Here is a 1,153,433-nt window from a genome sequence, read left to right as displayed (position 1 = left end):
TAGTGGGGGTCAGAAGAGGAAGAAACCAAGCAAAGCCCAACAAGGCAGAAATGAGAAGATGCACCGTATTGGGACTAGGTATCAGTCTGCATAAGATTTCAGTGGCTTTCCCGGCTCTGACCTGAAACTCTGGGACAGACGAGACAGACAGCTAGTGCTGTCCTCGGAAGAAAGGCCCTTTGCCATCCATGCCATGGAGAAGAGGAGAAAGGCATTTGTAGCAGAGAGAGGTCAGTGCTGGAAAGCATGCAGAAGAGCAGCATCTTCTGAATGCAGTTGGTGAAACAGGCCAATGACTGTGATCACCTTAAGATATATTGGCAGAGAGACACTAGTGCTGAATCAGTGGCAGCTGGGAAAGATTGAGCAGGCAAATGAAGCTGGCGGCAGGCCTTGTGGCCTAGTAGTGAGCACTAATTTAAGCCACTCACTGTGAATCAAGAAAATCACTCAGCCTCTTTATATTTCAACCACATCAGCTTGAAAAGTGGGTAAAAAGCAATAGGAACCTCACAGCATAGGGCCCGCTGCATCTGACCCTGAGCTTCCATGCATGAAATAGCTATGTTAGAAAAGAGCAAAAAGCTCTGGTTTTGTCTCTGATCACTCTTGCACTAATGTTGAGTTAGTGATAGGAAGAAAAGATGTCCAGATAGTATTGCAGAAAGGGGTTTATACTACACATATACTTGATGGCAAAATTGTAGCTCCAAGACGTGGATGGTATTTGTGACTGGCATGGGATCTTTCTGTTGTCTAATTGAATAAACACATTAGACTCGATCTTCACCCAGTGTTAATCAGCAGATTTTTATTGAAGTCGATGGAACTAAGTTGTTTTACACAAGCTGAGGATCTGACACATTATTTGAAATGCTTGATGATGAAAAGGCTCCAGTATCCTGTAACTCTCAAGGTTTGAGCATCTGGATCATAACCTGCACCTGTTAGGATCTCTACTCAGAACCACACTGCAGAGCCTCTATGTGGTCAGCCCCGAGTCTCTTCTGGGAGATGGAGCATAGGGCTCATGAGCTGTCAACTCTGATCAAGTTTTCTGCCTTATGGAGCTCTCACTTTGTCTTTGACTTGGCCAGTATCGATGCCGGAATCAAGTCCTTTCAGCCTGAGCTGAATCAGTGCTAAATTGCAGTGACCTCCCACCTCATTTCAGGAAAGACGTCACTCTCCTCCATAAAGGCAATAAGCTTAAGAGCACTGAAGTGTTCTCGTTGACCAGAAAGACCCCAGTTATCAAATCCTGACAGGGACTCTGTTGCCGGTTGTAGGTCAGTCCTCAACAAACAATAGCATATCCTGAGAGATTGCTCATAAAGAAAGCGTAGTTAAACCAGCCAATGATTTTCTAATAATTCCTTTTACACTGCTTCCTGATGATAATGCTACATCTGCCTCCTTTAATACCTCTGCCTGCACATCTCCCAGCTCCCTTTCTTTCTCTCTCATTTACCTCCTTGATAACTGGGCTTTGTTTATATAACAAAAAGCCTCTATTCTGTTATCTCTTCCTCCACCCCGTTGGCCTCCCCTCTTCACTCTTCCCCCAGCTGTACTCTGAGGCCTGAGGCTTTAATGAGTTAAAGGAATCAGGCCTCTAAGCACACACTTTTATCTGCTGGCATTCCTGCCCCGCCTGATAAAGTCGCCCAGGGATGAAGGGGAAGACAGGGCAGACTGAACTAGCTGGCTTGGATCTTCAAGGTGACAAAGATAACTATGCGGGCCCATCTCAGGGGATTCCTCATAAGCCCAGACATTTCATCATGCATCTTTTCGCTGGATCACAGTACCATGCCTGGACTGCTCCCCTTATAAATTAATATTCAAATCAGGCCATAGGAAAGACTTAAGCCCTCTGCCACACAGGCCTTAAATTGAGGTACGAAATCACATTTATTCAGCTAATGCACAGTTCCAGCTATATTAAACTAGTTTCTGGCATGCTTTGGCCAGTTAGGGCCTAAAAGTCCATCTCTTTATCAGACCCCATATAAATTGGAGGAAAAAAGACCTATTAAATCATCTAGTACTCCCATCATGCGCTTGCACTTGAATATTCCCTGCATTGTATTATCTGGAGCTTTAGCCAGTGTTCTGAGCACAAAAAGAAATAGAGGCCACAAGGCACAGTGTTGCTGGTTTGTTTCGGATGTTTGATTTCACCCACGTAACCACATTTTCAGTAGTAATCCCAGACTCCCTTTTGTTGGGCACTGTGTGATTCCCAAAGAGCAGAGCTGTGTGCATACATACATATAGCAGATGACTATTACATGAATTTGTAACACTGAGGCCTCTTCATGCACAGTGCAGAGGGAATCGTTAAGAGCTCATTTGGTCTTTGTGTGAATGTCACAAGTGCTTCTGTAGATCTGCCATAGAATTAGCTGATAGGCACTGACGTGTTCCTCTTTGTTCCCAGACTGGGATGGGATGGATGCATAAATCGGTAGGTACTGTGACAAAGTTCCTCCTCTACCTTGGTGGGTCCTGCGCTTATTGGCAGATTTGCTCACCTCAGTGATCTTCCCCACAGTCTGGGTCAACTCCTCCTGTGTCTGATCAGGAATTGGGAGGTTTGGGGGGAACCTGGGCCCGCCCTCTACTCCGGGTTCCAGCCCAGGGCCCTGTAGATTGCAGCTGTCTATAGTGCCTCCTGTAACAGCTGCATGACAGCTACAACTCCCTGGGCTACTTCCCCATGGCCTCCTCCACACACCTTCTTTATTCTCACCACAGGATCTTCCTCCTGGTGTCTGATAACGCTTGTACTCCTTAGTCCTCCAGCAGCACTGCCACTGCCACTGCCACTGCCTCTCCCTCTCCCTCTCCCTCTCCCTCTCAGCTCCTTGCACCTCTTGCTCCCAGCTCCTCACACACACTTCCTCTCTTCTGGCTCCCCCCTCCCTGACTGGAGTGAGCTCCTTTTTAAACCCAGGTGCCCTGATTAGCTTGCCTTGATTGGCTGCTGGTGTTCTAATCAGCTTGTCTGCCTGAATTGGTTCTAGCAGGTTCCTGATTACTCTTGTGCAGCCCCTGGTCTGGTCACTCAGGGAACAGAAAACTACTCAGCCAGTGACCAGTATATTTGCCCTCTACCAGACTCCTGTACCCCACTGGCCTGGATCTGTCACAGTACAAATTGGCAAGTTCCTTAGTCATAGGTTATTAATATTGTAATATGTTCTATTAATTCCTATGCCACCTCTGAACTCATGTCATTATAAGACGCAAGCTGACCTAACCACTCTTTTCTGGAGGACTGTATCAGACATGAAACATCTTCCACACTGTGAGTGGTTGGGAGAAAGCCTTGGAAAGGTCATGGTAGTGTATATTTTTTGGCCTACAAAGGCTTATATTGTGAATTCTAACCCTAGCCTGTGCCCTATGGACAGTGCCTCTGAGTCTGATTCCAGGCCTCTCACTTACACTGGTGCTGATCAGGAATAACTCCATGAAGCCAATGTTTTCCATTGGTTTAAGTGAGAGCAGAATAAGCCACCGTATGCCAATAAACCAGCACCTGCATATGTCCTACACCTAAAATGGGCACCATGATGGGTGCTAAGCTGGTGCTGGGGTATCACTGCAGGTGTTAGAGACAGCAACAGAGTCTTCACCAGAAGATGCCAGAACATAGCCAGGTGCCTCAAGATGGCACTGGTAGTACCTGAGACCAGACTGATGGCATCATCGGGACACTCAAGACTCTTCTGGGAGTGTCAGTGTAGTCACCTGAGAATAGTGCTAGAGAGGTCTCTGCAGATGCCTGAGATAGCCCCAGGGGTACTACTGGAGGGTGCCCTAGACTATAAAGGTGTGATGTCAAAGTATTGCCACTCCTATAGATGTTTCACAATTTGTCACAGAAGGAGTTCAACAGTAATACATTATTCTTATTGTAATTAATGCTGGAAGCCACACAATTGTGTACACAGTGCTACAGATGTTCATTGGGGTCAACATAGAAGGCTGGTCAAAATTTTTACATAAAAATACAAAACTGTTTCAATGGAAAACTGAATTTTTGACTAAACACTAAAATATTTTGATTTGGAAGTACTGCAGTAGGGCCTCATGGGAGTTGTAGTTCAGTTCCTTGCTTAATGTCCCTATTCTTCTCTGTGGGCTGGGCTCCTCAGCTGAACTACATTTCCCATAAAGCACCATGGGGAAGGGCATCTATGATGAACCATCTCCACTCTCTAACAGGGGAGACCATAGTGCCCACCTGGAGATATAGTCTGACCAGAGAGTGGGAACATAAGGAATACTACTCCCAAGATGCACTGTGACAGCATTTCCAAATTGAAATATTTCAGTTTTCAGATTAAACTTTTTGGTATTCAAATTTCTGCCAAAAAAATCTTGAAAATTTCTCATGGAAAAATAATTTTCAATCAGTTCTATCAACATGTTTGTCTCTTCTGTCACCAAATTAAAGGAGGAGAAATGTCATAATGTAGGAGGAAATTAAGGAGTGGGCATGACCCTAAAGCATACCAGTGCAAAAGGGCAGGGGACTCACTGATGTAGTAAGGGTCAGCTGGCCTGACCAGTTAACTGTACCCCAGCTCACTAATGTCATAACATGTAAGATACCAATAGAAAGTTAATAACAATCATTAATATTATTGCATGGTATATGTATGGAGGACTGTAAACAGGCGGTACTCACCCCTGCCGCGCCTCCTGCTGGTCGGCCCCGGAATGTCCCTCGGTCCGGCCCTGGAGCGCCCTCGGCAGGCTGGTGACCCGCCTGTTCTCTGGCCCCGGCGTCCCTCCCTGGACCCGGTGCCCGCTATCTATAATTGGGTCTCCCCCTCCCAGGGGAACCCCGCGCTACTATCCCCGCCTTGCCTCAGTAGTGGCTACTGACAGTCATGGTCTAGCCCCACACCCTGGGGCAGACTGCAGTATCAGCCCACTCATCACAAGCAAAGGGGGTTTGGACCTGCTGCTTCGTCCTACCCCTGGGCTGCCCCCTGCAACCCACAGTACCTATAGGCCCTTTGCTAGGCCACAGCCTGGGGCTGTCCAGGCTGGAGCTTCCCCAGCTCCTCAGCCTGTTCCCAGCCCTGCTTCACCCTAGGTGCCTTCTCAGCTCCCTAAGCAGCTAGGCCCTTCTCTCTCTGGAGCAGAGAGAGACTCTGCCTGGGGTCTGGCTTTCCTGCCTCTTATAATCCCCAGGGCTTCAGTTTGGGGCGTGGCCCCAGCTGCCGCCACTTTCCCCATCAGTGCAGCCTCCAGCCACAGCTCTCAAGCCCTGCCAGGCTGCTTTCTAACCCCTTAAAACCCCGGAGCAGGGTCCACCCTGCTACACACCCTCCCCCTCAAGAACCGCTCCACCGGGGGAGGCAGGGTGCTCTACCGGCCCAGGCTTCTCCTTAGCTGGACCCGCAGGGAGTCTCTTTCTCTCCGCAGGCCCTCTATTTCTCGGAGAAGCCTGTCCACTTCCCTCAGGTTCTGGGTCCTCACCGTAGACCTCCCCGGTCCCTTGTGGGTTTCCCCGCGCGTTTGGGTCCCCATGTCGGCCCTCCCGGCCGTTGTCTGGGTCCCCCACTCACGGCGAGGCTTTACCGGCCCGTCCCCCCTTTTCCCCAGGGGCCCTTGCCCCTTGATAGGGGACGGAGTATGGGAGAGGAAGCATGCTCGCTGCCTCTCCCCTGCCTCAGCCCCTGGGTTGTGGGCTTTGGCCCGGGCTTTGGGAGCCTTATGAGGGCATAGTCTCTTTATGTGTCCCTGCTCCCCACACGCCCAACAAGTTCGGAGGCCCCCTGTTAACTTCACAGGGGGCACTCGAGTCTGGTAGGGACACTCCCTTTTCAAGTGTCCCCGTCGCCCACAGGCGAAACAGTCTTTGGGCCCTGGCACTGGCCTCCAGCCCAAGGTGCCTGGCCCCTGTTGAGGTCCATGTGCCCTGGGCCGTTCCTGAGCGGCCGGTCCCAGAGTGCCCGGCCCCGAACTCGGGGCCCGGGCGGCCGGTCCTAGAGGGGCCTCAGCCTCGAGAAAGTTTTCCATAAGGCTAACGGCCGTTTTCAGCGTCTTTGGGCGGTGCCGCAGTACCCACGCCCTCGCGGAGGCCGGGAGGATGTGCAGGAACTGTTCAAGCACTATCTGCTCTGTGATGTCCGCGGGAGCTCTATGCTCCGGCTGCAGCCATCGAGTCGCCGCATCCTTTAACTCCTGGGCCACAGCCCGGGGCCGGACACCCGGAGGGTAAAGCCTTCCCCGAAACTGTCGACGATAGGCCTCCGGGGTTACCTCAAAGCTGTCCAAGATGGCTGCCTTCAGCCGACCGTAAACCCGGGCCTCAGCGTCGGGGAGGTCCCGGTAGGCCCTCTGAGCCGGCCCCGTCAAATAGGGGGCGAGGATGGTCGCCCACCGGTCCGATGGCCACCCGGCGACGGCCGCCACCCGTTCGAACGTCACCAGGTATGCGTCGGGGTCGTCCTCGGGCCCCATCTTGGTCAGCCGCACAGGCGGCGCAGGGGGTGCGGGTGAAGCAGCCTGGCCTGGCGCGATGCCACCGGGGCTCGGCCACAGGGTGGCGAATTGCTGGAGCCAATCGGACTGTAGGTCCCGATACTGGGCCTCCATGGTCTGCAGCCACTGCGTCTGGAGGACCCCCAGCTGCTCCATGAGCTGCTCCCGCTGCTGCCGCTGGCTTTCAGCCAGGAATGTAACGAGAGCCTCTGTCGCCATGCTTTAAGGCCGTTGTCCTCTGGGCAACTGTCCCGCAGTTCTTGCCCTGGCCCTTTGTATCAGGGGCGGTTCTAACGGTCCCTGGTCAGGTGCCACTGTAAGCGGGCGGTACTCACCCCTGCCGCGCCTCCTGCTGGTCGGCCCCGGAATGTCCCTCGGTCCGGCCCTGGAGCGCCCTCGGCAGGCTGGTGACCCGCCTGTTCTCTGGCCCCGGCGTCCCTCCCTGGACCCGGTGCCCGCTATCTATAATTGGGTCTCCCCCTCCCAGGGGAACCCCGCGCTACTATCCCCGCCTTGCCTCAGTAGTGGCTACTGACAGTCATGGTCTAGCCCCACACCCTGGGGCAGACTGCAGTATCAGCCCACTCATCACAAGCAAAGGGGGTTTGGACCTGCTGCTTCGTCCTACCCCTGGGCTGCCCCCTGCAACCCACAGTACCTATAGGCCCTTTGCTAGGCCACAGCCTGGGGCTGTCCAGGCTGGAGCTTCCCCAGCTCCTCAGCCTGTTCCCAGCCCTGCTTCACCCTAGGTGCCTTCTCAGCTCCCTAAGCAGCTAGGCCCTTCTCTCTCTGGAGCAGAGAGAGACTCTGCCTGGGGTCTGGCTTTCCTGCCTCTTATAATCCCCAGGGCTTCAGTTTGGGGCGTGGCCCCAGCTGCCGCCACTTTCCCCATCAGTGCAGCCTCCAGCCACAGCTCTCAAGCCCTGCCAGGCTGCTTTCTAACCCCTTAAAACCCCGGAGCAGGGTCCACCCTGCTACAAGGACAAATTCAAAATTCTCATATTGAGAATTATGTTACAAAAGTGAGTCTTCCAAGCAGGACTGAAGTTGCCCCACCCTAGAAATAGGAATGTGGTTCCACCACCTTGAAGGTATTTCCAAGGTACATTAAGAGACAATGGGAATTCATTTACGTAAAAGGTAAACAAAACCACCAAACCAACAAGGGGAGGAGGTAACCACTCAACATCATGTCAGGGGGAGGAGATTGCAGGAGCAGATAGATTTGCTTTTTAACATACACCAGTAGGGGAAAAGACCAACATGGAACTTCTGTCACCATCAGATTCCATATCTGTTTCCTCAGAACTTGAATGAACTTTACTTTGGGGGGTACCCTTCAAAAGAATCCATTTCAAAGGTTCACTGGGCTATAAAAGAGGGGGGCAAAAAACCCCAAAGTTATCTTTACCTAAGAAGACAAAGGAACTGAGCATTCTGGTCTTTGTGGGAGATCCTAGCCTATAGGGTGATCAGCCATCTTGCTGGAAGGTAGGATTCTTACCACATTAATTTGAACTAAGACTTGTAGCTTTATTAAGTCCTAGTCTCTAGAAAGCAATTTTCTCTTTTATTTGCTTGTAACCATTTCTATCAATATCCTTTGTATTTGAGGTCACTTAAAATCTTATCTCCTTTTGTTAATAATCTTGTTTTACTTTTAATCTAAACCAACCCAATGCTGTGTTTGAACTGAAGTGATTGTTAACTGCAGTTATCATGATAAACTGTTGCATTTTGTATCTTTATAGGGGCAGATAAATCTTATTATTCCTCTGAATGAACCAGGCAAGAGCTGGACATTGCTGAGCACAGAGTTTTGGGAAAATGCAGGACTTGAGGGTGTTGGGGTCATCTTGCCAGATGTAACCAAAAAGATGGTTGATGCCAGAGTGTAACAAGCAGGCTGCTGCCATCAGAGTGGCTGGTCCAGGGTGGCTTATCACACAGACACTCAGTGCACGCGTGTATGCTGGCTGGGAGCACCTGGACAAGGAAACTACCACAGCAGACCATTTTACACCACCCAGTGTTACAGGGCAGTCAGTGACACAAGCCGTCACTGGTCTGGATTACACCCCAGAACAAGAAAGTGGGACCGAGATGGCTGGTATGGAACATCCACAGCACTGGGGACTAGAGATCCTTAACTCTACTCCTGACGGCTACTGCCCAATTGTGTGGCTTTGGGCTAGTCGTTCACCTCATTGTTTCAGTTTTCCCATTGTAGGTGGGGCACATACTACCTACCCACATGACTCACAAGACTGTTGTGAGGATTGAATGTCTGTGCAGTGTTTTGACATGTAAACCAACGTACTCTGTCAGAACTAAGCATCACTGGTGTCATGAATTCTACCAAAGGTGGCAATACAAGCTGCAGCCGTGAATACATTCACGAAAGAACAGAGTCAGACCAGCACTTACAGAAAAGAGACGTTACAGAAGATACAAACCTTAGCAAAGTAAGTGGATAGACCTAGATGGCCCATTTGCCCTTCTGTTACTGTGCAACTAAGTGCCACTTATTTATAGCTGTATATATTATTACTGGAGGATGATGGGCTGACAGTGTTTGTTCTCCATGGGGAAAAGTAGCTTTTCTAATTTTAACACATTTTTGAACCGCATTGATCAGATTTCCTCTAGCTGTTCCAGTTAGGGCTGCTAAACAGAAGTGTGAGTGGGGTTTAGCATTTGTGGAGGGTTTTTTCCCCCCTTTACACTTTTCACTTTTCACTTAACTCACTGAGTCATAAACCGAGCTAAGCTGAAGTTGTTTTATACAGTGGACAAACGCAATGAAATAAACAAAATTAAATATCTTCCTCTCATAACTGAGTGCACTATTTCTTATTTACACAAAGAAACACTTTTCAAATCATTTTCAAATTCATCTTTGGAATGTAGTAAGTGCTAATTCAAAATAAAGCTGCCTGCATGATTCATGATAAATAATTTATCCGGTGAATTCAGCCCTTTTTTCTGTTCAAAAAGTATCTGCAAACAGACTGCTAGATATGAATTTAGGCCCTGATCCAGAAGCATGTGCTTAACATTTAGCACATGAGCAGTCCCAGTTAAGTCAATGGGATTACCCATGTGCTGAAAGTTAAGTAAGTCCATAAGTGCCTTGCTGAATAGGGACCATATTCATTATTCAAAATTATCAAATGAACAGCTCATACACATAAATTTGAGCCTATGGCTTGTTTGTGAACTGGTCATTCCAACTATTTGTTATTCATTATTCATGGCGGTTGACTGATCACCTAAATTACAGTGTGCTGTTTCTGCTCCCTGATTAGATTTCTCAAACTTTTGAAGCAGGGAAATAATAAATGATGACACATGAGCAGAGAATAAAAGTTTGTCGATAAAATCCCCGTGTTTGTATATGAAAATGGGTATTTGTACGAAGTCACCTTTCCACAAATGTTTATACTAATAAAAACATTTGTATATTTTCTACTAGTGAATAAAAAGGAGCACACACCTGGTTGGCACAAACAGCAGTTTTCACTATGAGTGAATGTTAGTAAACAGGGTTTGCAGTGTATGCCCAGCTCTAAATAGATGTTTGTTTGCATTTCCTTTTAAAACATGGAAAGGCAAAACCTACTTGGTGATAAAACCATTTTCTGCACTGACTAAAACAATCTCATTCTACTATGTAACAGCAAAAATCCAACATCAACACCATTTTGAAAGCACGTCAAACATCCAGCAATAGTGACAACCCACAGAAGTCCAGCAGCAATGGTAAAGTAGATTAGGTAGATAACTTACTGCCCATTCTTGCCTGTCAAAAATTTCCTGGTAGTCTGTATTGGAGAAGTTATTTTTTAACCTTACTTCTCCTTTTCGGTGTTGGCTGTTATATTCAGCCCCAGAGATAGCTGTGCTCAGCGATGGAAGAGAGATCCTTTAACATATATTAGCTGGAATGCAAATCCTAACCCTATTGAAATCAATGAAAGTTTTTGACATGGACTTCAATGAGGCCAGGATTTCACACTGGGATTTTGACATGGTCTTAATTGCACCTCCTTTTCAAAACCTACACTTTTACAAGCTCAAACAGCTCAATATTGGGTGCACAATTATTTGAGACTGGAAATTACAAGATTTAGATGCATAATTCCCTCGCTGCACCAGCAAATCAGATACTTGGAGGCCTAAGGGTCCACTCTGATGCCCACTGAAGTCAATAGGAGTCTTTTTGTTGACCTTCAGAGGACTTTGGATTGGCCTCGGTAGTATTAAAACTGTGCACTTGGTCTATAGATATAAAAAGAGGCTACTTTTAAAAATCTGGTCAACAATCTGTAGAGGATTTTGGGATCCTGTAGGATGAAAGCTACTAGGACAATGTAAAGTTAACAATAAAGTTGTTGGGCTTGTGCTGTGTGGACGGCCTTCCAGACAGATCTCATGGAAGACTCACACAGCCCTTGACTATAATTGGTTGAATAATTCTTGGAGAATGAAGGCACTACAAACTCTGACAATCTTACCATTGAATAATGATTCTTGGATACGTTTGTCTATGATTCAGCCAGCTCCAACACTGAACCAGCGTCACTGATTTCCCGTGCAAAGTTTGGAAAACAAATAACCGTTTTTTTTTTAAGACAAGCTTGAACAAAAGCCTGGGTTCTGAGCACCACTGAACTTTGGAAAAATTTGGATCTGGATCCGATCCAAGATCCAAAGTTTATGACTAGCCCTTAATATTCTAATGAGCCAAACCCAGCCTCCCCACTTCTCCTGATCCAAACACAACCTATTAGAAATGTTAAAAACCAGATCCAGACTTTGCAGCTTGGGCCCATCTCTATTTTTTGCTGGTTCTGTTCTGTGAGGTTTTGCTATAAGCTAAAGAGAAACCAATAAAAGTGACTTCAACATTTGGAGAAGGCGGTCTCATTGGCCTGTGAAACTTTGCACTATGAGCAGGGATGAAAATTTGGTTCCTTTGCAGACATCACTTCTGTTTCTGCTCTACCTATCACTTCTGTATCTATAACCAGGAAGTGTAAAAAAAAATAAGAAATGGAGGGTAATGAGTGCCATGGTCAATGGGGTAAAGTAGCCAACATTATTTCCATGGCTATAACGCATTATCTTCCCTCTCTGAGAGGATGCTTGCCGAGATTCCTTTCCTCTCCGTCCATCCACTGATGAGAAGAACTTCAAAAATTAAATCCAATACCAAAAAGGTAGTGAGGGAAATGTTTAATTGTCCTGACACTGCAGAAGTCAGATAAGGTCATATTGATTTTTTGTAGGAAAGTCTCCTGAGTACAAGCATGTATATGTGTGCGTGTCTTACACTTACTCCATTTCTAATCTCCCATTGAGTTGTGAGAGCCTGGCATTTCCTCTGCAAAATGGCCACTTAAAGAGGAATTTTTTCTCCCTCTTTTCCTTTCTCTGGTCAGAGATAGATTTCACCCTGTCCAAAATGATTCCATTCAGAATGAGCAATTTATCTCTTAATCCAAACTCTTTCCTCAGATCCTGCACTCACCCTTTTCACTCCCATAAGGGAACAAAGGTCCTTGACAGTGAATCATAGTGTTGGCCACTCACACATCTATCCATCCATCTTTCCACATCTGATGAGGACAGCCTTGACAAAGGATCAATCTGTAAAAGTATGGGTCAGTGGGTGGCTGAGCTCTGAATTCAAACTTTTGTCACCATCATAAGGCACAGAAGCATATTGGGTTCTCACAGTAGCAACTTCAAATCTTTCAGAGCTTCCAAATTTGCAAAAGTACAATCTCGGATAATGTCCAGTACAGACACCTGGTACAAAAATTACACTAAACAAGATGTCAGGGTGGCATGGGCCTAACACATTTGTGCTGCAGGCTTGAGTAATGAGGCTCATATGAGCGACAAGGCACAGCACTTTATTAACTGTTCCCAGCCAACAGGAATTTCCATAATTTAGTGAAGGCCCCATGTAACAGGGTGGGACTCACCACCATGGTGCCTCCCGCTGGTCGTTCTGGGAATTAGCTCAGTCTTTTCACAGGGCACCCTCCTCTGGTGGTGGTTGGCCACCATCACTTCTGCTCCGGACCCGCATTGCCTCAAGGATCATGGCTTCCTCTTCAGGATGCAGCCCTGCAGCCGTGCCCCATTCCATTCTCCCCCTGTTCTGGGGGAACAGCAATCCTCTGTGCAGCCACTCACCTCTTTGGCCAACTGCAGCTCAAGGTTCTAGTCACTTGCCTCAATGGCAAACTGCAGCCCTTCACTGGCCATTCCCCTCCCTGGCAAGTGGGGGAAGGGGGGGAGGAGACCCAGGCCCACCCACTACTCCAGGCCCCGACCCAGGGACCTTCTAGGCAGCAGCCATGCACTGCATCTCCTTCAACCCCCACCGTCTATTTCCCCGGGCCACTTCCCCGTAGCCCTAGCACACTCTCTGCCCCTGTATCAGGGCTTCAGTCTTTAAGACAGTCAGGCTGGAGCTCCCTCTCACTCCCCTGATGGGGCCCAGTACTGCTCTGTCCAGGGTGCTATTTGTGTTAGCTTTCTGGCACAAATAAAGGAGAGTCACAAAATAAGCCCACTCCAGTTGTGGAGGTGACCTAGAATCAAAACTAGGGGCAGGTTCAGATTCAGAGCTTTGACCCCCTGAAGGCCACTCCTCAGATTCAAAGGTTCCAGACTCTGCTACTGGCCCATTTCTAGTTATAAGTAAAGCCCTGAATGAACTAATACGGATATAATAAGAACTAAGCTGGCTCTTTACCCAGAGTTCAAACTGACTCCACAGCTGAGATTCACAAAACGTTTAATTATCTTTTTTCTTTTCCAGTATTTTGTAGTTTCTACATTTCTATGTTCTGGCTGAGGCCAGAAACAGAAGTGACAAAATAAAACAAGAAAAGGTGCTCTGGTAAGATTTACAGCCCATTTATGAGACCCAAGAACTCCAGACAGTTTGGACGAGCATCTACAATATTGGGTGTCTATCTGACCTGAGCCACCAAATCCACAAAGGTTTGCCCATCGCTATAATTATAAGGGCATCAGTCTGTCCTCCGTGATGGAGAAACATCCAGAGCAGCCATCAAGGAGACAGGCAGTCTTAAAAGAAAAAAACCCAGCCGCCCTGGAGATGTAATAGGCTTAGCAGCCCTGCTTGACACATGTCGGATAAAATAAAAAATAAATAAATAACAATGTTTATAAGAAGATTATCTTGAACATGGTGAAATTTCTCTAGGGAACCTCCATGGCTGAAGCTCAATATGACAGCTTCCAGGGCCTTATCAGAGTAATGAATTCCCACCACTTTGGGCCATTAAAAATTCTCCTCCTTCCCAGTCTCCCCCATCCCTTCCCCTCAAGCAGCTTTGATTTGGGAGATTGAAGACACATCTGCTGGGAACACTCCAATTTTCACCATGTGTAACCATGTCTGCTGTCCCCTTTCCTCTGGAGGACAGAGGTGAGGCATTGGGAGTTAACTCAGCGGAAGTAATGCATTGTGACTATCTAATTTGTGACTGCGACCCCTCCAGGAAAAAGACGTGTCTCTGAGAAGCAGATTATCCTCAGGCCTTTTACTACATTGTTCAAAAACAAATCCTTTTAAGCTTACGTATATATAACAAGCACTCCCCAATCATTTATATAATAATTTAAATTATACATATATCTTTCTAAATACTCACGCACCCCTATTAGATACACACACATGTATTATATGTGGATACACAGAAAGCTGTGCTATGCTGTTTGTTGTACAGTGAAACTTCCCATAGGGTTGTGGAAAAGGTGCGTATGCCCTTAGTATTGAATACCAATCCCCCAGGCAAAGCTCATATAAATGGGTCTTGAGCAGGGAATCCATAGTGGGGATGGAATCTGCTCCAACTGCCCAGCCACACAGACCTGATTCTGCACAGCATTGAGCAGCCTTAACTCCCCTTTCATTTCAGCCCCCATATAACCATTACCGGTGCTGTATCTCAGGGTTTGTCACAGTGGCCAGAGCCCCTGCATGTGCTGTTTGGTCACTGCAGCCTCATAGCTGATGGTGTTCTGCAGCATGCAAGATTGCACAATGCCTGTGTGGCTTCTTCTCAGCCTCTGTAAGGACCCATGGACTAGAACCCAGGCCTGTACAGCTTGGCACGGCTGACATGCCCACAGTGCCACCAGGGGGCATGCAGAGCCACCTCCAGGGAGCACTGGGAAGAGTAGGCACTGCAGGAAGTACTGCCCAAAGAACTGAGAATGACAGGACCCTGCAGCCCTCTGATTCGGCAAGTGCACTATTGAACCCTGGCAGGTGCCCCAAGAAGTTGCCTGGGCAAGTTGTTGTAACTCCAGAGATCACCTCGTCTTCTGACCCCAGTCTGACTGACTCTAACTCTTGCCTCCTGACTCCAGCCTGGTACTATCCCTGATCTCCAGCCCCAGCCTGATGCTGACTCTTGCTTGTTGAACCCAGGCTCTGACCGCTGCTCACTGACTACCATCCCTTACGTGTCGACCACAGCCCAGCTATGACTGCTAGGCCAGACTGCCTAAACTGGCCCCTTACAGCCTGTCCTCTCTCTGTCAGACAGTGAAAACATGCTCATTCCACTCCATTTTGCTCTCCCATTGGGAGAGGTGTGGCAAAGGGACACACAGTTGGGAAGCACATAAGATCTGATCAAAATCCCATGGAAGTCAGTAGAAGGTTCCCGTGGACTTCAGTGGATTTGGAGCCAGACCCTTAATATTGTTCAGTACCTGATATAGCAAATAGAAAGTGATATAAAAACAGTGCACATTCAAAAAAGTATGGGCCTTATGAGATGTAAATCATTTTTCATTTCAAATGCCTCATTCAAGGGATGGTGGGATTGGGGAAGGACTAGAACTAGCCGGACTGGGGTCAGGAGGGTGTGAGGGGAAAAAGAAAGAAGCAAAGACAATTAGCAGAAATTAGGGGCATCCATTTTTTTATAAGTGGTTTATACTCAATACTATACCTCTAAAATGCACATAGGCACATTGTTTGGAGGTTTCATGGCAATATATCTACCCATTTTAAAAACAGGTGACTGAATTATCAAGGAGTTCTGGTGACCTGAACTTCTCCTTAGTGATTTATGATGCTACCAGAATCTCCTTGATGGAATTACCAGAGGCTTGCTCTAGTTCAGGGGTTCTCAAACTGGGGGTCAAGACCCCTCTGGGGGTCGTGAGGTTATTACATGGGGGGTCACGAGCTGTCAGCCTCCACCTCAAACCTTGCTTTGCCACCAGCATTTATAATGGTGCTAAATATGTAAAAAAGTGTTTTTAATTATAAGGGGAGGGGGCGCACTCAGAGGTTTGCTATGTGAAAGGGGTCACCAGTACAAAAGTTTGAGAACCACAGCTCTAGATGTATTGACAATAGGTGGAGGTGGGATTCCCTGCCTTTTTGGTTCTCTAAAATGCACTCCAGGATCCTTTGCACTGACAGCAGTGGTATTCACAGAACGGGCTGCAGCTGATGCCCAAAGCATCTTTCACTGTTTGCCGCTCCCATTCCTCATCATTGTTTCTTTGCCTCTCCTCTTTTTCCTCTTTTTGCTCGCTCTCTCCTTTATTTCCTATTTTTGTTCTTTCCATGATCACTCTGGCCGCATCTACCATGGAAAAATAGGACACATTTAAAACTGTTAAGCAGGTTGTTAGTCTTTGACCATGCCCAGCTAACATGTTTTGAAACACCATTTGCCCTTATCTAAACATACTGCAAAGCCTTGCTTAAAATTGCGTCAGTTAAAATGTGCTAGCCAACACGTTTTAAAACACAACCTATTTTCCTAGCCTGGACATGGTCTCTAAAGAGCTGCAGAAAAGTCCATATTGTGGTCAGAGTCCCCACAACCCCCCTTCAACTTTTAAAGATTTCTGCCCTATTTGCACAGGGTTAGAAAGTAGATTTTCTAATAATGTCCACATCCCAAAATCCACCATCAGCAATGGCACCAGTTGGTCCCCTTGTTGCTTTCTGGCAGTCTCTGTAGAGAGACAGGCAGGAAGACTGAACTACTCTCCCTTTGCTCCACATGCTCACACACTTCTTCCTCCCTCCCCTCTATTTCCTGGTCTCCAGGAAGAAAAAAGTGGCCAAATTGTCTGCTGGCATAAATTGGCACAGTCCTTTGAATGCAGTGGAACTGCACCAGCTCTGCCAACTTAACTATTAGTGTCAAACCCTCTACTTCAGTACCACAAACACTATCTTCACGTGGCTTGTACTGTGCTTTGAAAACACCTCAGATTGGTCAGGCTGGTCTAACGTGGTATATTTGTGAGGGAAATGACTGTCCTGCCATGTTTTATTAATAATCAAGCTTAGCTGTTATGTAACACTTTATTTACATTAACCAATCCTTACAGTATCCCAGTGAAGTAACTATCCGTTATTCACACATAGGAAAGCTGAGGCAGAGAGAGAAGGTGAAGTGACTTGCCAAAGACCAAAGAGGGGAGTGAGTGTGAGAGTCAGGATTAGAAAACAGGAGTTCCTGGCTCTGTGTGTTCTCAGACTCATAGACCATGCCCTACTTCACAGTAAAGATTCCCATGGGGGAAAACATCTAGTGTGACATCTAGCAAAGGCAAAAAAAAAGTAGCAAAAAATATTCTGCATCATCCTCACCTGCAATAAAACTTCCTCAGCTCAATAGATTATGTCCTTTTTTTGCCTCTTTTGGGTTTGTCTCCTTCTCATGAGTTATGAGTTGCCTCTGCCTTGTCATCTTGCTTCTGTGCCATGGTGAGAATATTATTTATTTGGAAGGGGAGGGATTGTTAAGGTAGATGGATTGTGGGTGTCTACTTTAAATACAACATGCATAAAAAATCTTCTTTTTTTCAGATCCACCATTGGATTTTGCATTAAATTCCTTATTTTTCATTCAAAGTGAAGGGCTTTTTTTATTTCTTTACAAAAATAAGCATTAAAAGTTACGTGATGAATAACTTGCAAGCAGATCCTCAAGGGTCTGTAGAAAGGGCTGGCATAGAACATTGCAATTGAAATGATGTTGAAAGAATAAGTCAGTAATATGTGTGTAACTTAAAGGAGGGAGGGTCATTCATTCCTATTATGAAGAAGTACACTACCATTAATAATCATTTTAACAAGAGTTGGCCTGATGCAACAGCTCTGTATTACCTTTTTGGGAGTGAATTTTTATTTAATGGAACACACTATGCATACAAATTCACCCAATATTTATTATTGCTTCACCTGGCTTGAAATAGAAGCATTTATTCAGCCAAATTGTAGTAAAGGAAAATGCATACTGTATTTCCTTTGTTATACACCTTACAAGATACTATTGTAAAAACCATGCAATGATCACTTTACAACTATGTTTTTCTGACCTGTAATAACCCAAGTTCAGAAAAGAGGGACAACCTGATTAGGAGATTATACTTTCCCACAAATGCTAACTGGATAATTTTTAACTGTTAGAAGCCGTTTTAGTTCTGGGTTGTGGAAGCTCTTTTTAAGAAGAGAGAGAGCGTGAGTGGAAGGGAATGAATATAGCTCTCATAGGCAACCAGGCTAAGCCTGGACTTTGTATACATGACTGTTCTTGCTAAGACATCTTTCCATAACACTGGATCTCTTGTAAAAAACTATGGAACGAGGATTCAGAGTTTGGGCAAAAATGAAAAATTCACGCTGAAAGATCATATAAATTAGGTCATTAGTTCCTTTTAAAAGAAGAAAGGAATAAAAATCTGTTGGTCTGTTATGAAGAAGCCATCAGGAAGAAAGGTTTTTATCTTATCTATTTAAGAGAAAAAGAGAATTAGCTGTTAAACAGGAGCCACTAGTCCAACTTACTTTTAGGAAACAAAGTAGCAAGGAGGAGAGCTGAGTTTAAGCCAGTGGTTCTCAACCTATATTCCATTGTGGGCCTCATATGCAGCTCAGGTGCCGACTTTCTAATGCGCCCAGGGTGCTTGATTCCCCGGCTCTGCCCCAGGTCCCGCCCCACTCTCCACCTCTTCCCCCAAGCCCCCACCCCTGCCCTGCCTCTTTCCGCCCCTTACCCCGAGCACATCTGGCCCTTGCTCCTCCTCCCCCCCCCCCCAGCACCTCCTGCATGCCGCGGATCAGCTGTTCCGCAGTGGGTGGGTGGCACTGTGATGAGAGGGTGGCGCTGACTGGCAGCGCCACCGGAAGGCAGGAGGTGCTGTGGGGGAAGGGAGGAGATGGCTGCCAGTGGGTGCTCAGCACCCATGGAGCACCCACGGAGTCAGCGCTTATGCACACAATATATATACTATCTGTATGGCCATGAGGATGTCACATGGGATGCAGCTGTGTGCTGATTGGGCCACAAGTGCCCCACGGGCCACAGGTTGAGATCCACTACATTAAGGTATCCGCTCTGACACAGGATGTCAGGGCTACAAAACCTCTGTCAGTGAGGACAGGATGGCCAAATTGCAGAAAAGGCACAAGTTTGGAAATTTTCCCAAGTGTGATTTTGTGGACTATGAAAATAAGAACATAAGAATGGCCATTTTCTGGGTCAAAACAATGATCCAGCTAACTCAGTATCCTGTCTTCTGACAGGGGCCACAGCCAGATACTTCAGAGGGAATGAACAGAAAAGGACAATTATCATATGATCCATCCCTTGTTTTCCAGTCCCAGCTTCTGGTAGTTGGAAGTTTAGGGACACCCCTAACGTGGGGTTGTGTCCCCGACCATCTTTGCTAATTGCCCTTAATGGACCTATCCTCCACAAACTTATCTAATTATTTTTTGAACCCAGTTATACTTTTGGACTTCAAAACATCCCCTGACAATGAGTTCCACAGGTTAATGGTGCATTATCTGAAGAAGTACTTCCTTTTGTTTTTTTTTAAACCTGCTGCATATTAATTTATTTGAGTGATTCCCAGTTTGTATGTTATGAATAGGGGTAAATAATACTTCCTTATTCACTTGCTCCACACCATTCATGATTTTATAGATCTCTATCATATGCTTTCTTAGCCATCTCTTTTCTAAGATGAACAGTCCCAGTCTTTTAAATCTCTCCTTATATGGAAAGTGTTCCATAGTCCTAAATATTTTTGCCTTCCTCTGTAGTTTTTCCAGTTCTAATATCTCTTTTTTCAGATGGAGTGACCAAAAGTGCACACAGTATTCACAGTGTGAATATACCATGAATGCATACAGTGGCGTTATGATATTTTATGGCTTATTATATATCTGTTTCCTAATGGTTCCTAGCATTCTATTAGCTTTTTTGACTGTTGCTGCACATTGAGCAGCCGTTTTCAGCGAACTAACCACAATGACTCCAAGATCTCTTTCCTGAGTGGTAACAGCTAATTTAGACCCCATCATTTTGTATGCACAATTAGGATTATGTTTCCAATGTGCATTACTTTGCACTTAGCAACATTGAATTTCATCCACCATTTTCTTGCCCAATCACCCAGTTTTGTGAGATCCCTTTGTAACTCTTCACAGTCAGCTTTGGACTTAACTATCTTGAGTAATTTTGTATCATCTGCAAACTTTGCTACCTCATTGTTTACCCCTTTTTCTTGATCATTTGTGAATATGTTGATCAGCACTGATCTTAGTACAGATCCTTGAGGGACACCACTATTCATCTCTCTCCACTGTAAAAACTGACCATTTATTCTTACCTTTTGTTTCCTGTCTTTTAACCAGTTACTGATCCATGAGAGGACCTTCCTTCTTATCTCATAGTGCTTACTTTGCTTAAGAGCCTTTGGTGAGGGACCTTGTTAAAGGCTTTCTGAAAATCCAAGTACATTATGTCCCTGGGATCACTCTTGGCCCCCTCAAAGCATTCTAATAGATTGATGAGGCATGATTTCCCTTTACAAAAGCCATGTTGATGCTTTCTCAACATATTGTGTCCATCTATGTGTTGGATAATTCTGTTCTTAACTATAGTTTCAACCAATTTGCCTGGAACTGAAGTTAGGCTTTCGGGTCTGTAATTGCCAGGATTACTTCTGGAGTCTTTTTAAATATTGGTGTTACATTAACTATCATCCAGTCATGGGGTACAGTTAGTAGTTCTGCAATTTCATATTTGAGTTCCTCCAGAACTCTTGGGTGAATGCCATGTTGGTTCTGGTGACTTATTCCTATTTAATTTATCAATTTGTTTCAAAACCTCCTCTACCGACATCTCAGTCTGGGACAGTTCCTCAGATTTGTCACCTAAAAAGAATGGCTTAGGAGTGGGAATCTCCCTCCCATCCTTGGCCATGAAGACTCAGGCAAAGAATTCATTTAGCTTCTCCACAACGGCCTTGTCTTCCTTGAGTGCTTCTTTAGAACTCTTTAGATGGGAGAGCAGAAATGCAGAAAGTTCAGTAAACAAGCCTTACCATGAGCCAATACCCAAGAAATGCTGCAGTGCAGTCTGGAGGCCTGGTAAGCATTCCCTGTCATTACAAGCCCCATTACAACTGTTTCTTGTAAAGAATTTAAAATGAGAGTTCGGACAAATCTGGTTGGTTTCAGTTCTCATAACGTCAGTCATGTTTTTGTAGTACAAGCAAAATTTCACCTGGTTTTGAGTTAGCATCTTTGGCCTGCCTATAGAACACATTACAAAGCCCCCAAATATTTTTTGGCAGGAGATATAAGGAAGGTTACTGCCCTTCCAACAATCAGCAGACACAGGAATGTGCTTAAAGGAAGGAATGGTTCAATGCACCTGTCCAGTACTCTTATTTTGCGCCCAGCATACCGAGCATGACTGAGTTTCATTATAGAGCCTTCCAAGGGAAATGTGAATGTTTTATCACTTGTTTAAGGTTTCAAAAGTCCTGAAAGACATTGGGCCTGATTCTCCACTGCCTTGCACCTTGTGTAGCAATTTAACCTATGCAAAGTGGGTGACAAATGCTACCAAAGCAGAATTATCCACTCATTTACACCAGTGGTAATGTTTTAAAACTACTTTGCATTTACCTTGCACAAGTATAAATGACTATACAGGTGCAAAGAGGTGCAAAATCAGATCCTCTGAAATCATGTTTGAGGGGACTTGTCTAAAAGAAGTATAGAAATAAGCAGTTCTGTAGCTAATGAAGAACACTGCTTTTTAATGCAATCCATTGGCTTCCTGAGTCAGACATGGAGTGCAAAAGGTACTTTTTCTTAGTGTATTTACAAAACAGATTACTGTTAGGTCAAGATAATAGGAACATTCTCCTGGGACTTGAAAATGTCTACACATTCTGCAAAAATATCAAGTTTTGTAATCTCACGTTGGTGTACAGATAATTGATGAATTCAAGATTTAAACATGCTTTCGGGCCCAATTCTGCATGTCCACAACATAAAATTCACACTTAAGTGTTTCATTTTTGTATCTGCTTCTAGCTTGTATGCACCATAATAATTTAAACTCACCTTAATAGCCAAATAGTTACTTTAGTTGTTACAAGGCACTTGAGGTTAAAATTTTTGGTGTATTTTTCTCTGGACAATGCCTACCTGGGTACCAGTGTCAAATTTTAATCTAACAAGATGAGAATCTGGGCCTGAGAGGACATCTGTAAAAATGAATCTATGAAATACTTGGCTTGGGAATGATCTCTTGGTTTCTTTGGCATGGTTACCACTGACTGTATCATTGAAAACTCATAGTGGTCAGAAACATCGCCTCCTACATTAATATGAACTGCCTTTGCAAAGTGACTACATTTCCTACATTTTGCACAGTGAGGACAGTGATGGACTTTTTCAGGGAAAGTTCCATCACTGTAAATTTTCCTCCACATAAATTTAGGGTGACCAGATGTCCCGATTTTATAGGGACTGTCCCGATTTTGGGGTCTTTTTCTTATATAGGCTCCTATTACCCTCCACCCCCTGTCCTGATTTTTCACACTTGCTGTCTGGTCACCCTACACCAATTGCATAATTACTGTTCCCCTGCGATATTGCCACTGTTTATCTGGGGGGTGGGGTTGTCTAGCTCCCTCTTTTTTTTTCATTTTGTCTGGTTTTGTCTTTCCTTTCATTTCAATGAACAAATATTTTTATCACCTTGCATTCCTGAAGTCATTACTTTGAGTTGTGTGGGAGCTGGCTCATGGCTGGACTTGGGTATGGACAGCATGGCGATGGCACCACTCTCATTATTTAATGATGATCAGCTTATTGTGGAAGAAAATCAAGCATCTTTTCAGATTCCGTTAGATTGGCCTATGGTCTTTAATACTGCTGCAGCATTGACCCAGCAGTGGACCCTGGCAGGGATTGACTGAGCTGTGTTATAAGGAACCAATGTGCCTGGCTGAGGAAGCTGAGCAGTATTGGGTGACTGCGCATGAGTCATGCTCTATTCTGTCACTCCCGCTTTTCAGTACAAATGTGAGGTTCTTAGGGGAATGGCTGATGCAATCTGAGCTGTATTGTTTTCAATATGTAAAGGGGACCCTGCTCTACATCTGTGTTACATCAGAACTATAGCTGACCAACTTGCCCAGGGTCTGGCTGGGATCAGGGCTGAGATGAGGGCAACAGGCTGAGACTCAACCTGGATAAGCAGGAGAATTGGTAGAGGTCAGGTTGACTACTGCAACTGAGGGGGGCGGGCCCACCTTTTGTTTGCAGCTTAAGGATTTTATTCATCTTTTGCTGCTTTTGGAGAGCTAGACAGCAGCAGCAGGCAGGAATGCTTTTTATTAGCTACATCTGGCTAGGAAGTTGCAAATCGTTACAGCTCACTACAGTAATCCATGACTTTGTCACCTCCACACATTCTACATTGTGCTATACTTTAAGATTAGCCAGAGTCTGTGACTAGTGCAGACCCTGTGTGCTCACTGGTTTAGTGGTGATTCGTGCAGTGCTCCCTGCTCTGCATTGACTTCCAGTTCATTTGTGGGTGCAATTTAAGTTAGTGGTTCTACCTGATAAAGCCCTAAATGGCTTAGCCCATGAGTGCCTCACTGACCTCCTCTGTCCCTGCATGATACTATGGAAATTAAAACAATGAGGAGTGATTGTGGCACCTTAGAGACTAACACATTTATTTGGGCATAAGCTTTCGTGGGCTAAAACCCACTTCATCAGATGCATGGAATGGAAAAAAACAGTAGGCAGTACACAGTACATGAAAAGATGGGAGTTGCCTTACCAAGTGGGGGGTCAGTGCTAATGAGACAATTCAATTAAAGTGGAAGTGGGCTATTCTCAATAGTAGAATACCAAGGGAGGAAAAATCACTTTTGTAGTGGTAACAAGGCCAATGTAAACAGGGTGGCCCATTTCAAACAATTGACAAGAAGGTGTGAGTAACAGTAGGGGGAAATTAGTATGGGGAAATTAGTTTTGTAGTGACCCATCCACTCCCAGTCTTTAGTCAGGCCTAATTTGATGGTGTCCAGTTTGCAAATTAATTCCAGTGCTGCAGTTTCTCGTTGGAATCTGTTTTTGAAGTTTTTTTGTTGAAGAATTGCGACTTGTCTCGTTAGCACTGACACCCGCCCCCACAACTTGGTAAGGCAACTCCCATCTTTTCATGTACTGTGTATATATACCTGCCCAGGGCCAGTGCAAGGATGTTTCGCACCCTAGGCGAAACTTCTACCTTGTGTCCTCCCCCATCCCCGAACCCTGCAGCAGCCCCACCACCCCCCTCTGCCCTGAGACGCACCCCCCCCGCGGCAGCTCCCCACCCCCCCCAGCCCGGGGAGCTGTGCGGCAGCTCCCCACCCCAGCTCACCTCTGCTCTGCCCCCTTCCTGAGCCCTGCTGCAGCTCTCCACCCCCCCCCTCCACCCTGAGGTGCCTCCCCAGCAGCAGCTCCCTTCCCCCCCCTCCACCCTGAGTCGCCTCTCCCGTTGCAGCTCCACCCCCGCCCCCCCCTGCCCAGGGAGCCGTGCGGCAGCTCCTCACTCCAGCTCACCTCTGCTCAGTCTCCTCCCCAAGCACGCCATCACTGCTCCACTTCTCCCACCTCCCAGGCTTGCGGTGCCAAACAGCTGTTTGGCGCCGCAAGCCTGGGAGGGAGAGAAGTAGAGCAGGGTGGCGTGCTCAGGGGAGGAGGTGGAGCAGAGGTGACCTGGGGCGGGGAGTTCACCTGCGTGCCACCCCCAACAGCACAACTGGTTGCTGAGCTCTGTGCCTTTATCCTCACACACAACTATTTCAAATTTAATGACAATATATATCTCCAGATCAGTGGCACCGCTATGGGCACCCGCATGGCCCCACAATATGCCAATATTTTTATGGCCGACCTGGAACAACGCTTCCTCAGCTCCCGTCCACTCACGCCCCTTCTCTACCTATGCTACATTGATGACATCTTCAACATCTGGACCCATGGAAAGGAGACTCTGGAAAAATTCCACCACGATTTCAACAGCTTCCACCCCTCCATCAACCTCAGCCTGGACCAATCTACATGGGAGGTCCACTTCCTAGACACCACGGTGCAAATAAGTGATGGTCACATTAACACCACCCTATACCGAAAACCTACCGACCGCTATGCCTACCTTCATGCCTCCAGCTTCCATCCCGGACACACCACAAGATCCATTGTCTACAGCCAAGCACTGAGGTACAACCGTATCTGCTCTAACCCCGCAGACAGAGACCAACACCTAGAAAATCTCCACCAAGCATTCTCAAAACTACAGTACCCGCACGAGGAAATAAGGAAACAGATCAGCAGAGCCAGACGTGTACCCAGAAGCCTCCTACTGCAAGACAAACCCAAGAAAGAAACCAACAGGACTCCACTGGCCATCACATACAGTCCCCAGCTAAAACCCCTCCAACGCATCATCAGGGATCTACAACCCATCCTGGACAATGATCCCACACTTTCACAGGCCTTGGGTGGCAGGCCAGTCCTTGCCCACAGACAACCTGCCAACCTGAAGCATATTCTCACCAGTAACTGCACCCTGCACCATAGTAACTCTAGCTCAGGAACCTATCCATGCCACAAACCTCGATGCCAACTCTGCCCACATATCTACACCAGCGACACCATCACAGGACCTAACCAGATCAGCCACACCATCACCGGTTCATTCACCTGCACTTCCACCAATGTAATATATGCCATCATATGCCAGCAATGCCCCTCTGCTATGTACATCGGCCAAACTGGACAGTCTCTAAGGAAAAGGATAAATGGACACAAATCAGATATTAGGAATGGCAATATACAAAAGCCTGTAGGAGAACACTTCAACCTCCCTGGCCACACAATAGCAGATCTTAAGGTGGCCGTCCTGCAGCAAAAAAACTTTAGGACCAGACGTCAAAGAGAAACTGCTGAGCTCCAGTTCATCTGCAAATTTGACACCATCAGCTCAGGACTAAACAAAGACTGTGAATGGCTTGCCAACTACAGAACCAGTTTCTCCTCCCTTGGTTTTCACACCTCAACTGCTAGAACAGGGCCTCATCCTCCCTGATTGATCTAACCTCGTTATCTCTAGCTTGCTTCTTGCTTGCTTATATATACCTGCCCCTGGAAATTTCCACTACTTGCATCCGAAGAAGTGGGTATTCACCCACGAAAGCTCATGCTGCAAAACGTCTGTTAGTCTATAAGGTGCCACAGGATTCTTTGCTGTTATTATTATAGTATATACATCACCAATTCAAGATCCAAAGAATCATGTTCAACAGAAGACAAAGATTTTATATATTCTATGATTGGATGCTAAATACTAATCTGATTGTTTGCTCTGTACTTTGCCCTTTATAGAATGGTAACATTAGATAAATCATGTAACTATACTTTTATAGGTGCTGTGTTATATTACCATAATATTGTCATCTACTGTTTAGCAATCCACAACCTTGTATATAGAAAATTCAAGGCTGGATCCTCAGCTGGTATAAATCAATGTAGCTTTAGCAGGGATACTCTGATTTACACCAGCTGAGGATCTGGTCCTTCATCTCTTTTTTCTCTTTATTGTTACTTGGTAAGAACTGTCATAACATACAAAAGCTTGGACCAAATGAAAATTTAGTAAACAAGCCTTTTGATACATTGGACAATAGTTATTCAGATCTGGACACAACTATTAAATACTGAGGGGTGCCCATATTAATTTTACAGTGCTGACCAAATGGTGACAAGTTATAGTTATACTAGCTAATCTGCTTGGTGTAATATAAATTCTGTTACCAAAGTGTAACATTTTGTTAAGTCTGACATGTATATATTGCCATTCTGCTCTTGGTCAGTCAGTCTGCCTAGCAAGTGTATTTTTTATTCTATAAATGTGATAGGATAATTAATATGATATCAGTTCTAAGTGAAAGATTGATACCAAATATTGAGAGCTATTCCAAGACTAGAATGTTGTTCTGTTCTCAGCTGGGCAGGTGTGACAGTGTGCAGGGAATGAGTAGGTGAGCCAGCACTCTGATCACATTGATGCTAATTAGTGCCCCAGAAGAAGTTGATTGGGGTAATGATCTAATCAGGCTAGTGGGCTGGGTGGGGGTAAACATTCAATTGACCCCATCAGCCCAGGGCTGATAAAAGAGACACAGGAAGGCTCTGTAGAGGAAATCACAAAACACCACCATCAGGTAGGGCTAAGCTAGTCTTGTCATAGAAAGGCCTCAGAGTAGGGGAGATCTCTGTTCCTCGCAGGTCCTGCTGAGGGGGGCTTAAAGCTTGGCAAATATTGTAAATAGGCAGAAGATGGGGGACTGTGGTGATAGTGGTAAAAAGGAGTTGAAATAAAGTTTTACTGAGAGCACACCCAGGGGAGTCTGTTCAGTTTCTGCAGGGAAGAGGACAGTGTGCAGAGGGACACCTGTTACAGCATGTCATTTTGTAGCCTAAGGATAATAGTAATTGTTCAAGAATGAGACTTATTTAGTGACGACAGATCTATCTTAAGATAAGTAGTTTGTTTCCTTCGCTGAAACAATGTTCAGCGTAACTTTCTATACCAGCATGTTCAAAGTTGGCTAGTGATTATGGGTGAGCTGCTTCAGTGAGGTATATATTTAAATGTTCTCAATTGTAAAAAACACAAAACAAACTACCAGTAACTATCCATTTCAAGTAGTTCTCTTACAGGATAGACTGCTTGCTGCTAGCCAAGGCTTCTGCTGGCTGTCTTGATACCTACAGCCAGTGTTGCCAATTCTCATGATTTTATTGCAAGTCTCATGATATTTGATGTTTTCATAAACCTAAATTTATGGAGTTATGTGAGACTCTCGCTTTCTTTTCAAAACAAAAATAAGGTTTTTTTTTTAGCTCTTATGCTTGTGGAGAAAAACTTGAAAATGTGAATCAGATGTTAGGTACCAAAGTTCAAATCAAAAGAGAAATAAAAAGAACCCATATTATATTTTTGTCTTGATTTTTAAGCAAATACCATGACTTTTGTGGCCCAACTCATAATTTTTTGATATCTGAAGTCAGCAATACTGAAGAGACATGTAGAATAAGTGTACATAGTACAATCTCTAGCAGCTAGCTGCTGTACAAATGAGAAATATGGCATCTATGCATGAGTACACAAATATGATAGCAGGCACATAACATAACTGACTGAATATATTAAACATATATTGATTAGATAACAGAGCCCCTGTGTTTAGCATTTATAATACATGGAGGCAAGCACAACATAAAAAACACAATGGATTTGTGGTGTGATTTTTTCCATAAGAATGGCCATACTGGATCAGACCAATGGTCCACTTAACCCAGCATCCTGTCTTCCGACAGTGGCTAATGCTAGATGGCTCTGTGGGAATGAACAGAACAGGGCAATTACTGAGTAATCCATCTTCTGTCAGCCAGTCCCAGCTTCTGGCAGTCAAAAAATAGTCCAAAAATAGCCAAAGTGGCTTAGGAGCCTACAGCACTACCTAAGAGCTAGTGAAAAAAGCTCTCCCTCCCTACATAGGAAGTGATTCCCTGTAATTCTCCACACATAAAGAATTAAACTTTTCCTCTGCACTAAATGAAGCAAACAATCACTTCCCATGTGCTACAAACAAAGCAGCTAACTCATTTCACCTTTCAATAATAAAATTATCTTAATCAAACCAGGGTGTTCAATAATCACGCTGAGCATGAGAACCTGCCACATGACTGCTTCATTCAGTGTCTGAGTTCTAACTGATTGGTATATGTCAATCAGTTCCACTAGCTCTTGCCGGAGCCTTTTAAAGGTACAGTTCCCCATACAAACTGCTTCCTTTAAGGCATTTCCTGGGGCCTTGACACTGTTACGTGCAATTATAACTTTCTTTTCACTGTGGCAGTCTTGGTTTTCTCAGTGCTCTTTCTGGTTCTTCTGGAACCCCAGCAGTGTGTATATGTGCACAAGCAGCAAAGAATCCTGTGGCACCTTATAGACTAACAGACGTTTTGCAGCATGAGCTTTCGTGGGTGAATACCCACTTCTTCGGATGCAAGTTCGCATCCGAAGAAGTGGGTATTCACCCACGAAAGCTCATGCTGCAAAACGTCTGTTAGTCTATAAGGTGCCACAGGATTCTTTGCTGCTTCTACAGAACCAGACTAACACGGCTACCCCTCTGATATATGTGCACAATGTCATTCATTTTTCTTTATTAACAGGGGCTGTAATTCAAGGCAGAGGATATTTTAGCTGGTTTCTCTCCTCCTTGCTACCCATCCCCATCTCTCTTTTTCTCTCTTCTCTGTTTCTCACTTTCCTATCTATTTCAAATTCCATCTTCTACCCTGCTCTCTCTTTCTTGGGTCAGAAATTTTGGAAAGTCAAATCTCTCTTTTCCTTACTGTAGATGAAAAGATAGTATATCACTGGCAGGACAGGCAGGGCCCTCCCAGAGCCAGAGCTTTAATTAATGATAATCCTTTAATCTTAGACTTGTACTACAGATCCCTCTGCCCATTTCTTTGATCCTGAGTGGAGAGAGACGAAAGGCCGAACACAACACAACTGCCTGTTTAATACTAAATGAGGGATTGCAGCTTCTTCTGTCACTGCCTATATATGAGTAATGGATTTTTTTTGTCATATTCTCTTCTCTTCTTTTTTCCGTTAGGTCCATATTTTTTTAGAATTCTGTTTGCTGTTAGACTGTCTTTAGAACATTTTTTACAGATGTAATTAATACAAGAGAAAAAATAGCGCGAGTCACCACTTAATGCGGATTTTAAGTGGAATTAATGCTGGTTGGGAAATGTTGTTCCCCCCCACAAGGTCAACATTTTTCTACAAATATTTTTTTAGATTTTCATTGAAAACCAAAAACCTGAAAGAAAAAAAATAGCTGCCAACTAAAAATCAGCATTTTTTTAAAAATGGGCATTTACTACAAAATTTGACCCCACTGGTCGAGTTTTTCAGTTTTCTGTTGCCAAAATTTTTTTTTTAATGTTCAGAAAATGATGGGGTTTGGTTTTTCAACAAAAAACCTGATTTTTTTTGTTGAAAACATATTTCTCCAGAAATGTCCATTTTGATTAATAAGCCATTTTTTTTAAACATTTCACACTAAACATTTTGACCAGCTCTATTTGCTTGCTGTTCATTGAATTTTCTAAGAAGCACAGAGACTGTAGGCGCACGAATTCAGCACTTCTTCTGAAAATCAGGTTATCCACTGTCTCCCAGTGGTGCTGAGCCTGCATTAGGGCTGCATTACAAAGTTCTCATCCTGCAGACTTGTTTTTGTTTTATCCTGCTTTTCTCTCATAAGAACAGCCATACTGGGTCAGACCAAAGGTCCATCCAGCCCAGTATCCTGTCCTCTGACAGCGGCCAAGGGCAGGTGCCCCAAAGGGAATGAACAGACAGGTTATGATCAAGTGATCCATGCCCTGTCACCCAATCCCAGCTTCTGGCAAACAGAGGCTAGGGACACCATTCCTGCTCATCCTGGCTAATAGCCATTGATGGACCTATCTTCCATGAATCTGTCTAGCTCCCTTTTGAACCCCATTATAGTATTGGCCTTCACAACATCCTCTGGCAAGGAGTTCCAGAGGTTGATAGTGTGCTGCGTGAAAAAATACTTTCTTGTGTTTGTTTTAAACCTGCTACCTATTAATTTCATTTGGTGGCCCCTTGTTCTTGTATTATGAGAAGGAGTAAATAACACTTCCTTATTTACTTTCTCTATACCACTCATGATTTTATAGACCTCTATCATATCCCCCCTTAGTCACCTCTTTTCCAAGCTGAAAAGTCCTGGTCTTATTAAACTTTCCTCATACGGAAGCCATTCTATACCCCTAATCATTTTGTTGCCCTTTTCTGAACCTTTTCCAATTCCAATATATCTTTTTTGAGATGGCACGACCACATCTGCACATAGTATTCAAGGTGTAGGTGTACCATGGATTTATATAGAGGCAATATGATATTTTCTGTCTTATTATCTGTCCCTTTCTTGATGATTCCCAACATTCTGTTCGCTTTTTTGACTGCTGCTGCATAGTGAGTGGATGATTTCAGAGAACTATCCACAATGACTCCGAGATCTTTCTTGAGTGGTAATGGCTAATTTAGAACCCATCATTGTATATGTATAGTTAGGATTATGTTTTCCAATGTGTGTTACTTTGCATTTATCAACATTAAATTTCATCTGCCAAATTTCATCTCCAAGATCTTTCTTGAGTGGTAATGGCTAATTTAGAACCCACCATTGCATATGTATAGTTAGGATTATGTTTTCCAATGTGTGTTACTTTGCATTTATCAACATTAAATTTCATCTGCCATTAGAACCCATCATTGTATATGTATAGTTAGGATTATGTTTTCCAATGTGTGTTACTTTGCATTTATCAACATTAAATTTCATCTGCCCAGTCACCCAGTTTTGTGAGATCCTTTTGTAGCTCTTCACAGTGAGCCTGAGACTTAATAACACTTAATAACTGCAGATGAGTAGTTTTGTATCATCTGCAAATGTTGATACCTCACTGTTTATCCCTTTTTCCAGATTGTTCACTGAAAGAGAAACCCAGCTCTGTGTAGAGGGCCCAGCATCAGGCCCATGCACCACAGAAATCTCATCTAAACCCTCTAAACAGAGCTTAAGTGGTGCATAGACCTTGTGTTGACTACTTCAGAGGGGTGAATTTTACCCTCAGACAATTTCCACTTAGAGCTGTAAATGAGAAAGGAATGTTCTCAATTGCTGGATAAAGTTCTGCCCAGGCTGGCTGCTTGTATGTTTTGCCATTCTAATGAACTGGTCAAATAGCTTCTTTTCTCTCATACATTGTACAGAACATGGTGAACTGGAAAGTGAAAAGGAAAACAGAATGGTGCCAAACTTTGCCAAGGTGTTTTTCCCCCAGTTTCACAGAACTCACTGAAGATCCACAACTTCCCCAATGATGCTTGATTCAGAATCCCCCCTCAGATTCACTGTTCTCTGGGCCAGCAAAAAGTTTGCCTTTGAATCATGGCAATTTCCCTCTCTAAATTGCAAGGAATCTCCTTTCAAGCCTTTGCTTTTCTAATTTGAGGTCCACAAGACCTAATCACAGAGATAAGGTGTAATTTTTGAGTTAAAAGCAACTGACTTGCAATTTGGATAGTGGTGAACATAGATTATCCACTGAGATGTTCCAAGAAGGAAGGACAGATACAGAATAATAGAACTGATTAGATGGCTTACTAAATCACATCTCCTTCATCCCTCAGGACTCAGTGCAAGATCCTTCTCTACAGTCTGTTCCCAAATGTTTTATCCAGTCTGGTGTTACATGATGCAGGCAATCAGGTTGCCATCAATTCTTTTGAGACACTACTCCACTGTCTATATGACTCACAGCTAGTGAACTTGCTTTACTTCCAGACATCTTTAGTGTGGGCCTGCATCCAAAGCAATTATATAATTATGATACCAATGGGAACTTTCTGGTAAAGTGGAGGAGAATCAGAGATGCAGTGGAGAGAGGAGCTTACTAAACACCAACATTTCACATTTGGGTTTCATTCCTGTCTAGGACACAACTGAAATGAGCTAATCCTAGTCCCTAGTGAATATTTCCCCTCAATTTAAAACTACCACAAAATTGGTCACAATCAATTCATTATAGCTGTCAGTCTCTGCTCAGTAGAGATCCTGGACTGGAATAATATGAGGAATTGATTTTTACCCATTGATGGAGCTGGAGGTGGGGAAATCAGGGCTGAACGACTAGGGGGTAATGAGACAGGAATATTTGGTTATTCTTAGGACACTTCTTACTAAAGAGTACCCTGATGAGGCAAAGTAGTACATAGGGGTCCACTGGTAGAATTGTGTGGATATCCAAGGGTGGACTGCAGGGTGTGTTATGTGCACAACTAAGGTACATTGGCCCAGTTATGGGGAGAGCTCAGTACTGGAACTACAGTGGATGAGGCTTGTCCACTACTCCTGTATATAGAGGAGAGGGCCAGGCAAGTCTTAAGCAACTACTTATTAAGAGAGGGTTAAAATAATACTGGTCTATTTTAAAACATCCTGTAATCAGCCTCCCCTCCTTGTCTTGAGGACTGGTTTTGGTTACATTTATGGAAGGAGTGGTCACTGCTTTTCAAATCAATGATGTTTAAAAGCCAACTCACCATCCCCATGGAGCTTGCTGGGTTTCTTGTTGTTTTACACCACTAGTCTGACAGTGGTGCCAAAGCAGCAGTTAGTTGGTGTTTGGTGGTGCTCAGAGTCCTGTGACCTTGGAGAACAGCCATTATTTTGGCTACATACATACAGGAAACAGAGGGCTCACTCTAAATCAATGGATTTTTGCCCTGTTTCTTTCTGCATATATGATTTTGGAGCAGCTTTTTTATTTCCCAGCTTCAGCAGAGTGATGGGAAAATAGGAACCCTGACTACAAATTAAAAATGGAAACTAATAACATTCTTATATATGCCATTAAAAAACTGCTGGGATAAACAAGCACCACATATTTACATACACCCCAGAGTGCTGTTCTTGCTCTAATTAAACCATTTTCTCTAATACAGAAGAAAAGTAATATAGTTACATAGCTCTTGCTCAAACAAATTCTTCTCTGTTATAAACATAGAACCATGTGACTGGGTGTGCTACCCATCTGAGTCCTATGTGGTCTCTGAGTAATTGAGCATTGGAGTCATCATTTCTCTACCCTCTGTCTTCTGGTCAGCTCTGTAGAGGTGTGAGATACAGACAGGAAAGGCTTAAAGGGTATGGAGCACATACAGCTGGGCATGGTGTCAGGGTTCCTTCCCCACTCTGCACTCTAGGGTACAGATATGGGGACCCGCATGAAAACCCCCTAAGCTTATTTCTACCAGCTTAGGTTAAAACCTGGTACACTGCCTCCACCAAGTGATTTAACAAAAACCAGGGAAAGGACCACTTGGAGTTCCTCTTCCCCCAAAATGTCCCCCCCAAGCCCTTACACCCCCTTTCCTGGGGAGGCTTGTGAATAATATCCTAACCAATTGGGTCTTTGGACAATGGAAAAATCAGTCTGGTTCTTAAAAGAAGGATTTTATTAAAAAGAAAAGATAAAAATCATCTCTGTAAAATCAGGATGGAAAATAACTTTACAGGGTAATCAGGTTCAAAGAGCCCAGAGGAACCCCCTCTAGCCTTAGGTTCAAAGTTCAAAGCAAAGGTAAAATTCACAAGTTGAGAAAACAAAGATAAACTATAAAAATTGGTCCTGCTAGTGAGATTGGTATATCTCCAATTATTACCTATAATATGCCTTGCCTGGCTGTTACTTACAAATTTGAAATATGAGAGACTGGTTCAGAAAGATTTGAAGAGCCTGGATTGATGTCTGGTCCCTCTTAGTCCCAAGAGCGAACAACCCCAAAACAAAGAGCACAAACAAAAGCCTTCCCCTTCCCCCTACCCCGCCCCCCAGATTTGAAAGTATCTTGTCCCCTTATTGGTCTTTTGGGTCAGGTGTCAGCCAGGTTACCTGAGCTTCTTAACCCTTTACAGGTAAAAGGATTTTGATGCTTCTGGCCAGGCGGGGTTTATAGTATTGTATACGGGAGGGTTATTACCCTTCCCTTTCTAGTTATGACACGGGGTATAAATAGAGAAGTGCTCTAGTAGCAGCAGCCATTGTCGTTGTCTGGTAGGGGATTGATCAGGGCTAAGGGTGTGGTGTTTTGGCTTAGTGACCCCTTCCTGAAAGGGAGAACTCTGGGTAAACTCTGCAGAGTGATGATATTTACTACCTCTTAGAAAGAGAAGATCAATTTCTACTATTCCCTTTCACAGAAAGAGACTTTGAACCTACTACTTTTCTATTTTGGTAGCATTTTACACCCACTCTGTGCAGGTGTCAGTCACTACACAGCATGCAGAGCAATGGAGAATCAAACCCCTGGTTAGTTTGTGCGTTAGCTGCTCCCTCAGCTGGGGAGGGAGAGCCACTCTGTGATGAGCCATCAACGCATTTCATGACAAAATGTTTTCCTATCTGTGATTCTTGAATTTTTCTGTCTTCTTGCATCTGGAGTACACCCATTCTTCCTGAACTAGATGTGTGGGAAACTGAGTGGTTAGAATTGCCTATCATTTTCAGTATCATATGCCAGGTGATGCAGCTCAGCCACTGGTACTGGAAGAGCTGTAATGCTGTGCATGGAAAAGAAATATATTAAGCCAGAAGGGGGTCACTACACTAGCATGTTCTGGATGTGTAGCCTCAGTGTAATAACTATGATTGAAATAAAACGCCTGATGGATTTAGCCCTGGTTTAATGTTAACTTGGGTGGGTGAACCAGAACCAGGAAAGAAATGGAAAAGGAATCATAGAGGCATAAAAATTAGAGATGGAAAAGACCTACTAGGTCATCTAGTAAATCCCCTAATGCCATAGCATGATTGTTCCTAGACTAAAATTTTTGTTCAGCTTGAGTTATGGCTGAGAATACATTAACCTTTAAAACACTAGTATTAGAATGTTGGGTTTTTTTAAACCTCGACGTTACAAACTCGGGAAATGTGCAGCCCAGATTTCATCTGGGTGAATGCTCCCTCAGGAAATGTTTGTGATTTTTCTTTAATTAAAAATAGTTTGTGGTTCATTTCAGCCATGTTCTACATTTAAGCATATCTGGCCTTGTTTTATACAACACTACACATGATAGGTCAGGCCTTGCCCAAGGGCCAAGGAGTCTGAAAACTCTGCCTCTCACCCCACTGAAAAGAAACTTTTGTCCCTAGTCATGTGTTGCTGCTTCCCACCCACTTTCAGTTAGATACATAGAAGTGGCAAAGTAAGTCTGTTGTGGTCCTCACAAAAGCAACTTTGAGTTTCCATCTCTTTCACTGAGACCTCTGACTGTTTATTTTTAGCCCCACTGGGTTCAGTTGAATGCTACTACCATATGGGGCTAGGAGATGGGGGGCACAGTTATCCCTCTGATACAGGGGCGCAAAAAGATATAAATATTTTACCACTAGTTTGAAGATTCCAGCTCATGCCCTGCAGTATGATGTTGAAGATTCCACTGCTGTAGAGCAGCCGCACAGTGGAAGGTACTTCCTGCTGCCTTTGAGGGTGACCTATCAGGATGGGAGAAACAGGGGCCTCAGAGGCAGGCAGCCATATTTCAAAAGTGGCCTCTGATACTGGGTGGCAAAATGTAGGTACCATGGACATGAATTTCAGAGGTCCTGAGCACCTGCAGCTTCCCCTGACTTCACTTGTCTCTTGTTGGCAACGTGAAACAGGGTCCATGGAGAACAGAGAGATCTACTTCTCCAGCTCTCCCCACATAATGGCATGGAGAGCGGAGGAGGGAATGTGTTTCTGGGACAGCTTATTAGTGGCCAAAAGTGCCTGCAGAAGATTAATATTAAACATGAAATAATAACATATAGCATGTTATAGCAGCACTTCACCTGTGGATCACAAGGTGCTTTTAAAAGATCAGTCAGCATTTCTATCTTCTTTTTACAGGTAGGGAAACTGAGGCAGCGAGCGGCTGGTGCTTCGCCCAGGGTATCCCAGTGCATGACAGAATAGAACAGAATCCCCCTGACTCCGATTCGGGTGCCCTATCCAATAGTTCTGTATCCATACTGCTTTTCCCAGCCTTCTATAACACGCTTCCTGCCCCGCCACACACACACATGCTACCTTATGCACCTGGATTCGGTCTCCTCTGGTAGGAGTGCTAAGAAGTAGCATCTTGGAAAAATCAGTGAGCACTTCAGAGAGAAGTCTGAGTCAAAGATTATACCCAGGTTATAGCCTGAATGACTAGCAGGATAGCAGTGTTGTCCACAATAACTGAGAAAGAAAGTGAGAGGAGAGCTTGAGGGGGAAAGATTAGCAACTTTGTTTTAGCCATGTTTAGCTTCAGCTGACAGCTAGACAACAAGAAGTAAATAGAGAGAGGCTGAGATTTTAGTTTGGATAGAAAGAGGCAGGTCTGGAAAACAGGTAGATATGTGAGTCATTAGCATAGAGATGGTAGTCAAATAGTGACATGGAGTCTGGGTATATTCTAAGTGTAATTTGTTTTATTTACACATAAACATGGGTCCTGGAACTGGAATGGTTAAAGGAATATCAGCCCATCACAAATGCCTGTTTCCCACAGAGCAGCTCTGCCTCCAGAACAGACTCTAACTTGACAAGGCAGAGAGAGAACCCTCTGCTCACACAGCTCGCTCAACCATCATAACAAAACTAACAAAAACTCAGGATGTCTTTCCAAGTCTAAACATTTGCTTGCACACTAAGAAAAATAACTTGGAACACTATAACTGTAATGGCATCACCTGGTGACACCAGACATAAAACTATCTGAGAGTTAGACAAAAAAAGAACAATTTTTTTTAAAGTTCAAAAACATTTCTTTCAAAGTCTCAATGACTTAGAAGGGGTTTTCTACATATCTACTTCTTCCTTCAAATCTAGAAACATTTCTTATAAAATAAAAAACACCAGTAATATAATCAAAAGTAATATATCTCTCCCTGCTCTCCTCCTCCTTTCTTCCCCGATGCTACGTGGCACCATTTTGATCAAACAGAATTACTCACTGGATCTGAATTGCAGGGGGCTATTTTTGATTTTCTCTTCATAAGAGTGTTTTCTTAGTTGTCCTACAAGTTGCAACACAAAGAGAGATGTATTATTACTATTGCTGGTTGTTCTTCATAAGCCTTTATTGATTTTATGAAAGCAATAATAAAAACTTGCACAAGGTGCCCATCCGACAAAAGACATCCTCCAATACTCATCTTCAATCACATATATAGAAGTACAATCCAACCGAGAAATCTACAGGCAAATACAAAGCATCAGAATTCAGTGTTTCTATTCAGTGTATTGGTGGAATGGAACTGGGCCCACACCTCATAAAGTCCAGCCATTCAAGAGGAAAAGGGATTGCCCCCACAGTCGCTGCAGCAGCAGAACATCTAAAATACTTCCCTCCAGTGCAAAAATGGGCTACTGCACATATGTTGCTAGTAGCAGGATATCTGCATCCAAGACTTTACACGGCCTGTGCCCTCATTCACTAGGTGTTTATCACTGGAATCCAGAGTGGATGTGGCTGGCAGCTATTACAGCCACATAATTGCAACAGATAGGGATTTTTGCCTACAGTAGCTTGAATACACTGGTAAATTTGCCTTGGTTGGTGTTGCCCCAACCAAGCAGAGCTAGGAGTTTGGAGGGGATGGGACAAGGTTTAATATGCATGTGTTCTCAAATGACTGTCTTCATCTCAGACAAGAACATCACTGGCTTTTATCAATCAGCAGGCTATAAGGTAGAGACAGAAATGTAAACAGATATCTTCTCACAAAAGTGTTCTCTGCACCCTGGATGAGTCTTTGATAATGCCAACAATTATACAGAATTTGTGGCATTGCAGTTAAGGATGAGGAACCAGTTCAGATAACATTAGACTTGCTCTGAAACTTTACGCAACCTTAACTGAACCTAATTGGAGGTTAGGAAAGGGTTAGTTATCTTTTTCCTTTACAATGTAACTTTGTATATTCTAGTGTTGGCCAGGATCACACTAGGATGTTGCCTAAAATACCACAAGAATGATCTTTCTGGTCTGTCAGGCCTGGCTGGAACTAGAAATGAACAGAAAGCTTGCAAGAAAGCTTGCTCTTGGGAGGTTTGTTGCCTGATTCCTACACCAAAAAGGTTCACGTAAGTACAGAGAGATTCAGGTAAATGTTGGGAGCCAAATTCATCTTCCCATTGACTTAAAAGGAATCCTTGAACTTCTGAATGTTTCAGGAAATAACAGAAATCCTTAATCACAGCCATTTCTCTGCTCTTAAATCTTTCCTTCAACATAACACCACCCCATAGAGCAAGTCTCTTCACCGAAAACAAAAATTAAAGCATTTTTGGTTTGATAAGATCCCTCCATGTGACCAGAGTCAGTGACAAAGAGAATGAAAGTGTGAGCACCTCTGGCAATATCTCCATCAGGCTGTTTGTCATCCTGGCAAAAGAACAAGCTGAGCACATACAAATATTAAACTAATATCTTTGGTGCTTGGGCAGTTTTGATAGTCAGCTCCTAGTGCCTCAGGCATCAAACAGGAATGAGATACAGTATCCTTAATCTTCATATTCATGGCAGAAATTACACCCTTTTATATTTATTGATATGTATGTATGACTCGCATTCTTGCTATTTATAGCTCTTTTTTGAAAGAGAGAAATGCTAATGATAGCCAGTGGCAGACCCTAAACAAGACTGCAAAGTCAGGAGGCAAAACAGCAAAATAGACACAATTATTCAACAATTTTTTTGATCTTTGGGATAAATCTCCAGTTCATCAGATACTAAATTGATGATATGGCATTTGTCTGCTCTAATATGAACAGAGATACTGCTAGGCAATCTCAATAGCATCTGATCAGTCTCCTCTCCCTTCTTTTCTCTTATGTCTGTACAATCAGTGTCAATACCATGACAGATATAATTCCTGAGGAATTGGGACAAGGTGAGCAAAATGAACCCCATCCCCTGGGTAATCAACAAGGGTGTGCTCAGACATATAGAAGGAGCCCATGAAGTTTAAATGAAATTTCTGTGAAATAGTTTGTTTTAATGTGCTCCGTATCACAGAGGGTTATTTTAAAGGCAACTCAATATCACATTTTCTAAGAGGGGTAATCCTTTCTTGGTAGATGACAGTGCCCTTTCCCCATAGTTCACAGAAAGCAGCTAAGGTCAGGAGTTCAGAGATCTGGTGCTGCCAATGTTTTCATTCATTCATGGAAGTGAAGATGAGACGATGTAGTGTCTGTCTGCATTGTTGCCAACTCTCATGAGTTCACTGTGAGCCCTGTGATATTTAGTGCTTTTCTTCAAAGCCTCCACTACTGGAATCAAGCGATTGCATGAGAATCTCAGCTTTCTTTTAAAAATGGAAGTTTCCCAACCCTCATGACTGCAGACAAAAGCTTGAAAATGTGACCCAAGTGTACACTAATGGTTCATAAACCAGAAGGCAAATAAAAACTGAAAAATTATTTATTTTTTTTAAATCTCATGATTTTTGGCAGTCTGGCTCATGATTTATGAATGTTTGGGGGTGGCTAAACTATAAACTCCATTTTGTTTTGCGAGTCCCGTTTTGGCTGTGAGGCTACCCAGTACCTTCCCTGTTGTCGTTTTGCCTCCACTTTGGACTGTAATTCCAAGAGGTTTTGGCAGAGGGCGAACAAAGCAGGGTGAATCAAGGTCATTAATACTGAATGACTTTGCTCCAGCAATACAATGGGTATGCTAAAGAGGGTAGCCAAGCTGCAGGAAACCAGTTTTCCAATCTGGGCTTCATGTGCGCAGTAACATAGCACCTGATGGGGGTTTTAAGGCTGATCAGGATGATCACATGACAGAAAGGACAGGAAAGTTATAAAAAGACAATGGCTGCTCTTGAGAGCTCTCCGACTGACCAGAAGCTGAAGTCTGAGCAGCCAGAGAGGAGGTCCTTGGGACTCTGAAACTCATAGGTCTCTCAAAGTGGGGAGGACACTGAAGGAAGGGCTTTATATGCAGTAAGAGGTGCTGGAAAAATTTGTATAGTGGGAGTGCTGAGAGCTATTGAACCAAACTGTTAATCCTTTATATAATGGAAACTACTTCAAGCCAGGGGGTGCGGCAGCACCCCTACTTCCAGCACCTATGCATACAGTTGTTTATTATTTGTGCTCATACAATTTCTCAATGAATAAAGTGTGTGTGTCTTTAGAACTCCTTCGCAGAGTCTGAGTGGTACTTGCTTATGCTGTCAGACAGTCTCTGAAGAGGAAACGGTAAGTAAATCACAGGGTGCCTGGCTTCTGTGGAACTCTGGGCGCATGCAGAAGCTATTGGAGAGTCTTGGGGGAGCCAGTGTTAGCTTCAGAGCCTAAGCAATTGGAATGTGAGGTCACCACACGCCAGAGACTGCATCTACGCTTGGAGTGTGTGCTTACAGGGCCAGAGCCAGAGAGACTATGCCTAAACTTCATCCAGCCCCAACAAGCCAAGAGCATGTGGGCCCAGGGTTTGGGTCCAATACAACAGGCTTGTGAGCATCCAGCAGTGGGAGCTCACCAGGGTTGTAACAGGAGGGACAGAACTTGGTCGGAGTAGTGATGGACATCCTAAGAAGTTCCAGAGGTTTGTTAATAAGCCAAAAATCCCAGTGTTTATCCAAACTTCCAACCTGTGGGAGTCCTTGCTCTGATTTCCTAGCCAGATCTTTGCAAACCTCCTGCCCTTACAAGTCTGAGAGACCCTTCTCCTTCTGTCATGTATGACCCTGACCACACACACTCTTCTCTTTCCAGGTCACTTTCACTTTCTCCCCTTCCCACATGCACCTGGACCACAAAGCTTCTCTTCTTTCCCACACAGACCTATGGGACCTTCCTCTCCCTTCCAATTGCATGATCTCCTATTCAACTTTCTAAATGACAAGGAAGAGACAGAGGTACTGTGAGGAGTAATTGGACATGAGGGCAACCTGAGGTCTAGAGGAGAGGAGAGACCAGTACATGTGCGGAGAAGGTTGTATGGGAGGTGGAGTTAAGAGGCGGGCTTCTTAACAGATCAAACATTATATAGGATTTTAAACAAAAATTGATTTAGTCTGGTCTCAGTAGGTTAAGGCACTGACCTTTCATGCCTGGAAGACCTGATTTATAATCACAACTAAAGTGAGCCTGGTAGACTCACCTTGTCCTTATCACAAAAAGCACTGAAAAAGCTGGTATGACTGCCAGTCTCGGGTCAGGAAAGGCCTAGAGGGAAATGCTGTAGGTTGTAACGGAGGAGCCTAGGCAGAGCTGGGCAAAGGTCTTGTACTGGGGACACCACTGGTCAGGAGTGAGGTGGCTTGGTAGCAATGTTTAGTGAGGAAAGCCCACACCCTGTGCTAAGCTGGTGCTACCAGACCCTGAATTTTATGAGCCCAGACATTTTCCTTAGAAAAACAATGATCAATAAAAACCTTGTGAACCAGGGACCCTGCTGCAGGGATAAGACCGCCTCTTGCACTCAAAGCATGCGGCATGTCAGGTTATGTACCTCTGTCAGAGATGACCAATGATGTGTTTTTTATAGAGCTGTGTGAGTGGTGGGGGCAGCACTGCAGCCCAGTCGTTACATCCCTGAGTGCACATGGATGAGAATAGAGGGACGGGAGAGAAAAAACATTCACTGGTAAACTGAACTCACCCAGAGTATAATTTAACTCTGTCCTGTAACAGGCTCAGCCTCTGGGAGCATCAGGAACCAAAGGCAATCGCCGTGCACTGCACTGCTACAGTCAGTACTCCATAACCCTTTGTGTGCTGCCGCCTTGGAGAGATCTTACCAATGAAATCATATTCTGTTCCAATATACCTGACAGTGGATCAGTTGGAAAAATGCCAGAGAGGTGGAGTAATTCCCTCATGCCATGCTCCTCGCTCAAGTCTGAAACAAAAACTCCTGCATGGTGAAGAGGGGAAAGGACATAGATCTGGGCTTTATTCCTTTTGTTTGGCTTCATGTTTGTGGACGAGAGCCACTCTGGCCTTTTCTCTGTGTGCCCTGCAGCCCGGCCTTGCTTCACTGGCTACACAATTGCTGCCAGCTCCTTTGGCTGAGTTCAGGAAGGGAACAATATGCAAGTATTTGCTTCACCTTTTGTCTCACCTGATGTAGTTTTATATAAGGCTGTGAGAGTTCCAAGAGAGGGAAGAAGCAGAGAGGGACAAGAAGGCAAAGGATGATAGATACCAGGGTGATGGCTGTTGTAGAACGGAATAGAGTGGATGGCAGATGAGAGAAAAATTGAGAGTTTAGAATGGAAACGAGAGAAGAGATGGAAAACAGAGGTCTAATGATTGCGTAATTTTAACATTTACATGAATTTCAAACAAGTGGAAACAATATGCAGCTAATCCAAAGCCAAATAAGTAGACAGAGCAATAAATGACACAGTCACATATGCTGCATTTGATCTTTTATTATAGCAGGGATATTAGTAATAAAATCAATACCAATAATTATCTAGGCCTAATAACTACACAGATCAAATCAGATTAGTTTGATATTACTTTTCCTAATAACCTGCTATTGTTGCCATCACACACTAGGAAGAGACCATTGTCGATAGTACATCTACTTTTAATTAAAACAGGGGTACTGGAATTTTGGATCACCCATAATGATAATTGAAGATGGCTAGTCCCTTTTCTTAGCAATTAAATCTGATTTGAAATTATTATTTTGTAAAATAGAAATCATTGTTTTTTTCAGTTTTGTAATAAAGTGGAATAATGCACTCATGGAAGACTGAAGATCTTAATTGGAATTCGCTTTTGCTCATGACAAGTTCATGATATTGACCCTCAAGAATTACGATAACGCCATATGAAAATGTCCATGGTTTCTTCTATGAAAAGTCTCTAGAAAGTGGCAAAATTATTCTTTTAAAACACAGCTTTAGCAAGTGAGAACTGAGACATGAAGCCTCACAACAGACCATGGACTTGACCCAAAGCCCATGGCAGTCAGCTGAGATCACCAACGCGTCTCACTTTGGTCAGTGATCCCGTCACACAGGACAGTAGATTAGGGTCAGTCCTTGGATGAGAGACCTCCAAGGAACACCTAAGTGCAGCTGTTTAAATGAATCACTAAATGGTATTCTTTCTTCTCAGTTAGTACTAAATTAACACAGCTGATCACTACATAGGGTTGAGTCAGCCCACTGACCTTAAGGTGAGAGACATGGTGCAGGAAATCCTCACCTTGTTGAATCAGTGGGAATTCTGCCTAGGAGAAGAGAAACCACAGGACCAGTGAAGCCTGGGGAGAAAATTTGAACGGATCTTTGTTATCTTATTGCTTTTCTTGTTAATAAAGCCAAGTCCCACGAAAGAGAGAATACCCAAATTACTTTCAGGCTCCAAGGGGGGAGCTAAAATGATGATGGCCTAGGCACTAGGCTAAGCCACCAGTTCCCCACATTGTGTGTGTTGCTTATAGGACATGGGAGCATATACAGAAATTCTTTCCTATGATGAAATGTGATTTTGAGGTAAGTTGTGGGCTGGCTGAGGCCATGACTACAAAGAATGGACCACCCAGATGCTGTGCGGGGGAGGGGCTGGGGGGGAATGCAGCCATAGTCAAAGCCTTTACCCCTTTCCCAAGCATGGTAATAAGGAGATGTAGTCTAGACAAGGCCCAGGGAATGGGATTACCAAGGGGTGTAACATGCCCCATTCATGAAAGAGGAATGGTCCCTGGTCTAGTAAAAGCAGGGTGTGGCAAATATTGGTGCAAAAAAGCTTGATATAAACTAAGTACCTTCAGGCCACAGAGCCAATTCAGGACCCCTGTGGCCAAGGAGACTCCGAGATCTGCCCTTTGGTGGCAATTCCCCAGCAAATGGGTAATCAGAGGGGCCAGCTCCAAGTGAGGCTGGCTGGCTCATTGCTTTTGTGTTAATGTGACTGGTTACACTTTCCATTCTCTGCTGGAGTCCCAGAGGTATGCTGGAGTTGTGAGACAGGTTCATGCTGATGGAAAAGGACACACCACAAATGACAGGTCTTCTGGCAACCACAACTCAGGGGAAAGTCTCTCCTGGGCATGGTTTTAATGGGTGCGGTAAGTAACAAGAGGAGTGTTTGCCTGACACATGCCTTGCAGGAGTTGATCCTGCTGGGAAAAGGTCGGCTCCCTGAAACAGACATTGTTATGTCCACCTGCATATAAAGAAGGTGTGTGGGAGTCTCTCTCTTTCTCTCAGGAGAGAGGATCAGAGTGTGGCCTGAGCAGTCCTGACGGAGGAAACCCTAGGAGCAGCCAACTCTGGGAGAGTAGATTTAAGCTAATATTTGTATTACCCATGGACAAATGTGGGGGGTGCTCTTTAATAATGACTCATATTATATTCAGTGGAATGATTATTTCCCCCTTGGGGTCTGACTGGGTCACAGAGCCTGCCAGCTGAGGAAAGAGGGAGGAGACCCTCTCTCACAGTTGTCTACCAGCTTACACTTAAGGGACAATTCTTGAGTGAGTAGCCTTAATAGCTCTTACCTGCTCTCCCTGGTGTGGGGAACAGCAAAAACAGTTTGAACAGGATGGATTACCCTCAGGAGAACCAACTGAGTCACACTTAACACTGCAATAAAAAGCCCAAGGCACTGAGACTCAGAGGCTGAATCAGCTGACTCGGCCTCATGAGGCTTAGCTCAGGTTTCTGAGCTATAAAATTTGGGCTTGGGCTGGAATCTGGGTCCTGAGACCCACCGCATGGTGAAGGTCTCAGACCCTGAGCTCCACCCTGGGCCCAAACATCTACATTGCAGTTTAATAGCCCTGCAGCCTGAGCCGCATGCACCCTACTCCGCTGACCTGGGCCAGCCATGCAGTGTAGACATAGCCATAGAGACTTAGGCGGCTGTAGGCTTATTAGGAGAAAGTAAATTGGTTCTGTTTCCTTCCAGTAACTTGTCTAACATAACTTATAGTGAAGCATAACAGTAGATGAGACTAAATATCCATGTAGCCTGCTTGTTGTTTTAAATCCTTTTCTTTTTTTTTTAATGCTTTGATCCAACAACTAAATAAAAATACTTCTTTGTTGAGCAAGGTTGGTTGGTCAAAATCGCTAGTCACAAGTGCCCAAAAGAAAGAAATGCAGGTACCTGAAACCAGTCAGACCTGCGAGGTAATAAGCAATTGATCCCACCCTAAGAGTGGAAGAATTGTAAGATTCCATCCTGCGACAGGCATGGACAAGAGGCCCTAAAATGAATGCATGGAGAAATCAAAAAGGGGACAGAAGGACAGCTAATCCTGTAATCATGATAAACTCATTGTTGCTTTCTTTGTAGAAACAGGAAAGCGGTGAGTTTGGAATTTATTTAAATGTATTGTTGACAGTATTTGTAGAGCAGGTTGTAAAGAGCATCTGTTCACAGTGCACCCAGGTATTCAGTATCTGAGATGTATCTGGGAAAAAGTACCCCAGAAGAATCTGCACTGTCCTGATTTCTTCAGAATTAATCATCTTGGCACAACCTGCAAGCAAGCAAAATGAAAGCAGCAATAAACACCTAAAAACTGGCAAATCACCCATATAGCCAGCAGTGAAACACAGAAACAGACACCCACAGACACACACTTGAACATACTTTAATGGCCTAATACCACATGCAGAAACACACAAAAACATGTGAGATACACAGAAGGCAAAACACACTCATCAGCCCAGGAAATAAGGGCAATAAAACACTCAGATGAATGCATGCCATCTGCTATGAAAAAAGAGGCTGTTAGAGTGCTTCAGAGAATATTGATTGTTTCCTAAGATGTGACAAGTTTTCTGCACCCTGAAATCTCTCTCTTATTTGAGAGCTCATTCTAAAAAGAACTAATGCAATTTTTAATATTAATTAAAATATTGCAGTCCTCCCTGCTAGGTGGCTTGAGGTTACCCACAGAGGTGTGGTATGTATTTGTCATGTGGACTTTCAGGTATGATTTACTCTAAAACAAGGGTCTCAAGGTGGAAATTCCCCTTGGAGGAGCATCATAGCAGAGCAAGATGTTGGCCCCTCTCACTCTGAGAGGTCAGTGGCTTTGACTAGAGATTGGCTGGAGAAGAACAATTCCATTTCATGACAACTGCTGAGATTTCACCGTTTTCCGTCTGAGTTGGAAAAAAACCAAAACCATGCAAACGTTTTCATAACATGGAATTGTACCAAAATGTTCATTTGGAGATCCTAAAGGTTGGGGTTTTGATTCAGCTCTCTCTCTCTCTGGTCACTGGAGCTCAGAACCCTTCCCATGGAAAATGCAGTCAAAATCGACACATCTCCCTGAAAGAATTCAACTTCAGCGAAACAGCTTATTTCACTGGAAAAACATTCTGTTGAAAATGGTATAACCAGCTGTCTCACCAGCAGCAATATGCCCCTTTCACAGCTCTGTGTAGTATCCCAAATTCTAGCTGTCAAGCTTTCTGCTCTGTAGTCACACCAGCTTACATCATTACTGCTCATTACATTTCCACTCCCGTTGGACATATCACATTAAGCAATTAAAGAATGTACAAAGACAAAGATGTCAGGTTAGTTCAGGTGTGAAGCACGCTAAGAGTTCAGTTGTGTCTCATCTCAGAATCCATTCACATGGGAACAAGCAACTTCAGTCCAAACGGGGTAGGCAGTAGCGTAACAGCTAAAGTTGATCCTGATGCAAATAAGTGAATGAAAAACTTGTTTCAAAAATCCTTTTTGCTCTTCCTGCTTCCTGAAAGGCCAGATATCTCCAGGCCACCACAAGCCAGTGTGCAGGGAAGAAAAGATGAAGTGATACTCACAGGAGAGCATAGAAAAAGGGCCTGCTTTGCTGTTAAGTTACACCAGTTTTATGCTGGTGTCTCTCGGTTGCAGTCAGTGGAAAGCAGTGTACGCAAGTTGGTGCACAGAGACCTAACGGCCCAAAAGGGAAGGTGAATGAAGTGATTCCTCTGGGGAGTGCTGCAGGGTGGTCCTGGCCTTCTGCCAGTTATACTCTGTTTGGGGACTGGTACCACAGACACCGGCATGGCAGTGATGGAAACACTCATTCACTTTGCTGTAAGGCTTTCTCACAGCAAGTGTCTGTGTGGTTTAGTAGGCAGGCGGAGTCGGTGAGTACAGGAGGCTGCACCTGACACAGCCTCATTGAGCTCATCTTTAACAATTCACTCTCGTCTTTTATTCCTTCCTTAAGCAAAATAGAGTCGTTTCAAAATAAACCAGCAGAAGTACCTTCCCAGGGGTGAGAGTTCTCCTCCAAACCCCTCCTTCACACTGCTCTTTGTCACGTGAGTTGTGGCTCCTCTCTGGTGTGGCTTGGGGAGGTGTCACACAGCAATAGACTGCAGTGCCAGGATGTTTGATCCCAGCTACACCAGAACTACGAATTAATTCCAGCCCGGGGGGTGCCACTTGGACAAAGTGAGATAAAATCCTGAATAATAAAATCAATTGCCTGAGAGTGGGGTAAGACAGACATCTCCCCCACATCAGGCAGCAGCACTCTGCAGACAGAGGAGCTGCGGGAAGGGGTGGTTATGAAGCTCCCTTTTGCATTTCCCTCTCTCAGCAGTGCCTATGGAAACCTTGCTTTTTGGTTTTGGTTTTCTTGTTGAGCTGGAAAAGAATAAAACATTAAAACTGCCTAGGAGGGAAAGAAAGACATTTTGAATTTCTTGCATCCAAGCAAGACCTACCTTAATTTTATCTTTTCCTTTCTTTTTCTGCTTTTGCTCATTTCTTTTTGAGGATAATTCTGCTTTATCTTCGGTCACACAGCCACCCAGGACCTCTGCAAACAGCCTCTTCTAGCAATGTGTGATGGGATGCAAGTGTGTGGGTGCAGACGTTACCACCCTCTGTAGAGCTGAGACCCCCTCCTGGTTCATTTTGGTGTGTTCAGCATCTCCAGTCTCACTCCCAGGAGCCCAGCTGCTTCTTATTGATTTTCATGAATTCAGTCTGCCCCTGTGTGCATTTCTGTGTGTTTGGCCACTCCTGCTTTGTTCCATCAATGTGGTTGCTCTGGATCCATTTCCACTTCTAACTCTCCTAAAACTTGACATTACTGTGCTTTGGGGTATTTGTCACGTGGACTTTCAGGTATGCAAAAGATCATTTATTTTTGAACCTGGCACAAAGAAAGTTGAAATTTGGATTATAGCTGGGCAGCGACTCCCACACCTCATGATCCTATGTCTACACAGGCCATGGAGATCTCAAGCACTGTTGTGTCAGGATCCCACCTTTTCATCTGTCAAATCCACAGTTTTTAGCGGGTCACCACATGGTGACCTTAATTTAGCCCTGGATTTGAACAATCAGTGATCGGCTGTTTATAATCAAAATCCTTATATGAGGGAGGTGAAGGAAAGAAACTCTATTCTTTCCCCTGCTTTAGTGTTGGGATGGCAAAGGTAGAGATGGGGGAGTTGTGTGTTCCTTGCTTTTTTAAAAATGAGGGAGAGAGTGAGAGAGAGGAACAATGAGCATGGATGGGAACACTACATTTTTCTACTGAAAAACCTTTGGCTCTCAATGTCCCATGGATGAGATCAAATTCATTCTTCAAGTTCAAAAGTGGCCAAAGTTTTAATTACCCAGCCCTTGATCAGGGAAAGTGTGCAAAGTAATTTGGAAATGAAGAGCATCTTATACGTGCTTCATATTTATTAGTAGTAGTAGTACTAGTAGTAATTTTTGTTGTTAATTTGTCCAGACTCCATGAAAATGGGATTCTGATCTGGAGGAGTTGTGAAGGAGCATCCCAGTGAGATGTTCTCTGGTGAAGACAGGCCTCTGCCTGTTAAGGGTGCAGCACACCTGATGTGTGAGAAGCCAAAAAGGGCCTGATCTTAAGTCTGTATCTCTCAGTGCCAGCAAATGCAGCAGATGTCATTACATTGACTCCTGAAGTATGTATGAGGGAAGGACACAGACGAGAAACAGTTGCATAGGCAACTGACAGAATAGACTGCAACACTAAGATTTTGGCCTCATTGCCTTCTCAGTTAAATAAAGTCTGAAAATGTTATTCTCATTCTCCTTTTCTGTAGCAAGGAAAGAATTAGAAGCTGTACTTACACCCATTGCTATTACAGTCTGTGCTCTCAAACTATAATGCACGCACACAAAATGCTTGCATATAATTATATGTACATAAAGCATTCCTACAAACATACAAAACCCCACTCTGGCATGCATGCAGATACATACACATATACATCTGCTACACACAGGCACTGATACATAGACACGTGTGAACACACACACACACACGCAGGTCTTCACTCCATCTCTGCCACAGCTTTTTAGCAGCCTGCTATCCAGAGGCCACTGGCAGAGCATCAAACCTAAAAATAAAAAGACAGATTGTCCACTTCAACTGTAATTACCAATTGAAAAGGCCCAGTGGGGAGAAGAAGGGTAAAAGAAAGAAACAAACCTCTGAACAGGACATCAATCAGCAAAGCAGCCTGCTGTGTAAGGTCCCTCCCTGTCTATTGCCCATAAGGGTATGAGTGTGTCTCTCAAACAAGGAGTTAGGCCATCCTGTGGTTTCTTTCTCCCTCTTCAGAGCCTCCTCCTTACCTTCTACCACCGTGCTCACCCCCAACAAAATAAAAGTCCAGCACAGACTTGTGCAGCAGTCACAGCAGCATCTTCTCCTGTCTGAAACACCAGTGTGGCTGAAGACTTAAGGGATGTGGAAGAAACCAGTAACAATCCCCAAAGCCAGCACATGGAAGTGTAGAATACATCTCCTAAGCCAGCCTGTCCCACCGCATCCCAGGAGAAATTCGCCCTAGAGAAAGGGCATGTAGTGACACTCCTATTGCTGGGCCTCTGGGTTTTCCACTGGGAGAACAGCTTCAGTGTGTGGCTAGAGCTTCATAAAAGTCCTGGAAATGGAAGATGCTGAGAGAATGAACTGAATGATGCCCCTTCTCAACCAGCACCACTGGGATGTTTGTCTGGGCTTGGACTGTGCCCATGGATGGAGCCTTGACTCTGCCCTCCAACACAGCAGCCTGTGCCACTGAGCTGGCACAGAGGGTGGGAAGTTGTTACTAACATGGACCAGTAGCATTTGATTGTTCTTCTGGAGTAAGGGGGAGCAGGGATTCATTCCTCTCTGAGGCATTCTTCTGTCCCTACACTGCTCCCAGGGGGGACATGCCAATGCCCTGTTGCCCCTTACACAGAGCAAGAAGGAAGATGAAAATGTACCCCCCATCCTACATCCCATTCCCATTCATTGGCGCTGTCTGTCTCACCAATTTGCTCTCGCAGAGTCTCCCTCTCTTGCTCCTTCTCTCTCTGTCTTTGTCCTCTGCATAATCCCATGACAGTGTTTTCTCTGACTCTAATCAAGATAAAGTTACCAGGCCTAATTCTAATCTCACTCATGCTGCCTCCGAGTCACTCCATTGAGCACACTGGCGTTCCTTGGCTTTAAAACACATGTGAAACACGACTCAGGCCCTCAGTTCGTCCCCAGACCAGTGCTCACTGGAGAAAGCACAGGGCCACCACTTCCTCATCAGAAATAGAACAACTAACCAACCATGACTGGCTGTAGCTTTCATCAGAAATTTTCATGCCTCCTTCCAGCCCTACGCAGGCAGATTTGTCTATGTCCCCATCTCCCACTCTGCCATTCTGAGGTCTTTAGTATCATTTTCCCTATCTGGATCCTTTCTTGGTGTATTTATCTCGCTGATTTGAAAAGTTGATATTCCTTAACTGGATTGAGCAAGGCATATTCAGAGCAGAGCTCAGTTCCTAGTGGCTCCATTATCCCCTTCCTTTCTGCCCCCCACTGGTATCTGATGATGAATCCTAGGTGTCAGAAACAGTGTGTGATAAATTAGTTGGGAAAGCAAAGTACGATTAGGGTGACATTCCCAGAGTCACTGACATTTCTCAGCACGGCAGAAATGTCTGCCTTGTGTCAGAGGCAATGCTGGTTATTGTAAGCTGCCGTGTGCAAGGCAAGCCTTACCCTCAACCCCACCTCTCAGCCTTCAAATCAGGTCTCTGGAGGATTGGCTAATTAGTCACTGGCAGTGGGAGCCTCTGTCTAGATTTAGGGTCCAGAGGTAAAGTCATAGAGTTTGTGTGAGCCTGTTTTCAGTAACGATGTGTCGACATGCACAGAGATGGTGTAAATTAACAAGGGGATTAAAGGATAAAGGCAGACTTATACCCAGAGTCGTATGCAAACACACAGAAAGGCACGCACACGCTCAGCTCTATGCACACATGGGGAGGAGAAGGCCATATTCTCCTTGTCAGCATTTATTTATAGAGACACAACAAACTTAGTCCCGGCAGGGGAAGCTCCTCACAGGCTCCAGGGATCCACGGGAATTCAAATCACCATGCAGGCCACCACTTTGTAACAAGCCTCCACTGCATGGGATACTTTCTGCTGAAGAGACTAATTTCCTGATGCTAAGTATTTGATGCCTTAAATCAGTTGTCCCCAACACGGTGCCCGCGGGTGCCATGGCGCCCACCGGGGCATTTATGTGTGCCCGCCTAGTGCCCAGCAGGGGAGAGAAGCCGCGGCCTGGCGCCTGCCGGGGACAGAGAACTCCAGGGCTCCAGGCTGTGGGCACCAGTGTTCTCTGTCCTTCCAGCTTCTCTCTGCACTGCCCAGAACTGGAACCAAAAAAACCCAAAAAACCAAAAACCAAACAAAAAAACAACAACAACAAAACGCTCGACTCTGCAGGATGGACGGAATGCCGCCCTGTAGCATGTGCTGCCCCAGGCACGTGCTTGCTCCACTGGTGCCTGGAGCCAGCCCTGTATGTGAGTAATTGTTGGCGCCCGCCACACTCTTCTGAAAACATGAATGTGCTACTGGCCACAAAAAGGTTGGGGACCACTGTCTTAAATCAATGATTTGTGGAACACACTAGAGTTTAAGGTATAGAGACGTTACAAAGCTGGTTTCACTAGTATGAACTGTAGCAGCTGTTGGAATAATGCTCACTATTACTCATTCAAACGGAGAGTTTGAAGGCATCTTTAAAAATGTAACATCCGTGTGTGTGTCCATGGGTCCTTGAGTGAATGCATCCATCCATACGTGTTTGTGATGGGTGTGAGCATGTGTGCATAAATTCATCTGTGAGCCTCTGAGGATGATGTTTGTGAAGGGCGGGGTGGGGAGCTGGGGTGTTGCTAGATCCAGTATTCCATGCTGGAAGTTGTAGTCTCTGGGTTTAGAAAAACTAACAGGAACCAGGAAGTGTAAATGTGTGGGTGTGTGTCATGGTTGGGGCCAGGGAGCTGCTGCTCGCACTGCTTCTGGAACTGCTAGCTAACTAAACCTTGTTGGATTTCACTCTGTCAGTCTCGGCCTCCATTACCAGGTCAACATTCTGGTGTGTGCAGCAACCTCACCGTGGGATAGAAGAGAAGAGAGAATCTACGACCTCCACTGCTTGAGCTAAGGGCTATCTCTTTTAGCTCAATCTGTTCTTTCATGCTGAAAATCCCCCATTCTATCCCTGCTCTCTTACCATCTTGCTGCTACTGCTCATTCATTGTTAATGCCAGGAGCCCTTACAGCCCAAGTGCAGACAGTCACACAGCATATATACCACTGCATGGCATTGTAATGGAGAGAGCATTTAACCACTGGTATTTGAGGGACTCCACAAAAATACCCATAAACCTATTGTCCCACAACTTTACTTCTACAAGTGCCAAACTGAGTCAGTCAATCCACCTACAAATTGGAACCAGTGTCCTAGAAGTGAAAGGCCCTGTCTCCCATATCCGATATCCCAGTCTCCTGAACCAGCCAGTCCCCTGGACTGGGGCTGGTGGCTTGGATTGGAATTGACACCCTAGAGATGAAAAGACCTGTATTTCTTCCCTGAGCCCTCCAGTCCCCCCAGCATGAGGCCAGATTGTAAAGACCACATAAAATTCAGATTCCCTTGGAGAACTAGGAGTTCCCTTGGAGATTGGTCATACAGCTGGACTAAGACAGAATGACAGATGGAGATACACATACATACCCGTAATATACAGTGCAGGTGACATTTGTGTGTTCTTTTTTTAGAATGCCAGCCATGTCCTGTCATTATCAGCTAATGCCCTCTAATGGGTCCATTAAACAGCTCTGTCTTTGCTGTTAATTTCCCCTCCTCCATTCACAATCCAGCAACATCACCTGCTTCAGAAGATATTATTATATTACTTTATTCATTCTGCATGACAGAGCCAAACATGCATCAGGACCCATTCACCCTCACGCCACAAAACAAAACCCCAGAAAACAGGAGTGGTACATATTTCTCATTCCCTGTGCTCGCTCTGGGCTTTTCATTCCATTCCAGGAACAGAAATCAAACAAAGGACTTTCAAAAAGGAAATGTAACAGTGAAAAGGCGATAAAGAGCCAGCTGGAGTGACCTCTCCTTCAGCAGACCAGAGATCCATACTAATGCTCGCTTACTGCTTACCTGTTCGCTGAAGAGCTGCAGCAAAGATAGCCTTGTGGACATCAACATATAATTACATCAGATTCTTCCATTTAAGATGTAAGTTGTTTAAACAAACAATATGTAGTCACTATCTCCCATCCACATCAGCTGTTTCACCGTACAGTACTGCTGGGGCAAAGGCCTCGTCAGCACTGCCTCTATCCATCCACCCATATCATCCAACTCTACAGAGCAAATGACACATCAGTACTACGCTTGTCTAGTCAGCCATATCAGCCATTTTCAGCCCACCACAGGGCAAAAGGCTTCCTCACTCCTGCTCCTGTCCCTCCAGCTAACCTCAGCTTCTTCCTGGGCAAAGTGATCCAAGCATGCCTTAGTCCTTAGCATTGTCCCTGCATAGCAGCCATTCTCGCCATGTGGACAAGGCCCCAGCTGCCTGTGAGACTGTAGCAATGGTTTGGGAGTGCTGAGAATAAATAGTGACAGACAGTAAAAAATACTGTCTGTCTAGCATGTACTGACCTGTTAAAATGCTAAATAAAAGAGTGACTGGTATGACTCAAGCTTGACAGTGAGTGTTTAATTCATTACATTGCTGGCTTCCACTAGAGTTTAGGGATGTTTTAGTAATGGTAATTATTGATAACATGTCACTGGGAATGTGCATAGCACTTTGCCATGCAAATAGTAAGAATACAAGGCCCCAGAGAGCTTACAAACACAGATATCTTCAGAGCAGTTTGGTTGTGGCAGGATTTGCAGAGTGGAGACCATGGTGGGTGAAGAGATCAGAGTAGGAAGAATTCTGAGGAGAGATCTGGAGCAAGAAAGGAGAATAGGCTCAGCAGCCAAGCAGTGAGAGCCTGGAAAAGGTTTGTAGCTGAGAGCTGAAGAAGCCGCATGGTCCCCTGATAAGGCCTGGGACTCAGGAGACTTAAGTTTTATTTCGAGCCCTGCTATGGAATTGCTTTTGACCCTGGACAAATTGTTCACCTTTTCTGTGCCTGGGTTTCCATCCCTGTAAGATGGGGATAATGATGCTTAACCACTTTGGTGAAGCACTTTGAGATCTCTGAATGGAAAGCACTATGTTGGGATTGATGATTATTATTTAGAAGGAGACAAAGGGAAGAATGAGAAGGGGGATTCACAGGAGCTGGGCGGGGAGGGAGAGAATGCGCAGTTAGCCCAGAGATGACATATATAACAAAAATATCCTTTGAGACAATATAGCCTTTTCTATTAAACTACAAAGTATTTTATTATTTAGTGTCAGTGTTTATTCCTAATTACCACTGATGTGATCTTAATGACCACTTTGTTTTGTCATTTTCATGCTGTGCTGGGGATGAGGATGGGGGTGTTATTTTTCTAGATTGTTCTGTTATAATGTTATGCTGAACTGCTAAAAGCCTACTGTAGTTTTGACACATGATTTCATAGAATCATAGAATCCTAGAAGATTAAGTTTGGAAGGGACCTCAGGAGGTCATCTAGTCCAAGCCCCTGCTCAAAGCAGGACCAAACCCAACTAAATCATCCCAGCCAGGGCTTTGTCTAGGTCCCTCTGCTTTGTATTTGACATTTCCATGAGCACTAAATGCACACATACAAATTTTGAAAGGAAAAGATCCTACACTCTTTTTGTATGTTAGCCCCATTTCAGAGCTGATGAGAGATGCCAGAATGACAGCGCTTGAAACTGAAGCCCTCGGTTTATCCACAGAACAAGTACAGCAAGGGATGTAGCAAGAAAGCTACTATCCACTGCTCCAATAGGCCTCACCCCTGAAACTGGAAAGACTAGATCTAAGAGGGTTGTCAAGTCTCTGTAGCCATAGTCTTTCTGCTGAGACTGCCAACAACAGTGCCAACTGGAGCACATAACACAGTGCTCCATTGTGTGCACTGGCTGCCCATCAGTCTCTGAATGTGGCTGGATTTAACCTATGAAGCCTAACTGTCTTGCAACCTGGTTACATCAGACACTGTCTGTCTCCAAGTGCAGCAGTACTGTCTGCACTTACAATCAGCTCACGATGGCAGGGCCACCAGCTGGATGTTTCCCCACAAGGGGTCATAAACACTGGAATTCACTCCCCTTGGTCCATCAGAGCCTAGATTTGTTAACCTTTCAGCCACTTCGGGAAGAGAAGAGATAAGGAATATAGCATGCGCATGAGCCCTGGGTACTTGCAGAATGTTTTATGATGGAAAAATGTCTTCTTGACTAAATGGAAACATTCACCACTTTTTTCCCCTTTTTGTAAAAAAAATTGTGTTGTCATCAAAAACAGAACATTTTTCAGTTTAGTTGTCGTTGAAATATTTCCATGAGAGGAGAATCATTTCCTGACCAGCTTTATAGGGCATAGGAGAGGTAGTCAGGATCATTGTGGGAAAAAGAAAATGGAGTAGAAGATTTTAGTGGTGTAGATACCTGTCCCCTGGGACCTCGAACCACCAAACATATTTCTCATGGACCCTGAATAGCCATTACATGCTGATAATGATCACTTACCACTGGTGGTAGGGTTTGTGAATGACAACGAAGAACATTTCCCCTAGCTCCACATCGCCCACCTTCATGGTCCCCATTTTCCAAGACAAAACGGAATTATGGGACTCCCTGCCAGTGCTGTTTCTTAATCAGCCTGAGGTCATGGTTGAGTGAGTCCCGGAACCGCATCCACCAATCTGCCACAGCTCTTCAATTTTGTCCTACAGCAGTCACTGCCATTCCAGTTGAGGGACTCCCCACACAGCTCTAGCAATTAACCTTGTTCCTGACCTGCTGCAATTTCTGCCACTCTGGTCCTAGAGCTTTCCTCATAGAGACTGCAGCTTGTTCTGAACTCTGATAGCTTTTGTGATATGGATAAACATCTGCTGGACATTAGAACAGTAACTGCAGAGGCTGCTGCAGGTCAGGGCAGAGGTACATCGACCGAGCTGTATAAGGCCCAGGACTAGGAGAGCAGGGAGTGCAGCAGGACAGGATTAAAGATGCACAGAAATTAATCCCATCAAACTCTTTTCACCTCAGACCTAAATCAGGATCTGAAGCCACATCCCTGGAGGTGAAAGTGCCACCCCAGCCCTGTGAAAGGTGTCAGGGAAAATTAGATTCTTCTACAGCAAAGAGAGGTTTTGTCCTGCTGCCAGATATAAAAATCTTGTTGATTTCAAAAGGGTATTGAAGAGAATGCAGATAAAGCAAATGTGGGAGATTCCTCTGGCACCCCAATATTATCTTCTCATGATCCTGTTCATCATGATGACATGTGCTCCACTAAAAAGAACTGACTAGCTACCTCAGCATCTGCACTCATGACAGATGCTTAGTGGCAAAAGAACATCTTCATTCGTGGGCTGAATGGACAGGCACATGCTACAGCCTTGGAAACAGTGCATGGACACACAAAAGTTTCACACTGACTTCCTGGTTTATAGCACAATCCATATGGGTATTTATAATGCAATGCAGTTCCATCAATTGCTGCTTACTGCCATCAGGGAGCAATACAGGGGCTTTATTTGGGGGGATGGGGAGGATTAAGGTTCTTTTGGATTAATATTCCTGTTACAGGAAATGGAAAATCTCTTCCAGAAAGCTGGCTGTGCTCCTAGGCAGACACCCTATGGAGGATCTGAGTAGGTTCAGGTAATGGAAGCAGCTGAGGGGAGAGGACAGAATTACTTTCACAGGGGAGGGGTTCCAGCTATTAAACACACATCTCTGGTCAGTAGCAGCCTATCCTCTGATCAGCATGATTTCCAAATACCCACAAAGGTCAAGACAGAGAGGGACACCATGTAGACAGCAAGGAGAGGGAAGGTCCGAGAGGTGGTCAGTTTCTCATCTCCAATGATTAGTCCCTTAATAAACACTTACATTGCTTAGTTTCAGAAAAGTCTGCTAGCAGTGTATAGCTCTCAGTGTATAGCTCTCAGTAATGCACCTATGGAGAGAGATCTGCTGTGGAAGTCTGAATCCAAATCCTGGTTTAGGTCCAGGTGAAATTAGTATGTTGGTCTCGGGTTAGGGCCTGATCCCATCCCCCCTGAAGCCAATAGAAAGACTCCCATTAACTTAATTGGGAGTTGAATCAAGCCTGGAGCCCCTAATAAATTTTTGTTCCCCTTGCAAAACTACCACTCCATTTTATTTTATTTTTTTTGCAGAAAGAAGGCTGTACTGCAGAAAGACCCAGACGTGACATAATAGAGGTTGTTACTGTAAATCCAGACTGAAGGACATCAGCTGTGAGGTGTGTGGGACCCAGCACTAGAATTGCAGTGTGCGATGATGGGGCAGAATTAAAGATGCATTGGCTCAGCTTGGAGTGCAATCCCTACCCATATGATGTCTGGCTCAAGCCCATTTTATTATTCCCTTTCTTTCATTAGAACCAAATTTACTCACAATAAATAAATAAATAAATAAATAAAATAAAGGCAACAAATAGGAATAAAGGACTCGAAAGATGCATCCTTTCAATTTTAAGGAAATAATTTGTATGGAAGACTTGAGTGAAAGTGTCAACAGATGCATCATGTAATAAAATGTGAAACCTACTATTAAGCTTTCACTAAGAGAGGACAAAAACTGCAGACATCTGAGATAAACACACACGGCGTTATGAAGCTGCAATATTTAATGGTTCACTAATCGTGTTCTCATTTCCAAGGTACATTGCCCCCTAGCACTGAACTAAATATAGCTTTTACTTACCTTTTTTTTTTTTAGCACAATATTGGGCTGTAGCCCTTCAGTTCGGCAAATGCTTCCACTTCTCACTTCTGCATCAACTTGCTCACTTTATTTAGACAGTTTTGATCAACACTGGTTCAATATTGTTTTCTACCCACTTTGCACTCACTCCACCCAGGTGTAAACAACTCCACAAGGTACAAGGCAATGGAGAACCAAGCTCTGAAGAGAGGTGGTTTGCTTCACATTTCTGTGTCAAACATTCATTGCCCAAATGAGCTTTTGGCTATCTGCATGTCCTCACAGAAGATGGACCCCGGATAGTGGCAGGGAGGAGAGACAACAATACCCAAGTGTGAGGAGGAGAGGAGAAGAGAAATATGAGAAGGTAAAGATACAGGGTAAAATTATCAAAAGCACATGTGTGACTGAGGAGCATAAGTCTCAGTGAAAGTCAAGGGATGTTGGTTCCTGAGTCTCTTAGGCAATGTTTACACTACAATGACTTCAGCGGCATAGCTACAGCACAGTAGCTCTGCCGGCATAACCCTCCTATGCAGATTTTTCACACCGATGGGCGTCATACCTATGCTGACATATATTTTAAGCATAGACCAGGCCTTAGGCACTTTTGAAAACTTTACCCATAGGCCAAAATTGTGAAAAGTGACCAGTGATTTGGGGTGCCTTGGATTTTGGGTGCCCCCTTGAGACATCCTACAGGGCTCTGATTGTTGGAGGGAAGGTGCTGTGCACTTTCTGAAAACCAGACCCATCTGAAGTTCGATGCCCAAAATCACTAGGAACTGTTGATGGTTTAGTCCACAGTGTCTCCAATTCTTCTGCCTAGTGGATCCCCCCTCCTAACCTGCCCTAAGGATTTCAGATGTTACTAACATGTGGACTAACAGACGTTTTGCAGCATGAGCTTTCGTGGGTGAATACCCACTTCTTCGGATGCAAGTGCACTTGCATCCGAAGAAGTGGGTATTCACCCACGAAAGCTCATGCTGCAAAACATCTGTTAGTCTATAAGGTGCCACAGGATTCTTTGCTGCTTTTACAGAACCAGGCTAACACGGCTACCCCTCTGATACTAACATGTGGTGTTTTCTGCATATGGTACAGGATAAGAGTACCACACTTATACCTCTCCGTATTTGGTACATGTGCACTCTTGTCCCAAGCACAGAAATGGAGTAAGTGGGAATCAGGCCCTCTGACTAGGGGCAACATTATCCAAAGGCAGTAAATGGGCCTGGAGGCTGTAGAAGGAATAACAGCAATAGCACACCCCTCCAGCTGAGGGTCGGCAGATGATACTTGGAACAGTTCAAGACAGCCATGCCTACAGCACAGACAGAGGAACAAAAGGTGAACTTCGACAATGATAATGACACATGGAAAGGTTGTGAAGCAAAATGAGAGTGTTGGCAGCCAGCACTGTTCGAAAAAGGGGTGGCACTGGGCAGCGAGGAGTCATTGCCAGTATATCAAGAGAATGATGATGCACTGATTCAACATATCGCTGACAGGGTCCCTATGGAGGCAGGTCATAACTTAAAGTGTCTCTCCTACACAGGACGCTAACTACGCTGCACACACAGGGTGAGTTGTGTCTGGGACACGGGGATTCAGCGGGCAAAGGGAGATGGCAATTACACCTCCTTGTGTCAAGTTCTGTGAATCTGGCCCATTATTATAGGCACCTTTTTTGAGCCCCAGGAAGGGGAAGCACAGTAGTTAGGAAAGCCAGAAATACCAGGGAAAGCACCTCTGTTTTTCAGTCCGGTCCTGCTTTCAGTGCCTCATTACCACCTTATGGAAAAATCTGTGCTGAAACATTCAGTTTTGAAACAGTGCTCCCTCTAATATTTGCAGTAATTTGTGTACTGCTCTTTCCTCGATCTTTGTTACAGAGACATTGATATGCAAATGGGCTTTCAGTTTTTAAGTGTTCACCTGCTCTGAATGCTTATTCCCCACCTGAATCCGTAACCCTCTGCTTGGTGCAGACTTTACTCTGATGTTACAAAGAGAAGATTAAGAGAATGTGATCCTGCATTCCTTGCATGCCCCAAACTCTCACTGACGTCAATTGGGGTTGAATGTGCACAAGTATTGGAGGATTCGGCCATGTTCCTAACTAACGAAGAATGAGGGAACAGCAACACAGCAGTGGGCAATAAAAACAAGAAAAAGGCAAATTCTTAGAAAAGTACAGTCCTGTTCTCATTTAAATGTAGAAGCAGCAAGGAAAGAGAAATACAAAAAAATACATGGCAGAAGCAGAATTGTTCCTAAATGGAATGATTCAAGTCCACACGTCTCTGCCTGCCTCCCCTGGCTCCCTCTTCTCTGTCCCATCAAGCACAAGCTGCTTGTATTCACTTTCAAGGCCCTTCATGGACTATCCCCACCCAACTTATCATCGAATGCACTATTGCAAAGTCAGCTCTCACTTCCAATCAGCCAATGATCCCAGCCTCCAGTGTCCACTTGTTACATTTTCAAACAAGCACTTTCATGCTTTTTCTCCCATACTGCCCCTCCTGCTTGGGAGGAGCTCCCCGTACACAGCCGCAAAGCTATCTCATTAGCCTCTTTCAAATGCCTGCTTAAAATTCTCCTTTCCCTTAATGCCTACAAAAAGCTGGAGTGTTTGGCCACTGTTTGCTGAGACCACTGCTAGTCAGGCTGACTACGGTTCTCATTTTTTCCTGTCTTTCTGTATCTACCTCTTGTCACATGTCTTTTTGTGTTAGTACAATGGGATCTGTGGTCCATGACTAGGGCTCTTAGGCATTATAGTAATATAAATAAGAAATAAGGAAAAGTTATTCAATTTAGGAACAATTCTTCTTCGCATTTTCTGTGGGGCTTTGTTTGCTCTTTAATAGTGTTTGCATTTGTGTAAAGCACGTTGGGACTCTCTATGAAGGAGGCTATCTAAAGCCTGTTTGTATTGTATCTAACATGGATGCTTGTAGTCCTTTCATTCCTCTTTTTCTTGTACTTAGATTTTTCTTTGGAGACCTTTTCTTTCTTTCCACATGCCTATACTAGCGCAGAAGTGACTCAGCACCTGATCAATACTTCTGGTAGTTGTCGTACTGAACAGTCACTGATGGAAAGACAGGAGGGAATTATTCAAGTGAAAGCTTCAAGAAAGAAATCAGTCAAGGTGGGGTTGGTTGGTTTGTTTTAAATCTCCATTGTTTTCAGAAATTAAACACATTGTTTCACACACTGTGCTCTCATCCCATGTTATAGATTCAGCAAGGCATTCACTTCCTTGGGTCTGCAATGTCTTTAAGAGGAAAAGTGAGGTCATCTCACAGGACAAATTTCAGGAATTTTCACTCTTGAAACCCACAGGAATTAAAGGCAGTGTGGTATAGTAGATGGAGCATTGGACTGGGAGTCAAGAAAACTGGGTTCTGGTATGTTTTCTTCCGTACTGTTGGTCTAGCTTACTCTTCCTGTTCCCCAAACTAGCATCCCTCAGCTCATAGTACAGAGCTCCTAGGAGCCCTTTGCTAAAATTCTGGCACCATCATGCTGAAATTAAGTTTGAGGTGATTTCTCTGATTCTCTTAAAGTCTCCTTCCACTGGGGTGTAGCAGTTGAGCCAGGGCAGGAAAGGGATAATGGTCTGGAGACTGCAGTCAGCTCCAGCTCATACCACCTACCCGAAATGTCATTCCTGCAGGGAGTAGCAGGAGAGGAGTTGAAATGTGAAAGGGGAAAGCAGGCTTTGGAGGTCTGGCTGACCTGTTAGAAGCCAGGTAGACCTACTCTGGATATTTTGGAACATTCAAAGTTATCTGGAAAAGCAAGTCTTTATATTTTGGAATGGATCAAATTGCACCAAATCACATACACTTAAAGAAACTTCCTAGGGTAGGAGCTACCCCTCCTCTCCTATAGCTTTAAATTATGAGTGGGATACTATGCTATGCTCTCAACAGATTTCCAGCAAAGCACAGCTTTAGTAAGTTTGCTAAGGGTTTCCCTCCTTCCTTGGTTAAAGTTTTGAAAAAGCATTTCTGTTTCAGTGGGGAAACAAAGGAGTAGATTCCCTTGACCCTCATCCATCCTCTCTGCAGATAAAGGTGACCTTGGTATGCAGGCAAAAAAGGGTGGGGTGGAATCTTAGGGAGCCCCTTGTTTTTAAATATTGGCAGCACAACACTGCCTTGGCCTGCGAAAATGCAATTGTCACCCAGAGGCTAAACATAACATTGAAAAACTTGACAGTCCAGGTGAAACCAGTCACAAGTGGTGTATCCATTTCTCCTCATGGGTGAAGATAAATGTCATAGAAGATCAGCCATTGTGGCTTACACAGTGCACATTTTTCTCTCTCCGTTGCTGAACTGAAACTATTTTAGATGAAGTGATGGAGAATGAAAAGTACTGGGAATGTGAGAGGTGAAAAAGAAGGTACTGAATCCTGTTAAACTTTTAATGTCTTTTGAGTTGTTCTGTCAATGATATAAAAATGTGTGTACAACTAGGGAGAACAAAGCACAAAATATCTTTACAATCAAAATGAGCCCAAACCAGATTCTTCTATCCAAAGTTTGAGGCTAGAGAAAACGGGACACAAATCTGAACGCCTGACCCCTGTTGACTTTGCTGAACAAACCCCTGTAAAACAAGATATTGCAAACTCTAAAGCATCTATGGATTCTACCATTTATTTTGGAAACAGAGATGGGCCAGCACTGGAAGCATGAATCTTAACTTCTTTTTACCCACTGAAGTTTGGTTGCAATCAATGTTACCTAAAGAATCAACCCACCCATGATTTACCTCTTGGCTCTGCAAAACCAAAAGCCAGAATATGAATATTTCTGCAAAGCCAGACCTGGCCTAGTTTTGTAATTCTCTGCAGTGTATACACATGTGTGAATGCATGCAGATGTACTGACGGCACACTGTCGCTGATGAAAGGCTCTACCTTCTTTCCTTATGATTTGTTTGCGAAGTCCATAGAACCCTTACATGTGTTTCTTATTCGTAGAACACATGCATCTGTGATCTATTTTCTAAAATAAATAAAACCAGCAACTAATGGCCAGTCCTGCAGCAACAAGCCAATGTGCTGTAGGGAGGAAGGAGGTTAGAAGTGGGAGAGGGAAAATAGTATAGCATCAACTTTCCCTCCCAGCTTGCTGGTTTTAACAGCTCAGTGATGAAGAAACAATTATTGTAAAACATGTTAATTTCACGTCACTGTCATTTTACACTGCATAGGTCGAGAAAATACTTGCCCTTATTTACGTCATTGTACCAGTCAGAGTTCTGCTGCAAGGAGTGCATGGGGTTGGGGAGAGGGATGTTAACCCCAACAGGCAGGTGTGTTAACCCCAACAGGCAAGGGTGTTACCTACGCTCCAAATTCTAGTTGGAGTGATTCCCCTGTAGTTTCAACTGGATATGATATGACAGTCTTCTCTACCTCTTCTCTGAAACTGCTGTTTATTGTTGCTGTGTCGTCTTCACCAGGATTAGAAGTGATTTTTATAGTCTAAATTGTATCACTTGAGGGACTAGGTTTCATCAGCAAATGGGGTGGTGTCATTACTTACAGTGCCAAATCAACCAGACTTTGATTTTATGAATTCCTTTGTTGTTCAAAATTTTTGAGCAGTTCATATGAACATACTTCAGCCTTATGGGTTTGTTTGCAGACAGCTTACTTTGATGATGCTTTGAAGAATCATTGTTCATTATTTATGGAGAAGTGATTGGTCACCTAAGTCACACATGATATTATTTCTGATACCTGGTGGCAATGTTTCCTAGAATAGAATGTCAGGGTTGGAAGAGACCTCAGGAGATCATCTAGTCCAACCCCTGCTCAAAGCAGGGCAAATTCCCAGACAGTTTTTTTTTTAAACCCTGGCTCCCTAAATGCCCCCCACCCCCAAGGATTGGGCTCACAACCCTGGATCCAGCAGGCCAATGCTCAAACCACTGAGCCATCCTACCACTCCCAAATGTTACCAGCTTTCACATTACTTTGTGTTCTTCCTAAAGTCAGCTTTCATTTAAAATAAAAGGCAAGTTTTTAGTCCTCATGGTTGTGAAGGAAAGCTTGAAAAATATGATCAGAGTGTACCCTAAAGGTGCAAAAACCATATGGTAAACCCCAAAATTAGTAATAGTATTATTTTAAAATCTCAAGATCTTTAAGCCAATCTCATGATTTTTGGAACCTGACTCATGCTTTTTGTATGCAGTGTTGGAGTCATGGTGCTCCCAGAATACTAGAGACACAAGGTGGGTGAGGTAATATTTTTTATTGAACCAACTTTTGTTCATGATATTTGAAGATTTGGGGTTGGCTGAAACATTTAAAAATGGGAAAAAGGAAATAAAAAATACTCCCAGATGGCTCTGCAAATATTTCTTCTGTGGGAGTACAGACTCAGAGGACTCTCTTTGTGCCCATTCTCGTGAACAAAAAATCCAAAAGATGTTTGCAGCAAATGAATGAAAACAGTTGCAAATAACAGCAACGTGAATGTGCGGGAGCTTTCAAACAAACACTTTTTGCAGCTCTGTTCATTCCCAATGTATGATAAATATCAAAAGCACATTGAAATCACAGCACCTTTTCTGCTGAGTCATGCCAATGGCTTTGCACCTTTAATGTTTTGATTATGGTATCAAAAGGACACTGTCATAAATGAAGTTCTGCCCAGTCTGTGTAACTGAGAGCAGACTTTGGCCTTCAGGGTCAAAAAGGTTTATAACAGGTTTATTATAAAGTTATAGTAAAAGAGAAACTGTCAGATCATTAAGACCAAGATTTATTTCTTGGAAAATCAAAGAGTTTTACGAAACCAAATAGTAATAGAAATATTTTTCTGGGTTTCTTTTATATATGAGAGAGAGTAGCATTGGGCTAGTGCTTGAAAACCACAGAGTGAGATTAATGTGTCCAAGATTAGTATTAGTTGCATATGCACCCTTCCCAGGCTTCAACCAGTGGGTTGAACCATATTCTAGGCAACAGTGAGGCCTCAAGCTGGAGACCTGGGATCCATGGAACCTTGCATAGACTCTCCACTACCAGATTTTAGAATGTGAAGATTCTCTGTTTCCCCCACATGCAGAAAATCTTACAGGGAACTTCAGAATAATCCACTTAAATTAATGGCAGCCCTGGGGGGAAAGGTTATCTTTTGTCCTGGAGTCACTATTGCTTATGGGACTGGCCTTACAAGAACATCTCCTTCTGGAGTCACTGTAACAATTGAGAATATTCTTACTTGTGATCTCCCCTAGTTCTGCAGGGAAGAACTGTCAGAGCTCACAAATAACAGGGGTGTTTGTACACAGATGTAGAAGCTTGTCTAATAAGCATGGTGTTAAATTCTCCTCTAAGTTACATGTCATTCACAAATATCAATGGGTTTGAACCAGAATAAATGAGAGGAGACTATAGCTACTGAACAAAACTCAAAATAACCTTTGGAGGTAAGAGGTCTCTGCAGTATGTTGGCACAAGGGTGTTCATTAGAAATGGGTGAATTGAATAGACACCTTGATCTGCCATCTCAGTATGGAAATAATAGAAAATAAGGTTTTCTGTGGTGAGATAGGGGAGAAAAGTACCATGGTTTATTAACCTGCCTGCCTAGGAATTGACAGGATAGTTGGGAAGAAAGGCAATGCCTTTCACCGCTAGGTTCCCCCTTGAGTCCTGGCCAAGTCTGAAGTAACTTGTGGTTGTCACCACTGCATGACTGGGTGGTGGTCTATTTACATGACTTTGATGACTCAGTCAAATTGCCAACAAACAGTTATTAACATCACAAAAACCACCAGAACAATTGGCCACTGTGGTGGCAGTCTCTGCACGCAAGCTAAGGGCTTAAAGGGAATGGAAAATAAATGTACTTTGCGGTGGTCCCTCCACGTCAGGACTGAGGCACATGATGGAGCAGAGTGGGGTAGTTAGCAAGGCTGCTGTTGCCCAGGGTGCCTCTGTTCTGTGGATAAATAGAAGAGATTGATTTTCAGGGCTGTCTGTCTCTCACCTTCCATCACTACTAAACACACACACGTTTTTGGCTGACTGACGATCCAAACTCCCCTAGCCTCAGATACAACTCTGTCCTCTTTCCAAATTCCTGAGTCCCAACTCCCTACTAGTGAGGTAGCTGGCCCAGGCTCCAAATGAACAAATTAAGGTCAGAGGAGGAGATATTGCTTTCTCATTTACTGCAGCTTTTCCCTTCCTCATCACCCTGGACATAACTGTAATTTACGAGAACAATTTGCCAGAGCACTCTGCGTGGTCATCCTGAGTTATGAGGTTTAAAGTGACAGATCAGTTACGGTCACTGATTTGATTTGACAATTCTTTTGCATAAGGTCTTGCCAGGAGGAAGAAGGGGAGGTGTTTATAGTTTTCATTTTTATTTATCTATTTTTGTCTTCTGTGCAACAAAATGAGGATGGGGCATGACAAACTGATATTGTAAGGGACAGCCTGCCACACAACAGGTACGTACTCACTTGTCCCCATTTTGCCCCTTATTTATTTATTAAGACTTAGACACCAGCTTAAAACGCGTACCTACACATACGCTCCAGGTATCCTTGATGTAACTTGAACAATCAAATTAATACCCAATGTTGCAGGATAACTCAGTTTCTCTGCAAATCAGAATCTCAAATTCCTCACCACTCCAATAATTCCCCACCTCTTATCATTCCTCTCTGTTTTCAAATTCCAGGATAAAAACATGAGCTTGTAGCATGTCCTGCAGGTAATCAGACTTAAGTTATTTCAGATGGATGGTGGAATGAATTCTGAAGCTGTGAGTCCCCCCAGAAAATACCCTCCCAGCCACTGTCCCCTCCCAGGGTTTCAGCTCAAGTACCTCTGCTCATCCCAACATGGGTGGTATGGCACAAGAAGAGAGGTGGTCTCTCAGGAACATAGCTTTTAACTGTAAGACTTACCACTTTTGTTTCTGTGACTTAGTATTCCACCACCCCTCCTTTTTCACTATGGTTCAACTTCTACCACAGTAGCTTTGCGCTGCTGCTAGCTGAGATCTCATTATATATACAGGCAACAACAAAATGCCACCTGGGAATGATTATTATTTCACAAGTTTTCTTCCCTTTATAAGTTTGTTGGGGTAATTTTGGCTCTTCTGAAAGCCAGACACTGGTGGCACTATTCAAGGATTGTATATAGTCTGTGCAGATGATGATCTGCCAATGCACTAGATTCTTGACCTGTAGCAGCTTTTTCTTTTCCAGTCCTGAGCCTCAGCAAACATCTACCAATAGACTTCAATCTTTACCTGCAGCATCATTTCTAGTCCAGTTGTAGGCACCCACAGCTCTGCCCAAGCATCTCAGTCCTGACCTACAACAGCCCTTGCTTCTCCTGTCTTAGCCTCTCCTAAGTAGGGAAGGACAATCATGACAAACTGTGGAGAGACTTTGGGTTGTAGACAAAAATCTATTAAGAACTAGAGTAAGGTCACCAAACCTCTTTGATTTGTGACTAGAGCTGAGCAAATATTTCAGCATGATAATTTACTAAGTAAATTTAAAGTCTCTTTCTGCTCATAGATTTTCTGTAACCAGATTGTGTCTGACCTGTGATGTCCTCATATTTACTTGTTATTGGAAATTAGTCACATTTTAAAATTTGTTACTAAATCATTAGAATTAATATTAGTAATACAGTATAGTATTCAAAATGTAAACTGTATTACTTAGCTCTGATTAGTCACATAAGTCAAATGGCATTGGTTCTGTTCCCAAATATTTATAATCCAGGAAGAAGCTTGACGAAGCTTCTGGGGCTTTGAATCTCTCAGGGAGAGGTAGAAGATAAACAGGATTAGAGAATTTTAGAACCTTTTTAAACCTTTACTTACTGGGCCCACCAGGTCTTTCACAAAGCAGCATTCCTAGGAAAAATGGGCTGCGGTCATAAATATAATTTAGTCTGACTAACATTGCATTGCATTCACACATGGTAAGTACTTGTACATTCGTACTCCTAGCTGTGAGGGGAATGCTCGTATGTGTATTAGTGAGAGGGCCCCAAAAAGGCATTTTGGGAACCCTGTCGCCCTGCTTTGTCACTCAACTGTTTGTATAAAGTGAACACAAAAGGGAGGGGAAAATATAGCTATACAAATTAATGTTTCAATTTGCGTGACTACCAGCAGACTACCGTTCTCCTCATTTCTGCAATCAGGATTTGGATTTATGGTGTTGCCAATGCTTGCAGTTATCAGTAGTCTCACAATATGTAATGTTTTACTTAAAGCCCAGCTCCTGGAGTCATGTGAATATATGAGAATCTCTATTTTCATTTTTTTTAATGTAAGTTTCTAGCCATTGTTGTTACAGGGGAAAATGTGACCTAAGTGCACCCTAAAGACTCAACATCCAGAAGACAAATAAAAAGAATTCAAAATGTATTATTATTTTTTAAATCTCATAATTTTAAAGCCAATTTCATGATTTTGGGGGGCCTTATTCTTGATTGTTGAAAGTTTGGGGTGGCAATACTGATTCAGGTCTCCAGAAATGAAAGACCAGTGCCACCAAATCTTTATTAAAAATGTCCCAGTGCTGTGTCCTGAGGTAGGATCATGCAGTAACAAAGACCCAATCAGCTGATTTACCATCTTCTATCATGTGTATGGCACATGATCCAATCCAAAGGCTCCAACTTCCACCCTTTATCCAAAATGGTCTCTTGATTTAGGCCTCAAATTAAAAGTGCCTTTAATGGAAAGTGCCATGTTTTCCCCACTTGATGGACCAAATATGCATATGAGGTCTGAATTTCTCATTAATCAGTCATTGCCCTATAAATAAATTGAATCCATGCCTTTCACTGGTTGCACCTTTCCAGTCACTGCCTTGTCTCTCCTCTAACTCAGTGGTTATAATTTTATGTAATATGCCAAGCACAATTGCCTCACCCCTGCAATGCCAGAAAAGCCCCTTCTGCAGATTTACAGATCATTTTCCTGCAGATGCACCTCCAGACATTGCTTGTTTTCACTGAGGCCCTCACACACAATACAGGGGGCTTAAACATTCTCCTCTCTTTGCCCAGTGTCTCTCTCACTTTCCTGTTCTGTGGTCCTATTCAGATGATTCGCTTATCACAGCACACTCATTCCTAGCAATACATGCTGTTTCTATCTGTGCTCATGGTGCTAGCGCAGATTTCGGTCAGGCAGAACAAAAATGAACTTGGTCTGAACCATCCCTGAACAAGCATTAGCATGGCAGCAAGCTGCTCACACATTCAATACAGCAGGTCAAGTGTGTTCTGGAACACACTGTCTGGCTGGATGCATGGCCGCTGCCTTGCTAACGTGCCAGGTCATGTTCACACCAGGTTCCTCCTTGCCTGAGCATCTTCACGTGAAGGCAGCGTGGCAGAACCTCAGGGAGATGGTTGAACACCTGGAAGGTGAGCTATTTGAGGTGTATTAAGCTCTAATCAATTGGTGTAAATAACCCAGGGACTCCCTTGGGGTGATGGGTGTCACTGTTATCTGGGGGTCATGTTACTTTGTCATGGCAGCGGTAATTTCTGAGGCGTTTCTTCCACCTCTCTAATTCTAACCCCCTCGTCAGCAACGTTTGCTCTGTAAACATTTTACAAGTGTGCTGAGCGATCCTTGCTCCCCTCTCATGTCCCCTGTAATCCTTCCTTCACCATACCCCACTGCTCAGAGACCCTTCCTCTCCCACTTCGTTCCATGTACCAGATAACCCTTCCCACCATCCTCCCGTATATCCCAAGTGCCCAGTAATCCTTTCCCAACCATACTGATTACTTCCCTCTGATTCACCCCAAATAATCCTCCTCCTCTGTTTCATCTATTCACATTCCCCTTCCCCCTGTATTACATGTTCCATAATCATCATCCTCCTATATGACATGCCTCTTGGATTCCCTCTCCACTTGTATTGTATGCCCTGTCTTGCTGAGATTTTCCATGTCTGTTCTCTTCATATTAGTTAATAACCTTCCCCTGCTACAGTAAACTTAGCCCTGTCTTTCTCAATACAGCATCTTTCCAAGTCACAGCATCCCTCAGCTGTCTCCGTGTCGTACCTTCCTTTCTGTTACCTTGCCATGTATTTGTTTTAAGTGATAAATCCCAGAGGAAGAGAGTTCAATTGTGACCAGCAGACACCCTGCTTAAAGCACAGCTTTTGCTTCATGTATTTTTTTGTCTCTGGTTTACTTGTTATTTTACTGCCTCTGAGGGCATTGGCTATACCATGCCTTGTGCTGATGTACGAAAGAACAGAGGATCCTACTCTGCTGAGCAGAAGGTTTTGTTTGGAAGAAAACTATCTTGGGGGAAATCTAGGGCTGCCTTTGTTACAGAAGCTGTGAGTGGCAAACCCCTTGTATAGACACTTAGACTTGAGCAAACAGAGGGTTCTGAGTTATTTACAGGGAAAAGATAAGCTAAGGCGTTTATATAAAACACATTAATAATTTCACCCTTTCCCTTCATATTTACTAAATTGATTTTTGAACTGCTAGCAGTCATATTGCAATATATATTGTTGAAATCCATTGCACATAATGGTTTATAAATTGTAAGTCATAATTCAGAAAGAGCCTGGGTGTTGGGTTTTTTTTCCTTTCCTTTCCTCCAGCCCTTAATCCGGCACAACTCTCGAGCAAAGTAATAAATTGGGAATAATAAAAGCTCTGCTAACTAAATTTCACTTGTCAGCTTTAAGATTTCATGCTGTGTGTTAAGTTCTTGCAAATATCACAAAGTAAAAAAAAACAAAAAACCCAAAACCAACAATAAAAACCATTATGCAATTCCCTGTGGTTGAAAGGCCTTTGTTATCAGATTGTCCCAGAGGGCCAAAGGGCTTAGTTTTTCAATTCCCAATAGGAACATCATTTTCTCCCCCACCAAAACCTGACTTGCTCACCTCCAGAAGCACAGCCAGATTGCCATGGGAACTGCTCCCTAACACCTGTAGGGCCCTGCATTCAGGGCCGTCCCTAGCTATTTTGGTGTCCTACACAGCACCCTCCCCCTTCCCATGGCAGGGGTTGTGTGGGGCCCCAGGCCTCTGTGGGGGGAGAGGGAGTGGCCACTTCCTGCAGGAAGTGGAGTGACCCAGCCCCAGCCTGCTCCACTCCCCTGGCTCCCAGACTTGGGGGGCAGGAGGGAACCTCCCCCCAAGCACTCACCGGCAGCGTGGCTGGGAGCCAGGGGAGTGGAGCAGGATGGGGCCAGGTCGCTCTACTTACCGGTGAGTGCAGGCCCGACTGCCCCAAATTTCCTGGTGCCCTACGCAGCTGCGTACTTTGCATATGGATAAGGACGGCCCTGCCTGCATTGGAGTAAGCAGCAGGTAGACCGCCTAACCCTTAACTGGAGCATCAGGAGGCCCCTGTCCCTGCACTGGAGTGAGAGAAGAAATAAGCAGGGAACACTTTGTGACTGGACACCTCATCAGAGAAGGAAGCAAGACCATCCACCTGCCAAGTGGGAGTAGAGCTGTGCTGATGCCTTTAATAATATCAAGGAGATGTAGGAGAACTGGCAGAAGAGGGAGCAAAGGGGCAAAAGGTATTTAAAGGGCATTGCCCTACAATGTTGTTTCTGTGGCATAAAAATCATACATTCAGATCACAGTGTCTGAATATTATTTGAAAGCGAATTATTATCTGTCAACTTGTTCTTAGTATTGCCTTGGATCTGGATTGCTGGACATTTAGGCATCAGATAAGAAGCTTCCATTAAAATGCAGGATGGTTACCTAGAGCTGGGAGACATCTGTTTGTCTCTCTTCCTGCAGACCAAGACAGGAGGAAATAAGCCTCCCCTGCCACCAAAGGTTTGGTCCAGGGGAAGAATTGAGGTCCAGATAGCAGCTGCAGCTGACATTGGCACAGAGGAAGCAATCAGGATGGGTTGAATGAAGATCACCCTGGAGGGACTACTCATGTGCATAATGTGAGCCTTGTGCTTAAGAGCTTTGCTGAACTAAGGCCTAAATACTGCCGCTTCAGGAGATTATGGAGCATGATTTATGGGCCCACCAATGCCACTAGCCAGCCAGGAGGTGACAACAGCAAGAGGCATTCAGCTGTACAAAGGGGTGATGCTGAGGGCCTTCAAGCCTCAACCACCTCTGAGTCAAAAGAACTTGATGCAGGGCACACCTAGATACCTTTAAAAATCTGTGCCTTAGGCACGTCTGAAAATTTAACCCATGGACTTTCCTACCCTTAAATTTCAGACTGTGATTTTTATAACCCTTTCATCCTAAAACCATGAAAATAACTTCGAAGAACTTCTAAAGCTCTTGTCTTTCAGTCCTTCGTCTCCCTTCCCACAAAGCACAGTCCTTCTACTGGGCTGCTTTTGGGGTCACTGCAATAGAAATTCTTTGTACAAACACCATTTCTAGGAGGACACTTGCATACTTTTATCTCTGTCAGCCCTCAGTAAGATCCCTTTTCCTTTGGACATCCCCTCAGAGTGGCTTGCTGGGAATCCGCCTGGTGCTTGAGTCTGTAGGATCTAAGATTTGAAGCACCATCAGTATTTGCCTTCTAGCTCAGGCAATACCAATGGTCTTGCCAGTGCTTCAACTCTTGTGGCTTTTCAAAAGGGAATCGGGGAGTGGGAAAAATGCTCAAAATAGAAAATTAACCACCTGGAAAAACACAAACACAAAGAGCTCAAGAGAGACTTTTGGAGAGCTGAAAGCACAGACAAGCCAGGGAGAGCACCACACTGCAAATGGATCAGGAGGATCTGAGGCTCTCAGGGTTCCCATGGTTTTAGTCAGTTTCTCAGCTAACATGCCTGACAAAATGTCTCCTTCCCCTTGTCACCACAGACAATATTTTCAAGGCCTGATGGCTCACTTGGGGATCTTTAAGGGCAGTAGTGGATTTACCATGAAACAAACTATGTGGTGGCATGGGGCCCGCAATGACAGGGGGACCCACAATGACAGGGCCCCCCCAAAACACAGGACAAATATCTGACAACCTGCCCCTGAGTCCCGGCCAGCAGCACAGCAGGGCTCAGGCAGGCAGCATGCTGTGGCCGGTGGCCCCATGCCTCTGCAAGGGCCGCCCAGAGGGGAGGGGCAAGTGGGGCAATTTTCCCCAGGCTCCGGGCCCCGCAGGGGTTCCCACGAGAGTTTTTCAGGGCCCCTGGAGCGGGGGCCTTCACTCGCTCTGGGGGTCCCGGAAAACTCTCACGGGGCCCGGGGCCCCGGAGCTTCTTCTGCTCTCGGTCTTCAGCGGCAATTCGGCAGCGGGGGGTCCTTCTGCTCCAAGACCTGTCGCCAAAGTGCCCCGAAGACCCATGGCAGGGGGTCCTTCCGCTCTGGGACCTGCCGCCGAAGTGCCCCGAAGACCCGCGGCGGGGGATCCTTCTGCCCTGGGACCCACCACTGAAGTGCCGGGTCTTCGGCGGCAATTCGGTGGCAGCTGCCATATCCCTGCGGCCCCTGGAGGCGGGGATGTGTCCGCGCTCTGCCCCCACCCCCAGGGCTGACTCCACAGTTCCCACTGGCCGGGAACTGTGGCCAATGGGAGCTGCGGAGGCGGTGCCTGCAGGCAGCAGCGCATGGAGACCCTCTGCCCACCCCTGCCTAGGAGCTGCTGCCAGAGGGGTGTGCGTGCCGGTCCCTTTGAGAGACGCGCTGCCTGAGGTAAGAGCAGCCCCCATCCCACACCCCAACCCCCTGCCCCAATCAAGGTACCTCACTTTATTTTCATTTACTTCCCATTACTTATAAGATAGGAGGAGAATGAAGAAAAAAAGAATGAAAAATGGGGGGTGGGCGAGATAAGAGAGAATGTTCTTTTTCTTGGCTATGTCTCGAGGGTGGGGGGGCCGAAAATGAAGTTGTGCACAGGGCCCCACTAACTCTAAATCTGCCACTGTTCAAGGGACAGCCGTAGCAGCCGTTTCCACTGGAATCCGTCATAAATAGCCCTTTATAAAGACACACAACCCCCTCTGCTGTAACCCAGAGTTCTCATCTCTCACAAACAGACTTCCTATAAAATGCAGCACTAAAGGCCACATGCAGAGGAACCAAAACGTTTCCGCACTGCCTGTGAAATCTCCCTTGGGTGCAGAGACAGAATCTGAGTTCAGCGCAGTAACCATACAGGAAAATCCATAGCTTCCATAGATTTGTTATCTGTGGCATGAAATGTAGTATAGATATTTTTAAAACGTAGGACCATTAAACTCTCAAAATTGGCCTGCTCTCCTGATATTTAAACGATACAGTGTGACACCATATATTTTAAATATATTCCTTCTGGACTTGTTAACTATAAACTGTCTCATCCCATTTATTGTAAATGTCATGAAAATGGCCACTCTTGTCACACTGTAACCATTTTACAAATTTTTACTGGGCACAGGAAATTTAAGAACCAAACCAGGGACCTGAAACTCTCAGGAAAATGTATTTGTTAGAAGCTGTAGTATTTACACTGGTTGTAAAATTGTTCTAGTCTTTTCTTTTCTTCCCACTGCCTTGATTTGTGTTTATTGTGATTGGAATCACCATATGAACAGACTCAGGTCCTTACTGTGCTTGTGATTTGGGGGTGTATAGCAAGTATTAGTCACTGGCCTGCTGGTATCATAAATTCAGGCAGATGTAACGAACGGCCCAGTCCTTTGCTGCATGGAAGGAACAGGCGAGTGGTAATGAAAAGTGTCAAAAACAAATGAATTATCTCCTAATTACAAAGACTTCTTTCCGTGGGATTTGTGGGGCAAGCTGAATGGGTTGCCTGCGTGTATCTGGGAGAATAGGATTGTGTGTGATCACATATGAATGAGTGCATGTACTATACAGCATGTGTGAGTGCCTAACTATGTACTCCATGTGTGTCCATGAGGACAGTAATATTTAAAGGTGTATCTTGGCAGCAGGCTTCCTGGGCATTTCAGGATGTTAAAAAAAAAACAAACCAACCTTCACATCATAGACATTGAACAATATTGTGCACGACCCTTCTAAGAAGACCTCTTTTCAGAGATACCAGATGTTCAGCTTCTGCATCACAGGTAATAAAATGTTCATAGAGCATCCATACAAAAAAGGTACGATAAAATGGACAAGTACAATGTTACAAGGGTGACACTGACTGTGCGTATGGTAACCCAGGGGCTCTCAAACTTCATTGCATCACGACCCCGTCTGACAACAAAAATTGTTACATGACCCCAGGAGGGGGGACCAAAGCCTGAGCCCACCCGAGCCCTGTCACCCTGGGCAGGGGAGGAGGGGACAGGGCCAAAGCCAGAGCCCCACCGCTCTTGGGGGTTGGGGGGCAAAGCCGAATCCCAATGGCTTCAGCTCCAGATGGGGGTCCTGTAACCTGAGCCCCTCCCCTCAGTACTGAAGCCCTTGGGCTTGGGCCCCAGGTAGTGGGACCCCGGCTTTGGCCCTGGGCACCAGCAAGGCTAATGCCAGCCCTTGGTAAGCCCAATAAGCAGAGTTGCAACTCACTTTGAGGTCCTGACCCACAATTTGAGAACTGCTCTTACTGCGCATTCAAGGCCAGATTTTCAAAGGACTTCAGCACCCAACAGCTCCCATTGTGAAACCCATTGACAGATTTTCAAAAGAGCTACGCATCCAACATATTGAGCTCTTTTGAAAATTGGTGCTTTGCAGAAGCCTGAGCAACCTTAGTTTGAAATGGCTGGTCATGGAGTTAATAAAAAAGTGCTTGGCCTTCTCTTCTCAGAAGTGAGATTCCTGAGGGCTTATTGAATATTACAGCCCAGCTCCTCAGTTGTTGTTAATTAGTATAGTTTCATTTATTTCAATGGAGTGATGATGATTTACCCCAGTGGCAATCTGGCCCTTTGGTTATTTGCATAGTCGTGTATTTGTATGTTTGTATGCTGCCAGGTGCCTGTATGTATATTTGCCTGCTCGTTTGAGTGCATCCTGCTTGTCTTGTTTGAATGAGTGTGCATGTGTGTGAGGTGCCTGTTTGTATATTGTCTCTTGAGGGTTAAGCCAAGCTGATCAATTATGATAACATCAAAGCACTGAAGTCCTTTCTGGAATGGTTCTCCTGAAATCTCAGCTACCAAGTACCCGGCATGCCAAGAACATCAGCTCTCAGAGGCCGGATCTGTCCTATTAACTGTAGGCTCAAGTCTAACATGCACACAGTGAGAATTGCAGTTGGCATACAATGGTGGAAGTCATTGGTGACAGGTGAGGACACATAAACTGATGGTAGATTTTGTCATGTGCCCCTGAATGGTGTTTTCACACTGTTCTGTACAATAGAGGCAGGTCTCTGGACACATACCCATTTCAGAGGCCTTGCACCAGAAGCTTTCTCCTGAAAAGGTTACTTAGGTTTCAGGGCAAAATTCAGTGACTGCACTGCAGCTGAGCACAACTCAGATGCTTTTGTAGTTTGGTTCCATAGTGATGTAAAATAGCTGCCTGCACATAGGACCATTTGAGGGATAGGAAAAAGACGGAGGCTAGGTGGCCCCATAAATATGGAGGTCCCACAGGTGATCCTGGGAAATAAACATGTTAAAAGTAAAATCCTCATCTTGGAATGCTAATTATTTCAGTCTTTCATTTAAAAATATTCATAATCAGGAACTTGTTTGTAGACCCAGCTGTAGAAACCTTTCCTGCAATGCAGAGAGAGAGAGAGTGTCCAGCCACTTTCACATGAGAAAGTTACTCATGGGCCTAGCCTGCCTCTGGGAACGAGTTGGGTGAGCATCTTCCAGCCCAGATGTTTTCTTTTACCTTGTATTGAACAAAGTCACGGTGCCACAGGTGAATTATTGACCTATTGACTTTTGCAGGGAGGTGGGTCCTAATACCCATTCAGCTCACTGTACCCAGGCATACTTGTACCGCTGGATACGCGTGGCCTATGCTGGTGAAAGGCAGAACAAGTTTGTGGCTCACACTTGCATTTAAGGGTGCTTCTAGGGAGGATTACTGGACGGGTTAGCAAAGAGAAACAATGTGATGTAAAGGGAAGTAATGGGGAAGGAAAAACAAGCTGTCTTCTGTCTGGGAATTCAATGCTGGTAAAGGGAGACTTCACTGCTTCTGCAGTAGCAAAGTCACCTGGTCTGTCAGTTATTTGTTTACAACTTTGATAAAACCTGAGGCGTTGTGTCGTCATGATATATCATGACAGAACAATGTGGTACTTTCAAAAATCATAAAGAAAAGCTTGTAAATGAAGCCTCAAGGGGTAAATAATGAATACCATGTCCTTTCCCTTAAAAAAAGTCTTTCACCTGAATCAAATCCATCCCAGGTTTTTAGTTACCAAATATCATTACCACATTGTGGTTGTTACCATGTTACGTCACTACTACATTATGGCTACTAATAATAGAATGTCATTACCTCAGTTTGGATCTATGTGAAAAGAGTCATTGGACTCCTTCCAGCTCCTAATGGGAATGTATCCACATTACAAAAGGCACCGTCACAATGGGTACTAAATGCCACACTTGTTGGCAGCCTCAGGGGACAGACCAAGAATTGAATGAGCACAGAAAATGAACTACCCTCATACCTATAGAAGTTTTCTCTTCAGGTCAGAGCTGACAGCCTATTGGCAGGGCCACCTAGGGAAGCTTGTACTGCTGATATTTGTGGTGCTTGTGGTCTGTGAATGGAGGATCCTGAACAGTCAATCTAGCACTGCCACTCAAAACAAAACAAAACAGAGAGAATTAAAAAGTTTAAAGAAAAATGTGTCAACTCATTTTGCATCTCCTGGCCTCTCTCTATATAAAATCCTGGTTTTGGCTGGCTGACCTAGGAACAAAAAGTCTAAAGTTCTGGGCATCTGTAACTATTTTGCACACATGAGTGCAACTTGCACCATCCCTCCATTCTGCCCAACAGCTTTCTTCTTGTGTGTTGGCAGAGTATAGAAACATACAAGAATCCTGCACCAGGAAGCACTCAGAGACCAAGTTTCTCATTCACACATCTTCTCTGCTCACAAAAACAGAGCAGGCATGGGGACTGTGTCATGAGGTACACACCCACATCCACCCACACACACGTGCACACTAAAGCAAGAACGGACACAAAGCTGTGTTCATCAAGTGTCCCTTTAAAAGTAAGCCCACCCAAGCATTGCCCCGTATATGAAAACAGGAAGTCGTTACAATGCATCAGAAATAGCATGTTAAAAATTAACATTCATAAGGAGAGCTTAATAAAAGCATGACAGACCCCAGAAAAGCAACAGCAAAAACCACTACTCGGCCAGATTTAAATATGAAAAAATTACAAAGTGTAACCCCTTTATCATATCTTCATGGGTGTCCCTGCCCTCAACAGTCAGAGATTTTGGATCGGATTTTCCACTGGCATGCACCTCATGTAACTGCTTATATCTAGATAAATAGGTAAGAATTGCTATCGTATCAGAATGATAGTGTTTTGCATCCACTTAGAACGGGTGTAGACTATACACAGAGCAAGGCAGAGGAGAATCAGACCTTGTGGAATTGGAGAAAGAGGATCCAGTTTCAGGAGGTCCTAGTCTGGTGTGACTCTAGGGGTTTAAGAGTGCAAACACCTGTACAGGATTTTACATATGTTTAGTATTTATTATTTGTTTGAGAACAATGAGGAGTCCAGTGGCACTTTAAAGACTAACAGCTTTATTTGGGCACAAGCTTTCGTGGGTAAAAAAACTCCATTTCTTTGTTTAAGAGTGACAATGTGCTTAGTGCTGTACATAAAGACAGTCCTTGCCCCAAGAAGCTTTATTTTATTTTGTAATATTATTATGAACTTGCAGTTTGTTGTCAGAGAAGAAGAGCGTTTTTTTAGAGAAGGTGAGGAGACTGTCTTGGCTAATTGGTTTGGGGAAATTATGGGGCTCAGCATGGAGACAGGAGTGGGGAAAGGAAATTAACAGTGGCCCAGGTCCTCAGCTGAGTTAATGGAGCTACACAGATATAAACCAGATCAAGATCTAGCCCCAGGTGTCAAGAACAGCCTCTGTGGCAGAGCACTGGGGTATGGGGAGCTGTGATAAGAGACACGGTCTGAGGATGAAGTTGTGTAATGCCTTGAAGGCAAGGATGAGAAGTTAACATTTGGGGCTCAGTGTAAAGGGGAGCCATTGGAAGGTTATTTAGTGAGGGCAGGCCACCTGTCATAGGGGCTAAGGGGGAACAGTGAAGGAACTGAGACCTAGTTTCAAACAAACTGAGAATTAATTTCTGCTTGTCCTGCCATTGCCTAAAGACCTATATGAATTTATTTCCTTATATTAACCCAGTAAAGGAGAGTTGATTATCAAGTTCTGCTAAAATGGAAGAGAATGTACACAAACAAATCTCTGTGCGCCAGCCTGACTCCGAAGGGCATGTTCTCCATTCTGAATGCTGAAGGTGGTCACTTTCCCACACCAGGGCCTGACACTGGCACAGCTGGACACCTCTATGTCTCAGCCTTATTTTATTTTTCAGTACAAATCCCTGGCAGAAAGCTCGCCGTGACTCTATTTTTTTTAAAAAGTGTTAAAATTAAAGCTAACCTCGCTCAGAAAGCCTGAAAAAGTAGCCAAGAAGAATATGAACGACTGGCCAGGAGAGATAATCAGTTGTTAAAACATGCCCGCTGTTCTAATTATAAAGCAAATGAAATTTGGTTTAAATTGGAATTAATTGGATGCCCCCTTATCCTTTCTATCTATCTTGCACTCCCCAGCCCTTCTGAACAAGCCTGACAGAATGAAAAAAAAGGAATCTCATCTTCTCCTGCGCCCCCACTCCCTGAAGATTGCCCCAGAGGCCTCCAGGCTGTAATCCGTTTAAACCATTCCAAGGAGCACAAACAATTGGTGTTGACCGAGCCCCACCCAATGCTTAGTCTCCCTCTGACCTGCCTCCTCATTGCCAGCCTGCTTCAGAAAGAAGATGAAAGTGGCTAATCTGGCTGTCGGATGCTGTTTATCAGAGGGGATTTCCTCTGGGGCATCTTTGGGAATGAAGCAAGCACAAATTGATGCGGCTGAGTCCACTTGCCCAGGATTGTGCTAGGACTTTGTGAAAATTAAGAAAGAAAAATCCAACATAAATTAGATGGACAATATGTGAGCCTCTTTCTGTTGAGACAGAGATGAGCAAGAGTCACTACCAGGGGTATAGACCTCAAATTAACTAATAAGGCTTTAGTTTCCAAAACTGGTGGCTGTATTTGCTAACCTCTAAGTGAAGCTGCTTCTGCCTGGCATGTTACAGTGTCCCACCAGAGCTTGGGAGTGCACATGCGCCTAAATTCTGGTGGAGCCATCCATCCTGTGCCACAAACCTCATGTCCTGGCTTACGTAACTGCATGTAGACCCAAATGCTAGATGGCTGAGTACATGGCTTCACTCTAACAGCTGGCATTATCTGTTGGTGTCTAGGGCATAAGCAGAAGTGAATACCCTACTCTCATAACAGTTGTTTCAAGTTAAAAAGGAGTTCCTGTTTATTCAGGTTTCTTCTTTACATCTGTGATATGCAGTCCTGGAAGAGGAAAAACAGCTGCTGGCTTTAACTCAGTAATTTCTCTGCAAAAGCAGATGGAAGCCTCAGAGAGAAACTCCTAAATGCAGTGTACCACTAAGGAATTCCAGTAAAGCATCTGACGATATGGAATGGCTAGTAGGCATGAAATGAATCCAAACCACATACAACTATCACTGAGAGATTTGTATCATTTGTAGTGAAGGGAAAATCATCCCCACTGGGACACTTTGCCAAGGTGAAGGATGTGATTTTTGGGGATGAATAATGCAAGCAGGTGAGATCTTTATTTGCAGCTTGTCGCATATACCATCTAGTTTGCATTAAACGCAGATTTCAGCCACCTTTATCTTTCATACAGAGATGCAACCTAAAGAAACTACAGGCTTCAGCATCTAAGGACTGTTTTGCACCAAAATAACTACACTGATTTTCACTCATGTTGTTTGTTTCAGTGGAAGTCTGTGTTTGGTCACTCAATGACTTTGTAATTTTGGTGCAAGTTTTGGTAAAGATTATAAGTGATATACAGTCAAGTTGTATGTGACATAAGGCTGGATTTTTATCTCTAGGGACTTTAGGGTGACTCAAGATTTTCAGCTGTGATTTGCACAGTTGTCACTAGAACCCAATTCCCTGTCCCTGAGATAGAAACAATGGGTAATTTTCTACATTTGTTCTTTCTTAGTAGGTTTTGTCACTGTGAGCGAAATTTGCTCCCATTCACAGAGCCAGAACAAGGCTGCTGCACCATTTAAGTTCCACTTAAGCCCTATTTTTGTGGGCTTCCAAGCTGTTCCTGGCTGGTAAGGTAGCAGCAACAGTGGTTTGGCTAGAAGGTCCTGGCCTTTTTCTTTGGAGATAGACCTCTCTGGAGTTATCCATCCCTTTGTCACCTCATGTCCGATTACTGCAATGTATTCTATTTGGGCTGCACTTGAAGGCCATTGGGAAACGTTGTAATGTCATTGCCTATGTGCTTAGAGGGAACACGGCACATCTGTGCTAATAATAATTGGAGATATACCAATCTCCTAGAACTGGAAGGGACCTTGAAAGGTCATCGAGTCCAGCCCCCTGCCTTCGCTAGCAGGACCAATTTTTGCCCTAGATCCCTAAGTGGCCCCCTCAAGGATTGAACTCACAACCCTGGGTTTAGCAGGCCAATGCTCAAACCACTGAGCTATCCCTCCCCCCTAGGATCTGCACTGGTTTCTAATCCACCTCACACCCTGAACATAATACATTCCTCTCTATTCTGAGTCAGCTATCTGTAAAACCTTAGCATAATGCCTCCCTAGCCTTTCTTGGTCACCTGCAGCCATGTCTTCTCTTCTCTACCTTTGGCATGGGCTAATATGTGCGGAGCTGGTTAAAAACTGTCTGTTGTGAGCATGCAGTCCTACCTCACTCGTACTTTACTTGTTTATATTTTTAAAACTATGTTGTAATTAAATAGCAAGTTGTGTCCTTTTCGATTGTATTGTATTTGTATTTCTGATTGTTTGCCATATAAATTAGGTGCTGAGCAAGTGAAAATGACACTCTGCAAACCAGCTGGAGTACAAAGCTGAGTGGAATGCTGCACTGGTGCAAAGGCTATTTGTGAATATTAATTCAGACTCAGAAGTGACCTTTGATTCAACCATATTCATGACACTCTCATGCAGGGCTGGATTAATCTTTTGTGGGCCCTGGCACTCAGATCATGGCTACACCCCGCTCCGACCCGAGGGCCTGCACCTACTTGGCTTCTTCCCTCCTACCCAAGGCCTCGCCTGCCACTTGCATGAGTGGGAGGGGAAGGGAAAGGAGAGGAGCGAGTAGGGAGCGAGAGAGGAAGGGGGTGGAGAGGACCGAGTGGCGGGCAGGGAAGGGCCGTGGGGAGAAGAGGCTGAGTGGGGACAGGGCTTTGGGGCGGAGCAGAGTGTGGGCCCGGTGCCATGGTGCCATGGTAAACCTGGTCCTGCTCTCATGCTCTCTAGTCGTGAACAGGTAGGTGCTTGATACTCACTAGCATGAAAATGCACAAAAAATGAGTCTAGCTCAAATGCTTGAATATTCACTGTAAGCCAATTTTGAATTGCAGAATTAGTCAATAACTGTGGATTAATACTGAATGGCAGTTTTTACACTGGAAAATGCATTACAAAATACAATGTGTTGGTTAGTTCTAGTTATGTACTGTATGTTATCCAAATCTGGAAACAGGAACAATACCATGTAACTTATGGTAACTAACCATCACAGCCCACACTTTAAATCGTCACACTTGGTGAACAATCTGCAGACTAATGGATCTCAGAATTTGTTCACAGAAAACGTGGGAACAGAAAAAGAGGCAAATTTTGTCTGAATTAGTTGTTCTCTGTTATGTTGCCCAGCTCCACCTTGGGATAGGATGGCTGTGTTAAATTGGAAAGCTTGTATTAAGACGGTGGAAGTGGGATCTAAATGAATGATTTACTTGTAACTTCATGTATTCCTTCTGCAAGGCTTCTACATCTGAGTGGACGCAGAAATCCATTTCACAGTCTTCCCTTAGGAACTGTATCAAGAGTCCATTCCAGACAGGCATTAATCCAGTCCCAGTTCTTCTTGTTCCCAGTGCACTCACCAACAACATATCCTTTACTTATATGACAGTTAACACTAATACAGAATCTCAGCTATTTTTTTTTCACCCGTCACAGACACAGGTAAATCCCAGCCTACAAGAGCTGGAGAGCCAGACACTTAAGATACAGGAACATTAGCCACCTGGGCACTTCAGTGTTTACCAAATAATCAGCAATTTCTAATATAAGCTCCAAAAATCTATAACACTTCAGAACTAGAGCTGGTGTGCTGGCCAGGTTAGAAAAAGATATTGATGGAGAGGGACAAAGAGACATTCTATCAAGCTAGGCCTCTGGGTCTGCTCTTTACTGAGGATGCAACTATTAAGAGCTAAATTGGGCCAGTTAGCCGCAGCCCAGAGAAGAGGGGGGTGTTTGTACTTCAGAGAACAACAGTCCCTCCCCACAATCCCCTGTACAGAGAGATTCTGCAGGCTACATCATAGCCTACAGCAGGGGTAGGCAACCTATGGCATGCGTGCCGAAGGCGGCATGCGAGCTGATTTTCAGTGGCACTCACACTTCCCGGGTCCTGGCCACCTGTCCGAGGGGCTCTTCATTTTAATTTAATTTTAAATGAAGCTTCTTAAACATTTAAAAAACCTTATTTAGTTTACATACAACAATAGTTTAGTTATATATTATAGACTTATAGAAAGAGACCTTCTAAAAACATTAAAATATATTACTGGCACGCGAAACCTTAAATGAGAGTGAATAAATGAAGACTCGGCACAGCACTTCTGAAAGGTTGCCAACCCCTGGTCTACAGCCTGCTCTCTGTAGAATGCCTTGGCCCAGCCTCATGCCTGCTCCTTCCTGCCCCCTGGCATGCACAGAGGGAGCAATCTCTCTACTCTCACTAGTCAGGGACTAGTTGTGACTGACTGTTGTTGGAGGGGCAGGGGAGACTCTTTGCACCCTTCTCCTCCCCTGCACACCTGCAAAGAGCCACCTATAATTGGGCTATAACAGGGGACCAACCTCTCCAATGCAAAATCCAGAGGGAGGGGATCCTGTATGGGGGGCAGTCCCCAAATAGGACCGTCTAGGGGAGTGTGGCAATGGGCCAGAGCACAGATTGCATTCAGCAGAACAGACAGCAGTTCAGCCCCTGCGAGATTCAAACATTGCTCGCAAAAATATTAGTGGAAAAACAAACAGCAAAGAGTGTGAATGTGGGTGAATTGGAATGTAGTTCAATGTTCATAAAATGCTACTGGACGTTACAGTCTGAAGGCCATAGTTACCCGTGCCACCCCATTAACCTTCAGTGGAGTGGCACAGATATAAGCCAGGGCATCATTTGAAGTCAATGGGTTTTCACAAGTGTCACTGATGGCATAACTCAATAACTACAGGGTAGTACTGGTGTCACTGCAAGTCTTATTTGGCCTACATAATCCAGGTGAAAGCCTTACAACAATAACTATGTTTAAATAGGATTGCGAAACACGGTTGTGTTATTCTTTCCTTTGTGGACAGAAAACGCATTAACGGACTAGATTTCAGCCTAGGTTTCTACCAGATTCAAAACATGGATTTTCTGTTCAAACAGGCAAGGATGAAGTATACTTGTAACATGATTTGGCCCCAATTGTGCTGAAATGTGGCTCTTTTTGTCGTTTAGATAAGGCCTCAGACTGCAGGGCTGGCAGCTGAAAAAATAATTTTTTTACTGAGCAAATTTAACATGCAAGTGTGGGATCCGCAGTAGACTGGATAATGCCCCACCATGCCATTTCGCAGAGCAAAACACTACTTCAGGGCTGTGATGGTGACGTATAGCAACCCTATAACTGGCCACGCCCATTGTGATGTAAAGGATAGACTCCAAGTAGAAAGGGTTGGATTAGGTGGCTCCTTTGGTTCTGTCTATCCAGAAACATTCTGTTTCTGACTAGTGTGTTTCGGCTTGATTTTTTCTCTATGCACATTAGCTCTTTTTTGTACTTCCTATTCTTCTTTGTCTCATGTGAGCACTGTCTCTCTGGATCCTTCTAACTTGGAGAAAGTGACATGAAGCATAATAATAAAGCTTCCAGGGATTCTGTCATTTAAAGGACTGATGGAGAGATGGTTTTTCCCACCTTCCTCTCATGCTGACCTAAGGGCCTCTTTTTTCCTTTCACTTCCCTCTGTTCGATTTGCACCAACACAACTGTCAGGCAGGAACCCCGTTTGAAAGAGTCATTAAGCTGCCAGTGACATCTGATTACTTGGAGCCAATCTGGCAGAGTGAGAATGAGAAATCTCCTGTTCTGTCTCCCATCTTTTCTTTTCCTCCAGCCCTCTCTCTCCTGGGATCCCAACTTTAAAACATGGTTTGTGTTTTGAGAGGTCCTAGAATGAAGATCCTTCTGGGTGTGCTTTATTGACTTTAGCAAATGGTTAGAATTTCTGTTTAATAGTCTGTGCACGTGAGCTAGTATGAAGAATTGTAATGTTAGCTTTTGATAGCCTTTGTTTTACAGATATATTTAGTGCTTTGTGCTCTCTTGAACTGTGCTTACTAGCCTGAAATGTCATTTCACAAAATTGTTCTGTTTTGAAATTTCCTTTGTTTTCTTGTAAATATCTGATTTAATACCCTGCCAGGATTCTGATACTTCACATGAGAAGCTCCCTACACTATCTGGAGAAAAATCCATGTATACTTTGGTCATGCAGAGTTTTTCCTGGGGCTTCTATGATTGGTTAGCTAAATACCTAATCCCCGGTTCCTCACAGTCCCCAATCAGTGCCTCAGGGCTTGAATCTTGTCTGCAGGCTGATCTGCCCACATAGGTATGTCCCCAGTAGGGGTCATGCTAGGGGCATGGCAGGGGAAGTAGGTGTGGCCAGACACTGTTCTCTCTCTAGTCTAGCTTCAGTCATGATCCCTGGGCTGTGCTAATATACATAGCAAAGTGGGCAGGTGCAGAGCATGGGGAGGCACAAAGATGTCATAACGCTACCTTTGTTTCACTCTTCTATTCCGACTCTGAATACAGCTCAGGTGGAATGGAGAACCCAGCTGGTCTGAGTAGCTTTTCCTTGCTCACATGAGAAACTTGCATCTGCCATTGACTCTGTGGTCAAGAGCCATCTGGGATAGGATAAAAAACTCTAAGAGGGAGGATAAGATGGACAAAGCATAAGTGTTGACAGTGTTATTTATATACATCTCAGGTCTTTTCATCCCTGCTTGTTCTATTCTTCTCTTTTGTCTCCTCAAGTGTCACACCTGATTTATATTTCTCAGCAAGCTGAGTATGTCAAGCTTTTCTGAGCTGCAGGTGGAGATGCTCAGCTCTTTGATTGCTTCAGAAATATTTTTTTCATGTTTTAGAGTTCCAAGTGAGAGCGAGATGGAGGAGGGAATAAAACTCCTTAGCACCAAAGGGCTGTTCTTTGACTGAACCTCTATAACAGGCTTTTGAAACAGCAGGAGGGCAAATCAGAGTAATAAAATGTTGACAGCCTCTCTCCAAATCCAAGGCTTACAGTTTGATAGGGCTTTGATTGGGAGTTCTTGAATGTCTTAGGACTTATCTGCAGATGGAGTGGTTCCTGGTTAATTGTTCTTGATTAGCACTGTGTGGATACTCTCATTCTGGAATGAGTGTCTACACATGATATTAGTCAGGAGTAGTTAATCTGGAACCATTCCGTGTGCATCAGTCAGGCCTCAAAATCATGACTTTTTTAATAATATATTTCAGGTTCTTTTTTATTTTAGATTTCTGAGGCTTTGGGGCCCACTCAGGTAGTGTTTTCAATTTTATCTCTGCAGCCAGGAGAGCGAGAAACTTTTTTTCTTAAATGGAAGCTGAGATTCTCAGTTAATCACTTGACCCCAGGACCTGAGTGTTTAAGAAAAAAACATCAAGACTTGTGATAAAATTCTGAGAGTTGGCAGCACTGGTATGTGTCAATATTTAATAGAAAAAGCACCATGTTGGCACATTAAAATATGTAGCTCTGTTCCCAAGTTAGTAGATGCAGTAAAGTTATTCCTGTTATGCACTGCAAAAGGCTTCCTTAGTCCAGCTCTCAAGAGGTCCCAGAATGGGCCAAAAGAGATGGCAGTCTCTGTGGTGGGTTGAAGCTTCTAAGGTGATTCTAATTAATTGATTGCAAGGAGGTACCATAAAAATACTTAAATACCCTGGCTGAGCACTAAGATTTTGTTACAAATGGCAGAGAGGAACGAGAGAGGCAATGTTTCTTTGAGACTAGGTTAGCATGGGTGTTTGGCAAGTACTTTGTCAGGAAATATTCTTTAGGTGAGTGGTGCTGGAGTAGTGGAGTTCTGCAAACTTTCTCCTTTTAGGGACTCTGCAGGACAGTGAGATAAGTTACCCTTTCGGCCTTGGAATAGCAGAGAGTTGTGAGTTCCACATGAGGGTGCATTGGCAAAGCTGTGAGTGGGAGCTCAGGGTTGACGTAGCAGATGACAGGACAGGACAAGAATAAGTTGCATTGGTAGAAGTGTAGAGAGAGGCTTGTCCAGTGTTTTTTGTATGCTCTGCTGGAGAAAGAGGGTCTGATTCTCCACTGTCTTGCACCTTGTGCTGTCCTTTACATTTTGTGCAAAGTGGGTGCAAAACATTGCCATGTTCAACTGGTGGCATGTTACACTTTGGGCCATCATGAGTGGTTACACAAGTGCTGGGCAGTTGGGAAACAAGCCCAGTGTTATAGGTTCTGCACTTTCATGAGCAGTAGATTTCCCCAGTTTATACAAGTGAATCGGGGGGGAAGGCCAAAGAAGCTTTCTCTAGTGATTACCCAGTGAGAGAGAGTGAGATTCTTTTAATCTGGAGATTTTTCTTCAGTTTCTGCCAGAGGTTCCTGTCTGTTCTGAAATCTTTTCATTTCATCTCATTTAAATATTTAAGCCAATGTCAAGACTTAATGAGGACTGAGATGATGAATAGGGTTTAATAAATAGGAAAGGATTCAGGAAGCTGAAGACTTCTCTGGAATTAGTGCAGCAGCCTTCAGAAGAGTCACCTTTTTTAGGCACCCAGATAGTCTGCTGGGAGACAAAGGGCAACCTGTCCAACAGCAAATGAAGATGGAGCTCAGAAATAGTGGACCTGATCGTTGGCCCAAGTACAGCTACTTTGCAAGGCAGTGGTAGTGCTGACCTAACCAGCTTGTGGGGATTTTGCCCTGAGGTGCTGCAGAGGGGTGGGAATATGTCTTATGCCATCTGCAGCCTCCCTGTGTAGGAGTTATGTCCAGGAGAATAGGACCACGGCCAGGGTATCTATATACCCCAGAAATCGCCGTCTGCTGGAATGACACACAAATTAGCATAGCACAACAGATGGCTCAGTGATTAGGGCGCTTGCTTGGGACACAGGAAAGAGAGTTCCCAGCTTTGCTAAAGACTCCTTGCGTGGCCTTGCAAAAGTCACTTAGTCTTGCTGTACCTCAGGTCCCCATCTGTATAGTGGGGATAATAGCACTGCCCTACCTTACAGGGAGGTTGTGAGGATAAATACATTAGATAGACTATATCAGGGATCAGCAACCTTTGGCCCGCGGCCCGCCAGAGTAAACCTCCTCATCCACAGGGTTTGGCCAATAGTGGCTCCCACTGGCTGCAGTTCGCTGCTTCAAGCCAATGGGGGCTGCGGGAAGCGGCACGGGATGAGAGATGTGCTGGCCAATGCTTCCCACAGCCCCCATTGGCCTGGAGCAGTGAACCCCAGCCAGTGGGAGCCACGATCGGCCGAACCTGTGAACATGGCAGGTAAACAAACTGGCCCGGCCCACCAGGGGCTTTCCCAGGTAGCCCGTGTGCCAAAGGTTGCCGACAGCTGGACTATATGCTACTCAGGGCCGGCTCCAGGCACCAGTGGAAGAAGCACATGCCTGGGGTGGCACATGCTAAGGGGAGGCATTGCGTCCATTCTTGGGGCGGCACAGTCCAGGCGGCTTTTTTTTTTTCTTGGAGTGGCAAAAATGATAGAGCCGGCCCTGATGCTACTTATATTGCTGGGGGAGGGGAAATGCCATCTAAAAGGCTGTTAAAAGGGTACTAAAGGAAGGAAATATTGGCCGGAGGCAGCCTCTAGCTCTGTCATTCAAGCCCACAACTGAGAGTCAGCAAACCTTGGCTACACTCCCTGGCTCTGCCTCAGACTTCTTTTGTGACCTAAGGCAAGACACTTAGCCTCCCTTTGCCTCATAATACACCCCCACCATACATACACCCCCACACCGCAGTACACTGAGGTGTAATTTATTAAATCTAAAGCATTGGAGGAACCTCAGCTACAAGGAACTATTGGAGGTCAAAATATTATCAGACATTGTCCTGCTGCCTCCTCTAAGTCCTGATGGAGATGCACTTGCTCAATGGGGTGGAGGAACACATTTTGAAATCCAGCTAGGGTACCAGTGGCTAATATGTTTGTGGAGCATTACCCAAGGTAGCAGCAGTGTGAAACTAGAACACAAGAGGGGGAAATAATCAAGCTAAGGGGAAAAAGCATACCAACGTCCTCTTCTGACATAAAAGCCCTCCTCCCTCTGCAGGAAATAAAAGCCAGAATGAAATGAAGGTAAATGCCAGAGGTTTAAGTACCACACTGCAGAGTGTGTTTTAAAGGTTACCTTTCAGGGGGTTGAAGACAGAGCAAGCGACAGAAAGGGAAAGAGAGTTGGAGCACTTCCCATGGTGAAGATCACTCCAGCTCTTAATGGATTTTTAGATCCCTCTCTGCTTTTCATGACATTATTAAAATTGCTTATTTTTAATATTTTTTCTTCTTCTTGGTTTTGTTTTGAGAGGGACCAACTCTGTTGCCATACCAACCATGCAGCTGCAAGAAGCAAAATCACATCAACAGTTTGGAACAAAATTGAAGTTTAAAAAAAAAAACAAAAACCCCCCACACATGCACACATGAACAAAAGTCACAGCGTTTAATAGCGGGAGTGGGAAGGTGACATTTTCTGTGCTCACCTGCCTAGGGTGAAAAAACAGGGAGGCAGCCAGTTCTGGGAGAGTCAAAAGGCTTGTGTAGAACATTCATTCTGTGTTATACACAGCGTGTTTGTAAATCTAACAGATAGAGGAGAACTCACAAAATGATGCTAAGTTTTACCTCATTCATAGCAATTTATGTTGCATTCCATTTATCTTCTGTACATTGTCTGTTTAATTGTTAGGTCTTTGGGGCAAGGGTCTTGTCATCTTAGACCAGGACTACACTATACACTATACATAATAAACATGAAAAATCCACACCCCTGAGCAACACAGTTATACCAGCCTAACCCCCAGTGTAGACAGCTCTATGTCGGCAGGAGGGTTTCTCCCATTGACATGGCTACTGTCTTTCATGGAGGCAGATTAACTACGCTGATGGGAGAAGCTCTCCCATCAGCACAGTAGCATCTTCACTGAAGCGCTACAGCAGCGCCACTGCAGCGTTTTAAGTGTAGACCTGCCCTTAGTGACCCAGATTTTCAGCTGGGGTTGAGGAGTGCACTGGGTAGCAGAGAAGGCGGGGGAGAGGGTGGTGAGTGCTATGGTGGCCATAAGACATGTTTGTGGTCTCCCAGTCCTGGGACCACATTCTGCTGCCCTGCTAATGAGGCAAAAGTTAGAGCAGCCTTTACCAGGTGCAAGTTCTCTGGCTGCCAATGGCCACAAAGGGCTGTTATGGTCTCTAGAGACTGTTTGGGGTACAGGGGCCATGCCACTGTCCCTTAGCCATACCCCCTGCACCAGCAGCAGGATGAGGCCACGACAGCAAGATACGCCGGCTTTATGGCAGCTTTGCACAGACAGAGCAGCACAGAGCTGCCCCAATATTCTGGATAGCGCTTGGCACATCTACACTACAAAAATATTACGGATGAACCATGTGGAGTTTGAGATGTGGTCGGTCTCATCCACTCTGAACTTCTGAGTTCACAGAACTAGACTGTTTGCAAATATTTTCCTGTACTTTAAACCCATGGTTCTGTTTTAAAGTTGATTCAGTTTTAAAAACAAATTTGTTATTTTAGCTTTTGGCCCTGTATTAGGGCCAAAAGCATTCTGCCTGCCTTCCCCGCAACTGGACTGGCACAAGTGCGAGCCTAGTACTTGATGACAAGTTTCAGAGTGGTAGCCGGGTTAGTCTGTATCAGCAAAAAACAAGGAGGCATCCCTGTGGCACCTTAGAGGCTAACACATTTATTTGGGCATAAGCTTTTGTGGGCTAAAACCCACTTCATCAGATGCATGGAGTGAAAAATACAGTAGGCAGGTATATATATTACAACACATGAATATACCTGCCTTCTGTATTTTTCACTCCATGCATCTGTTGAAGTGGGTTTTAGCCCACGAAAGCTTATGCCCAAATAAATGTGTTAGTCTCTAAGGTGCCACAAGGACTCCTCATTGTTTTTCCTATACTTGATGTGTCTACTGTATTTTGCATTGGATTGTCTCTCTTTCTCTTCCCCACCTCCTTGCTCCTCTGTTCACACTCTCCATGTATTTGCTTTTCACTTTGCTTCTTCTCTGCCCTCTTTTCATCCTATTTTCTTGTTGGATTTCTCTGGCCCATATCTGCTCAGTTTTTTTCATCAGAATGCAAACCCCGTCCTGCCTGGGGGGAGCTCTAGATGAACTTTAGAACCCATTGTGGTTGAATGAGCTGACCATGAGTTTGCCCATCCTGAAAGTACCACATTTATGAACGGTAATAAAAAGGGATCCAAAACATGACTGAGCAGCAAATGAAGATGGGCCTTTATCATTCTACTTAGGTGCTTCTGTGGCCCCCATCAGGGAGCTATCCCAGCTCCTCGCATATATTAAAGACTTTATCCTCGCAATACCCCTGTGAGGTAGGGCAATATTATTTTCTCTGTTACAGAGGGGGCACAGGGAAACTACGGGTTTTTCTACACAATTGGGCAATATGCTCTACAGGGAGGTGTGATCTCTAAAGCACACAAACATGTTGGGCATTAATTGGTTCATTTAGACCCTGCTGGTGTGCTTTAACATAGTGCTTTTTGAAACAGGACTATATTAGAGCACACTAGGGAACCTTTAGTGTGCACCAGCAGGATCTATACAGATTAATTAATGCACAACATGTTATTTGCCTATGTTCACACAGGAAGCCTAGCAGAGCAAGGAATTGATCCAGTGCCTTTAAGTCCATTCCTTAACCACAAAATCATCCTTTCTCCTTGGCTCAATAAGGACTAAACTCTAAACAACAGGATTTGAATCATTGTCTAACTTGTTCAAAGCAGATCTATATCACACAGTGCTTAAAGCAAAGATTGGTGGTGGTGCCCAATCTACACTAATATTCTCATCTGTGGGTGGAGCTGGATCAGTGGTGGCAAAAATGGGAAATTTTAGAGAAAGAAGCCTGGCATAGGCAGCCTATGAAATCCTGACCTTCAGAAGGTCAGCTTAGTATATTTACTTCACAAAACCAGCATCTCTCTCCATCCATCCATATTTTTTCTAAGGATCTTTTCTACCATACCAGCTGTAAACAGACCATTGCTCCATGTCATCTCACTACTTTAGATTAATCCTCCCATGGGCTGACATGAGGTATCACCTGCCTTTCCCCAACCCGCAATCCCAAAGTTAGAAGTGGCTGGAAATCTGTTTTGGAAAGTCAGACTCGGAGGATAAAGGAAAGAAGAAAGAGAAAAACCTGAACAAGGAGAATCGCCTTCCCCACAGGTCCTGCCTGCCACTCAGGGGGGATCTGAATGGACTCTTGTGGGTGTCAGATGGCCTTGTGGAAACAAATTATCACCTTGGCTTATGAGGTTAATGTGATTTCACGTGTTGCGTCTTTTAACAGTGCGCTCTGTGCACAGAGGGAGTCAGGCAGTGATGCAGAGTTGATGCTGGGGGACAGCAAACCGAGATGATAGAGGGAAGCCCTTGCAGAGAGCTTAATTTTACTCCCTCAGACAGCCTGGCTTCTGTGAAGAGGGATTTGCCTTAATAACACACAAAAAGAAGAAAGTAAGAAAGCCCTAGGCGCGGGCTCACCTTTCAAATGGAGAATACTGTAATCAGACGGTAGGGTTTCCATGAGAGGCCAGAGGGAGCCAGCTTCCTACTTGGGAGCCCCAGAAGAGAAGCCATTGGACTTATTATTCAATGCCACTCCAATAGGCTGGTTTTTCACCCCTTAGTGCCAGCCTGATAGTCCAAGAGTCATTCAAATCCAATAGCATTTAAAAGCAAACGCCACTCTCGGTACCAAGTATTTAACATGGCAAAAGGAAAAGCAGGCTGGACCTTGTAGTTTCATTTCATCCCCACAGAGAAATGTGCACATACATACCCTATACACTTCACTTATGCCTTTACAAACTGTCTTCATGGCATTGGTAAAGTACCTAGTACTTATGATACCTAAAAGCTTAGATATACACACATCCAGTCACATGTTCACAAATATACACACATGCATTTGCCTTCACACAACCACAAACTATTGTCCATATATAACATACATAAACATACAGACTTCCATGACATACCTTTCATATCCAGTAAATACTGTACCCTGACCTTGTCATATATACACACATACATAGCTGCCCTGCATCTATTGGCTTCAGTATGACCATGCCATCGTAAGGCATTAGACTGCATTCATGAGAACAACAACAACAACAACAAAAAGACAGAAAGAAAGAAACTATGTTATGTGGAAACAGAGAGAAGGCACTCAAAGCATGATAAAATACGAGCAGCTATATCTGTGCATTTTGTGTGGATATATCCTGTAAACAATGCAGTATATTGTTACACACCATTATATCATGTGAAGTCATATCTTACAACCATTACAAGACATGATGTCTCACTGAGCTCCATTATTTAAATGTAATTCCAATGTAAATCTAGATAAGTCCCCAGATTTATTATTTTATCTGAGACAAAAGAGTTTTAGCTAAAGTGTTCAATAAAATTTAAAAACTTTTCATTTGATGTCTGTATTTTTGTTGGTAGACACATATTATGTCTAATAAAATGAACCCAAACTGTACTCCAAGGCTATATTTTTTAGCTGCAGGGGTTCCAGTAACTGCAGCTTTGCTCTTATTTCTTTTGCTTTTATTTCAACAGAAACCCACAGTAAAAAATACAGTGGAAAACACTTGTAGGAAAGTAGTTGCACAGGCATGTTATTATCACAAATATTTGGGGCCAAATTTAAAGAAATGACATAAAAGTTACAATGTGATAAGTTGGCATAACTGGGTCAAATTCTCCAGTCAGCAACAGCAGTGAAAATCTGGAATAATTCCACTGACTGAGATCAGAATCTTGCCCTATGAAGGAGAGACAAGGGGACAGAGTAAGAGGGAAGAAATGAACACTGCCAGAAACATCACTTGCTTTAGAATCTATGAATCGCTACTTTTCATGTACCAGAGGCAATGAAAGCTGATTCAAGCATTGGAACTGATGGAGAAAGATTATATCAATTTTTCAGGGGAATTCTTTGACTCTTCTCCACTTACCAGGGTACAGTCACACACCTAGTTACCTGCAGCAAATTCACCTACTTTCTTTTGCAACTTTCTTCCTCTCTCCCCCGTTACCCGTCACTTCTGGTTTAGTCTGAAATGCCTGCAATTAGAGAAGGGCCCAAAGCAGACTCCTCATGAGCTTTCCCAAGTTTGGATCTAGGTCCAGATCAGAGTTTCACAGCTCAGTCTCATTCCCTGAATCCAAACAACCCCAATCCATCGAGAAAGTTTGGATCTTGGTGTGGATCTGGCTTCATCACTTGGGTCTATTGGTAGCTGTAATGCTTATGCCCGCTTATAGGTTCCTGCCCCACAGGCAGAAGCACCAATGCTGTCTTTGAGATGGGAGGTCTGCAGCTTCTCATGCAGTGCCACTCACCGCAGCATGAAGTCCAGTATAATGCAGCTGCTAGGAGGGCAGAGTGGCAGCTGAGGCAGCCACTGCATGAATGTTCAGCTTGTCAGTCCTCATGACACCAGGACCCTCCCCAGGCACCACTATGCCAACATTCAGCAAAAGAACACGTTAGGGCCGTCAATAGCGGTTCCCAGCAAGTTCTTCGGGCTTAGTGACTGGCACTCAAAGCTCCTCCTTCTCTTCCTCAGTAATGAGCCTCTGTGCTGGGCCCAAACACACTGTTGCTGTTTGCTTCCCAGTCATTTGCAAGAACTCTAATTGGTAATGGAGCTTTGCCAGCTGCTGGAGCAGGCAGGGGCACTGCACAAAGGGGGCAGTTGCTTAAAAAGATTGTGACGCACTAAATCAAGCCACGTCCAAGCCAGCTCTTTCACAGCATTCTCAAACTAACTGGCTAACTGGAATCAGAAGTGTGCAACTGTTTGCCATAGGACCCGGTTCTATATTGTTAACAACAAAGGGTGATTCTCATGGTAAGAGCCTATTCATTCAGAGCAGGAGGATCTGGGTCAGTGGGAAGTTCCAAGTGACCATATAGTGACAAATGTGGAGTCCCTAGAGAGTCATAATTCTGTTATAACCTGTATGTATCACAGAGGGGAAATTTCATAGAAAACTGCTATTGGCCTACATATATGTATGTTTGTTTAGCTGGTCTCTTCTTTCAGCTTCAGCTGTTGTTCCTGGCAGCAGAATGAATGAAAGAAGAATTGCAAAAACATGGAACAAAGTTATAAGAAAGGCAAAAACCTTAAATTCTCTGTGCAGCCTTCCTCAAATATACTGTATGTGCCAGCATATATATTTAGTTCTCTTTTTCCGTCTCCTGTCAGTCTGGAGAGGGTACCCAAGAGACCACTGCACAGCACTGTATGCACAGGAAGGGAAGCGTGATGCTCTTGGTGATTGCCTAATTTGGTAGTCATTTGATTAGAGCTGGCTTTTATTGGCTTTGTTGATAACTCCTGGTGCAATGGGGAAAACGCAAGAGCGAGGAAGAGATGGGGATTTAATTGGATAATTCTCGCTGAAGCATCCCCTGTTTAACCAGCCAGAACCCCACCTGCATCTTTACATTACTTTGCATGTTAATAGGGTCTGTATCCTACGGAGTGGTTGGTGTGGAGTGAGGGGTTATTAGAACTGGTCACACATCTTCTATTTATCCTCCAGGGTAATTAAAGCATTAGCTGAACCCTAGGCTAGGGCAGTTTGAATCACCACAGCTGCACACATCTGTAAGTGCATGTGTTTGCTCCTCTCCAGTCAGTCATCACTCACTGAGACCCAGATACACTTTATTGTATTATGCCTTTCTGAGTGTCACTATATATGGAGCTGGATCAAACTCTTGTTCTGACCTGCTGGGGGTATCCTCCTTTCCATAGCTGCAATTTATGAGCCACAAATACACTAATGTTCCTCATTCCAGCCCCCAGTCCAGGCTCCCCTCCACCTCATAATTGGCAGGTGTCTTCATATCTCAGTCTAAAGTCCTGTCTACACTATAGTTGGACTCCCAGAAATGTAGCACTGGAAGGCACCTCAAGAGGTCATCTAATCCACCCACATCCTGTGCTGAGGCAGGACCAAGTATACCTAGACCATCCCTAGCAGGAGTTTTTCTAACCTGTTCTTAAAAGCCTTCAATGATGGGGATTCCACAGCCTCTCTAAGTCACTTATTCCAGTATTTAATTATCCTTATAGTTAGAAAGTTTTTCCTGTTATCCAGCCTAAATCTCCCTTACTGCAGTCATGCTGCCTCAACTTTAAACACACTTCTTCCTAGCAAGATTTGAGCACAGTTTCCTTTACCAGTAATACAATTGTACCATGCCCATGTTTTAAAAGAATGCTATAGATTGCCCAAGTGGATAGTCTGTAGCATAATTTGATAGCATGATTTGCAGAAACAAAATCCTGGCTACATTGATCAGGGAAACTGTGCTAGAACCTGACTAACAATGAGCCGTGATTAAAAGCATTTGTAGTAGCTCGCTTTCACTCCCAGCTTGGATAGGACATTAGTGTCTCCATGGTGGGGCATCTTCCACTTCTCTGCCCCTGCTCCAGCATGGGAGAGGGAAGAAGTGTGAATGAGGGGGTTCATCTACCCTTACCTGTCCCTGCACTGGAGTGAAAAAGCAGGAGGCACTACTTCATTCTGCATTGTGCCCTGCACTGAACTTTCGAAGAATGGGAAGGGTGATATTTTATTTTCTCAATGTAAAAGAAAACAAAATCCACCACCCCCCTCTTAAGGAAAAAGTAGCCAAGATGCTCAGGAGTTCTAAAACTAGGAAGAGGAACAATGAAGTAGAAAATGCTGAAACACTTGGTCACTGAGTGAGGGCTAGTAGGACACCTGGACACCTCAAAATGTCTGATTTTGTTTATTTTCCTAATTAAGTCAGCCAAAATAAATTTGATGCATGGCAATCCCTTCTCTGTGGGCTCGGAAGCAGCATAAACCTTCAGCTGGATGGGTGAAAATTTCCAGGTGGCAGCAATGGGCAGATGCTAAGAAATGTCATCATCAGCATCTGGAGTTTTTCCTATTGTAGTCAATGTGTCCTTTATTTTTGGTGACATATCTCATGATTCAAATGGGCCAGCCCCAAGCTGGTTTTCGGCTAGAGGCAGACCAGAAGCACAGAGGTTCTTACTCCAGACTAGCAAAATCCATATTAGACTTACATTGACTCAAATGGTGGGTTTTGTTCTGAATGATTTTATTTACCTCAGAAGCAGCATTTGGCTTTCAGGGAGGTTTCCAGCAAGCTGCCTTTTTCTCTGACCATTAGACAACATGGCCTCCATGATGCCACTTCAAGGGAAGCTAAATGCTTTAAATTGATAATGGAATAAACCAATTTGAGGGAAACAAACATCAGGAAGGTGGAAGGACGACTCAAACTCTCCAATCTCTGGCACCCCTAAAGACCTGCTAACTTACATTTTGGGGCACCAAACACACCTAAAGCCCTACGACCAGCCCTGACCATAATGACCATCAGTACAAACGTGACCAATCGCTCTTCTAGAATAGCAACAATTTTAGTGACCAGATGATTAACCTGGTGGCCCTATTCTGTAAGATATCCTACATAAAGCACCTTTGTCAGTGGATTACAAAGTGATCTAATAAGACACATAAGGAGAATCATTCTGTCAAAAGGGTTTTGGTGGGAGTTTGATCTGCCAAGTCTTTCCAAGGGTGCACTTTAACCTGAGAGACAACTTCATCCCCGGGTAACTCCTCTGAAACTCATGGAATTACACAGGAGATGGCATTGGCCCACTATGTCAATTTCTGCTTTAAAGGAACACCGCTTATTAGAAATTAAAATGACTCTCCCAGGATATTAGCCCCAATTTGTAGGTCTCAGTGAAAGGTGTGTGTTATTTTTACCACACACCTGTTGCTTCAGAGCTAAAATGACCAACTACTCCCTCTCCCCTCCCAAAAAAATTCCACTGGTCCTAATATAAGCAAAAGAGTTCCCCCCTATATGCCCTGAAAGAAGTAATCATCAGGCTACTTCAGGCCCATTCCTCCGATGTAAATAAATCAGATCTCACCAATGTTCCCCGCAATGGGGATGGGGGATTATGCACCCTGACAAAGCTATACATGCCAGTCCCCGACATATGCCCTGATACTGGTAAATAAACTGTGGGTTGCGTTTATGCCCTGACATTGGTATAATCAAACAGGTGCCTGTAGAGGAGATGCAGCAGTGTGTTCACTTGTGGTATCTGTAGTAGGTCTAGGCTTTTATGGTTTTCTTATTTAATTTAGCACTGAACTAAAGATCAGTTTTTAAAATCTAAACACTTCTGAAGTGCATTTGGCTTTCCCTCCCTCGCTCCCTCTGTTTCAAGTCTGGTTAATTCTCACCACTCTCGCAGTATCCCTTTGGGAAGTTCTGTTTAAATTCAGGGCCAGTGTGATCTGCTGAATAATCCATTCCACTTTCATTTCCTCATCTTTATATCTCCACACATCCTGCCTCCTTCCTTTCGACCCCATGCAGGTGTCTCAGCCATTCCCAGCCTCAAATATTTTCAACTCTGAAGTCATGTCCTGTTGCACCGCAATACCATCAGGTTCTGACTCCAGGCAGGAGGCCAGGAGCTAATTTTTTTTCTCTTGTATACAGCACAGAATGGCAGTTAGGTTTTTCTGATGTCAGTTATGCCATGGAGGTGACTGGATAGTGCAGCAGATGCATCCTAGAAATAGCTTTTTATCCACCAAATTTGGATCTGGAAATAGCTTTCAGACTCCTCAAAGTCAGTGATCCACACATGGGTTTGGATTCTGCCAATCTCCAAAGTTCAAGTAAAAAAAAACAGGAGTACTTGTGGCACCTTAAAGACTAACAAATTTATTGTAGCATGAGCTTTCGTGAGCTAAAGCTCACTTCTTCGGATGCATAGAATGGAACACACAGACAGGAGATATTTATACATACAGAGAACATGAAAAGGTGGAAGTATGCATACCAACAGGCAGAGTCTAATCAATTGAGATGAGCTATCGTTAGCAGGAGGAAAAAAAACTTTTTGAAGTGATAATTAAGATGGCCCATAGAAGGTGTGAGGAGAACTTAACATAGGGAAATAGATTCAATTGGTGTAATGACCCAACCATTCCCAGTCTTTATTAAGACCACAGTTAATGGTATCTAGTTTGCATATTAATTCAAGTTCAGCAGTCTCTCTTTGGAGTCTGTTTTTGAAGTTTTTTTGTTGCAAAATTGCCACCTTCAAGTCTGTCACTGAGTGGTTAGGAAGGTTGAAGTGTTCTCCCACTGGTTTTTGAATGTTATGATTCCTGATGTCAGATTTGTGTCCATTTATTCTTTTGCGTAGAGACTGTCCGGTTTGGCCAATGTACATGGCAGAGGGGCATTGCTGGCACATGATGGCATATATCACGTTGGTAGATGTGCAGGTGTACGAGCCCCTGATGGTGTGTCTGATGTGATTAGGTCCTGTGATGGTGTCACTTGAATGGATATGTGGACAGAGCTGGCATCGGGCTTTATTGCAAGGATAGGTTCCTGGGTTAGTGTTTATGTTGTATGGTGTGCGGTTGCTGGTGAGTATTTGCTTCAGGTTGGGAGGCTGTCTATAAGCAAGGACTGGCCTGTCTCCCAAGATCTGTGAGAGTGAGGGATCATCTTTAAGGATAGGTTGTAAATCTTTGATGATGCGCTGGAGAGGTTTTAGTTGGGGGCTGTAGGTGATGGCTAGTGGTGTTCTGTTATTTTCTTTTTTAGGCCTGTCCTGTAGTAGGTGGCTTCTGGGTACTCTTCTGGCTCAGAGGGTCGGAACAACAGACTAGACTTCTACATAGATTGCTTCCGTCACCGTGCACGGGCTGAAATTGTGGAAAAGCAACATCACTTGCCCCATAACCTAAGCCGTGCTGAACACAATGCCATCAACAACCTCAAGAACAACTCTGACATCATAATCAAACAGGCTGACAAAGGAGGTGCTGTCGTCATCATGAATAGGTCGGAATATGAACAAGAGGCTGCCAGACAACTCTCTAACTCCACATTCTACAAGCCATTACCCTCTGATCCCACTGATGATTACCAAAAGAAACTACACCATCTGCTCAAAAAACTCCCTGAGAAAGCACAGGAACAGATCTATACAGACACATGCCTGGAACCCCGACCAGGTGTATTCTATTTGCTACCCAAGATCCATAAACCTGGAAATCCTGGACGCCCCATCATCTCAAGCATTGGTACTTTAACAGCAGGATTGTCTGGCTATGTGGACTCTCTCCTCAGGCCCTATGCTACCAGCACTCCCAGCTATCTTCGAGACACCACTGACTTCCTGAGGAAACTACAATCCATCAATGATCTTCCAGAAAACACCATTCTGGCCACTATGGATGTGGAAGCCCTCTACACTAACATTCCACACGAAGATGGACTACAAGCCATCAGGAACAGTATCCCCGATAATATCACGGCTAACCTGGTGGCTGAACTTTGTGACTTTGTCCTCACCCACAACTATTTCACATTTGGGGACAATATATATCTTCAAGTCAGTGGCACTGCTATGGGTACCCGCATGGCCCCTCAGTATGCCAACATCTTTATGGCTGACTTAGAACAACGCTTCCTTAACTCTCGTTCCCTAACACCCCTACTCTACTTGCGCTACATTGATGACATCTTCATCATCTGGACTCATGGAAAAGAAGCCCTCGAGGAATTCCACCGAGATTTTAACAATTTCCATCCCACCATCAACCTCAGCCTAGACCAATCCACACAAGCGGTCCATTTCCTAGACACTACTGTGCTAATAAACGATGGTCACATAAATACCACCCTATACCGGAAACCCACTGACCGCTATACTTACTTACATGCCTCCAGCTTCCATCCCGGACACACCACACGATCCATTGTCTACAGCCAAGCTCTAAGATACAACCGTATTTGCTCCAATCCCTCGGACAGAGATAAACACCTACAAGATCTCTATCAAGCATTCTTAAACCTACAATACCCACCTGCTGAAGTGAAAAAACAGATTGACAGAGCCAGAAGAGTACCCAGAAGCCACCTACTACAGGACAGGCCTAAAAAAGAAAATAACAGAACACCACTAGCCATCACCTACAGCCCCCAACTAAAACCTCTCCAGCGCATCATCAAAGATTTACAACCTATCCTTAAAGATGATCCCTCACTCTCACAGATCTTGGGAGACAGGCCAGTCCTTGCTTATAGACAGCCTCCCAACCTGAAGCAAATACTCACCAGCAACCGCACACCATACAACATAAACACTAACCCAGGAACCTATCCTTGCAATAAAGCCTGATGCCAGCTCTGTCCACATATCCATTCAAGTGACACCATCACAGGACCTAATCACATCAGACACACCATCAGGGACTCGTACACCTGCACATCTACCAACGTGATATATGCCATCATGTGCCAGCAATGCCCCTCTGCCATGTACATTGGCCAAACCGGACAGTCTCTACGCAAAAGAATAAATGGACACAAATCTGACATCAGGAATCATAACATTCAAAAACCAGTGGGAGAACACTTCAACCTTCCTAACCACTCAGTGACAGACTTGAAGGTGGCAATTTTGCAACAAAAAAACTTCAAAAACAGACTCCAAAGAGAGACTGCTGAACTTGAATTAATATGCAAACTAGATACCATTAACTGTGGTCTTAATAAAGACTGGGAATGGTTGGGTCATTACACCAATTGAATCTATTTCCCTATGTTAAGTTCTCCTCACACCTTCTATGGGCCATCTTAATTATCACTTCAAAAAGTTTTTTTTCCTCCTGCTAACGATAGCTCATCTCAATTGATTAGACTCTGCCTGTTGGTATGCATACTTCCACCTTTTCATGTTCTCTGTATGTATAAATATCTCCTGTCTGTGTGTTCCATTCTATGCATCCGAAGAAGTGAGCTTTAGCTCACGAAAGCTCATGCTACAATAAATTTGTTAGTCTTTAAGGTGCCACAAGTACTCCTGTTTTTTTTTTTGCGGATACAGACTAACACGGCTGCTACTCTGAAAAAAGTTCAAGTAGTTTCAAATTGGAATTTAGGACTGAGCCCAACTCTGAGATGCTATTAAGTCAGTGCAAGTAGGAAATCAGCAATGAAGACCCCAATAATAGCAATTTCCCCATCCCTTCTAATGCCATCCCCAGTCCCTCATGCTGACCACTCCTTGTTAAATATATTCCATTCTGATTTTCAAGGAGGGGGAAAGACAAACATGCAAATATGCAGCATCTCACTCACCCATTTGAACAAACAGCAATTCAGGACTAATTTAAAAATGAGACCTGACGCTGGGTCTCCTAAAAAGTGCCGAACCACCAATCCTATAGCAGGAGACACTTCCAATAGATTCACAGCACGTGTCCTTGATGTCCTGCTTCAGCAACCCTAGACACAGCACATCAAGGCATGGGAGAGAACTCCCCTTGCAGTTTCAAGTATGGTAGATTTTTGTCCACATCACCAGCACACTCACCTTCCAGGCCTTTCACCAGTACACTTCCCTACTTAACCATTATTCAGAGGGGTAGCCGTGTTAGTCTGGATCTGTAAAAGCAGCAAAGAGTCCTGTGGCACCTTATAGACTAATAGACGTATTGGAGCATGAGCTTTCGTGGGTGAATACCCACTTTGTCGGATGCATCCGACGAAGTGGGTATTCACCCACGAAAGCTCATGCTCCAATACATCTGTTAGTCTATAAAGTGCCACAGGACTCTTTGCTGCTTTAACCATTATTGTCTCTTAACACTTCCTCCCTCTCCCCCTCCATTCATACCAGGCTAAAATGCCTCTCTTCACCCACAAACAACTTCGCGCTGCCCGTTACACACACTGCACACTCCCTGAACTAATCCATATGGCCACCCCCCTCCTCTCCATCAAATCGGTCCTTCAGCCCCACTCTTGCTGTGATGCCTACATTCTGTAAGTCAATTCATGGTGGTTAGATTAGGGAGGCCTTGTATTATTTATTTATAATTGCATGAGCGTATTACTACCATCCTCCATTCTCCCTGCCCTTCCCTCCTATTGTTCATTGCATCTTGTTTCAAATTAGATTGAAAGCTTTTCAGGGCAGAGACCATGTCTTCCTGTACGTTTGTATAGCACAATAGGGCACCGGTCTTGATTGGGACCTTTGGCACTATTGAAGGACAAGTGAATAAGAAAAAGCAATAATAATAACTAAAGTGCAACTTTGACTCCATAAAACTCAGTCGCCAAGGCCCTGAGCCAAAGCTCACTGAAGTCAACTGAAAGAAAGACTTCCTTTGACCTAAGTAGGCTTTGACTCATGCCCCTAATGAAGTGAAAAATTACACTAAGCTACACGGCCAGGCTGAAATTCCCAGTTCTGCTGTCAGGCTCCCTCATCCTGAAAAGGCCGGGAGTGCATTGGAGACAGTATGTTCAGCCCCTGGAGGGAAGAAGTGCATCATGTCATCTCAGTCAAGAGGGATCATTATGGCCAATCATAAAACATCGGCGATGAGCTTGGAATGGTGTCAACCAGTCATTGTCAGCTGGAAGAAAGGAAGATGCAATGTGAGGCTCTCTGGAAATAGAAATGCACTTGGGTGGGCTATCTGAGCACGTACTCTTTCCCTTCCCTCTCTTTATGATTCAGGGGATTGTATCTCTGGCGGATACCCCTCGCCCCATCTGTACACTCAGCTGCTTTTGGTCTCCGCTGTTGGCAGGTATATTGCGGCAGGAAGCTTGACATTACCTTGGAGAACACCCTGTGACATTGAACAAAGGATGTTTCCCAGCACTGGGCAGTGACACACATTGTTAGCAGAACTGGTCTGAATCATGGAAAACAAGTGAAATGACAATCACTGATCAGTCGTTCCTCCTCCTCCCTCATAACTCTGTCAACCCTTTCAGCAGGATTGTCAAAATATGTTTGTCACAGAACAATTCCTAGCTCTTTTTTTTCCTGTTACAGACTCTGGCTGAACTCATCCATTTGGAACAAAACCCAATATTCATTTCCTCTCTGGGCGGTTTATCTTATTATTGGCTCACCTGCTCCTGAATTTGAAAAGCTGTGAGTGTAGCTGGTTCTTCAAAGTAAAATTCTATTTTGTTTCCCAGCCTTGCACATTTGGTGACTGCAGGTTATAAACAGGAATTTAAAGACCCTCCTGGCAAATGGTGAGAAACATTCTGTTTAGAGTAGGAATGAATGAGCTGGAAACATCCTTCTCCCAAACCCAACTCCAAGCCAGAATCTTTCCTAAGTCTCAGGCCTGCTCATCTCAGGAAACCCTTTACCCCACAAGGCTTGTTGCCCAATCTTTACAACCTCATATAGACATCTCTGGGTAGGATTTTCAGAAGCACATATCATTGGCCTAACTGTGCTCTGATTGAAGTTAATGATAAAAATCCCATTGACTTTATTGGGAACAGAGTTAAGCCATGCCATAGCTGCAACTCTCCAACATGCATATAGGCTGTCTTCCCTTTGAGAAGCCTGTCAGCAGCTTTTATGCTTGGTCTTAGGTACTACTATATTCAGATCTCACATCTGCTCTTTGAGATGTCTTTTTCCTTGGGGAAAAAGTATATGAATGCAATGGCATGAGGCTTAGCGTAAAGGCTGTCAGACTTGCCAGACGGCACTGTGGGATCTGCAAAGATAGCAAGGAATTCTGGGGCCTAATGGAAGGTCTTTCAGGGTGTCAGGGTGACATCTGGGGTGATGTGAGAGGAGAGTAGCTTCAAGAGACTTGCTTAAGCATCTGAAATTTTGCTCATCAGGATTGAACCTCTGAATCTTTGGGGTTCAGTAATTCAGAGACAGTTTACTGCTTATATACTTTCTGTATTTCCAGTCCCCTGTTTTTAGTGTTTTGCACTTCTATAGCACCGACACGCCAAGAATTCCAAAGCACTTTACAAATATCACTTAATAAAACTCACAACTCTTTTCTGAGATAGGGGATGGTATCCTCATTTTACAGATGCAGAAACTACGGCCCAGAGCAGCTAGGCCAGTGATCTGTAAGGCCATGGAGCATGGCTGTGGCAGGAATAGAATCCAGATTTCCTGAATTTGTGCTTTGCAGACAAGACCAGGCTTCTGCGTCCAGTACAACAGTCCCTACCTTGCTTTTTAAACATAGATACATTTGTATTAATAACAGGAGCTTTATTTCATAAGCATTCCTCTGCTTTCATTGCATGGTGATCCCACTCCAAGATTTTCTAGTGAAGTGCCCTGAAAAGACTAAACAAGGTACCCAAGACAGGAGCCAGCCTGATGGTTCTGAGTCCATTAGCTTCAAGAAGTAACTCCCCTTGTCTTTTCTCTGCACTTGGCATGTTAGGTCCATTGATCTCATTACCATGATATATCGATTTCCTATTTAACTCGAAGCCCCAGGATTCTCACTGGAAAGCTATTATGGTGTGTTTCAACTGCAGACAGATTGAGTGGTGATGTGCTAGTACTGGCTGCCAGCACTGCACGGTATGAAAAGATTCTGGGCTGGCACTGCAGAATTCAGCGCTTATTGCCCCAGATGCAACTGGCTCAGCCCTTTAGAGAGCTTTTGCTCTCTCTCACTCTCTCATATTCTAGCCAAATCCATCCATAATGAGTGGGAAAACTGCCCATCCTTGCAAGAGCTAGAAATGCATAGAGAATATTCATTGTTCCTTCTGCTGCTGATGCTGCAAACCGATCTGAGCTTGCATGTCAGCCAGAGCTACCTTGAGTGGCAGAGAAGTCATCATGCAGGTCAAGGACAGATGAATGAGGCATGTGTTAAAACAAGAAAACCAATCACAGCTGCAAATGAAAGGAAGAGAAAGTGTGAAGAAGGATTCAAAGGTGTCAGACTAGTCCCACTGATTCTGACTACAATAAGTTCTTATTCTTGTCTTTCAGTCTCCGTATCTCCTTTCTTGATCAGGAGGTGCTGCACCGTAATGACTTAGAACCAAGCAGATTGAGAGGCTGATCTATTATGCATGCTGCATTTCCATTCTCATGTAGCCTGTTGCCACCTGTCCTGTTAAATTAATGTGGGGTCTGTAAAAGCACCCAGGCAAGACATGCTCTCCCAGGAGGACTGAATTCTATTGTGTGATATGCCCTGAATATGGCATTCTGTTAAACAACAGCCGCCTCTGGGCTGCCATGCGACTTTGGCTGCTCAGCTGCCTGTGCTGGTTTGAGAGTGGTGTTTCCTCCTATACGACACAGTTTGGTGAAGGGCTTCATGCTGTAGCAGGTAGCAGTTATTCTTCTAGAAAGACTGAGGTTTCTGAAATTCTATTTACACCTACACTGCTTAACTTACAGCACATACCATTGCAAAATCTGTGCAAATATAAGGTGATACACGTTATTCTGATGCATTCCCTTTAAGGCTGGTGTATAAAAGGAGCAGAAGGGAGACTGCGGGCACAGCAGCTATTAGGACTAATATGTTCTGTCATATGATACACCTCTGGATTAATTAAAAGTAGAAAACAAAACAAAACAAAAGGGGTCAAGATGTCTCTGAGAATTATCCATGCAGCTTTCTACTTCAAGTTCACAAGTCTTGAAGGAGATGGAAGGGGGTTTAGTGAATAGGGCACTGACTTGGGGATCAGAAGACCTAGGTTTAATTCTCCTCTTAGACACAGCATTCCCGAGTGACCTTGGGCAAGTCACTTAGTCTATCTTGTGCCTCGGTTTCCATCTGTACAATGGGGATAATACTTCCCTACTTCACAGAGGTGTTGTGAGAAGAAAATCCCATTTCTTGGGATACCCAGATACTGTGATGATGAGGACCATAGAAATACCTAGTTATAGAAAGAATACAGAGCAATTCAGTGGTGAGTAAAACGTCATTGATGTTTTGGTAGCCTATGTGAAATGATGTTGTAGCCCTGTGGGTCCCAGGATATTAGAGAGACATGATGGATGTGGTCATGCCTTTTATTGGACCAACTTCTGTTGGTGAGAGAGACAAGCTTTCCAGCTTACTCAGGCCTGAAGAAAAGTTCTGCCTAAGCTCAAAAATGTCTCTCTCTCAACAGAAGTTGATTCAATAAAAGATATTACCTCACCAAGCTTGTCCCTCTACCTGAAATGAGTCAGTCAAGTTCCCCTGGGGGGCAAGTCACCAAATCACCACTTTGACATCCTTGTAGACAGACAGAAAGGCCTTGGACTGAATGGGCATGGACAATGAACTATCCAAAAAAGTTCTCCATGTTTCTCTCCCATTCTGCAGATAAATAAAAGGTTTTAGTCTCCAAGACTCTGGCACATTTTACAAGCCTCACATTTCCTTCCCAACTTCTCTCTATGTGTCTGGCAGTTCCCTCCATCTCTCCTGTTGTTTTGCTAATGCTTTCCTCCTAGGAGATGGAGGTGTATGTGAAGAACGCTGCATGGATTTCTCTTGCGGCTGGGTTGTGGAAAGTACAGAAAATGGAGTGTGATTGCACCGCTTAGGTGATTGCTTTGTACCTTGGGAGAAGGGGTTTGACAGTTTGTATGCAGCACTATCTGGGTGTACCTGGAAGGCGTATCTGATTAATAGAATTGCTTTATTTGCCTCCGGCTGAACCACGCAAAGCTCAAGAGAGTTTTTTTTCTGAGCCGCTCCATTAACACACAAACAGGCAGCAATGCTAGCTGCTGACACCAGGGTTAATTAAATCTATCTCTCCATCAATTCTTATTCAACTATTATCGACGGTCGTTAGATCAGTGACAAAGTGACAAGAAAACAGTAATAGACTCATTTTAACCTTTGCAGTGCTGGAAAAGCTTAGTGAGAAACGGGGCTGGCACTTCTCTTGCAATCCTTTTTGTGTTTCTCTCAAATGCTTTTTGGCCCATACCTGTCAGCATCACTTTGTTTTCATACATCTAGGAACATAGGCATCTCTTGCACTTCCTATCCCTGCCCCATCTCCATTAAGGAGAAGGAAGGAGAGTAATTCCTTCCAGGAATAAATTATGTCTCTTTTATCTTGTGACACTTGATATGGTGGAAGAAATTAGGACAATTAGCTTATACAAAAAATGCAAAGAAAAAAAAGTTTGGAAGTCATCAAGTCTCTCATAAACTTCAGGCTTTAACATTACATTAGATGCAGTAAGAGCCATATCTTGCCTGCCCAGGAAAATAAGTTATTGGAGAAAACATCCTTTGTAACCATATATCCCCATAAAATATACTTATCAGAAAATTCTATCTTGCAGCCCTGTGGAGACTCTGCAAACTGGCATATGTATCATACTTCACTGATTACAAACTAACCAATGCACTAAAACAAATTCAGGCTTTTCAGCTCTTTCTCGCTTTCTCTCTCATGGTCTGCAAATCTAGAGATCAAGGGACTGGACCCAAATCCAAAAGCTGGGATTCTGATTTCTGAGTTGGGTGGCAAGCCTGTGGTCCTTCCCCCTCCCCACAATGGTATAAGGAATGCACATGTGATGTGAGATCAATTCTAAGATTAAGCTGTGATGATTTATGTATGACTTATGAATTCTGGCTGATATGAAGTTGTTACTGTGAAAACTACTGTATCATGAATGCCCTTCTCTCTATATGTGTCCTCCCTTGCTGACAAGCTTTTAAGCATGTATCTCCAAAACCAGAGACAATGGTGGGTCATTAGACATCAACTACTGTATATTCTGCGACACATCTTGAGATAATGGCTTTTCTTGAAGCGAGACAGAGGTGATAAAGCAGGAGTTTATAAAAAGACTCAGAGTCACACAGGAAGTTTTGGGCAGCAGGAGGAAGGAAGGCAATGGAATGGCCAAGAACAGCAGAGGTGGGCCAGGGGAGAAGGCTCCATGTTGCAGAACACAAGCCAGGCACTGCAACAGAAGGACATTGGGTGTCCCCAAAGGACTCTAACCTTACTCTGAAACCTGTCATTATTCTAGGCAAAGGTGTATTTAAGCTAGAAGGAGGGTCTGAGGTCTAAGCACTGGTTCCGGAGATTAGGCAGTGGGCCACATGGTTGCAACTCTCAAGAGGGGGTGATAGCTAGAAGATCTGCACCCCAGTTGTGTGCTCAGAGGCTCCAAGATAGGGACAGTGCCTGGGTTCTGTTCAGGCTCCAGGGGCTTACAACACATGTGATCCAGTAGCTGGATTTGCTCACAGCAGTCTGGTGAATAGCCAAAAGGGGGCATTTGAGTGTCTATCAAGCCTATACCTAGCGGCTGTTTTTCCATTCCTGGAGGATCCCATGCAGATAGTCTGACTCCTCACCCTGGGAGCCATGTAAGTGAGGCATCTAATCATCTGTGATCTTGCTCAGTTCTGACCCCTGTTAGCATCTCCTTTTCAAGGTCTTCTGGGAGTTGTGGAAAAGCCTCATAATATACCAAGAAAGAAGAAAGTTCCCCTCCTAACCAGAGTTGGACTCTGTTAATCACTGGAAAGGGGCAGACTCAATTGGTGACCTGGCTGGAGTCACCCTTTACTGGAAAGGTAACCGCTATGGTGCCAGAGTGACTACCAGCAGGGGACTTCAGAGAAGGGGAACAGTTGTGACCCGGGTATCTAACCACTAGGCAGTACCACCAGTAAGCTCAACCCAACACAACTATAAACTCCTAAGCAATTAAACATCCCTTGGGAAAGTCAACTACAAATGTCACTCAGTCTGTGAAGTATGTAATCACAAAAAGGGACCTAGACTCTTTTCATTCCCCGGAGCAGTTCTCTATTGGATCAATATTTTTCCTCCTGTACCAAGGAGAACCTATGTCCTGCAGGCTCCTTTCAGTACCATTTGGGTTTTCACAGGCAAGCTTGAGGGGAAAGAAGCTTTACTCTTTCCCCTCTCTGATTAACAGTTTAAATGAGAACTGAAGGCTGCCGAAGGGCTGCAATCCATTTCCACATTTCTATCTCAATGGCTTACAGGGTGCTGTCCGGCTCCCTTCAAGGTCAGTCACAGCCCTGCAGTGAAATGTCAGCATATCCAGAAAGTGTTACTTGTGTCCCACAATTGTTCCTTTGCAGAACAGATAGATGGCGCTGCAGCCCTGACAGCTCACCTCTCCCAACCTGCCTATCACCTGAATGCCACCTCCACTCTGCCCTGGTGTGAAACTCACCCACGACACATAGCAAACACACTGGTGTCCGCATTTGTCCTCTTGTCCATTGGAAAAACGGTGCTTCAGAGGGGATGCTGCTCTAAACTGCCTGAGCTCAGAAAAGAGAGTGGTCATGTGGTTAGATAGCTCAGTGAGTCAATGCCTTGGCCTGCCACCTCGAAGACTTCATTCAAGTCATGTCTTATGTCATAACTGTGATCTCAATCCAGTCTCTAGAGGACAGCACAAAGCCAGTGATGTGTCAGGACTGATTGTTTCTAGAACCGGAACAGCTGAGAGTGCTCTAGTCTAGCTCACTAATGAGGTACATTCACAGACGTGCTTTATCTGAAACCCAGCTGGCCAATGACACCACGGGATCCATGTCTGCAGCGGTTCATAGGTGATTTAACTGCACTACTGTTGACACTGAAGGGGGTCATGCTCTGACATGGGGACCCAGCACAATGCCAACCCCCCCAGACCTGACACTTGTAATCAGGTCCCATCAGGTTTGGGTGGGGTTGCAAGGCTCTACTCTATTGCTGCATTAGCAGCCCAAGAGAGCAGGACTTTTCAAGTTTTCAGGTGGCAGACTCCATCCTCACTTGTCATGGAATGCTTTCCACCAGTGCATAGGGCGGGCTTTTCACATACCTTAGGTGACATTTTCCACATTGCCTTTCCAGTCATTTGCTGGCTCCCTCTTCTGGAGTTTTCACAGATTGCCCATGCAGTGTTTGGGGTATTAGTGAATACCTGTGTCATTTTCCGCATCCTGACAGATTGTCCGTTCCTACATCCTTTCATTGGGGAACAGAGAAAATACCCAACCCTAGCCCTCAAAACATGTGCACATCCACATTTCAGAGAGTTATACCATCCTCCCTTCCCCATTATCATCACCAAACAGGCACATTATAAAATGTCCTTTGGTCTTTATCCCGGTAAAAATAGCAGTGAGGGGAAAGTTGCTTTTGGCTTAAGGTGATTGTTTTAGGCTAACATCAGAACTGAGAGCAAGACCAAAAGCCCTCGTAATCCTAGTCTTGCATGCCTTTCTTTACTCAGCAAAGAGCCCTTGTTCTGCCTTGCAGGGGATTCTCAATGTTGCATAAAGGAAAGCTTGAAGGGGGAAAAAAAAGATGGAGAGAAACAAGCCTGAAAAACTAGCATTTGGAAAGATGTTAAAGAGCAGTAATTAGGAGGTACAGAAACATAAGGGGTTAACATGCTTGCCTCTCACCTCTCGAGATGTTCAATCCTGTAAGATTACTGATGAAAATGAGTTCAGTTTCTCAGCCTATTTGCTATGGATGTTGGCTCCCAGGGTAAAACACCACTAAAGGGGCACCATTATTAGTTTCTGCTCAGCAGAAACTCAAGACTGGAATATTAGGGATATGACAGATCAGGGTTGTGGCACACTGTCTAGGTTCGGTGGAGGTCCAGGCTTGGGGGAGTGGAAGGGAATGGAGCTATACTTCACAATTGTGGCCCAGTTGCATTGGCAGAACTGGACAGGAGCCAGGACTGGAACAGCATGGAGGACTGCAGGCACAGCTCAGTCAATTTTAAAAGCAATTATTTCCTGAGGGGGAAGCGTGTCAGTAATCATGAATATACCCAATTTTTTTCTATTTTACTTTGCCATCCATTCAGTCCAAGGCGCCTGAGCCTCAAGTGTGTCAGTGTCCAGCAGACAACGGCTAGGTGGCCACATAGTGCTTCATGCAGCAGCCAGTAAGGAACTAGTTTCTACACACAGGGTGAGTTTTTTAAGGGTAAAAGTGTGATGCCTTGATAGCAGCTAGAGAGGCAGAGGTGGTAGTAGCTTCTCCCTTAGAGTGTTATACCTCTCCAGTGCTTCCAGCTTCTGATGGCCCAGCAGCAAGGTTTTAAAGCAGATCTGCTTGTAAGGATCAGTTTTGCTGATTAGCACCAGTTTAAAATAAAACCAAGCCAACACTTTAACTACTTTTAGCCAGCTCTTGTTGCTCAAAAAAGAAAATAATTTCTGTATTCATTTAGAGAAGGAAATAATTACTTCATTTATGACATGAAGTTGATTTTTTTTGTCCTGAACGAGAGGGAACTCTGCACCAACAGAGGGAATTTTAGAGAGAAGGGAAACAAGATTTGCATTTCTGTGCTTTAATTAAAAATGAAAAGAAGTCTATGGTGTTGTGGGTTTCTTCCCCCCTCCCCCCTTCCCCAACACAACACAACATAAAATCAGATTGTGTGAAGGCTAAGATTTGATGTGGTTATTAAATGTCCTGGATTCTTCTGTGTTGAAGGTAGAAAATGTCTCCCAAACCTTATTAGTCATAAAACTTGTTGAGACTTTTACAGTTTGGAGACATCTGGGGCTAGAGAGTTCTTCTTTCCCAATTGTCCTTGTAAATAGGTAGATGAATGTAAATTGTAGGCTCAGGAAATCTGTTCTTCTTTCAATGGCCCCAAGCAAGATGAAATCAGGCAATTTACATGAGTTAAACTGATTGATGTTAACAGCAATTGTGGGTATAAATGAGCCAGAAGACCTGTGCGTACATTTCAGCTATTGGGTCATATCTGAAATCCATTCCCAAGTGGGCTGAAAGATCCAACCTGGCATTTCTGTGTGGCTGCCCATAGGTGACAGGTGCAACCTAATGTAGCCTCCACCGATATCCTGGGCATGTACAGGCTTGTTAACTCAGTTAGAACGAGGAGGAAGTGAATGACATGTGGATTTCTTTCTCTTTAACTTCTTCATGTGCATTAGCCTCTGGGAACAGCCTGTGCTTCTGTGGTCCTCCTGGCTGCAGCACCCATTGATCCTAATTATAGATTATAAAATTGACTCCTGAAAGACTAGAGAGGAGCTGTGGCAGAATCCAAGGATGGACACAGTATAGGGGTGCTCTGGCCAGTCACCGTTTCCATCCATACCCCCCTAAAGTGGATGCCATGGAAGGATTGGCATAGCGCTACTGTGCTGGATCTCTGCCACCCAGAGAATCCTCAGGAAGCCGGATAAGTGGCCTTTATGGCTCATAGCAGGACCAAGTTTCAGGCCTTCAGTTTCTTCCTTGCATTTGCCAGCACTGCAATGTGAATAACCCTTATTACATTGAGTGTGCAGGCAAGCCTTGAACTGGCACAATTTTGATCTAGCAGGTAGTAGCTCTAGCAGATAAGCTAAAGGAGGGCGCCTTCTGCATAGCTCATCTGCTAGAAGCTCTGCTCCAGCTGAGCAAGTCACAGCTATGCATTGAGCTGTTCTCATTTGAAAGCAGCCTGTACTCTTATACAAGGGGAGGGAGATTCTAGTTCACTTTAATCTCCTCTGGGCACTTAGGAAGTGGTCTGGACTGACCTCCATCCCAGCAGCTCCTGCCTGCTTTCCTTGTACAATCTCCAAGGGAAAATGGAGTGGATGCTGGTTCCATCACATGCGAAATCCGAGTCTGCTTCAGGAATGCGTGGTGCCCTTCTGGAGCAATGGTGCAATCGGGTTAGGGAAGGTTATATTTGAACAGGATAATTGATATTAAATTACATGGGAAAGAAGAAATTGTAGACGGGTGAGTTGGTAAATATATCTATTTTTCATCATCTGCACCAAAATGATTGAAGTCAGTGGCAAGGATGATACATGACAGAAAATTGATAAAACATTGATGACAGAGGATTAATATTTCAGGAGGGGTCATATGCATTGTGTGGCACCCTTGGTAAATCTTTAGCCAACGTTGGATAACCTTGAGAGATGCATTTATAAGTTCTTATTTATTTTGTGGCAAGGCAGGAGTGTGTTTAGGAAATAGTAACAGGAGGGGGAGGGGATTTAGGCACTCTTGTTTTCTCACTGGGGAAGTCCCATTGGTGAAGAAGAGATCTGAAATCATCCATTAGGATCAGAGTAGCAGTTTGCAGAAAGAGCTACTGATTAGCTAGCATTGCAACAAAAATCCTTTCAATGCAGCTGGCCTATTCCACAGGCAGGTGCAGAAAGCTGGGGTCAGGGCCCATCTCCGTCTCCCTTCTTCCTTATCCATTTGAGATGCCATGAACCCCTTGGAGCACACCATGGGAGTGGTGTCTGTGCTCATGCAAGTGCAGGGATTGCAGTTGTGACAGGCCCTTGAACTATTTGCCTGAGAGATTGCTCCTTGCCTGCTCCTCTTCTGTTAGCCATGGGCAAGGTGTGTCATAATTTGGCCCTAATGTGAAAATGGGCCTGAACACTCCCCCCCGCCCAAAACTTTGTGGGATTACGGTGACAGACCAACCCCATCAGTATTTTAGAGCAACTGTGAGGGACAGACTGTATGGTGACAATCTACTGTCCAGTAACTAATCTTTCATGTTTGTTTAAAACTATTGAAAAGATCCCAGAAGGATGTTTTGGGCAGTTGCTTCTCTGCTCTCTGGGTTCTCTTATATGGAATTGTGCAGGGTTCTCCCATGTCTCACCTCCTTTCCATTCATCCCTTGTCTTGTGGATCTGACACTGACTATGTACTTACTGGTGTCCAGGTGGAGTTTTGGAGGTTGATTTTGACCTGTAAAGCTCTAAATAGCCTGGGACCAGCCTATCTAAGTAATTGCCTGTCTCCAAGTCCCATACGAATGCAGCTGTGGTCAGTAGGGGCACTCAAAGCACAGCCCCCCTGGTATAAAAGAGGGTGAGCTAGGAGCAAAGCATTCTCCATGGGGGAGCTTCAGCTGTAGAATCCACCCTCTTCCCCCTGGATGACTTTCAGGGCATTCTACAAAGTCCATCTCTGTAGCGTAGGTTTCAAGGAGGGGGTAATCTGAGGATAGCTGGTATTTGGGGTGTGTTCAGGGTGTTGTTTGGTGGGGGGTTCTAGTTGGTTATTTTTCTGTTTACTAGTAGAAAATTTAAAATTAAAATCAGGAGGGGGCATATAAACTGAGATGTTAAAAACGGCCTAGGGATTTGGATGCCCATTTCCCATTAGTTTTAATGGAAATTGGGCATTCAAATCCCTTTGGCAGGTTTGAAAATCTCACAGGCAGTGCTGATGGTTTTTCTGTTGGACTTATCTCAAAATACTAGTATAAATGTACTCCCTCGGGGAAATAAACGGTACCAGCAGCTAGAAAACTGTAATGGGGCTAGGGTGGGATTGTCATCAAAATCCTTCTGCTCCCATTGAACCCAATGGTAAAACGCCCACGGACATCAGTGGGAACAGAATTAGGCCCATGCTGAGTGCTTTTAAACCTCCCACTCCTAATGTGTGGAATTAATACTGAATTAAAATTCTTTTAAGCTCAGCTTGGAGACAGGAAGAAGATGTTAGATCACAGAAGGACGGGCCAATCAGAGAAAAGGAAAGGAAGCCATGAGGCTGCAAGAAGGAGGCCTGGGTTTTTAGTGTGCCTCAGTTAGAATGGAGGGGCGTGTTATTGAGGGGAGGATTTAGGAAAGGACTTGCCAGCAATCCTCAAAACAGACAAAGTATGAGTGAAGAAATTAAGAGTAATATGGGGAATTTGGGGCAATGGACACAACTCCTGCTTCCTAGACCCTGCTGAGTGGGAAATTCTTGCTGGTTTGTAGCTATTTAGAGGTAAAGAATTAATTTAGCATTACAGGGAAAACAATAAAGCTGTCCCAGAAACTGAAGCAGTCGAAATGTTATTGCTAGGGATGAAAGTAAATAATAATCACAGACTTGATCTTTATGCTACTGAATTCAGAATTTCCATTGACGTCAATGGGAGCAGAAGCAGGTCCTATGTTTGTTCTATTCATTCGAGGTGCATTTGGGCTGAATTTGTTAATTTTAGAAATAGCCACGCTAATGTACAATGCACCAGCGTTTGCATGGAACCCAAGTGAAGCTCTAACATACCGTACAATGTGCCCATGCAGGCATTAGGCCTAATTCTCTTCAGTGACATTTTGAAGGAGCCTAAGGGGCCCTCTGTATTTGCTGCTCCATAGGTTTGCTTGTTTATTTGGAAATTTGCAGTGCCTGAACTTTTTTGTTTTAATAAAACCTTTAAGAAAGTTTTCCCCTCAGATGAGGGGTTTTTTGGACTATAGGAGATTCTCTAGTGTTGTTTGGATGTTCCATGAACACACATTATTATTATTACTATTATTTATTTGTATTGTGGTAGTGCCTAAGAGACCCAGTCATGGAGAAGGACCCTATTGTGCTAGGCCCTCTATCCCATACAAACAGAATTCCTCAATCCCTTTCAGTCTAGCTCTTGGCCAGAGTATAGTTCCCGAGAATGTGCTAGACTTACTGGCTGTTGATCAAATGATGGACAAAAGTCAGGTGTCCATCCATCCTGATTCTTTTAAATCTATCAGCAGCCTCTGCTCTCATTCCCCATGAGGTTTTGTTGAATTTTCTGGGATCACTATCTGTAGAAGAGAGTACAGCTCCTGAGTGGTTAGGTTCTTTCCTAAGGGAAGTAATGGAAGCCCCATCATTTGATTTTTTTCTCTTTTTTTAATAAAACGAGGTAACACATTAGCAAATGTGTTCTGTCTGTTCGTGTATCTATACTGTGCCCATCACTGTTTATTTCTGAGTCCCTATAGGGAACTATACTTCACTGGTCATCTAGATTATCTAATAATTCTTTTCATGTCTCGTTTCTATTCTTCTATATCTGGTTCTCCCCAGAGATAATATCATGCAGATTTCTATGGCAGCAGCCTTTGGAATTTTCCATAGCACCGCTAGACTCCCAGATAATGCAATAGTCATTCCAGTGTAAGAAGAGCAACAGGCAATTCCAAAAACCACCTCTGTGTATGCTTCCTCCCCACCAGTGAAAAGAGGGAACAGAAGACTGGGGCATTTGCACATTTCCACAATAACTCACTGATGTCTCGTTTTAGAAAAATAGAATTTTGCATGCATCATTCACATGTCAGAGGTTGTTTTGCACAGAATCAGTTTCATAGAAAGGGGCCATAGACCAGGAAATATTTTTGAAACATGAGTGCAACAGCTCTTTAAAATTATTTTTAATGATTGCACTGGATTCAAAAATTAATCATAGTGGTTGAGAAGATCCTACATTGGTTTCAAAAGACATCACATATCTGTGCACTGAAGCAGGGCTTCTTAATTTGTGGCAATGATATTCTCCAGTAGAGTACAGATGTTTCATTTCTCACCTGGCTGTCTAATGTTTAGCAAAAGACCAAGTGCTCCATTATGGGGCTGTATTAACTCTCCTGAACTTCTTGTTCAGGTTACATGTGAGTGTGAGCATATACAGGGGTGGCTCTAGCTTTTTTGCCGCCCCAAGCACGGCAGGCAGGCTGCCTTTGGCGGCACACCTGCGGGAGGTCCGCTGGTCCTGCGGATTTGGCGTACCTGCAACCGAATTGCCACCAAATCTGTGGGACCGGCAGACCTCCCGCAGGCAAGCCGCCGAAGGCTGCCTGACTGCCGCCCTCGCAGGAACCGGCAGGGCGCCCCCCATGGCTTGCCGCCCCAGGCATGCGCTTGGAGTGCTGGTGCCTGGAGCTGCCACTGAACATATAGACCCTGATTCAGCAAAGCACCTAAGTGCCTGCTTAACTTCAAGCTTGTGTTTCAATCCAAAATAGGACTTGAGTGTATGCTTAAAGTTAAGCACATACTTAAGTAACATCTTTAATAGAGATTAATTTAAGCACATGCTTAAGTAGTTCGCTGATCCAGAGCCATAATCACACAACGTATAGGTATCAATTTAGACTTGCTCTTGGCTGTGATATAGCAAAATCTTTTGTGATAATAAAGTGGTACCATTGCTGGGAAAAGAGAAAATCTAGTACCGCTGGTGTCCTGTGCTGAAGGAGAACTAGGCATATCAGTTGTGACGTGTGATTTGAAGAGGAGTATTGCTTTAAGAAATTACAATGTCATTTCAGGAAAAGACAGCACAGCTGCACTTAGGAAAACACGGTGAAACTAGACAACCTTCCAGTCCACTCTGCAGTGCATTTGTAGTGTCCATTTCAAGGTTAGTGAAAAAATTAAAAATACTGAGAAAAGAAAGTTAATCTGTGATCCAAAGCACTTAAACAAATATGTTTAAAATAATCACTGCAGACCTGCTGCCTCTCTCCCATCTCTTGTAACAGTGTCACTGAAATGCAATGACTAAAGCAGTCTGCCCCCTTACAATTTCAACATTAATTTAATATCTTATTTCCAGCCAACACCTTATTAATTCTAGATCTTCTAATTTATGTCAGGCCAGGTACTCCAAACGTCCCAATTATGCAAAGATCAAGGAGCACTTACTGCAAACGGCATGCAAGTACTGCTGGGCGAGCATCAGCCTCTTCCCAGCAAACCCTTCACATCGCTGGCTGGAAGAGATTGTCATAGTCGCCTACTGGTTTGTAGAGTTGCATGACACAGTTCCAGGATCAAATATACTCCTGAGATGAAGGATTTCCAGCCTGCAGCAAAGCGTGGGGAAGCAAATGATCCTTTTTGCTGTTATTGCTTCTTGCTACGTTACCGACAACAAAATCCACTGTGTTATGATGAGCTAATGAACGTCCTCCTTGGGAGTTCTGGAGCTACAGCCCTCAGAGACTTTTCCATGTTTTGAGTCTGACATATGGTTTGTGGAGCAAAATAGCATTTTACAAGCATTGAAAAATTGATGTCTCACATTTTGGACTTTTCTCAAATGTTACCACATATTTCCAAGTGATGGTATTAAGAGGCCACAGGAATTCCATTCTACCAACTCCTAGACCTAGACCCTTTTCTTCCCCTCCTTTATACACCTTCCAGAACTTACCTTCTCCCACCTAAACTGTTTTATCAGATTCCATCTGCCCTCATTATAAGGCTCCTCATTAGACAGGCTGTTCAGTCTCTGATATAGTGCTATTACTATACATTCTGGTTTACAACATAAATCTCATAAATGCATACACCCTATACTGGCATACGCCCCACTGTGCAATATACTCTATAACTGCAGTCACATTACACTGACATACTGCAACTAACTGCTATGAGATGGCTTTAGAACACCAGATGCAACTGAAAACCTTTGATTGACTGTCAGTGATGTCACACCTATATCAAATAAGCTTCTCTACTTGTCTCTTTCTGAAATGATCAAGTGCCCTTGCTCATTGATTGAGTGATAGCAAATACCATGAACTGCAGTTCATCAGTTCTTCAAACTGCTCAAACAAGAAGCAAGAACTCTTGGTAATTCCTGAAATAGGCAGGCAGGGGACCCCTTGTAAATTGGTTACGCACAGAAACACAAATGCTGCTGTGACAGAATGTCATAGGTGCTCTCTTTTTCTCTGTGTGCCTCTTTTCAGTGCTGTGTCTGTGGTTGTGATACACTCTGCCCAACTGGCATATGAAGAATCTACAGTGCAAGGTAACATCTCCTTTAGAGGGGAAAAAAAGTGCTGAGACTGTTGGTATGTGCTACCCGGTGATTGGTTGAAGGGGCTTCAGTACTGTGTAATGGCCAGTAAATGTACAGTTTTGATTGCCTTGCTTAATTTTACTTACGGATTCCATTTCAGAGCAACAATAAGATACTCCAGGAACATGCATTGCAGGGTGATTATGATATTTCACACAGGGTTTAAACTTACTTGGCTTTGTGTCTTGGAACACCCCAAATGGGGCATGCTGTAATTGCCCAGAAATTGACTCCTGTAATGTTTGCCTGTAATGGGCTGCTTCTGATGCTTTATTAGAGCCACTCCTTAATAAAAACACCTGCTTGTGGGAGATCAAAGTTGCCAGTGTGAGAACATCTTCCAGCCAAGGATTTCAATGAGCGTTGCAAGCATCCAGGAATTCAGCCTCACAGCACCCACATGAAGTACAGTGGTGAAGTATTATCATTATTTGACAGCTGGCAAAATGGAGGCAGAGGGAGATTAAGTGACTTGCCCCAGACTCCTTGGAAAGTCAGTGGCAGAGCTGGGATTAGCATTCTGGTGTTCCTGATTTCCCCCACCAGACCAAGCTGTCCATCTGCCTTTTGGAGCCTGGAGTGCAGTAGTGAACTGTAAGCCTGACTCCAGCGGCACTCACGAAGGCTGCATATGTTCACAATAACACAATTGTCAGTTTGAACTTGTAGAACATTATTGCCCGTTAATTATTGATAGTTATTGTACCCTCTGGACAATAAATGATTGAGGTTACACACTGAATGGAGAATGAGAAGCTTGTGTTCTGTTTACAGCACAGCAGGGCTGGGTTGTTTTTTCCTCCCTGCCTTTCCTTCTGAGTGAGAGTCCCCCGCTGAAGTTAGATAAATGCCAAGGCTCTGACCACAGTGAATGACAGAGTCATTGGGCCCAGGGCCGACTCCAGACCCCAGCGCGCCAAGCGTGCGCTTGGGGCGGCATTTTGCCAGGAGGGCGGCAGGCGGCTCCGGCGGACCTCCCGCAGGCACGTCTGCAAGAGGTCCCCCGGAGCTGCGGGACCAGCGACCGGCAGAGCGCCCTGCACGACGCACCGCCCTGCTTGGGGCGGCGGAATTCCTAGAGCCGCCCCTGATTGGGCCAGACAGTCCCTCATATGTAGGAGTCTCCAGAGGAGTCTTGGTTTGGGGGGATCCCTGAATCTTGTGGCCTATAGCTGATAAGTGGCCTCCTGTAATACAGAGCGCATGTCGGTTTGAGCAAGTGGTCGAGAGATGGGGGTGCAATGGCAGGTACCACACCCCATCTCGGCAGCTCATCTTCACAGTAGTTGCTGCACTCTTGGCTCACAGCAACTAAAGTCCATAGAGGAAAGTCTAGAATGCTGTGTCTGGGGGAGGTTAGAGATGTAACAGAAATTTGAGACGCTCTTATTAATAATGGCTTCTTCCCTTTGTCTGTGCTGAACGACATGACGTGGTCAGCCCTGCTAATACTTTCATCATCTTTGGGTGGATGTGCACATACCAGAGGATGTCGCAGTCACGTGATATTTTGCACTTATATACAGTAACTCCTCACTTAACGTCCTCCCGCTTAACATTGTTTCGAAGTTACGTCGCTGCTCCATTAGGAAACATGCTCATATAAAGTTGTGCAATGCTCCCTTAAAACGTGGTTTGGCTGACTTTACAAGGGAGCATTGCACAAGTTCCTCTTCTCCGCCTCCTCCCCCCTCCCTTCCTCCCTCCCTCCCAGTGCTTCCCCCGCCACCGAACAGTTGTTTGGCAGCGCTTAGGACTGTCTGGGAGGGAGCGGGGAAGCTGCCTTTCCCCCCCACCACTCCCAGGCAGGGCCGGAAAGCCGGCCAGAAAGAAGTGGCGCTTCAAAGAGGAAAGCACCACTTCTCTCCGGCCGCTGGCTGCACGGCTGCCCCTGCTCCTCCTGAGTCCTCCGGCCCATGCTCGCAGGGCTGCATTCTGAAAGGGGCTTTAGAGCTACAGGCCAGGACCCCGGGGCCCCCTTAGCCCAGGGCCCTGCAGCCCCTAAAGCCCCTGTGTTCTGGGTGGCCCTGCCGGGGGTGGGGGGAGGCGTGGCTCCCAGAATTGTGGTTCCCAGAATTGTAGCCATGGGGGCAGTGCCGCACTGCGCAGAGCCACCTACACACCCCCTGCACCAAACAGGAGCTGCCCCAGATAAGTGCTCTGCACTTCTTGCCTGCGCCAGCCCTGAGCCTCCTCCCGCACCCCCATCTTGAGCACCCTCCCACACCCTAACTCCCTCCCCGACCCTGCACCCCACCCTGAGTGCCCTCCTGCACCCTAACTCCCTCCCCGACCCTGCACCCCACCCTGAGTGCCCTCCTGCACCCTAACTCCCTCCCCGACCCTGCACCCTCACCCTGAGTGCCCTCCTGCACCCTAACATCCTCCCCGACCCTGCACCCCCAGCCCTGAGCCCCAGGAGGAGAATGGAGAAAAAAAGAATGAAAAACAGGGTGGGGAGGGACATAAGAAAGAATGCTCCCCCTGGGAGGGGGGCAAAAATGAAGCTGAGCACAGGGCCCCACTAACTCTATATCCGCCACTGGTGGGAGGGGGAGGAGCAGGGAAGCACTGCATCTCCGCTTCTCTCCCTCCCTCACAGAAAGTCCTAAGTGCTGCCAAACAGTTGTTTGCTGGCAAGGAAGCGCTGGGAGGAAGGGGGAGGAGCAGGGATGCAGCGTGCGTGCTCCAGGGAGGAGGTGGAGTGAGGGTGGGAAGAGGCGGGCCTGGAGCAGAGCAGGGACGGGAAGAGGCAGGCCTGGAGCATCCCCCAGCAAAGTCAGCACCTGTTCCTCTGGGGCGGAAGCTGCTGCTGTGCAAGGTGCTTCCTGGCGTCCTTGCCTGCCTCATTATCTGCAGCGGGCTGTGCCTGTGTGGGGTAAGCCAGGGGCACCTCCCCACCACAGTACTGTACAGTATATAACGCCTTTTGTCTGCCCCCCAAAAATTTCCTTGGAACCTAACACCCCACATTTACATTAAATCTTATGGGAAAATTGGATTCATTTAACATCGTTTCACTTAAAGTTGCATTTTTCAGGAACATAACTACAACGTTAAGTGAGGAGTTACTGTAGCATCTTTTTTCAAAGCAGCTGACGTTCCTTAGGAGAACTGTTGCCCAGACAGAAATATGTGCATTTTTAGTGAAAGGGTTAATGGTGGCTGAGTGAGGTTGTTTGTTTGTTTGTTGTAACTTGGTGTTCACTGCAGGTTCATTTCATTGGTATTTTGACTTTATTGACTGGGTATCAAGAAACACTTCCTGCCTGTGTTTTAAACCCTCACCCTTTCCACCCAGCCCTTGTTGCTTAAGCCTTAGGGAACGATGGCTGTTTGGAGACTGCACAAGTGTTGGGGATGATGTTACAGAGAGAGAGAGAGAGAGGTTTTCATGTCAGTACCACATTGCTATGTGCAGCAAGGATCCTCATCATGCCAGGTTCTGATGACCGCATGGGCTAATGCTTTCATCTGAGACTCTCAAATTTCATGTGACTTTCCTAAAGTCATACAGTGAGGGTGACCAGATGTCCCGATTTTATAGGGACAGTCCCGATTTTTGGGTCTTTTTCTTATATAGGCTCCTATTAGCCCCCCACCCCCTGTCCTGATTTTTCACACTTGCTGTCTGGTCACCCTACATACAGTGAACCTGTTCCAGAGATGGCAGTAGAACCTTGGTCTCCTGACTCCCTTGTCTCTACCATGAGAAGTTGGTCTCACCTCCTGGGAAGGATCTCACCCTTTGCATAGTCTTATATGCAACCAGTCTTGTACAAAATTCTTAAATACTTTGTGCTGTGTATTAATGATAAAAACTGACCAATTCTTCTCACATGAAGGTGCATTTTAAATATTCTTGCGTGTGTATATATATATATATATAATATATATATATTCTTTTAGTTTTATCATACATCAAAGAGAAGGATTTGGATGGGAAGCTCGTTGTGCTTGGTCAATTTGGGATTGACAAAGAAGTGATGTTCTCCACACTGACCTTAAATTAACCACGAGGACTTAGCCTCTGCAGCATTTCTTGGAGGCTTTCTGTTAGACTTCTTGCTTCTTTGGGCTAGTCTACACTACAAAGGCTTTGCCACTGTAGCTGTACCAGCAAAGCCCCCTACTGGAGACACAGCATATGACAGCAAAATGAGTTTTTTTGCCAGTACAGTTAACCCCCCCTGTTGTGTATTTGGTTGTCATGGGTTTTGTTACTATGGCAACTGAGTTAGACTATTAAGGGATAGCTCAGCCGGTTTCAACCGGCTGAGTGAGCTCTCTGTTTCTGTAAATAAAATGGTGGTTTTGGTTAGCTGTCTGCTCTCTGGCCTCAAGTGATTGCTTCCTACACCGGCTGCCCCTAGGACATAACACTGGCGACGAGGGTGGGATCCTGGTGCTGCTCCAGTAACAGAAGGAAGTAGAAGTCAAGGTAAAGACCAAACAAAGAAAAAAAGCTGCTTGTTTGCACTGACTGTGAAAGTGAAACTAAAAATCATGGCTACTCTGACCAGGCCCCTGGAGCCTTTTGATGAGAATACAGAGCAGTGGCATGTGTATACTGAGCGTTTTGAGCTTTTTGGTATTGCAAATGACATTACAGAAGCGAAGAAGGTGCCAATATTCTTAACTGTTGTAGGGGCTAAAACCTACTCCCTGCTACGCAGCTTACTACACCCTGTTAAGCCTGAGACTAAATCTTACAGTGACATTGTGGAAATCCTGGGGTCTCATTTCTCCCCAAAACCACTGGTAATTGTTGAAAGATATAGGTTCCACAAAAGAGACCAAAAGGAAGATGAAACAGTTGTACAATTTGTAGCCATTTTAAAAAAGCTAGCAGAACACTGTGAATTTAAAGAGATGTTAAATGATGCCCTGCGATGCTTCCCCTTATTGGAGGGCAAACCTATACGCATGGAACTAGACACCGGTGCAGCTGTCTCGCTGGTTCCTGAGACTGTGTATAAGGAAAAGCTACAGCATCTTCCGCTTAAGGCAACAAAAACTGTTCTGAAGACGTATACAGGTGAAGCTGTGCCCATGTTGGGCACTATTGATGTTAAGGTGGAGCTCAATAGACAGGCGGCTAAATTGCCACTGTTTGTGGTGAGAGGTGACTACCCAGCCTTAATGGGTAGGTCTTGGCTTGGGAATATTCAGCAGAACTGGGCAGAAGTGCACCGGATGACTAAAGAAGAAACCAGTCTAACCCCTATACTAAGGAAACATGCTGCTGTTTTTGGAGATGATTTGGGAAGTATGAAGGGAATCACTGTGACATTGAACATTAAACCTGGCAGTCCACCAAAATATCTGAAAGCCCGAACTGTGCAACATCAGCAGCAATATCAAGTAATCAGACGGGCACCCAGAGCAAAAGACCGAACCTTTAGCCCAGGGCAGCCAGTTTTGGCTCGGAATTATACTTCCAGAGCTAAATGGGTCCCGGCCACAGTCATCACTCAAACAGGACCTGTTTCCTATACAGTCCGGACTGCAGAGAATCTTACCTGGTGGCAAAATGTAGATCAGCTGTTGCCAGGTCATGCCAGTCTTCAGGACCCATCTGCAGTAGAGGGGTCTGACTTCACCCCTCCTGGTGAGACACCGAATCATGAGTCACCTGTTCCTGACTGTTCTCCTCCATTACTGCCGGCAGCTGAGATACCCCTTTGCCCAGCACGAGCTGATACCACCTCCTCACCTATTCGTGCTGTGGACCCTGAGTCCCTAGTACTTTCGGGTGCAACAACACCAGAAGTTCGCCGTAATCCACCTAGAGACAGAAGGCCTCCTCATCGGCTGGATCTTTAGTTAGGGCGAACCCACGGTTATGGGGCAAAATAATCCCCAGGGTTTAGCCGGGAATGGAGGCAGTCTACCCTCCTTCTCTAGTTTAGTGTGTGTTTTATTTAGGGGATGTTCTTATTGGGGGGGAGGAATATGTTGTGTATTTGGTTGTCATGGGTTTTGTTACTATGGCAACTGAGTTAGACTATTAAGGGATAGCTCAGCCGGTTTCAACCGGCTGAGTGAGCTCTCTGTTTCTGTAAATAAAATGGAGGTTTTGGTTAGCTGTCTGCTCTCTGGCCTCAAGTGATTGCTTCCTACACCGGCTGCCCCTAGGACATAACACCCCCCTTTCCAAACGACAAGCTATTTTCAACACAAAGAATCTTTTGCAGTTATAAGCCTGCATCTACACGACATTTTTTTTGCCAGTATAGCTACATTGGTTAGGGGGTTGATTTTTTCCACACTCCAACATGGCTATGCCAGCAAAACTCATCATCAACCTCACTCATCGACTGCAAGGTGGTGTTTGTGATATGGGGTTGATAAAGCTGGTTCCATTCGGTCTATATCCTACCTATAAATGATCTTTCTGCTTTCTGGTCTACTGCAATCATGCAATCATTGCAGCATAAAATGCCCCTGATTTCTGTATTCTCTCCATATAGCCCTGAAGGATAGAGCTACGGTGAGCATCCATTTTCTGTCTCCTCACCCAAGGCTTGTCTGGAGCTTGTTTCTACATTCCTGCCATATCTTTCCACAGCAGCTTGCTGAGAGGCTTGGCTGAGGTAGAGATCTGGCACACCATGGAGATGATAATTAATCATCTCTGACATCCATTTAAAGATTGGCCTCACCAGGTTTAGGAATAGCCAGGCTTAGGAGCACCATCACTTTCTTTGCTGAATCTAACTCCATTCACAGTATTCAGGAGACCTAGGACAGGTACAGAAGGTGGAGAATGAGGCATGGGAGGCCATTGGTATAAATGTACTCTCTGAGATGCTCTGCTGCCTTGCTACATATGAAGTCATTTACACCTGTGCAAAATGAGTGTAAAATAATTCCATTGTGATTTGGTAGCATTTTCACTCAACATCACCCAGGTGCTCTTAACAGTTCAAGGTACAAGCCAGTGGAGAACCAAGCCTACAGTACACACTTTGCCCTCTCTGCAGCTAAAGGACTGCCTCTGGCAGCATGCATCCAGTTTTACTGAGCCTGTAGCATCATCCTGGACCTGTCTGTGCTTGGAGAATCTCCATCCCATTTCCTTGGAGGATTTGGGGAGCAGTTTATTCACATGACCGAGGTGGTATCCTCTTCTAAGCAAGGGACTAGGAATAAAATCGTAGGATCATTATAGTGAGAAATGAAAAATACCTATTCAATCATAGAGTCTATTTCCCTGCCATAGTGAAATATAATTCCTTTATATGGGGATGTATCAGATATTAAGCTGAGCTTTACACATGAGTAAACCACTTGACCATCACCATCTGTGAGCAAAATAGGACTCATCTCATACACTAAGCAAAGTCTAGTAACAAAACATGTTTTTTCCATAGATTGCTAAGAGATATACTGATGTCACATGGAATAATCCTCAAGAAATATACAGTTAAGCCATGGGAAACAATGGTAACTACATGATAAATGGTTGCACTACCCAGTTACGCCTGTACTAACGCAGCTCTGTAAATAACTTGTATCATCACTGTAAGATCTTCTCTACCTTTGCCTTTCTTTTCTTCTTTTATCCATATTTGCAATTTCCCGCTCTCCTCCTACAAGCCTGACCTGTATTAACTGGATGCATGAGTCAGAAGATTTTTTGACTTGTTCCATTATTCTCTTTATCTCCATTCTCCTCACTACTTCTTCATTGTTTATAGGTAAGGGGATAGAAACTCTACAAGCGCTGCTGACTGTGGATGGTTCAAGTGCTCCCTTTGGAGCCCATCAAAGCCTTGATCAGTTAGGAAAGATCACTGCTCAGTGTCAGAAAACCTGATCTTCCTTTCCTCTTATTGCTGGACCTATAGATCTTCACACATCAGCACCTACACGCTTACACACCAGTGTGTACCCAGGCATTCATGTGCATAGACTAATCCCTGGGGCTTGTTTTAGGTAACAAGTGAAATTCATTTTGTGCGCTTAGCTTCATCCTCTCTGGGTGTTCGATGTTTGTCATCCCATCAACCCAAAGCTGGCACAGCTACCCTGAGTGTCTGCTCAAGCCCTGTCTCCACCTGTGGAGTTATTTACAAAGAAGTGTTATGATAACTCAGTAAGGTTTCCAGTCACCATGGTTCCAGCTGTGTAGTTCTCATGCATTATTCTGGGGCACCTCCAAACTACCCGAGCCACTGGGTATCTCTTAACTACCCAAGCTGACAGAGATGTAAAAGGGTGAGGTGAGGGACTGGAGAAGAGTAGGGAATTCTGAATGAACTCACTTAAACTTAAGCAACGAGAACCTAGGTAACCTATTTAATTGATAATAGGAATCATTTGTAGCAGTCTGATGTCACAAGAATAACATGGCAGTGTTACCTGAGCCAGTCAGGATTGTGTTGCATTGGCAGAACTGTGTAGAGGCCAGAACTGCAAAAGGATTGAAGTGCATCTGTGGAGCTGCAGTGTGGGGCCAGCACTTAAGCAGCAGGAATATTGCAGATCAGGTTTTGAGATGCATTGGCAGCATTGCATGGGGGAAGCTTGCAAAGGCATGTGTTCCATCCTATGGACTGGATTACCTCTCCCTCTGGAAGTACCCACAGAAGAATCCCTGGGAAAGAAAATGTCTGTGAGGATCTCCTGGCAAGGTTTCACTTAAGTCATTCTGTGGGAGGAGATGGGATTTACTCCACTATTGTGCAATGAAATGTGGTTCTTCTCCCATGCCCAGAGGTCTGCTTGGAGTGTCGGACCATCCTTGTGAAGGCCCTCTCACTCTACGCTGGCTGTAGGACTCCCAGCACCCCCTGCCTCTGTGGTTCCAGTGGCTATCAGGGCTTCCTCAGGATGCAGCTGCCCTGAGCTCTTTATTAAAAGGGGGTTGCCCAGTGTGGAGGACTCTGGATAAAGGACAGTACAGCCTGGCATAGCAGAAATGGAGTGAGTGCCGTGGCGGGGCTGGCTTGCTGACCCTCCCCCTTTCACACACGGCAGAGGAAGCTTGCATGTGGCAGGCCCTTTCCATGTGCAGATCTAGGGCACAGGAGCTGTGCATCTGTTTGGCTCTAACCAGCATTACCAGACTGACATTCATTAGCACCAAAATTCAAATTAAACAACACAAACATTCTGTCCCCGCAGGCTGCTAACTCATTGCTCCCCCGGGCAGTGATGCATTACATCACATGCAATTGCTCTTAACTACACCTCTACCTCAATACAACGCTATCCTTGGGAGCCAACAAAATCTTACCGTGTTATAGGTGAAACCGCATTCTATCGAACTTGCTTTGATCTGCCAGAGTGCGCAGCCCCACGGCCCCCTGGAGCACTGCTTCACCGCGTTATATCCGAATTTGTGTGATATATCGGGTCACGTTATATCGGGGTAGCGGTGTATGTCTTTTCCCTGACACATGCCTCTCAAAGTGCACGTGTTCCCCTTCCTCTTGTCCCGCTACCTGGGGACAAGCTGCATGGGGGGAGTGATTGCAGCAAGTGAATGGGCCTGGGGAGGGAGGAAATGATGTAGGAAGAGAGTGAAAACAGCTGCTGGGGCCTTCCTCCTCCTCCTCCCCCACCGCTGCTAGCTGTTGAGGTGGATTTACATCGTACTCTCAAACTGAAGCCAAGTAGACTCTGGAATCAGTAGAAAGTGAAGCGCTTTCCCTAATCGAATCACACGCTGGTGTCACTTGTGAAGTGCTGCAAAGCAGAAAGAACTCTGGAGCCACTGAACCGCAAACGCCACTCCCTCCCCTTTATCAAATTGTTCCTTTATTTTCCTTGCCTCTCTCGCTCTCCTTTTTGGCCATGAGCAAGCTTTTTTTGGGAGGGGGTGGGGGAGGAAGTAGGAATGCCATGTTAGAGACTCTACCTCGCGCTCTGCGCCTCCACTTCTTGCCTACCCCCACCACCACTCGCTCACCCGTAGTTGAGGGAAAGGGAGAGGCTGAAAATGCCACATTGGCTGGGTCGCAGTCCCTTACTATTGCTGCTATTGAGAAAGGGCACCTCCTTTACTTCTGTTTTTAGGCACATCCTGTGAAGCAGTGGGCCTGAGTTTGATCACGCACCAGTGTAAAGCATAAGAGAGATTGGGCCCCGGGGGTGCTGGGGAGTGAATAGGGTTGCAGCTTTCAGGAGATATAAATGGTGTTTTTGCTAATCCATCATGCTCTGCTGCCCCTAGTTTAATATGTGATGGTGTCTCACTCCATCAGGGACTTCGGCCCAATCCTGGGCAGTGCTGAGGGTCTCTCAGGATCAGGTCCTGATCAAGAAGATGGACTCGCTGTCCTAATGGGCCTTTTCCATCTCAGTCTTCTATGCTTCCTCTCATCTTCTCCTGTCACTCACCCACTCATTTCCAGGTATCTCCAACCATTGCACAGGATGAGCTTGCTCCTGCCACATGTCCACCAGTGAAGATGGTTTGTTAACAGTCAGTTTGGAGGTGAGAAATGAATAGAATGGGATCTAGGAGTGGTACATCACCTGCACCAGCCGCAGACTGATCATGGGTCCCCAAATAGGGACTTCTATACTGCATGGCAGAAGGCCTGATTCTCTAGTGCCCTCTGGCCCCTTTGCTCTATTTGGGGAACACAGAGAAATCATAACCCCAGTTTAAATGGTTCCAAAAGATTCCTTCAGCACTGTGGAATCCTGCATTGGAGAAGTGCTGTAATAGTTCCTATGGCACTCTCCTTCCAAGCCCCCAGTTCAGGGGATGTATCTAGGTAAGGCGGGGAGGGTATGGATGGGGCATCCCTATACTCAGCTCTGAGGACTGTGGTTAGGTGGATGCAGCACATCCCTGGGGTCAGCTATAAGCCACTTTTGCCCCCCTCGCTTCCTTCCCATGGACTTGTTCTGAGAGCCTCTCAACTAGTGCAGGGAATCTGGGCCAAAGTGTCCCTGCTGATTTAGATGGGTCAGCTGACTGCATCTTGTCACAAGAGTGCTCTGCCTGCCACCGCTGCTGGCGTGAGGTTTAGCTGTCAGGTAAGGCTGCCATGTAGAGGAGCCTCCATGAGGGAACTGGGGAGATAGATGAATCAACCATGTTCTGAAGACAGCTACACCCAGGTACTTGGGATGAGAGAGTAAAGTCACCAGGCTCAGTCACTGCTCAGCCTCTCTGCTGAGGCTGCTAATAAGGATACTGTAGCAGGGTGGACCCTGCTCCGGGGTTTTAAGGGGTTAAAAGTGGCCTGACAGAGCTGAGCTGATTGGGGAAGTGGCTACAGCTGGGGGCCACGCCCCAAACTGAGGAGCAGGGCCTTATAAAAGGCAGGGAAGCTAGGAGCCCAGACAGTCTCTCTTCTGCTTTCAGAGAGAGAGGGGCCTAGCTGCTGGGAAAGAAAGACCAGGTACCTGAGTGCAGCAGGGCTGGGGAAGGCTGAGGAGCCGGGGAGCTCCAGCCTAGAAAGCCCCAGGCTGCGGCCTAGGAGTGGGCCGATAGGTACTGTGGGTTGCAGAGGGCAGCCCAGGGGTAGGACAAAGCAGCAGGTCCAAACCCTCCTTGCCAGGGATGAGTTGGCTGAGACTGCAGTCTGCCCAGAGTGGGGGGCTAGACAATGACTGGCAGTAGCCATACACTGAGGCAAGGTAGGGATAGAGGGTGAGGGTTTCCTAAGGAGAGGAGGCCCAGAGAGACGGGGGTTATTGTCAGGGGGCAGCACCCCAGAGAAAGGGGCACCGGGTCCAGGGAGGGACACGGGGGCCAGACGAATAGGTGGATCACTGGCCTGCAGAGGGCGCTCCGGCACTGGACGGAGCTAATTCCATGAGTCACCAGCAGGAGGCGCCGCAGGGGTGAGTACCGCCCTGTTACAGATACCTATTGCATTGGTTTATGTGACACAGACACTTGTCCACCAAGACTGGACTGATACACCAGCTAACTCATGTCACACAGGCCTTAGTGCTTTACTTAGGAAAATGGGTCTCACTGATTTCCCCCTTCCTCTCATCTTCAGGCCATTTCTTCAGTCTCATCTTCTCTGTTCAAGGAAGGGCAGGGTAATAAACTTAAGATAACCAGTCATCCCAGCAAGTGTCCATCCCACACACAAGCTCTGTGGCTTATCAACAACAGTAAACAACGTCATTTCATCAGGTCTGTCAATGGCTGACATGGCAAAAGAGGGGATGTGAGGATAGAAAATTGGCTGAAACTGGCTGTCCTGCCTTTCCATCAGCTCCCTTTTCAGTCTGGTTTGAAAGCAGGAGACCACTGTGTGCCTCCAGCTCCTGTCCCATCAATCAGCCAGGGATATAATTCCACTCCTATAGCCAGTTCCCTGACAGCAGCACAGCTATGGAAAAGAAGAGGAGGGGGAGGTGTTGCTACCACCAGGTGCCTGCCAACTGCAACACAGAGGAAAAAATATTACTAATATTTGAATGTCATTGTATTTATTTTTGCATTTATTTTGTGTTTGGGTTTGTCAGTAACATCCTTTTTATAACTCATCTCTACAAAAAACAAAAGCCGCTTCAGCACTTATCAAACCCTGGAGACTTAAATCCCCTATCTCCTGAACAGAGATAGAAGAGGCAGTCACAGGGTAAGCCTCCTCACATGGGCCAATCAATGAGCCTTCAACCTATCCTAGAGGGGCCACTTTTAGGTGTGAAAGGTACAAAGTTTCCAGGCCCGTTCAGTCCTGGGCTTTTCTGGTAAAACTACAGCTAAGGGTCCAAGTGATTTTGCAAAGTGGACAACTAGGAATTAAGAACTAGAATGAGACCACAAAACCATTTTGCACTGGCCACCAAACTACCACCAGCTGGTAACACTGCCTGGTCACTCATTCCCATTTTCCTGAATCACCATCCCCCCTTGCTAAAATAATACATCACCAAACCAGAGAAAATTACTTGTTGTCAGGCTTGGCCCTGGGACGTACTATGAATGCTTCACTCTCATCTTTCCCCTCCTCCCCCCATTCATCATGCAGAGTTTTAACACATTTCCTCATTAACCGTCCAGGCATAGCTGTGAAACACACACACCTTGAGAGCCATTTCCAGGCATAGCTGTGAGACGCGCAATCACCTTTCCAATTACCTTAACATTTCAAACCACTGGCTTGAGTTTACCCCACCACAGCTGACACAAGTACAGTTCCTTCTTTCACATTGCATCTATTTGGGGAGTGGATGACTTGGGGACATGGTAACAGAATAATGGAGCTTTTCATGTTCTAGTTGACTGGTGTGAGCCTGGGTCTGGTTGGTGGTGATCTAAAGTCATTGCCATTTAATGTATGCAGTGTCATTGTAGCCATGTTGGTCCCAGGATATTAGGCAGATCAATTGCTTAGGTGAAATGAATTGTGGGATTCAGTCCACAAATGGATACCTCTCCATATCACAACTGTCACAAATCACAACCAGCACCCTCGCTGGTGGCAGCCTCAGCAGAGGCCAAAGAAAGAATGGCACGAAAAGCTGTGCTATCATCTCACCTCAGAAGGTGGCTCCCCCAAGTCAGGCATCAATCACATTGGCAGGGCAATGGATTGACTTAGTGTTGCTCTTGCTGTATTTGTTCTCTAATGAATAGAGGACTTTGGAATCCAGGGCTTTCCTCTTGTCGGCTTTTCCCCAGCGCTATAATTCATCCTCAGAAAAAAGGGAGAAAAATAAGCCTGCTATTTTTGTAAGGGAAGCCACAGCCTGGGGAATGATTTGCTGTGGAATTATTTCCCTTATCCAAGGCAAACTCCAACGTAGCTTGTGTACAGGATTCAGAGTAGCAGCCGTGTTAGTCTGTATCCGCAAAAAAAACAAAACAGGAGTACTTGTGGCACCTTAAAGACTAACAAATTTATTGTAATAACTCATGCTACAATAAATTTGTTAGTCTTTAAGGTGCCACAAGTACTCCTGTTTTGTTTTTTTTTGTGTACAGGAGTTCTTCTTGGTTTGTCCTTTTTCATATCCTGTATCCAGCATTATCAATATCTCTGCCTCACATTCCTTTTTTCTCTGTTAATTTCTCTAGCTTTCTTTCAATGCTGTGTTAATTTCTTTATATTCCTTCACCTTGCAAATGCCTAATTAGGTTGGAGTGACTGTCAGACTTGATAGTATAGTTACAGATAATGTATGCAAATTGTCTTGAAGTCCTGAGAAGCCCTGAAATAGAATGGACAAAGGCCTCCAGCTAACCCAATACACACCTGTTAAAGGGTCTTTTCAGCTGACCAAGGCTGAAAATAACAAGCATGCCTGTGAACCAGCTGCATCTTGAATTGATAAATTGGGGTAAGGCAAGGATACTGCCAAAAAGAAGCAATGGTTTAAAAGTGAAATGGAAAGGTATCTTTTTTTTTAAATTATCTCTCCATTAAAATCCTATCTGTATCCTAAATATACTTACCAGACCTCCCCTGGAATCTCAGGGCACTTGTTGCTGCTCAGACTTAATTTCCAGGAGGGAAGGTTAGAGGTGATAATGTTGCAGTCTAGTAGCTGATAAGTACTCATGATTGCTGATCCTACTCTCCCAGCAGGCAGGATGTGATGTGTGTGTATGCCCCTGTGCACTTAAGTACATATGGCAAATCACTCTTGCAGTGAGGATGGAAGAAGATAAACTAATTTCTTCTGTGGGGATGCTGTGGTGTGATCACCTAACTGGAGTTGGGAAAGAACCTTCGTGGTAAAAATGACCTTCATGGAAGACTGAGTAAAGCTTTGCTTCACCTACAGACTATGCCTCGGAGTTTTCTTCTTCTTCTATAATTTATGTTATTATTTTGATTTTTAAAATAATACTGTAAGTGCACATAGCCCTTTACAATAGCTAACATATGTGGAATAAGGAACAAAATAGCTGATTCCAATAACTTACAGTCTAAAGGCACAGTGCAATATAATGGAGCAGCACAAAGTGTCATGTGGTCTTTATAATGTGCGTGCATCACAGGAGAGAGGGGATTTTGGATATTTTTGGAAAGAGGAAAGATAAGATGCATTAAATAGGACTGTTCCAAGTGTATTGGTTTGTATGAAAGAAGGAACAAACTCAGAAGTGGGAAAAAGAAGCAGCCAGAAGAGGAGGTTGGGCTGGACCATAGGGAGAGAGGAGAAGTACAAGGGAAGATGAGGATGGAGATGTAGATGAGGATTAAGTTAGGGAGCCCTATGTGGAATAAGATATGGAGTGAGTGAAGAGAGCCAAGAAAGGTTCAAATATCAGTGGAAGAAAATAATCTTGGCAGTGGTGTTTTGGATAGAATGGTGGGGAGACAGAGAGAGATCAGAGGGGAGGCAGAGAAGGAGGGTAATTACATCAGCTGATACTACCCCCATCAGAGGAAGACCCAATATAAGATGTGGAGTGAATAGCAGGTCTCATGTGGCAGTGAGCAAAGGCAGAGAAGCCCCAGGGTGGCCAAGACAATATTTTAAAGGCGGTTATATGTTTTCCTCATAGGAAGGGTGTGCTCAGTGAAGAAATCTGACTGATGAATGCTGGTAAAATCCAGTTGGCAAACGCTGTTACCTGGAAGACACCTATGATACTTCTTGGGGCACCCAGGGCTGTGAGTCACCTTGTTGCCACCTGGCTCTAGTGTGAGGGGGTCTTGCCTGTGCCAGCTGAGTGTTAGGGCTTGTCTACATTACCCGCTGGAACGACGGGCAGCGATCGATCCAGCAGGGGTCATTTATCGCGTTTAGTCTAGACACAATAAATTGACCGCCGAGTGCTCTCCCATCGACTCCAGTACTCCACCAGAGTGAGAGGCGCAGGCAGAGTTGATGGGAGAGCATCAGCCATCAATTTACCACAGTGAAGACACCGCGGTGAGTAGATCTAAGTATGTCGACTTCAGCTATGTGAATTATGTAGCTGAATTTGTGTAACTTAGATCAATTCCCCCCTGCCCCCTAGTGTAAACCAGGCCTTAGCTCCCTAGCACAACCAGCCTTTCAACCATTCAACCTCTGTCTTCTGGGCTACAGCCAGCCCAGCCTTTGCCCTGCAGGTTGGCAATAGATATACCCCATCCCCTGAGTCCCTTCAAAATGTCCCCATGTAATATCCAGCCCCTGATAACTGGACACCCACAGAAATCCCATGTCCTTCATTCTCAAAGGAACAGCGTACCCCAGTTTACAAGTTTTTCCTTAGCCCACTGCTTCTGTATCACACAAAGCACTTGAGTTCAATTATAGTAAAACAAAAGGAAATTGATTTAAAAAAGACTAGAGGTTCAATGAGAAACACATGAGTAGTGGAAACAAATGGCTACATATGAAACAAAATCATAACATGTGAACTAGGGCCTACACTTAATAGCTACCTTTTCTATCTAATAACGTAGATTCTCACCCCAAAGTTCAGTCTTTTGCACCACTTGCTAGTCCCAAGGAACTAGGACCTAGTCTTTCATGAAGCACCCCTGCTCATCAAGGTACCTCCTCAGTGAATGCTGAATCAATCCACATTGTCTTTCTCCATGCTCAATCAGTCTTTTGTCTTTATTCACAGACAGGGCCATCCCCTGTCTACTATAATGCTCCTTTTCACTTCCAAGGGGTGTTGATTATTGTAGTTTGTCTTTGATGGTTTTCCCTTGACTTTTCAGGCTTAGTGCAAAGATAGACAATTGAGCAGTACCTTATGTAATTGGCTAGTCAGAGAAGGGTGACAACTCCCTCCTGCTTGAATGGGCCAGCATCGAGATTTAGGATTCCCTGGTTACTCAATCTCATTCCGAGACCATAATTTTCAATATAGTTATACTTGCCTTAAATATCACCTGTACACACATCTCACAATGATTATGAGGAGTATCAATAAGTTACAAGCTTTAAGTAGAGACCTTGCATGCTACCCTTTGTGGATAAATACCATGAAAGCACCATATTAGGTGTAGTGAGTTTGTCGGGTCTGAGGCAGGGCCGCCCAGAGGGGGGGGCAAAGGGGGCAATTTGCCCTGAGCCCTGGGCTCCGCAGGGGCCCCCAAGAGAACAGCGGAGGCTCCCGCCTCCACCCCTCTCCTGGAGCCTCAGCGCATCAAGCGCCGAGTCTCCGCCGGGGCCCCTGAGCCCCGCCCCGCTCAGAGCCACGTGATGAGGGGGCGGGGCTGGGAGCTCCAGGCTGAGCTCAGCTCCCCCCGCTCGGCGTGGAGCTCCCAGCCCCGCCCCCTCACCACGCGGCTCTGAGCGGGACGGAGCTCAGGCCCCGCCGGCCACACGCTGCGGCTGTTCCGGCGAGGCGCTGAGACTCCGGGTGAGGAGGGAGCCGGGTATAAGAGGCTGGGGCCGGGGCGGGGGGGAAGCAGGACCCGCCGCCGAAGTGCCCCGAAGAGCCGCGGCGGGGGCCCCCCTCCACCGAATTACCGCCGAAGACCGGGCTGCGCTTCGGCGGCGGGTCCCGCTTCGGCGGTAATTCGGCGGCGGGGGGGGCCCCCGCCGCGGGTCTTCAGGGCAATTCGGTGGTGGGTCCCGGAACGGAAGGGTCCCCCGCCGCCGAAGACCCCGGGCCCCCGGAATCCTCTGGGCGGCCCTGGTCTGAGGTGGGAATTGCTTGTAAAGAGCAGTGAAACCTTTGCCAGTTGGCACCAATGGGCCTCTGTGTCACAACACTTTCCATGATTCAGTCCCTAGCGGGGGGTTAACATCTAATCCACATTCAGCTTTCCTGTTACACTGAAATGTTTAACGATAGTCCACCTGACTGAGCCTCATTGCCCCAGATACAAGTGGTGGGGGTGAAGCAGAGGATTTGTGTTCTCGCCTTGTTTGAGCTCATAGTCCCCAATAACATGTGTAGAAGTCACAGATGCAGGAAGGGCAGAATAAGGCTTCTCCGTTTAGATAATATTTGTGTTATCAGTGGGTTATGGACTAACCAGCAGGATATAATTCTGGCTTCTGACCTGCTGCCACAAGGCCTGGGGCCAGCTCCACTTCCAGCCAAGGAGAGAATGCAGCACACCATTTCTGAAAAAGGAAAGGCCAGAAGAAATTGTTGGGCAGGGAATTGCATTGCTCATTAAGCCTCCTTCTTGAAGCAGTGCTGTATCTCCTCCTGTGCTACGATGCTATTTCTGCTACCTGAAACTGGCTGTCGTTCCATGACTAATACCATCCTCTGGGCCAAGTCCTAGTCCCATGGAAGGCAGTGGGAGTGTGGTCAGTGATTTTAAAGGAATCAGGATTTGGTCCTTTCTGCAAAATGCTTGTGGAAGTAGATGTGACATGTAACCAATAATTTCCTCCTTTTCCATCTCCCCTGGAATGGGCTTTGAACTAGGTGGGCTTCCTTTCTTTTACCCAAAATGCTCACTGTTTGAACATTCTCTGAGTGAAGACAGTGAGGGTTTGGGCCTCAGTCACCATAGCAGCTCTGCCGTGCAGTGCATCTGCTAGGGATGGGAGTCAGAATAAGTCCTCTTCTGCACTGAGAAGCACAGTCCTGGAAAGCAACCCAAATGGGGTTGGTGAGGGTGGGGTGGAAGCTGCAGTGGGGAGGACTATTTCAAGTGGGAGTGGCCACCTCTCACTGTGTGCTATGCAGAAACAATCAATCACGTGGATTTTCCTTGTTTCTGCTGATAGCTGACTCGTGCACAAACTACCGCTAGTGGCAAGAGTCTCGTGTAATGTGTTGTGTGTGCCAGGCTAGTCCTCAGATTGATAGTTAGCCCCTAAACAAGGGCCAGGAACCACGACCAATATGGCCTCAAGCAGCATAGTACTGGCAAGAGTTCAGGAATGCACTGTAGGAAGAGAGGCCCTGAGTACAATTGTGCAGCAGCCGCCCCACATCCTACTTCTGTGGATAGACACGTTGCCTATAGGGATGAGTGTACTTTTCGTCCACCATTGCCCTTGACAGAACTGGCATGTTCATGCCTAAGGTTGCTAAACTAGTCCCTCCTGTCCTGCAGCTCTTGGGAGACAGAGCCCCATGCAATCCAGTGCATATTCTGACTGGTTATCACAGAGGACACTTTAAAGGGATTCAGGGGTTGGGGTACATAATTCCACTACCTAGCCCCACCTCAGCCTGAGCAGCCATCACACTGAAAGTCCTTCTAAGCCCCTATATAGTCCTGATCTGGAGCAAGCTCAATCACTCTGTGAGGATGCTGCATGCACAGTCTGGTCAGCAGTAGGAGCTGTGAGAGGTTCTAGCATGCTCATTGAGGACAGAATCTTTGGAGATGTCAGTTGTTGAGCTCTAGTAAGTCTCTACTGAGCATATGCAAAGTGCATTTATTTTTCAGTCTTATAAACTTAGCTAAAGTTGTGTGGATTATCATGGGAAGAGCAAAAGGCACATCCCTCACACAAGTCACCCCCTCCCAAATTTCAAGTTGCTACTCCGAAGCATGAGAGTGTTTCAAAGAAAAAGGGACAAGATTTTTTTTTACATAGGCAAACAATGTTTTTGTTCCTAGTCCTTAGCTTAGAAATGGATGAATCATTTTCAGCTGAAAATTAAAAAAAAAAAAAAGCTTGTGGCAGACACCCGGAATAGAAAAAAATCGGTCCAAACAGTTAAAGTTTGGTTAAATTATAAACAACTGAAAATAAAGTCTTAGAATGGGAAGTGTCAGGCAGCCTTAATAATAGGAGGTGCTTCCAACCCCACTGGTAATACTAGACCTGGGAATTTACATTGTGGCACTTACACGTTGTATGTGTGTGCTTGTTTATCTGTTTTTGCTTATCTGAATGTTTTGCAGCCTGGATGTTCAAACTTGGATTCTTGACAGAAAATTAATAGACCATTGTGTCTAATCCACTAGCACTGCATCATTAGTGGTAAAACGGTATATGGAGAGAGAACACATAGGAACGGCCATACTCAGTCAGACCAATGGTCGATCTTGCCCAGTATCCTGTCTTCTGACAGTGGCTGGTGCCAGATGCTTCAGAGGGAATGAACAGAACAGGGCAATTATCAAATGCTCCATCCCCTGTCATCCAGTCCCAGCTTCTGGCAGTCAGAGGCTTAGAGAGGGATTCAGGGGTTGGGGTACATAGTTCCACTACCTAGCCCCACCTCAGCCTGAGCAGCCATCACAGTGAAAGTCCTTCTAAGCCCCAGAACATGGGGTTGCATCCCTGACCATCTTGGCTAATAGTCATTGATGGACCTATCCTCCATTCGCTTATCTTATTCTTGTTTGAACCCAGTTATACTTTTAACATTCACAACATGCCCTAGCAATGAGTTCCACAGGTTGACTTGTGTGAAGAAGTACTTCCTTGTTTGTTTTAAACCTGCTGCCTATTAATTCAGTGACCCCACTGTGTTTGTGAAGGGATAAACAATATTTCTGTATTGAATTGCTCCATACCATTCATGATTTTACAGACCTCTATCATATCCCCCTATAGCGAGGCGGTTTGGCTCCCCACCGCCCTGGAGGGGGATGAGCCTCTCTGGATACCAAAGTGGGTGGAGCCGGCAAACCCTGCACCCACCCCTCAGCGGGGAGGGCGCAGGACAGGAAGTATAAAATCCCGCCCCCAGAGCTCACTTGGCTCTCAGCCACTGGAGCAACCAGATACTTGAGGCGTAGCTCCCGGTGGGGAGACCACGGCGATTGGCGGCCGACCTGAGGGCTGGCCAGACCAGACACCACCTGAAGCTAGCCCGAGCCCAGAGACGCTGCCAAGCCTACTGCTCGCCCATTACCCCGAGGAACTGCCAGGCCTACCGTGTGCCAGTTACCCAGAGGAGCTGCCAAACCTACCGTTCACCAGCTATCCTGAGGAGCCCATGGTGCTAGACCCCCCGGAGGACACCACTGTGACTCAGGTACCTCTAGAGGGGGAGGAAGGAAGTAGCCCAGGGGCAGCCGACTATAGTGTGGCTGCAGCACTGCCCGAGCCCCTGTCAGTGTGTTGCAGCCAGGATCCCCACTGAAGGTCTTCTGCCGCTGCTAGGGCCCCAGGCTGGGATGCAGTGGAGTGGGTGGGCCTGCATCCCCCCTGCCACCCAACTCGTGGGTGTCAGTCTCCCCCTCTCCTAGGCCTTTGGAGGCTTGGGCCTACTACTGGTTGTTGCTCCGCCCTGTCCCAGGGCCTGGGCCTGCTAATACTGACTGTTTGCTGCAGGACCACGCTAATTCCCCAACACACCTGACCAACGCAGCGAGGCGGTCTGGCTCCCCGCCGCCCCAGAGGGGGACGAGCCCCAACCAACCAGCCTACACCCCGCCTTAGTCATCTCTTTTCTAATTGAACAGTCCTTTCTATTCTCTCTTCAGATGGAAGCTGTTCCATACCCCTAATCATTTTCTCACCTTTCGCTGTATCTTTTCCAATTCTAATATATCTTTTTTGAGATGGGATGACCAGAACTGTATGCAGTATTCAAAGTGTGGACATACCATGGGCTTATATAGTGGCATTATGATATTGTCTGTCTTATCATCCATCCCTGTCCTAATGGTTCCTAACATTCTGTTCGCTTTTTTCACTGCTGCTGCACTTTGAGCGGATGTTTTCAGCGAACTATCTACAATGACGCCAAGATCTCTTTCTTGAGTGGGAGCAGCTAATTTAGACCCTATCATTTTGTATGTATAGTTGGGATTATGTTTTCCAATGTGCATTGCTTTGCACTTGTCAACATTGAATTTCATCTGCCATTTTGTTGCCCGGTCATCCAGTTTTGTAAGATTCCTTCGTAACTCTTTGCAGTCAAATTTGTACTTTAGTATCTTGACTAATTTTGCATCAGCTGCAAACTTTGCTACCTCATCATTTACCAATTTTACCAGATCATTTATGAATATGTTGAACAGCACTGCTCCCAGTACAGAGCCTTAGGAATCCTGCTATTCATCTCTTTCTATTGTAGAAACTGACCATTTATCCCTACCCTTTGTTTCCAGTCTTTCAACCAGTTACTGATCCATGAGAGGCTCTTTCCTCTTATCTCATGACTGCTTACTTTGCATAAGCATAAGTACCGACTCCGTGGATGCTCCAGGGCTGGAGAACCCATGGGGAAAAAATGGTGGGTGCAGAGCAACCCACCGGCAACTCGCCTATTAGCTCGCCCCCACCTCCATGGTGCTTCCTGCCTGCCAGCAGGCCCTACAAATCAGCACCTTCCGCCCCCACTCCCGCACCACCTGCCCACCGCAATCAGCAGTTTTGCAGCATGTCGGATGCTGGTAGAGAAGGGGAGGGAGCGAGGCCATGGGGATGGAGCGGGGGTGGGAAGAGACGGGGCGTGGTGGAGTGAGGGCAAGGCCTGAGGTGGAGCTGGGCTCAAGCACCCCCCAGCACTTTGAAAAGTTAGCACCTGTGTACCCAGGGCCGGCGCTTCCATTAGGCAACCCTAGGTGGTCGCCTAGGGCGCCAGGATTCGGGGGGCGGCATTTTGTGCGCTCCCACGGGGCGCACGGGAGCTTTTGATTCCGTTCCCGTCATGCCACCAAAGAAGGATCTTCTGCCGACGTGCCGCGGAAAACAGCAGCAGGCAATTGAGCAGCTCAATGACTGCCGCTGTCGCCTGCATCATTTCGGAGGATGGTCCTTCTTTGGCGGCGCGATGGGAGCGTAACCGGAAGCTCCCACGCGCCCTGTGGGGAGCGCACAAAATGCCGCCCCCCGAATTCTGCCTAGGGCGCCAGAAACTCTGGCGCCGCTCCTGTGTGTACCTAAGGCCATATCTACACTATAGCCTATGTCAGCAAAATTTATGTCACTGAGGGGTGTGAATATTCCATCCCCTAAATTTTGCCAACATAAACATTTGTGTGTACAGCACTATGTCAGTGGGAGACCATTTCCCACTGACATAGCTTCTGCTGCTCATGGAAGTAGGTTTTTTATGCCAACGGGAGAGCTGTCTCCCATCAGCATAGAGCGTCTTCACCAGATGCGCTGCAGCGGTGTATTGGTATCGCTACACCGCTACCGTGCAGTACATATAGACATGGCCTACAAGCCTTTGGTGAGGGACCTTATCAAAGGCTTTCTGAAAGGCCAACTACACTATATTCATTGGATCACCCTTGTCCAGATGTTTGTTGATCCCTCTCAAAGCATTCTAATAGATTGGTGAGGCTTGATTTCCCTTTACAAAAGCCATGTTGACTCTTTCCCAACATATTGTGTCCATTTATGTGTCTGATAATTCTATACTTTACTACAAGTATCAGAGGGGTAGCCGTGTTAGTCTGGATCTGTAAAAGCAGCAAAGAATCCTGTGGCACCTTATAGACTAACAGACTTTACTACAGTTTCAACCAATTTGCCTGGTACTGAAGTTAGGCTTACTGGCCTGTAATTGCCAGGATCCGCTCTGGAGTCTTCTTTTTAAAATAAGCCTTATATTAGCTATCCTCCAGTCATCCAGTACAGAGGCTGATTTAAGCGATAGGTTACATGCCACAATTAGTAGTTCTGCAATTTTATATTTGAGTTCCTTCAGAATTCTTGGGTGAATACCTTCTGGGTCTAGTGACTTATTACTCTTACAGGTGTGCTTCCTTTTCAGCCTCCAGCTGCTGCATTTGTCTTTGGTGAGTAGCTTTCTCCCTTTCCTTGGCTGCTTTTTCCAGTTCGGGCAAAGTTTGCTTCTCCTTAACTCGGATATCAGCCAGCTTTGCTTCATTGTCAAGCCTCTTTTCATCTGCAGATGGACAGCTTCTGTTGTTGCCTTATGTTCTTATATCAGACTCATGGTCACTAATCTTTAACCTTTAAAACTCTCAATATCAAATTTAGATTCTGAAATGTGTGGGGTTCTGATCCAAAGCCCAGTTGACCTGGTTCTGTAGATCCTGTCCTGACTACACCAGTTTGACCTTGCCTGATGTGAGTCACAGCTGAGAATGCCAAATTCAGGACAGACTGATACAAAATAGGCAATCACTCCCCAATACCGGTGGTTATTCTAACATTGGAGTTCACCAAGCCAGTAACAAAAGTGACCTCCTGTATCATCACACTGGTTAACAAGAAGCTAAAAACACAGTCCCTCACAGCCCAAATGCATGGAAAGTTACTGGCAAAAGATGGAGTCTTCGATCACATGTACTTATCACATATCCTTACATGCCTTGCTGAATCATGGGGCAGCCATTGCCTCAGTGCTCTCTGAAACATCTCCAGGAGGGGCTCACTGAGTGAGCTGATATCAAGCAGGTCAGCTACTTTAGATGCAAATCTGTCCTGGGGCATCACCCAAGAAAAAAACATGTTTGAGATACAAGCACATAGCCAATGGTCATTACTTCTGATACAATGAAGATACATGGATTCAAATGGCATAATCATACTTAACAGATTATGACGTTTCCATTGATACCTTACATGACATACTTCGTACAAGACATTGCAATTTTGTAACAGTGGTGACTCTTTTAGTGTACCTAGTTATCTTCTTTTTGACACAGCATCACAGTTAGTTTTTGTGTCTTTTGCTAGTTGATCTTCACATTCTTTTTGGCCTGCCTAATTATACTTTTACCCCTGACTTGCCAGAGTTTATGATCCTTTCTATTTTATCTGTAGGATACGACTTCCAGGTTTTAAAGGATGCCTTTTTGCCTCTAACTGTCTCGTTTACTCTGCTATTTAGCCATGGTTGTATTTTTTGATCCTCTTACTTTTTTTTTTTTAAATTGGGATATACATATAGATTGTCTCTAGTATCGTGTTTCATTTCCATGAAGCTTGCAAGCATTTCATTCTCATGATTATTCCTTTTAATTTCTGTTTAACTAGCTTCCTCATTTTTTGTGTAGATCTCCTTTTTGAAGTTAAATGCTACTGTGCTGCAATTCTTTGGTATTTATCTCCCCTACAAGAATGTTAAATTTAATTACATCCTGGTCGCTATTAGTGAGTGGTTCAGCTATATTCACCTCTTGGACCAGATCCTATGTTCCACTTAGGACTAAATCAAGAATTGTCTCTCCCCTTGTGGGTTCCAGGACTAGCTGCTCCAAGAATCAGTTATTAATGGTGTCTAGAAATTTTATCTCAGCATCCCATCTGAAGGTGACATGTACCCAGTCAATATGGGGATAGTTGAAATGCCCCATTATTATTGAGTTTTCTGTTTGTGTAGCCTCTCTAATCTCTCTGGACATTTCCCAATCACTGTCACCATCCTGGTCAGGTGGATGGTAATATATTCCTACTGGTCTACTCTTGTTATTCAAGCATGGAATTTCTACCAATAGAGATTCTAGGGTACAATTTGATTCATTTCACATTTTTACTATATATAACTCTATGCTTTCTTTCACATATATCGTGCTATTCTCCCACCAGCACAACCTACTCTGTCATTCCTATATATTTTGTACCCTGGTATTACCAAGTCCCATTGATTAGCAACTTTTGACCAAGTTTCTGCAATGCCTGTTACATCAATATCCTCATTTAATACCAGGCACTCCAGTTCACCCACCTTAGTGTTTAGACTTCTAGCATTTGTATACAAGTACTCACAAAATTTGTCAATATTTAGTTGTCTGCCTTCATGAGATGTAATTGAATGGGATTCTTTTTTGTTTTACTGTTTCTCTTCAAAAACAATGAGGAGTCCTTGTGGCACCTTAGAGACTAGCAAATTTATTTGAGCATAAGCTTTTGTGGGCTATAACCCACTTCATCAGATGTATGGAGTGGAAAATACAATAGGCAGGTATAAATATACAGCACATGAAAAGATGGGAGTTGCCTTACCAAGTTGGGGGTCAGTGCTAAGGAGGCCAATTCAATTACGGTGAATGTGGCCCATTTCCAATAGTTGACAAGAAGGGGTGAATATCAACAGAGGGAAACTTACTTTTTGTAGTGCTAACGAGGCCAATTCAATCATGGTAGATGTGGCTCATTCTCAACGGTTGACAAGAAGGTGCGAGTATCAACAGAGGGAAAATTATTTTTTTGTAGTGACCCAGCCACTCCCAGTCTTTATTCAGGCCTAATTTGATGGTGGTAAGTTTGCAAACTCATTCCAGTTCTGCAGTTTCTCATTGAAGTCTGTTTGGTTTTGACATTTTTTTTGTTGAAGAATGGCCACTTTTAAGTCTATTATTGAGTGTCTAAGGAGATTGAAGGGGTCTCCTACTGGTTTTTGAATGTTACAATTCTTGATGTCTGATTTGTGTCCATTTATTCATTTGCGAAGGAACTGTCTGGTTTGGCCAATGTACATGGCAGAGGGGCATTGCTGGCACAGGATGGCATATATCACATTGGTAGATGTGCAGGTGAACAAGCCCCTGATGGTGTGGCTGATGTGGTTAGATCCTATGATGGTGTCCCTTGAATAGATATGTGGATATGTTTCTCTGCAGTTCCTACCCATACTTTATCTTCTTCGATCCTCTCCTTTTTATTAGGATATAAAGAATCACCTTTCATAAATCCTCCCCTAAGGGATATCTCTGTCCAAACCATGTGCTCCTTCACATCTGTTGGTTTCCCTACAGTCCTTAGTTTAAAAACTACTCTATGACCTTTTTCATTTTACGTGCCAGCAATCTGGATCTGTTTCAGTTTAGGTGGAGCCCATGCTTCCTATACAGGATCCTCCTTTCCCAAAAGGTTCTTCAGTTCCTAATAAACCTAAATCCCTCCTCCAAACAGCATTGTCTCATCCACATATTGATATTGTGCAGTTCTGCCAGTCTAACTGTCCCTACATGTGGATGTGGAAGCATTTCAGAGACATGAAGGGCCTGGACTTTAATCTCTTATCTAGCAGCCTAAATCTGTCCTCCGAGAGGACCTCTCTCCTACCTTTCCTTATATTATTGGTACCTCCATGTACCACCTCCTCTGGCTCCTCCCCAGCACTGTACATGTCTATCTGGATGTCTTGAAAGGTCCACAACCTTCAGACCCAGAAAACAATTCACCATGTGGTTCTGCCTGTCATCAAAAACTATATTCCTAATAATTGGGTTCCCCTCCCACAGAGAGGTACCCTTAGTGTGAGAGGATACCATGACATCATCTGGGAGGAACCATGGGATCATTTCCTCCACTCCAGCTTGATGTTCTCCTTCCCCAAGACTTTCATACTCCTCAGCAAAGTGGCTGGCAGGCTGGGAGTGGGACCACTCTACTGTGTCCCAGAAAGTCTCATCCATGTACCTGTCCATCTCCCTTAGCTCTACAAGTTCAGCTACTCTGGTCTCAAAAGTCCATAGTTGGTCTCTGATGGCCATGAGTTGCTTGCACCCAATGCGCACATATGCCCTCTCCCCACAAGGTTGGCAATCATATGCTGCAGTCAGTGCAATAAACTAGAGAGCCCCAGTTCCCTCCCACTGCTGGACTTCTGCCTGCATTATTTTTACTTTTGAAGGGGTTTTTGTTGTTTGGGTTTTTTTATTTGCTTAAGTTTAAAGAATGTTTATTAGGTGTATCTGGCTCTCAAGATCCCTCACAAAACTCCCCTGTTGCTGCTCCCTGCTTGCTATCTCTGGTAGCTGAGGAGCTGGCTTTTTAAATCTCTGTTCTCCCTGAGACAGTCTTGCTCCCTTGTCAAGGATTCTAAAGGGATTAGGGAGCAGAGCTTGGCTAGCTAGGCTCAGTACAAAGACCACACTGTAAACTTCAGTCAAATAGGCGGAGGGCAAGCACACAACAAACAAGCAACAAACTTACCCCAAGAGTCACACATTGTCTTAATGTGTTAAAATGTTATTCTCTAAGTGTTTTCCCCCTTGGTAAGCACTTTTGTAGGCACAATAAATAAATGTTCAACTGGAAAAGCATCTCCCAACCCCAGGGTGCTCTCTGGCCCAGCTGAAGTAACTCTTAAAAGACCTTGTGGGTGCAAAGATAATCTTGAGTTTTACCTGTCTCAAACCGACAGGTGGGAAGGTGCTGCGTTAACAATTCACCATTGTTAAAGTCAAACGAGTGCATTCAGACTGAAGTTTGGCTGGACTTTTTCATGCATCTCCTGAGAAACTGACACTTTCAAAAGTGCCTATTCGAAAGTTGTTGTGCTGTTTGATCTTCTTTGGCAGAATGATGCCTAAGGGCCACACCAAAAAAAGACACCTACCGTCTCTTCTCGGAGAAACCGTACACAACAGATCTCGGGGCTGGATGGGAGCCTCACAGCAGTGACTTCCCCTCCAGCTGGAGAATACACTGAAGTGGTTAAAGTTGCATAGCCCCCCCTGGTGCTGATTTTTTATAATTGCAGGACAGCACTAGGAAGGGGAGTTTTTAATCAAGCTGTTCTTACTGTTTTTGAGGTTCTTACTTAAATAAACAACTGCCATGTCTTTTAGCTGAGACCAGCCCCACCTGAAATGGTGCAGCGCAGAGAAACAACAGAACTGCTGCCACCAAACGCTCCATTGATCATCGAGGTCCATCCTTGTTTTCTGTGTTTCATTAATAACTGTCAGGAAAAAACTGAGAGCTGCTTTCTCTTCATTTGACTTTGCAACAGCGCAAAGCTTTAAAATTACAAGACAAAACTTGTCATTATTGTTAGCTGACGCTAAATCACCCCTCCAATAAGGTCCGCAGTAATATCCCATTAGCTTTTCACTCCGCATCAAATTATGAAGGGGATCCACCCGGCTTCTCTGCGTGTTTGGGGGCGGGGGGGAGCGGAATAGCTGCCTCTTCTCACACAGCATTTAAAAACCCGATCCACTTCACAGTCCCGATGGCATGTTGTAAGGATACCGCCAGAGTCCGTGAAACATACGGAACCAAGTTACTTGCTTTAACAATTTGGAAGGGATGACTAGGGGGAGAAGTTCAAAACAATGGGGGAAACGTGTCTCTGCAATAAATATGTCGAGGTGATTATTAATTATTTCGAAGTCAGTACAAAAATGCATGGACTGTATTAAACCACCGGGAAGGTTTCTTATTTGAGAAAAGGGCACACCCACAACATGCAGCGGAGTGCTCCACTTCTCCCTGGAAAGTCTGACCGCTCAGATCTTTCCCCCCGGCTGGCAAGCGCGGTCTGCGCGGCTCTGTGGAGTACTTTCAAAAGTCAATACAGAAAAAGAGCCAGGTACATCGCTCGTCGCGTCCTCCCTCCCAATACCCAGACAAAGGAATGAAACCTGACCTGGGACCCCCCCAGAACGGCTCGCTGTAATTGCTCCCTGCCGTAGGAGTGCCCCTCTGTTGTAACTCTTCACAAAGTTTTGGGAGGAAATATGTTCCGAGCAAGTGTGGCATTGCATTGAGGGGGGAGGGGCAGGGAAAGGGGAGTCAGGTATTAGGACGATAAATGTAGTTATTGTTTCTCTTCCCCCAAATGATTGCTCGCGTGGGATGTATTTTTACACTCTCCCTTTCTGCTAAACTTCCCCGGAACCAACATGCAACTAAAGATATTCGCCCCCAAGCAACCTGCAGCCTCCTGTCCCTGATCTGGCGCAGGCACTTGCGCTGGCTCTAGAGAACCCATTGGTCTGGGTCGGCGGATGTGAATGAAACTGTACAAGTTGCAAGTAATTGCCGAGCTTTTTCGGTCCTCACCCGCCCTGCGTGGCGCCAGCGCAATCACTTCTGCACTAGAACGACATCAAGGGCAGGCATCAGATCGCTGATAACTCAGGCACCTTCCCTGCCCCGTAGCATTGTCCAGGACAAAGGGAAACGTGGCTATCTAATCTGGAGGAGTGGGAGGCGGGCCAGGCTGTCTGGGGAATGTATAGGGAGTGGGCCTGAGTCTCTTGTCACTTACTACAATGCTGGAAATTGAAGAATCAGGCCAACTCCCTAGAGATGGTGGTAGGTAAGGGAGGGGAGGAAAGGGAACTTGCTGACGATTCTCCTTGTATTCCAGTTCAGGAAAGTTATGAAAGAGAAATAGATGCCAAAGGGAGACAAACGAAAGAAGCGTCCCCTTCACCGCCGCCTTTTAATCGAACAAAAGAGGTTTTGCTTGGATAGAGAGCCAGATCCCTTTCCCCCTAAGCAATAAACAGCAGGAGAAGCACCAGAGCTGCTACACTCTCCCTGCCTGGGGAACTGAAAGAATTAAACGTAACAGATAACTCGGAAGCTTCTAAGGGAGGTTCAGAACAGCACGGTGTGGATGCTTATTCTGGCCAATGCTGCTACCTCCCCCCCCCCCAAATCCCCTTACAAAAGGCAATAATTCCACTCTGGGCACGATCAGCAGAGCGCAAGCAGCCCATCAGCTCACCCTAACTGTCCTTTTCTTATTCTTTTCAGATTTTGGGGGGGGGGGCAAAGAGGGCTAGAATTTCTCTGCTATGGATTTCTCCCCCCTAACACTGCTAATCTATTTTACTTTCATCTGTTGCAGACCAAATAAAATAAAAATAAATCAGGCAAGCTGAGTGCCTCCTAATACTTTGAAAACCCAGTGACTTTTTTTCTTTAAATTTTAAATCTAAAACACCGTGCAGCTTGTTCCAGGGCTCATCAGACCTACACGAAAAGGGAGGGAGACCATGAAGGCCAATCGCTTTCAGGATCTTCTCCCTTCTGCTCCTATATTTAATTTAAAGGGAAATTTGTTCGGGACCATAGGAAGGGCACCTAAAATTGACAGACAACATTCGCTTCCCCACCCTCTCCCAACGTTTCGTCCCTTGTTTCTCCTTCTCTCAGGGCAGGTCTACACTAAGGGTGGGGGTTGAACTAGGGTACGCAAGTTCAGCTACGTGAATAGCGTAGCTGAACTCGAAGTACCCTAGTTCGAACTACTTACCCGTCCAGACACCACGGGATCGAAGTCCGCGGCTCCAAGGTCGACTCCGCCACTGCCGTTTGCAGTGGTGGAGTACCGGAGTAGACCGGAGCGCGAGGGGAGTTCGAACTATCGTGTCCAGATTAGACGAGATAGTTCGAACTCCGAGAAGTCGAACTCACCGCGTCGACCCGGCAGGTAAGTGTAGACTAGCCCTCAGTTGGACGTCTCCTCCTCCAGACAAAGAATTTGTCAGGTACGGGTGCTGTACTCACCCATTACAACCGCCTTCTCCCCCATACTCCATAGATACAGTGCATGTGAAAGAAGCTGGAGGCAAAGGCCAGTGGGAACTGAGGATTGTTTTGGAAACAGCTGGACTGATTTTTTAATTAGGAAAAAAATCAAATGGAAAATGAAGTATTGACTAAAGAAAAGGAAGGGGGCAGGAAGCATTGGACAACATCACAGAATGCACCTTAAGTGACTGATAGGAGGATAAAGGAAGAGAGAAATACGTGTTCTTAAGGGTTTTTCAGGTGTGATGTTCTGTCCGGCTCCTCCTGGAACATCCGAGGAAAGAGCAGCTCTGGACTATGTTTGTACCTATCCCTCCCAGCCCAGTAACCACACCAAATCCAAGCACAAGAGAGGTGGTGCGTTCAGGGGTAGGCAACCTATGGTACACATGTCAAAGGCAGCATGGGAGCTGATTTTCAGTGGCACTCACACTGCCCAGGGCCTGACCACCAGTCCCAGAGCTCTGCATTTTAATTTAATTTTAAATGAAGCTTCTCAAACATTTAAAAAACCTTATTTACTTTACATATAACAATAGTTTAGGTATATATTATAGGCATAGAAAGAGACCTTCTAAAAACATTAAAATGTATTACTGGCATTTGAAACCTTAAATGAGAGTGAATAAATGAAGACTCGGGCACAGCACTTCTGAAAGGTTGCCAACCCCTGGTCTAGCTAGAGCCACAATGTATGGCTGGAGAGGCGCTGGAAGCTCATTGCATGTAATAATGTATGAAGCTGAGAGCGAGCTGAGGGGAAGGCAGGGGGCTTGAGGGGGGGACGACGATGTGGGCCACTGAGGAAAGGGCAAAGGGGGAAGCAGAAAAGAAATTGACTGGCGAAGAGGTTCCGAGCGGACTGGAGGGAAGTGCCGAGCGGCTCCAGCTCCGGCTTTCACTGCGGATCCAGCCAGCCGGGTTTTCCGCGGCGCGTTGCTGCCGGAGCGGCGTGGGCCGTTCCGAACTCCCTGCCGCCCCCCTGCGCCCTGCCCACGCCGCTCCTGCGGCTGTCGGCTCCCCCTCGTGGCCCCCCGCCGCCCCCCTGCGCCTGGGCTCCGGCGTGCGGGCCACCTTGGCAGTGTGGCAGGAGCCGGGCTGGGGGCAGGATGCAAGGGCCGTGCTAGGCGCAGCGCCCGGGCAGGGAGGCGGCGGCAGGAGGAGCCTGCAGTGATGCGCACCCAGCGGCCGCTCCTCTGACACGCTCTCCTTGGCACCCAACTTGGGAGGGGAGCTGCCCAGCCTGGCACCGGCGGGATCCAGCGGCAGGGGCGGGAGCCTTCCCCGGGCTCGCCTCCCTCGCCTCGCCGAGACCCGCGTCCCCCAAGCGCGTCGGGAGGAGGCGATCCCGGGCCGGGGAAGTGCCGGGGAGCTGGGGGGCTCGGGGCGAAGCAGGCAGCCGAGGAGAAGGAGCCTGGGAGCCAGCCCCGAGGGGACGGACACAGAAGCTCAGCCGGGGAGCGATGCCTTCAGCTCGGAGCCGGGCCGTCTCCGCGCCCGGGGTGCTGCTCCTGGCTCTGATGCTGCACTGCAACTTCGGGCGCTGCGGAGCAGGTAAGGAACCGAATCAACAAGACGTTGGTATGAACGAGCCGCGGCGCCTCTGCGCCCGGCCACCGCCGGCCTCCGGTCTCCGCGGGGGTCGGGCTGGGCGCCCACAGGGGAGGCTGCCCCCCGGAGCCCCTCCAGAGTTTGCCCTCGCTCTCGGCTTCTGGTTTTCGGAGCGCACGTTTGTTCCCTTCTGCCTCCGCCTGGGTCCGCGCTGTTCCGCGGCGGCAGGAATGCGAGCTGGGCTTTAATAACAGGCTCGCCGTCAGGAAAATCGCCGCTTTGCTGGCCCCGTGGCGGCTTCGAGGCTGAGCCGTTTTTAAGTCATTGAAAACCGAGAAACGTTCCCATTCTATTTGGAGAGGAAACTGGAGCAAATTATTCCACATCTGCACCGGGCTGGTTTCCCACTGCTCCCTAACTAGTGATTTAGGGGGAACTGGAAGAAACCCAGCTATTTCAGTCCGCCCAGAGGGGAGAAGAGGGTTATTCACTAACTCTTCCCGTACTTTTGGTTACCTCGTTGATTAATTTTGCATAAGTGAAAATGCTTCATACAAGGGATCGGGGTAGCCCCAGGCAGGAGGTTACTTTGGATTCGGGCTGTAGCTTTTGAGAGGTGGGTTTTTTTCTTTGATTGTTGTTTTTATGGAGTTGGAAACTGTTGGTAGAAGAGGAAGGCTAATTGGACATGGATGTTAAATGGTGGCACAGAGAAAGAATGACACCATTGAATACCTCTAAAAGGGGTTTTAAAAAATGTTTGTTCAGCCCCTCAGTTACTTGTAAGACCGTGAGTGGAGAAGTGGGAACAGGGCCTGCCAGTGCAGTTCCAACCCCCTGTTCTTCCACCTTTGCCTAGGTTGACAATAGTCTCACTGAAGCCCTTGAGGCGATCCACGCTGAGCACAGGTAGTAAAATGGGTCCCATGCCAGGGAAATAGGAGCATGCTCACGTTTGCAGAAATACAGTTCAACTTTAGTAGCTGACTCTGCCACCCCTTACTTTTGCTGAGTAGCATCTTACTTCAGGATTAGTTCCATGTCTAATCCAGGAACAAGAGGTTACTCAAAGGCCCTTGTTCGTATAATATCTTTCATATGAACTACACAACCTCAGATGTTTTCCTCTAAGGTAAATAATCAATTACAGTGGGAAGAATTAAGAGGTCTAGGCAAGGGAGAAAATAATTATCTTCAGAAAGGAGTTGGAGAATGAATGAGCAGTATTAGTTTTGCCTTGTTAGGTGCAGTATTTACTGCTGAAGGCCTCAAATTCCAGGGGAAAGAGGGGGACCAGAGTTTGGACCTTTCAGATGGTCAGATTACTTTTGCAGTAAGAAACAGTGTAGGAGTTTTGACCCTCTGGTGTCAGGAGCATGAGTCAAAGTCCTCTTCCAGTGGATCATTGCCATTTTTGCGTGTCCGATTGCTGATGGCTGTGTATGTTATGTTCTGTGTGTATATTAAAGAGACCTTTCTGTGGTGGAAGGGAAGGAGACAGTACACTATATAATTAGGTAGGCACACCACATGTTTTTGTGCTTCTTAATCCTTGTGTATCATGTGCTGAAGAAATGTGTAACAGACTCTAGGTTACTGGTCCAAAGGAAAAGGGATTCTCTCTCAGGCCCATGCATGATCTACTGTGAGAGCACTGGTCCATCTTTAAGCTGTTCTGTCTATCTGAGACCTGCTTTTTGGCAGAGATTTAGAACAACAGATGGAATTTTTTGTATGTCAGACACTGTTGAAATGTAAGGCTAAATTGAAGGACACAGATATGCAAAGACTATATTGGTGACAATTTGTGTCTGGTTAAATATTTATAATTGGCAATGCTTGCTACCCTGTGCAGAAGCTAATGTTTTGCTAGTCTCATAGGCTGAGTGCCTTTCTTTTCTAGTGCAGTGTTTGATACAGTTCTAAAAAGTTGCAACACTTATAATTTGATCTTGGCTAATTATAATTTGTCCAGAGTCTGGTATTTAAAGATGTATTTTGAAGTTGCAGTTAATGATAGGGGGAAGGTTCAGTACTGAATGGAGAACATTGTTTAAAGGGATTCAGGAATGTGAAATAGGAGCACTGGCTTAAGAACATTCAGAGTATGTTTACGAATGTGCAGTACTACAAATTAAAGAGAAGTAAAGCAATAGAGCAGATATTCCAAATTAAAGGCTTAATTCTGCATTCTTTGTGCACCCAAAACACCCACTGAACTCAGTGGGAAACTTGGGTGTGCAAGGAGCATGGGATTGGGCCCCCGCACAATATGGAGACACTGAATGGAGAGAGTGGGCCTGTTTTGAATTAATATTAATAACAAAGGTGCATTCCTTTGAAAATGATGATTTGGAGGCCACGGATGAGGGAGAGGAAGGGAGACAAGGAAGCCCAGCTGAGTGAGTGACTTGCAAGCTGCCCCTGCTATTAACTCCAACTTTGTGATTCATTTGATTCTTACTGATGTTTTGTTTTGTTGGCAGGGGAAATTACATCCTTGCTTACAATTTCATTCTATTCAATAATCCGGAGAACTAGGGGTGCAGTTTGAATGATGGGCATAGGGGCTTCTTACTGTGGGAATAAAAAAAGGCCAAGGTAATAATCATTGCAACCACTGAACTCTAGAATTACCTTTTAATTATGGACTCTGATTTCTTATTGATTCAAACATGGAATTGAATCATGTTCTTCTCATACTTGATCTTAATTTTGTAAATCAGGCTGCCATGGTCAGACTAAGTTACCTAAGCCTTGTCTAACAGCTCCCAACATTTCCTAGGGGCAAACAAATCTGGTGATCATGAGTCATTTAAAGTCAGCCCTTCAAGTTGTGTGTGTGTGTGTGTGTGTGTGTTTGTGATTCCCCCTCCCCCCAAATAACTAAGGAGCATGTATCCTGCTCCCTACCCCTATCCCTGATTCCTATAATAAAATTCAGCTGCATGCTGCCCAGAATGACTTCACTTTTGATGCCTGGCCTCTCTTTATCTCTTGATTCTGCACCATTTATCCTTTGTCACCCTCCAGCAATAGGAAAATAAAGGTGCGAGTGTTTTCCCTTTAAGTGCAGATATAAAAAGATGTCTTCAGCTTTAGATCTCAGAAGTGAGGCTCTATAAAGTTTGATGGCTGTGGAGTTTGGAAGAGACCATAACTTTAAATGTCAGACCTTTGGAGTGGCCTGTCAGCCTGTGACAAGCAGACAGCTTGTAATCTTCGTTGAAACTTTAAAGCCTAACTAACATAGCTGGTCATTTCCCTCCCATATTGTGAAGAAAGAGGATGGCTATGGAATGTGGTAGGTGTGTGTCACCAGAACTGGATGTTGTGCAGATTTGTCCTCGTCTTGTTAAAAGCATTTTTTGACAATGTGATCTTACAGGAAAATGAACCAAGCCTTCATTTTAAAGGGTAATTAAAGATGAGTAGGAATTTTGAGCGTGTTTCTCAACTAGAAGATGTAACCCCCCAGCTTTCTTCACTTAGGAAGATGTATGTTTTACAAAGGTACTTTTTAAAATGGGGGGGAGAGGGGAAATAAGGGTTGGAGGGACGGACTAGTTTTAATGCACTGCACCTTTGCTTCTAGAGACTGACATTAGATTTCAGTCCTGGGTCAGCATAAGTGAAAATGAGTTGGTTGTTTTCAAGCTTAACCCATAATAGGGAATGTTTGTCCATTTAGGGGATACAAAGACAAGGAAAAAAACCACACAAATATTTTGGCACAGTTAGCACCTTGTGCTTCAGGGAGACTCAGTCTATTGGAATATAATAGTGGTGGTGCAAGTCAGGATTTCAGTGCCTTGGCAAAGTTGAACAGAGGCCAGGGGAACTGGATTAGCAAGGGTGCTGCAGGTCAGGATTTAGGTGCATTGTCAGAGCTGCAGGGCTCAGGATGGGGATTAGAATGGAGTGCTGCAGGTCAGGATTGAAGCAGGGTGGCAGAACTGTGTGGGTGCCCCAGACTGGAATAGCAGGCTGAGTGCAGGTGTAGAAAGAAAAGCATTGGATTAGATCTGTATGTGTGGGAAGGTCGTACAGCTCCTGTCCTGCTCTGTCTATCCCTCTAGTTTTGTGAGCACTAAACTCAGAATTAAAGTATAATTAAAGGAATTAAAAACAGGGTGGGGAAAAGCTGAATATGAGGCCTGACAGGAGAGATTTATTCTCTTCTTTTTAATGGAAGAGCACTTCAATATTTTTTATTGCGCTGTATCTTCTGTTTAAAAAGGGAAGTGATGTTTAGGGTTTTATTTATCTTTCGAGAGCTTTCAGTGGAGAAACAGTAGGCGCATTCGTTCCTTTGAGTTTTCTTTGTTGCTCCAGAAAATGTTACTACCACCCGGATCAGACGGTTTGCGTGATGGGAATTCATTGCCATTCTCTGACATGGAGCTGATTTTGTTGTGCATTTGGTTTTTATTAGAATTGGCATGTACAACTTGGAACAAGGATCACAAGCTCTCTAGGGTACATTTTCCTCTCCCTCTTTCTTCCCCCACACCTCAGTGCCAACTCTATGTGGGTTGTGTAATGGCTGTGAAAAAATGGAGTGTGATGTTGTGACACTGACTACCATGCTGTACCAGTAACAGCGTGAACCTCTGATTGTTTATTGCAAGGTAACACCATCGCTTCTGTTTGACTAAGATATGGGCCAACACGCAGATGGCTTAAAAAAAATAGATACACTGGTGTTTATCCTGCTTGACAGAGATGGAATCTCTGGGAGCCTAGGATTAAAATAGCAGTAGTAGGAGGTGTCTGCAGGTCAGGATTGAGATGCATGAGCAGAGCTGTATGATGAAAGTTTCACAGCACTGTCTGCACCATGCTAGGTTTTCTCCAGTGCCGTCAGTTTTGCACTTTCATCATTTTTTGAAGGGGTCTTACCCTGGGTCTCTTGCCCATTAATATACAGAAAAGGTAACAGGAAAGAGACGGAAACTTCTTGTCCCCAGCCAGGATTGCAGGCCCTTGCCTAGCTGATATGGGTACACTAAGGCGTAGGCTTCTTCAGGCACCATAGCCCCAAATAAACAGCCAGGGGCACCTCTGGATCCTTGAGCTAGAGAGCCTTAATTGAGGATCTGTGGTTTTCAGTTTGGCCCTTTCATAGTAGGCCCCAGGCAAACTATTGGGAAGACAGCGCAGTAACAAAATAAGATAGCACCGTTATCCCAAACTAATTGGAAAGTGGATGCCTATGGAATTCTACATGCTGTTTATGTGAATCCCAGTGGAATTCCTCCCAAGTGATGTCATTGCAACTGTATGGCAAAGGGAGAGAGACATTAGATTGACCAGTCAGTGAAGCCAGACATTGCATAGGAAAGAGACCTGCTTGGCTACAATCAGCGGTGTTTGAAGTTCTCCTGTGTTGTCTATTTTTTCCTCCCTTATTCTTGGACTGGGTCCCCTTCCTAAAATAAAAAGCAAGTCCCCTCTTGCTGTCTCATTATACTAAATGTTTCTATTAAGAAAAGTAAATCTGTGAAAATGACACTGTGGGGTTCTGTGTTTGGGACTTCAGGTGTCATTTTCTCTGCTTGCAAATCTAAAGATTTTTCTAGCCAGCAACCCTGCAAACACAGCCCGAAAAGTCAAGCTGTGTCCTGTGTGACTGGTGGTAACATAGGAGACAGATTCTACAGTTAGACCCTGAAGGGCCGTGCAGCTGATGCTGTACAGACCAGACTGGAATCCAGGTCCCTTTCCCTTTGCTGCACTAGCTGTGTGATGCTAACAGGAATAAAAGTTTGTCAGGAAAGAGAGCTCATATGACTGGACGACTCCAGGGAGCAGATCTGTATTGAGTAAGGAGGTCTCTTTATTTAGTTCCTTTTCTGATTGTAATGATACTTTAAAGTCACTAGTTCCATGACTTCCCCCTTTGTGGTGTATTTTGACATGAGCTGGTCAAGGCATAACACGGCATGCAGTGTGATCCCTATAGGTAAATGGGAGCTCCACATTCTGAGCGACTTTTTTTTTTCTTTCGTTCTTTCGTTCTGCCTTTCTTTCAAAAGACACACAGGCCTGCCTGAGTGGCTCGATGCCGTCACTAAAAGGGCGCCCACATGGCTAATATTTGGGTTCCTGGTTTTGCTGGCAGTATGTCTGGAGAGCAGGCAGGAAGTGGCGAGCACTGAGGTGATGATGGAAGGGGCTGTAAGGGAGTCTGCGAGGAGTTCATTACAGCAGATGTTAGTGCCGTAAAGCCACAGGTTCCTGCTGTTTCTTATTCGCTTGTGCCCTTTCAGCTTTAGCAATGCTAATGTTAGTGAAAACATTTGCTGAAGTGGAGGCATAAATTACAAATCTATTCCCACTTCTCACCCCAACCCCCCAGGTCTTGTCTTTCCTCTTCTCTTCATCTTTCTCTCTCTTTTGTTTGCCTCTTTCCTTCCCTTCTACATAACAGCAGCAGAGTCAGTGGAAACTTGCACATTTCTCCCCTGCAACAAAGAGTGCGTATTAGCATCTCTTTAGCAATGTGGGTTTAATTCAGTGCTGTTCAGCAAACACCACTCTGTTACTGTCTGCACACTCCCTCCTTCCCTCCCCAATATGCTGACACTCATTCACATGCATCCTGCACACAATAGCACGCTCCTGATCACCAGCCGACATGCAAGGACCTCGACCCCTCCCCCTGGCTTGCCTTCTCCCAGTCTTATATAAATGATTTACCCAAGAAGCTGTGATGTTGATAATGATGCATGGCCTGGAAATCATTCTCACCTTGTGGGATCTAGCTGCAGTAATCTCACTGTAACTCTTTATCTCTTCCATGACAGAGATACTTGTTTCTCTACTGATGAAGAGAGGGGTGTGCATGTGCGCGTGCGTTAAAGAATAAGCAGTAGAGTTTGACTCTGGTAAAGCTTTCCCCTGTGGATGGGAGGGTTGAAGTAAAGAGGAGTCCAAGTGCAGTAGCTGGTGGTGGGAGTGGACATTCCATCAGAGGATAACACCACCTCAAAGTCTCTTTGCCCAAGATTTAGGATTGCTGCAGAGAAAGCTGGAGAACGACTGCCCCGGACCTGCTTGGTGACCTTGATCTCGGTTTGTTTTCCCAGTTTGAGGCTGAGCTGTTGTCCTGATCTGATTGTTAATGAAAACCTGTTTTATGTATCCCAAAAAAGGTTGTTTTCCCCTGAGGGCCTTTCTAGGCTCCATTGTGATTGAACTGACTCCCCTCTGCTGGCAGCTTGGGAAGAGAGGCAGATGTAGGCACACACAGTACCTGTTAGAGAGGAAGCAGCAGGGGTAACTTCCTTCTTTCCCAACTGGGTGTTAAATGTATTCCTATTTAAACAAGGGTGAAAAAGAGAGACTGTGGAAGTGAGTGATGGCAGCTAGGATTACTGATCCTCAAGAAGTCTTGGCTGTGGTGGAACCGGATTCAGTTCCCGTGCCTTCCCCAGTCTCTATTATATTTTCACCCACAGCACACTTTAAACCCTTAATGTGGTTATTCCTGGTGATGCCTGTCTTCTTTTGAGCTCTCATCCTGGAATCTGCTGTGAGCAAGAGGCTGGATTCTAAGGATGCCATTTATGTCTAACATTTAGGATTTGTGTCAAAGGGTTTCATAGCCCCTAATGCAAATGAGAACACTTTCAGGTACACTTACATTGGTTTTGTTTAATCTTTTTAAAGCCTTGTTCCTTTCAATCTGGAGTAAGGTAGAGTTTTGTCACTTTGCTGCAGTGTTGGGAATCCAGACACAATAACTCTGTTGTGCTAGTGCTTGAGAACTAGAAAGGGGCTCAGTGCAAATAAGTGAAGTTGGCTAAGTGCATTGTGATTACTTTCTGCATGTCACACAGTATAGGCAAACAGCACGCATTGCTCTTCGAAAATCCCTTCGGTTCTAATAATTAAAGGTGGTACTAAAGGCGTAAGGAAAGAACATGTCTATTTCTTTAAATATGACAACTGCTGTTGAGTGAAATTAATCCTTACTTTCCCATTGTAGCTAAGTTTAGAAATAATCTTTTTGTTTGTGTGAGAAAAGGGAAGGATTTGGGGAAAGAACAACTAGAAATTACTTGAGCAGGTTGAAAAATGGGGGAAAATTTTGTGTGGAATTCATCCTTTTTTGTCAAAATCTCAGACTTCATCCCAATTTTGAAATTCAGAAAATGTTGCCCAGTTCTATGCTTACCAGAAAGTAGAATGACTTTTTTCTGTAAAATTCATCCCATATTTTAATCAAACTTTCATTGCAAAATCAAAATTTGGAAAATTTCATCTACTCTCGAAATTGGTCTGCATGAAATTAAGTACTTTTTTTTTTAAACAAATAAAGTGCAGTAACTCTTCGTCCCATGGCATAGCCCAGCTATCTTTCCAGCTAAGAAGGATTGACTGAGACTCTTTTCCATTATGTTGTTTACTTGACCAGAGTAGATGGTGCTATTGACTGAACTATGGGACTCCCTTCCACACCACAGAGAGGCTGCTGATGCTGAGTGAAATCCTGGCCTTGATGAAGTCAGTGAGTCCAGGATTTTATTTGCTGTTTCCACAGCATTTCTAGTCCTTTGAGCTTGAGGAACGAGAGCCTAGGACGCAAAATATGGTTTCTTCCTGAATGAAGGAGGCTGTTTTGTATTTCCTTTGAATGGGTCAGCTATGCCCCAGCTGTGTGTAGGCCTGTGACTGAAGTGGATTGTGATTTTATTTTTCACCAGTGGGGCATATTTCTCAGTAGAGCTCTAGATTCCCCTTCTCACCAAGCATCATTCCTGCATGAGCACTCCAGAGAGAAGGAAAGTCAGTGCGCTGTCTTCTCTCTGAACCAGAGCTCTTCTCTATGATCACCTTATCCATAGTCCATAAAAGTCATTGAGAGTCTTTCCATTGATTCAGTGGGCTTTGGATAGTAGCACTGCTGCTATAAAGATAAATGGTTTGGTATATGCACCACATGATCTGCATGCCATTGCACCAAAATGTATCTGCAGTCCACCTAACGCTACACAGCAAAGAACAATTGTTATCTATTTTTGCAGTGTAGACATAAAACGATCCCTAACATGACAGGTGCAGTTGGACCTAGAAAAGAGTCAGTACATGCCTGGCTGAAGAATAAAAGCCTTGCCTGTTGCCATAAGAAATGTTATATCATGAAAATGAAGGTATTTGGTATCTGTCTTAAAGCCCTAGCTCCTGTTGTTATTGCATGAGAATCTCATCATTTGTTTGTTTTGTTTTGAAGTAAGTTTCTAGCCCTCATAGTTGTGGAGAAAAGCTAGAAAACATGACGTCCAAAAGATTCGGAAAATGGAAAGCAAATAAGAAGAACCCAAAATATATATATTTTTTTCAAATCTCATGACTTTGAGGGGGCCTGACTCATGGCTTTGGAATGCCTGTGGTTGGCAATACTGTGCCCTACATAGTGGCAGGGGAAAGCAGCCTTCTCTTGCTCTGAAACCAATTCCCCCTTTAAAGTGCCAGACTGAGTGCAAGCACCACAGCTATTGTGTTCTGTGTGTCACACAGTGGCAGTTGCCAGAAGCCACTTCTTTGTCCCCTTTGTGTGACTGCTAAGTTGGGGCCCTCTTGATAGGGTCTTCTATACTGCCGCTGGTCATGGCAGGCTACAGTTAATTTGGCTCATGGGGAAGCTTGGCTGGCCGCGAAATAGGCCATGGCAGGCTGCACGTGGACACTCTCTCTCCCTGGCCTTATGCTGTACACCTCTGTGTCAGTATGAATGGAGGAGGTGGGGAAATCGGGCATGAACTCTTAGACACTGAGGACTTGCCTGCTCTGTTGAGTCTGCTGATTTAGAAAAGGAAAGACCCAGCACAAACCCCACAGTTCAAACAAGAATTCAACTGGGAAAGACTATCCAAAAAAATAGGGCCCTACCAAATTCACAGTCCATTTTGGTCAATTTCACGGTCATAGGATTTTAAAAATCGTAAATTTCACAATTTCAGCTGTTTAAATCTGAAATTTCACGGTGTTGTAATTGTCGGGGTCTTGACCCAAAAAGGAGTTTGTGCGTGTGTGTGTGTGTGGGGTGTCACAAGGTTATTGTAGGGGGGATAGCGGTACTGCTACCCTTATTTCTGTGCTAATGCTGGTGGCAGTGCTGCCTTCAGAGCTGGGCAGCTGGAGAGCAGTGCCTGCTGCCTGGGAGCCCAGTTCTGAAAGCAGAGCCACCGCCAGCAACAGTGTAAAAGTAAGGATGGCCTGGTATGGTATTGCCACCCTTACTTCTGTGCTGCTGCCTGCAGAGCTGGGCGCTTAGTCAGCAGCCGCCACTCTCCGGCTGCCCAGCTCTGAAGGCAACAGCGCAGAATTAAGGGTGGCATGGTATGGTATCATCACCCTTACTTCTGCACTGCTGCTGGCGAGGCGCTGCCTTCAGAGCTGGGTGCCCAGCCAACAGCTGCTGCTCTCTGGCCGCCCAGCTCTGAAGGCAGCACAGAAGTAAGGGTGGCAATACTGCGATCCCTTTAAAATAACCTTGAAACCCCCCCTGCAACTCCCTATTGGGTCAGAACCCCCACTTTGAGAAACACTGGTCTCCCCTGTGAAATCTGTATAGTATAGGATAAAAGCACACAAGACCAGATTTCACGATCTGACGCGTTTTTCATGGCTGTGAATTTGGTAGGGCCCAACTTAAAAAGGAGAAGGAATGTAAACTAAGTATTTAATGCAGGACCTGCTTCAGGATGTCCCACATGGCTCACACCCTTCAGTGGGTCACTTAATCTGTGTGTGCTTCCTTCCCCATTCCAGCCTATCATGCACAGCTGACAGCCCTAATACTAGGTGCTCCCTGTAATATGCTCTTGTAATTCATTCCATTCTGTCCTTCAGGACCTACATCTCCTCCCACGAGGTCACTCAAACTTCCTGTGTTGTTTGTTTCTTGTTCCAGAAAGTCCTTCGGGCCCCTGCACCCCTTTCATTGGGTCTCTTTAGCGTCCTATTGTTGTTTATGAGAAAACAGATAAGGCTGTAAATATACAGGACACGTTACAAACTTGTATAAAGATATGCTCCCTACTCTGAAGGGCTTAGAGTATAAATAAGATAAGGAGGACAGCTCTTCAGGGGATGGAATTGCCAGTGGTAAGAAGGGCAGGGAGATTGACTGAGGAGTGAGCTGTGTTTTAAGGAGGAGAAAGGGGGTGTTTGGCAGGTAAGGACATACGGAGTGTCGAGGACAACATCTAAGGAGGAAAGCAGCCAAGAGTAAGAGGAGGAGACAAGTGGAGGAGTATGGCTAGAGGACCGGGAAGAGTGTAGGTGAAGGGAGAGGGGATGGGGCAGAACTAGGTGAGGACAAGAGGACATAGAGCCTTGCAGGTGAAAATGAGGAGTTTGCTTTCCTATCTCCTACAGCGTCAGATTCAATAGAGAATTTCAAACAGGATGAAAAAGGTGCCTTTAACAGTGGGATTTTGGACAGACTCTGAGGAGACAGCTACAATGACCAAGGCAAGAGACGAGCAGCATTTGGAGGGAGCCTGTGAGGAAAGGGCAGATTTTGTTTGTTGTGTGTTTTGTTTCCCCTCCCATCCTGCCCTGTGGGACCCACACCCTCTCATTAGGTCACTGAAACGGCCTGTGTGCTCTGTTCTGCATACCAGCCTGCCCTGCAGGGCTCCCACCCTCTTTGCTGCTAGTAGGTCACTTTAACTCCCTTGGCAATGCTTCCATGTTATTCCACAGCCCCCTTGCTGAAGACTCTTCAGTAGGCCCATAATCACCTTTTTAGACCCTGGAACATAACAAGAGAGGAGATAATAAATTGCTGACCTTGCTCAGTGCCATCATTTGAATATTAATGTGGTTTTGTGGGAGAAAAGAGAGGGAATATCTGTTCACAAAGGCCCTCTGAGAAATCCTTGAAACTGCCTGAAGTGTGTGTGAGATTCATGTCCACATCCCTGTGCATGTGTGTGAATGTCTGTGGCTACACCTGGAGGCCTGGATTATACTTTGTTCTTGGATGGCACTTTCCACCTGAGGCTCTCCAAACACTTTACCAACCTCAGAAACAACCCCCTGTGGTAAATATGATCATTCCCATTTCACAGCTAGAGAAAACAGAGGTCAAATAGCTTCTTTAGAGTCATGTAGGAAGCCTGTGATGGAGCCAGAAATAGAACCCAAGTTTCCGGAGTGCTAGTTCTGTGCCTTAACCACAAGACCATGCTTCTTCCTGGAGCTTTGTTTCTGCAGATGAAATATTTCCAGTGAGCTGATGGGGAAGCATTTATTGTCATTGAAATGTGGGGCTCAGTTCACATAGCCATGAGACTGCAAAGGCAAACATTTTGGATCTACTTCTTCCTTCCATTCTGGCCTCTTTCCCCCTCAGTTTAGTTTATTACTGCATGTTAAAAGTACAGAAAGAAAAGAGCAAAATCTGATGAGGAGGTGGGACTCGGAAAGTGAAGAACAGAATGAATGGAAGCCCATCTAAAGAACGTGTATCCGGTTATACAGTAGGTAGACTTGGAAGGGCTCCAACGCATCTGAATCTGTAAGCATTGAAAGACTGTTTGACTGAGCATCTACACTCTCCCTCTCTGTGGACAAGTAGGGGTCCTTTTGTTAGTGAATAACAATGCCACAGATTGTAAAGCTTCTTTCTCAGTCACTCTCCCTCCAAGTCTGGTCTGATGTAGCCCATGAGTTATTCACAAAAAAGAGAGACATATAATTAATGAACCCTAACCACCCAGACGTGTTTCCATTTTCTTTTCAATGAAGTAGAATGAGAGTTTTTTGGGGGGGGGCGGTGCTGTTTTAGAATCATGGCATCTTCAGCTAAAATGTAATATAAAGGAAATTACCCCTGTTCCCTGCAGCCAGCGAGCCCCACCCTCCAGTGCAAGAACTCACAGGGAGATTCCCCTGCCTGCGTTTTTGTTCCCCATTTATTTTCTAAAACAGTGTCTGCAGTGGACTGAGCTCTCCTCCAGCTGGAGGTGGGGGGTGTAACTGCAGTCCACAGAAGGGATGGATTGCCTTCCTAATCATTACAAAATCTTCATCGATCCAGAAACAAAAAACAGATTCCAGCATTGCTGATGCTCCCAGGGGGTCTCACTAGTGTGATTTCTTTAAGGGTCCTTTGAGTGACCTTTCTTTTCCCCAATTCCCCTTCCTCACACACATGCACTGAGCTCCAAAGCGAAGGGATTGTTTTCCTTTGAAAGAGCGTGGAAAATCTCATTTTGAGAAGTTTAATGCTTATTACACCCATCTGCCTCTGGGGTGAGCTCCCTTTCTCTCACTTGGAGGCCACCAAAAGAGAAGAGCCAGAGACCCTTTAGCATAATGCACAGACAGATGCAGAGTGCTGAAACGGGGAGGTCTTTCTCTTTTTTAGGAAGCAATACTATGGGCAAAACCTGTTAGCAGCATCCATCAGCCGTTAATGGACATTCAGGTTGGTAGCTAGAGGGTTAGCATGCAGATATCAAAAGGAGAGAGCTGTTTTCTGCACAGGTATGTGTGTATTTGGAAAGGTACAGAATTGCTCCAGTTGATAAACACATGTATATGATTTAGCCAAACAAACACACACAAACACCATCCAACACTTTCCCGGTCAACATGGCTACTTTATATTGGTTACATGAATATATTGGGCCAAATCGTGCAGCTGTTACACAGGCAAAACTTCCACAGAGTTTTCTGGGAGATCTTCCGCAGTGAGGACTGCAGGATTTGGCCCATGGACTAGTATTTCCTTGTGTGTGTTGTAGGCACGGGGCTACTCTTAAAGCATCTTTTCCCATTAAAGGTATGTGACTTTGCTTAAGGTGCCGCTGCTGCCATTGTTTCAGATCCCTGGTAGAGGAAGGAAACCACCAGCAGCAGAGAACAGATACTGCTACCTGGGCTCCCCTCCACCGCTGACTTTGTATTACACATTTTAGTATTTTGTTGTCCACTGGTCTATGCAACCCAAGTGGCTAGCCTCAGAGTTCTCAGGTCTTCCAGGGGCACTGTGCTTACCTGGACGTGCCAGTCAGAGTGCTGTCTTGGATAACATGGTTGTGGGCCCACCTGATTCCATTACCAATGGGCAGTAGCAGAGACTGACCTCCCTAACTGTCCTTCCCCAAATCCTGCTTCAAAAGCTGCACTTCACTTCCACCTTCTGGTTTCCCAACCCATCTAACGGTTGGTTCTCAGAGGACATGGATCTCTCAAACAGGTGATAGTTTGGGCTGGCAGGAGGTGGCCAGTGAGGGTTCCATGAGTCCATGAAGGTAGGAGGACCCGGATATAAATGGGGAGGCTGCTGGATAGGGCTGTCCAGGAAAACTTCCACAGAGCCCCACAAAACCTAGAGCTGGGCTTTGCTTCTCATCTTGTTGGCTGACAACCAAGGCACTAAAATAGCCTTGCCACATAGGAACAGATTCATTTGGTTTGGTATATTTTCCTCTGGCAATAGGTTAGACTGGATACTACTTAGTACAGCTTAAAAAACCCGTATAAAGCATTGGGCAGAGAGCGTACTCCATGAGGAGTGGGCTGGGTAAATTCATTTGTAACTCAAGATGCTGTCAGCTGATGCCTGAAACCATGAGAGCTGGTCAGACTTACAACTTTTTAACCTAACTAATATATATGAATGTATGTGCCTTATCCCACTCAGTCAAATGTCAGCATTGGTATTGGTTAGGAACATTATGAAGGCAGCACATTCAGTTCTTGGGGTGCAGGGAGAATCCTTGCTTTACTGAACAACTACTCTGACTGAGACAGAGATGCATTTGTGGAGTCCTGCCTAATCCTTTGGTGAAATGATGGGGACTTCAATAAGGAGGAGACTTAAAGCAAGCAGAAGGCTGGTAAGGGGACCTTGGGACACTGCATGGAGTTTGGAAGATGCTGAGGAAAGGAAGAAGATGGAAACATCTTTTTCACATCCAACTTGACCACCTTGAATTCTCTCTTCCTCTTCCTGACACGTGCTTTTCTCTCAGTACCAGCTTCTCTTGGTCCAGCTGGACTCATGTCTCCTGGAGACCCTCCATTAGGTACTCTGGAGGTGTGGGATCCGAGAAGGTAGAAATCTGCTCCTGCTTTTTCCGCCACTGGATTAATTTCTATTCCGATACAATCCTTTTCGTTTAACTTACTGTCCTGGCCAAGCAGCAAATGAGCCAAATTCCCAGACTTGTTAAAGGGATGTCATTTTTCTCATGGTTTGATTGTGTAATAGATTATAATAGCTTTGAAATACAGGTAATCAAAAACAAACATTGAGATGGTGCCAAGAGACTTCTATTGTCTCCGCAGGAGACACTCAACCTCTGGTATTGTTCTGTCCTAGGACTTTATTTGTTATACCCCATGGAGACTTACCCATTGTGTGGGACGACTGTTAGCAAAACAGTGAACTCTGTTGTATTTTTGACAGGCTATGTTTTGCTGTATCATTGATTTGCTGTATTTTCATTGGCTTAGAGAACAGACTGTCCTTCAGCCAACTAGAGTGGTTTATCCATAAAATTGCAGAGCAAAGCCCTATGTTTATCCACAGAGTGGGTAGAGCACAGGCAAATGTTAGGGCAAACTTCCCCACTCTGACCTGAAGGGACAACCTCTAGGGGCAAGGAGGTAGGCCATCCTCTGCAGAGACTTGCAATTAGGCTGCTAATTAGTGCCAATTATGGTGGTGGTTCCTGTAATGTGGACATTCTGTCCACTGGGACCTGGCCTGAGGCCACCAGCTCTTTTCACACAGGCCACTACCCAGCCCAGATACAAGCCACTTTCAGTCATTTCCTCCACCCTCTGTTTACCCTAAATAAACAGTAAGGACTGTGACTACAACACAAAACATAGTTTCTAATTTGGCTGATTTATTTTTAACTCCCTTCAGACAGTGCTGCAGCGTTTTGCATTTTGGGTCATATTTTGAAGGTTTATTCCCCCCCTGCAAACATGAGGGCTTAGAGACTTCTCTTTAAATGAACGCTTGACTCTCCCAGCACAATTTATGCAGCAATTATGTGGCTGCATAATCATTCTGCGTAGGCCCTGCCTTCAGTATTTCCTCCCTTGAATTTGGTCCCCTCACCCGATTCTCAGCAGGGCTCACCTAGAGGACTTCTCTTTTCAATCTTAAAATTAAACCAGGGAGCAGTGTCCTATTCTGGTCTGAAGAATACTAAACCTAAATCCGCTGCAAACAAGCTGTCTTGTTACTGCTGTGAGGTGTCTGGGACACTTGCATCGGGAATTGCAAATTTTATCTTGCTTCAGGGGCCCTCTTGGGAAAACATCTTGAAACCAGATAATACAAAATAACAACTTGAAATGGCCAGTAAATAGATAGCGAGCTGGGGCAGTGATAGGTTAGTTAGGAAGAGACTAAGGGCTCTCTTTAAGCCTCTGCTGCATATTGTCACTTCTTCCCTGCCTTCAGCCAGAGAGAGGACTTTAAGGTCTCTAACTATATGAGGGAACATGAGGTCGGAGACTTCGTTAGTTCTGTATCGGGGGTAGCCGTGTTAGTCTGTATCCACAAAAGCAACAAGGAGTCTGGTGGCACCTTAAAGACTAACAGATTTATTTGGGCATAAGCTTTCGTGGGTAAAAACCCTCACTTCTTTGGTTTTTTACCCACAAAAGCTTATGCCCAAATAAATCTGTTAGTCTTTAAGGTGCCACCAGGCTCCTTGTTGTTCCCCTCAGTTCTGTGCCTGATGTTTGCTTTTCAGGGCTGCTGAAATCCCATTAGAACCTAGGAGATGACTGGACAGTGTGTGTTTGTAGCTGTTTTCTGTTAGAACTTTGTCCTTTTATTGGAGGTCTCGTGAGATAGATTCTAGGCTGAAGGCCTGTGCCTGCCATTATTTTATGGAGCTCTTTCCTGGAATTTTACATGTTTTGGGAGAAGGAGTCTGTTCTTGGTCCCTGCTTCACTAGGATTGAAATAGCTTTTAAGGGTAGTGCCAGAATTACTGTTCATGGTGGTAGCAGGGGGCGGGGAAGATGAGAGTGAGATGGAGAGGGATTTAAGCAAAGCTAGAGTTAAATGTTTTTTCTCTTGTTTTTTGTTTGTTTTTATTTTCCAAAAAATCCCTGACAGCTCCTCCTCTTGCCTCCCCATTCTGAACCAAAGGTCAGAATAGTCCGACTCCCAAGCATTATGTCAAGAACAGTTAGTGTAAGTGATGGGCTTAGTGCCATTAGAACAAACCCACCATCTGCTGTTCCCCCCAGAAGTTGCATAATCTTACAGTAGGTTGAGTGTTCTGATGGATTCGGGGGACAGCAGTGGTGCTATTCTCCTGGCAGATTCTTCCCAATATGCCTCTGGGGCCTGGTCTACACTGGGGGTGGGGGGAAATCGATCTAAGATATGCAACTTCAGCTACGAGAATAGTGTAGCTGAAGTTGACATATCTTAGATCTACTTTGTGTCCTCGCTGCACGGGATCGACGGCCGCCGCTCCCCCGTCGACTTTACTTCTGCCTCTCTCCGAGCTGGAGTTCAGCAGTTGATGGGAGAGCAATCGGGGATCGATTGACCGCATCTACACTACATGTGATAAATTGATCCTCGATAGATCGATCTCTACCCGCCGATCTGGTGGGTAGTGTAGACATACCCTGGGTGATCACACTGTTACATGGTTTACAACCCCCATTGAACTCCTTCCCTGGCCTGTTGGTTTTTACTGTAGTTTAAGTTCAGAGATGAGCATTAACTGACCACATAGTAAGTGTTGCTGTTTTGTATGTTCATGTGTTCCAGCTTTTGTTTCAATGTTTATGAAAGCAAGGAACCATTTGCACTGCCTAGAACCAAACATAGCCCAAGTAAGCAATGCGTGAGCTTCCCGCTGTCTGTCAGTGCACCTCAGTCCTGGCCTGTAACACCCAGGACATTCCAGTCCTAGAGCCTTGGAGTTTCAGTCTTGGTTTTCTCTGGAGCGCAGGCTGTGCTGAATTGTGTAGTGTATTTTGATGGAGCAAATGGGCACTAGGCATTATTGGATTTCTCTGACCTTTTAACACAAGTCAGGTCTGAACTCTGGGCTCTAGAAGGAAATTCCTAGTTCTTTATCTATCTTAGGTTTTTATATAGCATCTGTCAGTGTGTGGCATATAAGTGACTGCCCAGTGAGCCTCTCCTCAAATTCCACCATTTTGGATGTTTCCTTTTTCCGCTGAGGAATCCTGTGTGAATTGTCTCCACCCTCTTAAAAGCCCATCTCTGAAGTGTCTCTGAGTAAAATGAAAATGGCAGTCAGTAAGAGTTTGGAAATGGCTGGTGCTGAATTTGGGTCTTGACACTGGTCTACACTACAAACTTATGTCGGTATAGCTAGGTTGTCGGAATATCCACACCCCTGAGCGATGCAGTTACAGCGACTGAACTCCCAGCATAGACAGCACTATGTTGACGGGAGTGTCTTCTCCCATCAACCTAGCTACCGCCTCTCGGGGAGGTGAAGGGCCTACAGCTTTCCTGTCAGCATTGATAGTGTCATCACTAAGTGTTACAGTGGCACAGCTGCAAGGGTAGACAAGCCCATAGTTAGAACTCATGGAGCCAGCGTCAGCTCTCAGAGGTTGTGGGTGAAAATCCTTGTGTTTGCAGGCTAGGCTGAGACTGCCACCAGCTGGCGGCATTAGGCCACACACAGTGTAACTTCGATAAGCACCAGCTTTGTTTGTCTGTCTTAAGTGATGCCTTTAATTGCAGCTTAGCAAGCTAAGGTAACATGCTGACCCTCAAGACCTTTTTCCCTCTTTGTGTGTGTGTGTGTGTGTGTGTGTGTGTGTGTGAATATGTCTGTTTTCTTGAAGCATTTATAAAATTGTTCTTATTACACTATCATAGCAACCCTGGGTAGCTATCCTGGATACTTGCATAGAGCCTTTATTAGCCAGTCAGAGTCCTCCTTTCATGCACCAGTTTTTAATAATGATAACAGAAGGCTTTGTTTCAGACTGTGGGATTTTGCTAAATGGATGTCACAACATTTAGCTCACCTTCCTACCCCCATTGCCCCTCTGGGACAATTCACTCAACTGTCTCTGATCAGGAGACTGAGTGTCTAATGTAGTGTTAGACCTCAGTAAGAATACTGGCATCGGACATTAGTGGTGTGTCTCCAGTAGGACAACTGCACACACATTTTTGCTCCTCTGGTGGACACTGCAGAGCAGACATAGAACTAGTACTTAACTCAGAGCTGGGTTAGACCAGGTGGCAAATGCCTAGTGAAGCAGGCTGGGAGAAATATTTTGAGGTGATTTATCCAAGGATGAGGCTGATCTCAGACTTGGTCGTCCATCAAAAAATTATGATTGTCACAATTTTTTTGAATCCTGGATTTAGCCATGTGCATGCTTCTTCAATTGCAACTGTGCAAGCTAAAGGGGAGATTGAGCAAAATTGCAGGCCTAGTAAGCAAGTCATCCATTTCTTTTGCTGTTCACTGGTGGGTTTGCAAGAAAACCAAGGCAGGTGGCCCAGTTTTCATTTTGAGCCTAGATAAAATCTTCCAGGCAGCTACTCATGATTTTTAAGTGGTGTCCTGCACCTTCTCTGGCAGACATTGAGTGGATCACCCCCTTCCATAGCCAGAAGGAATACTCTGAGGCTCACTTTGCTGAGTTTTCCTCAGACTGCTAACTTGAAGGGGAGTAGGGTTGCCAGGCGTACAGTTTTCAACCAGAACGCCTGGTCGAAAAGGGACCCTGGTGGCTCAGGCTGCTAAAAGTCTGGTTGGCTACAGCGTCTGGCTCAGCGCAGCTCCTGGAAGCGGCTGGCATATCCCTCCGGCTCCTAGGTGCAGGGATGGCCAAGGGGGCTCCACACACTGCCCCTGCTCCTGCTGTGCCACTCCGAGCACTGGCTCCGCAGCTCCCATTGGCCAGGAACCGCGGCCAATGGGAGCTGCACCTCAACCCCCATGCCCCAGCCCTGAGCCCCCTCCGACGCTCCAAACCCCTGCCTGAGCCTGGTGTCCTCTCCCACACTCTGAGCCCCTCAGCGCCACTCCCCAGCCTGGAGCACCCGCCTGAACCCCAAACCCCTCATCCCTGGCCCACCGCAGAGCCCGCACCCCCAGCCAGAGCTCTCGCCCCCACCCCAGCACCCTGCCCAAAGCCCCTTCTCACACTCCAAATCCCTCAGCCCCACCCCTGAGCCCCCTCCTGCACCCCAAACCCCTCATCACCGGCCCTACCCCAGAGCCCGCACCCCAAGCCGGAGCCCTCACCCCAACCCACTGCCCCAGCCCCAGCCCGGTGAAAATGAGTGAGTGAGCAAGGGTGGGGGAGAGTGAGTGACGGAGGGAGGGGGGATGGAGTGAGTGGGGTGGGGGCCTCAGAAAAGGGGTGGGGCAAGGGTGTTCAGTTTTCTGCTATTAGAAAGTTGGCAGCCCTAAAGGGGAGTGATCTAGGGCTCAGTCTAAAGCCCACAGAAGTCAATGGACAGGCTGCCCTTCACTTCAGTGGGTATTGGATCAGGCACTTATTTTCAGTGGCCTTTGATTCACTTGGAAAAACAAAGCATGCTGGAGTTCTACTTACAGAGCAGATTTTCTGTTCAGCACTCACTTATTGCCTCACTTTCTCTCTGTCTCCATACACACATGACTTATTGGATGGGTTTTCATTAGTATTTATGTACTAGTTGTAAGGGAATGCAGCAGCTCCAGCCTGACTGTTAATGACCCTTTCATGCAATAGCAAAGACCACTTAGCTGACTCAGTTGAAGAGTTTTACTGCCAGCCTGTCCATCTCATTCTGCCTATGTCTGTCTTATTCCTTTAGAGAGTGATCTAAAAATGTCTGTGATTTTCACTTAGAGCAAGTGTGTGTGTGTGTGTGTGTGTGTTTAGAGAGAGAATGCAAAATATGTGCCTACAAGACTTAAGTTGTAGAGTTAAAACAAAAAATGGAGGAAATGGAAATAGTTATGGTTCCTAGAGTTTTGCTACACTGTATGTTTTGTGTGCATTGAATTATGCCTTTAGCCCCAATGAAATACGGGTTGCAGAACTGAGCCCTAATTATGCAACTTAATATGTTGAGTAGCATTTTCCCATGCAAAGGTCCCACTGAATGTAAATGGCACTACTTGTGTGAATAAGTGGTACTGACTGTGAGTGAAGGTTGCAAAATTGGACCCTTAAGGAAAACAGGAATAAAAACAACTCTGCATTTTCCTGATTCTTTACAACGTTAACTGTGTAGCCTTAATATCACAGGCACATAATTGCTTGTATTTAACTTCCTAGGCTTAAAAAAAAAAAAAAAAGGAGTAAAAGGTGGTGGTGGGGAACCATGAATAAACTATCCTAAAGTGGACTTCCTGGAGGAACAGGTACATTCCTTCTATGTACTCTACCAATATGTCTTTGAAATATATACTCCTTTAACCTCACCATTTGTACTCCTGCTTTGCGTGGTTATTTTAGGGGTATTGTTTTTAAACATTTTGGGTTGTTTGTTTTTTCAGAATTTCTTGTGAATGATTTTCAGTTTTTTCAATTGAAAACCGAAACTGCAAACTTTAAGATCTTTTAAAAAAGACTAAAACTTCAACCACAATGAACGTTTTCTGCCAAAAAAAAGAAAAGAAAATTGTTTTGGTCAAAAAGCCATTTTTCCTCAAAACAATGTTCTGACAATAAAGTTTCAACCTGCTCTACATTTAAGGAGTGTGTGCTGAATGTAGCTACTAAAGCAGCATTTATTTACAAGTTTCTGTGGAGTCACACAAAAAGAGACTGCAGCAAAGGTTTGTGTGGATCCCTTGCTAATCAGGGACTGGAGAGGCCAAGAGATGCTAGGAAGCAGCCATGGAAACCACGGATGAAATCCTGGCACTGTTGAAGTCAATGGCAATATTCCCAAAGGCCAGAATTTCACTCCAGGTCTCCAGCTGTTCATCCCATATTTCCCTGGAGAATGTCTGGGGGCTGTAGGCATTCTGGGGCACAGTGCTCAAGGGTCAGGGAAGTTTGAAGGGATGTATAGTCATATAGATCATATCTTCTTGTAATATCGCTGGTAATATTAATACTTTTTATACCATGAAAGATGGTCCTTATTACACTCTAATTCTGTTAATGGAGTTTACATTAGCACACAGCATTATTGAGGGGCATAGTCTTTTTGGGGTCCCCTTGTCATCCACTTAGACGGGGCCAGCAGGAAGCCTTTTCACAGAAATGCAAGGACAGCTGTTTTCTTGCTTTACAAAAATAAATATATATATATAATATGTTGTCTGCTATCCTGCTTCTAGTACAATCTGCTGAGTGATGTGATAATTGAGTGAAGTTCAGTAAGAGAGAGAAACAATTGCCCTGCTGGTTGCAAAGTGATCCAAGCATTATTGTCCCTGTGTGGATACTTTTTAAACTTGATTGGTCAGACTTTTTGCTATATATTAAGATCTCCATCGTCTGTACGTTATTGCACTCCTTTAAATCTTCTTAGCATATGTGCAGCATGCCTCAGTGGCACGTGACTAGGATTCATCACTGTATTTGGTCCGCTGGTTGGATCATTCGTTTCCCTGGCTCGGGCTGGGTACTGAAGGGGAGTGCGATGTGAATGCCGGACCATGCCCCTCACTCCTTTAAATGATGAAGAGCAAAGTAATTCAATTTCTCCTCTTCCCCTAGAGCCTGCCTACTTGGACTGCTTGCTTCTCTCCATGCTGAGTTACCTGGCTGCTACCTCTTCTCCAAGATTTTTTAAAAAGTTTTATATTTGTCTTCTCTTTCCTGATTCCTGATGCTTATCTGCCTTTTTCAAGTGGGTTTTCATTGAACTGATAAGTCACGTGTCCAGAGACTGGAATGTGTCCCAGGATTCTTTGCATGGCTGCAGAATCTCCTTTAAAGAGTCCTGGTGACTGGTGCCACAGCTGAGTGGGGAACTGAAAACCCATTTCTAAGTGGGAGCCCACTTCCAAAGAGGTACCTGAGGACTAAGCTGGAAAATGCTTTTTTCTTAAAGGAGAGAGAGAGTTTTCCATATAAATTAAACTGGATGACCTTGATTGGGATGATGCACTGTGCGGTGGGGTCCCTCAGCCCCAGGATGTGGAGCTCTAAGAGCTGTGCTAACGGTGTGTGGGCACTGGCCCTTTAAGTGCTGGTACTTCCTGAGCTGGCAGAACTCAAAGAGAGTAGTCAGTAAAAAGCAGTTCCACCTGGAATTGTTTGGGGACTGAACTCTAGTATTGGGGCTGGAAGTAGCTTATGAACAAGGACACTGCCGCTCCTTTCTTGAGTATTGTGCTGTTCCTTTATTTTATTTATTTATTTTCTTGTTCTGATCCAGTTCAAATCCTTGTAGTTAATTTAAGGGCATGGGTGGGTGGGTTGGTTTTTGAGAGACATAACAAAAATAGATGGCAAAGACGGAGTCCTTTTTGGAAACAGCAAGCTGATCTGAGATGCAGCATTGAAGAAGAAGAAGAAAAAGAAAGTAAAATAATGGTAAAAGTGACTACATGTGGGGGGGAAATAGATGGTCTCTACTTTTATGAAAAGGCAAGTTTGTTTTTCCCCACAAAAGCTGTTGTAGGGGTTTTTATGCCAATAACAGAGGAGGAGATAGTCACATAAAAACATCCATTATCCCAACTCTGGCTGAAAAAGAGGTAATTGCAGCCCTGAAATACATATAGGTTTCTCTAAGTGAGGAACAGTAAGTTCTCCAAGCAAATTTCCTAACCTCAAGAGATCTTTCATTTAAAAAAACAAAGGGATAGGGAAAATAGCTGATTTTCCTGGCTAGTCCTAGAAGGCTGTTCATACCTGTCATCTTGGTAACCACCTAATTCTACTAGAAGCCCTCAGGAGTGGTTCTGTATCTGGGACCAGAGTCCAGAACTAAGAGAGAGGCTGTTGAGTATTGTTCACAGAAAGAAACTGAACCTAGAAGCCATGGTGGATATTGCCATGGTGGTTAAGTCCCTGAGAAATGTATTGCAGTTCAAGAGAGCCCTTACATATCCCATAAAGCGGTGCCTCTCAACCTTTCCAGACTACTGTACCCTTTTAGGAGTCTGATTTGTCTTGCATACCCCCAAGTTTCACCTCACTTAAAAACTACTTGCTTACAAAAATCTGACATAAAAATACAAAAGGGCCACAGCACACTGTTACTGAAAAATTGCTTACTGTCTCATTTTTACCATATAGTTATAAAATAAATCAATTGGAATATAAATATTGTACTTACATTTCAGTGTATAGCATATAAAGCAATATAAACAAGTCATTGTCTGGATAAAATTTTAGTTTGTACTGACTTCACTGGTGCGTTTTATGTGGCCTATTGTAAAACTAGGCAAATATCTAAATGAGTTGATGTACCCCTGGGAAGACCTCTGCGTGCCCCCGGGGTATGTGTACCCCTGTTTGAGAACCACTGACATAAAGGAAGGAAGCCCATGGGCAAAGCCCCCAGGAAGACATCAGCAAGCTGGAGGGATCTATTTTTCTATTCTTTGGGTATCATCATCCAGAGCAATGATTTTTCAATAAGCTAAAGTGCAGGCTCTGTGATAAGAGAACATCCAACTTATACAGGAACAGGAATTAAACGAATTCCTGTGTATTTTTGCATCTGTGAATATATCACACCAGCTATGGGATTCTGAAGGCAAAAACTGTGCCTGTGCATAATGAGATGAGTTGTGATTTATACCACTTGTGAGAATTGTTTGTGGTACAGGATCAATGGGATGCTAATGTTCCACATTGGGTTAATGTAAATATAAATAATGTAAATAGGAGGATGGTTATTGATACAGGTGCTGGAATAGCTGTAATTTCTAAAGAAATGCACAAGCCAAAATTTGCTAATATTAAACTAAGAACTGAAGCTATATTTAAAAACTATAGTCAAGGTGAGATGAACACTGTAGAATGCCTTCCAGGTCACTGTAAAATACAGTGATATTTGTTTTTTGTTTGATACCATTAATTGTTACAGAGGCAAATGGTCCTTCACTAATTAGCAGAAATTGACTTCACAAGATGAATCTGAATTGGAGCCCAATACACATCTTTTAGATCTAGTAAAGAAATTAAGAGAAAAATGTGAATCTGTTGTAAAAGCTATAACAAAGAAACTGCACATTACATTGCCATTCCAAAACTACGGAAGGCTCATCCTGTGCCTTGTGGTTTGTGAGGACATGTAAAAAGGCAATTAGAATGAGAGAACCATGGAAAAATTTCACCTATAATTCAGTGAATGGGTTACACTGATTGTGTGTTTCTACTACTGATGGAAGTGCAAGTAGGTGTGGGTACTAGAAAGGCATTCTAAATCCCTGGATCGGGGCAGATCAGTATCCAGTTCCAAAACCACATGATTTATTTGGTTTAGATGGTAAACTCTTGAGGGCAGGATTGTCTACTCTGTTTTGTACAGTGTCTATAGCAGTGGGTCCTTGATCTTGGTTGGTCCCTAGGTGCTACCATACAAAACAATTAATGATGATAAATTGGTAGAAGAGATCAAGTTCATAAAACTTAACCTATCTCAAGCATATTGACAGGTGGCAGTAGAGCCAGAGTCTTAAAAAAATCTTATAGTGAACCCACACAAAAGGGTTAGTCAGATGCGAAAGTCTCTCAGGCAGTGTAGCTAGGGCCTAGCCATATTTCAAAGAACAATGGATCAGGTTCCTCAATCTTTGAACCATGTTGTTTATTGATATGACATTAAGAACACTTGAGAAACCTTGAAGAGGTTCTAAAAAGGCCACAGAAATATGCGTTTAGAAGTAAGGAAATAAAGTGTGCTTTCTTCCAGAAGCAAGTTGATTATTTAGGGTATAGCACAGATGCTATAGAGGGGCTATATCCCTTAAAAGAAAAACAAAAACCCAGAAGCTTCTGAGAATGTGACTGTAGTTCATAATGTTTCAGAGTTGAGGTCATTTTTGGCTATGTTAAACTATTCTGGAGGGTTTATACTGAAATTGTCTGCATTAGTAAACTCAAAGTCTTATTTTTATAGAAAAATGCAAAATGGGTTTGGACCAACAAGTAAAATAAGACTTTTGGGGAAGCAACAGCAAAACAGAGTACTTGTGATGTTTTTGGTAATCTTTAGTCCAGAGCTTCCCTGCCTGTTAGCATGCAGTACTTTTCCAGTAGAATAGGAACTATAATTTCCAACACATGCAAAAATGGAACAAGAAACCCATAGCATTTGCATTAATGAAAGCTGGAAAGAATTCACTCAAATGAAGAGGGGCACTAGATGTTATTTTTGAAGTAATTGCATTTAAAGAACATTTATTTAGAAAGAAATTTACCCTGTTAATTGATCATAAGCTTTTGGAAAAGATAGTAGGCTCAAAGCAAGTATTCTGTCTCTGGTAGTAGTCAGGATTCAGAGGAGGGCTTTAATTTCAATAGCATATCAGTACAGTGTGGAGTATAAGTGTTCAGTGCAACTTGAAAACAATGATTCATTAACCCAGTTGTCTCTAAAAGTAGAGACCCAGCTAGAAATAGAATCATTATATAGCAGTATCTCTTTCTTAGAGGATCTTCCCATTACTGCAAAATAATAAGTAATAGAAACTAAAGAATTTCCTGTTTAAAGAGTGCAATATACTCTTTGTGGCTGGTGAAATCATATAATGAATGAGAAATTTTATCTTTGCTCTTCTAGGAAAAATTAAGTGTTCAGAGAACAATTGTTTACAATGGGGACAAGAGTGGTGATACCCAAATGCTTTAATGATAAGATGCTGTTTGAATTATATGACTATTCCCAAGGCATACTGGAAAGAAAAAGGGTTGGCTAGAAGTTATTTTTGGTGGTGAAACTTAGATCAAGATATTGAAGGACAAATTAAGTAATGTGAACTCTCTAGTCATCACTGATGTGTGTCACAAACCGTTCCATGTAATCTGTGCAAGTCGGCCACTAAGCCTCGGCAAAGAACACGTGCTGATTTTGGTAGAGTACATACTGATTTTGGTAGAAAAGAATTATTAAATGTATTTAATGGTAGTTACAACAAGGTGACCAGAAGTGGTACATATGTCAACCTCTGTTGGGGATTGGAGGAAACTTTTCTTGGGAGCAGATTATTTTATAACTGTCTACTGCTGAGTTTCTTGCATCTCCTCTAGAGCATCTGCTTCTGGCCACCATTGGAAACAAGACAAGGGCTAGATGGACCACTACTCTGATCCAGTATGGCAGTTTTCATATCACACACACTTCTGGTACCAACTATGTCTGCTGCACATGATTTGTCTGAAGAAATAGTTTGGAATAACAGTTCAAATGGTTTCAGAGGGAGTTCAGATTTTCCTCAAGAAGAATGTAGTAAAACACACTAGATCATCTACTTTTTATTCAGCATCGTATGGGTTAACAGAATGCTTTGTGTAGACACTTGGAGTCATTAGAAAAAAAACAAGGGTAGAACCCTCCAAAGCTGTACTGCAGACTGTGTTTTATTGTATAGGTCAGCACTACAGACCACTACACAGAAAACTCCAGCAGAGTTATTTCTTAAACATCAGTTACGAACCAGATTCAATTTGCTTGACCCAGACATAGCAAAAAAACTAGATGAAAAACAGCAGAGAGCAAGGAACCCACAACATAAGCCTCAGAGGTTTTTATCTAGAACAAAGGGTATTAATTTTTAATTACAAGGGAGGAGAAAAGTGTGGGGGGAAGAGGTTAGAAAGGTGTTGTAAGAAAGGTATTGAGATCAGTGACATGCCTGGTTGAGGTAAATGGAGCCATTATGAAGAAGTGTATTGTTACTGAAGGCTCAGAAAATAGAAGAGGAATTTAAATGGATGCTTACCATGTAATTACTATGAAAGAAAATTGTTCTCCTTTTCATTGGCCTGATGATGGTATCAATGTCAATATAAATGCAGAAAGTGAATCTAAAAATGCAAATGTTACTGTAGAAAATGAATCTGAACTGGAGAAGCAAGTGACAACTGCTCTTCCTGACATGCCCGTCCAACCAAAACAGAATCATAAGCCTCCCAAAAGTCTAAACCTATAATTTAAAAATGACGAGGGAGGAGAGTGGTATGCGAAGCGCTAAGAACTGTGGTTACTGTACCTTTAAAACCTGGAACGTTCTGGATGCAGAGTTCAAAACAAGAGTCTCGTCATTTGGAAGCAATTGCAGCAAGAGTTGGTTGGAAACCAGACCCAAGAACGCAGCAAGGAGAGATGTAGCTTGCAAGCAAGGGCCCTCTCACTGGCTTAACTGACTGAATCAGAGCAAGAAAATAAACCGAAGTCCTCGGAGCTGGCTGACATAGCTGGCTGACTATTTTTTGGGAGACATAACAGCCCAGTGGAACAGCAGCAAAAAAAAGTCAGGATCAGAGTGTCACTGCAGTAAGGGTGTGAGCAAGCCAGACATCTTTTAGGCCTTGTCCACATGGGAAAATGTTTTCAGTTATACAGATACTGTATACAGGCATTACCCTCACTGTGTGTAGACATTTTCCTGTATAAGAGTGGGGTTTTTGTGGCTTAACTTAAACTCCTTCCCAAGTGACATAAACTAACCTGAAAAGGACATTTTTACATCAGAATAAGTGTATCTTCATGGGGTGTGTGGTGTGTGCATGTGTGTTCATATCATTATATCTGCTTAAATTCACAGATTAAATTATGCCAAAAAATCTTCCGTGTGTAGACACAGCCTTAGAAGATCCTTACTGTACCATGGCTCTGGTGCGGATGAGGTAGCCTCACTGGCTGGCTGTGCCGAAGGGGAAGAGAGGCCAGTGAGGTCAGACAGCTGCCTACTGAGGTCCAGACGTAGGGAGAGGGCCAGAAAGCCAGAGGTGAAGAAATTAGTGAAATGGGAGCACAAGTCTGCCATCTTCCTCTCCTCCACTCTCTGAGCAACAGGAAAACAACCTATTTACCTTTTTAACAACTGTATGAACTTTGCATTGGTGGAAGATGAGAGGTTGACAGCCTTGGAGCCTTGAATCCTCTATCTTACCACTAAAAATAGGCACTGCATGGACAGTAAACAGTGAAAGCTGCCCCACCATTAAGCCCAACTACTAGCCTGGAGGGGTCTCTAGTCTCCAGGCCCCCTCAGTTGACATTTCTCAGATTTGTTTTTTTTTAAATTCAATAAATTCAATCCGTAGAACTTACAAATGCATCTTATATACACGCTGAACATTTTGGCTCAGCTGAAGTGTGTTGTGACTATAACAACTGATAGGTCCTCTGCCACAGAGTCTATATCCAGCCCGTTTGTGGGGTTAGTTTAGTAGGTTTTTCTCTCTACAATTATCTGAACATACTATACTCTTGTTCCTCAGATAGGGAGCCTCACAAATGTAAATATACATTCTAGATGACACTTTACTTAAAGGTTTATGGTGTTTTACTCTCTTTTAAATGTTCATAAATTGATTGCATAGTCTTTTTTTGGCAGAGGAGAGTGAGGATATATGTGTGTGTGCTTGCATGATGTTATTACAGTAGACACCTCTAAACGTGTATCAGCATTAGCCTGTGACAATTAAACACCCACAGTGTAACGATGGAAGTTTTGCCTTCATGGATGGAGGCATCACTGTGCCTGTTAGTGAAGATAATTGAAAAGGGCAGTGCTGGGAGACATTGTGGTTTTACATACATGTGCATTAAACTCCAGCTGGGAAAGTGGCAGGGGCGGCTCTAGACATTTCGCCGCCCCAAGCAGGGCAGCATGCTGGGAGCGCTCTGCCGGTCGCCAGGAGGGCAGCAGGCGGCTCCCGTGGACCTTCCACAGGCGTGCCTGCAGAGGGTCCGCTGGTCCTGCGGCTTTGGTGGACCTCCCGCAGGCATGCCTGCGGGAGGTCCACCGGAGCCGCCTGCCACCCTCCCGGCGACCGTCAGAGCGCCCCCCGTGGCATGCTGCCCCAAGCACGCGCTTGGCGTGCTGGGGCCTGGAGCCGCCCCTGGAAAGTGGAGAGCAGGAGTAAGTAAGTTGGGCCAGGTGGAAAGGGTTTTGCTGGCAGCTGGTGAAGCCTGAATGGGTCATGGGGAATTCTTTGTATTTTGTGAGCAAAGCAGAAGGTTGTGGTGTTGGGAAACCAGTGTAATGAATGGGCAGAACTTTTGTAGATGTTTCTTCCATTGTTTAGTTTTGGAGCTGGCAGAGCTGAAAAATATGTTGGCCTAGAAAGGGTGCAGAGAGTTTCTTGAGCAGGAGCACTGGGTGTTAACCTGTAGTAAGGGCCATGTAGGTTTGTGGACAGGAAGCGGTGATTTCCAACAGTTTGATTTCCCCCCCCCCCCCCCCCAACACACACACATCAAGACTAGGGCTATAAAACCTCAAATTTGAATGTCCTTGTGTTGCTGTCGAGCTGGGAACTCTGTCCCCTTACAGCTTTGCATGGAAGGCTCTAATAGCAGTACCTCAAAGGAAGCCCATATCACTACAAAAGAGAGAGTACAGCAAGAGAGGAGGGAGAATTCCCCTGTGCAAATGTGTTCCAGCTCTCCTGATCCCAGCTATGCCATGCCTCCCTAGGCTTCCCATTCGCTCCACTGTAGCGTTGTCCCTGACACACTTTGAGCCTCTGGCTCAGATAAGGAGGGTTCTGAAGTTCCTCCAAACTGGGGCTTTTCATGTGGCAGTACACTGTGGTGATGGAACAGTAGGGCTGGCATGCCTCCCTCCTCCTCTTGAACTGTACTTCCAGTTATTAGATTTCCTTGTACTGATTTAGAGAGAGAGGAAAATCCTGACTGCACAGCCATTTGCATCATTGCTGTATTTCTGCTGCGTAGAGGGAGTGGGAAAATAGCCCTTCTTAATTCCAGGATATCACTAGCAGTTTCTAACTTGTACACACTCAAGTCCTGGCTACAGTACACCTACAATCTCCCAAGGTAAGCCTGGAATTACACATAATATGACTGTCTGTGCTGTGGTTGCAGTTAGACAGAAGGATCTTGGTGTGATCCCATGAGATCTCTCAAGCTGGGAGTGGTTGCAGTGGATGAGTTCTTTGCTAGGAGGCTTTGAAGGGAACAGCTATAAACTGCAGGAATTGGAGGTGATGAATCAGCAGGTGTGATTCTTGCATGTTAATTTGAACTACTGCCCCGGTTTGGTGCATGGGAGCACTCGGTACTGCTGGAGGTGTTCCCCTTTCAGAGTTGTAAAACTGAAGTTCTGATCGATAGTGACCATTTTAAAGATCACAAGGCAAGGGGTGGCTAGCTCTGATAGCCTGTCAAAATTCTAGCTATGTCATTTGCCTCCCACCACCACCAGCAGCACTTTTGTGTATACTGCCCCTAGCACCCAGCTCTTGGGGATTCTTTTGAGATGAAGGCACCGTAGAAAATGTAAGCTATTAGTAGTATTAAGGTAGCATCTAAAGGCCCCAACCCAGGTAGGGACCCCTTTATGTTAGGCACCACACAAACAAAACACAAATTATGAGAGAGCCACAAAGAGCTTACAATGTAAGGGGCTGGCCAAAGCCCACTGGTGTTAAAGGGAGTTTTACCATTGACTTTGGATTGGGTCTTAAGTGGGCAAGGCAGACCAAATTTGGGAGAAGATAATAAAAATATTTCCTAAGATAGCTAGCTGTGTGCTTAAAAAAAGGTCTGAACACAACCACTGCCCGTGACAATAAGAAACAACGCCCCAGGAGAACTAAAAGAGTATCTCATGGGAGTCATGGCACATATCTGACTGCCACATGACTGAGTGCCCTGTCGGTATAGGAGGGGTAGGGGATATCTGTTGTGATTTACTGAGTATTCCTACGAGAAGATACAAAATAGCATTGGATGCCAAGGCAGCTACAGTGAAACAAAACAAACTTCATTTCCTTAATTAAAGTGCCTGTAGCTGCCATTTCAAGATGGGTGAAACAATAATAAATAGAGAGCAAAGAAAGTCAATCTGTATCCAAAGCACTTTAATAAATAAAGGTACAGAAATAAAACCACTGTGTCCCTGTTATCTCCCCCAGGCTCTTGGTTTTTATATGCTTTTAGATGCCCCTTAACACAAAGAATGGGAAGAAATGGAAACGATCAAAAACAAATTTGTGTTTGGGTGAGATACTCCAAGATACCTGATCAGATACCAAGCACGGCAGTCAGGCGGCTTTTGGTGGCACACCTGGGAGGTCCGCTGGTAATGTGGATTCAGCAGCGCGCCTGCAGGAGATCCGACAGTCCCGCGCCTTCGGCGTACCCGCCGTTGAATTGCTGCCGAAAGTGTGGGACCGGCGGACCTCCCGCAGGCGCGCTGCCAAAAGCCGCCTGCCTGCTGCCCTCGCAGCGACCAGCAGCCCGCCCCCCGCGTCTTGCCGTCCCACGCACGCGCTTAGTGCGCTGGTGCCTGGAGCCGCCCCTGTACCTGATAGTTGAAAGCTGCCAAGCCATCCCCAACTTCTGCCACCACTGGGGCCTCTAGTGAGAACCAGTTCTCTTTCCCTACTTGCAGGTGACTGGTCGGGTCAAAGGGCTGGACAGAGCAGAGCTTTTTTAATCAGCCCCAATAATGACAGTGGGGGGATTTTTTTAAGGACAGTTTATAAAAGGCATTTTTCCCTCCCTCCCCAGTGTGAGGGAGAGGGTTAAAAGTAGTTTACTTGCTGTGGGTTTTGGTTTTTTTCTTTCTTTCTTTTTTTTTTATAAAGTGATCAAATCTCTGGCATTGGGGTGACCTTTCAAGTGGGCTGAGCTGCGAAAGCAGAGAAGCAGAAGCTGCTTTTGCCCCTCTTTGCAATGTGAGTGGGAAGCTGCAGGTCTGCTGTTAACTTACTTTCTTTGAAGGTGAACTAGGGAACCCTTGTTAAAGGAAGCCCATGGCACTTTGTTTTGAGAACATCGATTGGCGTTTGCTTTCGCATCATGCTGGAGGGAACTTCACTGCTACTGTCAGCACATAAATAAAATAAGAGCTTTGTTTTAAATTAGACTCTTTCTTCTGTTGGTTAATTAGACGAGCTCCTACCTGCAGATGCATTACCTAGGCACCAACTGTACTATGCATATTTGAGGCATATGGTTGATGCCTATTGCTTCCAAACTTCATCAGCCCCCTATTATTTTTTTAAATGCCCCTTTTAATTGGATGCAAATTCCTTGAGGACTGCTAGCATAAACAGAGCGCTTTGTAGATAGATGCACATGAAACCATCCAGCTTTTCTATACAATCCCTTGCAAAGATTAAGCAGCTGGTTGTTACCACAGATTGGGACACAGCGGCAGATACTGTTAATGGGTGCAGCGTATTTAAACGGCAATGCACAGTGCTGGAAATGAATTTATCACTGGCATGAATTTACTGTCTGTGCTGGACTGAGTTTTGGCAAACAGGGGTAATGGTCTAGGTTTCTAATGACGAGTAATTGCTTAGAGTTTTCAAGTTTGTTAAAATGTGGCTGAGAGTATTTGCACCAGAAGGATTGGACAGAATGGAGGTTAAGACGAGGCCAGGCTCCAAGAAATTGTTTGTATCTTCACTCTCCCCAGAATCTTTAACTACATCATCAGTCAGACATTTGGGAGTTCCTCTTGCTGGTTTTGAGTCTTTGTGTCTTGTGTGTGCGTCCAAAGCACTATGCCTCTTGCTCCACACTTGTTGGACTTGCACTGGCTTGTAAAAATCTCCGTGGACTTGTTCAGCTCTACGTCTGACCTCATATCCACCTACTCCCCTGCCAGCTTGCTCCACTTCTCTATTCTCTGACTCCTGCCACTCCTAGGGGTCTGTCCCATGTGCTGGAAACTTCCTCACCCAACCCACTCAATTGCTTTCTCTCTTTAAATCACTATTGGGCCCTGACAGACATTTTGTAGGGGTCTATATGAGTGATGCTGTTTCAAAATAATATTCATTCTATTTATTTAGTATGTTACAGGGTGACCTCAGCTGAGGCTCAGAGGTGTCTGAGAGGCAGCCAGGCCCCAAGTGGAACACTTTTGGACTCTCTCCATTTTTAGGGTGTATGGAGAGAAAGAGGGATAAATGGTGTCACACAGGATTTCAGGAGGAGAATTACTATCCTAGAGAGAACCTGTGTATGCACACACAGGCATTTGTATAGTCAGGGATGGATTCTCTCAATATTCAAGACCCCTGGCTGAACTATGCTCATTAAAGGAACAAAGAGGTGCAGGCTTTATTTCACCACTGCACTGTATGCACTGTTGTATGGGCAGGCTTTACATCCGTCTAGTCCCTAGCATACATTAGATCAGCTTTGAGGCAGCTCGAGCTTGTGCCAGATGTCAATAGCTCCTAGGGATGTTCTGTCGGCCAGGAGCAGCTGGAGCACAGTGGCACTTGCCCATGCCCTGTCTCCTGAGGCTTGGACCCCTACATTTTCCCTACCCAGGAGGTAAACTTGGTGGTCAGATATTATGGCCCCTTTGAGCCACTGGAGCAACACAGATTGTCCGGCTTGGGATCCAAGTGCAGCACAAGCCCCTCAGCGCTGCCAGATGCATCCAGGATATGATAATGGCTGTTCTTCTATTAAAAACTTGCTACGGGGTCAATACACCCTCCGTCCAGTGATGAAGGAGTTAACCTCTGTTCAGTGGTGGCTGCTGCCATGATGACTCCAATAACCCTAACCTCTTTGAACTCTTTTTATTCCTTGGGTGTTAAACCAATCCTTTATAAAGTAAGCAAGGAACATAGCATGCTGCTAAATCTAAGTGCCACTCCCCCATGCTTCCCCAGAGCACACTTTTTTTTGGGAGGAGCTGAGGAAAACGTTAGTCTGAAGTCTGAGTTGGAAATCTGTGCTCCCTAAATTGTCACCCCACGCTCTCTAGCTAAATGCTACCAACAAAAAAAACAAACGGGGAGCCAGATGTTGCCCCTGCTTTTCCCAAAGATTTAAACTTTTCCGTCATGCTGGTGCACTGGGCTGGTATCCCCACATTTCCTTCCTCTTGTGCCCTGGCCTGCTCCAGCGACTGAGGGCTTGACTACGTAGGAAAATGTAGCAGAATAATTATACCAGTATAATTATAGTTCTATAGTTGTTATACTGGTAAAACTCCTTCTGTGGACACCTTATTCCAGAATCAAGAGTGCCTCCTTCTAGTTTATGCAGCTTTAGAAGCAGTACACAGCTAAACTGGAAACGGGGTTGGGGAGGGGTGTTATACTGGTATAATTACACAGCTATAGTTATGCCAGTAAACTTTCCCATGTATAAAAGCCTGGAGCCTCTTGCCTGCTTCTTCTACTGAAAGGCAGCTCTCTTCCTCCCCCTCCTGTGTGTGTGTGTGTGTGTGTGTGTGTTTTTCCCCCCTCTCTGAAAATGTTGTACTAGTTTCCCTGATCCAACATTCCTCTTTACAAGGAGATAAGGATCCTGTCTGGCGCCTGGGTTTCAAATCTGCTCCCTGATTATCTGCAGACACCCTGGTATGAGAGCCCCAGGCAACAGATAGAGAGAAGGGAAGGCATTCTTCAGACCACAGCAGCAGTCTCGTCCCCGAGCCTGTCTGCTCTGTTCGCTCCAGCAAAACAAAACCCCACTGAGCTATTGCTTAATGCCACCATTGTGCTGAGGAAATTGTTAGCCCTGGTAAAAAGGATATTTTTGCTGACTGGCTTTGTTAGAGGCAATGGGAGGAAAACCAAAAAATAAAATGAATCCAGGAGGAAGAGCTTGACTGGAGCTATTTCCTACTAGCGAAAGGACGGGGATGGCCATGAGATACCAGGTGGCCAAACGTGATTTTGGGAGTGAAAAGGCTGACAGCCATCACCACCAAGCCAAATAAATAATGAGATGAAATCAAAGTGAAGGAAAGCTATGCTGTCCAGCTCTCCCTGCTGAGCAACTCCTTCCACAGATGGAAGTGAGGAAACCAAAGCCTTAATGAAAGGCAGCTGTTCGAATGCTCCGCATTTGGCAGAGGGGTTTGATCCCTACCTACCAGGTTGAGAACAGGCAAACCCAGGGCTGGAGAGTGAGTGTATTCCTCCTGGCATGCAACTTGAGAAAGAAAAAGGGAGGAATGGGATGGCCCGTATATAGCAGTGGGAGGCAGAGAAGAGAGAGAGTCTGTCTGTGGTCATTGCATTAGTTAATCACCACTTGGATCCAGAAAGAACAGAGGAGATGCAGTGAAACCTACAGTCTGAGGGTTGGCATCTTGCAAAATTATGTTTTCTTGAAGCCAAACCAAGGGAGATGCAAGCCGTTTGGAGCTTTAGTGTGTTTCTCTCATCCCACTCCAGAAGAAAACAGCAAACAATCTAGTGCTGTGTTTCTTAGGGTTTATTTGTTTTGTTTTGCCTGCTTCCTGTCCTCTTTACCCTGATCATAAATTTCTGTCACCTACCTTGCAGGACAGTTTAAAGTGCCCTGTTTTTATTCTGGGCCTGGTGACACTGAAGTGCAGTGGTACAAGATTGCATTTTAGGGTCAGCATGCAATGCCATTGCATGCTAACCGTATGAAGCCACAAGACCCTCACACATTGGTCTGAGTTATGGGCATGTTGTAATGCATCTCCCTGGCATTGCCACATGGCTGTTTAGTCTTGTAGACTGTCAGCATTCTGTATGTTTCCTGCTCCAGACCTCAGAGTCTGGGTTTCACCAGCTATAGGACAAATTGCTGTACCAGATGGATGAGCCCTTAGCTGGGCAAAAATACCTATCACGTTTGGGCATCTGACCTGGTATTTCTACTACTCTGTTTAAAATCCAGGTGTCCTCTCTCTCTCTGCTCTGCTAGGGAATTCAGAAAAGGAAGAAGCTTGCTCTGCTCATTTGCATGCTGATAACTGGAACACTTTTTCAGCTCACAGTTCTTTCACAATTGTGGTAAGATCTGAGCTCTGGGAAGAAGCCAAAAAGTTATTTTCTTCCACTCTAATAGAATTTGTAACTAGTATAACTTTCCAGTGTTTATATTTATTATTTTTCCTCTCAGTGGTATTCTCCATACCGCTCACTGAACTCCCAGAAATTCTCCTCACCTCCAAGTCTCTCACTTTTTTTATATACATTCTCTGCAAGGGGGGTGCTGCTCCATCTGGAGACTGAACTCTCTTTCTGACATCAGCCTCATGAGGTTGCTGAAGTGTGGTGAGGTGCTCCCCCATTCAGGGAGTGAACAGTGCTCCCCATTCCTGCTGTGGGAGGAGGAAGAAATTCAGCTTGGATCTCTTTGTGTATGTGTGTCTGTGTCTTGTCTACAACTCTCATTATTTCATCATGAGTCTTGCAATATGTGGTGTTTTCCTTAAAGCCCTAGCTCCAGGAGTCAGGTGATCTCAGCTTTCATCTAAGAAAAGTAAGTTTCAAGCTCTCATTGTTGTGAAGAAGAGCTTGAAAATGTGATCCTTAGAGGCTCAAATGCCAGAAAACAAATAAGGGGAACCCAAAATGTATTCTTTGCAAAAAAAACCAAAAAAAACCCCAAACAAACCCAAAAACAAACAAAAAAACCTCCCCTCATTAGTAGGGCCCTACTAATTTCATGGTCCAATTTGGTCAATTTCATGGTCAGACGATTTAAAAAATCATAAATTTCATGATTTCAGCTATTTAAATCTGAAATTTCACAGTGTTGTAATTGTAGGCATCCTGACCCAAAAAGGAGTTGTTCGTGGTGGTGAGCGGGGCGTTGCAGGGTTATTGGGGAGGGGGTTGCGTTACTGCTACTCTTACTTCTGTGCTGCTGCTGGCAGTGGTGTTGTCTTCAGAGCTGGGCAGGGTGGAGAGCAGTGGCTGCTGGCTGGGAGCCCAGTGCTGAAGGCAGCTCCACCGCCAGCAGCAGCGCAGAAGTAAGGATGGCCTGGTATGGTATTGCCACCCCTACTTCTCCACTGCTGCCTGTAGAACTGGGCCCTCAGTCAGCAGCCACTCAGCTCTGAAGGCAGCAATGCAGAAGTAAGGGTGACATGGGATGGTATCGCCACCCTTACATCTGTGCTGGTGGGGTGCTGCCTTCAGAGCCGGGCACCTGGCCACCAGCCACTGCTCTCTGGCCACCCAGCTCTGAAGGCATCACAGAAGCAAGGGTGGCAATACTGTGACCCCCTTGCAACTCCCTTTTGGGTCAAGACCCCCAATTTGAGAAACGCTGTTTTCCCCTGTGAAATCTGTATAATGTAGGGTAAAAGCACACAAAGGACTAGATTTCATGGGGGGAGACCAGATTTCGCGGTCCGTGACGCATTTCTCATGGTTGGGCCCTCTTCATTATAGTTAAGCCAGTCTTATTTTTGAATGCTTGGGTTTGGCGGTAGTGTGTATGTCCACAGATAAGGAGGGAAGCTCTTTATAGAAACACTGGTTCTCTGAGGAGGTAATAGGGGTCGGACAGACTGTCTCTCTCCAGCTCCTGGGCCCATCTGTCTGTGGCATAAATTATGCTAAAAAGAAGGTTCTCTCATCCTAGTTAATCTGTTCCCATGGGAGATGGCAGCTTCCCTGAAACAATTTCTATGCCCTCCTCTGCCACAGAGCAACGCCGAGTCTTCCATGGGCATTCCTTTAATACTGGTTAATATTGGATATTTTATATCAATAAATATTGATCTCCACAACACTTAATGAGAAAAAATCTGAAGATGTCTCTTAACCTGCTGCACTGCTTTGTTCAACAACATCTTTGGGTACTTCACAAAATACCGATGTGCTCTAGATATATTTTTACATAAATCACTGTAGTTGCACTATTATGACAAAGCAGTGCTTCCTACACATATTGCTTGTCATGTTCATGTGGTATTGGGAACACAGTGCTTCAGTGAAGATAAGAGGGAGCATCCCACCTATTCCCTGGGGGAAGACCCTCTGAGGGTAATACTGTATTCTGGGATACACATACACTCCCATATACCTACACTTCCATGCTAAAGGCCACATTTCCAGATACTCAGCTCCCATTGTGACCTGTTGAGAGCAGAACACTTAGGAAAATCTGATCAAGTAATTTTGGTACCTAATTGGGAGCTGAGTTCTTTTGAAAATGTGAGAGGACTGCAGTGAGGGTCAGAGCACTTTTTCCAGGGTCTCCTGTCTGGCAGTATAAAGAGGCGGGTGGCTATTGTGAGAACCCACATGCAATTTTGTTGCATGCTTGAGACCAAAAATAACTCTATTGATTTTGTTTCTAGTTTTTAAAAGAGGTTATCTTCCTTTGTAGCACCAAACCCAGCATCAGAGCCTTCATGTTAGCCTCAGTCATCAGTAACCCTCCTCCCAACCCACTTTTTTTTAGCCAATCAACCATAAAATAAGGACTCTGAGATACAATGAAAGGGAGATCTCCTCCACTATGCATTGGGGAGGGTCTGGAATGCACACATGCTCTCGTTTCCAGTGTGGTTTCTTTGAAACTTCCCAGCATTAATGTTTGATGCATTTCCTTGAGGCAAACATTAAAAAGAAATGGCCACCAAAAAAAAAAAGTTTTGGGGAAAAAAAAAAGCTGAAATAAAATCATTTTTTATGGCTTCCCGGAGCTGCTTGGAAGAGGACGGGATGGCAGTAGGTCAGAAACAGAAGGCCTGATAGCCCTGTGATTGTCTGCCTCCTTGCATCTTTCCCTTTCAGGTCGTAAATATAAAACCACTGTTTGGAAAACAAAAAGGTCATTAAGCTGTCAGCGGGCTCCTTCTTGGAAGGCTGTAAATGTTTCTTTTAGCAGCGCCTCTTACTCCTCTCAGCTGAGGGCTTAGGTACCCTCTGTCTCCTGAAGAAGGCGAAGTGCTTGGTTTGAGCCTGTAGTAAGTGAGAGAGGAGGTCTCAGATCCCATTCACATGGTTCCTGAATTCACCCCCCCCCAGCCCCCAATTCTCTGAAGAGACAGAGGACTGTTACCTCCCTCTTCCCCCACCACCCCCAATCTCCAGGTATGAATTCTAAGGAGTGCTTCTGTCATTTCCCCCAGCTTATTTCCCCTGACCACAAGTATGACTGGCCCCTCTTTGTGCTTGTCCTCTGGGGCTTGCACATCTTCAGGCACTGAGACAGCACCCTCCAAATGCAGACACCAGCATGAAGTGAAGACTTGCCTCCTCACAGGGTGAGACTTGAAATGAAAGTGAAACTCTCTCATCTGCCTACAAGCTGCGTTTCAGTGGCTGGATGGGTCTCTCTTCAGTGCTGCCTCCTTATTGCCCTGAGGAATTGCTGCTGAGCGATGCAAGGCACTCCCTATACGAGTGCCAAGCCAGAACCAGGCAGAGCGCTGAGCAATACTGAGTTGTCTCACTTTGGGATAAACGTTCTCTCAGGACGCACAGTTCTCACTCCTGTTTGTTTCTGCTAAAGAAACACATGTAGTGGGCCCTGCACGTAAGGGCTGCCCGTGTACCTTATGCATCCATAGAGCGTGCGTCTTTAAAGCGTCTTCTGTCCACAGCTGCTCTTTTCAGGGCTGCTTCAGAATTTTCTGTGGCTGCCATCTCCTCAGACTGCGCAGTGATGGCTTTCTTAATAAAGTTTTTAATCCTTGTGTTAGGTTAAGGATAATATCTGAAATTAGATTAGCTTTTCGTAATTATAGTGAGTTGGGGTGTGTGTGTGTGTGTGTGTGTATGGAGGGGGGAGGGATAGAGGAGGAGAGGTAGGAAAGGGAGAGGAGAGGAAGATGGAATGTTAATGGGAACCTGATTTCTGAGCCTGTTTGCATTTACGGCCTTGCAGGTAATTACAACAGGCAGCCTTCATTTGCTTTCCTGTGTGTGTGGGGGGGAAGCCGGGGAGAGGCAAAGCAAGGGCACAGAATTCTGGCACTGTACCACCTCATTAAGTTAATTACAAATAACTTAACACTGCTGCTTATTACTTGCTGAGGCGGGAATTAGGGACAAGTCAAATAAATAAATGACATGATAAAACCAATGATTAGGAAGAAGAGCTTGTGACAGAGGGCACTGTAAGAGTGAGAGAGTGTGTGTGGCTAATAACAAAGTCCCACTTACTAGCATGTGGGAAAGCCAAGATGTGGTACCACTTCAGGATCTCCCAGTGCCCCCCTACTGGTGGAAGTTGCTAGCATCAAGGAAGTTGTGAAGCAAAAGGCCAGGGCTGTCAGGTGGAATCCATGTCTTAAGAGGTCCGCATAGGCGCAGGAGGTGTTGCAGTACCCTCAGGTTTTACGCGAGGCTCTACTCCTGGCCCTACATGTGGGGTCCTGGCTGCCGGTCCTGTGCCTGGCCCCACAAGCGTGCTTCTGGCCCTGTGCCCAGGACTCCACTGCCGATCCTGTGGCCACCCTGTCCTCTGCCCCCTTACCTCTGTCTGGGTCCCCCCCTCCTGGAGACACAGCCCTGCTCCCGGCCTCAGCTTGGGGAACGGACGGACAGGCTAAGGGGGTTGGCTTTCAGCACCCCCACTATTAACGGGGCCACAGTGAGTGGCACCTTGCTCTACAGGTACCTCCACTGACACCACTAATGGAGTAAGATGCTACCCAGCATTAGTAAGAGTGGCAGAATCTGGCCCTAGATTTAGACCAGACTTCAAGGTTGAATTGTGCTCAAGAGATTTTTGACCCCAAATGGCAGAAATCTCTTTGAGATCAGTTGGTGTCACAAGTTGTTTCCATTCTGAATGGAGAAAATCTCATGAAGTCAACTGTTCTTGCAAGATTTCCACCATCTTCTGCCAAACTGGGCAGGGCCTGGGTCAGATGCCCCCTCAGGCAAAGTTATTTTATTGACCCCGCCAGAGCTGCAGCTTGACCTGCCAGTTAGTCTGTGCAACAGCACTAGTTGCATGGGAAGCCTCCTGCTGCCTCACAGTGTTAGGGTTTGTCTACCCTGCAGTTAAACATCCGTGCTGGCCTGTGTCAGCTGACTTGGGCTCGCAGGGCTTGGGCTATGGAGCTGGGCTCAAGGACTTCCCCCGCATTTCTTTTCCTTCTTCCTTTCCCTCTCTCCCCCTCTCTCTCTTGGCTGGCTATGTCTAAACAATAAACCTGCAGCATGGGAAATAAAGGAGGGACATTGCAGAGGACTCGATTATGCAAGAAGCAGTTTCCTGGTAGCTCTTGTTCAAGTGTGCTGCCTCAGCAAACTCCCCCTCCCACAATGGGACAGTCATTTTCTTTTCTTAATGCTGTCTTTCTGTGGGTTCTGAGAATACAGCACTGACACCTGTCCTCCCTCCTCTCTCAGCTAGGCATCTCAAGCTCCTATGGTTGCATCCCTTAACTCAGTCAAAACAAATCATTAGGCTTTACTTTCACTGCTGTTGCTTATGAGGCTGCTTCCAGCTCCTATTCCCACCCGACTCTCAACCCTAACTCTGGTCTCAAGCTAGCAGTTTTCATGTTCAACTGCGTCCTAGCTAGTTAACACGTTCACCTGTTGCTATCCCAGCATGCTGCTTTAAGCAGAAAGGCTTATTTTTATTAATAGACAGACATGGATCTGCTATAGATTGATGTCCTTGAACCTTGAAGGATGTGCCGTGATGATGGAGGAAAGAGGAGCAGTTGAGATGAGAAGTGGGACCAGGCAGCAGAAAAGCATGTGCTGGGGCAAAGAGGGAAAGAGGACCAGAACAAACAGAGGGGAGGGAGAGAGTAAATGGAATATAAACACAGTAATTTCTTCATTCTTTTTTCCAAAAACTCTTATCGATCTCTAAAAATACATAAATACTTTCCTAATGTTACTTTCCCATGTAAGCAGTTGCTCTTGGCTCAGGGATGAAATGCAATTATGAATGAGAGGGGGAGACAGTCAACACAGTTGGAACTAGGAGCAGAAGTGTCTGGCAGACAATCTGTCCATTAAGATGGGTACTTTAGACTACAAATAAGAACTCCATCCATGCAATAGTTTTTGTCACTTAGGCTTCTGATTTTCTTCTCTGGTTGCAAACTCCTCAGTGATTGGTTGCAGGCCACATACTGAAAAACAAAACTCCTCTCACTCAAGTGACTGTACTTATCAGCAATTACAAAGCCATGTTTAAAATAGGAGAAGGAGGAAAGGAGTGAGAAATTAGAGATGGAAAAAACCTATTAGATCATCTAGGCCCTGCACTAGGATTATTTCTATTGCTTTGTCCAGTTTTTGTTTTAGTGTCCCATGGGCTTCCACCACTTCCCTTGGAGACTATTTCATTGTGTATTGAAAGAGTCGTGAGCCCTGATAAATTTAAAAACTTTGTACAATAGAGTTAAAAGAAACAGCATGTGTCACTACTATTGCATTGTTTTCTGTGGTCAGCTTTGCTTTTCACTTTTTTCAAACCTATTTAGCTGGGATTTTCAAAGGAGGCTGAGGAAGTTAGACGTCCTGTTCCCATCGAAATTCAGTGGGAACTGGGCACCCAACTTCCATAGGCTCTTTGAAACCCCCAGCCTTACATCTTTATCATCAACATAACTCCATTACATCAGCCACTCTCTCAAGCTGTGACTAACACTTTATTAGTGGCTTCCATGCTGTCATGTAAGACTGTGAGTCCATGAAGGAGCGAGGAAAAGGAAAACTGCCTTGTCTGGCATTGCAAATTGTACTAAAGGACAGGCACGAACAGCAGATAAAGATGCTGTTACTTGCCTTAAGTCATGCTCCCTGCTGAGTCCAATGAACCCCAAACTGCATGTGGCTTCCCATAGGTAGGGTGGGAGTTTTATTTAACTAGGAGCTTAGTTGTGGGGAAGCCTCTATCTTTAATCCACTGATCTGTGCTTTTAATTGAAATGCAGCCTTGATGCTAAGTTATCAGGAGGGCTGGCGGCCATTGATGTGGGGTCCAGTCTGGCCACCAAGGGGCTCATATTAGAAGTGAAAATGAAACCAGCTTTTGCAAAGGTGGCAAGTTTCTGGGTGAGGTCATACAGAATTATCTCCAGGCTGTGGAATCCAAAGGCAGCAGCCAGTCTGTGTTCCCACTACTGGGCTACGGGCCTGGAGCACGTGCTGGCAAACTATATTCTGACTTCCAGTTGTCATAAACTAGCCTCTGAATTAAGCTGAGCAGTGTGGGAAAGGTGCTTCCCATCACACTGTCTGTTCTTCTGTGACCTCGCAGCATTTCAAAGAAGATAGAAAGTATGCGTGTGGGAGGGTCCCTGTTCCCCCTTTCTGCGCCCCCAGGTGGTCCTATAGCATGGCACTCCTGGGTAGTTCTGAGAGACTCCCAAGGACAGCACTGCTGAGTAAAGAGTGGCTGTGCGAAGAAATCCCACCGTAAGCTGTTTCTTGGTAGTCAGTTTATCTCACCATCTGGTCCTGATCATGAATATTGTTGGGGGCTCTGTGAATTCATCCCCATTTGAAGTGACTCTGGATCCTGGCCTTCTAGATGTTGTACTTGCCTCAGTGTGGATTTTGGAGGGGGGTGGGGGCTGGGATTTTGCATTGGTCAGGGGATGCATGGGTTGCATATGTGTTGAGGGTGATGAAAAATTCTTAACTGTTTACTGCTGAAATAGAGCCGTTCCAAACAGCCTGCCAGAATCCAACACCTTCTGCTCTTTTTCTTAATTGAAATAGTCTATTTGCCCTCCTGCTGTATATGTTCAAATGTCTTCAAGAGACAGTCTGCCTGCGTGTCTAGCCAAATGTAGCTGTGGTAGCAAGCACATGTAACTTCTTCAGTGCTGTTTTATCTCCTGGTGCCAGGGCTGAATTTGGCTTGTCAGATTTCTCTGAAAAAGAAAATGTGATTTAATAGCATGAAAGGGTTATTGGATCTGGGAAGGCGGGGGAGGGGGGAGAGCACATAACCCAGTGGAATGGGCATTATACTGGATGCCATGAGGCCTGGATCTACTAACGTAGCACAATTCAAAAAGATCCAGTACAGCAATAGCTATGTCCTTGTGTTTCCTGCTCTGCCCTTGACCTGCTGGGTGACCTTGGGCAAATCATTTCACCTCCCTCGGCCACACTTTTCCTTCCCACTCTTGGTCTGTCTTGTCTGTTTAGACTGAAATGTTTTGGGGGCAGAGGCCTGTGACAGTGCCTGACACAATGGAGCTCTAATCTGGGAAGAGACCTCTAGGTGCTACTTTAATATTACTAGTAGAGAGGGAGTTGTGCCTCTGTACAGCTAAAGGCTGTTTTGGGGAGCTTTTTTTGGTGGGGAGGGTTCCCAGCCACAAACATTAAATCCTGGGTTCAAAATCTGGTGTAAAGCAAACTTCCTATGTTAAAAAAATAAATAAATAACTTACATTGCCACTGGGTGTGTTCCCTCCCCCCAAGACTAATCCTTAATTCTTACCTTTAAGTGTTTCCGTTCTGTTTCCTCCCAAAACGACTCTTCTCTTTTTGTGATTTTTTCCCCCCTCCCCTCCCTGTTTTTACCTTCAGGGTTTTTTCTCTCCTCCCTCCTTCTCCTCTCAGATCTAATCTTTTCCCTTCCCTTCACTTTCTCTCCTGGTCCTCTTGAGGCAGAGCCTAGGTCCTACTTGCCCTCCAAACTAGAGTGTTTCAGAGGGTGGATGGGAGAAAGCCACTCTAGTACAGGCAAGCTGTCAGCCCTGCTTGTAGTGACTCAAACAAATACAATGTTGTTTCCTTCTTTGTAGCACCTGCTGTACCTGTGGGATGCCAAAGTGCTTTACAGAGCAATGAGTTAGATCTGTGGGGGGGGGGGGGGGGAGTACAGTGATGGTGGGCCAATGCTGCAGCCATTATGCACTTGACTATAGTTTTTGTGTACAGCCTTGAACTCTAGAAGCTGGTTCATTAAGAGAAGGAATGTTGAGTGCGACTCTGGGATTATCGCTCTGCACCTCACAGCAACCATCTGAGAGCTCATCTGAAGGGACCTTGGTTTAATCTATCATCCAGAGGATGGCGTGCAACTCAGTCACCATATTCTATGGGGTGTCAGCTGTAGTGCTCTGAGGAGCCTCAGTCCTGAATGGTATAGGATTGACCTCACTTGTATTGTAGCTCCCGAGAGTTTGCATGTGATAGTGACGCGCTGAGCGTTGCACACAGAAACTCAAACAAGCACTGCCGGCATACATATGTACGGCATTAACAAACAAACAACAGGACACCAACCCCGGGAGCGTGTCTATCACTTTGACACCTGTTTGGTCCAGCAAAGCTTTGGCTGTAAAATCAGGGAGCTGTCTTTAATCCTCACTGTTAGAAAATGCAAACCACTAATCCTGGGACTTTGCACAGAATGAGTCGGAACCTCCTCTCCCTGCTTAGAAAGCACAGATGCTAACAGCAAATGTGAGAACCATGACCTGCTCTAAACACCTTCCAAAGCAGCTTCACTGATCATGCGTCTAAAGTTACGTAAAATGGGCATTGAGATTAAGAAAGAAAATACCCACAGCCCCCATACCTTCTGGGCAGGATCCTTTCAATCCTCCATAGAAGGAAGCAGGGGCAGTGAAGGTGATTTGAATATCAGGGCAACGTGAGGAGCTCCCAAATGTCAGTTTTGCTGGGGATGGCATATGTGCTTGGAGTAGGAGAGAGCTCCAGGAAGCTCAGAGACTCAGAGGTGCTGTACTACTGGGGGAGACTGATTTCCCCCACCCTCCTCCGCTTGCTTTTGAGCTCTGAACCTTGTGTGCCTCACCTCAGGAGGTGTTGGGAAAGTGGAAAAAGCTGAATGTGCAGGTCCTGCTGTGTTGCTCATCAAGGATTAGCCCATAGGGGTAGGGTTTGGTAAACCAGAGTGGACCATTTCCCCCTCACCCCCCTTCTGTCTCCAGAGGCTGTAGCAGAGCTTTCCTGGTTATCAGGGACACATCACATGCTCCCTCCATCTCAGTACCATGCTATAGCAGGGCTGTCACAGCTGCTGCCAATGCAGTGTGTCATTAGTCCCCTTGCTGTCTCTGCTGGGCCATAGCAAAGCTGTTGCAATTGTTTGAAATACACTGTGCACCTTCCGTTATTCCATAGGGTCAGTCTGGCTGCCAGAGATATACCACGAACCCTTCATCTCTCTCTCCTGTGGGCTGTAATTGTGATAAGTTATTTTAGACTCAGATCTATTGTCACTGACTGGTTTGGCAATACAGATGCTACAAAAAGAGATGTCACTGCTACACAGCTCTCTCTGTCCTGGGGTGTGTATGTAAATGTTTATGCCAGGTGTGTGTGTATTTATAGTACAGTGGACTTACCCATTTAACTAGGCAAAGGGTGGGGGGGGGCCTGCAGAGAGAAGGAGAGACCTGATCTAATCCTGAGATGTTTAGGAATTGCTGCATTATGTATCCGATGAGATGGATTGAACCAGACCCTGTCAACAGCGAGAGCCCCATACAAGTAGTGCCCTTCAGAATCAAAAGGGCAGGGGTGCGAGTTTAGGGAAGAAGGGACAAGAGGCAACAGACCTATTTAGTCTTTTATTATTTCTGAGACATGGCACCAGGTATCCCGAGAATCCAGCCACTGTAGGCTTGCAACGTAACAACGGCCAGATGTTTCCCAGATGTTTTTCACTTCCTGTCTGGCTCCTCCGCATTTAGCTTTTTTTGTGCATGTATTTGTTTTGGACTACAAACAAAATCAAAAAAGGCTTTTATAACCCTGTTCCCATGCAAGGGACAAGTTCAGGATATAATTTGAAATCTATTCACTATTGTCTTGGGGCATTTCACCTCTCCCCTACCCCTCAACACCCTACACACTTCTTTTGTTAAAGGTTTTTTCCCATATGATATGTTTTCTCAGTCGGCCACTTGGCATTTTCTGTTATCTCTTCCAGCCATCAGAGAAATGGTGGGAATGTCTTGAGGTGGTTGAGAATGAAGCACGTTTCCTATATAGGTTGAACACTTAGATAACCTGATTCTGGCTGTCATGTAGGAACTGTGGGCTATTAAACACACACGTATAATACTTCTGGATAGGATTCTCCTTCCCTGTGGGTAAGGAAAGCTCTATCAAAATGCATTAGGAGTATATTTTGGTGTTCTTGAGATACAGCATATTTTGTGCATGTACGTATATGTGTGCAATTATGAATACCGTATTTTCCGGCGTATAAGACGACTTTTGAAACTAAAAAACAACCCCCAAAAATCGGGGGTCGTCTTATACGCCGGGTATAAACAGGCTTCGGCTGAGCCAATCCTGGGAGGCGTCTCTCTGGTGTATGCTATTAATGCATACAAAGCCTGCTCGGATTGGCAAAGGTTGTAATAGCCTGCCTCTCTGACTCAGCCAATCCGAGCAGGCTTAATAGATGACACCGCTCCCGTGAACGCTCCGCCCTCCTTCTCCTCCCCTTCCCCTTCAAATGTTCGCGGGAAGCCTGAAAAAAGGAGTGGGCAGGTAAGCCGGGCGTGTGGGGGAGGGGGCGGGACGGCTTACCTGCGGCGCCGGTCCCGGTGTCGGCCCGGGGAGCCGGGCCCCGCGGCTGCGGCTGCAGCGTCGGCCGGGCCCGGGGAGTCGGGCCCCGCGGCTGCGGCACCGGGCCCGGTGTCGGCCAGGCCCAGGGAGCCGGGCCCCGCGGCTCCGGCTCCAGCTCCGGTTGCGGTGTCGGCCGGGCCCGGGGAGCCGGGCCCTGCGGCTCCGGCTCCGGTGTCAGCCGGGCCCGGGGAGCCGGGCCCCGCGGCTGCGGCTCCGGCTCCGGTGTCGGCCGGGCCCGGGGAGCCGGGCCCCGCGGCTGCGGCACTGGTCCTGGTGTCGGCCGGGCCCGGGGAGCCGGTCCCCGCGGCTGCGGCGCCGGTCCCGGTGTCGGCCTGGGGAGCCGGCCGCGTGGCTGCGGCGCCGGTCCCGGTGTTGGCCTGGGGAGCCGGGCCCCGCGGCTGCGGCTCCGGCTCCGGTGTCGGCCGGGCCCGCCCTGGCCCCCGGCAGGGGTAAGAGGCCAGGGCCATTGCTGGGACTGGGGCGGGGGAGGAGGGGTTGGATCGGGCAGAGGTTCTGGGGGGGCAGACAGGGAATGGGGAAGGGGGGGGTTGGGTAGGCGCCGCATGGGAGTTCCTGGGGTCTGTTGGGATGGTGGTGGATGGAGTCGGGGCAGTCAGGGGACAGGGAGCGGGGCAAGTTTGGCAGGGGGTGGGGTCCTGGGGGGGAGTTAGGGTTGGGGGTCTTGGGAAGGAGTGGTCAGGGGACAAGGAGCAGGGCAGGGGGGGTTATGGGTTGTGGTTTCTGAGGGGGGGCAGGACGTGGGTGGGGGGTGTACTCACTGGACGGTTCCCTACCGGGTTTTCGGTGGTGGGTCCTTCAGCCTCGGAAGGGGGGGTAGTCTTATACGGCGAGTATAGGCCAAAACCTATGTTTTAAGTGGAAAATTAAGGGGTTGTCTTATACGCCCAGTCGTCTTATACGCCGGAAAATATGGTAAGTGTATACGATATTGAGCACAGAACCCTTTTACCTGAAATGCTTCAGTGACATCAAAGACAGGTAGGTAAATAGGATAATTAATTGTGCTTGCAACCCTTACCATATGCAATATATTTAGATTGAGCACTGAGAGACGGAGAAATAAGACAGCCCTGGAGAGAGAGTGAGTGAGAAGAATAGCACTTTAGACCATTTTAAATAGGATCTGTGGCCCAAGTATTTTGATTTATCATTTATGAGAATAAATAGGAAGCTGAATGAGAGAGAGAGAGGGAAATATTAAAGGAGGCACCATCAACTTGAAAAAAAAATCATATTTCTGTCTGAAAATATTGTACGTACAATGATTACAAGTAGTCCCTAAGGTTACTATAAATATTGGCTAATTGCTTTCAGTTATAGTAATCTTAGGGACTACTTGTAATAATTTTTAGTCAGTTTCACTGTTCCTCTGTATACCCAGCTAATTAGTCATTTTTTTCCATGCTGAAAACACCCTTATAAAGATCAGCAAAAAAGGGGAAAAGCCTTTTAACAATTAAAAAATATATACATATATAAATTTCAGGACATGTTGCTTAAAAGATGCTCTGGCTGAAACTGGGGAAAACAACATTAAGATGACCGTATCCCTTTAATAAATGATTGTCAGCTGGTTTTTGTGCCCCTTAGCCTTTTCTACTTTATGGAGTTAGTCTCTCTCTCTCTCTTTTGTCCCCTCCCTCTCCCTCCTTTAATTGCCTGTTAAATAATTTAAATATTTAGGACTAAAGGGCTTCAATTATCCATTAATTTACATTAGTAATTTATATATCAGGCTGAATGGACACACTGTTAGTATAATGGGCCCCAGTGGACTGGCAGAATCCACACTGCAATGCATTTTCCTGGAATATGATCTGTTTCTTTACACCTCCAGGCCTTTATTTTAAACACATGTATTTGATTGCATGCATGCACACAGACACATACACAACTGTGTGCATCTGCACACACAGAGAGGTATGTATGTACACACATGGAGGTATGAACACCTGCTCTTTGGTGGCTCTTCCCCTCCCCCCCCCATGTACAGAAGTTTGCATAGACACACACACACACACACACACACACGTACGTACAGGTAGCTCACTTGCACCTATTCACTTTTAACATGCACACGTATCCACTTGTTTTAGAATACAGAACCTCCTTCCCTACGTTTCTTGAGCAATTCCAGCCCGTCTTTTCCTGAGAGCTGGTGCTTTCCTGTCCTGTGTAATTTGTGCAGATTTGCCTCAGTGTCCTGTTAATCAGCATCTCACAGGCCTGAGATCACTCTCTTGGCAGTAGCATAGCAAAGAAGAGAATATTTATTGTCTATTTAATATTAAAGGGGACCTAAATCATAGCGAGGGAGGGTATTTTTCATCCTTCAGAGGCCCACTGTGCTTCTGCCAAGGCCCTGAGGATTCCACACACCCTCCCGTCCTTTCATTACTTCTTACAGTTCCACCCTGGGAGTACGCACATCATGACCACCCTCCTTTTGACTAAGGAGGATTACACTGGGCAGCACATAAGAGCCCATTTATGCCATTCCTTTGTCAGCCCAGGGGGTTGCAGTCGTGCAGTGTACGGGATTTGGTCCTCCGCCCTCATTAAGGCTGAGCGTGCTGTCACCAGGATACTTCCTGCCTCTGAATGTGTTGGTCGAAACTTCAAGAAGAGACTGCTCATTTGGGTGCTTGGCTTGAGATACTTCAGTTCTCAGAAGTGCTGAGCATGCCCATCTCCCACTGAAGTTAGTGAGAGCTGTGGCACTCTCTGGGAATCTGGCTCAAAACATGTCAAGTTGGGTCCCAAAAACCTGAGATGCCCAGAATCACTAGGCACTTCTGAAAGTGTTGGCTTTAGGATTTACAGCCCTTTTCAGGTGCTGTCTTCACTGCTGCCTTCAAGGGCACCCATGCGTTCTGTTCAGTTCTTCCCTGAATTCTCACTATGCAACACCTTTCCTGCCATTCGCTCAGCTCTCCCCGCTGTTCTGGGTGACACCTGCCTGTCCCCACCCGAGTGACTGTATGGCTGTAACTTGGTTGCAGTTTGCCTGCCCTGACATGCCTTTCTCTAAGTTCTTACGATTCACAGCTGTAGGGCCAGGCCAATATCCTCCAGTGCACCTGTGGTACTGAATAGAGAAGGGCAGTGGCCAGAGACTCCCTGCCCATCTCCAAAGCAAAGAGCAATCCAGTTTTGGGGCAGAAGCTTGGTCTTAGCTTGGTTCCGATAACAAAGCCAGGCTCTAAAGCCAATCAAATTAGCTGTTGAAGATCTGAATCCGCTTGGATATGGAGTTCCCCATTACAGCTGTGGAGAGGGGTTAAGGGAGGATAATATACCGATAAAAAATCCTTCTACTCTTGTATTTTAATTGTTCAGTTTTCCTTCCCTTCTAGGGTACTAGGAATGAACTCTCCTACATGATTTGCGTAGCTCACTCAGTGTATCACATGCTCTGTCACAGAGATTTAGCCCACCCCCGTCCCCAATGACTCTTCATCATATAGGTTATGTCTTTGCTGCACAGTTAACTCAGGTGATCAGCAGCTGGGTCTGAGTGCCCGGGTTAGCCTTGCCCATGTGCAACAGCCACATTGCAAAGTCACACTCAAATTTTTGTGTCCTCACTGGTGCTATGCTCCCCTGTGTGTGTCACTAGGACTTTGGGGCATCTCCCATGGGTCTTTGTGCTGCAGTGCTGTTATCTGTATTGTGGTAGCACCTAGAAACCCTAGAGCAGGACCCCATTGTGCTAGGTGTGATACAAACATAGAACAAAAAGATGGTCCTTGCCCCAAAGAGCTTACAGTCTAGAGAAGTGTAGTGGCTCCTTGAGTCCTTCCCAGTGAATTGTGGGAAAACTTGTCTATCCTTCTGGGCACTTGGGAGAGGGGAATTGTGGGAAGGTATTGGAGAACTCTCAGGCTAAACCACTCAAGCACTATGTTCTCACTCCAAAGTGGGTGGCTTACTAGCCCAGGTGAAAGCCTCACTTAACCTGTAGCCTCGAGTGCCCTTGAAGGCGGCAGTGAAGACAGCGTCTGATAAGAGCTTTAAATCCTAAGGGCAACATTGTCAGAAGTGGCTAGTGATTCTGCGTGACTTAGCTAGCCTGAGTTTAAAACACCACCGCACTCGGGTCAGAGGGTTTTGTGTGTGTGGAGATGAGGCTAGGGGCAACCCCTGAGTAAGAGCAGTGAAGACTCAGGGCTCCTTGGTAGCCAAAGTCTTGATTGTGATCTGGTGAAAAGAACAACACTGGTACTGTAGCAGGGTGGCTGAGGCTGAGTAGGAATCTTCTCAGCTGACTGTCCCCAGCGCAGGACTCAGAACTTCTTTGCTAGAGAAACACCAATGGCCTTTTCTAGTGAGTTTCAGGAAAAACAACATGATAAAAAGCAAAGGCCTTGTGAGTATTATCTAATGTTGGCAGAGAGCTTGGACTCTGTCTCCACTTTTATGGCAGGCTTTGTAGCTCTGGAACAGCAGCAGCCATTCAGTGTCTGAGATGGATGGACAGAGAGATTACTCTGACAAGCCCCTCTCATAGACAAAAGTCCAGCGTTGTGATGTCTCCATTGGCTTAGGTAAGTGCAAGAGGCCTTTGGCTCTCCGAAGCTCCAGTCTTCCAGTTTACCAACAAGGGACTACTTATATGTTTGCTTATGCATTTACTTTTCATACTCATAAATGTCATCTTTCCTTATGAGTTGTTCCTGTTTGTCTTCTGCCCTTTGATGCTAAGGAGCAGGAACTTCACGAACACACTGCAACGCTGGAATGAAGAAACAAACTACATCTGTTACGGCAGCACTTTTGATGACACTGATCGGGTTGGCACTCGGGGCATTCAGCACTGTGAGGCCTTTGATAGGCTCTTTGTGTGCTTGTGTGCCTGTTTATAATGCATGCGTAACCTGCAGCTTTGAGTATTCCATCATACTGTTTCAACCTTCTTTGTAGCAATTGTTCTCCACTATAAAACTCAGCTCTAGCCATTCAGGAATTATACTTTCAATGAAACCCAGTATTTTGGATTAGGACAGGAGCTATGAATACTATACATGGGCAGGTCTATGCCTCAAAAAGAAAAAAAAAAAGTGGTAACTCAGATTAGCTAAATCAACTTAAAATGGCAGTAAAGACACAGAAACTTTGCTCTGAACTTGGGTTAGCAGCTCAAGTTCAAAAGGCAGCCTGGGATTGAACTCACTCTTCTAACCCAGGTTAAAAACAGAGTTGCAATGTCTTCACCACTATTTTAGTCTAAGTTAGCTAACGTGGGTTAGCTAACCTGAGTTAAGAACATCCCTTTCTGTGCAGTGTAGACATAGCTGTATTCGTTAGCACTAGCTTAAGAAATGGGGCCTGCATAGACTTGTGAGAGCACTAGAACGGAATGGATAGTACTCATAGAATAGATTCCTTCAGTGCCTTTTATATGAGGGATCTAGAAACTGCTTTACAAACTCATGAGTTTTAGACAACACAGTGGCTGGATAGGCAAATAAGACAGCCATCATGAGTTCAGTGACAGCTCGCACACAGCCATAGAAATCTGTTTCAAATGGAGAGATGGTAACCCAGGTGTTGTCAACAGCATTTTTTATTCCCTCTATTGTCGAAAGGTGCCAGTGGGTTGTTAGCTTGTCCCAGAGAGAGGCATTAGGAGCCTGTTTGCTCTCCTGTCCAGATACTAACACCTCTTTGCTTCAGCACCCCCTTCTCCTCAGAAGTCACTCCACCGTCGGCATGGGTTAGCCTGGGAAAATGCATTGCCCAGACTTCTAGCCCAGAAGCTAGCCTGCTGCCCACTGAACCACACTAAAACTAACAGTGTCCATGTAGCCAGCTCCAGCACCAGCCAATGCGAAATATCTCTCATGTACCAGGTAGGAAGAAACCAACTAATAAGAAAATATTTACATTAAACATTAATCACTGTTCTATGTGGTGCTGTGTGGATAGGGAAAAACAGGAAGATTAAGGTGATTGGAAGCACAGAAACCTCGAAGCTTTGTGTACAATGGAACCTTGATAATCGGAACCTTGATTAGACAGTCTGTTATCTGAAGGTCAGACTTGACCCCCAAGATTTGATATCATTCTATGGAAAACGTTGTTTATTAAAGTCCTTAAGCATTTAAACCTGCAGTTTGTGAACTCCACAACAAAAAGGTTTTTCCCTGAGGAATATGTAAATTCAGCTGCCTTTTTTCTGCAGGGTTTTCCTAAACTCAGTAGGCACTTGGCTCCACTAAACCCATTTAAACAAATCTTTAATTATCTAGATAAACTTCATGTCCCCAGTTCCAGTCAGATAATTGAGGTTACTCTGTGTCTGTTGGAGAATTTCTGAGCCTATGTCTACTCTGTAGTAAAACACTCACAGCTGGCCCAGGTCAGCTGGCACGGGCTATGGTTTCGGTATAAAATTGCAGTGTAGACAGTTGGTGTCCCAGAGCCTGGGCTCCAGCCTGAGTCCAAATATCTTGCAGTGTTATAGCCAAGCAGCCTGAGCCCCATCAGCCTGAGTCAGCTGACCACGGGTGTTTTATTGAAGTATAGACATACCCTGAGCAACCATCTAAATAGTTTCTGGCTATCCTGTCCCACTTAGTGGGAGCACACAGCTTTGACACATATTTCCTTAGCAGAGTTGTGTGCAGATTCTGTAACGTAGACAAATAGGTACAGGGATCTGTGTGTTGACCAAAGTCTTTCTGAACTAAACCAGATTTCAACTCTGGTCCCCAGAAGTGAAAGGGCAATGTATTTACTCCCTTTGCTGCAGCAGGCAATTAGTTAACTTTCCAGACTCAGTTTAGCATTGCTGGGTTTCTTACCTTCTCAGCTGGCTTCTCCACTGCAGAATCTCTGAGATGAAATTCAGAGATGTCAGGCCCCCTTCCTGTCACAGACTAACACTAGATTACATGAACTGCCAGTCAGCCATTATTTCATTGTCACAGAGATGCTTGTTTCTGATGAGGCAGATTCAGGTTGGCAAATCGCCTTGCATTTAAATCTTAATGGCTAATGTCCACGGGAAAATGACAGCCATTGCTCTTGTCTGCTGTCATAGAAATCCAGCTCAGCGGGTCCCAAGCACAATATCTAGACTCCACTCTGAGAGGGCAGGTTTCCTCCTTAAGGTGGCACACAGGTTCCATTCCAGATGGGCACAGAAATCCAGGTCTCATAGTGGCTAATGAAATCCAGTTCAGGTACTTGCCATTCCCAGAGAAACTGCATCAGACAAGGAGGGATTCATGGTCTATCAGTAACTATGGTTTTGCTTTTCAAATGGGGACCCCTAAGTGAAATATTGGACTGAATTTTGATGACTTCCTGGAATGGATTTTGGATCTGCTTCTGGAACTAGCAGAGTAAACCAAGGAAGGATGAGGAATGGGGGAAGTACCTTTATGGGCCAGATGAGCAAGACTACTGCGATCAGCAGGTGGACATGACAGACATTGATGGAGCAAAATCCCTTAAATTACAGACCTGGTGTCAAGGGAGATGGGCTAATGTGGGAGAATCAACCCTTAGGTAGGAGTGAACAGTACCTATAGTTCTGTTCTGGTTGACTGGGATGCCAGCTGAACTTGGACATACGCAAACCGAACCTGGACAGATCTCAGAAGGTGATCGTTAGCACTCTTGCTGGTTTGTTGAAATTATTTCCATTTATACAGTCTTGCTTGCCACTAACCCAGTCATTATGGTAGTACCTCTTCTCCTGGTCCAAAAGGCACCAGACCAAAGGTCTTATGAGGACTACATCTGTTGATTAGTAATTAGTGGCTCATTCACGCCTTTGGGCCTCATACCATTTCTCAGGCTATCCACAGAAGTGGACACAATAAGCAAATCTATTTTATTAGGGCATAAACTTCAGGAGCCTTGACTGAGGACAGCCATACACTATAACCACAAAAAATCACAATGCTGCATGGGACATTGTAGCAGGGTGGACCCTGCTCCGGGGTTTTTAAGGGGTTTAAAAGTGGCCTAGCAGGGCTTGAGAGCTGCTGCTCCAAAAAGCTGGGCTGATTGAGGAAGTGGCTGCAGCTGGGGGCCACGCCCCAAACTGAGAAGCAGGGCCTTATAAGAAGGCAGGGAAGCCAGAAGCCAGACAGTCTCTCTCTGCCTTCAGAGAGGGATGGGCCTGGCTGCTTAGCTTGAGATTGGATACCTGAGTGCAGCAGGGCTGGGGAAGGCTGAGGAGCCGGGGAGCTCCAGCCTAGAAAGCCCCAGGCTGCGGCCTAGAAGTGGGCCAATAGGTACTGGGGGTTGCAGGGGGCAACCTAGGGGTAGGCCAAGGCAGCAGGTCCAAACCCAACTTTGCCTGTGATGAGTAGGCTGATACTGCAGTCTGTCCCAAAGTGTGGGGCTAGACAATGACTGGCAGTAGCCAATACTGAGGCAAGGTAGGGATAGAGGGTGGGGGTTCCCTGAGAGAGAAAGGGAGACCCAGAGAGAGAAAGGGGTCGCTGCTAGGGGGCAGCGCCCCATGTAGAAGGGCACCGGGTCCAGGGAGGGACACGGGGGGCCTACGAACAGGTGGATCACCGGCCTGCAGAGGGTGCTCCAGTGCTAGACTGAGCTAAATACGGAGAGCAACCAGCAGGAGGCGCTGCAGGGGTGTTACAGACATAGACAATGTTAGTAGCTGAGTCCTGAATCTTCCCATGACGGGGGACTTGCACTCTGAAAGGTAAATGTGTTCTGAGCATGGGAAGCTAGTGTTGGGCATTGCTGGAAGTTTACCAGTTCCAACTCTTTTATATCCAAGATACCCAACAGGACAAATCACCAGAAGAGGCAGGAGAGTAACTAGGGTATGATTACATTGCAATTAGAGTTGTCTGTCTAAGGGTGCTGCAGTCACCTGAGCTAGCTTTGAATAACAATAGTAGTGAAACCATGGCAGCATGGGGGGCAGCAGGACTGTACAAGCCCACTGGGGACACTGTTATGTAATCACGCCGCTGCTACGTAATCCATGTTGCGCAGCTTCACTGTTATTGTTCAAGCTAGCTAGATCAAAGCAAGCTCAGGTATGTCTACAGGTGCTGCAGCCTCACCTCTGATTGCAGTGTAGATATACCCTAGTACAGGGGTAGTCAATTATTTTTTGTCAAGGACCAAATTTCTTGGTCAAAATAATAATAAAGATAAATAAGTAAATACAAAGATTTCAAGGTCCATTCAAAAGTGTCCGGCAGTCCAGATTTGGCCCACAGTCCGCCTATTGACTGCCCCTGCCCTAGAAGTTGGTGGCAAGTCAATAATACCAATAAGGTTGTTCAGTTGTGGTTATATTCGCGTGTGTGTGTCTTTCTTTCTGTACATTCAATGGAGAGTTTTGCCAAGTACCTGTCATGATGCGTTATGGGAAAACAAAGCATCTCCTTCTACTCCCCGTCATGCCAACGCACCTCCTCCCGTCCTGATTTGTAAATTACTATTAAGTGCTGACGGGAAGGACATAGAATGAACTGTCAGGAGTAAGAGCAGTAATCATGGCTCATGTGTCAACATGAGTTTGTCGTTAGATTCCTTCTTCCTCCTCATTCTGGGATCCTTACCAGTTTTCATTTTGACTCTCTTAAGCAACCTGAACAGACAGATGAGGAGAAGAAATACCAAAGAGGACAGATGAGGGGCATAATTTGCTAAATGGGCAGGTGAAGGGATTAAAGTGGTGGAGAGTAATTCCCTGGAAAACTTCAAATGGCAAAATGATTTTACCCAGACATGGAATATAAAGTGCCCTGTGTTCAGTACTTCCTTTCCAACCACGGCTGACTAGTGCTGTCCTTGCTAATTAGTTTGCTCCTTGACTGCTTCACTGATGTCATAGTCTACTATCTGTGACCTCACAGTTATTGTGGTGACACATTCATTGGAATTGATGGGAGGCAGGGGGGAATAGAAACCAGAGTCATACTGGTCCTTGCTGAACATCTGGACTGCAAGTGCTAGGCTGGGCCTGGCTGGAGGTGGATTACTTGCCTTTTTTCAGCCTTGACTGTAAATTAGTTAGCATTCCCACCAGGCTTTGAAGTTCTAAAGCAACATATACATGCTAATTATTACTTAAATCACAGTAAAATAAAAATGAACCAATCCAGTGTAACAGTCACTGAAGCCCCTTGCCCCTCTCTGTTCCTTCACATGGAGGCAGCACATCCTTCTCTCTGGGGGAGAACCTATGAATAGCCTCTGCTCCCTCGCAGCACTGCATGAAGAACACTCTCTGGCAGGCCTCAGTGCCCGCCAGATCAGAGGTCATTTCATGACCCCAGTTACCTGTTGCATAGCCTTATTTAAGGCTGTTCACTATTGCCTCCTGCTCTTTTCCTGTGCTGACAGCCCCTGCGATTCAGAATTGTGCGTCCTCCGTCCTTTCTCTTTCCTGAAATACTTTGGATGCATTCTAATGTACTTGGAAGTTAGGGGCTGAGGGCACAAGGAGAGGCTGGAATATGTAGATTACGCACTACACAAGCTGCTGCCACATATATGCACTGGAAATTGCATCTCTCCGCACTGGCTCGCAGCATACTCTGCTCTTCCAGGCCTGGTCTACACTAGGACTTTAATTCGAATTTAGCAGCGTTAATTCGAACTAACCGCTCAACCGTCCACACCAGGAAGCCATTTAATTCGAACTAGAGGGCTCTTTAGTTCGAATTTGGTACTCCACCTCGACAGGTGGAGTAGCGCTAAATTCGACATGGCTAGCTCGAATTAGGCTAGGTGTGGACGCTAATCGAACTTAGTAGCTCTGGGAGCTATCCCACAGTGCACCACTCTGTTGACGCTCTGGACAGCAGTCCGAGCTTGGATTCTCTGACCAGCCACACAGGAAATGACCCGGGAAAATTTGAATTCCTTTTCCTGTCTGGGCACTTTGAATCTGACGTCCTGGCTGGACATCGGGGCGAGCTCCGCAGCACCTGCAACGATGCAGAGCTCTCCAGCAGAGGAGTCCGGCCAATCCAAGAATAGAAAGAGGTCCCCAACATGGACAGACCGGGAAGTCCTGGATCTGATCGCTGTGTGGGGCGAGGAGTCTGTGCTCTCGGAGCTGCGCTCCAACAAGCGGAATGCAAAGACCTTCGAGAAGGTCTCTAAAGCAATGATAGAGAAAGGATACAGCCGGGATGCGATGCAGTGCCGCGTGAAAGTCAAGGACCTGAGACAAGGTTACCAAAAAGTCAGAGCGGCAAACGGACGCTCCGGAGCACAGCCCCAGACATGCCGCTTCTACGAGGCACTGCATGCCATTCTCGGTGGGTCTGCCACCACTGCCCCACCAGTGACCGTGGACTCTGAGGATGGCATAGTGTACCTGGACAGTTCCTCGGCGATGTTTGCCGATGGGGAAGATGAGGAAGGGTTTGTGGAGGACGGCGCAGGCGACAGCGAACACAATACCGCTTGCCCTGACAGCCAGGATCTCTTCATCACCCTCACAGAGATCCCCTACCAACCCTCCCCGCCCGTTAACCCAGACTCAGAATCAGGGGAAGGATCAGGCAGTAAGTGCTATAAACATGGAAACTTTTATTTTTTAAAAAACAGGTATAGAAAAAATAGAAATACTATATACAAAATTTTACATGTCAAACTATATAAATAGTAGGTCCACACATATAGGGATTGAACAATAATCCTCTTGGGACAGTTCAACAAAGCTCTCAGAGAGCAGCTCGAAAAGCCTCCGCAGGAGGTTCCTGGGGAGAGGTGCCTTATTCGGTGCTCCATGGAAGCACACTCTTCCGCGCCAGGAGATCCTAATGTAGAGAGGAATCATCGCCTCCACCAGCATTGCTGCATATGGTCCTGGTCTGTGCAGGGCTTCCAGTAGCATCCGCTCTCTCTGACTGCGAGTGACCCGCCTCAGGGTGATGTCGGTCTGGACAGGCTGCATCTAAGTCGGGCAATTAGTGTATTGTTACTATTGTTAACGGTTTACAATTAGGTTGCATAACAACGACCCTCGCTTAACAGCCACGTGCTGGAGGCCAGAGAGAACAAGCAGACATTGATCTTTCCCGTGCACTGGCGGGAGGGGCTGGAAAAGGCTCAGCCTTTCTGCTTTCCAGATTGCCTTTAGCAGGAGAGCACAGCTATCCACTAACTGATAAGCATGATCTACTTTAAGGCTTACCAGGACTGTCTGCAAGACGGATTATGCTGTATCTCCCCGCTTGTCCGCTCTCCTGTGCAATGGCGCCGCCAATGAGAGCGTATTCCGAAATCTCGAACTTTTCCTGAGATCTCGTGAGACTTGGTGCCCTGTATGGTCTTGTTCAGAGAAACTGACTAGACTGTGTTCACTGTTCGCAAACATGTATCTGTTCAAGGAAATCATTTACTGTTTCCCATCACACAGCTTCTGCTCTTTCCCGGACTGCCCCGGCATCCCCCTCGCAGAGGCTGGCTCAGATTAGGCGGCGAAAGAAAAAGACTCGGGAAGAGATGTTCGCGGAACTGATGTCCTGCTCCAGAGCCGAGGCGGCAGAGCAGGGACAGTGGAGGGAGAGCCTATGTCAACAGCATCGCACACACATCGAACGGGAGGATAGGTGGCGGCAGGAAGACCATCAGGCGACTCAAACGCTGCTTGGGCTAATGAGGGAGCAAACGGACACGCTCCGGCGCCTTGTTGATGTGCTGCAGGACCGCTGGCAGGAGGAGAGAGCCCCCCTGCACTGTATCTGCAACCACCCTCCAACGCCAAGAAGTCCTGTCCCCCCCCTCACCGAAAATTACAAGACGGAGGGGCGGTAGGGGCCGTGAGAACTGTCACTGCACCACAGCTGAGCGCTAATGTTCCACACACCTCTGACGCTATAACTGTTTAGAAGCGCTTCCCTTACAGGATCACCCAGTCCCAAATCCAAGTTTCATCACCCCACTATGTAGTAGATTAATAAAAGCTGTTTGCTGTTGTTCACTCTTTCCGTCACGTCTTTCGTGTCAGAAGACTGTGTATGTAGGGGGGGGGCAGGGGATTTATAATTGCACGGGATAGCCTACATTAGCAGGGTACAGACTATCGGGGGCAGGATCAACTGCAGGTCACACACAGACTGCATTCAGTAGTCACCAGGGTCCCTCTGTGTGGTGTATGCTGCCCCGGGTCATTCTGTGATGTGTACGCTTGTCCACGGTCCTAGCGCCTGCCACCCCCTAATGTTAAGGCATGCTGCCCTTACCATGCACTTCCACCGTAGGCGCGATCCTCTCCGCTGCCCTGAGCCCTAACAAGAGCCCTCATCCACGGACAGATACTCACCCTTCCCCCACACCCCTCACCCCTTCCTACGCCCAAACCCACAGCCCAGAGCCTGCATCCAAATCCCTATGCAAAGACGGCACCACTCGCCCCTTCCTGCAAACCCACCCCTACATGCACAACCACTTGAAACCGTCCCCCACTCCAGAGACCTATGTAGGAGCAGGAGGCTGTCCGTCCTGTATTGTACAAGCGGTCTGTACATCAGTGCACACCGTACCCAGCACAGTATGCGTCCATGTTTCAAACCCTGAACAGAAATGCAAAGTAAAGGAAAGATTTATTAAAAATAAGTGTTCCATTTAATTTGTTTAAAAACGTGTTTTGGAAGTGGGGGAAACTTGGAGAACGGGGTATGTAACCGCAGATCTCACTCAACACATAGAGACACAGGCCCAGGATCAGCTTCTCTTAAAATCAAGTGGAGAGTCATCGGTTACCCTGCTCTCCGAGGAAACTTGCTTTCAAAGCCTCCCGGATACACAGCGCTTCCCGCTGGGATAGTTTTTCGGCACGGGTGTCTGGCTGAGCGTAAACAGCAGCCAGGCGTTTTGCCTCAACCTCCCATCCGGCCAAAAAGGTCTCGCCCTTGCTCTCACAGACATTGTGGAGCACACAGCAAGCAGCAATAACTACGGGGATATTCTTTTCGCTGATGTCCGAGCGAGTCAGTAAGCTCCGCCACCTCCCCTTAAGACGTCCGAAAGCACACTCCACCACCATTCTGCACTTGCTCAGCCGGTAGTTGAAGAGTTCCTTCTCACTGTCCAAGGCGCCTGTATAGGGCTTCATGAGCCAGGGCATTAGCGGGTAGGCTGGGTCCCCGAGGATCACTGTAGGCATCTGCACATCCCCAACCGTTATTTTGTGGTCCGGGAAGAAAGTTCGTGCCTGGAGGCGTCTAAACAGACCAGAGTTCCTGAACACACGCGCGTCATGAACCTTGCCTGCCCACCCGACGAAGATGTTGGTAAAACGTCCCCTATGGTCCACCAGTGCTTGCAGCACCATTGAAAAGTAGCCCTTTCGGTTAATGTACTCGCTGGCCTGGTGGGCTGGTGCCAGGATAGGGATGTGAGTCCCATCTATAGCCCCACCGCAGTTTGGGAATCCCATCGCGGCGAAGCCATCTATGATGTCCTGGACGTTTCCGAGAGTCACTACCTTTGAGAGCAGTTGATCAACGATTGCGTGGGCTACTTGCATCACAGCAACCCCCACGGTAGATTTGCCCACGCCAAAGTGGTTCACTACTGACTGGTAGCTGTCTGGCGTTGCAAATTTCCAGAGGGCTATGGCCACTCGCTTCTGCACACTCAGGGCTGCTCGCATCCGTGTGTCCTGGCGCTTCAGGGCAGGGGCCAGCAAGTCACAGAGTTCAAGGAAAGTGCCCTTACGCATCCTGAAGTTTCGCAGCCACTGTGATTCATCCCAGACCTGCAGCACTATGCGGTCCCACCAGTCCGTGCTGGTTTCCCGGGCCCAGAATCGCCGTTCCACACCATGAACTTGACCCATTGCCACCATGATCTCCACGGCGCGGCGTAACCTGCTTTGTGAGAGGTCTGCGCCACTCTGTGAATTCCTGTCCTCACCGCGCTGCCGGAGCCTCCTCGCCCGATTTCTCAGCAGCTGACTGTGGAAGAGGTGGACGATAAGGTGCGAGGAGTTGACAACGGCCATAAGTGCAGCGATGATCGCAGCGGGCTCCATGCTCGCAGTGCTGTGGCGTACGCACTGTAACTGACAAGAGAAGGGCGCGAACAGATTTCCCGCTGGCGCTTTCAGGGAGAGAGGGCGGGAGTGACGGTTCAATAATGACAGTTACCCAAAACCACCCTCGACACATTTTTTCCCCCAGCAGGCATTGGGGGCTCTACCCAGCATTCCAATGGGCAGCGGGGAGTGCGGGAACTGTGGGATAGCTTCCCACAGTGCACCGCTTCCAAAGTCGACGCTGGCCCCGTGAATGTGGACTCAGAAATTCGAATTAGTGTATTTAGTATAGATACACAAATTCGACTTCATAAGGTCGAATCCACAAATTCGAACTAAGTTGATTCGAAATAGTCTTGTAGTGTAGACAAGGCCCCAGTTGTGTGGGGGTGATGATGGAGGCAGTACAGCTACGCTAATACCCCTCTGTTTTGAATAAAGCTGTTTCCTGCCATTCCAGCCCAGGGTTTTAGCAAATCTCTGCTAGTTCACAACAGTCGTGACCTGCAGCACCTCCATCCTTCTCCAGTCTGTGAATCAGCTTTGATTTTTTGAAAGTAGACATAGCACCCTTGGAAAATCCCCCGGATCAGACCTCAGGGCTTTGGCAGCATAGGAAGGTCCCTTTGGGGAGATACTGATACTGATGCAACGTGCAGTAACTGTGGGAGAAAGCAGCCTGGAAGCTTTATTTCTTTCCTTTGCATGGGGATACCTGTGCCAGTAATGTAAGGTTTTTGATGCAGTTGTCAGGAGCTAGAACCTGATGTAACTAGCACCTTGCTTTCTTTTTGTTTTGGTTACAGTAGGTTAAGTCTCTGTTGCTTATAAGACATATACATGTTTTCCCCTAGCCTCTTTATCTTTAATCTGTTGCCAAATGCTTGACTCTATTTCAGCTGGCAGCAGTTCTAGCAAAATGACAATATTACTAATCCCAGGCTACCCGGAAGGTGCAAGGGTTATCATGTCACCTTTGGACTCAGACTCTGGGGCTGGTGAACATTCAACTGTGTTGTTGAGATGGCGCGTTCAGAAGCAGTGTGTGTAGCAGGATAGGTGTGTCTGATGAGGGCTCCCTGACAAGTGGTACACTCAAAGGTATTACCAGTCTTAAATGAGCTTCCAACTGGTGGGTCGGAGGCAGAGAAGCAGAGTCTATGGATGACAACTCCACAGCCTGGAGGTTGCTGTAATTAACACGGAGGACTGTACCAACGTCCAAATGGCCCCAAGAGTGGGGGAGCATGAGCAGGATCTTAAAGCGACCTTTGCATCCTCCTGCCCCGCTGTGCTGAATGCCCCTCAGCTGCTGATGCAGACCTGGCCCAAAGCTTAGATGTGGATCCATACTTTAGTGGAGATCAAGAGTAATTAGATCCAGAGTTCTCATTTGAGATGATCTCTGTCAGTAACAAACTGAACGGTGCTAAGTGAATGCTGTATATTTCTAATAATAAAGTAATTAAAGTTTCTGGATTCTTTGTATCAAACTTTTATTTCACTTTCTCTTTTTGCCTAGCAGGTAAGATTCCTCATTAACACACAGAGAAGAGAAGGAAGGGCTCCAGCATTCCTAGAGCAATTAAGAGCAGGGCTTTGGGGCGGAGCCTGGAGCTGGAGCATGGAGCAGCTCCAGAGCAGTGGAGCTGCAGGTTTTTGCCTGGAGCTGGAGCGGAGTCGGAGCACAGCTCCAAAGCCCTGGGGAAGTGATAGTATGGTCCTTAGTCAATTTATGCACGCACGCATACATGTCACAAGTTTCTGGAGGTTGATGTGAATTTGCATGCTGCTGCATAGTATCATATGGACCAGCAATAATTGTACAGGTAATTTGTCTCAATGGGCTCTCCCCTAACATTATTGGGATTCCCTGCCACGGTTGTGTGGTGGCGCAGTGCTGCTCATGCAGGTCATAGTCTTTCATGCCTTTAGCGCCCTGGATGCCACCAAACGTCATGAAAATGAAAGATATTATATTCTCAGGGAAATAGAGGGTACTGGGTAGCTTTGGTGCACAAATGGGAGCTGTTGTATGACAAGATTTACTCTTTGTATTGATATGGGTAAGAGCCAGAGTATGTATTTCCGGCTCTCGCTCATTCTCAGGAGTGCCATCCTCCATAATGACTGCCTGCAAAGTGGCTTGGGCCCAGCAGGCATTATGTGCTAAAAGCTTCATTACCTAGAGTCGCTGCAGTTTCATGTACAGTGTGTTCCATCTGATAAAGGCATTTATTCTTGAGTGGCACGTGGTGGGGGAGGGGCATCGGGTGTAAGCAGTACCAAGCTTGAGTGACTTTTTAAAGATGAGGTGCAGGTAGCTTGCTGCTATTGCCCATCAGGTCTTCAAAGGCCTGTGTGGGTCTTGTGGTGCTAACAGTGTCTACACTAATGCATGGCAAAGCCACGCAATTACAACAGGGGCTCGCATGCTTTGAGCGGAGGCCAAAACCCAAGCATTTTCAGTTGTAGTTTGAATGCTGAGGTGTAGCGTACACAATTGCAAACATTGCCTAAGGAGTCCAAGTCCCTGTGGCTATATCAGGTACCCACATGATCTGGATCTTTATCAGCAACCTGTTTTCTTTCTTCTCCATATTGATTCTGTTTTGTGGGACTTGAATTCGGCACTCATGGACAGGGAGGGACTGGTAGCTCTAGTTAGAGACAGGCAGGTGCTGTGCAAACTTCTGATGCATAGCTCTGCCAAAACACCGCAGTCCTCATTTATAGCTCTCCTGCTGCTGTCCTGGGCTTGGGCCCACCCTGTACAGAGAGTGTCAGTCACACTGAATTATGTTCTCCTCCCATACCTCTGAGCAGCCATTGGCCCAATCTCAGAATTACAGGGTATGGAGATGCTGCTCACTTGGTGTTGGGCTCTGAGGGTGCCCCTGCTCTTAACATATCTTATTGGCATCTTTCTTTTGACTCAGTGTCTCTCTTTCCAGTGGGGATGCTAACTGCCTTGTTAGCACTCAGTTAATTTCTCCCAGGAATCTTGGAGTGCTGCCACCACATTCCACCCCGGAGAGGTGCTCTTTGCCATTTCACCTTTTGGCAAAATCAACTACAGCATTTTGCAAAAGTGACAGTGCATTTTGCAAAATGATGGAATGTACGTTTGAGAGAACTGAGTGGGGGGAGGGGAAGCAGGTTTCTGCAATGAGGTTGTGTGAGCCTAGGGAATACTGAGAAAGAGACTATGGGAGGGAATAGCTTTTTCTTTGACCCCCCCTCCCCCAAAATAGTAACACAAACCTACCACAAGGTGGAAATTCCCAATAGCGAAACTAGGAAAGAAATGGCATTAAGTCTGGCCACTGGAGCTGTGTTTTGAATATATTTTTTTAAAACTGTGTTTCTTTGGTAGCAGGTTTTGATCTGTGCTCCAGAGCTGGGAACGGAGGACTAATCATTTGGAAAATCACCAGTTAAAACTTACTGGCTCCCTGTTTCCAAAACAATAAAGGCCAGGCATGCATGCAGGGAGAGAGTCTCTTTATAGCTCTGATTAGGAAGTAATCCAGTGGCACAAGAAGTGCCTGGAGCCAATTCCTGTTTGTAAATGTTAATAATACATGGTGAAAGCATAGATGCCACATATCGCCCAGCTGCTCCTAGTGCGACTGCGGGGCTGGGAGGGAGGGAGCCAGCTGCGCCTGGCTGCAAGACACAAACCTGAACAATTCAAGGAAACTCCCAAAGGAAACCAACAGGCTGCAGGCACAGAGCGTGAGGAGCTAACCGTGAATGGAAAGGCTTCCCACCAATGGTGAGAATTAACAGCCCGCTTTAAGACTGGCTCGCAATCAGTGGGAATGGAAGTGGAGGGAAAGGACTTTGTTTTCAGTATAGATTTCCTTTCTTTCAATATTTTTTTGTTTTTCTCACCCCCTCTCCCCCTTCCCTGTCTAGCCAACAAATAACAACATCAGTAACCTTAAGGAATGAGCTTTCAGCAGCAGGTGCAGTTAGAGGGGCTGTTGTAATGAAGTATCTACACTCAGAGGGGGAGAAGTCACAGAGCCCATAAGCAGAGAGTGCAATGCGAAGTGTAACTAAAGGGCACATCACTCTTGCGTTTTATATCGCCAGATAGAGTTATAGAGCAACAGAGATGATGAGTCATTTATAACAAACACACGAGCACGTATGGAATGGTGGGGTGGCAGAAAGTCTGAATTTGAGATGGTCCTGTTACTTGTAGCTGAAAATGCCACAAGTGCACTATGCTGTTCCTCCCAAAGCAGTTCTCATAGCACCTCACATGCCATATAGCCCACAGATGTGACAGAAGAGCTATTTTACAAAGGTGTTCAATTGTTTTTAGGCTGGGATTTTCAAAGGGTATTAGACACCCAAATCGCTTAAGACTCCTTGAGAACAAAAGTCTTAAACTACTCTGTGTATATCTTATATATCCTGTAAAGCCAGGTGAGGTTCGCGTGTACCAAACGTGCAGGACTTAAAGGGGAAGGAAAGAATTAAACTAATAAATACTTCTGAAAATGCCCTAAAATTGCTTTTCTGTACACAATCAAGGTGGATATAATATTGACTGGAGGTGAGGTTTATATTTGGAAAATTGTTCCCCGCACAGGTGGAATAAGTGACTGACAGTGGGACAAAATGCCCAGAGTTGCATGGTGACTGTATTCATACCATGTAAACTCTTTGGGGGCAGGAACCATCTTTTTGCTGTGTGTTTGTACAGCACCTAGCACAATGGATCCCTGGTCTATGACTGGGGCTCGTAGGGGCTATTGCAATATAAGTAATAATAATAGGGGGAGGGATAGCTCAGTGGTTTGAGTATTGGCCTGCTAAACCCAGGGTTATGAGTTCAATCCTTGAGGGGGACACTTAGGGATCTAGGGCAAAATCAGTACTTGGTCCTGCTAGTGAAAGCAGGGGGCTGGACTCAATGACTATTGGAGGTCCCTTCCAGTTCTAGGAGATTGGTATATCTCCAATTATTACCTTTAATACTTGCATATACAAAATATCCAAAAGCCGAGGATGTCGTTGTGCAGCTGGGTTTTCAACCCCAAAGTCAATAGTGTTCCATATAGTCGAGAACCTTCATTCTCTATGGCTGCTATCTCCACTTCATCAATAGCAGTGGCAGCCATCTTGGATGCATGCACAGGAAATTGTTAGCAATTTTTGATTTGTTTCCTTATAGTCACTGTGAAATTTTAGTTTTGTTCAGAAGTTCCTGGTGTCCCTGGGATGGTTAAGAAGCATCTTTACTTAGGGTGGGGTTTTTTTCCACAATTTTTATGGTGTTTCTAAGAAACCTGAAAGGATACGCTAGTGCCAAGATATGTGCCCCAACTACTTTATTTAGGGCATTGAGATCAGTGGGACTACTGGCATTTGTAAATATTTCTAGGATTGGGTCCTTAGGTTGGAATAAATTTGTTTCTCAAATACATGGGATTTACCCTTCAATGCACTGCAACATCAGAGTTGCCACTCGCTGCAATTAGCTGTTCAAAAATATTTGTAGATATGTCTATATATTTGTTTCTTTTTAAATGTTTTTTTAATGAAAAACTGAAGTAGGAGGAAAAAGAAACTGAAAAGTCTTTTGGTTTTCAAAAACCAACATTCTGAAATATTTTGGGGGTATTAGAGCTTTTTTTTTAACCTTTTTCTCTTTCTTCTCCCCTTTCCTCCGCTCCACCACCCCATTTTTACTCTTTTTTTTTTTTTTTTTGCCTTTCCATTTTGCCATTGGAAAAAGAGGAGAAGATGATGGGGGAGAAAACAGACAACAGAAAGCTGACAATGGAAATCTAAATATTTTCAGCTTTAATTTTTAGTTTCTTAACAAAAAATAAAAATTGCAGTTTTAAAAAAAAGAAGTTTCAAGTTTCCTGCAAAAAAAGTAATGGGCATTTTTTCAACCTGCTCTAGCTCTGATGTTTCTCTTTGAGAGATTAAGGGCCTTGTACACTTATCTCTGCTGATGTCTTATCTGCTAGTAGATTAATTTTGGGCACCAGATCTAGTTTGGTTTATAGGACAATATTAAAGCTAGTTGTTTGCCAATCTCTAGCTGTAATGTTTTCCGTAGCGGGCAAGGGAATGACCCTGGCTAGTGTATGTATGTTTTATTTCCACGTTTTAGGAGTGGCTGTATAAATCTCAAGCAATGGCAGAGTGGAGTGAAGTGTATCACGCTGCCTATTGCCACATGTTCTGTTTATACCACACCAGAGAGATGGGCTGCAGAGCAGCACCAGGGATAAGGCTTTTGCTATCAGTACAGTTGTTCATGTTATCAATATAGTTCCTAGTAGAAATGTAGAATTGCTGTGATTTATTGATAGCTTTTATTCCCCGCTGGTGCTATTTAGATGTATATTTATGCTATAATGGACAGGCTGCACTGAGCTACAAGAAGATATTTCTATCAAGGAGTTCTGATGACAGCAAAAATCACAAGAGGTAGAAAAAGGAGACCGAGAAGTTCTGAGTGTATTGGGATGGAGAATTTTATCACCAGCATACCAAATTAAAATGGTTGCTGTTACATTTCTGGAATACTCTCCATGGATAAGAAACTATCGGAGCTGGGAGCAGGCATCAGAAGCCATGCAGGGATTTTATGGACCAGGTCTCTTATAAAACGTTCTAGAATCATAGGACTGGAAGGGACCTTGAGAGGTCATCTAGTCCAGTCCCCTGCCTCATGGCAGGACTAAGGATTATATAGATAATCCCTGACAGGTGTTTGTCTAACCTGCTCTTAAAAATCTCCAATGATGGAGATTCCACAACCTCCCTACATAATTTATTCCAGTGACTAACCACCCTAACAGTTAAGAAGTTTTTCCTAATGTCCAACCTAAACCTCCCTTGCTGCTATTTAAGCCCATTGCTTCTTGTGCTATCCTTGGAGGTTAAGAAAAACAATTTTTCTCCCTCCTCCTTGTAACAACCTTTTATGTAGATAAAAACTGTTATCATGTCCCCCCTCAGTCTTCTCTTTTCCAGACTAAACAAACCCAGTTTTTTCAATCTTCCCTCATAAGTCATGTTTTATAGTCCTTTAATCATTTTTTTTGCTCTTCTCTGGACTCTCTCCAGTTTGTCCACATCCTTCCTGAAATGTGGGGCCCAGAACTGGACACAATACACCAGTTGAGAGCAGAGTAGAGTGGATCTCATGTCTTGCTTACACTACTTCTAAATATCAGAGGGGTAGTCATGTTAGTCTGGATCTGTAAAAAGTGACAGAGTCCTGTGACACCTTATAGACTAACAGACGTTTTGGAGCATAAGCTTTTGTGGGTGAATATTCACTTCGTCAGACGCATGTGGTGGAAATTTCCAGAGGCAGGTATAAATATGCAGGCAAGAATCAGTCTAGAGATAATGAGGTTAGTTCAATAAGGGAGGAGGAGGTCCTCTTCTAGCAGTTGAGGTGTGAACACCAAGGGAGGAGAAACTGCTTTTGTAGTTGCCTAGCCATTCACAGTCTTTGTTTAATCCTGAGCTGATGGTGTCAAATTTGCAAATGAACTCAAGTTCAGCAGTGTCTCTTTGAAGTCTTGTCCTGAAGTTGTTTTGCTGCAGGATGGCTACCTTTAAATCTGCTATTGTGTGTCCAGGAAGATGGAAGTGTTCTCCTACAGGTTTTTGTATATTGCCATTCCTAATATCTGACTTGTGTCCATTTATCCTTTTACATAGGGGCTGTCCAGTTTGGCCAATGTACATAGCAGAGGGGCATTGCTGGCACATGATGGTGTATATTACATTGGTGGACGTGCAGGTGAATGAACCAGTGATGTTGTGGCTGATCTGGTTAGGTCCTGTGATGGTGTCACTGGTGTAGCTATGTGGGCAGAGTTGGCATCGAGGTTTGTTGCATGGATTGGTTCCTGAGTTAGTTACTATGGTGCGGTGTATAGTTGCTGGTGTGAATATGCTTAAGGTTGGCAGGTTGTCTGTGGGCGAGGACTGGCGCCTGTGAAAGCGAGAGATCGTTGTCCAGGATGGGTTGTAGATCAGTGATGATGCGTTGGAGTGGTTTTAGCTGAGGACTGTAGGTGATGGCCAGTGGAGTTCTGTTGGTTTTTTTTCCTTGGGCTTGTCTTGCAGCAGGAGGCTTCTGGGTACACTTCTGGCTCTGTTGATTTGTTTTCTTATTTCCTTGTGCAGGTATCGTAGTTTTCAGAATGTTTGGTGAAGATCTTGTAGGTTTTGGTCTATATATTAGGAATGGCAATATACCCTTTATGTCTCTAGCTAATTTGATCTTGTTTTGTGCCTTGGCCTTTCTAATTTTGTCCATACATATTTGTGTTATTTGTTTATATTCATACTATGTAATTTGACCTTCCACTTTTTGTAGGACTCTTTTTTTGATTTTTAGATCACTGAAGATCTCCTGGCCAACCCGTGGTAGTCTCTTGCCATACTCAGGGCCGCCCAGAGGATTCCGGGGGCCCTGGGTCTTCGGCAGCGGGGGGCCCTTCCGTTCCGGGACCCGCCGCGGCGGCCCCCCCCGCCACCGAATTACCGCCGAAGCGGGACCCGCCGCCGAAGCGCAGCCTGGTCTTCGGCGGTAATTTGGCGGAGGGGGGCCCCCGCCGCGGCTCTTCGGGGCACTTCGGCGGCGGGTCCCGGAACGGAAGGGCCCCCCGCCACCGAATTACCGCCGAAGACCGAGCTGAACTCGGCGGCGGGTCCCGCTCCGTCTTCGGCGGTAATTCGCCAGCGGGGGGTCCTTCCGCCCCGGAGCGGAAGGACCCGCCGCCGGCGAAGACCGAGAGCAGAAGAAGCTCCTGCGCCCGGCCCCGCAAGAGTTTTCCGGGCCCCCCGGAGCGAGTGAAGGATCCCACTCCAGGGGCCCCGAAAAACTCTGGTGGGGGCCCCTGTGGGGCCTGGGGCCTGGGGCAAATTGCCCCTCTGCCCCCCCCTCTGGGCGGCCCTGGCCATACTTCCTATCTTTCCTACACAGTGGGGTAGTTTGCTCTTGTGCCCCTAATAATGTCTCTTTGAAAAACTGCCAACTGTCTTCCATTGTTTTCCCCTTTAGACTTGCTTCCCATGGGATCTTACCTACCAACTCCTTGAGTTTGCTAAACTCTGCCTTCCTGGAATCCATTGTCTTTATTGTGCTGTTCTCCCTCCTACCATTCCTTAGAATCATGAACTCTATCATTTCATGATCACTTTCACCCAAGCTTCCTTCCACTTTCAAATTCTCAACCAGTTCCTCCCTATTTGTCAAAATCAAATCTAGAACAGCCTCTCCCCCTAGTAGCTTTCTCCACCTTCTGAAATAAAAAATTGTCTCCAATACATTCCAAGAACGTATTGCAGGGGTGGGAAAACTATGGCCCGTGGGCTGTGTCTGGCCCGTCAGGCCTTTTAATCTGGCCCTCAAGCTCCCGCTGGTGAGCAGGGTTGGGTCTTGCCTCGCTCCGGCTCTCCAGCCGGGGAGCAGGGTTGGGGGCTTGCCGCACGGCTCCCAGAAGCAGCGGTGTGTCCCCGTCCAGCTCCTACACGTAGGGGCAGGCAGGGTACTCTCGGTATACTGCCCCCGCCCCAAGCGCCACCCTCCGCAGCTCCCATTGGCTGGAAACTATGGCCAATGGGAGCTGCAGGGGCAGCACCTGCGGATGGGGCAGCATGCAGAGCTGCCTGGCTGTTCCTCCGCATAGGAGCCAGAGGAGGGACATGTCGCTGCTTCCGGGAGCTGCTTGAGGTAAGCACCGCCCAGAGCCTGCACCCCTGAGCCACCCCCCTGCACTCAGCCCCTCAGTCCCAGCCCAGAGCACCCTCCTGCACCCCAAATCCCTCACCCATACCCCAGAGCCCACCCACCCGCACCCACTCTGCCCCACCCACCTCCCCAGCCTGGGGCCTCCTCTCATACCCTGAACTCCTCATTTCTGGCCCCACCCCAGAGCCCACATGGCCAGCTGGAGCCTTCACCCCCCCACACACCCAAACCCCCAATTTCGTGAGCATTCGTGGCCCACCATATAATTTTTATACCCAGATGTGGCTCTCAGGCCAAAAAGTTTGCCCACCGCTGACTTATTGGGTAATCTGTGCCCTGCTGTTTTTTTTTTCCCCTTACAGATGTCTAGGTAATTGAAGTTCCTCATCACCATCAAGTCCAGTGCTTTGAATGATTTTGTTAGCTGTTTAAAAAAAGCCTCATCTACCTCTTCTTCCTGGTTAGGTGGTCTGTAGTAGAACCCCTACCATGACATCACCCTTGTTTTTTATCCCTTTTATCTTTACCCAGAGATGTCTGTCTCCTATTTCCATCTCAATCTCAGTCCAAGTGTGTACATTTTTAATATATAAGGCATCACCTCCTCCCTTTTTTCCCTGTCGGTCCTTCCTGAGCAAGCTGTACCCTTCTATATCAATATTCCAGTCATGCATATTATCCCACCAGATCTCTGTGATGCCAACTGTGTCGTAGTTGTGTTTATTTACTAGTATTTAGAGTTCTTCCTGCTTTATTCCCCATACTTCTTGCATTAGTGTTCAGACATCTAAGATACTGATTTGATTTCCAACCCCCAGTTCTGTCTTATCACTCCTTTATCCCTGCTATAACAGCCCATGCTCCCTGCAAATTCTGAACCTTCTCCCAGGTCTCTATGTTCTTGGTTTACCTGTGGGATTTTGTCTCTTGCCCCCTTCGAATCTAGTTTAAAGCCCTCCTCACTAGGTTAGACAGTCTGTATCCAAATATGCTCTTCCCCTTCCTCGATAGGTGGGGCCCATCTCTGCTTAGCATTCCTTCCTCCTGGAACAGCATCCCGTGGTCAAGGAAGCCAAAGTCGTCCCGGCAACACCATCTTTACAGCTAGGCATTCACTCCAGGGTGCATCTGTCTTTGCCTGGGCCCCTACCCTTGACCAGAAGGATGGAAGAGAACACCATCTGCATCCCCAACTCCTTCACCCATACTCCCAGAGCCCTGTCGTCACTTCTGATCTGCTGAGGGTCATACCTTGCAGTATCATTAGTGCCCACATGGATGAGTAGCATGGGATAATAGTCAGAGGGCCGGATGATCCTCAACAATCCCTCCGTAACGTCTTGGATACAGGCCCCTGGCAGGTGCGTACCTCCCAGGATGCCATGTCAGGGCGACAGATGGGTGCCTCTGTCCCCCTCAGAAGAGAGTCACCAACCACGTGTCCTCCTTGGAGTCATGGCTGTGATCCTCCCAGCCTTGGGGGTACATGGCTTCTCCTCCTCCAACTTTCGGGGTGATTCCTCATCGCTCGTTGCCAGGGCAGCATATTGGTTTTCCATCTCCATGGTGGTGGGTTGGGAGTTAGGGATGGAGTACTGCCTGCTGCCAGAAGTGACCAGCTGCCAGTGTCCTCCCTGTGACAGAGCCATATCCTCCTCCCCCAGTGATGTGATAGCAATCCCCTGTAGCTGGATAGCTTCTTTAGCCTTGGATGACTCCATATGAATACTTGTGGGCACGGATGCTCCTCAGCCTAGCCACCTCCTCCTGTAGCTCTCCCACCTGGTTCTTGAGAGATTCCACCAGCACGCACCTTTCACACTGGATGGTCCCCCAGCGGGAAAGGCAGGCCACAGTCTCTGCAAATCCGCACTAGGATCTGGGTAGAGGCATACATGGTTAGATTGTCTGTCTGGATACAGGCACAAGTGGAGGGGACAGGAGCAGGGTTGGCACACAGGCAACGCAGCCCTTCCTAACCATAGTGATTATATTACAACTCCCTCTTACAAACTCTTGGTCGCTTAGCCTTTAGCTTTTAAGGCCTTCCCTCTGAGGTCAGCCTTACCCCCTCATTAATCACACGGGGTAGGCTGATCACAAGGCTGATCAAAGATGATCAACTGACCCAGTAACTGAAAATAACTGAAATAAACTGAAAGAGAAAGAAACACACAAGCAGCCAAACAAAATCACTCACCCCAAAGTTAGTACTCGCACCTTATTTGTTCAGCAGGGGGTAGGGTGACCAGATGTCCCGATTTTATAGGGACAGTCCCAATTTTGGGGTCTTTTTCTTATATAGGCTCCTATTACCGCCTATCCCCTGTCCCAGTTTTTCACACTTGCTGTCTGGTCACCCAAGAAGGAGGTAAGTAAGATGTTGATCAGATGGCAAAGAGCAATGATTGCCTTTCTTTAGTGAAGGTTATAAAACTACTGTTCCCGCCCTTGGGCTAGAGAAAATGCACACATTTAAAGTTATCCATGCTGTATATGGTATGGAGCACACAGTTTTTCTGCCTCTTGTCTCTCTCAAAATTGTTTCAGAGAGGTATTGATTTCTGAAAACTCAAATGCAGATTGTCTCTGAGCCTCACTTTCTAAATATGAATGATCTTTCTCCTTAGCATAACACTGTCCCTGGGGAGCTAACAGACAAGCTTTGCAAGAGTTTTGTAAAAAAAAGTGATTTGAAGGGGGCTGATTCCTGTGATTGGAAGCTGAGGTAGAGCAAGTAGTCCTGCATCAGAGGGGATGATAGAACTGCAAGGCTTGTGTGGTAAAGAGAGCAATTACTCAGTGTCTGTGTATTGTACTGTCCAGCAGCAGTGTCCTCTCTGGCTATTGGTACATGCTAAATGTCATGCAAATGAGCAGAGTGAGGACAAGAGGTAGAGATTGAGCTCCATTACTGAAAAAGGGATCTGTTTAGGCAGAGCCTTACATCTGCACCAAATCACACTTGTAGTCAATAGGGCTCTGCATAGGGAGTGGGGGAAGAGTTTGCTTGCTTAGATCACTTTGTAGGGTAGTGACAAGGTAGATCTTCAGGCTTGGTCAGCCACTGTATATCAGTGTGTGTTAACAGTACAATCTATATGTTTGTATGCTACAAATGAAGAGAAAGGAAATGTAAAACTTCTCTAGCACAGCACTAGTTGGCTGCACAAGTGGGGTGGAAAGGGCATTTAAAAGGGAGCGGGCTAATGGTAAATCATTTATAGAGGTAGCAGTTGAACCAGAGGGAACCCAATGGGATTCTAGAGCTTGGAGAGCTTTGAATTATGAGTTCCAGGTTGCCCCTCATTTCTGTGTGACATCGGCTTTATTTGATATTGGACAGGGTACAGCCCATCTTTTGCAATCTGATCCCTCACTATTTGGATGCTGAGCCACTTTCAGCAGGATGCAGAACCCTGACAAGTCTTGAAGCTATGAGCAAGGCAGGAAGCTGCATTGAGGTTCCTGGAGAAGTGTTGCTAACTTTGGTCTCCCTAGTTTTTCAGTTGAGATCTGCCTCAGCTAGTAGCGAGATCTACAATATGGTGTCCATCTCCTTTACACGTGGACCATTTTGATCTCAGGTGGTTTAAAAGCATTGATTACAGCTTTTTAAGTCACCTTACATGCCTTAAACAAAACATGATTGCTGCCTGATTTCCATGTTAAGACAATGCATTGCAAAATAATTGCTTTAAATTATAAACTCAACTCATAGACTCATAGACTTTAAGGTCAGAAGGGACCATTATGATCATCTAGTCTGACCTCCTGCACAATGCAGGCCACAGAATCTCACCCACCCACTCCTGTAACAAACCCCTAACGTATGTCTGAGTTATTGAAGTCCTCAAATTGTGGTTTGAAGACCTCAAGCTGCAGAGAATCTTCCAGCAAGTGACCCGTGCCCCATGCTGCAGAGGAAGGCGAAAAACCTCCAGGGCCTCTGCCAATCTGCCCTGGAGGAAAATTCCTTCCCGACCCCCAATGTGGCGATCAGTTAAACCCTGAGCATGTGGGCAAGACTCACCAGCCAGCACCCAGGAAAGAATGTTTGGGAATTTAATTTTTTAAATATATGTGTAATTTCCATTAACATGAGACCACTTTGTGTGTGCAAAATGGTTCCTTTAGTTCCCCCGTAGTATTTTTAAAAGGTGTTGCTCTTTTAAAAAGAAACCCATTCCTTTTGTCTGAATCATTTTATTTCAATGAGATTTCATATTGTGCTTAATTTTCTGTATGTTAGATGATAATTAATGATAATGCTTTGGACTTTCTGACATTAACTGGAGCAGTCACTTCCCTTTTTTCTTCTCTTTTTTGTTTTAAAACTGTCATTCATTTCACAATACTAGTGATGCACATGAAGAAAACAGAATATTACTGCATTAGTCACTGCTGGATTTTTGTATATGGCGTAAAGCCCATATAATTATTATATCCATTAAAATAATGTTGGGGCTCAATAAACAGAACAAAATATACACGAGTAAAATGATAATGGAATTAAAATAGCACAAAGAGAAGTTTCTTTGTCCATAATAAGAACCAGCGCTTGATGAAATGTTGAGATAGTTTTCAAACATAACTGCCTCCCTTAAAGGAAATGTGTAAAATAGTACAAAAGAATCTAACACAGTAGCAGAGTATAATATGGATTTGCTACATATTATTTTTAGTCTCCCTTCCCTTGGTATTTATGGAGATTCACAAGGCTCATGGATGTGCCCTGTTAAAACCAGAAATAAGGAACAATTTGCACCAATCTGCTTGTGATGTGTTATAAATCTGTGTAATGAAAAATGAGTAGGTTCGTACCATGACAAATATCATTTGTTTACACTTCTCTGTCGGTTTCCCCTTTGATTATCATAATCATAAAGATAAACCAAAGAATAGTACTAATAGCTCTATAAATACTAAGACCTAATACATAATAAACAGGCAGTCTTCTCCTAACTCTGAATAGGGCAAGGCTCTGGCAATATCTCATTTTTGTCCTCATTGAGGGTTGGTTTTCCTGATTTCTATCCTTTTGGGAGACAACTTGTATTTGTGGCTGTTTAGAGTTGTTCCCTTTTTCATGGTTGAGGTTTTGACTTGTGTATTGGGAGCTTTTGGATTATATGCAGAAGATGGAACTGGAAGGTTGTCACTGAGACTCTTTCTCCCCCTCCCCCTATGTCCCCTTTGGAGAGCACATGGATTAATCATTTTAGTCATACTCTTGGAATTGTCCTTCATTGTGGTTTGGAAGCCCCAGAACAAGAAGCTGCAGACCCAGTGTTGGTAAAGGGTTACCCCAAAAGGCAATTTTTTTTTAGGTAACGTGACTTCTCACTTGGGCCGTGCTGAGAGGCCATAAAGCCAATCACAGGGACTTCGAAGCAGAAGTAAATTCCAGGTGGTTCTGTTCAGTCTTAGGAGGAGTTAGAGTGTTAGATACATCAGAACCCTCAAAATATCTGAGTCCTGAGATGCTGTTCAAAATCTTGTCATGATCCCTCCTAAGGAACTGGCCATGGATGCTGTTGGGGAGCTAAAGCTCATGACCCCTCAGAACCCAGAGTGTCATGTTAGAATGGGGCCCCAGAATATGCTGAGGCACTTGGATGCCATTTTTTTGCAATGAGAGTAAGGGAATTTCTAGGACAAGTCTATTAGTAAGTCCCATATCTGTTGTAATGTGTGCCAGCGGAATCCCTGAGCAGCTGAAAGCATCCCCATTAGGCTATGCCTTGAGAGGAGCTGGGCACCTGCAACTCCAGTTGATTTCCAGGAGAATTGCAGGAGCTCAGCAGCTCACAGGGTTTGGTCCTCTGTGTGTGTGTGTGTGTGCGCGCGGGTGTGGTGTGCATGTGCGCTAAACTTCGTTCTGGAGCAGATTCCTCTGAACTGTTCGGCCAAGGCTCCTTGCTATACCTGACCCATGTGATCAGTGCATGGCATATATAGTGCACATGGTGAATGGTGAGCTCGCTTCTCATGGTAGCCAACTTGTCATTCCTGCTGCAGCTGAAAGTTTATGGACCTCGCCAGAGGTTAATGAGCCAAAGTGTACCATGTTGTAAGTCTGTCAATGGTGTATATTGAACCATAGCTCCAGCATGATGGATGGTGCCAACTCGAACCTTTAAAATATAAAAATAAAATGAATCTGGACTGCCCCACTCCTGTAGTGCTCCCCAAAGAGATGGAGTGTTGTTTAGAGAGGATGGCGTGACCAGACTGGAGCCTGAATGGAAATTGCCAGGTAGGTGGGGGTGGCGCATCTCCATTGGTGTCAGGATGAGTAGTTAGATCCCTTGCTAGAGAGGCTAATAGCTAATGATTGGAGGTGGGAGGGGGAAGGTGAGAGGAAAGGGCATGGTGGATGATACTTAATCAATATACACCATTCATTAACACAGAGACTTTCAGGCTGTTTGTCCTCATTCTTCCTGCCTAGGAGAGCAACGCAAGGTCAGTTTCAGCAGACACTGTTCACCTATTTTATTTTAGTTTTATATTTTAGAGTGAACGTAGGACTCATAAAAGTGAGAGAATAACAACATTGGCTAGTGCCGGCATACTCCTTGCCAGCTTCCCATGCACACAACTCCCTGCCTCTCCACCCCACAGCATCTTCGGTTTGTCCAGTCCTGGGACCCACTCCTACCTTTGCTTGTGCACTTTACCGTTGCCAGTCATGCTGGGCTGTTCTTGGTCCAGGTTTCTTCCACACAAAATGGCACTGATGCCAAATTTTGCAATGGTTTATGATATTCTTATAACAGTGGTGCCTACGTCGCAGCTGAAAGCAGGCTCTGATTGTGTTGTACAAACATAGCAAGAGGCAGTCCCTTCCCAAAGTGTTTACGCTCTATAGATGACAGGAGAAAGGTGGGGAAGAGGAAGAGTGAACCCTCTTTCACAGATGGAACAAGGCCCAAAGTCACACAGGAAGTCCATACCGGAGCCATTAATTCAACCCAGATCTCCTGAGTCCCTTTCCAGTGGCTTTAGCCACAAAACCATCCTTCTTCATTAAGAAGCTGATGTATGTTAACTGTTCTGGAAGACCACCAAAACAATTTTATTTGTGTCCTGAGTCAGGATTTGCATCCAGGAATCCAAAGGTGAATGGTCGCCGCTGTAACTCTCCTTCCAGAAGCAGTAACAAAGCTCTGATTCAGCCAGTCAAAGAAGCAGGGGACTTTGCGTGGAATCTCCACTTAACCTAGTGCCTGACCATTGCAGATAGAGCACTAGCAGTGCAGTGGTTTTTGTTTTGTGCTTTATCTTGACAGTGTTAGATTTTAAGCTGTTCAGGGCAGAGGCTGTCTTATTAATTTTTTTGAAGCATCAAGGACATGAACATCATGTACATTTACAGTGCTATAGAAATACTTACTAACACACAAGAAGTCGCTCTCCTGTGGGTTGTAATACTTTGGTCTAAGTTCGTTGGTGGGTTTACTGTGCACTTGCTGGGTGGTATTGGTTGCCTGAGAGACATAGGAGGTCAGACAAGATGATCCTATGGTCTTTTCTGGTCTTAAACTCTATGACGATTTCCTGTAGAAAAATAATTTCCCCTGCCCCATCAAATGCCTTTATTATCCTTACTTCTATCCTCTACCTCCAGCTGTGCAGCACCTTGGGAGAAAGTACAGGAGGAAGCATAATTCCTCCCAAAGTGTAGAGCATTGTACTTACTGTGCCCGGAGATGCCTGGCAAAGGTTCAGCCAGCAACGTGGTGAGGAGTCCAGGAGGAAGGGGGTGGAGAGCATAAAGGGGAAAGTGCAGGCCCAAGGCAAAAGAGCAAGATGTTGGGGTCAGGACAGTGTTATTGGTTCTTCTCATTAATAGGACGAAAGTGACATATGCTGGAGGCAGTTTCTTAGGAAGAAATCCTGAGCCCTGCCAATCCAACTGTCACACTGAATGTGGAAGATGGAGAAGAGGGAGGAGACAGGGAGGCAAGAAGAAGTGGGTGAATCACTGTCGGGGCTATTTTTGCAAAAGGGCATCGGGCAGCTGAAGCTGGGTCAGGGGAAGGACGTGGACTGGTAAAGTGTGACAGTGGGGGAGACAGAGATTGCAGCAAACGGTTAGCTAGACCCCACCTTAGCTCAGCGCTGAACTCTTAAAGTGAAAGGGACCAGTGGGGGAAAGAACTCAACCCAATGAAACAAGAGGCTATTCAGCCAGCACTCCGGAGCGCCAGCCCCTCCCTATTTGGTTGCCAAACTTTTTTTCTCTTTCTTTGTATAGACATCCCTCTCCTTTTCTCTCGGTGTCCAATCCCCATTTAATAAAGGTGCACAGCAAGGGAGTTCATCTGCAGACTTTTAATTTTGCTTGGAGAAGAATCTGCTTATTTTAAAACTGTATAATTACTGCTGGCTTAAAGCACCCCCTCATTACCGGAGTCTGGAAGGAATGCTCTGTAATTACAGCATTCATCTACTGCAGGGAGGGAAGGAGGGAGGGGAGAGGAAGGGATCTGCTAACAGGTCTCAGAAGCTGGAGACAATTCACATGTGAAAAATGTGTGAGAGCACACTCGGTTTTCGGCCAATCGGTCAAAGGGAGCCCATGCCTAATACTAGGGAAGTGTTCACAGGTTCAGGCTAGCTGGAGGCCCTTGTTGCCCATGAATCTGGTGTGAAACCCTGACCCCATTGAAGTCCAATGGAAGTTTTGCCATTGACTCCAATGTGGCCAGGATTTCACCCTTGGAATCAAGTAGTACAACAACAACAGTTGATACTTAGCACTTGTTTAATGCTTTCACCTGATGATCTCAAAGCACTTTGCCAAGGAGAACAAGCATTATAATAACTGTGATACTGGAGGAGTGAAGTGTCTTGCAGTCACTGAAAGTGAGTCAGTGACAGAGCTGGGAATAGAAACCAGGTCTCTTGGCATTGAGGGGCTGGTGACACAACTCCCCACCTGGCAGAGTGAGGAAGCCGCAAGGTTGTGACATTGAAGGAATTGGGAGGGGAGATGTTTCTTAAGAGAGATCCTCAGGTTGGAGCTTCCTCATAGTGCAGCGGTGGCCGTGTCAAGACACCGTGAGGAAATAGAGAGATGTGACTGGCATCATCCTCAAAAGGAGGCCCATGTAAGTGAGGTTCTTCAGGAACCAGCTGACGAACCCACTGGGTGGCTGGTGCCACCTGTTTAATGCAGGAGTTTAAATGGGCTCTAGCCAAAGGAAGAGAAAGGAGGATCACCAAAATGTTTCCGCAAAACAAGTTGCAAGGTGATACACCTTGGGAAACAGGATCTCCCAGGCCAAGGCCGGTGCAACCCATTAGGCGACCTAGGCAGTCACCTAGGGCACTAGCATTTGTGGGGCGACATTTCGGGTCCTTCGGCGGCAACCACGGCGGCTGGATTTTTGGCCACCCCGGTCATCATCAGCATTTAGGCGGGGGGCCCTGGGGCAGGGGGGTGTGGGGAGGGCCGCCTGCAGCAAGTAAGGGGGGACGCGGCATGCAGGGGAACCGCTTCCCGCCCCAGCTCACCTCTGCTCCGCCTCCTCCCCCGAGCACGCCGCCCCGCTCAGCTTCTCTTCCTCCCAGGCTTGCATCGCCAAACAGCTGATTGGTGCCGCAAGCCTGGGAGGCGGGAGGAGTGGAGCGCTGACGGCGTGCTCGGGGAGGAGGCAGAGCAGAGGTGAGCTGGGGTGGGGAGCTGCCGCATGGCTCCCTGAGCCGGGAGGAGCTGCCACAGGGCTCAGGGCCGGGGAGGGGGGTGGGGGGCACAAGGTGGAAGTTTCGCCTAGGGTGCGAAACATCCGTGCACCCGCCCTGCCCAGGCCCCCCATAATCATGAGAGAGACTGTGTGCCTCCTTGCTTAATGAAAATAGAAGACTAGGTCGGACGCAGGGGGATTTCACCCTAGCAAGTGATTCCAAGTTTGACAGAAAGGGACACAAAAGGGACTATGAAACTCCAGGAAAAGTGCAATTGGTGGAGGAAAATGAGCTTGTTACTCAGACAGAAATCCTTCTGGGAAAAGGTTAAGTGTTTTTCTAAAATTAGTTATTAAATAAAAGATTATGTAGAATAGAAAATGTTGTCCATTGTTTTGCATGAGCTAACCTTAGGGAGGAGGGAAAAGTGATATTTTTGGAAAGCGCACTTAGTGTAACAGCGGGTGAGACCACAATGCCAAGTGTGTTATGCAGAACTATTCATGCTTATGGCTAGAATCACCTTCTACAACACTAGCTGCTTTTTACCATATTTAGTAGGCACACAATCAAAGGAGTAGCAATGCAAACTGCATTATATTTTGGGGCAGGCTGGAGGGGCATTGGTAACGCTGTGGGAGTCCGAGTGCTATCATGACGGAGCGTGCTGGAGGCCTAAGACTTGACTAGCCAGGACTGTTGCTGGCAAAGAGGGAGATGTGCTGGCAGAGTGCTGTGGGTAGAGGGGAGCTGCAGGTGACAATTAAACTAATAATAATTGTAGCAGTCTTGCATTTGTATAGCACTGTTCGTCTACGGCTCTCAAGGCTTTACAGACAATTCGTCCTCGCAGATATGCTTTGGTCTGTGCAGGCTGAGAGCTGCCAGGGTAAGGAGTGCTGCAGGACAGGGTTGAGGTATGTTGGCAGCACTGTGTGCATTAAACCTTCTGCATTCGGACTGTCTCTGCCTAGTGTTACTAATCTTTTATTTCCTAAGCACTGAATTTTACCCCCTGCTCCCCTCACCCCCGCAAATCAATCTAGACAGATAAAGGGTTTAAATCTGTTTGGCTTCCTGGTACAATTGGTGTGTCACACAGCCTCGGGGGTGCCTAGCTGTCTGCCTAGTTGTGTTTGAAATACCTGTCCCTTTGGGGGCTTGGAGGGATACACAAGAGGGTCATGCCCTGCTTCAAGGCATAAGACCTCACTCCACTGATGTTCCCTGGGTCTCTGGCAGTCTGAGAGCAAAGGTACAGTGTAGTATGTTGATATAGGGCAGGGGTGGGCAAACTACATCCCGGCCCGCCAGTGGTTTTAAGCTGACCCGCGAGCTCCCGCTGGGGAGCCAGGTCGGGGGCCACACCACACAGCTCCCAGAAACCTCAGCATGGCCCCGCTCCGAGGGTCGGGGGCTGCTTCACGCATAGGAGCCGGAGAAGGGACATGCCACTGCTTCTGGGAGCCACTTGAGATAAGCGCCGCTCGGCGCCTGCACCACCTGAACCTCTCCCCATGCCCCAACCCCCTGCCCCAGCCCGATCCCTCTCCCGCTCTCCAAACCCCTCGATCCCAGCATGGAGCGCCATCCTGCACACCAAACCTCTCACCTCCAGCCCCATCCAAGAGCCTGCACCCTCAGCCGCAACTTGCACCCCTTCCTGTACCTCTGCCCCAGCCCTGGTTCCCCTCCGAACTAACTCGGTCCCAGCCCAGAGCACCCTCCTACACCCCAAACTCCTTATCCCTAGCCCCACCCCAGTGTCCACACCCCCAACCAGAGCCCTCACCCCCTCCTGCACCCCAACCCCAATTTTGTGAGCGTTCATGGTCTGCCACAGAATTTCTATTCCTCGATGTGGCCCTCAGGCCAAAAAGTTTGCCCACCCCGATGTAGTGGGTTCCTTCTTCGTTGTGTTTTTGGGCTAGGCTGTGATCAGGAGGAAAGGGGGCTGCACAACAAGCTTCCTGCAACTATGCATGACTAAGCAAGATCTGACCACACTAGCAGCCCCTGAGCAGAGACTGCCCAGCCATTGCTCCCAGAACCGGGTGTGGATGACACAGATTATCCAAGATTTTGCTGGTGCTCCCCCTGGGCAGGGTAGCTCTGCACCACACCCTGCACAGGGCTCTGTGCAAATCCCTTAGAAAATTCAGGTTTGGCTGTGAGCTGAACTAGAGAATTGAATCCCCCTCTCCCTTTGCCGGATCAGTGGGTCATTGGCTCCTAGCTCAGTGACTTGAGACACACTGTTCTCCCTTGGTGCCCGTTCATACATGCTAACATTAAAACAGCAGAAACTGTGGCTCCATACAGACTGATCCTTTCTACAGAAAGAAATGCAGTATAGCCACATCCAGGCAGCCAAAAATCATGAGTCAGTCCCCAGAAATCCATGAGAATTTAAAAATAATAAATGTAGGGGTTCTCTTTATTTCCCTGCTGGTTTTTGAGTTTTTAGGGTGCTTTCAGCCAGGGCTAGAAACTTGGTGGGGGGTTTTGTGTGTGTGTGGAGGGATGTTAAGTGACAGTGAGGATTCCCATGTGATAAGATGACAGCGGAAGTTGGTGCATCAGGGAAAACACCAATACATTAAAGACTAACAGATTTATTTGGGCATAAGCTTTCATGGGTAAAAAACCTACTTCTTCAGATGTAAAAAACCACTTCTTCAGTCCTTCTTGCATCCGAAGAAGTGGTTTTTTACCCACAAAAGCGTATGTAATAAATCTGTTAGTCTTTAAGGTGCCACCGGACTCCTCGTTGTTTTTGTGGATACAGACTAACACGGCTACCCCTCTGATACTTGACACCAAATACATTGAGACTTGGCAACAATGCAACTATGTAGAGCAATACATTGTATGACTGACCTTTTCAATTTTAGGAGCAGATTATGATTTCAATTATAGGCCTATAGGCCTAGTAACTGTACTGCAATCGGGAGTATTACTCTGCATTTGCACCACTGTAACTGAGATCAGAATCTGGCCTTTAATGTATAGTGCACCATTTCTTTGTTGCAATTGAAATAACTAAATCATCTTATTACCTCCCTAATACACCCAGATCATACTGTCTCTGATTTCCTTCCTCTCAGTACTTATTTCCTCCTCTCCTTCTCTACTGAACCCCATTACAAATCTACGTGCCCTTGAGAGAGAGAGAACTGTCCTGGGGAATGCATTCCTGGTCCAGTCTCCACTGAACTGCCACTCTGTGACCTAGCTGTCACTATGGTGGTCTCGTGAGCATTGGGAATTTGATTGGCACTTAGATAGTATGTACCAGCATGAGATGTCAGATGCCATGGGGATAGGAGCCTTGTATAAATACATAGATGGGTAGACATGCACCATGCCTCCAGGTTTCTTACTCACAATTTCAGTCTGTAGCTGAGATGTAAGGTATATTTCCCAACTGTCCTTCCTTCTCTAACATCTCATCCCCGGGGATCTGTTTCTCCTCCCCAGATTCTCTCCCTCACAGCTCTTTCCTTCAGATGCAGTCTCACATCCCCCACTTGTAATCACATTCCTTTTTTTCCTTGTCACACAGACACATTTGTTTACCCTGTTGCACTGTCAGTCCTCCATGCGCTCCCACTCCTCACTTAGAAGGAGAGGTTAATGTACTCAGCACTGAGTTAATGAGGACGAGGGATTACATCAGCAAACTGCAAACAACGGCGAGAAGGTAACAGCAGCTCTCCCGAGAGGGTGGTGACAAGGCCCCATTATATCCTCTGTCTCTCTATTTCATCGACTGTTTCCAACTTGCATCAGCCTTTTGCAGCTCCTTGTCGTCAGTGGGTAGGGGCAAGCACATTGCTCACAAACAGCCATGTAGCCATGTCCTGGAAGTTTGACGCAGTCACAGATCCTTAACTTTGCCAAGTAGGATTTCTTAGTTTGCAGGTATGGCCTTACCCATAAGCAACCCTAGCAATCAACTGAGGCTTCCCTATTGGATGGCACCATGATCCTGCCCAGCACAGCTCACAGACTACTCTGGCCACTAGACCAGAGTGAGGCAGCTCCCCACACACTCTCCCTGAACCTCAGGGTAGTGGGACCACAGAGGGAGACAATTTCCAGGCTGTTATTTCCCCTGGCATCTTAGAGCTCTGGTCTTGCTTGGAGCCCTGCAAATTGCAAAGCCAGCCTTGAGGAAGAGTCTGCAGTTTGCTGTACAAAGGGGTAATGAGCTAGACAAGCAATCCCTGAGCTCGGGCTATGATGCAGACTGTATAAAGTGGGGAGATCCCCACAGAATTCTGCTCTGGACAAATAGAAGATTCTTGCCTTATGGAGACTTTAAGGAATCAATTGAGCATCGAAGTAGCATTGGAAATGGGCACTGAAGGAGGAATTAGTTTAGCTGACTCAGGTGCTGACACTGCAGGTATCCAAAATAACTACATGCCTTATACAGACATACACAGACAGAGAAACCAAAAGGAGAGCGACTCATGTCGCTGCCGACTCCCTGCCTGTTTAGTTAAGGCAGCGTGGTATAATGTGGAGATTGTCAGATCAGCATCTTGTATATATGTCTCTGATTATTACATATAAATATATATACAGCACCAATGTGGAGCTGATATCCAGGTGATAAATTGGAGAGCCATGTAATTAATAGATTTTATCATGCACTCGTTGAGCACCTCTCCTGCCTTCTGCCCATTAATCCATCTTCCCCAAGAACTTCTCTGACATCCCAAAACCTGACCAGCTCCCTGTCCTTTGCCCCACCCTACCAAATGTGCCACTTTCTCCCTAGAATGACCATCAAGGCCAAGGAACATCAGGATTCATTCCTGCACCATTATTCATTTATGGACCAATACCTTACAGTCCTGCACAGCTAGAAAAAGGTGCTTCATACTGTTGGGAAGGGGAGACTCCCAATATCCAGATGGGATCCAGCATTCACTTCAAGTCCTGGGAAGTCTAGAGGCATCAGTTGTCCAAGTCATAGCATACATGGAAAAGCTCTTTTTAGTCTACTTTTTGGAAACATTTTACAGGCATAAGTTTTAATTTTAATTCCTCTCTCAGATGCACAGTTGGACTCCTGGTAACCAAAGCAGTTGGATTCATAGGCAGAGGGATACAAAAATAGTCCGAGTAATGTATAATAACTCTCTAACTCATTGGTAAGAGGTTTTATGCAGCACATGTGACATACATTGTTCATAGTGGTGCAATATGGTATGAAAGTTTTAATTACATATACTTGGGAGACCTGCAGAACTCACCTGTAACTTTGCCACATACGAGTAATGTGACCATCCCAAACTCCTGCTGGTAAGACCTTTTTACCATGCCACATCATTATGAATTTTCTCTCTCTGTGTCTGTGTATGTATAAAATCAGACTTACAAAATTGTCATGAGAATTTGCCAGCCTAGGGACAAAATCCACCTATTTTCCCAAACAACATGATATTGATGTTAATGAAAAAAAAAAAAAAAGGTTCTGGTAAGTGGATGAGTAGAATTTTACCAGGCTGATATTGTAGGTATGTATAGCTAAGGACTTACAGCACAGAAATTTTCTGTTTGTCCCACTGGATCAATGCAATACAAGATGTTAACTAGCTCACTTCCCCATACTGATTACTTTAACGCTGACCTGCAATTCCATTCTCTCGCATCCTCTTTCCCTCCCCTTTCTCCTTCTCTGTGTCTGCAAGTGAGAGTTCCTGGACATCTGCCTCATTTGCCAGCTGAGACTTGTGATTCCTCAGAAAGAAAAGTAATCAGTGCTAGAATATATACTGCTCTGCCTGCTTGTGGGTTATAAAACACTACCTGTTAGGGGCAAGATTTCCCATGCCACTTATAGTCAGCTCAAGGAGAGGACAGCTGAGGGCAACCAGATCTAAAAGAATGGAAACTAATGGAATAATTACAAATATAATAGTTCCATAAAACCAAACTCAGTAATTGAGGATCCTGAAACTGTGAAACCTGACACTGAGAGAAGTATGGCTTGAAGTATTTGAGTGCCATGCTAGTTTCATATCTCTTGTTTGCATGTGTCTGTTGTTACATTCCGGGGTGCAATCCAGACCCGTGAGAGGCTGTCACCGCTTGCTCCGCAACCTTCGGTGCCTCACAATTTGGCAGTGCCCTGGTCCATGGAGTGAAAGGACTCTTTCCTGTCCACACATGTACCTTCACCCCACAAAATCCTGAAGACTAGAGAAGAGTGTAGTTCAAATCCCAGCAATTTCACTTGGTCACAGAAGAAATGAACATGTCCCGATTGTGAGGCACAGATAGAGCGTGAGAGCAGTTCTCTGGCCTGTGCTATGCAAGAGGTAAGGCTAGATGATCACAATGATCCTTTCTGGCCTTGGAATCTATGACTCTATAAGGTTTCATGTAGCAGACTCAGGGGACTTGCTGTCTGTACTTTATGCCACTGACTGTGCTTGCTTTGCTGTCTGCTAGAACCCCCATGCCTTGGGGATGCTCTGAGTCACAAGGTCCAAGAGAGTTTCCTTCCGTTGTCCTCTCATATTGATGACAGAGGCATGACATGGGGGCGTTCTATGTGTTTACTTCATTTTCAAAGCCCTGCAGGTAAACTAGATCAGTTGCATCATGTGATATAGTACAGAAATAGCAAAGGGAGGGCAAGGATGTCCTGGAGCCCAGCATGGCAGGGAGAACAGCTGAGGCACTCCCAAAAGCTGTTACCCTTTCCCTATTCCCTCCTCTTTAGCTCTCCATCTAAAACCAGGAAATCTTGATAGTGGGAATTCTGAAACAACCAGTCCCCCAGAGACAAGACTGCTGTGGCAACACAGGGCAGGGAGCATTCTGAGTGGTATCATCTAATAAGAACACTGTGCAATTCTATAAGGCCTTTCATCTGAGGATTTCAAAGCACGTTCTTACTAATTAAGCCTCACAACATCCCTGTGAGCTAGGTAAGAGATATGGGGGGATGCTTCATTAATTAGTTACTGTTTGTAAAGCACTGTAAAGATGAAAACATGAGTGCTGAGTAGAGATGGGCCAGAACCAGAGCCTCAGATGTAAACATCATCCCACTATGGGGAAGTTCACATCTGGATCTGATCTTAACAGCTAGCTCCTAAGGCTCCAGTCCTCAAAGACATTTAGGTGTCTATCTCTCAATATGAGTTGGGTGCCTAACTACAGTTTAGGATCTGGGCCCTAGCTCTTATATGGGCCCAAGAGCACAACAACCACCCAAGCTTTGGGGGAATCTGAAGCCAAAATTTGTATTGCAGGGCCTTCTTATAGCATTAAACAGGAGCATTGTTTTTTCACCCCTTATTGAAATTTTTAATCACTCATCTCAACTATTAAACTGTACCTGGGGGTCATGGGAGGAAGAAGGGACAGTGTCTCTTGTTCCTCGGATCCAGAGACTGGTCTCTGTCCTGCCAGGTTAATTCTAGCCTGGTATAACCGATGGGTTTTGCTGCTTCCTCTCCCCCAACAGTTCATTCATCTCATGCACAGAATGGAGACAGCATCACCGGTTGATACATTGGCTGGGAGGAGGAGGAATCTCTGTCCTCTCTCCTCTGGTAACAGTGGTCTTGCTTGGACGGGGAGAGGGAATGTAAAATGTGTTGTTTTTGCAGTGCTAATCCTTAAATGAGTGTTTTGTTTCCCCTGAGGCAAGAGGGAGGACAGTGATAGGATCACCAGATGTCCCGATTTTATAGGGACAGTCCCAATTTTGGGGGCTTTTTCTTATATATAGGCACCAATTACCCCCAACCCCTGTCCCGATTTTTTACACTTGCTATCTGGTCACCCTAGATAGTGGGGAAAGATAAATTAGGGCTAGAGAGCCAGGGAGCCAGACTGGTCCAGACTTTCCACAGGTGCCTTGAGGAGCCTTCTAAAATAAAACCAATGAAACAGCGCTGGAAGTCTGGCTTTAAAGAGATAGCAGCCCTGTCAACTGGTACAGAGGGCTTTGAGAGCAAGGTGCATCTGGTCTCTGTGATCACACACAAGTGAGATAAAGTATAATAATACTGTACATTTCTATGGGAATTCTGTGTGAGAATCTCAAAGTGCTTTACAACAATGAATGAATTTAGCCACTGCCTCACTGGGTACTGTAAGGAATATTGTTATGGTACATGTGGGGAAACTGAGGCACGGCAGTTAAGTGTCCAAGGCCACATGCATCCGACGAAGTGGGTATTCACCCACGAAAGCTCATGCTCCAAAACATCTGTTAGTCTATAAGGTGCCACAGGACTCTTTGCTGCTTTTACAAGGCCACATAGGAGATTTAGCAGATTTGGGCCATAGATTTCCTGACTCCTGGCCATGTGCTTAATCCTTAGAAGATGTTCCTTTTCTCACTGTGTGTCTGCATGCCTGCTTGTGGTGCAGTTGGGGAGGGGAAGAGAGGAAGTGGGGGATGGACACTGGGTTTCTCAGCCACTAATGCTCCCATAATCTCCCAAATGTTTTGACGGATAACAATTGCAGGAGAGAGGATTTTAACGCTTTCCTGCTGATGTTTGTGTGTGATGGGAGACAATTGCCGTGAACTGTGGGACAACAAGCCGACAGGTGTGGGGAAGTTGTTTTCTGAATCTGTCCATTGTTTTCTTTGTTTAATCTGATTTCCCTTCAGACCCTCCCCCAAAATGCCACCACCCACGAAAGACTCTCGTTGTTGGAGGTTGTCAATCTTTTACAAGTTGAGAGAGCTGGCAGCAAACATCTCCACATAAGTCACTGAGGAACAGATGTTGCGAGTAATCCGGATCAAGTCCATCAGATTAAAATGTGTGACATGCATCCCATCAAATATGCTGTGCGCCAACATTTCACCTACTGTCAGAGAGAGAGAGAGAGAGAGAGAGAAGTTATTTTCCTGGCTAAAGGAGACGTCCGTGCCTCTCTCCTCTCAGTCTCTCGGATTCAGTTTACTCATTCTCTAGGCTGTGGTTTTCTGTCTCATACAGTCAGCACACAGCCACTTTTGTCTCAAAATTCCACTCCCTGATCATCCTTTCGGATGCAGTAATCTCTGGCAACAAGACAGCAGCAAAATGCTTGAGAAAGAGGTAGTGTCCCTTGCCTGGGATTGCCTCCTATGGATCCACGTATAGCAAAGCAGCACACATCAAGTAAAGGGTGGAGTGTCTCGTTGCACACCATGCCCCTGACCGGTAATAGCAATCTGATGGATGCAATGGCCCTGGGAAATAGGGCAGTGGGTGTGAAACTGACTGGAAGAATGTCCATGGCAAACTGGGCAAAGAGCGAGAGAGAATGTGTGGCTAAGAGTGCAGTGTTTTGCACAAGGAGCAGTCAGAGTGTGGTATAGTGTTGGCGCACTCTAAGGCTCCAGTATCAGTAGATTAGGGTGACCAGACAGCAAGTGTGAACAATTGGGACAGGGCGTGGGGGGTAACAGGAGCCTATATAAGAAAAAGACTCAAAAATCAGGACTGTCCCTGTAAAATCGGGACATCTGGTCACCCTACAGTAGATAAGCAAGCTCCCATATGAATATGTTCAGGGTGCTGATACGCAGGTGAGAGAAAATGATACCTCCTGCATAGGCGCTGACTCTGTGGGTACTCTGGGGCTGGAGCACCCAAGGGGAAAAATTGGTAGGTGCTCTGCACCCACCGGCAGTGCCCCGCCCCAGCTCACCTCCGCTCCGCCTCCTTCCCTGAGCACGCCACGTCCCCGCTTCTCCCCCTGGCTCCCAGCGCTTGCCACTGCGAAACAGCTGTTTTGTGGTGGCAAGTGCTGGGAGGGAGGGGGGAGGAGGGGGGACGAGGTGCGCTCTGGGAAAAGGTGGGGTGGGGATTTGGGGAAGGGGTCCAATAGGGGCAGGGAGGGGGAAGAGTTGGGGTGGGGACTTTGGGGAAGGGGTTGGAATGGAGGCGGGGGTGGGGGAGACCACCAGGAAAAGTTGGCGCCTATGGCCTCCTGCGCACATGGGTTTTGGATAGCAGTAAGCAAGCCATGGTGCAGGAAAAGCAGAATCAGAGGCAGATTAGGGGTTTATGAGGCCCTGGGCCGAAGCAAGTGGGGGTCCCTCCCCACCCCTTCCACCTGCAGTTTCCCCCCTTCCCCCCAGCGCTCCTGCTGAGTAGCAGGGTCACAGTGTGGGGGCTTCCCCCACTCCCTGGCAGAAGTGCCAGGCGGGCAGATCAGGGCAAGCCCCTGTACTCCAACCCCATTCCTCAGCAGAAGCGCTGGGCAGGCAGATCAGGGCAAGCCCCCACTCCCTGGCAGGAGTGCGGCAAGCCCCCATGCCCTGACCTGCTCCCCAGCAGGAGCACCAGGCAGGTGAAGCAGGTCAGGCACCGGGGCGCCCATTTTTATGGGCCCCCCAATTGGCTGGGGCCCCTGGGCATGGGCCCCGTTGGCCCAGTGGCTAATCCACCACTGTCCAGATCGGTTTTTTGTTGGCCTGTTTGTGGCTGCCATGTGCTAACCATGATTGCTATGCAGCTCTCTGACATTGCAGGGATGGACAGGATGAGGTGGCTTGTGTATAAGCCATCTTGTGTCTGGTATGTTAGTTATGGCTGTCCCCGTCCATCTATGACATAGTGCTCTTCCATAGGTAGGTCCCATGTTGAACGACTATATTAGCTCTGTGTTGGCTGGTATGCATTTGCATTTACCCTGATCTGATTCCTCATTAGCCTCTAGGTGGCAAGGTGCCTGGCCATAGCTATATATGCATATTCCAAAATATGTCTGTCCGTATACTGCCTGTCTGTCACGGATTGAGCAGCATTAGCAGAGTTGTGCGGAGGACCAGGGCTGGTATAGTATTGGGGGCTATTGGTTGGCATTAAGGTTCCTGGACAGAGCAATACAGAGGAGCCTGCTAACACTACGCCTGGCTCTGTGTGAAATCAGTTTCTCACTTTGGTTACCACCAAATAAGGAAGTTTAGTGAATTGTATAAACCGGTGCAGTGAAACGTTTCTCAGACTGTCTACACTACGCACCTTTTAGCAACACAGCCGTGCAGGGCCGGCTTTAGGAAATGCGGGGCCCAATTCGAACAGTTTTGACGGGGCCCCGGCAGGGATGACTAAAAAACAAACAAAAAAAACCACAGGTAAAAAACCACGTGGGGCTTGTACTCACTGGGCAGCGCTCCGGGTCTTCGACGGCACTTCGGCAGCGGGTCCTTCACTCGTTTCAGGTCTTCGGCAGCACTGAAGGACCCGCCGCCAAAGTGCCGCCAAAGACCCGGAGCGCTGCCAGTAAAAATTAAAAAGGCACCTCTAGCCAGGGAAGGGATTCTCACTGGGCACGGGGCCCTCAGGTGCGGGGCCCGATTCGGGGGAATTGGTGGAATAGGCCTAAAGCCGGCCCTGCAGCCGTGCCACTACAGCCTTGCCACTAAAAGGTGTGCGGTGTAGCTGCTGTTTGTTGGCAGGAGAGAGCTCTGCCACCGGCAAAAACCTCCCATCCCCAACAATAGCAGTAGCTTTGGCAGGAAAGCTCTCCTGCCAACAAAGCGCTGTTCACACCAGTAAAACGTTTATGTTTGGCGGGGGAAGGTGTTTTTTCACATCCCTGAAGACAAGGTCCCGTGTAGACAAAGCCTCAATCACCACTTGCTGCTTATCAAACCATCAGCCGGAGCTCCTTGCACATGTTACTGCAGTCTTGCAGTAATGTTCCCTTATGCTCTGGAGGTCATGTGGTGTGTCTCTGAATCGACTCACGGAGTAGACATGATGCTCATCGGGTGGGGCAGAAATACAGGGGAAATTGGTGGGGTATGTGGGGTTTTTTGGCTCTCACACTCTTCCATGCTGCCCATCTAGAGCTCTTGAGGGTTGCTTGCTCGAGTGAGGTCAGCAAGGTAAAAAGGACTTTGTTTACAGAAGCCAGACGGCCTTTTGTTGCCACTCAGAAAAAGCCCCCAAATTGCCAAATGTAGCAGAAAGTGCTGAGCGGTGTCTATTGATATGTGTCACGTTCTGAAGCCTTTTCTTCTTCCCTCACTCCCTGCCATCCCCTTCTTTTCTTTCTTTTATTTTGGCCTTTCTCCTCCCCTCTCCTCAAAAATGTCCCATGACAGGACAAAACCCGGCCCCTCCCCTTTTCTCAGTGCCCCTTGCTGAGGGAATTGTCCTGTGGGGTTGAATAGGCTGATGGCAGGCGAAGGGGGAAGGAGGCCTTGACCTGCTGGTACTAGCAAAGCAAAAACACAGTGTAGGGCAAAACAATCAAAACTGCCGGCAATACAGAGAGGACCTTTGTAATCTTTAGTCCCAGCTCAATAGCTTGTGTGTGTTCTGTTTTCCTTTCAGAAAAGGAGGTGAAGAGACTCTTCCTTTTTTTTTTTTTTAAACCTACTACCCCTTCACAAAATAAATAAACCTGAAATGGAAGGAAGGTTAAATTATTGCACTATTTGCAAACTTGGGGAAAGGAAATCATTTGGAGTTGTAGGGGGTGTTTGGAAAGCAGAGCATCCTTAAGTCTTGTATGTTGTTACGTCCTGGTCAGGGAGACTATCATTGTTTTGCTCTTGAAGGAGGACATGAGAGGAGAGCACTCTCCCTTTACTTTATTGTCTTGTCAGCTATGATGATTAGCGGTGGTGCCTTATTTCAGGACAGACACAAGAAGAAACTTCTTTGCAGCATTAGGTGCTGAATGCAGCCTTTTGATTGATTCCTTATACTGATTTTTACTGGTAAAAGATTTGTTGTAATTAAAGTCAGGATTTAGTTGGAAATCTTTGTCCAAACAAGGAAGGGAAAGGCATTTTCTTCTTTCTAGCTGCACTTTCTGTAACTACTTCAAGTCAGTGTCATGCTTGGAAACATCATGTACTCATAGCTTGAAAAAAGCAGCCTTCAAAGTACTCCTTTCCCCCCTCCTGCCCCGCCAAATAAAAAATTAGGTGTTGTAGCACCAAATGTATGTGTTTTGAAATGCACCCTTTTTCCTACATGCTGGATTACTTTGGTTTATAATGACTGACATTTATATAGTACCTTTCATCAAGATCCCAAAGCACTTTGTACACATGAGGAACCAGTGCTAAATTCAACCTGGCAAAATATGATTTGGGGGGAGGGTCAGAGGGATCATTTAAAATCCGGTGGCTCTTTCCTTTTAGAAAGCACTGCAAACATAACCCTTTCACATTATGCCTGTGTCCCAATGGTAGCTAGTAGCAAAGGGCTTGGACTTGATCCTGCGCTGCCTTGTGTGATGGCCACTGACACACTGAACCAGGGACCTCCAGACCTGAAAGGAGGAGTCGCCACAGTTTGAGCTGAAGAGCCAGGCTCTGTGTCTTGCACTGTAACTGACTCTCATCCTCTGCAGATCGGGAACAGAGGAGAATGCGTAACATACACTGACCAGGGGGTAACACTTGCACCCTCTAGAATACTCACTTAGAGGTGTGCACTCATTTTGAACAAATGTAACTGCATACATAGGTGGAAGACTATAGTATAGAGCAGGGGCCGGCAACCTTTCAGAAGCGGTGTGCCAAGTCTTCATTCATTCACTCTGATTTAAGGTTTCGTGAGCCAGTAATACATTTTAACGTTCTTAGAAGGTCTCTTTCTACAAATCTATAATATATAACTAAACTATTGTTGTAGGTAAGGTAAATAAGGTTTTTAAAATGTTTAAGAAGCTTCATTTAAAATTAAATAAAATGCAGACCCCTCCGGACCAGTGGCCAGGACCCAGGCAGTTTGAGTGCCACTGAAAATCAGCTCGCGTGCCACCTTCGGCACCCGTGCCATAGGTTGCCTACCCCTGGTATAGAGTATCTCAGTTGTTTCTTAGGGCTGGGACATTTTAAAAGGGATTGAGGGAGTTAGGCACCTGGTTCCCATTGAAAGTCACTGACTTCAGAAGAACGATGTCCTCTTTAAAGATCGCAGCCTGAGATAGAGGAAACCCTCCCTCCCCACTGTAAATGTTTGCAGGTAGTAGTGTGATCAGAGTCAGTGCACTATACTCTCAAATATTATTGGTTTGTTTGTTCAAGTTTTGTTGCCTGTGTGAACGGTATAGTAAATCTACTGCATGGATATGTAGGAGAATCGTTCTCATTCTTACATAAGTGTATATATCTCTCTCCCTTGTGTATGTGTGTGATTGTGTGTGTGTGTGTATGTTTGTGCCATAAGAGAATGTCTCTCTCTCCTTCCGTTCTAAGGGCCATAATGTGTTCTCAGTTACATCTGCAACACTGGAAATTAGTGAGGTATACACAAGTTGTAACTGAGAGCAGAATTTGGGGTATCATGGTTTTAAGTATCTAAATGACTTGGTAGAAAAATTCTCATTGAGAATCAATGGGACTTGTGTTTCTATGTCACTTAGGCCCTTTTGAAACTCCTTCCCTTTGTCAGGTTTATTATAAATATTTTTTACCTGCTAATAGCATTAAAAAACTTGGAGAAAGCAAGAGAGAGAGAAAGGTGCTTGTATGTTTCACCCTGAAAACATCCTAGGTGCCTGGATTCAGAAAACATCACATTTCTTGTGGGTAACCATGCCTACCCTATGCTGCCATGTTTTCCATCTCTCTTTACTTCCACAAATGTTTAGGACCTGAATGGCTTGTAAAATGACCTTCCATTTTAGGTCCATTGTAGTGGAGTTTTTGCAGGGTTAAGGAACACTGTTAAACTACAGTTCTTCCCCTCTATAGTGCAAGACCAATGCATATTTTGATCATGGTTGGAGCTACTGTGTTGTAACCAGGTCCCCTCATAGATTTGAAACAGTATAGATAAGATCTTAAAAACTCCCAGTACCTCTGGGGGGACCATAGTTTGACAAGGGGCAGGAGACACCCAGTGTTAACTTTCAGTCTGCTCCGTTCCAAAGGCCTGGGTTTCAGTGTAGCTAAAAGGTACGTGTGAATTTGCTGGTCTCTGTGTGGCAGATATTTATTTAAAAGACCAGCATGTAGTTTGATGTGACTGGCAGCCTGGCCTCGGGAGGCCGGAAGGTTGGAATAGCAGGGATATTACATGTCCAGACGGAGGTGCGTTGGCATCACTGGGAAGGAGGAGGAGTGCACAGTGCTGGCTTTTCTGCTTGGATCTTGCCAGTGCTATTAGTGCAATACTAGGAGCAATATGAAGCTGATTAAATGGCAAAAGGTTTAAACCTTAATCAAAATTGCATCCAGTTTTGTTTTTGGTTTTGTTTCTAACAATGCAGAGAGCAGCACATTTGCCTGATGAGCCCGAGGAGAAATTAGGGCTCACAGGGGGATCGTTAAGAAGGAAGCTGTCCCCTCTGTGTTGTCTGCCCTGGTTTGATAATGACTTTTAAGCTGTGTCTTTGAATGAGTTCAGTAAGCTCACCAGGTGAGTGGGGCATGATGCTGACTGGACTGGCTCTCTAATAGCCACATTCATTGCCTGGTATTGCTGGACTTTGGGGGCTAGATTTATCCCTGGTGTAACACCTTTGACTTCAGTGTAATTACACCAGGGATGAATTTGGACCTGTGTTCACAGCAAACATTTCTTCTCTAGAGATGGAAAAGAGGGAATCAGGAACCCGCAGCAATTCAGATATGGAGAGAGAGGGTCTTTCCCAGGCATCACCCTCTCTCATTCTTCACCAGCTTCTTCAGCCATCATTCAGAAGAATGCCCCTTCTACCCCCACCCCCACCTTTCTGCCTCCAAGCAGAGAGAAAGGCTCTATCCTTGACTCTGCTTCCATATTCTGCCCCTGGCTGCACAGCAGCAAACTGAGCTTTGCTCAGGATTCCAGCGGGGGAAGTAAAGGCAAAGAGAACAATGGACTCTCTTGTTCTCCAGCTGCCCTTTTCCCTCAACTCCCAGTAATCTTGGTTTCCAAGGCAGGTTGTGGAATCCCCCCCACTGGAGGTTTCTGTTTACTATACCCTGCTTCAGCACAGGAGGCTGGACTTGGTAGCCTCTTGAGGTCTCTTCCAGCCCTACATGTCTATAATTCTGTGGCTTCTCTGCCTGCATCTGTGGCTGGGTCCTTGTTCCCGTTCCAAGCAGTGTGTTCCCTCTGTCGTCCTCCCTGCCCTTTTACGCTCCCTTTTCCTACTAACACCTCCTTTTTATTTGACCGTTCTTGAAAGGCTGGGGAAGTGCCGACTTCCTGCTGTGCCAGGTGGAAGTGGCAGATCAGGTAAAACAGGGGTCTCAAACTCAAATGACCACAAGGGCCACATGAGGACTAGTATATTGGTCCGAGGGTCACATCACTTACACCCCCCCCAACCCCCGCTGCCCCCACCCCGCCCCCACTCCCACTCCACCCCTTCCATTAGACCCTGCCCATGCCCCGCCTCTTCCAACCCCTTCCCCAAATCCCCGCCCCTGCCCCGCCTCTCCTCCGTCTCCTCCTCTGAGCGTGCGGCTCCCTGCTCCTCCCCCCTCCCTCTTAGAAAGCGCTAAGCACCACCAAATGGTAGGCAGAGGAGCGGGGATGCAATGCACTGGGGCGGGAGGAGGGGGCAGCAGGTGAGGGGAGCTTGGCAGCCGCAGGAAATAACTCGGGGGGGGGGGGGAGGGCGGGAAGCTTGGTGGGCCGCAGCAAATAAGTCTGCAGGCCACATGCAGCCCACGGGCCTTGTGTTTGAGACCCCTGAGGTAAAGGAGCTATAGAAAACTTCTCCTAGGGGAATCTACCTGTACCAGGAAGAGGGTGCTTCTCCATTGCAAGTAACCCTGCTTTTCCCATACCAGTCAGCTTCCATTTAACAGGTGTTTGGTTTTTTTTTTTAATTAATGCTCTTAGTGTTTCCCTTTTTATATTAAGAAGAGCCAGGATCATCAATCTATTCATCCACAATGAAGCTGATGTAAAAGGAAAAGGGCTGTTTTGTGTGTGTGCACCTGCCCCCCCACCCCAATACTAAATGGATTTTTTTCCCCGTGGAGAGAATGTAAGAGATTTCCCATGCAGTGGGTGGCCAGGGCTGGCTGGAATTAGCAAGTGTCAGGAGGGGGTATGAAAGGCTGTTTTGATTGCTTATGATAAATGTGCCCAGCATGGTACTCTTCCTTCTTCCCAACAAAATACCCAGCCCCCTCTCCGCCATCCCAAACTCCCATTCTCCCCCTTGCCATAGCTCACTGAAACACCAATTTTTGCAACCTGCCGAAAAAGCAAATGTGCTCTGTCAAGCTGCGGGGTCCTTTCTTTAGTTACGGCTTTCTTCTCTTTCATCCACACAGTTTGGGCCACATCCACAGATGCAGCAGAGCTGTGCTTGGCACAGCTGGGCAGGCAGGGATGGGAAACGTAGCCTAAAGTACTTCCCCAATAGCGGGGCTCACAGGAACCACTTTGACCTCTGGTGTAAATCAGGGCTGCTAAATTTGACCGTCTGCAATGGCTTCCAAGGGGCTGTTACACAGGCTGGGCATCACTGGAGTCCAGTCCCTTTCAGCCATGCCCCGGTGCTGGAAGGAGGTGGCGTTAGGGCAGCTTTATGGCCTGTGTGCTCTGCTAGAGGGGGGAAAAGGGGCGGGAGCCAGGGAGCACTGTGGGGACTGGTTTCAACAGACCAGTCCTATGTGAATATGCCACCAAGATCCTGTGCTGCTCATTAGGGCTGCATTTCTGAGCCCAGTCCCCACGGCTCTCCCTGGCCTACATAGGATTCTTCCAGCCATCTCCACTACTGGGGCAAATTCTCAGGTTTGAAACCTGCTCAGGTTTGAAATCTGAGCCAGTGGCAGATGTTATCCATTTTGATATTCACTTTTTTAAAGGTTTTTAGCTCTTTCAACTCAAATGTAAAACCAAACAGGATTTAAAAGCCATTAAAACCTAGACTAATTCTCAGTGTGGCCACAGGGAAATATACACATGAGCTGGAACCCTCCACCAAATGAATTGTGTTCCCCATGGATAAGAAACCTGGAACATGTATTGCAAGGTATGAAACAGAATAAGGGAGGCCCCTGAGGTTCAGTGCCTGGTGCCGCTGTGCATGGGACCTTGCTTTGACTTCTTCCTCATATCTGTAGGGGTTCAGATTCTACCTAAGAAGCTTGCTCAGCTCTGTCAGGAGGGCTCCCACTGCTTAATGACAAAGGAGTTTCCTTGATCTAAATGGTGGTGATGACCTGAGTGGCAATGAAAGGAGTTCAGGTAGGGAAAAATGAGGAGTCAGTGCTCCAGAAGGGGCCATGAGGACCACAGCCACCCCATCCTGAGCAAAGAACCATTAAACTTTAACCAGGACCATGCAGTTGGTGGTAACAGCCCAGCCATTAACTATGGGAAAGCAAGGCCTAAAGAATCCACTCCCAGCTGAGGCTTGTTGTTTCACATCTTTTGGTGCTGCAATGAAATGACTGGAAGCCTCACGTCCCTGCTCAGGCAGGGACAACCTATTAGATTTGTGGCAGTGAAAGGAGGAGGGTGGAGGTTAATAACACCCGCTTTTCCTTCCCCTGAATTGTGGGCTGACTGGGGGCTGGAGCATGCCGCTGCTTGATGGTAATAAAGATTGCTAGTAGTTATTTCTTCCTTCTCTTCCCTGGCCCCTTCCCTCGCTCACTTTAAGTCGTAGAGAAATAAGAGGCACATTACAAGGGCAGGACGCCTGGCTTGAGCTGCCACTTTGTGTATTCTGTCTCTTCACTACTGGCTGCAAGCAACAGCTGAAATGGAGAGAGAGAGGGAGCTGTCTACCTGGGAGCTGGGCTGATGGTTTATTTTCTCTTCCCTTCTCCATTTTCAGAGGAAAGAGAAGAGCAGTCTCTTAGGGCAAAGCTCAGCCCTGGTGTAAGCAGGTACAGACATGTCATCGGAGCTGTGCTTTGCTGACGCCATGGCTGCTGGTGTCCCTCACACTGGGGTGGTCTCTGGTGAAGAGTTAGTTTGCTGGGTTTAGTGCTGTGCAGATATTTATGTAAATGAACCAAATGTATGAGAGAACAGGCCGGGAGGGGTGAGGGAATGTAGCTGAAGGGTGAGCATTGCCAGACTCTGGGTGCCGGTGATACTTGATGGGGAAACGGCTCTTTGCCCCTTCACATGTGAATGATGTGCACAAGCTTTGTATAAGGAGTAGAGAATTGGCTGCTTTCCCATTGTCCCGTCCTCAGCAGATACCGGGATTGGATCCGGATGGGGGCTGGACATGCAGGAATCTTTTGCCTCTTTCTCCATGCTGCCTGGTGACAATAGTTGCTTGGAACTCACTGGTATTTCCATGGGGCAGGTTATTCCATATAAGACTAGTGTGGATAAGAAAGAGGGTTGTGAGATAATATGCTGCTGTCCACATCCCCAACATCAGGAGCCTCTCCTTTTCCCCTCACAGAAACAAAGGAAGGCTGGCCACCTCAGCAATATAGCTACGGGCTGGTTCACGGAAATGAAAGGGGATTTAGGAAATCATGTGATCAAATGATTAGAACAAAAGACAAGGATAGAGATGGTCCTGTGTTCAAATCGCAGCTGAGCTGCCAGCTCTCTACGTGACCCCACTGGGCACGTCACTCAGATTCCCTCCTTGTGCTATATAACTGGGGTGAGAAGCCTTCCGGAAAATGCTGCCTCTAGATGGAGCTTCCTGAAGGACATATTTCTTACACCCCAATATTGTGGACTTGTGCATTAGGCACTATTGGAATTCCGTAAGTACATTAGAAAGGGGAGCATGCGTTCTGGACTGTAAGTAGGGCTGTGGTTTTGTCACAGGAGGTTCTAGGATTCACAGACTCTGACTTTCTGGTTTTGTGGGCTCTTCTTGCTGCTGAACCCCATGCAGGGGGCTGATGGGCTGTCTGTGCTCTGCTCCTGGGCAGGGATAGTACAGATCATTTTGCAGATAATCAAGGATGAGTCAAATCTGCGTTTTTTTTTATCCACTTTTGCCATGACTCATCTGTAATTCCCCCTCCCCCCCCCCACAAAAATCCTCTCTGATGACCCAAAGCCCCAATTATAATCAACAGAGAAGCAAAGTGTCTACTGCGGTAGGGAAAATGTCTGGATTTTGTTTTGGTTAATGATGAGCCCTCTCACGCATACCAGAAGGATTTGCATGTTTTTCTGTAGTATGGAAGAGTGCCTGCCGTCTTACCTAGCCTGGGTTCTGGGACAAAGCAATCACATGGCAGTGCCACAACAGAACATAGAGATGTTTGCATTTGGGGTGTTGCCTTGGCATACGGTGATGTGATGTAGCAGCATCCTGTCATGACACTATGTCTCCATGTGAAGATGAAAAGTCTCCAAGTTGTGATGTCACAGCCCCACTGCACTTGAAGTCAATTCATGCCTCTCTGTTCACTGTTTGAGGTGGGTTTATATGACATGGGGCAGGTGGTAAGCATCAGAATGCTCCCATGAATTTTGGGTGGGAGGTGATGCTATATGTAAGGTCATGAGGAAAGAATGTTGTAAACCAGAAGGCGAAGGTCCCTTTCCTTCTGCAAGTCAGTGCCCTGCTTGGAGGAAGTTCATGCTTGTACAGCTTGTAAATTGCAGTGCTGTTAGCCCATGGCATAGGGTTTTAAATCTGACTTGAAAAAAAAAAAGTGAAATAAAAAACTAACTGGCGCGCATGCAGCGGAGAGAAACTTAATCGGTAGCTTCAGGCCTGCATTACAACTCTGGCCAGGGATAATATATCTTTAAGTACTTGTAATCCTTTGAAATTCCCTTCAGCCATGCCTGGGAGAAGACTGGAGATTACCGGGAGGGCTAGGGTGGGGGAGAACTCTGCCAGACGCACTTTAAGAGACTAATGGATTTCTAATGTTTACATTCGATATATACAAACCTACTTTATAAATGATCCTGGCATTAGAGTTGTAAAACAAAGTCATAAAAACGGCCTGCAGCTCAGGCAAAGAGCATAAATGGCTCTTTCCGCAGGCAGATGTGGGGGAAGCAGAGAATGTCGCAGAGCACGTCGCAATCAATATTTATGTGTGTATCTGCATTTCTGCTGTACAGGAAGGAGGTGGAGCATATCCACGATATAAGCCGCGAGCCATTATGGTGGGGCACTGGGATTACTTTTTTAGTTTGGATGAATGTTGGGTCTCAGGAAAATGAGAGACAGGAAATGCTGTGAGTAGAACCACTCAGGTGCTGTGCAAGCTTGTCCCACAATGCTCTTACAGTACGCCTCCGCTTGACCTTCAGTCTCCTTTTCCGGTCCCCAGGTGGTCCAGTGTTGGTCCAGCTCCACCAGTGCGCCTCATTCCTGACCTGTAACACACCCAGTCACTCCAGTCTCTTGCTTCTCCTAGGAAGTGGCTGCTAGTGGGCAGGGGCGGCTCCAGGCACCAGCACGCCAAGCGTGTGCCTGGGATGGCAAGCCACGGGGGGCGCTCTGCTGGTCGCCGCGAGGGCAGCAGGCAGGTTGCCTTCAGCGGCATGCCTGTGGAGGGTCCGCTGGTCCCGTGGCTTCGGCGGACCTCCCACAGGCGTGCCACCGAATCTGCGGGACCGGGGACCTCCCGCAGGCAAGCCGCCGAAGGCAGCCTGCCTGCTGTGCTTGGGGTGGCAAAATACCTAGAACCGCCCCTGCTAGTGGGGATGAATTGAGATACCAGCAGCTGTCCTGTAGAGACTTCATTGAGGATACCAAATTCATTACACGTTAGGTCTCTATGAGTGAACAGTCAGTGCATCCATCCTGGGATCAACCACTTCTTTGAGGATACATGAGGTAGCAGAGGAGACAGGGAGTCTGGAGATCTGGGTTTTCTATTTCTCCCTGTCCACAAGCCAACTGCTCTGACACCATGGCCAAGTCACTCTCCCATTGTATTCCTCAATTTCCCCATCTGTGTAAGGGGGGATAACAAGAAGTTATCATTGCAGAGATAGACACTTTGTTAATTTTTAGTAAGACAGTTTGGAATCCTGGTAGGAAAGTGCTGTCGGAATGCAAAATATTATTTTAAGAGAGGTTTTCACACTTCATTGGCTGATGCTGGAAACAGATACCCTTACTACTCAGCCTCTTTTGCCAGAAAATCTAGATTTGTGGAATCAAAGAAGTTACATTATTTTGCCAAAAAGCCTGGTGGTTGAACAATGGGTAAGACAGGTGTGACTCCCTGTGATCCAGGAGCTCGTAGTGTGTATGAAAGGTGTCCGTTTAAGAGGACGTGATGTAATGCTACAGCAGCCAATGTACTGCCACCCTAGAGGTATAGGAGGAAGAAATAACTAGAGGCAATGGAGGCTGAACGCTTAGGCCTGGCAGAGCCTTGTATGAACTCATCGGTGACAATGGCACCTAAATACAGGTGTGGTGACACAGTGATACGTAATGGCATTTTTGCAGCATTCATTGGCTTTTTACACATGTGCATGTGGTTAAGAACGTGTTGATTTATGGCACATACTGGAAGCACCCAGGAGTTACTGGGAATTCAGTCATGAGTAACCTGGCACTTCCCATCTCTTTGTATCAGCTGCTCTTACCTGCTGCTTTGCAGTGCTGCACCTGACCATTCCTCTCTGAATCAGCAATGCTCAGCCAAATGCAGGGTAGAAGCCTCTCCGGCACTGTGCTAATCCATCCACCCACCCTGTTGCTTGTAGCCATATTATCTTTTTCCGTGAGTCTCATCAGGCCAGATTAGAGACACAGAATGTGGTCAGGCCAGTGTCTAGATGGGAGATCTCCAAGAAACATGCAGGTTCTGCAGTAGATAGTGTTGGCGATTCAGCGAGAAATTGATGCTCCTCCCTCTGGGATGGTGCTGAATCAATACCACAGCATGGCACTAGGTGTGCTGCGGTTTTCAGATGTGAGGTAAAATAGAGGTCTTGACCTCCTCTTCAGCTGTTAAGGATTCCACCTCACAAAGTCTCATGGTCAGATTGTGAGGACGTACAGTGCCTTATGAATTTTATACTCAAAGCCAGGCTCACAGACCTGCTTTTCTCTGTAAACCAGTAACTGTGTGTTCCCAGCGGCACCTGGTCTGGAGAGCATTGAATATGGTGACTAGGGAGGGTGATTACAGTCAAGTAAATGGTTTGTAACATGGTCATTTATTTTTTTTACCTTGAAGCATGTATCTTAGGTGCAGCGTATGTTCCATTTCACCTGGTTCCTGTTGCTCTAATGCACTTCAAAAATTCAAGTGACACTTTTTGCGATATGAACAGTTTTAGCCTTGGTCTCTCGGCTAAAATTTCAACTCTAATAGGATCTGCTGTTGTGTTGTGTTGCTGTGTAATAGTTGTTTTGCTCAGAGGTAGCAGCATTTCAGTGATGTGAGGAATAAGATGATGTCTTCCTGATGAAAGGTGAAGTCTTCTCCTGTACTGCTCTTTTCTGTCCATCTGTATCAGCTGGTCTCTACCCACTGAGGGCAGAAGCCATTTTGGTCTTGCTCCTGTCCTTTGTGCTCCATAGTTGGCCAGAACCTTGCTATGCCTATCAATTGTGTTTGGTGTTGTTCGCAAAAGACCGTGGTCTAATGCATGGGTCGGCAACCTTTCAGAAGTGCTGTGCCGAGTCTTCATTTATTCACTCCGAACTAAGGTTTTGCGTGCCAGTAATACATTTGAACGTTTTTAGAAGGTCTCTTTCTATAAGTCTGTAACATATAACTAAACTATTGTTGTATGTCAAGTAAAGTCAAGTTTTAAAAATGTTTAAGAAGCTTCATTTAAAATTAAATTAAAAAATGCAGAGCCCTCCGGACCGGTGGCCTGGACCTGGGCAGCGTGAGTGCCACTGAAAATCAGCTCGCGTGCCGCCTTCGGCATGTGTGCCATAGGTTGCCTACCCCTGGTCTAATGTCCGGCCCAGCAGTAAAATCCAGGTACTCCATTGAGAACATCACCTGTAACATTATCATGGTCAGCAGTTTTGACTGTGAGTCTTCCCGTACCCATTTCCCCCAGTTCTGATAGGCTCTCCTGACCCCCTTGCTCCTTATCTTTGTAACTGATGGGATGCTTATGTCACCCCCTGTGCTGGTTGTCCTCTCAGGTATCCTGCTGAGCTTTGTACTAATGTCTTCTTTTTAAAGGCCAAAACAGAAAGCTGTGAAAATGCTTGTTCTTTAGTCACCACTCCCCACTGTTTATCTGTGGGATCTACACTGAAGCACACTTATTCATTAAATCCTTCAATCCTCAAGTATTTGAATGTTCATTGCACTGTGTTCAGTTCTTCACAAAAACATAATGCTCTCCTGCCCGTTTCTTCCCCTCCTACCCTGTGATGGCTTGGAGCACCAGCCAGCAGCCTGGTGTTTGAGTTGGGCAGCAACTCACAATAGCTCTCCAGGAGGGCATTGTACATCCTAATTATTCTGTGTCCCAGTGCAATTGGTAGGGTGCTGAGAAAATTACAGACCTGCAAATGAAATCAGAGAGGGAATGGCTGGTGGCAGCAGCAGAGAGGGGAAGAGCCCGAAAGAGAGAGAGAGAGAAGCTAGCCTGGAGTTTAATTCATTGTTTCCAAAAGAGCAGTTAATGGATTATGACAAATTTCTTACTGTTCTCCCTTAGTGTTGTGTTAAAATGGAAATGGAAGGTCAATTTTCCTAAATGGATTTTAAATGACTGACCTCCACTCAGGAGGCAACTTGGTCATTTTGCTTTCTTGGTCTGCTTCGCTTTTGTTTTCTTTTTACTTCCTGTAACACTTCCAGTGTTCTGTGGCCCTCTTTTATACCATAGCTTTTTGCTACGGGTGCCTGGGAAGTGGGCTCACTTCAGCATTGCCAGCTCTCAAGATTTTATCACCAATCTGTCAACCTTTACTGTGAAGCCCTAGTGCCTGGAGCTGAGAATCTCCACTTCCACTTCCCAGTTGAAAAAGGATAAGCTGATAGCCCTCAGGGTTGCAGAGAAAAGCCTGAAACCTTGACCTGAGAGTTACCGAAAGGCTCTGAAACCAAAAAGTCAAATAAAACAACCTTCACATTTTAAAAAATCATGATTTTTAAAGGGCCTGATTTTGTGATTTGTGAATGCGAGGGGTTTAGTGATTCTTAGTTTACATTTTAGGGCTCACGATGGTGATGAAGAGGACAGCATGCGTTAGAGCTGGACATAGGGCACGCAGGCAACTCTGCTCAAGCATCTCAAGCCCGACCTGCTCCGTCCTATGCTGTTTCCTGGGCACATACAGCTCTGCTGTGGTAGCTCAGTGCTCACCTACATCACCTCTGTTCTGTGTCACTACTTGGCCTTGCCTGAACATGAGCTACCAATTGTCCCTTTGTGTCAACTTTTGGTATATGTGCATAAATATTGTCTAAGATCAAACCTGACAAACTCACTACACTTGTGACCAAAATTGCACACCTGAACTCCGGTTTCTAGAGAGGAGACTAGTACATTAAATCCTTGCTCCACTGTCAAGTGCGCTAGGATCTTGCTTTCTTTATAGCTCTTAATTCCTAAAGCAAATGGCCTGGCTGGAAGGGAAGTAGTCACGTTTATGTGCCAGGGAGATTGTGAGTGTGGTGTCCAAGTCCATTACCAATTCAATGGTTTTAGTCATGGGAAAAAAAAGTCACTGGTACTTTGGATTATATTTGCAGCTGCTGCAAAACCTCTGTTGTTGATCATTCATGAAATATTGTGATCTCTGTGTTGGAGTGTATAATCTTCTGAGAGGGATGAGCAGGGCATGGGCAGGGGTAGTGGAATGTGAGTGTTACGCAAAAGAAGCGGGAGAGTTGGCTGCTGTGGGGACCACTGGAATCCAAAAAAGAGCTGTGCCTAAAACCTGAAAAGACAGGTCTGTGAGATTTATGTTGCGGTCATGGTCAGCTTTCCCAATGCAAGCCCTGCTGGGGTTTTGTTTGGATCATACCAATGCATTCCTTTAGGCTGTGGGATCGGAGGCCCTGGGGCAGTGCCAGACCCTCTGCTCATTCTCACAGAAGGGAACCTGTGAAAAGAGCTGACATGGAGCAGGAGACTGGGAGGAAGATAGTGTGAACAGCCTCCTTTCCATTTCAGTGGCTTGATTTTCTTTAGCCCCTTTGGTTCTGATCCATGACTTGTAGGTACCTACTCCAAGCACCCCCCTTCAGAGTAGCCTCAAGTGCCTCGTGTCCTGATAATGCATTCACATTGCTGTGTGGGCAATGATGAGGTAGCTCTGACATGAAGTGCCCGTCCCAACTCCTGGATTTATTGTGTGTTTTCCCTATTGTAAGTACCTCCACCCAGCAAGAATTGCAGGATTAGTGTGACTTTGGAGTGCTAGGGTGCCAGTGACACACTATGGATGCCCTGGGTCTGGTTAGCAGCAGCACGGCTGTGGGTCAGAGGCACTTGGCTGAGTCATATGTTGCTCATGGCTCCAGTGAAGAGTGAAAGAGCAGGCTTCTGTTGGAGCACAGAACATGTCAGAAGTACATTTAATTTATAATCTAGTGACGAATGTTCCCTGGATTCTTAATATTTGTTTTTTCTTCTCTGAGGGCCTCCAATCTCTTTCATAACCCGAGAGATATTCCCCATCCCCTTCCCTTAAGGTCTCACATTGTAGCAGCCTTGCTCCCAGGGCCGGCTCTAGACCCCAGCGCGCGAAGTGCGCGCGTGGGGCGGCATTTTGCCGGCAGGGCGGCAGGCGGCTCCGGTGGACCTTCCGCAGTCATGCCTGCGGGAGGTCCACCGGAGCCGCGGGACAGCGGACCTCCCGCAGGCATGACTGCGGAGGGTGCGCTGGTCCTGCGGCTCGGGTGGACCTCCCGCAGGCATGCCTGCGGAAGCTCCACCGGAGTCGCAGGACCAGCGGACCCTCCGCAGGCACGTCTGCAAGAGGACACCAGGAGCCGCGGGACCGGCGCCCGGCAGCGCGCCCTCCGCGGTGTGCCGCCCTGCTTGGGGCGGCCAAATTCTTAGAGCCGCCTCTGCTTGCTCCCAGGGGCTGAGGTCAATATATACAACTGCTCCTGAGCCGGTAAATGCCCCTCTGTGTATTAGCCAGAGGACATCACTGTAGAGTGATTTAAAGGGCTTCCTTCCTTTACAGGTACTGGCCCTCTTTAGGGCTCACAACCTTGAACTGGTCCAGGAGCGAGGCACCCAAACTTGGGTCTCCTTTGTTGTCTCAAGGCTAGTAGGCTGGCCTCTGGATTCTGTTTCCACCATTTGTATGTGACACACTGAACGTTACTGAGAGCTGCCCTTGTTGTCAGCAGTGAAAACGAGCACCTCCCCACTCACATCATTGCAGGTGAAGGTGTCTGAGAGAGAAGAAAGGAAAAGGCTGCCACAGAGCAGAGAAGCATGAGGGATAAACAGGGGAAGGACAAAATCTGGAAGAAAATAATCATTTTCAGGCATCTAAGAGGATATGGCAAACTGTGTGGAGTGGAAGTAATGGTAGCGAAGTAGCTGGCTGTGATATTTTACATAAGAACGGCCACACTGGGTCAGACTAATAGTCCGTCTAGCCCACTGTGTTCTGACAGTGATTGGTGCCAGGTACTTCAGAGGGAATGAACAGAAGAGGGCAGTTATCAAGGGATCCATCCCCTGTTTTCACTTCTGGTAGTCAGAGGCACCCAGATCATGAGGTTGCATCCCTGACCATCTTGGCTAATAGCCACTATGAACTTATTTAACTCTTTTTAAAAACCACTTATACTTTTGGCTTCACAACATCCCCCGGCAATGAATTCCACAGGTTGACTGTGCATTATGTGAAGAAGTACTTCCTTATGTTTGTTTTAAACCTGTTGCTTATTAATTTCCTTGGGTGACCCTTGGTTCTTTTGTTATGTGAAGGGGCAAATAACACTTCCTTATTTACTTGTGCCAAACCATTCGGATTTTATAGACCTCCATCATAACCCCCCTTAGTCATCTTTTTTCTAAGCCAAGGCGTCCCAGTCTTTTTAATCTCTTATATGGAAGCTGATCCAAACCCCTAATCATTTTTGTTGCCCTTCTCTGTATATTTTCCAGTTCTAATAAACCCTTTTTTGAGATGGGGTGACGAGAACTGCATGTGGTATTCAAGATGTGGGCATACCATGGATCATAATGTGTGGCATTATGATATTTTCTGTCTTATTATCGATCCGTGTCCTAATGGTTCCTATCATTCGGTTAGTGTTTTTTGTTTGTTTTGTTTTACTGCTGCTGCACAATGAGTGGATGTTTTCAGAGAACTATCCACAATGACTCCAAAATCTTTCATGAGTGGAAACAGCTAATTTAGACCTCATCATTTTGTGTGTATAGTTGAGATTATGTTTTCCAATATGCATTACTTTGCATTTATCAACATTGAATTTTATCTGCCATTTTCTTGCCCAATCGCCTACTTTAGTGAGATCCTTTTGTAACTCTTCCCAGTCTGTTTTGGGCTTAACTATCTTAAGTAATTTTGTATCATCTGCAAACTTTGCCACCTTGCTGTTTGCCCATTTTTCCAGATCATTTATGAATATGTTGAATAGCACTGATCCTACTACAGATCCTTGGGGGATCCCACCATTTGCCCCTCACATTGTGAAAAATGACAATATATTCCTACCCTTTGTTTCCTATCTTTTAATTTGTTACTGATCCATGAGAGGACCTTCCCTCTTATCCTATGACTGCTTACTTTGCTTAAGAGCCTTTGGTGTGGAACCTTATCAAAGACTTTCTGAAAGTCCACAGGATCACCCTTGCCTTATCCACATGCTTGTTGACACCTTTAAAGAGTTCAAATAGATTGGTGAGGCATGATTTCCCTTTACAAAAGGCGTGTTGACTCTTCCCCAACATATTGTGTGCATGCATGTGTCTGATAATTCTTAAATAAAGAGCTCATTGGTTTAGACTCTGGTTACACTAGTGGAAGCATTTGTGGAGCATGCTCTGTAGGAGTAACTGTTTTCCTGACTCTCTTTCTTTCCTTTCAGGAATTGAGTACGGGGATGTGCTTCCAGATTCCTTCCCGTCAGCCCCTGCAGAGACCCTCCCCCATTTCCTACTGGAGCCACAAGATGCGTATATTGTAAAGAACAAACCTGTGGAGCTGATCTGCAGAGCCAACCCAGCCACTCAGATTTACTTCAAGTGCAATGGCGAGTGGGTCAATCAGAATGACCATCTCACTAAGGAGAGCCTGGATGAGGTGACTGGTAAGAAACCATTGCAGACCCAACTCTCTTTTTACCCCGTTCCTCACCCCCCCTTCTCTTTCTTTGCTGACTTTCTCTCTCCTCTGCCACTTCATCTGTCTACTCCCTCTCTCTTTTTAAGGCTCCGTAGTGTGCAACACAGTGGTATTTAAAGCACATTACTTTGCAGGCATGCTTGAAAAGGAGGAATAACTGGATCCCTTTCCACTTTGGATGAGGAACAGTATTACTGCCTCCTTTCAGCATCACCTGACAGGATGGGTCCCCTTTAAAAGTGTTTTGTAAGCCCCTTCTCTGGTTCCACAGTCAGATTTTGCAAGTTCAGGGAAGACCTTCCCACCGCGTAAGAATGAATTTCCTTTCCCTTCTTCTTGCCTACCCCATCCATACATTGGTAGACTGATATAATGTCTCCCTAGTACGCCTTGTTTGGTCAAGCTATGTGCATTTTACTTTGTCTAATTTTCTTTCAGACCACTGATGATTTTTGTTAGTCTTTAGTAAAGTCTGAGACTGAAGTGTCCATGTGTGAATGCAATATTGGAGAAGCATTCACACCAGAGCCAAAGAGAACAGGAGTGTGATCACCCTTCTCTGTGCTGTGAAGTGTCCGCATGTGCCACCCAAAATCGAACGGATCTTTTCTGCTGCCAGATCCTCCTGCAAGCTCATGGCTAATTTGTTGTATACTGTTGCCCAGAAGTCTGTCTCAGAATTTAACACTTTCTAGTTTTCTTCCTCCCATTGTATATCTGTGTTTGAGATTATTTCCCCTCAGATATATTAGCTTGTGTTTTGCCAATTCATTTGATCATTTCCTGTCCATGTGTCCAAACTGTCTAGGTCACTTTTATGTGATTTCTCTGTCCTCACTGCTTTTCACAGCTCCTCTCAATTTCTGTATTATCTGTGACTTATCTGTGACAGTAGAAGAGCTGTCCCTCCAACTTTGTCGATAAGGATATTAAATAAGACTGGACCTATCAAACTCCCTTGCGGTACCCCACTGAGAAGCAATTTATCAACATGTTAAAACAGTTGCTTCTTGGAACAGCTAGTTCTAGAGAACACAAAAGGAGACAGTGTTCCCAACTTAGTCGTATGTAACCCACAGGAGTTCAGTCAAGAAGTAGCTATAGTTGAGCCACTTAATAATAGTGACCACAATGTAATTAAGTTCAATACCCTTGTGGGAGGAATCATACCAGCATGGCATTTTTTAGATGAAAATTGTTCCTCTCCAAGCTACAAAACAGTGCTGATAAAGGAGAACTATTAGATATAATTTAGTTGGACTTTCAGAAAGCACTTCACAGGAGGTGGTTGAGAAAACTAAGTAGTCGGGGTAAGGCATAAAGTACTGACATGGATTAGAAAGTGGCTGAGGCAGAAAACCAAGAGCAGGAATAAATGGTCAGTTTTTAGCACGGCAAAAGGTGAACAGTGGCGTGCCCCAAGGATCCCTACTCGGACCTGTTCTGTTTGATCAGAGAAGGTTGGAAGATTTTTGGTTGGGATTTTTCAAGGAACCTCAGGAAGACCTGCAATACCCATTCAGTTTCAATGGGATTTAGGTGCCTAACTCCCGTAGTCTCTTTTGAAAATTTTAGCCTGTGGCAAAATGCTTTTCTGATTAAAAAAAAGTGGTGCAAAATTCTCAGCAAAAATGTTACAAATGGTTCATCTTTCTTTGTCCAGCTCTATTTAAGGTCTGTCCTAGGTACTTGTATCACCCCATTTCTATGGTCGCTGAGCACCACACAGTCTTTCATATGTTTATCCCCTAAAGTAGGGAAGTGCTATTAACCCCATTTGATAGATGGGGAAGTGAGATACTAAGGGACTTACCTTAAGTCCCAGAGAGTCTATGGCAGAGCAGGGAATTGAACCGTGGTCTCCCAAGTCCCAGCCTAATGCTCTAACCACCAGACATTCCTTCCTCTCTAATTGAACATATTCACTAATTGTCTGGAACAGGCTGAACAAGTAGGTGGCAAACTTTGCAGATGACACAACTTTATTTGTGATAGTCAATCTAGAGAGCTCTGAGGAACTTCAGAAGGACCTAACAAAGTTGAGTGAATGGATGGCATAATGTCAGATGAAATTCACTGTTGACAAAGACTCGTTGGAAGCAACAACGTGAATTACTGACACAATTTTGCTGAGTTCTAAATTAAATGGAATCACACAGGAAAAAGAGCTAGGGGTCAGCTCATTGAAAAGCTTTGTTCCGTGTGCAGTGGCAACCAAAAAAGCAAACAGGATGCTTAGAGAATAGGATATAAAAGAATATTGAGGCTTTTATAATGCCATTATATAAATCCTTGTATCACCCTCACCTGGAATACTCTATTCAGTTTTGCCAACCCTATATCAAACAAGGTAAAACAGAAATACAAAGGGGTTCAGAGGCTGGCAATGAAAATGATTACAGGCAGGAAAAAAAATTGGATGAGGAGAGATTGGAAAGATCAAGATTTTTGTTTTGAGAGAAAACGAACGAGAAAGGAGATTATACAAAATAATGGCTGGTCTAAAGAAGGTAGGTCAGGCACTGGCATTTATCTTTCTCATAATCCAGGAATGAGGGGACATTTAATGAAATTGAAAGGCATTTAAAACTGATAAAAAGAAAATACACAACACATAATCAATCCGCAGGATTCATTGGTGAAAGGTATCAGAGGCCAAGAGCTTAGTCAGATTCAAAAAACAATTAGATCTTTAATGGATAGTGAGAATGTTCATAGGTAGATTTTAAAATGTGTATAAGTGATATCAACTCTCTCATGCTCAGAGCATAAATCAACCAGTAGCTGCCTGGACTAGGAAGAATGTATCTTATGAGCATATTATTCCATAATTGTCCATTACAGGATTTCTTGCACTTTCTTCTGAAACCCTCGTGGTTCTGGTCACTGTCAGAGTCAGGATAATGGACTGGTTGAATCATTGGTCTGACGTAATGAAATGGTTTGCTAAAATTTAAATATTTTACATCTACCCCTCTCTTCATCACTAATTTTGTAACTGTGTCCTGAAAAAAAAACAACAATCAAGTTTCTCTTATAAGTTATGGCTCTGTATAAGCCCATGGGTGTGGTGAATTGTTCATCACTTAGAGTCTTTAAATCAAGACGGAATATCTTTGAAAGATATGCTCTAGCTCAAACAGAAGTTACGGGGTTGATGCAGAAGTTATAGTTTGGGGTTCTTTGGCCTGTGTTGTGCAGGGGATCAGACTAGATGACCATAATGGTCCCTTCTGGCCTTAAAATCTATTAACAATGTCTATTGTTCATGATCCCACTAGCCCCAAGATAATGATATATCCCCCCCCCCCCCCCCCAAGTATTTTTACCAGTACTTTACTAACAGCATAGTAATTACCAGGCTCATTCTTCTTTGCTTTTTTAAAATATCAGCATTATAGTTTCTTATCTCCAGGCAATCAGTACCTCCCAAGGTTTCCATTAGTTTTCAAAATCAAATGTCAATGGTACATGACATCTGGATCAGCTGCTTTGTGCATGTTCACATTTATAAGTATTCATTTACCTGCCTGTTATGAAGAGCTTCTTAATTGTGTCAATGTTTTCCTGTTCCATCATCCTCATATCATCACCATCTAGTTTTAACTGGGAGGTCACTCCGTTCTGTGAGTTCTTGCTTGGTTCCCTTTCCAAAACTGCTCTGTAAAGGGAAGACTGTTTATTGAAACCTGAGATATTTGAGCAGTTCCTCATGAAGCCACTTTTCCTGTTACTTGCATTTTTCTTTTCCTGAGGATTTGGAGTCCGCTATTCCCTACTTACGCTCTTCCTACAGGATTCCCCAGTCACTTTCCATTCTAGTGAATTTGAATACGCCTTCCAGTCGCACCTTATTCACTATGTCCCAGATTTTAAAAGGTATTGAGGCATTGCTGCACTCACTATTGTAATGCCTAACTGATTTAGGAGCCTAAATCTCATTTTCAAAAGTGATTTTAGGCACTTAGGAGCCAAAATTCCATTGATAAGCAATGGGATTAGGATACCTAAGGGTGTAAATCATTTTTGCAAATTGAATTTAGGCTCCTAAATCATTTAGGCATTACAGTGCTGAGTGCAGGAATGTGCGAATACCTTTAAAAATCTGGGCCTAGATTTCCTAATAAATGCACTCAAGATTCCTTACTTACCTTGCATGCCATGTTTAGAAGTTGCAGGTCAGACCCATAAACATTAGGATAGTTGTGCCAATTTTGGGATGGGTGGCTGGTTTGAAGGGAGGTACATCGCAAGTCAGACATCTCGTTTAACCCCTCTCCTTCTGGATTCCTGCAGGGCAGCTATCTCCTCCAGCTGGGGATTACCAGGAGAAGGTGTGTGGGGATGAAGTAGAGTTATTGTTGTTCTATCATAAGTGATGAGTGATTGTAGGAAGGAAAAATGTTTATTCCTGAGCAGTTAGTTTTTGTTCTTGTTTGCGGTGTTCAGTTTTTCTATCTAGAATGAACGTATAACTATAATTAAAGTGTCCATTAAAGAAATGTGTGCTGCACTGTTGAACTTCTGCAAAAGTCCATATGAAATGGGTAAATGTATTTAATTAGTATCTAAATTACCAGTATGAATATCAAATGAATTCAGGATGGCAAGAGGCTTTACATTCCCAGGAGGCTAGTTGCTGCGTACTGCTGTAATCCCAGCTGTGTGACTATCATACCAGCTAAAGGAGCCAAATGTCAGGTGTGATTCAGAGGTGGTGGAGCCAAGGGGAAATGCAAAGGAGTTTAGTGAAGCTAGGGAGATGGGCACCTTACATGAGCCAGGGAGTGATAACAAACTAAACCTTCTAATAAAGGTAACAGTGCATGGAGCTGTAGGCAACATTTAGAGCAGCAAATTATGTAGTAACTATGTGTTTTATATCTGTAACTAGCTGGCAGTGCTTTCTGGGGTTTATAATTCCATTATGGATCTTTGCTCAGAGTTGGAACTTTACATACCACAGAAAATAGAGAAGCTGATTGTCTCCAGTGATTCTTCTGTGCTCTGCAGTTCAAAAAGGGGGTTCATTTTCTCAAGTGGAAATGTGCAGAGTCTTTAGTTCAGAAGGTGGGTGGTTACCTTGGAGAGAAAAATGCAGCTAAAAAGCCCACCAAGAGCGATTTCATTGTAGAAAGGTGTGTGGCTTCACTCCTGTCGGAAGTAATGACACGTGGTGACTGCTTTTAACGGGTACTCCCCACATGTTGCTGAAGTAGTGGCCACCTTTCTGAGGCCATGAGCAGCTTTCCACAGTTACTGGGCAGACTGCACCTTTGACTGCTCCCGGTCTTTCTTAGCGCACTCCCTCTAAATGTCAGGTCTGTAGCAGTCACCCGTCTCTGGGAATGGAATCAGCGCAGGGAGCTGGACTAGAGCTCTCGAGGTCCTGTCCACCCCTGTATTTCTGTCATTCTCCCACTCTGACTGACTGGGCCCTGGGTTGCATTCTCCTGCGCATCATCCGTGAGTTGCCTCAGCAAGTTTGACTTCTGTCCAGACCCTGCAGCTCTGTTCCCTCCGGGGCAATGACAGTGGTATCTGGTGACCAAACAGCCTCCTTAAATCCACATACTTATTTAGAACAAAAGCATTTTGGAGAAAACATATCTTAAAAATGATATAATGGACTATACGCATGTCTTAAGCTTACCAGGTATATAACCATCTTCCACAGGGGGACCTTGGTTGGACTCACTCCATGCAGACTTCTCCTCTCTAGACTAGAGCCTCTCAGTTTCAGCCCTGTGCCCTGTCAGAGCTCTCTAACAACTCCCTGGATAGCCCCTGGTAACTTACCCTCCCACCCCCACTTGGCAGGAATCAAGTCACTTTAACTCTTTATAGCCCTTTGCTGGTTGAGACAGGATCGTGAAGTTAACGCTTTGCCCCATTGTCTTGCAAGTATGTGCTTAGGCATTCTTATCTGGGAAGCCATTACGTGGCCTTCATGCATTTGAGATTATGGACATATAATAAACAGTCCAATTCCCCCAGTGTAAATTAGATCGATCTGTTACACAGGAAATTCAAATAACCCCTATATACAATAACTTCCTCCTACTGACTAGTTACCTGTAGTGTTCATAAAATTGTTACATCTCAATGTTCATAACATGGGAAATAGTGGCCACTTTGAGTAAGGGAGTGTTTTTGATATAATGGAAAACATAGGGAAACATTGCTAATAACTTTGCTTAATTAGAACCTAATTTCTTCAAAGGCATATTTGAAGGCATTTGGCAATGAGTTTTAACTATATGAAAACTCTGAAGGATAAAAAACTTTCCTTTATGAGCAAAAAGGGTCTGGAAAATGTTCTCACGTTGGGGAAAAATTTCTTAAAACTCCCATTTCCTATCATTTTAACTCATAAATGCAGTAACAGATTTAGTTGACAGTCCCCAGAAAATTCAATCTTCACTCACAGATTAGGTGCTGTAAATTTGGGGAGGAAACATTTGTTCTTCACTGAGGTTGAATTGCAACGATAGGTGAAAAACTGAATCCAACTTTCATTTAGAGGCAATACTGCACCTCTGTGAGAAAACTATAGGCAGCTGGCTTACCTGACCAGCAGCCATCCTGAGAAAAGAAGCTAAAATCAAGATGGCCTACTTTGCTAACAGTATGCATATCAGGTGTCCACTATGTATTGATAGAACAACTGGAAAGGGGAGGGGGTCACAAAATTGCCCATTTCAACTTAACATGTTAAAGTTTGATTCCCTTAACACAGTGTCCTTAGCTATAGATCAGAAATATGGGCGTTGAATAATAAATTTTATGACAAATTTTGTTGCAGTAAATATACTTTATAAGTGTTGTAGTGTGTCTTAGTATATTTTATGTGGAAAAAATAAAAATAAGCCAAATCAGAGAATAATAATTCAGACAGAAAAATAGGTAACATCTGTACTAGCAGCCATGCTAGAAAGTGGCTCTCCATTTAAATGGCCATGGGGGAGCAAGACATATGAGTGTTAACTTGACACTGCTAAGATGCATAAACTCGCCTTGGTCCCAATTGTCTTGTTCAACTTGATTGTTTAATGTTCTAACATGGCAGTTTAAAGCTATAACCCCTCTTTATGTGGTTAAACAATTCAGCCAAGATTTTCACAAATGACTAGTGATTTGGGGCTATCTGATTCCTTGGGTGCCCACCTGAGATTCTGTAAAGGGCTGATTTTTCAGAAAGCACTGAGCACCTCCCTCTGAAAATCAGATCCCTTTAAAGTGTGTAAAGAATCTTGGCATCCAAAATATGAGTCAATTCTGAAAATCTTGGCTTCCCCCCCCCCCCCTTCTTCCCTAAACTTTCTTTTTTTCCCATGGGAAATCTTTTTTGTTTGTTTCAGGTATCTCATTTTTTCTATAGAAAGGTGATTACAAATAAAATAATTTCTAATTGCATTGATGGAAATAACTTAACCAAAATTTTAATTAACAAAATATACAACTGCACTTGGTTTTGAAGTCTGTGCCTTTAAAAAGCAAGACTAGCACATGATCTGTTAAGTTACACAGACTTTGCTAGACTGCTAGGCAACCCTTCAGGTTTCTATCTTGTTCTGTCAATGCAATAGAAATATATTAAGAAATGGAAAGAGTTATACATTTTGAACAAAGCGTATTCCTCAGTTCATACTAAAGTCAAGTCTACACTATCACTTATGTTGCCAAAACTTATATCGCTCAGATATATGAAAAAAACCCAACCCAACAACCCCTGAGGGCTTGGCTACACTTGCAAGTTGCAGCGCTGGTAGAGGCTTTCCAGCGCTGCAATTAGTAACCGTCCACACCTGCAAGGCACATCCAGCGCTGCAACTCCCTGGCTGCAGCGCTGGCTGTACACCTGGCCAGGTTGGGGTGTAGCGATTGCTCCAGCGCTGCTCATCAAGTGTGGACACACACCAGCGCTTTTATTGGCCTCCAGGGAATAAGGAGATATCCCAGAATGCTTTTAACTAAATTACTTTCTTTGGTTTGTTATGCAGCCTCTCTTTGTTTTGTTGTGAACTCCGATTGGAGCTCCGTTGAACTGCTTATCTAAAAAACAAACAAACAGCAAACAGGAGCTATCTGTACCTGGCTGTGAACGATCAAATGAGAGGCAAGCAGTTTGCTTGACAGAGAAACAGTGTTGGAAGCAGGCTGCTTGCAATTAAGACTAAGGGTTAGCGAACATTTTGTGATTTTTCAATCCAGGGAAGCTAACACACAGTGTTGGCTCCAAAAATCCACTCTCTCTATCTTCCCCGCTCCCTGTCACAGTACACCACCCTCCACCCCCCTCTTTTGAAAAAGCACGTTGTTGCCACTTGAATGCTGGGATAGCTGCCCATAATGCAGCACTCCCAACAGCGCTGTAAATGCTGCAAATGTGGCCACACACCAGCGCTGGCCCTGCACAGCTGCACGACCAGCGCTGTAACTCCCAGCACTGCAACTTTCAAGTGTAGCCAAGCCCTGAGTGACATAAGTTTTGCCAGTGTAAGCACTCGTGTGCATGGTGCTATATCGGCAGGAGACACTCTCCCACTGACATAGTTACTGCTGCTCATTTAGGTGGTTTTATTATGTCAACAGGAGAGCTCTCTCCCATCGGCATAGAGTGGCTACAGGAGTGATCTTACAGTGTCACAGCTGTACTGGTACTGGTACAGCTGTGCCACTGTAAGCTTGCTAATGTAGACATGGCCTAAGAGAGGGATACTACACGTATGGAATATGTTGTGAAAAATAGGAAATCATTCCCTGTTTTGTTTCTTCAACAATAGATTGAGGACGAAAATGTTCTATATGTTTCTCCGGACACCTACTAAAATAACACCTTTCCTTTATTTTTTAATGTGATGTAGATGTGACTAGGTTTGTACAAAAACCCAGAAAGGCTAAGGTATCAGTTTGTTGGGGCAATAAAACAGATTCCTTAGTCTATACAGATAGTAACTGGGGATTTATTTTAAACAAGACCGAGTTCTGACAGCGACTCCTCATATAAGTTATCACACCCTGGGATGACTAAACACAGTCCAGCTGGCTAAGACATGTTCCTGTGACCAGAAATAGTCTCAGAAGTTGACCCACTTGACCACTTGCCATGACCCTGTTCAATTCAGCTAGATTTCGTTTCTCAGCTTGAGACAGAGTCCTCACCTCCCTCTTTCATCTCCTCTCAGCGGCCACTTCTCTCTCTCTCAGACTGTGAGGGGGTGACATACTGTTCTTGCCACCTCACTTCACTCACAAATCTGAGCAGTCACGTGATTTATTTCCAAACCATTTTTTGCCTTCAGGGCCTCTCTGCTGGGTACAATGGCACCATGTGCATCATCGGAGCTTTAATATGTCCAAGGGTCCTTGTCAGCTGCAGACAGGCACTTTAAAAGGACATTGTCAGGCTGATTTTGACACAACATTTAGTCTATGTAGAAACAAGATTTAATGGGGCCTAAAGTGAGCGCAACAGAAATGTGTGTAAATTTAAAAAAAAAAAATCCAATGGAAAAATATTTTTATTTGGATTTAAACATTCCCCTGCCTTGTTTTGGAACCCAAACTTTTCAGCATTGTGGTAGTGCATAAAACCCAGGAAGGGAACCTGACAAGAACCTGGTTAGAAACAAAAGTGAAATTGAGTACTTTACTTTCATTGCCCCGCCTGGGCAAAATGTAAAGAGTAAACAAGCAAGAATCAGTGGTAAAAAGCAAATGCAATGTTTTTAAATCTTTCAGTTTTAATAGGGTATGGTGGTGGTAAGAACTCAGGATATTCAGCTTACTTGTTTTTGTGATGAGATTTTTTTTAACTCCCCTTAAATGGCAATGCAGCAGAACCACCAGCATATCCAGAAACATGATGTCATCTTTAAAACACTGTGTGTGGGTGGAGGGGATCCTGGCGTGGATCAGAGTCTGGGTCAAGCCCTTAAAAAGAAGATGGGGCAAGAGAAGTGGTTGCAGAGGAAGAGAGGAGATGACTGCCTCATGAAGAAGGGGTTGTGTGTCTCATCAAATCCATCCCTCTCTCAAGTTCCTTTTTCGAGCTGCAGGACCATCATTTTCCTCCCCTTCAGTCAGTCATGAGTACACACATGCGCACACACAGTATACTTCCATATGCAGCTTATTTCATAAGGGTTCAGCATTCTGGCCTCCTTAACCCTCTCTTTTGTTGTCTCTCCTTCCAGGGATGCTGGTGCGTGAGGTCCAGATCGAGGTATCGCGGCAGCAGGTGGAGGAGCTCTTTGGTTTAGAAGATTACTGGTGTCAGTGTGTGGCATGGAGCTCTGCTGGGACCACGAAAAGCCGAAGGGCCTACGTCCGGATAGCATGTAGGTGTCATGCACACTTATCATTCATCGCAGCCCCTGTCTCTATCTCTGTCACGTGCTCCTTCTTGCCAGCCTGTCCCCACACCGTGCCTAGGAAATCCTTTTCATCTGCCCTAGTGGGGATTTTCCTCCCAATATAGTTCCATGACTCCTCCTTTCCCACTGCCTGCCACCATAAGTAAGCTTACCCAGGATAACCACTGAGGTAGATGCTCCCATTTAATGAGCCAGTGGGGTTCACTCAGTGTGGCAGAGCCCCATTCTCCCATTACACCACCCTGCTGGACTTAGTGGATAGGGTCAGTGCCGTCTAGTGGTTACAGGATTAGGGCTGGGAACTACTGAGAACTGTTCTCAGCTCTAGCATTGACTCCAGGTGTGACCTTGGGTAAGTCATGTACCCTCTCTGTACCTCAGTGTTCGCACCTGTAAATGGGGATAAACTTACCTGTCTCACTAAGGTGTTGTGGTAATTAACTAGTTAATGTTTGTATAGCACTTTCAACATGCTCAGCACTTACATGGTGCTTCATTATTTTTAGCAACCTGACAAGTTAGCACCTCAGCCACAGAGGTGATTTGCCTGATTCAGCAACTTTAAATCCTACATCCCGGCTTGTCCTCCTGTGTTGTTTCCTTTACCAAGTGAATAGCTCATGCCTTCTTGGGTGGGAGGACTCTACTACTGGGCTATTCTGCCACCCAAAGGATGTAAGAGGTGATTCTCTTGACAAGGGGAGAGCTGGGGAAACAGTGCATTGCAGTGTGGAAATTTCAGTTCTGCCAATAGAGAAGTTGTTCTGTGATTAAAGATGCTTCCCTATAGAAGCATCATGCTGAATATTGAGAGTCCATATGGAAACCTACTTTAAGAATATGTTACAGTTGCACTGTGTACAGCTTGCACGAGGTTGCCCCCTTCCCCATATGCTACACAGCTGAGCAAGGCAATATGCACCTTCCCCTTCTGCAGAGCTCCTAGGTGCATCTTAGACCATATCTACACTATGAAAACTATAATGGCATAGTTATAGCCAGGGCTTTGGAGCTGTGCTCCAGCTCCAGGCAAAAACCTGCAGCTCCACTGCTCCAGAGCTGCTCCACACTCCAGCTCTGGGCTCCGCTCCAAAGCCCTGGATAGCACCGTACATCTGCCAGCATAGCCCCATAATGTAGACACAGCCTACACCAATGGAAGGGGTTTTCCGTCGCTATAGTAGGCACACCACCTTTTCGCGCGCTGGTAGCTAGGTTGGGGGAAGAATTCTTCCACTGACCTAGCCGCAGCTACGCTACAGGTTAGGTCAGCATAACTGCGCCGCTCGAGGATGTGGCTATCTCACCCGCTGAGTGCCATAGAGATGTCGACGCAAGTTTTAAGTTTAGACCAGTCTTAGTGGGCCTCCCTCTTGCACACCTTACAAAGGCTACAGTAGCCCCTTTGTACCTTTCCACGAGGCAGCTGCGTTAGCTGTGTGTGCACCTCAGTGCCTCAGAGGGACTGAAAGCAGGGCTATTTAGGGTGGAAACTGTTAGGCTGTTTTATCTGTAGCAGTTGCTTTTCCCCTGCTGCAGCAACTGCAATGTTCTCAGCCTTCAAGGCAGTTTTGACACTAAGTGATGCTTCCTGCTCTCAGTTGACAGTAAGGCCACAGCTAGGAAAAAAAGCTGTCTGTTTCTTAGGAACACACAGCACTTTTTTTTTTTTTTAGCTTGCCTGCTTTGAGGCTACATGAAAAGCTTTCTCTTGTCTCCTTTCCAAAATGGTTCCCAGCTCGGTGACATTTGCTAATGGACCTCTGCGTTTCCCGAAGTAGCCCTGTGGCAGTCAGCCTGCGCATGTTACACACCCCATAAAAGAGTGTGTGTGTAGGGGGAATGGGGATCACAAAAAAAGTTGGTGACCAATCACACTGAGCTCGAGTTGGAGCAATGCTTGTTGGAAGCAATTCCTATGGATTGCAGCGCCATCTAGTGAGGAAGGGTAGGACTAGTATCAGCTGCTCCTTTTTCTCTGCTGAGTTTAGCCCACGAATGTACAGCATGCCTTCACGTGGTGGTGGATTGGACTGCTTCTCCTCTTTCTTTTAACATCCCATATGATCATGAGTAAGGACATATGTGTTCTATATACATAAGGCCCAGTTCTGCTGTCCTTATATTCACAATGAGTGATTCCTTACTATGCAACTGGTGCCAATGGCTTCAGTGGGATTATTCCTGAAGTAAGGTGCTGCTTACTGTAATGATGGTAGAATTTGGCCCATGGATAGCATGCTACTTATAGTACATATCACTGTAATATATGACCACTTTCTTATTAGATCCTATCTGACCTACTATGTCATTGCATATTCTGTAATTCCAAATGTTAACACACACAATATTTATGTATAATTCACTTAGAATAAAATAAATGCAATTTACATCTGACAAAGGCACAGTGCCAGATTTTCAAAAGTGCCCAGGTCCTGGGAGTTACTGGGAGATGGGGCCTTTTGAAAATCTGACCACTTCATTTAGGGACCTAACTGGAAGCAGCACCCTTCTGAAAATGTTGTGGCTCATTTAGGTGCTCAGACGGAGCTTTTGGGGGCTGAGCTCTTTTGAGAATCTGGCCCATGGATTTCCTTGAAATGCATAGTGCTGCCTAATAGACAGCATGAGTTCCAGCTCAGAATGGTACATCACCCCTGTGAATTCAGCTGCTCCAACATGCACTGCCAGATGCTCAGTCCCTCTTTCACTAGTGCAGCAAACAGGGCCAGCTCCAGGCACTAGCTCAGCAAGCAGGTGCTTGGGGTGGCCAAGGGGAAGGGGCGGCACGTCAGGCTCTGCGGCGACAATTCGGCGGTGGGTTCCTCAGTCCCTCTCGAAGCGAAGGACCTGCCACCAAATTGCCGCCGAAGAAGAAAGCAGCGTGGTGGAGCTGCAGCCGATTGCAATCACAGCTTTTTTTTTTTTTTCCTGTTACTTGGGGCGGCAAAAACCCTGGAGCCGGCCCTGACAGCAAAGCAGCAAGCCTGTACTTCAGTGGTCCCTTTTCAGAAACACAAGACTTCATTTTGGATTGATTTTGATGAAAGAATGTGAAGTTTCTCAGCAGGAACATGCCACTCTGGCAATAGCGGACCAGCACGTCCCCCCTTCTGCCTACTCTGAACAGTTCATTTAAGGGAAGGAGAGTGAATCCCATTTCAGGAATGGGAGAACACTCAAAATCATGTTTTATCCATGGGCAAGTGGATGTCAGCTCTTGTTCTGAGACATCCTTTGGCAGACTTGGCCTCTTTCTGCTGGAATATGATTCCATCCAGAAGACAAGCAAGCACCTGGGAAACAACAGTTCTCACACTGGCAAGGATAAACTGGGGTGCAAAGGGCCCAGCTGGGTGGGTGGGGCAGGTAGTAGTGTTACCAGGAAAGAAGGGTGGAGGTGGTAGACAGGAAATCCCTGGGAATTCTGCGTGGGCTGGTCAGCAGGCTATGTTACAATAAACTCCTGATAGATTTTATCTCACTGCAGGCTCCTCTGTCCATATACGGTACCCTCAAGGTTTTGTGGGTTGCTCCATTCCTGTCACTGGCTGATAACACTTGGGGCTCATTTTTCTTTCCCAGACCTGAGGAAGAACTTTGACCAGGAGCCTCTAGGGAAAGAGGTTCCACTGGAACATGAGGTGTTACTGCAGTGCCGCCCCCCGGAGGGGGTGCCAACAGCAGAGGTAAGCCGTGCTCTCTCTCACACCTCTCAACAGCAGAGCTGGCCTGAGGGGCCACACCAGGTAGAAGATGCCAGCACGCTGGGGACATATTTTACTCACACGGGAAAAACTCTACTCACCTGAGTGCTCATACATTTTAGAACAGTTATCTTTGCCCAAATAGACCAGATTTTCCATTGACACTGACCCTGGTAGACAACCCTCAGCAGCGCAAAATCCTCTTCCTAGCAAGGGATTACGACAGGGGAGGCTGCGCCATCTCCAGTCCACTGGGGGCCTTCAGTCGAGCAGCAGCATCCCCAAAATGGGCAGCACTGGCAGGAGATGGGGTATGGTCAGATCAGCAGAGGGATCCACAGATGACTAGAGCTGCCCTCCCTTGGCAGAAAACCCTAGGGAACGCTGTCTGCCCTTGGTTGGCTGTAGCCCCTCAGAGATGTAATGGGCTAGACTGGCCCAATAAAGCCAACTTCCCTGCCCCAGCAGGAGCGACACCATTTCACTGCCCAGCTGCCAGCCCCTCCCCCCTTCCTCTCCATGCAGGCTGACTCATGAAAACACTCCTGCAGTCCAGTGGGAAGGAAGGAATGCTAAGCACATTTCCTCTCCCACCTGCAGTCTCTGTTTATGGCTGTCCTGGTGGGTGTTAGTCTGGAGAGACTCCACCCTCTTACATTTGCGGGAGCTGCTGGTTTGTTTCTGAGAGCACCTGTAACTGCTGGAAATATCTTTCCACCTGCTGGAGGCGGATGCTGGAATAGCTTTTACAAGGCTCCTGGCATAGCTTGTATTTTGCCAGTTTTAGCTGACGCAGCTTTCTGTTTGATTTTGATGAAAGAATGTGAAGTTTCTCAGCAGGAACATGCCACTCTGGCAATAGCGGACCAGCACGTCCCCCCTTCTGCCTACTCTGAACAGTTCATTTAAGGGAAGGAGAGTGAATCCCATTTCAGGAATGGGAGAACACTCAAAATCATGTTTTATCCATGGGCAAGTGCTTTCTATAACAGAAAGACGCAGCTTTCTGTTATAGACTTTACTGCCCTGCCCCCTTTACTGCTGTGGTTTTTGTTTATCTTTAATCAGAGGCTATGGGAATTTACTGGTAACCAACCCCTCCCACCTGCCCTCCCTGCCTCCCTCAGCTGGACACAGCTGTGGCTTCAGTGAGGCCTGATCATGAAGGTGAATAATTGCTAGCCAGCCTGCTACATTCACCATCGTGATCCATTAATAAAACAGCACAAGCTATTTCCAAGTCATATTTGGGGACGCAGCCTCCCTCAAACTCCGGTCAGCCCACAGCACTTGCATCTTCCCCATTGTCCCTTGCAATGCCTTGCTAACACCTCAGCAGTGTGCCAGTTAAGTTCCAGCGAGGAGCAAGGGAGAGCATATGAAATAGATTGGGCACATCTTTGCAGATGGATTGGGGCCATGATGGATGGCCTCATGTAGGCCGTCAGCTTCCATTATTCAGCAAAACTGTTTATTTTGGGCAGTGGATTTGTTATTCTGACATCTAATAACACACTTAACCTCAACACCTGTTCAGCCCATGCCTCCCTCCTGTACATGCTCATCTGCCGTTAACCCCTTGCAGGAGTGATCGGGAAGAAAAGAAAGCACAGAATGATTTGTTTAAACGCTATGGGTAAAAATGAGCGAGTGAGGCCTGGAAAGAAAAGTTCATGGATTCTCCTACCAAGGCAGGACCTTTCCCCAAGGCCAGTCGCCTTTCCTCCGTGCTCCAGTAATTCAGTGCAGTACTATTAGCATCACCGTGAGTGTGCTCTGTGTGAGAGAAGTTTCTGACCTGTCATCTCTCATAGAAAAAGCAATTAGATGGACAAACCAGACTAGTGCCAGCCCAGCTTGTAGGGGAGGTGAGAACAGTTCTTGATTAGTAAACAAACCCCCCATTTTTGGTTTTGATTGGTAAACAAAACTCACATGCCTCATGCTGTCAGCATATCTCCAGGCAACGCAAGCCTCATTCTTGTATGGAATTTGTTGACCATTGCAACTTTTTTGATAATGTGTAAATAAGCGACACCTAAAAGCCCCAGGAAAGGTTATTTTAAATCTTAATTTTTTTTTCTTTCTCTTTCCCACCCGCATGTACTTTAACAAGCCCCTGCACACTGACTGACACAGACATACGTACACACATTAGAGAGGCAGTGTTCTTCAGTGGGGAGAGCACTGGCCTGGGACTTGGGTTCTATTCCTGGTTGCTGGCTTCATCACTGTGCTAGTGACCTGATGTATGGCCATGGGCATGTCACTGTATCTCTCTGTGCCTACCTTTTCCCTCCAGCGCTGTTTTGTCAACTTAAATTGTAAGACCTTCGGGGCAGGGACCAGAGTATGTGTTTGTACAGTGCCTGGCACAGTGGAGTTCCAATTTCTTGTTGCAGCCTCTAGGTGCTATTGTAATACAAACAGTTAATAACTAACACTCTCTGAGCTCTCTCCTACATATACTAATTCTCTCAGAGAAAAACACACACACACACACACACACGTGCACACACTCCGTCACACACAATTTGCACATACCCCTCCCAAGTAGCCTGCACTAGTGCACCGCAGAAACAAATCAGCAACACTATAACCCGAGTGGGATATGTGGTGTGCACTCAGTTGTCCCCACCGAAGGAGGCTATATTACCCCAAACTCTGACAGTGTGGGGAAGAGCCAACTAGAGGGCCGGCTGCCTAGACATGGCGCTGCAAATGCTAAAGCAAACAAAGCTAAGGGCAACAACTGGGCAAAGCAAGCAAAGGCACCTGTGGTTAGCAGGACCTGGTTGCTGCATCTCACAGAGCATCTCCCCTCTACTGATTGGCAGGACATCTGAGCACAGGGAGATGTGCCAGCTCATGCTCAGAGTGTGACCACCATGAACGCACAGTCCCAGCAATGGACTCACCGAGGAGCTGCATGATGACATCATGCCTCATAGGGCTATACCTTGCTCACTCCTAGTTCTGATTCATAGATTCCAAGGGCAGAAGGGACCATTGTGATCATGTGGTCTGACCTCCTGTATAGCACAGGCCATAGAACTTCCTCAAAATAACTCCTAGATTAGATCTTTTAGGCAAACATCCAATCTTGATGTAAAGATGGTCAGTGATGGAGAATCCACCATGACCCTTGGTAAATGGGTCCAGTGGTTAATTACCCTCACTGTTAACAATGTAGATCTTATTTCCAGTCTGAATTTGTCTAGCTTCAACTTCAGAGCCCATTTCCCCCTCTTCTTTGAGTCCTATTCCTGCTCGTCTCCTTCTGTGTGTCAATCAAATTGCCTTCTACTCTGTAGTTTTCCTTACCACCCCGGTGCAGGGTTCTTCCTGTATAATTAAAGCAACTGGACCCTGATTTGGTTTACACCCTGCTTACACCATTTGTAAGCCAGCATTGTGGTGGGGACCATATGGCGTTCCGGTTTCTTTCCTAGCCCGTGTCCCCACTCCCATTAGCCACATCCCATGTTAATTGTCTCTTCATCCCTGCACCTACTGACCAGCATTCACTTTGTGCTAGGGGAGCACAGTAGCTCAGGAAAGAGCCAGCATGCTTCACATCTCTTTAGTACACCTTCCCCTTCTCTCATTCTGTGCAATGAGCAGGATGGTTGAGGCCACCTTCTCACTCACTCACCTAGCTATTTATCATTTCTTTTCCTGGGGGTGCAATGATGGATTTTGAGTGGTGTTCTCAGAGATTTAGCCAAGCGATTTCTGGTAGTGACAATGGGCGCTGGATGTTTAACTCTGTAATCTTGCCTTCTCATGATGATATCTAATTGCCTCTGATTCTCTTTCTCGTTTTTTTCTCCTTCCTCTGTTTTCTTTTAATAACTTTACCAACCCTGTCATCTCTTTTATTCTTCTCTGTCTTTCCTTTCCTTCCTTCCGTCCTTTCTCCTCCTTTTTTCTGCCTTTCTAGGTGGAGTGGCTGAGGAATGAGGATGTTATTGACACCACCCGAGACACCAACTTCCTGATAACCATAGATCATAACCTCATAATCAAGCAGGCCAGGCTTTCAGACACCGCCAACTATACCTGTGTGGCCAAGAACATTGTGGCCAAGCGCCGGAGCACCACAGCTACTGTCATCGTCTATGGTACTGACCCTTTCTTCTTAGGAAAGCAGGGATTAGCCATAGTGTGTGTCCACAAGCCCAGGGGAGCCTAATATGATTATCTGTGGCTTTATCTGTAGAAGTACCAGAGTTATCAGCTAATGCACATGCCTGACGTGAGGCGTAGAACTCATGCCATTCAGTGTCAGAAACACAGACATCTTGAGCTGAAGGAGACGCTCCATCAGCTTATACCAGTACTAAAGTTTATTCTTAGGCTTTTGAAAGCAAACCTGAAACTAGGGGAAAAAAAGAAAAAAAAAAAGCCTTGCTTGGTTGCTAGTTTTGAGACAAACCTGGCTGGTTCACTGAAATATATACATTGTGCTTCAAGTGAAGCTGGGCTGCATCATTTGAGCAAACCTAGACAAGTTTTGCAAGGAAACCAGATGAAATGCTGGATTTGGCTGAGTTTTGCTTTGAGTTTTACATATGAGAAACCCAAAGCAAAACTCAGAGGGTGCGAACCACAGTGAACTCAAATGAAAGGATAAAAGTCCAAGCAATCTGTCTCTATTCAATTTCTGGAGCAAAGTAGTGGCCGTTTTCTGCTCTGTCCCACTGAAAAGCTCTCCAAGAGAGAAGTTAAAACTCCTAGGCCAGCAGAGCTGGGGTAAATCAGTGCAGCTCCAGTGAGGTGAGAAACCAGGAACATTTAAAAAATGCTCAGGGTTTTTCAAGCAGCTGGAGTTGGGAGGTGCTCACTTAGAAGGCGCATCTTTATTCGTTGGAGTGTTGTGAATGGGGGGGTGTCAGATTAAAGGAGCCTGGTGATTGGCTGGTGTGGATCAGTCTAGGGAGCTGGAAAAGAGTAGGTACAGCCCTCACCTTGTTTAGTGACCCCTCCAGGTGGGTCCATGGAACTGTAATGTTCACTCCACCAGCAGCTTTCCCTGTTGGCTGTAGTGACTGCCAGGGTGGGAGAGGACAAAAGTGGCTAGACTGGTGCTGGGACACGAGTATGATGTTACTCCTGGGCTCTGAGTTTTTAAGCAGCATGTTTGTTCCTGTTTCCTTCTCTGTACACAGTGAATGGTGGCTGGTCCACCTGGTCAGAATGGTCTCAATGCAACAACCGCTGTGGCCGTGGCTGGCAGAAGCGCACCCGGACCTGCACCAACCCAGCACCTCTCAATGGTGGTTCCTTCTGTGAGGGGCAGCCCTTCCAGAAAATCGCCTGTACCACGATGTGCCCAGGTAAGGGCAATTCATGCAAGAGCCTGAGGCCAGCTGTAATCATGGGCATGTGCTCCCCTCTTTGGATTGTCCAGTTCAGCACTATTTCTAGCGCTGCCCAGGGGCTTGTGGAGAATGCTGTGTGTTGTGGAGGGGGCTCTGCAGGAGGTCAGGGGGCGTGTGTCTCAGAGCAGCCTCCTTCCAACTAGTATGAAGTGACTTTTCCCTGTTGAAAACTCGCATTGTGGGCTGAGAAAACTGAAGGTCCTAGACGTGAGAGCAGCCATGCACCTTACATTCCCCAGGCCGCTGCAGGACTGGGCTTGACATACAATGGACCTCCATAAGGACTCCCTCAAGTACCTAGGCTGGTGGATCTTTTTCTAGATCGCCCTTCTCCCAAATGATCTGCCGAACCCCTTCATCTAGAGAACAAGCCACCAGTGAGATGACCTTCCAGTTCTCAGCTGTTTGGGCTGCTAAAGCCAATTCACATATGCATTTCTGTAATGGTTTAGCCTCCCAATTCAGAGGTTGTGCAGCAGCTGCCTCATCCTAAGGTTTCTTTTGATTGTTATCTGTTAGGATTAGAGAAGCAAAGTGACTGCTGTATATACAATACTGATTCTAATCTCTCTGCTCCTTCCTCTAAGCCTTCAATGAATTGTTTTCTCTGTGTGTGTGTGTGTGTGGTTGTGTTTTTCCTGGAACACAGTAGATGGAGCCTGGACAGAGTGGAGCAAGTGGTCAGCTTGCAGCACGGAGTGCACCCACTGGAGGAGCCGGGAATGCACTGCCCCATCCCCGAAAAATGGAGGCAAGGACTGCAGCGGAGTGTTGCTGGACTCCAAAAACTGCACCGATGGACTGTGCATGCAAAGTGAGTGAGCCAGTGTGGGGACAGCATAGGAGGGAGGGAGAGGGAGGAAAGGGATAACCAGGAAAAAAAAAACCATGCTAAAAGGGTTTTATTAAAAGGGAAGGCATTGCAAGCTGAAGGGTTTGTTCTGCCTTTGTCTAGGCCAGGAGTTCTCAAACTGGGGATCGGGACCCCTCAGGGGGTCGCGAGGTTATTACATGGTGGGGGGGGGGGTCTCAAGCTGTCAACCTCCACCTCAAGCTCCACTTTGCCTCCAGCATTTATAATGGTGTTAAATATACAAAAAAGTGGTTTTAATTTATATGGGGGTGGGGGGTGGGGTTGCACTCAGAGGCTTGCTATTGAAAGGAGTTACCAGTAGAAAAATTTGAGAACCACTGGTCTAGGCAGCAGGCACTATACCTGGTCTCCCATTCCGAGCGGGCACAGAATTCCAGCTCAAGATCATCTCTTCCCAGGGATTGCCCCCACAGCTCATTCCAAGTGGCCCCAGAAACCCAAACCCACTTTAGAGCTCCTCTTACTGCAAGTGACATTATAGACCAGGATTGCTGTCAGCCTGTCTGACAGTATTGTCGACTTCATAAGCTTTTTACATCAGACAACCACAGGGAAATTCCAGACTGGATATCCAAGCCGATCTGGAATGGATTCTGTTTGCAGTGATGTACAGCACACAGCTGACTTGGAGAGGCAGTGACAGCAAGATGCACAAAGCCCTTTAACTATAGGAAATAAAGTTTATTCATGCCCATTTAGGTGGATGTGGGATATATTCTTAAGCACCATTACTGGACTCCCCACCTGTCGGCGATGCTAGCGTAGAATTCTGGCACAGCCCCCTCTTAGCCCAGTCGGAGCCTTGCTAGACTACTTGCAAACCTGAAGGTTAGACATTTTTAGGGCGGGCAATTGATTACTGCTCCAAAAGGTTGATGGAAGTTGACTGCATGGGTCACTGGGTGAAGCACCAGCCTCTTATCTGTGGCACCTGGCTTCAAATCTAGTTGACACCCTAAAGCTCATGGTACGCATTATTATTCAGAACACTTGGCAGTGTGCTCCCTGCTATGGAAGGACCTAGGAATGAGCTGCTAAAAGAAAGCAAAATGTTTGTCATCCCTGGCCCAGGTGACCTTGCCAGGGCAGGGTGGAGGTCACTGGCTGCACCAAAGAGAGTGAATGTGCACAGCAGGTTCCTGGTCCATGCATGATCTATTTTCATTACTACCAAGTCCATTAACCTTTAAAAAAGCATGTGTGCTCCATGTATGTTGCCAGAGGAAAGGAAACTGTGGTAGGAGGGATGAAGGGAGGGGAACAGAGGGCCAACCACTTCTTTTAAATATGCCTCTTCAGGGGTAGTTATAGTCCTAAATTTCCCCAGTGACTCCTCTGTGTATTTTTCCACTCTGCACGCCCACACACCACCTCTTGAGGTACAAGTGTTTAAACACAGGCCTCTCCTGAACAGACTGAGTGCTGCCTGTCAACTGCAGGCCTGGGGAGGGTTGAATATGCAGCTTGACTCCCCACGGGAGGAAAGTTCCATTTAGTGCCACAGAAAAGGGGACCATTCGGCAGTGATGAGAGGCTTATTTCGCCTCTGATCACTGTACTTCACTGACGTGACAAGTCGTGGCATACCTCCAGGGTGTTCCCATCCTGAACGTGCCTCTTGCTCTAGCAGAAATTGTCACCCACTCCCAACGCTGATCCAGTCCCACAAAGTGCAGAGTGCTGAGCATCCGCATCTCTCTTCGAACTTCATTAAGGTTGCATGTGCTCAGTACTGGATCAGGCTCTGTGCAATGTTTGTGTCCTGATGAGACCCAGCAAACTCATTTTATTTATGGCCTAAAGAAAAGATTTTAATTATTGTTTTGTTTTTTTCTTTAAATCAATTGTTATTATAAAGTCTATGTCCCGGAGCGTGGCGTAAAGCCAAAAACCTGAAGTCTTTAAAACATCTCTGCTTTAAACCTTCTCCTCTAGAATTCAGATGGGGTGGAGAAGGGCTTGGATATTTCCCGTTCCTCATTTAGGATCTAAATAGATCTAGTAAATATTCTGAAATTCCAACCCTATTCTAGGTCTGAGTGGAAAGGAGTGTGATACATTTCATGGGGCAATCCAGGTGGAATTCCTTAACCTTAATTTGAAATTCCTTGGACTCACCTCATTCCTTAGTGTCATTCCTGACTAGCAGCCATGGAATGATCCCAGTTACAAACATGGGGCGGTGCTACAAGAAAAACCTGCTTCAGAGAGTATAAAAGTGTCCTCCTTAGTCTGCTTAACAGCTAGGAATAGTGCCAGTGCTGCCACCTGCTTGTTCTATAGCAATATCTGCCCTGGTGCCTTGCAGCTCGTTTGCTTAGTATAACCCTGAATGCCCCGTGTGCTGTAATCTGCTTTAAAGAATAAGTTAGGAGCGCATCATAACCCCTTCCTCGCTGTATGACTGCCTTCATGTCATCTTAAATAAACTCACCATGTCGATCCATGTTGGCAGTGAGCGAGGAGGAGGGGGGGGCGGGTTGAACCACAGAATTGGTTTCAAAGAAACATCTTGCAAGCCAGTGCCTTCTGGGCCTGGTAGAAGCTCATGGTTGGGAAAATTAAGGCATCGTGACAGCAGAGGTCGGGTCCAGCTCGCAGGCAGAATCAAGCTACGTGTGGTGCCAACCTGGTGCTGGCTGTTAACACTTAGCAGGCGGAAAGCGCCTCACAGAGAAAAAGGAAATAGTGGAGTATTGAGACAGGGGCTTCCTGCAGCAGTGAACCTGCAGGGTGTGGAAAGGAGTGGGGAGGGTTGTTTTATATCAACGGCTACAAATAATTGTTCCCATGCTGAGGACTTCATGCTTTAGACCAAAACCAAAGGAGTGACCTTACAAAGGGGCTTCCATCCTGGATCAGACTTGGACAGTCCACACATGAAGGAAAAGTATCTAGTGGGTTCCCATGTAAATTTGTCCGATTATTTGCCAACCTTGGGTCTGAACAAAGCCCTTTCTCCTGACACAGGGCCAGCGTGATAGTGGCCATTGCCGTCCACAGCCGTTGAAACTGTTGTGCTGGCCCATCTTATATCTCAAGGCTTCAGTCCAAGCTGGAGTTAAATGAGAGGATGGGCCAGGAGGGAGAAAGCTATTATTACATAAGGCTAATAGCTTTGATAATCAGCAAACCAGACACAGGATAATTTTGACAAAGCCTAACATGTAACAGGACAATGCTTTTATGTTTCAACCACTGATTTCCAGCCCGAGTGGTGGGCACAAGACCAGTGTGGAAGGGGAGGGAGGGAGAGAAGCGAAGCGGGAGGGTGTGTATGTGTGGGGGAGAGGTTTCAAGAACCCAAATCCTTCCCATTGCAAATGTCCTGCAAGTTGCTCCCCCCTCCCATACGCTCCTTTGGTGGTCCCTAATGCAGATTCCATGAGACAAGCTTACGTGTACAGGCTCAGACAGTAGCCTGGCAACCAAGCTTCTCTCTCCTGCACACACAGTATTCAACGAAGCCCTGAAAGTTCACATGGAGGCTCCTCTGTGCTGCCAGGAACGTGTAGCCATCTGATGAGTGAGAGAAAGGGGTACACTGGGAATAAAAAACAACCCAAGGGAACAAGCAGAAGAACTAGAGTAGAAAGCAAACAGAGGAAGAAAGTGGGATGAGAGAGAGAACGGAGATGGGAGAGAAGAGGAGGAATGGAGGGAGAAGGAGAGGTGGCATAACTGCGCTAGTAAGTGGGGAGATGGGCAGAGAACGGGGGCACACATCTTTCAGTCCATCACAAGGGAGTGCCAGCTAAAAGAACGACCAATGGGTAGGAACCACTGGTTTTAATGGAACAATGGTTCTCCCTGCTGCACTGGACTCATTAAAATAGCACTGAAATTCAGTGGGGCTTTCTCAGGGCTCGACTGAGCCTAGGAAAACCCCTCTCACTCTCCACCACACCTAAAAGAGGCAGAGGCTGGCCCTGAGAACTGGGCACCACTGTGTCATTGGAGCCTGAAGTGCCTGGGGCTTTGTCTGTTGAACCCCTTGGGAGGTGAATGAATTTCATTGTCAGACCAGGAAGCTGGGCAGAAGAGAAGCAGATTCTGCTCCCCTAAAACCTCAGGTGAGCAGAGGGTGGAGCGGCTTGGGAAGCTGTCTCCCCACTTGTCCCTTTGAAGTAAATGATTTAATGGGAAGGGGTCATTGTGCTCTCAGTTTCCTGCAGCTTATTGGAAATGTAGATCAAAATTTGCCATTCTGGTTGTGCAGCTTAGGCCCCTGTGGATGGGCAGCAAGGCCAGCCAGGCTTGCAGGGTGGGAAAGTGGTCACAAGCCTGCTTCCCTAAAACTACCACACGGGCAAGGCTTCTGCATGGCTTCACAGAGCTCCACAGAGCCTAAGGCTCCTTGTTCTCTCGAAACCATTCGCTGTTTTTTATGTCTCAGGGGACCCTTCCCCTTGGTGTGCTGGGGCTGATGACTGTGTTTGTTTCCTTCCATTAGCATCATCACCATCATCATTTTCACCTTTTGTTTTTAACTTTGTTTTTCCTAACAGATAAAAGAGTTCTAACCGAACCCAAAAGTCACTGTAAGTCCTCATTTCATGGCCACTTTATTTCATTGTGATACATTACTTTGTTTTTTCTTTTGTTTGGTCATTGGCACCTCTGGTGTCAGCCTGGAACTAGAAAGCTCCATCTCCAAGGGCTTCTCTATGGAGTTCCTCCAGTGAGCAAGGGAGGAGAGAGCTGAAATACACCACAAAGGGTTAGCAGATGTTAAAGGGACAGTTACTCCATCATGCTTGAGAGACCTAAATTTAACCTATATTCTATGCATCAGTTTCTCTATTTACACGGGCTAAACTTTATTCTCAGTTACAACAGAATATATCCAAAGTAACCAAAGTCCATGAAGTTATTCCAAAATGAATGAGAACAGAATTTGTTTGTATACATATAAAAAAAGTTGGAATTTTTGGTTTGATTTGTTTTGCTTCAGAACAAGTGCTTTGATTCCCCTGCCCTGAATTAAAACCAGTGCCAGCAGTTTGTTCGTTTCCTAGCCCTGTTGTTATTAATGCATCCAGAGCAACTTAGGAACTAACACTTCTTTTCCGAGGAAGTGTTCTGTGTAGCTCAAAAGTTTTACCCTCCACCAACAGAAGTTGGTCCAGTAAAAGATATTCCCTCACCTACCTTGTCTGTCTCGTATCCTTGGGGCCAACACGACAACAACAACACTGCAAACTTCTTTCCTTGCCAGTTTTGTCTTTTTCCATATGACCAATGGTTTTTCTCTCCCAGGATTTCAGTAGAACAGAAACTAATGTGGCTGTTTTATTTTCTTCCCTCTTGTGCCACTACATCCCCAGTCATGTCAGTGTTATAAGGTTTGATAGTGTGTGCTCCTTCTCAGTATTGCCAATCACAAATGTTCAAAAATCATGAGTCAAGCTCACTAAAAATGATGATACTTGCTTTAAAATCATGAGCTCATGTAAAAATAATAGATTTGGTGTTCTTGTTATTTGCTTTCTGCTTTCTGAACCTTTAGGGTGCACTGGGTCACATTTTGAAGTTTTTTCCGCAGCCACAAGAGCTAGAAACTTATTTTTTCTTTAAGAATGAAGGATGAAATCATCACATATCCACTTGACTCCAGGAGCTGGGGCTTTAAGGAAACAATAATTATAATGAGACCAATGATGAAATCATGAGCTTTGGCAACACTGCCTTCGAAAGGTGCAGAACATAAAACATGGATCAACATTTCTTGAAGACAGTGAATTTAACACATGTAAAGAAGAACACTTTAAAAATTGGATTCTTCCCCCAGTTTAGAAGAGTTTTGGAGTACACAATAGCTCTGAAATACTTGTGTTCCATGAACATTTTTCAGTTGGGAAACACTTTGGGCCTTTCAGGTTCTTTGTGAGTGTAAGTTTCCAGCTATTCCCCTACCATCAAATTGGAATGTTTCTGTGATACTCCTACCCCTGCAAAAGGAATTCCCCTGAGGGGACGGACACACACACACACACACACACACACACACACACACACACACACACACACACACACACACACACAGAAATAAAAATAATCATAACAAACAGGCCTTGGTTCTGATCCATATACCTGACCCTGGCCCTGTACAGGTTAGAAACCATGAAGCTAAACTAAACATAATCCGAGAGCACCTGGAAATCAGGAAAGGAGAAAAGAAAAGAAAAGAAAAGAAAAGGGGGTAAAATAAAGAGCATGAGTGTTCAGGCCAAGCTGTTTGATGTGTCTGGAGTAATTTTCTTGGAGGCAATGTTCAGATAAGACACATGTGTATGTCTCAGAAACAACAGCATCTGATTCTCTAATATGGCCTGACTCCACGCACTTGACACCAGTCAATGGTGGGTGCAGATTCTGTCTTTGACACTAAAATATTCTGGAGGCAAGACATTGATGCTGCAGGATCCTTGAGGAGTTAGAATTCCGTCCCTTGGCAGAGTGGTGTAATCAGAGCTCATTTGAAATCAAAGGAGAAAATACCCTGGATAAAATAGGTGTTAATTTGCTATTGAAGAATGAAAGGAAGGGAGTCAGGGATTTTAACAGCAGTCAGTGACAGAGGCAGAGATTCATGGGCCTGGTTCAAGCTTCCTCAATCCTACCATTGGACATTCCCAGGCTAACGTGACACATATTGGCTTAGGTGTCCCTGCAGCAGCAGCTGACCAAATCACCAGAGCAGCCATTCTGGAGCAGTTGGTCCTTTCCTTCTCTGAGCTGACACATCTACTGGTTTGAGATGGGAGCAGACAGAAGAATGCCCAGTGATCGCTCTATGGCATCTCTCCATGCACTATCCTATTAGCTCATTGCCATCTCTTCCATGTACATGCGTATCTTCTTTCAAGGCAGATTTCTTCCTTCTCCTAAAGATCAAGAGTCACACTGGGTGTGGGTGTGTCTCTGTGTCTATATACACACACACACACTCTGTGACTCTTGATTTTGGGGATACAGATATGTATATTCAACATGTTGCTCTCACTTTTGGACTGCACTTTGAATCCATTTGTTACCTTGTTGTGCTAGCCCAGCCTCCCCCGCTCCCCCTCCCAGCATTTGCCAAAAGCTTGGGTTAATCCTAGAAGTAGTGGTGTCTTTTGTGCAAAGACAGTGGGTTGATCATGCAGGGATCCAGCTGTGGGTGGCACAGTTCTGATGGCAGATTCGTGCAAAGCCCCTGTTTCCTTAGTTTCCCTTTTTTCATTTCTCTCTCCTAGTGTTGGAAACCACGGGGGATGTGGCCCTGTATGCCGGCCTGGTTGTGGCCATCTTTGTTTTCGTCGTCATCCTGATGGCCATCGGAGTGGTTGTGTACCGGCGCAGCTGCCGGGATTTCGACACTGACATCACAGACTCCTCAGCTGCTCTGACTGGAGGCTTTCACCCAGTCAACTTCAAGACCTCCAGGCACGGTAAGAAGAAATCAGCTGGCCTGCTCCTTTATATCATGTCCAGCAGTATCTTTGATCCCCCAGAGGAAGGCGGCTGAGGGAGGAAGGTGAAACCAAAATAAAGGGGCTCAGACTCGGGAAGAATAGGCCACATTGACAGGAGTTCATTTATTATCCAAGTGGGAGAGGTGAGTTGAAGTTCTCATCTTTCCATTTCCTTCCTGTGTGAGAGAACCACAGTCAGCTCTCCAGTACTAAAGAATCCATGATGCCAGAACCCTTTGCATACAGAAGTTTGTTTTGTGTGTGTGCTTCAGAAAACAAAAGAGGTTCAACTTCCTGCTTCACCAAAGCCACCACTGCAACTGAAATGAATTGGCACTTTCTCTGTAGTGACTTCCAGAGACCAAATTACCCCACAGGGCACTGCAGGGAAGCTTGCATTTCCACTTCCTGCACTGTACCAGCTCTGTGGGCAAACAGAGGACTTCAGGCTTCGTGCTTATCAATCTAGCACGGGGTGGTCAAACTTTTTGGCCCAAGGGCCACATCTGGGTATGGAAATTGTACGGTGGGCCATGAATGCTCAAGAAATTAGGGGTTGGAGTGCGGGACGGGGTGAGGGCTCTGTCTGGGGGTGCGGGCTCTGGGGTGCGGCCAGAAATGAGGAGTTCAGGTTGTGGAAGGGGGTTCTGGGCTGGGGCAGGGTGTTGGGGTGCAGGGGGGTGAGGGCTCTGGGTGAGGATACAGGCTCTGAGGTAGGACTGGAGATGAGGGTTTGGGGTGCAGGAGGGTGCTCTGGGCTGGGATCAAGGGGTTCAGAGAGCTGGAGGGGGATCAGGGGAGGGGGTCGGGGTGCGGGAAGGGGTCAGGGGTACAGGCTCCAGGTGGCGCTTACCTCAAGCAGCTCTCAGAAGCAGCAGCATGTCCCCCCTCCAGCTCCTACACGGAAGCGCAGCCAGGCAGCTCAGCGCGCTGCCCCATCCGCAGGTGCTGCCCCTGCAGCTCCCATTGGACGTGGTTCCAATGGGAGCTGCGGGGGCAGTGCTTGGGGTGGGGGCAGTGTGTGGAGCCCCCTGGCTGCCCCTACATGTAGGAACTGGGGGGGGGGGGGAGGGAGACACGCCGCTGATTCCAGGAGCTGTGCAGAGCCACGGCATGCACAGAGTGGGGCAAGCCCCCAACTGGAACGCTGGAGCGGGGCAGGCCCCAGACCCTGCTCCCTGGTGGGAGCTCAAGGGCCAGATTAATGCATCTGAAGGGCCGGTTGTGGGCCTGGGGCCATAGTTTGCCCACCCCGATCTAGCACCTTTCATTGGCATTAAATTGCCCCCAAAACTTGTTTAAAATAAAAAATCAAATCAGAATTTCTATCTTAAATAGGCAGTAGGTCCGTTGGCTCTGAGCTGTTGGAAGCATTTTCTTCTTCCATTCACCTCTTCAGCCATAAATACGACAGTACCGATAGGAGAGGGATTTCTGTCTGCCCTGCACACTGACCTGACAGATCAGGTTTCATTTGATTCCTGCCTATTAAGTCTCAATGGAGATAGAGGGTGGGTCAAGTCTCCATGTTCCCATAGGCTGAGAACTGAAGTAACAGGCGAGTTCACAGGTAGAGCTGGTTGGAAACATTCTGACAAAACAGTTTTTCATTGGAATGTGCTGATTTGTCAAAATCAGAACCATCTCCATGGAACACTTCATTTCTATGAAGTTCCTCCGGAAACCAGGTAGTCTTGGAAACCTGCCTGATTTCTTGCCAGCTCACCAGCCCCACCTGCAGCCCCAGGGCAGCCAGCAAGATGGACTGCCCTAGAGTCGGTGATGCCAGGGCTTCCTGGGTCCGTGGTTCTGGGGCAGCCCCACCAGTTCTGTCTCTGTGTCTGGATCCCAGCACTTGCCTTTTCATGGAGGACTTTCAAATTTGGGGGTTTAATTCTGAATTGGGGGAAAAAAACAAATTTCAAAGTATTGAAATCCTCTGCAAAACGGAATTACCAATCTTCACCCAGCTCGGCTCACAGGGTCATTTTATTTTTGAGCTTAAAAATAAGGAAACAAATCAAGCAAGATAATGACCTCATGTTTATACAGTACCTAGCACAGTAAGGCCTTGATCTTGACTGGGGCCTCTAGGCACAACAGGAATACAACTAATAAGGAAAGAGAACTGGTAGAAAGTATACAGAACACAAAGCATTTCAGCTATTCAGCACGGAATGAAGTACCAACTCCTTTGTGAGAGTTGCAGGAGAGTCAAACTACTTTCAGATTCTTGTTAAACCTTCTGTACATACACTATGATGCAGCTTCTCCTTCATTCTTAAGGGAGTTTTGATCCTGATTCTTAGTCCAGGCAGTTTCCTTTCAAGTAATTGATAAAAGGGAGACAGATGTGTTCAAAGTCCATGCTCCAGTCTCTTGCTTTATAACCTGCTTCTCCCAGGGACATGTCTTACACATCCTGAGCCCATTGTTTCACAAAGGCTAGGTTTCCGTGTAGGTCTCTTTTGATTTATGTTTAAATTCACAAGTTACTGAAGTTTTTGCCTTTTTCATCTTTGTTCGTCTTGCAGACAATCCCCAGTTGTTGCACCCTTCCATGCAGCCTGACCTAACAGCCAATGCCGGTATATATCGTGGCCCGATGTACGCCCTGCAGGACTCCTCTGACAAGATCCCAATGACCAACTCCCCCCTGCTTGACCCACTCCCAAACCTAAAGATCAAAGTGTACAACTCCTCCACAGCATCCTCCTCCCCCAGGCTGAATGACGGGGCAGACCTGCTTGGGGCAGTGCCCACGGGCACCTACCCAGGGGACATTGCCAGGGACAATCACTTTATGAACATAAGGAACAAGGCCATGGGCTCTCAGCATCTCCTCGCCCTGCCCCGGGAGCATGGGAACAGTGCCACTGGCACATTTGGCTGCTTGGGAGGAAGGCTCACTATCCCGGATACAGGTAAGAGCCAGAGTGGGAGGTGCAGCTGTGGTTACTGCTGTCCCAGTTGCTCTCTAACGTCAGCTAACTTAAGTAGTGAGGCCTGGTGATGTTGGCCTCTGGGTTTGAAGACAGTGTGGTGCTGATTAGGAATGAAAGATGCATCCAAATATCCCTTTCTATAATGATATCCCCACTATGCTGCCAGCCTGTGTATCTCCCTAAGATAGAGTGGATGGGAATCAGTCACCATCGTGAGGTGACCATCATTTTGTATTTTTGCTACTCCAGTTGTAACCTGTTGGAGAGCATTGGAGGAAAACAAGCACCACACTTCTTGCGCTAAGGGTTATCCTGTCTCTGAATGCTGCCTGACTGCACGGAGTCTGGCGTGATTTCCATCTTGGCAGGCTAGAAAGTCTCTTAGGCCCTGCCACAAATTCAAGGGTGGTTTCTTTCAAATCATATTGGTGAAAGCATCTGTGCCAGTAGCTGAAATAAACCCAACACATGATCATTTCACTGCACTTGCCAACTTACAGCTCACAGGCCTTACCCAGCTGCCTCTGAAGGTACCCACTTCTGATACAGACAGTTCAACACGATGGTATCTGACTTCCAGCGGCAGTAGCAGACCCAGATTCTGGGAAGCTTTGGGTTAGAACAGCAGGAGGCTTCAAGCTCTCACACCACTGTCTGCACACAAGGGAGGCCCCCAGTTCAGTTTGCAGTGTTCCCACCATTTGAAATTAACCCATGAGGAAACTGGCTGTTCTCAGTGGGGTTTCATTCATTATTTCCTTTTTTTCTTTCCCCTAGGAGTGAGTCTGCTGGTGCCTCATGGAGCAATCCCACAGGGAAAGTTCTATGAAATGTACCTGATCATCAACAAGGCAGAAAACACACTGTAAGTTGAATGTACTGTACAGCGTGCTGCAGTCTGCCATCACCGTAACTACCACCTGAAGGAGATAGCATATCTGAATTCCCTCCTGCATCTCCGCTCTCATTTCCTGCTACTCTCTCCCTGGCTTCTTACTCGGACCAGGCCTCAGGCCTAGCCACACTCCATCTGTCTCTTTTCCTATCCTCCTCTTCACAGCTTCTTCAACTATGCCTTTTACACCTGGAACACCTTTCCTTCCTTCCTTTCTGAGATGAGCATCTACCTTTGCTTCATTCAAATCCATCCTTAAAGCATTTCTTCCACTAAGCTTCTCAATTCTAGCTGCCAAACAAAGAATTTATTTTTCGCATCGTTAACAATAAAAAAGCGTTGCTTCGTTGTGGTAAATTTCACCTGGTGCATTCTGTGTCTGAATTGGAGTGCTGTGTATGTGTGATTGTGAGCACTTTGAGTTAGCAACTATGTCTTCCTCTGTGCTTTATAGATCATCGAGCATTTTCTCTGGGGCTTAGTAAATAACAGATAAAGGTTTTTTACTTCTGCACCCAAAGATGCAGAGACTATTGCTGGCGACGTAGGGAAGAGGAGGGAAAGCGGTGTGTCTTGCTGTGCAGTTTGCTAATACGGCACAGAATGAGTTCTTTTGCCACTTGTATTTGTTTTGTGACCCATTGTCAGGGGATTTCTGTGCAGCACCTGGGCCTCTCATGAAGGCAGTGAAGATTCCAGAAGCAATGGCTACACTACAAACTTAGAATCTTTTGGCCACTTGTCTGTCCACTGTTCAGTATGTGTCCTCTGCCAAACAACTCCCTGGCTAGCTCTTCTACAGTATTTCCGTAGGCCAGCAGAACTCCTGATAGCAAACACAGTAGTTTGATTGCCAGTAATTGCTCATTGTCATCTACACAGGAACCCCAGTGTCTTTAACCACAGCAGAGCTGATTCTCCACTCCATGACATGTGGTTGTAACTCTGCTGGTTTCACAGTGTGGGAATCAGGCCCGTTAAGTTTAGAGGATGCCAGGTTGCCCCTCTCCTCAATTATGAGCAGCACACGTCAGCAATGTGCAGGCTGACCGTCTTTCTTCAGGTGCATGACTTGGCTGGCATAGGCTAAATATTTTCTGCATGTGTCTATTCATCCCCTCCAGCTTACCTTCAGAAGGCACGCAGACAGTATTGAGTCCCATGGTGACTTGCGGACCCACTGGGTTGCTCTTGTGTCGTCCAGTCATTCTCACCATCCCCCACTGTGCGGACATCAACTCCTCAGACTGGATTTTCCAGCTGAAAACACAGTCCCACCAAGGAAACTGGGAGGTAATGTGCACTTTAATAATAAAATGGAAACTAAATGTCATCTCAGAGCTCGGCCTCAGTCAGCAGGAGACGCTGGAGGATGTGTGGGAATGCAGGTTGCAGAGCAGGTCACAGCAATTCCAGTCAGAGCCTTTTGAGGAATCGTCACTGTCAGGGAAAGGATAGGAGTTCAGATTGGGGTGGGGGGGTGGGAAGGGGCTGGTTGTCAGGTTTACTGCAGGGATGGAGTGCTGTTTGTGTGGAAAGCTCACAGCTGTTCTCGTGCTAGCTTGCTGCAGCACTACAGAAAGTGCCATGGTGAATGATGAGTGGACAGTTTTCAGTGCCTATGCCAAACAAATTACTTTGGAGCAAAAGGGCTGACCAGGAACCTTTGTTTTTAATCCCTCCCTTTAGGAAGTTGTGACCCTGGATGAGGAGACCCTGAACACTCCCTGCTACTGCCAGCTTGAGCCTAAGTCTTGCCATGTTTTACTAGACCAGCTTGGCACCTATGTTTTTGTGGGAGAGTCCTACTCCAGGTCAGCCATCAAGAGACTCCAGCTGGCTATCTTTGCACCTACCCTCTGCACCTCATTAGAATACAGCCTCAAAGTGTACTGCCTGGAGGACACACCAGACGCACTGAAGGTAACGCTGCCTGAGAGTTTGGGGTCACAAGTAAGCAACCCCCCACTGTCACATTTTTCTATTTCCAGCCCCGTTTTAGTACCTGTGGATTCATAAGATCGTTTCACCATAGGGCAAATCATGAATAATCACTAAGCTATAAAAGTGTTTCTTTTTTGAACTCTGAATGTCTTGTCACGCTCCAGCTCTTTCTCATCCTAAGACTGCAGGGAAAAACACTGATTAATTGTGAGCATGTTCTGCTCCATGACAGGGGAAGCAAACTAGCTTAGAGCCTGGCAGTCCCAATGGGCAACAGACATAAATCCATTTTCGTTAGCCCAGCACTAACGTTAGACAATATATTCATCAGAGATTTTCAGGTAGGTTTATCTGCTGCACTTGATCCAGAGCTGGTATAATCCTTTGGAATCATGAAGTGATCTGTTACCTGAACTATGCTTTGAGTAGGTCACCAGCCCACAAGTTTGTTAGTCCTTGTGCAAATTTCTAAATATATAGGGCCAGACCAGACCACCAGCTGGTGTAAATCAGCATGGCCCCATTGACTGTGGTGGTTTACACCAGTTGTGACTCTGGCCTACAGTAACTGGTTAATATCAATCTTGCTGTGCATGTAAGTTTACTTATGAATACTGCTCTTCCAGCTGTCTCAGTCTCTGTATTTGGGCTACAAATTGCTTCAGCCTGCTCCTGCCATTGCTTCCAAATGTGGTCATGCTGGCACGCAAGATGCTGTGTGGTGTCTCTCGGAAAGGTCTGGCTCCAGGGAGAAAACAACCTGATGCAACCCTGTGAAAAATGACCAAAGTTAAATAATAAGCATGTTTACTGTGTTCCCCAGAGATCAGCCATAACATTTTCCATGGTCCTTGGAGGAAATATCGAGGGGAAGGGAGAGTGTTTCATAGCCGATATTGTGTGCCTTCTTTCTGCAGAGATTACACAAGGGCTTATGTTGTTGTCACTGCTGGAAGATTTTCTCTCCTTCCTGTGCTAATCAACCCTAAATTGATAATACCATGATAATACTCCATTCACCACAGCTCCCACTGTCCCTGGCTTAGACACATTTCCCTATTTCTACTCGAGGATTCCTTGTCTGTCTGTCTGTGGTATATAATAATAATTAATAATAATATTAAACTTAGTTCTTATAAATCATCTCTTAATGTGGGTGCCTTGGGACCTTTGTGCTTGTTCCATTTATTTCCTGTGTTACTTTCTTACCCTTATTGTGATCTCTCTAGATGGGGTTCCACGCTTGGCAGTCTTATTGGATCTTATTTTTCTTATAAAAACAACATTGTCTTACACTGGTAAAATAAAGTTTAAAGTGGTGATGAAAAAAAGAACATGCTAGAAACCAGCAGGTGTCTCTTGAACTGAAAATAACTATTGTGATTTGGGTTGTTATTGAAGCAGAGCAGTGCTATGAACACTGGTGGCACGCACACACTTGTTAAAGTTCCCCACCAGTACATATTTATGAGATACAGACCTTCAGATTACCTGAAAAATATGGCAGGGTCCAACGTCCAAACCCGAAACAATGTTTCTGGCCTCACTGTGTTGTGTGCTGTCTCATTAACTCTTATATTACAACCAGCATCGTTCTGTTTTCAGATTCTAAAATATCCATGCAGTGACTTGTGAGGATGCACAGACTTTCACATCTAGGTTACTCAAATCCAAATCAGGATTTTAGTGGCTGAAAGTTGTTCCCATCTGATGACTGTTTGATGGCCTCTATGGAATGAGTTGATGGACTCAGTCCAGTTTCTGGTGAACAGGTGTCAACATCACACAATGTACTAGCATAGCTCCTTAGCAGACAGGCCAAGAATGGAATGAGGGAGAAAACTGAATTCCCATCTCCCCCTTAGAGAGGTGATCCTTTGAGTCAGGGTTTAGTTATATTGCCCAGACAGTATCTGGAAGCTTGCACTGTTGTAGCTCTTCTTTGGGACAAGTGGAAGAATTTATTCTCCAGGGCTGTCAACATGGCACATTTCACCAGCAAAAAATTCATTTTAAAAAAGTGTTAATTCATTGGGGTCTAGCTTAGAGAGAGTGCGTTCTGTAGAATCAGAGTAACTTTCAAATGATCTTCCCTCTTGAAGGGCTGTAACGTACCCTGAAGAAGGCCCTGTGGGAAGCACAGCGAGGGCTGTAAGCATTGCCTAGTCTGTTATATGTTAAAATATTGCTTTAGTGCAGGATGCTGTACCCTTGTTTTATCATTGCACCTGTGCAACTGTTGTAATTCTTAAGAGACACGTCACACATGGATTTGAATTTCCCTGTATTTTGCTGATTACTGGGGCTAAACTTGGTGTCATTCTTCTTGTCATTTCAACTCTGGTTGGTTGGCTTGCATTGCAGCATCAACCACTATCCATTATGTCAATACAGTACCTTCAAAACATACTAAACTTGAATGTAGTTGTTGTTGTTTTTGTACTTTGTAAAGTTTTTTGGCAGAGTTCATTGAACAGTGTGGACCCTGCATTGACATAACGCTGCCTTAAAAAACTCATGTGCTCCACTTGATAGTAGTGACCTTTGATGTCATGGCTTCCCATCCTCTGTCTGCCCCATAGGAAGTGCTCGAACTGGAAAAGACTCTGGGTGGCTACCTGATAGAGGAACCCAAGCCACTACTCTTTAAAGACAGTTATCACAACCTACGCCTCTCCATCCATGATATCCCCCACTCGCTGTGGAAGAGCAAGCTGCTGGCTAAATACCAGGTGGGTGGCCAAGTGGTAATATGAGTCACATGGAATTTTTCATGTGTAGCAGTACACTGGAACGTTAGCTGCTAGTGCAGAGGTTGGGGGGAGGGGAAGGACAGGGCGGAATGATCCGAAGGTGCCCCCAAAAGGGAAACTTTACTAAAATGGTCCCTACAGAAACAACAGCTATGAAGCAATTATTCATCCATCTTTTTGTAGAAGAGAACACCCAGTCACACAGGGACCCATGTGTTGTGCTCACTCATACATAATTAAGCAATAACGCATGAATGACTGTATATATGCTGTGTGTGTGTGTGTATATATATATATATATATATATATATATATATATATATATATATATATTATATATATATATATAATATCAATATTTGAATGCCAGCAGCAATCCAGGCGCTTAAGTATGTTTGGATTATGCTTTACGTGATCTGATATAGATCTGTGATCATGCCTTTGATTGTGATAAGTAAGCAATGTTCATACTATTGAGATCTAGAAATCCAGCACTTTGCCTAATCACTTTCTTATCTACTCAAGATTTAGGGCTCCCCCATCTACTCGTGATTATCTGCTAAGAGAGTGATACAGCTCTCTGCTCTCTCAGGCTGTCTTCTAAGGCAGTGGCTCTCAACCTTTCCAGACTACTGTACTCCTTTCAGGGGTCTGATTTGTCCTGTGTACCCCAAGTTTCACCTCACTTAGAAACTACTTGCTTACACAATTAGACATAAAAATACAGCTTGTACTGACTTCTCTAGTGCTTTTTATGTAGCCTGTTGTAAAACTAAGCAAATATTTAGATGAGTTGATGTACCCCCTGGAAGACCTCTGTGTTCCCCCAGGGGTACACTTACTCCAGGTTGAGAACCACTGTTCTAAGGGAAGGAGAAGGCAGCAGGGGAATTTTCATTTACCATATTTGACTCAGGGTCCAGCATGGCAGCTGGGTCACTGTCTGTCAGCTTTCCCTGTCCCACCCTGCCAGTTGTCAGCACAGAATGATCCCTATCTCCTGCCAGTCAAAGTAGAAGCTGGGAAATCTAGAATATGACTTAAAAGCAAATCTATATGGTATTTACAGGGCTGTGTGGCCATTATTATGGTTGTTGTACAGTTAATTGTCAGGCACCTAGAACCTTTTTGGGAGGCATTAAAAAAAATTACCACTTAAATAAATAATTTCAAATATGAAAAAACCCAATGGGTTTTAGTCAGGAAGCCCTTTCTGTATTTACGAAGGGTTGTTGAGATTTGTGTAACATTCTACTGAACTAATCTGCTGTGATAGGAAATCCCCTTTTATCACATCTGGAGTGGCAGCCAGAGGGCTCTGCACTGCACCTTCACCCTGGAGAGATACAGCCTGGCTTCCACAGAGCTCACCTGCAAGATCTGCGTCCGGCAGGTGGAAGGGGAAGGGCAGATATTCCAGCTGCACGCTACACTCGGAGAGGTGAGCAAAGAGAAGGGGAAGAGAGCAGGGAGGCCGTGCCCACTCATCATTATAGCTGGGAGGGCAGAGGAAGGAGCAGGGTCTGATGATATCTCTTCTGAGGGTATTAATCTGAACTCCCGGGGCTGATTCTGATCTGAGTTTTCCACCAGTGTAATTCTGTTGATGTCAATAGAGTGAGTGCTAATATGTGTGGTGTAAGTGAGAGGTACAGAGAAAAGCCCACTGAATTGAATGATCATCCAGTTGCAGCTATTGCTGAGATACCAGCAGATTCTGGCAGTAACAGCAAAGGGGCTAAGAATTTGTTACCCTGCTTTTGAAAATATCGATGCGACATTGATTTTTGGTACATGAGCAACCCCTAGAACACTCACCTGTGGATCACGAAATAATAGCACATAACCTCTGCTGTGTACGAGTTCTGTTTCCCAGAGTCTGTTTTGGGGATGGCACTAAAATGCCAGTTGGCACTGTCCCCTCTCACAGCCAGGTGAAAGTGTGCGCTAACCAATAAGATGAGAGTGAATGAAGAGGCCAAGGGCTGGGCTTTGGTAGCCAGTGCATTTGGAAGAGTTACTGGGAATTTCAGGGCTTTAATATTTGTGCAGCCCTGAAAGTGTGCTCTGATGCTGCTGGCTCTGCTCCAAATTGTTTAGCCACATGCACTGATATTTGGAGGTTGCTTCCGACTGGATTCACTGAAGGGACCCTTAGGGGAAGAGCTTGGTGTCACTAAGAACTAGCTGCTTCACTGTTATATTTTGTGGCATGTTATCCACCTCTCTCTTTTTGTTTCTGTTCTTAGACATCCGTGCCGAATGCATTTTAGTGAATGTTACAATCTTGTATCTCTCTTTCCCTGTCCCAATCTTTTTTTTTTTTTTTTTAATGGTCTGTCTGAGTCTCTCTGTGATCCCAAGTTATCTTTGCTGCTGGATAGTTTTTGAAAGCACTGCTGAAATTCCACATAAAGAAACACAATTATCCCTGCTCTTGGGCAGGAATGCACAGACCCTGAATTGTGGGCAGGGTAAGGTGACAAGGGGGGACGCAGTGCAGGCTGATAAGGGAGGAGTTCTCCATTGAAATCTTTTTTTCTTAAAGCATTCTGAAATGTTTTTTCTCCCAGAATGCCAGCTCCTTTGATGCCTTCTGCTTGTACCATGGCAGTGCTGTGACTACCCAGCTGGGACCCTATGCCTTCAAGATCCCGCTATCCATCCGGCAGAAAATCTGCAACAGCCTTGATGCCCCCAATTCAAGAGGAAATGACTGGAGACTTCTTGCTCAGAAACTTTCCATGGATCGGTGGGTTTCAGTTCGCTGTATACAGGGGCGGCTCCAGGCCCCAGCACGCTGGTCCCACAGCTTTGGAGGACCTCCCGCAGGCACGGGCGGCAAAATTCCTAGAGCTGCCCCTGGCTGTATAGCACTAGATGCTTGGCTCTCACCTTCCTGCCTCACACCTGTCATTTGGGAAAACAGAGTTTTGTATTTCCTTGTTACTCTGCACTCTCCCCACATTCTCCTCTGAGGCAGAGTGGCGGGGGCTGGTGTGACCCAGGTGTAGAATCATAGACTTTAAGATCAGAAGGGACCTCCTGCACAACACAGGCCACAGAATCTCACCCACCGATTCCTGTAACAAACCCCTGACCTATTTCTGAGCTATTGAAGTCCTCAAATCATGGTTTAAAGGTGCAGAGAATCCTCCAACATGATTACGTGCTGGGCGTTTAGTGCCCATTGTTTTACATTTATCAGAAACAGTCTGAGAGTGGATTTGCTCCAGCCCCCAGAAGGCGCTCTTGCAGCATTGCTAAGTCTCAAGGGGCAGTTACCGACTTACAGGGGCAGCCTTGGAAAGTGATTATCTTGCACAAGCCTCGAGGAGAGTGTCTGACCAACAACACAGAAACCTCTCAGGGCTTTGCAGCCCCCAAGTATAGCACTTTGGGAATCCAGCGCTGTTTCTCTGATGACACAAAGCCGGCAAGCATCGAGAATGATAGTGAGCTTATAAGGGAAGGGAGAGGGAAGGAATAATGTGTGAAAGAAGACACAAAAATGAAGCACTGGTGACTCAGAAATAACACTGTGTAGCACTAGATGTACATTCAGGAACTACTTTATCCTTGCAACCCCTTTGTGAGGTAGGGCTGTGCTATTATCCCTGCTTTACAGATGGGGAGCTGAGGCACAGAGAGGGACAAACAATTTCTATAAGGGTACACAGTGATTCAGTACTTGAGAGAGAATTAGAGCTCGCGAGTTTCTGATTCCCAACCCTGTGCTCCTTCCGCTCAGCCACAGTGCCTTGAGACCTGGAGGGTGGGGAAGTTGATATTCCCTGTTGGGTTTGAATGGTGCTTTCCCCCCTTCGAATTCATACTATAGAGACCAGGGTGATGTGCATCTAGTTAGATCCTGGACTGGCTGAACATTCCTAAAATTCTGCCATGATTGTGCAAAGCAAGTGCCTCCGGCCAGGGACCTTAATGGCTCTTGGGCTGTTCTGTTTTAGGATTTCACTCTGGGGGCGGGGGTAGAGAGAGCATTTGTAATTTTAATAAAATAAAATATGCCTTGCTTTTCCATGAATGTTTTCTGCATCAGTGCTGTATAAGAAATGTAGATGATGCCCTGAGGAGCCCTGCATTTCAATTATGGCATTTCCATCCCAGTGCACATCAGAGAGAATTACCCAGATTTGCTCCAGAGTCTAATACCCTGGCCTCCTTTCCCAACACCCCTTTCTGCTGCCTTCAGACCATACCAATAGGGTAAATGTGTAAAGTTAGACACAGCTTTCTCTCTCTCTTCGTTCACAGGTATCTGAACTACTTTGCCACCAAAGCCAGCCCAACAGGGGTGATCCTGGACTTATGGGAAGCCCAGCACCAAGACGATGGTGATCTCAATACCCTGGCTAGTGCCTTGGAAGAGATGGGCAAGAGCGAGATGCTGGTTGTCATGGCAACAGAGGGGGACTGCTGATGTTACTTTCAAGTAGCTGGTAGTCTTCAGGCAATGGATGAGAGAGACAGAGTGGAGGGGGGAGAGAAGGAGGAGGAAGAAAATAGGGAACAGCCTTTCCTGAACTGATGGGGAAGAGTTGTGGGAACGGGGCCAATTTCTACTTTGTGTCTGGTGGGTTGCTGATCTGTAGCTAACAATGAGGGGTAAAGGCAAACTCCTTCTCCCACTCCTCCCTCACCAAGTCACTATCCGCCTTAGAGATCCAACCACACCGTTTACAAGCAATCCAAGTGTTAAACAGGCTCTCCTCCTCCTGGCCATCCTCCGGAGTGCAGCGCAAGAGCAGTGCATCTTTGGTGACTATGATGACAGCCATTGGTGGAAGTGGGCAGCTGTTTCCGCCATAGCATGCAGGAATATAGGGCTTCTAGAGTCTGGGTTGAGGTTTATTTTTGTTTCATTTTGGGGGGGGGGTTTCTTCTCCCCCCCACCTTAATTGTTCTTCTTTAATGGCATTTATGCTTAGAAGACTTGAGTACAATCTAGCCAAACTGCTTACTTCTGTCAAATGCTTCAGACAGCTTATTGAGGGGAAAAAAAGGAAAAAAACCAGTTTCTTAGGAAACGCAAATAATTTATTATCCAGATCTTTGGATGAGTCCTTTTTAAAAAAACAAAAACATTAAGTCTTTTGTGTATGAGCAAGAGCATCAGTCTGCTTTGCGTGAGAATGAGAGAGAGAGAGAGAGAGAGAGAGAGAGAGAGAGAGAGAGATTTAAAGTAAAACACTTGTGAGAATTAGTAATGAAAACACACACACAAAAAGTCAAGAACAACTTGTTTCCATATCTCTGGACCCTTGCTGAAGTCAGATTGGTTAAGTGCCTAGAGACCCACGTGGCACAGAAAGGACAAGCTGAGCCCTCTCCCTTATGGCTGCAGCACAATGCAAAGAGGCCACTTAAGCAACCAGCTCACAGAAGAACAAACCCCATGTCTGGAAACAAGGTTAAAGGGACATTGTTGCTCTTTTCACGGTTTTCTTCAAATGGCAACTAAAGTCCTCAGCATTGTTACAGAAGCTGAAACCTCTCACAACCTTCTCCCCCCTCTTTTCAGGGATCATTCCCTCCCAATCCCATCTCATCTCTGTTTGAATCAGAGAGAAGAATGTGGCTTCAGAACATTAGCTTCTTTTTGTGTGCACCAGTGTCATCGTTTCAGTGGAATGATAATGAACAAAGGACACTTTCAGCTGCATATCAGGGAAAAATGTATTCATTGTTGGAGTGTGGAAGTCTCTCCCAGAAGATGCAGTAGACACCCTCAAATGTGAGATGATTAAAACTAAACTGCAGGGAATACTCCTGCACTGGCAGGAAATTGGACAAGATGAACATTACTGGTAATGGGCCTTTTCCTAGTTCCTATGCAATCAGTACAGCTCTGGGAGTTTCCTTTGTTAGAAAACTCACTAAACGCCCAGCACAGCCAGCAAAGGGAGGACAAGAGGCTACAGTAGCGGTTTGTTTTTCTTCTCTTATGTGGGTTATTTAGGAGGGAAGGTTAGTGCTTTCACACAGTGGTGAATTCATTGAAAGCTAGTTAGCATCTATGGGGCAGCCTCCATCAGATTGTTACAATTCTGGGGTGGGTCAGATTTTGGAGCCCAAAGTATGTAAGATCTGTATTTTAGGGGGAAATTCTTTCAGGACATTTGGGAAAGAAAGAAACTTGTTAGGATAAATAGACCTTCATATCAACAATGTAAATACACACACTCACTGATACAGTTGTGGACTAACACACAGCAACATGCCACCATCCATAAGCCAAGACTGTAAAAAATGGGAGCCTACAGTTAGGCTCCTAAATCTATATTTTGGCACTTTAAACAAGTGGTTCCCGCTGGGAGGAGTGTTGAGTGAGAAGGGGTTATTTTTACAAAGCAAGGTCCAGTGGCCTGGGATATAGAGGTTAGTTTGAAGACCACATCATTTTAAAGTCCTCATAATCAAATCCATCTTTTGATACAATGTTTTGCAAAATCTTACTTTGATAAATTGATTGAAATATGCTTGTCCTGAACACTGGCCAAGAGACCATAAACAGTAGTGCAGCAAGTGGGAGAGGAGTTTGGCATGGTCGTGAGGTGGTCAGTGATCTGTAAGAGAGAATAAACAGCACATTAATGAAATTCATAGGTGGTACAAAACTAGAATGTGTTGCAAATACCAGTGAAGAAAGAGAACTAATACAAAGGGGACCCAGTGAGATTGGAAACACTGTCTGAAGATAGCAATATGAGATTAAAATTGGAAAATGGCAGCTGTTTTATCGGCAGAAAAAGATCATCTGAAAAACAAACTCATTGGGAAAGAAAAACCTGGCAGGCACTAATGCTAAATGAAATTGTGGGGTGGGGGAAATAAGAAAACACTGCAAATTAGACATTTGCCGCACCATGTGGCAGCAAAAATTATCAATGCAACACAACGGCATATGCAGTCAGCATTGAGTCATGAGGTCATAGTGCTACCGCTATGGCATACTGCATGCAGTCTTCAGTGCAACAGTACCAGAAATACATTGATCCAACTGTAAGGAGATAGAAGAAGGGCAATAAAAATGATTAGGCCTTTGATGGAGGGACTGACTGAGAAAAGATTGAGAACTAAGAACCGACTCCTCCGGACTTGTCTACACTTAATAAAATGAATTTGGATTAAACCAGGGTGTGAATTTAAAGTGCAGTAACTATTCCTGAATAACTCCATCTGTAGACAAGCTGGTGTAAATTGTCTGCAGTGGAGCTACATCAGTTGAGGATCTGGTCTATAATCTGTCAAACTATTTATACACACTAAAGGGTGTATAAATCTACACATATCTGAGGGGTGTAATCACCAAGGAGGGGAAGATGAACTATTTAGGGTGGCACAAGCAGATATAAGTAGGAGTAATGGAGAAATTAAGAAAAGGTGAGGAAAATTCCTAACTGGGGAATTAGGCTGGGGAATTTGTGGACCATTTAAAATTACACTGGACAAATATTAGAATATGTATAGTAGAAGACCATCCCTCACTAATCTGTCTGGGTAACCTAATTTGTCTGGGAAGGATGGCATGGAGCTCAGTGGTTCTCCCTCTTTGAACTTAGCAGTTCCTTTCTTTCCTACATTAAAAGTGCTCTGATGAAGTGAAGGTTGGTTACATAACAAAGCTGATTTTAATTAAGGGGTATCCATGAACACAACATAAGTTTCATCTCCAGGATGTGGTATTTTAATGAAAGAAAAATATTCTGAAGGGTACTTTGAATAGCCACAAATGGAAATATTTTACTCTGGTTACTGCCTCTTAAAAGTTTCTCCTCCAGGATAAACATGTCATGACACAAACAACACAGCATTATATTGTGGTGCTGCTGCATCTGCTCTGAAACGCCCAATGCACTCACCACAAGATCTTTGTGGCCAATAATATAAAACTGTACAGAATACAGTGAGCTTCCCATCATGCATTTCCCCATTTTTCTTCCTCCAGTCCACCATCTGTGGTATAATTATATAGCTAAAGAAAAAGTAAACGCAAACTCAGGGAGCTAGTGCATAACAAAAGAAGACATTGCCCTTATGAGGTAATTTGGTATTTCCTCAGGATCTAAACCTCCAGTTGCTTAATTCCTTGGCACACAAGTACTTGGAAGCCTGTTTCCATCTCTAATGCTTCCAAATTGACAGCAGACAGTAGGAAAAGGGACCCACAGGGGAGAGCACTGGCAATACTTGTTCATCTACTTAAACAACCACATTGGGAATGGATGGATTCGTTGTACAGAGGTACCATACAGTGGCAGAACAAATCAGCTCCAGTCAGTCTTGAAACTTGATTGAAAAGGACAGTCTCAGAGCTTGGAGCCTCGCCTACATGTAGGAGAGGCTGTACCTTCTTGCCTGATTAGTCAGATGGAAGCAATTCTGGGTTTTTTGTTTTTAAATACTGGGACCATTTTTATGGTGAAAACACAATCTGTTTTCTTCAGAAGTCCTTGTATAAAGAGTTTCTTTGCCAGCACTTCAGCCATTTTCTCCTAGGTGTACACTTGTGCTGTGAATTTCAGTGTCATTAGTGTAATTCGCAAACAGAAACATCTTTTGTTTCACACCCAAAATGTGCATTAAATATGTATATTAAATTTCACTTTCCCCTTTTTTAATTGCAAAAAGCCGCTAAAACCTGGAAATCTGTATATATCTATAGGTAATATACAGATCTGGATATGTATCCAAAGTTTTCGATGTATATCTTAGATGATTTAAAAGTTTCATTAAGACTCAGAACTGACTACTTGGATAGATCAAATGCTCCAATGTAGCTGAAAATATTTTTGTGTGGCTGTTTTTTAAAAAACAAACAAACAAAACCTCTTAAAGCAAACAGTGTGACTGCACGGTATTCAGGAAGTTTGACAAACCTAACCTTCTATCACAATCCCATTTCCCAATGCTGGGGACTGCGTTGGGAGGAGAGCGCCAAGCTTATCTGACATTTCTTTGTGTTATTACGTCAACAGGATTTTCAATGTGTTGTGTAGACTTGGCTAGAAAACTGAGGGACTGATCCAGTTCCAGTTCCCCTTAAAGACTCCTGTTGATTTTGGTGGGAGTTGAATATGGCTGTAATATAGAGAGAGTTCTACCAGTCTGTGTGACTCCATTTCATAATGATTTGTTGAAATTTTGCTTGTAATCTGAACAAAATAAGCAAATATGGGAAGTAATGTAGGAAGTGATAAAGCACTCAGCTAATACACAGATATTTTAACATTTTCAAATCTACCGTAAATAACCTGTCATTGTTTATTTTCTTAGAAATTCAGTGGTATCCATGAAATTTATCCTAAATGCTCTGCTCTTGAAAGACAGGTGTAGATTGTCAGTATGTCTGACTCTCTCTCTCTCTCTCTCTCTCTCTCTCGTTAAAGGATCACAGTGTGTTTGTCTCACTCTCAGATCAGTGTGTGGGTGAGATCAGGAGATCAATGTGTGTTTGTGTCCCCTTTTCTCTGAGTACAGAACCAGAATGTCTGTATATGTGCTTTTCTCTCTCTCAGATCACTGTGTGTATGTGTGTGCGTGCGTGCGTGCGTGCATGTGTTTCTTAGTCTTTCTGATCAAGGGAGCTGTGTGTGTGTGTGCGGGAAGGGAAGGGAAGGTATTTGCTTCTCTCCGATGTGTGTGTGTTGTGGCCCCTTCTCTGACTCCGTCTCGCTTGGATCATGGGATTATAGTGTATGTGGCACTCAGATCACTGGGTCAGAGTGTCCAAGTACTGTTCATGCTGCCTTCTCCTTTGGTCATATGTGTGTGTATCTCTGTCCCTTGGAGATGCACTACATTATGATCACACAAAGCAGGGTAGCAGCTTTGTGATACTGGGCAGGCATTTCACAGTTTCATTGAAAAAAATCAGCTGTTGTTTCTCTTGTTGAGAGCGTCCATTCTCTTGCTCTGCATTCTGTTTGCATATTTATATGTCCAGGGGATGAGTTTGACAGCATCCTCTAAACACACATCTGTTTATTCTGTAAACTAAGAACTGTAAATAAAGTTTAGCATTCCTATTGTAACAAAGTAATTTTTATGCAATAAATTATATTTCCTAGTCTAATAAAAAATGAAATGTGGTTTGCTTCCTTATTTCTGTTTCAATTCCAGGTGGGTTTATTTCTAGGAAAATTTAGTCTTGGTTTCACCACCCGCACTCTCGTCCTGCCATCTCTACAGGCCCTTTCCAGCCCACTACTTGGCAATGGCTTTCCAACACTCCTATCCATCCCCATCTGCACTTGTCAGTCACTGCTGGGAGAAGACCTCAGTGCTGTTCCAGCTATTAGAGGGAAGGGAGAGTTGGACTGGAACTTAACTGTGGGTGGCCAGTGTGGGCTGGAGAGAGCCTGCCACTCCAATACCAGTCCAACTCCCACACTGACCTTCCCTTGTGGCTGAAGCTCTGAGAGGCTGGCTTCAGCAATCTCCTCACTGTCACAGATGGGCAAACTGACTTCTCTCAACTCTGGTTCTAGTGTTCCCCTTGCCATCACACACCATAACCAGACCCTGGCCACCTTACCAACCATCCAACACCCAGGTGCATCCCTGCTCCCTGTACCTTTGACAAGGTCCAGTGCTTCACCGTAGCCACTTCCACTTTGTTTACTTGAACTCTCAACCTTGCCCAGACTGTATTGCACACCAGATTTGACATTGAAGGCATCTAGTTCCCAGCAGAGACCTAGCTGGACACAGCAGTGCCTCTGAAAAGGGAAATGGCCCAGGAAGACCTAGAAAGCAGGGGTTAGCACTAGAACTGGTCAGGATTTTGTTTATTTTTCATCAGAAATGCCAATTCATTGAAACTGAAACTGTACATGAAACAGCGTCGGATTTGACAAAATGTCAGAAAAGTTTTCAAATTGTTAAAGCATTTTTTTTTGACATTTTAAAAATGGGGAAAAAAATCATTTTCTGGATTGAAGATATTTTTGTCTTGAAATGTAAGCTGCTAATTAGACTGAAAATGTTAAAAAGTTTGAAATCAAAACAAAACATTTGAAAATTATCATGAAACCTTTTGATTGCCCAGAAATGGGGGGTGGGGGAGGGGGAAGGGTTTTGTTTTGTGAGTGCTTTTGACTTTTTGTCCTGAATCAGGACGGAAAAATATTTCAAACTCTCAAATATTTCCAAGAGGGAAAACCGGTAACCAGGAAAACCAACTCTAGTCATCACAAGCTGTGAACTGAGCAGCTTCTCCCCTCTTGAGGCCTCAACTGAGTGAATGGCTGATCTTTGATAAGCAGGTCATCTTACTCACAATTCTCTCTGTTAAAGAAAACCCATCATCTACCTTCATTAGGGTGACCAGATGTCCCAATTTTATATGGACAGTCCCAATTTTCGGGTCTTTTACTTATATAGGGTCCTATTACCCGCCCCCGCACCACCACCACCACCACACACTGTCCCAATTTTTCACATTTGCTGTCTGGTCACCCTAACCTTCATTTCAGCCCAAAGCAAAAGAATATTTTGCTCTTGAACAACATGCCTTCAGCTGAGCTGGAGATAGTGCCTCCCTGAGAAGATTGCATCCCAAACCAGCAGGTAAGATGCTGTACTAACTCCCAGACACAGCACTCCACTAAGCTTCTATAGGAATATAGTCTCTTGGCAACAGCCTTTTCAACTTCTCCTCTAACCCAAGGCATATAAGGGACCTGTGTATCCAAGGGGAGGTTTTAGTGGTTATTCCCTGTTGCTCTGTCCTTGCTATCCATAGCCTTTCTGTCATGGAGGAGTAAGTAGGTGACTATGGGAAGTGTACTGAACTGTACTTTGGAGTGGAAGTCTCTTCGTTTGCCACCAAGTTCTGACCTAAAGAGAGAACTATTCCTAATTTATTTGTATAGAACATTGAAACCTGCGCTTTGGCTGCCTGTATTCAGGAAGAATTAGCCTATATGGCGTGGATGCTCGGGATTTTTCCACAGGTTCAGCTCAACCAGTTGTGGCATCCGAGGAAGTGCTTGTGTAAAGACACTGGTGCTCATCAGTGCTTTTCCCACTGGGTCATTTAGCCTCCACTTAGAAGGATTAGATGATACTGTATTTAAAAATGCAGACAGATGCAGGAACATTGAATACATCAGTGCTCCTGACTTTGCTGTGAGGCATGGAGGTGAACTACTGGGAATCTTTGCAAAAAGTCTAGTGTCGACACAGCTCATGGGCCAATATGCTGGTTCATTATTTCACTAACCACTTTAATACAGCCACATCCAAGGTGGAAAGTGGCAGCTGTTCAACAGTGCAGAGCAACACTACAAATAATTTTGGGCAGGAAGTGAAGGAAGGATTACCTAGGGAGGTTGTGAAATTCCCATCACTAGAGATTAAGAACAGGTTAGACAGGAACGTCAGGAATGGTGTAAGTATACTTAAACCTGTCTCAGCATGGGGGCTGGATTAGATGACTGTTTAAGATATGTTCCAGCCCTACACTTCTATGATAATGTGGATTAATACTTTCAGAGTGGTAGCCATGTTAGTCTGTATCAGAAAAAGAACGAGGAGTACTTGTGGCAACTTAGAGACTAACAAATTTATTTGAGCATAAGTTTTTTTTCTCCTGCTGATAATAGCCACCTTAACTGATTACTTTCATTATAGTTAGTATGGCAACACCCATTTTTTTCATGTCCTCTGTGTGTATATATATATCTTCCTACTGTATTTTCCACTGCATACATCCAATGAAGTGGGCTGTAGCCCACGAAAGCTTATGCTCAAATGTGTTAGTCTCTAAGGTGCCATAAGTACTCCTCATTGGATTAATACTGTATCTGAGTGAAGGTAAAGGAGAAGGTGCAGGTAGGTAGAAGTTATTTAAAGGAACTGAAATGCAACCAGGACATCAAGGCCAACATCCCTGGCAGCTGACTCTCCACACAGAGTTAGTACTTTCCCTATAAGCTTGTCACATTTCGGAAGGGGAAGAATGTGATTCTTCTGCATATTTTGCCAGGGGAGAACACAGTGACCTGCAGAAACTCCAAGGAAAGCATCCCCCATAATATCCTCACAGAACTGCTTGCCCTTTGAAACGTGTGCCCAGTCCAGTGGGCATCATTTTAAATAGAAAGGAGCACAAACACTGCCAACTTAAGTGCAAGAGTGTAATAAGAAAAGCCAAAGAGGAGTTTGAAGAACGGCTAGCCAAAAACTCCAAAGGTAATAACAAAATGTTTTTAAGTACATCAGAAGCAGGAAGCCTGCTAAACAACCAGTGGGGCCCCTTGATGATCAAAATACAAAAGGAGCGCTTAAAGACGATAAAGTCATTGCAGAGAAACTAAATGGATTCTTTGCTTCAGTCTTCACGGCTGAGGATGTTAGGGAGATTCCCAAACCTGAGCTGGCTTTTGTAGGTGACAAATCTGAGGAACTGTTACAGATTGAAGTGTCACTAGAGGAGGTTTTGGAATTAATTGATAAACTCAACATTAACAAGTCACCGGGACCAGATGGCATTCACCCAAGAGTTCTGAAAGAACTCAAATGTGAAGTTGCGGAACTATTAACTAAAGTTTGTAACCTGTCCTTTAAATCGGCTTCGGTACCCAATGACTGGAAGTTAGCTAATGTAACGCCAATATTTAAAAAGGGCTCTAGGGGTGATCCCGGCAATTACAGACCGGTAAGTCTAACGTCGGTACCGGGCAAATTAGTTGAAACAATAGTAAAGAATAAAATTGTCAGACACATAGAAAAACACAAACTCTTGAGCAATAGTCAACATGGTTTCTGTAAAGGGAAATCGTGTCTTACTAATCTATTAGAGTTCTTTGAAGGGGTCAACAAACATGTGGACAAGGGGGATCCGGTGTACTTAGATTTCCAGAAAGCCTTTGACAAGGTCCCTCACCAAAGGCTCTTACGTAAATTAAGCTGTCATGGGATAAAAGGGAAGGTCCTCTCATGGATTGAGAACTGGTTAAAGGACAGGGAACAAAGGATAGGAATTAATGGTAAATTCTCAGAATGGAGAGGGATAACTAGTGGTGTTCCCCAAGGGTCAGTCCTCAGACCAATCCTATTCAATTTATTCATAAATGATCTGGAGAAAGGGGTAAACAGTGAGGTGGCCAAGTTTGCAGATGATACTAAACTTCTCAAGATAGTTAAGACCAAAGCAGAGTGTGAAGAACTTCAAAAAGATCTCACAAAACTAAGTGATTGGGCAACAAAATGGCAAATGAAATTTAATGTGGATAAATGTAAAGTAATGCACGTTGGAAAAAATAACCCCAACTATACATAAACATGATGGGGACTAATTTAGCTACAACGAGTCAGGAAAAAGATCTTGGCGTCATCGTGGCTAGTTCTCTGAAGATGTCCACGCAGTGTGCAGAGGCGGTCAAAAAAGTAAACAGGATGTTAGGAATCATTAAAAAGGGGATAGAGAATAAGACTGAGAATATATTATTGCCCTTATATAAATCCATGGTACGCCCACATCTCGAATACTGTGCACAGATGTGGTCTCCTCACCTCAAAAAAGATATTCTAGCACTAGAAAAGGTTCAGAAAAGGGCAACTAAAATGATTAGGGGTTTAGAGAGGGTCCCATACGAGGAAAGATTAAAGAGGCTAGGACTCTTCAGCTTGGAAAAGAGGAGACTAAGGGGGGACATGATAGAGGTATATAAAATCATGAGTGATGTCGAGAAAGTGGATAAGGAAAAGTTATTTACTTATTCCCATAATACAAGAACTAGGGGTCACCAAATGAAATTAATAGGCACCAGGTTTAAAACCAATAAAAGGAAGTTCTTCACGCAGCGCACAGTCAACTTGTGGAACTCCTTACCTGAGGAGGTTGTGAAGGCTAGGACTATAACAATGTTTAAAAGGGGACTGGATAAATTCATGGTGGCTAAGTCCATAAATGGCTATTAGCCAGGATGGGTAAGAATGGTGTCCCTAGCCTCTGTTCGTCAGAGGATGGAGATGGATGGCAGGAGAGAGATCACTTGATCATTGCCTGTTAGGTTCACTCCCTCTGGGGCACCTGGCATTGGCCACTGTCGGTAGACAGATACTGGGCTAGATGGACCTTTGGTCTGACCCGGTATGGCCTTTCTTATGTTCTTATGTTTATACTCCAATATGTTTCTCCAGGATGTTGTTGGGAAGAGGAGGATTCCTTAATTGGCTAAAGAAGCATGCTGCATCCTAGGCTTTCTTTAGTCAGGTACATCAGAGGCTGGATCTTTTTGCTTTCCTCCCCACCTGAGCTAAGAATAGTGTATGTGTTATCTGTGCCCTGTCTGGGTGGTAGTGTGTAGGGGGCACACTGATGGTGGGTGCACTGGCCATAAGCAAGTGTTTTTTTCCCCCTCAAATAAAGTGCACTTTTCAGTTTGAAAGATCCCAACCACAAAAGAGAGAGAGAGAATTGGGAACAAGTGACCCCCTGTTACCTTTACCGTGTCTATCTTGCCAGGATCCATTTTGTTAACAGAACTGTGGAAGGTTTGTCTGGTGACTGCTGCTGCCACCGCCTGGAGCCCTTATGCTATTTTTTTTACTAGCATTTAAAAGAAAAAAAGGCTGGATCCTAAAGCCTTTCGCAGCGACCAAATGCAATGCATTTTTTAAAACGGTTTTCAATTTGCATCCTTTTATTCTTTCCATGCTGTGGTAATGAGACCTGTTTTGTGCCTTGCCTCAAAGTCTTCCTGTTCACTTTAGCCTGTGATTCATTTAAAATCCCACTCCCCCTTCCCTCTCTCTAGGTCTTCCTCCATCTCCTCACTGTCACTAGCCTTCAACAATATTCAAGTGCATACTTGCATCTTGTAAACTTCCTCTATTTTTTTTTCTTCTCAGTATCTTATGATGTTTCATAGAAAGGACTGTATGAGAATAAACAGAATGGGCATCTGGAAAGGCATGGGTGCCCTGCTTGCAATGACATAAATTTTCCATTAGATGGCAACATTGCTCCTCCACCCTGGAGCCAGCATCTGAAACAGCAAGACTGATGTTTAGTTAGAGGAATGGGGGATGCATCTATTTTTCCATCACTATTATATGCTTGATGAAATGCCACTGTAATAATTAAAACATGGCTATGAAAAATATAGTAAATACGACAAAACTGACTAATAAGTGATGAACTGATCACAGTTACTACCTGATCGGGCAGTTGCCCAACTTGCCGCACATTGTCGTCTCAAAGGCAAACGCTGAGAACAGTGCTCCCTTTTTCTTCTTTTAAATCAACTCAAACAGCCCCAGATGGCCTGAGGCTGAGCGGGAGACCTGCTCATATACAGGCAGGTGCTTTAATACCATGAGTCTAATTGTCCAGGCTTCTGGGGGAGGGGAAAACAATAACTCATACATTTTAAAACCTCCAGATGGTGACCTAAACCAGTTTTTCGAAATACAAGAGTGCCTTGATTTAAAGGTCTAATGTCCCGGGGTCTTCCAGGGCTAGTGCAGTTTTCCCATTGGAAGTCTGGGAATCTCCTCTTTCCAGCATGTACACCTCTTGCTTTTAGCACTTAAGGCTCATAAAATGTCCAGCTTAAATCTGATGCTGTTTGAGTTCTGTACATTGCCTGTGTAAGGCTTTGGGACAGTGTGATTTTTACATGGATACCTGACCTGGGAGAGGTGACAGAGTGTCCATGTACACAACCTAAAGTCATGTTAACTGTGTTGAAGGATCAACAGACACACACCTCGTGCCTTCCTTTTCCTCAACCCACCATTCCCTGCCTTCAGATGGGCTGTGAGTCTTTTTGAGGGGAGCTGGGGGGGGGGGGAATGGCTACGACAGCCCCCACACTCCAGAGCAGGATTGTGTATTGGGTGCCTCCCAGCAGACCAGCTGAGGGTTCTCCTGGCTTCCATCTTGACATCCCAATAGAGAGTCCTGTGTGGACCCCTGATCCAGGGAATCAGGGTGCCCTCTCCTGGGAACTGTTGTTCCTGGAGTTGGGCTGATGACACCCTCTCCAGCTGCCAGATGATAGGTGGTAGCCCCTGGCTCCCCTTCTCCCCATCCGCAGGTGGAGAATTACAGTGGCAACCAGCAAGTCTCCTTCAGCCCCAAGTGCTTAACTGAGTACCTGCTCAGCTGGGGCTTCCCTCCATAGGACAACTGCCCATGATGCATGCAGTCTGCTCAACATGTGCTCCTCAATTGCACAAATGACATTTCTGAATCCAGTGCCAGGGCTTGAAATGATAAACAAAAGGAGAGGTAGTCTTCTGAGCATCACCCACAAACCAAGCTCCATCCACTGGGGATGACAAAATGAGACACCGCTCATAGAAGATTGCAGGTGTACAAACTTGGTTCCATCTACTCCGCTGGCCTTTTCAGACTTGACTCCCTTTCAACGGGGTCAAACACATCCATGGGCAATTTGGGTTTAGCTCTCCCTTGGTGGAACCTGGAAGCTTCACTGGACTCCTTTTTTCTTTCCTGGTTTCTTGGCTCTATGGATCAGTTTGGGGAATGCGGAGAGGAGGGAAAATTGGTGGTATTCTCCCAAATGCCACCCACTCTTTGCACCAAAATGAATCATTCAATAGTTCATGCAGATCTCCACAATATGATCCTCCTCTTTCTCCCTTACATGCTTTGTTCAGCAGTGAAATATTTCATGCTGATATTATAATTAGACATCTGATTTTACATCCCATTGGCATGAACACGGCTGTTCATTCTTCTCAGAGATATTATTTCAAGATGTTTGCAAACTCAGGTAGACATCACTCCATCAGTTTATATGTGGTTCATGCTTTTTTTTCTTCACAACAATAAAGGACAGGGACTTACCTTTGGAAAAGAAAGCTCAGCTTCTGGACTACAAGATGAGACCCAAAACTGGGGGCTGTATGCACAGGCCCAATGGTTAAGATTGCCCTTGCAATATTCTGTCCTAATTCCCAAATCGCTTTAACCCTGTGCTAGAGCTATTATCACCAGAGTTGAACATGTAATCCTATTATACCATATATATGATGGTGATATCCACGTGCTAAACTTTTTTATCATGCACCTTTGACCATTTCACCTGCCTTCTGCCCAGACATGCCAAACCCGCAAAAAAAAACCCACAGAAATTGGGCTTGGTTTTGGCTTCATTGGCTTGTGAGTTGCTTGTTGGCTAGTTTTTGACTTGTTGCTTGTTTGACTTATAGCTTGTTGATTTTTTTTTTATAGGCTCCCAGCCAGCAGGGGCAAGGGGTGTGGAGAGTCAGGGGTGCACAGCGGGCCCACCACAGTCCCAGACTGTTCACCAAGGTGATCTAGGCACATAGCATGTTGGGATTCTTAGGGACTGGCTTGTTTTGGCCTTGTTTTGAAATGGGATTAGCTTGATTTTTGGCTTATTGTGAAAGTCGGGGTGCTTATGTACCGCATGAAAGTTGGCAACTGTGCTTCTGCCCACTAATCCATCTTCCTCGGGGCTTAGTGTAAAATCCCAAACTTCTGAGCAGCTTCAAATGGCTGGCTATGCATTTCATTTTACTTGGTACTAAAATAGCCTCTCAAATAAATGTTTCCTTCTTAGGCCCTACACAGGCAATACACAGAACTCAAACATTGTCAGGTTTAAGTTGGACGTTCTATGAGCCTTACGTGCTAAAAGCAAGAGCTTTACGCCACTAGAAAGAGGAGATTCCCAGACTTCCAATAGACTAACTGTACTAGCCCGGGAAGATCCCCAGGACAGTAGGCCTTTGAGCAAGGCACACTTATGTTTAGAAGTGTTTTAGGTCACGTCTATAGGTTTTTAAATGTATGAGTTATTGTTTTCCTCTCCCTCAGAAGCCTGGACAATTAGATGCAGAGCGCTAAGGCGCCTGCCTGTGTAAGAGCAGGGATTTTTAAAAAGTCTCAGTAAACTTATTTCAATTTCTTAAAAATTATACATTTTTTTGGTGAAATGTATAGCACATATAGAATAGCCAAATGTGTGATACAAAGGTTTTACCAGCATGAGTTTGGACTGGCTGCATTACAAATGGCACGGCAGTTATGGAGGTTATCCTACAAAAATACCAGTAAAATCTTTATACCACATCACAGAGCAATGTACATAAGAACACAAGTCTGGCCATACTGGGTCAGACCAATGGTTCATCTAGCCCAGTATCCTGTCTTCCGATGGTGGCCAATGCTAGGTGCTTCAGAGGGAATGAACAAAACAGGTATCATCAAGTGATCCATCCTGTCGCCCATTCCCAGCATCTGGCAAAATGTAGTTTCTATTCATTATTATTATTATTTTACTTTTTATTGGCATTGGGGTAGCACCTGGGATTCCCAGGACCCCATTGTACCAGATGCTGTACAAACAGAACAAAAAAATGTAGTTATGTCCCAAGAATCCTTTAACTGCCCTCCCCTTTTCTTGTTTGCTTAGAGCTGAGCAAAGTTTATTCTGCCATTGCCTTCAGTATCTTTTCATTTCTTTTGCCATCTCCAGTAGGGGAGGGGAAGAAAATAGACTTTTGCAAGTCTGGTAGAAAATCCAACAGGACCTCCTCATACAGGTCCTGATCCAAAGTCCACTGAAGCAAATAGAAAGACTCCCTACTCCATGGGGCTTTGGAATGTGGCTGTCGCTCCTGGGGAAGGCAAGTGATAGGGCTAGGGGAAGAGCAGTAGAAAAAACAAGTCACAAGAATATGCAAAATCTGTTCTGGTCCAACATGTAACTGTGTTACTGATTGAACACATCCATCTTTTGGCTTTTTAAACACTTTCATGGATACTATTTACTTGATAGACCATGACAGCTTCAGTTAAATACAGATTTTGTTCCCAATACTAATTATATTGTTTACCCTGGTAGGCTGTCATGGTCTCTTGTGCTAATCTGATCAGAGGCACTTTTTAAACAGTGGATTTTTTGACATGATAGACCATAGCAGCTTGGAAATATCAGGCAAATCCTTCTGAGCTGATGGATTACAGACCCAGATAGGCTGTAAGAGCTCCTCCGGTGCTTTCATGGTTTGATATGTCAATGCAGATGAAAATCCCAAGGAAAAGTAGGCAGTGAAAGAACAACACTCATACAGAGTCATTCAGTCTTAGGTACATTCCATTTGGTACTGTACCTCAAGGGTGGCCATGTTTCCTTCTTGTTTGCTGGGGAAAAAAATAGAGCCCCAGGGGTTAATTTTACATCTGGATGACCAAGCCAGTCTGATTTATTTCCCTAAGAGGCTATGAAGAAGGTGGTGCAGTTCTGTTAAGGACAACAGACTTGTTTCCAGGAGGCTGTGGGTTGTTTTATGTATGCACACAGTGCTGCTGTGGGTAACTGAGGTGTTTGCATATCTATTTTGCAGTAATTGTTTTATCTCTGAAAAAAATAAACGTACCAGAATTTCTCAAATCTTTCTGCATGTATGCAGTCCCAGTGGAGGGCTCTGCTGTTTCTATGCCAGTTTTGATGTGGATGGTGACTTTCAAACTCTGTAGACAGGTAGGAAGTGGCAGGAGCCATTTGGACCTAGAGACAAGACAGTCATGTGCAGGCTCCTGTGCTCCTGCAGAGACGGGATACTGAACGAGATGGGCAATAGGCCTGATCCAATGTGATGATTCCTGTGTTCCTCTCCATCCTTACCTGTTTCCATACAGAGATACTCCCTGCCACTAGGGAAAGGAAGCAAAGTCTCTCCCTGCTCCCCCTCTTTTCCCCCCAAGCCTGAACCAGAGGACATAGAGCCAGATTCTCAGCCGGTGCAAACTGATGTAGCTCTATTGAAATCAAGGAGGATATGGGTCTGATTTTCAGAAGTGCTGCTAAGCACCTGCAAGTCCCACAGTGAAGTCAATGAGAGCTGTAGGTTCCCAGCACCTCTGAAAACCAGACACTTTAGAACTGTAAAGGTTACATGTGATTGGCTGCAATTTTTACTTTCAGTTTAGGGTTCTGGTAGGAAGGAGAGCAGCAGGGGAGTTGGAATGCACAGGATGATAGAACAGTAAATTAACATAGGTTGGTTAGCATGAACAGCTGGAATGGTAGTTGGGAGTAGTCTGTATTTAAATTAAATTCATTTTTAAAAAAATGAAGCTAACAACAATGAGGTAGAGAAGCATTTGGGCATAGGTCTTGTTTTGTTTTTTTTAAAGGAGGGCAAGCCTTTAATCTCATATTTTTAAAAGGGTAGGATATAAAAAATTAGAAAAAGGCCACTGTTAAAACATATATTTTAAACTATGCACATATATATGAGGCAAAGGTTAAGCCAACCCTGAAAAAGGTCATGTTTACTATAAGCAAAACTAGGACTAAAATTAACACAAAAATATTCAGTAAAAATCAAAGATTACAATTATTTTAGAGATTAAAATATAGGAAATGATCAAATTAATACATAAACAGAAAAAAAGGGAACAAATGAGATGTGTGCCTGATCACTTTGGGCCCGATATTGCAAACATTTACAAACGTTAGTAAAATTACTCACCTGTGTAGTCCCATTAACTTCGGTAGGACTACTCATGCATAAAATTAAGTATGTGTGCAAGAGTTTGGAAGAATCAGGGATCTGAGTAGTCCCCCTGACTTCATGTGGGCAAAGTCATTCATGTCTTTGCAAAATTGCCCCCCTAGATGATAAACTTTTTGAGGCAGGAACCTTTTCTTGTGTGTTTTTTCAGTACCTTGCACAATGGGACTCCAATCCTGACTGGAGCTTTTGAGCATTACAACAAAAGCTAATAATAATAATAATAAATAATGTTTTCAACCTTTTTTTTTTATGCGTGATCTCATAAAAATCACAATCCATTTTTCTGATGAAGTGAGAAAAACAAATATGATAATGCTACAGTGACAGAATATACCCCTGTGTTCACACCCTACACATTACTGTAATAATGTTTATACAAGGTATGCCTTGTGAGGTATCATTTAAAAATTCATAATTTGCTGATCAATAATAACATGGCAAAATACACATAGCAGCATTATGTGTCAAGTTATAACCATAAGCTGAGCTCAGGACTAAAAGTATATTTTCCAGATAAGTCTGGGGAGTGGCCAAGCCAGTTTCTCACAGACAAATGGCAAGATAATGCCTCAGTCAGGTGTAAACACATTCTAATGGACCATTACCAGCTAAGTGGCCATTCTCTGGCAGGAAAGGGGTCGGGGCAAAAATTCCATCTTAGCCAAGAAACAGCATGGAGTTTCCTTCTACATAGACTGCCTGCTGCCTTGCTCCCAGCTAGAAATGCTTCTTAAAAGGGGGACACATTCTCTGCACCTGAAAAGACAAAGGAAACAGCTGTTGGAGTCTGGGGGAGAGGTCCTGACCTAGAGAGTTTGATCAGTATGACTGCTGAAAGCATGTAGCGAGAAAATGTTGCTTTGAATGGAATATAGTTTGTTAAGGTAGGCACCAGTAAGCATTTTATCTTTATTTTTCTTGTAACCATTTCTGACTTTTATGCCTCATTACTTATACTCATTTAAAATCTCTCTCTTTGTAGTTAATCAACTTGTTTTACTATTTTATCTAATCCAGTGTTTTTAACTTGAAGTGGCAGGATAGCTATTTAAAATAATACACTGGCATGTTATTCCCTTAAACTAAGGAATGATGGATGTAATATATTTGTATTGTTCAGAAACAGGCTTGGCAGTACAGGACATACATTTCTGTGAGAAGATCTGGGATGGGGGTTTATTGGGGTCACCCAGCAACATAACTAAAGCTGGTAAGAGCCCGGGTGTGGCTGGCTGTAGCACACCCAGATACATAGCTGGGAATGATTTGCATGCTGGAGCCTGTTTGTGAGCTGTCCAGGTTGGAGGCTACAGCAGCAAGGCATTGTAAAGGGTACCCCATATTAAAGGGTAGGGGTCATACAGCTCCTCACTAGTCTGGATTATGCCCCTGGTATGTTATAGCTACCAAGTTACAATGTTATAGTTTTGTGATTTTAGATGTATTTATTGATTTTTCCGGTAAATATGCATTGCAGAGATGAAGGTGAAAAGCTCCCTATAAAAAGAGGAGAGGGAGAGAGAAGGAATAAGAAAAATAAATTATGCTTTTATAACATTCATTTTTTTTATTGTGTGCACTTTTATTTGAATTGGTCTTAAGTCAGTGTACAGGCAGCCCCTCTGTAGTGAGCCGGTGTGGCTCCCCTCCTGCCCAGAGGAGGGAGAACCCAGCCAGAGACCAGAGTGGGTGGAGCTACAGAGCTCTGACCCCGCCCCTCAAAGGGTCAGGCGGCAACCCAGAAATATAAAAGCCGGCCCTCAGAGCTCAGTCAGGCGCCTGCCGCCGAAGAGAACAGATGTACCACAGCAAGCTCGAGACTGGGAAGCCTCTGCGACCCGGGGCAGCCGCCCAGACTGGCCTGAGCTGCCCTGTGCCCGCTACCTGGAGGAGCTGCCGGAGCTGCCCCGTGCCCACTACCTGGAGGAGCTGCCGGAGCTGCCCCGTGCCTGCTGCTACCCGGAGGAGCTGCTGGAGCAACCCTGGGCCGACTTTCCCGAGGAGTTGCCTGACCTACCACCCAGCCCCGGCCACGATGAGCCCATGCTCATGGACCCTCTAGAGGCTGACGTCAGGACCCAGGTAGGCCCCGAGGGGGAGTACGGAAGTAGCCTAGGGGCAGCCGACTCCAGTCAGGCTGTGGCTTTACCGAAGCCTATGTCAGTGTGTTGCGGTCAGGATCCCCACTGACTGACCAGCGGAGTGATAGCCGCTGCTAGGGCCCCGGGCTGGGACGCAGTACAGTGGGTGGGCCTGCGTCCCCCCTGCCACCCCACTCTGGGGTGGCAGACTCCCCCTCTCCCTGGCCTGAGGAGGCCACTAACTGTAACTGATACTGTTACTCAGCCCTGAACCAAAGGCCTGAGCTTCCTGACTCTGTGTTTGTTGCCCTGCCCTGCCCTAGGGCCGGGCTCATAGCTCTTATTACAGCTCAGCCCTGCTGAAGGGTCTGAGCCTCTCACCCAACAGGGCAGGCGACTGCTGCAAGGACTGCCAAGGGAGACCCCGGCCAGACTATTTCCCCGGACTCCCCGGTGTGTAGTGAGCCGGTGTGGCTCCCCTCCACCCCGGAGAGGGTCGAGCCCCGGTGAACACTTGTACACCCTACCTCCCCTCACATACTGGCACCACTTCTCATTGGACTCAGGGGCACCGTAAAGCCTTCATTGACATCTATAATTGGGGAACACAGCTCATTTGCTTGACAAAAATCAAAGAATTGCTTTAAAAATGTCTGGCTTAAACTTAACGTAGAGGTAAATCAGTAACTTTACCAAAAAAATTAACACTCTTATGTGTTCAAGGAAGTGAAGTGAATAATGGGCAGACTCCTAAAACAGAAGAGAATACCTTTTCAGCTCACCAGTGTTTGGTATGTCATAGTCTGACCATGAGACTGAACATGGCTTTTTGAAAACACTGATTTTTGTAGTTATTCTTCTGCTAGAGCTTATTAATAGCAAATAAAACAGCTGATACATTTAGTTAGGGTTTTTTTTTTCTATTCTTGATTTGTTTGTGAGACAATGTTCCTTTCTGCAAATGTATCCATAAATATTCACCAAAAAGATGGACCAAAAAAAATCAGCCTGTGGGTTATTTGCAAACTTCACTTTGATTCTTCATAGTGCAGGGTCACTTAAGTCACGATATTGTTTCTGTACTGATTCCTATTTCCTAGTTAGATTGTTGAAACTTTATCCACTTTTTGCCATTTATTGTTGCTCTTCTGTTTAATGACTAAAGACTACTCTTGCATATGCACAAGTATCCTTGTTAACAAATCTTCATTATGTCCAGCTCTAGCTCAACAGGAGTGAGTAGAGACTAGCTGAAATTGCTGAGAGAGTTTAAAGACAGGAAATGGGGAGCAAGAGGGAAGAGTTTCACATTGAGTAAGCTTAAATAAAGATTCTTCTTCGAGTGTTTTCCTTTCCTATCCTTTGTTGGTTGTGTGTGTGAGTAATCACAATAAGTAAAGGCAAACGTATGTACATTTTTGCAAGCTCAGCTCTGCAGAGTGTAATATCTTTGGGACAGGGAACTGTCTCATGCTGTCTGTGTAGTGCTTAGCACACATGAGGCCTCTGGGTGTTAAAGTAAATAAATGATAATGCTCTTCCACAAGCCAGGAGAGAGTTCTGTAGTCAACAATTATCTTTCTGTAGTTCTCAGCTGTGTGGACAGCAAGTGAAATTTGAAAGACATAAAATGCTTACCCTGAAAGAGGAACAAGTAGAAAACTGAAGTAGCACTAGTAAACAATAACTGGAAATAGGGAATAAAGTAATAGAAGAAAATGGGAATTTTGTTCTACAAATGTTTTTAAACTTCTACAGTGCCTTTCCTCTTGAACGATTCCAAAGAGCATTGTATAAACTAGCAAGGGATCACTTTGTCCACAACCCTGCGGTGGAATGTAGAATTTCAACAGTTGTGAATAAGCAACTCTGCACAGTTGTTTGGGACAGAAAGTGACTAATACCCTATCTAACTGAAATTTCAGGGTATTCAGAGAGGCAGAATGTAATTACATGCAGGGCTGGCTCTAACTTTTTTGCCACCCCAAGGAAAAAAAAAAACGCCTCTCTGCCGAAACAACCCCCCAGTGCTGCCTCGCCTCACCAAAACAACCCCCGCCCCCCGAGCTCCGTGCCGCCAAAACAACCCCCTTCCCCCGAGCGCTGCACCGCCCCACCGAAACAAACACTCCTCGAGCACCGCCCAGCCGAAACAAACAAAACCTCGAGTGCCGCCCTGCCACCTGAAGATTGGCCACCCCTTACAAGGTGCTGCCCCAAGCACGTGCTTGGTCGGCTGGTGCCTGGAGCCGGCCCTGCTTACATGCACTAGAATTTGGTCAGGACATTAAGGTGACCACCACTATTTTTGCACAAAATATCCCAGGCTTTTTTATGACCACAAGCAATCAGAACTCTGGTTTCTCATTTCGCCTGCAAGATGGTGCTTTGGGTGTTCCCTAAGATTGGTTCAGTACCAAGGTATCTACTTACTTTTTGTGGTTATAAAGGGTTAGGGTTAAATAGCATAGGACAATGCTTAATTTTAAAGGCCAGCACCACAGCGTGTTTTATTTATGGCACAAAAGCATGTGTCTCTCATGGTAAAATCTCTGCAAACAAATATGATCCCATGCTTATGAATGGCTCTTCAGTGGATGATGGGTGTCCGGCACCAGATACAAGCATTAAAATACAGGATACTTGAGGCTGACTCTGAGGGATGTGTGTCACCTGAGGCTTCTGTTAGTCTATAAGGTGCCACAGGATTCTTTGCTGCTTCTACCTGAGGCTTGTTACACATGGTGTTATTCTGGAATAGTTTTCCTGGAATAACTATTCCCGCATAACTCCATATGGATGCTCTTATTGCAGGCTGGTTACACCGTGTTCCTATGGGCTTTTAATCCAGTAGATTGAGCTAAACTGAAGAAAACTCAGTCTGCCATGAGCGTGTCCACACAGGGAGTTATTCGTGAATAAGCACTGTGTTGAATCGATTCACAATCTACCTTAATCCGAATTGCCTTTCAACGGTAGACCTCGTGGGCAATGCCCCCTCCCGTTTTAAAAGCCTTGCCCTTTGCCCCCCCAAACTACGCCCCTGTTAAAAAATGGGGGGGGGCATGGCCCCTGCTGGCTCCCCCGGGTTCGGCGCCGGTGGCCCCCACTTCGCCTCTGCGTCCTGTCTGCTTGCGGGGGGGACCCTGCGGGGCCGGGCACGGCACGGCACGGCACGAGGAAGGCCAGCCAGTCCAGAGCCAGCCCAGAGCCGGCCAGCCCGCGAACCCGCCCCCGGGCAGGGCAGGGCCGAGCGCCCCGGCCGGGGCGGTGCTGGAGGCCGGGCCTAGGAAGTGAGGCGGGGGAGGGCTCTGCGGCGTAGAGCCGGCGCGGTGGAGCCCTGCCCGGCCAGGCCCCGCTGCAAACCCCGGGCTCGGAGTCGTTGCTGCCCCGAGCGGGGCTGGAGCCTCACAGCGGCAACAGTGAGTGGCTGCTGCCGGTCGCTTCTAGGGGGCCGCCGGGGAGCCTGCCCCGCCTCCCCGCTCCGCTCTCCCTGCCGGCCCGGCTGCCTCTGCCCGCGCTTCCCCTGGCCCGAGCCGGGCCGGTGCGGCTGGCCCCGGCTGCCGGGCGCCCCGGGCAGTAGCGGGGCTAAACTGGGGGAGGGGGCACAAGTTTGGCTGACAGGGCTGAACGCAACTTTTGTCGAGCTGCTGTGGGGGGAGCCCCAAGGGCGAGCTGAGCAGGCCCCTGCCCCACGCAAGGTTGCTGGAGCTGGGCGGGGCGGGGGGAGCCCTAGGGGCCGTTTGCCTTGTGGCGACTGGCGAGGAGGGTCTGTTGAAGGGTTTGGGATTTAAGAGCTCCGCCATGCCCAGGCGACTGAAATGCTAAGGGCTGGTCTGCACTACTGCCTTACATCGGGGTAATGACATTGCTCGGGGTGTGAAAAATCCACCCTCCTGAGCACCAACCTGTCCTGTGTAGACAGCTCTGTGTCGGTGGGAGAGCGCCTCCCATCTACATAACTACAGCCACGCGGGGAGCTGGATTAACTGTGCTGAGGGGAGAGCTCTCTCCTGTCGGCTAGGAGCGTCTTCATTAAAGTGCTACAGCCATGGGTGCATCAGTGCTGATGCAGCATTTTAAGTGTAGGCTTGACCTAAGCTACTTTCTTTGTTGTCTTTCACTTAAAATGGCCCATCAGATTTCATTTTGAACTCGGTTTAAGGATAGATAGGCACAGGCTGATGCTGCCTTGTGTAGGGCATGAAAGGTGTTTGAGTTACTGTTCTGTGTGATGAAGGTTTATGATGGAAACATTGACATTAAAGCAGAGGTGGGCAAACCACAGCCTGTGGGCCACATCCAGCCTGCTGGCCCCTCCTGCCCCGCCCCTGAGCTCCTGGCCTCGGAGGCTAGCCTCCGGCCCCTCCCCTGCTGTTCTCCCTCCCCTGCAGCCTCAGCTCACTGCGCTGCTGGCGCAATGCTCTGTGGGGCGGGGCTGCGAGCTCTTGCTGGGCAGTGCAGCTACAGAGCGGTGGCCTGACCCGGTGCTCTGTGCTGCGTGGTGGTGTGGCTGGCTCCAGCCGGGCAGTGCAGCTGCCTGTCTTGGTGCTCTGGGTGGCACAGCTGTAGCGCCACCAGCCACCAGTGCTCTAGGCAGCGCGGTAAGGGGGCAGGGAGCCAGGGGAGTTGGATAGAGGGCAGGGGAGTTCAGGGTGGTGGTCAGGGGCTGGGGGTATGGATGGGGTTGGGGCAGTCAGAGGGTGGGGAACAGGAGGGTTCAGTGGGGGCAGGGGTCCCAGCGAGGCAGTCAAGAAGGGGGTTTGGATGGAGTGATGGGGCAGTCAGGGGCAGGTGTTCCAGGGGCTGTCAGGGGACAGGGAGAAGGTGGGGTGGATGAGGCAGGAGTCCCAGGGGGGCCATCAGGAGGTGAGGGGCAGGGGCCTGGCTGTTTGGGGAGGCCTCCACTAACCGGCCCTCCATACAATTTCGGAAACCCAATGAGGCCCTCAGGCCAAAAAGTTTGCCCACTCCTGCATTAACGCAATGGGCATTAAAGCATTGGCATTCAAGTAATTATTTACTGGGGCTCCATCCCCGTTACAACAAGCACAGTGATGTTCTACAATCAGACTTGCCCCACATACTGCAGCAGGTAGACCTGTCTGACTGCATGACAGTTTGTTAGATGCTTGTTTGGGGTTATTGTCATTGGCCCAGTGCTTCTTGTGACTTCCTTTAGCCCTAGAACGGCTCCATCTGCTATTGTGCCAGTGAGCAGAGCTTCATGCCGGTAGTCCCTCATGCACTGCATCATATCCCTCAGTGTCTCATCTTGTTCTTTGTCCCTTTGTTTCCATCATCATCTCGCTCTACATTAAACCCTTCATAGTCATGGTGTTTCCAGCTTTCGTTGTAGCTCCTGTTCACTGTGTGTGATCAGTGACCACCATGTCTCCTCTTTGTCGTAGTACCTGAGTCTGGAATAACATCCCTGTTCTTTGAAAGCAGCGTACAAACTAACCCATTAATTCTCAACGTCCCTGTGAGGTACATTTCCCCACTTTATGGGTGGGGAATGAACACAGAAATCAAGTGTTTTGCCCAAGGCCGCAGTGAATTAATTGTTGGCTAAACTGGGATTAGTACTCAGGTGTTCCCAATTCCCAGTCTCATCCTGCTTTCTTTTTGGACCACACTGCCCCTCTTTCTCTATGGGCTGAGAGAGAAAACTGGGATATCTTCCTCTACAAGCTGACAGGAAATGTGTGTCTTGTGTTTCTTGGCTTCCTGAGATATTTCATCCAGATGGCATGTAATTTATGATTACTTTTATCATACATAATAGTCTCTCTCTTTCTTTGCTTTCCCCTGGAAGTGGCTGTTGATTTGGAAGATGGAGATGACCGATTTCAGCACAGTGCTAACTCTGCATATAAACCAGTGAATACTTCTTTCCAAGAAGAAGAGCCTCTGATTGAGGAGCCAGTGGGAAACAGATACAGTCTGCAAAAGCCGAAGGATCACTTAAATGGTGCCTATGTTATTTTTTTCATCCTGGGTATTGGCTCTCTGTTGCCTTGGAACTTTTTTATCACAGCAAAACAATACTGGATATATAAACTTCAGAACTGCTCCAATCAGCAGGATCCAAAGGGACATGGAGTCTCTGATCTCCGTGTGAGTATGATGGGTTCCCACTTAATGTCAATGTGCTAGCGCTTGCGTCAGCCACTAAGTCCAAGGTGTCTGGGTTCTCTGTATTTTAATCTTAGCAATGGTTAACAGGAATACTAGATACTGGGGTTGAGGCAACTGACTTCTGTTTTCATATTGTTTAAACTGCAGTGGTGTTCTCTAAAATGGGCCTGTTAGTCACTCAGAACTAAGGAGTGGCAATAGCTGCTCTATAATTAAAAGTTGAAACTAGTTGTTGTTATAAACTTGATTTCTTCCCCTCCATCCATTTGGCACTTCTGTAAAAATAAATAAATAAATAAAATAAACAAATCCCTCTGAAGTTTTACATACTGTATCTCTTGGAATAGAGAGGGATTTTTTTTTTTTAAATTTGCTATAAACACAACTTTCAAAACCTCTTTTTATGTTTAGAACTTTTACCTGAAGTTCACTTATGATTCCTCCCCTACTTTAAAAGTAAATCTTATTTCTTATTCAAGGAATCTGTCTCCAATTATAGCCTACAAATTTAATATGTTTTGACTTTTGCATATATTTTTGTAAATTTTAAGGTGAAGTTAGATTATATGACATTGGAAAACTCTGGATCTCATAACTATTCCTTTTCAGACCACCTAACTTTTTCTTTTTTTAAAGGTTAGAATTTTTGTAAAGTGAGTCTAATACTATTTTGGAGTTTTAGCTGGATTTAAATAAAATACACTTTCAGCTTTAGCTCTTTGTTCACTATGCTTTTCATTCACAAATATGTTTTAATTAAACAGAGTTGATTGTGTGCTTCAGCTTCAGTGCAAAAGCTCACATCATAAATTCTGATAGGCAGTGATTGTTGTTGGATCTGGAGTTATTCACTACATTTCTCCATTTCCTCTTAAAAGTGAACTTCCATTTCCCTTCTCCTGTAATTTCACTGTGTGTTGCTTTCCAAAAGACAGTTCAGCACAGAAACAATTAAATATAGAACTGGAGGACACCACTTTAGCGATAGCCATGTTCAAAGTTAGGTGCATAGGTCAGACGGGACCTAATAATGCAATGTTCAGCTACCATTATTTATTGCTGTACTTGGGTCCTACTGAATGGTTACTGCGTCTGTAGACGGTTGCCTTATGGAAACATGCGCGTGCACACACACAGCCCACTCCTGTCCAAAAACCAATTTTCATAAATAGCTTCTATTTTAGATTTTGAAACCTTCTGGCCACTCTGTTAAGGTGTGTGTGGAAAGAAAACTCTTGCAGCCTGTGGACTATAACAAAAAAAGTAAAAATAATTCTTAGTTGTGAGAGGAGACATATGGAGAGGAGATTATGGAGTTAACTTCCTGCTCTTCTTAAATTCAAGAATTAGGAATGTTGGTGACAATCTCATTCCTGATTAAGGTGTCACCACAAAATAATGGCTCTTAAAGTTGGGAGTATATCTCTCAGATTCACTGACTAGGGGACGGGGGGTGGGAAGGGATTCCTTTGTGCTGGACAGTTACTATTCAGCGTAGCAAAATCTTGTTGTATGGAAGCACGGAACCTTGAGAAATCCAAGGCCAGACGGTCTTCCTCAGATCAGCTTCATCAGATAAAATTAACATCTGTTTGGGCTGCATTTTGGAGCTGGATTGCTGCTGCACTATGTAGCTTCTGGCCGTATTCGGAATAGACACTTTATAGTCAGTTTGGTTATATCAGATGTTTCACCATGCATAGGGAAGACAGGAGGCACACGGTGTCTGTCTGCTTTGCTGGAGACAAGATTAGTACTAACATGGCCCTCTAAAGAGGCGTTGTGCTGTTTTCAACATCTTCCCCCTGTGCACCTAGTGATGAAGCATGTACCTTAGAGGCAAAAGGAATCATGACAGCAGGACTTTGCAAATGACAATTATAGCTGAACTTCTATGACGCTAAGCCTATTCCAGGTCCTGTTTACAATTCTGTAGGCCACCTTATGATTCAGTACAGGTTTTTTCCAAATGCTGGCAGGTGTGAATGTAGTACCTGCTACAGCATTAAGCCTCTGGCTTTTGGCATGTGAGATGAGAAACTTGTCACCTCTCGATTCATGGTCCAAACCTTGAAAAGCAAACTTGCCATTAGAGGAAGCGGTTTTGTGTTTTACATTGCATTTTTCTTCTTAATTCCTTGTTTCTTCACTTCTCATTGCTGCTGGATTCTTGAGTTCCCTGCAAGAGGTGCTACTCTGATGCCTCTGTCTGAAAGCTCCTGTGGGTGAACACAAACACACCTGGCATCACAAGCACCTGCAGTCAGATCATTTCTTTGCACTAAAGAATTCATTCCAATTCTGCTTCTGAGTGTTGCTTTCCAAATTCAATGTTGGCAAGAGAAGCTTCCCTGAGCCAGAGCAATCCTGACAATCTGAAAGTCTTCATAACCTACCTGAGCAGTACAGCTTGTAATGGCTTGGGAACTCTTAGGCTGGATGTATTTTGCTGCTCCTTGGTTTCTTCAGGTAGAAAACACATTTCTGTCTACTCCTGTTAGCATTTCCATCAATCGCTAATGTCTTTTAATCATAATGATTTATATGACTTCCATCCCAAAGGGTCACAAACCACTGCCTAAATTTAGCAAACTGATGTAAAAAATTATACATGGATCACCTCACTAACTGCTCAAAGGTAGCAACCTCTAGTTTGAAACATAATTATTTAACAATGCACAGGAACTCTATGCAACAGTTCAGAGCAGGAAGTGTATATTACCTTTCTAAGGAATTTAGTTGGGTAGAATATAACTTGAGCCTGAAATTTGACCAGGGCACTGAGGTTAACATTCCAATGGCGTTTAACTCTAGTCCAGCAGTTCTCAAACTCCATTGCACCTCTGACAACAAAAATTACCACATGACCCCAGGAGGGGGACCGAAGACTGAGCCCACCCGAGCCCCTTCCTCTTATTGTTTGTTGCACTTCATTTTAAATTAGGTCCTGATTCTGCAATCTGATCTATGTGGCCACAGCCCCATTGACTTCATTGGGATTCTATGTAGGAATAAGCTTACTGCATTCAGAATCAAAAAAGACCTATCTCTGTCATGATTTTCCCACAATAGTACCCTCATTCATTCATTTGTTCATTTTAAAACACCCTAAGCCTGCTTCTTAGGGTATGTCTACACTACCCGCCGGATCAATCCAGCAGGGATTGACTTATCGCGTCTAGACTAGATGCGATAAATCAACCCCTGAGCCCTCTCCCGTCCACTCCTGTACTCCAGCGCTGCAAGAGGCGCAAGCAAAGTTGACAGGGGAGCAGCAGCAGTCGACTCACCGCAGTGAAGACAACCCAGTGAGTCGATCTAAGTATGTTGCGTAACTTAGATTGACACCCCCTCTTCTCCCCATCCGCCCCGCAGTATAGACCAGGGCCTAGTAGCAGGGGAGTGTGGGGAAAGAGAGGCATTTGGTTACAGTGGTTGTGAGGGCCACAGAAGTATCCAGATACATAGGAAGATCGGGGGATGTCTATGTAATCAGATTGCAGGATGAGGGCCTTGGATTGTAAACTCTGAGGCAGGGGCTGGGGCTTCCTATGTGGTGGTACAGCACCTAGTACAATGGGGCACCAACTGGCAGATATATTATCCTGCCTTTGCCCAAATTAAATCCCATTTTGTTATCTTCTGCCCCTGTTTCTAATCTAAAGCCTCCTTTCTAATCTATTTCCTCAGTAGTATTTGCAACATCTCCCAACTTGGTGTTAGCTGTGAATTTCATTAACATGCTGTTTACTCTTGTCTTTCAGTGCATTAATCAAGATGTTAAATAAATATCTGTTCTAATATGATCACTAAGGTGGCACTCTATACACCTCCCCGCAGCTTGTCACATTGCCAATTATTATTAATCTTTGATTATGGTCACTTAGCCAGTTTTCATTCCACATGAGAGTTCCTATCCAAGCCAATTGTAATTAATTTTTCAAGTAAAAAAATATTGCTATATGTTGCATCTACCTTCCCTCCTTTGCTCCAGAGTTTAATATTGTGCTGCCACATTAGGCCCTAGCACACTCATATCACTTTGAAAGAGGAGAAATGGATTGAGTAGATGAGGTATTTCAGAAAGTAGATGACAGGACTTCCCCAAAGGAGAAAAAATGCATTCTGTATTTGTAGCATGGTTCAGAACTTTTCAGTTGGACATTTGTGATTTTCATTTTGGGATACACACCCTTCCTTACTGCCTAACTTCTCATTTTGGGTGGGTTAGGACAGTGGTTCTCAACCAGGGATACATGTACTTCTGGGGGAATGCAGAGGTCTTCCAGGGGGTACGTCAACTCATCTAGATCAGTTTCTCAATCTGGAGGTTGCAAACCTTGGGGGTGCGGGGGGCAGTCACAAGTGCATGGCCAGTGTTAGAGGGTGGCAAACAGGGCAACTGCCTGGGGTCCCATGCCACAGGCCCCCCCCGCAAAGATAAATTACATGGTTCAGGCCCAGGTGGCAGGGCTTGGACTTCAGACTCCTGAAAGGGGTACAGTAGTCTGGAAAGGTTGCGAACCACTGGGTTAGGATTTCTCTCAAACTGTTTCATTTTCTTCCCTACTTTTAAGGCAAGGTTCATCCCTAGAGCACTATTGATTAACTAGTGTCTTTTTAGTCTTATTTGGAATGATCTTTCTCTCTCTCTTTTATAAATAATTTAGTATTCATGAAAAGTGCTATCTTGCCAAGTCTGAAGCCTCTATTTATCCGCACACCAGCTATAGCAAAGGCAGGAGCAGTAGAAGCTTTCCCTAGTCTGTGCCCCACCCAGAAGATCATATCTGTACCCCTGATTTGAAGGGACCACCCTTCTAGGGATGTGAGGGTAATACAGTCACCATGTCCATCTGACCCTTGATCTCTCTGCCAATGAAAGAGCAGTTGCATTTTTGTCTGAAGTGGACCTCTTTCCACTAGGAAATGGACTGAAATCACCAACTTATTACCTAGGCCTCTAAATATCCCTAAGTGGAGTCTGGTCATTCTTCCTTAGGTGGTTCTGGGAAGGGGAAATTGTATCAGTGCTTTTAAGATCCAGGCTACTTGCTTGTCTAGTAGTCAGCTCAGTGCCATTCACAGCTTCTTCAATAGAGTTCTCTGCTGATGCCTTCTTGCCCCCTGAAGATGCTGATGCAATGATCTCTTGTGGTAAGGCATTCTCATGGAGAGCAGGGATGGAAGGAGAAGCTGAGAGAGGAAGTAAAATCACCTTTGGCTTCTTTATAGGTATCAATTAATTGGAAATGTAAAGAAAGTAATTAGTCAGAATGAGGAAATGGCCTCATGTTTTCTTCTTCCTGAAAACTGTTACCCAGCACTTTTAAGGACCAGAGTATTCCTAATTGAAGGGCATAGCCCACTATTTATTTAGCTTGGAGATCATGTTTTTTGTTTCGTACTTACTTTGTTCTTCATATAGGAAATACTGAGTTCCTTCCTCACTCCTGTGTATTCGCTGGTGCAGAAATGAACCTGGTTTGGTTTTGTTTACTTCCTTGGTAAGGTACCAATATCAGAATTTATAACCTACATTGTGGGGTCAGAGGTTTTAGTTAGTTTGCTGCAGAAGCAGTGGGATGCTTAATGCCAGTGGGATTCACAAGAACATGAAAAAAAGAAAGTCAATTTATAGAATTTCTTTGCAGTGGAGAGATGGGATTCCAAGCCTTCACATCACAAAGTTGTGCTGCCTCATCACCATGTGATGGAAATTGAGTCCATTCAAAAATGAATTTTGGACTCATTCCACATTCTTCCCTTGTGGAACATGACACTGACTTTGAGAACTGTGATGAGAGTGAGCTCGTATGTCTTCATCCTCCAAATTAATTTCAGTATTTAAGTCTATAATCTAAATTTAATTTCCAGAAAAGCAAACCCATTTCTTAGTTTTATTCAGCCATTATAGTGAAATGACTTAACATGTTCATGCCAGAATATCAACATTTTTCTCCCTTTCATATTGTGAACCCATAGGTGCTTGGACACTGTGGGATTAGTGCTATAGATATGCCAATAAGTAAATAAATTAATGTTCAGTCATTTGCAACTGGCTTTCCTCAAATTCACCCCAGAATACTTTGCACTAGTCCGTGCAGCACTTCAGGAAATAGTGCAGCAATTTATGTGGTGTCTGAGAAGGACCAGTTGCAAAGAGGCTGAGCAAATCCATCTCAGCAGATGCCTGTGCATAAGGAATGGGAGCAAATTTGCCACTCACCAGTGATGGCTAGCAACCTCTTAGGTGTTACAGCCTATGTGCTGAGAAATGGAGCTGAGCTTTGAAAATAGCAAAAAAGATTCCAACCAGTTCTCATGGAAATCTAGCTCTTGCCAGTTTGACTAATTTAATTTTGGTTTTACGTCCTTGTGTGGTAATTGTTTCGGTTCCTAAAGCTCCTTAAATAACAAACTCTGGGGATCAGCGTGAAGTGCTATGTCATGGTTTATTAGAAGCTCATGGGTTACTAACTCATTCATGTGGGTGAGGTTTCTATGGATATTTAAGCAAATAGAAATAACTAGGGTGTGATGGTTGCAATATAGTTGCTGATGGCTTGATATTTGCCCGGAAAGCCTTCCTCTCTGCTGCATTCAACCACATCAGAGGAGATTGCAGGAGGGTTGAACTCAAACAAGGAAATAGATTTTCTTTCTGAACACTAGTGAGATTTTCAAAATCTCCTAAGTGAATTTGGAGCCCAGATCCCCTTTATTCATATACCTGAGTCATTTGCCGCCTTGAGAGGCAACTGGATTTGTGCTCCTTACTCACTTTTGAAAATCCCATTCTGAGTGAATTTTGTTGACTGTGAAAGGTGGTGGCTTGCCAGACCTGAAGGATGAAATCCTCTATCTACAGACTAAATATAGCATAGTCGGCAGCAGTGCAGGCTTCCAGTATCCCACCTTGTGCTGTCCTCATGACTTGGAGGAGATATCTCTAGGCGTGGAAGGGGTAGTCTAGTCTCTGTGCCCATTCTGTTCTTGTGTGTCTGCTGAGACTGTAAATGGTGGTTTGGTAGGGCAGATTTTGTGGTCTCAATCTAGTTTCATAGTCAACAATGGCCGGCAACCATATTTTGCACCAACCATCCTCAGATAGTGGTAGCCTTTGGTTACTACCAATCTACAGCCCTGGAGCCTTAAAATCCCACCTGTCTTGCAGGAAGGATGTGCCTTTTTACAACTGTCAGGGAGGAATCCCCCTTCTGGACGTTTGGGCCAACATTTTCAAAACTTGGGTGCCTAAAGTTAGGCTGCTAAATTTGTATGTAGGCACCTAAACAAATGGGCTGATTTTCAAAAGCACTGAGAACCCAACAATTCCTGTAGTTGTCATTTGGGCATTGGTAAGAAAATCTTGGCCATTGAATTTTAAGGCACCAAGATTATTGGCTGGAGTCAAGCCTGTTACTAGAGATAAAAGGCTCTGTTTGGAATTTAGTGTAAAATGCGATTAATTACACTGACTTCCATCTGAGGATTTCAAAGTAATGTAGAAACTTAAATTAAGCCTTACAACATGCCTGAGAGAGAAGGAAGTATTTTTTTTTTTTTTTACTGGTAGAGGGACTACAGCACAGAGAGGTTACCTAATTTGCTGAGGAAGTCAGTGGCAAAGATGGGAGGAGAACCCAAGTTTCCTTGACTCCCAGTCCTGTGCTTTAGTCTGAGGACCATCATTACTTTTTTATTAGGATGCTCATTTCTGTATGTCATATTTGAAAGGCGTCTAGTTCTGATCATTAGGGGCATGAATCCTCCTGTCAGGCAAGTGGCATGGTGTTGACTCCCTTGCTACAGGGTTTTCCAGTGTTGCCGGCTTTGGAGCTGATACTACCCAGGCTTTTGGGGTAGGAGTAGTGTGCTACCCCTGCAGAGTCATCAGAAGTACAACTCTGCTATCAAAAGATGAGTTTACAACTGCAAACTCTTCTTGGCTCCAACCTGCTTGCTGCTGCTAATTTCATGCCCCTGTAATCCAGGTAACGCTCTAGTGCCTTGAGCCGCCACCCTGGGCCTGAATTGCTTTTCTAGCTCAGCAGGAGCCAGCTGCCTCTGCTGCCGAGTTTAGGTTGTAGCTGAATAAAAACTACTTTGCAGAAGCATTTTGGCAGCACAGAGCAGAGTCTGCTGAAGCTAGTGACTAATTTGCTACTTTCGTGGTTTTGTTTTGTTTTAAAGTACCCAGTATGCTGTTTGAATAACATCCCGCATATGCAGAGATCGCAGTATTGTGTTGGAAGATGCTGTAATTAATATTGGTCATCCTCTCCATTATAAACCTCAGTTCTCATAGATTTTAGAATGCTCGTGATTGAGTTCCTTCTGGGTTGATGTGAACTGTATAGGAGATTGGAGAAAAGTCCCCCCCCCCCCTTTTTATAAATGTGATTGAAATCAGCCCAGCTGGCTGCTTGGCATTCTCATTTTGCTTTGAAGAGGAAAAAGCTTGTTTTGTGCTGCATGCGTAGTCATTGCATCACAGAATGGAGAGGTGACAGCCTCCCCCCCCCGCCCCCCTGTTCTGGTGACACTGGAATACTGGAATATTGTATTGGACTCTGATGTAGAAAAACCAGGAAACAGTAAGAATGAAATGTATACAGTGTAGCTGAACTAGGAAGCTGGGCAGGGGTGGAGGGACAGAATATAAATCTACAGATACGTGAAGAATATAAACACCAATGCTGGGGGAAGGCTTATTTAAGAGGGACTAAGGGGTTATGAGTAGAAGCAATTATGACATTTAGAAAAGGAAAATATTAGGCTGAATTCTGGGGCATAGAAGATGGTAATCTCCAAACAGCAAAATGTAATAGTCTGGGAAATAGTCTTCTATGGAAAGTCGTGGAAGATCCGTCCCTGAAGATATTTAATACTAGGCTGGTCAGGGTACTAGCAAATGTTCTGTGAGGTGCCATCCTTGTCCTTGGAGCATGTAATGATGTAATGCTGTAGATCTATTTCTATCTCTAGCATCTGTGATGCTATAATATATTATGTTTTAAATTAACACAGTCAGCAATTATGTTAATAACCTCTTAGATTATTCAAAGTGAAAGAATTTGAAGAATTCAATGCACAGTACTTGGTAGTGTTTGTACTCTGCTTTATACACTTTTTTGGCATAGATGCTAGCAATCAAATTTCTTTTACTATCAGGTTTTTAGGGCCTTGAACAGCAGGATCTGGCCCTTGGTGCTGTGGAGTAAAGTTAAAAAACATCTAAATCAATGGTACTTAAGGTCCTAAATCACTTAGAAAATTTTACCGTGTGTGTAAAACAGATGAGCACTTCCCTACAGTATTGAAATCCAACTACTTTAATTGGATTTTCTAAAATGTGGAAACATTTCTACTGGTCAAAAGTTTAATAAAGCCTTGTTTTCACAAAGCTGAATATGAGAGTGATAGTTATGGTGACAGCATCCCTTTAAAAAAAATCCACAGACAAGGCTAAATTTTAACAGTTAAATTTACATTTTTCTTATAATTGTACTCTCCTGTACCACATCCCATTTCCCACATCTTTGTGTTTGGAGTCTGTTCATTCATACTACAGCTGTAGTAGATTCATGTATTTGTGTCTCACTCTCTGTGTGAAATCGTAAGCAGTGATTATTAGATTCTTTGCTGCTTACAGTAAAACTCTTTATGGGAGAAAGTAAATGAGCATGCACATAAATTGAGTAAAAGACTATGGTTCAAAGTCTCAGAAATAAGGAACATTTCAGATAAAGGGAAAATATGCCAAGTACCTTCTAATTCTTGGCCACAATATGGCACCATCTCTGTACATTGGTAACAAAGAATTATATAACCATTTCCACTTCCTGTATATACTTCTCCACATGATGACCTATACATAAGCCTTTCTATTAGCTGAGATGGCAAAGCTATCAAAATAAAACAATAATTCTGCACCCTAAAAAAGGGGGAAAGTAATGAGTGTTTTAACAGCATAACAACACATAAAATGAATTCGAAATACAAATACTGATCTGTGATGTTGGCACAAAAATCATTGCCTTCATTGTAGTCATTACTTTCTGTGTCTCTTCTCATTGATATTGTTGCCTGGTGTGACCTCTGTATGTCAGACTTGCAAATATTGACCTGAATGTCAGCCAAGTTATTCAGGGCATGTCTGCACCACAAACCTAAGTCAACCTATATTAGGTTGATTTACAGCCACCACAGTAATTACTGCAGTGGTTCGTGTTCACAATAACCTCCTTCGGTTGGTGGTGAGCGTCCTCACTAAGAGCGCTTCCACTGACCTAAGAGGGGGAATGTGGGGAGCCGAGAGTCCAGGCTGCCTCTGTGTAGTGTAGACCAGGTCGTAGATGATACATGGGCAAATACAGTAAAGGTACATTTGAGTCCGAGTCTTTGGCCCTTTCACATAGAGTGCATGTGTGTGTGTGTGTGTGTGTGTGTGTGGTGTGCTCTACATGCCTTCTTTCTAGCTGCAGATGCTTAGTATTACAGGGTATGTTTTCTGCAGGGCCCAAATAACTGTGGATGAAGAGGGAAGAAATAGGTTTGATTAATCATTGCAAACTTTCAGTTTAGTTAATTAACAATGATGCTTTTGTATAGTACTTCCATATAAACAAATCTTCCAACACACCCGTGAGTCAAGTAAGCGTCGTCATTCCCATTTGATAGGTGGGGAAACTGAGGCAAAGTGGTTAAAGGATTTGCCCAAGGCCAAAGAGAAAATAAACATCAGAGTATTAGAAACTCTGCAGATTGTGGCTACCAGTCATGAGCTCCAGACAAAAGGCCTCATTTGCATCAGTGTTCCCTATTTATTCCCTCATTTACATCAGTGTTCGTGAAGGGAAGGAAGGTAGGACAATGGTTAGTCTAGGATTAAGGATACCCACTTAGTCTCTCTCTGCCTCAGTTCCCCATCTATAAAATGGGGCTAATAGCACTTTCCTACTCACAGAGATGTTGTGAGGATAAATACGTTAAAGATGGTGAGGTGCTATGCTACTATGGTAATGGGGGCCACATATGTATCTGAGATAGATATCAGATTAGTTCTGAGTTGGGCATATGTGCTCTCCGTGGAGGCCAATGTGAATAGGTGCAGTGCTGTTGAAGGAGACAATCTTTTGCTAGATGGCAACCAACATTCTTCTGGGGATGGAACCAAAGGGGTACATCTGTGACACACCGTAGTTTTGGGTGAAGACTCTTCTTAAACAGCCAAGGTTTTAAAAAATGAAGGAATCCTAATAAAAGGCATCCACTGCTATTAGGAGAAGGGGGAGAAGGAATGGAAAGTTGAAATTAATTGGGGTCTTGTGTCTGTTTCCACATACTCTTCGTTCTGCCTTGAATTCTTGCAGTGGAAGTTCAAAGGTCTCCAATTAAAAGCTTCATTTTCTTTCCTAGCCACCTTGTCCTTGCCCGTCTGTCGCTCTCTGGCAAATAATACAATCCCAGATTAATAGCTGCTAATTCTCATGGATGTGGAAACATACTAGACTATAGACAAGGCTGGCCTGAAACACAAAGTGACCTCTGGCAGCCCAGCATATAACAACAGCTCTGTAAATTGCTCCATCATAGCTTTGTAGTGTAGGGGAATTGGGGTGGGAGGAAAGTACTTATTGTCCAGGGTTGGATAAAATCAATAATTTAAAAAAATACAGATTTTTAATTTAAATTAAATACAGATTTTTTTAAACAAACCTATTTGAAGTGATGAAAACCTATGTTAAGCCTATGATCTATTAAAATCATTAATATTAAAAACAAAAAAATAATATTAAGCGGTGTTATATTTGCTATCAAGTTTTAAAGAAAATCACAACACTGAAATGGTGGAAGTCACTGGCTAAGCACCTGGAACCAGAGTTTGTTGAAGTGCTAAACCAGCTTTGGACAGCAATAGCCTCTTCTATAAGTGCAGAGAGGATGATTTCTTCATTTCAGTATATACAACTAGTTCAGTGCAGTGACTAATTCTTTTTAGGTTAAGAAACCAATTGGATATTGAAAAAGCAGGAAAGCTTGTTTTCCTCTTCCAATCTATGAATTAAAAACTAGGTGTGAAAGGATGAGATCTACTCGTTTTAAAATCTTGGAGGACATGGTAACCAGAAACAATCAGTTCGCTTTGCTAACTACAGACAATACTTTCTTTGTTTAATAAATCAGTTAGTTTTAAATGCACAGCATGTTTTAGTAAACTTTCTGATAAACTTTTTTTCTGATGTATCCACCACATGTAAGGTAGTTTTATTGAACTAGTAAAACAATTAAAATACTATTTTTGTGCAGTTTAATTGAATTTAAATTTCTATCCAAATAGAGATTAGGTGACTACTTTTTTACTGTGATTTGTCACAGTCACTAAGAAGTGCATCATTCACCATTTTCTAACGTGATAAAAATGTAAAAATTAAGTATCTGAATAAATGTATGTTAAGTGCTATATTTTTTTAAGTAAATGTGTATAGCTATGGTATATAGCAAAAAAAAACCCCACCACATGAGGTGTAAAGGCTATATTTATTTGCAAATCAACATGTTTTAGTCCTGTGGCACCTTATAGACTAACAGAAGTATTGGAGCATAAGCTTTCGTGGGTGAATACCCACTTTGTCAGACGCACTTGTTGCTTATGCTCCAATACGTCTGTTAGTCTATAAGGTGCCACAGGACTCTTTCGTCACTTTTTACAGATCCAGACTAACACAGCTACCCCTCTGATACTTGACCCCATGTTTTAATGGTTCCCAACTAATTCATTGCCCAGGAAAACCTTTAGTTTCCTCCTAACCCTCTGTAGTTAGAGGTTGGCTTAAGCCCTGAAGTTTGAGGGGTTATAGCTCTTCCACAATGTTTGTTTGTTTTTTATGCTGGATATTATTGTTAGTCACATAAACGTCTAATCTTTTTCTGAGTAGCAGCCGTGTTAGTCTGTATCAGCAAAAAGAACAGGAGTACTTGTGGCACCTTAAAGACTAACAAATTTATTTTAGCATGAGCTTTCGTGAGCTGCAGCTCACTTCTTCGGATGCATAGAATGGAACACACAGACAGGAGATATTTATAAATATTTATACTTATTTATATATTTATATAAATATAAATAAGTGACTGTGGTCATAGTGACTGTGGTCATAGTGACTGTGACCAAATATTTATAAATATCTCCTGTCTGTGTGTTCCATTCTATGCATCCGAAGAAGTGAGCTGCAGCTCACGAAAGCTCATGCTAAAATAAATTTGTTAGTCTTTAAGGTGCCACAAGTACTCCTGTTCTTTAATCTTTTTCTGAATCCTACTAAACTCTTGGCCTTAGTAGCATTGTGTGGCAATGAGTTCCACAGCGTCACTGTGTATGTATGTTATATAAACAAGTATTTTATTTTTTCAGTTTTGAATTTGCCACCTTTCAGTTTCATTAAATGGCCCCTTGCTCTTGAGTTATGAGACCATGTAAAAGAAAGTTTCCAGTCTGTCTTCACCATCTAATCTATAAAATGCTTTGGAGCATGTGCTGTGATGGAGAGAGAAATGTATTTGGTGGTTAAATGTCATGCCATATTGTAAGTAATAGAGAGGACAGCTATGTTCGGAGTGAACTTTCTTCGGCAGGATATAGTGACAAAGTTGGGGTGGGGGAACACACCACAACAGCCACTGCTTGGCCTACCAGGGCTTGGAATGCAGAGTCTAGCCTGGTTAATATACTAGAGGTCAGTGATCAGTTGAGCCATTCTGGAATCAGCCACTGTCTTAAAGAATATGGATTTATTTAGTCGCTTGTGCTGTTTCAGCCATTGATTAAACCCTTGTTAGATTAGGGGGACCTGACCTGCTGTTTCACTTCCCCAGATGCACATACTTACTCTACTCTGCCAGGGTTGAACAAATCACCATACTACATACATTCCAGGGGGATAGTGTGATAAATGAGAGGAGAGAGAGCTCTCTTTTGTGGACACCCAGCCAGCCAGTTGGCTATGGAGTCCCTCTTGGTGGTTTTTCTCTACTTACTTTACCTGTAAAGGGTTAACAAGCCCACAGGTAAAAGGAAAGGAGTGGGCACCTGACCAAAAGAGCCAATGGGAGGGCTAGGACTTTTTAAAATTGGGAAAAAACTTCCCTTTGTCTGTCTGTCTGTTCTCAGGGAAAGAGGGGAACAGGGAGCAGTTATGCTATGAGAAGCTTTAAGCCAGATAATCAGATCATATCTAGACCTACTTTTAACAACCCAAATATGTAAGCAGATCAGAAATGTTTAGAAAGGCACGATTAGGTTTATTTCTTATGGCTAGTGGACTCCTCTGTGCTAACACCAGATGCTTTTGTTTGCTTGTAAACTTTAAGCTGAACCCTCAAGAAAGCTATTTTGGATGCTTAATTTTTGGAATTGTTCTTTTAAAATCTAGCAAAAGCCCAAGTTCCAGATATATTTTCTTTCTTTTTGTTTTTAATAAAATTTACCTTTTTTAAGAACAGGATTGGATTTTTGTGTCCTAAGAGGTTTATGCGTATGCTGTTTAATTAGCTGGGATCATCAGCTAATTTTCTTTCTTTTCTTTTCTTAGCTCTTCCCTGGAAGAGGTAGGTGTGTGAGTGAGTGAGTGAGAGAGAGAAAAAAAGGGCTTGAGGGTACCCCACAGGAAGGAATTCCCAAATGTGCCTTCCTGGGTTCCAAGGGGTTTGCATTTGGGTGGTGGCAGCATCTACCCATCCAAGGTCAGAGAGAAGCTGTATCCTTGGAAGTTTAATACAAGCCTGGAGTGGCCATAATTAATTTTTTGAATCCTTGCGGGCCCCCACCTTCTGCACTCGACGTGCCAGAGTGGGGAATCAACCTTGACAGATATTAATGCAGTAAATATTTTAGTAGCTCATACTATTTATGGTAGCTAACACAGTAACTAGCTGGAAGATTAAGACAAGTGCATTAGAAATAAGTTTGGTAAATTGCAGCTCAGTCTGTAGGCCCACAGACATGATGGTATGGCAGCTGAGAGCTTTGTCTTGGTGTTCTTGATTTGCTCACTGCTACTTGTAGAGGAGGTTTCTGAGGTACTGCGTAGCTAGATTTGTTTCTGATTTTGGTTTTAAATGCCTTTGTTGCTTTTTGCAGGACTACTTTGAAAGTTACATTTCCATTGCCTCAACTGTGCCTTCGGTGCTCTGCCTGATTGGAAACTTTGTGCTAGTCAACAGGTAAGTGCAGTTACATCTCCAGTCCAGGATGCATTAAGCACCACCATTTCCAGGCTTGCCTGCTCCCTCTGCAGTCCAATCACTCCACCCTTTTCTCTACTCTTTAGTGCTAGCACAGCAGTGGGCTTGAAGTCAAGCTGAAACATCTAAGGGGGAACTACATTTAACCAGAAAAAAATGTTAGCTAAACTGCTTATGAAAGAGACTCACTCTGCTGTTCTGTCTCCACAGCAAAGCCCACTCAAGACACCTCTTAGGTATTAGACCAGGCACAGAAACAGTTCTGTGCGCAAACTCATGTATATGTTCTCTTGTGTGATAATAGTTTTTCAGAGAAATAACAGCCCACTGTAGAAAAAGGTCAAATACAGTATTAAGTTCCTTGTTACATTTCCCTTTGAAATCTGTGTTCTGAATGCTACTGTAGTTTATAACGTAGTACAGGTCCCTGGAATCAGTGATTCTTCTTCGAATGATGGTCCCTATATGTATTTGTGGCGGGGTGACGATTTACCGGCGTGGCACCTCCTGCTGGTCGTCTTGAAAATTAGCTCTTTCCAGCCCAGGGAGCCCTCTGCAGGCCAGTGGCTTGCCCGCCACTGGTCCCCGTGTCCCTCCCGGATCCCGGTACCTCTCTACTTCAGGGTTCTGCCCCCAGCAGCAACCCACTGTCTCTGGGTCTCCCCTCCCAGGGGAACCCCCAACCCTCTATCCCCACCTTGCCTCAGTGGCTACTGCCAGTCATCATCTAGCCCCCGCTCACTGGGGTGGACTGCAGTCTGTAAACCACTCATGGGTAAGGGGGGGTTAGGACCTGCTGCCTTTGCCTATCTCTGGGCTGCCCCTCTGCAGCCCCAGTACCCTTTCATAGGCCTTCACCAAGGCCTGCAGCCTGGGGTTTTGTCAGGCTGGAGCTCCCCAGCTCCCTCTGCCTTTCCCCAGCACTGCTCCACCACAGGTACCCGTCTCGGCTCCCAAGCAGCCAGGTCCTTCTCTCTCAGAAGCTAGAGAGACTGTCCTTTTTGAGCTCATGGCTCACAGCCCTTTTATAGGGCCAGTTGTGACCTGATTGGAGTGTGACTCCAGCTGTGGCTGTTTCCCCAATCAGCCTAGCTTTCCCTGCTGCAGCCTTCTCCAGGGCTGCTTTATCCCCTTCAGGCAGAAGCGGGGTGACCACCCTGCTACACTCCCCCCTTAAGAATGCGTGGGGTGGGGGGTCCCTGTTGCCCCAGTGCCCCTCACAACTGGGCTCGCAGGGAATCCCTCTCCTGCTGCAGGCTCTCCACTATGTGGAGCCACCTGCTTCCCTCTATAACAGTCTGGGTCCCCACTGTAGCCCGCTCAGCTCCCACGTAGGTTCCCCTCTCTGTTTGAGATCCCACCGTAGCCCTCCTGGATCCTGTCTGGGTTCCCTGGTTTGTCTGGGGCCTCTCTGCCCCTGACAGTTCCTCGTTTGGGCCTCCAGCCTTCCCTGTCCCTCCAGTCTGGTCAGGCTCAGACTGGGCCCCTTTGTCAGCGCTCCCCCTTTCTCTTAGGGGGCAGTGCCTTTTTATATGGCCCTCATTGTGGCACTGGAAGCACCTCTTGTGCCTTCCCTTGGCCACAGCCTTCCCACTGTCTGTTTCAGGCTTAACCCTTCCCTCAGGGCTAGCCTGGGCCCGGCAAGTCCCCTGAGGGGCACTCCCTCCTTGTGTGCCCGGGCTCTTTACAGGCCCAACATGTTTGGGGCCCCCCTGTTGCCCTGACAGGGGGTGCTCCCTCAGTTTCTTCCTTGTCCAGGTGGGGTCCCCGGTAGGGGCACTCCTGTTGGTAGTGTCCCAGTCACCCACAGGTGAAACAATCTTTAGGCCGGCACCAGCCTCCAGCCCCAAGTGCCTGGCCCCCGATGAGATCTATGTGCCCTCCCCCGCAGCAGCTGAATCAGTCCCGCTTGCTGCTCGGCGAGCCGGGCCACCCAGGCTCTCCAGTACCAGTCCATCTTCACCACCTTCACGTTCTCCACTCTCAGATCTGGGCAATAGTCCCACAGTCCCTCCCCTGCCCTTTGTATCGGGGCGGACTGCGTGCCCACATTCTCCACCACGTGTGGTGGGGTGCCGATTCACCAGCGTGGCATCTCCTGCTGGTCATCTCGGGAATTAGCTCTTTCCAGCCCAGAGCGCCCTCTGCAGGCCGGTCACTCGCCTCACCTCACCTTCAGGCAGAAGCGGGGTGACCACCCTACTACAGTATTCCAAATGTGGGGTGCGCATGCACACCATGCACCGGAGCCAGAAGGTTTTCTTAGCAGTGCCCATTGATCCGCACATGTGTCGTGCATCCCCTTGTGCTCGCACCCGATGGTATAATAGACTGTGTGGGTTGATGCCTCTCCAATCCTTCTTACCGCCACATGGCCTGACTCAGAACCCTGGTTCTTTTGTGCACTTAGTTTTTACTAAATCTGTGTTCTGAATGCTACTATAGTTTATAACCAGGACACTACCAAATTCATAGTCCATTCTGGTCAATTTCACAGCCGCAGGATTTGAAAATTAGTCAATTTCACATTTGCAGATGTTTACAGATGAAATTTCACAGTGTTGTAACCATGGGGGTCTTGACCGAAAGAAGGTATGAGGAGGTTGCAAAACAGTTGTAGGGGGGTTGTGGGATTGCTATCCTCACTTCTGTGCTGCATTCAGACCCACCTCTGGATAGCTTTCCCTGCTGCAGGAAGCTCTGCCTTGTTCCCATTGACCAGTTTACCCCCGCCTAGAGAAACTGAGACACAGGGGAAAGGTTTCCCCACCCACTAGGAGAAAATCTTTTAGAGGGAACTATAGCGCTGTACTTGTCTTGATTCCCTGTTGACTGGCAACTACAGTTCTATTTTCTGTACCTACGGTGTTTGCCTGTGTGCCAGTCCCTTTTATCTGCCTTATTCTGTGAGTTCTAATCACTGAAGAAAGAATGGAAATTAGTCTGAAGATGAGCCATATCAGTGCACAATGGCAGGAGGTAAGTATGTGGTGTGTACAGTATATACTTCATAGTGAGTAGGTACTTTAATGTTCACCATTAATACCATAGTAATTATTAGCCACGTGATAAATTCCTAAAATAGGTGCTCAGTTGTTACCTGTCTTTGCATGTTGCATGCAAACAGGGGAAAGGGAAAGAAAGCAAAGGATAACTTCAGAAAATAGCTCTTGTTTTTCTTGCATATCATTCAGACTGCTAATGTATCCATTTCACTAAACTATTATGTATTTAATGCATTACATTTAAATGTAGCATCTATCTCCTGCATATCACAGATTCTTCTGACTGGTGCATCTATAATCAATAAGTGTTTTATTATGTTAAATTTTCAACATCATAAATACTCATGAGGCAGATTAACATTATGAAGAATTCTAAGCAAATCGGTTCCCTGTGGTTCAAATATTATGCAGCATGTATGGCTAGCATATGCTCCACCTTCAGTATAACAGCATCTTTGAGAGCTAACCATTATTGCTGTTTTAAAGTCGCGGCACTGTCTGTGGATACCAACACATATGAGATCATGAAAGTTTTTTTTCTTGTACATCATTTGGGAGAGAACAACAAAACCAGGTAGTGCTGACTCCTTTGTGGGTGCGTGAAGACACTTGTATTCATATTAGTGCTCCTGTTTGACCAGATATAATTATTTGTGTTTTAATTGCTTTTCAAAAAGGTGTTCCATGCACACAAGGCATATTTGTCAGGAGTCCTTCATCCTACTAAAACTGGGCCAGTCAGACTACAGTATTTGTAGTTTGGGTAACTATGAGGCATAATGCACCATATTGTGGTCCCTGGGAGACCTGCCTAGGAGAATACGGTTTAGTACAGGAGACCTTGTATCTGAGGATGAAAGGAATGTATTTCAACACTTCATCTCTAGATCTTGATTGCTAGCTTAGCTTTCCTTTTTCCTTCATCCCTCCTCTGCCCTGAAGGTAAGCTGATAAAGTCTTGTGTGTCTATAATAAGTAACCTTCCTGTTCAGGCAACTAATTATCTTGTAGTGACAAGCACGTGATTGCTTTCACCCAGCCTGCAGTATTCCCCAAGCAGACTTTGTTGCTGCTGCGTGTTGCTCTTCTGAGGGGAATATCTCCTGTTTCTGCTAGAAATGGATATTTACAGCTTGGTTGGGTTTATAGACTTATTGAGTTGAATAGGCACTGATGGAAGATGTGGAAGTCATCAACTTGATATCAAAACACTTTAAAATAATTACTTTTTATTTCCCCCCTTTTTCTTGGTCCTTCCCACCCCAGAGGAATTAGTTCATAGCAACTTCTACGCTGGCTTCATTTCTCTAGCCACCTGGCTTCCTTTGTGCTCTTGTATTATCTCCCAGTTGGCTGGCACATCAGCAGCCTGCCTTAGCCAGAGTATGCATTTCTAGGCTGTCGTTTGTGCTTCCAAAACAACTCCATTGTAAGATCCCATGTTGTGGTGCGGCATCTTGAGTGCGTGCTCTAAAAAGTGGGACAGGGTGACAGCTACACACTTGTACACTGCATTTTGACAGCAGTCAGTACTACTAGCACATGGCACTTCTTGGCTACCTTTAAAGCAAAGGGCCTTACCTAGGTTGTGAAAATTACTTAGTTTGTAGAGTACTTTGAAACTTTTGGATGGAAAAGGATACAGAAATGCCAAGTTACAAAATGATAGCCATTATTGTATTTGTCTGGAAACTTTTCAGTGACTAGAGTTTTTAAAAATGAAATATGTAGAATAGAGTAGATTGTGCCAGCCTGTAGGCATTTGAAGATGAGTCACATGTAAGAAGAGGCAGTATGGTCCAGTGCATAGAGCACTATACTGGGAGCCAGGAGACCTGGGTTCTTCTGCCAGTTTGCTAACTTGGGGCAAATCACTTCACCTCTCCCAGCTCTGTTTCCACTCCCCTTCCCCATAGTCTGCGTGTTTAGATTGTGAGCGCCTTAGAAACTGTCTCTTACTATGTGTGTATACAGTGCCTAGCACAGTGGGACCCTGATCTCAGCTGGGGCATCTAGGCACTACCGTAATAGAAGTAATGAATAATAATAGATTTTTGTGACTAAAATAGATGGTGGGGGGGGGGAGTGTCATTTAAAAAAAAAAATCCAAACCACTGCATTTCTTCTCTAGGGTATCTGCCAGCATCCGCATTCTGTCCTCCTTGGCTGTCATGCTGGCTGTCTTCGTGGTGATCACTGTGCTGGTGAAAATGGACACATCCACATGGACACGGCGTTTTTTTGTCATAACCATAGTTTGCGTGGTTATAGTCAGCAGTGCCTCAACCATCTTCTCCAGCAGCATCTTTGGCCTGACAAGCTGTTTTCCCATGAAGAATTCTCAGGCGTTGATTTCAGGTTAATCTCTCTCTGATATTCAAAATGGAATCGGTGGCAGTAAGTAAATGATCAACTTTTTCAATGGAAAACTACCCACTCACTGAGAAACAGACTGACAAGAGAGCTTAGAAACTGCTTAGAATCATGGGTTTTAGTTTTGTGACCCATGCTTTTGGTTCTGTAGCACATGCTCCATCTTGGTGGAGGTTTTGCTGCATCTTGCATTTAGATGTGATAATGAGGTCTGCATGTTTGCTGAAGTAACATGACCTTTCCTTTATTTAAAAAAAAAAAATCTGTAGACTGAGATAAAGGGAAGTTCCCAAGGAAGAAAAGCAGCCAGTCATGTGAGCTGACTCTCTAGTTTCTGTAAATGTTTTGTAGACTGCCATACTTCACTGTATAAAACAGTATTTGTTCTCTCAGAAGAGACAAGGAGAATACTAGATCCTTGGTATCCATATTCTGTAGGTGAATTTCCCCTAAACAATGTGAGACAAAGGACCACAGAGTTGATTTTTCTATAGGGGGAAGAACATTCTTTAGTTCCACGTTTGTTTATATCTCCGGAAATCTTAAACTTCGCATTGTCTCTCTTTTTATATTCCACATTTATGCTCATTTCCATAACTGATGAGGGACACGCTGAGAGCCATGAGTGATGAGGTCCCTGGAGGTTTGGCTGTTGTTGATACCTACCCTGCAGTGCATTTAGAATGTTAAGAGAGAGATGAGGGGGAAGAAATCAAGACAGTGACTTCAGAAATACTTCCTTGGGCCAAGGCAGGAATGTTTTAATGATTTTTTTTTTTCCCGGTGAGGGAAATTAGCTTGTCTCAGATGTGGCTGTTCCTGTTGTAAAAAATGTGTACGTGGTATTGACAACTTGATTTGCATTTTGGGAGGTAAAAGAGAGAGACTATCAAACTCCCAATTTTAGAAAATCAAGCGTGGGTTTCTGATCCGGTAACTAACACTCTGCCCTCTGAAACTAGGCATAGGAAATCCATGTTACAGCCCAGCACACCAGACCCACCTGGCCCCCACGATGTATTTGTGTACCCTTGCTAGAGGGGGAGAAGGATGGATGGAAAGCGGGGCTCCCATTTCACTACACAACTAGTACAGAGCAGGGGTTGTGATCCAATAAATAACTGATTTGAGACCAACATAGAAGTATAGGCAATACCAAATATGCAGATAGGCTTTCCCTTTTGAGGCTGCTGGCTTTGAAGCCTCGTATCTGGGGTAACTAGATGATCCAACATGTTAATGCACTGGCTTGTCACCTCTGGAGGCCTAGACTACAATGAGGCTTGGTTCAGACGAGATGAGTTTAGCGGTTTCCAGCTAGCCAAATATTTGGGGTTTTTTTTCTACATCCCAAAACTACCATACAGCTTGCAGCGATTGGCTGCCTTGTGTCAAGAGACCTGGCGCTGAAATTCAAGCCGTGTTCATAGGTTAGGACTGAGGCGCATTGGGTAAGCTGTGTGCGAGCACTTGCACAGCACTTGCCAGCTCTGTGTATGGCTCTGGCCAATACTACCAGTGGCTCTGTTCCAAGAGCACTGAAGTTTGCCCTATACATTTCAGTTAAAAATCATTTCTGAAATTCCTAGGTGCAAGCCTCTTACCCTCACTTCTCTAATACCTACCCTCTATTTCGAATTTGAAGCTGCTGTCTACCCAAGTGTCTGGGCCTGGCTGATCCAGTATAAGATGGGCATTATTAGATGCTTCTTTGACACTGAATTTTTGCTTTTTCTCCCCATGTAGGTCAGGCCATGGGGGGCACAGTCAGTGCTGTGGCATCGGTGGTGGACCTGGCAGCAGCTGCTGATGTTACAGACAGCGCCTTGGCCTACTTCCTGACAGCAGATGTCTTCATCATTGTCTGCATTGTGGTATACCTGATTCTTCCCAAGTTGGAATACTCCAGGTAAAGCCTGTCAAGCCACCAGGCCATTGACTATGCAGATATCCTAAGCACAGTTCACCTGATATAGACTTTGGATGTGGTGAATATGTCTCAGGTGCAGATAGAGAGGTATTTTTCTCCTTAATAAGAGCTACAAAGTACATAATTGTAGTATGTTGAGGTGTGAAAAGCCAGCAGTAAGAACAGCAGTGCAAATGGGGTATCTGGGGACCTACTTTCTCTTTCATTGTGTGGCGTAAAAGGTCAGGAAAATCATAGTCTTATGTGATGCCCATTTCTCCTGCCTCCTGCCATTCGGCAGTCTCGCCTTTTATGTTGTTTGCTCATATGCTTGTCTGATTGTTGCAAGAATCCCCCTTCTCTCATACCCTGCTCGGAGGACCATGCAACACACCCTGTGCTTTGCTGTCCTGCTGCTTGTGTTCAGTTCCTTTGCTGGGTCTCTTTCTTATGATCTTCCTGATTTGACAGAAACCGCAGACAGAAACTGGAGGATTTGCAGCTTGTCTTGAGTTTCTGAAAAGCTACCTTTTGTGGGGAAGAGGGGGAGGGGGATGACTGAAACCACATAAGCAGATCTAGAATTGCTTAATCAGAAGTAGTTAAGATGACTCTTATTCAGATTAACCCCTGAAACATACAGATGATAGCCGAACCAGTCCCCTGGTTCATGCAGTAACCAGTGGGACATACCAGTATTTTAGACTCCTAAACTTCTGGATTCTCCAAGCCTGGTTGGTTTTGAAATGTCTGAGCGTCCTGTGAATAGCTGGGCATCTCTGTGCATCAGAGGCATTTCTTGTTTAGTTATGACACATTCAGGTTGGGAGGAGAGAGTTGGATAATCCATGGGATTTGAGTAAATTCTATAGGAAACACTAGTTAGAGTGCATTTGTGATGATGTAGGTAGGTTCATGTGGGAGCAGGAGATACTGTTTTTGTTTTGTTCGCAGCCTTCTTTTATTGTACAGTGAAGAGCACAGGAAACTGAAGTATTTTGTACACTCCCCCATGATATGATTGACATGGGTCCATATTGTGTAGGGAGTGGGATCTTGGCAAGGAAGAGGAATGTGATCTTATGTATCTATTAAATCCTGAGCTCATTGAAGTAGTCTGTGTGTGTAGCCCTTTATTAAAATAGAATCCACTGACAGAAACTGTGGGGATTGCCACAGCTTGTGCTGAATTTCTGTCTTCCGTTTCTCTCTGGATTTTGGGCTGGGAAGGGGATCAGTTTCTGGTGAGGTGGGCAGTACAAGCTATATAATCTAAATACTGAATTCCTTATTTGTTGAGTCCCAGCAGATTTTACTGCACAGCCAACTTCTGTTCTCATTGCAGCTGTCCATCTTGATTTCATTGGGTTGTTGATAGTTTTCCTTCCTCTCTCCTTTCAGGTACTACATGAGAAGCCACAAGGGTAGCACACACCCAGCTGGTGTATTGCCTAGCAGTTATTTAGAGGGAGCAGATGAATCACAAGGCATTACCAACAGCTCATTTCCAGCCAAAGGGACCAGTGTCCAAAATATCCCACCCTTACGTCCTATCCTGATGAAGACTGCTGTCCTGGGCTTCTGTGTCTTCTATGTCTTCTTCATCTCTATCATCATATTTCCTTCCATCTCCTCCAGCATAGAATCTGTCAACAAGGACTCGGGGAGCTTATGGACCAATAAGTACTTCATCCCCTTCACCAGTTTCCTTTTGTACAATTTTGCTGACTGGTGTGGACGGCAAATCACCGCCTGGATCCAGGCCCCTGGCCCAAAGAGCAAACTGCTCCCTGCTCTGGTCCTCCTGAGGACTTTGTCACTACCCCTATTCATGTTATGTAACTATCAGCCTCGGATCCATATCAAAATGGTAATCTTCAACAAAGATGTCTACCCGGCTGTCTTCATTGCACTCTTAGGACTCAGCAATGGTTACCTGGGTACCTTAGCTATCATCTATGGCCCCAAGATCTTGCCAAGAGAGTTGGCAGAGGCAACAGGGGTGGTGATGACATTTTACCTGACATTAGGGTTGGCGTTGGGATCTGCCTGCTCAATTCTTTTGGTCCATCTAATATAGAAGAGAGGTGGGAGGGTGAGGGTGTTACCATCATCTTGGGCAGCACCAGATTGAGGCCACCAGCAGTTGGCTGAAGAACCAGCTCCTTTCCTCAGGAAATCTGTGAAGTTACATTCCTGAACCTCTGATCCTGATCAGGTGTAGTGGGACTCGGAAATCATCATGAAAAGCAGGTGGGCAGGAAAGTTGAGGGAAAGCAGCAGGGTTAGTTGCTGAACCTGAAAGTCAGGTGAAATGCTCCTTTTAAGAAGCTCATAAAAGGAGTGCCTAGCTAGTATGGGGAGAAACAAAGCATCTGCAGAGATTCTCTAGGCTCAAAAAGGAGCTTAAGATGTACCCTATTCCTTGCTGTCACTATGTCTGTTATCGCTTTGGTCTTATATTAACTATTTCCTGGCTTCCCAAGCATGAAGGCTGACTAAACTGGTTCAAGTTACTGCTAATGGTAGAAGTGAACTAATAATGAGTTTTGTAAAAGAACCCGAACAAATAAACAAGCTCCCCCCACCCACCCCCCCCGGTTTGTGGGGAAATTCCCACAGGCTGTGCCAAAGGGGGTTAGTCCAGAATGCCAATCGTGATGGTGTGAAAGCTTCATCTCCAGGAACAACTCATTAGGTCAGGTGGATGCGCACCAAATGTTGCTCTTTTCCTTCCACCCACAATTCTGCCTTCTTTCATACATCTGCTGGACCTAACATTGCAAGACCTAACATTTTCAGATGCTTCAGTAAGCCCCACTATTTTCTGCTGGACAATTTAAAAGGACACTCTTGGAGGATTTGTAATTGTTTTATTACTGAATTAATGCTGTGGGACCTTGAAAATTAAATCTGTTTCCCTGTGGAATACTTCCCACATATGATGTACATAAACACTGCTTTGTTATTTAGGATTGCTTATTACAGCTGACATTGGGTAAGTGTATAACTTTTTAATGCTGTTTGTATGTGTATGATGTGGAACAGAGCAGTGAAGTATTATTCTTGGGAGAAACCACAGCAAAGTACAATACTTGGATTGTATACACTTATTCTAAGACAAGGAAAAACTCTGAATATTGGGCATAACTTCCTAATAATGAGATCTGTCAGACTGTAGAATAGTTTCCTTAGGGATGGAGTGGAAACACCAGTGCCTGCGTCATTCCAAATTAGACTGGGCAAAGCGCTGAAAGGGGGATGTCCTAGATCTCCTCACTCTTAACTGCAGATACTATTGGAGAGTTGGGTAATACTTTGTGCTTTACTAGACTTGACAACATCCCTTTTCTGTGACTGGCACAGTAGAATGATTAGCGGCTTAATTGTTGTTTTTTTAAAAAAAAACTTCCTGTGCTGCTCTTTTTACCTAAATCTTTGAACTGGTTCATGTTGTGGCAACTTTCACAAATTCAAGTGAATGGACACTGTTTTGTTTTTTCCCCCAAAACCTACCAAATGGTGACCAATTAAATCTTAAACTGAAAAGGATCCAGTGATAATAAATTTTGCTGATATTTTAAAAAGTTCTACAGTGTGTGTTGAGAGGAGGAAATTTTATTAAAAAAAAAAGATTTATTATGTTTACTAAATTCACTGTATGAAAAACATTGAGACCCCAGTTAATTCAAATGGACTGGCTGTGAGCGAAGGGAAAGATTACACTGGTGATCTGGCATTAGATAAATTTGGCCTATACTGTTATCAGAATAAGGAGATGTTATAAAGCAAAAAGATTGTCTCCAAATGGGATGGCTTTTTAAATTTATCTATGAAATTTAGATGAAGCATAAACTAAACTAAATGCAGTTCTGATTATATTTTTACTCTAAAATTGGATGGATATATGCTGTAAAAGGAGATTGACTAGCCACCTAATTTTGTAATTTGTCATTACAATTGAATGTCTCTGGGGAAAATAACCATGGAAAATGTTTCCCATCCCGGGATTTGATATCTCAAAGAATTGAAAGAGGAATATCAAGCCTTTTGCTTCTAGATAACTGTTTCAAATTCACCCTCAGCTGGTAACCTTTTTAGATTTTAGTCTCTCCTTTGAGTTCCTAATGTGCCGGCAGTCATGTGTCAAAAAAGTGCCACCACAACTAGTTCTCATGGTAGAGATGCTATGGGATGAATAGTCTTGGGAGTTATAACTCGCCTAGAGTTAGTGCTGGTAAGTCATAAGATTTTTGTCCGGGTGGCATGGCTGCATGCCATGCTGCTGCTAATGCGGTGCCATTTCTGTGATGGTTATTTAAAGGTTTTCAGGCTTTGGTATGGATAGTTAAGAAGTAAAACTTGAAAGATATATTTAGTTTTTTACTATTTAACACTTGACAGAATATTAATTGGAAAGTAATCTGGCCTAATTGCTGAAGCCAGTGCCCTGTGTTCTGGAGTCTCTTCCTTTTTTGTGGTCTGTGTGGGCAATAACAGTAGATGATAAGGTTTTAAAAATTGAAGTTCAGTTTTGATAGCTGAGAGTTTCACAAAGTGTCTACCCACTGCTGACTTTCATTACTTTATATAGAGAATAATACATGGCTAGCATATAACCTACCATGATTGACAGCAGTTATTGAGACTGAACTAAGTGTTTTTTCAGTATTTAGTCTGGGATCATTGGTAACACACATACAGTTCAGCTTTATAGGTAGTTTTAAAACATAAAATCCAGACATGAGTGGAAAATTTACAGGGCATGTGATGCAGAAGGAGAAGCTTTGCAGAATGTGACTTTGCATGGCATAGGCTTTAAAAAACTTAAATGAATACTGTCATTTCACTAGGAACTAATCCTTTGGCCTTCATTGTGTGGAAATATAATACAGCCTGGCCAAGGCTGATACATGTTAGATTCCATTTTTGTTTAGATTCTAAAAGGTAGCTAAATGACCAGGTGGTACAGTTTAAATGCACCTCTACCACTGACAGCCATTCTGCAGAAGCCCAAGGCGCAGGTGTGTGTGTAATATTGTTTTAAACCAAAATAGGACTTGGTTTGTACTGGTGCCTGTCACCTCTGCAATGTTGTGAAGATTTAGGAGCCTTTGTGTTGTGTAGTGCACTAGTCTCTCATCACTGGAGAGCCGAACTCAAATTCACTTCAACAGATAAAGGTGACATTTGTGGTCATAACTATTTCCCACTAACATTTTTGCCTATATCACATAAGCCCTATGCAGTATCGGATAATTTTCATTCTCTTTGCAGAAAAAAACTGAGCCTGGAATAGAACTCTGTTGGGATATATATGTATATAACCTCCATTCGGGGTAAGATATTTTAAAAAGAGGCTTAAACCCAACATCCAGTTTTATACCTTCAGTCAGTTGTACAGACACAAACAATGGCATTAGCACTTCTAATTAGCTGATTGCAACTGCAAATCAGGTAGATGCCTAAGTACAATCTCTTGTGTCTGCAAATGTAAAGCCATAATTAAAATATTGCCTGTTGATAGCTCTGGGTGGGACTAAATGTTGTTGTTGTTTTTTTTTTTTCTTGTTATGTGGCATGTGAGTCTTACTGTCCTGTACTAATACTGTGTGTATCTCAGTTTCCCTTTGTACTGCACCAGTGCATAGGTGGTGGGAATTTGAGTGTGTGACTTCTGCAGAAGCCCTCGAGGCAGGTGAGGCTGCCCAGCTGCCTGCACGTAGGTGATGGTCGATGCCTTTCGCACCTGAGAACCAGGAAAGGGATGCAACCAGATGACATTTCGTCCAGGAAGCAGGACAAAGAGCGGAGGAGGAGCAACGGGCGTGTTGGAGGCCAGGCAACAGAGTCCATGGCAGTCTGCTGTGGGGAACTGGAAGAGGGGGAGTCCAGGCTGTCTGGCTCAGGGATCCCCTAAGATGGACTTTGCTAAAACTCACTGATTTCTGTGCTAACAAGTTCTGTTCTATGCTGTGTACCTGTCAACTAATAAACCTTCCATTTTACAATGCTGGCTGAAAGTCATGTCTGACTGCGGAGTTGGGGTGCAGGGCCCTTTGGTTTCCCCAGGAACCCCAGACTTCTTGCCCTGGCAACAGTGGCATGCTTCGCCAGAGTCCTGACTGGATCTTAGAGAGCAGTTCCAGAGCATCGGCCCGGTAACTCCGTGACCGTAACAAGGCGCTCTTCCTAATGCTAAAATTTATTTCAGATGCTTAAGACGCATTTGGTGATATCTTTACTGAACCAGAGGTTGAGAAGCCAAGAACGAGGGCTTATATACATACACACAGCCCAAATGTATACTGAACTCTGATTTGAACCCAAGTATTGTGATTGTTTTGTCCTAAGAGATTTTGAAATGTGACTGTTGACCTCTGTAAAGTCTTGGCATTCTCTTACAGTGATTCTCCTGTATCCACTCTCAATTTATCCTCCCCTACCATGTGTTTATTTTAATGCCTTTATACCTCCCATTTCCATAGCACCTTTTTATAGAAGGATCTCTAAGATAGAGAGGTTCTACAATCATGGTTAACCTTACAGACATGTTAAGAATTACACCAACAATATATCACAGAGAGATGGAGGGGAAAAAATAAGAAGCTTAAACCTGGCCTCTGATTCTATGCCAGCAATTAATGGGTAGTGCAACTGACATCATTTGCCTGGCTGTTGCGATCAAAACTCTGCTCACAGAATTTGAAGGCAATGTCTGATGGAGCAAAAGAACAATAAGTAGTAATGGAATCCACAACTTCTGACTCTGTCAATCCTCATCTGATTATTAGACCAGACTGCATCTCAGATAAAAACATTGTTGGAGGCTCAGAGTAATTATGGGAAGGGTAGTGAGGTAGGCTTAAAAAGAGTTTTGGAGCCGTTATAATGCAATACGTTCATATGACCTGGAGGAAGATGCAGAGAGACTGCTTACTGAACTTAAAGGTGATGCAAACGAGGGAGTTCTCTTACCTTTATTTGTGTTATTAATCTAAGGGAGTTAGATAAATGAGGGAAGAGGGGAAATCAATAGAGGTTCAGTGTAGGAGACAGAATCAGACATAAATATAAAATGGAAGAATCCTGGTCAGAATACAACACCACAGAAGATTTAAGGCAATGACAATTTGAGCATGTGCTGTGATGCTGCTGCAAAACAACTGGGATGTAATTCTTTCTGTATACAGCATGGGCAAAGCCAGGTGATGCATTGTGTGCATTGCTGTGCTGTATAAGAGAGATCAAACTGAAGAGATGGCAACAGAAATACTAAGCAAAAAGTGCCTTTGAAGAAGGTTGGCTTTGCAGAGCAATGCAGTGACCTAGCAAGCATGTTTATACTGCCACTGTTGTTGAAGATATTCCAGGCTAGGCCTGACTCCCACTATCAGAAGGAATAATTTAGTCAGGGGGCTAGAGGTAGTATGCAATAGCCAACCAGAGGTTCCTTCCCAACCCAAATGAATCCAGTGTTGGCAGCACAAACCAAAAGGCTGCAGTTTACTTCAGTTCCTTTAGACACTGGGGGATGGGAAAAAGGAATTCATGCTTGTCAAGCAAGGGTAGAGAGATTGTTTTCAAGCTTCTAAGAGCAAACTGCAAGTAACTGAGCATCGAAAGCATTACAAAAAGAAGATTGCCCTCTTAACAGAATGATAGGAAAGCTCTGCTGAAGAATCCAAGAAAAACCCAAAGCTATGTATATTAAGAGAGGAAGGATGGTGTAGTGGTTAGGGCACCAGCCTGGGACTTGGGAGACCCAAGTATTGTTTACTGTTCTGCCACAGACTTCCCTTGTGATCTTGAGCCAAGGCAGTTAATTGCTCTGTGCCTCAGTTCTTCACCTGTAAAATGAGGACAATAGCAGTTCCTTACCTTCCAGGGGTGTTGTATCTTAAAGATTAGGAGGTATTCAAATACCACTGTGATATGGGGAGAGGTGGGGCATATAAGTTCCGAATATAGAATAATTATGTTCTGTAATGCCAAAGTCATTCTTACAGATGCCTTGGTGGAAATAATAGTAACAACAACAATTGTGTTCTTGATTTTGTTTAAACAATAATTTTTTGGCACTTACAAAAATACATAAATGTTTGATGTGGAATTAAGTTGTTAAGCCTGGTTTAAAATTCAAGAATTACAAATTCTCACTGCAATCTACCAGAATCAAGACGAGCGAGCAAATTAAATATCCTGCTTCAATTTAGCATTGATCAGTACTCCAGAAATACTGAGGAAAATTTACCACCTTCTTCGGGTGATTACTCATGACCATTCAACTTAGGTGTGTGTCCTCGCCACATGCACCAGTGCTGGAAGTTTTTCCCTCAGAAGTATCCGTAGGGGACCGGCTCTGGTGCCCCCCGGAGTGGTGTGCATATGCCCCTCCAAGCTCAGTTCCTTCCAGTGACGGTGCATGGAACTGGTGCTAGAGCTGTTGCTTCTCGTTCTTTCAAACTCATTTGCGTCTTGCAAATATTATTGCATATAGTTTCCCTCTAGTTTAGTTCAACCTATTTGTTAAGTTAGAGACAAAAGGGACTTTGCCTCAGGATGGGGCATGCCCTGGTCCCCAGGCTTTAAACCCTGCGATCGCTGTAAAAGGCCTGTGCCCATTAGCAATCCACATAATAGTTGTTTACGGTGCTTAGGCAAAGGTCACATTATTGATAAGTGCAAAATCTGCAAGTCCTTCAAGCCTAGGATGCAGGAGGAGCGTGACATTCGTTTGAAGGCGTGCCTGATGGCATTTGCCCATACCCCGATGCTGGAGCGGCGTTCTGATTCGGCGCTGAGCACCGTGATCTCAGTGTGCAGCGCCCCGCCGGTACCATCTACAAGCCACCACTGGTCTCCTTCCGTGGCTCCAGCCAAGAAGCCCAGGAAGACGAGATGAGGAAGGTCTCCGGCTTCCCACAAGGGAAAGGACAAGTCTGGGGTGGACCAAGGCCCTGTCTCGGGCACCTCTTCATCCCCTTCGGGATCCGGGGCCCCAGCTCAGGTTGAGCAGTGTAGTCTAGCCCACTCCCTGCCGGCTACGCTGGATAGTGGCGGAGGTCCTCCTCAGCTCCAGGTGCTGTCCACACCGGAGGCCCTGCAAGCAGCGCAAGACATTATGTCCCTCTCAGTGCTGCCCACTCCGCCCCCTGCAGGGTCCCGATCCCGGGGTAAACCTGCGTTGGGATCACCACAGTCTCCACTTTCCAGCAGCGCTCCCCATCACGGAGAACGTCCCCACCAACAGTCATCCTCTCGCAGCTGACACACTTCTGACCATGACAGGCAGAAGCTTCGCAGCCCCATCCAGTCTCCGGACCTCAGACAATGGCAGAGAGGCTCGAGGTGCAGCTCGCTGGTAACTGCGCACAGACCTCTGGAGGCACGCACCCCCCGGCAGGAGTTTCAGAATCTGTTTCTGGAATCTCTGTGGCACTAGTACTGCTCGAGGGACAGGTTGAGGGACCGATGGTACCATTCCCCAGACCATCGCCAATCCCCCAGGGCAGCATCACCACCTGCAGCTGCATCTTCACAATGTCAAGGCCACTCTGGTTACCGGTCCTGCTCCACATCCTGGTACCGCATGTTAAGTGTGAGGCGTAGATCGCTGACCCAGTGTCATTGCGGATCCGCTGAGTGCCACTGGTTGCTGAGGCCCTGAGCCAGATGCTGGTTGAGGTCAGCCAGATCCAATTCCGGGAGGGGAAACCTGTACCGATCGGCACAGAGCCATCAATCAGCCCTGTCTTGGTCGCAGGGGAGTGATTGCTTGGGCTCAGGTTCAGAGCAAGGTTCCCTAGCAGTGAGACAGCCTCCAGCATCTATGGTGCAGACTATGTTGGTGGGCCTGTGGTCTCGGACTCCGTGGTAGGCAAAGTGGTACCCATGGAAACCATATGGGTTCTCTCAGCCCTCTCAGGCTGCCTGCTCAGTATCCGGAGCTTCGGAGAGACTGGCTACCACCCTGTCTCGCCCCCTCCAGCCCAAGAGGCCTCGGCTGCAGGCACCCCAGAGGCGCAGGATGAAATGGGTGGGCAAGCAAGCCACCAGACCACCTATGGGTTGCGGAGAACCCCTTGGTGCCGGCGTCCTTCTCCTCATTGCCAGACCAGGCCACATTGGGACCCCCTCCACTGGTGCCCCAGGATGATGCTAAGGTGCATCAGGAGCTGTTAAAGAGGGTTGCCACCAACCTTGGCCTCCAGGCGGAGGAGTTAGAGGAACCTGCAGACTCCCTCTTTTATGTTCTCTGCCCCATGGCCCCTGCCAGAGTAGATTTGTCCCTACATGAGGTGGTCGCTAAAATTACAAATGCCCTCTGGCAAACCCCCTCCTCCTTGCCTCTGATCTCCAAGATGGGGGAGCGCAAGTACTTTGTGCCATCCAAGGGCCATGAGTACCTTTATACCTACCCTGCTCCAAATTCCCTAGTGGTACAGGCAGTCAACCACAAGGAGAGACAGGGTCAACTGGGGGCTATGCCTAAGAATAAAGACTCAAAGAGACTAGACTTGTTTGGGTGTAAAGTTTATTCATCCTCCAGTCTACAGTTGCAGGTTGCCAACCATCAGGCCTTACTAGGCTGCTATGATTTTAATAGGTGGCAGGCTGTGACCAAGTTTGAGAGCACCCTTCTTAAGGCTTTTAGGAAGGAGTTCCAGGCAATCCTGGATGAGGGCACGACTGCAGCCAGAGCAGCTCTCCAGGTGGCATTGGACACTGCAGACACCACCACCCATGCCATGGCATTGGCCATTTCATTGCGCAGGGCTTCATGGCTGCTCCTCTCTGTTTTTAACTCAGAGGCTTAGCAGTCAATGCAAGACTTCCCTTTTGACAGGCACGCCCTGTTCACCGGACAGACGGACATTAAACTCCATGGCCACCAACTTCCATCTACATCCCAGGCAGGCTCAACCCGCAGTAAGCAGATGGGCAAGCACCCATTTTGAGGGTACGCCTGAGGGCGACCTACTGGATTGTTCCCCGGATCCTTCCTCCCCTCTGTTTGCCAATCACCTTTCTTCCTTCCTTCCTTCCTCCCTGTGTGGGCATCTATAACATCGGACTGATGGGTCCTCAATACAGTGGTGCAGGGACTTCCCTATCCCTCTTCAGGGACTCCTTTTACAAGAATCTTCTTGTACAGGAGGCAGAGGACCTACTACAGTTGGGTGTGGTGGAGCTAATTCCTGTGGAGTACAGGAACAAGAGGTTCTATTCCCGATACTTTCTAGCCCCCAAAGCCAAGGGCAGTCTGCAGCCCATACTAGACCTGTGGGGCTTGAACCACTACTTAGCAAAACTGAAGTTCCGCATGGTCTCCCTGGCTTCCATCATCCCCTCCCTGGATCTGGGAGACTGGTACACCGTCCTCAATCTGAAAGATGCATACTTCCACATCGCCATCTTCAAGGGACACAGACGCTTCCTCTGGTTTATGGTAGGTCCTGACCACTATCAGTTCATGGTCCTTCCATTTGGCCTAGCGACAGCACCACGGGTATTTCCCAAGTGCATATTGGCAATGGCGGCTTACCTCAGACATCAGGGTATCCAGATCTACCAATACTACAACTGGCTCGTCAAAGGCAACTCCAGGTCCAAGGGGATGTCGCAGTGCTGCTAGCCACATGCCATCACCTTGGCCTGTTGGTGAACAACAAAAAATCCCCTGGTACAGAGGATAGAGTTCATCGGAGTGGTGCTCAACTTGACCTGCGCCAGGGCGTTCCTGCTGCTGGAGAGATTCAGGGCACTGACGGACCTCATCACAGAAGTCTCCATATTTCCCCTGACCATGGCCAGGGTTTGTCTATGCCTATTAGGTCACATGGCAGCATGTACATATGTAGTGCTCCATGCCAGATATGACCCCTGCAGCAATGGCTGGCGACGGTCTACTCCCAGTCCAGGGACCACCTGGAGAAGGTCGTCACCATCCCTGCGATGGTTCACCGACCCCGGGAAAGTCCTGGAAGGAGTTCCCTTTGTCAGCACTCCTCACTCCGTCAAGTTGGTTTCGGATGCCTCGGACCTCGGCTAGGGGGGTGCACCTTGGCACCCTCCAGACCCAAGGCATGTGGTCCCGAGAGGAATCAACGTTACACATAAATGTCAAAGAGCTCAGGGCAGTGTGCAGAGCATGCATGGTCTTCCTACTTCACCTGTTGGGCAGAGTGGTCAGAGTCCTCACCGACAACACAGCCTCAATGTTCTACATCAACAGGCAAGGTGGAGCGCAATCCTCAGTCCTTTGCCAAGAGGCACTCCATCTCTGGGACTTCTGCATCGAACATGGAATCCTCCCCAAGTGAATTTGTTTGCCACCAGGCAGAACGGGAAGTGTCACAGGTTTTGCTCCAGACAGGGTCTGCGCAAGGGCTCCCTCTCTGACACCTTCCTCCTGCCATGGGCAGGAAGCCTGATGTATGCATTCCCTCCAATTCCTCTCATCAGCAAGGTCCTAGCGAAAATCAAGAGGGACAAGATGCAGGTTATCGTGATTTCCCTGGCATGGCCTCTCCAGCACTGGTTTGGGATGCTATCAAGCTTGTCAGCGATCCCTCCCTGGCCCCTGTCAAACTGACTGGACCTTCTGTCACAGGATCATGGCCGACTCTTGCACCCCAACCTCGCAACCCTCCACCTCACGGCGTGGATGTTGCATGGCTGAACGGGCCTCTTTGGAGGTGGTGTCTACTTTCCACATGAGCCAGGACATCTTTCTTCCGGTCTTCTGCCCTAAGCCCCATGAGATTAGTGAAGAGAGGTGCCTTCATGCTTTGGACATAAGAAGGGCTCTGGCTTTCTACCTAGAACAAAACCTTTCCTTAAGTCAACTTAGCTTTTCATCTCTACAGCTGATAGGATGAAGGACCTCCCAGTGTCCACACAAAGGATTTCTAACTGGATCACCTCTTGCATTCGGACCTGCTATGAGTTAGCGGGAATCCCTCCACCACTGATCATCATAGCCCACTCGACTAGAGCGCAGGCATCCTTGGCGGCATCCAGGGGGCGCCAGAGCCAGTCCCCTATGGATACTGCTGAGGGAAAAACTTCCAGCACCAGTGCATATGGCGAGCACACACACCTAAATTGAATGGACATGAGCAACACATCTCGAAGAACACTAGTTATGGAAAAAGGTAACTCTCTTTTCCACCATTATCTGTCTTTCCCTGCAAACATCAGCCAACAGTACATTTAACATAGCCATTCCCAGTAAATTTAAGTCTACCACAAAGACTAGTGTCTTTATTAAATGACTAATGAAAAGGTATTATTTAGAAAGACCTACAAGGGAATTTATCATGCATCGGTTAATCTTTTGTCCACTGCCCTCTTTTGATAGCAGGCTTATAATGGATTTGCGCAAACTTTTGTCACAAAATTGGAGATGATTGACATTTTTCAAATTTCTAAAATTCCATTGAATTTTTTTCATGAAAAACTTTCCCCATTTTTTTGGACCAGCTCTATCCCAAATCATATGATGTTATTCAGATGTTGTGTTTCTTTGCCATGTGTGAGCTCAGCCTTGGTTCTTTGCGAGGGTTCAGAATCATGACCCTGTGTCAATTTATGATTTCACACTGCAACTGGGGAAAGCTTGTCATTTCACATAGTTTTGAGGCAAAACCAGCTGAAGCGCTGCAGTGTTTTGACTGTTTTCATTAATGGATGTAAGACCAGCGCATGACTCTTACAAAATTAATGAGTGCGAACCCATGTGAAATGAAACCAAATAAAAGATTGACGTGAACCCTTCCAAACTTCCAGTTGATATAGTCCAGTTTTGCACAGCACTTGTATACAGTGTGGCCAGAGGATACAAGACAAAACAAAGATAAAACTGAAGCTTCTCTGGTGAGGACAAGCCTGGAATGGTAAGGATGCTGAAATGGAAATGGCCTGTATTTTCAGTTTTGCCCAGCCAGGCAAAAATAAAGCCCTTTTTTACCAGAAAAGTGAAGAGGCTAGGGGGGTACCTACACTGGGAAGGAAGTTGGCTGAGGGGCTGGTGGGGCGTGGAGGAGACATACCCACTTACAGCATAATATGCCCCTGTCCCCCTTCCCACAATTTCCTTACCACCATACTGCCACTCTCAAATGTTCACAAGTCACGAATCAGTTCTGCCTCCCTCCCCCCGCCCCAAAAGTAAGGTTGTAAAAACAATTTTTCTATGCTGTTTTTTGAAGTAGCTTAGGTCCCACTCTGCTCATGGTGTTCAAGATTTTCTCTGCAACCATGAGAGCTAAAACTTACATGAAAGATATCAGGTAATTGCATGGCTCCACATCCATGAGACTGGCCCAGCCTGTTGCAATGGACTAGAAGGGCAATTGATCAGAGTTATTCCTGTGACTTTAGAATAAGGCAAACAAGCAGGTTTATGCATGCTGTAGCAATTCTTGTTCTGTCTGTGCAGCCTAACCATAAAGCCTATCTGCAAAGGTCACAGGCTTCCTAATGAGCTGTATGCATATTTCTCTCCATCTAGGTCCACAGGACAGCCAGTATGACTTCACTCCTAATTACCACTCTCCTGTCAGTTTGATTCGTATGGGAAGGGAGGCCCGGGGGTGGAAGCATCAGTGTTTTTCATCACCACACTGATTCCAGCAGAATGTTAAGAGATTTCCTTATTACAGGTGGGTCTCTCAAGTCATTGCTCTCTGACCTTCCTTCAGCAGCTCATAAGTAGCTGCATTTAGAGACTTTGCTACCTTGACCTCAACAGTCAAGGGCAATGCATGCTCCTGGGACAGTCCTACTTGTTTTGGACTATTTAAAATATTGGTCTTACAGTTTTTTGGTTCCACTTTTTTTAAACTATAGTTGCTTGGCAGTTGCACTCCCCCACTGCCACGCCTCAAATTAGTGACCTGCTTCCCCCATCCATATATAAATGTGCACCTAAGCCAATGTTCTAAAACGCTGGTGGTCTCTTACATGGGCTGAGGGAGCACCAATACCTGGAAGTGGAGTGCCAACTCTGAAATTAGACTAGTTTAAGGTCTAATCCAAAGCCCATTGAAGTCTATGGAAAGACTCCCAGTGTCTTGAATAGGCTTTGCAGAAGCCCCCAAAGATGGAGTATTCCAGGGCAGCTGGTCTGATCCCATGCCCACCCAGACAGGATCGTTGTATCTTGTAGCATTTCACTCTGTAGGAAAAAAATGTGCTTTGAAATGTAGACAGCCAGCTGCAGGCTCACCCTCTGACTCTCTGTTCCTGCCCTTCTTTTGCAAGTTTTATGGAGTGATTTGTACTATATTTACACAATGGTGATAAACAGTTTTTAAAATGTAACTGAAGAAAATGCAGTTGAATGAATTGCTTCAAAAAAGCCCTATTTACCATTAAAAAAACCCAAAAACTAAAAGTATAAAAATCACCATTATAGGGACATTCTGTTAGTCAGATTTGGGTACTTTTCTGTTGATTTGTGTCTCTAACATGAGGAGAAGAAGCTACAGATGCATGCTGAATTCTGCAGGGAACATATGCATGCATTTAAATCATTTACAGCTTTTTACTGGTGCAATTGTAAAGCACATTATTTTTTTGCATTTGTAATTAGGTTCTAAACAGATGGTGAAGGACTGTAGCTCCCAGTAAGATGGGCTTGTGCTCTGTTGGATTGCATTGGAAGAACTAACTGAGCTAGGAAAGTTTTCTAATTTATTACACCATATTGGAAGTGAGGATATAACTATGTAACGGGTTGGCTAAGTACGAATTCCAGCATGTGTATATCTATCTGGACAAAATTGAACTAGTCCACTTATATGCTTATTAATTAGCACATTTATATGAATACAAGCAGTCTTCACCCCCAAGATTTAGCATAGATTCCAGATTTCATAAATATGAGTGATACCCAGTAGCTACTGCATGATTTGTTCTGCACAGCGTAGTTTTTATTATGCAACAGCATAAGACACAATATCTGCTTTGACAAATGTTTTTAATATAAAGCAGAAGGTTTTGATTTGAAAAGAGACTTTAGAATTATAGTAAACTTGAAACATGAGATCACATACAAAGGCCAACTGTCCTGTTTATGGTTTTCACTTTGCTTTTCAGCACCCCCTTTCCCATTCAAACCTAACTTCCCATTCTGTTTGAAGATATGGTGTAAAGTTCATTTAATCCTCTTCCAAGGACAGCCTTGTAAACTGCAGCAATGTCACAAGCTCAGTCTACGGCTTTCATTGCAGGATTAAGAAGAAAGAATACAATGAGCTGTAAGGGAGAAAACCCTGCTTTAAACATCTCTCACTAGGGCTGGCAAAGATGGTTCTGAAAAACTCATCACATGAGCAGTTAAACAGTTGTGTGTGTAAGCGTGATCCATGTTAACCTTGCTCCCAGAACTGTACTCCTGTACTAAGTTACTCACAAAGGGTATGTCTACACATGGATAAAAACCGCACAGCTGGTTCGGGTCAGCTGACTCAGGGTCGCGAGGGTTGGGCTCTGGAGCTGAAAAACTTCTTAGGCTAAGGTTGGAGCCTAAGTTCTGGGGCCCTGTGAGGGTGCAGGTCCCAGAGCTTGGGTTCCAGCCCAAGCCTGAACATCTATACAGCGATGTTTAGCCCTGAAGCCCAAGCCCAGTTCAGCTGACCTGGCCCAGCTGTTGCCCTGCTGCAGGGCTTTTGTCCCTGTGTAGACATACTCTTAGAGAGAAACTAGTTGGATCTGTAGATATTTGCCTTTACCAGCAGCAACTGCTCTTTATGGGCTAAGTAAACATGGGTACCAACTGGATAATTCCACATCTTATGAGCTGCCTCATTTTTATAGATGCTGTGGCTGCCAGGTGACCTCCGTGACCCAGCTGTTGTGTACAGCAGGCATTTTTAAGATGCATTTCCTTGTCTTATGAATTTATACATATCTATACTTCTGCTGCATCTGGCTCGGTTTATGTTTTGTAGGGAAGAGAAGGAAGGGGAATTAGGTGTGCACATAACTAGGACAGGGTGAAAATAGGTGGAAATGCAAGGAGCCAAGAACAAAATCGAACCAGCCTATGCCAAGAGCATGCATCAAGGCTGAACCACTAAAATAGACATGAATGGCTTTATAGGTAAGACACTGGACTGGGATTCTGGGTTCCATTCCCAGTTCTACCCCGAAGTCCCTGTGTGACCTTGGACAAGTTATTTAATTTTGCTGCCCATCACTTCCCCACATGTAAAATGGCAATAATGATACTTCCTTTCTCCCACCCTGGGCCTGGCTTGTATATTTGGATTGTAAACTCTTTGGGGCAGGAGTTGTTGCTCATTATGTGTATGCACCCAGTCTACCCCCATGGTGCCCTGTGCTCGGTTGGGCCCTCTAGTGCAGTGGGAGCTCTAGTTGAGACAAAGTGTTGGCTGTTTTACCACCCTGTCATCTCACCCTGCTCAGTGCATGTTTAAATGACAGTGACAAAATTGCCATTGGCCACCAGCACGTTACCTACACTCGAGCTTACCACTGGCAGTAGTGGGAAATCTGAAAGTGCTCAATGTAGGCAAGGCCCTGTGTCTATGGAACAAGAGAGGGGCCCAGCTTCTGCTTAGTTCTGTGCTGCTCATTCCAACTGCAGATCTTCCCCTCTCTCTCTGCCTGACGCATCCAGGACAGAGGGATGGCATCAGATGAGTAAATGATCATGACTTTATAATCTGATGCTCCTTTTGGATTCCACACTTCCATTCAGAGAGAGAAACTGAACTAGGGACTAAAAAAATCACGTTCCTGGTGTTTATGACAGAAAGCCCAGCATACTATGTACAATATGGGCAGTTCCATTGCCCATGTTAGGCACATACTAAGTGGAAACTAATCTCTCTGTGGTAGGGAATGCTTCATGGACAACTTCCTCAATTTTAGAAATGAGTCAGAGAAGTCCTGTGCAGCCAGCCCCTGCCAGTGCAGGATTGTTCCCTAAGGTATGTAACCTAGTGCGCTAACCCACCCCTCCATTCTAGGCTGTCCTTTTCCCTGCTCTGGAACCCATCTACCCCCAGATGCTTACTCCAGTCACTTAGCACCTGACTGCGCAGACAAGTACTTCGACTGTGAGCTCTTTGGGACAGGGACCATCTCTTTGCTATGTTTGTACAGGGCCTAGCACAATGGGATTGGTGCTACCGCAACACAAATAATAATAATAATAAGCAATCTCTGAGCAGACCTAACTAACCTCCCCCTGGAAATGCTTCTAGTCAAATTCCATCACATGCATTTATTATTAGTTAATATTTACATTATTGTGGTGCTTAGAGAACCCAGTAAGGGTTAGGGCTCCATGGTGAGAGGCACTATACAAACACATGGAGTCATGGCTTACAAAGAGATGCCCCCATGCTCTGATATCTCGGTTGTGAGCGTCCTTCGCTAACAGGGCAGCTCATAGGACTAGGACCCATTAAAAGAGGGGAAACCAGCTCCTTTTGGGAAACTGAAGAGCTAAAAGGCTGTAGTGTCTACAGTCAGCCTGTAGATGGCACCTTTTACTGTGTCTGGTGATGCTGGAAATAAATGGTGAAAATAAAATAGTGTTCTTACAATGTAAGGCTCAAAACTGAGAGGGAGAAGGGAAACGTTAGGACTGTCCTAAAGTGGCATCTAATCTAATCTGGATCAATGGCTCCAGCTTGCTGCCATCCAGATCCAGATAAAGGGACTTGGACTCCAACTCTGCCTTTCCCTGCCCATAACTCCTTCCTCACCTGAGACTTTGAATCACTCCCCTTCATAGGAAATTACTACAACAGCTAGTTCAGAGGCTAGAGAAAAGAGTCTCTAACTACTTGGATTGGAGTTGTAAAATTATGCTGGACATGATGTTATTTAACCCCTCGTGTTAGTTAAAAGAGAAATAGACTCTCTTAAACCTAGGAAATTTCTCTCTCTCTATGGAAATGAATGTATCTAATGTAAATAGCACCATACAAACCAGAAAAATATGACAAATTGCTAAAATGGAGCTATTATAATCTAAATTAGATTGTAAACAAAGATTATTCCTTCAGCTTCTCTTCAATGTAGATAAACTGCAGTTAGCCAAATGTTCTCCACTGTCTACTTGGACAAGCACTTTTCAGTCTTCAGAGTAAAGTTACGCTTTTGGGTCTGCAGCGGCAGAATGTTCAGAGCTGTACCTGCAAGCCCATTCCATGGGGGCCTAGAGCTCCTGTCCAAATGCTTATTCCCAGGCAGTTAACATCTCTAGGCCTCCGGTTGCATGACATCATGCTCTGTTACTGATAATGAGGCACATTCCAGAACATCTAGCTCCTGTTACCAAGGGACTCTGAGGGATCCCTAAAGCAGTGCAATGCAGCTTGTACCATCTGTAGAATGGAAGCCATCCAATCGCTGGCCAAGAATTATGGGATCCATGAGAATAGAGAGAGATCCCAGCACGAAGGTCTTTTCTGTACCCAGCCTTTAGTCTTTCCATCATGTTTAAATATGGGTGATTTTCACAATGGATACTTTCAAATGTTATAAAGATAATTACTTTCCCAAAGAATAAAAATATGATCTTTTTCAGTGCCGAATGATCAGCTTATATATAAGGAATATATATTACATCCCTTTAATCACCAGAGTGGACTATCCCTTAACTTTGCACAGGCTGCTTCTTTGCCTCATTCATTTATAATTTTCCAAATAAATAGCATGATTCTAATACTGGTCTTAAAATGCTGCATAAAATTGACCTAGAAATTCATTTCACGCAGGAAGAATGGGTCACTGTCAACCATAACATTCAGATATGTTGCATGGACTATCAAATCAAGGAAGTTCAATGCAAAGTCGTTCACAGCATTTAGTTAACCTGAGTTGACTGTACCAAATGGGTTGTCCCAGACGTGAGGGGCTGGAGCTGGGGTGGGGGAAAGACACTGTAGTGGGGCAGCTGTCCCACTCCATGAGAAAAAGGGCTGGAACAGGCCAGAGAGGCTGCACAGACCAGCAGCCAAGCAGCAAAGGCCTGTGGAGAGTCAATCAGGGCCGGGCTGGGCCCTATATAAAGGCTTCCTAGCAAAGGCGAAGGCAGTCTCTTCCCTCAGGAGCCAGTTGTCTTCCTCCCTTGCTAGTCAGGAGGGAGGTAGCACCTTGGACAGAGCAGTGCTGGGCAGGCTTGGGGGGAGCAGAGGAGAGCTCCGGCCCAGTTACCTGCCAGGCTGTGGCCCCTGCTAAAAAGGTTGAGAAGGTGCATGGGGCCAAAGGGGAAGTGGCCCAGGGAAGATACACGGACAAGAGGGGAGAGAAGGAGGGCAGAGGGAGGCTGCTGCTAGAGGGTCCCTAGGTCGGGACCCAGAGTAGTGGGTGAGCCTGGGTCCCGCCCCCTTCCCTCCTTGAACTGCACCTGGCCATGGAGGAGTATGGCTGAGACTGACTGCAACTTGCCCCTGAGGTGAGAGGCTAGACTTTGGGGTTGTGGTTGGCTACTGAGGCAGCTGCAAGCCGAAGCACTGTTGTTACCCCCCCCCCCCCCCCAGAAGGGGGGTGAGAGTGGAATAGTGGGCACTGCCCTAAAGCGGACACCGCCAGGCAGGGAGCAACATGGTTCCCAAATCAGCAGAGCAGACAACAGCTCAGACACCAGGCGCAGCAGGCACTCCACAGCTGATGAGCTAGTTCCTAGAGCAACCAGCAGGAGGCGCCAGTGGTGGTGAGTCAAGACCCGGTTACAGACACCATCACTCACATGCTATTCCCATTTTAAAGTTGAATGAAGAATAGCATTAATGCTGAGAATGTCTGTAGATGTTGATCTATCGGCTTTTCTACTGGGTAATGCCGGTACTGTGCATTTCTTGACAAGTTGGAAGATGTAGCTTTCTGGTGCCTTGTGTGGTCTTCAAATGATAGTTCTGATGAACCTGGATGGGTTAACTAACCATTTGTGTAGAAGCAAGAAATGATGCTTAATTCCATGTTGCTGAGAGCAATGTCCTCCCTTTGTCACCAAAATGAGGGATTATGATTACAGATGGTGGAATTATTAAAAGCAAATAATTAACTGATCAATTTAGCTCTTTTGTCTGGTCCTATTCAAATAGTTCATTCATATACATTTTCAGCTATGGCTTTTCTTTACTAACTGATTGCTTATGAAGTGGTGTTGTTTGGGGCTTTTAGGCACTACTGCAATACAATCAGGACCAAGACCCTCTTTGTGCTGGGTGCAGTAAAACACACATGAAGACAGTCCCTGAAATGTTTACAGTCTAAAAAGACAAACACCTTTGAAAGGTAGAGGAAAGACCATACAAGCAAAAGGATCAGGGAAATGGCAAGGCATGACAGGTGTCCTTAGTTTCATAGTTTTTATTGATTGTACAAAAACATTTTTGGGGAGGTGAGTGCTCTGGGTTGGAGAGGGGGTGAGCAAGGGATTGTTGGAGTAAGAGAAAGGAGTGGGCAGAAGTGAGGTAAGGAGAATAAAGGAAAAGTGTAGTTGCAGGATTATTCAGCAATTACATGTGTCTGTGTGCTGCACAGGATTCCAGACAGGATGTCTGGAAACAAGGAAGACCAAGCTGGAACTCAAGCTGGGTGGGAGCATGTTTGTACTTGTAGCTGTTTTCTTTAATACATTCCTCCTGGTATATACAGACTATGATTCCACATGTTATGGCAGGAAGAAGGATGAGAAGTATCATGGTCAGGGAAAATGAGTTTGGACAGGTGAAGAGTTGAAATGGTAGGAGAGAGGTGATATTAAATGGGCGAGAACCAACTTCAATGGCTAGACAGCAAATGAGAAAAAAAATTAGAGTTCAAATTTCAGAGTTGATTGAGTGATTTCAGGAGGCTGTGAAGGTTCTTATTAGCTGCTGCTCTTCTCCATACTGAGGGGAAGCTACTGGGACCATTGCTACCAGGGTCCAGAATGGGGTGGGTGAGAAGATTAGGGACATCTGGAAGGTTCCGGTACAGCCCCTGTGCCCTTGGCTGTAGCTTGTGCTAGCTGCTTTGCTTGTTTGCGCTGTAAGACTGGTCACCTAAGTCTCAGGTATAGTTTCTGTTCCCTGTTTGAATGACATGACCAGATGGCTTTTTTTTTTTGCAAATTTTTTTTACAAATACTCCATAATTTCAGTCTCTCTCTCATGCCAATAATAGAGTTTTTCAAAATGGCCACGATGGCACATCCTCCACAAATATTCTGGTGGACATTTTTTTCATTATAACATTCACAATGCCTTTGTTTTCTTCAAACCAGAGCTCATGAACATCAACAAAGCAAATCAGTCTGATTTGCAAGACTATTGCCAAAAATTCCTCTCCCCTTTTACTCAGACAGCATGAAGACTTAATTTAGGGTTCATGATGCAATCTGCACCATGGATAACTATTTCAACTTGGGCCCATACAATCACCTTGGTTGCAGTGATGGTGGCTGGAGATGTATTTGATCTGAATATGCTTTTACAATATGCTCATTACATAGCAATGAGTCTTTAACAAAGTCCCAATGTTTGGCTGTTTAGGAATAGAAGAGTTGCAGACAAACAAGGTAAAGGAGCTGTGCATTTGATGCAATATTTAGTCATACCATAGTAGTGTGGAGTTCCTTAGGATAGTGTTTCCCAAACGGTGGGTCGCAATCCTTGCGAGAAAGCCTTGGGGGAGCTTGGAGAGCAAATCTGCCCTGCACTCACCCCACAGCAACAGCGCCTGTACTGCAGGCCTGGGCCAGAGTCCCCAACCCAGCCACTGCCACCTGTGCATGGGGTCACACTACCACATTGTGATGGAGGGGCAGCCAGGCCACATTTGAATGAGTGGTGTTGTGGCATGGTGCCAAACTTAACTGGCACCGTGACCCTGTACGCCTCGTTGGAATATGCAGAGTGGGGATCTGGTCTTAGCCCCTCTGTCACTGCACTGTGAGTATGGGTGGGTTTGCTCTCCAATATCCCTTGCCCTCGGGCCTCCCCTCCACACTGGGCTGGGATTCAGGATGCAATGCCAGCCTGAAAGGTGCTGATGCAGGTGGTTAATGGCTCTTTTGCTGGGCAAGGAGGCAGCACTGGTGGAGGATGACACTGGCTCTGAGATGCACTCTCCCTCAGATTTGTACCCTGGGTGGGTCACAACAAAATGCAGTTGGTGGGTCACCTTAGGAAAAAGCCTGGGAACCATTGACTTAGGAGGATACTTTAAGCCAGCCAGCAAGTCTTTTTTTTTTAAACAGACTACAGCTCTGCAAACCGGTGTGTATATGACCTAAAACAAGTCAGTCAAGGTTATATGGTGAATGGTGTTCTGTGGTGCTGTAGAATATGAACGAGAGGAATAGGACAATGATTCTTAAGTGTAAGAGAGCTGCACTTTAAATAGAAACACTGGCCTGAATTTATCATGGCAAGTCATTAAGTGAGCCATCATCTGTGTGAAGTCAGAATGACTGCAAATGGCCAATCCTGAGCCTGGTCTGCAAATAGCTTTATGTGGATTTTTTTTCTTAATTATTTTGTCTCTTGCTGTTCTCTACTTTAATTATTTGTCTGTGTTCTATGGATGTGACTGAAATCCAGCTGTACAGTTTTTGTATATTCCAGCAGCACTTATCCCATGTTAAGGGCTGGACCACTCCTGCCCCAAAGAGCTCCTAACCTAAGAGAACAAGCAACATGTGAAGGGTGCAGGAGAGAGACACAATCCAGCATGCAATTTATGTATATTAAAGTAAGTCTCAGCAAGTCCTAACAGCACCTCACTATATTCATTATTAGTTGGCATTTCTCTTTATTCCAAGTGAATTAAACTCCTCCCTGGTTCTGTGCCTGCCTGGCCCCTTTCACAAGCAAAGTCTCCACCTTCCAACATTAAAGAGCAAGCAGATGCTTCTCTCTCGGTCCGATCCTAGTGCAGGCTTTGAGTGACCACTTGTCAGCAGTGTCACTTCTGAAGTAAGGGAGTCTTCCACCTGCTAGACACTAAATGATGCTTAACCATCATAACATTACCCAATCCAAGATGGGCAGTTCTCCCTATGACAAATCACCTGCTCCTCCCTGCAGTGCATGGTTCTAATCTGCTATTGCAGAACATCCCCTTCTACCAAGGGAGTGACTACCGCCTTCAACACTACGTTTGTGCTCCAAGCCAAGCACAACAGGGGTTGATGGAGGGGGTGGTGAATAATACAAAGAATACCCTTTGTCCCCTCCTCTCTTAGATATGGGAAAGGTAATCTCCATCCCATTCAGTTTGTCCAGTGCTCCTATAGCCACTCTTAGGGCTAGTCTGCACTTGAAACACTGCAGTGGCGCTTCATTGTAGCTACTCACTACAGCAGTGGGAGGGACTCTCCCATCAGCATAGGTAATCCATCTCCCCAAGGTGTAGAGTTTCCCGGAGTGTGATACTGAAAGTATTTAAACCCTGAAACCACTGATCGGGGCTAGATCAATGGTGTTTGTTTTGTCCATTAAAACAGATTAGATGATTTTACAGATATCACTGTAGAGGAGGATCACGAGGGAGGCGGGAAGCTGGATGGGATGAGCCAGGAAGTCTTGCCCAACCCTGTCACCACTCCTTACCATTGGTGTAATGAGGAACTTTCTTGCTGCAGACAACTGTTCTTGAGGAGATGTTTTATAATGCTGGTTTCATAATTCAAGGTCTAACAGGTCTGGTAACAGAGAGACGCTTAGATTTACAGTGTGGCTTGCTCTAAGGTTCAACACTGGACTCAGAAGCCCTAGAACAGAAGGTTATATATAGGCTCCCATTCACTTCTCCTTGCCCTGAACTAGTAACACTGCTCACAGCATCTGAGCCTTCAAGAACCTGCAGAGCCAACAGCTGCATCACAGCAGAGAAGCAGATTAACCTGAGGCCATTATAAACACAGGCTTGTGTGATTTCCCTACTGGAGCAGGTATTTCACACATGCACTGTGGAGGGTAGACTGCACAGTTACGGATTATCTAAGTGAATCACCTCTGATATTTTATACCAGACCTGTTTGAAGGGTTGTTGGTGTCATGCAAACTCTTACTTAATTTACAATTCTTGGGGGGCTTTGTGATATGCAGATTACCAAAATCAAACTGGCTTGTGGATGTCAGAGTAAATATTTGATTACATCTAGTCAGATGCACCATTATTTTGTGCTTTTCAAAAGCACAATTATTCAAAATGCTTAATTAAAGGGATCTCCATGGTGCAGCAAATGAAGGCTCTAGTAGTCTAACCTTTCACCTTCAGTTCAAATTGGTCACAGGCAAAATGATTTACTAACATCAGTTTAGACCACAGTAGCTATTTGTCCACTCCAAATCAATAAGCCCCACAGTTTGGTAATGATATAATTGTCCACAGATGTTCAGGAGAGTCCTAGGATTAATCAATGCTACCAGACCCTGACTTCAATAATCAGTATGAGTCACTCATCCAAAGATGTTCTTAAAGGGGGAGGGAGTGTTTGAGTAACAAAGCATCCAAGAGGAATTTTGTAACAGTCTAAAGCTGAATACAGATGTAGATTTACCAAAATTACTAGTGTTTATTGGGTGCTCAACTTGAGTCACCTTAAAGGGGCCTGCTTTTCAGTGGGCTGGTGCTCATTGCTTTCTGAAAATCCACCATCTTCAAGCTAGACCCCCAACAATCACTATTCACTTTTGAAAAATTAGGACATAATTTTTAGAAAGGAAAGTTAGAATTCTTCTGAATTTAACTAAAAGGCTAGGCTATTCCAGGTTTGCTTCTGTGTTTTTTGAGCCTCTCATGAGCCCAAGTGTGGGGTCAAAAGGATAGAGTTGGCAGTCTCTACTGAAATGAAACTCTGGGCTAGTGCAGTGAGGACATTAAAGGTTAGGACTGAAGTGTGTTACTAGAGCTGCAATGTGTGAGAATTCAATACTGGCATAATAGAGGCAATACAGAGTTATTAGCAGGCCTAGGTGTTGTGCATTAGGATGGAGGTGTATTGTCAGTGTGGAGTGGGGAAGCTTGCCCAGTGCACCTAAGTGATTAGAGACTTTATCCTGGGAAACAAATGAGTCCACTGCTGCATTAATTTGCATCCGGAAATGCTCCTTCCAGCTTGATTCCCTTTAGTCACCTGTTGCTTTTGCTTATGTTATTAAAGTTGGTCCTATGTGCAAGCAGACTGAATCCTGTTATCACATTGTATCCTCACTCTGCTAACATGCAAGAAAACACATTGATTGAGATGGTTTTACTGTATACTTGGCTAGTCCTCAGACAAGCCATGTTTAGTGGATGCAATTTATCATCATTAAGGGAGTAACTTGTCATTAAATGTAAAATTTAATTTCTCTCCATTACTTGTATTGAGAGTTACTGGAAATAACTTACTTTGTGGCATTCATGAAGCAAAACAGGTGCAGAGAAGATTTAATTGCCCTCTTCCTTAGTGGAAGTCAGGTGCCAAAATCAAACTGCCAGTAACAGGCAAGATAGAAACAACAGTAAGAGGGGAGGCATTGCCTATAGAAGCCAGAGCCTCAGGCTCCAGAGAGCAAGGAGGAGGTGAACTGTACTCTTGCAACATTGCACTATTCCAGCTGCATGCTCCTGTATCGTAACTGATGCCGATATGTGCCAAGATCTGCTATTTCATGTTCATCTCTGATTCAAGCCTGTCCCAATAATCCAAGTCATTCTAGGCCCATTTTCATTTGCTTTTTAATATTACGGTTGTAGAAAGACTTATAAACAGATACTAGTATAAAGGCCAAGATGAACTTTATGTACATGCACAATGCCTGGTTTAGAATTGTGTGAAGAAGGGTGGAGGAGTGGTTAGAGAATTGTTTTCCAGTGCAGTTTATGCTGCTAACAAAACCTAGCCCTTTTCTACCTGGTTTTTGTTTTAAATGTGAGCTCAGCTATCAGCCAGAGGCCAACTTAATTATTAAAAAAATGCTTTAGATTCACCAGACTCCACAATTGAAAAACCAAATTTCTATTCAGACATGCTAGTTTAATGGAGACACATGATTGAGGGAGAAGGAGCCAAGGAAATAGGAAATGACTCTAGAAGCTGATGTTTTTTTAAATCATTGCCTACGTCTTAAAAAATAACCCAAGGCCTGGGAAATTGTGCGTGTACTCCTCAGACAAGAGAGTGACTAAACTGTTCTAGCGGGAGGGGGTGGGGGTCACACCGAAGAGAAGCGGAGCACTGCTGAGAATAGAGGTGGATGCGAGGCAAGACTGAATTTCATACATGTAGCTCCCCTCCATGCTAAAAATGTGAGCTTCGAACCCCAGCAGAAAGGCAGCGGCAGCTCGTCTCTTGATTTCCCCCAGCCCCTTTTACAAACTGCAGGTATCGCCGGGTGCTTTGGGTCAGAGCCTGCTCTCCCTTACAGCCCTGTAAATCCGAAATAGCCCCCCTGGCATTGATGGGGATGCTCTGGCTTTACTCTGGAGGGAACCGCACCTGCCCCTTGGGTACCTGGGTTAGTCACAGGGCTTTGCTCTGCCATCTGCCTCCGTCGTTCAGCAAACTCCCAGAGCAGGTAGGGCAGGGGCTCGAGGAAGGGACGATCGCTTTACATCGAGCAGCGTTATTTAAATAACTACATTCCTGCTCCCTGGGCAGGTACAAAGCAGCAGCCGCCGCCCCGTGAGTGAGTGAGAGAGCGGAGACTTCTTCCCCGGGTAAGGGGAGGATCGGAGAAGCTGGGAACTCACTGGCAAACAGCATCAGCTGCTGCACCTGAGTCTGGTTTCTGCGCTCCTGTCGGCTTCTCTCTGGGGGATTTGTAGAGTCACCAAAGCAGCAACCACCATGACATCAGCTGAGGGCAGTTTAACGCGCACTGAAATATTCATTACCTGGCAATGAGGCGCTGCCGCCTTGCAAAGTGATCAGCCGCAGCAGCTGTGCTGCCTGCACTCATTCGCCCCCCACCCCCTCTCTCGTTTGCAGCCGAAGGGCTCAGTTTACTCCTATTGTTTCCAAAGCCGGGGTGCGGTCGAATCCCCGGGAGCCCCTGATGGCGCTGCCCCCGCGGAACCCCCTTCCTCTGCCCCGCGGCCCTAGCAGAGGGGAGCAGTGTAAACGGACCTAAGGGGGGAGAAAGAAGCTAAAGTTGCCCGCGGCCGCCATGGCCTTGGACGGAGCAGTCAGCGAGGCGCTGGGCTACAGCAGGACTCCTCCAGGGTGCGCTGGGCTGTGAGGGCATCGCTCTGCCGCGGGTTGGCTTGCGCCGAATCAAGCCGTGTGAACGTTCCGTACGCGCAGCGGAGACGCTCTCGTCGGTGGGCAATGGAAACGGGCTGGAAGTGGCGGGGAAGGGCTCCGAGCTGGAGTTGGTGACGGATCTCTCCCTGCCGGCCCTGAACTTTCCATCCGTTGCAAGGGACTCGTTAGCCTGGAGGAGGGGACGTGGGGGAAGAATTTCCAACCTCGCAGCCTCTGAAGGGGCAGAGTGAGCCTCCTACCGCCTCATTACAGAGCGAGCGGTCCCCAGACGCGGTGAGCTCCCGGGCGTCAGGTAAGGCAAAGTTTTACAGCCTCTCTCATCCCCCGCTCGCTAGCTGTCAGTGTGATCGTGTCTAGTCCGGAGCAGGCGGGAGAACCACTTGTTACCTCGCAGCCTGTTTCCCTGGATCGCATCCCTCAGCCGTTCTGTGAAGAGACCCCCCCCCCCCAGTTTCGTGTCTTTGTGTTGCGCTGTGTTTTGGTGGGGGGTGGGAGGGAGGCAGCCAGCTTAGCCTGGAAGATCAATATTTTAAATACAAAGTGAAAGCAACAATCGAACTAATCCCCCACTGCCCCCCCCCCCGCCTCTATATCGTTTCTCTTCTGTTTTGCAAGGAAACTTTTTTTTTTATTTTCCCTGTCAAATGGCCCAGGGAGAAGGGGCTTTTTCGGCGAGGTCGCCCCGATTTAATTTCTGTGCCGGTGGTCATTTAAAAAATCTGTTAAACCCCGGTCCTTCCGTGACCCGGTGCCCTGGCAATATGCCGAGGTGGGGCATCCCGCAATGGCCGCACGTTGCAAGTTTCTGACAACTTGTAGTTACCTTCCAAACGCAGCTTTCGCCAGGGGCACGATCGATCCCGCGGGGCATGCCAGAGAGCCGCGTGAGTTTGGGTAGGGGCCCGCGGGCCTGGCCTCCCTCCCCGCGCTTAGGCGTGCAGTCCGCCTAGGTAACGGGCGGCAGAAACTCGCACCCACCACCCCCAGGACAAGCTGAATCTTATTGCTAGGGTGCCAGAGATGCGCATCGCTCTTCGGGTGCCTGCTTCATTCACGAGCTTGGCGCTGCAGAGGCCGCCTGTAGGAACACCCCTCTCCGGGGAGGGGTCACAGCAGAGGCCCCGCCTGTCTGTACACACACGGGGTGTCTATGGCCAGCGCCTCGGTTTCCAGCCGAGCCTCCTGGCATGCCAGAGCAGGGGAACTCTTCGCCCGCTGCGCTGGGCTCCCAGCTCGGACAGGCTGAACCGGCGAGCCGCGGGCTGGGGGAAGGGGCGAGCCATGTGCTACCAGCTGGCCCAGCGGCGTGTCCCCCGGGCCCGGGCGGGCGGGGTTCGCTCGCACCGCTGGCGGCTCGGCCGCCAGACACCAGACGGGGAGGCCCGTACAGACCAGGGACCCTGTGCTGCTTGAGCTGGCTGTAGGGGTGGGTACCTGTTGCAGGCTACTCTGTGTCCTGGCATGCGCGTGTTGGAGGTAGGGAGCCGTGCGGATCCCTTTCTCCAGTTCGGGGATGCTAACGGAGCGGTATCAAACCGGGACCTCTCCTCCCCGAGCGCGAACAAGGGGTAACACCGCCAGATCGCGCAAGAGGGTCTGTTTAAAAAAATAGGAAGCCACACGGAGAGAAGGTTCTTTGCAAGGATAGTTTGATAAGTGGGTTTTATTGCTTAACCTACCACTAGTTGCAGTTTCAGTTGCTCCTGTACAAAAAGGCTAATAATTATTATTTCTATGGTGCCTGCGGGGTAAGCTAGACAATGGAGGGCAAAGATTAAAACGAAGATGGATGAGGACCAGGAGAGAGGCTCTCATTGTGTATACGTTTGGGTCCTGATTCTGCAATGAGAACCATGAAGTGGCCTTCTGCCTGCATGGAACTCATGACAGGATCAGGACCTTGGATGGTTCCTGTTCGTTTGGAGTATCTTTTTTGGGTGGGGGAAGTGAATTTGAATTAATATGTCAACATACTGTACTAACAAAACAAAATAGAAATGATCAATTTGAGAGCATAGTAGGGTAATCAGTAATAGCCAATGTGGATTTATTAAGAATAAGTCATGCCAAACCAACCTACTTTCCTTATTTGATAGAGTTAATAGCCTACTGCATAGGAGGGAAGCCATAGTTGAGGTATATCTTGTTTTTTAGGAAGGCTTTTGACACAGTCCCATATGACATTCTCATAGGCAAACTAGGCAAATTACCAAAAGCTGGGTGCATAACTGGTTGAAAGAGCACACTCAAAGTATTTATCAATGATTCACTGTCAGTCTGGGAGGATGTATCTAGTGGGGTCCCCATGGGTCTGTCCTGTGTCCACTACTAGTCAATATTTTCATTAATGACTTGGCTAATGGAATATAGAGTATCCTTAAGATTTACAGAGCACTCCAAACTGGGAGGGTTGCAAGCCCTGTGGAGGACAGGCTTAGAATTCAAAATGAGCTTGACAGATTGGAGAAATGATTTGAAATCAACAAGATGAAATTCAATAAAGAAAATTGCAAAGTACTATAACTAAGAAGGAAAAAATCAAATGCACAACTACAAAATAGGGAATGAGTGGCTAGGTAGTAGCACTGCAGTATAGCTGATCACACACTGAATATCAGCCAACAATGTGATGCAGTTTTGAAAAAGGCTAATATCATTCTGGGGTGTATTAACAAGTGTCACCTATAAGATAGGCAGGAACTGTCCTGCTCTATTTGGCACTGGTGAAGCCTCGGCTGGAGTACTGTGTCCAGTCTGGAAGCCACACTTTAAGAAAGATATGGACAAAGTGGAGAGAGTCCAGAAGAGAGCAACAAAAATGATAAAAGATTTAGAAAACCTGACCTGCGAGGAAAGATTTTAAAAAGAACTGGGCATGTTTAGTCTTGAAAAAAGAAGGCTGTGGACAGGGGGAGTGGAAACCTGATAACTGTTTTCAAATATGTTAAGGGCTGTTTATAAAGAAGACAGTGATTGATGGTTCTCTGTGTCCACTGAAGATAGGACAAGAAGTCAAGGGCTTAATTTGCAGTGAGGTAGATGGAAAAACTTTCTAACTATAAAGATAATTAAGTTCCGGAATAGACTTCCGAGGGAGGCTGTGGAATCCCCATCATTTGGAGCTTTTAAAGAACAGGTTAGACTAACAACTGTCAGGGATGATCTAAATGTACTTGCTCCTGTCTCAGGGCAGGGGGGCTGGACTAGCTGACCTCTCAAAATCCCTTTCAGTCCAAAATGTCTATGATTCTAGTTTTGCTTATATGTTGTATCCGCATCCTCCATTCTTTGCTTGTTTGTATCTTTAGACTGTAAATTCTCCAGGACAGGGATTATCTCTATGTTTGTGCAGTACAGTGGGGTCTTGCTTCTCCTCTGAATCTTTGGGCACTGCCATAACATAAGTACTTACTACTAATAATTAATATTTGAGAGAGAAGCAGAGTCTGGTAAGAGGTCAGCCATGGAAGAATATCTGAATGGAGAAAGCTGCATTGTATGTAGACTCTTGGAGGGTATTCCAGTTCTGAGGGCTCGTAGTCACCTGCTTAATGTGGTGCAATCTGCCAGTAGCAGAGTTTCCAGAAAGATCTGCTTAGTGCCACAGGGTTTTACTGAAGTGGAGATATCATTGTTTGTAGGTGCGCCCAGCATAGCTGTACCATCACATGAAAAATTCAGAGAGACCAAAATGATCACAAGTCAAAGAGTATTTCTTCTGGCCTTCAGATCATGATGACAAAGATGAAACCATTAAAGCACCTGGAGAAGTTTTAAATCGCAGTGTAGAAAAGAAAACATGAAGGAGTACTTCCCTGAGGCAATGGCAGTAATGGAATAATCAATCTGTTGTTACTATTGCGTGAGGCAACTTCTTTTCTCCTTTAGAAAGATATCAGAAAGTTGATTCACTCAAACTGAGGTCCTATAGAGGCCAGCGTTTTCCCATGACTCAAGATCCCTGGTTGGGTGCCAAAAGACATAGCTATAGATATTTATTTTAAATAGTGAGCTTTTCCTGGGGATTTTCATTATAATGATAAAGGCTAAGTAAAGAAGTCTGTCCTAGAGAGACAGGGTAAGTGCCACCCTCAATCCTTCCTGTGTCATGTGGGTGTAAAACACTACTGCTGGTATGGGAACCAAATTCTGATTTGGGAGTGGCTTACACCCACTTTGCTATGCAGAGTGTAAATGGCTATGCAGGGTGCAGAGAGACTGGTGAATCAGGCATAATATTCAGCTGTGGAATATTTCAGTTTGCCTTCTCATATCTGGGATGTGCATGAGGAAGAGGACAGTCTAGAATGTGACATGACTAGTGATTGACATGCCCAGTTGCAGTAATACCTGCCTAGTGCAAGTCTTCAGGAAAGGTACAGAGACTAGGACGAACACACCTGTCCTAAGGCTGCAGCAAGCTGCCTGTGCCACCATCCAGCAACAGTGACATATTGGTGAGTGAAATGGATGTTTAGGAAGTAAAAGAGCATGAATAACTTAGTGGAAATATCAGTGTGAGGATGGCTCTGCATGCCAAGAAATCAGCTGCTCTGATTGCTGGAGTATATGTTTGCATTTCTTATTTAACATTGTGTTTTTTAAATATATATTTGCTTCCATGATACGGGCTGTAGGGAGTGCAGGTTTCTTCTGGAATGAGAATTGAGGTGAGCAAGGCTGCCACTTGAGTAGATGACAGAGACCAAGTTGAAGGGGAGGATGCATAGTGATTACAGAAGAAATGACATGGTGGTTCTGATTTTGACAAATGTCATATTCATGTCAATTTCCTTGCATCCAAGTCTTTGCAAATTAAATGCCAAATGACTCCTGGTTTTGATTTTGGATGCCAGGCAGGAAGCAGGGAAAGGCCCCAATCTTGTTAAGGCAGATAGTAGAAAAAGGAAGAGGACTGAACTTCCAAAAAAGTATAATGTACGGGAATGTGTCTGTACCACAGGAGCAAGGGTTTGAATTAGGCCTCATCTGCAGTGGTTCCTAAGAACAGTTTAAAAAACAAAAACAAAAACTAGACAGAACTGCTTTCTAGCTAATGAGTGTCGGGGGTATCTTAAAATAAATAAAATACAATATTGAAATGGAAAATGGCTTTTTTGACAAAACAACTTTTTACAAATGAGGGGTTTTTTAAATAAAAAATTATTGGGTTTTCAGGTTGTCTTTTTTTTTAAATTAAAAACAAACCAATGGACCAAAACAAACAAAAATAACCTTTCATTGAAGTTCTTCAGTGGAAAACAAACCCTTTTCTGACCAGCTCGATTTGACTGGCCAGTGTGGATAGCCTCAAATTATATAAGAGCAGTGGCTCTCATTATTTGGTTGGTTTGTTCTTATCGGGATGGGGACACAATAGACGCTTTTGTTAGAGCGTCCTCTAGTCTCAAGAGTATTGTTCTGACAAACTCTTGTAACACAACTTGGTCCCTGTTCATACTGTCCAGTCAAAATGTGTTAGCCTCCCATTTGGCTTCAGGGGAGTTCAGGCCTAATTTCGATGGCAAACTCATGGAGGCTCTTTGTCTCTTTTCTCTGTGTTTGTACAACACCCAGCACGATGGGGTCCTGGTCCATGTTGAGGGGTCCTAGGTGCTACCGTAATACAACTAATTAGTAGCCCAGGCTTCATTGCCATTTTAAACATGGCTGGGGAGAAACACACAGTTTAGTTATTAACATTCAATTAAAAAGTAACCAGAATTCTTGACAGTGTAAGTTTTATTTTGCATAAGTGTGAAGAAAGAAGGTGATGGGCTGAGGGAGCCTGGTTGATGAGATGAACTAAGAGACATGAAACAATGTACTGCCTGTGTTAGATTAACAACTGAGCTATGTGAGGGGAAAACAGCAACTCAGAAGCTCTATTGCAGGCAGAGAAGGGAGGAATAGCAGAATAGAAGTTAGCTCTGTGGATACTGAGCAAAGAGAGCCCAGAGAGGGGTAAAGGCCATTGCATTAATTAGCTCTATCTAGAGTCCTTGGGAGTCTGGTACTGAACAATAAAGAAGGGGCAATGTAGCTGAACTCCAAACTGCGTGCAGTGCCTGGGGACTTCCCTGTGTAACTCTTGGGTTCTCTGGCACAACGCAGGGTTCCTTATGTAACTAGAGAGTTTACAGTTAGGCACAGATTCAGACTCTTCAGAGAAGTCCCAAGTTAAGTGGAGGGGAGAATCCCCTTCTCTTTCTTTCTCATGTCCCTCTTGTCTCTCCCCTTATTCCCATCTGCCTCCAATTTGTCTGGTGTGGCTGCTCCTTGCCACTGCTTAGTGATGCTGCAGATTTCATGAGTTTTCAGGCTCATATAAATCAGCTGTTTCTGATCTGGAACCATAACTGTGTTTGAGGGGAAGAGGGAAATCTGGATCTGGGTTCCTCAAAATTAGGGTGTGCGGAGGTTTGGAGGACCCCATCTCTAGTAGTGCTGCAGGTAGAGCTTGAGAGATCGTGTATCACAGAGCAGCCTAGATTTCACTCCAAGTGCAAAATGGGGTGAAATGTCATCAGGGCCCATAGCTCCCTGTCATCTGCTCTTTTCCTCAGTTATTCTGGCAGAGGAAGTCACCTGCTCTGTTCCTTCCCAACAGATCCCACCTGACATGTTGCCCAGTAACAAGGAGGCTGTGAAGGCAGCATAGTGTAATGAGTAACTACAGCTGGCTGAAAATTTTCCAATGGAATGTTTTTCCATCAGAAAATGCAGATTCATCTAATCAAAATGTTCTGCTGTGTGACAGTGTGTCCTGCCCCTTTAAGGGCCAGAAGGCCTTGGGTCAGCCAGCCCTGTCTAATTAGCCCTGCCCACTACACATGTGTTGGGGTTGGGACTTAAAAGGGGCCAGAGTAGGAGCCAAGGAGACTCTAGCTAGTGGGACCAGTTGTTCAACAGAGGACAGAAGCTGCAGCTGGGCTGAGAAAACAGCTGTAGGTGGGTGTTGTGGGGAGCAGGACTAGCTCCTGCATGGAGGAAAAGAAATGAAACCAGTTCTGAGAAGGAGGACTGGGGGGTCTCCTGACTCAAGTGCATGGGAGATGCACTAAATTGGGGTGGGGGCCTGCAGGGCAAGAGTGTAAGGACTAAGTAAATTGAACCCCAGACGGGGAGAGTTTTAATTACTGTTGGGTTGTGAGAGTGGGAAATTGAGGCAAGATGCTGCAGTGTCACCTCTGGCCAGAAGAGGGCATGTGGGAGGCAGCCCATGGGAATGTGTTGGTTCAGAAGAAATTTTGTTTAGAAAAAAAAAATCAAAACATTCCATTCTGGAACCCTTAAGGGGGGGGAGGGTTTGAAATGACTCTTTCATTTTTTTAAATGTTGTTACCCATTATAATAAAGACAACACTGAAATGAAATGGTTTGTTTTCAATGAGTCTTCCTCCCCCCAAATCATTTTGTGGGGAAACATCAAAATTAATCTGGAATTAAAACAAATTTGAAAAACATGGAATTTCCCATGAAATAGAAATTCTGGTTCCCACACAGCTCTGAGAGTAACTGTGGGGCTTGTTGGATTTGCCTCTGCATGAGAGCTGTGATCAATTGGTTAACAAGGGACCCAACACACCGATTGTATTCTGCCACCTTTCTGCTCAAGGGAATCCCATTAAAGGGCAAGATTGCTTCACAACACTACACTACGTGTATATCGCTTTAAAAATAAATAAAAGCAATGAGATTTTTTTTAACCCCCAAACCCCCCCCCCCCCGCCCATGGCCTCCAAGGAGTACTGAGAACTCTATCTTAAAATTGATTTAATTTGTCAAGTTTCTTAAATGTATTGGCTGCCCTCTGTACAGATGACTTTAAACGCAGATCCCTTTTAAATTTAAATGGTTTAGGATACAAGATTTGCTTGATCTGGGGCTGTGCCTTTCTCTTTCTTTAGAACATAAAGAGTCCCAGCTGTTGCTGCTGCTGTTGCCATGAGTGTGTATGTGCAGGCACAACATATGTCTTGACATCATCACTGTAGAATTTTAAATGTAGTGCTTGCTCTCTGATTACATGTCCTTTTATGCTCGTTGGGCAAACTGACCCCAACTGTTCACAACAGCCACTGGAATTTTTCTCCTGTAAAATTTCCTTCACTGTACTAGTGGCAACTACTGTAATAATGCTGCTTTGTGTGTTTAGGCCCTGGGCTTGCAAGCATGTAGGCCCACGCTTAACTTCAAACACATTTGTACAGTGCCTAGCACAAGTGGGGAAAGACAAACACCACAATGCCTTGCCAAGGGCAGGGCTGGGCTGGACTTGCTTTGTGTGTGGGCTGCACCACAGTGGCTGAGGCTTGAAGTGGAAGCCTTTGTGGTCCCTTGGCAGAGAAGCTTCTCTGACTGTGTTGAGCTAGTAGGAGCTGCACTGAGATTCTATTATATCCACTTTCTTTTTTTCCAATAACTTGCCAGTGGACAGACTTGCAGGAACATTGGGACATTTTGTTCTCTTTCATAGACCTGGTATATTGGAGGCTGGGGGCTAATTCCTCCAGAGCGGGGAGAGAAGGGTGTATGTGTGTGGAGGGAGAGCTTTGAACAATAGGCTAATCTTTACACTGTCTTTGCTGGATTTAATGGACACAAGCAAGGGTCTGAGAGTCACTGAACTGTCACAGAAACATACTTAGGTGATGAGTGTCTCTCTTGGTGTATCTGAAGTACCAGATTTCTGGAACTGCCGTATGCGGCAGTGGTGAGTCAGAGCTACCGTTAAAGGGGACCACCCTCAAAGAAGTACTGAAAGCCACCCATTAAAACAACGGTACATGAGACCAGCCCTAGCAGTGTGCTCTTTAGGTGACCGGAGGTGGGTTTCTTCCACAGATACAAGAGCCTCTGCCAGACATTGACAACTTCTAAAAATAACCTATTTCAGTGAGACCCCATTAAACCTTGCTGCCCCTTTCCTGTATTTATTTTCCCATTTTTGTTTGTTTAGCATCTAACACATGCTATGGGCTTCTCAAACACGGGGTCAAGATTCCTGCTCTAAGGACCTACTGTCCAGATACTGTGGGCAGACAAGAGATGGGACTCAGCTAAAGCAAAGGATTGAGGAAGTGGTAATTCTCTCCTCTCCCCACACCACCACTCCTCTCTTAGTGTTCGTTTTTCTCTCTATTATTCCCTCCCTTCCCCGCCCCTTCCTTAGTGATTACCAAGAGGCTGGTGGTGTAAGATGAGCTTGTGCAGCTCCTCTCCCAATTCCTGACCAGGGGTCTGGAACAAGTGAAGAAGGCTTATCCCTCTTTTTAAAAAAACACAAATTATCCCAAGTTTCATACTGGACTCATTTTATATGGGGTTGGGACTTGGGTAGTCTTTGCATTGCTTAGTGGATGTCCATGCAGCATGGACACTTCAATAAAGCTGATCAGACAAGGCTGCAATGGAAATAACGCAGTGTCTGAGGCTCATCTTGGGCAAGCTCCCAAAGGCTCTGACGTTCATGAAAACTATCAAAATCTCCTCTTAAGCCTGAAGGATGGGGCAGAAACAAGAACAGCTTTTCTTTTGATTGGAACTACAGAGCCAGGAATGTAGTGAAAAGCTAACCAACGGCCTTCAAAACTCAACAAAGGCTGAAGTTTCAGGTGTCCTGTCTTTAATCCACATTGATTTGCCCCATTCCTCAGCCCAGTCTGAGGGTTTGACATCACCACCACTTCTGAGAAGTGAATTGTGATCTCACCAGTGTCATAGATGAAAGAATTGAGGAAGGAATGAGGCTGAAGAGGAAAGAGAGACTATTTTATACATAAATCTTGGTAGATTGTAATGATGGGGAAGGAAACATGGGGAAAAAATGACTGGAAAGCTTAGTGGGACCTCAGCAACTGATCAGGAATGTTTGCATGAGTGGGTGTGTTGTGGCTGTTTAACTACTGAACATCCAATAAGTTGTAAAATAGTTTGTTTCATGGGGGGTATTTTTGTTTTTCACTTTGTATCTATCTTTCTTTGAGTGAATGAGGTGGCAGTTTTGGTCTGACTGTTCTAAGTAGCCCTTTCTTCCCTTCCTTTTACTACTCCCAATTTTTAAAAGGTTTCAACAAGCAAGTGATTAGCCACAGCGTGCCCACAGTGTTACTATATCAGGCAAAGTGTCAGTTTCATTAGCTTGAACAGCTAGTGGGCCTTGGAAAGGTCTGTAGCAGAGAAGTGCCTCTCCCTGAGAGTTAAGTGAGCTTTGTGCAAACTCAGCAAGGACACTCTCTCTCTCTCTCTCTCTCTCTCTCTCTCTCTCTCTCTCGATTTGGATGAAGAGAAAAATGGGTTGAAAGCTTTTGCAGCTGAGACTGCCTAGAGCGACCTGTGCTTCTGGAGCACCCTTTTGGTTTTTTTTGAGATTTGCCCTTCCAGCCCCCTGCTCCATAGCTGTAGGAACGGACAATACGCCACACAGGTTGTTTGTTGCAAACACCAAATGCAAACACACAAACTGGAACTGGAGTAGTTAGAGATGGAAAAGAATGATTAAATCCTTGGCGTTCATCCCACTGCGTCATCTGCATGTGTCTGGTTCGTATAGGGATACTGAAATGGATTTTAGATCGAGTCTGGGTATTTGAGGGCAGGGAGAAACAGAAATTTGGAAGGGCTTTAAAATATAGCTTGATTTCTGGTATTTGTGAATTTCTAGCTTTTAAATCAGTAAGCTTTTTTTGACTGAATTTGCCATGTTTAGCTTTTGCATCCAGAATTCTTTACAGGGGAAAGCACAGCTTAAGGAAAATAGAGGTGGCTTTTCTTTTTGCTGGGAGAGGGAAAATGTTAAGCGTTTGATGGACTGAAACAACAGAAAGATGTACTGTAGGCTAGTGTTTCTCAGTGCGTGGTACCAGTCCCTGAGATCTCCCTGACACAGTTTAGGAAGGCAGTAAGCTGGCCCCTGATGTCAAAAAGATTGAGGAACACTGCTCTAGGCAAGTGCAGGGCAAATTCACCCCACACTGTGCTGTCAATGCACAGCAATCCTGGCCTGCAACTCCCTGCTGCTCTTCCAGTGCTGCTCCTCATGCCAGTAACCCACAGACTACGATCCTGAGCAGTTAGTGATCTGACTCGTGTGTATTTGAAACTAAGACAACATTCTTATTCAGTACATAAAAATGAAGCTGCTGCCTCTGAATCAAGTCCCCTCTGTGGATGTCTTTGAAAGTTGCAAAATAAATTATTGTGTGACTCTTGTTCATATGTGGAGTAGCCAGAACTTCCCATCCTGGAAAGCTTCCATGCAGGATATGTGTATGTACAAATACACTGCCACAGGGTGATAGATTCTAGGCCAATATATGAGCATTCAGGGCTCCTCTTTGAGTCATTCTGATGATAGCTGCTTGAAACCAGCATGAAAGTGCAGTGTAATTACTGATGAGTCATACTAGCAGGTGGATCTTGTTAGGTCCCACCAGGGTATAAGAGGAAAGGATGTAGGGTCTGGAACAGAGAAGTCCTGCAGGGAAAATGCTAGGAACAGCTAAGTATAGGGAGGAAACTTAGGCTGAAGTCTGTGTCACCTAGTGGATAGGTCACTGGACTAGGACTTGACATCGGAGTCACAGTTGTGCCTCCATTTTCCCAGCTGTGAAAGGGGATGATACTGACCTCTTTTGTAAAACACTTTAAGCGCTGTGGGGAATTGCGAGTGCACACAGAGCCCAGGCATGGGTGGTGGGGAGCATGAAGGATAGTGGTATGGATGGGGGAGGGACATGGCACAGACAGAGCCTCTGATGTGGCAGAGGAGTGAATGGGAGGGCACAGATGCGGGGGAAGGGGCTGCAGAAAGTCCCTGAAATAGAGAGGGGTGGGAGGGTGACCCACAGGGAGCTTATGGGGATTGGGGAAGGGAATGGAGGGATGCAAGAAGCCGCTGGTGTGTGCAAAGAAGCTTCGTGTACATATGCAACCAAGTGTGTGACACTGTAGTGAAGCCAAAGCCCAGGAAAGGGTGAGTTTGGACTACATGAAGTGTGCTAAAGTGTTCAGAGCAGGAGGGGGAATCCACCTCCTTACAAACTGCTGTTCAGGTCAGGTTGGATCCTGCTCTCTGTGAGGTAAATAGTGAAACTCCCATTGACTTTAATCAGAGCAGGCTTAAGCTCTAAGAGCCTGGAGAGTCTCCCATTGAGTTCAGCGGCCTTTGGGTCAGGCCTCGAGTGCCTAGCCTTTCCTGAAGCTCTTTGCCCCTCTATGGCAGCAGCACAGTGCCTGTTTGTGTGTTTTAAACACAGCCCCCTCTGCTGGGTAGAGTCCGCCCGCCATTCAAAACACAAACCCACGCAAACCGCACACGCTGATTTCGTGCGTGTGTTCATCTTCCGTGTCGCTTGAAGGAAATGTTTGCCTTCCAGAGAGAGTGAGGCCTCCCAAGTGGAGGTGATTGTTAATGACAGTAGAATTAGATGGTAATTAGCAGATCAACTGCAGAGACACTGTGCTGGCAACTTTGGACTTTACCCAAGGAATTGATCTCTTTTCCCTCTGTGTACTGTGTTGTACTCACAGCATACACACACAGACCGAGATGAAAAACAGGAATACTCTTGCTGGAAGGTTGGCACCATGACACACTTATTTCTTAGAATTCAAAATCGCACAAGAACCTGAAAGCTGAGAAAGGGAAAACTGGCTGCTTCCTAGGCTGTGAGGCAGAACTCACCTCACCTTGCATGAGAATGGCTCTTTACAGACTGACTGTGCAGGGGCCCTATAGCCTGCAAGCAGGACCAGGACCAGGCCTGCCCCCCTCCCCTCGCCCTCCACCCCCGTTCTTACAGCGATAGCTTACAATTCCAGCCCTGTCCTCAATACACCACATACTGGGGCAGGGTTGCTCTTTTTTCATTCCGTGTGTGTATGTACAGTGCCTGACACAGTGCGGCTCAGACCCCTGAGTGGGGTCTCTAGGCACTACCACGGCACAAATAATAAATACCAGTAATAATACCCAATATGGCTGACTGGATTCCTGTTAGCAGCCACCTAGAACAGCAAGGAGGTGGATCTTTCTTACCTCCCTCAGTCTCCCATTGTAAATAGTGCAGAGTTGGGGGAGGGGAGATGTACAGGCGTTACAGGAAAAATGGCTTTCTGAACAGACACTGTGCTTCTCAGTGTTAGTACAGTGTTGCAACAATTTGCATGCCCATCATTGAGGCAGGAGGTCATGCACTGCAGATTATACCGAGGACACCCTCTTTTCCCCTTTCTTTTCTGCCAAGATGGGCAGGGGAAAGGTGCAAATGTATGTTTCCCCTCTGCCCACTTTAGTGCACTGGTCAGGAGTAGGGTGACCATATTCCCTATGCTGAATATGGGACACTGGGTAAAATTATTCCTGTTCAAGTGAGTTCAATGGCAATCAGTCAGAACTATGCAGTACAAATGTTCAAATTAACGTCAAATTGCACAGGCGCCGACTTCCCCTCTGCCCGGTGGGTGCTTGACCCACACCCATTCCACCCCTTTCCCAAAGTCCTTGCCCCCATTCCACCCCCTTCCCCCAGGGCCCTGACCCTACCCTGCCTCTTTCCGTGAGCACGCTGCATCCCTGCTCCTCTCCCTCTCTCCTGGAAAGTCCTAAGCGCTGCCAAACAGCTGTTTGGCGGCGGGAAGCACTGGGAGGGAGGGGGAGGAACAGGGACACGGCGCACTGGTGGCGGCGGAGAAGGAGGCTAGGAGGGGGGAGCTTGGCTGCCGGTGGGTGCAACCAGCCCCGAAGCACCCACGGAGTCGGCACCTATGTTAAATTGACTGAGCCTCTGTTAAATAAAAATAATCCAGCTACGCAGTATTTCTTTTTATCTTCTTATCTTTAAGGCTTTAGGGATCACATGGGGAGGGGACACACACACACACACACACACACACACACACCCTCTCACGTGGGGGCGCATGATCAACTGACCCGACCCTCCCTACCCAGCCCTTTCCGCCCTCCATGCCTGGCTGGGCCCCTGGGACAAACCTGCCTCTCCTGGTACCTGCCACCACACCTTCCCAAGTCAGCCCACTGCGGGCAGGGCGGGTGGCACGCCAGGTCACATGCCCCCTCCCCAGATTTCTGCCAGGGTTCACACCAGGATGTGGCCAGCAGCAGCCTTTTGGCCCTGTGTGGAAGGGAAGGGAGCCGCTTCGAGCCGCAGCAGCTGGGGGAGGAGGGTTGACCTGGCCTGTGTCTTTGCAGAACTCATCTCTTCCCCCGCCTCCCCCCGTGGCTCGAAGCAGCTTGTCCTTTCCTGCCTGCACAGTGTGGAAAGGCAGCTAACACTTGCAGGCTGCTGCTGGCCACCGACATAACCCAGCCACCTTTGTCAGCCGGCTACAGTGTGGGCAGAAAGGGGTTAAGCCCTAAACGCTAAGGATGCATTGTGTACCAGGGCCCAGGGAACCTGACTGCAGGGGCTTCAGCAAACCCGGCCAGACAGGTGGGTCAGCAGAAGAGGGTGCCTAGAGGATGGAGCAGCCCGTGCTCCCTGGGGGCAGGAACCAGGGTGAAGGGTGGGTGAAGAGGGTGCTATGCTTCTGCCAAGGGGGCTGCTGTGGGAGCCTGCAGGGTGGGGGTATGAACAGGCTGGAAATCACTCTCTCCCCACCCCTGCGCACTCCAGACCTTAGCTGAGGGGGAGAGAGGTTCCCCGTGCCAGCCCTGAGTGTGCAAAGCCTCGCACAGCGCTTGGCTCCTCCTGGCCAGTGCCCCAGGCTGGAAGGTCTTGGGCTTTCCCAGGGCGCTGGCTCAGCCACAGGCAGTGGGGGAAGGAAGGAAGGAACCTGCCGGCCAGGCTGTTAGTGAGCGGAGTGCTCCGACCAGGGGCTGGTTCTCCGCTCAGTGCTGGGAGCAGGATGTGCTGTGCCGGGAGCAGCGGGGCAGGGGTGGGGTGAAGGGGCAAAGCAGGGAGAGGACAGTGAGAGGGGGAGCACATAAAGGGTCGATGGGTGGGCAGCAGAGATGGCACACAACCCGCTGGCGCCTGCCTGCACTCTCCAGCCAGTGCAGCTTGCAGTGGGCAGCCAGGGGTGGCTGGAAACAAGATGGGGGCAGGGACCTGCTGGCCAAGAGCCGGAGGCTGTGCTGACAGACCAGAAGGGGGAGTAGCTGGCCCTGCCCATTGCAGATTTGCTCTGCCACCAGCCTTGCACACCCTCTGGTATCGTCTGCCACTGGACCCCCGCCCCACTCACCGCTGGTGAGCAGGGATCTGGCCAGCAGCAGAACCCACCTGTACTGATGGGGGTGGGGAGTGAGGGGACAGAAAATATGGGAAAATTTACCCATTATTAAGAAAAAGTTGGGACACCTGCAGGAGGGCTTTAATATGGGACTGTCCCTTTAAAAATGGGACATCTGGTTACCCTAGTCAGGAGAGAAGGTGAAGGAGTTGATTTCATAGAAGGTTTTCAAATGTGCTTTTTCTCCTATGACGCATGGGACTGTCTGTCATAGCCACTTGCGCTGTCTCTGTTTGGGATATAGATCTTGGGGGATGTGCTTTGTCGTAAGATTTAAGGGTAGATTGCTGCGGCTCCATTTTGCCAGGTACAGTTCGGGGGGAGGACTTGTTGCAGTATCACCCCCTGGACCAGCTATTCTTTCCCTCCTTGCTTCCCTAGCCCTCAGCCATGTTGTGATAATTTTAGAAGCGGGTGTATCTTGATCATTCAGCCCATGGGGTAACCAGGGGAACCCAATTCTTCTGTGAAATTGTTTGCCTTGTCTTGCTATCCGAGAGAGAGAGAGATGGTGGTGAAGGGTACATAGATGGGAGACTAGACTCTCTATATGAAGCATCTCTTCCCCCGCCCCCCCATCACACCCGCCGTGGTGTTTATATTAAAAAAAAAAGTTGTATTCTTGCCTCCCAAAACACACTGGCCATATTCATGCTCCCTTCTCTTGCACCCCCACCAAATGTCTACAGATATGTTGGCCCGTATTTATTTAACAAGGGAAAAGGTTTTTTTTTCTCTTTTTCCCCCACCATGGGGTTGGAGGTGGGGGGTGGAGAAAGAGGGCAAAATTCTTCACTGGGAACAAATCTCATTTTCAAGAGTCCTGACAAAATGAGCCATAAAATTACAATATTTCAAAGCGCTCTGTAATTCCAGTGCAGATGGCTCTTCATCATGGAATCTGAAAGCTCAGAAAATCTAAAACTCATTAGATTAAAATAAACCACCTACTGCGAGGAAGAAAAGCTTATTTATCAATATCAATTTACTTCTGATTACCCTGCTCTGCAATTTGTTATTTTCAGGAATTATGACTTGCGTATTGCTCATGCCAATGTAATTTTTTTAAAAACTTTAGTTTACTTTTCTGTAAAATATATTTATTTTAAACACCTAGCTAGAAACTAGTGGTAGATTCCTGAGCAGGAGGAGTTACTAGCAAATTGTGACAAAAAGTGAACCATTTGTGTTGCAAAAGATCCACAAGTTATTGGAGGAAGGGGGGTGGGGGACCTGTGTGTGTTAGCAAGAGCTGGGGCTCTGATGCAGTAGTACAATGGGGCAGAGATCTGACCGGGGAGCTGTGGCAGGCACATAGTAGAGGTGGGAAAAACATTCCGTTCATAGAATTGGCCTTGGTTGGAGCTCGACCCGCATTTATGCAGCAGAAGTGGTTTGTACAAACTTTGTACAAGTTTCTTGTCAAGTTGGATCCAGATGTGTTTGCAGTCTGTAGATACTAGCGAATGTTTACAGGCTGCAATTTGCTGATGCTTTTGAAACACAGCTTGCATTTGCAATTAGAGGTCACATGGGGAAACTGGTGTCTTTCAGTAGAACCACTTCTTGGTTCTGTCAAAGCTGACAGGTTCTGTCCCACATGTTCTCACCAGGATTCAACATGAGGTTAATTGAAAGACTAACCATTTAAAAAAAAAACAATTTCCAGCTGAACTTGGTCATGGTTGCATGGCTTTACTATGCACAAATCTCTAAATAGAAATTCAGTATGAGGCCATGTCTACACTGCATAACTATGCTGGCATAGGGTATGTCTACATTGCAGCAGCAAAGCTATGGAGCCACAGCTGTGTAACTGTAGCATCCTACATCAATGGAAGGGTTCTCTCTGTCAGTGTAGGTATGCCACTTCTCTGAGGGCTGGTAGCTAGGTCGATAGAAGAATTCTTCTGTCAACCTTGCTGCATTTATAGTGGGGGTTAGGTTGACCTAACTAAGTTGTGTACACAGCATCAAATTGTTCACAGCCTTCAGCAATGTAGTGAGGTCACCTAAGTTTTAGGTGTAGACTAGGCCTTTGATGCAGCCGGTGCCAACAGAAAGAGGAGTTGTGCCGGCATAGCTACATCACTTCTCTAGGCAATGTTTAGCTATGCTGACAGGAGCACTCTTCTATTGGCATAGGAGTGCTTATGCTGGGGTTTTGCTAGCATAGCAATTCAGCTGGGCCTGGGTGTCTTTGTGTGCTAGCGAACAAAGCGATGCTGGCATAAGTTTATAGTGTCGACATGGCCTGAGGTACCATGGGATCACTTGGGATCCAAATTTAATTCTGTGCCGATTTAAGTAGTTAATTCTGGCAGTATCTTGGTGATTTCCCAGTGATCATCAAAGCTCTGGACAAACATTGACTAAGACAAATGTCCGTAGAATTGCTAGAGGTCAAGGGACATCCTTCATTTCTGTCTGAAAGAGGTGCTAGAAGTTCAGAACTGAAATCTGATTTGAATCCAAACTTCTACCAAATTTGAAGATGTTTTAGGTTAATTGTTTTGGCTCAAACCCATTTTAGAGAAGCTTGAGTAGCAAGGCAGATCCAAAGTTTGGGGTCCAGAGTGAGGGGCTTGTCATCTCTAACTGAAGACAGGAGAATAGTACATGCATACTGAAGATCAGAATTTGGCCCTAAATGTTTAAATATGGGTTAGAAAGTGTAGAGAAGCCCAATTTAAAGTTGTCTTTTGTCTGTCTGTCCGTGAGTCCCATGCCGTAGTTCTGTATGTGGCTATCTAATAACAGAGTTTTACAAAGGAAATTCTCCTCTCATAGCCTACTGATGTTTCTGTATGTGTGTGGGTTTTTTAACATCCCTGATTCATACCATGATTCCATTGTGGATATTTTGTTGTCATTGCTGATGTTTCCCCATTTAGGGGTCTTTCTGTCTACATTTTAAAGACCATCGTCATGTTGAAGTCTCCATGGGTTAGGAAGAGGGACGTGTTTTCCACTCCCTTTGTTCCTCAATAATTGGGAACAGAAGGGAGAGAGAGAGAGCCAGGTGTGATGGGAAAATCACTGCAATGGTGGCAGTCAGAATGCCACCGCAGAAGAAGCCTCCTTGACAGGTGGATGAATGCCACAAGCGCACACACACACAGATCCCTATTGGGTTGCCAGTGATCTTTTTTTGTCTTTTCTAAAGGAAGCAAATACCATTAGTGGGTAGCCCCAGCTGTCGTTTTCCAGCTGCAATTATTCTGTGAATGGGGGGAGGGGGAAAGGGCATGGGGCGGAGGCTCGTTAATTGCTTGATGTGCATCTAGAGAGGTGGTTTGGGGAAGGGGACTGAAAAGAGCTGTTTACTGAGCAGTTCCTCTCACACAAGCCATTTGGGAGACATTTTTGATTTATACTTTCATTTCTTCTTTATGCTCTTGGAACAGCATGCAGCAAACAGAAAGACTGACACTGTAAATTAAAGACACAAATATTGTGGTGGTGTTCGGGAAAGAGAAGACCAGGTGGGGGAAAGGGAGGCGGCGATTGTAGGTTTGGGATTATAAAAATGCCAGCAGCAGCCCAAATGTTTCTGCATGGCTGCCAACAGGGCACAGGCAATGCAGAAACTGCTGCTGTTCTGACGAAGGCAATTAAGGGTACTTTGTATGTATAACAACTCCTCTCGCACAGAAGTGTCCCAACAGTGCATTTAAAATAACCAATACAGGTGCACAGCCCTATAAACTGCCACTTCCCAGCCTGATAACAATACACAGAACAGCAAATCCAGACGTGGCATATGCGGGTGCATCAAGTCCATAATTCTTCTAGATGAAACGCTGGCAGCTTCTCCACCACTTGTTGCCAATTTCACCTTGATTAATTTACAGTGAGGGCATGGAGTGGGGAACTGGAGATGGGCCTTCTGGGGTGACTGCAAGTCAACGTGACTAAGTGAAGACGGAGTCCCTTGAAAGAACATTTTTATCATTGCACACACTGCCCCATCACAACAGGCTTCTGAACCAAAGGTAGAGATGAGCTATAGTGATATCTAGGTAGGCACTGAGCCAGGACCATAAACCCAGAAGATGTCCTACTGCTAACTGGAGCCCCAATCCTGCTATCTGGCCCATGTGGGTAGAAAGTCAGTGAGGCTCTACGCTGTGTGAATGTAGATCTGATTGAAGGCTTGGGGCCTGTCATCTAAAATGCTACCCCCACTTCTAGCTAAGGTAATCAGGGTGCTGCATATGTCACAATAAAACTCTCACATTTCTCTATCAGAATATGCAGCACAGAGTCACCACTGTAGACCTAGGAACGACTGAAAGGAAAAAGGTTCTGAGTAAGGGGCTAATATTGTCTCACTAAAAGTCTCTGTGAGAGCACAGATGAACACGTGTAGCGAAATGGGTGTCACTGGGGAGTGAGTTGTACATCTTTGAAGCACACCGTAATTGGGTGGTCAGAGCATCAAAGTCTGAGCAGAAGTTTCAAGTAACGTGCTGAGCAGGTGTGTCTGTGTCACCCTCTAGTGGCTGGATTGCTTAGCAGCTTGAGTCTACTACTGCCCCTAAGCTAATGGAGCTTGTCATTTAACTTAAACAGTAGCGCCTCCTGCTTTTAGATCCAGAGGTCGCAGGTTCAGTTCCCTCAGGTGACCCATCCAGAGCCCTTATTAGCTTTATATATACAAGAAACTATATTTCTACAGTGAATTCTTTTAGCAAAGAATCTCTTTCAGGGACAAAGCACAATTAAATATTCTCTCCAATGCAGAATTTTAAAGTTCTCCCTTGAAATTCCTAAATCCACAATATCAAAACAAAACCGTCTCTGGAAACCAGTGTGGAGAAATGCAATATTAATGAAGACAATCAAAATGGCATTTCAAGCAATTACTTATGTAATGAAAAAGTGACTTAGAATATACAACATTCAGATTATCATTCAATTTAAAAGGGAGGCTGTCAACTGTCTTTATTTCTAAATAATTTGAATGGTTTTTCCACTGACAGTTGTTTTAGAAACACACTCTGAGAAGCTGGAAAATAACATTTCACCCTCTCTGGCTTGTGGTCGCCCCAGTTCAAAACCACAAACACAGTTTCCTCCTCTTGTGAGTCTCATGCAGCAGACGGCAGCAGGATGGGATGTTTTGTTGACGTCTCCATTTGGGCCACAGCAGCATCCTCTCTGGTGCCAGCAAAACATGTGCTGCTCTGGAATTAGGGTTACTTGACTGCATGCTGGAAAGGGACACTCGTACTTCGGTTATGATGTGTCACACCACAATGGCAATGCTTTAAAGGGGACTTGCAATGGAAGAAAATGGGTTTATGGCTTTTTGGGTTTTCCTCAGCCTTGTAATGTCCAGCCTTGTAGGTTGTGGGGGGAGGGAGGGAGTAGAAGGCACTAAGAGGGGCTTGTGACAGAGTGCTTGGGAATAGCAGCTGAGCCAGCACTCTGGTCACTGCAGCTCTAATTAATTACTGCAGAGCAGATCTCACTTAAGAAGAGCTGCGCCTAACTGATGGATGAGGAGAACTAAATGGCTAATTAAGCCATCAGGCAGATGGTACAAAAGGCATGGGAAGGAAGTGGAATGGGAAGAAGCAGATTGTTTTCCCCTGCTTGTCTCAGGAGCTGAGGGCTCCCAGGGGCTGTAGGTGTAAAGCTCTGTAGTGTACCAGGGTTATGGGAATCCACACGGTAAACAAACTGCATGGGATGTTTTACCAGCAAAAAGGTCTCCGAGCTGTGTGTGTGGACTTGAGCGGAGGCAGAAGTGAGCAGGACCTGCCACACAGCTTAAGATTGGTGTGTGGGGGGTGGTTTGTTGCAGGTCTTGTCTAGCCTGTTTTTCCTGGTTGACTCTATGAGGACTGAACTGGTAAGAAATACCATGTAAGTGAAACCTGATGAATTGAGAGAGAGAATTTATTTATATTCGAACACTTCAGACTTTTGTTAATATCTATAGCTCAGATGACTGAAACATTTGGGAAAAATACTAGCTTATTTAAGATTCAACATGCCTGCTCCTTCAGTTAAAGACTGAGACTCTCCGTTCACATCTGAGACCTCCACTGAGGTTCATAATTTCCAAAGGTTACATTTTAGAAAATAAAAAAGGCAGAATTGATCCCAGTTTTTTCCTGAAGTACAGTGTTGCTGCCTATAGCATATCCTTGAGTGCTCTAGTTTTATGAACCAGATAATGGTGTATTCATCACTTCCCTTGGAGGGGAGCTATTCCACACTTTTGTCTGATAGGGAGCACTTCCATTTCTAATAACGATGAGGGGGGGCACCACAAGTTTTTGCTTTTCAGATTAGCATGGATCCTTTAGCAAACTAACTGGACTCTTTTAGTTCTGTGCTGGTGGGCTGGAAATCTCCGCTTCCAGTCCCAGCAGGACAGGTGAATGAAAAATGGGAAAATCAATAAATGAATTCTTACATACCTTTCCATGTTTAGATTAATGTTAGTGCCCAAATCTTCCTTACTAGATGGGTGCACCATCTCTTGCTTATTTTCATTGTGTTATTTTCTAGTCTCCTTTGGTCTATGTTGTGATGTTCCTTTAGAGAAGGAGAAGGGAGGATGCTCTTTGGCTGAGGGTGTGTGAATAGTATCCTGGAAACTTTCATCACAAATGAGGGAGAAAAGCATAAAAGTTGGTCTACGATCAAGAGAGAGAGCCACTAGTATGTTCATAACTCTGGCTGCTTACAACCTGGGTTGAAGGTGCTGGCAGTGGAGCTGTCCCTGGCTGACCCTTAGCAGAACCACAACCGAAGTCCCTCTTATTGCATTGTGATCACTCTCTGCCCCACCCCACCGCCAGTGCAAGCTACTAGCTGAATTAAAAGTCTTGCTGGATTCCATGTGAGTTCACCACCTGCTTGGTCACAGCAGCAGGTTTGAAAAAGCAGCAATACTGAGGGAAAGGATTCAGGTGTACAGGATTAGTGAGAGTGGGGGAATTTGCACCTTGCATGGCCTTTAGGAATGGAAGAGCAAGGGAATGCATGATGAGAAGAGGAAGTTTTGTCCTGTGATGGGCTAAATATATGGGTAATAGCACTGGAAGTTGCTCAGTGGGTTTGATCCTGCAAGACGCTGAGCACTTTGGTGGTAATTGAGAAAGGAGCACATAAGCACCCGCTTAACTTTTATGCACATGAGCAGCCCTTGGGAAGTGAGGCATGTGCTTAAGTGAGTTATTGTAACACGCAGGATTGACGTCAATGTCTTGTTGTGTAGGAAATCTTCCCAGAATTCAAGTGGGACAGAGACTTTCAGGGCCCTTGCAGCTCAAGGCACAAGTTATGTCAATTTTGGCAAGAAGGTGACACCTCCCCCTACCCCCAGCAAATAACTTGATGATGATAATATAGATTCATTGGCCCATACACTGAGCTGTCATAAGGTGAGGTGACGCAAACCAAATGCGAATATGCAGTCTGGAGCGAGGGAGGGGGGAGAGAGCCTCTATATGATGAGATGCCATCTTACAGATAACTCATTAAAGTAAGGTCCTGTCTGCCTGTTTGTGGTGGTTGCAGTCCAAGTAGGAATTCCCTCTATCAAAGCACTTCATCCAGGATCCACTGCTTTATTAATCTATCCCTTGAGTACAACAGGTGTTACATGAAATGAAGTTTAGTGCACTTTAGTAGCTATATACATGCTTTTATGTCAAACTCCAATTACTGGACCAGATCCCCGTTAGCCTAAGCCAGTGTAGCTCTGTTGAAGACTGTGGGGAATGCTGATTTACAACAGCTGAGGATCTTGGCCTTAATTTTACAGCATCCAGAAATGTGGTCAGTGATGTACAGATAGATCAGTCAGACATGGGGCCTATCCCCAACCACTCAGTCTAAGTAAGGCCCCCAGCCCCTCAAAGGAGAATCCTTACCCGTGCTGAATCAGTGGGACTCCATGGTGGCGAGTCTGCCTAATCAGATTGTTTGCAGGAGGTAAGATACTAGACAAGATGCAACAAGAGATCATAGCAAAGGAAGGAGTGGTAAGGTGGGATGGAGATGAGAATGGTTACAAATAAGTATACTTGATGGTTACATAAACATTTTTGGGTTTTTTTTCTGTTTAAATGTATATACATACACACATACTCTCTGTTTGTGCATAATACCTGCATAATGTATACTTGTCTCCAGGACAGTATATATTTTACTATCGATCATATCATTCAATTTTATTTTGATCTCATTTTAAAATACAAATTTTCTGTGGTTTGGAGGTTTTCGAGTTTTTTTTTCCCCTCCCCTTTGTATCTCTTATTTAATCATCTGAAAACAATGTAAGCATCTGACCATTCTAACCATTTCTGTTTGCATTTTTAATTCTGTGGTTTCATTGTAAGGAAGCCATGTGCTCTGTTAATACTAGCCTGGGAAATTCTAGAAGCTAAGTGGGGTGCTAGAGTGCTTATTTGCATGCTAATGTATTCAATGTTCTTCCAGCTCATAACTATTTCACAGCAGTGCTGGTGTTTGAGAGCTTTGGGTGTGCTCATGTGTTCTCTGCTGTTTTCTACATTGTACTTCTAAATTCCTAGTGAATGTTTAGTGATTCCAGTCCTGGTCTCCCACACAGTTCTGCCAGTACAACTTGATAACTCACTGCTATACCAATACTGGGCTCCCATACCACACTGCAACGCAACTTTAATCCTGACCTCTAGCGTTTCACAGCTACCCCAACCCTCTCCTTCCTAACAACGTGTCCTGTGCATCTCAGCCCAGACATGCAGCCCCCCTGCTGCGCCAGTCTGGAGAGCTGTCTCCTGAGCAGACACTGCTGATCATGCTGAACTGTGTAATGATTCTTATGATGTGAGCAAACATCTACTGGAGACTAAGAATAAAACATTGCTCTCCTTTTGATTTGTGACATGAGCAGTCATTTGACGCTGGTTTCCAGCTACAGTGGGACAAATTCATCCCTGGTGTAACTCCATAGAATTAAATCAGGGATGACTCTGACCCAATACTTTTAACCCTTCAATTCCCACACTTGGTTTGCACGTCAGTGTGCGAGGTGGGAGAGGAATGAGGTCTGCCATAGAACACACTTGTATGGCATACAGTCATAAGGCTACTGCCTCTAATACTTCTAGACATACCCTGATTGGATCAGGACAGTTAAGAGTAGTAAAGTATTTTGTCCTAATGCTATTCAACTGAAAGGAGGAATTTGGAAAGCAATGGCTTGTCAATCACAGTGGAACTGTGTAAAGAAAGCAGGGTTTGGACTACCTGGAGCAGGAAGGTGGTAACCACTCTCTTTGCTATAGGAGCCTGTCCCTGGAATGCAGGGTTTTGTTCCTGTCACCTCAGTAAACACTGGACAGATTCCAATAACTATTATGAAATAACTAATGAAGCAGGGTTATAAGAGCTAAATATAGTTTGGGATGCTGAAGGGAGACCTGCTGACTGTAAGTAAAGAATTTAAAACCAAAGAGGAAGAGGAGTGGTTTAGAATAATCCAAAAGGCTATAAATAGGAGGAATGAAATTTGAAATGAGCAAACAAAAATTGTCTGGGCATCAGGAAAGGTTTTCCTAACAGTGAGATCTCCGATTATAGGGGGGAAAATCTCCCAAAGGAAACAGCAAAAGTCCTTTCTCTTGGGACATGTACAGTTGCTTTTAATGCAATATTAAACTATAAGGTCCAATCCTGTATAGCCAGAGATATGGACAACAGGGGCGGCTCCAGGCCCCAACACGCCAAGCGCGTGCTTGGGGCGGCATGCCACGGGGGGCGCTCTGCCGGTCGCCGGGAGGGCGGCAGGTGGCTCCGGCGACTGGCAGAGCACTCCCCGCTGCGTGCCGTCGTGCTTGGGGTGGTGAAATGGCTAGAGCCGCCCCTGATGGACAAGATAATTGGATGTAGATCTCTTGTATCTCCATGAAGCTGTGTAATTTAGCATTATGGACCTGATCAGTACTTACCGTGGCTTATAGATATCTCTGTTCACCATCATCTGAATGCCCACCAAGAGGCACCCTTCTGCTTCCTGTGCCCAAACAACATATCACCAGGCACTGCCCAAACAACATATCACCAGGCACTGCCAGTTTCTTGGGTGAGGTTGGTGATGACTGCGGGATGGGCAGCAGTAACTGTCAGATGGTATTTTTCATGGACTGACTATTTCTCTGTCTCCCCATACTTGTTGCGTGGGGTGAAGGCTGAGGCTTTTAGGGATTACCCATCTCCTAACAGAATGACCCTGGTTTATCTCCTTCAGCCAATAAGTTTTGGACTTGCTGCCTGGGTGCGTGGTAATTGTGTTTGCAATGTCGTTGCTGTAACCCATGTTGGGAAGGAATTTTGCCCTCCATCTTAGCTGAACAAGTGTGCTTGGGGGAAAGATGTCATCCACAAAATTGACTAGACTTGAAATATTTAATTTGCCTCTCCTCTTCTTTGTCAGGAACCATGAAGTGTCACTTTGCTGCCAGCAACTTTCTGCTCTCCCTCTTGATCTGGGAGCTCGTCTGTTTGGGTAAGTAAAGTTTCTCTCTGTTCAGTTATCCTTCTTTCCTTTTCCCTGACCCATCTTTCTATTTCAAGCTTTGTGGTAGCACTTAAAAAGCTTAACAGCTGCATGTCTGGGGGTTTATCTCTGGGGGCACAAAGACTTCATCTTTCTACTGCGTATGTGATCTCTCTAGCCAGCTACACTGTGATTGGACCTATTGTTACACAGATGCCTTTAAGGAAAGTCACAGAAGAAACCAGCCACCACTCCAGAAAAAGGGAGCTGGGCAGTACATAGATGCTAAGCGCTGTGGGGCTGGGACTGTCTTATGTGTTTATATGCATAGTATGATGGGGCCCGGCTCTGTGATTGGGGTCCCTAGGCACTACCACAAGAAAATAATTATTATATTGGGGGGGGGGGGGGATCAGTTCTGATTGAGTCTGTCAGTTGTTGATAGTTGATGCTTATCTGCCAACAGGGTTTGCTGTCACAGTAGTCCTAAAAGAGAATCAGGACCTGCAGTTTTATGTCCGTTTCACACTGTGATATGTTAGACTGAGAGAGGGAAATATGTTCCCTTATGAAAATAAGACCTACTTAGAAACTACATGCAGTGTGTACCTTGTTTGTTGCATATTGTTCTGCTGGAAGGTATTGAATGAGGTGTCAAAATCCTTGCAGACTTTCACACACTACAGATGCATAGAGCCCTGAGCAGATACAAAATTTGTATCTGCAAACACAGTCTGTGGCTATAAAGTGGATACCCGCGGATTTGCAGGGCTCTGCTGATACATGCCAAACCAGCTGGCAGCTCCTGTGGGCAGTTTTTGTACCAATGTTGGTAGTGGGTGTTTACTCTCTGTTTATGTACTGTGGACCAACTCCATCCCAGATAGTGTACGGCATGCTGTTCCGTCCCAGCCTCCACTGACCAGTTTTCAGACTTAGAGGGCAGCATTGGGCCACTAAGGAGATGTCAACACAGGGATAAAAAACCCACGGCTGGCCAGTCAGCTGACTCTGGCTCATGGGGCTCAGGCTGCTGGGCTGTTTGAACTCAGCCTGGAGTGTGAGCTCCGAGATCCTGTCAGGATGGAGGGGCTCAGAGCTCAGGCTCCAGCAATTTTTAGGCCCTGTGAGCCTGAGTCAGCTGGCCCGGGCCAACCACGGCCATGCTGTGGGGCTTTAATCCCTAAGTGGCACTAGAAAGAACTGTAGGTTAAATCCTTCATCATCTGGCACGTGGGAGGGTGTTAAGTGTGTTACACCCATTGTCTTGCATCATGCCTCTCGCTGGCAGGCAATCAGCTGAGCTGTTGAACGTGGCCATTCGTGCTTAGAGGGAACTTTGGCTAGGGTGGTGAGAGCTCCCCCATAGGTTTCAGTCCGTTTTACCCAGGGGCTGTCATGTTTCAGCAGGCTCACCCTTCCTCTGGAGTGGGTCTCCTTGGACACACCACACACATTTGGTAGCCTGAGGGTGCTGGCAGCAGAACTCAGGCTGGATGCAGAGCACCTGAGGATCTGGCCCACTGACTTCATCTTTTGTGAAACAAACTTGCAAGCGGTTTTACATCGCTAACGTTCAACAAACCAAAGTACTGAAACAAATAAGCAAAGTGACACCCTGCCACAGGGTGATCGGCCCTTTTAAGAGGGAGCAGGGCCTACTGCCCTTGTGATTCCTCCTGACTGCCCCCCAAATAAGCTGAGGAGAGTGCACCTGGGTTCTGACGGAGGAGACCAGGAGAGTCAGGGTCCGAGGTGGGAGAGAAGTGTCTGAGTGCAGACCTAGAGAATCAGGTAGGTGAGAGCTGCTGGAGTAGGGAAGGCGTGACCCAGGACAGAAGAGCAGCAGAGAGCTGTCAAGAGGTGCTTGGGAGAAAGCTCCAAGGGACCCAAGAGAGAGGATTTCTGATGAGACCTGGTAAAGAGCTGCTCTTTGGAACTGACCAAAGCTGGAACCTGACAAGCAGCAGGCTTGGGCAGTGGCCCCCTGGGAAAAAGGAAGATCCAGCTTGGCCAGGGGAAGCCGAGCCCAGAAGCCAGAGCGTTGTTGCTGGAGGACGGCTCCCTGGTGCAGGCACAGAAACGACAGGCAGGGAGGCCAGGGTAATGCAACACTGCAGGAGGGGGAGCCCTCTGGATGAAGACCTGAGTGGGGAGCTGCAGGAGGAGCCTGGGAGCAAGGGCTTGGTCCCCTAGGGATGTTCCCTGAGCTGGGGTTGGAGACTCAGGCAGGGAGGCCTGGGGAGTGGAGCGTTACGGGGAGCTCATTGCAGGGAGGCAGTGGTAGAAAAGTCATGAGATTGGTCATTCTCAGAGGGAGGCTTGGAGCGTGGGGCCTGGGAACAAAATACTGCTATTGACTCTTGGCTGGGTGATTTGGAGGCCATGTCACTGGAGCGAGGAATGAAAAACCTGCCATGTTTGTATCTGCTTCCTGTGGGAGCTGGAGAGTGGGTTTACCATAAGGGAATTACTGCACTTGTGTATATTAATAAATTATGCCCAGAAGCGGGCCCTGTGTCAAACACAGGGAGACTATGTTCTTTCTGTGGACAGACAAAAAGGGAAACTGAGGCTGAGTGCACCTGTCATCCTGCAGCCTGCCTCTATAGGGTGCCCCCAGCAGGGTTGCCCTCCTTAAGTACCCAGACTATAAGATCACGTCCCTCTGACTGCTGTCTTGTTTTTCTCCCGCACTTCGACTCCAGCATGATTTTAGTAGCTCCTTTCTTCACGATTTCCTAGAGTTAGGATTAAAGGGATTAGAAACTTTCAGATGCTACACAGCATGAATTCTAGCCCTCCATTCTCAGAAGAGTGCCCACTAAAAGCTGCTGAGAGCTGAAGGAGCAGTGAGACAAGGAATGTGGAGGAGGAGGCTTAGGAAATACAGGAGCTGGTCCCCTACTTCAACCAATTTGAGGAATCTGGAGGTGCACGTCTGGAAGCTTCTCATTCTGCCCAGTAGAGGGCAGTGGTACACACACCTAGACCTAGAGGGACTGGGCTTTCTCTGTATTGGGATTAAAGAGAGGACCAGCCAATTGTGCTAGAACTGTTATCAGTATGCTAGGTATCCCTTTAGCCTTGTGTCTCTCAAAAATTAATATCATTGACTGTGTAGTACATATCTAGTACTAAAGCAATATTGCTAGGGTGGAGGGGCGGCAATACCATTGGCACTGATAACTGAATTGTCTTTCATTTCAGTGTATAGTCTCTGAATATCACATCTTCTACCTTCCTCAACAGCCACATGATCTACCTGTATGCTCCTGCACCGCAGGGTTTGTTAACAATACTATAAGAAACGTGTCTAAAAAGGGAGCGAGCACAATATGGGAGATTCCCCCGTCACCTCCCCCCGACAAATTAAATTCAAGACCAGTAATGCTCCCCAACCCTGCTTTTTTGGAAGGGGGTTGGTGGGAGTGGAGGATGATTTAAGCGAGGGGAGAGACTTCTAGCTGAAGCCAGCGGTGGTGGAAATCTCTAACACGCTCAAGTTGGAAGGTTAGCTCAAAATTTTCAAATGTGGGTACCTAAACTCAAGCACTTACACCTATTTGTAGAGACTTAAATATGGCATGATTACCAGAGGTGCCCAGCCCCCACAGACTGTCCTAGCAGACAAGCGTTCACATCACAAAAAGACACTCCTAAAAGGACCAATAAGCAGGTTTCCGCCCAGCAAAATTCTCAGCCCCCTTAGCCAGTTTCCTTCTGTGACCACCATCATCTTAATCATAACTGGGAACCTCCAGAGAAACAAGCAGCAGCCTCTCTAGCCTGAAGTAAAGCGCTAAGCCTTAGAGCTGGGGCTGTAACAGACTCCTGTCCTCTGTGGCTGAAGCCCAGAGGGGAATGTGTGACACACAGTGAACATTATCATGCCTGCTAATGTCTAGAAATGCCAAACTGTCCCTTAGCAGCAGGGCTGGCTCCACGCACCAGCATTCCAAGCTTGTGCTTGGGGCAGCAATCTGCAAGGGGCGGCAGTCCCGGTTGTTTTGCCCCCAGCAGTGCGGACGGCGGGGGCAGTCAGTGCGCCCTTAGGGCGGCAGGTGCGTTTCCACGGTGGCGGCAATTCGGCAGCAGCTTCTATATTTAGCTGTCCGCGTCAGCTTCAGCTAAACATAGAAGCTGCCACCGAATTGCCGCCGCCGCTGTGGAAACGCGCCTGCCGCCCTAAGAGCACACGGACTGCCCCCGCCGCAGCAGCAATTCGGTGCGCTGCTTGGGGCGGCGAAAACTGTAGATCCGGCCCTGCTTAGCAGGGCAGGAAAGGGAGAGGTTGGGGGGTGACATTGGCTTTCTCACTTCTGGTCCAGACTGAGAGCTTCTAGCCAGGAAGCCTTTCTTTAATGGTGTTACAAATGGTGGTGTCCCGTATAAACTAGGAAATCCTCTTCAACCCCAGCGGAGAAGGGACTGGGGGAAATCACTCTCCAGTAACAACACTTGTTAGCAACAGATGATCATTTCCCTTGGGTAGATAGAGTCAAAAGCCTTTTCCAGTAAGAGGGTAGGGCACAGGGCCACTAGTTCTCATCTGACATGCATCCGAAGAAATGGGTATTCACCCACGAAAGCTCATGCTCCAATACATCTGTTAGTCTATAAGGTGCCACAGGACTCTTTGCTGCTTTTAGTTCTCATCTATCCCTGATGATCTTGCGGTAGGTAAGCACTCTGCTGACGGAGTGTGGGTGGAAGGGAAAATACTGTTTCTTCCTTATGATGTTTGTTTGTCTGTACAGCAGATTAAAGGGTGAGTAAATAAAACTTAAAGGAAATTAAAACAAGCAGACAAAAGGCTAATATGTAAAGTGGAAGCCAACAGTAGCTACACAAGAGTGAGACCATTACCACAGCATGTGGCAGCACTTTCTCCTCAGTTTAAGCAGACTTCAGCAAGAAGATTATTAAACTAATTGTTTAATATATTCTGTGCAATAACACCCATTCCTTAACTGTGAAATAGCTTTATAATCCCAATGGGATATTTACAGGTTCATGTAAACCTCACAGCAAGAATAGGAGACTGCTCTGCTGTGGACCCCCCTGAAATCCTCCTCTTTCCTGTTAAGCTGATGATAATAGCAGTAGTTTGGCTCATTTCTCACATGCACAAAAACGGTTAGTGACAAAGTGTTGACGAGATCAGCAGCAGCCCTCTAAAACTCCCCCATGGCAAGGTAACAATATAACACAATGCAGATCCCAGGCAACCTGAGAAGGCTCCCAAGCTTCACACCAAGGCTTAGCTTTTCAAGCAAATTATTTTTGTCTGTACATAAACCATGTGGTAGCCATAAAAGCAGAGTGGCAGTGTCCAGCTTTTTGGGAACGCTGATGTGTCGTCAATGCTGGGGATATAGGAGAAGCAGCTCCCGTTCCTCCCTGGTATATTGTTGTATCTGGAGGCTCAGTGGCTCGAATATTGCTGCCTAGAATAAGCTTGTTGTGATCTCTGTATCGTCATGTCAGGCACAGGTGCTGGAACTAGGGGTGCTGAAGGTGCTACTGCACCCCCTGGCTGGAAGTGGTTTCCATTATATACAGGGTTTACAGTTTGGTTCAATGGCTCTCAGCGCCCCCACTATACAAATTGTCCCAGCACCTCTGATGTCATGAGCTTCAGGGCCGGCTCCAGCTTTTTTTGCTGCCCCAAGCAGCAAAGAGAAGGGTGCCGGGGGAAAGCCACGATTGGCGGCACTTCGGTGGCAGCTCTACCGCGCCGCTTCATTCTTTGGCGCCAAAGACCCGGACGTGCCGCCCCTTCCCATTGGCTGTCCCAAGCACCTGCTTCCTGCGCTGGTGCCTGGAGACAGCCCTGATGAGCCTGCTGCAAATGGTACCGGGTCATGTCAGACTCAAATAAGTTTCAAGTGGCTTATTATCTGTTGTAAAAGTGCACGGCGCCACCCCATGAAAATTGGGATTGGTGCAGGAATAATTGGTGGAGTGGATACTCCTTAGCAGGGGGGGTTATTTGCCTGTATGTGACTCTCTGAGAAACAACATCAGTCATGTCTCCCTTTGATAACACTTAAAGTAATTGTTGTTTCCCCACTAAGACATAGTAGCAAAAATATAAGCCACGTACTTGGCCCAGATTAAGTCCCCTTTGTGCCACTCCAGTGAGGATTTAAAGCTGACCCAAAGGGAAAGACCTGATTTCCCTCAGCAGCATAACGCCTATGTAGTTGCCTGTCCCCAGTGTGAAAGGAAGCTGGTGTCAGGCAAGGGTACGGTCAGGGAAGGGAGAAGGGATGGCCAGGAGTGCAGTCCCTGCCAGCCATCCCTGCTCAACAGAACATTCCCTAGATCAGGGGTTCTCAACCTTTTTCTTTGTGAGGCCCCCCAACATGCTAGAAAAACTCCACAGGCCCCCCCCCATGGTACAGCAACTGTTTTTCTGCATATAAAACCCAGGGCCAGCGTTACGGGGTAGGAAGCAGGGCAATTGTCGGGGGGCCCCATGCCACAGAGGGCCCCACAAAGTTAAGTTTGATCAGGCTTCGGCTTCCGCCCCTGGTGGTGGGGCTTCTGCATGTCTAATGCTGGCCCTGCTTGGCAGACCCCCTGAAACCTGCTCTCAGCCCTACAGGGGTCTCAGGCCTCTGGCTGAGAACTGCTGCCCTAGGTGGGGCTAACATGCTCTGGGGGGCTATTTATCTCCTGGCTGGCCCCAGGATTTAGGGGAGTGGAAAGGTGCATTACAGCCACTTTTGCTGCCTTCTCCTGAGCACTTGCCTACTGTGAGCAGCTGAGAATCAAGTCTATATGTATATATTTAAATTGATTCCAAATGGTTTCTGGATGACTCCTGTTCTTCAGGCTTTGTATCTCTGACCTACATTTGTTTGTATCCCAAAGATTCTCCCCCCACCTCCCGCACTTCTTTTTCCTTCCCGTCTGAATTTTGACAGTCCATCTTCTTAGGGACAGTCATCACGTCAGAGACACAACTCGCTCTTTACACTGGGAGGCACAGAAGAGAGAAGTCATGCTTCAGAACCCCACCTCCTTGCCCCGTCCTAGCTCTGTCTATCCCTGGGGTATCTAAGCACTGTAGCTGGATCATGGATGGTCTGTGATCTGGCAGCTCAAATACATCAAACATCCTGATACAGCTGGTTTAGAAGCTGTAACCATGATTTCTAATATACTGTATAATATAAATAAGGCATCACGCAAATCAAGACGAATCTCCTCTACAAAGCCAAGGCCACTCTGTCTTTAGAAAAAACTGCCCACTAGGGGCTTGAAATGAAATGCCTGTTACTCAGAGGTCTGCTTTGTATGTGGCAGATGATCTCAGAAAGCTGCTGCCCAGCAGGGCGTGCAGAGACTTTAGTGGTCGATTATCCGCAAGCACTTTCAACTACCATTTGAAAAAATTGCATGGCCACAGAGAAGATCTTTTTGGTCTGGGAATTTTATTTTCCACCTCGTAAGCTCCCACCCTGGAACACCAATCAGTATGCACTGACTTCTAACCCTCAGGAAAGGAATTAGCATTGAATGAACCATTTTGTCTGTGTGTGTTGTTTTTCCAGGTGCTTAGCACTGGAGTTCTCAAGGCACTTCACAAATACAGATCATGTAACCCTCCCTATGCTCCTGTCTGGTAGCCATGGGAAAAGCATTATCCCTATTTTAGGGAAAGAGTAAGTGACACAGGAGGTGTCTGTGGGAGCCCAGATGAGTGAGTACGTAGGTTTCCCAGCTCCATTCCTGTATGCTAAATGCTTGATGCTCCTTGGGTCGCTTTTGTTTCCGTATTTCTAGAGGTGAATTTTAGCACTTTGGCAAGAGTACATCCAAAAGCACCAGCTACAACCAGGCACATCAAAGCTTCCAACACAGATCTCTGAGGTTCTGGAACAATGTTTATAAAAGAGGAGCTGAGAGCCATTGAACTGAACTGTAAACACTGTATATAATGGAAACTACTTCAAGCCAGGGGCTGCAGCAGCACCCCCGGAAACTAGTTCCAGCACCTATGAGATCTCTGTCCCTTCACTTCACTGCAGCCCTAGGCTGGGAGCCTCTCCCAAGCTGTCTGTCAGGCTCACTTGTGTGGGGATATCAGACACTTGGGAATAGACTGAAAGCACCAAACTTGTTTTGGCTGGTGTTGTGACAACCTGGATTTGAATCCAGTATTTAAAGAGGTAAGATGTTGATGTTAGCTATTGCCCCCAATCCCTTCTCCACTCTGTGTCTTCAATCTGCGAGTGCTAAATCTTCCTCTTTGCCCATTTTTCTTCCCTGTTATAAGTTTGTCACCTTAAGGCTGCGCAGGCTTTTTGTTTTCCTGCCTGTTCTCTCTCCCTACTGGTTTTGGCTGCTTGGCAATACATCACTTTCCTGCAGACATATGACTGTGAGCTTTTCTCACTCCACTTGCCCTTTTGCCCTTTATCTCCAATGTTAGCAATTCACCATTCACTGCTATTAAACATCCCCAAACTCAGAAACTGAAATCAGTGCATCTTGTTCAAGCTGCACTGAACTGGTCCTCCCCAGAACCTTTGTTTTGGGCTTTCTTTTCCTTTTAGTTTTTGCTGTGTAATGAAACCAGTACTTCTCTTTGGTTAAGTGGCAACTCTTCCCTGCTCCTTCCCATCTTCTCCAGCAGGCTAAAGCCAGCATCTGTGTGAGTCAGCCAATCTCTTCTACTGGTAGCACAGAGCACCCAGTGTTTATACCTCCTACTCCTATCAACGCTTCACGGACGTTGTTGTAAGCTCGCAAACCTTGACATCACAACTGATCAGCCAATGGAAAGACTTGGTCTAGGGTAGCCACCTGAGGTGAGAACCAAGATACTAGTTGGGGAGAGAGAAATGTTGCCTTATAACTGGTTTCACAGGTATTTTGGGAGCATGTAGGAGCAGTATAATGAGAATCCTGTCTCCCTCTGGTGGCTGGCCCTAGTGACTTTATAGCTGCTACTCAGAGCTAACAGAGTTCTCCGTGGTAGAGCCCCGTGGTGGGGTGGTTTATTTTGTTTGGCTTTGGGGGGAGAGGATGCTGATGATCCTGGGTTCAGTCCTCACTGACTGTGGTGGCTGTTGGTATAACAGGCAATTTGTTGCAAGAGCACCAGGGACCCAACAGATACTTCAGCTGTAGAGTGATTCTAGTACAGATCAGCCATCAAGATGTGGGCCTGTGGAGATAAGGAGCTGGAGTGGGCTGTGGGAAATGGAGACCATGAGCCTCTAAGTTCAGAGACATGCAGATGTATAAGGGATCTAAGCACAGAGCTCTCCTTTCATCCTGTGTGTGCAGCTAGCATAGAGGCTGGAGGTTTTGCCCTTAAAAATGAGTTCTATCAAATTTGAGATGAAACGAATACATTTCTACAGACACTTATCAGGGTTCTATGGAAAATACTTACAGCATGGATATTCTTCTCTATTACTTACACAGGGTTTTTGTAACTGTCCTGTAAAATTTTATAGCAGAGTCACTTCTCTGTCAGGTTCTATAGAGTTGTTCAAAAACGCTATAGAAAAAGGTATACTTTTTTTATTACCTTCTACTTTTCCCTAAGGGACATCCAGTAGGAAGGTGAAGCCAAGAAAACTGCAGAAAGATGAGTTTGGTGCACAAGCAGGATGCTCTTGTCTTAAAATAAGTGTGGCCTTGCTAGTCCATGAAACTAGAGGGCATTAATGATCCTTAGGTGGCAACTGAGTGTGTTGAAATGTCCCCTGCTTCAGGGTGCTGGGATGCCCGTGAACAGTATTGAGGAAGCAGAGAAGAGCTAGGAAAGCAAGTGCTAGCTGTTGCTAAGCTTTGCACTAAGATGGTTCTTCACAACCATTCTCTGCTGAATTAGCAGTTGGCTTGCTGGAGAGTGGAGGTTCTGTTCCTCTTCTCAATTTTGTTGCCACTATTGCCTAACAATCAAATGCCCAGAATTTCATGGTTTTCTCTCTTGAGTTTTCCAGCAAAGAAATATAAATCCCAAAAGTTGAACTCTCCAGACCTGCCTTTTTTGGGTGCCTGATTCCTAGGCTTCAACATGCTAGCATCCTATGCTTCTGTCTAACGACCTGTCTCAGACATACACAGCCAGGATTTGATGGGCTCAGCATTGCTGTCAAGGCACCTCCCTGTTGGCTTCTCTTTAACCAGCTGGCCCTTTGTTCTTCTGAATGCAAGCTCCTGCTTGTGGGGTCCTCCCTAGGAAGGCATGGAGAGCATGTATTTAACACTTTAAAATTATTTTTATTTAAACCTGGTATAAGTTTAACACAGCAGCCACCAGGGCCTGGCATTTACTGCAGCACCCTGCATTCCAGATCCCTGCCTTGCAGCTCCTTACAGGGTTGCCAACTCTTATGGTTTTGTCACAAGGCTTAACTTCCTTAAAGCCTCAGCTCCTGGCGCTAGTGAGAATTTTAGCTTTCCTTTTTTTAAACCCTGCTTCCTCCCACAAAACACCTGGATTGATCAGTCTTCAGCTGTCGTTAAGACTGCACTGATCACAACATGTCCACCATTCTTGCACTCTTGCCTTTCTTCTCCACATTCGTCCGAGATATTTAACAATGTCATCTTCCCATCTTCTTGGAGGCCAACTGGGTGGTCTTTTCTGTTCTTGCGGGTACCACTCAGCAATGATTGCGGTCCACCTATTGTCCGTGAGCCGTGCTGTATGGCCTGCCCATTGCACCTTGTTATATCTGCTTTCCACGACAATATATTTCATACCGCTACATTCTCTGATCATTTCATTCGGGATGCGATCCAGAAGGGAAATTTCCAACATAGCTCGTTCTATTGCCCTTTCAGCTACTAACAGCCGCTGCTCTTCTCTCTTTGTCAGTGCCCACGTTTCACTGCCATACAGCATGGCTGGTGACATTTTTGAATTGAAGATATTTGTACATGTGGTCTTGTCAATTTTTCCTTTGAGGACGTCCTTGATGGAATTAAACGCACACCATCCTGTCCAAATCCTTCACGAGAGTTCTCTGTTCAGATCTTGGCACATATTAACTTTTTGGACCAAATATATGTACTGTTCCACTTCTTCGATTTCTTCTCCTGTTACTGTTGTTTGGGCTTTTCGTAAGATGTCTGATCACATGTATTTTGTTTTGCAGTGGTTCATTTTCAGGCCGACCTGACTGCTTTTCCTGTCGAGTCTTCGTAGCATGTTCTGCAGTTGGTTGGTGCTTTCGGCAATTAGTACGATGTCGTCCATGAATCTGAGATGAGATAATCGTTCTCCATTTATGTTGACATCACTCCTCCAATTGATCTTGTTCGTAACCATTTTGAGGCAGGCAGTGAATAATTTTTGTGAAATCAGATCTCCTTGCTTTACGCCTTTCTCGACTGGGATGCGGAGGGGAGTTTCAAGGAGAGTAATGTCTGTTGTACATCCAGTATTCGCTTCCTTCAACAAACTGATATACTGCATGTTAATGCTCTGCTCTATGTGCGCCTTTAATATTGCATTAAACTCAATGCTATTGAAGGCTTTTTCATAGTTGACGAAAGCAATGCACAGCAGGAGTTTGTATTCCCTTGCTCTTTCTAGGAGCTGGCTACTGGTAAATGTATGGTTGATCGTGCTAAAATTTCTTCGAAACCCTGCCTGCTCTCTTGGCTGTTATTCATCCAGACTCTGAGAGAGTTGGTTTGTTATCACCTTTGTAAAGAGCTTGTAGAGGTGAGAGAGCAGGTATATAGGGCAGTAGTTCTTAAGATTTTCTCTATCGCCCCTCTTGTGCAACAAGATGGTATTCAACTCCTTCCAGCTTGATGGTATTTTTCCTTCTTCAAGATATCAACTGAATCTTAAAGCGAGGGCTTTCCAAAGTTTTTCGCCTCCCGCAGAAATAATTTCTGATGTTATTCCATCTTTGCCTGGAGCTTTCCCCTTCTTCATCTGGTGTAGTGTGCTTCAGACTTCGCTGACGATTATTGGGGGGACGTGTTCTTCTGACTCTTGGAGCATTGGGAGAGGGATGTTGATTCTTGATTTGAACAGTTCTGTATAGGAGTCCTTACAGACCTCCTCCAGTCTGTCAATTACTGTCTCTCCATCCTTGTTCTTCAATGTTGTTACGCTCAATCTATTCTGCGTCAATTCCTGCTTGCATGTCTTGAGGCTCTTGCATAATTCAGCTGTTTTTGAGGAGCTTTTCTTTCCAGAAGTTCTCAAAGTCATCCTTCAGTTTTCGCCGTATAAGCTTGCACAGAATGGAGTACTCGAGGTTGTTATCCGAGCTCCTTTTCAACATGGCTACTTCGCACATTCACAAATTCTCCGCTTCTCCAACAAGCTTTTCATTTAATTTGAGATTCTTCCTTTTGCCTTCTTCAGCTTTTAAATTTAAGCTGCTTTTATGCAACATCTCAGCTTGTCAGCAAAAATGCTATAGTCCTCATCACACTTTTCCATCTGACTCCAGTCAAACCCAGAGATTGCTTTCTTCAGCTTTGCTTCACCGAATGTCTTCGGCTGCTGTTTCCTGTTTGCCATCTGTAACGCCTTCTTTTCCACCACTTCATCGAAAATCAACTTCGCTCTAAGCAGGCGATGGTCACTGTCGGTGTTGAAAGGCTGCACCACAGAGATGTCTTGAACGATGCACCTTTTATTAACTAAAATATAGTCGATTTCATTCTTGCTCTTCGCGTTTGGCGCGACCCACATCCACCTTCTTGCGGTCTTCTTTTTGTACCAGGTGTTTGCCATGTACAGTTCTTTCATTTCTGCCATCGCTACCAGCCTTTCTCCTCTTTCATTCCTTTCACCACTGCCGTATCTCCCGCTGAACTTTTCACCAGCTTTCTCTCACCCAACCTTGGTGTTAAAATCTCCCATCATGACACTGTAAGTGGACTTTTGCATGAGGGCTCTTTCGAGCTCTCGGTAGAATTCTTCCACTTCTTCGTCCTCACTTGCACTTGTGGGAGTGTAGGCCTGGATGATCTTGAGGGTAGCTTTTGACTCCATCTGAAGATGCAACACACCAACATGTGATGATATTAGCTGGCATGATATAACTTTCAAAGACCAATCCTTGCTGACGATAAATCTGACTCCTCCAAGATTTCTAACTACATCTCCCTTTCCGAGCCTCAGTGTTTCCATCCTTCCAGTTGACTTCCATCTCCTTCTTTCGTCAGGTTTTGCTGACACCAAGGATATCGCATCTTATCCTTTTCTTCTCTTCCATCAGATGGTTTAACGTTTCTTCCCTCGCCAGCAACCTACAATTGTAAGTACACACAACAAGGGTTGTCCTTTTCCATGTTGGCCTAGCACCTGACATTTTTAGCAGCCTTTTGTCGCTCAATTTCCGCTCTGCCACCGTAGAACGGTTTGATAATGCGCAGGGAACTAAAACCCATTTACTTGTGTTGTTTTAGCCGTTAACTTCAAGCCATCCCACTGGCCAGGCAGGCAGGCATGCGTATCTCTTCAAGCTTAGCTATCCTTCAACCTCTATGAAGAAGGGAAAGCACTCTTTCTGAGAAAGCAATCCCCCTCCCTGGATTGGATAGTCCAACACCTTTGTAGCACGATTAGACCTACCAGAGCATATGCCCCGCTACCATAGCTGTCAGATGGCCAGGGTCACAGCTGTGCCACAATGAGGCACTGAGGTAGGATTTTGCAGTGACCCGCAAAACAACAAACAAACTTTCTAGCTCTTGCGGTTAAGGAGGAGAGCTTGAAAATGTGGACCCCTAAAAGCTCAAACACCAGAAGGCAAATAAAACATCCTTAAATGTATTATTTATTAAAATCTCATGATTTTGGGGTGTCTGACTCATGATTTTTTATTACCTGGCATTACCAATACTGCTTATGCAACATGGCTACTTTGCACATTCACAAATTCGTATTTCAGCATAGAATTGACTGGGAGCATGCAAAACTAACGGGCTGTGGGGCAGAGGAGAGTGCAGCAAATTCAAAGGCAGGGGAACTATTCACAGGCACTATAGCCCATCCTCCAGCACTTCCTCTCCAGCTTTTTGTTGCTGTTAGAAAAGACCTAGTTCCAGTGTGTAAAGTGACTTGGGGGAAATCTCTATTACTTTGTTTTCCAATAGTGCCTGAAGACCCTAACCAAGATCCAGGCCGTGGTGTGCTAGGTGAAGAGCTTGCAGAATAAACAGACAAAGTGGTAGGACAAGAGTATACTTGTTCCCGTTTTTAAAGCTGGGGAGCTGAGGCCCAGAGTGATGGGTAGGAGGTTATTCAGGCAGCCTGTGCACAGCCAGGAAATTGAACCCAGAGCACCTCCGTCTCAATCCTGGGCCATGCTCATGCTTCCCCCTGGATGGCATCTCTGGCATTTCCTTGGCTTTTCTAATAGGGCTGGGCTAACGACTGAGGCAATGATCTGGCCTGGCTGAGTTGATCCCGACTGGACTGGTAATTGCTTCCAGGTCAGACTGCACGGTGCAGCTGGACATTGTATTCAGAACCTGACTCCTGCAGTCACTCACCCCTGCTTTCCAGGTGAGCCAGAAACCGGAGCCCATGGAAACCAGATGCAAAACACTTCTGATGGGCCAATTAAAATCTCCACTTCCCTTGTTCAATAATGTTTGTTGTCTGGCAGTTAAACTGCATCTCGTAATAAATGAGTGTACTGGCTGTTTCAGCCCTGGCTGGAAATCAAGGAAAACACATCTGTCAAATGCACTAGGCCCTCTTGGAAACCTGCTGCATCTCTCTCCTGCCACCTTGCATCCCATCTCTATCCTTGCTCCCATGATAAATCCGCAATAGTTAACCTTTCCCATGGCTCAGGCGGCAGTTGTTGGTCCACGTGGTCTGGCCTGAAGTTTCTCAGAACTAATGAGCCCCAGCCCGTGGGGTGGCAACTGCTGTGGTTCTGAGGACGGGCCCACGTGCTCTCAGCCTCGCTCTCACTAAGTAAACAGGGGGTTGAAATAACTGAGCCTGGTTATTAAAGGCGAAAGGAGGCAATTAGAACAGCGCGACAAGGAAAAAGTGACGCTTTGGCAGAATTAAGGCTGATGAGGCAAAAGGCTCTCAGCCATGGGAACAATGCGAGATATTAATCATGCACTAAAACAATAATTGCTGTCTCCCATCCCTATGCTGCTGCTCCCGCCTCCTTCACCCTGCAAAAAGGCCCTGGTCACTGGCTGCATTCTGAATCTCTATCTCTGTGCCCCTCTTAAATCAATCTGGTCTGAGTCAGCAGCAGTGCAGTGACAGGTTTGGGCTGCTAGGGTATTCTTCCCTTTGTTTTGTTCTGGGCTGCTTTGTGCTTTATCTAATCTGCATCCTCATCTGAGCCTCCGGGGCAGGGGAGAGATGCAAGTGGATCAAAAGGCTCCTGGCCCACTTCATGTCCCTACCAACCCTTCCTCCTCTGTCATTAATTTCCTTTGCGTGGTGTCTCAGGGTCTGTCTACACTCCAAGTACTACAGCTGCAGCTACGTGGAGTAGACACTACAGCTACAGAAGGGCTTTCTCTGTGGCTATAGTAAATCCACCTCTCTGAGATGCAGCAACTAGGTCTAAGGAAGAATTCTTCCATCGACTTAGCTGCACCTACAGCGGGAGTTAGGTTGACCTAATTACATTGCACAGGACATTGACGTTTTTCGGAGCCCTGAGCAATGTAGCTAGATCAACGTAAGTTTTAGGTGTAGACTAGGCTTAAGTATCTCTGCAGTTCTTCCTACTGGGATATCCGAACACCCTGTGTGTAAAATGAAAACCATGGAACCATGAAAACCAATTTCAATAATGGGCCCTATTTGTTTCTCAGGAATGAGACTGTGTAACCCTAGAGAGACATGGTGGGTGAGGTCAGGGCCAGATTAACTCTTTTTGTGGGCCCGGCGCCAAACATATTTGTGGGCCCCCCTGGGGAATGATTGTAAAAGGGACCAAGGGTAAAATCACAGTGGAGCAGGAGCTAGGGTTGGTCTCTGGAGCAAGGGATGGGTCAGGGGTAAACTGCAAGCACAGCAGGGCTGGGGAGGGGGTAAACAGGATCCCCCCCGCCCCTGCTCACATGGAGCGGGTACCTACCTGGTTCTAGCCCATTCTGTTTGTCTCTCTCTGCGCTGAGCTGCCCCTCCTCCCGCAGCAGCAGGACAGGTTCTCTTCCAGCCCTCTGGGGTGGGTGTTGGGAGTGGGAGAAGCAGAGGCTAATGTGGTTACTCCTCTAACCGGACATTTAGTTTCCAGTCAGCGCTGCTAACTGGACACTCGGGTCCCATTTTCTACTGGAGTTTCCAGTCTAAAACTGGATACCTGGCAACAGGGCTGCCAGAAAAGCCTGAGGGGGGGGAGAGGGGCAAGCAATCAATTTTAAAAGTAAGAGGGCTAAGCCTTAAGTGGGGGGGGGGGCAAGTGGTGGGTGGGCTAAACAATCTGCTTCCCCTTGCATTTAGCTGTGACTCTGGGGGTACCTTTCCCAGACCTGAAGAAGAGCTCGGTGTAAGCTCGAAAGCTTCTCTCTCTCACCAACAGGAGTTGGTCCAATAAAATATATTACCTCACCCACTCTTCTCTAATATCCTGGGACCAACATGGCTACAGCTACACTGCATACAGTGTGACTCTGTCTGCTATCACAGGCAGTTGGGTGAGGAATGGGACCAGGTGAGTCCCTCAAGCTGTGAAAACAACAAGGAGTCCTTGTGGCACCTTAGAGACTAACAATTTTATTTGGGCATAAGCTTTCATGGACTAGAACCCACTTCATCAGATGCATGGAGTGGAAAATACAGTAGCAGGTATAAATACACAGCACATGAAAAGATGGGAGTTGCCATATCAAGTGGGAGGTCAGTCTAACGAGACAATTCAATTAACAGTACGATACCAAGGGAGGAAAAATCACTTTTGTAGTGTTAATGAGAGTGGCCCATTTCAAACAGTTAACAAGAAGGTGTGAGTAAAAGTAGGGGGAAATTAGTATGGGGGAAATTAGGTTTTGTAATGACCACTCCCAGTCTTTATTCAGGTTTAATGTGCTGGTGTCCAGTTTGCAAATTAATTCCAGTTCTGCAGTTTCACGTTGGAGTCTGTTTTTGAAGTTTTGTTGTTGTTGAATTGCCACTTTTAGGTCTGTTGTTGAGTGTCCAGGGAGATTGAAGTGCTCTCCTACTGGTTTTTGAATGTTATAATTCCTGATGTCTGATTGTGTCCATTTATTCATTTGCGTAGAGACTGTCCGGTTTGGCCAATGTACATGGCAGAGGGGCATTGCTGGCACATGATGGCATAGATCACATTGGTAGATGTGCAGGTGAACGAGCCCCTGATGGTGTGGCTGATGTGATTAGGTCCTATGATGGTGTCCTTTGAATAGATATGCAGACAGAGTTGGCACTGGAATTTGTTGCAGGGTTTGGTTCCTGGGTTAGTGTTTCTGCTGTGTGGTGTGTAGTTGCTGGTGAGTATTTGCTTCAGGTTGGGGACTGTCTGTAAGCGAGAACTGGCCTGTCTCCCAAGGTCTGTAGATTTAAGGCACAGGAAGACTGAGTGACTTGCTGCTGGCCTCACGGAGAGTTAGGGCTGACCCCAGGGCACTGCCAGCTGTTTGTTCTGAGTACTCCTCTACCACAACCTCCTTCCAAGCAATAGGATAACATAAATTTAAAACCTTATTTTTCTTCATCCTTTCAGGTCTGAGCAATCGGCTGCCATACTTCATCAACTATTTCTTTGACACCTACCTGCTGATCAATGAGGATACCCCCGTGGGTGAGTGTGCCTCACTTATGTTAATGAGAAGATTGCATTGTGTTTCCAGGCCTGTTTGGGGTGTGTGAAAGCGACTGGGGGAAGGGGGAAGGAAGAGGAGCACAGAATGGCTAACAGGCATCCATTCTGGCTATGAAGTGTGTTTGAAGTTGCCCAACTGGGAAAAATATGCAACATTTACCTGGGAAGTGTGTGATGTTTGTTTGATTAAGATATCGATTCAGGATACCAAACTATGTGGCTCATCCTCCATCAGATCCTGTGTGCCTTCTCTCCTGTAAGGAAGCTGGAGTGGCTTTATATGCAAACAAGGGAGGAGGGGGATGTCTTTCTGCCCTGAAATCTTCCAGAGCAAGGATCTGATCTTGGAAAAAGTGCTGAATGCCCTCCACTCTCAAAGTAGCATCGTCGCCCAGGGAGAGCTCAGCACAGCACTTTGCAAGATCAAGCCTCAGCAGAGATCTCTTGACGCTTGAGGGCCTAGTTCTCTATTGCCCAGCAACATGTTTAGTCACTTACACCAGTGCAAAATGTAAACTGTTACCAGACCAGAACGGTAGAGTCTGACACCCACTTTGCACCAGTTTGGGTGGAGGGCAACAGAGAATCAGAGTCCTAAGTGTTAGTGGGAGTTATCTAAATGCTTTAGGGGATGGAAATAGACTTTTAAATAAAATTGTAGCTCATAACTAGAACTGCTCTGAGAGGTGCTCGTGGAGGAAAATTACACATGGAAATAGGCTGTAGCCCAATTGCACTTTATACTAAAATACTATTGTGTAATATACAAACTGCATGTGTGCTTTCAGATTTCCTCAGTCTCTTTTTATTTTGGCCGGCTTTCCATAGATAGTATAGTAAAATAAATGTGTTTGTACAGCACCTAGCACAACGGGGGACTGGTTCATGAGTAAGGATTCTAGGTGCTGTGGTAATACAATAATTATTCAGCTGGGCTTCTTGTAACTTGTTGCCTACTTCCCTCTCCTCTCCTGCTTCCCACTGTAGCTAGTAAACAAATCCTAGAAGCTTTCACAGAAGCAGTTACAAGCAATTGAGTTGTGTGTGTGGGGGGGGGGGGGGAGGTGAGAGAGACAGACAGACATTAGTTAGGTCAGGGAGGTTAGAACAAGTGTAAATTCTGTGACAGGCTTTTGTTGGACAGTAGTAACCCCCCCCCCCCCACCTTCCCAAATGCGCGCACACAGCCACTCAATCCTGCTGCCAGAGTCAGTCAGAGCTGAGAGTTTGGGTAGAGACGAGATTTTGTGTATAGTGCCCTTGGAGAAAATTGGCAATTTTTTGATTGACAGATGTAGCTTTTTATTTTATTTATTTGTTTTGCTAGTGATCGGTTTTAGTAAATGTAGAAATTGATCGGGCCTTTCTTGGCCTCTTTCCAGGCTCTCAGTCCATTAAACTTGTGCTCTTCAATCAGGGCCGGTGGCTGGCTTTTAATGCCGAAAGAATTGATTGTAAGCCCAGTGTGTGCACGACTATGGGTCTGGGCCTCCATCTGCAGACTAATAGCTGTGATTTTATCGGGGCCCCATTTACACTGGCCTCCTTCGCTTGCCTGTTCCACCCTTCCTCACACGTATACACTGCAGATCCATGCAGCAGGAACCTAGCAGCTAATGAAACATCAGCAGGGCGTTCAAAATTTACGGGGGACCCCAGTCAAGGGTGCTTCTGGTAAGAGATTAAAACAGCATGAATCATCAGAATCAGGTCTTTCCAACCACCTCACGAAGAGACCTCAGTTTTGTATTCAGTTGTTCTGAGGACCTGTCACGAAGTAGGAATTTTCTGTAATATTTTTATGAATTCTGTGTGCCTCTGTTTCCCTCTGCACTTTGCACAGTTATGAGTGTGAAGCAGGGCTGGCTGCAGGCACCAGCACAGGAAGCAGGTACTTGGGGCGGCCAATGGAAAGGGACAGCACGTCCAGGTCTTCGGCGGCAATTCTACGGTGGGTCTCTCAGTCCCTCTCGGGGAAGGACCGGCTGCCGAATGCTGCTGAAGAATGAAGCAGTGTGGTAGAGCTGCCACAGAAGTGCTGCCGATCACGGCTTTATCTTTTTTTTTTTTTTTTCTTTGCCGCTTGGGGTGGCAAAAAAGCTGGAGTTGGCCCTGGTATGAGGTCTGCTCTGGAGGGCAGAGCAGGACATGAGGCGAGTGAGTGTCACCTTGCTGTCTGGGCTGCAGTGAATAGGGCTGTTCAGGGACTGTCTGGAACATGCCGAAAGCGACCCATATTGATGCAGAATCCCAAAATGACAATGGAAAAGTCCCAATGATCAAGCAGTGACACCTAAAACCCACTGAGCAAGAGGAAGGCAGTTTGCCCCCCACCTCTCAGCAGGGAAGCTGAGCAGAGACTCCAGCTCAAGAACAAAAGACTGTGAGACACAGGCAGGGAATAAGGCGTTGGCTCCTGGAGGAAGCTGGCCACAAAGGAATCGGGGAGAGAGAGAGAGAGAGACGAAGACGTGATCCACTATAACCTGGCTGGTAGTTTGTGCTGGTTCGGCCAGAATGGACTATGCTTTAACCTTTATTTCTCCATGCTGACTTAGGGACTTCCAATGCTGTGTGCCAGCTGTCTAATAAATCCTACTCTGTTTTGAAAACACCGCTTGAGTGTCCCTGTAAATACCTGCTGAGGTGCATTAGTCACGGAAGAGTGTACAAGTCTCTATCAAGAGTCTATTTCATCTGGACTCACTGGACAGAAATCACAGCGTGAAACAGGAGTGCTGGAGCCCAAATGCTCATCTGCAAGACGGTGAGGCTGCCTGGGCTATGCTGAGGGAAGGAGAGGGAGGTCTGCCACACTAAAGGGGTTGCTTCAAGAGACTGTTTAAAAAATGGGGCATAACACAGATTCTGTGGATCCATGACAGGCCCCTCAAACAGAGTCTTGCCCACAGCCTATGGTGTTGCACTTCACTTATACATTTTCTGGGACAGTGGCAAAGCCCTCCTGGAATACACCCTAGAGAGCCTATGGACCTGGGACATCCTTGCTTGAGAAGCTCTAAGACAGTGGTGCGCAAACTTTTCCAGTTGCACCCCCCCCTTACCATTAACAGAATCTGTATGTGTGTATACACACACACACACACACACACACACACACACACACACACACACACACACACACACACACACACACACACACACACACACACACACCCCAGGGCTTCCTCAGCAGCTGAGTTTGGGGGCAGTGTGTGACTGGGCACTGAAGGGGATTGGAGTCATAGCTGGTCTGGGGGCGGAGTGCTCCCTCCCTGCCCCCTATGGAGGCTGGCCTGGGCATAGCAGGTCTGGGAGCACAGCAGGGCTGGAAGCATGATGCCTCATCCTCACCCCCAGTGGGGACTGGCCTGGGCACTGCCACACGCCTCCCCTACCCAAAGTTCCTTCATGCCCCGCCACAGTTGGAGACCACTGCTCTAAGATGATCCTTCCCCAAATTCAGAGGACTACAGGAGACAAGTAAAGATGGTCACTTGACTTTTAGCCAATCACTGCTATTTATTGTAGCACCAGTTTTAACTTGGTGACTGTCTGGATAAAAAGCATGCAATGGGTGCTGTGGGTGTTGTGGTCTGTCACGGAGTGTGGGGGAGTCAGGGCTATGCACCCGCCCCGCCCTTCCTGTAAATCACTGTGACTCTCAGCCAGCCAGTAAAACAGAAGGTTTATTAGATGACAGGAATACTGTCCAAAACAGAGCTTGTAGGTACAGAAAACAGAACCCCTCAGTCAAGTCCATCTTGGGGGGTAGGGACTGGGTCTCCCTCCATTTTCCCAGCCAGCTCCAAACTGAAACCCCCTCCAGCAGTCTCCCCTCAGCCACACACCCCGGCTTCTCCTCCAGTCTTTGTCCAGTTTCCCTGGCAGAAGGTGTCACCTGGCCCCAACCCCCTCCTGGGCTCAGGTTACGTGCTCAAATATCATCCCTCAAGTGAAGTCACACCCTGATATCCCACCACCATCCAGCACCAATGCAGACAGTAAACCCGTAAAATTCCCACGTAACATTACCAGGTCAATACTCCCCACTCCTTACTCCATCACATGGTCTATCTGAAACAATAGCTGCCTGCTCCCATTGAGCCAATCAATACCATGGTGGAATGTGAGCCCTAGTTGTAGTGATTAGCATTGTCGGTAGCAGTGCCTATCAGTGGTTTGTAATGCAGCGCAATAGAACAGAATTTGGTCTTTGTGATTCTTGGTCTGCTGTGAATCTCAAACTGCTTCATATGGTGGACAACCTCTTAATATGGATTTTAATGGGCACCTCCTTTCACAACCTTTGAAAAAGCTAGATGAAGATGGTATAAAGGAAACAAGAAAAAAATCCTCTAAATAGGATGATATACTGCTGTTTTGTACCTGTGCAGTTCTTCTTGCGCTCCTTGTGTAGGACTTTGCTTATTTGCATGTGCTTTATCTGCAGGCTCTACTGCAGCACTAATATCTGTAGATCACTTTACAGATTATTTCTATCTTCCTGTGTATTTGCTACCCCTCTAATTTTGTTATCCCCTTCAAATGAATCACTACTGAATTTGCCCTAGAGAAACTTCTGATGAAGAAAGCAGCTACATGGAGTAAATGGAGCTGGTAGGTGGAGCTGACTTGAAAAACTTTGAATATTTTCTGTTGGAGAATGTGGTTCTACAGAAGTTGAAACAGTTTATGAAATTGTGTAGATTTTTGCCCCAGTTTTGTCAGAACTTTTCACTTTTTTCTCTTAATGTAGAAACAGGATATCTTGACAACATTGAAATGAAATATTTTGACTTTTTTCATTTTGAAATGATTTTTCACTTCAAAATGTGTATTTTGCATGGTTTTGCAAAGCAAAATCAAAAGGACTTTTTTTAATCATTCCAAAACAACAATTTTTTGAAAATTTCTTTTCTTTTTTGGAGAATTTTTTGAAAATTTCAAGTTTTGTTTCTGACTGGAATGGAGACAAATATCAAAATTCTTCACAAAACAGAATTTTCTTCATCCTCCCTGGTCCAGCGGTTGTTTCCCCCCCCCCCCCGCCTACATTTCTCAAATTAAAAAAAGTCGTTTGGAAACCATAAATGTCCTGGACTGGGGCACAACTAGCTGGCAGCAGATATTTCACCATGGTGTCAGAAGCACAGCCCCCAGGTAGTGAATGGTAAAGTGCACGTTATATTCATGGACTCCCAAATGCTATACAAGGAGTTACATAAATAGGGTCTGTAGTGACTATAGACAAACACAGCTGTCATTGTATACTTGGCACGAGTTGACACACCATCTTGGATATTGAAACCTGTATTTCCTGTGGGAATTTTGATCATGGTTACCCCAGCTGCTTACTCAGCATTGTCATGGTATCTTTAAATTCTACCAGCAGTGGGCATGAGGGACCTTGCTTTATGTTGCATGCAAAGGACAGCATAGCAGTGCTGCAGTATCCCCTTCTCCCACGTTGAGGTGTTACTACTAGACATGAAATTACGGTGTGGGGGATTTGAACCTATGACATTGCGACACTCTCAGGGAAGAATGACTTACTAAAGAATACAGTAATCATTCCAATAACTGCACTCGTGCAACAGAAATCGAACTGTAGGCTGCATCTTTGAATGGATACTTTCTCAGACGTTCAGTTGATTCAAAAGGTAACCCTCTGTCATCAGGACAGTGAATTCAGTCATCCATTGACAGGACAAATCCCCTCCAAACTGCACCCAACTTGGAATACCCTAGATGGCGGAGGGAGTGGGGAGGAAGTGCCAAAGCATCTGCATTATTCCCTTCTTTGTTAACCTCTTCCCTCCCAAAAAAGCCCCCTGTATTCTCACTTACCCGACTAGAAATTAACAGCCTCCTCTTCCCTCATGTGACCCCTAAAAGAGTCTTAAGCAACAATTAAAGAGATCATTCCCTCTCTAATCACTTACATGAGTAAATTAGTCTTGTCAGGAGCTATTAAGACAGAGAGCTTGGAATTCATTAGGCTAGATTGGGCCTATGGAGCTCCTGGCACCGCCGCCAGTCCAGGCTGATTAATTTCTCTGAAAACACCATCAATGCCCATCTGTTTCATTTAAGTCCAGGGAGAGCAATTTTCAGGTGGACTGATCCCCCTAGTCAGTTATTTCACCCAGAAGTAATGAGAAACACACACACGCACTGCAGAATTGGGGAGGGGTGAATTGGAGGGGGAATATAAAACACAAATATGAAGAATACAAAAGCAATTGAATTTGTTAGGCAGCAGAGAAGAAATTGAAGGACAATAGAGAAATGAGTGAAGTGAAGGAATATTAGGTACTCTATGATGTGCATGACAAGAGGCTGGTTTAAAGAGAGGAAAGGAATGGGAGGGGGGGAAATCACCCAGCCACAGGGCTGCCAGTCTAGAGTCATGGCAGAGGCTTCTTACTTGCAAACAAGAAGTGGGTAGTGGCAGCACAGGGGACGAGGAGGGTCTGTTTGGAAATGGGTGAAGTTGCAGGAGCTATGAACTAGCTGGAGGGACTGGTTGCAGATTCTTAGGCCCCTCAATCCCTGTGATGGGAAGCAAGGAAGACAAAGTAGAAGACAAAACTATGGGGCATAAACTTGAACTCAGATGTTTAATCCTGGTCTCATTGGTTTTACCTTGTGGAAGGCAAGTTGTGGAGAACCAGAACTTCTTATTCATCGTTCTTATACCCTTTAATATAAAGTCAGTAGCAAATGAGGTTATCACCATCTATGAATTGATGAAGGACAAGGCCCCTGACTTTGCATGTATAACTGAGAACCGGTTCGATGATGATGCAGGACAAATATTTGTGCAGCTGTCTGTGATTAGGTGTATGGTTCAGCATGAGATTAGGGAGGATTGGGTAGGAGGTGCTGCTGTGTTTGCATCTGCATCAAAGTGGAATGGAGTTTGTCATACTATGAGTATCCACAAATATAGTGACAATAGTTAGCAGTTGCTTTTACTCTTAAAATCACTTCCAAGACATTTTGCTAATTAATTCTCCCAAGAAGTAGGTAAGTGGTGTCATCCTCATTTTACAGAAGGGAATGAGGCCAAGAGGTTAAAACCAGATTATTAAAGGTATTTAGGTGGCTAAAGCCCCAGATAGACCCTTTTGAAAACCTTCTCAGTAATGGTCTGCAACTTTAGGTGCCTTTAACTTCCCTCCCCTCCCCCCAAAACAAACAAACAAACAAAAACTGGTCCTTAAGTGTCTTGCTCAGAACTACAGAGGGAATCAATGTTATGATGGGATTAGGATCTGGCAGTTCTTGGCTCCTAGTTCTCCCATGCTATACAATGAAAAACAAAATGCACAACCCCGAACTTTCCTTTGCTGTAAGAAATGGGGAACATCACCTCCTGGTGTGACATTAGTGGGACAAAATAATCATGTGATGCTGCAGCCTGATTATGACATTTGTGTTTTCACATCATCCTGGAATATCATCACACACTGGCATGCATGATGTCTTCACTTGGTTACAATGTCATCACTGAGAATCAAGTCATGACTCTCTAATTGCCCTGCAAGATGGATTTACAGGATGTGGGATAGACCTGAGAAAACTGAGATTTCCTAGCAAATTTCAGAACAGGGAGCAACCTTGTAATTAGCTATATTGCCTTTGCACGTGTTTCTGGGAAAGTTGCATGCTTTGGAGCCTTGCAAATGCCCAACAGAAGAGGTAACTCAGGAAAGGAATACGGTGGTGTCCTAAACAGCTAAAGGTAGCATAAAATCTCTCTTTACCCTGTAAAGGGTTAATTCCTCTTTACAAGTAAAAGGGTTAAGAAGCTCAGAGAACCTGGTTGGCACCTGACCAAAAGGACCAATAAGGGGAGAAGATACTTTCAAATCTGTGGGGGAAGGTTTTTGTTTGTGTCTTTGTGTTCTGTTCTTTTAGAGTCAGTAAGGAACCAGGGCAGGAAAAATACATCTCCTTAAGCATATCTGGACTAAGCATATCTGGACTAAGCATCTAGTATTGCAGAAATAGTAAGTTATGGCAAAGAAATGTGTTAGATTATCTTTTGTTTTAGCTTGTGAATTTTCCCTGTGCTAAGAAGGAGGTTTATCCCTGTTTTTGTAACTTTAAAGTTTTGCCTAGAGGGGAAATCCTCTGTGTTTTTTAATCTTTTGTCATTCTGTAAAGTACTTACCATCCTGATTTTACAGAGGTGATTCTTTTACCTTTTCTTTAATTAAAATTATTTTAAGAACCCGATTGATTTTTCATTGTTCTTAAGATCCAAGTGTTTGGGTCTGTGTTCACCTGTACCAACTGGTGAGGATATTATTCTTAAGCCTTCCCCAGGAAAGGGGGTGCAGGGCTTGGGGGAATAGGACTCCAAGTAGTCCTTTCCCTGATTCTTTGTCTAAATCACTTGGTGGTGACAGCATACTGTTTAAGGTGGAACTTGTGCCTTGGGAAAATTTTAACCTAAGCTGATAAAAATAAGTTTAGGAGGTCTTTCATGCGGGTCCCCACATCTGTACCCCAGAGTTCAGAGTGGGGAAGGAACCCTGACAGGTGGTAATATTTTTGAGTCTGGTTCTGAGTTCCCTTCATTTTGGCTGCTGCATTTAAATGTAATTGGGGGATAATGCCATCTTCAAGTAGTAGTAACTGTTTGATTATGCTGTCAGGATGGACTCCAACAACACTTCAGGACTGTTCCATTTTCAGGGTGAGAATGATGAAAAGTGTGTGTGTGTGACTGACTGACTGACTACAAGGTTTGGTATAGGAGCAGAGGATGGGAGAGATGGCCAAGCAGTGCTACCTGTCAGGTGCTCTAGTTCTACACACTCCTTTCACAGGTTGGGAGAGTCTATTCAAACCACAGCTATAAAACCTGAGGTTGAAACTGCTATACTAGAATGGCAAATACAGATGAATACTCCAGAGTTTCACTGTGCAGTCTGACTATCCAGGGGTAACTTCAACATGAAAAGAGGCCGGGGTATGGTATTTTGGTTGTTCTTGCTGGGGCTATCTCTTCAGTTGTGTTTGGCTCTGGATGAGAAACCTGTCTGTTGCTGGGAGATTTGCCCAGGAGAATATAGCACACCTGCTGGTATTTCAGACAGGTGGAGAGACAGAGCTTGCCACTGGGGCATCAGCAAAAGGCAGCCCCTACCTAGATATCTGAGTTCATCATATATTTTTGGGCAGGGAAAATGAACACCGCTGATGTTCCCCAGTCCTAGCTTCCTACATTCATGATGAGACATTGGCTCAGTACCTCTAGCTTTACACATCAAGGCTCAGGCCTCTGTGCACTCTTCAGGAGCAAACTAGCTAAGCTGCTTGAGTGTGCTAGAGAGAGACAGCTGTGAGGACAGTGGCTCAGCCCTTCTAGCTTTCTGGGCAGATTTAGAGGAACAGATATCTGAGAGGTATCTGCTTCAACATCTATAGCTTGCTGGGCTGATGGGAGGGCGCACGTCTCTCTGAGCTCACTGACTCGGCATCTCTAGTTTTCTGATCTGATGGGAAAGCATAAGTCTCCACAAAGTTACTGGCTCAACAGTTTGAGTGCTGGGCTTGTATCCAAGTAAGAGTCTCTGTGAGGTCACTGGAACAGACACACTAGATTGTTGGAATTATGTGAAGGCCCACACCTCCATGAACTCTCTGGCTCAGCACCTCTTGCTTGCTGGGAAGATGTCAAGGCACTAGACTTTCTGTGGGGATTTGTTCAGCACTGCTGGCTTTCCCAGTAACATGGCATATGGCCACTTGACCACTGCCACCAGATATTTCACAAGCACAAAGTTATAAGTCAAAGGTGTGTTTATCTGAATTTTCTTATGTTACTTTGTTTTAACATGTATCATATTGAAAAACAGCCAATGCCCCGAGAGTCAGCAGAAAAGCAAAACTACCTGTTCCTGACACCACCCAAAACAAGATGATGAAAAGTAAAGTGAAATTTGTGAAATGGGTTCCCTGCTGCATACGGCAGTTCATAATATTCCCAGTCACCCAATGCACTAGATGCTTTAGGTGAGATAATAGTGACATAACAGGGGAAATCATTATTTGTTTAACTCTTCAGTGACAAAGATATAGCTTGTACTCCAAGACCTAGCTGTTCTCACCTATAAATCATGCCCTCCCATTTCCACTGGGTGGCCTTCTTGCAGGGTATGAGGCTGTAAGAGCTATGGGAACTGTGCCAGTGAGAGGACTTGAATATGAACAAAGGATGCACATAGGGGCCTGGGCAAAGTATCCCCCAAGGTACTTGCTGAACTGGGTAGAATTCCCTGGAACAGCTGAGGTGTTTCGTAAAGGAAGGTACTTGTTGGACCTGAAATTGTTTTATAATTGTACAGTGCTGATAAGTAGTAACTGCATGACTGGGCCTAATCCTGCAATGGGATGCCTTCAGCTCCATTGGTGTGGAGGGAAGTTGACAGTGCTCTGCCAGTCCCAGCACTGGGACTTGAGGGCACAGTCTTAGAATAAGGTATGTATGTGTGCATGTTGCTAATGGTGCCTAATAAGTGTGTGAAAAGGGCTAAAAGCCTCAGTGTAAAGAAAGTGCTTCAGGCATACTGTTAATGAGATACTAATTGGGTACTAACCAGGTGTGAATTAAATGAAGCACAGAGGATGGTTGCAAAGCTGTTGTAAACTCATTGTTGAGACAAGCTGAACTTTGATGTTGGCTGCAGTTCTTGTTACTGTGTGTATTTGTGGGCACGGTGCACACCAAGACCACCCATTTGTGGGTCAGCCAAGCTATCTTCTCTGCACTGTTTCTTTGGTACTTGCTAGGAGGAGTGCAGGGGTGCTAGGAGGGGTGCTTTGTTAAAAAGAAATGTTTAGCAAAATTTCACAAAATGATTTTGAATTTGGAAAATTGGATGAAACTGTAAGAAAAATTGAGAAGCTTTAGAAAATATGCTTGTTTGTAAGAGGAAATATATAGCCAATAATTACCACACATCTTTTCTGGTCTGGAAAGTAAGTCCCTTTCTCCAGCTGTTCAAACAGACCAGAGTTCCTGAAGATGCGAGTGTCATGTACCTTTCCTGGCCATCCCACGTTGATGATGGTGAAACGTCCCTTGCGATCCACCAGTGCTTGCAGCACCACTGAAAAGTACCCCTTTCGGTTTATGTACTGGCTGCTTTGGTGGTCCAGTGCCAAGATAGGGATATGGGTTCCGTCTATCTCCCCACCACAGTTAGGGAACCCCATTGCAGCAAAGCCATCCACTATGACCTGCACATTTCCCAGAGTCACTACCCTTGATAGCAGCAGCTCAGTGATCGTGTTGACTACTTGGATCCACAGCAGCCCCCACAGTAGATTTGCTCACTCTGAATTGATTCCCGACTTACCGGTAGCTGTCTGGCACTGCAAGCTTCCAGAGGGCTATCGCCACTCACTTGTGAACTGTGAGGGCTGCTCTCATCTTGGTATTCTTATGCTTCAGGGCGGGGTAAAGCAAGTCACAAAGTTCCATGAAAGTGTCCTTCTGCACAAAAGTTTCGCACCCACTGGGAATAATTCCAGACCTGCAACACTATGCGGTCTCAGCAGTCTGTGCTTATTTCTCCGGCCCAGAAGAGGCGTTCCACGGCATGAACCTACTCCATTGCCACCAGGATGGCCAAATTGCCAGAGCCCACGCTTTGAGAGAAGTCTGTGTCCATGTCCTCATCACTCTCGTCACCATGCTGCCGTCGCCTCCTCGCCTGCTTTTGCAGGTTCTGGTGCTGCATACACTGCAGGATAATGCGTGTGGTGTTTACAGTGCTTATAGCTGCCACAGTGATCTGAGTGGGCTCCATGCTTGCTGTGGTATGGTGTCTGTGCGAAAAAAGGGGTGCAAAACGATTCTCAGCCGTTGCTCTCATTGAGGGAGAGGCGACTGACGACATGGCTTACAGGGTTGGCTTACTGTACTGTTCCCGCAGTCTCCGCCTCCCGTTGGAATTCTGGGGTGTGCTCCCAATGGCTGATGGGGCAAAAACATTGTCACAGGTGTTTCTGGGTACATGTCATCAGCCCCGTCCTTCCCCCCCGTGAAAGCAATGGCAAAAAATAGTTTCTTGCCTTTTTTCCTGGGTTACCCGTGCAGAAGACATACCACGGCAAGCATGGAGCCCGCTCAGCTCACTGTCACAGTACATCTCCTGGGTGCTACTGGCAGACGCGGTACTGCAGTGCTACACAGCAGCACCCCCCTTGCCTTGCCCTGGAATACCATGCCAGCTGGAGGCTTCTGCCTAGCCTGCTCTCCCAGTCGGCAGCACTGCGTAGTCACACCTACCCCAGCCTACCCCTTGCTCCCATGGCTCATGAAGCCTGGACAGTAGTAAGGAGCAGTTCAACTATAGACTGAGCAAGTGCAGAATGGTGGTTCACTCTACTTCCCTGTAAGCCAACCGTCCTCCCCTCCCCCCTTTGATCTCTGCTTGCAGAGGCAATAAAGCCATTGTTTCAAATTCATGGATTCTTTATTAATTCATCACACAAATGGGGGGATAACTGCCAAGATAGCCCGGGAGGGGTGGGGGAGGAGGGAAGCACAGGGGTGGGATAGTTGTAGGGGCACCCCCTAGAATGGCATGCAGCTCATCATAGAAGTGGGACTTCTGGGGCTCTGACCTGGAGCTGCTGTTTGCCTCTCTGGTTCTTTGGTAGGCTTGCCTGATATTCCAGGCAGGACTGAATCTCCATTAGACGAAACTTAAAGAAGGGACTGACCTGGAGTCACTCCCATGTCTGCCCAGGTGTCCCCGACCGACCTCACCGAGGCTGGCCCGGCCAGGAGGAACCAGGAGACAGCAGCAGATGGTACAATATGGCTGCTAACTTGCAAAGGCAAGGAGCTGCTGCTGTGTAGCACTGCAGTACCACATCTGCCAGCAGCACCCAGGAGATGTACGGTGACAGTGAGCTGAGGGGGCTCCATGCTTGCCGTGGTATGTCATCTGCATGGGTAATCCAGGAAAAAAGGCAAGAAACGATTTTTTGCTGTTGCTTTCACGGAATGGGGGCATGACGACATTTACCCAGAACCACCTGTGACGTTGTTTTTGCCCCATCAGGCATTGGGAGCTCAACCCAGAATTCCAATGGGTGGCGGAGACTGCGGGAACTGTGGGATAGCTACCCACAGTGCAACGCTCTGAAAGTCGATGCTAGCCTCGGTACTGTGGATGCACTCCGCCAACTTAATGGCCTTAAGTGGGGACACACACAATTGACTGTATCAAATCGATTTCCAAAAAATCGACTTATACTATATTAAATTGACCTAATTTCTTAGTATAGACATACCCTTACAATCTGTTCCCATTTGCTTTCTACTGGCCTAGGCCTTCAAGTCTCACGTTATTAGAGTCAGTGTCAGCCCGACTTTGTTAGCTTGACTCTTGCTCTATTCCTAGAGACTAAGATCTCTATGTTCAAATTCTCTTTATCTCTTTCTCCACTTCCACACAATGTAACTGGGGCAGTTCCACCAGTGCTAACAATTGAGAGCCCTAATGTAGGCCATCTCTGCTGTCTTCTCTAACCTTGCCCGCAGCCAGTCTAGAATGACAAGGTTGGCTAAAACGTTGTCAGCTGCCAGCGTCTTGGCTGCACTGACAATTTTGTCCCAGTTGCAGCAATTGGGGGCTAGCCACTGTTATAGCTGCACCAGAGCAAGCTTCAACTATAGATCAGGAAAGCTGTGATTTTGCCACGGTCAGCTATGAGGAAAGCAAGCAGCTCTAGATGTTAGGTGGAGGGGGATGGAACTCTCTGCTCCCTCTACACAAGAAAAGGGGAAAGAAAAGCCAGCTGTGGCCACCCCTAATGCTCCTGTAAACGGGTCGACTCACCGCCGCGGCACCTCCTGCTGGTTTTCCTGGGGAATTGGCTCTTTTCAGCACGGAGCGCCCTCTGCAGGCCGGTGATCCCCCTTTTTACTATCGGCGCCGTGTCCCTCCCAGGACCCGGTGCCCCTTTTACTATAATAGGGTCTTCCCCTCCCAGGGGAACCCCCACCCTACTATCCCCACTTTGCCTCAGTAGTGGCCACTGACAGTCATGGTCTAGCCCCACACCCTGGGGCAGACTGCAGTATCAGCCCACTCATCACAGACAATAGGGGTTTGGACCTGCTGCTTTGTCCTACCCCTGGGCTGCCCTCTGCAACCCACAGTACCTATTAGCCTACTGCTAGGCCACAGCCTGGGGCTTTCTAGGCTGGAGCTCCCCAGCTCCTCAGCCTTCCCCAGCCCTGCTGCACTCAGGTATCCAATCTCAAGCTTCTAAGCAGCCAGGCCCATCCCTCTCTGAAGGCAGAGAGAGACTGTCTTTGCTTCTGGCTTCCCTGGCCTTTTTATAAGGCCTGTTCAGTTTGGGGCGTGGCCTCCAGCTGCAGCCACTTCCCTAGTCAGCTCAGCCAAAAGCCCCTTCCCAGGGCTGTTTTAAAGCCCCACCAGGCGGGAGCGGATAGCCACTCCGCTACAGCTCCCCTCTGAATACTATGGAGTGTAACTAGACTCATGAGTACGGATTTAGGTGAGTGTGGATTGCTGTGAGACTGAGAAAGCTGAAGCTCCACAAGCTGAACGGTGAAGCTGGACTACAGGGTCGGTGATCCTCCCAAACCCCGGATTTGCTCATTTGGTTGTATGTAAATATAGAGGTGGTTACTGTGGGTTTTTTTTCTCTCTCTTAGCCCTAATATTCCTAGACTCCTGAGTGCTTGCAAGTAGGAATAAACCACCTAGAAGAGTGGCTGGGGAAGTTACATTTTAATTGCCATGGCCAGAAATAGGAGTGTAGCTCTGGGTGGAACCTTGAACCATGCTTTTATTTACTGTAGAAAGGATCATAGAGAGATGGAACCTGGCCCTCGGCTGCTACCATTGGTACCTAGAGAAGAGTTACATAGTGTTATAGAATATAAAGTATCTAATGTAGATCAGGCCTTTGTGCAAAGTAGTTTGGCTGCCTCAAGTTCTGAGGTTCTCCTTGGGGCTGAGCCATATGGCAGAAATGAGCAGTCTGTGCTCCATTCAAAGGATATGGCTTTCCCATTCCTGAGAAGTGATATAACTTATGCCAGAAAGTGTATATATGTTCATCACCCCCCACACATGTGTGTCATTTCTCTGAGCGTGTGTGTATGCATTTAGCAGAATTGATTTGGCATTTACAAAGGGTAATTCAAGATGAATAGGCTGGTCTCTAACTGTGAGAGAGATTGAGGTATTACTGCATATGAAATCTGCTTGGATAGTTTCACAAAATGCATTTTAGGTATGTCTGAAAAAAGTTATCAGTAATCCAGTGTTTAGCAGGGAATTAGAAGGAACTTAATCCCCACTTTAGTATTTGTTGTTAGGTCACAGTATTGCCCTCAACCATTATGTTCTGTCTAAAACTACACTGCAAACTCTTTGGGGCAGGGACCGTGGCCTCTTATTTGTTCTGTGAAGTGTCAGGCACACTTGAGTGCTATAATGATAATAAATGTGAATATTCTAAACATACTACAAAACAGCATAATACAAGGATATTTCATTTCAGTTCTTGTGACACAAGCTCTTTTCTCATGGTTTCTGATGTCATTAGAGGGTTCCTTGATGGCATTACATTCTTGTTCTTTAATAAATAAAAAAAAATTAATCCCTATAGTGTATACAATATTAAGGCTGTGATCAAATATTCAAAAAGTCAGGCAACTAAAAATTAATCTTTAAAATTGTGAAATCAGCAATTTTGCATATGCTGTCTATTTTATAGTCTACTAACAGAGTAATACATTCATGTTTACATGTAACAAGGAAGAGTGGAATAAAAAATTCTATGTAACCTGGACCAAATATCGGATTGGAGTAACCTTTATCTTTGTCATTCCTGATCTCTGAGTGTTAGATCTTACAACTTCTCATGTTACACCGTGAAATTTTTGTATTTATTTTGTCTTTTAAATAAAAATTGAAACAGTTGATTTATAGTAACTGGCTTATACACCTTACAAACTCTGCTGACTTCACCAGTCAAGCCCCGGAGCCAGCTGCTTGGGCGGCCCTGGGATCCCCCACCCTGGCTGCTGCAGAAATCACGGAGGTTGCGGAAAGTCACAGAATCCATGACTTCTGCAACCTCTGTGACGGACACAGAGCCCTAAGTATAACCTCCTCTGTGTACTCCTCCTTCCCCGCACTGCTCTTCAACTGCAATTTCAGTGAAATGACAGGTGTGGAAAATGAAAAGTGCTAGGAATAGAAGGTTCAGAGTGGTGCTGACATGCAGTAATTCACAAGATTATAAATTTATCAATGAAATAATGCAAAAATGTGCATTTTTTTTTTGTTACAGTGCAGGCGCTGTAGTGAAAACTACTATTAAGGCTGCAAACTAATTTTAATTATACTAGTTTTTACACAATTTTCACACTCTTAACCGTCTAAAAATTAATCTTTTAATTAAACTTTTTTATGCTTGTGCTCAATTGAAATGTGTATTTTTCCTTCAATAGCTTAAGTAAAATCCTTTCCTTTTAAACTGTTTCCTGCTGTTTTGATATATAATTAAAGATCACACTTTTAACACAACTCAAAGATGGCTGAGCTTTAAAACTTGAAAACTGGAATGCTATTAGTCCTTGTTGAGGAGAATGGCCATAATCAGGTATGAAAATAATTGGGTGAAAATGAACAGTTATGAACACTTTAAATTGTTTTTTACTGAGCAGGTCCACAAAATTTCATTGTCTGGGAGTTTATACTCATAAAATAAACCACACACATGATTAGTGCATATCTATAGATGTAGACATTACATTCTTAATTCCTTATAGCTTGTGCCACCTTCAGTGCTTAAAATAGCCTAATGATAAAGTCTAATCCTTTCCTTGTTTTAAAGAAATAGGGAAATGTAAACTTTTTAATACAGTATATGAACATTTCACAATGTACGACCTGGAAATACAGTAGGTGCAATGTGCCCAAGCTAATATTGCTGCATGAGTCAGCATTTCCTAATGTTTTAACTGTGCAACCTTAACACAAAACTAACATACTCTTGCATTTAACAGATGAATACGTTTGATTGGCAGTATAAGTTAATAAATTGGTTCCTCATGTCAGACTACTCATACACACTGATGGCTTTTGCATTAGATGTAACCATTTGGGGGAAAAGGTTGAGACAGAATTGTGAACAATGCAGTGAAAACATCTCCTCAGTTTGCAGCAGCTGTGTGTTTAAAAAAAAAAAGTGAATAATCTGTGTATCCATTTCTTAAAGATGTATTAATATTGCATTTTACACAAGGGGAAAAGATTTCAAATACTTGACCTTTAATGGTTAGTAACTCAATTTTATTCCATTCATCTGTATGGCTCTGTCAAATTATTGCTCTTGTGAGTCTCCTGTATTATACTGTATAGGTTGTCTTTCTGTGTGTGTGCAATTAGGAAGGTAATTCAGTCTTCTTTTTCTCTTGTTTGTTTACTACTTGAAGATGATCTATTTTAAAGAACGAATATTCAGCTAAAGGAATATGATGGGATGTGCTCCCCAGACAGGCCCTGCAGAAGTTAATGTGGGCCTGAAAGGCCAATTATGGTGCCTGGCTGCACCTGGAGGAGGAACCAGGCTTAACTGAACATGAAGCCAAGCTGGGCAGGCGCAGGCTGCTTAGTGTAAAGCCCGGAAGTTGACACCAGAAGGAGGCTGCAGGGAGAGAGGCTGAAGTCACTCTCTGGGAGCAGAGAGGTGGGGAGATGAAAACCCGACAGGGAGAACAAGCCCTAGAATCCTAACCCTGGAAGAAGGGTTAACCCCAGAGGAGTTGTGGGGAGAGAGAGCCTGAGAAGGCAAGGTAGGAAGAAGCTAAAGGAAAGGGGACTGCATAGACCTTGGGTGCTTATTATAGGGTCCCTGGTCTGGAATCCAGTGCAGAGAGCAGACATGGGTTCCTCTGCCACCCACTGAGAAGTGGCACAGTATTGTTGGAGAAGCCAACCGGACAGCTGGAGGGAGTTTGATTCCCTGGAAGGAGAGAACCATAGAGTGACCTGGCCAAAGGACCGAGTCACAAAGAGGGACCACCCTGAGTTCAGAAAGCGAGAGACACCATGGGGTGAGAAACTGAAGAAGGGGGCACCAGATGGGAAAGAGCTAATCCGCAGCCCCAGGTGAAGCCACAAGGTGGCACCCTGTAGTGAGTGAACAAGGAGATATAGAATATTATGGATTATGCCATAATGCCATTATATAAATCGGCTATAGCCTCATCTTGAATACTGTTGTTAAATTTTGGTCAGGTAATAAAAAACCCCAGACCTAGCAGAAATGTAAAAGGCCCAGAGGAGGATAACAAACGATCCAGGTCCTGGAAGGGAGGGGCTTTCATACAGGTAGAGACTAATGAGTTTGGAAAGGAGAGGAGAAGGAATAGGTATAGCAGAGAAATATAAAATGACCAGGGGTATACTGAAAATCAATCTGCTTTCTGGAATTTACCTTTTACCATAATACAAGAGCAATGAAATTTAATCAAATTTTAAACAATTAAAAATAAGCACTTCTGTTTGCAGAATTTTAACACGTGGAATTCAGTGCAGCAGGATATTAAGGCAAATAGCTGAAAAAAGTAAGCAGTGAGCCTTAAAAAGTATCAAATGTTCCTGATCCTGATTTCAGCAGGGTATATGGGCATATGCTTAACTTGAAGCATGTGGGTAGTCATATTGACTTCAAAGCTAAGTATGTGCTTATGAACCTTGCTGAGGTCTGGGCCTAACAGTGTAATAACAGCATGTGTTTAGCTACATTTTAATGGCTGTTAGTGCATATGCCTCAGAGAATAAACTAGTTAGGAAGAAATAGAAGACCAGGACAAAATGTCCTGTTGTACAGTGAGATGCATTATGGGGTTTAGACCTTCTTTCAAAGTTCCTGACATTCACTGAAGTCTTGGGCAGTTCGATGTAGCTAAGATCCCTGAGACCTAGCTCCTCAGCTGGTGTAAATAGGCATAGTTCCATTGAAGTCACCCATCCAGACAACTAGAAAGTCCATGGACTTTGCAAGACTTTAATCACTCTGTGTCACTGACAGTAAGCTCGCAACACAGAAGTGATTGACCACCACCTCCTTTCTATCTTGGTGCCCAGATCTTCCCCCTTTATGCCACTGCTAGCATGTGTGGATCTAATAAGTGAAAAGACCAAGGTCAGCCTAGAATTGTCTTCCCGCAACAATGTCCCATTAAAGCAGCCTGTGTTGTCTGCAAGACACACTTCTATTGGCAGTGCACAGCTCCCATAGGCCTAGACTAGAAGGGTTGCTCTCTTTAATTCCCCATACAGAGCTGCAACTGGTAGGACCATGAAATTCAGAGTCTTGGATGTGCTGTTGCACAAACATACAGAGCAAGTTCCTAGGAGCTGGGGGGACTCAACTCACCAGTGAAACCCATCTGGATTTTCTGCTTGTCCAAATGGTTCATTCAATAGAGCGTGTCAGACTTGAGGTCTGATAATCTTCATAATGTCTCAGCTTGACTCCGCTGAACTGCTTAAGGATGCAACTATGCAAGAGATTCCCCATGCAGACAGCACAGTCCTTCTGGTTATCAATTTTTACAGCTGTTTACTTGCAGTTTTGCTGGCATGAAAAGGGGGAAAAAATCTCCATGCCAGATATGAATTCTTCTTCGCTTTCCTGGAGAAATTGTCTCTGTGATTGGGACATTGTCTGCAGTCCTGTCAGGCACATAGCCGCGAAAGGCAGGTTACAAAAAGCAAATAATCTAAAAGCTATTACCTTTTTACTTCTGTGGAATTGGAAAAATAGTCATAAATTAATGTTCCATGCTGAAGAGGAGAAGAAAAATAACACTCCCAAACTGGTAAAGTCATCGTTTTCTTTGGGGAAGGAATAGGATGCTCTGATAATAGCTTTAAACATCTGATGCCTCTTCCAAATGTACATACATTCCTGTCGGGGGGGGGGGGGGGATTAGAAAAGAGTGGGGGGAGGGGCCTACAGAGCATGGGCCACTTCACAACAGTCTGGCAGACTACAATGGTGAGAAGAGGTTTCTCCTGGCAGATGGCAAGGGTGGTGGTGTTGCCTCAATTTTTTTAACAGGTGCTTTGTGTTTAAGATTTTTACCCTCCCCCTTTTGCCCCCCTTCACATTAGCTTGCTTTACGCCTAACGGAAGAAGAGACAATGTATTCTAGTCTGTTGCAGAAAAAGCATTTGGCTTATCTTAAATACTTTTTGCTGGTTTGTGTTTCTTGATCTGATGAATAAGAGATGGTATCACTGTTCTGTCAGGTGGATTGTATGAATTTCAGTGTTTCTTAAAAGCTTTGGACTGTGGGCAGGTGTTCTAGGCCTGGTCTAATCAAATGGTGCCAGAATTTATGGTACTTTTTGTGACAATCAGGCCTCAAAAAATCTCGCACTCTTTCTGTTAGGAAAATCTTCATTCGTGCAGATATCCACTGTGTATGAGGAAGGTGGTGAGTCCTATAGCTTTGCCATTAACCTACTGTGTGACTTCATTTCTCTATGCTTCTGTTTCCCTTCTCACCCTTTGTCTATCCTGTCTGCATAGATTGGAAAACTCTTCATGACAGGGACTGTCTTTCATTACGTGTGTCTGTTGTATGGTGCCTAGTGCAATGGGCCCTGATCTTGCCTGGAGTCTATGTGATACTTGTAACAAACTGGGAAGTTGTTTTTTACGACTGTGCAGGCCAGGGCCGGCTCCAGACCCCAGCGCACCAAGCGCGCGCTTGGGGCGGCATGCCGGCAGGAGGGCGGCAGGCGGCTACGGTGGAAAACGTGTCGCTGGTCCGTGCCAGTTGACTCAGGCTTGCGGGTCACGGGATAAAGGGGCTGTTTAAGTGAGGTGTAGACATTTGGGCTTCGGCTGTAGTCTGGATGCTAGGACCCTATATTGTAATTAAACAGACCCTTATCCTGAGCCCCAGCCCAAGACAGATGGCATGGGGCTAGCTGCAGGTTTTCAATTGCAGTGTAGAGATACCCTTGTATAACAATGGCTGAGTCACCAAGGGGGAAGAAGCTACCTGACAGACTCTAACCAGGGTAGAATAGTTCACTCTTCCCAGGGCTTAGGCCCGATATACACCTAAAATGTAGGTTGACCTAGATACATCATGCAGGGGTGTGAGTGATGTAGTTAAGCTGACCTAAGCCCTAGTGTTGACAGAAGAATTCTTCCATGGACCTAGCTTCCACCTCCTGAGGTGGTGGATTTACTAATGTGATGGAAAACTCTTCCATTGCTGTAGTGAGTGTCTACGCTACAGTGGTGTAGCTGTGCTGCTGTAGTGCTTGTAATGTAGACATACCTAAGCCTGGGATCAAAGGAGACCTACACCTCATAGACCGTGCACTGGGGCTGAGACATGGGTGTCTGTCTTTAGTGGGTGGAGTAACAGTCTGAGTCAGGGACTCAAGCCAAGGGTCAGAAACATATTTGAGGACTAGGGGCCAGGAGCAGGAACTGGGGGCAAGGCAAATGGCAGGGACCAATGTAACAGCCAGGCAGAGCCCAGTTGTGTGGACAACTTCCTGTGCCTCTTTAGCTTTAAATAGGAAGTCCTGACCAATCCGAGTTCACAGTGTTCCTCCAGTCAGGCCCAGGGAAGCTCTACCTGATGTAACTTCAGGTTTCATGGTCTCTCCTGCTCAGTTGGTTAGTAACAAGCTTCTAGATGGGAGCAGGGAGGCAACAGTCAACTGGGAACCCTGTGGACCCAGGTTCAAGATCTGCAGGGGAGTGGAGAAGGGAGGGGCTTTGGGTGAGCTAGGAGAGGCTGCCCAGTGTGTGTTAACACTGACAGGCTGGCAAAACTCATGTGGACATAGAGAGATAAAGATATTGTGAGCAGGGGCAGTCTGTTTCCCCTCCTTAGAAATGGAGTTGACTTGGCTGAGTGGAACTTACAAAGGTGTAAATAATATCAATGCAAGTAGCCTATTGTTTTTACCCTTTGCGTGATATGCTTGTACCCTTTGAGGAAGCAATAAATAATGCTTTGCAGGGGCAGAGAAACAGCATCTTCGTAACAAACATATGCTGTCACAGGCTGCCAAAGGGAAACTCTTACAACCAAGTTAGGCCTGTGTCGTTCACGTGGTTGGGAACCAAGGCACTGCTGCCCAGAGATCTAGTCTGAGTTCCACCCAGAGTGAAGTGCAGGCAGCCAGGCCTATCACATGAGTGATGTACTTAAGAGGGACTAAAAGGGGTCTAAGGCACAGTCCTCCCTGAAGCCATGAAACTACTATCATAAAAATAACTGGCTACTGTTTTCTATCTTTCTCACTCTTTACTGGTAGCTCAATATAAAACAATGTCATTATGAGCCTGAAATAACAGGGATCTGCACAGACTGCATTTTAGAAGAAAACTATCATATTAGAGAAAACTTTGGGGAAACTGCATGGGAACTATTGTGACAGATATGGCAATTTCCTGCAAAATCCCTGAAACCCCTTTTTGAATTAAGGCTAAGTAGCTTGGAAGTCCATTGTATTAAAAATGCAAAGCTTTTATGTATTATTGTGGAATTGTCTGTAAGGTCTCTAGCGGGGAGACTTGACCACTGTAAACCCAGGTAAGTGTTATGAGCTTCAAGGGACTATTTGAAACTATGTGCCAGACAAGAATGGACTTCTGGGACAAAGTTAAGTGGGTTTCCCAGGAAATTTGTGGGGGGAGGTGAATGGAAATGTACCACCCAAGGTTGTACAAACCCCCAGCCTTTTGAAAGTACAGCTTGAGGAAAAAAACATTGGCTGGCTGGTTACCTGTTCGTGGTCTCTGCAGATCAAAGACCCGGGCTGTATAAAGGAAAGGCTAACCTATACATAGAGGTGCTCGTTCTGAGCTAAACACTGTTATGAACTTGTAAACCACAGAAAAACTCCTTTGTGGGAGAGAACTTACTCCTAGCAGAGCCATTGGGGTGATCTCTGGTAAGTTTATTAGCATGTGTGTAGGTGCTTTTATTATTTTTAATGTTTTCTCTGTAATACTTTCACCTTTAAGAATAAATGTGCTTGCTTAGAGAGGGCTGTGTGGTACCTTATAACTGGCCAATTATGCTGTTTATAGCCTCTGAAAAGCAAGCAAAGCAGGCCTGCTTTTGCAGTCTGGCTTGCTGGGGGAACTTGCAATATAGGCAGGGAACTGTGCAGCCTGGGAAAAACCCTGGTCAGGAGGGGGCTGCAGGTCTCTGCCGAAGATGTGACTGCTGAGAATCTGTGAGCCTAGCATGGGTGCCTTTGCTGGACCACAAGGGGGAAATACAGGTGCAGTTGCCCTGAACTGGGACAACTACTTCAGATAACCAAGATACTTAATGCTGCATCTTGTCTTGCTGTCGAGTGTGGGATTACTAGACTGAATATACCCTGTGACGGGTTTGTTCAGAGAGAATCCCCTTCAGACTGTCACTCAGTGAGCTGGGATACCACTGAGAACAACCCTCTTGCCAGAACAGGCACCCTTCCACTCCTGTCTTGCTGAGTTAGACACTCCAGTCAGTTCCATCACAGACCCAGAGGTTGGGCCATGCTTCTCTGTAGTTCACTGAAACTGAGATTCACTCAGCCCAGGGGCTTCTCAGTTAACAGGGACTTTCCCAGCGCCCAGTGTTCAGCCTTTCTGGGAGCCTGAACCCCAAATAAATCCGTTTTACTCTGTATAAAGCTTATACGGGTAAACTCATAAATTGTCCACCCTTCTATATCACTGATAGAGAGCGATACACAGCTATTTGCTCTCCCGGGTATTAATCACATACACTGAGTTAATTCATAAACAAAAGTGATTTTATTAAGTATAAAAAGTAGGATTTAAGTGATTTCAAGTAATAACAGCCAGAACAAAGTAAGCCACCAAGCAAAATAAATCAAAAACACGCAAGTCTAAGCCTAATACATTAATAAACTGATTATATGTAATATCTCACCCTGTCGCAAGGTGATCACCCTGCTCCGACCCTGGAAGGGTGAAAGCAGCCCTGGAAAGGGCTGCAGCAGGGTAAGAGAGATTAAGAATGTCTGGGGAAGCTGAGTGGGTAGCTGACCACAGCTGCGGCTGGCTTTATGCGGGCCCAGCTGGCCCTTATTAGGGCGGTGGGCCAGAAGCCAAGAGAAACTCTCTCTCTGGAAGTTGAGAGGGCTGGGCCTGGCTGTTGGGAGCTGAGCAGGGTACCTAAAGTGGAGCAGGGCTGGGGAAAGGCCAGAGGAGCTGGGGAGCTCCGGACTGGAAAACCCCCAGGCTGCAGGCTTTGTTAAAGGCTGAGAAGGTACTGGGGTTGCAACGGGGCAGCCCAAGGGTGTAAGCAGAGGCAGCAGGTCCAAACCCTCCGTGCCAATGATGAGTGGCAATTATACTGCAGTCCGCCCCAGCGAGAGGGGGCTAGATGGTGACTGGCAGTAGCCAAAGACTGAGGTGAGGTGGGGATAGGGGTTTGGGGGTTCCTCAGGGAGGGGAGACCCAGCGAGATGGTGGGGTACTGCAGGGGGCAGAACTCAGAGAGAAGGGGCACCGCCCCCCAGGAGGGACACAGGGGCCGGCGGCAAAGCGAGACACCGGCCTGCAGAGGGTGCTCCAGAGGCTGGTGAGCTAATTCCCTGGACGACCAACAGGAGGCACCGCAGGGTGAGTCATCGCCCCATTACACACCCTCAGAGATGTTCTAATAAGCTTCTTTCACAGACTAGACTCCTTCCTAGTCTGGGCCCAATCCTTTCCCTTGGTACAGTCCTTGTTAGTTCCAGTAGACATCTTAGGTGATAAGCAGGGTTTTCTCATGACTGGCAGCCACTTTTGTCCTGATCCACCCCTTTTATAGCTTTGGCACAAGGCGGGAATCTTTTGTCTCTGTGGGTCCCCACCCCTCCTTCTAAATGGAAAAATACCAAATTTGAGAAGGATTTCATTATCAGGTGACATGGTCACATGTCACTGTAAGACCCCTAGTCTCCATTCCCCATGGGCTGGCCCAAACGTACACAGGAAGGCTTTCAAGTAACTATGGCCATTTACAGCTGATTGTTTCTGGAGCACCCTTAATAGGCTCCACTTAATATGTTTACATCAGCGATACAAGTTTATCTTCTTCTCCTAACTCCAGATGTAGAAATAATACATGCAACCAAATAGGATGAACACACTTAGTAGATTACAAGCTTTTTAATGACACCATACAAGGGGTATTTAGCATAAAGCATATTCCAGTTATGTCATATTCATAAGCATATTTCCATAAAGCATATGGAGTGCAACATCAGACACCCTATCCTCCTCGTGGAGATAGGATGCACTGCCTTTGTTTGCTGTATAAATAGTAATTAAATATTAATATGGGGATGCTTTCCATAAACTCCCAGAATAATATTGGTTCCCCTTTCCAGGGAATTTAACCAGGTCACCTTTCCCTAGAGCCCTAGATTAGCTGGGACAGTGTCAAGTGAGGGGACTGTTTCTTGAACAAAAACACATCTTCCAGCCCTTCCTCCTGGGTTCCACTTCCCCTGGCAGCACAGGAGCAGTTGTCCAGAGCCACTGGGGTGACATAATCAGGCACAGCTCCTTGAGAATTCTCCACAGTTGTACATGTGTTGGATGGGACAGCACCGGTATTGCTGTCTTGATAGGTCATCAATTAAATTTTCTAGGGACTCTTTGACACTGCACAATAAAACACTAAGGGTTGCCATTTCCTCAGAACTTTAACCCTCCTCCTCTCCATTGCTTGACAGATTTGTGAACAAGGGCACTGTCCCAATAACCCTGATCTAGAAGGGACTCTTCCTTCCCAAGGTTTATCTGACTCTTTCTCTACTTTGCAGCACCCTTTTCACAGGGAATACCAAGATAATCAAATCATTCAGAAGTTAGTCCTTGTGGTTTGCGTTTTCATGTACTCTCTCTTAGAGACTGAGCTGAGAACACCAAACTCTGCCAGCTCAGTGCTTCCGTTGGTCTCATTAGCAATCACGAGGAGAGAGCTTGGTGTCCAGGTCTTATCTACAAAATACCTATTATTTTGGTATCCAAGCACTAAAACCACTGTTCTCAGTGGGCACCTGGATGTAAAGTCGACCTGAGAGTGTCTCTAAAAACAGGGATGTTTTCTGGTTCTCAGAAACTTATGATGACTCTAGATACAGGCAGTGATTTAATAATGGCACAAGTGGTTTGATGATTTTCATAGTTATCCACAATGCCTCTTATTGCTAATGGTGTCTGAGTTGTCCAAACCAAACTGAGAGCCATAAATGGCCTTCAGCCCAACCAGATCCCCTCCCCCTGACATCAGCTGGAATTCCACATTTAAACAGAGGGTCAGCTTGCGTTCCTTGCTGTCTGAAGCAGGCATCTGCTTAGAGACGCTTCCTTAAGTAACTCTCTGAGCATCCTCTTAGCTGTGTAATTAAATGCTCTTCCTGAACAGCTTTAGTAGTGTGACTCTGTGTGGGAATTGTTTTGAGAAATAACAACAAAATAAATATTTTGCTGAATTGGCTGGAGAGCGGCAGTTATGATTACAAGTGATGGTTACAAGGGGCTCGGCTGTGCAATCCGCTTCTCCAATCGTGTTCTCGTCCCTTTTATCTATTAAACCCGCTGTGTTGTAAAAGCAGAAGTGGCCCCAGGTGGCAGGATAATAGCATCTTTAATTGTGCTCTGAATGAGATTAACTTCTTATCTGACAATTTGACATCTTTATTATTATTAATGTGTGAATAACACGTTGGTATTTTGATAAACTCTGTGCTGGCAAATATTTTCTCTGTGTTTCAATATATCAGTTACTTCCTTAGTTATCCAAGGCTGGATTCTGAGCCTGCCTCAGAGAATAGAACTGGGCTTAGCTAACACTTTTTTTTCTTTTTCTTTCCTTTTTTTATTTCATGGCTCCTATTGCTCCTGCCATTGTTCCTCAGAAAGGTGCAGGTGCTGGCGGTGAGAGAGCCCCAGTGCTTATAGCATAGCAATGCTAGAATTTCTGAGCCTAAGAAAAGGAAGTCACGCTAAATGTGCTCCTGGCTGGCTGAAACATCCGAGAGAGCTGCTCACATGCCGTGCCACTAGAGCTGGCTTATCGTTTTAGAACAGCAACAGTGAGACAGCGGATTCAGGGCATCACAGCAGTGGTGACCTGAATGGGATGCTGGCTGCAGATCTCCAGAGTCACCAGTGGTACAGACAGGGCGCTGGCTGAATAGTCATGGCTTTCATACATGGTACTTTGGCAGAAGTGTGGATAGAACAGCAGAGACTGCAACATCAGCACAGTAGCGAATGTCAGAGAAGGGACTGGATAGAGGGAAAGGCGATTGTGCTGTGGCTTGCAATGAGTGGCCAGGCAAGGGCCGTTGGCATGTGTGCATCCTACTCAAACCAGTGTTGCTACTTAACTAGCTGTTTAATAGAATGACAAGGTCAATAATGCCTTTGCCTCTGTGAGCTTTAGCCAACATCTCTATCAAAACCAACATTAATTTTCAGTAATTAGGAGCTGCTACTAATGAACGTCACAGCTAATTAACTCATCTGTAACTCAGGCAAGGAGCAGATCACATGCCCAGCATCTGAGAATGAGACCCTGGCTCTTATCTGCCTTTCCTTCATCTCTGCCATGCTTTCATTTATCACTTGCCTGCTCTCTGCATCCATTCATTCTATGAAGACAATTCTGTGCCCATGTGTGAACTTTCTCTGCTCTGTGTATGTGCGTGTGCGTTTCCACCTTGCTTCAGTGGCAGGTTTGGGAAGGATGGGGAGGAACTTCATTGAACCGCTGCAGACTGCAGATGTTGCCTGATTCAATCTGAAAAGAATTAGTGATTTAGCAGTTGATCAGGTGAAGCAAGAACGGCTGGAGGGCGGGAGGGGTGGGGGAAGCTGTAAAAAGGACTTCATATGTTGATGCATTTAAGAGAGAGAGCTGGCCAGCTGTGAATCAACAGTGCCTGACAAAACAAAATTAATGCAAAGGGGCTGAGGACAGGCAAGCCTGCTGGATGTCACTGTAACTATAGAGCTAAAAAGTTAGCTCTCTGCAAGTGGTTCAGGGAAGCTTCTCCCCAAAACTGCGACTGCAATAAGAACCATATGGGATGGAGAAAGAATTGGGAGAGTTCTCAGCAAAAAGCATAGGGGGAAAGGTGAAAATGGCCCTGAAGGGGAGTGATCTATTCTTCTCACTGGGAGTTCTTGAGGAATATTTTGAAACCCTGCACTATATATTCTGTGTTGCCCTCCCCAACCTCTGCTCAAATTAGTGACCCGTGACAAGGCAGAGAAGCTTGTTTGGAAAATGTTAAAAACAGGAGAGGACAAAACAGCCTGCCTGTACCTGGATATGTTAGGTGATGGTGGTTTTTACAGGGACTCCTTTTCTCCTTCTAACGCCTTACAATGGCATCTCTATCATGAAATCATACGGCTGGGCTTTTATCTTCTGACAAGAACAGGGCAGCCACTGGCAAGACATGATGTGGGAATTTTGGGTATATTTTTGTGATTCCAATAGGCACCTTAAGTTTCCCTCAGTGCTTGGTGTTGCTGTGCACACTGAGTGTAAAGAGCACCTCATGTTTCCTGCTTTGTCATATAATTGTGTGCGGTGATATGATTGGATTGTTAAGGGCTGACTGGAACCCTACAGTGTTAATGGAAACACCAAAGACTGAATAATTGACACCTATCAATGTGAGGCTCCCAGCTTACCTGGGTGGAGCACACATGAACACCGGCTATGTCTACACTACAGAGTTTACAGTGGCGCAGCTGGGAGTTAGGGTTGATATAACTGTATTTTTCAAGGATGTGGATTTTTCACACCCCTGAGACCTTGGCATAGCTGCATCTAAGTTCCCAGTGTAGATGAGCCCTAAGACAAGGGGATGGAGACCGAGAAAGGAAACCAAGATGGTCCCGCAGGCATCATGACTCAAGGGAGTCCATACCTTTGCTTCTCTGTGATAACCTAAGGACTTCCCGATGATGTACTCCATCTGTGTTAAACCCTGTCCTGTTTTGAAAAGGCTGCATGGAGTCGCGGCAAATACTTTCTGAGGTGCATTGATCCCTGAAAAGGGTAAAAGGCTGTCCAGGAGCCTATCTCAGCTGGACTTGCTGGCAAAGCTCCTGGGGAGAAACAAGAGTGCTGTATCTCAGAGGCTCCGTCTTGGAGGTGCTGAAGCCATGAGATCTGGCCAATTGAAGCACGGGCTGTTAAATAGCACAGATTCTGTAGATCTAGACACGTCCACAAATAGTCTTTGGAATTTGTAGTGAACAAGCTCAGCCAGTGTCTGCACTCCATTTGTGTTTGCTTTCTGCTGAGGATGCTGGCAGGGCCAGTCCATGAATACCACAGAATATTCATGGAAAGCACATTTCAAATTGATAGTCGTAACTATTTGCACTGGAAATCACAGTCTCTGGCTCATCCACTCAGGGAACAGGACCATACCATATGAATGAATGGTACCAAATTTTGAGATCAACTGCTCCCCAAAGAGATACGGGTCAAGAATTATTCAGAGAGTATTGACAAATAGTTCTGACAATATGTTTGAGACATTTGTAGTCTGTTTGCAGTCAAAATGCATTGAGTAAATTATTTGTTACAGTTTATTTACCTTGTTCTAACCACCGCACTGCTTCTCAGTATTCTCCTGTGTCTGAAGGAGGCTGTCCTAGGGGCAGGGGGTGAGCAATACTTTCATTGCTATTGCATTTTGAAATTTACTTTGAGAAGGTTAAAAGAGCTGTTCATTGAGTTGTCTGATGAATTTCTGTAACTGACGTCCTTGTACTTGTGCCTCCCCAAAAGCCAGAAAATAGATGGATTTTGCAGTGTGTCTGTACCCTGAATATCACCAAATCAGGCCGTTTTGGACCAAAATGGGGAATGAGCTCTAAAGGCAAGAGCCCCTCATGGAAAACTGTGCCAAAAGTAGCTTTCTTTTTGCACTCCGCTGGTTTTGCTGGAGTGCTGTGGTCAACGATCTTGGTCCTTGGTAGCATGTCACATGTACTTAACCTTGGAATGTGCAGTAGGTTGCTAGGTCCCAAGAAGCAGTCTACCAGTTGCCTCCAACCATCACACTCCTTGTAAGGCCCCCAGACACCACCTTGACCTACTCCTCACCAACCATCATTCTCCCAGTGACCTAAAACTCTCCTCAGCAGGGAGAAAAGAGCAGCAGCAGACTGACCCTTAGCAGATTTATCACATTATGCTCTGCTGCCCTAAGACAGCCTCTGAAAACATGAGGCTAATTGCTTTACTGTTCAACACAAATGATGTGATATTGTCTAGGGAGAGAGGCAGGTTCTCAGCTGGGCAGGTTCCAAACCATTTAGGCTTTTCTAGTTTGAAAGCAATACACTAAACCTACGTGAAAATTAAGGTTTCCCTCTAGGGTTGGCCACAGCCAGAGAACATGTTTTTAAATGTGTTAAATCCTGTCTACACCTGTGTGAGAAATGTTAGTTAAAATATGTTGACTGACCCTTTTAAAATACTGTTTTTCCTTGTCTAGATATGGTCTATGGAGATGATTAGGAAGCTCAGAGAGGAGTCTAGAATTATGGAGGCATGTCCTTGACTTCTGGACTTGTTAGAAGCTCATATTTCACAGGCCGGTTCCTTTCCAGAATAAAATCAGTAGATGTGCCATACTGTGGTCTCAGTCCTGAGTGCAAATGTGTAACCACATTGCCTGGAGACTACTTTGAGTCAAACTTGAGTTAGACGTGTGCATAGTCTAGGAGCAGAGGATTTGCCTTGCCGGAGCAAATCACAGGTCCATCAAGTCTGGGGTCTACCCTGGCAGAGTCCAACACTGATTCTTTTAGAAGAAGAAAACCCACTAAAATGCATTTAGCTGATTGTGCTGACCTCTGCAGGTGATCAGCTTCAAGCTCTCAAGTATGAAATCTGAACGCTTTTATCTATATCAGTTATTGACAGTGTGATTTATTCAGCTTTTTTTTAAAAAAAGGCAAAAAGAAATCCAGCCACAGGCTGCATCAACACCAAGATTTGTTCCCTAAAATTTTACACCGCTATAGTCAGTCAGTAGTGATAGCAATAGTGAGGATACTAATATAGAGTGGGCTCCAGGTCACTGCATGTGTTTTAACTTCCATGTTGATACAATTTACTTAGAGCAGGTCTAGACAACTTAGTAATTAAAGCGCTGCCACCTTGTCTAATCTAGAGCTCCCCCTAATGGGAAAACGTAGGAAAAAAAGGCCACAGTGTGTGATTTGGGGCACAGTTTGGACTATGGGGTGTGTGCAGAGCAGGTGCTGTAACTCCCCTGTGTGGACACTGAGCACAAACTAAAAGAGACTGACTTTGCATTGATGTAGTCCTGTTTGAGGGGGACCACACTAATGCAAATTAGAAACTTTTTAGTTCGTGCCCACAATGTCCACATGGAGGAGTTACAGCCCAGCATGTTAGTGTGTACTGCTATGGGTGCCCCCATAGTCTGACCTGAGGGGCAATGTAGACATGCCTTTGGTTTTCTTTCATGGTGAATCCCTTAGGATGATGGTCACTGTGAGAAGACATCTTTCCAAGATTCGCCTAAGCTTCTATTGAATCTCTTGGTTTTGGGAATCTCAGTGCCAGTCACAAATGCAAAAATACTGAGATTACAGAGGTGGCAAATAACTAACTACAAGCACCCAATGGGTTAAAAAAATTTCCTATAAATAGTAGCATGTGTGAGCATCCTGTCTGATGCATCAAATGCCCTGTGGAAATCAGTGTCTCATCGCTGGAAATACAGAGTTTGTGAGAACTTACACCAACAGAAGGCAGAGCACAGTAGCTGGCAGCATGCCCCTGCCTTTCTTCCAGCATGCTGATGCTCTCTTTGCTTGGGGGAATGGTGCATGAGAAAGTTTCTTTGCACTTAGTACCCAGGAAAAGCGACCTTCAGGCAGAGTAGTTCTTTGGAAAAACTTCCCCATCCGTGACAGATTTGACTATAAATCTCCAGTATTAATGCCCCGGTTCCCAAGGTCTGTCATCCTGCATGCCGGTTAGGCATGCAAGTTGCTTGAAAACAACTTACTGATTCATCAGTCATTTCTGAGACATGTCGGATGCTGTTGCTGCTACCAGGAGGTTGAAGGAAGATTGCAAGCTGTGTGTGCATGTGAGATAGAAGGCTGCCTTGGGGTTGCCACCCTAGAGAGAAGAAATAACGGGGTGTACCTGTGCACTGGGAAAATTATAACTGTAAAGCAAGGAAATCTGCCTTAATATAAGAGAAGCCAACTTGTACAAGGTTTTGATGCACTCACCTTTGGAGTCCTAGCTCCTCATAATAAGAGGCTAAGGTTTGAAACATTGGAGGAGAGCTTTGTGTGGCTTTCAGAATTGAAGTGGCAGGACTGAGACAGAGCAGTCCTGAGGTAGACATGCATAACTGCCTGAGGGAAGTTTGTACACCACTTCACGCTATACCCCATGTTATGAATAGTTAGTAAAGGGTTAAAGCATAGTACCTGGTGGGCACCTGACCTGAGGACCAATCTGGGAAGAGAATTTGAAATTCCTAGGAGGGAACTTTTTCCCTCTGTGTGTGTGTGTATTGTTCTTAGCCGTCTGGAGTTACAAGAGTCCAGATGTTTTAATCAAGTCTACAAGTTTCTACCTTTCTGAACTAATTTCTTCTAGTCAAGATAGTGAATATTAGAAAGATACTTGGTGTCCTCACCTAATAATCCTATGCTTGCAATTCTGTGTGTTTGTTATTGATTATTCTTAATTCTGCTTGTACTGGTTGTACTGAGAAGGAGAGGGGATTCTCTCCAGAACTTAGCAAGGTTATACCCTATGAGTGTCCAGCTTGGACTCATAGAGATTCTGTATTTTCTTGTTTTCTTTTAATAAATTCTTTCTATAAAGATTTGATTAAATTCCTTCCACTGTGGATAGCAGAAGGGGCTAAGACGCTCTCTCTCGGTGATTCACAGAGTGGCTAGCAGAGAGGGAGGGGGGAAGTGGGCTGCTTCCCTGTGTGTGGGAGATTCAAGGAGTTTGAATCAAGGTATCTCTCTCTCCGGAGCAGGCTGGAGAGAGGGAAGAGAGGGGAGGGGGAAGGTTCCTCCTCTGTGAGTTGATCTGTGTTCCCAGGGAGTGTCTTTGAAGGGAGACAGGGGGGAAACAGGGGTGTCCCGGCCCATGTATTGACCACGGTGGTGGCAGCAAAGGGGACCTACCCTAGGATTTTGGGGTAGGGGAAGACATGCGGGTCCTCACTTTGAAACCCCCCAGTTTCAAGTGAGGGTGCAGACTCTGACACCCCACTCTAATCAGTGCTAGTGGCAATCTCTCCCTTTTGATCTGTCCTCAAAACTTCCAAGCCACAGGGATGCTGCTGCAGGTACTAGTCATTTCCATACATTTGTCTTTCTCTTTGTTGTGTGGTCAATAAGATGCTAAATGGGTTTCCTTTTGGGAGGGTGACCATGTTGCATTAGTGGCAGTCATGGGCTTAGTAGCCTGCCAGGCTCCTTCAGTTAAGACTCAACTGTATTTGAACCAGAAAGCTATTTTTTTTTCTTTCAAAAATGCCTTTGTGAATAATTTATCTAAAAAGGAAGAGAGGAATAGAAGCATTTTCCTGTTGAAGATGGAAAGAGTAAGGTTGATTGCAAAACAGATGCAGTGAGGGTATCTGTTTTATTTGTACAGGCGTTAAGAAAGTTATGAATCTCTTGCAGTTCTTTCTGCTAAGAAAATCCTTTCTTTATTCCCTTCTCATTCTCTGCTGGTTAATAGGGCTTATTACTAGTCTTTAATAATGATAGTGATAATCTCAGGCTTCACACCAAATCTGAGAACATTTGGGAGGTGCCGAGGCAACAGCGCTCTCTTCATTCTCACAAGGACAAGGGCCAGAATCAAGAGGTTTCCACCATTCACCTTTTTGCAGTGCTCCATATCTTAGTTACCTCATACTAAAATGACTATCCTTTAATGAGAGGGAGGAAAAGGGGTGTGTTCCATGTTGATGAAAAGGGAGTGATAACTGGCTAGAATGAGGCACTGTACAGGCAGGCAATGGGCAAGCTTCTTTTACATTGAGTGAGGCCAATATACCTCAGTCCTGCCATGAAGCAGTAATGTAAACAAAAGTCCAATAGGGGCTATGGACAGGCTGAGCCTGCTATGTTTGTTTCACTTGTAATCCTAAATCACAATTGTAAGCCCAGGTCTCCAGAGGTGAAAGGTTAGTGCATTAAGTTACTGTGCTGTTTAGCCTCATGCCAGTGCACTTTGCCCTCCAGCAATAAAATCCTGAAGGGGACCTAATAGCAATCTTCAAATATGTTGAGGACTGTGATCAATTGTTCTCTATGTCCACTGGAGGTAGGACAAGAAATAGTGAGCTTGGTCTGCAGCAAGAGAGATTTAGGTTTGATATTAGGAAAAACTTTCTAACCATAAGGGTGGTGGTTGTCTTTGTGACTGAAGATGATGCTGATGATGGTATTCTGTTAGGAGAGTGGTGTGGTTGTTGTGGCTAAAAAGACTGCATGAGTGGCGGTCCTTCCCACATGAAGTGCGTAGGCAGCTTGATGCCGAGGAAGAGAGTACAATCTGTGCCTGCTGAGTCTGACACTGTGCCTCAAGATCCATAAGGCAGTTAATCTTGAACTGGGTAATCCCAATGTTGACTACTTCTCACCAGCCTGATCTATCTGTGGCTGACTCCCCCCCAGCTGTCAATGTCAATGTTGCACTGTTTCACATTATGTTTCAGTGTATCCTCTAAACATTTATTCTGTCTGCCTCATATGCAGTTGACCACGTTCAGATGGCCGTACAGCAACTGCCATGGTGATCTGGTGTCGTCTGTCATGACTGGAATGAGGTCAGATAGACCTAGTGGCCAGAGCAGGAGTTGGGAGTAAGGCCGAGTCAGATACCGGGAGGTCAGAGTCCAAGACAGTCCACAGGGCAAACAGAGAGTCAGGCAACAGGAGACAGGCAAGGTCAGATTACCAGGAGATCAGAGTCAGGCGCTAGATTGCAAACAGAAATTGAAGAGCAAAGTCAAGGACAAACCAGGGTCAGAAGTTGGAGTCTAGGGTCTGTTGCGAGCAGGGTGTGGAGTGGATGCAGGCAGGCAGTCTGTGGTGCTCAGACAGCTTCCCATCACAGCTTCCCAATCTAAGTACTGGTATCAGCCCTGCAAGGGCCCACGATTCAGGTCTTGCTGGATTGTACTTCCTGCCAAGCCCAGCCTCATAGGGTCCTCTCATGGGAGTCCAGTTTAAGCCTCCCATGGTGATGTGGTGGCGTCAGCAGCAAAGAACTCCCATGGTCCCAGGTTCCAGTCCTGCAGGTTCTTACATCATCCAACCTCAACACATGACCAACCCAGCGCACCTGTGATGCGATAAGCATGGTTTCAATCCCTGTGGCATGACTACATTCCAGAACCTCATTGTTGGTACTTTTATCCTGCCATTTGATGCAGAGTATGGCATGCAGGTGTCACAAGGGGTAGTTAAGCTCTGGAATAGGCTTCCAAAGGCTTGTAAGCACATGTTGGAAAAACACCTGTTAGGAATGGTCTAGGTTTACTTGGTCCTGCCCAGCGCAGGGAACTAGACTTGATGACTTCTCTAGGTCTCTTCCAGCCCTGTGTTTCTATGAACCTCATTCAAACAAAGACTCAGTCCAGTGGAGTATTGTGACATAAAGAGGCAAAAACATGAACCGACCTTCCCTAAGAAGTGTGTCCATTTGAGAGAATTTGTGTGGTTGTTCCTTGGCATGACACTAGGTAGCTGTGCTTCTAGTTGGAAACTAACGATTGAGTGAGGCAGAAAATGTAAAGGTGGAATTGAGCCACGTTCTGAGCTGTACCGGGTGTGATGTTTCCTGTATGACAGTGCTTGTCTCAGGACAATGCCATGGCCCCATACTACACAGTCCTAGGGCTCTACCTTTAGCCTTAAAAAGTTTACTAGGTTCCTTCATCTTATCACTGGCTGATTTTTTATCTAGGGACAGAGTGAAGCCAGACCCAGATCAGGGTTTTATACCAGACTTCAGCTTCTGAGCAAAACTCTATCTTCCAATTGTTGGGGCTTTTTAACACCACTGATAACTACTTGAGCAAAATTCCAGAATGCCTATTGGATTGATATTCCCTTCAGTGACCTTCTATGAACTACTACAGCCAGTATTCATGCATTGGAAATCATCATAGGCAATTGTGAAAGAAGCTAGGGCTGGAGTTGGTGAGCTTCTCCATGAGGAATGTGGGCACTGAGTAGGAAAGGACAAAGTACTAAATACAGATTTGCGCTCTGCAAACCTAGTTAGATTTTTCTCTTTACTTCAGGAATGGCTAAATAGCACAGGTAGGGTTCAGTTTCCAGCAAATACATGAGTTTTCAGAATTAAAATCTGTATTCAATAAATTTTCCCTTCCTTTCTGCTCATGTGTCATAGAGGGGAACTCATTAATTCAAGTCCCATCTTAAACCTCTTACTCTTGAGAATGGTGCTGGAACATAGCCAGTTACAGGGAGTTCATATGGACCCTAGTCCAGGATTCTCATCTCTGTTGGCAATGTACATGTAGCGCAATGTTCATAGCGTGTTAAGGAATTGGCCTTTAGGAGCTAATTGGCTTAGCTGAGGGGCACTTCAAGATACAGTAGACTTATGAGGTTCTGGGAGTGAGCTGGTTTGACATGTGAGTCACCAGTGTTGTGGAAGCTGATAGTATTGAATGAGATGGAAAAATACTCGACACACTAGCTATCAGTACACAGGCTGCTGCGTGTTGCACTTTTCTCCCCTCTATGGTTTACAAGTAGCGGTTGGCAAGCATATGCTGAATTTAGTGGTCAATACCCATCTCTCTCTTAACAACAAGCAATTAATTAGGGCTTCAAGGGGGGGAAAAAGCTTTACTCTGAGAAATTGAAGAAAGAGAAGTTTAAAATGGTGACTTATTGGATCATTTTTCCCTCCATAGATTTCTATTTTTAGAACAGTCCATAAAACCAGTGTGATTACTTCACTCCCTCCTTCAAACATCTAGACAGCTGGGATTTCATGTGGGTTTTATTTTTTTTACTTTGGGTTTTTTAAATTTTTGACTGAGGCAGTTTTTATGCTGTGGCTGGGTTGGGCACAGGGGAGAGACACATGCATAGAAGCAAAGCCACATGTTGGAGCTGCAAACCTGAGTGCAGTAGAAGCTGCATGACTTGCTTATCAGTCTGACTTTTCTAGGTCACCTTGGCCATTCGTTGGTCTGAAGTCTCTCACCTCTTCCCAGGATCAGGATTCCATTGCATTAGTTTATTTCACATTTAGGGCTTGACTACACTTACACTGCTGTAGCTGCAGTGCTTAGTGAAGATGCTACTTACTCTGACAGGAGAGCTTTTCCCATCAGTGTAGGTACACCACCTCCCCGAGAGGTGGTAGCTGTGTTGACAGGAGAAGCTCTCCCATTGACATAGTGCTGTCTACACCAGTTGGTCTAACTACATTGTTCTGAGGTTTGGAAAATCCACACCCCTGAGTGACATAGTTATTCCAACAGGAGTTTGTAGTGTAGACCAAGCCTCAGTATTGTTACAGTCAAATGGCACCAGAGTGTAGTGACTCCTTTACTCCATCCTCTCTGTCTCAACAAGGCTAAGAGAGAACCAGGCAGAGGAAGGTCTAAACTAATCCCATAGCTCCAGAGCCCCTATTTTCCCCCGACATTTAAACTGCTACTTCTCTTCATTCTATAAGAATCACATTCCTACATGTTCATGGAGGTTTATGTGAAGTATGAGATGTTGAGTATGTCCCTAGATATGCTGTTTTGTGAGAAGAAGAACCTGCCTGGGTAATACCTGTATCCTCCAGTAGGAATAAGGAGTGGAAATGCAAAGTATAGTAGCTCCTGCACTAATGTCTCTAGGGACTGGGCACTGTCCTACTTTTCAAGCCATCTGTCTGCCCCCTGACAGTTATTTTTAATGAACTGTTGATGTACAGTACAGATTTGCTACTTCTAAGGGCTGGACTAGAGAGCGGTGAGCTCTACTATTGTCAGAGTTTCTCCTGTATTCCCTACAGCAGCTTCTGCAGTGCCCGAAGAAGTAGTTAATTTTCCCTGCAGATGGGGGACACTCCCTATAAATATTAGGTAAAATTCTGGACCTACTGAAGTCAATGGGGCAGGATTTTGCCCACTATCTTTCACTTGCATAACCCCTTTATTTCTGATGTATCTCTACCTCAAGCTTGCAATATTATGCAATTTTACCAGTCCATGCACAAATCTTTCTCCACCTTCTACCACAGTGATGAAGACAATGAAAAACAAATGATTTCATTGGTCTGTCCTAAAAATAAAACATGCTTGCTCCAGAATAGTAATGTTTTTCCAAATCTACTTAGAATGCTTTACAAGCCATAGAGGAATAACTTCACCTTCTACTGAAATGCAACTGCATCTGAAGCGAAGCCTGGCAATCAGTTGGGCAGCTGGCACAGAGCAACAACATACAAAAAGTGCAATGGGTTTAGTGACTGTCCAGGTAGAGCTGACATGTAGTCCTATGTACATTACTACCGTTTATCGGCATCAGAGACTTGAAGGGTTGAGTCAGTCCTGCAGGGGTTAAAACCCGTGGTTTCAATGGAATTAGGTATTTCAAACCTGATGTTTGTACCACATAACCATAATACCTAGCAGCACTCTAGCTGAGGGAGGCTGGGACTAGTGTAACTCTCTGGAGGGAGCTGGCATATTGATTATTTTACATGGAAATTTGAGAATTGATGGGGTTCTTCCATGGAGAATCTCTTGGTGTTTTGAGGTTTCTCTTACGAGTCTTTATTGTTTGCATTCCTGATTTCCTCTCCTATCCGACTGTTGTGCAGTAAATGTTTGTTGGATTGTTGAGACAAAGAGCTGAGAGAACAAGATAGAGAAATCAGAAATGTATAGCTGGGATGCTGGGTAAGGAACCACAGATGGAGCTAGAGTTGGGTGAATGCTTTAGTGAGATGTTCATGAATGTTCTTCTGAATACAACAATGTGACTTCATTTTGGTATTTCACAGCTCCTCTTACTCACTTTGTATTCACATTCATGTAAATGACATTTTGTTTTCAAGGAAATTCACAGAAAGACAGTGTTGTTAAAACTCCCCGTGTTTGCATAGGTGTTCACATGGCCATCTTGGAAGCTGTTTCTGGATTTAGACATCATTCAATCCAAAGGCAGAAAGAGGGCCGGCGCAACCCATTAGGTGACCTAGGCAGTCGCCTAGGGAGCTAACATTTGGGGGGCGGCGACCGCGGCGGTGGGACCTTCCGCTGCCTCTGTCAGGGGCAGCATTTCGGGGGTGGGACCTTCCGCCACCTAGGATGGCAAAAAAGCTGGCGGCACTCCTGGGCAAAAACACTCCCATGTGCCTTAGGTGACCAATTGTGCAATGTGAATTGCAAATTGCCAATACTCAGAACAATAGTCATAATGAACAGTTAGCAAGAAATCCATAGACTGAAATATGTTTTTAATAAACCACTAATTGAATATACTCAAATAATGAATACATTTTAAGAATCCAAGCCTATTTGAAGATAGCCCTTCTGACTGTTTGAGTTAAATTCACTGAGTAAATCATTCACTGTAACAAGGATATCCAGGTGTTTGTTTGCAGTAGTATACTCTTTTATGGATAAAATACTTCTGTGTACATTAACTCAGAAGCAGACTTCTGGTGCATACTTGTATGTTTCCACACACTCACCAGCACCTGAGAAGTTCTATTGTAAGAGTCTGTTCCAGCAAAACTCTTTTTTATTTCCTGCTCATCGTTCCTCAGGCCACATTTGGCATCTGACACATGCAAACTGATGGAAGAGCCCTGTGTGAGCTTTCAGTGCTTTAGCTAATTCAGTCCTCCATGGCACATCTCACATTATTAGTACATCAGGAAGGCTTGCTCCTCTAATGCAGGCCAACTGTTAGGTCTTGACTTTTGTTTTATTTGGTTGGGTTTTCTAGATATAACTGTGGGAGACAGGGATGATGAACTCCCCAGTCTGTCAGCTTTGAGAGGGCTTGTGTTTGTCCTGCTCTTATGCATTGTATTTATGAGTGGAATTGTGGTTTCTTATGGGATGTGGGAGGAAGGCTTGAATATGAAGTTGTTGAAAGGTGGAATGTCCTGGACTTGAGGTCAGCTGAAGACCAGAACTCTGACCAGCCCTCTCTAAAGGAGGAAGGATTTATCAGTTCATTAGTGAATCATCAGTCCAGTGTAATCCATTCATTTCCCCCAGGTTTATTTTGTTTCTGGTGTTAAACACCCCAAGCTGGTTTTAAAAGTCCTGTAACTGAACTGCCCCATTACTCACATGTGAGAGGACAATAGAACACCAGGCCGCTCTTAAATGTCTCTCCACATCGGTGTCATTAATAACCGTAATGTTGGCATCACTCGCTCCTAAATAGCCTCATTTATCAACAAGCAATTTACCGTGGAGCGGTGGCAGGGACACAGATAAGCAGTCGTGGCTGAGATACCATGCGCCACCTGCAAAATCTCTCTCTCCCCACCTTCTCTTTTGGCACTTCTGTGCTGGAGAGGGGAAGAAAAAGAGAAACACTGGAAAAAACCTGAAACGTGACTTCCATTGTGAGCAGCCATCTCCTCTCAGCAGCCTTGGAACTAGCTTCTGCTCTGTGCAAGGCCACCTCAGAGCTAGAATTGATAGCTTAAGGTGTTCCTGAGTTCCATACTCCACACGCAATAGTAGCATAGAAGCATCCACATGCAAGGTGTGTTTTTTGTTAAAGATGGTGTACGTGCATCTCCCTAGTCCTGTAATCTCCCTCAGACCCTCTCACCACCGTCTTCGTTAGGTATTCATCTACACTCCAGTTTGTTAAATTAGCTATCCAGTGACTGGTTATTTCTGTTGGTTTTTTTAGTTGTTTTGTTTTTGTGGTAGGGAAGGAGAAGGGGATATGGAGGGTATATAGCTGATTAACCAAGAATTAACTCTTTAAAAGTGAGTCCTGCCAGCTCCTGCTCTATTCCCATGGGTCCCACTCATACTACAGCTGTAGCTTGGGGATCATGGGTTATAGGCTTTCATCTGTGCAGTGGATGGAGGAAGGATGCAAAGCAGTAAAGTTTTTATTGTATCTTAAATACATATACTTCATAAGAAGTGGATTGAATCATCTAGTGTAAGTTCAGGCACTGAAACTGGTTCAGTAATGGTCACTACTTGTAAAATCCCCTTTGGTTAAGGACTCATAACCTTATAGGACAGCTCTGGCCATTGACCCCATGCCCTTTTGACTTCAGCCAACCAGCATGACCTTGATTTCTCTAGAGAGCTTTTCCTCCCCCCTCAGTGCACTTCGCTATTGCACCAAAGTACACTCTGGCCACCAAACCACCATACTGGCCAGCCTAATGATGATGTTGCTGATTTTGCTCTAAAATAGGGATTTGTAGCTGCCAGTTGAACAGCAGCCACCAGTTGTGGGCAGAAGGGACCGTATCCAAAGGACAGTACTTCTAACACTATGCCATATGCGTAATAGTAGACTACACCATCCACATTGGATAGAACCAACCTCCTGGTTGGGAACACACCACACAGCTTTCTGGCCAATGGAGCCCCTTTTGAGGCACACTGACAAATGCCAGGGCATGCCTGTATTGGAGCAGAATATCACAATATAGACAGAATACACAAGCAGGGTGAAAATGCCACCAGCTAGGTGGCAAAGAGTCCTGTGGCACCTTATAGACTAACAGACGTATTGGAGCATGAGCTTTCGTGGGTGAATACCCACTTTGTCGGATGCATGTATTCACCCACGAAAGCTCATGCTCCAATACGTCTGTTAGTCTATAAGGTGCCACAGGACTCTTTGCTACTTTTACAGATCCAGACTGACACGGCTACCCCTCTGATACTTGACACCAGCTAGGTGTGCACTAATCTTGTGTGTATGTGTATAAACCAATGCCCCTTCTCTTCAGCAGTTCAAAGTAGCATAGTGGAGAGGCAGGGCTACAGGTAAGCTCTGCAGCACTGTGGCTTTTCTTCCCTCTGACAGAAGTAGGAACCTTAAGGCCTCTTCATCTTCTTGCCAGGCAAAACATAAGATTTCTGGGAGAGCCATTGCTTTGGAGCATTTGTAATAAGAGCTGTACACTGCCTCCAGCCAAAGCATCTCCAGAAGGGATCAGCTCACTTCCTCTCCTTCAGCTCAGGTCACCAGAGCCAAATCTTGGTCAATATTATATGAACCTGAGGGTGCCAGATCCAGGGGCGGCTCTAGGTATTTTGCCGCCCCAAGCACGGTAGGCAGGCTGCCTTCGGCAGCTTGCCTGCGGAAGGTCCCCGGTCCCGTGGATTTGGCGGCACGCCTGCGGGAGGTCCGTCAAAGCCGCAGGACCAGCGGTCCCTCCACAGGCATGCCGCCGAAGGCAACCTGCCTGCTGCCCTCGCGGCGACCGGCAGACCGCCCCCCATGGCTTGCCGCCCCAGGCACGCGCTTGGCGTGCTGGTGCCTGGAGCTGTGCCTGGAGCTGCCCCTGGCCAGATCAGTCTGCTCTTTCCAGAGTCCATTTCACATTGAATGCACAGTACTCACAGCATTGTGATATGAGAGAGCTGACCTCCAGTGGGGAGAACTGGGGTGCCATGCCTGCTGGTTCAGTATGCCAATGGATAGAGTGGGGGATTGGGAATTAGGTCTCCTGGGTTCTACTCCCAGTATTACAGCAGCATGCAGTGTGCTACATGTTGTCTAAACAATAGAAAGACACAGTCCCTGCCCTGAAAAGTTCTGTGCTCAGTTTCTAGGAGGGATAATCACTTAGTTACTTTGCAGGAACATTGAGGCTAAATTATTTGTTTGTAATATGCTTTGAAATGCTCAGATAGAAGATGCTGTAAGCCTGCAAATGATTAATATTTTCCATTGGTTCACCTGGTAAAGCTGCTACCTCCAGTCTGTGAGGATCCTGACTTTGAGTCTTGTTTGCAGATCTTGTAATCAGAAGCCTTTGGGCCCAAGGTCCTCTATTTGCCCTTAAGTGCTTGCTAGTTGGCAATTACCATAATGAGCACAATCTTCCCAGTCTTAATCTAGAAAACCTGTGTCTCACCTCTCCAGTTTCCTCCTTGTACTTTCAAGCTGGAACCCTTCATAAGTATTGCAGTTCTGCCTATTAATAATCTCTGTGATTCCTTGTACAACTAGCCTTGTGGCAATCTGAATAATTTATACAAATCATCTTTGTTTCTGGAAGTTGGTGCATAATGAATCCAAAATAACATCAACCACTACAAAACCCAAGCCAGTTTGGAAATTCTACTGAGAAATAATCATTTTGCAGTTGCTATTTGATACGAGTTTTCCCAAATGCAAAACTTGGTAACTGCAAGATGACTTTCTGACATAGCTGACAAAGCCATGCCTTTAAACACTTGCGGGACTGAATAGCTCAGAGAACCTCTAGTTCAATATGGAAACTCTGCTGAGGCCTGACACAGGTGGGTTGTGAATGAAAGTCATTTGCTGTCTGGTGCTTGGGGGTGCAAAGTTAGGCCTTGTCTACACTACAAGACTATTTCGAATCAACTTAGTTCGAATTTGTGGATTCGACCTTATGAAGTCGAATTTGTGTATCCATACTAAATACACTAATTCAAATTTCTGAGTCCACATTCACGGGGCCAGCGTCGACTTTGGAAGCGGTGCACTGTGGGAAGCTATCCCACAGTTCCCGCAGTCCCCGCTGCCCATTGGAATGCTGGGTAGAGCCCCCAATGCCTGCTGGGGGGAGAAATGTGTCGAGGGTGGTTTTGGGTAAGTGTCATCATTGAACCGTCAATCACAATCTCCCTCCCTCCCTCCTTGAAAGCGCCTGCGGGCAATCTGTTCGTGCACTTTTCTGGTCAGTGACAGCGCGGACGCCACAGCGCTGCAAGCACGGAGCCCGCTGCGATCATCACCGTTTTCTCCTCCTCGCACTTTATCGTCCACCTCTTCCACAGTCAGCTGCTGAGAAATTGGGCTACTTTTCAATGGTGCTGCAAGCACTGGGGGACCATAGAGGACGTTTTACAAACATCAACGTCGGGTGGCCGGGCAAGGTTCATGATGCGTGTGTTTTCAGGAACTGTGGGCTGCTCAGACACCTGCAGGAAGGTAGTTTCTTCCCGGACCACGAAATAACTGTTGTGGATGTGCAGATGCCTATAGTCATCCTCGGGGACCCAGCCTGCCCGCTAATGCACTTGCTCATGAAGCCCTATACAGGCGCCTGGGACAGCGACAAGGAACTCTTCAAATACCACTTGCATCCGAAGAAGTGGGTATTCACCCACGAAAGCTCATGCTGCAAAACGTCTGTTAGTCTATAAGGTGCCACAGGATTCTTTGCTGCTTCAAATACCAGCGAGCAGCGAGCAGCGTGACCTGTGACTGTTCAGTTTCTTTACAGAGAAGCTGAACCTGCCCCTGTTTCTTTACCCAGTTACTGTTGACTCTCCTCTTCGGTTACATACCCCGTTCACCCCGTTACCCCCACTTCCAGCACACGTGTAAAAATAAAATACATGTCCCATTATTACTTAACAAAGGTTTCTTTATTCATGACTTTTCGTGAAAGGGTTGAAACTGGGACGCAGACTGTGCTGGGTAGGGTGTGCGGTGATGTAAAGACTGCCTCTAAACTCAAGGAATGACAGGCTCCTGCTCCTAGAGCGGTCCGCAGTGCCGGAATGCTTCTTTCAACGGAGCCTGCCATCCCTCTTTATGGAATTCTGTGTGCGGGCGGATATGTGACCTTGTGGTGGAGGAGGACGGATACAGATTCCTCAGCTGCGTGACTCAGCGGTCCAGGACAAGGACCGCTGTATAAGATCTGTAACCGCCCTCCCCCGCTGCAAAGTCACATCTCCCCCGCCCACACAGAACCTGGAAACCACCTCCCATACCGACCAGGGTGCCTACTGACTGCACCGTGTGTGTGACCCGCTGCTGATCCTGCCCCCGTGTCTGTACCCTGGGAAAGGTGACTGTCCTATGCAATTAACCACCCCCTTCCCCACGCCCCCCATTCAAACACAGTCTTCTTTGAAAAAACATAACGGAAACAGTAATTAACAGCAAAGCATTTTTATTAATTAAGTAGACAGTTAGGGGATGGGACTGGGATTGGAACTACTGTGAGTCTGGAAGTGAAGGACTTCGGCAAATGTAGGGTATGAGAGCTTTTGGGTACTTGAGCACTGTGCTGTGGTGCAGTGACAGTATTCACGTCCCCGGCCGCCCCTCCTCCTGATTATTTTCGGTGAGGGGGGTATGGGACTTTGTGGCGGGGGAGTGTGGTTGCAGATACACTGCAGGGTGTCTCTGTCCTCCTGCGGTCCTGCAGAACATCCACAAGGCGCCTGAGCGTGTCCGTTTGCTCCCTCACTAGTTCAAGCAGCGTTTCAGTCGCCTGCTTGTCTTCCTCACGCCACCTCTCCTCCCGTTCGCTGTGTGAGCGCTGGCACAGAGAGACGGTCTCCCTCCACTGGCTCTGCTGGTCCGCCTCTGCTAGGTAGCAGCCCATACGTTCCTCGAACATCTTGTCCCTTGTCTTTTTCTTTCGCCGCCTAATCTTTGCCAGCCTCTGCGAGGGGGATGCTGTGGCAGGTCTGGAGACAGTGGAAGCTGTGAGATGGGAAACAGGGAGTGAATTCCTTGCAAAGATACATTTTTGCGAACAATTAACTGAGTCTAGGCTGTCTCTGTGAATTCTGGGTTGAGACCCCTGTGCCTGCTGGGGCAGAAATCATTTTCGCGGTGGATTCTGGGTAAATGTCGCCAGTCATTCCTTCCTCCGGGAAAGCAACGGCAGACAATCATTTCAAGCCCGTTTTCCCAGAATTGCCCTGGCATACGCCATAGCGTGGCAACCATGGACACTGTTTTGCCTTTTGTGTATGTCACCGTCTGTGTACTAGATGTCGCTGACAGAGGCGGTCCAGCAGCGCTACACAGCAGCATGCTTTTGCTTTTGCATGACAGCAGAGATGGTTACCAGCCATATTGTACCATCTACCATACCATAAATTGGTAATAAGATGGTAATAAGATGGGCATGGTTACCTGTCCTTTTGCACTGCCCCATTTGGTGCTGTCATAAGTGCCCCATGCCGAGCAGCCAGGGGCGCAAAAGCAAAATTTGGGAATGACTCCCTGAGTCAATCCCTCCTTTTTGGTATCTAAAAATAGAATCAGTCCTGCCTAGATTATGGGCAAGTGTACTAGAGAACCACTGTATCATAGAACCAGAGAGCACAGCTGCTCTGTGTCCGATCCTGCATAAATTTGGAGCTGTATGCTATTCACAGGGGGTGCTCCTGCAACAACACCACCTGTTCATTCCGGCCTTCCCACAGCCTTCCTGGGCTACCATACCATTGTCCCACCACTTGTGTGATGAAGTAATAAAGAATGCAGGAATAAGACACAGTGACTTGTTTGTGAGAAATGAGTGGAAGGAAGCCTCCAGCTGCAATGATAGTCCAGGCAGGACATTAATTACTGTGGATGAAGGAGCCCATCATCCCTCTGCTAGTCCAGGGGCAATTCAATCTTTTCTTTACACAGGAAGGGTGGGGGGCGCTGATGGAGCTCAGCCCCCTGTTGCAATGATGAGGACGGTTACCAGCCATACTGCACCATCTACCATGAAAAATTAGGGCCAGGCGCCCTTGATCGACCTCACAGATGCTAGTACGCATGGTTACCAGTCCTTTTGCACTGCCCCATGTGCCAATAGGCTGATGATGAGGACGGATACCAGTCGTTTTGTACCATCAGCCATCCATAGCGTGGGGGGAGCAAGGATGTTGGTGTTGAGTGCTGCACCATCGCGTCTATCTGCAGCATTCAGTAAAGATAGGGTGACATGTAAAAGAGTCAACAGAGGATTGTTTTCACTTCTGGTGGTGGGTGGGGTGTGTGCGCAAATTGCCGAACTATGCCCTGACCCACCGCAGACACTGTGTTTGACCCTAGAAGCATTTGGAGCTCATCCAAGAATGCAAATACTTTTCGGAGACAGCAGGAACTGTGGGATACCTTGCGTCCTCATTCCCCCCTCCCTCCATGAGCGTCCATTATATTCTTTGGCTTTCCGTTACGCTCGTCACGCAGCTGCGTGCTGAGTCTGTGCTATGCCATCTGTCCATAGATTTTTTAAAAATACTTTGGACCAGGCGTAAAATTACAGTAATTACCCTAATTAGATGCAGGAGTCTCCGAGCGAGATCACCCTGAGGACGGTCACTGAAGGAGATAGAGAGCGCATGCTGCGTGAAAGCTAGCACGAACCAGGGCCCGATGCAGCCGTGCTCGGGGAGGCAGTGCTCCCTGAGTACCTCATGAAAGCCTTGCGCGGAAAAGTGTGCTACCACGGAGCACCCAATAAGGCAGCTCTCCCCAGGAACCTCCTGCTGATGCTTTTTGATTAACACAAGGAGAGCTTCGTGGAGCTTCGAGGATCTCCAAGGATGATTTCTGTTCTATCCCCATATATAGAGAGCCCTCCTTTTCACACAGTTAAGATTCCTGTTATATTAAGAATAAAAGTTAACATGGTTAAAGCACTTACCGACTGCTCCTTCCCCTGATTCAGGATCCGGGTTCGTGGCCGGGGAGGGTTGGTAGGGGATCTCCGTGACGATGATGAATAGATCCTGGCTGTCGGGGAAACCAGCGTTGTAAGCGCTCTCGCCTGCCTCGTCCTCCACAAACCCTTCCTCATCTTCCCCGTCCGCGAACATCGCCGAGGAACTGTCTGTCGACACTGTCCCATCATCAGAGTCCATGCTCACTGGTGGGGCAGTGGTGGCAGGCTCCGTAGCGTCCGTTTGCCGGTTTGATTTTTTTGGTAGCCTTGTCTGGGGTCCTTTATTTTCACGCGGCACTGCGTTGCATCCCGCCTGTATCCTCTGTCTGTATCATGGCTTTGGAGACCTTCTCGTAGGTCTTTGCATTCCGTGTTTTGGAGCACAGCTCCGAAAGCACAGACTCCTCGCCCCACACACCGATCAGATCAAAGAGTTCCCAGTCAGTCTATGCTGGGTCCCTCTTTCTATTCACAGATAACATGAACTCCTCTGCTGGAGAGCTCTGCATCGTGGCAGGTGCTGCGGAGTTCGCCCCGATATCCAGCCAGGACGTCAGATTCAAAGTGCCCAGACAGGAAAATGAATTCAAATTTTCCCGGGTCATTTCCTGTGTGGCTGGTCAGAGAATCCAAGCTCCGACTGCTGTCCAGAGCGTCAACAGAGTGGTGCACTGTGGGATAGCTCCCGGAGCTACTAAGTTCGATTTGCATCCACACGTAGCCTAATTCGAGCTAGCCATGTCGAATTTAGCGTTACTCCACCTGTCGGGGTGGAGTACCGAATTCGAACTAAAGAGCCCTCTAGTTCGAATAAATGGCTTCCTGGTGTGGACGGTTGAGCGGTTAGTTCGAATTAACGCTGCTAAATTCGAATTAAAGTCCTAGTGTAGACCAGGCCTTAGTCTGTGGATGCAATCCAGTTCTCAATGGATTGGTGTGTTTCTTCTGCCTTTGTCTGGCCACTCCACATTTTCCCTCCTTCTTAGTTTCTTTCTCCTCCTATCTACCCTCCAAAGGACACCAAACTCAATTGACCTCCTCCTACCCATTCCTCAACTCTCCAGCCTTCTGCCTTCCTTCCTTCCCTCTCTTCCTCCTCCTCCAGACTTTTGGGTTTGGGCCCAGCTGGTGCTACTGACTTTCCCACACCATTCTTGCTGCTGCTGCTTCTTCCCTTCCTTCTGTTGGTGCTGCTGCTTATATCCCTGTGCTGTGTCCATATGTGCCATCCCGACCTCTGCCAGCCACCATCAGCTCTAGAATTAGTTTACCATACAGAAACTATGGGATGTGCATATCCTTAATGGATAGCATGACGTAATTTAGAGAGGAAAAAGTGGCTGGCAATTAATACATCATTACGCTAGGACCCAGGACAGAGATCCCCAAGGAAGGAAATAAGGAAGTATGAGGGGTTCTGTAGTGGGAGGGGAGTTGAAACAGTGAGAAGTGCACTTGCTGCATGTTGTGAGCTGCCCTCAGTTGTGTACGAGCAGGAGTAAACTGCAAGATCTAATCCGTGCCAGTATGGAGAGCTTGTCAGTAAGTGCTGGTATGCTGTTCCACACGCTGCACTTTCATGTTCCACTTCAGATCAGTGTTGAGGCACGTTCCTCGGAAAGATCATTCTACCTGTCCTGTGAGCAAACAGGACTTTGTCAGTTTCCAGAGCTGTCTAGTACTCTTCACAAGCACTATTCACTGATAATTCACCCAATGAGATTAAAGTCACCCTAGGCACGGCTTTATGCAAATGATAAAATTGGATCTTGGTGCTCTGTGTAACTGCCACAGGGAGACTGTGTGGAAATGAAGATTTTATACAAGTGTCGTCTCTTCCCAGTGTTTTGCCCTCCATTGTTTGTAACTTTGACTTAGAAGTCCGCCCCCCCACCCCCATACCCCACACACTCCATGTGGAACAGAAGAAAACTTGAATGAGGATCTGTGTGAAGGAAAGTGTAATAGCAAGTCTGAAACTCTTCTCTCGGTCTTCCACTCTGTCCCTGGAACTGTCCAGCAGTTTGTCCCCACTGCCATCCAGTTTTTCCTCTTCTTTCAGGTCTCCACTTATCCCCACCCCATTTCATTTTATGAAACTTCACTGTGTAAGTAGAAAGGCAAGTGGAACTAGCCAAGAAAACTGGTGATTAGATGAAAAACTGTAAGTTGGCCTGGATTCCTAATTGAAGTGGGAGAGGACAGCTGTTCAATTCCCTTACCCACCACTTACTAAATACCTTATTGAGAAATATCTATAACTGATTATGTTGCCCTTTGAAGAACTGTTGGTAAGAGGAGCTCTCCGTCTCCTGCTCATTAAAGAACTGACTTGGCAGAATGATGGAAGAAGAGTGGTGATGGTTGAAATTTGTGTTCCAAAGGATTGGTAGGGCTTGCTCTCCTGTTGCCGTACCTGTATGTCAATAGTAGGGTTGGTGCTTTGATAACTATGCCTGTATCTGCTGTTTGTTGCTGCTGTGTTTGATATTATGCAAAATAAAGTTCCTAGGAATGATGTCCTGTGTGGTGCTTGAAGTTGTATCCCTGCTCAGAGGTGCAGGTACTGCCTTCTGGGGGCCCAGTTCTGTTATGGCAGCAACATCCGATACCACTTGTCAGTCTGACGGACACTTTTCTTTCAAGCAAAGCTTGTACTTACTGTTCAGGAAAGTCCAGCGTTTCTCCACAGCACTGACAGCAATATTGTAATGGACTCTGAAGGGGACATTAGTGTCTTTCCAGCAGGGGATCAAGCTGTTATCCTTGGATTGGTCAGGATGTTTTGATGGACCACTAAATTCCTCCATTATTGGAGTCCCATCCCAGAGTAAGGTCCCACATGCACAGAAGTAATTCACTAGTCATCGCCCCCTTGTAGCTGGGTGTGGGGTGGTTGGGTCTTCCCATTGGCTTCCGCCTCTTGTTGGTCACTGTCATCTGGGTCTATCATAGACTAACCCTCCGGCCAAGTCACTTAAAAGTTCAGTCCCCCTCTGGGATACTTGTATTCCCCAAATAAACACCATCTCCCACAATAATCCCATGTTAACATAGGTCGTGCACCCCTTCTGGGTTCAACTCGCAGTTCTTCTCGCTCTTATCAGAGCACAGGCTCTGTGGGCTTTTGCCCACTGGGAGTCCAAGTACAACATAAACCACAATGGTCTTCTGCCCCTCCTGGGCTTCTCTTCAGTTCCCTGTTCCTCTTGTGGAACGCTGTGTCACAGTTCAGGGCAACCGCACCTGCATTTCCCCTCAGTGGTCCAGGGTACCCACTTTCAGACCTCCAGCTCCCCAGCAGTTGTCTTGCTCGGGTAGAAACCTGCGTCTCACTCCCTTGTGACTGGGATATTTCCAGGCTGGACTGTTCCTTGCCTTCACTGTGTTATTCCCAGCAGAGACAGGCTGCCCGGGCACACCAGCTTGCTTTCTCTTCAGAGACTGCTGACCGAGTAATTGTCAACAGTTAGAAGTACCACACAGCACTTCCTATGCAAGCCCATTTATTTCTGAAGGTAAAAAGCACTACAGAGAAAATGTATTAAAACCAAGACCCTATATGCATGCTAATAAGCTTACCCGAGATCACCCCAACCCTATCATGGATTCTGCCAGATAAGTCCTTCAGACCTTCACTCAAGAGGATTCCTTGTGGTTACAGCTTCAGCTCAGAACAAGTACCCTCACGACATGTTTAGAACACGCATATATGGTTTGGGGTGGAGTGGGGTAGGGGGCTGATCTGGAGTTTCCAGCAGTAGGTAACAGACACCCTGTGGAGAAAAACCCTTTGAATCCACCCCTTTGAAGCTACAAGTGGGTCATTTGCATTCCCCTTACCCCCATGTACTTTGCAGGAAATTCCCTTCATGAGTATTGTTCCAAAAAGCCCTTTGAAGCTCCTAATACCCTGCAGAGATTGCATTAGTCAGTCTCCTAGAGCAAGTATATACAATTCCACAATAACACCTACACAATTACATTTTTAATACAATGCACCCCAAAAGTATTAAAACTAATTCAACAAGTTTTAACTTAATTTTTAAGTTATGTTGTTAGTCTGTCGCATACTGGCTTGAGGATTGCTTCTCTGGATCCCACCCCATGTCTAAGGGGCTGCTCTCAAAAGTTAGCTCCACTCCTGTAGCTCAGCTCTCCAGCCACAATCTAGGTCAACTCCTCTCCTCCACAACCAGCCCCTAACTGGTGGGCTTCCTCCTTTTTTAAATCCTATGCACAACATAGGTATGCAGGACATGGCTAATTAAACAGGGATGGCTAGCCCTGGACCACCTGGTCCTTAAAGGGGCAGGCTATCCTGTTACACCCTCCCTTGCAGCCTCAGTCAGATTATTTCAGTGGAACCAGTATGTATCAAGCATGTACAAGGAAAGACCTGAGTTAAACCTGTTTAAGGAGCTTCCTTTCTTGAAGAGTAGGGCAAGCACAAAAAGGATGCTTGCAGAACTTCCATCTGAGGCAGTTTTACCTGGAAGTCTCTGGAGAATCTTAGAGTTAGAGTTCAGAGGCAGCTAGAGGGCTGGGTTAAGGCTCAGGACTAGAAGAAGGAAGTTTTAGCCCAGGGACGTCAGCAAGTGTTGTTTCAAAGTTCCAGCCTGCAGGAAGCACTGGAAGAGACAGCCCAGGGAGTAAGGACGACAAGGGTAGAATTACATCTGCCTGTTACAGATAAGCCTGATTTCAGAAGGATGCTCATAACCAACAGCTATGTATGTATGTATGTTTCTTTGTTTCTTTCTTGGAGGACCATGTGTTAACAATCAACATTGAATGGACACTAGGGATTAGAACTGATCTGATCCACAAATGGTCACTGTGAGCCTTTTGTTGTTTTAAATTTGTTGTGTAACCCCTTGAATTGAACTACCCTGCATTCTCTCTAACCATGCTGGAGGCGCCAATCACCAGCCTGGGACAATCGGCCACACCCAGTTCAGTTGATAGCCCTTGCCTCAGGGCTCAGTTTATTACTGCCTCTTTATAATCCTCTGCTGTAGCTACAAGAGTGTGCTCATACCTTTCTTCGGGTCCTAGACTCTTGCATGGACCTGGGGGCCTCCTTTATATCCCACACCTGGGACTCATCTGTCCCAATCACTTGACGCTCTACAGCTGGGTTGGCTGATGCCCAGCACTTGACTGCTGGATTCCTCTCCTCGCTCTTAAAGGGGAAGACCACCCTGTTACATATGACTTTACTGAGTCTCTGTTGGTCTGAGAGTAAAGGTTAATTAAATTGCATGACATGGAAGAGAGAGAGAGACCCCCTCCAGGGATTAGATGCCCACATAGTGATCAATGGCTCAATGTCTAGTTGGCAGCCGGTATCATGCGGGGTGCCTGAGGGGTCGGTCCTGGGGCTGGTTTTGTTCAACATCTGTATTAAGGATCTAGATGATGGGATGGATTGCACCCTCAGCAAGTTCACAGATAATATTAAGCTGGCGGGAGAGGTAGATACGCTGGAGGATAGGGGTAGGATCCAAAATGACCTAGACAAATTGGAGGATTGGGCTAAAGGAAATCTGATGAGGTTCAACAAGAGTGTTGCACTTAGGACGGAAGAATCTCATCCACTGCTACAGGCTGGGGACCGACTGGCTAAGCAGCAGTTCTGCAGAAAAGGACCTGGGGATTACAGTGGATGAGAAGCTGGGTATGAGTCAGCAGTGTGCCCTTGTTGCCAAGAAGGCCAGTGGCATATTGGGCTGCATTAGTAGGAGCCTTGCCAGCAGATGGAGGGAAGTGATTATTCCCCTCTATTCGGCACTGGTGAGGCCACACCTGGAGTATTGCATCCAGTTTTACCCCCTCCCCTACCACAGAAGGGATGTGGACAAATTGGAGAGAGTCCAGCGGAGGGCAATGAAAATGATTAGAGAGCTGGGGCACATGACTTACAAGGAGAGGCTGAGGGAACTGGGCTTGTTTAGTCTGCAGAAGGGAAGAGTGAGGGGGGATTTGATAGAAGCCTTCAGCTACCTGAAGGGGGGTTCCAAAGAGGATGGAGCTCGGCTGTTCTCAGTGGTGGCAGATGACAGAACAAGGAGTTATGGTCTCAAGTTGCAGTGGGGGAGGTCTGGGTTGGATATTAGGAAACACTATTTCACTAGGAGGGTGGTAAAGCACTGGAATGGGTTACCTACGGAGGTGGTGGAATTTCCATCCTTGGAGGTTAAGGCCCAGTTTGACAAAGCCCTGGCTGGGATAATTTAGTTGGTGGTGGTCCTGGTTTGAGCAGGCGGTTGAACTAGATGACCACCTGAGGTCTCTTCCAACCCCAATCTTCTATGATTCTATAGCACTAACAGAAGCAACCATAATGCTTGCCCTTTAGGACTGTGATGGGGTTGTCATGTTTTTTGCACAATATCAGGCCTATCTAAGACAAGACTGGGGTCCGTTATAATACAATTCTATGTCAATGAGTTTCACGGTGTTCTGTAGTATGACTTCAGAGCCCGATTCTTGCCACAAAACTGAATAAAAATAAAGGAAGGAGGAAGCCCCAGGTAAGAGCAAACAACTTAATCACTTTTAAGAGAGAGATGGACAAGCTTATGAGTTCAGTTGTATGATGGGGCTGCTTGTGATGGTAGGGGGCAGGGCTCAACAGCCCTGGGGCTCACTTCCAGTGCATGTTTCTAAGAGCTCATGCTTCAGGGCATCAGGAAGGGATTCCCCACACACAATATATTCTGGGAGGAATGTTTTAAATCTCCCTCCCCTGAAGTTTCAGAGATGGCCATGGATGGAGATGGGATTTTTTTATCTGCAAAATTAAATTTAAAAAAAAAAGGATATTCTGTGGATTTAAGGTTCAAACTTTGTGTCAGAAATGTTAGTCAGACTTTGCCAAGAGGAGTGAGTGGGTGTGTATATAGAGCACTTAAGTAGGATGTTTATAAGGTTCTGTTGATGTAGGTGCAGGAATATATGTACATATATGTATGTACACATGTACAGTGGAGGAGGTTTATGTATTCACAGGAGTAGGATTTGATCTCTGAATTTATTTTCTTGGCCAGCTGGCCAAAGCTATCTCAAGTAATGCAAATTAGCCCTAAAATTCATTAAATTTCTTTTTCTCCAAAAAAGCATCCGGAGTCCCAGGATTCTCCCCACCCATGCTGCAAACAGTCATAGGTCCCTTGTTTTTGAGTCTCTGGTCTGGAGGGTTCACCAAAAAACAATGCAAGGTGGACACTCCATGCCAGGCAAGTTTTCTGATTTGATATTTCCAACAGTAAATAGGGATTTCTGCTTTCATGTTAAGTCAGCCTTAGGATTACCAACACTACCCTAACACCTGCTTCATAAAGAGAGTGCTGCCACATCTTGGAAAACATACAATCTACTTCAGAGTTGAAAGCCAGAGGGATTTCACTCTCCATATTCATTCAGTCCCCAGGCAAACCCTTCTTTCCCACTGTTTCTTCTCTGTTCCCCTCCCCGCCCCGGGCCTTAAAATGGAGGGGAGGGGACCTCTATTCTCTTAGTATGAGAAAGGGATTTCAATCTCCATGTTGATTTCATTCCTGGATTGTAATTTCTCTCTCTGTCATCCCCTCTTCACTGCAATGTTCACAGCATAATAGAAATTAGAGATGGAAAAGACTGTGCATCTACTCCATGCATGTGGAGCCGGATCAGGATCGTTCCCAATGGTGTATACTCTAGGTTTTTTCTTTTTTGTTTGTCCCGCTGCCCCATTTAGTTTTAAAAGTTCCAAGTGAATAGGGCTTTGTCCACTGCTTCCTGGAGACCCTTCAGCACCTTAATAGACCTCACTGTGAGGAACTTTCTGCTAATAGCCCATCCACATTTTTTCCTTTACTTCTAGTCACTCTCCTCCCCCGAGCCTAAATCCTCTTCGTTCTTGGTGGAAACACCTTGCAAATAGTTGTATATGGCCAACAGGATGGCCCCACTGAAGCCAAGTTCTCTGTAGCTGACTGATTTTAAAAAAAAGAAAAAGAAGCTCCCGCCCAGCCCTCTAATCACGTTTGATACTCGTCTCTGCACAATCTCAGCACTTAATTTGTACGGGGGCTTGCCAGGGCTGAGCCCAGCACCTCTGAGCTTGCCACATCAGTTATGAAAGTAAAAAAAATTAATTGAGCCCTGGCACCTAATTACGTGAGCCCCAGCACCTCTTTCATTACAAATTAAGCACTGCATGCTGTCCAATTTGAGATGCCCAGAAACCAATGCAGTAGTCCAACTACAGTTGAATCAGAGATTATCACACCCCCGCTTCGTGGCATGGCACCTTGTCTATGCCCTTCAAAATCACATTTGCCGTTAAGAAACCTTAGGGACTGCTAGAGCTGGGGAGAAGCTTAGGCTGAGGCTTGTGTCCTGTCGTTGTTTGAGTTACCAGTAAAGCTAACCCAAGCTGGGGAGTACATGTGACTTTATACAACATGAGCAGACTTTACCCGGAACAGAGTGGGAATATCACCTGCTCACAATGTCCTTCAGTGAGTTTTCATGCCCTGAAACAGTACTTATAACTGAGCCACTTTGAATTAATTTTGTAAGACAGTACAACTGATGGTACATCTTGTACATTCCTTTCCTCCACTCATTTCATAGTCCTGTCATAAAAATCAAGTTTATCCGGTGTGATTTCTTCCTTTATAACTCCATGATGCTCATTGCTCATGTTTCTTTTATACGTTTACATCTTTTTCTCATAATATTTATTCTATTACTTTACCGGGGACTGACTTTAGACTTTCTAGAGGGTAAATATTTGTTTTTTCCCCCCAATTCTGTGGTACCTCTATAGTACTCCAGCCCTTCTCAAAAGTGGGTTGCTAGCTAATTTCCTTCAGATTAGTTGAAAATGTTCTCCTGAAGACTCTTGAAATGTTGTTTTTATTAAGGGATCCCAACCTTATGCTAGATGAGCCATCATCTACTGATAGGAGGATATAATTTTTTATGCTTGTTTTGATGGCTAATTTTGGAACTATATGATCATTCTGTGGTGCATACGGAGATCTAAAATATAGCCACCCTTTGATCCATCATCTTTTCAAGAGACTAAAGGGGCAAGGATGGATATCCATAAAAGTGAATGAGATTGTTTGACGGTGCAGCTTCTGAGACGGAACTTTTTATGGCACAAACAATGGATGGAGCAATATTTGCATAAATCTCATTAGAAAATGTGCAAGTTTCATAAATCTTGTGATAAATTAGTGTGATATCATTCCAAATGTGATGTATTAATTTTAAGGTAAAATATATGGTTCTGTGATCATTGTTGGTAATTAGGCTTCCAGGCAGTATGGAGAGGAAATGATTTTTTTTTTAAAGGGGCCTTTTAGCATAGGAACTTCTATCAATCTGGGGATGGTTAAATAGACACTGACACTGTCCTTATACAGTGTTTCATTTTCTCTACTCCTTATTGTTCTGTAATTTGATCTTATTGTTTGTTGTGCCCGTGACAGGTTCCCCCCAGGGTGCTACCTGGAACTGGGGTACCACGGAGCCCTCTGACTCACCAGCCTGGGCTCCAGGGGCGGCTCTAGACATTTCGCCGCCCCAAGCACGGCGTCATGCCGGGGGGGGTCGCTCTGCCGCTCGCCGGTCCCGCGGCTCCGGTGGACCGCCCGCAGGCTTGCCTGCGGAGGGTCCGCTGGTCCCGTGGCTTCGGTGGAGCACCCCCCGTGGCATGCCACCCCAAGCACGCGCTTGGCGTGCTGGGGCCTGGAGCCGCTCCTCCTGGGCTCCCTCTCACACAGTGCTGCTGTGACAAGCAGTAGACCGCTCCCAGTCCTACACTCCCACCAGCATTCACACAGGCAGGGACACACCCAGCTGCAGTTACATGCAGGCTTTGGCCAGCCACTGCATGAACCAACAATAGAGAGGCTATCATAGGTGCTGACTCCGTGGGTGCTCTGGGACTGGAGCACCCAGGGGGAAAAAATGGTGGGTGCTGAGCACCCACCGGCAGCCCCCAATCAGCTCTTCCCCCACCCAGTGCCTCCCGCCCACTGATGGTCCCCACCCATCAGTGCCTCCCCCTCCCTCCCTGCACCTTCGCCTGCCACAGTGAGCTGTTTCGCGGCGTGCAGGAGGCTAGGGGGGATGGAGGAGGAGTGAGGGATGTGGCACACTCGAGGGAGTGGGAGGAACTGGGTGGGAAGAGGCCGGGTGGGGGTGGAGCAGGGGCAGGAAAAGGTGGGGTATGGATGGGGCCTTGGGGGAAGGAGTGGAGTGGGGGCGGGACCTGGGGCAGAGCCAGGGATTGAGCACTCCTCGGCACTTTGGAAAGTTGGCACCAGTGGAAGCGATAGCTAAAATAATCCCCAGCTCCTCAGGCATGCACCCCCCACTGGAGTATAAACCCAGAATTATACTGCCGCACATTGCACAGGGATCTGTACAAAGTAAGCTCATTAATGTATAGTTTGCCTTCCCCTCAATGTGGGAAGGATATGAAACAGCCTTTGCTCAAAGAGGTGAGATTTTCCCCCAGACACTTCACTTAAAGGCACACTGGTTTAGATTAAAACATAAAACAAGTTTATTAAGTACAAAAATAGATTTTAAGCGACTATAAGTGATAGCAAACCGATCAAAGCAGATTACTTGGTAAACAAACAAAACCTCAAACTAAGCCTAAAATACTAGAAAGATTGGATATGAATTAGCAATCTCTCACCCTGACTGATGATACAAGCAGACTTGCAGATTCTCAAGGCACAAGCTGCACTTGCTTTGCAGCTTGGGATCCCCACCTCCATTCCAAGTCCTTTTCTTTTGGAGCTTCTCTCAGGTGTTGAGCTGTGCAGGAGTGAAGAACAACAGATGATGTCACTCCCTGCCTTACATAGCTCTTCCATATGGTGGGAACCCTTTGTTTAAAAAACAGTTCCCAGCACAGTTTGTGGAAAAATACAGGTACCCAAAATGGAGTCCAAAGTCATGTGGTCTGGTCACATGCCCTTGCAGAGTCATAGCAGCCATTACTTACAGGCAGTCTGGAGCATTCTCAGGGAGGCTCACCAGGTGGGGGATAAGCTTCTCCTAAGGCCTATCATTTTTTCTAATGGACCATTACCCTGAATAGGCCCTTCCCCACCAGCTGTCTAGGCTGGAAGCACTTTGCCTAGTGGGTGTTACCCAGGTGTACCCACATTTGCAATACAGATACACAGTCAATATTTATAACTTCAGATACAAAAATGATATATGAATACAAATAGGACAATCATATTGAGCAAATCATAACTTACCAATGACCCATTACATGACCCGTCTTGTACAAAATGCATCATAATTATGCCATAATCATATCATAATAATATTACTGTGATGAATATGGGGTGTAGTTTCACAATGCCTTCTTTAAAGCTAATAAGTCTTTCAATTTTTTTAAACCTTTTTCAATTTAGCTAAGTGTTTATATTCTCCCCCATCTCACTCCAGCATGCCAGGATGTTTCTAGTGGAACTGGAATCAATAATGCTACCTGTTACTTCCTTATTTGTGCACCCACATCATTGATAATCTCAGCAGGAATGTGCCAGTTTGGGGAAAAGTTTCAGAGGGGTAGCTGTGTTAGTCTGTATCAGCAAAAACAAGGAGGAGTCCTTGTGGCACCTTAGAGACTAACACATTTATTTGGGCGTAAGCTTTCATGGACTAAAACCCACTTCAGCAGATACATGGAGTGAAAAATACAGTAGGCAGGTGTGTGTGTGTGTGTGTGTGTGTGTATAAGCACATGAAAAGATAGGAGTTGCCTTACCAAGTGGGGGGTCAGTGCTAACCAGGCCAATTCAAATAAGGTAGATGTAGCCTATTCCCAACAGTTGACAAGAACTGGTGAATATCAAGAGGGAAAATTACTTTTTGTAGTGACCCAGCCACTCTCAGTCTTTATTCAGGCCTAATTTGATGTTGTCAAGTTTGCAAATTAATTCCAGTTCTGCAGTTTCACGTTGGAGTCTGTGTTTGAAGTTTTTTTGTTGAAGAATGGCCACTTTTAAGTCTGCTATTGAGTGTCCAGGGAGATTGAAGTGCTCTCCTACTGGTTTTTGAATGTTACAATTCTTGATGTCTGATTTGTGTCCATTTAGTCTTTTGCGTAGAGACTGTCTGGTTTGGCCAATGTACATGGCAGAGGAGCATTGCTGACATTGGGAAAAGAGTTCGTTAACAAACTGCTACTGCACAACCAGGAAAATGTTAAGGGTTGTTTATAAAAAGGGCTGTGATCCATTGTTCTTCATGTCCACTGGACCTGGGCTTAATCTGCAGCAAAGGAGATTTAGGTTTGATATTAGGAAATACTTTCTAACTATAAGGGTAGCAAAACTCTGGAATAGTTTTCTAAGGGAGGTTGTGGAATCCCCATCATTGGAGGTTTTTAAAAACAGGTTAGACAAACACCTGTCAGGGATGGTCTAGGTGTACTCTGTCCTGCCTCGGAGCTGGGGGCTGGACTTGCTGACTTCTCAAGGTCCCTTCCAACACAAACTTCTGTGATTCTACGAAAGAGGGAGCTGACTGGGAGAGAGGACAAATCCGTGCAGTTTTTAAAAAAAAAGGCAACTTTAGTAAGATTTTTTTGGGGAGAAGGGGAGAGATTTTTCCATTTGCTCAGATGCCTGGACTCAGAACAGGAGATGGAATGAATAAGAAAGAATACATAATTCTTCAGTGGTCTATTTTTTAAACCGAGATAGTGTAAATAAGGAATCCAGTCTGGAAATGCTTAACGTAAGTTTTGCTTATGAGAATGTCTTGTGGGACTGTCAGGTTTTGTTATTAAATATATCAATATCCTTTACCTAGATTTTACCACCTGGTTTATTCAGTTGCATTTGCCTATCTATCTAGTGTATATACTGGGGTGATAGTTTTTTGTGAGCCTGCTGTGCTGATCCCATATTCCTGATACATTTTTTGCATCTAGAAGGGCAACTCCCATTCTCCATGTAGCTGTATCTCCTAGCACTGTGCCATTCATCTCTGTGAGCCTGACAAAAGCAGAATAAATCAATGTACAAATAGTGGGAGCATTTCTTGCTTGCTGTGTCGTTTAGCTGGAAACCAGATTTTTTCCCCCTCAGAGAATTGTTGTCCCTTTCATCCCTCATAGGCACACAGGTTGGCTGTTGTAGGATTGCCCAGTGATGCAGAAATGTTGGCATTAAATTATCTTTAGGGAAAACATAAAAGAAACATTTTTTTTAAAGGTGAGGGGAGGAAGCATTTTTTTAAGGTGTGCTGGGGGGGGGGGAAAGAATTACATGGATTGTGCAAACATAGAAGGAAAATGGAACAGGTGAAGAATTAGGAACATAGGATTTGCCTTTAATGATTAGATCCTGCAAACTGTCTCCAGGGTGGAGGTGTATTGGAAGCCTCCCTGCTATAATGAACTGGGCAGCCTGTGGAATAGGGATTGCTTCTTCGCCCCTACAATGATCATCTTATGTCCTAACACCTGAGATGTTTGTCCTGACCACAGCATGCATAACTCACACCTCAGTCCTGCAATCAGAGTCGCTTGAGTGAGGGCTGCCATGCCAAGCCTGGATTGCCACTGAAGTCAATGGGGCTCTGCATCAGTACACAGGCCCTAAATGATGATGTTCATTATCCAGTCCTAAAAAAAGAAATGCAGAAAAGCCAGCACCAGTGTTTGACTTGCTGATCATCTCCAGCAGAGAATTTCGCTGACTATGCCATCCCCTTTTAGCTTTGTTTTGACAGGAAGCTTTTACTGGAGCAAGATACTTTGTAATAAAATGAAGCCCTGAGACCTGGTGCTGTATGTATTGAGTGCTCCTCGGGATTGCCCTTTGCTGGGGAGGGCCACATAGTGATATTATTATATATGTCATGTGTAAGACTCTGCAAAAAGATCTGAAGTATCTTGAACTTACATTTGTGCTTTTCCAGAGTACTCTAATAGCTGTTGTCTTAGGGCTTGGCTACACTTACAAGTTGCAGCGCTGGGAGTTACAGCGCTGGTCATGCAGCTGTGGAAGGGCCAGCGCTGGAGTGTGGCCACACTGACAGCTACCAGCGCTGCAGTGTGGCCACACTTGCAGCACTTTCCAGCGCTGTATTGAGAGGTGCATTGTGGGCAGCTATCCCACAGAGCACCTCGTCCCGTTTTGGCGCCGTTTTGGCGCTGAGTATTGTGGGAAGGGGAAGGAAGTGTGCGGGTCATTCCGCTTCCTGTTTGCCAGCGCCCCGTGGTGCATCGCTTCACATCCCAGCATTCACTCTTTCCAGCAGCGTTTGGCGCCATTGTGAGTGTCTTTCTGTTACTCTCTGTGTGAATCGCGATTTCTGTGGCAAATGGAGCCCGATCTGCTGAGGACTCTGCTGATGAGTGTCACCAGCACAACACGTTTGGCAGTCCAGCTATTCCTTCAGCTCCAAAGTGACAGTGAGGATTCCGACGATGATATCAATATGGATTTGCCTGCCGCGTGTGACACTAAAGTGCTTGCGGCATTTACGGAAATGCTCAGCACCGTTGAACGCCGCTTTTGGGCTCGGGAAACAAGCACTGAGTGGTGGGATCACATCGTCATGGAAGTCTGGGATGACGAGCAGTGGCTGCAGAACTTTCGTATGAGAAAAGCCACTTTCATGGGACTGTGTGCTGAGCTCGCCCCCACTCTGCGGCGCAAGGACACAAGATTGAGAGCTGCCCTGACGGTGGAAAAGCGAGTGGCTATTGCAATCTGGAAGCTGGCAACTCCAGACAGCTACCGGTCGGTCGGGAACCAGTTTGGTGTGGGAAAGTCGACCGTGGGAATCGTTTTGATGCAAGTTTGCAAGGCAATTAATCGCATCCTGCTAAGAAAGACCGTGACTCTGGGGAGCGTGCAGGACATTGTGGATGGCTTTGCACACATGGGTTTCCCTAACTGTGGAGGGGCGATAGATGGGACGCATATTCCTATTCTGGCCCCCCCCCACCTGGCATCAGAGTACGTTAATCGGAAGGGGTATTTCTCTATGGTTCTCCAGGCGCTTGTGGATCACCGCGGGTGTTTCATTGACATTTACACAGGCTGGCCTGGAAAGGTGCATGATGCACGCATCTTTCGGAACAGTGGCCTGTTCAGGAAGATGCAGGCAGGGACTTTTTTCCCAGACAGGAAGATCACAGTAGGGGATGTCGAAATGCCCACTGTGATCCTTGGAGACCCCGCGTACCCGTTACTGCCTTGGCTCATGAAACCCTATACAGGGAAGCTTGACAGGAGCAAGGACCGGTTCAACTACAGGCTGAGCCGGTGCAGAATGACTGTGGAGTGTGCTTTTGGGCGTTTAAAAGCCCGCTGGCGTTGCTTGTATGGGAAGCTAGACTTGGGGGAAAGCAGCATCCCCGCGGTTATATGCGCTTGCTGTACCCTCCATAATATTTGTGAAGGGAAGGGTGAAACATTCAGTGAGGCATGGACCACCGAGGTTCAAGTCCTGGAGGCTGAATATGCACAGCCAGAGAGCAGGGCTAATAGAGAGGCCCAGCACAGGGCTACAAGGATTAGGGATGCCTTGAGGGAAGAATTTGAGGCTGAAAGCCAACAATAATGTTTGCTGCCTTGCATGGGAGTGAATTGCACTGCTTACACTGTTATTCTATTATCCATAATAATAATATGATTTGTAGTGCCTCTTTCTTTACTGGGCTAAGGTATCTTTCACTATCTGCTATAATAAAGACTGTTTTCAAAGCCAAGAATTGTTTTATTGAAAAGAAAAAAACTTCCTTGACAGACAGACAGACAGACACACAACATTTCATGAACACAAGAGGGCAGGGGTGTGGGTTGGTGAACTGTACAGTCACAAGTTTGCATATGCCCTGTCTGGATTGCTGTTTAATGAATCCTGCACTTCAGGGTTCATATACTGCATGGTGATGGGGGTTGAATGCAGAGGGTAAGGGTGGTGGTAGGTATCAGGGCTGGTTGGGGAACATACAGGTGTTGGAGGCAGCTGGTGGTGGTAAGAACCTGGATGCTGGGGAAAGGTGGTTTGAGCTGACATTGGGGCACAAGGCACAAAGGACGGGGCGGGTGGGGGAGTAGCACGGTAGTGCTCTGCTTGCATGGCAATGAGTGACTCTATAGACTCCGCTTGGCGCTCCAGGATGCTTAGCAGCCGCTCCGTGGTTTTCCTCTTGGCCACTGCATTTCTCTTGCGTGTCCTGCTTTCTTTCTCTCGCCAATCCTTCAAGTCCTTACTCTCTCGAGCAGACTGATTAAGAACAGTTTTCAGCATGTCTTCTTTGCTCTTTCGGGGATTTTTTCTCAAATTTTGAAGCCTCTGTGATGTTGAACATCTGGGCAGTCCAGTAGTCAAGGTCACTGTAGAAACAGAAATGACAACATTTAACACGGGCAGCATTGTATCCACTATCTCCAGACATGAATTGTTACACTGAGGGAGTGTGTTCTTATTTAAGCATTCTTTTACCCACACGCATAACACTACAGAAGCCACGACATGGTGAGTGAGCAGTGCTTATATGGGGAGAAGTGGGGCTTGGGTGTAAGAGGGGAGCTGGTTGCTTCGGGTAATCTGGAGTGCTAGAGGGGTTGAGTGAAATGAAGATGCAGATGCAGGGGTGATCTTATCTCCCTATCTCTTCACTAAAGAGTCTCCCAACATTTTTCACAGGACTTAATCCTGGAAGATGTTTCCCTACTGCGAGTCACTAGGGAACAGCGGGGGGCTCTTTTAGAGCAATGTGGATTCCGCCCGGGACCCTATGCGGCTTGCCTGTGTTCAGAAATGGTCCCCCCACCACTGGCAGAAGAGTGGCGCGGACGCGTCACCGTCACTGGGACAAGGGACACAGTGGCTCTGCCTATAAACCTGCGCAGGCATATTGCCCACGCTCTGGATGAAGCTTTTGCTGAGATAACTGAGGCAGATTACCGCGACGTGATAGACCACATCAACGGGCTATTCCACATCTAGAGGCTGGCATGCATGCATCCATAACCCCCCCTCCTCTCCAGAAACATTTCACCCAGAAAATAAAAGCCGCTTACCGGTAACACGCTCCTCTGCTTGTCCTTCTGCAACTGCTGGCTGCTGCGATTGGGTGCTTTCCTCCTGGCTTGAGAAGAGCTCCTGGCTGCATGCCTCCAGGGAATCTGCGGTTTCTTCCCCCATGCCAGGAGCTTCACTCGCGGTTTCCTCCCCCCCCCACGCCTCCGCCTCCGCCGCCTCCTCCGCCTCCTCCTCCTGTCCCCCAGCCTGCTCAGAAGTGTCCATCGTTATCCTGGGATTGGCAGTGGGGTCACCCCCAAGTATCTCATCCATCTCCCTGTAAAAACGGCAGGTCGTGGGAGCAGCTCCGGATTGTCGATTCCCCTCTCGGGCTTTGTAATAGGCACTCCGCAGCTCTTTAATTTTCACCCTGCATTGTACTGCGTCCCGATCATGGCCCCGATCCAGCATGGCCCTTGATATCTGCTCAAAGATATCGTAATTCCTACGGCCGGAGCGCAGCTGTGCCTGAACAGATGCCTCACCCCAAACACTGATGAGGTCCTGCAATTCACCAGTGCTCCATGCTGGGGCTCGTTTGCCGCGTGGAGGCATGGTCACCTGTAACTGATTAAAACTGATTGCACTCCACACCTGGCTGCAGCAAACAGGAAGGAGATTTTTAAATTTCCCGGGGCATTTACAGGGCGGGTCACCTGAGGCAAGAGCAGTAGAGTGCAAACTGATGTGCAGAGTGGCTGAACAGGAATTCTGGGATAACTACTTATTCCCTGGAGGACAGGTAAAGCGCTGGTGAGTGTCCACACCTGCTGGGCAGCGCTGGATCACCAGCGCTGCACTCCTTATACCCCTGCCGGGATGGGTTTTCAGCCAGCGCTGCAACCAGGGAGTTGCAGCGCTGGTTGTGCCCTGCAAGTGTGGACGGGGTGTTGTTGCAGCGCTGGAAAGCCTCCACCAGCGCTGCAACTTGTAAGTGTAGCCAAGCCCTTAGAGAGCTCTCAGACAGCCCCCTTGGAAAGCAAATATGGGCAAAGGCCATCGTACAAAGAGCTGCTTCTGCCTTCTGTCCCCTTGCTCAGTGTGCTTTGTGCAGTTTGGGAATGAAGTGCTGGTTCCTTCTTTCCCACCCCCCCACTTGAGAGTATTCAGTTCTATCTAGTAAAGCTTCTTTTCCATAAGCTGAAGCTTTGCTGAGTTATCTCCAGATTGTGGCGTGCCCATGGCATAAATGACAAGAAACAGCAGTGTAAAGAAACTGTACAGAGAATGAGCTAAAACATTCAGTCATAAGGCCAGGTGGAGTGAGACCAGTGAAGGGGCCGAGACTAGGGAAACAAAGTGCCTTTTTAAAATGAGATTTTAAACCATAAATATTAAATGTACTTGGGGTCAGAAGACCTGACCCAAAGCCCAGTGAAGTCAGTAGAGAGTCTTACACTGACTCCAATGAGCTTTGGAACAGGCTCATTGAGAGTGTTTTTTAAAACAAATAACTAAAAATCCCATCTTTGGTATTGGTTCCCAGCATCCTCCTCCCATCCCCCCAAATCTTCAATACCAGTGCCCTGTCCCACCTCTTGTACCAGTTCCCAGCATCCTCCTCAGTCTCCATACCAATGCCCTGTCCCACCTCTTGTACCAGTTCCCAGCATCTTGGTCCTCTCTCTGGTGTAATTCTCCATGTTGTACCCTCTGGTTCTTTCCTGCTTCTGAGGTCCAATGTTTTTGAAAACTCTGCTGCATTTTGAGGATCTTTATTCTTCTCAGGGAATCATTGTCTCTTCTTTCAAATACATTATTTTTTAAAAAAGGAAAGTGGTTAATGGTGATGCTAGAAAGTCCATTCCAGGCAATTGGACACAAAGCAGCACCTTTTTCTCACTCCTCTGCAGCTCTGATGCAGGTGGCGGGAGGGGAAGTTATAAAAGCATTGAGTTACCAAGCAACGCCTCTCTGAAAAGCATTCTTAGTTTCCAGGGGGAAGGGTGGGGGAAACTTGGCAACCTTTGAAAGGTCATTCTGTCAAGCCCAGCGCTTTGTGGTCCATGATAATCGGTATTTGCTGTGCTAGAAAACCCCAGATTTAGAGATGAAAGCAAGACGTTGAGATAGGAGTTTTCTACTTGAAAAACTAAAAATCCCCTGAAAAAAAAATCCCCTGAGGTCAGTCTAAGTTCAAGAATCCAAGAAGAAGAAAGTGAGAGAGCAGCAGCCATGATTGAAAGAGGGAAAGCAAAAGAAGACAAGATAAATTGTGATTATCTGGAGAAATCAAGACACTTAACTGTCCTGTCTGATTCCTGAGGGGAAACAAATGGAGCCTATAACTTTGCACTACAAAAAGATTATTTGGCCTGGTTTCCTTTGTCCTTCTGCTAAAGCAGTTGACACATGTAGACTACTCCGTTCTTCTCAATGTCCAGCACATTACTGGTGAGATGTCATGTTCCTTTTCCTCTCTAGCCCCTGAAAAGTGGTCTCTGCACAGTATCCATCTGTGCACACATGGAGCTGGGTTCAATCCCTGCGTAGCCCATCTAAGAGGAAATACGACTCCTTGTAACGAATCCATGTTAAAATTTTCCAATGATACAGGAACCATCATCTGATGATCTAGAGCCCTTTCTTAAATATTCATGAATTGTGCCTCACAATGCCTCTGTCCAGCAAGGAAATATTAATATCCCTGCATTACAGATGAGGGCACAGAGGGGATGCGCTTCTTGCCCATAGCCAGACTGGAAGTCTGTGGCACGATCAGCAGTAACAGCTAGGTTTCCTGAATGGCTGTCCTTTGCCTTGCCTCCCAGGATGATCCTTCCTCCTCAAAAGTAGCACTGATGCCTAGTAACCGAACTGCCAGGCCTTGAGGGTTAACTAGGACTTTTTCAGTCTGGACAGTGTGTATTATTTGGCATTTGAGCTCGCTTACAAAGTCCCAAACTTTGCATTTCTGGTAACTTTCCTGTACAGGGCAGCCTGAGAGTGAACATAGCAGCAGGCTAGAGAAGTACCTACCAGATATAGCAAGGGATGAGTTACAAGGGGAAGACTACCCAGAGTTAAGTATCAGAGGGGTAGCCGTGTTAGTCTGGTTCTTTGCTGCTTACCCAGAGTTGGTATTGTAATTGGTTTTTAAATGTAGCCCCCTCTGGAGCACCCCTGGTTGCCAAGAGGGGTAGTATCCCTAATCTTGGCTCTGTGGCCCACCTTGGGATCAATGGGCCCTGGGTTCTCTGTGCCAACTCTGGGTAGTCTTCTCACCAATCCCAACGTCTAATCCTGCTCCGCTCTTGGCCTTCTGAGCTGCTGCTGAACCTGGGATTTTTCCAGCTCAATTATGGAATTATTGTAACTCATCTCTTTTGCTATACCTGGTAGGTACTTCTCTAGCCTGCTGGTATGTTCACTTTCAGGCTGCCCAGTACAGGAAAGTTACCAGAACTGTCATGGGGTAGCTCAGAATGACAGAGCGGCAAAGGTGGGGGCTCTACCAGCCCCTGCTGAAGTATCTTAAACATGGACCCTGGTTGGGGACCAGCAGTGGAGAGCCACAGCTAGTGCAGCTGATAAACAGCACAACAAGGGAAGTGAGAGAGGGAGAAGAAAGGGTGCCCACAGGTCCCACAGCAAGGGTGATATTATGAACTGGAAAAGTAGAAAACAACCCTGCACTAGTTCTGGATTTCGCAGTTGTGTCCTGTCTTCTCAGTGTGTGTCTTTGGACCTGTAAGCTCTTTGGAGCAGGAGGAGTTGTTAGCTTTGTGCCTTCTTCATTGCTGAACTCATTGTTGACACTTTAAAAAATGAGATGCTAAGTGAAAATTGTCTTTTGTTTGCTCTTTTGTGGGCATGAACCAGAACTGCTGGGATTGGGTTTTTGTGGTTTGGGTTTTTTTCTACTTGTTCCACCAACAATGAGAAATATTTCATATCTCTCCCTTTCTTTCAAACAGATGTGTGTTACTCCACTGCTACATCTCATCCTCAAGTAAACTTTTTTCCTAGGAATTTTGGTAAAAAAAAAAAAAACAGTTGAGTTATGCAGCTTTGCAGATGATCCTGGAGTTTACTTTAAAACATATTCTAAGTTTTTTCGTGGCTCATCATATATTTAAAATGGCTTGGCCTAGAAACTTCAAATCTGCTTTTGTAGGTCTTGCTGGCAAGAGTCTTTTAGTACTTTTTGGAAAGGCTGGTTGGAGATTAAAGAAAATATAAAGACTTGTTTTTTCAGGTTAGCGTGAACAATATTTTTTGATAAATCTGAAGTGAGCTCCTGACTCCAGAATATATAATACATATAATATAAAATTGTCGGGGAGGGAGGACACCTGAGGGAACTGTGGTCGAGTGAGAATTTGTGAAGGGGCATGGAAATGAGGCCAAGGACAGCAGGGGGGCTTGAAGAGAAAACATGGGGGGGAGGCAGAAGACTGAGGTTATGTGGTGGGCATAGCATGGTGCCATGCTTCCCCAGCTCAGAATGGGAGGGAGGGAGCTCTAGGCAATGCAGGGGGAGGGGGCACATGGATGGGGGCAGGATGGTAGTGAGGTACGAAGGAATGATGGAGGCTGCAGAAATCTTCAGGAGCATTGGTGGGAGTGAGCAGGGGAGTTAGTTTAAAGCTTTTATATGGATAAAGTTTTTTCCTCCTTTGCTGTCTACCATCTGTTTTCAACACATGCATAGCTGTGTAACAGGCTCCTTGCCCCCTTGAAGGCCTAGAGGCCTTGGGCTAACCAACCTTGGTTACTATGGAGTCACAGGTGAGCAGGGATCAGGTAATTTCCCCTATAAGAACAGCAGCAAGTTGGAGAAAGGGGACTGTGATATCCAGGATATTATCCAGACCAGTGAGGGGCTGTATCATCACCTACCCTGTAACACCTTGCTACTGACAAACCGCCACCAGCATGCAGGCGCCTGAGTGTCTGTGTATAACTGCACCCTGCCAGCCAAGCTCTGGTCACACTCTGGCTCTCACCTGCCTTGGTTACTACTACAAGGTGACACCTGCACTCCCCCAGTCCTGGATTCCTCCCCCTTCCACTCCAAAATGTGTGTTCTGTACTGTCCAACTCTCTCCTGGAAAGTCCAGAGATATTAAGTCTATTATCCTTCTAAGCGAACAATACACAACAACTTGCTGCCTTAAATGGAGCTACCCAGACAACTTAACTTAAACACACTGGATTGGATTAAACAATAAAACAAGTTTATTAACCAAAAAGATGGGTTTGTAAGTGAGTATAAGCATAGGCAACAAGGTCAGAAATGGCAAGGGAAATGTTTTCTGATACTAAAACTTGACAAACTAGACTTGATTCAAGGTAAGGTTCTTACCATATGCTTCCAACAGCATTGCTGACCAAAGTCTTTAGGTCAGGATCTCTTCCACAAAGTCCAAAGGCTGTTTCTTTTGGTGTCTTTGAGAGAGAGTGAGAGTAAGTGTGTGTGACAGGGAGAAAGACTTGGGATGTTTCCCCTCACTCATTTCCCCCTTTGAAATGCAAGCTCTTGAGAGTGACTCCTAGGTAAGAATTCTTTCCGGCTGAGAGCAAGGCAGCATGAAGTCTCCCAGTAAAAGAAGTCCCATGCTGTTTTCCCTCCCCTGTTTGCTGATATGCAGATTTTCTTTATCTCTGGCCTTCCCCCTTTCCTTGCCTGAGGACTCAGTTTACAGTTGATATGCAACTTTGAGGTGAACACATCCCTTTAAGACCTGCTTGGCCCATTTTGCCTTAATTGGTGCTATGGGAGTTTGAACATGTGCCTTTCATGTTATACAGAGGGGATTTTGTAACTTTACACACACTGTTGCTACAGACATTTCAGCATGATATTGTTTACCAGTGAGTTATGAGGTTTCAGATGATACCTCACAAGGCATATTTTATACAAAGATTATTACAATAGTGTGTGGGGTGTGAATACAGGAGTGCTTAGTGTCACAGGGGCCCAGGGAGAAAACCAGAGGAAGCTGTGGCAGAGATTGCAGAACAGCTGCAGTGAGCAGGAGGCTCGAGCAGGAGACCCTTGACCAAGAAAAAGGGGTTGGACCCTGGGAGCCAGAGCCAGAGGGCTGAAGAAGGCTGAGGGCCAGGGAGAGAAGACTCCATGGGAGTAGAAAAAGACTCCCACCAGGAAAGGATGGAGTGTCAAGGCAGGGGAGTGCTGCAACAAGCAGATTCGGGGAGAAGAGAAGCCCCTGGGCTGAGTTTTGTTTGTGGTCAATAAATTAGACCTGGGATGAAGGGAAGTTATTGGACAAAAATCGACTATGTGAATTTTATTTAAGGAGCCCCTTGAATAGGGAAACGGAGGCAGGCTGCCTGTAGCATGACATCAGGACATGTGGGGGCATGAAGAAGGTGGCCAGCCAAATGACACACTTCCGCCATCACAAACAGCTGTAGAGTTATTAACGTTGGGAGGAGAGGAAAGCTAACTTGGTGGGCCTCATTAGTTCTATCTGACCCAGGCTCCCCTCTTGCAGAGCCCTGAACCAGGCTCCCCCATCTTGCTAACTCTCACAATTTTATCAGAATCTCGCTACTTTTGGTGTTTTTTTCTTAAAGCCCAACCTTCTGGAGTCTTGGGATTACTTGAGAAGCTCAGCTTTGAAAGTAAGTTTCTAGCCCTCCTGGTTGCAGAGAGAATTGGAAACATGATCCCTAGAGGCTCAAAATCAAAAAGTCAAATAAAAAGAACCCTAAAAACATTTTAAACACACATGATCATTTGGCAGGTCCTGGCTCAAGATTTTTGTATGCTTGGGGCTGGCAAGGGGCATTTATACATCAAAATAATTTAAATTCTTTGCACTCACTCAAAAAGGGAAAGAGGAATTAACAAAAAGTTGAATTAAAAAAGAATTAAGGTTGAGTTAGTCTCATTGGAGTCTAGCTCAAACCTAGGGCCTAATATTACACTTTCTTTAGAAAAACTTCTATAACTTTTAAAAGAGCCAAATGTGAGAAGGTCTGACAGTAAGCAGTGAAGTTCCCCACCACTCTCTAATGTGTCATCCCTCATTCTAGCCACAGCTGATTTACACAGCATACCAGAATTTAACACGTATTGCTAGTAATATTTGCAAAAATATATGCAGAGGTCAAAATAACAAATGACCTAAGAATTTATAAAATCCCATTTTTTTTTATTCAAGGGATCTATTTCTGATAATCTCCTAGTAATTTGTTGTTTTGACTTTTGTGCATTTGTGTGTGTGTGTATGTGTGTGTGTATATATATATGTGTGTGTGTGTATATATGTATATGTATGTATATGTATGTATATGTGTGTGTGTATATATATAAAAATAAAAATAAAAATCGGGAGAGTATGTGAAGTTTGGGTGAGCAGTGTGATGGTGCTGACTGATGAAGGACTTTGGCATTGGAGAAATGGTTCTGTCTCTTAGCTGTTCATTTCCAGGCTCTCCCTTTTGAGGGTTTGTCTTTGAGGTAGAATTCTCCGATGGAAACTGACACTGTAATGCATTTTATGTATTAGGTAGACTTTGAACCTTAACTATTTGTTAATGACGCCCTTTGTTTTCTAGTGCATTTAGAAAGATGGAGAGGGTGTGAATTTTGAATTCTCTGTATGTGTTTCTCTATTTTGGCATAAGCTTTCGAGTAGTTGCTTCAGGTGGGGGGCTGTCTGTAAGCGAGGACTGGCCTGTTCCCCAAGGTCTGTGAGAGTGAAGGATTGTCCTTCAGGGTAGGTTGTTGATGATGCGCTGGAGAGGTTTTAGTTGGGGGCTGTAGGTGATGGCTAGTGGTGTTCTGTTACCTACTACAAGACAGGCCCAACAAAGAAAGTAACAGAATGCCACTAGCTGTCACCTACAGCCCCCAACTAAACCTCTCCAGCGCATCATCAAGGATCTACAACCTACCCTGAAGGACGATCCCTCACTCTCACAGACCTTGGGGAACAGGCCAGTCCTCACTTACAGACAGCCCCCCAACCTGAAGGAACTACTCACCAGCAATTACACATCGCACAACAAAAATACCAGCACAGGAACCAAACCCTACAACAAACCCCGGTGTCAACTCTATCCACATATCTACTCAAGGGACACCATCATAGGACCTAACCACATCAGCCACACCATCAGGGTCTCTTTCACCTGCACATCTACCAATGTGATATATGCCATCATGTGACAGCAATGCCCCTCTGCCATGTACATTGGCCAAACTGGACAGTTTCTATGCAAAAGAATAAATGAACACAAATCTGACATCAGGAATCATAATATTCAAAAAACAGTAGGAGAACACTTCAGTCTCACTGGTCACTCAATAACAGACCTAAAAGTGGCAATTGTTCAACAAAAAAACATCAAAAACAGACTCCAACGTGAAACTGCAGAACTGGAGTTAATTTGCAAACTGAACACCATCACATTAGGCCTGAATAAAGACTGGGAGTGGTTGGGTCATTAAAAAACCTAAACTTAATTTCCCCAATACTAATTTCCCCCACTGTTACTCCCACCTTCTTGTCAACTGTCTGAAATGGGCCACTCTCATACCACTTCAAGTTATTTCCCCGCCCCCCCCTTGGTATCCTGCTGTCGATTGAATTGGCTCGTTAGACTGACCTCACACTTGGTAAGGTAACTCACATCTTTTCATGTATTTATACCTGCTCCTGTATTTTCCACTCCATGCATCTGATGAAGTGGGTTCTAGCCCACAAAAGCTTATGCCCAAATAAATTTGATGGTCTCTAAGGTGCCACAAGGACTCCTCATTGTTTTTGCTGATACAAACTAACATGGCTACTGTCGGGGACTCGAACCCCAACAGCGAAGTTCGTTGTCTGACCGCAGAGAGACCAGGCAACACCAGCAAGGTCCGATCAAAAGTTCTTTATTGATAAGTGCACGTATCAGTAAAGAACAGCTCGTATCCGAAAAGAACCAGCCCCCCCTTTACAGCTTAGTATAGCTTATATAGACAGTTTTATTACGTCATAAATCATTTACTTAAGCAATCCACCCCCTTTGTCTAACAACTAGAAATTAGACACCTTTTAATATATATGCATGCCTAGTCTCTACAGCATTATATTATTAATATCTCAACAAGCGCCAAAGGTTAGGAATGTGAGGGAGTTAAAAACACACCGAACACTAAACCAGGGAGTTAGTCAGAACTGTGAGATGCTTGTGTTTCTTATCGGTCCTTCAAACACTGTGTCTTAACACAACACAGCTGGCATCAGCCCCCTCACTTATCTTGCTCTTTCCCAGGGCTTTGTGAGACAATTCTGCCTGTCAGTATTTCACTCTGGGTTTTCCCAGAAACCTCTGCTAGCCTGATTTTAGTCAGGTTGGCACAACTGGTTTTGTGCTACATCTTTATTCAGGCCTAACAATCCCCCCTTTGTCCCTAGAGGACCAACGGGACTCTTGGGACAACAAATTACTGCTTGGCAGGGCACAACCGGGTTACGGTTTCTTCAGTCGCAGACGAAGCTTCAAATCGCCTTTAGGGGTAACAGTTCATTGGTCTGGGGCACTGACTATAAATCAGGTAGGTATACCAAGGGGTCTAATGTCCCAGATGTCTCGGTAAACAATTCAGTCCCACATGCATCCTCCCCATGGACCCAGCAGGATTCGGTATGTGAAAGCTACACCCACCCTAACTGGTCCATATGCTTGGAAGGAGCACTATGAATATCCACACTTTCATCCAGAAAGTGTCCAAGTATGTTTGCATGACCACAGATCAGATGGTACTCCTGACGTGTCTGTAAGGGCAGTGGGCCTAGTCCAGTGCTCAGGATCAATTTAAACATACTAGATCCCACTGCAATGCCTTCCCAGCCTCAGTGATATTCAATACCATCTCTGTCAGTAACTTCTGGGTCATAGAACTAAGGGTGGAAATGACATGTCACTCAACAACTCCAGCCTGTACTGAAGATAGCTGAGCTGCAAAAATAAGGCTATTGGCCTTTTTAGTTGGCCCAATTTCTCATCATTTTCTTGGCTTTTAGGTCCCTCTTTGTTCCAGAGGAAATAGCCCAGGCTTTCTGGTAGACTAATCTAATGGCAGCCCCTTGTGAGCAATCTGGGTATGTGAAAGCGATCTGAAAACTGGATAAGGACAATGTTATTCAAAATGCAACGAGGGAGGGCAATACATGCTGAAGGATTTATCCAAAGCACAGGGCGCAGCCTGTAGAATAAACCCCAAAATCCAATTAATACCACAGTTCCAAATATAAGTCCCACAAATTTAGTCCTGCCAGTGTGTAATTCTTTGTTTCTTCACCAGGGTCAGTTCTCAATGTCCTTTTAGTCAGGAATTCCTGGACTTTGGCAATGTCAGTGGAGTGAGTGTTTCTTCTTCTTTCCCAAAACAATTGTGGTTTAGCATCCTACAGGGGAGAGGTTTCCAGCACATATCACCCTGTAATAGCTGTGCTTTTTCTATAAAAGTCTAAAGGCACAGTTGGTCTGTCAGTGGACAAGGGAAAGGTTACCAGTACGTTACCTTGTCCTTCTTCCCTGCTGTCCAGAAGCACAGTAGAACTAGAAGAAAGAATAGGCGAATCATCAATAGGAAAGTTCTTCTGATGTGGAGGGGTCTTTTTGCAGTGAGAATCCTGGGTCCAAGCAGTTAGTCTTTGGCACTTCACAGCAGTGTTGGTAGACAGCAGGACTCAATACGGGCCTTTCCAGCATGGAGCCAAGGCAGTCTTTCGTTGATGGATCTTTATGTAGACCCAGTCTCCTGGTTCCAAGGAGGGGCAGGCTGCTAGGATCTTTGGGTTGTTTCTTCTTTACCTGTGAGAAAAGAAACCTAACACATTGCATTAGTGTCTTTGCAGATTTTACAAATTTTATAGCTGCATGGGCAAATTTAAGTCCCCCCCTTGTTCCTTTTGAGGGTTAGCCAAGTCTTAGCTGTGAGGAGTGTCCTTGAACAAAGTCAGTGTCTCAGCTTTAAACTGAGCATGTTATCTATTTTTTTTTCAGTCAACTTGTTTGTTTTTTTTTCCGCTTCCCTTCTCAGCTTGTTTTTTTTTTAACCTACAAAAAAAACTTTCATGTTTTACATATACACCTGGTGTTAACAATGAACACATACACATTGCTGTTATACAGTAGATTAGTCTTATCTAATATATGCCACATATACCATTTCACTAAAATAATGTTATTACAGAACTTGAGAACAACAAACCAAGACAAGCACACCCACTTCGATGAGTTCATTTAATACAAACTGTAGTCCAATAGCTTTCCACCATCCCCAGCCCTCTGGCTAGAAGTCTGAGGTAGCCAGAAGGATCCCATGTACAATATGGGGAGTGGGTTAACTTTCCATGCCCTTGCTTTCAAAGACTGTTAATATGCAAATTTCAATAACAATTGTCAATTAAAAGTTTTGGCCAATGTAGTATCTTTCTCTTACTTAAGAAAATGTATAAGACTTTAGTATATCACATTTTGCTGATGTATCCAAACACTTTGTATTCTAAGTTGAACAAAACAAATATCTGCATTTTAATCCAACACTGCTGCTTGATTTTAAATCAGACCATCCCATAAAAATATTAAACACATCAATTTTGGCCACAAGACAACACCACAAGACAGAACATAGAACACAAAACACAATTTTTACTGTGCCAGCAAATTATGGTACGTTGAATGCTGTTCAGCCGGCATCAGTTGTCTCTGATCATCTGAAAGACAAAAAACAGAAGTCTACCCCTTCTGGGCAGGCAATCATTACTAAAAATATACAAATACTCTTGTTGATTTTAGGCAAAACAAGGGAATTACCCCATATTTTCTTGTATGTGTTTTATAGGCAGCCCCTGTTTTAGTGGCTCCTATCTTATTAGTTAGATAATTTGCATTAATACAGATGCTTGCTGGCTCACTTTTTACTTGTAACTCCTGCTTGTAAACACTGAAAGAAAACATCATCACTCACAGTGCTCTTAGAGCCTAATACAATTTTAATGACATAGCACTGTATACATTCTTCAGCTGATTTAACAAAATTGTTCATAGCCAAATGATTGCAATCTAATAATTTCTTTGCCTGAATTTATTTACAAACATTTCAAAGACACCAAGAACTTTTTACTTTAGTACATTTACAAAATTCAACTGCTGTTCCCTCCAGCAACTATAGAGTTAACTTTTCACTGTGCCTTAAATCACTTGCTTGTCCTTTCAACAACCACTTACCAACTCAGATCACCATGCCAAATATTCTTCTGAGTATTTGAACCCCTATGTGTATACTTACTTACTCCGTTCTTGTTTTTTTTTTTTCACTACACCCTAAAAGTTTCCAACCTGTTCTCCAAGCTCTCTGTCTGTTGCCTGGCCGCCTGGGCCCGATCCTTTTTCCTCGCTGAACCGTCACTACCAGTGTAGCCAGGAGGGTGGGCTTTGTAACTAGCCCCCACCCTTCTGGTCTTTGCCCTAAAACATTTCTACTAACAAAACTACTCGAGTCCTCCCCTGTGAGGCTTGCCACCTGGGCAAAACACATGGCCCACTGGCGTTGAACTATTCAATTTCCTCTTGTAGCAAACACACTGCTGTTACAACATATGCTGAGCACAAAGGGTTAAATTTTAACAAGTCCCTGAAGGACTGGTACGTGCTTAGCCAGGGCTTCCTTTTCTAACTGGAAATCCTGTCTCAAGGCCTGCAACTTGCCCTGGCGCAGGTTTGAGTTGCCGCCCGGTTCATGATCCATGCTCTTAATTGCTCAATTCTAGTTATCAAGTACACATCTCGTCCCTTTTCTCCAACTACTCTATTGCCCAGTCCTGCTACGACTGGGGGTAGATCCACCTGCCACCCTTCCGGTCAACCAGGGTGGAGAGAAAAATGCTAAACCCCTCTCCAGTTCTCAGACTTACTGCAGCTGAGAGTAGGCTCACCTTTAATCATGCAATCCTCAACATATAACACTAACAGTACCAAACAAAAGAAACACAAAATAACAAAGGTAAAACAGATAGATGGTGTAAATTCTATAGGGCTCCCCTATTCTCAATTGCTCACCAAACTGTGACAAATCTGTTACCAATTTATCTACTGCAGGACGTTGGGGGAACACACCATATAATCAAATTTTAAAGCTTAATTAAAAATAATAAAACAACAATGAAGAGTGTTGGGAACGCTCCCACATTACTCAGGAAGAACATGAATGCTTCAACCCTTAAGCCACTTTAATACTCACACATGTCCAAACTGGCCACATCTGTATAACGTTCAGAGAAGGGGAATAGGCAGACGGGAGATTATCCTGTATACAGCTTGTCCAGAATTTCCAACATGCTTCCGCTCTTGGGAGAGCTGTTTTTTACACCCTGGAATCTCCTGCAGTGTCTCTTTCAGAGAGTCCAGTTCAAGTGGCTTCTCCAGTTTCACCAAGTCAAGCTGAATTTCAAATTAACCCGTTCCTAGACAAATTGCTCACACTGTGTCAGAGGCTTTTCTTTGGTGATTAAAAGCTCCTTTGAAATATATGATCTTATCTAGATTGAAGGTACCTTCTAATGGGCATTGTTTAGATAGATTTTCACGCGTGTAAAGATTCCAATTCTTTAAATACCTGCAGGTTTTAAGACCATAATGTACGTACATGTAACATGCTGGGGTACCCTTAGGGGGTGAGGTGGAATATTTAGACTGTCCCTCCCCCATTTTCCACACACACACACACACACACACACACACACACACCAAGGCCATTATTTCCTATTACCACGATGCATCATATCTTGCTGCACAGTCAATAAATTCAGATGGCGTGAGCCCAAGAGAGACAGACGTCCCCACGGACAGTCTTCCTCCCAGTGTGGCTCTGGGGCATATGCTGGGGGATTTTTACAAGAGCTCTCCATACAGCTTTAAACATACAGCTCCAAAAGCTACCTGGTTCCAGAAATCTTCTTTCAATCTTTAAGTATTAGAGACAATGGGGCGTCCCCCAGACACTTACTGCCAAATTGTTCCATTTTGTAAGGGGACTCTAACCCCTCTTCCCCGCGTCAAGGTAAAGGGACTCTAACCCCCACCTCCCGCGTCGAGCGCTCACTTACCTCTCCAGGGGACTCGAACACCTGGACTGGGACTCAAACCCAGGCTGGGACTCTAACCCAGACTACTTGGATCCTGTGCAAACCTGGACTGGGACTCTAACCCAGACCTGGACTGGGACTCTAACCCAGACCTAAGTTGTCAGGGACTCTAACCCCGACAATCTGCACTGGGACTCAAACCCAGGCAACCTTAACCCTACTCAACGGGTAGGTGGATGTTGCTGGATTTCTACGAGCTTCAGCTGGTTCACAGAACTCGCCTTATCGCCGACGCAGAGATCAGATTACCAGGCAAGGCTCCTCTAAATCAGAGGATGCGCGCTGCGTTGCCTCAAAGTCTGATCCCCCGCCGGAGAGTCAGACAAAGTCCCGGCGGAGTCGCCAAAGATGTCGGGGACTCGAACCCCAACAGCGAAGTTCGTTGTCTGACCGCAGAGAGACCAGGCAACACCAGCAAGGTCCGATCAAAAGTTCTTTATTGATAAGTGCACGTATCAGTAAAGAACAGCTCGTATCCGAAAAGAACCAGCCCCCCCTTTACAGCTTAGTATAGCTTATATAGACAGTTTTATTACGTCATAAATCATTTACTTAAGCAATCCACCCCCTTTGTCTAACAACTAGAAATTAGACACCTTTTAATATATACGCATGCCTAGTCTCTACAGCATTATATTATTAATATCTCAACAAGCGCCAAAGGTTAGGAATGTGAGGGAGTTAAAAACACACCGAACACTAAACCAGGGAGTTAGTCAGAACTGTGAGATGCTTGTGTTTCTTATCGGTCCTTCAAACACTGTGTCTTAACACAACACAGCTGGCATCAGCCCCCTCACTTATCTTGCTCTTTCCCAGGGCTTTGTGAGACAATTCTGCCTGTCAGTATTTCACTCTGGGTTTTCCCAGAAACCTCTGCTAGCCTGATTTTAGTCAGGTTGGCACAACTGGTTTTGTGCTACATCTTTATTCAGGCCTAACACTACCACTCTGAAACTTTTCTCTATTTTATTTCCCCTGAAAAAGCTATCCCTGTTGCTGAAGATATGCAGGCCTGAGGGCAGTCTAGCACAAATATGATGCTTTGCAGGGATCTGAGTTTGTCTTCCAGTGGCAAGGGCTACGAATGCTGAGGAGGCAGCATGCTCAGCTCCTGCAGGGCAAGGAGTGCCTCCTGTTGATCTCCAGGGGTCTCTGGTGGATTTCAGGACTAAGCAGAATGACAAGCTATGGAAGGAATTGCATCCAGTCTCCTTCCTGTGGAGCAGGGGTGATTGCTTGCAGCTGATATCTCATTCCTGAAGTTAACCAAGGCTGCAAAGGTCCAGCTCCAGCATGCATGTGTCTACAGAAAGAGACTGTATGCTGCTGCCCTGTGTGCTGCTATGGTCCCTGCTGAAGTAATTGCTGAGTGGTGTGGCAAAGTTTCCTTCTGAGGGGAAGAAACAAAGCAGCCCTCCCAAGAAACCTTTGGCAGAGGATTGCAGGTTAGCGCCAGAAAATGTTTCCTTGAGATCTCTATGGAGGAGTCACGGGACATCTCATTCTGCATAAACAAACTTTTCTGCAGGGCCCCCTCTACCTAGCTGTACAAGGCAAAGAGAAGCAGATAGAAACTGTTCCTGTGTTGGTTATTTCACTACCTCTTGTAGCCCAGTTAAAAAAGCAGAACATGACCGGATGTGTCCCTGCAGTATTGAAGCAGAGACATTACCAGAGATTCCCTCCCCTGCATCAGGCTCTGCAGAGCTGGGCTGCTGGGACTGACTAGACTGCTCACGACTCACAAAGAAGTCCTGGCTTGCCATGCCGTTGAATCTCCCTTTTGCCTGTCTACTATCCTCCTCTGCCTGCACTTCCTCATCTAGCACAGCAACCGCTGGGTTCACTCCAGTGGCCAGCGACTCGAGCCCCTCCAAAGTATCCAGGGGGCTCCTGGCAGTAGAAGTGGGGTTGTCTCTGAGGATGGCATGTAGCTCCTTGAAGATGCAGCACGTCTGCGGTCTGCACCAGAGCATCTCTTTGCCTCTCTTGCCTTCTGGTACGCCTGCCTCAGCCCCTTGATTTTCACATGGCACTGCTGGGTGTCCCTGCCATAGCCCTTCCCCACCAGGCCTCAAGCGATCTGGCCATAGATCTCAAAGTTCCTGTGGTTGGAGTGGAGCTGTGACTGCACAGCCTCCCCTACCCACAGACTGAGGAGATCCACCATCTCCCGTGTGCTCCAGGCAGGAGCATATTTGCTGTGTGGAACTGGCATGGTCATTGGGCAGTTGCTCTCCACACGGAGCAAACAGGAAAAGCAATTTTAAAACGTCCTGGGGCTTTAAAGGGGGAGGGGCATTCACCTGTGTACCTGGCTGTGACCAGAGTGGTCACGGTGGGCATTGTGGGACACCTCCTGGAAGCCACGTAGGGCAATGTAAGCAATGCAGTGTCTACACTGACACTGCATCGCTCTAACTACGGCGCAAAAAGCTCTATGCCTCTCATCCAGGTGGTTTTATTAGGTTGGGGTAGCAGGTGAGTTAAAGCAGCGGAAGGAGCACAGCAGTGTGTACACCTCCATAGTTAGGCCAGCATAAGCTGCCTTACACCAACTTTGTAGTGTAGACAGGCCCTAAGACTTACCAATGTGCGTAGATTTGTACCAGGAATAGGTAGGAATGGCCTTGCTGTCGTACCAAGGAATTTTTGCCCCTCTCACTGTGCCCCTGGCCAGCTGTGCACTGTTACCAGAATGATTAAACACTGGCTGTCACCTGTGCTACCTTTCTTTCATATTTAAAGGATAGGTTGAACTCTTGTAGGTGCTCCTATTGGCTCTGATTATTCCTTAGATACACATCCACTAATGCCATTGGCTTCACTTGCCTTTGCAAGCAAACAAGCTTCTGAGAGGATAGTCAGGCCCATTAACTATACTCTGAGGTTGTCATGATCCATAAGAATATTAATGCAGTGGTCTCTCCTTTTCTGCCTTCCTTGTCTTTACTTGCCTTAATGTCTGTCTATGCATATGCCTTCCTGACTTCCACTCTAGAAACCAAGTTTCACCCCTCCATTGCCACAAAATCCAGCTCTCCTGAGTGGCGGTACAGTATGCCAGTGGAGGTGAGCCAGAGAGTACCAGCCTCATATAGGATCAGGTACCTGCTTTATACAGTGTTGTAAATAGAGGTACAGTTTAGGGGAGAAGCAACATCTAAAACCCCACTAGGAAGCAGAGATTTTTCTGCAATGCCTTATGCAAGGGAGAGAGTTTTCCATGCAGGCAAGAATTAGCAAACTCAGCACGTTGGGCACAGGCAGTGCTTGGAGTGTCAGCCTCCACTGAGGTGTAACCTTCCTGACCTTTCTTCCCATGAATGCGAGGGGGAATCTAAGCTCCCATTTGCGCTTACAACCCCCACTCTGCTTTCCCTTGGCTGAGAAATGGCCTCTGGCAGTATAGGGGGCTTTATGTATGTCACATGGTCTGACTGAGGGCTGGAATTCCTCAGGGCTTCCCTGACTTTGATACAGAAACATACTGTGCATTTTGATCCATTTCATTCCTGCTCCTGATGTTTTTGCCTTCTCTTTACCAAGCATCTGCGGAGGTTTTCTCTCTTGCAGTGATGAAATCAAAGTCATAGCTGTCTTCCTCTTGCTTCCATTCTTTTTTGTAAGACTGCTTTATACAAAGCATACCAAACTTTTTTTTTATTCCTAGTTCAGCATCTTGCCTCGAATGCATGAGGAAAAAGGTTTGCAACCCTCCAGCCACACACATGAGCACAACTCGTATGGATGGTAAAACCATGCACACTTATACTCATATGTGCATTGCACACACAACCTTCTATCACACACTTCCACCCTCAAAGGCAGATATGTACAGACTTTCATACATGTCACATTCATGGAGCAAGCGTAAACTCATATATGCCTGGTGCATGTATAACATCTATGACTCTCTCAGCCATGTTGCCTACATACACACAGATTTCAATATTACTTGACCATAGAGCAGATGCTGGACAATTTTGTTTTTAAAGTGAGGTAGGGTTTTGGCAGGGGGACAGAGGGTAGGAGATATATATATATATATAGATAGATATATATAGAGATATAGAGATATAGATATAGATATAGATATTTTTTTTAATAGTGTAAATGAGAAATGAACTCCGTTGCATTCCGTGGAATTACTCTTGTGTACATTTAGTGCAAATAAGGGGTAAATCAGGCCTATTCTCTTTAATCGTTTTTTAAATGTAGGGTATGGGATTGCACAAGTAGAACTCAAGGCAGGATTTAGGCCATATTGTTTGTACTGTACAATATCAACAATATCGATTGGCAAAGTTCTGAGCTGCCTAATGGCAACTATTCCTAGAAAGTGAGTTGTTTGATGATTACAGAGACTGCCATAAAGGGAATCCAGTGAATGAAACTGTACATTATGTGGAGTGCTTGTTAGCACTTTTGGATAATGCCTCACTAAAGCAACATGATGATCCTTTCACTGCACAAGATCTGGGTTATGTGTTGTAGGGGAAAAAATAAAGTCCTGGTCTAATTCTTACTTGTCCACATCACAAAACTGCTGCATGATTTGGTCTGACTCCCAGTTCCGAAGGTGACCAAGTCTGGAACAGCAGACTGTATCGAAGGATGGGACGGAGATGCAATGCAGAAGCTCAGGTAGTGCTAACATCTGGCTCTAACCACGACTAACTGTCTCTCACGTTGGGCACTAGAATTCCCTCAAACCACTCAAATCTCCCCTCTATTCAACAAAAACACCTCTGTTACTCTGCTACTCGCTAACAAACACAGTTATGTTATTACCAATGTACCTGAGGAGGAAGAAAGAGCCTAAATGTTCCAGTGCTAATATTTCTGATCCCGTTTGTCTGCACTGGTTCCTGACTCTAGCACTGCCTGTGGTGCTGTTGATTAGATGTGACATTCCCCAGGGTACAAGGTGGACTGCTGTGTCCTGTTAGGAGCTTTTCCTTCGCCCCTGCCCTGGTTCTTATCATGCAGACAGAAAGCAGAAGACCAGAAGTCCAAAGTGCAGGCATGGCGATGTTTATTGGGGTTAATCAAGCATATTCATAGCTCTGCACACCAGTAGAGCCTTTTTCCTAGTGTCCCAGTTTCCCTTTCCTTAGCAGGCATAATTATACCTGTAGTGCATGCCGTTGGTCCCACTCCTTACAACGTATAGTCATATTCCGTCTTGGAGGGTCTGGGGGCTTTGATACTACCTCTTTTATACCTTATGGGAGGGATAGAGAGTGAGGTTGTGTACTGGCCAAGGCCAGGCTTTTCTTTGGCTTGTAGTGTTTGATATACCTTCCCCCTCCATCCCCCTTGTCCTTATCAACTGGTTGCTTGACCTTGTCTTGAAATAAGAGTCCAGGCAGTCTTCAAGTGTACACTTGTATATTATATTCCCACCATACCCAACAACACTTTAACTCTCTTCCTTATCTCCTTTCATTGCCCCATGTGGTTGTGGGAAATGCAACACAGAGTCTTTGTTCACACATTTTAGTGAGGACATGAGTATCAAACCCAAAATTGTATCTCAGGCTAACAAACATGCCCATATGCAAACATGTCCCCTCAGCTCTCAAGCCTGTGATGCCTTTTACACAGCTTTCCTGGTGAACAGCAACCCCACTGGGCTCTGCTCATTCACAGCCACTAGCATGCAAAGTCACTCCCAGATGAATACATGAATGCTATGCCCAGCCATCCCTGAGTTACATACAGGGCACAAACTGCATATCCCCAGTCCCAGCCAGCCTTACTTCCCAGAAATGTGTGTCTTGTACTACTACTTGCCCCCTGGACAGTACAAGCTCATAGAGAGTTTGTCATTCCAACACTGGTAATGATTATGCATCAGCTCTGTTTATCCAGTAGAGGTTCCCCACACACTTTAATCGAAACACACATTGGTTAAGATAAAACAATAAGATAGATTTTATCTTTCCATAGTTAATAAATGTAAGTGATTACAAGGTCATAAGGCATAAAAGTCAGAATTGGTTATAAAAGAAATAAAAAGATAAAAACATGAGCTAGTCCCTAACTTTACCAAGCCTAATAGGGTTAAAAACAAAAAGAGGAGTTTTTCTCACCAAAAGCTTACCGCTTTCTTTATTAGCTGGAAAACCTCCAGGCCAGAACCACTCCCCCAGTTCAGTGATGCTGCTTCTGTCTTTTAAGTGATCTACCTGCCACGAGTAGAGATGGAGGGGAAGAGGTGAGGTGGAAGTCACTGTCTCTCATTCTTATATCCCACTCCCTTCTTTGAGGATTACACCCCACTGGGGTACAGACAAACAGTCTCTGGTGTATGTGAGAGTTGAAGCATTTCTGGGAGGAAATGTAAATATTTTGTTTATACCCCACCGCGGTGGGTGAATGGCCAATTAAACAGGTAATGGCCCTTTAGCACCTTGCTGGAGGGCTAGGGTGTCTTTGTCTCTGATAAATTGGTTTGTGCGTATTACTCAGAACGATAACATATTTCACTAACAATCATACAGTAAAATCTCATAGCTTTACACACACTGTTGTTATACACCTCTTAACAGGTTAGTGATGTTCAGCAGATTATGAGTTTTCAAATGATATCTCACAAGGCATACTTTGTACAAAATATATCATAACCTTATAAAATAATAAATAATAAAATAATATAAATAATAAAAGTAGTGAACATGGGGTATAGGGTGTCACCGTAGGATATATATACGTAGGATGAGGAGAAATGCAGGAAGAGCCTATGTTCCCAACATCCTATGTATCTAACACCAGCAGGAAGTCAGCAGCAACTCCAGGCAGTTAGATCATTTAAAATCTTAACTATAATATTAAAAGTCCATCTTCAATTAATGTACTCAGGAAAGGTCACTTGCCATTACATGCACAAAGAGAGGTGTGAGCAGAAGCTCTGAACACTATGCTAAGCTATTCAAGATGCTGAAAAGGATGGCTTCGGGCAGTGGATAATTGTTGAAAAATGGATAAAAGTAATAAAAATTGCAGGTTTGGTGACAACTGATGATGGCCCTGTCCTAACTCCCTTCAGATTACTGAGGTATTTGGGCTCTAAATCCTCTAGTAAGATCTGCTCTCATTATGATCATTCCAACAGATGTTTGCATTTATCCCTCTCTAGCCTCCTGTATAAAAACAACGTGCTGTATGCTATACCTCAGTGACTAGTGAAGCACCCGAGTAGTGGTTGTGTGTGCACCCCTTGTTTTGTGGTGGTGGTCTTAGTGTGGGCTTGTTAATGTGTTAACTGTTCTTGAGCTGCCTTCCTTGCAGCCGGTGGCATGGAGGGAAGGAGGGAGGGAGGGATGGAAGGAGGAGGTGTGTCGGGTGTGGGAGGAATTGTCTCCCTACCATTGAGTGTTAGAGATGCTGGACTGCTATTAGCTGTGGGGCAGCCTATGTAAGGCTATTGTAAATTAGAACGGCCCCCAAGGCTGCTGTAATTTGTTGTGGGGGCCACTCTATGTGCTTAGGCAGCCCAGAATCTGAGTGACACGTAAGTGGTTTAAAGCCACCTTTGCTGCCTAACCTCCTGGGCTCCACGTTCAGTTTCTTGGGTACTAATTCTGTCTCAAGCATAGTGAAAATTAGTTTGATATCCCCATAATCCCTAGTGGGTATCTGTCCACAAAAAACACCCTGAAATGCAGCGAGAGCATGTTGCCAGTGAAGACCGAGAGAGACATTGGCAGATGGGTGAAATGGGGCTCTAGGATTGAAATGAGAGTGGATACACTGGCAGAACTGAGTTAAGGAAGCTCACGTAGTAGCTGTTCAGTTGTCCGAGTCTAGCGATTGTTGTTTCTATTACTTCCATAAGCACTAAAACTCAGTAGCAACAACTTAAACAACATGAAAGTAAAGTGCCTGACAGCTCTGAGGATGGATGTTGTTGGCAGATTTTTACCCAAAAAGACGCATGGATTATCTCTGTTTCTAGTGATTGGCACAGCTGGATGTTGCCACTTTTACTGAACTAATTCGACTTTCCCATATGCAACAATTCCTTCCCTACAAGGGGTGCAGCTTTAGGAAATGTGGACTCAGCATGGCAGTGGTAGCTCTGCTGAAGAGAGCAGTAAAGCCATCCTCAATTCCACCCTTGCTACTTAGAGCATGGATTGTTTGTTTGAAACATTGCAGCATACTTAAATATCTTTGGAGGGTAAATTTTTAAAGTGAGCAAAGATGGGGCCACAACACAGACTTTCTAAAAACGAACAATGCAATTTGGCAATAAGAAGCTAATTAGTTCCATGAGTCTGACATTTCCTTCCTTTCTTCCTCTCATCCACTTGCTTTTTTCTCGCTTATGTTGTTCTAGGCTCATCAGTGACTCAGTTGCTTGCCCGGGACCTAGACAACGACCGTCTTGTGTTTGGTGTGGTCGGGGAGGAGGCCAGCAGGTTCTTTGCAGTGGAAAGCGTGACTGGAGTTGTATGGCTCAGGCAGCCCTTGGACAGAGAGGTAATGTCATTTGCTGCTAGAAGACAAGCTGCTACACCTTGATGTGTTTTTTGTCAGAAATATTCCCTATGGAAGGCATCTGATAACTGGAGGGAAGGGGCAAATGGAGAGGATCTTGACCAAACATCAGAATGGAAATTATTGCTCATCTTTCTGTCTGCCTCTTGTATGGGGTGATCAGGAGCCTTCTCAAAGCTCTGCCTGTGAGGAGTGAGCTCTCTCTGTGTGGTAACTTTGAGGTTTAGGTATTCATTTAAAAAAAAAAACATTCAATGGAAATTTTCCAGAGACAGCCGACACTGTATGTGATGAAAATTCATTTAATTGAAAATCCAATTTTCTGTTGGAAAAACTTTCAATGCACAGTTTTTATCCATCCCTAAATGAGCCTTTCCATAGCAAGGTGGGCACACATCCCCTTCTGGTACTCTGAACCCTTGATCAGGACCTCATGGTAGTGTTAGGAGCTATGTTGATACCCAGTTCTGCAAATGTGTGTCTGGACTGGGCTGTGGTTTATATACCAGCATGAGCCAATCAGTGGGCAGTGGGGGGCCACCACTCAGGCCCTGCGTTCTGGTACTTTCTGCAGTGCCTAGCTTCACAGGGTTCTCCAGAAGAAACACGGCCTAAGCTTCCAATGGCAATGCAGAAGTGTCAGCAGCTCAGAACCCACATGGTCCCAGGTTTTAGTCCCGCAGGTTCTTACATCTACCCCTTCAAGTCCCCCTTTGGGGTGGTGCTGGTCCAGGCTTGTCCAGATTAATCCTGTGGAATTTCTCCAGCAGGTCAAGGGCATGGACATGGGAAGCAGGCTCCCAAGTGTGCTCCTTGGGGCCATAGCCACCAGATAGTGCAGGTGGCCATGCATCCACTGGGAATCAAAGACAGCATGTACTTTGTACTCTTTATTACTCTGGATTTCAACTGGTGGAGGCAGTGTGTGGTTTGATTAAAGAAGGGCTTCAGAAAGGAAACATAAGAAATTGGGTGTATTTTGAGAGATTGGGGAAGCTACAGTTTAAAGGTAACTGAGTTGATCTGTATCAGGGGGTAGCCGTGTTAGTCTGTATCCACAAAAACAACAAGGAGTCTCGTGTCACCTTAAAGACTAACAGATTTATTTGGGCATATTTGTAGTTATAATAAACAGGTCGGATTATGAACAGGAGGCTGCCAGGCAACTCTCCAACACCACATTCTACAGGCCACTATCCTCTGATCCCACTGAGGAATACCAAAAGAAACTACACCATCTGCTCAAGAAACCTCCAGCTACAGCACAGGAACAAATCTACACGGACACACCTCCAGAGCCCTGACCAGGGGTATTCTATCTGCTACCCAAGATCCATAAACCTGGAAACCATGGAGGCCCCATCATCTCAGGCATTGGTACTCTTACAGCAGGATTATCTGGCTATTTGGATTCTCTCCTCAGACCCTATGCTATCAGCACTCCCAGCTATCCAGAAATCACCTACTACAGGACAGGCCCAACAAGGAAAATAACAGAACACCACCAGCCATCATGTACAGCCCCCAGCTAAAACCTCTCCAGCGCATTATCAACGATCTACAACCTATCCTGGAAAACGGATCCCGCAATCTCACAGACCTTGGGAGGCAGGCCAGTCCTCGCTTACAGGCAACCCCCCAACCTGAAGCAAATACTCTCCAGCAACTACACACCACACCACAAAAACACCAACCCCAGGAACCAATCCCGGTAGCAAACCTCGTTGCCTACTCTGTCCCCATATCTACTCTAGTGACACCATCAGAGGACCCAACCACATCAGCCAAACCATCAAGGGCTCATTCACCTGCACGTCTACTGATGTTATATATGCCATCATGTGCCAGCAGTGCCCCTCTGCCATGTACATTGGCCAAACCGGACAGTCCCTATGTAAAAGAATAAATGGACACAAATAGGACATCAGGAATGGTAACATACAAAAGCGAGTAGGTGAACACTTCAGTCTCCCTGGACATTCTATAACAGATTTAAAAGTAACTATTCTTGAACAAAAAAACTTCAGAAACAGACTGCAAAGAGAAACAGCAGAACTAAAATTCATTTGCAAATTTAACACCATTAATTTGGGCTTGAATAGGGACTGGGAGTGGCTGGCTCATTACAAAAGCAGCTCTGCCTCTCCTGGAATCGACACCTCCTCATCTATTATTGGGAGTGGACTACATCCACCCTGATCGAATGGGCCCTGTCAGCACTGGTTCTCCACTTGTGAGGTACTCCCTTCTCTTCATGTGTTGTTATATAATGCCTGCATCTGTAACTTTCACTACATGCATCTGAAGAAGTGAGGTTTTTTACCCACGAAAGCTTATGCCCAAATAAATCTGTTAGTCTTTAAGGTGCCACCAGACTCCTTGTTGTTTTTTAGTTGATCTGCTGGCATATCAGGAAAGATTCCAGGAACTGGTGGACCAATTTCCAGAAGGGTCAACTGGTGTGAAGCTGCTTGGTGGGGAGCCACACCTTCTGGCCTAATGCAAATGTTGGAGCTTCTTGTCACTGATGGTCCACATGCCTCTTGCAAGCCTTCTTTGCCTCTTCTAGATGGTTCCTAAGCGCCTCCTGAATGACGTGGATCTTTTGGACCCATTGGTGGCCACTGGATTCAGGCAGGCTGCTGGTAGTGCCTGGTGAAAACGGGGGTGGAACCTGTAATTAGCCAACAAGGGGCTCCGACCTGTAGAGGCATGGTCAGTGTTATATGAAAACTCTGCGTACGGCAGTAGTCTCAAGGTGCTGAGGGGTTTGGTCCAGGGCATCTTGGTATTTGCACAGGAGTCTATTATAAGCTTGGACTTTGGCCTGCATGTGAGGCCATCATTAAAAACAGGCAACCATGGGGGAAATATTAAGGTAGCCAAAGTGACCTGCCAATGGAGCATCATGGCACAGCCATAGCACCTCCAGTTAGGGATGTCCCGGGGGGGACATATATGCACCTGTTGAAGTATGTTCTCCTATCCCACATGGAACAATGCATCTTAGCCCCTAATGGCATAGACTGTGTTCCTTGAGCAAGCAGGGTCTTCTTGTGAGGCAGACCACATGAGGGAGAGTACGTCTTGCTGAATTATGACTTTGACAAAATTACTCTGTTTGAGGAGGTAGAGAGGTTGAGAACTAGGTTCCTTGTTTTCCAAATAGTCATAGTCAGCGATCCCTTGAGGTCGAGGATGATCTCTTTCACAGGTTTTATTTTTCATGGGTCCTTTGGTGACTGAGGAGTCCAGTTCTTGAGCCACAGGCTCATTGGCAGACATTGCAGGTGGTGTTGGAAAACAGGGTTGGACCAGGATTGTTGTGTGACAGTTGTCTTTCCTGTCATTTTTTTCTGCGACCAGGGCAAGGCAATTTTCCTCAAAAGTGGACGTTCCCTCTCTGACAAGTCTTCACCAGTTATTCCTATCCTGGTCTGCTGTCTCCCAGTGTGTTGTGTCAATGCCACATCTCTTGACGTTTATCTTGAGGGTGTCTTTAAAGTGTTTCTTTTGGCCTCCCCGTTGCCTTTCTCCTTTGGTGAGTTGGGCATACAGCAGTTGTTTTGGTAAGCGTACATCAGCCATGCGCACACAGTGTCCGCTCCACCTCCACTGGTGCTGTATAAGCAGGTCCTCAACACTGAAGATCTTGGCCTCTGTGAGGACACTGACATTGCATGATCCCTCTTGCAGAGGAAGTACTTCCAGAGTCCCAGTGTGGCTTCAGACCATCACGAGGCACAACCGACATGATTTTCGTAGCCAGGCAGATCCAGGAAAAATGTCAAGAACAACACCAGGAGCCGTATATGGCCTTTATTGATCTGACCAAAACCTTCGATTCTGTCAGCCATGAGGCTCTGGGGAAAATCATGTCAAAGTTTGGCTGCCCATGCAAATTTATCACCATTGTAAGACTCCTCCACGACCAGATGACTGCCTCCATCCTGTGCAATGGCTCTACCGCTGAGCCCTTTGTCATAGAAACTAGTGTAAAACAAGGTTGTGTACTGGCACCCACACTTTTCTCCATTTTCTTAGCAGCTATGAAAACACTAACCCAAGACCATCTACCAGAGGGCATTGGTGTCCAATACTGGATTGACGGCAACCTCTTCAACCTTTCTTGTCTCCGTGCCAGAACTAAAGTAATATTGGCAACAATAACCGAACTCCAGTTCGCAGATGATTGTGCTGTAGTTGCACACTCAAAGGAGGATCTTCAAACAGCCCTTAATTGCTTCTCTGAAGCTTACAACAGCCTAGGGCTAACTCTGAACATCAGCAAAACAAAAGTTCTCCACCAGCTGGTCCCCGGTCAATCATCAGACCCAGCAAGGAAGATCTACATTGACAAAGAAAAACTGGAAAATGTAGAATACTTTGCCAATCTGGGCAGCCATCTCCCACAGAGGGCAGACATAGATGTTGAGATTCAGCACAGAATTTGCTGTGCCAGCCTTGCCTTTGGCAGACTGCCTTGCTGGGTGTTCAACAATCACAACATCAAAACACATACTAGACTTTTAGTTTATAAACCAGTGATAATTGCAACTCTCCTCTACGGCTGTGAACTTAGGTGACTTACAGAAAACACCTGAAAAACCTGGAATGCCAGCCCCAGCACTTTCTTCGGAAGATCCTCAACATAAAATGGGAGGATCATCATGCTAATGTCAGTTTCCAAATAGTATTCCTCCTTTCGTAATAGTGTTAGCTTTCCCATTTCAGTTTCCCAGGCAGTAGGTAGGTGTAAACTTGAACTGAGAGAACAACAAGGCTCATTTTAACTGCCTCTGGTTCAAAGCGTGGGCCTTGTGAAGGTACTCAAGATACTTGTGCTTTGTAAAAACCTGTACTGGGTGCTGAACTCCCTCAAAGTGATGACTCCATACTTCAAATACAGTTTTGCTCCTAGTCCAGTATTTCATAGTCCATCTCTGTGGGGATGTTTTAGAGAGTAGAATGCACAAGAGTACAGAACTGACTGTGGTCCAAATCGCTGTGAGAGTGATGCCCCAAGACCTACGTTGGATGTGTCTGCTTCCACTGTAAAAGGCACATTGGGTCAGGGTGTGCCAGAATCAAGGGCTATGGTGAAGGTGGTCTTGACTAAGTTAACTATTAACTAAGGTTTGTAACCTGTCCTTTAAATCGGCATCGGTACCCAATGACTGGAAGTTAGCTAATGTAACGCCAATATTTAAAAAGGGCTCTAGAGGTGATCCCGGCAATTACAGACCAGTAAGTCTAACGTCGGTACCGGGCAAATTAGTTGAAACAATAGTTAAGAATAAAATTGTCAGACACATAGAAAAACATAAACTGTTGAGCAATAGTCAACATGGTTTCTGTAAAGGGAAATCGTGTCTTACTAATCTATTAGAGTTCTTTGAAGGGGTCAACAAACATGTGAACAAGGGGGATCTGGTGGACATAGTGTACTTAGATTTCCAGAAAGTCTTTGACAAGGTCCCTCACCAAAGGCTCTTAAGTAAATTAAGCTGTCATGAGATAAAAGGGAAGGTCCTTTCATGGATTGAGAACTGATTAAAGGACAGGGAACAAAGGGTAGGAATTAATGGTAAATTCTCAGAATGGAGAGGGGTAACTAGTGGTGTTCCCCAAGGGTCAGTCCTAGGACCAATCCTATTCAATTTATTCATAAATGATCTGGAGAAAGGGGTAAAAAGTGAGGTGGCAAAGTTTGCAGATGATACTAAACTGCTCAAGGTAGTTAAGACCAAAGCAGATTGTGAAGAACTTCAAAAAGATCTCACAAAACTAAGTGATTGGGCAACAAAATGGCAAATGAAATTTAATGTGGATAAATGTAAAGTAATGCACATAGGAAAAAATAACCCCAACTATACATACAACATGATGGGGGCTAATTTAGCTACAACGAGTCAGGAAAAAGATCTTGGAGTCATTGTGGATAGTTCTCTGAAGATGTCCACACAGTGTGCAGAGGCGGTCAAAAAAGCAAACAGGATGTTAGGAATCATTAAAAAGGGGATAGAGAATAAGACTGAGAATATATTATTGCCCTTATATAAACCCATGGTACGCCCACATCTCGAATACTGTGTACAGATGTGGTCTCCTCACCTCAAAAAAGATATTCTAGCACTAGAAAAGGTTCAGAAAAGGGCAACTAAAATGGTTAGGGGTTTAGAGAGGGTCTCATACGAGGAAAGATTAAAGAGGCTAGGACTCTTCAGCTTGGAAAAGAGAAGAGTAAGGGGGGATATGATAGAGGTATATAAAATCATGAGTGATGTTGAGAAAGTGGATACGGAAAAGTTATTTACTTATTCCCATAATACAAGAACTAGGGGTCACCAAATGAAACTAATAGGCAGCAGGTTTAAAACAAATATAAAAGGAAGTTCTTCTTCACACAGCGCACAGTCAACTTGTGGAACTCCTTACCTGAGGAGGTTGTGAAGGCTAGGACTATAACAATGTTTAAAAGGGGACTGGATAAATTCATGGTGGCTAAGTCCATAAATGGCTATTAGCTAGGATGGGTAAGAATGGTGTCCCTAGCCTCTGTTCGTCAGAGGATGGAGATGGATGGCAGGAGAGAGATCACTTGATCATTGCCTGTTAGGTTCACTCCCTCTGGGGCACCTGGCATTGGCCACTGTCGGTAGACAGATACTGGGCTAGATGGACCTTTGGTCTGACCCGGTACGGCCGTTCTTATGTTCTTATGTTGAACTGGTCCAAAAGCAAGCTGGGCTTTAGGCAGCCACATGAATTGAATGGCTCTAGGAAGGAGGAAAGTCAGTGGGGCTATTTGTTTAGAGAAGTTGGTGATGAATTGGCTAGAAAAATTCATAAAGCCCATGAAGCACTGAAATCCTTGGAGGGTCCACCTCTGCTGTCCAGTTGTGGATGGCTTTCACCACCTTCTGTCCATTTGAATGCCCTCTGGGGAGATGATGTTGCATAGAAATTCAATGGTGGTCTGGTCGAAGGTGGACTTCTGTAGTTTGGCTTACAAATGATGCTTCCATAGTCTCTCCAGGACAGACCAGACATGATGTCAGTGCTGCTCAAGGTTCCCAGAAAACACCATCAAGGTAGATGATCACATACTGGTCCAGGATGTCCCTGAATACATCACTTAGGAAATGTTGCAGTGTGGGGTATTGATTAATCCAACTGCCATTTCTAAGTATTCAAAGTGCCCATATTGGATATGAAAAGTGGTTTCCCATTCATCCCTAGGTCTTATTCACAGTAGATTGTATATCCCTCAAATATCTAGTTTAGTGAAGATCCTAGTAGTCTTCAGGTGGTCTAACAATTCTGGGATGAGGGGCAGGGAGTACTGGTTTCGAATAGTCACCTGTGTCAATGGACGATAGACTACACAGAGGTATAGTGACCTATGGTTTTTTTTTTTCTGTTGCACAAAGAGCACTGGTGTCCCCACTGGAGAGGTGGATCTCTGAATGAAGCCCCTGAAAAGACTTTCCTGGTTATAGGTCCATGGTGCCTCTAGCTGTGGTTTAGACATGGTGTATATCCGTCCATAGGGCACCTTTCCTCTGGGTTATAGATCTATTGGACAGTCATAGTCCCTGTGTGGGAATAATGAATCCACATTTTTCTTTCCAAACACATCCAGGTAGTTTTGATACTTGGGGAGCCCGAGGTTCTGGTTTAGAGCTGGTCCCTTCTGGTTAGCTCCTGTTGTCCAGGATTTCACTTCTGTCATCTCTGGAAGGACTGGATGGGGTTGGGAGTGGGCAACATTGATCTGAGCAAACGTTCAGGACAAGGCAGTGAGTGACCTGTGTGCACTGGTCAGTTACCAGGTTGAAGGCAGGAGAAGAGTAGAGGGGTCAGGATTGAGTCCGGTCAGGATACCAAGAAGTCAGGGTCAGGTACCAAGTTGCAGACAGCAGGCAGATAGCAGAGTCGGAGACAAACTAGGGTCAGAAGCTGGACTATAAGGTCTTCAGCAAGCCAAGGTCTGGAGCAGAAGTCACTAGTTAGTTCTGCCTTGTTACCTACCCTGGATTTCACAGCCGTGATCTACTGTAATGTTAATAAACAATTAAATTAACCCTAACTGCCAGAAAGCATAGCGCTCAGAGAAGATTACATGCTCAGCCTGTCCCCTTTTAAGCCTACTCTTCTGGTTCAATTTTCACTTCTAAAGAAAATCTGAACCTGCATTTAGGATCTTATTTAAAGAGATACGGGGTATCACTATTCATAGTGACTTCAACTGTGTGTACACGGCTTCTTCTCTCAAGATCAGGGACTTGGATGCTAAAATTGGCATAATCTCATACATAAATGACCATTTTACATACTCACAGTCAATGCCTATTTGAGTGCCTAAATGCAAAGGAAAGATGTCCTATTTAGGTGCTCGTCTTTGAAAGCTGAGCTTTGCTGGTCCCTTGGCTGCTGCATTTCCCCTGTTTCTGATGAGAGGGAGGATGGGTTCATATGATGAAGTCACTGGACTGGAACTCAAGAGATTTTGGATCTCTTCCTGCTCTGCCACAGGTTTCCTGTGTGACCTTGAACAAAGGACTTAATCTTCCCTGTGTCTCAGTTCCCTATCTATAAAACCGAGAAAGTACTTCCCTACCTCACAGAGGCATGTGAGGCTAAAATCCACTAGTGATGGTGAGTTGCTCAGATACTATGACCTCACAACTGCTGGCATCAAACGCCCAAATCTTCCTGTATTCAAAGTGGTCACCATCTTCCATTACTTTCAATAGGCCTGAAACCAAACAGTCTTTAGTCAAGATGGCCACTAGTTCCCTGCAGTTTTGCATATGGAAGCAAGGCTGCCCTTAGTGAAGATGACTATCCTCTTCCATTGTCTTCAGTGGAATTGAAGTCAAGGTGCCCTCAGGGGAAGATGTCTGCCGTGTTATGAGTGAGGGGCTGACCAGGAGTTATGAGGAGATGGGGGAATGCGAGAAGCAGGAGGGCACTGAGAAGTTGTAGGGGAGAGCCTAGAAAGTTCAGGGAGATGTGGGGTGCGTGAGGGTCTTGAAGAGACAAGGGGAATCAGTGTGCAAGGAGGGAAACTGAGGGCTTGCAGAGGAGGTGGAGATTGGGAGGAAGGGAGGCTGATTGTGTCAAGAAGTTGGAGTGTTTGTGAGATTAGCCTTGTAACAAATCCCACGTGGGTTGTGGTTGGGGAGAGCCTGTATGTATATGTGTGTGTGACTGGATTTGGGGGGAGAGGAGTCTGCATATATGAATTGATCCTGGGGGCGTCAGCAGATGTTTATGTATTGGCTTGATTGTGAGGGCAAGGTGTGTGTGTGTGTGTGTGTGTGTGAGAGAGAGAGATAGATTTTGGGGGCACAGGCAGGAGTGTGTGTGATTTCCGTAGGCAGGGAAGAAGTGTGTGTCAGAGAGTTTCTGGTGGGGTAAGCAGGAGAGAGTGTGTAAGAAGATGAAGGTGGGAAAGAGTACAGAGCCTGGGAGTGGGGAGCATTAGAGGGAGAAGGGAGGAGAGATTACAAAGTGGGAAGAAGAGAAAACCACATAAGAAAAGCAAGGTAGAGGGGTGCAAAGGAAATGCATCAATTCTTGCACAATGTAGGAAAATGAGATGGAAGGGCAAAAGGACAGAGGGCAACTAATATAATAAATAGCAGTAGAAAGGGAACGAACAGTGAAAGGGAAAAGAACAAAAGAGAGGGAGAGAAAGTGAGCTTTAGAAGATTTACTGAATAGAAAGAATTAGATGCTAAATAATAAATAACCAAGTCTAAAAAGGGATGCGATTGAAATGAGCTGTGGGGACAGAAATTAGGCTGGGGGAAGCCCTGTCTGTCTGTCTGTCCTGTCTCTTCCCTGGGTTATCCTTTTCTATGTTCAACAAAATCTGATCTTGGTCCCCATTCCCCAGGTTTTTTTTCCCTGTGGCTGCACTTGTGGGCGGAGAGGGTGGGAGAAGTAGTGATGAAAAAGCTGATGTGGGAGAGTCTTGCAGCAAGGAAAACTGATCTCTCTCCTGTGTCCTTGGCATTTGGGCTGCTAGACTGGCTACAGGCATTGCCCTGAGGCCTTCTCAGATTGCATTACCTGAGCCTTCATGGAGGGGAATGTATGCTTTGGTAAACCATCCCTGAAACCCCCTCCAAGGTAAACCGCTATCCTGGTGTAAGCGACGTTAAGTTGCAGTTTGAGAAACCAGAGCCTCCTGGCAATCCCTGAGCTTCCTTACTAAGAATAAATCAACCAAGTCTGTAGCACATAGAATCATTCCAAGCTTGCTTTCAGATCCTTCCTATGCAATGCCTCTAGAACACTTGTCACTCCATTCACACAGCAGTAGTGGTTAGGGGACAGTGAAACTGTAAAAGGAAGATTCAGCGAAGGAAAGGAATTGGTCGATGGCTGGATGGGACTTGGGTTAAATGAAACCAGATGTACCCAGGTAACAGATAGTTCTGTTGTAATATTTTATGTCACACTCCACAGCCCCACATGATTTCTTTGTCAAGATTTTATGGCCCTCAAATGGGACAGTCCCTGGTGGAAAAGAGGTTGTCTGGAAAGAAAGTTCCTCCCCACCTTCTTCTTAAGCATCTGATGCCATCCATTGTTTGGAGGCAGGACACTAGAGTTGGCAGACCAATAACCTGATCCAGCATAGAAAATACATTATGTATTCCTGTATAGAAGATGTTGATGCACTCACGTCCAGGAGCCAGTGGGGTGGGGATGGTACACAGGGAGGGAGAAGTGGTATGGAAAACCAAAAGTTTGTGGAAAATTAATGAGACTTCACAGGTCCCTTGTCTCTAATCTGTAAACTAGGGCAGAGAAATGGGGACTTTGCTTCCCCTTGACTCTTTAGAGTCCTTCTGGATTAAAGTCAGGATCACAGGATCAGTGCTGGGTTTTCATTTATTTAGTTTTGTTAGACTAAGCTGTTGAATTAACTGGGATGCTGAGAGGCATGGGGCATTTGACTTTTCTAGCCCTTTCCCCTATGGGGGGCCTCAAACCTTTGTATACTGCAGACCACATCTTCTTAGAGAGCTTGTCTCATGGACACCTCCCCTGGCATTCCCAGTTGCAGAACATCCCGGCAGTTGCAGAGTGTCAGAGTAATATTAGGAAAGCAGTGCTGTATTTTAGCAGACTTTAGTGAGATAAGTGTGGTGTCCTTTTTGATCAAACTTCGTCATATTGTTTGCATTTACTCTTCTTTTCATCTCCCCCTCACATTTGTGCTGGAACCAAAGAGGACAGGCAGCTCTCTGCAGACCACTAGTGGTCCATGGGCTACAGCTTGGGAACCCCTGTCCTAGAGGAAGTCTGTCTCTCCCTCGCTTACTCCTCCTCACTGCCATTGCAAACAGCCTATGTTGCCGGGGTCACAACTTATGCTGGAATAATGCTGGAGCGGATGGGCACAACAAAGGAGGTTAAACAGCAGATTTCTTTGATCTGTATGGCTTTCATGAAGTACCCGCCTCTGGTTAGAGTACTCGGCTGCCAATTGGCAAGCTGGCTGCTTCAATACCTGCCACCTATTGACACAGGGGAAGAGCTGCCCCTGTGGTTAATATTTCTGAGCAATTGCACTCATATACAATGTATGTAAGTGGGCTTCTGACCCCTCCCTGTTGTCTTCAAGGCCACGACAGTATTTTGCATGTAATAATACTCAGCTAAAGTTCAAAGCCTGCCATCCACTGATAAACGCTACAGTACCTCTAATTATATGTTTTTCTTCTCTTTTCATTTCAGACTAAGTCAGAATTCACGGTCGAATTTTCTGTCAGTGACAGCCAAGGGGTAAGTGTGACTTTTTTTCATTTTGTGATCTGAGACCAGAGAAGCCTGGAGTGGGACCGGGAGAACACTGGCTGTTGAGGAGTTCACAGCCATTGCAATCCCAGCCTCTCCCTGAAAGGGGCATTAGAGAGTGAACAGGAGAGCACTGTAGGCCATGATGTAGAAATACAGATGCAAGTTGTTTTACCGTTACATAGAAATTGTGGAGCTGCAGGGAGTAATGGAGAAGCCACTGGCTCAGGAGATCTTGCAGCTACAATGCTATTATCTCCTAGAAGGGGAGCTGTAAGGAGTGGAGTGGCTGCACTGGATACTGGGGAATGGAGAAGTACTTTAGTCCCAGCATCTACCAGCAGGGGGCATCATAAGTCCCATTGGACCTTGGCTGTTGGGGATCTAAAGAGAATGATGTACAGGAGCTGTGGCTCTAGGGCAGTGACAGCTGCTGAAGTTTTAGTCTCTTCCTGCCTGGATCTTCAATTTTACATCTGTCCCTTCTGTGAAATCCTTTGAGAATGAAGAAAATACCCAGTAGCCTAATGCCAGCTGTATGTTTTTATCCTTCTGGCCACAGGTGATCAAGGGGACAGCGAATATCCAAGTGGGAGATGTGAATGACAATGCTCCAAGGTTTCACAATCAGCCCTACAGTGTTCGCATTGCAGAGGTAGGAGCCTGGATTTCCTCTGGAGAGACCTTTTCCCTGGACACTTTTTCTTCTCATGGGCAGAGCTTGCCCATTGGTGTCAGTTAATTGTAAAAGGAGCATAGCTCTCTGTCCAGCTGTGTGGTGATGGCCCCCTGGGGTGTTTGGTCTCTTCCACCTTCCTGTTGTTGGGGTTCCGTGAAGGATGAAATCCCTGAAAGTCTAGGCCATTTGTTTCCAATGGGTAGTAGCTGAGTGATAACGCTCCAGAGGCAGAGTATATCTGTTGGGAAAAGGCAGGTGGAGGAGTGAGGTGTGAGCTCAAAGAAATGTAACACACACTCCGTGTGGGGTTTTAACTCAGGAGCAAGCTTTGGAAAAGAGCGAAGATTGAAAGCAGCCCAAAATAGGAATCTGGTTTTTGCTTCTGCTTTCTTTTGGGGACAAAGGAAGAGGTGTCTCCATGGAGGTAATTTTGTATAGAAGTAAATGTTCCCTCAAGCCTTTTTAGATTAGTGGCAAACTCTGGGAAAGCTCTGCCTGAATGGCTCTGCTCTCTCAGCTATTTAGTCTCCTTGTAGACCTCTCTGTAGTGATGAGATTCTTCTCCCCAGGAGAAGACCGTCACGCTCCTTCCAGGGTAGCTTGGCCATGCTGGCTGCCAGGAAGAAGATAGCTCCTATATCGTTGCTAACCTTGTATAAAGTTGTGTAAAATCAGTCAAGGAGAATGATCAAGGAGCTTCTCACTCGGGAGATTTTGGGCTGATTTCAGGATTGTTGGGTACAGCCTAGCAGCCAGTGTTTAGTGAGGGAGAGGATGGAGACCAACAAGCTGCACCATGGCTGGTACTAGTCTTAGTCAAATGATTAACAGTTTTGAAATGGAGAAATGAACTGATGGAGCCTTCTCCCTGTCTGATGCTGGGCCCTGCTATTCCCAGACTAGGGGAGCCCTCTCCCTGTCTGACCCCAGGCAGACCCTTGTTATTCCTGGAGCATGTGTCTGTGTGCAGATAAAGGAGTGCATCAGTGTATGTGAAACTGAGCAGTCTTTGGTAATTGAGAAATACAAATTATTGGATTACAAATGTTTGGTTAATATGCTGGCTACAGACTCCCTGCTGTGCTGGAGCTTGGATCTTTCACTTTCCCTCTCCTGTGTGGGTGAGTTTCCTTCATTAGGCTGCTTGTGATAAATTGGCCTGAAGTTTGTCTCCCATTTGCTTTGTCTGCTTCTATGTGAAACAAATAATCTGAAACACCCCTTTGAGAATGACAGTGCGTCAGAGGCATTTCTTTTCCTTTTTAGAGTGTAAACTTTAAAAAAAGTCAGCAATACTTGTATTACCCATTCCTTGCTTCCTTTGTATGCCCAGACCTCTTGAAATGAATGAGGAGTGACTGGATCTCCATCCTGCAGATCCTCTGTACGGTGATATGTCTGAAGGGGAGGGTATTTTAGTTAGAGCAAAGTGAGTGAGCAATCCATGTTAGAACTGCATGTCCTGTCTCCACAAGGCCACTCTAGGATATGGGAGAGGAGGAAATTGGCTTTTAGGTGACTTCACCTAAATCCTTGAACACATAGACAGTTGTTTTCTATTGCTCTCCTCCTTTCAAACTATTTTCCTATCTACAGAAGCAATGTACTCCTCCCTGGAACACAGGTAAGACTAGAAGAGAATGTTCTCTCCTTCTTCCCCATCCCAACATCACCCCATAAAAACATTTTATGGTGTGTGTTAGAGAGAGGGCTCCCTCCTGGTCATGAAGAAATGAACGGAAACTGCATTTCTGTACCCATCTGGAATTGACGCTAGATTAAGCTCCCATATTTATATAGCTGGAGCAGCCATGCCATTTCTCCTCTCACTTGTCACCTCCATCTTGAGAACTAAGATCATAAATTCAGATATATGGAAGGCTGGAGATTTAACTTACTGGCATCGAGTATGGGGAGGAAGGAGGGCCAAGGTTCAGGAATGGATGTGAAAGTTAAACTCGGTTGAGAAAAAGGCATTGTGGCAGCAGTGCTGGAAGAGAGAAAAAGAAAATCTGTCACACTCTCTTTCTCTGCTGGCCTCTTCTGGAAAAGAGTCACCTGCTTTCTAGTGAGGGGTCTTTCAGCCCATCTTGCTGGATTTGGCTGTAGTTAGCATCGTGTTACCCATAATGGACCAACATTGAAACTTAGTTTTCAGAGCTCATGCTTTTTTGGAAATTGGTCTAATGTAATTGTGTTCATGAGCCAATTCGTAATCTCTGTCCATGATCTTTAAGCAAGGACATTGGTCAGAGGCAATGAGCCACATACTCATCATTCAGCCAGTATCCTGAAAGCACTTCTGTTCTTCTACCAGGAGATAACATTTCCATGGTGCCTTTTTAATGTGTGGTAAAGTACTGAGAAAAAGGGAGGGAGTGCTTCTTTGAATCCAATAGGACATTCTAAAGGTATCAGTATGCTAGAAAAGTCATCGCTATTGTTTGTCCTCTTTTCCTCCATAACACTGCTGGTGGAGTCACTTCTAGCTTATTATACTACAGGTCCTTGGGAGGCGACAGTCTGGCTTCAAGCTTACGCTTTTTTGTGGAGGGTATTTTCATTTTGTAGGAACTTTGGGTTGGCAAGAACATGCCCTTCTTCCCACCACAGTATCACATTACATTTTCCAAAGCCTATCAGTCCATCTCTGTTCAGGTGGAAATCCTAGGGAGAGGAGTCACAAGCCCACCTACTGGCTAGAACAGAGCAAGCAAGAGAGATAATACCGTCTCATTTTTAAAGCTGACAATTGGGTGTGGTGTTTAGCTGCTACAATCACCTGGTACTGAATGCCTATAGCTGCCATTGACTTCACAGGGAGGTGTAAGTTCTCTTCACCTTGGAAAATCAGGCCCCTGGCACAAAAGGGTGGCTTTGCTTCATGCTAGGTATGTTACTTTGAAGCAGGGGCAGCTCTAGGCATTTTGCCGCCCCAAGCACGGCAGGCAGGCTGCCTTCGGTGGCATGCCTGCGGAGGTTCTGCCAAAGCCGCGAGACCAGCAGACCCTCCGCAGGCATGCCCGCCGAAGGCAGCCTGCCTGCCGCCCTCGCGGCGACCGACAGAGCGCCCCCAGCGGCTTGCCGCCCCAAACACGCACTTGGTGTGCTGGTGCCTGGAGCCGCCCCTGCTTTGAAGTGTCCAACGTTCCACTGGAACGACAGTAGTTCCAAGGAATGTAGACACATTGTTGCTATGGGACACAGCTGTGGAGGGTATTAGAAACTCCTCTATGATATTGCTCTTGATAAACAGTGAGGTTACTAATAGTCAGAGATGATCCCTGCCCTAAAGAGCTTGTTATCCAGGTTTAAGACCAGACGTGAACAGGCAAAATGAACAAATGGGACTGTGAAGTTGGGGAGGGAGACAGGGCTAACAGTAATGCAAATGTGATTTCCCTTAGATTAGCTGTTGGCACACTTTGTAGATATTGAGGGTTTTCCCTGGTTCTATTCCTGTATTTATTTTGAGATAGTAGTGGTCCCAGCTAAGAGATGGAGCAGCAGGGGAAGTATGGCAGTAGAGAATTCAAAAATAACGTGCATAAATAAATGGAACATGAGAAAACACCCTTTAAAGGTACTGCTTCTGAATAGGTATACCAGTGCCTTACAAAGCCCATTTGTTTCAAGAATGTAAATTATTTGGACATGAGCCGTGTAGTGCACTTTGCAAGTGTGTGTGAGTGGGGGAATATGTGAGTGGGATTAGTGGGGAAGCAAATGCACCCTTTAACGTTAAGCTCTGTGTGTTGCGCTGATCATTGGACTGGCAATCACACCGCTTTGCCTGATGCTTTTGTACGGTGCCTGTGGCATGGTGGTCTTCAGTGCCTGTCATGTCTTACTTACATCACAGTCACCTGTTTGGAATAGCAGAGCAGGTGTGTGCGTTTGTGGAAGGAGGGAGGTCTCTCCCCAAACCCCTCACTTTGCTGTTCCAGTGCAATTATCCATTTTATCTGGGCAAAAGGGCCTGCAATTCACTTGTCGAACTCTAATGAGGCAGCTCGGATGCTTTCAAGTCTGTAAAGAAAGGGGAATCCAGCTAGAATTGGCAACTTAATTCACCAAGCTGGCCTTGACAGACCTCATTAAGTTCCCGTGTATTCATTTCAGGCTAATGGCTGTCATGCTGACTGCTGTTTGATTTGCTATAATAGACTTCTATGGTTTTCCAATTTGCTAAACCATGTTTGCCTGTGTCTGTGCCCCGCAGAGCGTCGGTAGTACATTAGTTAGGCACCCATGTGCATGCCACACTGACCTTCAGGGTTTGTTCTCTAAGATGCATTTTTTCACTGTGTTTTCCTTGCCCCTACTGCAGAGAATCATAAACTCATAGAAACATAGGGCTGAAAGGGACCTTGAGAAGTCATCAAGTCCAGCCCATTGTGTTGAGGCAGGACCAAATAAACCTAGACTATCCCTGATACGTGCTTGTCCAGCTTGTTCATAAAAATCTCCAGTGACGGGGATTCCACAACCTCCCCATGAAGCCTATTTCAGAGCTCAGCTACCTTTATAGTTGGAAAGTCTGTCTTAATATCTAACCTAAATCTTCCTTGCTGCAGATTAAGCCCCTTACTTCTTGTCCAACCTTCAGTGGACATGGAGAACAACTGATCGTTGTCGTCTTTTTAACAGCTCTGACCATATTTGAAGACTGTTATCAGGTCCCCCTCCGTCGTCTTTTTTTCAAGACTAAATGTGCAGTTTTTTAACCTTTCCTCATAGCTCAGGTTTTCCAAACTTTTTATCATGTTTGCTGCTCTCCTCTGGACTCGTTTCAATTTGTCCAAAAATTGTGACTCCTAGAATTGGACACAGTACTCCTGAGGCGATCTCACTAGTGCCAAGTACAGCAGGACAATTATCTTCTGTGTTTTATGTACAACACTCCTGTTAATACACCCCGGAATGATATTAGCCTTTTCCGCAACTGTGTCACATTATTGACTCATATTCAGTTTGCGATCCTGTATAATCCCCAGATCCTTTTCAGCAATACTACTACCAATCAGTTATTCCCTTTATGTAGTTGTGCATTAGTTTTCCTTCCCAAGTGTAGTACTTTTTCACTTGTTTTTATTGAATTTCATCTTGTTGAATTCAAACAAATTATCCAATTTATCAAGATCATTTCGAATTCTAATCTTGTCCTCTAAAGTGCTTGTAACCCCTCCCACTTGGTGTCATGGACAGATTTTATAAGCGTCCTCTCCACTCCATTATCCAAGTCATTAATTAAAATATTGAATAGTACCATCAGCCCCAGGACTGACCTCTGTGGGATCCCACTAGATGCGTCATCCCAGTGAACCATTGATAACTACTCTTTGAGTATGGTCTTTCAACCAGTTGTGCGCTCACTTTAGAGAAATTTCATAATCTCTTCCTTCCCCCCTGTATTTCTGTTTTCACTTTTCCCAGAATCTGGATTTTAAATAAAAAATGTATAATGCTGAGATCTTTCTCTGTGTTGTCTGGAAATAGACATGGAGCATCAGTAAATGCCAGAAACCCAGTTTCACGCATGAGATCTAGTCAAGCTTTGGGATTGTCCAGACTCTGGTGGGGAATAGTGGATGTTCCTGGATCGGAAAATTCTTGTGTATCTTTAAATGTCAGCCTGCCATTTATCTCTTCATTGTATATAACATGTAGGAAAATAAGTCTGGTCTGCCAGCCTGACATGGTATAATGATTCTATGTAAAACCAGCTAACAAAGACAGAACAGAACCAACACTTATTTTTGGAGTCTGGTCCAGGTATGGTACAAGGCTAGACACAGAATATTTCCTGTGGGTACAGCAATGCCTCTCCAGTCCAGTCTGCATACACGTAACTTTCAGGGGCAGGTGCCTCCCTATTCACTGGGTTATGTATCACATTCATGATGGGAGCCTCTGCCTGTATAAAATAGCGTGGTTCTGCACACCCAGATTTTGTGGCTATTAACTCAATATGTATTCAGTATCAACAGGATTAAGTTTTCGGTCCTGCAGGTTCCATGCATAACATCGGTACCGGGTGAGCTAACTGGTTCAGTGGGGAATCGAGAGTCCTGATTGGATGACAGAAATGTCCGTTGACTGTTTCCTTCCTGGCTGAACCTTCCATGAGGTTATTTCCAACAGGGATTTTCTCTTCTGTAGCAGCAGTTTTCCCATCTTCTTCTTTAGCATAAGAACAGCCATACTGGGTCAGAACAAAGGTCCATCTAGCCCAGTATTCTGTCTTCCAACAGTGGCCAATGTCAGGTGCAGGGGTGAAAGTAAGGCGATACGGGCCGGTACAGCGTACCGGTAAAAGGTGGCCGCCTGTACCGCTGACTTTAAAGTGCTGCCATGGCAGTGTTTTAAAGGACCCCGCTTAAAGCGCTGCTGCTTTTGCGCCCCCTCATCGGTGGCCCTGTCAGACCCAACAGGGCCGCCAATGTGGGGGTCACAAAAGCGGCAGCAATGTTATTAAAGTGCTGCTGCTGCAGTGCTTTAAGCAAGGTCCTTTAAAGCTCTGCCGCGTCAGCACTTTAACATCCCTGCCCCTTTTCCGCCCCCTCCCCGGCTGTTGACGGGGGCGGGGGGCAAACGGAGCAGCTACGCTGGGACTGGTGATTTAAATTGCCGCTGGAGCCCTGAGTGGCGCGAGCAGGCTGGCTGGGGGACACTGAACCGGTAAGAGAGAAATTTTACTTTCACCCTTGGTCAGGTGCCCCAGAGGGAATGAACAGAACAGGTAGTCATCAAGTGAGCCATTCCTTGTCTCCCATCTTCTGGCAAACAGAGGCTGGGGACAACATTGATGCCCATCCAGGCTAATAGCCATTGATGGACCTTCACAATATCCTCTGGCAAAGAGTTCCAGAGGTTGACTGTGTGTTGTGTGAAAAAATACTTCCTTTTCTTTGTTTTAAACCTGCTGCCTATTAATTTCATTTGGTGATCCCCTAGTTCTCATGTTATGAGAAGGAGAAAATAACACTTCCTTGTTTACTTTCTCCACACCAGTCATGATTTTATAGACCCCTATCATATCCCCCCGTAGTCATCTTTTTTCCAAACTGAAAAGTCCCCAGTTTTATTAATCTCTCCTCATACAGCAGCTGTTCCATAACCCTAATAATTTTTGTTGCCCTTTTCTGAACCTTTTCCAATTCTAATATATCGTTTTTGAGATGGGGGTGACCACATCTGCATGCAGTATTCAAGATGTGGGCATACCATGGATTTATATAGAGGCAATATAATATTTTCTGTCTTATTACCTATCCCTTTCTTAATGATTCCCACCATTCTGTTTGCTTTTTTTTTTGACTGCTGCTGCACATTGAGTGGATGTTTTCAGAGAAATATCCACAATGACTTCAAGGTCTCTTTCTTGAGTGGTAACAGATAATTTAGACCCCATCATTTTATATGTGTAGTTGGGATTATGTTTTCCAATGTGTATTACTTTGCATTTATTAACATTGAATTTCATCTGCCATTTTCTTCCCCAGTCATCCAGTTTTGAGAGATCCTCTTGTAGCTTTTCACAGTCTGCCTGGGACTTAACTATCTTGTAGTTTTGTATCATCTGCAAATTTTGCCACCTCACTGTTTACCCCTTTTTCCAGATCATTTATGAATATGTTGACTAGGACTGGGCCCAGTACAGACCTTTGGGGGACACCACTATTTACCTCTCTCCATTCTGAAAACTGACCATTTATTCCTACCCTTTGTTTCCTATCTTTTAACCAATCTATGAGAGGACTTTCCATCTTATCCCATGACTGCTTGCTTTGCTTAAGAGTCTTTGGTGAGGGACTTTGTCAGAGGCTTTCTGAAAATCTAAATACATTATATCCACTGGATCCCCCTTGTCCACATACCTGTTGACCCCCTCAAAGAATTCTAGTAGATAGGTGAGGCATGATTTCCCTTTACAAAAACTATGTTGACTCTTCCCCCAACAAATAATGTTCATCTACGTGTCTGACAATTTTGTTGTTTGCCTAGTACTGAAATCAGGCTTACTGGCCTGTAATTGTCAGGGTCACTTCTGAAGCCCTTTTTAAAAATTGGTGTCACATTAGCTATCCTCCAGTCATTTTGGTAGAAGGCTGATTTAAATGATAGGTTACAGACCATAGTTAGTAGCCCAGAAATTTCACATTTGAGTTCCTTCAGAACTCTTAGGTGAATACCATCTGGTCCTGGTGACTTATTACTGTTTAGTTTATCAATTTGTTACCAAACCTCCTCTTATGACACCTCAATCTGGGATATTTCCTTAGATTTGTCACCTAAAAAGAATGGCTCAGGTTTGGGAATCTCCCTCATATCCTCAACCGGGGGAAGACTGATGCAAAGAGTTCATTTAGTTTCTCCACAATGGACTTATCTTCCTTGAGTGCTCCTTTAGCATCTCAATTGTCCAGTGGCCCCACTGGTTGTTTAGCAGGTATCAGTCCTTTGTCCATCCCCTCCCACAAATCAAAATTCCTAGAGATTTTGGCTGACTGTCTCAATGTTGCTAATGGTACCAGCCTGTGTGTGTGCGCGTGCGCGCATAAGTTTATTGTGATGTCATGTGTGACAACAGCAAAGAATGTTCTTCTGCAGCATTCTTGCCTTGCGTTCAGTCTACCAACTTGCTTGGTTGACAACGGCTGATGAACCAAGGAGCTACTGAGAGACGTGTACTAACCATCTGTCAACAACTGCTTGAATCAGCTATTTCCACAGGTTTCAGAAAAGAGAATGGGTTTTTACAAAAGGTAATCCCCAGATTAATTTCCTGCTCATTGGATCACACATTATAGGTTGGTGCCTCCTTGTCCTAGGGACTAGTGGGGCTAGCGTTGCAACAGTCAGTTCTCAACGTTCCATTTTGATTTGACTGTGGGCATCTTTCAGTTCCCCATCTGCTTCGGGATTTTAAATTCCTTTGAGGCAGATTTAGATTATTTTATCTTTCTGAAGACTAGTCTGAGTCTGCTATATTCTGTTATATTTAACACATTGGATAATATATAGAGTAATGTGTATTATTAGGTTACATCTTTTGGCATAAGACTGTCTTCTCGGTCACGCTTTAGGTGCCAGACTGCCACTTAGTACCTCAACCACCCATGAGATGACACACCAAAAGAAGGGTACCTGTAATTTGACAGGTCATACTAATTTATACTAGGGCTTTGTTTACAGCACAAGAGGCTTCCACTACATCTATAACCATCGGCCTATTGATCTGTGAGAGAGAGAAGCAGAGACCAATAAATCATCTCCAAATTTCTCTGCCACTGGATTGAGCCATTCAGCTGCCAGTGCCTCTGGGCTACAGAATCTAAATATCTCTCATCCACTCCAAAGGGCATTTTGTGGGCTAAGGTTCTTTGACCTTTCCCTCCTGTTAGTATGGTGAGGAGGTAATGAGAAAACTCCTCTAAACATCAGATAGGTGGCATCATTTAGAAAACTGCCACCTTTGGCTTTGTAGCCCTGTGACTTTTGTCTGCAGCAGTTTAGCATATTAAAAAGCATCAGGCATAAGCAAGGGGGTGTGTGGTGTGAGTCTGCATACATATGTGGTTTTCAGTAAACTCCCCCCACCCCCACAAGTCTCTGCATTGTAAGCAGCAAGTCTTTCCACTATCAACTCGCTAGTCTGTATTCTAGCCTTTGCTCTATAGACCTCTTTGCAGACTTGAACCATCTAATGTATCTGTCTCATTCAAAGCAAATAAATAAGAACAAACTCCAGTATGAGACAGCACTGGAAGAAAAGAAAAACTCTAGCCTGCTTTTATAGATAGAAACATAGGCAAAGGAAGTTTCTGCAAAGCAGAGTCCTGCCTCTGCAGCCACAGTCCATCTTGTCAGTGTTGTGTCCGCTGACCGTGGTTTTGATTGTATTGCCACCACATTCCCAAATAAAATAAATGGCAATCACTTGCCATTTACAGCAGTTATTTCTGTTCTAGCAAGAGCCTCTGGGAATGAGACTTCACAAGCTTGGGGTTACCATTTTCATTTTTAATGTACTGATGCTGCTGAAGCAGCATTTTCTCTCTCTCAAATTGGGTGGAAAGGTGTGCTGCTGCCCAGAGTGGGGGCTGCAGGAAAGGGTCGTCATCACACTGCCTTACCTGGAATGTGATAGTGGTAGGAGAGGGTGGGGAGCAAAAAAGCCAAAGCCCGAGATGTAATTAAAATGATTATTTTGTTTTAATGGTAATCATGTTAGTAATTGCATCCGTTTCCCAGCCGATCCTGCCCAGGAGTCTTTGGAGACCCATACAATTCTATTGCAACGGCGACAAGGCCTGATGCTGTGAATATGAAGCAGTTGGAATGAGTGTGAACTTCTAGTTCAGACACATTAGTAATTCTCTTACATACTCCAGGCCACCTCTGATTATTTTTTTCTTTAAATAAAAAACCTTTAAATTGAAGGAGATGATAAAGCTCTGATAGGACAGAGATTCCTGCTACTTTGTAGAACTGTCAGTAATCAGTGCTGGCCGTTTCCCTCTCTTTTCTTTTTTTATCCCTGCTTGCCTCCTTCTTCTCTACCCACCCTTTTGCTTCTGTGTGGTTTTTAGAGCTGCATGAATAATTGGCAGTGAATAATTTATCTGGCAAATCTATCCTCCTCCCATTGGCCCAGCCCCCCTGCACAGGATACCTGTAAACAGATCAAGATGTCCTTAAATGTACTTAGTATGCAAAATTATCTGATGAGGTTTTTAAAACGTTCTGGATTGATCACAAACAGTGCCGTGGAATATTCACTATTCAGACTGTGTTGGTTAATTGTGATTGGTCAGAAATCACATGGTTCTGTTTCTGGGATTGGTATGCAAGCACTTCCAGCACAAATACTCCCTTATATGAATGTAAACTTTTGGTTTATCCAATTACTCCTCTTGTAACTTTGTAATTCACTTTCTGCAAACACCAATCCCAGTAACACGCAATGGCACAAATGTCCATGGGAAGTGAACACCAAAGAAGGATGCAAGCATAGCCTGAGAGAATGAGTTTAAACATTCAAAAGAATAGTCATTGGAAAATAGTTTTTGTAGAATCCACCTGCGATGTGCCCCACATAAGGCTTTATGGAATATGCTTATGAATGTATATATGACATAACTAGAATATGTTTCATGCTACATGTGATATGTAAGATATCTATGTAAAGGTTATGATCTACTGAATACATTCCTCCTATTTGTATTCATGTATCATTTTGTACTTGAAGTTAGGAATACTGGCTGTCTACTTGTTTGATAGCCTCAGTAAAGCATTTGGCCAGCAGATTAAGTGCCCAATCAAGAACCACTTAAGCTAACAATGAACTTGGAGATGCCAGTCCATATTGGAGATTTCCCAGGAATGTGGCTTGGCTGGTAAGAAACTCAGGCCTGGTCTACACTAGGACTTTAATTCGAATTTAGCAGCGTTAATTCGAATTAACCGTGCACCCGTCCACACCAGGAAGCCATTTAATTCGACCTAGAGGGCTCTTTAGTTCGAATTCGGTACTCCACCCCGACGAGGGGAGTAGCGCTAAATTCGACATGGCTAGTTCGAATTAGGCTAGGTGTGGATGGAAATCGAACTTAGTAGCTCCGGGAGCTATCCCACACTGCACCACTCTGTTGACGCTCTGGACAGCAGCCCGAGCTTGGATTCTCTGCCCAGCCACACAGGAAATGACCCGCGAAAATTTGAATTCATTTTCCTGTCTGGGCGGTTTGAATCTGACGTTCTGGTTGCACATCGGGGCGAGCTCCGCAGGACCGGCAGCAATGCAGAGCTCTCCAGCAGAGGAGTTCATGTAATCTCTGAATAGAAAGAGGGACCCGGCATAGACTGACCGGGAACTCTTCGATCTGATCGGTGTGTGGGGCGAGGAGTCTGTGCTTTCGGAGCTGCGCTCCAACGAACGGAATGCAAAGACCTACGAGAAGGTCTCCAAAGCCATGATACAGACAGAGGATATAGCCGTCATGCAACGCAGCGCCGCGTGAAAATCAAGGACCCCAGACAAGGCTACCAAAAAATCAAAGCGGCAAACGGACGCTACGGAGCCTGCCACCACTGCCCCACCAGTGACCATGGACTCTGATGATGGGACAGTGTCGACGGACAGTTCCTCGACGATGTTCACGGACGGGGAAGATGAGGAAGGGTTTGTGGAGGACGAGGCAGGCGATAGCGCTTACAACGCTGGTTTCCCCGACAGCCAGGATCTCTTCATCACCGTCACGGAGATCCCCCAACAACCCTCCCCGGCCAGGAACCCGGATCCTGAATCAGGGGTAGGAGCAGTCGGTAAGTGCTTTAACCATGTTAACTTTTATTCTTAATATAACAGGAATCTGAAGTGTGTGAAAAGGAGGTCTCTGTATATATGGTGATAGAACAGAAATCCTCCTGGGAGAACGCCACGAAGCTCTCCTGCCGTTAATCGATAAGCATCAGCAGGAGGTTCCTGGGGAGAGCTGCCTTATTGGGTGCTCCGTGATAGCACACTTTTCCGCGCGAGGCTTTCATGCGGTATTCAGGGAGCACTGCCTCCCAGAGCACGGCTGCATAGGTCCGTGGTTCGTGCTAGATTTCACGCAGCATGCGCTCTCTATCTCCTTCAGTGCCCGTCCTCATGGTGATCTCGCTCGGAGACTCCTGCATCTAAGTAGGGGAAGAAATGTTACGTTACGCCTGGTCCAAAGTATTTTTAATAAATAAACGGACAGACGGCATAGCACAGACTCAGCACGCAGCTGCGTGACGAGCGTAACGGAAAGCCAAAGAATCAAATGGACGCTCATGGAGGGAGGGGGGAACGAGGACGCAAGGTATCCCACAGTTCCTGCTGTCTCCGAAAAGCATTTGCATTCTTGGCTGATCTCCAAATGCTTCTAGGGTCAAACACAGTGTCCGCGGTGGGTCGGGGCATAGCTCGGCAATTTACGCACCCCCCCGACCCCCAGAAGTGAAAGGGAAAACAATCCTCTGTTGACTCTTTTACATGTCACCGTATCTGTACTGAATGCTGCAGATAGACGCGATGGTGCAGCACTCAACACCAACATCCTTGCTCCCCCCACGCTATGGATGGCTGATGGTACAAAACGATGGAAATCCATCCTCATCATCAGCCTATTGGCACATGGGGCAGTGCAAAAGGGCTGGTAACCATGACAACCGTACCAACTTGCTTGGGACCGGTCGGTCAAGGCCGCCTGTTGCTAATTTTTCATGGTAGATGGTGCAGTATGGCTGGTAACCGTCCTCATCATTGCAACAGGGGGCTGAGATCCATCAGCCCCCACCCTTCATTGTAAATAAAAGATTCAATTGGCCCTGGACTAGCAGAGGGATGAGTGGCTCCCTCCTCCACACCCCTTAATGTCATCTCTGGACTATCATTGCAGCTGGAGGCTTCCTTCCACTCATTTCTCACAAACGACTACCTGTGTCTTATTCATGCATTCTATATTACTTCATCACACAAGTGGGGGGACAATGGTATTGGAACCCAGGAAGGCTGGGGGAAGAACGGAATGAACAGCTGGGGTTGTTTCAGGAGCACACCCTGTGAATAGCGTTCTGCTCAAAATTTATGCAGGATTGGACAGAGAGCAGCTGTGGTCTCTGGTTGTATGATACAGTGGTTCTCTAGTACACTTGCACATAATCTAGGCAGGACTGATTCTATTTTTAGATACCCAAAAAGGAGGGATTGACTCGGGGGGTCATTACCAAATTTTGCTTTTGCGCCCCTGGCTGATCGACCAGGGGCACTTATGACAGCACCAAATGGCGCAGTGCAAAAGGACAGGTAACCATGACCATCTTATTACCGTCTTCTTACCAGTTCATGGTATGGTAGACGGTGCAGTATGCCTGGTAACCATCGCTGCTGTCATGCAAAAGCATAAGCATGCTGCTGTGTAGCGCTGCTGGTCCGCCTCTGTCAGCGGCATACAGTACACATACGGTGACATACACAAAAGGCAAAATAGGGTCCATTGTTGCCACGCTATGGCGTGTGCCAGGGCATTTCATGGAAAACGTGATCGAAATGATTGTCTGCCCTTGCTTTCCCGGAGGAAGGAATGACTGGCGACATTTACCCAGAATCCACCGCGCAAATGATTTGTGCAACAGCAGGCACAGGGGTCTCAACAAAAAATTCACAGAGACAGCCTAGACTCAGTTAATTGTTCGCAAAAAAGTATCATTGCAAGGAATTAACTAACTGTTTCCCATCTCACAGCTTCCACTGTCTCCAGACCTTCCACAGCATCCCCCTCGCAGAGGCTGGCGAAGATTAGGCGGCGAAAGAAAAAGACAAGGGACACGATTTTCGATGAATGTGTGGGCTGCTACCTAGCCGAGGCGGACCAGCAGAGGCAGTGGAGGGAGAAAGTGTCTCTGTACCAGCGCTCACACAGCAAATGGGAGGAGAGGTGGCGTGAGGAACACAAGCAGGCGAGTCAAGCAATGCTTGTACTACTGAGGGAGCAAACGGACACGCTCCGGCGACTTGTGTATGTTCTGCAGGACCGCTGCAGGACAGAGCCCCCAGCAGTATCTCTGCAACCGCCCTCCCCCGCCACAAAGTCACATACCCCCCTCACCCTAAATAACCAGGAGGATGCCCGCCCTGGGCCGTGAATACTGTCACTGCACCCCAGCAGAGTGCTCAAGTAACCAAAAGCTCTCATACCCTACGTTTGCATAAGTCCTTCCCTTCCAGACTCAAACAAGTCCCAATCCCAGTCCCATCCCATAACTGTGTACTTAAGTAATAAAAATACTTTGCTGTTAAGTACTGTTTCCGTCATGTTTCCTCACTGAAGACTGTGTTTGAATGGGGTGCGTGGGGAAGTGCGTTGCTAATTGCATAGGACAGGCACCTTTCGCAGGGTACAGACACGGGGGCCGGATCAGCAGCGGGTAACACACACAGTGCAGTCAGCAGGTACCGTGGTCGGTATGGGAGGTGGTTTCCAGGTTCTGTGTGGGCGGTGGGGATGTGACTTTTTAGCGGGGGAGGGCGGGTACAGATCTTATACAGCGGTCCTTGTTGTGGACCGCTGAGTCACGCAGCAGAGGAATCTGTATCCGTCCTCCTCCGCCACAAGGCCACATAGCCCCCCGCACACAGAATCCCAAAAAGGAGGGATGGCAGGCTCCGTTGAAACAAGCAGTCCGGCAATGCGGACCGCTGTAGGAGCAGGAGCCTGTCATTCCTTGAGTTTAGAGGCGGTCTTTACATCAGCGCACACCCTACCCACCGCAGTCTGCGTTCCAGTTTCGACCCTTTAACGAAAAGTCATGAATAAAGAAACCTCTCCTCAGTAACAGTGTGACATGTATTTTATTTTTACACGTGTCTTGGAAGTGGAGGAAACGGGGAGAACGGGGTATTTAACCGAAGAGGAGAGTCAACAGTAACTGGGTAAAGAAACAGGGGCAGGTTCAGCTTCTCTGTAAAGAAACTGAACAGTCACAGGTCACACTGCTCGCTGGTATTTGAAGAGTTCCTTGTCGCTGTCCCAGGCGCCTGTATAGGGCTTCATGAGCAAGTGCATTAGCGGGCAGGCTGGGTCACCGAGGATCACTATAGGCAAATGCACATCCACAACAGTTATTTCGTGGTACGGGAAGAAACTACCTTCCAGCAGGCGTCTGAGCAGCCCACAGTTCCTGAGAACACACGCATCAGGAACCTTGCCCGGCCATACGACGTTCATGTTGGTAAAACGTCCCCTATGGTCCCCCAGTGCTTGCAGAACCATTGAAAAGTAGCCCAATTTCTCAGCAGCTGAATGTGGAAGAGGTGGACGATAAAGTGCGAGGAGGAGAAAACGGCGAGGATCGCAGCGGGCTCCATGCTTGCAGTGCTGTGGCGTCCACGCTGTCACTGACCAGAAAAGTGCACGAACAGATTGCCCGCAGGCGCTTTCAGGGAGGGAGGGAGTGAGGGCGTGATTGACGGTTCAATGACGACAGTTACCCAAAACCACCCTCGACACATTTTTTCCCCCAGCATGCATTGGGGGGAAATCCCAGAATTCAAATGGGCAGCGGGGACTGCGGGAACTGTGGGATAGCTTCCCACAGTGCACCGCTTCGAAAGTCGACGCCGGCCCCGTGAATGTGGACTCAGAAGTTCGAATTAGTGTATTTAGTATGGATACACAAATTCGACTTCATAAGGTCGAATCCACAAATTCGAATTAAGTAGATTCGAAATAGTCCTGTAGTGTAGACAAGGCCTAAGTGTGGATGCAAATCGAACTTACTAGCTCCGGGAGCTATCCCACACTGCACCACTCTGTTGACGCTCTGGACAGCAGTCCGAGCTCGGATGCTCTGACCAGCCACACAGGAAAAGTCCCGGGAAAATTTGAATTCCTTTTCCTGTCTGGACAGTTAGAATCTCATTTCGTGGGTGGACATCGGGGCGAGCTCAGCAGCACCGGCAGCGATGCAGAGCTCTCCAGCAGAGGAGTTCATGTAATCTCTGAATAGAAAGAGGGACCCAGCATAGACTGACCGGGAACTCTTGGATCTGATCGGAGTGAGGGGCGAGGAGTCTGTGCTTTCGGAGCTGCGCTCCAAAAAACGGAATGCAAAGACCTACGAGAAGGTCTCCAAAGCCATGAGAGACAGAGGATACAGCCGGGATACAAGGCAGCGCCGCATGAAAATCAAGGACCCCAGACAAGGCTACCAAAAAATCAAAGCGGCAAACGGACGCTACGGAGCCTGCCACCACTGCCCCACCAGTGACCATGGACTCTGACGATGGGACAGTGTTGATGGCCAGTTCCTCGGCGATGTTCGCGGACGGGGAAGATGAGGAAGGGTTTGTGGAGGACGAGGCAGGCGACAGCGCTTACAACGCTGGTTTCCCCGACAGCCAGGATCTCTTCATCACCGTCATGGAGATCCCCTACCAACCCTCCCGGCCAGGAACCCGGATCCTGAATCAGGGGTAGGAGCAGTCGGTAAGTGCTTTAACCATGTTAACTTTTATTCTTAATATAACAGGAATCTGAAGTATGTGAAAAGGAGGTCTCTCTATATATGGGGATAGAACAGAAATCCACCTGGGAGATCTCCACGAAGCCCTCCTGGAGGTAATCGAAAAGCCTCCGCAGGAGGTTCCTGGGGAGAGCTGCCTTATTGGGTGCTCCGTGGCAGCACACTTTTCCGCGCGAGGCTTTCATAAGGTACTCAGGGAGCATTGCCTCCCCGAGCACGGCTGCGTAGGTCCCTGGTTTGTGCTGGCTTTCACGCAGCATGCGCTCTCTATCTCCTTCAGTGGCCGTCCTCAGGGTGATCTCGCTCGGAGACTCCTGCATCTAATTAGGGGAATTACTGTAATGTTACGCCTGGTCCAAAGTATTTTTAAAAAATCTCCGGACAGACGGCATAGCAGAGACTCAGCACGCTGCTGTGTGACGAGCGTAACGGAAAGCCAAAGAATCAAATGGACGCTCATGGAGGGAGGGGGGACTGAGGACGCAAGGTATCCCACAGTTCCTGCTGTCTCCGAAAAGGATTTGCATTCTTGGCTGAGCTCCAAATGCTTCTAGGGTCAAAAACAGTGTCCGCGGTGGGTCAGGGCATAGCTCGGCAATTTACGCAGCCCCCCAACCACCCCCAGAAGTGAAAGGGAAAACAATCCTCTCTTGACTCTTTTACATGTCACCCTATCTTTACTGAATGCTGCAGATAGACGCGATGGTGCAGCACTCAACACCAACATCCTTGCTCCCCCCACGCTATGGATGGCTGATGGTACAATACGACTGGTATCCGTCGTCATCATCAGCCTATTGGCACATGGGGCAGTGCAAAAGGACTGGTAACCATGCGTACTAGCATCAGTGAGGTCGATCAAGGGCGCCTGGCCCTAATTTTTGCTGGTAGATGGTGCAGTATGGCTGGTAACCGTCCTCATCATAGCAACAGGGGGCTGAGCTTCATCAGCCCCCACCCTTCATGTGTAAAGAAAAGATTCAATTGCCCCTGGACTAGCAGCAGGATGCTGGGCTCCTCTCCTCCACAGTCCTTAATGTCCTATCTGGACTATCATAGCAACTGGAGGCTGCCTTCCACTCATTTCTCACTAACAAGGCACTGTGTCTTATTCCTGCATTCTTTATTACTTCATCACACAAGTGGGGGGGACAATGCTATGGTAGCCCAGGAAGGCTGGGGAAGAATGGAATGAACAGGTGGGGTTGTTGCAGGAGCACCCCCTGTGAATAGCATTCAGCTCATACTCTATGCAGGATCTGACACAGAGCAGCTGTGCTCTCTGGTTCTCTGATACAGTGGTTCTCTAGTACACTTGCCCATATTCTAGGCAGGACTGATTCTATTTTTACATACCAAAAAGGAGGGATTGACTCAGGGAGTCATTCCCAATTTTGGCTTTTGCGCCCCTGGCTAAGAGCAGCCAGGGGCACTTATGACAGCAGCAAATGTTGCAGTGCAAAAGGACTGGTAACCATGCCCATCTTAATACCAATTTATGGTATGGTAGATGGTACAGTATGGCTGGTAACCATCTCTGCTATCATGCAAAAGCAAAAGCATGCTGCTGTGTAGCGCTGCTGGACCGCCTCTGTCAGCGGCATCTAGTACACATACGGTGACAGGCACAAAAGGCAAAATAGGCTCCATGGTTTCCACGCTGTGGCGTCTGCCAGGGCAATCCAGGGAAAACGGGCTTGAAATGATTGTCTCATAGCCTAATTTTTGAGAAGTCCTTTCCTTCCCGCCTCACCCAAGCCCCCATCCCAGTTTCATCCCCTAACTGTCTAGTTGATAATAAAAAATAGTTTTCTGTTAATTACTTTTTCCGTCATGTTCTTTTAGAGGAGACTGTGTTTGAAGGGGGGGCAGGGGGTTGGTAATTTGACAGGACAATCACCTTTACCAGGGTACAGACATGGGGGCAGGATCAGCAGCAGGTCACACACACACTGCAGTCAGTACGCACCCTGGTCGGTATGGGAGGTGGTTTGCAGGTTCTGTGTGGGTGGGGGGGTACGTGACTTTGTAGCGGGGGAGGGAGGTTACAGATCTCATGCAACGGTCCCTGTCCTGGACCACAGAGCCACGCAGCAGAGGAATCTGTATCCGTCCTCCCCTGCCAAAAGGCCACATAGCCCATGCACACAGAGTCCCAAAAAGGAGGGATGGCAGGCTCCGTTGAAACATCCAGTCCGGCACTGCAGACCGCTCTGGGAGCAGGAGTCTGTCATTCCTCGAGTTTACAGGCGGTCTTTACATCACCGCACACCCTACCCAGCACAGTCCGTGTCCCAGTTTCAACCCTGTAACGCAAAGTCATCAATAAAGAAACCTTTGTAAAGTTACAGTGGAACATGTATTTTATTTTTATACGTGTGTTGGAAGTTGGGGAAGCGGGGTGAGCGGGGTATGTAACTGCAGATGCTAGTCAACAGTAACTTGGTAAAGAAACAGGGGCAGGTTCAGCTTCTCTGTAAAGAAACTGAACAGTCACAGGTCACGCTGCTCGCTGCTCGCTGGTACTTGAAGAGTTCCTTGTCGCTGTGCAAGGCGCCTGCACAGAGCTTCACGAGCCAGGGCATTAGCGGGTAGGCTGGGTCCCCGACGATCACTATAGGCATCTGCACATCCCCAAGACTTATTTTGTGGTCCGGGAAGAAACTACCTTCCTGCAGGCGTCTAAACAGACCAGAGTTCCTGAAAACAAGCACGTCATGAACTTTGCCTGGCCACCCGACGTTGATGTTGCTAAAACGTCCCCCATGGTCCACCAGTGCTCGCAGCACCATTGAAAAGTAGCCCTATTTCTCAGCAGCTGACTGTGGAAGAGGTGGACGATAAGGTGCGAGGAGTTGACAACGGCCATAACTGCAGCGGGATCCGTGCTCAAAGTGCTGTGGCGCCCGCGCTGTCACTGAGCAGAAAAGTGCACGAACAGATTGCCCGCAGGCGCTTTCAGGGAGGGAGGGCGTGATTGACGGTTCAATGATGACAGTTACCCAAAACCACCCTCGACACATTTTTTCCCCCAGCAGGCATTGGGGGCTCTACCCAGCATTCCAATGGGCAGCGGGGAGTGCGGGAACTGTGGGATAGCTTCCCACAGTGCACCGCTTCCAAAGTCGACGCTGGCCCCGTTACTGTGGACTCACACAGTCGAATTAGTGTATTTAGTGTGGATACACAAATTCGACTTCATAAGGTCGATTCCACAAATTCGAATTAAGTAGATTCGAAATAATCTTGTAGTGTAGATGTACCCTATGTCACGCATGGACATGTGACTTGCCCATATGACTCCAAAACTCCATCTTGGAGCTGGACTTCGCATAGGAGAGAGGAGGGGGTCTCCACCCCCAAGAGACAGTCCACATAAACCCCTAGGAGACTCCTCCATTTGGTTTTCAGCTGGCTAAAGAGGGAGCCTCTCCACCCCCAAGGATACTTGAAAGAAACTGGAACAAAGAACAGTAACTACAGGGGGAGTGAGTGATTGCTGGACCCAGGCTAGCAGGAGACTAGTCTGTAAAAGGAAACTTACTGGAACTGGTGAGGTTATATCTGTATTCAGTTTTCTTAGACATAGACTTGCGGGTTCTATTTTATTTTACTTGGTAATTCACTTTGTTCTGTCTGGTACTACTTGGAGCCACTTAAATCCTACTTTCTGTATTTAATAAAATCATTTTTACTTATTAATTAACCCAGAATATGTATTAATACCTGGGAGGGGGGCAAACAGCTGTGCATATCTATCAGTGTTATAGAGGGCGAACAATTTGAGTTTACCCTGTATACGCTTTATACAGGGTAAAATGGATTTATTTGGGGTTTAGACCCCATTGGGAGTTGGACATGCAGAAATCTAGAGAGATCAGCCAATAGCTCTTGTTCCTTGTGATGGGGTGTTCACCCCACACCAACCCTGAAGGGGTTAGGGTGGTTCACGAAGGGCCAATTAACCTTACAGGCTGCACCTATGAGGGGTGGGGAGATGTCAGGCTTGATTGATAAAGTTAATTGATGATGAAGCCAGATGGGCAAGGGCTGGCTAAGCTTGTATAAAGCCAGGAAGTTTGCAGCAGAAAGGGGCTGTTGGGAGAGGAGAGAGTCTGCAGTCACTCTCTTGATACGGACAGAAGGCTAGGAATAAACCCAAGGGGGAGCAAAATTATTGAAATCCAAGCTCTGTGGGAAGGGTTTTCTCAGAGGAGTTTCAGGGAAGAAAGCCTGTGGAAGGCAGAGTAGGAAAAAGCAGCAAGGTTTGAGACTGTTTAGACCTTGGTTGCTTCTGATCAGGTCCCTTGACTAGAACCCAAAGTAGCGAGTGCGCCTGTGTTCCTTGACCAGCCACTGAGAAAGTGGCACAGAGCAGGAAATGCCAAGGGGGACTGCTTGGAATGGTATGCAGACACTTGGTCCGGAGGGGCTTTGATACCCCAGAAGGGAAAACGATATATTGACTAGGCTGGAAGGCTGAGTCAAAAACAGAAAGCACCCCGAGTCCTGGAGAGTGAGAGGGCCGTGGGGCAAGCAAGCATTGGAAGGAGGTGCTAGACCGGATAAGGGCTGAAATATTTGTGAGCTGCCAGTACTGTGGTGCTTGCTCATTGAAGCTATTTGTACTGCTGTGTGGGAACTTTAAGAGTGCAGTCAGCAGAGCTTCCCTGTTGGGCCAGAGATGAAGGTAATAGAACATCCTCTAGGAAGATGCTGGAGCCCATTAGACCTCCCCATCCCCAGTGCACACTCTAGATATGAGTGTCTTACATGGACCTTAAGGGTAACAGTTTGTGCTGCCCCATACACCACACCTAGAGTCCCCGGGCTTGAGTGCTGAACTCTTATGCTAGTTTTATGCTGGTGAAACATGAACAATTCCAGTGTGCTTACTCTGGAATAAAGCCCACATAGTGAAGTGAAGAGTAACACTCTCAATTTGGGTTCAAACTGCTGTCAGTGGAGAGTCCTTCAACCTAACTACTGCTCCCTTCCAACTCACAGATTTAATTTCTAAAATTTTCCTGACAGTCTGGTAAGCATAATAACCTCTGCTTTGTAGTTCATATTCATGGCTGACTCCTTTTTTGATGTTGGCTGACTCCCCTGACACTGCTGTTTTTTGACACTCTAGGTGATTGCCCACGCCATCCAGAGACTGGCCTTAAAGCTCTGTTAGGCAGAGTGAGCCTAAAGGAGGCATTGTCTTTAGATTATTTACAATGAGCACCTACAGTGTTAGGGGAATAGTTTACTATATCTCAGGTGTGTGGACTGTATGTGAGAGAGCAAACTGGGAGCTGTGTGCACACGGTGTCAGGACAAGGAGTTTATTTAGATTTTAGTGCCCTCAAACCCTCTAGAAAATGCTATTGGTTTGTAAAGTGTCTGTTAGTTAGTCTTAGTTTTGTGATTGCTCCACTTGGGCTACAGCCCATGGAAAGGATCTCTGCTTATACTTTGTGAAAGGAGGTGGAGAGCAGAAAATATGGCTACAAGTATATCGCACTGTACTGACATGCTTTGGGTGTGCGGGTGGCAAGAAGTTCACAGCTGAGTACACTTGCTGGGCATGCATGTGTGTGAGACAGACAGACAATGTAATTACATGTCCTGGTCCAGCATTATTGTTTTGATAAAATATTTCCACATCTTTCCTAAAGCTCCCTGACCCATTCAGACTTTTGTGCTTCCCCACTTGGAAACCTTCCTCGAGCAGTGCTGCTTCAGTCTGACCAGTTCTGGAAACCAATGGAAGTAACCCGCTCTTGGTTGCCTGGAATGCACGTAGGAAGACGGGACCGTGATGGATTCCACTTGTGCTCACAGGAACTCTACATTGTGACATGTCCCCATTTCACAGAAGTGTAACAATCCCCTGCAGCAAGTGAATGTTAGACATTTCCAGCGCCATGTCCCATCCATTCAGAATGTGTGTGAACTTTAGACATATCATGGGGGCTTAGATTTATTTGAGTATTTTGTTTACATCATTGCAGGCCTTGGCGCTTTTTTTATTCTATACTATATACTGCTGCTGTATTGTTTTTAATTTGTATTTATTTTTGCTTGGGTTAAATTCCAGCCCCTATTAGCTCTGACAGGTTAATTTGTGGGCAAAACAAGAAGATAGATCTACATCTTTTCTCTCAGATACTTGAAGAGCTGGTCACAATGGGCTCACTTTGTGGGGGGCGGGGTTTGGGCACCAAGCTCCTTCCTAGCTGGTGGAATGGTAATAATTTTCTTTGATTTCTTAGCAACCTTTAATTACTTCCCAACTTTGTACAGCAAACAAGTGGCAGTGTGAGGCATGCAGTGAGAAGGATGTGCTTTCCTTTAGTTATCTTAAATGGAAACATAATGTCCATCTGTAAAAAACCCATCTCTCAGCTAGATAAGGTCTTTGAGAAGGTTTAATTTGATCTGTAATCTCTAGGTAGAATATAATATCCCAGAAAAAGCGACATTCATAGCTCCCCTCACCCTGCCAGCTTGTGTGTGATCCATGGAGACCGGTCAATTTCTGACTGCTCTAATTGTTTGAACATTAAAATGTGTCTTTACATCAGAAAAATTGTAAACATCAGAGTTCTGCTAGTAGAGGCAAGGCAAGGTCTCTTTCATAGGTTGTTGAGAGACTGTGCTATTGACCACATCCTATCCCCACTTCTCCAGCTCTCACATGCGCACACACACAGACACTGAAAAAAAGAGCAAACAGAAACCAGCAAGTGTAAATAGGGAGCACGGAACCTGAATAATGCAGAAATCAGCAGGCTGAGTTTACTCTGACGTACCTCTAGGGTGACCAGATGTTCCAATTTTATAGGGACAGTCCCAATATTTGGGGTTTTGTCTTATATAGGTGCCTATTACCCCCCCATCCTCTGTCCTGATTTTTCACAGTTGCTGTCTTGTCCCCCTACGTACCTCCCGATTTGGGAAAGGTGTTATGCAGTGTGTGCTGGCTGAAATGGTGATATTTGGCCGTGGAGTTGAATTTTAAATATATGCAAATATCCATTTTCACAATAAACAAATTTCACTGTTAGCATAAGCAAAGAGAAGTTCATGAGGTGCTTTGGGTTTGCTGACCTCAGGTTGATGGAGGTTCTCCAAGATGAAAGGCTATTGTTCTGGGACCAGATCCTAGCTTTGGCCTTCAATTTCTCCTCCCATGGCAGATGAACATAAGTAAAAGGGGTTACACAGGTGTAAACAAATGCAGAATTTGGCCCAAAAGATTCTGCACCATTCTTGTCAGACATATGTGCACACAATCAGTTTGCAATAGGATCCAAATGTCAAAAACTTTGAAGTGGGTAAGTAGTTTATTAAAAATGTGGTGAATTGTGCCACACAGAGAAAAGAATAAATGGGGGAGTTTTAGTGATGGGGATGGATACTGGAGGGCAGAAGGATCTTTCACAAGATTCAGAGGTTATCAAATATCCCTGCTCCATCACTTGAATCCTGATGTCTGTATAAGAAGCTCTGGCAAGGTAGAGTGCCTGGTAAGCCTGAGAATTTCCAGCCCCTTGTCTCTCTTGGTGGTACATGCTCTAATAAATCATAGCAAAAACTTCAAAACCTTTCTGGAAACTTACTCCTCCCTGAATGAGCTATTTCCTCAAAATCAGAGGGTAAAAATTCTCCACCTCTGGGAGTCCTGCCATTTGTCCCAGTTCACTGGCATATACAAGATCCTGACTCTTTAAAACATGTGCCCAAGAAGCGAAATGAGAAATGCAACAGAAACTACTGGGGCGGAAAACTCCAAATGGCGTGGAAGTAATGTCTAAAGTGCGCTGGAGATTACAGTCATTTCCACGAGACAACGCTTTGACTGTGTGGGGAGGGATACTGCAGCAAAAGAGGAGGGAAAACAACCTAAAAATTAAAAATAATCATTCCATTTCAACCAAACAGGTTCCCCTGGGGTGGACGAAGTAGGACAGAGAAAGGTAGAAAGGGGAGAAAATGGCAGATGTGGATGTCAAGGAGAGGAGTATGTGGGGCAGCAGATAATTCTATGCATCTGCAGTGAAGCTGTCACCTCGAGAAAATAAGATTCCTAGAGCCAAAGGAATCATTTCAGGGCAGAATAAGAAAAACTATACCCAGAAGAATTCTTCCAACAATGCACACCTGAAAGAGAGAGGGGAAAGGTGAGAGCTGAACCTGGATAAGCAGGCAGTCATCCATGTAGCATTAGCATAGTGAGGATAAACACACTTCCCAAGCCCCTCATCCCCAGTACATATATACTCCATATTAATCATTGTACATAAAGCTAGCCCCAATTCCTCCCTCTGATTGGCTTCCAAAGCTGTGACAATGTCGTCTTCTCCACATAATCTTCTTGAGACACTGCTCATGACGCTGAACACTTTTTTGTGTTTGGGGGGGTTGCAGTAAGCAAGGGGGCGGGGGGAAAGTAGTAGGAAGTTAACAAACACTAAAAGTCAGCCAAAGTATAGCTCCTTTCAGTTCCCAGGAAAAACAATGCCTGTCTTTTCAAGACCCACCTGAATTCATGGCAAACCTGTGAGCTTGGCATTACCACTTATTTCTAGCAATGGTGGCTTCTCACCAGCCCTCAGCCCAATTGGAAGCAAAGCATTCTTGTTAAGACCTCAGTTTTGGAGCCTGGTGATAGCCTGTGCTATTGACACTTTCCATGAGTGAATACAGGCTAGTTCAAGCCCATGATGTTGCAGACCACACAGCACCAAGGAGGACTTCTTTAGTCTAGAAGTGACTAAGTAATGGAGAAGTGCTGTTGGCTATTAGTTTTGGTTTTATATTTTTGCTGTGCACAGTTTATAAAATGCTCCTAGTAGCTTGAAAAATGAAATATCTTTTGCTACCAGTTGTCCTTTTTTTCTAATCAGTAAACATTGATTCCTTGCACTGAAGTTTCTAATGGAATAGAAATGACATGGTTCCTCTTTGTTTACTTCTCTTTTTGTGTATTGGCATCAGCATTTATGTCCGTAGGTGTGTGGCTCCCTCTGGAAATAGGTTTGCTTGTTAATGGTTTGTTGCAAATCAGGCAGTAGGGGGAACTCGCATGGAGTAACTACATGTTGTGGAACATCAAAGAACGTTACCAAAAAAATAATAATTATCTTTTGCCAGTTATATGATTTATTCTAACAGAAACAGATACTTTGGGGATATCTTTTCAGGCTTGGAGCCTAGATTGGTTGCACACAATATGCATGTGCATACACTCTGACACAGGACTCTGTGAATTAAACAGTCACTTGGGTATGGAGATTGGTACCTGGTCTGTGTACATGCAGATATATGGTTGTCATGGGTCTGTATTTTTCAGGCATAACTTAGGTACCAAGTTTTGAACATTTAACCTTTGAATGTAAAGGACACTTGAAACCTATTATTAGTTAGATCAAATTTGGGACCAAATTGCTTTGAGTGCCCATTAGGCATGCTTTACAGAAGATCCACCGCCACCTCTGAAATATGCACCCATCTCCTTTTAAAGATTTGCGTTGTGGTGATCTTCCTTGGGCAAGAGGAGCAAGATGACTCCTTTTCATCAACATCCCACCTACAAGGGGAAGGAGATTTATTTCAGCACAGCAGCAGGTGATCCCCATCGTTTCCAGGGTGAAGTATGATTGTGTGGCGCTCCCATTTGGCTGGCTAAAAAGATGGAGATCTGACCTGAAAACCAAACCTTGAACTAGATTTGCTTGGGCCTGCCACTCTTTAACACATTTTTACTTAAACTATTGATTTTGTTTTTAAACACTCCACCTTCTGCTACTCGTCCCTTCAATATTCCCAGTATCTAGAGTTCTGCCCCTTTAATTATGAATTCTGTGCACATATGTACAGTGCCTTCCATCTTAGGATATCAAAGCTCTTTACAAGTATTAATGAGTTGAGTTTCACAACAGTCTTTTGAGGTGGGTACATATTATCCCCATTATATAGATAGGGAAGTTGAGACACAGTGAAGTTAAGGCCAAAAACTTCTAAGGGACCTATAATTTCAGGGTGCCATAATTCTTAGGTACCTGCCTTGAGACACTTTCCTCACTTTCAGTGGGGCTAAGCCCTCACAACTTAAATTGACATTAACCAGAGTTGTGGTGAAAATCAGGCTGTGGATCTTTCTGGTTGAGCACCTAAAATTAGAAGTCACATTTGAAAATGTTTGACCTTTAGCCTTGGAGATGCCGGTCTTGTATGTCCATGTCTCACAAATGTGAAACTGTCCTCAATGATCGTGTTCACAAATGCCCTCTCACAAATTTCACAGTCACCAGGGAACACGATTGGTTGTTACCTATTGCTGCACGTGAAGACTCATTTCTGTCCTTCATTTACTGCCCAGTTCAATCCTGCCTTGTTTACGTCTCATTTGGCTGAATAATTTGCTGCCTGCACGTAAGGATGAGTAGTCCTGTAATGATATTCAGTGTCACATGAATACTGGACCAAATCTCAAACAGAACCTGGACTTAGAAGCAGAAAACATTTTTTAGACTGGGTTCTTTAGATTTCACCTGCCTAGTCTCATCTTATCCGTTCTACACCCCCAGCCCAGTTCTTGCAGCCTCCTCTAGTTTGTGATTCCCTATGCCTCAGCTAGCTCACCATGGACTTCTTGGCCTGGTTCACTTTTACATCCATCCCAACTCATCTGTTCTTCCTATTTATAACTAATTTAAATAAAAATGACAATGTCAGTTAGTGCCCAGACCAAACCAAAGTGACTGTTCAACCTTTACCTAAGCTGGGTTGGATTTAAGTTCAGGTATTTTGTTTCCTACAAGAAGGCCTGTTTTCATGTCACCCCATCCGTGGCTTCAAGAAAATTTGACGCTGAGCAGCAGTGCACACACCTCTTTGATCATCCCCAGTGCTGTGGTGCTGATCTCAGACCCATCCGTTTTCTGAGCAACAGAACTGGGCAAATGTGCAGTAAATGAGCTTTGTAAATATGCTTTTTCAGTTCTCTTTTTTCCCTGTCTCTTTGCTCCTGCTGTGTCTCTGCCACTCTGCCTTGCTTTCCAAATGTCAGACTCTCTCTTCTTATTTTTCAGCTCCAATGGTTCCCATTCTATTGGCTCAGTCACCAGCACCAGCCCTCTCCCCCTTTTGGCTTTTTGATCTTAGTGTAATAATATACAATGGGCTTTAAAGGTAGCCTCTCACCAAAAAAAAAAAATCTGGACAAATGGCTATAAGCGAGAGAGACTCAAGAAACCAACAAAATGCACCTGCACATAAGCTTTGTGTTTTAATACAATCCAAATAACTGCAGACAGGATTAATCTGTCCTGGTGACATGGGCAGAAGACGAGAGAAGAGGAGCTGTGCCTCTAGTTTATTGCCATTGAAACATCCATTATGCCGTGTTGAGGTGATGATGGGTTTTTGGCTCTAACTTGCAAAATCAGATCACAGAATGATATTTGGTCCTTTCTGTGTCAGGTGCTTCTGTTCCTTCCTCTCAGATTGCATTGAGCAGCACTTCATGGTCTGTAGATTGAAGGCTCTGCCTCTGGAGGTGGAACAGAAGCAGAGGGATTGTAGTGTGTGGGAACTCTGTAGGACCTACTGCAAGGATAGTATAAAATGCTGTTGTAAATCAAACTGTAAGGGAAGCAAGGGAGCTAGGGAAGAGAAGCAGAGGTGTAATTAAGTTGGCCACCTTCTGTTCAGTCAGTGTATGAGTGATTTTTGCCACCTGTACATACTTGCATGCAAACTCCATATTGATAGTGCTCGAGCCTAGACTTACTATGTCTAGCTTAAGCCAGTGTTACCATGACCACTAAACTGACTCTCAGATTTAGGAAGAGAATAAGGGTTGGTAATGTATTCTGTTAAACGTATCAGATTAGTGACTCCAGTTCCTGTTTCTGCCAGAGTAGACAATATGCTAGTAGAAAACACTTGTGTCTTTCTGTTAGGGATGGGTCCAGGATGAAACCCCAGGATCCAAACCCCTCTGAACTTTGGAACAGTGTGGCTCCAGAGCAGAAGTTTGCAGCTTGGGCCTATCTCTGCTTCATACTATGGCTTGGAATAAGTGAACAAACTGAATGGCTAACAAAAATTCTGATCTGTGTAATTGTGAGATCCAAGCCCAACATGGGGCAGGAACTACTGAGCCAACACATAAAATAACTATTGTATATGCTAAAGACACATGGCCAGATGTGCAGTTATAGAGTCTCATTTGCTCTCATGTCTCCCTGGAGTGAATGTTACCCACCCTGAGAACTGCATGCCAGTCCTTATTTCTGAAGATTGGTCAAGGGAGAGCGAGAATATTAAAGCATAAAGCTGTTCCAGTGCAGTGGCTAGTTTATAGTCCGTGAAGTGTCTGCCCCAGTTTGCAGTTGGCTGGGAGGCTGGGAGGACAGGTGGTTATTCTTTTGCTATGTGTATTTTATGCATTTGATGAGGGTGATTTTGTGAAAAAGGCTGCTACCCCAATTAATGAATTCCCAAGGCAATAGGAGATCAAGGAAATTGCTGCAGCTGCATCTCAGAACATCAGAAACGCTGCAGTTTATGCGGGGTCTTAGTGGCCCCATACCATTTAGAAATGTATTATGATGGCTCAGGGCCAGATTGTGTCTGCATGCAGGGGGATGGGGGGAGGTGAGAAAGAGGAAGCAGAAGGAACCTGCCCTCCTCCTTTGTGCCCCTGCACAGACTCCATCTCAGTCCTTGACAGTTGGAGGTTAGTGTCGATAGCACTGCAAGCTGCCTCACAGAGAGTCCCAGCTCTCAGTGCGAGGGACTGGAGTTGGCCCCGTCTTTGGGGAGTATATACTGCAGTCTTTAGCAGGAGATCCCTCAGCCTCTGGAGATGCAGAGCCTGCCTTCAGTGCAATGCCTCTAGGATCTCCTTGGGCTGTGCCTTACTGGCTTGACTTCAGTAGGCTCTGAATCAGGCCCTAAAAGCACAATCTATCTCTAACTGCCCTGCAAATTCTACATGTTTCAACCAGCTTGCATCCCTATGGCTTGTCACACTGGGCACAAATCCTTGTCATGTACTGTTCCTTACGCAGGCTTGTATTTTCATAAGGACACTTGAAGCTGCCGGTAGGGGGTTAGCATTCATTTAGAAGATGGCAGATCCATTTCCTAGTCATGCTCTACTTTTCTGAAGCTTTGCCAAGGAGTGAAGGGTCCATGGTGTGTTGGGTTTCCTGACCAACCCCTTCTGCCAAGGTCTGCACAGTAGAGCATGAGTGGCCATGTCCTGCTGGAGGGAACATTCTTGAAACATCCCAGCTGGGGATATAAATCTCTCTGGGATATATGTCCTGTTCGGTGTCAGACACGTTACCAATATAGTGGGGATAGTGCTTCCTCCTGGCCCCAATCACATGACTTTAACACGTGTTTCTAGAACCTGGTTCTCCCTAGATGGGGTTGGAGTCAGGTGGAGGAGCAAAGGCTGGACTGTAAGTGAAATGATTGCATTCTGGGCACCCCATGGGGAAAGACAACCAGGGGGTGGAGGGGAAGAGAAGGGGGAAACTGAGGCAAGTTGGGTAGAAGAGAGGGCAAGCAAATATCTCAAGGCCAGGGAGCAGGCTTGGCAAGCAGCGAGGTCTATTAGTCACGTCCATTCTGCACGTTTGCGCTTCAGGCTGGGCTGCGGCAGACATGCTTTTTTTGTTTTTGGTTAAAAAGCCTCATCGGAGCGTTATGGAATTGGAATGTGAAGGGTAATTGAGCTGAAAGTCATTCTCTTCCTGCAGTCGGCGCGATAGGAGTGATTGAAGCTCCCTCAAACGCCAGCCTGGGAATCCTGATGGAAGAGCGCGTGGCAGCTGGAGAAGAGGGGGAAGGGAGGAGTAGGAGCTAGGGAGAGGGAAGCACAGTTCTCTCCTGTATAGTGACTGTCTCCAGTTCATAACTGCAGAATGCTGCCCAGGGTCTTATTTTTCAGTCTTTCCTGTCCCCCGAGGTCATGCTGAGTCCCTGTACCTCAAGCTTTTAGTTGAACAAGAGATGATATTTAAGGGAACAGAATTTGGGAGAAGCTGGATTAGTGACAAATGAAAGTTTTGTGTGTAATAAGCACACAAAGGTAAATAGACTCTCTGGACCGTAATCTCCATTTCTGCAGCCACAAGCTTCACAACACTCTCTGAATTAGTCCCTTCTCCTCTCACTGCATCTTCCTTTGTTCTCTTTTTGGTGATGGTGTCATTGGTTCATGATTAAACCCTTCTGTTGTACCCTGTCACCATTTCCAGAGCCCCCCCCCCCCTTTGACATCCTAGTGCTGGTCACACATCCCTTAGGCCACGTACATTCTGTGAAAGGCTGCATAATATTGACTAGATCAGCCAGATGCATTATATTTTAAATGATTGGAAGGGCTGGAAAAAAATGGACTCTGACTGGCTAGGATAGGTGCTGTTATTGGGTATAACTGGTTGAGAATGAATGTGGTAGTCTCCTTGCCTGCCTTTAATGCAGGTGAGTAACACGCTGCAACAAATGAGGTTGCACAGCTACCTGCACTACGTCAGAGGAGGGGGTTAGCAGAAAATTCCTGTCCTCCAAGCCCACCCACTGACATGCAAACGCTTGGTATGATTGTGCACCTTGCCAGGTGTTATTGATTGCAAAACAGGCTGAGTTAAATGTGTCTCATTAATATTTGTGTTGGTCCCTTCCCTAAACTCTGATGTGTGGAGAAGATGCTTCTTATCTCTCTCTTGCAGGTTTTCTTTCTAGAGGATTCCACTTGTTGGTGACAAACCCGGTCTTTGTAACAGTTGGGCCACTTTCCCTGATTTCAGAAGGAAGAGTGAGCTTGAGAAGCTGACACAAAATCACAGAAATTCAGTTGAAAGGCCGTTAAGGCTATTTTAAAAAAGCAGTGTTCAATAATGTGCAGCTGAAATATCGATTGCCTTGCTCAGTGAGATTAATAAGTCTATCAAAATAGACAATTTGCATGTGCAGTTAACTTGGAGTAAACTTTTGAATCATCATCTTCTTAGCATATGCACAGTGTGCCTCAGGTGTCACGTGATCAGGATCCATTATCCAATGTAGTCTTCTGGTTGGATCATTAGCTTGCCCGGGCCAGGTACTGATGTGGAGTGCAACATGAATGCTGATCCAGGCCTGCCAACTTTTGAATGTAGGTGCATGAGCTGGATAGTGGGATAGCTGATTACTCAGTCACTATCTTTGGGTCTGGCTTTTTAGACCTGCAGACAGTATTAAGGGACAGTATTAAGGATTTTGAAACCCTATGGTCATCCATTTTCTATCTTTTCTTGTGCCATGGCCAGGCCACTGTCACTTCCAGTCTCCAAAATATCCCTTTGGTTTGTTCTCATTCATTTTTGTTCTCCTACTGTATCTATCTGCAGGAGGCTCAGCTGACCTTTTTACATACTTCGAAGGCCGCTGGCTAGCTCCCATTCTATCTTTCTGGTGAGGTCCTTGTCATAGTTACTGAGGTAACTGCACCTCTGACCCCTTTGTGGCCTCCTTTAGGGCACCTGCCAAAGTCTCAGGTCTCTGGCCATCACTTTCTTGTAGGGTGACCAGATGTCCTGATTTTATAGGGACAGTCCTGATATTTGGGGCTTTGTCTTATATAGACGTGTATTACCCCCAACCCTCATCCCGATTTTTCACAGTTGCTGTCTGGTCACCCTACTTTCTTGGGGCGGGAACCTGTGTTCCTCTCCCTTCGGACCAGGGGGATCCAGGCTGCAATTCTTCCCGCCATTAGTTCACTATGCTCACCTTGGCAGGCCTGACTTGACTTCAGTCACTGTAGTCCTGTTTTCTCCTGGGCAATGACAGGGTTAACCAGTGACCAGCCAGCCTCCACAAAGCAGAATGCCATTTATTCAGAACAAAAACATTGCAGAGTAAATATATCATAAAACAAGAAATAGCTGATACACATGTTCACCAGGTTGTACCTGTCTACCAATACCACATAGGAACCTCATGGGGTTTCAAAATACCTCAGGCCTTTTCTGCAGAGTCTGACTCTGTAGTCACAGACTCGTGTCAGCTCTTGGATCGGGTGAGAGCAACCCCATCTCCTGTGTCAGTCTAGTCACTTTTTACAGCTTTTCAGTCCTTTGCCAAGTTTCTCTAACCAGGTAAAGCTAGTCTGTGCAATTTCCCCCAGCTAAGTGATGCTTCTCCAGACTTGTTTACCTGCCTAGGGACTTGCATTAATTATCCCCCTAGTCCATACAGAGACACACAACACTTTTATCAAGTTGATGCAATGATCTTTGGATATTCTGTGATTCTCTAGTTCATTTGTGGTTACCTGATTTCCCCCCCAGGCACCACGTTGGCTTGTCTTGTTTTAACCTCTTCATGCTTGGTAGATAACAATACAAGGTGAGAGGGGATACTAAGTCACACTTTTTAAATAAAAATAAATCAGAAGTTTCCCAGTTCTCTCCACAGGGTCATGTTTTAATTCCTGAGCATGGCTAGTTGGATATAGGCATGTCAAGGATGTAAATGTGTCAGCAACCATTTTGTGTCAATTATTTCTTATTGTAATGCACCACAATATATTAAACTGTTGGAAATCTTTGTTCAAAGACTTTCACCCCATTTGTTTAGTTTGCATCTTTTAGATGCTAAATAAGAAGTAAAAGAAATGGTTCTACCTGCTGTATCACATTCTATTTCTTTGGAAGCTGGTTTATCACATAAACAATGGGTCTACATTTTTCCCTTCCCTGCCTACATCTGATCTTCAATGTAGACACCTTTGCTGTACTGCTTGAAGGTGGCTCTGCCATGGTGTCTGCAGGAGAAATGCAAAACTAAGGTGCTGTTATAGACATCACCACATGGTAACCCCATGTCTCCCTCTTCCCATTTGATGAGGGAGCAAGTACAGTGTTGTATACTAAAAATTTGCTTTACCGTAACTTTTCTGTGTAAACCAAACCTATAAACCTTGACTGCAGTTTTAACAGGCAAGGTACTAGTCCACCTCTTTATATGTCTTGTATAACCATGTTTTGTTGTTGGGCTGGAGATGCCTGTAGTAACCAAGCAGTCACCAGAGGGCTGCGTAAACAATTTGTTGTGTGGAACAGTTGTTGATGTCATGAGTGGGAAGTATTTTCAGATATTCTCTAGCTAGGTCAGAATCATCAGTGGTATATCAATAGGATCTTATTTTCCCTTGAAATGTTATCCAATAAATGTGCTGCATCCACTCCCAGGCTGCAAAGAACAGGGTCTGTGTTTAAGGTATTTATCCAGACACATTCCCCATCCATTAGAAATGGTTCCTGAAATCAAAGATGTCCAAAAGCAATGAAGAAACCTGTTGTAACATGTAAAAGCAGCAAAGAGTCTTTTCTGGTATTTGAATGGTATTTTGGGTTCAAATTTGCTATAAAGTGATATATAGCCTGTGGAACATGAAAACTGCTTTTTTTTTCATAGTTTACAAATGAAGACCTGTCAAAAAACCCTTTAAGTAGAGTCAGAACTTACTTTGAACCTTTCAAAGGCTTCCTATCAATCTCAGTTCCTCTCTTCACTCTACTTCCCCCCCACACACCCCCAACTTTATCTCAGTTCTTCCTGGTTTAGAAAGGTATCATCTGGCCTAGGTAGTCATCCCCATTCTCAGCTTCTATGTCTTCCTATCCACTAGGATTGTTTCCTTATTTGGCATTTATTTTGTGGGCAACATTGATATTCACTATGTTCATCCTAAGAGCACATTCCTCCAAAAGGACATGGAAGTGGGGAAGAAGAGGAATGTGGATAGGAAGGAAATCCAAACCACCCAGACATTAGCAATATAAGCAACCATTTGGTCATCTGGATCCACAGCTTCCTTTAGGAAAAGATTTGGTTAGCCAATTGGTATCTGGAAGTTTTTCAAAGGGTGTATGTGTGTACAAACTCACACTCCATCTCCAAGAGAGACACACCTCTTTGTCAGGAATAATAGGACATCATTCCTGGACGGTGTCATTTGCCTAATCTGCATTTCTGATGCCACTGCTTTATTCCTAGAAGTGTTATGAAAACGATGTGAGAAATATGATGACAGCCTATGATGACAGCCTCGGTGGTTAGCTAAACCTGTGCCTTGATTAACCATAGGAATCCACCACAGGTTAGGAAGCTGTGGTGTATACCCTTTTCTCCACACCCATGCCCCTGAAATATTTATTGCTATGTCTTGTGCAGTTGAAATATTACTATCTGGCCAGCTGTGAGCTTTGACGCATGGCACAGCCTGTCACAAACTACAGGAAGGTGAACGTAGTGACTTTGTCAGAGTTGGTGGGGTTGTTTATTCCTTTTCTCCAATAACTCATCAAATTCCAGATCAGGTGTTTTGTTCTCAAAGCATTTAGGAAAAAATAAAAGTAAGAAATTGTGTCAAATTGTGAAAGGTGCCAGACCGAGAGCCCTGGATGCTGACTATATCCCTCTGTCTATTCACTCAGTAGGTACAGAAGGTGCCATGGCAATGGGTCCCAGTCTTGATCTGGAGGGACCACATCTAGTTCAGGCTCAGTGCCCATCAGATTAGTGTTCTCCATATGGGGATTGCCTACAAGAGCAGCAATTAGATGGTGATATTAGTTATGTGAGCCCTTGTCCATTGAGAACCGCACTGACACCCACCAAATAGCCAGCAGGTGGTAACAACTTTCCATCACTACCTATCAACCTCTCAATCTTCAGTGACACTTCAACATCTCATTACCAATCCCTCTCATTCCCCCATTTGGAGAAATAAGTAGTGGCTCTCACTTTAACTGCCAAACACATAAGAAGTTATGATATAGTGTCACTTTACAAATAACAAGCATACATTTTAGTGAAAGAGGAAATGTTCACTTCCTGCTCCCCATGCTGTGCAAGATACCCAGAAAAAGAAAAAATTATTTGACTTAAAATGCCCATGTCCCACTTGGACAAACTGATATTATTTCACCATACTTCCATTGAACCTTTGTTCTTTTTTTAATTTCTTTTTTTATTGGTGCTAATTGGCAAGGTATATTTGTTACTAGTGTTTTATTGCACCTAACAGTCAGCCTGCTCCTGAGCCATGGGCCAGTGCTCTGATTGTGACATTGCAATTCCTTCAAATGATTTCACAAATGCTAGGCTGTGACATCACTGAATGATTCAGGCATGAGCATGAGACTGAGGAGAGCTAGTCTGTACACACATACCCTGGCTATTAGCAAGAATGATGAAGAAAATACAGGGAAAAGGAAAGGGCAGTTTAGTGAAATGTTGATATTTATTTTAAATTTGCCTGACTCTAACAAAGGGTATTGCAGTGGAGGAGCCGATGTGATATGATCAGGCTTTCTAACACACCAATGGGAATCTATTGAATGGAAATTGTGTTGGTGACAAGTGCATGTGGTGGCAGAATGCAGAGCCCTAAAGATCTGAAGAAAGGATGCCTTAATTCAGTGGGTCTCACAATTGATACGTACTCAGAGATCTTCCAGGGGGTACATCAACTCATCTAGATATTTCCCTAGTTTTACAACAGACTACATAAAAAGCACTAGTGAAGTCAGTACAAACTAAAATTTCATACAGACAATGACTTGTTTATACTGCTCTATATTTCTATACACTGAAATGTAAGTACTGTATTTATATTCCAATTGATTTATTTTATAATTATATGGTAAAAATGAGAAAGTCAGCAATTTTTCTGTAACAGTGTGACACTTTTGTATTTTTATGTCTGATTTTGTAAGCAAGTAGTTTTTTAAATGAGGTGGAACTTGGGGGTACACAAGAGAAATCAGACTCATGAAAGGGGTACAGTAGTCTGGAAAGGTTGAGAAATACAGTCTTAATTTATTGATCTGTTGTCACAGATGTCACACATCTTCAGTCTGCTACAGATCCATCTGGTTCTGTTTGTTTTTTGTTTTGATTTGTTTTGTTTGATGCCCTGTTTTCAAATATACAAGAGAAGAGAGCTAATGGGGTGTTGCACTTGGTGATTGCCTTGGAGAGCACAGTCACAAAAATGGAAAGTCTCCCACTTCTCTTTGTGAGGATGGAGTTTAAGGGAATTAACTTGGTTGTGGATGGGCCAAGCTGTTAAAGATAATAGATTATGTATGAGCTTTTCATTATGATAAGCCAGGGTTCAAATATTGCTTTGGCCTCAAATAATTTGACTTTTCTTTGGCTGCTGTATACTACACAACCAACATACAGTTCATCCCAGTTGCACTGAGAGTTGCTCAGGAGAACTCCAGGACTGATGTGGCAGGGGCGGTATATAAGGCAGATGATTATCTGAGCACCTTTAACATTTCTACATATGTGTGCAGACAGGTGAGCTGGGCCTGCCAAAACAGAGAGGAACTAGATGAAATAATGGTAGTTTCTTCTTCGAAATGTGTGTCCCTATGGGTGCTCTGCTGTAGGTGCACTTGTATCTCTGTGCTGCTGATCTGAGAACTTTGGTAGCAGTGTCTGTTCAGCCCACACATAGAATCATAGAACTGGAAGGGACCTTGAGAGGTCATCTAGTCCAGTCCTCTGCACTCATGGCAGAACTCATTATCTAGACCATTCCTGACAGGTGTTTGTCTAACCTGCTCTTTAAAATCTCTAATGATGGAGATTCCACAACCTCCCTAGGAAATTTAATCCAGTGCTTAACCACCCTGACGATTAGGAAGTTTTTCCTAATGTCCAACCTAAACCTCCCTTGCTGCAATTTAAGACATTGCTTCTTGTCCTATCCTCAGAGGTTAAGAAAAACATTTTTTCTTCCTCCTCCTTGTAACAATCTTTTACATACTTGAAAACTGTTATGTCCTCTCTGTCTTCTCTTTTCCAGACTAAACAAACCCAATTTTTAAAATTTTTCCCTCATAGGTCATGTTTTCTAGACCTTTAATCATTTTTGTTGCTCTTCTCTGGACTCTCTCCAATTTGTCCACATCCTTCCTGAAATATGGTGCCCAGAACTGGACACAATATTCTAGTTAAGGCCTAATCAGAGTGGAGTAGAGCGGAAGAATTATTTCTCGTGTCTTGCTTACAACACTCCTGCTAATACATTCCAGAATGATGACTTTTTCTGCAACAGCGTTATACTGTTGACTCATATTTAGTTTGTGGTCCACTATGACCCCAAAATCACTTTCCGCAGTACTCGTTCCTAGGTAGTCATTTCCCATTTTGTATGTGTACAACTGATTGTTCCTTCCTAAATGGAGTACTTTGCATTTGTTCTTATTGAATTTCATACTGTTTATTTCAGACCATTTCTCCAGTTTGTCCAGATCATTTTGAATTTTAATCCTATCCTCCAAAGCACTTGCAAACCCTCCCAGCTTGGCATCGTCCACAAACGTTATAAGTGTACTCTGTATGCTATTATCTAAATCATTGATGAAGATGTTGAACAGAACCAGACTCAGAACTAATCCCTGCGGGACCCCACTCCTTATGCCCTTCCAGCATGACTGTGAACCACTGATAACTACTCTCTGGGAACAGTTTTCCAACCAGTTTTGCACCCACCTTATAGTGATTCTATCTAGTTTGCTTTTCCCTAGTTTGTTTATGAGAAGGTCAAGCGAGACCATATCAAAAGCTCTACTAAAGTCAAGATATACCACATCTACCACTTCCCCCCCATCCACTTTCGGGAGAAAGGCCTACTCCTCTGCCACATTGCAATTTAGAATTGCAAATTATCAAGCATTAATGACAAAATATGATTGACTGTCAATTATTCAAAGCTCAACACCTTTATTGAACAGCTCCCAGAGTCACACCATGACCAGTTCTGAGCTATTATTCACGAGGGACAACTAGTAGCCAAAACAGTGCTCCAGTCAGCCCTCAATGCAGCCAACACAGCAGCCCAATCCAGCTCCATGGTGGTGGTTATACATTGTGTCACACCTATCTGGCTTCCCTAAGGAGGTGCAGGTGACCATAGAAGACCTTCCCTTTGAAGGCACCAAGTTGTTTGCTGAAAAGACTGACGTGCCCCTCCATACCCTTAAAGATTCCAGGGCCACTCTCTTTCCCTTTTTAAAAACTCCTGACACCCCCCCAACAAATATAAAAGAATAGATTTTACCTAACTCACATTTGGTGGCCTGTACTGGCACACTCTCTCTGCATTTCTTGCCCCATTGCTGTTTATTTCCCTTAACAGGTGAAGCTCTTGCTGTCTCCATGTTCTAATACCAAGTTATTGAACTATTGAAGAAACTCCATAATTGATTACTAAGTTACTGGTGTGTTTATATTGATTTCTTCTTTCTGATTACTCTGTCCCAATTCCTTCAATGATGTCAAGGTCCACTGTTTGTAATATCACATTCTCTGCTATAGTGATCAATTGAGATGTCCCAAAGAATGATCTGAAATCTCACTAACAGACCAAGGCAGGAGGAGACAGCTGATGAGAAAAGAGAGAGTTACCCACAAATGCCCTCTATGAACAGGCATGGGGAATTGCACGCCACTTTTAATAGTTTCCTTGTGGTAAAATGAGTAGAGTTTGTACTTTTTTTTTTTTTTTTTTTTAAATCCAAGCATTGCAAAGATACTCATAAAAATGTGATAGAAAAGCCCTGATGAGAGCAAGTCTGTTGGATCCTCGAGGGGTTTAGTTGGCCGGTCTGTGAATAGAAGTTTTTGTGCAACAGAACAACAGGTCGTCTTTTAAAAGCATCTCTCTGCTCCCCACCACCTTTTTACTGCTTGTTACAAATTTTACAGCACGAATATCTGGGTTTATGAGTCGGAAGAAAGACAGCCGTGGTAGTGAGGGAAGGGCAGGCATGTTTTATTGACCTCTCAACAGGATGGAGACACTGTGTAAATTACACCATTTGTGTATGCTTTGTGAGGTCACAAATGGCAATGTTGCAAGTACCATCAAGAACCCCACTAAACAGATAACCTTCCTGCCCCAAAATACTTTCTTAACCATTTTTCCAGCAGGGGTTTCTCTCAGAGGGCTTCCTTGTTTCATGTCATATATCTGGGTTTGGTGTGTGGAAAGTGCTTTCATTTAACAGATCTTTTATTGGGTTGATTTCCTGTTGCTTTTTTCCTTTGGGCACACTTGGGGGAATTTATTTGTTTAACAGGTTTATTCCTGTGTCAGGTATTATTTTAAAGGGCTTCTCTGTATTTCTGTGGACAGTTTGATTTTCCGTGTGGAAAATTTATTCTGTTACTGGCTTGCTCCTGTGACAAGGGTACATCTAAGTGGGTTCCATTGTGCTACTAGGCAGCTTGGCGTGTATTTTACGAACCGGCTGACATTGGAAATGAAAGACAATGATGACCTTATATTAGGGCTTTACAGCCTCAGTATTCTCTTCCTAATCACCAGTAGGGTTTGTTCAGTTTGGATAGTTGCAGTGATACCATATATGGGAGAAAGAGTTTAAAGGGACACTGCTAAATACCTTTTAGACAGCTTTTTAACTGTTATAAAATCACCAGAGAAGCTGGAAAATGCTATTTAATTCAGGTTTTTTATTTTTTTCCCCTCCTGTGTTTTGCACAGAGTAAATGGCTAATATGTTTTATACATTTCCTTTATTTGGGCATAGAGAAGCAACACCTAATGTGTGGAATTCGGAATCTTTTATATTCCCCAGGATCTAATTTTTTTTTTAAATAAAACAAGTTGTTATCCCTTCTGGTTGCATGGAAGAGGCTTGGGAGGGAGGGGAAAGGGGGGACTCTACTGAGCTTTTATGCCCCAAATTTCCCTCCATTATCTCTACAGTTCAGCACCGTTGGTGGCACTAATGATGGGAACTCTAATGTAGACAGGGCATCAGATGGCTGCTTTGCACTTGAAGCACTGTGTTCTCCATCTCTGTGCAGAGCAGATCTATATGACCAGGTGGTTTCAGAGTATCAGGAGCTGCTGGTAACTACTCACATTGTTACTACCAGGGTGGAGCTGAACTGGTTTTATCGACGACAAGCGCTGGTGTAGAGATAAACTTAGAGTGGACAAGGCTTTGCAGATGTTTTCTGAATCTGCAGACCGAAAACAGAATATCATTGAGAGAACTTACCCTTTTCACCTAAACATGGTGTTTATATTGTAAGGTCATTATCAAGGAGAATGTAAGCATAGGTGCAGTATCTTCACATTAGCCATCCTGTTTGGGGTGTAATTCTGACCCATATTCAAACTGTATTACACCACTGCAGTTCCATTGCTCTCTGAGTATGTATTCTACAGTTTGTGATAAGCAGTGGCTTGTGGGAGATATTAAACAGCTTTCTAGGAGCCCAAGAGGACTGTGGGACAAGAAATCAAATTCCCACGGTTCTCTCAGACACTCCCCTAAGTGCCTGTAACCCAGTGTTACTTCCAGGTTGTCTTCTCAAATTGAAGGCCAGGGTGAACACCTACCTACTCCTTGCTGTCTGACCTTCTGAAAAGCAGCCACCAAATGGCAGAGGTTGTTCTGCGGAGTGCACCTCAGTTCTGCTACTCAGCACACTGAGTGGGTGCTTCAATGGCCACCCACGTCCTACCCCTGAAGAGTAGCCTGCTTTACCTGCAGTACCTGAGGGTGAAGTTCACTAGCTGGAGTGCCACTTTGGGGTTTGGATAACAATGACAAACATGTTGCATTGAGTTCCTCTGATGACTGAGGACGAGCAGCAATGAATGCAGAACTTCAGAATGCGGAAAGAGTCTCTTTCCCAGTCAGCTAACCCTGACTTTGCAGCACTACATTACCAGGATGAGAGCTTTGCTCCTCCCCCACCTTTTTTTGGTGGTAATGTGGCAGTTGCTCTGTGGAAGCTGGCTACCCTGAGTTACTCACTGGTTGGGAAGTCCACAGTGGAAGGGGTTGCCGTGCAGGTGTGAATGATAATATGCCGTATGTTTCAGGGACATGCAGTCAAGGTGGGCAAGGGATAATTGAAGGATTCATATAATTGGGATCTCTTAATTGTCTAGGAGCTATTGATGGAAACTGTGTCCAGCTCTGTGCCCTTACTCCTCCTCAACAAATTCCAGAGGACATTGACAGGAAGGGGTATTAGCCAACAGTGACAAAGGCCCTAGTGGAGCTTTCTGACAGGTTCATGAAGGGTGGCCAGGTAAAGTACTTGATACTAGAATTTAAATAAAACTCTTGACTTTTCAAGAGCAGTAGGAGGAAGACTCTTTTCCCACTGCCTGACATTGACATTAATGGCATCTCAGCTCCCACTGCGATTCCCAGAGACCTCTCATATGTGCTTTTGCCATAACTAACGAATCAGGATTACACAGACCTGAAGAAACATCTATTCATCTGCCTACTCAGCGGGTGCTGGATTAGTGGTGTTCCTTACATAGCGGAGGGAGGAAGCAGCAGGATGTGAAGCAACTTAACACCTAGCCAGACAGACAACCTGTTGCACTTGAGGTTGATCTGATTATTAGCAGTCTGAAGGTGTCATGCTTTGTGCTCACACTCTCAAAAATGGGTGATGAATCCTGTGATGTAATTGTTGCTGTTTTAAGGCATCTCAAAATTATGTAAATGAGCTCCATGGCTTAAACTGTGCTTTTGTTACAGGTAAGTGGCTTCTGGCAGCAGAGTGCAGCAGAGTGCAGAAACCAGATCAGACAGGCCACTTGAGTAGTGACTGGTGCACTGTGGGTTGGTGGTGGGAGGACTGTTTGTATTGTTGGGGCTATTAGATCAGTGATTCCTGTCCAGGATGGCATTGTGCAATGTACATTGCAATGTACAGTGGTGGTAGACAACACTAGAGTTAACCTTGCTTGAAGCAAGTCTCATGCAAGTGATGGCATGATTGACTCTGTGTGCTGTTGGGAACATCTTTGTGCTTGGATGTGTATGGCCTTTTACAGGGGTCTAGGACACCAATCAGTGATTATTAGGTGTTTTTTACAGTGCCCAGCATGATGGGTTCCCATTCTTGATTGGGGTCTGTAGGTGCTACTGTGATATAAATAATAACTAATAGTGAATTTTGGGTCCCAATTTTGGTAAACAAGGGCAGACAGAATCCAGTTAGCTAGGCAGGGCATGAATTATGCACCATGGTGCATATGGATTTCCCATGTGGTGCTTTCCTTTTGTTAGGTTACCTACCCTTGGATCAGAAACAGACCATTTAAAACATCATCACCATTATTTTCTCCCATTGCCAATAAAGCTTCCTGCACTAAGAGGGGATTTGCCCATGCAATAGAACAAGCAGTATTTAGACTTCCACTCTCTCTCAGAAGCTGTGCCATGGGAAGGCAGCTTTTGTTTCTTTCTGGGGTTCCGTCAGATCCTGTCTGGTGGCATGCTGCAATGGGGATGCCGAGCTAGGAGCCGTGCTGCCACAGAGTTATCTATTGCCTGATGTTTCTGGAACTACTTGGAGAGGTTTCCAAACAGTGAGAGATGTGCAATAGTAGAACTGTGCCAAGACAGAAGAAACCCAGGTTACTTAATGCTGACAGAGATTTACATGTGATAAGGTTACGTGAGAAGGATGCTGCCTGCACAAGAATGTTTGTTTCCAGCTCTGCCATGAACTCAGTTGAATCTCCCATATAGAGTTATGGGGCAGTGGAGGCAGCAGTTCCTTTTCTGGGCTTTGTTGTCACTGGTTTCCCCCTATTAAGTTCTTTAGTCTTGGGCTTCCTGTGCACGGAAATAGATAGAACTGGGTTTTGTCTTGGTGATTTGGCTAAATGACCAGTGGAATAAACTGAGACCCATTCCACATATCTCCCAAGTGACTGAAGGTCAGTTTAACCTCTGATTCTAGTGTTTCTTGAAGCTGCTTTGTCTGAAAATGAATTTTGGCACCCAGAAGTTCAGACATTTGTTCTGAGCCAGAAATATACACAGATTTGCTCTCTAATTTAATAAAGTCATCCAAATAATATGATTTCTCCCATAACCATCGTTTGTTTCAGAGCAAAATGATAATGAGAAAGTCATTAGAAGTAATAAACAAAACAAACCCCACACAGTATTAATCCTTCACGGAGCCTGACTGATGGGGAGAAGAAGAATAACACTTGAATCTTAGTTAGTCAGTGCAGTGTTTGCTGGCTACTGCTGTTTTTTAAGCAAATGTAAAATGATGCTTCAAGAAAAAAAATATATTTTAAGGGATTTTTGGTGCCTTAGCAGATGGAGACAGTGAAGCCAGTACTAACTTTCCCTCTTGCAACTAGGTTTTTATTTTTAATTAATACTGCATTGTCATGGTAGTTTCAACATCCCTTCTTTCCCCCTATCTGTGTAGTGGTACAATAGATAACGGGCTATCACCTGTCACTCCCCAGAAAGCTTTCCTTCTCAGCATTAGTTTGTTGACTAGTTTTTTTCCCTAGTTGTGCCAACAACCAGTGCTTTAAGAACCGCACCTGCAGGAATGCCCGGGGGTGCGTACATGCACACGCGTCTCTCATCATCTCTCAGTCTGGTCGGTTAATAAATCCTTATTTAAGGCTCACTCCCTTTCCTTTGCTTGACCCATATAACTATAAAATGACTCTTCTTATAAGAGTTCTCTGTAGATATTTAAGGGGGAAAAAACCCAAACAATTCAACAGAAATACAGGAAAACCCCTTGAGGGGGAAGCTGTGTCTCCAAATCTCTGAAAGGTTTTCTCTCTTGCGCACACACTCTTACCGCTTGTGGCTTTGTTTGTTAGATGCTTGTCAGGCCCGATGAACTAAATGATGCAAAGCCAGAGATATAACAGCTCCTTATATCTCCCTCTGAAAAACCCAATTTGTCCCTGCCATCTCTGGGGCAAGCTACTGTAAACTCTCCCCCCTCCCCCCGCTTTTTGTGGCATTTCACGTATTGCGCTATTCCTCCCCCTTCCCTCCTAATGTGGGGCTATTTTATCTGTTTTGCACTTCCACTAGATGGTGTACAAGCAGGCATGTATGCAGTGCAGCCGCTGGCATGGTTGCAGAGCATTTACCTAACCCTTTGGGATTTTTATTTTTAACTGTTCTTCCTCCCAGATGTTCCCTGAGCATATGAGAGTCTCAGGTTTAATCTTCTGAGTGGAGAGAACATCCTGTGAGAAAACGTTCTCTACACCCACATCCTCCCTGCCACTTTCTTTGCCAGGAGAAACTGTGATGAAAATACTTAATGCTAAGTTGAACAAAGATTTTCTTCAATGCAAAGAAAACACTCTTTGGGTCAAATTTTCCAAAGTACCTTTTGTGAGACAGACGACTGACTGCAAGATGCTTAAATCCATGCAAAAGGGATGTACCTTGCTAAGTCTTCCCAGCTCTTTGGGAGCATGGCCTCAAACACTTTGCAGTGTTTGAACTATGCAGACTTCATCAGCTGAGGCTCTGAACCTCAGCCCCCCATTTGAGGTCTGTGCACCTGACACGTCTGAAGAGACAAGGCAACCTTTTTGGCCATTAGAAATACTGTAGAGGTGTAGCAGTCAGACTATATTATCAGTACATATTCTATTTATTTTTAAAGATATATTTTAATGCCACCTGCTGCAGTCCTGAAGGACTGCCTTGAAAGAAGACATTTTTCCTCATGGTGCTTTTTCTTCTCCTTCTGGGACATTTATTTATTTGATACTAGGTTCTTGGTGGCACCAGGATAATTGGGAAAAGCATGATCTTGTAATTATTTGTCTTGAAGGTATATTACAACATCTTTGTGCCAGACTGAAAAGCTGGAGGCACTACAATCCCTGGAGAACAGAGGGAAATGCCTTGTGTGGGCACCAATGACCACTTTTGCCCCTCCCCCCAAAAGGGTGGGGAGTGGACATCTTTTTATAGTTTTGGAAAGGAGTCCCATGCTTTCTTCCTGAATCAGGATTATGGTGGCTGCAGTATGGGGTTTAAGAACTGAGGGGAAAAGTGGGGAGATACGGAGAGATGCTCATTCTTCTGTAGGGATATAGAAAGTTCCTGCTCCCTGCAAAAAAGTGCCTCATGTACAGTTACCACTTTTGGAATATAAACAAAATTAAGTCTCCAGATAATTCTAAGAGATTGACCAAACATAAATGGGTCCTTTCAAAGATAACAAACACAGTTTATGAATAAGGTTTGTTAATGCTTGTGTGAAATATTCAAGTATGTTAATGACAAAATAAAAAATATAAAATATCAACATCATCATCAACAATAGGGCCTCCTTTGTGCACATCTGGGATGATTCCTAATGTGAATGCCAGAAAGAGAGCCTAGCTGGATCAGACAAATAGAACTCACCGGGAGGTGTTTTAGTTGGGGAAAATAGTTTGTTCTGTGGAGGTCCTGTGGTGGGGCAAAGGCCTACACCAGTAAACAAGGAGTTAAAGAGCTCCTCTGGGAATCGGCCCCAATCCAGCACCCCAATGAGGCTTGTCATGCTTGGAGTCCTTAAAAGGGAGGATCCATGCACAGCTTGGGGTGGCCCTCTGGAGGAGTAGGGCTCCAGAGCTCCCTAGCCCCTGGAAACAGGGGTTGCTGACTATAGAAACCACTTGGCAGCCTTTCAGAAAGGAGAGGAGCCCGTTCTTTTTACTTTTCTAAAAGCCCTGGAGTCTGCCTTTTGTGAGCCATACAGGCATCCTGAATTTTTTTTGTTTGGCCTCCTTTACCCTCCGTACTGGGGCAGATGCCCTGAGCAGCACAGCTTGAGGGCTGTGCCCCAGACTCCAAGACAACCGTACACCAATGCTGTGGTGAGAGGAGGGATCTCCAAGATGGCAGGACTGCTCACCTTGTCCCCAAGGGGGTGCCAGAAAGGTCTAACCTACTACAGGCCCACAGTGGGACATTACTTGGCATCCTTTCAGAGGGTGAGAGATTGAGAGTTCAATAGTGGCGGTGGCCTGGCTGCTTTTCCACCCAGCTTTTCCAGTATGTTACAGAAACATGATGGTGGCAGTCATTAGATATAAAGCCTTAGGAAAGGGCATGTTGGGGAGAGGGACGGTGGCTCCTGTTCTTTTTTCTAGAGATGTGAGTGACACAGTTCAGCTGCCTTGTCCTGCCTCTTTTACCCAAGAAGGGCTCTGGCACAGCTCTGAAGGCACTTATCATTCAGCTGATGGCTTTTTGGAAATAGTCGGTCATCAGACACTTATGGATCTCTCAAGCCCCTTTCTCTCCCTAATAATCCCACCTCTTGGGAGGTATTGATTCCCCACTGTTGGCTGTCGCTTGGTATTCCATGGCCCATTTTTGTCTGTATAAATTGCTGTGCTATTATTTTCATGCAGCAATTACCTGCTCTGATTTCTTTCATCCTGAGTCCTTTGCCAGAAATCTAAACTCTGTGTTGACAAATCACAGTAGCAAAAGAAGGGGGTGGACGGTGGGAAGAAGTTTAAAGAACAAACTTTGAGAAGAGTTTCCTCCCATGTAAAATAAATACATAAAAATTTAAAAATATATGTTCCATGGATCGGAGTCACAGTGCAGTTCAGTCATGTCACTTTCTCCTCTTGCCACTGTGTGGAACCTATATGACGAGTGAAAGAGGAACAGAGAATTGCATGGGGAACAGAGCCCTGGAGAGGTCTGTGAATCAGGTTATTACTGAAACTTTTCCCACCTCCCTGTTCATACTGAAAACATAAGAGATTCTTAACCTCCATGATCACACCATTCTGCACAGGATCTGCCTGGAGACTTTGAGACTGAGATTCTTTGGGGGTACTCCCAAGCTTAGTTGACTTATTTTATATTAAAATACGTGGAGAGACTGATCAGCAGCAGCCTCCAGCTACAGAAGGAATGGAACCTGCCTGCTTGTGGTCTCTGCATTGCTGCCACCATTTTGAAATGTTACGCCAGGGGCAGTTATCCAAGCTGTGGTTTTGTGGGTTGCTAGAAGAGCACTTGGAGGATACACTCCAGAATGTTAGCACGTTGCAAATGTTAATCAATCAATAAACCCCTTCAGTGACTGTCTATGCTAGGCTTTTAGCCTACATTTTCCCATCCTTGCTCATGCTGGGTCAGCTCCACTTGTGGTAGCAACAGTAGCCTAGTGCAGAAAGGACTCCAAGCTGCCGCTGGTGTTTTCACCATCACGTCGTCTCACCTTGCTCAGAGCAAGTCCAGAGATCACGTTGGTTGGACTTCTGGGGTTTGCTGGCATCTTTTCTACAATAGAGCTCCCACTGCGGTTAACATTGGTGGAGCTGGACTAGTGTTAGCAATGGTGGGAATGAGATAATTATCTGTGAAACACAGATGGGGAAATAAAGGCAGAAAGAGTAAGTGACCTGACTATCTCCACAGAGGGAGTCTGTATCAGAGCTTGGATTAGTCCCTTGCTTGAGCCACTAAACATTCTGACTCTCATGCTATTAAGCTACCATGCTTTGTGTTTTGAGGTCATACTGGCTGCTCTCAGAGGTGCCGACTTAGCTGCAAGCTGTCTGAGGGAGCTTGCAGCTGCCTGGGCAACACTCCCCCCAACAGCTGCAAACTGAAATGAGTTCCAAAGTGAGAAGGACCTCTGAATATGGCTTTTTCAGACAGGAAGGCCAGCCGTGGGCATGTGGTGGTGTGGGTTGGAGAGAAGTTAGGAATTTGAATAATCTCTGATAATGAGGAAAATATACTGATACACTTTAAAGCTTTGTGATCTGTTCACGTTTTTACTTCAATTACAAGGGAAAAGGGCTAGAAACTTAATTTTAAAAATAAATGAAAACTGAGATTAGTACTGACACTTCTAGGTCCCTAAAATCCTGTATGACAGTGGGGTGGCCACAGTTGCAGGTTTCATGGGCTTCAGAGGCCTTTTCTGATGGAAGTCATTTGCCCAGGGAGATGAATGCACTTCCAGTCCAAGTCAAAAGATGTACATGTAGTGACCAGGAAGAGTTCAAGATCAGGCCCTTGCACAGCAGATTTGAACTCTTAACCAGTATTGGTAACTGGTATCAAAAGAAGACTGACTGAATAAATATGGAGTTCATGAGGTATCCTTCCTTTTGTTTCCAAGGAGTGGGTGGTCCCTTTTGAGCCAGGATTAGGGTCTGGGTGAGAGACTTGAAAGCTTGAGAGAGAATGAATTTGGAATGACTACTATACAGCTCCTACTGAGATGTATCAGTTCAAGGTAAATGTAGTAGAGGACAGTGAAGTAAATGCAGAAATAAGGCAGTGGTTTTTCTTTTATTCTTTGGATTTCCGTTCCTGTACTCTGTACCATATAACTTGCAGCCTTCCAGAAGTGACAAGAATTTTCCCTAACATGGCACAAAGTTGCACTTCCAAACTTGAAGGCATTTTGTTATTAAAACGGTACGCCTGACCAGTGAGAGCTCTCACTTGAACAGAATCCCCATCCTAGCAGAGAATAAATTAAAACGCCAACTGGCCGAGTCTGCCTCAGGAGTGCAGGGAGCAGAGATAGGGCCAGAAGTCAGATAACAAACAGTGTCCAGAGTTGTGACACCTGGTGCAAGGCGTGAAATTAAAACCTTTTCTCCCTCCCCCTTCTCCCTGTAATAAAACAGTTCCTTCCACAGTCTGGCGATACAGAGAGCGAAGAGGAGAAGATTTAAATAATTGGAGATTTTGTTTCTGAAGGAAGGTCTTCCAGGGAAATGTTCCTCTGTCTTGGTCTCTGCTTTGGACACCTGCTGCTAATTTTGCAGCATTGCCCTGTGTTACTGCTTCTCTGCATAGTATCTTTAACTCAGGCACTAGCCTGTGACAGGATCTGTTTTGCCTCTCAACACAGGGTAGAGAATGCTCTTAAAGCATGTAAGCACCTATTTCAGCCCTGCACTTAGTTAACAGCTGTGTTTCTACAGACAGAGGTGCAGGGTACACCAAGCTTTGGAAGCAAGGTCCCAAACCCTCCTAAAACAAGCCCAAATATGTGCACGCATTGTATCAGACTTCATTTCCAAAACCTTTAAGCCTTTTCAGAGCTCTGAAAGGACGAACTCCTGTTGCTTCTCTGGAGTTACCACAGAGAAGCGATGAAGCAGGCAGCACTTTTTAATCAAAGTTACATTAGGTGAAGCCTTATATTATTCACCCTGCTTTATTACAGCTATTTTTACACCGGGGTTAGAAGTTAATACTATTCTGCAAGCCTGGTTTTACTGAACTCTGGCAGCCACTGAAATCCATCGGCAAATCAAGACAGTGGAGGAAAGAGCCAAAGTGGAAAAATAAACTCACCAACTGAACTGGAAGAGCTGTTAAAAACAAACTTTAAAAAAACCTTTAATAATAGAGGGTAGGGACTGAAGTGGCAAGAACAAACTAGTGACATCAGTTCTAATCAGCAGAACTAAGAGGGTCTGCAATCACTGCAGTGTGGGAAACAGGGACTATAATGGGAGTGGTGAAGGGGAGGAGAGGAGAGGGGGTTTCAGTGCTGTTCTGCAAGCAGGTTGCTTTTCATGGGCTGGAAAATGAATCAGAACTCTATTATGGTCCTCAACTACACATCTGGTTGAAATGATGAGGTTTCAGACTGATTCTATTGACCGTACATCAGAACTCAGGAGACTGAGATGTTGGCTGCAGTTAACTGCTTGGTGTCAGAATTATACTTGCCAAGGGTCCAGACTGAGTTCTTGGAAAGTTCTGGTGTCCAGGTGTGTTTTACGGGGGTGAGGTGGGGGGTGAGGGGGTGTGTGACTGTTGCAAGTTAAGCACTGTTTAAAAAGAGCCGCAGCCTCACTGTGTCATCAGCTGACTGCTTGATAACCACCTTCAAAATCAGTTCAAAATTAGCTGATTGGTCTTTTAAAGAACAATCCCTTTAATAACTTGCTAAATGCTTCTGCCCCCATTTTTTTTAAAAAGACACTGCTGCTCCCATTTTAAACCAACTATCTTGTAATGGGTAACAACATACGTTTGCCAAGGCCTCAGTCAGTCTCCAGCCTTCACTCCCAGAGCTGATTGCTCACTAGGCATCAGCTCAGGAAGAGTGGGATAATATAGTATGCTACAATAGGTATAGGGAGCTGTGGGGAGAGGAAAAAGGAATGGGTGCTTCCAAGGGGGAGCACAGAGGGGACATTATGTGGTGACTATTGGAAAATGTGCTTCCTGGGGGAAGACATGTGAAGGTGGGTTTCTGGGAGCATGGAGCTATGTGGTTTCTGAGGTTCCCTTCCCCCCATCTCATGGCCTTGTCACCCCAACCTGTGTGTACCCCAAATGGTAAGTGCAGATCTGTAGAAAGACCATGGAGTTACCCAAGAGAAGTGGAACTCATTAAATTCTGTGGCAGCTAATGCTGCTGCCAGGGCTTTGGAGGGTCGATATCAGCTGACATCAAAGAACAATGAGAGAATATGGCAGCCTGTACCAATGTGACAGTCCTTATTTGGTGTGTAGTCGTCCACCGCAGCAACGTGTTGCTATAGGAACTCTGGCTGCAAAAGTGATGGTAGGTATCACTGCCTCAGCCTCTCGCAGTAGCATACATTTATAAGAATGCTGTCTGGCTCAGGCATTCATGATTTATTATTTGTATTGCTGTAGCACCTACAAGCACTAGTCAAGGACCAAGTCATCATGGTGCTAGGAGCACTGTACAAACACAGAACAAAAAGATGGTCCCTGTCCCCAAAGAGTTTACAATTTGAGTATAAGACAAGAGATAGTTGGTGGGTACAGACAGATGGGGATTGTAAAGAAACAAGGAGACAGTATTGGTCAGTGTGATAGGTAGTGGTCTCAGCACTCCAGAAGCCTTACCGTGGTCCAGTTTCTGGAGGTATCACAGCAAAGGAGAGTTTAAGGAGGATTTTGAAGAAGGATAACGAGGTAGCTTTGCAGATTTTTGCGGGGAGCTCCTCCCAAGCTTGAGAGGCAGCATGGGAGAAAGAACAGAGGTACTTGCTTGAAAGTTTAATGAATGGGCAATGGAAGCAGGCATCAGGGACTGATCAGAGGCAGGAGTCGACATCTCGATAATGAATGAAAGGCGATAGGTTTAGTGGGGACAGACTGCTCCAGTACCATCCTCTCCCAGCAGGAGTCAATGGACTGGAATAGGGAGTGGTGTAGGTTTCTGGCTGTGAGGGAGTTCACAATTACTGTACTCTGGTCCAACTGGTCAGGCCAAGGAGAGGGTGAGTGTTTGAAGTCTTTAGCTACAAGAGTCTGCCATCTTCATCGGGGTGAGCCTTTACAGAAAGTTCTCTTGTTGTAGGTGGGACTGAAAGAGAAATGAATAATTCAAGCTGTTTGTTTGGTTAGGAGCTCGTGCCCATGGCTGTGGCCTGGAAAAGAATAATATGAAAGAGAAACTGGCTGCTACTTGCTGCTTGTCACTGGCTTTATGAAGAAGTGTCTCTCTCGCATGTAATAGATTTTTTCTTAACAGTAGGTGCTAAGTGTCTTGTCCCTGGCATTCAGAACAGAAAAGTGAGCAACGGCAGGTGAGATAAATGGAGGTAGAGATGAGGAGAATCTTTATTTCCTCATCTTAGTCAATGTCTTGGCTTACAGCTGAATAAATACATGTTTACCTGAATCATTACTACTGAAAGCCTGCACAGTCACCTCAGCCAGTCCTAGGGAGGGAAAGGGAAATTGTGGAGTTGGAAGGAGGAAACTAAGGTATGTTAGCTGGGTGTTGAGAAATGAAATCAAGAAGAAACATTTTTCTGCTGTGTGTGTGCAAGCCATGCACTACATGCTATCTTTCAGGTTTCCCTCTGATAAACTAAGATTTTAACTACTATGGCAGGGTTTTGTGATAGTTATTGTATATACTCATTCATAAGCTGACTATTTTTGGTTAAAAAGTGATGCATCAAAGAGCGGGGGTCGGCTTATAAATGGGTCTACTCCAAAATTTGATGATTTTAAGCTCTATGGAATCATTGAATTGAATATCTAATACAGGGATCGGCAATCTTTGGCCCGCGGCCCACCAGGGTAAGTACCCTGGCAGGCCAGGCAGTTTGTTTACCTGCTGCATGTGCAGGTTCAGCCAATCATGGCTCCCACTGGTCGCGGTTCGCTGCTCCAAGCCAGTGGAGGTGGCGGGAAGCAGGGTGGGCCGAGGGATGTGCTGGCTGCCGCTTCCCGACGCCTTCATTGGCCTGGAGCAGAGAACCGCGGCCAGTGGGAGCCGCGATCGGCCGAACCTGTGGACACGGCAGGTAAACAAACCGGCCCAGCCCGCCAGGGTGCTTACCCTGGCGAGCCATGTGCCAAAGATTGCCGATCCTTGATCTAATACATTGTTGTTTTATTTACCTGGAGCGTCTGCAGGCATGGGCCCCTCAGCTCCCCGTGGCTGCGGGTCGCCATTCCCAGCCAATGCCATGCCTGCAGATGCTCCAGGTAAACAAAACATCCTGACCCACCAGCAGCTTACCCTGGTGGGCTGGGAACCAAAGTTTTCCAGACCCTGAAATATAGGGTTGGTTTATGAAAGGGTCACAGTTTTTGCTATTTTTACCTATCCATTTTGGGGGGTCAGCTTATAAACGAACGGGCTAATGAACGAGTATATACGGTACTTAACAAACCAAAATTCAAGCCTTGGAAAGTCCCCAGTATCCAACCATGGTGAGTCTGATGTTTCTGGACACTCTTTCCACACTCCTGGTGTGGCTGCAGCTGCTTTATTTTAGCCTTAAACATCCCTAAGGTTTAAAAATTCTCCCAAGCTTCTGGATGGGTTGTGCTCCCGGGACTTTGGATCAATAATAAAAAATAGCTGTTAATGTTGCTGTAGAACAGGGGTCGGCAACCTTTCAGAAATGGTGTGCCGAGTCTTCATTTATTCACTCTCATTTAAAGTTTTGTGTGCCAGTAATACATTTTAACCTTTTTTAAAAGGTCTCTTTCTATAAGTCTATAATATATAACTAACCTATTGTTGTATGTAAAGTAAATAAGGTTTTTTAAATGTTTAAGAAGCTTCATTTAAAATTAAATTAAAATGCATAGCCCCCCACCCCGAGCAGTGGCCAGGACCTGGGCAGTGTGAGTGCCACTGAAAATCAGTTTGTGTGCCGCCTTCAGCACACGTGCCATAGGTTGCCTACCCCTGCTGTAGAAGATAAAGCAGTGCCTCTTTCTTTTCTTTCCTCTGCTGCTCTGAGAGACAGGGAGGGTGGATTGGGATGTTCTGTTGTAACCACCCAGAGCTAGACCTCTTCCTCTTAACTTCATTTCTTAGTTCTATAAAACTAGAACTAAGTACAGCTGACATTCCTTATTTTTTCTTCCACACCTCATCCCATCCCATAACATTCCCTTCACAGCAGGCACTCACTCCAATGCTCTGTGAAGGGACTACAGCAAAACTCACTTACTTGAACTGAGGGGAAGTACTGATGGAAAATATAATATTTATAAAGATCAGTTCACTATGTCCATGTTCACCTGTAGATCCAACACCAGTCATTAATGGGTTACTTGTTTCTCAGTGCAGCGGTGAGAGGGACAGTCAGAGTCTGTGAAGGTGACACTGCACAGCATTACGTTTCTATGAGTTGGGGCAGGTGTATGAGACAAGCATATGGCTGTGAAACTTAGATCTTCCAGAAATCAGGTTGACACAGGAACTTCCTGCATTCAGGATCAAATGGGCTGAGCACCCAGCAGCTCACATTGAAGTGAGTGAGCCTCAGGGCTTTTTAAAAATAAAGCCACTTATACAAATCCCTGAGTATGGACTTAAGCACCTAACGTTCATCTCCCATTTTTAAGAAATTATTTCATTCAGTAACAGCCTGCGGTGGGAATGAGCAGTACCACATGCTCAGTTCAACATTGTTTTGAGCATAAATGCCCAGAAATATGCTTAATTTGGTCAATGCTAGTTAATTGTGCCTGCTGCCAACCACAGGACAGACTACAGGGGGTTGTCTGGAATCCTGTCTTTCTCCTCTTGGCAGTGTTCTTTTGAAGACTGAGAGGAATGGGTGAAGACAAGCTTTTATAAACTTTGGCTGGTTTTACTGTTGCATCCACATGCACAACTTCGCCGTCAGACATCAAGAACAAGTTTTGACAGTGATAGGAAAGAAAGGGAGAGGGTGGGAGGGGGAAGAGAAGGCAGAGGGGGAAGGTGTGATTTATTTATAATTGTTGTGCCTCTAGGTTTTGTTATGTTTATAACCTACAATGGGCTTTTTTCAGGGCTGTGAAGTGATTAAAAAATGAATTGCAATTAATTGCACTGCTAAACAATAATAGAATACCATTTCTTTAAATATTTTTGGATGTTTTCTACATTTTCAAATGTATTGATTTCCATTACAACACAGAATACCAAATGTACAGTGCTCACTTTATTTTTTATTACAAATATTTGCACTGTAAAAAACAAAAGGAATAGTATATTCAATTAACCTAACACAAGTGCTGTAGTGCAATCTCTTTATCATGAAAGTTAAACTTACAAATGTAGAATTATGTACAAAAAATAACAGCATTCAAAAATAAAACAATGTGAAACTTTAGAACCTACAAGTCCACTCAGTCCTACTTCAGCCAATCTCTCACACAAACAAGTTTGGTTAAAATTTGCAGGAGATAATGCTGCCTATGTCTTGTTTACAATGTCACCTGGTGTTTGCATGGCATTGTTGTAGTCAGCATCACAAAATATTTACATGTCAGATGTGCTAAAGATTCATATATCCCTTCATGCTTCAACCACCATTCCAGAGGACATGCATCCATGCCAATGATGGGTTCTGCTCTATAACGATCCAAAGCAGAGCAGACCGGTGCATGTTCATTTTCATCATCTGAGTCAGATGCCACCAGCAGAAGGTTGATTTTCTTTTTTGGTGGTTTGGGTTCTGTAGTTTCCACATCGGAATGTTGCTTCTTTAAGACATCTGAAAACATTCTCCACACCTTGGCCCTCTCAGATTTTGGAAGGCATTTCAGATTTTTAAACCTTGGGTGGAGTGCTGTAGCTATCCTTAGAAATCTCACATTGATACCTTCTTTGCGTTTTGTCAAATCTGCTGAAAAAGTGTTCTTAAAACGAACATGTGCTGGGTCATCATCTGAGACTGCTATAACATTAAATATATGGCAGAATGTAGGTAAAACAGAGCAGGAGACATACAATTCTCCCCCAAGGAGTTCAGTCACAAATTTAATTAACACATTTTTTTAACAAGCGTCATCAGCATGGAAGCATGTCCTCTGGAATGGTGGCCAAAGCATGAAGGGACAGATGAGTGTTTAGCATATCTGGCATGTAAATACCTCGCAATGCCAGCTACAAAAATGCCATGTTAACTCCTGTTCTCACTTTCAGGTAACATTGTAAGTAAGAAGCAGTCAGGAGTATTTCCCATAGATGTAAACAAACTTGTTTGTCTTAGCAATTGGCTGAACAAGTAGTAGGACTGAGTGGACTTGTAGGCTCTAAAGTTTTGCATGGTTTTGTTTTTGAGTGCAGTTATTTAACAAAAAAAAATCTACATTTGTAAGTTCCACTTTCACAATAAAGAGATTGCACTACAGTGCTTGTATGAGGTGAATTGAAAAATACTATTTCTTTTGTTTATCATTTTTACAGTGCAAATATTTGTAATAAAAATAATATAAAGTAAGCACTGTACACTTTGTATTCTGTGTTGTAGTAGAAATCAATATATTTGAAAATGCAGAAAAAACATCCAAAATATGTAATAAACTTCAATTGTTATTCTATTGTTTAACAGTGTGATTAATCGTGATTCATTTTTTTAATTGCAGTTAATTTTTTTGAGTGATCGCAGTTAACTCATGCGATTAAATCGACAGCCCTAGTTTTTTGCTTTTTCCCCCTAGCTCTAATGATGAATTATTCTCTGGAGGAATCCCATGCACATTTGACATACAGATGTCAGCAGGAGCACATCTGGGTAAAGAGGAGAATCTAAATTGCCTATCCAACAAGAGTAGTGTTCACCTTATTTCCTAAATGGGTGCCAGAAAGGATGACACTTAAAACGTATCTATTTCCAGCCAGAGACACCTTCCTGAGTCTAGATTTTATTGTTTAAAATGAAATATAGGAATTCCACAATATCACTGCTTTAATTCACATATAGGCATAAATCAATGATTAAGGTTAAAATTCTGTCACAGTTATTTTTAATAAAAGTCAAGGACAGGTCATGAGCAATAAACAAAAATTCACGGAAGCCTGTGACCTGTCCCTTTTACTAAAAATACCACGGGGGGTGGGAGAAGGCAAACAGAGAACTGCCAGGACTTGTAGCTGTTCCAGCCCCGCCGCCGTTGCTACTGCAACAGGGGCTGACTACTGCTGCTCCATCCCCAGGGGGGCTGATCCAACCCCAGCTACTGCTCCAGTGGGCCCAGGACTGCTGCTCTGCTGGGTCCAGGGCTGGCTGCCGGCCATCTGTTCTGGCAGCCTTGGGGCTGGCTGCCAGTTGGCTGTTTCGGCAGCACCGGAGCTGGCAGCTGCTCCAGACCTGCCCCAGAAGAAGTCACGGAGGTCCCCGAAAGTCACGGAATCCATCATCTCTGTGACAGAATCGTATCCTTACCAGTAATGTATAGGCATAAATCAATGTGTTGGATCCTCTGGGAAATCCTTTTAAACAGGAATCATGTTAGAGAAATAAGGTCAAGTGAACACAAATATCTAAGGTGGCATGTAAGATCCTATTTATGCAGTGTTGTTGTACCTGTGTTGGTCCCAAGTTACTGGAGACAGGGTGGGTAATATCTTTTATTGGACCAACTTCTGTTGATGAAAGAGACAAATTTTGAACTTACACAGAGCTCTTCTTCAGGTCTGGGAAATCTGTTAGTGTCACAGCAAAATACAAGATGGAATGGATTTTTTAGCATAAGTAGTTAAGGAGCAGTGCCTAGTTAATGCATCTCCAGTCAGAGTGGGGAAAGGAGGGGAAAAAAATAACAAACTGGGGGTGGTGGTTAGTGGCTGGGTTATAGATTGGTGTAACACTGGTCTACAATTTTTGAAAAGTCGTCTGCTTCAAAGATAAAATGTGCTATTTATTATGTATTTTGATGCTGAATTCAAATATGACAATTAAAACAACTGATTGACTACTGTTTCTAAGATATTTAAGTTTTTACATTTTATGTCTATGTATATTGTGTAGATAGTAGAGTTTTAATCATAAATTGTAAACCTAGGTCTTTTCATGTGTTTATGGTTGCTTTACATGATAATATTTCACCTGTCCTGTTTATGTAACACTTTAAAAATCAGCAAAAGGGTTATATAAATAAAATTTATTATGAAACAAAAGGCAAAAAACTATTATGTACATAGTTTAGTCCTATTCAGTGTCTACTCGGCGCTTCTTGGCTTGTCTCTTGTATTCATTAAATGGAGCATCTCTTGTCACTGTCCAGCAATAGTCTGCAAGCATTGATGGGCTCCATTTGCCCTGATAGCGTTTCTCCATTGTTGCAATGTCCTGGTGAAATCGCTCGCCGTGCTCGTCGCTCACTGCTCCACAGTTCGGTGGAAAAAAATCTAGATGAGAGTGCAAAAAATGTATCTTTAGTGACATGTTGCAACCAAGGCTTTTGTATGCCTTGAGGAGGTTTTCCACCACCAACCTGTAGTTGTCTGCCTTGTTGTTTCCGAGAAAATTTATTGCCACTAATTGGAAGGCTTTCCATGCCGTCTTTTCCTTGCCACGCAGTGCATGGTCAAATGCATCATCTCGAAGAAGTTCACAAATCTGAGGACCAACAAAGACACCTTCCTTTATCTTAGCTTCACTTAACCTTGGAAATTTTCCATGGAGGTACTTGAAAGCTGCTTGTGTTTTGTCAATGGCCTTGACAAAGTTCTTCATCGGACCCAGCTTGATGTGTAAGGGTGGTAACAAAATCTTCCTTGATTCAACAAGTGGTGGATGCTGAACACTTTTCCTCCCAGGCTCCAATGACTGTCAGAGTGGCCAATCTTTCTTGATGTAGTGGGAATCTCTTGCACGACTATCCCATTCGCAGAGAAAACAGCAGTACTTTGTGTATCCAGTCTGCAGACCAAGCAAGAGAGCAACAACCTTCAAATCGCCACAAAGCTGCCACTGATGTTGGTCATAGTTTATGCACCTCAAAAGTTGTTTCATGTTGTCATAGGTTTCCTTCATATGGACTGCATGACCAACTGGAATTGATGGCAAAACATTGCCATTATGCAGTAAAACAGCTTTAAGACTCGTCTTCGATGAATCAATGAACAGTCTGCACTCATCTGGATCGTGAACGATGTTGAGGGCTGCCATCACACCATCGATGTTGTTGCAGGCTACAAGAATGGGACAAGATCCTTTTGACGGTCACGGAACATGGAAACCCTAACATCACCTGCCAGGAGATTCCACTGCTGTAGTCTGGAGCCCAACAGCTCTGCCTTACTCTTGGGTAGTTCCAAATCCCTGACAAGGTCATTCAGTTCACCTTGTGTTATGAGGTGTGGTTCAGAGGAGGAGGATGGGAGAAAATGTGGGTCCTGTGACATTGATGGTTCTGGACCAGAAGTTTCATCCTCTTCCTCTTCCTTGTCTGACTCAAGTGAGAGTGATTCTGGTGCATCAGGAACCGACAGTCCTTCTCCGTGGGGTACTGGGCGTATAGCTGATGGAATGTTTGGATAATGCACAGTCCACTTTTTTTCTTTGACACACCTTTCCCAACCGGAGGCACCATGCAGAAGTAACAATTGCTGGTATGATCTGTTGGCTCTCTCCAAATCATTGGCACTGCAAAAGGCATAGATTTCCTTTTCCTGTTCAACCACTGGCGAAGATTTGTTGCACAAGTGTTGCAGCATATGTGTGGGGCCCACCTCTTGTCCTGATCTCCAATTTTGCAGCCAAAATAAAGGTGATAGGCTTTCTTAACCATAGTGGTTATACTGCGCTTTTGTGATACAAAAGTCACTTCACCACAAACACAGCAGAAGTTATCTACACTGTTCACACAAATACGAGGCATCTCTGCTCACTTTGGCTAAACAGAAATGTGTCCCTTTGCAAAATCAAACACTGACAAATAAGAGAGCACGACACTGTATGATTTCTAGAGCTGATATAGGGCAATTTGTTCAGCAGAGTGATGTAAGCTTCGTTATGATTGCATCATCCATGACTTCTAGGAATAACATGATGCAATTCATATCATGTATGACGCAATACCAGCTTCAGATTGCATCATTCATTGTTTTGCCTAAAAAGCAAGTACTGTCCAAACCCAATCATAGATTTATTCATAGATCCCGTCAAAGATGTATTTTAGTCATTTCTGATTTAAATTGAGATCCCTTCCCTTTATAACTCACTTATCCTCCGCTATTCCCAAGTCAAGGGACGTATATACTGACCCAATAGCATATATTCAAAACTAGCGCCAATCAACAATTTTAAGCATCATTTTCGTTCTCAGTGACCCAGAATTAGTAAAGTTTGACTACATTTATTTCAGAAGCATTTTGCCTGTAGAGCAGTGTAATAAGCCATAAATCCAGTATCTCTCTTCAGTCCATGATTTTTAGTGTCTAGCCAAATTGCGAATTTAAGCTTCCAGGCTCATCTTTTGAAGGTGTTGTGCAGATTTTCTTTTAGGAGTACTGAGAGGTCAGTGATCGTTTTGTGAAAAGTGTTCACCCACAGTGACGTAGTTTTTGTTTTTTATAATTTTTTCCTGTGTGAGTTCATTCGAGAGCGTAGTGATTGTCTCATTTAATCCACTTAGTAGTTGTTGGGGCATTTAGTATCCTGGTCTGCAGGGAGCTTGCTTCTGCTGATGAACTTAGGGAGGTTGGGGGTTGTTTGAATGCCAGAAGAGGAGATTCAGGAAAGATTTCTTTCAGAATGTGGTCCCCATTGAGTATGGATTGTAATTGTTTAATTGTTTAATGATACCCCATATTGGTTCCAGTGTGGAGTGATAGGTAACAACTATAGAGCAGAACCCATCATTGGCATGGATGCATGTCCTCTGGAATGGAATGTGGTTGTAAGGGGTTTTATTTCTGTGTTGAAGCAGGTTCTCTTGAAATTTTGGGTGGCCTGTTCCATGATGTGATCTACATCTCTGGTGGAGTGTCCTTGCTTGGTGAAGGCGGTTTTCAGTATGTTAAGGTGTATATCCTGGACTTTCTCCTTGGAACATATTCTGTGGTATGTGAATGCTTGGCTGTAGAGAACAGATTTGTTGGTGTGTTTGGGGTGGATACTGGATCTGTGAAGGTAGATGTGGTGATCTGTGTATGTAGTAGCTAGTAAGGTTTCATTGTTGAAGCTGATCCTGGTGTCCAGGAAGCTGATGCTTGTGTTTGAGTGTTCTAGAGAGAATATAATGGATGGGTGATGGTTGTTGAAGTTGTGGTGGAAATCTATGCAGCAGTGTAGGTTGTCTGTCCAGAGGATAGAAATATCATTGATGTAGTTAGACTAGTTAAAAGCCAGAGTTTGGATCATTCAAAGAACCTTGTTACCATGAAGGAACTTTCTACATGTCAGTCTCAGCCTGAAGGGAGTAGCACTGACCAGGCTGAGGGGGAATGTCCCAGCTGGATTACTTGCCCAGAGGCAGTTAAGATTAGTCTGTCTGACAAGAAAACCTATCTGCACCTATTTTCAGGCTGTTGTATCACTCACTCAAATTAAAAAGAAACAATGTTCCTGCTGTGGTTGCCTGAGGCATTTCTTTGCATTTTGCTTGTTCTGTTGGGCCAGAATCTGGCCCAGTTTGAGGCTCAGCTGGTCACTTTTCCCAAGGCATAATTTATGTGGTTGGCATCAATTAGGATGATGCATTCCCCCTCCCCTCTGACTAGCTGCTCAGCTTTATTTACTCTCTTCAGTTGCTTTTTCTCTCACTACTTCTGAGACAGCTCAGTTCCCTTTGCTCCACTTCCACACAGTCCCTCTGGCCACCCTCCTCTTTGACTGATCGCTCATTGCTATTGTCCCTGATGTCACAAGCCCGGGCCCAGTCTTGCCTGGCAGTGGTGTTACCTGGGTCTTTGACTCTGGCCTTCACAGATGTATGTAGTGCATTATCATGTATGGAACTGTATGTTAAGGGGGAAATTTTGTACTCAAATACCTTGGCTGGACACTGGGGATCTCTGTGAAGAAACCTTGCTCCCATGCTGGTTCATCTTCAGCACTGACATGCAGCCCTCACCAATCTTCAAGTTCCCTCTTTTGATCCGAATATTCGCTATTCAGATAAATCTGGAGATTGTGCACTGAGACTCTCCTATACAGGTGGTAATATTGTAGTAGAGAGGCCGAAGTCCATGGGCTGCATGGCAGAACTTCCCGAGCCATGCTTTAGTTACACCTTTTTAGATTGTGTGTATTGCTATTCATAGTGCCATAATTCTCCTTAGATGAACACTTTCTTTGCTTTGTACTGCTGTTTGCATTATTCTGAATATTAAAGTCCTCCGCCTTTGCGCTGGCTATATGCTCATTTTTATTCTCCACTCATCAGTGTCCTATCTTCCTTTCCCCACATCATCTAGAGACGGTGCAATTAATTAAACATGTATTTTGTAACACTTATTTAAACAAAAGTTGCTAAGGCTCTTGGCAAAACTGGTGGATGTATTGAGTTGGAATGCATTGGGTGCCAACTCTGTCTCATGCAGACCACTGGCTAGAAGGAACTTACAGAACCCACCTGCTAGTCTGTCAGGGTATCCGGAATTTACAAATCTGACAAGGAGTGGGAGTGAGAGTTTGTGAAAGTGTTTACCTGAAATACCCACTCCTGTCAGTAGGTTTTGAATGTTGATCCTGCTGGAACAGGGTTACGTGTGTGTGGTTGAGCTATTGGGGCAGGTGGCTCATTACTCTATTTGGATATAAGGAATAGGTAGGAATGTGTCTATAGGAGCAGAGAGAATGAATAGCTTAGGGTTGACCCTTTCTGAGACAGGCATCTTAGGGGCAGCTAACCCTGGTGAGAAGGCCTGAGCTGAACTTTATTGATAACTTCTTTGTTAATAAAGCCATCCCCAGGAATCTGAGTGTTTTGACTCCACCCAATGTATGACTTTTGTTTTAGTTAGAGCATCTTGGAATTGTACCTGTTCACAGTCTTCCAGAGATTTCTCACTTTAAGAGGTTTTCTTCAGACTGGTTTATCAGAACGTACAGGTCCTAAACTTCAAACAGATTTTCCATCTCTGATCAGAGGTAGAACAGATATTTTGTGCCCATGAAGGTGGAACATCTTTGAACAGTTCTTCACTAAGGTGAAAGGCAGTTTTAGCTTATGTTACCAGAGCATAAAATTTATTGGGGGAGATGGTTTTTCACTTTTTATGGGTCTGGCAGAAACTTTGGTGAAAGAGAGATGGAAATCATAACTCATCTTCTCCAGTGTTTGTTGCTTGTTACACTCCTTAGTCACTTCTGCTGTTTAGAAAGCTCTTTTAGGATCCTTCTGGCTTCATAAATCAAGGTACTGCTTTGTCACCTGACTTTGGAATATAGCAATCATTCAGATCTGACAATTCTTCTTGTACCCTTACACACAGGAACATATCAGCAAAGCTAGGGCGGCTGCTGGGGCTTGGGGAGGGGAACCCTGGGGTCCTGTCAGAGGGGCAGCAGGGTGTGGCCTTTGCAGTTTGTTTGGAAAAAAAATGCAGGTGTTAAGGGGCAATAAAGGCAGTCAGAGGGCCATGAAATAGGAGTTGGAGGTAGGGAATCCTCATGGGAACTTCCCCTGGAAGGAGACTTTTTCTTGTGGATTTGCATTGTGAATAAAATGTAGTGCCTGGTCCTATTTTTAATTACTACTTCGAGAGTCATGCTGTGCAGGACACCAGGATTCAATTCCTTGTCCCAGTCTCTCTCCGCCCAGGCGGAAGTGTGCCAGGAATCCTGCAAAGCTTTCAATGTGCAATCCTTGGTGAAGAGGGAGAAGTACTTTCCGGGTTTATTGAGGATGAACTCCGAAGGGAGTCCAAATGCTCCTCAGCCAGGATGGATGGTGGTTGCATCCTTAGGAGTGGGAGGGGGGAAAGAGGGAATATCCTTTGCTGTCGGAGGAGTACAGAAGCACTTTTTCAGGGAACGCAAATGAGATACCAAACTAGTGTGCAAAGGAAAATGTGTTCACAGACAAACATCCTTAGATTTTATGTATATATTTGCAATATGTTGCATAAATGAATGTAGTACCTAATGATTCGTGATTATTATTTGAAGGGTCCCACTGTTTCAGATTTATTTGTCATTTCTTGTAATAACACAGATGATAATGAATTCATTTATATTAATGTTAGGTGTCATGTGGACTTCCGCTGAAATTCTGCATTAATTAATGTACCATTAAAATAAAGTGTCACCCAATTAATATCAAGTAGAGGTAATACTGCTAGTGTCCTATCATTAGGGATTCATTTGTATGTTATTGTATTAACACTCTGCTTAATGAAAGTCATTTGCAATCCAGAGTATCACCCCATAGGCTTCCATGGGAGTGCCAGCATTAAACATGAGGTAATGGACTTATCCAGAAAGGGTTACCCAGATGAATTGATAATGACGGAACACTGTTAAAAGTGATACTCATTATACTCAAGTCCATGTCAGACTGCTCAGAATTCCAATTCTGGCCTTCTTCCCTCTCAAGAACTGTGCCAAATGTCCATTTCAGGTGATTAGAGAGAGCCAGTTCTGGTTTGTTTGTTTTTTAATTGTCCTTCATTCCTGACCTGTAGCATCTCTGCTTTTTGAGTCCCTAAGCTTCACCCATTCTTGCTGAATTGTGTGGGAATATTGGGATTTGTTCCACTAGTGACTAGGGATGGGTCCATTCTTTAATTTTTATTTGTGTTGCAGTAGCATCTGGGGCTCCAATCAAGAAACATGGCCCCACATGTGCTAGGTGCTGTACAAATGAGTAATAAAGACAGTCCCTGCCACGGAGAATTCACAATCTAGGTATATGACAACATGCAATGGGGGGAATGGAAGAGACAAAAGGGTGGGGGAGAGGGCTGTAGGAAGTTGAGCTAAGTGATAGTAAAGTGATAAGCAGTAGTTTCAGTGGTGACCTAAATCAACATTTACATTCTGGTCGGATACATTGACGTTACCCACTCTACAGTCAATAGCCATTTCCCCTGCCCCATTTTCATAAGGCGCGTGTGTTCATGAATGTAACCAGCCACTGCATATAAAATATTACCTAACCAATAGGATCTAGCTGTTCATGACACAACCCTAATGCAGGGATCAGTGAAGAAGTTTGTCCTAAAAGCGATTTGGTCTGTAGGGGGAAATCTTACTGAAGACTTGCCTTTTCGTATTTAATTATGATATTAGAGGAAGGACTGTAGTGAAATTTCACCTGTTGGTAGGGGAAGACAGCAATATGTCGAGTGGTTAGAGCACAGTATCAGGAGTCAAGGGACCTGGGTTCTATTCCCAGCCCTGCCACTAATTCATTGGGGAAGTCACATTCCTATCTCTGTGTCAGTCTTCTGCATCCAAAACCCTGGGTTAATAGTACCTGCTTCCCAGGCATGATTCAATTTCAGTGGGAGCTTCAGGTGTTCTTCACCCCAGGTGAACAGGGGGAGAATGTGATGCTGCTAGCCCAGCTCATCTTGCTACTGAATTTACCACAAAGCTGACTCTTACACCTGGTGGTATTACTCAGAGGTTCTTTGTCAGACTTTTTATGGCCACACACCGTCGGACTCTGAGGTAGGTTGTCTATGAGGTCAGAAGCTAAACCAGAGACAGGATCTCTCAAATCTTTTTATCTCTCAGAACAGCATTCTACCTAGGAAGGGCGGTTGGTTTGTGCATGATTGCATGAATGAGATAAAGCTGTTGTGACATGACTGGAAACCTAAATCTGGAGGCAGAAGCTGAAGGAGGGAGGAGGGTTCCCTTTCCCCATCTGAGCGGAAGGCTTGCTGGGACAGTCAGAATGAGCTCTCAAGCAGAGCTTCCTGAAACCTGAAAATCCACTGCCTTGCTTATAGTAGGGGCAAGAAAGAGCAAATGAATTGCCACTGTGAGGCCCTGAGCTTTGTGACTGACAGGTTTTCACATTCTCAGCATTTGCTTCTGACTTTCAAATGTCTCATTAGGCCAGCCTGGGTTCCCATCTGTCATGTCCTAAATCAGGGCTGACATGATAGCAACTCAGAACATTAAAACAGGCTACCCTCACAGTCCTTCCCCAGCCCCCCTTCCAGCTTCTCAGGAGCTGGAACCTGTTTATTGACTTCATCTCGGAAAGGGTTTGATTCCTCAAATATGCTAAAGATGAGGGCACTGGGAGAGACAGTGAATTAATGAACTTTCCTTTAATCTGTGGAGACTTTGGTTCAAATGAAAAGAATCTGGAGACTTTCACCTAGCCCAGAGTGCAGGAAATTCTGGGGAAAAATTATTTTGGGGTAGATCAAAATATTTCTTTTGGACAAAATGAAAACGTTTAGTTGTGATTGACCTTTTAAAGTGTATATTGTGTGATAGACCCAGGCCAGTTGGGAACAGCAGAGGAGTCGAAGGGAGATATACTGGCCACTGGATAAGCAGTTTTCTGTTCCCTGACTGACCAGAGCAGGGGCTGCTCCAGGCTAATGAGAACACCTGACTCCAATTAACCTGCTAAGAGTCAGGTGAGGCTGTTAAGCACATGACTCTAAGGCCCCTCTGATGATATAAACGGGCTCACTCCAGTCAGGCCAAAGGGAGCCAGGGGAGAGGAAGTGTGTGCGAGGAACTGGGAGCAAGAGGCGTGCAAGAAGCTGAGAGTGAGTAGGCATACTGCTGGAGGACTGAGAAGTACAAGCATTATCAGATATCAGGAGGAAGGTCCAGTGGGGAGGACAAAGAAGATGTTGGGAGGAGGCCATGGGGAAGTAGCCCATGGAGTTGTAGCTGTCACGCAGCTGTACCAGGAGGCACTCTAGACAGCTGCAGTCCACAGGGCCCTGGGCTGTAACCCGGAGTAGAGGATGGGCCCGGTTCCCCCCAAACCTCCCAACTCCTGATCAAACACAGAAGGAACTGACCTGGACTGTGGCTTCTACCAGAGGGCAAGGTCTCTGGGCTGTTTCCTGACCCACAGGGTGAATCTGAGTAACCCATTCCAGTGCTTCACCACCCTCCTAGTGAAATTTTTTTTCCTAATATCCAACCTAAACCTCCCCCACTGCAACTTGAGACCATTACTCCTTGTTCTGTCATCTGCTACCCTGAGAACAGTCTAGATCCATCCTCTTTGGAACCCCCTTTCAGGTAGTTGAAAGCAGCTATCAAATCCCCCCATTCTTCTCTTCTGCAGACTAAACAATCCTAGTTCCCTCAGCCTCTCCTCATAAGTCATGTGCTCCAGTCCCCTAATCATTTTTGTTGCCCTCCGCTGGACTCTTTCCAATTTTTCCACATCTTCCTTGTAGTATGGGGCCCAAAACTGGACACAGTACTCCAGATGAGGCCTCACCAATGTCAAATAGAGGGTAATGATCATGTCCCTCAATCTGCTGGCAATGCCTCTACCTATACAGCCCAAAATGCCATTAGCCTTCTTGGCAACAAGGGCACACTGTTGACTCATATCCAGCTTCTCGTCCACTGTAATCCCTAGGTCCTTTTCTGCAGAAATGCTGCCTAGCCATTCAGTCCCTAGTCTGTAACAGTGAATGGGATTCTTCCGTCCTAAGTGCAGGACTCTGCACTTGTCCTTGTTGAACCTCATCATATTTCTTTTGGCCCAATCCTCTAATTTGTCTAGGTCCCTCTGTATCCTATCCCTACCCTCCAGCGTATCTACCACTCCTCCCAGTTTAGTGTCATCTGCAAACTTGCTGAGAGTGCAGTCCACGCCATCCTCCAGATCATTAATGAAGATATTGAACAAAACCAACCCCAAGACCGACCCTTGGGGCACTCTGCTTGAAACCAGCTGCCAACTAGGCATGGAGCCATTGATCGCTACCCGTTGAGCCCGATGATCTAGCCAGCTTTCTATCCACCTTATAGTCCATTCATCCAGCCCATACTTTTTTAACTTGCCGGCAAGAATACTGTGGGAGACTGTATCAAAAGCTTTGCTAAAGTCAAGGAATAATACATCCGCTGCTTTCCCCTCATCCACAGAGCCAGTTATCTCCTCATAGAAGGCAATTAGATTAGTCAGGCATGACTTGCCCTTGGTGAATCCATGCTGACTGTTCCTGATCACTTTCCTCTCCTCTAAGTGCTTCAGAATTGATTCCTTGAGGACCTGGTCCATGATTTTTCCAGGGACTGAGGTGAGGCTGACTGGCCTGTAATTCCCTGGATCCTCCTCCTTCCCTTTTTTAAAGATGGGCACTACATTAGCCTTTTTCCAGTCATCCGGGACCTCCCCCGATCACCATGAGTTTTCAAAGATAATTGCCAATGGCTCTGCAATCACATCTGCCAACTCCTTTAGCACTGTCGGATGCAGCGCATCCGGCCCCATGGACTTGTGCTTGTCCTGTTTTTCTAAAAGTCCTGAACCACTTCTTTCTCCACACAGGGCTGGTCACCTCCTCCCCATATTGTGCTGCCCAATGCAGCAGTCTGGGAGCTGACCTTGTTCATGAAGGCAGAGGCAAAAAAAGCATCGAGTACATTAGCTTTTTCTGCATCCTCTGTCCCTAGGTTGCCTCCCTTATTCAGTAAGGGGCCCACACTTTCCTTGACTTTCTTCTTGTTGCTAACATACCGGAAGAAACCCTTCTTGTTACTCTTAACATCTCTTGCTAGTTGCAACTCCAAGTGTGATTTGGCCTTCCTGATTTCACTCCTGCATGCCTGAGCAATATTTTTATACTCCTCCCTGGTCATTTGTCCAATCTTCCACTTCTTGTAAGCTTCTTTTGTGCGTTTAAGATCAGCAAGGATTTCACTGTTAAGCCAAGCTGGTCGCCTGCCATATTTACTATTCTTTCTACACATCAGGATGGTTTGTTCCTGCAACTTCAATAAGGATTCTTTAAAATACAACCAGCTCTCCTGGACTCTTTTCCCCCCTATTTTATTCTCTCAGGGGATCCTGCCCATCAGTTGCCTGAGGGAGTCAAAGTCTGCTTTCTGAAGTCCAGGGTCCACATTCTGCTGCTCTCCTTTCTTCCTTGTGTCAGGATCCTGAACTCGACCATCTCATGGTCACTGCCTCCCAGGTTCCCAACTTTTGCTTCCTCTACTAATTCTTCCCAGTTTGTGAGCAGCAGGTCTAGAAGAGCTCTGCCCCTAGTTGGTTTCTCCAGCACTTGCTCCAGGAAACTGTCCCCTACACTTTCCAAAAACTTCCTGGATTGTCCATGCACCACTGTATTGCTCTCCCAGCAGATATCAGGGTGATTAAAGTCTCCCAGGACAACCAGGGCCTGAGAACTAGTAACTTCTGCTAGTTGCCAGAAGAAAGCCTCGTCCACCTCATCCCCCAGGTCTGGTGATCTATAGCAGACTCACACCACGACATCACCCTTGTTGCTCACACTTCTAAACTTGATCCAGAGACTCTCAGGTTTTTCTGCAGTTTCATACTGGAGTTCTGAGCAGTCATACTCCTCTCTTACATACAATGCAACTCCCCCACCTTTTCTGCCCTGTCTGTCCTTCCTGAACAGTTTATATCCATCCATGACAGTACTCCAGTCATGTGAGTTATCCCACCAAGTCTCTGCTATTCCAATCACATCATAGTTCCTTGACTGTGCCAGGACTTCCAGTTCTCCCTGCTTGTTTCCCAGGCTTCTTGCATTTGTGTATAGGCATTTAAGATAACTCACTGATTGTTCTGCTTTCTCAGTCTGAGACAGGAGTCCTCCCCTCTTGCGCTCTCCTGCTCATGCTTCCTCCTGGTATCTCATTTCCCCACTTACCTCAGGGCTTTGGTCTCCTTCCCCCGGTGAACTTAGTTTAAAGCCCTCCTCACTAGGTTAGCCAGCCTGCTTGCGAAGATGCTCTTCCCTCTCTTCGTTAGGTGGAGCCCTTCTCTGCCTAGCACTCCTCCTTCTTGGAGCACTATCCCATGGTCGAAGAATCCAAAGCCTTCTGATGTTGCAAAGCTAATGCATCAACTCACTTCATCCTCTCCCCCACCCTCTCTTTTTCACTTCTAGAATTGTAACTGATCCTGTTACTTTCCTTGACCTCACAAGACTTAACGCTGGAACTGGCAGGCACCCCGTTTTGTGCCTGGCTGGCAAACTTGCTTCAATCTTGGTCAAACAGAGCCCCTCTTTGAAGTTGCATTGTTTGTCAGAGATTTACTTTGTTCCTCCTGCCCTTGATATCTTTTAAAAAGGTAAATAGATTCTAGAGGAGTGTGTGAACCTCCATGCAGCTTTGTTGCTCCCAAGGGTGGAGAGTGGGCAAGTGACAGGTTCCACTTATCATGTCACTTCCTAGGAGGGACAGCAGCGGGAGTTATAAACAAGAGAGACGTTTTTATTTCTTTCTCTTCCATCTTTCCTCTTTCTTCTCCCTGTCCTGCCCCTACAATATGCCAGACAAACAAATAGCAGATGGGTATGGTGTTTGGAGTAGTATTTAACTAAGAACATAAGAACGGCCGTACCGGGTCAGACCAAAGGTCCATCTAGCCCAGTATCTGTCTACCGACAGTGGCCAATGTCAGGTGCCCCAGAGGGAGTGAACCTAACAGGCAATGATCAAGTGATCTCTCTCCTGCCATCCATCTCCATCCTCTGACGAACAGAGGCTAGGGACACCATTCTTACCCATCCTAGCTAATAGCCATTTATGGACTTAGCCACCATGAATTTATCCAGTCCGCTTTTAAACATTATTATAGTCCTAGCCTTCACAACCTCCTCAGGTAAGGAGTTCCACAAGTTGACTGTGCGCTGTGTGAAGAAGAACTTCCTTTTATTTGTTTTAAACCTGCTGCCTATTAATTTCATTTGGTGACCCCTAGTTCTTGTATTATGGGAATAAGTAAATAACTTTTCCTTATCCACTTTCTCAACATCACTCATGATTTTATATACCTCTATCATATCCCCCCTTAGTCTCCTCTTTTCCAAGCTGAAGAGTCCTAGCCTCTTTAATCTTTCCCCATATGGGACCCTCTCTAAACACCTAATCATTTTAGTTGCCCTTTTCTGAACCTTTTCTAGTGCTAGAATATCTTTTTTGAGGTGAGGAGACCACATAAGTATACAGTATTTGAGATGTGGGCATACTATGGATTTATATAAGGGCAATAATATATTCTCAGTCTTATTTTCTATCCCCTTTTTAATGATTCCTAACATCCTGTTTGCTTTTTTGACCGCCTCTGCACATTGCATGGACATCTTCAGAGAACTATCCACGATGACTCCAAGATCTTTTTCCTGACTCGTTGTAGCTAAATTAGCCCCCCATCATGTTGTACGTATAGTTGGGGTTATTTTTTCCCCATGTGCATTACTTTACATTTATCCACATTAAATTTCATTTGCCATTTTGTTGCCCAATCACTTAGTTTTGTGAGATCTTTTTGAAGTTCTTCACAATCTGCTTTGGTCTTAACTATCTTGAGCAGTTTAGTATAATCTGCAAACTTTGCCACCTCACTGTTTACCCCTTTCTCCAGACTGCCTTTCCAGTGAGGTGCCAGCAGTGGAGACCCACCTGCTACTTGGTGTCATGTGCCTTGTGTACAATAGTGTGGCTTGACAGAGATTACTGCTGCTATATTGGACTTGGGGTATGAAGGACTGCGCAGCAAGCTAAGCACCTGAAAGTTGTGCCATCAGGGACAAAGATAACTTCCTTTTCCTCCAGGAGAGGATGTGAAGCAACTGCATAGAGCTGAAAGAAGAGGGATGTTCTGCCCACACTATAATGGAGCTATGACCCAAACTAACTTCCCCCTCTTGCCTTTAGTTGCCTAGCTTACCTGCTAAATTCTGCTGCTGTTGGTATCTATGAAGTGTGTGGCAGAGCAATGTGCAGTTTATGTATTGAGAAGTGCTTTGGGAGTATTGTGAGACCATTTATCATACTACAGCAATTTTTCCTTTGCCACCCCCTTGTCAACGGAATGCTTGTGAGAAGTTATGTGCATGTTACAATATTTCACTACATAGGGGACCATTATATCCTTGTAATCCATGACTAATTGCCAGCATGCAGTCAGGCGTTCTAGTAATTGCTCTGACCAGTGCACCATAAGCAGCATTCCCTGACACCAGATGCAGAACAAACTGGCTTCCAGTGTGTCGAATTCCTGCTAAGGCCTGCTCGTTATGATGTGTGTTTCTTTAACGTTTTGCATTGAATTGGACTGTTTATGTTTTGAATAACAGCACACTGAGATGAGATCAGTTAACCAGGCTGTAATTCAACCTCGAGTTTTGCTAACATGTATACTCCAGCTGTGTTTATTACGTTTTCAGAAGCTCCTCAATTGAATTATTGCTCTGTAATGGCTGCTTGCCAATGCCACCCTATAAAGAGAGAGGTCACTTAGCAGAGATAATGGGAGATGCATATTAAATAGAGCTGGTGTGAAAAAAGGGACAAAATTGTCACCAAAATATATGTCCATTTTTTAAATCAATTTTATTTTTGAAATTTTGAATTTCTTTGACCAGGTCTACTATTAATGCATGTGAAATAATAATAATGCAAAAAAATCCTTAACAAGTAGATTGGAAATCTTGGAGAAGGTCGGGGGAGTGCAAGCATGCATGCTTACTTTCAGTGTACTGTACCTGTATAATGCGTGAGGCAAGAGGCTGATTCAATGTGGCAGGCAGGTGACCTCCAAGACAGAACCAAGGAAGAGAGATGAATCTTCGGATCAGGACTAATTTTTCCTGTCTGTGGAGTTTAGAGAGAGGGATCTCAGGGTAAAGGTGATTCAGTTCACAGTAAGGTTCTCCCTCTGCTTTTGTTTGCTAAGCCCTCCAGGACCAGGGGAATTGGAGACATAGAATGAACAAAATCTGCAAATCTGGGAGCTGGGGTGGATTCTAACATCTCACCAGTCAGCGAGGGGCATATGCTTTGCATCATATAAACTAATAATCCCTCTTCCTCCCTCTCTCATTTTCTCTTTGTTTCCCCCACCTTTGCTTCCTTTGTTTTTTTCCCTTGCCCCCTCTTTCTCTCTCCCCACTCCAGCTAGTCATCTTAAATTTCTGTCTGGCATTACTGGGGGTGGGTAGGTAGGATTCTGCTGATGATGCAGCAGGAGTGGAGTACCAGGTCACAACAGAGCACTTGAATTTGGTTGTCTGTTGCACCTCACCTGTGCCTGCTAGGAACATGGCCTGTGGTTAAAAGGCTCCCTCCTGCCTTGTGACCTGAGATGAGGCAGAGTCGACAAGAAAGCCCTCCAGTTGAGCACGGGGAGGCCTAAAGAGTCTTTTAAAATGTTCTATGCCTCCTCCATCCTCTTTGCTCCATGGGAGTGTGGTAAGAAAAAGGAAGGAGTGAAAAGGGATAGTAGGACCGAGAGACATAGGGAAGGGAAGCAAATTCCCTTTTATTTTAGAAATATAATATTAATAAGTGTGAAATTTGTGATCCTTTATAGGAGAGACAGACCCTAGCGAGTGGTTTTTAATCAGAGGAGTGATCAGCTATCCACCTGATATGTGGGATTGCTCTGGGAAGGGAGAGGAATCCAGTATATGGTGGAACCTGTCTGGCTGAAAGCCTCAGCTGGGCAGAAGCCTGCTTTTTGAAAGAGCAGAGCAAGGCCTGCTTCGTAAGCTGCCTGTTGTCTTAACCCCAACTCCCGTCAGTGTGCACCCATCAATCTGTTTCTATTACTTTCTCTAATTTCATTGACCTTCAGGCAGCTGTTTGGCCAGATTGCCTGCTGTTTTTACATATTATTTGCATTGGTACAGTGGGTGTGCATTCGCATCCTAATCATTTTTGCCAGCTTCTGTTCCTGTATGGTTGGGTGACTTTGCCCTGGGTGGTCCTATGGTGGTCCTGTGAGTTCCTCTGGTTGCTGGTGGGTGAGGCAAGTCACATTTTACTGGATCTGATTCCTGCTGGCATGGTAGGCTGAATAAAACACCTGCAGTGACTCTACCACAGGAAGATGCCCATTGTCTTACCCAGTCAGGCAGCTGGCCAGTGACCTTGTCATTCACTTTTCAACCCGGTACACATGCAGGCCCTCACTCCATTCATCAATCTCCAGAGGAGTCTCAGACATGACTCACAGTTGTGCTAGCAATGAAACCCCAGACCCCAGCTGCAGACGTCTCCACAAGGGAATGGCATGTCTGAGTAGGAGACTGATCCTGAACAGAACTCCCTCTCCTTCCCAGGCAGTGTATACATGGCATTAAATATCTTCTCCCTTTCAGCTGCTATATGAACCTGCATCTCATACTACTTAGGAATTAGGTGAGGTACAATTATGCCTCTTCAGAATATGGGTCTGCCTTTCGCGCTCAGTGGGGCAGGGTTGATGCCTGGCCTTAAGTCTTTGCAGACCTGGCGGAGACAAGCTTGGTTTTCTTAGTCAACAAGGCACAAGTAGATACCTGCCATTATGTCAAAACCCCAATACTGTGAGGCACAATAGGACGTTCTTGTTCAGGAAATGTCCAGGATTGGAATAGCGCAATACCAGAGCTCTGATAAATATTTTTAAACCCGTGGGGCAGAAGCCCTAAGCCCTGATGCCTCCTGCGGGACTGTAGCCCTGAAACTCCCCACCCCATAGCTGAAGCCCAGAGCACCGAGTGGGGTGAGGAGGGGAGCTCCGGGAAATACTACATGAGAATTTAAGCCCTGTGCAATACAGAGTGCTGAAGTGCAGGATTGTGGTACAATGGCAGAGCTGTGTGGGGCACATGACTCGAACAGCAACGGGGTCTTTGAGATCAGGATTCTGGAACATTAGCAGAGCTGTGTGGAAGAATTTGCAGAATAGTTTCCTGGCATTCTACTTACTTCAAATCAGAACTGCCTGTTCCTCATCTTCATGAACACTATTTGCCTAGAAAAATTATTTTGTGTGCGCAAATGTGCATGTTTCATAGGGTTGTGGGTTTGGTAGTTCCAAAGCTCTTTCTCTACCCAGAGCTAGAATGCCCTAAAGGGTTTTCAAGTGGCTGGCCAAAATTTGCAAGAATTAATGTAAAGCAAAATCTCATTCATATAATGAAGGGGGCAACTGGGAAATGTACTTTTCAAAGTCTACCTCCTCTTCCCCCACCTTTATTTGTATCAAATACTGATCCTGTTATAGAAGAATCAACTTTCTCTTTCTCTCCTCTTCACATAGATGGGCAATTGGCAGTAGGCCAGTTGGATGAGTCTGTGTTGGATCAAGTCACATTCTAGGTGTTTGTGGCTTGTGGCCCATGAAATGGTTTTGATTCGTTTGAAAGCTCTTAAAAGCATAGTGTGAATCTGTTCCTTTAATATGTTTATTCATTTAGCTGGGCTTTCCTTGTACCTGTCTATCTACCTTAGGTTTTTATAGAGAGTTGGAGCTCTGCCCTTGAGAATGTCTTGGACCTTGTGAAGGGCTCTTGATGCCAGGTTTATATTGTGAAAGGGTCTCTTGATTTAACCCGGTACCTGCCTGTTGTCAGAATACACAGCATAGGGAATGTTCAGAACTGGGGGGGTGTGGAATGTCAGGAAGGAAATTCTGATTCTTCATTCATTTAGTTTGTTTCAGGTTTTCATAACAGAAGAATTCAGTTTCAGCACTAAAGGTGACAAGGTATCTTAGGAATGGTACCCCCATTACCAGAACATCTGAGCACCTCACAGTCTGAAAGCCTGTGCTGTTACATGCATATAATTTTTAAAGTCATGTGTGTATTAAAAAAAAAAAGACTGAAAATCGCTGAGAACTTAAAAATTGGACAGTAACAGACTGCAAATCCTAGTGATGATTGAATCTGGTGATATTCTGAACCAAAAAAGAGACCTCAACCATGTTTGCACTGCTTCACACTGACTCTGACATTATAATCTTCAGAGTGATGTTTGGGGTTATTGCATGCACTGGTTCTGTTGTTGGGAGTGGTTGTGTTGATTTGCATGTGGGTCGTTGTGCTGGGAGATTTGTGTTGATAGGTATGAGTGGTGAATGAGGGGTGTGCTGCAATGAGGGGAGCGGTGTGTGTTTGGGGTTATTGTATGTGCTTACTGTGTTGCTGTGTGGATGGTTTTGAAGAACTGTGGCATTTGGGCCAAGTAATCCATGATCAGTGCAGTCTCCCTTATGCAACCAATGAAATGATTGCATGTCAATTAGTTGCAGAGTAAGGGTGGTGACTGGTTGAGTTACCTCTGATATCACAATGCCTAGGATTCTTTTCATGGCATTTGCTGTTGCATGTGTGTAATTTGTAAAGTCAAAATGGCTGAGAACTTAAAATCAGACAGTGATAGACTACGAATCCCAGTGATGACTGAACCTGGTGATATGCTGAACAACAAAAGTTCTCAGTCATGCTTGTAGATATTTCCATCACTTTGCACTTACTCCACAGACATTCAGGCTTCAGAGTGACAATCCTGAAATCTTATTATGTAGATCCTCACTTTTATCCTTATTTTACAGATAGGGAACTGAGGCACATAGAGGCTACGTGACTTGCCCAAGGTCACACACACAGTCTGTTGTGGAGCAGAGAAACAAGTCCATAGAGAAATGCAAATGGAACTATTCCTTGAAAAAGACCCAAATTAATTGTATTTGGACTGAGTGAGAAATTAGCTCAACAGACTTACTGATACACTGGGAGAACTGACCTCTGAATTTTCCTTGTATTTGCAGTTTCCTCTTTGAAGAATTATTGGCGTATTTTGGTGTCCATTTTAGAGTATTCCGTTTTCTGGGCTATTGTTTTGGAAGGTGGTTGTGCCTGATTTCTGGGTTGGTAGAGTCCATCCCTTATGATTATTTACATGGCAGAGCTAAACTGGATCCCCCTCCCCCCCCACTTCCCCCTCACCTTTTCTGAAAAGTGAATTTTCTGTGTCCTGATCCATGTTCTTGTGGGACACATGATGTTAGGGCTGTCCTGGATAAATCAAAATGTCCCATTACTGGCTTCTCCAGATTTGCCAGATCACTGTGCAGTTTAGCTGTCTGCAAAGATGTCCACTTGGGATGATCTACAGATACAATAAAGCACAACATGGATCAGAGGTGTGTACTAAAGAAAGCTCTGACAGGTGATAGGATGGTGCATGTAAAACAAGAATCAATTCCAGGAAGTCCTGGTTGTCTTCTAGCTTATTTTGAAGGCTGTGCATATTGTGCAAAGCCATATCTTGGAAGCTTTTCAGTCAGAGGCTGTGAATATTGTAACTCAATATCTGCTAACTCAATGCGTATCTCAGCTTTTGTTGCATTGTAACAGAATCTATGATTAGCGTTTGAGTCAACTTTCAACTTATCTGTGCTTCTGAGTGGTTCTGTGTGCATCATTTCACAACGTTCTTGGGTCACTCCAGTCATGGTGTGTCGCATTACACTGCATAGGCACAGAAACGTCAGGAAAACCCTTATATCATCTATCCACATACCCTCACCTCCGGTTCATCTGCAGGCTCGATGTAGCTGATATTTCAGAATGCAAACCACTTGAATTTGCTCTGGGCAGCTCAGAGATCATCAAGCTATGTTTAGAGTAAAAAATGATGGATAAAACTTTCATGGGAATCTTTATAATATCTATCTGTTTAATCTATTAAATTTGAATTATGTAATCTATCTGGTATTATGGCACATGCATGTTGAAAGGATACCTTCTGTACATGTAGAAATCTGCTATATATTGTTACACCTTATCAGAATAGTTTCTGTCAAATATTGATTACTAATGCATTTTATAGGAGGCTTTATAATCAGATATTAAACACTGTAGCTGTGTCTCCTGAGCATATCATAAATATTTTTAAAAGGTCTTTATATGTAGCACCTTCACGGAATGTGTTTGCAGGTGCCTTTTGTTTAGGATATTGTATAGGGTTTTCATATCCCAGATATTAACATACCTATGTGCCTGTATGCCTTACAAAATTTGATTTGCTTGTTCAAGATATAGACATACATAAGGGGTGAAATCCTGCCCCAATTGAAGTCAATGGGAGTGCATCCAGCAGGATTTCATTTTATATATCTGAGCTTGAACTAAGTCACCTAAACTGTCTGTTTCCTCAATTGTAAAATGGGGCTTTAGTATGTCAGTTTAGTTCATTGAAACAATATTGGCAGCACAAGCTATATCAGTATTGCTGAAGTGTAAGAGACAAACCCCGCACCCTGTGCTCCACCAAGGTACAGTCTGCTTGGGGCTTCACTCTGTGTTTGGATTTGATCTCCTGTGTCCATTTGTCTTTGTGGTCCATTTCTGGTACAGGGGGAGGCTGCTACATAGTGTAATGCCATCTCTGCTGGGCCTCCCCTTTCCCTCACGGCTAGACACAGCTCTTCCTTATAGCTTCTTGATGAAAACTCTTATTTCTGATCATTTAAAGAACTATCCTTTCCTTGTATTTGCAATGTACCCCTGTTGTGTTGGAATGGAAAGTGTCTGTCTCTCCCAATCTCTGGGTTTGCCATGCTCTGCCATTCTTCTCTGGGTTTGGACTGTTTATGTCTCCCCAGTTCCAGCTCTAGTTTATGGTCACTGATGCTGTGTTTGAGAAGAGTCTGTCCTTACTTTGCATATTTCACTGCAATGAGGTAGGCTGCTAGTGTAATAATTCTGTTCAGAGATCTGTAGTAGTGTAGCTTGTGGTTTTTGATTGGCCTTCCCAGTGACTCGTATATTCATGTGTTTCAGTGTGCTTCTAGTCTCATGACCATTTTTCAGTGTGGAGTGGATTGTGTGCTCTGCTGCCTGGGAGGTTAGCTGTTGATGACAAACAAATGGAGCATGCTTTGATCTGTATTTAGTTTTTGATCCTTCAGGGCTCTGCTGTGGAGTGTGTTGCTGCTTTGGTTGAGATGACACCGGAAGTTCAGTATTCTTTTCTTTGTGTTGATTAAGATGGGGAATGAACCCAGTTTGGCTCTGCAGCCATTGTTGCTGCAGTTCCTGTATACACGCAGTTGTATAAATACTATATGTATAGGCTTTCTGCTGGGAGTTTGTCCTAACTGGTGTAATTGTCCATTACAATTGGACCGCAGATTTTATGCCCATGTAGCAAAAGCACTTGAAATATACAGCGGAATAGTTCTAGCCATAGATTCAGTGGAAGACTATCTTCTAGTGGCCCACATTGCTCTTTCTTGTAGGTTTTCTAGCTATTCTGAAGCTCTTGATGCTTTTATTCTAAGGCTCAGGCATGTTCAACATACAGTAACTCCTCACTTAACTCAGTTCAGCAATGACCCGGTCACCAGCATAGAAGAGACATTTTATCTCCAGGTTGTTTAGTGGAAGTCCTGAGTTAGGGTATTGATGTATATGTTGAGGAGGGTCAAACATAGGATACATCCCCATTTACACCTCGTAATTGCCCGGAGGAATTGGTTTGCATATTTATTTCTATTCTGCATCTGAGGGAATGGTACATGGATTTAATGATGGTGCATATGCTTCCCACCAATTCCATTTGGTAATAATTTTAAGGTTCAGTTTTGAGTGATGGACTGAGTGAAAAGCACTTTTAAAATTTTGTGAAGCAGGCAAATATTGCACCTGTTTTCAGTGAGCATCTGTAGGGTCTAGACTTGGTCAGTGATTCAATTCTTTTTGGAATGCATTTGACTTTTTGCATTTACTTGGACTTGAGATAAACAACTCTTAAATCAGTGCTGAGGAGGCAGAAAGTTACAAGGGAAACATGTAAGTGTTTTGTAATGGGGCAGGCACTCAAATGTAGAAACATGACTCATCTTGTGTGATTTACTAATTACACACACTCATGGCTTGTGCCTTCAGCCAGCTAGCTATGAAAAAATACTAAATCACTCCCAGAATGTTTAAACAATGGTGTGATGCATTTGGGTAAACATTGTGATGCCTCTTTGTAGACATAAGGTGCCATCTCTTGCTGTGGAATATTCCAGTGACCTGTTCCTTTATCGCTCTTGGGAGGGAATGGAAGAGGATTTTTTAACATGTTTTGTTTATTTTAAGAAATACTAATGGAAATTCCAATAAGATCTGGATCTATTCTAGCACAGGCATAAATGCTGCAGACATCATCTCCTTTCTTAGTGGAGTGTCGTCATGTTCTCAGTCTCTGCCTCCTAACTGTTTTGGTCTCACCAGAGCTGCTCACTTCAACATGCTCTAATATGAAAAGAGACTTTTCCAGGAACATTTACTGGTATAGGTCCAAATCCTTGACCTGTGTGCAAGCCTGAGGAAATAGGCTTAGGGCAGGCGTTCTCAGCAAAGCATGGGGTGATGGAATTATCCCCGAGACTCATGGCCATGGAGTCTTAATGGAGATGCTCCATAATTTCTCTACAATCTCAACAGAAGTAGTAGCGGTGGCTCATATGCTCCCCTTTCCATAGGGTGTTTTGGGTCAGTTGGTCCATGTGGTCATGGACCTGTTGGCCATTCTGTTGCCCTTACCTTGCTCCCAATCAACCTCTCTGTGTTGGTGTGGTGCACAGTTCTATGGTTGGCAGGGGCACAGAATGCCCGGAGAAAATTTTTCAAAATCCGTCCTCTGCAGCAGAACTTTGAACTTTGGGCCAATCAACGTGTTCAGAGGAGGAAGCAGGATTTTACACATATCATAAAATCTATGCAAACCTCTACCACTTGCATCAAATATGTGACTGTCTCTGTCTACCTCTTAGCAAAGATTTAATAGCACAGCCAGCACCTTAGTACTCAGGTTTCGTGCTACTAACACTTTGTTGCTTAACCAAATATGCTGCAGCAAGCTTGTTTTTATTAGCCTGCACTTTAGTGTGTAATCAATGGTTAAAATGGTGTTAAAAATGTCAAGCACGGCTTATTTTCTGATGCCGCATCCTTGACATTTTAAGGATTTGCTCTTATTCTTTCATAAAATTCATTGAATTGCATTGTCTCTACAGTCAGTAGTGTGAATTACGAGGTTCTACACTTGTACTGTAACGTTCGTTTCTGCCCATGGAGGAAGCAGATGCTGAATAGTAAAGCTAACAGAGGTCGTATACCAAGGAGAGTGGCTGTACCTTAGCAACAGGACAGTTAGATTTGTAGAGGTTTGAGGCCCATCACACTTTCAGCAGCATTATCAACCTTTTGGCTTCACAATCCCGCATCCTTTCTGCTGCCTAGTTTGAACAATAAAGGCACCTGAAATAACTTGGGGAGCCTGAGTAATGAATGACATTGTGATATGAGGTCACGATTAGAGCTGGGCAAAATCGGTCCACTAGGTTGATCAAAACATTTCATAAATTCATGTTGAATTCAGAGAACTGTTTCAGTGGGACACAAATTCAAAAAAACCCAAACAAGTCCAAGATGTTTTGCTTCAGCATTTTTAAACAAAACATTTCAAACTGAAACAACTTTTTGTGACAAAAATTACTTCAATTTCATTTTTTTTTAATTTGACGCTTTTTTTTAAAAAAAAATTGTAGGTCACTTTTTGGCTCATCACAAAATTTAAAAAATTGTTCCTGACTGACCCGAAACAATTTCCTCCCAATTTGGAGTGGCCAGCAAATGAAAAATATGTTTTTTTCACAGCTCTAGTCATCATGTGATGGTGGTTTGTGCAATGGGATATTTTGACACCACCATTGCATTGTAATGCGGTGATGATGATAAATGTCAATGCAACTTGAAGCAAGTTAGAGAAACTGAATAAGCAGCATTGTGGGTCTGTTTCAGGATGCAGCTCTGCTATTCTGCTTGTCTTTTAGTCATGTATCTCACTTCTTAAAACTTCTACAGCACAGTTTACCTCTCTCCTACCTGTAGCTGCATGTCTCTTTGAGGTATTTATAGCTTTAGCACAGATGCACAGGGCCCCCTTACTTGTGGGTAACATAAAATAAAAATACAAACTCTGAAGCCCTGTTCAAGTGTAACTTTCTATACAGACCAAGTACAAGAGGGAGAGATGGCCAGCGAATTTCTGAGCTAGGAGAATAACCGATTTTATCCCCAACCAGAATCCAGGCTTCATAGCTGTCTTGATTCCAAACTCCTTTTCATGTCTGCTGGTGCCTTAGTTGACAAAACCAAAACTTATCACACCCGTAACTCCAAATCCTCAGTGCGGCTTCTCTTTTGGAGCAACTGTGCTGCCTTGGGGGCTAGAGAATGAATTCCCTTCAAAGCCTGTTTTTGGCTATTGTATGACATACAATACCGGCTAAATCAAACTCTCCTTTTTCACAGCCAGCCGTGCAGCCCAATAATTGTTGGTGACCAGAGCAGATTTGCATGTTAAAAGGAGTGACTGGAGACACTTAAAAAGAAGAGGAAATGTATTCATCAAAGCTAGCTTTATCCTTATGAATATTATTATTCCCAGGGACAATACCCCCAGACCTCATTAGAGCAGGCCTGCATTTAGACTCCTTTTTTCCCATTAATAGTTAATTTGTAATGGTTTGAGTCTTAATGCTGATACTGTGCAGCTCACCAGAAGGAATTAAAGAAGGAGCCTGTAAGGCGCTCTCTGACAGTGGCATACTGCATCGTAAGGGTAGCTGGCTTTGAAAGGATATCTGTTAAGGGGAAGGGCAGGCAGTGGGTTAGTGTATTGGAGTGCTGCTGTTTGGAAGCTCGTAATATGAGAATTATAAATGACACTGGTAAGGACACTGTTCTCAGAAAGCGTATGATACTAGAGTTGTAGCTGATGCAGATGTGACTATTGAACTGATGGAATCTGGTGACGGCGGTTAGGCATTTTTGAGCAGGCAGCTCACACTGCTAGTCTCCCACATGGTACTAATTTAAGGGGACCAGAGTCCCAAAATAGAAATTGGGGGCACTGTGACTCCCCCTGTCAGAGGGGGTGGTTCAGCAGGGTTTTGGTGGTGGGGGGGTCGGAAGGGAGGCTCTTGTTATGATGGTGAGTAAGAGGTGCCTGCTTAATAATCATCGCTCCACACCCTTTCCCCAGTCTCTGCACTCAGCAATTTCTCCTTCTCTTACTCCACAACTCTCATTCCTGCCTTCAGGGATCAATCTGGGGTCTAGGTGTGCCAGTGTTGGGGGCTGACATGGGATCTCCTCACTGAGTTGCTGCACACTCTGGTACTAGGGTTGCCACCCATCCAGTTTTCACCCAGACAGTTTGGGTTTCGGCTTGTGTGTATGGGTGTCATTTGACAAGTCCTGATGTCTGGGTTTTTTGGATCTGTGGAAAAGGTGGCAACCCTAAGCAGAAAGAAGGAAGGAGGCAGAGGAGCAGCAGCAGCAGTAGCCGCCACTTCCGGGGCCAGACTGCTCACGCAGCTCGTAGTGGCCTCAGCTGTGCTGCTGAAGACCCTATGAGTGACAGGAGCAGGCCCTTGGGGGGAAGAGGCGGAGCAGGGGCAGGGTCTTGTGGAGAAGAGACAGACAGGGGTAGGACCTAGGGGGTCTCCTTACCAGCCATTAGAAAAGTAGCAACCCAGTATGGTACAGAAAGGAGTCTGGAAAGCTGCAAATCCGAGTGCATGGGACCATGATACAGAGCATATGTTCCAGAGGCACAACACTTTCCAGACATAGCTGAGCCAAAAATTCATGTTGATGGATGAGTCTCTGGCCAAAGGAAGCTAGTTGATCTCGCTGATTCATATTGCAGTTATGATGAAACACCATTCAGTCAGCCAGGATTCCCTTCACAAATCCTGGATGGTCCCAGAAAACCAGGCCATGACTTATAAGACCTTCAGTATTTTGATATTTAATAAAGAAATTAAAAGCAAAAAAAAAATCTATCTGCAAGTCCTCACACTTCAGAGAAGTGAGACTGTAGCAGAAAACTCTAGCGTTTTGTTTGAGCCTGAGGCAAGTTAATGTGTCGAGACACTTACTGTAATGTTGTATTACCCTTTTGTGCCTATCCTCCCGACCCTCCAAAAAAAGCAGATATGGTGTATTTGTGTTAGCACCTTGCTAACTGACATTGTGTTTCTTGTTCATGTCACAAGAGCCCACAGGCCCAAATGTAAGTTACAGGTAGTGTCCTAAATTACCACTCTCAACTGACCAGGTCCATATGAAACTTTGTGGGTTTTGATGGGTATGAATTCACATGCCTAAATTCTTTTTTTCTGAGTTATTGTTTTGAACCCACCCAAGAACTAAAGTAAAGTTCAGCTGAACCTCTGAGTTTTGCCTGATTTAGGGCAAATCAGAATTACTGGTATGTGCAATCTGGTATGTGAAAATGTCTCATGTTTTCAGTCTAAACATATGACTCTGACCGGGGTCACTGGAAACTTGGCTCTGATTCACTGGGTAGTTTGTGAACATAAACCCTGGCCGGAAGAGGAGATTTGACATGGAACGTGACAATGGGCAGGTTTGTTACAAAGCTCTGGCAAGTCTGCACCTGGACAAAGGACCAGTAACAACTCGGGTTCAGAATTAAACCCCGGAATCTGCAGTCATTTGTACTTTGCAGTACCTCCATTTGGATGGAGGAGGAATGATTTAATGTAAGTGAGGTAACCAGTAAAATAGGGAGCCTTTAGAAGGGTTTCGAAGAAGTAATTTGTATTATCCAAGCTGGGCATAATCAGCCACTAATAAGCCTGTTTATGTTATGACCTTTGCTGTCCCCTTTCAAGTGTTAGAGCAATATTAATCCTGCCTATTGTTCATTTCTTAACACAGTTAGGAATGCTGTATAAGTATACGTGCCTACCTCACGTGGATGATGTGGTCTCAAAGTAGCTTTAAATTAGCCCTCTTGCACATGTATAGCATTTTTGATTGCTGCATATTGTATAACTTTTCTGCCTTTAAAGATCCACTTTCAAGAATGTGTATCTAAGTTGCATGTGTACAAAATGCAGTAGTTCTGCCCAAAATGGATAATTGTGCTCCTACCGCTAATTAACAAAAGGAAATGCCAAACTGTATTTGTAGTTGCTGATTTTGTATGCTTAGCTGTGTATATGCAGATTAGTTATTCATTTATAAAAATTTAGACTTTAATACGTATGTAATCTGGCCAGGTTTCAGTTGCTGTGGGAACTATAACTCTGAATTTCATGTAAAATCCAACCATAGTATTACATTTAATGCAATTATTTTTGCTTTTTTAAAAAAGCCGGAGGTGAAAAAGGGAGTGATTTAATGTTGAAATAAATGTGAGGCTGAGAACAAACAAGAGAAGTTTTAGCTAAGAGAGTGATTTTTCTGGAAAGTCGTAAGTATCTGAAAATAGGCCTATAGAATGAAAGTGTCTTCTTGACACAACTGTATAATATTATTATTATAATATTTGAACTATTATAGCTATGGCAATGCTGTAATAAGAGTAAGCAACTGTATACCATATAAGCATCCTAAAAAGACAGAGCTTGTTTATTGTATTCACTTCTTTATTTCCAGAACACACCAGTGGGAACTCCAATTTTCATAGTGAATGCCACAGACCCAGACCAGGGGGCAGGAGGCAGTGTGCTTTACTCCTTTCAGCCTCCATCCAGCTTCTTTGCCATTGACAGTGGCCGCGGCATTGTGTCGGTGATACGAGGGCTGGATTATGAAATCACTCAGGCCTACCAGCTCCAGGTCAATGCAACGGTGAGTCAGGCCATCTGCTTCATTTAATTCTTTTGCTTGACATTTAAGACTCTTCAGCTGCAGTGGAAAGAATCTATTATTGCCTTGTTTTATCTCCCCTAATTCTACTTTCCCTTTGGAATCCTAGGTTCCTGTGGATTGCAACAGTAAAATTCTATTTTAGAATATTTTAGGTGGCCACATAGGCATGGGCTTGACTGCCAAGTGCCTCCAATATTTTAAGTGTGTACATGACACTAAAAACATACATTTCTTTCAAATATTTTATGCTTATAAATTAATTATTTTACAAATTGACTAGTGGCTTCCAACTCATGGGGGACTTGAATCTCCAAAGAGACTGTGTGGAGCACAGTGCAGGAAGCCTGCAGTCTGGAGAGGAGTGGAGGGGGAGGCTTCCTGGAGCAGAACATGAACCCTGATGAGGGAGAGCTAGGGATGTTAGTGAGGACTACAGCACTATCTGAGAAAGCGGGGCTGTGGGTACCCTGTCCCAAGGGAACAAAGGGTAGGAATTAATGGTCAATTCTCCGAATGGAGAGAGGTAACTAGTGGTGTTCCCCAAGGGTCAGTCCTAGGACCAATCCTATTCAATTTATTCATAAATGATCTGGAGAAAGGGGTAAACAGTGAGGTGGCAAAGTTTGCAGATGATACTAAACTACTCAAGATAGTTAAGACCAAAGCAGATTGTGAAGAACTTCAAAAAGATCTCACAAAACTAAGTGATTGGGCAACAAAATGGCAAATGAAATTTAATGTGGATAAATGTAAAGTAATGCACATTGGAAAAAATAACCCCAACTATACATACAACTTGATGGGGGCTAATTTAGCTACAACGAATCAGGAAAAAGATCTTGGAGTTATCGTGGATAGTTCTCTGAAGATGTCCACGCAGTGTGCAGAGGCGGTCAAAAAAGCAAACAGGATGTTAGGAATCATTAAAAAGGGGATAGAGAATAAGACTGAGAGTATATTATTGCCCTTATATAAATCCATGGTACGCCCACATCTCGAATACTGTGTACAGATGTGGTCTCCTCACCTCAAAAAAGATATTCTAGCACTAGAAAAGGTTCAGAAAAGAGCAACTAAAATGATTAGGGATTTAGAGAGGGTCCCATATGAGGAAAGATTAAAGAGGCTAGGACTCTTCAGTTTGGAAAAGAGAAGACTAAGGGGGGACATGATAGAGGTATATAAAATCATGAGTGATGTTGAGAAAGTGGATAAGGAAAAGTTATTTACTTATTCCCATAATACAAGAACTAGGGGTCACCAAATGAAATTAATAGGCAGCAGGTTTAAAACAAATAAAAGGAAGTTCTTCTTCACGCAGCGCACAGTCAACTTGTGGAACTCCTTACCTGAGGAGGTTGTGAAGGCTAGGACTATAACAATGTTTAAAAGGGGACTGGATAAATTCATGGTGGCTAAGTCCATAAATGGCTATTAGCCAGGATGGGTAAGAATGGTGTCCCTAGCCTCTGTTCGTCAGAGGATGGAGATGGATGGCAGGAGAGAGATCACTTGATCATTGCCTGTTAGGTTCACTCCCTCTGGGGCACCTGGCATTGGCCACTGTCGGTAGACAGATACTGGGCTAGATGGACGTTTGGTCTGACCCGGTACGGCCTTTCTTATGTTCTTATGTTAAGATGTTTGAGCCCCGGAGTGAAGGCAGCAAGCATAGGAAGAGGCCTTAGGAAGGAGAAGCAGGGTAGTTTGCAGCTATGTGGGGCAGAGAGGTTTTTTTGCCAAGAGCAGTTCATCTAATAAGCTGAGTGTCTGAGAGCCATCAGCCCCCCTCCCCCCTCAGCTGCTGGAGAGTTATGTGCAGGAGCTAGTTTTCCTAGAGGGGAAGGGGCTGAAGAGACATTGACCATTTCAGCTAAATTGGGACTGTTAGCAGGTATGGAAGATTGAGCTGCTTGGGTCCTCCCCACAGGTACCCATGGCTGGCAGGAGGGCAGAGAGCGGAATGGAGTTGCAGAGACAGTAAATAATTACAGTTAGGCATCCTGATTCTGGCTCATGATCTCTGCCTTGGGATGTGTCAATCAGTGGTGCTGCAAGTCATGAGGATACAATGCCATGAAGTAAACATTGCAATTCAATGTCAAAGTCATGCTATGATTACATTGTGATTTCCTACAACTCTGTTCATTAATGACTTGGCTTTGCAACTCCTGAAGACAGGTGCCACTGCCCATGCATTCCATATCTAGACACAAGTGAAGTGAGTTTAGTGATCTCATCCTCAATTTGGGTGCCTATTTGTCATATTACAAAACCACATGTGCTACAACAGAATTGTCTGTGTGTGTGCTCAGGAGAGGCCCAGAACTGCAGTTCAGCAATGCTGTAGATTAGGTTTGAGCTGTACAGGCAGAGCTGTGTGTAGGTCCAGGTTTGGGATAGACAGGAACACTGAGGTGGGGATCTGGGCTTCTATTTGACAGAACTGAGGTTGCACAGGCAGAGCCTGTTCAGATTCAGAAGCCTATGTAATGCCTGCCTGCACTGTGCAGACCACCAGGCCATATTATCAGTCCAACTTCACCAGACTTAAAACCAAAACCAAAAAAGTAGAAGTTTTTATCTGAAGAAAATAAAATCCTCAAGCCCAGTAGTGATAATGCCAGCATAGCAAAAGAGTGAGTCAGAAACAAGCATCCAGCAAGGCCGTAAACACTGAGGCCTGTGTGTTGAGGGTAATGTGCAAGCTGTGTTGTTGAATGCAGTTTAAATTAACATTAATCTCCTGGCAATCAGTCCTTGCTGCTGTTCAAAACCATTTGTGGAAGTGTGCAGTAACCTCTAATGTTTGCCTTTCACCACTGTGCCTGATGGTTGGGTATCAAGAGACTTATTTATCTCTCTTCATATGACATCCATGCTAATTCTCTTTGGTAGAATATGTAACACAGCATTAGTACTTATCTGGCAAATGGCTTCGTGAGCTAGCATGGCCTTGGGGCTCCCGTTGTGGAGGGACTGGTGCAGGAGCGCTCCCAGTACAGCAGACCTCACCTGATGCAGGGCAGTGCTGTGAGGAAGCTCAAATGGATGTAGTCCCAACTATTGCTCACAAGACACTGTAGTTAGGAAGTTCACATCTGTGGCATTTCAGGCACTGCGGCTGTAATAGAGTGCATACTGCGGCAGTTCTGGTTGGCAGTAAGAGGACTCAGTAGTAAGGGTGCCTACTTCACTATCTTGAGACCATTGAGGTTATTTCTCTTGCAAGCTAAGCCATGTTTGAACCCAGACTTCCAGCAGTGAAAAGCATACAATAGCCCAATCACCCTCTGGCCCCCTGGCTTGAAATGTTCCAAGGCTGTTGCTTTAAAAGGCTTTAATAATAGGACCTCCTGCATACTTGTTCCAGGCACTCACCTCACTACAACACAGGAAGCAATTTGTCTTACATAGAAAGAGAGCTGCAGTTGTACTAATCTTGCCCAACTCATTTATAAATATAATAGAAGTGGGTGACTTTTGACTTATTTAAACTAAAAATGTAACCTACTTGCAAGTGATTTTAATATCATGAGGGTATGTTCTCCCACGGCTAAATGTTTTGTATTTATTTTTAACCCATTATTCCAATTGTAGAAATTAAAATCAACGGTTGCTATTTATGGAGTCCACATAAATGACCATGTTATGAGCCCTTGTTAGTCACCGGCTGGCACTGCAGCAGCAGTTAACAAAATATATGGCCTTAGTTAAAACTAAGACATTTCAATGTAAGAAAACAAACTATGGATTGGAATATTTGTTAAACAAAAAGCAGACTCAAAACAGAATGAAAAATGCATGATGTCTACTAAATTAAGGGCAAATCTTGGGGAGAAAAACATATTATTTTCCAGCTCAGAGATATGTACTTCAGACAGTAACTTCACAAGATAGTTTTAAGAAAAAGTGATTTCCTGGAGTATTTATAGATCCCAACCTGATGGTGGTGGGTGAGATAGCAGGAATTCTGTAAGTGCAAATCTGAAACCCTTGACCATTGTGTGGGATGAACTATTGTTCTGGGTATTTCTCTTCCTGTCATAAATTATTTTTTTCATCTCCGGGTTTCAAGGACCAAGATAAAAGCAAGCCCTTATCCACTTTGGCTAATCTGGCAATCACCATCACAGATGTGCAAGACATGGATCCAGTCTTCATCAACCTGCCTTACAGCACAAACATCTATGAGAACTCACCTCCGGTAAGGACCTCTTTTTCTTGCAGTGAGAAGGGAAGGGAGGTATGGCTAAGGGGATAAAGAACACTAGACATCATAATGCTGGAGATAGATAATCCTCTCCTGTCAAGTACTGGGGTTTCCTCCTCTCAGGATGGTTTCTTTGGTTATTCTGTCCCAATTTTCAGGTGTTGAATCTGGGCTGGGAAGGAACACTATCTTCATTGCAGCTTCATGATGTCCAAATGCAAACACCATCGCATAGTTTTTGTTCTGCAGAACAAAATTGGGGAAATGGTAGATAGTCCTTGATTTGAGGTTTGGTAAAGGTGTTATGACAGTAGCAAGGCATCTGCTCATTCTGGGGAAGGGTAGCTTGATATATGGTAACATTTTCAAAAACCTCTGTACCCTAAATACCATTGAAAGTCAATGGTACTTATATTCCAAAGTAACTTTTAAAGATTTTACCCATAGAGCATGTGTTCTCTACACTTTTAGAAAAAGACATTCTGTCCTAAAACCATCATGTTCTAGACTTCCACGCACTCACATACCACTTCTGGAATCCTGCATTCAAATGCCTGATTAGAGCACAGTTTCATTCATTCATCTCATCCAGCTACACAATTTAACATAAACATACTCAAGAACAACCATGGACTAGAATAAATATAGTTCAGCATTGGAGTGCAATGTCCAAGCTGTATAAGGGCTCATTATTGGAACAAGAGCAATGGCTGCAAATCAAAGTTAAGGTGGACTGGTGATGTCAGAGAAGGTTCATCCAGTGCCAGGATCCACTCTCCTTAACTCAGGCTTGGGTCACATGTGCCTCACTTTCATAGCTCTACATTCATCTACATATGTTCTCAATCCTCCCCCCACTCCCAAGTAATTTCTTCTGCATTCAATGTATGCTCATACTGAGGAATTTCCAAAATACTGCATATTGACTGGAACATTTCAAGGTCTGTATGGATGGGCCTTGTAGTCCTGCACACTGGGCAGGAAATGTAGGATTTTTAGCATTCCCTGAGTGTATGGAGGGATTGTCTAATGCCATCAGAAAAAGCACAGAGAAAAAGTTATAAATCAGACTGGAAATAAGGTGTAAATTTTTAACAGTGTGGGCAATTAACTATTAAAACAATTTGACGAGGGTTGTGGTGGATTCTCCATCACTGACAATTTTTAAATCGAGATTGGATGTTTTTCTAAAAGATCTGCTGTAGGAATTATTTTGGGGAAGGTCTATGGTCTGTGTTATATCGGAGGTCAGACTAACTGATCGCAATGGTCTGTTCTGGCCTTGGGATTTATGAATATATGAAGGTGGAAAATCTTTTAGAAATGTGTTTGATTGGACAAACGGAGATGTCGTGACATTATGATGTCATGTCAGCGCATTGCAATGCAATGTACATGTTTGGGTGAATGTAGTCCATGTTGTGAGGATCTTATAAGCAATGTTTGTGAGATTCAAATCACTCCTTTGAAAATAGGACAATCCTAGAAATACTAGGACATATGGTGGCAACTCTAAATAATAAACCATTACAAAATCAGTGGGGCTGAGACCTATATGCACAAATCACACAGTGGAATAGCCTCTTCCAAATGACCTCCCCAAACCCCCTCCCCCCAAAAAAGAAAATAGGAAATTACAATTAATTCAGAACCAAAATGACCTTGTTGGTACATGGTAGAACCAACCCCCTACACACACATACAATTGTCGGAGAAAAACTCAGTTCTCGCTTTTTCGTTTGGGTGCAGCAAAATCAAATACTTTATTATTTCTCCAGTAATTACAATGGAGGGAGAGAGTGCCATAGGACACAGGGTCGCCCCAGTCCTGGACAGGTCTCTCAACTGGTAAACAATTACAGCAAGCATTTATACCTTTGTAACAAACAATTTCTAGCAATAATACAGACGGTAAAAAGCAACAAATACATTTTGTTTATACATAAGCCTTTCTGCTATCTTATTTGTCTCACTCCTAAGAAAAGCAAGCCTGCATATTTGGTTATCAGTGCAAGGTCGTAATAACTTTGTACACAGTTCTTTCCCTATGTCTCACACTATCCTTGCTTCTAGAAGTCTCACGTCATTAGGGTTACAGCTGGGCTAACTCTTGCTAACTGACTGACATGTATTAAGATCCCCTTCAAATCCTTATTAATTCTTTCCCTGCTTCCACACAATAAATGGCAGCATATAGGCAATCAGTAAATAATATTGAATATACACATCAAAAGCAATATAAGACGGGGTGATGTGCCAGAATACTACTACTAGGATCATAGATGTTAGTGATGGCAAAGCTCTATTAAATTATTGATTGTCTTCCTGGGCAAGGATAGGATATAGTTTTCCCTATAGAAGATGTTTTAGATATTTGACTGATTTTTTTTTATTAGAGTTAATGTTTAAAATCAAGTTTACAAAAGTTAAGAAGGAAGGTACTGTACATCTGGGATCAGGCTTGAGTTATGAGAGATTACAAGTATTGGTTACAAGGTGCACAAGATACATACATAGCACATAACCAGCATAGACCCAGATTGGGGTGTGGGAGTTTTTAAAGCATCAGTGAATAAGTGATCTCGGGTATGCCACCCATAGAATGTATTTAGAGTCCAAGTCGGTATTGCTGTAATGAATAGGTATGTAGATGGGGTGCGTCCCTTGGTTTGTCAGGGAAGGAAGTGGGTCATTTCCCTGACCGGCAATCTCATTTACTTGTCCTAGTACTGATGGTGTCCCATGATGTGCTCCGTGTAGATGTCTCTGGACCACCTGATGGTGTCGGACATCATGAGCTGGGCATAGTGCCAACCAACTCTGCACGCTCTCAGCACCCGCTCATTGTGGAGGTCCCAGGCGCCCAGGGCTCTATTACATTTGATCTGAGCCAAAAGGCTGAGAAGTGATTCAAGAGGGGAGATACAGTTGATAGATACAACAGGACACATGAATTACGCTCACATGAAATCCTGTCTTGTTTATATTAAGCATTTTCCCAGCACTAGACAGTATACACAGTGAAGAAGAAAAGTTCCTACTTAGAGTGTTGTTAGCAAAAAAAGAATGATATGAAATGAAAATCCCCACTATTATCAAAGATTATAGACTGGATCATCTTCAGGGAATGACCTTGTATCCATTAAAGGACTCTCTCTCTTAAATTAAATGACAGTATAGTAAGACTGAAGCTAACTGGTCCCTTCATGTTGTTACTTACACTAATGTACATAACAATTACTTTCTGAAAGTACAGTACTCAGCCTGGATAAAATAACCACAAAATCCATGTCTAAGGTGAAATATGAAATCAGCCCACAACTACGAAGCCACAATCTATCAGATTTCCAGCTTGTTTATAGATTTAATTTCTGTTGTTATTTTATTGCATCTGAAAAAGCATATAATAGAATTCAAGAGTAAAACTGGACGAAACACAATTCTGATCCATCAAAATGTCCTCATCCTCCATAGAAAATATGTGAGTGTACAGCTTGTATTCAGTGATTTCCCCTTTACTTTCTCCATTACATTGGTGTGTGCAATAGATGGGAGTTCAAAGAGGATCTGTATTTGATTAAATGATGGAGTGTAAAGACAGGTGTATTTTCCCTTCAGGGAACAACTTCTGAAGTCTGTAAAGAGCATAAGAACACAAATCTCTGTGCACATGCTGAAGTTTGGCTGTGCCACTTTTGCAAGACAAGAAATGGCTCATCAAAGCACCAGCCTGGTGCTGTTATCTACACTACCTCTGACTATTTTTCTTTTCCTTTCAGATCTCCAAGCTGTCTACCCGTAGGTCTGGTTTGGAGATTTTGTGACCTAATAGTCTCAATGCATATGTGAACAGGAGACTAGTGTGAAGTGAATTCCGATATAATCATGAAAAACTGTAGTAAGAGGTTCCACTAGAATTTTCTCTTGCAAGAATAGTGATCATTATTAACAGTGAAGTAATTTAAAAAAAAAGTAGCAGTACAATAGCTTGCCACTTACTTCTACTTAGTCACTTTTGAACCTCATGAAATCAGGCACCAATACAGTTTCTAGAACAGTGGTTCCCAACCTACGGCCCAACCAGCACACAGCTGTGGCCCACGTGACATTCTCAGGGTAATACAGGTAGTATTGGATGCGGCCCACATTGGTAAATAGGTTGAGAATCACTGCTCCAGAACCTATTATGATGCGTGCATGGACCGTGAAAGCATCCCAAATGCACCTCCATCCTGACCTATAACACCCTGGGTATTCAGTTGTGGATGTGCCGAATAAAAACGGTCAAACTGTGTGGTGGTTCTGTTATGTGAAAAAATAAGTCCGCTAGGGATTTTGATGAGACATCTGGGATTATTTCACTTCTGCCACAAAATGGGCTTTAACTTGACCTGGACACTCTGGTCTGTTTACCATGCACTCTGACCTGATATATGCATCCCTCTTCAGGCCCATTGGGCTAATATATACACAAGCTGTTTCTGCTGTTGTAGACGTAAGGGTGCCTACAAGGTTTGGACAAGGTTCCTGATAGTTTCCCCAGCCTCTCTGGCTCTGTCTGTCTGTCTGTGTCTCTCTCTCTCTCTTTCTGTTTATCTATGGTGCACAGCATGACTGTGTTTCTCTATCTACGTATCAGGCAAGAGTAAATAATCTAAAGTGTATATGTTACCTAATAAAATCTTCTTATTTGGGATTACTGCATCAAATTTTAATTTCCTCACTCAAGTAACAGCATGTCAGCCAGCCTGTCGGTGAAGAGCTGATAGAAGGTGAAAGGAGTGGATAAACTGCAGCAAATTACTGAAAACAGATCCCTATCAGCCCTTTGACTAGAATTGACTGGAAATAAAGAGTGAGAAATAGGATTTTTTTTTTTTGCTTCAGATTCTGCCATGGCAGCTTTCTGAAGCGCATCCCCTCCCCCTCCCACTGGCTTCTCCTGCCTTGACACGGGGTTAAGGGTCATCTTTCAAGTCCTTAATCCTGTGACAGAAGAAGGAAGAAAGGAGAAGAGTGCTGCTGTGGTTCTTATTTTTCTGAGCTCAGGATACTGTACCAGAATTCAAAAACATTTTGCATATACTTATTCAGATTCTGAGGAAAGAAATCTCCTCCTCCCCTCACCTCCACTAAGAATTCATTAACAGGCAAAGAGGGGGAAAGAATTTGTCTTCTCGTTAGAATATGCAATGCCTTTCTTGATGCAGTTTGTATTCTCAAAGGGGACAGTACAAATTTCCCCTGGCTCCTGGACAAATCAAAACAGAATACATACAGTTACAGTAATGCTCAGCATGTGTGGTATAGAGTTCTTTTCTTCAAAATGCTTTGCAGATGTTAATCCTCACAACCTGTGTCAGTTGTTAAGTATGTGGCCATTTTACAGACAGGTAAATGGAGGCGTAGAGAAGGGATTTACCCCCAGTCATAAAGAGGACTCGCTGTCCGATAACCCAGGATTTCCAGGCTCCTAGTTTTGTGTTCAGACCACAGCTCACTCTTGTCCAACAACTTTAAATCAAGAAACCATCAGCTTCTTTTCCAGAGGGGACATGGGAACAATCCACCCAGCAAGAGGTAAGCTGAGGCACACCCGAATACATTCCACACTGGCATCCCAGACAGGAAACTGTGCAACAGTGAGAGATGCTGAGACCCAGTAATTTTTAGGTGAGTGAATAATATGTTCCTTATTGCAGCATGGCATTTATCCACCTTAAAATAGAATTAAAATACTTTTAATTCTTTGTCACCTCCAAACTCCCTACCTTCCACCCCCAAATCAGTAAGTTAAAGAAATAATGCAGAAACAGTACCCTCTTGGCTCCAGAGTATCGATAGCTCTCAGTTAATTCCTTCTTAGACTATTTCCAGCCCATCAGTGTGAACGCTTTATTAAAAGCTCAGGGTTTTATTAAAAAAGGATTTATTTACCCTCCCCCAAACCCCTCAAACTTTATTTGGCTAATGTAAAATTCTCCTTTTTTCTGGTTTTTAAGCATGGGGCTGTTTCAGATTATTGCTTTTTAAATCTTCCCCTTCCATCCATGTGGGAGTGGGTTATTCTGTATTCCAGCACTTTGCTTCCCATTTTACATCGTCTACTTTGGGGCCTTACATTATGGCCTCACCCCTCCTTGACAGTCAGATCAGGTGTTAATCCCTGTAAGAATATTGGGAGCTTTCAGGAGTAGCTGCAGCCACCAGTTTACCTGACAGATACATGGATGATTACCACCAGTAGACATGAACTTCATGATTCAGCTTAGGAACCTCACTAGTATATAGTGTCTAATAACATGGACTTCTCCCAGGTGACAGTGGCAGAGTTACCTCTGATTTAGAGATGGAGGTAACTGCCTGCCTGCTATTGGAGTATCCTGGACAATAGGCTTTCATCTTGTGATGATACAACAGACAAAGTTAAGGTGTCTTGTAAGAAGAGCCAGGGAAGAAACTAGCTGCCAATCCAAGAGGAGTTGAGAGAGACAGAGTAAGTGAGGAGGAAACTTACCAATTACTTAGTTTCTTCATATGAGGGAGCACCTAACAAGGATGGAGCTGTCAGGACTTTCACTTTCACTCTGTACAGCTACCATGGATTGCCGTTATATTTATTAACATACTGAGGATGTTTCTGGATGGGGCCCCAGAAGTATTTTTTTATTTCCCATTTGATCTTTACAGTAAATGGAGAAATTGCATCAATTTGCATTTCTGCTCCCTCTACGTGCACCCTGAGACACAGCAGAACATAGGTGTAAACAGAACCTGCTCCAAGTTGGTGCCAAGTTTCTATTGGAGCATCAGAAATTAGTTATCATGATTTCAGATGTGTTTATCATTCCTGAAATTCACCAACTAAACATGGGATGGATTAGGGCAAATTTTTGGGGGGGAGGGATTTCTTGGCTTTGTCAGGACATCAGAATATGTAATAAAAGCCTGGTACATGAGGATGCCTAAAGAAAATAGAGAGTGCAGTGAGAGGCCTTTCTTAGGGCCACATTGATCCAGCTCCCTTCCAACCCTCTGCTGCTTGGCTCTAGAAGTGCTTTTCTGCAGATCACCATTTGCTCTGGGATAGTGGATAAGTGCTCTGCATTTGAGGCTGTTACCCAGGTGCTCAGCTATGAGGGCAAGTCATGACTATATTGTCATGTTTTATTTCACACAAAGCAATTAATTGAAGATGGACATTTAATAAGACCCGATACTTTGAATTCAGTGGAAAGACTTTCATGACTTTTGGATCAGGTTATTAGTGGGAGACCTACAAACTCCTGGGAGTTTCATTCCACTTGTCACATCGATGTTGGGGGAGCATCATATAAACAGGATTGCATGAAAAATAGTCACAATCTGGTAGGCCATAAAGGGAAGTGTAGCAGGTGGCAATTGCTGTCTCTTCTGTGCTTTCAGGAAATGGCTGTCTGAGCAGTGGAGGTGAGGCATCATATCCACTGAACTGTGTGTTTCACTGCCATGGATAAAGTGTGAATCCTTTTCAGCAGGGCACGAGGAGGGGCTTGTAAACAGGAGTGGGGAGAAGTAGAAAGGGTTGACCCACAATTGCGAAAACAACTCCATGGAAAACCTGTGTCAGACTTTCCAGAGCCAGCCAAACTCCTAGTTTCCAGTGCTGCCAGTCCTTTAATCCTCATGACCAGATGGTGAAATACCATCTATCTTGTGGGTTACCCCATGGCTCTTGCAGGTGGGTTTTTCTAAAAAGAAAATCCCTAAACCCTAACAGCAGCATCAGTACTCTTAGCTTCTGCCTCTGGCCACGATCATCCCACTTGGCAGCCACAGAAGGTGGCTTTTTGTAGGATAAACCTGCACCAAAATAAACAGGGCCATTACTATTCCTGTGTGATCGCTAGCCCCCCCCCCCCCCCCCGCCCCCCCCCCCCCCCCCCCATCCCCCCCCCCCGCCGCCCCCGCCCCCGCCCCCCCCCCCCCCCCCCCCCCCCCCCCCCCCCCCCCCCCCCGCCAGCTGTTGCTTTCCCTTTGAAATGTATGGCACAGCTTGTGACACTTATCATTCTGAGCTGCTCCTTCTCTTTTGACAGGCGATGAGTGAACTGTCAGACAGGCCAGCGCTGCGTCCCGTGTCTTTGGAATGGAGAAGCACTTTAGTTTGCCATTGAGCAACTGGAGGCTCCTCTCTGGTGGGAATAGTAAATTGAAGTGTACCACATTTAGGAAGTGAGCACTGAATTGTGTGCATTTAAGTCTTGCTCTCTTTCTCTCTCCCTTCCTCTTTTCTGCTTTCTTCCCTCTCCTTTCTAAATCCCAGCTCTCAGCTCCCACCTGCCTCAGTTTCCCTTTTCCCTGCTGCTTGTAAATACCATCTTTAGTTGTACTTGCTGATTTGGAAATCACAATGACTCCTGGCGATTTAAAGACTCTCTAGTGGCTGCTGGATCCCAGCAGCTGAGTGCTGCTCAAAGGTCAGTGACCTGGGAGTTATGCTTAATGCTGTCAAATAAAAGTGCAGATTTACTTGGAGTTTATTGAAATGCCATGGAAGGTTGAGGAGAGAAATATACACGGCCCAAAGAACTTCCCTTTTATTATAGCCAGTTACATATATTCTCCACTTAGTCCCTCTGTGCTTCATGGAGTCAGACAGATTGCTGCTCTGAAAGTGAGGGACTGAAAGTCTGAATTTCTGTGGGAGAAGCTCTCTCAGTGTTTTTTCCAAGGTAGCTCAAGGCTGTTTTTAATTTCTAAATGAGATTATTTTGATGTCATTGGATCACTTCCATCTCCTGCACTGTCAATGAGGTTCCCCTCTATTTGGCTTGTGTACTTTATATGATTTGTGCACACACACAGACACTAACAGGTATTGCTTCTTTGCATGCTTAAATATTTGCACATGCTTAGGCAGGCATGCACGGACACACATATGCAAGCACATACACAGGAGCAAGTATGCATACACCTAGTCACCCCACATCGGGGTACATCATTATACCAATAGGGACCCAAATATGCACACATATATGCACTGCACGCACACTTACATACACACATTGTCATGCATGCATAGTGGCACGATTTTTTTAATTCAGTGCAGTTCATAAAAAAACAAAAAAAGCTGTAGTTGTAAAGAAAAAAACAACCAGTAAGGTTGGTTAAATAAATGGTGGAAACTCAAGGGCTCCAACCTTCGGCGTTCAGCTGATGAATTGTGACATTGGTGGAATGCAGCCAATGCCAGCGTATCGTGCTTCCTCATTAGACATGCAAATGCCACTGTTGACATTTTCTCTCAGGGTGAAATAAATGCCTCTTTTCCCGCTCTCAATAAACCAATGAAAACAGAGCAGTTTAAAGTCATAGATGTGTTCACACTACATTAATTACTGTGTTGTGCGTGCACAATGTGCCCATGCATGGACTCACCGCAGCCTCATAACTGAAGCCAAAGCTAGAGAAGCCAGATAGTGAGTCCACGTACCTGAATAACATTTCTGGTTCAAAAACTAAAACTAATCCTTGGTCAGTCTCTGTCCATTTACTGTTTACTTGGGGCTCTTGGGCTTGTCCATGCTTTTGGCTTTTCATGGGACTGCCGGTCATGTGACTTTCCTGAAGGAGCTTGTGTAAGTGACTGTCTGACAGAGGCAACCATCCATAGACTGACCCCTGTTCTGAGCTTTGTTCTGACTCTCGTTCTGTCTATAGCTTTCGATTAAAATGTAACAAATCTTTGTAGTTCTTCCGGTCAATCAGGTAGCTGGCCAGCCCTGATCAGTATCTGTGGTTGCCAAGAAAGCCTCATTCAAAGAACACTGAAGACAAAAACCAAAAGAAATTAAAGCTGAATATCAAATGGGCAGGTAGAATCCATGTATCGACCATTGTTGAGATGTAAGGTGGAAAAACGATTGCTTTGTGGGATATGAGTCCTGAAGCCCCAAGCTGAGGAAGTTATTGCTCAGTGGAAGTCCTTTTTCTAAACTTAAAGAGTGTAAAGGTTTCCTTATAAACTAAAAACTCCAGTCCGTGTATCTGTTATAGTCTTAGTCTTTTTGCCTTAAATGTGCTACAGCTTCCTTTACCCTCTGCTGGGATTTCTCTGTTTTAGCTATCAGTGTTAAGTGACCCTCTCAACTCAAGCATTAATTGCAACATTCACCTTGGTGACCTAGCTTTAAATTAATCTACTATAGGTAGGTGGCAAGTGACAGTGAAATGAGTTTGTTAGTGTCATCATAGTCCCTGGTGGACATTTGCTCACTTCACAAAACTACCACATGATTTGTCTCAATCTGCTCAGACAACTTTGTGTGTTACAGATCTAGTTCTGCCTTAGGTATTACAGGTCAAGATCGAGGTATCTTGGCAGAGTTTTGTGGGGGGCACAGGACTTGAATAGCAAAGGGTGTTGCAGGACAGAAATAAGCTGCTTTGGTGGAGCTGTATGCAGGAAGCTCCTGATTCTTACAAATACTTAGAACATTATTGCTAATGTAATTTTTTTTAATAAAGAGTCCTGTGGCACCTTGTAGACTAACAGACGTATTGGAGCATGAGCTTTCATGGGTGAATACCCACTTCATTGGATTAGCAATGTAGTTCAACTGTTATATGTGCTTTGTCATGAAGTTCTGTGATACACTCTGTTCTTCTCATCCCCTGAGTGCATGTGAGATAAGTCTTACACAACCTGCAGTACAATAAAGTACAGGAAAATGATACAATGGAAGTCTACAGGGCCTGGAAAGTTGACATCTTCCTTTCCTTCCTAGGGTACAACTGTGCGTATGATAACGGCAATTGACCAGGACAAAGGACGGCCCAGGGGTATTGGATACACCATTGTCTCAGGTAATTCATGCGGAGACCATATCACGAGCCAATGGTTGGCGTACGTTGGAGGTGAGGGAAGAATTGGCCTTTTAAAGAGCTTTCACCTACTCTGTCCAAACTTGAAAAACTATTTGTATTAAACTAACTACTTAATTGTGATGTTATTGGTTTGTAGTCAGTTCTTTAATATCAAACATTGCTAATTACCAAAGCCTACTGGAATAACTGAAATCTCTGTTTTCTGATGAGCCTCTTTTGCCTTCAGTGATGTCACGAACCATTGTTAGTGACATCTCAACTCTCTTGAGTGGAAATAGTTATTTTACCTACTTTTTGACAATGTTTTATATTGTGACCTTTCAGAGTTTAGTAACATGCAAGATACACGTAGCATGACTGCTATATGCATTTCCATGTCCTCAGCACCGACTGTGCGCTGATTGCTTTGTGCACCTTTGGATGCATCTAGCTCATATTGGAATGCAGTTCACTGTTCTGGATGTATTCCACTGGCTCAAGGCTGTATGCAGTTCACCTTATACAAAGTAGCAAGTCTGCAAGGGGATTAGGAGAATCCTTAGGCATTTGGCCATGATAGTGTTGCTTTTAGAGAAAAAATATATGTAATGGTGGACAGTGTGGTACATGGTTATTTTCACAAGTAAGTTATGCAGTGATCCTTAACAAGTGATGGAATAAAACAAAAGTTTAAGTATGGTCATCACTAAGGAATAGTTCCATTTTATACTGCACCAAAGAGGATGTCTGCAGATGGCTAGGCATAAGCATTTTGTTATAGATACAGTTGTCATTTTATTGATATAGTTATGGAAATAGTGTGATGTATTACCTGCTGAATTACTGAGACCATTTTCTGCAACACCTAAATGTTCCCTAGTTAACTCCCATTAAATTATTGGCCTGGCCCGGCATGACTCTGCTTAACTTGTGAGATTTTGTAGGATCACAGCACAAGCTGGTATGGCTACTTGCTATTTTTGAATGAATTTAGTACTGGTGAAAGAAGCTGGATTAATAGTGTAAGAGCTGGCTTTCACCTCCCACCACCGTCTCTCTTAACCCTACCTGAATGTGCCACCTCAAAGGGTGAGAGCGTAATTCACTCCCCCATACATATTCTTCCTTCTCCTGGGGCTGCCATCATATTATGCCCTCAGTTCTTCTTCTCCTTGGTCAGTAAAAGCAGCAAAGAGTCCTGTGGCACCTTATAGACTAACAGACGTTTTGGAGCATGAGCTTTCGTGGGTGAATACCCACTTCGTCGGATGCATGTAGTGGAAATTTCCAGGGGCAGGTATATATATGCAAGCAAGAAGCAGGCTAGAGATAACGAGGTTAGTTCAATCAGGGAGGATGAGGCCCTCTTCTAGCAGCTGAGGTGTGAAAACCAAGGGAGGAGAAACTGGTTTTGTAGTTGGCAAGCCATTCACAGTCTTTGTTTAATCCTGAATTGATGGTGTCAAATTTGCAGATGAACTGAAGTTCAGCAGTTTCTCTTTGAAGTCTGGTCCTGAAGTTTTTTTGCTGCAGGATGGCTACCTTAAGATCTGCTATTGTGTGGCCAGGGAGGTTGAAGTGTTCTCCTACAGGTTTTTGTATATTGCCATTCCTAATATCTGATTTGTGTCCATTTATCCTTTTCAGTAGGCATTTCCCATGCTCCACTGGGACAATGGGACAGAAAACAACTCCTTGTGAGAGAGGTTTGCTTAGTCTATGCCCTTTAATTGCTTCTTTGAAGTGATCTGTGTGAAATTCCCAAGCAATCTAAAACCACCTGAGTTATAGTAAAACTTGATTAATAAAGATAGACTCTGACTTCAGAAAAAACCTGAATGCGATTCTCCTTTCTGCATGGATTCCACTAGCTCAAGGCTAAGATGCATAGAGATAAGATACCTGCAACAGCTCCTCTAGATAGATACCATGCAGGTAGTTATAAGGAAATAAGCATTATCTTCTGTTTCCCATACATACATACATCCTTTCTCTTCAGCTTGACACTGACCCCTTTTGCAGGCCTCTATTTGAGGGACATGGCCTTGCATCTCAGGTGTCCCATGTCGCCCTTCCTCTTTCTTGTTCTCTGGGATCCCAGCCCTTCATACTTTGTGATGCCTTTTAATAATGGTAGTTTGGACAGAATCCAGTGGCATATCAAGTATGCAGGGCTAGGTTACAGCAGCATTTCAGCAATGGAGTGTTTGTGCAGGGGTCTCCTCTTTGGTGAAGTGTAACAATCTGTGTCCTCCATGCAATGACTATTGTAGCCTGTATCTGCTCAAAATTCCCACCCTCCCCTCCACATCTCACTCTGGAGTTACTTCAGAATTTTCTTTCTCAAAGCCTAGTGTTTCAAATATGTCTTTGATATTGCCTGCACCTCAATCAGCCTGAAGGGTCAGCGTGGCTTGATCCTGGCTTTCATGTCTGTTGTCCCTGTCTGGAAGTTTTAGTCTGAATCCAGCTCAATCTACCTTTAAAAATACTGGGATTGTACATTTGTATAATTCCTTTTAAACATTTTTTTTCTGATATACATACAGTATTAACTGACCGATTGATGCTGACCTGTCACACAGGGATATCAATCAGAGCAAATTGCAGTGGTGGGTTTTTTGTGATGTAGACACTGATTCACTGGGAACTAGATTGGGACCACAAAATCATTTCACAGAGGCCACCAGGCAACCTTCAGATGGCAAAGACTTTCTGCAACTGCTGACCTGTGCTGCATTCAAACCCATGACCTATAAGTGAAAGGCTCTGTTATCCAATTACTCCTCTCCCAAGATCCATTCTGCAGGCTAATCTTCTGGAATGTCATTTTCCGAGTGCTGTTCGGTATATAGCTATCACCTTTGTATTTTTCCGCTGGCTTGGCTGTTGAGTTTGTCTTGGGATAAATGTGTATTCCTATTAATAATGACACTTGGTTTCCCCACTTGCAAAATTATAGCTTTTGCCTGTGCTCCTAATTGACAGCTTTGCTGCTCCTATCCCTTTAATTTGTTCCTATTGGCCAGCGTGAGGCCTGGAGATGTCGGGTAGAGGGGCAGGTTCCTCCTCGGCCTTTTATGCACTAGACTTTTAGGGGAAATTTCCCTCCTAGTTGGCAATGCTGAGAACACAAGTGTAAACAAAGCACCGATGATCACAAGCATTTTTACCCATTGATCTGTAGGCCTGCTCTAAGGAACATTAGACTATGCGGTAGTAATATCCCCAATGCCCTGCCTACATTAGTACTACTGCCTACATTAGGAGTCGCACTGGTAATAATGGAACAGTGGGAAACGTCCCAATAAATCTAGTGTAGACTCAGCCCTTACGTGATACTGCATGTTTTCATTGCTTTTGGCAACCTGTTATGCTCAGCTACATCATGCGTGAGCAGAATTTCCAACAACATTTCTCTTTCCACACAGGTTGCCTTGTGCTTCTAAAATCAAGTTCTCTGAGGCACAGCCATGGATTGGCCTTAAAAAATGTTTAGGGTTGAGGGAAATTTGTGGTGTGAACATGGCCTTTCTCATCCCTCTGACTTTTGGGGAGTATTCTGTAAATGCTGTCAGCCTAGAGGTTACTCTTCTTGCCAAAAGGCTGAACGCTGACAAGATTTTAGCCATGAACCCTGCTTGGCCTGTTCCCTTTGCTCTGAGAGGTTCCCAAGCGATCTCAAGTTCTTTGTTGTGGCCTGGTTTTCTCACACATCCATTCTTTACTTTGAATTTCGATTGATTTTTATGTCATAGAAGAATTTTTAATAGCTTATCCTCCTCTTTCCCCTCAAGTGGACGATCCTTTTAAAAACAATACCACATAATATTAAAACACTGTATGATTTAATTATTAACCAGTCAGGATGCTTTTACTGTGTTATTAACCAATTGCAGTTGATAAAATAATACATAGTCATTTTTCTGTGAGAATAATATATATAAACTAAATATTTCCCCTGTCATACTGTTTAAATATGAATTTATAGTAAATGGAACAATACATTCACACTACTGTGGCTCTTTTGGGTAATGTTGATTGCTAATTTGGCTCCTGAACCACTGAGGTGTCAGTACCACTGCTCTAGTCGGTGTGAAAGGGAACTATGAACAGTATTACAGACATATGGGAAGCCTAAATTTTAGCTTTGAAGAAATGTGATTTTTCATTTCACTTCACTTTTAGGTATTTTCTTTTAGCTTGTCAACTGCTATACAAAACAGACTGTGCCTAGATTTGAAATATTTTTCTGTCTTCTGGCCCAAATCTGCAAACCAAATGAGCATGTATACATTTTACAGGTCAGCTAAGTTTCTCATGTTCACATCAGGCTCTCTACTCTATTAAAACCCTATGGCTGATTTTTTAAAAGCGAGCAAACAATCCCCAGATTTCAGCTTTACACATGCTATGTTTATACTTTTGTTTTATTCCTTTCTTAGAAAGTAGCCATTAACCTGTTTTGGGAATGTGGCTAGTGTAACAGTCTTGTCTGTGCTGGTCCAACCATTACCCAGTCAAGATATAGTGGGAATAAACCAAAAATGCTTTTTGTGTGTGTGTGTGTGTGTGTGTGTGTTGTGAATTGACAGTCACAGTCAGACACACGCAAAGACTCTTGGATTTGCTTGAATATGCCAATAACTTAATCACTGCTCATGGATCTAGCTGTGTGGGGGGAGGAGGGCAGCTACTGTAGGAATCATTAAGAACACATCAAAGCCACAAGCGATTAAACTGTTTTGCATTTTTTGGGAAAGCCGAAAACAAAGGCATTTAAAAATATTTTTGAAACTGTCCATCTGCCATCCCTCCTGATAACCTCAGCACTTTCCAGTATGGTAGTGTTGCTGAGGTCTGAGGAGCAGCACATTCATGGACAGATTAAGTGCCCAGTACAAGAGAAGGATTTGAATTTAAAGGTATGTATGGAGCACCAAGTGAATGGACTGCCTAATGTATGCCAGAGAACAAGTTGAAGCATATTGGGCCTAATTCTAATCTCAGTTACTCCAGTTTCAAGTGGCATATCTTTAATTTTGCTCCTCATTTACTCCAGCACAAGAGCAGTATCAGATGTACTGTGTTGAAACACAAAGCAATGAAGACTCCCAGTAATCTGTATCCTGAGATGGGATAAAGGAATGTTGCTCCCTCAGTCTGAGTCCCTCACTCTGCCTTTGGCTTAAACCAAAGATTTCCTGAAAACTGTATTCTGGGATAAAACCTCTAGGTTCCCTGCTTCTGCTTTTAACTGAGTTGTAACCAATTACTGAAGTGGTTTGTGTCCACAAACAACATCATGACTGAAGCTTGGTTAGTAACCTCATCTGCTAACAGTGTTTCATCCATGCCAGAGACGGAGGCTAAGCTCACGGGAATCTATTCCTAGCACAGCATGCTCTATTTGTGGACCTCCTAACAGTGCCTATGGAATGGAATTGGCCAGATTGTGACACCCCAGAGTGCATTGCCCCATGTGTTGCTGGTAGTGCCCTATGTTCATGTCTTTGGGGCACTCTATCCCCTGCTGACGCATTAGGGGATAGTTACCCATATGTCTGCAGAATTCACTAATACATATGTAGTCAGGAAGTGTATGATACGTCTGGGTGCACAAGTTTAGTTTTAATGGCAGAAAAGCTATGATGTGGCCACAGCCTGAACAGTTACTTGTAACTTGTTAACTGGCTAGAGGAAGCATCCTCTTATGAAATCACAGTTGTAGATGACTAGCCCTCTGTCTGTTCCACTTAAGAGAAAGGTACTTTAAATTCATGATTCATTAAACTCATGCTGGCAGGTCAATTTAGGCTCAACATTTAAATTTTATAAAAATAAGCATGAATAGAAATGACTCTGACTTCTTTTGAATCAAGTCTCTTTAAAATTTCCATGCCAATAATTTTTTTTGAAGGAATATGTTACCTTCTCATGTTTTTATATTCCAAACATTGAAACAGTCTGTTAATGCATCCTTGCAAAATTCTACTCACACAAGGAGAATAGTTTTCTGGCAGTCAAATAAAACATCATTAATTCGTCATTATCCTTAATCATTATAGTAAAAGTCAATGAGTAGATTTTGTGCCTAGGCAGGTAAATTTTCATGACAATTTTGCAAAGCTGTATAACATATGGGTATCAGGAAGTTAATTGAATTAGCAAGTGACTGTAAGCAAAAGTGAAAATTAATAATAATAGCTAGCTCTTATACAGCACATCTCATCAGTAGATCTCAAGGTGCTGTACAAAAGAAGATAAACCTCGCTATCGCCACTTGACAGATGGGGAAATCGAGGCACAGGGGTAGGAAGTGACCTGTCCCAAGTCAACCAGAAAACCAGTTGCAGAGCTGGGAATAGAACCCAGGTCTCCTGAGTTTGCTAGTGCTAGTGTCTAGGCAACACTATCTCTATTATCCACTAATTCAGTCTGTTTTTATTGTCCACACTGTGTAAGTACAGCAACAAGTAAACTGGATGTTTATCATTCTTTCTGTTTTAATAAGTTATGGTGTTAATATCACTGGGAAGGACATTTTTGAAAAAAATTCTGAATCGTAAGTTGACATTGTCCATTTCAGCCCCCCACCTCTGTTAGATGTGCATTAGATTGTTCTTCAGGATATACCGCAGACGCTCTTATTTATGCAGCTATCTACAAGCACAAGGTTCTCACGACAGGAAAACAATAAAACTGCAAGATTAACCATATAAAATACGTTTTAAGGTGTAATCACATACTGTTTGGTTACAAAGATATTGAAGTCTGAAATCATACAGAATCCAATGTTCTCATCCGTATGTTTCTTTCTTTCTTGGTTGGCATAGCTGAGGAGTCCACTGTTTCCAGCTAGCTGGCTGGCTTGGCTACATACTAATTTAAAGATTTCTTCCCTCAATGGAGAAATCCTTTTTAAAATTTGTTTTTCCTGAATCAATTAATATGCTTCTATCCATGAAAATAACTATTTTGACAATTTTTTTGACATTCAGATTTTAATGAATAATTTCATTGAAAAATCCAAATTTTAAAACTTTCTCTAAGCCCTACACTTAACTGGTATGGAGATAGCAATATCAGAAGCCACCAGAGGCTTGTCTACACTAGGGCTTCCATTAGTGCAGCAGAACCATGGATAGCAATGATGGGAATTTTTCTGCATGTTTCCCTAGAGAGGACGTGTCCCTAGAATCAATATGATGAAAAAAATGTTGGAGGGGGCAAGGAGACTGGCTGCAGGCTGTTTTTCTTGGAATTCTGCATGTGGGGCTACACCTGTACAGTGTAACCTTTGCTGATGATTTTGGTTATATCCAACATTGTTCAGGGCAATAGGGATCCCTGTGCATACTGTAAGTGGAATTCAATTAGGAAAAAAAACTGTCCTTGATCTAAGTCCACTCATTTATCTCCTAACAAGCAATTAACACGCACAAACTCAGAGTCAAAACCTTTCTTGATTCCTCACAAACCGGGTCAACAATACTAAAACCAAGAAAAAATAAATAACATCTGAGCTTGAAAGAACAAGAGAGAGGTTCTAGTAGGGAGCAGTAATGAAAATAATGATGGTTGTGTGGGTACCTGCCAGTTAACACTGAACGTCATCCAAAAATCAGACTGCAACCAGCCTTCTCACACTGCTGTACAGAATTTCTCCCTTATCGAAGTTCACTAGCTGCCTTGGCAGGTTGGTGATGCTCAGCAGTTGAGGTCAGGGCTCCATTTGAAGGACAGATCATTAATTCAGCAAAGTAATCCACGACTCCTTTAGTGGCAGATTTATGGAGATAGCCTCTGTCCCGAGGACTCTGCCTCATCATCTTTCATTTTCCAGGCAAAGCAAGTGACTTGTTATAAAACATGACATGTTCTAGATAAGGCTTTTCATTTAGGGGAGCTCTCTGGGCTAAGGTAGATTGATTTCCTGGAACCATCCAGGGTGCACCAGGTAATGGGAAGGCAGCAAAACTAGTGTTTGGGTGTTCAGGGCCTCACTAGCCTCTAGAAAGAGAGAAACTAAAGCTGGCTGGACATTAGCTGATGCATTTACAACTCTCAGAACCCCATTGTATCATTCTAACTATTGTTCCTCCCTCCTCATCCAGTTTTCAGCATCCTGCCCCCTTGGGGGAAGTGGGAGCAAGCAGCCCCAGTGTTCCAGACTGCAAGGCACCCAATGACTGCTGCTGTCCATGGCTGTGCAAGGCCGCACAAGTGGGGCCCCCAATGGCCCAGGCACAGAGTGACCACCAATGTATTAGGGAAATGCTACTAGTGTGTGAGAACCAGAGCTTTCATTGTTGGGGTAACCTGAGTCGTGTGGTGGGCAAGGTGAGAGATTCAGGATATGCCAGCTGAGGATCTGGCCCTATATTCTTGGTGTTTGACTCCAGGCTGTTCTACGTCTTCACCACAGTACCTACCACGAGCTGAGTACTCCTTCCCTAATGTTTCACATTGGCTTCTCTCTCCCACTGCTCTGCTAACTGGACTTAGCTTTCACCTAAAGAACTTCTCCCCACTCTCCCCCAAACCTGGGGATTGGTTGACAGTCTCGGTTCATTCAGTTCTGAGCTTCCTCATCTGCTGTTCCACCAATGGGAGCCCTTCTCCCCCTACCCTACAGCTCCTGGAATGACACAGTAGCTCAGGTGACACCACTGAGATGAAAAATGTCTATTGGTTTGCTAATAAGAAACTGGGACTGTTAGCAGAGCTGTGTAAGGAAATGCTCAGCACTGACACAGCTGGAGAATAATCCTTGGATCTGGGACTCTAACAAAAAGCTGAACACTTTCATTTTCATCCACAGTTTTTTTGGAAAAGGAAAGGCAGTTTTTGCAGGTGGAGAACAATCATCTTGCCTCAGAAAGCAAAAGTGCAGAGGCACAAGCATGTGTATGCTTGAACACCGTAAATCAGAATGAGGGAAGCCTATTCCTTCACCTGTATAGAATAACTTCCAGCAATTATGGGGGTAATGTCTAAATCAGGGATGGGCAAACTATGGCCCGCGGGCCGGATCCGGCCCTTCAGGGCTTTGGATCCGGCCCGCGGGATTACCCCTGGTGGTGCTGCGGGCCTGGTGCTGCTCTCAGAAGCAGCCCCCGGGCCGGGAGGCAAAGGGCTCCATGTGCGCACACAGAGCCCTCTGCCCCCCCCCACCCAGGGGCCGCAGCACTTCCTGGAGTGGCGTGGGGACAGGGCAGGCATGCAGGGAGCCTGCCCTGGCCCTGGTGTGCGCCACTGCCACCCCGGAGCCACTTTAGGTAAGCGGCACCGGGCTGGAGCTCAAACCCCTCCTGCCCCCCGCCCCCCAACTTCCTGCCCTAAGCCCTCTGCCTGTACCTCGCACCCCTCCTGCACCCAACTCCCTGCCCTGAGCCTCTTTCTGCACTCCTGTGCATTCCAACCACCTGCCCTGAGCTCCCTGCTGCACCCTGCACCCCGTGCACCCCAACTCCCTGCCCTGAGCCCCATCCTGCACTCCGTACCCCTCCTGTACCCCAACCCCCTTCCCTGAGCCCCCTCTTACACTCTGCACCCCTTCTCTGCCCCAATCCCTTGTCCTGAGCCCCTTTCTCCACATCCCGCACTCCACCCGCCCTGCCCCGGCCCTGCATACAATTTCCTCACCCAGATGTGGCCCTCGCCCCAAAAAGTTTGCCCACCCCTGGTCTAAATGGTGTAGCTGATAAAAGTACCACTAGCATTTTGTGAAATCAGGTAAAGTGAAAAACCTACAGCACTGGGGGCTAATCCATATCCAATGGAGAAGGACTTGGACAGTTGTGGTTTGGTGTATGCAAAACTCAATCATGTTTCCCCCTTTCAAATATCATAAACACATCATTCAGGTTTTGATGTTTCATTTATGGGCCTGCATCCTGAGTTGTGACTTGGAGCAACTGAGGAGTATGTGGGTGCTCCCCTTGTGTTGGGGCTGTTCTGTGCTGGGCCAGCCCCCCATAACAGGTGAGAGAGCTGTCTAAAGGCTGCTAACTTACAATGGTTGCCAGGGACCCCAAGTAGTTGTTACAGCAATCTGGGATTCCTGGGGTGCAGGGATGAGTTGGCCAAGGTGCTCTTTCCCCCAGCCACATCCCCTGTACTTGGCAATAGGGGGAAGGGCAGCTCAGTGCTACCCAGGGGTAGCTCTATATTTTTTGCCACCCGAAGCACGGCAGTCAGGGAGCCTTCGGCAGCGTTTCTGTGGGAGGTCCGCTGGTAACGCAGGTTCTGCGGGTGATCTGCCGGTCCCGCGCCTTCGGCATACCCACTGCCGAATTGCCGCTAAAGCCATGGGACCAGCGGACCTCCTGCAGAAACGCCGCCAAAGGCTCCCTGACTCCCGCCCTCACTATGACCGGCATGCCGCGCCCCCCCTTCCCCCTCCCGGCTTCCTGCCGCAGGCACGCGCTTGCTGCACTGGTGCCTGGAGTTGCCCCTGGTGCTACCTGAGAATCCTTTTACACAGGGCAGATCCTCCTTTGGCTGGTCAGGAGAGAGGAGACGCAAAGCAGGAACCGGGCTGAACAATGATGTAGAAAGTTTTAAGCCAGGTACAGAGGAACCATGAGGTCATACCTAGAGATTGCTTATCTGAAACCTCTGGTATGTAATAAATCAGGGAAGGTCTAGGAAGACACGATTAAGGTTAATTCTTTTATTTCTTATTGGCTTGTGGATTCCTCGGTGCTAACCCTAGGTGCTTTTCTTTTGCTTGTAACCTTTAAGCTGAACCACAAGAGAGCTATTTTGTTGCTTAATTTTTGTAAGTTTTTTTTGTTTTGTTTTTTGTTTTTTGTTTTTTTGGATCTAGCAAAAAGCCTAAGTTCCAGTTGTATTTTCTGGAATTTACCCTTTTTAAGAACAGGATTGGATTTTTGTGTCCCTAAGAGGTTTGTGCATATGCTGTTTAATTGCTGCATATGTTGGTGGCAACAGCTGATTTCCTTTGTTTACTTTTTCAGTTCTTCCCTGGAGAAGAGAGGGGGTGAAAGGGCTTGAGGGTACCCCACAGGAAGGAATTCCCAAGTGCGCATTTCTGGGTTCTCAAAAGGGGTTGGTTGGGTTTTTTTTGCATTTGCATGGTGGTAGCATCTTACCCATTCAAAGTCAGAAAGAAGCTGTAACCTTGGGAGTTTAATACAAGCCTGGAGTGGCAAGTATTAATTTTTTAAATCCTTGCATGCCCCCACCTTCTACACTCGAAGTGCCAGAGTGGGGAATCAGCCTTGACAGAGAGGTCTGAAATAAATATGCAGAACCCAGACTTCCAATGTTCCTAGTGACTAGGAGAATGCAGTAAACCAGCTCTCAAACCTCCAGCTTCTGCCATTCAGCTAGCCAGCCCCCCGGCTTGCTAAAATCAGGGATGGGTCCAGGTGACAATGTCTGGATCTAGACACTCCCTGCAAAAGGTTAATATTCAGGATTTAGGTTCCCTCCTGAGTCATAGCCCCATTTAGGATCTGGATTGGAGCATCAGAACCAAACTGGTGGAAATCTCACAAGAATATTTCCCTCTGTTCTCTACATGCTTTGATTCCTCCCTCCCATCATCCCATTTACCAGCTCTTTATACATTTTCTCTTCTCCTGAGATCATCTGGGATATCCATAACTGCTCCAGAACTTCATGAGGTCTTCTGGAGTGGGGGGTTGTAAGTGTTTCTGACCCCTCCTCCTCGAATTGGCTGGATCTGACACCCTTCTGTGATTGCTAGGAAATTATAGAAGAGATGGGGGAAGAGGGGAGGTGGGGAAGCTGTAATGGGAATTGGGACTGTGTCAATCTCCGCTGGCCTATTGGGAAGACACCTACCACACACTCAGAAAATAGTTTGGAATGGTGTCCCTGTTTGGTAGTCTCCCTCCAGGTCTCAAAGGAGTAGCCAACTGTCTTCCCCCCATCAGAGAGTGGAAGGAGTTGCAGGGGAATAAAGACCACTGTGCCCCATCTCTCTGATGATTGTTATGTGGAGTGGAGGAAACCCAGACCTGTGGTATGATGTCAGAGGGAGGTGGCCTTAGGAGCAGAGGAAGGGTATGCTGGGAACCAAAAAGAGGGAATCTGCCCAGTTGAGACTTGGTTTTAAACAGAGTCAAAGCCTGTAAGGGGGGCTTGATTCCAATTACCCAAATCAAACCCATTTTCATAGGTTACTCAAGGCTTGACTTTTGAACCCAAGTCTCCACAGGTGAAAGTAAGTCCACCCCTGCCTGTTCCTAATTAATCCATCCCTTTTGCTCCTCCCTAGGAAAAAACCCTTTCACTTTGTTTTCAAGTTGATCTTAAAATAAAAAAATCTGCACAAAACATTTATCTTAATATCATATAGAGATGCAGGACTCTGGATGCACATACATAGGACTCACTTGTACCATAAGGGTGGACACCAAAGAGTTAAATTAGACAGAAGGATTCATAGGCTCTGGAAAAGCAGCGGCTACCAATGATGTCAAAGTGTCAATCTCCATGTGATTGACAAATTTCAGGTTCAGTGATGGATGGACAGCAGGGAGATTACACAAGGACAATCAATATGCCTTTCCCTGTACTTGAAGAGCCTTTGTAGAAGACAGTAGAAGAACGAGGCCCACGGCTGCAGGGAGCTGCTGTGGCTTAGATGTTTTGTGAAACCTTTAGAACGTTTTAAAAGTTGATTTTTATGAAACTTGCTAAATTTTTTGGGGGGGAAAAACATTTCCCCCCTTTCAATTAACGCTGTTGTACTCCAAGGGAAGTGTGAATTAAAAAATACGATGCTGTGTTTGTCTAACTAAATAGAAGCTCTTGATACAGAAACAGTGTGGATATTGCTTGAAAGTAGTGCTTCCCCTGCTTCTTGTACTATTGAAGAATAATCGTTTTAAAATCATGCAGTAGCTCAGGAAGCACCTTTCTCCAAAGGCAAATAGAACTCAAGCCCCCTTATTTTCCAGTTGTGCAGGTTTTTAAGTCAGTCATTTGGCCGAATAATATCTCACATCCCCAGATTAGGAGGTTGTTTAGCCTTCCCTTGGTAAATCCCACTAGGCACCCATCTGCATCTTTAGGGGCTTGGCTACACTTACAAATTTGCAGCGCTGCAGCAGGGTGTGAAAACACACCCTCTCCAGCGCTGCAAATTGCGGCGCTGCAAAGCGCCAGTGTGGTCAAAGCCCCAGCGCTGGGAGCGCGGCTCCCAGCGCTGTACGTTATTCCCCACAGGGAGGTGGAGTACGGACAGCGCTGGGAGAGCTCTCTCCCAGCGCTGGCGCTTTGACTACACTTAGCGCTTCAAAGCGCTGCCGCGGCAGCGCTACCGCAGCAGCGCTTTGAAGTGCTAAGTGTAGCCACAGCCTAGGTGTCTCAATACCTTTAAAAAATCTGCCCCCCCCCAGTCCCTAAAATGGACTTTAGAAGGGACAGCATGTCCTGAAATAAGACTCATCAGTTTAATATATCCATTGTTGGTTGGCCTAAATTGTGCTGGCTTTTTCCCCATATTCAAATCATTCCAACTTACCAGTGTGTTAAAGTCTTCTCAAATTATACCTGCCAGGGAAGGACTTCCTATGTGATTTGTGTGATCAAAGCAGAACCTTTTTGAAGGAAGACCTGCTGATATGTAGAAATACACCTCACACCAAATTATTGATTGAAGGCTGTTCTTCCACACTGCCAAAGCAAGGGAATGTGACTGAGCGTCAGATGGCGGCTGATGCCCTGGCCCTAGTTTACTAGGTGGCCTGGGTGTTTCTCTGGTGCTGTGAACCAACAGGCTGTGTTGTTACTTTGGCATCTTACTTTGGCCTGCTGTCAATCCAGGAACAATCATAGTAAATACGGCTTCTATAATAGCTGCTTTCATTGCGAAGTGCTTCCCCAGCAAATGGACTTCAGTAATTAAAACTATAAGTCAGCATTAGTTTGGGAAATGACTGAAGAGAGTGTGAAAGGGACTGGCAGGCTTTTCTGGAGGGAGAAGTGGGGCTGAAGTCAGCATCTAGAAAGGGGTTCGGTGTTGGCATAAGGCCATTTGATTGCAAGTTTAATGGGAAATAATACCAGGCAGTACCGCACACTTTTTAATTGAATATATCAGAACTACTCTACCAGGAATTGAAGAACTTAGAAAAGGAGACACACTGAGTGACAAAAAAGAGGAGTGTGTGCAGACAATCTGGACTGGAGAGAGACTGCACTTTTTCAGTAGCCAAGGCAGAGAGCTATGTTAAAGTGTGTGTTTTGTTTTTTCCCTTTCCCTAAAGAATTTTGAGTCTAAATTGTGTGAAGTTATAATAATTACACAGTGACCCAAATAGAAATAATCATCATTCCGTCTGATATTTTAAAAGTCAGATCCCTCAGTAGAGAGTTGGGATGTTTGATTCTGGCTTTTTTGTTATTTTTATTTAAAAACAATACATGCAGAAGAAACATTTAAAATATTGAATACTGAATCATAGTGGGATTGCAATGTCTGTGTTTCAGGGGACTAGGAAAAATAGAAGAGTTCTTATGATTTTACTCAGGCCTTGAGTGGAAGAGTTTCCAGAAAGGTAGCAAGGAAGTGTATTTATTTATGTTAAAAATGTATCCAAAGAAGCAATGACAAAGGTAGAAATGCCATCTGGGGGTTATGTTGAGACAAATGGCCCCCTGTATGGCGTCTGATGTCAGCAGGAAGCAGCTGTTGGGTATGTGGAAGTGAAACCCATCCATAAGACCCTGTATGAGTATGTTTGCTGCCAGAGGTGGGGAATGAGGGATATTTTGTGAACCTCAGAAGTCCAGTGCAGAAACAATCTGCATAAAAATCCCCCAGCAGTTTAATGTGTGTGTTTCTTTTGTATGCGGGGTTGTGAAAATTCATGCTATAAACTCTAGTCAAGCTATAAATGCATGAAAGTCCAAATGTACAAGGAACATGCTCTCTTTGGGACTATATTTGCCTTCTGCTCCCTGTTTACTTGGATGAAGCCCTCTGCAAGTTAAACAGGAGGCTAAATAAAAGGGTGAAATGAACATTTATGTCATCCTTTGGGAATGAGAGAAAATTGTGTTGTACTGAGAGGGAAACAGAACAGAACTGAATGGAATCTTGTGTTGTATCACAACAAAGTGGTGTGAATATTTCTCATTAAATTTTTTCTTCCTGTTAAAATGTGGTTGAAACAAGTTTGAACTAGTTAATACTTTCTTATACCACACTGGTGTGCTCTTTCATAATCCCTTATATTAGCATCGCACACGTCATGGTGACTGCCACCGGCAGAGGACACAAACAGCCCATTGTAAAAAGTAATATTTTATTTGTCCATGTGTTCTGTAAGTTCATTCATTATGATAATTTCTCAGGGAACTTTCAGGCTTCTGGATTGAGCAAATGAGTACAGTTTTCCGGCAATAGGTTTTCATTGCATTCAGTTCATGGAATCATGGAGGATAGAGGAGAAAAAAGACTTATTGGTCTTGATTCTTAAAATCTTTTAGGTGCATATTTGGATATGTAAGCCTACCACATTGAAAGATGCCTCTAATGAAATGTCACCCATTAAGGTGTTGTTTCAAAACAATGATGTCACGGCCGTAGTCAATCCATGACTGCTATGTTGTCATCTCTTCCTGAAGTACCACCTTTGAGGGGTTGTATATACTTATCATGCTGTTATGTGTACCCGTGTTGGGGAGGAAGAGTGGATACCTTCATATAGAGTTGTCCACAAATTTCACAAACCTATCTCCAGATAAAGCAAAAGTGACTACAGGGAAAGGCAAAAAAATCTCCTGAAACATTATAATTAATGTAACAGTCTCAAGATTTCTTCATCCACTTTGGATGCCAGCATTCTAGATTTTGCACAAAAGCGTGTAAATGTGATACCCAAGACTGCAAAGCAGGTCCAGGGTCCAAAGCCGTGCTGGTTATTTACCTTCAGTTCTAGACATCAGCTGAATTCTAAAATGTGCTTGTAAAAGAATATTGTGGTTTGGGATTCAGAATCCTTGACTATGATTGCCACAGGGTGGCTGGCCTGTTTAAATGAAGTAGCTCCTGTGCAAGAACAAGTGCTCTCAGTTTAGACAATTAAGAGAGCGAGAAAGCACATGGGACTATAAAGAGCCAGGCTGTCAATAAGGAAGGCAGAACAATAGGAGCTTCCTAGTGAGAGTTCCCTGGGAGGCAAGACAGTGGGAACCCACCGAGGAAAAAGCGCCTCCAGGGATAAACCCCTGGGATGTGGTGTTTAGTGAAAAAGACAAGGAAGAACCTGCACCAGGCCCTGAAGCAGGAAGGACCGAGAGAGGCAAAGGGGAAAATCCCCTGAGAGCTGTAGCTTAAGAAGTGTTGTTTGTGTTTTTCCTACATTTGGAAAATAAAACTCTGTCCGGAAAGAGACCCTGGGTTTGTCACTAGGTCCTTTGTGGGCTGGGGAACAGCCAGCACCTTACAATGATAAACTAAGGTTGGGACTACAGTTTTGTCACAGAGGTTATAGTGGTCATGGAAATCATGAATTTGGATAAAGTTCATGAAATTGGACTCCCACTGCTTTGGAAATGGCTGGGAAAATGCATTTGATTAGGATTCCAAAGTGAGTGGAATTGCACCCTTGCGACTGGGGTCACAGTGCCACTCAGGCTTGTCTGCATCTATGGAGTGATGGCAGGGCCAAACCTGAGTGTACTGTGACCTTGTGTGCTAGGCACCCCTGGACTCACCTTTCAGCACCCCCACTCTACTCTTGTATATGTTAAGGTACTGAAAACTACTTTATTTGGTGACCTTTCTATGACTTATAGGTTTTTTCTTCCACACCTCTGCTGTGAAATTTTCTTTAAAATTTCCATGCCAAAATCATAGCCTCAACTATGATTAGCTCAGAAATCCAATATCTTTAGAATCTGTGGACTTTATTCTTCTCTTCAATACATGACTGCAGCTCCTACTAACTTTAATGGGAATTGTGTCCGTATATCAGATGGTAGAATTGGTCCTTGTGTGTACCTGCGACACTGCACAAGGTAAATTTTACCTGTGCTTGTTGCAAGGAAGGGTTATTCTTTTTAGAAACCACAAGATTAGAAATTATGGATCTGTTGTGTTAGAACAGGTGAATTAACTCTCTCTCAGACAAGGTACCAAAATTGCTGGTTCTAGAAGCGTGGGGAGGGGGGGGCGGGTTCTACAGAATTCACAATCTAGATTTGAGTGCCATGGCAGGGATCAGTGTTTCTAGAAACAAGCAGTAATGTGATTCTAGACCAAGGAGAAGACATGCTTTTTTTCTAGAACTGGAGATGATGAATTTATAATCTCTGTTCCTGAGGGTGTAGTTTATGAAATAAAGAACACAATATAATCCTCTTCCCTTCGGAAATGTCTTCTTCCCTTCAAAACTGAGTGGGGGCGGAGACCGAGGAATGCTCTTACTGATAGGTTATGGATGTGTTGATGAAGACAGAAGAGAAGCTGCCCTGAAGCACTTGTCTCCATATTGTATGGGGGCAAAAACTCAAGGTGAAAAGCAGTGAGGTGGTCAAAGCATCTGATGGACTATTTATATAATGATAACTGTGTCTGTTGCCGACTCTATGAACCACATCCAACAGCATCTATTTCAGTGCAGAGGAGCCCTGACAGAGCACATTTTGATTAATAAATTATCCAGCACAAGGAGTGTGATGGGTTCCCCTTTCACATCTCATGAAAGTCATTCACTCCAAGTTCAGTGGCTCAGCAAGTCTCCGCCATTCTGACAATGCATCTCTCAGCCACAAACGTCCCTTCACGCGGGGACTATTGGAGCGTTCACCTAGGCATAGAGGGTTGGACAGTGCTGGCTGAGAGGCAGTCCTTAATTAAAGATGGAGAGGAGCCAAATCTTTCTCTTTGTGCATAATTTGAAAAGTAGTGAGCTACCAATAGCAAAGGAGGCGGGGAGAAGACTTCAATATCTTTCTCCTTTTTCTGGAGTCAGTCCAGTATTTTTAAATAGCGTCTTTAAACCGAGAGAGTCATCAGAAGGTATTAAGAATCATGGTCCTTACTTACAAAATCCCACTTTATATCATTGTTTCTCCAAAATGGCATCTATACCAAGACAATGAGACTAGAAGAGACCTGAAATTTTGCTATTGTGATATAGCCCTGCTGCTCCTGATCTGGCTTCCTTCCTGCTCTTTTCTCTTCATCTCACTTTTCCTCACCCCAGCTGATGAAAGGAACTCATGAGTTGGATAGGATTTATAACTGACAATTCCCAAAGATGACTTATATTTTAGCCAGATTCACCTGATCCTTGTTCTTGTCTTTTTAAATCTCCATACCCTACCGGAAAAATTCTTATAGACCAAGAAAAACAAAATGATACATGAAGGATTTAGCAGCAATGGTGCTGATTGCATATATCTGTCTATGGTATTATGTGTGTGCAGTGTTTTAGCTGTGTTGGTCCCAGGATATTAGAGTGACAAGGTTGGTGAGGTAATATCTTTTATTGGACCGACTTCTGTTGGTGAGAGAGACGAGCTTTCGAGCCACACATACCTGAAGAAGAGTTCTGTGTAGTTTGAAAGTTTGTCTCTTTCACCAACAGAAGTTGGTCCAATAAAAGATATTACCTCACCCACCTTGTATCTCTAAGGTACTGTATGGTTCCCATTACCATTGCATTTGTGTGCCTCTCAGTCTTTTAATGTATTTATCCTCACATCTGTCTGGTGAGTTAGTGAAGTACTATCCTCCCTATTGTACAGAGGGGGAACCAATGCACAGAGAGAATAAATGACTTGCTCCAGATCACACAGGGAAGCTGGTGCCAGAGCACGGAGCTGAACTTGGTTCTTGTGAAGCTCACTCCAGTTAAAATGTGTATGTTACAAAGTTAGCACATGGTCTGGGCTTTGGAAAAGTGGGCAGGGCTCACCCTAGGTTTTGAAGGCCCTCTTGTGAAATCTTGTGTCATGCTTCAGACAGACTGCCATGGAACCCATGGAGAGATTTAGTACCGTTTTATTTACTATGGAAGTCTGTCTCTTCTGTTCACGCACTTCCCTTTTTCTTCTATAACTTAATGCATCTTTTCGTCCCTGTCTTTCAGTGTCTCTATTTGCCTATTTTACACTTTTCAAATTTCAATATATTATTTTCTGTAACAATTTTATTTTTCAGAGTCTTCCTTCCACCCTGAGCTATTTTACCATCACTTTTTAAAAATATATATATATTTTTAATCTTACACTCCGTTTTAATTCTTGTTCCAACCTCTTTGACCACCTCACCTTTTCCTGCCATGATTCCTCTTTGCCTCTTACCTCAACTGGATCCCCTAGGTTTCCTCTCACTGCTCTGATCTGCTCTCCCCTCCGAGCCATTCAGTCTGCCCTCCTGGGCTGTACTCTGCTCCACGCCTGACCTCTTCCAGGTCAGCGGGTTTTCATTTGTGTTTCAGTGTAGGGGAGGAAGAAAGGGAGATGCCCTTCCCAGGAGGGGTAAGGATCTCTGTTGCCCACCGGGAGTATAAGAATCCCGTTGAGTCTTTTGCTGAAGGACCCATCAGTTCCTGAAATTTGCCAGCTCAGTCTGACTGAGCCAGAAGAGCTCCTGCCCATGATAAATGCTCTGCTCACAGCCAGAATGAGCAGTTTCTTATTACAGTCATGAGCTCTCCAGTCACTTTGCAGGGAAAGCAGCTGGGTGGCTGTCAGGCTCATTTCAAAGTGCTAATGGTACTGGGGGTTTTGGTCCTTCTCAGGTTTTGTTTCTTCCTGTTTCTGTTTAGTCCAGAGTTAGACCTAGGCCAGCACTCCTGATTCATTCCTAGGTTCAGCCATGGGAAAGCACAAGCCCCTGGTATAGCACAAGCCAGAGAGTGGGTTTGAAGACCCCTTGCAAAACTGATGTGTCAGAGATTAGATAGCAGCTCTTTTTGCAAAAGTTCTTCATAGCTTTGGAACAGACTATCTCATAGCTAGTGGAAATGTGTTAATGGTGAACCTGCTACCTGTTAGTGATTCCTGAACCTATTTGTGATGACTTAATTGTCTGGTTGGAGTAGGGATACAGCAGAGGAAAGCTAGCTCTCTGGCTGGTACATTAAATGGTACTGGAATTTTTGTTTACAAGTGAGTGTGCTGTGTGACGGTTGTGGCACAAAATGTTAAGAGGGTTGTGGAGAGAGGCTTTGAATAGTACAATTTCCCCCTGAAGAGAAGTCCACTTTGAGCACTTTGTTTTCAAATATTCATATGATCATTCCGTATCAGGTGAAGTTTCAGTTTCAGGTGCTGATATTCTCTGTCTGGGTCACAAAGGGTTTGTGTACTGCACTCTAAGATAGCAATAACACAGAATGAAAAGCCTGCTCCATCTTATACCCTCCGAGCAACAGAATTATCTTGGTAGATCTGCTCCATTTAAAATACACTAGAGAGGATTCTGTGTATCCACTGTGTTCTCTCTCATGTCTGGGTATTACAGTGCTGCTTCAACAATATAGTCATCAGAGGAACAGCAATTTGTTGTATTGGCACATCCATTAGACTGGGTCAGGGAGGCAGGATAGGATGAGTAGCACTAGCAGCATCAGTCAGTCAAGACCAGGGTCTGAAGGACATGACAGTGCAGGTAGCATAATATGGGCAGGTAACACTGGTCTGAGCAGCGAGGCAGGGCCAAAAGAACCAGGGATCTTTGGACAGGCAGGCAGCACTGAGAGCAGCAGACAGGATCAGAGTTCAGAGCGCCATGAAACAGGCTCCGGACATCTTTGTCAGGCATTGTTAGATTGGGATAGTGGCATAGAGCAATGCAAAGAACACTGGCACCAGATCTGCAACTGTATCTGAATATGGCAGTATATGGATGAGTCTCTTGCCAACATTATATAATAGAGAGACAAACCCTTGCTAACTCATAGGATTTCATTGGATAGTTATCATCTGCTTCAGAGGCCATTGGAGACTTATCTGTGGGTGAATGTCTAGCAGCTAGCGATTGGAGTCTGAGCAGCAACATGCCAGACTGCCATCCCTGCTCCTCAGCATCTCCACATTGTGTGGCTCTGTTGCATCCATGGAATCCCTCTGCCTCCGAGTGGGCTGATGCAGAGACCTAGTGGTTTGGAATGGTTTCTTTGTCTTTCCAGACGCAGAGGGAAAGGAGAAAGAGGAGTGAAAGTAATTGCTGTTAGAGCAGTGGAGCAGACAAACCAATTGAAAGCCATCAGCCTGTGTTGCAGTATGCACAGTCAGCCACACGCAAAACTGCAGTTAACCCAGGCTGGGACTTTTTACTGGGTCAAAAGACTGACAGATAACGAGAGGACAAGGGATGAAGGAGAGATTTTATAGCGAGAAGGGGTGGAAAGAGTGGAAGGCTGAGTGACAGCAAATGGGGAGTGAAATGTAAAGATGGCTATTTCCCCCGCCCCCCATGAAAAAGATGAAGAAATTGAAAATGTAAAGCTAACGAGAGAATTTCCAAAGAGACACACCGAGCAGGAATTTGCATTGTTCTATAGTGCAGTACTTCATGGAGGACCATTGGTCAGAGGACTAATGAATTGATGGTTGAAGAGGCTGTGTAGAGAAAATTATGAAAAGACTTTGAATGACTTTGGAGACATGTCTTTCCTACTCCAAGGCTGTTTTTAGAGCCAACCAACTCTGTGTAAGTAAAATGGCTCCCCAAAATACATCAGATGCATGTCTTTAGTTTGAACAATATTTGGGAAGCTGAGCTAAAGGAAAACCTCTGATGTGCACAGCTGGAGAGCATTTGGGTCCTTAAGTTCCCTTTCTTCTTAAAAATCATCTTATGTTTGCTCAGATTCTGGTTATGAGCCAAATTCATGGTGACTTTGGAATGAGGGGTCCAGTGCTCACACTGTAGGGCTTTGTTAGGTCCTTCATGCTCTGGCCAAATTCAAAGTAAGCCCCACTGATGCATTTCCACTAGAACATATTGGTATGAGGTTGAAGTTGGCAATAGCACCAGTTGGCAGATTGTTAGTGGCAGGAAAATGTATTTTTAATTAAAATATATATTTATTGCATGTAATGTTAGGGGAATGTACAAAGGCTGCCCCCGCCCACCAGTATATAATTTACCAGGGCAATATACAGCCAAGGAAATGGCTGGCATCTTAGGAGAGTTAAACTTGTTGAGTACAATTCAATACATTTTTATACATTGTTTTCCAAACATGGAATCACAAAATGACTTTGAGTCAGACATAGCTAAAGAGAAAAAATCTGACAATCAAATTTCAAAGAGAGAAAATGATTCTGTGTCCGAGGGAAGAAGGTCACAGAGTTCCCTGGATGGCAGCACAAAGTGAAAACATGAGCCTGCCTGACTCCACCTCCTTACGCCGCTGTTGAAGAAGGAATGGGGGAGGAAGCCCAGACTGGAGAAGCATAGGGAGTGCAGGGAATTGGTGGATATGAAATTGGAGAGGTAGCATGAAGTATGTGAAGACTTTGAAAATCAGGAGGACAGTTTTGGATTAGATTTGAAGATGAATAGGAATCCAGTGAAGATGAGGGGTGCACTGGCAGGGACAAGATGACTTAATGCTGTAGGTCTTTTCTATCTTTAATTATGATTGGTTGATCCTGGTGAGCAGGGAGAAATTTGAAGATTTCCAAGGCTCCCAAAACATTACAAAGAGAAAAATCGAGTAAGGAAGATGATGTGTTACTTCAATAGCTCTAGATAGGAAGTGCTTTAAGGCACGAAGAAGAATTTCAATAGTGCTAAGGACAAATTTAGAAATGTTTTGAAATGTGTGCTGTAATATTTCATGATTCTGAACTTTTTCTCCTCCCACATCTTTCTTGCCTAACATTATAACATTTCTAGCCTAGGTAACAGAGTTCTGGCTTGACTTAAGAGGAGGTCAGTGAGCTAAGTAGGTCATAGTTTAAGTAGGATCAATGATGTGGGGCAAGGGTGTTTTCTCTCTCCCTCAATTCTGAAAGAGGATTTAATCAACCATGCAGTAGCCAGGAACTGACAATCAAGACAGACGAGTAGATGTTAGTTAGAGAGGTCTGAGAATAAGCTCAAAAAGAAAGACTGTAGAGTTGGGTGATCACCACATCGAGGTAAAGTCCAAGGTGGAAACTATTGGTACCTGTTATGATTTGCTAGTGAACATCATTTAATATTTGTAAGTAGATCCTTAACAGTTCATTAAGCTGTGAACTCTGTCACTGAAACAATCAATGGGCCATTTCAGATGGAATAGAGAAGAGGACCCAAGGACAGAATCATGAGGCACTCTGTAATTGGAGATCTGAGGGAAAATGTAAACCCTCCACTATAAAGGAAAAATGTACAATTATAGAGTTAGGACTCAGTCCAGGACAACAAGACGACACTGGTTTCTCTTCGCTCATTGTGCTCCTGGAGTGTAAAATGTCTGACAGGATTGAAAGCTAGACTGCGACCAAGTCAGATGAGAAGACAGCTGTAACTAGAAGCAAGAAATGGGTCATTAATCACCCAGTGTAAGGGAATATTAATATGATGAAAGTGATATCAAAGTGGCTAGGTCAGGCAGGCAGAGGTACAGGATCAGAATAGAGCAAGTTGGTCAAGAGCTAAGGAAAGGATACTTTTGTAATGGCAAATTTTCTTGAAGTGCATTTCCAGAAAATTGGCAAATAGTTTTTATCATAGAAAAGTACTGAGAAGTTGGGTGTCTTTTTTTTTTCCTCTTCCCTCCCCTGCAGCTGGATGGAATTTAACAATCCCCTCCTCCTCCTTTATGTTGGTGTTTGGGATCAGGAATTCTTACACACTGTGAGAGTACAGGGAAAGTGGTGTGCGTGTGCGTGCAAGCCCCTGATCATTAATTCAATAGCCTCCTTCGTGGATATCACACAAGGCAAGCATCAGATATCCAAGGCTCCAAGTGACAACTGGTTTCTTTGTCTCAGTTGACAAAGGTAAAGGGGATGAGATTATAATGAGGGTGGCCCCAGTCCCGTGAGATTCAGTTTATTAATATCTGCTGGCAAGTAGGCTGTACGACTCTCAGCAATACGGTGTTAACCTTCTGCCAGTGTCTTATTCTAAAGAAGGAGAAAACTGACCCAGGTTGCCATGAGAGCAGGACAGGCTCTTCTGGATGAAGCACAAAATAGTGAGGCATTGATGATGGCATCAGGTGTGGCTAGTCACACATGTAACCTTCGGGGATACCAGATTTAAAGCTTGTAGAAAGGCACCCAAAGGCATGGAACAAAGAGCATCTACAAACTAGATGGGAGCAAATGAGGGGGTCCTGCCCACTCCCTGAGGGAAGTGGGGACACCAAGAAGGGGCAGTCTGCCATCCAGGGGACACAGTGGCAATGGCAGAGTTCAGTCGAGGGGATGTGGAGGAAATGAGAATGCAGTGCTTCAGCTAAAGGAGGAGTCTAAACCAAACCCCGTTCAGTTCAGTAACTGGATTTTGCCTTTTCATTGTGCTGCTTTATCTCTATCCTAAAACCATGTGGGGCTAGACCATGAAGATACCGTATCACAAGCCCTAAGTCAAGGGCAGCGTGAAATGTGTTCCTGTTCCAGGAGCAGGCCAGGTCCCAGTTGGGTCCCTGCTTCCCCTTTGCACCAGTGCAGCATACTTCCCACCCTGCACCACCTCAGCTCCGCAGCTGGTACATGGGGGTGTGGGGGAGATGGAGCTAAGGCTCTGCTCACCCCCAGCCGTCCAACCATTTCCCTCCCACCTTCATGTGATGGGAGTAGCTGCCCCACTGCAGCTGCTCTCTCTCTATGCTCAGACTTCGAGGCTTGCTAAGAGGTAGACTGCAAAGTGTTGGTCTGTATATGCTGTCTGAGATCCCAAGTCAGTAACAGAATAGATGTGGAGATAAAAATGATGAGTACATTTACATGTTAGCAGAAACTCTTTGAAATTCCTACACTGCCTGAAGTGTTTGTGATGCTATCAGCTCTTGCAAGAAAAGCACAGTTCTGAGCCCAATATTGGGTAGGTAAGTTAAGGAGGAACTGATTTACAGCCATTTAATTTTAAAATGCATTTATAATGCTTTAAGACAGCATATACTAGTGTTAGGTAAAAAGCAAGTCCTACTCACCTCTCCAGCACCCGAGTTTGTGCGGAGTTGGTATAGGGCTCAGAAAACTGTCAGAGACCAGACAATAATTCGTTGATCAACGGGCTCACACCATCCTTAGCTTAAGAGCAAAGCTTCGGAGTAAGTGTGGCAAGTTTATTAGGGGTGAGCATCAATGTTTATACACAGAAGTAAACAAAGTGATTAACAGATCATAATGGTCATGCATAATCAATCAAGATTCTACAGGATAAAACAGGTTAAAATGTAAATTAGAAAAGACAAAGGAGGATATGACTACTTATTGGGAGGGGGGAGGTGTCAGGAGTAGTTCGCAGGTCAGAGCCTTGATTAAAAGTTTCAGACAGAGACATCAAGTCTGGATTAAGTTTAAACTCATGAAAAGTTCAGACTCAACATTCCTCCATTTGTAGCTTTGGGATAATTATTTACCAAACGCTACACCCCATTTTAAGGAGCCAAGGGCCGCTTGGCAATTTCAGCCTGGGCCAACTCAAAGAGAGTAAGGCCTTTGGCTGAAGTAGGAAAAGAATAAACTGACCCACATGAGTTTATGAGGGAGGGGACACACTGGATGCAGCAACACAGTATTATAAGGATTACTATGGCCCCAACAATACCCACCAAGAGTTTTTTAACCCACCCAAATCCAGGCAGCCAATTCCATAAGGCTCCCCACCAATCATAAGGTGGCTGGTGTGTTCCATACATTGCGTTTCGGGTATTCCATTTCTCAAAGTAGGAGGTAACCCACCACCCGTTGGACCACTGTTCCCCTGGTAACGCAGAGGGGTCGTTGTGCGAACCGCAGAGGCACAATTTGGTAGTGGTGTTTTTAAAGTGCAGTGTAGTACTGCTTGAGCAGTTGTAGAAGGCAATTGTATATCCCTTAACAATTAGTTGGACACCCTCGTGATCTGAGCAGGGTTTCTTAAAAGCTGACTCTGAAGGCTTGTGGGGGATTTACATATGGGATAAGTGGGATGCACAAGGCTTGAAGCCAAGGTTTTTACTAAAGGCGGTGCCATTAAAATACATGTTGCATTTACTGGTTCCCACAAAAGTTGACCCTTTTTCTTTAACAAAACACAGTGATCCTGTCTGATTGGTTACCCTGAGATATCTGTTAATTGGCACTCCTGTTTTGTCCCATGTAAGATTGTGTTGGACTGGATCTTTTATTCTAGCCGGTGGCATCCAAGTCATATTAGCAGTGGTCAGGGGAATGGGTGTGAAGGGGAGTCCCTGTTCTGCATTTACTGGAAATTGAGTACATACCCAGCAATTACTTCTATTTCCTAAAATACGAGTTTTAACCTCGTGGGAATATCTAATAAAAGCATTATCTTTATAAGCAGAAAATAAACTAAAAAGGCATAATAAAAAACATACAGTTGTCAGAATAAAAGGTCCTCTCATTTTTTTCGAGTCAATTTAAGTCTGATGTCTGAAAGAGGTAAGCTGGTCCACTGGTCAGAGGCAGTATCCTTAGTGGTGGCAAGAGCTGCTGGTCCGTCACTGTGGTCCACTACGGCTGGCTTGACGTGGGAGTGGTGGATCCAGGATTTGCGTCCTTCCAGGAACACTGCAGTCTGGGTTGTTAAAAGAACCTGGTGGGGTCCAGTAAACCTCGGCTGGAGGGCGTCGCCACGAACGAACTTTTTGGCCCAGACGAAGTCCCCTGGTTGGAACGGGTGGATCTGTTCTTCCAGCGGCACGGTCTGGGAAAACTGTGAGGCTTTCCAAAGGGTACGGAGGCGAGCCTGTAGGGAGAGAAACTGGCACGCGGTCATATGATCCCCTCCCAATAGTGAAACATCAGCACGTGGTAGCGCCCCGTCTTTGAAAGGGGGGTGTCCATAGAGCAGTTCAAAGGGGGATAATCCCAATACACGGGTTGGGCGAGTGCGAAGGTGAAACAGGACCAAGGGAAGTACCTGAGGCCAGTTTAACCCTGTTTCCTGACAGTATTTAGCCAATGTAAGCTTAAGCTCCCTATTCATACGCTCAACTTTCCCGCTAGATTGGGGTTGGTAGGGTGTATGAAAGGAGTGTGAAATGCCCAGTCCTTGTTCTATGGCCAAGGACATTACCAGTAAAGTGGGGTCCGCGATCTGAATCAAGTATGAGAGGGATGCCAAAACGGGGTACAATGTCTCTAAGGAGGATCTTCGCCACTGTGGCAGCAGTACAATTAGCAGTAGGAAAAGCTTCGACCCATGAAGTCAGAGGGCAAACCAAAACAAGGAGGTGCTTTTTCCCAAAAGCCTTTGGCATATCTGCAAAGTCAATTTGAAGATGTTGAAATGGAGCAGCAGGTGGCGGTCTTCCACCCTTAATTTTGTTAAGAGGCGGAGCAGGTCCATTTCGCTGACATGTGCTGCATGCTTTCACTATTGACAGGCAGTAGGGTTGAATGCCTGGAGCATACCAAAAGCGAGCGATGGTGTCCACAAGGGCGTGTGTGCCATAGTGACCCCCCTTATCATGGTGCCAGCGAACTGCCACGGGGTATGTGGAGCGAGGGAGGCAGGCTCGGCCATCCGGCATAAGCCAGGTCCCTTTGACCAGAGTGGCTCCGAGGCTCTCCCACGACTGTAGTTCAGCGGGTACTGGTACGAGGTAAAAGCATACTTGCTATCAGTAAAAATGGTAACGGTCTTACCAGCGGCCAACTGGCAAGCTCGGGCCAGGGCGTAGAGTTCGGCGGCTTGGGCTCCCCAGTTGCCTGGCAGTGAGGCGGCCTCTTGAATGTCCCATTCAGAGGTGACTGCATAACCGGTGAAACGCTTGCCATCAACATAGAAGGAGCTTCCGTCCGAGAAGAGGATGCAATCAGGGTTGTCCAGTGGCACGTCAAACAGGTTGTTCCTTATCTGTAAGATGCTATGAACTACTTCCACACAATCGTGCTGATCCTGGAGGACTGGCAGGTCAGGAAGCAAGGTAGCTGGATTAAGGGGCCCACACCTTTCAAAAATTAGGTTAGTGTCTTCTAGGAGTTTGGCCTCTAGCTGCTGCTGACGATGGGCCGAAAAGACTTGGGTCGTGCCCCTACGCAGAAGGGCTGACAAGGCATGAGAGGTCCAGACCGTGGTAAAATGACCCAGGGTCAGGCTCTTTGCCTTTGTGATCAGCAGGGCAGCTGCTGCCAGAGTCCGGGTGCAGGATGGGGTTCCCTGAGCGACAGGGTCGATCTGCTGGGAGTAAAAAGCAAGCGGGAAATGGTGGGGCCCGCTCAGCTGGGTAAGGACGCCACTAGCAATTCCGCCCCTCTCGTGGACAAAAAGGTGAAAGGGTTTGCTGTAATTGGGGGGGGCGGAGAGACATGGAGGAGGCCACACTGTCCTTGAGTAACTGAAAGGCTTGAATCGTGTCTGGGGACCACTGCAAAGGGTCAGGAGCAAGGTTAGCAGTCAGTCGGTGGAGCGGTTTGCTCAACTCCCCGCAGGACGGCAACCAAGGTCGACAGAAGCCAATTAATCCTAAGAAACCTCGAAGTTGTTTCTTGGTGTTTGGCAGAGGGCAGTTTTGGATAGTCTTTATGCGGGCTGGGTCCATTTGTCTCCCCTCTGGGGTTAACAGGAAGCCCAGATATCGGACCTTCTGTGAGACCCACTGAATCTTGTTAGGGTCTACCTTGTGGCCTCTGGTGTGTAGGTATAATAAAAGTGCCTTACCATCGATGCGGAGGGCAGCTTCTTCGCGGTTACCTAGTAGGATGTCATCTACGTATAGGACTAACGTGGATCCCTGCGGACTGGTGAAGCCTTCCAAGTCGTGGCGGAGGCATTGGCTGAAAATCGTGGGGCTGTCTCTGTAGCCTTGAGGAAGTCGTTGCCAGACATAACTTTGTCCCTCCCAGGTGAAGGTTGCACAGGAATGCTGAAAAAGGCTGATTTTAAGTCAATAACAGTGAACCACTCAGCATCCCAGGGGATTTGGCTGATGATAGTAGCTGGATCAGGAACTACTGCATGAAGAGGGACCACATACTGATTAATAACCCGTAGATCCTGTACAAAGCGCCAACGAATAGGGTCTCCGTCCTTTTTAGGAGGCTTTTTGACAGGCAGTATAGGGGTATTACAGGGAGTGCGCTGAGGGCGGACTAGCTTTTGTGCAATGAATCCCTCGACAATGGGGCGGATGCCTTCCCGGGCTTCCAGCGACAGGGGGTATTGGGGGACTGACGGGGGGGCTAAGGAGGGCTTCACTTGAATCCTTACTGGCTCTGCCGAAAGGAGCAGGCCAACATCAGTGTCAGAAATTCCCCAGAGGGTTGAAGGCAAGTCAGTGAGGTCAGGGGAGAGAGAGGGGGGGGTTTCCCAATTACCCTGAGTTAGGGCCGAATCTCCTAACACTGTCATTAATAATCCTACCCCTTCAGGAGTGCAGGTTAAAGTAGCCTCAAGCTTACAGAGTAAATCCCGGCCCATCAAAGGGATCGGACAAGCTGGGGAAAAAAGAAAACGGTGAGAAAAACATTTATCAGCATAAATAACATTTAGAGGCAAAGTGAGTCCCAGAGACTGTGGATTGCCTTCCACCCCAGTTGCAGTTTTAACCTCAGAGGATAGCCAGGGAGAGGGGGCATGATTTAAAAGAGAGAAAGTAGCTCCAGTATCAATGAGGAAACAGACAGGCAGTCCCTGGACTGAAAGGGTTAGATGAGGCTCTTTGCTGGGAGGGGAGAAAGTGAGGAAAGAGCCGGCTAAAGACATTAAGGAAATAAGACCATCACATTGTTTGCCTTCGCCCCCGGGGTACCGTCATTGAGAAGGCTGAGTTCGCTGCAGCTGTTGCTGTTGCCCGTAGTTGATCCAGGCCTGAGGAACGGGCTGGGCTGGTGGTGCAGGAGTGTATTCGTCCCTGGTGTAAGTATCTGCGGATGCGACCGGACCCTCTGGGCGTCCCCAGGGGCATTCACGTTTAAAGTGACCGGGTTGTCCGCACTGAAAACAATTTCCTGGTGGCTGGGGTTGCCAGGACCCTCTTCCCCGAGCACCCTGAAATCCCCTGCCACGGCCACGGCTTCTGCCTCGAATACCACCGCGAAAAGCTAAAGCCATTAACTTATATTCTTCCTTTTTCTCTTTCTTTTTACTACTTTCCCTTTTTTTTTTTTTCCATGCAAAACTCCTCCCGAGGTGTGCCCCTCCATTTCCTCCTTATCCCTCTGCAGAGATTCCAATCTGGAGTCCTGCAGATTCCCCTCTGCGCCCTGGAGAGAGTCCCCTTGCTGAGGAATAGGGGCAGGTGCAGTGGGGACCAACTGACGAGTTAAAACACGCCGTGGTTTACACCCTTCATTGAAATAACATGGAGGGGGTTCACTCTCGGAAGAATACCTGACTGCCATAATTTTTAAAGATTTCCACAGCTCTGCTGCTGTGTCCCAACAAAACCAGTAACATAACTGTCCCGGATGGTCTTTTTCGATCTGGCTCCTTACTCCTCTTAAGGCAGCCTGTTCGAAAGAGCCATATGAAGGCCACCTCATCTCCGGGTCGGCCAATACCGCGGTATACCCAGTCCAATTCCTTACACACAGTGTGTACAACTTCCTCCTAGACATTCCTGTCTGTACTGGGAGTTTCCCTTCATTCCATAACTTATTTACAATCCCCAGCGGACTCTCAAGAGGCATGCTAGTCCCTTGACCCATGGTGTCTGACAGGAGCCCTCCAACTGGCGTTTATCCTGCTGTCCAGTACACGACCCCTCAATATTGAATTGGCTGGGAGAAATCTCCCGTGGCGCCTGCCAATTCGTATATGAGTGGTCTGACCACTGGACAGAGGCACCGCACCAGAAGGAATCCCGGACGAGCCCCCAAATTGTTAGGTAAAAAGCAAGTCCTACTCACCTCTCCAGCACCCGAGTTTGTGCGGAGTTGGTATAGGGCTCAGAAAACTGTCAGAGACCAGACAATAATTCGTTGATCAACGGGCTCACACCATCCTTAGCTTAAGAGCAAAGCTTCGGAGTAAGTGTGGCAAGTTTATTAGGGGTGAGCATCAATGTTTATACACAGAAGTAAACAAAGTGATTAACAGATCATAATGGTCATGCATAATCAATCAAGATTCTACAGGATAAAACAGGTTAAAATGTAAATTAGAAAAGACAAAGGAGGATATGACTACTTATTGGGAGGGGGGAGGTGTCAGGAGTAGTTCGCAGGTCAGAGCCTTGATTAAAAGTTTCAGACAGAGACATCAAGTCTGGATTAAGTTTAAACTCATGAAAAGTTCAGACTCAACACTAGTATAATCTGTTACCCAGCTGGGGGTCTTAAACCAGACTACAGTTCTGAATTCTAAAATCACTTTTTGCATCTGATCTAGTCATGTAGGGAGAAGAGGCTTGTCTCATCAGGCTTTCCTCTCTGAGTTAAATTCATAGTTTGTGTCTTTAGCAATATGGGCTGCTTGTGCTCATCCTGTTTTTCATTGCCAGGTAACACCAACAGCATCTTTGCACTGGACTACATCAGTGGAGCTTTAACCCTAAATGGGCCACTGGACCGTGAAAACCCTTTCTACAGCACTGGATTCATTCTCACAGTGAAGGTGAGACACTGAGAGCAATATCCTTTTGGGGAGCGGGGGAGGTGGAAAGGATCAGCATAGCTGAAGGGAGAGGAAAATCACTTCAACCGGAGGATCATCTGTGAATGTGTTGCTGCTCTGCGCTGCTTAATACTGACTTATTTCAAGTAAAGAAGCACATTGGAACTACTCTTTCCCTATCTGACACCAGGGCAGACCTCTGCTATTCCCAGTGCAGGACCTCTCTCCCTCCCTGTCTGGCATCAGGGTCAGACCCCATTATCCCTAGACTGGGGGAGTGGGATGTAGAATTAACATGTTCTATTTCCTGTGATTCACCCTGACTACTGCTAGCTCATTTAGCCCTTCCAAAGCTCTGTGAACTTCTGCTCTGGGGTACTCCTCTTATGGTGGTTTCTATCTTCTGCAGTGTATGTACTGCTCTGTTCTGGCTCAGTGATAGTCCTTGGGGTGGGAGGAGGCTAGACACATACCCACTGCATGCCTCAACCCCTTTGAGCAGCAGGATGAACAGTGTGCTGTGGATTAATGAAGGGGGAATGTACTGATGGAGCTTGCCGGGGCTGTGAGATGCAACAGAATTAGAAGGGCAGAGACACATGCTGCCATGACAAAAATGGGTCTTTTTTTTTTTTTCATCTCACTGGGCACCTGTATTTTTGGTGTCTAGCAGATCCTTCAGCTACGTGTGTGTCTGTGTTGCATGGTACAAGGATTAAAAAGAAAAGGCTAAAAGTGGCTTCATCATGAAAATGCATCGAAGCATAAAATTCTGACACCATGAGGCCCCACCAGAGAACTGCTCCCCCAACTCCTATTTCAGCCCTTTAATCAAAATCAATACCAAGTCAGCCAGTGGGTTGGAAACACATTTAGAAGTGTGGATTCAACTGGGCCGTGGGAAAAAATCAGCATGTTAGAGAGGTCATTGATTGGGAGGATGGCAGACAGCACTGGAAGAGTACAGCTCACCTCCTTGCTGTGGTAGGGGCAGCGCTTTGTCAGGGAGAGAAAATGACACATAATTACTCTGCTTGACCTGTGGTGAGGGACTTTCTGTGGAGTTCTACACGGTCAATATACTATTATCATCCCTTGGAATCCTGCTGCTTTCCCTTGATTCTTGGCGGGGAGGGAGTGGGGTTGATTTTGGGGTTAAAAACTAGTGTGTGTGTGTGTATATATGGAATAGGCCCAAATGCCAATCTGTGGAAATGCTGAATTTTACCAACTCCACAATCATAGCCTCAGGGTGATCTTTAGCAGCCCCATCTGCCTGCCCTCCAGTGCTCCATGGAGCTGCAGGGGGCTCTTTCCTCCCCATGCCCCATGTGGTCTTGTCTCGGTTTTTTTAGATTATACAAAATACAAGAAGAAGAACTCTATTTTCAAATGTCCTTCACCATTCTCATTTCTGTGACAATAAGGTTCATCCTCCAGCCACCCACCTCCCTTCTCTCCTCCTCCTCCTCCCCCTACCCGCACCAAAAAACCCTGTATAAGTTAAGATGTCTGGTGGGAACTTATGACATAGTGCCAGTGCACTGGCCCTTCATGTCTAGTAATTTGCAGCCAAACCTATTTTAGGTCACAAGTAAAATGAGTTTGTTGGTCTTGTCCTATTTTTCTAGTGGACATTTGTCTCCATCACATCGCAGCACGATTTTCACTGTTGCTAATCTCAGTTCAGGAGAGGCCCAGGAACGAACCTGATGTCACCACCTCCCTCAGATGTCCTGGGAAAACCCTGGTTTTGAGAAGTGTCACCCATGTCTTGCCAGGCTATTTTGCAAGATGTTAACAATCTTGACATTAATGCTAGTGGAGGAAAACCATCTCCTATATGCATCATGCTGGTATGCGTTTGTGTCATTACAATGTGCAACATCATAATGAGAGACAACAGTTTTGGTCCCACAAGGCAAATCTCTAAAGGTGGCAGTCCAGATGACAGGCAGATTTGTAGGTCAGTAGTAATGAGTATAATCAGAGCGAAAGGTACCGGAGTAGTAGAGGTGGTGCAGATAAAAATTCAGTGTGCCCATCCTTGGCAGACCTCGGAGGTGAGGGAACTTGCACAGCTCCTAACTACATTATGCCTGACTAAAGCCATAGTTATCAGTCTACCACTTTGAACAATAAACTTGCACCACACATGCACATTTAAAGCCTCAGTCAAATCATGCTGCATCCATGATGTGAAAGACAAGGGAAGGTTATTACTGTGCCATTGACTTTGACTCAATGACAGCAGTCAACTGCACTGCCTGTATGCAATTTCTATATGATGGCCCACAATCTTCTGCATTTCTCTTATGCTTGTTCTTTGAAATAAAGGCCATGCTGATATTTTCCTTTGCAGGGTACAGAGTTGAATGATGACCGCACCCCCTCCAATGCTACAGTGATCACCGCCTTCAACATCCTTGTCATTGACATAAATGACAATGCCCCTGAGTTCAATAGTTCCGAGTACAGTGTTGGCATCCCAGAGCTGGCCCAGGTGGGCTTTGCCCTTCCCCTTTTCGTCCAGGTGCAGGATAAAGATGAGGTAAGACATCAGAATAATATCAATAGCCACTTGCTGCAGATACACCCTACAGGCACCCCGGGTGATTTCACAAATCCTCTGTCTTGTACCTCTGATGCCTTCTGTTTCTGTATATTGCACATTATACTTAGATTAATAAATGGACCGTGGAGAGAGAAGTGGGCACTAATATGTGCATGGTTATACCCATGATAGCTGCATACCTTGGGTATTGTTCAGTATCTTCTACAGCCGTCACTCTAGCCTGTCAGTCCCCGAAGTGCAAACACTTTCATGAGGTCTCTTGTTGTTTTTGTAAAATAAGGATAATGTGACTGATGACAACAAAATGGTTGTACCACATACCAGTTCTTGTGTACTTCAGAGCACCTGTCAGGTAATCAGATAGCTTCCTTTCTCCAACCTGTCTTATAGATGGAGAAGATTCCAGGGAGGGATTCTGGTGGTAACATAAACTGTGAGCGGGGGAGGGAGACACAACTGAGTCACCAAAACCCTACCATACAGTTATCTATGCATAAAATATCTACTAATACAATATGATCATTGAATATTTAAATGAACAAGAATTGTGAAAGTTGAAGATATGTTTCCTATAGCAATATGTACTCATCCTCCATGTGTCCATCTGGTCTTAATTTAAAAAAAAAAAGTAAAAGGTCTATTTTGTATCAGTGCAGAGAAGAGACTAAGTCCCATAATATGGAACAAGTTTTGTGACAGTAGTACAATCTCTGTTGGAAGAAAAAGGGAAAAGAAGTCCCACTAGGTGCTGTTGTAGGAGGTGTATGGAGAGAGGTAGCGATTCTCAGAAAATTACTTAAAAATTTACAGAGTTAGAATTTCAGCCAAAATACACAGGCTCTTCTAGAAATGATAATGAACAGAAAAGCTTCCAACCCCTGTATCAAACCTCTTTCAGTTCCCATTGTAAAGAAGGTGAAGTAAAAATAAATATGGAGCAAAGAAAGTTCATCAGTAACCAGAGCATTTCAACAAATGAATAGTGTTAGAAGGAAATCTGACTCTTGTTTCACTTCCTGCATCCCACTTGCCCTGTGTAAACAGTTTTATTCAGGAGAGAGACCACAGACTTGAACAGACATTCCAGAAGCAGCTACAAGCGGGTATCTGTGTACCCCATCCTCCACCCTATTAAACCTTTAATCCTAAATGACAATTACTTGATGGTCTGACAGGAAGGGGGATTGGGATACTTATTTTCTTACTACTGTTCAGTGGCTGCAGTTACCCCTAGTAACATTTGCCTGCAGCATCTGTGGCCTGTTCTTTGCTGCTGTTAATGGACCTTCTATTTATTATAGCACTGAACCATTTCACTTAGGAATTCCATTAGGTTTTCCAGCCCTAGGGTTACACTCTTCAATTACTCCTCATATTTGACTCATGCAATACATGTCTTTTTTTCTCTACTATCCTAACCTACAACCATGCCACAGTCTACAATGCCTCCTAAAGAGAGAGAGGGGGGAAAAAAACTGCTGGCACCACATGGAGAACTTTCTATAATATCTAAAAACAATCCTGCTTCTGTAGCATAGGGTATCTATATTTCTCTTGCCTTTTTTTTTTTTTTTGTCACAGTATAAAGAATATTTGCAGGAAAATGGGATCTTTAATTTTTTTTTTAATTATTCTGTTCCTCGCATTTATTAAATGTACTAGATTAGAGCATTGGAGGGGGGAAATCAGATGGCAGATTAAAATGTACAATGTCTCTGTAAAAATAGCAAATTTTCACTTGTGGCAAAAGGATGGAGATTTCAAATTTGTTCTGAGGATGTAACTCCACCATTGTTTATCACAAAAACTGTGTTTGCTGGTGGCAGTGGCAGATTCCCCCCCCCCCCACCCCCGCTTCATGAAATTCTTGTAAGAACTTGCCAAACTATTTGTTTTCATGTGTGAAACAATTATGACAAAGCACTAATCAGAATAGTCTACTTGTGACGTACATCGTAAACAGAGAGTTATGACTACAGCTGGGAAACATGGCAGTTGAGAACTTAAACAGCTAATGGGATCATGTTTTCTTGCAAATGTCCTTAGCAAACAAAGAACAGAATTATAAATAAGATGACAGATAGTCAGGATTGTTTCTAAATTGATATTTGTCATGGTGTTCCATGAAGTGTCAGCAGCTCTTTAATTGACAGACATTATGGTAGGACTGTTTGTGTCAATAGAGCGAAGGCTCTGTCATTGTTTCTGCTTCAAAGCTCTGTGTATAGGAGTGTATAACGCATCTCCGCAAATTCACACCAGTCTTTCAGTCTCACTAATTTTAAAAAGGCAGGGGGGGGGAGGAATTCATGCATCCATTTAAGTAATGAGAGCAGAAAATAAACTAGTTTTGTGGTTTGCAATGAAGTTTCTTTAAGCTTCTGTAACTCCCAAACAGATTGGTTGCAGTTGTCAAAATCACTTGGCTTTGGCCTAACTTTTCTGCTATTGAGATACTTATCATTGATTTTAATAAAACCAGTGGAGTTACTGTGTGTAGAAATGGCATAATATGTCTCTGCACTCGTCACATTTTCCAAATGTTGTCACTCACATGCTTACCTGCACATATTGCAGCAACTAGATTAACCAGGAAGTTGGTGCTATAAAAATCTATTGGGGCAACAGTCTGGGAAGTGAGATGGGTTTAAACGGTGTGGAGACTGTGTGGAACAGTCAGGTCAGGTCATGCTTTCTAGTATGGCCGCAAATAGATGCTTGCAACCTGCAAAACTGCAGTGCTGTAAAGGGTAAATTACACAGGCTATCATGATGAGCCTGCATTCAGAATGGCAAGATTACTCATCTGAACAGCCCTCTTGGGAGAATGAGACTCATTTTAGAATCTTTCATGAACAGTTTGTTTACTCTGCTAACCCCCAAACCTTTTTCTGCATTAAAAGTAGAATATTAAAGTTTTGATTTACATGAACACAGTAGTTTCAAGGTACCAATGAACCTGCTGGCTTTGAGTATCTCCCCCACACACACACACAAGTCTGAGAGTTCAGCGCGTTAGCTTTGTCTTACAGGGTGAAAATCTGGCCCTGTTGAAGTCAACAGCAAATTTCCCATTACTTTCCAGGGTCAGGATTTTATACCCAGTCTCTCGGCATGTGATGATTCTGTCACAGCTATAAAGATAGCTAAATGTAATTGTTTGCAAAATATTAAGGTCCAAATCATGACTTTCTCCTGTCTCTTCTTGTTGTTTTCCTGTTAATTCTTTCTATTTCCCTTTTTCTTCTCCTCTATTTTCCTCCTTACTGCCTGAATATATCCACATGGATCCCCTTTTGGGGCTTCTGATGGAGAAATGGAGGTCCCCTTCTTCTTTTAGCTGGTCAAATGGCTCCTAGACATGACTGAACTACAGGCCCCATAGCCAAGGGGGGAGGGACAGTAGTTTCCACTAAGGGCCTGTCAACACAAACATTTAGTTCATAGCAAGCAGGGCCATGAATCCACTCCACACTAGCCTGCTGTGCGCTAACTGTCCAGATGGACCCTGCTGATGTGCATTAACAGTTTGTTAATGTGCTTTCATCCAGAGCCATTTCAAAGAGGACTAGATCAAAGCACATTAACAAACCGTTAATGTGTGTCAGCAGGGTCCACACAGACAAATAATGCAAAGTGGTTTAGTGCGGGGTAGATTCACACCCCAGCTTGCCAGGGACTCATTGTGTTGACAAGCCCTAAAAGAGCCCCACTCTCCCTTGTCTCCGATGTTATCATTAGCAGTGGGGATTTCAAATGGGAATGGAGGGGAGCATGAGGGGAAGAGATCTTTAGGCACAGAGGTGAATGAGGATGCGTCTGACAGAAGCTATTTCAGCACCAGGGCCTTCATGCAGGAGATGACATGTATGAGAGGCAAAGGGAAATGGAAGAGAATTCAACTCACTGGGGAAAGTGTCTAAATAAATAAGCATAGACAGAGACAGACAAAATCAAGGCAAGATTTTTTTTTTAACAGATTTAGAAAGACCAATTCTACCCCTTATTTTATGCCTCATCATCCACCCCACATTTTAATTCCAGGGATGGTCCCTTAGTTGTTGTTTAAACAAACTATAGACAGGAGGATTTTTTTCATTCTTTCCTCACATCTCCAGCCCCTTTGTGATTTTTTTTTTCCCGGTCTTGGAATTCCCTGCAGTTTGTTGACATCTTTCTGTCATTGAGGTGCCCAGAGATGAGCACAATACGTGTCATCAAGTTGCAGTCTCACTAGATTATGTGGAGGGGAGGGAGAATTACCCTCTGATCTGTCACGTGGCTGTGTAGGCAGCTCTAAATCACATCGGTTTGTTTGTTTATTTTTGGTGCCACACTGGGTACTTACTCTGAGCAAAGCTAGGCAACATGGTAATAAAAACTCCAGGAATCCATCCTACCATTGCTAATGCCAGTGCAGCTATACTAATACTGGACCAGTGGTGAGAGAATTGTCTATTATTCTACATCTCACTTCCCCTATCCTACAGAAAGACGGGGACAATCAGTGCTATTTCTCCCCCTACATGGAAGTAAGGAGGCAAAGGATTGATGAAAGAAAGAGCTCCCTATCGAAGGCTTAGTCAGTCCCTTCCTTCTTCCATTTTAAAAACAAACCCCAGCCCTGTCACCAAATTGGGTCATGCTGTCTGCAAACACAATTAGCCCTTGATTCAAATCAGAGTCCCACACTCCCGCTTGTAGGGTCCACTTGTAGGGTTCCTCGCTTTGTGTGTGGCCCTTGAGCACTTGTAGAAGGGGCGGTTAAGGGTGGGATTGCCCCTTTTAAAATGTTTTCAATGCTATTATAAGCAAGAAAGGTTTTAACATGTTGATGTGTTTCATAACTAGAACTGTGTGACATTTTTAAAAAAATGGTGGAATTTTGCTAGTTCTACTCCTCCCAACTGATTTTGCACACATAATATTGATAAAAATTTTATGGTTCTGATTCAACAAAACACCTGTGTGTGTGCTTAATTCTACTGAAGTTAGGGACTTAAGCATGTGCTTAAGTGCTTTTCTGAATTAGCACTAAAAACACAAACAGAGAAAATCTGGATGTTTTCAATCCAAAACCACCTCCATTAAAACATCAGCCCATTGCCATATTGAAAATCCGTCTACTATCACTCAAAAAATGAGCACAGTTTAGCTTGAAAAAAGCTTGTTCCTTAGCAAAATTTTCACAAGTGACCTCTTTGCATGTGCACAACTACACATGGAGGATAGGACTAAAATTCAAAATGATCTGGACAAACTGGAAAAATGGTCTGAAGTAAATAGGATGAAATTCAATAAGGACAAATGCAATATATTCTATTTAGGAAGGAACAGTCAGTTGCACACACACAAAATGGGAAATGACTGCCTAGGAAGGAGTACTGCGGAAAGAGATCTGGGAGTCATAGTGGACCACAAGCTAAATGAGTCAACAGTGTTGCAAACAACATTCTGGGATCTATTAACAGGAGTGTTGTAAGCGCAGAGACATGCCAGCAGCAGCTGGCCACTTCCAGGAGCGGCGTGGTAAGCGCCTCCCAGCCAGAGCCTGCACCTCGCACCCCCTCCCACACTCCAACCCCTTGCCCCAGGTCAAAACCTCCTCCTGAACCCAAACTGCCTCCCAGACCCTGTACCCCCCCTCCATTAATATATTAGAAATGTGCGGCCCATGATGACTTACCAAAATTTGTGGAGTGACCTCCCTGCGAAAATTATTGCCCACCTCTGGTCTAGATAATACTTAGTCCTGCCACAAGCACAGGGGGCTGGACTAGATGACCTCTGAAGCTCCCTTCCAATCCTATGATTCTATGTCTGTTTGTGCACTCACAACCCACATTTTTGCCTGCAAACAAGAAATAGTGAATGTAGATCGGGTGATGGCAAATTTAAGTACCCATTTTTGTATACAGCTGTGAGGTTTTGCACACACAAATTTGGTGTGTGCAATAGTGCCAAGTGTGTTTGTGCTTAATCAGATGTTGGTTTGAGGTGGCATGAAAATGTGAACAGTAAAAGCGGCATCACCAGGTGTAGGCAGTGCTGAATTGGGTGAATATAAGAAATAACCTACATGGATTCTGCTTCAAGTTCAGCCATAAAATGGTTTTTACTGACTTTCACTTCCTGATGAACATAACACTTCTCTCTCCGCCCTCCAGAGCAGAAAGATCTGAATGGGTGAAATGAGAGAGTTGTTTCTGCATCAGAAGAAATTATACCAAATTTGGGAACAAAGGGAAAACAGCTGGGTGTGAGAGCGTATCAGAGAAGAAAATCTGTTAGAGAATTAAGAATGACCTCAGACATGGATTCCAGGTACAGCCATGTGGTGTTAATTGAGTTGGCCTGTTTTCACTGCACAAAGCAAAGGAGGGAAGGAGATTGGCATCTGATGAGATTCCTGTAGGAGCATGGCTCAACCTCTGCCCATATGATTGATTTTTCTTCTGGAGGAGTAATTAGCTAGGGGTTTCCACGTGTGTTAACACTCCCCTGCACTATCTTAATTCAATTGGCCCTTTTTGCTTTTCCACTGGTAGCACATGTTCAGCCATCAAATCATTATGCAGCCTCCAATGTGGTCTAGCAGTTAGAACTGGGGTGTAAGCATCAGGAGACCTGCATGTTATTCTTGACTTTCTCACTTGCTCACTAAGGGCCTGATCCAAAGCATGGTTAAATTTAATTCCAGTCTTTTCACTGACTTCAGTTTTCTTTGGGTCAGGCCTATGTGAATTTAGGTTAACTCATTTGCCCATCTGTGACTCAGTTTCTCCATCTGCAAAATGGAGAGTGATCTATCTGAATATAAAAAAAACGAGGAGTCTTTGTGGCACCTTAGTCATTCCCACCAGGACTGTACCAGGTGCTTTACAGAAGAGTAATCATATATACACCAAATATATGCCTTTGGTTGGCTTCTCCTGTCACATACTGCTGGATTGACTCACCAAAAGAGTAAAACCTGTATGAGTGAGAGGGGATTCAGGCCTAATATTATTTATTATTACAGAAAGGTTTGTTTTAGTTCTGAGACCAGGAATCACTCTGTGTGGATCAGGTTCCAGTTAGTTTATAGAGTCATTCAGCCAGCACTAGTCTCTGGTGAAGATGACAAGGAAGAAGACACCTTTTAATACTGTATTGTTACTATTTAATATCATCATTTTGTGTGACACTTTACGGAGATTAGAAAGGTAAAATCACTGCCCCAAAGAACTTTGTCTAAACTAGGCAAGCCTAAAATGTGGTGATAACAGAAAAAGGAGGGGGTTGGGGAAAAGGGATGAGTGTTACAATACATGGAATAAAGAGAGGCTTGTAGCATGTAAAGTTCTGATATTTTAAAACTGAGGTAAGGAAACAGAAAGGGGGATGAGTACACAGCAAAGGGGTGGGAGTCAATTTTGGAAAGAAAGATGAAGTTGGTTTTGAGGAAGATTTCAAGAAGAAGAGTAAAAACAACGAGGAGACCTTGTGGCACCTTGGAGACTAACAAATTTATTTGGGCATAAGCTTTCGTGGGCTATAACCCACTTCATCAGATGCATGGAGTAAAAAAAACGTAGGCAGGTGTAAATATACAGCACATGAAAAGATGGGAGTTGCCCAAAATAAAAGATGGGAGCTTACGCCCAAATAAATTTGTTAGTCTCTAACGTGCCACAAGGACTCCTTGTTGGTGTTGCTGATACAGACAAACAAGGCTACCCCTCTGAAAGAAGAAGAGTGAGGATGTTTGGCACACTGGAAGAGGGATGTTATTCCAGGTGTAGGTAGCAGTGTGAAAGAGTGGGCAGAGGAGACAGAAGGGCAGAGTGCAGAGGGTGAGCAAAGAGATTGGCAGGGCTGAGCTGTGAGACTCAACTTTTATGTGGGGGAGAAACAGAGAGGCAAGTAAAAATGCTTGAGATGGGAAAGGAACCCAGGCAGACCAAGGGGGCAGGGGGGATTATTTTAGCTGCTGAATGCTGGCTAGGTTGAAGAAAGGAGTATGCACAATTAGGGAAGCTAGAGATGAGGCAGTCTCAGTGGTGTGGATGAGAGGGGCTGAACTATGGCTTTGGCAGTGAGGATATAGGATAAGGGTTAGAAATGCTAGAGGGACAAGCAACAAGATTTGGCCAGAGCCCAATGTGAGGAAAGAAGGGAAAGGAGGAGCCAGGCATGTAATCTTTGAGGGTATAATAATTGTCAGGTATAATCCAATCTTTATATCTAGCCATTTCCCCCATGTATTTTGTACAACATTTATTTGAACTACACATTTTTCTTACTGTTTTTCTTATGAAGTAGTAACTCAGGGGACTTCTGAGGAGATTTTGCTGACTGAAGTAACTGAAATTCTTATTAAACAGATAGGGTTGGATTTTCAAAAATTGGCTTAACTTTGTTCCATCAAAGTGTTCCAGTTGCAATACCAACTCCCATAATAATGTTTGACACTTGCAGCATCCCTTATGTAGCTGTAAACCCTTATTCCCATCAAATTATATTCTGTCCAGATTCTTAAACTGTCGTCATCACCCTAGCATCTGCAGAAGTACATTAGGTAAAATGGAGGATCCGAGGATGTCCTAAACAGAAGGTGGAATCGGGTATGAAGAGAAACAAACTTTTCTATTCTGGCTTTAATTTTATTTACTGATCATGGTTGACTGCAGAGAGAGGGAGAGAGAGAATGTATCTAGCACATAAACCACTGCATCTATGTTGATTTTATATTTTTAAATATTTTTAAATATTCATTATAAAAAAGTTTTTAAAAAACACTATAGGAATCTAAAAATATACGGTGCATAAAGTAGCCTCAGACACCGCTGTGTTATGTGTATATGGATATGAATATATGCATGTAATGTATGAATCTTATATATACTATATGTATGCATATAGACAGACACGCTATAAATAGGATATACATAGTGCATAATTATAAAGGAAAATTGACAGCTCTCCAGTATTCTTTCCCAAAAGTGCCAGCTGCCAATTGGATTGAATTAGATTTCACAGGGTTTTTTGCAATACATGGAATTCACCAGCAAATTACCCTTAAAGAGGGAAAATCAATCATTTGGAGCAGAGATAAGCTGAAGGCGAGTCAGCCTCGGATTGATCCCGTCTGTGCAAGCGTGTGTGGAATTCAGCAGATAACTGGGGGAAAGCAGGAAAGGAGGGAGGGGAGAAAGGCCAGGAGTGTGGAAAGAGGCACTTGAAGCAGGCAGAAGGCTACAGAAGAAGGTGTGTGTGAGTGTTAAGCAGCTGGAAGGCTTAGAAGGGGCTCAAAGTGAGGGGAGAGGAAGTGAAAGGCTGGGTGAAGCCAATGCACGCGCGATGTGGGGAGTATTCCCTTTTGTGAACTTTGGGCTCTGGAAATAAATGTGGATTCTTTTAGTCTCTGACAACAGCCAGATGACTACAGGCACCGGCCAGTGCAGACTGTTTTTCTTCCAAACCTCAGGCTGACCAGCCTTTGGCGAGAGAGTCTCTACTTCTTCTACCCTACCCTCCATTCCCTTCTCACTGGGCTCTGTGGTCAGGACAGTGACTGGGAAGGGAAAATGTGCAAATGCCTTTCTGGTGCTGAGGGGAAAGGAATGAACTTCATTTGTTATGTTTATTGAAAAACTGGAAGAGAAGTCGAGGGCAGTGGAGGAGAAGAGCTCGAAATAGGAGAGCGAGGGTGAGGAGAAATGAGGGGGAGTGTGGAAATACTGGATTGAATAGGACAAGGTGGCAGAGAAGGGAGTGAGGGAGAGCGGAGGGAAAGTGGGAGAGTACAGTATGACAGGGAATTGAAAAGGCACCAAAATGTGCTCTGGCCACCCACTCCTGGTTAGTTGTGAGAGGCACTGTGATACAATGGTGGGTGCCATGGGAATGCCTATGGAAACTAAAAAAGCAAACCGTGAAGTGCTACTCTGGAGGATGGGTGTTTTCTGTGGGGGAAGAGGGAATGTCCTCTTCTGTCAAAGGAAAGGGTTGTGATAATATTCCAGAGGCCGTTCTCTGCCTCCTGTGGTGATGCTGACTGGGAAGGGGTTTTGCAAAGACACACATGCAGGGCGAAAAGAGCTGAAGGTAGCGGAGCAAGGGAAATGTAGGTGTACGCAAAAAGCCACATAAGCACAAGAGAGTGGTAGTGATGGGAAGAAGAGAGGAACCTAAATGATACTCCCCTGAAAAATTCACCACCTCTGGAACAGCAGCACCACCAACCCTACCCTTTACCCCCAGCATCCCCAGAAAGAGACATCAGACAAATAGATTAACAGCTTTTCCCAGCTTGTGCCCCCCTCTCTCTGGCACTCAGCTACGCAGAGGTCAATAGACCATCTCCCTCCCTCGTCCCCATCTCTCTCTCTCTCAATCCTGGACTCTTAGTGCCTTCGCCTATGCCCTGTCTGTAGTTCAGTGTGGATGCACTGCGATCATTGATGGGGAAGGCTAGTTCAAGAAGACACTTCGGTGGGGTGTAGCTGTACTGCCATCGGCTACTGGATGAACACTGAGTGAATAGGCCAGATTGTTGCCAGCAGCCCTTCCTCTAAGCTATTCAGTCACATTTCTGGTGTTAACTCTTTGTGGTCTAAATATACCTTGAAGGAGTGCCAAAGGATTTGAATATTAGGAGGGGGAGGGATATTCTCACGCAGAGGGGCAGCTGTTTTCTTAAACATTTTTTTCAGAGGTCTGGTAATTTTTTCTCCTGTGAACTGAAGCGACAGCTTAGTTAGTGTAGAAAGAACTTGAGAGTTACACTGAATCAGTATGTGTGTGTATGTCTTTTGAAGGAAATGTAAACCTGAGTCCTGATTATGGTAATTAAAGATCCCGTACTGTTTTCCCTAAGAGCAGGGTGCTGACTCCTGAGTCCTGGCCATATTCCTGTGTGGTTGATTAGTCTGCTTCCCTAAATTTCCCAGTAATTTCAGTTGGACACAGGATGGTGGTTTTATTATTTATTTATTTGTTTGTTTATTTGCACTAAATTCTTGTGTAGCAATTGCTATGTGCTGTTAGTCTCCTGCATTTTACCCAGAAGTGGCTGCATTTTGCTGGCAAATAATCAGTTGGTAAATCATTTCCCAATCCTTTGGGAAAGCACTGGATAAGTACAAGATATCATATAGGATGTGTTCGGCATGCATTGGGATGCTGAAGCAGGGTATGGGTAGCAATTGGAGCACAAGGGTTATCTCCTACAAGCAAATTTTGAACACATGCAATGTTCAAGGGCAATCTGTACAAAAAAGGTCAGAGCAACATTCCCTTCTCAGATCAAAATGGAATGGTGGAGCACGACTGACTTTCTGTGCTGCCTTCTTGAGCACGGACCCTGTTGTCAGGAGAAGTTCCATGCACTGAGAGAGCGGAATACTAGAGCCAGGATCTATCTAGAGCAGAAATTTGCCCATGACTCATAGGGGGAACAGTTATATTAACTAGTCTCTTATTCTGCTACAGAGCACTTGTGTACACTTGTATACACACACACGCACATGACAATGTCACAGCCTGAGTGCCTGATCTGAATCCCTTCCTCTCGCTTTCTTAGGAACAACAGGGACTTTCTATAAGCTAATCACCTCTGCTTTGTTATTGAACAAAAGAAAAAAATAGCTAGTCAGTAGTTTTGGAGAATAAAATGCTGCTTATGCAATAAAGTGGTCTAAAATGGTCCTCTAATCCATTCTTTGTTTGCCTAAGATCCCTCTCACCTCCTCTTCCAAGGCAATATGGCTTCTTATTTTTCAACTCTGTGTGTGGTCACTCTGGGTGTTTGATTGGGCTTTAATTAAACAAAGCCTAGATTGGAGTGATGAAGAGCAGAAATACTGTATAGTTTGATTTTCTGTCACTCTGCACAATAGATTAGGAAGGCAGGAAGTTGTTAAGCAAGTAATGAGCACCATTCAGATACGTGTAGACATCCCCCCTCCCCCCAGCACACTCACATTTTAGACACTCAGGGCTTGTCTGCACTGGCACTTCACAGCGCTGCAACTTTCTCACTCAGGGGTGTGAAAAAACACCTCCCTGAGCGCTGCAAGTTTCAGCGCTGTACAGTGCCAGTATAGATAGTCCACCAACGCTTGGAGCCACGCTCCCAGCACTGGTAGCTACACCCCTCGTGCAGGTGGCTTTTTTAGAGCTGGCAGCTCTAACCAAAAAAAAAAAAAAAAGTGGCAGCGCTTTAACATTGTCAGTGTAGACAAGCCCTTAGAGGTGGCCACTGCATTCTTGTTCACTTGTGCACTAGGCCCAGAATTTTGAACCCAAGGCTCACGTTCAGAGACAGCATGTAGCTTAGACCCCCTTGTGTTCAATTAGACTTCTAGATTTACTTGTACCCACACTGCACAGGTCTAAGGGAGGCTTTGTTGGCATAATGTACACACTGAGGGGAGCACAAGAAAGAGTAAGCCCAGCTAGACTCGCCTCTGGATTTGGTACAAGGTCTCCAGAGTGACAAGGCCCATTCATTGTTCCCTGGCCTAGTGGAGCCCTAAGTGGTTTGAGTTGTCTCCCTTCATGCCACGCTGCAAGAGAGGCAGTTGGAAGAGGTGTTCAAGTTGGGCCCTCTTGCTGTAAGAGGGAGGGGGCTGCTGGTGGATGTTCTCCATGAGGTGTGTCTGACACTGGAACTCATTTGCCCCATTAGTCCATCAGAGTCCTGCTCTCTCACTGTTTGCACACACAGCAAGGCTCATCTCTCCCCTTCCCCCCCCCCCAAGGAATTTGAGGAGCGGACTTTCTGAGGGCGATTTTTCATTGGTTATTGGCATAGGGTAGTTTCAATCAGAGGTGGCGAGTTCAGGTACCAGGTTGTGAGAGGAAAAGTCTATGCAAGAGGAAAGTCTGTGAGGGCAGTTGTTTGTAGCCATGTACCTATCTTGACTTGTACCTATCCTATTGCCTTTTTTTTTAAACATTCTTTGCTGGGGGGAAAGGGAGCACTGAGAATGACCTCTGTCTTCTATGAATGGTTGGTGTCTTGCATTAGGCGGTCCAGGGACAGAAGTTGAGGCCCTGGCTCCTTGTTTGTACTGGGCACAGCCATGGTCTTCCTTGAGCAGGACAAGAAAGCCCAAGGACCCTGTGCTCTGTATAGTGAGTGGAGTGCTTCACAGTTTAAACTAATTGTAATTCTTAATTTTGCATTAGAACCTACCACAGATACTAGAGTGATTGAGTGCATTATTAAAATAAATACTAATTGCATTTTCTAGCTTTTTCTTGTTAATAATAAGATTATTTCTGAGCTCTGTTTCTTTCTGGAATGATTTGTTTCCTCCACAGAATGTAAACAGGCTTGTTTATTATTATAGGGTTACACACAAGTGCTCGGCTATTCATGCTGGTTCATTATTTTACAGTTGTTTATAAGCCGACCTTGATTTCTTTTTTTCTTTAAAGAAAGAGCATTAAAGCATTTACTTTTCAGGAGTGAAAAAAAAATCTAAAGCATTATATGGGCTTTGAAAACAGATCAAGAATAAAGAAGGGAAAACGGCAGAAAAAGGTTGAGCCTCCAATTTCAACAGCATTCCTTTACAAGCCAGACACATGGGCTAAACCCACATGTACTCAGGTCGCAAACAATTGATGCTTCTAATGCCCATGTATCCTTTACTGATCTTATAAAGCATACGTAACTTTGTCTGCCAGAGCTGATTCATTTGTGAACCTGCCTTTATGAGAGAGAATCTTTACACTGTTCAAAGAGACACTGTTTATTTCTGTTTGTCTCCCCATGTTTCGCAGGTCCTCACTTTGCTTCATATGTAGGATGGGGTGGAGAAGGGGGAAGATGTCTTTTTTAAAAAAAACAATAGAGAAAAATCTTTCTCCCAAATCTCCCTCTTTTCCTGTAGGGTAATGTGTGTATTGGGAGGAGATAGCTGTATTCCAGTCTAAGCCCACCCCTTCTGGTGGGCAGCTGATAACAATTTGAATATTTGGATTTGCTTTCAGCCATCTGCAGGGGGTTCGAAGGCTCCAGTAACTAGGAGCAAGGAAAGCAGCATGGGGGCAGAAACCAAAAATAAATATAATTTTTCAATTATTTATTTATTTTAGCAACTTTCCCAAAAGGCAGATGAATTCTGGTCCTCAAGACTTCATGTGGGGAGGCTCAGGCATTGGAGGGGTTGGTAATTAGGGATGGCAAATATCAACAGACTGATCTGCTTTCCCAGCTGGAGGGGAATTAATCCACCCAGCTCCTTTTCACACATGCTGGGGTTCCTTTTGATGTTCAACTTTATCTCGCATCCCAACAAAATCACTCCTCTTCAGTTCCAAGAAAATCCACAGCATCTTACAGTGATGAAAGACACCTTGGCACACAACGATGCTGGTACAAGGTACCAGAGAGAGGCTCCAGCTAGGTGTGGGGAGAGGGCTTTCTTTGAGTCTGTCCTGGCTGCCATGGCTTCCACCTTAAAGGACAGCTGCAGAGCTTAGAGGGAAAATTGGAGGATGCAGATCTGTATCCTCTTGATTTCTCCAAGTTTCCAGCTAGGGACACTGCAGATTCAGGTATGACTTGTTTGTAGGCTCTCAGATGCTATGCTGCTAAGCACTATAGGATTGCCAATAAATAAATAATTTAGAACAAATTAATCTCTTTATTTAAGTACTCAGTGCAAGTGAGGGGCTACTGTGAAAAACATCTGAGAGCCCGATTTGGATACCCTAGTGCATGCTGGGTGGTACACAGCTACCCATGTAGCTCTACTGAAGGTAAGGGGATCACTTGTGAAATAAGGTGCTACTAAGTGTAAGGCAGGATATCAAAATCTAGCTCTCTGTTATGAGTCATGCTGGAGTAGGCAAATCATTGCTGTTGCTCCGAGTTAGTAATCCCTTTCTGAACTGAAAGAAGGACCTTTGTTCAAATGTGTTAAGACTGAATATGCTCTAATGCAGAGAATATAAACTGATGTAACATATATATCTTCTTAAACAGGTGCCCGCTTTTACTGCTTCATTACTAACCGTCCACCTCTCCTGACCACCACCTCTAAAAAGCTGTCCTGAAAGGCTGGATTCAGAACCAGTGTATCTAAAGTGTCCAACCTGTGTTGATAGGTATATACTCAGCATTCAGTATGTGGGGATGAGCGGCTGCATGAGCACCTCCAAACATCTGGCAGTGCATTCACTTACCTGCACTGGCATTCTTAAAAATAGCACAATTTAGAAGTTAGTTGTGGTTGTTAATGTGTTTGTTTCACAGTAAGTATGTCAATTAATCCCTTGTCTGCCCCTGGCAGGCTGCACAGTCTATTAATTGAGATGCTAGAATGTGACAAATGGTATGCAAGGAGGCACATGTGATGTATGAGTTTTCTGGGTATATGCCCTATGCGCCAGGGATGCTGAAGGGGTTAAAGGCAAACAAGCAAAGGGTATTAAGCACTAAATTCCTATATTAAGATAGGATTGAAAATTGAATAGAGGGACAGAAAAAGAGTCCCCCGGCATTTGTCCATGAAGCTATAGAAATAGGATAAATACTCTTATTTAAAGGTAACTTGCAAAATAATTGGTTTTTTTTTCAATTGGGCTTGTGCCCTTTTTGCTGCTTTATGATGTATCTAGAAGGCTGAAAGAAAGGTATTGACACATCCATACATTCTTCACTGCCTGCTCAAAGGAAACTGCAGAAGCCAAGCAAATGTTGTTTTACGCTAGTCACTCCTGCTGCAAGAGTTAGTGTCTGATTTGGTCTCCTTTCCTTGTCCTCATCTCCCTTTCCCCCGCCTCCCCGGTGTAGCAAATATAAAGCTCCTCATAGTTAATGGAGGCATATTGCAGATTTCTCCTTAGGACTTGATAGAGTCAATAAGCCCATCGGATGAGACTAGTGATGCATGTGTTTTACTGAGAACTGACAGCAGACACTAGATATACCATAGCTACCATAGAAGTGGGCAGCTCCCGATGATCCAACTCCATATGCTTTCAAAATATTTTCAAATTTGTAGACCAACAGAAAAGGAGCGGTTACCCGTTGGGTTACATTGCAGTCTTTCTCATTCTGAAGTATCCGTTCTCTTCCAGTGTAATTGCACAGTTGTCTTCACCTTAGGTAGGGGCAGAGACGCTGTAGGCGTAGCCCCATTAGTAGAATTGGCTCTGATATGAGGTCTGCAAGTCATCATAAAACCCTTTGGTCTCTTTTCTGGATGCAGCTTCCAACTCAAGTGAGAAGACCTCAGAGCAAGGAGGTCTGAGGTCTGCTGTTAATAACTTTTCTTTGTTCTTGCTAAAAGCCTGGCCTCCATTTGGGTTATACATGAACTCTCCTAACTCTCCCCACTTCCTTCAAATAATCCAGTTCTGCCAAACCCAGTTTTGGGGGGCTTTACCTCATCCTCCTCATTCTAAGGAAGTCCAGTGGCATCCAGTTGTTCCAACCAGTGAAAAAGCCTCCCTCATTCTCTTACTTCTTCCAGCTCACCATCCTTCACTAATCTGTACTCCAGCACAAATCACATCTCCTCTCCCTGACAATGTATTTTAAAAAAAAATTCCAATGGGGCATTTGTCAGAGTTCCCTCCCAACTCTGAACTTTGGGATAGAGATGTGGGGACCTGCATGAAAGACCTCCTAAGCTTATATTTTACCAGCTGAGGTTAAAAATTTCCCCAAGGCACAAATTTCTTTCCTTGTCCTTGGACAGTATTGCTGCCACCATCAAGTGATTTAAACAAACATTCAGGGAGGGGCCACTTGGAGCCCTATCCCCCCAAAAATATCCCCCCAAGCCCCTTCACCCCCTTTCCTGGGAGGGCTTGAGAATAATATACCAACCAATAGGTTAACAAAGTGAGCACAGACCAAATCCCTGGTTTTTAGGACACTGAAAATCAATCAGGTTCTTAAAAGAAGAATTTTATTTAAAAAAAAAAAAGTAGAAGAATCACACCTGCAAAATCAGGATGGAAGATAACTTTACAGGGTAAATAAAAAGATTTTAAACACAGAGGATTCCCCTCTGGCTCTGCTTCCCAGTTACAAAACAGGAATAAAATTATCTCTTAGCATAGGGAAAATTCACAAGTTAAAACAAAAGTAATCTAACGCATTTTCTTGCTATTACTTACAATTTCTGTAATTTTAGATTTATCATTTCAGGATCTTGTTAGGAGCTGGTTTACATGCTTGGTCTCTCTCCTTGCCCTGATAGGGAACCAAACAAAAAAAAGCACCAACAAAAGCTTTCCCCACCCCCACCAGATTTTAAAGTATCTTCTTTCCCCATTGGTCCTTCTGGTCAGCTGCCAACTAGGTTAATTGAATTGATTAACCTCTTACAGGTAAGTGATTCTGTACCTCTGGCCAGGAGGTATTTTATGTTACTGCAAATATAAAGGTTGTTACCCTTGCCTTTATATTTATGATAGCATCTCTAGTGTATGTGAAAGTAGGAGCACTCGAAAGTGCAGTACTACAGCCTGTAACCAGAGCTTTCCTAAGAGCAGGCTGCCTCTTGTTTTCTTTATTGTTGTGTACATTCCCCATCAGCTGTCCTAGTCTAACAGTTTTCAGTCTCATTTAGCTTCTTGACTCCTTGGGGCAGAGATCTTGTCTTCTTAATTTGTCCGCGAAGTGCCACACATACCTCTGGTACTATAGAAGCATCAGGAATATTCAGATCTCTCCCCACCTCTGCATGGGAATACCTTTTTTTTTTTTTTTTTGTAGAGGGAGGGGAAAATAGAGAGGGGACTTTCTGGCATGTCACCTGCTCTCAGCGGTCACGCTCAGCCAGCTTTTGCTATTAGTGCCCCTTCGTGCATTTAATTGGTCCCTCCTTCTAACAGGCCGGAGACCATTCGGGGGAAAATTGGAAATTCGGCTCTGGCAGTTTCTGAACTTTATTGTAATGTGCTCTGCTGGGTTGCACCAAGGGAAGGAGCTTGCTGCTTGGTTGGAAGGTCCTGAAGTGTCACTATCAGTATTTGGGAAAAGGCTCCTGCTTGCCTCTCAAGAAGGCTTGGGGAGAGGGGACCCCTTGAGTCCCCAGTTTCAGCTGTGCCTTAGGAAAGTGAAGCTTTGTCTATAGAAATAACTGTTTAGAATCAATATTTGCATTTCTGGAGGTTAAAGGATCCCCTCTAGGGTGACCAGATGTCTCGATTTTATTGGGACAGCCCCAATATTTGGGGCTTTTTCTTATATAGGCTCCTATTACCCCCCACCCCCTGTCTCGATTTTTCACACTTGCTATCTGGTCACCCTAATCCCCTCAGTGATGTAGTCGGCTGTGTTTTGGATGCATTCAGGCTCAGCATGCAGGCTCTGCACTGGATATGTGTAGACAGCAGTCTGGACATGTGATATCTATGGTCTCTGCTTGCGTGTAGTATGTTGGACATGTGGTATCTGTGAGCCTGAGACACGAGTGGCATGTGCCCATCTATGGGTTTAGCGTGAGCACGGCATACTGGAGATGCACTGTCTGTGGCTTGGCATATGGGTGGCACACTTCAGTGTGTGCTGTCCATTTGCCATCAGGCTTGTATTTTCCCTGGCATCCTGCCACCTTGGCAGTAAAGGGTAGGATTGGTAATGCAGATCCAGGCTGAGATGGCAAAGGCTGGTCGGGTCATGCAGAGGCTGAGTAGTGGAGAACAGTAGTATTCTTTGGAAGGGAGCACAAGTCTCCAACTACAGGTAAAACATATGGGGAAGCACATCTGCTGTACTTACCATAACATGGTGAATGTAGGTAAAATATGTATGGTGTGTACAGAATCTTCCTGTATCTTTAAATATGGCAAGCTTCATTTCTTACATTTATATACTGTGCAGTAAGGTCAGGATTATACCAACTACATATATTTTGCATCCTGCATATGTACAATGGGACTGATGAAATATTATTATTTTTAATTTGTATTACCAAAGGGGCTAGTCATGGACCAGGACCCCATTGTGCAAATTGCTGTACAAACACAGAACAAAAAGGCACAGGAAAATAGAGAGGAAATAGTATGTTTCTTCCAGGTAGACATCCCTGTCCGTGTGACTTCTCATCTGTCTTTCCATTCTCCTCCCTTGTTTCTGGCTAGCTTCTCCATGCCTCTCTTCCTATTCATCTGTCTGTCTCCTCTCTCTGCCTGTCTCTTGATTTCATTTCTCTTCACCTTTTATTCATACATATTGTTGGATTTGCTACCACTGGATTGTCTTTCAGCCTATCATGCATTTAGCCTGGATTGTTTATCCCTGCATTGCGCTGGTAACCCAGGTACATTTTGCATTTGTCATTGTTAATGTTCCTCTCTTTATTATTTTGAAATATTGTTCTTAGGGACTCAACAGTGTTTTTGAGGTCTACCTGGTGGGAAACAACTCCAATCACTTCATCATCTCCCCAACCTCGATCCAGGGAAAGGCAGACATCCGCGTTCGAGTTGCAGTGCCGCTGGACTTTGAGACAATTCCTCGCTATGAATTTTCCGTAAGAACTCTCCCAAATATGGGGTGAATGGGCAAAGGGAGGAGGGGCTGGAAATGGGAGGACCCCAAGGCTACATTATGCAGTAAGATAATGCACTAGCCCACGAGTGGCAAACTCACTCAGTGAGAAACCGTCGGCCTGGAGTAAAAAGTTCACTGTCAAGGGGGTAATTTTGCAGTTGTGTCCAACTGCAGAATCTGCCTCTTCATCCAGCAAAGTTAAATACTGCATTTAATGACCACGTAAGACATTTTAATTCTCCCTCTGAGCATCCTCCCATGACCAGTCACACACCCCATCTCTCTTGTGTGTGTCTGTCACCCTTTCTCACACACTCATGCTCTCGCTCTCTCACACATACACACACTTGGACCTTCACCCCCTTTCATTGCATTCCCCCCCCCTTTGGATAGCCCCTTCCTCTTTCTTCTGCTACTGCCATCCCCCCCTTTGGGAATTTTCTCCACTTGGGTACTGTCCCTTGCTCTCCTTTTTTTCTTCTTCCACCCTTAGAGAGTTATCCCTTTTCCCTTTTCTTTTTCTTCCCCCCACCTCTGTTTTCTCTTCCTTTTTGGCGATTCCCCTCCTCCATTGCGGGGATTCTTTCTACGGGTCTTGTTCTCTGGAAGAGGCGGGGAAGTGGAGAAGGAGCTGCTTCCCTGAACCTGGTCCTGTGAGGCCAGCATTGGACTGTGGAAGGAAGCTCTTCTGAGCACAGGGCATGGATCCCTGGGGGCTCCACAAAGGGTTGCTGTGGGCTGAGAAGGAGGAAAGGGAGAGATGAGGGCCTCCATTGCCTGTGCCCAAGCAGGCATAATTTCCCACCTCCCTCTCTGTCTCCAGGGACTTCCTGTCTTCTTTGAGCAGCATTATCCAGCAGCTGCCAACTCAGTGTGTTGTAGAGGAATCTGTAGGCCAGCCAAACAGGTCCTGAGAATGAGATTCTGCCTACAGGCTGTATATTTGACACCCCTGCCTTGCCTGTCACCTCTGGGGAGCCAAGTCCGACACCTGACTTAAGTGGTACGATTTTGATTGCATCAGTCGTTCTGGCTGGCAGTGGACATTGGTTGATCTCACAAACCTACCATACTGTTTGGCAGCATAGAGATGGAGTGGCCGGGCTGTGGGGGCAGCCCAGGACTATACTGTCAGACCTGCCAAAGCTCAGGGATGGAGTGCCCTAGTAGAGTTGCGTATGTACCTGCCCAATCTGCTCCTGACTCTAGTCAGAGCTATTGGATACAAACGCATTAAATTTACCTGGCCACCCCCTAAAAAGGGAAGAAAAAAAATATATTTGCTCTGAGTCTTCTCTCTTCTTTCAAAATTTAGAGCCTCAGCTACTAGAGCTTAAACAGAACATGTGTCTCCCTCCCCCCCACCCTCACGCTGGGGGACCATAAAAGCTTTATAGAGCATAAAACTTTGTTTTAAATGCACCTATCAGCCAGCAAAACTCTTTCCAGCCGCCTGCTTGAGCTGTGTCCCACTGTCTGGTTCAGCTATAAATTCTGGCAAGCAAAGCAGCTTCCTGATCATGCCAGCAGCTCCTGTTGCTATTAGTCCGGGCAGAGGGGCTTTTATACACCAGTAAAGAAGCATAAATAAAAACCTGCCTTCCTTGAGCAGTGAAAAGTGTAAACCAGAAACTCCAATGCTCCAATCCCATTCAGCAAGCTGGTTAGATGGTGAAATAGTGGCAGCTCCTAATGCTGTGACCCCTGGGGCTTGAAGCTTAGATATATCACTCTCAGGGTGTCTTTAAAGGGTGAGGATGACTAGGAGACAGTAGCAGTGCTATCATGCCCATAGAACCAGATGGTTGCCACAACTTGTGTGCATACAAATACTGTATCCTGTGGTATTTGACTGATGATTCTAAACTCCTTACCATTGGTCTCACCTGCAGTGGAGCTTGGCATATTCTCAGGATTGCAAGGCTGAGGTTTGGTGTCATTGCTAGTTAGAGTGCACAAAATAATGGGGGAAGGGTATTTGACTCTGACTAGTATAACCAAGGTCTTCTAGTCTGGTAAACGGGCATGGTTGCCTGGAATGGTTGGGAGCGATTTGCCTTGAACCCCTCCAGCATCATGTTCAATGTTGAGTTAGCTGCACTGTTTGTGGATGGCCTACCAGAGGCATGCTGCTGTAGTAACAGAGTATCAGAGGAGATCACTAAAGAACTGATGCTTAACTCGCTTTAAAAAAAGACACACTGTGTTGCTTGCCTCTTGTCTCTGCGCAGCTGTTCGCAAACGAGAGCGTGCCAGACCACGTTGGCTTTGCTCGTGTGAAGATTAACCTCATCAATGAGAATGACAACCGCCCCATTTTCAGCCAAGTCCTGTACAACGTTAGCCTGTTTGAGAACGTCACAGTGGGAATCACTGTCTTGAGGGTCCACGTAAGTAGAAACAACCTTGAATTTTCTTAAGTTACAATATGCATTTTATTACATCTTGTCCTCAAAGCTGTGCTATGTTGACCCCACCGAATTCACCGCCAATGAAAATGAAAGCTCTGTGCATTGTGCTATCAGAACAAATGGGTCATGGACTGGTGCAGGACACTTTTATCTAGCTATTCCTGGGGATTGATTATCCCTATTGTGGGTGCCACATTCACAACAAAGCAGTCTGAAAAACTGTGCCCAAACATAGTGTAGGCCTGGCTGGCACAAAGGAGCCACAGGGCAGGCACAAGGACCACCTAGGGAGTAGCCCTGCCAGCTTCATAGAAGCCCTAGGCACAAGGGTTCTTTGAGGGCATGCTATTGGCAGAGCAAGGGTGGGGGTAAGTGGGCCTAGTGAGCATATCAAGGGCTGGAGGGGGAGCAAGGAGGGCTGAGGTAGAACTGAAATTATATGGCCCTACAAAGCCCTGTAGGGGCCTCTATCGCAGAACCAGCTATCCTAGCCTGTGCTAAATCAGGAGATTTGCAAGATGCCTTCCATTATCCCTACCCTGACACCTGCATCATTTCAGAGATGAGCCTGGCTCCTGCTCCCCAGTGTATGGTGCAATACCTAGGCAAAACAGGTGCAGCTAGAGACTGAGAGAAAAGGTATATGCATGTCCCTCCTGTTGGGTTTCAGACCAGAATTAGCTAACAAATATCATTGCCAGAGCAAGGCACGTTCTGAATGACCTCTTGGCTGGTGCTGGTGCTGGTGCACAAAGGATATATCTACATTTCAAGCCGAGGGTGAGATTCCCAGCTTGAGGAGACATTTTGTGCTAGCTCCCACCAATGTAGTGTGCTAAATAAGAGTGTAGCCACAGCAGTGTGGGAAGTGGGTGGGGCTAGCCACCCCATGTATATGCTAGGATGCGTGGTGGGCACGTCCTCGAGGTGGCTAGCCCTTCTCACTCCTTGCGCTGTCACAGCTACCTTCTATTTTTAGCACACTAGATTGATGTGAGCTAGTGCGAGTATGTCTCCTCAAGCTGGAAATCAGAGCCCCAGCCAGAAGGGTAGACGTACCTGAGCAGAAAAGTAACTAAAGGTGGGGAACTGAGTTCTATGCTTCATTTCACCAAATGGGGAATGAGAAAATTAGAAAGGCAAGAAAATGCATTTCCTACCTTCTAAGAAGGAATTATTGATGGCACAGAGTAAACTGGCAAACCAGAAATCAAACCCCATCTTAAAAATTATTTAAAATAGATGTTAATTGCCATTTAGGAAGAATAACATCACTCATGAAGTATTTCTGGTTGGTGGGTGCTCCTGTGCTGCTTTAGTTAAATATCCTCTCACATGTGTTTAGTTCTCCCGCATTCCATTCCCCAATACATGTTCTCTCCCATCAGCTCCCACACCTCTGGACAGACATACTCCCCCAACACACACACGCACAGAGATAAGAGAATGAAAGCTCTGACAAAATGATTTGGGGTGTGTAAGTGTGTTTACTCTACAAACAGATGGTGTGAAACTGTACAGAGCCCCTGAGCAGTTCCCATCTGACAGTTATTAATATTTCAAACAGATGTTTAGCTAGTCAGGCCATCAGACACTAAACAATGAGATTGTTACAGCGTCTTTTTTCCAACTTCCAGCTATGCCTGCATTTTGGAACAAACACAAAATGCCAGGAGTTGAATCTTCTATGATAAATCAGAATGTATGCAATTAGCGTTGAAATCCAGATTGTCCTCCCAGCTGATCCCAAACTTCTAACAACCCTCATAAAATACTACTACTTGTATATGAGATGCAGTGCTCTGTATGTGTCAGAAATAGTGTTCACTTAACATGATTGTTCCACCAACTATCCCACGCTCCTCGCATGGTTCATTTTATTCGTGGAGGGCTGCCTTTCGTCATGATAAACTACAGTTTTTCAAAGAGTTTCCTGGGTACCTGAAGTGGGTGATTATTAAGGACAAATTTTTAAAACTGGCCATCTAAATTTAGTGCACATTCCTTACACCTCTCCCAAAAGTACATAAAATTGATTAAATGTGCAAAAGGCCACTTATGTCTATTATTTCCCATTCTGTGTTGAAAAATGCCCTTTTGCACAAATGAGCCTATATTTTGTATTTGCAATGGATGCATGCACAGATTTTGTGGGTACATTTTAGACAGCTAGTTTGAAGATGTAACTTCTCTAAACTTAAACTCCCCTGTACTTTAAAAGGTAGAGGGAAAACAATTATAGAAATGTTCTGGAGAGTAGAAAAAACTGGTCTCCAGGAGATTAGCCCTATAGCAGAGATAGTCAGATGCTAGGACTGAGTTTCCAAAGGGATTACCTTCCATCCCAGTTACATCAGCACTGAGCAGCAGTTTCTGGAGGATTAATCTTCAATCATAGATGGTCTTGCACTGAGGGTAATAGTCCCATTGGCATTATCCCACTGTCACAGACAGTCTAGCACGAGGACAGTGGTTTCAGAGGGATTGGCCCTTTGTCACAGAGGCCTTATCTATACTAGCATTATCCCTCACGTTCTCCACCTGTACACTACCACTAATGCAGCTGGTAGCAAGAGCGGAAACACTAGTGTAGATCAGCCACCAGAATTTAAACCACCGGGTCATCTAACCCTGCTCAGTGGAGATTTGGTTCAGGGTGTCGAGGGAGCAGAAAGGGATGGTTTCAAAATTAGTCCTCAATCCCATCAAAACAGAGAACAGAACATTCATACATTTCAGGGAAATAACAGAAATCTAGATGGATACAAACCTAATACAGAAACCAAGCCACATGTTACAGAATCAATGTGAACAGGAATTCTTTGTGTCTCCTCCTGTCTGCCCAAATTTCTGAGGTGATCATCTTATTCAAATAGCTCTGTGTGTCCTCTATGGGCTTCTAAGAGAGAACATAGTAACTTTTCCTCTCTTCACAGCAGCATTCATTGTGTTTGGTGAGTGCATATTCCCTGCCTTGAGTAATGGAGGGCACTCTCCAGGACCCCAGCGTACACGTGTCAGCCTTTTTCTGGAGATGGCAGAATGGCAGCTGGCGCTGCAGCGCCTAAAGCTTGTTCCAGGCAGAGACGTGGACGGCTCCAAAATAGGGGAGGTCTGGGGAACAGGAAATCTCTGATCTTCTGCATGATATAATAGTGATTAAAAGCCACTTTTCTCTACTTCCTGAGGAGGGGAAGAGTTTACTCCCAACTGCCCTGAAATTCTAGGCTTTCAGCCCACTTTCCCAAGTCCCCAGCCTGACACACCTCCCATCACTGTTGTTTAGCTATTTGGGGATGAGGGGGATGGGGGAAGAGGAGTCCTTAGTGAGCCAGTAAGAAAATGGAGCCTTCCAATCAAAATGTGCACATGCACAAGTTCCCTACTGCATTTCCCCCTTTCCCTGGACCTCCTCCCTAGGTCTGAACATCTGAAAATGTAAAAGAAAGAGAAAAAGAGACTTCACTTGTGATGACAAATGGCCAATTGTTTCTGCAGCGTTTGACCTCCTAATGTCACTGACAGCAGGGTAACACTGTGTTACCCGTATAAATCATCAGTAAGTGCAAGCAGCAGAGAGTCAGAGCCTCCTTTTACTCCCGCTCTGTGCTCTCCGCTATCGCTTCCCTGCACAGAGTATGTGCAGGTTCAAATACACGACTCCACATGAGGTTCTTCGTGAACGTCTAGCTGCTTTTGCAGAGCCCCCAACCTCCTCCCCAGTCACCTTGTAACGTTGTGCGGTGGTCTAATATTTTGTTTATGTGTGCTGCACTCTCCTTCTAGTTCACGTTCTCTGACTTCCCTTCCCTCTCCTATCCATCTGTTTAATTCTGTCCACATGATACACGTATCATAAATTCAGGGAATGATTTGCCTGCATGTGAACAGCTGGAAAATACAGGCTTCCTGGAAGCAGCTCCTCAGTGTGCACAGGAACCTGGAACATGCTGGAAGGCATGTCCCTCGGGGCATGAAAAATTTCCCTTCAAGAGACCCATTTGTTTATGGAGCTATATTTAAGTGCGGAGAGATATTGGGCCAAATTCAGCCCTGATGGAGCATGCTGCAACCCACTTAAGTCAAGAGAGCTGCTTCCTCTCACAGTAGGACTGAATTTGACCCATCTTATGAATAGTGCCTAGCTTGAAGGGCAACAATAATAATTTATATATAGTGATTTTCATCCAAAGATTTAAAAGTGCTTTTAAAAAGTTGGAGAAGTGGTATGGTCCAAGGAGAGGGCACTGGACTGGGACCCAGGAACGAGGGATTCTATTCCACACTCAGCCACTGACTTGCTGTGTGACCTTGGACAAGCCACTCCACCTCTGTGCCAGTTTCCCCTGTTGCCCTTTGTCTTGTCTGTTTAGACTGTAAACTCATTGGGTCAGGGATTCTCTCTCGCTATGTATTTGTACAGGTCCCAGTACAAAGGGGCCCTGATTTTAGTTGATGGTTTAGATGCTATTGTAATAGAACACCAAAGTATTGTTTATATTTGAAACCATGCCTCAGTGGGGGTCACAACTGATAGTGCCAAATCCAGGACGAACTGCTGAGAAATAGGGTAGATACACCCCAAGACTGGTGGCTAATCCCCCATAGGATATTCCAAACCAGCAACAAAAGTAAACTTCTGTTTCACCACACTAGCTAACAAGAAGTCATAAAGGCAGTTTTCTCAGGCATTCCAGTTCTTATATCACCACCAAAAACACTGGATTTAAAGATGAGTGGTTCTTTACAACCAGTCTCATCAAATAAACGGTGGTTCTGATCCCAAAGGACCAGCCACACACCCAGGTCAATTTATAACTTAGATCTTACCCAAAAATCATGCTGATGCTAATCCTTTTGTATCTAAAATCTAAACGTTTATTCAAAGAAAGAAAGAGAAAGAAAGAAAGAAAGAAAAAGAAAGGTGAGAGTTAAAATAGGTTAAGGGAATCAATTACATACAGTAATGGCAAAGTTCTTGGTTCAGGCTTGTAGCAGTGATGGAATAAACTGCTGGCTTAAGTAAAATCTCTGGAATACATCCACAGCTTGGATGGGTCATTCAGTCCTTTGTTCAGAGCTTCAGTTTGTAGCAAAGTTCCTCCAGAGGTAAGAAGCAGGATTGAACACCAAATGGAGGTGTTTCCAGGGCCTTTTATAGCTTTTGCCATGTGGAGGGCAATCCCATTGTTCTTACTGTGGAAAATTACAGCAACAAGATGGAGTTTGGCATCACATGGGCAAGTCGCATGTTCATGCCAAATTTTGCTCAGTCATTGCAGGAAGCCATTACCTGTATTCCAGACAGCACAGAACAAGTCCACTCAGTGTAGATGGGTGTCTCCCACGGTCCACTGTCAGTTAAGTGTCCTTTTGATGGGCCACTAAGTTTGAATAGTCGCTCCAAGATGTGCTGGCTAACTACTTCATGGACGTTACCCCAGGAGCAAACATTTGAAATCCAGACATAGAGCCACTATTCATAACTTCAAATACAAAAATGATACATGCATAGAGATATCATAATCATAACCAGCAAATCATAACCTTTTCATAGACACCCCATGTGACAACCTTTGTACAAGATTTGTTGCAAATTATAACAGTGGTTGCAACAATGATATATATGGTTATATTTTAATCAGATAATGTCACAGTATTCATTATACAAATGGGGAAACTGAGGCACAAAAAGGTTAAGTGAGCTGTCCAAGGCCACAACATGGCAGAGCGAGGAAGAGAGCCCAGTGAATTATCAGGGAATTATCCCCTGGACCATGCTGCCTCTTACAAACTTGGGAGACTGAGCCTCAGCCATTTACAATAATAATGTATTTTTTAATTGGACCTTATTTTGGGCATGTAATTTTGTATCTGCACATTTGTTCATGGATCTTCTTGGCCATTCAATACTTGTGTAAATCTATGAGTGCTATTTATTGCAAGCAACAGATTGCACTTGCAAAAATGGAGGCTTTGTTTGAAAAAGAAACTTGAAATCTCCGTACCCCTTTTGCATTAAAATATTTAACAAAGGGCAAAATTTGCAGTGATGAGCTATGTTGTAAGAGATGAGACTGGAAGCCAAAGTGTTCTGTTCTCCCCACTGAGGGCTGCAATTATTCCCATCCATCCTTCTCACTAACTAAAAGTTTGGAGACCAGTTTTCTTCAGAGGATCTGAGCACCCAGAGCTCTTATTGACTTCAACTAGACTGCTCAGCCCTTCTGAAAATAAGGCTGGGGGGTGGGGGAGGGTTTCAGAGATTAGTGTGACTACAGAGACCTGCCCTGGCATGGTTACTCAGGATACCGCATGATGAACGTGTATGTGTGTGTGAGAGAGAGAAGGCAAAATCCATTTTCCCACTCCATCCTTTTTCCATTTTAAATTCTATTCTTTTTAAAAATCTTTTTTAAAAGGTCTCGTTTGAAAAGAAAATTAGTTTCCTTTGTTACACTAGATGTGGCCCTTTTTTGGGGGTGGGGGAACTCCCCTTCCAGGCTACCTCTGGGGAGAAGTATACAGCTGAAAATGTCGACAGTGCAGAAATAGTGATGTGCCCTGTATCATTTGCACATGATTTCTTGATGTATAACTTCCCTCCTTACCACCTTCATAACATCTGAAAATAACCACTGTACAAACACCAGCAACAAAAGAAAGGGGGAGATTGGCAAACAATTCCTAGCACTTGGTCCCGGGTGTCAAAGGACCCCCGTTGATTTAGGGAACTGTATTTGTTCTCAGCACTCTTGCTTCTTGGGGGCATGAAGTTATCCAGACCAGCTTGCTCAAGAAGTGTGAAATTCCTGCTCTGACCTTTTCTGTTATGTTATTAAAAGGTTTCATGGCCAGTTGTTTCAGGAAAAAAAAACCCACTTCAATATCTGCTGGTAGCTGGGGCAGAACCTACCAATCCTTCTAGCCTAGGGACTGGACAGCTGACTCTGCTTACACCCTTTGCTGTGCTCCTTCGTCACTGGATGTAGCACTTCAATCTAACTCATTGTCCCAGTGTACAACCTTTCACAAAGGAGCACAGTTTAGGGGCAGACAGACAAAGAAGTCTGTATGCTGGGTAGAGAGACTTGCTGGAACGTGCAGTGGGAGAGAGCAGAAACAGTCCCAGCGTGATGGATGGAAACATGCACTTTAAAATAGTGGTTGAGTGTGAGCCTGGTGACTCTGCTGTGTATGAGCAAAAAGAACGAGGAGTACTTGTGGCACCTTAGAGACTAACAAATTTATTTGGGCATCAGATGCATGCAGTGGAAAATACAGTAGATAGATAGATACAGAGAACATGAAAAATGGGAGTTGCCATACCAACTCTAGCAAGACTAATCAGTTAAGGTGGGCTATTATCAGCAGGAGAAAAAAAACATTTGTAGTGATAATCAGGATGGCCCATTTCAAACAGTTGACAAGAAGGTGTGAGCAACAATAGGGGAAAAATTAGCATGGGGAAATTGTTTTTAGTTTGTGTAATGACCCATCCTCTCCCAGTCTTTATTGAAGCCTAATTTAATGGTGTCCAGTTTGCAAATTAATTCCAGTTCTGCAGTTTCTCATTGGAGTCTGTTTTTGAAGGTTTTTTTTGTTTAAGAATTGCGACTTTTGGGTCTGTAATTGAGTGTCCAGGAGGTTGAAGTGTTCTCCGACTGGTTTTTGAATGTTATAATTCTTGAAGTCTGGTTTGTGTCCATTTATTCTTTTGCGTAGAGACTGTCCGGTTTGGCCAATGTACATGGCAGAGGGGCATTGCTGACACATGATGTCATATATCACATTGGTAGATGTGCAGGTGAACGAGCCCCTGATGGTGTGGCTGATGTGGTTAGGTCCTACAATGAAGTCCCTTGAATAGATATGTGGACAGGGCTGGCAATGGGCTTTGTTGCAAGGATAGGTTCCTGGGTTAGTGTTTTTTGTTGCGTGGTGTGTGGTTGCTGGTGAATATTTGCTTCAGGTTGGAGGCCTATCTGTAAGTGAGGACTGGCCTGTCTCCCAAGATCTGTGAGAGTGAGGGATCGTCCTTCAGGATAGGTTATAGATCCTTGATGATGCTCTGGAGAGGTTTTAGTTGGAGGCTGAAGGTGACGGCTAGTGGTATTCTGTTACTTTCTTTGTTGGGACTGTCCTGTAGTAGGTGACTTTTGGGTACTCTTCTGGATCTGTCAATCTGTTTCTTCACTTCAGCAGGAGGGTATTGTAGTTTTGAGAATGCTTGATAGAGTTCTTGTCGGTGTTTGTCTCTGTCTGAGGGATTGGAGCAAATGTGGTTGTATCTTAGAGCTTGGCTGTAGACAATGGATCATGTGCTGTGGTCTGGATGAAAGCTGGAGGCATGTAGGTAAGTATGGCGGTCAGTAGGTTTCTAGTATAGGATGGTATTTATGTGTATGAGTGAGAGCACCACATTACAGGCACTAGACAGCACCAGCTTGGGAACAGTTTTGCTCCATATAGGGGGTTCTGCAGAAGCAGTGAAGATAGCTCTCTAGTTGTAGTCCTCCTCTCAGATAAGGACAAGGGAAGACAGACTTAACTACTGGCCTCTGCTTGCTCTGTGTCACGTGAAAACCAGCTGTGCAGGCTGTGTGAATGCCAGATGATAGGCTTGTACAATGACCAGAGTTGCATGTGGGTCTATGCCCCTCAGGCTGCAAATGGGGTATTACGTATAGTCCCAGGACCAAATCATTGAAATTTCTCCAAAACAACTACAAGGCTCATAACCATCAATACAGAAGAAGGCATGTGTGAGTAATGGTATTGTGACCACCCTCTAAGCAATTCCCAGCCTTCTTTACTCCTGTATGTGTATAGCAAGAAGCCGGGCAGGGGAGTATCTTCCAAGCCCTACCCTTCCCAGCTATGAATCTGTGAATGGATAGACTGGGGGTGGGGGGATGAACTGATAGACTAGAAAAAATTCCCAAGACATGAGCAGCTGTACATCAAAGAGAGGCACATAGATAGACCTTAGACCAGATAGGAGGATAAATCCATTGAAGAGAGGAATAGCTCAATAAATAGAGGAAAGAGGGGTAGGTAAAACTGAATGGCCAGAAATCCAAAACTCCATCAAATATCAGCCCAAACCCTACAGAAAACAAGTTATAGCACAAATGGCAAATTCCCCACCCCTCATGTACTGTATATAGTAGAGGATACCCAGTGTATGGAAGAAGAGAGAGAATCAGTGGATGATGGAGCACAGCAGCCCTTAGAGGAGCAGAATGACAAGTCTTGGTAGTGTGGAATGTAAGATCCCAGAGTCCTTGATGGGCTCCCTGTGGGAAGAGAAGTGACACTGTGAACATGGGCATTGGATGAGAATTGAGCTCTTGCCCCTTGATGCTCCTCCCTCTGCCTTTTGTGGAAGCTACCTCCAGAAGGTGCAGTGAAGGGATTTTCACTGATGGAAACTAGGGGCTGTTTAGGATAAGCTATAAGTGTCTGGAGGTATCTAATGGTAAAGCACAGATCCCTTTCTGACCCATCCAAGATTTGGGGAAGTGGGGAGGGGAAGTGTTTTGCCACCAGATGGCATTATCTGAAGGAGGCCCTTTTCAGTGGTGAGCTTCTCCTAGAAGCTAGAGCTTCTGACAAAGATGAGGATATGGTGAGGGGAAGTCATAGAAGAACAGGACATATCTCTGTTTCAATTAGCCTACGCTGTCTAGACAATTCGTACAGAGAGAGGAGGAGTGGCAAGAGCCCTTTCTGTGTCTCCACAGCTTTCCTGGCTGTCTCTTCTGTGGCTCTATGGCTCTGGTCTGACCTGAGAGATCAGCAGATGGATGCAGTAGAAAGTGTGGGAAAAGAAGCAATGTGTCCATCTGAACTTATGAAATAAGCTAGGTACTCTCCTGGGTTTTGCTCCTATACAATAAGGAGGGCCAGTGTTTCTCTCTATAGTATTGTCACTGAGATAGAAGCTATGTGGTTGCATCTGTGGTTGGTGCTTTAAGGGCAGCTGACCCTTTTCTTTCTCTTGCATGTAAGCAAAAATAAAATATGTGAAAGAGCAGAAGAGAGTGGTAACAGTGTGGGGCTGTCAGACTGGCCCTGCTGGATGCCAAGTCCAGGAGTTCAAACAGCAGCCCAGCAGTCCATTGCCAATCTGATGAGACTGCAGTGCTGTACTGTTGTGCTAAGTCACAGAGCTGTCTAGGTCTCAGCGAAGGACACTGATAAATCGCTCCTGCCATTGTGTGAGGGTCTGAGTGTATGTCCACACTTAAAACATGTTGCAACAGCCCCACTGTCGCACTTCACTGTAGACACTACAGCGACGGGAATGGTTCTCCCATAGCTGTAGTTAATCCACCTACCTGAGAGGCTGTAGCTAGGCTGATAGAAGAATTCTTCCGTTGACTTAGCGCTGTCTACACCGGGACTTACGTCAGCGTAGCTACATCTCTGAGAGGGGTGGATTTTTCATACCCTGGAGCGATGTAGCTATGCTGATGTACGTTTTCCACGTAGACCAGCCCAGATCACTAGTCCAGCATAGCAGGAGTATCGTGCCCCTCAGAGTTTTTTTTTCTTTTTGTTTTTTTCACTCCTATTGCTGCTCTTTTTTACCTTGAAGCTGCAGATCCAAAGTTTAGTGTGAAGAGAAACTGGGCAGTTTTAATCCATTCGGCTCTGAAACTGTGGATCGTACCACTAGTGCCCTGCTCTATGGATAGTGCTGCTTTCAGAGGCTGGGAGCCTGATTCCTGGTACTGCTAAGCTTCTATCCAGCTGCCTAGACCGTTGCCTTGCTATACCACTGCTTTCAGTCACTGAGATTGTTTGCAGTAGCCTTTTTCCTGACAATTTCCCTCTGTTGCTACCACTGGTTCAGCTCCGTACATGGGAGCAATGATGGGAGTGCTAGTGTAGCACACCCACTAGCATTTTAACCACCGTATTGTCCCAGAGCCCGTCTAGATGAGACAGTGGCTAGAGTTCCAGTCATCAATCTGTATTAGTGCTTCCCCTGTTGCTAACACTGTTCGAGCTGCACTGGTAGCAACAGTGGGGTGTAAGGGGTTCGTGTATACAAACCCCGTCCCACAGTGCAAATAGGAGTACGAACCTTCCTCTGTGTGATTATTTCTACTTTAATGGATTTCCTATTCTTCCCTCTCATTGAGGCCACAGTTGTTCCTTTTGTATGATCAAGAACTCTAGACCATTCCTCTCTGGTCCATGGCTCTTATACATGGGACAGAGGATGTGGAAACACAGATAAAACTCCTGTCCTGGTAAGTGCAGATTCCCTACACCCATCCTGTGCCTCTTGTTTCATGAATGAGAAGAGCTGTTGGCAGAAAATAATTAGTCACACAACAAACCTGCCTTTGGTGCCTTCATGTAGGACATCACTATTCAGTCAGTCAGGAGTTGCCAGGAGCTGGAACCAATCAGGTGCTTCCTCTCTAAGGTTAGGGATGTACAGAATGGCCTAATTTGCATCTTGTTAGGATTTGGCAATAGCATTAGCAAAGCCTACAGGGATGGGGAATGGATGTAAGGAAGCCTATAGGAGATGAGAATTAATGGCTAGGGAGGTGGTATTAAGACTCTCATTTCCTTAAGATCTGCACAGTTGACTCTATCTGAAAAATGCTGATAACTGAAATATTTAAAACTGAGATGAACCAATGACGTTTGTTTTTAACTCAACATGCATTCAATTTGCCTAGCCTTAAATAGTCTGCAGAGAAACAATTCCACAGGAAAGCATTATTTTGTATGGTAGCATTGAGTCCAGGACCTATCTCTAGGATTTTTTAGGCTGTTTAGGCTCAGATCAGTTGCTTTAGGCTGCCTGAATCAGCTGGTACCAGAGTAAGTCAACTGACTTGCTCTTTAAGCCTCCAGGAACTCTGCTGTGTATTCCCCACTGAGCCTATGTTTTCTTCTTAGTCAAAAAATAACGACAAGTCAAGAGAAATTACTCAGGAAAAAGTGAGAAGATGTGTTACAGTGACAGAGCAGGAGCTTCAGTGCCCCTCCTCCTTCACCTCAGTCTGTTACTGCTCTTTTTGAAACAATACACTAGAGTCTTACAGTCATGGCCCAAAACTGTACATTTTACAATAGAGACACTATGGTGTTTTGGACTGTTCCTATAGAGAAAACTAATGTAATGAAACATAGGAATTGCCATACCAGATCATACCAGCATTCAGACCAGTAATCCATCCAGTCCTTTAAGTTGTCTCTGACACTGGCCAGAACCAGATGCTTCAGAGGAAGATGCAAGTCACTTCACAGAGGATAATTAGGGAATGATCTGTCCTTAGGGAAAGTTTATTTTTAGTCCTTTCACTTAGAGATTGGTTTATGTCCCGAAGCATGAGGGCTCAACTTTCCAAACTTTTAGGGATTTTTTACAATAAGGCTCTACTAATGTAATTCTGGACATTCTTATTATCCATGTAAATGTCCGGTAATTTTTTGAATTCTGCTAAGGTCTTGGCCTCAAGGATACCTTGTGGCAATGAATTCCAAAGGCCAATTCTAAGAGATGTTTTAGTTATTGGACTTGATGTATGAATGACATTCTATAGCCTGTGTTAAGCAGGAAGTCAGACTTAATGATCGTGATGGTCCCTTCTGGTCTTAAAACCTATGAATCTAGAATAATGTTTTATATTTGAACAATAAAAAGCATTCATTTTTTCAGTTTTAAATGTACTGTCTTTCAGCATAATTAACTGTTGCTTTGCTCTTGTATTACGAAAAAGGATAAACAGAAATGCCAGATAAACCACCTTTATGCCATTCATTATTTTGTATATCTTCATCATAGCCCTTCAGATTCAATACTTCTCCAAATAGTCCCAAGCTTTTAAATCTCTCTTCATGAAAAAGTTTTCCATGTATCTAATTATTCTCCCACTTATCACTGACACCATTCTATTTCAGTTATATCTCATTTGAAGCACAGTGGCCAGAATGGAAAATTAGTGTTCCATGAGAGGGCATCGTATTGATTCATATAATGGCATTCTAATATTTTCAGTATTATTTTCTGACCCATTCCTCCTGCGTCCCAACATTCCACTGGTTTTTGACAGCTGCTGCACATTCAGCAGTGGCACATTTTATTGAGCTGTCCACAATGATGCCCAGATCCTTTCTTGAGTTGTTGCAGTTAATAGAAGCCAATGAAGTGTCTGAATAGTTCAAAGTATTCTCTTCAGTTCACATTGCCTTGAATTTGCCAACATTGAACTTCCTCTGCCATTATGCTACCTATTCACACTGGCTTCCTCTGAAAGTTCCTCACCTTCCGATTCGGAGAAACCTAAATAATTTTGTGCTACCTGTAACTTCTGCTACCTCACTGCTCAAATTAATAACTGCATTAAACAGGTCTGGCCCTAGTACAGATCTTTGGGGTACCTCACTCTTGTTAGTTTACTTCTTGCTTAGACCCACCTCCCTTAATGTGCTCCACATCCTTCCAGCACGCAGGCATGTAATCTGCTACACCCTCCCTCATACCAGTGTCTGAATGTACGCACACTCACACGCTACCTGGACTCATGTTTACATATACATCTTTCTCTATGTTCACACTCATCATGTATGTTCCCCCATAGTTGAAATACACACCTGCTCAGCTGCCCATATTCTCTCATTTCTCTCCCCCTCTCCCCCCCCGCCACATAACCCTCTCCCAATATCTGCATATAGTTGGCAGACGCCTTGTTAGAATGATCCTAGCGCAGTAAATGTGCTAATTAACCTTTCTTTGCTCCCCTCATTATGGCATCTTTAATTCGGTTGACAAAGTCTCTCCCTTTTACCATTTCGGCCATCACTTTTCTTCTGCCTCTTCGATCTCCCTTTGGCCTCCCACCAGGGACAAGGAAATCGATCCCAGTCCAATTTTTTTCTTTTCTTTCCAGCCAGCCGTAAAAGCCAGTCAACAAAAAAGTAATAATGTAGTCATCCCACACTGGGAAAGAGAGCACCAGACATCAATAAACTCATATTTAAAATGCAAATCACTTTCTCAATCAGCTGTCAGTCTGCTATCGGTTCTTACTTCCTGACAGCTGCATAAGGGGCTTTTGTGACTTGATGCTGGGGTCTGCCGGGGGCTGGCGCAGTCTTAAACCCCTGTAAATACCTTCCCCAGGGATTTGTTCTGTCCAGCAATCTCAGCTTGGTGACTGAAAAGTAAATAAGGCACCGTTTAGCAAATGGGAACATGTCTGCTGGATGTCAGCTATTCCTGCTAGTGGGCTTGATACAATGGACTTTTCTTGTTATGTTTTTGCTGCTACTCCTTCTCCCGTCGTCCCAGATTCTGATCCAAGGTTTCATCTGTTCTCAAGCAAAGACAGGAACATACACTTCCAGGGCTGCTGCCAGTCCCACTCTGCATTCCAAACCAGAGGTTTAGCACCCTTAAGGTGGTTCAAATCTCCCTTTGCCTACACTGGTTCTCTCCAGCTTCCTTTCATTCAGGAAGGGGGAATCACACCTCCCTTTCTGATATCACATGCATCTCTATTACTGTCTTTGTTCAACATCACTCCCAAAAACACATGTAAGGAAAATCCCTGGTTGGTGTGAGCTGGTGATTATATCTCAAGAAGTTGTGAGTTATAGCAGGTAGAAAAAGCATAGGATGCTAAGTACTACACATAACAATACCATTGTGCAGGTAAAAGTCCTAGCAGATGGGCTAGGTGTAGTCAATCTGCTTCTGAGTTGAACCTGTGGTCTGGAGTGTCGCTAGGGTTTCATTGGATCTTTTCCACTGTGCTGTTTCCCCCTAGGTTTTTTCCCCCTCAGCAAGGTTTGCTCCTGTCTCACAGGACAATAATGTGGTGTATTGGTCCTTTGAGACCTTAAGAGAAGCCTCTGGGGCCAGCACTACCCCATTCCATGGTTTGGTGGAAGATTACTGTGGAATGAAGAACGTGACCACTGAGGGAGAAGTGTTTTCAGGAGGGCAGTGGGAATTTGGGAAGAAATCCCACATGGCTGTTTTTCTTCAGGGCCTGAGACAACAGTTCTCATGCACAGAGTGGTGGGCTGGAGTTCTCTTCACTCCTGAGGGCCTTCTGGGAACTGTAGTTCCTGGGGCTGCTGGGACTGTGATTAAGAGTTTGGCAAAGCATGCTGGGAAAGGGCAGGTTATTTAAGAAGCTCCCTCCCCTCAGAATAGGGAGAGACTTGCAGAGAGCTAAGAGGTCTCTCCCAGAAGAAGGGGATGTCACTCATTTGGTCTGCTTGTTTGATGTATTATTATTCTTATCTGGGGAGAAAGGAGCTGTTCAGCAAACTAGGGCAAGACCTGCCAACTCAAAAGGGCTAGAATAGAAAAACATTGACAGAGAAGTTCTGATTTATCTTTGGGAGACAACCCCAGGGATATGGTCTTTGTTTGCTTGGACCTGCTTGACTATCCAGCAAGGAACAGCCTCAGTCTTTTTCACTGCAGCTTGTGCCTCTGCAGCATCTTGTCACCAGGGGGCTGGATGCTGTTCCTTGCTACTTCCACTTGTGTGATACTCTGCTGCTGTTGACTCAGTACTGAGCTTGAGATGAAACTTGGCTCTCTTGCTCATAGCCATCAGGGAGCTAGGCTCCTCCATATCCAGTGCTGTTGATAAGATCACTGCATTGAGTACGTTTTGGGAAGTTGCTTGGCATACTCTGTTTCCAGGCTATGGAACTTCCACTCCTTTTTTGTGTTCACCAAATTTTTTTTGCCTGAAACTAGGTTCTTTCTGCCTCTTGGGTGCATCACAGCTTCAAGACTCTTAATCTCTGGGTGCCTGAGCACTAGGAATACTGAAGTGACTGGGTCACTCTCTGGGAGGATAGTTAGCTCGCCTTTCCTCGAGTTTGCAGATGAATATTCGACTCTAGAAGTTACAGAAAGTAGAGAGAATCAGCAGTATGATGGAAAAATAACTTCACTCAGTAAATGGGTGGGTGAAAAATGAAGGAGAGTGCAGAAAGCTTGTAATCATGAGTCTCTGCTTTAGGGAAATGAGTGCTCTTTTGACATTTGTATGGAAGAATGGAAATTGGATGGGAGAGAACCTATTCTCTGACTCCCCTACCACCTAGGAGGCTTTCTTAATGTTTAGGACTGAAGTGTAGTACATCATCTCCTATCCACATAGGTAATGATAGCTAGTAGCACAACATTCCCTGACACCATGATGGCATGTAGAGTGATGAAAGATCAGGTATAAGGCAGTGCACCTTCAGCTGTATAGTGACCCAAATATCATGCCTAAGAGTTGGAAGACAGAATTTGTCTTGTTCCTGTTTTTACTATAGGTAGACAAAGAATTTACTCATATTCAGTGGGAATTGTTGGGGAGTATGAATGTGAAGAACATGATTGGTAAGAGGATGGGAGACTAACCATCAGGGGTGATGGGGCATGCTTTAGGTGCAAGGCCTGGGGTAGCTAGGACTGGGGTGAGGGTGTGTGTGGTTAGGGACCATAGCATATAATTTAAAGCCCAGTGTGGAATGATAAAGAAATCCTGATGTGTTATGGAAGGTAGCTGGATTACCTGTAACAGGGTAGAGAGGAGAAGGATGAGGATTTGTGATTGCAGACTGGAGATAGGGTGGAATGGATATAATAGACTAGCTTTCAGGTAGCGTCTGAAAGCTCAGGCGTGTAAATTGGTTGTAAATGTTTTTCTCCTGTCAGAGTGAACCCCTGGAAACCTCTTAGATAGGGCAGCCTGATGAGTCCTCTGCTGCAAACAGGAAAAATTGAGGTGTGGGAATGGGTCGGGAGGGGCTGTTCTGTTCAGATGTCCTCTGAGCCCTGTTCTTCCCTCTCCCACCACCTCTTCTATCCTTTCTGCCCAGCTCTCTTCTCCACTGGCATCTTAATTGATCTCATTGTTCTCAATCCCCCTGAGTCCTGAGACTCCAGCTGTGCTTAAACAGAACAAAATCTCTTCCAATTTCCCCACCGTTTAAAAGAAAATTGAATTCTTTATCTGCGATAGGAGAGAGAAACTGCAAACACGTGAAACAGTAAATAGTTAAGTAATCAAAGAAGAGATTCCAAATTGTCTGGAAAGTTAAATGCAATTTTTTTTATTGTTATTTGGTCAAGCCTCTTGTTCTTTTTAAATATTCTTATCAATTCATCTTGGTAAATAAAGCGAAGGGGGAGAGAGAGAGGGAAAAAGAGGAATTACTAGGTAGCAAGATGATTGACGGATCTGAAGTTCTCGTCTGTCTGTCAGGGCCCAGTGCTCTTTGGTTGTGTTTATCTCTTTAATCTAAATATCAATCCGTAAAACCGAAATGGGATGGAATAGGAATCATGACAGCCCAAGCGCTAAAGAGAGAGACACTTATTTCAGCCTTCGCAGCCGCCGTGTGTCCTGATGGAGCTGTCAGGATAAATACACACTTTCACAGTGCATAGGCAGAAAAAAAATGAGACGGGAAAAGGAATGAAACAAACCAACAAACACACATTTGCACCTGTCCAAATTATATCCTTTAAAAAACAAACAAGTGAACAGGAGTCACTCATTGGAGTTTGCTCCCCATTATTATTTTTTGCTGTGCTGGTAGTTTGGGAGCAGCTGAGAGTTGAAAGGAGTTCTTGTGGAAGGAGAGGTGTTGCTCTGTTTTGGGCTGTTGGTGAGCTAAAAATTACCAAAACCCAGGCTTCACAAATACAAGTAACAATCCTATATGGCCGTAAAAATCTTTTAATAGATTTTCCTCATCCAGATTTATCTGTCCCATTGCCCTGCACCAGGCTTACTGTATGATTATCCCCACACACCCACTGCCCCAACAATACCAGTACAGCCATTACGTATGCAGTGTTTGTACTGGTTTAAAGGGCAGACAGCTCTCCTTAAAGGCAGGCACAATGCAGGGCATGAATTTTGCAGGATTTCCCCTTCATTCTGCCAGTGCATCTTAGTTCTGACCTGCAACAACTCTTTGCTATGAGAACTCCCATAGACAGTCTGCCAGGTGTGCTGTGTATTTGTGATTTGGACAGGTGCCCACTATTGAGAAGGCTGATCCCACCAAACTCATTTACATTGGAGACCTAATCATAACTTGAATCCAAATCTCTACGGGTTCAGTTAGTACATTAATATCATAGAGGGGAACAGATTTAGTCATTAATCCATGGCCCATCAAGCCCCCAGACACAGTTTTTGTCTGTCTGTTTCTGAATTCTGCTGCTCTTGTCCACAGGCAGAAAAGCAAATCTTATCTTTGTTTTAAACGAGTTCCTTCAGATAAACACTTGGACTTGGGAAAGAAGGTTTTTCCCTCCAAAGATTAAAAGTACTCAGGGACCCTATCTCTCTTTCCTTGGGATTTAGACCTTTTCCTGACCAAAAATCCCATCTGGAATTCCTCCACAGCACCTGATGTTAGTCTCTTGTAGGGAAAGACTGACTTAATTGGCTTCAAGTGAAAAAGTCGCCTGTGAAACTGATCTCCAGGAATATATCACATACAGGGATACAAGAAGTGATGCCAAAGGTGCTGTAACTTAGGCCTTGTCTACCCTACAAAGTTTTGTTGACAAAAGGCAGCTTTTGTCAACAAAACAGTGGATGCATACACACTGCAATGCGACTTCTGGTGGCAAAAATGCCCTGTTTTGGCAACAAAATAAAACCACCCTGACAAAAGACGTAAGGCTTTTTGCGCAAAATTTTTGTCAACAAAGTGTCAGTATAGACACCACACTTGATTTCATCACTTTAATTGGCCTCCAGGAGGTATCCCACAATGCCCATTGTGACCACTCTGTTCAGCAGTTTGAACTCCACTGCCCTGCAGCCAGGTAAACAACCATCTGCCCCTCCCGCTTAGAAGCCCCAGAAATTTTTGAAATTCCATTTCCTGTTTGCTTGGCATGGAGAGGTCTCATTGCATCTTCCCAGGTGACCACGGCAGGTTATCGCAGCAATGCTCTCCTGCTTGGACCACTGCAGAGCTGTTGGATCTGCTCAGTATATGGGGAGAGGAGGCTGTACAGTCCCAGCTGCACTTGAGCTGTAGGAATTTTGATACCTAAGGGCAGATTTCTCAAGGCTTGTGCGAAAAGGGCTATGATCAGGACACGCTGCAGTGCAGAGCGAAGATAAAGGAGCCAAGGCAGGTGTACCATAAGGTGAGGGAGGCAAACCATCAGTCTGGTGTTGCACCTAAGACCTGCCAGTTGTATAAGGAGCTGGACACCTTATACTGCCACCTCCACTGCCAAGAGCCCCATGGATACTTCAGTGGGTCTAGAGGCAGCAGAAAGAGGACCTAACCCGGAGGACACAGTAATTGATGAAGAGGTGGATGGAGTTAGATGGCAATGTGGAGCTCCTGGAGGGATCGCCCGTTGGGGCAGGCAGCTAGGAACTGTTCACCACTCTGGAGGTGTCTAGCCAGTCTCAGCAGTTGCTGTCCGGCGAGTAAGAAGCAGGAGAGGAGACTCCTGGTAAGTGACTGTGGTTTGTGTAGTGTGGAGGTGGGTTCAAGGTATAGAAATGTACAAGGGTGGCTGTGTTTCTGTGAGCTGGGCATTTCCCTGTGTAGCTAATTGGTACAGCGGAACAGGGTGTTTATGCATGGTGAGATCTCACAGGAATCCTCCAGAGAGATCTCTAGGAAAGTTTCCTCGAGGTACTCAGTAATCCTCTGCCAAAGGTACTGTGGCAGAGCTGCTTTGTTCTTTTGCACATTGTGGGAAACTTTCCATGTCAATCACTTGTGTGAGACCAAAGTGGCACACAGGTGATCAGCATCGGGACCAGGGCAGACTTCACAAGTGTGTAGTAGATGTACCCTCACTTCCCTGCTTACCCTCAGCAGTGAGATATCTGCTACAATGACCCCTGCCTGTGGAAGAGTGTGGGAGAATTTTAGAATTTTTTCCTTAGTCGGCTGCACCACAACCCTTACAGAGTGCTCTTTTCCCAATGTAGAGCGCAGACATACCCCCAACCCAACACTCGTCGTGCTTTGGGTGTTCGCAGAGATGTGTGCTTGCCAAGGGTCAGTGAGAAAGTGATTATGTTACAAAAGGTGTATTGTACTGAAATGTTTCAATGCTGTGCGTGAATTTAACAATCCTGCATCGGTGCATTGTTCCTTCTGCTTCGGCAGATGTGGCCTTCAGGAACACCCCACACATCCCGGCCAAGAGTCCCTGCCAGATAAGAAAGCGCCCAAGACAGAGCAAAGAAGACATGTTCTGGGCGGTACTGCACTCCAATGCAGAGAAAAGGGAATGTAAGGAGTGGAGGGAAGCCAAAAGGCAGGACAGAAAAGAAAATCCAGAGTTTGCTAAGGACGCTACTGAGCAGATGATTAAAGTCATGGAGGAGCAAACGCAGATGCTGAAGTCCTTAATAATGCTGCAGATTGAGCAGATCTGTGCCTGCCCTCCCCTGCAGCATATTCAGAGCTCTTTTCCGTTCCCACCCCAAAAAAACTCCACCCACACATTCCTTTCCACTCTGTTTCCCCTTCACTCCACCCCCTTGGACAACTTTAAAAATGATAGCTGGACCCTCAAACAGCTGTGAAAGTCTGCCCTACCCTGATACCACCTTTCCCACAAAGCATCTTTGTGTATTTTGTTTCTTGTGCAATAAAAGCAAAGGTTTTGAATGTTAACTCATCTTTATTTGTTTTCTACAATTTGAGATAGCAGGCACTACCAATACATACACAGGCAGTTTAATCATTTGCTTACTGGAATGTAAGGCCCCAAATGTCACCATTGCTTCCTAGTAAAACTACATGTACTGTAACATTGCAGCACCAATCACAGAGAAATACATTACTGGTTCTCATTTTCAAAGTGTTGCCTCAAAGCCTCCCTGATTCAAATTGCCCTGCTCTGGGCCCCTCTGATAGCCCTGGTATCTGGCTGCTCAAAATCATCAGCCAGGTAGTCTGCCTCAACACTCCACCCCGGAGCAAACCTTTCACCCTTAGCTTCACAAAGATTATGCAACATACAGCACACGGCTATGACCATGGGAATATTATCCTCACTGAAGTCTCACCTGCCATAAAGGCATCGCCAGCATGCCTTTAATCTGCTAAAGGCACATTCAACTGTCATCCAGCACCTATTCAGCCTGTTGTTGAACCGCTCCTTACTGCTGTCCAGGTTTCATGAGCCACAGCTATAAGGGGTATGCTGTGTCTCCCAGGATCACTGTGGGCATTTCAACATCCCTCACTGTAATCTTCTGGTTTGGAAAGAAAGTCTCCACTTGTAGCTTTCTATACAGGCCAGCGTTCCTGAAGATGCAGGTGTCATGCACCTTCCTGGACCACCCCGCGATGATGTCATTGAAATGCCCATGGTGATCCACAAGTGCCTGCAACACCATGGAGAAGCACCCCTTCCTATTGACGTACTCCATCGCACAGTGGTCTAGTGCCAATATTGGAATATGTGTGCCATCTATCGCCCCTCCAGGGTTAGGGAAATCCATTTGCAAAGCTGTCCACTATTTCACGCACATTTCCCAGAGTCACAGTCCTTCATAGCAGGATGCGATTTATTGCCCTGCACACTTGATTTGCTACCAATCAGTAGCAGTCTGGAGTTGCCAGCTTCCACACAGTGATTGCTACATGCTTCTCCACTGATAGGGAAGCTCTCATTCTGGTGTCCTTGGGCTGCACACAGTTCCAGAAAGGTGGTTTTCCACATACAAAAGTTCTGCAGCCACTGCTCATCATCCCACACCTGCATGACGATATGATCCCACCATTCAGTGCTTGTTTCCCAAGCCCAAAAGCAACTGTCTACCCTATGCAGCTGTTCTGTGAATGCCAAAAGCAATCTAAAGTTGCTCCTATCCATATCACATAGCATGTCAGGCAACTGGGAGTCTTCTTCAGTTAGGAACTTTGCAGTTAACTGCACTGTCATCCATGATGTCTTCATGACAGTTATCAGAGCATAGGAGAGCAGAGCAGGATCCATCCTTTCTCACAAAGAAGCCGGTGTGCACAGCAAAGAAGGGCTGTTGAACAATGCAGCATGCCCATGGAATACTGGGACAGAAAGCAATGCAGCATGGGACATTGACCCCAGTCCCAAGATTTGCTCTGCCTTCCCACAAGACCTAGCAGCAGCAGGTGTCGAGTTGGACTGTGGGATGGGTACCCACAGTGCACTGCTCACACTATCGATGCTAGTGCCCCAAATGTGGACATACTATGCTGATAGAGTGTGAACATGCAATACCGATTTTTATACTAGCGCTTTGAGTGTCGACATAACTTTTGTTGACAAAACTCTCTGTAGTGTAGACAAGATCTTAGACACTACTCCCAACCCCCACATGCTTGCTCACCTACTCTCTGAGACCTGCTTACACACACTCTGTGGTTGTGTAAGGGAATCTAAATTAGTGTACACTGAGGAGCTCAGAAGAAGGATACATTAAAGTGGGGCAGAGAGGGACTACTTTAACTTGCACCTTCTTCCAGCTCCTCGATGTGGAAGTTACACCTACTTAAACTACTTTATACTTCTGAGATTGATTCAAGGACATTATTCACCTATCAGTTCCAGGCTGGTATGTCCAATAACTAGGCTCAGGCTGCTTTTTGGGGAGGTGCCCAATCATGGGAACAAACCTGAAACTGACCCCACACCTGAATGACACTGAAACATGTTGAGGGTGGGACCCTTCTCTCCCCTTCTCTTTCTTTCAGATATTTTGATACTGTCTCCTCTGCTGCTTCTGCAGTTTCTCCATGTTGGCTAGTGCAATGGGCTGTGCCTGGCCTTGCCTGCTCCATACACCTGACCCACAGTCAGGGCCAGTTCAGACAGTGCTGGCAAATCTGCAACTTCTGGTGCCCCCACCCCAGAGGTTGAAATGACTATGGTCAAGTTGATCCTTACTGTGCATACTCCAGTGCTGCTTGGTGTGCAGTTCAGGCTGCTCATATACAACTGAGATCTCTGAGTGGGTAGTAATTTCAGGCTCTTGGGGAATCGGGGGATGTCACCCCAATGCCTTAGCTGTAGCTGGGTGAAATCACAAGTTCCTCCTCACCCCTACCTGTTTATCGTTAAACTTCCATCCACTGTCTCTCTAACTCACTCCAGAAACGCACACTCCAGTTCTGAACATACTTTCTGTTGCCCCTTTCTCCACTCCCTATGCAGTTGGCTTGGCGGGTGGCTGCCCATTGACTCTTGGGCTTCTTCGTGTATGTCTATGCAGGGAAATTGAATTGCTTTGTAGGAACCCCCAGCTTGGCTTGAAGCAGCCCTGGCTATAATATAACTTTTTCCGCTTCTCTGACGGCAGGTGGCAAATGTTTATTAATGTAGACAAAAATTATACCTACATGCAGCTTAACATAAAGAGGGGTTATTAGCTGTAGATGATACCAGTCTGAATTACCTTCATTCCTTGTGCACAAAGATTGGGCCATGCTGTCCCATTCCTCCCCACCAGGATCTGGTCTGTTCACACCCACCTTCAGACTAGGACTGGTTCTAGGTCTCTGATCCTCTGGGTGGGATCTTGTTGTAATTTCACTCCTGCTCCAAAATGGGGTGCCCCTCCCACTCCTCAGGCCAAGACAGAACTCCTGATTCTTAGTGCTTTATCAGCTCTGTTCTCTGATTAAGATGGAGTTGCTAATGGCAGCAAAGAGGAGAGAAAGCAAAGAATTATATGTATGAGCGCTTGTGAATATTTCAAAGATCGTTGGTGATTTATATTTCCTGCATCGGACTTTGACCTTAATTTCTTTCGTTTTCCTGGGCTGTAAAATTCATTAGAGACCTAACAGCAGAATGATTGAGATGTCAGCCAGGCAATTGTGTGGTTATTTAATCTATCAGATGTGCTGCTTGCCAACAAGAGAATATGAAATCAATACGGTTCATTAGCAGAGAACTTGTGCCTGGCCCAATCACAGAGCTCCAATAAAACCTGGTGAGGCGAATGTCTAAATTGTATTGGTGTCACCTGGGGGAATAAAATAAAAGGGGGGGGGGAAGAGAATGTATGTGGAACCCCTGAGTAAATGTCTACTTCTTTACTAAAGGGCTGCCTTCAGTATAGCTACTGAATAAAATTTTAGACCATAATCTCCAACCACTAACAGCCTGACTGCAGTAAATTACTCAGTGCTAAATCGAGGCGGCTGCTGCATGGATAACAGTGCTAACTGCTCTAGTGGCGGGCTGATGTCGAGGGGTCTGCTGTTAGAAAAAACAGCTTCCCTTGATTGTGTTTTATAACAGCTGGGAGAGGAGGTGGAAGAGCCTTTGTAATTCCCAGGGGGGTTGATTGGCCTTTTTCCCCCCTGCCAATCTCAGCAAGAGCTCTCTTGGGTTGTTAGTTTAGTTTTAAACCCCCCCTCCCCCTTGCATCCTTTCAGACTCGACACTCTCAGGCTGCTCAAGAACCACTTTAAGTTTTCACAGTGTCCTGCTCTTAGCAGCCCTCCATCTCCTCGATTCCCTGCTTCTTTCCTCTCCGCCTCCCTCTCCCCCAACCAATCACCTTTACACGGCTCCAGCTCGCTAATTCTGATCAGCAGGTCATCTCTGGTAGCGCCTGATTATAATCTCCTGCCCAGGTTCCACTCTTTAGATGACACAGAAAGAGAGAGGTTCCTGAAAGTGATACTGGGGAAGATGTAGTTTTCATTTGCAGAATTTATAATAGTTTAAGAGGAATTCCTACCAGGCATTGATCTGTTTTTGTATCCAAATGATTATTCCTATGGTTAACTATTCAGTCTCTATCTTTCCAAATATCCAGTTGTGTTACAATCAGTATGTATGCTGCTTTTCAGGGAGTACAATATTCAGTAAATATCACTAGAGCTCTTTGCTAGGACACCAACTTCCGACAGATATTTTATGGAAGAGAGAGCCATTTGTTCGCTAACATTGTAGAAAAAATGATGAAGTTTGGGTGATACTGGAGACTGGTAGCAGGACATAGAAGAACTAATCCTCACTAGATCCTGGTTCACCTGTGGCCAAGATCAAGGAAGTGGACGGCTGGGGAACAAACGGTGACATCTATAGCCTTTTTTACTCTAGGATGTTGGTTTGAGTCTGATCAGTTGTGACCAGAAGTTGCCACGTAAAATGTTTCACCTTTTGAATATTGCTTTGAAGTTGCCCAGTGATGTGGGATTGGATGGCTTGGCAGGCTCAGATGGGAATTCAGAGCTTTTCATTTCTAAAACCTTTCATTTCTAAGTCACTGTCATGAATTTGGCTTTGATCAGTAACGCAAGGTATTACTACCTGATGATGGGTCATTCACTGGTCAGTGTGCAATTCAAATCTAGTTCCTAGTGGAAAAATGTCCATACCATGAAACTCCTGTTGGAACTGGTACTGATTGCCTCTTTGTGGGCAGTCTTAGAGGAGAGTTAACTTCTCTTTCATCTCTGGAAATGGTTCCTCAGATCAGTATTGAGGCACAGAGCACAGCTAACTGTGTTGTATATCTGAGTTAATATAAGACAACACCTTTGTCCAATTTACTTCCTAAAAAAGCCTACAAAAGGGGCGAGGGGGAATCTTCCTTTTGCCGCCTTCTTTTCATGGCTAAGATCCAACATTCCATGTTGAAGATTAAGGCTCTGTGAGAGGTGGACTAGAGTATTTTCAGCCAGGCAGGCAATTTGGCATATTGTACACAGACCTCATTCCCATTTCATGGTCCCATTTTGCTGCTGCTCACCCCACAGAGCATCACTGGGAGGCTGGCAGGTCACACTGATGCTTTGACAGGTTTTTGACATTAGGTAATTGCTTTCTTGCTACAACTCTTTTAAGCAGAGAGCTTCTGGCCAAAGCAATTTGCTCCCCATCAATTTTTATTTCCTGGTTTTTAAATAAAAAAAAGAATAACCCTCCCCCTCCCCCCAACAATAACAAACAAACAAACCTGGGAACTCCTTTATCTAACAGCCATAGTGTCAGGTTTCATTCCTTTTGCCTGGGCAGCCCTGCCTGGCCTGCAGAATGACATCTTAAATGGAATTCTCTCATTGGCTGGGGTTGTTGTGGCTGCTGTCTCATTCCTTTCTCTCCCTAGCCCTACTCCTTGTAGCCTCCAGTTGTGGCATGAAAAGAATCCCCCCTTTTTTTAAACAGATACCATGGCCATACTCTCAGCAGCTGTGGACTTTCAGGGGTGGGGTGGGGGGTTATTTTTAGTTGATATGTATTGCTGAGGATTGCTATTGATTAGGAGGAGAGGCTGGGAGGGGAATAAAGACACACACACACACACACCTCTGTAAAGATCATCCCTGCCAGGGCCATTTGTCATTCCTGCAATGCAGGCTGCACAGGAGAGGCCACAAGTGTCATTAATTTGTTGCCTGTGTCCAGCAGGGGTGTACCAGGTATGACAGTGCATACTTTTCCTCCTCCATGCAGATTCTCTGTCTCTTGATCCCGGGACAAAGCTTGAACCAAGCCTTCCCAAAGGCAGTGACAAAAGAGTAGATTTTCTTTGACTGTCACTGGGACATAGGCTCCTGAGTCACTCACGCCCTTTCTAAAATTTTACCCTTAACATTTCTGGGTGATAGACCCGAGGCTTTATGCGCTTCATTCCTCTTGGGACATCTTTTCCCCAGCTAATCTTGCCCCTTCTCCCCATCTGCCTAGCAGCTGTGATCATCACCCCAACCTTATTATTATGATCATTATGTATCATTTATTATTAGTTGGTTGGTTTGAGTATTCAAGTAGCACTCAGAGTGCAACAGGATAAACCATTTTCTCATGTGTATGACTCTATAATGTCAACATGAAGGGAGACTCCAAGATGATTTCAGAAGTGGAAAGGTTGGGAGCTCTTCACCCCCCAAAAAAGATGCCCAAAACCTTTTCCTCTAGTCTCAGTATTTTTCTGTCATCTTTCTTCCAGCAGTTTCTGAAAGACAAATGAAAAGAAGGCTGGTATAAGGACACCAAGTCACCATATCAAAGGCCTATGCTCTTTTATAACAACGGCCTGTGTCGCTCGACGTGGGTCAGGCTACAAGAGGTTATACCCCTACTAGGTTACATGATCCATATCCACTGACTGGTGGCTACTGTTACATCTGGTGGGTGAAGCCTGTGTGAGTTATGCTCGGGGAGAAGGCAGTGGAGGAGAAGTGTGGGGGAGTGTAACGGGTTGGGACTCACCCCAGCGGCACCTCCTGCTGGTGACTCTGGGAATTAGCTCATTCCAGTGGAGCGCCTCCTCCTGGTGGTGTCCCGTCCGTCGTTCTGTCCTCTGTTATCTCTGGACCCGCGTTGCTGCGTGCTCGGCGGCGTCCTCTTCGAGGCCACTGCCCTCCGGCAGTGCCCCTTAGTCCATCTGCGCCCCCTTCTGGGGGTCGGTGATCAGCAGTCCCGCACCTCAGTCACTATGTTGCCCTTGAGTCGAATCCCTCTTGTCAGGGATCTGGCGTAGCAAGATGGCCGCTCCCTACGGCCTGGCTGGGTGCATTGCAAGGGGTGAAGGGGGGGACCCAGGCCCGCCCTCTACTCTGGGTCCCGGCCCAGGGACCCTCTGGCATCTGCCTCGCTGTCCTTCTCCCCCTTCCACTGTCTGTTTCCCTGGGCCGCTTCCCCTATGGCCCCTTGCACCCGCTAGGCCCTTCCCTTCAGGGCCTGCAGCCTGGCAGGCTACGGGTTCAAGCTCCCTAGCCTCCCCGAGCCTGGCCAGCACTGCGCTGTCCACGGTGCTAGTCTCCTCCCTTGGAGACTGACCTTCCCCTGTCGAAGGCCTGGGACAGACTGACTGCTCCTGCCCTGGGCAGCCTTTATATATGCCTGAGCCTGGCCCTGATTGGCTGTCTCTAATCTGGGCCCTGATTGGCTCTCAATAAACTCCTCTCTGATTGGCTCACTGTCTGCGCAAGCGCCCTGGCCTGCCGCAGCCCACTCTCACAGGGAGTGGGGCAATCCACCCCACTACAGAGAGGTATTGGGGTTTGACTTTTGTCATTCAGCATTCCCCATTTCCCTAAGCTAGACTCAGCAATGACTGTGCCCCATGGGGTGACAGAGAAGAGAGACACCAAACTCCTCATACTTTCAAACACGAGAGATTCAGTTGGTGGGACAGGGTTTTTTCCATTGGATGGAGCTGCAATGAATGAAGGTAATTCATTCCTCTGAGTCTCCCAGTCCATCCTGTCTTCTCCATGTCTCTCTGCTAGATTGCAACCTCTCCAGGATGGAGACGGACTTGATATCTGTCCCTTGTACAGCACTGAACACTTTGACAGCAATTATTAATAGCAATAACATCTAAAACTGGACCCTTTCCCTCAAGGGTGTGTGCACCATGAAGGGAAAGGGTGGGTTGGTCACCTTCTCTCTCAGAAAAACATGCATTCCCCTTTTTTTTTTAATTACCTGGTCAAGGAACTGCATGCAAGGGGTTAAATTTCATTTGATTTGCTGAATTAGATCTCTCCAAGGGATGATTTTATTTATGGCTTCATTATACAGTATGTGCTGTGTTCCAGATTTGGTGAGATGGTTTTTAGGATTAAATTGCAAACCTGCAGCAACTCCCTTCCATTTCTATTCCCTGCCATTTCTTCTCTCTCTCTTCCCATCCTCTCTGTCTTCCCTTCCTTCCTCTCCTCCCACCTCTTCCATTTCCTCCCATTAGTCCATTCTTTGCCCTCTTCTACTCCTTACCCTACCCCACACACTTCCAGTTTATGGCTATCCTTCTCCCCAATCCCAGTAATGGGGATTCAATAGGAATGGGAACATTATTTCCCTAGATAAAATTTTCTCCTTCCACCTCTCCAGGGCTTTTTTCATTTCTAATTATGAGAACCATCTTGTAGCAGGACCCTTCAGGTTCACATCCACTCCATAGCATGTTCCTCCAAGTCAAAAGGAATTAATTATTCTTCCACTGTGCTTTTGCTAGCCAATCACCTCAAAGATCCATTTCCACTGCAAACCATGTTTAACTTGGGGTGGGGGAGGGAAGAGTTCCCGTCTTATTCCAGGAAAAGTGAGCTGGGGAAGGTTTCCCTCTCGGTTACAGCTGAAATCTATGAGCAGAAAGGGGAGCCCAGACCGAATGAGCAGTGAGGCTGAATTCTCTCCCCCTGTGGCAGGTTGGTTCAGGTAGATCAACTGTTAAATCAATGAAATTATCACAGGAGGTTTGGCAAAGCTGCAAGGAAGTATCTGCCCAGTATGCCTCAAACACAGTGGTACTCACAAGCACGGTGTGCCCCCTGTGACTCAAACCCCGACAATGTGGGTAGGTCCCAGAACCCAGGCTTCAACCTGAGCCCAAATGTCTACATTGCAATTTTACAGCCCACAACCTGAGCCCCGTGAGCCCGAGTCACCTGACAAAAGCCAGCCACAGGTATTTAATTGCAGTGTAGACATAGTGATGCACACAACACTGGTTGCAGGAGAGGATTGTGTGTATGTGTGTCTGTCTGCATTTTTGTGTCTTATACTGAAGTATGTTCAGTGTTCCACCCCCCACCCCCATGCCAGCATGTTTCTGAGCATTGGGGAACCTCAGAATATACAGGTTTCAGAGTAACAGCCGTGTTAGTCCGTATCCGTAAAAAGAACAGGCGTACTTGTGGCACCTTAGAGACCAACAAATTTATTTGAGCATAAGCTTTTGTGGGCTACATCCGATGAAATGGGCTGCAGCCCACGAAAGCTTAAGCTCAAATAAATTTGTTAGTCTCTAAGGTGCCACAAGTACTCCTGTTCTTTTTTTTAAATATACACGTTCTATAAGAGATCCTGTAGATGTCTTTGGAGAGTTGGTCACAGGAGAGTCAGTCAGAGGCAGCGAATAGAAGGCCACATAGTCTAGTGGATTCAACATAGGGCACTCCTGAGTTTTAATCCCCACTCTGCGGCCTTGGGCACGTTACTTGAGCCTCTTCCCTGACCTATAAAATGAAGATGGGGATGATATTCCCTCCCTCACAGGGATGCAGCAAAGATGAACTGTTGTCTGGGCACTACTCTGAAAACTTCCAGTGCTTCACATTGTGACCACATAAGGGTTAAGTGTTCATTAGAAGACTGTTAGTCTAACCTTTTAATTGGGAGGGCCCCTCCATATTGATGATCGGTGAACATGGCAGTGGAGGAAGAATTCAAGAAGCACTGTCAGAGCTCAGAGGGTGTATTTTAAAGGCCTCTCACAGTCTAGGCATTCTTCTGCTCTCATTGTTTGTAGAAAATGCTCCTGTATCTTTAAACTCCTTCCTTCCTCATCTCTTTGTGCCTCCCTGGAGCTGCTGTGAGTAGAGTTAATCTCATGTAGTTTAAGGAGTTACTCAGTGGGGCTCAGTGAATGATGAATGTTGAAACCATTACCGGCAAAGCACCAGGGCTCCATGGAGCTGTTTAAAAATGCATTCTCCCATGTAAATTTCTGCTCCATCAATCCTTATGACATGTCAAACATTGCTATTGTTTCCTGAACAAATTGTACGACATGCCCTTTTCTGCAGATTTGTGCACAAGAGCAGAACTGCTCTACAGCTTTGGCTTCCCCTTTTGTCTTGTAGCAGGTCTAGAGCAGCAGCTGCTCTCATGCTGATTCCCATCACAAGCTTCCTGCTGGTGTGTATGGCTGATAGGTGCCTAGGAATGGAGGGGAGAAAGTATGTGCATGTGTGACAGGTTTAAGGTGTTGCGAGAACACACACGTGTGCAAAATAGGTATGTTTGAGAGGGGAATGTTTGTGCCTTGGCTGGGGTGTGTGAATGTGTGAGGGGGTATTTTTGAATATATGTATTACAGTAAAAAGAACAGGAGTACTTGTGGCACCTTAAAGACTAACAAATTTATTTTAGCATGAGCTTTCGTGAGCTACAGCTCACTTCTTCGGATGCATAGAATGGAACACACAGACAGGAGATATTTATACATACAGAGAACAAGAAAAGGTGAAAGTATGCATAACAACAGGAAAAGTGTGTGTGTGGTCTGTGGGAGAGTACAAAAGATATTTATGTATTAGGATAAAACTATACAGAAGAGAAGGAGATGTGCCTCTGTGTGTTTGTACACACATACATGTGAAATTTGTTTGTATTATGGCAGCACCCACAATATGCTAGTCTCTATCCACAAATATAACTCTCAGTACACACATGTAATACAGTGTAGCTGTATGCTGTCTCATGAGCATATTAATTCACTGCAGTGTGGTTCAGGGAATTACTCCTGTGGCTTCTTTAGATCTTGTCTTTCTGGCACTCTTCTGGAGTTTGGTTGTACATAAATGATCTCTAGAAATGGACTGCAGCGGTGACAGCTCATAAAACTACAGCAATAGACCCATGTTTTCAGTTTGACCTTTGCAGGTGACACTGGGCAGACCCTATTTGAATATTTTGTGCAGGAAATGAACAGCCATAAAAACATTTGATTCTTGATGTGGATCCCCTAGAATCTTCTGCTTTTTTTTCCCCCTTGTGTCTGGTGTCAGATTGTTAGGGCTGTGTGTGTGTTTTGGGGGGGGGAGGGTGTTGGGGGGGCAAGGGAAGAGGGGCAGAGCTGAAGCCCAGGAATCATGTAGGGATATGTAAACCAAGTAAGTGGTTCTGTGTGTGTTTTGCATGTCCTCCAGTGTGAGTGTGTGGGTTTCTTATTCAGTCCTTGGGGTAGCTTTGATAATCAGATTTAGACTCGTCAGTGGTTCTGTCTCCTTCCCTGTGGGTTAGGAACCGCTAAGGAACTTCATCCTTAAAACTAAAAGGTTCTGTAAGGTAAATATTATGACAACCATAAAAATTAAATATGTCCAAAGTGTGTGTTCTTCCTTTTCTCATGTCTCCTGTCACACACAGCAGGAACCTGCATTATTTCCCTGGTTGCCTTTGCGTGATGTATGAGTGTGCTCATCACATGACATGGGCCTGTCATCACGAGAACATCCACTGAGCTTGATTCTCCTCTCATTTACACTGGTGTAAATCAGAAGTAATGCCACTGAAGTTACTCTGGAAAACTTGTTTAAGGGAAAAGAGAATTGGGCTCATTCTTTCCATTAGAAACAATTACAACTGAAAGTGCCAAGTGTCGTTTACCTCAGGAGCTTGCTAGTGTTTTAGCATGGCAATAACACATGCCAACACTGTCCCGGAGTAGCTAGCACATGTAGCGTAAGCTGTTTCTGAGCCAGCGGGCTGGGTGGGTCGTTGCTAGTACCTGGCCTTGCTTCTGCCACTCAAGAGTGTGGAAGATGCTGGAGCAGGAGGAGGGTTTTTTTCAGAAGGAAGGAAATCAGCCATGAATTGCCAACGACTCTTTCTGTGCGATATGTTAGTAGTTTTGTTTTACATGCTGGAAAATCACAGAATTAAGCTCTGTACAGAACGTGGTTTTGATCCCTCTAGGGGCTGCCAAAGTTCACGTGCAACATGCTGCGGCCCCATGGAGCAGCTCACCTTGTACTACACTAACCTTCTTTTAACCTTCTTTTTTCCCCTAGTTGGTTTTTTATCAGCAGAAGAAAATTACACTTCCCCAGCATTGTCCATCACTGAAATAAGCACTTACAAATGCAATTATAAAGGGCCAAATGAGGGAATTAGTTTTGCTGGTAATGCCAGCCCTCAGTAGCATTGTCAAGCCTGTTATAAATCATTACCTCATCACCGGCCAATCCAAGCATTCTGAAAAGCCGCCTTATCTGACTGTTACTGTCCTTTTACGCTGCACTTGGGGTTTAGGAAACAAAGTGCTGGCTGGTTAAACACTGGGCTCTGACAGGCAAAATATACCCCTCCTCCTTCATTGGTTTTAAGAGTTTATGGAATGTTCCATTATCCTAATTCCTGAGGAGAAGCTCTGGGGAGAAGAAATTGTCTATACTTTTTTTTTAAAGATTTTATCATAGCAAGTTGTAAATATAGAAACCTTGTAAATTAATATCTAAAAGTTCATGCCCCCTCATATCAGACCTCAGTGTCACTTGATTGGCAGGCTGGATGTCAGGGCTGTTCAGCTTAGTTCTGTAATTTTCTCACCTAAACAGCTGCCAAGATGACTCTCGCACATCTGATAAGAGTCCCCCACAAAGCAAGGCATTAATGAATATAATACATCTAAAGATCATGGCAGGATGAGGGGAACACACCAAGCATTGCAACTGGAGAGCAATAGTATTTGAAGAAGATGGGCACCCATAGTGAATATCCTTTGAAAATCCTTGGCATGGCATACATAGGGAAAATCCTTTTCCTGGATAGGCATGGTAAAAATCTGGCTTATTGATGTGCACACGGAAAACTAGAGTGAATCAGGTTTTCAAACCCTGTAAGGTCAAAGAGTGTTCAGATCCTAGGTTTTGGTGTCATGTCTGTTGAAAACAACAAGTAATACCTATGTGTATATGGTGACTTTCTAATAATAATGGTCTGATCTTTTCACAGTAAAATATACCCATACAGATGATATAGCAATGATAATATCTGTCCTTTAGATGTCATAGTGCAAAGATTCAATTGCATCAAGCTGTTTTATTATTAACAAAAAAATGTTTGGTACCAAAATGTTTTTAAGAGTGTGATTTTTCTAAGGCACCTGAAACTAACAGGAACACACATCCTATTAAGTGCTTTTGAAAATCCCACCCTTAAAAGCATTTTGGTACCTAATATAACTGTGTTTAAAAGGTCCCTTTTCATTATGCAGCTAAATTAGCGCCCCCCCCCCCCGATCCTCCACCACACACACACTCTCTCTCTTTCTTTGGCCCAGGTTTGTTCACCTGACAAGTTGAGTGACAAAATCCCATTCTAATTTTGCTTCATATGTGCAAATTGTGAGTTTTCATTGGATCCTAATGTGGTGAATTTAAACCCTGTTGTCACCAGAAACACTCCAAGGCATTCATGCTTAGCACTGACTTTTATTTCCCAAATTTTATCTTTCTACCCTCGTCATTTCAGCTGTAGAGCTCGTGGAAGTTTGGGAAAGTAATAAGCAAATGGAAGAAGGTGCAATTAAAATGGGAAAAAAACATGCAACTGTAGCAATCGCTGCCACTTAAAATGAAGACTTGAACATGCATGGTAAAAATGTATAGATGTGGGCATGCGGTATAAAGTGTAGTTTACCCCAGAAGGGATCTGATTCTGATCTCAGTTTCACCAGAGTAACTCCATTTACTTCAGTGAAGTTACTCCTGATTTACATCAGTGTAAGATAAGAATTGGGCCCTATGAATCCACTGTACAAGTGTATATGATTGGCAGTCTTGCTCAGGAGAGGCCTAGGGCTGGACTATTAGAGTGCTACAGATTGATGTGCATTGGCAGAGGTATGTGGAAGCCCAGGACTGAAATAATAGGGGGTATTGCATATCAAAATTGAAGTGTAATATCAGAGCAATGTGTGTGAAGCTTGCCCACCATTTGCCTGTGCTATGCCTAGTGCTATTACTTCTTCACTGTCAACAGCAGTAAAAATCCACCAACCTAACCCCAGAAATAGAGGAGAAATAATGAAGATTTCTGCAGAGCGTGTGCAATTTCAGAGCTATTCCTTTCCTTTCCTTAACACCAGCAGAAGTGATATTCTTCCTGGCCCAGGAACTAGAGTTGGTGCCTCAAACTGAATTGCAGTGTTTATCAAAACTGGGGACTGTGCCTGTGATAACAGGGATCTTGACAGCCTAATATAAAAGACGATCTCTTTTTGAGTTGGATGGCTGCTGTGTGCTTAGAGTCACCATGACACAGGATGTTTTCAGTAACTATACAACATGCAGATTTCTGAGGTCTGCTTTGATTCATCCTGAATTCACCGTCCGTGGGCCCACAACAAATATGGCTGGATCACCTTCCCATTTAATCCAGTTTAGCAAAAACAGATCTACTGGGCCACATGATATGCTGGTGAAACTCCATTGATTTCAGTGGCGTGAATTGATACCATAGACATGAATTTGACTTTTATTTTTAACTTGTTTTCTGTTTTGAAAATATTTATTTATTAGACACTTTGTAACAGCAATGTCTCAAGTGTGCCTGGCATTTACAAGCTTGGGCTAAATAAACTCTGACTGAAAGCAACATAATAATTCATGGAGATTCTCTTGTCCCTCAAGGTACAGAAGCCTGTGTTTTTGGAGCAGAAGGTCCAGGGTCTGTTCATTCCCAATGCCACATTTGTGTAATATAGCTAGCAATCATGGTGGATTTGTTAGAGAGACTGACAGGAAATTAATCTGAACAAAGCAAGAGACAGGAGCAACAAGAACCGAAGTTAGAACTGAAGGGATCTTTGATTAAAACAATAGTACTAACAGTATATAAAGGGAACCTGGAATGTGCAGCATTTGTCACCTTGTACTGTTTCATTTGTTAACAGCCTGCTAAAGTGGGCACTGATGTGCTGTATAAAGGTGTAGCCAGAAATCCATTCCTTCTCAGTGAACAGTTGGGGCTCTGAGAACCATTTGGCTGAAGGGCCATCTGGAAACCTGTGGATAGATGTACTGGCCACATTAACTCAGGGCAGCCTGAGAGCTCTCTGTGCAAAGATGAGGTTGGATCAAAAATGAGGAATCTGCTGCTTGTGTGACCACTCATTAGCCTTCTCCCTAATGGGGTGGAATGCATTTGGTTCAAGACTTCAGAGAACCCTTTCTCAAAGACAAGTTCTGAACCAAGAAAAACTGAAGCCTGATGCTGAAAGAGGGACGATTACCCCAGCAGGAAATTGCAACCTCTCAGCTTCCAGCTGGCAGGGGAGGATAAACACCTGGAAGGCTTGCTGGGGGGAGCTGAGCTGTCACAAATTGATAGGTATGTGGGTTTCTTACAGGGAAGTCCTGGCCAGACCAAACAGCAGTTCTCCTGAATACTGTAGAGGGATGGGAGGTTGAACGAAGAAAAGGGAAAGAAGGAACAGAGTCAAGCAGCAATTACTTTTGTTTGTCCTCCTTCCCATCTGACAAAGCTCTGCTCCTCTGCATTCAGGGTGCCTCCTTAATGCAGAGTGATTAGGGATATGGATGCAGCACTGTGATATGCTCTTCAAGAAGGGTGCTGTGCATTAGAACAAAACCAGAGACATTTCATAGAATCATAGAATCTCAGGGTTGAAGGGACCTCAGGAGGTCATCTAGTCCAACCCCCTGCTCAAAGCAGGACCAAACCCAACTAAATCATATCAAACCCAACTAAATCATTTCCTGCAAAGTTTTCCCTTTTGTTGCTTCATACTCCTCCAAGACTTTCATTCATAGGAGGGAAAATATGCTGGTAGTTTGGTAAGAAACCTCTCCTTGCTTATTGTGGCAGGAGCTGTGCTTATAAGAGAAATGAATGTTTTGTGTCAGCTACTCCCCACTGTGAGGGGAAAATGAAGTGAGACATGTGCTTGGACTAAGGAAGGAGAGATTGACTGCAACACTGTCCCCTGTTACATATAGGGAACTGGTTCCCTTGTCTCAACTAAATGGAACTTAATGCAATGAAGAACCCACTTCAGAGGAGTTTGCCATCACAGCTTCAGTGTAAATGCAACATCCTGCTGCACCAACTGCAAACAAAGCAGTCAGGACTGCACAGTTCCCCATGTAGTATTTGCTGTGTGCAGCTGAAGGATTCATGCTTCTTTCTAGAGGCAGCCTCTGTGTATAGTAAGAGGCCTCCTAGAATCATAGATTATTAGGGTTGGAAGGGACCTCAGGAGATCATCTAGTCCAACCACCTGCTCAAAGCAGGACCAATCCCCAAATGGCCCCCCTCAAGGATTGAACTCACAACCCTGGGTTTAGCAGGCCAATGCTCAAACTACTTAGCTATCCCTCTTCCCCCCCGTGATATCAGCCTGGATTGAGAGAGAGAGAGACCCTTTCAGAATCACTGGTCTCCTGGTGGGATTCTCCCTGGCTACTTGGCTGTAATTAAAGGCAGGGGGTGGTTTGCTTAATAAAATTGTAATGTACAGAATAAATAAATCAAACATTGCAGCATTAGTAGGCAGAAGACTGTTCAGCTAAATGTACTAGCAGGTGTTAAAGGTGTGCACTGCTGGAGTGTCACTCAACTAGCATTAGGCATTAAGAATTCACTGCCTGAGTTGGGAAGACATTTTGAGAAATATATGATTTCTCTCCAGTTTGTTTTTGCATTTGCTCCTCCTCTTCCTTCTCTCTCCCTCTCTCTGTGCCTGTGATGCTCTCTCTGTTCATACCCCCTTCTTCCTCCCTACTCCTAACTGTTAGGCAAGCTAAGCACCGTTAAAGGGGTTTCCTCCCCCTGTGATACTCTTGGACATCTGTTCTATCAAGGATAATCAAGGACATATAAATCATGAAGGTTGCAGGAGAGTGTTCTATTCCACCCCAGCCCTAAAATACAGCCCTTTGATGGCATTATGAAATGAAATGTGTTTCTGCCCCTGCCTTTCCCTGTTCCACTGGAACCAAAGAAACCCAGACAAGGGATCAATTTAGAAAAGACATTTAAAAAAAAATAGTTTGGGATTTTTATTCCACTTTTCTCATTTTAAAATAAAATTTTCTGGTCCTTTTCCTTTGCTGCCATTCATACATTTTTTATATATTCATTAGAGAAAAGACTTTAAAACATCCACAAATCTCACCTTGCTCACCCAGAGTGACACTTTGAGCTTTACACGTTTTGCTGGGAAGGTTGTTATTATTTTGCCATGGTCAGCCTGCGAAACCCATCACAGCTCCAAACGATTTACATGGATGGGCTGCTGATGGTGAAAGGCCTCAGATTCTGCTAGGAGCTAAAAGCACAGTAGCAGCGCTCAGCCCCTCTTTCCTCTTCTGTGCTAAGCAAACTTCTTCTTACATAAAGAAAATTTACCTTTTTAAACAAAGAGGTATTTGCAACGTTGCATAATTTTCCTTTCAGAACATTGTGTGGCGCTAAAAGAGGTTGTGTTCATGTGTGTGACCAGGTATGTGTCTCATACAGCCATCCTCTCTCTCTCTCTCTCTCTCTCTCAAAGAATGTGTCAACATTCCCAGATAATTAAAAACAATGTTTTGGGGGTAGTTGGTGCAGGCACTTGACAGTGACATTTTACATGTTGTCCCCATATATTTTCTTATGCATTTATGAGCTACCATAGGTGTGAGCATGATTGCAGTGCACATCCCTCTGGGGCACTCGGCACATCAGTTGAACAGGGGAGACTTTGGAATAAGGGCAACAGGGCATATCCCTGCTGTTACTAAAAGTACTTTGGGATCCTTAATATCCAGGGTGAGGAGATGAGACCCTTTTTATTTTATTTTTTTATTGTTAAGGTTTTGTTTGAAGGGGAGGGGGCACAGAAATGCATGTCACTCACTTTAGCTACCTTGGAAGGGTAAAAAGCTGAGTTGACCCTACTATGATTTGAATCTTTTGTTGTAACAAGATTGAGTTTTCCAACCTGACCTTTAGACCATGAAGCTGTCCCTTTCAGAGTCTGTATTTTATTGTTTTGGTGAAATATTGACAGTGAATGGTGTCTACTGTTGTTTGGATAATTCAGAAACATAAGGGTGCAGAAAAAGTGATTATGGGGGTATTGAAGTAGGACAATTTTTGCAAAGGTTTCTTATTACATGTCTGTTGCTACAACAAAAAGGGACCCTTAAGTATCCAGTTAGGATTCTATCTGTGCATCTTAGATACTTATTTGGCTCCCATAATCATGGTATCTCGGTGCTTTTGATGTATTCATCCTCACAACACTCCGGTGAGGTAGAGGAGTGCTAATAGTGTCATTTCAGAGAAGGGGAACTGAGACAGTGAGAGACTAAGTGGTTTGCCCAAAGTCTCACGGTTCCTTGAGCTGCCACAGAATTCCTGTGTGTAGGGTGTCTAGAGTCCCAGGCCCTAACCACAGGAGCCATCCTTCTTTTCCAGGAAAATACTTTTCAGAATTGGGTTCCTACTTGTCTGAGAACTGGTGTTTTGGCTCCTCTGATTAAAAAAAACCCCACCACCATGAAATTGTGGGCTGGGGTGAGTATCTAGCATTGACCAGTGGTGACTCGTCCAGAAGTTTAAGGGAGAAAATTGACTGTCTAATCCTCCTCAGTCGTGGAGAGGGATGTTGATTGTGAAGGGAGTGTGGAGGGTGAGCATGGAGTTTACAACTATGGGAGCTTTCTCTGTCCTCCAGCAGGCATCTGAAGAGCCCCTGAGTGGGAAAGCAGGATATGATTTCATATTTCAGATGCATGAATAGGTTTTGCATCTTTCTTTCATATTGCAGCACATTCTACTAGGCATTTGTATTGAATGATAAACCGCAGTTAGTCCACTTGCTATCAAGGAAAAATAAAACAATGTGACAATGGACTTGTCCCAAAAGACATTGAGTGCCAGATCTGTTGTAAAGATCCAGGGTGAGTGAAAGCCAGTTTTCATGTGCTTGAGCTAGCGCTTAGGTGACTTTTAAACACCAGAGTTATTTGAACAGGGAATAGAAAATGTAAATACGATTATACAAAATGATGAAATCTGCTGTGGTACATGCCTGTTGGTATTTTCCCTCTACTTTTGTCCTTGTAAGGCCACGTAAAGTGAGTTGGCATAAAAATCAAAGCTTTAAATGGTTCCCGTCTCTGGGTTGCCTAGAGTATCTGTATTTTGGACTGTAAGAGCTTTGGGGCAGGATCTGTCTTCATGTCTGTGTTTTGTACAGCGACAAGCACATTGTCAACACTAAGTAAATAGTTAAAATGTGCCTCAATCTCAGTTTCGGTACTTCTGCATCTTCACATGATTGAGACTGGCGTCGATGGGTGTTGCCATTGAACATGAGAAATGAGGACAGTAAATTACCCAGTATGTGGGAATGCCCTTTTACCTACTTTTAATTGAGGATTGCTTGACCTCAGTTATATGGACTGTGACTCCCTTCTGTAAATGCCACACTTTTATGTCTTATTTTCTTTTCTTGGCAAATCAGGCTTTGCAATTTTCTCTGGAGTCATCCCCCACTCCCACCCCATGTTAGTGTAACTGCCCCTCATTTTATTGTGTGGATTTTTGTAATGCTTTTTTTCTGCAGGATTGTATCATGGACAGTTCAAGCATCTTGTCTTTCATAATCGTATTAATTTTCTTTTCAGTTTTCTATGTCTTTTATTATGCCCCATTGTTCACAGATGTATTTTTGTGTGTGCTATTTACTGTGCCAGCTCATCTTGGTATGTAAGTTAGAGTATATGAAAAGTTTCCTACTGCTAAAGTTTTGTGGACATGGTGTAAAGAGGATTTGATGGAGTGTTGTTATCTAGGGCAGACTATGAATCAGGGACATACACAGAATACATTTCAGGAAAGCAAAAACATCTGAGTCCCAGATTTATCAGGTGAAAAATGTCAGCTAACAAAATCTGCACTGGTGCTAGCCTATTAATTCACTTGTAAGGAGAAGGGGCAGAAAGCAGCACTGGATTTGTATATCCACTTGGAACGGATTTTGGGTGCAGCTCCTGCTATAGGGAGCCATGGCAGGGTGGAGGATCAGAAAAGCAGAGTTAAATAGTTATCCCCTCAGAGGAATTCCAGAGGGGAGTGTAACAACCCCATACCTGCACCCTTTCTGCAAGATATCCTAGAGAACAGGGAGCATATAGGTAACCTAGAAGGATGTCCAAGGAACCATCTGGTCAATGCAGCAGCTATATGAAGGAGAGGTTGAATTAAGATTCCTATAGATTTTTATATGTTTTCCTAATCAGAATTTACTTTTTAAGTTGAAATTCTCATAAACATCTTTGTTATTAATATTCCCTTTGTACTTAAATTTTTTAGGCAACTGACAATGATGTGGGCAGTTATGGGAAAGTCAGCTATTTTTTCAGTGATGATCCTGACAGGTAAGTGCGACAAAACCTCTCAGATAGTTTCAGTTCCTTAAAATCCCCTTTCAGTCTTGCCATGAATTTACAAAATTGGAATGTTGGTAACTTTAATCTGTGAAGTCTTTCTTGAAAGAGAGGCTACCATAAACTGTTACAGGGAGGGTGAATTGACCCTAATAGAAGGCCTATTCCAGTTTTTAAATGGCTTGTTTTCTATTTAAATTTCTCATGTGATTTGGGTGCTCATAAATTGAGGGACAGACAGGGCTGGATCATACCAGAGGGCTTAATCCTACTCCTATTGAGAATAGTAAAACTTCCATTGACTCCAATGGTATCAGCCCTGTACTAAGTGTGGATACTGTTCAAGCCATCTCTGCCAGTTCATATCAGTCCAGATCTATATCTGGTTTTGGTGTCCATACTTGGAAAAAGGATAGTGGAAAATTGGAGACGATTTAGAAAAAAGCTACAAGAATGGTTTGAGGTTTGTCAGGCACAGCTTAAGATGAGAGATTTACAGAACTCAGTCTATTTAGTTTATCAAAGAGAAGACTCAAGCTGTCTATAAGTACCTGCACAGAGAGAAATTTTCTGGTACTAGACTGAGGTTTAGTATATCAGAGAAATGTGTAACATCATCCATGGCTCGACCTATTCAAACGGGAAATAAAGTGCAAATTTTAACAGTGAGGATAGTTAACTTTTGGAACAAGTTACCAAGGGATGTGGTGGATTGTCCATCACTTTGAGTCTTTAAATCTGGGCTGGGTGTTTTTTAAAAGATAGGCTCTTGTTCAGCCATGAGTTGTTGGGCTCCGTACAGGCTCGCTAAATTAACAGGACTTAAGCCTGTGCTTAAAGAGAAACACACTTAATTGCTTTGCTAAATCAGGACCTAGCTGCACAAATATGTAACTTGAGGCCAACACATACACTTAACAACAACTTATATGATAGTATTAGAGCTACTCATGAGACTCTCTGCTGCCACGGGTGAGTGATTGGGAGTCTTTTGCTACAATGGAAGGAATATGGTATTGACATTAAGGCGTAAAAGGGACAAAATTCATCCTGGATGTGATTCCATTGACTTCAATGGGAGCTGCAGCTGCTCAGCCCCTTTGAAAATCAGGTTGCTTATTTAAGGGTTTAAATGTGGATTTGGGTGCCAGAGTTTGAAAATTTTGTCTTTGACCTCTTCTTGCCTCAGTTTCTTCAGGAGTTTGGCTTTAACTTTCCTGGTGCCTCATTTGCTCTGTCTGTAAAATGGGGTAGATAACACCTACCACCCAGAGGCTGAGGGTGCATCAGTGTCTGAAAAGTACAATGAGATCTTCAGTTGGAAGAGGCTATAGTACTGTGAAATGTTACCATCAGGAGGAACCTATGAGATGATACGCACAGCATCAAACCTTTTCCAATTTCTCATCTATGCCTCTTTCTTACGGTGTTGTTTCAGGCTGCTGTTTCCTGTCTGCCTGAAATGAGGGTTTGATTTGGTAACTCCTCTGCTCCCCTTCTTGTTTTGCTTGGCAGGTTCTCTCTGGATAAAGACACAGGTGTGATCACACTGATCGCCCGGTTAGACTTTGAAACGACGCAGCGCTACACTCTGACTGTGATTGCCAGGGACGGGGGTGGGGAAGAGACTACAGGGCGAGTGAGGATTAACGTTCTGGATGTCAACGATAATGTCCCCACTTTCCAGAAAGAATCCTATTTGGGGGCTCTCCGGGAAAATGAGCCTTCAGTCACTCAGGTGGTCCGTCTCAGGGTAAGAAATGAAAGCACCGATTCACTTTCTACTATACTTCCTTTTCTCCAGATACACAGTGGTCAATATTATTAGGGGGACCTGTGATCCAGGATTTCTCCAGCTAGGGTAAGTCTCAGATGGGCCAGGAAGAGGAGAGAAACAGCATAAAGTGCATTTTAAGTCTTTTTTTCCTCTTCACTCTTTTAATTTCTCTTTTACTCATCATTGCTCTCTGTCATCCCCTCCCATTTGAAAGCAGTCTGAAGCCCGGGTGGTGAAGCCCCACGGAGAGAGCTACCCACTATAATTAAACCCTTTATGGATGCAATTAAACAGGAGTCAAGTATCAGAGGGGTAGCCGTGTTAGTCTGGTTCTGTAGAAGCAGCAAAGAATCCTGTGGCACCTTATAGACTAACAGACGTTTTGCAGCATGAGCTTTCGTGGGTGAATACCCACTTCTTCGGATGCAACATCCGAAGAAGTGGGTATTCACCCACGAAAGCTCATGCTGCAAAACGTCTGTTAGTCTATAAGGTGCCACAGGATTCTTTGCTGCTTAAACAGGAGTGTTACTGGTCAGGAATATGGGGGGGTGGGGTGGGAGGAAGGAGGAGAAGGAATTGCAGACCATCTGCTCCTTTGCATGCTTTAATTACTCCTTATTGTGAAATGCAACTGACTCTGCTTCTCTAGCAGCCTAGACTTTCCCCATGTCCCTTTCCTCCCCTCCTCCCACCCTGGCTTCCTTGGATGTGTGCAGGATTTACTGTATCAGACTTTATTACACTGAGTGATTGGGACTTCCCTGAAGGCGCTCTGGATTTTATGACAGGATTGGAAAGATGCTAATGAATTCAGCTAAGTAAAGAGAAGAATGTGTGAGAGGTTGGGAGAGCTGAGTTTCCATTATGAGTGTCTGTATAATCATTGCTTTGGAGTTCCTGTGAAATGCAGGGCTATAGAAGGACAGGAACATACTGTTAAAGGGAAATGTAGAATTACTGAAGGCAGTGGAATTTCCATTTTGATAGGTTTGAAATTTGAGACAAGCTTATTCAACTTCAAAATTCATCACTGGCATGACAAGCCGTACACGGGTGGACAAGCTCCACAAATGTAGACAAGCCATGCTTAGCAAAGAGGAGGCGAGTCACAAGAATTTCCCATCCCAGCTGTATCAACGCCAGAGTTACCCCTGGAGTGTACCATACCCACTAGCAAAGCTTTCTCCAGAATGCAAACTCATCTTCATTATCATCAGATCCCTTCCTGATGAAATCGCATTTACCTGTGGGAGTTGAGCAGTTTGTTGCTGATCGAATTGTAAGCTTTTTCTGTTTAAAACAAGAGATGATGGAATCCACTTGTCTCCTTGAGCATGACAAGAATAAACTAGGCCTTTTGCAGTTTTCTTCATGCTGGTATCTGTCTTCAGTAAACTCAGGCTGTGTGAGTACTGTAAGAGTATTGTGGTCATCTCTTAGATATTTTAGATCTAAGTGTCTATTCTTTATAGGTGTGAGGGAATGGAGAAGATGCATTTAAGACACAGTGACTCTTCTCTCTGTGGTGGGATGTGAAGAGAGATGATGATTTCAAAACTCTGTCATCTCTTGCTGCTCACCAATTCACAGAGCAAGGTGGTGTCTATCATTAGTGAATGTTTCTGTCTTGCCCTCATGAACTCTGGCAAGCAGTCCAGAAGGAAGGAGGACACCTTATCCAAGGCACACATAAGTGAGAGGAGGGAAGGTTATTTGGCATAAACATGAGGATAAAAGGGTAGTCCAGAAGAAAACAGCAAGAGGAAACCAAGCCTTTCTGCTTGTTACAATGTAAGGGACCCTGTGATGCAATATATAAACTCCGCCCTAGCATGGAAGGGGTTAAGAAGTTGCTTTGGGCTGGAGCGGCCCTGCCTCACCACACCTGCAAATCATGCCAGGACTGGAGGAAGAGTTAAAAAAGAGGGAACTCCACTCAGACCGGGCAGGCCTGGAGAGAGCACTGACAGCTGTAGAGCCCTGCCCTCGCAGGAGGAGGGTACAGAACCCCTGAGTTGAAGGGGGAAAGAATTGAGGCTTGCACTAGATCCCAGAGAACTCTGAAGTGGACGCTGATACTCCCAGGCCCCTCTGAAGTCTGGAGGGAGCTGCCTGCAGGTTTTTCTTTGCCTTTCTTTTAACCCCATTTGCTGACTAGAGGCTGTTTGGTGGCATCACTGGGGACACAGAGAGGGAATGAGAGGCCCCAGCCTGAAGGTGAGCACTGGCATGCTGAAAAGACCCCATAGCACCTGCTGTGTGGATGAGAATGGAGTAATTGGACAGATGCATGCACTTTCCACGTAGCCTAAAGGGGGCACCCTGCCACAGACAGATCTGTGACAGACCCCCACACTCACCACCTAGAATTAGTTATGACCATATTTAGACTAGGGCAAAGGCTGATATAAACCTTAGAAACATCCACTTACAGATCTCCATTCCCATACCACTACTGCCTCCCTTCTATACTGTTCATTTCCCCCAGCCCCTTCTCTTCCCATCTTTTCTCCAAAATTGTTTGCCTTCTCTTCTCTGCGTATTAGGCTGCAGCATTTCTCAGAGACAGCGTCTGTGTTTATATGATAACACTGGGGCTTTTTTCTGCTTCAACCTAGGCAACTGATGAAGATTCCTCTCCAAATAACCAGATCACTTACAGCATCGTGCAAGCGTCAGCCTTCCGAAGTTCGTTTGACATTAGTGTCTCTGAAGGGTATGGAGGTGAGCGCTGTTGGGGCACTGGTAGGGTGTGCCATGAGGGGGAGGGGTAACGGGCCGAGTGGCACTCAGGTGGGAGTGGTGGCTTGGTTATACATTAGCCATCTCCTTGGGCATGGGCTAGAGCCTGCAGAATTGGCTGCATACAGAAGGTGGTGTGTGGATGTGCCATTCGGTGCTGTTCTTCTGACTCCTGGTATCAGGAGAAGAATCAATCAAGATTTTCAAAAGTGACTAGTCATTTTGAGTGCTTTGGGTATGGAGTCCCCAACTCAGGCCACTTTACTGGGGGCTGATTTTCAGGAAAGTTTGGGTCCCTGCTTCCCCCAGAAGGAGCAAATCAGGCCCCTTTAAGGTGTCTCAGTTTTGTAGTTCAAAATTGAGACCTCCCCCCTACATTTGTTACTTTTGAAAATCTTGGCCTTAATCAGGGCAATTCTGCTAAGAAATGCAATTGCTTTACTGGGAGGGGTGGAAGCTGGTGCCTGCTCTGAAGAGTGGCTGGCTATACCGCCATTGAGTGACTGAGGCTGACTCAGAGTAAATGCTTCTGTGGATTACTAAGGGTGCATCGACCCTGGAAACATTTGTGGTTATCTGCACTGGAGCAACTGCACCAGTGCTAGCCATGGTGGGCTCTGGCATTGTAAGCACTGTGACCAGCTGCTGCCAGTGGTAGCACAAGTGCAGTTATATCAGTGAGGAATAAAAACTCAGATTTTCCTAGCATAGACAAGATCTAAATGCGTTGCTCCAGGAGTTGTACCAGACAGACTTCTGCTGCTGCTGTTTGATGCGTGCATGCGTGTGCTCGGGTGTATGTGTTAGCTGTGAAATGGGCTAGTATCAGCTGCATTTACTCCAATGCTTTATGCCATTTCAGTGATAAGTGTGACTCGTCCTCTGGATTATGAGCAAGTCTCCAATGGAGTTATTTATCTGACTGTGATGGCCAAGGATGCTGGTGTCCCATCACTTAACAGCACTGTTCCCATCACCATAGAGGTGTTTGTAAGTACCAGCTGTGCCTTCCATTGCACTCTTCCCCTCCCCACAAAGTCCTACCCCAAGCAGGAAATTCTCATCATGGCATACTAATGGCTAGTAGCATGGGCACTGCCAGATGAGTATGTCCACATGCTTGATGTCAGTGCCCCAGCCGTTTTTCTACTTTAGTAAGAATACGTACTTCTGAGGGCATTCTGCACCAAAAAAATAAAAATTCTGCATACAATATTCTAAAATTCTGCAAAAATTCTGCAAATTTTATTTGTCAAATAAATGTGGAGGCTCCAGCATGGCACTGGGGAGCACAGGCCACTGGCTGCACAGAGGTGGGAGATCACTGTGCAGCTCCCCCCAGGACACGGACTCAGCGATGAGGCTGCATCCAACCCTGACTCAGAGCTAGACGTGGCCTGCCCCAGAAACACCCCAGGGCCCTGTCCCTCCATGCCAGGTGCACCAGGTGTGGGCAGGATCCAAATGTGCAGGGGCTTAGTGTGGGGAGATCCAGGTGTGGTTGAGAGGGTTCTGTGTGGGGCAATCTGGGTATAGGCAGCTCAATGGAGGATCTGTGTGCAGGGTGGATCTGGATGCACAGGGGCTTTTTGGGAGGTTCTGGGTGCAATGGTAATGGGACTCTGCAGGGGGATCCAGGTGAAGGTGGCTGGGGCTCAGCGGGGGAGGTGTCGTCTGGGTGTGTGGGGGATAGAGGTCTTGGCAGGGAGGTCTTGGTTTGGGGGAGTCAGTGGGGGGGCCAGATGCTGGGGGAGTTGAGCTCAGTGGGGTGGGAATCCAGGTTCAGCTGCTTGGGGCTCGGTAGGGTGGGGATCCAGGTGCAGGGGGCTCGTCGGGGTGGTCCAGATGCAGGGTGAGTGGGGCTTGTCAGGGAGGGTTCTGGGTGCAAGGGGGGTGAGGCTCAGCAGGAATGTCTGAGCATGAGGGGGTCTGGATGCACAGGGGTTGGGCAGATAGGGGAGCTGCTCCCTGTACAGTGATCCCTCCCCTTGCAGCTGAGGCGCGATGGGTGCAGGAAGCGTGCAGGCTGGGAGAGTTTGCAGAGCTTCCTACAGCCAGGGGAGAAAACTGGGGGTGGGTCTGACCCGGCTCTGGATGCCGTGCGGAGGAAGAGGAAGTCCCATCCTCTCCAGGCCAGCTGGGACTAGCAGCTGAGCCTGGTGCAGGGTAGGAGCCACCAGCTGGGTCTTCCCCAGTCCCATCCCCTGCCCCACAGTGATTTACCTCTCTGCCAGCTGCCCTGGGCACATGAAAAATACTGCTGGGGAGGGTCACATGACCACTCTTGTGGCTTCCCTTTGCTTCCCCATCAGAAAGTCATTTTTCTATTGGGAAGCAAAGAAATCTGCAGGGGACATAAATTCTGTACATGTGCAGTGGCACAGAATTCCCCCAGGAGTAAATACTGGTTTGCATTTACATAGCACCTTTCATCCAAGGATCTTAAAGGGCTTTACAAGCCCTGTGAGATAGATAGATACCATTCTGCTCATGCTTTGGATATGTAAAATAATACGCAGAGAAGTTAAGTGACCTCCCAAAGCCCATGGACTACATAAGTCGCAGAACCAGAGTAATGCTCCAGGGTCCTGTCTTGCAGTTTCCTGTTGTAAACACCAGATGTTGCCTTTATATTGTAGAGCGAGATCACCCAGCATCTGTGGGTATATACGTAATATATCGTGTGCATACGATACAGTACATGTGTTGTATTTATATGTACAAACATGTAAATATATATGCACGCATATACACTATTCTCTCCATTATTTGAAATTCCCTCATAAAAGCAACCTAAAGAAATAGCATTCCTTTCCCTCTCAAATGTGGGGTTTGGGTTTTTTCCAGTTTCTAATTGAGAAGTAGCCTTGTATGAGCACCAGCATCATCAGTGATGTTAGCAGGTACATGCACATCTAAGGAATAATTTTTGTTCAAAATCTTCTCTTGCAGAGCTAGCGGAAGCAGCTCATAAACTGATTTTGGTGTGAGCCGCAAGCAGAGTAAAAAAATTCTTGCCAAGAGTTCCTTTACAAAAATAAAATTAGTAATGTCGGGCTGGATTTTCAAGGTGCCAAAGGGAGTTAGGAACCCAGTTCATTGAAAGGTAGAGTGCCTAACTCCCTTTGATGCTTTGCAAACCCAAGCCTTATGGGCCTATAAGATACTGCCCAATACATTATAGTAGTTTTGAGGAGAGAGTTGAAATCTGGTGGCTAAATAAACTCAGTCTGTCTCTAACATTTGCTGTGTCTGAGCTACAGAGGGTGATGCAGTGGAGAGACCTAGCTGCTCTCTCAGGTCTCATGGAAACAGTCAACAGAAGTCAATCATCAGGACCCCATTCACCTGTTCTCCTCTGCTTTCACTGCGTGAAAGCCATTGAAACCCAGGCATGCAAATCTAATTGTAAAGGGCTTGAGCTTACAGCAGGGTGAGGAGCATGATAGGGGTGGTGGTTAGGAGTGCAAGGATAATACTTAGCAGTTCTAAAGTGCTTTCTGTTTTCAAATAGCTGAACAACATGAATTATTATGTATATTTGACAAAAAGAGAAACTAAAAGTTTAAGTAAACTTGCCCAAGTCTACAGAAAGAGTCTGTGATCACTCAGGCTTAGACCATAGTTCCTGCTCGGAGTCTGTTCTCAGCCCACTAGATTCCTGGTGTAGTCTTTATAGGTAATGTGTATTCCGCACCTGATGGTGATTGCTTTGGGAATCTGACTCTTCTTCATGGAAACTGCTAGGTCTCCCCAAGGTGTTATCAGCTCAGCATCCTGGATCTTACTGTAACTTTAACTACTCATGCTGTGGGCACTTGGTGTTACACAGAAACAGAAGGTGTAAGTTCAGCAGAGTGTAGTATAGATGGATTCACCTAATATGGAACTGGTATTGGTAATACCCCAGGAGCTGACTGGTAAGAGTGATGTCTTCCTTTTCTCCTCCTTATGCCAACTAACCTGACAAGAAGCCTTGGGAGATTCCTCCACTGAATTGCTTGCAAAGCCGTGGAACACGGGGATCAGAATGGGGTGAAGAGAGCAGATGCCTGATAGGAGAGTGTCTTCATTCATTTCCATCTTTGCAAAGTTCAAAGGGATTAATAGAGGCTCTTCCTTTTTCTTCCCCCATTTTCCTCATTTTTAAAGAGCTAAAGGTGCCTGAAACCAAACGGCACAGAGTCTGACATGAATATCAAATGCACATTAGCACTTCCAGTGTCTGAAATGATCAGTCACTGAATCAGTCACAGTCAGTTGTTTATTTTTCAAATGCTAGCTGTCTTGGCTGGATAAGGTTTGGGTTGCTGCATTGTACCGGATGCTTTCTTTGCCTTCTGCATCCTGATACAGATGTTCTTATCAGAGATGGTATGTGTGTGCTGATGGGGGAATTAGCTTATACATGTTGCTCTGCAGGATTAGATCAGATTGTCGATTTGCAACATATTGTGATGTGACAAAGTCTCAAGGAAGGTATCAGCAATGGAGTCTGTTTACTTGATAACCCTTCAGTCTTATTGTGATCTGATCTGATCTTGCTTGTAAGTGGCATCAATGCACGGACCAGAAGATGGAGGAACTCATTGCTATAAGAAGTGAGTGATTTCTTCTTCCCTCTTCTCCCTCCTCCACAACTCTTTTTATAATATTATGGGGCGGAATAAGAGGGAGAAATAAGGGAATTTAGTAGTGGCTAAATACTTCCTCCCCTGGCTGTTCTATGGACAGTGTAATCACATCTGTCTAAAGACCACACTTGAAAAGGTCATCTCCTTCTGGCTGATTTTGTACATTGATGATTTTTAAGTAGCTGTCACTTTCTCCACTTTCAACCAAAGGGATTTTCTCTCAACTGAAAAAAAAGATGATGATGATGATGAAGTGGCTCACAATGGCACTTAAAGCAAAAAAAGACAGAACAAGAGAGTGACTGAGAGTGTGGAGGGAGGTAATTTTTTTTTCATCCTTTGCTTGTTGGTTTTTAATAAAGAAGTCAAACTCGCTTTGTAGATTTCCCATTAGGGGACAATAAGCTTTTGTAGAGGGAGCCGATGAATTAGAACTAATAGCAAGTGTGATGCCAGGATCCCAGGAAATATCACCACTAATAAGTTTCTGCCTAGCTCTCCGTCACTGACATTCTAGACGCCGTTTTGCGCAGTGAGCCAGTAACTCTAACTATATATAAGTATATAATAAAAGAGGTGTTGGTGATTGACAAAGTCTCCCCTTAAGAGAGGTTGCTAGCACTGGCTGTTTGCTTTGAGAAAGAAAATAGAGCCTTTGGCAAGGAAGGTGGAGTGATGGGGAAACATTTTAAATCAGTTTCTCTGAAGCCGATGAGTCAAATATAATGAGCCTGGGAGCAGGGTTGGTGGTGGGCAGAAAGTGAGGCTCTTACTCCCCTGTTTGGGTGAATCAGTTCTCTTGAAGGAGCGTAGGAATTGCCATACTGCTCAGACCAGTGGCTGCCTAGGCCAGTATCCTGTCTCCAACCGTGGCAAGCACAAGACAATTTGGGGAAAAGTGCAAAAAACCTAGTAGTGAAAAATGACAGAATAAGGTTTCCCAGAGTTGGCGGGAATTTATTCCATAATCTCTCATTTATTCACTTGCTTTCACCATCCATGTTCAGACATCCCCCTTCCCCCCCACCTCACAATGTGCAAGCTTGTTACTGAGTTCCCATAATTAAACACTAAATGCAACACTAATAAGTTTGATACGTTTTGATGGATGGGTTTCCCAATAGCCATGCCCTCCAAGAATGAGAGTATAAAGCGGAGGGGATTTCCACATTAAGGTTCATCACACTGCAAGGAGGACTGTGTGCAAAACTGAGCATCACAGAAGTGATGCAAAGGCTGATTAAAGATCCCCTGCTTCCGGCAAAGATAGCAGAGGATGGCAATTTAATTAGAGTGTGTGGAGCATCACTGGCATGTGAAATGGCCTCAAATATCAAGTTCAATGGCAAAAGCATCAGTCATCGCTATAGGGCTATCAGAGGCCTCTGGAAGCTCATCCTTGATCTAGGGACTCAAGCAAATGGGGTATTTTCTCCTTTCTGTTGTTGGGTTTGGCCAGTTTAACATTATTTGAATGGCATTTAAAACACCTTCAAGCTGATCCTTCTTCCATTTTTAGGAATATTTTAAACCAAGTGGTGTTGATCTAGTTCATCAGGACAGCAGTTGTCTCTGTCTCCCAGCAGAGACAAGCTTAAAGGGAAACCATCAACATGAAAAACATATTTCTTGTCTGAACCTTTTTGTATCTACTAGTAGAGACAGGATCACTTAACGTTACCATACCTGAACATGGTGGTGGCAATCATCAGTCTTGAAAGACTGTGGTGTAAGTGCAAAAGTTGTTCACTTATTGTATGGCATGGTCAGGGCCGGCTCCAGACCCCAGCGCGCCAAGCGCGCGCTTGGGGCGGCATTTTGCCGGCAGGGCGGCAGGCGGCTCCAGCAGACCTTCCGCAGTCATGCCTGCGGGAGGTCCACCGGAGCCGCGGGACCAGCGGACCTGCCACAGGCATGACTGCAGAAGGTCCGCCGGAGCCGCCTGCCGCCCTCCCAGCGCACCCTCCGCAGGCATGTCTGCAAGAGGTCCCCCGGAGCCGCGGGACCGGCAGCGCGCCCCCTGCGGCATGCCGCCGTGCTTGGGGCGGCCAAATTCCTAGAGCCACCCCTGGGCATGGTGCAGCATCACAAGTGGCTAAAAAGTTCAATTCTCGTGTGACAGGCCTTGTCACCAGTAGTGTAGGCATAAGGAGCAGGGTCAGAGGATATAACTAATATACTACTAGCACTTGGGGCCTGTTGCTCTTCCCTCTTCTCTCGCTTTGCTTTCCTTTCTCTCAGCCACCTCTCTTCAGCCTCTTTTGGAGGGCTGCGCTGCACCAGGGAGTCAATGTAGCCTGTTGCTAGCTGTGTCTTCCCAGCTTGCGGTGTTGATGTGGATAGTTTTCAAGTCCCATTAGCAAACATCCTCGAACTTGAACCAAAGTCATCCCAGTGGCCGAGGAACATCTGCAGGTTCTCTGTTCAGGAGATCCTGTGGAATGCATCCTTCATACATCTGACGCAGATGACTGAGCCAACAGAGACATTTGTGTTTGAGAGTAGATTAAATTGTACAATTTTGCTTTCTCAAATGCTTCAGTGTTAGGAACTTTGAGTTCTCACTTGATGTGTAGAGTACAACGAAGACAGCAGGTGTGGAAGGTGTTTAGCTTTCCCTCATGCCTGCTGTAGGAGGTCCAGATCTTGCTGGAAACACATGTCTGGTAGCCCGGTAGCTTGGTGTTCAATGTTAGTTTCATGTTATCCCACACATTCTTGGTCAGTTGGTCAAATGCAGGAGCTGCCTTTCTGATGTGAGAATCAGTTGAAGAAAGTGAGCAAAAAACCTGTTTTTTGAGTTATTTATTAGGTATGTTTGCTAGCGCTTTGTGTGAAGTAAGCTTCACTGCTTCTCCTGCAGTTAACTAGTTGGGTTCTCTCTTGCTTAATGCACCCCCACAAAAAAAAAAAAACCTCATCACCACCAAGAAATGAGCAGAAATTCCTTTATGAAAATGTTTATAGGGATTTTGTGTTTAATTTGGTTCTGTTATGTACAAGGGGCTCACTGAGAAATGGAAATCTTTAAAAATGAGTCTGTTTAAAGCTGTCAGTAGGCTGCTGGCTGCCTCTTACTGCCTCTGGCAATGTCATCGCTTGTGTATCATGAGCCCAATTCACCGTTGTCCAGTAGCCCCTTGATGGTGGCTGAGATGGCTCTAACTTGCACCTGCCATTGAACCACTGCCAGATGGACTCAGAATAAGGGAATCACGAAGGTTTTATAACGTCACCTCCCCTCATCCCCTATGCTGTAGGCCCTGCACTGTGTAGAGCTCATGAGCACCAGTATCCAATCTTGTCTACGCTGGAAGCCCTACATCAGCACGGCTGCAACTGTACAGCTGAATTCTTCTGTCTACATAGCAAAGTCCACAATGGGGGTTAGGTCAGCTTAACTGTGTTACTCAGCAGTATGCATGTTTGGGGTGGAGGGAGAGGTAATTTAATTTAAATATATAGCAAAATGTATACAGGATTGAACTATAAATTACAACTAATACTAGTAGTTATTAAATGTGTATTGCTCACATCCATTTTATTTCAAAAAGACATCAGCAGGATGGGCACCTTAGAAGTGGTAACTAGAAATATTCATGAATATATTATTTTATTATTTCAACAATATACCCTTTCAGAGATGAATGTATCCTAGGTATAGAATGTATTCAGGGATCAATATTTAACTGGTGAAATCATTCCAAAGCTAAGGAACTGTTACTTCTTACCTTGGCGTACATCATGTTTACATGTCCAAAGAGCAGAGTAATAAAGTAAAAGGCTATAGAAAACATGACCTATGAAGAAAGGTTTAAAAAAACCTGGATATGTTTAGTTTAGAGAAGAGAAAACGGATGGGGGAAACTGATAACAGTCTTCAAATACGTAAAGGACTGTTATAAAGAGGGAGGGGAGACCCAGATTGGTGGGATAGTGCCAGGGGGCAGCACCCCAGTTAAAAGGGCACCGGGGTCCAGGGAAGGACATGGGGGCCAAGAGGACAGGTGGATCACCGGCCTGCAGAGAGGGCTCCTAACTGGAAAAAGAACTAATTCCCTAAGAGACCAGCAGGAGGTGCCACAGGGGTGAGTCCGAATGTCTACAATTAGTTATTACTTAACATCTGACAGCCATTGTGAAATGAGTCAGTGATCTTCCTTTGCTAGTAGACAAGTATCCAAGGCACAAATACTGCAGAGTTCTTTGGGGAGTCTTAGTAGAACAGTTCTTGGAGACTGCACTACCTTCTCACCCTTAGCAGTGGTTTCAGCATGTTTAGGTGAGTGTGGCAGTGTGGTAAAAATTGCACTACCACTGTCTGTGCCATGGTTGTACTGTGGACAGAGGATTTGTTGTCCCCAGAAATGTCATCTTTCATCAGCACTACATTCACTTTTGTAAAAGAGAGTGAGTCCTTCCCTCCTCCTTGCAATCAGGAATCAGATGATTCTTGTTTTGTGCAAAATAAAAAGATAACATGACTTCCAGGACCATGTGTCATTGGCCAGTGTGATCCTGAATGATAAAATCTTTGTGTGCAGCTCTGAGGAAGAAGAGGGAGGAGGAGATGTTGCTTGTATTTGTTTTTGGCTCTTGTAATGTTTTGCTCCCTTCTAAAACTGTGTGCTGGAGGAGGAGGAGGAGGCACTCACAAGACATTCTCTAATGAATAACAGAAAGAAAGCAGTTTATAGCACCAGACTTAATTAATTGAAAATGTTTATATCAGAGAAGGAATCTCCTTGGGATTCTGTACATCAGTTTCCCTCTCCATCCCTCCCAGAAACTGTAAGCTCGGTCAGTAGCAAAACACGAGAGAATCCACCACTTTTCTCTGCAGAGGCAGATAATTAATACAGTCCTGTTAACATCTGTACTGGTACTTGTGCACATGCAGAGAAGCTAACGAAAGGAAGCCACTATGGCTTCTGCTCCATTTGAAACGTCTATAGATGAAGGATGTGAGTGGTGGAGGCACAGGCGCTGGCTTTCTCATTTCCCCAGGGGTGCTCGATCCCTACTCCACTCAACCCTCCCCCACAACGTCCCGTCCCCACCCTGCCTCTTCCCACCCCCACCCCGTGTCTTCCCACTCTGTTCCGCCCCCTTCCCCCAGCACCTCCTGCACACAGCTGAACACCTGAGCCGCAGGAGGCGCTGGGAGGGAAAGGGAGGAGCTGATCACAGGGCCCGCCAATGGGTGCTGAGGACCCACTATTTTTTTTCTGTGGGTGTTCCAGTCCCCATACACCCCTGGAGTCAGTGCCTATGGGTGGAGGGAATTGGTGTTTGTGTTTATTTTAAAAAATCAGTAGGGAAAGACACCTTTTGCCACAGTCTCATTTCCACTCCAGCCACTTTGAACCATCGAGTCAAAGTGGCCAGCTCAGGCCAAAGTGGCAAGCAGAAATTCCCTTGTGGGGAGATAAGCTGTCTGCAGGCATAAAGCCGGGAAAGCTGGCTCCTTTGCCAGCTATGCACTCCCTACTCATGGTATGAAGAACCTGGGGGCGGAAGGAGCATTGCTGGAGCTATGTTTTGCCATGTCAGTGCTTTCTGTTTGACTGGCATAAGGTCCCAAACAACACAGAACCAGGGTGCCGTAAGTGGCTCCCTTATGCCTGCCTGCTCCTTTTGTGCTGACCACAATTTGGAAGCAGAGAAGAGATGAACCCTTTGTTTTCAAGCTTCTTATGAGAGCAGTAGAAAAAATGGAGTAGAAAAGAAATGTTCAAAATAAGGTGCCTTTCCTTTCCCAGCATATGCACGACCCCTAGACAGTGTTAGCAGATAACAATGCCTACCCTATACATAGCACTCTCATCTCCAAACAAGTTTCCTATTGTAGCTAATTAACCTTCACAACACCCCAAGGAGAGAGATGTTGTTGTCCCGTCCTATGGATTAAGAAACTAAGGCACAGAAAGACAAAGTATCATAACTTGACCAGAGTTGCAACGGAAGTCTGTGAACAGATCTTCCTGGTTGTAGCCTTGTGCCTTAACCACAAGACAATCCTCCCCCTTTCTGTACTGTTAAAGCAGCAGTGTTCTGGTCCAAATGAGGCAGCAAGTCAATTGGAGGTAGACGTTTCCATGTCCTATCACACCAGAGTTTTGTCATTATTCTGTTGTCTTTTTCCAAGTCAGTGTCTTCCAACGTCTCTTATTTTCTCTTTAGGATGAAAATGATAATCCACCCACGTTCAGTCGGCCATCCTACGTCATTACTGTCATGGAGGACATCATGGCAGGTATGGAAAATTGTGCTCCCACTCTCTTTCTGTGGCTTCCCATTTGTGGTGTCTTACTGGTAATATTTTATATGGCCGCCTACTCAGCCAATGGGGAGGTGGCACTCGATTCTGAAAGAGCCCAACTGGCAGAGGGTATCAGCATCCCATGAGAAGCAAGTTTGCAGAGAGAGAGAGAATTAGCTGCCTAATGGCCAGACCTCCTGATTTCAATACATACATAATGCATTGCACACACACAAGATATGTGCAGTCATGCACATTGCCTCTCTCCACACGTACCATTGTAGCAGCTTAACCCGCTCGGGTGTTTTAGCATCAGACAGGGATGGTGGGGAGTTGAAGGAAGGGCATTCTGAGGAAAGGCCATTGGTTCTGGGTCTTGTTTCCCCTGCTGATTCAACAGATTCAAATGGTTAGACCTTCCACTGAGCCATGAAGAGTATCTTTTTGCTCTGGCATTTGCCTAGTGGGTGAGATTTGGGATGGCGTGTTGCTCAGTGATGGATGACAGCCTTCAGGGTTGACACTTATGAGCACATTACCAAGTGTATATGTGACAGCTTCCATCTCAGCCGGCACTGGGGATTGAATCAGGGAGCTCCAGAGCTGAAAGCCTGGGTCTCGACAGCATGAGCTAAAGAGCCAGCCTCTGCAGCTGGAGCTGTAATCCTCACACCCTCTGGATTGGGCACAAAGGGAGAGACACAGCACACACTGACCAGTGGAAAGAACAGGGTTACATATATTTGTTAACATTATTCACCATCCAGAATTTGTGTGATGGGCCCTTTTTTAAGTTGAAAATTAAAATACATCCCTTACATATAACTCAGACAAAACTATTGCAAATCCCACCCTGTACGTGTCTCAAGCGCTCTGTGGTGGTGGTGGTATGTTATTTGTATTGCTGTAGTGTCTAGGAGCCCTGGTCATGGACCAGGCCTCCCATTGTGCTAGCACTGTACAAAGACAGTCCCTGTTGGCCTAACTCTGCTCCCCCTGGAGTCAATGGTAAAACTCCCATAGAGTTCACTGGAAGCAGATATAGGCCAACTCTGAGTGCTTTCGAAATCACACCCACAGATTATGTACTTACATCCATACTGGAGTCAATGAAGGCGCCTATAGGTAGGGTGGCATAAGGGTTGGGAGAGGAGCTGTGCTATCCAGGAAGTGCTAATTGGTGGCATTGTGCCTGCCTAGAGCAGAATCTGTGATAATACCTCCAGGAACACCGGTAGAGGGGCACATGTTGACTGACATACATTGCTGCATCGTTGGAAAAAAGAGCTGCTTGTATTTCTCCCAGTGCCATCCTAGGCTGGTCAATGCATGGGTAGGGGCAGTCTATCCACACGTTTCCTCTTGTATGCTCAACCATGCTAGTGGACCTCCAACCTTATAATTGGCAAATACTGGATGCAGAAGTATTGCTCCTGCCTGCATGGTAGCATGAGGCTGACAAACTCCCAAAGCACCTGTGGTTGGTACAATCCTACTTTTCCACACAGTGTGTCCGTGCATACTGTACCGAGGGAGTAACTGGGGTTCTGCTCTCACCAGTCAGTTGCATGAGGAAGCAGCATCACCCAGTTCATAGCTATGCTGGTAAATATCAAGTAAAGCATGTGCTTGATTTGTGCTTATACAGTGAAAATCAGAAGAGCTAGAGTAAACCTGTAAAAGGCAAAAATGGCTTTCTATCCAATTGGAGCTCAAGCTCCCCCACTCTCCACCTTCCCGTACAGTTCACACCCTTGTCTTACTGAGAGAGCAACTTGTGAAAGCAACAGCCTCCCAGCTATGCAACCAAAGATCCTCACCGTGGCACTTAAATCCCTTCAACATTAAATCCCTTTTTGTTAAAGAGTTTATCCTTGTCAGCTTTCCTGGGGCATGTAAGTAGCAAACCCATCATGAATTGCTTGCTGGTCATGACCGAGCTGGTGGTGGTAGTGATTACCCATCCGACCAGAGCTGGCTCAAGCAACCTCGTTCCCCTGGATTAACATTAAAATGCCACTAACATGGCACTTAAAATCCCTGAGGGCCTGTGTACTTTCTTTAGGAGCTGCCAAGTGATTAAGTCTCTCACCTTGGGATTCCTAGACACAGTGACAAGTTTGAATTGGGTGTTAGAGCTGCTGATAATACAACAGTCAGTTTGGAGGGATGGACCAGTTAGCAGGGTAGAAAACGATAGACCTATTAAAAGAACAGGCCAGGAATAGATATGAACGTGCTTCCTGGTTTGGAGTGACCACTGGGTCAAGAGTTTTGGGGGTGCTGTGCTTTCTGACCTAGCCCTTGTCCATCAGTTTGCTAACAAATATGCATCTTTGAGTCCTCATTTCTGGTGTTTTCCAAGGAGCCACAGTGCTATTTTTAAATGCCACTGATTTGGACCAGTCCAGAGAATATGGTCAAGAGTCAATTATCTACTCCCTCGAAGGTTCCTCTCACTTCCGGATCAATGCTCGTTCAGGTGAGCCTGCCCACGTGATCTTTCTCTTCCCCCCCACCTCTCTTTCTCCTTCCAGCATCTTTCATATTCTCTCCTTTTCTGCCTCTCTCACATCTTTCTTTCTTCCCTCCATCCTTATATTCTTGTCATTTTCCTCCCTCCATTCCTTCCCCTCCCCATGATCTTTCTCTCTCATGTTCCCCACTGTGTTTATTGTAGGAGAAACACAGCCTAAGGGAGTATAAAGTGCATCTGGTCCCAATACTTCAGGCACAATTACCCATCCTGCCACTATGGTATGTGGTGCCCAAATCCACAGTCATTTTCTAGAAGGAAGTGAGAGAGTGACTAGCGAACAAAGGGCCTGGTCCAAGGGGAACTTTAATCAACATTCTACTCTGTTATTCAGTCTACGAGAAGGGAAAGGGGGTTATTTCCCAGGGCTGCTTGGGGATTAGTGTAGATGACATAACTGGCCACGATTATGAAGAAGCTCACACCACATTGTTCTAAGCTGTTGCTGACCTAGCAATGCTGGGAGGAAGCTCTCTGGAAAAATCTGAGTATCCAGTGCAATCCAAGAACTCCTTTCACTCACATCCTCACCTCAAATCACGGTACATTATAGCATACATTGGTACATAGGGGCATGTAAAGAAAGGATGAAAAAGTAAGATACTGCAGAACTGTGTCTGCTTGCTCAGTGCCTTCAAGGTGTGTGCACTTTCTAGAGATGTTCCTGATTCAAATTAGCTGAACCTGCTCTGTAAAGGTGCGCTTAATTAGATGCAATTTTGTGGACAGGAGGAGTGATCCATCATTGCGACATATTCATATTTAAAACTTTTTTACTGATTACTTTTTTCCAGCCTGTGAATTAATTGATGCCACAAAACTTTGGAAGCAAATATATTTTAAGAAGACCTTTTAACTTTTTTAAATTTCTCTCATCTAGATTAATTTTCCCTCTCCTCCTGCTTCCTTCTATTGCTACCCCGGACAGCCCCTCCCATAAAAGCTTTTCCGTAGTGGAGCCCAGTCCTCCATGCTGAGGTCCTTTCAACAACTGGAACATGGAGTAGTGGGAGAAGAAGAGGTGATGGGCAGGAAGGTGACTTGGTATTGAAAGGCGATTACAGATGGTTAAGGAGGTGATAGAAATAATGTCATTGTGGTCTGCCACAGTGTGGAAAATTCTGTCCAAATCAAACTAAGGCTTGGCTCCTTCCTGTGAGCTGCTATTACCTTGGGAATATCAGCCGATAGATTCTTGTGTTATTTTTCTACATGTTCGTTAAGAGACAGTGATGTCCTCAAAAGGCTGTGAAGTCACTGAGCTCAAGCCAGGTAACATTACAGTGATGTCATAGATTGCCTGTCATCTAGGTTAATATATCTGAACTTTGAGAGCAACAAAGCAGAGCCTGAATTCATCCAGATTATTTCCAAACTGTGCTGAAGCTGATTCACAAGCTTTGCGCAGCCTGAGTCTGCAATCGCAGCGAAAAAACTGACAAGTGCATTGCAGAGTGGAACTGTTTGTACAAGTGTTCCATCACAGAACAAGCTACTACACAACCGCATCACTGATCTAGTCCTCACCACAGCTGTTTCAAAGGGATCATTAGTGTCACCATGACACATTGTCCCTAGATCATGGCTGGAATCTCAAACTCCAATAGCTAATTACACATATAGACCGGTCGCTCATCTAGTGTCACGGATGTGACCATGTACTCTAATGCCCTCACACACAACTTAAAACATGACCTTTACTAGGAATACTTAAATGTATCGGGGTTGGGAGGGTACCAGTTCCCTTAAGTACCCTGGCATTGCCAGGGGAAGGGATGGAGTTGACCCCTCTGAGAATTACAAAGATTGCCCTAGAAAATTACAGTTGTCTATTTTAAACAGAATCATGGAATTGACATTGCTTCTCTTTCAGTGCCCATGTCTCTTGGCTCTCTCTGCGTATGATCATTTGTGGAAGAAATTGATCATGTTTCCAAATCTGAATTTTTCACCCCTTCACAATGATCTCTCTCTTTGTAGACACACATTCAGGCTTGTGTACACCTTTGTGCATTAGTATTTCCAAATGCTCATGCCACTCTCCTCATCCCATCTGGCCATGTGCCTAGGAATCACTATTATCCTATATCTCTTTTCTCTTCCATTTCCCCTTTCTGCAGGTGAAATTACCACAACCTCTTTGCTGGACCGAGAGGCCAAATCAGAGTACATACTCATTGTCCGGGCCATGGATGGTGGCGTGGGTCACAACCAGAAAACAGGCATTGCCACTGTGAGTTCAAATGCTTTTGGTCTTAGCCAAACTGCTCCTTGCTCTGATAGTACAAGAGATGTAATGAGCAGCAGGTACTAATATAAAGATGACAATCTTTCTTGAATCTGTTCATCCACTTGTGAGTCACTGGAAGTGTCTTTGCACTGCTAAAGGGGAGAGCTCTCTGAGGTAGTTCTTGCTTTTGCTGGGTAGGAGTGGCCCCTTGATAATTTGATGTTTCCTGTTGAATCTGGGGCAGGCCGGTTACAGTCCTGCTGTGTCTGCGGTGGCTGGCATGTCTGCTGCTGTGTCCTCTTTGAGGCTCCATGGGAGTGGACCAGTCTCCTAATAGATTCATTAAAAGGCAAAGAACAGTTTCTGGAATGGAGAAAAGTTACTTTAACATATGTCCTAAAAATATCTGTAATTAGAGAACCTGAAAACTTGGTGGGAAGTTGGTGTCTGATTAAAGTTTGACTATTGCATTTAGCTGGAATACGCACCCAAGATTCACCAGCCACTGCACCACCTTTTGAATAGGAAAGAAGAGCCCCAAACCCAGTGCTCCTGGGATCTCCATAGGGCATACGTGCCTGGCATTCCCTAACAAATCACGCTAGTGCCCTTTAAATAGCAAACATTGCCTGTGATAGCCCTAGAGAATGCACGTGTTGGGATTCACACCAGCTGACCAGCAGCTACTGCACCACCTTTACACATCCCCAGAAATCCACACGGGAAATGCATGCACACCCCAGAATAAGCTGACATGCCACTCCGGTGTCTTGAAATAGAACAGCACCTGGGAGAAAGGGAACAGTTTGGCTGTGGATTAATATCCCAAGGGAAGCAGTGTAAGCTTGGGGCCTTAAAATGGTTCTGGAAAGGACATGAAAGAGAGAGAACGTGACGTAGAGAACAATCCTGCATCTGTCCCTAAGTAATGGAGTAGCTGATCTGGTAGGTCTTTTCTTTCTCAGATGTTATGAAACCGCCCTAGAGAGCCTATGCTTGTGATTCAGCCACACCATCAGCAGGCCCCATGTGCACATCCTCTGGGATATCCATTGGGAATACACATCTGAGCTTCCCCTAACAAACCTCTTCTGTGCCTTAAATAGAAAACAGTGCCTGGGACCGCCCTGGAAACCACAAACTTGAGATTCTCCTGACCTACCACTGGATGGCACCTGTGTTCCTCCTGTGTGTGGCTGAAGGAATGTGCATCTCTCTGAACTGTGAGATCTGACCCTTAGTCTCCTTTTGAACACATGCACGGTTTGCTTTGGTTTGTTTTAGGAGAATACATGGTAATATCAAAACCCTGATCTTGACTTAGCCTCTCTTGGAACTTTGGAGCGATATTGTAGAAGCAACCAGCAGCTGGGGACAGCTATCTGAGCCCTGAATGGTGGGACAGACGTGATAGGGTTCCTACGTCCCACTCTGCATGTAGTAAGCCATCTCCTGCACATGAACAATAATAAAGAGAGCTTGTAAGAGCTGGTTAAAACTCTTAAAGCTGTTACAGTCACCAGCTTGTTTACAGTCAGTGTATGTATGTGTGCTTGCTTTCGGGTGTGCGTTAGGACCACAAGAGTGGGATATGGCACTAAGGATAAACGTACTGGAGATTTTAGGAGGATTTGCGTTTTTCTAAAAAAAAAAAAAAAAAAAAAAGGTGCCCCGTGAACCAGGGCTTGAAATTCAATACAAGTGGTTACCTGTCAGTGTTTTGCTGTGTGCCTGCCAGTTAGCTTAGTCCCCCTCCCAAAGCTAAACTACACTTTGATTCAGGTTTCCTCAGCAGCAACATTCTGCCATCACCTCCTTCCCTCACAGATTAGCAGAGATGTGGGACCTTTCCATACAGCCCCAAGGAGAAGCTGGGAGCAGAATGTGCACATAAATGTATAGATGTAATTTCACTAACCCAAGCACTGGGTGAGCCTGTTCTTGTCACCCCTCCTCCCGTTTTATTTTATTTTTCCCCTCTGAAACTTTTTATTTTGATCGCTCTTGAGTTGGCCTGGATTTAAACCAGAGAGCTAGCGTGTGAAAAGCTCCGCATCCCACCATCAATCCCATGAGCCATCTGGACCCTGTGTACCCGCCCCCAGCCACCTTCTTTTCTTACATTGGAAAAAAAATAGTTAACGCTTCAGAGTGCCATTCTCTTCCTGCTTTGTATTCTGTCCCCTTTTCTGCTTCTCTGTTGCTCCCTGCTCTGCACCCACCATCCATGTTCTCTTACCCCTTGCCTATCTCGCGCTCATTCCCTTCTTGCTTCTTTCACTTAATGGTCATGTTCTTTGCTTTTTCCTCCCTTTCCTAACATTCTTGCCCTGTGATCCCTACATCCTGCCACAATGCCCGAGTCAGGTGCCTTGCTGGGAAGAGAACTTTTCAGAAATACAGTAAAATGCCCTGTTCAATAAGCAGCAGCCCCAGGCCACTAAATTAATGGGAATGTCAAACTCTAAATAATTTACCAGGGTAGTGAGAGATCAAGGAAATTGCTCAGACTGCATCTTGTAGTGTCTCTGATTAGCATTTGAGGGTAGCAGCTGCTCTCAGCCCTGCCAAAACTTTTTCAAATAGAGAATGGTTAACTTTGCTACAATACAACTCTAATAGGGCAGTTGTAATGAACAGTGGCACCCCAGCTACAGCCCCTACCAACACTGGCTATCTTGCATTGCACTGCCTGCAATGGGAAATCAGGCAGCTCCCCTTGGCCTCCCTCAAACTGCAACATCTGGAGGTCCAGTTTAGGTTTCCATCCTGCTGGCCTTACTCATGGAAGTAGTACCATTGACTTAGTGGGGCTGTTCATGTAAGGTGAGTAGGATTTGTTTCGTTCTGGGCCATAGCAGGGAATATGTGGACCCAGAGCCCAGGCAAAACAAAGAGTTTGGGGAAGAGTGTAAAAAATGTCCTGCAAATATTTGTTTGAATGTTCAAACAAATTCCCTTTCCCTGTGCCTTCAGCGTCCATTTTCCATGAATCTGCTAGTGTGTTGTTCTTAACTCAGCAATCACAAGAACCCTCCCTTTATGACTAGGCATTAGGAATTCTGAAATGTTCTTCTGTTGTAACATGGAGTCCCAGTATGGAAAATGCCCAAACCATCATCCTACTCAGTGAGTTCACCGATAGGAGTGTTTGTAGAAACAGCAACTTTTAAGGGAATGCAGAAGAATATGCATAGAAAACTCACTCTGAATTCATCAGCGCAAGGATTCGCTCTAAACCTGAATTGAAGTGTTATGCTTGTCCAGTCAAGGAAAGGAAACAGCACCATTCGACCTATAGAGCCATACAAAATGAGCCAACTTTCTTTGTATTCCAGATATGGAACATGCCACCCAACATACGGACTGAGACTATTCAGCGAATAATTTCAAATAATGAAAAAATTGGAGAAAAGGCTGAATTGGTCAAATTTCCGTATTTGCGGTGACTGTTTCACTTCGCTCTAGACAGCAGTGTTCATGGAGAGGAAAGTGGCTCTCATGGCACTCAGCACAGTGCTCCTGAAACGGTGCATGGTGAGAAGCATCTTCTCGTCTGGTAGAGACAATGAATTGGATTTAAGAAGAAATCCTTTTAATTACACTCATCATTTCGGAGCCACCCACAGGGACATCCATCTTGCTAAAATGACATCATTTGAGACACTGGCTCAGAGGGAAAGGTGAAGGGACCAGGGTCAGACATTGTAAGCCCAACCCTATCTGACATGAATAAGCAGAAGCACTGAGGTAGATTTGCAGCTACTGTAGGGTCATACCATGCTGGTGACTGTATAGGAAATTCCATATTCACACTTATCATTTTGCAGGTGAACATCACGTTGCTGGACATTAACGATAACTATCCCATGTGGAAGGATGATCCGTACTTCATTAACCTGGTGGAAATGACCCCCCCAGACTCCGATGTCACAACGGTATGTGCCATGACAGCCAACAGAATGCACCCTCTGAATCCAGAAGCACAAATAAACTAGTTTTAATCTTTGTGCTGTCTGGACTGACTTTTAGCATATGTAATACGGAAGGGCTGATGCCTTTAACTGGAGACAAAGATCTGTGCATGCTTCTGCCTCGCAGTGCTGCCAGGGTACCTCAGTCCTGTTATACCAGCCCTGAGTCCTGCAGCACCTTTGTATACGTATCTCTCCATCCTGACCTGCCATCTCCTGTCCCCTCCATCGTGCCAGCCCTGGCACTCTCCTAGGCAGGAATTCATTTTCGCCGCATTCACTGTGTTTGGCACAATGAAGAGAATAGTTATTCTAAGAAGTCTGTTCCTTTAATCCAGTGGTGTTCGCATGGCCAGAAAGTGGGATACAGGCAGGAAATCCTCATGCTTAAAGCCATGGAGTTAACAAGCCTTTGTTGAAAGGAAAACTGCAGTTTGATTTAAAAAATGCAATAACCACATCATCTGGTTGGATAAATCACCCATAAGGTTAAATGGTTATAAACTATAATAAATGAAACAGCCACCATCTTACATATCTACTGAGAACATTTGCACTGCTGTTTAGCAGATGAATACGGGAACAAGACTAGAGGCTTCTGTGGCTGATTGAAGGCAAATTCTGCTGTCTATTAAAGGATTTTCTTGTTAATTTAACAATGGTTTAAATGTCTCCACAATGTTTTGTACCATTTTCTAATAAATATCAGTATGACCTTAAAACAGAAGTCCCCAGCCATTCCACTCATGTATCTACTAAATAGCAGTTGCTTTGTCTCAGGCTCCTTGACGTCAGTGGGAGTCCATGTGGGTCAGAAGGTCTGCATGAGCAGATCCAATTGCAGAAGAGGGGACTCTATCAGATGATTGGCTTTCCTGCTGGAAAGTGCCAGTGAAATGGCAGCTCCCATTCAGGGACCCCAGCACTGTTTAAAATTATGAAGATCTCAGCATCCTGGCAGATACTTCTCATTTTAAAAAAATGAAAATTGAAGAGTGGGTCCTTAGCTGGGGTAAATCAGTGTAACTCTACTGCTCTATGTGGATTTGTCCATCTGCACCAGCTGAGGACCTAGCCTGGAGTTATCCCACGTACTTGCTTCCTCTAGTAAATATCCATTTAGCAATCTAAAGCCCTTATCTTGCCAAGATTTATACATGTGCTTAGCTTTATGTTCTGTAGGTAATCTCATTGAAGCTAATAGGACTATTGTTACAGTGCAGAAAGTTAAGTCTTTGCAGGATCAGAGCTTAACGTGTTGAGACTACAGCAATCACTGCCGTTTCCTTACAGATAGCACAGGCTCTCTACAGCATGAGAGTGGAATCTGATCCATGTGCAGCATGGGACTTGAACTTTGTGTCTTCCACTTTGCATCTGGGCCCTGCTATGATTATATAGGGCATGAAAGTCCATTTGGAGAACACAGTCCTTGAACTGCAGCCATGCTTCCCACCCCAGGCATGTTGCAGTCTTTCCACTGCACACGCGGGTGTGTGTTCCTTTAAAACAATGTTTTTGGCTAACTTCTGCTTTCCTAGCCTCGCCTGTGACCTCCCTCAAGGACCTCTCTGAAAGGCATTGATTTAAAGTCTTTCAAATCTCTTCAGCAAAATAAAAGAGAGGAGGAGAGAGAATTATTTTCCATCATGCTGGGAGAAAAATGACGGGCGTGAAACAGAAAATAAATGAGGGAAAAGTGAAGAGAATCCACAATGTCATCAAACAGGAAAGACGGGTGGGGGGGGAAATCCTGTAGTGAAACATTAATCTTGGAGCGGGAGGGGGAATGGATTCCATTCCAAGCCCACCTTGCAGAAATTAACTCTGCATTACCGTAGCTGGCCTATCTGCTTCCCCTTCCCCATGGGGGAGCAAGCTGTGCTTTCTGAGTGCACAATTCACTTGGACACATGACTGTGGTTCCTTCTGCATCTGTTTTTATTGGGAAGAATCTGTCAGCAGCAGGATATGGGAAAGCAGAGGGGTTTAATAATATGTTAAATTATTATCATTTATGCTGAGCAAATATAATTTATTCCTGAGTAATTAAAATGAAGCATTGTGGCTGATACAGGCAAACCGAGGTGATGGTTTCTATGGCATATTGGTTTGTAACCCTTTGCTCTGCCGCTGTATCTCTGCACTTGTAAGTACACGCTTGAAGGAGTTAGAACAGACACTTAGATCACATGGACAGACATTAACTGGGCAGGGGCTGGCTGGGCTTCCTTCCATCTCAAAATATTCTTGTGCTCTTTGTTACTATGAAGCTTCCATCAGTGGTGATCCTCAGGGACAGGGTACTGGACTTGACCATTGGTCTATTTGGGTGTGGCAGTTTGTATGGAGCTTGAGGACTGGTAAAAGCTATGATGTTGCAGTTTCCACTCTGCCCATAATTCCACCCATTCTCCACTCCATAATTTACAATACCTACATTGTCTAGTATAGCACAGTGCTACAGTATACTTCATTACTATTCAAGTATGTATTTTGGTGCATTACAATTGTGCTCAGTGACCCCAAACAGGGCCTTATTGTGCTAGGTGCACCATTGTAAAGCACCTGGCATGTTTTGGGGCACAGTACAAATAATAAATCTCTGCCATTGACTAGATGCCACGGCAATACCAATGTTATCTGCCATTTGTGCTATGATTTCTGTATAAAATGGGGGGAGTTCAGCAGAAAGATTCAGGGAGAGGTTTCAGGACTAGCCCCTAAAGATCAACTGTTTGCCAGTTGGCAAATCCTCCAACTTCTATATCCCAACACAGATGAGCTGTAAGACCAAGACCCTGCTCCCTTGTGGCAATTAAGACTCTGATGGAGCTTTTTGTAAATTAACCCCAGTGTCTATATCAAATTGCTGTGGGGGTAATTTGTCTGTCTGAACTCCCCCTGCAGTTTGAGTTGGAGGCCGTGTTCTTCTCTACAAACTCTCCTAAATTGGTGTTTGGGGTTGCTGTGCTTTGTTACAGCACTCACCTTCCACCCAAGAGAGAAGCTGCGCTTAAGTGGCGGGCAAATAATCCTTGTCTAGTTCACAGGGATATTGTGCAGGCTGATTAGTCTCAGTAAAATGCTGTGATGGAAGGTGCCATATAGGGGTTCCATATTTCTTTTCCATTATTTTTGATCTGTAGGGATGTCTTGTATGAAACAAAATCTGTATTTCTTCAGCATGCCACTGCTCCTGTTGCTTATTCCCCACTGAAAGTCATCATGCATTTGACATCACAATTAGCTGCTGGCAAAATAATAATTATATCACCAACATAATACTAAATCAGGTGGGTGACAAGCAACAGGAGCAGTGAAGTCCTAAGTAACAAAGTTCTTATTTGTATGTAAATGTCCTTGGGAATTAAAAACTCTGAGGGAGAAAAATAAAACAGAAAATGTATGACACAGAAGAGAATGATGCCTAAAGAGGGTTATTTTCAAAGTTTCCCATGGGGCAACACAAGCTCTTTAGTGCACTTAATTTTGTATTTCTTTTTGGTTTGCTTTAATTTTCTTTTCAGTTTTTCATCTCAGATCCGAGAGCTGGCTGCCTGGATACATGTACTGAACAGGGTTTCCTTGATTTAGCAGACTGACATCTGCACTTGGTCTCTCCAGGTGGTTGCTATTGACCCTGACCTGGCTGAGAATGGCTCTCTTGTGTACAGCATCAGGCCACCAAATAAATTCTACAGCCTCAACAGCACCACGGGGAAGATCCGCACCACGGGGGTCGTGTTGGATAGAGAGAACCCAAACCCCCAAGAAGCTGAACTGATGAGGAAGATCATGGTCTCCGTCACTGACCGTAAGCTCCAATTCAGTTATTCTGCTCCATGCTGCTTCTCTTTGCTTACTGTCTGTCTTTGCCATTTGTCTCTCCTGTTGCTCCAAATATAGGATCTATCTATTTTTGCATCCTGTTTCTTTCTCTTTCTCTTTGTACCATTATCAAGCAGAGTGTAAGTTACTGGAGTGGCATGATAGAATTCCCTTAAATTACCATGTTGCATAATTGTTTTTGACATAGCAGGACTGGTAGCAACCGCTGTGGCTAAGGTTAAATAAGCATTTCCATTCTAACCTTCTGTTTTCACTTGCATGTACTTTTCTGAAACTTTCACGTATCAAGCTAAAATTTCCAAGTCTGTTCTCTGCTTGAAAGCAACTTAGGGTTTTTTGTTTTTTTTATTCTGAGCAAAATAGATGAGCCATTTCTGAGGAGAAGAATGGGGAGGGAGGGGAAATACTTGCCCAATTATAAAAAAAAAAATACAATTTTTGTGATTTTGTTTAACAGCCCAGACAAATTAGATGAGAGAGGTGAAATTTGACCTGGAAATAGCCCTTACTGAGGAAAAGTGCTTTTGAGCGCTGTGGTGAAAACTGGGTTTGCTTTCATTGAGTTCTGACCAGATTGTACTTTGTGCATGTACAGTATGTTTCGGAAGGATTTGCTCACTCAGCATGTTGAGTGTGCAGCTAACGAAGGCTGTGGTGTTTGCACACATGGTTAATTTAACTGGGTCCTACAAAGCAGAAGGTAGGGAAATTTTAAGCGCCTTTGCCCCAACCCCAGCATTCTCTGTAAGTGTTTGCGGCAGGGCTTTTATAAACCTCCTCGTACCCATAAGAAGGATATGAGAGGAGCTCCTCTTCCGCAGACTGTAGGAAGTCAGCAGGAGGGGACCTCTGCTACTGCACGCCATTCAAGGGGAGCTGCTGTCATGTGCAAGAGGGAAACCCTGCTTCTGTGTTCTATATCACAAGGGCTGCAGCCCCAGGCTGGTGTCTCTTCTGTGAGGCTTGTAAGATCCCTGGGGCACAGGGAACTGCTCTGAAGTCAGGCATGCCATAGCACTTAAGGTCTGCAGGAGAGGGGGCTCCCTCCTGCAAGACTTGTAGGATACATGGGGCATGACATTCCAGAGATATCTAGCGAAATAATGGTATCATTTAGGGGGAAAGAGCTGCTGAGTGATTTAAAAAAATCTTTTTCTCTGAAAAGAATATCCTATGAGGACCGTTTGTTTTTGTTTGTTTGTTAAATTTAGTTAAATGAACATTCTGGTTGCACAGCTAAGTACTCAAAAGTCAGGCAATGACAAAGTAAGATTGTATGTAAGCCTTAACCCTGTCCTTTCCATGTTTGCATTACTACTGCCCAGTGTTTATTACACCAGCACACATTTTTCAGCTGCGCTGTATGGTGGGGATCATATAACATAGATATTTTTTGTTCTGCAACCACATACACATACTGTCATCATGTTGTCTGCTGTTCTCAGCGGATTATTTTAAACTGTTAACTAGCTCTGATGATTAGTTTCCAGCCTGGGGTCCCAGTATCTGAATTGTGTTGCCTGCCAATTCTAGTCCTAGTGGTATCTCTGCTAGATCCAGCCAGGGGAGAATCATCCTACATCACTCTCCTTCCGAAAGAAAGGTGACCCTGTAGAACTATCAGTGGCATTCATTCTGGAGGATTTCTGCCGTTAGCCTTGCTTGTCGATTGAAGTTGTGCCTTTCCTGCAGGTGGGAGACCGCCTTTACGGGCTACCGGTAGTGCCACAGTTTTTGTGAATTTGCTGGACCTCAACGACAATGATCCCACCTTCCAGAACCTGCCTTTCATTGCTGAGGTCCCTGAAGGCCTTCCAGCAGGCTCCTCCATCTTCCAGGTGAATCTGCTGCTTTCATCGTTTCTGTTTCAACCTGTATTTTGCAGTGGTGGTATAGCCGTGTTAACCTGTATTAACCACCACCGTTTGTAAAAGTGCTATGGAAGTGCCAGTGCTATGGAAGTGTTTAGTATGCTTATCATTGCTGCATTTTGGTGAGAGCCTTCTGTGAAGTCAGTACCCTCCCCCAGATAAATATGGCCAGAGTCAACAGCCAGCATTGTATAAAATGGGGATGCAGTAAATGATAGTTCATTTCTGAGCCCCAGACTCCATAAGACAGGCAATGTTAGGGACCTAACCAAATGCCAGGAGACTGGCTCAGGTTAATTTACATGCAATTGTGATGGTGATAAAGGGATTATTTACTCCTCATCCAACCTCTGTCTCTCGCTGGCCCCTTTCTTTGTGAGAGAGGTGTGTGGTCTCAGCTCAGGTCCTGGCTCTGTCACTGACTCATGCTGTGGCTTGGGGCAGGTCACTTGCAGACTCTGTACCTCCATTTCCCCATCTGCAGAAAGGAAACATCAGTACTGGCCATCCACGAGTTGTGCAGGGGTTAGGTAATGTTTGCCAAGTACTCTCTGTAAGTACTAAGTAGAAGAACTCCCACTCCTGAAACCTCTCCCCACAGATGTGACACCGATACTTTAACTCAAGGGGAGTACATTTCACATGCAGCCCTGTATTGTCACAGCATGGGTTCTATGTACTGTAACCACTAGCAGATGTGATGGTCAAAGTACCCTTTGTGTTTAACTCAGAGTCTGTGGGAAATGGAATCTCTCACTCTCTGGGTCTGAAGTTTATGTATTTTTATTTTATTTTGACCAAGGCAACACATTCAGGGCTCTGATATGAGACGTGTGATGTTGGTTTCTTTCTCATGCTTGCTTCTCCCCTCCATCCTCACTAGGTGGTGGCCATAGACCTGGATGAGGGTCTGAATGGGCAGGTGACCTACCGCATGCAGGTGGGCATGCCCCGAATGGACTTCCTCATCAACAGCAGCAGTGGGCTCGTCAACTCCACAGCAGTGCTGGACAGGGAGAGGATCTCCGAGTATTACCTCAGGGTGGTAGCAAGTGATGCGGGAGTACCGTCCAAGAGCTCCACCAGCACCCTGACAGTCAGAGGTGACTGTAGGGCTGGGCATCCCTAGGCCGTTACACTCATGCCAACACTTGGCGTTCTTTCCTAGACCTGGTTGTTTCCATAACCCTCGTCCCAGAATCCCCACTGCCATGCATCGGGAGGGGGCTATCCTCGTACTGCTGTCCCCACATGGTTTGGGTGTATATCTTCCTCATAAGTGAGATCATCTGGGGTGCTCATGCTAGCAGTGCCTAGACATGAGGACTGAGACAATGAAGGCATGGCACTGTCAGTGAGGGTGGGGGAAACCTAGATTTGTGGATCTGTTTCCTCCATTGCTCTGACAGCCCTGGCATGTCTGTTCCTTTCAGGGTGTGCGGCAAGGACAGTCTGTTTACCCGGCTCTTTGCCTGAAAGGGAATGAGTTTCTGCTTTGCTTGGGGGTTGCATTCTCAGAGCTGACCTTTTGTTAATTAACCTAGTGTTTTAATTCATGTGAGTTTACTTAATAGCCATACATAAGCCTAAGAACAGCCATACTGGATCAGACCAACAGTCCATCTAGCCCCATATCCTGTCTCTGACAGTGGCCAGTGCCAGGTGCTTCAGCAAGAATGAGCAAAACAGGGCAATTATTGACTGATCCATCCCCTGTCATCCAGTACCAGCTTCTGGCAGTTGGAGGTTTAGACATAACCGGAGCATGGGGTTGCATCCCTGATCATCCTGGCTAATTGCCATTGCTGGACATATGCTCCATGAACTTATCTAATTCTTTTTTTAACCCAGGTTTTTTTTGGCCTGCACAACATCCTATGGCAATGAGTTCCACAGGTGGACTGTGCATTATGTGAAGAACTTTTCCCTTTTGTTTGTTTTAAACCTGCTGCCTATTAATTTCATTGGGTGACTCCTAGTTCTTATATTATGTGAGGGGGTAAATAACACTTCCCATTCACTTTCTCTGCACCATTTATGATTTTATAGCCCTCTATCATAGCACCCCTTTATCCTCTCTTCTCTAAAATGAACAGTGCCAATCTTTTTAACCTCTTCTCACATGGAAGTTGTTCCTACTCCTAGTAATTTTCATTGCCCATCTTTGTACCTTCGTCAATTCTAATATATCTTTTTGAGACAAGGCGACCAGAACTGTATGCAGTTTTTAAGGTGTGGGTGTACAATGGATTTATATAGTGGCATTATGTTTATTATCTATCCCTTTCCTACTAGTTCCTAACATTCTTTTAGCTTTTTTGACTGTCGCACATTGAGTGGATGTTTGCAGGGAGCATCCGCAATGACAGCAAGATCTCTTTCTTGAGTGATAACAGCTAATTTAGATCCCATTATTTTGTATGTATAGTTGGGATTATGTTTTCCAATGTGCATTATTTTCCACTTATCACCATTGAATTTCATCTTCCGTTTTGTCACCCAGTGACCCAGTTTTGTGAGATCCCTTTGTAACTCTTCACAATCTGCTTTGGACTTAACAATCTTGAGTTATTTTATATCATCTGCAAATTTTGCCACCTCACTGTTCCACCTCTTTTTTCGGATCATTTATGAATATGTTGAACAGCAATGATCCCAGTACGGATCCTTGGGAACCCTGCTATTTACTTCTCTCCATTGTGAAAACTGCCCATTTATTCATATCCTTTGTTTCCTATCTTTTAACCAGTTACTGATCCATGAGAAGACCTTCCCTCTTATCCCATGACTGCTTGGTTTCCTTAGAAGCCTTTGGTGCAAGACCCTGTTAAAGGCTTTCTAAAAGTCCAAGTGCACTATATCCACTGGATAACTCTTGTCCACATGCTTGTGGTCTCCTTCAAAGAATTCTAATAGATTGGTGAAGCGTGATTTCCATCTACAAAAGCTGTGTTGACTCTTCCCGAGCATATTCTGTTTGTCTGTGTGTCTGATAATTCTGTTTTTTACTATAGTTTCAACCAATTTGCTTGGTACTAAAGTTAAGCTTAGCAGACTGAAATTGCCAGGATCGCCTGTGGAGCCTTTTTTAAAAATTAAGTGTTACATTAGCTACCCTCCATTCATCTAGTACAGAGGCTGATTTAAGTGATAGGATACATACAACACTTAGTAGTTCTTCAATTTCATATCTGAGTTCCTTGAAAACTCTTGGGTGAATACCATCTGGTCCTGGTGATTTATTACTGTTTAATTTATCAGTTTATTCCAAAACCATCTCTGTTGACACCTCAATATGGAACAATTCCTCAGATTTGTCACCTCAAAAGAATGGCTCACCTGTGGGAATCTCCCCTATATCTTCTGCAGTGAAGACCAATGCAAAGAATTAGTTTAGCTTCTCTTCAACTACCTTGTCTTCTCTGAGTGCTCTCTTAGCACCTCGAGCATCCAGTGGCCCCACTGACTGTTCAGCAGCCTTCCTGCTGCTGATGTACTTAAAAAAAAATTGCTGTTAATTGTTGTTGTTGTCCTTAGATAGTTGCTCTTCAAATTCTTTCTTGGCCTGCCTTATTACACTTTTACTCTTGACTTGCCAGAGTTTATGCTCCTTTCTATTTTCCTTACTAGTACTTCACTTCCAGTTTTTAAAGGATGCCCTTTTACCTCTAACGGCCTGTTTCACTCTGCTGTTTAGGCACGGTGGCATTTTTTTATTTTTTGGTCCTCTTACAGTTTTGTGTATTTTTGCTTGTTTGTTTTAATCTGGTGCATATGTTTAGTTTGAACCTCTGTTATGCTGTTTTTAAATAGTCTGCATGTCGCTTGCAGGCATTTCACCCTTGTGACTCTTCCTTCTAATTTTCATTTAACTAGCTGCCTCATTTTTGTGTGGCTCCCCTTTTCGAAGTTAAATGCTATGGTGGTGGGTTTCTTTGGCATTTTTCTCCCTACAAGGATGTTAAATTTAATTACGTTGTGGTCTCTAGAGACTATGATAAACATAATTAAGAAATGAGAAAAGAAATAACCCCCGAGTTCCTTCAGTCTAGTGTGTGGAAGGATCTTTGTCTGCACCTATAGCCCTAGCATCCTCTCTGCCATGCACCAGGAGATGGCTAGGCCATCTACCTCTAGGCTCCAGATTCTCTTCCCTCCTCCCCTGGGAAGCAATGGGAACTGTCTCTGTATGTCTGTCCCTCAGAACCAATCCTGTCCTGTGCTGATTGAGTATCTACTTGTACTGTGAACTCTTTTATGCCTTTCAGGGCAGGAATGGTATTTTCATTCTGTGTTTGTACAACACCTAACATAATGGGGCTCTGATCCTGAGTGGCGCCTCTAGGCAACCCCTCAGTACAAATAATAAATAACAATAAAGGAATTGTAAAAATTGAAAGTTCAGAGCAGTCACTAGTGAAGGGATCTGTTTGAAAGCTTGGTAGATGGCAGTGGCCTTTTAAGAACAGCAGACTAGACTGGGTGCATAGGCAAGGGGCATACTTGACCCTCTGCTATCTGTTACAGTTCTGGATGTGAATGACGAGAACCCCACCTTCTTCCCAGCTGTCCACAACATCTCCCTACCTGAGAACATACGCCGGGACTTCAAAGTGGTCCGTCTGAACTGCACTGACGCTGATGTGGGTCTGAATGCTGAGCTCAGTTACTTCATCACTGGTACCAAATATTCCTATGCCTTCTTATCTCTGATATATCTTGGCTGTGCCGTTAATCTCTGTGCAGTGGAGAACATCAATCCATCCTTAGACCTGTTCCAGAGTCATGATGCAAAGCACTGTGGGTAAAACATATGCAAATCAGACAGCCAAAGGGGCTTTTCATCCTGCTGTTGCTTTGCAAGGCTGATTTGCTTACATTTTCCTATGATGCTTTGCAAATGACTGAAAAACTGTTTGAGGCTGAGAATTATCTATGCTTCATCAACCTGAAAGCGTAATCAGCTGTGTGTGTCTGCACAACATGAGCATGAGGGCTTGAAGCAGGAATTGTTGGTCTCCTTTGCAAGGTCAGGTGAAGCATTGCCAGGGGAGCTGTATTCAGGCAGGCATGGAAGATGACATGAAAATGTGCCACCTCCTATCTCGTAGGGCACCGTTGATATAGCTGTTAGATTCCGGTCCCTTTCCACTCCCGTTTTTCTGGAATACTCCTGTCATAACTCCAACTATTCCTAGCACTGAGTAGACCAAACCCTCTGGAGGGGAGGTATGAGCTGCGGCTGGCCACAACTTCCAGTGACACCCAGGGATGGGGAAATAGACATTTGAGACAACTTCTTATTAAGATGGCTCCACCCCCAGGGAGTGGGAATGCTGGCAATGGCATGGGGACAGAGGAGCTAGAGGGAGTGTGAATGTGCTGATGTGTTCTGTATGGGAGAGGTGGAGAAGGATGTTTTGGTTTGCAGAAGTAGCGCTTGTCTATTTGATGGCATTGTTGTTGTGGTGTTTGTAGGTGTTATTGGAGATGGTGCTCTCTGAAGAGTTTGCTGTGTCGTTCTGATATACAAGACAGAAAGTTTGTTGTTCACGCTTCCAAAAAGCTTTCTCCAGAGGTTCCAAATGTTGTGCATTATCGCCCTCTTCTGTACAGAAATGATGATGATGCCCCTAATTTGTTTAGCTTTATATTAGCTTTAGCTATTAAGTAATCTCGTCCTTTAGCCGGGAAAGAAGTGCTGTACTTGCATTACTTCTCTGCATTCTTCTTATACATTCTGATTCTCACTCATATGGTTTTGAATGAAATCAGAACCAGAACTCTTTTCAGTTCTCCTTCTGCCACATCTTCCCTCTCAGCATCATAAAAGCAAAAGAATTGGCTTACTGCAGCCGTGAGATATGCAACTAAGTCATAAGGCACAATTAATTTAAAGTGCATTTATGGTTGGAAGCATGTCTGTAAAAATAGCACCTTCTTATACAAAATACCATATTCCCCCCTCCCAGGTCAAATCTGCTCCCATTACTGAAACAAACATGCTTTTATTTCTGTTAATACTGCAGAGCCAACAGAGTGATGGGAGAGCAAACTGGATTCTAATCTGCCTTGTGTGCCATCACCAAAATAGTCAGTTGAATTCTAGTTGCAGAATCTCTAATACTGAAAGTGAAGAAAAAGGCCAAAAATAAACCCCAAAACTTGGTCTTCACATCCCAAGCTGAGTTTTGTGTACCTGCAGTTAAAAAAAAAAAATCCCTTCCAGTACTTTGACTTGCAAAGTGAGCACATGTGACTTGGACATGAAGAGGGAAACACAGAGAAACCAGTAACATCACATTATGATCACTCTTCTTACTATAGCTGCACTGTGTTTTGTCCCACAGCCCTTATGGTCCAGCAAGAAAAAAATACATATGTGTTTCCCCATGGACAATATGAAAACTGTATGAAATGACCCACTTTTTTTCAGAAGCCGAAAGTGTCCATTTCGACTTTTTTAGCTTAGCACAGCATTCCCTATAACCTGTGTTGGGCTGTAACCTGCCTAATAAAGGCCCTCGGCCACTAGTTGGAGGGATGGGGAAAAGGGAGCTGTTTACTTTAGCAGTTATTGGCCTGTTCATTCTTTACCATATAAAACACTCCCATCCTCTTCCAAAGAGTGCAGATACGGAGTTGTTCTGGTATATCTGACTGAGTCACAGATCAGGTCATGCTGTGGTGGTTTGCACTGATTAATCCATAGCATTGTGACATTTGGTTTGTTACTTGGGTAGCAATGTGTTGTGCTGAGTAGTGTGAGGGACTGAACTAATTGCATTACATTGGGCAGCCGTGAGGGTTGTGGGAAACGTGCTATGTTTCATACAGTTGACATAATTTGGTTGCGTTACCTTATCCAGTATCCTGGAGACTGCTTTCTTCATGTGATCTGGCAGAATAGGTACAAGACAATGTTGTGCAATAATGATTTTAAAAACATGTCTTCCCAACAGCTTTCAAGAGCCAAACAGTGTAATAATTATGTTGTCATCCATTAGTTGGAGCCATAACTAGAAAGCATTCGTTGGTTTTACTGTGGTGTTTTCCCAATAATATTAGGTTAGGTTTCCAGTTACTTTTTAATTTGTGTCTGTTTTCTCGCTCTGTCTTTGAAACATTTTCATTTGCCTTTCTGCAGGTGGAAATCAGGATGGTAAGTTCAGTGTTGGCTTCAGAGATGGTGTGGTCAGAACAGTAGTGAATCTCGACAGAGAAACTATGGCATCATATACCCTAGTCCTGGAGGCCATAGGTAAGGATTTCCCTCAGTTTTTTTTTTTTTTTTGTTATTCAAGCAAACAATTTAGGTTATATACAAGTCTTCTTTGGGGTGTATTGGAGAGAGAGAGAGAACTGTCTGCCAGCACCATGTAAATCAATGTCAGTAGATGTGTTTTAATAATAATGATTCATATCCCACTTCTGTTAATATATCTCAGCCCCAGTGTGGAGGGACCTGCCTTTACTGGGTGGCAGAGGGATTCCTTATTTGTGTTCTTTCAGTCCAGGGCTTTCCCTGTACTGCTCTACTGTGATCTGGGGGGGAAAGCCCTCCCTCAGGTAAGGAAACAGTTCAAGCTCTTGTTACTGTATATCCTGCTGTAATGAAAATATTCACTATGCAGTTAGGGTGCAACAAGATCAATCTGAAAGTGCCAGGCCAAAACCTGGTTCGCTTACTGCCAGTTGACACTGTGGAGCCAGCTGGCATGATCAAAGGGACTCAGTGCCAACTATTTTCTGGCCATGATCACCAAGGGCTTACAGTGCTGTGTTAGTTTATAGGAGCCTTGGCATTCTTTGGAAGGGGAGATCAATCACAAGGTAGGAATTTTCTATAGACCACAAAATTGTTGGAATGCACATGAAAACCAGATGATATAGGGGGCGGAACAATATTAGGAGACCAGCATTTCCCAGTGTTTGCAGCTGTGGATAATATTATCTCCCTCTTATGGATTTTGGCCCTCTTCTAGCTACAGAAGCAGAGGGAACTCCTCTGTCTCCTCCCATCTCCAAAGAACCCCATGTAGAGTTACGTTGGCACTTGGTAATACAAGTCAGCTGGATATTTAGTGACCATTTCTGAAATAACAAAGGATAAGCACTGATCCTCAGGCAGTTATCAGGGTGTCTGTCTTTCCATGTTGTCTCCTGGCCCCCAGTTTGCTGTATTTAAAACTGATAAGTGTTAAGGTATGTTTTTAAAAACATGTTAAATTCTAATTTCTCATTGCTCATGGTAACCCCTTGGAGTCTTGAAACCAAACTCATTTTCATGCCATCTTTTTGTTTCCTGCATTGTCATGCATATTGATTTATGCTGCTGCATCAGAGCTGGGCATTTGATGCTGTTTTCCTATTTTTCTTTTGGTTAATTAAAAAAGAACATTTGCCTTAAAAAGGAAAAATAATTGCATGGATTTTGAAATTGCAGAGACGGTGAAGAAGAAAAGAGAGTTTGGGGGCAGAGAGAGAGAAAATGTGGGCCTCTTACTTTTCACAGTTTCTGTTTAATGGGCCACTCCATGTAGCATATAGGTGTGTGTGCATTTTTTATGATGCCATAGTCTGTTTCCCTGTGGAAGGTGTGGCAGAATTGGAGCTCCCTCATTTATGGCCCACCTCTTGGCGTAAGACGAGGAAAGGCCTTTTCATCTTGTAGAAATGTAATCCTCATCGAATAGTCAGCACCTGACGAGAGAACTATGTGCTTCCTGTCTGTGAGACGGAGAGAGGTGAGATGGACCCCCTTGTGTTTTCTGTTCTTCACAGACAATGGCCCCACAGGGAACAGGCGGACTGGGACAGCAACCGTGCACATCACTGTACTAGATGTCAATGACAATCGGCCTATCTTCCTTCAGAGCAGTTATGAGGCCAGTGTACCTGAGAACATCCCAGACTCCAGCAGCATAGTGCAGGCATGTATCCCTCCTTTTCCTCAGGCTCCAAAGGAAGAGTGTTACTGTGTGAAATGAAATCTCACCTCCCTTCCCTCTTGCGACGTTCAGACTGTTAGCTGGAAAGACACAGATGTATAGAACTTAACAGGTCTTTCCACCTCTGGCCATGATCCATCTCCCTGCTAGTCTAGGATTATTCCATACTGTACACTCACTAGCCAGTCCTTCCTCTCCTTTGATGGACTAAAAACACCAGAGAGAGGCTGGGAGAGAGGAAGCTAGGCAAGTGACGTCATTCATTTTTTGGATGCTGAGCAGAGACATGGAATGAGAGGGAACCCGGGAAGAGAAAAAACAGGAAACTGCTTCACCCCACTTCTTGAGAAAAAACCTCTGCTTGTGAAAGCCTCTTCCTTTCTCTTTCTTTGGCTTTTCTTCTCTTTCCCGCCCAGCTGGTATATGTGGCTAAGGACACAGCAGCAGCAGAGCTGCACTCTGCAAGTTTCCAGTCTGCTTGGGTAAAGTAACATTTTCCATGGTGAGGAGGGAAAGGAGACAGACCTCAATAGCAGGCAGCTAGTGCCCCAGAACAGAGCCGCTTTCATTGCGACACTGGCTGAGGCTGCAGTGTCTTTTCTCTCCTCCCAGTGAGCTAAGAGGCTGAGAGGATATAGAAGTCTTCAGAGAGAGAGAGAGAGAGAGGAGTTTGGAGTCTCATTTTTATTTTTGTTTCCCCTTTGGAACTAGCCATCAGTAGAGCTGAATGGCTGAATGAGCCGGGAATGAATGCATGTATTCACTCAGTCTCTGAGGGTTTCCAACCTCACTTCAAATCCAAATGTTTTCTGGAGTGGGCACCAACGAGTCTTTGCAGTATGCTCTGTGAGGCCTTCTTATGCCTTGAATGCATCTCTTAGTGCTGGAAAAGGGGCAGTGAGGTGACAGGCTTTGTCCCTGTCACGTGGAGGGAGAAGGAGATGGCAAAGTGATTCACTGGGGGAAAAAATAGTGGAGCCTTTCACCTGTTGGTCACTAGTTGAATCCCACCCAGGTTGGTAGTAACTGAAAGTCACTATCATCTGATGGCCCTTATCAAGGGTGCCATTTGTGAAAGGAGTTCCATCTGAGTAGTTCCTAGTGGACATATGACCCTACCGGGAAAAAAAATCACCACAAATGGTGCTCTTGATTGTCTGAATTTTAGCTTTTTATGTGCCTGGTTCTGGGTTATGCTGACTGGCTTTGCTGCGCCTTAGCTATGCTGCAGTGTTATTTCTGATGTGGGTAGTTCTTAAATTATGCCAGTGTGCTCAGAGCATAACAGTAGGTTCCCTTTTTATTCTGTGCATATACATCTAAATACATAGGTAGAGAATCCAAGGATTGAACAGGCCTGGAGACTAAGTTGCTCTTTTACCCTAGAGCTGATCCCTCTAGATCAGGGTCAAGTCACATTGCCAGGGCAGTGTAGGAAGAAGTACTGGGCTCTGTTGCTGCCCATGTTTTGCCTGATCTCTGAATTCATATGGGACCCTGCTCTCCAGGCTGTCAGTTCAGCTCCGCATCCAGAAGCAAACTTTTAAAAGATATAATCAGTAAAAAATGGATGCCTCCATGGACAAAAGGGGAAGAGATTGCAAAACATGTCTGATTGTCTTGAGGGAATGATGACGACACTCTTAGTTATGGGGCTAGTGACCAGTCTGTACTTGGACACCTGTAACTCCCAGGTTCTTATGGGTAAGGGTAGAAATGTCCCTCTCTTGAGTGTGTGTTCACGTACACCTGCACACTCCTCTTCAACCTCCCACTTCCAGGCAAAGGCCAAAAATAATTATGCTGCACTCAAGCCCAAGGAAGCTCTCTCATAATGCATTTTCTTTCCACCTGTCCTGATCTTAGGGTTGGCTAGGGGACAAACCAGCCCCGGTGAAGTTAGAGCAGCCTCTAACTTCCAGGGACTGGGGAGTGTTCTGCTGGCCCAGGATTGCTGAAGTACATTGTTCTCCACCTCTGCCCCTGCTGCACTGGCCACACCCTCTGTACCAGGAAGTGAGGAACAGGTGGTATAAAGCTCACTGTGCAAGTTTTGCAGGGCTGAGCGTTCGCCCATGCAAGGGGAATCCTCAGTTTCCCACATAGGCCTGACTACAGGCTTCTTTTGTGCCACTCTGGAAGTACAAAGGAACCTTGGTGGGTGCCAAGGACTTTCCCCCCATCTTTGCAACCAGCCCTCTCCCTTCTGGAGGAGCAGCCACAGCATTAACTTTCTGCTTCGGGGTAATGTAGTGATGCTGTTCAGACCCCCTACGGGAATTCGGGAAGTCAGGTAGTCTGCACAATCCCATAATTTAACCCTGTTTTCATTCATTTGCTGCATTTGCTCTGGATGAGCATAGACTCATCATGCTTTACCTTGAAAGTATGTTTTATTTTGTTTTTCCTAATCAAACTTGCCAGGCTCCTGTCTCATCACGCAGATTAGCCCCTTTTGATGAGTTTGAAACAAAAATATGTTTGCAAATCAAAAGATGTTTTTAAACAGAAGGAACATACATGCTTGACAATTGCCCTGCGTTTATGCAGAAACTGTTCTGATTGCCTGTCTTTTGGATAATAACATATTGTGGAGGAACGCAATAATAACTAGGAAACAAAACTGAACCTGGTATCACGGCTTTCCTACAGAAGACAATATGATGTTTTCTAGAATATTCCCTGAAATGAAATGCACATGAAAGTCTGGAAAGAAAAGAAGGTGATAACCTCAGAGAATTTGCCTGTAAAACAGGCTTTAATGACCTTCCAGGAAAGCTTGTTTTCCCTGAAACAAAACCAAAGGGAAATGAAATACATTAAACTGGGTTTAAATGATGTCAGAGTGATGATATAAACAAATCCAGGAAACAAATAATTTTGTGGGTTTAGTTTAAAATAAATGTTTACAGCTGAGTAAGTTAAAGAAGATGCATTTTCCTTTCCCTTAATGGTTCCCTGTGTTTTAAATTGTGTGTCATGAACCCTTAGGGCTAAATGGGAACCTAACAGCTCTCATTGTTCTCAAGATGCTAGCTGGAAAGAGCACTGCTCCATTGCTAGGCACTGGGCACTTTTGAAAAAAATGGCCACTTTATTTAAGTAGCTAAATGGGAGCGGTCGGGTGTGGAGTTTTTTGGAAAACCTGGCCCTAAGATACTAACATGCTATTTTTTATACTGCTATTTTTAGAGAACCTCTTTGTAAACAGGAAGGCAGATTACCGTACCAGTCATATGTCCTTCGCAGCAGAAATGAGGGGCTCATCCTTGCACAGCCAACTTGCCAGTGGTTGAAACCCTCCAAAGGCCCTTTTAATGCATTCACAAGCATGTTTACCTGATCCTGCTGCTTATTTATTGAAGTATTTTTTTCAGTAGAGATTTGTGGAGTCCATGATTACATAGAAATGTATAACAACCTACGGATTTTATCATTGGGATGAGTACATAGACATTACGTGGTGAACAGAGAGTGAGTGCAGTCGAGCTTATGTAGCACACACCTGCTTAGGAATAGGCCAGCTGAGAGAAGACATTTTCCATGCACAAACTCCAAATCATTACAGAATTATAATGAGGCCCCAATTCCAGAATAAACTGGCTAAAAGAATATGCTTATAAAGGCATGAAAATGTAAAATACAATAAAAAACGTAAAGGAATACATCTGCTTAAAAGGAATACACGTCAATTCAAAGAATACACTTCTGTAATAGCTTTACTCTGGGTCACTCATCTTAGATGCAGTGTTTGTTAGCCAGTGAGAATGTTGATCTCTTGCCCAAGTCATTTGTTACAGATGTTACATGACTTACCCAACATTCTTCAAAAGAAACCAAGCAGCACCTTCTGAGCTATCTGTGAAATCTTCCCGTGGGTGTCATTTGACCTACCCATTTCAGACCAGGAAACAGGAACCCTGGATATTTTAGTTGCAATATTCAAAACACATATTAAAACTGAAGTAACACAATTTCACATCCCCTTCAACCCATTCTCGAGCTCCATTTCTCAGTATTTCCCAGAAAGGGGCATTGTTAGTGGTTAAAAGACACAAGATCCCACGGACCCCAGTGTTAGAAATTCTCAAGGCCTCCAGCAGAAATGCTTAGAATAGCATTTATTTCACTTTCCTTACTAGTATTAAAGGTTAGTGCTTAAAGCAGATGGTGCAAATAAGTGAGCCCTCAAGAAAATGTTTTAATTGGGGAAGGGGTTAATGAGCTCCCTTTTCTCTGTGATCTAGAGAGGGATCCAGTGTCCCCACTAGTTTTTTCCCTTCTTTGTCTTCTCCGTCACAAAGCCCAGGGGCCATCCACCGCAAAGGGAGATCAAACAGCACCCTTTGGAGCCCAGCTTGTATGTCCTTTTTTTAAAATGTCACATGTGTTGCAAGTGAGGTTTGAGGGACAATATTGTTTCCTAGAAAACATCCAGACTGACACAACATCAGCATGTTATGTTACCCAAGGTGACAGTGATGTATCACAGCATTGCAGGGTGGCGTTGGTGGGGATGGGGGTACGTGACACTGTGGCTCAGCATCAGGCAAACATGACCTGTTTGTCCCAAAGAACAAACTTTAAAATGGTAGCAGCCCAAGTGCCACTCCTGAATCAGCCAGTGCTGAATGTTTGAAGGGAGATCTGGTCTGAACGCAGCACCTGCAAGGCACTTCCTCCCATCACCTCCTTGCAAATTCAGTACAGTGCCTTGCACTGGCTCTGCTTCCCTCCATCTATACTGGCTCAGGGTATATACAGTGAACTGAACATGGCCACTTAGCCATGGTCCCACACCTGACGTAGACAGCTGTTTTTATGTATGAAGAAGTACATGGTCCTACAGGTGCATTTGGGGTTTTTAATCTGACTTTGGCAAAACCTATGAGAGCTTCTGTTCTCCATGAACTAAGAGCTGTAATGGCTAAGGCCTGGTCTACACTAGGAAATTAGGTCGGTATAACTATGTTGCTCAGGGGTGTGAAAAATCCATACCCCTGAGTGACACAGTTAAACTGATGTACCCCTCTGACCCTAGACAGCACTAGGTCAATGGGAGAATTCTCCCGTCGGCCTACCTACTGCCACTCTGGGAGGCACAGTACCTACGCTAATGGGAGAGCCCCTCCCGTTGTTCTAGGTAGTGTCTTCACTGAATCCCTATAGTAATGCAACTGCAGAGGTGCAGCTGTGCCACTGTTGTGGGTTATGTGTAGACATACCCTAATGCTTCTGTTTGTGAGGGAGAGGGCAGATATTTTAATATCGGCGTGGGCACCCCCTTGGGCTTTATAGTAAAAGAGATGGGGGAAAACTTCAAACTACCAAACCTTGGAGAAATAGACACCTTAGCTCCAGGGAGACACTTTCCGAGGAGCTTTAGAATTAGTGGCGCCTTCTGTCAAATGCTTCGCTAGCAGATGTTGCTGGTCTTATGTCACTCACTGCTGGTTAGTTCCAGATTGTAGGGCCCCAAGAAACAGTACCACAGTGGTGTGATCTGGTTCCATCAGCCGGTCTTTACAAACTTCATGCTCCCACATTGTGGGCTGTGGGACTCCTTTAGAGATTTCCGTAGGTACGGGAATCGCTGCCACTCTTCTCTCCCAAGGTCTCTGTCCTGACTCTGTGCTCCACAGAGTGGTATTGGACGATTTGAGATCTCATTGACAGCGGTGAATGGGGTGTTTTGTGCAATGAGGTGAGTTGGTTTTTGCAGCAGAATAGCTGTCACATTTTAGTGGACTCCATGAAGTCCCAATCCTGGGTGGCTGGTGGCATCCTTGAGCAGGTCCGATGGCACTGGGAGATAGGCTGGGCCCGCCTGAAGCTGTTTATGGAACGCCTTAGGGAGCCCAGTCGCTTCCAGAACCTTAGCTGCGGTTCACTGGCATCCTCTGGGTGGTAGGGCATGCACTCGTGTGGCCCATAGCGGGCCTGGTCGAGTGCTGCTGGTTTGCAGAGAGTGATGAAGATGAGACAGGTAGCCAGGAGGACAAAGATGCAGATGAGTGCGATGATAATAGGCAAAGGGTCTGGCTTCTCCCCTGGGGCCACAGGACTTAGTGGGACCAACTTGGTGGTGGTTACAAGGAATCCAAGGATACTAGGTGTTGGAGAGGTCTCATTCCCAACAGCCTCTGTGTTCATCTTTCCTGCAATGCAGAAGATTAACAGAAATAAGGTGGTCAGGTTTCAGAGTAGCAGCTGTGTTAGTCTGTATCCACAAAAAGAACAGAAGTACTTGTGGCACCTTAGAGACTAACAAATTTATTTGAGCATAAGCTTTCATGGGCTACAGCTCACTTCATCGGATGCATAGAATGGAACATACAGTAAGAAGATATTTATACATACAGAGAACATGAAAAGGTGGAAGTACCCATACCAGCTGTAAGAGGCTACCATCTAGAACAGGCCTGCACAACTTATGGCCTGCGGGCCGCATGCGGCCTGCGGAGCCTCACTGTGCGGCCCGCCTGGGGATTCTAAATCCCCCGCACACGGCGCTCTGCGGGCAGCCCAGAGCCCTTTGAATCCCAGCCACGGCAGGGAATCAAAGGGCTCTGGGCTGCCTGCAGGGGCAGGGAGCCCAGAGCCCTTTAAATCTCAGCCGCGGCCAGGAATCAGAGGGCTCTGGGCTGCTGGCAGCCGCGGGGAACCCAGAGCCCTTTAAATCCCAGCTGCGGCAGGGAATCAGAGGGCTCTGGGCTGCCCGCAGAGATCCCCAGCCGCGGCTGGGATTTAAAGGGCTCAGGGCTCCCCGCGGCGGCCGGCAGCCCAGAGCCCTTTGAATCCCAGCCCGCAGCCTCTGATTGCCCCCTCCCCGGACCCCTGCCCCAACTGCCCCCCAGGATCCCCACCCCCTATCTAAGCACCGCTGGTCCTTGTCCCCAACTGCCCCCTCCTGAGATCTCCCCCAACTTCCCCCCCAGGACCCCACCCCCTACCTGTCCCCTGATAAACCTCTGGGACTCCCATGCCTATCCAATTGCTGCCTGTCCCCTGACTGCCCCTCCAAACCTCTGCCTCATCCAACCCCCCCCTGCTCCCTGTCCCTTGACTGCCCCCCCAGAACCTCCTACCTCTTCTCCAACCCCCAGCCCGCTTACCGTGCCATTCAGATCAGCGTGTCTGGCTCCATGCAGCTCCAGACAGTTGCTGCCATGCTCCCCCGTGGAGCCCACAGCCCCCTCCCCCCCCCCCAGCACCTGCCTTCCAGATTTGAACACCTCAAAATTCAGGAGTGCTCAAGCTCGGTTTGGGCAGCTTTTACTTCATTTCTCCCAAATCAAATATACTGATCCACTGTAACTTGCTGTAGAAAAAGTAGGATAAAATTGAGCAAGAAATGCTTATTAGGACTGGAATTGCTATTTTCAACACCCATTGCCTTTTTGTTTGTTTGAAAGGAAGACAGTGATATTGCATTAGCAAATTCCCCATAGAAAGAAAGAGTGGAACAAAAGAATAATAAAGGCACCTCAACGTTTCCTCATTTATGGAGGACAGCCTTATAATACGCATCCAGATATCCTCCAATCACACAAGCTGAAAATTGTTCCACTTTACTGCAGCTCTGTAACCATATGGGAACCAATCCTGTCTGTGTTTTGTGCACATCCAAAATTCCTGCTGAATGACCCACCCTGGGAGCGAGTTACCAGTGACCCAGGGCTGGGGCGGCAGGAGGTGGTGGGGGGGCCACTGGTGGGGGGGAGCCCAGGGCTGGGGTAGCAGCAGGGTGGAGGGAGGGCACTGGTAGGGAGGAAAGGGGGAAGCTCAGCGCTGGGGCGGCAGAGGATGTGGGTCAGTGGGGGGAGAGCCCAGGACTGGGGCAGCAGGGGGTGCAGGGGGGAACCCAGGGCTGGGAAGGGGGGCAGACAAATTTTTTTTTGCTTGGGGCAGCAAAAAACCTAGAGCTGGCCCTGCCGGGTTCCCCCAGCCGCCGGAGCCCCGGGCCCTTTAATTTGCCCCTGAGGGCTCCCAGCCACCTCTTTAGCTGGGAGCCCCTGGTTGATTTAAAATCAAGTATCACCTCCCCACCCCCAACCTTCCTTTTTGGCCCACAGCTGTTTTGGTGGGGCGGCGCTGGGGAAGGAGGGTTTGTTTCCGCAGGGCTGGGCGGCCCTGGGGCGGGTGTTTCCGCGGGGCCGGGAGGTTTCGGCCCTCAGCTGTTTTCTTTGGAGGAATGTGGCCCTCGCCGCTTTATGAGTTGTGCAGGCCTGATCTAGAAGCTGTTCCGTAGCTGTTGTAAAATTGACTGATGGCCTCAGTCCACAGAGGTTCACACATCACCAAAACCACGCTCATGACTGGTTTCAGTTAGCACTGATGTGGGTAACATCAGCAAGGAGGACAATGACTACTTGGGATTAGAGATGGAATGACCATCTTATCCTTAGAGGATGGTTCCTCCAGAATTGGGCTGAGGCACGTCAGTGGGCCAGTGTGTGAGATACGTGTTCCTTGGTTAAAGAGAAGACTTCAGTTTGCCAGGTTACCGGCCCAGCACCTTTCACCAGTACTAAAATGCACCTAAAAACATGATGCAGGAAGCTTCCACTGGCCCCAGTAAAAGTGAAGGTAGGGGAAGTTTCCATGAGGCCCATCATCACATGGGCAAAGTGCACATCTTTGCATTCCACTCGTAACTCTGACACCTTCTAACAAGCACCCGGCTTTTTATTTTTAAGAAATTGAATTACCCTGGCTGACAGTCCAGAGTTTGGACTCTCTAGAAATGAAGTACGGGGCTGCAAGCCTGTGACATGAGGTTATGGAACTGTTTGTTCCAATACACCAGCAGGGACAATGCAACAAAAGATACCCTATTGTGGGATTTAGATCTATTAAATACAGTTCATGTGCACTGAACTAAAATACAAGATATAAAACAACAGAGCCTCCTGACAGGAATATCTATTAAAGGGAATATATAGCCACATACTGGTATGTGGAGCAAAATGCACCCCTCCCCCATTGCCCCAGATAATTAGCATGTCACATCTCTAGTGCTGCTATTCCAATGGTGCTCCTTTATGTAAAGCTCATCAGTGAAGTGTAAGGAAGGGAAATACCAGACCTGGTCGAAACATTTCCATCAAAACATTTTTAAATAGGAAATACTTTTTCGATTCATCAGAATTTTTCACCAAATATAATTGGGGGTTTGGGGAAAAAATTTGGATTTTTTTCAATGAAACTCCAGAAAATGTTGCTACCAAGACCATTCTAAAGGCATTTAGTACAACCGTGCAGCTATGTGAACTCAGTCTCAAACACTCATTTTAACATTCAGATGTATTTCTTTTCATCACTGAGCTGCTTGGATTTTCAAGAAATATAAGGGCTGGGTAAATATTTTTAAAAATTATTATTAATTGGTTTATTATAATTATATTACAGTAGCCCTGAGAAGCCCCAACACAGTAAATAATACATGGGACCACATAGTGAACAAGGAGGAGAAAACAAAATCTTGAATTAGCAGTTTATCAAGCGAGGACTGTCTGTCCTGTGCACTGAATGGGGCAGGGTTGCTGTGGAAAAAATAGTTTGTAATCATGTCATTTAAGACTCTCACATAGTGCATATGCACAGGCAACCTTAATTCTGGCATTTTCTTGGTTTTGAGTGCTAGACTTTGCAAACTTAGTTATGTTATTTTAATGTAGTTTTTATGGATAATGTCCTTGCTTTTTTTAAAAAAATGCAAACTGAAAAAACAGAAATTTCATCATGTGGCATCAAAATGACACCCACATGCATTGTCAACAGGGATGGAATCAACCGCACGGACCTGAAATAATTGATAGCAATAGTAGATTGTCATCCTATAGGTAGACGAGCAGAAGAGGGAGATGGGACTCTTTGCCAGTGGGTGTCTCTGTATGTATATATACACTCTTCTTATATGTTCCATTCTATGCATCCGATTAAGTGGGCTGTAGCCCACGAAAACGTATGCTCAAATAAATTTGTTAGGGCTTGGCTACACAGGAAACTCCAAAGCGCTGCCGCGGGAGCGCTCCCATGGCAGCGCTTTGAAGTGCGAGTGTGGTTGTGGCGCCAGTGCTGGGAGAGAGCTCTCTCAGCGCTGCAGGTACTCCACCTCCCCGTGGGGATTAGCTCCCAGCGCTGGGGCACAGTTTACACTGGCGTTTTACAGCACTGTAACTTGCTGCGCTCAGGGGTGTGTTTTTTCACACCCCTGAGCGAGAAAGTTGCAGCGCTGTAAAGCGCCAGTGTAGCCAAGGCCTTAGTCTCTAAGGTGCCACAAGTACTCCTGTTCTTCTTATAGCTATTACTGTGATTTTTTTGAAAGGCTTATAACATGGCCAAATTGAGGCAGATTTTCATGGGGATGGCAAAGGCACAATCCCTGACAGAAAGGCCATCTCCTGCCAAATTTCAAGTCCTTGCTCCAAAGGGGGGCTAGAGCTCTTCAGAGAAAAGGTCTCAAGAATTTAAGATGAGCAAAACGTATTTTTCCATAGCCTCGTTCCCAGAAATGGCTGATCCGTTTTGGCTGAAATTTTCCAGACAAATTCAGTCTGAGGCAGACATCCAGTATGGAAAATGTCAGCCCAGATGGTTGAAGTTTGACAAAGTTATAAGTAAGTGAAAACAGGGACTTATGCAAAATGCCTGGTACACTTAATAATAGGCAATGCTGCCCCCTACCTATAATAAGCAAGACAGACAAAGGAAGTATTGTTATCCCCATTTTACAGATGGGGAACCGAGGGACAGAGAGATTCTGTGGCTTGTCCAAGGTCGCACAGGAAATCTGTGGCAGAGCAAGGAATAGTACCTAGATCTCCTGATCCCGTTCAATGCCTTAGCCACAAGACTGTTTTTTTCTCTCTCTGTCTTTAGAACCCTGTTTTTCATATCATGCTAATGAGTTAGTTTCCTTCAAAATTTTTACACCTTAGCCAGCTTATAAAAAAATTTCCCCAGCCACGCCCCCTACACTGAGGACCAGAAAAGGAGTTAGCTTAGGAGCAGCTACAGCAGCTCGGTATCACTCAGGAATCCCCCATGCTAGTGGAATCTTTCACAGGCCATCTAAGCCAGCATTATTGTTGCTTTGCATTGCCAGAGCAGCCATAGCTAGGCCAACATCTGGCCCACAGATAAGAGTTAGCCTGCAGTTGGTGGTTTTCAGTGGAATTGCTGGTAGCCATTGTTAAAGAGGCAACTCCCAGGTGTAGAAGTCAGTGGAGGGACTTAACTGTATAATGAATGTATCCAAATGAAAGCTGAATCAAGCAATGTGCACAGAACGATATAGGAGATTTCCCACATATTTCCTTGATGATTTATATACGAAGCTAACATTTAAATGGCTGTTTCTATAGAAGCTTGAGGCTTATGCTATTGCAACAGTCATGGTGGACAGTGATCAAGATGGCTGTAGAGGAGCTATCCAACTCACAGTCTAACTCCCTATTTCTATGAGAGAAGCAGGAAAAGGGGAGTGTGCTAAATCATGCTTGCTTTTAGCTTAATCCCTACATCCAATAGAAAATCCATTCTTCAGGTGAACTGCACTATATCCTGACCCCACTGACACTGAGAGTTGGAAAAATATTCTGCTGCATATTTCTACAGAGATTAAATCACTATTGCAAAATGTTTGCTATGCAAATACTCTAGGTACTAGAATGGCACAATATGCAATCATAACATTTTTTTAAATACATGAAAATATAAAAACCCACCATTTTTAAAATTGTCTATAAAGCTTTAAGGGATATCTATTAATTATAATAAAAAAGACAACAGCATTTTACATACATGCACTCTCAATCATTAAGCAATCACATTATATTCCAGCATTAATAGTGACTTAACCAACCAGTTCCTAAAAATACTTCTGGCTGACGGTGTCTATTTAGTATGATGAAGAACACATGGTGAGTGACTAGACTTAAGATTCAATGTACACAGCTATAATTCAGTCCCCCTGTGACACTGTATCAGAATCTCATTCCCCTGGATCACTTCTTAGGCCCATTTATCTTACTAAATGTCATGTCAGATCTGAGGAGGTCCTTTCCCCCACCAGTAGAAGCCTTTTTTCAGGTTGGTAAGATATGTGTTTGCTTTTGTTTCAGCCTCTGCCCTTCCCGCACCTTCTGGTGGTGGTTCTCATGAAAGAGGTTTATTCACAATTCTTTAGATGGAGAAACTTCCCTCAATACATGTAGGGAAAAGCCACCACATTCCCTGTAGCTTCCAAAGCTGCCCTGCTGCAGCCAAAGCAGCTCAAACTTCACCTGGAGAGCTCCAAGAAAACCACATGAACCGAATTACCTACACAAGATCAGATTATTTCCTTTAACATGTGGCAAAGTGAAGGGTCAGAAGTCATCTTCACAAAGTTCAGATGTGCTTCTGAAGGTTTCCAGCTGCCTACCTTCAGTAGAAAGATTTTTCATGTTTAAAAAAAAAATGCAAACTTTCCAGACTTCACGCCCCTCACCCTGGCATCACTGCAGTGCTACCACAACTCCATTGGAGAAATGGCTGAGGGCCCCCTAGGGATACCACCAGGATTATTGTCAGTGTTCACCAGAGAGTGACCCAAAGCACTCTTCACATGGCCTCAGTGGCAATTCCATTCCCAGCCATCCAGGGGAGTGAGGGAGGTTTTGAGTCATTTCCTTCTTCCACTGACTGAGTCAGATGGGAATCATTTTGATTTCCAGACGGGTATTCTCAGCATGATTCACAGGATTCTGGCACTACCAGAGATTATTTTTGCCAGCTGTTGTGATTCTGTTGCAAATCTTGCAATATTTGGTATTTTTTCTTAAGGACCCAGTGCCTGGATCCAAGTCATTACATGAGAATCTCAGCTTTCCAAAAAAAAAAAAAAAGGAAGAAAGACAAAGAAAATTCCTAGCCTTCACGGTTGCAGAGCCAAGCTTGAAAACATGAACCCATGTACAGCACAGAGGTTCAAAAACCAGAAAGCAAAGAAAAAGAAACCAAAATGTGTTAGATTTTAAGCCAATTTCATTTGTGGAGACCTGTCTCAAGAGCTTTGAATTCTTGCACTTGACAGTATAGAGCGCTGCACAGCTGATATCCAGTACCTCAGGCTGAGAATACACTAAGGGATTTGCAAACACAAGTCACTTGTGCTAGCAGCTGTAGGCCGTATTCTGCTCTTGGTTACAACCAGCGTCCTTGCCACTCCACTGAGTTGAATGGAGCTACTCCAAATTTACACTGCTGTAATTGAGTGCATTTGGCCTCCGAGCTCTGAACTGAAGAGTGGAATCTCTCTGATAAATCAGACAACTTTGTGCACAGTCTGTATTGCCATTATGTCTATTTTCCTTCACTTTAATGTCCACTGTTATTTTCCTGAGACAGTGTATTGATTTCCCTTCTCCCACAAAAGCCTGCTGAATGCTCATCCTAATCCACAGGTAAACTAAAGCAGACTCACAGGTCTGAGAAGAAACATTCCTGCTCTTTCTGCAGATCCTTTCCATATCTCATCCTTTCCACCCCTAATTGCTTGTCCCTGACAACTCTCTCATCCCTTCTCCAGTTGCATGCCCCTCTCTCTCTCTCTGAGATGGTGTTGCCAGAGCCTGGACCCCAAACCGAGCTAGTGCTGGGATCTGCTGTGTGGTACCCACTAGAGTGAAGGGCTTCCCATGTTAATGGCTTTCAGAGCAGAAAGGGGAACCTCCCCCATATACCACATATTAAGCGGGACACTTTGCTACCACACAAAGTCAAAGGCCTTCATCAGTTCACTGTTCAGTGCAGGGGAAATGGCTGTTCTGGGTAACAGACAGATTCAGGCCAGTGCTGCAGCTAGCAATTTGAAATTAGTTTTATACTACTGCTGAGCAAATTGTGCCTGATATGTATAAAATTGGCATGTATCCATTTGAATTGAAAGTGGAATTCAATTCAGCCACATACACAACTAGAGGTGGCAAATAATTTAGAATTTAATTTATTTATTAAATCTCATGAAATTAATTGGATACATTATTCTGTAAATGTTAACAAAGCATTTGCCCAGCAGTATTTTTAAACATACTAGCCACTTCGTTTCCCCCAAGCCCTGCCTGCATACCAAAGTTGCCATTCTGTGATTGCTCCCACCGCAAGCACAATTAGCTAGTGAAATCCAGCAGTGTTAATAAAAGGCCTGTTGAAGAACAAACAATCTGCCAGTTAGGGTGACCAGACAGCAAGTGTGAAAAATCGGGATGGGGGTGGGGGGTAATAGGAGCCTATATAAGAAAAAGACCCAAAAATCGGGACATCTGGTCACCTTACTGCCAGTAACCATGCAAAACATTGCCCCATCTGATTAAATATAGTATGAAGTGACTATAGCACACAGATGAAGGTTGTAAAGTGTTTGCAACAAAAGTGAAAAAGTCATAGTTTTGGAACATAATAAGAAATGGAACAAAAAGTTCCTCTCCTCGATCTCACCAAATAGCAGGTCTGGAGTGGGTTTGTGCATTTTTGCAGTAGTCATCACAAGTTCTCATCACCTTTTCTGACAATTTGCTGGGAGAAAGTCGTTTTCAGTGGCTTGTGCACTTGTGATACAGCGCTGATGAAAAGGGGCTTTTCTCTTCCCTTCTCATTGTATCTTGAAATTGGTGAACACTAGGAAAGTGTTCCCAGCTCTGCTTAATATGCAAAAAAAACCTTTAAAAAAAAAACCAAAAAAACTTTCACCTGTTTGGGGAAGGATGTAAAATTCAGTGGCTCAGTTTTGTACTAACAAGCACAAAGTTTCAGAAAACTCAGTATTTTAGTACCTAATCAGCGCAGAACAATCACTTAAAATATCAGAGGGGTAGCCGTGTTAGTCTGGTTCTGTAAAAGCAGCAAAGAATACTGTGGCACCTTATAGACTAACAGAAGTTTTGCAGCATGAGCTTTCGTGGGTGAATGCCCACTTCGTCGGATGCAATATGTTTCCCTTTGACTAATCTCCTCAGACTCAGACCACTGCCCCAAAACCCTACCTGCAGATCAGTAAGTGATACATTCACAGAGCTGTTTCCCTCCTCCATTGTTGGATTCCCCAGCAAACAGACAGAGACAGTGATCATGAATGATCAGGTTTGACACTGACCACCTTATTTTAGCGGCGTCCCAGACCATCTCACACCCTCATGCCCTGGTGGCTCTAAAGCCTTTTGCTTTTCTCCAGATCTTTGTGAAATCAGACTTGAAAGGTGGGACGAGGGGATAGGCTGTCCAGATTAGAAGGATCTGAGAGCACTGACCTTTCCCTTAGAAGCTGTCAAGAACTGCTGCATAACACAGGCTGCAGGATAGCTCTTCAGAGATAGCGCAGATCATTGATTGATCATTTCCCCCCTTGTGTGCTCCTACAGCTGATGTTATCTTTTCAGGACAATCCCATGAGGCTGCAGCCGGTCCCCTGGCTTTGTACCTCTCTGACTAATACTCAAGATGCACAGGGGTGTCTACCTTCTCCTGTCTTTTCCCTCTTGCTGCGTGCCCTTCCATAGCTCTCTGTTTCTTCCAGTCCCTTACTTCTTGGGGGAAGGGAAAGGGGGGTAAGGTAGGATGGGGGGGGAGAGATGGCAGCTAGGATGGGAATAGCAGGAACAGACAAAGCCAAAACAACTTAAATGAACTAGCCAAACCTACAGAGCTACTGCACTTTAGAATCAACAAACTCGTTTGGTCATTCGTTAGGATTGTGTATGTGTTTGAGGTTTGGATGTAGTCCCTTTAGGGAAGGGATATTGGATTAAATTGTAATTCTTTGAGCAGCGTTCACCTTCCCCTGCAGAAAGTTTGAATGGTACAGTCTGGTGGCTAGCTGCTATTCACTGAATGCCAGCCTTTAGGTTACTCTGGGAGCCGATTTGGGATCAGCAGCTGGGGGAGGGGGAGGAGTTGAAGCAGGCCTCTTTCCTTTGCACTCTCTTCTTCTCTCTCAAACACACTTACTCTTCCACTCTTTTCATTCTTCTATTTTTCTTTCCTCAAAATAATTCCCTAATCTTTCTTTGCTTTTTCTTTCTCCCGCTTAACTCTCTCTCCTTTTACTACCTGTTTTTAGCCTCACTCTTCTGTCCTGTATCTATTGGTCTCTCTTTTAAAGATAACCTGCAAAAGGGAAATTCTTTGTGTTTTCTTTTTGATAGACAAGGAAACCCTGATAGTTTATTTTATTTTATTTTATTTTAGACTTTATTTTAGACTTTTCCCTGCTTTCTCCTTTAGAAATAACAGGAGTATCTCATCTTGTCTTGTCAGTTTGTTCTGGAGCACTCAGCACAGGACTGGCTGCAAAAGAAGGAACGTTGTATCTTTCAAAAGAGAGCTTTTCTCCCAAGTGTTTCCACCCTTTTGAATGAAATGGGTTTTAACATTTAAGCAGTCTAACTAAATAGCCCTGCCCCTCTCAGCTGCTCAGCTCTGTCTGTTGTTACTTGTGATGTCCTAATCCTGCTGCTTCTCCAGTCCGCAAAAGAATCTTTCAGGAGAGAACAGGGAAAACTAGATCTAAATTTCTAATGTGGAAAACAAGCAGAAAAGGTCACAAATAGTTGTGGGCAAGTTGCTTTTAGCAGCTTTAAAGCAGGATTTTCATACTATAGAAAACTTTAAAATCTCTCTTCTTAGGAAAGTGGATTTTGGTTTTGTGCCTTTCCTACATTTTGAGAAGTATCAAATGTATTTTAGCCAGATTGTTCCACCTTCATTCCCCAGGAGTAGTAACTTACTGCACAAGTAGCTTTTGTTGAAATCAATGCGACTATTTGAGGAGTAAATAACTACTCCACATGAATAAGGATATTTGAATCTGACTGTCTTTGTTTAATCAAATATTTCCCCCCGTGCACCTTCCATTCTCCTTATTCCTCTGCTTAAAGTCCATAATGCTGGATTGGTTGCTTCACAGTCATTTTAGTGGCATCACAAGCACCTGATTGCGACTTCACCAGAAGTTCCAGCAGAGGGAGAAGCTGCACAGTGCAGCCAAACAAGTGTATTGAAAACAAGTAGCTTAACAAATGCAGATGGAAGCCAATCACTTTAGAGCCAAAGCTCTCTCTTTTCACCTGCTGACCCATTTTGCACATCTCCCCACAGGGCATACCTGCCTTTGTGGCTTTATCAAATAACCTGGGATGAGCAGTGAAAAAATATCCTGTGCAGAAGGTGGATGAGGAAATCTTTCTGGGTGGGATTTTCACCTTGGCCTAGGAGATTTGGATGCCCAATTCCTGTTAATTTCTATGGGCTTTGAAAATCCCACCTTTTTGTCTTCACTGTAAAACTGAAATCTCTTTCTCGTTACACACACCCACTGCATGGCGGCCCAAGACGGCGTTAAACTCTGCTAAGAATCTTTCTCTTCTTCCCTTTCCTCTGGTTTTCCTCACCGCTGTCCTCTTCTGACTCCTCTCCTTTGTTCAGCTTTTCTGAGAAGGGACCTCCACTTAGACATACTGGGCATGCTTAGGAATTATCAGCCGGCGGAAATAGATCTCGGATTCACACTGCCCTCTTTTTCTCTGGTTTGTCAGATCCGGGCATGGTAACAGAGAGCCAATGCAATCCTGTCCCGGAAATGAGCTCACAGACTCAAAGCCTGATGGTGCAGGCATGTTAAATAGTTTGCTTGGCAGGAAAGTCAAAGCTGCTTGAAATGTGAGCTTTTCCCCCATGTCATTACTAATCTGAAAATAGTTTCAGGTCACCCCAAAATATGCTATATTTGACACACTTTTCACTTGGAAATAGGTCCCCTTTTCAGAGAAAATGAGCTCATGGGTAAGTAAAAATTGGCCCAGACCAAGCTAAAATTGGTTTTGAAAATCAGACCATGCCAGGGTAGCTGAGAAGGCAGCAAAGTGCTTTGGTCAGCCTTTGCCAGCAGAAAAACTAGCTTTGTGCTTGTAGTCAGAAGTGTCTAACGATCGTGTATTTCTCAGCATGGAGGAGAGGGGATGGGAGCGCTTTGAGTTGAGCTATAAGGTGAGTGTCCGGGGGATATGGACTGGACAGGCACTGAGGAGGAGACATGGGTCTGAGTGTGACACAGGAAGGAAAGCTGGACGATTTGAGGTTGTGGCATCAACATTTGCAAAAGTGGCCACTAACTTGGTCTGTCTTCACCTTTTGGGTGACCCATTGATGGCACCTAGGACCCGACTTTGAGGTTCTGAGAGCCTGTGTATCCTATTAATGTCATTTAGAATTGAGGCCGCTTTGAAAACCAGCCCAAAGGCGTCTGAAGCTGGACACTCATGAATTGCGGCACCCCAATGCAGTGGCCGCTTCTGATCATTTGGGCTTTACATCTGTTTTGCAACAAGGCAAGATAAAACCCTTTGTGTAATGCCATTTTTGGAGATTTTGTTGCATATCCCCTTTCTGCTTTGTTAAACCAGAATATTCAGTAACATTTTCAGCCAAAACATACAGCCTTGACAGAATGAAACTTTTATACCTACATGGCAAAACAGACCAAGAAAAATGTTTGAGAAATTCCCCAAATTCCTGTGCATTCATGCCTTTTTTTCACCTCAGTCATTTTGCAAAGCAATAGCCACAATTTACACTTGTTTTTCTTCTGCATATTGGGAAAAGAGAGGCGTTTGTTTCTCTCCTTGAAAGGAAATTAGAAAAATTTGATTCATCTGGTGTAGGAGGCATTAGACACTCATGCCCTCCACCCCCTCAATATCCTGCTTGAAGGCTGCTAATAGCTGTGATGTTGGCAGATTTGCTGAAACAGCTCTGAAGGTCAAACAGAGGCGGAGCAAGAAGGATGTTTGGGCGTGGGTTCCTGGAAAGTGCTCATGGGGAGGGGAAACCCTGCAGTGTTCCACAGAAACACCAGGTGGACCCATTATGTAAAGTCTCCCCAAGTGTTTGGCAACATTTCATTCAACACTGTGTATCTAGGACTTAGGAATTATCCTCCCATGATCCATCCAGTCCAGTAACTTGTCTCTGATATTGAACCAGATGCTTCAAAGCACGATGCAAAAAAACCCATGATGGACAATTATGGAATAACCAGAAAGGACATTTCTTCACAATCCCCTCAACTAGGGTTTGTTTTTGCCCTAAATCATAAGGGGTTATATTGCCTGTATATAGCATAATATATATACTATATCCTACCTAATGTAACCGTGGATAGTCTCAGCATCTACATGAAGCTTTTATGATAGCTCTATGATTTGAGTCCATGATTTGAGTCCAAAGGTTGTTGGCTCTATTGCATAAATAATATTTCTTTCTATCAGTTTTAAATTGTCTGCCATTTAAGTTAATTGACGGTCACCTTTATTTTGCATTATGGGAAAGGTCAGGTGAGTGCTCCTATTTACTCTTTTGTATACCGTTCACTACTGTATACTTCCATCATTCCCTGTCTTATTCATCCCCAGTCTAAACTAAGCAGCCCCAGTCTCTCTTCATCTGGAAGTCATTCTATGCTGATAGTCATTTTTGTCACCCACTTGAGCACCTGCTCTGTTTCTGCTGTATCCTTTTAGAGATAGGTTGACCAGAACTGAACACAGTACTCCAGGTGATGGCATACCATAGACATATATTATGTCATTATAACATTTGCAGTGTTATCTTCTATCCTATTGTGTATGTGTATCCTAACAGTCTGTCTGTTTCTTGACAGCAGCCGCTGCACATTGAGCAGAGGTTTTCATTGAGCTGTCTGTAGTGACACCCAGGTCTTTTTCCTGAATCATTAGAACAATGTGTTGGAGAAATTCAACTTATTTCTTCCAGTGTGCATTTCCTTGCATGTGTCAAGGATAAATTTCATCTGTCATCATGCTGCCTGTTCCCCGAGCTTTATTAGGTCCCTCTGAAGTTCTTTGGCATCTTCGCTAATCTTAGCTAACCTAAATTATTTTGTGTTATCTGTAGATGTTCCACCTTTTCCAGATAATTGACAAATGTGTTAATGAAGATCAGTCATCTGGAACCTTGGGGTACCCAATTAGCTTAGGCTAATTATATATATCATAGGACTGGAAGGGACCTCGAGAGGTCATCTAGTCCAGTCTCCTGCACTCATGGCAGGACTAAGTATTATCTAGATCATCCCTGACAGGTGTTTGTCTAACCTGCTCATAAAAATCTCCAATGGATGAAGATTCCACAACTTCCCTATGCTATTTATTCCATTGCTTAACCACTCTGACAGTTAGGAAGATTTTCTTCATGTTCAGCCTAAACCTCCCTTGCTGCAATTTAGTCCACTGCTTCTTTTCCTGTCCTCAGAGGTTAAGAAGAACAATTTTTCTCCCTCCTCCTTGTAACAACCTTTTATGTACTTGAAAACTTATCATGTCCCCTCTGTTTTCTCTTTTCCAGACTAAACAAACCCAATTTTTTCAATCTTCCCTCACAGTTCATGTTTTCTAGACCTTTAATCATTTTTGTTGCTCTTCTCTGGACTTTCTCCAATTTGTCCACATCCTTCCTGAAATGTGGCATCCAGAACTGGACACAATACTCCAGTTGAGGCCTAATCAGTGTGGAGTAAAGAGGAAGAATTACTTCTTGTGTCTTGCTTATCACACTCCTGCTAATACATCCCAGAATGATTGCTTTTTTTGCAACAGTGTTACCCTGTTGACTCATTTAGCTTGTGGTCCACTAGGACCCCCAGATCCCTTTCCGCAGTACTCCTTCCTAGGCAGTCATTTCCCATTTTGTATGTGTGCAACTGATTGTTCCTTCCTAAGTGGAGTACTTTGCATTTGTCCTTATTGAATTTCATATATTTACTTTCTGCCATAGGCAGAGAAGACCAAGGAGCAACACTTCCTCACTCACAGTACAGAGCAACAGAAAGGTCTATCCATGCACTTAAACCATAGTTGAGCTGAGATTTCCAGATGGGAAAGGCACCTCTGATTCTGAATCCATTGGGAAATAGGGATATTTAAAGATGTGCCCCTGTGACCCAGAGGATTTGGGGAAACAAGACAATCCTGTGTATCTGAGGACTGTTGCTTTTGGCCTTGCATAAGAGCAGGAGAAGGAGATAGCTTTTGGTACAATCTGAAAATCACTGGCCTTTACTGGCTTTTTTCTTTTCAAAGGTGAAAGCCACAGATGCGGATGAAGGTGTTAATGGGAGAGTGTGGTACAGGATTGTCAAGGGTAAGTCTAGGTGCCTCTTTGCAACAGGGAATTGTGCATCTATGTGATTTGGTTAACTGAAGTTTTGCTATCACCTTTTGGCCGGATAAGCACACTGGCAAACTTGCATGATGTAACTATTTCATCACATTTTGGCCCTCTTTGGCGGGCCCTACAGCTAACAGAAACACCCCTTTCCCAATGTATTAAATTTCATCATTCTCTCCCCCATTCATTGTAATACTTATGGTCAGAAGAGATAAGTCCTTGACAATTTTGGGTTCTGCTATGGTAACTCTAGTTGCATTGTCGTTTTGGTTTTTGATGCCTGCAATAGCTATCAGATGGACATTGTTACCTATATCACTGAGATGGGTGACAGCATAATAATGTAGTTAATGCACTTAAATTCTAACAACGTATGTTTTAAATATAAATCCAAAGGAGTAAGGATAAGCAATTGCATGTTGATGTAAAACTTCCAGATATATGAATTAGTGGTAGTTAGGTCTCAAAAAGCATTATTCCAGTGTAATTACCCTTCATTTACACTGACCCATTACAGCCTGCTCCACATTACTACCTCTTTAGGGAATTAATGTGATGTGCAGCCACACAACATTTTTTTTTTAATTTTTCACGACCACATTTTAGAGCCTTGATTGGGCCCTGCAAAGGGAAAGGAAGTCTCCTGAGCACAGTTTTGTTGAGAACGGTTTAGTTAGTATGGTTTCTCTATAGTGTGGATGCGGATTAAACTCTTAGTTAATCCAGCTTTTAAAGTAGTTCTGAGTTGTGCTTAGTATGGATAAGGCTTGGTAATCAAGGGCAATGAACAAATGCTATGGGGATGTATGCCCATTCCAATACTTAACAACACAAGTATCACCTCCGAGTCACTTTTCCACAATTCTGCTTTGCTGTGTGTGGGGATCCCATGATGTTTGTTCCACTTGGAGAACTGATTGATATGTACTTTGTTGTGTTTTGTTTGTTTACTGATAGGAAACAATTACAACCACTTTCGGATCAATCCCAGCAGTGGGCTGGTCATGCGGGGCTTACGGAACCTGGACAGAGAGCACAATTCCTCCCATGTCCTGGAGGTGGAAGCCTACAACAGTGAACAAGGATCAATGAGGAGCTCTGTTAGGGTAAGGACATCACTGAGGTTGAGGTAGAGGGGTGCAGCAGAAGCAATGAGGAGCTACATCAGAGTGAGGTTGGCACTGGGTGAGTGAGGGGGATCAGCAGAAGTGATGAGGCACTCATTACTGGACCTGGAGTAACAAGAGGGTAATGGTAAAACCAGACAAAACTTTGAGAGACTTTTTTAGTGCAAAATATTAGAGCGGTTTCATCAAATGTTGGTAATTTCCACGCATTGCAGTGCAGAGTCAGCAGAGATGGAAATATCAGCAAAGTGCTGTAGAAATGACTGATGGAAATTCTATGGGTACTGCTTTTGGGTGGAGGATATTTTTCTGTGCCATTTCATAATGTAATTAGGCTGAAAATTGGCAAGAGAATCATCAGCAAAGGGAATTTTTTTCAAGGGATTAGAAATGGGTTATGCTGAATTTATTTAGTCACAAATTAGAAAAAAGAAGCTACATAATCACTTCAGAACACAATATACATACACAAACAACATGATATTGAAAAACTGGTTAACTGTAGGGTTACATTTGCCCAATATTTGTCCAGGTATGGAAATTTCCCTCCTCCTTTTTGAATATACAGTCTTGCTTACTTAGCTTCCTTTTGCTATTTTCACATTGTGGCTTTGTAAGGCAGCTGTACTTGTGATCTGTCCGAAAATACAAGTGTGTGGCCAGTGACATATTTAAATAAATGTCATTAGTAGTAATATTTGTTATAGGTACAACTCCATTCTTCTTGAAGGATCCCAAAGAACTTCACGATCCAGGCCCCAATCCTGCAGTCGGATCCGTGTAGGTGAACCTCTGTAGCATGCAGACCCACTGACTTCAGCAGAGTTCTGTATGGATGCAGGAATCTGCCTACATGGATGCAATTATAGGATTGAGGCCTATATACAAACACCACCATTCAACTGTGGAAGAGGAGGCCAGGAATAAGCTGGCAGATATCCTCTCTCCACGAATGGTGTGCTGCAGACTGGCTATTTTGGCCTACATGCTAAGTGGACCGCAACACTTACAAAATTTAACACAGGATCATTAATGCCTATGTGGCACAAACAGGATCTCACTTTTTAAGGTCTCGTCCCAATGACTCTCACACAGTAAAGTGCATAGAATTCAAATTGTGTCTACCTCAGAAGGAGGCAGGGCCGAGTCAGCTCTACCAGGATTTGAACTAGTGGTTGCCATCTCCCCAGCAAATAAAGCAAACTCACAAAATTCACAAATGTGGTGACAAGTTGGCAAAAAACCACAAAATTGGGCAATGACTTTATTACTGTTATCAACTTCCCAGCTATATATTTTTTCTTTTTATTGGAATTACGTGAGATGGACTCACGGGAGAATGTCATGATTTGTACTTGTAACTTCTCCTAGTGGTATCCACTGAAGCGGGGAGTATCTATGTTCTAATAGTACTAGTCTGTGGAGAGGCTCCCAGTCCTTGAAATGCAAGAGAGCAGCTCCTTCTGCCAGGGAAGCCTCTTTCTCATTGTTTTCTTCAGGACAAATTCCAGACAGTGTGCAGTACACTAATGGTTTATTTTGGGGATTCCCCCAGGTGATAGTGTATGTGGAAGATGTAAATGATGAGGTGCCTGTGTTTACCCAACGGCAGTATAACCGTCTAGGGCTGCGAGAGACTGCAGGGATTGGAACTTCTGTTGCAGTTGTCCGGGCAACAGATCGAGACACAGGTAAGGAGGTTGTGGTGAGTTGCAAAAATCTGCCACCACTGCTCCCCAGCCTCTTGTGGGATCACACCATCTGTCTCTGGTTGTGTGAGTGAATTCTTGCCTCTCCTTCCCCACTCTTGGTATGGGAGTGCAAAGGATGCAGATTAGTGCCTGAAATAACAGAGCGCACTTAGGGAGGCTCAAGCCTGCAGCTGACCTGTCCAGTTCCTCTGATTTGGGGTTCTTTTACTCCAGACAGCAGAGGCCAGTCCATTGATAGATGGACATTTAGTCATTGCTTTGTCCCAAGCCTTCTCAGGGAAGGGAGGAGGTCTGTCATACCATCTCATTAGTACCTTTGGGCAGCTTAGAGGAAAAATCACTAAAATAGTAAAAGAAATGATAAAACCAGCTGTGCTGTGTGTGGGGTTAATCTGTCTTGGCTTAAAGTGCTTCAGCTAACTCAAATCAAGATGGAACATTACATTCTGGGACTCGGGCTTCACCTCCATATTAGATATAAGAATATCTGTAACCTCTTCCATTTTAAGTAGATTAGGGGCACCCCTCAGGCTTTCAGCAAGTCGACCTGCTGGGCAAAGTTAGGGGTCCTGTGGTCTTGTCTGCTTCTCTGTGAAGTCCAGTCTAACTCTGATCATTTGTTCCTCCCCCAGGGAATGGAGGTCTGGTGAATTATAAAATCCTGTCTGGCTCTGAGGGGAAGTTTGAAATTGATGAGAGCACTGGCCTCATCACCACCATCGACTACCTGGACTATGAGACAAAAACCAGTTACCTGATTAATGTCTCTGCCACAGACCAGGCACCCCCCAACAACCAAGGTTTCTGCAGTGTCTATGTCAGCCTGTTGAATGAACTGGATGAGGCTGTGCAGTTCTCAAACCTCACCTATGAGGCAGTGATCACAGAAAACATCCCCACAGGCTCAGAGGTGCTGCGCGTCCTGGCACGCTCCATTGACAACCTGAACCAGATCACCTACAAGTTTGATCCCAACACCAATGCTCAGGCACTGTCCCTGTTCAAGATCAATGGAATCACTGTACGTAGCTAACAATGGCCAATCCGGCCAGCTTTAGGTGCTTGAGCAGTAAGCACAACATGGGTATTCACAATCTTTGTGGTGGTTTGTCCCCTGTAGGGTGTCATCACAGTCAAAGGCCAGGTGGATCGAGAGAAGGGGGATTTCTACACTTTAACAGTAGTGGCAGATGATGGGGGACCAAAGGTTGATTCTACTGTGGTGAGTGGATTTTAGCTGTTTTCGCAGTAGTCCTTTATCCTAGACTTGGTACAAGCCAAACAAGAGCTGATGCATGATGAGAACATCCTTTTATTTCTCTTGTTTGGGAAGGAGTACCCCAGCCAACCATCACTCACCTCTCCTTTTGAAGGGTTGCCTTTTGTTTCCTACTTCTAACCCGCTTCATCTTTATCCACCTTCCCAGGGTGCAGCTGCCCTGCTGGGAGAACAGACTACAGTGGCCTCCTCAGAGGCTTGCAACTAGAGCTCCCTAAGAAGCTAGTGTTCTAATAGTTTTGCAACTCACAATCTCACCTCTCTCCTTCCCCAAGGGCCAGGTGAATCCCCACTGCAATGTGCCTGGTCTGCATCCACCCAGGTACTTTCAGATGTGCATTTTCTGCTAAACATGAATCATTTTGTGGTTGTGCCCCTCCTCTAACAGTGCTAAGACTTGGGGCTCTGCCATGGCAGCATCATGCCCACCACACCGCCATAATTGGGGTCTCCACCATGCCATCACGGTGCTCACCACGCTTCCAAGAGTTTCCTCCTTTTTTTCCCCCTTTTCTCTTTGCACATGCCTTCCTCTCTCTCTCCCTGGCAGCTCTCTGCAGTGCTATCTCCTGAACTGCTAACTCATGGGTTGTATGGTGAGGTGATTGTTAACCTGAAGTTTCCTTGAATAACCTCCGTGAGGTCTCTTGGTTGGGTCCTAGACATATGGTCTTGATCCCACTCCTAAACTAAGCACTGGACTCTTGCCAAGCCCTCCAGAAAATTAGTGAGTGCAAGAGCCCTGTATTATAGGGTCATGTACATAAACATGGGGTATGGTGGTTTAATTTCTACATAAGAGTGCTGGACTTTTCAAAAAAGGAACTGTTTAGAGTTTGGAGGAGATTACTCACCAGATTAAAACAGTTTTCAGGTAGGTAAAATTTGGGGTCTAAAATATTTGATAGTGTAACTGTGTGGTTAACACTCCTTCCTGAATACTCCCACTGTCCTTGGGGTTGCAAAGATTTATGATCTGCAGGCAACTTGTAGGTCATATATCCTACAATGCCTAGCACAAAAGGTCAGCTAAAGATTGGATCTACAGGTCAGGTCCTTGGTGTAAAGGTAATGGAGTTATGCTGATTTACACCAGCTGAGGATCTGACCTAGAGATTTTAACTCCTAATTTTCTTTTTTTGTTTTAAATCAGACACTGAATATCATTTGAGGATCATATGCTGTGGTTTAAAGGACTCCAATAGCTTGAATTTTGGTACATTTGTTGGTTTTAAAAGTGTCTGCTCAGGCAATTGATACTGGTCTCCAGCAGTCAGGGTGTCAGCTTCTTTTCTCTCTAGACACTCTCATGGTAATTTCTGGATTAATTCTGTAGTCCGAAGATTGAGGTTTTGGAGCAAGTGGCCAGGGGTGGGGTGAAGCGAATTACCCATAGAATGTTGATTGGCTTGCAGAAAGTGTTTGGGTGGGGGGTGGGGTTGACACTGATAAAATAATCTGAAGTTTGATAGAAGTGTTTGCCTTTCCCCTGGAGGGTCCTGCCTTCACATCACAAAGCTGCTCAACAAAAAGGAACCTTGCACAGCGCAATCTGCCTGGCAGTCCCTGCTCAGGAGAGGCTCCGAGCTGGAATAGCAATTGGGTGCTCTGGGCGTGGATTAAAGTGCACTGGCAAAGCTATGGAGGGGAAGTTTGCACAGCACCTGCCTGCACTGTTCTGGTTCCACCAACCTCCCCTTCCCTCACCTTTCTAAAGCACTTAGCTCATGCCATGTTTTTAAAAGAGAAGGGAAAGATCTGTTAACTGTATTTTTTTTCTTTTTCTTTCCCATTCTGCTTCCCTCCAACAGAAGGTAAGAGTGTTTGTTCCTAGTTTAATGCCTCCCTTCCTTCCTCCTGTCTGCCTTCCTCTCTGATAGTCACTGCAAAACTTGTGTCTGGTCCTGAATAGGCGGCAGCTCCAGGAGAACTGGGCACCACCCAGAGTGGTAGCATCTACTCTATCCTTTAACAGGTACAGCATGTACTCCCCAGTGCCCCTGCCCAGCTCCACCCGCCAAGGCTGGGTGAAGGGGAGCTAGAGCCTTGGCGCTTTCGTCTCCACTCCTGTGAGGTTTCTAGCGCTGCTGCTGGTACTAGGGTTCCCCAGTGCTTGTACTTTGCGAATTCAAGGACTATGATCAATCCTGGCCTCTGTGCAGAGGGTGGGGGAGGCTCTTCAAACCCTCTTTACTCTTCCCCCCCCCCCACCCTTGCAGCCTCAACTTTGCTGTCTCCTGACTCATAAGTACTCAGCAACACAGTCTTCGTGTTCGCTTCACCTGGGTTTTTTGTGGAGTATTTTAAAAAGCACATCTGGGGCCAGATGCTCAGCTGGCATAAATCAGCATAGCTGAATTGAAGTCCAGGAACTCTACTGATTTCTACCAGCTGAGCATCTGGCCCCTCTGTGGCCATCCAAGTAGGTGTACAAGGAAGGTGGGCTAAGTTTACTAAAGGGTCTGGAAAGAAGGTAAGCCAGCTTCCAAGAAACATACCCTCCCTTGTGTAGTGGGAGCTTGCTTCAGCAGCTGCAGATTTTCTTCTAGAGCCGACTGGGTTTTCCGCTCTCCTGCCTTTTTTAGCTATAACAATAACAGTCACCCAAACTCAAAAAAACCCACAGGTTTCCTCCAGGATGTGATCACATTGACTAGCTCTGCACCTGGGGACTGTTAGCACCCATAAATAGAGCCTCAAGAACAAAAATGTTCTTCCTCTCTTTCTCTCCCATTATATATAGTGTATAAGTTTTTAATTTTGAACATGACGACAGTATTTCCTCTGGCTAGTCACAGAAGAGGCAGATGCTTGTCTCCTCTTTGAATTGCTGAGCAACATCTGTATCTAACACTTCTCTTTCCTGCTGATGTTACTACCACTGTTGCGTCTTAGTGCTGCATTTATAAATACGAATGCTGAATCACAAGTGATTTTATTTATGGAGCTGTGTGTATTAGCTTTCTCTGTATCCATCCCTCCTGTCTCTCTGCATTGCTGTTTACCTGACACAGCTGAATGGTACACAGATTGCAGCTTAGGCATGGAACCCATCTGTCCATAGAATTGTGGATCCATCGTGTGTGGACCAGAGTATCATCCTGTCTAACTGGGAAGAAGTGTATCCATCATCCCAGGAAGGAAACTCTGGGCTTGTTCACACCCAAAACTTGCCTAGGGTGCAGCAGTTTAGTGAAATGGATGCAAACTTCTGTGTGAACACTCAGGCCAGCTTATAAATGGCTTATGTCGATTTAGTCTATATCAAATACTTCCCAGTGTAAATGAAATCAAAATAACCAGGGCAAGCTTGTGTGTGGACAAGGCCTGTGAATTCTCGTGCGTTTAACAGCAAAGGCCTGGGTCTGCACAATACTAGCAGAGCATCCCCTGCCGGGATGGGTCTATACAATTTCTAAGTAGCCAGTTAAAACTGAAAGCTCTGAGTGGAGGGAACCCCCTCAAGTGCCACACTGTCTTCCCCCTCTCACGCCAGCCTTCACCCCTCCCTTGTCTACCATACATGCATATGCAGAAGATTCATGCGTTATAGGTTATAAGGCCAGAAGGGACCAGCATAATCATCTAATTTGACCTCCAGTATAACACAGGCCATAGGACTTCCCTCAATTCATTCCTGTTTGAATTAGACATCTTCAATAAGTTTGGAGGAGTTAGTGCAGCAGCTTTTCAACACTTGAGACCTTGGACTCCAAAAAGTAAAATGAGTGTCATGGGTCCCATCCTTATCCCTAATGGGAGAGAGAGCTCAGTGGTTTGAGCATTGGCCTGCTAAACCCAGGGTTGAGAGCTCAGTCCTCGAGGGGGTCACCTAGGGATCTGGGGTGTGCGCGCGCGCACACACACACAAATTGTCAGGGACAGTACTTGGTCCTGCTAGTGAAGGCAGGGGACTGGACTCGATGACCTTTCGAGGTCCCTTCCAGTTCTATGAGATAGGTATATCTCTGTATATTATGTTATTAAACAACAGTAATGTTATCACGGCTGTTAATCCTTTTTCAGGTGAGTCCCTGAACTGCACCAGCCCCTTCAGTGAGTCAAGCTTGAGATCTATCAGCAGCACCAAGTGAGGAAGGATTTAGGGTCTGCTGTCAGTGCATCTGTCCTTCCCTTCCAGGAGCTCTCAAATGCACTTAACACTAATTGCATGCCAAAGGTTGTGAAAAGGGAGTCCCCAGCCACTCAGCAGGGCCTGTATGGTTCTTCTGACATTGTCAGCACACCTGGTGAGATTTAATACAATGGGATTGGAAGGCAACACTGGAATGCCAGTTTATGATCTTTAAGATACTCTACACATATCTCAGTTTCACCCGAAAGGCTATCCCATCGAGCACGGTTGCCTTCAGGAAAATTATCAAGAGCCGTGCTCCTGATAAAGCCTCTTGTTAATCTCTGCACTCACGTTCAACAGGTAACAATCACCGTTCTGGATGAGAATGACAACAGCCCACAGTTTGACATCACCTCTGATTCTGCGGTGAGCGTAGCAGAGGACAGTGCCATTGGGAGGCGAATTGCTGTAGTCTTGGCCAGAGACCCAGATGCAGGAAGCAACGGGCAGGTACCAATGCTTATGCAGCTACAAACTATACTGGGACCTACAGAAAGGAAGATGGGTGAGCGAGTGGGATGGAGGAGGCAGATTTTGCTTATTCCAATTTATGAAGGAATATTTCCATTCAAACTATGAGGCACTGCGAGCTGTTGGACTGAGCACATGACTGACAGATAGGAACTCCTGAATTCAGATACATGCTTTGACAATGACTCAGGCCCAACAGTGGAACAAGCTTCATGAAGAAAGGAGGAGGATGGAGTTCCTAATTTATACCTCAGCAGGTCTGCTTCCTGCACACCTTGCACATATTCCCAAAGAGCAAAACCTTTTTATGGCAATCCTACAAGGCCTCATTAATGTTTCTCAAGCAAGATTTCTCTAGAACCTCCTCAGCGAGCTCCTTTCCAGCTACTCCCTGCTCTGGGTCTCTAAGATCAGGGTACTGAACTCTGATCCTTATGAACGCGAACACCATAATATTTGGCAATGGGGCTGCTCTTTTAGTGTGGGATGGATAGTGCCAAAAACACTAACGGTAAGGGCTGCTTTGGTGACTGTGAAGGGTGTCAGAGGAAGGACATATTAAGCATTCCCTTCAGAGCCAAGATGCTGTGACAGCTGCCATGTGCAACAGTGGGCCTGAAAATTTGGGGGGGGGGGGGGGGGGAATATTTTTTTTATACCCACACAATGGACAGCAGGGGATTTCTATCCAGATTAAAACAGGAAACTCTGGCCACTTTGTTACTTCCTTAATCTGCTGGAAAAATTAATTAGATGCTGTGAGATTCCAGTGAGTTTCTTACTCAAAATTAATCAGCCTAATCCAGGGGTCGGCAACCTTTCAGAAGTGCTGTGCCATCTTCATTTATTCACTCTAATTTAAGGTTTCAGGTGCCAGTAATACATTAAACATTTTTAGAAGGTCTCTTTCTATAAATCTATAATATATAACTAAACTATTGTTGTATGTAAATTAAATAAGGTTTTTAAAATGTTTAAGAAGTTTCATTTAAAATTAAATTAAAATGCAGAGCTGCCCGGACTGGTGGCCACGACCCGGGCGGTGTGAGTGCCGCTGAAAATCAGCTTGCGTGCCGCCTTCGGCATGCATGCCATAGGTTGCCTACCCCTGGCCTAATCCTTAGCAGTGTATTTCCAGAGTAACTGCTGAATTCAGATGTTACTTCACATTTACCATATTCTAAGCCTATTGAAGTCAGAGAGTTCCTTTCCTCAGACTGAGGTCTTCCAAGGAGTGACCATCTTTCTTTAGTGTTTGGAAAGCATGTAGCACACACTGGGTGCTACTGCTAATAAATATAGTATTTATTATTATCATTCTCTAATAATATCAATTTGGTCCTGTGTCTGTATGCCTCAGTGACAGCCTCAGTTATGCTGAAACCTGGAACATGTGGTCAAACAGAGCAGAGATGAGCAAATCAATTCACATAGAATAAAAACTTTCTCAAATTGAGAACGCTCACAACATCTGAACTGGAACCTGGATTGGCACTAGATGTTTGGTTAATGTTTCTATGAGCTATTTTTCTGAATTCTTTCTGGTTCCACCCGAAACCAGCAGCACATGTACGAAATACTCTGAGAGAGACTGTTGTGTTGGATTTTCAGCACAAGGGCAAGCAGGAGCCAGGTTTAATAAGAACTTGTCACTTTGTAATGACTGTTTCTCTCTCCCTTTTCTTCCCCCTTCCCTAAACTCACTGCTCCTCACTTCCCCACACTTTCCATTATTTATTTCCTTCTTGTAGGTGGCCTTTTCTCTGACATCAGGAAATATAGGTACCGTCTTTGAGATACGCACCACCAACAATACCTATGGAGAGGTGTTTGTGGGAAGGCCATTGGATAGAGAACTGCTGGATCACTACACCTTAAAGGTAACTTGGAGTTTTCCACCATCTTAGTTGCATTTTCTGCAATATGCACCATTCACTGGGCAAGGCAAATAGTCAAGATACAGAAACTCATTACCCATCTAGATGGTCCAAATGTTGCCTTTAGTGGGTGAAGTTTGACTGCCTGAAACTGTCGTTTCTGACTGTCATTCATGTGATGCTGCAGGTACTTTTGTGGCTGGTTGTACTAATCATTGGAAAATTTTCCACACCAAAAATACTATAGTTTCCCTGTATGTGCTGCTTATTTCATGCAAAGTATTGCACATCTCTCTGTGTGTGTGTATGTGTATGTATGTAAGTGTAATGACACAATGCTGTGCATTGCTGAATAGATGGTGGTACAGCGTATATTTTGATTGTCACAAAATAGGCTGGCTTGTAATATTATATAGTTATTTACAGCTCAGCATTTTAACAGCTGGCGCTCCAAATAGAGGTGCAAAACTGTACCACAGCAGCAATTTTAACATTCTATTCTAGTTTGTATGGGTTCTTATAATGGGCGTATCATCACAATATCTGAGTGCCTTCCAGTGCATTAAGAAATGACATCTGTCACGTGTTGGTTCGCTCATCCTTTCCCCAGGTGATAGCTGTGGTTCCTCTGCTCGGAGCTAGCTAGAGAGGGCTGTACATTAGAAACAAAAATATATGGACACATTTTATAGCCTTACAAGGTGGTTCTCCAAGTATTTTAAGGAGCACCATCATGTAAAAGAGGAATCAAAGGGGGGAAAATGGTGTTTCAGTGCTTTTTTTTTTTATGCTAAACAGAGACAGCTGCAAAGGTTTGTTGGTGCAATGGAAGAAAAGTTCTTAAAAATCATATAATTTTAAAAATTGTTTCTTTTTAATTGGTTACACTGTTTTTATTGCTCTTAGATTTTGTTAAAACTTTTTCCTTTAATGGAAAACTTAAATTTTGGATCTCACCTATTGGGCAGGGCCTATTTATGGAATATTTTTTGGTTTTGTGGCACTATAGGTGTCTTTTTTTTCCAATGAGATTTGACCAAAAAACAGCTTCTGCCCAGATGTAACCATTATGCTTCACTCCAGATCCAGGCATCTGACAGCGGAGTCCCACCTCGGAGAAAAGAGCACACACTAAGAGTTAATATCCTGGATGTCAACGATAACCCACCAATCATTGGGAATCCCTTTGGATACAATGTTAGTGTTAATGAGGTAAGCAGTTCTGCTGCCTTACATAACAGAGTCTCCGTTTTCCCCCCAAACGAAACATGCCTGCACATAGGACCCGCTGTATGCTGATTTCCTGAGAATCCAGCCTAGGGACTGTAAAGCCAGTGGATCGTCTCACTGGGGAATACTGTCAGTATCAGTAGGATTCCTCAGTGATATAGGGCCAGGTGTATGGCTCTGCTACCTCTCTTGCAGTCCTCAGCATAGGTACTTATCGGAGGAGGCATGGCCCAAGCACAATGCACTCTTCTTGTTCTTGGCTAATGGCCAGCTCCACAGGGAGCCGTTGGGGGCAGCATAAATTATAGAGCAGTCTCTGGGGTGGCTCTAACTTACCACAGGGGCTTGTCCAGTCCCTAGCCACCCATAGGATCCAGGAAGCAAAAGGTGGCCCACAGCCCTCTTCACCCCTCTCAGGTGTCATTCTGAGCTTGGCCCTAGCCTGGAATCGGACTCTCAGACTCTTGTCCCGGTGTATGCTGAGATCGTGCTGATCTGCCAAGAGGGACCATGTTTTCAAACAATTTCCTCCAGAAAATACCATGCCAATTCCTGATTCCTCTGAACAAGAGACATGGATAACTTCATTTGGAACGAAATTCTTTGGAGGATGTTTTGAACCCATTGTTCTGCTCATTAAGTGGCATCATACAACTGCCAGGAAAAACTGAATGACCTAACGGGCTGATGAAATTTCCAGAAAATCACATGTAATTAAAGAGAATTCCCTCCCCAGAATATGAATTGCTATTGGGAAACAGTCTCTGAAAGTTTGGTAATTAAGCAATAAAACACCACCAGGCAGGAAAAAGGAAACTTGTTTCCTGAACTGGGGTATCCTAATGTGATTATGAAAAATAAAATACAAATAATGTGTGTGTAGCCTGTGACGCCTTGTTATATCTGCATGGTGTATATGATTTATAGCTTTGAATCAAACGTAATAGTTTATCCGAACACACTTCGCTATTTAATTTGTATCTGAATCATTTGTGCCACTGGCCCTGGGAAATCAGCTGCTTGGCTCTGCCTTTTGTTTGGCTTGAGCTACCCTAGAAGAGTTACCCCTTGCTGACAACAGGCTCAACATCTGTTCAGCTGCACATGGCTTCAGGGCAGGCATGGGCCAGAGCAAAATGCATTCAGCGCTATTCCAGCCAACTGAAGCCATTCTGGGTATTAGTGGGATGCGCCTGGGCAGGCCCCTGGGCACTGTCCTTACAGGCTGGTTTGTTTTGTAAATGGCTCAAGTTATGAAATGACACCATGTGAAATTTCATTTTAAAAGTTCTTGTTTAGTAGAGTCGTACAAAGGTGAGGAGTTGTAACAGGGTACTAAGCCTTTCCCTGCCAGCTCGGTGGTTTAACGCTCAGCTGAACAGATAGTGGCAAAACGTGGTTTCCATCTGACAGCTCCTCGGGCCTGTGTGAAATGAGCTGGTAGTCGTGGTCTCACTTCCTAAGATAATGGTGTCTACACTGGAAAAGCCACAATCACGAGTGGCAGTAAAGTAATTATCACCTTAGCTGGCATGCCTCCGCAGCATTCCTGGACTGAGCTGGTAACTGAACTAACATTTCAGCCCTAGAGATAATTCTTGCAAGTTGAGGGTGAAGCACATAGGCAGAGTGGTGTGGGGAGAACTGTACTTCACCTGTTCATGCTCTGTCTTCCCCAGATAGCTTTGATCTCCAGGCCTGGTAGGTGCCATGGAAAAATATTGAGAACATTGTCCAATTTCCCTCAAGCTGACTCTCTGTTTGCCAAGTTTTCACCTAGCATAGAGCCGTACAGCTTAGGTACCTGGAGATTTATAATGAAAATGCTGGAGGAGCCTTCCCCCATTCACTGTGTTGGAGGGTACTGCTGAGAGCTGTTTCACTGTGAACCTTTTTGTTCAGATGAGTCTGTGCTGGAAGCTGACTTTTCTTTCTTTCCGTTCTCTTTCCACCCATGGATCTCCAGAATGTTGGTGGAGGCACCGCTGTGGCTCAGGTGCAAGCAACCGACAGGGACGTTGGGCTCAACAGCGTCCTTTCCTACTACATCACCCAAGGGAATGAAGATCTCATCTTCCGCATGGATCGAGTCACTGGGGAAATCGCCACCCGCCCGTCCCCTCCAGACCGTGAGCAGCAGAGGTTCTACCGGCTGGTTGTCACCGTGGAAGATGAGGGCAACCCATCCCTTTCAGTAAGTGCTGGTGGAGGGGCTCTTACAATTGTGTATGGAAATGCGCTTGGAACTGATTGGGAAGTGCTGTTTGTTCACAAGATTACCCCTGAGAAACTGTATGGGTAAGAGGGTGCATATCTGTATCCAGGGCTGAAAACAGGAGCTTATTTTGTGGATATTGGTCTGTGTGGGTAAATACAAGTTTAAGTGTAAATAGTTCCTCCATCCCTAATAGCTAGCTACCCCTAATAGCCCACAGCGCACCCACTTCATGGTGGTTATTTTCATTTCTGTGATTTACCCAGTCAATATACAGGGAATTAAAGCATTCAGTAAAGATTCACCTCACTAGTAGTGATATGCATATTAGAACTCAAACCTGGAGGAAAATGAGGTCTCCCTCCTACGCAGTCCTGAGTCACAACAGCCTTTCACTTCCTGTATGTATGTGTGACTATTAGAGAAGGGGTGGAGTGGTGGGGGAGGGTGAGTTGACATTAGTATTCAAGCTCAGGATCTGCCAAGTGAGCCATCTGACTCAGCGACCCCAAAAGCCCTCTGGGTGTCCTTTCTGGAGAAGCACAATGATGACCCTCTTGACAAAGGTAAATGTTTTCTGCACTGTATTTGCAATGGGGAGTTTCAGCTCAGTTCATCTCAGGCAGAGCAGCAGTTCTCTGTGCGTGTCCAAGGTCCTCATGTAAGTTACTCCTCATGTGGAGCTTTCAAAACCGAATCTACTGAATACTGTCAGCACACAGCTGCAACATCATCATTCAGTCTCCCAGCATGCCCTGGTGTAGCTGCTTTTTACCTTTTATAAATCTGTTCTGGCATGGCTCCAGAATAAGCCTTGAATTGTTTACCTCCTCCTTGTGAGTACTAAAAACACAAGCAAAGTCCCCGATGTGCCAGCCACTACAGGGGTCATCCTGCTCCACAAGCACTGTTTGTGCTCTGTCAGACATGCAGGGCTCCATCTACCCAGAGCTTTTTGCCTTGCTTGTCTCCACTGTGCAGAACCACTAGGGACAGGAGCGGGCACTGGACTCTCTTAAAAAACATATAGTTTGTCTGCCTCACAGACTGCAACACATAACTCAGAATCAGTAACCCAGCAGCTGACAGCCATGGTCTATTAGCAGAACTATCCTGATGCCATTTTGTTCATCAGTCTCATTTCTGCCTGGTAGTAGGAAGCAAGTTTCCAAGTCTGGAGACCACCATAAGCAGTGAAAATGGAACAACAGCAGTTTGCAGCTGCTGGCCCATTTTTATAGCAATGTGAGAATCAACAGCAGAAGAGAGTTAAGAACTGTGTTATTTTATTTATTTCAGTTTAGACATACAGGGTATTTCCCTACCTCCAGGTGCTTGTACGGTGGTTAAAATACACACAGAATAATAATCATCCTGATGCAAATGAATATACATTAGGTTACCCAAGCTATCATAACTCATACCCAGGAGGCACTCTTTAAAGGATTAACACACACCAGCTGTGGTTATTCTACATGCCAAGTCATATTTTTACATTCCAGTGTCCAGATTGTTGCAGAATGTTTGCGTGTCATTCTCATACCTGTCCATTTCCAGCACATACATAAGAGGACTCATTGGTGGCTTGTAAGAAAAACTAATTCCATTTGTTTATAGCAAAAGAGGCCGCCAGGTTGTGGGAATCAAGAAAATATACTACCAGTGACAAATTTTAAATCCCAAATCCACTTTTACCATTTGCAGCTCCTGAGCTTTTGAGTGGTGCATGCCAAGTTGTATATTTGTATGCACGTGTGTATCTGATAGTTCCCCCTTGTGGAAGAAATGTTAGATGAGCCCAGGTTGTTAGACCACAATATCAAATGGACATACTAAGACACATTGATAAACCAATATTTGTCAATGGGAAATAAAAATATTATTTTACTATAAATATTTTCACTTTCCCTCCTTCCCTGGACCTGATCCTTAAGAGTGGGCTCTGTCACATGATATCTCTTCCTCTGGCTGATCACTCTGGTTTTTAGATGTTTATACTGAAGTCCTTCACATAGACACTTTTAGTAAACAAGTATTCTTCAGGATCACACCTTCAAACCCACAGAGAAAAACTGACAAGCTTCTTTCTTTCTGTGGCCCCATCTCCTGCTATCTCATATCATCTCTCGCAGGTATTTGTGAAACTCTTGGAGGTGCAGAAGCCTGTTCTACTTTTGGAGGAAATGTTGCAACAAGCATGAACATTGTGAGTTTGCAACAACACTTGCACCGTGACTTGCATTTACACCAGCTGTCGATCCCAGGCATTTGACAAGTCTGTCTGTCTATCAAACCCATTATTAAAATATCTGAGTCACTAATGAGGGTTGTATCAAGTGGTTGCAATGTCTGGAAGAAGGTTGTTAGTGCATATTCAGCTGAACTTAAGCTTTTTTCACAAAGGGGACAGGATGCCTAAAGCACTGGATGCCAAAAGCACTGGATGCCAAAGCACAGTGACTATGTTGAGCCCTGTGGGATAGATGCTTCAGGAGTCCCAGAATGCACTGGTGCAAGCATTTATAATGAGGAATGCTGTGCATGGAGGTAGCAAAACAGTTCTGGCAGAAACAGTGTTGCTATGGGGATGTGCTAAGGACAAGTAAGACAACAAATTATTTCACATGGTAAGGGCTTTCCAGGACACACCCAAGGAGAATAGTGACAGCAGCCATCCCTCTCTTTGTTTAGCATTGGATGATGATTTTGACTGGTGACCCTAGGGCATGGGACAGCAGTGGCCTTAATTTAACCTCTCTGAAAGCATAAAAAAATAGAAATAAAAAGTTCTTATGAGGCTGAGAATCTGCCTGCTTGAGTTTTCATTCTCTGCCCAACCCCTACACCAGAGGTGGGGAAACTACGGCCCATGGGCCACATCCAGCCCACAGGACTTCCTGCCCAGCCCTTGAGCTCCCAGCCAGGGAGGCTAGCCCCCAGCCCCTCCCCTGCTGTCCCCCCTCCCCCACAGCCTCAGCTTGCCACGCCGCCAGCGCTCTGGCCGGCCGCTCCTGCCAGGCAGTGCGGTGGCATGGCTGGCTCCGGCCGGGCAGCGGGGCTGCAAGCTCCTGCTGCTCTGAGCGGCATGGTAAGGGGGTAGGGAGCAGGGGGGTTGGATAAGGGGCAGAGGGTCCTGGGGGGCAGTCAGGGGACAGGGAACAGAGGGGGTTGGATAGGCGTGGGAGTCCTGGGGGGGGCCTGTCAGGGGGTGGGGGTGTGGATAGGGATCGGGGCAGTCAGAGGACAGGGAGTGGGGGGGGGGAGTTGGATAGGAGGTGGGGTCCTGGGGAGTGGTTGGGGTGGGAGTATGGATAGGGGTCAGGACAGTCAGGGGACAGGGAGCAGGGGGTGGTTGGATAGGCATGGGAGTCCTGGGGGGCCTGTCAGGGGGCAGGGGTGTGGATCGGGGTTGGGGCAATCGGGGGACAGGGAAGGGGGGTGGGTTCTCGGGGGCGGTTAGCGGTAAGGGGTCCTGGGAGGGGCCAGTCAGGGGACAAGGAGCAGGGGGGCGGGGTTGGATGGGGCGGGGATTCTGAGGGGGGCAGTCTGGGGGTGGGAAATGGGAGGGGACGGATGTGGGTGGGGGCAGGCTGTTTGGGGAGGCACAGCCTTCCCTACCTGGCCCTCCATACAGTTTCACAACCCCGATGTGGCCCTCGGGCCACAAAGTTTGCCCACCCCTGCCCTACACCCTTTCCTGGTCAAGTCGGAGATAAAATAGGGAGTGGAGCTGTACTACTTTCATTTTTTATTTCGGTAGCTTCAATTTCAGAAGCCAACTTGCAGTAAGTCTCCAGTAAATCTGGTTTAGAATCTTGGCTTGGACCACAGTAAACATGTTCAGGCAACAAAGTAAAGTACCTTGTGGCTCCGAGTCAGATGATGTATGTGTGGATGGTCGGGGGTTTGGACTAAAACTGAGTCTGAGCCAAGGTTTACAATGCAATGTAGACCTACCTGTAGAGGCCTAGGACTGGGATAGTAAACATCACTGCAAGACATAGTGGATAGCTAGAGCTGTTGCAGGTAACCAGTTTTTCCCCTTTCTGTTTGCAAGTACATTGTTTGTTCCCATGGGGATGGTGGTCTGTGTAAGCAGCTCCCTGCTGCCCCTCTCTGGGTGGATTTTCCTTGCAATCACAGAGTGCAGAGCTCAGTGAGTTAAACTTCTATCCTATTCCATGCTTCCACTTCCTTAAATTGCCTAGTAACAACTTAGCTTTGTAAAAATGCCCTGAAAGCAACCTTTGATATCAAATCACATCTAGTGCTTTAGCGCTGGTATTAATAACTTAATGTCTGCGTTCATGGTCTCTAAAATCTGTTTGCTCCTTTTATTTGTGTGGAGAAGCAGCCTGTGTTTGTTTGCACAGTTTTCCCAGCTCATTGCTTATGCTGCTAATGGGCTGAAAGTAGAATGTGTGCAAGCAATGGTTCAAGTGTACATGTGCATTTCTTTATGCCGTATCCCCTGATTCGCCCCATCTGCGTGTGCAGCTCAGCCACTGTTGGCAGGGTTCTTTACAGAAAGTTTGTTTTTTGCACTTGTATATCTTCAGAAGTTCAGCAGATGCTAATTTTCTGTAGTGTCTTTCTTACTCAGAGTGGAGTGGGGAGGGAAGTAGGAACCTGGAGGGAGAAGCAGGTGGAGTGGGGATTAGGAGGAATCAACAAGGCCAAAGGGGTTGGGGCAAAGGATGCAGGAACCCAGAGGGGACTGGAGAGAGTTAGGGGGTAGTTGGTGCTGGTGGAAGCAGGAACCTGGTATGGGGGAAGTGGAGCTGAGGGCAGAGGGGAAAGCAGGGACTCAGAGAGGGGGAAGTAGGTGGATGGGGAACGAAGGTGATGGTGGAGGTATAGGGCAGTGGTGGTGATGAGGGAGCAGGAACCAGGGGATGGGGAGTGAGTGGGTTGGTGGACATGGAATCAGGGACCTGGAGTTGGGGCAGAGGAAAACAGGGACTGGGGGGAGTAGGGACCCACAGCAGGAGAAAGTGGTGCTGGGAAAGAGGGAATTGCAGAGGGGGAGGGGAAACCGATACCATGCCATAGAAGGAAGTAGGGGTAATACCGAGCCCCTGCCATGGGAGGGTTAGGGAGACATGCGGGACAACAGGGAAGCTCTTTCTTTGATGTCATTTCCCACATTAGGAAAGTGAGGTGTTCGTATCTATGCTCCATTGCCACTTGGATGGAGGGGCACAGTGCTGGTGCCATCTTAATGCAATGCCCCTTGCTAGAAGTACAGGGTCCCTGTGCCCCAGCAACAGTCGCGGGAAGAGCTCACAGCTGTTGCCACTTTCATTAGTCTCCCTTACTGCAAAAATGGGCTGTGTCCTTTGCCAGTCACAGGAAGAGCACATTGCTGTTGCCATTGTGCTGAAGTCTTCCTTAGTGGAGCACTGAGATATTGCAGGGCCAGCCTTAGGGGGAAATGGCACTTTGGACAAACTTGTATTTTGGTCCCTTTCTTTGAGTTTGAGAACAGCAACATCGGGTGCAGGGCGCAAGGACCAGCTCCTGGCTCCGGAGCCTGGTCAGGCTGCACAGGGAGGCATTTCTGAGCCTTGGGGCTCCCCCGATCATACGCCCCCTGACCACCTAGCAGGAGGAGAGTGGGTATGCAGCCACCACCCATGCCCATGGGAAGGGGGGATCCAGGGGCTGGCCCACTTGCTGCCTGTGACTCCCTGACAGGCTGGCAGCTCCAGGTGGCATCACTTGCCCCCTTCCCGGCTGGCCAGGGGCTCCAGCCCTGGGCTCACCTGCACTCACCCCCGCTTCGGCAGCCCAGGCCTGCCAGCTTGTGGCACTTGGATGGCATCCCCCTGACCGCGGCACCCTGGGCGGTTGCCCACCCGTAAGGTCAGTCCTGAGGCCATGTCCCTGTGCAACAGAGAGAAGGGGATACTGTCGGTGCCATCTTTCTGAAGTCTCCACTCCTTGTCCGAGTGATCACAGAAAGGAAAATGGCTGGAGACCAGTCAGGGCTACAAAGAAGACTTAGCAGGCTGAAAACAGGAAAACCACAATGCAAAAACATGTTCAAAGACAAAAGAGGAAACAGAATAAAGGAAGTATGGCAGCACTTCTCTTCCGCCCTCCTCCCTACACACTTAGCACGGTTGTTGCAGAATCAGGGCAGCGGATTTTTAAGTTAAGATAGATGTCAGGTGCGGTGTGGAAAGGGGTGGTTCCATTAAGAGGAGATTATTCCATTTAGTCTGCTGTCCTAGTTGTAACATGGTTTGTTTTCCACCAGGCTACAAGTGTGCGACAGAACCCCATACAGAAATGTGGGGGACAGCCTTGTACAATTTTGGCTAAAGACTTGTCATTTCTGGAAATGATCTAAGACGATAAAGAAAAACTATTCCAGCAAAAGAACTTTGGTTTTGCCATGCAGGCCACTGTGCCCTGGCAACTTGGAACTTGTCTCTTCCCGGTTCCCACTCCATTCTTCCTTCTGCTTGCCCAGCTCACATAGCATCATCCCAGCGCTGTTAATAACCTCGCCGTCCTCTTCATAGCCCCTGATATTTGATGTCGTTGGCCCCTCCTTCCCTGCAGCTGGCTAGATTTTGAGCTATTGTTTGTGAATCCCTTTCTGTTACGTAAGAGAACAATATTTCCAATAAAACTTTATTGTATCATCAATCAGTATTTTTATAAACAAATGCATACACATCTGGAGAACATTTCACAGCAATCAGAATGTACAAATAGCCCGAAGCAGTTGCTTATCCCCTATACCGTCCCCTTAGATTTACTCTCTTTACCCCTCTTCAATCTCAGAACAGGCCACCCTGCTGTCAGTTGTCTCAGGAGACAAACAATGTGAGCATTTTATGCTGGCCATGAAGAGAAGGTGGTTTTTTGTTTGTTTGTTTTTTAATAAAGAATAACAACATTAAAATTAAAAAGCAGTATCAAGAGCCACTTTTCCAGATCTGACACATAGTTCTTTAGTCATGCATTGTTCCCATCAGGCTCATGTCTTCCTTTTGAAGGCAGAGACATTATCATGCCTTTGCATGCTTCCCACATGCTCTGCTCTTCTAGTCTCTTGCTCTGGAATGACTAGCAGAACCGCAGGGAAGGCGGGAATTGGCCCTTTCAACCCCATCCTGAGCCCTTTATTAAATGGGGCATGAAGTCACATCACAGAAACAGGGTTAGCTTGTGTAGCCATATGACCCAAAGGGACTTAGGCCCCCAGAGAGTTTTTACCTGATTTTTATTTTTGGTGGCAAGGAGGAGAGTTGGGAATTTCGATAGCTAGTGAAATCTTTTGAACTGAAATTTGAGTTGGAGCAAGTCAGTGGGTGGGAGCGCACAGCTGGGTACCTTCTGCAACCCAGGAGGTTATTTTGTAACTTTTGGGACGAGTGGCAGCTGGTTTGCGCAAGGCCTCCTTGCTCCAGTGGCTTCTCATTTGCTTCCTTTTAAAATCTCTAGCCATGCAAGGTCTTGTTTCTCAGAATTATCCAGTGCACTGCTCAGCAGGGAAGCAGTTAACAGCGGACACAGGAATGGACCCATTAAGCAAATAGATCCCCAGATCAGATACGTATACACTTGTCATGCTGATGTCCCCATGCTGTGGGATCCACAAGACTGGTGATGATCATGCAGAGAATTTTGCTAATCACTAGAAGATTTCAGCTTTCACACAGATTTTCAGGTTTCCTCAATGGGCATCTTTACATGGGGTACAGTACCGCTAAAGGAATTAGCAGATTTTGCCTCTAGCCATGTACCATCAAGTATCACCCTGTTAACAAAGAGAAGGACTGCGGAAGTTCTGAAAGGCTGCAGCTTCTCAGATAGGCACAGAGACACAATGTGGTTCAGGAGCATCTTTTTGCTGTGGTGTACCATGAGGTACTAGTAACAGGCCTTATAGTTGCAGTCTATTTAAATGATCTGAGATTTTTTTTCTGAAATTAATCAAACCCTGAAGTAGCATTTTCTGCCGCAAGATATTATCCTGTTATCTGTTTGGAGTGTTGAAGAGACGTTTTGCTCATCCCAGGTTGTTCTGATGACTGCTGGGCTGTCATGGCTGCATAGATAAGGTAGTCAGCTACACCCGGGTTCTGGTGGGGGTCATCTCAGGATGCTTATCTAACATAAGGTGAGAGAAAACACAACTGGCACCATAGTTGGGTTCCTAATGGCCTGGAGCCAGCCCACACACCATGACAACCAATGAGTCACAATAATGACACAATCATCACAACAAGTAGCTTTCAGGCCTAAACTTTTCCAGACTTGTCAGTAGGCTGGAAATCTACCCAGGAGCATATTCTCTTCTCTACATGACTTTTTAGATTTTTTATTTTTAATGTCTGCTGGTAAGCTGTAGTTGTGTGACTCTGACATGGGACTCAGTTGGGCATGACATCAGTCGCTGTGGGAGTCATGTTGCTGATTCTGGAATCATTTCAGGAACACTATTTGCGTTCTGTATTTTGGTGGTGGTTTGTGTACGTTATGTGTTATGATCTTACTGGAACTCCATTTTCCCTCTGGTCATCTTCACCCCAGCCTATAGATTGCCTGTGAGGGTGTCAGGAAGCAGACACTCCTAAGAAGTTTCCCTCCAATGACCTGCTTCTCTGTGCTAGGTGGCAGGGAGGATAGGTTCTAGGTGCCAGGGAAGATAGGGTCTAGGCGGGAGATGGAGTCTCCCTGGCATTCCTCTGGACTGGAGGACACTGAGGAAAGCTGCCAAGGGGAATCTCTTGGCAACAAAATGTAAAATATGCTTTTAAACAGAGGGTTCCCACTCTACTTTTCCACCTTCCTCATAGTATTAAAGGTATAGGGGAAAGCTCAGTTCCAAGCTGCATGTCTCTCTCCACGGTTTAAAGAAGTTTCTAAACTTTACAAAGTACCAAATGGACCCTTTCTCACCTCCCATCAGCCTTTGCCATGGGCCTCTAGTGCATATCACAGATCCATCACCTGGAAAGGGTTCATTTTTAAAAAAAATGTTACAGCTGGGGGAGGAGGGGTTGTTTTTTTTTAAGCATCAAAATCTTGATTATTTTTCATCAATGCCTACGATTTTTTTAAAGTACGAAAATGAAATATTCTGCTCCCAGGCTGAGACCCAAGCTGCCAGCTGGAGTGACTCTCAAACAGAGATGGATGGGTTCTGAACCAGCTGAAAAACTAGCCTCAGAATGAAAGCATCAAAAGTTCTTCTTGGCTACATTAAAAACTATTGTTGGTGTGATTCCCACAGTAGGATAAGACTTTTTTCCGTTCCCTTCTGCCCGCCCCTCCCCCTCCACCTAGGATTTGTTCATGCTGAGGGGCTGCCTCAATCTACTGATGGTGACTCTTTGGTTGCTTAGTTCCAAGCTGACATCATTCAAGTGTGATAGAATAGCTGACATGCCCATCCCATCTGAGGGAATATGAGCAAGACGATGGGAGAGGATTGGATCCCGGGTGGAGCTCACTGCCCCTTATCTATGCAGCCATCAGGGCTTCATTCATGCTTGGCAGTGTATATTCTTTCCATTACCAGTCTGTACCTTGTTTGAAACTCTCACAAAGCTGGGTCATTTACAGAAAGGTTATATATGTTATGGTTTCATTGAGACTCATGTATTCCTATTGTACATCTATGCCAAACAGGGCAGGTGACCCTTGAACAAAAACTGGTTTTTTTCATAGTGTTCTCTCTCTTTCTCTAATCTCCTTAGCCTTTCCACATTGTACCTTTTTCAGCCATGTAAAGGAACTCAGAGTAACAAATCTGAAAATAGTTATCATGATTTGCATCATGACTGCAGATTTTAAAATCATTTTATGACCTGCCAATAGTCATCTGACCCGCTCCATAAGACCTCTGCTGAACACACATTACTTTAATTCAAGTTGGTTCTCATGGGCACGCCTCTAACTGGAGTGTATTACCGGGCAGGGTGTGTTAGTTCTCCTGGCAATCCCACAGGAGACAATTCTGAGATACTAAATGCTTGCAGACTTTCTGAGGTGCTCTGCCTATGGATATTTGGTGTGGTCACTCAAATAGTCCCAGATGAACATATCTGAGTGATGGCAGAAGATACTATTTTCTCCCATGACTGCATGTGGATAAAGCATTTCAAAAGTTGTTCCCAAACAGGGGGCGTGGATTCTCTAACATGGCTATGAAAACAGAGGAACACAACACAGATTAAACTATGCTAATAAATTAAACCACTTGAAATGTTTACTGGTGTGGCTGGTGTCTCTCTGACTCAGACTCTCTGTGAGATGTTTGCCACATTTCTAACAGAGATGGGCTCAGACTGGAAAACCAGATTCCAACCCATTTGGACTTCAGGCAAGTTGGAATCTGAATCTAGGTCCAAATTGCACAGCTCAGGTCCATCTCTACAATAAGACTGAATCGGAGCAGTGATTCCCCACACTTTCCTGGATTTTTGAGAAGTTTGGATCTCAATTTGAATCCAGAGCCAAACTCCATGACTTAAGCCAGACTTTTATTTCTGACTGACTCCTTATTCTTTAGATATTGTAGCTGGCAGCTGATATAATTTTTCTTACAAAATCTTCCCGTCATACATCTTTTCATAAAGGGACACAAGTTATAAACACACCATACAGTTTCTATGCAATAACATCAAACAGTGCAGGCAAAATAATTATATATATACACACATACATCTCTAAGAAAATAGGTAGCAAAAATCTAAACCCATTGAAGAGGAACTTGTTTTCCTCTTCACAAATTTCCATTGGGGCAGGGCATATGGAATGTGGAGAGTGGATCTCTCACTCCAGTTCAGTTTGTAAGGCTTCTTTTTTTGTTCAGCCTCTCCCTCCAGTTTAATAAGTCATCTTCTTATATCTGCTCTAGGTGCCGGTGTTGTAAATAAGCATGGTGTGGGAAACTGCACACCAACAATGAGTTTAGCAATGTATTTGGTCATTAAATTGTAAGCTTCCTTGTGCAGTGAAGAAAAACCAGCAAGAGTTTCAACAGTTGTGGTGATCTTTTTTCTTTCTTTCTTGTTTTTTTTTTTCTTGAGAAACTTTCTAAGGAAGATGAGCGCAGCGATGAATTTGAGGTGCCAGGGGAAGCATTGAATGCTAGAGAAAGTGTCGGTCATTTTTTCCGCTCAGAAGTGGCCGTGCCTATAAAGCCTTTGCTTCAGCAATAGCCAAAGCTTCTTCCATATTGCTGACAACAAATTCAGTGAAAGTTGTTCTTCTTCAGCAATTTTATACTTTCATGGAATTTGGAGAATCAGGAACAGGCTCTGAAAAGGAGAGACAAATCTGTTAATTTTTGGAGGTTATTTAGGGATGTGGAGCTCACTGGGCACCTCTGTAGCTGTGGGTTTTATGTGCTTAACAGAAAATTCTTCCCCACTATAGACAAGTCTCTAGAAGATCCGAGCTGCTGGAGGTATACAGTGCCATTTGCAGGCACCTTTAGCAGAATGATTCAGCCAAATGTCGCCAGCTGCAAAGGTGGCAGGGAAAGGGAACTAAGGGTCTGACCCAAAGCACATTGTTGGAGTTAATGGAAAGACTTCCATTGATTTCACTGGGCTTTGGGTTTGTCCCTACTGTTCCGTAGCTCACAATTTTAAATCTCCTAGAGGCAACATTTCTTAGGGCAACTGGCAGGATTTTTTTTTCTCTAGCTGGTATTGAGTTGAGTTAGCTTTCCCTACTTGTAACAGCATCTACTGTATTAGTAGTAACAGGGAGTGAAATGTCAGGCCAGCTCTGGGAGATGAATATGAGGATACTCTAGGGGCAGGGATAATGGACTGACAAGTGTGTCCACCAATTTAACATTGCTAGCCCACACCTGGAACTCGAGCACTGCAGAGACTCACTGGCTGGTGAGAACTCCCTGTATGAAAGAAAAATTCCTGTATGAAGGGCAAACCTCATCATTACCCCATGCTACAGGACAAACCAAAAGAGTCAATTGTGCCACAGCTGTGTTTCTTTCCCCCAAAAGTTGAGATCATAGAATATTAGGGTTGGAGGGGACCTCAGGAGGTCATCTAGTCCAACCCCCTGCTCAAAGCAGGGCCAATCCCCAGACAGATTTTTGCCCCAGATCCCTAAATGGCCCCCTCAGGGATTGAACTCACAACCCTGGGTTTAGCAGGCCAATACTCAAACCACTGAGTTATCCCTCCCCCCCCCTTCTCTTTTTCTTTTTTTCTTTTTTTCTTTTTTTCTTTTTCTTTTCTTTTCTTTCCTTTCCTTTCCTTACAGAAAGGACCCTCTTTCATGGGGCAGTAACTTCGAAACCACCCCCACCCACCCCCATCTCTCCACTGCAGAACACCGCAACGTGACAACTAACCCGAAGGGAAGTTCCCCTGTCCACCTCCAGGCCAAAGATTTATTATTTTTTGGTTTGTATCAGCAATTTCTCTTGAGACACCAAATAACTATGAGAAAAGGTCAGTGGGCCAAATTCAGGTTTCATTGACATCAGCGTAAATCTGGAATAACTTCACTGGATTAAGTGGAATCACTCCATGTCTATGCTTGTGTAACTGAGACCAAAATTAGGCCCAGCGGGTATAAAATGAGACACTACAGCAGAGATGCAGTGTTTTTCCCCCTCCCCAAAGTCACAAGATGGTACATTTCATGTTAAATGAGAAGTTAGATTCAAACTGAATATTTAACAAGGGATCACTCCCCTTCCTTTCTGCTTCTTTTCCTTTCTCACGTCCTTCTTCAATGGCTGGCTGCCTGGTGCCTCTGTCATGACAGCTTTAGCCTGGGTTAACCAAGGAAATAGTTTTGTAAAATGGACACTTACCCAGTGTTGGGAAGAAACAATCCCCTGTGCCTGGAGGAGACAGCGGAGTGTTTGGTTCTGAGAGAAGGTGTCGGCCCGATTCTGACTGCTGGCGGCTGGCCATGTATGTCATCTGCGGCTTGGGCCTGGACTCTGTATTTGTGGATGGAACGGCCTCAAAGACTGGGTTTTCAATGCCTTGAGCATTACTGCAGGAGAAAACACAGTGTCAGTCCTTGCTTTCCCTCTCTCTCTCTCACCTATGGAGAACTCCAGAATTATAGACTTTCTTCCATTCTAACAGTAGCATTTATTGTTCTTAGTATGGAATTCCTATGTATCTGACTTAAACATAAGCTGGTGGGTCTCTCTTGTGTTTGCCCTTTATCGTTTTTCTAGGGCTTGCTTCCTAGCACCTGTTTTTTCCCCTGTAATGCCACCATTGTTTTGTACAGCAAACAACTGTGATGTGATACAAGCACAGGCGTGGGATCTTGCTGGAGGGAAACCATGATTCTGAAGGAGGCAGGATCTCAATAAAAACAATATAATGAGAAGTGGTATAACCCTTGTCATGGGGTCACTGGCACCTTTAAGGGGAGTCTGGGCCCAGGTTACCATGATAATCAAATGTAAAGGGAACTAGTCCATTTAGAAATTTAATTGAATAATGAGCACCTGGGCCTCATAAAAAATCGGGACAGGATGGGGGGTAATAGGAGCCTATATAAGAAAAAGACCCCAAAATCGGGACTGTCCCTATAAAATCAGGACATCTGGTCACCCTCCTGGCTGGAGAACATGACCAACCATTAGCCATTGTTGAGCCCACATTTCAGTATAGGTTGGATTTGCTGGGGGAAGGTATGTCACAGGGTTGCTAGCCCCTTGTTTGCTGGTGCTTATAGAGAAAGAAACTCTCCTAACGGAGAGGATCTTCCAGAGATACAGGCCCTAAAGAGGAAGGCTGAGCATGTCCCTGAGACCAATGGGAAAGACTTTATTTCAAGTTGATTTGTATTTAATAAACTAGAACCCCAGCAGGAAAATTTTGTCTTGCCCCTTTTTGGACTGTGTGGAGTTGTCCTTGAGAGAAGGGAAACTGAGGCAGGGAGTGCCTGCAATGCCACACTAGTTAGTAGGCAGCGCTACAGTGTAGGTACATCCTGAGATACCCAATAGAATTGAAACTCTATTTTATGTTTGTCATGGACCCAACACTGCTAACAGGTAAAGGAGATTTTTCTTTAGCTCAAGTTGTGGGATCCTGAGTCTTTGGAGCACCAGGATATGAATTCTAATTCCACTGATAATGAAAAGTTCCAAATGACCATAGCATGCAGCATAATCACAATCATGAAGCTCTAGTTGACCCTAGATTAGGTATAATATATTTATAAGGGCCCTGATTCCTCTTTCTAGCAATATAAAATGCTAACACAAGCTACCTGAACACCATCAGCAACCAGGAAATGCAGCTGAGCAGTTCTTGCAATTACTGGTATTATAAATGAGGGCAGTTTATAAGACCTGAAAGAGAGGGGCAGGGCAGCCCCTACAAATACAGTGTAATAAAGCACTGAAATACGGGGAGAAATTTGTAAATTAATTTTCTTTTGCAGACCAGGAGAGAAGGAAAATAGTAATTTTAACCCTCCCTTGCCGTTACTGATCAAATGGAATTTCACATTTCATCAGGTCCAATTTGAATATCTTTTCATCACGCTTGTGATTGCTAAAAGTACCCCCGATATCAACCTCAACCCTAAGCTGCTTTCCAGTTCCTTCCACATGCGATGCTATCCCTTGGGAAGAAAGAAAGAAAGCGCATAGCTCCCTAGGGTGTCTTGTGCTGTGATTAGCTAACTGAATTTCAGCACTTATTAACAATCAAGACAGCTACAGAGGATTACAGGCCAACTAAGTGCAATACCAACAGACCCCATTGTCAGTGGGTGGGATCGAACCTGGGACTTTTGGAGCTTAGTGCATGAGCCCCTACCGCATGAGCAAAAAACCAACTGACTATTAGCCAAGGCTGTAGAGCAGACTCATTTTATCTCTCTCTCTCTCTCTAAGCGCTCTGGTGCTACTAGATAGAACAGAACACCACACCCAGGAGGTATGTGGGTTACATAAATGTTAAATTTTCATTTAAATGTTTCCTCCACTATGTGTTGTTTATTTTAAGGCCAAAGTGGCCAGATGTCCTTTGAGGTTCCATCACTGTCAATAAACAAAACCAAGGTTAATTTGCATTCTTATTTCAGTTTCTGATTTATCCTGCCAGTTTCAGTTACTGCTTGAAACAGCTCAACAGGGCAGGCAACAGGTTTAGCCTTTTAGTCAAGGCCTGTCTGGCTAAGTTGATGAGACTTTTAAAATGAAAAAGTAGGAAATCTGGCACAGGGCCAGATGAAGGGTAGTTGGAGAGTTCTGCATGTAGGAGATTGGGGGTGGAGAATGCTGTCCTCAGGCTACCAGAGTTCAAAATGAAAAGCCAGGAAGCAAGAATTAAAGTAAAAGGTAGATTGGGTGGATACTGTATTTACTCCTCTTGCAGATCAAGACGTCAACCATTCTCTGTAATAGGTGGTGAATATAGTTTGGCTTAGTAACAGATCAAGAGGAAGACACAACTGATATCTATTGTCAACAATGCCTCTGTGACCCCAGTTCCTTGTAATTCATTCTTCCCACAGCCTAATGCAGTATTGCCAAACACAAGAGATAAAAAATCTCGAGTCAGAGCACCCAAAACAATGATATTTTTTAAAAAAAATCAAATAATAGTTTGTAATCTTTTTTTTTTTAAAATTCGTCTCTATTCCTCTGCCAGTCTGTGTGTTGTTATTTCAGGTTGAAAAGTCAACCTTTGATGAACACAAATGGACTCCTATCCCCACTGCTCAGATGTATACTCCACTCACCCACTCCTCACCCCTAAGACAGGGGAACTGCTATCAAATTCCTGTTGGTGATCCAGCAGCAATGCTTCCCTGACTCCTGCTGCCCCAGGACTTCTCCAGCTGGGACTCAGCAGCACCTGACTGCTCTCCTCCCCTGCCCCTAGGTTTCCCCTCTGCCTGGGTCCTAGCAGCTCCATTTCCCTGCCTCCCACTGCCCCAGGTCCCTCACTCTGCTATAAGGACATACCTGAAGGCAGGTCCCAGTGGTGGAGCAGATCTGTGTCCCCAGTCCTGAGGCTCTTGCACAGAGCTCTGCCCACATGCCCAGCCCTGAAAACTGCAGGATTGAGGGGGCTTCTCGGGTCACTGAAAGAGCTCCTCTTGCAGGTGCCAAAATCCTGTGACTCCAGATCAGTCCACAAGACTTGGCAACACTGCCTTCCCCTGGCTGCTCAATAGGACTCCCCTTCCCCACCACTGCCCCCAGACTGAGGGAGTTGCGAGTCTATCCCCTCCATTCCCATGCCCATCACTATCCTCTGCACCTCCAGGGCCTCCCTCCTGCTTCTCGCATCCTCCTGCATCCCCTAAATCTTCTTCCTGCTCCCCCAGTGCCCTGCTCCTCCTCACTTCCCCCATTCACCTTTCACAGGGTCTCTTCCACTCCTTATATTCCCTGTGTCCTGGCCAGCTCCCTTAACTACGGAGCGGTAGCGGGTTTGCCTGTGGGCATGGCTTAAGTTCAGTCTCACTGGAAGAAACAATGGGAGCTGGAAGCCAATGTTATGAAGAGCAGCCTAGCTGCCACATGCAGATAGACTGTAGGGAAATGGTGGCCATCATGCTGGCTTCAGCAATAGGAGATGGTGGCCATTTTGGCAGCCTTGGTTAAAAAGAAAAAACAACACCCAAAATCACCAGAGACGTGATGAAATTGTGAGAGTCAGCACTACTGCTAATGGTGTTCACATTCCGTGGCTCCCCCTCTGTCCTCATTTTCCCCCTACCACTCCCATGCCTCTTCCTTTTCTCCCTTCCGTTTGGTCCAGCAGCCAAGCCACTGTACTGTGCTGGAGCCTGGAGTCTCACATGTCCTTGACATCTCATTCTCTGTATATTTTATCTGACGCCAGTAGGAACAACAGGCATAGAACGGATACCTTGAAGCCTTAGCAGTGGGGATTTGGGAGCCTCCATGGTGCAGGGAGACTCCGACTCTCACATGACAGGGTTAAAAAAGAAGTAGGTAGTTTCCATTTGGGAAGAGGAAGTAGAAGTTTGTGATAGTGGGGCAGTTATCTAAATGTGCATTCTCCATCATCCCTACCACTGTGCTAAGGAGGTAAGTACAGCCCAGAGTCACTAGCAGTCTGCCAAGTTAGAGTTTAGGTCATTATCAGAGGAAGGAGAGGAAGAGCAGGCCACTTCCAGGGTCACAAGGAGGGAAGGGAGCATGAACAGGCTAGTGGAAAATGGAAAGACTTAAGATTTCCTCACCTCTCCATTCTTACAAGTTCATGAGCACCTGCGAAAAGACAAAAAAATGTTTTATTATAGTAATAAAAAACAACTGTTGCTATTTACAGTCAATTGCATGGCAAAAATATTAATGCTGCAAATTCAGAAATTCCTCTGCATAGTTTCCCCCTAAAGGTGAGCGCTCTTGCTGCTCTGTGACTGGGACAGTTGCCCAGGGTTCTCATGTAAGGTGTCAGATATAGAGTTCTATGTTACACACAAAAGGCTGGGACATGGGCACATTCCATCAGTAGTGAAGGGATTAAGTGTGGGGACCTATTCCAGCCTTGGCCATGGTGACCAGAATGCATTGCTGAAACTGAAGCAATAGGCAATGCAATACAATAGAAATGAGGTGCTCCAAAGCGCAGCACACAAGCGGTTAAGTCCTCACGTTCCTTTCCTTTCCTCTTCACTGATTAGCTTGTGTTTTGTTTTCCTGTGCAACTTTTTCTGTTCTCATAAATCTGTGATTTGGTGGTTTGGACTAGGGGAACGGAAACTGCCAATTCATCTGGAAAATGGATACCAAATTGAATGCTCTGGAGCTTGCCAGGAGCTGTCTCCTTTTTCCTCTTTCATTGCCTTCTTCGTTAACATGTTTTGAAGATGAATAAAAGTGGAAGCAGGCATAGCACGGGCCTTTTTATCCCACTGACACAACACTGACCTGCAGCTCCTCCTGCGTCTTCCTACAGCTTTACTAATGGACCTTGAGTCTGACTTGCAGAGCTTTCTTGGATTTCGACTCTGCATTGTCATGAGGAGGAGGAACCCTGTCAACTTGTAAACGCAACAGATACTTGCTATGGAGCAGCCTGAGATCTCCAAGCTCTCATTGTGCTTCTGATCTCAATCATGTTTTGAAAGTAGGACTCCAGAGGAGAAGAGAGGCTCATAATGCATGAACCCTTTCTCCAAAGCTTGCTGGTGCCCCTTTCAGAAGGCATGAACTCTCTGCTATCCAGGCACAGACAGGTATAAACCGCTGAGTTTCTTTGGTGTTAACCTTTGAACACAGCACTTTCTGTGGGCCGTGTAACAAGGTTGTCCTAATAGAAAACATCCAGATAAGGAGAGTGACCCATGATGATTCTTGTGTGGACGTTCTAAATATTGGGGGGCTTTCTGGCATTTTGTTTTGGATTTGATTTTTGTAATGTGCTCAGATTTCTTAGGGTGGGTGTATGCAGTTCATGCTCTGTGCAAACACAGCACAGCTGCTGATTTCCTTAGGAAAACTAAATCAAAGCAAATTCTGATTCAGCCGCATTGGCGCTCAACTGTACCAATTAGAGCCATCTTTTCAAGGCAATTGCATTTTACAGTATTTGTTCTTCCATTGGTGAGGGAGTCTCACAATTTGGCCATGCTCTCAACGGGCTCATGGCATCAACAGGAGTTTTGTCTGAGTTTGGACTACAGAATTGGCCCAATGTTAGTAAAGTCAGTATTAGTGTTAATAAAGTTGACTTCAACATCAGTTATTTCAGCATCACCCCTATTAATAGTAGTAATATTAGGACTAGTACCATGACTATTACTACTGTTTAGTTTCCAGATCATAGTAGCATCAACAGAGCAGATGCTTGGCCGACTCTGCCAATTTTATGGGAGAATTCACCCTCTGTGCCCCTTGCGTGTCACATCTGTATAGGCTCTGCGCATTGTGGCCAGGTAGATGTGCAAGGCAAGCTGTACAAACTGCAGAGAGCTCTCTTGGGACTGACGTTCACTTTGCTGACACACAGCTGCCTTCTGAAGCAGCATTCGCTCCCTCAGAAGGTTTTTGTCACAAATGTACTGTTGCTTTTTGATGTTGCTTTCAGTTCCTGCGACAAAGCCCCAACAAAAGGTCTCTTTTCCATAAAGCCGTGAGTAGAGGAGCTCCTCTGTTGTAAACTGGCATCGGGGCGGCTCCAGGCATCAGCACACCAAGCGCATGCCTGGGGCGGCAAGCCACAGGGGGTGGCCTGCTGGTTGCTGAGGGTGGCAGTAAGGGAGCCTTCGGCAGCTTGCCTGTGGGAGGTCTGCCAGTCCCGCAGTTTCGGCAGTGGGGACACCAAAGGCATGGGACCGGTGGGCCTCCCGTAGCCATGCCGCCAAATCCGCATTACCAGCGGACCTCCCGCAGGCATGCTGCCGAAAGCAGCCTGACTGCTATGCTTGGGGCGGCAAAATACATAGAGCCGCCCCTGACTGGCATGACATTTACACGTGGTTAAATGTCCGCAGTAAATATAGAGCAAGAGTGATGTTTGGTTGTTCTGCAGATTATTTCATGACTGTAATTTCTTAGTGCAATGAAAATGGAGTGGATTTCATTATACATCAAGTGTAACAACTATACTACCTTGTCATAAGAGCAATCAGTATTTCTCTGTTTCTCCTCCTCGTTTCTCTCTCTTGCTATGTCTCCTTTTGTCTAGCTTTCTGTGCCTCTTCCCTGTTCATTTCTCATTGCTCTTATCCTTCCCTTTCTCCAATCTGTCGATCGATTCTCCTCTCTCAGTTTAAGTGGGCTGACTCCTGGGCCCCATCCTGCCCATTCCATTCCAGGCCTTGATCTTCCATTCAGTGAGTGTTCTGCAGGCTTGTAGGAGTGGACTGTGGCAGGCAGATTTAGTATTAACCCTGAAAGTTTTGTGCTCTACTTCCATGATGCAAAATTCATCAGCATTAACTATTGTTTTCACCATCTCTGAAGAATCTCAACTCCAGTGGGTAATTTACAGTGCAGCTGTTGCCCGTATTTTCACCTGCTATCACAACAGCATGACCCTGCATCAGTGCCATTGCTGGGAAGATCTATGTTCAGGAGTGACCTGAGACGTCTGTCACTCCCCCTTACCCTGCCCTAGCATAGAGGAGTGTACGCATTGCTGTCATGTGACCCCTTCTGGCTTTGGGATTAGCGCCAGCTTTGTAAGAGAATTTGAGCCACACTTGTTGAGAAAGACATGATGCTGTGCTAAGTATCAATGTGGCTAGAAGGAAACCCTGCTCAATGAAAGCCTGGAATAAAGAGAGTGATGGGAAGGGACAGGTTGAAATGCAGGTCCAAGAATGAAAGAGTAGATTACATTTGTCGGGATCCAATTTAATATCCTGATTTTCTGCACTGGAGTGAAGGGGGAATCTTTGCATACAGAGTGGGTTGGAGGTGTGCAGAACGGGGCTTGCACACACTTTAGGCACAAATAAATAAACTGCTTGGAGCATTGCCCAGGCTTGCAGATTTTTCCCCTCTGATTATGGCTACACTTGCAGCCATACAGCGCTGCTGCGGGAGCGCTCCCGCGGCAGCGCTTTGAAGTGCGAGTGTAGTCGCCGCGCCAGCTGCAGGTACTCCACCTCCCCGTGGGGATTAGCTCCCAGCGCTGCGGCACTATTTACACTGGCGCTTTACAGCACTGTAACTTGCAGCACTCGGGGGTGTTTTTTTCACACCCCTGAGCAAGAAAGTTGCAGTGCTGTAAAGTGCCACTGTAGCCAAGGCCTGAGGAAGGCAACTCATGTCCTGATCTTCCTCCCCTCACTCCACAGAACATAAAACCAGTTTAGGAGGGGGAGAAGAGGAGGAATATTCTGCAGTACGACAGTCGTGGGGTTTTTTTTTGTTTTTTTTTTTGTTTTTGTTCATTGACATCTTCAGATCTTAAAGTCTCCAGTGTTCAGCTGCCACCTCTTGAACTCAAAGGAAATGAGAGGCCCTCATGTTTGTGGCTTACTGTGTTGTTAGTTCTGAAGAGTGGGGCCATCCTGGATTGAAACTTAATAGAAGGGGAAGGAGGAGCTTCCGTTTCTGAAGTTAGCACAATGCGAAACCAGGTTGCAGCTGGGCTACTGCAGGCTTGTTTGTACCTGGGTGCATAGGCGCCAACTTTCCCCAGTGCTGGTGGGTGCTCGCACCCACTCTGGCCCCACCCCGACACCACCCTTTCCCTGCCCCTATTCCAGTGGTGAGCTGGAGCAGGTTCCCACAGGTTCTCAAGAACCGGTTGTTAAAATTAGACCTCCGTGGAGAACCGGTTGTTAAAGGGCCAGGGGGTGGGCAAAGAACTCTGGTCCATGGGCCGGACCATCCTGTTGCTCCCAGGATTCCCAGCTGGGAAGACTGAGGCTCCCCCGGCCCTTCCCCCGCTTCCCCCCAGCTGCAGCGTGGCCAGCCGCTGGCACCAGCTGGGCAGCTCAGCTGAGCTCTGGAGTTGTTCTGCTGCCGCTTTTTGAATGGCCCAGCAAGGGGTGTGGTGGGGGGGCTGCTGCAAGCTCCAGGGCTGGCCAGAGTCGTCCCCGGCCCGACGAGGATCTCTCCCCTGGCCCCTCCCCCGCTCCCCTCCGCCCTTTAAATCAGAACTTTTTATAGGGAACCGGTTGTTAAGATTTTGGCAGCTCATCACTGCCCTATTCCAACCCCTTCCTGAAAGTCCTCACCCCAACTCTGCCCCCTCCCTGCCCCTATTGGATCCCTTCCCCAAATCCCCACCCTGGCCCCGCCTCATCCCTGAGCGTGCCGCATTCCCCCTCCTCCCTCCCAGCTCTTGCCGTGTGAAACAGCTGTTTCGCGGTGCAAGCGTTAGGAGTCAGGGGAAAAGCGGGCACGCAGCGTACTCAGGGGAGCAGGTGGAGGTGGAGATGAGCTGGGGCAGGCGGGTCGGGGAGCTGCACCCACCAATTTTTCCCCATGGGTGCTCCAGCCCCAGAGCGCCCATGGAGTCAGCGCCTATGCTGGGTGCATGCTCTATACCAGCAGTTCTCAAACTTTAGCAACCCGAGGACCCCCATTTTTATATACAATTTTTTGCAGACCCTCAAGTTCCCCGCTCAGCTCCAGGCCCCACCCCACCTCTTCCTGCCACCACTCCACCCTGCCCCTCCTCTTTCCCATGTCTTTCCACCCCCTCCCCTGAGCACACCCTGTCCCCGCTTCTCCCACTCTCTCCCAGCACCTCCTGCACGCCACTGAACAGCTGTTCCCCAGTGTGCAGGAGGCACTGGGAGGGAGGGGGAGGAGTTGATCAGCAGGGGCCACAGACACCCTGGAGTACTCTCACAGACCCCAGTTTGAGAAACGATGCTCTATACAATGTATTTACCCAGGGCCGACTTTACAGGTGGGCAACAGGGCCAGGGAGGTGCCTTCCAAGTGCCACAAGCTGGCAGGCCTGGGCTGCCAGAGCAGGGGTGAGTGCGGGCAGGCCAGGGGCTGGAGCCAATGCCAACCACAGTTGCCAGGCTGGTGTGAAGGGGCAGGCAGCAGAGCTTGCCCCTGAGGAGCCAGCAGGCCAGACACTGGGTCCCCTTGCCCATGCCTGCACACCTGCTCTCCTCCTGTTAGGTGGCCTGGGGGGGTATGGCATGGGAAGCCCCCAGGCTCAGAAACTCTGCCCTGTGCAGCTCAGCCGGGCTCCGGTGCCAGGAGTTGATCCTCGCTCCCTGCGCTCCACACTGCTGTTCTCAAACTGAAAGAAATAGCACCAAAATACAAATTCTCCCAGAGTGTCATTTTCCCTAAGGTTGGCCATGCATTTATCTGCGCACATGCTGGTAATATTTTAATAAGGGGATCCTAAAATATTTATGTCCTTAGCCTGTGGTAAACTTCATGTCCCCTGGTTGCATGGCCGTGCGAAAAATAGTGGTGCAGGACAGGGAAATCTGTTTGTTTCCCATTTAAAAAAAAACCACACACACATCCTTTCTCATGATCACACTGAAAATGCAACACCTCTTGACAAGCACACTTTATATTAAACGCACATACTACAAATATTTGTACTCTGCTCCTGAGCAACATATAGGTAATAAAGGTGGGACTAAAGGCCTAATGAGATATCAAGGGGATATAATCTCTGAGATTTAAAACAAAAAAAATACTTGACACTTGGTGCAGTCTGATGTATTCCAATTTCAGAATCCTTGCTCTTCAGAAGTACTTTTATAAGCCCCAGGAATTAGTTACCTCTGGCAGGGATGGTGAATTCATTCACAGACAGTGAAATCATCTCACTCCTCCCTTTAAATGGGAGGGGAGGGAATTTTAACAAAGGTCTCCAGAGAGCCTCATCCAGTAAAACTTTGTTAATACACTTGTATATATGCACAAGTTCATACAACTCCAGTAGGTATTGTGCATACTTGTATGGACATAGTTACTGCATGTGTGAACTGGCTGTGTATGGGTACAGACGTATATGCTGCACATGTGTGAAGGTCTGTGTGCAAATGTTTTCATGCCTATAGGCATGTGGTCATGTATGTTCAGTGTGTGTTGTGTAAGAGTGTGGTGGAGGTGGAAGAAACTTGATAATTCCAAATGATTCATTTGGATTTTAGAACATTTGGCTTTGGCTGTGTACACACCCCTCTGTGCTCTTTTCTCATGAGTATTCCCACAATGAAACTCACTAGCAGGAGCTGCCTGAGTCATTCCTTCTATCTAGTTATTGTGGTACCACCCTTACTGAGCCATTGCCAGCTAACGGAGGGCAGCACTGAGGTTGTGTGGTAGCCAGGGCATGCACCTTAACTTTGACGTTCTGCAAGGGTAGGAGATATTGCCAGTCAAACTTAAGTCTGTATTAATTAAGTTTTTGGGCAGTGAATTTTTATTGTTGTTGGTTTGGGTTTTTTTAAGAAAGTGGTGCTAGTGAAGGGGTGTCATTGTGGGTCACCTGTGTATAGAACTGTGTGATTTTTTATTTTTTTTATTTGTCAACCATACTGAAAAATAGTTTCAGGCTGACCCAAAATGAAATTTTTTTTGACATTTTTACCAAACTGAAAAGTTGGGGGGAAAATTGTTTTGGGTCAAACAAAATATTCTCAGAATGCTGCCAAAGGCATGACTCAGCCTCCCAGTACATGAATGTAGTTCAGGTTCAGTGGCCACAGCCAGTGGTGAGCTCCAGCCGGTTCGCACCAGTTCGCAGAAACCGGTTGTTAAATTTAGAAGCCTTTTTAGAACCGGTTGTTCCAGGACAACTGGTTCTAAAAAAGCTTTTAAATTTAACAAAGGCTCGGGCAGCTGTCCACCCGGCCCCTGGCCCCAGCTCACCGCCCCCTCTCCCCTGAATGCTCCATCCTCCTTCTCCTCCCCCTCCCCTGCTTCCCGCGAATCAAATGTTCGTGGGAAGGCTGAAACAAGGAGCAGGCAGGTAAGCCGGGCAGTGGGGGGGGGGTTACACGCGGAGAGCTCTAGGGAGGCACGGCGCGCACGGTCCAGTCTGGCTCCCCCTGCCTCTGGCTGAGCGCCCCCGGTTCGGGCTGGTACTGGCCGAGCGGCTTCGGCCCGGCTCGGGGAGTCGGGCCCCGCGGCACCGGTCCCGGTGCCAGCTGAGCGGCTCCGGCCTGGCCCGGCCCGGGGAGTCGAGCCCCAGGGCACCAGTTGCGGTCCCGGCGGAGCAGAACCGGTCCGGGCCCCAAGCAGTGTGGTAAGGGGGCAGGGGGCAGGGAGAGGGTGTTCGGTGCGTTGTGGGGGAGTGGATAGGGGTCGGGGCAGTCAGAGGGCAGGGAACAGGGGGATTGAATGGGGGCAAGGGTCCTGCGGGGCAGTCAGGAAGGAGAAGGGGTTGGATGAGGTGGTGGGAGGCAGTCAGGCATAGAGAGAAGAGGTGGTTGGATGGGGCAGGGGTCCTGGGGGGCCATCAGGAATAAGAGGAGGGGTTGGATGGGGTGGCAGGGGGGCAGTTAGGGGACAGGGAAGGGGGGTGGATGGGGCAGGGGTCCCGGGAGGCGGGGGGGCACGACTCCCTCGTGGGGTGAGGAGGAGGGAACCGGTTGTTAATATTTTGGCAGCTCATCACTGGCCACAGCACATCACCTTCAGCCACCACCAGAGCACCAGACCTGCTGCATATTCTCAAATGACTTTCTCTGGCTCTTCAACTTAATTTGAGCCACACTGTCAAGCCAACTTTTACCTTGAATAACTTTTAAAATATTGCAGGACAGTGGGCACCGGACACTAACTGAGATCAAAACTGAACAGGCGCTATCTTTTTGGGAGGATCAGAGCCATAGTTTGAGCTCCAGGTGTGTGCAAGCTGTAATAGCTGTAAATCTTGATGCCTTTTTTTTTTAAAGAAGAGCTGTATCTCTGGAGCCCCTTGCCCAAATGACCCCAAACTTTGAACACTAACTCTACCCAGAACCCTGATGAAGCATAGCAAATTTCAAAGCAATCGGGATATGCATGTGGATTTTAGACCATTGAAAAAAATTGTCTGTCAGACTGTAAATAGTCCCACCCTGATATAATCCCATAGGGCCTGTCACCCTGGTATCTGTGCCCTTATGTGTTAATTCAAAACAAAAAGGATTTTGAACAACAAATTCTCACTGAACATACTAGAGAACAAGAGCTAAGTTTTACCATTTAGAGTAAAACTGCCATGCATGGGGGACTGTGCAGAGCCACAATCCCTCAAAGGACAGTTGCGGAGGCATGTTTCTACTCCAGACTCACAGGTGCACAGAGGGACTTTAGAGAATTTATCTTGTTGAACTGTTCCTCCAGACATGACTTTGGAAGCTGCTGTTGTTGATTCACATTCCCCTACCCCTGCCTTGAGTAAGACACTGAAATGTTGTTTGGGAGGCAGAGCATTCTCCTTATTAATTTGTTTTGTACAACCTCTAACTTGCTAAGATTCTTTCAGCCCCAAATTTCCTCAAGATGGTAGTAGCTGGTTTTCGCAGTTCAGTGAGAGTGCACATTCCTGGCCCTGCCTCCTTTCTGCCTTCCCGTTCTCCCTTTGGGATGCTGCATCTCCCTGGGAGCACACAGAAGAAGCAGTCCTTCTGATTCCTACCAATGGCAGTGACTGTAATTGTATGGGAGTGGGAAGGCTCCCTCTCCCACACAGGTGGCCTCTGCCTGTTATGCACCAACACAAGGGCAATGGGCTATCGGGCCCTGAGAATTCTGTTGACTAATGTTGAGCAATTGGGAGATTGCACTGTGTTCTGTGGACAATGTGCATACAGGAAAGGTGGCAACATTTGTCTATTGCCCAGTTATGAAATGTTTGCCCCCTCTTTAGCCTGCAGTATGCGTGCATGTCCATTACATTCTGCCTTTGTATGCTACATGGCTAACCATAGGCCTGTGTGGATGAGCATTCATACTGCCTTGTTTTGTGAGGAGTATTTATGCTATACTCATCACAAGACCCCTCCCCGAGTCAGTTTGTTCTGTCATTGCTGCCAACCATTTCTCCTGAACCTCTGCTTAAAGGTGGCTTGCAAAGCAAAAGTTGACCCAAGTTAAACTCAGATTTCAGTCCCAAATGGAGCAGGATTGTGGGGGAGCATTCAGCAAAGAAATAAATTTTAAGCTAATCTTTTCAAATTCATTTCTTCCCCATCCCACCCCTATCAAATCCTAATAATATTTCTTGGTTCAATGACTATATCCCAGAATGCATTGTTCTGTGACATCATAACAAGCATGGCTGGCATTGATTTCAGTCAGACTTCTGGTATTTGTTGATGTCACATTTTGGGGCATATGTCCAGTAAATCAGGATCTTTCAGAAACAGGAGAAAAGGTACTGAAATACATAAAACTTACTTCTGTACCAAACACTCCCTACAGCCTGGTTAGCTGCGACATTCAGCAAATCAGTCTCTGTTAACTCAATGTTCATTTTTGCTTTTCCATTCCCTTTAAAACAACCTCAAGTTGTGCACAGGGCAGTATTCCATGTGGCAGGCAGTAACTCCTGTGGGCAGAGTAACAAGTCCTCTGCCCACCCCTCTTCCACTGGCTGCCCCAGTAAAGCTCAGAGAGGCTTCTAGTTCTGCAGCACCCACGGCTTTATTTACACAAGTTCTCCCACCACCAGTGATATACTATATACAGAGCTTGCAGGCCTGACAATCTCCTCTCCTACACAGTGTCTGCCCTCAGCCTGGAGACTGACCTTCCCCTGGCCATTCCCCCTTCTTCTGGCCGCCAGCCAGCCTTTATAGCCCTTGAACCCTCAGGCCCACAGGTGCAGCCAGTTCTAAAGGCCAGGCACCAGACTTCTTCCCAGCCCCAATCTATTTCCCCTGATTGGGGCTGGCTGAGCAGGGGCTAATTAGGTGCCTTTGCACCAGCACCCTGCTACACCAGGGTTATTGACATAGTGGTACAGAAGCACCAACACAGGCCCCTCCTTTCAGCTAGAAATCGATGTTGAAACTTGCTGCTATATTTCACTAATTACATTTCACCAGATTGTGCAACACAAATCACTTCTCTAATTTATTGTAGTCAGAGCTACATAGTTACCCACTGGCTCAGAGAAACTATACAGTTTCCCAAGGACTGATGAAATGTCACCACAACCAGGGTTTAAATTCTCTCATAAGCTATTTCTCAAAGTCCCCATCCCCCTCACACAGCTTTCGGGGCTCGAGGCTTCAGCCCTGTGGGCTGAATTTAAGCCCAGACCACAACAGAAGGTGGTGTCTCTTTCTGTTCACTCATCAGGGCCGCCCAGAGAATTCCGGGGGCCCGGGGTCTTCAGCGGCGGGGGGCCCTTCCGTTCCTGGAACCGCCGCCGAAGTGCCCCGAAGACCCCGCGGCGGGGGCCCCCGCACCACCGAATTACCGCCGAAGCAGGACCCGCCGCCGAAGCACAGCCCGGTCTTCGGCGGTAATTCGGCGGAGGGGGGCCCCCGCCACGGGTCTTCGGGGCACTTCGGCGGCGGGTCCCAGAACGGAAGGGCCCCCCGCCGCCAAATTACCGCCGAAGACCGAGCTGAACTTCGGCGGCGGGTCCCGCTCCGTCTTCGGCGGTAATTCGCCAGCGGGGGATCCTTCCGCCCTGGAGCGGAAGGACCCCCCGCCGGCGAAGACCAGTAGCGGCAGAAGCTCCTGCGCCCAGCCCCGCAAGAGTTTGCCGCGCACCCCGGAGCGAGTGAGGGACCCCGCTCCAGGGGCCCCGAAAAACTCTGGTGGGGGCCCCTGTAGGGCTCGGGGCCTGGGGCAAATTGCCCCTCTTGCCCCCCCCTCTGGGCGGCCCTGTCACTCATTAAAATGAGTGATAGCCCTAGAAGAGTCTGAGCAGGGCCTTGCCTGGGTTCCAACTCCTCCCTGGAGCTACATGTTTTCCTAGGGCTGGAGGGGGTGGGAGGGAGGAGACATTCCTCTGGGATTCTGTTGCCATAGGAATGTGGAATATAGGGAGTGTTTTGGTTTTTTTTAAAGAAAGTTATAGTAGTAACTAATTTTTTCAATCACTTGAGTAGAAGAAAAGCAGACTAGAAAAGCTATTTCTGTCACATAATGAAGCTCAAATTATGGAGTTAAAAAAATTAACATTATATTTCAGCAAATGTTGATGCAACAGTGTAAGAGATCTGATGTGACCAAGAATTGGTGTCATGTAATCAAAGTACCCTGCCACGCCCAGGCACACTTTAAAACATGCTGTTGCATATTTACAGTTTTATTAAACTGCCCTGCCTCAATGTGTGTTCCCTATCCCATCACTAATCCCCAAGAGATTTATGTAAACTAGCTTGTTTTCTCCAGGCTAGACAGCCTGCTCTTCGTATATGATAGCTTGCTAAAACCCATTTGTGTAATGCTGGCCTTTAGGATGCTTAACAGAGTTACATAATGAAGGCCACAGCACAGAGCTATAAAGGAGGAAGCTGAAACTGATGAGCTGTAGTTCTTTAACATACAGTATGTGCAGCTTTCCATAACCACAGTTGCAAATTAGCATTTCTTTTGCACAAATGCAACCACTAGGAGATGTGAGGATGTGTTCCTCTCCCCCAGGTTTTATTGGTTTCCCACCATTTTTAACTTGTTTCTGCTTACACTCTGATGTATAATTACAGTAAGAAGCAGTAAGAATACACAAGCTTGTGTGGAACAGAGATAAATATGGGTCTAGGATGAGTGACATCCATTGCTAATAATGTGGTGACCAGAATTCTCTTCCTGATGCCCAAGTCATTGTGTCTCACAGTCCACATCTTAGTACATCACTGTGGACTTGGTAATGAGCCTTTGCCTGTTCTAGCCCTGAATGCGTCCTATGGGCAATATGAAAATGGCTTCAGAGGGCCTGATTGTTTATGCACACAGGTGGCTAATGGATACATTTTCACTGGAGGGGGCAGGGAGGGTGTTTAGCCACACAGCACACTTTAATATTGACAGGGATCATTCAGCTAATGTCAGTTCAACCCCTGACAGGCTCAATGACAGAGCTGACTTATTCCTGCATTGGTGCAGATATTAGGGCTTTCTGAGTGTCGTGTCCTCTTCATGAAAGGTTCTAGCAATAACCGACTAAGAGAGAGAACCCACAAAGACATTATCCCAACATCAGTTAATGCTAATCATTTCAGTGAGATATTGAAATAAAAGTGAGGAAGGGAAGGAGTGAGGGAATGGGAATATTTTGATACATACGCCTGGTGTTGACTGCTTGTCTCTGCTTGTAGATGAGGATCAGGATGAGGGGCAAGCAGAGAATGCCCACAATGCATGCTCCTGTTGCCAGCGCAGCTGCTGTGATGTCTGAAACGGAACAAAGAAGCCAGAGGTGAACTAAGTGAGCCAGTGAGAGCTGTTTCAAACTGCATGGCCTAAAGTCAGGCTCTCTTCTGAATGAACAGTTAAAAACTCCTAGTTCTAATACTCAGGAACCTCTCATCTGCTGAGGCATTCAAGAGTAAAAAGGAAAAGGTTCTGTGGGTTCAGGCTTCCCATCATACATAAAGTGCAAAGCAAGAATGAAAAACAAGCAATGTGCAAAACATTGTACTGAATACCCACTAAACAGGCCAATGAGGGAATTTAGCACTGAAATCAGATTTAATTTATCGTTTCCTGTCTGTGAAATCCTCCAGAATGTACTGGTTTTCTCAAGATACGCCAGAAGCATTCTGTGATACTGATGCTCCCAGAAGTCTCATGAAAGCATGCTACCATTACTCCTATGAAACCTGGGTAACTCATCAAACTTATAACAGAAGGCTTGACATTGCTTTGGAGGAGTAGCGAGTGGCATTATTTCTTCTGTCTATAGAATTGAGCTGGGTCTAAGCCATGAAATTTGGTTCCCAAACCAAACTTCTCCAAGTTCTAAGGGTGCTCAGATACATGGGTTTTGTTCAGTCCCAGCTGTACTACAGATACAAGTAGAAAATTATTTAATAAGTGATAAGACGCTTGATACAAAGTCCATTGAAGACTGTGGAAAGACTCCCATTGACTTCAATGAGCGTGGGATCAGACCCCCAGTCAGCTAACAAAAATGAATCACTCTTTGTCTTCACTAGCCAAATCATCATTCAGCTGTATGTCAACATACTGTGGTGGAAAAATGTCTTCAGTCATATAGCTTGGTGTTGTTTTTAATATGGGGAAGAGGTACAGGACCACTAGCAATAGTTACAGTTATGGGCAGTAATAAGTAAACTGACTGTATACTGGAAAGAACTTTATAACCCAGATCCAGCTAAGGAATTTTCTTGATTTTCTGTGGAAGCTAAAGATCTGATCTCTGGCCTTTGTAATTTTTTAATGAAATTTACTGCAAGTTCAGCAAATGTAATGGGAGTAAGTCAGGACAGATATGTGAGCTGCAGAATTGATAGGCAGAGATTGTGCAAAAATATTAAGTAATTAGATTGGGATGTAGGTTTGGAGTTAATTCAGCAAAAGATTCCTTTCAGGACTGGCTAGTGACCCAGCAAGTTGCATATGATTCAGAATCAGTCAGTGGCATTCATTGGACCTGCAGAAAAGCGAGAGCAGATTTGATGCATCTTCTCTGGGAATGCCCAGAGATTCAGAAGAAGGGAGGAGGATCATGCTGATGCTGATATTCCAAATGATCAAGGGTGTGGGAGGCTAGCTGCAGAAAGCAATGCATTTTCAAGCTGTGCAGACCATTCTTGCTGAGAACATCTTATAACAAAGAGGAACATATCGAGCAAGTGAACATCAGGATCTGGGCTAAATATACCTGAGTGGTATAATGGTATGAATGCTCTGGCAAATTTAGAACTGATTTCAGGCAATGTGACAGAAAGGAGATTTTTGATGAAGTTGGTGTATATTTTTGAGGTTTCTGATTACATTATCCTTATTTAGAGTACAGAATATATTTAATTCTAAATGGATCATATTCAGCTCTTGTGCAAGGGTTAAAGTTTACTGAAATCAGTAGATTTCCTTCTATTTTCTCTAGGTCTGAATTCGGCTCATGATCTTTGGACCTGACTCATGGTTTTTTAATGCCTGGCGTTGCAGTACTATAAATTCACAGAATATATTTAGTACTGCCGACTCCAGGCATTCAAAAACCATGAGTCAGGCCCAAAGATCATGAGTGTGGTTTAAAAATAATAAGTGAAGTTATTTTTATTAGCATTCTGGTTCTTGAGCCTTTATGGGTCATGTTTTCAAACCTTTCTCCACAATTATGAGGGCTAGAAATTAATTCATTTAAAAAAAATGAAAAAAGAATCTCCTATTGTCACTGGGGACCCTTCCCTGACTGACTCCTCTTCCTGAGAAGTCAGGTTTATTTTAAAATGGGTCAGAACAGGATTTTGATAGGTGATCTTATCAGTATGCAGCCAAATGTATTACTGGCGCATGATTCTGTTGAACTCAGTATAAACAGATTTTCAGTAGGACAATGATTTCCCAGATTTCTTTCTATAGCATCTGGTTCAGAATTAGCATCATCTTGCAGATTTAAGAATTCTGGGTGGGGGCGGGGGCTGTGCTGCAGAATAGAGTTTAGTTTTACATAGCATCTTCCAGTCTCAAGGTATCTGTAAAAAAAAAAAAAAAAAGTTAGATACCTGGAGTTTAGTGACTGCAGGGACAAACAGATGAACTATTTTTGTGCCCAGCAACAGCTCAAACCCACAGGACATTAGATCCCTGTTGAGAGAGAGAATGTTGGCTAGGGCACATTGGTGATTATTCCCTCTCTTCTGGAAAGTGCCATGGGATATTTCATATCCCTTTCCACAGCCACTAGAGACAAGTAGCAGAGGCTTTGATTTGCTATCTCCCAATCCAAAGGATGACAAGTGAAGGCATCAGGCCTGTGACTGATGTAATTGCAAAGCACACGGTGGTTCAACACTCAGAATGACATGACAGGATAAAAAAAAAAAAAGGTCTGAAAAGCACAAGGGGTAAGTGACGTTTTCCTTGGAACTGCTCTATGCATCCAATTTGATGCTTCCCTCTCCCCCCCCCTCCCCCCGCAGGATGCTGGACTGTGCTTGAATGCATTCTGCCTGACAGTGGGATTTAAAGTCAGATTCAAACAAGTAGTCCCTTGGCTTCCATTAGCCTTTTGGTGCTTGATATTGGAATTTGCCCAGTGTTAAACACTGCTGCAAAGTCTGATGGTGTCCTTTAGCATAAGCACCAGTTCTGCAATGTTCTAGGGCACGAGGCTAAAACTGGAAGGAGAAGTAACTTGTACCCGAGGGGAAGCCATCTGTATTAACACAGAGGCCTCATTTTTTAATGTGGACATCCTTTTCAGGACACCACATTTGAGGGTTCAAATTGGCACTTAGGTGCATAAATAGGTTATTTACTAATGTGAGGTATGGGTCTGATCACTCATGTGAGATTTGGATTTCCTCTTTAGATACGTATGTTTTCAAATTAAAATAGTTTCTGTGTCAGAAGAGAGATGACTCAGTCTCAGGATAGTAACAGAGTTTTCATGGTATCACACAGGAAAAGGTTTCTCTCTGACACTTCGGCTCTCTAAAATAATTCACTGCTCAATTCTCTGCTTGTGGCAGTAGCAGTTAAATCTCAGACTTCTGTTCTGTGTTTCCCTGAACTGGACTCTCGTATTTACTCCATCCAGGCCTTTTGTGTGGTTGCGCTGCATAGGGTAGTTCGCGGAACAGCGCGCTGCAGAATTCCTCTTTCTAATGGCTCACTTCCTACTTTCACTGCTTGCGCAGTTTGGGACCTGGACCAGCAATCACAGATCACTGGGTGATGGTAAACCAGTCCAGCCAATCAACCACAATGAATTACTCCCAAGATAGTTCCAGCTCTTTTGTATCATAAGCTCCTCAGAAAAGGGCCTTTGTATTTTATTTCTCTGTAAAGCACCATGCACATCCCTGGTGCTGCAGAAATATTAACCACTACGCGTGAATAAGTGAGCATCCAGAAAACATTCCAAAATACACTGATGTGGAGGAAGGGGCAAAACAGAAAATAGCTGGAGGGCCACAAAGTATGATAGCTACAGCATTTTCACATTAGACTCAACTAGCCATGTGGGGCCTGATCCTGCCATTGATCCACAGACTGAAATCTCCATGAAATAAATGAGGGAGTTCTGTGTAAAAATAAATGGCTGGATATGGCTTCAGGTGTGGGGTTAGGGAATGCCGACCAGGAGTTAGAATGGACATGATGGGATATTGACAGGAACACAGAGAAGGGGGAAAGCGCTGCTGTCCTATCTGTTGTTTTGGGAAGACCCCTCTCCACATTCTTCACCAGGACTTTGCAACAACAGGCAAGACCACCCCCAAATAATTTATCCCAGGTTTTATGTGCATGCTGGGACGTAGCTTTGGGAGGTTAGTTAGGACTGTGTGTACAATCATGCAGTGAAAGCCAGCAGTTGTATACAGCCACAATAAAGCCTCAGGGCCAAATGCTCAGCTAATGTAGATTGGTGTAGTCAATGGAACCATAGTTACACCAGCAGAGAATTTGGCCCAGCATGCTTTGTTTCATAACCCTAATTCTCTCAGTATGTGCTATGAGTGATTTCCGTTGAGTGAGTTTGTAGTCTGCATGGAGAGTCTGGGCTTGAGGAGATTCCAGGAACCTAGGACACAACCGTCCTGCAGATTACACAATGTCCCAATGGCTATTACTGTGTAGAAGCTAAGGAATAAACCTCCCAGGGATTTAACTGGAGTTTTTCTTGCAGCTGGATTATTTTGTCCAGGTTTTGTCTGAAATGCAAATGTGTAAAATGAACACCTGTGCCTAGGAAAATACATAAAACAGGATAATAAGCAGGGCATTATAGAGAACACTTACTTTCTTTGTCTTTGCTGGCACCAGGATGAAATGTGCAGTTTGGAAATGCTTCTCTGGCTGCGGAATTAAAGAGAAGAATTGGTTACATCTCCTGGGATTCAGTTCTCATCCAGTAATAAGTCAGATAGAAAATCCTACTTAAAATTTAAACAAGGAATTACATTTAACTTTGCTTCAGTTGTCTTTCTTTTTGACAGAGAGAGAATCAGCTAGGGTTTAAAAATGGCAATAACAATTAGTTATGGCTGCTATTTCTGATCTGCCCTCCATCTAATCCACCTACAGCGCAGAGAGAAGATGTGGTCTATAGGATTTATTGACACACATTTGGGATATGACAGTACAAATTGCTAGTGGTAAAGCTACCAATGTGTCATTTGCCACCAGCATGTAGCACTACACATTTGCCACTAGCAATGTGTACAAGTGCAAGTTAAAATAATTGTACCAGGGATTCTCAAATGATTTTGCCGTGAGGCCCACATCTTAATGGATTGTCTAGTGACAGCCAGATTTCCTCTCAGTTGTGATCCCATGGATTACTGCACCCATTCTTGACCACCCAGATCTCTTAACTGCCTGTTTGCAATTGTGTAACATCCCTGTGGCAATGACAGTAATTATTTGCATGGAAAAGTAATATTGATATTTAGTTTTCTCTAAAAGCAGTTAAGCAAGTGATAAAGAGAATGAGCACCATGTGCCCAGCCAGTTCTCTGCATACCTACAGCATAGCATTCCATGAACCACAGTTTGAGACTTGCTTTTATTATGCTACACCACTCTCATTTCTATTGTGCTTATAAACCCAAATTATCTTAGTTGCCAGGAATCACAGTAATTAAAGCAAACTGTTAACTAATTTTTTCTTAAATCCAAAAAGAAATGATAAATCAATTATTGCAATTCTAAAAATAGTGATGCTTTCTACCACTGGAATGTTAGGCCTTCTGGCTGTCCAGTAAGATCCAGCTTTAATTTCTAGCTCTTGATGCTTGCAAGATACTGGACAATCAAACTGTCATTGGTCCAGGACTAAATATAACTTTTGCATCCAAAAACAGTGTTTGATATTTCTCTGTCATTTTGGGCCTGAAAGTAAACTTTTTTCCAGAAAGAGATTGAAGAAAATCAATGTAACTGTGTAATTTTTTTCAGAGTAGCAGCCGTGTTAGTCTGTATCCGCAAAAAGAACAGGAGTACTTGTGGCACCTTAAAGACTAACAAATTTATTTTAGCATGAGCTTTCGTTTAGGCCACAGTTAATAGTATCTAGTTTGCATATTAATTCAAGTTCAGCAGTTTCTCTTTGGAGTCTGTGTCACTGAGTGGTTAGAGAGGTTGAAGTGTTCAAGACTCCAAAGAGAAACTGCTGAACTTGAATTAATATGCAAACTAGATACTATTAACTGTGGCCTAAACAAAGACTGGGAATGGTTGGGTCATTACACCAATTGAATCTATTTCCCTATGTTAAGTTCTCCTCACACCTTCTATGGGCCATCTTAATTATCACTTCAAAAAGTTTTTTTTCCTCCTGCTGACGATAGCTCATCTCAATTGATTAGACTCTGCCTGTTGGTATGCATACTTCCACCTTTTCATGTTCTCTGTATGTATAAATATCCCCTGTCTGTGTGTTCCATTCTATGCATCCGAAGAAGTGAGCTGCAGCTCACGAAAGCTCATGCTAAAATAAATTTGTTAGTCTTTAAGGTGCCACAAGTACTCCTGTTCTTTTTGTGTAATTTTTGTTTTTATTATCTAAGCTGGGGGGGGGAGTGTTTTCCAGCTGCTTATGTTTTTTAAAAAGTTATGATCTTTTTTTCCTTTAACCCAGACCTATGACATCTGTTGCTCTTCCAGGCTTGGGCCCCACATAGTATTGCAAATGCACCTTGATTCTGATTACAGCACCCCCTGGCCATCCAGTCCTGAATGATAAATAAACTGAGCCTGTGCTCCTCAGTTCTGACCTACAGCACCATCTTTATCTATTGACTTTGGGCCCAGCCCAGTTCCCACTAAAGTCAGTGGGAGTCTTTCTACTGATTTCAGTGTGAGTTGAAGTGGCACAATTTTTTTCTTTGTAAAGGCCTCTCCCACACACATTCTGCACGTTTCCCAGTTACATCTACCTTTCTGTATGCGGAGTTCCATGAAGCCATGAGCCACTTGCTGGTAATTCAGTTTGCCATGTTCCTTTTTAGTCTCTACCACATAACAGCAGTAATTGCCACTGTCCTGCAGAGTCAGATTCATCATGATGACATGAAATGTCCCATGGTGGTCCGAGGTGGTCTCCAGCCCATGGTGATTTGCTTGTTCTCCATGGAAGTACCTTTCTGTGACATTGCTATGTGTCCCATGATGCTTCCCTGGCTCATGATGCAGGTCCCTTTCGGTTACATTGCGGATATGTTGCTTCTCAGAGCAGCTTTGGTCTCCGTTGCTGCTGAAGTACCAAATTTTGTAAAGTAAGTCATGCCGAGCAGAGAGTGGCCCAGAGAGCTTGCATGTCAAGGTAACATTCTGTCCTTCTGGGCAGACGTAGAGTGAGTAAGGAGTGGTGATCATGAAAGCTGTTGTCTGTTCTACATGGAGAAAAGAAACACTAGGCAATTAAAATGTAAGATAAATGGCGAGGTATTAGAGAATAACAACTCTTTGCACTGCTTTGAAGATATAATTAAACAAACACCTGCAACAGCCCTGTGAAGTAGATAAGCACTATAACCATTTTACAGATGACTAAACTGAAACACACAGAGGTTAGTTAAGCAATTCACACAAGGTTACACAGTGTGTCATTGCAGCTGATTTGAGATTAGAATCCAGGAGTCCTGTTTCAGTTCTGTGCTCTAACCACTAATTTAAGTACATTAGATTGGGCAAACATTGCCTTTGGTTAGGCAAACACGCTATACAGGACATCACCAATGTTTGCAAATCCTCTTTCCCCTAAGAATTAGACCTGAGGGCTCATTGTGTATCTTGTCATTTCACTGTGCTGTAATCATATGAGTGATCAAACTATTCCATATTATAGCCTCCTTCATTCCATGCAGCTACTACTGCTCTTTGGTGCAAACTATTAAAGATGTTCTTTAAAAAAAAAATTTTAAAAAAAACCTCACAAGACAGATTTCACCAAGAGGAGCTAAAACTTTAATGTATCTCCAATGCTGGCTAACTCTACTCTATTTACTCCATTACCTGCCTGATTGTTTAGGATAGTTTTTCTCCGGATTAATGCTAGCAAGTTAATATGATTTATATACTTCTCTCTCTGTGTCTATGTATCCTTTATACATTTGGGTGGGGAGGTAGAGAAAGAGAGAGAATTGGACAGGGTAAACTTATGCTATAATAGACAAAAAGGCAGTATGTCTTGTGGTGCAGAATTGTATAAGAAACCTTAAATCAGTAAATGTCAAATTACTTTCACAGGGATTAGATCTGTGGATCAAAGACAGCAGACACCAATGGGTTTCTTTTTCATAGACAAGTGACTTTCTGATAATCCAATTCATGTTATACCTGTCAGATACTTAAATATTTTGCTGCTGTTTCACCCAAGCAGAGTCAAAAAGCTTGTAATAATACAACATGTTTAATGCATGTTTTTAAAAAACCATGATAGTGACACCTGACCTGTCCACTCTGGAATTCAGATGCACTCAAAGGAACTGTACTTTGAACAGAGAGCACTTTGTTTGGACCGTTTGTAATGTACAGGAGCCATAAATTAATCCAGTTTAAATTTTTTAGAGGGTCTCAGTAAGCAACAGGAGGAGAAACCTCTTAGAGCTTAGGGCTAAGTCCTGTTTCCATTTAGCAGAACTCCCATTCAATGGCAACAGGTTTGGTGGACACCAAAGTGTTAAAAATATGTAAAAAAATATGTAATTTTATGTAAATAATGTTGGAAGTGTATCTTAACCTTATAAATAAGACTTATTTTCAGTAGGCAGTAAGCTTAATGTACTTGAACTATAACAAGTTACTATTTTTACTCCTGTCATGTAGCAAGGAGCTTTTGCCCTCTTTCTGATTTGGGTGGTAGCAGTAGTGTTATGCAGGTCACTCGCTTACTGGAACTAGGGCTGTGGGATGCAAGTTCTGTGATGTCTTAGCACTGTAAAATTTGCTGCGAGAGATCAAAGTGGATCAGCAGCCTCTGTGTTTGTGAGGGAAGGATGATGGGAGGGGGAGTACATGGTTCTCAAATGAGGAAATTTCACAATGCCTATGATTCAGTTACAAATCCTCATCATTGGCATTATATTCAGTTCCTTCTTCCCCCCCAACCAGGGCTCTGTTAATGCCTGTATAAAAACAAGAAATAGCAACAGTTTATGTCCCCACCCCTACCCCAAGATCAGACTGTTTTTTAACCTCACTCTGTTTATGCAAGACTGCTTGTGTTTTCCATTTTCTCTAAAGGCAGAGGTGGCACCGTCTGACACTCAAATTCCGTAATGGGAGAAGTTGTTCTCTGCAGAGTTTGGAAATCCCTCATCATTGTTTACTGAAAATTGTGCTCAGAAGAGGCCCAGCAAAGGAACAGCAGGGAATGTTTGTAGCTCCAAACTGAGGTGTATTAGCAGAGCTCTTTTTGGGGCTTGCAAGGTGATGAAAGTCAGGATTAAGGTATATGAGCAAAGTTGGGTGGGGACCCAGGACTGGAATACCTGGGGTGCTACAGGTCAGGTAGTGGTAAATTGGCAAACTGTGAGGTACCATGACTGACGTGGTGAGGCTGGGTACTGTAGGTCAATACTGCAGTGCACGTGCAAACGTGTGGAGGAAGACTGGAACGGTGCCTACCTAGGTTCTGCCCAGGGGCGGCTCTATTCATTTCGCCACCCCAAGCAGGGCAGCATGCCGCAGGAGGCACTCTGCTGGTCGCTGGTCCCGCAGCTCCGGTGGACCTCCCGCAGGCATGCCGGCAGAGGGTCCGCTGGTCCTGCGGCTCCACCGAAGCGGGACCAGCGGACCCTCTGCAGGCACGCCTGCGGGAGGTCCACCGGAGCTGCCTGCCGCCCTCCCGGCGACCGGCAGAGCAACCACCGCGGCATGCCACCCCAAGCATGCACTTGGCGTGTTGGGGTCTGGAGCCGCCCCTGGTTCTGCCTAACTGAGCCTCCAGCCAGCCCACTGTCCCAGAAGCACTAAATCCTCAGGGACTCCTTCAAAAACTGGAGAGAGATAAAAAAAGATTTATTTGGAGGGAGAGAGAGAGAAAAGGATTTCTTTATTGTATTTTTGAAACTATTGATAAAGGGGGACCACTTGGTGAGGTGTCTCTGGGGTTTAATTTGTTACAGCTATGATGGTGTTGTGAGGACAAAATGTTCTCTCACTGCAGTTACATCCTGTTGTTCTGTTGGCTCCATCTTTATTTGATTTGAGGTTTTTCATTTGATGTACTTCGCAGGAGCCAATGAAACACATTGCTCCAAACTACCACAGAAGTCTTTCAGGATTGAAACAGGCTCAAGTTCACTTAGTTTACATATTACCTAGCCCCCCAGAAGACAGACAAACCTTGTTCAAATAGAATTTGAAAATTATGTTCTAGACTAGGTCCCTACATTGACAAGAACTTAATTTCTAATGCAGAACTAATGTTAACCTATGCAGGGTCATGTGACTTTCTCAGCCAATAACAGACCTCCAGCTCAAATAGCAGAATTGATCTTGGACAAATGGAAGTGAAAAATGTCCTTAAAGTCTTTCAGTTTTTGTCCTTTACTTGTTGTATTTAGAACATTGTTGGACTCTGAACCTCCTGGTGCACCTGAATTATTTAAGTGTATTATTTACTTTTATTTTCATACTATTTTTTCTAAATTTCAGCAGACAATGCAGGGAGTGGGGGAAATAAAGTCAGAGGGGATCTGATACAGTGAAATTTCTGGGTGGGTCTCTGCGTGCCGATCTCAGTACCTAGGGCACTCTGGATATTTTGTGCAAATGTCGAAGAGTGGTTCTTAATCCTGATTCCATGAGGTCTGAGTACAAAAGGGGCCTCCAGGGAGGAAGGTCGAAGTCTATTGGAGGAAACTGCCCTTGCAACACCTTTGACAAGCGTCCCATGGGATTCTTTGTGTTTCTTACCTCCCTAATGAGGTCCCCTGAAAATCAGAGGAGTGCCGCCTCATCAAAGGTGCCACCAATTTTCCACCTTTAAAGTTGGACCATCAAACTGTGAGGCTCCACATCAGAGGGACTCATGCCATGGCTTTCTCTCTTTGCACACAGTGGATACAGCCATAATATCATGATTGGGTTTGCACTGGGAAGCTGAGTCCAGCAGCTCGGCTTATATCTCATATGGACATTGCATTACAGTACTACTGGGGTGCTGCACTGTTTGAGGTGCCATCCTGCAGATGAGGCAACCTCTTGTCTGCCTACCTGTTAGTGGCTGCTGTCTAGGTGGACATTACAGATCTTTGTCATTTATTATAGATCTTGTGGCATTTTATTTTAAGGAGTGAATGTTTGTCCCAGTGCCCTGCCCAATGCTCCCTTACTGAATAAGAAAAGTTATAATAATGTCCAAGGCTAGGTCTGAGCTATTGTTGAGCACGTTTAAGTTGCTGTTTTTGCCTATACAGTTACTGCACTGCTAGGATCTGCCTAACCACTTTCTGACACTTGTCTATGAGGAGAGCTAGGGAAGTCCACGTAGTGTTTGTGTGTGGGTGGGTTTTTTTTGGTTTGTATATTTTTAAATACTGAAAAGAAAGTACATACTTTTGCCTACTCTGCATCTTAAAACAGCTCTTGCTTCACCCACAGGATTTCATGGAACCCATCTACAGTGGTGGAAAATAAACACAACCCACATATTTGGTAAGAGATCCTGTGCCAGCAGTCGTGCTGGGCAGAGGTTACCATATATGTGAAGTGTTTGCCATGGGGTGGTGGGTATAATAGGCCAGGGAAGGCAAAGCCTTCCCTGGTTGCAGCCGCTGCTACAGGCCACTGGGCTGGGGCTGCTCAGGCTGGCCAGAGGCTAGGGCTGCTGCTCTGGGCAGCCAGCCTAGGGCTGGGGCTAGGGCTGCTTGGGGCAGCTGGGGTCAGCTGGCTGACCCCGGGACTGGGGCCAGCCCAGGGGTCCTCTGGTGGCAGGAGTGGGGTGGTGAGGGGGCTCAGGGCTCCTGCCGTGGAGGGTGGGGCCTCATGCAGAAAGGGTGGGGCTGCGGGGCTAGCCTCTCCTAAGGTGGGGGGTTCACCTGCCGCTCACAGTGTTTGGCTTTTTGTGTTTTCCTTCTGTTTTCTAAGCTCAAAGGGAAGTTCTTTAAAGCTATCTAATGGATTGTGTGATAAGACTGGGGCAGGGGAAAATGGCAGCTGGTAGCACTGGTGCTCTTTGCATTCTCTCTGTACCAGTAGCACAACGCGTAGTCTTTAGGAAACTCTGTTGTATTTGGTGTTCTCTCCCCAGAATGATGCATGATGCTAATGAGGATAATTCCCTTTACAGTTCAACTGATTAACAAATGTCATCCACGCTGTACAGATAAACAGTCTTTTATCATGCTTCTCTCTTCCATGTGGCATCAAAGGTTCATGTATATTCAAACATCCAATCACTCTCCTCTTGTCTCTATTATAGCTCCCTATAAGTGTATATTTGGTACCTTAATATTTCAAACAATCCTAAGTGACTGGTGGAACAATTCCTGCTTGCCTCCATCCATCTCATTGCCCTGACTTTTCTCCTGCCTTCCCCGCTCATTTGGAGTTAAAGGCCCAATGCAAACAGAAAGTACATATACATCCACAGTTATATCCGTCACACTGAACAGATTAGACAATGAAAAGGCACCAAAGGAGCCACGGCTCAATTTTTTTCATACAAAAAGGTTTTTTACTGAAAACTGTCTTTTTCTAAAATTAATTTTTCACAAAAAAGTTTTTCAATGTCATAAAATGTTGTTTTCTCAATGTTTTAAATCAATTTTTTAAATTAAAATAATTTTAAAATGTTTTTGTTTATCAAAACCCCAGTTTTCAGTGAGAAAACACCGTTTTTAGTAAACAAAGCATTCTGTAAAGATTTTGATTAAAAGTCAGTAAAATAAAATCATGGACAATTTTCACAAAATGGAAAATTGGTCCATTTTTAATTTTATAACATGGAAATAATTTGGAAATTTCAACTTTTTTTGATATATCATTTTACTGTTTTCAATCAGTTCCTGTTGACTGAACAAATAGAACAATCTACAAATAGAAACTAGTCCCACCTTCGTGGCCTACCACTTATCAAACATCCTCCTTCTGAACTAAATTGTCTTGACATAGATTAATAGATTCCAAGGCCAGAAAAGACTATTGTGATCATCTAGTCTGACCTCCTGTATAACAAAGGCCATTTAACTTCTCCAAAATAATTCCTAGAACATATATTTTAGAAAAACATCCAATCTTGATTTAAAAATTGTCGGTGATGTAGAATCCACCATAACCCTTGGTAAATTGTTTCAAAAGTTAATTACTCTCACCATTAAAAATGTATACCTTATTTCCAATCTGAATTTGTCTAATTCAACTTCCAGCCATTGGATCTTGTTATACCTTTTTCTGCTCGACTGAAGAGCCCATTATTAAATAGTATTCCTCATGTAGATTCTTATAGTCTGTAATCAAGTTACCCCTTAACCTTCTCTTTGTTAAACTAAATAGATTGAGCTTTTTGAGTCCATCACTATGAGGCATGTCTTCTAATCATATAATCATTCTTGTGGCTCTTCTTTGAACCCTCTCCAGTTTATCAACATTCCCCTTTAACTGTGGGCACCACAACTGGACACAGTATTCCCACAGCAGTTGCACCAGTGTCAAATTTAGAGATAAAATAACCTCTTTACCCCTACTCGAGATTCCTCTGTTTGTGAATCCAAAGATTGCATTAGTTCTTTGGGGCACAAAATAAAACTGGGATCTCTTGTTCATCGGATTATCCCCCACACAAATCATTTTCAGAGTCACTGCTTCCCAGGATAGAATCCCTATCCTGTAAGTATGGCCTGCATTCTTTGTTACTAGATGTATACATTTACATTTAGTCATATTAAAATACACATTGTTGGCTTGCACCCAGTTTATCAAGCGATCCAGATTGCTCTGGGTCAGTGACCTATCCTTTTCATTATCTACCACTCTCCCAATTTTTGTGTCATCTGCAAAATTTGTCAGTGATGGGGTTTTATGTTTTCTTCCAGGTCATTGATAAAAATATTAAATAGTGTAGGGTCAAGAATCAATCCTGCAAACCCCTCTGGAAACAAACCTGGTCGATGTGAATTCTCTGTTTGCAATTACATTTTGAGACCTATCAGCCAGTTTTTAATCCATCTAATGTGTGCCATGTTAATTTTATATTGTTCTAATTTTTCTTAATCAAAGTATCATGTGGTCCAAATCATGTTGTGACCAGGAGCAGCTCTAGGAATTCCGCCGCCCCAAGCAGGGCGGCGCGCTGCGGGGGGTGCTCTGGAGATCGCCAGTCCCGCGGCTCCGGGGGACCTCTTGCAGACCTGCCTGCGGAGGGTCCGCTGGTCCCGCAGCTCTGGTGGACCTCCCGCAGGCATGCCTGCGGATGCTCCACCGGAGCTGCGGGACCAGCGGACCCTCCGCAGGCATTTCTGCGGGAGGTCCACCGGAGCTGCGGGACCAGCGGACCCTCCACAGTCATGCCTGCGGGAGGTCCGCCGGAGCCGCCTGCCACCCTCCCGGCAAAATGCCACCCCAAGCGCGTGCTTGGCACGCTGGGGTCTGGAGCCGGCCCTGGTTGTGACATCTTGACATGGCATTGGCCTCACAGCGATTTCAGGAGGTTTTGATGGCGCAGAAGGCCTAGCTGATAGAGTGTTGTGCTGCCCCATCCTAATCAGGACTTTCCACTGGAATCAGTGCAGGTGGTAGCAGGGGCGGATCTGTGGCTTTCACTAACCCCTACTCAGACCTAGTTTTAGAAGTAAGGGCACAAAATGACCTTTGCTTTTGTCCGCACGCAGGGAGCCCTTCTCTTAGCAGATAACTAGCACCATAGTAGGCCAATACAAATCTCACCTCCCCTCCAGCATTTCGGTCCGAATAGTTTTGCCTCAGCCCAACCAACACACAGCTTTGTGTCACTGGTTGTGTAATCTAGTTCCGTGTTCCTGCAATCTGTGGTGAGCCAATGCAAAGAGAATGATGCAAGCATCCTGGGGACATCAAGGAAGGCATGATTTCTCCTCACCATTCAGGTCTAAATTTGCAGGATGTTTTTAAGAAAATAAGCAAAATGCAGAGGAAAACCCTAAGGTCATTTAATTAACTTTGTGTCACTGTTGAATTTCTTAAAATAAAATTAATTTTATTTCATCTAGAATTTTGTTTAAACAAATGAAAACTCCTCCCCTCATTTCTCTGAGAATTTCTGTGCCCTCTGAGAGATCTTCCAAAGCTCTTCCCTTTTCAATCCCCCTTGTTCTTTGCTATTCCCTTCTCCCCCAGCATCAGCATAGCAACATTCTCACTCACTTTCCCAGGGCGGGTAAATACAATATTTTTATTTATTTATTTTTGTAACAATTGAGTAAAACATCATCAGTTTTTTCATTAACATCTTCTCCATGACCAGTGGTTGAAGTAGATTTTAACAAGAGGATGGAGATCCCTTAGCCCACCAGACAAGGAGGAGGGAGAACTGTGAGGAAGCAGTGCTTTGCCAAGCCAGGGAGAGGAGGGGTGCTCTCTCTCTGCTGTTAGTGGGGGAGGGAAAACTATTATGCGCCTTCTGATCATGACAGTAAGGGTAGGCAGGTACATTTTGTACCCAGGCCGTACATTTTCATGAATGTTGCAAGACTGTCTTAATTTATCACTGGGCTTCAGAGTTTTCATCCCACTGAGATAAATGTGGGGAGTTCAGACTTCTGTTAGGACACATTCGGAAAAGCATCTTGTTTTGACAGTGCCTCTCCTGGCCTCCTCTCAATTGTGTTTAATACAGATCAGCTGCCAGTGTAGATTGAACCAAAACATTACAGCAAGTGAGATTGTGTTGATAGGTTTGACCCATCTACACTAGCAGCTAAACTGTTTTCAAAATTGCTTGGAAGGGCCAGGGAAGAACCATTGTTGACACCATTGTCAACTATTAGTCATTTTCACAGTGCAGATGGTCACTGTAGATCTATTCTTTTAATATGTCTATTGATTCATAGGCTTTAAGACCAGAAGGGGCCAACATGATCACCTAGTCTGACCTCCTGCACATTGCAGGCCACAGAACCTCACTTAGCACTCCTGTAGAACCTTACCCATCCATTCCTTCACTGCATCAGTCCACTTTCAGAAGAAACCCTGCAACCAAAACTTAGAATCCTGTGTAAATTCATCAGCAGAAATACACCAAATCCACAAAGATGCTCTTTGTGACTTAGCATAGAATTTTCCATGGGCTGTGTCACTGGTGGCCTCATCTTTTAGTTTTGCTTTGTTTCGGGTTCCAAGAAAATATTCAAAGTGAAACTCTGCTGAAACTACATGTAAAACCACTAACTTTCTCATTGTTTCCACCTGAAGTGTTACCTTCGCTCACAATGCTGCCCAGAGGTGGCTTGCTGAAAGGTTAATGAGCAATAGCAAACGTGACCATGTTCAAGTGTGTGATATATTTAGAAATCATGAGTGTTACTACTTTTGGGGTTTCACAAAGAAAATGGCATGAGCTCTAGATGGAATCTAATTGACTTTGTGTCAGAAAAAGAGATGGGCAAAATTTTGTGACCAACCCTATTTTTTCAGCAAAAAGTGCAGATTCAGTTACACAAAAATGTTTTGTGAATTCATGTTGGCTTTACCAAATTATCCATGTAAAAAACCCTAAAAGAAATCCCCAAAAAAGTGTTTTGAAAATTTTGAAACAAACCTTTTTTAATTTTTGGTTTGAAACTAGCTTTTCTTTCAAAATTTCCAGTAATTTTATTTTTTTAATGTCAAATATATTAAAATGCTCTAAACTGAAACAAAATGTTTCATTTCAGGCAAACACAATGTTCCATTTCATCTGAATTATATTTTTAAAACTTTTCAATTAATTTCATTTTCTGTCCACCCTGAAATTTTTTGGACATTTTTAAACTGCCAAAAAAAAATGTTATTTGCCTGGCTCTAGACAGAGATCCCTTTGCTATTAGAACATAAGAACGGCCAGGCTGGATCAGACCAATGGTCCACTGAGCCTAGTATTCTGTCTCTGACAGTGGCCAGTGCCAGATGCTTCAGAGAGAAGGAACGGAACAGGCCAATTTCGAGTGATCCGTCCCTTGTTGTCCAGTCCCAGCTTCTGGCAGTTGGAGGTTTAGGGACACCCGGAGCATACGGTTACATCCCTGGCTTTCTTGGCCCTTCCTCTAAGCTCTGTCTGTTCTTATGGCTTGTCTGTATGAAATTAAGGCACAGCAAGCTGGGGTGTAATCTGCCTTGTTCTAGCGTACCATGCACTGACTGCCTTTGGGAATCCTGCTGCCCACACACTGGAAGTCCTGTTGTGCGCTTTAATCTATCCCACTTTGAAACACGAGTTGAATAAAGTGCACTATGGAAGTTTTAGTGCACAGCAGCAGAGTCCACAAGGGCATTCACTCTCTGTGTGGCAGGCTGGGTCAGGATAGATTTACAGTTGAGCTTGCTGTGCACTGTTTGTATAAACGAGTAAAGCCCTGCACGGATACAAAATTTGCATCCGCATGCAATCTGCAAATATGGTCCACGGATATCTGCAGATTTGCAGGGCTCTACAAACAAGCCCCTTAGACTGGCATCCCCTCAGGACAAGGACTGTCTCTTCTCATCTGTCTGAAAAGCATCCAGCCCATCATGAGCACTACCGAAGATAAATAATAATAATCTTGAACTAGCATATTACTTTAAATGCGACCTGATGTTTAGCTCCAATATCCTAGATGGCTAAAAAAAAGTGAATCCCTCACTTAGAGCCTAATCCAAAACCCACTGAAGACATTGCAAAGACTCTCCTTGATTTCAGTGAGCTTTGGATCAGGCCCACAGTAAAGTGCATTTTAATCTACACAAGACACTATAAGCAGAGCTTCGCTACCCTGGATTCCCTGCCATTCTTTGCCCCTTGTATAGTGCTATCTTCACCCCCTTTAGTAGCAAAGGGTACCATCAGCTGGGTAGTCTCTCTGTCCCCCCTATCCTCACCCACAGAGTGGTGGACACTCCAGGTCCATTTCTGTCCTAACCAATGTTCTGCAACCTGCCCTTCCACTAATCTGTTCTGTGCAGAATGCTGAATGCCTGGGAGGGTGATACTAATACAAAATTGCAGGAGGCCTGAGTGTTGGCATGACACACCTTTGAAAGAACAATGTTTGCAGGGGCCTCCCAAGAACCTGAGCCCAAGACAGGATGTCTGTGCTCTGAAAGGTCAAGCCCAGAGAGTGAACAGCAGAAAAGTTACCTTGGTTCTCAACCTGGGGCCCAATCAGCACACAGCTGCGGCCCATGTGACATCCTCAGGGCCATACAGATATTATATATATTGTATGGATGTGGTCCACATAACACACAGAGAGCTGTATATGCAGCCCACAATGGTAATTAGGTTGAGAACCTCTGCTTTAGAGGTACAGGTAAGAAGTGTTATGTTGGAATCAAGGACTAGTTTTAATTTCTGTTGAGGTTTGAAAATCTTTCTTTCTTGCATCCGAAGAAGTGGGTATTCACCCACGAAAGCTCATGCTGCAAAACGTCTGTTAGTCTATAAGGTGCCACAGGATTCTTTGCTGCTTCTACAGAACCAGACTAACACGGCTACCCCTCTGATACTTTCTTTCTTTGATTGCTTAAATATCCACGTAAATGTGTCCAGAGGAAGGTACAATTGGCAATTTCCACAAGGGCGGGCAACCATCCCTCTTTCACCAGGGTAACGTTATTACTGGTGCTATATTAACACTCAGAGGCCCCAATCAGAAACAGGTCCCTAGCTTGCTGGGCACTGTACAGACTTCTCAGTTTATTGGCTGAGCAAAGTGAGGTGTGGCACTTGTCTGCCTGTAATGAGAGAACTTTTAGAGGCAAAGTCCAATTAATTCCAAAATGTCAGGGAACTTTCTAGGTGTCAGTGGGGGAGAATTCCATTGATTTTTGGTGACAATGAGGAAACTGGAACATGGAAAAAGTCTGATTTCCACACAGTGACCATTTAGTGCTGCATTGTGACCTCAGTGGTAACTCAGTCTGTCATTAAGCACTCCTTCCAGGTTCTTTGCATGGTTCAATCCCATTGGTTGAAATGAGTCAGCAAATGAAACTGCAGGCCAGGACTGAAGTGGTTTGACATGAGTGTTGGAGAGTGTAGGGCCTGAAGACTGAACTAGTATTCGGCTGCTTCAAATCAGGAGCAATATTGGCTGAGTAGGAGTGAGGCTGGAGATTTCCACACCACTCCTGGCTGGCTCCAGCAAATTCTTTTATCTTTGCCCAGTCAAAACTGTTTTATTTCATCTATAGAGATTCCTCTGCCTGCAGCACTAGGGTTGCTGGGCATCCCGTTTTTGACCAGAACGCCTGGTCGAAAAGAGACCCTGGCTGCTCTGGTCAGCACTGCTGACCGGGCCGTTTAAAGTCCAGTTGCCAGCACAGCAGGGTTAAGGCAGGCTCCCTGCCTGCCCTGGCTCTGCACAGCTCCCCGGAAGCAGCCAGCATGTCCAGACACTAGGTGCAGGAGCGATCAGGGACGCTCCCGTGTGCTGCCCCCGGCGCCAGCTCCGCAGTTCCCATTGGCCAGGAATCACAGCCAATGGGAGCTGCATTAGTGGGCCACAGGCAACGCATACCATGCAGGGAAACTGCCTTAGCCCCGCTGTGCCACCAACCAGGAGTCACCTGAGGTAAGCGCCACCCGGCCGGAGCCAGCACCCTGAACCCCCTGCCCCAGGTCAGAACCCCCTCTCACACACAAACTCCCTCCCACACCCTGCACCTCCTCCTGCACCCCAACCCCCTGCCCCTACCCGGAGCCCCCTCCCATACTGTAAACGCCTTGACCCCAGCCTGGAGCCCCCTCCTGCACCCCAAACCCGTTATCCCCAGCCCACCCCAGAGCCTACACTCCCAGCCAGAGCCTGCACCTCCTCCCACACCTCAACCCCTTGCCCCAGCCTGGAGCCCCCTCCTGAACCCCTAATTTCTGGACTTACCCTGGAGCCCTCACCCCCTCCCACACCACAACCCCCTGCCCCAGCCCAGTGAAAAGTGAGTGTGTGTAGCGGGGAGCAAGCGACGGAGGGAGGGGGGATGGAGGGAGTGGGGGCGGGGCCTCAGGGTAGGGGTGGGGCAGGAGGAGGGGCAAGGCTGTTCAGTTTTGTGCAATTAGAAAGTTGACAACCCTATGTAGCACCAAATGGGCACCAAGGGGAGCGATGACCATGAAGGCAGCAGGGTTAGGGTTTAATGTTGGGGTTAAGGTTTCTGGAGGGAATCAGTGATGACTGGCTGAGTTACCTCTGATTTCACAATGCTACTGCTCAGACTCCTCTGCCTGCAGCACCTTGTTGTTAATATGAAACAACAAGGTGCTGCAGGCAGAGGAGCCTGAGCAGTAACATTGAGATTGATAAAACAAGGTAGAGAGGAAAAGCTGTGGCTTAGACAACCTAACAATCAAATATTAGGTTTAGTGGAAGTATGCTGTATAATTAGGTCTCTTTGTTTTCAGTCAAACCTGAGATTTTATTGGTAAAAATTGGTTTAAACTGAAAACGAAGGGGCTTATGTATAATAGTTATAGGCTCGAGGCTAGAGATTGTGTTCCTGTCCTTTCTGACACCTGCCAGCTCTACTCCTGAATTCCAGTCTCCTGCATGTTCTGTGTTACACTCTCATCCACATCCCAGCACTCCACTGGTCTGACTGGCATAGTTTGGAGCTAAAAAGCATGGCAACTCTATGGCCTGATCTTGCATTTACTGATGTGTGCCAGTATCTGATCAATTTCCAGCCAGCTGCATGAAGTTTCTGGCATTTTGCCTTTATTGGCTGAGCAAAGCGAAGTCTTGCACTCAACTCAATGTCATTTCTCAGTTTGTCTGTCGATCAGGGATCGGCAACCTTTGGCACGTGGCTCGCCAGGGTAAGCACCCTGGTGGCCGGGCCAGTTTGTTTACCTACCACATCCGCAGGTTCAGCCAATCACAGCTCCCACTAGCCGTGGGTTCACTGCTGCAGGCCAGTGGGGGCTGCAGGAAGCGGCGCGGGCTAAGGGATGTGCTGGCTACCACTTTCCGCTGTTTCCATTGGCCTGGAGCAGCGAACTGTGTCCAGAGGGAGCTGCAATCAGCCAAACCTGTGGATGTGACAGGTAAACAAACCGGCCTGGCAGCCAGGGGGCTTACCCTGTGGCGGGCCACATGCCAAAGGTTGCCGATCCCTGCTGTAGATCAAAGAACCAGCTGATGGCAGCTTTTAAGTACCCCATAAAAGTACTTAAAAGTACTTTTAAGTCCCAGCATAAAAGTACCCCATCTCAGCTCTGCCCTTCTTTTCAATACAGTTTAAAAATGTTGAATGAATGACTTATCTCCCAGACAAAAAGAAAAGAAATAGGAGTGTGTGTGGGGGGGGAAATAATACACACAGAGTTCCTGGCACAGGGAGGAAAATTGGGGACCCTGGTATGGCAGGGAGAGGAGAATTGGGGGGCACACAGAGTCCCTAGCATAAGAGAAGGGGTGGCAATGTAGAGAGCCCTTGAAATAGAGGGGGATGGGAGGGAGGCACAGAGTGTTTACAGAGGGGAATGAGAGGGATGCAAGGGGGCTCTGGTGTGTGGCATGCAGAAACAGCAACAGTTATCACCCCAAATCATAGGAGTTCTTAGCAATTATTGTCTGACTAAAAAGACCTATTTTGTGGCAGATTTCTCCTTTCACACAGCACGGCGATCAGTAAATCTGCCAGCCAGTAACCAGTCAATGGGAGATGAGGTGTGCCCGGGCGGGGGGAGGAAAGAACATGAGGTTTTTTTCCTTCTTTATATGAAACAAACATTTGTGGCTGTCCAGCATTAAGCTGATTGCCAGATTTGGAGTCAAGGTGGATTTTTCCTTAGGTCACATTGGTAGCAACAGAGCAGGGAGTGTGTGTTAGGATCAGAGCATCATGTCCCACACAATCATTTCCCTGCAGTTTCAGGCATCATTATAGAACCCCACTTTCAGCTTGTAGCCCTTTATTTGTTAACCTGTTCTGTCTTTAATTTTCACTGAGCAACTTTTACTTGCAGACATCAAAAGCCCCAATTACAAAACTTTTCTCTGTGTTCAGCAAAGGCCGTGAGACATCACGCATGAGATAAATGACCCTGATTCGAGGCCAGCTGAGGGCACCAAAGCAGCAGCTGAAGGCTGACAGCTTGGCTGGTATCCAACTTACTTGGAAATACTCAAGACTATTGGAGTAGGGAAAACTTCAGAGCCCAACAGTGATCTCTCAACGGCTCAGTTTCTGAAAACTGGGGAGCACCCAGTTAATAAATCAATGCAAAGTCCACTCTGGTTGGTGCCCTGTATGCCCAGAGAAGCAGGCAGAAGTGACAGCTTCCTAATGTGTGCACACAAACACATGCGCCGTAATGACAGCAAAGATGAGCATCTCTATAGACTACAAAGATGGTCTTCTTTGAACTCAAACAAACTGCCTCTATCTGCCACTCTGTTAATAATGAAAGACACTATTCACCTAGAACCCAGGGCAAATTTGCTGTGCTTACATCTCCAAAAGAGCTGGGGTTAAGCAGCAAATAGAAAATAATCTAGCCCTTCATCTCTGCACATTCTCGATATCCCTTTATGGGACCAGTGCTGTTGTTTTGTTTATCACTTGGCTTTGTTCTGATGCACAAATTAGTTCAAAGTGAAGGAAAAGGGAGGAAAATAATTGCAGGAAAGCAGAATTTAACAAACACAACAGCTCCCCTTCTTACCCCCTCATAAACAGCACTCTTTAGCCATCCCCAGAAGAGAGCCCCTTCCTGAAGAGTCTGAGAAATCTCCCTTGAACCTTAACACAGGGAGAAAGATGAGAAAGTAAATAACACACATCTACCTACACTGGAATTCCTTTGACTTCTGATCAAACAAAAAGAGGGTGGATACAGAGAGTGGATAGAAAATTAGGTTTTCCTTTCCTGTCCTTTTCAGGGAGAGGAAAACCAATCTGACTTTACCTTGGTAGAAAGCCAGGTAGAAAGCGATGAGCAGCACCCAGCCCTTCCACACGCTGTCCATTGCATGACTGTGGTAAACATCCATCTTCATTCACTGAAATTGGAGCTAGCCCTTCTCCAGGATTTTTCTCTCCTGTGTCTTACACGCGCACTCTGAGCAACCCTGAGACAGAAGGAGCAAGAGAGTTGCATACACAGGAAATTTCACTGAGATAATGCATACTGTAATTTGAGAGAGGAGCTGAGAGCACCCCCAGGAGGTCAGAGGAAGAAAAGAAACTTTGTGCTGCTCAACACAATGATCCAATCCCTGCAGGTTTCCTGAAATCAACAGAGGACTGCGACTGGGTGGGACTGCTAAATTCAGCTTGTCTACTTCCATGGCACACAAAACACATGCACTGAGATTAGGTGGCCACATGCACACACACACACACACACACACAACTGTGAAATGCAGCACTTCATTCTGTTTTCAATTTATATGTTACTGGTTTTAAAATAAGTGGATGAGGGTAGCAGGAGGCTGATTTGTTACATTTGGAGGTAGCTAGTTAGACACTTCAAAATATGCTTTTCCTCACAAGAAAGTACAACTCAGATACACTATCCAGGTTTCAGTGAAGTCTGTACTTTTTTAAAGAACCTAATTTCTAGCTGAGTTGATTGAAGCACAAGTTGTGTGAAGGGCTCTGTAGAGGGGTTTGGCCGGGGCTCGTCCCCCTGCGGGGCGGCTGGGAACCAGGCCACCTCACTACTTCAGTCCGGTGAATTGGGGAATTAGCCTGGCAGGGCAGCAAACAGTCGGGCTCAGGCCCTCAAGCAGGGGCTGAGCAAACAAATAGGTTTAGGAGGCCCAGGTCCTAGCTCCGAAGGACCAGGGAGAGGGGGAGACTTCCACCCGCACATTGGATGGCAGGGGGGACAGAGGCCTTCCCACTCCACTGCGTCCCAGCCCGGGGCCCTAGCAGCAGCAGAAGACCTGCTACTGCGTCAGTGGGGATCCTGACCGCAACACACTTACGTCGGCTCTGGATGTGCTGCAGCCAGACTAGGGTTGGCTGCCCCCGGGCTACTTCCTACCTCCCCCTCTAGAGGTATCTGGACGGTGTCCTCCACGAAATCAAGCACCATGGGCTCCTCAGGGTACCTGGCGAGCGGCAGGCTTGGCAGCTCCTCTCGGTAGCTTGCCACAGGCAGGCTTAACAGCTTCTCCGGGGTCTGGTTGAAATCAGGCCTCGGCTGGTCTGGCCAGTCCGCGGGTTGCTCACAGACTGCAGGAGTCTCCCCACCAGGAGGTAGGCCACAGGCGTCTGGCTTCTCTGGCGGCCGGGCATCTAGTGAGCTCTGGGGTTGGGCTTTTATACTTCCTGTCCTGCGCCCTGACCTCTGCGGGCGGGCGCAAGCTCCACTGGCTCTGCCCACTTTGGCGTCCGGAGGGGCTCATCTCTCTCCGGGGCAGCTGGGAACCAGGCTGCCTTGCTACAGGCTCATTCAGGATCAGAATCCAGAGTCCACCATTTTGCCTGGTAAGTGACCCTTTCCTAGCGTACTCATGGTTTCTTTCCCCTCAGGAGATACTATTGGATCCTGTAGGGGTCCTGTGTCTCGGGGTAGGGATGGTCCCCTTTGGCAGCTGTGGAGAATTGGTACTCATGCCAAGTTAGTCTTTCGGGCACCCGGGCTTGCAGCTGAGTCACTGAGCAAGTGATAGCTCAGGTCCCCTGGACAGGGGAGAGACGGGGACATGCAGAGCAGACGGTCAGTGGATCAGTCCTTCGGGCTTAAGGGTTGAGTATTCAAGCAGTCAATGTCTCAGGCCTATGGGCCTAGGGTGAGTGCTCATCCAGCTCTGAGTGGAGGGCCAGAGGTACGGAGACCCAGGACCACTCTGCTCCACTGAGTCCCACCCCAAGGCCCTGGAAGTGACAGGTTATCTCATCACAGGGTTGGTGTGGAAGCGTGGGGTCCCTGCCTTGTCTCCAAGCACCACAGCTGAGTCAATGCCTCGTTTCCCTGGGTTACTTCTTACTGTCGTATGGTGGCTCTGTTCCGCAGCATCAGGGACCTTGTTCCTTGTCTCTGCACCAAGCAGCTCACTCTCCACTTCCTGTCTGAGTCTCGCCGTCTCCTGGGCAGCAGCTGGCTCCAGGGAGTCATCACCCGCCACAGCTGGTCATGGGCTGTGCTGGCAGTTTGGCTCCCTGAGAAGAACATCTGGCTCCAACAGAACTGCAAGGCCCTGCAGTTATACTTCCGGCCCTGCCCCCACGCTTCCTGCAAGGGTTTAGCTGAGGCCAACAGGGTGAATTAGCCCCCTCTGTGCAAGAGTGAGGCCATTCCACCTCAACACACACACACACACACACACCCTTAAATCCATCCCCAAGGAACTGAGATTCACCTTCCCCCACCTGGGGAAAGAAATCGTGTTTGTTTACCTTTACCAGTTCAGTGTTGAACTGAAAAAGCATATGGTAAGAGGATCAGATGCCACCTCATTAACCATGGTTTGGTCTCCTTTGCAGTATGCAGTGATCAGTCACTAGAGGAAAGGGGGCTCTATTGCAGGGCTTCTGTGGCCCACTTGACATTGAGGGCCTCCTTTTCAATCACTGAATAGTTGCACTAGTGTGGAAACAGCTTCCAACTGATGTAAATCATGGGGTGCTATTCTCCCCTTCTCAGGAGAGGACTGCTCCCAGATACACTTCTGATGCATTGGTTTGAAGGACAAACTCTTGAGAGAAGTCAGTGCTGAACAGCATGGGTTGTCACAGGAGGTCTTTAAGTGCCTGGAAGGCTTGAGCGCAGTCTTCTGTCCAGCAAACTCGTCAGGGCTGTCCTTCAGAAGTTCTGTCAAGGGGGCTAGGATCAATGAGAAGTTGGGGACAAAGCGGCAGTAATAGCCCACCAACCCCAGGAATTTTTCTGGTTGCAGCAGTGGATAGGTCTGAAGGGCCTGGACTTTACCCACAAGGGGTGGACTTCACCACGCTCCAGAATGTATCCTAGATAGGTGGCCTCCTCCCAGCCTAGTTTGCATTTGCTGGGATTCACCATGAGTCCAGCTGTGTGTAAGGCTTGAAGGTTGGCCACCACTTGTTGAGATGGTCCTCCCAGTTACTGCTATACATGACCACGTTGTCCAAGTAGATGGTGGCATAGGTGCCATGGGGCCATAAAATGTGGTCCATAAACTACTGGAAGGTGGAGGGAGCCCCATGGAGCCAGAAGGGCATCCTGGTAAATTGGTATAGTCTCACTGGGATGGCAAAGTCTGTCTTCTTCTTGGAGGCTGGATCCAGCGGAATGTGCCAGTACCCTTTTGTGAGGGCCTAGCAAGATTTGCTGAGCCAGTCAAGAAATTCATTGACTTGGGGCATCGGGTGTGCATCAAACTTTGATAGGGTATTCACCCTTCTAAAGTCTCTACAGAACCTGAGGGACCAGAACACTGGAGCTATGCCACTCACTCTGGGAGTCCTCAATCACCCTCAGTTCTACCATTGTTCAGACCTCTTTCTCCACCATCTCTCACATTCACCACAGCAGGGGCTGAGTGTTCTCTCAGACGATCTCCCCCGGGGTTCTCAGGATCACATGCTGTCGAGAGTGGTTTGTCCTGGCCAAGCCATAAGGTCTTGGGGAATGCTTTTAATAGACTCCTGACTTGCTTCCTTTGTTTGGGAATCAGGGTGTCACCAATTTTGGGGTTCCTCAAAGTCTGTCAGGACTGGGGCCTGTAGGCCCAACTCTGGCTCAGGGCTATATTGGGCAATCAGCAACCCCTCTTGATCACATCAGTGTTTCAAATGATAAATCTGTCGTTTTTTCTCTTGTCTGGCTCCCAAATTTCGTAGTTAACAGGCCCCACTTGGAGGATAACATTGTAGGGCCCCTGCTCTCAGGCAAGCAGTTTTGACTTTTCAGAGAGGAGCAACAGGAGAACCCTATCTCTGGGCTCAAAGGCCCTTTCCCCAAGCTTCCTGGTTGTAAGCTTGCTCCCGTGACTTCTGTGCATTGTGGAGATTCCCCCACCTTCTCAAGTCAGTCCCACTGTCAGGACATACTGCAGGAGACCTTGCGACAGAGAAGGTGCCTGCTCCCAGTTCTCACCCGCCAGGTTCAGGATTCCCCACGGCTGCCTCCCATAAAGCAGCTCAAATGAAGAGCGCTTGGTTAAAAATTGGGGAACTCCCTGGCTTGCGAGTAGCAGAGTGGGGATGAGCTGGTCCCTGTAGTGGAGCTCCCTTGGGGAGAATCTCCAAAGCATGCCCTTGAGGGTTCAGTTGAACATTCGACTGCTTATCTGAGGGTGATAAACAGACATCCAAGTCATCTCAATGCCCAACAGGTTGCAGACTTGTTTAAGCAGCTTTCATGTGAAGTTCATCCCCTGATCTGTCAAGATTTCTCAAGGAAGGCCCACTCAAGCAAAGACCTTGAATATCTCCACAGCAATGGTCCGGGCTGTGGTATTACAGAGTGGGATTGCTTCAGGGAAGCAGGTAGCATAGTCCAGGATCATCAGAATGTACCTGAAACTGGCCATGCTCCTCTCGAGGATTCCCTCCACTTCCGGCGAGTGTCTCAAAGGGAGCCCCCACCATGGGTAGTGGGAGAAGCAGAGCCTTCGGTGCTCCCTGTGGAGTGACAAGCTGGCACTGTGGGCAGGAGCTGCAAAAGTCTTTGACTTCCCAATGGATTCCTGGCCAAAAAAAACAGGCCAAAATTTGGGCCAACAGCCTTTTGTGGCCCAAATGCCCAGCAGCGGGGACGTTATGGGTGAGCCTCATGACAGTTTGCCTGTGGCATCAGGGGACTACCAGCTGGGTCTGGGCCTCTTGCATCTGCGGGTCGTGGTCCACTTGGTATAGACAGTCCCCTTTTAGCTCAGTCTAAGGGTACTGCATTGCTCATTCGGGCTCCATGACCCTCCCATTTATGCTGGCCAGTTGCTCATACTCCCAGCTCAGCATAGGGTCTTCTGACTGATCTCAGCCAAAGTCAGTGCTCGAGTTTGGTGGATGCTCCCCATGCTGGTAAACAGGGCCTGCCTTCTTGTCAGGGCTGTCAAGCTTACCATTCCAGGCTCCCCCGATGTCCGTGTTTGGATTACTGGATGTCTCTCCTGTTTCTTTGAGGAGGTCCCACTTGAATGTGGACTTCAGTTTGCCTGGCTCGAGGTTCTCAGTGCATAGAATCTTCATAAATCCTGTCCAGCCCCTGACGAGGATGACCAGGTAGGCCAGTCTCGAGGCCAGACCAACTGTCATGGTTCTGGTCACACCGTTGATGGTCATGGTGGCCCTGGCACTGGGGTACAGCTTCACATCCCCGCAGATACCTTGTAAGCAGATGACTTCCCACTGCAGATTTGGGGTGGTGATGAGGCCTCGTCGGACAAGTCTCTGCAGCCCAAGACCATGAGCATGGGGACCCGTACCTCGTCAATTTCCACAGGGCTCATCAGTTTGCTGGAGGACTGTTTCCAAGCACGAGCCTCCCTGGTCCAGACTTGCCCGAAGTCACAGTCCATCACGGTGCACTCTTGGCAGAGATGGCCGAGGTAGCTGCAGGTGAAATATCAGCCCATTTCTGACCGCTTAGGCCAGTCTCTGGGACTTGTCAAGAAGGTCGGGCTTCCAGACATCTGGGTTTCCCTCACTAGATCAGTGGATCCTGTGGCCCTTCTTGATGCTCCAGGTGACCACCACCAATACCTGGGATCCTGTTGGTATGACTCTCACTCAATCTCGGCCAACAGCTTGGGAAGTTCCTTGATTTGGTGGTGGTTCCTCTTTTGGCCACAAAGTCTGTGGGTTGGGTTCTGAGAGCAAGGGCAGACTGGGCTTTCAGTGGCCACACAGTTTTCCATTAAGATAACCACTTTGCTCAGGATCTCCAGCTGAAAGCAGAGGACCAATGCCCTTCCTTGTGGTGGTAGGATGTGATTAATTGCTCAAGGACCACCCATTTGGTGACCTCGACCCTGGTGTGCTGCTTGGGCTAGAGCCACCACCACCAGGTGTCCTTCAGCTGCTGCATGACCATGTGCAGTCTAGCCCCCAGTGTGTCTCCCCAGAAATGTTGCCAGAATGTATCGGATGTAATGTCAAAGGTGGTGAGGATCATGCTTTTCAGTTGCCTGTCAAGTATGGTGCTAGGAGAGTGGCCCACTGTTCAAGGAGCCACTGTGCCACTGAGGCAACCCACTCAAATGTGACCAGAAAGGCCTCCTGGTCATCGTCAGACACAGAAGAGCAGGAAGGGCTGCCGGGATTGCCTTTCCCATGGGGCCTGGTGTCACAGGGGCCGGCAGCATGGCTGTGATCTATTGCAGGCATTGCTGCAGTTAATCTTGATGCTGGGCAGGGCCGGCTCCAGCTTTTTTGCCACCCCAAGCAGCGAAGAAGAAAAAAAAAAAAGAAAAAGAAAAACCCGATTGAGCTGCCGCCGAAGAGGAAGAGAGGGAGTGAAGGCCCCGCCACCAAATTGCTGCCGAAGACTGAATCGGAGCGATTGAGTTGCCGCCTAAGTACTGGCAAAGAGGAAGCGAGGGACTAAAGGACCTGCCGCCGAAGTGCCACCGCAGACCCGGATGTGCCGCCCCAACAACCGACGGACTGCCGCCCCTGCTTCCTTCACTGGTGCCTGGAGTGGGCCCCCAATTCCCAAATCAGCTGTTACTGTTGGTTGCCCAGCTGTTGAAGGAGCTGCTGTTGCTGCTGGAGCTGGACTGCCTGTTGCTGTTGCTAGCTCTTGGGAACTGAAGGCTACACAAATAATCAGTCAATGGCCAAGGCCTCCTGAGAAAGGGCTAAGCAAATAGCAGTCAATGGCTCAGGCCTAAGAGTCTAGGGGTTAGTGCTCATTCAGCCCCAAGTGTGGGGCCAGGGGTGGGAGACCCGGGCCCACCCTGTTCCACCAGGTCCCAGCCCAGGGCCCTAGAAGTGATGGGTGATCCCATCACAGGGTAGACAGGGAAGCATGGAGTTGCTGCCTTGCACCCACAGAGCTGAGGCATTGCCTCGTTTCCCTGGGATCCTTCCTACCATTGTCTGGTGGGGCTGCTTTGCAGCCATGGGGGCCTGGCTCCTCGTCTTTGCACCATGTAGTTGATTCTCCATTTCCTCTCTGAGTCTCTCTGTCTTCTGGGGCAGCAGCTGGCCTTCCTCATCACCCGCCACAGCCAGTCATGGGCTCCACTGGAGGTTCAGTTCCCTTGGAAGGATGTCTGGCTCTTTACATGGTCTGGCTCCAACGGAGCTGCAGGGCCCTGCTCTTATACTTCCTGCACTGCCTCCTTGTAACAGCGGGAGTCACCCCTCTGGTGCCTCCTGCTGGTCATCCAGGGAATTAGCATTTCCAGCCTCTGGAACGCCCTCTGCAGGCCAGTGTCCCACTTACCGCTGGGCCTGAGTCCCTCCTGGACCCCGGTGCCCCTTTCAGGCCGGGGTGCTGCCCCTTGGCTGTACTCTCACAGATCTGGGTCTCCCCGCCCCGAGGAACCCCCACCTTCTATCCCCACCTCGCCTCAGTCTATGGCCACTGCCAGTCATCACCTAGCCCCTGTTCCCTAGGGCAGACTGCAGTGATAAATGCCACTCATTACTGGCAAGGGGGGTTTGGACCAGCTGCCTCTGCCTACCCTTGGGCTGCCCCTCTGCAACCCCAGTACCTTCTCGGCCTTTAGCAAGGCCTGCAGCCTGGGAGTTTTCCAGGCTGGAGCTCCCCAGCTCCTCTGGCTTTTCCCCTGCCTGGCTCCAGTCTAGGTACCCTGCTCAGCAGCCAGGTCCCTCCCTCTCAAAAGGCTAGAGAGGAAGTGTCTCTTTGCTCCTGGCCCACTGCCCTCTTATAAGGGCCAGCTGGGCCCTGATTGGGGCATGGCCGCATCTGTGGCTGGTTCCCCAACCAGCCGAGGCTTGCTGCTTTTCCTGCCAGCAGCCCTTTCGCAGCCTCAGCCCTCTCCCAGGAATGATTTCAAGCCCTTCAGGGCAGGAGTGGGCATGGGCGCCAACTTATATGGGCTCGTGGAGCTAAAGCCCCAGGAATATTCAAAATCAGGGGCTCTGCTCCACCAATATTTGGAGCTAGGTTTTGCCCCTTTAAATCCCAGCCGCAGACGGGAATCAGAGGGCTCTGGGCTGCCTGCAACCGCGGGGAGCCCAGAGCCCTTTAAATCTCAGCCGCGGCTGGGAATCAGAGGGCTCTGGGCTGCTCGCTGCGGCGGGGAGCCCAGAGCCTTTTAAATCCCAGCCACGGCAGGGAATCAGAGGGCTCTGGGCTGCCTGCAACCGCGGGGAGCCCAGAGCCCTTTAAATCCCAGCCGCGGCCGGGAATCAGAGGGCTCTGGGCTGCCGGCAGCAGCGGGGAGCCCAGAGCCCTTTAAATCCCAGCCGCGGCCAGGAATCAGAGGGCTCTGGGCTGCCTGCAACCGCGGGGAGCCCAGAGCCCTTTAAATCTCAGCCGCGGCTGGGAATCAGAGGGCTCTGGGCTGCTCGCTGCTGCGGGGAGCCCAGAGCCTTTTAAATCCCAGCTGCGGAGGGGAATCAGAGGGCTCTGGGCTGCCCGCTGCGGCGGGGAGCCCAGAGCCTTTTAAATCCCAGCCGCGGCCGGGAATCAGAGGGCTCTGGGCTGCCTGCAACCGCGGGGAGCCCAGAGCCCTTTAAATCCCAGCCACGGCTGGGAATCAGAGGGCTCTGGGCTGCCTGCAACCGCGGGGAGCCCAGAGCCCTTTAAATCCCAGCCGCGGACGGGAATCAGAGGGCTCTGGGCTGCCCGGTGCGGCGGGGAGCCCAGAGCCTTTTAAATCTCAGCCGCAGCTGGGAATCAGAGGGCTTTGGGCTGCCTGCAACCACGGGGAGCCCAGAGCCCTTTAAATCCCAGCCGCCGCGGCTGGGATTTAAAGGGCTCAGGGCTCCCCGCGGCTGCCAGCAGCTCAGAGCCCTTTGAATCCCAGGCCCTGGCCGCTGATTGCCCCCTCCCCAGAACCCTGCCCCCCAGGACCCCACCCCCTATCTAAGCACCACTGGTCCTTGTCCCCCGTTACCCACTCCCGAGACAACTGCCCCTAACTGCCCCTTGGGACCCCACCCCCTATCTAAGCCTCCCTTCTCCTTGTCCCCAACTGCCCCCTCCTGAGACCCCACCCAACTTCCCCCCAGGACCCCACCCCCTACCTGTCCCCTGATAAACCCCCTGGACTCCCATGCCTATCCAATTGCTGCCTGTCCCCTGACTGCCCCTCCGAACCTCTGCCCCATCCAACCCCCCCTGCTCCTTGTCCCTTGACTGGCCCCTGGAACCCTCTACCCCTTCTCCAACCTTGTAATCTTGTGGCACTGACGCGTTGTAGCTTCATTTTGTATCGGCTTACACGGCGGGAGTGTGGGGGGGGGGCACCACCATTTTGGGCCCCACCAAAAATTTTACAAACCTGCCGCCTATGGGAGTGGGTGACCACCCTGCTACACCCCTGCACTTCCTGTGAGGAGGAAGAGGTAAGTTTAGCTGAGCCCAACAGGGTGAGTTAGCTTGCTGTGCGCTGGAATGAGGCCATTCCACCTCAGTACAGATCCCAACAGAACCAACCTTCAGAGAATGAGAGAAAATAGTTTGCCTTCTTGGGAAAGAGCATCTCAGAACATATGAAGAAAGGATGGTAGAAGGCAGAAAAAGGAAAGAGTAATTTGAAATGTGGGTCAGGAGAGCTGGACTATGAAAGTCAATGGAGGTGCTGGCAGGAGACATTGGGCAAAGACTCTGAGTGCAGCATTGCAATACTGATGTTGTCTCATTGCACTGTAATGCATCATATGGCACTATTCCAAAGGCAGGCCCATAGTGGTGATTGTGGGTGATGTTATAATGCAGGTGTCACCCTGCTCTGTTTAGGAGATATGACTGGGCTGTGTGACATGGTGAACTGGTGAGTGGTAAAGGAGAGACCCTCCCCCATGCCAGGCAAGCTTCTAAATGCATTTGGAATGAAACTGTGCCAAGATGCTAGTGGGGAGGCATATAACGAATCCTGTCCCTTGTGTTTTGCCTGGAGGGAAATCTTGTACCCTACTGAGAATGGGTCTAACTCGTGCATAGTTTGAGATGGCAAGCAGGAATGGGAAAATATATGCAACAGCAAATGAACCTTGACTAATCAACCTCCCCTTCCTTCTCCTCCAACCTCACTACTTGTAACAGTGTCCCACTCATAGGCGTGCGCAGCACATTTCATTAGGCTGTGCACCCAGGGAGTCCTGCCCTCACCCCTCCCCCATCCACTCCCTCCCACTTCCCACTTCCTGACTGCCCCCCTCAGAACCTCCAACCCCCCCTGCTCCTTGTCCCCTGACTGCCCCCTCCTGGGACCAGGGGCGGCTTCAGGCACCAGCACGCCAAGCGCGTGCCTGGGGCGGCAAGCCACGGGGGGCACTCTGCCGGTCGCCGCAAGGGCGGCAGGCAGGTTGCCTTCGGCGGCATGCCTGCGGAGGGTCTGCTGGTCCCATGGTTTCGGTGGACGTCCCACAGGCATGCCGCCGAATTCGCGGGACCGGGGACCTCCTGCAGGCAAGCTGCCGAAGGTAGCCTGCCTGCCGTGCTTGGGGCGGCAAAATACCTAGAGCTGTCCCTGCCTGGGACCCTGCCCCTAGCTGCCCCCCAGGAACCCAGCCCCATCTAAGCCTCCCTGCTCCTTGTCCCCTGACTGCCCTCTCCTGAGACACACCCCCCCGCACTGTAACTGCCTCCCTAGGACCCTACCCCCTACCTGTCCTGAGACTGTCCCGACCCTTATCCACACCCCTGCCCCCAGACAGACTCCCGGGACTCCCATGCCTATCCAACTGCTCCCTGCCCCCTGACAGGACCCCCAGAACCCCTGACCCATCCAATCCCCCCTGCTCCCTGTCCCCTGACTTCCCTGACCCCTCTCCACACCCCTGCCCCCCACAGGCCCCCCCGAACCCCTGACCCATCCAACCACCCCTTCTCCTTATCCTCTGACCACCCCCTCCAGAGACCCCACCCCGCCCCCTAATCACCCCCAGGACCCCACCAACTATCCAGCTCCCTGTCCCCTGACTGCCCCAACCCCTAGCTGCACCCCCCTCCCCTGACAGGCCCCCTGTGACTCCCACGCCCTATCCAACACCTCCATTCCCCATCCCCTGACTGCCCCCAAGACCCTCTGGCCCATATCCAACCCCCCCGGCCTGGCCCCCTTACCACGCCGCTGCTCAGAACAGAGTCCCCACGAAATCCCACCCCCTGGACATCCCCTTGTCCAGCCACATACAGTATCCCCGCTTCGCTGTAGATAACTTGAGTTATGATTGTATATACTGTAGATGTTGTGAGGTTCAGAGGGGCTCAATTTCTTTTCTCCCACTCCAAGTGTTCTGTAATGTTTCTCTTTAGCTGTCTGAAAACAGTAGCTGCACAGTCAATGTGTGCCAGTGCGCAGCACTTTATAACCTAATTCTCCCCTCAAATAACTATTTCTATATATCATCCCCCAATGGTAGAAAAGTACTCATAACAGGAAGCACCATCCTCCCAGCTCCGCCTGGGATCCTGATCTGCTGGGTTGGTTGGTATGTTTGGAATGTTTGTTTGTTTGTTTTTTCTTTAGACTGATCATGAGGTGCCCTTGTGAAGAGCCTTACACAGGCAGAGCAAATCTCTGCTTCAAAGGACAGAGCATCCTAAATCCTTATCTTTTATTAGAATTTTTGTATTCCACATGTTGACTTATCCATCAGATAAAAGCTATATTATTACAGGCTGTGGCTTCAGTTCCCACGTCATCGTACAAGGTGGAGATTGGGGCAACTGCCTTCTTTGCACATTGTTGCATATGCAAGTCACATTTTCACTTTTTTTTTTTAAACCTAATGTCCTCTTTCTGTTTAAGTATTTGGAGTAAGATAAAGTGATCTCTCTGAGGGGCCCTGCTGTTTTTCCCCTGACCCAGTTATTGTTCCATTTTTGTAGAGTAAAAAGGGCCTTCACAGAGTGAAAGTTTTGCACTCACTGCTTTTGCTTCACAGCGTGTCAAGAAAACATTTGATTTTGATCCACTTAAGTTTGCAACTTCCCCATCTGTTGTCTGAGTTTCATTTTGAATTGCAGGTTCAAACAAGCTCAAAATCTCAAAGTAAAATATAGCCAAAATTGATGAATTCCACTTGTTTCATGTCCAAATTGTGACTAAATTAATCAGCTGGAGTTACCTAGAAACTGGGCCCAAGGATCAAACAAGGTTAGCGAAGCTAATTGGCCAAGCAAAGTGGAGCATAACACTTAATTCCTTGGCGTTTCTCCCTTTGTCTGTCTGTCTGTAATGCAGTAACTTTAAAAGACTAGGGATGAGTCAACTCTAAAATGCCAGGGAATGCTCTAGGCATCAGTGGGAAGAATCTCTTTGATTTTGGTGACAAGTCAGAAAACCGGAAGAGCAGAAAAGTCTGTTTTCCACACACTGTCATTGATGGGTCTGGGCAGAGGAACTCTATGGCATCAGACCTACTTGTCTCTCACTCCTTCCAGTTACTTTGCATACTTTGATCCCATTTGGTTGAAATGAGTCAGCAAATGACAGTACAGGTCAGGTCCGAGGTGCTTTGAGGGAGTTGGGGATATATAGCAGGTCAGGACTGGAATGGCAGGGGCTGCTTCTGATCAGAAGCAATATTGTCTGGAGATTTGCACTGTGACTTTCTCCACACAATGGCTAGCTCAGGCAAGATCATTTACCTATTCCTGGTCAAAACGTGTTAGGTTAATCTAAACAGTGCCTATCTGGCTACAGCACCGAATGGGCACTGTCAAGAGGAGAAGTGACCAAGGCAGGCAGTAGGGTTGGCGGTTAAGGTTAGTGTTTGTGTAGCATTAGGGTCACTGGAGGAAGAGAGTAATGACTGGCTGAGGCCTTGTCTACGCTACAGGGGAAAGTCGATCTAAGCTATGCAATTTGAGTTACGTGAATAGCATAACTCAAATTGATGTAGCTTAGATCTATTTACTGCGGGGTCCACACTACACGACATTGATGGGAGATGCTCTCCGGTCAACTCCTCTTACTCTTCTCGATCAGGTGGAGTACAGGAGTCCAAGGGAGAGCGATTAGCGGTCAATTTAGCGGGTCTTCACTGGACCTGCTAATTCGATCGCCAATGCATCGATCGCCACAGCATCGATCCTCTGGTAAGTGTAGACAAGTCCTTAGTCACAGAGCTCCTCTGCCTGCAGCACAAGACAGGCACTGTCAAGGGGAAGCTGTTTATAAACCTGATGAAAGAACAAAGAGACGAGAAGGAGTGGTTGAGATATCTTCACAATAAAATGTAGGTTTAGTGGCAGTGACCTGTAAAACTGCAACAGGTTATTGAGTAGAGACTGTGTTCCTGCCCCTCCCGCTGCCTGCCAGCTTGGTGTGCATAACCAATGAAGTGTATGACCCTGTAGAGAAACTCTCCAACTCACTTGCCCCGTATTTTGAGTCTGTAATGGAAAGAGGAAACCACCTGACTATTGTGTGGTTTGAGGTTTTGTTGCAACATTTTTGCAGAGCTGTTGTGAAAACTATTCCCTGAGGGACAAGAGGCTTCTGATTAGGGAGAGATTTAGCACAAAGCCAAGTGTTTTTTGCAACTAAAATCTGGTCAGAGGGACCCACAACTGTCCCGTTTTAATTTACCCTAACTCTTTCCTGTGTCACATGCACAGCTGGGGTGCTAATGTCACTGCACCCACCCTATCATCGACCTGTGCCAGGGTGAGATTGGCACGTTCCGCTTTCATGCCTTTCTTACAGAGTGAAATTTCCTGTGGCAGGTGACAAGACAGAGTAAAAATATTTCTCCAGCCTTCTGCTCTTGCTCAGAGACAGGGTCGGTGAGGACAGGAGCATTCCATTGAGACATAGGGAGAAGTCAGCCACCCTGCCAAGTGTCCCACCTGAGAAATGTTCTTGTCCATCACCAGCCACTGGGATAAGAGAAATTCATCTCTGTGTGACTTACGGTGCATTTGCCATTTGTCAAATGTTTCTCCTGTTAAAAGAGGAAAGGGCATAATTAAGACGACTTTGATGGATTTACAGTTCTTATCCTGACCGTCCTTGTGTACTTCAGTTATCATCTACCATTGAGATGTGACTGGAAGAACTTACAGTGATTCGCTGACCACAAAGACTGTGCAATAAAAATTTCCAGACACTTGGGCACTGTTTATTAAAAGTTTCAAGAGTCTTAAGAACACTGCTTAAACAGTGGACAAGTGTGGCTTAGTGGTTAGATCATGTGACTGGAAATCCATCATCCTATTTCCAGCTCTTCCCCTGATTCACTCTGGCAGTGCCAACATTAGACTTCTTTTTTCTATCTATTGTTGCTGCCATCACTGGTAACAACAATAGAAGCTCTGGTGCAGAACAGCACCTCCTTTTTAACCACTGTGTCCTGTAGGCCTGTTCTGAGCAGGGTTAGACACCAGCGAGTCTCCACTACAACTCCCAGTGTTGCTACCAACAATAGTGAAACAGTTGAAGAAACAAAACGAGGCAAGGTCCATGCGACAACAGGCATGTCACTTAGCCTCTGTGGGCCTCGGTTCACTGATTTGTTAAATGCTTATCTATTGTTTGTAAGGTGCTTTGAGATCCTCAGATGAAAAGTGCAACAGATATAAAAAGCATCGTTTTTTGTTGGCAATAATTCACATGTACTATTATTATCTCTAGAATAATTCTCCACCCTGTGATCATTGCACCACCAACCCCACTCTAGCCAGATCATTGATCTGCAGCCAGGACTTGTACATTTCTTTTAGCACATGACGCTCACTGCGTTAGTTCTTTGCCCACAGGCCACTACCACAGTGTGTGTCACTATTCTGGATGAGAATGATAATGCTCCAGTGTTCCAGCAACAGCAGTATGAAGTCACACTGGATGAGGGCCCAGCCACCCTCAACGCCACCCTCATTACCATCAAGGCACTGGATCGGGATGAAGGGCCCAACGGCACAGTTTCATACGCCATCGCAGAGGGGAATATCCTGGGCACCTTTCACATAAACAGCACCACAGTTAGTAACTTCATGTCTTCAAGCTGTTACCCTATTTCTCCCGTTTGTTTGGTTAGTTTCCCTCACACTAGACAACCCACCACTCTTGTGTGTCTTTTCAGGGGCAGATCTGCACTGTGAAGGAGCTGGACTATGAGATCAGCCATGGACGCTACACCCTGGTTGTCACTGCCACAGACGAGTGCCCAATCCCATCACGCCGTCTCACAACCACTACAACGGTATGTAGCTGCTATAGGAGCACTGTTCCACAATACTCTAAACCATTAGAGAGAGGGGTGTTGTGGGAAGCTGGAGGGGTGGGACTTGCAACATTCTGTGCAGTAGTGCCCCTTTGAGAAGTTTCATATCCCCCTTCTATGGAATGCAAATAGTTCTACACATCTGGGGTGATTAGGTCATTTTGTCTAGTAGTCCTTGCTCAACAATGTGTGGCAGCTGCACACTATTATCCACAATGTTGTTGCAAAATATGGACATGAACAGGAAGGGGGCGAGTTCATTGTGATGATTCCCCTCTATCCCCAAAAGGAGCAGCAGATTCACACTGAATAAATGGGCTGAGACATGAGCCAGTTCTGACCCGTCATCAGAGCACCCCACATTTTCTAATATTATCCCCCACCCATATTACTTTGTAGCCCCTGGTTATATCCATCAACATTCCCCCTGACTTTTCAACTAACAGCTTCATTCTCCATCACTTCCTGATCTAAGCTGTTGTGCAGGATTGTTGTGTCCTGTTAAACAGCTGCTGTGTTTCCTTGATGAAAGGAAGTGTTTTTTTACATGTCTAATTAACCTGATCATTTGTGTGTTATTGTGTTTAGAAAAAAAACTATTTCCTCTGATCCTTTTTAAATTGCCCCTTTTCTTTTCTTTGGGTGTCCCCTTATTCTTGTATTGGGGGAGGAGAAATAGCAGAGCCCCTATCTGCCATGTTACTTTACGTACCTCTATCAAGTCACCTTTTTATTCATCTCCTTTCTAAACCTGCCATTCCCATTCCTTCTAATCTCCCCATGTGAAAGTCTGTCCAGGCCTCCAACTGCTTGTTGCCTTTCTCTGGATCATTTCCATTTGTGCTATATCCTTATTGGCCAGAATTGGACATGGTTGTCAAGGTGAGCGTATAAAGGGGCAACTTATGGTGAGACTGTTTCTTTACTGGAGTTGAATAGATCTTATTTGTTTGTGCCCCCCCCCCTTCTTTGTGTCTGTAGTCGTTTACACCCTGCCCCCACAAGTACATATGCTGCCACCCAGCTCTGAAGGCAGACGAGAGAGCAGCGGTTGCTGGCTGGGCGCCCAGCTCTGAAGGTAGCGCTGCACCAGCAGCAGCGCAGAAGTAAGAGATGTGAAAATTGATATTCGTCAATATTGCTTTTCACAGCAGACTTAGTGCCCCATTGCCACCCTTACTTCTACACTGCTGCTGCCACCCGAGGACTGACAGCTGGAGCCCCGCCACCTCCAGGTGAAGGATTGTTGGGAGGAGAGAGGAAAGCCCAAGCTTGGGCAGTGGGGCTCCAGCTGTCCCCTTGATCCCCGCCTCCCAGATATGCACAGCCCTTCTGCACAATCCCCAGCCACCCGGGGCTGAAGCCAGAGTTCTTTAAAACAATTAAAAAAAATTATAGCACAGAGCTCATGCCTCCCTTGACACATTCCTATTCCTCCCTTAGGAGGCCTGCCACATAGTTTGAGAACCGCTGGAATAGTCCATCCAACATTCATTTGCAATTGAAAACAAAACTCAAGGAGCCAAATGGAAACATCTCTCTGTGTCTAGAATGATATCACATCTCCCCCGACCTTCAGCCATAATTCTTAAACTGGCCTCATCGCTGTTTTCACCATGTGCAATTGGAATATCTGTTTGTTTATATTTCAATATATAGTTACATTATAAGCTGTTTGGGCCAGAGGCCATCATTTTGCTTTGTCTTTGTACAGTGCCTAGCACAGTCCTGATCCATGACTATGGCTCCTAAGTGCTACCACAATAGAAGTAATAAATCACAATAATAAATAATAGCAATGGGAAAAACTGGCAAGAAGGTTTGTGCCAACAGTGAATTTTAAGTGTATTCTTTGCTAAATATTTGTAGAAAGTGAATCTCAGATTTGTTACCTTGAACTTTTGCATGAGAAACCTGATTGTAAGAAGAAGGGCAGGCTTGTGGTGAAGGCACTGGCCTGAGACTAGGGAAATCTGGGCTCAACTACCAGCCCTGCCTACAGGCTCTCTGTGTGATCATAGACAAGCCACCTAATCTCTCTGTGCATTGGCCATCTGTGTTTAAAAAAAAAATCAAACAGGGATAATAATACTTCCTTTCTGCAATCCTTTGCAAGTCTTGTCTGTAAGCTCTTCATGGCAGAAACTCCCTCTTGCTATACCACTGAGCACAATGGGGGCTGATCTTGGCTGAGGCCCATAGACATTGCTGTAACATTAGTAAATAAGAATAATAAAAATAACTCATCTAGTCAGGAAAAAGAAACACACAGCACCAAGAGATTCACATAGTGTGATATGCTTCAGCAAAATATCCATGCCTTTCGGTTTGTTTTGGATAAGTACCCAAACTCCGGAGGTTTTAAGGTTTGCACAATGCTAGAAACAACTCTTGAGTGTATGATACATAAAGGAGAAGTAAAGCAACGGACTACTAAAAAGACAGCAGCATGCAAACTCATAGGGGGACCTGGTCTTCCACATCAAGCTGATGATTGCTGTGGTCAGAGAAGTTTTTTAATATTGTTACTGTCTGTGTGCAAGGCCTAGGATTCCACATTGCCCATCCATTTTTCAACATAACTCAGGTAGTCAGTTTCTCCAGCTTTGTATCTGTATGTGCTGCAGAAAACATGTAAACCATCTGATTTTTGCTTTAATTTGCTCCAGCATTTAGAATGGAGTGGTGGTGTCTGTTTTTAAAGTACCAGAATAACATGACAGAAGGAGGCTGGTGCTGTTTTTCCCTCAGCTTGTCAGGCTGCAGTGCCAATCAGACAGCAGGGCAGTGATTTACTTGGACTTTGCTAATACAGCAAAAGCTTCAGGGACATCACAAATCTGTGGGCTCCGCAGATTCTTTGCCTACCCATACAAACTGTGTTTTCCTCATACTATATTTAATTTGGCTAAGAACACAGCCATAATATGACCAGTATGCTCAGGGTCAAACCAGCATGTTAATTTGAAACTTAGTGACTTTACGGAATTTTGGAGAATTCAGTAAACCAGAAAGAGGAAGATAATTTGCTGTCTTCTTGGTCAGTATGTTCTGAAAACAGCAAATCAGGAAGCATTTTGCTTATGCTTCAGATTGAATACGACCTAGACACGTTGGAATGTTTTAAACAAACATACAGAGGCCTTTTAATAAAGTGAGATGACAAAGGAGATGCCACCACTTTAGTCTAAGAAAACAATCTGGGAAAGAATGTTCCCTGACTCCTCTGTCATGGTGCCTGCTTCACACCCTCTAACTAGGATATTAGATACCACTGGCTGGGACTGAGGAAAAAAGGTGGGCTCTGTTTCCACTGTTCTCCATGGTTTCTCCGTTACTGTATACATTCTTGTCTTAACTGCAGGTGTTGGTGAACCTGAATGATATCAATGACAACCAGCCTACTTTTCCAAGAGCCTATGAGGGACCCTTTGATATCACAGAAGGTCAGCCTGGCCCAAGGGTGTGGACTTTCCTGGCCCATGATGGGGACTCAGGGCCTAGTGGACAAGTGGAGTACAGCATCATAGGAGGGGACCCTCTTGGTGAGTTGGGATGGGGAGGAGAAGCAGAAGCTAATATCTAGGATTCCTTTGGATTGCTCCCACACCCATCAAACACACATGCCTGTGCACTACCTCTTGCCCACATATGCACAAACAGGGAAGTACAGGTTGATGAGGAAGGATGGTCTTGTGGGTAGGGGGCAGGACTGGTACTCAGAAACTGTCTGGATTCGATTCCTGGCTCTGCTTCAGACTTCCTTAGGCAGGTCGCTTCAAGTGTCCTTGCCTCAGTGTATAAATGAATAACATTTCCCTACTTCCCAGGGGTATTGTGAGGGGGACATTATTATTATGTGTGAAGTGCTGAGCTACTTCAGTGATAAGTGCTGTAGAAATGCCTGTAAGTAAATGAAATGCATATACACACTTCTTGGTGCACATGCCCATGTGTGTATATCCCTATGTCCACTCACACAGCTCCATGTGTATACACAGCTATTTGCTAACAAACACCTCTCTGCACATACACTCTCTCTTGTCCACTGAACCTGCACCTATATGCTCAGACACAGGCCCAACTCCATGAATAAGACCAATAGAAAGTCCAGCTGTACAATCTGATCATTGAATAAAGGGGGTCAGGCTGAAGGTCCAGATCACAGCTTTGTGTGGACAGGTGCAGGCAGAGGGAGGGTGTAAAGAAGAATGTCTTTTCCTTGAGATCCATACCAGACCAAGTGGAATAGGCGAAAGCATCTATGATTTCTTTCCCCTCCTCGTTCAGATGACCCCATTGCCCTGGAAAGAGAGAGCCGCACACTAGCAACTTCATTCAAAATATATATATATGTTTGTTTTTTTTAAACACAAACCTTTCAGAGAGCTGGGGAGAGAGTGGAAAATGCTGCAGTGGTTTAGGAAAGTTCAGGAAGCATTTAAAAAACTATCTTCTCAACTTGTTTGTCTGAGAAATTGGAGTTTCTACATCAGGAAATCCTGTTACGAGAAGCATCCGCTCTGTGAGGAACCATTTCAACCTGTTATTGCCTATTCATCGGGGACTTGGGCTTGGGTTTATCCAGGGAACAAAAAGAGGGGCACCAGCTAGGGAGGGGCTTTGGAGAAATCCCAGAGGAGCATGGAAGCTGTTTTAAAAGGAAAAAAAAAGACAACACTTTGAACTACACACACACAGCAGGATCTATTCACCACGTCGTACAACACACAGTTCTAGTCCACTGAGAGTCACTGTGCTGCTGGAGCTCATGCAGGAGTTCTGGCTGTGCTTTGCAGAGCAACAATCTGAGATCCCCACCTCTCAGTCTCTAGCACCAACATCACATACCGCCACATCTAAGGAGGAAAGAAACATTTCACTCAGTCTTTGGGCTCATTTGTCATTCAGCCACTAGGGTGTTAAAGAAGGACAGGAGAGTTTTTGATTTGTCATTAGAGGGACTGAATTTCAAAAATCTTATGGAAAATGAGTCTGTTAGCCCTGGCTCTGGCCAGGTCTGTTGCATTCTGCCTTTGTGCAGGCTTCCCACAGATATACAGAGTTCTGCCAATACACCTCACACCAGAACTACAGGACCCCTGGTATCCCAGTCCTGGGCCGTTGCTCAGAACAGACTCCTAATCAAGGCAGACTATGTGCGCAGCGATAGGTACTAACAAACATCAGGGAATAGATTTACACCACCATTTTCATGGTTACTTAAGTCAGGTTTCTGGAAGGAAGGACAGCCCAAGTGCCAGCTGGCCCGCATTTCAGAGCCTCCTAAATAACCTGGGTACAGTACGTTTGCCCTGAGAGGCGATGATTGTGCCACTGCAAATCTTTTTGGAAATGTCCTCTACATAAGGACACAGTAACTAAGCCATTGTCACACAAACGGCTTTGATTCATGAAAGGTTCAGCAAACTGGTATTTACACCTCTTGCTCACCCCAGTATATTCACAAGTCCTGGATGGGGGTACCTAGCACATCAGAGTGCCCAGCCACTCCCACAATCAGGTTCACTATCTGGAGAGAGTCACAGCAGTAACCACTGCCCAAGGTGACCATTTGGGGAAAGAGTATGGTGTCTGCTGGCTGCCTGCAGAGCTCAGTGTGGATAGGAGGTTGCTGGAAAGTGACCCTCTCCCCTTTATTAACACTTTAGTTGACTGAAATAAAATAGGACAAGGGAGGCAATATTTTCTTTAATTCCACAGACCCAACTCGACTTTACATGTGTTGTTGAAACACTTTCATGGCCAGAGCCTAAATTCACTGGTGACAATCAAGGGAGCAACATGCCCCAGAGCCCTACCCACTCCCACTTAAGAAGCCAATGCAAGGTCTTGCCTTTTTAACCTGATGTGAGTTCCTCATTCCTCACTGCTTGGTGCTAGCAAACCTCCTTTGGAAAATATCCTGACCCCTTTTTCTCCCCCCACCCCCTCTCTTATAGGAGAATTTGTGATCTCTCCGGTGGAGGGGGAGCTGCGAGTTCGGAAGGATGCCGAGCTAGATCGAGAAAACATTGCATTCTATAATCTCACCATTGCTGCCAAGGATAGGGGGACACCTCCTCTCAGCTCCACAGTGAGTCCTGTTGGGAGGTCATGAGGCTGGGATAGTGGGGCCTCCCTGACATGTCTCACTCCCAGCATGCTTTGTACACCAAATGGGAAAAGTGAGGGGACAGAGAAGAAAAAGGAATCCCTGATCCTCTCTCCTCTCTCTCCTTCCCCCCCCTCACCTTTTCCATTCTTTTCCTGTCAGGTGACAACCACCACCCCTTTCTTTTTCTCCACTAGGCCTCAAATTGGAGCTTGAAGATGTTCTTCCTCCTCTAACCTATGTCACCTGAAAAAGTGCTGGCATATACTGAAATTGGGCACAGGAAGCCCACTAGTTAGTGAACTAGAGGTTGTTGAGGCTTGTGATTTCAGGGCATACCAGTAGCTTCATAATTATGGCATCAGTCTGGTTATTGCATTGCAGGACACCCCTCTTCCCACATAATAGGAGACATGTCCTGTCCCAAGCGGGGCTCAGGAGGTCACATTTATAGAGCTGGGCTCACCACTTGATTACTCTATTCCTATTTAGGTTTAGCCTTTGGTGCTCTGCTGTTTCTATTATTTATCATTAGGCCAAATCCCAGGGTCCTCAGCCACAGTCCAGGAGTATGTGAAGGAGAGGAAGGAAGCTATCAGGAGAGAAGCTTAGACAGAGTCTGGGATGGGAGAGTTTTGAAAGAGATAAGTGCAGAGATGTTGGTGGGGTAGAGTTATGGATGCTTTGAAATGGATGAGAAGCAGATTTATCATTATTTGTTGAATGCCCTCCATGTACTAGGCAAAAATAGATAAATACAGACACTCCCCAGGTTACGTAAACCCGACTTATGCAAATCCGCACTTACGGAAAAAGTTCCATACGTTCCATAAGGTGTTTTGGGTTTTTTTTTCATTTTTGGGTTTGGTTTTTTTTGCGTAATTGTTGGGTATACGTTCCCAACTTATGCAAAATTCGACTTATGCAAGGCGTTCCGGAACAGAACGCTTGTGTAAGTCGGGGATCATCTGTATGCAGGCAACGTCGCTGATCCGAAGATCTTGCAATCTAACTAGCGAAAGGGCTAAGGGGAAATGCTACCGCAATGACTGAGTGGTGGGGTTAGCACATTCCTTGTAAATTCCATGATTTTTATTTATTTGTGTATTCCATTTTCTCTCACTGTCCTTGTGTGTTAAGGAGTGACTTGAAGCAGGTGGGGGAGGAGATCATGGCAGGTCATGTAGCAAATTCCTAGCATATGAGGCTACATGGAAGGAATCACAAAGCTTGAATGTGATATGGAAGAAGAGTGAGAGTCCATTCAGGAATTCAAAACGTGAGGAGACATTGAATGCAGTTGGTGTTTGCCTTGCTACCCAGAATCCTCTTCTCCATATTTCAGGTCATGGTGGGAGTGTGTGTTCTGGACATTAACGATAATGATCCTGTGCTCCTCAACCTGCCGATGAATCTCACACTCAGCGAGAACACCCCCATCTCCAGCTTTGTGACCCGTATTCTTGCCCATGATGCCGACAGTGGGCGGAACGGTCTCCTGACCTTTAACATAACAGCCGGCAATGCAGAAAACACCTTTTACATCAATGGCACTGTAAGTATCCTGATCTCATTCCTTCTACACGTAGCGACTCATGTGACTGTGTATAGGCCTTCCCACACTAGGTATGAGTACAAACATGCACTATGCAGAGGGCTTTATTTGCTACATACAGTGACAGGTGTTCCCACATGCTGTGACATATGCCCTACACGCAGCGGTGCAAACATAACTGCATACAGAATAGAGATGCAGATGTGTTCTACATGCAGATACTGCCATGCATTGGCTAGAGAACCATGTACCAACCCAAATCATGCAGACCTACATGTTACCTACATGATACACCGGCAGTTCATTCAGAGCTTGATTCTGCACAGCACGAACCCCATGCCAAACTGAGGAGAAGAACCAGCTATGGGTGAGAAGCGGAGAACCCGGAGCTCCACAGGCTCAGTACGTGGGCCACATTGAGTCTCTAAGTGACTTGCCACATGGTCAGGCCACAGCAGTCAGTGGGACTCTCTGGAGGAATTCTGGCTGACTCAACTGAAATTCCGCAAGAGGAGTGTACACCAGAGCTGGAGCTGTGTCACCTTTTGAAAAGGCAAAATGCATGCTCCCCTCCATACCAGTCCAGCTGTGCTGGCCAGTGTGCACAGAGGTTTGGTGTACCATGGCTTCACCATTGCCCCTCTCAGGAGCAGAAATCTACTGCCAGCAGTGGTGCTGGACACTCACACTGTCCTGCACCCTCTAGTGTGACTGGAGCAGCAGCAAGGGATGGGGAAAACTGCTCTTTGCTCTGTCTACCCCCTGTTCCACACCCACACAAGACTAGCTGGAATCTCGCCCATTGTAAATAACGCACATGCAAAAGTGGAACTGTATGTTTGTGAATGGTAACAAGGCCAACATTTTCATGAAACACTCGACTTTTGGGTCCCAATAGAGCCGTATTTTCAGAGATACTGAACACTACCACTTGCACTGACTGAAGCTAGAATTGTGGGTGCTCGTTGCCTTGGGAAAACCATGCCTTAACACCAACAACTGAGGTATCCTGAATGATGGGCTGCTTGGAAAATTTGGCCCTAAATAGGGTTGCCAACATTATATTTCAAAAATAAGGGATTTTCTTCTTAGCACCCCTGATCCACCCCTCCTCTCGATATTATTAATAATGAGCAGTACTCACCTGCATTTGCCAGGGGTATTTCTTGCTGCTTTTTGCAGCACTTAGCAACTCCCAATCTCTTTGTACGGAGATGAAGAAATAAGGGACTGTTGGCAACCCTAGCCCTAAATGACCATGCCAGGTTTGAATTTTCACGCAGTAAGTTTCTCTGTGGTCAGGCCTTGCCCTGATTGTGTGTGTTGTTACTGTTACCGTGGTTGGTACATGCTTCCTCTCCCCCCTTTGGGCATTTTCATACTGATGTTCTTTTGGGGAATTGTTCTGCAGGGAGGGAAGGGTGTGGTCTAGAGTAGTGATCCTCAACCAGGGGGATGTGTACCCCTGGGGCACGCAGAGGTCTTCCAAGGGGTACATCCACTCATCCAGATATTTGTCTAGTTTTACAACAGGCACATAAAAAGCACTAGCAAAGTCAGTACAAACGAAGGCCACGTCTACACTTACAAGCTTACAGCGGCACAGCTATACTGACACCGGAGAGAGCTCTCCCGTAAAGATAATAAAACCAGCTCAACGAGTGGCAGTTGCTATGTCAGCTGGAGAGTGTCTCCCGCCGACATAGCACTGTGCACGTGAGTGCTTATACAAAAGTTTTGCTGACATAACTGCTAGTGTAGACATGGCCTTACATTTCATACAGACAATGACCTGTTTATACTGTTCTATATACTATATCAGTGGTTCTCAAACCATGATTTCGTTTTAATGGGGTCACCAGAGCCAGCTTTGGACTTGCTGGGGCCCAGGGCAGAAATCCATAGCCTGAGCCTCGCTACATAGGACTGAAGCCAAAGTCTGAGTTTTTAAGCGAGGTGAAAATTGGGGTACATGAAGCAAATCAGACTCCTGAAAGGGGTACAGTAATCTGGAAAGGTTGAGAATCACTCGTCTAGAGCAACAGTCCGTTCCCTATTTTGGAAGGCATTATTATGTGGTATGTCCCTTAAATATTCTTGTTATAAATAATTAAGAGATGGAGGGCTGTGTCAGAGAGTTGTCCCTCTCTCCAGCCACAGCATGTGATGACTGGCATGCAGTGCACACTATGCCTGTAATCTGTAGCTTGTTAATGTTTAAAACATGCCAATTCTTGTGCAGTGCAAAGCAGGAAGCACCAGTTTGTTGTGCTCCAGTGCAAATTGGTGCAGATAACGTGCACAGTCCCCTGCACTGAGTGAAAGTCAGTCTCAAGCCTTTGCTCACCAACTCCCTTACTTTCAAGAGGTCAAGGTAAAAAAGAAACAGGTGTGAGTGTAGCCCACACACCTTCTGGGTGTGGTGTTTTGTCCCATTCAGGGGTGAAAGTAACGTAAAGGACTTGCCGGTACTCTGGAATCCTGATGAGGGGTGTGGCCTCCACCGGAAGAGGCGGAGCCTTTAAATCACAGGCTCTTTAAATCAGGATTTAAAGGGCCCGGGGCTAGGGCTGTGGTAGCAGCAGCTAGGAGCCCCAAGCTGTTTAAATCACCCCCTGAGCTCCCAGCTGCAGAGGTGGCCGGGAGCCCTGGGGTTCGGGGGCAATTTAAATGGGGCGATTTAAAGGGCCCAGGGCTCTAGCTGCTGCTACCCTCCAGGGCCCTTTAAATTGTCTCTGGAGCCCTGCTGCTGGAGGCCTGGGGTAGCAGCAGTGGGGCTCCAGCGGCGATTTAAAGGGGCTCGAGGTGGTAGCGGGGCCCCACAGCCGCTACCCCAGGGCTCTGGCAGCGGGGCTCTGGCAGCAATTTAAAGAGCCCTGGGCTCCAGCCCTTTAAATTGCTGCCTCAGGAAACTGGTCCACCCCGGTATGGTGCACCAGCTTTTGCCGGCAGGGTGGCAGGTTTGTAGAAATTTTGGTGGTGCCCAGAACCTGCCCCTGCCCAAACTCTGCCCCCCCCAAACTCCACCCCCTACCTGCCCAAGACTCTGGGAGGGAGTTTGGATGGGGGAGGAGGTCTGGGGTCCAGGCTCTGGGCTGCAGGAGACTGGGGTGCAGGAGGGGTGCAGGCTCTGGGAGGGAGTTTGGGGATAAGAGGGGGTGTGGAGGGAGGGGGAGCAGGGGTGAGGGTGGATTTGGGATGTGGCTGGGGATGAGGGGTTTGGGGTGTGGGAGGGGACTCAGGGCTGAGGCAGAGGGTATGGGTGCAGGGAGATGAGGGCTCTGGCTGGGGCTGGAGATGAGGGGTTTGGGGTGTTGGAGAGGCTCAGGGCTATGAATGAGGGTTGGAGTGTGGGGTGATGAAGGCTTTGGCTGTGGGTGTGGGCTCTGGGGTGGGTCAGGGCTCGGGATGAGTTTGGGGTGCAGGCAGGCTGCCCTGGGACTGGAGCCAGAGAGAAGGACTCCCCCCAGCCCTCTCCCTGCTGGCAGCAGTGAGCTCTGGGGTAGGGACCCTCTTTACCCCCCGGAAGCACACTCACCCCCCCCCCGTCACTGCACATGCTCCTAGGGCCCCTCTCAGGTCCAGGAATCCTCCTCGCCTCCCCTGTGGTGGGTGCCATGCTGGGGGGCGGGTCTGCCATCACATGTGTGCCTCCTCCCTGCTGCAGCCCCTCACTGTAGCCTCACTGGGGCTGCCCCTTGCCCAGCGTGGGGCAAGAGCAGTGACTGCGGGCAGGGGGGCGGCTGTACTGGTGGTGGGTCCCAATGGAAAATGAAAGGGTCCAAGGGGGAAAGGGAGCCTGCCCTGGCAGTAGTGGAGGGGGGCACTAGGACCCTGTGGCGGCAGTTAATGCAGGCAGGCAGCATGGAGCTGCAGGGGACAGGGCTCCGGGAACCAGGGAGTGCACAAAGGGGGGCTGGGGCACACTCAGGGGAGGCGCAGGGGGGCAGCAGGTGGGGTCAGGGGGGAGACCCGGCCCCGAACATTCGTGGAGCTGGGCTCCCGGACCCTCAATTTTGCTGGAGCCAGAAGGTGGAGTCAGAGAGGGAGAGACTGCTCCATTTTCTTGCTGGTAGCCACTGCACCTTTTCTTACCGGTTCTCCGTACCGGCCTGTACCAGCCTACTTTCACCTCTGCATCTAGCGGCACCAAGACTACTTAAAGAGCAATTAATGTGTCTGCTCTACAACCTTATCTAACAGCCAGTTGGCTTTTAGCTCATGTGGTAGAGGCTGATGCACTAAGCTCCAGAGGCCCCAGGTTCGATCCTGACAACTGCGGTCTGTCAGCGTTACATGAGCATTTCTGAGGAGAAGCTAGAGCAAGTGCCATCATCGGCATGCAAATGAGTTGTTTAGCTATTCTCTCCCCTCCTAGGCCTCTCAGCTGCTACTGGGAAGGAGTACCTTCCTTGATGTATGAATAGTGTCACACTCAGTAAGGTAGGATCTGGGTCTCTCACATACCCTTCTTGCTAATCACTTTTTGCCTTGCACTCATACATGCAACGCTCAAAGATCTCTATTTGATCTTTCTCCTTTTCTCTCACCAGACTGGCATCGTCTACGTAAGCCGTCCCTTGGACAGGGAGCAGGTAGCTGAGTACAGACTGACTGTCACAGTGAAGGACAATCCTGAGAACATGCGCAATGCCAGGCGGGTAATTATGGACAATGCTGGGGTTCTCCATTGAAGCAGCAGGGGCAAAGGCTTCTTATGTTATCAGGGGATGGGTGGACTATTCACTGAAAACACTTATATGACAACCTCCTCCTCCAAATTAACTTCTGAATTCCAGAGGCAAATGGCCCAAGCCCATGCATTTCTCTGTGATTTCCCACCTAGGTCAGAAAACCAGGCCAACATTTTTTCTTGCAGGATAGAATTTTCTTAATAGACCTTTACCCAGCCTTTACTTCAGTAATGGTGTCCCTGCGACAACTCGCTTCACCTGGCCTTTCTGAAATACAGTGAGATACAGCACAGTGGCAGTACCAGAGAGAACTAGGTGCTACATTACTAGAAGAGATGATGCAGCATTTCTGTACTAGGAATTCCTGGGCATCATTCTGGAACATGGTGCAGATGATAAACTAGCATGTAGCTCTGTAGTTCCAGGATTCTGTGCTGTAACATACTGGGGGTATTGCAATTGTGGCTGAGTAACATGGTTTACTGGACCCACTGTTGTGTTATAACAGAACAGACATGGTATGGCCTGTGTGTCCAGGTTCTCCTGTAGAAGGTATCTTTAGGGTGGAGGCTTCTGGGGGGCCAGCCCCCTCTCCTTTCTAGATAGAAGGAGTGGAAACTGCAAGTGGCCTGCTGCCATTTCTGGAAGCAGCACATTCCTCCACCTGATTGACCTCACAATCTCCAGCCTACCTTAAAGGGGCACAATGTATCATTCTGCTCTTATTGTTTAAGTGGAGGAATGTATTGTTACAATAGAGTATCTGTCTGAAGGTAGCAAGGCTATGTCTTTGCATTGCAGACTACGTTACGCAGTACTGCAGTATGGCAGCAGTAATGGAGTCAGACCAAATGGAGTGGTATGATAGGATTGCAGATGGCATCCATTTGCTGCCTGCAGAGTTGAGTGTGTGTAGGTGGTTGCTGGGAGGTCACGCTTTCCCCTTTATTAACTCTTGAGCTGCCTGAAATAAAATAGGACATGGGAGACAATATTTTCTTTAAATCCACAGACTCTGTGTGTATGGTTTAAACCCTTTCATGGCGAAAGCATAAATTCCCTGGTGCAAAGCCTATATTCCAAATGGCATGGTATAATAGTAATGCAGAATCTGGGCTGGCCATGTTCAGCCATGGAACAGCATTTACAGAATGATACCATAGGATGTGTAATTCCCCTACCCTGCCATTCCAGACCTCATATTGCTATATGATATTGGGAATGAAGCCCAGGCACCTGGGTAAAGGCATTACAGATCCTATGGTATGTTCTGGTGATGCAGTTCCGTGATTGCACATGGCTTAGGTTCTCCATGGTGCTGAATTGGATGAGGTGGTACATGTCAGACACTGATGCAGGAAGTGAGTTGAGGAGCAGGTATCGTAGTCACTGTCCCCTTTTCTTTGTTTTATTCATACACCCTTAGGATTTTGACCTGCTGGTGATTTCAATAGCAGATGAAAATGATAACCGGCCACTTTTCACTCAGAGCTCTTATGAGGCAGAGGTGATGGAGAACTCCCCAGCAGGTGCGTTTGTCCTCCCTTTAATATATGATTCTCAACTTACAGGAATTTTCTTTTATTCCCAACCCATCCCAGTTATCTCCAGCTAGATGAAGGGGATGGCCATTAGGGAAAAAAGTCCCTCCTTCATGAGCTGTCCTATATAACATCGTTAACTGAACACCGACAATGTCACTTAGCAGTGAAACGTTTTAGATCAGCCAGAGGGGGTATTGATGTGGGCTAGGATGTTACAGGGCAATGAAGATAAACATGGAGAGAAGGCTAGGTCATAGAAGCACAGAAGAATCATAGAATATTAGGGTTGGAAGGGACCTCAGGAGGTCATCTAGTCCAACCCCCTGCTCAGAGCAGGACCAACACCGCCTAAATCATCCCAGCCAGGGCTTTGTCAGGGTCACTTTATGCAAGTGGATATTTTTCCCACCAAAGTAACACTCTGGACCCACAACAAGACAATCCCTTTACAAATCATACATCTGGGTGGCATTAGGCAAATGTGCTGTTCTGTTATCTAGCCGATGAACTCCATGTCCTGAAGTCACAGACTGTGGTGCAAAGCCTGCCATGTTCTTAACTGAAGCTAATTGCTCTAGTACAGCCAAACTGCCTAACCGTCTATTGTCATGTTTTGCTGAAATATGGCAGCATTTTGTTCTTGTTATTTCAGACTGAGTGAGTTCTGTCTGCCATAAACCAGGACAAGTTGAGCAGCTTTATGTTTCATTAGTGTAGGGAACAGCCTTCTTTAACCCTCGCTGCTGGAACAGTGTTTGCTTTTAGAGGTAGTATAGTAAAATGTCTGGCTTCTGCAGTTTATACCAGATGACTACTTTGTTCAGCTCCCCCAGTTGGTAGCAATTTTCCCCCTTTTCCCCCTTAAAATAACTCCCACTCTGAGATCACAAGTGTCTTTGTTTGGCTTGGAACATAAACTCCTTAAAGGCTCTTGTACACTGGGAACAACTTGGCTGATCAGTGCACTTGCAAAAATACTCTTTGAGACTAACATGCATCCAAAATAGCTAGCAAACTCCAACAAGCCCCGATCCATGTCCCTGCCACACATGCTCACACACAGCAGGGCTGGCTCCAAGTTTTTTGCCGCCCCAAGCAAAAAAATTTTCCCGTGCCCCCCCCAGCCCTGCCCCAACTCTGCCCCTTCCCCACCCCATTCCAACTCCTTCCCCAAATCCCCAGCCCTGCTTCCTCCCCTGGACGCACCGCACAGAGCAGCGGCACGCTTGCGGGAGGAGGCGGAGGTGAGCTGGGGCGGGGAGCGGTTCCTCTGCTGGTTACTTCCTGTGGCCCTCCCCATGCCCCCCACTGCTGCACCTCATCTCCGCTCAGGGTCCGACTCCCGGGTTTTTGTGCCTCAAGCAAAAAAAAAAAGGGGAGCTGGAGTGCCGCCCTTTGGAGCCCTGGTGCCTAGAGCCGGCCCTGACACACAGACATGTATATTAGGCTGAGTTCAGGGACAAATCAAGTAAGCAAGACTCTGCTGCAAAGCATGCTGGGAAGTACCTTTCAAGTCACTGTGGTCGGTTCAAAAGGTCTGATGGCTTTGTTTGTTTGTTTTTTAGCAGAGTGTTAGACCTCTCCCTACGGGCGTCTTGAGTCAGTCTGCCAAGGCTGCAACAGCCATTATTTCACTGTCTCATGTCACCTCACTCTGTCTGCCTCATTCATTTGTTGCTATCAGTCACAAGTCACTGTGGGGGAGGAGGGGGAGAGAGGAGGTGTCCATGAAGGGCTCCCCACCAGTTGCTAACACTTCTTGTTTGATTCAGGAACTCCCATCACAGTGCTCAATGGTCCAGTTCTAGCTTTGGACAATGATCAGGGCATCAATGCACTGGTGAGGTACCAGCTGCTGGGGATGCCAACGGACCTCTTCATTGTCAACAACAGAACAGGTAAGCTAGCCACACGCACCCTGGTTATAAGGTGCCCTGTCAAAGCCGGCTCTGTCTGAAATATAGAGCTACTGGGTAACATTGCCAGTTCCGAGGCACAGATGTTTCCAGAGTTTGAAAGCTGTTGGATTGCACCTGAGTTTAGTCTGCACCCTCTCTTGAAGTTGCCTCTTGGTGGTTGGTTTTTTTCTGGCTGACTTTTACTATCCTCCAGGTGTCATTTTGGTAAAACCTGGCAGAGTGATTGACAGGGAAGCCTTCCTGAACCCACGCCTTGAGCTCACACTGGTGGCAGAGGATGTTGGCAAGCTGAACAGCACTGCTAGGCTCACTGTGACCATACTGGATGATAATGACAACAGGCCATCGTTTAACCCAGCAGTGGTGACAGTGCAACTGCAGGAAAACAGCCCCCCAGGTCAGACTGATACCACTGTGTGGGAAGGAAACGGGACAGAGATGGAGATGGGGACTGGGATGGAGAAACTAGCCGTGGGGACATCAAAAGGACAGAAGATATCAAGGCTGGGAGGATTCAGGGTTTCAGTCTGTGAGGGTGAAGGGATTTTGCAGAAAGGGAGTTTGGGGACTTGGGGGCTATGTTTGCAGTGCCCCGCCAGTAGCATCACAGCTTACAGGTGAGGGGAGCAAGTCTCCTCTGTCCATAGTAATAATCATGGGCTACAAGACTTCAACTCCATCAAGGAGCTGACCTACCAGAGTGAAGCTCAGTTTCATTTTTTTCACAGGGTTGCATGTTTCCTTTTTTCATAATGTAGGTGTGATGTGTTTGCATGGTGCACAGTCTGATTGCACACTCCAGACCACTGATGTCGCCATTGGCATAATGGGGTTGTGCACAGTAGGGCACTTCTCCATACTTCCAGTGACACCGAGAACATGATGTTCCTGTTGCCATCTGACTAATGTGGATTTGTACAGATAGTTCTAGTACTGCATGTCAAATGTTTACATACATGTATCAGAGTAGCAGCCGTGTTAGTCTGTATCCACAAAAAGAACAGGCGTACTTGTGGCACCTTAGAGGCTAACAAATTTATTTGAGCATAAGTATTGTGGGCTACAGCCCACTTCATCAGATGCATAGAATGGAACACACAGAAAGAAGATATTTATACATACAGAGAACATGAAAAGGTGGAAGTGGCCACTTTTTCATGTTCTCTGTATGTATATATATCTTCTTACTATATATTTCATTCTATGCATCTGATACAGTGAGCTGTAGCCCATGAAAGCTTATGCTCAAATAAATTTGTTAGCCTCTAAGGTGCCACAAGTACGCCTCGTTCTTTCTTTTTACATACATGTATGTTCCTCAGTTTTCTCTCAATGTCATGGGTCGGACCAGTAAGGAGAATTTGCCAATCAGCTTTACAAAGTTGTCTGGGTTTTTCTCTTGTCTGTATTACACCAGCAAACTGGGATTTCTATGATTTCCCCTCTGCACTTTCCTCTGAAACCTGATGAATAAGCCAGACACCAGTTTGATTTTATCTGTGCCTTTATTTGCTTTACTTGCAGCTGTCCCTTGGTTTTTATCTGTGTGCTTGCAAGGGCTGTCACTCCCCATGCTTAGGGCATAGCTTAGGGAGGAGGAAATTTCCCTGTGTGTAAATTTAGTTAGTCTAGTTATAGAGGTACTAGAGCTTCATTTGCAGCCTCCAGCATTGGCCACTCGCAGTGAGAGGATGGTGGACTAGATGAACCACTGGACTGTTCCAGCCTGGTGGTTCACTTGCTGAAAATGACCTAGGGGAATGAAAAAGTCTCAAATGTCAGAGTATGGGTTTCCTCCCCCCCAGGTTTTTCTGTCCTTCAGGTAATGGCTACAGATGCAGACAGCGGCCTCAACCAGCAGTTGAGCTACCGGATCGAGGGTGGAGCTCAGGATAAGTTCCTGATCAATGCTAACTCCGGAGTAATCCTAGTGGCCAACATCACCATAGATAGGGAAGAAAGGGACACCTACAGGCTGACAGTGATGGCTGTGGATCGAGGCATGCCCCCTCTCTCTGGCACCGCCACCGTCAACATCCTTGTTGCTGACGTCAATGATTATCGGCCGGAGTTCATCAACCCAATCCAGACGGTCAGCGTGCTTGAGTCAGCAGTGCCTGGCACCATCATCGCTGAGGTCACAGCAATAGACAGAGATCTCAACCCCCGGTTAGAATATTACATCATTGAGATTCTGGCCAAGGATGACACCAATGCTCTAGTGCTGGGCCAGCAAGGAGCATTTGCCGTGGATTTTAAAACAGGTACAAGAACAAGAGAAACTGTTTGTATGGCTGAGCCTCTCTCTTCCCTTTTCTACTTCTTCCCATCCCTATCTGCTCTCTCTCGCTCACCCCCCCCCCGTCATGCTTTCTTTCTCTTTGTCTTTCCTTAGCCCTTCCTTGCTCTTGCCACCCTTCTCTGTCTTTTTCTTCCTTTCTCGTAAGTCTTTCTCACTCTCCTTGTCCTCTCTCTCAGCTGCACTTCAACAGCACTGCACTGCCAACTAACTAACTAACTAAGCCTTTTCTTTTCCTTATGGCTCCCAGCCTGGCAGGTTTGATCTCTCTATTTGTGTGTCAATCTCAGTCAGTCCTCTGTCCGCTTCATCCATTGTCTCCCTTCCATCTCAGTCATAACCATGATCACTCTCATCACTGGCTGGGTGCTTGGCTGCCTCACGCTGTGAGGGAGCAGCCCTGACATACGCAGCTGGCTGTTGTTTAGCCTTCGCAGACTGAACGCAGACACCCGCTCAGCAGCGGCTCGCTGGTGGGGGAGGGGACTCTTTCGGGTAAGTGATCTCTTGCTTGCCATGTTTTGGTGTATAGAGAGGTGGGTGTAAGGGACGTCTCACTTGCTGATGAGACCACAGTCCCAGATCGCACGCCTCCGGTCTCTTCATGACGCAGGGCCTTGTGCTGTGGAACAACAGGACTGACGTAGTGCAAGCTCAGGTGTGGAAAGCTGACTCATAAAAAAGGCAGAAGAAACCTGCACGTCTCTCCCCCACGGCTATGACGAGGGCTTTGGGTGAAATAAAGGGCTAGATCCCCATCAGTGTGAAGCACTGTCGCTCTGATGGATTCAGTGGAGCTACACAATTTACACCAGCTGAAGAGCTGACCCCAAAGTTCAGAATTCACTTCCCGTCCCCAGCACAAATGCACCCAGTTGCTAAAACAGACTGATGTCTACTTAGCTCCATCCTGAGGCAGGGTGGTGTGGGTGTGCTTTTAACAAAGAGCTGGATTTTTGCCTGTTGACTTTTTTCCTTTTAATCTATAAATGACATAGGGAAAGGCAGGAGGCCACCACACAGGGGCAGAGAGGCTTGTGGGGTAATAAAGGGCTTCCTGGGGTTGGTGCTCTGTGCCCCTCTGCCTAGAGGAATCCGGCAGGGCCGCTGCAGAGTTTACAATCTATGTAAGTGGTGGTTTTCTTTCCTTTTCTGCTTTGCAGGAGCTGTGAAGGTTAAGTCCTCCCTAAACAGGGAGCTAGTGGCCACGTATGAAGTCACCATCTCTGTCCATGATAACGCCAGCGATGTTGTTGACCGTTCCGTCAGCGTGCCAAATGGTAAGAGAACTCCTGCTGCAGACAGCTCACATTCCAGTGTGAGAGTTGGGCTGGGCCGCAGATCAGTTCAGGCTATGGCATTTTTTGGCTAAGGACCTGGCTTCAAACCCTGTTGGTGGTTATGCCAGAAGGAAATGATGGATTCTCAGGCAAGGCCCCCAATGGCTGTATTTCCACATTATCAAACCATGCTGCAGTTTGGCATGACTGCAGCTTCGGCTAAGGGAGATCCCAGGAATAGAGTAAAAGCGGGTGTGCAGGTCAGGGCAAAGCAGGGACCCAAAACTAGAAAAGCAATAAATGCTGCATGAGGGAAATGATCTGATGGAGAGCAGGATTGGGGGACCAAAACCTGGAATAGCAGAGGGTGCTTCCTCCATTTTATAGCTGCATTATTTCTCCTGCTGATCCCCGTGGGTTTATGTTTTAAATCTACTTTTTTCCCTAACAAAACAGCCCCCTGCTATATTGCAGGTCCCATGCCGAAAGAAAGTTCATATGTGCTGTAACAGCAGTAGGTGTTTTGTGACTATGAGCAAAGTGCTGTTAGCCGGGAGGGTATATTGTGATCCGAGGGTATGCTTCATTGCATCTCTATTTCTACAGGCTGCTGGGAGGTCTGCTATTGGTAAGATACATGCTTATAATTGATCAGGCTGGATATCCCACCCCATTCTAGCACTGCCTTAACCATGGCTTTCTTAGATTTTGAGTACAACTGAACTGGTATTTAATTTTGTATAAATAATGTACCGCACCTAGTAACACCCATTCCTGAGGTCACTGATCCTGAGTTCTTGGATGCCTTGATGATCTACTTCCTGTTGGGTAGGAAGACTCAGGCTCACCAACAGGGGGGCGGCAAAGGGGGCAATTGCCCAGAGGCCTGGACGATTTAAAAGGGCCTGGGGGGCCCCTGGCCACTGCCGGCAGCGCAGTGGGATTAAGGCAGGCTTCCTGCCCACCCACGCTCCGCACCAGTCGCAGAAGCGGCCAGCACAGCATGTCCCTGCAGCCCCTGGTGGGGGGGTCTCCACATGCTACACCTGCCACAAGCGCCGACTCTGCAGCTCCCATTGACCAGAAACTGTGGCCAATGGGAACTGCAGGGGCAGTGCCTGCAGGCAGTGGCATGCGGAGACCCCCCTGGCCCCCCCACCTAGGAGCTGCTACTAGCGGGGCGTGCCAGTCACTTTCAGGAGCCACCTGAGGTAAGTGCCAACCTCCCTGACCCCCTCCTGCACCACAGCCTAGAGCCTGCACCCCGCACTGCCTCTCGCATCCCAAACCCCATCCCAGAGCCCATACCCTGCACCCAAACTCCCTCCTAGAGCTCAACCCCTCACCCCCTCCCACACCCAAACTCCCTCCCAGAGCCTGCACCCTCTCCCACATCCCAACCCCCTGCCCCAGCCTGGTGAAAGTGAATGAGGGTGGGAAAGAGCGAGCAAAAGAGGGAGGGGGGATGGAGTGAGCAGGGGCGGGGCCTTGGAGAAGGGGCAGAACAGGGGTGTGGCCTCAGGGCAGGGGGCGGGGTCTTTGGGTTTTCACAATTAGACAGTTGGCAACCCTACCAGGTGGGCATGTGGAAACCCTGGCTGTACCGGCAGCTCGCTGGGCACGAGCCAGCACAGGCGCAGCACCACCCAAATATCAGGTGGACCACATCTGCGCCGGCATGGCTTGTGCATGCTTGAGGGCTCATTGACTGTTCTGCCCTGGGGCCTGGAATTGCTGTCAGCGGGCCTGGGAAGACGCCATTGTTCTGTCTAACAGCAGCTCTTTGAGAAAGCTGTAAGTGATGGCAGCCTTGCAAAATTCTTACAAGAGTTTACCAGCCCAGGCCCAAGTGCCTTTTCCAGGATCAAAAAACTACTCATCTTTTACTTTCCTATCAAAGAAAATTACTTTCCCTGGGACATGTGAATGACTAGAATTTTTCAAGTCTGCTGTAGGGTCTTTGAATAAGTCAGGCCCATCTTATTTCTGGAAGCAGCTGGTGGAACTTCACTTCCCTTCTCCCAGCAATGAGCTAGGCATCAAAAACAGGCAAAGCGAGGGCTTCAGAATGTGGGTAGAGCAGCTCCTGCAAAAGCCCAGAGCTCTCCATGAAGGAATGAATATTAAACTTAAACTTTCTGGCCAGGTCCTCAAATCAACTGAGCTCCGTTGACTTTAGTGGAGCTGCATAATTCCATCTGCTGAGGATCTGACACACCACTTACTTACCATCCCTCCTTTCTTTCTCTCTCTCCCATTCTCCACTTGCTTCTCTTTCATCCTGTCTCTTTTTCATCTGGTCCCCATCCATCTACTCTCACCCCCCCATCTCTGCCTCCCCTGTCTTCACAGCTAAGCTGACAGTGAACGTGCTGGATGTCAATGACAACACTCCCCGATTCCGTCCGTTTGGGGCCACCTATTTCACTGAGAGGATCGTGGAAGGGGCCACACCGGGGACCACCCTGATTTCCTTGTCTGCGGTGGACCCAGACAAAGGTGCCAATGGACAGATCACCTATGAGTTGCTGAACCTTTCACCTGAAGGGTATGCCCGACTTGAAGACCTCTCAGCAGGTAGGTGGGGGAATTTAGGAGTCCCTCTTCTCACCTGTGACCCTCTAAATCTTATCAAAGGGACAGCAGGGAGGGGATGAATGCAGATGCTGAGGTGAGGACTAATCTGTTGGTGTCCTTTATACAATCCTGACACAGCCCATTTCACAGAGGACCAGATCACAGCCATCCTTACTCACATTGAATGGTTCCTTATTTCACATGCCAAGAGATCACTGAAGGCATGACACTAATCACCAAGGCTGTCCTTACAGCTGTCAGCACCAGCATTGAACAGCTAGCACGTTCCTAGACCAACTCTCCGTGTTCTCCCCCACTCCCAGCCCCCACAGCAGCGCTGCTCAGAGTCTTGGTCAGCCTTCTTGAGCCTGATCCCAGTGGTGGTGAGGAAGTGATTTTCTCAAGCAGTGGAACCCATCCTATGGGAGTTTTCATGATCCATGCATATGTAGAACTATGGGAACGTCTTCTCCCTCCCTCCATAATGGACATTATAGAAATGAGATGACAGTTATCAGCCTGTCTTGTATGGCCAGGCCAGCGGTGAAAGGGCTCAGAGGGGTTCTCATTTCAGAGTCTGCTCTCTCTAGGGAAGGTTATTGCAAATAGCACGGTGGACTATGAAGAGGTGCAGTGGCTGAACTTCACTGTCCGGGCCTCAGACAATGGCTCTCCTCGGAGATCAGCTGAGATCCCAGTGTATCTCCAGATAGTGGATATCAATGACAATAATCCCATCTTCAGCCAGACGTCTTACCAGGTGAATGGGATTTAACAGTCAGAATGTGTGTTGCTGGGGGCCAACAGGGTGGGAGAAGCACGTACCTGGCCATTGTGGCAGGCTGGATGTTTGCAGGCCAAAATATTATTTACTACACAGTGCTTGCTAGTTAGAATCCCATGAGAACCATACACAGGGGAGAGCAAAACACTAATAAAACCAAGGGCAAAGCTGCTGATTAGACACTTCTTAAGGGGTCTTTGTGCAAATGACTATCAGGCCCTGAATGTTTAGCTAAGATTCAATTGGCAGAATGTTAACTGTATGCTTCTGCTAAAATGGTAAGCAGTGAGGTAGATAATAATGTTGATATTTACTTTGTCATCCTTAGGTTCCAGAGTGAGCAGCTAGTGAGGTGTGTGTTCCATTTCCCACCTATCTCAGGGCCATTATTTCAGGCTCTTTCTCTGCGCTCAGGATTAATAGGTGCTGCATTGAGTTCAGTTTGGGGGGGGTTGTTCCCATACAGAAGGGTTGAATGTTCATAGCATTTAAATGAAAGCTTAATTAATTTGCAGAATCTGGTAGTTAAAATCCGGAGAGTGTTTTAGACCCCACCCGCAAGCCCCAGAGCAGTCCCTCCCCTGCATAAAAAGAGCAGAGGCCATTCACTCATCCTCCAGACACACCGATTTTTCTGAATGCTTTGCTGGTTTTAGTGGTGTGTGGGTGGGTCAAACCCTCACTCACCTACCCTCTCTCTCCTCTTCTTTCTGCACTTGCAGAAGCCAGTCTTTGAGGATGTCCCACTGGGTACGGTCATCCTGAGGGTCAGGGCCACTGATGCGGACTCCGGGCGCTTTGCCCTCATCCAGTACAACCTGGGAGATGGAGAGGGCAAGTTTGGGATAAACCCCAACACGGTAAGAGGTGAAGAATGGAGCTGTACTGCACTAACAACAGGGATATGGGACAGGAGCACTTTAAATGGGAGGGGACTGCTGCTGACAGAATGCCCTCTGGGGTCAAAATCTCATTATATATCGTGGGAAACTGGGGGGAGGAGGAACTCTTAAAGTCCCCCTCCCCTTTTAGGGAAAAGGAGTCAAGCCTGAAGAAGGGGATTCTCCCCTTCCCTTCTGTCCTTCTCCTATTTCTGTTAAACTAATCACCTGGTATTAACCAGCAGTCAACTTACCCCAGAAATGGCATGCAAACAGCCACTTGCTTTCTGAAGGTCTGTGTATTGCAGGGTGATATCTATGTCCTGTCAGCCCTGGACCGAGAGAAGAAGGATCACTACACGCTGACTGCTGTAGCAAGGGACAACCCTGGGGACATTTCTAGTAACCGTCGAGAGAACTCTGTGCAGGTACCACGCCACAACACTGGGATGGGTTTAAGATGCATCTTTATGCCATAGGTGTAAAGCTCCATGGGTTTGTGTGCATTCTTCAGACTGTAGAAAGCCTTTGCAGAGTACAGAATATGGGAAGAGAGAGCAGCAAAGTGTGTGTGTGCGTGTGGTGTGTGTGTGTGAAAGAGAGAGAGAGAGAGCGCATATGAGTCCAAAAAGGAAGTGGCAAAAGAAAAATCAGAGAGCAAGTGAATGAGGGAAATAGCATAGAAGCCCGAGGGGGCGAAAAAACAGTATAAAAGAGGAAGCGCCCACAAGAAAGTGCCAGCAGTTCAAGATGGGATCTCTTGGTGCTACCTTGGGGCAGAGTCATTGGTATGTTATAGTGTAAGGGGACAATGTAGCATCTGAAGTGGTTACATTCCAGTGTCCTGACAAGCCCAGCAGTGCAGTTGTGATAAATGGATGCAGCTGTGATCATATCACATCTACTCTCTAGCAATATGACTTTGCAAGTTTACTGCAGTCTTTATTTTAAACAAGCCCAGAAGATACAGTGTGGCCAAGAAATAGGAGCATGCAGAGTGCAGATCCCACTGGGCTGTGTAGTAAGATACAGATCTTGGCTGTAATGGATATAAAGATGATTTTTTTTTTGAGGCTACTGGACACAGACAGACCCTGTAGTTCTCTCGGGATCTTTAGCTCCCAGAACTGAATACAGCCAGAGCTGCCTAGAGTCACTGCACAGACTCTCTCTAAGTCCTGACCTTGGATCATGGAAGGGACTGCTGACCATGCTACAGGCTGCAGCTTCTTGGAAGTCAGGCATGGTAGAAAAGAAATTCAGTGGCTCTGAGCTCTCAGTTCTGCCCTTTCATGCCAATGCCAGAGCACTTGCCACAATATCTGGAGCTAGCTCCTCTACCCTCTCCTGCTCACATATCTGCCTGCGAATCAGTTATATGTGCAGCAGTTTTAGCTGGTTATAGGGACAAGGCAGTTTCTGAAGGGCCTGTAAGGAGCAATGGATTTCAAGTTTTCTGGGCGGGGACTTCTGACAAGGCCCCCTGCTTTTCTATTCACTAGTAAAATTATCTCACCTGGTTGTCTCTGAGCAATAATCCACCACCTGACCCCATCACTGGAGAAGTCCGTCCTGCCCCCTACACCATTGCTAAAGCACAGTTTTCCTTAATGTGAGTACAGAGGCTGCTGCTCAGCTTGGGGAGAGGCCCCTGATGAGGGGGCTGGGCTGTCTGGTAACTAGCAGGCAGCTTCTGTTGAAGCAACTATTTCCCTGCCTGCCAGGTGTGGGCTGCTGTAGTCATTGTTCCTAGTGGTGCTTGGAGACATGGCAATGGCCAATGCTGGAGTCAGTCAGCATTTTGTGTAACAACATTAAATAGAGAGCAAGACGGGGGATAGAAGTATTATGGAAGAGGAGGTATTATTGTCTGATAGGGTCACTGCAGGTTCTCTGCCCCTTTATGTGTCTTTATCCACATGACCAGTTTGCTTTCACTTCAGGTGTTGATTACGGTTCTGGACATCAATGACTTCAGGCCCCAGTTTGCCAAGCGACAGTTCAGCACCAGTATGTATGAAAATGAGCCAGCGGGGACGTCTGTGATCACCATGACAGCCACGGACCTCGATGAGGGTGACAATGGAGTGGTGACCTACAGCATCGAGGGTCCTGGAGTGGGTATGCGGCCCCACTAGCAAAACTAGGCATTTAGGGGGTGGGAGAGGCACAAAGAGTGTTTCCAGAGAGAGATGGAAAATACAGAAACACAGAGTTAAAATTGGAAAGATCTAAGAGGACACAACAACCAAATCATTCTTCCCATTTCACATGCTAAGAAGTTAGCATTGGGGCCATATGCACACACAACGGCTGCACCACAGAATATTCTGTTCCCTTCGAGGCCATGCAGTGCAGCCCTGCAGACCTTTCTACTTCTGCTCAGTCTCCGATTCTCTCTTGTCTACCACACCCAAGGCTGCCACTTCCCAGACTTCCTAGTTACACAAATGTAAACTGTTTCCCGAGTTCCTGCTCCTGGAATGGGCCCACTATACATCCTCTTACATAAATAAAAACCAGGAAAGGGTGGAGGGCAGGTTGTTTTTTGAGGTGGATACTGACAGAGTATTCCAAAGTATTAAGTATCACTGAGGGGTGGTAGGTACAAGGTCAGAGCCTGCATGTGTATATAGAAAAGGGAGGGAAAACCCCACTTTTCTGAAACCTGTGAGTTCACCCCAGTTGCCGCGGTATCAAGAGGGCTGCAAATGGAATAGAGGAGGAACTGAAAATAACAGGAGAACACCTATGAACTTTACATCTTTCAGTGAGATCAGCCACAGCCTCTCTGCGGCTTTAAAGGATTCTCTGAAACTCCAACATGCCACTAGGATCTCAGCACTTCAGAGCATATGTACCTGGAACAGGGATAGCAGTGGGAAGTGTGTTGTGCTCCGTAAACAATATACTCATGGTTGTAGGGTCCTGAAGCCTACGGTGATTCAGATTTAGTGTGTTGATATGACCGAGGATGCTGCAGCCAATGATTTTCAACCAGTGAACTATAGTGTATTCAGCTGTCTGCCAGAATCCCTTAGCTGGCTAAACTGCTTCATTCTCCCAGCCTGGTTCCTAGTTTATACCATACAATAATTTATAATACTCTCTTTCCTGCAGAGAGCCCAGAGTGATAGATTTGTCTCTTCTGTCCCCAGAGGCCTTCAAGATTGATAAAGACTCCGGGCTCATCACATCCCGAAGACACCTACAGTCTTATGAGAGGTTCAATCTGACAGTGGTGGCAACAGACAAAGGCAGGCCACCTCTGTGGGGAACCACCATGCTCCAGGTGGAGGTCATTGACATTAATGATAACCGGCCAGTGTTTGTCCGGCCACCCAATGGCACCATCCTGCATATTAAAGAGGTAAACTCTGCTAACATGGTGCAGTGGTGTAGATGTCTGAACTGGTGATTACTGTCACTGTGTCATTAAGATGTCAACAGAGGGGCTTGTACTGGAAGATGCAAAACCAGGAGAAGTAACTGTGTCCCCACTAACTTGGACAGCAATGTCATGTAACAAGCCAGATTTCCAAAGGAGCAATCCATTAGCTATTGTGATCCTAGTTTTGACTGACTCTTTGATCAGATATCTCACTGTAGCCTGCTAGAACCTGCTAGAACCTGTCCCTATCAGAGGCTCTCATGAAGGGTTCAAGGAGAGCAAATTAGTGGGGACTCTCAGGGTAGCTTTAGGGAACTGAAACTTCAGGAGACAAGCAAAATAAAGAAACCACTGATCAGAGTGTGCCAAGTGTATTTATAAATGAGGTCTTCAATCTGGGGACTGAAACACTGATATTTTAAATAGTTTCTTGTCTACGTGAAGCTCTGCTTAGCTCATCCAGAGCCCAGATAGACAATGAGGCTGTTTTTCAGGTGTAGAAAATGATGTCTTTCTTTGTGTTCCCGGACTTCTTTGGAAGCTGTCCTGTATACTCCTGCATGCCTGAAGCTGTAACAGCAGCCTTGGCCACCAGATAGAAGCATTGCAAACAGACGAGAGAGCTAGGGATATTGTCAGCAGTGCAGCTGTACAGTGGACATGTGCATGAATTGTACTGGTGTGATTTAAGCCAGCATTTTGTCCTGGATCACCTTACAGTTCATAGCAGGGACTTTCTTGAAATGTTTGTGGGTGCTCACAGAAACAGACAGGGCCCCCATTAAGTACTTTGCAGGCCACTCTTCTTGTCATGGTCTGTAAAGAGGGGAGTTGGGAGATTTATTGGCGTGTGTTCCCCCGGTACATGGATGGATATTCTGTTTGTGTGTGTGAATAGGAAATACCTCTCCGGTCCAATGTGTACGAAGTCTATGCCACAGACAAGGATGAGGGTCTCAATGGAGCTGTACAGTACAACTTATTGAAAACCGGAGCAGGGAATAAAGACTGGGAGTACTTCAGTATTGACTCCAGCAGTGGACTCATCCAGACAGCAAGGAGGCTCGACCGAGAGAAACAAGCAGTGTACAGTGTAAGTCTGGGAAAAGGAGTGGTGGCTGGGACATGGATTTAGTCCACATGCTTGTTTGTCCTTACCAAGTTTGTCCTTCTCTGTCTCAGACCTGGCATCACAGGGAATGAACCATATTATCATTGAGGGAGAGTTGTATGGAGGCTCAGGACTGGTCATGCAGCAGAAAAGGACAGGGGTACACTGGCAGATCTGTGGGTGGACACAGGACTGCAATAGCTGGGGTTGTTAGCAGGTCAGGATTGAAACCGTCCCCCGAGTGGTATGGGTGAGTCCTGCACAGTGGTTGATCTCACTGTGTTAGGCTCTCTCTCTGTGCATTTCCCACTTCCACAATTAAAATTTCACCTCTCAAATAATAAAAATAATAGGAAGCAGTAACTTAGAAACTGCAAGTCCTGATGATGAACTGTTTCTCTGACACTTTGGTGTATTCCTCCCAACCCTTGTCCCTGTCCAACTGTGGTCATGGGCTGCTGTGTGCCATTGCAACTCCACCCCAAAGAAATCATCTGCAATCTAGCTACCTTTAGGGTGTTACGCATGCTGCATTCAGGCCTTTAGAGGGGGGGTTAAATGTTGGGGCTGTACATTTTTCAACTTGTAGTAATTTTAGGTCTACAGCTCACCCCAGGCTGCTGAGCACAAACCTCCCTAGTTTATCAAATGTATCAAAAGATTTACCAGCCTGATAGCTGAGTGGAACATGATGTTAATACATTCTCCGATTCCACTCCATTCGCTCCAAGACATAGGGTCACTGTTATCTTTCATTTGCTATTCCTAGCCTAGAAAAAACCTCTTCTATCAGCCTTCACCTTTTTCTCAGTCCCTAACTGTCCCCATGACTCAGTGGGTGACAGCTGAGAAAGCCAAATTCAGGACAAAGTACTGAGAAATAGAGCAGACTCACCCCAAAGTGGTGGCTATTCTATCAATAGGTTATACCAAGCCAGTAACAAAAGTGAACTTCTGTCTCACCACACTGGTTAGCAAGAAGCCAAAGATGCGGTCTCCTTAGACTCCAGCCATCGTCTCACCACCATACACTGGACTCTTATGATGACGGTTACTGAAAAGCAGTTTAATCACATATAGGGTCCTTCTAATCCCAAGAGATCAGCCACATAGACAGGTCAATATATAACTCAGATCTTACTCTGTAATCACGCTAATGCCAATCCTTTTAGTAACTAAAACTAAAGGTTTAAAATAAGAGAGTTAATAATGGCTAACAGATCACATACATACAAATAGTTGCAAAGTCCTTACATCAGGTTTGTAGCAGTGATGGAATAAACTGCTAACTTGTAAAGTCTCCCTGGTAATTTCCAGAAGATTGGAAGGTCCTCAGTCCATAGTTCAAAATGGTCCTTTTAGTTGTAAATCCATAGTCCACAGAATCAGGGCAGGAAAGGGCAAAATGGAGATATCTCAGGGATCTTTTATATCCTCTACCATGTGCCTGGAAATTTATTGTCTCCAGATGGAGTCCAGGGTCACCTGAGCATATTACATGTCCTTACAGGGCTTGATGACTCACAGGGTGTAGCCATTGCCCATATTCTTGCTGAGACGTCCACTAGAAGATCTATCTGGGCAGAATGAGGCTCTTCTATGGCCCATTGTGAGGGCCAAGTGTATTTGAAGGGCCATCAAGACATTACTTTCTGGTCTTAATGTAAATTTTACGTGGTGGGTGTTACCCAGGAATGCAACACATATGTATGATTTCACTACATAGCCAATATTCATAACTTCAGATACAAAAATGATACATGCATATAAACAGGATAATCATACTTAGTGAACCATAACTTTTCCATTGACACCTTACATGACGTACATTGTACAAGATTTGTTGCAATTGTCTAACAGTGATAATATCAATGATATAAATGTTCATATTCAATCATACAGCATCACACTAACTTCTTGGCTTGCAGTAGGACCCCCCCATTTGCTAGTGTTTTGCAGAATCTTAAAAGGCAAGCGTGTGACCAAAGTTGTGTGTGTGTTTCTCCTGCAGCTGATCATCGTGGCATGTGACCAGGGCCAGCCCACGTATGAGACCATGCAGCCTCTCCAGGTGGCACTGGATGACATTGATGACAATGAACCTATCTTCCTGAGACCACCTGTAAGCAGAGCTATCTTGCCCCCTTGCAGTGGACAGTTCTAGGTGAAGGGATATGGACTATCCGAGTACGTCTACACAGGGATAAAAGACCATGGCTGGCCTGGATCAGCTGACTTGGGCTTGGGCTGCGGAGCTAAAAATTGCTGTGTAGACATTCAGGATCAGGCTAGAGCCCGAGCTTTAAGACCCGCCACCTCCAAGGGTCCCAGAGCTTGGGCTCCAGCCCAAGCATCTACACAACAGTTTTCACCCCCGGAGCCTAAGCCCCACAAGCCCAAGTCAGCTGACTCAGGCCAGCCATGGGTTTTTAATCCCCACAGAATCATCAGGGTTGGAAGGGACCCCTCAAGAGGTCATCTAGTCCAACCCCCTGCTACAAAGCAGGACCAATCCCCAGACAGATTTTTACCCCAGTTCCCTAAATGGCCCCCTCAAGGATTGAACTCACAACCGTGGGTTTAGCAGGCCAATGCTCAAACCACTGAGCTATCCCTCCCCTGTGTAGACATAGGACACACTGAAGTTAATGAGACAGCAGACAGTTAATGTGCTAAGTGAAAATGAACATTAGCTACAAAAACAAAAATTCTCATCTCAATCCAGCTGCCAATCCTGAGCCTTCCCTATGGTGACTGGGGGTGCAGTGTGTAGTATATGTGATGAGTAATGCGGTCCCCGGGGATTAACTGAGGCCCTTGGTGTTACTTGAATGAAGTTTGTTATGATTTGTCTATTATTAGCATTTTGAGAAAAAGTCTCCAATCCGTAAGGTCAGAGTTAGCTCTATAACATCGTGATCATTGTTTATTCTTACTACTCTACTGCCTTCCCCTGTAACACTCCTTCTCTTCTCCCTGGGCCCACGCTGGCAGAGAGGTAGCCCTCAGTATCAAGCTCTGTCTGTTCCTGAACATTCCCACCCTGGTACCATTGTGGGGAATGTCACGGGTGCTGTGGATGCAGATGAGGGCTCCAATGCTATCGTCTATTACTTCATAGCAGGTAGAGTTGCTTCCCTTCTCAGTTTCTCTGTGTTTGTTTAGTGCTGCTGCTTTAATTTTGGATCAGTTAAGGGCTTGTCTACACTTAAATTGCTACCGTGGCACAGCTGCACCGCTGTAGCACTTCAGTGTAAATGCTACTTATGCCAATAGGAGGGGTTCTCCCATTGGGGCAGGTAATCCATCTCCCCAAGAGGTGATAGCTAGGTCAGTGGAAGAATTGTTCTGTTGACCTAGCACTGCCTGCACGGGGACTTAGGTCGGTTTAACAAGGCTTCTCAGGGGTGTGGATTTTTTACACCCCGACTGACATAGTTAAACTGACCTAATTTTCTAGTGTAGACCAGGCCTCAGTGTTGGTGAAGGTGCAGGACAGAGAGCAATACCTAGAGCCAGGCATAATGACAGCTGCTGTGCAAACTTCCTCAACGCCTCTCTCTCACAGCACCTACGTCCTGACCTTCATCAGCCCCTGGCTATTCCAGCCTTGTGACCCCTAAACTCTGCTATTGCATCGCAATCTTGGCTGGGAGCAAAGCTGCTATTATAGCCCTTGGACCATCACGCAGCCCTGAAGATACTCCTTGATCTTAACTTGCAACTCTGCTGCTATTCCAAGGGTGACTTAAAATGGCTTAAAATCGAGGTGGATGGGCAATCATGTCAACTCACTGCCTTTAGAAACTTACAGCATGTGTGTCCAGGTTTCTACCTAGATCTCTTCAGATGGGCCCCACAGACTCCCCTCCTCTGCCATTTCCTGCCTTGGGAGGCTGTACTGTTATTTTAGCTATTGCAGAGGCAGAGGGTCCTAAAATAAAATCCATAAGGTATTGCTTTGCTCTGGCATGAACACAACATTGCTTCTGTAAATGCAGGAGTGGCAGTGCCTGCTCTCCTTACCCTGTGAAAAATGCAGCTGTCACACAGAGCAGGTTGCTAGCAGCACAGTATCACATTCCATCTGACAATGCGACACTCCATATCAAGGACCCCAAGACATCTTACCAGGCATACGGCATGAAGCTGCATCACTAAGCCAGAGAAAAACTATCCTGCTGTTTCATGGGTTAATGAGGAGCTGAAAAAAGGGGATGTCAGGAAAATTGCTTGTAGCAGGGTGCCATAATAAGGCAACCAGCATGTGTGTGCGTGCGTTGACAGCTGTTTAAACCTTTGGTAGGGAGATGTCAGTCCTTACATGAACTCAGTGGTGTTTCACACAGTGACAGCCTATTCTGGTGAGCACACTTCTTGGGGGATAGTTTTTAAACCTCTTTCATAAGATGAGAAACTCAGCTCATGAGTTGAATTAAAGAAAATGAAACATTTAAACTGAAAGGCCAGTTCAGCTGGGAGGAAGGAGAAGAAAGGGATGGGGACACGCACGCACGCACACATACACACTCTCACTCTCACTCGCCCTGCACAGCTTGTGAGCCCTTACCGAGCACCCTCCATGCCACACAGGAACATCCCAGGCGAGAGCTGTGGTATCAGTTGTGTGGCCTTCATGTGTGCATCCCATGGGGGACTTGTTGACCCCTCCCATCTGCTTTTTCCTAGCAGGTTTAGAGGTATTTATGCAGAGGACTATTCATACATAAGAGGCTATCCAAAAAGGGAAGTGGATGTGAGGTAGCATGGTAAGGAGAATGCGAGGAGCCATTGTCACGGCATCAGTGGGACTAATTCTAGGAGATACAGAAATGGATCCAGAGTGTTCCATTTATATCCTGCCATGTGTTAAAATCTCATATGATTTCCTAAGAACTGGTGATGTTTTAGAGCTCAGGATTCCTTCGTGTTAGCAGAACCAGAATCAGGATTCATGAGCAGACTCAGTGAGCTGTGCAGGGAAGGGAATGCATCTTACTGGGTGTTTGTAAAAGATCTGTAAATGTATGGAACTAGATATATTATTTTGAAATGTTTTCCTGTGAGGACAAGGAGACCTTGGACACCATTTCTGGGCCTGACTGGAGTGGACCCAATGTAATCCTGTGGGAAGGGAGGGCAATCTGGAGAAAGGCAGGGAAAGGGCAGATTTATGGTCTGAACTGGACTTCTGTGCCCATCTGTGCTCCTCATCTATGTACCAGATCCAAAAGGGAAGTTTTAGGGCACAGGTAAGACTGACTTGCATTCCATTTACCCTTCCTAGCTGGTAACAGGGAGAACAATTTCAAGTTAAGCCAGGAGGGGAAGCTGCAGGTGCTACGAGACCTGGATCGAGAGACAGAGCCCTATTACTCCATCATTGTCAAAGCCTCCAGTAACAGGAACTGGATGCCTCCTAGGGGTCACAGGGCAGCCAGAATCCAGGCCTTGGATCCCAGCACAGACACCACTCTGCAGGAAGTCCGGATCTTTCTGGATGATATTAATGATCAGCCTCCCCGATTCTCTAAGTCAGAATACACAGCAGGTAAGGGGTGGTGTTACGAGAAGATGGCCAGCTGGTTGGTTGACTGTTTTCCCTGGGGTAAAAACAGAGGCTGCCATTTAAGGATACAAGCTCGGGTCCTGAGCATCCTGGGCTGGTGAGGGGTGAGATCACTGTGGTTTGGGATGGGGACTATTGGAAGGAAAACTGTACAAGAGGAGAAACCCAAACTTCTCCAATGAGATAGTGGAGGGGACCTGGATTAACCCACCAAGCTAAGCTCCTTTCCCAAAACCTGCCATACTGCACAGCCAATTACAATCTACCAGCAAAGCCCTGGACAGCAGCAGGTGGTTATACTGTCAGCTGCAAGCTTCCCAGGGAGATTCACTCGCTGATGAAGACTATTTGACACAGGAGTCTGGCTGTGCAGCTTCATAATAGCCCTGGCTTCTCTCCCTCTTTGGGAAAGGTTACTGGCAAAGCCAGGCAAACTGAATGGGTTCAGGGGTCAAATGGGCATATTGTCTACAGGACTGATAAGGAAACTTCTTGGTGAGGGGTTATTTTGGGGGGTGGCAGGGGTGAGGGATCTCTTTGCCATGATGGCAATTGGCATTTTCAGGGGAAACTCTTCTTTACAGTACCTCCTTACTCCAGGGTATGTGGCCCGAGATTCATGTTACATACCCTACTCCATTTTCTTCTCTTCCTTTCTTGTCCCCCACCCCCAAAAGGGGTTGCAACGGATGCCAAGGTGGGTTCAGAGCTGATCAGGGTAGTGGCACTGGACTCCGATGTGGGGAACAATAGCCTGGTCTTGTACAACATCCTGGGGATCCGTTACATCAAGCAGCACTCCAATGACTCGGAGGAGGTGGCCAGCGTCTTCAGTATTGGTAAGTACCCATTTGTCACCACAGGTGCCTCAAGCAGAGATGTTCTCACTAGACAGCGCAGAGATCCAAAGGTTCTCATTCCCCTCCGTCCCACCCATAAGCAGGGACTGAAATGACAGTTAGCTAGTCCGAGTGGGGAAGTTTAAGGGTGCCATGTTTGCAGCCAGACCTCCCATCTCAGATTTCTTTGGTCCCACGTGTGATCCTCCCACAGCAGTGGCTGAAATTGATGCACTGTTTCTGTGGCTCAGAGTGGGTATGCAGAGCTGTCCACCACACAGATAGGGAGCACTTTTTTCTTTTTCTCATTTTTTCTGCTATGTCTTCAACAGTCTCTTGCTGGGGAGCCATTTGAAGTAGGTGTGGGTTTGCATGAGGAGGCAACAGCCTCCAAGGCACAAGGAGAGGAATAATGTTCACACCAGAGATGATGTTATGGGCCAGGTTATATGCTATGGATAAATCCCCATCCAGCCCAAACAGCACAAAGGAAGCTGAGAGTCTATTTATTTACTGATGGTCATCTAAAATTATTGGGCTAATTCTTGATTGGCTCTCCCCAAAGGTAACTTGGATGGGATCCTGCGAACCTTTGACCTTTTCACAGCCTACAACCCTGGCTACTTTGTGGTGGACATCATGGCTTCAGACCTAGCAGGGCATAATGACACTGCCATTGTCGGAATCTACATCTTGCGTGATGACCAGCGGGTGAAAATCATCATCAACGAGATCCCAGACAAGGTGCGGCAGTTTGAGGAAGAGTTCATCAGTCTGTTGTCCAACATCACAGGAGCCATTGTCAACACAGATGATGTGCAGGTAATAATAGCTCCTGGGCCATGCACATACCCTGATGTGCCATAACATGGCTCACGCTGCTTAGAATCTGGGACTAGATGATAGAGGACGGATCACTTGAAATTGCCCTGTTCTGTTCATTCACTCTGAAGACTCTGGTCACTGTTGAAAGACAGGATACTGGGCTAGATGGACCGTTGGTCTGACCCCGTGTGGCCATTTTTATGACTTACAACAGAAATCTAGCCACAAAGTGATTGATCTACCACTGATGGTTCAAGAACCCCCCTTATTTTATTTTTAACTGGTCTCCCCTGAAACAGGAGCAGAATGTGTGCCCTGTTCCTTCCATCACCCACCATCATGAACTCTAGTGGCAGCGGAGAGGGATCCAATCTTCTGCAGCACTTTTGACTGACATCTAATGTCTCTGTATAGAAAGTTAGCATGTTGGGATATAGCCAGACTGAGGACACTTGATCATTGTGTATCAGCTCAGTGGGAACACTGCAGGATAGAGCTAACAAAAATATCAGCTTATCATTGTTCTGGAAAGAGGAGAGTGCTTATGTGAGAGGTTCCACGCCCCCCCCCCCCAACCCCACACTTCTCTGCTGGTCTATTATATGAATAATTCTTAGCAGTTACATAAAGTATGGGCATCTTCAAAGTGCCTTACAGACTAATTCAGTCTCCTAGCATGGCTGTATGGGAGGTAAGTAATATTGTCCCCATTTTACACATGGAGAAACTGATACGCAAAGGGGTTGTGACTAGTCCAAGCTCACACAAGAAGTCAGTGGAAGATCTGGGATTAGAGCTCAACAGCTCCTGGCTTCCTCCTCAACCCAAATGTCTGTGCTGCCCCTGCATGCATGGGCAATGACAGCAGCCCTTTCTGGGACAGCAGTTTGTGTCTTTGTGGAGCAGGAAAGGAGGCATAACATTTGAATAAAGGAAGAGGGCCTCAGCCATTTATTTCAAACCCAAAGTGGCCTTAGTTTGCTGGCTAATGGTGTAGGACCTCCTGACTGAGGTGAGTGGCCAAAGCAGTAGGTGAGCAAATTGCAGAGATGGGCCCAAAATGAAAACTTTAAAAAGACTAATGGGGCCTCGCAAGAAGCCCTGGCTTACAGTCTCCTATTAGTGAGATCTTTTCTGGGATGTGTTCTGAACTGGGGTTTCAGCCCTCTCTGAATTCCTGACAAACTGTGCCATGAAAGAACCGATATGGGCGTGGCCTGATAGCATGCACAGAGCCCTATGGTGCGCTAGAACTTGGGGTGGCTGCCCTCAAAGGTGACATGTTCCCTGTGGCTGTATCATGAGCATCTGTTTTCTCTCTCTTAGTTCCATGTGGACAAAAAGGGCCGTGTGAACTCTGCCCAGACAGAGTTGCTGATCCACGTGGTGAATAGAGAAACCAATAGGATTCTGGATGTGGAGCGGTAAGCTGCTGTCTCTCTGTATGCATAGATAGGAGAGGGAAGGAAGCAGGAGGAGGGGCATTCATGCTTTTGGAATCAATAAGGAAGTTTTATATCTCAGTGTGCTTCATTTTAAAGCACCGAAAGGTTAATGACAGTAACACTGGATCTAATGCATCTTTCTGTGTGGATAGGCTTGTCCTCCCAAGGAAATCTTACTGTGTTTAAATGCACTAGTGGACCCAAGTCTGATCATGACTGACTGGTCGGTGTAAACAAGGTGAAGTCATATTCGGCATTGTTTCCAACTTAGGCATCCTGTCCCCATCTCTAGAGCAGTGAGGACAATGAAATAACACCTGCACATACCCCACTTTGCCCCAACTCTTCATGACTGCTGCCTTAGCTCCACCAGCAAAGCTTGCTGCCAGCACCAGAACAAGTGGCTATCACATTCCAATACTGAATTTTTAAGAAACATCTGCTAGCCTTGAAATCTGGTTAGCTTGCTACATAGCCAGGAACTTGCTGATCAAGTCATTTGCAAAGTCTCTTCTGGTACCATCCAAGCTGCCCAAAGCAATGTGCACTTCTGCCTCCCAATACCATTGTGCTCTGGGCTATCTGGAGGAGGGTTCAGAATCTCCTGGGCTAAACTCTTAAAAGGTATTTTGGGTGGTCAGGAAATGAGAGGAGCCCCTATTCAAACATCCGCTCTCTTTTCTTTCTTCCTAGAGTGATCCAGATGATTGATGAGAATAAGGAGCAGCTGAGGAATCTCTTCAGGAATTACAACGTGTTGGACGTGCAGCCTGCCATCACTGCCAGAGCCCCAGATGACCTCTCAGCATTGCAGGTAAAGGAGAGGGGCATCTTTGATTCCCTACCTGTCTGTGCCATTAACCCTTTCACTTCCCTGAGAATCACTTGGCATGGCTGTCCAGTCCACCCACTGGGTGACACTAAAAGAAAGTGTCTCTTGCATGATTGCCTCCAAATTGCCTTTTTTTAAAATAGGAAAGTGGTATTTACAGCTGCTGACATGTAGCAGAAGGAATTATTTCTCCAGGAATCTACTGTCACCCAGTGGAGTGGGATGAGTTGACAGCAGGACATGTTAAACCTAGAGGCTAAGGGTATGTCTACACTACCCGCCGGATCGGTGGGCAGTGATCAATCAAGCAGGAGTCGATTTATCGCCTCTAGTCTAGACGCGATAAATCGACACCCGAGCAATCTCCCGTCGACTCCTGTACTCCACCGCCACGAGAGGCGCAAGCATAGTCGATGGGGGAGCAGCAGCAGTCGACTCACCGCAGTGAAGACACTGTGGTGAGTAGGTCTAAGTACATCGACTTCAGCTATGTTATTCACGTAGCTGAAGTTGCATAATTTAGATTGATCCCTTCCTCTCCCCCTCCCCTGTGTAGACCAGGCCTAAATTGCTTTACTGCATCCACTAGCCGGTGATGGACTATCCCTTCTCTACAATATGTACTTTCTTCCTGTGGGCCCAGGCTTGCCTAAAACTTGGCAACATTTCCTCTTGTATTAATATCCTGCTTGTTTGCTCTCCATCTTCGGATTTAAAATTGCTCACATCTGTTACAAATAACTTATCTTTTCTAGATGGCAATTATCATCTTGGCTATTCTCCTCTTCCTGGCTGCCATGCTCTTCATCCTCATGAACTGGTACTACAGAACAGTGTGAGTAACCCTAAGCGCCTGGGACTGCAGGACAATGCAAGTATATGAATAAACCTAGCTCTTTGGATAGTATAGAGCAGAATAAATGACAACAATAACCTGAAATGACAGTGGATTGAAGCATTCCAAGATCCATTGTCCTTAAGTGTTTCTTGATTAGGTACTTAATTTCAACATTCCTTTCTCCAGGAACTGACCAAATGCTCTACTAAGGTTATTTAGAAATCAAGCCAGCACACAGCCAACATTCATAACTTTGAATACAAAAATGATACGTGCATACAAATAGGATTAATGCATTCAGTAGATCCTAACCTTTATGGAGATATGTTACATGACATATGTAGCATAAAACACATTCTAAGCATATTTCCATAAAGCCTTATGGGAGGTACCATCACAGAGGGAACTGGGATTATTTAGTCTGCAGAAGAGAAGAATGAGGTGGGATTTAATAGCTGCTTTCAGCTACCTGAGGATAGATCTAGACTGTTCTCAGTGGTAGCAGATGACAGAACAAAGAGTAATGGTCTCAAGTTTCAGTGGGGAGGTTTCGGTTGGATATTAGGAAAAACTTTTTCACTGGGAGGGTGGTGAGGCACTGGAATGGGTTACCGAGGGTAGGGGTGGAATCTCCTTCCTTAGAGGTTTTTAAAGTCAGGCTTGACAAAGCCCTGGCTGGGATGATATAGCTGGGGATTGGTCCTGCTTTGAGCAGGGGGTTGGACTAGATGACCTCCTGAGGTCCCTTCCAACCCTGATATTCTATGATTCTGTGATTCTGTGAACATCATGAGTAACCCATGCAACCTGGGAACAATAAACCAGAATGGCTAATCTAAGATCCTGGGTACTGGAGGGTAAAATGATGGGCACCAATTTTAAATGCACCTAGTCTTTAAATGGAATTCAGGCTCCTAGCTCACATATGCTGAAAATATTACCTAAGAGTCCAAGAATCACAATCCTTTAAGTAGCCCTGACATAAAGGATCGTTCTGCAGTGACTGGAATAATATACCTACAGCAAGAGACTACAAATGTTAGAGCTCTAGCCAAGAGAAGAAGGCACCACCTGAGCTAATAGATTGTTTTTGAGAACGTCCTGAAACCATAGGCTTTCTCCTTGCTGTCTAGTGACCTATGACTGTACATGGGAAGAGATTTGCAAGCGCTGTCCCATTTCACATGATTGTTCCTCACACTTCTCTCCATTAAGTCTTTCTTCTTCTCTCTTTCTTTCTTTCAATTGGCTTAATTTTTTTTTCATTTTTTCCCCCAGACACAAAAGGAAATTAAAAGCTATCGTGGCTGGCTCAACAGGTGGGAGACCTTGGGGTTTTTTTGGTTTTTTTTTTTATATATAACAATATGAGATTCTTCCTGAAGACATGCAGGCTAATAAATATGGGGGAAATAGTGTGAAACACAGATATTGGCAGTGGGGAGAAACCCAGGAATCTGCTGAAAGAGACTTTGGGCTGCTAGTGGGCAATAAATTAGAAATGATTTTGCCTTGTTATTGGTAATAGATGCATAGATATGACATTGGGAGAATTTTTTTTACTTGCCAGAGCTTTGCATTATCAGCCCCATAATATCTCCCCCATTGGCATTGCAGTTGTTTCCTTCAAGATCTAGAGTGCTGGGCTGTCCGTTCCCCATCTCTCCCTCCAAATAGAAGTGTGGATTTGTGCCCACAGGCATGCTGTTGTCTGTTACTTAGCCTGTATAAATGTCAGTCTAACCTACACCTGCTGCCTTCCGCAGGAAACCGAGGTTTCATGGACATCATGGACATGCCAAACACAAATAAATATTCCTTTGATGGGTGAGTTCATAATACTACTTTTGCTTTTCACAATTCACTCTACATGACACAGCAGGAGGAACCTCTGATATTCCATGGGCAGAACCAGTGTTTTAGCACTACCACTGGCTTCTGCTAGCACTTCCAACACAAATCATCTCTGTAGCCACTTGCCACCGAAACCTAGCCACTTGCCACCGCCTGATAGTATCAGGAAACACCATAACATTAGTTAGACCTGGACCTCTCTTGCAAGTCACCCTTCGTATAAATCCAGCACCAAAGCAGTGCAGACTAGTGGCACTTACTGATGAACTGCAGACACAACAGAACTTTGAAAATCACCTGCAGGCAGATGTTACAATTCTACAGTTTATCCCCTATAGATTCTTACAGGAAGGGGTCTGGGCCAGGTGGTTTTTGCTTGAAGTTGTTGTTTAAATGCCTAATCCAGGCTTTCAGAATTAATTGTACAGAAATGCCTCTTAATTTAACTACAGCTTGAGGATTGAAGCAAATTCATATTTTGTTTGTGATGGAAGGAAGAGATATGACTTGTCAGAGTCTGGTTTTTGGGATGAGTGGTTACAGTGCATAAAGCCCTAGAGTAGAATAATGTGTTATTTTCAGAGAAGCAGCTATAGCGGGCCCCATCTTGCTGTCTCCCTTCATTCACCTCAGCCCTTTGTGTGTTTGTGTAGGGCTAACCCTGTGTGGCTAGATCCTTTCTGCAGGAATATGGAGCTAGCAGCGCAGGCAGAGCATGAAGATGACCTGCCTGAGAACCTGAGTGAAATCACAGACCTATGGAACAGCCCAGCCAGGACTCACGTGAGATACTGCCAGCTTATTCTTACCCTCAGTGGGGGAAGTGACTGTTCAGTCAGGATTCAGATGGACTGAGTTAGCATCTCACTTATACCAGTGCAAATCAGGAGTAATTCCATTGTAGTTAATAGAGCTACCCCAGCCCAGCCCGCCCCTTCTTCCCAAGGCCCTGCCCTCCCCGCCCCTCTTCCCCCACCGGAGCCCAGAGGGCGCACACACCCCTAGGCCACCCAAGCATCCCCGGCCCCTGAGTGCATGGTGTGGCCCCCAGCCCCAGAACACAGGGATAGTGGGCAGCATGGCCTCCAGCCCCAGAGCTCAGGGAGGACAGGTGGGCAGCGTGAGCATGGCTCCAGCCACCCGGACTCTCTGGCCACAGGCCGGCCACAGTCCAGGGCTCTGGGGGAAAGAGCCGGCCCACAGCCCCGCAGAGCACTAGTGGGAAGCAGGTGGGAGCCTGAGGGCAGAGTGTGGGTGGACCACACAGGGCTGTTTGGGGAGGCACAGCCTCCGATACCCGCTCCCCATGGTTCTGCCCCATTTTTGCTGAGGTTTTGTTTTCAGAAACTCCCGTTCGTTGTAGGGAACATTTGGAAGAGAACCCTCTGCTGCCAAACCCGATGATGACCGTTACCTGCGAGCAGCCATCCAGGAATATGACAACATTGCCAAACTAGGTCAGATCATGCGGGAAGGGCCCATCAAGGTGAGTGAAGCTGGCTTCCTCCATTTTTGTCCAAAAGCCTTCACGTTTTGGTCCTATGTCATCTTAGTCATTGTCCTTCTTCATGAAAGGAGCAAGAGAAGGTGAGGTTCCCAAATAGCTCCAGGTTCGCCGCAGCTGAGAAGAATGTTGTCCTGACACAAGCCAGTGCAGACTAGTCTTTGCTGTGTGAACCTGTTGGGAACCTAACAGGAACACAGCTCTAAAATTCACCCAACTAGACACAGCACAATCTTTGAGCAGAAAACCAGCCTTGGCATCTAACTGTTGGGACAGCCGTAGCAAATGCACTATGGCAAATCCCATGTTTAAAATGTGATGGCACTGGATTGACGTGAAAACACACAGTTTCGTTTGAGATCCTTTTTTGTTTAGGGGAAAGTGCCTGTCTGGTTTCTCTTGGATGGGGTTAGGTTCACACCTGGAATTCCTCACCAAGGTAGTTTCAGAGTTTGGGGCTGGAAGGGAGAAGCCCCTGTATAATCTCTCCTGTTGCCCCCTCCATCCAGGGCTCTCTCTTGAAGGTGGTCTTGGACGATTACATGCGGCTGAAAAAACTGCTTGCCCAGAGGATGGTGCATAAAGCCACCACCAGTCAGGGGGACCAGTCCTCGGTTACCGAGGTAGAAAGCGTGTGCATGGACATGAGAGGAAATGCTTGCTGTGCCCTCTGGAATGGGGTGTCTGTTTCCATGCCTTTGACCTGCTCTAAACTCTGCTGGGTGACCTTTTTACCCCCTAAAGCTGTGTGAGCTCATGACTGCCAGTTTAACCAGACACAGGGGAGGGGTCTCCACCTTATACTGGAGGCCATACTCACAAAAACATTCTGACTTGGCACAAAGAGAGATTCCTGCCGTAGCCACATTCTTGGCCATCTCATCACCAGAGTACAGAATGGAATGGTGCTGGAATACAGTGGAGTTGATGGCATGCCACTCACCAGAGTATGTGTCCCCCAGGATGGGTCTAACAGCATGATAGTGTCTTTCTTTCCTCTCTAAATTTCCACACTGACACTTCTTTACATCCCCCAGTTAATGTGACATCCCACCATTCACCGGTTCCCCCTTTATCCTGTTTGCTTGGACCATTTGCTCTTTGGAACAAACCTTTAGAATATATCATTCCAATAATAATAGTTAGCTGATCAGCCTCTTCATTTCTGCAGCGCTCTGGTCTCCTGATTCTCCGACATTGCTGCCTGCTCATTCAGCATCTCCTTTGGTCACTCTCCTCCTCTTGGTCCCACACATGTTGGTGTGACTCAGAATTGTGTCCCCTTCTATCGTGGCAGCATCTTCCACTTTCTCAGCTTCTAGGTCTGTCTCTGTGAAGGATTCCCAGGCCTGCCTCTCTCTGGGTCCAATCTCACATCTTCTCCCACACTCCCAGCCAAAATCTCAAACTGTCTCTCCAAAGCACAGGTTTTTGTTTATCCTCCCAATGCACGGCCATTTCATTTCGTATGCCCCCTATGCTCCTGTCTGCCAGGCTGGCCACCTCTCTCATTCAGCACCTCTTCTTCCGCCTTCAGGTCAGACTTCAACTCCTCCCTGGTGTTTGTTCTGTAGAATATTGTCAAATATCCATCCTTCCTCCTTTGTGCTCACAGCTAAACCATGGCCAGTGGCAGCTAGTGCTTCCAGTTAATGGTGGGGCTGCAGGTAGCAAAGCCTACTCCAAATCTTTTTTCTATCCCCTCACCATCCGCTCCACCATTGTAGGTTAAGCAGATTTTCAAAATGGAAAAGCTGAGACATGGTTATGGGGAAGGGTTTGGGGGATGGGAGTTGATGGAGAGGTGAGGGGAAAAGAGGCCCCTCTTCTACCACCTTTCCCCTTTCAAAATGAAAATCTGAGAGACCTTACAGTACAGGGCAGGGTGGGAGACAACAGGAGTTAGCCTCCTCCTCTTCCTCCCCACAGACCCTCAGCTCAGAGCCAGTTCTTACTTTCCTAGCTCCCTTTAATCTCTTTCCCCAGAACTCTGAACCCTCATTCACACCCAGCACCATTTCCCTCCACTTACCTTCCCTCAGAATCCCACTCGCTTATCCTCAGTCATGCTGGCAAACCCACCCCTCCCACTTAAGCCTCGTCAGCTCTCCTCAACCCAACCCTGGATTGTGCAAAAAGCTCCTTCCTCCTGGCCTCCCCTGCCTTCGTTGGCCTTCGCTCCCCCTGTCTGCCCCCAGCCCTGATACTCTAAAACTAGTGGAGTCTCTTTCAGGCTAGTTAGAAGAAAAAAGTGTCTGAAAATCTACTGTTGAAATCTCCCACTTGAACTCACCCCATTTGCACTCTCCACTGCACAGTATTTTGCTCCAAGACCAACACAGCTCAAAAACCAATTCCATGATCTTACTGTAATACGAAAAATAATTACTTCATAATTTACATTGCAGCTCCTTGGGGGCAGAGACTGTCTCAGTTTATATTTCTGTACAGCCTCTAGCACATCTTAGCCTGGTCCCAACTGAGGCCTCTGGGTGCCACTGAGGAGGAGTAGAGGAGTTCATAGTTACAGATTTTGTGTTAATGCTCATAGACCGTGTAGGATCTACCTCAGATTCCAGTTCAGCTTTAAGTTGAAGCAAAGAAAACACTGCTGTGAAGCTGCCTACAAATATAACTAGTGGAACCTGCCCCTCATGCTGACCCCTGCTTCAGGAAAAGCTGTCTAGGGCCTTCAAGGGGACAACTGGTAACCGGCAATGATGCTAAGGGAGGCAGGGGAGGGAAAGGGACACAGGTATTGGAACCCATGTTGTTGATTTGTGCTTGGGCTTCTTGCAGCTGATCCAGAATGACCTGGATGAAGAGGAGGAGCAGAGCCCGAGCCAGGGGAGCCTTCGGTTCCGGCACAAGCAACCTGTAGAGCTCAAAGGCCCAGATGGTATCCATGTGGTGCATGGCAGCACAGGCACTCTGCTAACTTCTGATATCAACAGCCTGCCGGAGGATGACCAGAAAGTGCTGGGTCGGTCCCTCGAGACACTGAACACAGACTGTGGAGGCTATAATGACCGCAACGCTCGCACCGAGTCTGCCAAATCCACCCCCATGCACAAGATGAGGGAAGTGATTGTGGAGAGCCCACTGGAGATCACAGAGTTATGACTAGAAGTGGCATCACTCGTCTAGCATTCCAAGAAAGCGTGGCCAAGCAGATAGTCACTGCAAAAAGAAAACACAGACACGGGGCAAGAGGGTAGACGAGAACCTGGTGGCCTAATTACAGCCCCAAAAACTAATCCTACAGAGATAGCCAACTGTTTTGTTTTGATACAGCAGCCTTGGGGAGCCTAACCTTGGTGGAGGGCTCTCAGGACTATGCTTTACTAGAAGCGCACATCATTTGATCATTAAATTCATATTTTTTTATTTTTTTAAAAAATATGAAAGATTAAAAGTTTCAAAACAGAAGAAGGGAAGCCCTGTGGAATAGAGACATGAACTACTAATGTTTAGGGTTGCAAAAAACCTGCACCAAGTGGGTACAAAGACTCAAGACTTGCATATTTCCTGGCTCTTCAAGTCGCTCATGGCTGCATCAGTGCATCCTCCTACTGTGCATGGGACAGAAGCACATCACACCAGGGTGGGGGAAGAAGATTCTGGGGCTGATGTGGCATTCCAGGAAGCCTATAAAGGGAGTCTGAATCTGTTTGGCATTAATCTGTGTCATCACCTTTACAGGAAGAGAAAACAAACTGAAGACATTTCTCCATTTTGCTGGCTTACCAAATCATATACGACGTCAACCAGAAATAGACTGACATTAACTTGGGTTTTGAATGTAGAGTGTTCGTGTGTAACTTTTTTTGTTTGTTTGTTTGTTCCGTTTCTAATAGTAACTTGTTGAGAGTTTTGGGAATGGTCTGTTAAATGAACCAGAAATACAATATGGATTTGGTTAACCTGTCCATTTTTGTTTCTTTCTCACTACCAAGGGGCACTTCACTGGGGAAGGTGTTGGATTTACATAGCTCTCAGTGCTCACTCATCTGTGTATACACTGCTATATATCAGCAAAGAACTACTGTGACTGAATTTTTGTTGTGAATTAAACACAGACAAGTGTGTGGCCTCACTCAGTTCCTCTGCTCAACATTTCTATAGTGTCTAAATGCCCTATCTGCAACCCTACGTGAAGTGGCAAGAATACTTTAATCTCTACCCCCACAGAACCCTACAAATACTACCCAAAGAGGCGCCTTTCTAACAGACTTCTAGCAAAGGAATGTAATCTCTTGGAAAAAGTCAGTGTTATTCCACAGTCCTGCAGGCATGCTGCTGAGCAATAGCATGCACATGGTACATACTGGAGCCAGCGGTGTAGCATGGCATTTGCTTTGATGTGGGAATCACCTGGTGAAGTTCTATGGCCTATGTTATGCAGGAGGTCAGACTCAATTATCATAATGGTCCTTTCTGACCTTCAAAATCTCTGAACACATTAATCTGTAAGACACACGGTAAGATTCAGCTTTAGCTGAAGTCAGGCCATAATGGGGACATCTAGCAGAAGAACATGGTGATCACAGTAGATGCAAGCCAGAAAGAACTTCAACTACTACTGCATATGACTTGGGGGGAGGGAAGCACAAAGCTTGTCCCACTTGCAGGAAGTTTTTATTGGTAGAGAAGTTTTGTTTTGTAAAATCAAGAGACTGTAGAAAGCCACTGCATCTCCCTCCCCACTTCCTGGTCCCTGTATCTAAAGCTGGGCAGCAGCTATTGGAAAAGGCTGATCTTTAAGGGTCCTGATTTTTGAAAGTGCACCAGCTCACAAATAAGTTCTGAATCCACCTTATCTACACAGGTGCACCTCACTGTGATATCTGTGCCACTGGTGCGGTATCCCTGGCACAAACCGTTACAAGAAGGCAGGAAAATTGAAACCTCCCCTCAATATGATTCTGTCCAATCATAATGAAAAAAGACATGGGGGGGGGGCAGGGAGGAGCAAAGCCTGATCCCTTTAAAGGCAATTGTGAAACTGACTCACCTAAGGCACCAGGTTTCAGCCTATAGTCTATAAGATTTACTTTCTAGACAAATGTCATACACAACACTACAGTTACTGGATGACAGATAAGGAAAGCTGGATGTTTTCTATACTTTTGCCCCCCTGCCGCAAAGGCAAACCCCTCATGAGGCAGCCATTGCAGTCTCTGCCCAATCCTGCATTATGTGCAGAGAAAAACTGCAGTTGCTTTGAACACAATCACTATTTTCTGTCCCAATCAATGTAAATACTAATGTAAATATCACCTAAATATCTAAGACACTAGAAAAACTAACAAAACTAAGGAAAGCTATGCCTTAACCTGAATAAAGAGTTTGCATATGGCTAAATTGTATAAATGAAAATTACATTCTCCAGAAAAACAAATACACAAGACAACAGTCAATAGCAACTAATTCTGAATTAGCTGTGTCTTTAGATTCTCTGCATCTTGGTTATAATGTGAAGCAATTAAAAAATTAAGGTATTTGTGATGTAAGTGTCTTGCCAAGTTTAAGGCAAAGCACTCCACCATCACCAGTTATCCTAAGGAAAACATTTAAATGTCCTCTTGGTTTTGAGATTTTTAATTACTTTTTTTAAAATATGAGATGCTAGGCTGTTTGCTCACATTGAAGAGATGAGTGGGGGGAGAATACACATTTTGCCCTTTTCAATTTTACTGCCACTTCCCCTACATAATGATATATCATGCTCATGCTCAGACTCCACCACATAATTCAATTGCCAATCAAAAAGAGCTTTGTTATGTCTTCATTGCACACCAGATCCTCCAAGCACAGCAACATTGCAACAGCAATTAAGCTAAAGGAATATTTGAGAAGACGACAGGGGAGAGACAATTCCCTTCTTTGATTTAGGCAATCTACCTTGAAATTTCCAGAATATTCATAAAATCCACAGTCAGAAGGTTTTCTTCTAGTTCCATGTGTGACTTGACCAGAGGCTGAGTCTGGGAGAAAGTAGAAGTGAGACTTGTATAGTAAGTCAGATGGCATCCATTGTGACTTTCTGTGAGCAATTGGGAGTCCCAACTGCAGTCAGGATTTCAGATAACAAGCCCAAAGTATTACCAGAGATACCTCTTGGTCTAATCAGATGGCATCTATTGTGACTTTCTGTGAGCAATTGGGAGTGCCAACTGCAGTCAGGATTTCAGATAATGAGCCCAAAGTATTACCAGAGATCCCTCTTGGTCTAATTTCATGCCCTAATCTCATGCTCACTGAAGTTACTAGCAAAGCTCTCATTGACATCAATGGGGTAGGACCAGGCCTTTAATGAGCGTCATCTAGTGCTTCACAAGACTATATTGGAACAGATGGACACACAAATGTAGGAACCTTGGTCTGAGTTATGGTCCTAAACCCCAAGTCTCCATTTTGGTTGGTATTGGGAGTGCTGCCAAAGGATTGAACCACCATGGCAGGCTAGGAGGCAACAGTAATTCCTCCAGCTGATTAATGGATGGCATTTAGTGACACCAAGAAGGCCCTGTGGTTGATTTGCGTTGGCTTCTGGACTGACTTAGAAGGACTGATTTATACCTTAACAAAAATGCAATTATGATAATTTGGCCTCCCCACAGTATCATGTTATATATTAGCATAGCTATATAATTGGTTATTTACTAATCTTTGTTGTATTAATCCTCTCAGCTGGGGTTTGCTCTGTGAATCCTCTCCCTCCAAAGTGCTCTCTGTTCAGTGCCAGATTCTCTATCACACCACCTGCTAACACATCTTCCTTTATGATACACACACACACACTTTTCTGTCTTCTTCCTTCAGTCTTGAGCTGTTGGACTCTCTTACCTCAGGACAGTGCTTTACATGGCCAAACCACATGAGCCCACACTTCCTCATTTCATGTATGGGTTAGGTTAGGCCCATGAAATCTGTTAGGGAGGGGCAGGGCTCGGGGCACCCCACCCAGGACTCCTACCAGGCACCAGGCTCTGGCTGTCAACTCTGCGACACCGGGGAGGAATGGGACAACTTCTCCTGCAGGAGGTGCTCCAAGTCAGCCCCACCTCTGGAACCTCCCCCCCAGCCACAGGAAGCTCCACACCCCTGCTCCGTTTCCTGTCTGCATCACTCCCCAGGCATGGGGGAGAGGTGTCACTGTACAGGGAGGTTCCTGGGGGTGGGTGTGCCCTAGCCCAGCCCAGCCAGGACTAATAGCTGGAGCCCAGCGCACTGTAAGAGCCCCCAGCAGGGGTGCCGGAACTAGGGGTGGGAGGGCCAAGGGTGTAGTTGTGGGGGTGGCATAGAAAACCCAAACATGGGCAATCAAAGGCTGATGGTCTTTACCAGAAAAAGCCCCATTTTCAGTAGGCTCAGTCACATGCTGTCCATGTTTATGCAGCATTAGCCATTTTGTGGCTGAATTTGTCACTTGATAGAATGAAAGAGAAACTTGCATAATCAAGTATTAAATAACTGACGTAGTTTTCTAGCTAGCCACTGAGCAGGTGGACTTGAAGCATCTGCAGCATTAGCTTGCCAAGCTGCTTCACACAATACCCCAAGCCCTGGAATTGCCTCCGTTGCATGGGTGCTCATCCTTTAGGCTACGCTTTTAACCAACGTCTCCTGAATTAGCATTTGTGGGGGCCCTTGCAAAAAAGCTATTAGATATTACAGACCATTGGCATGGATTGGTCACAGCTGCCCAACCGCTCTCTCTTCTACACTGATTCTGCACTGTCATATAGTGCTCCTCTTCCCCAGCCTCTCTGCTAATACAGCGCCTCCTGCCAGGAAGCAGGAGATGAGTTGTTAGCCCTAAAGGGATTGAGGCTGAGCCTACTAACTTTCACCCTGGGAAGCATGGAGACAGCATGCGCTTTATTTCTCGTCATTAAAAAAGAATGAAAGTGAAGTGAGGACAGGAACACAGTGAAACCCTTAGAAAAGGACTGGGGAGTCTGCAAGCCTGGGGACAATTAGCTGCTTCATCCCAGGCCATAGCTACTTGTCCTACATGGACAGGAAAGCAAGGCTGATGCCACCTCTGCAACTATCACTAGGTCTGTCTGGCTGGCCTCATGGGTTCTTCCTTGCCTCACAGTGGGGCCCTCTCTATGTACACACCTAGAGGCCTTGACACACACATACACACACACCCCGCAGGGTATTTTCCTATTTTCCAGCCAGTCTTGTGACCACTCAGGGACTGCATTTCCCCTCAGGAGAGCACACATCTACTGGGCTCTTTTTGTGTCCTGAGTGGACCTTGTCAGCACCATCATGTATGCCCATAGAGTATGGGCTGCTTGCCCAAGGACACTGGGTAGAGGCCGTTCTTTTTTGTGCAGGTTTCGCACACCTAGCGACTTCAGTACTTCTGGCTACCTGAGATTTCAGTCCCCAGAGTCCCACTCTCTTAATGAACTACAGCCACTGTGCCTTATCGTGAATTGCCTATATTTGCCATCAAACACTCAAGCAGCAAACCAAGTTATTTGGAAAGCGCTGGTATGGTGTTTCCTCAAAGTAAAAACTCAAGCCTTATCAGCTGATGACATTTTGACTGTTCCTGTGCTGGTCAGTCCACACTAACTGGTGAACCTGATAATTAGCTGCAAAGTTTCTGAGGTGACAGTTGAACATCACAGCTGCAAGTGGCCTGATGGGGCACCAGCTCAATCATCAGTAACAACATGAACTGTGTATTGCCTCATGATGGCAACGCAAAAGTGGAAGCGCTTGTGAACATAATCGGAAACAACAGTCCAACCAATGTGTGCATGTTTAAAGTGGGGAGATGGGATGTAATCATCACACAAGCCCCCCAGGCTGTGAAAGTGGTAGGTATTGACCAGGGAATGAATCAATCAGCCCAACCCTGACCATGCTCTACTGGTGGCTGTAAAAACTACTTGCCCTTGCCCAGGGTAAATGCCCTGGGACACCGTCTCCCCCCCCCCCCGCCCCGCCCCGCCCCGCCCATGTCAGCAGAAGTGAATTCCACCATCAATCAAACCCTCTTTAGGGCACCTTCCCCTCAGCCTTATAGCAGCACACCATAGGAAAATGTGTACTTAGGCTTGGTAGGTCATTTAGCCTTGCCACATAAATTATCAGCCAGTTTAATAGCTATAGTCGAATTACAAGAAAAGCTTGAGTCACCATCAAGGGGTGGCAGGATGGCCCTTAGGAATGATTCTGGATAAAAGCTGGTCCTGGTAGCACAGAGCCAGTGTGCTCATTGTAAACACAATTCCCGTTAAAGTGCAACATTTGTCCTTTTGTTTTGTAAACTGGCCCTCACCAAAATGATGGAGAAGAGGCAGGCGGCCCACAGGCCAGAGCAGCTGTTCATGGCAGTTGCCTTAGTAGGGCTGCAGCTGCTATGAAAGTGGTGGGAACAGCTGTTACAGGGCCTCTGCCCTGATTCCACTGATGGTGAGGCTGTGGCCAACGTAGGATGACCACATCTCCCATTTTGGCCAGGACCGTCCCTTTTTTAAGCTGTGTCCCAGCTGGTCCAACAAAAGTGGGTATATGTCCTATTTGCTCTTGCCAAGCTGATCAGTAGTTGTCCAAAAAGTGGGGTGAGGCAGACCATCCGGGGATGTAAGCGGCGATGCCAGCCCTGCGCAGGGTGGGGGGAGGCGAACAGGTAGGGCAGCCCCAGCCTTGTGTGAGAGGGAGGGGTTTGGCCCAGCCCTGCATTGGGGGCACTTAGGCTAGCCCCACCAGGTGTTCCATTTTTCCCTTTGGTCACCCTAGTCCAAGGATACTAATAAACAACTAGCTGACAGCTCCACCAGAGCCTGCTAAGGACGCCTCAGCTTTGGCACTGAAATAGTTCAGCTCGCTGATGTGGGAGACTGAACCACAGGAGTGGGTTGGTGGCAAACAGAACCATACAATCCGGCACACAGAGACAGCGAGGAGGCCAAGAGCACAGCAACCAGCGGGCATGGTGTGTCTTCTAGACACAAACTGAAACGAACAGCATTTGGAAACCTTCCCCAGGGACCACACCCAAGCCCTAGGGTGCACTTTATCTTATTGCAACAGCCGTGAGTAGTGTCCATCAACGACTGGGGACTGTTGATAATAAATTCAAATAGCACCACCTGGCTGTCCAAGTGCACTCACAGCTGCCAGGGAAGCCTCCATGTGCCTAATGGGCCCACCTGGCCTTAAAATCTCTGAATCGATCAGTTCAGCTTCAGTCTATGATGGTACTTGCAGCTACGGTCGCTGGTAAAATTTGCCACAGTGGCGAGCAGCAAACAATGCTGTAGAGCCTTAAGGAACCATTATGACTCACCCCAGTGGCAAGAGCAGAACAGACCTTGGTTCCAGAAACTGCCTGCTTATTTAGTTACTACCATTTTCAAAAGCCAGTGTATTGCTTGTCACTCTGAACCAGATACACTGTGGGGGCTGAGACTGTGCTTCAGCTACAAAATCAACAGACTGGCTGGGGGAGGGATGTGGGGGCCAGGGCAGGAAGGTCCTGTGCATGTGCTTTCTATTTAATTAGCTTTGTTCTGAGGAGATACCCTTTTGTTTGCTTGAGTAATTTTTTCATTTGTGCCTTAAAAACTGCTGTTACATGATCTTGCCTGGTTGATGCCCATTTAGAACATAAGACTGGCCATACTGGGTCAGACCAAAGGGCCATCCAACCCAGTATCCTGTCTGCTGACAGTGACCAAGCCAGATGCCCCAGAGGGAGTGAACCTAACAGATAATGGTCAAGTGATCTCTCGCCTGCCATCCATCTCCAGCCTCTGACAAAAGCTAGGAACACCATTCCTCCCCATCCCGCCTAATAGCCATTAATGGACTTAACCTCCATGAATTTATCTAGTTCTCTTTTAAACCCTGTTATAGTCCTAGCCTTCACAACCTCCTCAGGCAAGGAGTTCCACAGGTTGACTACGCAGTATGAAGAAGAACTTCCTTTTATTTGTTTTTAACCTGCTCCCCATTAATTTCATTTGGTGGCCCCTAGTTCTTGTATTATGGGAGCACGTAAATAACTTTTCCTTATTCGCTTTCTCCACATCACTCATGATTTTAAATATCTCTATCATATCCCCCTTAGTCTCCTCTCTTCCAGCCTGAAAAGTCCTAGCCTCTTTAATCTCTCCTCATATGGGACCCGTTCCAAACCCCTAATCCTTTTAGTTACCCTTCTCTGAACCTTTTATAACGCCAGTATATCTTTTTTGAGATGAGGTGACCACATCTGTATGCAGTATTCAATATGTTGGCATACCATGGATTTATATATGAGCAATAAGATATTCTCCATCTTATGCTCTAGCCCTTTTTTAATGATTCCTAACATCCTGTTTGCTTTTTTGACTGTCGCTGCACACAGCGTGGACGTCTTCAGAGAACTATCCCCGATGATCTCTGTTCTGATTAGTTGTAGCTAAATTAGCCCCTTTCATTTTGTATGTATAGTTGGGGTTATTCTTTCCAATGTGCATTACTTTACATTTATCCACATTAAATTTCATTTGCCATTTTGTTATCCAATTACTTAGTTTTGTGAGATCCTGTTTAAGTTCTTCGCAGTCTGCTTTGATCTTAACTATCTTGAGCAGTTTAGTATCATCTGCAAACTTTGCCACCTCACTGTTTACCCCTTTCTCCAGATCATTTATGAATAAGTTGAATAGGATTGGGACTAGGACTGACCCTTGGGGAACACCACTAGTTACCTCTCTCCTTTCTGAAAATTTACCACGTATTCCTACCCTTTGTTCCCTGTCTTTTAACCAGTTCTCCATGAAAGGCACTTCCCTCTTACCCCATGACAACTTAATTTACGTAAGAGCCTTTGGTGAGGGACCTTGTCAAAGGCTTTCTGGAAATCTAAGTACACTATGTCCAGTGGATCCCCCTTGTCCACATGTTTGTTGACCCCCTTCAAAGAACTCTCATAGATTAGTAAGACAGGATTTCCCTTTACAGAAACCATGGTGACTTTTGCCCAACAATTTATGTTCTTCTATGTGTCTGACAATTTTATTCTTGACTATTGTTTCAACTAATTTGCCCAGTACTGACATTAAACTTACTAGTCTGTAATTGATGGGATCACCTCTAGAGCCCCTTTTAAATATTGGTGTTACATTAACTATCTTCCAGTCATTGGGTACAGAAGCTGATTTAAAGGGCAGGTTACGAACCATAGTTAATAATTCCACAGTTTCACATTTTAGTTCTTTCAGAACTCTTGGGTGAATGCCATCTGGTCCCGGTGACTTGTTACTGTTAAGTTTATCAATTAATTCCAAAACCTCCTTTAATGACACTTCAATCTGTGACAATTCTTCAGATTTGTCACCTACAAAGGATGGCTCAGGTTTGGGAATCTCCCTAACATCCTCAGCCGTGAAGAATGAAGCAAAGAATTCATTTAGTTTCTCCATAATGACTTCATCATCTTTAAGTGCTCCTTTTGTATCACAATCGTCCAGGGGCCCCACTGGTTGTTTAGCAGGCTTCCTGCTTCTGATGTACTTAAACATTTTGTTATTACCTTTGGAGTTTTTGGCTAGCCGTTTGTCAAACTCCTCTTTGGCTTTTCTTATTACATTTAGCCTCAGAACCTTTGTTTGCCTCAGGTACTGCTCAAGCCTTAGTATCACCCCCAATAGCAACTAGTTTGAGCAACTCAGTTTGATCCTTCACTCTCTGCCTCATTGGGAGGTGATGAGCCACTGCTCTTTGTAGTGCTACATAATGTGGAGCCTGCCTTCTGGGGGTGGCATTGTAATGCCCCGACACACCTAGCCTGGCCCTTTACAAATGGTCACATGCGCTTTCACTGTTAGCACTAGTGGCTCAGAGTGCAGCATTATAAATAGCCTCAGCCAGCATCTGGGGAAGAGAACCAGAGTCATCAGTGATGTCTTCAGCAGTGCTCCCCACACAATAGCAAGGCTGCTGATCATCTCAAAGCTCTGAGGCAACCCAACTGACCCTCTCCTGCTTAACCAGCAAAGTAAACCAAGGCTAGCATATGAACTTTCCACACCATCCATTTCCTCCTTTACTGAAGACAATGCAGAAACAGAGACTTGTCGCCTGCACTGCTCATTACTTGATGAGGCTCTTACAGTCCTGACACCCACATCTCTCTGTCTCCAGGTTAGGGACTTCAGCTGGCTGAGCGCCTTTGGGAGGGTCAGCAAGGACAATAGTCCCATGCTCAAATGTGATTCAACCTTCGAGGGGTGCACTGACCACCTCCTGCATGACGTGAGCATGCACATGCCTCCAGTCTCAGTGTTCACTGTAGAGCTGAGACACATTTATTAATTCTTAGAGACCTTTTAAAAATGGACACTGTAATATTGAAACATGAGTTCTTCTTCGAGTGATTGCTCCAATGCATTCCAGTTAGGTGTGCGCGCCGCGCGTGCACGGCTTCTCCGGAACTTTTTCCCTAGCAACCCCGGCGGGCCGGCTGGCGCCCCCTGGAGTGGCGCCGCCATGGCACTAAATATATACCCCAGCCGGCCCGTCCGCTCCTCAGTTCCTTCTTACCGCCCGTGACGGCAGTTGGAACTGTGGAGTGCTTGATAGCTCTTCACGTCCCTAGCTTTCTCTAGTTCATTGTTGTACATAGTTAGCATAGTTAGTTATAGTTGTTAAGTTAGCATAGTTAGTGTTGGTTAGATAGGCTAAAAAAGGGGGGGTTCCCCCTTTTTTGCCTTAGCCGGTGCGGGCTCATGCCCAAAGCGCCGGGCTTTAAGCCCTGCACGGGGTGCCAGAAACCGATGCCCGTAGGAGACCCGCACGACGCGTGTCTCCGCTGCTTAGGCGAAGGGCACCGAACTGACAAGTGCCAGATCTGTTTGAAATTCAAGCCGCGGACCCGCAAGGATCGAGATAGCCGCTTAAAACAGATCCTCATGGAGGAGTCCCTCCAACCACCGGCACCGCCCGCGCCGCCTCCGCGGCCTCCTCCCGTGCAGGACACACCGCCGGCACCGACTGCGGCACCGCCGGCGAAGAAAGCGGCTGCGAAGACTCGGCACCGCTCGCTCTCGCCCGCCAGGAAACAAAGACTGGCGAAGGCTTTGGCTCAGGCGCGCGTGCAGGACTCCGCCAAGGCGACTCCGCAGCCTGCAGCCCCTGTGGTGCCTCTGCACAAACAGTGCATTGCACCTGTGACTCCGGCGCCGCAAGGGCCGTCGAGTCCGGCGCCGCCTCGCTCCCCGGTGCCGTCCGTGGTCGAGCCTCGGCGGCCGTCGACGCCGGAAACGTTCGCCTCTGCGCGAGAGCTGATACAGCTCATAGAGGCTCCAGGCCTCCGGCCCCCGGCACCGCCGGCGCGGGCTGTCGTCTCCAGAGGAAAACCGGCGGCAATGGTCCGGCCACCCTCCATGGAATCAAGGCGTGGACGTCGGTCACGGTCCCGGTCTCGCTCCCGCACCGTCGACAGCTTGCCGTCCCGCCGATCGCGCTCCCGGCACCGCACCCCATCGCGGCACCGATCGCAGTCTCCTCGTCGGTCGAAGTCCCGGTACCGCTCCGTTTCGCGGTACCGGTCGCACTCCCGACGTCGCACCAGATCGAGGTCGCCACCAGCTAGGCACCGCCGGTCTCAGTCCCGGCACCGTTCCCGGCACCGAGACTCCCGCGGTCGCTCCAGGCGTCGCAGTTCGCACTCTCGGTCGAGCTCCCGACACCGGTCGAGCTCCCGGCACCGCGGTGACCATGGTCGGTCTCGGCATCGGAGATCTTACTCCCGGTCGAGCTCCCGGCACCGGGCCAGCCCCCGGCACCGGCGCAGCTCCCGGCACCGGTCGAGCTCCCGGCACCGTGAAGACCGTCGAGCGAGGTCGCCTTCCCAGCGCCGAGGGGAAGAGCATCCCCCGGCAGTGTGCCCTGGACCCTCTTTGGCACCTCCCTGGCCTTCCCGCCCTGAGTCGGTCGCCTCCGGCGCAGAAGCCTATGGGCTCCCGCCTCCAACGCCACCAGCCCAGCCTAGCGGGGCCCAGCAGTGGGGTTTTTGGGTCCCATGGGCACAATATGAGTCGGACGCTATGCCTGCTCCGCCGAGGCCTCCAGGGGCCCACCGCAGAGTCCCAGGCCTGGTCTACACTAGGATCTTAAATCGAATTTAGCAGCGTTAATTCGAACTAATCGCTCAACCGTCCACACCAGGAAGCCATTTAATTCGAACTAGGGGGCTCCTTAGTTCGAATTTGGTACTCCACCCCGACAGGTGGAGTAACGCTAAATTCGCACTTGCTAGCTCGAATTAGGCTAGGTGTGGATGCAAATCGAACTTAGTAGCTCCGGGAGCTATCCCACAGTGCACCACTCTGTTGACGCTCTGGACAGCAGTCCGAGCTTGGATGTTCTGGCAGCCACAGAGGAAATGACCCGGGAAAATTTGAAATCCTTTTCCTGTCTGGACAGTTAGAATCTCATTTCTTGCTTTGACATCGGGGTGAGCTCCGCGGCACCTGCAACGATGCAGAGCTCTCCAGCAGAGGAGTCAGCCCAATGCAAGAATAGAAAGAGATCCCCAGCATGGACAGACCGGGAAGTCCAGGATCTGATCGCTGTGTGGGGCGAGGAGTCTGTGCTGTCGGAGCTGCGCTCCAACAAGCGTAATGCAAAGACCTTCGAGAAGGTCTCCCAAGCCATGACACAGAAAGGATACAGCCGGGATGCGATGCAGTGCCGCGTGAAAGTCAAGGACCTGAGGCAAGGCTATCAAAAAGTCAGAGCGGCAAACGGACGCTCCGGAGCACAGCCCCAGACATGCCGCTTCTACGAGGCACTGCATGCCATTCTCGGTGGGTCTGCCACCACTGTCCCACCACTGACCGTGGACTCAGTGGATGGCATAGTGAGCCAGGACAGTTCCTACTCGATGTTCGCCGATGGGCAAGACGACGAAGGGTCCGTGGAGGAAGGCGCAGGCGACAGCGAACAATGCCGCTTTCCCTGACAGCCAGGATCTGTTCCTCACCCTCACAGAGATCCCCTACCAACCCTCACCGGCCGTGAACCCGGACTCAGAGTCAGGGGAAGGATCAGGCGGTAAGTCGTATAAACAAGAAAATATTTATTTGCTCGAAAACATGTATACCAAAAATATAAATTCTATCTATAAATACTATATCTAAAAGTTTTTAAAGGGAAACTAAACGAACAGTAGGTCTACACAGATTGGGATGGAACAATAGTCCTCCATGGACAATTCCACAAATGCTTCAAACAGTTCCTCAAATACCCTCCGCAGGAGGTTTCGAGGAAGAGGTGCCCTATTTGGTCCTCCGGTGAAGCTCACTCTTCCACGCCACGACATCCTCAGATACAGGGGAACCATCGCCTCTACCAGCATGGCCGCGTAGGGTCCCGGTCGGTGAAGTGCTTCCCTTAACATCCTTTCTTTCTGCACTCGAGAGACACGCCTCAGGGTAATCTCGTTACTGAAGTGCTGCATCTAATTAGGGCAATTAGCGAATAGTTACTGTTCTTAATGGTTTACTTATACTTTGCATAACAAAGCCCCGCGCTTAGCAGCCACGTGCTGTAGGCCACACAGGAAAAGCATACATTGATCTTTCCCCTGCAGTGTCGGGAGTGGCTGCAAAAGGGTCATAGTATCTGATTTCCAGATTGCCGTTAGCACGACGGCACAGCTATCCGTTAACTGATAAGCATAATGTACTGTAAGGCTTACCAGGACTCTCTGCTAGAGGGATTCTGCTCTCTCTCCCGACTTCTCCGCTCTCCTGTGCAATGGCGCAGCCAATCAGAGCGTAGGCCAAAATGTTGTGCTTCTCTGGAGACCACGTGACACTTGTTGTCCGGTACGGTCTTCTTCATGGAAATTGACTAGACGGTGTTCACTGTTCGCGAAAATGTATCTGTACAAGGAAATCACTAACTTTCCCCATCACACAGCTTCGGGTCCTTCCCGGACTGCCCCGGCATCCCCCTCGCAGAGACTGGCAATGATTAGACGGCGAAAGAAGAAGACTAGGGACGACATGTTCGCTGAACTGATGGTCTGCTCCCGAGCAGAGGCTGCAGAGCAGAAACACTGGAGGGAGACCCTATGTGAGCAGCATCGCACACTCATGGAACGTGAGGATAGGTGGCGGCAGGAAGACCAGCAGACCACCCAAACGCTACTTGGTCTCATGAAGGAACAAACGGACACGCTTCGTCGCCTTGTTGATGTCCTGCAGGACCGCAGGCTGGAGGACAGGGCCCCCCTGTAGTGTCTCTGCAATCGCCCTCACCAGCCAAGAAGTCCTGGCCCCCCCTCACCCAAAAGTACAAGACGGAGGGGTGGTAGAGGACGTGAGAACTGTCACTGAACCAGAGCAGAGCGGCCGTGTACCCCGCACTTCTCACGTTAGAAATTTGTAGAAGTGCTTCCCTTATAGGCTCAGCCAGTCCCAAATCCAAGGTTCATCCCCCCACTGTTTATTAGATTAATAAAAGCTGTTTGCTGTTAATCACTGTTTCCGTCATGTCTTTCCTGTCAGAGGATTTTTCGGTGTATGGGGTGGACAGGGGTTTCATACTTGCACGGTATAGCCTACAGTACCAGGGTACAGACTTGGGGAAAGGATCAACTGCGGGGCACACACACACTGCAGTCAGTAGGCACCAGGGTCATTCTGTGTTGTGTATGCTGCCCCTGTTCATTTCGTAATGTGTATAATTGTCCAGGGTCCTAGCGCCTGTCACGCCATTACTGTGAAGGCAGGCTGCCCTTACGATGCACTTGCAACGGATCCACGAGCCTATCCGCTGCCCTGAGCCCCAACAAGAGCCCTCATCCACGGACAGATAGTCACCCTTCTCCCACACCCATCACCCCTTCCCACGCAGAAACCCGCAGCCCACTGCCGTCATCCAAACCCCTATGCAAAGAAGGCACCACTCGCCCCTTCCTGCAAACCCTCCCCTTCATGCAGAACCACTGTCATCCGTCCCCCACCCCAGAGACCTATGTAGGAGCAGGAGGATGTCAGTCCTCTATGGAGGAAGCGGTCTGTACGTCAGTGCACACCGTGCCCAGCACAGTATGCGTCCATGTCTCAACACCAGAACAGAAATGCAAAGTAAAAGAAAGATTTATTAATAATGAGTGTAACAATTACTTTGCTTAAAAACGTGCTTTGGAAGTGGGGGAAACTTGGAGAACAAGGCATGTAGCCGCAGATCCAAATCGACACAAACTGACACAGGCCCAGGGTCAGTTTCTCTTGAAAGCAAGTGGAGAGTCATAGGTTACCCTGATCTCCGAGGAAACTTGCTTTCAAAGCCTCCCGGATACAGAGCGCTTCCCGCTGGGATATTCTCTCGGCACGGGTGTCTGGCTGAGCGTAAACTGCAGCCAGGCGATTTGCCTCAACCTCCCATCCGGACAAAAAGGCCTCGCCCTTGCTCTCACACAGATTGTGCAGCACACAGCAAGCAGCAATAACTACGGGGATATTCTTTTCGCTGATGTCCGAGCGAGTGAGTAAGCTCCGCCATCTCCCCTTGAGACGTCCGAAAGCACACTCCACCACCATTCTGCACTTGCTTAGCCGGTAGTTGAAGAGTTCCTTCTCACTGTCCAGGGCGCCTGTATAGGGCTTCATGAGCCAGGGCATTAGCGGGTAGGCTGGGTCCCCGAGGATCACTGTAGGCATCTGCACATCCCCAACCGTTATTTTGTGGTCCGGGAAGAAAGTACCTGCCTGGAGGAGTCTAAAGAGACCAGAGCTCCTGAACACACGCGCGTCATGAACCTTGCCCGCCCACCCGACGTTGATGTTGGTAAAACGTCCCCTATGGTCCACTAGTCCTTGCAGCACCATGGAAAAGTAGCCCTTTCGGTTAATGTACTCGCTGGCCTGGTGGGCCGGTGCCAGGATAGGGATGTGAGTCCCATCTATAGCCCCACCGCAGTTTGGGAATCCCATCGCGGCGAAGCCGTCTATGATGACCTGAACGTTTCCCAGGTTCACTACCTTTGAGAGCAGTTGCTCAACGATTGCGTGGGCTACTTGCATCACAGCAACCCCCACGGTAGATTTGCCCACGCCAAAGTGGTTCGCTACTGACCGGTAGCTGTCTGGCGTGGCAAGTTTCCAGAGGGCTATGGCCACTCGCTTCTGCACACTCAGGGCTGCTCGCATCCGGGTGTCCTGGCGCTTCAGGGCAGGGGCCAGCAAGTCACAGAGTTCAAGGAAAGTGCCCTTACGCATCCTGAAGTTTCGCAGCCACTCTGTGTCATCCCAGACCTGCAGCACTATGCGGTCCCACCAGTCCGTGCTTGTTTCCCGGGCCCAGAATCTCCGTTCCACACCATGAACTTGACCCATTGCCACCATGATCTCCACTGCCCGGCGTACCCTGCTTTCTGAGAGGTCTGCGCCACTCTCCTCACCGCGCTGCCGGAGCCTCCTCGCCCGATTTCTCAGTAGCTGACTGTTGCACAGGTGGACGATAAGGTGCGAGGAGTTGACAACGGCCATAAGTGCAGCGATGATCGCAGTGGGCTCCATGCTTGCAGTGCTGTGGCGTCCGCGCTGTAACCGACCAGAAAAGTGCGCGAACAGATTTCCCGCCGGCGCTTTCAGGGAGGGAGGGCGTTTGTGAGTGACGGTTGAATGATGACAGTTACCCAAAACCACCCTCGACACATTTTTCCCCCAGCAGGCATTGCGAGCTCTACCCAGCATTCCAATGGGCAGCGGGGAGTGCGGGAACTGTGGGATAGCTTCCCACAGTGCACCGCTTCCAAAGTCGACGCTGGCCCCGTGAATGTGGACTCAGAAATTCGAATTAGTGTATTTAGTATGGATACACAAATTCGACTTCATAAGGTCGAATCCACAAATTCGAACTAAGTTGATTCGAAATAGTCTTGTAGTGTAGACAAGGCCCCAGAGGCGTCGATATCTCGACCACCGCCATCCCCACCGCCAGCCGTTCCGGTGGTGCCAGAGTGCCCCTCCGAACCCCCAGCCCACCACGCAGTGGACCCCTCTTCGGCTGAGGTCGTTCAGGAGTTATCCTCCTCATCCTCTCCCGATGAGGCGGTGGCCGGTGCGGCATCAAGGGAGCCGCCCCCCGTTGATGCGAAGGCGCATCAAGACTTACTCCGCCGTGTGGCGACGGCTATGGACCTCCCTATAGAGGAGGTAAAAGAGGACGAGGACCCCATCACAAACGTGGTGGGGTCAGACGTGCCACTCCGGGTTGCGTTACCTTTTGTGCGCACGGTCCAACGGAACGCCACCACCATTTGGCAAACGCCCGCTTCCGTGCCTCCCACAGCCAGGGGAGTGGAAAGGAAGTACTCAGTCCCTCCCTCGGGCTATGAGTACTTGTACGTGCATCCAACTCCGGACTCCCTGGTGGTACAGTCCGTTAATGATAGGGAGCGTAACGGCCAGCCGGCCGCTGCCCCAAAGGCGAAAGAGGCACGGCGGATGGACCTTCTCGGCCGAAAGGTCTATTCTGCAGGGGGCCTGCAGATGAGGATCGGTAACCAACAGGTCCTCCTGGCCAGATACGTGTTCGACATACTCACGTCCCTGGCCAAGTTCACTGACCTCCTGCCGTCAACATCCCGCCAGGACTTCACCACAATGTTGGAGGAAGGGAGGCGGTCCTCTCGCTCCTCCATTACAGCCGGCCTCGACGCGGCGGACTCAGGGGCACGGACCTTAGCAACAGGGGTCACGATGCGGCGCATCGCCTGGCTCCAATCTTCCACCCTGCCTCCAGAAGTCCAGTTTACTCTCCAGGATTTGCCCTTTGACACCAAGGGGTTGTTTTCGGAGAAGACGGATTCGCGGATCCAGTCGCTCAAGGACGGCCGGGTGGCGATCTGGACACTCGGGATGCATACGCCGGTTACGCAGCGTAGACCTTTCCGCCCGCAGCCCTCCCGCTATCAGTCGCGGTACCGACCCTACCCGGCTCGGCGACCGGCCCAAAATCGCCGTCGCCCGTCGGGCAACCGCCGAAACCGGGGCCAGGCCGCTTCCAAAGCCCCACAGGCGGCAAAGCAACCCTTTTGATGGGACGCACGAGGGCTGCACATCACTCTCCCCTACGGATCCTCCTCGTTTATTTCACAACCGCCTCTCCCGTTTTTTCTTGGAGTGGTCCCGAGTAACGTCGGACGGCTGGGTGCTCAGCACGGTCCACTCGGGATACCGTCTTCAGTTTGTTTCGCCCCCTCCTTCCCACCCACCTTCCCTGTCCCTCTTCAGGGACCCCTCTCACGAGCAAGTCCTCCTACAAGAGGTCCAGACTCTGTTGAGCGTGGGTGCCATAGAGGAGGTGCCTCCCTCCAGGCAAGGCAGGGGATTTTACTCCAGGTATTTCCTCATCCCCAAGGCAAAAGGCGGGCTACGTCCTATCCTGGACCTTCGTGGGCTGAACAGATACCTACTCAAGCCCAAGTTTCGCATGGTCACCTTGGGGACCATCATTCCCTCCCTGGATCCGGGAGACTGGTTTGCGGCCCTCGACATGAAGGATGCCTACTTCCATGTCGCTATCTACCCCCCTCATCGGCGCTACCTTCGGTTTGTGGCCAACGACGCCCACTACCAATTCGCCGTGTTGCCATTCGGCCTTTCGACCGCCCCCAGAGTATTCACCAAATGCATGGCGGTCGTCGCCGCAGCACTGAGACGGAACCAGATACACGTATACCCGTACCTGGACGACTGGCTGATTCGCGGTCTGTCCAGGCAGCTCGTGGAGACTCAGATAATAGAGGTCCTGGCTCTCTTTCGGCGCCTCGGTCTTCTTGTCAACACCGAGAAGTCAACTTTGATTCCGACGCAGCGAGTCGAATTCATTGGGGCGGTCCTCGACTCCACGATGGCCAGAGCCTGTCTCCCTCGCGCTCGACACCAGACGATGGTCTCCATCATCCGAGACCTCGTCAATTTCCCAACCACGACGGTGCGGTCATGCCTCCGCCTCCTGGGCCACATGGCATCGTGTACATACGTCACCGCGTACGCACGACTTCACCTTCGTCCGTTTCAGTCCTGGCTCGCGACGGTGTACCGCCCGCATCGCGACGCCATCGACATGGTGGTCACAGTCAACAGGACAGCTCTCGACTCCCTCCGCTGGTGGCTCGACCCGGAGGTCGTGTGCGCCGGAGTCCCGTTCCACCCTCCTCGGCCATCGGCAACGTTGACCACGGACGCCTCTGCGCTCGGATGGGGGGCTCACCTGGGAGACCTCCACACTCAAGGCCTCTGGTCAGCAAGCGAGCTCACACTCCACATCAATGTCCGCGAGCTCCGAGCAATCCGTTTTGCATGTCACACCTTTCGGACCAAGCTGCAAGGCCGCTGTGTGACAGTATTCACGGACAACACAACAGCAATGTTCTACGTGAACAAGCAGGGCGGAGCCCGCTCGTCACCCCTCTGCAGGGAAGCAATCCTCCTGTGGGAATTCTGTGTGGCCCACTCCATTCACCTGGAAGCGTCCTTTCTTCCGGGAGTGCAGAACACGCTGGCCGACCATCTCAGCAGGTCGTTTCTCTCCCACGAGTGGTCCCTCCGTCCCGACGTCGCTCACACGATCTTCCAGAGGTGGGGGTTTCCCCGGGTCGACCTCTTCGCCTCCAAGGCGAACAGGAAGTGTCTCCAGTTCTGCTCGTTCCGGGGGCACTCGCCGGGCTCTCTGTCGGACGCTTTCCTGTATCCGTGGCAGACTCACCTCCTCTATGCCTTCCCTCCGTTTCCACTCGTGCACAGAGTGCTCCAGAAGCTTCGGAGGGATCGAGCCACCATGATACTCGTGGCTCCAGCCTGGCCGAGGCAGCATTGGTACACCCTGCTGCTCGAGCTCTCCGTTCGGGAGCCCATCACCCTCCCATTGTGGCCGGACCTCATCACGCAGGACTTCGGCAAACTCCACCATCCGAACCTGCAGTCCCTCCATCTTACAGCCTGGTACCTGCGTGGTTGACCCACGCAGAGAGGGGCTGTTCGGCGGCGGTGCAGCAAGTCCTGCTTGAAAGCAGAAAGCCTTCCACTCGTACCACCTACATGGCAAAATGGAAGAGGTTCGCGCTCTGGTGTGACCAGCAAGGGCTCAACCCATTCGTGGTACCTGTCCCTACCATCCTAGATTACCTATGGTACCTTAAGGAACAGGGTCTGGCGGTTTCCTCCTTGCGGGTCCACCTCGCATCACTGTCCGCCTTTCGTCCGTCGGTCGAGGGTCGAACCATCTTTTCCAATCCGATGGTCTCCCGCTTCCTAAAGGGCCTCGACCGCTTGTACCCGCCAGTACGTCGCCCTGCCCCGACCTGGGACTTGAACCTCGTCCTGGCCAGGCTCATGTGTCCGCCATTCGAGCCTATGGCCACGTGTTCTCTCCTCTACCTCTCCTATAAAACGGCATTCCTGGTTGCCATAACGTCGGCAAGGAGAGTCTCGGAGCTCCGAGCGTTGACGGTGGGCCCCCCCTACACCGTCTTTCACGCTGATAAGGTGCAGCTTCGTCCTCACCCGGCCTTCCTACCAAAGGTGGTCTCGGCCTTCCACCTTAATCAGGACGTCTTTCTCCCGGTTTTCTTTCCGAAGCCCCATGCTTCGCCCCGGGAGCAACAGCTCCACACTCTCGACGTCCGTCGGGCGCTGGCGTTTTACATCGACCGGACAAGGTCCTTTCGGCGTTCCACCCAACTCTTCGTCGCAGTCGCGGATCGCATGAAGGGCGAGCCGGTCTCTACCCAGCGCATTTCCTCCTGGGTGACTCAATGCATCAGGTCATGCTACGAGCTGGCTCACGTGACACCATGCCGACTCACCGCTCACTCTACGAGGGCGCACGCCTCGTCAGCCGCCTTCCTAAGCCATGTCCCCATCCAGGACATCTGCAGAGCGGCCACCTGGTCTTCGGTCCACACCTTCGCCTCCCACTACGCGTTGGTGCAGCAGTCTAGAGACGATGCAGCCTTCGGCTCTGCGGTATTGCATTCCGCCACGTCTCACTCCGACCCCACCGCCTAGGTAAGGCTTGGGAATCACCTAACTGGAATGCATTGGAGCAATCACTCGAAGAAGAAAGAACGGTTACTCACCTGTAGTAACTGTTGTTCTTCGAGATGTGTTGCTCCAATCCATTCCAGACCCGCCCTCCTTCCCCACTGTCGGAGTAGCCGGCAAGAAGGAACTGAGGAGCGGACGGGCCGGCTGGGGTATATATTTAGCGCCATGGCGGCGCCACTCCAGGGGGCGCCAGCCGGCCCGCCGGGGTTGCTAGGGAAAAAGTTCCGGAGAAGCCGTGCACGCGCGGCGCGCACACCTAACTGAAATGGATTGGAGCAACACATCTCGAAGAACAACAGTTACTACAGGTGAGTAACCGTTCTTTATGGTCTCCTGCAGGCTGGGTGTGAACACTGCAGACACCTCATGGGTAAAGTAGAGAAGGGCATTAGACAGTAAAAGAGATGGCAAAGGTAAAGATAATAATTGGAGATATACCAATCTCCTAGAACTGGAAGGGACCTTGAAAGGTCATTGAGTCCAGCCCCCTGCCTTCACTAGCAGGACCAATTTTTGCCCCAGATCCCTAAGTGGCCCTGGGTTTAGCAGGCCAATGCACAAACCACTGAGCTATCCCTCCCCCCTGGTGGGGGCTGTCAGAGAGGAAAAGACATTCAGAGGGCTCAGTGTGAGAAGCTTAAAATACTGTGTTAAGCATTGGCATAAAATTGTTCCATAAAGCGTGATTTGAGTGGGTAGTCCTGGCTAAAGCCAGATATGACATATTTAAGATGCAAAGAATCCTGTGGCACCTTATAGACTAACAGACATTTGAGCTTTCGTGGGTGAATGCCCACTTCGTGCATCCGACGTAGTGGGCATTCACCCACGAAAGCTCAAACGTCTGTTAGTCTATAAGGTGCCACAGGATTCTTTGCTGCTTTTACAGAACCAGACTAACACGGCTACCCCTCTGATATTTAAATGAGCTCTGGGAGGCATAGCCACTCTTCTGGTTAAATCTAATGAGCTTCCTTCTCTTACCCCTTGACTCCCATATACACAGGAAGCACATGTATGAGGCTTCTTTGTGACACGTATGATGGGTGCATATGGTATGGCCTGTTATTATCCAGTTGAAACACTTCTGGCATGGGTGCCAAGGTGAAGGATTCAGCCATGTGGATGGACGTGTGAACCACAGCCGAGCCTTGTTACAGCCTCCAAGATCCTGAAGTCATTTATAGTATAAATAGAACTCGTCAAAAAAATGGAGTGTCCCTCTTCCCCATACAAGGTCAATTTTCAGCAAAAATTCAAATTCAGAAATATTAAGGCTGAAAAGCAAACTAGTTTGATTTGGAAAGGCTGGTGTGGTTGTGCCCCAAGATCCTAGCCTCTTCTGGAGGCAGGGCTCCCTAGCTGGACTATGTCTCGTCATCTCCTGTGACAAAACATGATTTCCTCTGTTGGTGAGGGGATGCAGTTCATCAAGGGAGCCCCTCGCCACGATGCATTATGGGAGAGCTACGCCAACCAGGGTCCCCCACCCCATAGAGGAAAATGAGGCTACAAGATAACTGAACACCACCTCTCAAGGAACTGCAGCAGCCATGGTTTTGGCCAAAAAACTTTGACCAAAAAATTGAATTGTTCCGTGGAAAACAGATATTTTTGTGAAAAATTTAAATTAATCGGAAACCTCAATTCTCCATCAAAAAGCAGCCCGGACTATAAACCTGTTGACACCTCAGCCCTCATATGGGAGCGAGGCCACCACTCAGTGGGAATAATCTGCTTCAGCAGACTAAAGGCTGCAAGAGGAAATGGCCAACAGCAGGTTTTCACTGTAATGAGGCAGGCAGGACAACCCCTTCCCTATCACGGACAGGCCCACAGAAGTTCCTTGAAATGGAATTTAAAAAAAAATGAACTTTTCAAATTGCAAACCTATATCTAGGTCTTGCAGTGTCAGGGACCTGAACACTAGCATTAGGGACACTGGCAAGATGCTCCTTACCAGTGAAATGCACCCTCATTCTCCAAAATGGAAAAGAATGAGGCTGAGAGGACAATTTCTTTCTCCAAAATAATGCTCATGAAAAGAGACATGGAACACCTCCATGTTTCAATCTTTCGCCTATTGGGTTTATTGTCCCATGGGCATAGTCATGGTCTTAGACCATGTCTCTGCTCCCCAAGCCTAATAGAGGCCTTCAAAGCAGTGGCTGTGAGCCTCATCTCTTCATTGCACTGTTTCTTTAAACATGAGAATGGCCATACTGGGGCAGATCGATGGTCCATCTAGCCCAATATTCTGTCTTCTAACAGTGGCCAGTGCTAGATTTCTCATAGGGAATGAGCAGACCAGGGCAATTATCGAGTGATCCATTCCCTGTCATCCACTCCCAGCTTCTGGCAGTCAGCAATTCTGGCAGGCAGGGACACACACACTCTACCCCCAGGGCCGGTGCAACCATTTAGGCGACCTAGGCGGTCGCCTAGGGCACTGGCATTTGGAGGTTGCCATTTTCTTCAGCAGCGACCGCAGTGGCTGGATCTTCGGCCGCCCCGGTCGCCACCGGCATTTAGGCAGAGGGAGCTGGGCAGGGGAGCACGGGGAGGGCCGCCTACAGCAAGTAGAGGGGGGCGGCACGCAGGGGAACTCCGCGCCCCAGCTCACCCCTGCCCGCCACCTCCCCGAGCACGCCGTGGCTGCTTCACTTCTCCCGCCTCCCAGGCTTGCGGCACCTAAGCTGATTGGTGCTGCAAGCCTGGGAGGTGGGAGAAGTGAAGCAGCCACGGCGTGCTCGGGGAGGAGACGGGGCACAGGTGAGCTGGGGCGGGGGAGTGCCTCAGGGTGGAGGGTGGGGAGCTGCCACAAGGGGGGGTGCCTCAGGGCGGGGAGGGGGGGCACAAGGTGGAAGTTTCACCTAGGGCGCAAAACATCCTTGCACCGGCCATGCCTACCCCCAGAGAATGAGATTGCATCCTTGACCATCTTGGCTAATAGCCATTGATGGACCTATCCTCCATAAATGTATTTAATTCATTTTTGAAACCATTTATACAATATGGCCTTCACAACAGCCCCAGACTGATTGTTGACTGTTCAGAAAACTATTCTCGATGACCAGGGGCGGCTCTAGACATTTCGCCACCCCAAGCATGCTGTGGGGGGCGCTCTGCCAGTCCCGTGGCTCCAGTGGACCTCCCCCGCAGGCGTGCCTGCGGAGGGTCTGCTGGTCCCACGGCTCCACCGAAGCCGCGGGACCAGCGGACCCTCCGCAGGCACGCCTGCGGGAGGTCCACCGGAGCTGCGGGACCAGCACCCCCTCCCCACATACCCCCCTCACATCCCAAACTCCCTCACAGAGTCTGCCTCCCCTCCCCACACTCCCACAGCCTCCAAACTCCCTCCCAGAGCCTGCATCCCCTCCCCACACTCCCACAGTCTCCAAACTCCCTCCCAGAGCCTGCACCTCCTTCCCACACATCCCCTCCCACCCCCAAACTCTCACAGAACCTTCACCCCTTCCCCTTCCCACATTCCTCCTCCCACCGCAAACTCCCTCCCAGAGCCTGCACCCCATTCCCCTACCCCAGACCTCCTCCCCCACCCAAACTCCCTCCCAGAGCCTTAGGCGGGGAGGGGGGCAGAGTTTGGGGGGGGTGGAGTTTTGGGGGTGGGTTCTGGGCAGCATGAGTGACATTATTGGCCCGCTGGGAGGATTTGAGGACTGGCACTGGCCCTAAGGTCAATTGTGTTTGAGACCCCTGGTTTAGAGAGTCATTATACAGGAATATAGTGTGGAAGCAGGGAAAGAATTAACAAGGATTTGAAGGGAATTTTAATGCATGTCAGACAGTTAGCAAGAGTTAGGCTAGCTGTGACCCTAATGACGTGAGATTTGTAGAAGCAAGGATAGTGTGAGACATAGGGAAAGAACTGTGTACAAAGTTATTACGACCTTGTAACTGATAACCAAATATGCAGGCTTGCTTTTTCTTAGGAGTGAGACAAACAAGATAGCAGAATGGCTTATGTATAAACAAAATGTAGTTGTTGCTCTCTATTGTCTGTATTATTGCTAGTTATTGTCTGTAACAAAAGTATAAAGGCTTGCTGTAATTGTTTACCAGTTGAGAGACCTGTCCAGGACTGGGCGACCCTGTGTCCTATGGCACTCTCTCCCTCCATTGTAATTACTGGAGAAATAATAAAGTATTTGATTTTGCTGCACCCAAATGAAAAAGCGAGAACTGAGTTTTTCTCCGACAATTGTCATTAGATCTCTGTATTTAACAGGATGTAACTCTTTAACAGAGTTAGCATCATTACAACACCTGTTGCATGTCACTTCTAGTGATCTTATTAAATTGAGTGAAATCTCTGATTACACATTTAACAGACCAGACATGTCAATCAAATGTTAATATTAAAAAAAAATGACCAGGTGAATTTATTTTGAGTATTGACTAAAAGGTAACCAAATATCTATATATTTATTTGTCCTTTGTCCATTTTGCTATTTTCTTCCATAGCAATAACCTCCCAGATTTTTAACCATTCCTCTACAGCTGGATTATTTTTCCTTTTTCCATCAAGAAGCTACTACCAGATGAGGAACTAATTCTTTATTTCATTTTGTGTGACAATTTCCTCAAGGAACCCCTAGGATTACCACCAAAGGGTCATTTGGTAATAACTATCCAACAATTTATGGTATTTGGTTACAAATTGCATCCCAATGCTTTCTAATGACTGAACATGTCTACCATATATGCACAAAATATCCTTTTTCACCACAGTTTCTCCAACATTTATTCCCATTCAATCTCTCTCTTTATATACTGTATGTTTAATTTGACTGCTATGAGACACCAGTGAAACAGTTACTGGTCCTCTTTTCCACATCAAACCCCATTTCTCTGGGATAATTTGTCTATCCAGGAGGACACTTTTCCAGGGTGCCATGTATGGACATTTCTTGGTTAGGAAAGTTGTCTGCAAAGATTGATAGCAATTAGTTATGAGTTTTTTGTTTCCTAATTGCCAAGATGCCATCACTTCTATTCAAGTTAGCTTTTGGTATGAAACCAGTTTTTCTAGAAAGTTGAGAACAATGCCTGACTCAAAAGTACTGGTACCATGTTAAGTTAAAGTTAGTTTTGATCTCTAAATAAGTTAGAAAAGTTTCTTTACTGGATTGTTGGCCAACTGTATGTATTCAACAGTCTACCCTTTTTGGAGCAACACCCTGCGGTCAGTGCTACCCTATGTTCATGCAAATTTGCTGCCAAGCAGCAGAAAACACACCCTTCATGTACAAGCCACCTGTATAACACATTCAGCCTTTAGGAGTTTATGGGATGATCTGACCTTTATCTAAATTCAGATGATAATGAGGACTTGCAGCAGAAGGGTGTATAATGGATGGATCACCCACACATGAAACCCAGTGAGAAACTTCAAGAACTACTATGTACGAAGGGAAAGAGCACAAAGATGTCAGGTTTACAGGAAGTCTTTATTTTTTAATTACAGAAGCTTTCGTGCACGATTAAGACCATGTTCTATTGAAAGCAGCTGCACGTTTTCCCCTCACATCTATAGCTGGGCAGAAGGGAAGATCAAGAGTTCTGCCTGCTGAGTTAAAATGGCTCCTCTCACAAATAAGCTCTACATAGGTATTTATACTGAGCTTGCCATAATAGAATCTGAATGACTTGAAGGAGCATCCTTGCCTAAGTTTTTTATGCCAATCATTCCTGACAAGAAGGAGGAACATTTTAAAACCTCACTGACTTCAGTGAGACCAGGATTGGGGCTTGGGTCTAGTTAATAGACATGAGGCTGCGCTATCAGGGTAAATGTCATGCAGCCAGTAATGCTAGGGGAAAGATGCTACAGCTAAGGAGAGCTGGATGTTCTCCCCACTGATGCACAGGGAAAAACCCCATATCAGGCAGATGCTTTGGTAGCCACTACAAACTTTCATCACACAGAGTGAAAAACTGCAGCTGCTTTGTATCTTTCTATGCTTTTTGAACACGAAGTACTTTCAGATGCTGTACTAATTCCAACAGAAAAGCTATACATCATGGTTTTGTATCTCATTCAACTTTAAAAAAACCCAATATCGAGGCTGTACCACCAGAGAAAGTAATGGAAAGGTAAGAATTACAGTTAAATTTAATCAAGTTAGTTTCCTAAGATGTCTACCCAAAAGCCCCCCAACAAAACACAAACATGTCCACATTGAGACAGCTTCTGCAGCTCTTGCCACACAAGCTGTGCTTTTAGATTGCCCTTTTCTTTGCTACAATGACAAGGCACTTAGGACCAGATCCTCCACTGGTAAAAATCAACATCACTCCACTGACTTCAGTTGAGCTATACCAATTTACACCAGATGAGGATCTGGCACTTAAAAAAAAACTTATTTCTAGTTGCAAGTGGAGTCAAACACCAAGCCTTCCTTCTCTGGATTATACAAGAAACATTTCAAAATGGCAGTTTTACTCTTCACTTACAAGTCAATAAAATTTAGGGTGGGATGTTTAAATAAACCCAAGGGATTGAGAGGCCCAGATCACATTCACTTGCAATCCCTAAATCTCTCAGACTGCTTTAAAAATCTGAGCCTTTATTGTCTTGCTCAAAGTAAGGGCAGAGTGCTCAAGAACACTGCAGGAAAGTCAAAACCAACCAACCATGGAATTTCAGTTGAGTCAGCCTATTCTGGTTTATTTATTTTACAATTAGACACAAGGCGGTTAATTCACAATACAACAAACCCCACGCTACACCACTCCCCACCCAACAACCCCTCTGCTCCAAATGCACAAAGAACGGTACAGTTGTAAGGCTTTTGTTGAGTCAGCATTGCAGAGGAGTTCCCTAAATGGCAGCAGCACTGCGAACAAACCTGAAGGCACAGGACCTTCAGAAGGGAGAGGAGACAGACAGTTCATGAACTGACCTGTACATCTCACCCATCCCCACCCAAACAAATCCAGGATGCTTAATCAAAACCATGGCAAACATTTTCAGCTGGAAAGGTTTCTTCTAGTACCATATATGACGTTTGCAGTGCTCAACAGCCTAGGAGAAAGAGGAAGAGGGGTGTGAAAAAGAGGCCTGTATTGTCATATCATAACATAGCCAGCGTTAATTTGCACAAACAGCTTGGAGCACCAGCACCATTCAGGATTTAAGGGCAAACTGATATTAAATTAGCAGCTTATATAGGCATCTGTATGCACCAGCAACCATTCTGTGACTGAAAGAGTCATCCGATATGAGGGTGGACCATGGGAAAAGAGTAGAGACTTGACCATACAAGTATTCAGTAACTGCGAGACTTTCGACCTAGCCAGTGAAGAAGAGAGGCTTGTGGATCTGCTGCATTAACTTGTCATGCTACCTCACCCAGTACTCCCGACCCTGGTTGGGGCAGGGCAAAACCTTGTTCTCCATAAAACCTCCACCCTTGCTTTTTCCTGGGCAGAGCCAGACAATTGTCACAGGCCATGAAGATGCTTTATATTATGGACTGTCCTTTAGACAGGTGAGAGTTCAAGTTCTAGAGGAAATGGCCAAGCCAGACGTGGGCTAATCTAGCTCCTTCTATTTCATCTATGGATGTGACCAACCTTCTTCCCAGCTGATCTCATTCCTTTAGGATGTATTTTTAGTCTCATAGTCAAAACTCTAATCTAACTCCTCTGCATTAGCATTTGTGGATTTCTCCAAAATAATCTCAGTTTCCTGGCATCCAAGGGGTTAAAAAGCATTTAAGTGGGCCGGTTACAGCTTCTGAGCCTATCAGCTCACAGTCAGCTGTTCGAAATTGCACCAGTGAATTGTTAACAGTGAAGCCTCAGGTTTTAGAGACAGAAGAGTCCCATTAGGTCAATCTCACTGCCAGCACAGGATGGTCACTCCAGTAGAACATCTAATTCTTTGGCCAGCGTAATTGTAAGTGTTCTAGCAATGGCACATTACACTTTTTCTGAATGGACCTGAGAGGTAAGCAAGAGCTGACGAGCCTCTATTCCCACCAGGTAAACAGCGGCAGCTCCAGGCACCAGCGCTCCAAGCGCATGCCTGGGGTGGCAAGCCATGGGGGGTGCCCTGCCGGTCCCTGTGAGGGCAGTAGTCAGGCAGCCTTCGGTGGCTTGCCTGCGGGAGGTCCGCCGGTCCCACAGTTTCAGTGGCAATTCGGCGGTGGGTACGCCGAAGCAGTGGGACTGGCGGACCTCCCGCAGGCATGCCGCCGAATCCGCGGGACCGGGGACCTCCCGCAGGCGTGCCGCCGAAGGCAGCCTGCCTGCCGTACTTGGGGTGGCAAAAAAGCTAGAGCTGCCCCTGCAGGTAAACCTCCCTTTCCCAAAAACCAGAGGCCAGGCATTTGTAGTTCTCTCTCACAAATGTGGCCTGATTCTCCTCTCATTTACACTAACATTACACTTCATTCAATGGAGTTACTCCTCATTTAGGCCAGCATAAGCGAAAGGAGAATCAGGTTCAATATTTTTGAAGTACTTTAGTTTGTTGCCCATTAATTTAATGGCATCTCAGACTCTTCCCTCTGGAGGAATCTCTGGTGACTTACATTGCATTGAGTTGCAGTCTCCATGTTCTTACACCAGTAGCTTGGGCCCCACACACATGGATCTCCACCCATGAGATCCTCTTTGGATGATACACAAGCTCCTATTTTCTGTTCAGTGAAAGAAGAGAGAGAACAAAAGGTGCAGTTATGTTTTCCTGATTACCATTGACATCAGTGATCTCACTTCTTCCTGACCTGACCTCCCCCCATGATTCTGTGCCTCCTGCACAGCAATGACTATCTCCAGTGGGAGTTGGAGTGTGTAGACAAAGCAGAGGCAGTGCTGGGAGTTTCCAACACCACAGTGCTAGACTGCTATAGACAGTTGGGTCTGTAGCTGAATGAACAGACTTGTGAGAAGCCCCTTGAGAGGACACCGAATTTCAGACTCTAGACAATTTCAGCTTCTATGCTGGCTGCACATTTGTGAATCTAATATTGAAGATCCCATTTGAAGCAGGGACACGCACTTCACACTGCATTACATGGCAGTTACATTTCCTGCATTTGAATCACAGGGCAGGGAAGATAATACTGTAAATCTATTTCTCCTTTCCTGGCAAAAAACCAATAGTCTATGAACAGCTGCCCTTTCGTGAGACCATGCAATTGGATAGCTAAACTGATAGTATACTTCCCCCATTGCATATGCCAGCGGAACTACTTACAGTGCACACAAAAGAAGGATCCATTATCTGTACCAGGAGTCGTAGGGCTTCTGGTTCATACTGCAGCACAATTTCATCACACTATAACAAGAAGAGATGACATGAGACTGAATACTCTGCTAGACCATCATGAGATGAAGACGAAGTACCCTGATTCAAACAGGGGAACCCCAGATTGTCTTGTGCTTTATAGATGAACACGTTGCCATTGAGATTGGGGAAGAGGTGCTTAGGGAGAGTAGTTCAGTCCTTTAGAAATGAGCAGTACATTACTACAGGTCAGGAAAATTGCTCAAGAAATGTACAAGCTATTGCTTTCCCTCCTTCCCCACCACACACTCTGTATGCACTGAGGCAGGTAGGAGAAGGGGAAGAAGCTCCTATGACCTTATGCTGAAACACAAAGACTTACACTCCTGTGCAGGAGCTGGCCAAAAGGTGGCTCTGCCCTGCACTCACACGCTATGAATGCATCAGTTACTCTCAGCAGCAGTCCCAAAGTACTGAGGCAGCCAAATGCTCTTAGGCAGCTAGTCTGTAGTTCTGGTATGACTTTTCCCCCCTCCCCAAGAGGTAACAGTGCGGCACCAAGACTGCAGCCATGACAGCTTTTACCCAGACAGCAGACATCAAAAGGATCCACAAACTCATATTGCTACATAAAGGTGGATTTTTAGACTGCTGACAGCTCAGGATGGGACAGGCACCAACTCCTTTAACCCTCAAGAGAAGGGTTTGAAACTCCTCCACACGTCCCTCTGACTGTTATTGCAAATGACTGAACAGCTCAGATATGGTGCAATGCCAATACAGGACAGTATATGATACATTTCTGGGGCATGACGACGTACACCTGAGTTAGCACATGAGGCGTCTATCTCTAGAACAGTTCTGCTGTGATGCTGGACCAGGTGGCCTTATACATTTGTCCATTTTGTTTTACGCTCTGATTCTGATTGGGAGGCAGGCTGCCACATATCCAGGGACAGGCACCGCTGTCTGATCTGCCAGAGATCAACTTGCTCTGTACTCATGCAGTTTATTTTGAACAAAAAGAAAGTCTATATTATTTTGTGCTGAGTAAAAGGAGAGAAATCCCAGCAGGGACTAAGAACTAATACACATTCCAGAGTCTCAGCTGCACTGGCCAGTTTCAAAGCAGAGTCACCAGCCCATGAACCTTTTCATGATTCTCCAAATATCATCTGCTGGAGATGGAGGCAGTCAGCCATTTCAAGCAGAGAAGCCACTGCGAACACTCAGACATTAATGCCCAGCCTCGGTGCATGTGAATTTGTTCCCAGTTGGATTTTAGAAAGGATAATCTAAAATATATAGGTGTAAAGCATTAAGGAGAAGGGGAGAAGCAGCAGATATGTGACAGGCATTGTGGATGGGGTACAACAGTGGTTCTCAACCAGCGGTACAAATACCCCTGGGGCATGCAGAGGTCTTCCAGAGGGTACATCAACTCATCTAGATATTTGCCTAGTTTTACAACAGGCTACATAAAAGGCACTAGCGAAGTCAGTACAAACTAAAATTTCATACAGACAATGACTTGTTTATACTGCCCTATATTCTATACACTGAAATGTAAGTACAATATTTATATTCCAATTGATTTATTTTATAATTATATGGCAAAAATGTGACAGTGAGCAATTGTTCAGTAATAGTGTGCTGTGACACTTCTGTATTTTTATGTCTGATTTTGTAAGCAAGTCGTTTTTAAGTGAGGTGAAACTAGGGGATACGCAAGACAAATCAGACTCCTGAAAGGGGAACAGTTGTCTGGAAAGGTTGAGAGCCACTGGGGCACAAGACGTATGTTTAAGCCAGCTGGGTAGGGGACATCAGATCTTCCATCCCCACAACAGCTACTTGCAGTTACCTTGTCTGTCAAGGGTTTGGGCAGTAAATGACAGCCCTTCACAAGCAGAGTCCCAATTTCAGCCTGTGTCTCGTTCTCCTCCAGCTCGTTGTCAATATAAGTTACAACAATCTGACACACATTGCAGAACTCGCCAGCATTTACCGGTAATGGCTCCAGAGCACTTCTCTCTAGCAGACACACAGAACATTAGAATGTTAGATATCCAGCTTCCTAGTGAGCGTTCTCAGCTGCTTAGTGTGCTCTAGTCCCAAACCTAGGAACCAGCGCAAGGCTTCTTTCCTCCAACCCCAGTAAGGGACCTCAGATGAATACTGCACTAGTGCCATATATATCCATAGATTGGACTCTTCACAAGTAAACAAGCATGCTTTGGACAGGACACTGGTCACCCAGTGCTTACCAGTGTGTGAAGGGCTATTCTTGGGGCAGCATTTCAGCATGATGCATACAACTTCGGGATTAGTTGCTTCCAACAACATGACGACGACAGCCTTGCCATAGGAGTCCACAAAGTCCTTACACTGCCCTAAGACACCATGAGGTAGCATGTAGCAGACCTTCTCCATTTCATGGACTATTTGCTCCTGGAAAGCAAAAGCAGCAGGGGTCAGGAGAAGAGAATAAATCTATGCCATCTATCCTCTATAGTACCTCAGTAGGGGGCAGATAGATCTCAATCTTTTGTGCTATTCTTCCCTCTGCTGCAGACAAATGTTTTACTGTGTTGATTCACCCACTAACCCTAAAAAGTGTCTAAGCCAAGGCCTGTCCCACATCAAGCCTTGGGAGGAGCTCGCAAGCAGCATTTAGCCATTCACAGAATTCCCTCTCCCCCTAACCACCCCTAAACGATGGATATGAGAATACTGGGCACAATTAGGCTATCGTACAGGGCTACATACCAACTTTCTTGCATCTAGGGTGACCAGATGTCCCGATTTTATAGAGACAGTCCTGATTTTGGGGTCTTTTTCTTATCCTGTCCCGATTTTTCACATTTGCTGACTGGTCATCCTATTTGCACCCCCCTAGCAGCAGCAGGACATGCTCCAAGCTGGGAGCTGCACTCATAAATAGCCTATGCAAGCTCTGCATCACTGAACAAAAGGCCACATACCTCTGTCATGTTGTTGTTCAGGAGGCTTTCTGCTGCCTTTACCGCAATCTCACACATCGCGCACAGGGGAGTTTTATTTTCTGGTCCCAGGTTTTCCTGCTTATTACAGCACAACAGAATGTTCATGTAAAACAACGATCATATGGGGTGGGGGATACAGTCATTTCTAGTGAACCCTATTGCTTTCATCCCTATTAAATTCTATATGGTGTATTCCCCAGTGATCTGAAGGACACTGCTTTTGCACTGAAATCTCTCTAATGATAAATTGGAGAATTGATCTTGCATCAACAGGATGAAATTCAAAACCGACAAGTGTAAAGTACAGCGGATCCTCGCTAGAACGTGCGTCCATATAGCATGAATTCGGTTATAGTGAGGGACTGTGCATGGATCCCAAATTTAATTACCGTTATTGGAATCCATAGTAACACGGTCCCCACTATAATGCGGTTCCTGTGTTAATGCGGGACTGTGCATGGATCCAAAACCCCACATTCTAGCAGAGGTCCGGTGTACCACACATAGGAGGGGGAAATCAAATGTACAACTACAAATGGGGAACAACTGGGTAGGTGGTACAGCTTAAATGGATCTGGGGGTGATAGTTGATCACAAACTGAATACGATTCAGCAACGAGTTGTGAAAAAGGCTAATAGCACACTGGGGCGTGTTAACAGGAGTGTTATCTGTGTAAGCAGAGTCAGGATGAGCCCCACCCTGACATCTGGTAGTAAATTATGGGGAGTGCGGAAAGAAGTTTTGGTTATTTGCATTGGCACTCCCACCCCACTTAGCATACCACAAAGCAGCATGGGATGGTTATTTTCACAGCTGTGGGACCCCCAGTTTCGTTGTTATTGGGGCAGGAGCAATGAAATGTTGTCACCCTGATTGGGTAAATGGGGAACTACAAAATTGTCTTGTGATGGGGGGTTTCATTGTCAGCAGGATAGCGCTTGCTAGACGGGGGACATGGGTTCCAAAACCCATTGGAGAGAGAGAGAGGCTGGGGACATGTATCTGTACTTGGTGGTGCAGGCTCCTTGTGTGAGCCAGAAGCACCAGTTCCACCTATGCTTCTCTCCACTGTGGAATGTCAGAGTTAATTTTTGATTCCCTTAAGAATCTAGATGCAGGTTACTGAGCTGAATTCACTGGTACTGGGGCTCCCCTACTATGAGCTGAAATCACTGAAGAGCTAGACTTGCTGAGCTGAGAGCACTGTGCTAATGAGTGGGGGAGCCTGAAGCAATACTGGCAGAGCGGAGTGGAGCAGTTTGTGCAGCCACTGGGTGAGTGGAGCTGAGCAGCTCGTGAGGACGGCTGGAGCGGATCACAGGACAGCTGGTGGACCAGAGCAGCTGGCAGAGTGGAGCAACCCACAGAGTAAGCGGAGCTGAGCTGTTTGCGGGGACGACTAGTGGAAGCAGAACCCCATGAAGAGGCAGGGCAGTTGGCCCCAAACCACGTAAGGTGCCCCTTTCTACCTAGGCTGGGGAGGGGGACCTCTGCAAAGAGACTCTTGAACTCTGGGGCTGCCTGACCCGGGACAGAGACTTTTGAATTGTGGGACTTTTGGGACTGTGGGTGATTGGGGGGGTTGCTGAACTCAAGGGCCCAGAGAGAAGGACACAGCCCAAGTTGCTGGGGTGGGTCTTTGCTCACGGTTTGACCTATGAACTCTAGTTGAGGTATTTTCCAAATTTAATGCTTGTTGTTGTTTATCTTATGTAATTAAACCTTTTCTGCTACACCAAGAGTCTGTGCTTGCGAGAGGGGAAGTATTGCCTCCTTGAGGCGCCCAGGGGTGTGTGTAAGATTTTCCCAGGTCACTGGATGGGGGCTCGAGCTGGTTTGCATTACGTTGTGGGGAAGGGAACCCTAGGTATTGAACCTGGCCCTTTCTGCTATCGTTTTAGCCTGGCAGAGGGGTTACATCTGTAAGACATGAGAGGTAATTGTCCCACTCTGCTCAGCACTAGTGAGGTCTCAGGGGGAGTTCTGTGTCCAGTTTTGGACACCACAGTTTAAGAAAGATGGGGACAAATAGGTGAGAGTCCAGAGGAGAGCAACAAAAATGATAAAAGCTTTAGAAAACCTGGTGTATGAGGAAAGGTTAAAAAAACTGAGTACAATTAATCTAGAGAAGAGAAGGCTCAGGAGACATGATAACAGTCTTTAATTATGTTAAGGGCTGTTACAAAGAGGACTGTGACCAATTGTTCTCCATGTCCACTGAGGGTAGAACAAGAAGTAATGGGCTTAATCTGCAGCAAGGGAGATTATAGGTTAGATATTAGGGAAAACATTCTAGCTATAAGGATAGTTAAGTACTGGAAGAGTCCTCCAAGGGAGGTTCTGGAATGTCCGTCATTGGGATGTCAGGGATGGGTTAGGTTAATTGACCCTGCCTCAGTGCAGGGGGCTGGGCCAGATGACTTCTCAAGGTTCCTCCCAGCCCTACTTTTCTATGATTCTAAGATACAGGCTGCTCTGACTGTGTTATGTGGATGTGAACATGGTACATTTAAAAAAAAGGTGCTTCTGGGGTTCTGATAACTGCAAACTCAGACTAAATTTCAACCTTACCAGAGATTAGCCCTGGCTAAGGGCTAGTTCCTCTGATGATGGTGTAGAATTGCATATCACAGATAACCTTTGAAGCAACTGAAAGTGATGTCCTGACTAGAGCTGGGGAAGGAGGTGGGGGGAGGGATTAAGTGAACGCATTTTGGCAAAACAAATCAAAGATCAAAATTTGTAAAATGTGAAAGTTTTGATCAGGTCTAATCCTGACCAGGCCCTTGTTCTGTATTGCATTTCATACCACCTCTATAAAGAGAAGCTCTTTTGCAATCTAACCCCAGAACAGTGAGATTGGTACTTTATACCACAGATTCAGGCTGTTCAGTACACATGGAAGTCTGTATTTATTGCCTGACTTTGACCCTTCCTCCAGTTTAGTGCTTCTCAACCTTTTGTACTGGTGACCCCTTTCACACTGCAAACCTTTTTTTATATTTAACACTATTATAAATGCTGGAGTTAAAGCAGGGTTTGGGGGAGGAGGCTGACAGATCGTGACCCCCCCACATAATAACCTCGCAACCTCCTGAGGCTGAGGGGTCACGACCCCCCAGCTTGAGAACCCCTGCTCCAGTTCATGTGGGTAATACGCAAGCCTTGCTCTTTCTTCAGCAAAACAGTAGAGGGCGCTAAAGACTCATTTTACCTCCACAGGCTCCTTCATATTGGACATATGCATCACTTTAGCTGGCCCCAGAGACTGGAGGGGGACAGATTTCAGGGAAGGACAGACTCCAACTCTGCCACAAATATCCTTCGGTTGCTGGAGAGAGATACACAAATCAAGTAAGGACAAGCTCTATGCGGTTATATCGGCTCTATGAAGAATTCCCTAAAGAGGGAGGAGACAACCCAAACCAGGGTCATAAAGGTTTCAATACACCTGGCAACTGTAGCTTCCATACACTCTTGGAGGAAATGGTGGTTGAAGGTAGGTTACCAGGCCAACGGTCTGATCAGATTTCCTTTCCTCAAGATGACACTGGATCTGTAGCTAGTCTGGATTTAAGGCTAGCTCTTAGGTACTATATGCAGCTTTGCAAAATGTCTGTTTTCAGTACCCCACATCAGTGCACCAGCAGAGCTATGCAATCCCTGCTGCATCCTCCCAATTAATACCTTATTCCTCAAAGTATAAGACATCCTTGTCATAGAGAAGCTTGTGCAACGTCAGATAAATAATAGACACGCTACCCAGACTCCATAGACTGTGCATAGAGAGAAGCAATACCTCCAAGATGTAGCCAAATTTCTGACTACATGGCCAAGCACTGTCTTTCCCTGGGTCACACACTGGGATAAGCATTTCAAGAATTAATTCTGCAGCAGCAGCACCATGTCCCTGCAACATGATCCCATGGTGCACCATGACAGATACCGATGCTACTCTCACCCTGGTTTTGCCCCAGTGTAACCCCATTAAGTTCCGTGGAGTTATTCTTCATTTACTCTTTGTAAATGAAAGCAGAACAAGCCCAAGGGCTCCCAGGAAATTACTAGTTATGAAACAGAAAGGCCCCATTTTTAATTCTCAATTCAGACTCTCATGCTATCCATATTATTGCTCTGACCCATAAAGGTTACCCTAGAGGAGAGCCGGTCAGAGTTTTCAAACACCAAAGTGAAACAAAAATGTCAACTCCAAACCAAACAAAAAAAATTGTTTCATTTCAAATATTTTTCACTGAAAAGTCAAGGTGGAACTGTTTTAGCAAAACATTTCAGTTTCAGCAAAACAGCACTTTTCATCCAAAAAATAATAATAATAAAGAGTCAGAAAATTTCAATCAGCTATAGTTTGGGCCCTTCTTAACTTCAGAGTAAAGCAGGGAACTGATTGGAGCCAGCAGGGAGATTACCCTGTCCTCACCTTTATCATAGGAAGGCCTTCACACCTGCTTCCCAGCTCGCTTTCTCATCATTAGGCTGAAATCTTAACTGACATGTGGGCTGGGAGTGGGAGCAGGTGCTGGGAGCAGGAACCATGACCTACTCATAGGAGATCTAGGGGGAGTTAAGCTCTGGAGTAGGGAGGTTGTGGAATCCCCGTCATTGGAGGGTTTGAGAATAGGTTGGACAAACCCCTGTCAGGGATGGTCTAGGTTTATTTGGTCCTGCCTCAGCACAGGGGGCTGTACTTCATGACCTCTCAAGGTCCCTTCCAACCCTACATTTCTGTTAATCTTTTAGATGAAAAGCAAAAGAAATGCACCACTGCAGGGAAGTTTAACACATAACTTATTGTTCTGCTAGTGAAGAAGCCGGGTTGTTGAAAGAAAAGATGAAACAATTAAAATTCAGACGAAATAAATCAAGTGGTCAAAATACATATAGAAATTCCACAAATAAAATGAACCTGCTAAGGAAGCCACCTCTCCCCACCAGTCCACCTGGATCCCAGTCATCTTTATTAGAAACGTAAAGCAATGGTTTCATTGTCCATTCCAGACTAGCTCCCGGCATGCGAACAGCTAATTTTCATGCAATTAAAACGGACATCCTTCAGTCAGACTAACTCAGGACAGAAGTTGAGCACTGCCAAGGGCAAACCCAAGATTTTCAATGTGTTCTTTTCCTCACCTTAAAATATTACCCCTAAGTACTAGTTACAATCCACATTTAATTGGACCAAATATATAAATATTTGAATGTTCTTTTTACTATATAAAATAATGTCTCCACATCCCCAGATGGCACTGAAAGAACAAATCCCAAACAGGATCTCATAACATCCCTTTGAATTTGAAAAGGGTTATGTTCAAGTAAACTTATAATCTGGATTATTCTTTTAAAAAAAAGATTCTTTACTTTAAAGGCAGCATTGCTGTCTAGCAGTTAGAGCTGGAATAAAAGTCAAAGTAGGGTTCTGTTCCCCACTGACTCAAAGTGACACTGGGCAAGTCAATCACCGTGCCTCAGTTTCCCCAACTCTACAATGGGTATAATAATGCTTACCCACCTTTCTAGAGTGCTTTGAGGTCTTGGATGAAAATGCTGTGCAAGTGCAAAGTGCTACTTTGAACAATGATTTTCATCTCACAGCAGACGGCATAGCCTCACCATCACTGCCATGACATGTTTCTCTTCTTTTCTCCATAACTTTCAACCCAACCCACACCACCCACATTCAGATTTCAGCTGCCTCAAAGCCTCCAAGGCTGTGAAGTATTTTTGGGGATGTGCCACAGCAGCTCCATTTATCATTTGTTCCATTGGAAGGGATTTACTCAGGTACATGTGTGAAACTCTGTTTGCCTAGAGAGCTGAAAGTGTGTAAAACATAGGAGATGAAGTCAGAGTGGGGAAATTTAAAAGCCACACTAGATGCAACTCTGACAACACAAGAGGGTGCCTTCTGCACTCAGAGTGACAGAGCTACCTAGAATTGAGACCATGGCAAAACTAGATTTTTTTTTAAAAAAGCTTGCTAAATAAATAACTTTCAGCTGTTATTCTTTCCAAAATCCACTAGCATTCCTGCATGGCCTAAAAGGATCCATAGGACATTAACCTTGTAGTTTTCACACTGCCTTAGGATTCCCCAAGCTTCATTCTGAAGATTTAAAGGTAATAAGGTAACTTTTTCCAGAACAAGCTCTGATGAAGACCCAGCACCAAGAATAGAAAAGATCTAAAGAAGATGTATTTAACATAATATTCAGCTTACCATGTGCATCATAAACTGGATGGCAAACTCTGAATATTCAGAAACATAGCTCTTGCACTGTGGGAGAGACAGACATCCCAGTAAATATCAACAACCGTTCTTGCCACACATCACTGTTAATGCCACATTAGGAAGGAGATTACACACGTGTGGGAAAATTCAAACCAATGGTTCCCACAGAAGCTAGCATGACCTCAATGTACATTTTGAATTTGAATAGTATTTTGGATTATTCTGTGTGTTACCTTTCAAACCTTATCAGAAGTGTGCAGTGTGGAAGAGACACAGTCACGGGGCAGGGGGACGAGGGGCAGGGATCAGAAATGAAGTGCCGAACTTCGGCAAGTAATGTTGCATTTTTGGGACTAGCTTCTGAAAGAATCCCTAGTGTTACCTCACCTGGCTCTGGAATTAATTGCCACTCCCCTCTAAAATGTATCCAGCATTTTGGATGCTTTCCATGGAGAGCAATGACATGGGGGGAGGGATAGCTCAGTGGTTTGAACATTGTTCAATCCTCGAGGGGGCCATTTAGCGAAGTGGGGTAAAAATCTGGTATCATGGTATCACTCTCAACAGTATTATTATTTATTATTTCAGTAGCACCTTGTGCAAGGCACTGTCCTTACAGACGAAGACACAGCCTCTACCCCAGAGAGCCCCAATCTATGAACATAAGCAAGCAGGCAGGATGGTGGAGAGGGATAACACACAGTCAGTGTATACACAATTTCTTTAAAACCAATCATGTTCAGCTCTCCCCAGTTTGCCCTCAGCCTGGCTAATGTTAATTGGTTAACTTCTTGTCAGGATCTCTGCAGATGTGGGTGGAGGAAGGATCTGAAGGAGGAGAGGACAGAGGCCTTAGAGACGTTTCAACATTGTTCAGCATTTTCATTAAGGACAAATACAGCCATGCACATTCTGTCCACATGGAAGAGCAGGAAGGGAATGGATGCAGACTGTGAAGAAAAGAAAGACTCCAGAGCAGAGTACTTATGGCCTCTACCAAGCAAACAGCTGTTCAGTACCACCCTGGCCACCACTGGAGTCAGTTCAATTATCTTAGTGAAATCAAAATTCTGTTACCCCATCAGCCATGTTAGGGCCCAAGTGTTCACACAGTTGCTTGGCAGTAGCAACTAAGGACTCAGTGAAGAAAGGCCCAGTTCTCGCTTTTTCCTGAATGTCAGCAACCAGCTGAGCACAGTCTCCACACAAATGTCCTTCCTCCTGATGAAAGATAAGGGGAGAGCCAAAAATTAAAACACACGGCCATGCACTAGTGGCGCTGCTCTGTCCTCACTACTAACAGAGGAAGCATTCACAGCAGTTTTGTCGTCAACGCTCTTTATAACATAGCTAATCTTCACAGCACTACAAGGAGGCGGGTATTATCCCATTTGACAAGTGAAGAAAGGCAGAGAGGTTAAGTCATTTGTCCAGGAAACAGAGAAAGACCATGTCAGAGCATTAAGGCTGTATCCACACTGCCACTTTCAGCGCTAAAACTTTAGTCGTTCAGGGGTGTGAAAAAACATACCCCTGAGCAACAAATGAAAAGCGCCAGTATAGACACTGCTTTATCATCAGGAGCTGTGCTCCCAGCAATAAAGCTTCCACCCCTCATTTGGGGTGGTTATTTATATTTTTTTAATCACTGGGAGAGCTCTGACTACACTGGAAAGTGTGACTACACTGCCCACGTCACAGCGCTGCCGCGGCCACGCTGTAACGTGGCAGTGTAGTCATACCCTAAAACTCAGCATTCCTACCTTCCACTCCTGTGCTCAACCCATGTTTCTCTCCAAGGAACAGCCCCCTCAGAAGGTAAGACACAGACTCATCTCTCAGGCTTCCCTCCCATCCAATTTAAATTCCACTGTTGCCTTGCCTGGGCACATATGGGGCTTGTCAGCTGAGCCCTGACATTCCTGATTTTAACAAGCTGCTGACTTCCATCTAGCAATCTGTGCACAGGGTGGAATCTTACCTTTCACATGCTGTCTGCATATTGCCCGAACCCCAGTGGGAGCACTGAGAATTAGTACCTGCCTATCATTTTTAGATAGCACAAATGATCATAACACTTGAGTGAATAGAATCATAAAAAACTGAGATATGTGCAACACAAAAGAAAGAGCTAGTAAAAGGTACTGTGTAATTATCCACTGGGAGGGAATAAGATAGTCAGAGACAGAAAGCAGGGTACAAGTTCTCGGAGTGGAGGAGGAAGAGTAAAAACACATTAGCATAAGCCAGGAATGGTCCCATATCTAATCAAACTGTCCCTTGTTACTTGCTAATCGGTACATTGTTACTGTTTAACATTGGTATGGTGGCAGCATGTAGAAACCAACCATTGTGCTAGGCCCTGTATAAACATATAGTAAATGACAATCTCTGCCCAAAAGAACATTACTCAAACAATCCAAATTATTGTATGACCAGCAGTGTTGCTAATTTTCTCTATTATTGACACCACCTTAGCTGTTGATTTTATTTATTTTTAAATACCCACTAACGTGCATTTTAAAGTCTGTTTGTGGAGAGTCACATACTCTACCACTGGCCACGGCAAAGGGAAGGGAAGAGACTCCATTAATTCAAAGGGCTGCTGTTCATTCTAAACCAAAATTTGAACAGTATTTCAGCCAGTGTCAATCAGTGAGGCTCCACTGCCTTCAGTGAGGCTATGCCAATATACCAGCTCAGGAACTGGCCCAGTATGTTTCTGAAGTCCAACTGGCAACTTGAAACCTGAGTGGGCTTCCTGCTCTCTTGCATTCTAAAGCCATGTGTTTGTGCTCCCAAGTGTAATCAGTTTGGTATGTGTTATTGAGAAGCATTGTGACACTGAAACAGAACACAGCATGCTTTCTTTGTGTGCAACTGATTAACTGAGGACTTGGCTACACTTGAAAGTTGCAGTGCTGGTGGAGGCTTTCCAGCGCTGCAATTAGTAACTGTCCACACCTGCAAGGCACATCCAGCGCTGCAACTCCCTGGCTGCAGCGCTGGCTGAACACCTGGTCTGCTTGGGGTGTAGCGAGTGCAGCGCTGGTGATCCAGCACTGCTCATCAAGTGTGGACACACACCAGCGCTGTTATTGGCCTCCAGGGTATTAGCAGATATCCCAGAATGCTTTTAACTAAATTACTCTCTTTGTTTTGTTATGCAGCCTCTCTTTGTTTTGTTGTGAACTCGGAGCTCCGGTGCTTATCAAACACCTCCTGTTTGCTGTGATCAATCTGTACCTGACTGTGAACAATCACAAATGAGATAACCCCTGTGAATGAGGCAGGCAGGGAGTGAGTGTTTGCTTGACAGAAACAGCGGGGGCAGAGGGGAGAGAGGGAGTCCATTGGATGCAGGCTGTTTGCAGTTAAGAGTTAAGGGTAAGGGCTCAGGAACATTTTCTGATTTTTCAAGGCAGGAAGCTAACACACAGTGTTGGCTCCAAAAATCCACTCTCTCTCTCTCTCTCTCCCCCGCTCCCTGTCACACTACACCCCACCCCACCCCACCCCACCCCCCTCTTTTGAAAAGCACGTTGCTGCCACTTGAATGCTGGGATAGCTGCCCATAATGCATCACTCCCAACAGCGCTGCAAATGCTGCCACACACCAGCGCTGGTAACTGTGAGTGTGGCCACACACCAGCGCTGTTCCTACACAGCTGGATGACCAGCGCTGTAAACTCCCAGCGCTGCAACTCTCAAGTGTAGCCAAGCCCTGAGGAAGCTAATCTGTCCATATTGCATCCTCACCAAGGTCTCTTGCTGGGTTTTGTCCTGGGGGTAAAGGAGAAGAGGGACATTAGCAAGGAAGGGAGACATCATTTCAGGGAAGTCTATCACAGTTTTCTCAGTGGACTGCAGTGACTTCTGAATCTTCAGAGCATCCTCATGAGTCTCCATGGATTTGCACAAGGTGATGGCACGGCATACTACATCGGGGTTGGACTAAAAAGAACAAAGAAAGGCCAAGTCATCACTCCGTGGACAATCACAGTCCTAATCAAAGTTAGCCTTGCACGTTGCGGGAGGAGATAGATACAAATAAAAAGCAGCACCCGTCCCTGCTACTTAGTCAGAGCAGCAAAAATCTAAGTGAACAAAGCAACAGTTGCTAAGATACCCAGCAAGGAAATTGTTCACAGAATGTAAAGGTTTATTTTCCCCTAGCAATTCTCCCCCGCCCACCCCACCCCCCCAACTTGTGTACACCGGAACCTTTTTCATTATTCCATTGTAGTCCAGGGGCAGTCCCATACAGCCCCCTGGCTTTCTTCTGTATAAAAAGTGACAACTAGAAGATATATAGCCAGCCAAGCTAAGTGCTTTAAAGATGAATGGAAATGAAATTTTAAACACCATACAATGGGAAAAGGCTGGTGTAGGCATCAAATTGTTGTGCAGAAATAAACACTGGAGAAAGAGGGAAAATTAACTTAGACTTTTCACCTGAGTCAGGACATCTGGTCTCTGTGTTGCTCTTGCAGTGGGCTGATAGAAATATGGCAAGTATTTTCTATGAAAATTTTTGAACCAAAAAATTGATGTCATCTGAAATTTTACTAAATTCTCTGGTGGCTTTTTTTAAGTAAACAAAATTGAATTTTTTTGTTTCAAGGGTTTTTGTTTGGGGCTTTTTGGGGCGGGGCAGGCTGGAAAATAAAAAAAAGAAAATTTTCAAATTGAAATTAAAGTAAATGAACATTTTTGTTTCACTGGAGGAAAAAAACTAAAGATGTCGAAGAAATCAGAAATGTCCATTTCCTACAGAAGGTAATTTTTCATCACAAAACTTTTTGCCCAGCTCTAATGGTAAGTGACCTCTCTAACACATAAAGGGAACTTGCAAAGAGGGAAAGGAGGCATTTGTGCCCCTTTTTGCTTCATTATGAGGTCTGAAGAGGCCTGGGAAGTTTGTTTTTTAATATTAGAAATGCTGGTGTTGTCTACCCTGGAAGTCTCCATGGTAGCTGGAGAACATAGTGACATCCAAGTTCCAAGGACATGAAACCTGACTAACTGGGAGGGGGAGTTTCTTCAGACTGTTAAAAAACTTAAATGACTGAGAAGTACTTTGGGAAGGAAGTTTGGAAAATTCAACACCCCCCTTGCCCTCCAGCTAAGGTCCAAGAAAGTTCTACATCTACATTCCTGAGACCTCCAACATGACTCTGCAAAATCAGAGAAGGCTTTGACACTCCTGATATTTCTAGTGTTAAAAACAGCAGAAGTTATTTTGTTTTGTAAAAAACCTTTTCAGAACCTCTTTATACATCTTAAGAAGCCAAAAATAGAGCAAACCTGTTTTATTTTCCTTTGGAGGTCACTTTTAAGGCTCCAGTCCTTAAGTAATTTAGGTTTTAATGGTGTCATCAATTGCTGCAGGTCAACTAGGACCCTGAATTCAAATCTTGGCAGAAGAATTTGTATATCAGCTATCTAAAGTTTTTGGTTTTTTATTACAGAAATTAATGTATTGGACTGGAATCTGCATATATGCTCTTTCAGAAGCCTATTACCATATTATTTATTATTATTGTCCTAAAAGGGACAAAAAATGCAGAAAGTCAACCTAGTAGTTTTACATCATAAATCTGTACCATTGTTTTTCCCCCAACCAATTACCAATACTTGTTTGCTCAGCTCTACAATCACTATCATGCCAGTGTCCACCATCTTCTTGCACTTGATTGACCAGTCCTGGAAAGGAAGGTACTGGCATGACTTATCCAAGAAAACGCGGAGCCTTTCCTAGGAGACAAGAGAAGAGGGGAATGTTATGGGCTGTGTTCACATACACCATGGCAAAAAGATGTGTACATTCTTCACAGTCTTAGGAGAGACTATGGAAAATCTGGGCAAATTGTTAAGCTCCACACTGGGGGAAGACAGACTTTCAGCAGAACTGGAGCATGGATAGATGAAATATGTTTATTTCTCCAGTCTCAAATTTAAAAACAGACAATCCCAGATCTTCTGGGGGATGAAAGGATGCCGGTGTTGGCACCTACTACACTGTGGTAAGAGGAAGATTTCTTGCAAGACCTGTCACTGTGAGAAAGAATTCCTATAGGTTTAAAGGCTTCATATGAAGCAAGCTCTCTAGCTTCAAATACAATCCAGGAGATCCAATATCTGTTCTCTCTGTTTCATAGAAACCCAAATTCCAACTAGGGATAAGAAAGGAGGCTAAAAAAACCTGACTACATGGATGGACTGCTGACCAGATGGAATGGCACTTGCATCAAAGGGAAAGAGGGGAGAGTGACACATAGCTGCTCCAAAATCCCCTTGCCACATCACACACCAGATCTTTGTAGCTTCTTCAGAGACTGCACAGTAACCCACCATCCTACCCAAAGCTAAATGAGTGCTCCAAGTGGGTAAGGGAAGAATGCAAAAACATTCAAACAACAGTAAAAGCAGCAAAGAGTCCTGTGGTACCTTATAGACTAACAGACGTTTTGGAGCATGAGCTTTCATGGGTGAATACCCACTTCATCGGATCCACCCATGAAAGCTCATGCTCCAAAACGTCTGTTAGTCTATAAGGTGCCACAGGACTCTTTGCTGCTTTTACAGATCCAGACTAACACGGCTACCCCTCTGATGCTGTAAAACGCTGTTGTTTGAAGTAAGTCAGTGGCATATCAGAGGTAAGCAGGACTTCTAAATCTCCCCACGGGAGAGACAGGGAAAGGGACCCCCTTTGCTAGAGTTGCTGAGGCCCAAACCCCCTCCCTGTATCCCATGATTCTCACCTTACACCAATTCCCTTTTTAGGCACCTTTCCTCTGCAGTGTAACCATTTGCACTGCCAGAGACAGCACAGTGTAAATGGGACTTTACGTACATGACACTCATGACCAACGTCTGCATGGAAATTCCTGACTAGCAGGTAGGTAATAATAGGCTTAATCTACTTCCAACTCCCAAGTCATTCTCAGGTTTTGTGACCATCCTGATCAAACACCGGACAGAAGATCTTGCGTTGCTTTCCTTTTCCTACCTCTGTGAAACTCGGGTAACAAAAGCCACTCATGATATTCTTCCCCTTCCTTGCCCCTCCCTGGGACACCACTATAGTTGTAAAGGCATCTAGTGCCCAAAGCCAAAAAGGTTGCTGGGTTCTTCAGGCTACTTACATCTGTGCGATTGTCCTGCAAGATCTTCCCAACCATTGATACCACCAATTTACACATGTGGCAAGGGATGGTTTTCTGGGGTTAGAAAAGAGGAAAGAGTTACTTGAGAGGGGCCTGCATGTTGGTACACCTCTACCTCAATACAACACGACCCGATATAACACAAATTCGGATACAACGCGGTAAAGCAGTGCTCCAGGGGGGCAGGGCTGTGCACTCTGATGGATCAAAGCAGGTTCGATATAACGCAGTTTCACCTATAATGCGGTAAGATTTTTTGGCTCCCAAGGACAGCGTTATATCTTGTCTCTGTATCATATAGTGAAAGAAGAAGCTAGCTTCACATAACCCCAAGTTTCAGCCTCTGCTCCCCCAATTTCTTAAAAAAACCCAAACCCACATTCCCCTGAAATCTCACATGCCCCATCTCATCCCAGGATAGATTTTTTCTGGGAAGGTTTGTTTTGTAGGTTTTTGAGGAGAGGGGGGCAGAAAAGGAGTTTTAAAGCTACCATGCTTCCAAAAATTCCTGTTATCATTTAATCCAAGAAAGTTTTCTTAGCACCTTTTTGTCCTCCCATCTCCAAACTCATATTTACTTTGCCTGTTGGTGGGGTCTTTGGAGTAGGGGTCCAGTTGGGGGAATGACAAGAACTGGTTTTATCTCCATACACCGATGCATGTTATAACACGAACATTTATAAATATAAAACCCTTTACAGCACGCTGACCTGCTGCTGGCACAGGTGGGTGTGGGGAGAGGAGTAAATAAAAAGGGGCAGGAGATTGGGCGGGGTAAAGAGATGGAGGCACAGAGAGGGTAGCTTGGGGACTGGAGATAGAGGGGGTGGCACGTGGAGCCGTACTTCTCGGTCTCAGATGGGGTATGGGCAGGGAAGAGGAGCTTCATGGGGAGGGGACAGAAGACTGAAAGGGGGGAAATATAAGGTACCTGGTGAAGGGGCTAGGAGAAGGAGCATGAAACAGAGGCAGAAAATAAGTGGCATGGAGTGGGCCTAGGTGACTGCAGGAGACAGAAAGATGGAGTCTGATCCCATTAAACATTTTGAATTCCTAGACATTTCAGATATAGAAAATTTCAAGCACTTAAGTTTTACAGAATGAATAACAGACTCCCCATCTCATCTGCCATCCCCATGCCCCCAGCTTTCTACCACTGCCAGACCCCATCCAGGTATTGCACCACCACCACCCCTCTCCACATGGCTTCCCTGGACTAGCTAACACCTGCAAGGGGGAGCCCAGCTCTGATGGGACTTGTGAAATCTGTCAGAACAGGGATCCTGCCTGCAGACTTTATACACCAACCTAGCTTGCACTTCTGGCACTAATACAAAAAAACCCAATAACCCACAGAGAAACTCTGAATCAAAAAGGCTCATTATTTAAAAAGAGCACAGGACAAAAGCACACCTCAAAAGCAGCACGCTAACCCTCCAAAACGGTATCAGCCTTCCTTTATGTTAACAAGTCTAGCAATGACCAGGTAAGGCCTCCAGCCAGTGCTAACTGTTTCTATGGGAGAGTTTGGGGGGTTTAGTGCATTTCCCATTTAGGAAGGAGGTGGAAAAGAAACTGTCTCTTGGCCTGACTGACTGGTGTGCAACGTGATATTCAGCATGGAAAGAGGAAGGAGGGAATTAAACACAAGGTTGGGATGAGTCATAAGGTTATAGAAAAGCAGATTTTCCCCACACCAGGCTGAGGGAAGAGAACAACTGGTGTGGGAGGGTCATCACTCTTTGCAAACCGGTTTTTATAGTTCAAAGTGACTTTTACACTTGTAGCCTGTTTCCCACGCTTAGCCAGATGGTTTTCCCCTTCTCTTTAACTACCTGACGTACACGGGGCCCAATTCCCACTTACACCAAGGCCTCTCGACATTAGTCTAGCGGCAGAAAGAGACTTTAAAGAAGCCATGAGACTGACAGACAGGGGGTCCTCACTGACATAGAACTGGTCTAACGACTCTTTGCCAGCCCTGCTCCCAGCCCCCAGTATAGGGGAACTTTGGGGGCATGTCAGTGCAGGCCAGGGGCATGACAGGAGTGTACTGCTTTTCAGCTAAACTTTGGGAGGCAGAGAAAAGGAGCCATGGGAAGAAGAGCGTAACTTAGAGCAGCCCCAAGGCTAACTCTAGCTTACACCAGAGACTGAGTAGTGCCCTGAACATCCCCACAATATGGAGGACATACAGGTAGCTTAAAAGACACCTTAACCATCCACCCTGTTCCTGCTCCAAGTGCAAGGATGGGGAAATTGAGAATCAGACCTCCACTCATTATGTGCACAGAAGCCAATACATTTTATTGGCCATAGCAAGTTGCAATTTTTCCAGTACACACAGTACTGTAGTTAGAGAGATCTAGGCTAGTCCAACAATTATCTTCAGTTTCTACAGAAAAGTTCCATACGTGGGAACTCTTGGGAAAATGCATAGGCATCTGTACATACTCACAAGCTTTTTATTTTTATTGGAAGGCCTGTAAATTCTCCAGCATAAGTCTTACAGGGGCCTAATGTGACCTCTGGAATTATGTATTGTTTCGAACAGGTGCAAGAGTTACATGTCCATTCCTATAAACATCAAAGAAATAGGGCTGTCTGTTAGATTGGTGGCAGCCTGTCGTGGAAAGGGTATGAACCATGCAGAGCAAAGGGGCTGAAAGAGAGAAGTCAGCCAGTCACTCTCTCCCTTTGGTTCATTCACATTGTGCAGTCCTATTGGTATCAAAGAAAGACGCGATACAAAATGTTGGGAGGACACAAACAGTTACAGAAAAGTGCAATTCAGATGTCAGCTCCTTCCTGTAAGTAGCGCCTGAACTTTACAGAGCTGCACGTGGGAACAGGGCTCTGGCAGAAGAGAACAAGCCTGTTCAGACTACGCACTCACCACAGGAAGCTTGTTCCAAACAGTCTGCTGGCAGTGCTCCACAGACCCACACCGCAAAGCCGTCTGCACATCCTGACACCAGTTCTCAGGATCCTCTGTGCACTCTTTCTGCCAGGAGAGGGGGCTCGCCACAGCTGCCAATGAGAGAGAAAGGCCATTTTCAAACTGCACAATTCAGAGGCTATTCAACCTTTGAAGAAGAGTTACCACACACTGTTCCATATGGAGGCCTTGCCCATATGTCTCCATTCTAAGACAGCTGTATTACATTTTATCTGGAGGAGTTGGCAGTGTAGGCCAATTCAGCCTATATTATGTAGCTCTGTAGGTCCTATTAACTCCCCAACCCCAAACACTGATTTGTTTCCGTCTCCAATTACTGGATTAAATTATACCTCCAGCACACAAGAAACCCCTAGTTCTAATATGCTAAAAACCATGTAAGAGTCAACCCAAAAGAATTTGGAGGCATCAGGGAGATAAATTAGGTGAACTTTCGAAAGAGGATTCCAGAAACTTAAGCCCCAAAGTTCCTCCATTAGATCTCGGTCTCCCAGGACTCCCTGCCAGTGCCTTCCTTCACACAAAGGATGCCTTGAAAAGGAAGAATATTAAAGCCTTTTCACTATGATTGAAGGGCTAACATTCCTGGCTGGTATGCATTTCAGCACTGAACTAGCTAACTAGAGTACCGGTACTAGAGGAACTTCAGGGAAGTTTCCCTGGTATTTTCCTGTGCAATGTATCATTTTCTCATAAGGAGGGAATGAAACCAATGCGGGCTAGTTCATTTCCGGACAAAGGGTGCACGTTGCATGGGGATAGCATCCGAACAGCAGTGTGCGAAACTCAGCCATTGTATAAGATACAAACTTGAGCTCTTGCCTTCAGAAACTGCTCTTTAACCTCTTTAGGGTTTATCCAAAGCCCATTAGCAACCAAACCCTACCAGACAAGCAGGGCTGGCTCCAGCTTTTCTGCCGCCCCAAGTGGCCAAAAAAAGAGCAGCGGCATTTCGGCAGCAGCTCAATCGCGCCACTTCTTCTGCGGCAGTCCGGCGGGGGCCTCCCTCTCTTCCTCTTCGGCGGCAATTCAGCAGCAGCTCAAAGAGGAAGAGAGGGTAAATTCCCGCCGAGGACCCAGACGTGCCGCCCCTTTGAATTGGCCACCCCAAGCACCTGCTTCCTACGCTGGTGCCTGGACCCAGCCCTGCAGATAAGACTTCCACTCCCTTAGGGTGACTTGAAATCAAGTTTTGCAGTGGGAAGCAGTTCAGGACTGTGGATAAGCACATTAGCAGGAAGTTTCACATAAGTGATGAGCAACGAAACTGTGAAAAAAATTCATTTAAATAGGCATCTTTAAGCTTCAGGGTGATCACCTTCTCGGAGCTCTTGGGTCAGACTTCTGCTGACACAGGAAGACATCACTGTATCCAGTTTTGCAAATGTGTACCTTAATCTCACTGTGCCTCAGGTCCCAGTCTGTAAAATGAGAATCATAACTCCTAGCTTGCGGGAGTGTTGTGAAGATAAATCCATTAATGTTTGTGAAGTATTCCTATACAATGGTGATCAAACACCACAGAAAAGCCCTTGAAGAAATTAGTAATTACATATTTAGTGTATACTCTGGATGGTGTCCAGTAAGTAACACATGGGACCATTCACTGAATGAAGATAAAAGAAAATATTTAACTACCTCATTCTCTGAGCACTAAATGAGGCAGGGCTCCTGTAGATAAAAATACTATCTCATCATGAAGACTCTTATAATGCATTATTGAAGGGGGCAGAACTAAGGTTATGTAGGCAACCACAAATCTGGCAATTCCTAACTTGAGTGATTGCCTTTCCAACCTTAAAAATGTTCTTTTAATATACTTTATTTGTATAGAACATGTGTATAGAACCATGTAAGTGCTCAGTAGATGAGCTGTACTAAGTTGGTAGCATAGGCTTTGATCTAGACGGCTCCTGCCACAGGCAAAGAACAGGAACTGGAAAATCAGAAGTTACAGGAAATTGAGGAATTTAAGACTCTCCCATACTCCAAGAAGAGGAGGTGATGGAGGACAGAAGACTCCTCCCATCCTGCCTCTTGGCTCTTCTGGGGTGGTATTATAAATAATTGTCAAATAAACTACTCAGTTAGCTTGATCCTCCTCTTAGTCACATCTTGTTTTCCCTGGCTCTCTCAACACTCAGGACCTGTTTTAATATTACAGCTCAACCTAGGCTGTTGGCTAAGAACAGGAAGTAATCCAGAATATACAAAGTGAGGTTTGCTAAAGCCAGAGTGGGACTGGCACATAGCAAATTTCATGTTAAACACAACAGTGACAACAAGTCAAGGAGAAAATTCCACTTGACCCAAATATATGCTAGAGCTCAATTACTGGGGTTTGGTCCACATCGCAACTTCCTTGCGGAAAGCGAAGAAGGTCAGAGCTATTGACACATTACTGAGCCCTGACACAAGCAGTAATTTATACAGGTGAGTTCTAGATGAGCTAGGTATTATTATTACAACTACGGTACTACCCCTGCTTTTATTAGATATAATGGGAGGGACAGAATTGTGAGTTTATTCCAAAATGGAGGGTGTGACAAGCTATAAATCTTCCAGGCTAGAGTGAATGACAGTCTAGTTATTGTTTTATTCCTTTATTTTAAGAGTGCAGGACAATGACCCAAATCCTTAGGTACCAGATTTTGTAGGTATCTAATGGAGAGTCTTCTTGACCTACTGTGACAGTGGCTGTAGCACGAGTCCCCATTCCCCAGATCAATCCAGGTATGGCAAACATACAAGATACCCCATTGCACATCACTGAATAATCTGTTCAAAGGGCATTGCTGTCTAAAGCAAGATTAAGTGGACTGTGGAGAACCAAGTTAAAAATCCTGGCCCCACTGAAGTCAAGGGCAAAACTCCCAGTGACTTCAATGGGGCTAGAATATCACACCAAAATGTGCTGCTGGTTACTTCTGATTTAAGTCTCATAGTTGTGCCAACTCCATCCTCACTAGTTTGTCTGCCCAAGTACCAGTGATGTTTGCCGGTTAGCTTTCTATCTTAGAGAATGGATGCTGAATCTACTTTAAAAGCCAAAGGGAGCATTAACTGCTGCCTAGAAATAGCCCAATTCATTTAGGCCCAGTCAGAAAGTTAAAAATGCAAGTTGGGACAAAGACAAAAAATTAAGTACAGAAGGAAGATTTAGAGTGAAACTAAGAGGAAACAAATTGATCTCACAAGCCAACACAACCAGGTCCTGGGTACAGAGAACTATGGGAAGCAGGTGGTGTTTAATGTAGATAATGGGCAGTAGTCACTGGTTCACCCCATTAGAATTGCTGCCAGTTAAGCACCATCCCTAGGGGATTCTTCTGTGTCCCACCAACATTCACATAAGACAGAAATTTAAAACATGGCATGAACTCCTGGCCCCACTGAAGTCAATGGGAATTTTGCCATTGGCTTCATAGTGGCCAAGAATTGATTTCACTGGGTCCAGAATTTCACCCCTTATAGTTACTGTGTTAAGTTCTGATGGGTGCTCAGTGCTGTACAGAATGGGAAGGAGACAAAGACCCTGTCCTCAGAGTTTACAATCCAACAAGCATAGAAAAGGTACCATGTGAAAAAAACATACTTCCCTCATCTAGCTTTAATTAAATCCACCCAACGTGCATAAGTATCACAGGCAGTGGAAAGTCAGGAGGCAAATAGTAGGAAAAATAAATCAATCAATCCTACAATTTTAATGCCTGCAGTAATTTTTGCTTTTTTCCACAGAATCTATTCTCATTTATTAAAATCCGATACTCCAGAGATCACCTTCCCATTTTAAACCATTACCTTGCTAACAGAGCCTACAAGAAAACCATATTGATCTACACAGCAGAAGGAAAAGCCTCTGTTCTCCCTACACTCAGCAGGTCCTTTGCCTCTGTCATAACTATAAAGGGAAGGGAACATCCCTCCTATGTACAATACTATAAAATCCCTCCTGGCCAGAGACACCAAAATCCTTTTACCTGTAAAGGGTTAAGAAGCTCGGGTAACCTGGCTGACACCTGACCCAAAGGACCAATAAGGGGACAAGATACTTTCAAATCTTGGTGGGGGGAAGGCTTTTGTTTCATGCTCTTTGTTTTGGGGTTGTTCGCTCTTGGGACTAAGAGGGACCAGGCATCAATCCATGCTCTCCAAATCTTTCTGAACCAGTCTCTCATATTTCGAACTTGTAAGTAACAGCCAGGCAAGGCATGTTAGTTTTATCTTTGTTTTCTCAACTTGTAAATTCCTTTTTGCTAAGAGGATTTACTTCTGTTTGCTGTAACTTTGAACCTAAGGCTAGAGGGGGTTCCTCTGGGCTCTATGAATCTGATTACCCTGTAAAGTTATTTTCCATCCTGATTTTACAGAGATGATTTTTACCTTTCTTTAATTAAAAGCCTTCTTTTTAAGAACCGGATTGATTTTTCCTTGTTTTAAGCTCCAAGGGGGTTGGATCTGCACTCACCAGGAATTGGTGGGGGGAAAGGAGGGGGAATGGTTAATTTCTCCTTGTTTTAAGATCCAGGGGTTTGTATCTGTGTTCACCAGGAACTTGGTGGAAAAGTCTCTCAAGGCTACTGGGAGGGAGATAGTCTGGGGGGAAGGTAGACAGAGTTTCCCAAATAACTCAAAGGATTTGGGTGGTCGCAGTAAAACCAGATCTAAGCTGGTAATTAAGCTTAAAGGTTCTCATGCAGGTCCCTACATCTGTACCCTAAAGTTCAAAGTGGGGAAGGAACCTTGACAGCTTCAATAAGGTGTCATCTCACAAGCCTAGTTAGGACCCTTGCAATGTGCTATTGCATGGAACTTCAACGGCCTCCAGGCTCTTTTCCATACCCTGTGTTTTGCTCAACAGGAGGCATTCTTTGGTGACTCATTCTCTATAGTAAGCATTTCCTGTCACAATGGCAATGCTGGCAAAGAGATTACAGGCCTGCACATGTTTATATCATTTGCCCCACCTTGGTTTTCCAATCTGCTGTGTAGCAATTGGAGTGAAGGCTGGACACCCAGCCAACCCCTGCATCTTAACCCGAAGAAGACTCGGTGAAACTGGTACTGCTTCCCAGGTCTTCAGGAATGGACTTGGCAGAGTCTAGAACCAAGGCTGGGCCTCACTCTTTACTGCCTGCTGAAGCTTCCGCTAACTGCTACTTGTGCTCAGGGCTGGCTCTAGACCCCAGCGCGCCAAGCGTGCGCTTGGGGCGGCTCCGGTGGACCTCCCGCAGGCATGCCTGCGGAGGGTCCGCTGGTCCCGCGGCTCGGGTGGACCTCCCGCAGGCTGCGGGAGGTTCACCGGAGCCGCGGGACCAGCGGACCCTCCGCAGGCACATCTGCAGGAGGTCCACCGGAGCCGCCGGACCAGCGACCGGCAGAGCGCCACCCCACAGCGTGCCACCCTGCTTGGGGCAGCGCAATTGCTAGAGCCGCCCCTGCTTGTGCTGATCTGATGGAGGCATTGCATATGGCATTTTGAAAGAGTATGTCATGTAAATAACCCTCATAAGCCCAAATTCATCTCTGATTTCATTCTACTGACTCTGATGGGCTTCTATTAAGGATAAATCTGGCCTGCAACATTTAACCTGTCTCCTTAGTTATTCCACTGGCACCAGCAACACAAGCAACTGAAACTGCAGCAGCAATTGACTGAAAAGACGACTCAGAACAGAGAGGTAACAGAGCATTTGGAAAGTGGCTCCAGTGCTCTTTGCAGAACCCAGGTCTTTACCTTGCCAGGAGAAGAGAGTCAGGAATTCAGGTCAGAGCTAGTCCCAGGCTGTCTCCTTTGCTGCGATCTCTACGAAAGACTTGACAGTGGTTAAGGCAGCTGATGTGCCGAGATCCCTGCCCATCATGCTGATCAGTAATGTCTCATTGTTTCTTTTGGCTCCCCACATCTGCCTGGCTGTATCCACTCAGTGCCTTGTGTCTCGTACTTAGTAGGGAAGCTCATTGGGACAGGAACTATCTTTTTGCTCTGTGTTTGTGCATCGCCTAACACAAAGATGCCCCGGTCCCTGGCTGGGTCTCCTAGGTGCTACTGCATTACAAGTAAATAGTAAGTATAGCTGTGAGCTAAATTCTGTCTGACAGCAAGAGGCAGATGGCCCTGAGCAAATGATTGTAAACTGACCTTTAAGAAGGTCATGTCACATTCCCAACCAAATCTCACCAGCTGGCTCTATTGTGATGCCAGGCTACTGTGAAGTCTAATGAAGCAGTAGTTGACCAAAGGTGCCAAAGCCAAGAGGCGGTTTCAGTTTACAGTGTAGTTTGAAAGAGATTTATGTTGTTCTCATGACTGAAATATGAAAAAAAATCTTAAACTCCTGTGAAATGAACTTTTTTCCTGGAGCCCCCGTGGGCCATTCCCATTGCTCCAGCAGAGTTCCTAGTAATTGTGACAACAGCAAAAGATGGCAAAGCCAGTGCACAGGGTGACAAGCTCTTTTTGTTCACGAGTTATTTGCTCCGTGACCTCCACCTTTTGCTGTTAGGGGCTCTCAGCATACAACTCACAGCTTCATTTCCCCACCAAGACATTATGGAGATCGCCCATTGTGTACCAGATGCAGTGAACTGGCTATAACTAGATCCAAAGCTGCACAAGCCAGTGAGCTTGTTCACAAAGATCTCAGGGAATCAGCTGTGCTGTGCACACAACACATTCCTCTGTGACTGTAGAGCAACCAGCCTGTTCCTGGGAAACATTTACTCTCCTGAGACTTCAGTATCAAGTGGGGAATTGCCTGTTATTGATGCCATCCCCATAAGCCCTTCAGAAAGACGAGGCTCAGACCAACCAAGAATTGGAAACAAAAAGGCTGTGAAATAAAGACAATATGCTTGCATAGGTCTTAATATTAAAGCATGCTGAAAGTAATGAATGCTGTAGGAATGGTACCATAGGCCTCCATGTCTCTCCCAATAGTTTTCTTATAAGATACGTGCAGTGTATAGTGTGTGTGTATATATATATATATATATTTTCCCCATTTGTCAGTCTTGCCAACTCACGCTGGGCTCTGAAAGTCAAGCTGGGTTCTTTTTCCTCTCTCACATTTTATCTATCACCATTACTTAAAGGGTCTGCAGACCAAGTAATACCCTCATTACACGTATGCAAACCTATTGCCTGCATTTGGTTTGCACAGGTTGGCCCTGTAACTGGAACTTAGTAAATAATTCTGTTGCTGACACACAAAGAGGAGAAAAGTCCAGATCACTCTGCATTAGGTGGGCTGATAGCAGATATGTTGAGTCAGATGGTGGTGTTTTTATATGGTTACTTTTCATAGTAAAGCCACAGTAAAGTGCCATTAAGATTCTGCCATCACCTCCTCTCTCCCCGCCACAATGTTGCCAGGAATTTGCCAGAAATGCCTCTTTGATTCATTTTGGGACCTGAGCTTCATTTACAGACACTGCCTGTAAATTCATCTCTTGCTCACTCCTATAAGTCTCCCTCAGTCTCTTACTGAGGGAGCAGCAACCCCTTCCATTTTTTTCTCTCTCCTGAATGTCCCTCTTCTCTTCCATGATCCCCCATGGCTCCCCTAACAGTCTTGCGATTTTCATGTGTGTCCTCCAGTTGTGTCTCTGATCCATCACCTCTCAATCTGTTTTGCTTTTTGGATACTTCAAAGAGAAACCTACCAGTGACATGGAGTGGGAGAGAGCAGAAGAAACAATTTCAGCAGAGCTGCAAGAGTAATTCTGTACACAAGGTGGGAGAGGACAGATGTACTGAGTTAGGTACCCTACTGAGCAATAATATTTTAAGAGCACCTATATTTGCATTGCAGACCTGCCCTGGGACATGCAATAGGAATTTCAAGCCTTGCTCTAATTTTATTTGGTTCTCTTTAAAATTGCTGGTATGCACCCAAGGGCTGCAGTATGTGTAGTTCGAATAGTCCACCCAATTATTTTACACTCCACCACCAGGGCCATTAAATAATCTTCCAAGTAAGTAGCAGGTGCAACATTTTTTTAAAAGCCATCACTCAACACCATGCACAGGAGTAGGCAGACTGGCAGGGACTGCCTATCAGATGTTACAACACTGAACTAAACCCAGATGGATCTATCCAGGGCAGGATGGTGCAGATTGCAATTAATGGCTTCAGCAAGACTCATGTGTTAGCCCAGAGCTCTGACTGATACTGACATGCTATTACAGGAGAAAAACAGGTTTAGCAACAAGACTCCCTTGGTATCCTAGATGGGAGCATACGCCCTGAGCTTTTAGAGTCAGCCACTGGTCTAGTTACAAAGAGGCTCCATACAAACACGGATTTATCGGTCATTGCCCGAGGGCTGCAAAGTGACAGAAACCCTCAAAAACACATTTCTGACCATTATTTAAAGTTATAAGGATTTGGAAGAATAGTTTTCAAAACCAATAAGACTAGCCAGGGCCAGTCTGCAAGAGTAAAGAAAGGCTGCCACGTGCAGTTCCTTGTAGTACCAACCCCTCACAATGCCAAGATCCCTCATCATTATTCCCTCTCCCCCTACACTCCTCAGCCATCTATTAGTTGCACATCAGGAGGGCTGGCTCCTAAAGGAGCATTGCCTAACTGTCTCTTAAAGATCATCTGCTCCAGTCCTCGGTGGAGTAGTTCTATGTCTTTGCAAGATTTTAGTTATCCACTCCCCTACTGAAGCATTAGAGCTGCAGCTTTAAATCAATTTCTGGGATTTACTGTTTGCTTTTCAATTGCGTGTTTATATTAGGCAAATTATGGTACATTTGCATGCTGTATATTTCAATATCTAAAACCTACTAAATGGTAAAAGCGAAGAGGTATTTTTGGAAGATATGAATGTATTTGCAAAACTTGCATCAACATTCCAGTTCAAATATTCATGCCACCTATAATTTTTTACACACACACAAGAAGATATAAAAGTTTCCTTAGAAATAGCTCTCTCCTGCTCTTAATGTATTATTTAGTGTCTCAAAAGCAAATCAGAAGACAAAATCCCAAAACAGAAAAAGTCAAGAGTGAGGCAGGGGGGAGAAAAATTTCCAAATAGCAATTCAAAAACTTCCCAGTGTTTATGTTCAAAATGCTGCATTGTGGAAATTGGCTGTGGATTAGTTTTAACAGTGCCTAGCACAATGAGACCTGGGTTCTGGGATGAAGCCTCAAGACACTACTGTAAGGGCAATTAAAATAGTTCCGATAATATTAACAAACCACAAGCTAAAAATTCTAGCCAAAATGTTCAGGCTTTGGCTGCCTAAAGTGAGATGCCCTAAATCCATATTTAGGAATCTATATTTATGACTTGATCTTTAAGAGGTGCTGAATGCCCACAAGACCTATAGAAGTCAGATTTGTAGTCAGTGCAGGGCCGGCTCCAGAGCCCAGCAGGGCAAGCACGTGCGTGGGGCAGCCCTTTCCCGGGGGGGCGGCAGGCTGGGCTGGCGGACCTGCCGCAGTCATGCCTGCGGGAGGTCCACCGGAGCCCCGGGACGACCAGACCTGCCGCAGGCATGACTGCGGAGGGGGCGCTCGTCCCGCGGCTCCAGTGGACCTCCCGCAGGCATGACTGCGGACGGTTCGCTGGTCCCGCGGCTCGGCTGGACCTCCCGAAGGCATGCCTGCGGCAGCTCAAGCAGAGCCGCCGGACCTGCGAACCGTCCGCAGCTGCGGGAGGTCCAGCCGAGCCGCGCAACCAGCGGACCCTCCGCAGTCATGCCCACGGGAGGTCCGTGGCGCCTCCCGCGCATGACTGCTTGGGGCGGCCAAAAAGGTAGAGCCGCCCCTGAGTCAGTGAGCACCTTTGAAAAACCAAGCCACTTACCAGGCCTGTAAGCACCTAACTTTAGCACCCATGTTGGAAATTTTTTCTTCACTACTTTTATTCTCCAACATCTGGCCGATTTTAAATCAGAATGAATTGCATCATAGCTCATACTGGAGCATCAATGGTAGGATTAAGGCTCCAGGCTGGAATTAGTAATTCAGGTTTCTCACAGAAGACCTCCCACACACTTTTCCGATGAGTGTCATATTTAAGTGCAATCAACTGAGCCTTCTGCCAGGGCCCCGGTGCTGGGGGAACAAGATCGACAGGAACAGTGAAAAGGTTAATGATTTCAGAACACCTGGAAGAAAAGAAAAAGTAAACAGCAGGAGGGAGGAGAGGGGAGAAAAGGAGCCATGGTTTGTTTTTTAAATTTAATTGAGGTCTCACTCTGGAAGAGGCAGTAGCACATACCACTGTTCAGTCTGGTTACAAATATTCATCTGCAAGGATGACACCCTCATTCATCTCTTTCTCCATCAGTTATACAAGCAAAGGGCAAAAGTATCTCATCCTTGTTGCCCATTTGTTTTCAACCCAGCCAGTCCTACAAGCTGGGTGCTGCAATCTGTCTCATGACCAACTTGTCCTCCTTAAAGCCTAATCACAAGTCTGCCCTGGCTTACCTAAGCAGTCCATGTTTTTAAAATGCACTCAGTCACCTGCTCACTTTGTATTCTGAGTAGGGCTCATTTTGCCTAGAACAGCCAAGGTTTCTAGCTAGGATGGAAACCGTAATCCAGGTCTAGTCCTATGGTCATAGACGCAGACTTTAAGGCCAGAATGGACCACCATGATCATCTAGTCTGACCTCCTGCATGTCACAGGCCATCAGAACCTCACCCACCCACTCTTGTCATAGACCCCTAACCTCTGGATCTCCTCTTGCATTTTGTTTGGAAGTACCTGTGCCATTTGACAGTTCCACAACAGATAATACAACGAGCTCTGCATTAGTACCAAGGGTCTATTACTTTTACAGATGGAGGGACAGACCCTTAGCCATGTCAGAGCCTCTCTTGGCACAACTGGGGGAAGAGGTTTGAGCAAAGGGCAATTTAAGCCACCTTTGTGCTCTCTTGGTCACCAGGGCCAGTTCGGCCTCAATGTTATTTAGAACAACTCTACAGGCCCTTAAGCCAGCTGAGTATCACCAGAGCACTGCACTCTACCATCACATCCCCTATGCTCTGGGTTGGGGTCAGGAGGAAGCTGAGGGATGGCTTTATAGCAGCTGGGATTCCCTCCCACCAGGGGAATCCTCAACCTGCCCTGCTAGGGCACTTTTCCAGCCATCTTTGCATTAGTAAAGTAGCAGCCAGAATCTGGCCTTAGATCATGCTTTTGTTACACTTCAATGGAGTATCCATGTCTGCCTTTGCGGGAGTGAGTTATTTTTAAGATATGTAGGGTAATATCCTGGTTCCACTGAGGTCACTGGCAAAACTCCCACTCACTTCAAAGGGGCTATAATTTCACCCATACTATGTACGTTTTATGACTTCTAATGGTTTAGCGCTTTGGGCTGCAAATGCTGCACTGATTTTTGTGCTTCCTACCTGTCAGAGGCCTAGACCTCGAAACTCCTTACTCACAGGGGCAACCCTGAGTAAACTTAGTAGGAAGTGTCTGCAGGAAGGGGCAGTTACTTCCATTCAGTTTGTTAAAGACACAGGACTGTTCACTTAAATTTGGTTAATGTTAGAGCTAGTCAAAATACAGGAGAACCTTTCCGCAAAAGTTTTAGAAACATCAAGTTCCCATTTCACAGGCTATGGAATGGACTCATTTTCCATGACATTTTCTGAGATTGATTTAATTAATTAAAATTTTTCTTTTACTTGGAAACTGTTTTTGGTAAGAAAATGCACCTGTTGGTAAACAAAAAGTTGAGAATGAATGCAGTAAAATGATAGAATTCCCAAAAAATATTTCAGTGGTGTTGACAATTTTTGCATAAAGAGTTGTATTGGAAAAGGCAGGTTTCTACAAAAATCTTGTGAAAAAAAATTTGACCAGTTGTAGTTAATATTCTGCAAGAGGCTTAAAGATGACTCGCGACTGATACTGACATGATCCTTGTCAATCTAGTGCCCACAGGAAGGCTCTGAGCTACACAGCAGAGACATTGGGGCAACTTCCCGGCAGAGCAGGATCCAAGAATACGGAGGCTAGGGAGTAGCAGAAACCTCCTCCAGCTCTCAGGGGTGGGGAGAGGCAATGAGAAGAGAGAGAGAGAGAGAGAGAGAGAGAGTCCAGTGGCCAAATGCAACTTTTCAACAATATCTTGTTTTAGTGTTCGCACAATTTTCTTTGTAGATTCTGAATGTCAAGACCATAAATTCAAAGAAACTGCCTGAGGACACCTTGTCACTGCTGAACATTTTGAAATATGTGCCAGTTACCAACCCCCTTCAGATTTTTAAATGAAATGACAGTGAAAGCAATTTCATTGAATTTCAATTATATTTTAATGAAAGCTTCATGCTAATATTTTGTTAGGGAACATAATTAGCTAGGAAGTATATATGTTAGGTCTGTATTAGCAGTATACCCTGCTAGTACCCCTCTCGTCTTCCCCTCCACTTCTTCCAGACCAAGACACAAGATATATTTTTCTTATACTCTCATAGCATGCTTATGACAAATTCTTACATATTCACTCATGAGAATTAATTTTCAAATATTGGATAATTATAGACAGTAACAGATTATAAACCAAATACATGGGCAGCAGTGTTTTTACCTTTTGTTTTCTTTTTATGCTTCTCATTGGTTACTTTCCATGCCAGCTATCACTACCTGCTTGCAGTTTGCAGCTTGTTTACTCCTCATTCGGTATGTGTGTTTGGTTTATCTTTGACAAGAATTTGATTAGAATAATACGGGCATGTTGAATCTGTTTCTGTGATATATTTTTACAAAAATATGGTAGAGTGTACTGAGACGCACTTTCATCTTTCAAATCTTGTGATTGATTTTTTCAGAAACAGAGTGGTTTTTCAATGGATATTCAACTGCCAGCCTGATCCACAAAACATGACTGAGAATAAAGATAGTCAGAATAAAGTGCCATGAGAATAAAGACAAACATCAAACATAAGGACTTTGGTGATAGTATATGTGAGCAACTCCAAGCATGACTTGATGCCGATAGATAGCACTCTCACAATATAATGTCACAGAAAGTGTGTCTACTTACACATCATCCTTAAAAGTAGAGAGGCACCTCAAAAGACAGGGACAAGAAAAGAGCACCATCTCACCAAACAAGCAATGGTGTTCTGTCATTTCTGACTTCATCTTCCTACAGCACTGCATCTTGACATCAAGAATATTTTGGTTGACATCAAGAATACTGGTAGTTTGATAAGTTGACATAAATATTTGGTCACACATTGGCTCCTGTATCAGCCACAGTGTTCACTGACCCTGGTGACATGAGGATTGCCAAGGCAACAGCTTCAGACAGAGTTATCAACTAGAGATACTTCACAGAAAGTCATCTGCACAGTCATGGATGGTTCTGCAGGTCTTTGGGTAGCATGCTGGCTAATAAATGGTATCATCAAGAACTTTGTGACCAATTTCAGAGCCTGTGCTGAACACAAGTTAGCAGCACATGATGTATTCCTTGTCTTAGACAGGTACAAAGACTTTAGCACAAAGAATGCCACAATATCTAGCAGAGCTACAACGGCAAGCGGAGTGCATCAGTTGAAGATATGTGGAGGCAACTGTGTACATAAAGTTGTTTTGACAGTTACCGAAAATAAGAAACAGTTGATAGACATCATTTGTACAGCACTCATTCAAGCAAGAAGTTTCCCTATCAACACACACTAAAGCACTTTACACACACAGACAACACCCCAGCTGAAATAAACCTGTGAGATGTAGTGATCAAAAATATGGCCACCTTGCATGATCAAGCCAACATCCTTATACAGTAAATGGTGATGGTTGCAAAAGAGAAACCAGTAGGAGTAGCAGTATTATCATATGACACTGACATTTGTCTTACTCTTGCACCATTATCTGGAACACGGCCTAATATCTTTAGTGATTATGAAACCCTCAGTCCGAGAGAGCTGTAATAGACATCACGCTGCTGCAGAGCAGCACAGGAACATTGTACCAGGACTGTTAGCTGCCCCTGGACTCTCAGGCTGGGATACAGTAGCAATGTACCTTGTAAATCTATGAGCTGTGAATGTAAGAGTGCCAAACTGCCATGTACCATATTGTATGCATGCTGAAGTGCGGTGTCGTGCAATGATGTGACAAAATCAGCTTTAGCATTTGCAGATGAAAATAGCAATGACAAGTAGTAACCTGTATTACTCATATATTAAGGCACTCAACTTACTTTGAATGGGGAAAAAATTAGTAATTGTTTATAATGATTCCAAAATGAAGTATTTGGTTAAAAATTATAACTATAACTTTGTTGAATGCATATATTTATGATTTGTTGAATTATTTCACATTAAAAATAGTGGTCACTATCAAATGAAAATTGAGGTCCGTGCTATACCCCAAACCACCCACCTCATATACTCCTATTCAAATATGTATTGTTATTGATGTTGCAAACCTTCAATATGTTCATTTCATGGATTAGAACTCTTCCACTTTGATTTTGTTTGACCCAAATCATGCAAACTCTTACTGATTATGGGTGGGAGTGGCGAAGGTGCGATGAAATTTCAACAAGCTCAATAGTGGTAATGTGTCATTAGGCTGATTCTTAAAGTATATGAACTTGCAATACAGAATACACACACACACACACACACAAAATACAACCTCATATGGACCCTAAAGCGAGGTTGATCAGAGTAGCTGCTGAACTAAAAGCCCCTTGTCCCTTACAATAGATGGGGTCAAGTCTTGCATCGATCAGATATCTAGTAGCCAGAGGTGGAGATGAAAGATTGAATCTGGTCTGGGTATAAGGACAGCACCATTGCTGAAATGCCAGTATCCTCACCTTCCAGCAGATGGAGGAGGTAGTGGAGATGGGATTCTCACCAGGGCATTACTAGTGGGGCCTTTTCCTCATCTTTTACCTTGGCCTCAGTGGGGTTACCTCTCAGTTGTGTAGGTGTCATACCCTTTTTGAAGCCTTGGCTTCAAATTTCGTGCTGTACTCCCACTCTCTCAATGAAGCAATTGTTCATGTTGCTACATTACAGGCCAGGATGTATTGCATCTTACATGTAGGGAAGCTATACAAATCTCATTCTAAAATGGATGCCTTTGTTCTAGTTTCAAAGCCTTGTCCTGGCAACAAGCTATCACATACTAGCCTATGGCAAGGCCGTAGAAATTCAGGGGCATTTCCCTGATGAGAAACCTGCCCCTCAACCCAATTCCAGCTGCTGGGAAGGACGAAGGTGCTGGGATTTCTGCCAGGTGGGGTGGATAAAAATCTATGATTTAAAAAACAAAATTGGATTTTTTATTTAAATGGGTATTTGTTTAAATTAAACAAACTTTTTAAAAATAAAAATATTTAAAATTAAATTCGAAATGACAACCTACGTTACAGTCTAAATTTATTACAATCTGTTAAAATCCCCTAAATGAAAAAACTAATACTGAGAAGAACATGTTTGGCACCAAGTTTTAAAGCAAGTCAGACCACTGAACTGGTGGAAGTCACTGGCTAAGCACCTGGAATCAGAGTTTGTTGAAGTGCTGACCAAGCTTTGGACAGCAATAGCCTCTTCTGTAGGTGCAGAGAGAATAATTCCTTCATTTCATTGTATTCAACTAGTTCAGTTCAGTGACTACTTAATTCAATGGTAAGATGCCAATTGGAAGCTGAAAAAAGCAGCAAAGCTTGTTTTCCTCTTCCAGTCTAGAAATAAAAACTAGGTAAAAGGATGAGACCTGCTCGTTCTAAAATCTTGAAGGACAGTGACCAGAAATAATCAGTTCAATTCACTAACTACAGATAATATTCCTTTTGTCTAGTAAATAAGTTAATTTTAAATGTTGAACCTGTTTTGGTGAACTATTTGATAAACATGTTTCAGAGTGGTAGCCGAGTTTGTTTTTGCTGATACAGACTATGAGGAGTCCTTGTGGCACCTTAGAGACTAACAAATTTATTTGGGCATAAGCTTTCCTGGGCTAGCTTATGCCCAAATAAATTTGTTAGTCTCTAAGGTGCCACAAGTCACTAAGGTGCCACAAGGACTCGTTTTTATTTGATAAACTTTTTTCTTATGTATCCAGCACATTTAAGACTGAATTTGAATTTCTACTCAAATAGAGCTTGACAGAAATCACAAGTAAAAATTAATAATCTAGTACATAAGTATATCATTCGCCATTTTCTCACATAATAAAGAGAAAACTAAAACTATATAATTGCTTAAGTAAATGCTTATAGGTATGGTGTATCCTTGTGGTTAGCAAAAAGCAGCACCACATTTTGTGTAAAGATTATATTTAGTTGCAAATCAACAATGAGAATCAACCTTTCTTTAGGAAAATGAGAAAGTATGAATGCAAAACAATTAAAACTGCTGACTTTACTCAAGGATTCCTGCCGGGGCGGCTCCAGACACCAGCACACCAAGCGCGTGCTTGGGGCGGCAAGCCACTGGGGGCACGCCACAAGGGTGGCAGGCAGGCTGCCTTTGGCGGCGTGCCTGCGGAGGGTCCGCTGGTCCCGCGGCTTTGGCGGACCTCCCGCAGGCGTGCCTGCGGAGGGTCTGCTGAAGCCGCGGGACCAGCAGACCCTCCACGGGCAAGCCGTCGAAGGCAGCCTGCCTGCCGTGCTTGGGGCAGCAAAATGCCTAGAGCCGCCCGTGTTTCCTGCTTGCTGATTTAAATTGCTTTGATTCAAATTAATCCACCCTCCTGCCTGGGTGATGATCCTGACACCCGCTCAAGAGCTAACATCTTGCATATCAGCCTCTTGTTGGTGAGTGACGCATTGGATTTCCTTTCTCTTCCAAGCTGCGAGAAAGGAGGACTGATCTCTCTCTCTCTCGCACACCCTTTACTCATATTTCCTTACCTAGAGCCCCTGACAGTTCACAGGTCTCTGCTACTCTGCCCCTTCTGGCTGTGAAAAGGGAATCTCCAGTGCTCTATCCCTCCGCTCGCCTCTATTTGTTGGGACTTCCTCCCCTATGACTAGGTCCCGCACCGGCCGCAGGAAGGTAGCTGCGTAACTGAGGCTACACTAAGTGCGCCAAGTCCACTGCTTATAACACTACTCATAACGCTCTCCCTGTTCCCTTGTGCTCCCTGTTTATCATATCCACCTGTTGTCTCTCCATGTAACTTTATTACACACAAAGAAGAGATACTGCTCTTAGGGTCAGGAACCATTTTTCCATTATTTAGGTGCATAGCACCTAGCACAAGGAGGCCCTGCCACTTAGCAGCCCCAGTACAAATAATGCTGAAGTTACCATTGGGAAGGTTCTCTTTGCAGCCATAAAGCCTACATCATTTAAATAAAAAAAAAAAGTAAGTCAGTTCCACAGTTCAGAGCCTGCACTCACCAGGGAAAGTTCCCACTCCAAGCCTTGTCTATAGATTTGTTATAAAGCCAATAGTCTGTAGTCAAAAAGAGGAAGTAGCAGGTAGTAACTAGGCCATTGGTCCAAACTCTTCTGGAGTCATTCCTTTCCCATGCCCCCACTCAGAATCATTTGGGTTGCCAGCAACACCAAACATATCATTGCATTCCTCTCTCTGTACTGCAGGGAGATCTAATCCACTGGTCCTATCCTAGCCAGGGCTAATACATGGTGCCTAGCATAAGTCTAACTTTCCTCTAATAGTGGAGATTCCAGTCTCCACTGGCAGTTTGTTCCTTTGCCTAATTGTCCTCACATTTCCCCTGGTATTTAACACTACATGCCAAGGAGGATTTAGGAAGACAGTTGACCCTTAGTCATTCCCAGATTTCTGGGCACTGACTTTCAGATTTGCCAATCATCCATAGCTGCCATTCACTTCCAGTGGAGTTGTAGGTACTCAGTAATTATGAAAGTCAGGCCCATGGCATCTCCTTGCCTGTTGAGGTAGGAAATCACTGTAGCATTATCCAACAAAGCCTTAACCCTTCTGTCTCTTCAATGGAGACAAGCACCATGAACAACCTGGTAATTTATTTTATCCTAGGGTGACCAGATGTCCAGATTTTATAGGGACAGTCCTGCTATTCAGGGTTTTGTCTTATATAGGTGCCTATTAACCCCCCACACACACACATCCCCATCCTGATTTTTCACCCTTGCTCTCTGGTCACCCTATTTTAGCCAGTGGAAACTGTAGTTAATAGGAACTGGGTGTGTGCTATTACTGATTTAATCATGTGATTGGTGAGCAAACCAAGCCTCCTCACCTTAGTTAAAATAAATTGAGCACACCCCTACTCTGATATTACTGTGCATTTAAGTGGGACGCCTTAAGTAGCACCCTGCCTCCTTGGTATTAGACAACATGGACAAATTGGTCTGACACCAACAACAGAGCACAGCCCAGTTTGTCAGGCTACATGATCCATCAGCTACATTATTGGGGAGAATATGCTCGGCCACCAGGAATCTGTATTGCCCCCCCAACACATGGCCTGCCCACCAATCTGTGGGTTCATTGGTACTTTTTTCCTCCCCTTCCCCCACACCTAGGACACTTAGGCCTAGTCTGCACTTGAAAGACTTACCCTGTAACAAATAGTTTTACTGGTGTAATTTTTTTTTAAACCAAAAATAGTTATATTTGTACAAGTCCTAATGTCATCTTCATACTGTGTCCACATGCTAGTGTAGCTTATTCTCATATGGGAACAGCTACACTGGTATTAGAATCTTTATGTTGGCCAGGGGCGTCTGAATGGGATGGGGGGGGGGGAAGGGAAGGGGAGAGGGAGGATGGCCATAACATTTTACCAGCAGTAAGGGTGAGTGACAGGAGGTGGGGGCGGAGAGCGGGGTCTTGGAGTGGGGGAGAGAGGCAGCGCGATGTGAGATCAGGGCCACAGTTCAGGTGCCATTGACACCCCCACTTTAAGCGAGCTTCCAGCCACTCCTGATGCAGGCATAACTGCATCCACATTAGTAGTTAAAGCAGTTTCGCTTTCCAGAGTTGCTTAGACAAGCCCTTAGTGTTTGGTAGCCAAAGCAGTTTTACAATCCTGCATCAGTCCTAAGGGATCCAAAATAAAGCATTTCAGAGGGATGACAAAAGGCAAAGCTATTTTCATCAGTGCAGACAGGGCAAAATTCAGCTCCCTGAATAAGACAGGAGCTCAGAGCAGCATTCAGACATGACTAAGGCTGTGTCCACAGCAGGATAGGAATGCCAGTAGTCTATACCAGCAAAGTGCCCCAGGCGTGGGCATAGCTAGACCAGCAAAGCTATGCTTTGTACTGGTCTAGTAAAACCTCAGCTCACGAGCAGAACAAGCTACATTGGGAAAGGCGCAGTTTTGCTAGGATAGCTGCATCTACACTAGGGACTTCTGCCAACACAGCTAGGACGGTTGGGGATCACACCTCTTCATACCCCTGACCCACATACCTATGCTGGCAGAAGTCTGTAGTGTAGACCTGACCTGAGTATATGCTTCCTCCACTCACCATGGGTGCCTGGAACAACACTGCAGTTACATCAACCCATACAATTATGCTTTGAGAACAGTTTTGATTAAGGAGGTCTCAACACTACTCTTTTGATCTTCCGTGTTTGGTATTGTATTTGACTAAATAATTCTAGGTTCCTCGAGGCACGGACGCGTCTGTTCAGCCTGCAAATGCATCATACATGCCCACAATGCTATCTTGTGTAGGTGGTGGTGTGGTTTATGCAGTTCAGAATCTTCAGCCTTAGAGACTCAAGGAGCTCAATATATTTAGCTTCTCAAAGAGACATTCCAGGGGTGGCTTAATTACAGTCTATACATAACTAGATGGGGAACAAATATTGGATACTAGATAACATGATCTAATGGCTGGCAGTTGAAGCTAGACCCAATAAGGTGTAAATTTTTGGCAGTGAGGGTAATTAATCATTGGAACAACTTACCGCAGGTTGTGGTGGATTCTCCATCACAGGCAATGTTTAAATCAAGCTTGAATTAAAAAGATCTGCTCTAGGAATTATTTGGGGGAGGGAGGAAAAGTCCTACGGCCTGTGTTAGACAAGTCAGACTAGATGATCACAGTGGCTCCTTCTGGCCTTAGAATCTATGAATACGGATAATCAGATCACACCCCACAGATGGCTCTATATAAACTCCCTCCACAGACACCCATCCCAAATCAATCCATGCACACAGAGCCATGCTTCCTGTTATCCCAACTATAGGTTGTAAAAATGATCCCCAGATAGCCCCATATGGGGGTGATGTTGGGAGGCAGAGATGGGACATTTAGGTTCTCTCACTTAATAGCTCAGTGGTTTGAGCATTGACCTGCTAAACCCAGGGTTGTGAGTTCAGTCCTTGAGGGGACCACTTAGGGATCTGGGGCAAAATCAGTACTTGGTCCTGCTAGTGAAGGCAGGGGGCTGGACGCGATGACCTTTCAAGGTCCCTTCCAGTTCTAGGAGATAGGATATCTCCATTAATTTAATTTAAATTTTTTTAACAAGCGTAGGCCTGAATCCCCACTACAAGAGCTGGGGGAGAGGGAGCAGCTGATCAGGCTCTCAGACCTCAAGCTACAGAGAACTTAAGGTTTATCTATATTACCTTAAGTGGCTGATCAGTGCAAATCCCTACAGTACTGAATAAACCTGTGAGCTCAGAGATTTCTTTGGGTTACAGACCTGATGCTTAGGATCTGACACCAGGTACCCAAACATAAGATATAGCCAATACCTTGTTTGACCTGCCACTACCCCATAGTATGGCATTTACCCAGTATACAGAGGTGGGATCTCAAGACCACAGATAAATCCCCAAGGAGTTCTAGGGGGATCAAACACCTCCCCCTTTCCTTAGTTCCATATCTGGCATCTACACTCCACCAAGTGCCTAGCTTCCCAATCTTCTTTATGTAGGCACTCAGAAAGAGCTGTAAATGCTGGTAACCTAATCTACCTATGCATTTGTAAAGGTGCCAGCTAAGGCTTGTCCACACACACACACACACACACACACGAGCAAGACTGAATTCACCCCTTAAGCACAATAACTTTTGTGCAACAGCTTCCTGTGCAAACTTATGGGACTGTACACATGGGCAACCAAAAAAATTAATCCAAATTAACTAAAAGGAGTGATTTTAAAGTGGTTTAGTTAAACTGCATTAAACACCTTTGTAGGTCCTCTCATTCAGAATTAGAATGGCCTTAATTTGGTTTAGCTTAACTCACATCCTGACTTGGAGTATCCTGCTTAGTTGTGTGTTGCAAGGCGGCAGGGTGTGTATCACCTCACTGGCCAGACTAGCACAGGAGGCTGAAAAGCACTCTAGCTCTGGCGCTTGGCTTTGCAGGCACTGACATGCTAGCTGCTAACAAACTTTCCTGAATTTCCCTACTAGCTGCTTCTGACTCAGCTTTTGATATTTTTATTCCCTGTTCCTCAGACCAGGGGAGGTGCTATTGGCACTTGTCCTGCTCTAAAGGTCAGTGTTTTGGCAGATTGCCTGATATCTGGGGTGCGCTGTTTGGGGGTGGCCATCTGACAGGCAGGACCAAGGAAGTTGGAGGTGGGCTGGGAAAGGATTTTCATCTCCATTTTAAACCAGTATTTCTGCCTACACAGAGTAAGGCAGATTGCCAGCTTTGGGACTGGATGCGATATTCCCTTGGGGAATTTGGTGTTTCTTTGCCTCTCCCTAATGTTGCAACAGGGATCACATGTTCAGATCAGACCAGCATATCTCACAATCAGTTTCCTAGTATTACAAGGAGTATGGTGGATTTGGGGTTCTCTCATAGTCCAAATCTATTTACTGGTAAGTTACAGCTTTAATTTTCAGTGCATAACTTTACTAGCAAATATTCAAAGCCACAGTTATGAGATTTTTCTATAGCCAGTGAAGTTCTGGAGATGCCACATGAGATAGTAACCTTAACAAGAACTCACCCAAACACCCGCTGAAGTTTGTCAGCATAACCAGCATTAGCCTATATGCAAGTATTCATAACCTTATCAGGAGAAAAGCTTCAGAGCTGATGGTTCATCTTTTTTTTTTTCCCTTTTCTTTTTTAAAATAAAAACTAGGAAGCAGACCGTTCATGGATCAATGCAAAGACAGCTCTGAATGTTCTACCCACTCACAGAATCAATCAGAAGTGACATCTCCTAACATTCCTACATACACACCATCTCTGCAGGAATGAGACACAAATCGAGCACCAATCTAGACCACAGGGAAAGTCTGCTCTGAACTCAGGTGCCACTGTCCCTGCTCTGCTGCACTGGGAACAAACCAAGTACATCCTTCCCGTAGAATGCAGAGCAAATGTGCTGTGCTCACTTCCTAGCTGGGCCAGGGTTAACCCACAAATAGAAGCTATAGAATACTGCACATCCTCAGTATCTCAGCGCATGATATGGGGGGCTGGGGAAGGGGCCAGAAAGCAAATATTCATCTTTCTTCCAAGAGCTGACAATAGCAGATACAAAAAGAGGGGAGGTTTTTTTGGTGCTCTCTTTTGAGGAGAGAAAAAACAGCCTGACCTTACCTTGGTAGGAAGCCAAGTAGAGAGCGATTAGCAGCACCCAGCCCTTCCACATGCCGTCCATGCTGTTTCTGGGTTAAAAATCCTTCAGTGGCTGGAAACAGAGCTAAAGCTTCTCCAGGGCTTTACCCTCTGCTGTGCCTCTCCAACACTGAGCAACCCCGAGACAGGCAGCGAGGAGTGAGCTGACACCCACAAGATCATCACCACACCCATTCCCCTGCACATCATTGTAATAATTACCAAAATTATGCTGAGGAGGAAGGAGCGAGAACTGAGCACGTCCCCAGGAGAGCTGAAGAAAAACCTGATGCTGCTCAGCACAATGGCCTGTTCCCTGCAGGTGGAAGGAGACTGTCTTACTCCTGTCATGGTTCCTGCAATCAGTGGGGGTTTGGAGGAGCGGTGGCTAAAACCAACTGGGTATTTCATACTGAACACAGCAGCACACAAGCCTCCCCCCATATTTATAGGTCACTCTCCATATTATTTTTGTTGTTGGGTGTAGAGCAAGCAGATTCTTAATAGTGAAATGTTATGCTTAGAGGCAGCCAACATGCTACTTCCCAGATGACTAGACATTTCCACCACCCCCCGCAGCGCCTATGAAAACCCAGTTCAAATGTTTGAGACTAAGAGCATCCCTCTGACCAGGACACATCCAGGTAAGAGACAGCAAGGGTGGAGGACAGAAAGGGGAGTCATTTGAAATGATTTATAGACTGATATTGCCTTGTCTCCAGCAGACTCCCCGCTCCACCCCCAGAGGACAGCAATGGCATTGTACCACCTTAATGTTGCTTTGGGGTCCTATGGCACAACGTGCACTAGCCAAGAGAGGGGACCCATGTTGGCAATAATGGTTGAGCCTGCTAATCTACAGGCATCTCCTGCTCAGTATGGAAGACCTGACTGGCCCATGTGACACAGTGGACTCCTGCCAGCCAATCACAGCGTCTGGAATCCTGGTACTGGAGCACAGTGGAAAGGACAGCATATATGGACTCCTCAACTACTTTTATCCCTGGAGAAGTCTTCCATCCTATTGTGAATGGATACAATAGGTTCATAGTTTGAGATCTCAAGAACATGATTTATACCATAAACCCTTTCAATTCAGCTATGAGCTTTGAATACCTCCCACCCAAGATTTGGGCTCAGTTTCTGTCCTTCCTCACCCTACCTCAGTGCCCTATGTCTCTCTCAAGCTGAATTAAGACAGTGACTAGATAGTGGGCACTTGTACTGGTGCACATCACTTGCTGTGCCAGGTCTCCTCTTAGAAAATACTTCCATCACCGGGAGATGTGAGAGAACAGCTATCGAGGTCACAACAGGAAGCACCATACCCCCAGGTCTCGGTTTGCTCACTAGAATGGTAGATATGCTTGGAATAGTTAACCTACCTATGGTCATGTGACCTTTCTTTATATTGCCACATGGCACTCTAGCAGGGAAGGTGTGGGATTTGCATAGCTCTCAATCCTTTGTTGTCCAAGTATATGCTGCTTAGTTAAAGAACCAGCCTCAGTGGGTTTAAGGTCAAAGGTGTTAGTTAAGTAATTACTTGAAACAATGTCCAGCCACACTGAATTCCTCCACTCACAATGCATAAATCCCCATTCCACAGGCCTTGTGTTCCAGATAAAGTCACAAGAAAACTTCGACCTATTTGAGTGGTGTCATAGTTTAGAGATCAATGTGTTTCCTTCTTCCAACAAGGATGGAAACCCCATCAAAAAGTGACAATGCTGTTCTATGTTCCAACAGTTTTGGTGAGAAGCTATAGCATGTACTCCCCTTCATGCAAAGGGAGCTCTAGCAAGACATCTAATTCTTAGAGGCATATGGCAAGATCTGATCTCGAAATTCAGGCCCTCCTGGGAACTTCCAGCAGAGGAACGTCGCACACGTTTGGATCATCAATAGATGAAAGCCAGTAAAAGATTTCAGGAACTACTATACTATAGAAAAGCAAAAAAGCACAAAGATGTCAGGTTTTCAGGAAGTCTTTATTGTTAATTACAGAAGCTTTAGTGCAAAAATCAAGACAACGTTCTACAGAAAGCAACTGCATGTTTTTCTCCTCCAGTCTAGGATAAGACAATGCTATCATTTTCCAGGAGAAACAAAAACTAAAGGTTCCTAACACCAGAACTGAAACACTACACAGAAGAGCTCCCAATTCACCTTGTGCCAAGTGTGACTATGTTAATCATTTGCTTCCCAAAAAAAAGCAAGACAATTAAAACCTTGTCACCTGTAGAAAACTAGCGTGTTACCCCCAGCCACAATAAAAAGGATGCCATGTAATTTAAAAGATGCAAGGTTGCAGTATCACACCTCCTATAATTCTAGGGCAGAGATGCTACTGTTAAGGAGAGCCCACTGTTTCCTGAAAACATCTCCCCCTCCGCCCCCACCAATTCTGGGCAGGGAAACCCCAGATGAGACAGTAGCCACTGCACAAAACTACAATCATGGAGAAAAACTGCAAATGCTTAGTATTTTTACAGCATTTTTTTGATAAACAAGAACTTTTGGCGTTCTATACAGATCCAAACAAAAATACGTAAGTCACTGATCTCAGTCAACTAGGATGTACAACTAGAGAAAGTAAAGCTGCAACTGAGTGGTTTTAAGTTAATTCAAATCATTAGTTTTTTATGTTCCTGAAGTGTGCTGCTAGAACTGTCCTCCACTCCACACTCCCAACCCCAAAAGAACGCCCTGACAGAGAAGCAGACTCTGACTAGCAGCTCTCTGAATAAGCTGAAATTGGAATTTTCAAAGTTCTAGTTATGCCTGCTTTGAGAGTTGTGTGCTCAGCTGTACATCTCTTCTCCAGAAACATTTAACATTTATTTTAGGTGCCTCTTTTTGACAAATTCTGTTCAGAATTATGCACTCGAATCTGGTAATTAGTTGTGTGGTCCAAAGCCAAGTGTTTGGGGAGCCAGTCAATGTCCATATACGTGGGATTTTTCCAATGGTTTAATGACAGTTGTCTATTCTCTAGAAAAACAAAAGGCTGAGGTGTCCTGAGCCTGTTTGTTCCTCACTGCATGCTAAGGGAATGTATGCCGTTGGATTTGTTGTGTGCTCTAAAGAAATGAATATGAAAAAATGCTCAAGAAATGTTACAAATAAAGGAATGTATTACCACATTTTGCTAGGGTTTAATGTACCCTGACATTCTTGAAATGTCTTTCCCATTATTCTAATGCTCAGGCTATAGAAAGGGCCCCATTTCTTCGGTGTGCAAAGAACCACGGCTCTAATATGATACTATTACATTATCCAGGCTCTGTGTTGCATGAATCCAGGCAGGGATGTGGTCTGCTGCGTAGGCTCAGCATTAACACAAAAAAGTTTTTTTCCCCCCTCACAAGCTAACAGAGCTGCCAGAAATAGATCTATAGTACAAATGTCTCCTACTATTTTCAGTGCATCTTCTGCAGGCAGAGCACTTTTGTATATTAATGGGTGTCCTGCAGGGCTTCTCCTGGTGCACTGGTGATGCTGACAGATTGAGGGGTGGATGAAAGTGAGTGGCAGCTCTGGGCAAAGCCAGGGAGCCTGGTGGCTGTTCTGGAGTCCTGGACCACTGAAAAACATACCATCTTAACACCAGCTGTCTGGGTGAACCTCAAAACAAGGATCAGTGCCCTTTTGAAATAAAACCTTACCACTCTGTTTCCAACCTTCAGATTAATCACTGCTCTCTTTTCTCATCCCTCTTTTGTACACTCCCTTTAGCAAAATGTGCTAGATCCACTGATTTAGCTTACTGGGACCATTTTGTACATAGAGATGGGTGCTACAAGGCTGGTGAAAAGAAGCAACAACAACAAAGTAGTAGTTTAGAGTCTTTCAATTGGGAGTGGGATGACCTATGCCTTAAATGTTTGCCTATTGCCTGTGGCATGGGACACTCTGGACTAGAGCCTCTAGAATGAGGTCCAGAGGAAATGGCTAGGATGTTCCAAGCTCATGCAGGTTGATTCTTTCATCCACGTAGGGTCCAGCACTTCACCATAAGGCAGCTTGGAAGATATACAAAGGAGGCAGACATGTACGCACTCCCGAGTAGTCCAGCAAGTTCCCCTCTTGATAGTGATGGCACCACAATGCCCCAGATCATTACCATTTCCAGACTTCATGAGGTGAGCAGACACCTCTGGCTGCGCAGCAGATGAGGAGAGCTTAAGACTCCAAGGCCCTCATTATGGACCCAGGGAAAAACTTGAGCATTGCTCATCCGCAGGGCATGTGTGTGTGGAAATCTAAGCTCAATCCCTCCTCTCTTTCTTCCCTCACACATTTTTAGCTAGAGCTCACTTTCATAGCACACAGCTTTGCTTTTGTTTTCTCACATTAACCCTCACTTCCTCCCCCAACAGATCATAAGATATATTTGAAATTCCCCACAGGCAGTCTCTGAAGCACTGGCCAGGTCCAAGGAGAACCCACTGCCCAGGCATGCTCTGGGATTTCTGAACTTTCACTGCATAAAGCCTTTTATGTGGCCCATCCCACTCCCACAACTTGTTTGGATCAGGCCCTAAGTCTACAGAAATCAATTATCTGTTTACACTGGATCACATCTTTAAACCATGGCCATGAGCTCAATACAAACGCTGCTCCACCCCACACAAAGACCTTACACACACTTATTACTGAACATTTTCTAGGTGCATATTCTTTACATAACTATAAAGCTTTGAAGATTCCAGCCCAAGGGATTTGTGGACTTATTTACCCTAACAGTTCCCTCTGAAGATTACACAAGGAAATTTACAATTAGTGTATAATTTAATATTCTTGCCAGATGTTTATGCAGAGCACTCGAGAGCATATGGAGGTCTTCCCAACCAGTGACTAAAAAAAACAATTAAAATGTAGACACTATCCTGATCCTTTTTAGAACTGACACAAGGTTTTGTCTTCATTTTACTTTAACTGTACGCCACTCCTCCTAGACCTGTAAATACTCCACCCTACTGGCCAAAATCCACAGTGTAATAATGCATATTCTTTTAGCATATAATCAACTAAACTGTATGATCAGAAATAGCCTCTGTTAAGTCAACATTGCAGATCAGAACCTTCCACAGCACTACTATAAAAGAATGACAATAAAAGAACTTCAGGGTTGGGAAGTTAAGAAGGCAAGGAGAGGAGGGAAATTCAGCTCTCCCACCAAGCTTACCCCACAATTTTAAAAACAAAAACAAAAACCCTGCGCAGACATTTTCAGAATTAAAAGATTTCTTCTAGTTCCACACGTGACGTTTGCAGTGCTCGACAGCCTAGGAGAGAGAAAGGAGTAGTAGTAGAAGTGCAGAAGACAGCTTGCTAGCTTTAAATGAAACCACCCCCACCGTGAATTTGCATGAACAGCTTGGGGCCTCTCCACAACACCCAGGACTTCAGGGGCAAAGACTGTTTTGTATTGAATCAAATTCATTGTGGGGGGCTTCACAAGGAAAGACTGGGGGTACAGGAACTCAAACATTAGAGGCCTCTAAGTTAGATTTCAGCTGCTGATTCTTCAGTCATTTTCTCATCAGGGCCCAGAGATTCCACCCGCCAAAGGAAACATCCCCTACCAATGAACAGCAATACATCCCGCCTGTTTTTGTTGCCAGTTGAATCTGTCCATTAAGGAGTCATGTTAAATCCTCCTTGGCTAAGAGAATACATGGCTAAATACAAGGCTCATTTTGTACCATATGAAGGGCTGGGGGTGGGAAACGAAGGTGATAAAACACATTTCTGCTGTAATTCAACAAACAGGTAAGAAAGAGCTTATAATTAAACCCAGGACACCCTGCTCTAATGGGACTCACTTGTTTACTTTCTGAAACTGGAATTTAGGATTTGAAGGATGTGTTACAGAAACCAGAACATTGTATTTGTAGGGATTCTAACAAAAGCGGTTGCATTTCTCTTCAACTTTCTGCGTATTAATTTTCCAGCACCCCCTCAGAGCGGATATTGAATAGGAAATCCCTAATGACTTACATTGCACTGAGCTGCAGTCTCCATGTTCTTACACCAGTAGCCTGGGCCCCACACACATTCTTCTGACCCTAAGAGATGCTGTTTAGTCGACACACAGACTCCTAGTTTCTGTGTAGTGAAAGAGGGGAGAGAAAGGTGAGTTGTGTCTCTCCATTTACATTCAGCGATCTCACTTCCTCTCCCATGATTCAGTCCCTCCTGTACAGCTATGACTGTTGCCAACAGGGGCTGGAACACTTAGCCAAAGCAGGGGCAGTGCTAGGAGCTTCCACACCCGCAGTGCCAGACTGCTACTGACAATTCACTTTGTAGCTGAATGAACAGACTTCTGAGATGCCCCTTGAGAGGACACCAGGTCTGACAGACAGACAATTTCAGCTTCTATGCTGTTTTCTGGTCTCGACTTAATACACAAGATCCTACCAGAAGCAGGAGACCTCATATGAGTGAGTCTGAGTTATTCACTAAAGGTAAAATTCTCGTACTTAAGATTTCGGAAACATAGATCTGATCATTTCACTTATGCAAGCAGGAGATACTGAAACCCCCTGCTCTCCTTCATCCTTGCAAAAGACCAGAAGACTACAGTCTTGCAAGGCCCAATGCACTCTGCTGATGGTATACTTATTAGGTGCATTACAGCGGAGCCTGTGCATGCTAGGTCCAGCCCGGTCCCTGCCTTGGAGAGCTTATTCTACACAGAAATTTTGTTAGCTGTATGCACTACTTACACTGCACACAAAAGTTGGGTCCATCATCTCTGTCAAGAGCATCACAAGCAGTGGCTCATATTGGTCCACAAACTGAACACACTGTAACAAGACATAGGTGGTTGAGACATTTTGTATTAATTTACATGGAATATGTGAGCTAAAGGTGTTAAGACCCTGTCACTGTAACATTCAATTGTGTTAAACAAGATTTGGGTTTGATATATAGAGACTTTAGCTCAGTGGTTCTCAAACTTTTGTACTGGTGACCCCTTTCACATAGCAAGCCTCTGAGTGCGACCACCCCTTATCAATTAAAAGCATTTTTAATATATTTAAACACCATTATAAATGCTGGAGGCAAAGCGGGGTTTGGGGTGGAGGCTGATAGCTCGGGACCACTCCCCATGTAAGAACCTCAACGCTGAGGGGTCCCAACCCCCAGGTTGAGAACCCCTGCTTTAGCCTGTTTAGTACCATGGTAAATAACTTTTCTTTTTAAGTTGCAGAAAAGAAGGAAAAATAGTTCAAGCATCTGAAATGCAAAAGTATTAAGTAAGGCTTTTATTGTAACAACATTGCTGGTTGTTCCTTTTCCCTTCAGCTGGAGAGAGTTTATAAAAGGAAATCTCCCCTTGTTCGACTGTTATTTAGACAGTACTAAATGGTGATAACTGTCCTTTTGAGGAAAGGGGAAGAATTTAATCAAGATTGGCTGGAGCTGTTGTTGCTGAAGTCCAATCCACTTCCTTTAAGACGAAGCCAAAAGAGAAAAGAACAACAAAGATAGAAAATGCAGCTTGTCTCTCTGATGTTAACTTTCAACCTCACTGCTGAAAGACACACACATATAGCACAATCTCAGTCACCCTGAGACCTGACAAACTCATACCAGCATCAGGCTGTTTGGGGCATTGCATTTTAGCTTTTTTGTTTAGAGGCCTAAAGCCAGACTTATCTGACAGAAGGAAAAAGGAGAGAGAGAGGAAACAGAAGAAACAAGGCAGGGAAAGAAAAGGATACATGGGGACAGTGGGAAGAGACAAAGGTTATGTCTACATTACAAAGGTAAGTTGACCTATTTAGGTCGATTTACAGCCACCGCATTAATTACTGCAGTGGCCGATGTGCACTCTACCCTCCATAGGTCAGTGGCATGCATCCTCACCAGGAGTGCTTCCACCGACCTAAGAGGAGCAGCGTGGGAGCCTGGTTTCAGCTCCGCTGCCAGCTCCCTACTGGGAGCTTGGCTGCCCCTCCAGAGCCACAAAATTAACAAGCCAACCAACGTTCCCCACTAGAAGCAGGATCCAGCAACCCCAGGACTCCTCACTGGGAGCAGAGGGTCACTGGACTCTAGCTGCCCAGCTTTCTTGCCAATTTCACCACTCACCATGAAATTGACAAGAATGACAACCAACAGCCAGTGTAGGGAACATGGTGTCTACACAGACACTGCATTGCCCTAACTATACAGACATAAGCCCTACGCCTGACATTGAGGTTGTTTTATGATGTTGGCATAGCAGGGCAGTTACATTGGCATTTCAGCATGTACACTGCCACTATTTTGTCAATGAAAGCTGTCTTTTGTCGACAAAAAAAAAGTGTAGTCGAGACAAAGCCAAAAAGTTTCACATCCCAGGTGGTGTTCATGATTCAGCCAAAGTTGGGGGAGGCAGCAATGTGATCTGGTCCCTCACTTAGACCTGGTCAGGTCACCTCTCGGGATTGGAACAACAAATGCTGGGAGTCCAGGAGATGGTGGGGGAGGCAACCAGGATGGTGAGGCTTGCACCTGTAGCCAAATTTTCTCCCCAAAACTTTTTGTTTAAGGACCCAAATGCGGAGTGATATCCAGACTAGCCCATCCTTTTGTTATTCTGTCCACCAATCAGGCCTCATTTTCGACACACCAATGTTGGTGTATTGATTTCTGCTTGATTTTTGTTTATTAATTGAGATTTTAACAGAGTCCTTATGTTATATTAACAGGCCTTTTTTGGGGGTCTAATTTAAAGTCTTCCCTCTCCTCCCCACAACCTTTTTTTACTAACATTTGTTGTCTTAGGTTGTGATATGTGAAGGGATTTATTGAAAAAAGTTTACAAGACAACCTTCCCCTCCTCCAAACAGCGTTCACTGCGGCAATACGTTTTACCATCATAGTCTGTATGTTATTTGGAAGGAGCACCAAATCGAACCTGCCACTGAAGCTAAATCTCAGAGCAGTAGCTTAGAATACAATCACAAGCATGAAAGAACTGAGAAGGGTGGAGGAGAGGCAGAGTACACAGAAAAGTATTCCAAGGACAATCACAGCACTATGGAGAGAAAAAGTCTGCTCAACATTTTTAAAGCAAATTTTAGTGCAATTGATGAGATTATGCCAGTATCTGAAATGGAAACTCAACAGGCTGAACATAGGCAGCAGCAGGGCAAGCTCCACCGCACCAATACCCCTCAGCCTTCTACTGGAGATACCATCTTTAAAGGTGAGAAGATGATGATCAATCTCCATGACCATTAAGTCTAGGATTTCTGCTAGAAAATTCTCCTAGAATTCCAACAAGATTGTCAATTGTGACATGGGCTGATTATCAGCTCACTTTACAGGAGTCACTGGACAACCAACGACTTATAACGGCTTTTAGTCACAGGTTACCAGTCCAAATCCATTACAGGGTCTATGTGAAAGACTTCATCCCATTAGCACTCTTCAGCCATCCAATCAAGGTTTACCAGGATATCTTAAGCTGTGTACTACCACATGTTGCCTTTTGCTAACTCACGAGCCAGTATACTACTTACAACTTTGTTAATCCCCTAAACTGTACCAAAAGGCTGAGGCAGTCTAACGGGTGATCTGTTCCAACCCCTCCACCTCAGATAAGGGGCATCACAAACCGCAGTCATTACAAGTTTCCCAAGAAAGCTAACAGAGAAACAATACAGCAACTTGTGCCTCAATATAAAAAGGTGTTTTTTTAAACTGCACCCAGTTCAGGATGGGACAGCAGACAACCCCCCAGCTCCTTTACCCTCCAGAGAAGGGACAAAGTCTTTCACTGTAACCATTATACTTACTGGAATTGACTGATCATCAATAATTGCTTTAGCATGACATCGGGCAGTATTTTCATACAAGTCAACATGTGAATTCTGCCTTTCTACTGTTTTGCTGGGCTAGTTGGTTTTATACATTTATCCAATTTGTACTGCTCTCTTTTCTGATTGTAAGGCAGGCTGCCACATATCCAGAGGCAGATGCTGCCATCTGATCGGCCAGAGATCAAGCTTCCTCCTCACTCATGCAGTTTACTATGAACAAAAAGGAAGCTTATATCCTTTGATATCAAGCATTGGAGAAATCCCAACAGGGTTCCAGGGCTGCCCAGAGGGTTCAGGGGGCCTGGGGTCTTCGGCGGTGGGTCCCAGGGTGGAAGGATCCGCACCCCCCCCCCCCCCCCGGCACCGAAGACCCAGAGCAGAAGAAGCTCTGGGGGCTCAGGCCCGCGAGAGTTTTCCAGGGCCCCCAAAAAAAACTCATGGGGGCCCCTGCGGGGCCCGGGGCAAATTGCCCCACTTGCCCCCCCCTCTGGGCAGCCCTGCAGGGATCAGGCTGCCAATTTGGGGCAATTTAGAACCAAACACACACTCCAGAGACTCAGTTGTACTGTGGCTAGCTTCAAAGCAGTCAGTGGCCCATGAGCCCTTCCATAATATTTCAAATATCACCTGCCACAGATGGAGGCAGTGAGCCATCTCAAGCACAGAAGAAGTCACTGTGAAGACTTGGACATTAATATCCAGGCACAGTGCACAAGAATTTGGTCCCAGCTGGGTTTTAGAAAGGATAATCTACTGAAGGGAAAAAGGATCAGGGTAGAGAAAAAGCACTTCGATAGGTGACAGGGAAGCCCTCAGATCCTCTAGCCTCATAATGGCTAAGTCAGGGGTCATAGAATCATAGATTATTAGCATTGGAAGGGACCTCAAGAGATCATCTAGTCCAACCCCCTGCTCAAAGCAGGACCAATCCCCAAATGGCCCACTCAAGGATTGAACTCACAACCCTCGGTTTAGCAGGCCAATGCTCAAACCACTGAGCTCTCCCCAACACGGTGCCCGTGGCGGCATCTAAATGCGCCCGTGTCCTGGCCGGCGGTCCTTCATCTGGTGCCCACCAGACGAAAAAGGTTGGGGACCACTGGGCTAAGTTATCACTTTTATGTCTATTTACCCTCCCCACATAAGGTACTTTACCTCCTCGCTGATAGATTTTGGTAGGAAGTGACAGACTTTTTCAAGTGCAGCCTCAATTTCAGCTCCTGTAGCATTCTTCTCCAGTTGCTTCTCTAAGTAATGTACAACCATCTTGCACACGTCACAGAAGTCACCAGCCTGCAACGGCTCTGAAGCAATTCTCACTAAACAAAAATAGACAGACTGACCATTAACATTTTTTGTTAGAGTGATTATATTGAAAACCTCTTATCTTGCAGCTGGTCCAGATCTTAGACTAAAGAGTAGCCAAGAGGCTAACAATTAAGGTCCAGGTAAATAGTATAGTAAAAGATAGTCCCTACAGGGGAATCCGATCACACATTAAACAAGTGTGTTTTATACTCCAAACTGGTTACTCAGTGCTTACCTTCAGGAGAAGGCTTGCGGCTTGTGCAGCATTTCAGCATGATGCATACATTTTCAGGACTAGTTGCCTCCAACAACATGTCAATGACAGCTTTGCCATAGGTTTCCACAAAGTCCTTACACTGGTCTTTGATACTTTGAGGGAACACGGAGCAGAGCTTCTCCATTTCAAACACTATTTCCTCCTGGAATGAGAGAGTGGGAGATGTGGTGAGAAGGAAGAACCCATGGAATCAATCCCAGTAGTACCCATTTATGCCCTTGAGCCCACTTAGGAGGGGGACAGATCTCACTGTTCCAGGAGCATGAGAAACCCAGAGTACTATTAGGGCAATACAAGTTACCACATACCAGCTCTCCCTCCACCCCTATAACAGCAGTGGTACATGCTCCAAGCAAGGAGCTGCATCATTCCAGCAAGTATTTAGTACAAGTTCTATATCAAAATATCACACTATAAGAATTGTCCTTTGCACCAACTCCACACCTCTGTCCTGTTGTTCTCCAGCAGGTTGGTCACCTCTTTCACCATTGTCTCACATATATCGCAGACAGAGAAGGTTTCCGCTTGCACCAGGTTTTTCTGCATCTAAGCATAAGGCAATATAGATGATTATGGCATTAATATTTTAAAGTTAAAATGATCCAGAAAAGACTATCACCAACCACATGTGAAATTTGTTCAGGTGCAGCATGACAGCTTGTTTCCTTTATTAGACTTTCATGAGCTGACAAAGTAAATTGCTACAAATGGAAACACACACTAATTGCCACTGATAAATTGCTGGAAAGTGAGTTGCATATGATGGAGACAGTATGGACAAAGAGCCACGGGTGAACTGAAATTTAAAGTCTATTTGTAAGTTCCAAAAGGGTCTTCAAAAGAAAGGAATGGCTCTTGGAAAGGTCACTTCTTGTCTGGTTTAATACTGGATGAAAAGTTTATGTGAAGCGGACTGAAACTTGCAAAGGCAGGGGAATGTGTGTCTATCTAGGCCAGGGGTTCTCAAACGTCATTGCACCGTGACCGCCTTCTGATAACAAAAATTATTACATAACCCGGGGGGGGAGGGGGGACAGAAGCCTGAGCCTGCCCTTGAGGGGGAGGGGGGCTGACAAAGCCTCAGCCTCACTGCTCAAAGGGGGCGGAGGGGAGGGAGGAGGGGAGGGCAGGTGGCACACTAAAGCTGAAGCCCAAGGGCTTCAGCCCCAAGCACAGGGGCTGTAACCTGAGCCCTGCCACCCAGGGCTGAGGACCTCAGGCTTCAGCACCAGGCAGCAAGTCTAAGCCAGTTCAGGTGACCCCATTAAAATAGGGTCCCAACCCACCCTGGGGTCCTGACCCACAGTTTGAGAACCACTGATCCAGGTGATTTTTCCCCATTCCAATTACTTTGTTTCTATTATCTGCATTGATTTTTAAAAAGCTACAGAGCTCACTGGGATCTTCAGGACCAAATCAATTTGAGCTATAAGCATCCTCCAGTCTCCTGTACCAGAGAGAATACTGTCAAAGACATTCTTTTCCAGTGCATTGTAACTATCTGAAAAAAGAGACTTGTCTTTTGGGCTGAAGTTTCTTATCCTTCACCTCAGACAAAAGGTGACAGGGAACTGATTTTCAGAAAGTTTGAACAAAATATAAATTGAGCTGATTGAGTTACATATGAATACTGCCTTCTTTAAAAGGTAAAAACATCAAAAGCATCTAACATCAAACATAGGCTAAACTTCAATTTTATCAAAGGTTTAGTCCTCAATAAGGCCTAGTGCTTCTAATAATGCTTGAAAAAGTGTTGTTCAAAATTCAAGCTATAAGCAACTGAAAGATGTCCTGGCCATAGCCTAGTACCGTACTACAACTCATAATTGACTAAAAGGTTAAAATGGTACCTAATAGGTAATAATTGGAGATATACCAATCTCCTAGAACTGGAAGGGACCTTGAAAGGTCATCGAGTCCAGCCCCCTGCCTTCACTAGCAGGACCAATTTTAGCCCCAGATCCCTAAGTGGCCTCCTCAAGGATTGAACTCACAACCTTGGGTTTAGCAGGCCAATGCTCAAACCACTGAGCTATTCACTTAAAAATAAGTGAATAGCTTTGCTCTGTGCCTGCCCCAAAATGCAACTCTCCAAAAGGAAGCAGCTTCGTAAACTAAAACCCCAACCAGTGATGGTCAATAGTTTAATATGCTAGGAGACGTGTTATTCTGTGCACTGAAATGGAAGTCTGAAAGTCTGCACACATCTATATAGCTTTGCTTCATCATCTGGCTCAAGTAGCCTTTGTCTTTTCACAAAAAAAACAGCAGGTGGTGTTGAAAGCCCCATCTTACCTCCTCCACAGGTTCCATCTTCACTTCATGCATCACTTTTGCGGGCACTAGAGTCAGGAGGGGCACAGATTTCAGGGAAGGACAGAATCCAACCATGGCACAGATATCCTTTGGTTGCTGGAGAGAGAGGGATCCGCACACATCAGCTAAAGACAGAATTTAAGAGATTCTGCACAGATTCTATTTAACCTCACAGACTCCATAAAAGGGGGAAAAGATAGCCCAGAATTGAAAAAGCAGTAATACAACTAGGAGCTCTAAAAGTGCAAGAAGATTGTTCTCAAATTCAACTATTGTGGAAGGAAACAAAAGTTTTGGCCATTACTGTTATAGGCAAGACAAACTGACCAGGTTTAGTCATTTTTAATCTGAAACTAGTGGGGATTTAGGGCTAGTTCTTAGGTATTTGCAAATGACCAACCCCTTAAAAGACATGCATCTTCTTCAGTAGCCAATGGGATGACAGTAGAGAGGATATGCTGCTATTCCCCCTTTAAACTTATGAAGGTTTGAGTGAAGAACACATTTTATCTGGACTCTATGGAGATTGTGCAAGATGCAAGAAATGCTGGGAAGTTCAAGACTGACTGACGTCCACAAAATCAACTATTTTCTGTAAAAGCATCTGTTACTTTCATTAGATGCCATGTTATGTGATTAATTCTGTAAATAAAGTGTTGGCATGAAACGATGCTTCCAACAAGATCACTTTTATGCAGTTATAATATACTATCCCTACAGTAGCAGGGAACGTAGCCCATATTTCTCTAATTTTTCAAGAAATGCAAAAAAACAAAAAACAAAAGCTAGACAGAAACCAGTTATTTGTACACAAGGCTTTGGGTTTTATAGTATAAATCTTGCAGATACTCAAGTTACTAATCAAATCATACAGAGGAAGGAGCAAATCAAATAGAAGCAAAAGCTCTTGATCATCAGCAAACATGGCTCTGCAAATGTAGGTTTCTTGTATTGAGCCCTGCCCTGTGGTACAGGAGCCATTCTGCTACAGTTCTTTGCAACAGTGCGACTATTTCAGCTCAGCAATCCCAATGATGGTGAATGGATTATAGCTATCTGCTCCAATCTTGCTGCGGTACGGGGTAGCAAAGGTATTCAAATGGGCACACCAATTTAAATTTAAAGAGAAGTCACTCCCCTACTACTATTATAGTGGACACTTACTATTGCTGTAACAAAGATTAGAGGAAAAAAGTTATTTCTTCTGTTTGTTCTTGTGCATTGTACAACTCTTACCAACATCCCATTTGTGTTGATTCTTCACAAAGCAACAAAGCACTAAAGGACAGCATTTTTCTTTAGACTGACTAAATTTCAAAGTGATGGTGCTCCCTTAAGAACTTGCACCTACATGACAGTAACCAAGTGACTGAACACAGTTTAGCTGATTCTGTGACATTTGTGTTCAGACCACCACGGGGGGGAAGTCAGCAAGACTGGAGCTACTGTATCTGTAGTTCTACCCACTACAAGCAATGCACTATAAATAGACACCAGAATTGGAGAGCTTGCTGTGTAAAAGGGACTGCATTCTCTCCCACCCACCCCCTTCATGGACATTTCCCACATACCTGGAATCCAGAAAGAAGAGTTTGTGAAAGGTTTGGGGAGGAAGCAGTGAGATGAGAGGGGAAGAAGGATGGACAGGCCTCTTAGGCTGATGTCCCATAATGAACTGGGCTGAAATTCTTAAAGACTAATTTATTCTCTGAACTAAGACACTTCCTGCTCCACTCTTCTCCGAAGGTAGGTTCACTATAGTTTGCTCCATCCTGTGTATGGTTAATACAGGATTAGGGAAAGGTCAGGAGGAAGTGCTATCTAAACTTTAGTAGAATCCAGGACCCTACGACTGCAGTACTAGAACACTCATTGCCGTAAGTGGACTTTATGATGCCATAAAAGTGTGTTAGAAACAGGTCCAGAATATTTTCCCCCTTCAGAAGGGGAAGTTTTTAGAAGCTGATTTCCTGTTTGACACGCACAGATGTAACTAGAAGTCCTGAGTCCTTTGAAACTGGTAGTACTACTAACTACAAAAAAAAACAAAAACGAATGCCATACATGTGAAACAGGGAACAATTGTTCAAATAGGACCCCTCATGCCAACACAGTGAAAACAGACAGCACTTTCAACAGCATAGGGTACAAAGCTAGAGGATTGTGTTTCCAAATAGGTTTTTGGCAAACTCTCGTCAGCACCAGAGGCTAGCAGAAAAAGCAGTCTAGATTAGATGTGGTCAGACTCAGACTGCCCTCTTCCCCCCACTACATGGACAGTCAGACTATCAAATAGTAATAGAAAGGGAGATAAAGTGTTTTTCCATCTCCATCCTCTAACAACTCCATTGTCTGAAGTTGTTGGACGTTTACTGCTTCAATGCCACAGTTTTATTTATCATGCCCCTCGTCCGTAAGACTTCCATGCACAGGTAGAAGCAATACCTCAGACATAAAGCACTGCTTCAGACTACATAGATTCAGGTCAGCCAGGCACTGCCTTTAGTTGAGTTCCCTGGTTCATGCACTATAATAAGCGTTTCAAGGTATTAATGCTACTGCAGCACCACATACATGCAACATGTTCTCACTGAAACATGACAGACACAAGGTCTCCCCCAGGACTTTCCTAAATAGGAAACTAAGAGGCACTGGAAGAGTGGAAATTTGAAGGCCCCCTGTATCTTCTTCCCAATTCACATACTGTGGCTGTCTACAACTATTGCCCTGACGAATAAAGGTTATCCTAGAAGAAAACCAGTCACAGCACTGACTTCATCTTAGAGCTCAAGGACTCAAGAGTGAAACCAGAAACTGATTAGAGGCAGTGTCAAGATTTTCCTACATCTTCACCTCTACCCCAGGAAAAGCAATCCGCTCCACTGGTGGTTCCATCGTTAGGTTGAAATCTGAATGAAGAGCTGATGTCAGGAGCAGGAACCATGACCTATTCTCTCCCCTCTCTCTTTCACTCCACCCCCAAACATCCCTTGTATCTGTCAAAGCTGAGGGAAGCCACACCACATACATAACTAATTAGCAAGAGGTGAACTACAGCCCTGTAGCTGAAAAGCAAGGGACCACCACAGGCAAGTTACTCACATACCTGGTCCTGCTGTTGATAGAGGAGATTGGAGACAGAGAAAGAAAAAATAAGAAATGAAAGACATAACAGTTTGATTAAAGGAAAAAACCTCGAGCAGTTGAGCTGTGTATATGGTTTTTACAAAAAAATCTTGCTAGTGCCCCAACCTCTATGCATGAGGTAGGCAGTGCAAGGACGACCCTTCATTTAGTTAATTGCTCACCCCAGAATAGCTCGTAGCACATTTTTCAAGCTATCACGTTGATAAGGCACCCTGGGAAAGATTACATCCAGACAAAAATGTGAACACTGCTCAGAGCAAACCAGAAAGTTAAATGTGTTCATGTTCCAGTTTTGAAGTACTATCAAGATGCAATAGTTACAATTGAAAATTTGAAGCCAACTTTATGAAGAAAATTAAAATGTTCATTCCAATTAAAGTGTGAGCTTAACTCCTGAAAGTCATTTCTAACTGACAAACTCTGAAACAAGAGGCCCACAATATACTGTCAAGTTCAAGCCTTTGAGACATGCTGAACACAATTTAAGTAAGGTTATTTAAAGCAAGATCGCATGTCTATTGCTTAGAACAAGTGTTCAAGTCAGTCATGGGCTCTATTCAGAGATCTACCTTGCCAGTGAATGTGTCACTTTGGACACATCCCAGTATCTCAGTTCCTCTATTTTTAAAAACAGAGATAATAGTGCTAACCAGTCTTTGTAAAGTGCTTTGCAATCCCTGGACGAAAAAGTGCTCTGTAAGCGGTTGCAAAAAAATTTATGCATTTTTGTACACGATGCCCATATCAATGGAATAACAAATTTATTCTCCACTGCATACACCCCAACCTCAGATGCATTAGAACTTCAGCTATCTGAAATACCACTCTTCTGACAATGCTTACTACCATGGGGATGACACACATCCATTCCATCAACTAGATTTTGTTATCAAGTCAGGTCCCTGGGATGGACCAGCTCTGGTATCTGTAAGAAGCATTTTTGCCATAGAGGTGAAAAAGTAGCCACGTTCGAGAGAGTATACACAATGGAAGATTTAAAAGCCATTTATTACATGCACTCTGAGGTCTGCAAGAACAAAGATGTCTATGTATCATTAGAATGGCTGTGACACATACATAGGGGAAACAGCTTAAGAATGAATTCAGACTTTAGTCGCCAAGTATACTAATATGACTTGATTAAGGATCTCAAGACCTCAGCTATGAAGTTTACACACTTCAAAATGAATCTGGAGGAGTCCTGATGACTTTTAGAAGGCTTAGGGTATGACCATTCTCCAGAATAAGTTAAGAGGAAGCTACACAAAACAGAGAAGTTATACCAAGAGGAGATCTGAGGTCATATGATCTTACCATGTGCATCATCATTTGAATAGCCAAGTCTGAATACTGGGAGATGTAGTCCTTGCACTGTGGGAGAGAAATACAGGCCAGTAAACAAAACCATTTTACCCATACATGCAACTGTTAATGCCACATTATGGTGAAATTACATACATCTTGGAAAATTCACAGCAATGTTTCCCACAACAATTAATTTGTCCCCAGCATATATGTGCTATGAGGTTATCTTTGTGTACTTACAGTTTCTTGAATGTGACACTTTTGGACACAGTCAAAAAAAATGTTTTGACTTGTGATCATCATGTGTTCTCCATCACCCCATTTTGTTATTTAATGAAAGAAAAATATATTCAAACTATTGCAGCATTACCTCACCCATTAATTGCTATTAGCTCTGAGATTACTTGCCACAATCCTCCAGGCTTTTCAAAACATTAAGACGCTCACCTTAGAGTGAGGATTTAATTTTGGGAAGAGGAAGGAAGTAAAAAGCTTTTTTGGATCAGAAAGTTTATGGTTTGTAAGTGCTGGGCCAGCAAATTAAATCCAAGAGCTGCACCTAACATTATCTACCTTATTTCTACCAAATATAAATCCCATTGAAAACCAACATTTACAGAGATCATTTCATGTCTCCACTATGGACAGTTTCCTTAATCAACAGAAGATTATTTTGTTACCAGGTCAGCTACGGCAGGTCCCAAGCGTTCACACTCCTCCTTGGCATGAGCAATTAAGGAAGTCACAAAAGATGAGTTGGTCCTTACAGCTTCCTGAACATCAGTGACTAGCTGAACACAGTCTTTGCACACGTCCCCAGCCCCCTGAAAAGGGAGAAAAGGAAAATGCTATCTTAACGGTTGTTATGCAGGAACATCTGCCAGACTTGTGTTGCTGGTATCAATTACCACTTCTATGATAAGAACTTTAACGCTTCTTCTAAAGAGTACTTTATAAAATCATAAGTTCTAATCATAGAATATTAGGGTTGGAAGGGACCTCAGGAGGTCATCTAGTCCAACCCCCTGCTCAAAGCACTTGAGCTAATGGAGTAACTGACAGGAATAGTCTGTTGCCCTCACTGTGTGTGCCCGCCATTTGAGGGGAGATAAGGTATACACATTGTCAGCGGGTGTCATAGCTATTTGCTGACAGCTCAGGAATACTGAGACTCCTGGCTCTGGAGGGGAACGTTCTGATAGTCACAGGCCGTTCTGCCTCAGGCTCTTCCAGTCTGTCCTCTGCAGCTTCCGGTCTACTCCCTGTATCACACATCTTGTTCCTTCCCTGTAAGGCAGTTCTTGTTGCCTCAGCATTGGATTCAGGTTACTTCCTCTTCCACAAGGTATCAGCAGGGAGATTCTTTCCTGGGGGTCTCAGTAATCTCTTTGCTTTCGGGTCTAGTGCCACTGGGAGAAGCAGTTGCAGGGAAAGTCCTCCTCAGCTCCTGCAGCCCTGGGCTGCAGCATGCTCAATACAGACAGAATCGTCAGTGAATTTAGTTGCTAAACTCCAACAAGTTTCTATTGAGCTTTGCAAACTTAAGATTTTTCAGAGGCTTATGACTTGGCCAGATATGTTTTTTTGTTTGTTTGTTTTTTTTAAACTGCAACAGCAAAAAAGCACTTCCCTGACAAATTTCAAGCCTTTGCTCGAAAGCCTGGAGAGGTACTAAAAACAATGTTTTTTTTTTTTTTTTTTTTTTTTTAGAAACAGTCAAAACATATTTCCCCTCATCCCATTCTCTGAAACACCTGGATCTTTTTTCTTGAAGCTTTCAAAGAGAACAATTCTGCCGGAGGCTGACACCTGGCCTGGAAGAGTTTCATCCCAAAGACTTAAAGTTTGGCAAAAAGTTACAAGCAACTAAAAAGCAGGATCCTATAACGGAAAGTGTCAGGCAATCCTAATGATAGGCAGTATCATTACCTCGGCCTATAACAATGCAGAAGACAAATCACAACAAATATTGCGTAGCCAGTAAAATGGCCATTTCATATTCATATAACAACACAATTTATTTGTAGTGCGGCATTCACTTAGTTAAATGCATGTTGGCTTTCCAAACTTCTAAAGTAGCCTGTTAACAGAAATTATCAATAAACTGTTATAAAGACCACTGTGATACTTGAATGGAAAATACATTCACTTCTCCTGTGCCCAGAGACATGCTGCATCCTTACCTGAGACTCTTGCTTGGGCTTGTCCTGAGGGTAAAGTAGAAGAGGCACATTAGCCATGAAGGGAGATGCCAATTCTGAGAAGTCCAGTTCAGGTATCTTGTTGGACTGGAGCTGTTTCTGAAGTTTCATTGCAGCAAGGTGCTTCTGAAGGGATTGGCACAAGCAGAGGGCACTGCACAGTACTTCAGGATTATCCTGAATATGAGAGAGAAAAAAATTAGAAAAACAAAGCACTAGTCTGATGCCATATTCAATCTCACAGGTTGAATGCACCTTAAAAGTGCACTGCAAGAAAGTGGCTTTAGAATTTAAACTTAATTGTTTCCTTGTAAGTCCTAATCTGCACCTTCGTGAAATGGAAACACTTACATTGGATTTATAATGCAATACCGTAGAGGCAAGTGAATGGAACTTTTCTGGCTGTAATTTCTATTATTGTATTAACCCAATTTATATCAAAGACATTTCAGGACATCGGGAACATTTATATTATCAGGAGCAGTGAAATTATGAGAGATCGAGGACAAAATTTAAGAACAGGGAGTTTTGGATAACCAGGTTTCACAAAAACACGATCTGGACATACACCACTACTTAGATTGGTTTTCTTTTACTGTAATGACTTAACCATTTGCACATTAGGGGAGTTAGTAATCTCATTCGTATCTGTTTAAAGGATTAAACCCACCCACCACTTGCCCTACAAGGGACAAAACTCAGAGACATGGCATAGTTTTTCAATTTAAGGTTTTCAAAAATTATTTACAGTCAACTTACTAACTCTTCTTTGATCAGGTCCATGACAACTGGTAGGTAAGCATCCACGGTCTCCTTGCATTCAGATACCAGGCCTTGGTCAGGAAGGAACTCACATATCTTCTCGATATAAGAACGGATCTCACCCTAGGAGATGAGAGGAGGGTTATTGGCTGTGTTCATGCATGCAGCCGCACAGAGATGTGCCAGTTCTTCATTCTCAGAGAATGACTATACGCAATCTGGAAACACGAACTCTGAAGTGGGGTGGGGTGTGATGATACAGGTCTTTGCTCTCCAAGACCAGATCTTCCCAGAGCCACCAGTGTTGATACTCACTGCACTAATACTTCTTTCAACACTAGTTTTTAAAAGCATTAAGTCCCATTTGGCGATCACTCCCCCTCCCTGGGGGATCACCACTACTACAATGAAGTCATAGTGCCCTTAAGCTTACCTCTGTGCCATTGTCCTTCAAGAGATTCCCAGCCACTGTTACAACCTCTTTACATAAGTCACATGGGATGCTTTTCTGAGGAAAAGCAAACAAAAGTTACTTCAGAGGGACCTAAAAGTTAGTAAATATACTAAGCTTTCCTTGCGCATTGCATTTTTCAAGACTTTCGTGCTTTATTTCCTCTCTTCCAAAAATAGGCCAATTCTCTTCCTGTTCGATCCCAAAGTCAAGGCCATTTCAAATGTGTTAAGTTCCAGTTTCTAGGATAGACTGATGTCAGATACAAAACCAACATATATGGGTGGAAGAAAGCAAAGTAATAGCACATCTACTGCAATAAGAAATATTACAAATACAACATGTTCTCTTTCACATATGACTGTGTGAAAATTTGCTTTTGATATGCCTATCTTAAAGGGACTTTCCTGTTCCACCTTCCCCTTCAAGATATTAAGGCTCCTGAGATAGTTTTTGACTGTTCTGTTTAGGAATTAGGTGGAAAGCATGCCACCATTTGATTTTGAGTTGAAGAAGAAGAATAGAAATAAGATCAGAATGACGCAAAAACTGTAGTCCAAAACTAGCAAGAGTGGAGATCAGATGCCAAATCTTCCCATAACCAATTTTTTAATCAAGCTAAAACATTGCCTCTGGGACATGGTATTCAATCAATTTTTGGTCCTGTCTGTAGCAAAACGAGTAAAACAAGGGGGTAGGAGGTGGAAACAGATGGTCTAGTAGAACTAGCCAGTCTTGTACCCTCCAACACATTTCCTGATGCATTTATACACAAATGTTAACCATATTAAAACATACTTTCTCAAGCACACAGATTTGGAAGGCGCACTGATTATACCATTATGGAGATGAAGGTCATTGCCACAATATAAGTTTCCACAGAAAATGCAGTACATGATAAGTCTTCGGAAACAGTGCAGGCATATATACAATTAAAATTTTATTTATTTTTCCATTGTGACACCTTCAAATTTAGTGTGGTTCAGTGAGATCTCTGCAGCCATAATGGATGTTAGACACCAGGCATTAAGTTTATAGGATTCACTCCTGGAAGCATAAAAGGAATAAGTTTACATAGCTCATTTGGTCTCTGTCCAGGATGGTCTCTAGGTTATTCTTCCCTCTCCTGCTACCCTACAAAAGGTGATTGGACTGACATAGGCAGAAGTTAGCAGAGTGTTCTTCCTTTCCTTCCATAGCTTGCATAAGAAAATCTTATTTCTTTCTAAGATCTGAATTAACACATTGTAGCCAAGTCTTTGATGCAAAAATTTTGGATGGCCTGAACATCTAGAAAAGAGAGTGATTCAAATGGCACCTTCCTTCTCCAAGTCAGAAACAAACATTAGGAACAATAAAGCAGCAGATGACAATACAGATGAGCAGAATGGTAGAGTGGAACAAGTCTCAATTACACTCACCACAGAAGGCTTGTTCCAGACAGTTTGCTGACAGTGTTTCACAGCTCCACATTGTGACGCAGTCCGCAAATTCTGACACCATATCTCAGGACCCTTCACGCAGTCTTTCTCCCACAAAAGGGGGCTTGCCACAGCTGCTGAAGAGAAGTAAATTTTCAAAATTGCACATCTGAAGGTCTCTCAGACCCTAAGTAAATAGTTACGCCACATGAACTTCTAGAGAAGTTCAATTAGCTTTTTAAAATAGATTTAAGACATTGATGCCCTTACATTTTAGGGTAGGAACTTACGCAGATTGTAGTCACGTTTATACACATCACCCCCCATTCCCACCTACTACCAGTCCCTACCCATACTTCCAACACAAACAAAATGCTAAGTTCTAATGCATACATATCTCTGAATATTTAATATGCCATCAGATCAACTAAGCACTTCTTTAACGAGCTTTCTAAAGTGTGGGCTTCTGAAGAACCACAATGCTCCAACTGGGCTGCTTTATTTCCCCTACTCCCCCACCTTTCCTCAAAGCGAATTAGACTTGGAAAACTGGTATGGAATAGCAACGATCCTTTTGAACGCTGAACTAGTCAGGGGCAGTATCACTATTTGGGAAGCAGTCCCAATAGGTGTGATCTATAGCCTTCTCATAAGGAGACCATGACACCAATGCAAACAAGCTGGTTTCATACTAAGGCAGAGGTGGGCAAACTTTTTGGCCCGAGGGCCACATTGGGGTTGTAAAACTGGATGGAGGGGCTGGTAGGGCAGGCTGTGCTTCCCCAAAACAGCCTGGCCCCCACCCCCTATCCACCCCCTCCCACTTCCCACCCCCTGACTGCCCCCCTCAGAATCTCTGACCCATCCAACCCCCCGCCCCCGCTCCTTGTCCCCTTGCCACCCCCTTCCGGGACCCCCACCTCTAACCAACCCCCGGGACCCCACCCCCTATCCAACCCCCCTGCTCCCAGTGCCCTGACCCCATCCAAACCCCCGCCCTCTGACAGGTCCCCTGGGACCCCACCCCCATCCAACCCCCCCCATTCCCATTCCCCCCCCCAAAAATTGTCAAAAACAGACTCCAACAACAAACTGTGGAATTGGAATTAATTTGCAAACTAGACACCATTAAATTAGACTTGAATAAAGACTGGGAGTGGATGGGTCATTATACAAAGTAAAAACTGCCATGCTAATTCTTCCCACTTCCCCCCCTCCCCCCAACACCACTGTTACTCACACCTGCTTGTCAACTGTTGGAAATGGGCCATCCTGATTATCACTACAAAAGTTTTTTTTTTTTTTTTTTTTTTTTTTTTTTTTTTAACAGCTCACCTTAATTACTCTCATTACAGTTGGTATGGCAACACCCATTTTTTCCATGTTCTCTGTGTGTGTGTGTGTGTGTATATATATACACACACACACACACACACACACACACCCCTTCCTACTGTATTTTCCACTCCATGCATCCGATGCAGTGGGTTTTAGCCCACAAAAACTTATGCTCAAATAAATTGGTTAGTCTCTAAGGTGCCACAACTACTCCTGTTTTTTTGCTGATACAGACTAACACAGCTAACACTCTGAAACCTGTCACTGTGCCTGCTACTTTCAGTATGATGTGTAAATTATATTTTGCAATATGTTTTCACCTAGTTACCACCACCCTCTCACCTGCACCCTCTCCAAAACACTCTTGTTTGCACTAGCTCAGTTGCATAGAGTCTTTACAGAACCAAATAGATTAAGGAAAAGCCATACTTTAGCTTCAAGGTTCTCTTCAGTTAAAAAACCCCAGCCACCATCACAGCACGCAATGCTAGCTAAACATGCTATTCATTCATGAGCAAGATCTCTTAAGAGGTTAATTGTGAAGTACTGGAGAGACTTCATCAGGAATTATTAATCCAGTATTTACAAAAGTGCAGAGTGCCTGCTGATCAAGAATCTGGAATTTCGGTCTGCTTAGTCATTTTAAAGGGACACCCACACCCGTAACATCCAAGAACATGTTGAGGTATCTCCTCACAATGTGTTCTCCCCTCACAGGACACTGAAAGATAGGGGACAGGCTAAGCTAAAGGCATAAATACCCATCCTGATGGGAAAGCAACAGTTCTCACAAGGGGGCACTGTCAATCCACCCAACTTTTTTGGGTTCATTGCCAACATTTGCCAAGGCTCCTCCTACAAGTCATTTGCATACACCACATCTAGCTTCCATCTCATGTACTTTACAGCATCTCTAGACCTGTAGAGCTGCATTGCAACACCTTCTTTGAGAATGGTTTCAGGGCTTCCGCTATCTAATACAAAAAGAATGCTCATATCTTTTACCTGAATCCGCTAAACATCTGTATTACAGATGTAATGCACTGTTGCCTTTACCGATGGCCCATCATGGGACAAGTTATGAGAGACCACAGAGAGAGAGTCTTCCTGAACAATTTTACTCTACAGATTAGAATACTAAAAGGTACTTACTAAAAAGCCAGCTGTAAACACTGGTAGAGAGCAATGGTGGTTCTCAACATTACGTCACACCAAGTCCACTCTCTCCAAATCCATCCAGTCTGAGAGTAGACAGCAACTCAAGCATTTAGGCTACATGCCCTGGATTACAAAACTCTAATCCCAGAAGAAGCAGGATTTTCATTTGAGAGACCAGAGCTATGTGCATGTGCTCACATGTGCTTCTAGAGACAAATAGCCCTGGCTACAGCCTGAACTACGAAGTGATCTCAACCCAAATTCTGCAGCACCTGGCGAAAGATCAGAACTATGTAGCAGCTTCAGATTATACTAAATAAAAAAAATTTAAAAAAAATAAATGTGTATATCATCCTTTGTTATTTGTACAAAGATTTCTTTTTTTTTTTTTTTTAATTCTCCCAGATTTTCTGCACATCACAGCAGTTTGCACTGAAAACACATAACTGTACAGAAGCCATTCAGGGCTGGGGCCAAGAAGGTTTCGTAGCTACATAGGGGCCATCTGAGGTTTTGGCAAAGAGGAAGGGATGACACTCTTCTTTCCCTCCTCCTTGAGGCTAGGACAGGAGTGGGCTGGTTGTTTTGTTGGGGGGTTTTTTAAGTTAAATTTCCAATCCAGCTAACAGCTACTCAATGACCTAATATATAATCAGGCTATCGCTATACTTGCACTTCAAAGCGCTATCACGGCAGCGCTTTGAAGCGCTAAGTGTAGTCAAAGCGCCAGCGCTGGGAGAGAGCTCTCCCAGTGCTGTCCGTACTCCACCTCCTTGTGGGGAATAACGTACAGCGCTGGGAGCCGCGCTCCCAGCGCTGGGGCTTTGACCACACTGGCGCTTTGCAGCGCCGCAATTTGCAGCGCTGGAGAGGGTGTGTTTTCACACCCTGCTGCAGTGCTGCAAATTTGCAAGTGTAGCCATGGCCTATGTCAGCTATTACAGTTACAAATTTGTACTTGTCCCAGCTGTGGTTTTTTTTTTAAAGCAATGTTTACATTAGGTTTCAGAGTGGACATTCCCTTGAGTAGAATGGGGAACAGTTCACACCTATCAACTATAGTTTGAGGCTATCTAAACTCAGAAAAACAATTTTAAATAACTTTACACCAGTGACTATCTGGGAGATTACGTTTACAACCGTAAGATCTAAAAAAAATTTTTGGAAAAACAAAACTTATATTCAGGAGTATGATTCTGCAGAAGTTCATAGCACTATGTAATCCATCCACAGGCCCTTGCTTATAGGCAGACCGTTTGGATTAGAATCTTTAAGACCAGTAAGATATTCACAAGACTTACTAAAAAAGTCTTGTGAAACTGCTTGCTCCACTGCTCACGAGATTCATATTGTTGAGATTTGGGAATAATAAGAGTGGATTAAGTTTTTGGTTGGACTTTACTTTGAGTCACTAGTGGATAGTTACTGACTTCTATAGAGGAGATATCAGGAGGTGAATGTTCTTTTCTGCCCACTGATTAGTAAGGGGAGCTGTCCTCATTTTGCTCTGTAGTCGCTGTTGCTGAAGCCCCTGTGTATATTTGCTTGCAGAATGCTACCTGTTGAATTTCTATTGGCCTTTCAGTCAAATTGGCATAATGGGCTATTAAAACTCAGGCCCCAGATTGAAAGTATAATTTGACTAGATGGGAGCAAATAGATACAACCCTCTGCTAAAGTTACAGCCTTTTCTTTGACACAGACTTGATTAGTTTTCCTTTTAATGTTTTTATGAACAGTCTGACGTTCCTTCATTCATTTATTATGAGAGTCAGGTTTAGCATATGGTGTCCAATTTACATGTCTAATGAAACTCTGATTGAACTTTACTGGCTGACTTAAAAAAAATCATTCAACTGCAGTATATTTCTACTGGGTTTAAGTTTCCTTGAGAGACCATCTCAGGTGGCTTATAGGATGACAAAAATGCCTCGCTGTAGATTTTCTCCCATTTGTTTAGCAAAACCTTTGATTTGGCAGCTGCTTTGGTAGAGGCATCAGCTCCTGGATGTGAATATATTGCAACAGAATGGTTAATTATGACATCCCTCTTCTTTGCTTGTGCTGTTTCTATGTTTTTTTTTTTGTACTAAGTCAGAGTCTTAGTACAAGGCAAAGCATAGCAAGGGAGCATGACAAGACAAGTGATATCGGTTACAGATATTTTACTAATTCTTCATTATGATGTATGTAGGTTTTGAGCAGAAAATATGAGGAGGGAAGTATGAAGGAGACCAGCACCCTTTAGAGTAGCTTCGGGAACTATTAGATGGCATGTTATTTTAATGGCATTACATTTTAATGAGATATTATAAAGTTATTACTAGATAAATTCATGAAGGATAGGTCCATCAATGGCTAATAACCAGGATGCGTAGGAATGGTGTCCCTACCCTCTGTTTGCCAGAAGCTGGGAATGGATCACTTGAAGATTACCTGTTCTGTTCATTTCCTCTGGGACACCTGGCATTGGCCACTGTTGGAAGACAGGATACTGGGCTAGACGGACCTTTGATCTGGCCCAGTATGGCTATTCTTATGTTCTTGTTCTCTCTCTCTCTCTCTCCCCCCCACCCCCCCCAACACAATCCTGATTCCCTAAACTTTAGTTGGCTCTAACCATTATTGCATTTACCAAGCCTCAGCCACAGACATTGCTAAAAGGCTCCCCATATCCTATGGAACTGAAGTACAACTTGTATTTGAGAATCCTTTCATGGCAGGAAAAAAAACTCAGTTCAGGCAGAAGCCAGGTGACGAACAAGGCCGTCTACTGGTCCATACTACTAAACCAACATTTGAAATAATGAATTCAGAAGTTTTTTGAAAAGCACAAATGTAGTAGTGGATCTGTTTAACTAGACAGGGATGATGGCAATATAGTGAATAAGAGTCCTAGATTAAGGGGTGGTATTAAACCTATTGTGTTATGTCAGTGCAATCTTCTATGCAGACATATTTAAAACTTGCATCCGAAGAAGTGGGTATTCACCCACGAAAGCTCATGCTGCAAAACGTCTGTTAGTCTATAAGGTGCCACAGGATTCTTTGCTGCTTCTACAGAACCAGACTAACACGGCTACCCCTCTGATATTTAAAACCAGGCTTGCTATAGTTTAGCTTATATCGATTAGATTTTTTCTTTTAAACTAAAGTGAAATGAGCCTGCTTTAAACCAAAACTAAGTCAGAGGGGTTTGCACAAGTTTAACAGGTTTGTTTGGTTTTAAAAACCACCTTTTGTTAAACCAGGATAATTGTGTTTGAGTTGTACTTAAGTTCTTATCTAGAGACAAGTCCAACAGAGCTGTTTCACAAACTTCTTTCTGCAGGAAGGTTAACCATCAGTTCTATTCTTTTTGTGCCCATGTTGTTTATGTGGCCACTAGACTCTTGACAGAACAAACATGTGTTAACCACACCTATTAATTGTTATCAGTTTTGAGCTACATACCTTTAATATAAATTTCTGCTCCTTGGCTCTATATTGGACAGAGATTCATAAAATGAGAGCAGCATGGACTGCTCTATTTGCCAGCAAGGCATGCAAATAATGAGCATCTTTTGATTAGAAAGAGTGGGAATAATATGCTTTTTTCAGGTTACCAGGTTGGTACAGAGAACACTAACAGTGTGATGCAAGTCTTGTACTTCTTACAGTGAGCAGGACCCAGCTGGAATAAGATTTTTAAAGGAACACCATCCAATAATTGTATGGTGCAAGTAAAAACAGAAAACTTACAATAATACAAAATATGGTTTTCATTTGACAGCACTACTTCCTTTTTAGCAAGTTCCCATTTGCTTGGAAAATCCCCAAAACTTGGAAATACGATCATAAAAAACTGGTAGGTAAAGTACCCAAAAATACATTTAGCTCATTTTCTGAAGTTGCATAGATTATGAGTTTGCTGCAGTGCTTTTAAACAATAGTCTGAACACTCAAATTGAGCCTCTAGGTCACAACAAAGCATCCTCACACATCTTTCCACCAGTAGCTTTTAAAAAAAATGTGAACTTGGTTTAGTATCCGCTCTTCACTCCTGAATGCAACAGCAGAGTAATGCAATGCAACACAAGAGGGGCTATACACAAGTGCTAGTCAAGTCAATCATGGCACACAGAACTTTCCTACAGAAGAACAATCCTCAGTCAGGTATCAGGAGAAGCCACAAGCTTTAGAAGGTGAATGAATAAGACGCTCATGTAGGGAAGATGAGGCAGGTGGACAGTCAGCTGACTGACAGTATCCTTTCAGCTGTAAAGAACAAAGAAACAGGAAAGCACAGGATGGAAGGCGAGATTAATAATGAAGATATGAACTAAAGAACCAATCACCCATAGTGGCTACAGGGATGATGACTAACCAAATGAGTTCTTTCTGGGCACAGATCATTGGTTTATTCTAGTTTTTCCAATCTCACTCTAGCACAGCAATCAGCCTTTAGCTCAGGGGTTGCAGTGGATCTGCCTGCTGCAGGCACCACCTCCCACAGCTCCCAGTGGCTGGGGGGGGAAGAGGGACAGAGATACCATCACTAGTCGCCAGGCAGAGTCAGCCATGGAGGCAGCATCACTTCCCCCCCCAGACAGTGAATATAACCAAGTCAAAATACTGAACACAACTAACCGATGCACACCTTGCTGCAATCCTGAAGGTTTCAACTGCTCCATCACTGAGGCCAAACCTCAACATACGGACAGAACTGAAGCGTTGCCAAGTGTCCGGGAAACACTAAAAACTCTCTGGCAGGCAACGAGTTGTATAAAGTTTGTGATACAGGAGAGCCAGGGAGCAGTGGTAGAGTATTTGAGGGGAAATATATAAGCCCAAGGCTAATTAAGGTGTGGTTCCCTGTAAACTAGCGAGGGAGGCTACAAGTTAATTGGAGCACCTGCAGTCAATTAAGGTCCTCTCAGGAACCTAATAAAACCCCCTCTGCTTCAGGCAGACAGGGAGAAGGAGGAAGGAGAGAGGACTGGAGCATGGAGGTGTGCTGTGAGACTTGAAAGATCAGAGAACTGAAATAAGGGAAACCCTGCCCCACCAGCTGAGGGAGACTTCCTCCCCCAGTATTTAAGGACCGAAGGTACCCACCCAAGGGGGAAGAGGGTGAGAACCCGCAGGGGTTGAGAGTAAGGTGTGAAGCCAGACCCCTCCTCTACTACCTTCCTGGGCCACTGGGAGGATTTGAGGGCTGGCACTGGCCCTAAGGTAAACTGAGTTTGAGACCCCTGCTTTAGTTGGTAGCAATGACTACCTTGTCTAGCCTAACGCACATTCCCAACTCTACACTACAGAATAGCCATCTGCAGAATTTCTGTACATTCTATATGCTCATACCACCCTTTAATAACCAACATTTTAGGTTGTTCTGTACTTTCCTCATAACCAGTGGCCATCATCTTGGCACCTCCTAAGGGCTACATATCTCTTCCCCTCCTGCCCACAAGCTGGGATACAACTTTTATAATATGTTTTGCTGACACCACTATGTCTAATGCCTATTCAGTGGGGGGTTTCTCCCCTCTTCCTAATTTGTATTCCTCACCCTACTAATGTTGAGGTGCCCTTCTCCTTTAGATTGGTATATTAATTTCAATTTATCATATATGTCAATTTGTTGCCATGGCACTCTTCTGAAGATGTTCCCATCCTAAAATGTCCAAAAGCTGGTGTTAGTTCACAGTCCTGTGATTGCCCGATGTCATTATGGACAAACTTCCCCCTTAAACATTCTATTCCCAATTCCCCAAAACTCAGGAGTGGCCATTACACCATTTAGCTGTGTCAAAGTTCATAGGCCTCAAGCCTTATGCAAACTGCTGAAGGCAGGATACAGGCCTGTAGGTTCCTTGCATTATTGCTGACTAATATAAATGCTAATGCTGGGTCTATGAGCTACAAGTTTCCCCCACTGTTCTTCTGTTTCTACAGCTAGCAGTTTCATGCAAGTTTATGGAAGTCTACTGTTGTAATTGACTAGTATATAAAATGCAAGAAGGAAACCCACAACAGTAAGATTTCTGCTCCTTTTAAGATTTATTTAATTGGGGATGATAGCAGGGAGAAATTTAAAGTTTATAGACCTGAAAAGAGCTGCCCTATTCAAGTCCCTATTCTTTTATAATAGCCTCTTTCACATGACAGGAGAAGTGAATCCTCACTGTGACAGCACTTGGTTTGTTGCCAGCACTGGACAGGCCAGGGGAGAAGTGAGGACAAAGTGCTGTCCATTACAATCATACAGCTTTTAGTACTTGCTGGATAAACCCAATGAGATTAACCTTTAAATTATCTATAGTATCCTTTTAATTTGTATAGTCATTTATTTTCGATGTCATCCACTTTTAGATGTTTTCTCTTTACAAGGGCTCCTACATTGTAAAAGTTTAAGGTGTAGGTGCCCTGCCTACAATAACCTTGTGCCCCCCCACACACCTTTTTGGGTCAGGACCCCTACAATTACAACATGTGAAATTTCAGATTTAAACAGCTGAAATCATGACTATGACCATGAAATTGGCCAAAATGGACCATGAATTTGGTTGGGTTCTAATTATTACATTGGAAAGAATGCTCAAGACCCATTATGTTGTCTTCAACTATTGCCCCGTTCCTTCCTCCCACAAATGAATTCACTTGTGCCATTTGATATAGTTTCATGTAATATACGAAACTAGAGGAAGTAGTCTGTCTAGACCAGGGGTGGGTAAACTACGGCCTGCAGGCCACATCCAGCCCACCAGCTGATTTAATCTGGTCCCCAAGCTCCTGCTGGGGAGCTGGGTCTGGGGCCACTCTGCACATGCGTGCCACGGCTCCCAGAAGCAGCAGCATGACCCCCCTCCAGCTTCTACGTGCAGGAGCAACAAAGGGGCGCCACACACTGCCTCCGCCCCAAGTGCTCCCACTGGTCAATTTGGGAGCTGCAGGGGTGACACCTGCAGACGGGGCAGCGCACAGAGTGTGCTTGGTCACACCTCTGCATAGGAGCCAGAGAGGGGGCATGCCACTGCTTCAGGGAACTGCTTGAGGTAAGCGCTGCCTGGAACCCGCACCTCTGAGCCCCTCCTGCGCCCCAGCCCCTGCTCCAGCCCTGCTCCCCAAACCCCTCAATCCCAGCCCAGAGCACCCTCCAGCACCCCAAACCCCTCATCCTGAGCCCCACCCCAGAGCCTGCACCCCCAGCTGGAGCCATCCCCCTCTGCCCCAGCCCTGATCCCCCTCCAAACCCCTCAGCCCCAGCCTGGAGCACCCTCCTATACCCCAAATCGCTCATCCCAAGCCCCACCCCAGAGCCTGCACCCCCATCTGGAGCCATCCTCCCCTCCCACACGCACATCCACCCACACCAGCCCGAAGCCCCATCCTGCACCCCAATCCCAATATCATGAACATTCATGGCCTGCCATACAATTACCATACCCAGACGTGGCCCTCAGGCCAAAAAGTTTGCCGACCTCTGGTCTAGAGAGTCAAAGCTTCTTCACGCCACATTACCTGCTATTTTATCTTGTTGATTAAGTCTTTTATAGGCAAAGCAACATAAAAGCCTCACCCAGATTCCCAATTCTTCAGGGTTTGTCTTCACATACAGCACTTCAGCTGCACTGGTGCAGCTACACTGCTGTAGCAGTTTAATAAAGACACTACTATGCAGACATAGTTAATCCACCTCCCTATGGTACCTATGGGCTTGTCTACATTACCCGCTGGATCGGCAGGCAGCGATCGATCCAGCAGGGGTCGATTTATCACATCTAGTTTAGACGCAATAAATCGCCCGCTGAGCACTCTCCCGTCGACTCCAGTACTCCACCAGAGCGAGAGGCACAGGCGGAGTTGATGGGAGAGCGTCAGCCGTTGACTTACCACAATGAAGACACTGCGGTGAGTAGATCTAAGTACATCGATTTCAGCTACGTTAGTCACATAGCTGAAGCTGCGTAACTTAAAATCAATTATCTCCCCCCGACCCCGCTTCCCCTCAGCGTAGACCAGGCCTAAGTCAACTGGAGAAGCTTTCCCTCAACATAGTGCTGACTACACCGGGGTTAGGTCGGTATAACTACAGTAACTCCTCACTTAGCGTCCTCCCGCTTAACATTGTTTCGAAGTTACATCGCTGCTCCATTAGAGAACATGCTCTTTTAAAGTTGTGCAATGCTCCCTTGTAAAGTCAGCCAAACGACTTATAAAGGAGTATTGCACAAGTTCCTCTTCCCCACCTCCTCCCCCTCTCCTCTTCCCTCTCTCCAGTGCTTCCCCCACCACTTAGGACAGTGGTCCCCAACCTTTTCCGGGTGGCGGGCGCTGGATGACGAGCCACCAAGGACCATGGCCGGTGGACAAGCATCCGCCGAAATGCGGCCGAGAAGCAGCAACGTCAAGAGGCGTAGCCACCAAAATGCCACCAAAAATCAGCAGCATTTCGGCGGCGCTGCCTCTTGGTGACGCCGCTTTTTGGCAGCATTTTGATGGCTGCTTGTCCGCCGGCCAGTACACAGGTGCACATAGATGCCGCGGCAGGGGAAAGCACTTCTCCTCTCCGGCCGCTGGCTGCCCCTGCTCCTCCTGAGTCCTCCGGCCCGTGCTTGCAGGGCCACATTCCGAAAGGGGCTTTAGAGCTGCAGACCAGGGCCCTGCAGCCCCTAAAGCCCCTGCGTTCCAGGTGGCCCTGCTGGGGGGGGGGGGGGCCCGCAGCTCCCAGAACTGCAGCCATGGGGGAGGTGCCGCACTGCGCAGAGCCACATGCACACCCCCTGCACCAAACAGGAGCTGCCTCAAGTAAGTGCTCTGCACCTCCTGCCTCCTCCCACACCCCCACCTGAGCTCCCTCCCGCACCCTGAGCCCCAGGAGTAAGCCGGGGCACCTCTCCACCACAGTACAGTATATACCTTTTGTCTGCCCCCCAAAAATTTCCTTGGAACCTTAGCCCCTGCATTTACATTAAATCTTATGGGAAAATTGGATTCATTTAACATTGTTTCACTTAAAGTTGCATTTTTCAGGAACATAACTACAACGTTAAGTGAGGAGTTACTGTACATTGATTGCTCAGGAGGGTGCATTTTTCACACCCCCGAGCGACATAATTATACCAATACAGACTTGGCCTCAGTCTTCTGACTCTTTTCAGCTATAGGTCCACCTCACATACTCCATTTACTGCATACCACCAAATTATACCTGCCAACCGCATCCAAAAAACAGAGCAGAAAGGGATTGCTCAAGGATTGAGGATGAAAAGCAGCAGCTGTCAGAGCTACACAAAAGACCAAAATGATTAGTGGGGCACTCAGTTTTAGCAAGTATATTTTAAAAGGCACCTGTATCTGAGAAGCATACTTACTTTGTAATATCCAACAAGATTTTTAAGACCTGCTTATTTCTATAGTGTCTTCTTTAAAATTAAGGTGGTGAATGCATGGGTACAAATAACAGCCTTAAGTTTTTACATTCATCAGCCACATTAAAATGAGCTTCCAAACAATTCCTTTTAGACATGACAGACAAAGCTAGACTTTAATAGCTCATGAAGTCAAACTATGCTGCAACATTTTCAATAGTAAGGAAACCGATTTGAACCTGCATGATTCTTCCAAAGAGAAGTAATTAGTGACCATAGCAAAACTCATGTGAGCAAGCACAGACCAACAGTATTTATAGAATAAACAGGTCTAACAAAAGTCCTCTGTTGTGCTCAATTGTTTCAGGGAGAGGCAGCAGAACCAGGCAGGGCCTCACCCCACACACACTCCCCAACCCCAGCTGAAGTATGGGAGGCTGATCTACATTCCCTCCCCTGCAAAAAAAAAAAAAAAAAAAAAAAAAAAAAGTTTTCCCATCCCCACAATAGCTCAGAGACCACCAGTACAGGACCCAGCAATGTTTCCACACCCACACAGGCAAGAGAGTACGACCCAAGAAGGGCTGGAGTGATCAGCAGAGCTTGACTTCAGGCCAGCTGCTGGGGAGCCGGTTGAAACAGCTCTCCTCTCCCCACCTTCCAGCCACTGTAGTCAGACACCCAACCCAGGGGATGGGCAGGAGCATGCACAGAGGTGGGGGGAAAGGCACCAGCATCTGGGCACAGGACCTCAAGGTACCAAGAAATAGCAATAAGAACTAACAAGCTGGCCCTTCCCAGCCTGTAGCAACCCCCTCACTCCACCTCTACCCACCCCTTTTATAACCAGACTAATTCACCCTCATGATCATACTTTACCTAAATACCATACATAAAGTCTGAAAAATGCTTTCAGAAAAGTTTCAGAATGCAGTTACATATTAAAACAAAAAAGCTGTGTCATATAGCTCTGGCCAACTATGCACTATCTTTTCAGTAAAAAGAACAAGAGTCTTGTGGCACCTTAGAGACTAAAATTTATTTGAGCATAAGCTTTCGTGGGCTACAGCCCACTTCATTGGATGCATAGAATGGAACATATAAGAAGAGTGTATATATACACACTTACAGAGAAGGTGCCATATCAACTCTAAGAGGCTAATTAATTAAGATGACCTTTTAGCAGCAGGAAAAAAACTGTAGTAGTGATAATCAAGATGGTCAATTACAGACAGTTGACAAGTGTAAGGATAGTTATCAAAAGGAAACAGATTCAAGTAGTGTAATGACTCAGCCATTGCCCCTCTCTATTCAGTCTTTGCAGTGTGACCTGCTGCATCTCATCAGTTATTTCTATGGATTTCTAAACAGCCAAAAAGTCACCTAAAGAACAATGTGACTGAGTTATGGCTTAAAACCGTCTTTGCACTAAAGGGTTAAAAATCCATTTGCTCATTTACAAGTGAGAAGCTTCTGGATGTGTGGGGGGACCAATGCCATCAGTTTATGCAGACTATAGTTTAGAAAAGTGTTTAGTCACTGACTGCAAAAATACTTTTCCAATCAGAGTGATGCTGTGCTGTGTCTCCCTTGTTAGTCCAGAGACAACTGCCATATTTCTGCTGCTGTTCAGAGTTTTCCCAAGCTACAGAGTGAGGATTCACTGAGTATTGTCAATTTTCACTTCTACCATTCATAACCCTGTGGGTAGCTATGAAACTGACAAAAAAAAAATCTCACTTTGCCAACACTTGGCAAGGCTATGAACAGTAGCAAACAGAGGCATCAGAGCTATTCACTGAGGGGAAAAGAACTCTAAGCCACAGGGCAGACTAAAAACACCTCATCATCATCATCTGCAGCAAAGAGGCTGACAAGAGGAACAGAGTAATGGACACAGACATTAGCAGGCACCTGGGTTGGCAAGTGGAAGAACAAAGAAGGGTTCTTTGCCTTTACAGTAAAAAAAAGAGTTGGTAGGATTTCCAAACTTCAAGTATATCTGCCTCCAGCCAGTAGCAGTGAATCCCTGATGAGATACAGTATCCTGATACAAGTCTTAGCACAATCCCATTTTTCATTAACTGGTGTGGAGGTTGGCCTCTCCTCATCTGCACTTTGTCCCCAGACAGTGCTCCTCTATATAGTGTATTTGTTTTTGAATTAGGTATCAGGTTAATTTTTCAAGATCTGTTAGGTTTTTTGGGTAGATTTAAGATAGGTCCTTTATAAAGTCATGTGATGAACACTAGTCCGCAAGAAACCCTCTCAAATATTTTTTGTGTAGTCCTTTCTTCATCTATCACCTTGTCTGTCAACTCCCCCAATATTTTGTTTTATTAAGAATACAGACTGTGCCAGGGCACAGAACATTTAGTTATTTACTAAGTAAAATACTAAACCCATAGCACTATGGAAGCACTGAATATCAAACTAAATTGCATCATGATGAGTACTGCAGTGTCATTAGTAAAGTAATAGTAAGGCTCCAGGCAAGATTTATTTTCTGCTGACTCTCCACCCACAACATTCTCTTGAATGCTTTTTCCTTTTCTTCAGGGTTTTGGCAACCAACAGTGTTTTACAATGCTGTGTCATTTACAGCAAGAGTCAGCATTATCTTTTGAAGAATGTGCCCTGATACAAAGATTTTTTGTAGACAAAAAATCCTTTGAACATTTAAGATATAAAGCTAAAGATTCTAGTGCTCGCTAGACATAAGGAGTTTAAGGTGTTGTGATCATTTCGCAGGCTTGTTTTATTCTGGAAGTACTGAAAATCATAAACATGATTAATTTTAATAGTCAATACTGTTAGCATTCAACTGACATCTGAAAAATCAAAATTAGTAAGAACACACCAACCTATTGCCCTGCCCACCTATACAAAATAAGGAGTTGATTGTAAACAACATGAGCAAAGATATTACAAGAGCTACAGCTATTTTCTTCAGACTGGGAGGGCTGCGATCAGTCATTTAATAAAACATCTAGTCCCATGGAGGCTACTGAGATGGGTGACACTGACTGTGCCAGTGGCGGCTCTCACTCCACGGAAGATGTGATTAGTTAGCGCCCATCTCTGGCGTTTACACGGTCAAGACCCAGGCGGTATTTGCTGAGTCTGACGAGGCTCTGAGGACGGTATTTACCTGGTCTCTCTGGGTAGCGCCGACTGCACACGGCGGCCAAGAGACAGCGCAGCCTTTGGCCTGGATCACCCACCTCCGAGCCCTCGCCCGCCGGCGGGAAGGTTAACTCCCATGCCCACCCCAGCGGCGGGGAGGAGACCCGGCCCAGCGCTTCCGGGCACCTCTGCCCAGCCCCCCATACAGACACACACACCGGCCCCGCTGCCCCCGGGCAACTCCCGCTGCTGGAGCCGCTGCCCGGGCTCCGCCCTAGAGCCAACCGCCCGCAGGGGCGAGCCCCGCCGACCCGGGCACCAAGGGACGCGGGTTCGCCCCAGCCCGGAGTCTACCCGCAGCTACTGCTGCTGCTGCTGCCGCCGCCCCGTGAGCGGCCCCCAGCAGGGCCCCCGCCCAGCGCGCGCGCGGCCCGGCCCCGCTTACCAGCGGCCAACAGACACGGGAAAACCAGCAGCTGCATATCTGCGTCTCTGCAATGCGGAGCCGATCAGCTGATCGCAGCCTATATAAGCCCAGCCCGAGCCCCCGTCACTGCGCATGCTCTGCCCACCCTGGTGGGGGGGAACCCCCTCCCGCCTACCATTACGCATGCGCTCATCACGCCACAGCGGACCCCCCTCCCGCAGCGTTTTCACCATTGCGCATGCTCCTTTTCTCCGGGTCTTCTGACGCTAAATCATCTCGCCCTAAGGGGGAGGGGGGGGGTTCGCGGAGAAGGCGCGTGCGTAGGAGGGAGCGGTGTGGGGGGGATTGTGGGGGGGATGCTCAGACACCACGTGACAGGCAAGCCGCGGGCAGGGGCCGTTGGCTCAGGCCGCGCCGCCCCGTTATCTCTGTGCAGGGACGCGCCCGGGGGCGCCCGCAGGAGGCTGGCTGCGAGCGCCCCCTCCCCCCCCGGGACGGCTGCTGCGCGTTGCCGCCTAGCCCTGCAGCCAGCAACGGCCGCCGGCTGGAGGGCCCCGCCTGCCGCGTGACCCGGGCTTGCTCCGCCGCCCAGCGCGCCCCGTGACCGCCGTTAAGCCAAGCCGGGGGCTGCGGTCCGGCCCCGGGGAAGGAGGCCTGAAGAAGGGCTGGAGTAGCTGGAAAGCGGCCGTTGGTCCAGTACATGCTGTTCATCCCCGGCGTGGCTCTCCGCCTATGGCTGCGCTGCGCTGAGCAGCCCCCACCTCGCCCATGCAGCTGACTCGGGCTAAGGGCTCTTTCATTACAGTGTCAGCATCCGGGCTCAAACTGGAGCCTGAGCTCTGGGACCCTCCCCGGAGCCCAGAGTCACATCATCTACTCTGCAATTAAACAGCCCCATACGCCCAGTCAGGTGACAGAAACCAGCCCTGGGTTTTTAATTGCAAGGTTAAGGAGAGGAAGTTTTCTAAGTTTGACCACCGCTACCTGTCAGGACTTCTTTGTCAGGGTCGCTGTACTTGATCATGCTTGACTATAGGTGTCAATGTGTACTAATGTGGCCACCCTTGCTAGTATCCAAGTGCCTCCTACAGAAATATACAACTATAAGCCTCTCTCTTCACTCCATGTAGAAAGAAACAAAGAAGAGAGGTTGTTTTGTTCCAGATATGCACAAGACCAAGTAGTGAGCTCATTATGAGAAAAGTAAAATCAAAGATCAATTCAGCATTTGGTTCTGAACAGTCAGAGGTCATGCTCATTCTTACTTCCTTCATGGGCTGGCTCCTTTGAAAGTTCTGCTTCCCTCTTGTCCTTGTAAATCTCTGCCTATTAGTCATCAGTTTCATTGTGTTAGTAGCATATAACTGCCATGAGAGTATAGGCAGGCAGACAACCTTGTAGAGGCTCTGACTATTAAACAGAACCCTTGAAAAACATAGCAGAATCCAAAATCATGTCAGCCCTCTTTTTTTACCCCCATCCCTAAATACAGTGGCTTCAAAATAGAGATTTTTTTTAAAAAATGGGTTTTATGTGTCTTCTCATTTTTGAGCCTAAGAGCTATGTTTTCAACCTTTACTCTGCAACTTTTTAAAACAAAACTGACCTGAGATTTAAACACATTGAGGGGGAGAGGTTTAAGAAGGAAAAAAAGACTACTTTCAATAAAAAATAACCACTAAAGATGGTAGTACTGTAGTTCCAGGGGAAGCCAGTATGCAGAGCAGAAGGTCAACATGTTTACAGCAGTTCATGTTGCTGAGCAAGCAAGCAGGTGCTGTACCAGCTGATGCTTCCTTAGGCTGTCTGGCTTCATTCCCGGATATGGGAGTTGCAGTTATTGGGCATGGAGGTCAAAATTGTGGATCATTGTTGCTAGCTCTAAGTCTTCTGGCCCAGTGTAAGTGGACATGAGTGTGTTTAGGCCTCCACATTCAGGAGCCTGAGGTTATGAAATTACAATGAATAGGTAGATGCCTGAAGCGGTAGCTCTGGAGGAGGCAAGTTTTTCAAACTGCTTCCCTTTCCCCACAAGTATCGATCCTTTCTTGTCTGGGTTCAATTTCAACCACACACTGATCTTTTCTGTGTGTTAGAATTAGAAAATGATGTTATTTACATCTTTTATATCATATATAGAGCTGTGTATTACCTGCACATTGCTGACAACTTGGCCTATTTAACCAACTTATGCAAGGGCTTCACATAGATAAGGGACAGCTGAGAGCCACAACCACCTGCAAGGGCAGTGGGATCATAGGATGGTGTCCTAAGCACTGCTGCATTCATTTTAGAAGTGGTCAAGGGGTGGTGGTTCTGTTGAACTAGTTCTTCCACTCCTAGGTTACTTGGTTTGATAGAGTTTGCTCCCACACAATTTGGGAATTTGGTTGAATCCATTTGTGTGGGGTGAATCAGGGTGATGGTTTGTGATCTGAGTAGGAGAGGGAGTAATTTGTGGGTTTTGTCCAATCCCAGAAACCAGTGGGGGGACTAGAGTCTTCTAAGGAGAAACCTGAAAAGGAGGAAAGATTAGTTACGCTTTCAGGTAGCTGAAGCAAAGGCTTTGATTTTCTTGGGAGACTTTACTGTCCAGACTATCAGCCATGTACATTTTATCATCATGGACACCATCTTAAATCCTCTTGGAAGCCTTTTGCATGGGGAGGTTTGTAGATTAATAGGATAGCTAGGTTAGTCTTATTTTGATTCACAGTATTAAATGGATGTGTTTGAAGAATTTTGTTTTGCTAGAGCAGGGGTAGGCAACCTATGGCATGAGCTGATTTTCAGTGGCACTCACACTGCCTGGGTTCTGGCCACCATCCAGGGGGCTCTGCATTTTATTTAATTTTAAATGAAGCTTCTTAAACATTTTTAAAACCTTATTTACTTCACATACAACAATAGTTTAGTTATATATTATAGACTTATAGAAAGAGACCTTCTATACATGTTAAAATGTATTACTGGCACATAAAACCTTAAATTAGAGTGAATAAATGAAGACTCTGCACACCACTTCTGAAAGGTTGCCGACCCCTGTGCTAGAGCCTCCCTATCTTTTGAGCTCATATACTATATAACAATACAAATTGTAAATGTTGGCAAAGTCTGCAGGGGTTTTCCTGCTCAAATCAGCTGAATTTTTTCTGTGTTTTGCTCTGAAATTTCAGAGGAAGCAGTGCGAGTTTTGTTTAATTATACAAAACCAAAACAAAAAGGTATAAAGTAAAAAGCAACAAACACACGTGTATGCCTAATGTCGTCAAACTAAAAATCCTGCACTCTCCCAAACTGTTCCATCTCTCCCTCCCCCAACTCCATAGTATCCGGAGACATAAGGATCATTTCACCATATGTCAGTTTGTTCAGATGAATTACCTCTGGTTCTGAACCACATTTATGGAAATCCCCAGCCCATATCACAGGAATATACTGTTATCAGCTAATGAGCAGAGATAAAAGTATGTACCATGTCATTAAGCACCTCAGTTGAACACTCAAAAGAATATCTGGTAGTCAAGAACTTATTTTCAAGAACTTTCCCTTCATATGAATAAAATATTAGAACATTTGTCACCATTGCATTAGATTATTAGCTGGATATTCCTGATTCAAGGATAAGCAGAAAAATGGTTAACAATATTATTTAAGTTGTGATTTTAAAATACACTTCAAGAGTTAACCTGTGGGACAAACAGAAAAGTAAATTTCCCATTTATGTTTCATTTTGTCTGGATATAGTACAGACCAGAGTGGATAATATTTTGTATTTAAATCTTATTTTGATTGTTACATTTTTCTGTTGAAATGAAATCTGAATTTAGTCCAAAATATGTTAAAGCCCAAACTTCTTATACTCCTAACATTTAAGTAAAAAAAAAAAATGCTGACTCCATGAGCCTCTATCAAAACCTTTGAGTTAAGGTTGGCTTTTCTATATAAAGATGTTTTCCCCATGATTCTAACTTTTGAGGTCAAGCTTTATAAATATGGCACAATAAATCAGCCTAAGTAATTTAGGAGAGTATCATTTTCAAGACACTAAGGTGAGTAAGAACTTAAGCACCAGTCACTTGCACTTAGGCATATTTGAAAATTTTCCCAGGATGACCTGAAATAATCAATTTAATTCACAACTACAGTTAAAGGAAATGTGGGATTAGTAAGACCATTGTAAATGTCAAGTATCAGAGGGGTAGCCGTGTTAGTCTGGTTCTTTAGAAGCAGCAAAGAATCCTGTGGCACCTTATAGACTAACAGACGTTTTGCAGCATGAGCTTTCGTGGGTGAATACCCACTTCTTCGGATGCCTTCGGAGGCATCCGAAGAAGTGGGTATTCACCCACGAAAGCTCATGCTGCAAAACGTCTGTTAGTCTATAAGGTGCCACAGGATTCTTTGCTGCTTCAATTGTAAATGTGAAACATGTTTTGATAAGAAGTTTGTGTCCAAAACATTTAAGGTTGTTTTGTTTAACAAAAATATATTTTATAATGCAGATTGACAGTAATTCATGAGCAAAATGTTATCTATTTAAGCAATATATCATTCACCATTTTCTAACTTTCTAAAAGTGTACAATGAAGAATCTGAAAATATTAAGCTATATAATTGCTTAGATAAATGTATATAGTTATAGTGTACCTCCTACATATAAAAAAGATATGTACAAAATCTAATATAAAGGCTCTATTTGTTAATCAACATGTTTTAATATTTGTATCAACCAATGAGAATGCACCTTTCCTTAGAAAATAGGGTAAATTAATATGGAAATGTTGATTAAAAATCAATTTAAATTGAGGCTTTCCACGCGCTGATTTAAAATCAATCCACCCTGAAGCAGACTCACAAGGTCAACACATATATGTTTGCATTGTGAAAGTTCTCTTCAGCTAGTGTCTATTCTAATCAAGGAATCCTTGCAGGGATATCAGTTGCAGAAATAGGTGGCTGCCTTGCTTGTCTTTGCAAGATATAGCAAGTCCACAAAGCAACTCTGGTTTTGACAAAAACATTTTGATGTGTCTACATACAACTCCACTTACAATTGTTAAGAATGAAGAAGCACATTATCTTCCATTGTGTTCACCTGTTGCTGGAAACAGACAGCAGGAATTCAATAGGTGTTGCTGAGAGCAGGAGCTTTTAGATGCTTTCTGCTATGTGAGTTAGATCTCACTGAACATGTGCAATCACATACTTGTAAATACTTGTCTACAAAGGGGCAAAACCATTGCAGATTGCATGGGTTTAGCCAGACTAAACAAAAGACCTCCACCTTGGCATTACAGCCCTCTAACAGCCAATGCTTCTAAAAGGCTGAGGACAGCTGATGTGTGTGGACACAATGTGGTATATAGATGTTGCTGATTAAAATACCTTGAACTTGCAATTTGTTACAAAGCCATTTTCCCCAGCTAATACAGAACAGGGAAGAAAAAGAAGTTTGGGGGAAGAATTTGAAGGAAGACAGTGCTTGGAACACAGGAAGTAGCAGGATATTCTAGGAGGCAACCTGAGAAATGGTACAAAGCCAACGGTATGGTAAGCTTATGTGGTATTTACTATACTTGCTGCTTTTGGAATCTAAGAATATCTTATTCCCCATTGTACATCAGGACAGAGCTACCCAGTGCTGTTCCACAGTTTCATAGTCCAAGGTCAGCAGTAAGAATGACATGACTAATGATAGTGAAGATGACTTGGAACTCTGCCAATCTGAGCAAATTTCTTCCCCTCCTGCATTCCTTTAAAAAAAAAAAGTCAGCAGAAGGGATCTGTGCTGTTGTCCTTCTCTATCTTGCAGCTATTCTGGACTTGCTTTATTTTTTATTTATTTTAAAATAAAATAAAACCAGAACTGTCTTCCAAAGCCTAGCAATGTCCCTTTATCACCCTTACGGGAACATTAACAAACATCAGGTTCCATGATATAAGTTGCCTCATCTGTTACCTAAAATCACAAACATGTATCCAGCCAGCCTTACAAACAACACACACAAAAGTATGTTCTTCAGATATTCTCCAACTTGGAACTAAGTTGTGCTTTAGTTTGTTTAATTATGTTTATTGGTCAGATGATGCTTCATGAAAGTGACTATATGGTTTGACTCAACACACACAGGTTTTGGAGCAGATATCTAGATAATTACTCTGTACCCATCACTGAAGTATGGTACATGAGCCCTTACCAATTTATCAAACTAGCCATACAGTGATTTCCTGTGCCACTGCTACAGCAAAGGACAGCCTGAGGCCTTGTCCTCACAGGGAAAAGTTCAGCAACCCACTTCTGAAGCATCAGTTACCCTCTTGAGCCACAAAGAGTTCTCCCCCTCCTGGCCTCTCTTTCACATCCCTCAAATGTAAGGGCATGCTTTGATCTCTCTGAGTTGAGGACAGACTTGCAGATGGTGGGATGCTGTCCGCAGGACATTTCCCTCTTCCAAATAAGCAGCAAAATAACACTCTCAACTAGTCTTTAGAGAGGAGGTGCAAGTGCAACACCTCACAGGCTCAAAAGCCTTGCAGCAAAACGGGAAGAGCCCTTGTTTTGATCCAAAGCTCCTTTTCCAGCTGTAGGCTGCTGGATGAGTGTCAAGGGAGTCCCCAGTTTGGAACATGACTCATTCTCATGGGATGAATTCAGCAGCACAGTTTCTAATGTAATTTCCTACCTAGACTTACAGATCCAATACAAGAGATCCCAGCTGGCATGAGAAAATAGAGTATGCTCTGTGCTGAGTCTTCATTTGCTGCCTAGGGCACACAAATTGCCTTTGCTGCCTCCTCAAACTCCTCCTGGTGATCTCATATATTTGCATATGCAACATGCATGACACAGCAATTTGCAAACCCTGGGAACCCATCCAAGGACCCTTGCAGCCTCAGGTTTTGCAGGCTGCCTGAACAAGCTCTATGCTGTAAGCACTTTAAAAAGCACCTTCACTTAATGCAATGGAGACTGGCTTCTCTAACACTAACAACTAAGTGTTCTGTGGTGACCGCACTGAGCCAGTGGGGGAGAGCATGAAAGAACTGCAAAACTAGAAGCTGATGCCTCAGAAGCATTTGAGGCTTTTTCTAAGAAGGGAAGTACAATTTCCCCTTTTTACAGGTGGGGAAACAGAGGTAAGATGAAGGGGCTTACCCACTCTCATGTATCTAGTCAATGGGAGAGCCTGTAACAGAAGGAGGTCTCAGCTCCGGGCCAAGTGCCCTGTCCACTGGAGCACACTGCTTCCCAATTAACATTATGCACAAACAAGAAATAAAGATTTAACAAGTGGAAAGGTCACCATTAATGCAGAACCATTCTAGTACTGAACTTTCAAACATGAGTTAACAATATCAAAGCAAAGATGTCAAACTAGCAATATTTTCATCTCCAGTGACTCAGATTTGACAACTGATGTCAGAATAGTTGAGTTTTTCATGTTACCTAGTGGGTAATAATAATGTAAGCAAAGTGCTGGGTGAATCCTATTCCAGCTCAAAACATTTGCTGGATAAGCAAGAGGAAGATAGCCTGGAACCAATACACCCTTGACAGGTTCAGGAGCACGTAGTACAAAGTTTTCCCCTTTTTGAATCCTGCATTTTAGCAACCAGATTGTGTTTGCCAGGAAAAGAAGTCTTGAGAACAAGTCTCAATAATTGGCTCTTAACCAATCCTTAAAGATGATCTGCAAAGGAAAAAAAAATGTTTCTGCTTGTCATTGCCTATTTGTGATCTATAAGGACAACTGCATTTTTTTCATTACAAGTTTAGATTTGTTTATCCTGGGAAATCTTATGGATGACTGGACAGGTAGTGGTACTGTCAGGGCTGGTGCAAGGATGTTTCGCGCCCTAGGCGAAACTTCCACCTTGCGCCCTCCCACCCCCTGTGCCCCCGCCCTGAGGCGCCCCTCCTCCCCCCGCAGCAGCTCCCCCCGCTCCGCCCTGAGGCACCCCCTCTGCCCCAGCTCACCCCTGCTCCGCGCACGAGCACCCCGAACATGCAGTGGCTGCTTCACTTCTCCCGCCTCCCAGGCTTGCAGCGCCTAAGCTGATTGGTGCCGCAAGCCTGGGAGGTGGGAGAAGTGAAGCAGCTCACCCTTGCCCCGCCTCCTCCCCAAGCATGCCGTGGCCGCTTCACTTCTCCCGCCTCCCAGGCTTGTGGCGCCTAAGCTGCTCGGCGCCGCAAGCCTGGGAGGCAGGAGAAGTGAAGCAGCCATGGCGTGCACGGGGAGGAGGCGGGGCAGGGTTGAGCTGGGGCAGGGAGTTCCCCTGCATGCTGCCCTCCCCCCCTTACTTGCTGCAGGCAGCCCTCCCCGCGCTACCCTGCCCAGCTCCCTCCGCCTAAATGCCGGCGGCAACCGGGGCGGCCGAAGATCTAGCCGCTGCGGTTGCTGCCGAAGAAAATGGTGCCCCCCAAATGCCAGCGCCCTAGGTGACTGCCTAGGTCGCCTAAATGGTTGCACCGGCCCTGGGTACTGTGACATCACAGTGCCAAAGAGGTGAAGCCTGAGCAATTGAGGGAAGGGATTTTTATTAATACTGTTTATCCTTAGTTTTGTTCATACAATTGGAAGAAAAATTCTTTTCCCTGAAGGAGTCAGCACTCCCACCTCTTCAGTCAGGAGTTAAGGAAACTCTCAGTACATACTGAGGGCTAGACTACACTAGCAATGCTAAAGCGTTGTTGCGGCAGTGCTTTAACGTGCCTTGTGTAGTTGCAGTGCAGCACGAGGCAAGAGCTCTCCCAGCGTTCTAAAAAAACCACCTCAACGAGGGGTGTAGCTCCCAGCGCTGGGGCACTGTTTACACTGCTGCTTTACAGCTCTGCAACTCGCTGCGCTCAGGGGGGGTGGTTTTTTCACACCTCTGAGCCAGAAATTGCAGTGCTGTTAATTGCCAGGGTAGACAAGCCCTTAGTCATCCAAGTCCTCTGTCAAGTCTTCCCCTTTATCATTCTTGAAATTCCTAAGGTGAAATACAAGCAGAAAAAATAACCTTAAAACCCACCAGCTTTCAGGCCTTCACAGTAGATCATTTAAAAAGCAGAAGATGGCACAGGCCTAATTTTCCTCATTGCAAGCCACTTTTAAAGCAGCCAATACTGTTAGATTGAAGCTCAGCCTGAATTTCTGGAGTGGCCAACATACAATGGAACAGCACTGCTGCATTCCAGGCTCCTACAAACAGCTGATTTTCAGTACATGCCTCTATCACAGCCATATTATCTCTGTAGACACGGTGTAATTTGGGCTAGGTCTACACTTAAAATGCCACAGTGGCACAGCTCCTTTAAATGTAGGCATTACCTCTTGTGACATGAGGTGTTCATCACTGGAGTTAATCCACCTCTCAGAGAAGCAGTACCTAGGTCAAAAGAAGAATTCTTCCATCAACCTAGCACTGTCTACACTGGGGGGGTCAGGTCAGTTTAGCTACATCTCTCAGCAGTGTGGATTTTTTCACATCCTTAAGAGAGGTTGCTATGCTGATGTAACTTTTCAATGTAGACCAATGTGGTTTAAGCTATCTCAGTGTCTTTTGTAACCAAGATGGGCCCTAAGAACAGAAGCACCACAGCCATGTCAGCTGAAACTGTCTATAAAATCTATTTTTATTTTTTTTAAAAAGGTCATTTTTTTCAAATGGCTGTTTTTGCAGTGTAGCAGGGTTCCTTCACTTTCAAAAGGAGCTGTCTGCTAGGGTATGGCTACACTCACGGTTTGCAGCGCTGGTCATTCAGCTGTGCAGGGCCAGCGCTGGTGTGTGGCCACATTTGCAGCATTAGCAGCACTGTTGGGAGTGATGCATTATGGGCAGCTATCCCAGCATTCAAGTGGCCGCAACGTGCTTTTCAAAAGAGGGGGGTGGAGTGGGGTCTAGTGTGACAGGGAGCGGGGGGAAAGAGAGAGGGGATTTTTGGAGCCAACACTGTGTGTTTAGCTTCCTGCATTGAAAAATCAGAACATGTTTCCGACCCCTTAGTCTTAACTCTTAATTGCAAACAGCCTGCAGCCAACACGACTCCCCGCTGTTTCACTCCCTCCCTGCCTCTCATTTGATTGTTTACAGCCAGGTACAGATGATCACAGCAAACAGGAGCTCTGTTTGTTTTTTAGATAAGCAGCAACGGCAACGGAGCTCCGATCGGAGCTCGTTCATAACAAAACAAAGAGAGGCTGCATAACAAAACAAAGAGAGTAATTTATAAAAGCATTCTGGGATACACCTTATACCCTGGAGGCCAATCACAGCGCTGGTGTGTGGCCACACTTGATGACCAGCGCTGCAGCACCAGCGCTGGAATCCTTATTCCCCATGCTGAGTGAGGTGTACGGCCAGCGCTGCAGCCAGGGAGTTGCAGCGCTGGAAGTGCCCTGCAGGTGTGGCCACTTACTAATTGCAGCACTGGTGGAGGCTTTCCAGCGCTGCAAATCGCCAGTGTAGCCATACCCCTAGTTACATTTCTGCTTGGCCTGGCCTTTCATCATTATTTGCTGAGGGTTCAATAGCAAGATAACAATAGCAAGAAGTACTGTATTACTTAATCAATATCTCAGGACATGGAGTACATTAAAGGGCCCTTAATATATACCACAGCTGTGTTTTGAGGCACAGGGCCAAAACTGAAGGAGCTTGTAAGTGCCCCAGAAAGGTATTAATGGAATATTAACATATGCCCCAGAGAACATTGTGGCTAACAGAACATGTGTCTTTTGTATTTAAAAAGAAGTTTTACAAATGAAATTAAAAAGAGAGTCAGTCCTGCAGTCTTTCCTATTAATTCCCATGGGAATTTCAAGAGAGTAAAGCCTGCAGGAGCTGAGGGTATATGTACTTCTTCCACTACACTGTTCTGCTCTTGTGGGGGGTGGGTGGGCGGGCGGGAATTCATAGCTGAAAGGCAGCAGGCAACAAAAGAAACGAGAAATTAAAAGCCTTTTCTGTGGCATGTGTGTTTGTTTTGGTGGAAACCTAGTGGAAAGTTCTCTAAGCAGGAGAACTTCATTCTTCCTGCAGGCCTTGTTGTCGTTCTTTGGATGAGTAGGGCTGCAGGGGTCTCTCTTCAGAGCTAATTAATAATGCTCCTGGATCAGTGGTGAGCAATTTATTTGAGGCACTCCCAACCTCCAGGGGATTTGTCCCATGATGTATTTCACCTTGAAGGAAATCTGTTTTTAAAACAAGTCGCTTTATCTGCACAGCTTTATCTACCCAGTGGATGAGAGACTGAATCTTGGATTTTTGTATGACAGAGCAGAGGATTAACCACAATCACCAGCCCAATATTCTCCACCCCTTTGTTCCTCCTCCTCCTTGTAAAAATGCATCAGACATCCAAGGTTTTTATTATTATTTTATTGTTACTGCTGCTGTCACCTTTTATAGCCCTCCTCTGGCACTTGTCCTCATTTACAGCTTTTGACAATGTATCAGCTGCCACAGCACTGCTTTGCACTATCAGTACTGCCAACCCCAGCCTTCAAAAATTGAGAGTCAGACACAGCCTCCTACCTCAATTAAAAATATATTTTAGGTTTTTATTTTCCTTCTGATGTGAGAGTCTTTCGGGGTTACATTGTCCCAAGTGTCTCAAAGCTTGACAATTTAGGCTAGAAACTCACTTTTTAAAATAATGAAAATGAAGTTAAGTTTACAAAAGACTTTCACCTGACTCCAGGTAGTGAGGCTTTACCAAATAATACCATGACAAATATTGGAAGATTTACAATAAAAATCAAAAAAGAGTTGGCAACACTGCTGGAAAAAGCTATGATCAGTATTGTCTTTACCAAGACCGTATAAAGGACAGAAGCTAACACTGCTCTCCCTTCATCCATTTGATTTGTCACCCCAGCAGAAACCTTTGTTTTCTGCTTCCCCATGGGAAAAAAATTCTGCTATGAAAAGGATGATCCAAACCTAGGGTGACCAGATGTCCCGCTTCTGTATTTGGGGCTTTTTCTTATATCGGTGTCTATTACCCCCCACTCTCATCCCTATTTTTCACACTTGCTATCTGGTCACCCTAATCCAAACCAGGTGACCTGACAGAGCCTAATTCCTGTGTCTGTACTAGCACTTTTGTTAGTAGAACTTATGCTGCTGGGGGTGGGGGAGAGGGAACCCTGAGTGACATAGTTTTGCCAGCATAAGTGGTAGTGGGCACAGTGTTATGTCAGTAGGAGAGCTTCTCCTGCCGACATAGCTACTGCGACTCGTTGGGGGTGGTTTCATTATGCCCGCAGGAGAGCTCTCTCCCGTCTGTGTGGAGTGCCTACGTGGGAGACCTTATAGCAACACACCTGCATCGGTACAGCTTTGCCGCTGTACAGTATCTTGGTTTTATTTTGAAGGCTATGTCTATACTAAACAACTCCTCTGTATCCCTTAAAACAAAAGAGCAAAACCACCAAACAAGTAGAGAGAATTGAGCTGGTTTGCAGGGATAGGACAAGTTAATCATATGAGCTGAGATTTTAAAAATAAGAGGTCCCAATGAAGGAGTGGGAGGTCAAACAAATTCCTTTTTGGCTCCTAGACTGTTGTGAAATCTGCAGTCAATTAGGTCAGGGTTAAGCAAAGATGTAAGCAGGAGTTACTCTGAAAAGCAATGCCACGCCATCCAACCATACTCAAACATTGTAAATCAAAGACTTTGATCCAGATAACAACGTCCACTGGAGCCTATGAGAATAAATTGATTTCTAATGGCCAAAACTCTGACATGAGTCAGAATGAAGCAAAGCTACGTGGGTAAAATGGAAGAACTGATGAGTCTAGATACTCACCGCAAACTTTAACATATTTTCTCGATGATAATTATTTCACTGTGTCACATGACAGAACACACACTGCCATTATCTATGCCTCAAGGATCTGAGGAGTCAAGCTCAGCATTTCTGTAGGAAAGTCTAAAAATACAGATTTGTCAAAAGCCAAGATTGTCACAATTGAATCTGGCCTTTTAGGCCAGAGAACTCAACCCCCAAATTCTTCTGGAATTGGGACAGAGCTCAAATAAGTCTATCTGCTTTCACTTTCAAGGAAATCCATTTTAAAAACAAGTGGCACCACAAAACATTGTGGGGGTTTCCCACTAAATCAGCAACACAGAAACACCCCATCAGGTTGGTTTTCAATTTTCAGTTCTGCAGTGCAAACACAAAGTTAAAATCAGGAAGAAAGTTGCTCGGTTGCACCACAAATAAGGAAGCCAGACAGTTATAATTCAATACCCTTCTGTTTGCATTTCATATGAGAATGTCCAAAAATACAGCAACAGAACGTGCAATAGCAGGAAAGTCATATACATTCTGCAAGCCAAGTCCTTAGTATGTAGATTTACAATTTAACCAATGTTGGTATTCAGCTGGCAGAATTCAAAGGGGTCTTTTTTCATTTAGTCTGACAGTGACCCAAGAGAGGTACCGGGCACCTTCTTATATTAAAACCATCAGACTTGATACTGACTCAGTATAGATTCATGCCAGCAATGCAAGTGTTATGGCTGATGAGATGAGACAATACTATCCTAAGATCTTCTTTTCAATAGTTGTAGTAACTTTCCTAAAAGATGTTCTGTGAAGAGATGAAGGATGGAAAAACTGTCCCAAAAAGTGAATGTATGTAGAGAATATTTATGGTTAAGTTATATAAATACAAATAAAAATCAGATCTGAGAAAACTCATCATTCACCACCAATGAAACATTAGTTTATACCTAATATTTACTGAGTATTAACCACCAGGAAAGAATATCAGAAAGGAAACCTGAAAGCTCTATTTGTCCATCCTTGGTACAGGGACAGAGAAGTGTAGAGAGTCACACTGCCAGCTACAGACACTGTGCTCCCACCCCAACAAAGCCTTTTGCATGATAAAGGCCTAAAACAGAAACAGATAAACACAAGAAGCTGCAACTTGAAGAATCACAAATATCAATCATAGCAATAAAACACCACATTTTTCTATCTGATCATCCGGATGCATCAAGCTAAAGGTACTGTTAATGCAACTATAGCGAGATAAAAATGACTCAGTATTTCAAATCAGATTGGTACCAAAGAAGTGGAAAACAGAGCACCCTCCGTCATTGACCTCTGTTTGTTGCACTGAATCCACTCTGTAAATCTTCCCCCAGTCTGTACCTTGTATTGTCCAGCTGCAAATGCTTGCGCTCTCTCTCTCTCTCTCTCTCCAAATGCTTGATTAGATAAGGTGCAGCAGAGTCTTGATCCCCCCTCATTACCAGATCTGCAGATGTGGGTTAATGAGCGATTTAGGGAAACACTTTTCCATAGAAACAAACGTTATTGGGCTTAGCCTCTCCTGTTTAGTGGGCACCCTCAGAATGCAAGTGTATTCTTCCCTGATTTGGTTCTCCTGACACTGTATTGCAGTCAGAAAGTTCCTTGGAATATTTCACCAATTTTAAATGCATCAGATTCTACAGACATTTATAGATTCCCCCCCCCCCGCTCCATTTTATTTATTTTGTGTTTGTGATTAATGTTCATAAAGACAGTAAAAAGTACAACAAGCAAATTTACAGCTTGTATACATCTCTCTAATAAAATTACAGTTTTACAACTTGTCAAAGCTGCAAGACCAGACAATACTACATACCCATAACATATAAGGGTGAGGATAACCAATAGGGAGAGGAGGAGGGGTTAGGTCAGGGGTCTCAAACTCAAATGACCCCGAGGGCCGCATGAGGACTAGTGCATTGGCCCGAGGGCCGCATCACTGACACGCCCCCTTGCTGCCCCTGGCCCCACCCCCAATCCACCCCTTCCATGAGGCCCCGCCCCTGCCCTGTCTCTTCTCCACCTCCTCCCCTAAGCGCGCGGCACCCCGCTCCTCCCCCCTCCCTCCTGGAAAGTGCTAAGCGCCACCAACAGCTGTTTGGTGGCTTGGTGGCGGGGCACTTAGGCGGCGGGTCCCGGAACAGAAGGGGCCCCCCACCGCCGAAGACCGGGCTGCGCTTCAGCGGCGGCGGGTCCCTCTTTTCCCCACCCCGGCCGGTCCCGCTTCCCTTCCCCACCCCCGGCCCGGCGAGTCTCGCTTCCCTTCCCCCACCCCCCGGCCCGGCCCGGCCCGGCCCCGGCGGGTCTCGCTTCCCTCCCCCACCCCCCGGCCCGGCCCGGCCCCGGCGGGTCTCGCTTCCCTCCCCCACCCCCGGCCCGGCCCCGGCGGGTCTCGCTTCCCTCCCCCACCCCCGGCCCGGCCCCGGCGGGTCTCGCTTCCCTCCCCCCCCCCCCCCACGGCCCGGCCCCGGCGGCTCCCGCTTCCCCCCCCCCTCTTACCCGAGCGCGTCTCCGGCGAGGCCTGAGCTTCATTCCGCTCAGAGCCGCGTGGTGAGGGGGCGGGGCTGTGAGCTCCACGCCGAGCGCAGCGCTCAGCCCAGAGCTCCCAGCCCCGCCCCCTCCCCACGCGGCTCGGATCGGGGCGGGGCTCAGGCGCTCGGACGGAGACGCGCTCGGGTAAGGGGGGGAGGGAAAGGCTCCAGGAGAGGGGCGGAGGCGGGAGCCTCCGCTTTTCTCTTGGGGGGCCCCTGCGGAGCCCGGGGCCCGGGGCAAATTGCCCCCTTTGCCCCCCCCTCTGGGCGGCCCTGGGGAGCTCCGCGGGCCGCAGGGAAGAGCTCCGCGGGCCGCATGCGGCCCGCGGGCCGCATGTTTGAGACCCCTGGGTTAGGTGAAATAGAAGTCTGGTATTCTTTGAGCCACCTCAACATTTTGTATCCAAGTGTATCTAGAAATGGGGACTAAATTTCTCGTAATTGCTCTCTAAGGCAATAAGCTGAATACCACTGCTCTATTCCAGGGATAAACCAACCCTTCCTCCACCACCACTTAGTGATATTTGCAAAAAAAAAAGCTTCCCTCACCACCACTTAGTGATCATTGCAGCCTTCGAAAACCGAAGTCTTTGCATCAGAGTTAAACTCAGTTTAGGAGGTAAATAACCTAGGATATAATTTCTGGCTGATGTTTGGCTGCTGAGGCTGAACACTGTTTTAATTCTTGTGCCCACCTATTTCCACTGCTGCCTGACAATTGGCCAGTCTCATAGCATACATATCAGGGTACCTTTTTCTTTGTTGCAAAGCCAATAAACTTCAGAGGGTAAAGCCCAGCTTTTGTGCAATCTCTGTGGCATCCAATGCATTTTTAATACAATCTTTTGGTGTATCAAGCAGAGCCTGAGAATTTTTAACATTACGGAATATACCCTGCCACTGGGATTCTATTAGGGATTGTGATGAACTCCAAACTAATGGTACTCTTCTTCATTAGCAAAGTATACATAATGGACATAGGCCTGCAATGTTTATAAAGTATTTCTAAGGTGACCAATAATTCCGGGACCTCTGGCATTCCTAGGGAATCCAGACTAAACTGATATGTTATCTTAGCAATGTCTTAATTGTTAAGTACAGCTACTCTGCTCAGGATGGCTGATCATAACATTGCTTTGCTGTTAGAAAAGGGAACAAGTTCTCCCAAATTACAGGTTTGTTCCCAATTTGCAAGTCTGGGTTGCTCCAAATAGGTGCTTGTGCATGACAGTAAGGATGTAATTGGAACCTTTTAGCTAGGATAACCCAGACTCTTTACACAGCAAGGTCAGGGATTGGACACCAGAGCTTCCAAGCTCCTTGCCAGGGAGCAGAAAGCCTGGCAGTCCTGGAAACCCTGGGAGGCCCAATTGGAGCTGGGTTGCCCTCAGTTCTAAGAGACTGCCTCAGCTGCCCCTGGGGAGTTGGGGGCAGCCAGCCGTTCCATTTTGGTTGGGGGGCGCGGGTTCAAACTGGAACAATGAAAAAAATTGGAGTTTCCTTTCTGTGAGAAATTTGTTTCAGTTTTCTTGCCTGCAGGCCACCTCCCCTGTCCCAAGCCAAGAATGTTGGCCCAGCATTGCCTGACATAATGCTTTAATGGCATTGTCTTTTAAGTACTGGGTTATCTAAGGGCTTGGCTACACTTGCAAGTTGCAGCGCTGGTGGAGGCTTTCCAGCGCTGCAATTATTCTCCGTCCACACTTGCAAGGCACATCCAGCGCTGCAACTCCCTGGCTGCAGTGCTGGCTGTGCACCCGTTCGGGCTGGGGTATAAGGAATGCAGCGCTGGTGATCCAGCGCTGCTCATCAGGTGTGGACACACACCAGCGCATTAATTGGCCTCCAGGGAATAAGGAGATATCCCAGAATTCCTGTTCAGCCACTCTGCTCATCAGCTTTCATTCTACTGCTCTGGCCTCAGGTGACCCGCCCTTTAAATGCCCCGGGAATTTTAAAAATCCCCTTCCTGTTTGCTGCAGCCAGGTGTGGAGTGCAATCAGTTAATCTTTCCAGGTGACCATGTCTCCACGCGGCAAACGAGCCCCAGCATGGAGCAATGGCGAGTTGCTGGACCTCATTAGTGTTTGGGGGGAGGAAGCTGTGCAGTCCCAGCTGCGCTCCAGCCGTAGGAATTATGATATCTTTGAGCAGGTATCAAGGTCCATGCTGGATAGGGGCCATGATCGGGATGCGCTGCAATGCAGGGTTAAAGTAAAGGAGCTGCGGAGTGCCTATTACAAAGCCCGCGAGGGGAACCGCCGGTCCGGCGCTGCCCCCACGACCTGCCATTTTTACAGGGAGATGGACGCGATACTTGGGGGTGACCCCACTGCCAATCCTAGGACCACGATGGACACTTCTGAGCAGGGTGGGGGACAGGAGGAGGAGGAGGAGGCAGGGGGGTGGAAACCGCGAGTGAAGCTACTGGGATGGGGGAAGACACCCCAGAGTCCCAGGAGGAATGCAGCCAGGAGCTCTTCTCAAGCCAGGAGGAAGGAAGCCAATCGCAGCAGCCAGCAGTTGCAGAAGGACAAACAGAGGAGCGAGTTACCGGTAAGCGGCTTTTATTTTCAGGGTTGAAATGTTTCAGGAGAGGAGGGGGGGTTAGGGCTGCATACATGCATGCCTAGATGTGGAATAGCCCATTGATGTGGTCTATCACGTCGCGGTAATCGGCTGCAGTAATCTCCTCAAAAGTTTCAGCCAGAGCGTGGGCAATGTGCCTGCGCAGGTTTATAGGGAGAGCTACTGTGGTCCTTGTCCCAGTCAGGCTAACGTGTCCGCACCACTGTGCCGCGAGGGGTGGGGGGACCATTGCTGCATACAGGCAAGCTGCATAGGGGCCAGGGAGGAATCCGCATTGCTGTAGAAGACCTTCCCGCTCTTCCCTGGTCACCCGCAGCAGGGAGATATCTTCCAGGAGTAACTCCTGTGGAAAATGTTGGGAGACTGTTTAGTACAGATCCCCCCCTGTAGCTGTTTCCTGTCCCCAATGCACAGAAACCCCTGCACAGCCCTGAAGCAATCTCAGTACCCCTTACTCACCATTTCGTGTCTCCTGTTGTGTTATGTATAGTCTTATTTGGTATGGGAAAAGAATCCTAAAGTGAACACTGAAAACTCCTTCAGTGTGTGGGAATTACTGTTTGGATGAGATAATTAACAATGCTACCCTGTTAAATGTTGCCATTTTTGCCTTCAAGAAGTGACCTTGACTGCTGGACTGCCCAGATCTACCACAGCACAGAGACTACAGAATCTGAGGAAAAAGCCGCGAAAAAACAAGGAAGACATGCTGAAAATAGTTATTGATCACTCTGCTCGAGAGAGTAAACAGCTGCAAGAGTGGAGAGAAAGGGAAAGCAGGATCCGCCAGAGGGAAAGCAGGATCCGCCAGAGACATTGGCAGAGAAACGCTGTGGCAAAGAGGAAAAGCACAGACCAGCTGCTAGGCATCCTGGCGCGCCAAGCGGACTCTCTCCAGGCACTCGTAGCCATGCAGGCAGAGCAGTCCCGTGCTGCCCCACAGCCCCCCCCCCCGTCCCAAATTTTATTCTCTTCTGCCCCAATGTTAGCTCCAAACCCCCTTCCCCAGCATCCAGGTTCTTACCACCACCAGCTGCCTCCAACACCTGTACGTTCACCAACCAGCCCTGAGAACTACGACCCTTACCCTCTGCACTCAACCCCCATCACCATGCAGTATATGCACCCTGAAGTGCAGCAGCCATTGCACAGCACTGCAGACAGGACATATGCAAACTTGTGACTGTACAGTTCACCCACCCACCCCCCTGCCCTAGGTTCCTGAAATAATGTGTGTCTGTCAATGAAGTATTTTTCTATTCAATAAAATAAATCTTGGCTTTGAAAACAGTCTTTATTATTGCATAGTGAAAGATACCTTATCCCAGTAAAGAAACAGTCACTGGAAACCATGTTAGGGATAATAGAATCCTAACAGTGTAACCACTGCACTTCACTCCCATGCAAGGCAGCAAACATTACTGTTGGCTTTCAGCCTCAAATTCTTCCCTCAAGGCATCCCTAATCCTTGTAGCCCTGTGCTGGGCTTCTCTAATAGCCCTGCTCTCTGGCTGTGCAAATTCAGCCTCCAGGACTTGAACCTCGGTGGTCCATGCCTGACTGAATGTTTCACCCTTCCCTTCACAAATATTATGGAGGGTACAGCATGCGGATATAACCGCGGGGATGCTGCTTTCCCCCACGTCTAGCTTCCCATACAAGGACCGCCAACGGGCTTTTAAACGGCCAAAAGCACACTCCACAGTCATTCGGCACCGGCTCAGCCTGTAGTTGAACCGGTCCTTGCTCCTGTCAAGCTTCCCTGTATAGGGTTTCATGAGCCAAGGCAGTAACGGGTAAGCGGGGTCTCCAAGGATCACAATGGGCATTTCGACGTCCCCTACTGTGATCTTCCTATCTGGGAAATAAGTCCCTGCCTGCATCTTCCTGAACAGGCCACTGTTCCGAAAGATGCGTGCATCATGCATCTTTCCAGGCCAGCCTGTGTAAATGTCAATGAAACGCCCACGGTGATCCACAAGCGCCTGGAGAACCATAGAGAAATACCCCTTCCGATTAACGTACTCTGATGCTAGGTGGGGGGGTGCCAGAATAGGAATATGCGTCCCATCTATCGCCCCTCCACAGTTAGGGAAACCCATTTGTGCAAAGCCATCCAGAATGTCCTGCATGTTCCCCAGAGTCACGGTCCTTCTTAGCAGGATGCGATTAATGGCCCTGCAAACTTGCATCAACACGATTCCAACGGTCGACTTTCCCACTCCAAACTGGTTCCCGACCGACCGGTAGCTGTCTGGAGTTGCCAGCTTCCAGATTGCAATAGCCACCCGCTTTTCCACCGTCAGGGCAGCTCTCAATCTTGTGTCCTTGCGCCGCAGGGTGGGGGCGAGCTCAGCACACAGTCCCATGAAAGTGGCTTTTCTCATACGAAAGTTCTGCAGCCACTGCTCGTCATCCCAGACTTCCATGACGATGTGATCCCACCACTCAGTGCTTGTTTTCCGAGCCCAAAAGCGGTGTTCAACGGTGCTGAGCATTTCCGTGAATGCCACAAGCACTGTAGTGTCACACGCGGCAGGCGACTCGATATCATCGATATCATCGTCGGACTTCTCACTGTCACTTTGGAGCTGAAGGAATAGCTCAACTGCCAAACGTGTTGTGCTGATGACACTCATCATCACAGTCCTCAGCAGCTCGGGCTCCATTTCCTACTGAAATCGTGATTCACAGACAGAGAGTAAAAAACAGCAAGCGACTCACAATGGCGCCAAACGTGGCCGGAAAAATTGTGAATGCTGGGTTGCGAAGCGATGTACCACGGGGCGTTGGGACAGGAAGCGGAATGACCCGCACCCTTGCGTCCCCTTCCCACAACCCACAGCGCCAAAATGGGACGAGGTGCTCTGTGGGATAGCTGCCCACAATGCACCTCTCAATACAGCGCTGCAAATGCTGCAAGTGTGGCCACACTGCAGCGCTGGTAGCTGTCAGTGTGGCCACACACCAGCGCTGTTCCTGCACAGCTGCAAGACCAGCACTGTAACTCCCAGCGCTGCAACTTTCAAGTGTAGCCAAGCCCTAAAGCCAGTGCCTGCCTTCCAGCACTGGAGTGTTGCAAACCTAAGAACCTTGCTGCAACATTTGGGTCCTGCAGTGCTTGCTTCCCTGTCCACAGGGCTTTGGACATAACATGCTGGAGACAACTGCACCTGTAGTTCATGACTCTGGCTTGAAGATAGTAGCCATGTGCCTCATTAGGACTATATGGGTTGTATCTGAAGTAGGCACCATGTTTTAGGCACCTTTCTGCCCCATATGAGGAATGGAGCATCACAGAAAAGCAACAAAGAATATCCTTGTGTACTGTCTATTGCTGAACTGTGCTCCTGGCAGCCAGCCCAACTCCCATTAAAGGAAATAGGAAAACTTCCACTGATGTTAATGACAGTTGGAGCAGGTCTCTGGTCACACACAACTCCACTGAGGAGATCTTCAGAATCAAAAGATATTTGTGTATTTGACAAACTGAGGGCACACACAGTCAGTATATAAAAAAAATCTTGGTTCTTCTAGCTTTGCCCACTGACCCAGATGGCATCTCGGGCATCAAGGGACATTTTATCCAGATTGATTTATCCTAACCTTTACAAATACAGTTCTTCATATTTTCTGTGTTAAAAGACTACAGCTGGGAAAGGTCACAGAGAAAAAACAAATTGTGTAAGAGGCATTGCTTTTGCCCTTCTGTTCTTGCATAGTTTCTGATTTTTCTTCTCAGCTGTGGTTTGGGGAATGTGTATTATGAAAGAAGAAAAAGTGGTGCAGTGACTTCTTTATTTTCCTGCGGCAGCCTTAAAGAAGCAGAAATGAAAACGGAACAGAAACTCTATTGCTGAGTTATTTCAAGAGCGTACATGTGAGTGTGTACAGCTAGGAGAGGACAATTTGCAAGGTTCATTAGAGACACGGTTAGTGTTGATCACACATATTGAACCTATCCTACCCTAGACTGTACATTAAAAAAAAAGCAACACTTGCTGAAAAATATCAACTGAAAATCTCGCTGATGAGCTGGAGATGATGGGATTTGTTGGGATTGCAGATATGGATGACAATCAGCAAAGCATGCAAGAAAAATAATAACCAGAGACTGGATATAGGATATCCCAGCCCGATTGCACTGTGGACAGCATTTATTATTTACTTGGTTCATACACTGAAGAGAGGGAAGCTGCCCTGAACCAGTGAAAATACTGTCTTTTTGTATGAGACATAAAATCAAGGCCCTGACAACTCAAGGTAATCAAGCATCCTACTGAGCTTTTCACAATAGTGTGGGTTTTAGCCCGGAACTGTGGCACATATATTATCTGCACCTTTGACCCCCTTCTCAGTTTGTATGAACGCAAGTCCCTCCAAGTGACTGGCCTCCTGCCTTCACCTCTCAGGGTGGTGCACAAAACCGAACACCCTTATCCCGCCCCCTCCCCCACCCCTTCTCTGAGACCTCAACCCCCACTCACCCCAGCCCCTCTCCCTCCATCATTCACTCTCCCCGACCCTCACTGACTTTCACCGGGCCTGGGGCAGGGGGTTGGGATGCAGGAGGGGGTGAGGGCTCTAGTTGGGGGTGCAGTCTCTCACCTTTCTTTCTTTTTATGAATAAACCTTTAGATTTTAGATACTAAAGGACTGGCATCAGCATGATTTTTCAGTAAGATCTAAGTCAGGGGTTGGCAACCTTTCAGAAGTGGTGTGCCGAGTCTTCGTTTATTCACTGTAATTTAAGGTTTCGCGTGCCGGTAATACATTTTAACGTTTTTAGAAGGGCTCTTTCTATAAGTCTATAATATATAACTAAACTATTGTTGTATGTAAAGTAAATAAGGTTTTTAAAATGTTTTAAAAAGCTTAATTTAAAATTAAATTAAAATGCAGAGCCCCCCGGACCGGTGGCCAGGACCTGGGCAGTGTGAGTGCCACTGACAATCAGCTTGCGTGCCGCCTTCGGCACACGTGCCATAGGTTGCCTACCCCTGATCTAAGTTATATATTGACCTGGGTGTGTAGTTGGTCCTTTGGGATCAGAAGAACCTTTTATTTGATGAGACTGGTTGTAAAGAATCACTCACCTTTAAATCCAGTGGTTTTGGGGGTAATACAAGGACTGGAATACCTAAGGAAACTGCTTTTATGACTTCTTGTTAGCCAGTGTGGTGAGACAGAAGTTTATTTTTGGTTCTTGTTTGGTATATCTTATGGAGGAATAACCACTAGTTTGGGGTGTGTCTGCCCTATTTCTCAGCAGTTTGTCCTGAATTTCATTTTCTCAATTGTGTGACCCACAAAAGGCATGGTTACAGGGGGTAAGGCAGTCTCCCTGCCTGCCCTGGCTCCGCACTGCTCCTGGAAGCAGCCAGCATGTCTGGCCCGTAGGTGGAGGCATGGCCAGGCGGCTCTGTCGCAAGTGCCACCCCTGCAGCTCTCATTGGCCATGGTTCCCAGCCATCTAGGGTCTGCAGGGACATGCTGGTCACTTCCAGGAGCTGCACTGAGCCAGGGAGCACCAACAGGACTTTTATCAGCCCAGTCGGTGGTGCTGACCAGAGCCACCAGGATCCCTTTTTGACTGGGCGTTCCGGTCGAAAACCAGATGCCTGGCAACCCTAATTCTCCCACTCTTCAGTCTGCGTCCCAGAGTACTCTGTGTACTAACCATATTAAGCATGATTACTCAGCAAGCCCAACTAGATTGGGCTGCCCTTCAGGTCTTTGGGAGCTGTGACCAATGACAGAAAAACAGCCAAACAGAATATTATTTGGTCTTACAAGTAGGAATAAAGCACAACAAGAAAAAGGGGGTTCAATACAAACAGTCTAAACTAGGGCTGTCGCGCGATTAAAAAAATTAATCGCGCTGTTAAACAATAATCAATTACCATTTTAAAATATTTTTGGATGTTTTCTACATTTTCAAATATATTGATTTCAATTACAACACAGAATATGAAGTATGCAGTGCTCACTTTATATTTATTTTTATTACACGTATTTGCACTGTAAAAAAAAATTTTCAGTTCACCTAATACAAGTACTGTAGTGCAATCTCTTTATTATGAAAGTTGAACTTACAAATGTAGAATTATATACTAAAAAACCTGCATTCAAAAATAAAACAATGTAAAATTTTTGAGCCTGCAAATCCACTCAGTCCTACTTCTTGTTCAGCCAATTGCTCAGACAAACAGGTTTGTTTACATTTGCAGGAGATAATACTTCCCACTTCTTGTCTACAGTGAGGAGTCTGGTGGCACCTTAAAGACTAACATAGAATCATAGAATCATAGAATTCAAGATCAGAAGGGACCATTATGATCATCTAGTCTGACCTCCTGCAAGATGCAGGCCACATTAGCCGATCTACCCACTCTTTTAGCAAGCGACCCCTGCCCCATGCTTCGGAGGAAGGCGAAAAACCTCCAGGGACACTGCCAATCTGCCCTGGAGGAAAATTCCTTCCCGACCCCAAATATGGCGGTCAGCTGAACCCCGAGCATGCGGGCAAGACTCTCCAGCCATACCCTCTGAAAGAGGTTAAGAATATCATATCATTGACCCAATTTGACCCAATTAAGTACCAGTTTGGCACTTAATTGACCTATTGACTAAGCCCGTTATCCTATTATACCATCTCCTCCATAAACTTATCTAGCTTAATCTTAAAGTCATGGAGGTCCTTCGCCCCTACTGTTTCCCTCGGTAGGCTGTTCCAGTATTGCACTCCCCTGATGGTTAGAAACCTTCGTCTAATTTCAAGCCTAAATTTCCTGACTGACAATTTATATCCGTTTGTCCTCGTGTCTACATTAGCACTGAGCTGAAATAATTCCTCTCCTTCCCTGGTATTTATCCCTCTGATATATTTAAAGAGTGCAATCATATCTCCCCTTATCCTTCTTTTGGTTAAGGAAAACAAACCGAGCTCCTCAAGTCTCCTGTCATACGACAGGCCTTCCATTCCTCGGATCATTCTAGTGGCCCTTCTTTGTACCCGTTCCAGTTTTAACTCATCCTTCTTAAACATGGGAGACCAAAACTGCACACAATACTCCAAATGAGGTCTCACCAACGCCTTATATAACGGGACTAGCACTTCCTTATCCCTACTAGAAATACCCCGCCTAATGCAACCCAAGACCGCATTAGCTTTTTTAACGGCCACATCACATTGCCTACTCATAGTCATCCTACGATCAACCAGGACTCCCAGGTCCTTCTCCTCCTCCGTTACTTCCAACTGGTGCGTCCCTAGCTTATAACTAAAATTCTTGTTAGTCATTCCTAAATGCATAACCTTACACTTCTCACTATTGAATTTCATCCTGTTACTAATACTCCAGTTTACAAGGTCATCCAAATCTCCCTGGAGGATTTCCCGATCCTTCTCCGAATTGGCAATACCTCCCAACTTGGTGTCGTCCGCAAACTTTATCAGCCCACTCCTACTCTTGGTTCCCAGGTCAGCAATAAATAGATTGAATAAAATAGGACCCAAAACCGAACCTTGAGGAACTCCACTGGTAACCCCCCTCCAACCCGACAGTTCCCCTTTCAGTACTACCCTCTGCAGTCTCCCCTTTAACCAACTCCTTATCCACCTCTGGATTTTCATTTCGATCCCCATCTTTTCCAATTTAACCAATAATTCCTCATGCGGTACCGTATCAAACGCCTTACTGAAATCCAGATATATTAGATCCACCGCATTTCCCTTGTCTAAAAAATCTGTTACTTTCTCAAAGAAGGAGATCAGATTGGTTTGGCACGATCTACCTTTCGTAAATCCATGCTGTAATCTATCCCAGTTGTCATCGGCCTCCTGCTCCTTAACCACTCTCTCTTTCAAAATTTTTTCCATTACTTTGCATACTACAGATGTTAAACTAACAGGCCTGTAGTTACCCGGGTCACTTTTTTTCCCCTTCTTGAATATAGGAACTACATTAGCTAATCTCCAGTCCAACGGTACAATCCCCGAATTTAGAGATTTATTAAAAATCATCGCTAACGGGCTAGCAATATCACTCGCCAATTCCCTTAATATTCTAGGATGAAGATTATCCGGGCCCCCCGATTTACTTCCGTTAAGCTGTTCAAGTTTGGCCTCCACCTCAGATACCGTAATGTCTACCCCCATATCTTCATTCCCATCGGTCCCTCTATCACTATTCCTTAGCCCTTCATTAGCCTCATTAAAGACCGTGGCAAAATATTCATTCAGATATTGTGCCATTCCAAGATTATCCCTAATCTCCACTCTGTTTAAAGTTTTAAGCGGTCCCACTTCTTCCTTCTTGGTTTTCTTCCTATTTATATGGCTAAAAAACCTTTTGCTATTGGTTTTAATCCCCTTCGCTAGGTCCATCTCCACCCGTCGCTTTGCCTTTCTCACTGCATCCCTACACCCTCTGACCTCAATAAGGTAGGTTTCTTTGCTGATCCCTCCCATTTTCCACTCCCGGTACGCTTTCTGTTTTTTCTTAATGACCCCTCTAAGACGCTTGGTCATCCAGCTCGGTCTAAAACTGCTACCTACGAGCCGTTTTCCCTTTCTCGGGATACATGCCTCTGACAACTCCTGCAATTTCAACCTGAAGTAACCCCAGGCGTCATCTACCTTTAGATTCCTAAATATGTTGGTCCAGTCCACTTCCCTAACTAGTCGTCTTAATTTAGTAAAGTTAGCCCTTTTGAAATCGTAAACCCTAGTCTCAGATGCAATATTGATTATCCTCTCATTAATTTTGAAACGAATTAGCTCGTGATCACTCGAGCCAAGGTTGTCCCCTACAACTATTTCCTCAACAAGGTCCTCATTACTCACCAAAATCAGATCTAAAATGGCATCCCCCCTCGTCGGTTCAGCAACCACTTGATGGAGGAATTCATCAGCTATCACGTCTAGGAAAAGCTGAGCCCTATTGTTATTACTAGCATTTGTTTCCCAATCTATATCTGGGAAGTTAAAGTCTCCCATGATCAAGCAGTTCCTATTAGTGTTTACCTCCTTAAAAACATTAAAGAGCTCTCTATCCGTCTCCAAGCTAGATCCTGGCGGTCTATAGCACACCCCAATCACTATCCCGGGTGAGGCTCTGGTAGTTTTCTTCCCTAATGTGACCATTGCCCACACAGACTCCGTATTAACCATTGCATTGCTAGTTATTTCATTACATTTCACCTCATTATTGATATACAATGCTACTCCCCCACCTTTACCTTTGCATCGGCCTTTTCTAAACAGCACATACCCTTCCATACCTGTACTCCAGTCATGGCTATCGTTCCACCATGTTTCGGTTATTCCTACGATATCCGGTTTCAATTCTCGGACCAGGAGCTCCAGTTCCTCCATTTTATTACCTAAGCTTCTCGCATTGGTGAACAAACATCCTACCTTTTGCTGTTGGGCTCCTCTCACTCTTCTCACCCCGCTCGGTAGGGACACAGTACTACCAGTATGACCTGTCGATCTAGTATCTGTCCCCCCCCTCTTCCTTACACCTAACCGTCCCCCTCTGGCTATATCTGTTGTTATCTTCTTGTTCCCACTCCCAATGTATAAATTTGGCGTGGAGTGCACCAGGGCCTCTCCCAACCGTCTCCCCCCAGTGTCTAGTTTAAAGCTCTTTTAATCAGATGAGCCAGCCTCCCTCCTAGAAGTCTACTTCCTTCCCTACTTAGGTGGAGCCCATCCCGTGAGAACAGTTGTCTGTCCCCAAAAGCCTCCCAGTGCCCATACATCCCAAAGCCCTCCTTGTAACACCACTCTCTCAGCCAACTATTAATCGTCAGGATTCTCTCACCCCTTTGGCGCCCTTCCCTAGGGACAGGTAGGATCCCACTAAAGATCACCTGAGCCTCAATTTCCTTAAGCGTCTTACCCAACCTGGCATAGTCTCCCTTGATCCTGTCTAGCGAGAATCTAGCAGTATCATTCGTTCCCACATGAAGGATGACCAAAGGGTTCTTACCTGCTCCTCTTAGGATCCTTTTCAACCTCAGGTCCACATCCCGTATTTTAGCGCCCGGTAGACAGCACACCCTTCTGTTCTCCGGATCGGCCCTGGTCACTGGCCTGTCCAACCTTCTCAGTATGGAGTCCCCAATCACGTAGACCTGCCTTTGCCTGGGGACAGTGCGGTCCTCTAACCTATCCCCCGTTCCCCCTGGTTGCAAGCTCCTTCCATTCCTATCTTCCCTTGTGGTTCCCCTTAAGCCATCCTGTAATCTCCCCTGACCCAAACTTGGTGTTGCCTCCATAGACTCCTCCCCTCTATCTATGGGACTGGCCGCTCGTCTCTTTTTCCTTGGCCTCCCACCATCAGCTACCATATTCTTTACCCCTTCCTCATTCTCCAAACCTTCAAACCTGTTCCTTAGCTCAATTTCCCCCTCACTGGCTCTCCTTTTCCTTGGCCTGCTTCTCACAGTCACATGCTTCCACCGCCCATCCTCCTCGTCTGGTGGTCCCCCCTCACTGGCCTTAGCCCCTGCTCCCACCTGTGCCCCTGGGCGTTCCCCTTCAGTTACTGCCTGCCATTGCTCCATCAGCTGCTCGAACCCCCTTCTATTCTCTATCAGGGTTTCTACCTGCAGCTCTAGGCCCTGGATCTTTTCCTCCAGCAGCGCTATTAGGCGACACTTCATGCATACATAGTACTGCTCTGGGTCCCCCACTAGAACCAGGTACATACCGCAGCTGCTGCATGCTCTCATCCTCGGTGTGTCCTCTGCTGCTTGGCTCATGGCTGCTGCTGTCCCGGCCTCGCTCGGTGCTTGTACCTAGGGAAACACAGGGGACACGGCGCGGCCCCCTTCCTCCTCCCCCTGCTAACTCCCACGCAAACTCCCCTGTTAGCAGCTCTGTTTGCTGCCTCCTGTGCCGCTGCCTGGCTGGGCGGCCGCTTTTATAGGCCCCTCCTAGCCTGGCTCCACCCCCTAATCAGGGCTCAGCCAATCCAGGCTCGGCTGCCCCTTCAGCAGTCTGCCCCTCCGGGCCTCTACTGAGGGAGACAAACACTACACAAACAGACACAAAGACACTCACCTGCTCCTCCAATGGGAACTCCCACGCAAACTCCCCTGTTAGCAGCTCTGTTTGCTGCCTCCTGTGCCGCTGCTCGCAGCTGTGCCGCTGCCTGGCTGGGCGGCCGCTTTTATAGCCCCCTCCTAGCCTGGCTCCACCCCCTAATCAGGGCTCAGCCAATCCAGGCTCGGCTGCCCCTTCAGCAGTCTGCCCCTCCGGGCCTCTACTGAGGGAGACAAACACTACACAAACAGACACAAAGACACTCACCTGCTCCTCCAATGGGAACTCCCACGCAAACTCCCCTGTTAGCAGCTCTGTTTGCTGCCTCCTGTGCCGCTGCTCGCAGCTGTGCCGCTGCCTGGCTGGGCGGCCGCTTTTATAGGCCCCTCCTAGCCTGGCTCCACCCCCTAATCAGGGCTCAGCCAATCCAGGCTCGGCTGCCCCTTCAGCAGTCTGCCCCTCCGGGCCTCTACTGAGGGAGACAAACACTGCTCCTCCAATGGGAACGCCCACGCAAACTCCCCTGTTAGCAGCTCTGTTTGCTGCCTCCTGTGCCGATTTATTTGGGCATAAGCTTTCATGGGTAAAAACCCTCTTCTTCAGATGCATGGACTGAAAATTACAGATACAGGCATAAATATATATTGGCACATGAAGAGAAGGGAGTTACCTTACAAGTGGACAACCAATGTTGAAGGCCAATTTAGTCAGGGTAGATGTAGTTGTGACGGGTTGGATCACAGAAACCCTCTTGGGAGCTGCCACCTGATGTGCCAAGACTACTTCTATCCCTGCCTTCCCTGCCAGCTCGGGGCCCCAGCACCCTGTCTTGCTGAGTCAGACACTCCCGTCTACTCCAACAAAGACCCAGAGTCTGAATTACTTGCCCCAAAGCTGCAGGTTTACCTGAAAGCAGCTAACAGATGTGTTCCTATCATTAACACTCAGATGCCCAACTCCTAATGAGGTCTAAACCCAGATAAATCCGTTTTACCCTGTATAAAGCTTATACAGGGTAAACTCATAAATTGTTTGCCCTCTATACCACTGATAGAGAGATATGCACAGTTGTTTGCTCCACCAGGTATTAATACATACTCTGAGTTAATCAATAAGTAAAAAGTGATTTTATTAAATACAAAAAGTAGGATTTAAGTGGTTCCAAGTAGTAACAGAGAACAAAGTAAGTCACCAAGCAAAATAAAATAAAATGCGCAAATCTGTGTCTAATCAAACTGAATACAGATAATCTCACCAGTTCCAGAATGCTCCCTTTTACAGACTAATCTCCTTTTAGCCTGGGTCCAGCAATCACTCACACCCCTTGAAGTCTCTGTCCTTTGTTCCAGTTTCTTTCAGTATCCTGGAGGGAGGAGGTGCTGGGGGAGGGGTGGAGAGGCTCTCTCTTTAGCCAGATGAAGACAAAATGGAGGGGTCTCCCAGGAGTTTAAATAGACTCTCTCTTGTGGGTGGAGACCCCCTCCTCACTCCTATGCAAAGTCCAGTTCCAAGATGGAGTTCTAATGTCACCTGGGCAAGTCACATGTCCATGCATGACTCACAGTCTTTACAGGCAGAAGCCAATTTCCACATGGTATCTTGTATGTCTCCAGGAGGACTTCTTATGTGGATTGGAGTATTCCAAGATGCATTGTTCCCCAAGTGCTTCCTGATCGGGTACTTAACCTTGCGAATTCCTTCCTAAAGAAGCTGACCAAATGCCTCACAAAGCTTACTTAGAAATCAAGCAAGTATACAGCCAATATTCTTAACCTCAAGTACAAAATGATGTATGTGTACAAATAGGATGAATAGATATAGTAAACCATAACCTTTACAGAGATATGTTACATGGCACAGGCAGCACAAAACATATTCTAGTTATGTCGTATTCCCATAAAGCATTATGGGGTACAGTGTCACAGTAGTCCACTCCCAATAATTGATGAGGAGGTGTCAATACCAAGAGAAATCCATCAACTTCATGGAAATCCATCAACTTCATGAAAAAACTCGCACAGATACAGACAGACATCACCTTCCTCTCCAAGTGCAAACAGATGGACATCATACCAAATGGACTGAAGGTAAAAAATCCATTGCAATTGACATACTACACTGAATATGGTGAGAGACTGTGCGATACACTCTCAAAGAAACTGAGGAACCACCTGATCAGCATCCTGTACAGGAAACAGGAGAAGATCAAGAATGGTTTTGTATGAGAGTCTCCAGTTTTCAGAGCTCAATCTTCCACACAAAAACTTTCATGTGGCTGGACTTTACAACACAAGACAAGCCATTTACAATGCACACTTTACTTCTCTACAGAGGAAAAAGGACAGTAAACTATCTAAACTCCTACATGCCACAGGAGGCTACAACAGTGGTACCCTTAACTCACCCAACAATACATTTAATCTATCCAACCACACACTTAGCCTGGCAGAAGAGTCTGTCCTATCTCAGAGACTCTTTTTCTGCCTCACCACCCCCACACACATGATACAGTTCTGCAGTGATCTGGAAGCCTACTTTCGTCATCTCTGACTCAAGGAATATTTTTAACACACCACTGAACAGAGCACTGACCTACAGGAACCTTCCTACCAACACTACAAGAAGAAGAATTCTGCATGGACTCCTCCTAATGGTCAAAATGACAGACTGGACTTTTACATAGGGTGCTTCCGCAGACATGCACAGGCTGAAATTGTGAACAAGCAGCATCACTTGCCCCATAACCTCAGCTGTACAGAACGCAACACCACCCACAGCCTCAGAAACAACTCTGACATTATAATCAAAAGGGCTGACAAAGAAGGTTCTGTAGTCATAATGAACAGGTCAGATTATGAACAGGAGGCTGCCAGGCAACTCTCCAACACCACATTCTACAGGCCACTATCCTCCGATCCCACTGAGGGGTACCAAAAGAAACTACACCATCTGCTCAAAAAACTCCCTGCTACAGCATAGGAACAAATCTATACAGACATACCCCTAGATCCCCAATCAGGGGTATTCTATCTGCTACCCAAGATCCATAAACCTGGAAATCCTGAACGCCCCATCATCTCAGGCATTGGCACTCATACAGCAGGATTATTTGGCTATTTGGACTCTCTCCTCAGACCCTACGCTACCAGCACTCCCAGCTATCTTTGGGATACTGCCGACTTCCTGAGGAAACTACAATGCATTCACATGCGTCTGACGAAGTGGGTATTCACCCACGAAAGCTCATGCTCCAATACGTCTGTTAGTCTATAAGGTGCCACAGGACTCTTTGCTGCTTTTACAGATCCAGACTAACACTGCTACTCCTTTGATATGCTACAATGCATTGGTGATCTTCCTGAAAACACCATCTTGCCCAACGTAGATGTAGAAGCCCTTTACACCAATATTCCACACGAGGATGGACTACAAGCTGTCAGGAACGGTATCCCTGATGTAGCCATGGCACACCTGATGGCTGAGCTTTGTGCCTTTGTCCTCACCCACAACCATTTCAGATTTGGGGACAACCTATACCTTCACATCAGCAGCACTGCTATGGGTACCCGCATGGCCCCACAGTATGCCAACATTTTTATCGCTGACTTAGAACAACGCTTCCTCACCTCTCGCACCCTAGCGCCCCTCCTCTACTTACGCTACATTGATGACATCTTCATCATATAAACCCATGGGAAGGAGACCCTTGAAGAATTCCACTTGGATTTCAACAATTTTCACCCCACCATCAACCTCAGCCTGGACCAATCCACATACGAGATCCACTTCCTGGACACTACAGTGCAAATAAATGATGGTCACATAAACACCATCCTATACCAGAAACCTACTGACCACTATACTTATCTACATGCCTCCAGCTTCCATCCAGGAAACATTACATGACCTACTAGTCTACAGGCAAGCCTTAAGATAAACTGCATTTACTCCAATCCCTCAGACAAACGCCTACAAGATCTATATCAAGCTTTCTTAAAACTACAATACCCACCTGGGGAAGTGAGGAAACAGATTGACAGCGAGACGGGTACCCAGAAATCACCTATTATAGGACAGGCCCATCAAGGACAAACAACAGAACACCACTGGCCATCACGTACAGCCCCCAGCTAAAACCTCTCCAGTGCATCATCAACAATCTACTATCTATCCTGGAAAATGATCCCCCACTCTCACAAGCCTTGGGAGGCAGGCCAATCTTCACTTACAGACAGCCCCCCAACCTGAAGCAAATACTCACCAGCAGCTACACACCACACCACAGAAACACTAACCCAGGAACCAATCCCTGTAACAAACCCCATTGCCTTTTCTGTCCACATATCTATTCAGTGACACCATCACAGCATCCAACCACACCAGTCACACCATCAGAGGCTCTTTCACTTGCACATCTACTAATGTGATATATGCCATCATGTGCCAGCAATGCCCCTCTGCCATGTACGTTGGCTAAACAGTCTCACTGTAAAAGGATAAATGGACACAAATCAGACATCAGGAATGGTAACACACAAAAGCCAGTAGGAGAAGAACTTCAATCTCCCTAGACACTCAATAACAGATTTAAAAGTAGCCATACTTTAAAAAAAAAAACCTTCAAAAACAGACTTCAAGGAGAAACTGCTGAACTACAATTCATTTGCAGACTTAACACGATCAATTTGGACTTGAATAGGGACTGGGAGTGGCTGGCTCACTACAAAAGCAATTTTCCCTCTCTTGGTATTAACACCTCCTCATCAATTATTGGGAGTGGACCATATCCACCCTGATTAAATTGGCCTTTGACATTGGTTCTCCACTTGTAAGATAACTCCCTTCTCTTCATGTGTCAATACATATTTATGCCTGAATCTGTAATTTTCACTCCATGCATCTGAAGAAGTGGGTTTTTTACCCACAAAAGCTTATGCCCAAACAAATCTGTTAGTCTTTAAGGTGCCACCAGACTCCTCATTGTTTTTGTGGGTACAGACTAACACGGATACCCCTCTGATACTTGTTTACAATGTTACCTGAAAGTGAGAACAGGCGTTGGCATGGCACTGTTGTAGCTGGCATCACAAGATATTTACGTGCCAGATGTGCTAAAGATTCATATGTCCATTCATGCTTCAAACGCCATTCCAGGGGACGTGCGTCCATGCTGATGATGGGTTCTGCTCAATAACAATCCAAAGTAGTGCAGACCAACGCATGTTCATTTTCATTATCTGAGTCAGATGTCACCAGCAGAAGGTTGATTTTCTTTTAGGGTGGTTCAGGTTCTGTAGTTTCTCTTTTAAGACTTTTCTTTTAAGACTTCTGAAAGCATGTTCCACTCCCCATCATGATCAGATTTTGGAAGGCAATTCAGACTCTTAAACCTTGGGTCGAGTGCTGTAGCTAGCTTTAGAAATCTCACACTGGTACCTTCTTTGCATTTTGTCAAATCTGCAGTAAAAGTGTTCTTAAAATGAACAACTTGTACTGGGTCATCATCCAAGACTGCTATAACATGAAATATATGGCAGAATGCGGGTAAAACAGAGATGGGGACATACAATTCTCCCTGAGGAGTTCAGTCACAAATTTAATTGATGCATTCTTTTTTTAACAAGCGTCATCAGCATGGAAGCATGTCCTCTGGAATGGTGGCCGAAGCACGAAGGGGCATACAAATTTTTAGCATATCTGGCACATAAATACCTTGCAATGCCGGCTACAAAAATTCCATGAAAATGCCTTGTCAAGGCTGATTCCCCACTCTGGAACTTAGGCTTCTGCTAGATTTTAAAAGAGCAATTCCAAAAATTAAGCACCCAAAATAGCTTTCTTGGGGGTTCATCTTAAAGGTTAGAAGCAAAACAAGAGCACCTGGGGTTAGCACAGAGGAGTCCACAAGCCAATAAGAAATAAAATGAATAATCCTAATTGCATTTTTCTAGACATTCCCTGATTACTTGCATATTTGGGGTTTCAGATAAGTAGGGTTGAGGTATGATTTGATGCTTTTTCATAGCTGGTTTTAAAGCTTTTTACAGCATAACTGCAGCCCTGTCCTGCTCTGTTCCCTCTCTCCAGAGAACAACAACAGACACAAAGGGAAAGTTTTCCCCCCATTTTTTAAAGTTCTAGCCTTCCCATTGGCTCTTTTGGTCAGGTGCAGACTCCCTTTTCTTTACCTGGGTGACTTTTTAACCCTTTACAGATAAAGCAAGCAGAGAACAGCCACCAAGAGGGACTTTATAACTAACTGGCTGGCTGGCTGGCTGTTATTAAAAGGGAGCTATCCCCCTCCCCCTTCATTTATCACATGCCTGTTCTCACTTTCTGGTGACACTGTAAATAAGAAGTGAGCAGCATTATCTCCTGTAAATGTAAACAAACTTGTTTGTCTTAGCAGTTGGCTGAACAAGAAGTAAGACTGAGTGGACTTGTAGGCTCTGAAGTTGTACATTGTTTTGGTTCTGAGAGCAGTTATGTAACAAAAAAAATCTACATTTGTAAATTGCACTTTTACAACAAAGATTGCACTACAGTACTTGTAGGAGATGAATTGAAAAATTCTATTTTTCATTTTCAAAGTGCAAATATTTGTAATCAAAACATACACCTTGATTTCAATTAGAACACAGAATACAATATATATGAAAATATAGAAAAACATCCAAAATATTTCATAGAATCATAGAATATCAGGTTGGAAGGGACCACAGGAGGTCATCTAGTCCAACCCCCTGCTCAAAGCAGGACCAATCCCCAACTAACTCATCCCAGCCAGGGCTTCGTCAAGCCTGACCTTAAAAACCTCTAACGAAGAAGATTCCACCACCTCCCTGGGTAACCCATTCCAGTGGTTCACCATCCTCCTAGTGAAAAAGTTTTTCCTAATATCCATCCTAAACCTTCCTCACTGCAACTTGAGACCATTACTCCTTGTTCTGTCATCTGATACCACTGAGAACAGTCTAGATCCATCCTCTTTGGAACCCCCTTTCAGGTAGTTGAAAGCAGCTATCAAATTCCCCCCTCATACTTCTCTTCAGCAGACTAAACAATCCCAGTTCCCTCAGCCTTTCCTCATAAGCCATGTGCTCCAGCCCCCTAATCATTTTTGTTGCCCTCCTCTGGACTCTTTCCAATTTTTCCACATCCTTCTTGTAGTGTGGGGCCCAAAACTGGACACAGTACTCCAGATGAGGCCTCACCAATGTCGAGTAGAGGGGAATGATCACCTCCCTCTATCTGCTGGCAAGGCCCCTACTTATATAGCCCAAAATGCCATTATCCTTCTTGGCAACAAGGGCACACTGTCGACTCATATCCAGCTTCTCGTCTACTGTAACCCCTTGGTCCTTTTCTGCAGAACTGCTGCCTAGCCAATCAGTCCCTAGTCTGTAGCAGTGCGTGGGATTCTTCCTTCCTAAGTGCAGGACTCTACACTTGTCCTTGTTGAACCTCAGATTTCTTTTGGCCCAATCCTTTAATTTGTCTAGGTCCCTCTGTATCCTATCCCTACCTTCCAGTGTATCTACCATGCCTCCCAGTTTAGTGTCATCTGCAAACTTGCTGAGAGTGCAGTCCATGCCATCCTCCAGATCATTAAATTTCAATTGGCATTCTATTGTTTAACAGTGCAATTAATCGCAATTAATTTTTTAATCACGATTACATTTTTTTAGTTAATTGTGTGAGTTAACTACGATTAATCAACAGGCCTGGTCTAAACACATCTGTCTGACCTAAAGCTTAGCCAGGTCTATCCAGATCCGCCCCCTTTTGGGGTTTATTCAGCTTGCCCACAGTCCATGTCCCTCTTTGACCATCCCCTCTAGGGAGTATGTTCCCTAATATCCACTCCCAAACTCCTTTATCTCCCTGTATCACATCACATGTTCTCAAACTGGTTTATGCAATGCTGGGGGTTGAGGGAGACACTTCACAGCCATTGTTCTCTACATTGTCTTTTAAGTATTGTTAAGTAGGGGGCTATCAGAGGTATTTGTCTGCTTTCCTATATGGGCTGTGTGGTCCTGTTGGAATTAACCCCTTTGTAATCAACCCCTTCACAGCTGCCAAACAAAAAGAGAAGAACATACAGTATTCATAAAATTTTATTAAAGTTAATGTTTAAAATTAAATATACACAAGTTAAGAGGGAAGGTACTGTACATCTGGGGTCAGGCTTGAGTTATGAGGGATTACACTTATTGGTTATCAGGATCGTGAGATACATACATGTCACATAACCAGCATAGACCCAAATTGGGGTGCAGGAGTTTTTAAAGCGTCAGTGGATAAGTGGGCTCCGGAACGCCAAGTCAGTATCATGAATAAGTACATGGGTGGGGTGTGTCCCTTAGTTCGTCAGGGAAGGAAGTGGGTTATTTCCCTGGTAGGCGGTCTCGATTACTCAATGTGGTATTGACGGTGTCCCGTGATGTGCTCCATGTAGGTGTCTCTGGACCACTTGATGGTGTCAGACACCAGGAGCTGTCTCATGAGCTGGGCATAGCATCGACCGACTTTGCACGCTCTCAGTACCAGCTCGTTGTGGGGGGTCTCACAAGCCCAGGGCTCCCATGATCAGGGCATGTATCTGGACCTGGTAGCCCTGGGCTCTCAGGGTGTCAGCCAGCGGGGTGTACTTCAACGCCTTCAATGCCCTTCATAATAGGTGTCCTGACCAAATTGGGTAATTACATTCTTCCCTGAATACCTTCTACATTTCCACATCTACACAGTTTTCCTTCTCCTGGCCTAAACATCTGCACAGCATTATAAATAGCTACTGCATTCCACCCCAAACATGGGTGCATTCAAACAGGAATCACTTAATTCACAATTTAAAAAGGGCTTTTTGTAACCCAGAAGAAGGAAAGTCAGTGAATCTTTCAGCAGAGGCTTAGAATCAAGGAATTAAAAGCCACTCCGTGGAATGTTGAAGATCTTGTAAATTCTTTGATCTGGATAGGGTGACCAGATGTCCCATTTTTATAGGGACAGTCCCGTTTTTGGGGGACTTTTTCTTATATAGGCCTATTGCCCCCCTACCCTTGTCCCATTTTTTTACAGTTGCTATCTGGTCACCCTAGATCTGGGCCTATTATTTAGCTTAGAAATTTTACAAACTCCAGGTATCTCCCCCACCACCCATCCCTTTTGATTTTCCTACCACTCTCCCACTTGTTTCTTTAAGCAAACAAACAAAGAAACTAAATGCAAAACATTAGCATTAATACAACATTAAGTTGAAATATCAATCAGTTAAAAGTGAGGTCATTCCAAAAGTTAAGGTGTCTCCCACAATATTAATTCAGCTGCTTTGTACCTATTTAGCATTTTGTATTTCTGTTTGCTTTAAAATGTAAACTTTAATGTATTGTTGTTCCCTACTGAGGTAAGTCTACCATTAAATATACTGTATGGTGAAAGGCTCCTGTTGACCTTAGATCAGGTCCTAAACCAAAAGGTGCAGTACTACCCTCTGGACGTACACTGTAGCAAAAACCTGAGTTTGCATGGAGAAATTAGAAGCCAGATGTTCTTTCCTTGTGAAGGTGCTGCTGGATTGATGAGTGAAGCAGCTCTGAGCAGCTACCCTACAGCAGCCATTCACCACACAGCAATAGGAAGTTACAGACAGCTAGAGATTAATCCTTCTGCTAGCTTCAACTTCTGGTTGGGCTGCTGCAGTTAAGAGTAGGAAGTGAAACAGGGAAGTGTTGCCAGACTGAAAGTTCCTGTCCAGCCCATTGTACCCAAAGATGGCACTTTTATTACTGTATTTTTGTTGTGCTAGATAAGGGTGCGCAATGCTTTGCCATAGCTAAAATGTGCTAGACAATGTCCTTGGCCCCAGAGGGCTTAGGTATAAAATGCCTGCACAGACAGTGCAACACAACATAATTCGTGCAGTTAAAAATAAGCATTCATACAGCACTTATCACAGGTAAGCTCTGCAGAAGGGTTCAACCACAGTAAGGTACAGGCATGGGCAGTGTTAGCAACAGTTTTGGAAATAAGGAAGGGACTCCTGAACTTTACATGGGAAAAAATGAAGTAAGAGAGAGTAGGTGGTGACATGGTGAAAAGGACAATAATGGCCAGAATCCAGGAGGTTTCAGATTTAGGTATTAAAAATAAAAAGAGCAAGATTGAAAAAAGATGAGGCAAATTCTGTGCACTTTAACTTCACTCTTGGAACCTCTGTGACATCAAGAGAGAAGGCAAACCACGCTGTCCCTGCATTGAACCTTGGTATTGTTCCCCTCATAGTACGGTACAGGAGGTACACTCTGTTATGCTAGTCTTAGTTACACGGAAGACACAAGACAATGGCCCATTGAGGAAAGCCAGCCTTAACCAATTAGTAGGAAATAAACAAGTATATCAATCATGTAGTAATGAGTAACCTGTTTGATGTCAATCATGTAGTAATGAGTAACCTGTCTGTAAGAAAGGGAATAAAAGAAAAGGTCCGGGACTTTCCTAGGACGCCTCTCTGCAGCACCGTCTCTGTTTCCCGTTACTACATCTGGTGACCCCGACGTGATCCAGACACAAGACCCCCGACTCATCGGCTGGCTTAGCCTTGGTGCACCACAGCACAACGCGCTCCCTCGTGAGTATGGGGGGGACTTATCCATTGAGCAAAAAGATCATGCAAAAGAGTTATTGAAACTTATCAAACAGGACGGGTGTACTGCAATATCGTTACGACACTTAGAGGAATTGCTCCGAGCAATTGAGTACAAGTGCCCATGGTACTCGAACCGAGGCTCCCTAGACCACTCCGATTGGATAAAGATCGGGGAGGCATTATTTCGGGAACCTCGAGCCGAGATCCAACATATTCTGTTATGGCAGCACTGTTCAGCTGCGGTGGGGAGATTACGAAAAGAGGCGTCCCCCTCCGCACCTGCCTTGCTCTCGGTGGAGGCACCTCCAGCATATCCCCGAGTGCTCCCACCGGCCCCTTCCTTAGCACCAAAAACTTCTACACCAGTGGTGGACACCCTGGGGCAGAAGTCTCTTCATCAGGGCGCTGTTTGCGCCGCCCTTGCGGCGGCGCGAGCAAGCGGACAAGACCCCTTATTGGAACAATGGGAGGGAGAAGTCCCTTTGGTGTTTCCTCTGTCTTATGACCCTCCCAATGAGGCAGGTGAGGTGGTAGCTCGGCACTCCACCCTCCCGTACTCAATTCTTTGGGAGCTTAACAAAGCGGTACATGAGTCAGGGCTGCGTTCCACTTATGTGCAGGGTATGATAGAAGGGATCGCCAATAGTTATACTATGATCCCGGAGGACTGGAAACATCTATTTCGTATGATCCTTTCCCCTGCACAATACGTGGTATGGGATAATGAGTTTAAATTGGCTGCCCTAGCACTCGGTAACGCGCAGAATACTGCTGAGCAAATATATGGGACAGGAGCTTTTGCCACCATAGAACAACAATCTATATTGCCCATGGAATCTTTTCACCGCACGGCAATGTGCATTCAGAGAGCCTTTCGGCGGGTTCCGGCCTCCGGTAAGCCCCTTCGATCATTCACAAATGTTAAACAACAAGCTACGGAACCTTATCATCATTTCGTTGATCGCCTCAAAGAGGCTGTTCAACGCCAAATTGACAATCCGGACGCTCAGGTGGAACTCCTTTTACGCTTAGCATATGAGCAGTCCAATGCTGATTGTCGGAAAATTCTCCAAACTATCATTCACCGCCCTAATTACACACTCACTGATATGTTGCAGGCATGTGCCGAAGTAGGCACTCAGACCCACGCTATGGCACTGTTGGCGGGAGCAATCCGTCAAGGTAACAAACCTACGGGTAACTGCTTTAACTGTCAGCGACCCGGACACTTTAAAAAGGAGTGCCGAGCCCCAGGAGGTGGTGCTTATAAGGGCGGAGCTAACACAACCGGGGGCCGTCCTACTAAAAAGTGCCCAAAATGTAACAAAGGATATCATTGGGCCAATCAATGTCGCTCCTCGACTTCAGCTAATTCGGGAAACTTTCAACCGGGCCCCCCTTCAGCCCCGGTTTAAAGGAGGGAGCCCTGCCTGCCATGACCGCTCAACCGGCCACAAAAGGCAGTGCTGGTTTGGATCTTATCAATGCAGTAGATATGCAATCCCCTCTTCCTGGTGACGTACTCCTCATGCCTACGCAGCTTTCTGGTCCACTTCCCCCGGATACATTTGGGTTGATTTTGCCTCGCTCATCTGCTAGTAGTCAGTCTATTATGATTGTGCCCGGAGTTATCGATTCTGATTACACCGGCATTATCTATGTTCAAATTTGGAGTCACCTTCCCCTCAAATTAAAGGCGGGGGATTCTTGGGCTCAACTGCTAATCTTACCTTACACAGCGCCGGCCGGACCCGGCCAGGCGAGTCGTGCCGGCGGATTTGGTTCTACTCGCGTTAATCTGGAGCAAGGTCCCCTTTTTCATCCACAGATTGCTGCGGTCTTACAACACATTCAAACCCACAGGGTCCTCCCATAGGGGTAAATCCCCGTGGTCTCGGAGCCAATCAACTTTGGCAGATGGATGTTACCCTTTTTCCCCCCTTCTCCCCTTGGAAATACCTGCACGTTGTCATCGACACATTTTCAGGCTACACTTGGGTAACAGCCCAAAAAGGGGAGGCTACCAAACATGTTTGCAATCACTTGATTCGCAGTTTTGCGGTAATGGGCAGCCCCGCTGAGTTGAAAACCGACAATGGCCCTGCTTACTGTTCCTCCGCCATGGCCGCATTTTGTGCCCGGTGGGGCATTCTCCACAAATTCGGCATTCCTTATAATTCCCGGGGTCAGGCCATTGTTGAAAGGGCTAACCGCACCCTAAAGGAGGCCCTTACTAAACAAAAACAAAAAGGAGGAGTGCCCCTATCCTTGCCAGATAAGGAAGAATGGCTGGCTCATGTCTTGTTTACACTGAATCATTTAAATTTAACCTTGTTTAATAATCAGTTTTTATCTAGAGCCCAGCGCCATTATCGACAGACTGAGCCCCTTCCAGCGCCGAAGGTGATATATCGCAAGCTGCCAGGACCAGAGTGGAGCCTGCCCGTGCCGCTCATTACCTGGGGCCGGGGCTACGCAGCGGTGTCAACTGAAACCGGCCCTGTGTGGGTTCCCGCTCGCTTTGTGAAGCCGTGGAAAGATGGCCTGGCATCAGGGGCTAAAGAATCCCATTCCGGATTTCAGTCTGACCCTGACGGATAGGGTGGACAAGATCGACAAGGCCCGAAAGCGTGGCACACCCAACGCTGCCATAACTTGGGGACAGGTCAAAGCTTTATCGCGGCAGGCTGAACGTGTATTAGAACAAACTAAGGCGGATAAGACTACAGAAAATTATTTTCTTGCGCTAGTAGCCAGCTTAAATGCTAATTCTCTTTGTTGGATTATGTACATTTGTGTGACCGTTTTGTGTTTGCCGCAAGGTGTTGCAACCCCTCTCCCTTCCACCAATGTGTGGGAGACATTTATTCACACTTTAAATCAGACATCCTTTTGTCTCTCCCAGCAAGTTACGGTGGGAGACATTTTAGGTACCTGTCTGATTCCTGTATGCCATAATCCTAATGATGTTGAAAATGCTACTTGGTTTTATTCCAATCTGGAGCCCAATTCCACCATTCATGGTTTGGGCTATGCTGGCTATCATAATTGGGGACCTCAAACACCTCGCAGACCAAGGAATGCGCTCGCCCTTCGCACCCCCTATGCTGCCACACATAACATAACCTGTGCCCGCACGACCAATTGTACTATGAGTAATTGTAAGCAGTTTCCTGCTCCAGCCTTGAATTGTTCTGCTGTGACAAATATCTCTTATATATACAAGCATGTACAGCTGCCAAATGGGTGGTTTGGACATGCTCAGGATATACTTTCAATTATATGCCCGCCAATCTTAGTGATGGCACTTGTTGTTGCCTAAGCCGATTTGCGCTTATATTACCTACCAAAAGGCAGCTGTTAAATATTTCGCGAGTTAGTCGCAGCCTTCCTTTGGATGCTTCCTGTGATAGCCATGTACATTTACTTTCAAAAACCGAGACTGTCGCTTTGGCTGTTTCTCTTGTCGGGGTCCCCGGGTTGGCCTCGGGAAACAGTATGCGAATTAATGGTTTGGCTTACGCGGCCACTAAGGCTTTGAATGCGACATCTACCGCTATAGCCCTCCTTAATGATGAGCAGGAAGACATCCGCCATGGGGTGTTGCAAAATCGAGCGGCTATAGATTATTTACTTATGCTGCATCATTATGGGTGTGAAAAGGTTAATGATATGTGTTGCTTTAATATTTCTGATCACCATCATTCAGTTGAAAATCAACTCAAGATTATTAAAAATTTAACAGATCAAATCAGATACAATCCAGACCCCCTCGCGGGATGGTGGGATTGGCTTTCCTCATGGCTTCCTAACATTGGGTGGTTGCATCAGCTTGTCACCTTTGGAGGACTCACTGTACTCTTGCTCGTGCTATTTTGCTGCGGCATTCAGTGTGTCCCCTCCTTTGTTTCTCTCTTTATCAAGGGCTGTCCGTGGACCTACCCAGGGCCCCCTCAAAAGTATTAGTCATATTTAACAAAACAAAAAGGGGGAGATGTGGGTACAAGTGTTGGCAAACCACGCTGTCCCTGCATTGAACCTTGGTATTGTTCCCCTCATAGTATGGTACAGGAGGTACACTCTGTTATGCTAGTCTTAGTTACACGGAAGACACAAGACAATGGCCCATTGAGGAAAGCCAGCCTTAACCAATTAGTAGGAAATAAACAAGTATATCAATCATGTAGTAATGAGTAACCTGTTTGATGTCAATCATGTAGTAATGAGTAACCTGTCTGTAAGAAAGGGAATAAAAGAAAAGGTCCGGGACTTTCCTAGGACGCCTCTCTGCAGCACCGTCTCTGTTTCCCGTTACTACAGTCAGAGCACAGAATCATTCAGAATCAAGAAAAATGTGAATTTTGTGGGGCATCTGGGAGGAGAGAGGGGTCAAAACAAGATTCTGCCACCCTTCAGGGAGAAATCCTTTTGGAGACCTTCAGTACCAGCCCTTAAATCAACCAGCAGGGTTCATTGGAAATGGTGAGAGCCTCACTCCCAGCATTCAGGGCTGAATACACTGACCCAGTTCATATCATATTGCATACAGGCTGTAACAAGCTATATTAGACTAGGTCAAGCTGTAGGAAATTGAATCTTGCTGTATCAGGGTCATGGGACTATACCAGACTGCATGAGGCTGGATGAAGTATTATACATACACAGCTTAGGGGAAGTTCACTTGGAAGAAAGGGCTGCCTCAAGAGATTGTATTTTCGATACAATTTTCCAGCCTCTACAGAGGGGGAAAAAAAAATGCAGCCTGAATCCTCTCTGTACTATCCCCAGTTCTCAGTCATTGCAGATTTCATATGAGCCCCTAACACTATTAGCAGCAGCTAGGGTGACCAGATGTCCCGATTTTAGGGTCTCTCTCTTATATAGGCTCCTATTACCCCCCACCCCGTGTCCTGATTTTTCACACTTGCTGTCTGGTCACCCTAGCAGCAGCAAGGCAGCCGGTCTAGAGGACACAATACTCGTGCAGCTCAAGAATGGCCCACTGCACCCCACACAGCCAGGACTGCTCCCCTTCCTGATTAGGGGTGGGGCATTTTGTATGGAAGGCATTTGCATCTTGTCCTGGGGATCCTCATGCTAACACTTAGCTTTGGGCACTGTATCCCAAAATGGTGGATCTGGAGGCCCAGTGGGGGAAGAGTTGTGAGCGTTTGTGTTCCTTGGTCGCTCTGGAAACAGGCACGGAAGACAGGTGGGTGGAAGTCAGTGGTTTGGCACAAATCAGTGTAGTAATAGGATTTTATTTTTGTATTTTATATAATTTAGAATATAAAATAATAACGTAGCATGTATTAAATGTATTTTGTATGATTTGATCATATCCTGCCAGCCACCATTTTTTAATAACAGAAAGGAATGGCCTAATGGGCCAATAGGTAGAGATATATCAGCCAGAATCTGTGTCTTGACTGATTTCAGAGCAGTAACAGACCTTTGAGGGTCAACAATTTGTTGGAGGTTTAGCATTTTAAAATAAGTAAAAGAATGCCATGATTGTTTTCTTTTGCATTACAATTTGATATTCCTGTTCAAAATGTTCTGTGTCAATTAATTCTGTTTTGTGTGTGAATGAAGAGTGTGTGTGTTAAGAGATAAGTGTGAAGGCCATTGCTGAACCAGATGTATGAGGGAAGAACTGGAAACAGATGCAAGGGTGCCAGAAAGCTGCAACACTCCCCAACTGAAATGTCAGAGGAGGGCAGATTGACGACTCTAAAAATGAAACAGGCACCTATCAATGGGGACAAAATAGCTGTGGTCAAAACCAGCACGGGATAACTCCCTGCGGAACTTAATAAAGGAACAAGATAAAGGATGAGGACAATTTAAGAAAACAAGCACTCGTCAAGCAACAATTAATTACAGCATAATGGTGCAAGACTCATTGGTCCCAATGAAGGAAAATCACTATATAAACAGGATGCCTTGCCATGAAACTTTGGGTTCATCCTGCCAAGACTTCCCCGGAGCATCGTGTCATGACTGATGGAACCCAGCTCCTCCCGACCTGTGATCAACCTAGCTGGCCACTAGATTGATCTGGACTCTGAACTGGTAACTATAACTGTGGTGTATTTGGTTGTCATGGTTTTGTTGCTATGGCAACTGAGTTAGATTATTATGGGTTAGCTCAACCGGTTTCAACCGGCTGAGGAGCTCTCTGTATATATGTAAATAAAATGGAGGTTTTGGTTAGCTGCCTGCTCTCTGGCCTCAAGTGATTGCTTCCTACACCGGCTGCCCCAAGGATATAACACTGGCGACGAGGGTGAGACTCCGGTGCTGCTCCAGTAACAGAAGGAAGTAGAAGTTAAGGTAAAGAACAAACAAACAAAAAAGCTGCTTGTTTGCACTGACTGTGAAAGTGAAACTAAAAATCATGGCTACTCTGACCAGGCCCCTGGAGCCTTTTGATGAGAATACAGAGCAGTGGCATGTGTATACTGAGCGTTTTGAGCTTTTTGGTATTGCAAATGACATTACAGAAGCGAAGAAGGTGCCAATATTCTAACTGTTGTAGGGGCTAAAACCTACTCTCTGCTACGCAGCTTACTACACCCTGTTAAGCCTGAGACTAAATCTTACAGTGACATTGTGGAAATCCTGGGGTCTCATTTCTCCCCAAAACCACTGGTAATTGCTGAAAGATATAGGTTCCACAAAAGAGACCAAAAGGAAGATGAAACAGTTGTACAATTTGTAGCCATTTTAAAAAAGCTAGCAGAACACTGTGAATTTAAAGAAATGTTACATGATGCCCTGCGTGACAGGTTAGTGTGTGGCCTGTACAGTGAAGCTATACGGAAGCACCTACTGACAGAGGCTCAGCTTACCTTACAGAAGGCTGTTGATATTGCTGTCTCCATGGAACTGGCTACAAGGGAGGCACAATACATCGGTGCACCCCCTAGGGTGCAAAAAGTGTCACAAGAACCGACCCACAAAACTGTGCAGAGTCAAGAATGTTACCGCTGTGGTAAGCCAGGTCACCAGGCATCAGAATGCTGGTGTAAGGACCTGGTGTGTCGACACTGTGGCAAAAAGGGACACATTGAGTGTGCCTGTAAACAAAAGAAAAAGAGGCCTGTGGTCTGGCCGACAAAAAGAGGAACCCTGCATACCCTAGAGCAGACCCAGGATGATCAAGGTGACACCTCATCGCAAGAGGAAGTGCCACTGCATGTTTTGTCTTTGGCAATGGGCTCACATGAATACTGGGTAACCCCGTTATTGGATGGCAAACGTATACGCATGGAACTGGACACCGGTGCAGCCGTCTCACTGATCTCCGAGACTGTGTATAAAGAAAAGCTACAGCATCTTCCGCTTAAGGCAACAAAAACTGTTCTGAAGACGTATACGGGAGAAGCTGTGCCTATGCTGGGCACTATTGATGTTAAGGTGGAGCTCAATGGACAGGTGGCTAAATTGCCACTGTTTGTGGTGAGAGGTAACTACCCAGCCTTAATGGGTAGATCTTGGCTTGGGAAGATTCAACTGAACTGGGCAGAAGTGCACCGGATGACTAAAGAAGAAACCAGTCTAACCCCTATACTAAGGAAACATGCTGCTGTTTTTGGAGATGATTTGGGAAGTATGAAGGGAATCACTGTGACATTGAACATTAAACCTGGCAGTCCACCAAAATATCTGAAAGCCCGAACTGTGCCATATGCCATCAGGCCAAAAGTTGAAGCAGACCTGGAGCGCCTGGTCACCAATGGAGTCCTAATACCAGTTACCCATAGCTCATGGGCCACTCCTATCGTTCCAATCGTGAAGAAAGATGGCTCTCTCCGGATTTGCGGTGATTTTAAAGTCACTGTCAACCCAGTGTTGTGTGCAGAGCAATACCCGCTTCCCCGCATCGATGACCTCTTCGCAGGCCTGGCTGGGGGACAAAAGTTCAGTAAGATTGATCTGAGTCAAGCATATTTACAGATGCACGTCGATGAAAAGTCCCAAGAGCTGTTGACTATTGTGACTCATAAGGGGCTTTATCGATACTGTCGTCTACCCTTCGGAATAACATCTGCTCCCGCCCTGTTCCAGAGGGCTATGGACCAGATCTTGTGTGGCTTGTCAGGAGTTCAGTGCTATCTGGATGATATCCTGGTCACTGGAAGAAATGAAGAGGATCACTTAAAGAATTTAGAGGCTACCCTACAAAGACTGGAAGAGTATGGCCTACGAGTTCGCAAAGACAAGTGTGAATTCTTCAAGCCCTCTGTTGAATATTTGGGACATATCATTGATTCTGCAGGTCTTCATAAGGCCCCTGCAAAAGTTAAAGCTATTGTGGAGGCTCCCCCACCTCGAAATGTAAGCCAGCTGCGCTCGTTTCTAGGACTCCTGAACTATTATGGAAAGTTCATCTCACAGTTAGCCACACTGCTAAAGCCACTTCATGAGCTCCTTGGGCAGAACAAGGCCTGGAAGTGGACTGAAGCCTGTGATGTTGCGTTTAACAAAGCTAAGGATGCATTGCTAAATTCTGAAGTTCTAACGCACTTTGATCCATCCTTACCACTGCAATTGGCCTGCGATGCCTCCCCTTATGGAGTGGGAGCAGTCGTGTCACATATTATGCCTTCAGGAGAAGAGAGACCTATTGCTTTTGCTTCACGCACTCTAAGCAAAGCAGAAACTAACTACGCCCAAATCGAACGTGAGGCATTAGGAATTGTTTTTGGAATTCGGAAGTTTCATCAGTACCTGTTTGGGCGAAAATTTACTCTTCTCACAGACCATCGACCTCTGACATCAATTTTTGGACCTTACACAGGCATTCCCCCATTAGCTGCTAGTCGTATGCAACGTTGGGCATTGTTACTTTCAGCACACACATATGAAATCAAATATCGGAAATCCACTCTACACGGCAATGCAGATGGCCTCTCAAGGTTGCCTTTGCCGGTCAAACACCAAGATAGTGCCCACAAGGAAATCTTCTACTTTGAACAGGTAGAGAATACACCCATCACTGCTACTCAGATAAAGAAGGCAACTCGCATTGACCCAGTATTGTCCCACGTTATGGACCTGGTGATGCATGGAACATCTCGACAAACCTCTCCGGTCTCATCCGACCTTGTTCCCTACATGTCCAAGCGGACGGAGTTATCGGTCCAATCTGGTTGTTTGTTGTGGGGGAGACGTGTCATTATTCCACCACCACTGAGATCACAGATGTTAGAACAGCTACATTCCGGTCACTGTGGAATAGTGCGCATGAAGGAAATTGCACGAAGCTATTTTTGGTGGCCTGGACTGGACAGAGCTATTGAAGAGAAGGCAAAAGCTTGTATGTCATGTCAGGGTGTGAGGAATGCACCCCAGTGGGCACCCCTACACCCATGGGACTGGCCTGAAAACCCGTGGCAACGTATTCACGTTGACTTTGCTGGCCCCCTTGAAGGAAGCATGTTCTTGGTGGCAATAGATGCCCATTCTAAATGGCCAGAAGTCTCTATAATGCAGTCCACTTCTGCAGAGAGTACTATCCAAAAACTACGAGGACTCTTTAGTCGTTTTGGTCTGCCAGAACAACTTGTGAGCGACAACGGACCGCAGTTCGTTTCTCAGGAGTTTCAAAATTTTATGAAAGCAAATGGGATACACCACATCATGTCAGCACCATATCATCCGTCCACCAACGGATTAGCTGAAAGATTTGTGCAGACAATGAGAAACGCTTTGAAATCAGCAAGGGGACAACACTCCATTCAAAAGCGTCTGGATACCTTTTTACTTTCCTACAGAAACACACCTCATGCTACGACCCACGCATCTCCGGCCTTTCTAATGATGGGACGACAGCTGCGCACTTGCTTTGATCTGCTGAAACCTTCTGAACCCCGACAAATTGTGCAACATCAGCAGCAATATCAAGTCATCAGACGGGCACCCAGAGCAAAAGACCGAACCTTTAGCCCGGGACAGCCAGTTTTGGCTCGGAATTATACTTCCAGAGCTAAATGGGTTCCGGCCACAGTCATCACTCAAACAGGACCTGTTTCCTACACAGTCCGGACTGCAGAGAATCTTACCTGGCGGCGACATGTAGATCAGCTGTTGCCAGGTCATGCCAGTCCTCAGGACCCATCTGCAGTTGAGGGGTCTGACTTCACCTCTTCTGGTGAGGGATCGAATCATGAGTCACCTGTTTCTGACTGTTCTCCTCCATTACTGCCGGCGGCTGAGATACCCCTTTGCCCAGCACGAGCTGATACCACCTCCTCACCTGTTCGTGCTGCGGACCCTGAGCCCCTAGTGCTTTCGGGTGCAATAACACCAGTAGTTCGCCGTAATCCACCTAGAGACAGAAGGCCTCCTCATCGGCTGGATCTTTAGCTAGGGCGAACCCACGGTTATGGGGCAAAATAATCCCCAGGGTTTAGCCGGGAATGGAGGCAGTCTACCCTCCTTCTCTAGTCTAGTGTGTGTTTTATTTAGGGGACGTTCTTATTAGGGGGGGAGGAATATGTTGTGTATTTGGTTGTCATGGTTTTGTTGCTATGGCAACTGAGTTAGATTATTATGGGTTAGCTCAACCGGTTTCAACTGGCTGAGGAGCTCTCTGTATATATGTAAATAAAATGGAGGTTTTGGTTAGCTGCCTGCTCTCTGGCCTCAAGTGATTGCTTCCTACACCGGCTGCCCCAAGGATATAACAATAACATCAACTGGCGGGACAGTGTGTGTATGTGTGTGGTATGATTTAATGCATATGCTAATTGTTGTATCTTCAATAAATGTGGCTTATTGTCTTTTCCCCTGAAAAAAGATCCCGCGTGCTTCTTATAAGCATAACATCAGAACTGAGCTGCATAATCTCACAGCCACGGGTTTTGGCCTGTAAAGTAAACTCAAGAGTTTGGGTGTTACCTGAGAAGATCCCAGTTTTGGGCTCACACTATTAAATGTAAGATCATTGGTTAATTAAGTTCCAGTTGCCCAAGATTTATTTAAGGGCAAGGCCCTGGACCTTGCATATAAAACCTGACTGGATTGTTCCACGGGGTCGGTTTTGGCACAGTTGATACAGGGTATTCAGTGCAACATGACCCTCAGAGAGCATGGTGGGGTAGAGGGGAGGTAATGTGGCTATGCTGTTTCCATCCAACCTGAAATGTGGGAGGTTGCCCCCACCCTAGCTAGACTGAACACAGTGCATCCATTTACTGTCACAGTTATAAATGAGCAGAGGTAATGTCAGTGACCAGGATGTGGGCAGTCATTCTGAGTGGTCAGAGCAGAAGTCAGCAGCCAGGAGTTGGAGTCCACAGTCAGAGGCTGGCTGCCAGAGCCAGGCTACCTGGAGTGAGGTAAGGCAGGAGCAGGGCTGGGGACACACAGACAGGAGGAGTTACAGCCATGGGCATGTGTTTTGAGCAGCCACTGAACTTCTGCTTGGCTTAAGAATCCGTCTGCTGATTCTTCCAACCAGCCAGCCATACCGGAAGGGGTATCTGGGAAGCTGCTGGTCTTTACTCTTGTTCTGATTATACTGTTAACTTTTGGCAAAGACTACAAGAGCCCTGGAGAGGCACTTTATATTCATACTGGATTGATTTTTTATTTATTTTTAAATACAATAAGTATGTTCTAGGTGACCAAGCCATTATGGACAAAAGCACTCTGGGTAATTTCTTCTGTTAGCCTCTGAACTGATGTACAGTGGTAGGAATGGAGAAGAAGCTTGTGTTCAAAACAAGGGCAGCCCCAGTTCCAGAAGATGGATATTGAAACCTCCTGGGCAGCCTCACTTTATTTATTTAAGTCAAAAATTGTATCATTTCCTGGTGCCTGCATCAGCCACCAGACGGCAGCAGAGCACAATTTTATTTGATAACCGTCCAGGGCTGATTTTATGCTCAGCATGGAACTGCAGTTCCTCCCTGCCCCAGTAGAAAGATTTCTGATTAGGTTTGGGAAGCAGGAGTCTAGTGGTTAAAGCATGGCACTGGGTGTCACGGCTGCTGCTGCTATTTTAGCTTTACTAACTGACTGTGAGAAAGCATCACACTATGTAGAACCTGCCTCCAAATCAGGCCTGGATGACAGTAATAAATGGACATAGGGGATAAGTCCCCAACCAAGCACCCCATAAAGCCTATCCTGGGCAGATTGTATCTATCTTTGACATACACCTGAGCATTCCCCCTGTCTTTTCACATTTGCATAGCTTGCCATGTCAATACCATAGTCCAAGCTCACAATTCAGTACAAGTCACCACACCTTGGAGGCTTAGCTGAGGGATAATACAACTTCTCTGTCTCACAGGGGTGTTGTGAGGCTTCATTCATTATTGTCCGTAAAGCACCTGGAGATCCTTAGAGGAAAAGCACTTATGTAAGTGCAAGGTATTATTAAAGATTGTTGTTCTAGTCCAGAGAATGGTGTACCAGTTCTGGCCTTAGCCTGTAAAAAGAGAACAGCCTCTCCCCGAGCCTTCCCCAGTAGCAGTCACTGAAGGAAGTGGGCTGTGCACTGTGGTCGGGTGGAGGGCAGAGGTCATTCCTGCCCATCCTCCCCCAGCAGGAGCCACTGTGGAGAATGATGAAGAAACACTTACTCTCCAGTCTTTCCGTACTGGTCACATCAGAAGTCAGTCTTCTGAGGTGTAGGAGTAACAGCAGTCCCAGCAGGAGTCAGCCTAGACCAATCACCTAGCTAGGCTGGCTATGGGAACTTCTCAGCTATTGTACTTAGATAGATCTTAGCTAAGGCACAATATTTATTTTTACCACCTCAGCCAGAAGAGCAGCTTACAATGCATATCTGTAAAGAATCACAAGGCATTGTTTCCTTGCATTCAGCACCAAATGGCAGCTTTTTGTGGAGTGCAGAAGACACCACAACTTTCCCTGGTGTCTGATGACCGCCTGGCCTTGGAAGCAGCAGGGCTAGCCAAAGAGTAAATGGATCCTAAAGAAGTGGGTCTCCAGTAGTGGAGTCACAAGCCTGGAGAAAGGAATAAGAGTGCTGATGTGTGGAAGGACAAAGTAATGAGTCAGGGGAGCAGTCACCAATGATCAGCATACAAGGATGAGCCATTTATCACATGATTATCTGCCTCCTCACTGAATCACATAGCTTGGAGTTAGAGGCGGATCAAAACACCATTGTGTGCCAAAATGTTATTGCCATCATTTTTTAACTTCTGGGAGGCACTCAGATACTGTGACAGGCATCTGGATGGATGGAAGCCAACAAGAGTCATTACCCGCCTCACTCCCCAAGCTTTGGGGGGTCCAGATAAAATGAGACCTGTATCTGACACCTTTATGTGTTTTACAAACACAAAACTCTAGTTTTGCAAAAGCTCATCACTGCCATCTCTGCTTGGAGTATCTGACTTGTGTTTACCCTCACATCATCCCCCACCCTTGTGCAGTTACATACCCACAGGGCAAATAAAGACCTGTATATTTTATATGAGTGGCTCATATTTAAAATGTTACATCGCTGGCTAATTTCAAGCCAAAATAAGATCAAACCGGGTAAATATATTTCAAGAGACATGTTTCAAGTGTCTTGCTACACCACCTTACTTTTGGAACAAATCCTGCTCACAGTACTCAGGCAAATGGTCCCACTGATCTAAGTGCAATTATTATTCCTCAGGTGAAATTCACCCCTATGCAGAGTCCAGCACCAGGACCGAGCACCATTTGAGTCCCTCAAATCATATGTGTGATGTAGGTGGTACATAGACCTTATGTTGGACCATGCAGCACAGGAGTGAATTTTAAACCCCCTTCCCTCCTCCCCTCCCCCCCCCCCCCCCCATACAGATAAAGGCAAGCAAGTTTTGGCCATTTAATCTGACAGTGGCCAGTTTGGCAACATTACCGTGGGGGGAAGTGGTTGTGGCTATTTCCATTTTTATCCCATATTCCAGTAGGTCCTAATGTCTGAAATGTTTCCCCTTTGGGGCGGATGTTTTCCACACTTAGTCTCTGCATGAGAGTGAGTTGATTTAGAAACTTTAATTGAACTGGCAATAACTGCTGCTCTGCAGAGAGGCTATGGACTAACCGGCCACAGAGACTGAACTCATTTTACAGGCACCCTACTCCTATTAGCCCTCTCTTGCCAGCCCCTTGAGCTCTCCAGACAGTCCCTGTTGTGGCTCACAGCACCTCTTTTGGGGGCTGGTTTAATGTCAAGTAAAGTTCACACCGTCCTCAGAGTCCTTAAATCACAAAATAATCCAGTCCTCAACATAAAGTTCAAAATCATAGTTCACCAGTTCATACCTAGCTCCAGTTCTTCAGCCACATCCAAAGCTCTTCTCTGTCAGTCTGCTCCACCTGAAACCACCAACCCTTTCTAGCTAGAGAGTTCAGCCCTCTGGCCTTACTTCCTTCTCCTGTTAGTATCTCCTGAGCTTCTCTCACCCCCCCCCCCCATCCTCTGCACCTTCCTGCTGCCTTTTACCCTGGGAGCACCTGATACAATCCAGGTGTGGGTTGTCCTGTAATCAGGAATCGCTTAGTCCCAGGGTCTCCAGCTCATTGGCCATACCACCCTATTATACACCCACTTCTAGCCACATCCCTGTGTAAGGGACACAACCAGGAGCAAGGGGTGGCTGGAGTGCTGCTGTGCTCTGGCATTTCCCCACTGGTGTAATAACCCCTTGAGGCACATTATCAGCTGGCAGAATTTAGAGCAACGCTGAGGCTGTTTTAAATTGCATGGTGGGGGCATGAAAAATTGGTCCCCAGAAACTCCAGGGATCAAGTGAGCACAGAGGTGGCATCCAGCCATCTCTGTCCGGTTCCCTACCATCATTGCCACCAGTTATGCCAAGCATAGCTCTGCTGGACCCCAGGACTAGGCCCATGCATGAGATTTGCATTTTTAAAGTGGTGACATAATGAATCTATTTTAGGGTCCTGATGAGTTGTTGTAAAAGTTTAAATTTACATTTTTATACTAGACTGGCAAGTAGACTACCACTGGCCAATGAGGCAAAACAACCATATGATGTGGGAAAGAACAATTGAGCTCATGTTTTGAATAAAGTATGAAATATGGCATTGTGGCCTGCAACCTAACAAAATGATATTTTCAGATTTTATCTCAGCTGTATAATCCCCCAGATAGAGTCAATCACATCGACTGTCTGACATAAACTTCCACAATTGCCTTCTTCTGGAATGTTAAGTATAGACAATGGACAGGTGAAGAAGACTGGACTAGCTGGAAAAGTATCTTTTCAGTCAGAGGTTTCTCCATCAGTCTCTGGTGAGATAATCCAAACCAACTTTTCTGGATCATTAAAAAAATGCATTAATGACTTCCTCCTGGTAGTTAGAGTCAGTATGCTATCAATCACAATATGAAAACAACTCTTCCACTACAGAAAAAGTCTGGTGGTGGAAGGTATGGTTAGTGGTGGAGGTGATGAGATTGGAAAAATTCTACTGAGATATTCTGGACAAATATATGGCCTTTTATAGCATTTATACGCTTTTGATGTTCTTAAATATTTGCTATTCATGGAGAATTCTTGATGCTCTTAAAGACAGAAAAGATCAAGGATGGCATAGGGGTTATTGACCATCTCATAGCAGCTTCAAAATTGGTTCTAATTTTGCCACACTGTTGGCATCTTATTGTTAGAGATGAGAAGAATGAGCAGGGGGACCCAGACAAGGATTGAGTAAACGGGCTTCTTTATTACGGTACTTGTTTCCCTCGACCCAATTGTTGAGTAAGCACTGAGTTAATCACATCATGCTCTTTTATCTAAGTTAATATGTAAATACCCACATTTACTACAACACCCCCAAAACCCTTATTTAGTAATATAAATGCCCATATAATGAATATTAATAACTATATACTGAATATAATTATACCCGCCCCTGTTTACTGCATTAAGCATATTATACAGACATATTTAACTTGAAGATACATTTCTTTGCAGTAATTGTAGCCATAAATTCCCTTAATCCAGGGGTGAAAGTAATTTACAGGATTTACCAGTACTGCTGGAGTCCTGAGGGAGCGTGGCCTCATCCGGAAGAGGCAGGGCCTCTCAAGATTTAAAGGCCCTGGGTAACCAGCTGTGGCTGGGAGACCCAGAGCCTTTAAATCAACCAGGGGCTCCCAGCTGCAGAGGTGGCTGGGAGCCCTCCGGGGCTCATGGGCAAATTAAAGAGCCCAGGGCTCTGGCCGCCAGGGGGAACCCCAAGCTTTGCGGGGCTAGGGCAGGGATTTAAAGGGCCCAGAGCTCCTGCTGCTGAGGGAAGCCCGGAGCCCTTTAAGTCCTGGCCCCAGCCCGGCCGCCAGAGCTGTGGCCGGGATTCAAAGGGCTCTGGGCTGCCCGCAGCGGCGGGGAGGGGTTCTGGGCTGCCCGCAGCAGCAGGGAGCTTTGAGCCCTTTAAATCCCAGCCCCGCCCGGCCGCAGAAGCCACGGCAGGGATTCAAAGGGCTCAGAGCTCCCCGCCGCTGCGGGCTGCCCAGAGCCCTTTAAATCCCAGCCACGGCCAGGATAGAAAGGGCTCTGGGCTGCCCGCAGCCGCGAGGAGCTCTGAGCCCTTTAAATCCCGGCCCCAGCCCGGCCACCAGAGCATACTCACTATACCAAACACATGTCTTACAAGATACTTATCCATAAAGAGTAACACATAAGGTATCTATAGAAAGTTCAGAACTTTTCAAGACTCATAATCATTGCGAGATGTATTGATGGATAATATTTAAGGAATAATGTATTTATATTAAAAGCATGCTTTATGGACTTGGAGTAGAAATTAGTCACTAGTACAGAGGTGGGCAAACTGCAGCCCACGGGCCGTCCTGCCCAGCCCCTTAGCTTCCGGCTGGCCCCGGCCCTCCCCTGCTGTCCCCCCTCCCCCGCAGCCTCAGCTCGCCATGCTAGCAGCGCGGCGGCGTGGCTGGCTCCAGCTGGGTGGCGTGGTTCAGGGGCAGATTTACAAGTGAAAACAGGGTGCCCTGACACAGGGCCCCCAACAACAGGGGGACCCAGGGCTGGGCACTCAGGCAGCTCAGCACCAATGAACCCCCCACGGTGGGAGGGGCTGCACTGCACAGGGACGGGAGCAGGCGGGCAGTGCGGGTGGCGGGAGCACGGGGGCGGAGGACTCAGGAGGAGCACCAGGCGGCCATGCAGCCAGCAGGAGAGAAGCAGCGCTTTGAAGGGGAACCCACTGCTTCTCTCCAGCTGCACAGCCACCCTTGCTCCTCCTGAGTCCTCTGCCCACGTTCACACGGCCACATTCTGAAAGGGGCTGGGGAGGGGTGAGTAGCTGGTGAGGTCCCAAGGGGGTGGTTAGGGATGGGGGTCCCGGGAGGGGCAGTCAGAGGATGGGGGGGGTTGGATAGGGGGCAGGGTCCCAGGGGGCGGTTAGGGGCAGGGATCCCAGGAGGGGGCAGTCAGGGGACAAGAAGCAGGGTGGGTTGGATGGGTTGGGGGTTCTGAGGGGGACAATCAGGGGTCAGGAAGTGGGAGAGGGCGGATAGGGGGCTGGAGGCAGGCTGTTTGAGGGGAGCACAGCCTTCCCTACCTGGCCCTCCATACTGTTTCACAACCCCAATGTGGCCCTTGGGCCAAAAAGTTTGCCCACCCCTGCACTAGTAGGTGATATGCCTCTGTGATGACCCATTCAAGCAAAAGTCCATTGTCACCCCTCCCAAATCAGCTGGAGAGGTAATGCAAGATCCTATTGTCTACTCTTGCCACAGCTAAGGGAAAACCATCAGAGAAAATGTGAAACAATCCCAACCACTTAAAGGTAGAAAAGAAACTCTACAAGGCAGGGGTTCTCTCTATCTGTGAATAGACACAAAAAACTGTTTTCAGTATAACAGAGCATAGGGAAAGGCATTCTGGATGCATTCACTGAGGAAACCCCCAGTTGAACAGGTGCTTTCCTGAATATTTGGCTCCTTGTTCTCGAGAAGCCAGACAGCTCTGCAACAGATTGAACTTTGGGGGGCGGAAATCTACTTTATAGGCAGGAAAGATAACTATTGATAAGTGTAGACCCAGGTTCATGTTTTATGTATTTGGTTTGTATTGTAACCACTTGTTTCTACCGCTCTCTCATTAAGTTTTATTCTTTCTTAAATAAACCTTCTTTTGTTTAATTTTAAGTGCTCACAAGTGCTGTGTGGTTTACAGGAGTGGGGATTTAAGGTAAAACTGGTGAACTGGGGTATGCTGCACGTTAGGGTGTAGAGGTTCTGTGAGAAGCCAATGTCAGGGGCTGCATATCACAGGGGAACTATTCAAAGGGACTCAAGGATTGGCATGCACCTAGTGTTAACCTCTCTGGCAAAGAAAGGGCTGGCATAAGCCCAGAGGAGGGTGCTTGACTGGCCAAAGCACTGGCAGTGTGAGGGAGCTGACACCCAGATACCACAAGAAAGACTCTCTCTCATTGGAGATAGAGGGGTAACAAGGTGAATCACAGTCCTGGGTGCCCCAACAACTGATACACTACCCTTCCTGTGGCATGTGAAGAATCCTCAAATTATACACATGACTTTACTCTGAAAAAGATCTGCTCCTTGTGTGTCAATTCAGAGTCACATCTGCTGATTTTAATGTCAAACGTACATTTTTAGTACCTTTAGTTAGCACTGCAGAGCCAACAAAGCTAAGAAGGAGTGAGCTGAATTCTGTTCCATCTTCTGCATCATCAACAAAACTGGCTGCTAAATTCCATTGATAAATATAAACAGTTACCTCGGTGCAGCCCCAAAGAAAGCAAACAGAGATTGCACAGTTGTCTGTGAAGGTATAGTCTAAAGATAATGGGGTTACATAGATATCATTTGGCTTCCAAAATCTTTATTACTGGTGATGATATATAAGAAAAAAAACTGTTTGGTTCTCAGATCCCAGGGTGAGTTTGTAGGGTTGGCAATTAGACAAAGAAATGTATTTTATTGCAAACTGAGAACATTTGATATGGAAATTATTGAGACAGTAAACCTGGAACCCATGATGGTACTTTCAATGAGTTGCTTTTCAGAGCAGAACTGCACTTTAAACTTAAACATGTTAAGTTCTTCTTTTCCTTCATTCTGACCAGAACTGAAATTGGATGTCTATCATTTCCATATCCATAAGCTTCTACATCATACACAGAAAGACAAGTCTTCATCATATTACTGAGAACTGATCAGCATTCAAAAGATAGCTATCACGGGCTGTGCATAAAAATGTGCTTGTCTAGTTTGTTCCTGCCACTATCACAGTTATGCACACAAATGGTGAGTTAGGTGTCTAATTGGTCATTTGCACATGGATTTGTGGTAATCAGCTCTTTGCTGCTGAACTTATGAAAATCCAGTATAGCTGATATGTCTTGGTTAAGCCACTAATGAATTTCAATTTTCAGTGCATGTTATGAAAGGCTATAACTCAGAAGAAAATTGACATATTTGTACCATTTAGTCCCAGTTATTTTTTCCATCACCAATATGTCCTAAACTCTGACACACCACTCTGAAATGTTTGCTGCAGACACATTTGTCCATCATGAAGAACACTGAACTGTTTCATCCGAACTTTGTATGCGTCTATGTTTGGTTGGTGTGGTAGCCATCCTTCTGAACTGCTGTGAGCCTATGATGTATAAGTCTTGTACTTTCTTCTGTGTGAATGCCAAAAATTCTGTTGTGTATGGAAAACACAAGCAAACCTTGCTTACAAAATTAAGTTTCAAGAAACACAGGGTTAGTGTTATTTTTACTCACCTAAATCATCAGGTTGTTTTCAACCATGTAATTTTGAGCCTAGCTGAGTTTTTCCCCACGGACTGACTGACAGCCATGGTGGGTTTGCTTCTGTGTCACATGGCTTTCCAGTGTTCCTGATGAGCTCCTGGCAGCTCTGAAATCCTCTATTTACCCACCAAAATGTATACTGCAGGGAGCAACTATGGAGCATGACCCTACACTTCAAGTTTTCAAACCTGCTTCACCCCTGATCTGGACAGAACTCCCCTAAGGACAAGAAAATAGTTCCCTCCTGTCTTCATTCACTTTTTGAGCTCTTTGATGAAACTGCCAATAAGGCAGCCAGCTGTGATGTGGACAGCTCTCCACTAGCAGAGGAACGGAGACCACCAACTAATTTTAAACAGGCCACTGAGCAGCATGAAATGCTAAATGATTTGCTGTCACTACTGATTTGGGCTGAGTTTGGACTAGTGACAGGTCCTATAGCTAATTACCAAATCCCAGCTATCTGGCCTGACTTTTTCCAAGTGACTATCTCCACAGCCAGACTACCATCCACCATAAATATAAAAGCCAGAAGTGACCACATGCTCAGGACAACCATAAACTTCAGTGACAGAAGCCAGGAGGGAAGCTGGGTGGATTACTCCAACTGCCCTGTTCTGTACACTACCCTGAAGTTCTGGCATTCACCACTGTCGGAGACAGGATACTGGGCTAGATGGACCATTGGTCTGACCCAGTGTGGCCATTCTTATGTTCTTATGACTTTAAAGTGAATGAAAAAGTAGGAAAGAACTGAATTTAATCTATACTGCATTTTTATGTATACATTATTTATAAATGCAGTATATTAACCCTGTATTATCATGTAACATCAAAAAGCCTTTTAAGGAAGGTACAGAGTGAAGACTATTTGGATGTATATAAACTGTTGTGCTATCCTATGCAGTCAGTAGGGAATACAGGTTCCTGTATCTGGATAAATTCGTGCAGTAGCTTGGATAGGATAAAATACCAGTTGGGTAAGAGTTAATTTAAAAACTGCCAGCACTTTTAAAAATAAAACTGAGTGATGTTGCAGACACATCATCAGCTTGGACCAAGTGCAGGTATCCAGAGCTCCAGCTAGATAATTGGAATCAGATGGGGTCCCTCCCCACATGAGACCCAAGCATTCTGATTTCTGTAAGAACTTGTTCCCCTGCCTCTCTTCTGATGTCATTCTTGGAGGGCATTGCTTTGGAATGTAGTAGAGACCGTAGCTGGGATAAGGAGGTGTGATGCCTGGAAATAAAGACTGTAAATCTGCTTTCTGGGCTTTGGGGAGATTTTATGTTTGAATCCAGACTCCAAGAACGCAGTTCCTGCAGGAACTGAAAGATGATCACTTTGTCAGGGACACTGAAGGCTTGTCCAGCAGAGTGGAGAGCTGTTGTTCTCATTTGAAGGCTGAGTAGTTTAGGAAAGGAGTATGATGTAGTGGCTAGAATAGGACAGTAGAAATCCAAACTCCTGTGCTCTTTTCCCAGTGCTAGCCCGAATCTACTTTTTGGAAAAACCACTTAAGCCTCCTGGGCTTCAGTTCACTCATCAGTAAAATGGGGGAAGTTATGTCACAGGGGGGAATGTTAGACTTAATACATGTTTGTAAAGTACTATAAGATCCTAAGAAGGAGGGTTCTATAAATGGGAAGAGAATTGTTATTTTTGTGACTGAAAATACATTGAGAAGAGGCTTGCTCTCAGTATTTCCATATTAAGTGAGTTGAAATCTGGCAAGAATCATGCAGATTTAAAAGTGAAATAAAGCGAGGGCACGCATTCTGACTTTACAGAACCTGAGCTCCAAAAGATTTTGGCTCTCCTTCAACTCCCCACGTATACTGCTACTACTGTTGATAGTGTACTAAAAGCCACACAGGTCATCACTCTCAGATAACATGCGTGGCCAATTACAGACCCTCTTCCTTCTGCATTCATTTAAAAATTATAATAATTTTAAAATATATATTTTGATTAGAATCTTCTTTAACCACAACATATACGACATACTCCCTTGTTACAATGGAAACAATAAGTGAGAAGTTCAAAAATCCTACAAGCTTAACTATGTCTAGAAATCACATATAAATCCCAATGGTGTGCAGTCAGTCCAGATAACCATCATTTTTCACATATATCTCATTTCATTATTTATGTAGAACCAATCCTACAAGTCTTCTGCATAACTCCCATTTGCTTCAATGGGAACACTATACATGAAAGACCTACAGGATGAGGCCACGTATGTCTTTCATTCTTTAAATATACACCCATAAAAATATAGTCTGTCTCTCTCACCCTCCCCACCTTTACAGTACCAGAATTTGATTTGTGCTACCATATCTAACTGCAATGCCATTCAATACCAATATTTTGGCTCCTTGGTATGAACTGAAGATGAAGAAAGCAAAATAATACAACCAGTAGTAGGTTCACTGGTCCAACAAGGTGGTGTGACATGAATGAAGAGGCAGGGTCTAAGAAAACAGCACTGGCTGTAATGTAGACAGGAAGGGTAAAGAAGCCAAGCTAAGGAGCAGGTGGTTGTTAGAGGATGTGGAAATATCTTGATGCTTTCCATCTAATACAACAAACCCTTTCCCTAACATGCTCCCCATTACCTGAATCCATTAAACAGCCTTCTTTGTGGAAGACAAGGCTAGTGAGCTGCTAATAACCAACCAGCACTGATAGATGGAGGCTGTAACCTGACACACAGTATGCTGAGGCTGTCATATACACACTCTCATATTCACATGTATGCACTCACCAACCCTCTATACAGACACCCATGTACATCTCCATGTACAAACACACAAACCTAAACACATACCTAAAGACAAACCTTCATAGTGCACAAACACTGTTCCTAAAGGCACACATGCTTACATTAAACACACATACACACACACAGATTTTATCAGCCTGAGTTTGGGATGGGTGCCCTACCCAGGAGTAGCAAAGCCACTAGTAAATTATGCTGGTCATCCTAAATGAATGCCAATAAAACCTTCATTCCACACCACACTATTAGGCACATGCATTCTGCATATGCCATGTGTGTTACAGAAAAAATATTTTAGGAATGTTAAAGAGTGCTTAAATTTTTTACTGGGACTATATGTTGTTTCCCTCTCTCTATAAAGCCAGACGCCTTAGTTGCCATGAGTCCAACCATACAGGGCTCAGAGGGAGCTCGTTAAACAAGATCTAAAATGCCTTTTTTATACAGAGAAACATTGCAGCTTTAAAGCCTGATACTTTGTGGCTCTGCAAGGCTAGAAATGAGTGCTGTGCCCCCCATTAGTAAGCTGGGAATCTCCCTTTCACGAAGATAAATGGCTCACATTTCAAGCCCTGTGGGGCTGCAACATCTTTATGTACAGAAAAGCTGTCACTGGCTCAGGCTTTAATCTAGCCTGTCCTAGGCCTCAGGCTGGAGTACTTTGGGTGCAGGAAGCAGAGAACATTCTTGTGGCACATGGATTTTTTAAAAAAAGAAGTTGTTAGCAACTGTTCAAGGGGTTGGATGTTAGAATAAATCCTGGGGAAGATAGATTAGTGGGCAGACGGCAGGTAATGCAGCCCTAAGTGAATGATAACTAAATGTATCGTGTCTGTGCTATTTATCACATGGAGGGCATGGTATATATTATACCAAAACCACACATTCACATACACACATATACACACTTGCACAAATACACACACTTGCATACTCATGCACACATACATATGGTTACAAACTCATTTATGTATACACACACACACACACACACCATAACACAAAGATATGCCCACACATACATTCACACACATTCCATGTGCATAACTGTGAACATATACAAAGCAGTGTACGCATATAAAGCTGCATATGAATTAACACCCACACAAAGTCTCACACAATCTCATTTACAATGAGAAACTGATGCAGCAATTTCAGAAAAAACATTACCATTACAATATGTTTCAGCAGCTTGCTTAGCTTCTGCATTTGGAGCCAGAAGCCAATTTAAATAGGAGCTAGGGAGATAAATTCAATTTCCTGACCTCTTGGTGGAGCAGTTTTCCATGTGGTTTATTTATTTATTTATGTGAGGACTCACCTCATTGTGGGCTTGCAGACTTGGGTTTATAGTGAAAGGAGGGGAGAGCGGCAGCAAGTTTACAAGCTCTGAAGGGTTTTTACAAAAAAATACAAAGATCTGAGGCTCATGTGTTTGCTGAATCTTTGGTGTACACCCAGCTGTTCCAGAATAACTGACTTGCTGCAGTGTCACGCAAATAAATTCCATCTCACACAGGTACTGGTGATCGGAATGCTGCTTTGTGGTTTATAATGTAATCTGAATGCTCAAGTGGAATTAAAGTTGTGTATACATGGTTATATACCTATTAGTGTTATCCCCTGAAGTCTTTCAATAAATGGGGTGAATATACACCTTATAGTGCTAGGAGTATAATGTGACAATGCAAGATATTTTTAATAACTACAGGATTTGGGTCACCACATCAGTAACAACTAAAAATGGCCCTGAATCTAAATCCCGTCTCTAAATGTTCATAAACTCTGGGATGTTTGAAATTCAGATCTGCATCCTGCATCTGCTCCATCCACAACACCTGAGTGCAAGGAAATACCATCTTCCAAGAGCAGTTGCTGATCTAACACTCTGCACTCCACTGGAAAAAAAGAACTTTCACAGTACTGTATCAGATCCCCTTGCTCTGGAATGGAAACAGTGGAAGCATTATTACCATGAATTGCCAAAAGCTGAGCAAGAAGGGCTACAAATTCAGTCCATCATCTATAATCAAAAGAGCCCTGTAGCAATAGAAAATACACAATAATGAAAATACGAAATAAAACCCAGCCACACTAATATGGAAACTGTTTAGTCACAAATGCACTTTCCTTACAAAAAGAGAGACGACAATTTCCCCCTTTTTACTTCTATGTAATCTCTTTCCCTTTGTGCGTGCTACAGCGAGGAGAAGGGCGTCATATCCCACCCATGATCCGTGCGCAAAATTACCATTGATACAATTGCAACAAATGGGGTAGACAACGGCCTTGGAATATTCAGATTGAAAAGGAGCTTGAAATCCGTCCTACTACGGTGGGAAGTCACGATCCGAGTGACTTCAGAGATCTGGCTCTCACCGACGTGCGATTCCCTCCTAAATTATTTCCTCCCTTGCAGAGGGGAGGGATAATGAAATCAGAAGTGCGGAGATAACACAGATGAAATCTGTCCTGTCCTTTCGCTCCATCCTCCCCCCTCCCCCCACACACACCTTGTCGTCCCCTCCTCCCCCCAGGTTTCCTTTCCTGCAGCCACTGCACCCCTCTGCCTGTCTGGCCAGATGCGCACTCGGCCACCTCCGCCAGCGCGGAGCGCAGCTTTCCGCCCGGCAAGCACCAAGCGCACGACTCCCCCGAGAGCCGGCAAGCGGCAGAGACGCGAAGGGCGGCGTTGCGCGGAGTGTCTCGAACAAAGCCAACAGAAGGGTCCTTGTTAGCGGGCTGCTCCCAGGAGGGGGCGAGCGGAGCGGAGCGGAGCGGAGCGGCGAGGGGAGGGGGCGGGGCGGGGCAGGCGGCGCTCCCTTCCCCCGTCTCCTCCTCTAGCCCGCCGCAGGGGGACCCGCTGGTGACTTTGGCTCACTTGAAAACTCTCCTGCGCCGCCCGTCGCGGGCTCGCCCGCTCCCTCCGGCCCAGCAGCGACTTTCTGAGGGGCCGGGGTCCAGGCGGCGGCGTGAGGCGCGTGTGCCTGTGCCGGGGGGAGGCCAGCTCGCTCCTCCGCCCCCGGGGGCTGCTCTGAAACCGACCCGACCCCCTCGTCCGTTGCAGCCTCCCGGCCCCCAGCCCTGTGCCTGCCAGGGGCGAGAGCCCGGCCGCCGGCTGAGGGGGCGGGGGGCAGCGAGCCCCAGCCTGGCGCGGGGAAGCGGCGGCGCTTTCCCCGGAGCAGGCGCTGCGCCGCTGGAGGAGCGAGCGCGGATGGTCCCCTGGCCGCAGCCCGTCCCGCCGGGCAGAGCTCCCCGCGGCCGTCCCCGGAGCAGCGAGCCGGGTAAGGCAACCGGTCGCGTGCACGGTCCCGGCGCCTCGCCGCCGCCGCCGCCGCTGCTTTTGTTCCTTGGCGGGGCGGGGGGACCCTTCGTGCGCTGATGCCCGCGGCGCGCTCAGCCCCAGCCGGGACGCTGCGCCCTGAGGAGGGCAGGAAACGTGCCCCGAGGAGCGCGGCTGGGCCCCTTCCTCCTCCCCCGCCCCCCCGACACGCCCAAGGGTCGTGAGAAGAGCGAGCACGGGCCGGGCGCGGTGGGCTGGGGAGAGCCGGGCTGCGCCGGCTGGGGGCAATCCGGGGGCGCGCGGCCCCTGCTCTGTCTGTAAGTCCCGCGGCACTCCGCGTGCTCCTAGCGGTCCCCTAGGGACGGACCAGACGGCCAGAAGGAAGGGAGAGGACGGAGCCCAAGAGCAAGCTAGACACGGTGGGTCCCGGGGAGCAACTAGCCGGATTCTGGCTTTGCAAAGGCCACGCTGCAAAAAGGAATAAGCTGCATGAAACAGAAAGAGGAGAAGATAAACAGCCGTTCACCCCAAAGCCAGGCTGCGATTTGGAGGGTCAGACTCTCCTGCAAAGCCAGGAGCAGTGATTGCAACCCTCGCCGGGCAAGAGTCATTGCACTAATTGTCCTTCCAACTTTGGGATGCAATTCGGGAAAACTTGTGTGTGTGCTGTGCAACGCGGACTGTTTAGATGGAAGTTTTAGGGAATGATTCATGGAACCTCCTTCCAGAATGTAAATTGCCAGCAGATTTAAAATGAAGCAGCATTGCTGGGAGTGAAAGGCAGTTCAAAGCGCAGGCCAAAATGCTTGTCTTGAATATGCTGGGTCAGCACAGAGCTATGCTAGTTACACCAGCTGAGGATCTGTCCAGTTAAGGAATTAAGGAAGACCCACACCTCCAGGTGGGTGGAAACAAAGAGACCGGTGCTAGGTGTGGTTTCTTTTTCCATGACATGAAGAACAGGGAAGTGCAACTAGATCAGAAACCTGGCAGTCCATTTATCTACAGTAGTGTAATATCCTTTTTTTGACAATGGTCAGATGCTTTAGAGGAAGGTGTAAAACCTCCTTAATGCACCATATAGTGTTATACAGGGAGAGGGAGGAGGGATTTCTTCCTGATCCCAGCAGAAAGTTTGTGATCTTTGTAACTATATCCTAGCTAGGGTAGCTGCAGATGCGATTCCTATTTAATATCGATAGCTAAAACACTGTATGTTCCCCCTTAGCTCTTTACTTTCTTCAGTTTCTATCATGGGTTCACCCACCTCTGCCAATTCACTTCAGTCTTTAGTTGCAGTATCTTTCCTGGCCCTATCTACTATACACAGTTTTGACAATCCACCTCAGGTAGGCCTGGCATGCAGCACCCTCTGATAATTCCTGGGCTTTTCATGGGCAGAGGATGTAAGCTGCCCTAAACCACATCTTGGTTTTGTAGACAAATGTCCACTGGGGACTTCATTTCACTACTGGAGTTAGCTAGATGTGAATGCAGTTCTTCACAAGAGATCTTGTTAGCCCAGGAACCTCCCACACCATGTAGTTCAGAGGTTCTCAAACTGGGGGTCGTGACCCCTCGGGGTGTCGCAAGGTTATTACATGGGGGGGTCGCAAGCTGTCAGCCTCCACCCCCAAACCCTGCTTTGCCTCCAGCATTTATAATAGTGTTAAATACAAAAAAAAGTGTTTTTAATTTGTAAGGGGGGTTGCACTCATGAGTTTGCTGTATGAAAGGGGTCACCAGTACAAAAGTTTGAAAAACACTGATATAGTTCTTTTGGTTACTTTGTTAAAAATTAAGGACAGACAGTCCAGCTCTAACTGTGAGCTTCTGTCCAAAAAGAGCAATGTGTCTGGCTCTAGAAAAGGGGATTTACTCATAAGTATCTTGGAATTGCATCATTTTTCTTGTCAACCCTGTTTTCTTGCTCAGAGGTATGGAAAATTCTCCTCACTTGCTTCTTTTTCTCCCTGGTGCAGACTGGGGCTGAGCACCAGTCCATGTCTGAAAGTTCCATCCAGAGAGTTCCGATGCAGAGTTGGCATTGGCAGGTTCACCGCAAATCATGCTAATTCCTCCATTTTAGACTTCAGCCACAGTGATCGGAAGCACTGACTCCTGTTGACTTAGCTGATTGCTGTAGCCAAACTCCAAGATGGAGAAACAGACACATGGGTGTATTCTTCTGTCAGAGCACGTGAGGCTTTCTGTGGATAATTCCTGTTACTGTTCAGAGGTCTTATCCACATAAATCCCTCATTCATCAGTGGGAGAATAGATCCCTATATGTATAAACCACAGGATTTCATCTTTACTTACCTCATTTCCCCAAGGGATCTAAGTCCCTTTTTGCATTACTTGTCCTTTTCCACTAGGAACTGGGGTGATTTATGGGTCCAGAGCAGGGTGATGAAGAGATAATGATGTTAGTCAGTAACACACACACCTGACTTGTTGCTTTGGGGGGACACTATATTTCCTGAAAATGTGCTATATGCACACAGCTGCATTCTGGGGTATTCATTCCAATTCCCCAGGAGCACAACAACAGATTTATTTACTAGCTGGAATTCTCTGTTTCTTAACACTGCTTCTTGCTTCCTGTCCTATCTGCAGGAGCTTGGATAGTGGGATCAGGGTAACATACTGCTTTGTTTACACAATAAAACTGGAGCAAATGCAGGTCTCAGATTAGCCTATTGAACAGGCACAGTGCTCAGCAGTTTCTCTGTTCTCTCAATGTAGGAATGGGTCAGGGAGATTATGAGAAATAGAAAAGGACATTCCATTCCCATAGAAGCTGTGCGACTGTCTAGAAGGGCATTTTCCCGGAGTGGGAGAGAGGGAACCTGAGTTGTGGGAGGGTTTGAAAGCAATACATAGAATACATATCCTTGAGAAAGAACTTACTGAGACAGAGACATACATTCCTTGTTCTAAATGTGTTCTGGGACAGAGCGGGGAGAGTGTGCACACACCAATCAACATTATATCTTGTGCTATAGAGAAACAGCAGCAGCCGGGCACAACTCATTCCCTCTTTACCTGCACATATGCTGGGGTGTAAGCCAGTAGTTCTCAGGCCTACTCATGGCTCAGCAGTGCCCCCCTTAACCCTTCTTGGCAGTCTGCAGAGTGAACCACTTTGGGAACCAAGGAGGCAGTGCTTGAGGGTTGGGCTGGGAGCAGAGATGGGTCCAGGAGATGATCTCTCTTACTAAGTAGTCTACAGAATAACTAGTAAATTATGTACAAAATCGCTCTTTCCCCTTCCCAAACCATCTCCTGTATCATGCCCTTTTAGAGAAATCACATACCTGGATAATTTCTTCAAGGGTATATGGCGCAAGAGGTGGTCAGGAGAAGCAGCCTCCTGCTACCCTTGCTTTCTAATAGATAGAAGAGTAGAAATTGAAATGTTCATCAAGACTCCCAAACAACTCGCCATCTCATTCCTGGTCCATCCCTACTGCTCCGTCTGCCCCACAAAGACCTCACAGTTGTAGGGAGTTACATTCTCTGTTACTTGTGTGGTTTTCATTTCTCCTGCTTAAAAGCTATCTGATAGCAGAACCCTTAGATTGATTGTGTCCAGGGCACTGAAGGGGTGAGGTAGGGTCTAGCCTTTCATATTTGTAAAACAAGGGGAAACCAAAGCCTTTAACTCTCAGTCTCCCTCATCAATTTTTCTCCTATTAAAATTGTTTCCCAACTCCCCTTACTCCTATTCCTTCTGAGTAGAGGGTTTCTGAGGGCATAATTACATTCCCTGGACTTGTAATACTATAACATGAAATGACATGGCCAATGCATATAATGAGCTGGTAAGGCACACTATGTTTTAGTGTTTCTTTTGTTCTGGAGTGGATTTGAGACATTGTGATCTCTTCAACAATTGCAGTTCTTTGTCAGAGCTTCCTGAACATGAGGCACTTGGTACTACATTTTTGGTTCCACTTTATACTAGGGTTATAACATAGCAACATAGTGTGTGTCTACACCAGAGGATTTTTAACTCCAATTGGTTGATTATATCAGTTAGCTTAAGTTAGCTAACAGTCTGGACGCTCCCTAAACCTTTGTTCCAGGACGCAAACATTTGTTCTAGGATAAACCACAAACATTTGTGCTGTCCAGGCTGACATGCACAAATGTGTTTGCTAACTTGAGTTAATTGGTAATGCTGATGAAGACAAAACCGGAGTGCAATCTGCTAAGGGCTGCCTCCTTTACACCAGTTGGAAGGTATTTATGGAGCCATGAGCGGATGGAGGATTGGAGAGCAGCTATCAAAATGCTACCTGGAACAAGCCCTCTGTCCAGTGTTGATGTCGTTCCCTGAAAAGTCCATCTTCATTTAACTGTGGTTGAGTCAAGGGAGTATTTTTGGAAGCAGCAAAAATATCCAGTGAGGCACATTTCACTTATAGTCAGATCCAGCAAACAATAACAGGGGTCTGCTTCATTTCAACAGACTTTTCTGGCAAAAAGCCCAGTGGAGGCAATCATAAAGGGGGTGCAGATGACAAGCCAAACAAAATGGCTAGAGAAAGGCAAAACTGCTAGAGAAAGAAAGGAGAGACAGTTCCCCATCTCAGGTGTGCACCCTGGGTATGTCAGCATGGCATTTTGGAGCAAGCCTGCCAGCCCGGGTTGACAGACTTAGTGAGGCTCGCACTAGTGCTCTAAAAATAGCTGTATAGACAGCACTTTGAACTTGTGGCTTGGGAGCTCATCCCCTTCCTTAGTCTTCAGAGCTCCAGCCCCAGCTGCAGCTTCCCAGCGCTGTCCACACAGCTTTTTTTAGAGTGTTAGTGCGAGCCCTGGTAGCCCAGGTCTGTTATCAATTGAGAAAGGGCCAGCATCCTGCCATAGCACAGCACCTTATCAGACTGGTGTACTTCTGCTGTAGAGGAAAGAGAACACACACAGTGATCCATCTGAACTACAGAGTCATGGCAGCACTACCATTATTAATAAAGCCCCTCATGTCTAAGTCATTGCTTAGTAAAGCCTTTTGGGATTCCATGAGTATAAAAGGCACGATAGAAAAGCAGATCCCATTCTGGTTATCAAAGCAATCAGTTCCTATTTCAAGGCAGACACAATAATAAATAATGGGCCTAGAAAGTCCATCTGTATCCTGTATTTTGAAGTAAATACATACAAAGATTGTTATAAAAATGCCAGTACAGATCTGCTGGCATCTACCAGCACTTTTCCCTGTTTCCCCAGTCTGTGCTGTGTTGGGAGCCAGAATGCAGCCTCTTTTCTTACAAATGCTCATCTCACTTGCTTTGCTTTTCTGAGTGGATGCTACTGTACCCAGCACACTTACTCAGTTTAACAGGGCAGTGGAAAACCTGTCCAGAGTGGTCTGGAGGAGGAAGGGGGGGCAAAATGAGGAAAATAAATAAGCAAGTCCCCAGCTTGACCTTCCATGAACCCCAGTGAGTAAACAGGCTGAGAAGAAAACCACTGGCATCTATTTTAAAATTAAGTATAACCCTTGTGCGTTCTCTCTCTCTTTACACACACACACACACACACACCCAGAGAAATTCTGGAGTCCTTACTTAGGCACTGAAGTCAATGGGATTTTACCTCCAGGATTTGATTCTTTATGTAGCACACAACATCTAATAAATAATAATAATAATAACTACTAAATAGCAGTTTTCATCAGTAGGTCTCAAAGGGATTTACAAAGAAGGTGAATACTATTATCCCTGTGTTTTACGGATGGAGAAACTGAGCCACAAAGAGGGAGGAAGTGACTTGCCACAGGTCACCCAGCAGCAGAGCTGGAAATAGAACCCAGGCCTCCCAAGTCCCAGTTCAGTGCTCTATTCAGAAATTTTGGTATGTGAGTCAGAAACAAGTCCTTCCTTTTCTCTTTCTACACTCACCAGGGCCAGATGTGTTAGAATGGAGGAAGGGAGGAGGTGGGCTAAGTAAGGAGTGAGCCACAGAATGCCCATGCAATTTTCTGGGAAAACTGCAAAGAGTCAGATGCTGTTATAGAATATGGTTGGTTCATGGTTTTATTTGTGAGCTTCATTTCTTTCGGTATGAAAGGTACAATTGGATTATTTTAGTTCTGAGGAACCTTGCAATGTGTGCTCCCTCTCTCTCTCTGCAGGGTAATCTCAACTTTCTCTTCAAACAGCAGTTGATAGGGGCTGGGAGCTTAACCAAGACAAGAAAATATTTAATTTTTCTTTCCTGACATGTCTCTAAGCCCTTCTCCAGTCCTGTTGGGAGGGGATTTCCACTGCAAATTTAAAGCTTCTGAGAGTGGGACTTGTAATGTTCTTTTGTCAGCTTTTTCCATAGGCCTTTAAGAAGTCTGCAGTCTTTGTAAGGACAAGGGAGGGGCTGGTCTGTCTCATGTAGCGTAGTAGGGGAGAGCAGTGGACAGTTTCTCCTGGTAGTACTGCTAGCATAACCACTGAAGAAAAGAGCAGCTATCAGAGAGGAGTGGGTGGGTAATAAAGACTCTGATGGTGCCTGTCGTCTTTGGCCTGGCATGGGGTGCACCTGGAAGGAGAAGACGTCAGTAGCGAGTGAGTGAGGAGCCTGGGCAAGGGCATAGCTAACAAGGAGGAGTGAGCCAGAATTTTTCTGTTCTTTTACCATCATAGAGTTTAATACCTGAAAGGACCATCAGATCCTCTAGTCTGACCTCCTGTATAGCACAGGCCACCAACCCCACTCAGCAGCCACACACTAACCCAGCAACTGACATTAGATCAAAGTATTACTGCCACCAGGAGAATGGACAATTATGTCCCATAGGCAGAGAATAGGGTGGACCAAGGTGCATCAGTGCCTGAGGCTTTCAAAATGGCAGGGAAACAATCAAGATATACCCAGATAATCTTGGCAAGTAACGTGCTGCAGAGTCTGGTGAAAAGACCCCAAGGTCTCTGCCAATCTGACCTGGGGATGGGGGGTGGGATTTCTTTTTGACCCCACATAAGGCGATCAAGTTAGACCCTGAGCATGTGACCAAGAACCGGCCAGCCAGCCAGCCAAGCACCTGAGAGAGGGAGAATGCTCAGTACCACCTCAAAGCATTGACCCACCCCACCCAGTGTCCCATCTCCTGCCATGGCCATCTCTGATGTTTCAGAGGAATTCATTACAGAACTCCCAAGCAAAGAATTTCCACTTGGAAGGCTCCCTCCACAAGGAGAAGGGTTAGAAACTTATTGAAAAACAACAAAGAAAGCTTAAGTCTGCACCAGTCAACTGATAGCCCTTTACATTCTGTTGGAGCCTGACAGTCTTTATTTTGCCAGTGAATAGCTGACAAATATGTCTTTCCCTGTGTCAGATTTGGTCGTGCACACTAGACCTTGCCCAAAGCTTCTGAGTAAACTTTATCTGAAGTTTCTAGGAGAAGCTATTTCTGAGATAAGATGTGGCCCAAAAAAAAAAAAGGTTAGACATTTTTAAAAACAGGATTAAAAATTGATTGTCTGAGTTATGGATCTCAAAAACTAATTGCTCAAATCATCTTAAGTTTCGACAGAAATTGTCTGCTGATAATTGCACAGACTATGTACCAAGATACAGGATGTAAAAACCACTACCATGGAGTTTTAAAGCAGCTAATTAATATACATTGATAGAAGAAAAGACATGGATATTGGACTGGGCCTCAGGAGATCAGGATTCGATCCCCAGCTCTGCCCCAGACTTCCTGCCTGACTTTGGATAAATCCCAATCTCTCTAGGCCTCAGCAACTATCTGTGAAATAAAAGCCAGAACACACCCCTTCTCTCACTTGAATTTTTCTTTTAACAATGGCTGCTGCAGTGTCCAGGGCTGTGGAAAACCTATTCAAAGTAGTCTTCCTGTCTCGTCTATCCTTACACAACATGTAAGGTCTGTGGGGCATAGACTGTCTTTTGCTGTGTACACATATGGGTTCTAGCACAGCGGGGCTCTGATCTCAACAGGGGCCTCTAGCTGTTACTATAATGCAAATAATAATATTTGATATATTTACCCTAGCAAAATAATGGAACAAATATTAAAAGAGAGAAAAACAGCTGTTAGCCTGTAGTGGATGATGGGAAAATGAGCAAATGAGAAGAACAGGGCAAGCAATATCAAGGAATTAGTAGCTTTTAAAAAAATCTAATTACGAAATGTATGAATAAATAGACTGCAACATGAGTGACTTGTAGAGCAGTTAATATTCTGTCTCAATAGTTTGCTTCTGCCCTTCAGAGTACTGCAGAGAACAAAGAGGAAGCAATGGTCCATTCTTCTCTTTTGTGGCCTTGCATGGACTACTTTTATTTGAAAACAAAGCCAAAAACAATGAAAGAAACAAAAAACCTGAACTGCCCCAGATGACAGAGAACCTAGAACTCAGGAGAATTGTTAAGCTTTAAGAAAATTAGCAGCATAGAAAGAAGAAGGCAGACTGGTGTGGGGAAGATAGGGAGGGAAGAAGGAGTTTTCAAGGTTCAGTTTCTTTTTCTGAGCTTGCTAATAGCAATTCAGAAGTGACAAAAGTCTGCTTATATCAGACATCTGCTGTGCTCTCAACCCTGGGTGCACATATGCTGTCACTCATATATTAGTGGGGGATAGCTCAGTGTTTTGTGCATTGGCCTGCTAAATCCAGAGTTGGGAGTTCAATCCTTGAGAGGTCCATTTAGGGATTTGGGGCAAAAATTTGTCTGAGGATTGGTCCTGCTTTGAGCAGGGGGTTGGACTAGATGACCTCCTGAGGTCCCTTCCAACCCTGATATTCTATTATTCTATCTCTACTAACAAGATTGCCTTTGATCATCCTTTATGCAAGGCCACTGCTGTGTGGCAGCATCCAGACAACTTGTACATTCCCACTCAACCCATCCCATCCACACATATGCCCACCTACGTACTCCTTCTCTATATTCCTCTCCTATACATACATATTACCATCCAGCCCTCTAGATGGCTGGCAGCTAGGGAGATCCAAGTTTAACTCATCCCAAAGCTGGTTCAAAACAGAGGAGTCATTGAGAGTCTGAGGACTTACTCAGACTGGATCCTCTGACTCTTTGCTTACTGAAATCAATGCTGTAAATGATATGTGGAAGTTGTGGGTGTGTGGTGTGGGTGTGTGTGTCTTGTTTGCTTGCACTGGCCTATACAGAGATACGCCAGAATTCTTTTGCTCAGAGGAGAGATGATATAAATCCATCCAGTTTCTCTCCCTGTATCAAGAGACTACATCAGTACCAAGTAGGAGAGAGAGTAAAAATGCTCTTAACCTAAAGTTAGAGTCCTGGGAGTTTTCCAGGGATGTCACCTTGAAAATCCCTGAAAGTCAGTCCCCTATATCCATGCTGAGGAGTCATAGGTAGGGTGGGGCAGCAGTTATTTGTATACTCACTAGCTCCAACTTTTCTGCTCTGACTGAGGCTTTCCAGGGGAACACTGTCTACTTAATTTGGATGGGAGTTGGTCCTATTTCAGGAAGCTTTAAAAATGTACAGTGAGACAACTTTCTTTTACTCACATATATACTCTTTGATTTTAATTTTTAAATAAAATTCTGCTTGGCCATCATCTTAAAAAAACAAAATGGTCGTGTCAGTCAAACTCAGCCCAAGGCTTTCATCCTATGACCAAACGACACTTGTCCCACGTTCATGCTGCTTCATGTTATGCATTTCCTAATGGGACCCCTTTTTGCATGGCTGCTCCCAGCTTAACTGGCAAGATGATGGCTACAGAGTAGATTGTCTGCCTAACTGTGAGAATGGCCTAAAGTGAATATAAATTCACACACACCACTCTCTCTATCTAGTGTTCCTATTTCGGGGGCATGTCGCCACATTTACATGCTTAGAATCCCTAAGTCAAGCTGATATTTCTGAGGATGTGTTTTGAAAACAAGCTGTACAATCCACCCAGACTTTATTTTATTTTTACATTAGTAACATCATAACTTGAGAAAATCTAGAGGCAGCATCAAAGTTTCACTTAGAGAAAGGGAGCGGGAAAAATTTGTCATGTTTCCGAAGCAAGCGTACGAGTTTGAACAACCACTAAAGTGGTTAATACAATACAGTCTGAAGAGGCAGTCAGGTTAGAAGCAAGTTGTAGGCTACAAGGTTTTTTCAGACTGTGAACAAAAGTAGCACCAGAAACCACAACTAAGACTACACTTCTTATCACACTGCTATTTTCACAGTGTTTTTTCCTCATTAGCTCTCGTTATTTTTTTAATCTGATAAAGTAAAAAGATGAAATATATATAGTATAAGCAACTGAAAACAGAGTACCGGTATTATAGTGGAAGGAGTTGGTCAGCCTTAACTATTGCAGTGCTACCTGCAGCACTTATAATGTACAGCCAGGAATTAGAAACAAAGCAACTCCCACTTAGCAGGAATATCCTAGTCTATGTATTCTGTTCTATACGATTCTCTGAAGTGGGAATAAGTAGCACAGTGCATTAGTGTGCAAGACTTTCCTGTTGGGGTAGGTCTATACTTACCGCGCGGGTCGACGCGGAGAGTTCGACTTCTCGGAGTTCGAACTATCGCGTCTAATCAAGACGTGATAGTTCGAACTTCCCACGCGCTCCGGTTGACTCCGGAACTCCACCACCGCGAACGGCGGTGGCGGAGTCAACCTTGGAGCCGCGGACTTCGATCCTTGGACGGGTGAGTAGTTCGAACTAGGGTACTTGGAGTTCAGCTACACTATTCGCGTAGCTGAACTTGCGTACCTTAGTTCGACACCTCCCCCCCCTCCCCTTAGTGTAGACCAGGCCTTGGTGTGCAAGATTTAAATCCTATTTAGGCTTACAAATTAAATGTTTGCTGATTTCAGCGAATGTTTGCTCACAGCACAAAACTACCATCCAGTTTAGCACGATACATCAGTCTGGTGGTCTGTTTGGTGGAGGCCCAGGCATGAAATAGCAGGAATGCTGAAAAAAAGATTGAGCTACGTGGGAGTTATTGCATTCTGCCTGGCTCTGGCTGCCGCTAAGTCCGGCAAGAGTCCCCTCAAAAACTACATGCTGAAGGCAGGACCTTTGGGTTGGGGCAGCAGTTCCCTTTGTGATTGGGTATGTGTCCTAATAAGCCCTCCAATATACTCCTATTCAAGGGTATTCTTGCCTCAGGTCTTTGTTCCAGGAAATGAATCACATGCAGTCCACACAACTATAAATAGTCAATCCATCCATTAAGTGGTCTGCTTTTTTGCCATTTATGGCATTAGGAGAGCCTGTCAAGTGAACTATGCTCTTGCAGTCACTTGAGGCTGTCTCTGAACTTATATATAATGTAAATATTTCCAGGAGCTGTAGCCGCAGTTCCCGTTTGACTGATGGGATGAAATTCAGAGTTGGTTCAAGCAGGCTGCAGTTTCTCTGGAGTTACCCCTGTCTTACCTGGGTCTGAATTTGGCCAATGTAGTCTGCAGTCAGCCAGTTCAGCTGTGGTTTGAAGAAACATCTCTACCCTGCACTAATCAAGCAATAAAACATCATTGACTATTTAGCCACCGAGTGCTGCTTATCCCTGGAGAGTGTGTATGAGAGGAGTGGGGGAGATGGAGAATGGAAGGATGGAGACGTGCACAGCAGAGGAGATGCGGAGTCTATGCAAAATGAACAAATAGAAACCTGTTCAAGATTTCTTATGCTAGATGAATTTCCATACTAAGGTAATCCTCGGCCCAACTGACACCAAAGCAGATTCCATTACTCCGAGACAAGGGGAGCCTTCGCCCTGTCTGACACTGGAGTACTCTGATTCTAGAACATTAATACTCTACGGCAGCATTAACCAGCTGGTACCACAGTCAAGTTCCAAGAAGTTGCACCAGGGCATTGGAGAGGAGTAATTAGTGCTACACGTTCATTTCCATTGAGTTTGAATTTGTCTCCGATTACACTCATAAAAGCAGGGGTTGGAGGTGAAAGAAAGGATGAATGAATAAAGGAATCCCAGAAAGAACGGGGTGGGACCTAGAACTAGAGGCTCATAGTTCACACTCCAGGAGCTCTTTCGCTGACCATTGAGTCATTTGGGGAAATGTGACTCCATTTATTCACACCTTCCAGTGGTTTGCCCTAGTAATCTGAACTTTAAATTTATTTCCATTCCTGTGTGATGTCTCCCATTTATTACTGCCCATAGTCTGCAACACGGAGGAATGGATGGATGAGCAAACTGCCTTTGACTGACTTTGGCAGATGGCTGGCCCATCCAGTCTCTCATTCCATACTTTTCTCCTTGACACCTTTATTTCCCTCCCTTTCCCTATATGACAGCAGTTCCAGCTGTGTGTTTTGTGCTTACAGAGAATTGCAAGTGATGCTAGTATATAATTATGCTCAATTAGATGAGATGGTGCCAGCAGACAGCTTCAGGAAAGAAGAAATGAATTCCTCAGGGCTGTACTTGTACTATTGGTGCAACCATTTGCAGTTCTGGCCATAGGAAGAACAGCAGATGGGCCTTGCTGTAAAGTGCTGCTTTGAACCATCAAAACAGCAGGGAGAACTCACCAAACTTCTCCAACTCTACTTGGTTTGGGGACTTTTTATTTACTGTTGTACTTCCTCGCCCATCCCTTGACCCCCGGAGACACTCAGCACAGGGGAGGTTATGAGTGAGATGACACTGATGGTTGCACAGACAGGGTCTGTAGTGCTGCTGGCTTGTTTCCCCAGCCCAGGAAGTATTAACCACACCAGTATCTTTCAGGCCCGTCCCTCAGGGCACAGTTTATTAATTCACACACAAAACTAGCAAAGGAACCCAAACCAAAACTATTCCCCTGACCGGCACAGATTACACGGTCCTTTCATTCAGCTCCCCTTTCTCACAGGGGCCAACCTTCCTCCTCAGCTCTCTCAGCCATTTAAGGGCATCACCTGACCCCTTCAAAGTGGGGTCTGACACTCCAGCAGGGCTGGTTGGCCCCAGACCCCTGAAGGAGCAGACCATGCTGTTCCAGGGTCCATCAGCTGGGGTAGATGGAGTATGTGACAGTGAGTGTGCAGGTGCAGAGTAGTAGGTGAGGTATGTGAATTCATGCATGACTGGGAGAGAGAAGGCAGGGAATCCTCCCCTGGAGCCCTGCAGTTCCCAGCCAGGACACCCCACAGGCCTCAGTCCTTTCTTTGTCGCATGCCACTGTTCCAGTTCTAGCCTCTGTTGCTCAACTGTGCCAATGCACCTCAGTCTTGACTTGTGGCATGCCCTGCAGTCCTGTGTCCCTCCTGAGTTGTACAAAATCATTTGCCACCTTCTGTGATGGGACAGCTGTGCACTGGGGACTCATTTTCACTTCTTACTGAAATGTGGTGCATCCCAGGTGATGCCAGTACATTCAGTATCCTCTATCACTCTTCTGCCAGTTCTTCCTTGGCCTTCCTCACTTTCTTTTTCCTCCTTTGAGTATCCAGTCAGTGCTTGCTTAGCAAGTCTCCCATCTTCCACAGGGTGTACATGTCCCAGCCACCTGAGCCTTCTTTTTTTGATGATATTTTCCAACATGTCCTGCTCTATCTGCTCCTTTACTTTCACATTTGTTATTGTCCTTCCATTAAATGTTTAGTATCTTCCTCAGCCATCTGTCACAGGCAGCCTCCAATCTCTTTTTATTAGCCATTGCCATTGGCCAAGTCTCTGCTCTATACAGTAGCCTACTCAGTATAATCACATGGTATAGTCTGACCTTTAGTTTGATGTGGAGACCTCTGTTTGTTCATCCTTCCAAACATGGTGTTTGCTTTCCCTAATCTTGTATGAATATCTGTATCACAGCCACCTTCAAATGTCATCACACTCCCCAGAGAGCAGCACATTGTTTCATTTATTTTCCATCCACGTAGACGGTTGCATCGGTTGTCCAGTTTCCTACATAATCTTGGGTTTCTTTGCATTTACTTTCAATCCAATTTTTGCTGCGTCCTGTTCTCCCGTGTAAGAGCAGTCATTCTGTTCCAGGTCATACTTAGAAAAGCAGTTTCATCAGCAAAGTCAATCTTGTGTAATTTGTCTCCACTAACCCATTCTCTAAGGTGCCACGAGTACTCCTGTTCTTTTTGCGGATACAGACTAACACGGCTGCTACTCTGAAACCTGGCATTTTACACTGTCCATTATACCTTTTGTTGCCTGCTTCATCACCCTGTCTATTGCTAATCCAAAGAGGATTGGTGGTAACACACACCCGTGTCTAACTCCAGCCCCAATATTGAACCACTCACTCAGGCCTGTATCTGTTCTTACTATGCATCTGTTTCCATCATATACTCCTCATTTTGTTGATCAGCTTGTTTGGTGTCTAACAGTATTCCACAGTGTGTGTCTGTGGATATTATCGAATGCTTTCATAAAGTCAATAAAGTTGATTAAGTTGGGATTTTGCCAAGCTATTTCAACGATCTGTTAAAGAGTGAACATCTGTCCACAATGTGATCTACCTGGACAGAACCCAGCCTGTTCTTCTCATAGTATTCCATCCACTGCCGCCTTCTTTCTATTCAGTATAACCGTAGCCAATACTTTGCCTGGGATTGATAGCAGTACAGTATCTCTAGTTCACGCACTGATGATGTCACCCTTTTTTGGCAATGCCACGATGATACCATCTTTCCAGTCTTGTGACACTTGTTCTTTCACTCATACTTTTTTTACAGAGTTTTGTTAGCTACTCAGTTAGAATTTTGCCACCTGCATTTAGTACGTCTGCTTGAATTCTGTCAACCCAAAGAGCTTATCCCTTGTTTAAGGTCTCTGATGGCTGATTACATTTCATTGGTGTTGTTGGTCCTTCTTCTGTTTCTGTCTTAGCGTTGTCATTTCTCTCAAGCTAGTACATAAGCATCAGCTCTAGACAGTTTAATGTGGAATGGAAATGTTCTTTTAATTGGCTTGTTCTTCATGTGTTTCAACATCTGTTTGTGAGAGTCCCTGATGAGGATCACCTGTGACAGTCAGGTTCTTCCTGAGAGGTCTTTCATTATTCTGTAGGATTGCTTGTAATCTCCCCTCTGTTCTGCTGCTTCTGCCTTTGCAGCCTTTTCCTGAACTCAGGCATTTCTATCTGGCCTGCATCCCTTCTTTATTTCTTTGTCCTTTTCTCTGTATCTTCCATCCATCTCTAATTGTTCTGCCTTCATCATGCACTGTTCCTTTTTTCCCTTCAGAGTTTTCCACTCATCTATTGTTTTCTTTTAATTTGACCTGCTGTCTTCTAGACTTTAATCAGCCTGGCCCTATAAACCACTGGAATGGTTGCTAAGTTCAGTCTGGAATCTGATCTGCATTTCTTTGTCCTTGAACTTCTCTATTGCTATAAACCAGGGGTCTCAAACATGCGGCCCACGGGCCGCATGCGGCCCTCGGAGCTCTTCCCTGCGGCCCGCGGAGCTCCCCCAGTTACTTCCTGTCGCCGCCAAACTCCCCTCACCCCCGCCCCCCTCCCCGAGTTATTTTCTGTGCCTAAGCTCCCCGCGCGCTGCTCCCCAATGTTTGGGGCCGGGTCTCTCCCCTGGCCCCACCTGCCGCCCCCACGCGCCTCCCCCCAGTGTCTCCCGGCCCCCACTTGCTGCCCCCTCACCGCCCCGGAGCTCACGCTGACTCCACTCCTCCGCTATGCCGGCTTCCGGCATCACCTGCTGCCGCAGGGTCCTAGCGCCCCCCTGCACTAGGGCCAGGGCAGGCTGCCCTTCCCCCCTAGTCCTGAGACTCTCCAATGCCCCGAGCCTCTCCAATGCCTCAAACCCCTCACCCTCAGCCCCACAGCCCTCACCCCTGCACCCCTCCTATCCCCAAACTCCGTCCCAAAGCCTGCACCCCCACCCCCTGCCGCAGCCTGGAGCCTGCACAGAGCCTGCACTCCAGACCCCCTCCCTCACCCAAACTCCAGCCCAGAGCCTTAGGCAGTAAATCTAAGTGCGTGTTTTGTCCTTTGAGTGAGGTGCATTACTGAGTGTATATATTTATTAAAACTGCTTGGAAATGACTTCGTCAAAAAAAAGAACACTCATGGAAGAAAAGAGAGTTTTCCAAGACAAATGGGAGAATTTATATTTTTTCACAGAGGTAAAAGATAAAATTCAATGCCTTATTTGTCAGTAAACGATTGCTGTTCCCAAGGAGTATAACGTGCGTTGGCACTATGACACGATGCACCGTGAAAAATATGATGCATTCACCGGAAAAATCCGAGAGGAAAAAGTTCAGCAACTTAAAGCAGCATTTGCCAAGCAAAGAAATTTATTTTCAGGGATTAACAAGTCTAGCGAAGATTCAGTAAGAGCAAGTTTTGTGATAAGCGAAATGATAGTTAAATCATCGCGACCTTTTACAGAAGGCTTATTCATAAAAGAATGTCTTATGAAGGCCAGTGAAATTTTATGTCCTGATAGGAGGAAAGTTTTTGAAGGCATAAGCTTGTCTGCAAATACAGTTGCCTGCAGGATAACAGATTTAGCTGATAATGTGCAAAAACAATTGATTCAAATGGCAAAAGACTTTGAAGTATTTTCAATTGCTCTTGATGAGAGTACAGATGTATCAGATACCGCACAGTGTGCAGTGTTCATTAGAGGTGTGGACTGCAATTTGAATATAACTGAAGAATTGCTAGACTTAATGCCACTGAAGGGTACCACAACGGGACGTGACATATTTCAAGGATTGGAAGAGTGCATTGAAAAAGCTGCGCTGCCATGGAACAAACTCGTATCTTTGGCTACGGACAGTGCGCCATCAATGTGCTCTGAAAACATTGGTGTGGTTGGATTATTGAAGACCAAACTGAACAGCCTCAATATACCAGGAATTAGCTTCACCAGTATACATTGTATTTTGCACCAAGAAGCCCTGTGTAGTAAAAGTCTACAAATGAAAGAAGTTATGGATGTAGTTGTTAAAACTGTTAATTTTATACGTGCACGAGGGCTGAATCACAGACAGTTCACTTCTTTTCTAGCAAGTATGGACAGTGAATATGGGGAACTTCTGTATCACACTCAAGTTAGATGGCTGAGTCGTGGAAATGTTTTGAAGCGTTTTTTTGCACTTAAAGAGGAGATTGATTCCTTCATGAAACTGAATAGCAAGGAGGTTCCACAGCTTGCTGATTCCACTTTTAACTGCAACCTTGCTTTTCTAACAGATGTAACTGATCACCTGAATGCACTGAACTTGAAACTTCAGGGTAGAAAACAGGTGATAACACAGATGTATGACAGTATTAAGTCATTCAAAGTCAAGCTTACTTTATGGGGGTAACAGCTGACTGCTGGCAATTTGGTCCATTTCTCAACTCTGAATTCCTTAGGAAAAGTTGAACCCAAATCCTTGAAAGAATATGCAGAGATCATTTCTAACTTACACAAACAGTTTGATGTGCAGTTTAAAGATTTCAAGGCACTTGAACCACATTTTCAACTTTTTTCCCACACCATTTGCTGTTGAAATTGACAATGTTGCAGAGGAAATGCAGATGGAGTTAGTGGAGCTTCAGTGTGACACGATTTTGAAGCAGAAGTATACAGATGTTGGAATTCCAGAATTCTACAGGTTTCTTTCACAAGAAAGATTTCCCATGTTATTCTCTGCTTCTGCAAGGATAATGGCAATGTTTGGAAGTACATATATATGTGAACAGTTTTCCATGAAGATTAACAAATCTGTGTTAAGGTCAAGGCTCACTGATGAACATTTGCAAGCAACACTGAGATTGGTTTCGTCTCAGGATATCAAACCTAATATTGATGCTCTGGTTGATGCAAAACGCTGCCAGCTAAGTGGCCAAAAATGAAATGACTGTCAAAATTAACACTGATGTTTCACATTACAGTTAAAGAAGTTAATAAAAAAAGTTAATAAATTGACTTTTAATAGCATACTATATTTTAATACTATACTACTATATTACTCTTCATTTTTTTTTCTGCCTACCTCCAGACGCTTCCCGCCGCCAAGCCGCCAAACAGCTGTTGGTGGCGCTTAGCACTTTCCAGGAGGGAGGAGCGGGGAGCCGCGCGCTTAGGGGAGGAGGTGGAGAAGAGACAGGGCAGGGGCGGGGCCTCATGAAAGTGGTGGATTGGGGGTGGGGCCAGGGGCAGCAAGGGGGCGTGTCAGTGATGCGGCCCTCGGGCCAATGCACTAGTCCTCATGCGGCCCTCGGGGTCATTTGAGTTTGAGACCCCTGCTATAAACACTCTTTTTGTCTGTCTTCATGATCTTTTTAAGTTTAAACTGTAACATGGCCACTAAAAGAAAATGATCAGAGACAACATCTACTTCTCTGCAGACTCTGATGTCTCTCAAAGAAGATGCCCATCTTTTAGTCTGTGTGTATACTTGTCTTGTTGACAGTCACGTTGTCTGGTGATCTCCATGTGAGCTTGTGAGTCCGCTTGTGCTGGAAGAGCCTGTCTCCTGTCTCCGGGGGTTTTGTGCCGCAGAGATTCAAGAACCGTTTGCCATTATCAGCTTGGATGCTTTCCACTAATGTGCCCATGACTCCAACCCAGCTAGTAGAGTTGTTGCCAATTTGTGTATTGAAGACACCTGGTTAGGCATGTCATCCAGTACTTGCTGCACCTGCTCATAGAATGTATCCTTTTCACTGTCACCTGCTGCATTTGTTGGTGCATATACTTGAATTATTGTACACTTGTCATGTCTTGTTTGCAGCATGACTTATGATTCTGTTGTTCATTGGCTCCTAAGCCAGCAGGGTCTTGATTGTGAAGTTATCCAGTATAATTCCTTCATTTCTTTCATACATCGTTCCACCTGAGTATAAGATTGTAACAAAATCAGACATCATCATGCCGCTCCCTGCCCGTTTTGTCTCACTGACACCAAGTATATTCAGATGGTATTTTTTCATTTCTTGTGTAACCTGTGCTGGCTTTTGTGTACTATACAACATGCGTACGTTCCCTGTGCCTACTCTTGTTACAAATTTGGTTGCCAGGATACTTGGTTTTGTGCTCCATCAGCACCTACCATCCTCAAGTTTCGGTTGCAGTATGATTTTACCTGAGCGTGTTGCAGACCCAACTGCAGAACCCTTCTCTTTTATCCAGGCTTAGGACTGGCATGGCTTAACTATTTTAAAATAAATAAAAAGCAGACAAAAAAAGAATCTCTACAAATCATTACGCTGTGTAGGCTGCTCAGAACAGTTCTGTAGGCCTGTCTGCAAAACTAAACTCTTCTCAGCCATGTGGATTCAGTGGAGTGGGGATCAGTGTAGACATTGGAGTTAGGGCTGGAGCTCGAGCTGTGAACCCCCTCCCCCAGGCTTCAGAACCCAAGCTCTAGCCCAAGCTTGAATGTATACACAGTTTTAGCACCATAGCATGAGCCCCACAAACCCAAGTCTGTAGATCTGCACTTTGAGACTTACTGCCGTGGGTTTTAAAACACAGTGTAGACATAGCCTTAGATGCCCTATCATGCAGATGCCATTCTCTCTGGAGGAAGTTTCCCCTAATATGGTGGCAGGAATTCTCAGCTGGTACCATTTTGGCTTTTGGCTTTATGTTCCCGTATCAGGAATTCAACTTATTCCTAGTGTTGACACTGCAGTGAAGTATAAGGGTGGGATCTGGACAAATTGGAGGTGTGGTCATTCAGATCAGATGTATGGCAAACGTTTTCTCAAGACATTGGCTCTAGCTGCTGTGCAGGTGGAAGCTGAAGAATTCCCAGCACTTTTCAGAAAGTAGAGGCATCATCTTTGTGGGCAGCCTGGCCAAAATTCTCTCTTGTTAAGGGCCTGCACAGCTAAGAATTTCTGGGCACCTCTCAGGATCAGTCCCTTAAACTAGTTTTAGTATTCAAGGCAGCACGTGAGCTATTGCTGAGCACATAATAATGGGCACTGGTTGTGCCTGTATAGTCGCTGCATGCCCAGTGTCCTTTGTAAGATATTTGGAGATATAAGAGGTGATCTGGGGGGGGGGGGGAAATGGTTTCATTCTAACATTCTTTTTTTCCCCCCAGATGTGGCTAAAACCAGTTACATCTGTTTCTTACTATCATCAGTATTATGTTCAGTGTCAGCTCTGGCTGACAGCTTTCTAAACCCCAGAGACCTATGAAAGATTGTATGTTCTGGTGCCTGATGTAACCCTTCTCACGCCAACTCCTAGTAACCCATTCCATGGGCTTTTGTGATGATTTTGTTACATCTTTAGTAGCAAGTGTCAGTAATTTTCCACAATGACACTGTACCAGCCTGTCCTTTTTTGCCTGGGGATGTATAGCTGTGTGTGTCCCTATCTGCAGGTTTGCTTGTAAGAATGGCATTCCTTTGACTAGTATTTATTAACCCTTTTTTATCTGTAAGTTTATTAAGTTTTGACCTTATTGTCAATGTCAATTGTAAGAACCTGGGCCATAACTGAAAAACATTTCCAGCTCTAGTTGTGGAGAGAGCAGCAGTCAGTAGATGGGTCAAGCACAGGACCATCACAACCAGGGGAAAGCTCATCAAACCACCTGTACTTAGTGTTAGGGGTTTTCTTTCTATTTCTAATGGTGTACGTTCCTTTTGTTTGCTCTGAGACACCTCGAATAACATGGCATGCGGCTGAGAAAAACGAACAATGGCTGGATATTTGAGCTATTGAAATAAAGACTGTCCAGGGGTGTAGTTGATGTGGCAGAAGCATTTAACAGGGATAGACAATGCTAGTTATTTCTGTTACCTTCCAGGAGTGTGAATATACATTTACTTCTGTTTTCAAAACATGAAAAATTCCTGTCATCTGCTTGTACAGAATACAGAGTCCATGTGTAGTTTGTTGCCTAGGGCTTTTGAAATCTTTCTGCTCTGCGGTGACAGGGCCAAATACAAGGTGAATAAACGAATGTTTGTTGGAATCAGTTCATCTTTCCATCTGCCAGGATATCCAGTGAGCCCAAGGTAGTATTAAAAATGGCAAGAAACAAAATATCAGTGGCCTCTCTTTTCCGTGCAAGCAGATGATAGCAATTTTTCATGTATTTTTAATATAGGAACAAATAGAAGTACAGTCACACCTCTTGGAAGGTAATGAAAATAGTTTAGAACTTGGGTACCCTGAGATCAGTTTATACCTTGAAAGAGAAGAAAAGCACAATTCATCCCATTTATTATCCCCTTTTGGGTGCAGTTTGATATCTCTCAGACAGATTTGGGTTAGAAGCATTTAATCAGGTTAGATACAGCCATGCGGGTGCCCATCATTTTCCTTTTCCTGTGATCCCAGACTAGCCAGCCCCTGGGTTTTTACAGATTCACAAATCTGTTGCATCGCACCTCCAATCTGATTAAGCTACCAAGGCTGCCGCCCCCACTCCTGAAGTACCAAATCCAAAACCTTCATCAGCAACACGAACTAACTTTGATTTGCAAGAAAACACAGTCCTCCTCCACCCAGAAAACTTGAGTCTCATGGATAAAACTAACTGAGTTAGGAGGTTGAAAGTCAGCTGGAGTAACTTATCCAAGAGGGAAGTGTTAAATGTGCACAGAGACCCTCTCTGTTTCAGCTAACAATGGGCCATTTATGACTTCATTCTGTTTCGTCACCCAGCCGGCAGGCAGGCACACATGCTCAGGATTTACTTCCAGTACTGAAGAAGAGGAAATAAAAAGTGGGAGGGACAGAGTTGGGCCTTGCATTCTCTACTGAGGAAGACTGTTAGGAAGACCATCTGTCCCTTGTACCTAGAATTTTCTCTTGTCCCCAGGTCCTCTGTTCTGTAATGAGGCCCCAGTATGCCAGTAATGAGCACAATCTTCTTTTCACCAGTTTTTCCCCCCGGACTACATACTCATGTGTTGCCCAATCAGAATTTCACTCTCCTTTGCCTCCCCTTTGCATACTGTCTACATAGGTATTTTTGCTATGCCGAGTAGGGGAGAAGAGCAGGAGAGCAAATTGTTACTCTTCTGTCTCTCCCCTGCAATCACAGGAACAGCAAGGCCCAGTCTGTGAATGATCATCACTGTGGTGATAGAGGGCTGACCTCTTGGACCTCTTCTGTGAATGATCATCACTGTGGTGATAGAGGGCTGACCTCTTGGTGCCTTGTGGCTGTGGCTGTCAGTACAGACTTGTGGTGCATTGGGGCTCACATCTCATATATATTGACATACAATTTTCAGTTTCCTAGAAATAGGTGATGATGTAGTCATATTATACGATACCACTCTTTGCATTCCACTAGTGTCTCAGAATGATATTAAACAGTGACTAAATAAAATATTATAAATATATGGAGATACACCTATCTCATAGAACAGGAAGGGAGCCTGAAAGGTCATTTAGTCCAGCCCCCTTCACTAGCAGGACCAAGTACTGATTTTGCCCCAGTTCCCTAAGTGATCCCCTCAAGGATGGAATGCACAACCCTGGGTTTAGCAGGCCTGTGCTCAAACCACTGAACTATCCCTCCACCCACTACTAACATTAGATATTTTAAAAATCAGCAGGTCCAGATAACTTGCATCCAAGAGTTTTTAAAGAGGTGGCTGTGGAACTCACTCAACTGTTAATGTTGATTTTCATTAAATCTTGGAATACTGGGGAATTTCCAGAAGACCGGAAGAAAGCTAATGTTGTATTAATATTTTTTAAAGGGTAAATGGGTTGACCTGGGTCATTATAGACCTGTCAGTCTGACATCAATTCTGGGCAAGATAATGGAAAAACTTATACGGGACTCAGTAACAAATTAGAGGAGGGTAATATAATTAATGCCAGTCAACATGGATTAATGGAAATAGATCTTGTCAAACTATCTTGAGATCTTTTTTTGATGAAGTTACAAATTTGATTGATAATAGGCAATAATGTCAACATAATAGACTTATGTACGGTGTAACTTGGTGCTGTAGGATATTTTGATTGAAAAACTGAAAAGATAAAATTAACGTGTCATACATACAATGTATTAAAAGCTGGCTAACTGTTTGGTCTCAAAATGTCATTGCAAATGGGGAATTATCATCTAATGGGTATGTTTCTAGTGAGGTGCCACAGCATCAGTTCTTGGCCTTTTGCTATTTAACATTGGTATTAATGATCTAGTAGAAAACATAAGATCATCACTGATAAAGTTTGCAGATGACACAAAAATTAAGGGCATGGTAAATAATGAAGAGGACAGATCACTGATACAGAGCAATTAGACCACTTGGTATGCTGGGCTCAACCAAATACATGCTTTTAGTATGACTAAATGTAAATGTGTACATCTAGAAACAAAGACTATAAGTCATACTTACATGATGGGGCACTCTATCCTGGGAAGCAATGATTTCTGAAGAAGATTTGGGGATTGTGGTGGACAGTCAGCTGAACATGAGCTCCCAATACAATGCTGTGGCCAAAAGGGCTAATGTGACATGCTGGATCAGAAAGAACACAGCCTGTTTGTGCTAAAAGCTCTTTGTCTGTTGGTCTCTGGATAGAAAAGTTTGAACCAGTATATGAAACCTAAGAGTGATTCACATTAATCACTGCTCCCCTGCCCCATACAGTGGTTTTAGTTCCTGTAGGAGGTGTGGTAGCCCTCCCCCATAGAGTAGAACACAATCATACATAAACCATTCATAAGCTATATACAGTATGGTCCCCAAAGATGTAACTTAGATAATTTTTTCACATCTTAGCTCATAGAGCCGAGAAGCAGTTTCAATATCTGTCACAATCCCTACTCCTGGCAGACATGGGAGCTAAATGAATACCTACCAGAAGTCATCACTCTTGCTTTTTTACATCTCATCTGGAAGAAGGTGGCTCAACTGTCACTTAATGTTTTCTGAAATTTAGCACTCACAAAGTATACAATGCTCTCATCCATCAAAAATGCGCACACGCACACACACACACCAGAATGCTACCAGTAACTATATACTCTACTTTACCAGATCATTGGCCCATCCAAGCTTGTAGCCTGTCTCCAGAACTGGTGGGCATCTGATGTTTCATGGCACAAACCATAATGCACTTGGACAGCTGTGTAACTGAGGGGTTGAGAGTGGAGATTTCTTCCTGAAAACAAGCTCTGTGTGTGTCTGGAATGGCTTGAGTTTCAAAAATTTCTTTTGCTGCATATACAACAAATGAGAGGGTCAGCCGTTCCATTCTAGAGTGAGGTGACGGTGGTCCTGAAGCACAGCACTGCTTCCTGTTCTGTCTGATCATCAACTAACTCAAATTTCTCTGTACAGTTAAAGCGAGTGGGCAATAGTCTACATAACTTTTCTCCCCCACAATACCTGACTCCTCATTCCTTTTCTGGGGCATCAGCATAATCTTCCTCCTGATGGATAGAACTGGGTGCATATTTTGTAGCAAATAATTTAAGTATTGTTGCCTCTTTTTCAGTTTGTGACTTGTCTGTGAATAGATCTGTTTTCTCAAACATAGTCATTATTTGAAATAATTCACTGAATAATTTCAGTGAATAATTTTTGGCTGTGCCTTATTTGCAAGGAGTTTGTCGTGAGTATCAGAAGTTGAAGCATTGTTAATTAGCTTTGACTGGCCACCCAGGATTTATAGTAATGTTCAGTTCTCTGAGTGGATGAGTTTGATACTTAGAATCAAGTTTCTGGTGCAGGTATCTGTGATTATGGGTTTGAAATTCATTTTCTTTAAATATTCTCCCATATACGCTTAGAATGCCCACAAAAACAGTGAATTCTCTGCCAATAAACACATTTGCAGCAATATCCTCCACAAGCAAACAAAAAAGTACCATAAACACAGTCACAGCAAATTTGATTATTTGAGCAACTATTTGCAAAAAATGCTTTTGTATTTGCTCAGCTCAACTGATGTGATGCTCCCCACGCTGCCCTTTGGCCTGCCCACCCAACCCTATCTGAGAAAGACAGAAGGAATAAAGCACAGTGTACTTTTGCCCTGTCTTCTTGACTGCATTGGGCTCCTTAACTCCACAATGAGCTATTTTTATTTTTAAAATTAAAACAAAATTTCTCTCACAACAAAGAAATCAGAGGCTCAGAAGGGATTTTTAAGCCTTACTAAATTTAGGAGCAGAATAGAGTTGAGGGGTTATTTAGAGAGGTTTTGTATATTTTATTCCTTTTTCAGTTGCTCAAATATTCTGTCAAGTTCTGTCATCACTTAGACACTGAGCAGAAAATTGAAAGTTTTACTGTCTGGCTGAAACTGACTGGTGGCAACCCTAGAGTCTAGTAAACCAAAAGGCAGCTGTCCCAAACACACATTCCCTCTGAATGGTTTGCTGACAAATTAAACTAACAAAAGCTTTAAATATACAAACTGATGCATGATTCTTTCACTACTGATCACTACAAAGGTAAAGCAACCAAAATTTCAGAAACCAAGTGGCAGACATGCACTGAGCTTCTCAATAGGCTGCTTTATACACATGGAGCCAGGAAGTGGAAGCACTCTAACAACCTTTGGATCCAGTTCTGTTCAATTGACTAGTACGACCCAAAGTGAAATAACTGTGTATAGTTGTTTCTGCTGCAGCTCTTAAATGAAGTGTTTCTTGAAAGGGCCATGTATCACACTTGGCCAAGATTTGTGGATTGATTATTGGGTAGTTGTGCTGTAGTCTTATGTTTGAAAACTAGAATGTGATTTCCATAAATCATTTGGGTGTATGGAGATCTTGTGCCTATATCAGGTGCCTATATACTAAGAATTAGAGCCACAAGGGCAGATTTTCCCTTCAAACAAAAGTAATTGAATTAATGGGCTTTTACCACCAATGGAAATAGTTCATTCGTCAGTGATAGTATAAAACTGCACACATTTACGCATCTTTGTCAAATCTGAAAATCTCCCAGAATATCTCCAAAATATGTGTGTATAAAGCTAAATATATTTTTGCCAGGCTCATTCTTTAACTGAAATACACTAAACCCAGTTATAGCTCTGATGCACAGCAAAAATCCTGAATTGTTCCCATACATTGCAATGTGTAAAACTACAATTGCAGTACACAGATCCTCCACTTATAGCAGGTTTGTTTTTACACTACTCTTAGCAAGCAACTCCCTCTGAGCCAATTGATATTCAAAAGTCTGTATGTAAATATAAACTTTAAACCCAGTAACAACAATCTGTGCAGTTCTGGTAGTTACAGAATACCCATCAGTCAATTTTCCCAAAATACATTGTGTGCACTACTCCTTTCTTTGGAACAGCCAGACTTCCCATGGCATTAGAGCATCAGTTCATGATGAGACAGATTCGTTGATTGATTTTGCGCCTTTCAGTCACGAGTGACAGCTATTTAAAGAGAAACAGAAAGCAAGGAATGGGTTGGGAATCAAAGGGCTCAATTCTCCTTTCACCTGCACCAGTGACTTTGGTGGAGTATGCCGGTTTTACACTGGCACGAGAAGAGAATGGTTTTGGATCTGGGTAGGAAGACAGTTACTTGGCTCTGCGTACACAGGATATTATGCCTTGTGCATAGAACTGAACAGTGATGGGAAAAGGATGGGGTGAAACTTGTTGGACCACGGGAAAAAATGTCCACAAAAATAGTTATTTGCATTCCCCAAAGTTATTTAGTAGACAATCCTTTTGCACAATGGAAAACAAATGCTTTACCAGGCACCACACATCCGGTTTGAGAAAAGTTGCCTCCCAGAAGGGAGAACTTCTAATCTCACTTGCTATGCAAATCTTTTTCTTTTGACTAAAATGCAAACTGACTATTATGTGAATTTTCTTATGTTACAACTGGCTTTTCCACCACTGACTTTATTTTGAGAGGAAAGCGTCTGTGTTTTTGTTTTGTCCTGCTTACCATCCTCAGTTTGCTGTTTACTTCTTCATTACTGAGTAGGGACCTGCTCGTGCTTTCTATTCAGTTCAGTGGGAAATCTCCCATTGACTTCACTCATGCTGAACCAAGCCTCTAAAACAGTAAATCCTCATGTCTGTCTTTGAAGGTTCTTCTGTGGAGAACAAGGAATCTCCGCTGTTCTGGAGAATTGCAATCGGTGAATGAACCTTTGTTCTTTCTGCAGCAGCTCAAAATATATCTGTCTTTCTGTTGCCTTTTTTTGTGACCTTAAAAAAATATTGCTGTCTTCTAGGAATAGTTCTTTTGCACTGTTCCTTACCTAAGGGTATGTATTCACTACCAATGTTAAAGCGCTGCCACGGCAGCGCTTTAACATGGCTGGGTAGTCACGGCACCAGCGCTGGGAGAGCTGGTGAAAAACAACTCCCACGAAGGGAGTAGCTCAGCAGTGCTGGGAGTCATGCCAGAGAGCTTTACAGCGCTGAAACTTGCAGTGCTCGGGGGGTTCAAACCCCTGAGCGAGAAAGTTTCAGCTCTGTAAAGTGGCAGTGTAGACAAGGCCTGAGGCTATGGCTACATTAGCGCTTCAAAGCGCTGGGGCTTTGACTACACTGGCGCTTTGTAGCGCCGCAATTTGCAGCGCTGCAGAGGGTGTTTTTTCACACCCTGCTGCAGCGCTGCAAATTTGCAAGTGTAGCCATACCCTGAGTCAGTCTTAGCTCTCTTCTTACATTCCTCTCCATCTGACCCTTTGCTCTTTGTTCTCTGCATTGTTTTCTTTCTCTGTTGTTTCTCCTTGACAACAGAAAGGGTATATAGTGAGTGACAGCCTGATATACAATGCCAGAAATGTATTTTTTTGGCTTTGAGACCAAGTACAAGAGTTTTCTGGCCTGATGCAATTTCTAGTAGAGTTTTTTAGTTCACATTCTGCTGCAGGACACAGTCAAACAATAACTATCATACAGGCTTGGCCCTTCCCCTACTAGATAATGGGAATAACTTATATCCAATTGCACTATTTCATCAGTGGTGACAATATAAACCACAAGGGTAAAGCTCAAATCATTGGAACCTTGAGATGAAATTGAAGCCATGTGTTATATTCAGTTTGTGTGTGTAACCTTGTTTATAATATTTTGGTGGAAACAAAACACAGAGAAAGAAAAATGCAATTTGTTTTTTTATTTAGAGAAGTTAAGGGAAGATTTTCAAACATGTAATGGGAGCGCAAGTCCCATTACAAATCATTGGGACTTAAGCACCTAAGGGAGTTAGGAGCACTAGAAAATCCCACCATTTATATAATATGGTATCTTAGTGTATTTATGTTTTTTTGCTCATCTACACATCCTTCCCTTCCCTTCCCCCCAATCTGCCCTCTCCCTCTTGAGAAAAAGTGCTAAATCTGGAGATATTTGAAGATGTATTATAAAAACTAACACTGCACACATATTTAGCACTTTTAATATTAGGGATTCCAAAGCACTTTACAAACCAGAAAAAGCATCACTGAACTCCACCTGCCTCTGGAGTAGGAGGGGATATTTTGCTACAGCAGAGTGACTGAAATTAGTAACTATTAATAGCCTTAGGAAATACCTGTTGCTTGGGGCATTTGAAACTAGACTGAACAGAGCACAAGAAGTACACTAGGGAGAAATCCTGCCTTGGAAAGGGATGAAATAGATGGTCTTTCCCATTTCTAGAATTTCTGATCCTCATGTAGAATACTGTTTAGAACTACATGATGTGCTAATTATGACATCCTTTTCTGTAACAATTTGTTGCTCTTACAAACTGCAAGCGTGTCACTTAGATCTACTTTTATAGATATAGATTTCATGGGGTTTTGTAGTCATAGAAACTGGACTCTGTAAATAATTTCTTGGATATGTGTTAGATTGACACACTGTATGACTTTACTCTGTATTGCTGAAGTCCTGCCTGATAAATCAATTCTTCATTGTTTTGCAACAATTGCTGTTTTGCTTCACAGATTGTCTTGATTGTCAGCAGAGACTTAGCTCTGTCCCTCCTGGCAGCTGCTGTATCCTAGCATTTCATCTGCATCTCTTCAAAAGGGTCAGATTGTGATACAGAGAAGCATGGTTAATCAGGGGAGTGCAGAGATACAGTATCTCCTTCTGGGCATGTTGGTAGTGATACATTGATGGAGCGGTGAAAAGGAGCAGGAGAATCTGTGTGCAGACTGCTCCCAGAAAGGAACAGTTATAGCTCAGGGCCATTGGAGGAGCAACGTGAGCAGAGCTGCATGAACATGGAGAATGAATCTCCTCTGACCACAGCAGGGGATAGCTATTGAATTGTGGGGTCCTTGGCTAGGACAACAAAAAGACATGTGAGATTCTCAGAGTCAATGCTGGAATTTGCCTATTTCTGGACACAGAACTGCTGACAAAACTGGGAATTTTTTCAACTGCCACTCCTCTGTGTCCAAATATTTTAAAATACAGACAGAGGAACAACGGCCTAGGGAAGGTTCTTTCTGGTCACTTGCCCTTGACTTCCTCTTTTTCCTAGGAGAAAAGCTGTTTGGAGGCACATCCTCAAGCAGAGCCTCAAATTAAACTGCAGATCATGTTGCTTTATGAGCCACTGCAGACTTTTAATGATCCATAGTAAAACTCATAAACAGAAATATGACTTTTAAAAGGAGGCCTGTGGTGAGACAGAGGTCAGGGAGGCTGCTTTTCTGTGAAACCCTGCCCTGGAACAACAGACCAGGCCAGAAGGATGGGGGCAGAGAGGCTAGTCCAGTTTAAAAGCTTTGGCAAGGTGAGGGGTAGCTAATTTCCTCATGGTATGTTCTCCACTCTCTAGAGCTCAGTACTTCACTTTTGACTTTCAAACTTCCCAGCTAACCACAGCTATTGCTTTCCCAAGCTGAGCAAGGTATTTATGACTCTGATTTAGAAGGAGACCTGAGTTTGGAATTCATCTTCTAGCCATGGCACTTTTTATATGTTACCTGGGTTAGACTTCTTATATGCTAGCCATGTTAGACATGTTCTGGCAAGACTGTGAATGGAAAGAAGCAAAACATTCTTGCTGGTTTGTTTTTTGTTCCATCCTTAGAGCTGTTCTCTGAAGCAAAGCAGAAGGCCAGAGTTAATTAAAATCAAACTCACCATGAACAACCTGTCTCACCTTAAATTTGTCCTCATTTCAACCCTGACACATGGGATGTTAACTAGCCCCTCTCTCTGCATTAGAGGGAAATTGAGTCTCCGTGTTCATTCAGTTCTAGTGTTCTCTCCAGCCCCTGCTGGTGGGGATTTGATCTTTATGCTAACATATCCCTGAATTTCTCATGCTACAAGTGTACAATTGAATCTACAAGCCACTGTCCTCTGAGCCTTTCCCTACCTCTCTCTGACACAAAACACTTCCCTCTGAAAATCAATGTAGTCAAAGCAAAGAGTGACTGTCACACTTTTCTAGTCTTTTTGGTTGATCTCTTGCAATAAACTGTTTACCAGGTCAGTGTTAGGATTAAGGAAGGACAATATTTTTATTGATTCGTTAGATATTTTGAGTGAACCTGGAGAGTATTGAAAAGGGGGCGTGTGTGCTTGTGAGAGAGAGAGCTGGGGCACCAAGGAAACTTTCTCTCTATTTTTCTGTGATAAAGAGCAGAACACAGGGCAACACAGAGCGTGTTGTATGAGTGAAGATCTGAAATAAGAAATGTAACATTTCAGTCTCTTTCTTTTGCTTTTTAAATGACTTTGTATTCATGGTTGTTGTGTGTAACATTGTCTCTGAGACACTAGACAGTGCAAAGCCAAGCAAGTTGCCAAAAGAGACTACATCCGAAGAAGTGGGTACTCACCCACGAAAGCTCATGCTGCAAAACGTCTGTTAGTCTATAAGGTGCCACAGGATTCTTTGCTGCTTTTACAGAACCAGACTAACACGGCTACCCCTCTGATACTTTCTAGATGTTTGTTCTAGGGCCAGGCTGTGTCATGTTATCAACAGCAAAAGCTCAGCCTGGGGGGAGAGAGTACAAACACAATGTACAGGACAAGATGTGTGAGCATAATTAGTAAGGAGAGGCTACACATATTATATGGGTGAAGATTGCATGTGTGACGTTCAGTATAAACAGTTCACGATGTTTGACACCCTCTTAAGGGTTTTATTCTCTTGTGCAAAAGTCCCTATTTTAGAGATGAAATTATACCCATTATGCTTGTGATTCCAAATAGAGGGTTTTGACTTCATTGTGGATTTCACCGGGGTTTGTTTTGCCTTTTCCTCAGGCTATCAGGAACACTTGGAATTCATTTAAAGTGCATGCACAAAACTGTTACCGCAACATTAAGGTTGAGATCTTAGGCCTGGTCTACACTAGTGGGGGGATCGACCTAAGATATGCAACTTCAGCTACGAGAATAGCATAACTGAAGTCGACGTATCTTAGATTATCTTACCTCGCGTCCTCATGGCGTGGGGTCGACTGCCACTGCTCCCCCATTGACTCTGCTTCCTCCTCTCACTGTGGTGGAGTACAGGAGTCAACGGTAGAGAGATCGGGGATAGATTTATTGCATTTACACTAGACGCGATAAATCGATCCCTGATAGATCGATCACTACCCACTGATCCAGCGGGTAATGTAGACGTACCCTTAGTAGCACAGTAGCCAGAGTAGTCAGAGCCATGGTTTTCACAGCAATTAGAACTCTGTATTCTTGCTTATGTTCTGTACAACAGGCTCTTTCGCTACTGGAGTTGATTATGTCATCATCACAGGCCGGGTGACTAGTTCGAAGGCTAAAAGTTGGTTCTCATTGAAAGTCATGCTTAGCAGAATATGGAGGGGCCTCAAGGCTAACACCCAGGTTGTTGGTTTGTTGTGTTTTGTTTGTTTGTTTGTTGTGTTTTGTTTGTTTTTTAAATCAATACCTTTATTTATTAGATTGAAAATGAATTTCCCAGCCCTATCTCTGCTTGATGGTTGAGACAGAGGCTGGAATAGTGCAGTTCTGATTATAGCTGGGCCAGGAAATCAGAGTAGCATCCAGGAGAGGAAAGGTAATCAGGGTCCAGTGTGAGAAGGGGCAGACAAGGCTGCTTTAACCATTAGCAATTTCAGCCTAAAGATAAGTTTCTGAGAAAGTTGTAGGTGACTGGAAAGATGGGATTTAGAATGGGAGTGCCATTGCACTCATAACTAGATCACAGCTCCTGAGATGCTGTAATAGCAAGTGTATCATTCACTTATTAACTGTAGCAGAAATAACTATGCATTAGTAATCAGGTGCCTTATGCCAGAATTTCAGTCATTTACAACCAGACCCTTCAGCTTTTAAATAAACCAATCTTGGCCCTGTCTCAGCCCATGTTCAGTCCTTACTGAAAAGGGCTATAGAATTTAATAGGCATAAAAATCAATAATGCAATATAGACTTTAATAGAGAACAATATCCTTCCCATAGGTTTTTTAAACCATCCTGTGTAATTTTATAGCAGGGATGTAATTCTCTGTTAAATTCTATCAGATTAATAGAGAGTGATAAACTTTCTGTAGGTTTGGGAATAAATTCCAGACAAGTATTACCAAAACCAGTTTGCAGCAGTTTACAGAATCCAAACGGACTGAAAAATGTCTTCATTATAGAAAATGTGCTACCATTATAACCCAGCCTCCTTGCCATTTTAATGAATATATAGTTCATTTGAAAAAATAATTGAAATGTAATTATTTGAACCTCACAGAATCATAGCTGGAATGGTCAGAAGGATTTTTTTTTATTATCTGTTGCAGCCTCCTGCCTCAGAACATATGTAAGGTTTTTTGCCTTCCTCTGTAACATGGGCCATGGGTCACTTGCAGGTTTAAACAAGTGGAAATGGTGGATTCGCTATAACTTGAAGTCTTTAAACCATGATTTGAGGACTTCAGTAACTCAGAGGTTGTGGGTCTATTACAGGAGTGGGTGGGTGAGGTTCTGTGGCCGGCGACATGCAGGAGGTCATGAATAGTCCCTTCTGATCTTAAAGTCTATGAGTCTCGGTGTCATTTTCTCCAACAAACGTATCTAACTTCTATTTAAAGATGGCTAGTGATTGACTGTCTTAGGCAAACTGTTCCACTCTTTGTCCCTGACACACTTACTCCTTTTCTTTTAGTTTTAAACACTGAGGGTATGATTCTCAGTTGCTCTTTGCAGGCATAGGGCATAGGTGGATGCAAAATACCAACCATTCCAATTTGGCAGCAGTTTATATCCACTTTTCATTTATGTTGCACTGGTGTGAACAGGGCAATGGAGAATCAAGCCAAAATAAATAAATAAATAAATCTAGGTGACGTTTACCCCCAGTACATTGAGGGGCAAATGTTTTTTCCATGTACTGTCAATAATTATTTTATTAATTATTTGTTTATGGAGTAGAAAAGGGGAATAAAAATACTGTGTGAAAAACAGTATCAAATAAAATGTACTGAGAGATTTTAATCTGTCTATACCCCTCCTCCACCACAACGAAAGCTGCTGCAAAAACCTAAGTTCCTTTGCTCTTAGACACTACCCAAATAGAAACATTTCCTGTGACTGACGTGTATCATCATAGCCGCACAGTCTGAGAAACTGACAGAAAGCTATAGGCTGGGGGGAGGGGTGAAGCAGCTGTGCTCTAACTAGTGGGAAATTGAAAGTGTGTTGCTGGCAGGCAGTTTGTACTGTGGAAACAGACACCCATATATAAAAAAGAAAAGAAACAAAATGATTTTCAAAGTCCAACGGCAAAACAAAAGTCTTTGTGACACTATAATTGCAGGGGGCTGCCTGGTCTGTGCAGTTGTGTAGCAGGACAAAGCAGAGTCTCTACAAAGCAGTGTGTGTGATCTTCCCAGGTATCAGTTTCATAATCGCATTTGTAGGGACAGTGACACAAATGCACATTTCTGGGCTGTGCTCTTCATGAGTCTCTCCTGCTCTCACCTAATGGAGAGAGACTGAGTGCAAAAAACAAATCAGACACCCCCAAACACTTTTATGCAAACAAAAGCCAAGGAGAAAATGCCCCAGGCTGCTCTAGGTTGGTTTGATGACTGAGGTGCTCACCCTAACTGTCCTGTATTCACACTGACAGACAATGTACAAGCAAAGACAAAAGGAGGGGGGATTAAATATGAAAGCACACATCGGGGAACTGCAAAGAAACTGTAACTTAGGGTACGCCAGATCGGTGGGTAGTGATCACTCTATCGGGGATTGATTTATCACATCTAGCAAAGACATGATAAATCGATCCCCGATCGCTCTGCCGTCGACTCCTGTACGCCACCACAGCGAGAGGCGGAAGCAGAGTCGACGGGGGAGCGGCAGCAGTTGACCCCGCGCCATGAGGACTTGAGGTAAGTTGACCTAAGATACGTCGACTTCAGCGACGCTATTCTCATAGCTGAAGTTGCATATCTTAGGTTGACACCCCCCCCCCCCCCGTGTGTAGACCAGGCCTAAGGTGCCAGTTCTAAAGAGAGGAGCAGTCTGTTTTATTGATGCAGGAGGATCATGTCTATAAATGGTAATTGCCCTTAATTATCCATATAGGAACTTACATTGCCCTCATCCCTGTAGTATCTGAGCAGCACCTGACAGACATCAACAAATTGGGAGGTTACATTGTAAGACAGGGAGGTATTATCCCCTTTTACTCATGAACTGAGGCATAGAGTGATTATGTGACTTACCCAGGTCACATAGGAAGTCTGTGGGAAAGCAAAGAACTGATTTTTGATCTCCTGCATTCCAGTCCCGTGCCTTAATCACAAGACTATCTTTACTCCTTCTTCCTCACGTTCTCGTAATAAGGATACTTTGCACCTACATCATGTATTGCCTTTCATCTTCAAAATGGTTTACAAATATAGTGCAATCTAAACTCTCCTTTGTGATAGTTAAGAATTATTATCCCCATTTTGCAGTTGAGAAAACAGAGGCAGCAAGATTAAGTGACTTGCCCATGGCAACAAATGGAATAATTATTAGAGCCAAGATTAACATGGAGAAGTTCCTGGTCCCTGTCAAATGGCGTGAGCGAAGGACAACACTGCACTGCAAAAATGTAACTGCTATTCATGTCAATGGCAAGACTCCCATTGTCTTAAATGGGGGTTGACTAAGCCATATGAGAGACTGGACAGTTCACAGCTTGCCTGGATATTTGCCTTTTTTAAATGTGACAATACCATTAGGAACATTTGGGGAACAGCATAATCTCGGGCATAAGAAAATATTAGATGGCTTCCACATAAGTAAAATGGAAAAACTCTGTATGACAATTGTTATATTAATACCACCAAACAAGAAGCTGCTGTTAGTTAAGAAAAAGTCTCCTTTAAATCATGTGTTAGGCCTACCCTACAATCTGCCTTGTTCCCAGGGGATGAACATGCTGTGTCCACAGCATTTGTGTATAACTTTTTAAAAAGTACTTTTAATCCAAAGCAGGAACCATGTACCGTGTAACTTCATACTTGTGATCATATGGATCTGTAGCTTGGAATCACGATTGGAGCTGCACACACATTTGTACTGAAACACAAACCCAAGCCAAATCTGCCAAGAGTGGGGGTTTCATTACTAAACCAGTACTTGGGCCAGCATTCACTGAAAAGTTTGCTGTGTTCCACAAACCTCTTGGTGAGCCTAGGCAGAGTTCTGTTGAACTGAAGCCATAGAAAAGGTATCTGAAGTCTTGGCAACAGAGAGAAGTCATACACAGCTCCAGTCAAAACAGTATAAATTTGGACATGTGTAGGAATTACGACCCCTGTACAGGTACTGAGTTCTAAATCAGCAAAAAAGCATTTTTAAATTATCACTTAGAAAAAATAAAACCCCAAAAGGAACTTGTCTATACAACAGGCAAAGGACTGGTGAAATTTCTTGGGAAGTGAGAATGCTGTTTGTGTTCTAGGAAATTAAGAGAGAAGGATAGAACAGAAAACTTTGATTCGCCACATTGTTTCCTTTTAATAGCTGGAAATCTGTAAAACTCCCTTCCAAAAATATATTGCCCCCAGGCTGGGGCCTGAGCATAAAACAGCATCAGGCTGGAATGGTGACTAATGTAACAGGAATTCCATTTGCACCAAGCCTGTCAAGAGATGGTACTTTCAGGTGCTCTCTCTTTCCCAGGGCTAGTCCTGGCAGGCAAGTGTGAAGGGAACAGGGCCTTTACTGGAACACAGGGTGTGTTGGATCTGGAACTGTTCCAACAAATCAGAGTGAGCAATGGCTGTTGTCCATTGGCAGGATGAAGGAGAATAGGGCTGCCTCCCTTTGCCTATTCCATTCTGGGATTCCCCTTTTGTGTCATCCTGCCCCCCTTCTCCAGCCCTTCATTAGTGGTTCACAAGGAAGCCTGTAGGGCACAGCAATTGAACAGCTGGTGGGGTGGAAAGCTGTGCGTGTAAAATGTAGGTGGTTGTATTCAGTTCTGGGAACTCAGACTCTGATGGGGGTAGGGGATGGATGCTGCCAGAGGGGAAGTGTGCAGCAAGGGGTCTCTCACAAGATTTATTTCGGGAACGGAGATATGAGGGGCAGAGGTTGGTGGATGCTCTCAACAGCTGTTCCTCCCAAGCAGGATGGAGGTTATAAAGAGAAGGAGGCCCTTGCGTTTTTATTGCACTCATTGTTAGTTGAAATTTTGTTCATCCAGGAGAAGGAAATTGTTTATAGGCCCTTAACACCAGCTCTCCAGATGTTGAGAGCAGCAGATGTTTTCCTGGTTGTTGGAGCAGTTCCCTCCAGGGACTAAACGGAGGAGTATGTTTCCAAAACATCAAGTCCTGACATTTTTGATTCACTTATAGCTAGGGAATCCCCCTCCCCACCTTCCTCTCTACTGCAGTATGACAGTCATCCTCAGGTGACAGGAAGCATTATCGGTGCACTGCAATGCTGTCTCTGCTTCCCCAGATTTGAGGCCCAGAGATGCATTTCAGTTTCCTGACCTCTGCTTTCTATCTGTCTATGTGAGATTCACAGACTGATAGACTTCAAGGTCAGAAGGGACCACTATGATCATCTAGTCTGACCTCCTGCACAATGCAGGCCACAGAATCTCACCTACCCACTCCTGTATCAAACCTGTGTCTGAGCCATTAAAGTCCTCAAATCATGGATTAAAGACTTCAAGGTGCAGAGAATCTTCCAGCAGGTGACACATGCCCCACGCTGCAGAGGAAGGCAAAAAAAAAAACAGGGCTTCTGCCAGTCTACCCTGGAGGAAAATTCCTTCCCGACCCCAAATATGGCGATCAGTTAAACCCTGAGCATGTGGGCAAGACTCACCAGCCAGACACCCAGGAAAGAATTCTCTATAGTAACTCAGATCCCACCCCATCTAACATCCCATCACAGACCATTGGGCATATTTACCACTAGAAGTCAAAGACGAATTAATTGCCAAAATTAGGCTATCCCATCATACCATCCCCTCCATAAACTTATCGAGCTTAGTCTTGAAGCCAGATATGTCTTTTGCCCCCTTGGAAGGCTGTTCCAGAACTTCACTCTGATGGTTAGAAACCTTTGTCTAATTTCAAGTCTAAACTTCCTGATAGCCAGTTTAGATGTGTAGAGTACTTCAGCCAATCCATCCCTACAATTCAGTGAAGATACAGCAGGTGGTAATTTGGCCTCTTGCATTTAAGGTCTGTGTTTAGAGAAAGGCCGGTCCCTATAGGGAAAAGATGTCCCTACAATTCAGTGAAGATATAGCAGGGGGTAATTTGGCCTCTTGCATTTAAGGTCTGTGTTTAGAGAAACGCCAGTCCCTATAGGGAAAAGATGAGAATCCGCTACGGCTGCATTTGATAAATGCCAAACTGCGAAAGTAAAGTAAATCCACTGGGAACAAGCATTCTAGTTGCACTGGAAGGACTTGATGTTTCTCAGGAAAGGTGTCATAGCGAGAGGCGCTGCATAGTCACATAGTGCAAGCTGTCACAGATGGGTTGGACAATGTCCTGCAAACCTGACCTGAAAGACCTGTGTTCGGGGCTGAGAGAGTGGCTATGGGGAGTGAATTATTCAGAATCCTTGGCTCCTCTGCTGAGACTGTCTGGAAGCGTGCTACTTAGTGCAAGTTGTGTTGGTGGGTTTTTGATGCGGACCCCCTGCTCACCGATGGGAGCCTGCCAATTGTTATCCAGAAAAGCTAAGCAGCTGGGCTGGTGCAGTGATTTCTGACGTTACTGACCTGATCCAAATTTGCCCCCAGGTGATCCTAAGTCACCTGAGCCAGCTAGTCCTACTTCTATTTAAAACTACTGAGAAACAGTCAGGGCAGGAGAGATGAAAGTGAGGACAAGAACTCTAATAGCTAAAGGCCGTATCTTTGAATTGACAGCTTGATGCCAGGCAAAGCTTCTAGAGAAGTGAATATGAATCCTGTGCCCCTCTTGACTATCTAAAATGTATTACATTTTATCATTATTCATAAGCACTAACCGGTCACTCACGGCTCTGCAAGACACAGAAGATGACATATTGGCCTGATAATGAACTGGGTGAAACTGGTGTGAGGTCAGAGACTTCAGTGGAATTGCTCCTGATTTACACAAGTGTAAGACCAGAATTAAGCCCACAGTTGCAGTCCTGAGGAGCACACAGTCTACTGTAAACAGAGACAGACAACATTAGGGATGTTTTACTGCCTTGGGGAGGGGTGAGGGACTATTTTTGACTGCAGTGGGTAGCATTTGTGGGCTTGGCAGGAGTGAGTGTTTATTTAAATTGAGAATTGCCAATTATAATCAGTGTTACTTGAAATCCTATTCTTCCAGTGCAATGGGATCATGACCAGGCCCTTGATGTAGAGCCCTGCTCTCTCGCTCTTTAATTCCTGAGAGAGTAAAGAGATGCTTTATTGACTGTCCGAGTCAGCAGCGGGTGAGCGGGAAAAGTGCTTTCTGTTTGTGTGGTGCAACCTATTAAAGCCTCTGAGCAGATACTGGAGAAAATATCACACTGATTGGGTGGGGGGTCAATCTCGATGGAGATTTCCCTGGGTCAGCATTTTGTGTAACTCTTGAATTCTAACTAAAGCATCCACCATATGAAAGATGCTGACCCTGCAGTAGTTAAGTTCTTAAACTGGTTTATTCCAGGCAACCCATCTTCTCATTCCCAGCACTAACACTTCCCCTTTTCTCTCTCTGTGCAGGCAAGGGTGCCACCTGTCTGATCAAGAAGTATTAAAACTGGACAATGCCTTCTAGGTAGCTGCAGAGCACAAGGAGCGGGGGGGAGGTGCTCCTTTATTCTCCTTGGAGGGGGAGAGACTTTGAGGCAAGACCTTGGACTCCCCAGTCTCTCCCCATGGATAAAGGACCCCAGGATATCCGGGACCTGCGGCACTGCCTGAGAATGAAGAGCAAGTATGCCATTCTCCTGGTGTTTGTTGTAGCTCTTGTCATTATCGAGAAGGAAAACAATATCATATCGAGGTAGGAAAAAAGAGAGAGCAAGCTCTTGCTGTATTGGGGATTGGAGATTGGGGATTTCTCTTCATCCTTGATGTAGCCTTCACCTCACCTTTCTGCAGCCAGCCTTCCAAAGCCATGTACAACTAGATACATTTCTCCCTCGTGGAATGTGAAGCCCATTAATGCCTATCACCTTCTTTCCATTACCATCCCAGTCAGTCACTACAACTGGCTACAGTGAAAGGCCTTCTTCCCAGCAGTGCTTAGCATTGGTTCCTCCAGTTGTTTCCCCACTTTCAGTAAACAGCCTGCCCAATCAACCAAATTTTTTTATGCCTTAGTTTCCTGGTTATCTCCAGTGACCCCCAGGATAGTTGGATTAATATGTAAGTCTCATGCTTTGAGAATGCGCAAGACAAATACACTGGAGATGGGCATCATAGAAGATCATAGCCAGGTAGACTATGACAAGTGAGGAGATGCCAAAGTGTCTAGCTGAAGCTGCCAACTTGCCCATACTGAGGGAATGAAGAGGGTTTTTATTTAGGCCATGTCTACACTTAAAATGCTACTGTGGCACACCTGCAGTGGTGCAGCTGCAGCAGCGTTTCAGTGCAAACAGTCACTATAGTGACAGGAGAGTTCTCCCTTCACTGTAGTTAATTCACTTCCCTGAGAGGCAGTAGCTAGGTCCACGGAAGACTTTTTCTGGCCACAGTGCTGTCTATACTGGGTTAAGTCAGCTTAACTATGTCTCTCAGAGGTGTGGATTTTTCCTACCCCGGAGAGATGTTGCTATGCCGATGTAAGTTTCCAGTGTAGACCTGCCTTAGGGCTTTTCTTTTTTAAAAGCTGATAAATGTTAGCAGTTGAGAAAATGAAGGATGAATAGAGTGGATATATTCTGTGCAAATGTCCCTGAAGCAGTTACACCAAAATCACCTCAGTCCTGACCTGCAGCATGTCCTGCTGTTCTACTCCTGGGTTCTCTTACAGCCCCACCACTGCCCATTAATCCCGACCTGCAGCTTACTGCTACTCCAAAACTGCCAGCTGTGCCAGTCTGTGTTGGCTTTGCAATATGGACAGAGGGGCACAAGGGAGTAAATTGAAACTACTGAACTTGTTAGGCCTCAGGTGAAATAAGATGAACTCAGGTGCTTAGAGGTGAAAATCTAAATGTCTCCCTTTTTAACCACTGCCTCATTGTTTGTGGTTTTGTTCTCTTTGTTTGCAGGGTGTCAGACAAGCTGAAGCAAGCCCCACAATCTCTGATGGAGATCAACAGCACAGACCCTGGCCTACTGCTGTCAGAAAATGGGTCCCTCTTGTCCCTCAGCGAGCTGGATTCTGCCTTCTCTCAGCTCAAGAGCCGGCTTCAGAATGTCACCCTGCAGCTGGGAGGGACCAGGGAGCCTGCTGTGGCACAGAGACCCCGGAGACATGTGCTCCTGATGGCCACCACCCGCACAGGTTCCTCCTTTGTGGGAGAGTTCTTCAACCAGCAGGGCAACATTTTCTATCTCTTTGAGCCATTGTGGCACATCGAGAGGACAGTGTCATTCGAGCCAGGCGGAGCAAACGCGGTGGGATCGGCCCTCGTCTACCGAGATGTCTTGAAGCAGCTGTTACTCTGTGACCTCTACATCCTGGAGAACTTCATCACCCCGTTCCCTGAGGAGCACCTGACCCCGTATATGTTCCGGCGGGGCTCAAGCCGCTCCCTGTGCGAGGACCCTGTTTGCACCCCTTTTGTCAAGAAGGTCTTTGAGAAGTACCACTGCAAGAACCGCCGCTGTGGCCCCCTCAACATTACCCTCGCTGCAGAAGCCTGCCTGCACAAGAATCACATGGCACTCAAGACAGTGCGAATTCGGCAGCTGGAGTTCTTACGACCCCTGGTTGAAGACCCTCGCCTAGACATGAGGATCATCCAGCTGGTGCGGGACCCTCGGGCAGTGCTGGCCTCTCGCATTGTGGCCTTCTCGGGCAAGTATGAAACCTGGAAGAAATGGGCTTCAGAAGGAGCAGCTCCCCTCAACGAGGATGAGGTGCAGAGGCTGCGGGGGAACTGCGAGAGCATCCGCCTCTCGGCTGAACTTGGCCTGAAACAGCCAGCCTGGCTGCGGGGCCGCTACATGCTGATCCGCTATGAGGATATTGCCAGGTCACCCCTCCAAAATGCCAAGGAGATGTACAGGTTTGCTGGCATCAGCCTCACCCCACAGGTGGAGGAATGGATCCAGAAGAACACCCAGGCACCTCAGGACAGCAATGGCATCTACTCCACCCAGAAGAACTCTTCGGAGCAGTTCGAGAAGTGGCGCTTCAGCATCCCCTTCAAATTGGCCCAGGTGGTGCAGAGCGTCTGTGGCCCAGCCATGAATCTGTTTGGCTACAAACTGGCCAGCGACCAAGAGACCCTCACAAACAGATCCATCAGTTTGCTAGAGGAAAGGAGGGCCTTCTGGATCACGTAAGAGCTCTCATCGCTGGGTTTCTGTACGGAAACATACGGTTAGACTGAAAAAAGAAAAACCTGAGCACAAGAACAGCTGGGGAAGCAGGAAAGGGGCAAGTGGAAAGGGGCCACTGTCCCCTGCTGACACGCATCACACCCTCGTTTATAAGGCTTGTGTTTGCCATGCACTCCTCATCCTAGCGAGGTGCTTTCTGAATCTCCAGTGGACAGCAGGGGGAATGCAGTAACAGCCAGGAGCTCTGGCTCGTCGAGATGGATTATAATGTGGCCACCCTTTGAAACTAAATAGAGCTCAGAAGCTGGCAGTTGGGAGAACCAAAGCAGTAGGTACTAGCTTCCATACCTCGCCTCTTAGCTTTCTTCTCTGCACAAGCGCCACCCTTCTTTCAAAGGACATTTCTGCACTAAACCTCCAAAGAGAGAACTGTATGTTTTAAAAATCTTCGTACACTTTAAAAGCCCTCATCTCGCCGAGCATGAGCGAGGAGGTGAGAGGAGCCAAGGGTTGCACTGATATCGCCTTGGGCAAACTTAAAGACCTCGCTAAGCTGTATTTGGTTGGGTTGACGGAACTGTCAGAAAGGGACTTGGTTGGGGTTTGTTGCCAAGAAACCTCTTAGTAAATCCCCAGTGAGAGGATCTGGGAGACTCTCTCCTCCTATCCTGACTGCTGCTGCCTTATGCTGACAGACACTCATGTCGGACACTTTGTGCATGTCTGTGGACCTTTAAATATACCAACAGCCTGTTAAACCTTGAGAGATGTGACTGAGTCCTACAAGGGTGAGCACACTCCCTCAGACCATGCTCTCGGAAGAGCAAAATGCCAGGACATCAGGAAAACATGTAGCAGAGCCAGCAAACAGCCACACCATGATCTCTGGCACTGGTGCAGCATTTTCCACCTTAGCTGCTTGTTATCAAGTGCACCAAAGCCAGCAGCTAAGAGATGGCCTGGAGACAATGAAAACACTATTTAAGAGAGAGAGAGAGAGACTTAGAAAGAGAAAGCGAAAGCAATGCTCTCTATCCCTGGGGATTCAACTGGTCTCCTTCCAAGGTGCCATCAGTTGTTTTGTCTTCCACCACCGTGGAGGCTGGATTCCTCAGTGATCATTTGCTGGTCTAGAGATCGATACTGAAAGCTTTCTTGGCTGGTGGTGGCAGGGTGTTTCTGTAATAGTATTTATATTTTGTCCTTGCTATTGTTTGTATATCTTTGGAAGTGCTGGTTGGAGGCTGCCAGCAATTCTCCTGCCCAAAGCAAAGGGGAGTAGTTTGTACCAATTAGCTTTTTGTGGCAGGAGAGGCGGGAGGAGAGAGACTGGGATGCAGGCAAGTGGGAACTCATCCAAAATTAGGCAATAGGAATAGTTTCCATAACAGAAAGAGATGGTCTCAGATTGCAACAGACAAATTCCTAGCCTGTGCTGACCCTTGTCCAATCCACAGTTAGGTTAGGTTTTTGCTTCCTGGAGTTTGATCTCTTCGTGGGGCAACCCAGAGACTATTCCAGAAGAGGTCTTCAGACTCCTTTTCAGCCCCATCATTATTCTGAGATACCCACTGAGTCCCCTTCACCCTTAAATACATCCTCAGGGAAGAAACATGGAACAAGATCTGAGCTGGGAGTGTTTTTTGTTTTGTTTTGTTTTGTTTTTTTAGTAATTTTTGAAGGGGCAGCATCAGGTTTTTTGTTTTAAATCAAATTTAAAGGGATACTGTCAACACAGCAAACTTCTCTCTGAAACTTATCTTTACTTCCTGTTGTCACAGATTATTCAAATGTAGAGAGATCGCAAGAGACATTTCTCTGTTTTTCAGTGTGTTTACTTTGTGCATTTATCAGTACTTTAGGCAGTCAGTTTCATCCGTGGTTGGATTCACTTCCTAATCTCATGCACTAGCATGAGAGAATATCAGAATTCTCATGCACAAGGGTGGGGGCGGGCACAGCTGGGCAGGGGAGCAGTCCCCCTAATCGCCTATGGATCCATGGACATGGCCTGGGAGCACTGGTAAACTGGAGCTGGACAGCAGATAGACAGAGTAAGCTGTTGCTGACATGGGTGATCAGCATAGGGGAGACGCTAATGCAGGAGTGGGATCCAGGCACATGCTGTTTATGGCCATTGTTGTGCTGGAGCACACCCCTGTTGGAGCAACGGAAAGAGAAACACAAAAATAAATGCAGGATAATGGCTGAAATTCTCAGCCCTCAGTGTACCGTAACATAGTGTATGCCCCCAACCGACACCCATGTAAAAATTGACAGTGTCCCTGTCACAGGGAGAGCTAGGTGGCACCTCCTCCTGCTCACTCTGGGGAACAGCTCTGTCCAACTCCCGTGTCCCCTTCCGCTGCTCACTGCATGCTCTGCTGTCTCTGACTCTCTGTGACTCAAGGGGCTCTGTTTTTGTGGTTTGGCCCTCCGGCAAGATCACTATAGTCCTCCCCTTTCAGGGCAACAAAATAAATTTCCAAACCAGCTGTCCAGAGCTCCTCTCCAGGGCTTCTGTGCCACTTCTCAGTGGTTGGTAGGAGAACCCAGGCCTGCACTCTCCACTGGGTTCCAGCCCAGAAACCCTGTAACAAGCAGCCAAGGTCTGCATGGTCCTACCCCTTGCTGTTTTCCCTGGGCTTCTTCCCACCTAGCTCTCTCAGGCTTCCTTTCCCCACAACTCCTCTGGGGTTGACCCTTGTTCTAGGGTTAGAATCCTGGTGCTTATTCTCCCTCTTGGGTTTTCATCTCCCCTCCTCTGTGCTCCCAGAGAGCAACCTCAGAGTCTCCCTGCAGTCCCCTTCTCCAGCAAACTTTCTGGCTTTATAATCCAGCCTGCTCCAGCCCAGCTGAGTCTCTTGTTCAGTTAAGCCTGGCTTTCCCTCCAGGTACAGCCAGGTACCCTAACTGGTCCCTCAGGCCCACATTAACCCTTTCAGGGCCTGTGTGGAGTACACACCCCATCACAGTTCTCTTTTTAAAAAAGAGCAACAATCCACATCTCCCTCCCAGGGTTACTAACAACACCTTATATTGTTAAACTGAAATAGTTTTTTAAAGATATGAATTTATTTTACTCCAGTTATGCAGTTTGTCCAAACTGAGATGCAGAAAGTAACCAATGAAAACAGATCAGGCAGCAGGAGTGCTGGAACAATTTTTATAGTGGGGCTGCTGAAAGCCATTGAACCAAACTGTAAATGATGGAAACCTCTTCAAGCCAGTGAGTGCAGAAGCACCCCCAGTTCCCGCACTTATGCCGGGCAGTTTCACTTTTCAGCTCCCTTGTACTAGCACAATTCTTTCTGCAGTGTTTGGGTTGCAGATATTGCAAAGAGAATGTTGATACAAAAAGGTGGAAACTGTTTCCAGTTGAGCTTAAAAATAATCATGAAAAAATTGACTAATAGCAGGTTTTGTAAAAAACAACAAAACAAAACAAAAAAAACATTTATTTTTCTATCCCTAAATTTTGGGCCTAAACTATCTTTACAGTTTTTCAAGGAATTACTTATATCTAAATCAGTGGTCCCCAACCTTTTCGTCTTGCGGGCGCCAGACGAAGGACCGTGGCGGCGGTTGAACATCCGCCAAAATGCTGCCAAATTTCTGCGGCATTTCGGTGTCGCCGCCGCTTGATGACGTCGCTTGTCGGTGGCAAGCGGCGTCATCGAGAGGCGTCGCCGCCGAAATGCCACCGATTTCAGTGGATGCTTGACTGTCAGCCAGGACGCGGGCACATTTAGATGCCTCCGCGGGCGCCATGGCGCCCACGGGCACCGCGTTGGGGACCCCTAGTATAAATGAAGCTTAGAGAAGTGAAAAGAAATTAACAAATATATGCTTCAAAGGGGGCTTTTCTGTGTATGCCCTTGCAACTCACGTGTGGAGTTGTTTGTGAAACTCAAGCTCTGCACCCACTGAAGAGCACATTTTAAATTACTACCTATAGGTATATAAACCATAAAGGGCAAATATACAACAGCTTCCTCCTTCAAGCTCACAGACCCTCTGGTGCAAACAATCATTTTTGACCTCTCTTTCTTTAATACTCACATTCTGTCCTCTAACTGCCTCATCCTATATTATAATTTGTTTACCTTTGGAAAGGTAGCAGACTTAGGCCTCAGTTCAGGAAAGCACTTAAGCATGGCATAACTTTAAGCACACCTTAATGTTAAGCATATGCATAAAAGCTGTCCTGATCAGAGGTGCTTTCAAGAATAAGGGCCTTAATGCATACTGGAGCATTTCTTCAATATACTCAAGACAACAAGAGCTATAGGTACAGCACGAGGGGCCCTATTTCCAGTTGCCTTCTACCTTGTGTCATCATTTGCATCAGTATAAAGTGGCTGTAAATGGTCCCCAAAACAAAACAGAAACGGTTTACACAATATGATCACCCAGTGGACCTGAGCCAAGGCCCATTTAAATCAATGGAAAGACTCCCACTGACTTTGACAGGTTTTGGATCAGCACCAAGGTGCAGGGTAACCATGAATCAGATCCATACTGCTCCTTAATCAAACTTACTTTGCCAGCTCCAGCAGGGAGCCCCCAGTGGAAACAATTCTGGTGCAGTCAGTAGGGGAGAGTGTGTTTACCTGGAGCTCCAACCAGCACTTTGGTTCTGAGAAGTGAGGCGTTATTATTGCTATTGTTTGTTTTGTTTGTGCTTTTCAAAAGTTTATTTTTATTTTTTTGTCTACAAGGGCTGCAGTCCGGCAGGAAAGAGGCTGCCACTTCCTGCAACATGTGGAACCGTTCAGAGAATGGAGGGTTCAATATTGTAAACTGCAAGGGGAATTTATTTATTTATTATATGAAAAAGAGGGGAAATATTTTATTAGCAGGGAGTCTGAGCTACACCCAAAACCAGGCAGACAATAAATATCCCAAGAAATGGAAAAAAGGTAAACAATTAAACTCAGAGCAGCACAGTTATGATTTCAAACAAAATGCTGTTGTTTTGAGAAGTCTGTTTTTCTTAACACCCAGAAACAAACAAAAATCACACTTCTGTCTCGAAACTGCTAACTGCTGTTGTTACAAGTAACACCTCCACGCTCTCTAACTGAACCAGATTAGGTTCACTGTTCCCTGTTATTGGGAGAGTCGGGGGGCTTTGCACAGCAATAGGAAGGAGGAAAATGTCTTTTTTATTTTTAAGGAAAGCATGGGTGAAAAAAACCTCAAAAATTGGCGCACTCGGGCTGTGTAGGACATGGAACTCTTTGTAGCACTTTTTAAATGACAGCCTTTCAAATGGCCCATTTCACAAGCTGCGAGCTTGTTGACACTGCGTTATGGTGGTAGAAGTTATCTTGCGCAGAGGTGTGAATAAGCCACCCCCTGCACAACGTAACTTATACTGACCTAAGCGCCAGTGTGGATGGCACTATGTTGACATAGCTACCATCCTTTGTAGAGGGGGTTTTATTGTGCTGACGAGAGAGCATCTTCACCAGACAGGCTACAGTGGCGCAGCTGTAGCGTTCTCGTGTAGCCTAGCCCTGAGACACACAATAAATCCCAGACAGGACAAAGGCTTTGGATATAATTTTATGGCCTGGGAAATCACAGAAATGCACAGGAAGTGAAAGGGTACATGTCGCAATGGCATAAAAGAATGGCTGTTGCCTCTGGGGAGCCCATCTGGAATCAGACCTGTGCATAATGAGAAGTAAATATGGGGGTTTCAGTCCCCCCCCCCCCCCCCCCGCCGCAGGTGGGAGCTGATACCAGGTCCTCTCATCCCAAGAGATGGAGAGAAAAGTTGCAATAGTCAGAGCTGAGGTTATTTGGTAGATGAACGTGAGATATGTGATTAGATATGGAAGGCCAAATCCTGCCATGATTTACACCTATTGCAATCACATATGACTTCAGTGGGTCTTAAATCAGGCTAGGATTTGGCCTAGAGACTGGAATTCTGTCTCATTGCTGGAGCAGTCCCTCAGGGCAGGGCTGAATTCATTAGCAGCTCATGGGAATCACGCTGGATGGCTACCTTCTCTGTACATAGCCCTGGGATAGACAGAGGGAGTCAGTTCTCTGCTCAGCCAGTCACTTGACCTTCCCAAGCACAAGAGAGTCATTCACCAGTTATTTGTTTATTTAAAGGTTTTTTCTCTCTCCCTGAACATATCTTCAGGCTGCGGGAGAGAGACAGTCTCTGACCTTGGCACATAAAAGGACTATTCCTCTGCGTTCCAGTTATTAGACATGGAAAGGCAAATTTCTAACATCACATTCTTTCTCTGGTGTGTTCGATAGAGCTACACATTCTCTCTCCCTTCTCTGTCCTATAGGACAGGGACCAGGCTCAGGTGCTAGAAGAAAGCTGTGCATGCAGTCAGCCTGTCGTGCTCTCCTGAACCCCAACTCCCTTGCGGTACTGCAGCATAGCAACCTCCAGCTATCAGGCTAGTTCGTGGGGGGAGGGCCTTTCACTCACTAACGTTTCTGGTGGGGAGAAGTGTGAAGAAAGAGAAGGAGCTGGCAGCAGGGTCTGAATGGAGCCTTTGACTTGCAGCTATGCTGCGTGTCACCCCAGCAGGGCAGAGAGAGGAAGGCTCACAACTGCCATCTGTGCTCCTAAGGCTGTAAAATGGAGAGCTGCTTTATTACTTCAGCTGTTTTCTTCCTTCCCTTCTTCCTCCTCTCATCCATCTTTGCTTGTCAGCTCAAAGGGAGGACTCTCAGGTGCCTGGCCCTCTTCAGTGGCTGACATGACACAGCCCAGAAGTTTAAAATCAGAACACCTGCCTCCAGTGGTGAGCTTGAGCCGGTTCGCACCGGTTCGCGCGATCCGGTTGTTAAATTTAGCAGCCCTTTTAGAACCGGTTGTTCCAGCAGTTCTATAAGGGCTGCTAAATTTAACAAAAGCTCCGGCCCAAGCTCACTTCCCCCTCCTCTCCTGCTCCGCCCCTTTCTCCTCCCCCGCCCCTGCTTCCCGTGAATCAGATGTTCGCGGGAAGCCTGAACAGGCAGGCAGGTAAGGTGGGCCGGGGGAGTGGGGGAGGGGAGGTCCGGCTGGGCTCCTGCCGCTCCGGGTCCGGGCGGCGCGGCGGGGGCTGGGCTCCTGCCGCCCCAGGGTCCGCGTCCGGGTCGGGCCCAGCGGCGCGGCTCAGCTCCAGCCCCAGCCCAGCTGGGCCCCCATCTCCAGGCAGCAAGGTAAGGGGAGCAGGGAGGGGGTGTTGGAAGAGGGCAGGGGAGTTGAGGTGGGTGGACTAGTGTTGGAGCAGTCAGAGGGCAGGGAACAGGGGGATTGAATGGGGCCAAGGGTCGGGGGGGCAGTCAGAAATGAGCAGGGGTTGGATGGGGCGGTGGGGGGCAGTCAGGGGTAGGGATTCCAGGGACAGTCAGGGGACAGAGAGAAGGGGTGGTTGGATGGGGTAGGGGTCCCGGGGTGCCATCAGGAATGAGAGAAGGGGTTGGATGGGGTAGCAAGGGGCAGTCAGGGGACAGGGAGGGGGGTGGATAGGGCATGGGTAGCAGGGGGCTGTCAAGGAACATGGGGGGATTGGATGGGACAGGAGTCGGGGGGGCATGACCCCTCATGGGGTGAGGAGGAGGGAACCAGTTGTTAATATTTTGGCAGCTCATCACTGCCTGCCTCCAGGAAAGCAGATGTAACTTCAGCTGCAGGGGCTCTCCGCATTGTCGGAAAATCCAAGGGGACAGGAGGCAAGGGAGGGTCGGCCCCGGCATCAGGCAAGCTTCAAAGGGAAATGCACTGGGATGGGGTCCCTTGGGCAGCTGGAAGAGTGCACCTAAGGGAGTCCAGCATCCCTCGTTTATTTATCTGGATGGGGAGAACTCTGTGCTGCCACCTAGGAGTTTTTACAAAACTAAATTAACAGCTAAACCAATGTCCAGATATTTTCTTACTGGCCCTGTGTTAAGAGTTTAGCTTAAAGGCCTGCCTGGCTCCATAGCAGTGATGTTACACAGGGTTTTTTACACTCCCGGAGCCACTGTGGTCTGCCAGCCCCTGGAAGCGCTGACAGACACATCCTCTGAGGAGAGTACTCAGTACTCTAGTTTGAATCTTCCATGCACAGAAATGAATGTGAACCTTGTAACCAGTTAGAAGATGGTTGACTTGACTTATTTAATTAAAAACACAATGGAGCAGAATCCAAAAAGGCATCTCCTGTCTCTCTGGCATTTATTCACTTGTTATTTTTGGCAGCAGGGGAAGTGTAGACGTTAGCAGCAACAGATGCAGCAGCTGGTAAGAGTCTCTGTGTAACATGCTCCCCCGGGGCAGTGACTTGTTCTCCTTATCCGTGTAGCAGCAGCAACGGCGCTCAGAGTCAACACATCGGAAGACGCTCAGGAAAATAAGATCTGGGGATGAAAAAGGAAACCGCTGTGCTGACAAGAATTTAAACAAGAGCCTAGCTGCCCTCTCCTACCCCAGTGGTACTGAACACTCAACTCCCATTCACTCTAATGGAAGTTGCAGGTGCTCATTTCCAATCAGGAAAGCTGTGCAGCAGCTGTTTAGCAAACCTTGGTAGCAGAGCGGTGTGCACAAGGGCTGGTGCTATCTCCAATACCACAGAGAGGACGAGAAAAGTTGGTTTCAAATCCATCAGAAATATAGAGAGGAATGTTACCACCCATCAAAGGGAAAAGAAAAGGCTAAAATGAATGTGGGAAATATCATCTTCAGGAACCTAAGAGGACTTAACAAACCAGAGACAATCATTGGGCTCCACCCTGTTTCTTTTCCTCACCCATAATCAGGCATCCATGGTGGGACTCACTGCAGCTCAGAGGCAGTGGGAGGAAGGCAGCCCGGGTTATTCTGGGTAAATGATGGGATGGAGACAGCCACTGGTTCAGTCTCACTTTTCTCAGGGTCTTGCATAGCTATGGCCAGCCCTGGAGCTGGTGTAGGAAGATGCTGCAGTGAAGTGTTGGAACCTACCTATCCCCAGCAAGCATCTAGCTGGAGGAACACCATTAACTCTGGATTTTTAATGAGGCTGTTTCTATCTCTCAGCTCCAAAACGTCCTGCCCAAGTATCCAGTCATTTGTGAAATATCTATGTTCTGGGATGTCGCTGCCTCGATTTCAGGTACAAGTGTTTTACTGCCAAAATTGTGCAGGCCAGAGTCTGAGGACACTGCCCCCTTTGTCCTGACAGGCTCCAGGGTGTAAAGAAAAGAGGCTTCTTTGGGTCATGGGGCCTTAGCTTTAGGCATCTTTCAGGTGCAAATCTTGTCACACTGCCTGGAGTGGCTCACGAGTAGGAGTGCCGACCTCAGGGCTGACAGGTAAAACCAGGGCAGACACCCCAAGCTAGCGGTATGTTCTGTAATTAAATTTCACCAGCCCAGGAACAAATGTGAACTCCTGGATCACTGTAACGGTCTTACCTCAGAGTTAGACAGTCCCTTTATGCTCTCCACGCTACCTTGCCACCCAGGCAAGATGGACTAACTGATAAATGGTCACTTACACCAAGAATCACAAAATATTCAGGTTTCTCCCAGTTCCAAGAGACCAGTCGCTTGCCCCAGATCAACTTGTATCTTAGTTCTCACACCAAAGACAATGCCTGTAGCCAACCCTCTAATAAGTTGATTAAAGGTTTATTAACTAGGGAAAAGAAATGAGACCGTTATTTACAGGTTAAAGCAAGCAAGCATATACACACAAATGCATTACCATCTATGGCTCCTAAAGATGACAGATGTAGTAATCTGTCAATTCGAAATGTCTTTCAGGGTGGACCCAGGGGTAACCCCTGGGGATCTCTGCCTTAATTTAGCATCTCTGGCCCTGTGAAAGTTCAAACAGCAAAGAAAGGAAAACATTTCTTGTGACTCTATTTTATCTTTTACATTTAGCCTTCCAGTCTATGGGCTGGGGCGCACTACACAGTCAGGCCAACCTAAGAGCGGAGGGAGCCATGAAATTGACAAGAAATCTGGTTAGCAAGAGCCCAGCTGCCCCCAGCTCCCCTGGAGAGCCAGGGCGAGAATGGCCCTTGATCCTGGCTGGGAGCAGGGGTGCGAAGCCTGGGTGGTATTACCGCCCCGTCCCCAACTCCCAGCTGGGAACATTAGCTGTCTTGTCAATTTCACAGCTGCCTGGCTTCCAGCTGGGAGTGGGTGGGCCGGAGGGTGAAAAGCCAGGGCAACTAGACCCCGCTCCCTGGGGCAAGAAAACCCGGGCGGCTTCCCCCCACTCCCAGCAGGGAACAGGGAGGCGAGAAGCCCTGGGCAGCTTCCGCCCCACTCCCAGTGGAGAACGGGAAGGCGAGAAGCCCTGTGCAGCCTCCCCAGCTCCCACCGGGAAATAGGGAGTGGGGGGGGAGGGCAGTCCACTGGGTGCCTATGTGACAGCTGGTAGGGAACTGCCAGCAGAGCTGAGAGACCAGACTTTCAATTCCCCACGCTACCCCTCTTAGATCGATGGAAGCGCTCCTGGTGAGGGCTCGCAGTACTGATCCAGGGAGGGTAATATGGACGTGCATCACCGCAGTAATAACTGCAGTGGCTATAAATCGACCTAATATAAGTCGACTTACGTTTCCAGTGTAGACATACCTATGAGATGACAGGGCCGCTCAGAAGGGGGGGGGGGCAAAGGGGGCAATTTGCCCCGGGCTCTGCAGGGGCCCCCAAGAGAAGAGCGGAGGCTCCCGCCTCCGCCCCTCTCCTGGAGCCTCAGCGCATCAAGTGCCGAGTCTCCGGCTGAGCCCCTGAGCCCCGCCCCGATCCGAGCCGCGTGGTGAGGGGGCGGGGCTGGGAGCTCCAACGGGGCCTGAGCCCCGCCCCGCTCAGAGCAGCGTGGGGAGGGGGCGGGGCAGCTGCCTCGGCTCGGCGTGGAGCTCACAGCCCCGCCCCCTCACCACGTGGCTCTGAGCGGGACGGAGCTCAGGCCCCGCCAGAGAGGCGCTCGGGTAAGAGGCTGAGGCTGAGGCGGCGGGACCCACCGCCGCCGAAGCGCAGCCCGGTCTTCGGCGGCGGGGGGGCCCCTTCTGTTCCGGGACCCGCCGCCGAAGTGCCCCGAAGGCCCGCGGCGGGGACCCCCCCCCCGCCACCGAATTACCGCCGAAGACCGGGCTGCGCTTCGGCGGCGGGTCCCGCTTCGGCGGTAATTCGGCGGCGGGGGGCTCCCGCCGCGGGTCTTCGGGGCACTTTGGCGGCGGGTCCCGGAACGGAAGGGCCCCTCGCCGCGGAAGACCCCAGGCCCCCGGAATCCTCTGGGCGGCCCTGTGAGATGAGCTTCTTTGCATGTAGCATTTCCAAGGTGTGATGGGGCCATTCACCAATCCTTTGTATCCTGATGGCCTGTTTAATCTTGATAGGCCTCCTTAGTGGGTGGGGGAGAGGAGGGAAGAGATGATTCATGTGCCTGGGTTCACAAGTTCAGTGCAAACATTTTCAAAGTTATAAAGCAAAACTTAAATTTGTTGTTCTATCACAGATTTACAAGTGAGATTAATGCATGCAGCAACCTACGAGCATTTCATAGAATCTAAACACTAAATACATTCTTACAAAACTAATACCTATGTTGAACAAAACTAACATACAGAGAGCTGGTTTGTTTTCCAACTATGAGTTTGTTAGTTCTTAGCTAACACCTATGGCCTTGGCAGTTGGTTTACCAAGGTCACAGGCAGATTTCCCAAAATGAATTAGGGCTCAGCAGAAAGGGTAACACGAGCTCTTGCCTCCAGAGTATTTTGGCCTCACCTCACAAATGCAATAGCAAACACAACAGAAATGGACCAGTTTGTTTTTTTTAGAGCAAGGGCGATTTTTGCCTGGGGAATGGGAAAATTCACACGTTCCTGTCTTTTCATTGCTAACAGCCACTTTACAAACATTGTCAATAAAATTCAGCCACAAGGAGACACCAGTGAAAGTGTTTGTGCCAAACTTTGTGAAACAACAATTGTGAATTTCACACAGATCTATTAATGAGCTTGTATACAAATGCTCGTAAAGGGTATACATTTCAAAATGGCTGGACACAGGCTCCAAATAGTAAACGGGTCCCCTGGAGGTGTAATCTTTTAATAGCTAGTAAAAGACTTGCTAAATGCAGCCCTGCAGTTTATTGAGAGAACAGGCTGGTAGTAAAAGCTCAGCAGGACAAGGTTTACCCAAGTGCTCCTGGCTTGGAGAAGAAAGGAGGAGCAGGTCTCATTGACTGGGACAGGTGGACAAGGGATGGCTGTGTATGACTGCACTCCTTGAAAGAGTTTGTTCAGGTGCATGCAGGTTTGTGTCTGTCAGGCACCACTGGAGAGGGTATGGGGGTCAGCAGGGAGGGGACTTGCGGGCCATATAGCGCTGGGAGGCCACAATAGCAAAGCCAGTGTGGCTGCCTTGCTTTTTAAAAAGAACAGTCAGGCCACATTGAAAGGAGACCAGAACAGTGCCACGAATAAAACCAATACCTCAAACAAGGCCCAGGGAATTCTTCCAAAGCCCAGGCTGGCTCCTGTGCCAAGGCTGACCACCACTCCTTCCTAATAACAGTGAGACCAGCCTTGAGCATTTCAGCCTCGTGGCCCCCTAATCAAGTCCAGTCTGATCCAAAAGCCCCTCGGAATCCCTTCCACCGTTTGTCCCGAAACACAGTATCTAAAAGTAGGAACAGCCACCAGTGGGGCATCTGGCGACAGGCAGGCTGAAAGATGGAGCCGGGGCAGCAGAATGGGGGCTGGGTTTCCACTGGGTTGCCTGCAAAGCCCTCCATACCACAAAGGGACCTCAGAAAGAGAACGAGAAGCCATTGACTCCGAGGGGTTAAGGAAACACATTAACGTCCATTAGAGAGAGAGGCTTTGCTAACTGCCTAATGGAGGGTTAACATAAGAAGCAGCCAAGAGAAGAGGCCGAGGAGGAGTGAGGGGCAAGAATAACACTATTACCAAAAAGTGTGAAAATACAAGAGTGGGAATCGGGCCTGGGTTTTAACCACTCACATGCTGCTGTTTCCCTCGTGTAAGACAGAGTTCCTGCATTGATCATATTCCCCACTAGCCAGTCTGAATCCCTCCCAGGGAACTCCATGTTATTTTCTGAATGCTGAAATTGTAGATACTATACACAATGGGGCTGAGATTTTCAGAAATGAACCTGGCCCACATGGAGAGCTGCCAGCAGAGTTTGAAACATTTTCACAAGGGCAATTTTCCAAATAAGCTGAGTGTCCTCAGTCTCTCAGATGCTGGATAGGTCTTGGCTGCAGTCAGGTGACTTTTAGACGATTGTTATAAAAATGCAGGGCTGCCAACTCTTGCCATTTTATAGAGAGTCTCACAAGATGTGGTGTTTTTCTTAAAGCCCCACCTTCTGGATCCATGTGACTGAGTCAGAATCTCAGCTTTCATTGAAAATAAACCCCCAAAGTTCCTAGTAGAGAACTCCTCACAGTTGCAGAACAAAGCTGGAAAACGTGAGCTGAGTGCACCCTACAAATTAAAAAACCAGAAGGTAAATAAAAAACACCCAACTTTTTTCAGAGTAGCAGCCGTGTTAGTCTGTATCCGCAAATCTCTTTCTTTGAGACTTAACTCCACTAAATATTTGCCAACTCCCCTTACTTTAGTTTATCCAGGCTGAACTACCTCAAGCACAGAGATGATCCTTTCAGGTTACAGCTGAGGAGCATGAGCAGAAAAGTACAAGGATCCTTTCATGCTCCCCTGTGAACCAAGAGGGAGCTTCCTTTTCCAGGGCTGAAAATCCAACGTGTTTCAGCAGAACTGAACTCCTCATTTATACAGTGTCATAGGCATGAATGATTACATTCAGTCATCACCCATTTATCTGCCCATCAAAGAGAATCCCTTTAACATACACACATCACATTAGAGTGACTGTGACTATGAGTGGATATTTTGTTTTCATGCTCTAGGGGTTAGAAAATGCCAGCCCAAACCATGTGATTCAGTAGCACAGATTGGTCAGAGCAGGGGAGACTGTCTGCTCATGGAAAAAAGCATCTTTGACCTCCATAAGATCTACCAGCAGGATGCAAATTTCAGTAGAAACCTGCAAGGAATGACTGGGAGTAACTGGAACTTGCCGGTCTCAGCTGCAGGCCAGGAACAGCTGCTGAGGCTTTCTGTGCAGGTCATGGAATACCAACAAGGAGATATTGACCTTGATCCAGCACAGAGTCCCGGGAGTTTTCTGGGTCCCCAGCTATGAAAACACAGCACATTAAAGAGGCATTAAAGTGCATAATAGTGTGCCAGAGCACAAGGCATTTGCTGGTTGGCTGCTGTTTTGCCTTCTAGGGCCCAGTCCTGCAGATCTTTACTCACTAAGTCCCCTTGAAATAATTGTGTGAGAAGGTTTTGCAGGATCAGCTCCTTAATGGTTCATTTTGAAAATACACCTAATAACTCTCTTTGTCTAGCATCAAGGCCCCTCCAACATTACGGATTTGAAAATTTAATTCACACTCAGTTATTATTAGGTTCCCATTTCACCTTGGAGAAACTATGAAACAAGGAGCAGAGAGGTGACAGAGAAAACTAAACTCCAATGAAAAAACAGGATGAAAACCAGATCAGCAAATGGGCAGAGTGCAAAACAAATCAAGAGACTGAAAGAAGGAGCAGAGAAGGGGAGGAGAGAATGCAATGGAAGAGCTGATCCAATCAGGGTCAGATTTTCTAAAGGGCTCAACCACCAGTGAGACACCCAAATGAAGTCTAGATTTTCATGCTGAGTTCTCTTGGCTATCTGGCCCTGGAAACACCATAGATAGGTCCCCCACTTGTGTCTTCTTTCACGCCAATCAAGAAACTCACGCTTCCCTTTAGCAGAGGTGCTAAACAGCTCCAACTCCCTCTGGGAACTACAGGTGCTGGGAATCTTTGAAAATCAGGCCACTTCCTGTCAGGTGACTAGACATGGATTTAGGAGGCGGTTTTAGGCACCCAGGTTTGAACCTCTTGGCCTTTATTTCTTCAGAGCTCATCGGCTCTTGCTGTTTATTCCACACCTCAGATAATCCCCTTTGTGACTTCGTGAGCATTTCCTCAGAAGCTAATTGTGACAAAGGCTTTAGTTAACGAAAGCCACAGGAAAAGTTGAACTTTCAAGAGCAGACTGTCTATTTATACTGACGGATGAAAGAAGAGAAAAATCTAATATGCTCTATATATGAACGCCCTATCCAGATCACTGCCCTTCCTAGGACCCTCTCTTCCATGCTGTCTATAATAAACTGCTTAATGACGCTGACTTGGCAGGTGGCCAGTTAGTGATTCATTAATATCTTTTCCACCTAGCTTATAAGAAACAAACGTTTATGCCTCCAATTTGTACACTTAGCTAAGAACATATTCAAGCTTGTGTTCCTCTTGCACTCACCTTTGTCTCCCCTCTTTATCCGTCCATTGTATTCTACTCCTCTTGTTGTCTCTTGACTGTATTTAGGCCCTGATCTTGCAAACGCTTGCACACATGCTTCACTTTAAGGACTTCAGTGAGACTATTCACATGCTTTAAATTAGACCTGGGCATAAAACTTTCCAGGCTCATGGCTTTTGATTGCAAACTTCTTGGGACAGGGATTGTTTTTTATTGCATGTTTGTACAGCATCCAGCACAACGAGGCCCCAGTCCTGACTGGGACCTTTGGGCACTACTGTGGGACAAATCATAAATTTCAATATTGTGAAGGGTTGTTTCTCTATATTTCAGTTTTCTACAAGGCGTCTTTAAGCAACTACATTTTTAGCACCTTCCTTCCAGTCCTTGCCCACTCCTCCTGCCATGCAGCTGTAAGACTCGCACTTGAGGTCACTGCTCGATGGTGTTTTTCACTCCAAGATGCAAACAGCTCAGTTTCAAATTTCCGGAGAGAGGGTCATTAAATACAAAATTTGTACACACTCCACATCCCATATTTTCTGAATACTCCATATCCACTTTAAGGAAACGCAATGTGTTTTCACAGCCTGGGCTTCTGTAGTGAGCTGGAGTTTGAGTGAGACCTGGAAGTTTACAAAAATGTATTTTAGCAAAGTGGGATTGAATGGGTAAGCAGGAAGAATAGAAGAGGTACTGAAGAGCTGCAGGGAGAGCAAACCAAAATATATAGAAGGCTATCCTGTCATGCCTGTTCGATTTTTCTCCTCTCCATTTTTAACCATGACCACCTCAATTGTTGTGGAGCATCTGTTCTCAATATGTGACTGATTTTAATAAATTCAAGACTTCATCTTTAATCTGGAAGGTTTGGAAGATATTACAGAGAGAGGTTTCTCTTTGTATTTAACTGTGTGAGAGTTAACATCTTAACTGTCTAGGTTTCTATCTTAGATACTGTAGCAGGCTGGCTACCTGCTCCTGCCCTTTGGGGCTTTAAAAACAGCCCTGGGAAGGGGCTTTTGGCTGGGCTGATTGGGGAAATGGCGGCAGCTGGGGGCCACGCCCCAAACTGAGCCCAGGGCCTTATAAAAGGCCAGAGCAGCCAGGAAGCCAGAGAGTCTCTCTCTGTGGTTAGAGAGAGATGGGCCTGGCTACTTAGACGTTAAGATAAGTACCTAGGGTGAAGCAGGACGGGGAAAAGGCTGAGGGGCTGGGGAAGCTCCAGCCTAGGAAAGCCCCAGGCCTGCGGCCTAGTACAGGGCTAAGAGGTACTGGGGTTTGCAGGGGGCAACCTAAGGATAGGCAAAGCAGCAGGTCCGAACCCCGTTGCCGGTGATGAGAAGGCTGACACTGCAGTCTGTCCCAGGATATGGGGCTCGATAGTGACTGAGCAGTAGCCATTCTGAGGCAAGTGGGGATAGCGTGGTGGTGGTGGTGGGGGGTTTCCCCTGAGAGGGGGAGACCCAGTTAGAGTAAAAGGGGCACCGGGTCCAGGGAGGGACATGGGCTGAGAGTAAAGCAGGTGGATCACCAGCCTGCAGAGGGCGCTCCGGACTGGAAAAAGAGCTAAGTTGCGGAGTAACCAGAAGGAGGCGCCGCAGGGGTGAGTCCCGACCCGTTTACAGATACTTACATTGTTTCTATTATCACAGTATCTGAGCACCAAACAATCATTAATATATTTATCCTCGTAATACCCCTGTTATTATTCTCATATTATAGATGGGGAGCTGGGTCACTGGGAGGCTAAATGACTCAGCCAGCATCACATAGGTCTGTAAAAGAGCAGGGAACTGAAATCACAGCTCCTACACTCTGGTTCCCAACCTATTTACCATTGTGGGCTGCATCCAATACTACCTGTATGGCCCTCAGTATGTCACATGGGCCACAGCTGTTTGCTGATTGGGCCACAAGTGGCCCAAGGGCCACAGGTTGGGAACCACTACTCTAAGCTAATGCCCCAGTCACTGGATCATCCTTCCCCTGCTCACTCTTCTGGAAGACTACAGCAGCTCCTCAGCTGATGTCAATCAGCATAATATCCCTGAAGTAAATGGATCTGTGTTGATTTAGGCTCTAGGTCTTGGAATCTGTAGAAATATTTACTTTTAGAATCGTGAAAGAGCTCAGATACCACTCTGATGAGGGCAGTAACAATGGATAGATCAATAGATATCTCTTGTGCCATGGTCTTGGATTGTTCAAGTTAACTGCTTTTGTTGTTTGATTTCATTGTTTATTTTGTTTGCACAATAACTCTTCTGCACTCACACACGCAGCCTTGACTTCGTCCTGAAAAGACAAGCAGCCATTCCAAAGCACAGCTTGCTTCCCAAGTTTTTGTTTTTAACTATCCTACTAGGGAAGCGGAAATGTCATTGAATTCAGCTGGATATCCCACAGATGTGTTCAGGGATGGGAAGAATTTGTAACTATGTCATTTGAAATCTCTTTAGCTATCATGAGGGGGAAAACATTGCTAACCCCAGAACAATACTTGTTGAAAATACAGGATATGAATCACATACAAAGAATGAGGGAAAAAAAAAAGAGGGACACACTCCCCAGAGACAAAAAACAGATATAGAGCCCACAATAGAAATAGGGTTCTACATCTCAAGACTAAAAATTGGCAGCATAACTTCTCCATACAATGCCTAAAAAATGTGGCTAAGTCCTCCAAGTTGTAAAGGATTTGTATAAACAAATCACATAACAACAAAGGCACCGATCTTCCCCTACGCTCCAGCTGCACAGCAAGAAACTGGAAAGCCAGTTTAACTGGTCCTCAGAAGATTCCAGGGCAGCTCTTCCAGACATACAAGGCATGGTCAGGGTGTTCCTGCTCTCTGTCAAACTCCGGCCATCAGAATTGCCCTTGTTGGTTGAACTTAGAGCAGCCCTGATTACAGGTGCCTGAACCCCCCAGTACAGAAATGTAAATATCAGTCCAAGAGCACTGGAAAGAAGAGGAACACACCCCCAAACCCCGAGGTAAAAGCAGTGACCAAACTCCTCCTTGTTCAGAACAGGCCCGATGATATGTGAACTGTGGTGCAATACTGCTGGCAGTGACAACCCCACCACAGACCTCCAATACAAGTACTGTAGATGTGCCAGGTGGGTCTCCAGCACTTGGTGGGGTCAGCAGGAGAAGCTGGAGCCACCAAGCAAAAGGACCCTTTATACTTAGCCTGGTAGAGTTCAGGTAAGAGTCCTGAGCTGACAAGCAGGTAAATGCATGGGACCAAAGCATTTACACTATACAGGCTTCAGTGACCATTAAACAGACACTTAACCTTTGCACCTTGTGTCTTGACCAGGCTGAGCACACCTGGGCTGCTCCCTCCACATGAGAGACAAAATCCAGCCCTGGTGCAACCAGGGCCGGCTCTAGGCACCAGCGTTCCGAGCATGTGCTTGGGGTGGCACTTCTCAAGGAGCGGCATTCCAGCCCTTTGTAGGTGGCTCGTTTCAAGGGGTGGGACACTGGGTTTTTTTTGTTTGGTTTAATTCTGACCTCCTAGCATTGTAGAAATACAGCCAGACCCTTGCATAATAGCCAGGGAATAAATTAAGGACAATTGGTTTCAGAGCCAGACAACCCATTACATGCAGGGAGAGTTTCACAAATCGAGAGCATTTGCAACCTTTGACAGTAGCAAACGTTCACACACCCCTCAGGTTTGAAAATAGAGCGGCTTTCTCTGTTGTGTCTCCTCCCCCATCCCTGAGTTAGTTCTACATTTTTTTAGACTTACTCCATCACCTTGTGATTTGTCGCCTCTGAATACAGTTGTGGGATGGTGTGATAAATGAAGGAGGAGGGGGGAGCTCCCTTTTATGGACCTCCAGTTAGCTATAAAATCCCTCTTGGTGGTTGTTCTCTGCTTGCTTTACCTGTAAAGAGTTAATAAAGTCCCCCAGGTAAAGAAAAGGGCACCTGACCAAAAGAGCCAATGGGAAGGCTAGAACTTTTTAAAATTGGGAAAGAAGCTTTCCCTTTGTGTCTGTGGTTGTTCTCTGGAGAGCAGAGACACAGATCACCAATGCTGTAAGCTGCTTTAAGCCAGGTATGATCATAAATCATCATATCATACCTAGAACTACTTATCTGGAACTTCCAAATGTGTAAGTAGATCAGGAATGTTCAGAAAGATGCAATTAGGACTATTTCTGTTTATTTCTTATGGTAATGGACTCCTCTGTGCTAACCTCAGATGCTTTAGTTTGCGATGAACTCCCAAGAAAGCTATTTTGGATGCTTAATTTTTGGAATTGCTCTTTTAAAAGCTAGCAAAAGCCTAAGTTCCAGATGTATTTTCTTTCTTTTTTATTTTTAATAAAATTTACCTTTTTTAAGAACAGGATTGAATTTTTGGTGTCCCCAGAGGTTTGTGTGTGTTGTTTGATTAGCTGGTAGCAACAGCTAATTTCTTTTGTTTTCTTTCTCAGATCTTCCCTGGGGGAGGAGGGAAGGGAGGTAAAAGGGCTTGAGGGCACCCCACAGGAAGGAGTTCACAAGTGCTCCTTCCTGGGTCCAATGGGTTTTTTGCATTTGGGTGGTGGCAGCATTTACCAAGCCAAGGTCAGAAAAAAACTGTAACCTTGGGAGTTTAATACAAGCCTGGAGTGGCCAGTATTAATTTTTAAAATCCTTGCAGGCCCCCAGCTTCTGCACTCGAAGTGCCAGAGTGGGAATTCAGCCTTGACAGATGGCATTATGCCTTTGCTGTGACTGAGCACAACTTGATGGGACTGGCTAGAGATGCTGAAGCTGCTTGTGAATTTTAGGCTCACAGGATTAATTGTTCTTCTAGAAGCTGTTACCAGGTTTGCCTGTTACTTTGGGGTATGCTCATTTATTTGGGTTACTCTTCTGGGGCGGGGGGGGGGGGTGTTCTGCAATTCTATCAATGTACTGCTTGTCTCACTTGTGTTTTCATATGGAGATCTACTTCTCCCTTCTGCAAGTCCCCTCCCAATGGAGCTATGCTGCAGGACCTAGGTTCCCTAGGGCTGGGTTTCTCCAGCCCCAGAACCGGATGAACACCCACCCACCCACGCATTAACAGAGCAAGTCTGAGTGGATCAGGTCAATCAGCACTGTCAAGCTGACTCCTTATATGTCTTTGGACTCACTGAGCTGGAGGAAGCAGCACTTTCAAGCTGCCTCTCCTTATGCCCCTGGGCTCCATGGACTGGGTCAAGCAGCACTATCAAGCTGCCACCCTTATGCGTCCCAGATTCAGCACGTCTCTATCCCCACTCTCACATCACAATTGTACTAGTAGTAACCTACTTGATGAGCAAACGCCCAGTATTATGGGAACTGCAGGGATCTTTAGCTTGGGTAAAAGAAGTGTTGCTGCAGAGTAACTGGGAGAAGCTAAAAACACAAAAGAGTAAAGTTCAGCAAGAGACAGAGAGAAGCAACCAACTTAACCATAAAAGTTATTTACTGAATAATAGTGATAACTACACAAGGAGGGCTAAACCAACATAACATACATTATTAAAGGTTAATACCTAAGGTAGAAAAGAAAACAGAGAGAGAGAGAAAGAAGGGGGTCTCACCGCTCCCTAAAGCTTGAACTGGTTGGGGTTCCCAGGTGATGGTAGTAGTTCAGGGTCCTGAGGGCAGGAGACAGGCAGAGTCCCCAGCACGATCAGTCAGGAGAATACAGAGTCCCAGTGGAACTGATGCATAGTTTGGATCTAAGCATCAGAACCCTGACTGGAGGGTGAATAGGGATTTTTGTAGAGAAAATACAATGGTTCAAGGGAGAACACTAGATTTGTTTATGGGTAAACTAATGACTCAAGGGTTTTCTTTAGGCTAGACAATAGGAGCTGATCACTCTTGGCTATGGGTGGTGTTTTCTTCCAGGGAGCTCACAATACAACTAGGCTGCTTCAGTATTTTGGATATCAATCAAGGGGTATGGCTACACTTACGGTTTGCAGCGCTGGTAGTTTGCAGCGCTGGTCATCCAGCTGTGCAGGGCCAGCGCTGCAGTGTGGCCACACTGACAACTACCAGCGCTGCAGTGTGGCCACATTGGCAGCATTTCCAGCGCTGTACTGAGAGGTGCATTGTGGGCAGCTATCCCACAGAGCACCTCATCCCGTTTTGGCGCCGTTTTGGCGCTGAGTATTGTGGGAAGGGGAAGGAAGTGTGTGGGTCATTCCGCTTCCTGTTCCAACGCCCCGTGGTGCATCGCTTCACTTCCCAGCAGTCACACTTTCGCCGTCCACGTTTCTTGCCATTTGTGAGTGCAGCACGCTGTGAAATGGAGCCTGAGCTGCTGAGGAATTTGCTGCTGACTGTCGCCAGCACATCACGTTTGGCAGTTGAGCTATTCCTTCAGCTCCAAAGTGACAGTGAGGATTCCGATGATGATATGGATTTGCCTAAAGCGGGTGACATGAAATTGCTTGTGGCGGTAACAGAAATGCTCAGCACCGTGGAACGCCGCTTTTGGGCTCGTGAGACAAGCAGTGAGTGGTGGGATCACATTGTCATGGAAGTCTGGGATGACGAGCAGTGGCTGCAGAACTTTCGTATGAGAAAAGCCACTTTCATGGGACTGTGTGCTGAGCTCGCCCCCACCCTGCGGCGCAAGGACACAAGATTGAGAGCTGCCCTGACGGTGGAAAAGCGGGTGGCTATTGCAATGTGGAAGCTGGCAACTCCAGACAGCTACCGGTCGGTCGGGAACCAGTTTGGGGTGGGAAAGTTGACCGTTGGAATCGTGTTGATGCAAGTTTGCAGGGCCATTAATCGCATCCTGCTGAGGAGAACCGTGACTGTGGGGAACGTGCAGGACATTGTGGATGGCTTTTCAGAAATGGGTTTCCCTAACTGTGGAGGGGCAATAGATGGGACGCATATTCCTATTCTGGCACCACCCCACCTAGCCTACGAGTACATTAATCGCAAGGGGTATTTCTCTATGGTTCTCCAGGCGCTTGTGGATCACCGTGGGCGTTTCATTGATATTTACACAGGCTGGCCTGGAAAAGTGCATGATGCACGCATCTTTCGGAACAGTGGCCTGTTCAGGAAGATGCAGGAAGGTACATTTTTCCCAGACCGAAAGATCACAGTAAGGGACGTTGAAATGCCCATTGTGATCCTTGGGGACCCCGCTTACCCATTAATGCCTTGGCTCATGAAACCATATACAGGGAAGCTGAACAGGGGCCAGGACCGTTTCAACTACAGGCTGAGCCGATGCCGAATGAAAGTGGAGTGTGCTTTTGGCCGTTTAAAAGCTCGCTGGAGATGTCTATATGGGAAGCTAGACTTGGGGGAAAGCAGCATCCCTGCGGTTCTATCCGCGTGCTGTACCCTCCATAATATTTGTGAAGGGAAGGGTGAAGCATTCAGCCAGGCATGGACCAACGAGGTGCAAGTCCTGGCGGCTGAATTTGCACAGCCAGACAGCAGGGCTACTAGAGACGCCCACCACAGGGCAACAAGGATTAGGGATGCCTTGAGGGAGAAATTTGAGGCTGAAAGCCAACAGTAATGTTTTTTTGCCTTGACCAGGAGTGACGTGCACTGGTTACAGTGCTTTTAAGTGCCTGTGTTTTCCTTGATGTTTGTTACCTGTGTTTTCATTGGGGTTTGTTATCTTTCACTTTATGCAATAATAAAAACTGATTCATAATCAAAAATCATTTATTTTAAAAAATGGAAGTACACGGGCAGGGGGGTTGGTTGTTGAACTGTACATTCATAGTTTTTCATATGTACTGCCAGGAGTGCTGTGCACCTCAGGATTGTACTGTTGCATGGTGATGGGGGTTGAGTGCAGAGGGTAAGGGTCGTAGTTCTCTGGGCTCATAGGTGACCGTACAAGTGTCGGGGGCAGCTGGTGATGGTGTAGGTAAGAACCTGGATGCTGGGGAACGGGACTTGGAGCTGACATTGGTGCATAGGGGAAAGAGGTTTGGGAGGGTGGGGGTTTGGCACGGTAGTGCTCTGCCTGCATTGCTACCAGTGACTGCATACAGTCTGTTTGGCGCGCAATGAGGTTTATAAGCTGCCTCGTGGTTTTCTTCAGCGTCAAGGCCTTTCTCCTGCTTTCTGTTTGCCTCCAGTGATGCATCTTTTCTCTCCATTCCTGCGCATTTTTATTCTCTGTTGCACACTGGTTCATAACTGCCTTCACCAGTTCTTCTTTGCTCTTGTTCGGTTTCCTCCTCAGGTTTTGCAGCTTTCTTTCAGTCACTGATAAGACTGGCCCAGGACTACTCAAGGTCACTGTAAAAATGCAGCAAATGATACATTTTAAGAGAGCTTCCATTGTGTATAATCTGAAGTTATTTTAAAGTCTCACAAGCATTCCTCACACATTTCAGCAACTGCTAGAGAATTCACAGCCTCCCAGAAATGGTAATGGTAATTAACCCTGGGGTTTCCTTCCGCGGTGTGCTCGAACAGGGTGCTGGGGCTTTGTTAAACGCAGCACCTCCCTCTCCCTCAGGAATTAACCCTGGGGTTTCCTTCCGCGGTGTGCTCGAACAGGGTGCTGGTGCTTTGTTAAATGCAGCACCTCCATCTCCCTCAGGAATTAACCCTGGGGTTCCTGGGGTTCCTGCCTGCCGCGCTATGCAGTTGGGGAAACCAGCACTGAAACACTCCCTCCATTTCCCATAGGAGTTAATACTGGAAGATATCTCCCTTCTGCTGGTTACCAAAGAAGCAAGGGAGGGTCTCCTACAACAATGCGGATTCCGCCCGGGTCCTTATGCAGCGTGCCTCTGTGCAAGCATGGTTCCCCCACCCCTCCTGGAACAGTGGCGCGGACGCGTTAGCCTGAATGGGACAGGGACCACAATGGCTCTCCCTTTAAACTTGGTCACGCGAATTGCCTATGCTCTTGCAGAAACTTTTGAAGAGATTACAGAGGCAGATTACTGCGATGTGATAGACCACATCAATGGGATATTCCATGTCTAGGCATGCAGGCATGCAGCCATACCATCCCCCCTCCTCTCCCAAAACCTTTGCATTGCAATAAAAGCTGCTTACCTGGGACCTGCTCCTGTGATTCTTCTGCACCAAGTTCCAGGGGCTGCGACTGGCTAGCTTCCTCCTGGCTTGAGAAGAGCTCCTGACTGCATGCCTCCTCCGGGCTGGCTTCCCCCACCACAGTAGCCTCACTGTCTGCTTCCCCCTCCCCCTCCTCTACCGGCTCTGAACTGTCCATCGTGGTCCTTGGATTTACAGAGGGGTCACCCCCATAAATCGCATCCAGCTCCTTGTAAAACCGGCAGGTCGTGG

The 1,153,433-nt window shown here is 45.5% G+C and overlaps 8 protein-coding genes and 1 long non-coding RNA gene across 44 annotated transcripts; 4 read left to right on the top strand and 5 right to left on the bottom strand.

Moving 5' to 3' along the window:
- Positions 1-117,909: 117,909 nt before the first annotated feature.
- Positions 117,910-125,216, bottom strand: LOC123374019. Its single transcript, XR_006580981.1, has 3 exons — positions 125,085-125,216; positions 119,917-120,077; positions 117,910-118,031 (listed from the first exon to the last, which is right to left on the bottom strand). It is a non-coding gene; the product is annotated as an uncharacterized LOC123374019 (long non-coding RNA).
- A 28,067-nt stretch (positions 125,217-153,283) lies between these two features.
- UNC5B (unc-5 netrin receptor B) lies at positions 153,284-307,071 on the top strand. Of its 5 annotated transcripts, none has more exons than XM_045025153.1 (17): positions 153,284-153,601; positions 265,301-265,522; positions 275,757-275,900; positions 279,522-279,625; positions 283,587-283,767; positions 284,815-284,982; positions 285,680-285,841; positions 290,410-290,442; positions 293,143-293,337; positions 295,896-296,285; positions 297,084-297,171; positions 298,326-298,494; positions 298,891-299,124; positions 301,728-301,877; positions 303,175-303,339; positions 304,472-304,650; positions 306,174-307,071. In XM_045025153.1, exons 1-17 carry the CDS (start codon positions 153,511-153,513, stop codon positions 306,337-306,339), a joined length of 2,841 nt encoding a protein of 946 aa, XP_044881088.1. In that variant the 5' UTR covers positions 153,284-153,510; the 3' UTR covers positions 306,340-307,071. The 5 variants fall into 5 exon arrangements, with proteins under 5 accessions (XP_044881088.1, XP_044881087.1, XP_044881089.1 ...); XM_045025152.1 differs by having other exon boundaries at positions 285,677-285,841; XM_045025156.1 differs by lacking the exon at positions 153,284-153,601 and adding an exon at positions 156,716-156,902 and having other exon boundaries at positions 285,677-285,841.
- A 21,706-nt stretch (positions 307,072-328,777) lies between these two features.
- SLC29A3 (solute carrier family 29 member 3) lies at positions 328,778-360,312 on the top strand. Of its 2 annotated transcripts, none has more exons than XM_045025316.1 (7): positions 328,778-328,953; positions 331,350-331,651; positions 346,815-346,897; positions 352,055-352,281; positions 354,043-354,205; positions 355,607-357,203; positions 359,829-360,312. In XM_045025316.1, coding segments are annotated over exons 1-6 (1,455 nt in total). In that variant the 5' UTR covers positions 328,778-328,952; the 3' UTR covers positions 356,286-357,203; positions 359,829-360,312. The 2 variants fall into 2 exon arrangements, with proteins under 2 accessions (XP_044881251.1, XP_044881252.1); XM_045025317.1 differs by lacking the exon at positions 328,778-328,953 and adding an exon at positions 331,173-331,237 and having other exon boundaries at positions 331,350-331,505; positions 359,829-360,309.
- A 21,584-nt stretch (positions 360,313-381,896) lies between these two features.
- CDH23 (cadherin related 23) lies at positions 381,897-911,779 on the top strand. 24 transcript variants are annotated; one of them, XM_045025474.1, is made up of 69 exons: positions 381,958-382,731; positions 408,142-408,213; positions 425,880-425,957; positions 513,331-513,473; positions 525,252-525,299; positions 525,874-525,966; positions 611,545-611,739; positions 615,839-615,967; positions 626,743-626,821; positions 658,402-658,514; positions 660,877-661,065; positions 680,430-680,579; positions 682,831-682,989; positions 723,854-723,918; positions 725,443-725,680; positions 728,326-728,431; positions 729,312-729,439; positions 739,267-739,339; positions 741,711-741,827; positions 744,002-744,114; positions 747,942-748,049; positions 751,713-751,902; positions 753,630-753,775; positions 754,692-754,911; positions 758,336-758,488; positions 760,956-761,069; positions 762,593-762,741; positions 783,897-783,957; positions 784,942-785,090; positions 786,667-786,802; positions 787,456-787,844; positions 787,944-788,045; positions 789,914-789,916; positions 792,541-792,690; positions 794,463-794,591; positions 795,672-795,800; positions 797,785-798,012; positions 865,473-865,694; positions 865,796-865,915; positions 869,301-869,481; positions 871,900-872,033; positions 873,397-873,606; positions 878,160-878,267; positions 879,727-879,829; positions 881,617-881,742; positions 881,957-882,160; positions 883,569-884,027; positions 885,226-885,342; positions 887,695-887,919; positions 888,510-888,679; positions 889,426-889,563; positions 889,893-890,012; positions 891,528-891,705; positions 892,743-892,954; positions 893,874-894,068; positions 896,098-896,208; positions 897,081-897,210; positions 899,374-899,637; positions 900,333-900,494; positions 901,060-901,316; positions 902,646-902,743; positions 903,458-903,578; positions 904,352-904,431; positions 905,713-905,753; positions 906,201-906,261; positions 906,942-907,071; positions 907,652-907,774; positions 908,302-908,415; positions 910,592-911,778. In XM_045025474.1, exons 2-69 carry the CDS (start codon positions 408,147-408,149, stop codon positions 910,913-910,915), a joined length of 10,077 nt encoding a protein of 3,358 aa, XP_044881409.1. In that variant the 5' UTR covers positions 381,958-382,731; positions 408,142-408,146; the 3' UTR covers positions 910,916-911,778. The 24 variants fall into 24 exon arrangements, with proteins under 24 accessions (XP_044881407.1, XP_044881406.1, XP_044881409.1 ...); XM_045025448.1 differs by lacking the exons at positions 381,958-382,731; positions 408,142-408,213; positions 425,880-425,957; ... (2 more) ...; positions 525,874-525,966; positions 908,302-908,415 and adding an exon at positions 534,629-534,758 and having other exon boundaries at positions 910,592-911,777; XM_045025449.1 differs by lacking the exons at positions 381,958-382,731; positions 408,142-408,213; positions 425,880-425,957; ... (2 more) ...; positions 525,874-525,966; positions 908,302-908,415 and adding an exon at positions 590,918-591,004 and having other exon boundaries at positions 910,592-911,777.
- C7H10orf105 (chromosome 7 C10orf105 homolog) lies at positions 767,890-778,159 on the bottom strand. Its single transcript, XM_045025476.1, has 2 exons — positions 778,053-778,159; positions 767,890-768,917 (listed from the first exon to the last, which is right to left on the bottom strand). Exon 2 carries the CDS (start codon positions 768,910-768,912, stop codon positions 768,493-768,495), a length of 420 nt encoding a protein of 139 aa, XP_044881411.1. The 5' UTR covers positions 768,913-768,917; positions 778,053-778,159; the 3' UTR covers positions 767,890-768,492.
- On the bottom strand, positions 804,662-850,813 carry VSIR (V-set immunoregulatory receptor). Its single transcript, XM_045025475.1, has 7 exons — positions 850,602-850,813; positions 834,472-834,927; positions 832,334-832,390; positions 827,684-827,791; positions 815,242-815,269; positions 810,857-811,044; positions 804,662-809,318 (listed from the first exon to the last, which is right to left on the bottom strand). Exons 1-7 carry the CDS (start codon positions 850,690-850,692, stop codon positions 809,281-809,283), a joined length of 966 nt encoding a protein of 321 aa, XP_044881410.1. The 5' UTR covers positions 850,693-850,813; the 3' UTR covers positions 804,662-809,280.
- A 25,571-nt stretch (positions 911,780-937,350) lies between the features above and the next one.
- LOC123373709 (prosaposin-like) lies at positions 937,351-983,143 on the bottom strand. Of its 2 annotated transcripts, none has more exons than XM_045022792.1 (14): positions 983,025-983,143; positions 960,462-960,595; positions 957,545-957,619; positions 956,025-956,150; positions 954,153-954,347; positions 951,471-951,614; positions 950,382-950,438; positions 947,361-947,477; positions 944,125-944,223; positions 943,408-943,591; positions 943,005-943,174; positions 941,111-941,191; positions 940,443-940,550; positions 937,351-938,929 (listed from the first exon to the last, which is right to left on the bottom strand). In XM_045022792.1, the coding sequence occupies exons 1-14, from the start codon at positions 983,083-983,085 to the stop codon at positions 938,894-938,896; spliced, it is 1,587 nt and encodes a 528-aa protein (XP_044878727.1). In that variant the 5' UTR covers positions 983,086-983,143; the 3' UTR covers positions 937,351-938,893. The 2 variants fall into 2 exon arrangements, with proteins under 2 accessions (XP_044878727.1, XP_044878728.1); XM_045022793.1 differs by having other exon boundaries at positions 944,125-944,220.
- Positions 983,144-985,014: 1,871 nt separating this feature from the next.
- On the bottom strand, positions 985,015-1,021,624 carry LOC123374114 (prosaposin-like). Of its 5 annotated transcripts, none has more exons than XM_045023641.1 (15): positions 1,021,478-1,021,624; positions 1,006,058-1,006,191; positions 1,004,619-1,004,693; positions 1,004,183-1,004,308; positions 1,003,406-1,003,600; positions 1,001,903-1,002,046; positions 1,001,232-1,001,288; positions 999,877-999,885; positions 996,750-996,866; positions 994,899-995,000; positions 994,413-994,596; positions 994,025-994,188; positions 989,780-989,860; positions 989,049-989,156; positions 985,015-988,333 (listed from the first exon to the last, which is right to left on the bottom strand). In XM_045023641.1, exons 1-15 carry the CDS (start codon positions 1,021,512-1,021,514, stop codon positions 988,298-988,300), a joined length of 1,569 nt encoding a protein of 522 aa, XP_044879576.1. In that variant the 5' UTR covers positions 1,021,515-1,021,624; the 3' UTR covers positions 985,015-988,297. The 5 variants fall into 5 exon arrangements, with proteins under 5 accessions (XP_044879576.1, XP_044879575.1, XP_044879578.1 ...); XM_045023640.1 differs by having other exon boundaries at positions 1,006,058-1,006,194; positions 1,021,478-1,021,591; XM_045023643.1 differs by lacking the exon at positions 1,021,478-1,021,624 and adding an exon at positions 1,013,193-1,013,312.
- Positions 1,021,625-1,086,739: 65,115 nt separating this feature from the next.
- On the top strand, positions 1,086,740-1,135,611 carry CHST3 (carbohydrate sulfotransferase 3). Of its 3 annotated transcripts, none has more exons than XM_045025620.1 (3): positions 1,086,740-1,086,971; positions 1,126,016-1,126,229; positions 1,127,515-1,135,611. In XM_045025620.1, the coding sequence occupies exons 2-3, from the start codon at positions 1,126,171-1,126,173 to the stop codon at positions 1,128,755-1,128,757; spliced, it is 1,302 nt and encodes a 433-aa protein (XP_044881555.1). In that variant the 5' UTR covers positions 1,086,740-1,086,971; positions 1,126,016-1,126,170; the 3' UTR covers positions 1,128,758-1,135,611. The 3 variants fall into 3 exon arrangements, with proteins under 3 accessions (XP_044881555.1, XP_044881553.1, XP_044881554.1); XM_045025618.1 differs by having other exon boundaries at positions 1,126,016-1,126,298; XM_045025619.1 differs by lacking the exon at positions 1,086,740-1,086,971 and adding an exon at positions 1,087,805-1,087,871 and having other exon boundaries at positions 1,126,016-1,126,298.
- The last annotated feature ends 17,822 nt before the right edge of the window (positions 1,135,612-1,153,433 follow it).

Source organism: Mauremys mutica, chromosome 7, assembly GCF_020497125.1.
Source record: "Mauremys mutica isolate MM-2020 ecotype Southern chromosome 7, ASM2049712v1, whole genome shotgun sequence".
Taxonomy (NCBI): domain Eukaryota; kingdom Metazoa; phylum Chordata; order Testudines; family Geoemydidae; genus Mauremys; species Mauremys mutica.
This window is presented reverse-complemented; position numbering and strand designations above follow the sequence as displayed.

Coding starts and splice junctions, on each gene's coding strand:
- UNC5B (XM_045025152.1), top strand. CDS start 153,511: ATGCCTTCAGCTCGGAGCCGGGCCGTCTCCGCGCCCGGGGTGCTGCTC. Junction 153,602..265,300: donor CTTCGGGCGCTGCGGAGCAG/GTAAGGAACCGA, acceptor CTTTCCTTTCAG/GAATTGAGTACGGGGATGTG. Junction 275,901..279,521: donor GGCCTACGTCCGGATAGCAT/GTAGGTGTCATG, acceptor TTTCTTTCCCAG/ACCTGAGGAAGAACTTTGAC.
- SLC29A3 (XM_045025316.1), top strand. Junction 352,282..354,042: donor TTCTCAGGCGTTGATTTCAG/GTTAATCTCTCT, acceptor CTCCCCATGTAG/GTCAGGCCATGGGGGGCACA. Junction 354,206..355,606: donor CCCAAGTTGGAATACTCCAG/GTAAAGCCTGTC, acceptor CTCTCCTTTCAG/GTACTACATGAGAAGCCACA.
- CDH23 (XM_045025474.1), top strand. CDS start 408,147: ATGAAGTGTCACTTTGCTGCCAGCAACTTTCTGCTCTCCCTCTTGATC. Junction 525,300..525,873: donor CTGTCAGTGACAGCCAAGGG/GTAAGTGTGACT, acceptor TTCTGGCCACAG/GTGATCAAGGGGACAGCGAA. Junction 758,489..760,955: donor GCTCAGTTACTTCATCACTG/GTACCAAATATT, acceptor GCCTTTCTGCAG/GTGGAAATCAGGATGGTAAG.
- C7H10orf105 (XM_045025476.1), bottom strand. CDS start 768,912: ATGAACACAGAGGCTGTTGGGAATGAGACCTCTCCAACACCTAGTATC.
- VSIR (XM_045025475.1), bottom strand. CDS start 850,692: ATGAAGATGGATGTTTACCACAGTCATGCAATGGACAGCGTGTGGAAG. Junction 832,391..834,471: donor GGAACTCCGCATACAGAAAG/GTAGATGTAACT, acceptor TTAATTCCGCAG/CCAGAGAAGCATTTCCAAAC. Junction 809,319..810,856: donor TTGTTTCTTCCCAACACTGG/GTAAGTGTCCAT, acceptor TCTCCTTTTCAG/AGCCTGTTCCTGATTCTCCA.
- LOC123373709 (XM_045022792.1), bottom strand. CDS start 983,085: ATGGACGGCATGTGGAAGGGCTGGGTGCTGCTAATCGCTCTCTACTTG. Junction 956,151..957,544: donor TGCAGGACAATCGCACAGAT/GTAAGTAGCCTG, acceptor CTTGTCTCCTAG/GAAAGGCTCCGCGTTTTCTT. Junction 943,175..943,407: donor GAATAGCCCTTCACACACTG/GTAAGCACTGGG, acceptor TGTGTCTGCTAG/AGAGAAGTGCTCTGGAGCCA.
- LOC123374114 (XM_045023640.1), bottom strand. CDS start 1,021,514: ATGCAGCTGCTGGTTTTCCCGTGTCTGTTGGCCGCTG. Junction 1,002,047..1,003,405: donor AGCCCAAGCAAGAGTCTCAG/GTAAGGATGCAG, acceptor CTCCCTTTTCAG/GGGGCTGGGGACGTGTGCAA. Junction 1,001,289..1,001,902: donor GACCTGCCGTAGCTGACCTG/GTAACAAAATAA, acceptor TCTCTCCCACAG/TGCAAGGACTACATCTCCCA.
- CHST3 (XM_045025618.1), top strand. CDS start 1,126,171: ATGGATAAAGGACCCCAGGATATCCGGGACCTGCGGCACTGCCTGAGA. Junction 1,126,299..1,127,514: donor GAAAACAATATCATATCGAG/GTAGGAAAAAAG, acceptor CTTTGTTTGCAG/GGTGTCAGACAAGCTGAAGC.